This window comes from Lissotriton vulgaris, chromosome 8 (assembly GCF_964263255.1).
Source record: "Lissotriton vulgaris chromosome 8, aLisVul1.2, whole genome shotgun sequence".
Lineage (NCBI taxonomy): Eukaryota > Metazoa > Chordata > Amphibia > Caudata > Salamandridae > Lissotriton > Lissotriton vulgaris.
Window position 1 is genome coordinate 627,638,481 of NC_141696.1, and position 1,153,433 is coordinate 628,791,913.

The 1,153,433-nt window shown below is 47.3% G+C and overlaps 1 protein-coding gene across 2 annotated transcripts; it reads left to right on the forward strand.

Annotated features, from left to right (window-relative positions):
* Positions 1 to 8,101: 8,101 nt before the first annotated feature.
* On the forward strand, positions 8,102 to 614,627 carry ZFX (zinc finger protein X-linked). 2 transcript variants are annotated; one of them, XM_086934509.1, is made up of 8 exons: positions 8,102 to 8,422; positions 81,776 to 81,870; positions 143,353 to 143,919; positions 262,154 to 262,291; positions 318,120 to 318,263; positions 477,090 to 477,227; positions 539,137 to 539,277; positions 610,414 to 614,627. In XM_086934509.1, the coding sequence occupies exons 2-8, from the start codon at positions 81,804 to 81,806 to the stop codon at positions 611,598 to 611,600; spliced, it is 2,382 nt and encodes a 793-aa protein (XP_086790635.1). In that variant the 5' UTR covers positions 8,102 to 8,422; positions 81,776 to 81,803; the 3' UTR covers positions 611,601 to 614,627. The 2 variants fall into 2 exon arrangements, with proteins under 2 accessions (XP_086790635.1, XP_086790636.1); XM_086934510.1 differs by lacking the exon at positions 318,120 to 318,263.
* The last annotated feature ends 538,806 nt before the right edge of the window (positions 614,628 to 1,153,433 follow it).

Here is a 1,153,433-nt window from a genome sequence, read left to right on the forward strand (position 1 = left end):
GAAACTTGTAATAAAATAAATAAGGACCCCCATGGTATCGTTATTTATCAGGTGCTATAAATATCATGTAACGTGAGAGTGAATCTTGAAGATGTATTAAAAAAAAAAGAAAATGTATGTTTAACTTGTGACGCGCTCAAAGCCTAAATAATGATTGACAAGATTAAATGCACGTGCATCGTTAGAGCGAAAAGGGCAATTCCCCGGTCGCTCTTTTGGATCTACTCCTTGTACAAATACATTAAATTCTATCACAACCGAAACAAAATTATGACAATTTCTATTTCCCCCTACCCACTCTTCAGGCATTCAGAAGTGCTTTGAAAACACATCTTTTTGTGCAAGCGTATCTGTAGTGATGTAGCGACTACTTTTATGATCTGTTTTGTTAGGCGCCTTGATGCCTTCGGGTTATTGTTTGCGCGATATAAATTTTATTCAATCAATCAATCAATCCCTACTCTGATGCACAAAACCTTCACAGTGTGTTCTTAATATTCTTTAAAAAAAAAATTTGACCTACTCACTATGTCCTCGTAACCACTGAACATTTGTAACAAACAAACACAAAATAAATCTACAATTGTGTGGTCCATCATGTTTTTTTTTTCCAAAAGGAGGCCAGGGGGAGTGTGTTGACAAAACCACAGCAGGAGACTGGAGTGTTTACAGTTCAGCCATTAAGATTCTTATCTGTTGGCGGGCATCCCCTGTGAGATGCAAACATCAGCTGCAAATGTGTGGGTGGGACATCATGTTTTTAAGGGAGGGATGGGGCCGTCGGTCACGAAACCACACCAGGATACTGGCGTGCTTTAAGTTGAGCTATAAAGATTCTTATCTCTTGCCTGACATCCCCTGTGAATTGCAAATAGGAACTCAAGGACAAGAAACGACGGAACTTCCACAGTCACATCAGACGTTGTAAATGGGGTTTCCCGACTTGGTCTTTGCTGTTTACGTACTTGCATCAAAATCTAAGAGGAAAGTTTCATTATTTTGGTACATTTGACGTACTGCGCGCAAAGATACTTACCACACCTTAAAACACACCCCCCCCTTCACATTCACACGCCGTGAAAATGTCCTTCCTTAATCCCATTTCTTATTAGATTTTTACGTAATTTTTCAAAAGGTCGTCTTTCCTTGACCATTATTCAACTTAAATGTTATTTTCCTTCGATTCAATAATATTTTTTACATTATTTCTGTCCCCCCTTAACTCGGCCTCATTTTTTTCATCTCTCAATACAGACGCCAACTCCCATCACGCTCTGCTACCTCTAACGTGACTCTCGTGCACAACTCACATACACACATACCTGCCCTTATCACACCAGCAAGTCCCCACAGTCACCCACTCAGCGCCACTCAAACATATGCCTCGCAACTCACACCCACGCAACACCACTCACCCACACAACGCCCAGCCAGTTCACGCAAATCACCCACACCACCGGACGACAATGCACACAAGTGTACATCAAAGTCATACAATGTACATGCTGTATTACAATGTGACCTGTTATCTATCAAAGGTTAACGACATGCACAGTGGTCAGCCTAAAGATAAAAAGTACAAAACAATATCACAATACGTTCAAGTACTGTACTTCAACATAAATTAAGGTATTCAAAAAACTAGGGAAAGGAAGCTGCCCTGTATACTCGCAAACCGGATATGGTTTCAGTGAACAGAAACCACTTCAAAAATATGAAGAGGCAGGAAACGCGCGAACGTAGCGCTCAACCATAAGTGCAAGTTTTTGCAGCCTTCGGTTTACTGTTCAAAGATAGCTAAATAAACAAGATGTATGTGCACTGTGGGGTTTCCAGGGCTGAGGCCCGCGAGCCCAGACACTCATTAAAACCCACAAGGCGTTTTCATGCAAATCAGGAGGCCTCGACCACAGAACAGAGCTATCATTTCAGGGCCCGTTTTTAGGAGGCCGGCGTCACCCCACCCCGCTGACTATCTTAAGCTTGCAAAAAATAAAAGCGAAATCATAGATTTGAGACCCCCCTTCTGCTTCAGGAACAAAACCTTAGTCTTTTTCACTGAAAGGGGGAGGTTTTGTGTGTTGCAACCGTCAGAGCCGTGTGTCAAGTAGGGCCCTTCAAGGAGGCACAGGCCCGTGTGGCAGTGATAGAGGGAGAAAGAGAGGAATAAAGTAGGAGGCAAAGAAAAGCACGAGAGGGGAGGCAGGAGAGAGAAGAGAACAGAATGACTGCAGGCAAACAAAGAGGGAAAAGAAGGAGTGGGAGAGAAAAAGGCAATAAAGAGAAGGCAAGGACGAAGTAAAATAACCAAAGAGGGTGAGAGAGGAAAAGCGGGCAGATTGCGATTGTAGAGACAGAGGGCAGAGAAGTGCGAGTCTCTATCTTGCTGTCTGCTCTGGTCATCTACATATAATTGGTAATATTAGTCATACGTCCCAATAATCTCCTCAACATAAGGTAAGTTAAGGCAGCGTAATACGCTGTTACCGTGATTCTATGTAGTAGCGTCCTGAAAACACACCACCTCTAGTCCACGCAAGATCACCTCTGGATCTGTACCACTGCCAATGGGAAAGGATTCACCAAACGGGAGACCGCTCCGGTCCGTGAATCAAGGAGGTAAAAACACCAGGCTGTGTCCAGCCGGACAACGGAGCAAAGCCCGGCCACCGGGCGGAGCACAAGGGCGGGGGAAGAGTACAGGAAAGGCTAATAACCTCGGAAACACAGATTCCGAAAAAAGAACGTAAATAAACGAACATAGACCTATGCTGTACCTGAGATTCGTAAATTTTATTCCTATACAGAGACTGCTGAAGTGATTATTTTTGTACTTTCATGAAGAAGGAACAACTGCTTCTACTAGTTGTTTTAAGGGAAGAGACTTTCTACCCAACAAGTGAAGCCATGCTGTAATTTGTTGGCAGCTTCCTGTTTGATGAAATTGATATCCGTTTTTAAATACCTGTTAATTTCTTTGTTGTCCATTATTGCTTGGGGTAAGGTCATTGTATTGTGACTATCTTAAATATTCTACATGGAGAGCTGCACCAGCATAAGGTATTAACTAAACAAATATAAAATGCATGTATTTGGGACGTGGGGCCTCCAGTAAATGACCATTTGTCTAAAAGTAGGGTTCAACTATACCACTCGCAGTGTAAAGCGCAGCAGGGGTTTGGTTCATCAGCAGACGGGCTGCCCATGCTGCACGTGTTCTTGTCATGGACTGAGACCCCCAGAGTGCCCACGACCCCCAGTATGGAGACCACTACAGCAGAGACTCACAGGGGTCTCTCAGGGTGCGCACAGAGAGGAATCTAACGACAAGGACCCCCGACTTTTAGTATGGGTGAAAACAGTAAGTGGGCAATTCACCTTTTCATAAAATATTAGGCACTGGCAAGGACTGAAGAACACTCGAGTGACTCTCCTGTATGCGATGGTCAAGGGGTGGTGGTCTGGATTTGACTGTCCTCATACTCCAGACCTTTGTGCTTCAGGCTGCACTCGAATGAACAGAATTACACGTTTGCCAGGCCAGTAATGTCGATGTTAATCTGCTAACTTCACAAAGCATTGCAGTTGTTCGCGTGGTAACTTCAAATATCTCTCCCAATATACGGAGCTCATCAGAGTGTTAGTGTGTTATCCGAATACTTCAGTACCTGTGCTGCGAGGTGCTGTCTCCCCTGCAGGCTACCCGAAGCAGAGACTGCAATCCGTGTGTGTTGTGACTGCACTTCAGAAAATAAGGTGGCCTTCTGTGCTGCACCAGGTAGCGGGCAGCAGGGGAACAGTAGCAGAGCCCCGCAGCCGTCCTCTCTGCCAGACCCCGATGCCAGGCCCTGTAATCAGATTGTGGTAAGTGCCAGTCGTCAGTTCAGCTAAAACGAAAAACAAAACGAGTACTTAAAGGGAAACGTGTGGGAAGGGCAGGGCCGGGCTTCAGCGTGGGCAGCTCTGGAAACAAGCATTGGCGGTGGCGAAATGAAATTAAAAAAAGCACCTACGGGCACACGGACAGCGGGAGGGGGGACGGACAGCGGGAGGGGGGCGGACATGGACAGGGGGGGGCAGGAACAGCACACAGTCAGCGGGAGGGGGGGCCAGAACGGGCACTTACCTGGACTTCTTCCGGCGGCCGTGGTCGGCATGGAATGACGAAAACAAACACCTAAAAAAAAAAAAAAAAGAAACTCCGCCAACCGCCCGATGACGATGCAAAAAGGGTGGAGAGGGAAAAAAAATCGAGGGAACGCCCCCGAATCTGGTCCGGCCTTGACGGAGAGATCCGGCTTCCAATGCCTAGCCTCCATTTATGGAGCTAGCCAATGGAAGCAGAGGCGGGACTAAGCCCCACACTGTAGGAACATAAGATTTCTCCTGGGCGGAGCTAGTGCTTCGGCCCAGGCGAAACCTAAAAACAGTTAATTTACTTCCATCTTTAATAGGAAGCAATGTGTGCTCAAGTCCAAACAGAAGGTGTCACATTTCCACTAATTAACACTATTAGCATTGTAAATGCCAAAGTTAGAATTTTCCACAAGTTAAAATTAAAAAAAAAAAAAAAAAAACTTTGTCATTTACAATAATAATCCCTCAAACTTTACTAATGCGAGCCCTATTGCATTGCAAATGCTTGTTGCATTTGTCACCCCAAGTGGGATGGGTATGCTCAGACGTGAGTCCCATGCTCTCCACGCCACTGGATTCAAGCAAGCCGGGCTGAAGACGGCTGGAATGCCAGAAACTGGTCCTCGGAAGCTTGTTTCCGGTCCAGGGAAGGCATGGCTTGGCAGTTCGGGCTGGACTGTTCCCATGAGGCACAGGGTCAGACTGATTTGCATATGGCCATGTCAGAACTGGGGTGGTGTGGAGTGCAAAAAAACGATGGATTTAGGCCCAGATCTCTGTACTGGGGTGAATGTATGACATTGTTCTGCATTTTGTCCATCAACTGTGGTTTTTGCACTTGTCACCCCAAGTGGTGTTCCCAACGCAGCACCGCCACTGCGAGTGTTTGTTGAAGCTGTGCAAATTCAATTTGACATGTTGGTGAGCATAATTAATAGATGCCACCGCTGATGTTCTATATATCACTTTATGGATTCTTGGAGGCAGTATTGAGACGCCGACCTACTAATGTTTGTCTCTCTTACTGAAATTGCTGAAGTCTGGACATCTGTCCAAGGGCCATTACAATGTTTGTATTGGCTGAACCTAGATTAAGCAACATCTATTCGCTCAAGACACTTTTTGTCCTGATGATGACCACACAGTAACCTAGCGGTTGAAACACCGTTGGCACCTTGTGGCCACAATTTATGAAGGACACAATATTTTGTTTCTGTTGTTCTTTGTAGATACATTGTTTGTTTGTTAGCCACGTGTTTGGCATTTAAATTGTGTTTTTTGTTTTGCCAACATTTTTCTTGAGCGTTTGTGTCTTTTTTGATTTCTAAATTAAAAAAAAAAAAAAGAACACATGCATAATAAATTCTGATTGCTTTTGTAAATTTGTATATGTGTTGTTAGGCTTCTTCTCTTTTCTCCCTTTTCTTCTACTGTAATTTATTTACGTCATAATTGTTCACCTGAACCATTTGTTTGAGTGATTCTAAGTACACTTTGCCATGAGTGTAAGGTAAATAACTGTGTGGATGGAAAGGTAAGAGGGTTAAAAACAAAATCATTTTTTAAGAGCCTTAAACAGCAGTAGATGTGCACAAGACTGATACTGAAATGTGCATATTTTCATATAAGCACATTGCTTTATCTTCTGTGGGTGTTCCATATCACTAAAACCTGGCAAGCATTTTAGCAGGACTGCATATTTATTGGCTAAATAAATGTGGAGATAAACCAGTTTTAGCTTTATTTTTTTCACAAAACCCATAATAAACATGGATAAATACAGGTAAAGTTGACAAATTAAATATGGATAAATACAGGCGGAAATGTCAAAAAAATAAATACCATAAAACCAGGAACCCTATTCATAAAGCATCTTATACTACATTGAAAAGATGGATCATATCAACAATTGCTTTAGCATAATCGTTGGCTAATGTCACTCTACTTGAAGGAAGACAGAGAAGATTCACCAGTAAGGGTGGCAGCCTCTTGTGTGGCTGAAAGGGGGTTCCTTTGTCTGAAAGTTGGCAAGCAGTTACTTGGTCTTCAGCTCTAACTTTTGTTAAGCACTACTGTATTGAGAGTGTGACGGATGGTTAATCCGAAAATGTGCTAAACACAGGAAGTTACATATAATTTTGATTTATTTTGGGTGCATTGATTAAAGATGAGTAAGCATGATTAGTGTATGATTTTCAATTATATGTTAAAAGATAGATTGTTTGTGATGGCCAGTTTATGCTTGAGTAAATGTCAAAAGTAATGACTGGGATAAGGATATGGGACAATGCCCAGTTACTTACCGGTAAATCTAATTAACCTTAGTCTCTAGTGCCCTCATCACAGTTAAGACCCATCCCTGCCCTCCATGGCAGCTGGCCTTCAGTGGTTTGGTACGATCAGAAAGCGCTGTGGGGAGCCTAGTGCTTACAGCACCCAAAAAGTGGGTGAGATTATCCCACCACTGCCTGTTGTCTCTCCTGGCTGATGTGTGGTCCACTTTAAAAGTAATGACTGCGACAAGGACACTAGGGATCAAGTTTAATATTGTTTTTTTATCATTTTACTGATATTCGTACCAGAATCGTTGCTTATTGGAAAGTAACTTCAATTATACCAGAAGATTAAACGTCATTTGTCGATGTATCTATAATATCACGTCGTGAACCAATTTAGGGGCCTCACACATTCCATTTTTGCCAGGCCCCCAAAAATCCTAGAACAGTTATGGACAACCTCATCTGGGTTACACCATTTTCCAAAATCTGTTACAATAAATCCCTTCTCAAGAACACTCCACAAGCTTGTGTAAACATCACTACTCTTGTTTTAGCTTTAAAATCAAGAAGTGTGCACCAGGGCAATGTATTTACATTAAAATAAAAGACACTATTCTTTATTGATTGGAAGCTCGAAGGAAAACAGCAACCCAAGTACACCTTAAAGTCACAGACAGGTTCTTGCGCCTAGGAGCCTGATTACGAGTTGCTGTTTTACATACATGCCAACCCTCCTGATTCGGGCAGAAGACTACAGATTTCAAAGCAAGTCTCCCACATTCTGATTCCTGCATGCAAAAAACTGTTTCCTCGGTGACAGGGACTGTTATTGTGTGACTCAAAGAGTGCACTGCCAGTAACCTCTTCCAGTGCACAACATTTTTGCCACGCTGCCAACAGTTTTCTCTGTGCTCATGACAGGTAAGGGAAGAGCAAGGTATATAAGCATTTCTGATCCTGTAGCAACACATTATAAGTCCCATACATGACAATGGACCCGTTTCAGACCTCAGTATAAACCAATGAGAGAAATACATTATTCCCATTATTATTTTTTAAATATCTCACTTTTCTAAAATGTTGGCATGTTTGCTTTTAATTCCGATCCATTCGTAACCCATTTAAGGTATCATGCGGATTTGGTGAGTCAAACGTCTACCTCCATGTTATTCCCCTGAAACTTGTAATAAAATAAATAAGGACCCCCATGGTATCGTTATTTATCAGGTGCTATAAATATCATGTAACGTGAGAGTGAATCTTGTGGATGTATTAAAAAAAAGAAAATGTATGTTTAACTTGTGACGCGCTCAAAGCCTAAATAATGATTGACAAGATTAAATGCACGTGCATCGTTAGAGCGAAAAGGGCAATTCCCCGGTCGCTCTTTTGGATCTACTCTTTGTACAAATACATTAAATTCTATCACAACCGAAACAAAATTATGACCATTTCTATTTCTTTTTAAGTCCACTAGCATCCCTCAGGCCTTCTGTGACACAATTACTCTCTTCAAACTATCACAGTTCAAAACACAGGATTATAATTATTATTTTTTTTTAACCACCGGAGCCAGGCTCCTTTCTTTCGCCCGGGCTTGAGAAGCACTCAAAAGACGGCCTCGGAATCGGCCTGTGGGCTCTACCGCCGGGGGGCCGAAGCTACCCCGTGACGTGACGCGCAGCTCTGACGGCTGGGCCTGCTCCGGGAGAATCTGCGGCCTGCCGCTTGGGTGATTTGTCCCCCCCGCCCTCTCTCGCCTCAGCGCTGCTGCATACTCTCGGCCCCTCCCTTCTCCTGGGCTCTCCCCCCCACCCTACGCTCCCCTCCGCCCAACGGAAGAAAAAAAAATACCAAGCGGGGAATTCTCAATCGGTGTGAGTACACTTTACGAACCGGGGATACCAACACAGAAACGTTTGAGGGTAGGCCTGGTCACGGAGAGGCCTGCACAAGGGGACCAGGCCGGTTGTGGGAGAAGAGTCTTTTCTAAGGACCAGCCGCAGGTAGGTGTAACGAGGCAACGGCGCCGCGCGTTCCCGAATCCTTTCCAGTTGTGGAACTATAAGTGATTGATAGAGACAACTATACGCGCGGGCAAAGAGGGGAGGGAGGTGGTGAATGGTCGAGGCCTAACCCCGGCGATACAGGCCTCGAGGAGGCCGCAGCTAGGCCTCGGATGAAGATAGCGCGCGCACTCATAACAAAAGGGCCGCTCTAGGCCTGCGGCCTCTTAGTTGTATTGCTTCTGTTCATACCCAGTTTTCAGTTTAAATGCATATTTATTTTATTTTTGTAATTATATTTTCTAGTATGCGCTCTCACTTGTGTGATATGACTGATCTTCAAATCGGTAATTTTCCGGTTTGCCTCCGGTATGCTAAAAACACATCAAGATGGCGACGCCTCCCCTGTCGATGTAGGTAGGAGGGACTTTAGCGCCATCTTGAAGTTAGTGACGCGTCGTTCGTGGGCGGGGATAGTGTTCCTCCCTTTTTTTTTTCCTCCCTTTTATCATATTTTTTTCACAAAAAATGCTACCTCGGCTTTCTTCGGTAATCACCGTCCTGGTCGAAGATCAGTGATATATACAGTTTGTTTAACAAACGCAAGTAGAGGGTTCACCCTCTTTCTTACTCCTGCAGTCACTACAGATTTACTGACTGGAGGCTGTATTTCGCGCCTTCCTTCTCCCGAGGTCTTTTTACTGTGTTCTTCTGTCACTGCCAATGTACACACGGAAGAAGAGCCATGTTTAAACGTAGTCCGATGCAATTTGTACATTTGGATGTTCATTTGAAATATAACATGTGATGGAAGTTGTGGGGCAAGGGAATGGCAAAGATACATGACTTTTCTGTTTCTAGTACGCCCCGCCCCCCACAATTGACCATTGTAGTTTCTGCGCAGTCCCTAAATCTGGAGTAGGTGTTCCCGCCCGTTACGTATATGATTTCAAATGAGAAGTGATTTACACAGTAGGCAAGCTCGGCATTTCCCATGCCTTTTGTGACCGAGAAAGTAAATGTTATTATTATTATGGTAATAAGGGTCATTATCCATAACATAATGAATGGTTTGGCTTATGTCACATGTTCACGTTATTCGCTACGAGTGTTTTTACTTGAGATATATACAAACCTTTCCTAAAGGTGTTGAGACGCATAGGATTATTCTTGGGAAGTTTTGTTTAGATTGGTCATGGATGGGTTGGTCAGATGTGTTTTTGAACGCATGTCCTACCAAATTTGTGTACATGTGCTACGTCTTGATTCTAAAAGGGTCTACTACTAAACCCAGTGAGACAGGAGTATTTATGTTTACTGATGCAGTATTATTTAGCAGCACTCGTTAAGGAACAGTTTAAGTGACATATATATTGTTTGTCAAAGTTGCATACAGTCCCACCCCAGTGCTGCCTCCAAAATACCAGTCGTAGTTCCTGATTACGAGTTCAGGTGTTATTTATCGCACATGATAAGTAACATTAACACAGTGCACGTTATTTATTGGGCGCCATAAAAAACAAATATTATGATATATTCAAAAGTGGTAGTAGTAGTCCCTACTGGGAAGATTACCGCACTTCAAATACTGATTTGTTATTTTCTGTCTAGTCATGTGTGATCACAATGCAGATTTTCCACAGTTTTAATGTAAAGAAAATCATGATTTTATTAAAAAAGGCACGGAGGCTAATATTATGCATATCCCTTTTATTCCTGCCCAAACACAGCAGCAACAACATTATAGAACTTAGAATATTACCAAAACATTCCAGAACTTAGAACATGTATAATACTCCAAGTAAAGCAGCCATCTTCCTCTTTTGTGACTGCGAATGTGTTAAAAACAATAAATAACAAGTCCATAAATAAATTCCACCGACTCCAAACTTCTTTAAGCTCATCTCCGACTTCCTCTCTTCATGGAACATCCTCTTCATCCGCTTCATCCTTCAAAATAAATCAAACAAAAAATTTAATACAGGGCGGGCACAGCGGAGGGATAATATTAGCCTCCGTGCCTTTTTTAATAAAATCATGATTTTCTTTACATTAAAACTGTGGAAAATCTGCATTTTATGTCAAAGGCCCGGAGGCCAACATTATGCATGTTCAAAGTTCTTCCAAAACCTTACTCAAAACATTTTCCACAGGCTTAAAGTAAAACTTACGAAAAGTCGAATCATTAGACCAATCTGCTGCCTTCAAAATTCCGCCCAAACTAAAACCTTTAACAAAAGCCTTACTAGCCATAGCCCCCCTTACCGAATGGGACCCGAAAACACTAGTATCCACCCCTGCCTTGACCATCACATTTCTCACCCATCTCGCCAAAGTAGGAGTAGACACAGCTTTATACGGATTAACATAAGAAATCAATAACTGCTTACAATCTGTTTTCCTCAAAGCAGAAGTCCTTTTCTCATACTCCTTCAGGCACTTAACCACACACAAAACACTCTCTCCCTCTAAAAGAGGATAAAAAATCGTTCTTGACATCGTCTTCGTCCTTCTTTTAACCTCAAAACACACTCCCTCTGGTTGATAAAACCTAGAATTAACATCCAAAGCCCTAACATCTGACACCCTCCTAAACGAAACCAGACACAACAGCATTGTCATCTTCCAAGTCAAGAATTTCAAATCCAACCCTGAATTTGACCCCCAACTTTCAAGCTCTCTCAACACCAAAGTGACGTCCCAAAGTGAATCATACTTAGCCTTCGGTGGAATAACCACCCTAACACTTTTAATCAACCTCCTGACCAGAACATGCTGTCCAACTGGAACACCATCCACCAGACCATGCCCTGCTGAAATTGCAGATCTACTTAGATTAACTGAATTATACGCCAAACCACTACAAAAAAGACCTGACAAATAATTTGCTACCTCTACCACAGATGCCGAAATGGGATCCAAACCCCTCTCAACACACCAACCATTCCACTTTCTCCACGCTGACTTATACACCCTAGATGTCCCTTTAGACCATGACTTTGAGACAAGCTCCTCAGCCTCTTTTGATAAACCCTGCACTTGCCAAACTCTCCTGAAATCAACCAAGCCATCAACTTCAGTTGTCCTGTGACTACCAGGTCGTGAAAGTTCCCCTGAACATCCATCAATATGTCCCTGCAATCTGGCAGAATTATCGGGTTCTCCACCAACAAATCCATCGCATCCGGGAACCACACCTGAGCTTTCCAGAAAGGAGTTATCAGAACCAACTCCGACCCCTCCCTTCTGACCTTGTTCAAAACCCTCTGAATCATAGAAAATGGGGGAAACGCATAACACCTTCCCTCCTTCCAAGTCTGCAGAAAAGCATCCACTCCCTTCGCCTCCGGATCCGGCCTCCAACTGTAAAACTCCTTCAACTGAGTGTTCAACCTGTCTGCAAACAGATCCACACTCAAAGGTCCCCACATTCTCTCCAGACTCAAAAACACTTCTCTCTTCAACCTCCAACAGCTCGCATCCCTCAGGTATCTTGAATACCAATCCGCTTCTACGTTGCTCAACCCTGGTATGTACTGAGCCTGAACTACAATCTCTCTCTCCAGACAAAATTTCCAAAATTCCTTTGCAAGTTCCGCCAATCCTCTTGACCGAGGACCACCCATCTTGTTTACATACTGAACTGCTGACAAATTGTCCATCTTCAGAAGAACACAACATTTGACTCTGTCCTTCACAAAACTTTTTATTGCGAAGGAACCTGCCAGCAACTCCAAACAATTTATGTGCATTAATCCTTCCTCTTTCGACCATTGCCCCCCTGTTGATGTCTCTCCACATCTCGCTCCCCATCCGCTTAAACTCGCATCCGACTCTATCTCCACTTCTGGCATTGACCCAAATATTGCTCGACCGTTCCAAGCATCCAGACTCATCAACCACCACTCCAACTCCTCCTGAGATTCCTGATCTATCACAAGCTTCTGAGAATACCTCACATCCTTCCTCAAATACCTTGCCTTCAACCTCTGTAACGCACGATAATGCAGGGGAGCAGGGAATATCGCCTGAATTGAAGAAGATAGAAGACCCAACAGTCGCGCTAACTGCCTCAAAGTAATCCAGTCTGCCGACTTCACTCTCCTCACTTCTTTCCTGATCTTCCTCACCTTCTCCATTGGCAACCTCAACACACAATCCAACGTCCGTAACTGAAAACCTAAAAAGGTCATCACCTGTTTTGGATCCACACACGACTTCTCCTTGTTCACAACAAACCCCAAATCCTCTATTACTCTAACTGCAAATTCCGTATGATCCTTTGCCAACTTCCTCTCTTCTGCCATTATCAAGATATCGTCCAAATAGACTATCAGACGAACCCCTCTGGACCTCAACCAAGCCGCAATCGGCCTCATCACCTTGGTGAAGCACCACGGAGCTGATGTCAAACCGAAAGGGAGACTCTTGAACCTCCAGCGCCTTCCCAACCACCTGAACTGAAGGAAATCCCTTTGATCCTGGCACATAGGAATTGTTAAATAAGCATCCTTCAAATCCAGTCTCGTTAACCAATCCCCCTTTCTCAACAGATCCCTTAGCATATGAATCCCCTCCATTTTGAAATGGTTGTAAACAACCCAATCGTTCAATTCCTTCAAATTGATTACCGGTCTCATCTTCTTGTCCTTCTTCTCTACAAGAAAGCAACCCGGCACCTCTTCTGCAAGCTCTATCGCACCCTTTCTTTCCAACTCTAATACTTCCTTTGTTACCAACCTTTCCATTTCTACTGAAAACCTTAATATCTTTGGAACCCTCGATTGAACCGGGGTACTGATAAAGTCTATCCTGTAACCAAACACAGTTTCCAAAACCCATGGATCCTGTGTTATTTCCTGCCATCTGGAAACAAACTGGGCTAGTCTGCCGCCCAATTTTACTTCCATAAATAAAGGGTCTTGTAAGAGACTTACCTGAAAATCCTCTCGGTCTCCTATCCGACCTTGGACCTCTTCCTCTCCCCCTCTGTCTTTGCGGGAAGAAACTTCCTTGATCGGACCTTGTAAATCCATATCCTCCTCCACTTCCATAGCCAAAACCATATCCGTAACCTGATCCAAAGGGCCTGTTTCCTCTACCATAAAATCCTCTGGTAAAACCGAAACCTCGGCCGGGGAACCGACCCCTTGTCCTCCCGGCCGAACCAAAAACACGTCTCATATCTTTCTGAGCCTTCTGCAAAGAATTAAATGTTCCTACGTACTTTGCCATATCTTTGACAAAGTCGTCACCGAACAGCAGCCCTTCGCTCTGTTCGCCCATCTCCTTGCCTGCCAAATCTGCAAGTTTCGGATCGATCTTGAATAAGATACTCTTTCTCCTCTCCTGACAGAGAGCCGCATTGGCATTCCCTAGCAAGCAAATTGCACGTTGCACCCACTGACTCATTTCACTTACGTCAATACCAGTATTGTTACTATGTGCTTCTTCGCACAAATCAAAAATCTTTGTCAAAGGACCCAGAATATCCAACATTCGATCCTGACAACTTTTCAGGCCTTTGTCCAAGCCTCTTCTAGGGTCTCTTCCCCCTTTGTTATTAATAAATGTCAGCATCTTCTGGTCCAACTCCGGAGTGAATGCCACTTTACTATTTAGGGATGGTCTCGGGCACTCAGACCTCAGTCGAGTCCTTATCTCCTTTGGCATCTCCTTTCTTATCCAATAACGAATATATTTAGCAACATGCTCTACTGGGGACCACTGAGGTGACAAAGGATGCTGTATCAGTAATGGATCAAACATTTGATCCCCTTGAGGATCAACAAATTCCTCATACTCCAACTTAATCTGGTCATCTAACTTCCTCCTTTTAACCTTTACTTTTTCTACATCCGAATCCTCCATACTTGAGCTACAAGTAAGCTCCACATCCCCACTAGTAGAGCTACTATCGCACGCCACAGAGCTGTGACCTTTTCTTTGTGCCTTTATAGCACTCACTTTGGCCTTTATAGCCTTCTCCTTTTGCTCTCTATTTTCTTTCTCCTTAGATGTCTTTCCTTTAATCACATTTTTCCTCTTCTCCTTTCTCTTAGATGCACCACCAGAAGTACCTGCCACTACCTGCACTTCCTCGGAGGTATAAAAACCATCCTCTTCTCCTGACCTTTGGCTTTTCTCTTTCCTCCTCTTCCCAATAGTGCTATCTATCCTTTTCTCCAAGGAAGCACTAAATTCCCCAAACATCTTTTCCATGTATCCCTTCATCCTTTCCTCGAAACCTGTCTCCTCATTCTCCATTTTAAATTATTCCTTCCTTAGAATTTCACAAATCCAACACTAAAACACCTCTACCTCAAAGCGACACACACTCCACTTGAACCGACGAACTTCGTCTGACTGAAACTGACAATAATCAGTCAGACGATCAAAACACCCCAAAACATGGCCGAACACTTTCCCATTCCTAAAATCCGACGTTTCCCAAACACAGAAAATGGCCGCCGCACGTAACGTAGGTACGGCGGCCCCCAGAGCACACACTTTCTATGCCTCAGCGCGAGTCTCTAAACGCGCCAGAACTCTTGCCGAACAGCATTTCATCTGATGCGCTCGAGCGCGTAACAACATGTCATCTGATGCGCTCGAGCGCGTCTCCCGTCACGCGTACCACACTCGAGGACCCACGCGCTTACCAACCGTCAACACGGTAAACTCATTCTCCCTTGTTTAGATAAAAAATAAACGCTAAAATGTCACGGCACTATCCTAAATATCTTAAAGACGTAGACCGTTTTTCCTTCCTCATTCAAACAATACTTAAAGACTTACATCCGTTTCTCCTTCTTCACTCAAACAACCCTTCACATAAATACATTTCAACTCATCCTTAACCCTTATTTATCTCTGGGTATAAATACTAATCAATTTCTTTAAAATACGAATTTATAAGCAGCACTTAAAAAGAGAGTACTTATCTTATGTTCGAGCAGCAACAAAAGAGGAAGATGGCTGCTTTACTTGGAGTATTATACATGTTCTAAGTTCTGGAATGTTTTGGTAATATTCTAAGTTCTATAATGTTGTTGCTGCTGTGTTTGGGCAGGAATAAAAGGGATATGCATAATATTAGCCTCCGGGCCTTTGACATAAAATTCAAAAGCAAGTTATTGTAATACAGAGGTGGTGTCACGGTTCGAACACCCTACTACCTAAGGTGACAATTTGTACAATAGAGATCTAATGTACATCCGATATGTAGAAACTTAAGATGTGGACAGTGGACCAAAGAAACATGTGCAGCACCCGTACCGTAAATTACAAAAACAGTTTGAATACAAAGCAATTCAATTCAAAAGTGCTTTATTCGAGTATTACTCATAAAAGCAGACAAACAAACACATAATAAAATACAATTAAATTACAAGATCGAATATGACTTAAGCACATTACACATTAAAAAGACAATTAGAATTACATTTCATCCTACTTTATACAATCCAAGGTGCAAAGTTCATATGATAAAAAACAGATTAAAAAAAGCAATCCAATATCACTATTAAATATCAATATGATTTTTAAAATTATTCATCAGATAAGACACCTCGCGTGGGAACAGAGAATAGATAATCTAGCAGTCTCTGTTCAACTAAGCAGAGAGTAGTTACCCTACTAGCAATCTCTGCCTAATTACCCACGCCCACCCCAAATACTTTGCAGTCGCTATTATAATCCAGATTAAGGAGGTAGATTTTACAATGCGTAGAGCTACCATACTACTTTTAGTACCCAGGTTTCTACACATAGGAGCCAACCAAACACGTCTGGGAGCGGAATATGCATAACAGGAGAACAAAAAGTGACCCAACGTTTCCTTTCCTTCCCCACATACTGGGCAAGTAGCTGGACCTCCATCTCTCCATTTTGATGTTAAGTTACGTAGAGGTAGAGAGCCAGCCCTCATTTGGAAAAACAGTTTCCTATCCATGGGTTTCGTTATGAAATCCCAATACATTTCATACGTAGGAAACAGCTTAGCTTCAAGGAAAGCAGTCGTCCTAGACCCATTGTTATTGCTAAGCAGACTCCTGTTTTCAACCTGTTCCCAGAAAAGATTTTTTATAAATAACTTAGATGGAAAGGATGACCCGGTTGGATCGGACCACAGTTCGTTTAACCCTAGTTCACATAATGCTAATTTTAATGATCTGAACCATCTGATTTTGTGAAATCGGTCTGCTTTGATGACATCAGCAAACCCTGCTGCATAATGTGACAACTCAGGGGTGGTCCAGATTCTACGCCAATATAATATCGGACAAAGTTTGCACATTGCCGAGATTTCTTTCCTACCAAGGTCATATCTGAGAGGCAAAAGGGGGCTGCTCTGTGGGGTGCCTGTTAGTTTCCGAAGGAAGTTATTCTCCGATGTCTGTAATTCCTGGAGGTTTTCTTGCCCCCACATCTCTGCCCCATACAATGCTGACCCTATTGCCTTTGCCTCATATATGATCAAGGGAGGTTTAATTGGTTTGGTCAATGATTTACTATGCTCCTTAATGATGGTACCAGCCAATTGTTTGTGTCTTAATACTGCAATGTTTAAATGTTGGTTCCATCTATTATCATTAGAAATGTGAATCCCCAGGTAAGTAAAAGAATTTACTACTTCGAGGTAACGCCCACTCATGGATATTTTAGATTTAAAATTTCTACAAGGATTAAAAACCATGAGTTTTGTTTTAGCTGCGTTTACCTCCAAGCCGTGGTCACTACAAAACTTGTCAAAAATTACCAGTGCCTTTTGCAGACCGCTAGGGGATTTCGATAAAATTAAGGTGTCGTCTGCGAACATTAAAATAGGAACTTTTACACCTGCAAGGGAGGGAGCATCCACAGGCTGGGATTGCATGCGGGAAACAATTCCATTAATAAAAAGTGTAAACAATGTTGGTGCCATTGAACAACCCTGTCGAACCCCACGCTCAACAGGAAAATCGACAGTGTCGTTACCGTAGCCACCCCATTGAATTTTAGCATAAGTGCCCTCATGGAGTCTCATGATCAAGGTCAGAATGGTCATTGGGACCCCCAGAGCTGCCAGCACCTCCCACAATTTTGCCCTCGGCACCAGGTCGAATGCAGCCCGTAGGTCAACAAATGCTGCGTAAAGACTGCATCCACCCAGTACCACGGTCCTCCACTGTATCAATTGAAAACGGAAGACCTGGTCCACAGTGCTGGTTGCTCTGCGAAACCCAGCCTGAAAAGGAGATAGAACATTCTGCTCCTCTGCCCAATCAAGCAAGTTGTTAATGATTACACGCCCTACAACCTTTTGAACCGTGTCAATTAAGCTGATTGGGCGGTAATTGCAAGGTTGGGCACGGTCTCCCTTTTTATATACTGGGATAATAACAGCACCCGGCCAGGATACCGGAATTTCAGCGCCCCTAGCAATGTGATTTAGTAAAAGGCAGATGTATTTACTCCACCTATCGGTGTCATTTAAAAAGACATCCGCAGGGACTCCGTCAATACCCGGCGCTCGGCCACTGTGAACAGATTTCAGGGCAGACAGTACTTCACTCTGAACAAAGATGTCATCATCTGCGAACAGGTAAGTAGGGCAGGAGCTGTTAACAAACTGGTCCCTGGAAGAGTACTGCTCGCTGAAAAATGTAACCCATGCATCATGAGAGACATTATTATTGGGAGCTTCTGGAGACCTATCGTGACCCCATTTGACAATATGCCAAAATAGTCTAGAGTGTTTGCGATCACTTGCACATTTCAGTTTCTGCCAGTGGGCTTCGTCCCATTCTCTTTTTGCCCTAGCAATGCAGTTTTTATAGTGCTTCCTGGCAGATCGAATCTCACCCAAATTGTTACTCTTGATCGCAGCTCCTAGATTGAATCTTGCCGCCCTACAATCTTGATTATACCACTTTGCTGCTTTGTATGGGCAGACCCTATTATTATGTACAGGTTTTAAGAAAAAACTTTTAACTTCGTTAAAAAGAGTCGTGTGTGCTTTAGTGATATCTTCATATCCCTGTGAAGACCCAACTACACTCTCAAGTGCCGTAATGGCCTTGTCTGTCGCTGCTCCTATTTTTTCGAGGACCTGCTGATCTGTCTTGACACCTGACCACCTTAACCTACGCATATTATTAGATGGAATAATCGTCGGGAGCACAAGTTGGTCACAAGGGGTTGGTGCTATTTCATTAAATGTCCACCAATTATGTGAGACACATAGAGGGTCATGGTCGCTTTCTGGCCTAGCTGTTACTACCATGTCACTGAGAGATGACCATATAGATATGCTACAAATGACATAGTCAATGCGACTTTTATTTCGCCCATTATTAAAAGTCATGGCAGGGACACGATCTGATTTAGTTCGACCGTTCAGGGCTCGTAGCCCATGCTCCAGACACATTGCATTTAAGCCTAGTATGTCAGCCGTCCAGCGAGTTATCGGTGGGGTATCTAATGTGGGGATGTCCCAAAGCTTATCTTCCTCTGCTCCGAGAGGAGAGTCACCAGTGATGAGAGGTTCAAAAGTGCGATTTAAATCGCCTGCAATTAGAATGTTTTTCCCTGCAGAATGTGTCTCAAGAAGATTAAAAAGACTCAAAAGAACCTCTGATTTACCTTTGTTTCCACTTCTAACATAGATATTGTAAATATCTATGGAGATGGATAGATCACTAGTCAATCTGATGAGCTGAATATCTTTTTGGTCAAGCTCCACACATTTTACAACAGTTTTTAGAGACTGCCTGATCCATATAGTAAGACCCCCCATCGGCCGCCCTTTAGGGCCCTTAGTAGCAGGAACATGAAAATGTATATACCCCAAGGCAAAGACAGGGTCACACGCCCAAGTCTCTTGAAAGATGCAAAGATCGTACTTATTAATAAATCCAAACCAGTCAGCACAATCCAACTTGGACCATAGTCCAGCCACATTCCAAGACAAAAGATTCCCTGAGTTAGATATCATAAGAGAACAAGGGTTTGTAATAGTCTCATGTGTCATCCTACCCCCAGTGTCCTTAGTAATAATATTTTCATTGGATGGGCCTGCTAAATCATCAAAGGGATACCCCTGAGTACAATCTTTAGTTAAATTGCTGACCGCACCAATAATTCTTTCGTCACAGACAATCAAAGGCATAGAGTTACAAATAGGTGGTTGTCAGTCACAAGCATTCAAGTTAGATAATGCAGAGAAACGATTTTCCAAGCCCCAGTCCACCGAAGCAACATCCTTCCCCCCCCTCTTAGTCACAATGTTCCATTTGGTTCTCAAGATACTTGAATTTGGACCACTTCCCTTTCTTGGATAGAAGAAGTCCAGAGTCAATGGAACAATTGAAGTTGATCTCCGTTGTGGTGGTAAGATGTTGGGTAAGATGTTAGGCAAAACCCCTGGGTCAGAAAAGTGAAGGACAACACACTCCCCCTTAAACTTTTTCACCCTGTCCCCAATCCACTGAACCCTTCTCGCATTTACGAGCTCTTCAGAGAGTTGCTGCTTTCCCCATGGAGAAATTACCATGTTGTTGGTCAACCATGATAGAGATTTATTTATTAAGGAAGATGTTGTTTCACGCTCACCTTGGGCCAAGGGAGGAACATTAGCAAGAACAAGTACCAATGGGGAAGCTTCAACTACAAGCTCAAAAGTCCCTTTTTCAGTGGTTGGGTAAACAGCAACAGGAACTGGGAGCGAGGCATTAGGAGCATCACCAGGGAAAATACTCTTGGGTGCCATTTGAGGGTTTGATACAGGGGTAGGGATAAATCCACTGTTAACTACAGTGACTGATTTGCTCAGAGTAGCCTCAATCCTGGCGGAAACGTTTTCCGGGAGTTTACCTATCTCGCCCAAGGTTTTTTCTAGTAGACCTTCTAGTCGGGTGACCTCAGAGGTTAACTTATCTATTTTACTGACCAGAGGTTTAACCACACCTTTAATTTTGGTATCCATCAGTGCCAGTAGTTTGTTAAATTGGGCATTTGAAAGTGTAACATAAGCCTCGTTAGTCAGATCAGGCTCCTCTTCCTCTGAATGTTTCCTCGGGAGGTTTGCTACTTTGTTCTTGGCTGACCTTAGACCCTCCCGTTTCCCCGGGACTAAAATGGGAGCTGGAGGGGAGATTGAGGGCTCGTTACTAGTGGATATCTCTATCAAAGCTTCATTAACGCTAAGGTCTTCAATTCCAGCAACAGTACCACTAGGCTGAATGATAATAGTATCAGGAAGAGAATCGAGTATATCACCATTTGAGCTACTATTAATCTGAAGCCCAAAGGGATCATCTGACTCAGTATCAATAAGGGGAGATTGGGTGGATGAGTCTATTCCCAAGGATGTTCTCCTATCACTATTGATTCTTTCTACAACGTGTACAAGATAGTTCTCAATTGAGTTATTAGGAGTAACTAACTTTTTCGGAGGCATGTTTCTCTATGCACACAGCCACAATTGAAAACACAAAATAAGAATGACCGGAGTGAGAAATGAACTGAAGCTACGTTTGTAACACAACAAACCAAGAGACCAGGCCCAACCCAACCTTGGCCAACCTCGGACGGCCTCAGACGGCCCGCCCTTTGTCCGGGCTTCGTCCGGGCGTCCCGCTCGCGTCCCGCGAGACGGGGGTAACGCGCTATTTCAGCGCCTCCTGGCGCCTGATGACGCGGCGTGCGCCGCTCGGGATGCTGGGGATTGTGGTTCTTTGTCCCCCCTCACACCGCGCTCCACTCGGCAACCTGACTCGAAGGTGACAAATGAGTCGGCTGCGGGAGGCGGGAGGGCGAGCAGCCAAGGGCAAAGGTCTCCAACGTTCTTCTCTGCGGCAAAGCGAGTGGCAGCAAGGACCGGCACAAACACAAATCATATTTGTGTGTAAATCTCCAAATGTGCCCCCTGCCCGGAAGCACCTCCCCTACCAAAGGGATACGTAACAACAAAACTGGATTGGCGCTGCACCCCTAATTAACAAATGTCCATATGAAGTTGTCAGCAGATATTAAGAAATCATGATTCAATAAAAAGAATACAAAAAAAAGTTGATGGACAGAATGCAGAACAATGTCATACATTCACCCGAGTACAGAGATCTGGGCCTAAATCCATCGTTTTTTTGCTCACCATGCCATTCCAGTTTGAACCCAGCCATATGCAAATCAGTCTTGACCCTGCGCCCTATGGGAACAACCCGAACTGCCAAGCCAGGTCCTCCCTGGACTGGAAACAGGCATCCTAGGACCAGTTTCGGGCTTTCAGCCCTCATTAGCCAGGATAGCTTGATTCCAGTGGCATGGAGAGCACAGGACTCACGTCTGAGCATACCCGTCCCACTCGGGGTGACAAATGCAAAAACAACAGTTGATGGACAGAATGCAGAACAATGTCATACATTCACCCCAGTACAGAGATCTGCGCCTAAATCCATCGTTTTTTTGCTCACCATGCCATTCCAGTTTGAACCCAGCCATATGCAAATCAGTCTTGACCCTGTGCCTCATGGGAACAGTGCTGGAAGTACCAACGAATAAACCAACAGTGGATTTTTTTTATTTAAATAACCTAATGGACTCTTGTGTTGTCTTCACTCGAGAAGATCAATCAACCTGGACGTATTGTGCTCAAGAGCGATATCTCGATTGACTGTATCTGTGTTTCCAAGATATTTATGACTTAATATTAATGTTGACCTACCTATGAGGGTGCTGACCGATGGTCTGCTAGATACAAACAACTACTATGAGTTTCTGGGGGATTATCTTGGAAAATCCATATGCTACGCTAAATACCAGACAATTTCCCCTGTTAAATTTCGACAGGTCAAACCTGTCGAAATTTAACGGAGCTTGAATCATTTAACACATCTGATAATAATCAGATGTATTAAATAAAAACAAACCTTAAAATTTCCACCTGTACGTAAACAGCAGTTTACACATGAGTTGGAATTAAACGACCTACTCGTCATAAGGCCCTTAGTATTTTAGAGCCTCATTGTTTTTAAAAAACATTTTTATTTGCATTTTATCATAACTGAACAATACAATCATGTAATCAGCAGTTCGCACATCCCCGCCTCCCTCCCACCACCCTCTCCATAGTACATCCGTTAAATATGTACTTTCGATCCGACCCATTGACCAAAGCGCCATGTTGCAATCGTCTATACCTCCTAGGCACAGGGGTTCCCGGGATGACCTCGGACAGACGTTTAATTGACCACTTATCAAGACTCCCTCACATCCCCCCATCCAATCCATGGTAATGTCTCCATTTTCCCCAGACCTTACGGAACTTCTTCGGGCATCCCCTTGCTTTGTAAGTGACCCTCTCGGCGGCCATATATAGGTCTAAAGCTCTCCTCCATTCATCCAACTCCGGCGGTTGTGGTGCGCCCCAACACTTAGCTATGTCTCTTTTGGCTACCACTAGCGCCAGTACCAGAAAGATCAGTAGGGGGCGTGCTAAGTCTACGTCCTTAGTCATGCCTAGGAGGGCCAATCTGGGCTCTGGTTGGAGAGGAGACTCTAGCACCTCACTCAGCTCCTTGAAAACTTTACCCCCATAATTGTGTATCTTGCTACATGTCCATATGGTGTGGTAGAAGTCCCCCTCCATGTCTCTGCATCTAAGGCACGTCGTGTTCTCCTTCCTCCCCATTTTATGGAGCCGTACCCTGTCGTAGTAAGTTCTGTGTAGCACATTAAATTGAATGAGGCGCAGCCTGGATTTAATTGCCACCTCTCTGGGATGCATCAACACAATGTCCCAGTGGACATCCTCCATGTCTCCCACCTCAGTCTCCCACTTCCGTCTAAGCTTGTCCAGATCCCCTAGCATGTTTTTCGTCAAAGTCTTATATGTGAGTGAGACCGCTTTTCCCTGGATGCGCTCCTGTAAGAGGCGTCCCTCTAAAGGTGCATACTCCGGGAGTTCGTCTGCCAGGATTTTTTGGGCCCGCCAAGCATGTCTCAGCTGCGCGTATTTGAAGAACTGTGTACGGTGTAGTCCAAAATCTGACCTCAGAGCCATGAATGATTTCAGTTCCCACTTGGCCACTATATCCCCCAGAGTGGAGATACCAATATCATCCCACATCTGGAAGCCCTTCAATTTGTTCAATTCTGTTAGCCATGTACAATGCCATATCAGCGTCTGTCTTGTGGGTTTCATTCCCCATCCAGTACGTGTCGTCGCCATACTCCAGAGTTGCAAAGTAATTCCTGTAGCCGGGAGCATCTGCCCCCGCCTGGAGCCCCCGTATAAATAGTACATCAACAACCTAGATGACATCCTGTATCTTTCAAGGGCGTACGTAGGATGATCAGCCTGCGCGTGCATCCAATCATTAATCGGGGCTAAGTGTTCTGCCCAATAGTATGCTTCAAGGTTCGAGAGTGAGATCCCTCCGCTATACTGATGTCTCTGGAGAGTGTTCAGCGCCACTCTGGGTTGTTTGCCCAGCCAGAGGAGAGATCTCAACTCAGCATGTATCGTCGCAAACACTCTAGAAGGGAGTGGATAATATTCATTCTGGAGGGCGTATAAAAACTTAGGCAATGTGATCATTTTGAACATCGCTGCCCGACCCAAGAGTGTGAGTGGGAGCTGCTTCCAACGGGTTGTGTCCGTTGTAAAGTTCACTAGAATCCGTTCCAGGTTCTGTCGGTATGACAGATGCCGATCCAGGGTGACACACACTCCAAGGTATTTGAAACCCTCTATGGTGGTCAACAATCGTCTCGGGAGGTCCGGCCAGTTTCCCTGCCCCTTAGGGTCTTAGAGAACCGATTTGTGCCAGTTAATCTGATAACCCGCATACTGTCCGTACTGCTCCAATTCCAGGAACAATTCTGATATTGTTGTCACTGGGTATGTGATGTACAAAAGGATATCATCCGCGTACAGCGATATTTTTTCTTCCGCAGAGTCCATTTCTCCCTTACTGAATCCCCTAATGGCTACATTCTGACGTATCTTAGCAGCGAGCACTTCTAATGTCAGCGCAAAGAGGAGGGGAGATAATGGGCAACCCTGCCGGGTCCCCCTCCTCACCTGGAACTCTCTTGACATTACCCCATTCACTCTAACCCTGGTGTTAGGTGCAGTGTATAGCAGCCGAACCCACTGATGGTATTTGGGGCCAAACCCGAATTTTTGCAAGACACCCTCAAGAAACGGCCAGTGAACCGCATCAAATGCTTTCTCGGCATCAAGGGATAAGAACCAGTGTGGGTCCTCCCTCTCTTTTACCTCCTGTAGCCAGTTGTGGGTACGGCGGAGATTTAACCTGGTGGCTCTCTCCGGCAGGAAACCAGTTTGATCTAGTCGTACTAGGTCCATTATCACTGAGCGCAGGGGTAGTGCCAGGATCGTTGCCAAGAGTTTCGCCTCTGTATTCAAGAGGGAGATGGGGCGATATGATGCACAGTCTTCCTGCGATCTCCCCTCTTTATGTATTGGGATTATTGTCGCCATGCACAAATCCGGGGGGAGTCTCCCTTCCTGGAAAGCCCCATCGAAAAGGCCCTTCAGATGGCGCGTCAGGAGATCTGCCGTGCGTTTAAAAAATTCCGCCGGGAACCCGCTCAGGGTTTTACCGGGTCGCAGTTTGGCCAGTGCTCCCGATATGTCCTCCAGAGTGATGTCAGACTCTAAGGTTAGCTGAGCCTCAGAGGTCAAGGCCGGTAATTCTATTTGTTCCTAGTATTGTACGGCCATCTCGCCTGTCCCCAGGTCCCTGGCCCTGTAGAAACATTCGTAGTGATCAGCAAATACTACTGCTATCTGAGCATCAGATCTAACAAGCAATCCCTCCGAGTCCCTGAGTTGCTCCACCCATCTGGCTGCGCGCTCCTTTTTACTAAGCCACGCCAACAGTTTGCCTGATTTATCCCCTACATCATAGAGGCGGTGCAGGGTGGCCAGGGCCTGGGTTCTGGCCTCTCCCGTCACTAGTTCCCTGAACTGCTTCTGCTGGTCTGTCACATCATCTTTTGAAGCCTGGTAGTCGCTCTCTAGGTCCAGAATGGTCACCTCCAACGCAGTCGTTTCAGCGTGGAGGTTCCACCTTTCCTCCGCCAGCCTACTTTGTACCCTGTCTCGCATCACTGCCTTGAATGCCTCCCAGAATGTCACCCCAGAGGGAACCGTCCCTTCATCGTCGGCAATATATACTTTCACGTCCGCTCTCAGACCCTTCAGAATGTTTGCATTCTGCAGATCACCTGCCTGTTTCGCCCCATGCCCACCTTTGTAACAGCGGGGAGTGATCGGAGATCCCTCTCGCCTGATATTCCGCTGTGTCATTTACTGTCAGGTGTTGTCGGGACATGAACATATAATCTAATCTCGAGTATACTTTGTGGGCACCCGAAAAAAAGGAGAATGTCTTCTGGCCGGGGTGTAGCCATCTCCAAACGCCTGTGAGTCCTACATTGTCAATCATTTTGGACAGGGGGGTCCGGGTCCGGTCTCTGGATGCCATACCCGTCCGATCCATCCCTATGTCCATCACGTCATTGAAGTCTCCCCCAATAATTTGTGTGGTGTCAGCTGTGTCTAAGAGTATCTCTGCCACTTTCTTGAGCGTATTGGCCTGTAGTTTTGGAGGGGCATACACTGAAAGTATTGTGTACATGCATCTGTTCCAAGTCCCCCTAACCCCTACATATGTCCCCTGCGGGTCTGTCCATGTTTGGGCTATACAGAACAGCGTCGTCTTTCTAATAATAATAGCCACCCCTCTTGAGTCCGTGGTGTATCCTGCGTGTGCCAAGACCTTGTACTGACCCCTGGCCAAAAAAGCACAGTTAGTCCCTTTAAGATGAGATTCCTGCAACAGTGTTATGTCGGGGTATAGCCTTTTAATGTATGAGTTCACCAGTCCCCTCTTAATCTTGCTGCCAAGCCCATTAACGTTCCACGTCAGGACCGTGAATCCCCGTTGGTCTTGGCATTGTCCTACTTGTTCACCCGCCATTCTGGAGTATATGTCATATAGTGTAGTCGGTCTCCTGTGTGTGAAGGTGACGTCTGGAGTACTGCAATGTGCGACCACTGTAACATGATTTTCCCCCCCTTTCATCCCCAACTCCCCTCCTCCCACTTCCTTGCCCATCCCCTAACGTGGCTCCTGTCCCACCCCCCCAGCTAACTGGAAACGTCCATAACTGCCCCCGCACCCTCCACCCCACCTCCCCCCCCTTCAGTCTCAACCTCCGCAGAGCCAAGACTGTTGGCGGAGTAGGCCTGTCGCCCTTCCCATATGACCCCCCCCCGCTCAACCTAAAGGTGGAATGTGTGCAACAGTTGAGCTTCCCACCCTCGCCCTATCAGCCCAACATGTGAACGAACATATATAGCATAGAAATAATTACACACTAAAGGTGGAAAAAATAGAGAAATAAAGGGGGTTATGTAACTTGCGTGCCTCCATAACGATGAGCTGCTTTCTCTGGTGCCAGTCCTAGCTCCCATCAGGACTGTGAGTCCTGTGTCCCATTGCCCAGATCTTCCATCTGGCCGGGTGTTTCTTTCTCTAGCTCCCGGATTGCAGTCTCTAGAGGATGTAATGATTGTCCTTCTGCCTCCTCCGCTCCTGACGTCCTGCCTTCCGAGTCTTCGTCCTCCTCCGAAGTCTTGTAGTTGTCCAGGCAGGTGAATCCAGCTCCAGATGCTGTCGCTGCGTTCTCCACTGAGGATGCCGATTTCCGTCTCCTTCGTCCCGCGATATCAGTTCCTGGGTATGGTGTGGTCTGCGTACGCCTCCTTGTTCGTGGCTCTTTGAGTCTTGAGGGGGCTGCTTCTGAAGTTCGCGGCTGCCATCTAGTCCCTTATCCGGCGACCATCCTCTGCAGCCCCTCGGAGTATAGGACGTTCCTCAAGCCACTGCCAGGCCTCTTCCGGTCGGTTGAAGAAATGGGACTTGCCCTCGAACATTACCTTCAATTTTGCCGGGAACAGCAACATGTACGTCATGTGTAAGTCTCTCAGTTTTGCTTTAACCGTGTCGAAGGAGCTTCGCTGTTTCTGGACCTCCTGGCTGTAATCTGGGAAGATCATTATGTTTGTGTTTTCTAGCTGTATCTCCCCCAGCTGTCTGGCCTCCCTAAGTATTAGGTCTCTGTCTGCAAAGTTCAGGAATCGCGCAATCACCGGTCTCGGTCTCGCTCCCTCCGGTGGTTTCGCCAACAGCGCATGGTGTGCTCGCTCTATGACAAAACAGTTCGAGAATTGCGCCTGTGAGAACATCTTCCTCAGCCAGGAGTGCAGAAAGGATGACCTGTCCGCCCCCTCGATTCCTTCTCTAAATCCCACAAAGCGGAGGTTATTGCGTTGCGCTCTGTTTTCCGCGTCATCCACTTTCCAGAGTAGTTGCCGATGTGAAGCCTGGAGCTCCGCCATGTCCTTCCGCAGTGTGCTGAGGGAGTCCTCCGCTTCTCCAATCCTTGTCTCCGCTGTGGTCACCCTCTCCGTTAGATTCTGGAAATCCTGACGCAGGAGCAGAACCTCCGAACCCACCTCGCCTATTTTGACCTCCAAGGCCGCCCTCGAGTCTTGAATGTCCGATCTGGACGCTTGTATTGCCTCCAGCAGCATTGCGGTGTCCGAACGTGCTCCAGTGGCCAACGACGGGGCCTCCTTCTGTGGACGAGCCGTGGCATAATTGTCCATAGTCTCCTGCCTCGCGGGCTTGAGTATCGGGTCTCTTTTCCCCATCTCACCCTCACTTACGTCCTCTCTCCTCCAGATGAGTCCCTCTTATTGCGCTACACCGACTGCCGCTGGGCCAGGGAGGTTCCGGGCCTCTCGCTCCCCCCAGATCCTTCACCTCCGGCTTTTGATCTTGCGTCTGTCTCTCTGCACCCCTGCAGTGTCACTGAGTGCTGACGTTTGCTGGCAGTCCCCAGGGGTGCCCAGGTGTTCGGCAGCCTTATGAGGATCCGGTAGCGCCTATTATGTCTTTATCAACCCTCTCTGTGGTCTCTGTTGCCGTCCCAGGACAAGCCAACTCAGCGGAAGAGGGCAGCAGGTCCCTGTGCCATACCAAAGCCACCTGTGCGTGGCTATCCACTGATGCCTCTAGGCCTCTGCCCGCGCACCACCGCTGCCCATCCAGAACGAAGCCCTCAGGAGTGTGTCCGTTGTGGTGCCGTGTGGCCTGCGGAGGTCCCGGGGCCCTGCCAGTCTCACCCTCCGTCGCAGTAGTCCCGTCGCAGGCGAGCGTTGTCTGCCGTTCCTTTTCTCGTACCCCGTTTTCCTCCAGGAACCAGACCTATGTTGAGGCCCGATAGCAGAGAGGCCGCTGCCCCCTCGCAGCCCGGTGTGCAGTGCTCTGGGTACGTCCGGCCCCTCACATCCAGGGTGCTCCGCCGTCTTAGAGCCTCATTGTTGTGCTTTTTCAACATTCATAAGTGCTATCCGTTAAGTCATTATATCATACCTCTCAACTTGTGCACCTTTGGTTGGTGACATCCGCCTTGGGGTGTCTGCACCCGCTCTGGAGTGTCTTATGCATTCCAACATTCGTTCACGCTCCTTGTTGGGTGAACTAGGTTCTGGGTTGCATTGTTAGATAAAAACCTGCAGCAGTGCTCAACAATCTACATCTAATAATAGTCTTTTATAAAGTGCTTTGTGCACAATAGGCAGATGGGCCTTGACTAAATTTGAAATCGCGACCTTCCGAAGCACAGGTTCTTGAAAGCATGAGTGTTTAACTCATTGAGCTATTCCTCTGGAATGCTGACCGTAGTTTTACACATGGAATAAAAGTGAAACATAATAGAGCTCATATTGAAAATGTCACTACTTTGGGAAAAATATGGCACATACTTGAACCCATGTTTATCAAGTCAATTTTAAACGTTTGTCTAACAGGTAAAATAATGTCATAGCCTCAGCCAGGAGTGCAGAAAGGATGACCTGTCCGCCCCCTCGATTCCTTCTCTAAATCCCACAAAGCGGAGGTTATTGCGTTGCGCTCTGTTTTCCGCGTCATCCACTTTCCAGAGTAGTTGCCGATGTGAAGCCTGGAGCTCCGCCATGTCCTTCCGCAGTGTGCTGAGGGAGTCCTCCGCTTCTCCAATCTTTGTCTCCGCTGTGGTCACCCTCCCCGTTAGATTCTGGAAATCCTGACGCAGGAGCAGAACCTCCGAACCCACCTCGCCTATTTTGACCTCCAAGGCCGCCCTCGAGTCTTGAATGTCCGATCTGGACGCTTGTATTGCCTCCAGCAGCATTGCAGTGTCCGAACGTGCTCCAGTGGCCACCGACGGGGCCTCCTTCTGTGGACGAGCCGTGGCATAATTGTCCATAGTCTCCTGCCTCGCGGGCTTGAGTATCGGGTCTCTTTTCCCCATCTCACCCTCACTTACGTCCTCTCTCCTCCAGATGAGTCCCTCTTATTGCGCTACACCGACATACTTGAACCCATGTTTATCAAGTCAATTTTAAACGTTTGTCTAACAGGTAAAATAATGTCATACTTCGGTTTAAAAATTGAGTTTCGCACAACAAACTGCTAAGAATGGTTGAGAGGTATGCATTCTGTGCCCCACTATTGAATTATTAGATTTCAAAATCTGTTTGCCTCGATGAAAGGAAATGTGATAGGGTTAGAGTCTTACTTATGGCATGATTTTATGTTCACATTCCCTCAGGGAATCTAATAGTTTTTGGAGACTGGATGCTGAATAGATTTATACAAACTTGGATTGAGGACGGTGCTTATATTTGAGGAAAATGAATACTTGGGAGGGGGGGGGGTGGGGAGAGAAAGTCAAGGACCTTGACTATCCCATTAAATTGCATTGGAGTTGAGGAAGGTTTAAAGGGAAAAATCTAAAATGGCATCATATATTACTGCTCTGACAAAAATAGGACCACAACATTTCATGGCACAAATATGGTAGTTTTGCCTCATTTTTGTGGCATTTTATGTTATTTTTCTTTCAGCACCAAACATGTATGTTTATCGGGTTTCGGGGAACTTGATGAATGCCCCCCTGGGTCCGTCATATGCCCATTGGGCGGCAGACCCTAATAAAAATTTTTTTTAAATGCCCCCTAGGGCTAGGCCATCCGCAGTGTCTGTGGGCAGTGGGCCACGATCATTTTAAAAAACTGCAAGCCCCCTGAGCCTACTGCGTGACCCTTGGGCGGCAGACCCAAACATTGATAAAAATTAATGCCCCCCCCCCCCTAAGTTGCCCCGTGGGCTGCAGGCCCAAGAGGGCATTAATTTGATCAAGTTTTGAGCCTGCCGTCCACAGGGCACACAGAGGCCTAGGGGGGATTACTTTTTTAAATGATTAGGGCCTAGGAGGCATTTTTGTTTTTGGAATGATTAGGACCCACCATCCACGGGGCACGCAGCGGACCCTTGCGATTATTAAAAAAAAAGTGCCTACATTTAAAGACCGCATCTGTGTTGACATCTTTCTACATAGATCAGCTTAGAAGGCAGCAGACCCAGAGTGGGACCTACCCATGTCTGTCTTTAGGTGTAAGCAAGTTTGAGACTGGAACCCGTATACTGCCGATATCGACTGTCCTGGTCAAGCCGCAAAATGTGTTGACAAAGACTTTTTAACTAGCACTAAGTTATAGTTTGCAGAGTGATACAGTTTTTAATATAAGTCCTGACAAATGCCACACACCTAGCTGTAGGGATATTAAGAATGGCAGAAACATGTTTAACTCGTTATTACTGCAAGTAAGTGGCATTCCCTGGCTCTTCCTTAAATTTTTTTTATAAATTATGCTTATCAGGGACATTGATTAAATTGAATATCGTCCACTGTGAGACGTTTTTAATTCTCTTTTTCTCTCTTTTCACTATGCTGTGCTGACCATTACCTACACTATACAGCTCACATTGGGATATTCTTTGTTTCCACCTAAGAGCTCCTCTCATAATTAACGAAGATGTAGCCCACACCACTAACCGACCTGTAGTGGTGTGAGGAGGAACCCAATGATGAAGCATGCTACCTTTGGGTGGGTGAAGGTTATTGTCATAAAAACTGAGATTTTATTTTTCCTTTCTTGGTTTTGTTTGCATCCTCTCTCAGAGGCCTATAGAGGAGTAAGGTGTCCCAGTGAAGTATTGCCTCGCATAGGCCCAGAGTATATTTTGTGTCTTGTGTTATCATATTTTACTGAACAAAAAAAATCAGGAGTGGTGGTGTTATGGACTTTCATGGTTATTTTCTTTAAAGCAGACTTCAGGTGTAAAGAAATTAAAGAACGTGTGACTATATTGAGTTTGTGAACCAAAATTTGACTTTCTCAATACTTGCTGGCATCTGAATACTTTTGTTCCTGCAGCCTTTTAGGAATAACCTGGTTTTAAACCTTGTTTGCAGAATTTGGTTGAGACCACTAACCAGGAGTTAAAACAGGTTTTTTTTCTGAAAAGCTATTGCTGAAGTTTAAATTGCAGTGTTTTACTTTAAACATATTGCTTTTGATCACTTAAGGAATGCATTCAATATAACAGAGTTTTTAGGTCTCGACTATTCTAACTCGCAGGGATAAATAGACGAGAGTATAGTAGTTGAAACAAACTCTTTGACCAAGCGGATTCCTCCCAATGCATGTGATCTATTGAAGCGTGACGCTTCGCCAGCGCACGCTTGGCCTCACTCACACCCCATATGCTCGTTCCCTCCCACTCGCTCGCTTCCCCCCCCCCCCCCCCCCACCCCCATCCGACTTGCAAGTAAGCCTCGCACACCACCAGGCTCTTGAAGCGCGATGCTTCGCCAGCGCGCGCTTCGCCTCACTCACACCCCGAGCTGCATGCTGTTCATGGAATTCTGCCTAGTTTTATTTCATCATTGCTGCTGCATTGGAAGCATACATGCACTTTCACTTTGACAAGCTGCACACTGTTCACGGAATCCTGCTTAGTTTTATTTCATCATTGCTGCCGCATTGGAAGTATACGTGCACTTTCACTATGACGCGCTGTATGCTGTTCACGGAATTCTGCCTAGGTTTATTTCATCATTGCTGCAGCATTGGAAGCATACATGCACTTTCACTTTGACACGCTGCACATGGTTCACAGAATCCTGCTTAGTTTTATTTCATCATTGCTGCCGCATTGGAAGTATACGTGCACTTTCACTTTGACGGTTGCTTTTTTTTAAATCTCATCGCACTGTTGTTGGTTTTTCAAATTGTGAACAAGCGCTGCACATGGTTCACGGAATCCTGCTTAGTTTTATTTCATCATTGCGGCCGCATTGGAAGAATAAATGCCTTTCTTTTATTTTCATCAGTTTTTGGTATTTTTTGCTTGGCTGCGTTTTAAGCACTTCCCACAACTGAACACGTTTTGCTTTATTTTGTGAACATTGTTCATGTTATCCAGTCGTGTGAGACGCGCGTAGCCTCGCACCCATTTGCTCCCTAGGAATCCCTTCCGCCCCCCCCCCCTCCCCACCACCACCTCAAAAACCACCATTTGTTGCACGCATCAGACCGCCACAGCGAGAGCTTCAGACTTCAAAGGAATGCTCTCCCCCGCCCCCCTCTGCCCAATGTCAGTTATCTCCCTCCCTTATCCTAATCGGCGAGGAACCCTGTGCTCTACTACCAACGCACTGGGGCTGATATGACTGTCTGACCCACACACCACATAGGTGTCCCGTCTATCTGGGTTAGCTGCGGCGCTTCCCGCTTCCTACCCTGCTTTATGCCACTGCGTTTTTTTTAGTGCTTACACATTCCTAATGGCACTTCTGGTGCCTCTCCTCGCTTCAGCCCCCACTCCAGCCTCAGAGCGTGCATGTATTTCCAATGCTTAGGTAACATCCTCGGGCAGCAGCTGCTTGTTTTCTTTACCGAGTACGTTCTTACTGTGTGTGGTGTGGACTTTCGATTCAGGATATTTATTTATTTTTTTAAACTTTTTTTTCCTCAAGAATATACATTTGTTTTTACGTGGGGCCGATTTTTGCATTTTAAGGCATATAAACATAACTAGCGGGAGGCAGAAACAATTTAAGGAGACCCCAATTACTGGAAACTGCAAAGAGCAGCACTTCCTACTGCACCGCCTGACCCACGGGCCCGCCGACTGTCTGTCACCAATTCACCCGCCCAAAATCCAGAACTTCACCTTCAACCCAGATAGATAGAAACATTCCAAATAAGCGCCCCAGATAGGGAACGCCGTGCAACCGCGTCATTGGTTTCACTTTCAGACATGCAGGTCACTGATTTTCTATTGCAGAAGGTTCCATAGTATGGCGTGGTATAGGTATTTATATAGTGCCTACTACCCCTTATGCAGCGCTGAAGTGGTTAGCGGACGGGTAGCATGCCACTCACTCTCTCTCTCACTTCACACAGCACTCTCTCTCTCCCTCCATACATCACTCTCTCTCTCTCCATAAACACCACACTTTCACTATGTCCATTCCCAAATCACTTTCTATCTCTCATAGTCGCCACATTAATCACTCTCTCGCTCTCTCAAACCCACTAACAGCCTCATTCTAAATCACAATTACCACATCACTCTCTCTCAATTGCCAAATCACACTCTCTCAGTTGCCAAATCACTCAATATAAATAGCCAACTCTCTCGTGCCCACACTACAAACCGCACTCTTGCTCTCAGTCCACACATCAGTCTCACTCTACCGCAATACATGACTCTTGCTCACCCTCCATACATCACTCTATCTCTCACTCCAAAACACTCTATAACTCTATAAAAAAACATACCTCAAGATTTTCAGAACTCACAATCTCTCTCTATATATCTCTATACAACACAACCTCTGTCTCTCAATCTCTCTCATTCACAACATCTCTCGCAATCTCTCTATATATTCCTCACCACCTCTAGCTCTCTATACATCTCTCTACCTCAACACTTCTCTTTCTCTCTAGCTCACAAAAACACAAACGCACTCCTACTCTCACACACACACCACCTCGCTAACACACACCCACCATCACTCACACACACCCCCTCGCTCACACACACACCCCCTTACACACACACCCCTTCGATCACACACACACACACACACCCTCATACACACACACACACCCTCTCACACACACACACACACCCTCTCACACACAAACACACTAGACAAAACAACAATAGCCGACAAAAAAATAGACACAATCAACATAGGCCCCAACACCATAGCTAACAAGACTAGAAACAACACAACACTAGCACACACCACCATAGCACACACCACAATATTAGCCAACAGCCTAGCAGACATCATTGTGGTCGCCATGGAACACTATGTGCCTTTTTTTCCATTTAATTCTGCATGTTGGCAACAAAAAGCGTTCACAACGTGTATGTAACCAGCAGAATCACTTCACAAATAAAGACACGTTTTCAACAGTGAAAAATTTAAGGATTTTTTTCAAGTATTATTCTTCATGTGACATACATAGTTTTTGTATTGAACCCGTTAGGGAGTTTCAGCAAAAGAAAAACAACACAGAGGTGGAGTGGAGGTCGAAGACAAAATTTACAACTTTATTATAAACAACAGCTCACTCTATCTATCTATCACATCACCACAGCATCACTCAACACCACCACAGCATCACTCAGGGGCACCACAACATCACTATGCCCTACCACAGCATCACTGAACGCCACAGCATTACGTGTCGCCACTACAACATCACTCAGTGCCACCACTGCATGAATCTGTGCAACCATTCAACAACAACTGGTTCAAATATGTTCTATCAATGTTTCAAGATTTATTACAAATGTCACAAAAAGATGTTAATATTTCACTTCTGTTCTTGGATTTTCGTCACAATAAAATACACTGAACATAATCTTCACAAAAGTTATTTACAAAACTTTAAGCTATTGCCATTATAAATTACAATAACTTTTATTTAAGTATTAATTATAAAAAAAAAAATTAAAAGCCATTGTTATTTGTAATATCAATACATCTAAGTCACGTAAATACAACACGTATTGCATTACAAATGCTATAGGTGTCATATTTGCAAAAGTTATAACTATTGGCATTGTAAATGACAAAGCTATTAATTTCGCTATTTTCAAAACCAACACAAAAATAAAAAATGTGTCATTTACAATACCATTAGCTCAAACTTTCCTAATGTGAGACCTATTGCATTGCAAATGCTTGTTCATGTGTCCCTCTGCTCCAACCCAGAGAGCCACTTGGCCACTTCAAATTACTTTCTGTCCCTTAATATTTAGCGCTTGGCCCAACCTTCCACAACTGCAAATGTGTCCCTTTCACTCTTAACCAGCTGTAGCATATAATTTCCGAATAGGTCCCAGATATCTCTAAGTCAGCCCCTGGCCACAAGCAAGGAGGCAAAGGTTTCAGCCCTCTCATTGCAGAATATAATATCTCAAAACAACTCCTTGAGTTTGGGGATAAAAGCCCTCACCAGGCACGTGTCACCCAGTGCCAGGCAAGCACCAACAGGAGCGCTACCAGTTTTCTCTGGGAGTCGGGATATACAACATAACTTAGGAGCAGCAGTTGTGGCGTGCAGTTCAAGCTTGTGTCAGCTATTGTGCTTATCATGTTGACTATGTCAGATCAGAAATCGTGTATGGGGGACAGTGCGAGTCTAGGTACAAAGAAATCTGCTGTATCCATCTGGTACATTAGTTCAGGATTATAATAGACCCTAATTAGGAAATTAAAATGTATGCATCTATGTTTGGTGTTTATAGACACTTGTTTAGTTTGCTCACATCAGTATCCCCATATTTTCTTAGTGTCAACACCAGATCCGCCTTCCATTGTGTTTAGGTAACGTTAATGGATGACTGAAGCAACCTGTCCAATAGCTGGTATAACCTCAATATCCAGCCTGTAGGAAGTGTGCATCCATGTCGAGGTACACCTGTGGATCTTGGGGAAAGCAAATCCCACCGGGCAGAAGTTGCCTGTCTCAGCCTGTAATATCTGAACAAACGCATTTGAACAAGTGCATTTATTTCCCTAAATGTCCGAGAATGGTCCAGTGAAATTAATCTGCTATCTGGGAATAATTATCTTAGTTTACGGAGTCCCACGCTTGTGAGAGTTATCTGTACTGACATCCATAGATGGAGATAGAGCTGAGTAATCAGTGATTCAGGGGAGTAAACATAAGGGTGGCCAGTGCATCCAGCTAGGGAACATAATGTTCAGTTTGTACTGTGATGTATAGATTGGTTGAGATGCCCAACTGCCAATGTAGTGCTGAGTGACCCTATGTCAAGCTGATTTCTTTCAATGGGAGGATTCGGGGTAGTAACCTCTGGATTAACCCAGTATATGCTGTAGTGTGCCTGCTCTGCCAGAAAGTATAGTTTACGATCAGGAGCGGCAAACCCATCTACACATATGAATGTGGAAGCCTTTCCCAGCTCTTCTGCAGAACTTTACAACACCAGACAAGCCTAGTGAAGAGACTATGGTGCCTGGTAAATAGTCTTTACAGGGGGATTGTGTGGGTCTAGCCAGCGCTATATAAAACCTCCAAAATAAATAAATAATTAATAAAAAGAGATAGCAGTGTAGCCGCTTTGCGAGCCTATGAAGCTCTGAATCTTAGTTATCCTTGAGGATGGTTTCCCTATCTCTTAACTTGTATTCCCAGGTAGGAGGTAGAACCCCCACCTCCAAGACAGGGGGAACTACAGAGTGATTCTACGAGTGTCATCACTTAAAGGGGAACATTTCAGACTTTCCCTGGTTAATCGACATATCCGCATGTTCACCAATTTTTGTAATGTCATGAGGTTCATCTCTGGGTTTTTAACAAATAGGAGGATGTCGTTTGGGTATAGGTAGACTAAGAATCTTCATGTGGAGAACACAAGACCCAGGGCCACTGAAATGATGCAATTGTGCATTTTCCCCCCGCACAATTATGGATTTGCTGCATTTGCCACATAATACGTACCTACTGTGTAACCTGCATATTTTAGCGCAAAAAACTTGTTTCTAGTTTAAACATTTCAAAAGTTACTAAAAACGCAGCAACACATGTCACGGCACAGTGGAAGACCCTTTGCAAAGCTTGACTGCTTACCTTTCTGTGTTTTGTGTGTGTTTTTTTACGGAAACTATTGTACTTTCAGTTTCAAGTATTATGCATTAGACTTACGGTTTTCATTAAGCGAAGAAGTACACTCTATTAAAATCAATAGCATGTATAGAGCGCAGTGGGTATAGCCTCCAAGTCCATTCACGATGATGTTAATACAATAAGAAAATACCAGAATTATACAACGTAAACAGCCCCCACCTGGATCCCAAAACATACGACAACCCCAGTGTGTCACCCAGGAGCTATCACTTTGAACAGGAAGGGGGAATTGTCTGTGCAAATGTAGTGCTGTATAGATTTAGATTGAGCGGGAACCGGCGGCGATGAAGCCTCTGTTTACCCAGACCCTCTAGGGTGCAGTCAGTACCGGACCAACTTGCACAACTCACTGTGAGCTCACAACCCCTCCCGGTGTGGGATCGTGTGCTTTAAATCTCTCCATTAGCGTATCCCATTCCATGGAGATAGGTGATTTGCAATGCCCCCTGCATTCTTCCTGTCTAAGGGCCAAACTCTGCTAGACCCCAATGATGAACCCCCTCGTGCCAATCTTCAATCTTTTGGGCTAAATGGGAATTCCAGCATCTGGTCAGAAGGCACTTCGCCAGCAGCAATGCTAGGTTTGTGAATCGAATTCCCACTTTGGAACTTCTAGGTCTCATGGGCATTCCCAAAATACAGTGTCAATGTTATGCCAGCGAGGTCTGGCCTGTGCTCTCGCCACTCCCTCCCAATAATCTGGGAACAGGCCCACAGCATACCAATGTGGCCATATCAAAGGCGCAGTGGGTTACATCACATTGGATTTGCAAGAAGTTAAGTATGCCCTGTGTAGAATGGCAAGATGAATAAATGTAAATTTCGAATTACGAGAGAACGTTTTGGGGTATATCAACATACTCGCTTATTCTTCATCTGAAAGGGCCCTGGTTAAGTCCACCTCTTACCTCTCCCCTAAGGGTGTGAGTGACGTCATGAGGTGGTCACGGAGGCCCTTGTATAGCCATCGCACTATGTGCCGACCATGCCCCATAGTATGTAATGCCCTGAGTAGTTCATAAGTCAATGTCTCATGATCGTCCGCTGCCTAATGTTAATGCAAATATCTAAGAACACTGGCATGTGTGAGGAACAGGGTATCTGGGAGGTTATGTGTGTGTATGAAATGTCTGTGTGGCATAAGAGAGCCATTCTCAAACAGGTCTTTCACCGTAGTAATCCCTTCCTTTTCCCATGGTCAGGTCTCCTCCTGGTCTAGGTGCTCGAGGCGGTGAGGAGGCCTCCCAAGGGTATATAGGGTGCGCTATTTCATCACGAACTTCCAGTACGTCAGAGCAATGTGCAATAGTAACGTATGTGTGGACAGTGTCGGGGGGGTTCAGAGCATAACTGGCTGTGCAGCTGGCCCCGTTCCTGCTGGGCCACAGCAAGGTCCATTTCAGACAGATTATGACCTGTGAGCCAGTATGCCAACCCTTGTACTATTCCTTGAAGTTATCCCACCCATATCAATTGGTTGTTGCAGCTTTGCTAAACTGACTCTACAGCGCCCCTGCCCCCGTATTGGATCAGTTAGGAGAGTGTTCAGTTGTTGGAACCATCGGGCAGGTATTATAATTGGTAGATCCACAAAGTAGGAGGTACTGTAACATCACCATTTTAGTAAGTGCCAGCCGTCCGGACCGGACACGGACAGGAGTAATGTAACCCAAAAGGTTACTTGTGATTTGAGCACTTCTATCGTACGTGAAAGATTGCCTTCCAATAGGTCATGGCCAGCTCAGTGTATCTGAACCCCAAGGTGCCGGAAGGTGCAAGGAGCCACTGTGATTAGATATTCACCAAAGTTCAGGGTGGGCTCTGCATACATGCTGGCAAAAGAGTATGCACATGATTTGTTTGCATTCATGTGGAGGCCTGAAAGTGGATACCAACTTGGCCATCTCTGTTTGCACTTCCCGAATATCTTTAAAACACAAAATCATGTCATCCTCATAGAGCGATATTGTATAGACTACATTGCCCAAGGGGATTCCTTTTATGTCCTTCCTCCTGTCTAATTCTTTGTGCTATGGGTTTGACCAACAGTATAAAAAGAAAAGGGGATCACCTTGCCTGGTACCTCGCCATACCAGGTCTCATTGAGACATATAGGGACCTGTATGAGCCCGGGCCGTAGGGGCCATATAAAGTAGCCTGGCCCAGCTTGGGTAGGCCTGAGGTATCCCGACTTGAGTAAAAACTGTCAGCATGAAGTCCCAATTTAATGAATATAACGCGTGTCGGATGTGCAACGAGAGGCGCCCAGCATGGTTGGTATGGATCCCGCCTTGCATCCATTATCTTGAACAGCCACTGGATATTTAGCGGGGTATTTCAGTGAGGCACAAACTCCCATTGGTCTGTGTGCATCCGTTGTGGGAGCAACAGAAGCAGCCTGCAGGTCAGTATGTAGCTAATTATTTTATGCTCTGTGTTTAGTATCAATAGCAGGCGGTAGGAGAACAACTCAGTTGGGGGATTCAATAGGGATATATAACTAGTGCTTCTCTGGTGGAGGAGGGAAGAAGGCAAGTGTTAATAGAGGAATCGAAATTTGCCTAGCTTACGTAACGGTAAGTTTCAATTCTATTAAGGACACGGAGGCGAGGATTATGCTATATCTTCCTTCGCTTTATTAACATAAAGACTCCACAGCAGCTTAGGAAAAGATATAATAAGAACAAAAATGCTTTAAACATAAAGCATTGACGTAATGTTCAACAAAATCAAACGACAACTCCCAAGAGTCTCTTTGCATAACAATAGTCCATAGTCCTTTCACACTGTCCATCATCACTATATAACCGGACTTCTCATCATCTTCCTCCTCTTTCTTCGCGCAGATCACGCTTGAGCCTCATTGGTCCTGTTTAGCACCGTCGTTGCCTGTCAAAAAAGGAACAGCATCAGCGAGGTGGCCCAGGAATGCGACAACAAGGCGAGGAGCATTCAGTGATTAACACAGTACTGACAATGTAAAGAAAAACGCTTTACTTACTGCCATACGGGCGGGTAGAGACACCACTGTAGCCTGGGTGGGATAATCCTCGCCTCCGTGTCCTTAATAGAATTGAAACTTACCGTTACGTAAGCTAGGCAAATTTCGATTCTATGTCAGGACCGGAGGCTTCAGATTATGCTAGTTTAAAGCTTACTTACCACCAACTGAGCCAAATCCACCACCGGCTTAAAATAAAACCTCTTGAAGGTGGAATCCGAGGACCAATCCGCCGCTCGCATTAGGTCCTCCAGACGAGCACCCACCGAGAATGCCTTAGAGGCCATGGCCCCCCTGGCGGAGTGTGCTCCAAAGAGAGAAGTATTGATGCCCGCTTCTTGCATGACCCATCGCACCCACCGAGCAATAGTGGGGGAAGAGACAGCTTTGTGTGGCTTCCGCAGGGCAATCAACAACTGACGCTCGCCCGGAGGGCGCAGATCCAAGGTCAGGTCCTCATATGCTTTGAGGCATTGCACGACACACAACGTAGGAGTGTCAGTAAAGGCTGGATAAGAAATGGAACGCGACGACGTCTTAGTACGTCGGCCCACGGTAAAAGTAACCCCATCCGGGGAAAAAATGCGTGCAGATACATCCAGCGCGCGCACGTCCGAGACGCGCCTACAAGAAACCAGACATAACAACATGGCTAACTTCGCCGACAGCTCCTTAAGAGACAGATAAGAATTGGCCGGCCACGACAGGAACAAATTCAGAACCAAATTGACGTCCCAAAGGACGGAGTACCTGGGTTCTGGCGGCAACGCGAGGCGAATAGCTCGCAGAAGCCGGCACACAAAAGGATGTTCCCCTACCGGATGGCCATCGATGTTATCGTGGCCAGCAGAAATCGCCGACCGAATAGCATTGATCGTCCTATACGCTAGGCCCTTGTCGGCCAAATGCGCCAGGAAATTGAGCACGGGAACAAGGCCTGCGACCATGGGATCCAGATCCCTTCGTAAACACCAACGCATCCACTTAAGCCAAGCGGATCTGTAACGCTTCGTCGTACTATCGGCCCATGCTTTGGAGAGCAAGTGCTCAGCCGACCCCGAAAGGCCCGGGAGCGCCCAGCGTCTCCTGAGAGCCTCCACGCCACGAGGCGGAGAGTGCTCTGCACGACGAGAGGGTGAGGTTCCTGATCCGGGTTCGTCAGGAGCAGAGGAAACAGGGGGAGTAGGATTGGAAAATCCCAAGAAAGTTCCAGAAGAGCCGGAAACCAAACTTGAGACCTCCACAGCGGTGTAACCAACACCAGCTCCGCACCCTGGCGGCGTATTTGAGCCGCCGTTCGCATGATCATGGAGAACGGGGGAAACGCAAACGGCTGTTCCCGACTCCAATCCTGCAAGAACGCGTCCGTGGCCTCCGCTAGAGGGTCCGGCCTCCAGCTGTAAAACCGCGGCAGCTGGTGGTCGAGACGGGACGCAAAGAGGTCCACCGAGAAGGGGCCCCAGAAGGAGTGTAGCCACCGGAAGACTTCCGGATCCAGTTTCCACTGGCTGGCGTCCCTGAGATGTCGAGAGTGCCAATCCGCTACCTGATTGCATTGGCCTGGCAGGTACTCCGCCGTCACCGCAATGTGACGAGACAGGCAATAATCCCAGAAGTCCTTCGCCAAGTCCGCCAAGGCGCGGGAACGAGGACCTCCTAGGTGGTTCACATATCGAACCGCCGAAATATTGTCCATTCGTAACAGGACACAAGCCTTGACCGAATCTTTGGTCCAACAGCGAACTGCGAAGGAGCCCGCAAGGAGCTCCAAACAATTGATATGCAATTGTTGTTCTACTGACGACCAGGCGCCGCCGGTGGAAAAATCCCCGCACCGGGCGCCCCAGCCCGACCTGCTGGCGTCGGACTCTATGATCAGGTCCGGAGCCGAACCGAAGATCGCTCGACCATTCCATGCCTCCATGTGAGACAGCCACCATGACATTTCCTCCTTCACCTCTTCCGTGAGGGGAACCCACTGGTCGTAACTCATCCCACGGCGCAGATGTTGCGCCTTCAAGCGCCGAAGAGCCCTGTAGTGCAGCGGGCCTGGGAAAATCGCCTGGATGGAAGACGAGAGAAGGCCCACCACCTTGGCGATATGACGCAGCGACGTACGATCCTTTGCTATCGTTTGCCGAAGCAGGTGTCGTATCTTCGCGACTTTCCGACCCGGCAGGCTCAAGACCGCCTGTACCGAGTCCACCACGAAACCCAAAAAGGTGATCTGCTGAGTGGGAACCAAACCGACTTGGAGCCGTTGATGACGAACCCTAGTCTCTGAAGCAGGCCGACAGCTTGACGCAGCTGGCCCGCCAGCACCTCCGGGCACTGCCCCATGAGGAGGATGTCGTCTAAGTATACTAGCTCCTGGACCCCCTGACTTCTGAGAAACTCCACCACCGGGTGGAGGACCTTCGTGAAGCACCACGGGGCCGAAGAGAGACCGAACGGCAGGGCGGTGAATTCGAACACCTTGCCGTCCCACAGGAATTGTAGGAAGCGACGATGAGGGGGGTGGATGGGAACGACCAAGTAGGCATCCTTGAGATCCAGTCGTACCATCCAATCCCGGGGGAGGAGCACGTCTCGAAGGAGGAGGATCCCCTCCATCTTGAAGTGACGGTAGACCAACCACCCATTGAACTCTTTGAGATTTATCACAGGCCTCTTGCCCCCATCCGTCTTGTCTACCAAGAAGACGTTGCTGAGGAACCCATGTGGGTGGCGCGTTGATAGACGGATGGCTCCCTTGCGCAACAAGTCCGAGACCTCTCCGTCTATCAATCGCGCGTCGGACTCTGAAAAAACCATTGGGCGCGGGGGCCTCGCCTGAGTAGGCTGGTCGTAAAACTCGATATGGAAACCTCTTACAGTTTGCAAAACCCAAGCGTCGGCAGTGAGCAATTCCCACTCCCCGTAAAAGCTTGCCAGCCGCCCCCCAATCGGAACCTGATCCAAGCAAAGTACACTTACCGGGGGCATTTCCTTGTCCGGAGTTCTTCTTGAACCCTCTGCCACCATAGCGCTGTCCCCTTGTGGGGTAGAAGTTGGTGTAGTTGGCCGAGGTCTGGTATTGACCTCTTCCGGAGCCTTGTCCCCTGTTGTTGGTCTGCTGACCACGGCCGATCGCGCGGCCCCTACCGCGACCGGCCCCTCCAGAAAAACGCTGGTGGAACACCTTCTTGATGCTGGACTGGGCCTTGTCCAGCGACGTGAACGTATTCACAAACTTGCCCATCTCGCGGATGAAAGGCTCGCCGAAGAGGCCACCCTGTGCCACGGAACCCGCCTCCGACGAGGCCAGGTCCCCCAGCTTCGGATCCAGCTGGATCAGGAGCGAACGCCGCCTCTCAGTGGACAGGGCACAGTTGGCGTTGCCCAAGAACACGATCACCCTCTGGGCCCAATTGGAGAGCACCTCCGGTGAAATGGCGGTGCCATTCGCCCAAACCTCCTCCGCCATGTCGAGGATCTTCGTGGCGGGCCCGACCGCATCCAACAATTTGTCCTGGCAGGCCCGCCAGGACCGGTCGATCCCTTTCCTGGGGTCCTTCATAAACTTCGCCAGGAAGGTGGCCATCTTGGAGTCCAATTCCGGCGTCATGGCCACTTTCCCTTCCAAAGTAGGCCGAGGGCACTCCCCGCGCAGGCAACCCCTCGCCTCCTTTTCTAGGGGCTTGCGCAGCCTGCCCGCAACAAACTTCGCCACCGTCTCCCCCGGAGTCCAGGCCGTGGATCGGGGGTGGACAATCTCGTCCGGGTCCAGCATGCCCGACTCATCCCGGGGCATCTCCTTGGCCGAAGGCGCCGGGAGCCAAGAGCGGGTCGACTCCCCGTCGTCATCCGTGTCCGGAGAGTCGTAGATCGGGGAGGCGGGCGCCGTAGTCACGTCGCCCGAAGTACTAGGGTCCACCAAGGGTGCAGGGGGCACCGCCGTCGCTTTAGCCAGGAAGGCGTCACGAAGACGCTCGGAAGCGCCCCTGTCCACGCCTTGGGCCTCCGATGATGGCCCCTCCGTACAAGGCCTCTTCGGGGCGGGTGGCAACCCGCCGGACGTCCCCGGGAGCTCGGGGGACGGAGGCACATGCGCCACTGCCAGCTTCGCGCACTCTTCCACGATGCGGGCGGAAAGGCGGTCCTCCATGGGCCCTACCACCTCCGTCACGCAGCGGTAGATGGAATTGTCCACCGCCTGATAAAACTCGTCATCCTGCAGATAGGGGCAGGGTTCTTCCTCGTATTCCCCTTCCATCTCGGAACGAAGGGCAAATGCGGGGCACCCAAGAGGGCGGCAACCGAGAAAGTTCTCGAATGTGGGCAGGCCAAGCGGCTGCGATCACGTTTTGGGCCAACTGACGTGGCAGGTGGGCTGCACCAACCCCCAAGCGCGCAGACCCTCCTCGCCGGGACCGGGTCTACGTACCCCTCAAGCGCGCTAGGCCACACTCGGGTAAAGAGGTGCACAAAGGCCACCCGAAGGTGATTCACGCGGTCAGAGCCGCTATACAGACCCCAGCGGGCGTCAAAAGTGGGTAAATTACAGACCCGGGTCACCAGGTGTCAGAGGGGTACGCGAGGGCTGGCTCCTGCGCAAGCAGACTCCACGGCGCGGCTCCTGGCACTGCGGAGGCGCGCCGAAGGGTCGGCGAGACGACAGGCCGCCCCCTTGCGGTCTATGTACACCCCGCACACAAGTGGGAATAAAGTCGCGTAGGAACGAAGAACGTTCCCGCAACTGGGGACTCTGTAAGGGAATAAACCATGCAATGAGTCCCCCAAACGATCGTACACAAGACAATCAATCACAATGAAAAAGAAAAACATATAGAAAAACACTTATCTGGCTGCGGGAGCAGCGAAGAAAGAGGAGGAAGATGATGAGAAGTCCGGTTATATAGTGATGATGGACAGTGTGAAAGGACTATGGACTATTGTTATGCAAAGAGACTCTTGGGAGTTGTCGTTTGATTTTGTTGAACATTACGTCAATGCTTTATGTTTAAAGCATTTTTGTTCTTATTATATCTTTTCCTAAGCTGCTGTGGAGTCTTTATGTTAATAAAGCGAAGGAAGATATAGCATAATCTGAAGCCTCCGGTCCTGACATAGAATTATAATATTTTTCCTGCTGCGGAGTCAGTATGTAGAAAATAATTCTACCAGGAGTCCATCAGACCCAGGTTTTATTACACACCAGGTTCTTCATGGTCTCTCTGATTGCATGGCTGCACCGTGATAGGAGCAGATAGTTACTCCCTAGCAGCCACCGACACCCTAGGAAGTCTCGTCCCTTGAAGGAACGAATCTCTTCAACTCATTCAGGTCAGGAGGGTGTTGCATGGAGTATAACTCTGTGTAGTAATCTTGGAAAACTGTGTTGATCTCGAGCTGCGTTGTCACTGCACCCTTGGTCAGCGTGTCACCAGCTAAAATCAGTGTAGGGGAGGAGTCAGGATGTTTTAAGCGTGCCAAAAGGGCACCTGGTCACACCCTCCACATGTACCCTCTGGGTGTTGAGGAGGTAATATACCACCGGGAGGCGTTCCAGCAACTATACATAATGCACTCTAGCTTCCTGTAACCAGGGCGCTGCAGCTACCATATCAGACACAGCTTTTTCAAGGGGTCTGAGGAAGTCCTCTACCTTTTTAGATATCAATGTATCACTTTCTGAGCCCCCAACACAGAGTCAATGCAGTGCACTGAATCACCACCTTGAATGCCTCCTATTCTACTATGGGGGAGGAAGCAGTACCAGCGTTGATCGAGAAGTACATATCTATGGAAGTCGCATGGGTATCCTGAAATACAATGTCCACCAACAGGCTGTATAGGATCCTTCATTTGTGGTTAAGGGCAGGTACCTGGCCCATGCCAGTGACATTTACAAGGATCTGATATGGTCTTTCTAAGGTAGGTTTGATGGGTGGCATTAGGTTGGAGATGTGCTTGGCAAAGGAATCAACCTGTCAGTGCAGCCAATGTGAATGCGGATAAAAGGAGTATTCCCTCATGCTTTCATTCCCACCCGCCATACATCAAACAATTCCCAGCCCTCTATCTATTGCTTCAACATTCAGGCTTGGCGGGCCAATGTGGTCCCTGGAGAGAGGGGTGCGATCTATCAAGCATGACAGCCAATACAGCATTGAAATCTCCAAGTAATATCCAAGGGTAATGAGCCCAGTCAGATAATATAGCTGACAGGTGTGTGTAAAAGGCATTTTGCTCAGTTTAGGCCAATAAATACACTCCAACATGATCATATGCCCATCCAGGTCACCTTGCACTAATACATAACACCCATGTTTTTTGTCCACCGTTGAGTACTGCACCTCAGCTTGGAGCCAGATCACTGCCCACAAGAGTAGGCTGAATAGAAGGTGTGAAAGAGTTGGACCCTCCATAACTTGCGTAATTTGGTGGCCTTTGTGTCAACCAGTTGGGTCTTCTAAAACAAGCATTTGCAATGCAATGCAATAGGTCTCACATTAGGAAAGTTTGAGCTATTGGTATTGTAAATGTCAATTTTTTTATGTCAATTTTTTTATTTATGTTTTGTTTTTGAAAATAGCGAAATAATATCTTTGTTGTTTACAATGCCAATAGTTATAACTTTCGCAAATGTGACACCTATAGCATTTGTAATGCAATATGTGTTGTATTTACGTGACTTACTTCTTCGCCACCATTCCCCAGAGGCCACTGGCCACGCCCCCCTCTAACCGGCCCGCCCCCGCCAAAGCCATTTAAACGTGCTGAATGCGAGCGCGAGGCAGAGGCAGATTGAACTCCTGAGGCGGAAGCCGGGAGGGAGCACGAATTGCATTTTACTTTTAAATCTGTTATATTGATTGTATTTTATTTACTTACTTCCCCCTCCTGGGCACTTGCACTTTAATTATTGACGCTCTGGGCAGTCCCGCGCAGCTGATTGCATAGCTGCAGCAGGCCACAACTTCTTCGCCGCCATTCCCCAGAGGCCACTGGCCACGCCCCCCCTCCAGGCCACGCCCCTCCCACCTCCCCTCCTATTAATAATGTGCTTTCCCTGTGCGCGCAGCGGACGGGCACAGCGGGCGCGCCAAAGGCAAGCCCGTCTGCGCCCGTCCGCGCCCTTACGGGCCCAGGGGCCATACCCCCTGGTCAAATCATGCGCCCACGATTATGCTATGACGTTGATCAAATCCTCGCTCTTAGACCTACAAGGGATCATCCGACAGCTACTCTTAATATGCTAGGTCAGTTTCCACAATGCTGCCCTCATTGCTCCTTCCATCTGGATACTCCACAACGATGCTGTAGCCTAGCCTCCCGAGTAGGAACTCACTCCCCTTCAAGCTACACCTTCCTCAGCTTGAACTGCCGTTCCCTGCCCAAACACAAACGTGAGATTTTCGATCTCCTCACAGATGAATCCCCTGACGCACTTTTTCTTACAGAAACGTGGCTTCGCAATATTTCCGGACCAGACATTGCAGAAGCGCTCCCTGCTCAATATGCGATTGTAAGGCACGATCGCCCCAGGAAAATGGGAGGCGGTGTGACAATAATTTTTAAAAATACTTATCAATGCCATTTTGATCTTGCTCCGTTAAACGGCTGTGAGGCAGCGTTCTTCAAGCTGGCTCTCCAACCTAAAATCACCCTTTCGGGCCTACTAGTGTATCGCCCTCCAGGCCTTGCCAGCGCATGGCAGTTACAATTTTCTGAACTCATAGCCTCGGCTCTGTCTACATCTAGTAACTTTTTCGTCATTGGTGATCTGAACGTTCATCTGGACGATCATAATGACAGTCTGGCCCGCAACCTCATTGCGGACCTAGCTTCCATGAATCTCATTTTAAATAACAAGGGCTCCACCCACAAGGGCGGACGTCTCTTAGACCCAATCTTTTCCAATAGTATCCATGTCAAGTGTTCCGCAGCGGTGCCAGTCATCTGGTCTGATCACTTCTTAATTAAATTTACCGTCATTAACAATGAGAACACACCCACTCACAAACCTAATACCAACACACAGAAAAGGGACTGGAAAAAGTTCGACTCTGATGCTTTTAATAAAATCCTAACCGATCTCAAGCCCGAAAATATATTCGCGTCCAATGATATGGATGTGATGGCCAGTGCCGCTAATGATTGGCTTTTTGAAGCCATAAACACCTGTCTTCCCACCACCCGCAAGTAAGAGATAATTCACAAAGCCCCCGCGCCTTGGTACAATGAGACGCTTCGCATGCACAAATCGAAATGTAAAAAATTAGAGCGCTCATGGAGGAAAGATTACTCCTTTACATCTGGTACCGCCTATAAAACAGAGCTGAAATGCTATCACAAGGCGTGTGCTACAACCAGGGCCATCCACGTAAATAAGACTATCAACGAAGCAATAAATAAATCAAAAGCCCTGTTTAACGTGGTGAAGGAACTCGCTGGCTCACAGACCACGGCTACACCTCCCCAGTTATCCACCACGAAATGCGATGAGCTTGCCCAGTACTTCATCTCCAAAATTACGAATATACATCAGGACATTCTTGCTCAAAGCAATTTACATGTTCCCACGACTTCTCTTCAGCCTAGGGAAGAGGCTGTCAACTCACTGGTATCACCTCCGCCTCAACTGTTCTCCTGGCCTGATCTCTGTCCGGAAACTCTCTTAGAAACATTGAGCAAAGTCAAGTCAGGATCCCCGCTGGATCCTCTGCCCGCCCCGATACTACGCTCTCTGAATTCTTCACATCTTTCCACCATTTGCAAAATGTTAAACCACTCGCTTGATGCTGCAACCGTCCCCAGTTGATGGAAGCACGCTATGGTCACCCCGCTCTTGAAGAAGCCGCAGGCGGATCCTAAGGTGTCCGCCAATTACCGTCCCATTTCCTTACTACCGGCTTTATCGAAAATCTTGGAACAACACATCCATGTCCATCTCTCAAAATTTGTAACAGACAACAGCCTTTTACATCCATCCCAGTCTGGATTCCGCCCCGGCTTCTCCACGGAGACGACCCTCTTGGGCGTTACAGACAATCTGCGTTTGCTCTTGGACTGAGGAGAAACAGTTGCACTGATCCTACTTGACCTCAGCGCAGCTTTTGATACTGTGTTACACAGTATCCTTCTCAAATCCCTCGCTACCATTGGCATTGGCAATAAAGCATTGGACTGGCTCGCATCCTTTTTGTCAGACAGTACCTTTCAAATCTTTTCTAAATCATCCTCCTCTAAGAGCTACTCCTACCCCCCATGGTGTACCCCAGGGGTCTATCCTTAGTCCTCTTCTTTTTAATTTATATGTCACACCTTTGGCTTATGTTGCACAATGTTCTGGTTTAAACCTTTATTCTTATGCCGACGATTCACAAATTGTCTTTTCACTATCTCAAATTGATCCCACCGTTCCTTCCCCCTTTACGAACAGGACTCAGCAAAATATCCGATTGGATGAACAACAACTTACTCAAATTGAATGGCCGAAAGACTGAGGTCCTGGTCCTTGGTAACAAACCCGACCTCTGGAACCTTAGACATTGGCCTACCACCATGGGTTACCTACCTACTCCATCTGAACAAGTGCGTAACCTGGGAGTAATTATCGATAGGGTCCTAACCATGAAAGATCAGGTCAACAAAGTCGCAGCCACCTGTTTTACCATTCTACGATGGCTGCGTAAAATCTTTTGGATACTCCCCAAAAACACCCAGAGATCTGTTGTGAATGCCTTGGTGACCTCCAGATTAGATTACGTCAACGTGCTCTACCTGGGGTCTACCAAGGCCGTCACACGGCGCCTTCAGCTGGTACAAAATGCTGCAGCTCGGCTTCTCTGTGACTGTCGTAAACGTGACCACATTACAGAACGCCTGAGAGAGCTGCATTGGCTTCGTGTTGAAAATCGTATAAAGTTTAAAGCTTTGAGCTTTATGCATAAGATCAAAATCGGATCAGCTCCCCTCTACCTTCAGGCCCTTGTCAGCCCCTACCTTCCTGCTCGCTCACTCCGTTCCTCATCCCATCATCTCTTCAATGTACCAAAGTTCAAACTCACCAGAATGGGCGGTGGTTCCTTTGCGAACTTAGGACCCAGACTGTGGAATTCACTTCCTTTGGCCATTCGGATGGAAAACTGTCATATGCGATTTCGCAGAGCGGTGAAAACCTGGCTCTTCGATCTCTAAATCTTCTGCCTGATGTTGTTGATCCGTCTCTTAGCGCCGGGAAACCCTCATGGGTAGCTGTCGCTCTCAATAAATTCAATTAGTAATAAAAATAAAAATAAATTGATATTACAAATAACAATGGCTTTTTAAAAAATAATTAATACCTAAATAAAAGTTATTGTAATTTATAATGGCAATAGCTTAAACTTGTGTAAATAACTTTTGTGAAGATTATGTTCAGTGTATTTTATTGTGATGAAAATCCAAGAACAGAAGTGAAATATTAACATCTTTTTGTGACATTTGTAATAAAGCTTGAAACATTGAGAGAACATATTTGAACCAGTTGTTGAATGGTTGCACAGATTTATGCTGTAGTGGCGCTGAGTGATGTTGTGATGCCCCTGAGTGATGCTATGTTGCTGAGTGATGATGTATGCTATGCTATTGTCACAGTTTACACAGATTGACTAACCTTAGGAATCCGGTACAGCAGGAGCGATGTAGTAGCTAGTTTCACTCCTCCCTAGATACGGCACCTCAAGTGAGTATAGAATAAACACTCGCCTATGAGGACCTCACCCAGGGAAGGGGAAAAAGTGGATAAATAAAACATAAAGGATTGGCAGCCATAAACCATCTACAGGACTCGACAACAGGAGAACGCCAAATGTTGGATCTGTAAGCTGGTACCTGCACAGAGACACAAGAACACAAAAGTCACACCCTTCTCTAGAGTAAACTACCACCTCTATGTGTATGATAATGTGGACTTTCACTTACATCATATGGCTCCCATAATCATCCCGATAGAAAAAGGCAAAATAGAAAAATAAAGTAAATAGAAAAAGAAAACAGGGAACTGCCCAAGAACCCCGACTTTAGAAAGAGACAGAAGCTTCTCATGCAAAAACCTCCAGTCAGGTTGAGAAAGCTTCGAATTTATGAAATGAGTAAGTTAAATGTTCCACTGTGACATATACCAGTTCATGTCACAGAAAGTCTCTGAACACCTAATCCGAGCCTCGCAACAGCTCTAAGAAATCAAAATGTTCGGCAAGTCCCAAATGCCAAAAACCACAAAGTTAATGTAAAGCAAAAAGCCAGAAGAGAAAAAAGGCACTCTTCCAATGCTAGCACTCCGCTAGCCAAAGTTCAGATAATGGAAATACAATACAAATGGAGCAATAGGTTCGAGCCACTAGCCACGGGTGCACTGTACCTCTGAGTCAGTGTCCAAGCGCGGCTTCCAGCGCGACTCTCTGCACGGCTCCCTCGTGGCTTTCAGTGCACGGCTCCCTCGTGGCTTTCAGTGCGGCATTCTGCACGGCTCTCCCAACGGTCAGCAAACGTTGTAGCCAGGACTTGTATCTCCCCAGCGCAGCTCACACGGATGTAGAAACACGGATACAGTCACAAGAATCCAAGAACAAAAGAGCATAAAGATGAGGCTAAACCACAGGTGACAAGCACCGCAAACTGCACACAGAAAAAATATATAGAATGCCAGAAAGGAAAGTAGTGAACAGTGAAAACAGACTGCCTACAAGCATTCTGGGACCTGTAGTCACACTCTACGTGTCTGAATCGTGACAGAACCCCCTCTCGACGACCGACGTCTCGGCGGTCCACCAGGTTTCGATGGATGCCTGGAGTGGAAACGTCTCAATAACCCAGGGCAATGTAAATTACTGTGAGGTTCCCAGGAGCGCTCCTCAGGTCCATACCCCTTCCAATCAATCAGATATTGTAAGACCCCCCTCACCCGTCTGGAGTCCAGTACTGCTCTCACTTCGTACTCAACCTCCCCTTCTATATCTAAAGGCTGGGGTCTTGCTACTGCTCTTGTACCCTGCACATATGGTTTCAGCAAGGATACATGAAATACGGGATGGATGTGCCAGGAAGAAGGTAACTTCAATTTCATGGCTACAGGATTGATCACGGCCAGGATGGAATAAGGCCCCACAAACTTGGGTTGCAAACGTGTGTTTCCCTTCAATTTCAAATATTTGGTACTCAACCACACCTTGTCACCCACTGAATAAGCTGGCTCTGGCGTTCTCTTCCTGTCGGCCTGTGTTTTATCACGATTCCTGGCTGCCTCCAGATGCTCTTTGGCATTCTGTAAAACTGACTGGAGATGCTCATGATGTTGTTGTATGGTAGGATGAGAGGAAGGGCAGAGCTGTTCAAACGGCATAGAGTTGGGGTGATAACCGTTAAGACAAAAGAAGGGCGAGCATCCTAATGAAGAATGAGTTGTGTTATTGTAGGCGAATTCCGCCATCCACAATAACGTTCTCCATTCTTCCTCTTGCTGAAGAGTAAAGCATCTCAAATACTGCTCTAGGGTCTGATTTAGTCTTTCTGTTTTACCATCCGTTTGCGGATGATAGCTCGTTGATAACCGAACATCGATTTTCATCACATCACACAAGGCCTTCCAGAATTTTGAAGTAAACTGTGTTCCTCTGTCCGTGATAAGAACAGAGGGAATTCCATGCAAACGTACCACATTCTGACTCGGCTCCTATCGCCGTCGCACAGGCTGCTGGCCACGCCCACTCTTAGGCCACGCCCCCTCCCGCCCTTTCAGACCCTTACTTCAATGTGTAACTTCAGGACGCGCAGCGGACGAGCGCAGCGGGCGCGCCTAAGGCAAGCCCGTCTGCGCCCGTCCGCGACGGGCCAGGACTAGGGGCCATAGACCCTGCCCTTTCTCTGGTGTATTCCTCAGCCCAGCTTTTCGCACATCCTGCTGTCTCTTTTCCCTCCCCTTCTGTACTGCATCGTCTTGACTCTCTTGGCATTCTTACCCCCGTTCCTCCTGTCCACTCTCTTCCACCTGTCGCCCCACCTCCTCCTCTGCTGACCCTCCTCCCGCTACCTGCGTTTCATCTGTCCCTTTGGCAGCTTCTTCTTACCTGCTCAATACCCGGTCCGCTGTCAAGCATCAGACGGAACTCTTTAATCTCTTAAGCACTGACTCCCCAGACTATTTATTCCTCACTGAAACCTGGTTCTCCACTGATTCCCTCCCGGATCTCCTGGCCATTCTCCCCGACACCTACTATGCCCTCCGAGCAGACCGCCCGGTCGGCAAGGCGGGGGGCGGTGTGGCAATGATTATCCGCTCCACTTTGAAATTCCAACTTCTCGCTCATCCCCCTATACCCAACGTGGACTACTTGGTGGCCCGTTCGCTCAATCTTCCCGTACCTCTTACCGTCGTTCTCATGTACCGCCCCCCAAGCCATGCCTCTATTTGTCGCGGCTCTTCAGGATCTTCTGGCCACTCTGGTGGTCAACAACTCTTCGGTTATCCTGCTTGGCGATTTTAACTTCTGGCCAGGTGACCCCAGGGAAGACGCGGCTTCTAAAGACTTCTCTGCTACCCTCCAGAGCCTGAACCTAACATCCCACATTTTGGCTCCCACCCATGCCCAGGGCCATATCCTGGACCAACTCTGGTCACTACGCTGCGACGTTTCACTTCCTCCTATACTCCCTTGCATCTGGTCCGACCACGCCATGATTTCATTTCGTATTCACTCGGCTTCCGCCGATAAGCTGCCTCCACCTAAAAATATCCTGGCTCGTAGTTGGAATCAAACTCTCTTTCGCTTTCCCTGGCTTCTTCAGCTCCGGATCTTACTGACCTTTCTTTGGATTCGCAGACAGATGCCATTAGTATCTGGCTCTCCTCTTCCTGCGATCAGGTCGCCCCGTTTAAGAAGGTCAAATCTGTTCGCCCTTATGATGCGCACAAATGGTTCACCAACGAGCTCAAAGATCTCAAACTTGATCTTAGGAGGTTGGAGCGTCATTGGAGACGTAACTATTGCCCTAATCTTCGCGCTAAATACAAACTTCTTCTTAACGACTATAAAAGAGCGATCCTTGCGGCCAAAACCAAATACTTTACCGAGAGAGTTGCCCTATCTCCTAACAAATCCCGAGAAATCTTCTCCCTGGTTCACAACCTGGCTACCTCCGACCGCACCAGTACCAGTACTGTTCCTTCTCAGACCCTCTGTTCTTCACTCATTGACTACTTCATTGATAAAATCACTAACATCTAGGCCAACATCCCTACGGTACTCCAACCTGGCCTCTCATGCTCCCTCCCCCTGCCTTCCTCCTCTCTGGATCATTTCCCTCCCATCTCCACGGACCGGTTCCTCAACCTGCTTACAAAAGTCAAGTCCGGATCTCCGGCGGACTGTGCTCCTGCACGGATCCTCAAAACTCTTTTCACTAGCTGTTCCGCCCCCCCCTCTTGCCCTTCTCAATGCCTCCTTAGCCCTAGGCTCTGTTCCTTCATCTTTTAAATCCGCTATCGTTCGCCCTATTCTTAAAAAATCTGGTCTAGATCCCTCTCTCCCTTCCAATTTTATGCCTATCTCTCTTCTCCCTTATTTGGGTAAGATCCTTGAAAGCCATGTTACATCTTGCCTGTCCAACTACATTGAGGAGCACCACCTCTTGGCCTCCCATCAGGCGGGCTTTCGCCCAGGCCATTCCACGGAGTCAGTGGTCACCGCGGTCCTGGACGAACTCAAAGGGAAAGCTGACATCAATCTCCCTCAGGCCCTGGTCCTCCTCGATCTGTCCGCTGCGTTAGACACGGTCGATCATTCCATTCTTCTCGACCGTGTCAGAGCAGCGGGCATCCGGGGCGCTGCCTTTTCTTGGCTTGCGTCCTTCCTCCAGGGCAGGTCCCAAGCGGTTCAATTTTCGGGCTTCTCCGCTCCTTCCCGCCCGGTCACCTGTGGGGTCCCCCAAGGTTCCTCCCTTTCCCCTCTTCTCTTTAATCTTTATATCCACCCCCTCATCGCCTCTCTTCTCGAGCTGGGGGTCTCTGTGTATAACTACGCTGATGACCTCCAGCTCATCTTCGATCTTTCTTCCCCTTCTGTCTCTCTTCCTAAGTTCTGTTCCACCTTAGTCTTCATATCTGAATGGATGAGCATCAATCATTTGAAGCTCAATCCGGACAAGACGGAGCTTGTCCTCACTGGTGGTCCCTCTAACCCCTGGTCCCCGGCCCACTGGCCCCCTTATTTTGGTTCCCCCCCTCACCTGTTTCTTCTGTTCGGACCTTGGGCATCAAGGTCAGCCACGACCTTACCATGCATGCCCAAGTTAGCTCAGTGGTATCCTCCTGTTTTCTCTCTCTCCGCCTCATTCGGAAAATCTCTCGTTATTTTTCTACGGATGCCCTCAAAACCATAGTCATGGCCCTTATCACCTCTCGCCTTGACTATGGGAATGGCTTGTACGTGGGCATACCCGCCTACCAAACCCGCCGTCTTCAGGCCATTCAAAACCAGGCTGCCCGTCTCATTCTTCGCCTTCCCAAATCTTCCCACATTACTCCTGCACTCAAGTCCCTCCATTGGCTTCCTGTCCACTTTAGATCTTTTTTTAAATTGGCTTGTATGGCCTTTCGCGCTCACACCCACTCTGCTCCCCTCTTTATCGGATCTCTCATCTCTCCTCACGTCCCTGGTCGCACTCTCCGCTCCTCCTCTCTCTCCCTTCTCCATATTTCCCGCTTTCGCAAATCCAGAACGGGAGGCACCCTATTCTCGGTTTTGGCCCCCCGTTTCTGGAATAGCCTTCCTTTGTCCATCCTTTCCATCCCTATTTACACTAATTTCCGCAAAGCTCTTAAAACTTTTCTGTTCTCCCAGGCCTTCCCTTGTTAGTTTTCCCGAGTCCCCTCTGTGAGTCTGGTCTAACCCTCAGTGCCAGGAAGCCGCTTGGCCGCAGTGCGCTTAATCAAGTCCTTTTTAGGTCTCGCCTGTCGATGCGCATGCGCATCGAGCAAGGCGAGAGTATTGGGACTTATCCGCTCTTTATCCACACTGCAAGGAATCGTGGCGATTCCTTGCAGTGCCCGTGACTTTTAAGCTCAATGCGCATGCGCATTGAGCTTAAAAGCGCGTGCACGTCCGTCTTTGTTTACCCGCTCCGCCCCCTCCCCTTCCCGCCGTCTCGCATTTCCCCTGTCGCACTTCTCCTCCCCCCTCCCCTCTCTTCCCTCCGTCTTGTTTATTGTACCCGCTCCGCCCCCTCCCCTTCCCGCCGTGTCGCATTTCTCCTCCCCCCTCCCCTCTCTTCCCTCCGTCTTGTTTCCCTTCCATTTCTTGCATTGAAGCGTGGTTGTTGCTTGTTATTTGAATGCCTGCCCCGAGTTCCTGTGCGACGAGCTGAGCCGGCAGCTGAGCGAGGACAAAGAGCTGGAGAGGGACCCGCGGGCGCGGCTCTCCTGCACTGTCTGCAACAACCAGGTTTACGTTACTGCGTTTATTTGCCACCCCTCTGAGGTAGATGCTGTTTTATGAAAATTTGTACAATTATTTAGCTTCAGCATTGGAGTGATTAAGTGATTTGCCCAGTTCAGCAACACTGAGGCTCAAACACTGATCTTCAGGTCAGGAGTCAGCAGCTCTGATGCAGCTGCTCTTTGGAGGAGGGTGCGGGTACAGTCGGGACCACTCTGTGCGCTTGCTTTTGGATATCGCAGCACTTTCCCAGTTGCCTTATTAGACACCCGGGGTGTCACCAAAGTGCCTTGATTAATGCCGTGGCAGTGGAGAGGGGTGCCCCTGCTGTCACAAAGTGAATCAAATTTTCAACTTCTCGCCCCATTAGTTCCGCTCCCCAGCCTCTCTCCTGCCCGTCACTTTCCACCCTCGTTGCACTAAAACAGAAAGCGAAAGTAAGTAAAAGCGCCTCGTTTAACAAAGCCCTGTACTTCCTGACCAAGATAATGCCTGAAAATACAGGTATTTCAATGCAGGCTAGTCATGTCTTGCTCCCAGCACACAGTGTGCTCCTAAACATACATCTCTTCTTTGCCGCTCCTAAGTGTCTATCAGAGTCTATACCCTATGTCTTTGCACCCCTCCCTCCCCTGCACACCATCCCACACGGTCCCCAACTACCCCCAAAACATTTTAACCTCAGTCTACCACACTTCCTCTCTCTCTGAGCCTGTCTCTTCTGCTATCCCAGAACTCGCGAACAGGCTCCTCTCCCCATGAGTCTTTCCCACTGCCCTCCCTACTTGAGGCCCTCAGTTCATCTCTTCCTCTCCTCCTGCAAAACTGTCAGGTGAGTTGTAGCTCCCCCTGCCTTTGCTCTGGCCCCTCCCACCCTCAACCCCTCACTCACCCTCACTCTCACTCCTCACTCCCCCTCACCCTCACTCACCCTCAACCCCTCACCCTCACTCACCCTCAACCCCTCACCCTCACTCACCCTCACTCACCCTCAACCCCTCACCCTCAACCCCTCACTCACCCTCACCCTCACTCACCCTCAACCCCTCACCCTCACTCTCACTCACCCTCACTCACCCTCACTCACCCTCAACCCCTCACTCACCCTCGCTCTCACTCATCCTCACTCACCCTCAACCCCTCACCCTCACTCACCCTCAACCCCTCACCCTAACTCACCCTCACCCTCACTCACCCTCAACCCCTCACTCACCCTCACTCACCCTCAACCCCTCAACATCAACCCCTCACCCTCACTCACCCTCACTCACCCTCACTCACCCTCACTCACCCTCACTCACCCTCACTCACCCTCACTCACCCTCACCCTCACCCTCACTCACCCTCACCCTCACTCACCCTCACCCTCACTCACTCTCACCCTCACTCACCCTCACTCTCACTCACCCTCACTCACCCTCACTCACCCTCACTCTCACTCACCCTCAACCCCTCACCCTCACTCACCCTCAACCCCTCACTCACCCTCACCCACCCTCACCCTCACTCACCCTCACTCACCCTCACTCACCCTCAACCCCTCACCCTCACACAGTGCAATAGGTCTCGGAGCATTTGATTTAGAGCTTTTAGAAATGTTTATGGCTTTTTTTTTTTAATTCTTTAGCATTGGCTACAGGAAACAAAAATGCTAAAGATTTACAAAAAAACCCATAAACAATTCTAAAAGCACTAACTCTAATGCTGCGAGACCTATTGTATTTCCAATGCTTGTTTCATTTCATTTCATTTCATTCTGTAAAAAGACCATAGCTAGCTCTCCTGACGTGGGTAACTTGGTCAGTGCAATGAAATGACCCATCTTGGTGAGATGATCTACAACCACCAGAATAGTGTTGTTGCCGAAACTGAGAGGCATTTCTACAATGAAGTCCATTGATACTGTATGCCATGGAGAGGGAGGTATCGGTATAGAACGTAGCAGTCCACTACTTCTTTGATGCTGTGCTTTAGCTTGAATGCATATAGGACACATGGCTACGTATTCTTCGATTTCTTTCCGTATCGTTTCCCACCAGAAGTACCTAGATGTAGTCTGTAACGTTTTGAGCATCCCTGGATGTCCACTCAAAGAGGAATCATGAGTCCATTGCAGAACTTGAGTCTGTAATTCATGTTCTGGAAGATACAACTGTTTATTTCTGAAGAGGAGTTTGCCTCTCGTTAGTCTCTGTAAAGGTTCTTTAGCTATCCAAGTGTGCACATCTACAAAGTTCCTCTTTTCTTCAACTTGTCTCAAGAAGTCTGCGGGACATGTGATGACTGATACAGACTGACTGAAGGATGCCTCGTGAAGAAGAAAGGGAGGATTCTCCATCTCCGAAGATTGATCTCGTAATACCGATTCCGGTCTCGATAAGGCATATGCCTTGCCGTTTTGTGTGCCGGGACGGTACTTTATTACAAAGTCAAAATCCGAATCCAAATCCGAAGCCTCACCAGATGGTATGCCCCCCCGCAAATCAAGTTTGGTGAATATTTTTGCGTCTTTCAGCTGGTCCAAAAGTACAGGTATTAAAGGAAGAGGGTACCTGTTCTTCCTGGTTACTCTATTGATGGCTCTGTAATCTATGCATGTTCGCAAGCCCCCTTCTTTTTTCGGGATGAAGAACAGAGGAGACGAGGCAGGGGACATAGAGGGACATATAAATCCTGATTTTAGGAGCTTCGTCAAGTACTGTTGAAGATAGACGTTCTCCGCCTCTGTGAGGGCATATATCCTGCTGCAAGGAATGCTGGCCCCTGGTTCCAGCTCAATCACGCAGTCATAATCTCGGTGTGGGGGTAACTTGCTGGCTTCTTTCTCATCGAAGACATCCTGATACTGTCTATATACCTCAGGAAGGGTAGAGATAGCGTTCACTCTCAGATGCCTTCCTGCACTTGCCAGAGTACTTGCAGGGGTTTCCATCCGTATCGTCTCATGAATGCAAGGAAGGGTACAATGGTCAGCACAATAATCCGAGCTTAAGGTGATGGTACGAGCAGCCCATTTCACTACAGGATCATGTAACGTTAACCACGGCATCCCCAAAATTAACTTGAACTGAGGTGCATCGATTAAATCAAAGGAAATGTGTTCGTAATGGTTTTGTCCTATTTGCATAACCAACTGGCTTGTATGGTGGCACACGGGCCCAGACGTTAAATCAGACCCATCCACTGCCTTTACAGCTTCAGGAGTTTATTTCTGGATACATGGAATTCCCAATCTTTTGGCATATTGAAGATCTATAAAATTGCCTGTTGCTCCACTATCCAGCATTGCATGTACCATCACAGGTTGTTCCCCTGGCCATTTGATGGTAACACATAAATTCATATGGGGCACAGCCGGTTGCATCGTATTAGCTACAGCATGGTAGACCTCTTTTTCCGTCTCTGGGCTCAAGCAAGGGGTCTTGGACTCGCTTGAGCATTCTCGTTTCCCGAGGCATTGACAGAATAATCCACGGCAGAAAGATTTCTTGCACCTTTGGTTTTTGCTCTGCAATCTTTGATGAAGTGCCCAGATTTACCACAATACATGCAGAGTTTCTGATTGCGTCTGCGTGTACGCTCCTCCGGAGATAAAGGTCCCTTTATCCCTCCTATTTGCATGGGTTCGGAGGTATCAGAGGAAGGAGTGCTTTCTGCAAGTGCTCTCGGCTTGGATGTTGGAAACCGGAGTTCGTATCGGTGTTTATCGCCTTTCAGTTCTTGCAGTCTGTGATCCAACTGAACAGTGAGGTCTATTAACACTTCGCAAGTGGTTGGCAGAGTCACCACCTGAGCCAGAACATCCTTCAACTCCCCTCTTAATCCTTGATAGAACAAGGAGGCTCTCTTTTTGGACGGCCAATCAGTTTCGACAACAAGACGGTTAAAATGAGTTAAGTAAGACAACAAGTCTTGTGATCCCTGTTTCAGCGTAATCAACTCTCTGTCTAGTGACAGCATGTGTGCTTTGCGATCGAAGAGCTTACGCATTTCCTCGCAAAACTCTTCAAAGTCATTCAATACTGGATCATTCCTTTCAATGAGCGGAAATGACCAACTCGATGTATTACCCCCTAAATAAGACAGCATAAATGCCGTCTTGGAATGATCGTCAGGAAAGACAGTAGGTTTGCACATGAAATGTAACCTACACTGTCCTAGGAATGTACTGAATTTCTTAGGATCCCCCAAGAACCTTTCCGGGGGTGCCAAGGGTAATTGAATCGGATGTATGACTTGAATGGTAGACGGTCCTTGCCCTCCCGGTGTAAGGGGGGGGGTGCTGAGTCTGTATCGGAGGGGGTAACGTGGCTTCCCTGATGTAATGGGCCCCTCTAGAACCAGTGGGACTGGATCGTGTTATTCCCGCTACTTCCTGTTGAAGGGTACCCATTTCCTTCCTCATCTCATGATTCTCCCTTCTTACTGCATCTACCTCCACTCGCAATGCGTTAAGGGCGTCTAACATAGATGTCAGGACCGTTTCAGTCTCCATGGCTCAGGCCGTAGTAGAACGTGGGCTTGTCACTCTGTCACAGTTTACACAGATTGACTAACCTTAGGAATCCGGTACAGCAGGAGCGATGTAGTAGCTAGTTTCACTCCTCCCTAGATACGGCACCTCAAGTGAGTATAGAATAAACACTCGCCTATGAGGACCTCACCCAGGAAAGGGGAAAAAGTGGATAAATAAAACATAAAGGATTGGCAGCCATAAACCATCTACAGGACTCGACAACAGGAGAACGCCAAATGTTGGATGTGTAAGCTGGTACCTGCACAGAGACACAAGAACATGAAAGTCACACCCTTCTCTAGAGTAAACTACCACCTCTATGTGTATGATAATGTGGACTTTCACTTACATCATATGGCTCCCATAATCATCCCGATAGAAAAAGGCAAAATAGAAAAATAAAGTAAAAAGAAAACCGGGAACTGCCCAAAAACCCCGACTTTAGAAAGAGACAGAAGCTTCTCATGCAAAAACTTCCAGTCAGGTTGAGAAAGCTTCGAATTTATGAAATGAGTAAGTTAAATGTTCCACTATGACATATACCAGTTCATGTCTCAGAAGGTCTCTGAACACCTAATCCGAGCCTCGCAACAGCTCTAAGAAATCAAAATGTTCGGCAAGTCCCAAATGCCAAAAACCACAAAGTTAATGTAAAGCAAAAAGCCAGAAGAGAAAAAAGGCACTCTTCCAATGCTAGCCCTCCGCTAGCCAAAGTTCCGATAATGGAAATAGAATACAAATGGAGCAATAGGTTCGAGCCACTAGCCACGGGTGCACTGTACCTCTGAGTCAGTGTCCAAGCGCGGCTTCCAGCGCGACTCTGCACGGCTCCCTCGCGGCTTTCAGTGCACGGCTCCCTCGCGGCTTTCAGCGCGGCGTTCTGCACGGCTCCCTCGTGGCTTTCAGAGTGGCGTTCTGCACGGCTCCCTCGCGGCTTTCAGCGCGGCATTCTGTACGGCTCTCCCAACGGTCAGCAAACGTTGTAGCCAGGACTTGTATCTCCCCAGCGCAGCTCACACGGATGTAGAAACACGGATACAGTCACAAGAATCCAAGAACAAAAGAGCATAAAGATGCGGCTAAACCACAGGTGACAAGCCCCGCGAACTGCACACAGAAAACAAATATAGAATGCCAGAAAGGAAAGTAGTGAACAGTGAAAACAGACTACCTACAAGCATTCTGGGACCTGTAGTCACACTCTACGTGTCTGAATCGTGACAGCTATATTTTGTTTTGCTATCCTATGTTTTGTTTAGTTATGCTATGCTATGTTTTGCTATCCAATGCTATGCTGTGTTTTGTTATGGTGTGCTGGGTTTTGTTATGCTATTTTTTTTATGCTATGCTATGGTTTGCTATGCTATGCTATGTTTTGCTAGGCTATGCTTTGTTATGCTATGCTAAGTTTTGTTATGCTGTTTTGTTGTGTTTTATTATGGTATGCTTTGTTTTGCTATGCTATGTTTTGTTAAGCTATGCTATGCTATGTTTTGTTGTGTTTGGTATGCTATGCTATGTTTTGCTATGCTATTATATGTTTTGTTTTGCTATGTTTTGTTAAGCTATGCTTTGTTGTGTTTTGCTATGTTTTGTTATGCTATGTGTTGTGTTTTGTTATGCTATGTTTTGTTATGTTATGCTATGTTTTGTTATGCTATGCTATGTTTAGTTTTGCTATCCTATGCTTTGTTTTGTTATGCTATGCTATGTTTTGTTGTGTTTTGTTATGCTATGTTTTGTTGTTTTGCTATGTTTTGTTATGCTATGCTTTGTTTTGTTATATTATGCTATGCTATGCTATGTTTTGTTATGCTATGTTTTGTTATGCTATGCTAAGCTTTCTTTTGTTATGCTATGTTGTGTTTTGTTATGCTATGTTGTGTTTTGTTATGCTATACTATGTTTTGCTATGCTTTGCTATGCTATATTGTGTTATGCTATGCTATGTTTTGCTATGCTTTGTTATGTTATGCTATGCTTTTTGTTACGCTATGTTTTGTTATGTTTTGTTGTGTTTTGTTCTGCTATGCTATGTTTTGTTATCCCCTTAAGTGCTGCCTCGGTGCATTGGCCGACGGCAGCACTACCTCCCCAGTGCTGCGCACGACCATTGGACGTCCATTCAGCACTAGTTCCAATGGACAGCGCAGCACTGGGGAGGAATGTTTAATAGCATCTATGAGGTTAAACTATGCTATGTTTTGTTTTGCTATGCGTTATGTTATGCTATGGTTTGTTTTGTTATGCTTTGATATGCTATGTTTAGTTGTTTTTTGTTATGCTATGCTATGCTTTGTTGTGTTTTGCTATGCTATGTATTGTTTTGTTATGCTATGTTTTGTTTTGCTATCCTATGCTTTGTTTTGTTATGCTATGCTATGTTTTGCTATCCTATGCTTTTTTGTTATGCTGTGTTTTGTTATGGTATGCTATGTTTTGTTATGCTATGCTGGTGAGGGTGTGTGAGGGTGAGGGGGTGTGAGGGCGAGTGAGGGTGTGTGAGGGGGTGAGGGTGAGTGAGGGTGTGTGAGGGGGTGAGGGTGAGTGAGGGGGTGTGAGGGTGAGGGTGTGTGAGGGTGTGAGGATGGGTGAGGGGGGTGTGACTGTGGACGTCTTGGGTTCAGAGAGTCCCGTCTGCCAGTGTTTCCGCATGGCTGCCATGTGAGCTGTGTGCAGAAGAAAATCACCTCTTGATAGGTCATACCTCTCTCAGGGGCCATTGAAGGGGAGCATGGCACGTTCTTCATATAGATCCCCTATGGTAGATATTCCAGTTTCTCTCGAAGCCTCTAATCTACGTCAATTCCCCCGTGAGGCAGAGCCTCAGACATGGTCAGTGGAATTTCAGGTGCATAAGGGCATCGGGTCCTCGCTCGCCTGAGGGTTCTATTCCAGCATTTATGCACTACTAGCAAGTCAGAGGGTCGCAAACAACCCTGTATGGGGAGTTTCAACAGTATCTGTGATAGTAGTCGCAGGCTCGAGGCGTCATGATACGGAGTACCACCCTTCATCTCCCAGCTCTCCATAAGAACCCGGTGACCATTGTTTTGAGCTGAGTAAAAAGTCGAGGCGGAATCCATGTTGGTAGTGAGCCAAAATAATACGAGTCTTGGCAATGTTACCATCTTTAGGAGGGCAACTCAGCCCGCAACTGATAATGGAAGGGTCCCCCAGATGTCGAAGCTACTTTTAATGGCGGCCCTAATCTGTTTGTCCCGGTCGAGAATAGACACGACTTTGCCCAGTTTACTCCGAGCCCCGCCACTCTTCCAAGAGCATGCAGGAGTTCTTTAGCCCCATGAAGTGCCACTTCCGAGTCGGCTAGAAACATCAATAAGTCGTCCGCATATAGCGCTATGTATGGGATATGCTCTGACACCCTCAAACCGTGGTAGTGCTGGCCCGATCTAGCACGGACTGCCAGGGGCTCCATCGCCAGGGCAAACAGTAAAGGCATCAGCGGACCCTGTCTTGTTCCTCTGTCCACCTCGCAGGAGTCCGATATCAGGCCCCCCGTCCTGACCCTGGCCATAGAGTCTTTATATAATAGAGCCGTCCACTTTACAAACTTCGCTCCCATACCAAATTTCTGCACCACTTGAAAGAGGTCAAATAGTATTTTACTGATGTTAGGCCCTGGTCTGTGTCCTAATGCTTCCAGTATGACCCACTGTTGTTCCATATCAGTACGGTGTTGATTAAGGTAGTGTTTTGTTAGGTATGTGGATGTCTTTTTGCACCTGTTGGTACTCCGGTGTTCATTTATTCTTAACCAGACTTTTCATGTTGACATGCCAATATATTTATCACATGGGCACATGATCATATGGACCACATTTTCAGAATTGCAATTTGTGTGCTGTCATAAAACCCGGGGACGGTCAGTCTCAATGTTCACCTCTTTGTGTTGTTTTGTAAGGGACATACAGAGCAATTGCGGCAAAGAAAGTTCAACTACAGGGGGCATATCCCAGAGCTTTCTCGGTCTCTGTTGTATATTCATCTTATGAGAAATAGATGTATGTACTAGCCTGTCTCTAAGGCTTTTACTCCGTTATTAGGGAAACAGTGACAGCTCCCAGTCAATGGCAGCTTTTTCCAGTATTGTACAATTTCTTGAGATTATATCCGCTTCAGTGCATTAGATGCTGGCGTAAAGGTTGTGACACAAGTTATCCTATCCTCTGCCTCCTTGGTGCAAGTTTCTAGTAAGGCCCTCTTATTATTACGGGCTGGTTTCTTTGTTTTCTTAATTATTCTTGATGGATAGTTCTGTGCCTTTAATTTTTTCAGCTAATCTACCTGCTAGTTCCTCAAAAGTGGCACTGTATGTGCAGTTGTGTCTAATCTGCAAAAATTATCCAAAAGGCAGATTTTCCCTTAATGACTTCGGGTGATGACTATCAAATCGTAATAGGCTGTTTTTGTCAGTTGGCTTTTCGTGTACCTTAGTGGTTATTTCATCTCCCACCGTAATGATCTCAAGGTCAAAAAAGGTAATAGAATTCTTGTCTACAGTGTTTGTGAATGTTAAAAATGGATGCCTGGTGTTTATCCAGGAACAGGCTTCAAGTGCAGAGTTCCAGTACCTCTCCAGATAATCAGGATGGAATTAATATATATGCGCCATAGTCTGATGTTCGTTCGATAAGAATTAGAATCATTATAGATGTATTCGTTTTCAAACTGGTTAACATAAAGATATTCCAAACTTTGGGCGAAAGTAAAGCCCATAGAAGTGCCTTTCACTTGATGATATAAATTATTTTCTTACTTGAAGAAGTTTTCCGTAAGGTCAACTCTGGCACAATCCATTGTAAAGCCAATTGGAGTAATGGTGTCAATCTGGGTAGCCCTGAGAAGGTTTTCAATGGTGGTAAGGGTTTGCTCTTGTGGTATCGATCTATAGAGGGCATCTATATCCATTTTCATCAATATATCCGTACTAGAGTCAATAATCAAGTTGTTGTGAAGACATAACACTTCTTTTGTATCTTTCAAATATGAGGGCATCGTCTTTACTATTGGTCTCAAAAACCAGTCACAAAATTGCGACAATGGTTCAAGGATAAAGTTGATCCCAGAGACGATAGGCCGGCCTGGTGGTGGAAATTTGGTTTTGTGCAGTTGCGGCAGAATGTAGAATAAAGCCCTTCTTGGTTTTTCAGGTGTGAGTCATCTTACTTCTCGTACTGTGATCCAGCCCATATTTAGTGCTTCCTCCACCATAATCTCGATTTAATTGATAAGGCGTTGGTTAGGGTCTTCATCTAAGACTTCATAGCTGTTTCTGTTTGATAACAACCATCTTCATTCTGTGTTGCACATGTCTGCTGTAAGGATGACTGTAGCAGCCCCCTTGTCAGCAGGTTTGTAGACTATGTCACTCCTTCTCCCCAGGTCATCCAGGGCCTTACCTTCATTTGTTGACAGATTGTGAAAGCCCGTATAATCTGCATGGAATCTATCTCCTCTGTGACCACACCTTCAAAAGTTTGTTTTGCTGCCGGGGTCATTTGTGATGATGGTAAGAATGTTGATGTTGTTCTTAACCCTGTGTTTTTTATCCTGCTGTCATCTTCGGCTGCCTCGCTAAATAATGATTTTAATATAATTTTTCTGAAGAGTTTGGCTAGTTCAGCTCTGGGTTTAAATTTACCCTCCTTGGGGGTTGGAGTTGGTACGAAACCCAGTCCCTTATTGAGGACCTCTAGTTCTGTTGTAAAGGTTATGTCGCTGTGGTTGACTACTGCGGTCCTTCCAGCTCAGGCAAAGAGGAACACAGGGTGTACAATGGATGGACCCCGACATATGAGTAACGAGGAGTATGGCAAAGGATACCAACCATGCAGGTCCAAGCAGGAAGACACAGCAATAGAGACCATGAGAACCCTGCAGGGGTAGTCCTTGTATTCCGGTTCAGGGAGGACCTGGCTTAGCAGTTCGGGCTGGACTGTTCCCATGAGGAGCAAGATCAAGACGGATTTGCATATGGCTGGATCCAAACTGAGGTGGCATGGTGGGTGAAAAAATATGGATTGGGATGCGATCTTGACCGATTGCCAGTGGCTGAGAATATGCACCCTGTGAAGATAATGTCTAGTACTCCTGTTGGGTCGCCAGTGGCTGTGATTAATTCAAGCATTACATCCATTAGCTTGTTGTAGTTGCAGCTAACTCTTGAGCAGCACATGGTGAACCCAGGAATGTAGGCAGTTCTCTTTTGCAAGATATAACTCCTGTATTATTCCTCTATCTAGACCTAGCCGATCAGAACTGTTCAATTATAAAAAAACACTGTTTGTTTCTAGAAACGCGGCTGCCTTCTCTGAAGCGATTGCCCTCTTGTGCTTGCCTGCTTGGGTGATAAAGAGCTCCTAAAAGCTTTCTGTTTTTTTCGAGGTGTGAGCGGTATACATAAATATAAATGATTGTTCTGATGGTTGAAGCTTGATTTGAATACAGCATCTCAACTCGCCCATCAAATGCTCTTGTTGTTCCTGTTACTGTGCACTGAAAGCTTGCCTTTTAAAGCAACTCCCTTTTCACATCTTCCATCCTGCCTCCATGGTCAGTCATTTTTTAGACCAGTGCCGCTGTGATGGATTCCCTACATGTATCTATGTGTGCATATGCTATAGTCTGGACTCCATAGCCATTGAAAACATGTCAACCTTTTTGGTTTTTCTCAAGATTATGTCCAAAAATGCCATGATTTTCTTTTCTGTCTCTCTATGTCATTGGTTGAACTTTTCTGCTTTCTAGCTGCTAGTTGGAAACAAATCCATCTTCTCCTATTTATTGTTTGTCAGCCTGGTGTTTTGCGGGTTTTAACCACCTCTGTCACCCTGTGGTTAGGCCTTGCTTCGTCCGTTTGGTACTTGCTGCACCTGCTCTTCCCTGCCAACTCCCTACTCATTCTGCCTGCATTTGTCTTGCCAATAAATGGAGCATGCGCCTGTTCATGCTGGCACTCACACAGCTCTCTGGAGAATCCTCCATTTCTCTTTGTTCTGTTGGTGCCTCAACAAGTGAGCTTATCAGCAGACTATCCCTCTCACTGACTGCTCATTGCTCTGGGCATTCTGAACTCCATTGGTTCCATCTTGTGAGTGCCTTCCTGGAGGAAGAGGTCATCGCTGCTCGGCTTGTAGTACTAAGGACCTAATCAAACTTTTTGGTCAAGGCATGTTTAGCTGTAGATAACCATGCTTTGCATACTCCTGCCATCTAATGTTGGATCTGGATGTGTGCAAGTTGTTTTTCTTCGAAGTAGTCTTTTGAGCAATGAGTTTGAATGACTCCTCCTCTTGGTGATAATGTGATGGGCATTGACTCCATTGTTAGATTGTTTTCTTTCGGCGGTCAGGTTCGGACGTGTGTGCATATGCTCCTGGTTGAGACCGTTGCAGATCTCTCTTCGGTTCCTAATGCACTCTAACCGCACCGGTATCGTTTTCGATTGCGCTTGCCCAATGTGAGTATTGAGGTACAATCTCTTGTCGAACTGACTCGCTTCCACAGTGGCCATTTCAGGGCCTTGCCCTTCGGGGCCTTTGAGAACATATTCTCAATCAGGTCCTGAGGTATTAGTTTCCAGGATGTCATGCTCTAGATCCGAGAAAAAAGGTGTGTTAACAATAGCCCAAAATTTCGAGCTATCCTTTAGGACTTCAGCAGACATTAGAGCATTCCAGGCCTCTGATTTGATCTCACTTTTGCGGATATATACCGCTAGCTTATAGTGCTTCCTGAGACTAGCTATCAGCTCCCTGTCTCTTGGTTTATTTTTCAGGGCTTGTATTAGACTTCGATGAGCCCTAGAGCAGTTGCGTCAAACCACCTTTCACCTGAGTAGAATCTGGGTTTAGTTATGACAGTCAGGTCAGTTGCTACCTGGCCACAGATACCTTCAAAGGCTCTAATAACCTCAGCCTTTGGGGTGGAATAATCTGCGCATTTTGCGATATCATTGTTAGCCTTTATGCATAAATTAACAAAAAAAGATTCAGGAATTACGTTAGACCATTTGAGCCTCCTCCCCTGGTCACTTGGTAACACGTGATTAACTCCTGTGTTCCTGCCCAGTGAGCACAGAAAACCCGTCTTTGTTTAACTCGAGAATTACTGGGTTATGATCGCTAAAGGGAGACAACCTAGCATTATAGGACCCTACATTAGCTAACATTGAGGGGGACAAAAATATGTAATCAATAATGGTATCCCTTCCCTTGGCCTTAAATGTTGGAACCCGCTCAGATAAATCATTAAAGCCAGGTTCGAAGAGGTCAACTCCTGCCAGGAGGTCCCCCAGAGCCTCCCCCTTTTGTGTGTGCTCAAAGTGGGGTGACACTGAATAATCAGGGCCCAAGTGATCACCAACATAATAATTCAGATCACACAGATGAATATTAAAATCGCCGATAAGTATAATATAATAAAAAGTGGATTGCTTCGACCTATATACTTCTAAAAAACATTTCAGATAAGATAGATGTTCATTCATAAAGTCGCATTCCCCAGAGTTAGTGCTTAGTTCTACTATCAGACAATTATGGGAGCTTACCTACATCATCTTTGTGGACCCTTTTAATTTTAAAGAAAAAAGGAGCACTAAGCCCCCCTTGGCTCTGCCTGCCAGAGTAGGACGTGCAGGTGAGCAGTAAGTTTTAACCCCTTCCCTGCGGGGCATATTCCCCCGCTGTGCTGGGGGGAGCAGGGGGCGTGCACAGCGCCCCGGTGCTCATGACGAGCTCAGCTCGTCATGAGCCACGGTGCTCGTCATGAGCACACGAGCACCGTGGCTCATGACGAGCTGAGCTCGTCATGAGCATGGAAGGTGTTAAAGCCATCCTGCCAAAAGTTGCTCTCCCTCTCCCATGTTTCCTGGATAATGTTGTATTTTTTTTTATAAACTTTAGCCAACTAGGAACATCCCTTTTAGATCTGAGACCCGCAATGTTCCAGTTAATGATCTTGCAATTAGGGGCAACTTCTGTGTCAATGGGTAGATATTATGACTGGGTTCAGGTAGAAAATCATGGGGTATCTCTAGTCAGTCATTCTCGTCTAACTGGGACAGTGGTGAAAATCTATTTGATAGGGTTATGCCCACTCCTTCGGAGCCTGTTTGCATAGAAAGAGTTTGCGGGACTGTTATGTCTCTGACACTAAAACTTTCTGGGCGGAGCTCCGAATTTTTACTTTCAACATAGCGTTGAGGAGACTGATAGGGCCTTCTCGAGTATACCTCAGAGTGGGTTTTTACAAATACATTTGATCCTCTTACTGGGGTGATTAAACAAACCCAATGGCAGAGCTCTGATACCCCCCTTCCCCTTCTCCAGGTCCGAGGCATCCCAAAACAGTCTATCAGCTGCATTTTGTTTGTTAAAGTTAACAATAATAAAATCGCCGTCAACTTGTTTCGGGCGATTACCCACACACCCCACCCGTCTGGCCATTATAATGCTAGAAGAGATCTTTGTATTTCCAGTACAGTATTGTTCACACCATTTTTTGGCTTCTAATAGCAGGGATTCGTTATCATCAGCACCAAATGGTGGTACCCTTACAAGGACAGCAACCAGTGGGGTAGCTTCTGGGGGGAGATTAAGACTACAACAATTGGGTTTTACAAGCCTCTCATGTGAGGGTGGGGGCTCACTAATAACCAAGGTCTGGGCATTAGCTGTCATGTCCACAGGGAGAGCTGGAATTACCCCCCTCTCAAGGGGGTCCTGGTAAGCCCCAACTCTCTCTTTGAATCCGGATTCTGACCTTACCCATGATGGGGAATGTGGTTGACCACCCGTGTTGTCTACACCAGTACATAGCCTGGTCTCTGGTTGGGTTTTAGGGAGCATAATTGAACTAGGAGTAACATGCAGAGATTTCGGGGCTGTTAAAAAGAATCAATACGCTCAAAATTTTTCAAAATCCCAGCAACACAAGTGTTCAAGTATCAATAATATCTTTAGCTATGCTAGTAAGAGCAGATTCCAGCCGTGAAGTAAAGATCTCCTCCACCATATTCCGAACTGTTAAGTCAATATTTTCACTCGCAACATTCCCTTGGATAGAGTTACTTTTTTTCTTTCCTTTGTCCCGTTTACAAGTTTTTCTGATAGATCTCCCTTTCCCAGCGGGCCCCAGGAACAGCCCTTTTGGTGGCATTTCCAACACAGGCAAAGGTTCTTTAGTAGCGTCATCCATGCCACCATACTGAACAACATAGCAACTCATCTGGCTCTTGGCTGGTGCCCAAGCCCATCTCTTTTTCTGTGTTGGCGATTTCCTTCTTTAGGGCTCCCACCGCCAAGATTAGATATGATATAATAGACTCCGACTTTCTTGGAATTTTTGCTTTCAGCCCCCCTTGATCTTGACTACATAATTGTTTCCGCTTACCCATTGTTGACATTAGAGGGGTGGCCTCTTCCGGTCACTGACGGGCAAGGACGGGCCCGCCCTTAGCCAGTGCTTCGCCCGGGCGCGTCCCGCAAAGAGCTTTATGCGCCTCCCGGGGTATGTTGGTGACAGCTGCGGCGGCCCAGGGAGCAGTCTGGGAACTGTGGTGCCGGTCCCCCCCCCCCGGGAAGTTGCTGGTGGAGGCGGTGTTGCGCGGGTCCCCATGAACATTCTCAAATAAGCTTTGAGTCCTACCATACTACTAGCTTCGCTCCGGACCGATTTGCAGCGGACAAGTCATGTCTCTGCGACAGCTCTGGAGCACGTGTCTGTACACACTGAACACGCTGCTGCAGCAGAAGAAATACCAAGCAGCACTTGTTGTGATCAAGGGGTTCCACAACGGAGCAGTGTAAGAACGGAGGAAGTGGAGAACAAAGGACCGAGCAAGTCACTATCCTTTTCCCGTTGTCTCAGCACTGAACTTTATACCCCTTGCAACAGTGCTGTATTCAATATCAATTACAATTTGATCCTTTCAGTTTGTTCTGCGCCCTCCGAGCTCCCTCGCCCAACACTACACACCCGCCTGAGCACAACTCCCTTGTCCAACACTACACACCCCGCCTGATACAGCAATGCATTCTGAGTAGAATTGAGTGCCGCACCCGGTTTTCTGCTCCAGACCTTCCACTTTAGTCTTCACATCGTTCCAGGTGCTCACTTTCCTCGGGCACAGAAAGTACTGCGTTTTTTTCTGCACCATTGTTGCATTTGGCCCCAGGCTGTGTCGCCAATCCAGCTCTGTCTAACACGCACTCCAATGCTGCTTTTTTTCCAGACCTGCATTCATTGCATTGCATCTCGGCTGACTGTGCATATATTCCCAGGACTTGAGGAGACTAAGCGTCTCCGATTTTCTGGGACACTCCCTGTTTTTCTCCAGCTGTTAACACATTTAGCTTATATCCTTGTTTTTAGAGAGTATTGACTGAAAACGGAGAGAGGTTACTTTTTATGTGCTCTAAGTCCGAACGAGTTTGCAGCTCTTATCAGAACACATTTTAATTAACACCAATGAGGCAAGGTTTAAAGTTTTTTTTTAAATTTAGTTTCTTAGTGCCTTGTCTGTGTTTCTATGTTGGTGCGCATTGTCATGTAATTCATTTTGGTGCCCCATGGCTCTTGTAATAGCGTAGTCCCCCTTGCGAAATGCCCAGTTTTGGGGTTTTCTAAATCTGGTCACTCTCATAGCCAATAGGTCTCGCCTTTGGGACCTTATAAGTGTTTAGCCATGCAACAGTTGATGTTTTTGCACCAAGGATATTGTGCTGCATAAATAAATACTTATATAGGAAATTCCGAGCATCAATGTAAATGCCAAAAGGTCCTCGTCATTGTTGACGTAGACACCAATCGTCCCGTAATCCGACATTTCCTATATAGTGATGTGATCTCTATTGATGTACTTGAAGGATCTGGTCTTTTACCCTTCACACGGATTGGTATAATTACGAAGCAGTGGGATGTTGAGACGGGAATAAGATTTATGAAACCAAACTGTGAAAGAAACTCGATACATTTTGAATATCAACCTTTGAGGAAGCCACTGACCGTTGGATACAGCTTGAGGGAGACCAGACCTAGATATTTTTGCCCTGACGAAGTTCCTCTCGGAACGAAACGCGTTGGCTGATGTCCAAAATATTTTAAACTGAAGACGTAATAAAGCATATATTTTGGAATACATCTGAAAATTTCCGACTTCATTCTGGTGCACCGTCCTTCCATTCTTAAATCTACTTATCTGGTTTCCAGTGGAGTATATGTGCGGCATCCTCCGGACGAGATTGCACGGACAATACATTTAATTGGCTTAATGAGAAGCTGAGGTGCAGAACCTTGGTCAGCCGCATTGTGGTTTGTTTCACTAATAATACTACCAATATACAACACAATGCACATTTGTGCACCACTGCTCATAACACCGCACTTCGAAACCAAAAAGTACATTCCACACCTCTCTCCCACTCTCATGCTTTCAAATGCATTTCCCAAACATTCTGTTCTTGGCATGGTTATCCTACTCTGTGACAGCTCCCACTGAAAGACTGCAAGATTACAAGAAAGAAACCTTTAAGAGAAACAAGGCATATGCAGGACGTTGTACATTCAGGCTAGGATAAAATGACACACCAAAGTCAATTAAAATAATGGTAGTCAAAGGTCATCACAGGGTGTCAGACCACAAGAGTGCCTCTAGCACTACATCTACACCACACACATTCACAAAGCATTGTGTGGATGTTCTAGCACACAAACAAGCTAATGTAGGAAGGCCGTGCTATGTACATTCTTTCAAATAACTGCAAGACCCACAGGTTAGCCACCGCTTTGAAAAGAACTGCTTTACACTCTATGCAAAGCATGTGTATCTACAGCTACATATGACAAACGTATTGTTACTTACCCTGCAAGCATATGTTTGTGGCATGTAGTGCTGTAAATTAACAAGCGCCTACACCCTCCTCTTTGGATACCTGTGGTTGTTGCAGTTTACTGTACCTTTTTGCTATGCATAGCCATCTCTTTACTACACTAACTTTACACTCCATTCTCGACACTTTGTGGGAAAACAATCTAATAATGGAGTCTATGCCCATGCATATTATCATCAAGAGGAGGAGTCACTCGAACTCGGGATTCTAAAGACATCTTTGAAGAAAAACAACTTTTCACACATCCAGATCCAATATTAGATGACAGGAGTATGCAAAGCTTGTGAATCTACAGCACAACATGCCAAAAACAGATGCTTACAGGGTAACCTAATCCTTCACGCAGGAAATTGCTGAGTAAACACTTAATCAGTTTTCACTTGCACTACTATGAAAGGAATAAGCTTCTCCCTTTTATCTTTCTGTTCCTCTTTTAGGGACTATTTCCACGAAGCATAGAGTGCCAGATATAACCTGTTGATTATGCCCCAATTGGTAAAATATTTTTTCTGTCATCTTTTATTTGTCCTAACCTATCAAAATACTTCAGATCATTAGACATTTTCCTGTAAATGTGCAATTTTTCTAATTACACTACACTAATACCACTTGGCTGCAGAATTGCTATGGTTAAATGGTAACTAAATAAAAAAATGGGGACAGAGTCAGGCTTACAGGTGAGTTGCTTTTCATGTCTCGCTGCATGGGAAATAAGGGTGAGTTGGGAGGCGTTAATATGTCAGACTGCCTCCTGAAGTGCTAAGTGTGGCGCCATGGCTCATTTCTTTTTCAATCCTACCCTCTTTGGTGTAAATGGCCATACACTTGATGGAAGTACAGGAGTGAAGATAAATCGCGCAGAGACCTCCTTCATTAACAACCACGCCCTTTTTTAATATCAACCCATCATTTTGGTAACTCTGCCATAAGCCTCCTCAGCCTGAGACCTCCAAAAGGCCTGCTAAACCATCTCAGGCTGACAAGGAATCAAAGTGCCCGATGGAACCTGCAGGAGAGTGGGCATTTTGCCCGCCGCAAATCTCTGCCCTTTCTTTAAGTCATTTTTTTATCATTACGTTTTAAGAGATTTTTTGCATTTCTGTTTTGATCCTCTGTTTATTTTATATCTATTAATGGTTTTGATGGCTAATTCAAAGGCTGGCAAGAATGGAGCAGGTGGCACAGGTTTTCTGCGCCTTGCAGGTCACTTAGGTCTCAGCGACATCTTTTTGCCTCAATATGTGTGGGCCTACTGTTTTTCAATACTTGCATTCACTTCTTGCTTCACAAGCTTTAAGAGCAATGGACATTGAAGAAGTGTGATGCAATATTAGTAGGCTACTAAGCTATGTAAAAACAACTTTCTTTTGAAGCTTTTTCAATTTAGTGATTCATTTTTCATCTTTAAAACGGTAGCTTAGTTGGAATTAATTGACATGTTGACAGTTTCTAATTAATAAACCCACGAGGAGCAAAACATAATGAGAATGTGCTTTAGGTATAGTAGACCTCATCATATTTTGACCTGGAGTACAGGCCAAAAGATGACATTTCCAAGAGGGAGCACATGAACTAATATTATAAACATTGCTACAATTTGACGCGTTGTAATCCATACTCCTCGTGCACTCATAACCTAAAGTGGACCGGCATTGAAATTGATACCCTTGCAGAACATTTGCAATGCAAGCCCTATCTCCTGGTTGAGAACCAATAGTTTTACTATTTGTAGGCTTTCCTGTTTTCAGTTTTTATTTGTTGTGAATTCTTGTGGGGTTTTTCCTGTGTTTTAAAACATTCTAATAAACATGGTTGTCGGCGTTTACTCTGTTTTACTCTGTAAAAAGTCATGGGCATGGTGTTTTTCCCATGCTCATAAAAAATCGGCTTTAATTCCTTCCTCCCCTCTTTCATTCCGATTAATTCTTTCTTACTTCTTTCCTGCTACTATTTCTATTCTCTATATGTTTTCCTTGAATTTGCTCTTCCAAGTAACTTTCCATTATTTCTGTCACCTTCCCTGCCTGTCTCGTATCCCTACAGTCAAACTCCTTTCCAGCAGTCTACCCCCACAATATGTCCAAAATGCACATCGATGGCGATATGTTTGCACCCATTAAGATTTTGATTGCAGCAGATGAAAATGTTGATGTTGAGCATTTATTAGCGTTATTCTTTAGACAAATATCAACTGAATGAAGATTTTCTACTAGGTACATAAGATATATATTTTGTGGGGTGGCTAGTTATTGCTAATTAGTGCCACCCTTCCCTGTTCTTTGTCTCACGATCAAGAAAGGACTGTCTAAAACATGTTGTAGTACTATCTGATCTAGGTGAGTTCCTGCTCTATATGGTTACAGGGGAGACAACTGTTAAGGAATTGATATGCAGATTGTTAGCTATACAGCCCTTGGTGACTGCAAACTCTGCTTTTGTGCAACTGAGGTAGTAATGAAACTTCATGAACTGAAGGATTCCTTGGCATATTTGCCTGCTCAATTAACAGCATCAAAACAAACTTATTCTATATTGTTGGCCATGAAAGTGGAATTTGTGTTTATTTGAAGTCCAGCACAAGGACCAGTTGGAATTGATAGACGTTGAATTATACCAAACATGTTGCTCTTTGTTTATATGAAAGCAGTTCAGGGACTACGTTCCTTCCAGGCATGCATATGAGCTGCTTGTGACACTTTACCTTTGTGTCTAAGCAATATTCACTGTTCCATCTTTTCCATCTTGGGGGAAAGAATGAGCACAGCTCAATATGATTCTATTAAATACATCACCATGGTTTGTTCATATGTTTTTTGTCAAGCGTTTGGCTTCCACACCTCATTCGGACATAGTGGCAATAACATTGAAAATTGAACTTGGTGTCCTGGGGTTTTATCATGAATGTGTTCTTCTTCAGTTTACAGGCTCTAAATGGGTGCATGCAGATGGTTCAAAGGTTCAAAATAAGCTTTATTCGATATTCAGAAGAAATATCATATAAGCATACATTATTATAGAAAATTTTAAAAAGCATTATAATGAAAAGACAAGAAACGATTTCAGTTAAAAGAAGTCATCCAATACTCAGTAGGAGGTTAAAAATCACTGATAAGGGAACTATTTAGAAACTACATTTAAAAACAGCAAATTAAAAACAGCAATAATTGTTATCTCCCATATCGATCTAAAGTTTTCCTAGGCCCTTGTGTTCTTGATATCTGGGTGGATGGAAAGCTCGGATAAAAGTCATGTAAGTTCCAGATACGAATTGGGCCATCCCCCTGTTTATACTTGCAGGAACGTAAGTAAGGGGTTGTTTTCCTTTGCTTGAACCTAATTAGGACCAAGTCCCCTGGAATGTCTTTTGGCAAAGTGCCCAACCACCCCACCCTCCTAACACTTAGGATCCCCCCATCTAGGTCAGGTGGCAGAGGTCTATTAGTCTGTAACCAATGCATGGCCTTGTGTAGTAAGTCTTGGCGTGTTTCAACTTTCCCGTGGGTTAGAGGTGGAATCCCGGAGACAACAGTCACATAGGGGGCGGCTTCGGGAGGTAAATTTATTCGTGGCATTCTAATAGGTTCATTTTTCACCTGAGTGTGGTTTGTTTGAGCCAACGATATAGTTTGAGAATGCGCATTCCTGCGGGAGTTCAGATTTGGTTTTTCCCGGACAAGGAGGGGGATCGGAGGGTTTGATGATGCTGGTTTAGTTCCTGGTGGAATATGTGTTTTAACTATCAGTTCAATGTTAGATATCCTATCCCCCAGATCGTTGATTTTTTCCACCAATGGTGAAATTAGGGAGATTAATAAATGCTCGAGCTGGGCCAATAAAGTTGGTTGGGGGGATGATGGGGAGTTTTCCTTTTTTCCATGCTCCATATCCCCCGACACAGAGCTAACATTGGAGTGGTGCTGAGAGGGACTGGGGCATAGTTTAGGAGTTTTGGGTGGCTTTCCGTTGTTGATGGCATCATCGGTCTTTCTTTTGGTGTTCTGCCCACCTGGTAGTGCTATAAGTGGAGATTGGAGTTTATTAACAGACAGAGGTGACATCTGCAGGGTGGCGTAAGCGAGATGTGGGTTGTTGTCTGTGCTTATGGGGGATAAAAGGTCGGGGGTATATTGGGTTCCACACATGGCATTAAGCTCGTCCCAGATAGACATGGTATAATGCTAAATAGCAAACAGTGGGCTAAATAGAGATGGTAAGGGGAATCACAGTACCTCTTTGCTGTAACAGGGTAATAAGGGTGGTGGCCCGTCCCGGCCTCTTTGTGCCTCTGAGGGCCACAGAGGGCCCGCCCTTTGCCCGGGCTTAGCCCGGCGCCGTCCCGCGGGACGGGAGGTGTTCCGCGTTCTTGTGGCGCCTCCAGGCGCAGCGGGAGCGTCACGAGCGCGCCAGGTGCCGGGGCTGCTGGGAACTGTGGTTCCTGGCGCTCACGGAGCGTCCCTGAATTTGTGTCACGTTGGCCGTTTCCCTCACGGCTGGGCTGGCAAAGGGTCCTTCCTGGCTGCTCCCCCCACGGCTCCCTACCGCCACAGGTAAGTGTGCTGAAGTGCCCCCAGGCGCGCTCGGTGCTCCGCGTTCTTGTGGCGCCTCCAGGCGCAGCGGGAGCGTCACGAGCGCGCCAGGTGCCGGGGCTGCTGGGAACTGTGGTTCCTGGCGCTCACGGAGCGTCCCTGAATTTGTGTCACGTTGGCCGTTTCCCTCACGGCTGGGCTGGCAAAGGGTCCTTCCTGGCTGCTCCCCCCGCGGCTCCCTACCGCCACAGGTAAGTGTGCTGAAGTGCCCCCAGGCGCGCTCGGTGCTCCGCGTTCTTGTGGCGCCTCCAGGCGCAGCGGGAGCGTCACGAGCGCGCCAGGTGCCGGGGCTGCTGGGAACTGTGGTTCCTGGCGCTCACGGAGCGTCCCTGAATTTGTGTCACGTTGGCCGTTTCCCTCACGGCTGGGCTGGCAAAGGGTCCTTCCTGGCTGCTCCCCCCGCGGCTCCCTACCGCCACAGGTAAGTGTGCTGAAGTGCATGCAGATGTTTTTGCTCACATTGTGCTGACTGCAGTACATACTTGGAAACATAGAGCAGTGGGTGTTTCTAAGCAGCCCTGTCTGCAACTTACACATTAACTTGTAGAATGTATACATTAATGTATGCAGTGTAGACAGCTTGGCTTCTGCAAAACTAGAGTATGGGCCACTTATGGACCTGAACTTGGTAGCTGACAACAACATCCTAGACCCTTCCCTGTCCGGATTCTGATGGAACAACAGCACCCAGACATCCCTCATCGCCGCTACAGATGACATCGGGCTCCAACTAGACAACGGCGAAATATCACCCCTCATCCTCCTGGACCTGTCAGCCACCTTCGACACGGTCTGCCACAGCACACTAAAGTCACGCCTTCAAGAAGCCGGAATCCAGGAGAAGGCCCTGGACTGGACCTCATCCTTCCTCTCTGGCAGAACCCAGAACGTCCGCCTCCCACCCTTCAGTTCCGAAGCCAACAACATCATCTGCGGTGTACCCAAGGGTTCATCCCTCAGCACAACGCTGTTCAACGTCTACATGGCCCCCCTCGCACACGTCGCCCGCCAGCACAACCTCAACATCATCTCCTACACCGACGACACCCAGCTCATCCTCTCCCTCACCAAGGACCCGCACACCGCCAAAACCAACCTCCACCAGGGACTGAAGTCCGTCACCGAATGCATGAGGAGCAGCCGATTGAAGCTGAACTCGGACACGACAGAGGTCCTCATCCTCGGTCCCACCCCCTCAGCCTGGGACGACTCCTGGTGGCCGACCACGCTTGGAACAGCACCGACACCCACCGACCATGCACGCAACCTAGGAATCATCCTCGATTCCTCTCCATGTCGAAACAGGTCAGCGCCGTCTCCTCCTCCTGCTACAACACCCTTCACATGCTCTGCAGGATCTACAAGTGGATCCCTACCGACACAAGAAGAACGGTGACACAAGCCCTCGTCAGCAGCAGGCTGGACTATTGCAACGCACTCTATGCAGGAATCCCGGCCAAACACCTGCGACGACTGCAACGCATCCAAAACGCCTCTGCTCGACTTAACCTCAACGTCCCTCGCCGCAGCCACATCACCCCCTACCCGAGAGATCTACACTGGCTCCCCGTCGACAAGAGGATCACCTTCAAGCTACTCACCCACGCACATAAGGCACTCTACAACACCAGACCAGCCTACCTCAACAGCAGACTCAGCTCAGCTTCTACACTCCCGCCAGCCTCGCCCTCACCACTGTCCCCCGCATCCAACAAATGACCTCCGGCGGCAGATCCTTCTCCTTTCTCGCGGCCAAAACCTTGAACACCTTCCCTTCCCACCTACGGCAGACCCAAGACCTGCTCATCTTCAGAAAACTCCTCAAGACCTGGCTCTTAGAGCAGTAGCGGCAAACCCCCACATCCCGTCCCCTCAGGGCCTTGAGACCCTTACGGGTAAGTAGTGCGCTTTATAAGTAAATTGATTGATTGATTGACTGAAGATGTTCACAATATGGTTATTGTCCTTCTGTATAAGGGGATGCAACTTCTTTATAGGTATGCTAGTTGAACATAGTCATGTAGTTCTAAGAGCAGGACGGTTAGGTACAGCTCTTTAAGAGTGGACATTAATTCTAGAGACCCTGTGATCTTTATTTTCACAATTAATATATCTGTGTTTCAAAAAGGAGAGCTCCAACCCACTCTCATTGAAGGAGGATATCATGGCGGTGCTTCTTTCCCTTGACTGAGACCCTACTCATAGTTTAATTGTGAACCTGCAATAGGTACAGTGAGCTGAACCCATATGAGGTGAGCTGTGCTCCAAATGTGAATGGGGATATAGATCCATTGAGTCCAGGAACCTTGCAGCGTGTCAGAAGAGCATCTTAAGTGGCTATGACCCAAGAGGGTAATGGTGGGAGCATTCATCACAGAACACTGCTTAGAGGCAGAGCCTGTAATTCTGCAGCTTTGTTACTAGAAGGTGTCAAAGCACCTGAAGGGCATCAAAATCCGATGTGGTTTTTACTGATAAAGAACTATTCCCTTTGGTAGTGTTTTATCAGTTAAAATCTGTTTAACTGAAAACTAGGAGCTCTAACTATTTGTATCTGTCACAAAAGAGGAGTATGAACTCCAAGCCCAGAATTTTACCTGCGTTTGTGTTTTACTCATAATATCACTAGTTTCTAGATACTGATACTAAATGCATGCTTTCAAACATCATTACAAAGTTAAACCTATTCTTCCTCCATTTGAACTGCTTGACTTTTTTTTTTATCAGGAACTTTAACCAATGAAAATCAAGGGCCATGGAAGACGATGAAGCTGGGCTTGAGCTGCAGCCTCATCAGCCTAGTGCCTACTTTGCTGCAGCAGGTGAGAACTTGATCACATTTATTAAAACATTGTTCTGTTTATTTGAAACCAAAATGCATGGAATTTCATTCTCAGTTATAGGCAATGTTAGTTTGTTATTGTTATTAGTAGAAAATGTTATTTAAGTATGCTGTGATTTCGATGTGCTTTCAAGGAGACAGTAATTTATTTTTGGTCTCTTGCTTCCACAATGACTTAGTGGTTTCAGAGTAGTTTCTGTCATATTACATTACATATGAACAAGAATGACAGATCAAATTTTACAGAGGCATAATACATACTCGGGGAGTCCATGAAGTGTGAGTTGTGTCCTCAGGGTACCCTCTCTAGTGCTCACCACATGGCGCTTAGTGGCCAAGTGTCTGAATACTTTCATTGCTGTTTCAAGTATGTTAGAGAGGTGACTGGGTAGTCTCTTGTCCATTGGGGACTAGGAGATATATTAAAGCTGTCCCTCTAGCTAGTAGTGCACCGCTGTGTTATGGCTTCTGCCACATTACCTAACTGTGGAGTAGACATGTGATAATGTGATGCCATGAGAAGGTGTTAGTTGCTGCAGTGGTTATCTGCTTGATGCAGCTTCACTTTTGCAGTTCCATCCAGAAACTCGCACATAACTGATAAGAGCCAGGTAGTGCAAAAAAAAACAACAATGGTGCCCTACTGTTACTACTGCACTGACCATCTTGCACATTAACCCATTCCAGCTCCCCCTCCTCCTCACCTCCCAAACACAAAGACAGGGAAACGTCAACCCTTGCATCTCATTCTGGTGCACTCCCCTGATTTTTAGGTATCGTCTTCGCAGCACGCATGCGCTGCAAAGGAGACCTTTAGCCATCGTTCAGCTCTTTTTCGAAGCACATACTCGTGCTTGTGGCGGCATACACCTTGCGGGTGCATGCAGGGGCCACGTCGGAAATGAAGTGCGCTGTGCTTATGTAGGCGCCTCCCCAGTGTGTTGAATGCAATTCTTTATTTTCCGTACCAGCAGCGCAAATACGGATCGAGCGCCTGTCAGTCAGTTTTTGATGGAACTTTTTTGACCATTTTGTCAAATTCGACCAGTGTGCCTTTTTCTACCTGTTTTTTTGGACTATGTCCCCGAAGAAACTGGCTGGTTTCAAGCTTTAGACACCCCCACGGTCTGTCTGTGGTGCCTGGAATGGGACCAAGACTCTACAGCCTGCACAAATTGCAGGACCATGAATTTGAAGGCCATTTTGGAGCAGACCATGAAGCTTTTGGCCGCTCACCATTTGACTCCTCACGGTTCCAGGTCACAATCGTGACAGAAGGTCTGGGACCACTCTCGCAGTCACTTACCCTGGTGATCTTCACAATCCCGGACTTCGTCAGGTAAGTCCCACAAGAAGAAGACGAAACACTCTTCGACTTTTCTGCGTCAATCCTATTCACCAGATGATGGGCAGGAACAGTGCCACAAATTCAAGCCCCACTCCCAGGTTGTCCCCGTAGATACTGTACCTCAAGCTGGGTCTGCTCAGTGCTTCCTGACTTTCTGACTTTCTGAGAGCAGGAGTGACCCCCATCCAAATTCAAGAATAATATGAGGCCATAAGCCTCAATTTGGGTGGACACCCCCTTTCGGAGTGCCTTTAGGTCCCTTGGGTTTCAGAGGGACTCCGACTGGGGCTCTGCCAGTGGGTCCGCTCTGTCAGTTTGGCTCACAGGATTTGTTGGTGGATCAGGATTGGCCCCTGCCATGACCTCCGAAGGGGACTGTTCCAGTGGCGCTGTTCCTGGCAACTTCGGACCCATTGTGATTTCCGACTCCAATGGAGAGCCAGACTGGCATTGCAAGACGTAGATTCTGGTACCAACCAGGCCCGAACAGCCTCAACTGGAGATCGAGCCCTCTTTCACAGAAGGGCACTTTAAGGAACTCGAATGGAAGGAATTTGAGGATACCTATGACTATTCTGACCCCCTAACCGAGTCCATGGCTGACAACAGCTTGTATGAGGACCTGGCTCATGCCAGTGGTCTGGACACCTCGCCAGACAGTGGCCTCCTATCTTCCCACAGTGGCTACAGAGAAGGGGGGCTTCTTTTGCAATGGTAGTCCAGAGGGCTGCTGAGGTCCTGGACCTTCAGCTGCCCATGGTTGAGGTCATAACCAATGTCTTGACAGTGGTGTTTCAGTCTAAGTGTATCCCCTTCAGAAACCATACTCTCCTTTAATGAAACACTCTCTGATATTTTGCTCGGGCCTGGGGCTAGCCCTGCACTGGCGCTCCTAAGAACAGGACTATCTCCCACTGCCATTGCTTCGTACACGTGGATCCAGTCTTCCTCTACTAGCATCCCACCCCTAAGAACCTGGTGGTCCAGGCCACCACCTCAAAAAAAACTGGGAAGGGGTGGGGGGGTCCCTAGGGGGGGTCCCTACCACACCACCGGATAGGGAATGCAAGAGGATGGATACCGTTGGAGAGAGGATTTTCTCTTCAACCAGTCTAGCACTGCAGTCTTTGAACACCAAGGGCTTATTGGGATGTTACCCCCATACTGTGTGCAATGCAGTTGCACAAGTTCTGCTTATGGTCTTGGAGGAGGCCAGAGTCAGACTCTCCAAAACCGAATGGAGAGGTGCGGCAAAGTAGACCATCCGATATGGATTGAATATGACAGACCCGCTGACGGGGTCAATGCTTCCACTGTGGCGCTCCGACGTCCTGCCTGGCTGAGGAATACTGGCTTTTCGGGAGATGTCCAGACATCGCTGATGGGCATGCCCTTCGATGGGACTCTCCTTTTTGGCAACAAGGCAAATTTGACACTAGAGCATTTTAAATACAGCAGGGCTGCCACTATGTCGATGGGGCTTAGCTGGATCCAGTTGCAGCTGCATTCCGCCCCTTCTGTGAAGTAGGGGCTATCAGTTGCATCCCTTTTGAACTATCCACTATAGTCAGCAAGCACCAAAGTCCTTTTGTGGTTGCTTTTCCTACAAGCCACGTGGGAACCAGAGGTCGGCCCAATTTCCCTCTTCACTCCACCACCCAGCAGCTGCAACCTCAAAACCTCTTTATTTTGGCCTCATACCATCATGAGAAACTGGTTGGTGACAGGATTTGGCACCCCCTGTCCCAGTGGAGGGAAATCACTTTGGGCAAATGGGTGTTTCAGATTGTCTAGAGGGGTTACACCCTACCTTTCCAACAAACACTGCCACCTTTGTCACCGTCCCCCGATAGTCTGACAGAGGACCTTCTTTTGATCTTGCGACAGGAAATGCAGGCTCTTTCAGTGGTACAGCAGAAGTAGGTCTTGGTTGCTACTCCCTCTACTTTCTGGTGCTGATAAAGGATGGAGACCCTCGTCCTTTCCTAGAACTGCACCTTCTCAACTTTTTCCTGAAAAATTCAATATGCTCACCTTGCCTTTTGTGTTGTCTGCCCTCGACTCTGTAGACTGGATGGTAGCATTGGGCTTGCAAGATGCCTACTTCAATATCCCTGCCCTATCTACCACCAGGTGTTACCTACGGTTCACAGTAGGCTAAGGGAATTATCAGTTTGCTGTGCTCCCTTTTGCCTTACCAGTGCCCCTTGGGTGTTCACCAAGGCAATGGCAGTGGGTGCAGCACATCTGTGGAGGTGGGGGTTCCAGTCTTCTCCTACCTTAACGACTGGCAGTTGAAGGCAAGCTCACTCCAAGCAGTCGTCTCCTACCCTCCAAATCACGGCGGGCCTCCTGCGCTCACTGGGGTTCACTGTCAGCATGCCAAAGTCGCACTTGTTCCCTCTCAGACGCTCCCTTTTATCGATGCTATTCTCAATACAGTACAGTTTCGGACTTATCCTGTTTTCAGGACAGCGAGTACAGAATATTCAGGCTATGATTCTGATGTTTCAGTCTCTAAACTCGATATCACTGAGACTGACACTGAGGCTGCTGTGTCTCATTGCCTACTGCATCCTGCTGGTGAAGCATACCCTTTGACATATGCAGGCTCTTCAGTGGGATCTGATGTCCAAGTGTCTGCAGCATCAAGGGACTCTGTGACCTGGTCCAGATATCGAAGGGACTTGCAAAATATTTGCAGTGGTGGCTCATGGACTGCGATTGGGTCAGCTGCCGACCCCTCTTCTTTCCCCACTCTAAGCTTACCTAGAGACAGATGTCACTCCTGGGTTGAGGAGGTTATCCGAGAGAGGTGGAGATCGGAGGTGGAGATTGGAGGATTCTGATCTCCGACTGAGTCAAAGCTCCCCATCAACCTGTTGGAACTGAGTGTTTTTTTGCTTGGCATTAAAAAGCCTTTTTTCCTTCAATCAACAGAACGCTAGTTCAGGTGTTCAGGGACAACACCACTGGCATATGCTATTGTAACAAGCAGGACTGGGTGCGATCATGGACCTTGTGTCAGGAGGCCCTGTTTCTTTGTACATGGCTGGAACGTCAGGGCATTTTCCTGGTGGTTCAACATCTAGCAGGCTCACTGAACCAGAGCAGACGCACTCAGCCGTTGATGCCTCGCAGATCACGAATAGTGTCTCCTACTGGAGTGGTGCATGGTCTCTTCACAGATTGGGGAGAACCTTGGTTATATCTATTTGCCACCTCTGAGAACGCGCTATGTCAGATGTCTGAGCACTGGAGTTTCCATGGGGCCTCTTGCTGGTAGAAGCATTTCGTCTCAAGTGGAGCTCAGGCCTTGTGTACACCCTTCGGCCAATACCCTCCTGCCCTCCTTGTTTAAGTCACCATTGTGACTCTTTTCTTGAAAGGTTTGCAGTATATGTTCCCCCATGCTATTCATTATTCTGCAATGGGCTCTTAATTTAGTTCTCACCTTTCTCATGTGCTCACTATTTGAGCCTATGCACAGACACCCTCTGAGGCTGCTGACCATCTTACAAGTATAACTTTCCATTGGGACAAGATGGGAAAATGGAGTTTAGGCTCTCTGAACACAGAATTTAATAACTTATCTTTTTTAGGTCTCGCTGATCCAGCGCGCATGCGCTGTCAGCGAGACATTTAATAAGCCGCTTTTGGAAGTGCTTCCAAAGCGGCGACCAGCTTACCTTCACGCGCACAAGCACGCGCGCGACGTGCACAGCACTTTTTATCATCGCGCGCACAACTCGGGGTTTTTTTTAAATTTAATTTTGCGGCCCGGCCGCGCGGCCAATGCTGGTTACTTTTACTTTAATCTTGTTTCTATAAATCTGTTAAAAAGGCACCAGCGTAACGCAAACAATTATGCCTCAAATCTCATCACGTCTTTAAATACAAAAGGCCGCGGATTTGTGTAAACATGGGTTTTTCTATTGTCTTTAGTTCGGTTTTGATGTTTCGGCACGTTCTCTATAAAAAGCTACTGCCGAGCTGCAGTCTGGTCTGCTGACATGGTGGCTCGCTAGGAGCTGAAGACATAAACCGTTTATTTCTATTGCATCTCAGAGCGCAACCCTGCCCGACACCGAGCAACCCCCCAGTGTTCCAGTTCTGCTGGAAGGCGCAGCGAGGAGGCATCGTTAAAATAAATACCAAGGCGGGCGTTATTTACAGCCCAAGGCCAACGTGCCAAACGGGCATCAGGAAATATTTACGCAGGCATTACAATTTGTCTGTCAAGATTTCTTAAAGGGGAAGGGTGGCATGCTTACTCAATAAGGAGCCACTGGGCCCCTTTCCCGCAACAAACCATGCTCCGCAGCATTAAAACATCCCTCATCGTCTGCAAGTTTAACACCTACTAACTTATGCATGCAGCGCCGCTGCAGATGAATATATATTTTGCTTCATAGAAACAGCTGAGACATTTTCTTTCCATGCACAGTGTGAAATGTGCCAGGGGAAACGTGAAATGTCTGCTGCAATGTGCTTAGTGCTTCCACTCGTTGTTTTGTTTGGAGCAGTAATTGGGGACTGCTGTGCATTTTATCTGAAGGTGCGCTCTCTCAGCCACCCTCCCTCCTTGAGACGCTAGGTTTGGGAATGATGCCCCTGCAGCAGGCGGGTGGGAGGTTAAAGTGCACCGCTTGCAGCAAAGAGATGAAAACAATACATAGCAAGCTATTTGTTTTGCTAGATTGTCTTTTCTGTACAGTAGGTTGAAGTTACTGTGCATCCCCAGATTTGACAGTGCATGCTTGTTTGCTTTTCCAAATGCTGATAAACTATGTGTGTTTGCAGTGATAGCGAGTAGCCGATTAATCGTAACCTTGCCTGCTGGATCCCCATTAGCGCACTCGTGTTCTGTAGCGCATGCAGTGCAGTGTGATGTGTGAGCATTGGTTCCGAGCGTCTGCAGTGCACGCAAGGTTGAGTAGAACACAGCTCTGTTCTCAAGTGCATTGCTGTCTCTGCTGCCATAGGTTTGCCCTGCAGCCTCGTTAGGCAGTCGGGAGAAGGGCGCACAGGCACCGATCCACAGAGAGTAGCCTGTGCTAAAATGTGAGGCACACGCATTGAGGCATCGCTGTCAACTAATCAAATTAGCAGGCATGGCAAGGTGAGGCTGCTGTGTGATTTCACTCTTATTTTCACTGCATTTCCTATTGAATAACCCCAAGTCGAATCCATTTTTGTTGTTTCTATTTTACTACCTACTCGGGAATATCTCTTCCTTAAATTTAATGACTTGAGATATCTGGGAGCAGGACTTAAGCAAGGCCCCCTTCCTTCCTACTGGCTGCGACCTGACAAATGTAAATGTTTTTTTTCAAACCATTGAACCAATTACCGCCCTATATTAACCATTTTTCTTTCTATTTCTTCAAGTAAATAATTTAGAGCAAACCTTTGTCAGCACTGTTTTAGCAACAGATTTTTTATAATAATAAAATGTTCCTCCTGCAGGAGGCGTGTGTCCGTGAGCCGGCCTCCACCACATGGGCAGTTTGGGGAGAGGTGTAGGTCTGTAGCTTCGATAATTTTAGGTCATTCGAAGAGCGTCACTCCAGCTGCGCTTTTCTAGTGGAAGGACCGAGATTGGCAGGGCATGGATTAAATGCAGCAATTATGGGAACAGCTCATTTTCGTCGCCAATGTCTGTTGGAGGTAAACTGTTGCTAATAGCCGTTTCCCGATGATGCCGGGTGAGAGGACGTTTGGTCATTTTGGGTAGGCAGCGGGAGAAAGAGTGAAGACAAATTCTGGCATCTTTGCAGTATCATTAGTAGCAATGTATTTATTAGTTTCCCAGCTTCTGTAGTAGGGGATCTCTGTGTATAGTCATAATCTAGTGAATAGTCCCACCCATGTGCGTGGACCCCAGAGCAATCAAAAATAATCTCTTAAATCGTCAAAAAAATGCAGACCTGCACAGACACTTAAGAGAGAATTTAAAGACAGATAATGCAGCCTATATCCACAGGCTACACTGTCCAGTACTTCAACTAGAACTTCCACCAAAAACCCACAAACAGCACAGCCTGTCCAGTGTTCTCCACAGAGAAAAACCTTCCCCTACCAGCAAAAGCCTCTGGAATTATAGAGAAAGTAGTGGACAGACAAGCCCCATAGGCTGCCATTATGTGGCTCAGAACAGGATACTGTGCCTTTAAGAGAACTTTCCAGAACTCTCTCAGTATCCCAGAATGCACAGCAGGTCCCTTTTACTTTCAGTTCTTTTTTCCGGCTCCTGCAAGCAGGACCCTGGAGCATTGAGCTCTCCCTTTCTAGGGTTTCTTTACAGATTTTTTCACTTTTCAAGTGTTTTTAGTGCTTTCATTTGAAGTACTTTGGTGCTTTCTTCCTTGTGTGTGTATTTGAGCACTCTTTTATTTGTCACAATGCCTGCTTTGTTTGACAAATGCCCAGAGTGTTCGAGGAAGAAGGCCAAGTCGGACCCACACGAGGTGTGCATCATCTGCCTTCCATCCTCTCATGTCCCGGAGAAGTGTGACATTTGCCAGGCCTTCTCCAGCAGGACCCTGAGAGAGAGGATGAAGATCAGGCTCCAAGGCCTGGAAGATAGAAGACTGAAGGCACAAGGTGTGTCTGGGCATACTCCATCTGTCCATTCTGAGGCCTCTGGGGGGGCTCCCCAGGGGCAGGAAGGCCAGCAAACGTCCCTGTTCTCCGCCGGTGTCGATAGCACCGTCGACTGCGTTGAGAGGGATGACAGCAGTCTGTTCCCCGTCTCCACAGGGCTCTGGGTCGAGGCGGTGTCGACTTTTGGCGTCGAGGGAACTGACTAGGCCGCCGTCGAGGTCGCCGTTGACGGTATCATCGTCGGTGTCGTCGTCGAGTCATCGACGTCGAGAGGCAGCCCGGCGTTATCCAGTATTTGGGGTGTTTTTCATAGATTCATATGCCTGAATCATTCCCCGTCGTCGAGACGGGAGCCTCTGGTAAATAAAAAAGTAATGTCCTATAGACATACATAGAGAGAATAGGCCTAAGGGCTTCCCCTTAGTAGCCTCTCTTTGTCCTTATGTAAAAAGGACCAAACTCTCACAGTCAGCCAATCAGCTCCGACCTCCCTCTAGAACCTTCCTGGGAGGAGCCTCAGTCCCTCAGATTTTCTACCGCACGTTGTGCTAGGGAGTCTCCAGCCGGAGCTCTCCTCAGGTTTCCTTCCAAATCATCTAACTTTCTTTGAAAGTGATTCTTCAATCTCAACTCTTCAAGGACTACTTCACTACACTGTTTTGGCAGTAAGTGTTTTCTTTCCACTGCTTTATTCCATGTCTGAATCACAGAAGAAAGCCCTTTTCAGGGCCTGCTTTTCATGTGGAAAGAAAAGGATCCATGTGGATGATAAGCATGACCTGTGCTTATATTGCCTTTACCCGGACCACGTCTCGGACAAATGCAGAATATGTAGAGCTTTCCCTAAAAAGACAGTGAGGGACAGGGAAGGTCGCCTTCTCATCTGGCTCGACAGGCTTAAGGACAGAGACACTCTGGAATCATCTGAAGGCAGTGTTTCCAAGTCGTCAGAAGTCTCTAAAAAGAGGCCTAGGGTAACTTCCCCTGGCCCCTCAGACACTCCTCCTAAGAAGGCACACAAGAAGTCTTCAGAGGCAAGATCCACGACATCTTCAGTGTCTGTTCAGGCCGATCAAACCTTTAAAAAGCCTGCTCTGTCATCTACCAGACATGCCCAGAGGACTACCTCAGTCACTACCACTGTGTCGACGACATCAGCGTCGTCGCCCTCAGCGTCGACGACGACGACTACATCCTCGTCATCAGGTAGACCTGTTTCCTCTGTTATTCTACTGACATCGTCGTCGACGACGAAGACCTTGTCGACGACGAAGACTACACCGACGACGACGTCGTCGTTGACGAGCCCATCGTCGTGGCGTGGTTGTGGTGAAGCTGGGGATGACGCCACATACTCATCCTCCTCATCCTGGTCCGAGTGGACCTCCTGGACCTCTCCTTCCTCTAATTCCTCCTCATCCTCATCTTCGTCTGAGGAGTCCACCACCTGAGGCTGGACCTTGTCACGGTGGGTTTGAGGGAGAGGTTGAGACTGTTTTGGGGCGGACGCTGGTGTCTGTACCACAGGTGTCTGATTCCCACTGTCCGCATCCGGGAAGCGTTGCTTGTAATCTTGTACAAGGAACCGCAGGTCATTGACTAGAGTCGCCGGTAGGCATATCATGGGGGTGACCTCCGTGCGGACACTAGTGTGGACGGATTGTTCCTGATAAGTGAACTCCTCCTGCTCCTCATCAGTGCTTTGGCATTTGACATTAAGGTCCGAGATAGAAGTAGCGGGACCCAGGTGGTCATCCTCTTCAGATTCTTCACTTTGGAATATTTCCTGAGGTGGCTGCGTTTCCACTTTGCTCGGAGACGTTGTTTCCGGGGTAATTTGTGGTTTGGTAGTCTTGCCAGATGTAGCATTTGATCCTGTCGTCGTCAAGGGTGTCGTCGACAGCGGTAGCGTGAGGGCCGACACCTCCACAAGTCTGGATTTTTTCCATGGCTCAGACAGTGCCATCTTCGACGACGAGTCTTCCGTCGACGGTGTCTTCGTCGTCGACGACGAGTCCTTCGTCGACGGTGTCCTCGTCGACGGTGGGGTGGTCGACGGTACCTTGGTCGTCAACGACGACTTCGACGTCGATGTTGTCGTCGTCGGTGCGCTCGTCGACGGCGAGCCCGTCGTCGACGTCTTCGTCGATGGTGTCTTCGTCGACGGTGTCTTCGTCGTCGACTCCCTCGTCGACGTCTTCGTCGTCGACGGTGGGTTCTTTAGCAACGTCTTCGACGACGATGGGCTCGTCAACGACGTCGTCGTCGTCGGTGTAGTCTTCGTCGTCGACAAGGTCTTCGTCGTCGACGACGATGTCAGTAGAATAACAGAGGAAACAGGTCTACCTGATGACGAGGATGTAGTCGTCGTCGTCGACGCTGAGGGCGACGACGCTGATGTCGTCGACACAGTGGTAGTGACTAAGGTAGTCCTCTGGGCATGTCTGGTAGATGACAGAGCAGGCTTTTTAAAGGTTTGATCGTCCTGAACAGACACTGAAGATGTCGTGGATCTTGCCTCTGAAGACTTCTTGTGTGCCTTCTTAGGAGGAGTGTCTGAGGGGCCAGGGGCAGTTACCCTAGGCCTCTTTTTAGAGACTTCTGAGGACTTGGAAACACTGCCTTCAGATGATTCCAGAGTGTCTCTGTCCTTAAGCCTGTCGAGCCAGATGAGAAGGCGACCTTCCCTGTCCCTCACTGTCTTTTTAGGGAAAGCTCTACATATTCTGCATTTGTCCAAGACGTGGTCCGGGTAAAGGCAATATAAGCACAGGTCATGCTTATCATCCACATGGATCCTTTTCTTTCCACATGAAGAGCAGGCCCTGAAAAGGGCTTTCTTCTGTGATTCAGACATGGAATAAAGCAGTGGAAAGAAAACACTTACTGCCAAAACAGTGTAGTGAAGTAGTCCTTGAAGAGTTGAGATTGAAGAATCACTTTCAAAGAAAGTTAGATGATTTGGAAGGAAACCTGAGGAGAGCTCAGGCTGGAGACTCCCTAGCACAACGTGCGGTAGAAAATCTGAGGGACTGAGGCTCCTCCCAGGAAGGTTCTAGAGGGAGGTCGGAGCTGATTGGCTGACTGTGAGAGTTTGGTCCTTTTTACATAAGGACAAAGAGAGGCTACTAAGGGGAGGCCCTTAGGCCTATTCTCTCTATGTATGTCTATAGGACATTACTTTTTTATTTACCGGAGGCTCCCGTCTCGACGACGGGGAATGATTCAGGCATGTGAATCTATGAAAGACACCAATACTGGATAACTGCTGTTACAGGTAAGTAACGCATTTCTTGGCGCTCGCCGTCGAGGCGACACCGCCGTTCGCCGTCGGCGAAGAAGAGGAGGTCGGCGTAAAGGGGATCCTTGACGTCGAGGAGGACGTCGAGGTCTCGCAGGCGTTCGGCGTCGAGGAGACGCTCGTCGTCCAGGAGGCGTTCATCGTCTAGAAGGAGGTATTCGCCGCCGAGAGAACGACGGTCGCCGTCGAGGCGACGTTCTTCGATGCCAAAGAAGCACAGAAGGAGTTCTGGCGCCAGAAGTCATTCTGGAGTCTCTGTCTCTCCATCGCCTCTGCCTAAGAAGAAGGAGACACCGGGCTCGGTGTACTCTGAGGTATATACACCTCCTAAGCCGAGGTCAACTCCCCCTCCTCCTCCCTTGCCCAAGGAACTTCCGCCGCGGACTCCCACTCCCCCTCCGCTTCCACCACCGCCTCTTCCTCATTCTCCTCCTCTGCTTCCGCATTCTGGACCGCCTGCGGTTCCGCCGAGGTCGGTTTCACTTCCACGGTACGCGTCGCCGCCTAAGGGGACTCCTCAGCCGAGGAGCCCGGTCAGGTCGCTGTCACCTACTCCTTTGAGACCTGTGGAGCGTCCGAAGCCGAGGAGATCGCGCTCTCGCTCCGGCCGGAGGGAGAGATCGCGGAGTCGTCATCGGTCGTCGACAAGATCAAGGCGACGCCACAGGAGGTGCAGATCAAGATCCAGCACGGACTCTTCTGGAACCAGGGACTACTCCCCGACCTTGTCGGAATCCCCTGAGAGGAGGGTGTCGCCGGTAGACAACATAGTCTCATTCCAAGATGTTCTGCTGAGGGGTGTGGCTAAGTTGGGCATCAAGGTGACGGTGCCCACACCCACGACATCCGTGATTTTCGAGACGCTACATAAAAAGCACGTGCCTCGACCATTGCTGCCTCTAGTACCAGGATTGGTGGAGCCCGCCGAGGAGTTTTTTCTCACTCCGGCGGTGACGAAGGCAGCCCCCTCCAGACTCCTCAAGAAATACCGGGCTCCGGATTTCGACCCGGCTTTTCTCAGGATGGATCCGACACCGGACTCGGTCATAGTTACGGCGGCTAGGAAGCAGCATGCCACCACCCAGTCGTCGACAGTACCTCCTGATAAGGAGAGCCGCTGGTTAGACTCGGCAGGCGGGAAGGTCTGTGGGACGGCGTCTACTACAATGAAGGCTGCAAGTGCCGCGGCTTTGCTAGGGCGATACAATCGAGTCCTATGGGAGTCCCTCCAGCAATTCGCGGAGCTCCTTCCTCGAGAGAAGAAAGAGGACTTTCAGGAGATTCTGAATGAGGGGATGTTGGTGTCTAACCAACTCATCAGCGCGGCTGCTGATGTGTCTCTTCTGGCGGCGCCTTACATCTCTCAAGCCAGAGGCTCAACAGCGGGTGGCCAACCTGCCTTTCTCGGGGGAAACCCTGTTCGGAAAGCATGCGGACGACGAGATGGCCCGCATGAAAGCGGAGGCCGAGACCCTGACAGCTGTCGGGTTGGAGAAGCCCAAGGAGAAGAAGACCTACCACCCGTTCCAGAGACGGTTCAGGGCGCAAGGCAGAGGGCGAGGGCAGGCTTTGGGACAGCAGCAAAAACAGCAGCAGCAGTTCCGGAGGCCCTTCCAGAAGCGCCAGAAGGGTAGAGGCGGCCAGCAGTCCGCAGCGACGAACAAAGGCTGGGTCTCGGCCCTGAGCGGTTACTTCCCCTGCAGCCGTTACCCACTCCGGTGGGGGGGAAGCATTCAATTTTTTCTGGCAGAGTGGAGAAAAATTACTCAGGACAAGTGGGTGCTGAATATTGCTTGCAATGGATACAGTCTTCGGTTCACCAGCCCGCCTCCAGCAATTCCACCGGTCAGCTCGCAGATTCAGCTGCGCGAGCTCCAGGCGGAGGCCGATACCCTGTTAAGGAAAAGGGCGATAGAAGACGTACCTCTGTCTCAAAGGGGAAGAGGTCTGTACTCACGGTTCTTTCTGGTTCGCAAAAAGGACAAGAACGAGTTTAGGCCCATTCTGGATTTGCGACAAGCAAACAAGTGGATTAGCAGAGAGAAATTTCGCATGCTGTCGTTGCATCAGATTTATCCTTAGCTGCAACAGGGAGGCTGGCTATGTGCTATAGACCTACAGGATGCTTACTTCCATGTGCCCATTGCACACAAACACAGCAAGTTCCTGCGATTCCAAGTCTGCGCCAATCATTATCAGTACACAGTACTGCCATTCGGGCTGAAGTCTGCGCCCAGAACATTCTCGAAGTGCATGGCAGTGGTAGCTGCACACCTGAGGAAGAACAAGGTGTTTGTCTACCCGTACCTGGACGATTGGTTGATCAAGGCCTCCTCCTTCTCAGAAGCTCAAGCGCACTTCCAGAAGGTGTGCGTTCTCTTGAACAAGCTGGGGTTACACATCAACATGTCCAAGTCTGTCCCGACTCCGGTCCAGTTCATACAATACTTGGGAGCCTCCATCAATACGCTGTCAGCAAGCGTGTCTCCTTCGGAGGAGAGACGATTATCACTCCTTCGGAAGGCTCAGGCTCTTATGACCGCTCCATCTATAACAGTGAGGACGGTGTCTTCTCTACTGGGGTCGATGGCCTCTTGTATCTTCCTCACGCCACACGCTCGGCTGCACATGAGACCATTGCAGGAGTGCTTGGTGGATCAGTGGGATCAGAGGAAAGAGTCTTGGGACGACAAGATACGACTATCTCTGCATGCTCTTCAGTCTCTGAAGTGGTGGTGTTCAGCGGAGAATCTCCTCAGAGGCGTTCCCTTCCACAAGGACATTCCCACACAGACTATCGTGACGGATGCGTCTCTCCACGGCTGGGGGGGCGCACTCCGGAGACTTACAGATACAAGGAACGTGGTCCCCGACGGAGTCCACGTATCACATCAATTTCCTGGAACTCAGAGCTGTTCACTTGGCACTGAAGGCCTTTCATCCGTCCTTCCAGACCAACTCTCTGCTTGTACAGACGGACAATATGACCACCATGTATTACCTCAACAAGCAGGGGGGCTCGAGATCACGCACTCTGTCTCAGGAGGCGCAGGCGATCTGGCGCTGGCTTCTGGCCAAAGGACTGACGATAACGGCTACCCATCTACCAGGTGTGCAGAATGTTCAGGCGGACGCATTGAGCAGACTGATTCAGGAAAACCAAGAATGGGTCATAAACGATGAAGTACTAGGAGAAGTCAGCAAATGCAGAGACATCGCCTCCAGGTACTACCAACAGGGAACTCTGGAGAATGCGCTATGGATCAACTGGTCAAACAGCTTTCTGTACGCTTTTCCACCCATTCCCCTGATTCCGGCGGTGCTCATCAAGCTGTCCCAATCCAGGGCGCGGATGATCCTGATTACCCCGGAATGGCCCAGGCAGTGGTGGTTCACGGACCTGCTTCACTGGTCTCTCCTTCCTCACATACGGCTGCCGTGCCGTCCGGACCTTCTCACGAAGTTCGAATAGCAGATGGTGCACCCCAACCTCTTGTCTTTGAGTTTGGCGGCATGGCTTCTGAGATAGTGCAATATGGCCATTTGAATCTACCAGAAGATTGTATGGACATATTGAAGGAGGCTAAGCGACATTCCACTAGGACTTCCTATGCTTACAAGTGGAAGAGATTCTGCATCTGGTGCAAGTCCAAGAACTATGATCCAACGACATGTAAGGAAGATGTCATCCTTCTGTATCTTCTACATTTGGCGCAGTCTGGCCTTAATTTCCATTCCATTAAGGTTCATCTCGCTGCGCTGACTGCCTACAGGAAATGTCCTTCACAGACTTCCTTCTTCCAGATCCCTGTGATCAAGGATCTTTTGGAAGGCTTGAAGAAAGTGTTCCCTTCTGTCCGGCTTCCTTCGCCTTCATGGGAATTGAATGTGGTGCTGTCCAGATAGATGAAGGAGGCTTTTGAACCTATTCATAAGGCTTCTTTGCAGCACCTGTCCTGGAAGGCGGCGTTCCTCGTGACCATCACATCGGCCCGCAGGGTGAGTGAAATTCAGGCGTTATGTTGCCAAGAACCTTATACTGTATTTCATGCTGCTAAGGTTGTTATGCGTACTCAACCTACATTTCTTCCAAAGGTTATCTCTGATTTCCATGTTAACCAGACCATAACTTTACCTACGTTTTTTTCAGAATCCTTCGTCTCCAGCGGAAAGGTCTCTGCATTTCCTGGATGTTAGGAGGGTGTTGAAATTTTATCTGGATAAAACCAAAGATATTCGTAGGTCAGACCAATTGTTTATCAATTGTGGATCAGTCAGGACCGGTCTTGCTACCTCAAAACAGTCCATCTCGAGGTGGATTCTGTCTTGTATACAGTTGTGTTACCAGAAGACTAATAAGACCTTAGGGGGTAAACCTAAGCTCATTCCACCAGGGGCAAAGCTGCCACGACTGCTTTGCTACGTAATGTTCCAATTGCAGAAATCTGCAAGGCGGCCACTTGGAAGTCAGTCCATACCTTTGCTAAGTATTACTGTCTGGACACTGATGCCAGGACAGACGCTCAGGTTGGGCAGGCTTCGCTGCGAAATCTGTGCGCACAGTAGTGGTGTTATTTCTCTTCTCTTCACCGCCGCTTTGGTGTGGTGATGGGCTTGCCATTCTATTCACTAGATTATGACTATACACAGAGATCCCCTACTACAGAAGGAGTAGTTTCTGTCCTGTAACTCCAGTTCTGTAGTAGGGGTATCTCTGTTATAGTCATAAGCGCCCGCCCTCTTCCCCGGTGGAGAAAAATATTCATGTAAGGAATGCTACAGGTCTGGCGTGTTACGCCTTCAAAAAGAACTGAAAGTAAAAGGGACCTGCTGTGCATTCTGGGATACTGAGAGAGTTCTGGAAAGTTCTCTTAAAGGCACAGTATCCTGTTCTGAGCCACATAATGGCAGCCTATGGGGCTTGTCTGTCCACTACTTTCTCTATCATTCCAGAGGCTTTTGCTAGTAGGGGAAGGTGTTTCTCTGTGGAGAACACTGGACAGGCTGTGCTGTTATGGGTTTTTGGTGGAATTTCTAGTTGAAGTACTGGACAGTGTAGCCTGTGGATATAGGCTGCATTATCTGTCTTTAAATTCTCTCTTAAGTGTCTGTGCAGGTCTGCATTTTTTTGACGACTTAAAAGATTATTTTTGATTGCTCCGGGGTCCACGCACATGGGCGGGACTATTCACTAGATTATGACTATCACAGAGATGCCCCTACTACAGAACTGGAGTTACAGGACAGAAACTATACATCAGGGCACTATGGTTTGCATTCCGGCAATGGGTATTTTGCACTCAAAAACCAATGGTGCCAGGTAGTGGGCTTTAGTGTGTACTTTGGGTACCGGGTATTATAAAGAAGAGACATGAATTGTAACAACCTAGGCAATTCAATACTTAGTGCTCATGAAAATTTCACTTAAAAAAGTATAAGGAGAAAAAGATAAAGGTCACCGCCACGAGAACGTTCGAGTGTGTGTTACCCCTGGTCTGCTTCAGTCTTATCCAAACAATCGCGTGCATGCGGGCCGTTAACCTCATATTCGGAGGAGTGTCCTTGTCACGACGTTTTCATTGACTTTAACACAGTGCATCATCCAATTCATTTTTGCGACCAGGAGGTTTAACACTTTCTATATTAAAACCAAGACTCGTGCAAGTTTCGTTTCTATCATCACGTCATAGTCTACATCGTGATTACAAGCAGTGAATCTTTCATATTATGGGAAGATTCGACTTTGAAGAAAGTATCCCTCATTGAAGAGGATTTCCCAATAAGAACTTATATCGTTAGAAATTCAACTGAATTGAAGTATACCTAGAGTATTCGGAATTATATTTTGTGGCTACTCCAGAAGAAGGCGCTGGTCGCCGAAACGCGCTTCGAGAAACACTTTATGCCACTTTATCTTTTTCTCCTTATACTTTTTTAAGTGAAATTTTTAAATGTATTGTGATATTATGTAATGCTGATTTGACTATTTTTGTAGTTGATTAACTATATTTGAGAATCAACTTTTTATTGGCGTTTTTTTACCTTTTATGTTAATAAAACCAAAGTCACTGATTTTATGTTTTATAGTATTTTTCTCTCCTTTGTCACTCCTTTCATGAGCACTAAGTATTAAATTGCCTAGGATGTTACATTTCATGTGTTGTTTATCCCTGACCTAGGAATTACCATATCCATGTATTCAGGGGGGTCCTTGTTACCTATAAATAATTATAAAGAAGAGTGCATGTTAGGGCATGCTCCCTCCTCTTCGGTTTCAGTTGGTGCTCAGTATTTTGCCAGGTAAACATTGCACACTAGAGGTGGCTACATGTGCACTTTCTTTCCAGGTGCCTTCCATTATGTAGTGTGTACTTTTTTTAAAGAGACCACGCAGGTTGATTTTAGTCTGTGGCCATATATACAGGGCTCTGCGACCCCACCATATCTGCCTCTCCAAGTGTTTTCACCCCTCTGCTTTCCTTTTACAAAACGGTGATCAGGCGTGTTAGTCTGGTTGGCTCTGTATAAGCAGCGGTGTCCAACTTGGGTCCATGCCAGATTTTAAGGATAATCCCTTACTGAAAACGGGTTTCATCTCGGTTCGTTGTATTGAAATGAATCTTATGTGGCTATCCTGAAAAACATCCAGAGCTCCTGGTCTTTTTTTGGGCAGCCCAAGTCAAAGCAAACCACTCCCTGTTTAGAGCCTACCATGTCCCATATTAAGTGTGAGTCGCACATGCATATCCTCTCATATTTTCCTTGAATTCTGACACTTGTATGTAGTCTTGTATTTTTAAAGCACCCACCACAGATCGGTTGTTAATGCTCTTGCTTAATCCTGCGCAGAGGGTATGCAGGGCGGAACTATTCAGTTCCTGCCATTGTTACATAAAATGTGATCAGCTTCTCTATCTACTTTCAGATGTTTGTAAACACTCAGCTTGTGTGCTGCATGGCTAAACACTTATAAGGCCCCAAAGGCGAGACCTATTGGCTATGCCAATGCTTGTTATGCATATCTTTTTTGGGAGATGGTTTTTAAATTGTGTGTTTGAAAATGCCAGAAAGTAGGTATTTTCTTGATTAGCGATTCTGTGTGCCTCTGCTGATTTGTGTATTGACATTCTGGTTTTGGACTGGCTGGGGATGTGCATTCACTGTAGACCGTCACAAGGGGGGTGGGGGTTTGAGGTGTGTTGTGCCTTTCCTGTGGGACTCATAGTTGGGCTGAATAGGCATGGTCTGCCTTTAAAATGGTGGGAGGAGTTTTCACTAGCACCTGAATAGGCAGTGTTCCCTCTACACAATGCTGTCTTCACCTCCTGTGGTGTAGCTGGGCCAGAGATGGTAGCACCGGTATGGACTGAGCTCAGAGACAAGGAGGTAAATGTGGTATAACTATTGGGGCCCTGACCCCAGGACTTTAGTATTTATTTATTTATTTATTTTGAAAGTTTTATATAGCGCGAACAGGATCTTTGCCGATATCAGAGCGCTTTACACGGCTGGGAATGCCAGCAAGAGAGTGGGGTTACACATAAGTAGTACAGCACATCAATAATACAAATATAACAGTTAAATGTGTGCATAGATAGTCAGTAGCATCAATAATACAGGTGAGATACATAGTCATATAGTTCGAACAGCGATTTGAATGTGTGCGTAGATAGTTAGTAGCAACAATAATTCAGGTGAAATACATAGTCATAGAATTCGATCAAAGTAATACAGGTCGGAGTAGGGTCTTTCCAAATCCACGCTAATAGGTCAAGTGTATTTGGCCATAAAAATAGCTTTTACTTCTTTCTTAAAAAGTGTGAAGTGTAGTGTAGTTCCTAGTTTCCCACTAGGCCCTGCGCATTGGAATAACATAAACAGTAGTATCGACGTGGAACTGCGGATATTCCAGGCCTCCACTGACTATGCTAAACTTAATTGGGTTGTGTTACCAACTAGCTCAGAGGTCACTGGAAACTTTCTTCTCTGCATAGGAAGTGATCAGCTTCCTTGGCACAGACAAGAAGGGATTCAGTTTTCCAACAACCGTGCAACATGACAACTTTGCTCCTCAGATCAAGAGTCGATCTCTAGGGTCGTGTGAAACAATAGACACAGATTTCACTCAGTCAGTCTAGTGCAGTTTACTTTCACGGTATGTAGAGAATAGAGAGACGGGTTTGTATCAATAAAGGGTTAACATTTATTGAACAGTCTTTCTTCTCGTACAAGAGAAATGTATTGCCACAATTGCAATAATTGTTATTATAAAAAGTACGTACAGTAAGATAAGTATTGCGAAATAGAACTGTAAAAGCATTGATATGGTTTCTTAGCCATACAATGGTTTAGAAGTAATAAAACATATATACAGTCATATATACATTAGGCTAACATACTCAACTGGTGCTTCTAACTAAGCCTACCCCAGTGTGCCTGACCTAAGCCTAACACGTGAAAGGGGAGTAAGTAAGTAGCTTAAGTTAAGTTGGTTTTGCCAAGGTTTGTTTCAAGAATTCTCGTCTTAAGGGTTTAGTCAACACCATACCTCTGAATAGAATGATGGAGGATTGGTATCTCCTTCAGGGGTCTCTCTCGATATCCCAGTCACCCGCGAGGGTAAACTGGAAGCGCCGGGACTGGATTTCTCTGCACGAGAAAGGCAGCGGCTTCTCTCAGCGCGTCGAGGAAGGAGGGGTGACAGCGTCCGCGGGCAGCTGGGCTGGATGTCTTCGCAGAGGACGGCTGCACGGCTCCTCAAGCGTACTGAACCATAGTTCGCGCTGTAGCGGCGATAATGGTAATCAGCAGCTTCACCACCACAGGATAGCAGGCTGCAGCGACAGAGTGCTAGTTTTTACCAACACAGGGTCATGCAGGCAGCTGGCATCAGCAACAGGTTCGCTCCATTGCTTAAGGCAACGTTGGTAATATTTATACCTGACAGGTGCCGGGTTTGACGCAAGTTTGCTGGACATAAGACGTCAATTAAAGATGTCACTAGGAAGTGACAGTTATCAGTTGCTCATTAGAGTTCCATTACTAATCAAAACATAGCAAGCAGGGATTTCCAGGTTTGCTAAGTTTTTATCTTGTTGAAGAACTCGGAGTGTTATCTAGGAATATCAGATAGTGACTGCTGCTTTGTCATTGCACTAATTGGTCGCAAAGGAAGTAGCAGAGAGTCATGCTGGAATGTGGCTCTGTTTGTGTGAGGCCAGAGATGACTTTTCAGAAAATCGCACTTGAACGGTTATGCCAATATAGGGAATAAATGGATTTATAGCCGAATAGGGGCATAAGGTCACAGTATCGATCAGGAACCTAGATAAGCACGCAACACCCACTCCACGTTTTCATGTCCATCAAAATCACTAAAACTAAGCAATTAGATGCATGTGTAACATTGCCCACCCCAAAATACATAAATGCATTCGAAATAGGCGTACTTGTAATACATGGAATTTAGGTACTGTACGTTTTTCAAAGCATATTAATCATTCAAAAAAATTACTGTATATGAAGTCAATGAACGATTAAGCAAAAGGAATTACACATGAAGTATCTCTGACAGAAGAAATGCGAGATAAATCATCACATAAAAATGCATTGTAATAACATGTGTGCTAGAGGCTGGTGTTATGTTGTTATGTCTCTAGATGTGCTTAGAAATAGAAGTGTGAAGCTTCTGTTCTCTAAGAATAGTTTTTACGTTAAGCAAAGAATTGTTCGTGCCAAAAAGAGAGGGTCAATATTTTTTAAAAAATTGTCCAATTCAAAGAAAATAGATTTCCAAAGCTCTTGGCAGTTTTTGTTGATCAAAACTGAAGGCCGAATTCAGAGTTCATGGGAACGCTGTGTGTCGGAAAGCTTTTCAAAAGTTATTGTTTCTCTATGGGTGAGAACATCGTATCAGACAGGCTCGCAAAGAATTGGTCTACAAAATCAGGTGATAGTTCAACCAAATTAGATAGCGCTGTAACTTGGCAGGTGTGAGAATGATTGCTGTCATCGAAGGCAGGACCAGCAATGTTCACAGAACGTTGTACCTGGATGATGTTGCTTTTGTCACTCGCTCCACTGTTACCACATGGCTGTAGTACAGGAGTCTCCACGAATGCCGTCATCAGGATTGGTAGCCGCTGGGGACAACACAATGCGTGAGCCGTTATCGGACTTAGCAAAGTATCGAGGTCCATTGGTACTGCTGATGGAAGTGAAAGACAGATGTCCAACACGCATTCCTCGCCGCAAAGCATACACCGTAGCACAGGTAAAATGCAATTTTGCCATATCGGTCTGAATGAAAGGAACCAGGTCATGTTTAGATCTCTTAGCCTGGCCAATCCGAGGACGTTAGTTATCCTGTCCCTGTAGCGCATTGCTAGGATTGTCTCTTCCATTCCCATGGGAGCTATGTCTGAGCCGAGGCTTGCCATAACGTAGCAGGATGGTCAAAAATAGAATCCCTGCGATGAGTCCCAAAAATAGTGGTATGCCGCCAAAGATGGAGTGCACAAAATTAGGAAAGATTCCCAAAATTGCCTGGAAGGGTGTTAGCAGTCCCGTAAAGACTGTCTTAAATATGCCTGGGATGCTTGTTGCACTAGACATGTTAAGGAGTTGGCTGAACATTTCTACGAAATGCACGGGGCAATTTGTTGATAAAAGGTCATGGACTTCAGTAGCCGTCCTTGCGACTAGAAGATCATACGTCTCTTTAGATGACGTTATAGGCACGGTTGTCTGTAAAAGCACAGATTTCATTTTGCTTAATGTATCAATTCGTATAGAATAGAGATTCAGACGAGGCCAGAGGGGAGTCACTATGTCTGGAGGCCCGCTCGGGAACAATGCTTGCATGCAACATTTGACCATGGACGTTACTTGTACTAGATAACTTTTCCCGGGCGTCAGGCCACAGCACCTGTGATCCGTTCTAAGAATGTAACTCCCGTTTGCGAGTTGCATAAAGAAGGGCTCTATCTGAGTTGCAGGTGTGACTAGCTGGTGGCATGAAAGGTTGTTTGAATTTCCATCACATGCTCCGTGTAAATTAATACCCTGACACAAAAGTATACCGCTTAGTGAGTGTTTACAGTTGTCACCACTAAGAAATACATTTTTGTCACTGTCACTATAGCAAGAATGAGTGTATGGTAATTTCCATTCGGATTTTACATATCCCTTACCCAATTGTTCATATTGGCCAGCAGGTATGTACTCAAGGCATTTATGAAATCGGAAAGTTGTTATCGGAATTGTGATAATTCCGTGTATTATCCATTCAATGACAGGGCTCTCTGACATTGTCAATGGTAATCTCTCGAGTTTCTCGATGCTCAAGATTGTATAGTCTGCTCCTTTCTGTGCCAAACTGATCTGTTTATCAGTAAGGTTAAAAATGGAAAATAATGACGTTGTGTTGATTAAACGCCAAGGCACATAGCCTGAACGAAGATTTTGCAGCGTCCAGCCTAGTTCTATAATAGAGCGTAATTGAGACTGGCCATGTTGTAACATTAGCAAATCTCTGTCTATCACATCAAAGGCAGAGGATACAATATTGTCCAAAGAATATATTCTGGAAGACAGAGTCATTAACCCATTGTCTACCACAGAAAGTGATTTCTCCAAATTAATACGATCTATTTCTCGTATTTTTTCAGCAGTTTCAATTTGCTTTACTTTCCAAGCCTCGTTGTAAGCAGCATAGATACTGGTCGCTATGAAACGCTTTTGACGCTGTTTGCGTGGTCCAAGAATGAAATCGCGCAAATCAGCACCATCTTTTAATAAAGACAAGTGTTGCTTAATTTCAGCCAGTGTGGCCGTAGCTAGCCATTCTAGGCAGAGTTTCCCTACACTGTATGTTGTTATAATCCCTGGATGTTGTCTCTGGGAGTATCTAGGGTCTAATCTGGTCATTTTTAACCCCTGTGTTTTATTCAGGAACCTATCTTGACAGCTATTTGTGTCTGTAGGCCAGATTAACCACTTTTTCCAATCAGGATGTGTTCTGTTGAAATTTAAAATGTGTGACACGTCTAACTCAATATCAGCTGTTGCATTTTCAGGTATTGGCTTTGGAATAGACGGTGTTTTAAGTTCTTTGTTCTTAGCTAGGCCAAGACAAGATGTTTGGTGTACAGTGTCATTTAAAAATAACATTTGTTCAGGTATCATGCAGGTTCTAAAAAGTGCTTCAATGCCTTGCACCTGCCAATCTTTTGTACCCCAAATCGTTTTCGTTTCAATATTATTTTTCCAATAATCAAAACCAAATGTCATCATTTTGTCATAAAATGCTTCTGAATATATCAATTTAGAATTTGTCAGCATTGTTTTCATTCCTGTTTTATCTAACAGTTTGTAATAAAACGTTTCTGCATCACTGGTGTTAAACCCTGAGAAGTATTTGAATTTCTCAAAAAATGCTTTAGAACTGCTTTTAGGTGGTGTAGCACAATGTTCCCATTGATTATACATAAAAACATTTCTAGGCTGTGCAGATTTATGCAAGTAATGATCCCCATAGTGGGTGTAACAGAATAACTGCTCATAACTAGATGAACCTTGTAAATAATCATGATCTGTGAATCTAGCTGACATTACTAAATCAGACATCCTGTCATTAATACTGTTAAAGTCCCAATCATCAGAGAATGTACTTGGTGTCACAAAGTCACTTAAGGAAACCTTTAGTTGATGAGGATACTTCAGGATTTCGACCGGACCATAGATCTCATAGTCTGTTTTCTCCCATACTACCCCACCAGGTATTGGAATTGCTGTGACATTTACTGTTGACAGTTCTCTTTTCTTCACGTGGGATGATCTGTGTGGTTTCAGGACTAGGTTGATGTTCTGACTTGCTGTGTCCATTCAATTGTAATGAACTTTCCTAAAATTAAAACTAAAATTAGGCATAGTAGGAGTATGAACACCCCTGAGATGATCCAATGCTCAATCAACGGTGAATCCAGATATAGTTCTTTGATTTGTTGAAGGAGTCCTGTTGTATTTTCTTTAGAATACTTTTTTGTTTCTGGCATCACTTCGGGGTCGTTAAAATCTTCAGAGAAGTTGTCGAAGTTGATGAAATAACCAGAGGCAGTTCTGTCAATTGATGGGATTGTTCTTTCAATCTGTCTCTCGGTAGCACTTTCTGATGCCACATTAGTGTAGACTGGTGTTGTTTCTTGACGAATTGTTTCAAGCTGTGTTTCAAGAGGCACGAGTTCCATGGCATTATTGCATAGTCCTTCATTGTGCACTGCAGGCTGATCGAATGTGATTAGTCTTTCAGTTTGAACCTCTTGGATTGTTGCAAGTTTGGGTATTCTGTTGTTTCTTGGGAGTCCACTGGGCCTACTGTTGATTATAGGCCACATGCTTGTGGTTTTACCAGATCGATAGACACGACTCTGTTCTCCTTTTTACCAGCAAGGGGCGGTAGCACAACTGATCTTGTTCCGGTGACTGCTAAGACAGGTACTGCTTTTCTGTAAGAAGGCCCAAATTCCTTCTTAACCGCGATCTTTTCTCTGACTAGATCCCCAATCTTTGGAATCCAGACAGGCCTTGCTGGGGCTGTTGCGGTGGTGCCTCGTCAGTGGTACTTGGCTGTTGCTTTAACTTTATGTTGCTTAATGATTTTCTTGTTTCATTCAGTTCCTGTAAAACAGCCAAACGGTCTTTTACTTCAAACTGCTTTGTTTCTTCTTGTACCACTGACATCTGACTATCGAGGTCCTGAACGTTCATTCAAATTCCGAACAATAGTTCGTATGGGCTGAAACCTTTTTAGAGAATTTCTTGGCATGTTGTTAAGACTAGTCTGGACACTTATTAAATGTTTGACCCACCCAGCGCCTGAACCTAATACCTTCGCTGTTATAGATTGCTTTATGTCCCGGCTTTTTCTTTCTACCACACTTGTGCGACGGACAAGAATACCGCAACCCAATTCCCATGCTGGCCATGGCCTCCTTATAGGCTCGAGAGCTGAAAGCAGGACCCTGGTCAGAATGGAACGTGGTAATTGCGTATGTGCCGATATGGACTCGCAAATCTTTTATAACCGTTCTAGCGTCAGCCGAGCGCTGGAGACCTCATTTTTAAGTGCTTTCCGTCTTAACTATTAATAGGACGCAGGATGGGGTGTAGGCAGCGTTACGCTCTTTCTGACTGGTAGCCGGTAGCAAAGTTCCTTACTGCGATCCCTATTACAGTTTTCACAGTTGTTTGCATATATTTGGTGTTCTACACTCATTCCCGGCCACCAGAATACTGATTGTAATTCAGTCAGTGATTCCTTGATTTCTCTGTGCCTTAGACCCAAACCCATGTGTGCGTCTGCTATTAAAAATATTCTCCTGTTCATGTTTGGAATTACTCTGTCCCCCACTCCAGGGATTCGAGCAAAAGGAACGGAGTTTGCATCGATTATGTATGCATAATTGAGTGGATAGTTTACGGGTAGTGCTGGGCAGTCGCCTTTTACGGTCGTTTTTACTGCTAGCATGGTTTCCCCGTCTATGTACTTATCTGTACGCTTTTTTGTGGCTACGGAAGCCGGGTTAGTTGCTTCCGCGGTGGCTGTATTAGCCAATGAATTCCCTGCAACGTGAACGCCATCACGTTGAAGACTCTGTGCGTGAATCACGTGAGTCTTTTGTAGTTCTTTGTGTAAAAGAGCTACCTCGTTCCAGAGCTTTTTATGCTTTATTGTGGCACCTGTGTCATCTTTGTAGTCGTTTTCGATCCAACTCTGCAGCTTATTGTTGTAAGAGTTGACGCAAAAATGAGAATCGCACACGATAAGTGTGGGGAATTCGCGTTCTGCATTTTCGAGCGCCATCTTTAAAGATCTGATTTCAGTTCTTTGAACCGAACAGTTTCTTACAGATTCAGTTTTTGTTACTTTCGGTCTGAATTTACCACACAGCCAACGACCTTTAATGATCGCACATGCTGCATTGTAGGATTTGCTCTCTACATTAAAATGCTGTACAAAGCTATCTGTATAGATTATACAGGCATATTGTGGGAGAGGCTGGATTTCGATTGGCAGAGGATATTCTTCTTCATATTCTAAATCATTCAGTTCTTCGTATTGCGGGGCGAAATAGTATTTCACGTCTTCCGCTCCTAGAGAATCTATGCACTGTATCCATTTCGGATCCAGTGACACTGTAGGCAGGTTTACTGGGCTGAATAGCGCCTCGAAGGCGGATTCCGCTGTAAGGATATTAATCCGTTTGCCGTGTGCTAGTTCTCGTTCATTTGCTAGTGCGATTTGCACTGCGTTCACAGTTCTTTCTGTGTGACTGAATGCTTTTTCTGCTTGTGTGTACAAGTGAGATTTAATTGAAATTGGTACCTTTTCTCCCTCATTAGAGGTTAGGTACGTGAATCCGCATCTTCCTGGGATGACTCGGATTACAAGATCGATCGTGTTGTCACGCGTATCTAATTTAGTTTTTGCTAACATGTCTGTTTGCAGTGATCTCAAAATTTCTGTGTGTTTTTGAGTCCAATTGATTTGTTTTAAATCAGGTTTTATTAGTTCGTAGAGAGGTTTAACCCTCTCTGCGTAATTTAGTATGTAAGTTCTTCCGAAATTCAGAAAACCTAGTATGGATTGTAAATTCTTCAGCGTTTTTGGAGCTTGGAGTACAGCGCACTTCTCTAAGAAGTTGTCCGCTAGGCTTTTCCCTTCACTTGATAATTCGTACCCTAAAAATAGTACTGTCAGATAGGCAATTCGGGACTTTTTAAAGTTGAATTTGTAACCCTCTGCTGCGAACCCAAGTATAATGGTGTTCACTCTTTTCAAGTGAGTATCCAAGTCGTCGTCTGTGAGATAAATATCATCTACGTAAGACAATGCTTCATCATCATAGATTTGTAGTAACTCTGTTACCCTAGCTGAGAATAGTCCTGGGCTGTTCTTGAACCCCTGTGGGAGTCGACATAATTTTTTCTGTGACCCAAATGCGGAGAAAGCGGTCAAGTATCTGCTTTCTGGTGCAATGTTTTGACAAAAGAAACCATTAGAAATGTCTAATGTCGTTTTATATTTTTTCCTAACTATATTATTCATTAGGGCTGCACTATGCGAGTTTTGTACTGCAAAAGTTTTGCAACATGTATTAAGGTGTCTGTAGTCCAAAACTAGACGATATGAATTGTCTGGCTTGGAGACAGGAAACAAAGGATTGTTCATTTGAGAGGTGCATGTTTCAATCACCCCCTGGTACTCAAGTTGATCTAAGATCTCCCTGACCTGTTTTTTAGCTTCTTGCTTTATGGGATACTGCCGTTGGGCAGTTGGTTCACTTTTTAATTGGATTTTGTGAGGCGGTGAATCCTCATCCCATCCTACATGATTTTTATATAATGCAGGTGCCTGGGCTACTGCCCATTTCCTTGCATATGTATATTTTTTATGAATCGGTATGTGATTCGAGAAGGCAGGCATAATCACTTCTTCGCCACGAGGGCACTCCCTGACAAACTCCGGGGGCCAATCTTTTTCAGCTAACAGAATATCATAGCCTTTTGAGAGCTTATCCCAAAATAGACCCTTAATTTTCCTAGTCTTATCACCCTCTATACGCAATGTTATTTCGTATATTTTATGGGGATCGCTAAGCCTGGCGTCGGCAGTTTCAACCTGAATGTATTCATTCGTGTCCACTGTCTCCAGATGACTCATCAAGATCTTGCGCGCTATACTGATTTCTGCTGCACTGTCCAACATCGTCAATGCCCACTCCCCGTTTTTCAACTGTGTCCTCAGTATTCTCGGCATGGTTGATTACTCTAATACTGGCTACCTTCTTTTTCTGAAATTGAGATTTCTTATTTTGAGCAGGTTCCTTGTCTTTGGACTTGGTGTGCTCTCCTGGGTCTGACCGTCCTCTTCTTTCCGAATTCTGTGGAAGAGATCGAGAGGGACGTGTATCAATACTTTGATATCTATCAGGTTTTTTTAGATTATCCCTATTTCTAAGGTTATATCTTTTCTCAGAGGGCTCCCGTTGGGGAGACTGGCGTTCTCGAGTCGGAGTTCTTTCCCTCCGTCCAGGAGACCTTCCTCTGGACTGGAAAACTTTTTCCTTGGGAGTGGATTGTTTATTTCCATCCCAGCTCTTTTTAGGAGTATTTAAATTATTTTTAATAAATAATTTTTCAGGATTTTCGAGCAGTTGGGGCTTAACTGGTTTTCCACCCAAGCTGTCTCTACCTAATTCTTCATAGCACTTTTCTATGATTTTTGCAAGCTCAACAGGATCTTTTATATCTGTTTCCCTCAACTTCTGGCGGATCGCCACAGATGCTGCTTCTCCCTTTATGTTGGCTAATAATATAGCCGTGACCTGCTTGAAGTCTTTCAGTAATTTCATACCTAGATTTAAAGCGGGTTCTGGACCGAATTAATTTTGAATCTGTTTTAGCACTTCTGGTATTACCGCCATAGACGGAACACCGTGTGTTTTTGTGTAAATGGAAGCAAAGACTGTACCCCAAGTGTCACAGTCCTCCACGTGTGGTGCGATTCCCATAGGAAGGCAGATGGTCAAGATTCTGTGTTTCTCAATAGGGGTAGTATCAGGAAATACTGCCTCTATTTGAGTGATTTTCTGGGCTAACCAGAAAGGAATTTGTTCCCGTTTTACGGGTGTTTTACCAAGACATGACTGTATGTTCTGTGGTGTAATTTTATTTGTGTTCCCCTGATGAGGGGTCAGCTGTGGCGTATTAACAGCTGGCTGGACTGTTGCAGTCCGTATTACATATTGGACTAATTGCCTATGTATTTTTATTAATGTGTTTAGCTGTGCTAACATCTCTTCTCTAGACATTTTTGCAATGTCAGGATGTGGTGTGTAGCTGGCTAGAACCGGCCACGTGGCTCCTGGTCTACCTAGTGGACCGAGCCTAGTTATGTGATTATTGTGTTTTAGGGCGCCATTAAACCAGAGCAGGTGCTCTTGAAATTTAAGTGGAATTTCAACCTCCTCGAAAGGGGCGTACTCATCCGGAGGTTCCTCTATTTTGTAATAGTGAAACTCTTGTGTTATAGCGTTTACCGCTGGAAAGTTTATCCATGAATAGAATACCTCTGTCTGCCGATACTCGTGAGCCTCTATCACGAAAATTACTGTACCACCTTGAGGAGGCAGTCCGTTTTCTATAAGTTTTAAAGTTATAGATCTTCTTAACTGGACCGGGATGATAATAGCACCCGGGTCTGTGTGTTCGGGACCTTGCTGAGTCGCATCTGCTGCGGCCCCAGAGGTTCCGTTTTCTGGCATTGTAAAAATGCGAGGTTTGCAGAGTAGGTCTCCAAGGAGACAAAGATTAGATGCACAATATTTTGGAACACTGTATCCTTCAACGTTGAATAAACCAGAGCTTTACATAGGAATCTCTTCCTACTAAGGTCGGGCGGATTTTAACCTTTCACCCACTCCAGACGTCTATTGGAGTATTTACGGGAGAAAGGGGTGTGAAATATGCACGACTGAGTTACTCTACCTGTCTTGCGTTAGTTTATCGCCTTACCAAACGTTTGGGCGCCATGTAGTGTAGTTCCTAGTTTCCCACTAGGCCCTGCGCATTGGAATAACATAAACAGTAGTATCGACGTGGAACTGCGGATATTCCAGGCCTCCACTGACTATGCTAAACTTAATTGGGTTGTGTTACCAACTAGCTCAGAGGTCACTGGAAACTTTCTTCTCTGCATAGGAAGTGATCAGCTTCCTTGGCACAGACAAGAAGGGATTCAGTTTTCCAACAACCGTGCAACATGACAACTTTGCTCCTCAGATCAAGAGTCGATCTCTAGGGTCGTGTGAAACAATAGACACAGATTTCACTCAGTCAGTCTAGTGCAGTTTACTTTCACGGTATGTAGAGAACAGAGAGACGGGCGTGTATCAATAAAGGGTTAACATTTATTGAACAGTCTTTCTTCTCGTACAAGAGAAATGTATTGCCACAATTGCAATAATTGTTATTATAAAAAGTACGTACAGTAAGATAAGTATTGCGAAATAGAACTGTAAAAGCATTGATATGGTTTCTTAGCCATACAATGGTTTAGAAGTAATAAAACATATATACAGTCATATATACATTAGGCTAACATACTCAACTGGTGCTTCTAACTAAGCCTACCCCAGTGTGCCTGACCTAAGCCTAACACGTGAAAGGGGAGTAAGTAAGTAGCTTAAGTTAAGTTGGTTTTGCCAAGGTTTGTTTCAAGAATTCTCGTCTTAAGGGTTTAGTCAACACCATACCTCTGAATAGAATGATGGAGGATTGGTATCTCCTTCAGGGGTCTCTCTCGATATCCCAGTCACCCGCGAGGGTAAACTGGAAGCGCCGGGACTGGATTTCTCTGCACGAGAAAGGCAGCGGCTTCTCTCAGCGCGTCGAGGAAGGAGGGGTGACAGCGTCCGCGGGCAGCTGGGCTGGATGTCTTCGCAGAGGACGGCTGCACGGCTCCTCAAGCGTACTGAACCATAGTTCGCGCTGTAGCGGCGATAATGGTAATCAGCAGCTTCACCACCACAGGATAGCAGGCTGCAGCGACAGAGTGCTAGTTTTTACCAACACAGGGTCATGCAGGCAGCTGGCATCAGCAACAGGTTCGCTCCATTGCTTAAGGCAACGTTGGTAATATTTATACCTGACAGGTGCCGGGTTTGACGCAAGTTTGCTGGACATAAGACGTCAATTAAAGATGTCACTAGGAAGTGACAGTTATCAGTTGCTCATTAGAGTTCCATTACTAATCAAAACATAGCAAGCGGGGATTTCCAGGTTTGCTAAGTTTTTATCTTGTTGAAGAACTCGGAGTGTTATCTAGGAATATCAGATAGTGACTGCTGCTTTGTCATTGCACTAATTGGTCGCAAAGGAAGTAGCAGAGAGTCATGCTGGAATGTGGCTCTGTTCGTGTGAGGCCAGAGATGACTTTTCAGAAAATCGCACTTGAACGGTTATGCCAATATAGGGAATAAATGGATTTATAGCCGAATAGGGGCATAAGGTCACAGTATCGATCAGGAACCTAGATAAGCACGCAACAGAAGGAGGAGATGAGCCTGGTTTCAGGAGGGAGTGAGTTCCAGATCCTGGGTGCCATTCCTGAGAAGGAGCGTTTATAGGTTTTTACCTTCCGGAATCTTCGAGGTTTTAGCAGAAGATTGTCTGTGCCTCTAGTGTTTCTAGAGCCGCCAGAGATTGACAGCTTCTGAGTGAGGTATCTGGGAGAGCTCCGGTGTAGAGCCTTGTGTGTCATGCAGGCGATTTTCAAATGTATTCTGGCTTCAAAAGGCAGCCAGTCCAGTGTTTTCAGATCAGGGGTGATGTGCGAGTGTTTTTTTGATCCAGTGATGAGTCTGGCTGCAGCGTTTAGAGAGGCTCTTAGGGGCGCAGTGCTGGTTAACGGGAGACCGCAAAGGGCGGTGCTGCCGTATTCAATTCGAGGGATTACTAGAGCTTGTACTGCAGTTTGGAAGTCTTTGGCTGGTAGGAAGGGTTTAAGTTTCCTCAGTGTATTGATTTGGAAGTTCGCTCCCTTAGTAGCCTTGCTGATATGATGCTGCATGTTAAGGTTGGAGTCGAGGGTTATGCCTAAAGATTTCGCTGAGTCCACTATGATGGGTTGGACATTGAGTGCAGTTAACTGTTTAAGCCAGGTTTGCGTGATGGGGATCTTCGCGGGAGGTGTGATCAGCAGGAATTCTGTTTTCAGAGCATTGAGTTTGAGATGATTATCAGCAAGCCAGGATTGGGTGCTTCTGATCGTAGAGTTCAGTAGTAAAATGTCGTTGGGGGATTGTAATTTGAGATATAGTTGGGTGTCATCTGCGTACATGTGAAAAAGTACATTGGATGCTTGGAGCAAGGTAGTGAGAGGTTCCATAACTAGGTTGAACAGGGTTGGTGATAGGGAAGATCCTTGGGGGACGCCTAACGACACAGGTATTGGAGAGGACATCAGGTTGTTACTCTTGAATTTCTGCGACCTGTTGTGTAAAAAGGAGGTGAACCACTTGAGAACAGTCCCAGAAAGACCCATTCTTGTGCTCAAAAGATCGAGTAACTTCTCATGTTTGACAGTGTCGAATGCCGAAGAGAGGTCAAGCAGGATGAGGAGGCAGGTATCACCTTGATCTAGAATTTGAAGGGCGTCGTCAATTATGTGCGTCATAGCTGTTTCAGTGCTGTGTCCTGCTCGGAAGCCTGATTGATGTGGGTTGAGGAGATCAAACAGGTCGATATGTTTAGTCGGTTGTAGTTGCGCGCATTTTTCCAATAATTTGGTGAGAGTGGGAATATTGGTAATGGGACGGTAGTTGTTTAGGTCGGATGGGTCGGCAGTAGGTTTCTTTAGCAAAGGTGTGACTTGTCCAACTTTGAGGGAGTCAGGGAAAGTTCCTTCTTGGAGCGAGCTGTTGATGATTTTAGTCCAGAGAGGAAGGAGCAGTGGGATGAAATCTTTGACAGCGTTAGCAGGGAGGGGATCCGAGAGGTGATTGGAAGGTTTCAAGGCGTTGAGCAGTTTGCCTATTTCTTCTTCGGAGTAGGTTTCAAAGGTTGACCATGTTGCATTATTTTTAGGTTCGGTGGGTGTTATGCAGTTGAGTGTGCTGTGGAGTCTTGCGTCCGCGCGGAGATCATTCTTTATGTTGTCAGTTTTTTGGGTAAAGAACGTGGCGAAGTCTTCACATGAGGGTGCTTCGTGCAAGGTACTGAGAGGTTGGGGTTGTTCCTTGGCTTGTGTTCTGATTAACTCAAACAGTTTTCTAGGGCGATTTTTTGCTTGGTCGAGCTGGAGGCTGAAGAAGTTTGCTTTCGAGCGCTTTATTTTCCTGAAGTAGGCGTTTCTCTTTTTCTTCAGGGTTTTCAGGTGTAGTGCAGAGGGAGCTGTCCTCCAGGTGCGCTCTGCCAGTCTCATGGCTCGTCTATCTTCATTGAGACTCCCGTCGTACCATGGGTTGGAGATTTTAGCGGAGACTCTTTTTAGCTGCATGGGAGCAGCCTCATTAATTATTGAGGTCACTGCGCTAAGATAGTGGTCAGTCAGGGATTGGACATCTGTAACGCCAGTAGGGGGGAGTAGGAGGTCGCGACTGTTCGGGGGTAAGGATAATGGGTTGAGTCTTTTCAGGTCTCTTTTCCAGACTTTAGGTCTGGTGGGTTGAACAGAGTTGAGTTTGACTTTTTCATTGATGTGAAATGTAACAATATGATGGTCTGACCAGTCACAGGGTTGAATAGCCTCAAGTTGAGTAGCGCCCTCTTTGGCGATGATAAGGTCGAGGATAGAGCCTTTCTCGTGGGTCGGGCTGTTGCATAATTGTGTGAGGTCCAGGGCGCTGAGGAAGCTTTTAAGACTATTTACCACCGCATCGTTAAGATCGTTCCAATGGAGGTTGAAGTCGCCCAGGTATATTTGGGTGAGCTGTCGTCCTGCATTGGTTGAAATCAGGTCCATCATTTGCTGGGCGAAGATGAGGTGGTCTCTGGGAGGGTGGTAAATGCTATGGATAGAACATATCGGTTTGCCATCGCTGATGATATCGAAGCAGATGTATTCGTAGGAAGTTGGAGAGGGTAGGGACGGCATGGGGACTTTCAGAACAGAAAGGCTGTTCCTGTATAGGCATGCGATTCCGCCATCTAACTTGCCAGACCTGTCAAGCCTAATGATGTGGTAGTTAGGGGGGACCAGAATGTCCATTATAGGTGTAGAGGATTCGGTTAACCAGGTTTCAGTCAGGATGATTAGGTCAAGGTCCAATCTTAGGATGAGATCAGCGATGGCGGCGGAGTGTTTAGAAGCCGATCTGCAATTTAGGAGAGTGCATTTGAGACGGGGTGTGTCTGGAGAGGAAGAGGGTACTAGAGAGAGGGGGACTTTTCTAAGGTTATTTGGGACGGATATTCTGTTGTTAAGAGTGGAGGATCTACGGGGGTTTGAGTGTATTGTGGGGATGGGGAGGTGCGGGCAGTTGTGAGGTTTAGGGGAGCTTGGTCGTAGGAGCGGAGGAGGGAGAGAGTGTCGAGGTCCGAGTGAGGGTTGCATGTACGAAGGGGGCGGTTGTTGCGATTGTGGGCGGGGATCGCGGTCCAGTGAGTGCGGCGGTTGTGCTTGTTGCGATTGTGGGCATGGGTCGCGGTCCGGTGCGAGGGACATGGCTTAGGAGCGTCGTCGGGACGGGAGGGGAGCAGGTTGAGAGGGGAGGTGGTGGTGAGTGAGGCGAGTCTAGGGGGTGTGGTGAGCAGCTCTTTGATGGTGTGCATGTCTTCCTTGATGGTGTGAATTTCTTCTTTGAGTTGTAGGAGGAAGGACATAATCTTGTCTAGCGTGGGGTGAGTATTAGTGCTGGGGGTGGAAGTCATGGTTGGGTGGCTGACCTGGGACTTAGCGTGCGGGTGGGGGGGAAGGTTAGTGTTCATGCAGGGCTCCGTGTTGTCGTCGTGCGGGTTGGTGTTAGGGAGAGAGGGTAAGGGGGCGATGGGAGTGGATGAAGTATGGAGGAGGTTGGAGGCGTGGAGGCGGGGATTGATGGCAGGCGGAGAGAGCGGGGTGGAAGTGGAGTGTATGATGGTGGTGAAAGGGGAGCCTGAAGGGAAGTGAGGGCTGAGAGTGGGGGGGGAGTTGAGGTTGGAGATGGTCCTGTCGTGGGGCGGGGGAGTTAAGATAGTAGATGTGGTGTGCTCTGTAAGGTTAGTTAGCGTGTGGAAGTGGGGGCTGAGAGAGGGGGGGGACAGGGTGTGGGATTTGTCGCTATGTGTGTCGATCTGGTGCTGAACTAGGTTAGAGGGGTTGTGGGCGGGGTCTATGGTGTCAGGGGGGAGAGGATGGGTGGGAGTATTATGAGTGGGTGTCACCGGGGTGGGAGTGTGGGGTCGGCAGGTGTGTGATGGGAGGTTATTTATGTCTGTGATTGCGGCGTGTGGGGTGGTTGCAGCAGGTGGGTGACTGTTGTGTTGGGGGAGGAGGGGAGGTGTATGTCGTTCTGGTGCTGAGCTAGGTAAGAAGAGTTGTCGGTGGGGGCTGTGAGGTCTAGGGTGATAATACTGGAGGGGATGTGCGTGGGGGTCCGATGGTTGGAGAGGTTCTCTTTGAAAGTGGGGAACAGGTTGTCTAGTAGTTCCAGGTTCCTGTCTGTGAATTGAATTAGGACAATCCCGTTATTGTAGATAGTAATAGTGGTTCTGCCTAGGAAGAGTTGGGAGGGTGTGATGGAGAGAGTTAAGCAGTGAGCGGATTTCCTGGTGGTGGAGACAGTGAGTAGTGTGAGGAACATTTTTCTCCATTGAGCTCTGCGAGAGGTGTGGAAGATGATATCGATGTTAAGGGATCCATTGACTGGTGAGAAGTAGGTGTCGACAAAGGGGATTTCAGGGTGAGACCTCAGGAAGTTGTGTTTAAAGCGATTAGCGGCTTTTTTGGTGAGTGCAGATGGGTAGGAGGCATTTAACTTCCTTGCACAATGTCGCACGGACCCAGTGCCGCGCCACTGCGTGTGAAAAAGGTCCGCGCCACTGCGTGTGAAAAAGGTCTCTGTTCCAAAAGCGCTGCGATGTCATGCAAATGTAAGATAAGCGCTATGCAAATACTGGTACTATAACCAACAAGCAAAAAGACACAGCGCATAGAAGCATTTGCTTCTAGGCAGACAGCGTATGAGCCTTGTGCAGCCCTGGCAGTAGGAAAGCCGGACACTACATAAACACGATCACGGTGCATTAGCCGGTAATACCGATGTAAGCAGAAGGCTGACGCTGCAGCTGCTGGAATAATGATTCTGCCATTTATTCTGGCCAACACTAATCTGCTGTGGTGCGTGAAGGTCCAGCCTGGGCAGGGAGCAGGGGCAATAAAACAAAGGCTAAATGGATTAAAATATTTACATGGTCACAGGTCACGGCTGCGTCACATGCGCCTGCTAAAATTGTCTCCCATTACTGAGGTAAATCCAGTTTACGGTTTGCAAACGGCTTATTTCCTTCGCGGCACAGAGAGAGAAAAACACTGGAATTTCAACCAATTGAAGAAAAAATAAACTCAGCTGACAGTGGCGGACGCATACAATCAGTGCCGATGTGCAACTAAAATCCATTGGAATTGCCTTGCCAACAGTTCAATGTATGCCCAAAACCCACTACGCAAAATACATCTCGTAACAAGACGGAGGGAAGAGAGGGGAGGGGGGAGGAGAAATGTGACACGGCGGGAAGGGGAGGGGGCGGAGCGGGTTAAATTAAACTAACAAGACGGACGGAGGAGAGGGGAGGGGGAGGAGAAATGCGACACGGTGGGAAGGGGAGGGGGCGGAGCGGGTTAAATTAAACTAACAAGACGGACGGAGGAGAGGGGAGGGGGGAGGAGAAATGCGACACGGCGGGAAGGGGAGGGGGCGGAGCGGGTAAACAAATACGGACGTGCACGCGCTTTTAAGCTCAATGCGCATGCGCATTGAGCTTAAAAGTCACGGGCACTGCAAGGAATCGCCACGATTCCTTGCAGTGGATAAAGAGTGGATAAGTCCCAATACTCTCGCTTGCTCGATGCGCATGCGCATCGACAGGCGAGACCTAATAAATGGGGTAGCACTCTGAGCGTTATTATGTTCAGAATATAGGTAGAATTATAATACTGCAATAATAGGCAGAGATTCATTCATATATGAGGTAGCAATCTGCATTACAAATTTTCAACATATAGGTAGGATTATACTACTGCAATAATATGCAGACATTCTTTCATGTATGAGGTAGCAATCAAAAGCAGTGCATTACAAAAGTTTAAAATACAGGTAGGGGAATAGTAGTTTCATATATGAGGTAGCAATCTGCATTAAAACTGTTCAAAATATAGGTAGAATTATAATACTGCAATAATAGGCAGACATTCTTTCATGTATGAGGTCGCAATCAGAGTCAGTGCATTACAGAGTAACCAACAAACCAGCAAACCAATAACCAACAAACATCCTTTCACAAGATGGTGTGAATACATAACTTAGCATAGTAGTTGGTAGTTGAGATTAGCCTAATACGCTAGGTTCTTAGTGTCTGTTCAGATAATGATCCCTGCCCGAGAGAGACTAGTGAAAAATGGCCGCCAAATAACTGGGTTAGACAGTAGTCCTCTGTTTGTTGCTGTTGCTTGTCTAGCAGGAAGAGCAGTTTCCCTTCCTCTACATGCAAGCAGTGGAGGTGGAGATATTAGTCCTCTGTCTGCTGCTGTTACTTTGAGCATAGGGGAAGGAATTTCACTTTCTGTCTAAGCCAGCAATGCTCCAGCTCGCTGGGTGGAATGCTTATCTCTGTGTGGGGGAGTTAATCTGAGGAGCCTTGTGGACAGAGGTACCGGAGGGGATTTATTGTTACAGGTTTATGGCTCCAGCCATTTTGAACAAAGAAGGTATTTTAAAAAAGTGTGCAGGCGGGAAGGAGAAATAATTACCTTACGTCTCTGTGTGCCTTTTGAGTCTGCCAGCAGAACTTTTGAAGCAGTGGTTTAATCCATAACGTGACCCAGTCTCTTACGATATGCCGAAATATGTAAATTGTGTGTAATTAACCTCCAGAGATTAGATCATGGCTCCAAGACTATTACCGTGAGGGCAGCGCAGGCAATTGCCCGGTATCCAACAGGGCCGAGGGGGGGGGGGCAGGCTCCGGTCTTCTGTCGCATCTACTGCTCTTGTTGTTGTAGCCCCCTTCAGTCGTTCCTCGCTGGGTGGTAGTACTGTTTTGAATGAAGGAACCTGCCCAGAAGAAGAGCGGAGAAGCTGTGAGGAGGAACTACCACTTTGCTGTGTGCTTGGCCAGCAGTGGCTGCTTCTGTCTTGGGCAGAGAAAGGACTGGACTGAATTTTCTGCAACTTCTTTGTTTGAGTGTATCCAAGGGCTAGAGGCTGTACAATAAGTCTGAGGCACAACAAAGATTTCAAGTTCATCTGCTACTAGCTCTGGGAACTGTGTGTTTTGTGCTGCAACAGAAGAAAACAAACACAAGGAGATGATGGATGGAGCGCTGAAACTTTTCAGACACTCTTCCCCAGTCACAGATCTGGGTTGAATCCATCATCGTTCTTTAGCTCACTTCGCCACCCCAGTTAAGACACAGCCATATGCAAATCAGTCTTGACCCTGTGCATCATGAGAACAGTCTAGCCTGACCTGCCAAGCCATGTCTTCCCTGTACCGGAAACATGCATCCTGGGACCGGTTTCGGGCTAACAGCCCTCATCAGCCAGGCTAGCCTGAATCCAGTAGCAAAGTGAACAAGGGACCCACGTCAGGGCATACCCTGCCAACTTAGGGCAAAGAAAGCAAACCAACGCCATCTATGACACCGCTACTGGCTCTGTGTCCTGAGGGCAGCGCCACACTTCGGACCTCAACCCTGGTCTCACCGACTCCACCGAGCCACTTCTTGCACAGTGACCTGTGGGCACCGCACTTCCCCTTGCCTCGCTTCACTCCTCCTCCCTGGTATCCCCAGCACTGCAGCTCCACACCGATATCTACGGCACTGTTTGCACCATGGTTTGAGCAGACCCCCCAGTATATTGCGGCATAGATTTGCAAATTTAGCGGCGCAAAAATTGAATTTTAGCGGCACAAAAATGTAAATTTAGCGGCATTATTGAAGCACTTTATTTTACTCGTAATTGTAGGAAGGTGAATATCTGACTATGGTGGCCCCCAACTTTTTGCCTAGTGTTTTGCTGGTTTTCGACATAGTTGGCCTAGGATCCTGCTATCCAGGACCCCAGGCTTCCTGCTCTCTCTGTTAAAAGGGACTCCATATACCTTAGGTACATATCTAATTGGTATTGGGTGACTCTTGTAAGTCCTTGTACAGTGTACCATAGGTACCCAGGGCATAAGTGCGCCCAAGGCCTACCAGGGGCTGCAGCATGTATTATGCCACCCCTGGCTAGCCATCCAAAACTGACACAACTGGCTGGTACCACAGCTGGGGCAAGGTGGTGTAATCACCCTTTGCTGTAGATATAGTATACCTATATCTAACCCTAAAATGGACACATATCCTCCTATAAGTCACTCCTATGGCAGGCCTTAACAATCCTGGAGGCAGAGTGCTTGGAATTATGTGAGATGGTGCTCTAGCATGAGCTGAGCCTGTCTGCAGCTTTCGGAACCAAGTCCTTTAGCTGTTTCCATGATAACGCTATACCATATACTCTTAAGTGCATTATAATCATCGCGGTTATTGCTAACTTTGGCATAGCATTATCAAAACATGTCGAGTAAGGTGTCATACGAATTGGAATACTACCCGCTCGCCAGTTCTGGCGACGGGGGTAGCATTCCACCCTTTTAGAGGGACTCGACATGTATGTAACTGTGAACCCCAGTTAAAGTTAACCCGAGCCTCAGCATCACAAAATGGATGCTGCCACCACAGACACAAGTCTGACCTCCTGCTGCTGGGAGTCCTTCCAGCAAGGGAGGCCTGGACAAAGGGTTTCCTGCCTTGGGAGGTGCTAGCACCACCCCAGACAGGATTTTGTGTATTAGGTAGGACAGGCTGAAAGGAATGAGACATGCCTGGGGCACACAAGGTGTCCCTGTGCATAGCCCGGTTCAAACCAGTTGCTGGGGCACTCCAGCCCCAGCTCTGGCGCGAAACTGGACAAAGGATAGGGGGTGTAACCACCCCCCTTCCTGGTCCCACCCATAGGAGGGACCTAGTCACAGTACAGCCCCCTTTAGGAGAATAAAGGTCGGAGCTGGTCCCATTCCAGATTAGATTAATCCTGAACAACTTTACAAGAAGAAACTCTGGACTTCGACGTTCTGCTCCACAGAAGACTGAAGAAATCTCCCTTGTGGCCAAGGAGTGACCACCCTGCACAAGCAGGCACCATCAAGCATCCTAGTGGTTCACTTTGTCCTCCTTCTTGCCGAAACCAGACTTCAGAGCCCGACGAGATCCGGACTTCCAGACCTCTCCGACCTCTACCTACATCTTCTGCACCGCTAAGATCCGTGGGTGCAACGAGACACGTGGGACCGGTCATCTTGAAGAAACTGCCCTTTGCTTCCAGCACGACTTCAGAGGCATCCTCGAGAAAGTGCTTTGGGGATTGAGAAGCCCCAGCCCAGAGCAGCTCCTGCACAGAAGACCAGCCCTCCAGCATCCATGAGATCTGCGTGGGGCCCTTTTGCTTGATAGCTGCTTGACGCATTGTCTGGTCACTTGCCGGCTGGCTAGTGGCCTCCTAGACGACGATCCACGACATCTACACCGCTGGTCTGGTTGCTCCAGACTGGCCCTTGCTTCCCTGCAAAGGAGAAGCACCCCGGACCCTCCTGGTCCGCACCAGACGCCTTTTCCACTCACTGCGTGGGTTGCATTTGCCAAGGCCTGTTGTTGCCGAATTTGGAACCAACACCGCTGAGAGCGAGAGCCTGCGTGGGACAGCTCGTGCCTCCATCCTGGTCGTCGAAGACCCCTCCTGGTCCACGTGGCTGCAGAGTCAAGTGTCCACTCTTCACCTGATCGCGACAACAGCATCTGGTTCCTTCCTGGTTCCACTCCAGTCACTGGCTAGTGACTGTGAACATTGTCCCCTCTGCTTTCAGGTCTCCATCTTCCTTGATCCACCCTTGGATCACTCCGGACATCTTCCTCCTGGTCGCCTGCAGCATCTTTTCTTCCAGGCTTCATAGACTTCAACGCGGAAAACGACACACTTTGGCACCGATGCACCCGCAGCCCGTGGGTGAGGTAACAAGAGCATTTCGGTGCTCAACGGTAGATTGACTCTCCTAGTGTCCAGATATCCAGTCGTTTTAGTCCTAACTAGTCAGAACTGTCTATTACTTACCTTTTTGTAATTTGTAGTATCCATTGACTTTGTTACGCATCTCGCGTGTGAGTTCACACTCTGCACACGCGTCCCGTGGGCCTCCTGCTCCTTACCTAGGGTTAGGGTAGTGTAGTCCCAGTGAACCTACAGCCTCTGGACAGCTCCATTCCTTCTATTGATTTCCTTATACCATTTACTTAGTATATGTTTTGTCGTGCCCCTAGGGCACCATTGTAATTTGTGCAACTTATCGTATTTTTCCTAAGAGTATTGTCATGTGCTTAGCCCTCTGATCTCATAAAGAGTTCAGAAGTGTTTGTTATTAATAAATATCTTGTTTATTTTCATAACAACCTGTGTGGTGTCCTTTCACTTGGTATTCAAGGGGTTATATGTGGTAAAACAGCTGGCTTCACATGCCAAAAGAGTTTAGCCTAAGACTGCTTTGTCCATGCTACCATTAGGATAGCTGGTCTATAAGGTTGACTTACAACCAATCACCATAAGGGTTGTTTGGACTGATACAAGGTGATCACTAGAATTAGTGAGCATCATATATCAGGCCAACTTCTCACAGTGATCATTCCTTTTCAGCCTTCAATCAATGTAAACTGATTTAACAGGGTATTCCACTGTGAAACTGGCATGTTTAAAGTGTCTGCGGATCTACTGAAGCACAGCTCCATTCTGCACCTCATGAGAGGGGGCCCTATTTCTCCCTGGGGTGTTCTAGCACCCATGTATGCACCCCTGCTGGGGCACCCCCCAACTCTCTTACCTTGAGGATGCAGTAAAATACCACTAGCCTACCCACCCTCACCATTTCGCCTCAGTGTTCCATATTAGATTTTGCCAAGGACTGCTGTCGCAAGCAGGGTATCATGTCCAGTGACCTCTTTAGGCCTTCCAAATGCAGAATAGAACCATCAAGATACATCTTCAAAAGGCCAATTGACCATAGATAATTGTTTCCAATCAATATCAAGACCTCTGTCTCAGACCTCAGTGTGAGCCAACTTTACACATCCATTCCCAGACATTCTCCACACATGGTTGGATGGTCGCCACTGGCACTGTATGCATATCTGTTGGTAGTTAGGCCAGTTAGTACCAAGTTGATGACTACAACCAATATCGATATATGATCAGACAGGCTGAAGAGGGCTGATTCTACAAAAGCTTTTCAGCCAGATAGCAGGGTCTGCCACTAACCTGTTTAGCAGCCACTGTTGCTCTCAAAACAGCCACTGTTGCCCTCAGTTTGAAGTCTTGCAACTCAGCACAGCGTTGAAGGAATGTGGAGACAAACTAAAAAAGCACTCGTCTAGTGCCGTTTTAGTGTTTCTCTGCATTCCTTCAATTTCGCGGGCACTTTTGTAAAATCGGTGCATTTTTACAAAAGTGCCGATTTCATGGCAAATCGCAAAATCCTGGAGGGTCTTACTCTGTTGTGCCGGACTGTTTGAAGCGTAGTAACAGGAAGTGCTACTTGACTGCATAGGGCCCCCTGGAAATCGCTTACTTTGCATCCCGAGAGATCCATACACATGGCAGCTTCTATTTCACATGAAGTCTACAGCATTCCTTTATGATGGTGGTGTTGTGGATACCAGGACCCTGTGGACAATTTCCTGGGCAGAGGGTGAGGAGAGCAGGAAGTTGTGGGGACATGAAGGGAGGGCACGGGATTCCAAGGAACCGATGCAGAAGGAGGATGGACGAGCACCTGGTTAGGGTGCCGGACATTTGATATGGGTGAAGAAATAAATAGGCTGAAAACCCCTACATGGCTACTGTGAGTTCCTAGACCTATGTGACACGACAGAAGGGCTATCCTTTCCTCTGGGGGGGAAGGTTATCAGAACTCATTCTTAAAAGTAGTGAACTCGTATATACAAACAGCTTTGTGTTGGAAAATGTGCCATGCAACAGCTCTGAGAGCTACAGATTTTAAGCAGACGTGTAGCAATAAAAACTGTTTTGTCCTAAACTAGCATGTCACATGTTTTACTACTTTTGGTGAGTTTTCAGGCTGAACTTCTAGCTGTGCACAAACTACAGTGTGTGATTTTTTTGTTACTTTATATTTTAGAAAAACCCACTCCTATACCTGCACCAATACATATATATATATCGTCCAAGAACAGCACCTTATGGGAGAAACGGACACTTGACTCCGGTGTGCGTGTTGCAGCAAATCTTTTTTTATTGCATTCTTTAAAGTGAATCCAGAGTGCCCCGATCTGGACGCGTTTCGGCGAACTCAGCCGCCTTGCTCACCAGACAACAGTGAAAGAAAACAAACACATATTTCAAAAAACTAATCACCAATGAAAACATTCAATAGATTGTCATGTGACCCCCGGCTTCCATAGAAGAAAGACTTTAACCCAAGGTTACACATGCGGAAAGCAGACTTGCGTTAGAAACGTACCAAAATTCAGTAAATCAAAGCATTTTTGAGAAATGTTGGTCTTCTTACACCATAAATTCTAAAATGAACATCGATCTTATTCCCTGCACGGATCACATTTCAAATGTCAATGTCATGTAATAAAAATTACATAATTACCAAGGACAATATCTAATGACAGACACTACGATTGATACAAATAACAATCATAGAAGTCGGAAACAGTAGCTGCATCTAGGGGCTGAATAACAAATGATCAAACCTTTCTTTTAATATCTGCATAATACATATTAATGACTTTGCCCCGGCTACCAGCAGTAATAACATTATAATATTCATCGATCATGTTTCTGATGGATCCATACATCTAGCTCTCATATACTAAAGTTCATTGATAACCTACGCCTTGCTTGCGTCACTGACAATCAAATCAATGCTGAAAATATAAAGTGCTAAAAAAATAAATAAAAAATAATTGTATGAAAATAGAGTTCCCAACCGGGAACCCTGTATTCTTGTGTTTGAATCTGAGAGAAGGTAGCAGAATGAACTGTATATGGCTGTTACTTAATAGGATCTCCCTTAAGGAATTTTACAAAATCGGGATCCCAGTTCAAAAGTGACTACGTGCGTGCATAACCAGGATAAGGTCATAGGTAAAAGTGACTAGTGCGTTATACATTGCTCTAATACTCAGTATTACGGGATCATTATATCTGTGCAAAAGACGCCAATAAATAGTGTAAAACCATAAATTCAAACTGTAAATTCATGATAGAACACACACTTTCACCGCACCCCAGATGGAGATATAAAAGATATTCCCACAATAAATAACTTAAAAGCCACTATAAACAAAATAGATATAAAAATCTGTATAAAATAGAATTAAACCTAGACTCTACACCCAAACCTTCTATACTCGAATATTGTTCCTTCTGACACTCTAGGGGAAGTGTTAAAACTGCTGTCAATAAAACTGTTCAGAGGTAATGATGTAAATCTTCACAAATATTCAATCCTTTTGGACTCTTTGTGTCGAGGTCTAAAATATATCGTGTTTCTATTTGTCTTAAGGCTTTCTCCCTATTGCCTCCTCTCTTGCTAGCAGGGACACTGTCTATAACAAAATAAGTTAGAACATTCAAGTTGTTATTGTGTTCTAATTTAACGTGTCGAGCAACGGGATAGGCTGGGTCAGAGTTGACCGTTGCTCTCAAGTGCTGTAATATGTGGGCGTTTACCTGGAGTTTTGTACTGCCAACATATTAGAGGCCTCAAATACATGAAAGGACATACACTGCATGATCTGTTTTGCATGTGTAAAGACCACCTATCATGAAAACCTCATCTGAAAACGCGTTTTTATAAGAGTTAGTGTTGGCCCCAAATCTACACGTCCTGCAGGTACTACACTTAAAAAAACCTTTTTTGGGAGAAAGCCAATTGTCTTTTTTAAAGCGCTCAGGACTGTTTTTAACCAAATCACTCCTCATAGAGTGTGCTTTCCGATACGTAAAATCAGGTTTGGATGGTAAAACTTCCTTAAGAACTCCATCTGTCAATACAATGGGCCATTGGGAATTTATAATCTTCCTTATGGTGTAAGACTGCTTACTAAAAGTAGAAATAAATCTACATTGGCAGTCAGAGGTCTCATCCTGCTCAACTGAAACTACAGATCTAAACTGTGTGTCTGTCTGATCTGTTAGTTTGGGAACCACACTTAAAAAATGTCGATCTTTCTTATTCATTTGCTTTTTTCATTGCTTGGTCTAACTTATGTGCCTTGTATCCCCGGGCCAAGAGTCTAAGTCTTGCAATTTCCTGCGATTCTCTTAGTGCCCTTTCTGAACTGCAGGCCCTCCTTATTCTCAAAAATTCATCATAAGGGAGACTGGAAATGGTATGATGCAGATGAAAGCTGGTGGCGTGTAATAAAGCATTACCTGCCATGGGTTTTTGGTACAGGCTTGTTTCTATTACTCCTTCATGTACAGTAACCTGAATATCAAAGAAGTTAGTGGCTCTAGTTCCAATATGGAAAGTAAAGGTGAGGTTGAGCTCATTCACATTTATGAGCTCCACAAATTTACCCGCTTCCTCTTTGCTCCCCTTCCACACGATGAACACATCATCTATGTACCGCCACATGTGCAATATATGCAAATCATAAAGTGCTTTGTGCTTAATCTTGAGGACATGCTCCTCCCACCAGCCAACATGTAATCATGCATAGCTGGGAGAGAAGCATGCCCCCATTGCCACGCCTTGTTTCTGTCTGTACACTTTGCTATCGAACATAAATACGTTATTCAATAAGCATCTCTGAATCATCTCCAAGAGCATTTTGTTGTGTTGGTACATACCAACCTCCCGTTGTTTAAGAAAATGAGCCACTGCTCGGAGACCATCGTCATGTTTGATACTCGTGTACAGCGAGGCAATATCAAGAGTTAAAAACACCATATCATGAGTCTATTGCACAGTATTCAGTTTAGCTAAAAAAAACTCTTGAATCCTGTATAAAAGAGGGCCATTTGACAAACTCCTGTAGGTAGTAATCTACGTATTTTGACGTACATTCGTAATTTTCGCGGGAACTTATGTCAAAATCACGACATTTTTACAGAAGTGCTGATTTCGCGGGCACTTCTGTAAAAAATCGCTGCAGTTTTACAAAAGTGCAGATTTTGCGGCAAACCGCATAATCCTGGAGGGTCTGTTTGAGGGCACACCTTGCAAGTTACATGATGCACCATCCCGTCCTGCACCGCACCCCAATATTGCCCTACTGGAGCCATCGACTCCAGTTCATCCGGTGACGACAGCCCTTCAGCAAAGACGCCGCCGCTGCCTGCACCGAGACCTGCTAGCATGGCAACGAGCACAGCACCACTTCGCACCACAGCCCTGGTCTCACCGACGCAGCTGGACGACAGTCACTGAGCCACTGCCTGCACCGCGACCTGAGGGCACCACACGGTGAACTGCTGCACTTCACAACCCTAGACCCGACTCCAGTGCTTCTGACTTCAACCACATGGAGTTCCATCTGCGACGCGTGCGACTTCAAGGGAACTGTGAAGTAAATGGCGACTGTTTTCATGTCATGCATGCATGCTTGTGTGATGAGTGTCTGAGGGGTAGAAGCCAGCGCTGAAATTATCAATGGCTGTAAGTTAAAGGGAGGGCACCTTGGTAGCAGGTTGTGCAAGGCGGGGTGGTTCGTGTGAGAGGTTAGCCTGGCATATGATGTCCACTAGATCTAGTGGGCACCTTGTACCAGTCTAATCGACCCTTATTGATGGTGGTTGTAAAGTCAACCTTATAGAAAGCTATCCTAGTTAGGACACTAGGAGGGCCAATACCCTCGAGACTACCAGAGTACTCGTGTTACCTCACCCACGGAAGCCGGGTGCATAGGTGTCTTTTGATGTCGGGTTTCGTCGTCGTTTTCTATGGAGAGCTGCAAAGAAGTGCTTCAGGCGACCAGAGGTAAAGTGTCCGGGTGGATCCAAGGGTAGACTGGAGATGTGAAGAGCCTGAAAGCAGAGGGGACAGAGTCTGGGTCACTAGCCAGTGACCAGAAAGGAACCAGGCAATGTCGCGTGCTTGAAGGTGAAGAAGGTGAGTTTGTCTCTTCAGCCACGAGGTCCAGGAGGCATCGACGATGACCAGGAGCTAGATTTGAGCTGCCCCACGATGGATCAAGATGACTGCAGCATCGGTATCCGGATTGGATTGGACCCAACAAGCCTTGGCAACCGCAAACCATGCAGGATGTGGAGATTGGCTCTGTTGCAGACCAGCAAGGTCTGTGGCGCTTCTCCTTTGCAGGGAAGCTGGGGCAAGCCTGGAGCAACCAGGATCGCAAGTTAGATTCAAGGTGGCGTCTTCACATGGCTCACTAGTCAACGGGCAAGAAACCGGGAAGACGAATCGAGCACAAATGTGAAGGCGGGGCCCACGGGACTATCGCGGAGTGTGGGGGCCTGGGCTTCGGGTCAAATGATGCTCGGGCTGGGGCTTCTCGTACCCCAATGCACAACTTACTGAGGCTTCAGAAAAGGAGTGCAGGTTGCAAAATGCAGGATGTCCAAGATGTCCGGTCCGACGTCTCTCGTGCCCGCCACGAGTCTCAGCTTTGCTGTGGATGTGGGTCGGGTCAGAGAAGTCTGGAAGTCCAGTTCTTGAGTCGCAGAGTCTTCGGGTTCCGGCAAGAGCCTTGAAACTGCAGACCGGCAAAGTTGCTGTTGGTGCCTGTTTGAACAGGGTGGTCACTCCTTGACCACAAGGGAGATGTCTTGGTCCAAGAGTTCTGTATCAAACTTTTGTTCCAGGATAATCTAAAGTCCTGAGGACACAGCTCCTATACTTATACTAAGGATGGGGGCTGGATTACCTGACTAGGTCCCTCCTATGGGTGGACCTAAGAAGGGGGTGGTTACACCCCTTTCCCTTTGTCTAGTTTCGCGCCAGAGCTGGGGCTGGAGTGCCCCAGCAACTGGTTTAAACCGGGCTATGCAAGGAGCACCTTGTGTGCCCCAGGCAGTGTCTAGATGCATTCACTGAATGCAGCCCTCCCTGCTCCAATACACAAAACTCCTGTCTGGGGAGGTGCTGGCACCTCCCTGTACAGGGACAGGAAACCTATTGCCCAGGCCGCCCTTGCTGGAGTTTCCCCCAGCAACAGGAGGTCAGACTCGTGTCTGTGGCAGCAGCATCCATTTTGTGATGCTGAGGCTCTGTTTAACTTTAACCGGGAAAAGCAGTAACATACATGTCTGTTCCCTCTAGAAGGGTGGAATGCTACCCCCGTCGCCAGAATTGGCGAGGTGGGGGGGTAGTATTCCAAAGTGTTTGACACCTTACACGACATGTTTTGATAAAGCCAAACCAAAGTTCACATTAACCATGAGGATTATAATGCACTTAAGAGTATATGGTATGGCTATATCATAGAACAGCTATAAGGAGATGGTTCCGAAAGCTGCAGAGGGGCTCAGCTCATGCTAGGGCACCCTCTCACATAAAACCAAGCACTCTGCCTCCAGGATTGTCGAGACCTACCATAGGAGTGACTTATAGGTGCATATGTGTCTATATATAAGGTAGATATAGGTATACTATATCTAAGTAAGGGGTGATTACACCACCTTACCCAGGCTTTGTGAACAGACCTGTGGTGTCAGTTTGGAAGGCAAACCAGGGGTGGCACAATACATGCTGCAGCCCCTGGTAGGCGTAGGGTACACCTATGCCCTGGGTACCTATGGTACACTATACAGGGGCTCACAAGAGTGACCCAGTAACCAATCTGGTTTGTACTAAAGTACATGATATCAATTTAGAGAGAGAACAGCTGGGCTGTGGGTCTGATTAGCAGGCCCACAGCCACACTAAAGTTGAAAAACCAGAGAATCACAGCAAAAAGTGGGGGTGACCATAGGAAGCAGACCCTACACTCCTACACAACCCCCACCCCCCCCAAACGCAGGGACATTAAACTAACCTTGACCAGTCAAGTTTTCATGTTCTAAGTGGAAATATCTGGAGAGTCCATCTGCTTTGGCATGGTCAGTCCCAGGTCTATGTTCCACTGTAAAGTCCATCCCCTCTAGGGAAATGGACCACCTAAGCAGTTTGGGATTTTCACCCTTCATCTGATTTAGCCCAAGAGGGGCTTATGGTCTGTCTGAATCCAGAAGTGAGTACCAAACAAGTATGGCCTCAGCTTCTTCAGTGCCCAAACCACAGCAAAGGCCTCCCTTTCAATAGCTGACCAACGTTTCTCTCTAGGGGTCAGCCTTCTGCTAATAAAAGCTACCGGCTGGTCTTGACCATCTTTATTCAGTTGTGAAAGAACAGCACCTACCCCCAACTCAGAAGCATCTGTTTGAACAATGAATTCTTTGGAGTAGTCTGGACTTTGCAGAATAGGAGCAGTGCACATGGCCTGCTTCAGGTCATCAAATGCCTTTTGACAGCTTACTGTCCACTGAACTTTCTTTGGCATTTTCTTGGAAGTTAAGTCATTAAGGGGTGTCACTATGGAACCATACCCCTTGACAAATGTCCTGCAGTACCCAGTCAGGCCCAAGAAATCTCTGACCTGTGTCTGGGTGGTGGAAGCAGTCCAGTCCTTTATGGTCTGGATCTTGCTCTCTAATGGTTGAACCTGACCTCCACCTACAAGGTGGCCCAGGTATACAACCTGACTCTGCCCTATCTGGCTCTTGGTGGCCTTGATAGTTAGGCCTGCCTTTTGCAGGGCCTCCAAAACATTCTTCAGGTGGATCAGGTGATCTTCCCAAGTGGAGCTAAAGACAGCAATATCACCTAGATAAGCTGCACAGTAGTCATCCAGACCTGAGAGGAATTGGTTCACCAACCTTTGGAATGTGTGAGGTGCATTTTTCAGACCAAAGGGCATTACTACAAACTGATAATGTACTCCTGAGGTTGAGAATGCTGTTTTGGCTTTTGCATCATCAGCAAGTCTGATCTGCCAGTAGCCAGCTGTCAAGTCAAATGTCAAATGTAAAAAAGTAGCATTATTCGGTAACAATTTATAAACCATAAAAGCACGTGTTAAAAATACAGATACAAATTTCATCTGGTTCGTTAAATACATAAGTACATCGATTAAAATGAATTAAACACGGTATGATATAAGAAACAGATATAAAAAAAACCTAAAAAAACCGATATGCCACTAATTACAAGACTAGAATCAAGAACTATAGTTCATTGATAATCTAAATCTTAATACACATTTTAAAAACAGTGAAACACTAGCAAGAGTGAGCTCATCCTCCAACATTTGCAGTCTTAACATTGCTGGTCTGCACTGTCGTGAACCTCAGTTTTTAACCCTTTCGATGCTGATGACGAGCTGGGCTCGTCATGGTGCACAGTGGTCGTGTGCTGATGACGAGCCCAGCTCGTCATAAAACAATGAAATATAGCAATTTCCAGCACAGGAGGGGAATTGCCTTAGCAGCGAAGGTGTTAAGTAGGTTAATGATGTACCGTCTCCTAATTGAGGTGTAAAATTTGCAAAACATAATACAGTGTAAGGACGTTTGTTGTGATACATCGTCACAGGGGCAAAGGGGCAGAGGTTCTGACCAGGTGTTCGCCTCCGGAAAGGTCACCAGTCTGAAAAAGCTGCCCCCCCCTAAAGCGAGTGAGCAGCATCCGGGTAAAACAACTCAATGTGAGTAATAAATATTTCTGTAGGCCAGGGCCCTCTAGCAGAATATGATTGTGAATGACAGATGATTTCTTGGCCTCCTGATCCCATCTGGAATCCTCCAGGAAAGTAAGACAGGCATCTTTCAGTTTCTGCCTGGGGACGCCTACCATGCTGGATGGATTATTAAAGTAATCCTGGTGGCCTATGGCTATTAGAAAACGTCTCACATACCTTAGCCACTCTATATTCATGCACCCGTGGTGAGCCATACAATCACTGATGACGTCCCTATTTAGCCCTGTCTCCTGTGAGACCCAAACCCTGTGCCACAGCAACACCGGGCTCACCTTTATGAGGTCCGAAACGTAAACTATTCCCAATTCTTTATGACAGACGTATGTGGAAGTTGACTTTGGTACGGCCAATAAGTACCGTAGGAATGCGTTTTCACACGCCTGGATTTTTCTGGTATCCGTGGTACCCCATAGGCCTGCCCCATAGGTTACTGTGGACACACACTTTGCCTTATAGATATCAATGAGGATTTTTACTGGTCTACCTCCTAATTTTATAGCAAAATTTTGCACAGCGCCAATAGCACGGGGAAAAGCTAATTTCCTGGCAGTTGCCGCTGTGGCCAGGACCCATTGTTGTCGAAATTAATGCCTAAGTACGAGAAAGTTTTGGTTGAGTCAATCTTTACCCCTGCCAGAAAGATGTTACAACGCGCCTTACTTTTCCTTGAACAGGACATACTGAAAGTTACTGGTGTTAATTTTTAGACCCCGTGCGCCCATGAAATCAGAAAAAGAGTTAAGCGCCCTCTGGAGACCTAATTGCGTGCGTGCCATGATGACCGCGTCGTCCGCGTATAGCAGGATTGGGACTGGCTTCCCTTTAACTTGTGTATAATCCTGCCTATTTTCTATCAAATGGGATGCTATGTTGTTGATATATAGGTTAAATAAAAACGGTGCCAATATGCATCCCTGTCGGACGCCTTTTTTAATTGGGAATTTGGAAGTGCATTCCCCCTTTATACCAAAGCGGACTTTTGCACCTGCCCCCTGGTACAGTTCCCTGATAAGATTTATGATGATGGGATCAATATCTAAATGTGAGAGGGTTTCCCATAGTGTTTCATGACTGACGTAGTCAAAAGTAGAGCTTAGATCTACGAAAGTCATGAAAAGTTTGTCCCCTTTAGCAACCCAGTATTTGCCTATCAGAATTGCCGGGTTTAAGCCCTGCTCTACTGTGCCCAGACCTTCTTTGAAGCCATACTGATAAATGGAAAGCACACCCGTGTCCGCTGCCCACGACTGTAGTCTGTTTAATACCACCCTCCCTGCCACCTTCATTAGCGAGTCTAACAAAGATATGGGCCTATAACATTTTGGGTCTTGGCGATCACCCTTTTTAAAAATGGGGATCACTATGGCTTCTTGCCAAGTTGTTATAAAGCCTATGTTATTGGAGCAGTTTAACACATTGGTCAGGAGAGGGGCCCATAATTTAACGTTTGATTTGTAAATGTTAACCGGGACCCCGTCCGGCCCAGGGGCTTTTCCTCCTGAGCTCTCAGCTAGTGCCACTTCGATCTCTGAGAGTTCAAAGTTTAAGTCCAGTGAAAATATTCCTGATATGGTGCTTTCTACCTCTCCTGGCCTATCCGGAACTACTCCCCCTGGTGGAGGGTCCCTATCGTATAGGCTGGTAAAGTGATTAACCCAGGTTGCTTCATCTATCACGCGGTCAATGCTATTAAACTTTTTCTCCTGGAAGAAGGGGGCATTAACTACCTTCCAGAAGCTAATATTGTCTTTCTGGGTGCTAGCTTTGTATAGGGCCTCCCAGGCCTCCTGTTTTAATGTTTTTTTCTGTTTCTTTACCACAGTATTATAAGCACTTCTTGTGGTACGGATGTCTACCGCAATTTTGGGTACTCTCTTGAGTGCTAGTTTTAGGGCTGCGTGTGCTTTAGAGCATTCTGAATTGAACCATCCCTTGATTTTATTATTTTGTCTCCTGCTTTCTGTCCTTTCCAGGGAATGATTAATCTCTTCAGAGATGTTAGTAAAAGCCAACATCACGGCTTCAGGTTTGCTTGATTCCGTAAGGCAAATCTTAAAGTCCGCTGCTCTCTTAGTAATTATATTCTGGAGGAAAGGGGCAGGTTCAATTTTGCTCCACTTGAGGGCATACCTATTTCTCTTTGCTAAATTTAGCTTGTGGGAATAGAGGTTATTTACTACTCCACTGCGATCGTTTTTAGCCTTCATAACTTCTAAGGAGAAGCTTAGTGGGTAATGATCGCTGATGGCAATTTCGCCTGTTTTGAAATCCACCAGCGAGTGTAAAAAGCTACTCGAAACCAGGACGAAATCGATCAGCGTATTACTGCCCCTACCATTGAATGTGGGTTTAAACTTAACCTGTGGGTCGCACAGTTCGTTCCCAAAGGCCAAATCCAATTCAGCCATCGAATTGTTTAGGAGGTTGCCCATAAGAGAGTGTGAAAAGTGGGTGCATAGTTCACCTTTGATATTTACTAGACCGCAGATATTAGTTTGGCCATTCGGACACAGCAAGCAATTAAAATCCCACACCCATATAACCCTATTTGCTAAGGGGCCATCCCTCTTCGGATTAAACATGAATTCAGTGAGACCCTCAACAACAGGGCAAAGCTCACCATGCGGGATATTGTTATAAAAATTTACAATATTAATAGTCTCATGTCCCTCGATGGTGAGTTCTAACATCTGATAATACTTCGATGCGGACGTAAATTTGTTCACCCTTATTTTAGAGGTATTTGAGATCAAACAACATAGTCCTCCCTTATTTCTACTCCTCACTGCTAGCTCTGCTGGGGTGTGAAAAGTGCAATACCCATTTAGGCGTACAGCCTCTCCAGCTCCCACGTTTCCTAAAGACAAATTATAGAGAAATCCCTGACATGATTCAGGAAAGTGGGATCATTTAACTTGCTGGACAAGCCAGCAATATTCCACGATATGCACGATATGGACTTGCCCCTGTCTCCTTCCTTTTGGGTCGTAGCGGAGTATGACAAATTGCAAGACCCCTCTCGAACAGATTGGTGGGTTGCGATGGATCTTGGTAAGTTTATCAGAGAGGTGTCAGCTGTAATTTCTCCCTGTCTCTGTCCTCCACCTGTGAGGTTAATGCCAGGTTGTGCTCTTATATCGGATACAGGCCAGTGAATTCCCTTATGGGGAGAATCCGTGTTAATTGGGCTAGATTGCCTCATGGAAATGGATTCTTGCTCCGCTAATCCCCCCCCTTTTTATGAGGTCAGTGAGGGTTTTGGGTTTGTTCAGTCAATCGACCATTTCTAGCACACTAAATCTATTTTGAAGAGGTATATAATTCTCGAAACAAAATGGGTCTTGCCTATAGCCCCCCCCCCCCTACTCTGTCCTGGTCCCACCTGTGACCATGTTCCTATATGATCTCGATGGATTGGTGGTGGGAAGAAGAACGATAGTGGTCTAGCTTCTATCGTTAGTCCTTGGTTAAAGTTAAAGTTATGCTGGTCCCATGAACATATAAACTCCACGATCCGGGGGTCGCTAACATTCACTAGGACATAGTCTCCCCCAATTGATTTTGGCGAATGTCCCACCCAGGGTACCCTACGGACCATCGAAATCTTGCTTCGCATGTGGGGGGGAAGTGGCCTATTTAGGTTAAGCCAGTGTGCTACTTTGTTTTTTAAACAGGTGAATGACTCATGGGTTGATTTATTTAGTTCCGGTACCCCCGTTAAAACTACAACATACGGACTAGATTGGGGGGGAAGGAGCACAGGTTTCACCCACCTAGGAATTTCTTCAAAGTCTGCCTTATCCGAAGTTGACTTTTGAGTTGTGGGTAACACAGGAGTTTTCCCCACAATGCTGGGATTATGTGGCAGGTCTATTGCTACGTTCGCAACAAAGGCATTAGGGGGATTCAAATTAGCTTGCACCGCTGGTCTTATAAGTGATGGGGTGATCTGAGCAGTCAGAGCTGCCGTTTCTTTGGCTACGCTTGCTACATGATTTCTGGGCTTCCCGCCACCCTTATTACTTTTCACCTCGGCCTCAAGTTTTCCTAACTGTCTTTCTATCCCAGAGAGTCTCACTTCTAATGGGGCTAACAATGACTTCAATAATAGTGCAAAGTTGTTTAACAGGGAATCCTCATTGAAACCAACCGGGCCTATATCAACCAATGAGTCATTTATGTTATTAACTCTTCCTGTGAACCCTTCCCGTCTAAGGCTATCCCGGCCTGGGTTTTGAGTGTTTTGTACTGGCGCTATCTGTATATCGGGTATGTTAGGTGTTGTGGTATTTTTACCTTCGCCCTTAGCGGGTTTCGATTTGTTGTTGCTAGCTACCACAGGCGCTAGCTGTTTCTTTTTGGGGATCTCGCCTTCCTTTCTCCCTCTTAACTGTCTAGTGTTGATTGGCTTTTGTGGGCGGTCTTCCCCTACCTCTACCACCTCTTTCCCCATCTCTGTGTCAACTAACGTATCTATTGTTGTAGAAACACTGGGAGCGGGAAGAGAACAGAAAGATCCATTCCAACTAGGAGGGCTATCTATGAGCACTTCTACGTCTACATCAGTGATGTTTGTTCGATTTGTAGGTTCAGGGGTACGAGCATTAGCTAAAAGTCCCAAGGACGACCTTTTTGCGAGTGCCAAGTCCTGCAACACCCGCCTTTCCATTAGAATGAACCCCTGATCTATCACTGAATTAGTTCTTGTAATAAAATTATCTAAGGTGCCCAAAAGTAAAGAGCCCTCCGTAGTCTTATTCTTTTTCTCTCGGGCTGGCATTTCTATCTCTCTCGCCAAAGTTCAACTTGATGTCCCGCTTACTTCAATCCCGGGACGCTGGAGTTAGAGGGTGGGCCCAGTCCAGTCTCGAACGGCCTCTAACGGGCTACAACGGGCCCGCCCTTGGCCCGGGCTTCGCCCGGCACACTTCCGCGCGCGTTCCGCGTACGCGTCCGTGGGCGTGCTTAAATGGGAGAGGTGGAAATAAAGGCGGGAAGAGGGCCAGCTGCAGCGGATCACGAGCCGCACGTCAGTCTGGTCCTCGCAGTCCCGCTTAGAGACGAGCAGCAGGGAGTCCGGCCCCAAAGTCGGCAGAACGTCCGGGTAAAGGCTCAGCAGACCACCAGTAGATCCAGGGATTTCAGGCGTCAGGTAGAATGTGCAATTAGAAAAGCGCCCTCCACAATGATGATCACGAGCGGCACCCGCAAGAGCGGGCGCCGCGAGGTGTTTTAAGCAGGCAGTGGTTTGTAGGCGGGAAGAGGGCCAGCTGCAGCGGATCACGATCCGCACGGCAGTCTGGTCCTCGCAGTCCCACTTAGAGACGAGCAGCAGGGAGTCCGGCCCCAAAGTTGGCAGATCGTCCGAGCAAAGGCTCAGCAGACCACCAGTAGATCCAGGGATTTCAGGCGTCAGGTACGATGTGCAATCAGAAAAGAGCCCTCCACAATGATGATCACGAGCGGCACCCGAGTCAAGTCAAATGTACTCAAAAACTTGGCAGATGCCAATCTGTCAATGAGTTCATCTGCCCTTGGTATTGGGTGGGCATCTGTCCTAGTGACAGCATTGAGGCCTCTGTAATCCATTCAAAACCTCATCTCTCTTTTACCATCTTGGGTGTGAGGTTTAGGAACCAGGACTACTGGACTGACCCAAGGGCTCTCTGAGGGCTCAATGACTCCCAACTCCAACATCTTTTGGACCTCTGTCCTGATACAGTCCCTGACATGATCAGGTTGCCTGTAAATCTTACTTTTAGGTTTAAATCTTTTTATTGAAAGACAGTGCAACAAGATACATGGTTCACAATTACTATACAGGTCAATGCCCATCAGGCCCAGTAAGGAGATCAAAGGGCACCAAAGGGCCCTGACAGTGTTAGCAAAGTCCGACCTGTCTGGAAAATATCAGCAAAAAAACATCAATTTGGTAACTCCCCCCTTGAGCCCCTCCCGCCCCCCGTCCAGTGCTCTTGTCTTCTCCCGGATGACCGTGTATCCCAGCAAATGAGATCTTGTCAGTATCGTGAGTTTCAAGAGTCTGTGGCCACTGGCTCGGTAAGACGTAACAATCTAAGGTAAAGTGGACATGTGATTTCTGTGAATTCAGTAAGCAGCAGGGATCGGAATAGCTGCCAAAGTTCTTCAAATTGGTCTCTATCCCCTGAGTGGGTGAGTGACGGTTTTTCCATGCCCAACACGTACCACATCCTGTGGAGCCAAACTGTGGTAGAGGGAACTGTGGCTGTGCGCCACTGTATGAGAATGTTTTGCAGCGCTGACCCTAATGCAATGGCTATTTGGCGCCCCCTCTGAGAGCGCAGTGGGTATGTCAATGCATTGGGGATTCGGAAGGCGTGGTATGTCAGTTTTGAAATGGGTGTCTACTTCATCAAGTATGTGTGTCCAATATGATTGGAGGTGAGGGCATTCCCATAACAAGTGTACTAGGTTGCCAGTTTGGCCGCAACCTCTCCAACAGAGCTTATCCTTGGAGTGATCCATCTCATGCAACCGTTCCGGGGTGTAGTACCAGTATGTACAGATTTTCGTGAAGGTTTCAGTGAGTCCCATATGGTACGCTGAGTGGTGTGCCCTGTAGGAGATCCCTCCCCACTCTTTGCGGCTGAGAGCCCTGCCCAGCTCCCTCTCCCAACGCTCCCGGCCCGGGCTGTGGATGTGTGTAGGCGGTGTTTGGAGCATCTTGTAAATGTCGGAGATAAGTTTGGCGTCGGAAGTGCGCGATAGTAGCCACCGCTCATATGGTGTGAAGCGTCTCTCCGCGGTCTCCCGAACCTGCGGCTGTAGCGCCCAGTGCCTCACCTAGAGGTAGCACATGCGTTCGGACTCGGGAAGCCGTACTCCTGCTTGAAGAGAGGAAAAGGGTGTGATAACTTTTTTTTAAAAACAGATTTTATTGATCATCTTTCAAAAACATCAAAGCAGTTCATCAATGCCCAACATGGTATTTATTATGTACTTCTTTGACAGCTTATCTGGTATTTACTCATCCGAGTACTATATCGCCATATCTCATGTTGTATCCACAACCCCAACCCCCCCCCCCCCCCCCCCCCCCCTCCTTTCCCTCCTGCAAGTCGCAGGTGCAGTGATTGTATCTTGGTTGTGGGGATGCAGGCTTGGTCCCCTTGGGCTTGTTCCCAGTACATCGACCCTCTAAAATAATGTGTATGACTATGAGATCAGTTTGACATGATAACCATCCTGGCGATATGGACACTCCTATGTCAATGTCAGGTGCCAGGCTCTACTGATTTGCCCCCTCTCCGGGCTCTTTAAGTCCTGCATGAGGATCTCCCAGAGTCTGGCCACCTCAATATGTCATTAGCCCCTTTTGGGCTCGCTCATCAATAATCATCCTTTGGATCCTGTCCATTTTAGGAGTTCTTTTCTCCAAGAGATTAGACTAGGGCCTCAAAGTTTTCCAGTTTCTAGTTATCTCACGCTTTGCTAAGCATGAAGGCCAGGTACTGGAACTTATTAGTAACTTTAGTTTTAGCTGTGTGGAAAAACCATCTCAATAAGCAGCGCGCAGGTGAGCAGGGGATATTTTTATTGATACATCACTCACTAGCTGCACTACCCCTTCCCAGTATTCTTTCAGGTGGGAGCAGGACCAAAACATGTGCATAATATGGGCTTGAGCTTCTCCGCATCGCGGGCAGGCCGCCTCCTCTACCTGGAAGTATTGATGTATTTGTTCAGGTGTGAGATAAGCTCTGTTGAAGGCATAGTAGTTTATCAGTTTGAAACCTGCTTTTCTGGATATCTTGGGTATTCCGGCTAAGATATTGTCCCAGTCCTTCTCAGGGATTGGGGTGTCTAAATCGCCTTCCCACTGGAGGCGGAGTGCCTCCAGCAGACATAACCAGTCTGCCCGAAGTGCTCTGTATAGGCAGGATATTGCCTTGATGCCTTCCGCTGGCAGGGCCATATAGTAACAGCTCTGTTGCAGCAGGGGCTCTGTGGATACTGTCCTCCAGTGTTTACGAATGGCTGCTGTGACAGCGCCATGTAACAAGAAATGTCCCCAAGGTAGATCGAACTCCGTTCTGAATTCTTCGAACAGCAGTAATTCATTGTCCATGTACAGGCCGCCCATTTTGGGCACCCCGGCTTCCATCCACACCTCTAGATCTCGCCAGTTGCCTCCATGTGGAAGGGCTTTTAGCATATCCATCGGAATGTCTGGCGAGTACAGTACCCTCACCCCATTCTCTGCAGTCCACGGCACCTGCATTTCATCTGCACCTTGAGCTCTTGGGAATCAGTTCGGGACAGTCTGCGTACTCTAAGAAACACTCGGATCAACATGCCCACCGAAGGCACGGTTAGTTCCGGGACTTCTGCTCATTGGCGCCCCCGGGCCACGTCCCGCCACTGCAGCTGCGCTGCTATATAATTGGCCTCAAAGTCCAGACCGCCCTCCGTTATCGGGCGCTGCAATGTTTTGAGAGCGATCCTACAAAGTCACAAGTTCCAGATGAATTAAGATCTCTAAAAAAGGCCGCAGATATCCATAGGGGGGCTGTGTTAAAATAATACAGCAGGCAAGGGAGCACCATTATTTTAGGAAGAGCAATCCTACCAGGCACCAGAGCGGCAGTGTTCACCAGAAGTCCATGAATGCTCTCAGCCCTCGTAGGGCTCTCCCTATGTCTTCTTCGTAGATACCTGCCCAGGTATGGTATAAATGGACTCTTAGGTATGGTAGACCGTTTCCCAACGTAATCTCACCAAGTCCCCGGAGGGCGTCCTGTAGGGGTCACCGGAGAAAGCAGAGACTTTCCCCAACTCACTTTTAGGTCTGATATGGAGCTGAACCTCTCTAGCAGTGTGCGGTCTCCGTCAAATCCTCCTCCCTCCCCTCTAGGAACAGCAACAGATCATTATTGTAGAGTGCTATGAGGTGGTGTGTATTTTGGACTTGCAGACCTCTGTGGAACTGCCTTATTCGTGCTGCAATAGCAAGTGGTTCCGCAGCCAGGGCGAAAAGCTAAGGGGAGAGCAGGCAGCCATGTTTGTTACCGCTCCCTACTGGCCACCTTTGAGATATGTCTCCCAGTTCACACTCTAGCTGGGATTCTAGTATATAGGAGTTTGGCCCATTTAATAAATCCAGCCCCATGCGCGCCATAACTTCATACAAGTAGGGCCATTCCAGGCTATCGAAGGTTTCTTATATGTCCACGGCTAGGAACGCTGTAGTTTCTGGGGCTTCCCTGTTCGCCTCTAAGACAGATAAGAGACGTCGTATATTCCCTGCCGTATTGCGGGAAGGAATGAATCCAGCCTGGTGATCAGAGTGGTCGTAAAAGACAAGAGACAGGTAGCGAGTATTCAGTTTAGGATTTTATAATCTATATTTAGCATTGACAGCAGGTGAAATGCCGTTTTGTCATGGGCCGGTTTATTTGGTTTTAGAACAGCGGCTATGATGGCCTCTCTGGTTGTGTCTGGTAGGCAGACTTTGTTACGGGCAGCCTTGTGGTGCGTATCCAAGTGAGGGGCCAACTCCACAGAATATGTGGAGTAAAACTATGCCTGGAACTACTCCGTACCCTAAAGTGTGGGATACCCTTGTTTGTTACTGTTTATGTTTGCACTTTAATATAGTATGCTATATTTTTTCCCTTGCATACCTTTCTCTTAGTCGTTAAATTTGTTTACTTTATCTGTGTGGCTGTGAGGGGACACATAGAATGTGTGTGCAATTCCAGATACATTAGTTGGTATTTTATCAATTTATCTCGGAACTTTATGAGCTGTTATGGCTTACACAGAGCGTGTTGTTTTTATTGTGTGCTTTGTTTTTTAATTGACTGTAATTGCATTCCTTTGGTAAGGTCCATACAGTAAAAAAAAAAAGTAAATATTAATAGTGCAAGTTGACTTGGTGCTCATCTGAACAAAGTCCTCCAATAACATTTTTGATCCATTTTTTTTCTTGTGTGCATCTCAAAAACAGGGCAAAACTGATACTTCATTACTCAGGACTATCTTTGCACAGAAAAGACCAAGGACATAATTTGGTCCGAGGGAACGCTATTTTTCAGGACATAGTTTATGATCGTTCTTGAAGCAGCTGGCTTTGTCTTTGGCTGTCATATGAGTGTTTATCACCTTAAAGTCCATAAAACTGCCTTTGGAGATAAAAAGTATAAGGTATAAACTGCAAAAACTGTCTTTAATCCAGATATTACTTCACTATAAGTAAAATGTACAATTGCTATCCAGGTCTGCAAATGTTATAGTAAGCTAATTAGTTTTCCTAACCAAGGTGTTTCCTAATGACCAGCCACTGTTTCTACCCTTGATGAACATGTTATCCTCTTTCTATTTAAAACATTCCGACTATACCAATTTTGAAGTTTGATTTAGTTGAAGATATTCTAAAGGATATTTATTATTTAACTGAGAGGAATAACATTTAGTTTCCATTGTGCTCTACTGAATGTTTGGTTTTGTATAGCAATGAGGTACATTATGTAATGTTTGTTTCTGTGTAGTGTATGTGTTCAGGCTACTAGCTGCAAAATTAAATAGGGTACACTTGTTGTTTCTTGTGTCCTGACCACTTTATTTTTCTGTCTTTCACAAACAGATGCACCTCTTGATGGAGATCATCAAATTGTTGTGGAAATCCAGGAGACTGTCTTTGTATCGGATGATGTGGACTCCGATATTAATGTGCATAACTTTGCTCCAGATGAAGCAGATTCTGTAGTTATCCAGGATGTAATTGATGACTTGGTGATAGAGGATGTTCAATGCTCAGACATCGTGGACGAAGGCAATGTATCAGAAACTATAATAATTCCTAACCAAGTACTGGACACTGAAGTTGTGGATGGAGTTTCGTTGGAACACTGTAATGTTCCAGAGGATGTTTTGGTTTCGGACATCACGCCGGAGTCCATCTCTGTACCTGAAAATGTAATGACAGGCGAGGTAATGCACGTGCATGAAGTTGCCAATTTAGAGCACGTCGTGCAGGATGATGTCTTAGAAACAGACATTATGTCTCATAATCTGTCGGCCAACATAATTTCAGAAGAGGTCCTGGTAACAGACTGTGTCTCTGAAGCAGTGATTGATGCTGATGGTATACCTGTAGAGTGCCAAGATGAAGACAGCAAAAGCAACTGTGACGACTACCTGATGATTTCTTGTGAGTGTTATGGAATTGTAGTATTACTGGTTAAAGAAGCCTGGGGAGGTCGGTTTGATTTCTGCCTTGCTATAACAAGGAACATCTGTGATCAGGTAAAACTGTTGCCTTCAGTTAGGAAGTATTCTGTCATTCATGCTCTACCTCCTTGACCACTGATTCAAAACAATGCCTGCAGCACAGTCTGGGCAGGAAAAGGCTTCCCAAAAACATGTTAATTACTTTTTTTGATCAGGGAGCCACCTGGTATGTCTCCTCTTGTGCATCTACCCCACCACCTACAAATGCATCATCAACCCAGTTCCTGTTTTTTCACCCATCGGCATTAAGCAAGGAAGGGCTTCTCCTCATAGTCTTCTGTTTTTTTAGCAGTTACTATTGTTCCTCCTCCCTATTTGGAGGGACATTTTTCTTTTGTTTTACACCTTTTTTGATTGACCTTCCTCATGAAGCAGTATGCTATGTGCTGTGGTTTCTTCTCAATAGCAGGTCTGCACATTGCTTGCATTTGGAGAGTTTCTGTGTAGGAATACACCTCGAGTTGCCCACGATACAAGGCTAGTAACTTTGTGGCTGGATTTACCCTGACGTGTTGGGAAGTGGTTTTTAGTACTGGGCTTGGTACTCTTTTCAGCAACTAATATCGTAACAGTGTGAGGGCTACTGCTATAATGTTTGGAACCTCCATAGCCTGTTCAGGAGACTATCAATGGTAACACACAGTCTCTTGAAATGATAAGTATTGCGGGACACGAAAGAGTATTTGTGGTGCATTTGGACACCACCGAACAGACCTAGAGCAGTCTGGGGTACATAGGCTCCAGAAGCTAAATTCTGTAGGCATGTTTATGAAACCTGTACAAGGCTCTTCCTTCGAAGATCACTCCCTCCAGGGTCCTGCTATCTTGGTAGGGCATTACCTATGGATTAATTGAGAAATAATATAAACCCAAATCTCTTTCTAGTAAATGCAAGCATCACTATTGGGTAAGATGAAGATATTTACACTTCTTCTGTACCATCTGTCCGAAGCCCTTTTGACAAAGTTATTCTTCCAGTGATTCATACTAAATAAAATAACATGGACAGAAAAGGGAAGAAGTAAAAGGTTACCAGTTTCAGGTCTGGTTATTTTAGTGCCATTGTTCTAGCACTGGGCAGTGAGTCTTGCCAAAATAGTACTACCATTGAGCTGCTTAGGTCACCAGTCCATGATCCAAATTGAAATGTGATATAGCTCTGCATCTTACTGTTCCTCCCACTTTTTCTCCAGAACATTTGTATTCAGCTGAGATTTCCTTCACCCCTCATTATTTATTCCTCCTCTGTGTTTCTTCTTTTGATGCATATATCTTACAGCAGATTCCTCACTTAATGAGTGAGCTTCCTTTCAGTGCCAGATTGGATCTGGAAACTTTTTCCCCAGCAATAGCTCTACATCTTTGCGAGGTGTCACGCACCATGTTGCTTCAGCCACGTCTCCATCTGCCCCAGACATGAGGACATATAAGATACCTGTTGGCACGCTGGCATTAGTTACTATTTTTGCATGCCTCATCGATGCAAATCTAAAGGTCACAGACTTCATTCTGCAGATTTTCGACAGCGACCTGGTTAGATGTCTTCTAACATTTCAGAGCTTATTTCCCATTGCAGATGTCAAATGGTGTCCTCTTCAGACCCTCATGACAAATGCATGTGGTGTTTTGCATCCTATCAAGACACCTCTGGCAGCTATTCCTTCTTCCTCAATGCACCCAAAGGTCATCAGGGAGTGGAAGACCAAGTTAATTTTGTTCAAGGCTGTCAGGGATGTGCCTACACGTTCTACTTCTTCCTTCAGGTAAGTCTCCAAATAAGGATCGATCTCCCTGAAGATTGTCCCTCAAAAGGCATAAAAAGCACCCTAGAAAGAGAGTAATCTTTTTGTTCAATAAAACGTTCCTGCTTCCTGACGCTATGCTCTTCCACGTCTTAGGAGTATTTCTGTGTTGAAAAAGATAAATTGAGAATTTCTGACACCATCTGCTGACTCTGTGCGATTTGTTTCCTTCAGGTTCGATATGCTGGATTTCTTCACGACTGCTCCTTTCCGCTGTGGGCCAACCCCAAAGGTGGACCCAGTGTTGTTTGCTTGGCTACTCTGAAGGCTCTCATCCAGATGCCATCTGACTCTGAAGCTGTTTAGGTAGCTCTGAAGAAGGGTGTATCCCTCACCCCTGTAGCATTCCTTCTGAGAAAGTCAGTCTGTTAAATACAGTAGTACAAATAGCAGCAAAAGCATTGGAATTGACCTTGCCCTTTGTGGAAACAAAATCTAACATTTTCAAAGTGATCTTGCTGCCCTTCTTTATAGTTTCAGAGCCTCTACTACCTCTCAGTTAGGTACTATTAGAGCCTATCTTTGATACTTGAGGGAAAAAAACCTTCTTGGGCCAAGTAGCCCATAGATGAATAGCTAAATGGCAAAGACCAATTCAGTGTGACCGGAAATTCATGTCATTTGACCCTTTACTGGAAAGTCTTTTTGCCCAATTCTCCTATGCGAAATTGAACTCAAATATTGCCACTGTTTGAGTGCCCCACGCTGGGGATCAGTTGGGTAATAGCTCAGTATTTATTGAATCTCACCCCTCTATTTAAGACATGTATACTTCTTTTGACTACAGATAATGACCAAGGCTACTTGGACTGCACAGTGACCAATTTCTAGTCAAACATGTTTGGTATGCTAGGGATATACTTGATATCAAAAGGGATGTAAATGGAAAATCCCAAAAAGGGGTAAACATTAAGGAAAATGCGTGTAAGTTAGAAATGTAATAAAGCCTGAAAGCTCAGCATAATTAAGTGGACTGACCTTCTTGCTATCTGCAGGTAAAGTAATCCCAGAAGATTAAGGGATTATGTAAATACTTTTGGCTCTGAGATAAGTGTTGTAGAGAACTATGTTGTGCTAGATAAATGGCAACTTTACACAAGAGACCTTGATATGTCTGAATCAGTCTCCAGTGCAAATCTTGCAGTAATTGTGATGGTTATCCCTGCATCATTTGACTCTTAAGATAGGTAATACAACTAGAAGTTTTAAGATCGAGAGAACCCTGGCCTTTTTGGGCTTTTTGTGTCCATTTTTAATAAAAATGTAGACTTTTTACAGAGTTTATTAGCCTTCCATTTCAAGTTTTTACGCAAACCTCTACCCTCGACGGTATTGTTTCCGTATGCATTTCCCACTTCTCCACGTATCGTTCCGACATCGGAATCAAACTTCGATCAGAAAACCTCATGGATGGCCTTCGAGACCTAACCGCGCCCAGTTAGCTCTCCGTCGATGGATCGTTTAAATTCGGTCCTTGGTGCCACTCGAAGTATCTGCGCACCGACTCACACGACGTGTGCAACTTGTACTTGTCTCCGGAGTACAAAAAAGAAGACTGTGATGCCTGCAGGTCATTCCGATCAAAAAGACTCTTTGCGAATGTCGGGCTCGACGTCGTGAGGTGCAGCGCCAAAGCATCGTAGACACGCCGGACATCTTCCATGAAGAATCCAGCCAAGAAGACATCCAGTCTTCAGAGGCAGAGGAGGAGGAAGCCTTCTCCATACAAGATTCAGACTCTGAACTCGAGATAGACCTAGACGCCGAAGAACTGCCGCAGGGACAAGGTGACATGAGTACCGAAGACCCCTTGCTCCCACAAATGCAGTAATAACACAAGGCTTCAGCACCACCTCTGCCTTCTGGCCAAGGTCAGCATTGAGACGACGTTTCTGACGCCCTGCCTTCTGTCTGGCACCAATACTACCAGTCAAGCCTTCCGACTCCGTACCGAGTCCCCGGACCTCCTCGGAGCCGAAAGCCTCTGGTTCCAAACACAATTCCGGTTCGAAGCCGAATTCTTCCATGCCAAAAGTCAAGCAGCCTTTGGAGCCGAAACCCTCCACGTTTAAAGGTCAGCCTTAGTCGATGCCAAAAGCCTCGGCACCGAGACACCCTTTCGGATCGAAATTGGACACTATTCAATTACCCCCCCCCCCCCGATCTGAAGCAAAAGAGCCTCCATATTCATGCTGGCACTGGCCGTATCCATTGAAAGCCACCTGTAAAACGCAAGATTCAAGAAGAGGACACTTGCAAAATCCCCTTGAAAAGAAAGTGTGTGGCTACCAGTCCTTTTCATATACCATCGCCTCCTATTCCAGCACCTGTGTCACCACATGAGAATCCTTTGCAGATTACATCTCAGGGCTCTCCTCAATCACATCATGACGATGATGATGATGCACATGATGGGGGGAAAGGATATCCCAACAGATCCATGGACAGATTACATAGTGGATCCCCCAGATGATACTGATCCAAACCTTTATCCAGCCTAACCATCTCCTCCAGACGACAATGCATCACACCAATTACCATAGGGTAGGTAGAGCTCCACAAAGAATCACTTGAGGAAGATTTTTTGTTTGAGGCCTTAACATCAACACAAAGGCCATCACAGTTGCTTCCAATGCTTAAAGTCATGATGCGGCATGATGATGAGATTTTCAAAGATCCAGTCATAGCAAGCAGTCTAACACCTAGAGTGGATAACACATATAAGGCCTCTCCTACAGACCCCATTTTTATCAAGGTAAAAGTGCCATTAGATTCCTTAGTCATATCTTATGCTTGTAAGAGAGCAAATTCTCAAACATCAGGGGATGCTCCTCCGTCAGATAAAGAATCCAAACTAATTGATGCTTCTGACAAGCGCATAGCTGCTCAGGCAGCAAATCAGTGGCGCATAGCGAACACCCAAGGCCTTCTAGTTAGATATCACAGGGCACACCGGGACGAAATGGAGCAATTGCTTCAATATCTCCCAAAAGAGCATAATGTTAAGGCAAATTCCTCTATTGGTTGTGCTCTAGATGCAGCAGACACTGCAGCTAGAGAGGTTAACACCAGCATCCTACTTAGGCAACACACTTGGTTAAGGATTTCAGGTTTTAAACCTGAAGTCCGACAATCTATCCTTACCACACCATTTGATAAGGAACATTTGTTTGGTCGTAGTGTCGACCAGGCACTCGAAAAAATGACAAAGGACACTGAAGTTGTTAAATCTATGGGAGCGCTTCAGACAGCATCTAGCAGAGATTCCTTTCACCGCTCCTCCTATAGGGGTAGGTCAAAAACCACACCCACAGATCAAAACACCTCAGCTTATACAGGTAGTAGCCAGTCCTCTCCCTCCATAGTTTTTTTCCAAAGGGGGTTATAGAGGCAACAATTTCAAAGGTAGTGGTAAGGGTAACACACCCCGTAACTCTCCTTCCAGCAACTAACAATGACTTGCTCACACTTCCCCTCGTTTATACCACACCTGTCGGTGGAAGACTTAAAAAATTTCTCCCCATTTGGCAGTCTATAACATCAGACAAATGGGTGCTTGAAATTATCGAACATGGTTATTTCCTGGAGCTTACCAGCAACCCCACAAACATTTCACCTCGATCTCACCGTTTATCTGCAGAACACATACATGTACTAAAACAAGAGGTTCAGTCTCTTTTACTAAAGGGCGCAAGAGAGACAGTACAATACAGTACCACTGCTCAGGGGTTTACTCTCTCTACTTTCTCACCCCAAAAAGGGTGGGTCCCTAAGACCTATTTTAGATCTGAGACAGCTAAACCATTACATACTGTCCGAGCACTTGCAAATGATGACAATTCAAGTACTCCCACTTCTATAGACCGCAGACTTTGTCTATTCTGAATTTAAAAGAACGCATAATACCATGTTCCAATTCATCCAGCTCATCTCAAATACCTCCGATTTGTCATAGCAGGCAAGCACTACCAGTTCAAGGTTCTTCGCTTCGGAGTCACGACATCGCCCAGAGTATTTTGGCCAAATGCCTCGCAGGACTCGCTGCTCATCTCAGGAGGCAACACATTCATGTTTTCCCCTACCTAGATGACTGGCTCATCAAAGCCATCACTCACCAAAACTGTCTGCAACACACACAGATTACCATAGATCTACTTCATCGACTGGGCTTTACCATCAATGCACAAAAGGCTCACCTGCATCCCTCACAGATGCAGTCTTACCTGGGAGCCACTCTAGACACAGTCAAAGTTCTAGACTCTCCTAATGTAGCCAGGATAGACTATTCAAGCTACCATTCATCAGTTTCAGTCCAGCCAATCATTACCAGCCAGAATGTTCATGCAACTGCTGGGAATGATGGCCTCTTGCATAGCATTTGTACCCCATGCAAGGCTTCACATGCGCCCCCTGGAACAATGCTTGTCACATCAGTGGAATCAGTCACAGGGTCAATTAACCGATCTAGTGTTGGTAGACGGCTGTACACATCACTGTCTGCAGCGGTGGAAACCACAAAACTTATCAGCAGGCCGGCCTTTCATATACCCTGTTCCACTGATCGTGCTCACAGCGGACACATCTCTAACAGATTATGGTGCTCATCTCAAAGATTACACAATACAAGGGTTGTGGAGCAACAAGCACAAGACTCTCCACATCAACTATCTGGAGCTATTAGCTGTCTTCCTAGCGCTAAAAGCTTTTCAAACTCCTCCTGTAGCCAAGACTGGCCCAGTCCGGACGGACAACATGACAGCAATGTATTATGTGCAGAAGCAAGGTGGGATGCACTTTCTCCAACTGTCAACACCCGCTCAAACCATTTGGGATTGGGCGATTCAACACAACATTTATCTCCTGGCAGAACATCTCCCAGGGGTAAGCAATCAAATTGCCGATCTCCTCAGCAGAAGAATGCTACAAATTCACAAGTGGGAACTTCACCCACAGGTTCTCCTTCCATATTTCCAACAAATTGGATTTCGGCAAATAGACCTATTCGCCACAGCTGAAAACGCAAAATGCCCAAACTTCGGATCCAGGTACTCACACCGCAATCACAGGGCAATGCCATATGGATCAACTGGTCAGGGATATTTGCCTATGCTTTTCCGCCTCTCCCGCTCATTCCATGGGTGGTTCGGAAGCTCAGGCAGACATCCCTCGCACTAATTCGCGTAGCTCCCACATGGGCTCGTCAATCATGGTACACCACCTTGTTGGAGCTGTCACTAGTTCCACATCAAAAGTTACACCTGAACTCCAGTCTTCTCACACAGAACCATGGTGAAATCAGACTTCCAAATCCCACAGAACTGAATTTAGTGATCTGGCTTCTGAAGTCATAGAGCTTGGATACTTAAAGTTACCACCAGACTGTATGAATATTCTAAAAGAAGCAAGAAAGCCTACCACCACAGCTTGCTATACTGCCAAATGGAAAAGATTAATGGTATATGGCAACAACAATAAAGTCACTCCTTTAGATGCTTCCATACAGAATATTATCTGTTATTTGTTACATTTGCAACAAAGAGGACTGGCTTACACGTCTATTCGTTTGCACCTCGCAGCTGTAGCTGCCTACTTACAAAATAGGCAACATCTCTCACTATTCAGAGTTCCAGTAATTAAAGCCTTTATGGAAGGTTTAAAAAGGGTAATACCACCAATGATTCCTCCTGCCCCAGTCTGGAATATCAACATTGTCCTCCAAGGCTCATGGGCCCACCTTTTGAACCATTACACAAATGCCCTTTACAGTTCCTTTCCTCATTGCTATCACATTACTGAGGAGAGTTGGTGAGCTACAGGCATTAATGCTAGAAGATCCTTTTTTCAGCACATAAAGACGGGATAGTTCTCTGGACCAATCCCGAATTCCTTCCTAAAGTAGTTCCTGCCTTTATTATAAATCAATCAGTTGAGTTACCAGTTTTATTTCCTCAACCTGATTCTGCTTCAGAACGCTCTTCACACGCTTGACATAAGCTTTATTATAGTACATAGATAAAACAAAGGACTTTCGCAAAACAAAACAATGGTTTCTAGCATTTGCTCCACCTTATAAAGGCAATCCTATCTCTAAATCTGGTATTGCAAGATGGATTGTTAGATGCATTCAAACATGCTGTACTAAAGCCATAAGAACTTTGGCTATACCCCCTAGAGCGCATTCAACTCACAAAATTGGGGCTTCTGTTGCCTTTTTAGGTAACATCCCTCTAGCTGACATATGTCAAGCAGCTACATGGTCTACACCACACACATTTACCAAACACTATTGTGTAGATGTATTAGTACGACAACAAGCTAATGTAGGCCAAGCAGTACTTAAAACACTATTCCAAACAACCGCAACATCTATAGGATAGCCACCCCCTTTGGGAGTATACTGCTTTATAGTCTATGCAAAGCATGTGTATCTACAGCACACATGCCTCGAACGGATAATATTACTTACCCAGTAAGAGTCTGTTCTTGGCATGTAGAGCTGTAGATTCACATGCGCCCACCCACCTCCCCGGGCACCTTTAGTTGTTGCAGTTCTTCATTATACATTTATAGGCATAGACATCTCTATACTACACTGTAGGAAACTGGCTCTATATATATACTACACGAAAATGAGGTATAGTGTGTATAGAGTCCAGGTGACACCAGTGGTAGGCAGAGCTTAAAGTTAGATAGAACCTTACTCTCTAGTTGTGGTAGAGTGGTCGAACAGTAAGGCAGTATCAGAGGGCAGTGTTAAGTATTTGATGTACACACTCGTCAGCAAATGAATTCACACACTCAATAACTGAACTCGAACTCTAGGCCAATTGTTTTTGTATAAAAATATATACTGTTGTTTTATTTTTAGACCCACGCAAGCCTGTCACAGGTAAGCATTAAATACTTTTCAGTAATAAGTTACTGGATATAGAACAGTTTGAAAATACAATAGAACTTGTACTTTGTTTGATTTACAGGGGATGCAGCAGGTTGCAACACTTAGCAAATACAGTACATTGAAATGAATATGCTTTTTCAGTAAATTACAGGTAAGTTATTTTTTTTTGTTACTTTTCTAACTCCGTGCTGGATACCTACATTCAGCACTGGGACATTTCCTGTAAACAGGTAAGTAAATACGTTTTGGTTATTTGTGCGATTTTTAAAGAATATTTTTAGATTTCAAAACTCTACACTTAAAACTTTTGGGAAGAAAATTGTCAATGTTATCCTATGGAGGAAAAACAGGTTATTGGTTCACAGGTAAGTAATCGACTGTGGGAGTTGAGGTTCTGGGGTTAGATTCCGGGGTCCCCCAGGGTCAGTGATGCACTGTTGTTGCACCCTCAGCGGCACTAGTGCGGCCGGGTGTAGAGGGTTGAGGCCCAGTGTTATCCAATAGGGGATAGGGGGCCTCTGGTTAGTGGCTGCTGGAAAGCAGGCCACTGGGTTGTGGGAGCAAAGCTTCTAGGGTTAAGGTCAGGACAAATCGGTAAACAAGTAGCACAAAGGGTGCACCCACAGCGGCACTGGGACGGCCGGGTGCAGAGTGCTGTTTCGAGGTCGGGTGCCCTGTTGTTTTCAATGGAGAACCTTCGGTTTGCAAAAGCACTGCAGGCAGGGAGACAAAGGACTTCTGGGTGGGACCACCACTTGGAGAGGTAAGTTGGGAAGTTAAGGGTTGGTTAGGCACCGTTGGTGTTGGCACACAAGGCCATGGGGCGTCGGGTGCAGGGATGCCTTTTGGGGTCTAATCTTCTTACCAGCTCCTGCTCGCGGTTAGGGGGGCCTTCTGGATTTAGGCTGCAGGCGTCGGCTGGAGGCAGGTCAGAGGTCGCCGGATCTCGGGTCAGGATCGCCGGGGTGACCTCCTTGTGGTGTTTTTCAACACTCAAGCTCGGACCGGGTTCGGCGGGTGTAGAGTGGGCTGGATTTGCGGTCTCTGGCTGCTGCCAGAGGTTGCAGTTGAACAAATCCGGTGTTCACAGGAGAAGCAGTCTTTGGAAGGGAAGGCAGGCAGGTCCTCCGGGGTTTTTGAGGTTGCTGGCTGCAGGACATACCAGTATTTCGCAGGAGCAGGTTAGAGAGGAGACACGGCCAGTACAGCTGGGGCCAAGTCAGTGGGCGTCTTCCCCTTGTTAGCTGGCTGCACAGCTGTTTGGTCCTTCTTCTTTTCTTCTTGTTGTCAGGCTGGATCTGAGCAAGCAAGGTTCAGTGTATCCCCTAAATACTAGATTTAGGGGTTTTGCAGGTAGGTAAGGGCAGGGACCAATGGGTCCCTTCCCTGGGGTGAGTACACCCCCTATTGTGCCACCCTCCAGTTGGGGGGTGGGGGCAGGATCCTGTCTCTGGTTGGCTATGTCCCCCCATCCTCAAGATGACGGGAACTCCGAGTTGTGCTTCACCTCGCCTCCCCCACTTGAGGGGTGGAGTTGGCAGAGGTGGGCACACCACTTTTCCTCACTTGTTTTTTCCACCGGCTCTCCCGCCCAAAGTGGGGGGTAGAACAAGTGGGGACCAGTTGCTGAAAGCAGCAAATGGTCTGGGGAGGCTCACAAAGGCGGCATGCCTTTGAAGCTTCCCCTTCGTGAACTATACTCATCCTGGGGGAGGAGGCTTGGCACCTCGGCCCAGGATGTGCATTGTTTCAGGCCCCCGAGAGCAGCAGGCTCTCGACCCAGTGGTTCAGAAACATGTCTGTTGGTGGCAGCCTAAGCAGCCACTCAGTCAGGTCATTAGGAGTTGGTTGAGCTTCAGGGGGCATCCCTAAGATGCCCTCTGTTGTACAATTTACATTAAATCCCATACTGGCATCAGTGTGGGTTTAATGTGCTGAGAAGTTTGATACCAAACTTCCCTGTTTTCAGTGTAGCCATTATGGTGTTGTGGAGTTCGTGATGACAAACTCCCAGCACCATATACTCTTAATGGCAGCACTGCACTTACAGCGTGCTGGAATGGACTTGGGCACTGTAGTGGTTACAGGGCTCATGCACCTGTACTTTCACCACTGGCATAGGGCACCCAACTAGAGGGGAGACTGATGTATGCCAGGGCAGTGGTCTGTGGGCATGGCACACAGGGATATGTGCCATGTCGACTCTTCACTTTGTTCTGCACCAAGACACGCAGCCTGCAAAGGCAGTGTGAGAAGGTGGCCTGATATGCAGTGCTCACTATTCTAGTGAACACTATGTATCAGTCCAGCAACCCTTATTGATGATTGGTTGTAAGTCAACCTTATAGACCAGCTATCCTAGTAGCGTGGATACGAGCAGTCTAAAGCTAAAGACTCGAGAGGGCGTGTTTAGCCAGCTGTTATACCACACATATACCCCTTGAACACCCAGTGAAAGGACACCACACAAGTGTTATGAAAATAAACAGTGTATTTATTAAAATCACAACAGCCCTGTACTCTTTATGAGGACAGGGTACTAAGCAAAACACAAAACTCTTACGAAAATACTTAAGTTAGCACAGTATATACAAATGCCCGAGGGGCACGGAAAACCATATACTCTGAAAGTGGAATGCGAAATTACTAGCAGGTAAGTACAGTACTAATAGGCTTTGGAATCGCTAGGACTTGACTATAGAATCGTTAGATTACTTCTAGGAGACCCAGGCGACTCGGGTGCAGAGTGTGCACTCTCACGCGTGATGCGGGACAAAGTCTATGGTAGCTAGTAAAGACAAAGTTAGTGTTCTCGGGCGAACCCGACCTGGTAGGAGGAAAACGAAAGTGGATTCTGACCCTTGGATAGTGAGGCTATGCTGGGGCACCGAAATGCCGAAGTTACCTAGCCCAGGGGCTGCAGCTGCATAGGTCTCAAAAGACGTCGGGAATCCTCGTAGACGGACCAGGAGCCTGGAAGAAAGATGCTGGCAGGCGACCAGTGAAGAGAGTTCGAAGTGATCCAAGCCTGGATCTTGAAGACAGATGATACCTGAAAGCAGAGGGGACCAAGTTCGTGACTACTAGCCAGTAGTCAGGGGGCACCAGGAGGGCACCGGATGGTAGTCACCTCGACTAGGTGAGTGGGCGACGCTGTGCTCTGCAGATCTCACGGACCAGGAGGCGTTGTCGGCGACCAGGATGGAGGAGCGAGCTGTCCCACGATGGATGAAGCTGTCGGCGTCGCTGGACCCAGGATTGGGCAACAAAGCCTTGGCTAATTCAAGCCCACGCGGTGGACCTAAAATGGCGTCTGGAGTGGACCAGGAGGGTCCGGGGTGCTCCTCTCTTGGAAGGGAGCAAGGGCCAGTCTGGAGCAACCAGACCAGCAGCAGTGATGTCATCGGGCGTCGTTAACCTCTTCGCCGCTAATGACAAGGGTAACTCGTCATGGACTTTCCATTGATTTCAATGGAAATTACATTGAAGCTGTAAAATAGCCTTAGCAGTAAAGGGGTTAAGAAGGCCACAAGCCAGCGGGCTAATAGCCAAACAACGCGGTGAGCAGCAAAAAGCAGAAGGGACCCACGCAGATCGTGGAGATGCTGGGAGGCTGTACTTCGGTGCTGGAGCTGCTCAGGGTCGGGGCTTCTCGGACCCCAAAGCACTCACCAGAGGGATACTCGGCGGGCTTGTTGTGAAGAAGTCGTGCAGTCTTGGCGATCGTCGGTCCCTCGAGGTCTCGTCGCACTCACGGTTCTCAGCTTGGCTGTAGAGGTGAGTAGAGGTCGGAGGTGCCAGGGAAGCCGGGTCTCGTCGAGCTGTGTCGTCGGATTCCTGAGGAAGGACTTGCAGCAGACCGCAGTGTTCTTTGATGGTGCCTGCGGATGCAGGGTGACTACTCCTTAGTCACAAGGGAGAATCTTGAAGAAGAAATCTTGATGTCCTTTCGCAGAAAGTCGTGTCTTGATTCCAAAGATGATCTCATTTGAACAGGGGGCCCGCTCCTATCTTTATACTAAGAAAAGGGGCTGACCCGGTGACTAGGTCCTGCCTATGGGTGGGACTAGGAGGGGGGTGGTTACACCCCTCTCCCATGCCGGACTTCCCCCAGGCCAGGTGCTGGTGTGCCCCTGGAACTGGTTCTGACCGGCCTATGCGTAGTGAGCACCGGGGTGCCACTCAGCAGTCACCTTCCTGTAAAGCCCTGCCTACCCAGGATACACAAAACCCTGTCTGGGATGGTGCTAGCACCGCCCCGGACAGGAAACCCTTTGTCCAAGCTCTCCTCGCTGGAAGGACTCCCAGCAGCAGGAGGTCAGACTCGTGTCTGTGGTGGCAGCATCCATTTTGTGGAGCTGAGGCTTCGTTTAACTTTAACCGGGGTTCACAGTTACATACATGTCGTGTCCCTCTAGAAGGGTGGAATGCTAACCCCGTCGCCAGAATTGGCGAGGGGTTAGTATTCCAATTCGTATGACACCTTACTCGACATGTTTTGATAAAGCAATACCAAAGATAGCATTTAACCGCAAGGATTATAATGCACTTAAGAGTATATGGTATGCGTTATCATGGAACAGCTATTAGGACTTGGTTCCGCAAGCTGCAGACAGGCTCAGCTCATGCCAGAGCACCATCTCACACGATTCCAAGCACTCTGCCTTCAGGATTGTCAAGGCCTGCCATAGGAGTGACTGATAGGAATCTGTGTGTCCATTTTTAGGGTTAGATATAGGTATACTATATCTACAGCAAAGGGTGATTACACGACTTTGCCCCAGCTGTCATGCAGCCAGTTGTGTCAAATTTAGGAGGCCAGCTAGGGGTGGCATAATACATGCTTCAGCCCCTGGTAGGCCCTGGGTACACCTATGCCCTGAGTTACAGGGTCTGATAAGGTGGCCCAGTACCCATTGGTAAATGCACCTAGGGTACATGTCGTAATTTAGAGAGAGAACAGCCAGGCTGTGGGTCTGATTGGCAGGCCCACAGCCAGAGAAAGTCGTAAACCAGTGAAACAAAAGCAAAAAAATCTGGGTGATCATAGGATTGCAGACCCTACTCTCCTACAGGCAGTGTGTGAGTGTCAGAGTGCAGGGCCTTTAAGGATGGCACAATAAGTGCTGCAGTCCTTAGAGGCCTTCTCTGGTCACAGTGCCCTGGGTACCTGTGGTACCATTTACCAGGGACTGACATGTGACCAGAGATGCCAATTGGGTTTAGGCTTCAATGCAATTTTAGGGAAGGAACATAGGCCTTGGGTACCTGATTATCAGGAGCCCAGGGCACACTCAGTCAAAGAACGTCAGCAATTCAGCAAAAACTGGGGCATACCATGCAAGAAAGAGGGCACTTTCTCACACACACACTTACTTAATCAACTCTCACCCTTTTGCGGGAAAACAATCCAACAATGGAGTCGATGCCAATGTGCACTATCACCGAAAGGAGGAGTCACCTTACCTCGTGACTAGGAAAGACTTCTTCGAAGAAAACCAACTTGCAAACATCCGACCCAACACTAGATGGCCGGAGTATGCAAAGCAGGTGAATCTACAGCTCTACATGCCAAGAAAAGATGCGTACTGGGTAAGTAACATTACCTTTTTCTTGTAGGTCATACATGAATTTAAATTTAGTGTATTTTTTTAATGTTTCACAAGCTGCCTTACTTAACATAACATTCACTGATGTGGCAGTTTTAATAGTGATTATTTTTAATATCAAGCCTTCCAGTTGTCCCATATAGTCTCTTATCATTATTTGTGTCGGCGAGAAAAAGAAATCACACCTAACCAAGCACTCCAATCTCGGGCATCTTCAATTTTCAATTCCACTTAAACATTTTATAACAGCAACTAAAAAAACAAAAGAGCCATACAATAAATTGTCTTCTAACTGGGCAATCCAAAGTGCAGGCAAAATAAATAACCAGTACCTGAAGTAAAAAAAATTTTTAAAGTCTTCTTTGAACCAGCGTTGTCACTAAAGAGTAAGTGCATATTTTTAAGCGGTTGTGCAGAGGCTTTTTTTCTGTTACTGAATGTAAAGGTGCAAATGGGTAAAGTTGGCTCGACCCATTGCACCGTTCTGTGTGCTGCGGCAGCAGGAAACAAAATGTGAATGTCAATTTAACAAAACCCTCCCTTCGCAAGGAAATTACCACTGAGTTTTTATGTGGCCTCCCATTCATGGGTATGTCCTTCCTGTTTTAGGTCAAAGCCTACCAGACAGCGCAGCTGTCCGGGTTGCTAAAGACATCTGGGGAATATTAAGAAAGCTTACCATTGGCTTTGTGGTTTGTAACTCAAGTTTTCTGGCTTTCTATTTGCTGCCTTTACTTGTTTAAAAAAGAAAAACCAAAGGGGATGATGGACGGAGTGTGAACATTGCAATCACTCACCCCCAGTCAACTGATCTGGGTTTAATCCATCGTCATTCTTTAGCTCGCTCAGCCACCCCAGTTCAGACATGGCCATATGCAAATCAGTCTGACCCTGTGCCTCATGGGAACAGTCCAGCCCAAACTGCCAAGCCATGTCTTTCCTGGACCGGAAACAAGCATCCTGGGACCGTTTTTTGGCTAATCAGCCGTCATCAGCCAGGCTAGCTTGAATCCAGTGGCAAAGTGAGCAAGGGACCCACGTCTGGGCATACCCAGCCAACTTAGGGCGAACAAAGCAAACCAAAGGGGATGATGGACGGAGTGTTGAACATTGCAAGCACTTACCCCCAGTCAACTGATCTATGTTTAATCCATCATCATTCTTTAGCTCACTCTGCCATCCCAGTTCAGACATGGCCATACGCAAATCAGTCTGATCCTGTGCCTCATAGGAACAATCCAGGCCCGGACTGCCAAGCCATGTCTTCCCTGGACCGGAAACAAACATCCTGGGACCGGTTTCTGGCTAATGAGCCGGCATCAACCAGGCTCGCTTGAACCCACGTCTGGGCATACCCTGCCAACTTAGGGCGAACAAAGCAAAACCAAAGGGGATGATGGACGGAGTGTTGAACATTGCAAGCACTCACCCCCAATCAACTGATCGGGGTTTAATCCATCATCATTCTTTTTATTTTTATATAATTCTTTTTTATTTAGAAACATCCAGGGAAAATGACCATTGTATACAAGAAATCATTGTTAATATTTGTGTTACAGATGCGGATTTCCACCCCCCATACTCCGCTCATACATTCATGAACCTGTTTCCAGTAGGTGTGAATGAGCGGGCACTCCCAGAGTATATGCAAAAAGGACCCCTCCAGGCCACATTTCCTCTTGCACATCCCCTCTTCATCCCTGCCAATCAGCACCAATCTGCGTCCAGAGAGTTACACTCGATGTAAAATCTTTAATTGGATCAGCCTTCGTTTCGCTGAGATGGCCACTTCCTTAGGGGAGGAGAGCGCTTACTGCCATTCCTCGTCATCTATCTATAGACCGTCCCACCCCCATTTCTCCCTCAGTAATACTAGGGAATCAATGGTGTGTTGTATGAGTTTTTATATGTGAGGGAGATAACTTTTTCTGGACGGTATCCGTCAAGCAGCCTATCTTCTAGAGGGGAGAATTCTGGGAGAGATGTTCCTGTTGGGATGTTCGCCTGAAGAGAGTGCCTGACTTGTGCATATCTATAGTATTCCGAATCGCCAGCTCATGTGTTCGATGTAGTGAGGCAAACAACATCACTCCGTTTGGTACCCATAGGTCACCTATGTGGGAGAGTCATATTAGGTCCATTTGTCAAACTCCTTAGTACGACCCAGTGTACCCAGGCACTCGGAATCCCATAGAGGGGTGGCGAGCGTGAGTCTATTGGTCCATCCCAAGCTGCGGTTTACCATATGCCAGAGTTGGAACGAGTGTCGTGTAGGCCCCGTTAGAGGATATTTATTTGGTTTAGAATAAAGCGCCTTCATGTAGCCACCACCCGGGAGAATCCACCTGTCCATCCTATAACTGGGGTCATCACCACTATGGTATGTACATTGGTTGATGGCTGAAAGATGTGCTGCCCAGTAGTATTTTTTAATGTCAGGGAGTACTATACCCCCATCGTACCAACCGAGTATTAATTTGTGGAGTGCTATACGTGGTTCCCCGTTCCATAGTAAGCCCTTCTGGGTGGCTTCTATGTCTTTGAAAATCCCCGGTGGGACTAAGTCTGGGTAATTTTGGAGGTCGTATAGAAAAAGTGGCAGCACCATCATTTTAAAAAGAGCTGCCCGTTCCAGTAGCGACAGGGGGAGCTTTTTCTAGGTGGTGGTGTCTCGTTTGAATCTTTGCAAGGGTGGGAGGAGATTTCTTTCGTACCGGGTTTTAGCATCAGTTGTAATGAAAATACCAAGGTATTCGAACCCCTCAGTAACTGTCTTAATCGGGCAGTCCTTTGGCATTCGGGGAGGGTCTCCATGCATTGATTTGCTCCAATTAATGCTATAACCAGAGTTTCTCCCGAAGCTGGTGAATATGTCCAGAACCACCCGTAGTGATTTTTGGGGGGAGGTGAGATGGAGGAGGATGGCGTCTGCATACAATGAGACCCGGTCTTCCCACCCTTCGGCCCATTTGAATCCACAGATGGAGGGGTCCCTTTGTATCCAGGCTGCAAGCGGCTAGAGGGAGAGAGAGAGAAAAGTTAGGGTGAGAACAGACAGCCCTGCCTCATCCCCCTACCCAGAGTAAACACTTCGGAGACTTTGTTGTTAACTACCACTTGGGCCAGTGGCTCTGTATAGAGGAGCCTCACCCATCCGATGAAGTTAGGGCTGAAGCCCAACTTTTTAAGGACCGCCATCACATATGCCCACTCCAGCATATCGAATGCCATTGTGGCGTCTAATGAGACCACTATGGCATCTTCTTGAATAGTAGAGCAGGTCCTAACACTCCGTGGAGTTGCCACAGGTTGAGAGCAGTGTTGCGGTGTGGCATAAATCCCGATTGGTCTGGGTGGACTAGTTTGTCTATTATCGGCTTGAGTCTGTTTGCTAGGAGGTTTGCGAGTATTTTGGGCTCAGCATTCAACAGTGAGATTGGTCTATATGAGGTACATCCGTCTTTGGGTTTCCCTTCCTTGGGAATAGCCACCAAAGTGGCGATACGTTGGTCTTGTGGCAGTACTCCCAATTCTTTACTATCTTCATACATCCACTTCAGATAAGAGACCAATTTATCAGGTTTGAGCTTATATAGCTCTATAGGTAGACCATTTGGGCCCAAGGCTTTTCCCGGCCGGAGATCCCTGATCACCGTAGCCAGTTCGTCATTTGTGAGCGTGCTCTCAATGCCTCATGGTCAGGGTCGGTGAGGGTAGGCAATCGATGTCTGCAAGTAGTGTGGAGGAGTCCTCTTCCGGGAGCTCTGAACCCCTTTGATACACTCTCGAAATGCGCAGTGAACTCGCGGACTATGTATTGAGGTTCCGTCAAAGGAGTACCTGAACTGCATTTCAGCCCAGATACTAGTCTTTGAGCCTTTTCTTTTTTGTCCAGCCAAGCTATCAATTTGCCCGCTTTGGCTCCCTGGTCGTACAGGCGCCCGTCCTTATCTCTCGCGAGAGTTTTAGCAGCATCCGTCGCTAGCGCTTTATATTCGGCCGCCTTAAGTTGCATTCGGTGAAGAGCAGCTGGATCTTCACCGTCTTTTGCTATTTCCTCGAAACGGAGATTACGTTCGATGGTGAGCATTTGTTTTTCTTTTTCTTTGCGCAGCCCAGCTATGGCAGAGAGGGTGTGACCCCTAAGCATTGTTTTAAACGCCTCCCACAGGGTTGTAGGGGAATCCACTGTACCTTAGTTTTCTTGGAAGTATTGGTCAATGGTTCAGGTGACCGCGGTTTTGGTCTCTGGATTGCGGAGAAACCAAGGATTTATAGGTGCTATACAGCCTACCTTCTTCTCCCCGATGGTTAGGTGGGCCCACAGGGGGGGAGTGATTGGATATGCCCGTGTTTGATATCTTGCTTGATCGTGTTGTGTTGCAGAGCCATGAGGATGTAGTCAATCCTGGAGAGGGTATGATGTGATCCCGAAAAGAATGTGTATTGTTGGAGGTCTGGAAAGAGCATTCGCCCGAGGTCTGCGAGGCTGAACGCCTCAACGAAGTTTGAGAGCCAGTTTTGCCCAGCACTGACATCTCGGGCGGGTGTCAATCTAGCCGGCCCGATACAACTGCGTTAAAGTCCCCACCCAGTATGAGTTTCCCCTCTGGGAGGGAGACTAGGAGCGTCCCAAGATCTTGATATGATTGGGTTTGGAGACCTGGTGGAATATACACTGTTAATATTGTGAGTGTGAGCCCTTCCCATTGTCCTGAGACTGCTGTGAAGCTTCCCAGCGGATCAGTCAGGTGTGCTTGATAATGAGTGGGAAGGTACGTCTGAGTAGGATGCGCACCCCTCGGGACCTAGAAGTAAAACTGGCATGCGCCACCATTGTGTATCCACATCTGTTTAGTGTCTGACAGGTATTTCCAATTAGGTGTGGGGCGATATCTGGGAGGTGACGTTTTGTATATTGGAGGTCAATACTTCTTTTTACCTTGTATCCCAACCCATTGACGTTCCAACTCAGGAGAGTCAAACTTTTATCCCATTTCATACTCATTGTGACAAAAAACTATTCTGTGCAACCTGCGCATCACGTACACCTGCCAATTCACGAAAGATCGTTTCCTGCATGGCCAATAAACACCCCTCCCTTCCCACCCCCCAAAATATACAAAGAAAGTTTACAGAATACTCAATAATCAAACCTCCCCTCCCTGCTACCCTGCCATGTAGGTTTGAAACTACCCACATCCCCCAACTAGCAGAGTGCCTTTCGCCCCATAAAGTAGTCAACAGTAGCATGGGGAAATGAGCTAGTACCAACTCTGGCCGCCAGCGGCCCACCCCCTTACTCTGGGAGATTTAGCAGGTTGAGGACCCCAGCGTTTTACAGGACCCCACCACACAATATATCTCTCCATGCCTTTCATCTGAGGAACTTATCTTATCCTACAGTGCAGTGGGGCCAATCCACGAGTCTAACTTAAAAAAGTCGAGTTCAGTTAGTGTCTCTGGCCTTAATTCTACTTCCATTTGTGCCACGAGGCATTAAGCTCAATGCTTCACATTCGTTGGGTCACGCCTTACGGGATGCCCCCCACCCTCCTTATCATAGGAAAGCATTATACATTACAGTTTGTCAAGGTGGGCCTGTGGGTGCCACATCACGAAGTCCGGGTCATTTAACTCCTCCGGGCGGCTTGCGTCCCTGGGCTGCTGGATCTCGTTCTCCAGGAACGCTGACTCCGTCGGTCCGTGTCCGATCTTCCATCTGCTGCTCCCGGCGATTGGGCATAGGTTTCTCTCCAGTTGCACCCTGCCGCAGTTGTCGACATCTGTGCGGCCACCCTGTCCAGTCAGTTCTGCACCTCCGACGGAGTGGCGAAAAAGAGGGATCTTCCGTCCACTATGATTTTGAGCTTCCCGGGGAAGAACCTCATATATTTGATACCTCTTTGATTGAGTGTTGCATTCACCCCGTCGAAGGAGCGTCTGTCTTGTTGCACTTTGAGCGTAAAATCCAGGAAGAATCGGACCGTTGAGTTTTCATATAGCAAGTCACCCTGTATTCGAGCTGCCTGCAGGATTGCGTCGCGGTCTCTATAGTTGAGGATTTTTGCTATTATAGTCCATGGGGCTGCTCCCGGTTTAGGTTTGGGGATTGGCGCCCGGGGTGCCTTTTCTAATGTAAATAGGGATGAGAGCCGCTTCGGTTTAAGGTGGTTGAGGATCAAATCTTCGAAGATGAGGTCCATACTTGGCCCCTCGGAACCCTCCAGGACTCTGACCACTCTTATATTATTGAGGCGTGCCCTCCCTTCTTGATCTTTGAGTTTCAGGGCCATTTGATGGTGTTGATGGACCAGTTTATTGACTCGCTCTTCGAGCTTTTTTGTGGTGGTCTGGAGCTCTAGGACATTAACTTTGTTTACTTTGACTTTGTCCGCCTTTTTGTTTATGTCTGCTCGTAATAAGTTCATTTCCATGGACACTTTGTCGATTTTGGTTTCGGAAGTGGTCCGAGTCCCTGGATAGCCGCCATTATGGACGTGAGAGACGGTTTAGTGGTTTCAGTCTGGTCACCTTGAGTTCCCTCGTCTTGTGCGGCCGACTTCGGGACAGCATATTTATTCAGCTTGTTGGTCTGTACCGTTGCGCTACCTTTTGGCTTTATTCTGTATTCGCGTTCCTATGGTCCATGCCGTCAAAGGATAATTGCTCTCTTGTGAATAGACCGTGCGGTTCGACTTGTGGGGCCGTACCTTCCTCCCAACAGCCGCATTGCATTTAAGTCAGAGAAGCGGTTACCGGTCGTGTCTGTACTAACCCTCCGTGATTGCCGTCTGCAGCAGGTACGGTAAAGATGCACACCTCCACAGCTCCGCCGGGGTATCGTCACTATGTCCTCAAATTGTAGTTCCGTCCTCCCTCATCAGTTGCGAATTGGACCGCTCCCTTGTTTCCAAGTCATGTAAATCCGTTCAGGGCGCCCAGGAGGGCCCGTTCGCCACGGCGTGGGCAGCACCAGCAGTCCCAGATGCAACTTTATATGCAGGTGGCGCTGTGTTAGGATGGGCCTGCTCCCCCCAGTTCCAGGAAGGGAATTGGTCCCCCCCGCCCAAAACACTGCCTCATTCACACTTCCGTGTCCCAAGCGCTGGCCTTACAACCGCCTCAGGGCTTCTGGCGATAATGTAGCCCTTGTTCTCCACGCTGGCCGTCCCCGTGGTGAGAGGAGAGGGGAGTCTCCCGCCTCCCGTGGCGTTGCCTTCGCGCGCTTCTGCTCGGCTCCCGACAATGGAGGTATGCTGGGTCAAGTATGGACGGGTCAAGAAAGGAGAGCGTGCTGGTGTACCCCCGTTCACCTGGTCTGATGGGGCAGCGCAATGTCAGTGGTATGGTGAGGGCCACGATCGGCTTCACTCGCCCAGCGCACACGGCTGCAGCAGCAGCCTCTCTGGGCCCGAGCCGCGGTGCTCCGTTCTCCACCAAGGCCGGCGATTTCCGCACAGGCATCCCAGGCCGGGCCGAACATCCGCTGGGTGCCACAGAGGAAGGCGGGGACGGAGAGTTCAAGGGCCAGTGCTATCGTGGCCAGATGGGCTGCTGCATAGAGTCTTAGTGTGTTCGGCAAAGGGCGTTACTTCCAAGACGCGTTCTATTCCTCCGATGCTGCCATAGCAGTGCCTTCGAGACGCTGGGCGATCCGAGACCAGCAGTCTCTGAAGTTCGCAGCAATTCGGTTCCGGCTATCCTCCCTAACACCGTGAATGTGCTGGGTTCCTTCCTGCCGGATTATGAACGGATTTCAAGGGGTTTTAGGGCTTGGCTCCGGCGGAGCTCTCTCGTCAGTCAACCATCTTCATTGGCGCCAAGCCACGCCACCCCATCATCATTCTTTAGCTCACTCCGCCACCCCAGTTCAGACATGGCCATATGCAAATCAGTCTGACCCTGTGCCTCATGGGAACTGTCCAGCCCGAACTGCACAGCGCTACTCTCGCCATGCAGGGGCTTTTTGTAATCAGTTCCACATGTGCACGCGTATCAAGGGACAAAGATGGCGTTGGGCTGTCCAAATGCACGTGCATTTTTTGTGCCTCCGTACGCTTGCACATGTTGAATCGGTTTTAAATGGACTTGCGCGCTCTCTTCCACTTTTTCTAAAGTGCTAATTAGCTTGCGCCTCGACTGCCTGAGGCCCTGTCTCCTGGAGTGGGTCCTCTCTCCTCTCCTCTAGCTCTCTCTATTGTGACATTTGCTTAGTCTCCTCTCGCTCGCCAGCGCGAACTGCACCCTTCACGTCGTGACTCCAGGTAACCGCTGCGATCCGTGACTGGAGCCTGCGCCCGAGACTGTTGTTGACTGGAGCGCTGCAGGCGGGTTGTGTGTTGTTGGCAATTGTGGAAACCCTACAAACCTCGCATTAGAGGCAACGTTTATGAGCTCACAAAAACTGGGGGGTGATTACTGACAAGTAGCGGGGGCTCCCTCCTTGAGGTCATCAACACGGCCCGCACCGGAACAGCAGAAGAGCTGGGTTACCGGGGATCGCTCCAATGGAGCTAAATTGTATTCATCATTTGGGGGCATATCGGCACGATCTCTGTCCGCTGCGGAAATATAGAAAGGCTCCACCCAGTGAGGGTGCTTTGGTACTTAAGCAATATATATCTGTTTTCTCTTTCTCCTCTCTTGTCATTGTTTGCTCTTGAAGAAATGTACGTGTGTTATATACACTGTACCTGCTTTCCCACCCTTACCATATTTCCCCACATAGTTCTGTCTACTTGTAGACTGATCAGTTGAGAGAATTCCATTATGTCAGTTGGAAATGGAAGATTGGTCGATGCGGCTATCTCATTGTTCTGTACTTGCAGTTTCAAGTGAAATACATTTGAAACTTATGAAGTCCATATTTGAGTGATTATTTAAGCTACAGAAGTCGTTCGGACAGATGTAATTGTTTAAACTGTATCAAGGCAATTTTCCTGCTTGACTGGATTAAAGACTTCCTTACTGGATGAACCTTCCAGGTTTTTTCCTCTTTGGCTAACTCGAAGACCTACTGATCCCCCTATGGAGTACCGCAGGGCTCAATTCTGAGCCCTGTGTTGTTTAACCTTTTTTGTTAGCCTGTTGGCCACCATAGCGGAAGAAGCTAGGTTGTCTATCTTTTCTTATGCTGATGACACCCAGCTTCTTTTCTCCCTATCTGCCAATGATACCTCCAAAGTTTCTTCCTTACAGACAGGTCTGCTTAACCCCTTCGATGCTCATGATGAGCTCAGCTCGTCATGAGGTACACCTCTCGTACACTCATGACGAGCTCAGCTCGTCATGAACAATGGGAATCAATGATGGTCAGCGCACAGGGTAAATCTGCACCGCACCGATGGTGTTAAAATAACCAGTTGGATGCACAACAACTGGCTAAAATCAAATGGGGGTAAAACAGAGGTCCTGATTGTAGGGAAAGATAAAGATCTTTGGGGCCCCGTCATTGGCCTCTGGAAATGAGTTCACTTCCTCAGCCAGTCCAAACCTCTCACAACCTGGGTATAGTGATCGATGATCAACTTTCCATGAAGCAGCAGGCTATCAAAACTGCTTCTATCTGCTTTACCATCTTGAGGTGGCTCCGGTAGATATTATGGATGTTGCCTGGACCTACCCGAAGAACTGTAATCAAAGCACTGATAACCTCGAGATTGGACTATGGCAATATCCTTTATCTGGGAGCCAACAAGGAGGTAATTCGCAGATTACAGGTTGTACAGAACTCTGCGGCTAGGATGATCTGTCATGTTCCCAAAACATCTTCCATTTCAGGTACTCTTCAGGACCTCCATTGGCTAAGAATTGAGAACCGGACTAAATGTAAGGCTTTATGCTATATGCATAAAATTAAAGTAGGTACAGCTCCCCGCTCTTTATGTTCTCTGGTCCAGACTTATCACCCAACACGCCTGCTCAGATCCTCCTCCCAAGCCAAATTCTCATTCCCAAAAATTACATTTGCTCGCTTGAAGGGTCGCTCTTTTCCTACCTGGCAAACCAGTAATTACGGTCTTTCTGTTGCTTGGTCCTTGGCTCCGGAAATCCACCGGGTAGCTGTGCGCCTTACAAATTTAATTTAATAATAATAATAATAATAATAATCTTGCCATGAATCTGAGGACCAAACCAGACCCATTGCTGTGCTTGGTTAAGCTTTCCTTTTACATGTGGTGGCTTACCTACCTTTTGTGTGAATACCACTGTTTCCATGTATCTGCTTTTTTAGAACATTCCATGACTAGACTTGCCACAGAAAATGAGCCTGCAGTGTGGTATTGGTGAAGATAACTATGTGGCAAATATGCCTCCTATCTATTTTAGGATTTTACAGCTATGAAATGACTTGTTCCCATGGTTGATAAATAGCAGGTTCAAAAGAATAAAACAAACTAAGTGCGAAGAACATAAGAGATCCCTCCAGTCTTTCAGAGGAGGTCTTAAAAAGCCTACCTTTATTTTCAATGAGGAAATCTTTATTCCGCTTTCACCAACCAAATGCTTACTTTGAGCCTGCGTTTGCTGGTGGGTGCCAACAGCACTCATTTTTAGGGACAGGCACTTATTTCCCATCAGACATTTCCTGTGAGAAAGAGAGGGAAAACACACAAAAGGATTAGAAGGAGGAAGAGAAGGATGGAACAACTGTCTCAAAGAGAGAAACTAGGGACCTGTAAGAGTGAGATAAAGGTGAAGGGAGTGTCTGGCAGTGGATTAAAGAGGCCTTAGATGGATTCAGAACTATGGAATCTTGATATTCAGCATGCTGAAATTTAATTGAGATGGCTGGGCTCCTGAGCAGCGATTTGGGCACTGACACTCTTTATTTTACAAACTAAACACTGCACCTACCGCATTTATGGACTTCTTGAATAGGCCCCAGTAAAATTGGTATTATTTGAGTGTAATCTGACATCATAACTGGCTTTTGAGTTCACATGTTTAGTCTAATTTTTCATCCTTGGGCAGTTATCTTTTTTTGCCTAATTTTCACTTGCAGAAACCTAGCACCAGCAGAAAATGTTTCTTGGAAATGTACACGTAATGTTTACTGTCGCTGTAAAACTAGAACCAGTCTTCTGCTCTTACTGGGTGCGATTTTGTATGTGTGAGAGAGTGTCATGTACTATGTTCGTGCAGATGACCAACAAAATGCTTTTTGCATAATTAGCGCAAACATGGCGTGCTTTGTACACAGAAAAAAATTGATATTTTGACCACTTTACTTTTGAATGCTTCTCATCTGTCCACTCATCCATCGTATGTAAATCTGTAATTATTATGGGTCGTTGGGGCTGAGGAATACCAGGGATGCTAATATCAAGGTCACCTACTCTTCATTCCACTTCATGACTCTTCCTCCACCACCATACCCTTCCTGTCTCTTTATCTCACTCTTGCGGGTTCTTTTTCACACTTCTTTCTGCCATTGTTGCTGTTTTTCTGTCTTTCTCTTCCAGTCAAGCTTGAGCAAAGGGCTACAGTATTTTCGATCATACAAGTTGTCCCACTCATTGTCTTTCAATAAGTTAGGTAAACACACACCAGCATAGATGGATACACTCCATCGAGTTGAAAGACATAAAAGTGCAGTTTCTCGCCAGGAGGATGGCAGAAAGGACAAGCATTGGAAATGCAATAGGTCTATCCTTTTATTAAGTTACAGCCATTTGCTTTGCTAATGGTATTGTATAGCAAAGCAAATGGCTTTTAACTTAATTAAAGGTGAGACCTATTGCATTTTTAATGCTTGATTTTCTAGTACACAGCATTCTTTTAACCCATTCCCTGCGTTGGACAACCCCCGACTGTCCGACGTCACAGTGGGCGTGTGCGGAGGACGGCCGGGGGCCGTCCAAAACACGCCCACTCCATAAATCACCCGCACCACCGCGGAATTCGCGCCGCGGTGAACGGGTTAAATGAACTGTGCAAGTATCTTGGTGTATATCAGAATTAGGAAAGCACAAATGAAGCACATTTTTGTTAATTCTAAAGTGTGTTGGAAACATTAATATGATTAAAACAAATCAATACACTAGGTGATGCCATTTCCACACATTATCGTTTGTGCGCTATATAGTTTTATTAGTAAAACTGTATGTCCTCGTGAATCTAATAGTCACTTCAGTTGAAAATTTGTTGTCTGTGATGGCAGTGTGCTGCCACACCATGCATACTCCACTTTACACCATCACACCCTGCTCTGCACCACTCCATGCCACTGCACTTTTACACCACTCCACTCTACACCACTCCACTGCATTCTGTGCTACTTCACTACACACCTTTCTACTGCACCACTCTACACCATTGCATTCTACTCTACCACACTCTACACCGCTGCACTATACACCACTCCAGCCTAGGCTACTCCACTCTACAGAACTCCACTCTTGCCATTCCACTCTACACCTCTGCACTTTTACACCACTCCACTCTACACCACTCCACTGCATTCTGTGCCACTTCACTCCACGCCTTTCTACTGCACTACTCTACACCATTGCATTCTACTCTACCCCATTCTGCTCTACACCACTGTACTTTTTTTTTTTTAAAACCTTTATTAGAGCAAAAAACCATACAGTGGTGCACATACAGCTCCAGAAGAGACTCCAGCGGATCCAGAACGCCTCAGCCAGACTCATCCTCGACATCCCACGAACCAGCCACATCTCCGGACATCTGCGAGACCTTCACTGGCTCCCCGTCAACAAAAGAATCACCTTCCGCCTCCTCACCCACGCACACAAAGCCCTACACGACCAAGGCCCGAGCTACCTCAACAGCCGAGTCAACTTCTACGCTCCCAAACGCCACCTCCGATCAGCCAACCACGCCCTCGCCGCCGTCCCCCGCATCCGAAGAGCGACTACAGGAGGAAGGTCCTTCTCCCACCTGGCCGCCAAGACCTGGAACTCCCTCCCGACCGACCTGCGCCTGACCCAAGACCACCTCTCCTTCAGGAAGAAGCTGAAGACCTGGCTGTTCGAGCAGTAGCGGCTCCCCCCCCCCCAGCGCCTTGAGACCCCACGGGTATGTAGCGCGCTTTATAAGTGTCACTGATTGATTGATTGATTGATTACAAGAATAGAAGGCACAATGTTAGAATCAGTAATTGAAGGAGAGCGTTCTTCACACTGGACAATACACATTGCAGTTGGTGGTACGGGTCAGCATATAAGGCAAGTAGCAGTGCACAATAGGGTCATGGTGTGTAAAAAGGAGGATAGTACAGCCGATAGGATCCCAGCACAGTGTAGCACACAATGTATAGCGTCAGTAAATATCGACAACCCCTGTCAGTCAACAGGGATCCCAGGCAGACACATGATATAGGGACACAGTGGACAGCAGTAGCCCAGAATCTCATCAGGTGACATTAGTCAGTAGCCGTTACATACCCATCACGGCATTCCGGTGTAAACAATGCGCACATTGACAATGGATGCCCTGCAATCACAGCGATGCAGAGTCAGCAAAGAGGACACCCCTACAGCACGCCATCCCGGCCATCACTATCAGAGTTCTCACTTTGCGCAGTTCTGGTCAGCCAGTAAACCTGCAATGGGCTCCAAAAGTCTTTAGGCCTACACCGCACAGGCATCAAGTCAGCATATACATTATATTGATCCTGACAATACATCATATCATCCAGCCATTCCTTAAATTTCGGATCTCTGCCTCTCCCCATCCACAGGCTATCCTACGTTTCGCTAGTAATAAAGCCACATCTGCAAACCTGCAGTAAGGCACCGGTACGTCCTTCGTGTATCCCAACAGCATAACCAGGGGATCCAACGTCACAGCCTTCTCAGTCATGATGTGTAGTGCATCGTGAACCTGGATCCAATAGTCACATATCGCATCACACTCCCACGCCAAATGAAGAAAACCAGCCCCCTCTGCCCGACAACGAGCGCACCTATCATCCTCTGCCAGGCGAAACCTGAATTTCCTAACCGGAGTATAGTAAAATCTCTGGACAAATTTATAATGTATTATCTTTATCGACAGCTAGATGATATATTGGCAGTAACGCCACAGCAATAAGCCCAATGTTCATCAGTGATATCGACGCCTAATTCAAGAGTCCACTGTTCACGCGCATGACTAGTCGGAGTATCTCGCTGCGTCCTAATGGTGTTGTACAACTTCGAGACCAGATGTCGACCATCAGACACCAGCAGGGCATGCAGTGAGTGGCAAGGCAACCCCGGGTTCATCCGGGAACTGTGGCAGCAAAGCACGGAGCCCCTGTCGGAGTCGCACATAATAAAAAACATCCAAGGGGGAGGGTCGCTCCTCACGGAAGAATTGATCTCTTGTACGAAGAGTGCCCTCAAGAAAGAGGTCGCCCCATGTGAGTATCTTGTTCCGCTTGCACATGGTTTGAAACCCAGCCTCCTGTAGCAGTGACAGTTTAGGGTGATACGCAAGTGGCAATGCCGGTGAGTAAAGCAGCATGAGCCCCAGAGTTTTTGCAATACGAGTCCACGCATCTATTGTGCACGTCACCGTGGTGGACTGCGTTTCCACATCACTGACTCTCCCCAGTACCATACCTTCCAGTGGGAGGGGATGCACAATCCATTCTTCAGCTGCTATCTGCGGCATAAAGGGCGTGGGCCGCATCCAATGATAGGCATAGTGCGCCTGAGCGCTCAGATAATAGACCTCAAAATCCGGGACATCAAACCCCCCTTTGTCATAAGGCAGCGTTAAAGTGGACCACTTCACCCTCGGTTGCTTGCCCCCCCAGAACAATCTACGGAGTTCCGACCTAAGGCGCTTAAAAAAATAGGCGCCGGGGTAATATGGGACATTTTGGAACAGATACAGGAAGCGTGGGAGTACCACCATTTTCACCAATGAAGCTCTTCCCGCCATAGAGAGCGGCAAAGACATCCATCGCGTAACATTGTCAGCCAACTTAGTGATAGCAACTCCGTAATTGAGCCTGATCGTCTCTTCTCTATCCAGTGAGATCACTATACCTAAATAGCGAAGATCGGTATCGCACCACTCCAGGGGGTAATCCAGCTGAAATCTCTCAACAGCCGCAGTAAGCGGGAAGAATTGTGATTTCTTCCAGTTCATGTGTATACCGGATATGCCGCCAAAAATGTGAAGCTCCCGCAGTATCGGGTTGAGATTCACCTGCGGGTCCTTCACATATAAGGTGATGTCGTCCGCATAAAGTGACACACCTATTTGGCGTTGAAAACAGTTAAAACTGTAAGCATCTTTCCCCTGAGGCGGAAGCCGGGGGCGCTCTTCTCTTTACCTCACCTGCAGATTAATTACGGAGTGTGTGTATATTATATCAGGATTTGTTTTAAAACTGTATATATTTTATTGGGCGCAATTATAGAATTCCTGTAAACGCGACCTAGTAGGTGAGAACTACTTCACCTCCAGGGTCGAAATCGTTGCCTGATCCTACCGGCGCAGCCGAATTGAGGCGCTGACGCCGGTAGTCGCGGAATTACCGCCGCCATCTTGGGGAAGGCAGGCAGGGTAGCGGTCCAGCTTCTGGACGATTCCCGCCCTCCCGCCTTACTTAAGGACTGACTTTCGTCCTCCCTGTAAAACTGTAAGCATCTTTCCCCTGAGGCGGAAGCCGGGGGCGCTCTTTTCTTTACCTCACCTGCAGATTAATTACGGAGTGTGTGTATATTATATCAGGATTTGTTTTAAAACTGTATATATTTTATTGGGCGCAATTTTAGAATTCCCGTAAACGCGACCTAGTAGGTGAGAACTACTTCACCTCCAGGGTCGAAATCGTTGCCTGATCCTACCGGCGCAGCCGAATTGAGGCGCTGACGCCGGTAGTCGCGGAATTACCGCCGCCATCTTGGGGAAGGCAGGCAGGGTAGCGGTCCAGCTTCTGGACGATTCCCGCCCTCCCGCCTTACTTAAGGACTGACTTTCGTCCTCCCTGTAAAACTGTAAGCATCTTTCCCCTGAGGCGGAAGCCGGGGGCGCTCTTCTCTTTACCTCACCTGCAGATTAATTACGGAGTGTGTGTATATTATATCAGGATTTGTTTTAAAACTGTATATATTTTATTGGGCGCAATTTTAGAATTCCTGTAAACGCGACCTAGTAGGTGAGAACTACTTCACCTCCAGGGTCGAAATCATTGCCTGATCCTACCGGCGCAGCCGAATTGAAGCGCTGACGCCGGTAGGTGCGGAATTACCGCCGCCATCTTGGGGAAGGCAGGCAGGGTAGCGGTCCAGCTTCTGGACGATTCCCGCCCTCCCGCCTTACTTAAGGACTGACTTTCGTCCTCCCTGTAAAACTGTAAGCATCTTTCCCCTGAGGCGGAAGCCGGGGGCGCTCTTCTCTTTACCTCACCTGCAGATTAATTACGGAGTGTGTGTATATTATATCAGGATTTGTTTTAAAACTGTATATATTTTATTGGGCGCAATTTTAGAATTCCTGTAAACGCGACCTAGTAGGTGAGAACTACTTCACCTCCAGGGTCGAAATCGTTGCCTGATCCTACCGGCGCAGCCGAATTGAGGCGCTGACGCCGGCAGTCGCGGAATTACCGCCGCCATCTTGGGGAAGGCAGGCAGGGTAGCAGTCCAGCTTCTGGACGATTCCCACCCTCCTGTCATGTATAAAAACAATCACTCGTCACGTCCGCGCAGCGGGCGGGCGCAGCGGGCGCGCCTAAGGCAAGCCCGTCTGCGCCCGTCCGCGCCTGGCACGGGCCGAGGGCCAGTCCCCCTGCCCAGGTAACTACCGAGAACCGCGTAAGCTGGACCAGAGAACAGCTTCTACAAATAGGATCGGGCTCTTGTGCTTCATCTGCCCGTTGCCCCCCAAATAACTTAGACGGCCATTCCTTCCACTGTCTTCAGTGCAACTTAACTCTCCCTCCTTGGTGCGAACGCATCCCGCCTTTACCTCCCGCCCCGACTGTACGCACTTTAAAAGTAGCGCTGATTAATTGCAGATCTCTCCCTCGTCACGCTAATGAAATCTGGTCGACTCTGACCACCTACAGCTGGGACATTCTATTCCTTACGGAGTCTTGGACAAAAGATACTTCAAATCCGGATATCTACCTAGCTACCCCCCCGGACTATCGCTTCTTGGGTATTAACCGAGAAGGCAAAACTGGGGGTGGATTGGCCATCCTGTTCAAATCTCATCTTAATATCACCATTAAAAAACTCACTAACATTGGGTTGATCGAAGCCATGTATTTTTCTATTGCTGATTCCGCGTCGGTTTATTTAACCGGCATTTTAGTCTACAATCCACCAAAAGCATCTCCCTCCTCCCTAATGCAGTTGGTTCACACTATAACTGACCTGTCTATCAAGCACCCGCACTTTATAGTATTAGGTGATTTCAACCTTCACGCTGATGATCCTACCTGTACCCAAGCCACTCGATTCCTCGACTCTCTTCAGAGTCTGAGCCTGACGCAATTAATCCAAGGCCCGACGCACGTGGCTGGTCATACATTGGACCTAATTTTCTCCAATCTCCCTGGTACCATCACCCACCCCACTCTTCCTCTCACCTGGTCCGACCATTACCTTCTCTCGGTCGACATCCCACTACCTCAGGCACCTATTCCGGTGGAACTGGGAACAGACTACAGGAGAAAATGGCACAAAATCACGCGCACTGCCCTAGAGCCGGTTTTCAGTTGCCCTCTGGAGCCTCACATAGAAAACATCGATGCCGGCGTTACCAAGTTCAATGCGACCTTACTGGCTGCGATTGACGGTATTGCTCCATCTCTACCTGTCTCTTCTGCGAGATCTCGCCCCTCTGCCCCTTAGTTTTCAGCTGCCCTGCGTGAAGAAAAAAGCCGCTGCAAAAAATTAGAACGCAGCTGGAGATTAACATATGATACAGAGGCAAAAATTACTTACAGAACCGCCTTAAAGGAATTTACCAAATTAAAAAAATCTGCCATGAGAGAGTTTTTTGCCTCGCAAATTAAAGACGCAGACAACTCGGCAAATACATTGTTTAAAATTGTTAAAGACTTTGTCAAACCTTCTGCAATGACACCTAACAATCTAGCCAACCAGTCTCTTTGCAATGGACTATCAGATTTCTTTCAGGAAAAAATTGAAAAAATCGCATCCTCCTTTCCTCCAGTTGTGGCATCTGTCCATTCCCCGGTTTCAATCAGCCATGACATTGTTCCTGCCCTAGTAGCATTCAAGGACCTCACTCCAGACCTTGCACTGAAACTACTTATACAGTGCAAATCAGGCTCTCCTTTGGACCCGGTCCCCCCTAAGATCATGAGTGATTTGGCTACCCTATTGTTAGAGCCACTTACCTCGATTTGGAATGCCTCTTTACATCTAGGCCAATTCCCCTCTGCCTGGAAAGAAGCTCTGCTTGTGCCTATTCTGAAGAAAACAGATGCGGACCCCACGCAATTCTGTAATTATCGGCCCATCTCTCTCCTTCCAAAACCAGCGAAGGTCTTGGAAAAGGCCGTCCAATTACAACTCGCAGAATATCTAGAGACTAATTCCCTATTACATGACTCCCAGTCCGGCTTCCGCACGGGTTTTAGCACGGAAACCGCACTGCTAGAAGTATCGGAGACTGTTCGAGAATGTGTGGATAAGGGCGAGGAGGCCATGTTGGTTCTCCTCGACCTATCCGCCGCTTGCGATACGGTGTCCCACAAAATACTTTTAGATCAACTGGAGCAGATTGGATTGGGCGGCACTGCCCTGTCGTGGATCAGCTCTTTTCTCCAAGGATGATCACAGAGGGTTCTTCTCAGACCGTTTAAATCGGGGTGTAAACCTCTTGTCTGTGGAGTCCCGCAAGGCTCAGCCCTGAGTCCTTTGTTCTTCAATGTCTACCTGGCCCCTTTGGCCAAGGTAGTTGAGGCATGCGGGGTCAGAGTGATCTCTTACTCTGATGATACACAGCTGATATTCTCTTTTAGAGATCACTCTGACTCCAGCCTCTCAAGCTTTCGCCACTGTCTGGGCGAAATCTGTTCTTGGATGGCCTCGAACCATCTTCGTCTTAACACCGACAAGACGGAGGTCCTGTTTTTTAATCAAAAAATGACCATACCCCCCTCACTATGGTGGCCAACGGTACTCAACCCTCCCCCAATCCCGGTGCACACCGCCCGCAACTTGGGGTTCATGTTCGATGATACGCTCTCCTGTAGCCCTCAAATTAACAAGGTTACTGCTGCTTGTTTTGGAAAATTAAAGATGATGAGAAAGATCTTCCCATTCTTGCCGATGGACGCGCGTAGAACAGTCACTCAGGCCTTAATAACCTCCCATTTGGATTATGCCAACAGTCTATATGCGGGGGGCCCTTTGTATCAGATTGAGCGCCTTCAAGTTGTTCAAAATGCGGCAGCGAGATTGATTGGCAATATCCCTTTCCGACACCCTATCTCAGCGTTTCGCAAAGAGCTTCACTGGCTTCCTATAGCCAGCCGCATTAAGTTTAAAACGCTCATTCTTGCTTTCCGAGCTCTGAACGGAACCGGACCAGAATATTTAAGAAAGAGATTGATACTATCTCACTCAGTCAGAGACTTACGCTCCAACAATCTACGTCTCATGCTTGTGCCACACTTCCGCTGCACAAGAATGGGTGGCAGAGCCTTTGCTGTCCTTGCTGCTAAACATTGGAACAGCTTACCTTTAGACCTCAGATTTGCCCCATCCGAAGCACTGTTCCGTAGCCGTTTGAAAACGTGGCTATTTTCATCTATTTAGATAGATCTTCCTCCTCCTGCTGACAGCCTTAGCGCCGGGACACCCCCGATGGGGGTAGCCGTGCGCTCTACAAAATTCATAAATAAATAAATAAACGCACTGTGCTTATGTAATTGCCTGATTCGACACGCCAACGGTTCTATGGCGATAGCAAATAAAAGTGGGGAAAGAGGACAGCCCTGTCTGGTACCTCTCGTTATAGGCAATTGAGGGGAGAGAGTTCCATTAACCACCACTCTGGCCACTGGTTGGGTGTACAGTAATTTCACCCATGCAATAAATATTTTGGGAAAGCCCATTCTACACAAGATATCGACTAAGTAATTCCATTCAACCGAATCAAATGCTTTCGTAGCATCTAGAAAAACCGCGGCAACAGGGAGTCCAGGAGCTATAGTCGGAAGCAAAGAGAATAGAGTACGAAGATTATGGGTGGTCGCACGCCCCTGTACAAAGCCTGACTGATCCGGAAGCACTATAGTGGGCATAAGCAGAGACAGCCGCGAAGCTAGTACTTTTGCTAAAATTTTTGCGTCACAATTAAGTAGCGAAAGGGGACGGTAAGAATCTGTATCCAAAGGGTCCTTGCCAGGTTTTAATAGGGACGTAATTGCTACTTCTCTCATCGAACCCAGCAGAATGCCTACCTCCAGGAACTCCTCAAAGACCTCCTTAAGCGCCGGGGCCATAATATCAATATAACATTTATAGAACTCGGCAGGGAGTCCATCCAAACCCGTCGCCTTCCCATTACTCAGAGACATTATGGCGTCTCTTATTTCCTCCACTTCCAGGGGACCACCGAGAAATGCTCTATGGCCATCAGAAAGCCAACACAGTGCAAGATCGTCAAGGAAGCCCCCATATCTGACCTCCCCCGTCTGTTGTGAAGTGTACAGTTGTTCATAGTGGTGCATGAAGGCCTTCTGAATCCCTATCGCATCTTGACAGCGGGTGCCGTCTTTCAGTACCAGTTCTAGGATCCCAGTGCTAAAACGCGGGTGTCTCGTGAGTGCAGCGAGTACCTTACCCGGCCTCTCACCCTCGCAGTATTTCCTAGCAGTCCAATACTTCCCTCTATACTTCACCTCCCTAGCAGCCTCTTCCTCAAAGTCCGATAGTTTACCCCTAAACGCATGGCTAAGCTCCGGGCCCAAATCAGTAATCATCCTGTTCTCTAGGTCTTTTAAGTCTGCTTCCAGTTTCGTTATGGGTTTAACAATATCTCTGAGTACCCCACAGCTTTTAGAGATCGTAACCCCTCGAACCGTCACTTTAAACGCCTCCCAAATCAGCTCCACACTATCCACTGATCCCTTATTCCTGGGAAAGAACGCCTCTATCTCCTCCCCAAGCTCTGCCTTGAAAATGGGATCCAACAGTACCGAGGGAAACAGTCTCCAGGGGGGACGCGACCTATTGAGACCCGGCATCGTCACAACAACCCTAACTGGGCAGTGATCTGAGTAAGTTCTGGAGAGATGTTCCACCTTGTGTATGCCCATGCTAAGCCCTCGTGACAAAAAACAATAGTCCAATTGCGCCCAAGTGCGTGCATGTGTTGTGAAGTGCGTGCCCTCCCTGCTATCAGGATGTGTAAACCTCCAACTATCCACCAGCCCAGCTTCTTCTAGTATGCCCCGTAGGACGTCCCTCGCTTGAGTGTTATATTGACTGCTCCCGTCAGATCTATCCGCCACAGGCCACAGCGCTATGTTAAAATCACCGCCCCATATAATGTGTGTGGCGTCTATGGCAACGACGTGGCCCCAGAGGGTAATAAAGAAGTCAGGAGTGTCAACGTTTGGCGCATAGCAGTTCACAAGCACAACAGTATCTAAACCCAGTCTACCCCACAAGATCACATAGCGCCCATCAGGATCCAACCTCTCCCCTAGCTCCTGGAAAGGAAGCATTTTTTTAATCAACACAGCGGTCCCACGAGCATAGGACGAATATGATGAAAATTTCCGAATGCAGGCCCAACGATTAGCAAATTTAGGGTCAAGCCTTGGGTGCAGATGTGTCTCCTGCAAAAAAGCGATCTGCACCTGATGTCTATCCAAGTACGCCAGCACATTCCTACACTTTCTGGCATCGTTAAGGCCCCGCACATTCCAGGACATGATTGATAGTTTATCCAGCGTGCCGTCAGCCATCATCCATGTAGCAGACCATCAACACAGACCCACTCATGCACCAAAGCCGCCTCCCAGGCGAAGAACAGCGTAGTAAAGAAACATTATGCAATCCCATCTGCACCCAATCTGCACCACAAACACACCGCAATAGCCCCCTCCCTTCAACTCGACAACCCCCAACCAGCACACACCAGGTACACGCTACCGCAGAACACAAGGCCCCAACCAAGAACAGTGCAAACAGTGCAAAGCACCCAGGGCAAGCATCCACACCACACCCCTCAGCAGACACCCAGCAACATCCTACCACCCTCTGGTAGTAGGGTCGGATCCGAGTGCAAAGCACAAGACCATGCCACAGCATGACATAACAAGAGGGGCCTGGTAAGGCACAAGTATATCCAAACCCTCGGTTCAGAAATGCAGTCATGATCACAGCAGCGTAAAAAACAGTAACACAACACGAATCAGTCCCAAGGGACCATCGCACTTTAGTACAAGTGCGTCCTTCCACCACCCACCTGAGCAACCCCAACCTGCCAGGACCCCATGCCCCCCCCTCCTGCAGCAAAACCCCCCCAACACAACATTTGCATCAGAATCACCAAATTCAATGGGGAATACCTTTCAGGGTGTAATCTAGAGGCGCACATAACCACCCCCCACACCTCGCCTTTGACCCTCATGTCACAAGTAGGCACGGCCCAGGTAGTGGGGGGGGGGGGGGTGCCTGGAGTACATTACCACCGTAGTCCAGCGCTCTTCCAGTGTCCTCAGGCAGTATGCGATAAAGCCATCCCGCAGTTCTCCGCAGCGGATTCAGACAACAAAAAAGGGTAAGGGAGAGATATTATGTCGGGACCATAGAGGTTCAATGTACAAACACCGACCAGTCAGTATGCAGCATCATTCATCTTCATTGGCCGAATGGAATCCCTCCTGCCCATCATCCCCATTTCGTCGGCCTGCAGCACGCTCCCTCTTAAGCCGCTTCACGAAGTCCTCCGCCTGTTGCGGATTTGTAAAGAAGTGCTGTTTCGCCTGGTGCGTCACTCTTAATTTCGCAGGATACAATAAGGCATAGTCCACCTGCAGCTTCCTAAGCTTCTTCTTCACATCCAGGAACTTACGTCTCTGTTCCTGTACCACAGGCGTGAAGTCCGGATAGATGGAAAAGTTGACCCCGCCACAAGAGAGTGTGCGGGCGGTGCGAGCCGCACGTAGAGCCGTGTCTCGATCCCGATAGTTCAGGAGACGGGCGATAATCGGCCGCGGCGGGGTTCCGGTGGCAGGTCGTGGCCCAAGGGAACGGTGCGCCCTCTCTACGATGAATTGCTTAGAGAAGGCCTCCGAGCCAATCGCGCCAAGCAGAATCTTCTCCACATAAGTCTCCATCCTACCCACATTGGTCGTCTCCGGCACACCTACCACGCGTATATTATTGCGACGACTTCTGGCCTCCAACTCCTCATTCTTCGCAGCAATGACTCGGAGCACATTGTCCATACGCACCAATTGTGTTGTGTGGGCAGCCGTCGTGTCATCGTGGTCAGAAATACGCTGCTCCGCCGCTGTGATGCGCTCCTCATGATCGTCCATTTTTTGCACCACTGCATCCATCCGCGATGACAGTTTATCCACTTTGTCCACTATAGTAGCAGACCCCTGCCTCATTTCCTGCATCATTTGTTGAAAGTCAGGGGCAATAGGGTGGGGAACAGCGTCAGAAACAGCAGGGGGGGAGCGGGAGCCCCCCGCATCCTGCGCAATCCGCGATCCTATCTTGGCCGCCAGGGAGTCAAAGGACAGCTTCGGCTGTTTGTTGTCCGGTTTACCCATGGCCAATTGCCTGCAGCCGTACAAGGCAAGCTCTGGGACACTGACGATACCCAAAGTGGCCAGCAGTCACAAGGCAACACAAGTCAAGAGCCCTCCCCTCGACTGCTTAGTGCTCACCGTCCGCAGGAGGCGTAAGGAATGTCGCAACATGTATGTAACACCACCAGCAGAGACGGGGCATCCAATCCACAGTGCAGATCAAGGGCATCAAAAGGAGGGGATGCGCAATTAACAGCAGCAGTTTACTCCGTGTGCTCACCCCCAACCCTAGAAGCAGAACACCAGCACCGTGGCTATGCAGACGAACACTGAGTATGTCAGTCCCCCGCCGCAGCTCACTCTCCAGGTGGCCGGAATACAAATCCCAGAGTCATTGAATGTACATCCCAAGCAACAATACTTCATTCAGCAGACACATCAGGCGGTAAAGGGTCTCGCAGCACTGTCTCATCACCAGCAGCCGAGTCGAGAGAAATCAAGAATATAATAACATGAGCACTCCATCAGAAGCCGTCAGTGACCCCCGTTAGCTCCGGTAGTTGAGGCCAATAAGAGCACCTTCCATGACGAGCCTCCTCGGTCCCACGTGGATAACAAGGGCAGTTGCACCAGAATAAAGCAGGCTCGCATCGGGAAGGCAGAGAAACTCAGCGCCACACAAAATGTCAAATAAATCAGGGTCGGTAGTCTCAGGCCAGCCAGCAATCAGGGGGGTCGGTGAAAAGTCACAGCAACCAGGGGCACGAGCAGGCAAAACACCCCACCTCACCTGTTCCACATAATGGCCGCCACTCCACCCGGCTGCTGGATCCAGAGGTAGCAGTGCAGCGCCGCAGGCATCAGGAACTGCAGCGTAGCACAGCGTTTCGCCAAACGCAAAGAAAGGACCCTCAACAGCCGTCCCTCCGCTCCGGTGACATTCGCTCAAAGCAGTACCGAGCCGGGAGGCCCCGTCTAGGAGCGCGCGCGAAGGCCTTCACGCCTCGTGGTACGCCGCGGCCTCAAGTAGAGCGGCAGGCCGGCCAGCAGGATCAGGCGTCTCCAGGTCACCACTCGGGCAGATCTGCCATCGCCTGTAAATTCGGATAGGAGCGTCGTAAACTGATGAAATTTGAAACGAAGGTGTATCAGGCCAGTCTCAGGCAGGATACACGGACAAAGTTAGCGCAGACGGTGGCAATGTAGGATTAATGAAGGATAATGTCTCCAGGCTGCAGGAGCCTCACATAAGTGCGGCCATGCTGCTAGTGCGCCCTCTAGCGCCCCCCTACACCACTGTACTTTACACCACTCCAGTCTAGGCTACTCCACTCTACACAACTCCACTCTTGCCATTCCACTCTACACCACTTTACTTTATGGCGTTGCACTCTGTCACTCTACACCACTGCACTCTACTTTGCACCACTCCACTCTGCACCACATCACTTTACTTTGAAACAATTTACTGTACACCACTGCACTCTACGCCAGTTTACTCCATGCCACTCTATGCCATTGCACTCTACACCACTGCATTCTGCTCTGCACTGTTGTATTCTATGCCACTGCACTCTATGCCACTTTACTGTGCGCCACTCCACTCTACACCAAAGCACTGTACACCAATGCACTCTACAACACTCTACTTTGCAACACTGCACTCTCCGCCCCTGAACTCTACACCACTCTACTATACACTACTGCTCACTATGCCAATGCACTCTACGCCATTCTACTCTACATCACTCTACGCCACTGGACTCTGCAACACTATACTCTGTCACTCCACTCTGCTACACTCCACTCCACATCACTGCATTCTGCAGCTCTGCATTGTACGCTGCTGAATTCTATGCTGCTGCACTATACCCCACTGCACTCTATGCCATTATACTCTGCAACACTCTACGCCAATGCACTCTACACCAGTCCACACTGCTCTACTCTACAGTACCCCACGCCACTCCCCTCTACTCTGCAAACTATACTATGCACCACTGCACTCTACGCCACTGCACTCTACGCCACTGCACTCTACGCCACTGCACTCTACGCCACTGCACTCTACGCCACTGCACTCTACGCCACTGCACTCTACGCCACTGCACTCTACGCCACTGCACTGTATGGCACTGCACTCTACGCCACTGCACTCTACGCCACTGCACTCTACGCCACTGCACTCTACGCCACTGCACTCTACGGCACTGCACTCCACGGCACTGCACTGCACTCTACGCCACTCTACTCTACGCCACTCTACTCTACGCCACTCTACTCTACGCCACTCTACTCTACGCCACTCTACTCTACGCCACTCAACGTCACTGCACTCTATGCTAGTGCACTCTAGGCCACTTCACTCTACACTGCTCTACTCTGCACTGCTCTACTGTGCAACACTGCACTCTACACCATTGAACTCTGCGGCAATCTGCTGTACACACTGCATTATATGCCAAATTGTTCTATGCCTGTCTACTCTACATCACTCCACTGTATTCCACAGGATTCCACTCGTCACAACTTTATAACCTGCACCACTCAAAGCTTTTCTTCTCTGCGCCACTGTACTCTACTATGCACAGAGACATAAGGGACAGGGCAAGAAGAGCTTGGAGTTTGTTGCATTTCATACCTTATCACTACGTCTCTCAGGGAGAACCACACAGACCTGCACCTTGCCGTATCTCGCTCGGGAGATCAGCACCGGACTAGGGGACTTCATCCCCCGGAATCTTCGGCCCCGGAGTGACTCCAGGGAACGCGCCAGGAGGTGCACATAAACAGCATTGCTGTCCGTGGCGCGGAGAACCTCACAGAACTGCAGCTGCACTTTGCCGTATCTCGCTCGGGAGACCGGCACCCGACTAGGGGACTTCAACCCCCAGAATCCTTGCTCCGGAGTGACGCTAGGAAACACGCCATTAGGCACACTAAAACAGCCTTAGCTCCCGTGGCGCGTGACGCGCCCGGGCCAAGGGCGCACCCTTTATGTGCCCGTCTGAGACAGGAGGCGGCAAGGCGGGGCCACCCCACTTGATTTTTATGAAAATTAAGGGCACCATCAAGGACCTTGGATCCTTTCTGCTTCCTTGTCTCCGAGTGAGTAAAAGAGGTTGTGCAGTAACACTCACTAGCAATATTTGAATATAACAGCAGATGGGAGCTTTAGCCAAATTGTGGAGCTTTGATCTGGACATATAAGTAACCTGTGACATTGGGACCTTTTAGAATCTAGGTCGTTTTATTGATTTGTATTTTAAACAAACTGACTCTGCCCCCAACTGTCTTCTCTTTTATGTGGTAGTAACTTGTGCTATCTCGATAGTCATTAGTTAATAGATTCTCCCGCCTCACAGCGGCCATCTATTGTTCATATAGATACCATATGTGAAGTGAAGGGGGTGAAAAGGCAGCAATACCTGGGTAAACATCCCACAATTGGGTGGGTGGTTTAACATCTGAGCAATACTGTAATCACACCAACATTGTATTTCTCCCATCAGACATCTTACCCAATATCAAGTTTATTACCCTGAACTTATTTGTTGAATTACTGTACATTTGCTATATTTGTTATAGTTGTCATTAAACATGGGTAAAAGAAAGCATTTAGCCTCAGTGGGAAAAATACCTTTCCAGATAAGTCGCAAACGTTGCTATTAAAGTATATCATGGGAGCTATGGGATCCATCGAGAAACAGATTTCAACAGTTGAGGAATCTTTGCTAATAATTGGGGGAAGGGAAATGGCCGTGGTAACAACAGCCCACATCCTTTTTAATGGCATGACGCCCTTGGAGGCACAACAATAGGGAAGTTGCGTAGGCACCCTCCCCAATAGAGATTTAACGTGGAATAAGTAGGAAAATACCCAAATACAGGGATCGGCCCAAATAGAAATAAGTGCAACAAAACTAACCCACACCCAAATTATAACATCATTATTGGAAAACTAGACGCCTTAGCAGAGGCATTCAAAATTCTTGACCAGCATTTGAATGAAATTATGGGGACAATACATTTCAGATTAACAAAAGTAGAAATAATTCCTGCCTGGAACTCTTGACTATTTTCTCTATAGGGCAAAAGGTTAAGGTCCCATATAACACAGATTCATTCCCTGTATCTTAAGCTCCAACTGAAGCACCAATCGAGACCATAATTAACAACATTGCATCAATAGGACCCACTACATGCCCCCTACTAATACAGGCACCAAAAACATGAGAGGGACGACGGGGAGGAGATAGGTTAAATCTAGGAGACTGTGACGGGAATAGTAGTGACACCTAACTAGTAGTAGCTACTCCAGTCATTAGTAATCAGTTTGAAGATCCAGCAGAACATATATCTGATCGCTTGGACCTTCCACCAGCAGCAGTCCCATACGTGGTAGTCTTGACCAGTGTCCCCCCTTTTCCCACAAACACTTAGGAGAATTGGATTTCGCTGAGAAATAAGTCCCTAAATTGGCTGGGCTTAAGAATGGGTTTAATTGACCACCTATTTAGTGGCTTCAAGATGGTAAGGAGAGTCAAATGAGTAGGGAGAGGGAATAAAAACCAGAGTGGCGACTGTGTGGTATTGACCTTTAGAAATCCCCAGTTGGTGGAGGCAGTCCACATTAGAGGAACGTCATTTCTTCCCGACCTCTGGGTTACTTTTACCACCCCGTACACCCAAGGAATAACTTATGACCACAGCCCAGTTTTGAGCAGAGACCGAGGTTTCTAAACTTTACAATCCCAACTCATAATAGGTTCCAATGTCTATCCTCGTTGGATGGACTGGATTGACTTAAGGGGGCGGGGGCTAGCTTAACTGGAGAGGAGAAGGCTCAGAAAAGTCTTGTCACTGAAAGCCCTCCTGTCTGCATCAATTCCATGACAACGTATGAGGAGACTTCACAAAGACAAGAAAGAGTCCCCAATCAGCTAATAGTAATGTGCTAGCTCCCCGATAGGTAAGAATACACAAAATTTAATACAAGTTAAAACTTAATTTTTTGGATGCCTTTTTTGGAATGTGGCAGATTTACGGAGTAAAATACAGATCACAGAATAGCTAGATTTCATAGGCAACTATCAAACTATTTGTCTACAAGAGACATTGCTCACAGAGATTATTCATATGAACGGGTATAGGACATACTTTACATCGGCCATTCCATAAAGACATGGTAGGGCAGACGGGTCCTGTTCTTTTATGTATCAAATACTTTACAATTCACTAACATTGTCTTTGTTACAGATAACCCACTTTATCAATGAATGGTATGTAACTCTAAAGGCTTTGCCATATTAGTAATAATCAGTCAGTCAACTTAAGGTTCATTCGACAAAAATGTCATGAAAGCAGTTCACATAAAAACATGTCACAAGTTCTATAAAATCAATACAATATAATAAAGTATAGATAAAAGGAGAGAATCAAACACATTAAGAAAACATATACGAAGTATTGTCCAGTAGAATTAATACTATTAATTGATCAAAATAAAAAAATAAAAATCCCAGCCTTAAAATATAGCTTATTATTATTGGAGATGGAAGCCTACATTCATCAATGTACTAAGAGAAGCTTAGATCTGATTGTCCACATCCATCTCAGATTCTTTGCCATTGATACTGCTTACACCACTGATGGATCAGAACACAATATTCACATTCCTACACTCGACAGGTGAGTGCCCATGTTCCTACAAATGAGTGCCAACCAGGCTTTGCAGGGTGCAGAGTATGTGGGGCATACAAACAGCACATGTCCGTATGTTTCTTCGATGTGATTGCAATTTGGGCATTTGTCGTCAGCCGCAGTGGACCATGCAGCTGTGAAGGACTTCAAGGGTAAACAGCCTGCCCTAAACTGAAAATACAGTTTACGATCTAGCGGCTTAGTGATTACATCCCAGTAGTCCTCTATACATGGATTTTGGTTTTATTTGTAAGAACTTTCCTGTTAGTGAAGTGGCATCACTCGTTCTAATGACTTTTTGCACGATCAGTTCCCAATACCTTTGCTTGATTCGATTTTCTGGTGGAAACTCAGTGCCTCTAGGATCGTCCCACAATAATGGATGCCCATACTGGTTAGTAAAGATCTGATGTCACGTAACCAACCAATCTTGTGGAAGTAATCAGCCTCCATTATGTCTTTGAGACCTTCCGCAAAAATGGACAACTCTGGGATACACCAGATTCTACGCCAGTAGAAAATAGGGCCTAGTCTTGCAAATCTACTATGGCTTTTCTGCCTAAATCATAGCGCAGGGGGAGCAAGGGAGTACTTTGCCGTAGGCTTGTGATCCCACGTAACAATTTCTTCTCGGATACAGCTAGAGGGTGCAATTTCTCAAAGCCCCATAACGCTGTGCCATACATAGCTGAGCTCAGTATCTTAGAACTATATATCTGCAGTGTCTGGTTAAGGGGCTTAGTCAGTGATGTTTTGTGTTCATTAATCATGACACTGTCCAGTTGCCTGTGCTTTAAGGCCATGGTGTCGATATGCGGCTTCAAGCTGAGTCCTTTATGTAGGGTGATGCCTAAATAAGTAAATGCTTCAACCTGCTCCAAGGGTTGCCTATCCATAGCATTCCCTCCTTAAATGACCTGTGAGGGTTAAAGGTCATAAACTTTGTTTTTGCGCTATTGACTTTTAGAACACGCGATGAGCAATATTCTTCATTTCAGATAACCCACATTATCAGTTAATAGTATGTAACTTTAAAGGCTTTGCCAGATTATTAATAATCAATTTCTATGATAATGCTACCATGAGAGTAATAACCAAGGTTGTACAGGAAATAAATAATGACTTGGAGCGTATTGCTGCTGGCAACAAAAAATACATGACGGTTTTATGGGGGGGTGATTTTAATAAGCCTTAGTGTAATGCTCAGTCAGGTTAAACATGCACAATGACATATACAGAGGATGTAGCACAGTCCCACTGTATACATAGCATATATGGCGATAAGATTATTAAATTAATACTTGACATTTGCAAATTAAAGTTCTACACCCTATGCTGTTTGTAAGAAAACTTTTAATGGGAGTACTAACTAGAGTACACAATCGATTTCACTAAGTGATCATTTTCCTACAATTATTGTTTGTTCCTTTTTTCAAACAAGGGCACAATAACATCATTCCACAGGCAGAGGGGATCGAACTAGCATGGCGCAATGGCTACACCTTGTTTTGGACACAGTTTTTGAGTTATATTTAAATGACATCACTCCCCCCAATGAAATCATTGCTGCCTTTCTATCTTTTTCACAGGGTGTAAAGGTGAGTCTCTTTGTCAGCAGATGGAAGATAAAAAAGGGGTGGTTTAACGCCTTATGTAGTAAAGCCCACAAACGCTTGAAGGAAGCATTACATAAAACACCTAGGAGCACCAGCGAGGTTTACCAACATAGAGTGGATTACAAACAGGCTGTAAAGAGGAGGAAACTACACCTAAGAGAGACTGCCTGGAAGTCCCTACAGGAGGCTAGTGCTAGTAATGATGACATAACTTTTTGGAGGGTAATTAACTACTCACCATGGAGTACCGACATAGCCCCTAGGATCGAGCTTGCAATTTTGGAGGAAGAATGGATTAAGCTTTTCTTCAGTATCTGCTCTGCACCTGCTACAACAAATTCACAGGAGCAGGAACAAACTGAAAATGAGAATGTAACCGCTTTTCAAACTTCCTCCATTGCTCCTTTTTCTTTGGCGGAAGTTAGCAACGCGATCCAAGAAAGTAAAAGCAGCAAAGCGCCAGGTCCCGACACAGTCCCAGCTGACTTATACAAAGATGACTTCTATTTGTGGGCACCCTCGTTGACCCAAGTATTGAGGGCCAATTGTACAGCACGTTTCTGCCATCGTGGCGAGAATCAATCATTGTGCCCATATACAAAAAAGGAGACCGCCTAAACCCAGCGTGTTTTAGGCCAATCTCCTTGATTGACTCCCGAGCAAAGATAGCGGGCTGCATAATCTTGGAAAGACTATAGCATTGGGCTGAATTGCCTGGTAAACTTTCAGACCTGCAATATGGCTTCCTTCCCGGGATTGGGACGATAGAACTGAGCCTCAACCTAAATATGTTAATTGGGAAATATGCCAAGAATAAAAAGGGTAAGATCTACCTAGTCATTGTCGATCTTTCATCTGCCTTTGACTGCTTAATACATGCCAAGCTTTGGCCAAAACTGAAATACATGGGGGTGGAGTTGCCTGTCATTAGCTTTCTGAGAGACTTGTATTTGGGGTGTAGAGCCAAATATGGTGCCAGTGGAGAATAAGCTGAAGTTTTCGGTGAAGAGAGAGGGGTGAGACAGGGGTGCGTCCTGGCCCCCTTCCTGTTTTCGTTAAACATAGACATTTTGGGGGAGGAGCTCGTGGCAGCTTCTAAAGATCTTCCACAAATAGGTACCCAGCCCTCCTCTATGCCGATGACGAAGTTCTCATGGGTCGCACCCCATAGGCCTTACAGTCCTTGCTTACCAACTTTGTTGCATACATGAAGGAACTTGGTCTCCAAGTTAACCAATCTAAAACTTTTATTATGAAGTGCGGGAAGAATATTAATAAATGCAGAGACATAGTAATAAATGGAACAAAGATTGGCTTCACCAACACTTTCTCTTATCTTGGAGTCCTATTCGACAGGGATGGTTTGTGAAATAAGGCCATTGACATTAGATTCTTTTTAGCAAGGTTTGTTGGGCTGTTAGTAGCTTTTCAAGACGATTGGGCACCAACCCACCTGAGATGATGATGAAGATATACAAAGCGAAATGCCTTAGCATAGCACTTTATGGGGCGGGCATATGGGGATGTAAGAAATGTGCAGAGGTGCAATTAATAGGTAATTAATTTTTTAGACACCTTCTAGCCTCCCCCAATAGTACTTCAGTATATGTGTCCCATACCGAACTTGGTGCCCCGTTTCTTTTTTTGAAAACATATTTTATTGAAGATTGTTTACAAGGTGTAGGCCACTGCTCTCTAGAGGTAACCACAGGACCATGAAATTACATCAGATGCTGCACAATCCGATTTTTAACGAGGAGTATACAACAATTATTACAGATTTTGGTGCCCCTTTTCTAACAAACTTAATTAAGTTAGAACTAATTTTATTGTGGCATAAAATTTGGACCTCAGAATACACAGACCATATCCCCGCAATAATAGGTGATTATCTTAAATCAACTCCATATTCGTGCATTGCATGGTTGGCGTACTTCCAGCAGTTCTATTGTGACATTGCTCACCCTGAATATTTTAAGAAACCGGAACTGATAGTTGCTATTAGCAGAAAAACGTTGAAAAGGGACGCTATGACACATTTGGAAAACTCAAACTGATAATTGAACTCCCAAAACCTAGTGTTTTAAAAATCATATATGTTCCGTACTCGGTTTGACACAAGGAGCGACGTCAGTTTTTTGGACCGGATAGATCTTACGAATTCGAGCCTTTGGGACGTAAAGGGATCCCTTGGGTATATGCTCTGCTACTTTTGACGTTGTGAGAAACTGAACCCCATTGTGGGTTGGAATTATCACCACTTTAAAAGGATTTTATACAAGAAGACATAGGCTTGATAAAGTCGTGGGACAAATTCCTACGTAACCGATGAAACACGTGTCGGCTGTCTGAAGACTCAGAAATGAAAGAGAAAGAACAAGAATTCACTTACTTGTGTTGAATTTGTGCTCACGTCACGCACGTCGATAACTATCGTGACATAACACACGTGTGCCGAGGATTTTTTCGGTTTTAAAAAATCAATTTATATTAACTACTTTTGATATGCAGCCTTATCTCAAAACTGTTTTAAACGCACAGCATAGGTTTGTTCTTAGACGTTTAGGACTGGACATATTCCACCTATTATGTAGTTTCCCTACAATGACTGATTGGTCCACAAAACTGATAAACTGTCCTGCAATGACAGGATGCCCCAGAACACTATGAATGTGGTTCTTTTTTGTAATTTTTCTACCTAATATAGGAAGCGGTATACCTTTCCGATGATGAGACAGTTACGTTTCACACGATGTCGTCCTGCATATTTGTTTTTGCAGTCATTGCCAACGTTTGAAATTTGTTGTGGAATGTAAGCATTTTTATGGTCTGTTTTTTATGCTAGGAAGGACATGACATTAGTTACTACCTAGAACACGGCAAAAAGAGTATATACTCAAGGGGCACGGGCAGTAAGGGCCACGGGAACAAGAGAAATTGGAAACTAATACGAAAAACATTGCACTACTGTATTTTAATAATTTTAGGAATATCCCTTTAGAAACGTTTAATGAAAAATCTGGCAGCTACATGTTTTAATAATCTGAGCCCAAGTTTATATTGCTTTTTAATGTACTTCATTGTATTTTATCAGATGTAATGAAATTGATGAATGTTTTTTTCCTGTGCAATTGCTTTTATGGATGTTTTTCATGACCTTTAATAAAGCTATATATGATACTATGCACACTGATCTACGTGACTGCATTCTACGATGTTGCATTGTACACTGCTGCACTCTATTCTGCTGCACTCTATGCCACTGCGCTCTACACCACTGCGCTCTACACCACTATACTCTGCAACACTCTTTGCCAATGCAGTCTACATCTGTCCACTCTACTCTACGCCACTCTACTGTACACAACTCCCCTCCATGCCACTTCAATATACAACGCTCTTTGCCACTCCACTCTACAACGCTCTAAACTTTTGTTCGCCAATTCACTCTGACACTCCACCACACTTTCCTCTACGCCACTAACTTTTAGCCTTTGTGAACAGCAGCCATGCTGATTAAACACATTGGGAAAGCCAGTAGCTCTTGCATAGGCGAAACCTATTGGCTTTGCCATCACTTGTTTAGTTTGTTTCTTGCTCGGAACCTTAATCTCCGAGGTTGCAAGCTTCACCACTAGATGGACATCTATGTTGTAACAGAATTAGAGATGTTAGAGGATGTTGGGTGCAACAGCCCAATTTACGAGCATATTCCTGTGGGAATTGAAGTGGCCTGCGGATGCCACCACTATTTTAGTGAGCAAGCATTCTATTTGTGGTTGTTGGGTTTTAGGGTGCTATAATATATAAAAAAAGTAGTTATTTTAGTAATGTCACCTACGCTGCTATGTCCTATGGCCTGTGTCAAAGCGCAGGTGGTATGATTGGTTGGTGATCTAACTTCAGATACCCTACTTGCTGTCAACACACTCTTTTCCAGGGCCTTAATATGACTTACCATCCCCATTTCCCAGGCTTCGATTTTTAAAAGAATTTCTTTATTTTATTAAATTAGTACAGTGCTCTAGAAACAGTTCCGGAGAGGTGAGTCGACATCCCAGGTAAACCACAAATCAGTATTCTATTGGCACAAAGGGACCAGTATTTACACTAACTTAGAACATAAATCATTGCCTGTTAACACTTCTTCCCTGTGGGTCAGCCCCACCCGGTATGGCTACCAGTAAATTTCAACCCTCTGAATACTGTGCACCCTTCTCCGGGATCCTGTCTGTTTCCCTGAAACTATAGAGTGTTCCCTGCCATTTCTGCATATCCTCCTCAACACGGTAATTTCTCCTACATTGCCACAGGCTTACCTTTTCAGCAACTGCCCATTCTGAAAGATCTTTAATCCACCCCTTTTCCCCTGGGCCTCGAGGGCTCATCCAAGAGATGGCCACCCGGCGCTTCGCTAGCAGAAGGTCAAAGTGCATAAATTTCCATTCCATTTTCCTACCCTTACTCTTCTCGACGTACCCCAAGAGACAAGTAGCTGGGTCCATGTCCACTGATACACCCTCAGTGGTCTTCAATCTCTGTACCATGAATTCCCAATAAACATAAACCGGTGGACAGTGCCAAGCTAAATGAAGGAAGGTAGCAACGCTACTCTGACACCCTTGACACAACTGTTTTTGCTGGATATATCCGATGGAGAAAAACAGTGGTGACATATTTGCTATATATATAATTAGAATGGACTAACTTGAACTGTACATTACTCGACCCCTGTTTTAATAGTGCGCAAATACCTTTCCATTGTGTGTCCTCAAGTGGGCTCCATGTTCTCTCTCCTATTCCGCTCTGGCTCGAAACATGGATCTTGGTTGATCTGCAATGATAGCTCCATATCTTTGAGAAAGAAGTGTCTGCCCCCACCAAATTAGAGTATTGTCCTGTGTAATTCTGAGGAGGGTGGGACATCCGGGTATGTGGGACAAATATCCCACACTTTGTCAACCATACTTACTTACAACAGGAACTGTCCTGGACCCAGACCAAAAGTCTCCTTTGCAGCTTCAAAGGTAATGAAAATGTCATTAGGGCAGAGGTCACCAAGAGTCGGACACCCCCATCCCTCCATGCACTAACATAAACTCCTGTGCGAAATGGGCCCTTTTGATCACTAACTTCAATGCACGCTTCCAGAGAGATGACGTGTTTAATTAGGTATGGCATATGCTGGGATTACAACCTAATAGCCTCTGAGGTCCTCCAGGAGAGCTGTGAGGATCCAAATCAATCACACTGTTCCCTCCAGTGCCCCAGGAGATGATTGGGGTTCACCTAATAGTCCCTGTCTAAGGATCAGTAGCACCCAGCTCTCACCAGAATACAATGTAGGTTCCTCAATAACAAGAACCACTGTTGGTTCAACAGGTTAGGGAGCCCCAGAACCCCAGGGGCCCATTTGAAATTTCACAAGACAGCGACTCGCTACAGGTAGGACAAAGACGTTTGCCAGTACCATAAACCAGAGATCCAATATTTATTTTATTTTATTTTTTACATTTGTATGGCGCTCAGCTACCCAACAAGGGTTTCCCGGCGCCTATGACATTAGGTTGGACTAAGGTATAAGCGGAGTTAGATTTTAGCTCAGTTGTTTCTGGAAAAGCCAGGTTTTTACATATTTCCGGAAGCTAGCGTAGTTTTCCTCTTTCCGGATATGTAGGGGGAGTGTGTTCCACAGAATTGGCCCTCTGACAGAAAACGATCTGCCGCCAGTTCTTTGCAGTCTAAAACTGGGAACAGCGAAAATTGCTGCAGTTTGGGAGCGTAGGTTTCTTGTTGGTAGGTAAGGGGTGGCTAACGCTTGTTGATAGGTAGGTGCCGTTTTGGTTTTGATCTTAAACATGTAGCTCAGGGTTTTGAAGCTAATCCGGTGTTCAATCCTGAGCCAATGTAGATCGTTCAGGTATTTTGATATTCTTTCAGATTTTGGTATCCTGCACAAGAGTCTTGCGGCTGAGTTTTGGATCATTTGGAGTCGCTTGATCACTGCTAGATTTGAGCTCAGGTAGAGGATGTTTCCGTAGTCAATACGCGATGTTATTAGTGCGTTGATTACGGTTTTTTGTGTGGCAAGGGGCAGCATCCATGTGATTTTTTTCAGCCATTTTATTATGGTGAAGCATAGGCCTGCGACTTTGTTTGCCTGCTGTTTCATTGACAGTGCATTGTCAATAATGACTCCTAGATTTCTTACCTGTGTTGCTGGAGAGGGAAGGGTACCCGACTCAGGGGGCCAATGGGAGGAATTCCAGAGCTTAGTAGGATTTCGGTTTTATCACCGTTTAATTTTAACTGGTTGGTGGTCATCCAGTTGAAGATTTTCTGGAGTCCAATATTCCAAGTCACCATCCCACATGGAGGGGCTTCCAGGCTGGAAAGCCACTGATAACAAATGTGAGCCCATGTTCTCAAGACAAGGGCTCCACTGGAGACCTCATCAGAGGTACTCACTGCGTCGCTTGTAGTGGCAGCCTGCCTAGAACTGTTGCTACAATCCTCCATGAAAAGAGAGACAATTGAGAGTTTTTAGGTGTAGATTAGGTCTTCGCAGGGCGTCCAGGGTAAGAATTTTTGCTGGGATCTACAACAGCCACATCACCCTGAATTCACCCTGATGTGCCTTTTAAAAAAAAAAATGTAAATGCCCATGGTTGGTAGCTTTCCTTGGGTACCGGCTCACCCGTAGCCAGAGTACTGCAGCTACTTGGCAAGTGAGAGATTTGGATTTTATTTGGATGTAGTTTTGATCTGTGGGGTTAAACACCCTATTCTGCCTCACCTGTGGCATTGAAAGGCTAATGCCCCACTCATAAAGCATGCCTCCTGAAGGTGGGTGAAGGCTTTCGTCCTTTCACTGCAGTGCATTTGCATTATTACGATTGTAACTGTATGGTGTCTCCACAGATCTACTGATGTCTGGCAAGGAGTATTTTTTGTAATTTTTGGAGTATTTGGAGGATTGAAATCCTTTCTGGTTTCCCTCTTCAGTGATTTTATAAAGATTCACATCTGTCCCAAAAAGAGCACTACATTTTGGGACGTTTGGATCTGCTATAAACCTTGGGACGCTTGTGCCCTGGAGTAACTTCAAAATGTTCTGTACTGTGGGTGAGATTGTTTGGCCAGGGACTATTGGCCCAGAGACCAAGTCGGGGCACTGCTATTTTTAAAGTGCTCCATTGAGGAGTCAGCCTGAGAAGATAATTTATTGTATATAAGCGAGACAACGCAGCATAATGGCAGTGTTTATGAATCGAGCCATGCTGTTTGTAGAAACCAGGCAGTACTTTGGGATCTGCTTGGATGGATCTGGACTATCACTGACTAGATCTATAAAAGGTTTTCTTCATGTGGTCAGATACACTGCTATTAATCAGCTCCCACAGCGCATGGACATAGTATCACAAAAGCCTTGGGCTTTTCCAGTGCTTCGCTGCATCAATCAAAACCTTTGCATCATACTGTCCAGTCTGAGACTCAGTTCAGAGGAGCCGTACAAAAGGGGTTAAGGTTCCACTTCATAGAGAAGGCCTGTGTCTTCTAGCAGTTTGCCTGTGGATTGATAGGTGCAAGTATGGGTTCTCTCACACAGCCGGGGTGGGCTCCATCAGTGCCTCATTGAAAGGTAATCAGGACTTTGAGACTGCAGAAGAAGGCTGAAAACTTTCTGACAAAACATTAGACTTCGACTTTGAAGTGGCCAAAGTTAATTCTAGCCCTCCTCCTGCTTTTTTGTTCATAGTGAACAAAGAGATTTCCCAGTCGAAGAAGAGGCCATCCTCTTTGTTGTAAGAGGCAAGGAGGTTATGTGTCCGAATCAGCTGTCTATTTACGGCCATATTGTTTGTCTGACATGACTTGTAGTTGGACTCAAAGAGTATCTCCGTGTGAGCAAATGTCTAGACCCTGGGGGACATGTTGTGCCAGAGGTAGGTCATCTAAAAGGCATAAACATTTTCTTTTACTGCTAAGATACAGTATTTACTTATGATATTGGCTGGTGCCCCTATTCCATCTTCCTGGCAGATAGCTGAAATTGTGCCAATTTAAAAAAAAGGAGATAGATCTGTCCCATTGAATCGTAGACCTATCAGCCTTATTGGCTCCCTTCAAAAAATCTTCTGCAAGCAGGTCTTGGGTAGGGTTCAAAATTGGATTAGGGAAGCTCAGATTTTAAGTGATTTTCAGGCAGGTTTTCGTTCTAAAATAAGTACGCTGGACCAGGTGTTTCGATTGATTTGTATTTATTGGAAGGAAGTAGTTGTAAAAGGCGGAAGGCTTTATGTGGCTTTTGTGGATTTGCGCACAGCTTTCGATCTTGTTCCACGAAAAACTATGGAAGGTGTTACTAGGGATTGGCGTCCCAAAAAATATCTTAAACATTTTAATGCGATTGCACTCTGATAATTCCGTACAGGTTAGATGGGGTGCCAATAGTCAAGTCACTGAAACTTTTCCAGTTAAGCGAGGAGTGTGACAAGGGTGTGTGCTCGCTCAAACACTTTTTACTTTATTTATTAATGGAGTGGTCGAGTTTTTAAATAAAGATGGCTGTGACGCCCCAAAATAGGGTTAGGTAGAGTCCCGGCATTGTTATTTGCCGACAATACTCTTTTCATTTTAAAATCACCCCAAGGATTGCAGCAACTTTTAAAATATTTTTTAAGTTTTGCAAATAATGAGGCCTCAGCCTAAATGAGTCCACGACCAAATTTATGATTTTTGATAAAGGTAAAAATGTAGCAAAGACCAGACCAATGTGGGCGGGTAGCACTAAACTGGAGAAGGTCGAAGCTTTTGACCACTTGGGGATTCACTTACCCCTTCAATTAGCTGGACCCCACAGGTAGAAAAAGAAAAAACTCCAACTAATTCAACAATGTGTCCACATAAGTAAGATACACAGGAGGACAGTATCCAGGCAAATAGCTCCCGCTCTTCACATTTACAATACTAAGGTTTTGGGCAGGGTACTTTATGGAGCGGAACTTTGGGGTGTTAGTTTTCTGGCCTCTTTGTCCACAGCTGAAAATCGATTCTTAAGATCGCTTGTAGGTCGCCCTGACAGTTCCCCTTTGATTCCTTTTTACTTTGGTATTGCTCATAAACAACTAAAGCATAAAGTAAACTACAAAATAATATCATTCTGGTTTAGACTATGGACAACAGACGATCTGGATCGTTATCGGGATGCCCTAAGGGATCTCTTAAGATTTCCTCAGGCTGCATCTATAAGGTGGTTTTCCCACTTGCGTGATCTGCTAGGGAAATTGGGGATGGACAGCTTTTGGTCTAGCCCAGGAACCATGAGAAGTATCTCGAGAGACAAGCTGAAAAAGATGTACTGGGAAAAAAGAGTACAATTGGAACTAACAGAACTTGCCTCAGGCTTAACTAAAGCTTTTTTACTTATAAAAGTGTTCCATGTTTTGAAAAGGCAATAGATGAACTTACTCCTCTGTTGGCCCGCAAGCTCTTTTTGCAGTTTAGATACAAGACCCTACCAACTAACTCTTTCTGTTCGAGATGGTGCATGTATCCTCCTGTAGTTGATTTATGTCCTGCGTGTAAATCCTCAACAGAATCTAGTGTTCATTTACTTTTTTTCTGTCCCCATATTGTATTACTGAGGAAAAAATGGATAATACCACTATGTAGAGCTGTTGGTCTGGACCACTATCTTGAAATCCTGAGGCTGCTGTCTACGGATACCCGTAGATTGATAGTCTTCGGTATCTCTCCTTTTCTGTATGCTATGTGGGTCAGGCGGAGGATGTTATTACTCTGATTCATGTCTCTTTATCCATGAATTTATACTGATTGTATAATGATTTTCTGCAATGTCTACTGATAACCCTTTCTTAATGCTTTTATTCTATGTTTTTTTAAATGGAACCTGTGCTGTACTTTTTTGAATCTCTGAGATTGTAATAACGTTTATATGATGATGAGTATTGACATCAAGGGTTTAGAAGGCGGTGCCAAGTCTGCTTTGTGTTTGGTGGCATCATAGGCGGCACCTTGGAGGGACACAAGCTTCATCAGAAGCATCACCTTGGCTGCAGCCTGGGGTGGCATGGAATCTGGAAGCAACTGTATCGGAGCTGCCGCAGTTGCTAAACCTACAGGAGCTGCCTCAACCTAGAGGAGTGGTTAGAGAGTACATTATAGACTGGCCATTTTACCACTTAATACATTACAGAGAACTGGTTTAAGAATACAAACCCACGTAAAGCCCCTTGTGTGATAACATTTCCAGAAAAAACTATTTCAAGTTTTTTTTTTTAGCTTAATTGAATTTTATTAAAGATTTTTTACAAAAGAATTGAAACAAGAACAGTAATAACATTACCCAGATCAGCACATTAGTTGTGCTGATCTGGTGCCTGATTGTGTTCTAAAGATATTTGAAAGTTCATAATTTGATATGTTTTAGAGATTGGATAGAGACTTTTTGGCAAGGGCATTTCGATTCCGTAGATGAAGCAGATGACATTCCACCACAGGGAGTGGTGAAGAGGAACCTGGTGTTTCCAACGTGTGGTTACCTGTTGGATTGCTAAAGCTTCAAGAAGACAGCAGAAAGAACTCTGAGAGAAAGATCAGAGTTGTGCTGATAATAACTGTAATGTCCTATGAAATCGTTGACAAAACTGTGGTTTTGCAGCGTGAATCTTTCTGGATTCACTATGCTGTGCATAATTCCGCGGTCTAGTGGTTGGGTCCGGAATCGTAGTCTTTTCTCTCTTTTTTTTTTTTCTTTTTCGTCGCCCAGGTGGGCGTCGACGTCCCACCTTTCGGTGTACTTCCTGTGACGTTGGCACGCTTCCTGCGGAAGCTCCCACCTTTGGGCGCCATCTTCAGATTCTTTTTTTCGCCGTTGAGTCTGGATCGTTCCCGAAAGGGCTCCAGAGTTTTGGAGAAAAGAAGACGCCAAAAGTCGATTTTTGCACGAAAAGGATTGAGAAGACGACGAGAAACTACACCATCGAGCGGGACGACGAAGAAGAAGGAGAACTTCGAGAACTTCGACGTACGACTGTGAATGCGCACACAGGGGGTCCCCCTGAGCGCAAGAAATGGACAAGACACCCTTTAAATTCTGCCGTAACTGCCACCACAAATACGTGCAGAAGGACCAGCACCCGGTTTGTAACCTCTGCCTACCGGTTGACCACGAGAGCAAGGACTGCAATGCCTGCTCCGCCTTCACACCAAAACAAAAACTCTCCGGGTTAGAGAGCGACAGAGAAGGGCCAACTACAACATGCAGGGCAAGGGCCAACCGCCGTCCCTTCGAGACCTGGGGCTCTTGACCGACGAGGAAGACAACGTCGCCGGAGAAGACGACTACACGGTCGTAGAAACCGATAAGAAGACTTTCTAAAGAGGTAGGAGACTCGACGGCCCCAAAAGCCCCGACAGACCCTCGAAAGTCTGAGCCAGACTCTCGAAAATCGGAGTCTAAGTCCTCGAAGGGAGCACCGGCGCCGAAAATTTCCACGGCCGCAGCTGCATCCAAGGACAAACAGCCCAGCGGATCTTTCGAAAAGGACTCCCAGGCGGCGAAGACCGGCAAAAAGCCAATGTCGTCGAAGCACGTCCTCGAAAAGGAACGACAAAGGACCCGAAGCCCGTTTCAACGTCGACGTATACGTCGAAGAGAACAGCAGAACCATTCAACACCGAGCAGGCCACCGAAATGGAGAGAAAGAAGAGACGGCTCGAGGCCGAGATGGATAACATCCTGCAAAGGAAAAAGGAGTTCGACGAGAAAATGAAGACATTCTCAATTCTGTGCGACGACTATCAGCGGACGATCCTTGGCTCAATATCCTCGGGGAGCAGGACCTCGACACCGAAAGCCCAGAAGAGGCCGTGGACACGTACCCTTCGAGGCCTTCGCCGCCAGATGACATTGGGGCCTACAATATTTATTTATTTATTTATTTATTGCTATTTATAAAGCGCAACATATACCCGAAGGCGTCTTGGCGCTGGTTGTTTGCAGCAGTCTAAATGATGTTAAGTTCTCTAAGATTGTAGAATATGGTCATCAAGAACGCGGCAACAGCTTTAGGAGTCAAGCTGGATGAAGAAAAACCGGAAGCAGACTTCCTCTTGGAGACCCTGCTCCCCACACAAACTAGGAGCCAGTACCTCCCCATGCTGGAGAGTGTCATGGCCCAGGGAAAAGAGGCGTTCAAGGAACCGGCAACATGCAGGTCAGTGACGCCGAGGACGGAGAAGAAGTATAAACACTCCTCCAAGGACCCTCTCTACATCCGAGGTTCAGTTACGGTGGACTCCATCATTGCGGCGACCGCCAGGAAGAGGGCAAATGTGCCAACAACATCAGGGCCACCACCAGACAAGGAAAGCAGGAGGATGGACCTAACAGGGAGTAAGATAGAAAGAAATGCAGCCATGCACTGGCGCATGACAAACTTTAACGCACTGCTGAACAGGCATCAGTACCAAATTCTAGACGAGATCGGACAGCTGCTCAAGCACCTCCCAGACGAGTACCAACAAAGAGCTTCACACCTTGTGAAAGAGGGGAAAATGTGGCAAATTCTTGCCTCAAAACAGCCCTGGACGGAGCTGACGTGTCCAGCAGGCTGATGATGTTGGGAATCACGGAGAGAAGGCAGGCCTGGCTCAGGATCTCAGGTTTCAAACCAGAGGTGCAGCACAACACTCTGAACACCCCTTTCAATGGGGAGACACTGTTTGGAGCGCCGGTGGATGAAAAACTCACCCAGCTCAAAAAAGAAAACGAAACTGCAAGGTCCATGGGGGCCTTAAAATTCAGGGGGGCGAAAAGGGGTACTCCGTCGCGGAGACCGAACTGAAGAGAGGGAAACCAGCCAGGAACGTCACACCAGACCTTCCAGCAGTCCCTCCTGGGAGAGAGCCAAACACAACCAGGACACCAAAAACAAACCTGGCACTACCAGCAAAGGGACCAGTCCTTTCACTGGAGTGCGAACGGACGTGGACAGAATAAAAGAGAGGGCCAACAACCCACCTCTAAGTGACTCCGTCACGCAATACGTGCCCACCCTCAAAACTCCTGCCAGGGTGGAGCACAACAAGACCAACACAGGGTTACACAGCCAGAACATCAACGAACATGTATCACCAGTAGGAGGCAGGCTAAGTCATTTCTTCTGGGAGTGGAATAAGATAACCACAGACAAATGGATACTCAACATCATACAGTTCGGATACTGCATAGAACTGGAAAAGACACAGCCAAACAAGAAAACAAAAAGAAGGGCGCTGTCAGGAAAGGAGCTAGAGCTACTTCGAAAGGAAGCAAAGGAACTCCTCCAAAAGGAGGCCATCGAACCAGTACCATACAGAGAAAGGAGCAAGGGAGTGTACTCTACCTACTTCCTGGTACCAAAGGTGGACGAAACACTGAGACCCATCCTGGACCTAAGGTTCTGTAGTAGGGGATCTCTGTGTATAGTCATAATCTAGTGAATAGTCCCGCCCATGTGCGTGGACCCCGGCAATCAAAAATAATCTCTCAAGTTGTCAAAATAATGCAGAAAACTGCAAAGACACTTAAGTGAGAATTTAAAGACAAATAATGCAGCCTATATCCACAGGCTACACTGTCCAGTACTTCAACTAGAAATTCCACCAAAAAACACCACACACAGCACAGCCTGCCAGTTTCTACCATAGAGAAACTTGCCTCCCCCAGTCAAAGACTCTGGAATGATAGAGAGGAAGGTAGGGACAGACAAGCCCCATAGGCTGCCATTATGTGGCTTAAATAGGATACTGTGCCTTTAAGAGAACTTTCCAGAACTTCTCCCAGTATCCCAGAATGCATAGCAGGTCCCTCTACTTTCAGTTCTTTTTTCCGGCTCCTGCTTACAGGACCCTGGCATTGAGCTCTCCCTTTTTCAAGGGTTTATTGGATTTTTTTTACACTTTTGAATTCTAAAAGTGTTGCAGTTTACTTCTTGGTGTTCTCTTCTCCTTTTTTGTGCTGTTTTAGGCGTTTTAGGGCTCTAAAATGCCTGGCCTTTTTGATAAGTGCCCAGCATGTGGGAGGAAGAAGGCCAAGAGTGATCCCCATGATGTCTGCATCGTGTGCCTCCCTGAAGATCATGTCCCGGAGGATTGTACCATCTGCCAGCAGTTTTCTGCTCGGACTCTGAGGGACAGGATGAAGATCAGGCTTTCTGGCCTTGAGGAGAGGCGTCTGCAGACTGCAGGTGGGTCTGGGCAGGCTGGGAAGGCTCCCTCTGCCCCTGCTGAGGCCTCTGGGGGGCTCCCCGGAGGCAGGAAGTCCAGCAAACGGTCCCGGTCTCCGTCGACGTCGATTGCATCGACGACGACGTCGAGAGGGATGACGGCGGTGTGCTCCCCTTCTCCCCGGGGCTCCGGGTCGAGACGGCGTGACGGCTCGACGTCGAAGATCATGGAAAAGTCGCCGTCGAAGCCACCGTCGACGTCATCGTCTTCGTCGACGTCGAGGTCTTCCTACCGACGCCGGAGGCGTAGTGACTAGCATAGACGCTCGCCGTCGAAGAGGCATCGACGCTCGCCGTCGAGGCGACACCGTCGATCGCCGCCGAGGCACCGGTCGATGTCGAGGGGCTCCTCGACGTCGAGAGCATCAAGAGGACGGCGACGTTCGTCGTCGAAGACGGAACGCTCGACGTCGAGAAGGCGGCGTACGGCGTCGCGGAAGAAGAGGTCCACGTCGAGGAAAAGAGGGTAGACGCCGAGGAGACGGCGATCGACGCCGGAGTCGAGGAAGCGTCGTTCGACGCCGGAAAAGCGTCGCTCTGCGTCCAGCAGACAGCGGTCAGCGTCTAGGAGTCGGTCAGCCTCTCCAAAACGGCGCAAGAGGGATTCTAGTCCCAGAAGTCACGCTGCTTCAAGTGGAGGACGCAAGAGGAAGCGGTCACCTGCTGATGGGGCTGGCTCTCCGCACCCTTCGCCTAAAGGGTCACCGGGCTCGGTGTACTCAGAGGTGTACCCACCATCTCGGCCCAGGACTCCGACTCCTCCTCCTGTTCCTAAGGAGGACCCTCCACCCAAACCTCCACTGCCTTCAGGGGACCCTCCTCCGCCTCCGGTCCCTCCGCATGAGCCCACCCCGCAGCTGAAGGTTCCTCCTCCGAGGTCCACTTCCCTGCCGTCCCTGCCTGTTCCTCCTAAGGGGACCCCAAAACCGAAACCCCGTGAGGAACCAAGGAAGACCCCTCCACGAAAACCGAAGGAGCGGCCACGAGCAGGCAGGTCTCGCTCTCGCTCTGGGAGGAAGGAGAGATCGCGACGCAGATCATCCACGAGGTCGAGACACCGCCATAGGAGGCGCGAATCTCGCTCACACACGAGGTCCTCTGGGACCAGGGACTATTCTCCTACCCTATCGGGGTCACCGGACACGAGAGTGTCTCCGATAGATGACCTGGTGGCGTTCCATGACGTCCTTTTAAGGGGCGCTGCGAAGTTGGGCATATCCCTGACGGTGCCTACTCCGAAAACGTCAGTCATTTTTGAGACTTTACATCAAAAACACCTGTCTCGTCCTCTCCTGCCTCTGGTGCCGGGCCTGGAAGAACCGGCTATGGCCCTGTTTCTCACCCCTGCGGTGACGAAGGCGGCTCCATCAAGATTACTTAAGAAGTACCGGGCCCCCGATTCGGATCCGGCCTTTTTGAGAACGGAACCTCCTCCTGACTCTGTCATTGACGGCGGCCCGCAAGCAGCATGCCACCACTCCTTCCTCCACGGTTCCCCCGGATAAGGAGTCAAGGTGGATGGATTCGGCGGGGAGGAAAGTCTGTGGCACTTCCGCTACCTCCATGAAAGCTGCGAGTGCCACGGCGCTGTTGGGACGATACGACCGCGCCCTCTGGGACTCCCTCGAGCGATTTGCGGAGCATTTACCTCGGGAGAAGCGTGAAGACTTCTTGGAAGTACTGAGTGAGGGGATGCTGGTGGCCAACCAGATTATCAGCGCGGCAGCGGACTCTTCCCTGTTGGCTGCTCACGGATTTTGCCATGGAGTCAACCAACGGCGCCACGCATGGCTCCGGCTTACGTCCCTGAAACCGGACGCACAGCAGAGGGTAGCCAATCTACCGTTCTCTGGTGAGACCCTCTTCGGGAAGCATGCGGACGATGAGATGGCCCGCATGAAGGCGGAGGCCGAGACGCTAACGGCTGTGGGCCTAGAGAAGCCTAAAGAGACCAAGAAGCAGTACCGCCCTTTCCAACGGCGGTTCGGCGGGCAAGGCCGAGGACGGGGACAGGCTGCGGGGCAATCGCAACAGCAACACCAGTTCCGTAAGCCGTTCCAGAAGCGCCAGAAGGGCAGAGGTGGCCAGCAATCGGCCCCAGCGCCCAAGGGCCCGGCTGGGTCTAGGCCCTAGGAACCTACTTCCCCCGGATCTGTTACCCACTCTGGTAGGGGGAAGCATTCAATTTTTTCTGGCAGAGTGGAGAAAAATTACTCAGGACAAGTGGGTGCTGAATATTGTTTGCAATGGATACAGTCTTCGGTTCACCAGCCCTCCTCCAGCAATTCCCCCGGTCAGCTCGCAGTTTCAGCTGCGCGAGCTTCAGGCGGAAGCGGATATCCTGTTGAGGAAAAGGGCGATAGAAGACGTACCTCTGTCTCAGAGAGGAAGAGGTCTGTACTCCCGGTTCTTTCTGGTTCGCAAGAAGGACAAGAACGAGTTCAGGCCCATTCTGGATTTGCGACAGGCAAATAAATGGATTCGCAGAGAAAAGTTTTGCATGCTGTCGTTGCATCAGATTTACCCTCAGTTGCAACAGGGAGACTGGCTTTGCGCTATAGACCTACAGGATGCTTACTTCCATGTGCCCATTGCACACAAACACAGGAAGTTCCTGCGGTTCCAAGTCGGCACCAATCACTATCAATACACAGTACTCCCATTCGGACTGAAGTCTGCGCCGAGAACGTTCTCGAAGTGCATGGCGGTGGTAGCAGCACACCTGAGGAAGAACAAGGTGTTCGTCTACCCGTACTTGGACGATTGGTTGATCAAGGCATCCTCCTTCTCGGAAGCGCGAGCACACTTCCAGAAGAAGTGCGTTCTCTTGAACAAGCTGGGGCTGCACATCAACATGGCCAAGTCTGTCCCGACTCCGGTCCAATGCATACAGTACTTGGGAGCCTCCATCGATACGCTGTCAGCAAGCGTGTCTCCTTCGGAAGAGCGACGATTATCACTCCTTCGGAAGGCTCAGGCTCTTATGACGACTCCATCTACAACAGTGAGGACGGTGTCTTCTCTTCTGGGATCGATGGCCTCTTGTATCTTCCTGACACCACACGCACGGCTGCACATGAGACCACTGCAGGAGTGCTTGGAGGACCAGTGGGATCAGAGGAAAGGATCTTGGGACGACAAGATTCGACTGTCGCTGCATGCTCTTCAGTCTCTGAAGTGGTGGTGTTCGGCGGAGAATCTCCTCAGAGGGGTTCCCTTTCACAAGGACATTCCCACGCAGACTGTCGTGACGGATGCGTCTCTTCTGGGATGGGGAGCGCACTCCAGGACTCTACAGATTCAAGGCACGTGGTCACCGATGGAGGCCACGTATCACATCAATTTCCTGGAACTCAGGGCTGTTCACTTGGCGCTGAAGGCCTTTTTTCCGTCCTTCCAGACCAACTCTCTGCTTGTACAGACGGACAATACCACCACGATGTATTACCTCAACAAGCAGGGGGGCTCGAGATCACGCACTCTGTCACAGGAGGCGCAGGCGATCTGGCACTGGCTCCTAGCCAGAGGACTGACGATAACGGCCACCCATCTGCCAGGTGTGCAGAATGTTCAGGCAGACGCACTGAGCAGACTGGTTCAGGAAAACCACGAATGGGTCATAAACGACGAAGTACTAGGAGAAGTCTTCGCAAGGTGGGGAACTCCAGACGTAGACTTGTTCGCCACCGCCGAAAACAACAAGTGCAGAGACTTCTCCTCCAGGTACTTCCAGCAAGGGACGCTGGGGAATGCGTTATGGATTAACTGGACGAACAGCTTTCTGTACGCCTTTCCTCCCATTCCCCTGATTCCGGCGGTGCTCATCAAGCTGGCCCGGTCCAGAGCTCGGATGATACTCATCACCCCGGAGTGGCCCAGGCAGTGGTGGTTCACGGACCTACTTCACCGGTCTCTCCTTCCTCACATTCGGTTGCTGTGCAGGCCGGACCTTCTCACGAAGTTCGGGGGATGGATGTTACACCCCAACCTCTCGTCTTTGAGTTTGGCGGCATGGTTCCTGAGATAGTGCAATATGGCCATCTGAATCTGCCCGATGATTGCATGGACATACTGAAGGAGTCTAAGAGACCTTCCACTCGGACTTCATATGCTTACAAGTGGAAGATGTTTTGTATCTGGTGCCAGTCTAAGAACCATGATCCTACGACCTTTTACATTTGGCGCAGTCTGGCCTTAATGTGCATTCCATTAAGGTTCATCTGGCTGCACTGACTGCCTACAGGAAATGCCCTTCACAGACTTCCTTTTTCCAGATCCCCGTGATCAAAGATTTTCTGGAAGGATTGAAGAAAGTATTCCCTCCTGTCAGGCTTCCCTCGCCTTCATGGGAATTGAATGTGGTGCTGTTCAGATTGATGAAGGAGCCTTTTGAACCTATTCATAAGGCTTCGTTGCAGCACCTGTCCTGGAAGGCGGCGTTCCTCGTGGCCATTACATCGGCCCGCAGGGTGAGTGAAATTCAGGCGTTGTGTTGTAATGAACCTTATACTGTATTTCATGCTGCTAAGGTTGTTATGCTACTCACCCTAAATTTCTTCCCAAGGTTATTTCTGATTTTCATGTCAACCAGACTATAACTTTGCCTACGTTTTTTCAGAACCCTTCGTCCCCAGCGGAGAGGTCTCTCCATTCCCTGGATGTTAGGAGGGTGTTGAAATTTTATCTGGATAAAACCAAAGATATTCGTAGTTCTGACCAGTTGTCTATCAATTATGGATCGGTCAGGACGGGTCTTGCGACCTCTAAGCAGTCCATCTCTAGGTGGATTGTGTTCTGCATACAATTGTGTTATCAGAAGGCTAATAAGACCTTAGGAGGTAAGCCTAAGGCTCATTCCACCAGGGGCAAAGCTGCCACGACGGCTCTGCTCCGTAACGTGCTGATTGCTGAAATCTGCAAGGCAGCCACTTGGAAGTCGGTTCATACCTTTGCTAAGCATTACTGCCTGGACACTGACGCCAGGGCAGACGCTCAGGTTGGGCAGGCTTCGCTGCGGAATTTGTTCGCACAGTAGTGGCGTTATGTATTATTCTCCACCGCCGCTTTGGTGTGGGGATGGGCTTGCCATTCTATTCATTAGATTATGACTATACACAGAGATCCCCTACTACAGAAGGAGTAGTTTCCGTCCTGTGACTCCAGTTCTGTAGTAGGGGTATCTCTGTTATAGTCATAAGCGCCCGCCCTCCTCCCCGGTGGAGATTTGTTCATCATGTAAAGAATGCGACAGGTCTGGCGTGCTTCGCCTTCAAAAAGAACTGAAAGTAGAGGGACCTGCTATGCATTCTGGGATACTGGGAGAAGTTCTGGAAAGTTCTCTTAAAGGCACCGTATCCTATTTAAGCCACATAATGGCAGCCTATGGGGCTTGTCTGTCCCTACCTTCCTCTCTATCATTCCAGAGTCTTTGACTGGGGGAGGCAAGTTTCTCTATGGTAGAAACTGGCAGGCTGTGCTGTGTGTGGTGTTTTTTGGTGGAATTTCTAGTTGAAGTACTGGACAGTGTAGCCTGTGGATACAGGCTGCATTATTTGTCTTTAAATTCTCTCTTAAGTGTCTTTGCAGTTTTCTGCATTATTTTGACAACTTAAGAGATTATTTTTGATTGCCGGGGTCCACGCACATGGGCGGGACTATTCACTAGATTATGACTATAACAGAGATACCCCTACTACAGAACTGGAGTTACAGGACAGAAACTACTCCTTCCTAAACAAGTACATAAAGACACAAAAGTTCAAGATGACGTCCCTACAAGAGGTCATTCCTCAGATAAGAGACGGAGACTTCATGGCCACCATAGACCTCAAAGATGCCTACCTGCACATCCCAATGAACAGGCAGCACAAGCATCTATTGAGATTTGCCATCAACAAAGATCACTACCAGTTCACAGCCCTAGCATTCAGACTAAAATCCGCACCAAGGGTCTTCACAAAGTGCCTCGCAGTAGTGGCAGCGCACCTAAGGAGGGAAGGGATACATGTATACCCTTACCTGGATGACTGGCTAATAAAGGCAAGTTCACACAGGACATGCAAAGAGCACGCACAGCGCGTGACAAGTACACTGGTGGACCTGGGATTCTCCATTCACTGGGGGAAATCCTCAATGGAACCAGAGCAAGTAAAAATCTTCCTAGGAGCAGAGATCAGCACCATACAGAGCAGGGTGTTCGCCAGCGACAAGAGAACAATGGCCCTGCTGAAGGAGACGCACCTCTACCAGAAGGGGCGAGCTCTGACAGTGAGGACAGCGAGCAAGATCATGGGCATGATGGCCTCCTGCATACATCTGGTCCCAAATGTACGTCTCCACATGAGACCATTCTAGGAATGGCTGCAAGAAAAATGGTCACAAGCTACAGGAAGTTGGGAAGATCTAGTGGTTGTAACGCATGCAGTGCAGGAGGAGATGTCGTGGTGGAACAAGGAGAACATAACGGAAGGGAAGCCTTTGACACCACCGACCCCAACGGTGACCATCACCACAGACGCATCCCAGAAGGGATGGGGAGCTCACATGAGCAAGCTCAGGCTGAGGGGTCTGTGGACTCCAGCGGATGCGGTCAAACACATCAACTACCTGGAACTAAAGACCGTGTTCCTCGCCCTGAAGGCCTTCCAGACAAAACTGTACAACCAGAGAGTGTTGATCCAGACAGACAACACGACAACGATGTTCTACATCAACAAACAGGGAGGAACACAATCAGCGCCGCTATCGAACCTAGAACAGGAGATATGGAGATGGGCCATCCCACTAAAAATAGACCTGCTAGCCATACACCTACCTGGGAAGGACAATGTGGAAGCAGACTGGCTCAGCAGACAAACATCGGCCTCCCACGAGTGGGAGCTCAATACACAGGAAACGCAAAGGCTATTCAGAAGGTGGGGAACGCCGACAATAGACCTATTTGCAACACACCAGAATGCAAAATGCCAAAACTTTGCTTCCAGGCAATCAGGGGAAGGGTCCCTGGGGAATGCCCTATGGATAAGCTGGTCGAAAACATTTGCTTACTCTTTTCCCCCGATACCTCTGATACACAGAGACTCAACAAGTGCAGAACCAGCAACATGACTCTGATCCTGGTGGCACCGCAGTGGGCCAGGCAGACCTGGTACTCACAGATAATGGAAATGGCACAGGGTGCACCCCACAAGTTCGGGAAAAGGAAAGACTTACTCTCCATGCAAAACGGAGAAGTACTACACCCAGAGCCAGAGAGCCTCAGCCTAGCAGCATGGATCCTGAAGACATAGAGTTTGCACAACTGAAGTTCCCTGAAAGCACCCTGCGGGTACTACGAGAGGCAAGGAGACCTAGCACACGAAGGTGCTATGTGGCAAAGTGGAAAACGTTTACACAATGGTGCAGCAAGAAAAAGCTACACAAGATGACAAGGGAATCAACGGTGCTAAGATATCTCACGCACCTACTGAAGGCAAAACATAGTTCATCCTCGCTAAGAGTACACCTAGCTGCGATAGTAGCATACACAAGAGGAGAAACAGGGAAGAGCTTCTTTACTTCACATATAGTAAAAAGATTCCTGGAAGGGGCAAAGAGGATTGCACCACCAAAGAGGATGCCACCACCGGCATGGAACCTCAATTTAGTCCTAACAGAGCTCATGAAATTGCCCTTTGAACCCATTCATAAGGCCACCCTACAAATGCTAACAATGAAAACAGCCTTCTTGGTGGCAATCACCTCGCTGTGCCGGGTGAGCGAACTACAGGCACTAACGCTACAAGAACCCTACATCCAAATACACAATGATAGGGTGGTAATGAGAACTAACCCACACTTTAAGCCAAAGGTGGTGTCAAGGTTCCACATCAACCAGACAGTACAGATACCAAGCTTCTTTCAGAAACCGACCACAAGCGCGTAGAGGGCACTGCACACTCTGGACGGTAGAAGGGCAGTAATGCACTACATAGAACCAAGGAACACAGGAAGACAAAACAGTTCTTTGTGTCCTTCGCAAGCAGTTCCATGGGTATACCAGTAACAAAAGGGTCCATCGCACGATGGATCGCACAAACTATACAATTCTGCCACAAACAGGCAGACCAAGAACTAGCAAAGGGGCCACGAGCCCACTCGACCAGGAAAAAAGGGGCAACGATAGCCTTCCTGGCTAACACACCCATTCAAGACATATGCCTGACGGCAACATGGGCTTCAGTGCACACGTTCACTAAGCGCTACTGTGTGGATATACAAATGAACAAGGAAGCACAGGTAGGACAGAAAGTGCTTCAACATATATTCAACAACCAACGCTCATCTTCCACCCAGCCGCCACAAACATAACAAACCGCTACAAAGTCTATGCACAGCATAGTGAATCCAGAAAGATTCACGCTGCAAAACGAATAGTTTTTTACCTGTCGGTGTAGTTTTGCAGCTTGAAGATCTTTCTGGATTCACTAGCGAACCCACCCACCTCTGCCAGAAAGATGAGGCTGGAGAAGCTGGTGGTAATACAAGGACAATACAGAATCAGACACCCTGAAAGACAAAGCAGATAAATCTATTACTGGAGAAGAAATACTGAACATTGCCAAAGGATTCGCAAACAGAGCACAAAAACAAGAAAAAAAATCCGAAGACGGCGCCCAAAGGTGGGAGCTTCCGCAGGAAGTGGGCTGACGTCACAGGAAGTACACCAAAAGGTGGGACGTCGACGCCCACCTGGGCGACGAAAAAAAAGAAAGAAAAGACTACGATTCCGGACCCAACCACTAGACCGCGGAAAAATGCACAGCATAGTGAATCCAGAAAGATCTTCAAGCTGCAAAACTACACCAACAGGTAAGAAACTACTAGTTAGTTTTGGAAGTATAATCATGTTCTTGTTAGCACTGGGGTAATGGCATTTGCAGCACTAATCGTATGGAAAGCCTACTTTTTAGGTCTCGGCTAGCGTAGGCTACGCTTGCGCAGTCTCGCTAGCGAGATTTTATGTTTTCCAGAGTGGGGCTTGAACCCGCCCCTCTGATCCATTGGCTGGCCTCCTAAATGCTGGCCAGCCATTAGAGAAGAGGTTTGTCTGTCCATTTAAGCCCCGTCTTTTTCGGATTCGGGGGTGTGTTTTTTAGCTTCTTTCTCTCCTCTTCCCATTGGCTGGAATGTAAACATTCCAGCCAATGGGAAGAGGAGAGAAAGAAAAACACGCCCCCCAATGACGGCGTTTTGGAGATCCATTTCTGGCCTGCGAGCGGAGAGGGCGGTGCAGCGACTGCTGGCTCCGACTGAGGCGAGGGGAATCCATTCTCTCCAGCGCTCGTTAGGGATTTATTCTCTGCCGTTCCCCGGCTCGTGCACGTCCCTCCACCCCCACATCCCGGGACCCGCCATGGAGCGCTGGAAGGGCAGAGTGCAGGCGGGGTCGCTTAGCCCGGCCATCGCCAGATTTCGGCCCGCCTGAGGCTGCCCTTTGCAAGCTCAGGATAGCATCCTCGGAAAAGGCTACTCGGTCGGGTCAGGCGGTCCCCGGGCAGGAACCGGCCTTGAGCCGGCCCGGGGTGCACCAGGGCAAGAGAAGGCGTTACCGAGCAGGCGCTGTGCCCCCTCGGAGGCTATGGTGCTAGCGCAGTACGGGTCATCCCATAATATGACCGGACACGCTGTCCCATGGTACCGGGGGTAGGAAGGTGGAGCTCTATATTCTCCTTGCCCCATTTTTGGGGCACTCTGTGTGCACATGCGCGCACTAGTGAGGGGACGCCCAGAGCGCACTCTGCTGCAGCTCTGCCACCAGGCGTTTCTTGCCTTCCACTTGGAAACCGATGGCTCCGGTCCATTGGTCAAGAACATTGCTTAACGCTCACTGGGGCGGTTTGCCATCCCAGGCCCGCCGGCCCCGTTGCAGCATTGCGTGGGGAGGTAGGGCTCCGCATGGCACGCGATAGCGGCAGACTGGTTGGACCCAAGGGCGCGGTCTAGGCGGGCATGTGGCCTGCAAGCCGAGCATGGCTGGGGTTTTCCAGGCAGGGCCCCAGCCTCTAGTTGAGTACTTGGGAGCACTGTGTGGGCTCCGTCCAAGTGGAGCCACGTGTGGCCACCGTGCGAGCGGAGCCGCGTGCCATCGGAACCAACGCCAGCGGTGGTATTCTCTGTGGCGGCGTGGTGCAGCAGTCCGGCCGTGCCGCCATCTGTGGTACTGTGGGGGCTGGGCAGCCGCGCGCCCCTTCTCCCCCCAACTAGGAACCCGGCCGCGGGGGGCTTCATCTGCAGACGCTTGCGGGAGGTGAGCGCGCGTGGTGTGTGCTGAAACGGATCCCTCCATCGGACCCCAAGTAGATGTACAGTGGAGAAAACCCATTTAATGTTTTATTATTGTTTTTAAACGCAAATGAGTATTTTTTTTCTTGCCTCTGTTCCCTGGTTGTGATCGCTTTTCTTGCCTCTGTTCCCTGGTTGTGCTTGCTTCTCTTGCCTCTGTTCCCTGGTTGTGCTCGCTTCTCTTGCCTCTGCCCCCTGGTTGTGCTAGTTTTTCTTGCCTCTGTTCCCTGGTTGTGATCGTTTTTCTTGCCTCTGTTCCCTGGTTGTGCTCGCTTCTCTTGCCTCTGTTCCCTGGTTGTGCTCGCTTTTCTTGCCTCTGCCCCCTGGTTGTGCTCGTTTTTCTTGCCTCTGTTCCCTGGTTGTGCCCGTTTTTCCTGCCTCTGTTCCCTGGTTGTGCCCGTTTTTCTTGCCTCTGTTCCCTGGTTGTGATTGTTTTTCTTGCCTCTCTTCCCTGGTTGTGATAGTTTTTTCTTGCCTCTGTTCCCTCTTGTGCTTGCTTTTCTTGCCTCTGTTCCCTGGGGCGTTACTGGGCAGAGGTGGGCGTGTGGTGAGGGGCAGGGGGTGCCCTGGGCATGGACGCCAGCACACAGGCTGACCTGGACTGAGGGAAGCAAAGGGTGAACTCCGGGAGTTGGTGGGGGCCTCGAATAGCCCATTTGTAAATAAGGAGAGCCCCCGGGATGAGGGTGTGTGTGTGTCTCTGTGGCTTTGTGTGTGTGTTTGTCTCTGTGTGTGTAGCTCTGTGTGTGTGTGGATCTCTGTGTGTGTATGGCTCTGTGTGGCTTTGTGTGTGTGTGTGTGTGTGTGGCTCTGTGTGTGTGTGTGGCTCTGTGTGTATGTGTGTGTGTGTCTGTGTGTGTGTGTGTGTGTATCTCTCTTTGTGTGTGTGTGTGTGTGTGTGTGGCTCTGTGTGTGTGGCTCTGTGTGTGTGTGTGTGGCCCTGTGTGTGTGTGTGTGTGTGGCTCTGTGTGTGTGGCTCTGTGTGTGTGTGTGGCTCTGTGTGTGTCTGTGTGTGGCTCTGTGTGTGTGTCTGTGTGTGTGTGTGTGTGTGTGTGTGTCTGTGTGTGTGTGTGTCTCTGTGTGTGTGTGGCTCTGGGTGAGTGTGTGTGTGGCTCTCTGTGTTTGTGTGTGGCTCTCTGTGTATGTGTGGCTGTGTGTGTGTGTGTTTGTGGCTCTGTGTGTGTGTGTGTGGCTCTGTGTGTGTGTGTTGGTGTTACGGGATCGGCTATCTCGGGGGTGTGAGGAATGGGCAGGAGACGCGTTTTTGTTAGAGAGGGTTTTATTGCAGCATATAAGTAGTCCGTACAAGTCTTCCTAGGGAACAGGGTCCTTCTGGGGGAACGACTTTTGCTCCTCCTACGGGTTCGCGGTGGTGAAGTCTCCCTTCGGCATGGCCCCTCGGGTCTCCTCCTCGTTAGGGGCTGGTCTTCGTCTGTGGCGCCGCTCACTAAGGAAAACACAAAGAAGGAAGGGGTTCAGTGGAGAGTCCGGTACTTGTGAGTTTGAGGGGAAAAGGAGTGAGGTAGTACCTGAAGTGCAGCACACAAAGGCTCTCGTACAGTGAGGGGTGAAGTGCTCAGGGGGGAGGGTACACCGGGACAGGGATCTCCCAATCAATCGGTTCAACTGCCTTTTCTCCCGACCCAACCCGCAACTCGTTTCCGTACCTTAGAGAGCCACACACATCCCCCGGGTGTGTGGCAGGGCGACTCGTGGGGAGCGTTGGCCTCCTGGCGTTTCCTCTGTGGCTGACACGGCTTCAGCTCTCCTCGGTTCTCCCTCCGATCGAATCCTTCTTTCCTCACCACGCTCTTCTTCCGACTCTCTTCTCCAACTCTTGTCTCTCCGGGTGTACAAGCACACCTTCTCTCTTCCGGCTTCCGCATTTAACTCTGCCTCCTCCGCAGGAAGCCCCGCCCACTCTTCTCCAGTTCTCCAGTTAAAGGGCCACGGTTCCTCCAGTTCTCTGGAGGCGCCGATTTCGAAATCACCAGAGGGAAGTTCGTTCTGCAACAGGGAACAAAGAGGGTAAGAGCCCCAGGGGGGAGTCCCCTTGTCCATGTCCGTTGCAGGGGTTCGCACCCCGACGTTACAGTTGGGCTCTTTGTATGTGTGTTGGGCTCTTTGTATGTGTGTTGGGCTCTTTGTATGTGTGTTGGGCTCTTTGTATGTGTGTTGGGCTCTCTGTGTGTGTTGGGCTCTGTGTGTGCGTGTTGGGCTCTGTGTGTGTGCGTGTTGGGCTCTGTGTGTGCGCGTGTTGGGCTCTGTGTGTGTGTGTTGGGCTCGGTGTGTGTGTGTTGGGCTCTGTGTGCGTGTGTTGGGCTCTGTGTGCGTGTGTTGGGCTCTGTGTGTGTGTTGGGCTCTGTGTGTGTGTGTTGGGCTCTGTGTGTGTGTGTTGGGCTCTGTGTGTGTGTGTGTTGGGCTCTGTGTGTGTGTGTGGGTCTCTGTGTGTGTGTGTGTGGGGCTGTGTGTGTGTGGGGGGGGGGCTCTGTGTCTGCTAATACTCTCTAATGCTCACCTATTGCCATTGTTCTTGACAATACCATTTATTTATGTTTTTAAAAAAGCAAAAAAATGACCAATAGCCAATAGCTCTAACTTTAACAAAGACAAGACCATTGCATTGTAAATGCTTGTTAGGTTGAGCCAGGGCAGCGCATGCGCTGCTCTGCGAGGCATGGTGTATTAGAGCAGGGGTCTCCAACCTTTTATGTAGTCAGAGCTACTTCTGGCCAGTGAAAATCGTTGTGAGCTACTGAACCCGAAGCAACTCGCTGATTTTTTCCGAGAGACCAACCACGCCTAGTTTCATTGACTTAAAGCCTAATTTCATCAGAGCCCATTCTGTGGTTTGAACAAAATACCCAAGACAGGCCTGACTTAAGAGTTCCCTAGAACACCAAAAGGAATGACTTTGGATTTGTGACGCTTCAAGACATTTCAATTAATAGGTCCAAAATTAAGGTCCAAAATTTCAGAGACACTGCTAGCGAGTACAAATTACAAAACGATAAAGTAGTACTATTACAAAATTAGCTGCAATACACCATATAATTTGTCTTTTTTGCTTCATGATTTTGTCAAACTTGCTGCATAATTTGGTCCCCCAGTGCCACATAATACCAGTGGCCCTGAACCATGACTTAAGTCATGCCTCCTCAATCCCATGCCCCCCATACCCCTCTACTCCCCCCGCCTCATCATGAGCTTGGCCTTGACTACTGGACACAGATAACTGCAGAGTTGTAAGAGGCAGTGGTACCAACGGGCTTGTGGAAAGTGAGCAATCAGACAGCAGCACGAAAATCCTACTGCTGATCCTGGCTGTATCTATTTTTACCTGCCTGCCAAGTAACGGTAACCTATACACATGTGCCTATACACATGGGAGTTTTGTTTCAACGTTTTATTGCTTTTATTATATTGCCTGTATTATCATTGTTGTGTCTTTGACTGCTGTTGTCTGTCTTCCCCCGCTGCCTGTACGTGCCCCTTTTTCTTCCCTCTGTTCCCCTCGCTGTCCCCGTGCTCTCTCTGCCCGGTCTTTCCTTCTGTACCCCTCGCTGCCCCGTGTCTCTGCCCGGTTTTCCCTTCTGTTCACCTCGCTGCCCCCGTGACTATCTGCCCGTTCTGCCTTCTGTTCTTAGCTGCCCCTATATTTCTGTATTCTGTATTTTGCCTCTGTGCCATTCGTTTTTTGTGCCCGTCTTCCCTCTGTGCCACTCATTTTTTCCTGTTTTTTGAGCCCTTCTGCCCTCTGTTCCACTTGTTTTTGGTGCCTTTCTGCCCTCTGTTCCACTCGTTTTTTGTGCCTTTCTGCCCTCTGTTCCACTCGTTTTTGCTTCGTTTTTTGTGCCCTTCTGCCCTCTGTTCCACTCGTTTTCCCCTTGTTTTTTGTGCCCTTCTACCCTCTGTTCCACTCGTTTTTTGTGCCTTTCTGCCCTCTGTTCCACTCATTTTTTGTGCCTTTCTGCCCTCTGTTCCACTTGTTTTACCTTCGTTTTATGTGCCCGTCTGCCCTCGGTTCCACTCGTTTCCTCCTGTTTTTTGTGCCTTTCTGCCCTCTGTTCCACTCGTTTTTCCTTCGTTTTTTGTGCCCTTCTGCCCTCTGTTCCACTCGTTTTTTGTGCCCTTCTGCCCTCTGTTCCACTCGTTTTTGGTGCCTTTCTGCCCTCTGTTCCACTAGTTTTTGCTTCGTTTTTGTGCCCTTCTGCCCTCTGTTCTACTCGTTTTCCCCTTGTCTTTTGTGCCTTTCTGCCCTCTGTTCCACTCGTTTTCCCCTTGTTTTTTTGCCTTTCTGTCCTCTGTTCCACTCGTTTTTCCTTCGTTTTTTGTGCCCGTCTGCCCTCTGTGCCACTCGTTTTTCCCTGTTTTTTGTGCCCTACTGCCCTCTGTTCAGTTTGTTTTTGGTGCTTTTCTGCCCTCTGTTCCACTTGTTTTTTGTGCCTTTCTGCCCTCTGTTCCACTCGTTTTTTCTTCGTAACCGGTGCTCTCTGACGCCTTGTCAGTAATCCCTCCCACGGGATCCCTAATTCAACCATTGAGCTTACCTGCGGTGGAAGTCACGTCTCCCACTGCTCCGTGCTGGCACCCGACGATGATGTCACAAGAGTCAGACTCTCACGAGAGGAGTTTGCAGCTCCAGGAGAGGAGCGTCATCCTCTTCGCCCGCCCCCACCCCAGCTTGGCTCCAATCCGAGCGGCTGGTTTGGGTGAGGGCGGGCAAATGGAGCCGGAAAGCCTAATAGCCCAAAATACCACCAAATACTACTGAAGGGCTACGAGCTACTCCCGGGGTCTCCGCGAGCTACCAGTAGCTCGTGATCGACCGGTTGGAGACCCCAGTATTAGAGTATACACTTGAAGCTCCGCCCACTCTCCACCCATATTTTTCATTGGCTTGTGTCTTTGTCCTTTGTAAATGCTGGCTTCTGATTCGGTACATGACTTGTTAGTCCCTCTGTAGTACCGCCTTTTCTTTATTTGTAACCTCCCATGAGGACTGGCCCTTGTACTTCGGTTGTTACCCCGTTTTTTACTTTGTATGCACTATTTTCTTTAATGTGTTTTCCCCTACTGCAGACACAACGTGCTTTCCTTACATTCAGCTCGCTTTCACTTTCCAAGCAGCCGGGACAATGGCGGCCGCTTCTCTGCAATGCTATAGGTCTCGTATTTAGGAGAGTTTGAGCTATTTGCTTTGTAAATGACAATACCTTAATAACTCGGAAATGCAACACCTATTGCTTTACAAATATGTTTTTTGTGGGTTGTTTTCAAGTGCCCCATACCACGCTTGCACTTAATAGAGGCCACGCCCCTTTCTTTAGACCTGGGTCGTTTAAAGAAAGGGGCGTGGCCTCTCTTAAGTGTAAGCTCGGCATGGGGCGCTTGGAAACAAACAATATTTGCAATTCAATAGGTCTCGCATTTGCGAGAATTTAAGCTATTGATATTTACAGTGCCAATAGCTCAAAGTCTTGTACATGAGAGACCTATTGCATGGCAAATGCTTGTTTGAGCAGAGTGTTCTTTGGAGAACAAAAAATATTTTTTTAACAATAGAGGATGATTTGGTAAAGCAGCTTTTCATACTTCTGATCTTGTCAGGGCATATACATTTCCAGGGCCAGCTTTAGGGTGGTGCGACTTGTGTGGCGGCACTGGGTGCTGACCTGGAAGTGGGTGCCCTGATCTGGGGTGGGGGGTGGGGAACGCTATGTTTAGCAATAACTTGAGATGTAAAAGCACCTGCTGCAGAGTTCCTTGTGCATCCAGCTTTCTTGCAGCAATAAAATTGTCAAAATAATTCTTGTGATTATTATACTTGCTAGAGAGAGATGGGAGTTTTGTCTAGCGGGAGGTCTGGATCGTCATAAAGTAGCACAGAGGGTTAATATGCCTGCCGCACAGAACCGTTCTGTATTTTTGTAAAGCCTGCTTTTGCTAGGTCTTTAAAACAAATGAAATGTATGTGAGAGAAGAGCTATGGAAAGCTGAAGGGCATTTTTGCTGGGTGGTTGTGAGGAAGTCTGAGGAGGAGATCATGAAGGGTGGGGGGGAGATTGTCGCACTGGGCACCACCAGCGCTAAAACTGGCCTTTAAATATCAATGATTACATCTGAGGATCGGACTTGCACTTCTTGGTGTGCGGTTATATGAGTCAGTTAAAAGGAGTCCCTGATCTTTTTATTGGCCAGTTAGGTGGATTGATTAGGTGAATTTGGCAGGTAGGGAGCTGGAAACTGAGTATGAATACTCTTATCTTTATGAGCTTTAGTACTTAACCTTTTGTTGATTGCAAACATAAACTTATTGGAAGCTGGCAGACTGTAGCGGGGTTGAAGTGTTGTGAAAGTTATTGGGGTGTTTTGTTCAAACATTTGGCCAAAAAAAGTGTGCTTTCATCTGTCCATGCATACCAGTAGGGGGATTGGTGGTTTGAAAGTATGGGTTAAACCATAAGGACTGATTTGAGTTAGAAACTTTTCTCTAGAAAGGGGAACTTCTAGGGAAGATTGTTTTTCTTGCCAATTGTGTATTGGAATAAGGCTAAGAGAATAGGGTAGGTAAGTGAGGTTTCTATTTTTATGGAGCGTTCGAATCAGTAGGGTCAGAACCTATTTTCGGGCCTGGGCCATCACCTCCCAAATTGTTGCAGAGTTGAAGCGATTTTGACTTTTTGTCCGTCTGCAGAAATTGACTGTGAAGTTTGTTAATCTCCTTAAAAAAATCGGCAGAAAAACGGGTGTGAAATTTACTAGGCAGTATAATATTAAAGGTGTTGGCATCATTTTGATAGTGCCACATCTGCTCCACCACAGGAGGCGGAGTGAAGACCCTAAAGAGCATTTTAACTCCTCCTTGACTTTTTTTTTGTTTTGATTAAGAGCAGTACAAATGCCAATTTTATTGCTGAAGGGGAACCCCAAATACGTTATTTTAAAGGGAACCATGTGTAGTTGCAGTTGATAAGCAACTTTTTAAGACCTAACCTAATGAGGGGTATGTTTTCAGTTTTATCTTGATTTAGTTTGTATCCTGAGAGTGCCACATACGAATCATGTTCCTTTAATACGCTGGAGATTAGGCTTTGTGGATTGATAATGAAGACAAGGATATCGTTGACATAAGCGTAGATTTTGTGAGTGTTTCATGCTACTTTAATACCTTCTATCCATCATTGCTCTTAAATCTCGCTAAGGGAGGTACAAGTGCATGGATAAATAGGGGTGGTGATAGGGGACAGCCTGCCTCATGTCACGTGATAGATGTAACCTATTGAATGCACTACCATTAGCCAAAGCAGATGCTTGAGTTTAGAATAGAGGCTTATAACATAGTTTAGGAATTTAAAGGGGAGGCCATGCCATTCGAACACCCTGAATTACTAACCCCATTCTCAATTGATTAATGAAACTAGGCTCATCGAGCCGAGATATGTTATATTATATATAGACCTTGTATGCCTGTTTTGTTACTCAACTAGTACTAGGCATGAAATGGTCAGTTTTGCATTGTGAATCTTTCTGGATTCACTATGCTGTGCATTATTCTGCGGTCTTGTGGTGGTTGGGTCCGGATTCGTAGTTTTTTTTTTTCTTTTTTTTTCGTAGCCCAGGTGGGCGTCGACGTCCCACCTTTGGTGTATTTCCGGTGACGTTGGCACGCTTCCCGCGGAAGCTCCCACTCCTGGGCGCCATCTTCAGATTCTTTTTTCCGCAGTTGGGTCTGGATCGTTCCCGAAAGGGCTCCAGACATTTTTGGAGAAAGAAAAAGAAAAATACGCACTTTTTGCAAGAAAAGAGATTGAGAAGACTACAGGCGACTACATCATCGAAGAGGACGACGAAGGAGAAGAAGAACTTCAAGAACTTCGACGTCCATCGAATAATGCAAGCTCAGGGGGCCCCCTGAACGCATGAGATCGACAACACTCCTTTCAAATTCTGCCGTAACTGCCACCACAAGTATGCGCAGAAGGACCAGTACCCGGTCTGCAACCTTTGCCTACCGGTCGACCACGAGAGCGAGGACTGCAACGCCTGCTCCGCCTTCACGTCGAAGACTCTTCGAGTGAGAGAGAGACAGAGGCTAGCGAACGCCACCATGCAGGGCAAGGGACAGCCACCGTCCCTTCGAGACCTGGGGCTATCATCAGACGAGGAGGACAATGCCGCCGCCGAACACGACGGCTACACGGTCGTAGAGACCGATATTACGAAGACTCCAAAGAAGGTAGGAGACTCTACGGCCCCTAAGGCACCGAAAGACCCCGAGTCGCGAAAAATTGAGCGCAAAACCTCGAAAGCGCCGACGCCGAAAACATCGGCGTCCGCGGCTACACCAAGGCACAGCGGATCCTCTGAGGAGGACTCCCAGGCGCCGAGAGCCGGAGAATAGCAAAAGACGTCGAAAATCGCCCCCGAAAAGGAGCGTTCGACGCCGAGGGAAAAGGACCCGAAGGGCGCTTCGGCGCCAACGAAGGACCCGAGAGCCAGCTCTGCACCAAAACCTTCGACGACGAAAGTCGGCTCGGTGCCGAAAAGAGCGGCCGATCCATTCGACGCAGACCACGCGGCCGAAATGGAGAAAAAGAAAAGACGCCTCGAGGCCGAAATGGAAAACATCCTGCAGCGGAAAAAAGATTTCGACGCCAGGATGAAGGAATACACAATCCCGACGAAACCTAGGCTACAGGTGGTCGAGGAAACGGAGGAGGAGGACTACGACGTCGAAGGACAGTCGGTGGGCGTCGAGACCTTCGACGACAAAGAGGAGGAGGAGGCCTCCTACTACGAGGATGAAGGAGACGACGACCGCAGGACACTCCTCGGGTCTGCATCCTCGGAGACTCAGGAAATAGATTAGCTGGACGTCGACACCGAGAGCCCAGCGGAAGCCGTCGACACGTATCCCTCGAGGCCCTCGCCGCCAGATGACATCGGGGTCTACAACACAGTCATCAGGAATGCAGCTGCAGTTTTCAAAGTAAAACTCAACGAAGAGAAGCAGAAAGCAGACTTCCATCTCGAGACACTGCTCCCTACACAAACAAGGAGCCAGTTCCTGCCCATGCTCGACAGTGTCATGGCACAGGGAAAAGAGGCTTTCAAAGAACCAGCTACATGCAAAGCCGTCACTCCCAGGACGGAGAAAAAGTATAAAGATTCCTCCAAGGACCCACCCTACATTCAGGGATCTGTCTCAGCAGACTCCATCCTCTCAGCCACGGCAAGAAAGAGGGCCAATGTGCCTACCACTTCTGGGCCACCTCCAGACAAAGAAAGCAAGAGGATGGACCTGGTGGGGAGAAGAATTGAACGGAATGCCGCAATGCACTGGCGCATGGCGAATTCCAATGCACTGCTCAACAGGCACCAATACCAGATCCTGGAAGAGCTGGGCGAGTTAGTAAAGAACATGCCACAGGAATTCAAGCAAAGAGCTGAAAACCTTGTCGAAGAGGGGAAGAATGTAGCCAATTCTTGCCTCAAGACTGCTCTGGACGGAGCAGACACCTCCAGCAGGCTCATGATGATGGGCATCACGGCGAGAAGACAAGCCTGGCTCAGAATTTCGGGCTTCAAGCCAGAAGTGCAGCACAGCATCCACAACACACAGTTCAACGGAGAAACTCTGTTCGGGGCCCCAGTTGACGAGAAACTCAGCCAACTGAAGAAGGATAACAAGACTGCAAGATCCATGGGGGCATTGCAGTTCAGAAGTGCTAAAAGGGCACCCGTCACAAAGACCTAACGGGAGGGGAGGAAACCAGCCAGGAACATCACACAAGGCGTTCCAACAAGCACACCAAGCAGACACCCAGTCACAGCAGGGACAGCAAAAACAGTCCTGGCAGTACCAACCAAGAGGCCAGTCCTTTAGCGGGAGAGGGAATGGACATGGACATAATAAGAGAGGGGGACAGCAGCCCGCCTCTAAGTGACTCAATAAAACTCCATGTGCCCACCCGAGCAAAAACTCCCAGGGTGGAGCACAAACACATCGGACAGGAGTTACGCAAACTAGACACCTCCGTACATGTAAGACCAGTGGGAGGAAGACTGAAACACTTCTTCAGGGAGTGGGAGAGTATAACATCAGACAAATGGGTACTCAACATCATACAGTACGGGTACTCCATAGAGTTGGAAGGAAAGCCAACGGACAGGAAACCAAAAAGAAGGCCACTAGCAAAGAAAGACCTAGAGCTCCTTCGGGAGGAAGCAAAGGAGCTCCTGCAAAAACAAGCCATAGAACCAGTACCTTACAGGGAAAGGAACAAGGGTGTATACTCCACATACTTCCTGGTACCAAAGGTGGATGAAACTATGAGACCCATCCTGGACTTAAGATTCTTAAACAAGTTCGTAAGAACGCAAAGGTTCAAGATGACCTCCCTACAAGAGGTACTTCCTCAATTGCAAGGCGGGGACTTCATGGTCTCCATAGACCTAAAAGATGCCTACCTGCACATCCCAATGAACAGGGGCCACAAACACCTCCTCAGATTCATCATCGGAGAAGACCACTACCAGTTCACAACCCTGGCGTTCGGACTCAAATCGGCACCAAGGGTTTTCACAAAGTGCCTCGCAACAGTCGCAGCACACCTACGAAGGGAAGGGATACACGTGTACCCTTACCTGGACGACTGGCTGATCAAAGCAAGCTCATACAAAACGTGCAAGCAGCACGCACAGAGAGTGACCAGCATGCTGATGAACCTAGGATTCTCCATCCACTGGGGAAAATCCTCCTTAGAACCAGAACAAATAAAAATCTTCCTGGGAGCACAGATCGACACATTACAGAGCAAGGTGTTCCCCAGCGAGAAGAGAACGAAAGCGCTTGTGAGGGAGACGCAGCTCTACCAGAAGGGGCAAGCTCGGGCAGTGAGGACAGCGAGAAAAATCATGGGCATGATGGCATCATGCATACATATAGTGCCAAACGTACGGCTCCACATGAGACCTTTACAGGAATGGCTACAGGAGCAATGGTCACGAGCTACAGGTCGTTGGGAGGATCTAGTGGTTGTAACGCACGCTGTGCAGAAAGAGATAGCATGGTGGAATATGGGGAACATAACAAGGGGGAAGCCTCTGACGCAACCAACGCCAACAGTGACCATTACCACAGACGCGTCCCAGAAGGGATGGGGCGCTCACATGGAGAAACTCAAAGTAAGAGGCCTGTGGACACCAGCAGATGCGGTCAGACACATCAATTACCTGGAGTTGAAGATAGGTTTCCTAGCCATAAAGGCCTTCCAAACAAAACTGTACAACCAGAGAGTGTTGATCCAGACAGACAACACAACAGCGATGTTTTACATCGACAAGTAGGGGGGGACACAATCAGCCCCGCTTTCGAAACTAGCGCAGGAGATATGGAGATTGGCCATCCCACTCAAGATAGACCTGCTAACCATACATCTACCAGGAAAGGACAATGTAGAAGCAGACTGGCTCAGCAGACAGACATCGGCATCCCACGAGTGGGAACTCAATGCACAAGAGACGAGAAGGCTCTTCGACAGGTGGGGGACACCGTCGGTAGACTTATTTGCAACACGCCAGAATGCAAAATGCCAAAACTTCGCATCCAGGCAGCCTGGGGATGGCTCCCTGGGGAATGCCCTATGGATAGACTGGTCCAGGACATTTGCTTACGCTTTTCCTCCCAATACCGCTGATACACAAGGTACTCAGCAAGTGCAGAGCGAGCAACATGACCCTGATACTGGTCGCACCACAGTGGGCCAGGCAGACATGGTACTCGCAGATCATGGAGATGACACAGAGTGCACCCCACAGATTCGGGAGAAGAAAAGACCTACTCTCCATGCAAAACGGAGAAGTGCTGCACCCGGAGCCAGAGAGCCTGAGCCTCGTAGCGTGGCTCCTGAGGACATAGAGTTTGCGCATTTGAAACTGCCAGAAAGCACCCTAAGGGTACTTCGGGAGGCACGAAGACCCAGCACACGTAAATGCTACGTAGCGAAATGGAAGAGATTTACACTGTGGTGCAGGAGGGAAAAGCTACACAATAAGATGAAAAAGGACTCAACAGTGCTAAAGTACCTCATGCACCTGCTCGACAAAAATCTGAGCTCATCCTCACTGAGGGTTCACTTGGCAGCGATAGTCGCTTACACGAGAGGAGAAATGTGCAAGAGTTTCTTCACATCACAGGTCGTTAAGCGATTCCTGGAGGGAGCAAAGAGGATCGCACCGCCAAAGAGGGTGCCAACACCTGCATGGAACCTTAACCTAGTTCTAACGGAACTCATGAAGGAACCTTTCGAACCAATTCACAAGGCCTCCCTAGAAATGCTGACCATAAAAACAGCTTTCCTGGTAGCAATCACTTCACTGCGCAGAGTGAGCGAACTGCAGGCACTAACACTACAGGAACCCTACATACAGATACACAGCGATAGGGTGGTGATGAGAACGGACCCACACTTCATGCCAAAGGTGGTGTCAAGGTTCCACTTGAATCAGATTATACAGATACCGAGTTTCTTCCAAAAACCGGCAACAAGAGCTGAAAGGGCACTTCACACTCTGGACGCCAGAAGGGCAGTCATGCACTACATTGAGAGAACGAAGGAACACAGGAAAACAAAGCAGTTCTTTGTGTCCTTCGCTAACAGTTTCATTGGGAAACCAGTAACTAAAGGAACAATTGCGCGATGGATCGCCCAAACAATTCAGTTCTGCCACAAGCAGGCAGGGCAGGAACTAATAGAGGGGACACGTGCCCACTCTACCAGGAAAAAAAGAGCTACAATAGCTTTCCTAGCTAACACACCAATTCAGGACATATGCCTGGTGGCAACATGGGCTTCAGTGCACACGTTCACGAAGCACTACTGTGTGGATATACAGATGAACAAGGAAGCACAAGTCGGACAAAGGGTGCTTCAACACATATTCAATAACGAACGCTCATCTTCCACCCAGCCGCCACAAACACGACAAACCGCTACAAAGTCTATGCACAGCATAGTGAATCCAGAAAGATTCACGCTGCAAAACGAATACTTTCTTACCTGTCGGTGTAGTTTTACAGCTTGATGATCTTTCTGGATTCACTAGCGAACCCACCCACCTCCGCCAGAAAGATGAGGCTGGAGAGAAAAGGTGGTTGAAACAAAGACAATACTTGGAAAAGAAGCCTTAAAGGTTAAAGAGGTGAAAAAACTTTAGTTGAACATTGCCATAACTTCGGTAACAAAACAAACACGAGAAAAAAGAATCCGTCGATGGCGCCCAGGAGTGGGAACTTCCGTGGGAAGCGTGCCGACGTCACCGGAAATACACCAAAGGTGGGACGTCGACGCCCACCTGGGTTACGAAAAAAAAATAAAAGAAAGAAAAGACTACGAATCCAGACCCAACCACAAGACCGCGGAATAATGCACAGCATAGTAAATCCAGAAAGATCATCAAGCTGCAAAACTACACCCACAGGTAAGAAACTATTTGTTTATTTACTTTACAACAAAAAGCACATAGACACAATTCTCATCTAAAACTTCGTTTTTAGGTCTCTCCTGTCTAAAGGCGAGATATATATAGGGGCTTATCGAGAGTTTACCAAACAGGCGATTTGATGCTGTGCCCGTGCGCTTTTAGGTCAATGCGCAAGCGCATTGAGCTAAAAAGCGCGTGCACAGCATCAAATCGCCAGCCATCTGTTCCCCAGCTTGGTGCCGCCAGCAGCTCTTCAAAGGATTTCTCCTCCCCTAATTATTCACGACCGGCCAGCCGTACTTTCACTTTCACGGCCGGCAGGCTGTGCCTCGTTTTTTTTAACTTTAAACACAACTCAGGGCTTGTCTTTAATAACTAGAACAATGCTTTAAGTTGTTGATTCTTGTGCTGCAGCAGTTTTCTTTGTCTGAACGTGTAAAGCTAGTCCATCTGGTTATTTTTTGTTGATTGTGCAGCCCAGCCTCCCTCCCACAAGCTTCTCCCAGCGTGCGCTCTGCCTCAGGCCGGCATTTCTCCTCCCCTAATTATTCACTGCACGGCCTGCTGCTCCCCGTGCGTCTCGTTCCTAACTGTGCTGACCACATGCTTAAAATGCTTTTACTTTACGTTACGTGGTTAAGTTTTTTCTTAAGTACTTCCCACTATCCTGCATGCAGATTGCCTTTCGCTAAATATTTTCTCTCGTGGTGTTTTTATTCTTCTTCGTACTGAGGGGTTTTCTATCTCTAAATTATATTGGCACACAAAGCTCTCCTTGGCAATACTTTGAATTCGATTCTGTATTGGAGGAAAAGCATTGATGGGTACTTGGAATGCTATTCTGTATTATGCCATACATTTCATAGATAACAAACATTTTTAGTCTTGAATGCAGCTATCTAGACGGCATTGCATGGTGCGAGTCTTTGGATAGAGTTCTTGTTCAGAAATGTGTTACTTCTGTTTGCTAAATAACAATGACTGCCAACCATATTCCAAAACCAGTCGTTTTTTGACTGTTCGACTGTCTAGAAGAATATATTTTAGTTGCAATTACCGTTATTGTTCACAAAATGTTCTTTTTTTTCTCCTTTACGCCTTTGGCCATTGAAAGACTATTTCATTTTTTACAATCGTTTCAGTAAATAACTAGAACAATGCCTTAAGTTGTTGATTCTTGTGCTGCAACAGTTTTCTTTGTCTGAACATGTAAAGCTAGTCCATCTGGTTATTTTTTGTTGATTACGAAGCTCTCCTTGGTTGCTAATCTCTTAAAGTTGTGACCAATATGTAACCAGAGTAACTGATGTTTAAGGAACCAGTACCACTCTACCGCCCTCACTCTACCACCCTCACGCCCTCACTCTACCGCACTCACTCTACCGTCATCATTCTACCACTCTACCGCCCTCACTCTACCACTCTACCGCCCTCACACCCTCACTCTACCGCCCTCACTCTACCGCCCTCATGCCCTCACTCTACCGCACTCACTCTACCTCTCTACTGCCCTCACTCTACCGTACTCACTCTACCACTCTACCGCCCTCACGCCCTCACTCTACCACCCTCACGCCCTCACTCTACCGCACTCACTCTATCACTCTACCGCCCTCACACCCTCACTCTACCGCCCTCACTCTACCACTCTACTGCCCTCACTCTACCACCCTCACTCTACCACTCTATCGCCCTCACTCTACCGCCCTCATGCGCTCACTCTACCGCCCTCACTCTACCACTCTACCGCCCTCATGCCCTCACTCTACCGCCCTCACTCTACCACTCTACCGCCCTCATGCCCTCACTCTACCGCACTCACTCTACCTCTCTACCGCCCTCACGCCCTCACTCTACCGCACTCACTCTACCACTCTACCGCCCTCACACCCTCACTCTACCGCCCTCACTCTACCACTCTACTGCCCTCACTCTACCGCCCTCACTCTACCACTCGATCGCCCTCACTCTACCGCCCTCATGCCCTCACTCTACCATCCTCACTCTACCACTCTACCGCCCTCACTCTACCACCCTCACTCTACCACCCTCCCGCCCTCACTCTACCGCCCTCACTCTACCGCCCTCACTCTACCGCCCTCACTCTACCACCCTCACTCTACCACTCACTCTACCACCCTCACTCTACCACTCACTCTACCACTCTACTGCCCTCACTCTACCACTCTACTGCCCTCACTCTACCGCCCTCACTCTACCACCCTCACTCTACCACCCTCCCGCCCTCACTCTACCGCCCTCACTCTACCGCCCTCACTCTACCACCCTCACTCTACCACCCTCACTCTACCACTCATTTTACCACTCTACTGCCCTCACTCTATCCCCTGACTCTACCGCCCTCACTCTACCACTCTACTGCCTTCACTCTACCGCCTTCACTCTACCGCCTTCACTCTACCGCCTTTACTCTACCGCCCTCACTCTACCGCCCTCACTCTACCGCCCTCACTCACTCTATCGCCTTCACTCACTCTATCGCCTTCACTCACTCTATCACCCTCACTCATTCTATTGCCCTCACTCACTCTATCACCCTCACTCACTCTATCACCCTCACTCACTCTATCGCCCTCACTCACTCTATCGCCCTCACTCACTCTATCGCCCTCACTCACTCTATCGCCCTCACTCACTCTATCGCCCTCACTCACTCTATCGCCCTCACTCTATCGCCCTCCCTCTATCTATCGCCCTCCCTCTATCTATCACGCTCCCTCTATCTATCACGCTCCCTCTATCTATCACGCTCCCTCTATCTATCGCCCTCCCTCTATCTATCGCCCTCCCTCTATCTATCGCCCTTCCTCCCTCTATCGCCCTCCCTATATCTATCGCCCTCCCTCTATCTATCTATCGCACTCACTCTACTATCGCATCACCACAGCATCACTCAGCACCACCACATTATCACTCAGCACCACCACATTATCACTCAGCACCACCACATTATCACTCAGCACCACCACATTATTACTCAGCACCACCACATTATCACTCAGCACCAACACACTATCACCACAGCACCATTCAGCACAAACACAGCATTACTCAGCACAACAACAGCAACACTCAGCTCCACCACAGCAACACTCAGCTCCACCACAGCAACACTCAGCAAAACACCAGCATCAATAAACACCACAACACCACAACAGCATCACTGTACAACACCACAACAACACTCAGCACCAGCCCAGCATCACTCAGCAACACCCCAGCAATACTTAGCGCAACACCAGCAAAAATCGGCACCACCACAACATCACTCAGCAACACCACAGCATCACTCAGCAGCACAACATTAACACTCAGCGCAACAACAGCATCACCACACCACCACTCAACACCACCACAACACCAATCAGCAACACCACAGCAGCAATAAGCACAATAACAGCATCTCTCTGCACCACAAAAAGCTACACCACTGCATCAATGAAAACAACAAAAGCAACACTATGCACCACCACAGCACTACTCAACACCACCACTGCATTACTCAGCACCACCGCAGCAAAAGTCCGCACAACAAAAGCACCACTCAGCTACACCACTCAGCACCACACCAGCATCAATAAGGGACACACCAGCATCACTCTACACCACCACAGCACCACTCAGCAACAGCACAGCAGCAATAAGCACAATAACAGCATCACTCAGCGCAAAACCAGCATCACTACACACCACCACAGCAACAATCACCAACAACATCAAAATATTTATTACAAAAATCAAATAAATAAAACATTATTACACTTTTATTCCAAATTATTAAACCAAAAAAAAAACTAAAATTTTGATTACAAACGTTTAATCTAGTACCATTAAAAATTACAACAAATATTATGTTAGTATTAATTATTTGTGAAATGTATAAGCCATTGTGATTTATCAGATCAATACATGTAAGACAGGGAAAAACTAAACATGTAGCTTCACTAATGCTATAGGTGTCACATTTGCTAATTTTATAACTATTGGCATTTCAAAGAACAAAATTAATACTTTTATTATTTGAAAAACATAAACAATACTTAAATAATTTTTACATTTACCACACCAATAGCTCAAACTTTTCTAATGCGAGACCTATTGCATTTCCAATGCTTGTTGTTATTTCTTCTGTAATACTGCACTATGTTGCACAATATAAACATGATGTTAGAAACAGGAAATCTTTGTGCTTACACTGATAATGGTTTGTTGGGTCTCGCCTTTACCATTCCGCAGGAATGGGAAATGGGGAGAATTTAAGTCGGCAAAATCCTCTTCAAACCAAGGGCTTTCAGCCCCGCGGTTTTCTTGCAGTTCACGTGAATCACGTGAGCAAACATGCACGCGCATTCACGGCCAGGGCTTCTCCTCCCCTAGCAGCACTCCTCCCACACCAGCAACTCCCCCCTCCCACACCAGCACCTCCCCTCTCCCTCCCCGCAAACACAGCCTTGCCGTAGCAGCACTCCTCCCACACCAGCACCTCCCCCCTCCCACACCAGCACCTCCCCTCTCTCTCCCCGCAAACACAGCCTTGCCCTAGCAGCACTCCTCCCACACCAGCACCTCCCCCCTCCCACACCAGCACCTCCCCTCTCTCTCCCCGCAAACACAGCCTTGCCCTAGCAGCACTCCTCCCACACAAGCACCTCCCCCTCCCACACCAGCACCTCCCCTCTCTCTCCCCGCAAACACAGCCTTGCCGTTTATTTTTTAATGCCGTAACTAAGCTAAAAAAAAATGCCTAAAAGCGGAAATATTTTCAATAGAGACCCGTAACATGCTAATTCCTCAGATACGGAAGTAAAACATTAGCCACTATGCTAATTCCTCAGATACGGAAGTAAAACATTAGCCACTCTTCGACCATTCCCACAAATAGAGGTGTTGGGGCTGGTGGGGCTCGCCTGTCACACGGACCACCCCGTCCATAAATGGGGACTGTTGCCGCAAGTCTCTGCTTCTACAACTGACTGTTTATCTCATTATACACATGTGAATGTCAGTATGTCACCTTTCTAAAATATGAACCGCCACTAATAATCGGTGTTACGGAAAGCCTCACATTTCTGAAGATACTGAGAAGAGGGGTAGTTCGGGCATGAATTCACTATGCTTTACCTTGAAAAAGTCGGCCCCATACTACAACCCTAGGCTTAAGCCCACTGTTTACCAGATTTCTGGAGATTCACAAAAATTGTCCGGAATTGCAGACTGTAATTGTATTGATGCGCGCGCCAGCACCTTTCAAGTGTTTGATTTTCTCTACCAATATATTATTTTTCCTGGTGGGGAAATGAAACGTAAAGTTATCGACCTCCATGTGCAGACTTACTAAAGCCGTTACTATTTTTTTGTCAGCCATTTGAGCGGAAATACCACTGGGAAGGTACGTGAATGCACGTAAAGTTTCAGATGTACTGGTCTTCGCGACCTCCCAATGGCCCCTCTACTGCCCCTCCTCTGGAAACACCCACCCTCTCTCCCTTAACTCTAAATGTACAGTATTACTGCCGAAAGTTTATCATATTAGCACATTTGCCATTGTTTAAAATGCAGATGCCGACAGATGCGGGGAGCTGAGGTTTACGCGTCTGGTTTAGCACACTTAAGTTAAACACAAATCTGCATCTGACTCAAAGTGATTTGCCCAAGATCACACTGAGCTGGAAGCTAGGAGAAGAATCCCCCGGGTGCCAAATTAGGCAATTTAAAGGAGGGAAATAGGAGCTTTTTAATTGAAGCGTAACATCTGTATTTTGAACAATTGAAGCACACACAGACACAAACAACGAAAGCGATGCGTTGGCATTACAACAGAAGCAGTAAAGCCCATAGATTAATAGGTAAAATGATTCTGCCTCGAGCATCTCCTCGGCAGTGGCAGATGTGCCCCTCTGTCGCCAGTGACCGGTGTCGCCGTGTCCCCTGCCAGACCTCTCACACCTCCGTCACAGCATGCCTGTGTACTTCAAAGGCTTATCACTTCACACAGCCGCAGGCCGTGCAACCAGAGCACTTCAGTTGGTGCGCAGCCCCCCTCCCAGCACTGCCTTGTTACTCTCGGCAGTGACTCCCTAAACACTTGTTATATTTAATTAGCAGCAGCAGCATTTCTCCTGCGCCAGGCCACATCAAAGGCTCTGTGCCACTTTCACCCACACAGCACCACTTTCAGACACGCAACGCCACTCACACCCATGCAAGCCCACTATCACCCACGCAACACCACACTCACCCACGCAACACCACACTCACCCACGCAACGCCACTCACCCAAGCAACACAACTCATCCACGCAACCCCACTCATCCACGCAACCCCACTCATCCACGCACCCCACTCATCCACGCAACCCCACTCATCCACGCAACGCCACTCACCCACGCAACGCCACTCACCCACGCAACACCACTCACACATGCAATGCCACTCACATATGCAACGCCACTCACACATGCAACGCCACTCACTCAAAGCAACGCCACTCACACACGCAACGCACTCACGCAACGCCGCTCACACACGCAACCCCACTCATCCACGCAACCCCACTCATCCACGCAACCCCACTCGCACACGCAATGCCACTCGCACACGCAATGCCACTCACACACGCAACTGCCACTCGCACACGCAACGCCACTCACACATGCAACGCCACTCACACACGCAACGCCACTCACACACGCAACGCCACTCACACACGCAACGCAACTCACTCACGCAACGCCGCTCACACACGCAACCCCACTCTCACACGCAACGCCACTCACACATGCAACGCCACTCACGCATGCAACGCCACTCACGCATGCAATGCCACTCACACATGCAACGCCACTCACACACGCAACGCCACTCACACACGCAACGCCACTCACACATGCAACGCCACTCACTCAAAGCAACACCACTCACCCACGCAACGCCACTCACCCACACAACGCCACTCACCCACACAACGCCACTCACACACGCAACGCCACTCACACACGCAACGCCACTCACCCACGCAACGCCACTCACCCACGCAACGCCACTCACACACGCAACGCCACTTACACACGCAACACCACTTACACACGCAACACCACTCACACACGCAACGCAGCTCACTCACGCAATGCCACTCACACACGCAACGCCACTCACACACGCAACGCCACTCACACACGCAACGCCACTCACACACGCAACGCCACTCACACATGCAACGCCACTCACTCAAAGCAACACCACTCACCCACGCAACGCCACTCACCCACGCAACGCCACTCACACACGCAACGCCACTCACACACGCAACGCCACTCACCCATGCAACGCCACTCACACACGCAACGCCACTTACACACGCAACACCACTCACACACGCAACGCAACTCACTCACGCAACGCAACTCACTCACGCATCGCCACTCACACACGCAACGCCACTCACACACGCAACGCCACTCACACACGCAACGCCACTCACACACGCAACGCCACTCACACATGTAACGCCACTCACACATGCAACGCCACTCACACATGCAACGCCACTCACACATGCAACGCCACTCACACATGCAACGCCACTCACACATGCAACGCCACTCACACATGCAACGCCACTCACACACGCAACGCCACTCACACACGCACGCCACTCACACACGCAACGCCACTCACACACGCAACGCCACTCACACATGCAACGCCACTCACACATGCAACGCCACTCACACATGCAACGCCACTCACACATGCAACGCCACTCACACATGCAACGCCACTCACACATGCAACGCCACTCACACACGCAACGCCACTCACACACGCAACGCCACTCACACACGCAACGCCACTCACACACGCAACGCCACTCACACATTCAACGCCACTCACACATTCAACGCCACTCACACATGCAACGCCACTCACTCAAAGCAACGCCACTCACTCAAAGCAACGCCACTCACACACGCAACGCCACTCACACACGCAACGCCACTCACACACGCAACGCCACTCACACACGCAACGCCACTCACACACGCAATGCCACTCACACACGCAACGCCACTCACCCACGCAACGCCACTCACTCACGCAACGCCACTCACTCACGCAACGCCACTCACCCACGCAACGCCACTCACCCACGCAACGCTACTCACCCACGCAACGCCACTCACCCACGCAACGCCACTCACACACGCAATGCCACTCACACACGCAATGCCACTCACACACGCAATGCCACTCACACACGCAATGCCACTCACACACGCAATGCCACTCACACACGCAATGCCACTCACACACGCAACGCCACTCACACACGCAACGCCACTTACTCAAAGCAACACCACTCAGACACGCAACGCAACTCACCCACGCAACGCAACTCACCCACGCAACGCCACTCACCCACGCAACGCCACTCACCCACGCAACGCCACTCACCCACGCAACGCCACTCACCCATGCAACGCCACTCACCCACGCAACGCCACTCACCCACGCAACGCCACTCACCCACGCCACTCACACACGCAACGCCACTCACCCTCGCAACGCCACTCACCCACGCAACGCCACTCACCCACGCAACGCCACTCACCCACGCAACGCCACTCACCCACGCAACGCCACTCGCCCACGCAACGCCACTCGCCCACGCAACGCCACTCACCCACGCAACGCCACTCACCCACGCAACGCCACTCACCCACGCAACGCCACTCACCCACGCAACGCCACTCACCCACGCAACGCCACTAACACATGCAACGCCACTCACCCACGCAACGCCACTCACACATGCAACGCCACTCACTCACGCAATTCCACTCACACCCACGCAGTGCCACTTTTACCCACACAGCACCACTTTCAGACACACAACGCCACTCACACCCACGCAAGCCCACTCACACCCACGCAACGCCACTCACACACGCAACGCCACTCACACACGCAACGCCACTCACCCACGCAACGCCACTCACACACGCAATGCCACTCACACACGCAACGCCACTCACACACGCAACGCCACTCACACACGCAACGCCACTCACTCACACACGCAACGCCACTCACTCAAAGCAACACCACTCACACACGCAACGCCACTCACCCACGCAACGCCACTCACCCACGCAACGCCACTCACCCACGCAACGCCACTCACCCACGCAACGCCACTCACCCACGCAACGCCACTCACACATGCAACGCCACTCACACATGCAACGCCACTCACACATGCAACGCCACTCACCCACGCAACGCCACTCACACATGCAACGCCACTCACCCACGCAACGCCACTCACTTACGCAATTCCACTCACACCCACGCAGTGCCACTTTTACCCACACAGCACCACTTTCAGACACACAACGCCACTCACACCCACGCAAGCCCACTCACACCCACGCAACGCCACTCACACACGCAACGCCACTCACACACGCAACGCCACTCGCCCACGCAACGCCACTCACACACGCAATGCCACTCACACACGCAACGCCACTCACACACGCAACGCCACTCACACACGCAACGCCACTCACTCAAAGCAACACCACTCACACACGCAACGCAACTCACCCACGCAACGCCACTCACCCACGCAACGCCACTCACCCACGCAACGCCACTCACCCACGCAACGCCACTCACCCACGCAACGCCACTCACCCACGCAACGCCACTCACCCACGCCACTCACACACGCAACGCCACTCACCCTCGCAACGCCACTCACCCTCGCAACGCCACTCACCCTCGCAACGCCACTCACCCACGCAACGCCACTCACCCACGCAACGCCACTCACCCACGCAACGCCACTCACACCCACGCAACGCCACTCACCCACGCAACGCCACTCACCCACGCAACGCCACTCACACATGCAACGCCACTCACCCACGCAACGCCACTCACTCACGCAATTCCACTCACACCCACGCAGTGCCACTTTTACCCACACAGCACCACTTTCAGACACACAACGCCACTCACACCCACGCAAGCCCACTCACACCCACGCAACGCCACTCACACACGCAACGCCACTCACACACGCAACGCTACTCACACACGCAACGCCACTCACACACGCAACGCCACTCACACACGCAACGCCACTCACGCAACGCCACTCACTCATAGCAACACCACTCACACACGCAACGCAACTCACTCACGCAACGCAACTCACTCACGCAACGCCACTCACCCACGCAACGCCACTCACCCACGCAACGCCACTCACCCACGCAACGCCACTCACCCACGCAACGCCACTCACCCACGCAACGCCACTCACCCACGCAACGCCACTCACACATGCAACGCCACTCACACATGCAACGCCACTCACACATGCAACGCCACTCACACATGCAACGCCACTCACCCACGCAACGCCACTCACACATGCAACGCCACTCACCCACGCAAATCCACTCACACCCACGCAGTGCCACTTTTACCCACACAGCACCACTTTCAGACACACAACGCCACTCACACCCACGCAAGCCCACTCACACCCACGCAAGCCCACTCACACCCACGCAACGCCACTCACCCACGCAACGCCACTCACCCACGCAACGCAACTCACCCACGCAACGCCACTCACCCACGCAACGCCACTCACCCACGCAACGCCACTCACCCACGCAACGCCACTCACACATGCAACGCCACTCACCCACGCAACGCCAGTCACTCAAAGCCACTCACACCCATGCAGTGCCACTTTCACCCACACTGTGCAGTGCACAATAGGTCTCGCCATAGGAAAGTTGGAGCTATTGGTTTTGAAAATGACAAAGCCCTTTATGTTTTTAAAATGAAAACAAAAATAAAAGGCATTGTTATTTGCAATTGTAATAGCTCCAACTTTCCTACTGCGAGACCTATTGGCAACGCCAGTGCTTGTTTTTACTTAATCAACTGATTTGAATCTAAAGCCAATATTTTGCTGTCTTTCTGTCTTCATTGGTTGTAATGATATTATTCTATGCTACTAAGTTTAAGGGTGATGAATATTGCTGTAATATGAATTACATGGATTGTTTGGACTACTTAATCCCTTTAGTGAAGTTGAACATCGCATCTTAGCAACAAGGGCAGGGAACCTACTGCTGCAACCCCAGAGGGCAGACTTTTCAGGCCCCACCATGGACTGCAATGGAAAAACTTATCTTGCAGCCCAAGCTTTTTTTAAATGTATTTCCATGATGCACTGCACACCATGCACGTCGACCTCCCTCAATGTGAAATGGAACACATCCATAGCCTAAAGTCTGCAGCAGCTTTCAGTTTGATTGGCGCCCAGGGCCCCAGCTCAGGCCAGGACCACTGATTAGAAAAGGAGAGGAGCCACTGGAAAAGGAAGATTTCCCCCCTTTTTAAAGGTACAGCTCCCTTATTGATTCCTGCATAAGGGATCAACGGAAAATGGCAATTTCCTGAGCAAGTGTCCACTCCATAGTGCCACCCCTGTTACGATCATGGGAGTAGCTCCATCCCAACATCGGCTAAACCTCCCTTTTTTATATGGCTTATTCACATGTTCTTCCCAGATTAAGAGGGGCATTAGGGGTGTTAAACCACAATGTGTCAGCACCAGTGGACCAGGAAGCCAACTAGATAAGGGAAAGAATGTTATTATAAAGGAATAGGGTGGGGACAGGCCCGTCTTGTAACCATTCTTTTCCTGCCTGGGATCCTAACAGTCTTACTTCACTCCTGAGGGTTTATCATTAACATGCCCCCAGTCGGGCAGAAAGCTCATGAAACAAGGGAAAACAATTGCATAACATCGGGCCACACCGCAACCCCAGCCCCAAGGCAATTTTTTTGCTTTTTAGCCCTTGGGGATAAGCAGGATAAGAAAGTCTAGCAGGAAAAAAATAGGGAGAAAGGAAATGGAGTAAATGGCATGCTTGTCTCATTATTGGGCTGCACCCCTACTTCCTGGCATGCGTTTGAGAAGGTTACATTAGAGGGCTCAACTCCAGTCTTCCTGCCACAAGGGGTAGGAAAGCCTGCTGGATACTAGATGCTGTGTATGAGTCACCAGCCTATCTTGACATCCGGTCCCACCCTTGGCATCAATCTTTCTACCCCACAGGTGAATCAGAAAACTGCATCCTCAGAAATTCCAATTTCTCTGACTTACCATGGGGGATGACCGCAGCACTCAAGTTCTGGGTAACCTAATAACCCTGGGAATTTTTATAAACTGGAAATCTGGGTGAATTCGGGGTAATGTGGCTTGTGTAGATCCCAGCAAAAGTTCTTACTCAGAATGCCGTGCAAAGATCAGAAAGCTTTGTAAAAAAATAGTCTATAATACCAAGTTTCTTCTCTCTTCATTGAGGATGGCTGCAACATTTAGGCCATCCAAGCCAGATGACCCTGCCAATGGTCAGCATTCCTGAAAACTAGAGCCCTTTTGAAACCCTGGATGTTGTGGTTTGAATGGACCCCATCACATTTTGTTACCCTGTAATTACAGGGAACTCGAAAACGATATTTAAAAATAGCTTCTCGCTTTCCATGAAGGATATCTGCAGTATTCAAGCTCTGGATCAGCTAGTACCCTACCAACCAATAAGAAAACTGTATTATGTGTTATTGTTTGAAGTCCATATGATGAACTTGAAGCAACAAATTTGGCTAACGTGGAAGGTGAGTCAGTCATATTAAGATCCTTTTAGACTAACATTGAAGGCAAAAAGAATTGTAGAGACAGCACAAAGGGGAAAAGAAGATACTCCACCTACCAGTCACACAACCTGTGCATTAACATAAGCCATAGGCAATATCAGTTTGGGAGACATTCTAAAATACCTCATTTCTTTTTATTGCAGCATCCTAAACCCTAACAACCACCATTACTGTGCCCCACCGCTAAAACACTGGTGGGATCCACAAGCCCCTAAGCCCAACAAGAATAGGCTCTCATATTAAAATACCACACCTGACATTTTCCAACACTTTCAGGAATGTTATAACCTAAATGTCCTATCTAGTAATGCAGCCTGCGAAGTTAGGGATTAGATGCCAAGCCAGAAATAAATTAAGAAAAGTAAGGACATACCCATGAATTGGCAGCAAAATGAAGACAGAGTGGCAGTTTCCTTGAGAAGGCATTCTAGGCGATCATTTACCGTCTTTTCTGTTCAGATATTTTTTCAGGATTCTCTTCTCAAAAATAAAATAAAAGAATGTTAATAAAAACAATAGCCACCATACTCTATACAGTCACTTCCATATCTAACAGTGAAAGCATAATGCTACGTCTGCTCACAACTAAAAGAGGAAAACCAATATTATATTATCTTCTACATCACCCAATGCTTAACCTGGTCACCTGTCAGGCCTGTCAAATGCAGAAGACCTTAAACAGGGCAGAGAGAATTATAATTAGAGTGGAAAAAATAGAACAGAAAGAAAAGTAGAAATAGAACAGGAAAGCTTTGACCCGTGTTATGAGAGAATAGAAATGGCAGTGGAAAACAGGATTATTGTAGGAAACTAAATTATTTCTTACATCCATACAGACTTTCCAGTATGATGTCCGCACTGATTTCTGCAAAGAATATTTTTTGTGATATAAAAAAAAAAGTATTCTTTAAAAAAAAATATATATATAGAGTATGCTATCATATCCAGCAGCACCGTCCACAGCTACCACTATCCTCTGCTGCGTCCAAACCTTTCAGACTAACAGTATCTGTGCCATCAACCTCTGGAGTGGTTCGTCCCTCTTCTCCACCATTTGGAAGACAATCAAGATTGGTCATATGGCTAATCTGCAATGTCGTATCCAAAAGCGGCTAGTAGGGTACGCACACCAGTGTTGAGTATAGTCAAAAGTCTATATAGGTAGGTGGTGCCCGTGGAGTAACACCCCCTGTACTTGGGGTTGAACAATACTAGAGATCGCACTGATCATTCTCATGGTATTTTAAGCAACCACCGGGCCACTTGCTTAAAATACCATGAGAATGATCATGTGATGAATCAAAATAAATAAAAAGAATGAAATCAACCACATAATAGAACTTTGATTACCTTTTATGAACAAATTGATGAACATTTCTGCATTGAGTGCTCTGGAGAGACACTGATCTCGAGGGAAACAGTCCGATCTCTAATCTGCAATGGCTACATCTTCTCAGAGCTGCCATCCTTCCTCCAAGATGTGGTATCCAGTGCACGCCTGCTTTTTGGATGCGCCCCCTGCTGAATAAGGAGGTCATAGAGGTGGTGTTCAAGGAGGAATGTAAGCACAGGGTTTTACTCCCTTTACATCTTGGTTCCTGGGAAGGATGAACATCTGAAACCAGTGCTGGTCATTTGCCTCTTGAACACTTCCATTGGACTTTGCCTCTTGAACATTTTCATTAGGCAGGATGCTGTCCCTAAGCTTGGTCTTGCTAGGCTCAGTGTGTGGGAATTGGCATGTGCCCTTGGATCTCCAGGACACCTACTGATCCTACCTGTTGACAGGGGCTGCAAGAGGTGCACTGTCGGTCTGGCAATACCCGTGCAACATCTGCCATTTGGTTTGACAACTGCTCCGAGAGTATTCCCCAAGGTGATAACCGTGTTAGTGGCTTCAGTGCAAAAGTCAGGATTCCGGTGTATTACGCTTCTTGGACAGCTGGTGACTATAGACAGGGTCTCATATCTTCAGTGCACCCACTACTCTTATACATGATCTGGGCTTCTCGATCAACAACCAGGAGTTCCATCTTGCACCCACATAGACAATTGCAGGTTTTCAGGATATGATAATGATGTTTCTAGCTCAGGCTCTGATTTTGTTTCTGCAAGTCCTGTACCTGTTAGGGAGCCCTAATGGCCTCATGCATCTTTTTGGTGTTGCAAGACTGGTGCAAATGAGAGCTCATCGCTGGTGTTGAAGGAAGCAATGGGGCGAGCATCAGGTGATCCACTCTGCTTAGGAGTAGATTTTTGAATATGTCATCAGGGACCTTCCCTTCAGCCCTCTACAGTTTAGGCTCCTGTGGTTACAGATGCCTCCTTGATGGACTGGGGCTTGCATCTGGTAAACATCATGGCACTGGGCTTTGGTCCGCATCAGAGCAGCACTTAAACAGGTTGGAGCCGCTTGTGGTTCACCTTGCCATGAAGACCTGCATTTGGTCCATCTCAGGGTGTTGTTCAAGTGTTGACCACACCACCACTGTCCATGACATAGCAGCTAGGACAGTGTCATTATATACCCTGTGTTTGGAAGTGATTCTCCTGTTGATGTAGGCCAAGCCCTGAGACACTTTCCTGGCTTGCTACACCTCAAAGAAACCATCAGTGTGGATCTCTTCCAGAGTTTACCTGTGAATGGTTCCCTGGGGAATTTCTTCTGGTTAAACTCGTAAGTCAGCCAGTCATAATCACTTTATTTGGTTAATTAAAACCATAAAAGCATACTACAAAAATTCATTATTAAAACAGAATAAAACGTGAGCAACAAACCTTGACATTCGAACATGATAAAGGATCTAATTCACAGACTTTACATATTTAAAAGTTTAAAAATGTGCTGGGACATAATCAACACGGTCAGCATACAATTTATTTTGATTAAAAAAAGATTAATATATACCAGATCATAGGGTCCCTCTTTTTCCCTTTCTCTATCCGCCACGACCAAGAAACTAGCAATATTGAAGGTTTCCCAAACATTATTCAACATCTGCAAATATGTTAGAGCAGGCTTTGCCTGTAGAAAGCCTTTGGCCATTAAAATTGGTAGTATGTGCAAATAATGCTCTCAGAACAAGACAAAGTATCTTGAGTAGAGAAATTATCACAGGTGCAGGGACCCAGATCCTCCACCTTTCTCCACCCCTGGGGTTATGCCAGTAAAAAATGCAAATAGTTGAATCTAAATCTTACTAAAAGGAAACTGTGATGGGGCTTAGTAACTACATCTAAATAGGGTTCCATGGTGCGGTTTGTTTTCAGTAGTAGGTGGGCTTGTACCGTTGGTTTCATCAGCTCTCTAGCCTCTCTTCCTGTGTGTATCATGCATAAGTAAAATTTCTTGGCGTACGACAAATCTTTCTTCAATAATTTATTTAGTGAGTTAAACGGCTTGGGACGTCCTAATTGCATTGCTATCCTTTTAATGTAACTCAACCAGGGGATACTACTTGCTCTGTCCAAAGCTAGGCAATCACGCTTGATCTCATGGTTCATTTCTAATGCAGGATTTATCCGGATCATTATCTATTTAAGTAGGGGAGCCATTCCGATCAAGTTTGACATAAAACCAATGCCAATTTCTTGGTGGATAATATAGGAAGGTGTTGATTGTGGAACTGATATCAGGCTTCTCAAAAAATTATTTTCCACTATTCGAAGGTCTTCAACTTCCTTATATCTCCAGATTTCAAAGCCGTAATTTGAAATAGCGAAACATTTTGCTCTGTATATGTTTAGCATTGCTTGCACTGGCTTTGCCCCTAACCTTTGCGCGAAATCAAGAACCGCTACTGTCGATCTAGCTACAGTGTTTCTTTTGTCTTTCTTTTTTGGTACGAATGTACCCCAGTCATCGAATAGGACACCTAAGTAGGAAAATGTAGTTACCCTAGATATTTTGTTTCCTTCACAATAATGCGTTTTGGGTTTTCTAGGTTTAGAGCCCATAATAATTGTGTGAGATTTAGAGAAATTTATATTTAAATCCAGATATCTCGTAAAGTCTGCAAAAGAGCTTAGGAGATACTCTAGGCCAACCGCTGTACGGGCTAATAAGGCGGCATCATCAGTGTATAAGAGCGCTGGTATCAGCAGTTCCGCCACATGTGGAATATCTTTGGTGGCTCCATCTAAAACGGAATCTAAATTGTTAATATAGAGGGTGAATAATAGAGGGGCGTGGGGCTAAAATGCATCCCTGTCTAACTCCTCAGATGATGCGTATACCCTACGTGTGATTGCCCCTTTGGTCAAATCTTACTGTGACTGTAAGGTCCCTGTGCAGATCGGATAGAAAAATTGCTATGTTCTTATCCTTGCCCGGTTTGAGTGATAAAACTCATTGTTTTGATCTGTTCACTCGGTCAAAGGCCGAGGACAGATCCATAAATGCCAGTATAGTGTCCCTTTCTTGGCAATGGTGTATTACCTTGCTAACAGATGCAGGTTAAGGCACTTGTCCATGGTACCCCTACCTTTCCTGAATCCGTATTGCAGGTATATTACACTCATTAAGCTAGTCTGTCAGTTTGCTAAGTATCACTCTTCCTAACACTTTAACCACTGAATCGATCAGTGATATTGGCCTATAGCATGGTGGGGCACCTCTCTTCCCTTCTGTTGGACCCAGCCCGTTGGGCAGGTTCACCCCTAGACTTTTTGCTTTTTCCTAGCCTGTTTATGGAACCTGGGGTTGGTGATTTTAGGCCTCTGCGCACTTTTTCACTGTGGTACAGTGTAAAGTGCTTGAGCTCTCTGTGAATGAGTGGTGAGTGACCTGCCCTCCCATAGGAATGAATGGGGAATATGTATGCCCATGGTAGTTCCTGATGTGTGGGGAATGCAGGGGCGAGTTTGGTATGTATGAACTCGTGAGAATGAATGCTGCACAATGATATATGCGGCATGACTGTGTCTAGTCTAGAAGTACTACTTTTGGAAGTTGGCATATTTGTGTAATTTGTGTCTAGCGTGTGATTGGCTGGTGAGCCTGGCCCAGAGTGCCTGGGACTGCTTGTGGATTGACTGTCTGGTTTGAGGATGACAGGGGCCAGAGAGCCCAGGAGGTTGTCTGAAGTCAGCCCATGGATGAAAGGCAGCATCTGCTGCCAGGGAAGTGGGAGGAGATGGCACCTGATAGTGAAGGGCTGTGCCTGCCTAACTACAAAGCTGGCTCCACCTCCCGCTGGGCGACTGTCACCTCTGTCCCTGATACTGAAGGGACTTGCCTCTAAACCAGTCCAGCTGGTTCTCACACTGAGACTTCAAAGACTTCAAAGACTTTTCACTGTATAAGAAGGGACTGTGTCCCCTTCCAAAATGTTCTTGTTTCTGACTTGAATCTACCAGGGGCGGGCGCTGCCCAGCCCCTGGATGCCTGGAGGACTTCTGGGGGACCCCTCTGCCTTGCTTGGGCTGATGGGGGGACTTTGCTTTGCCCTGGAAGCCCTGTCCTGTGTGCTGGAACCTTGCTGCTGGAGACTTTGCTTTTACCAAGGCTTATTATAGCCTAAAGAGCGCCTGGAGGACTTGGTTGCTGGACTTTCTGTGCCTTTGGTGCAGGGAGCACTTCGTGGTGACCTCTGGACCTTTTGTGGGTCCCTAGCGCTGGAGAGCGCTTTTTGCGAGCATTTTACCGCCACGCATTTTGCGTGGGGATTGGCAGGTGCCTACCCTGCAATTTTGCCAGCATTTTAATTATTATTTTGATCGCGAGTGCCCACCTCGCTCATGGCCGTAATTTTATTTTCCTCGAGGGAGCCCACTCCTCGGGAAACTTTGCCTGCCTGTCTAGAGAGGGCCTCCGCGCTGCCCGCGGCGACCCGGAAGTGACTGGCCGGCCGGCCAATCCGAGCCTTGCCGGCCGGAAGTGCCCGCCCCTGGAGCCCGGGGGAGGAAGGGAGAAGCGAAGATGGCGGCGGTGGCAGGGCTCTCATGTGAGGAGAGAGCCCTGGCGGTGCAGTGAATTGCCGGGTCCCTGGAGGGGGCCTGGGGGACGAGGAAGTGAGGCAGCGTCGCCGCGAGACTCCTGCGGGTGAAGAGGAGCCCGGGAGGAGCAGAAGAAGGAGCGGAGCAGTGTGATGGGGGCGCGGGGCACATGGTCGGTGCCCGCCCCCCGCCGCGAATCCAGGCCGCCAGCTGGTGGTGTCCGCGAGGCTCCCGCGCTGCAGAGAGAGCCCCGCCCGTTGCCGGTGAAGTGACCCGGTCCCAGGGAGGGAGACCGGGCGAAGAGGAGCCCCCGCCGAGAACAGCCTGGTGAGTTAAGAGGGCTGGGGGGGCTCCGTGATGTTGCTGGCGGTGCCAATGGAGGCAGAGTCAGGGCGGCCCCGGTTGGCAGTGGGTCGCCCCAACGTTTGTGAGCCCAGAGAGGCTCAAGGGGCCTCATCTTGTTTCACGAGCCCCGAGAGGCTCGTAGTGGCATATTTTACTTTGGTGCAGTTAAGGGCGGCCCCGGTTGGCAGCGGGTCGCCCCAACGTTGTCCAGAGCCATGAGAGGGCTCGAGGGGACATTGTCTGCAGAGCCTGTGTGGCTCCAACATTTGGCCACACTGTTTGGTGAGAGAGCCTGTGTGGCTCAGAGGGGCCATATTGTGTTTAGGAGCCTGTTTGGCTCCAGCGTTTGGCCATTCCTAGTGAGAGGGGGCGTCGGGGCACATTGTCGGTGCCCGCCCTCTCCTACCTGCGAGCAAAGTGTTTTAGAGCCTGTGTGGCTCCCACAGTGGGTGCAGTTGCACCCAAGGGTCAGTGAGGACCCTGTCGCAGTTTCTTTTTCATGATTCCACAGCTGTCTAGCAATTAGTGGGCAGCTGCACTGTTTAGGCCCTTTTTATGATTCCCAGCTGCCCAGCACTTTGTGGGCAGCTGCCACGTTTAGGCCTTCACTGGTGACTGGCGCTGCATGGCAGCGCGCTCTGACATTGGACTCAGGGCATCCTTGCCCCACAAGGCCAGTTGGCCTAGGGACTGCCACAGGTGGTGGCTTATGTAAGTTATGCGCAATGTGATTCCTATGTTTTTAATAGTAATCGCCTACTGTGTGGTTTTGCGCTATTGTGTTGTTTTGGCACCTCTGAATGTTTTTAGGCATCATGTGTCTTCCTTTCCATGCGCTGCACCTCTGAATGTTTAGTCATCATGTGTCTTCTTGCGCTGCACCCCTGAATGTATTTTATTGCATCATGTGCTCTATTCTTAACACCTCTGAATGTATTTTATGGCATCATGTGTTTCTCTTTATTACTCCTCTGAATGTGGTTCATGCATCATGGGTAATGTGTTCTGGTATACCCCTAAATGTGTTTATTCTTAGGTGGTTGTCCTTTTTAGTACAGGTGGTCCTAGTAAGGTCCAGGTTGCTGCTACCAGTGGATACTGGTTGTGATCTTTGTGATTACCATTTTTATTCTATAAGTACTATGTCTGATCTGACAGTGGCCCATATGGCCCTGTCTTGTAAATATTCCCATGTGAATATTACCCGTGCCAGTTGGCACCATGTATATGTGTGATTTTATCTGATGTGTTTTTACAATACAAAAGTTATTTTTATAATAACCTTGTGTGGATTCTCTTTTGTGGTGTGCCTAGTATGTTGTTGCTGTTGTGCGCTGCCGCAAATACTTTACACATTGCCTCCGAGTTTAGCCTTACTGCTTGTGCCAAGCTACCAAGGGGGTGAGCAGGGTTTATCTTGGCGTGTGACTTCCTTGCCCTGACTAGAATGGTGGTTTCTGCCTGGCTTTGGCGTCAGCCTTAGCCTACCAGAAATAGCCAGTTCTAACATTGGTGGCAGCGGTGGGATTTGGACTTTTGTTTGCGCAGTGCCATAGCGACAACTGGCTACATTACAAAACTCTGCAATTTTTTTCAGATAGTCACATGTTTGGGATTATTGTTTTTGATTTTTTTCCTCAAGAGTGTCATTTTCAAATGTGTTTCTGCGCTTTATGTTTAGTGGCAGATGAGAGAAAGTGACAGGGCAGGACGCCAGTAGAGGGGGAGGTTCCCATAGGTTAGGAATCCCTTGCTGGGTCCAGTGGCCAATCCCAAATCCTGTCCCTGTGTGGGTAGATGGAAGAGAGGGAGTGTGAGGAGAAAATACTAGCTCAGGAGGGTGGTTGTTCCCTGAGTGTAGTGTGTGTGTCTGGATTCCCCAGTGTGGTAGGATCCAGTGGTGGCAGCTTAATAGTGTCCAGTACATTTGTTCCCTGCCCCGCTCCCAGAGTTTGGTACCTGAGTCAAGTGTGGTCAGGTTGAGGAATCAGGGGTGGTAGAAACTGCCTTACCAGTCCGAGGGGGGGGGGTTGTGTGTGAATGAGTGACGTGTTGAACTGGAGGAGTTGGTGTGAGGTATTTTTTTTTTTAAGGAGTTTGCACGTGAGGTGTACCTCTGGTGGTGTGCAGGAGGTCCTGCAGAGGAACTGGACAGGAAGGTGGATGTCTGGCGGTGTGCTAGATGTCTTGCAGAGGCATTAGGGAGTGGTTCCAAAAGGAGTGGCTTGTGTATCTGATAATCCTGTGAAGGGTAAGAGGTTCATGTGTAACCCAGCTAGGTCCCAGTAGTATGGTAGGGGTGTAGTGGCTCACGCCCTGTCTCAGTGGAGGCAGAGTGAGTGTGGGACGGTGGGTCCCACGTTGGCCTGAAACCCTATCTCAGGGCCTGGAGGGTTCCCTAAGGGAGCGCCAGGTCAGGGGCCTAAGCTGTACATGGGTCATTTGAGGAGGATCTTCCTGTGTCTAGAGGACGGGGAGTGTCTGTAACCAGAACTCCGGCAGTCCTAGTGTTGGGCAGTACCGCTCCTAAGTGGAGGGTGCAGAAGTCCTGGCTCCCTGAGCATTTGACCGTCTAGAGTGCTTGACCATTTGTGGGGCCTCTGGAGGTCGTTCCCCGAGGAGGGGGGAAAGCCAGGTTGGGGTTGTGGCCTGACCTGGAAGGAGTACTGAAGGAAAGTGTGTCACTGATACGCCGCTGGCGTGTGCTCTGTCTAGCCTGGGACATACTGAGAACTACCCTGTGATAGGGAGTACTGGAGGACAGTGTGTCGCTGATACACCGCTGGCGTGTGCTCTGTCTAGCCTGAGACATACTGGAACTGGAAGGGGGTGCAGAGGGACGGTGTCCTTACTTCTGACCCCGGTGTAACCTGAGGGTTTAGATCTTAGGTTGGGAGATTAGGAAACTTCTAGGTCAAGAGGAATCTTCGCCAAAGTGGATCAGCTGAAGAGACTGAGGGGGCTACCCTTGCTGTGTGTTCTGGGGCTCACCTGCAGTTTGTTGTTTCCACTAAGGTAGAGGAAAGGGGGCTTTGCTGTGTGCTGTGTCCTCCCACCTGCTTGAAGAGGGACTGTGCTGTGTGCTTTGTACCTCAGAAGTGGAATAGTTTCCAGGTGGTAGACCAGTGATGGAGTGAGGTCCTGATCTGGTAGGAGAATTGTGTTCTGGTGAAGTGCTTTTCTGTGAGGGTGCGGAAACCCAGAAGTAGAGATAGGGTGGGGCATTCTTGCCCGTGACCTCTGGTCAGCCTGAGGGTATGGTCCCTAGGTTGTTGGATCAGTGGTAGTTGTAGCTACACTGAGAGAGAGAGTGGAGGATAGCTATTGTGTGCCAGGGGTGACCACCCCCCACTCTGTGGATTAGTTAGGACCTGTGATTTGGATGGCCTATGGCCTGGTCTTGGCTGTGGATGACTAGGGAGTACCAGTGTGGTATCCTAAATGTGTCAGAGAGTTATTGTTTGGAGGTAACCAGGTGGGTTCAGAGTGGCGTAAAACCGGAGGGTGTCCCTGCTGTACAGGTCCGTGTCCGTGTTTTGTCGCCCAAAGCAAGGAAGCCCATCAGTGGAGTGATTGGTCTACCCTGCGTTTTGGCTGGAAGGGGGTTGTGTTGGACCCGGCCCGTTGGGCATGTTCACCCCTAGACTTTTTGCTTTTTCCTAGCCTGTTTATGGAACCTGGGGTTGGTGATTTTAGGCCTCTGCGCACTTTTTCACTGTGGTACAGTGTAAAGTGCTTGAGCTCTCTGTGAATGAGTGGTGAGTGACCTGCCCTCCCATAGGAATGAATGGGGAATATGTATGCCCATGGTAGTTCCTGATGTGTGGGGAGTGCAGGGGTGAGTTTGGTATGTATGAACTCGTGAGAATGAATGCTGCAAAATGATATATGCGGCATGACTGTGTCTAGTCTAGAAGTACTACTTTTGGAAGTTGGCATATTTGTGTAATTTGTGTCTAGCGTGTGATTGGCTGGTGAGCCTGGCCCAGAGTGCCTGGGACTGCTTGTGGATTGACTGTCTGGTTTGAGGATGACAGGGGCTAGAGAGCCCAGGAGGTTGTCTGAAGTCAGCCCATGGATGAAAGGCAGCATCTGCTGCCAGGGAAGTGGGAGGAGATGGCACCTGATAGTGAAGGGCTGTGCCTGCCTAACTACAAAGCTGGCTCCACCTCCCGCTGGGCGACTGTCACCTCTGTCCCTGATACTGAAGGGACTTCCCTCTAAACCAGTCCAGCTGGTTCTCACACTGAGACTTCAAAGACTTCAAAGACTTTTCACTGTATAAGAAGGGGCTGTGTCCCCTTCCAAAATGTTCTTGTTTCTGACTTGAATCTACCAGGGACGGGCGCTGCCCAGCCCCTGGATGCCTGGAGGACTTCTGGGGGACCCCTCTGCCTTGCCTGGGCTGATGGGGGGACTTTGCTTTGCCCTGAAAGCCCTGTCCTGTGTGCTGGGACCTTGCTGCTGGAGACTTTGCTTTTGCCATGGCTTATTATAGCCTAAAGAGCGCCTGGAGGACTTAGTTGCTGGACTTTCTGTGCCTTTGGTGCAGGGAGCACTTCGTGGTGACCTCTGGACCTTTTGTGGGTCCCTAGCGCTGGAGAGCGCTTTTTGCGAGCATTTTACAGCCACGCATTTTGCGTGGGGATTGGCAGGTGCCTACCCTGCAATTTTGCCCGCATTTTAATTATTATTTTGATCGCGAGTGCCCACCTCACTCATGGCCGTAATTTTATTTTCCTCGAGGGAGCCCACTCCTCGGGAAACTTTGCCTGCCCGCCTGCCTGTCTAGAGAGGGTCGCCGCGCTGCCCGCGGCGACCCGGAAGTGACTGGCCGGCCGGCCAATCCGAGCGCGGCCGGCCTGAAGTGCCCGCCTCTGGAGCCCGGGGGAGGAAGGGAGAAGCGAAGATGGCGGCGGTGGCAGGGCTCCCATGTGAGGAGAGAGCCCAGCCGGTGCAGTGAAACGCCGGGTCCCAGGAGGGGGCCTGGGGGACGAGGTAGTGAGGCAGCGTCCCCGCGAGACTCCTGCGGGAGAAGAGGAGCCCGGGAGGAGCAGAAGAAGGAGCGGAGCAGTGTGGTGGGGGCGCGGGGCACATGGTGGGTGCCCGCCCCCCGCCGTGAATCCTGGCCGCCAGCTGGTGGTGTCAGCGAGGCTCCCGCGCTGCAGAGAGAGCCCCGCCCGTTGCCGGTGAAGTGACCCGGTCCCAGGGAGGCAGACCGGGTGAAGAGGAGCCCCCGCCGAGAACAGCCTGGTGAATTAAGAGGGCTGGGGGGGGCTCCGTGATGTTGCTGGCGGTGCCAATGGAGGCAGAGTCAGGGCGGCCCCGGTTGGCAGTGGGTCGCCCCAACGTTTGTGAGCCCAGAGAGGCTCAAGGGGCCTCATCTTGTTTCACAAGCCCCGAGAGGCTCGTAGTGGCATATTTTACTTTGGTGCAGTTAAGGGCGGCCCCGGTTGGCAGCGGGTCGCCCCAACGTTGTCCAGAGCCATGAGAGGGCTCGAGGGGACATTGTCTGCAGAGCCTGTGTGGCTCCAACATTTGGCCACAGTGTTTGGTGAGAGAGCCTGTGTGGCTCAGAGGGGCCATATTGTGTTTAAGAGCCTGTTTGGCTCCAGCGTTTGGCCATTCCTAGTGAGAGGGTGCGTCGGGGCACATTGTCGTTGCCCGCCCTCTCCTACCTGCGACCTGGGTCGCAGTTTCTTTTTCATGATTCCACAGCTGTCCAGCAATTAGTGGGCAGCTGCACCGTTTAGGCCCTTTTTATGATTTCCAGCTGCCCAGCACTTTGTGGGCAGCTGCCACGTTTAGGCCTTCACTGGTGACTGGCGCTGCATGGCAGCGCGTTCTGACATTGGACTCAGGGCATCCTTGCCCCTCAAGGCCAGTTGGCCTAGGGACTGCCACAGGTGGTGGCTTATGTAAGTTATGTGCAATGTGATTCCTATGTTTTTAATAGTAATTGCCTACTGTGTGGTTTTGCGCTATTGTGTTGTTTTGGCACCTCTGAATGTTTTTAGGCATCATGTGTCTTCCTTTCCATGCGCTGCACCTCTGAATGTTTAGTCATCATGTGTTTTCTTGCGCTGCACCCCTGAATGTATTTTTTTGCATCATGTGCTCTATTCTTAACACCTCTGAATGTATTTTATGGCATCATGTGTTTCTCTTTATTACTCCTCTGAATGTGGTTCATGCATCATGGGTAATGTGTTCTGGTATACCCCTAAATGTGTTTATTCTTAGGTGGTTGTCCTTTTTAGTACAGGTGGTCCTAGTAAGGTCCTGGTTCCTGTTACCAGTGGATACTGGTTGTGATCTTTGTGATTACCATTTTTATTCTAGAAGTACTATGTCTGATCTGACAGTGGCCCATGTGGCCCTGTCTTGTAAATAATCCCATGTGAATATTACCCGTGCCAGTTGGCACCATGTATATGTGTGATTTTATCTGATGTGTTTTTACAATACAAAAGTTATTTTTATAATAACCTTGTGTGGAGTCTCTTTTGTGGTGTGCCTAGTATGTTGTTGCTGTTGTGCGCTGGCGCAAATTCTTTACACATTGCCTCCGAGTTTAGCCTTACTGCTTGTGCCAAGCTACCAAGGGGGTGAGCAGGGGTTATCTTGGCGTGTGACTTCCTTGCCCTGACTAGAATTGTGGTTTCTGCCTGGCTTTGGCATCAGCCTTAGCCTACCAGAAATAGCCAGTTCTAACACCTTCTTTAAAAACTGGAACAATAATTGACTTGGACAAGGATCTCTGCAGCCTATACCGACATGCCATATTAAAAACATGTGATAGTATTTTTTACCATAATATCACATTCAGCTTAAAAAGGCCAGCTGGAACACCATCCGGTCCAGGAGCTTTGTTGCTTGTCATTTGGGTAATAGCCACGGCTACTTCCTTTTCAGTGAAAGCCAGACTATAAGCCTCGACCATATATATTTTTAAGTGGTTGTACCACTGCTCTTCCGGTATGTTACTTTCTACTGTACTGCCCCACTATTCTTGATAACGTCTATGGACAGTAGATCGTTCCAGGCATCGACTTTGATTTCTGTTTTGCGTGTGCGTGTGGTCTTCTTGTACATTTTCGTAAGAGCAGCTATTAAAGTTCTATCTTGGGGTTTTTGCTTTGGTGGGCAACTGTACAATTGTAAACAAACCACCTCTCGCCACTATTTTAAAATTCCCTGTTGGGATATGTAAGAGCTCTGGCCACCTGTTTGCAGATCCTGTCATAAGCTGTAAGAATTTCTGCCTCGATTCTCATACCATCTGGGCAGAGGTCTATCTCATTCCCAACGGTGTCTGATATATCATTTAAAAAAAGGTCCGGAACTACCTTACACCATTTGAGTCTGCAGCCTTGATCCTTTGCCTTTATATTAGGCACTGGAGCGATTCTCCCTTTTTTGGGGGTGATCCTAATGCTCATGCTAATGTGAGGTGTATAGGATTGTGGTCACTAAAGTGTGACCATTGGGCGGCATAGGCTGATACCAGGGGTAAGAAGGATGTATTGATAAAGATGTAATCAATTGTGGAGTGTGCGCCCCTTCCTTTGAAGGAGGGGATACTGGCCTAGTCATTCGTGGGGTTACAGTAGGACAGACCAAATTCCACTAGAATATCCTTTAAAACCCTGACTTGTTGTGTATGTTCAAAGTGTGTCTCTGAATGATTACCAGGGCCAAGGTTATCAGCGACATGGCAGTTCTCTGTACACAAATGTATGTTAAAATCACCTAATATTATAACCGAACAAAGTGTAGTTTTCTTTCCCCTGTATTATTCTAGGAAGCGATTTAAATTACATAAATCTTCATTAACAGAGGTTCTTTCAAATTAATTATAAAAATTAACAACAAGTACTTTAGGTGCATTGATGGGCATAATCTGAACCACAAGACAATTACCGGACCCAGAATCCAGTTTGCAATGACATTTAGGAAAATTATGGTTGTTAGACCGCCCTTTGGTCTGCCAGCTACATAAGGCAGTGGAGGCTCAGAGTTTTGTTTCTTACAACCCCTATATTCCAAATGAGTGCCTTAGAGTGTTAATTTGTTGTAGATTCCTCCCCCATTATTGTACAAGTAGTAGAAATACTCTGGTTGACCATATGCTGTCCATGCTTAGAGGAGCAATTTGTTAGTCAGTCGTTAGTATCTAGCTGACTCAAAGGGAAGAATCTATTTGTTAGTTCAAACCTATTTTCTACTGCCCTCTCTCTGATTAGTTCGATTGGGTTTAAGTGGCATTTAGGTGGGAAACGAGAGTGTGAGAAAAGGGGACAACCATCACTGTTCTTAAATCTGATACCTGTCCCATTACTGACTACCCTGAGGAGTGTCTCAACAGGGCTGTGGAGTCTAACGCCTGGTTCTCAACTGCTAGGCGATAGAAATAACCAAGAGTGAGTGCTTTAATACCACCCGAGCCTTGGTTACGACCTTCTTGGAATAGCCAACCAGCTATATAAATCAGGTCAAAATTAATAACCATACAATCACCCTCTTCTGATTTAACACCCCGACCAACCCATCTCACCCGCCTGGCCATTATGATGTGTGAAGATGCTCTAATCCCCCCATCCAACCATTTCTTACACCAGAATCTTATTTTGCGTATGAGCTCTTCTGTGGTTTCAGTTATGTTATCCTTGAGAGGGGGTACCCCTGTTAGCACTGCTACTAGAGGAGTAGCCTCAGGTGGTAAATGTAGCCTACATCTATTACCATCCCAATGCATGTGTGATTTGCTAGACTCTCTCGGGGAGGGTATTCTGATTGCAGGTGGCACCCCTGATAGGTTGGAAGGGTTACCACTTATCTAGTTTCTTTGTTTTTCCCTAAGATAACTGTGTCGGGCTTTGATGGCTCAGGGTATAGAGTATTATATCACACTCCCCCCTCGTGGACGCCACCTTTTGTGTGTGTTCGGTATTTTTTTTACCCTATTAGGCACATTATACATAACATTTTTGTCCTTAACCCTAGAGTTAGAGTCCACCAGTTCAGCCAATTGAGACTCTATTTGTGACAACTTCTCCATCATGCCTTCTAATACATTCTTAACATATGTGATGAAGTCCTCCCTGAATGTCCCAAGGAATGTCTCCAAGCGTGACTGCACAAGGTCTCCTATTGCTATATTGAGGTGAGAAAGCAGCCGGTCTTTCTGGGCCAAAGTTCTTTCACCCCTCCTCCTGAGTTGGAAAATCCGTTGTAGTGGTACCCAGCTTCGTGCCTCTTTTCCTCCTTTTTAGGTCTCGCCTAAGTCCGCGCATGCGCTGCGAGACATTTAGTAAACGGGCTTTTAAAAGTTCCACCAAAAGCTGGCTGACCTAGAGTGTGCGGTTACGCGCACAATGACGAGCAGAGGCGCCATATGGCTTTCCTCTCGTCATGGTGCATGCACATCGCACACTACTTGCCAGCCTACTTTCACTTTTCCCATCGCGTGTGCGCACACCACTCGCGTCCACTTTTTTCAGCCTACGGTCACTTTTCCCATCGCGCGCGCACCACTCGCGTCCACTTTTTGCACGCGCTTCTTGTTTAACTTGTTTTTCTCTATTTGGCTGTTTAATTGTACCAATAAAGTGACGTCTTTGCCCATATAGTATTACCCTATGTAAAAAGTATAAAAATACTATCAAAATGTGCCGTGAAATTTGCCTTTTTCTGTCGCAAAATTTAATGTTTTGCAGCGTGAATCTTTCTGGATTCACTATGCTGTGCATTATTCTGCGGTCTAGTGGTTGGGTCCGGAATCGTAGTACTGCAATTCAGGGGAGCATTCACTCCATGAAGGAGCATTAGTAGATGAGGGGGCTCACAGCCGTCATCCTCCCCTATACCTCACTACACAGCAGTCAATCCACGGCACACCCACACATTGGCAATAGACTGGGCAGCAGAGACACCCACCGCAGCACTCAACATCAGTAGGGTGCAGAATCGGAGGAGTTCTCAAAGTATGACCAAATATAACTAGCAACAAATTGATACTCCATGTTACCCATCACAAATGTTGTATAGAATTTAAAACCAACATCCAACCACAGACGAGCCCTCAAAATGGCACGTGAAGTATCCTTGATCTCAAAACCGTGTTCCCTGCCCTCAAGGCCTTCCAATCACAACTGAGGAGGAAAGATGGTCAGACACAAACGGACAACACTGCAACAATGTTTTACCCCAATAGACTGGGTAGACAAGGTCACATGGGCTATACACCGTAGCACAGGTGATAGGGATATGAGGTTACAAAGGGATTTGATGCTAGTAGCAATCCACTTACGGGGAGTGGAAAACATAGAAATAGACAGACTAAGCTGGTAAAACACCACGTCTAACGACTGGGAAGTAAACCTTTAGATACTACACCAGATCTTCACACTTTAATTTATTTGCAACATAAGGAAATGCTAAACGCCAAGATTTTGTGTCCAAGTACCTAAACCACTGGTTTCATCGATCTTTGATCCCTCTGGTAATAGAAAGTATAATCTGGCAACCATCACACTCATCCTCCTCGCACCACGGTGGGCCTAACAAACGTGGTTCTCTGACCTAATAAAGCTGAAGCAGGGAAATGTGATGCCACTGCCTACCTAGCAGGACATTCTAACCATGCAAGGGGCAAAGTGTTCGATGCGGAACCAAAGACTCAGTTTGGCAGCATGGCATCTGAGGCATCAAATGTGGACATATTTAACTATCCTAATGAACCGTAGATGTATTGAAAGGCAGGAAGGCACACAGGTGTTACTCCTAAAAACATGGAGCAGTTTTAGAAAAAGGTGTGCAAAGCAAAGTGACCTACTTATCGCACCAGAGGATGCCACAGTCCTAAAATACCTTGCGCACCTACTGCATGATGCGCTCCCCTACACCAAGCTGAAGGTACAAGTGGTAGGCATTGTAATATACATAAAAGTGATGCGATAGGAGGAAGCTTTTTCCAAACAATGGTGGTCAAAAGGTAACTGAAGGGAGAAAAAAGACTATCACCACTCAGATGGGACCTCAGTTTGGTACTTACATAACTGATTAAACCATCCTTTAAATCTATGCATAGTGCACGAATACAATTCCTCAGCTTGAAAACAACCTTCCTCCTGGTAGCCTTAAGTTTTCTAAAAAAATAAGTAAATAAACCAAGCGCAGACGCTAAAGTCAGCGGACCGCGTGTGCTCACCGACTTATGGAGGCCGTGGATGTAACGCCGCAAGCAAACAATTCAGTCCAGATGTGCCGTCCTAGAAGGAGACAGGGTGGTAACAAGGAGGGACTAAAAAGCCTCATTTACAATCAAAAGCTAGCGTTTAGCATAGACGATGACGCCAGCCAATCAAAAAGATGGGCGGGACTTAAACTCCTTCTAAAATCTCCTCTACTACAATATGCCTCGCAGAGCGAACAGCGCATGCACGCTGCAACGCTAGGTCTGCAAGACCAAACAAGCATTAGAAATGCAATAGGTCTCGCAGCATTAGAGTTAGTACTTTTAGAATTGTTTATGGGTTTTTTTGTAAATCTTTAGCATGAGGTTGAGGGTGAGTGAGGGTGAGGGGTTGAGGGTGAGTGAGGGGTTGAGGGTGAGGGTGAGTGAGGGTGAGTGAGGGGTTGAGGGTGAGTGAGGGGTTGAGGGTGAGTGAGGGTGAGTGAGGGGTTGAGGGTGAGTGAGGGTGAGGGGTTGAGGGTGAGTGAGGGTGAGGGGTTGAGGGTGAGTGAGGGTGAGGGGTTGAGGGTGGGTGAGGGGTTGAGGGTGGGTGAGGGGTTGAGGGTGAGTGAGGGTGAGGGTGAGTGAGGGGTTGAGGGTGAGGGTGAGTGAGGGTGAGGGTGAGTGAGGGGTTGAGGGTGAGTGAGGGTGAGTGAGGGGTTGAGGGTGAGTGAGGGTGAGTGAGGGGTTGAGGGTGAGTGAGGGTGAGGGGTTGAGGGTGGGTGAGGAGTTGAGGGTGAGTGAGGGTGAGTGAGGGGTTGAGGGTGAGTGAGGGGTTGAGGGTGAGTGAGGGTGAGGGGTTGAGGGTGGGTGAGGAGTTGAGGGTGGGTGAGGGTGAGTGAGGGGTTGAGGGTGAGTGAGGGTGAGTGAGGGGTTGAGGGTGAGTGAGGGTGAGTGAGGGGTTGAGGGTGAGTGAGGGTGAGTGAGGGGTTGAGGGTGAGTGAGGGGTTGAGGGTGAGTGAGGGTGAGGGGTTGAGGGTGGGTGAGGGGTTGAGGGTGGGTGAGGGGTTGAGGGTGGGTGAGGGGTTGAGGGTGGGTGAGGGTGAGGGGTTGAGGGTGAGTGTGAGTGAGTGTGAGTGAGGGTGAGTGAGGGGTTGAGGGTGAGTGAGGGTGAGTGAGGGGTTGAGGGTGAGTGAGGGTGAGTGAGGGGTTGAGGGTGAGTGAGGGGTTGAGGGTGAGTGAGGGTGAGGGGTTGAGGGTGGGTGAGGGGTTGAGGGTGGGTGAGGGTGAGTGAGGGGTTGAGGGTGAGTGAGGGTGAGTGAGGGGTTGAGGGTGAGTGAGGGTGAGGGGTTGAGGGTGGGTGAGGGGTTGAGGGTGGGTGAGGGTGAGGGGTTGAGGGTGGGTGAGGGTGAGGGTGAGTGAGTGTGAGTGAGGGTTTGAGGGTGAGGGTGAGTGAGGGTGAGTGAGGGTGAGTGAGGGTGAGTGAGGGTGAGTGAGGGGTTGAGGGTGAGTGAGGGTGAGTGAGGGGTTGAGGGTGAGTGAGGGGTTGAGGGTGAGTGAGGGTGGGTGAGGGGTTGAGGGTGAGTGAGGGTGAGGGGTTGAGGGTGGGTGAGGGGTTGAGGGTGGGTGAGGGTGAGGGGTTGAGGGTGAGTGAGGGTGAGTGAGGGGGTGAGGGTGAGTGAGGGGTTGAGGGTGAGGGTGAGTGAGGGTGAGTGAGGGTGAGGGTGAGTGAGGGTGAGTGAGGGTGAGTGAGGGTGAGTGTGGGTGAGGGATTGAGGGTGAGGGGTTGAGGTTCTGTCATCAGACTTTGACCCAGAGCAGGAGTCAGAAATGCAGAAAACAAAGAAAGCAAAAATGGCAAACCCTGCACGATTGAGATCGTCACAGGAGTGGAAGGAAGAGGCGTGAGGTAGAATCCAGAGTAAGCAGCCTTGGTATTAAGCAGCGATCTCTTAAGAAAAACTTTTGGAGTTACACTTTCAATTTTTATAATCGAATTAAGCACTGGGGTTAGATAGATGTGTGTGTGGGCCGAAGGGCGTTATGTTGCGATGGCCTTGCATGACGTGCAGATAAATCAGTTGTGTTTAATCATCTGTGGGCTGTCTGACGTGTTCTGGCGTTTGTTTGATGTTGGGCTGCTGATGTGTCACATGGGCGGGCAGGCCAGTGTCGCACAGTGGATTCTGCTTGTATATCCGGGTTTTCCTTTGTGTTGTTGGGGGTGGCTTTACATGGCACTGGGAGGTGTTTGCATTGAGCGGCTGCCTGGACGGACAAAAGGTGGTGCTTAGCGGGACAACGAATGCTGCCTTCTCTTTTGTTTTGGTGCGGTCATGTATGATGGGGTCCGCCTGAAATGACGTTGTTAGGGACGTGTGTACAGCATCGGTGAATCGACTACCATGGTTGAAGATCTGGAAGGCTTTCCTTCTCTGACGCTGGTTCTGGTCTCTGTGGCGGCTCCCTGTCCCTCGGAGCGAAACAAACAAGGCATCTTTGTGCTTTTTCCCTTGACCCAGTAAGCGCAGCACGGCTTATTATGGCGGACTTAAATGGCGCTCTGGATTGAGGTATTGAGAGCAGAGGGGGAGGGGCGGGGGGACCTTATGCAAGATCCGGATTCGTTGTAGGTGCAATTGGCGTTGGAAGCAGAAAGGAAAGATTGTTGATGCCTTCTGGTTAAGGGCCCCATCAGGATGTGTTTGGGTGGTGAACATGGAGGAAGTGCCGCCCGAGCATGAATACGTGTTACTGGGTATTCTGTTTACCACTGTGCCATGCCGTTCTGAATCTGTCCCTAATCTGTCGTCAAATGTTCTAACAGGGGGTTATACTGGGGGTTGAATAACAAGACGGACGGACGGAAGAGAGGGGAGGGGGGAGGAGAAATGCGACACGGAGGGAAGGGGAGGGGGCGGAGCGGGGAGGGGCGGAGAGCATAGGGGGAGGGGCGGGGGGACCTTATGCAAGATCCGGATTCGTTGTAGGTGCAATTGGCGTTGGAAGCAGAAAGGAAAGATTGTTGATGCCTTCTGGTTAAGGGCCCCATCAGGATGTGTTTGGGTGGTGAACATGGAGGAAGTGCCGCCCGAGCATGAATACGTGTTACTGGGTATTCTGTTTACCACTGTGCCATGCCGTTCTGAATCTGTCCCTAATCTGTCGTCAAATGTTCTAACAGGGGGTTATACTGGGGGTTGAATAACAAGACGGACGGACGGACGGAAGAGAGGGGAGGGGGGAGGAGAAATGCGACACGGAGGGAAGGGGAGGGGGCGGAGCGGGGAGGGGGCGGAGAGGGGAGAGGTGCGGGGAGGAGAAATGCGACACGGCGGGAGGGGGCGGAGCGGGTAAACAAACGCGGACGTGCACGCGCCCGTGACTTTTAAGGTCAATGCGCATGCGCATAAGCTTAATGCGCATGCGCATTGACCTTAAAAGTCACGGGCACTGCAAGGAATCGCCACGATTCCTTGCAAGTTAGATAAAGAGTCGATGAGCCCCTATAGTCTCGCTTGCTCGATGCGCATGCGCATCGACAGGCGAGACCTAAAAAGGAATAAAAAGAGGAGGAAACAGAGGCCATTTCGGATCCAACCCCTAGACGACGGAATAGTGCACAGCATACAAATCAAGAAAGTGTACACGCTGCAAATCTACTCCTTTATGGGAAGTAACATGTTTGTTTGTCAATTTGGTCAAATACACTTTTCGATTCAATAAAGACTGAATAACCAACTTTCATAAGTACACTATGTGATGTGTTTATTTTTTTGCAATCAATTGTATGCTTTCAGTGGGGTAATCTAATAAACGCCTGCACTACTGCGTGAGACTTTAATGAAAATTCACATTAGTTTATATGAAAATATGTGGCACAGTTTCCTAGTTCTAACCTGAACATTCATCTTGTGTTATAAATTATGTTATATTCTTCACCCCAATCCTGAATGCAAGTAGGACAATAAAAAAGATCTTCACATTCAGGACTGATGTTGACATGGAATTATTGGATTACTCTTGATAAGGACACCATTTGTAACTTAAGCCCCAACTTTAGCTGCTCATGTTCTGCTTTGTAATCTACCACCACACGCATCTAGCATGGAAGAGTCTTCATGAAGGAAGATTAACTGCTAGCTTGTCTCTTGTTGTAACTTCTTTACTCCTTTCTTAAAATAACATCCATTTCCACAATTTCAGCTTAGTCAAAGTGAATTCTTAAGGCCTGCTTTTGTAAAACGAAGGAATAGGGGACATAGGAAAATTTCTTGGGATAGGACTAGGCAGGGTGTGTATATGTCTTTACAGTGGTTATTTTTGAGAGTATTTATGGCAGTGGCTACTGGGCATTATAATGCTTTTACAGTGAATGATGTTTAGGAAAGCATATTTTCAAGTGGTAATTAATTAGATACTGCTTCTGAACCTATGATTTGATGAATATTATATTTGTTTGTATAGTGGATGATGCCGATAAAATTGATCATGATGGTTCTGCTGAAATAACAATGGAATCCGAGGATGATCCTTCAAAGATAGACGATTGTTCTGAAGTCATCAAGGTCTACATATTCAAAGCTGATCCAGGTGAAGACATAGGTGAGAAGTGAAACAGGTTGTTGTGATGGTCTCACTTTAGTAGAATATTAAAGTACTACTTTCTAACAAAGGGTAGCTGAATCTTTCAGTGTCTCACTTTTTTTTCTTTCCCATCAAATGATTAACTGCACATTCCTCATATGTGTATGCTGCTGAGTTGAGCAATACACATTGTTGAGCAAATGCTTTGTATGAGAAAAAGTAAATTACAACCTGGAGTTATGTTCATATTATCTTCTTTCTTGTTGTTCATATTCTATTGTGTCTACTGTACTGTCAACAGCATATAGCACTTGGGCCATTTTTCCAGTTGGTATTTAATTTTTAATGTTATTTAATTCTTTTAAAATTTGAATTAGATTTTTGAGCTTTAAACTCTAAAATATCTACATATACCTATTTGTGGGACCTAAAATAAAGCACACACTTTCCCTCTTTAATGATTATACGATTGTGTAGTGTATCACTGCTGACTTACTGTTTTCTTTATGAATAGTCCACTCCTAAAAAAGATGTGGCATAACAAGTATTTCTCACCATACGTTGACCGTTGTAGAATAGTTGATCTAGTCTTTGAAAAGTGCTAAATGTCATTAACTAGTTGCCTAGTGTGTCTAAAAAATAAAACAGGAAAAAAGGAAGGAGAAAATGAACTAAAGGATGGGATGAATCTGAGGCCACTAAAATAACCTAGCTCATTAAAGTTCACATCCTAGTTTGGAGTTAGTCAAGTTTAAGTCTAGATATGCCATAGTTCAGAAATTACATTTCCATAATTCTGAAACCTCTCCTCAGATTGCCTATTATTAAGTTAACATTATGGTCGTCTGAAATTGTCTTCCAGCCTACCCTCATATTCCATAGAGGAAGGAATATTATCATTGAATGGGGATTTTAATATTATTCTGATTCACGGTACTGTTAAAGTAAACCTGCCACTTCTCTCTCCCCCTATTACCACCCTTAGGAATTCCCAATTTGAGATAGAGCAGGACATACCACTAGTTTCTTTACCGATATTTATCAGTGCTTTACTGTATTTCATTGTTCTTCTTTAGCTGCACCATATATGAAAGTTTGGAGCCTCAAATGTTTTTTAATTAAGCTAAAGAGTCGTTTCTCTAGTATCGATTATACACTAGTTTGTCTTCATAACATTTCTTATCCCTTTGTCAATGGGGTTAAGGTCAGAGCTTTGGTTTGTAGCATCTGATAGAGGTGTCTTTTGATTTTTTTTTCTATCAGTAAGTGCCGATATGACTTCAGTCACAGAGCATGTACACAAGTGTTCCCTGTTTTTATTGCAGCATATCCTCCAGCAGGGTTGAATGGTCAAATTTAAACATGCGTTCTGGAGTTAGGTAAAGAAATGTAAAATAGTGATTATTTTGAACTGTGGAAGTGAGGGGTTTCTCAACTGTAAAGGAGGGGTCCACCAGGGTAACAAATATTGGAGTGGGAAAAATTAAGACAGAAAAAATGTAGAAACCCACCTACAACAAGAAAGCACTACATAAAGAGTCGTAACAAAATTAGTCAGCCAACAACTTAATACATTGGAAATATCTAAGTACTATTTAGTAATTTGCATATGTAAACAATTGTAGAAACCCATGATTTAATCATAAAAAATCTATAAAGACACATCTCCACCCCACTTGTCAAATCAGAAACACATAACACATTCAGACTCCACTCGTGCTTACACTCCCAAAATCCATGTATAAAACCCACATGTAATCCGCTATTACAGAACATCTCTCTCATCAATATCTAATGTACCAATAAGATAATTACAGTGACCGTTTCATTCTAGTACATCCATGAGCCACTTGTATGCATATACTAATAATTTTGAACTAATATATGTTTAAATCAATATTTGACGCACATGATCTTTGCTGGACTTCCACACGTCGATGCCAGCACTGATGACGCTGGAGAGATAACCCATTATGTTATTGAAAGTAAGCCCAACGCATTTTCGTCTGAAGTCCTGCTCGCCACAATCTTTGGCACTGCCGGTCCCTCCTCATTCGGACATGAATAGAACCCAGATCTCATGACTGGGGGTGAGTGTTTGAAAAGTTTCAGCACTCTGTCCATCATCTTATTGTGTTTGCTATGTTCCTCCTAAGTGGTTAAGGGTATGCTGAGATGTGGGTCCCTTACTCGCTGTGTCCCTGGATTCAAGCTATCCTGGCTGATGAGGAGTGATACCCCGAAACTGGTTCCAGGATGCTTGGTTCAGGTCCAGGGAGGACGTGGCCTGGCAGCTCGAGCTGGTTATCCCAGGCGGAGGGTGTGGAGCCCAGGATGAGGACTCCGGTCTTCTCTGGGTTCAGCTTGAGGCAGCTGTCGCTGTCCTTAATCCAGGTGGCGACAGCCTTTAGCCTGTTGTGGAAATTGTTCTTCGCGGTTTGTTGGTGAAGGAGAAGATCATTTGGGTATTGTCGGCGTAGGAGATGCAATGTGTTTCCTTAGGGCTGGTCCATATGTTCCTACGCAGACCTTTTGTAAGGACACATAAAACAATCCCACTTTAGAGATCTGCACACTGTCATGCCTGATAAGTCAGTAAGCAAGCACCTGGTCAAAGTCGCGGACAGAGCCTAGAAAGAAACTGTCGTCATTGTACAGGGGCGAAGCGTAATGCTGAGAAAAGTCAGTGGCTCCAATCTGACTTCTGGGGGGCATTCGCAAGGTGAGGAATTGGAGGTTAAATCGAGTATCCGTCAGAAAGGGTGTTACAGAAGGTAAGAAACTTGTTTGTCAGATCCCTCTGGTAAATGATGCTCTTGTTTGCTGTGGATCAGACCTTAAAGGTAGACCCAAAACTACATTGAGTTAGTTAGCAAAGGTCTTTTGCTGTCTGGCAAGTTGATAAGTGCCTCCCTGGCATTGCAGATTTGGCTGCATCCGACTGTGGTTACGTGCTAACCCTCCAAAGAATCACTTGGTTGGGGCTAGCTTCCTTAAAACACGATGCGCAAATAAAGATACTGCATCTTCACTTCAGACTTGCTGCTTTTCGGACTTCATACAGATGAGTTGTAGGAAAATAAGTCCAAGGCAGAAACACTGAAAGTAGTGGGACCACAGAGGTAAACATTCTCCACAGCTCAGTACAAGCATACGGAGAAGTATTTTCATCCATATCAACCTCAGAGGGTTAAAACCCATTTTGGCAGCTGCACCGTCACTATCAACATCTTCAGCAATAGCAACAGTATGGACCATGCTGCCTCAAGATCATTAACCAGAGTTGGGGATGAAGTCTTGGCAAATCCCACAATGACTTCCCTCCTCTTTCCCAACCTCTGAGTTCCGTTCCAGTAGGGAAAAGTATTGTGATTCATCCTGAAGAAAGGTAAAGTGTAACTGGAGTTATTTGGTGCTGAATAGTGAACAAAATGGTTATACTCTGTTTTTCAAGGCACCTTCCATTTCAATTACACAAAGGAGGCCCCAAAGGTTTGACTTCAGCTTCTAAGAAAAGAGACTCAAACATTACTTACAAAAAAAACATAAAGTGCGTCCCTCCGTTGCAAAAGGGGAAACCATCTACTAAATGTTTATTTTTTATTTTTGATGCAGAGACCACAAGCAATGATTTCATTCAAGTCTTAGAATAGATAACCGAGGAAATTCTTCAAGAAAGAAACATTTCACATGCTGACAATTCATCAGAATGTTTCTCGAAAATGACATTGGATGTATGTTGTGCACTAGGAGGATGCTCATTCCCATTTTCACATCTACAACAAAAGCTGAAAGTTCTTTAAATTTATAGCAGATTAGCTCATTACCAATGGGTCCTTCCCTTCATGTTAAAATCTGCTCTCAGAAGTTTCCTGAAATGTATAATGGTTATTGTGGTACATTTAAGGAAAGGGGGAATTTCTATATACTCTAGCTAGACTATTGGTTAATCAATGCCAGGAACCTTCGTAAAGTGAAAAAGCTTTCAGACACCTTTGCAACTTTTTGACATGTGGAGCTTTCAATACACTTTACAGAAGACAAAGTCAAACTTGTTCACAGAGTAACATAGTTGGGCTCTACAAATGAAGCATTAACAACTGATTAACAATCCTAAGGCAAGGCAGGTCTCAACTCTGCTGAGGCCCATGACTTTGTGTAGATTCATAAATGTGAATGCCTGATTATACATGTGCCTCTCCAACCGTGTCTGGAGGATCAATGGGGTCAAAAGCAGGGTTCCTGAAAAAGGCAACTGTCTATTCAGAGTGACTGTACAGTCTCTCGTTTTCGGGGAGTCCATTCCCATCAGGATCCCCTAACTCAATAGGTACAGATTTATTGTTGAATAGCTGGTCAGGACATCTGCCCAATCTCTAGTACAGGTTATCATGTCTCAGCAGGAGACACATGATCAATCTGTTGGCGCTCAGGGTAGTTCATCTAGCCATTTAATTCTGCCTTGCTTTGACAACAGACACAATTCTGATTCAAATGGACAATACAACCACAATGTATTACCCAAATATTGAGGGGAGAACCAGATCTGGAATTTATATGAAAAGGACGAAAAGATATAGAAGTAGTTTATCTTGAGGTGTTTCACCCTCAAGACGATCAGTTTCCCAGAAGCACAACCCAGTCGCATGGGTGCTCTCAGTAGAATATATGAAGAAATTCACAAGTGAGTTTTAAATGATGATGGTCTAAGGGAGATTTTTGCTGAGCTAGCAAACACCAAATAGTGAGTTTTAATACCTCACTGCCTACAATAGCTCCTGAATACATTCAATAAGGGCATTTAAATTTGCTTAAAGGCTATATGGATATTTCTATAGAAGCAAAGAAACCTAGTACAAAAGCGACGTATGCTCTTAAATTGAAATATTTCTCTCTGTAGTGCCAGAATCCTGCTTCTTGTTGGAAACAATTATGCAGTTGGGGGAGTACCCTCTCCTCCAAACTCTAAATCAGTGCACAGACACTCTACTCAGGACTTTGTGTGCATTGGGGCAGTGTCAGCACCGACTCGGTCATAGTCTTCATTGCACAGAAGAGTGCAAACACCCCAACAGTAATGGGCGCAACCAAAAGTTCAAGGCTGGCGGAAATGGTGGGCAAGAAGATGCAGTATCGCCAACTCTAATATCCTCTTCCTGAACAGGTTAGCCACCTACAGTGGGAGGAGATGGTGTGCCTCATACAATACCTCTCTAAACAAATGAGAGCCAAGTACATCATTCAGGAGGTCAAAACTATCACCTGCATGAAAACAGTTCTGGATGCTGCAGACACTGCCAGCAGATTGCTCTGTACTGGGATAATGCTCAGGAGGAATGTGTGTCCGTGAATTTTCAGCTATAAGCCGGAGGTACAAGTGGCAGTGGTGAACATGCTGTTCATTGGGAAACGCCTTTTTGGAACAGCGGTCCAAGATTACTCTAGACAATAAAAAAGTACAATGACAACTTCAAGTCCATGGGAACCCTTCAATTCGTAGGTACTCACCCAAAGGAAGAAGATACCCGGAAGAGTAGGCTCACAGCCAGTTCTTCCTTACTCGGTCTTTAATTCAGTCATAAGTCAAAGGTAGCCCTTTTGAGGGAGGGCTCGGGGAAGAGGATCCAGACAAGTAACACTTGTAGGGGGCAGCATTAGACGATTCCTCACGGAATGGAAGAACATCAATCCCAATTACTGGATATTGAACATCATTTGGCACGGATACTGCATGGAGCTTGTGAACCCCTGCCCACCATCAGGTCAAAGCCAAGAACACACAACAAGCAAGACCTGCTGCACCTCAGACTAGAAGTGGCAGAGTTCCATACAGAGAAAAGGTGCAAGAAGTTTATCCAGTAAACTTCCTGGTCCCAAAAACGGACGCAGAAGTTTCAGATTACATCTCTGCAGTAAGATATCCTATCTTGGTAGAAAAAAGTCTACATGGCAATGATAGACCTAAAGAATGTATGCCTTCACAGGCTGATGAGCAATAGTCACAAAAGTTGTGCGAGTTTCTTGTAGACACGATACCAGTTTGCTGCGTTACCTTTTGGGACAAAATCGGCACCCAGGGTGTGTACAAAATGCCTAGCCATAGTGGTGGCGCATTTAAGGACGAAAGGAATCAATGCTAACCTCTACCAAGATGATTGGCTGGTAATGGCAAAGTCTTTCAGTCAATGCTAGGACAGCATAAGTACAGTAAATTGAATGTTATACAACCTGGGAATCTACATAAACTGGCCAAATCATCCCCATGACCGGAAAGGGGAAAACACAATCCTAGGGGCCAGGCTGAACCCCCAAATAAGCCAAATCATTCCCTGTGGAGAAGAGAATCCTGGCATTTCCAGAGCAAGTTCGCCTTTACCAGAATTGGCAACCTCTGACAGGATGGAGGCAAAGCAATGGGCATGATAGCCTTATGCATATCACTAATACCAAATGCTAGGCGAAACATGACAGCACTACAGGATTCGCTGCAGAGACAATGGTCATATGCAGTAGGGAGTTGGGTAGATGTAGTGGTTGTCCTAGACCAAGGATCTACAGTGGTGGAATGCAAGCAACCTCACAACGGGCAGGCCTTTCAAACACCCATCTCCCTCTGTTATCATAATGACATATGCGTTCCACAATGGGTGGGGAGCTCACATGGGGAGATTGAATATCAGGAACCTATGATTCTTGGATAAAGCAGTAAAACACATAAATGTGTTGGAACTCAAGACTGTTCCTAGCCTTAAGGGCTTTTCAGTCGCAGTTCAAGGGAAAGATAAGGCAGGTCCAGACATGCAACATAATCACCATGTTCTGTCTCAACAAACGTGGGGAACAAGATCTCATGTTCTATCAGACTACCACAGGAAATCTGGACATCGGCTAACAAAGAAACAGTAGTGACTGTTCATCTACCAGGAGTACAAAACACAGAATCATACAGGCTAGCCAGACCAGTGCCTCAAACGAATGTGAACTTAACACATAGTAGAAAAGATCTTCAAAGGTGGGGAACTCACTTCCTAGATCCATTCACAACTCAGAAAAACACAAAATGCCAAAACTTTGCATCCATCCACTTTGCAACATTTGTCGTGTAAGACCCCTTTTAAAATCGCCAGTGCATTCATAATTCAGAAAAATGCAAAATGCCAAAACTTTGCATCTAAATACCCTAGCTGCTTCTGTCATGGAAGACCCCTTTTTTAATCACTATCACTGCAGTGTATGGGGCTAGTGAGATCTGAGCCCATTCTAACCAAGAACCTAATACCTTTTGTGAGAAGGTGGCTTGGTATATGCCGTCCATTAGTTAAAGTGGACACCTTTTACCAGTCCACACGACCCTTATGATGTATGAGGTCAAAGATAACCTTTATGAAAGCTATCCTAGTGGTAGCTATGGAGAGCAGCCTTCAGGCTTAATCTTGAAGGATTGTAAAGCGGATTGTTTTACCAGAATATCACCACCTGAATTACTAAATGAAGGAGAGCCACACAGTAGTTATATAAAAATATGTATTTATTAATATAACACTCTCTACTATCCTCTACACGAGGATAGAACACAAAGCACACAATACGAATTCAATAGAACAGTTGTAAGTAGCACAATACACAGCGGGCTCCAGGGGGAGACCGAACCATATACTAAAATAGTGGTATAACAATTACAAATTGACTAGACACAGTGCCTAGAGCACGTAGAATTGCTGGGACCCTAAGGAACCACCCAAGTTGAGGACACAGGAGACCCACGGAGGATGGGTGCTGTGAAGAAACACGGCCGCGTGTTCCGTACAACTCCATAGGAAAGTCACGGTTGCCAAGTTAAAGTTTAAGGACCCTTCTAGGAGGACTTCAAGCAAACCCTTCGGAACTTGAGAGCTTAAAGAGCTACCCATGGATACCATAGTACCAGAGTTACCTAACCCAGGGAAGCCGGGTGCATAGGTCTGAAGTGGCTTCGGAAACTCTTGTCGTTCTCTATGGAAGGAAGTGAAGAAGTACTGCTGCCGTGAAGGTGAAAAAGGTCCAGTGGAATCCAAGCCTGGATTCTGGATGGAAGGAACCTGAAAGCAGAGGGGACCGAGTCTGGGTCACTTCAGAGTGACCAGGGGTTCAGGAGACGAATGCCCACTGATGTAGGGTGCTTCAGGTGCGAAGAAGGGATGCTTGACTCTGCATCCACGAGGACCAGGAGACGTCGAGGACGACCAGTAGCCGGAGGTGAGCTGTCTCACAAAGGATTTAGAGTGCTGAGGGATCGTGTCTGGCGGAAGCAACAACAAGCCTTGGCAAAAGCAACCCACACAGGAAAGTCAAACAGGTTACGATGTGGACCAGCAAGGTCCAGGGGACTCACCAAGCAATGGGTAGTCAGGGCACGTCTGGAGCAACCAGGAAAGCCCAAAAACAATCAAGATGACCCTCAGGTCAACGGACCAGGAGTCACGAGGGGACTTCCAGCAAGATTGCAAAGCACTAGCCCACCAAGTACACGGTGCGAGGAGGCCGGAGTTCTTTGGTGCAAATACTGCTCAGGGTCAGGACTACACGGAGTCCAATGCACAAGCTTTGGGAATCGCCAACAAGCATATGCACTTGCAAATGGACGCTGTGCACAGGGGTTCGGGTTACACAGCCCCCACGAGGGATACTTGCCTCAAACTCGGTGAGAGGGCAGATGGACCTCAGGGACATTCAGGAATCCACCTCCTGTGTTGCTGAAATCTTCGGAGTCCGCAGGAGCAGCAGACTGGTCAGTTGCGCTTTAGGTGCCTGCGAAGCAATGGAGTGACTCCTCTCTCCAAGGGAGATTCTTCGGTTGTCTTAAGTGCACCACAAGTCCTGCATGAAGTCTGTATGGAGCAAAGGCACACACTAAGCTTCGGACGGAAAGGGGGATGAAGTCGAGCCCAGTCGCGGTCCAGCGAAGTCCAAATGTCCAGACGGTCGAAGGTCAGTGGTTTCTTCTTTGTAGAATCTTGTCCACGTAAAATCCAATGTCCTGTAGCAGGTAACCACTTTTATACACATGGGAGAGGGTTGGACAGATTCAAAGGGCCCTCCTAGGAGAGGGGCAGGACAGAGGTGTGGCTACACCCATGTCCTTTGTCCAGTTTCGTGCCAGAGCAGGAGCCAATGCCTCCCAGAACTGGTTTGAACTGGACTATGCACAGGGACACCAAATGTGACCCAAGTGCAGACTTTCAGGCACTCTCAGGGTGCATCCACCCAGCCCCAATACACTAAATCCTGTCTGGGAGGTGGTCACACTTCCCTGTGACAGGATGCCTATTGTGCTGCCTTCCTCTGCTCGAGCTTGGCTCAGCAGCAGGAGGGCAGACATGTGTCTCTGGTCCGCAGCATCCATTTTGTGCTGTCTGGGTCGAGAAAGCTGGCACCGATAAGACCAGTGACCCCACCAAGCTTGCTTCAGAATGGTGGAATCGTACCTCCCAAACCAGTTACTGGTGTGGAAGTATGAATCCAAGATGTTTGATACCAAACTCGATATGTTTCTATGCAGCCGTTTTTGAGATAGCATTTACCGCGTGGTTATAATGCACCTCTACCTATATGTCCGGCTGAGTCGCAGACTACCCAGGAGAATGGTCTCTGAAGATTGCAGAGAGGCTCTGCTCATGCAGGAGCACCCTCTCACATAACACCCAGCACCTTGCCTTCAGGATTATTACGGCCTGCTATAGGGCTGACTTACGAGTTTTAAGTGTAGTGGCTATTAGATATAGTAAACCTATATCTAATGTAAGTGGTACAAGTACCATCTTACACAGGCTGCAGTAGCAGACTTCGAGTTCCATTTTGCATGGCCTCTCATGGGGGGCATAATACATGCTTCAGCCCATGGGAGGCCTCTGGGGTACCTATGCCCTGCGAACATGTGTACCATATACTAGGGACTGATAAGGGTACCCCAGTATCAAATCTGGAGTGTACATGCATGACAATTGAAGGGATAAAGCAGATAGACTGGGGTCCTGATTAGCAGTCAGACTAGTCAAAAACAGTGAGACATCAAGCAATAAGTGGGGGTAACCATAAGAAGCAAATCCTACTTTCCTACACTTTTTTTCCAAAGCCAGTTGTTGTCAGCAGAAGGATCTTTACATTCCTTGGCCATAAAAATAGTCCAGAAATGTTGGCGACTGTCCTGGATTGTGCCTACTCTTAGATCTTCTTTCCATAGTCTTCTTTTCGCCAGAAGGATTCAAGGGGCATATTAACAAGGAACAGAAAAAATTAACGCTAAGGGCGCTTAGCATACATTTTTTTAACACCCACTATCGCTGGATAATATTGCCTGGTTTTCGCATTATTAACAACGCTAACTGCCTAGGCGATAAAAAAATCCAGCGATAGCTGCATTTTGGGAGGTTATCGCTGGTAATGCAGCGTTAAAACTACAAGGATAGGGATATCCTTGTTTATAGCCCATGTTGGATTTAGCCATGTAATCCACTTCCCATTGAATTACATGTCTAAATCTGAAAATTAGCAGACGTAAAAAATCAGCGTTAACCGTGGTTTGCGCTGCTTTTTTTGTCTCTAACAGGGTTAGCGTGAAGCTTGATTTTGTTTCTTTGTAAAATAATTTTTATTGCAGCCGGAATACATGTACAAACTAGCCCCCTATGAGGGCAGCATCATACTTTCGTGGTACAAACGTTCTGATATGGAAAACTTAGTCTAACACGGCCATTCAGCTCACACCCCGGAGGTCGAGCGGCAATATACAGTAGGGCATTATTCGCTAAGATCTGTAAGGGCACTCACAAATAGCTGTTTCTCAGGTAGTGCATATGGCTGCGTTTCCAACCATCCGGTTCCCCCTTTACTTGTTCCAGGGAGCATTGAACAATAACAAACAACTTTCTACCCTCCTCTTAGTCCCCCCCCCCCCCTATAACCCCATCATGTAGCTTGAAGCTTGATAATAGGAGAAATGTCGCTTAGCGACATTTCTCCAAATATTTTGCTCTGGAACGCCCACTTTGCATCTCATTAGAGATGCAAAGGGAAGCGTAGTGAAAAAGGGTGCTAACATGCAATTTTGCATGTTAGCACCCTGTTGTTCATAGGGCGATATTTTTATCTCCGCTTCTTTGGCTTTTAAAGCCAAAAAAGCGGAGATAAAGCCCTTGTTATTATGCCCCCTTGTTCCTCTTTAGTTGCTGTAGGTCTAGTCCTTGATTCCTGAAATCCTGGTCCGGTACTCCTGGATCTCATCTGTCAGGTCCTGCTGAATCCTGACAGCTACTCTGTCCCGGTCATTCCCTGACCGTACCTCTTCTTTTAGAAATTTCACATGCTCTCTTCTCTACTGCATCTTCCACCGTTCCTTCAGCGACTGAAGGAGTACCTTCTCACCGTTTTGTGGCAGGAAGAGCAAGCCCTTATGGCCAAAATGGCTGTTAAGAGGGTGCGAGTAGCAGAAGTAGGGCATGGCTGCTGTTCCCGCTACTCTCTGGTGCATAAAGAGGATGGAGGTCTTCGGCCTAGTCTAGACCTGCACCCTCTCAGGACCTTCCTCTGGAAGGATAAATTTAAAATGCTTTGGCCTAGGTCTTTTTTGCCCTTGACTAGGGAGACTGAATGCTGGCGATAAACCTGCAGTTTGTCTTTTTCCACATTCCTGTCCTGCCACCCATCATCACTGCTAACTGCGGTTTGTGGTGGGAGATGAGCCTTTTAAGTTCATTGAGCTCCTGTTGATCTCACCAGAGCCACTCGGGTATTCAGAAAAGGGATGGCTGTGGTGACATTACACCAGACTGTGGCAAACCTCCTGCCGTCTTTGAGGTTCACTATCGATGTGCTGCAGTCATACCCGAACCTTCCTCAGACGCTCCCCTTCATTGGAGACATTCTTGACACGGTTCGGTTTTGTGCCTTTCCTCTGGCCAAGAGAGGCCAGACGTTCATGCTATGATCCGCTCTTTCAGCCTTGGTCTTGTATTACTGTGACAGTGAAATTGACTCAGGCTTCTGGGACTGATGGCTTCCTTCATCCTGCTGAATGAGCCCACCAGGTGGCTTTTGGGGGCTTTGCAGTGGGATCTGAAGTTCCAGTGGGCCAAACATCAAGGGAACCTCTCTGACCATGTTCTGATTTCAGAGAAGACTGCAAAAGATCTACAATGGTGGTTGTTGGACAGCGATTGGGTCAGCAGCAGGCCCCTCTTCCTTCCCGACCCACAGTTGAGAGTGGTGATCGATGCATCACTTCTGGTTTGAAGTGGCCATTTGGGAGAGTTTGATAACAGAGGCCTCTGGTCTTAGGCAGAGTCGCAGCTTCACATCAACCTTCTAGAGCTGAGGGCTGCCCATGCCCTCTTAGCTTTGAATGCCTTCCTGACATCAGTCAAGGGGAGGCTAGTCTAGGTGATCACTGACACCACCCCCTCCATGTGGTACTACAACAAACAGGGCAGGGTGAGTACACGGACCCTAGGAGGACTTACGCCTCTGGAGGTTGAACCATCAAGGAATTTTCCGGGTGGTGAAGCACTTGACTGGGTAATTGAATGCCCATGCAGACAAGTTCAGCCGTTGGCACCTAGTGTATCTTGAATGGCAGTTACAGCCATAGGTGGCCCAAAGTCTCTTCCGCAAATTCGAAGAAACTTGGCTTGATCTGTTTGCCACACCGAGAATGGGCAATGTCAGCAGTTCTAGACACTGGAGTTTCCAATGTTCCTCTTCCTTGGAAACGCGTTCCGGCTCCAGTGGAACTTGGAACTCCTGTATGCATTTTCTACAATATAACTCCTGTCCGAATTCTCAATAAAATGAGGAAAGACTGGGCCCAAGCAATCCTAGAGGCTTTGAATGAGCACTGTGAAAATCATGCCCAGAACCCCTGGGCTTGAGCATGTAACCGTCAATCAGGCTGCCCCTCTGAGAGGACCCGCTGTTACATCAACAGAGCTGGGTTCTGCACCCAGGCCTTCGCAATCTCCACCTTCATGCATGGAGATTGAGCGGCGACAGCTGAACACCTTCGACAGTCCTCTGGAGGTGGTTGATGTCATCTTGCAAACCAGGCATCCCTCAACAAAAATAGTAGTTGCCTACTTTGGGACAAATATGTGGCTTGGATCGGAACGCACCTGATTGACGCCCTCCGTTCAAAGTTCTCTGACGTTCCATTATTTATTCTGTCTCTTCTCCGACAAGGCTTTGCTTTGCGCACTGTTAAGCGTTAACATTCAGCCCTTACAGCCTTCTTACAATTGCCAGATCAGCCTTGTTGTTAAAGTCACTGGTTGTGAATTCGATTTTTAAAGTGGCTGTAGCACGTTTCCCCCTTCTACTTTTTGTCATGCCCCGGACCTTCATCTGGCCCCGACTTATCTGTTGTGCACTCAGTTCGAGACGCTTCACAACTGTCCTTTAAGACTCCTTACTATCAAGATTGTGTTCCTTATTGCCATCACCTCAGCCCGGCAAGTGAGCTCCAGGCTGTTTGTGTCAATCTGTCATACACAGCATTCTGCCCCAACAAACTGGTTCTACAGGCACGGGCATCCTTTCTGCCGAAAGTTGTGACTGTTCCACTTTGATCAAACCATCACCCTACCGCCATCATATGGTCCGCCTCACCTCTTTCAGGAGGAAGAGAGACTTCATTACTTGGACCCGAAGAGAGCGCTGAACTTCTATATAGAGCATACCAAAGAACACCGGGTGGACGATTAGCTCTTTGCAGGGTTTGCTGGAGTGAGTAAAGTCAAGGCAGTGCAAGTGCAAAAGAGAGCCATCTCCTGCTGGACTGTGCTCTGCATTAAGATTTGCTATACATTGGTAAAGCAGCAGGCTCCAGAAGGACTGTGTGCTCATTCGACTGGGCTGAAGCTGCTTCTACTACATTTGGTATGTGGAGTCCCTGTCCTAGACATTTGCCAGACAGCTGCATGTGCGTCCCCCTATACATTCACGAAGCATTACTGCCTGAATAGTAAGGTTCGCCGAGTGGGGTAGTTTTTCTGCTCTGTCCTCCTTGACTTTTTGGTTTGAGCCCATCCACAGACCCACCTACAAATAGGTTTTACTTTCATATTTATTCAAAAGGTGAGGAATCTGCAAATAGAAATCTCTATCAGAAGAAGAATTTACTTACCTTTGGTAATGCTTTTTCTGGTAGAGACTAAATCCTCAGATTCCTCCCCTGCTCTCCAATACTCTTCTTTCTGTGGTTTGACTCTATTCATTAATAAGATCCCAAGTCTCGGAATCCTCATATTGTTTGCTATTTGCTATTGGGGCTCTGCGTCAGATGGCGCGGACAGTCTCAAAGCCAAGGACATCAGCTCACGGGAGTGGCACCTATATAGGCCTGCATGCCATTTTTGAAGCAGAACAGCGTTAACGCAGAGCTGCAACGCGCCACCCTTCGGCGCACAGAGATTCTAATCAAAAGTTTCCAGATTCAGTCTGACTCCTGGGAAATATTCAAAAGGTGAGGAGCCTGCAGGTAGATAGTCTCTACCAGAAAGAGTGTTGCTGAATGTAAGTAACTTGTTCACTTACACGGTAATCAAAAGTTTCCAGATTCAGTCTGACTCCTGGGAAATATTCAAAAGGTGAGGAGCCTGCAGGTAGATAGTCTCTTCCAGAAGAGTGTTGCTGAATGTAAGTAACTTGTTCACTTACACGGGAAACAAAACCATGTATCAAAGGGAAAACGTTCTTTTCATTTGCACCTGAGGTTTAGCAGTTACAAAGGAAACCATCTAAGGAAGAATAGAGCTGACCAACCAAATATGTTACAAGATAACAGAGAGGATGTTGGTTGCAAAACTAAAAGCATATTCAACTAGGAAAAAGGAAGCCACTTTAGCCTTCATAATTAATGCATTCATAAATATCTGCATGGCTGCCACATGGCCATCAATACACACTTTTACTAAACACTTTTGTGTAGATATTCAGGAAAATTAAAAAGCACAGGTGGGTCAGAAAGTATTGAGGTTTATATTAATTTAGGCACCAAGATCTTTATGATCAGGTAAGTACTTCTTAACCCCTTCCATGCTAATGACGGCCCCCAGCCGTCATGCACTACGGTGCTCTTGTGCTGATGACGGCTGGGGGCCGTCATAAACCCGCCCACTCGCGATTCTGCCGCACAGGCGCAGAATCACAGCAGCATGGAAGAGGTTAAGATAGGTTTTTAGCATTTACATAGGCAACGCATTCACCGTAATGCTAACCTATGGGGAATACATACACTGCAAAGGGCCACTTGTCAATACCCTACAGTGCTATTCTTCAGGACTCAAGGTAAGTAGGGGGCAAAGTCCAGGACAGCACCAAGCACCTTGGCTGGCTCTGGGGCATCTGGGTGTAGAGGTGCTTTTTGGTGTTGGATTGCCCGTTGAAGTCAATGGGAAACAGTACCTATAAAAAGAAACTGCAAGCGAAGACTGGGGGGCAAGTCTGTTCGAACCCGAAGGGGGATCTTGGGTCTTTAGGGTCTCTGGAGCCTGGATACACCGTTGGTTCATCTGGACTCTGGCTGTAGGGCTCGTGTGCATCGGTCTTGGTACGGCGGGTCACCTCAGTCAGAGGCACTCTGTTTCAGTGAGCCTGCAGAAAGAGGCTGCAGAGGGACTGGGGGACCAGTCCGGCAGAACGCAAAGATGAACTCAGGTCTTGGAGGTCTCTGGGTGCTAGAGACTCTAGCGGTTCATGTGGCTGTGGTGCTCAGGTGCAAAGGTGCTTTGAAGTGTTTGCGCGCTACAGTCAGAGGCACTTGCTTCTGGTGGTGACATGGAGATGGGGACACAACCGGACAGCTGGCCCACTCTGGATGATGGCCTCTGCGGTGTTGACATCCCTTATCGGCTGGTCGGTCTCTGTGGGGTCAGTATCCTGATTGGACCACCAACAAGTCTTGGCTGCTGCAAGGGGTCTGGTACCCCAGGTATTGGTGATGGAGAGCTCCTGGAGGATCTAGCGTCTCGTTACTCGCTGGAGAGACTGGGCTGACCTCTGGCAGCTCGAAACACCTCCTCCTGGGTGGCTGCTGCATCGGTGAGGCTGGGGGGGTTAGGAGTTCGGTAAATTGGGGCTTGCGATTCTGTGCCTGCAGGATACAGGGAAGTAGGTCCTTTACTCATGGAAGATGCTGGCGGTTTTGGGAAGTTCTGGTAGGCAGCCCTACCTGGCTTTGGGAGGCTGAATAGCTATAGGACGAGTCATCTTTGTTGCAATTGTTCGGGACAGCAAGCACGCCGGCAAAGTTGGCGCCAAGTCAGTTGCTGCTCCTCGGGTCTTGCTTCTTGTACTCTTCAGTGTCCTTCTTGAGAAAGCCGTTTTTCCTTCTCTGATGCCAGGCGTTCCCCTAAATACTAGATTTAGGGGAGTTAAGGGACTACTTACCCATGGGTCACTACACCCCCTATATAACTGCTTCCTGTGAGAAGTGGACATAACCCTGTCCCAAAGATTCTAATTCTAACAAAATCAAGATGGTGGGATCTTTCTTTTTTGGGGCACGTCAGACAGCAGGGTGCGAATGACCTGGTAGTGCACCATGCCTCCCTGCATATCTACTTTCTTGCCTGTTCTGGTGACAAATTGACCTCCGGGCAGGGGCGTCTTCTCTCAGGTTTGAGGGAAGCTGGGCTCACATATTAAAGGTGGCAGGGACTTTAAAGTCCCTGGCCCTGATAAGATGAATCACTTGCCATCCTGTTGGAGGAGGTGTGAACACCTTCCTCCTGAACAGGCATTCTTTCTGGCCTCCAAGAGCATGGCCTCTCACCTGCAGTGGGTCAGAAACCTGTCTGTGGTGGCAGGCAAGCCTCTATACCATTTAGCCAACACACTAGAGGCTGGTAGGTTGTCTGAGTGCATGTCATAATAAATTGTATAGATTTTTTAAGACAAGGTGTTTGATACCAAATACCTTGGACTTCAGCGAAGCCAATATGTAGCTGTGTAACTCGTAATGACCAGTAGCGAGTATATACCTTAACATGGTTTCCCTGTTCACTCGCAATATCTAGTAGTCTGGACTAAACATGACAGGGGCATATCTGTACTGCACCCTACTTTAGGGCTGTAAGGCCTGCTGTAGGGTTGACATGCATATATCATATGTAGTGACTTGGGCATGGCACACAGGAGTGTGTGCAATGTTGTGTTTATACAATGGTTTGCACCATGTCATGCAGCCTGCAATGACAGTGGGCATGCAATTTTTTGGGGGGTCCCTTAGGGTGGCATAAGACATTTTGCAGCCTTTAGGGACCCTCTGTGGTACCCATGCCCTAGGTATCAGGGGGGCACCATTTACTAGGAACTTATAAGGGTTCTACAGTGTGCCAATTGTATCGGTTTACCTTTTTTAGGGAAAGAGCATTGACACTGAGGCATGGTTAGCAGGCTTCCTGTGCGCTTCCAGTCAAAAACATCAGCACAGGTGAGCAAAAAAGTGGGAGTGACCATGACAAAAAGGAGCACTTTCCTACACAAAGGACCCAAGAGATAATAATTACTTTCCTGATCTGTGGTTCTGTAGTAGGGGATCTCTGTGTATAGTCATAAGCATGTAAATAGTCCTTCCCATGTGCGTGGACCCCGGAGCACTTCATTAGATATATTCTCTTAATTTGTCCTCTTCTGCAGTCCTGCATAGACACTTAAGAGATAATAAAGACAATACTGCAGCCTAAAAAACAACTAGGCTACACTGGCCATTACTCCATTCTGAAGTGAAAAAAAGTAGCCAGGTAAAAGTTAAATTTAACTAATTTACTGAGTTTCACACATAGAGAAACTCTCCTTCACAAAGATCCTTTTTTAGGTCTCGGTAATATCCGGTCTGCCGAAGGCAGACCGGAAGTCCGAGAATTATTGTCTGTAAGAGGGCTGCTTTATCCCTCCCTCTTTTTGTCTCTCCCTCCATTGGCTGGCTTTCTAAATGGAGGCCAGCCATTGGAGGAAAGAGCTGCCCCTCCGAATAGGCTCCGTCTTTTTCGGATTTGGGGGCGTCATTTTTGCTGTTCTTTAGCTCGTGACGTAGTCCGTCACTCAGGACAGCAAAACCACGCCCCCAAATCCGAAAAATATCGGAAGCTTGAGTCGCCATTTTTCCCCCGTCTAGCCTGCACCAACCCGTCCCCTGTGAGGTCGCCTCTTCAGTCACCTCGCCTCTGTCTTTCCTCCCTTGCACAGGGCTCCCTGATTCATGGCAGGCTTTTAAACTCCAAAACAGAAAGAGGGAGAGCGAGAGAGAAAGTTTCCAGGGCTGCCAGTCACCCATAAAAAATCTCTCTTATTTTCCTGCTGACTACAAAAGCATGCTATTTAAAAAGCAGAGACTGGGTTGAAACTCAATGCAGCCCTTGGGCTGAGGCTTTAACTATAAAAAATGAACTCTGACATGCCGCAGGGGCTCCGCTTCGAGCAGCTTGAGGTCCGCGAGAGAGGGGCTTGACGATGCTCAGGAGAGCGACGGTCGCCGCAGGTGAAGCCACCGCCGACCCTCGGCGGCAGTGGGCAGCTGTGCTGGCTTGCCCAGGGGCGGACTCCGGAAGGACTTGTGGTAGATTAAGCGTGAGATCTGAACGGGTTTTTCCTGCTCGTCGACTCGTCGCCCCACATCGTAGGCTACCAATCTGCAGGTCCGAAGGAAGAAGAGGGAGGGAGGGAGAGTGGTCCTCCGGGGACCAGTGCACTTCTCGCAGCCAGTTCAAAGGGGAGAGAGAGCCGAGGTCCGGGGCTCACGCTCGTGGCCTCGGTCCTACGGGCGCATACAGGGTGACCCCAGGGGCTGACTTCACGATCCTGGACGGCCACAAGCACATACTCTCAGCGGGCACACCAAGCACAGCAGGCGAAAGGGCGGGACGTGCACTCACCTGGGGCAGGACGTGGCGAGTCCAGCCAGACCCCAACTCACTCCTGAGCTGCCAAAGTGTTCCGCCGAGAAGCACCCGCTCCGTCTCGCCGTGTGAGGCGGGTGCCTGCCTCCCTCGCTCTAATGAGGTGTGTGCCTGCCTGTCTGCCTGCCTTTGAATGTGTGCTTGTCTCGCTGTAAATGAGATGCGTGCCTGCCCTCGAGTGAAGTATGCTTCAGCCTATAAAATATGTTATGCCTTTCCCACTATGAGTGGCGTACCTCTGTGTTGTGCATGTGTTTTCCTGTCTGAGAGTGGCGTGTGTTTCTCTTTCTAACTGAGGTTTGTTTGTGTGTCAGTGCCCGCGAACGGGTGATGTGTCTGCCCTCCTCAGGGTGACGTGTTTGTGTGTGTGTGTGTTCCCTGCGTGCGAACGGTACTTCTATGTCTGCCTCTGTGTTGTTTGCATGTTCTTCCGTGTTAGCAATCCGTCTCATTTTTCGTCGAGGACATGAGGTAACTAAGACTTCTGAGGAAATTCCATTTATTTCCATGTTAAAAAACATAACTGCGCTTTTAAAGAAAACTGCAATTATGATAGGAAGTCAAGTTGGCACAGAATACTTATAACAGACCTGCGTCAGTCTTAAAACTCGCGTGTGAAACTGTCTGATTCCTCATCTACTTTCCCATGTCTAAGTGTTCTTGAGCTGCCGGAAATGTGAGCCAATGGGAGGACTTGGATAGTGGGCCGAGAGACCTGGATCAGTGTGTGTTTTTCTTGCCTTCTGCCTCGCTGTCCGCCCCCCCCCCCCCCCCCCCCTTTCCGCAGCTCTCCTTCGCCTTTCTTGGACGGCCGCAGGGCTATAGTAGGTCACCCGACGAGCTTCAAGTCAGGGATAAAGCATCAAGAGAGTGTGGGAATAGCCGCGTGCAAGTACCTGGATCAGTGTGTGTTTTTCTTGCATTCTGCCCCGCTGCCCCCCCCCACCCCCCCCCCCCCCCCCTTCCCTCTGCCCGCAGCTGTCCTTCGCATTTCTTGGGCAGCCGAAGGGTTATAGTAGGTCACCCGTCGGCTGTCTGTGACCGAATTGCAGGGGACACTGCACGTGGTGGGGAGAACTGAGGATAGAGCAAAAAATTGCTAGCTGACAAAGAATGCGCATTTGATAACATTGAAGAGCTGGTCTCAATGGCGTAGGCAGTGCAGTGGTCACCCGCAGCGGCAACTGGAGGGCGGGCGGGGGGGGGGTGCTGCCGGATTCCTCGGCAGCGGGGTGGGGGGGATGGGGGGCCTGGGGTTTCGCTGCTGTCTACCGCCACGAGACGGCCGCGGGGTGGGGGGGGGAGAGAGGCCGCCACCAAAACTCTTATCACCCTGGGCGGTCCGTCCCCCTCCCCAACTTGCTACGCCACTGGCTGGTCTCTGTATAAACAGAGGCACAATTAGACTTGCAACGTTCTACTTTTGTTCACTTACATTTTCTCATACAGGACGCCATAACCTCGTTTTTATATATTGATGCGTTATGCAGCGCCAACTTTGCTCGAGGGCATTGGGGTGCTTTTACAAGAGAACCACACCATGTTTACACATTCTCATGGGCAGGGAGGCTACGTTTTCGTAGCAAGTAGGGCAGGATGCGAACGTGAAAATGTGTCTCCTCCCATATCGAGATGGCCTGTGCGGTAGGTCCTAGTGACACGTGGGTGTGGCTAAAGGGCCAGAGCAGCAGCATTTGGAGCTTTGGAAACCAGGTTCAAGTCTCGTTGTCTCAACATCTTGTGATTCTGGGCAAATCACTTATCTCCTCCTACATCCAAAAATAGAATGTGTCCATGTTTAACGAACCCGGTGCTCATGGAAAGCTGTCTTATACCTTTGGGTCGAGTTCGCGTTATATAAAAAATGCGCCAAAGCTTGGGTCCTATTATGTCCCATTGCACCGGAAATGGGCAGGCTGCACACGCTTATCTGCCATTGAATCCTGGGGTGAGCCTCCTCCCCTTCGCGGGGACGCAGATACTATTGCCCAGTAAGTGCCCGCTATCAGGGTAAGTGGCTGCCCCATGGGGGCGGGCGGGGGCTCTTCCAGTCCCTTTTGTCCCCGCACAGCCAGAGGGTGCGGCGTGAAGAGCTGATAATGGGGCAGGGGAAGCGGCTTCAGCGGCCAGAAGAGGCCAATTGGCTGACAACGACTCTGACCGCGGGGGGGGGGGGGCCCGGGCGCAGGGCAGGCCCTGGTGTCCATGGTGACGGGGGCAGGGCAGGCCGTGGGGGCAACCGGTGAGGGCTTCGAAAACATACAGTGTGCGCAGAAGATGGCCGCACGCGGGAAGCTGTGTATATGCCAATAGAAATAACATTGCCATTTATTTAGAGATACAAAAAATAAAAAATAATAATGAGCAATACCAATAGCTCTACCAATAATATTACCGAGACCATTGCATTGTAAATGCTTGTTCATGATAGAGATGAAGGGTTGGACAGACAGGCCCCATAGGCTGCCATTATGTGTCTGTAAATGCATACTGTCTCTTTAAGAATCCTTCCAGAGACCCTTGGTATCCCATGATGCACCGCCAAAGGCTAGTTACTTTCAGTTCTTTTTTCTGGCTGCTGCTAGCAGGTTATATATACAACACAGGACCTGTTCCTATATTGAGTGCACTTCTCCTGATCATAGCCAGACAATAAAATAATTTGATTTAATCGGACAAGCAGCTGTAGCGTCTAGCCATCTTGTATTCCTATATCAGGGTCACCCTTTTTAACAAAACATTAATTAAAATGATGCGTTGTTTTCTCTGCGCCTCCCCCAAGAACTATCTAGAGTGTAAGGTGCGTAGAATAGAAGGAGTGAGAAGTAGAGTGGTGGCGCCTCACAGGAGTAACACCATGGAGGCTAGCAGGATGGTACTCGCCTGCTGCCTAAGGTCTCATCATCAGCGTCCAACACTCTAAACCAAGGCGTGATAGTGTTTAAAGAAAAAGTAAAGGTGCTGGGAAAACAGAACCTGCCTATACCCCAAGTGTGGTGTACTGTAGGTTTAGACCCAAAGTGCGGAGAAGTGTGTCAAATGGCACACTAGTCCTGTGAGTTATAAAACCGCGCAGGATCACACTAGCTATATATCCTTTATTCTATGCTGTGTGCCTGCCCCTTTAAAAAGCCGACAAGTTTCGTTCCCTATTTGAAACTTACGGCAACTTCTTCAGGGCCTGTGTCTGTCACTCCACCCTGCACCAGATTTCAAGGTTATGCCATTTCTCAGCGCTCCAAAGGCATACCTATACCCCGGGAGTTGGTGTGCTTCTGTCACAGTTTTACAGATTTGCGCCCTCGTGCTGCAGCTGTCAGCCGGGACCCTGCGGTTTGTTGAGCGTTGTCTCAGCACCGTCAAGACGGCAACGAAACATGTCGGCTTTTTAAAGGGGCAGGCACACAGCATAGAATAAGGGATATATAGCTAGTGTGATCCTTCTCGGTTTTTTTAACTCACAGGACTAGTGTGCCATTTGACACACTTCTCCGTACTTTGGGTCTAAACCTGCAGTAAACCACACTTGGGGTATAGGCAGGCTCTTTTCTCCCAGCACCTTTACTTTTTCTTTATACACTATCACGCCTTGGTTTAGAGTGGTGGACGCTGATGATGAGACCTTAGGCAGCAGGCGAGTACCATCCTGCTAGCCTCCATGGTGTTACTCCCATGAGGCTCCACCACTCTGCTTCTCACTCTTTCTATTCTACGCACCTTACACTCTAGATAGTTCTTGGGGGAGGCGCAGAGAAAACAACGCATCATTTTAATTAATGTTTTGTTAAAAAGGGTGACCCTGATCTAGGAATACAAGATGGCTAGACGCTACAGCCGCTTGTCATATAAATCAAATTATTTTATTGTCTGGCTATGATCTGGAGAAGTGCACTCAATATAGGAACAGGTCCTGTGTTGTATATATTATGGTGAGAGGGGGACTGCCTGTTCTTGATCCCCTGAGCTCCTTGGTGTAATCAGTCCTGCTAGCAGGTCCCTGGAGCATTGAGCTCTACCTTGAGTGGTATATTTTTCAATAGTTAAGCTTTCTAAAGTTAGTTTGAGTGTTTCACTTGACGTCTTTGACCTTTTCCTTCCTTTTGCTGTCTTTTTTGGGCAGTTAGCTCACATTTTCTTGTCAAAATGCCATCTTTATTCGACAAGTGCCCTGAATGTGGCAGGAAGAAGGCTAAGTCGGACGCCCACAGAGTTTGTATTCTCTGTCTACCTACTTAACATGTTCCCGATCCTGCGCCATCTGTAAATCCTTCTCCAGGAGGACCCTGCGTCACAGGGAGAAGATTAATCTTCAAGGCCTGGAGCAGAGAAGACTACAGGCTGCAGGTGGGACATCTGGGCAGTCCTCCTCCAAGACCCATGCGTCGGCCTCCGGGGGGCTCCCCAGCCAAAAGAAGGCTCAAAAACTACGCCGGTCCCGGTCGACGTCGAAGGCAACAACATCGACGTCGAGTCCAGGTATGAAAACGATATTCTCTCCGTCGACTCAGGGCTCTGGGTCGAAGCAACGTCGAACATCAACGTCGAGGGGACGACGTCGAAGCCTCGGGTGAGGTCGACGTCGAGGACATCCCGGTCAACGTCGACACACCATCGCCATCGATCTGGGTCTAGGAGACATCGGCGCTCGCCGTCGAGGCGACACCGCTGCTTGACATCGACAAGACGTTCAACTTCGAGGAGGTATCATCGTAGTTCGACGTCGAGAGAACTGTCTCCCTCTGTGGTCAGCCTCTCAACGTCGACAACAAGTTCTAGATCACGACGACTTCGGCGCTCGCCACAGAGGGACACTACATCCAGGGCTCCCTCTTCAGGGCCAGCCCGCAAACGGAGAAGGGTGGTATAACCTCGAACTCTTGAGTATTCCAGGACCTATTCTCCAACTAGGACACTAGAACCTGCTCCTGATCAGCCTGTGGCTCCTCGTCAGCACCGCCTCTGCAGCCTAGGACTACTACTCCTCCTCCTCCGCCTTCTCCACCTCCTCCATCTCAGCCTCCTGCAGTTCCTCCTCCTCCTCCTGTGCCCGTGCTCCCTGCAGAACCTAGAAGGCCAAGATCATGGTCCCGGCCAAGGCATTGCTCTCGCAGCCGGCACCGTTCTTCTGCAAGGTCTCACCGGCGCCGTTGTCACGAGAGATCTCGTTCTCGATATACCAAGGACACGGCATCCTCTAGTGAGGGGAGATCCTCACCCACATTATCAGACTCGCCACCTCTGAGAGTGTCACCTGTTGATGACATTGCCACATTCCAGGAGGTTCTTGTGAGGGGAGCGGTGAAACTGGGCATTGCGTTGTCTGTGCCTACTCCCACTACGTCAGTGATTTGTGAGACACTGCAGCAGAGGCAAACCTCTCGTTCTCTTCTTCCATTGGTACCCGGATTGGAGGAACCGGCGATGGAGTTATTCCTTACGCCTTCCTCTGTATAATCTGCGCCTTCGAGGCTCCGGAAAAAAATACCGTCCAACGGACTCTGACCCTGCAGTCCTTCATGGCGGACACCCCATTTCTCCCTGAAGGGTTACTTCCGCCTCTTCTGTTGCCCACTCCGGTGGGGGGGAAGCATTCAAAATTATCTGGCAGAGTGGAAAAAGATAACTCAGGACAGTTGGGTGCTGAATATTGTTCGCAATGGATTCTTCCTACATTTCACCAGCCATCCTCCATCGATACCGGCATTTCGCTCTCAACACCGGCTACGCAAGCTGCAGGTGGAGGCTGATACCCTCCTAAAAAAAGGGCAATAGAACTGGTTCCTCCTCCCCAGAGGGGACAAGGTCTGTATTCAAGATTTTTTCTCGTACGCAAGAAGGACAAGCACAAATTCAGATCCATTCTTGACTTGCTGCAAGCGAACAAATGGATCCGCAGAGAAAAGTTCCACATGTTTTCCCTGCATCAGATCTACCCTCAGCTGCATCAGGGAGACTGGCTATGTGCAATAGATTTGCAAGACGCATATTTTCATGTGCCCGTAGCAAGGAAACATCACAAGTTCCTACGGTTCCTGGTAGGCACCAATCACTACCAATATGCAGACCTCCGGAAGAGCAAAGTGTTCGTCTATCAATACCTGGACGACTGGGTGATCAAGGCAGCCACGTTTCAGGAAGCACAACTGCATTTCAACAGGACGTCCATTCTGCTGAATCGCTTGGGTCTACACATCAATCTCTCAAAGTCTGTCCCAACTCCTGTCCAGTGTTTGCAGTATCTGGGAGCCTCCATTGATACTCACAGGGCAATCGTATGTCCTTCGGAGGAGAGGCGCTTATCAATCCTTCGGAAGCCTGAGACTCTCATGGCCATACCCTTCTCGACGGTGAGGAAGGAGTACTCTCTCCTGGGCTCCATGGCCTCGTGCATTTCTCTCACTCCTCATGCACGCCTCCGAATGCGGCCTCTGCAGGAATGTTTGGAGGATCAGTGGAACCAGAAAGAGGGGAGTTGGGAGGACAAGATTATGTTGTCACAGCAAGCCATCCAGTCTCTACGATGATGGTGCTCTCCATGCAATCTCCTCGGAGGGACTCCTTACCGCAAGGAGATTCCAACGCAGACCATCGTGACAGATGCGTCTCTCCACGGATGGGGTGCGCATTCGGATCACCTACAGAAACAGGGCACGTGGTCCGTGAAGGAGTCCACGTATCACTTCAACTTCCTGGAACTTCGAGCTATTCACTTGGCACTGAAAGCTTTCCAGCCTTCCTTTCGCATCAGTTCCCTGCTTGTACAGACGGACAACACAATAACGATGTTCTATCTCAACAAGCAGGGGGGAACCCACTCTCGCCCACTGTCTCGGGATGCCCAGGCGATCTAGTATTTTCTTCTGGCCAGGGACTTGACCATTACAGCGACTCACCTCCCGAGTGTGCAAAATGCTCAGGCAGACGCTCTCAGCAGACTCGTTCTCGAAAATCACGAGTGGGTCTTAAATGACGACGTGGTGCTAGAAATATTCGAAAGATGGGATACTCCGGAAGTTGATCTGTTTGCCGCAACAGAAAATGCTGCGACTTCGCCTCCAGGTCCTACCAACCAGGGATGCTGGGGAATGCACTGTGGATCAACTGGTCGAACAGCTTTCTCTACGCTTTTCCACCCATTCCCCTGATCTCAACAGTGTTGATCAAACTTTCCCAATCATGGGCCAAGATGATCCTCATTGCTCCGAGTGGCCCCGTTAGTGGTGGTTCACCGATCTACTACACTAGTCTCTCCTGTCGCACCTTTGGCAGGAGAGACCCACGAAGTTCGGAGGGCAGATGGAGCATCCCAACCTCTTGTCGTTGAATTTGGCAGCATGGCTCCTGAGCTAGTGCAGTATGGACATTTAAATCTCCCTCAGAACTGTATGGAAATATTAAAAGAAGCGAAAAGACCATCTACACGGACTTCCTACGCATATAAATAGAAGAGATTTTGCATTTGGTGTGCCTCTAAGAATGCAGATCCTACCTCCTGCCAGGAGGATGTCATTCTTCCTTATTTGCTGCATCTGGCTAAATCTGGCCCAATAAAGTTCACCTAGCAGCTTTGACTGCATATAGGAAATGTCCTTTTTCCAACTCGCAGTCATCAAAGATTTTCTGTAAGGTTTGAAGAAAGGGTTTCCTCCCATTAGGCGTCCTTCACCTCCGTGGGAGCTTAATGGGGTGCTTTCTAGACTAATGCGGGAGCCTTTTGAGCCCATTCATAAGGCTTCTCTCCAGCATCTGTCCTGGAAGGCAGCTTTCCTTGTAGCCATAACATCTGCTCGCAGGGTGAGTGAAATCCAGGCTCTCTGTTGTCAAGAGCCTTACACAGTGTTTCATTCTTCTCAAGTAGTCAGGAGGTCTAACCCTAAATTCCTTCCAAAAGTAGTGTCAGAATTTCATGTAAATCAAAGATGTCATTTCCTACAATCTTTCAGTATCCTTCCTCACCTGCTGAGAGATCCCTTCATTCTCTCAATGTTAGAAGGGTGTTGAAGTTCTACTTAGGTAAGACTAAGGAGATTCCTAGATCGGATCAGTTGTTTGTTAACTATGGCTCTGTCAGGACCGGTCTTGCTACCTCCAAGCAATCCATCTCCAGGTGGATCGTGTTCTGTATTTAGTTGTGTTATCAGAAAGCTGACAAAACTCTAGTCAATAAGCCTAAGGCTCACTCTACCAGAGGTAAAGCTGCTACAGCGGCTTTACTCCGTAACGTCCATATTGCAGAAATCTGTACGGCAGCCACTTGGAAGTCAGGCCATACCTTTACTAAGCACTACTGCCTGGACTCTGATGCCAGGGCAGATGCTCAGGTTGGGCGGGCTTAACTGAGGAATCTATTTGCACAATAGTGGATCTGTTTGTTTCTTCCACCGCTGGGGTTTGTTGTTTGGGGATGGGCTTGCTATTCTATTCACATGATTACGACTATACACAGAGATCCCCTACTACAGAAGGAGTAGTTTATTACCTGTAACTCCAGTTCTGTAGTAGGGGTATCTCTGTGATAGTCATAAGCAACCCGCCCTCCTCCCCGGTGGATAAAACTGTGATATCCAGAATTTAGCAGGCCTTGCTTTATACGCCTTCAAAAAGAACTGAAAGTAACTAGCCTTTGGCTGTGCATCATGGCATACCGAGGGTCTCTGGAAGGATTCTTAAAGGCACGGTATCCATTTACAGACATATAATGGCAGCCTATGGGGCTTGTCTGTCCAACCCTTCATCTTTATCATGAAAAAAGGATCTTTGTAAAGGGGAGTTTCTCCATGTGTGAAACTCAGTAAAATAGTTCAATTTAACTGTTACCTGGCTATTTGATTTTCACTTCAGGATGAAGTAATGGCCGGTGTAGCCTAGTTGTTTTTTAGGCTGCATTATTGTCTTTATTATCTCTTAAGTGTCTGTGCAGGACTGCAGCAGAGAACAACTTAAGAGAATATATCTAATGAAGTGCTCCGGGGTCCATGCACATGGGCGGGACTATTCACATGCTTATGACTATCACAGAGATACCCCTACTACAGAACTGGAGTAACTACTCCTTTAATTCCACTAGCTTGAGTTTGTTCTTAATCCAGAACCATCTGAATGATTACTCGAGCCCCTATGCTTATAGAGATGTAGCTGGATAACATTGTAGTCCCCTTTTCTTCATGGCAGCCCAGTGACTGATTGCTATTGCTGCCACCTGGACTTTTGTGTCCCCCCATTAATGCCCCACCACCAGAATTTTTACCCTGACTAGTTGATTCTGTGATATAGGTCCCTACCAAAAAAACACATGCATGGTACTCGTAAACCATAATTAGAGGGATTACAGTAATCCTGTTTATTACTGAATCCAGACGTGATGTGTCCGAACACCATATCTCTGAGTTCATTTCACGTAACACAATTTTCCAGTTAAAACCTGGGAATATGTGTAGGGGGAACGGCTGTAAAATAAGGAAAGAAATGCAGTAATGGCTGCACAAACATAGACTCCCATTAGTATACCCGGATGTAGAACTCAAAATACCACATTCCAAAAATAACACAGCCCATACTAAAATAGGGAACACTTTTTGTGATGAGGTGTTCCTGCAAAAGTCATGGTAAGGGCATAGTGGGAACTGCTCCACTCTTTTTGAAACGTCCTCCTACACTAGCTGAAGAGACCAAATGCGCTCTTAACTGGTTTCTGGAGTCTGGTAAGTAGACTATATCCCTTAACCTGATACTGGTGATTACGCACTCAAAGCTATCACCGGCAGTACCTAATATTTTCTTTTTGGGGGTGGTAATCTGTTTGGGTGATCAATTTTGAGGGTTTTACTGCTATAATTCCGGGTCCTCCCTTTTAATCTTGGATCATGACTATTAGTGATGACACTTTTTTTAAGACTTCATTGCATTTTAAAAATTACAAAACCAAATTATGATAGATATTCATCCAAATGTTTCCTTTCAATATTCCTCTCCCAATATTTCAGTGGTGCTTAAATCTCTAAACCTGACTGGGGTGGGGGGAGGGAGATCATTGGTTGGATACGACAGTATTGTCAAGACCAGACTTAAATATCTAATTCCCATCTGGCATTCTGCTTTTGCTCTTTGTCTAACATAACTCTCCACATCAGTCCATTGTATCATGTATCTGTACCATGCGGTTAATGTTGAAGCACTATTGCTTTTCCAAAACATTGCTGTACAGCGCAACAGCGCTTCATTAATAACTTCAGTGTGATACATTTCCTTATTTGTTTACTTTTCCTCTTGATTGGAAGATACCCCAACAGGCAAAAACGTGGATTTACCTTGATATTCCGTCAATCAGGTCTTTTAATTTTCTAATTGCCTTCCCACAAAATGTCTTCACGATTGCACACGTCATCCACATATGTAAGTAGATCCCTATTTCACAATTGCATTTTGGACATTTGTCCATGTTGGCGCCTTTGATTTAGTGCATTAGTCATGGTATGAGACATGTATGATGCACGCACTTGTAGCGAGTTAGCTTTATTCTTGCATACTGGTAAATTGTAGCGCAGGAACTGTACATTTTATTTCACTCTGTGCTTTACAAGGTTTCGCCTAGTTCTGCTTCCTACCTTTTTATGGTCTGTCTTGACAGCATGGCTGTCACCTGACAATTATGTGAAACTCATCAGGAGAGGGGCTTTATCTCTGCCTACATGTTGGGAGCCAGAAGTACATGTTTTGATTGGGCAAAAGTGGTGTGCTTCTACAAAAAAGCAAAAGTGCTTGCCCTCTACACAGCTGTGATCATTCTGTTTGCTTATCCAGCTACCGGAACGTTACTTTTAAGGGGCACATACAGAGCTATCAGAGTGTCTTCGATAACTAGATAATTTGTTTTAAAACAAGAATCAACCGGAGCACCAGTAAATGCTTACATATAAAACCGTAGTTAAAGAAGAATCAAATCAATTTCAGAGATGTATTTTCCAAATCTTTTTTTATTCGCAAATTTTTCAGGAGTAACATGCATAAGGTAGTAAAGAACAGCCAACACACTTCGTACAGTACAATAAACTTCTTCAGGGCTGTAAAATGACATATATACACGTATAAAAATACATGTAAACAACATAACTGACAGCATAACAAAACACATTGTCATGTATCATCATGACACATATATGTACATACTTTAAATTAGAACCATTGTCATGTGTAGTAAAAAAAAGTCCGTTTAACTTTCAAAAGTGTGCAACCCACCAAGACGAGGTACGAAAAGTACACACATAAAGCCACCATGGGAGAGTACAAGAAATACAAAAATACATTGTGTATCCAAATTCCACTTTACACATATTTAAAAAACCTCATATACATTGACGTACAGTCACCTAAGTGCAATGTGTACATACAGTGTAGTTCCAAGAAAAATGTGCAGATCGAGCACAGACATGTCCATAATAGCCAGATGAGGAGAGTTGGGTCCCCAGGAATAAACCCCGAGAAAGAGAATGAGAGGAAAGAGTGGTGATGAAATTTGAGATCAGATGTTGAGTAACCCAGTGCGATAGACACTGTGTCCCCATCAAGCAAGATGGGGTGAGTCAAGAATAAGGCTAAGTAGTACCCACCATGCACGAAATATTCATTCATGTTATAACAAAGCTACCCAAATGTCCTTCAAGATCCGTTGAGAAAAGTCATGCCAGTTACCGTAGGTAAACTTAAGTCCTGATATGAAATGAATTAGATATGCATCCCGTTATCTCCGTCATATACTAAATGGTGTCGCTATAAAAAGAAAAAATGTGTAGGGGGCAGCAAAGGGTTGAAAATACAAAGAATTGAGAAAGTATATTCCAAATAGTGGTGAAACCATAATGAGGTCCATCCATTAAAGACAACTTTAGAGATAAGTCCCTAATAAGGAGACCAAGGGCAAATCCGCCCGCAAAGTGGTACCTAAAAAAAGAACATAAGTAATCATATATTTAAATTCCTGAATAATAGTGCCAACCGTAAAATAATATATTATTAATATTATATTAATCAATATTACATTGAATATTAGTTATATGCCATAATGGAACATCATTCCAGTTGGACTACTTAGAAAGATGATGGTAAAAAGCTGTATGGGGAGAAAACACAATAATGGGGAGGATCCCAAAACCTCTGTTGGGTCGTAATACAAACAACAGGGCCAGCGAACTCAACATGAGAAGCGCTGGTATACAAAATGATGGTACGAAAATGTAAAGGGGGGACCCCAAACTACAGGGGAAATCCCAAACTCTCTTATTCTGTGTGAGTATTTTCAGCCCTTTGCTGTCCCCTAAACATTTTTTTTCTTTTTATATATACACCATTTAGTGTATGACTGAGCTAACAGGATGCATATCTTATTAATTTCATATCAGGACTTGAAGTTTACCTATGGTAACTGACATGACTTTTCTCAACGAATCTTGAAGGAAATTTGGGTAGCTTTGTTTTGCAGTGTGAATCTTTCTGGATTCACTATGCTGTGCATCATTCCGCGGTCTAGTGGTTGGGTCCGGAATCATAGTATTTTTTCTGGTTTTTTTTCTTCTTCGTAGCCCAGGTGGACGTCGACGTCCCACCATTTGGTGTCCTTCCTGTGACTTCGGCGCGTTTCGTGCAGAAGCTCCCACCTTCGGGTGCCATCTTCAGATTCTTTTTTCTCCCATTGGGTCTGGATCGTCACCGAGAGGTTCCAAGTTTTTGGAGAAAAGAAGAAAATAAAGACAGGAGAACACCGAAAAAGTTGGAGAATACATCTCGCAATCAACACCACTGAGCCGGGACGACTAAGAATGAGGAGAATATCGAAAACTTCGACGTCCAACGGACAATGCGCACACAAGGGGCTCCTTGAGCGCAGGAATGGACAAAACACCTTTTACATTTTGCCGTAATTGTCACCACAAATACGCGCAGAAGGACCAGCACCCGGTTTGCAACCTCTGTCTGCAGGTCGACCACAAGAGCAAGGATTGAAACGCCTGCTTGGCTTTTACCCCGAAGACACTCAGGATAAGAGAAAGACAGAGGAGAGCCAACTACAACATGCAAGGCCAAGGTCAACCTCCGTCGCTCCGGGACTTGGGCCTCTCCAGTGGGGAAGAGGGCAACATTGCCGAGGGACCAGATGCCTACACAGAGACCGATTCCAAATCCACTAAGGAGGTAAGGGAGACGTCGACCCCTAAAACCCCAACAGACTCTCGAAAATCAGAGTCAGACTCTCGAAAAACAGAGTCAAAGTCCTCGAAAGGAGCGCTGGCGCCAAAACATTCGACGGACGCAGTTGCATCCAGTGACAAACAGCCCAGCGGATCCTTCGAAAAGGACTCCCAGTCGGCGAAAGGCCAAGACAAGCCTGGGTCGTCGAAGCACGTCCCCGAAAAAGCGTGCTCGACGCCGAAGGAAAAGGACCTGAAGTCGACTTTGATGGCATCGAAGAGGTCCGCCAAAACACTCGACACCGAACAGGCCGCCGAGATGGAGAGGAAAAAGAGAAGGCTCGAGGCAGAAATGGATAGTATCCTCCAAAGGAAGAAGGAATTCGACGAACAGATGAAAAGGTTCACCATCCCGTCGAGGCCGAAGACGATCGTCGAGGTTGAGGACGAAGAGAAGTTCGACGCCGAAGAGCCGCTGAAAACTCCGGAGCCCCAGGAACAACAGGAGGAAGAGTGCCTATACTATTCAGCAACAGCAAACCTGGCAATACCAGCCCAGGGGCTAGTCCTTTCGCCTGAGGGCGAATGGACGAGGACAAACAAGAAGTGGGGGCCAGCAACCCACCTCAAAGTGACTCCGCTCCACCAAACGTGCCCACCCACACAACACCTCTAGGGGAGGGGCACAACAAAATAAGCAAAAAAGTTTTACACACACTCAAATCAGGGATCAACGAACATGTAACACTTGTAGGAGGCAGGCTAAAACACTTCTTCCAGGAGTGGAAGAAAATAACAACAGACAGATGGATACTAAACATCATACAGTTCGGATACTGTATAGAACTGGAAAAGAAGCCGCCAAACAGGAAACCAAAAGGAAATGCGCGCTCAGCGAAAGAACTTGCGCTACTCTAACAGGAAGCACAAGAACTCCTCCACAAGGAGGCAATAGAAACAGTACCGTTCAAAGAAAGAAACAAGGGAGTGTACTCAAATTACTTCCTCGTACCAAAGGTGGACGAAACGTTAAGACCCATCCTGGCTCAACGGTTCCTAAACAAATACATAAAGACTCAAAGGTTCAAGATGATATCCCTACAAGAGGTTATTCCTCAGATAAACGACGGAGACTATGTGTCCACCATAGACCTCAAAGATGCCTACCTACACATTCCCATGAATAGACAACACAAACATCTACTGAGGTTTGCCATCGACAAAGCGCTTTACTAGTTCACAGTCCTGGCCTTCTGACTAAAATCCACACCAAGGGTCTTCACCAAATGCCTCGCAGCAGTAGCAGCTTACCTACGGAGGGAAGGGATTCATTTATACCCCTACCTCCATGACTGGCTAATAAAGGCAAGCTCCTTCAAACAATGCCAACTACATGCACAGCGGGTCACACAGACGCTGACAGAACTGGGATTCTCAACACACTGAGGGAAATCCTCAATGGAACCAGCACAGGTGAAGATCTTCCTGGGCGCACAGATCAACACCATACAGAGCAAGGTGTTCCCCATCGACAAAAGAACACTTGCCCTGCTGAAGGAGACACGTCAATACCAGAAGGGGTGAGCTCTGACAGTGAGGACAGCGAGCAAGATCATGGGGATGATGGCGTCCTGAATACACCTGGTCCCCAATATACGACTCCACATTTGACCTGGAATGGCTCCTACAACAATGGTCACAGGCCACAGGGAGTTGGGAAGATCTAGTGGTTGTAACGCAAGCAGTGCAAGACGAGATAGCATGGTGGAACAAGGAGAACATAACAAGGGGGAAGCCTTTAACACCACCAAACCCAACAGTGACCATCAACACAGATGCGTCCCAGAGGGGATGGGGAGCACACATGAACCAGCTCAAGGTGAGGAGTCTGTGGACTCCCAACAGATGCGATCAGGCACATCAACTACCTGGAACTAAATAACGTTTTCCTTGCCCTAAAAGCCTTCCAGAAACAACTGTACAAGCAGAGAGTGTTGAGACAAAACGACAACACAACTACGATGTTCTACATCAACAAACAGGGAGGAACACAATCAGTCACACTATCAAACCTAGCGCAGGAGATATGGAGATGGGACATCCTACTATAAACAGACCTCCTGGCAATACACCTACCAGGAAAGGACAGCGTGGAGGTAGACAGGCTCAGCAGACAGACATCGGCATCCCACGAGTGGGAGCTCAATGCACAGGAAACGCAAAAGCTATTCAGGAAGTGGGGGACACCAAAAATAGACCTATTTGCAACACGCCAGAATGCAAAATGCCAATACTTCGCATCAAGGCAACCATGGGAACCATTCCAGGGGAATGCCCTATGGATGAGCTGGTCGAAAAAATTTGCCTACGCTTTTCCCCCGATACCACTCATACACAGGGTACTCATCAAAAGCAGAACCAGCAACATGACACTGATTCTGGTGGCACCACAGTGGGCCAGGCAGTCCTGGTTCTCACAAATAGTGGCGATGGCGCAGGGACCACCTCACAATTTCGCAAGAAGAAAAGACTTACTCTCCATGCAAAACGGGGAGGTACTTCCCCCAAGAGCCAGAGAGCCTCTGCCTAGTTGCATGGCTCCTGAAGACGTAGAGTTTGCACACCTAAAACTCCCAGAGAGCACACTGCGGGTGCTACGGGAGGCAAGGAGACCTACCACACGGAGGTGCTATGTGGCGAAATGGAAAAGATTCACGCAATGGTGCATAAGGGAAAGACTACACAAGAAAATGACCAAGGAAACCACAGTGCCGAAATATTTAACACACCTGCTAAAAACAAACCTAAGCTCTACCTCACTGAGAGTACACCTAGCAGCGATAGTAGCTACAAAAGATGTGAGACGGGAAAGAGCTTCTTTACATCCCAAGTAGTAAAGAGATTCCTGGAAGGGCCTAAAAGGATCGCACCCCCGCCAAAAAAGGATGGAGCCACTGGCATGGAACCTACATTTAGTTCTTACAGAGCTTATGAAAGCGCCTTTTGAACTCATCCATAAGGCCTCACTACAACTGCTCACAATGAAACAGCCTTTCTAGTAGCAATCACCTCGCTGCGCAGGGTAAGCGAGCTACAAGCGCTGACGCTACAGGAACCCTACATTCAAATGCACAATGACAGGGTGGTAATGAGAACGGACCCATACTTCATGCCAAAGGTGGTGTCAAGGTTCCACATGAACCAAACAATACAGATACCAAGCTTCTTTCTGAAACCATCCACAAACCCGGAGAGAGCACAGCACACTCTGGACTAGGGGTCTCCAACCTTTTCTGTAATGAGAGCTACTTCTGATCAGCGAAAATCGTCATGAGCTACTTGAGGCCAAGCAACTACACAAGAAAATGACCAAGGAAACCAACCAGCAAAGGACAACATGGAGGTAGACAGGCTCAGCAGACAGACATCGGCATCCCATTGATATATTGATCGCTTTTTTAACAGTGTGCTTGTTATCTTGTATGTTTTTGCTGATGATGTTTTAAGAATCGTCCATGTTGTCAGCACATCATAAAGTATTGATAATAAGGCTTTTCCTGTATGTCATCCATGTCATATGCCCAGCACATGGCGCCATTTTGATTTCACAGGTGCTGAAAGATGGATTGCTGCGACAGTACAGACAGCGCACAGACAGTGCTTATTCTCATTATCAAGAACTTAAAGTTCAAGTGATGAGAAATAAACCAGATTCGGTGGGTTCAATATGTTTCCAAATGATCAGAAAACTGTTCTTCATGCAGGCCCCTAATCTGAAAGTTTACACATCAATTTTTCAGAAAACCTGAAGGATCGGATTTTTAACTGCAGGCAGTTAAAACAGCAGAGCAGCAAAATATCAGTCCTCAAGTGTGGGCCATTACTGAGATAAAAAGGCCTAAGTCTCAATGATAAGTCTTTTACTGCATGTCATCCATGTCAAATGCCCAGTACATGACGCCATTTGGATTTCACAGCTGCTGAAAGATGGGCTGCTGCGACAGTACAGACAGCGCACAGACAGGGCTTATTCTCAGTATCAAGAACTTTTCAAATTCAAGTGATGGGACAAAATCCATATTCGACGGGGGCAATACCTTTCCAAATGAGCACCAAACCACACTTCATGCAGGTTCCTAATCTTAAAGTTTTTCAGAAAACGTGAAGGATCGAATTTTTAACAGCACGCAGTTAAAACAAGAGAGCAGCAAAATATCACTCCTCGAGTGTGAAACATTACTGAAATAAAACAGCCCAAGTCTCGATAATAAGGCGTTTACTGCATGTCATACATGTTAAATGCCCAGCACATGACACCATTTTGATTTCACAGGTTCTGAAAGATGGATTGCTGCGACAGTACAGACAGCGCGCAGACATGGGTTGTTGTCATTATCAAGAACTTAAAGTTCAAGTTAAGGGACAAAATCCAGATTCGACGGGGGCAATGTGTTTCCAAATGAGCACAAAACTGTACTTCATGCAGGCTCCTAATCTTAAAGTTTGCATCAACTTTTCAGCAGAATACATGAATGATCGAATTTCTAACTGCAGACATTAAAAAATATTTGCCATGCAATAGGTCTCGCATTTGCGAGAGTTTAAGCTATTGGCATTGTAAATGACAATGCCTTTTATTTATCTGTTTTAAAAACAACACATCAATAAAGTTTACAATGCCAATAGCTCAAACTCTCATAAATGCAAGAACTATTGCATTGCAAATACCTGTTTAATTTTGCTCCACCCCATCCCCGTTCCCCACCTGCCCCATCTCACCACTATGTCAACACTCTAGCCGCTACTGGTAAACACTGATGCACAACACTGTGAAATGCAACACCTGTAACTCGTGTTCACTCTGTCTTGTGTTCAGCACACCGTACAACTGTCAACTACGTATGTCTGAATAGGGTGGGCATGCCATTGAGCCCAAACGCACTGCTGTTTTGGGGTTTCCTTCAATACTCCCATTAAAAAGATGCGAACAATAAGCACATAGGCATGTACCGTACAGCAATTTTTATACCAGACGAGAACCAATATATGACACACGTTAGTTTGGAGGAGCGCAAAATCAGATCCCCCATTATGAAACACCACCAAGGGGGAAATCTCTGCCCTATGGGCTTTATCACCAGTCGGCGGAAGGTTGAATCAGAATGCTTCCACCTCTGAGGCCCTACATCACATCAACCCACAACTGTGGACATCAGGCTGTCCGTGAGAACCAAAACCTCCAAGAAGTCAAGGAATTATAAACGGATGCTACATTAAAAACTGTGCTTCATAACGTAACACACAAAATTGGTTTAATCAGGTCCTTACTTTTATCCGGTATGAAACGCAGTAAAGCTTTCAAAGTATGAATACTTACCAGACTGTCCCCCAAACAAATGTAATTTTATATACACCACATCGCTCGAAAAGAGATGGAAGACCGGTCCTGCAAGAAACCAGTGGGCATTTGGCAGCTAGCAATAGCGACTGCGCAAACAACATTGGAAGGTTTCACTGCTTTCTTGATGCCAGCTAATTCTACACAACTGAGGGGATGCCTTCAGCAGCCTCAGGTGTACAGGTAGATCAGGTCGGAGGGGAGGGGGGGCGTTGTCCCGTGCTTGGAAATTGAGGCTGAGCAGAAGGACCTCGAATCAAGGATACACGACCTAAGCAGGACAATCGCAGACGTTGTCTTGAGCAGGGACTGTCACCGCCTTACACAGTCTAGTCACACTTACCTATCCAGCAGCACGAGACAAAATGAGAAGACAGAGTTCACTCATCAGCACGGCGCACAGCAAGGTTAAAAATGTAATAAAAATGCATACGGCCTCTCGGAATAACAAGAAATGGATCAAAAAAAAAAAAAGCAAAACAGAAAGCAACTTCACATCCGGCCCGGGGAGGAGACATGGGAGGGCGAGGGCTGCCCGCGCATGTGCAGTACCTGCAACTTTCGTGTGCCCTGCGGCTCGTGCCCAGTGGCGGCGTGTGTAGCCGGTGCAGGCAGCGCCTGTCCCCTTCCGGGGCTCTTGTGCTGAAGAGAGAGCCCCGGCGCCAAAAAGGAAGAGTGGCACACAGCAGTGCGGGGCTCCCATGCTTATGGAGAGAGACCCGCGTCGTGCAGCCAGATGTGTAGAGGAACTGGAGTGCTCCGCCGCAGCCAGCCACCGCTGAGGAGGATCCTCCCCCCACAGACCGGTGAGTGGGGGATTCTCAATTTGTGACGATGAAGGCACTGTATCAAGTTTATTTCCTGAGCGGACTCGCCATTGCGAGCCGCTCCAACAATGGGGCGAAAGTTAAACTGCATGCTGGAGATGTGCACGTGCGCGTCCACAGACACCAATCGAGCGCGTGCCCCGGTCTGTCTCCCTTGAGAGGCAACTCAACAACAATAGGTCTCGAGAGCGAGACCTAAAAAGGAGCAGCAAAATATCAGTCCTTGATTGTGGAAGATTAATAAAATAACAAGGCCTAGGCCCTAAACACTTTCATTTATATAGCCTTACCGTTTACTTTGCTTGGCGCTCCTTTTCCTTCGGTCAAGGTCAGTCGGATATTAATCCTGCTTAAATCTGTGCAGCAGACATCGGCATCAATAAGGGAGTTCTTCAGAATGCCTTTTTTATTCCATTCAGAATGTAAACACAGGCCTGCCATCGCTGCTTTCCAGTTGTGCAACACAGAGAGAACCACTTATTTCATGCCTTTCATTTAAATTAAAGTTCGTAAAACCTCCGAAAATACATCTCGGGATTTTTCTTGGCAGTATTCAGTGAAAAGCAGTATTCAGACTGTTATTGAACAATAGGCTATTAAAGTCTGCCATTCTGGTTTCATTACTAGCAGTTGGGTCATTTTTAATAAATGACTTGATGACTTGTAGAAATATGGCAATCCACATGAAATAAACGTGACGTGCTAGATACAGTTTAGCACCACCTTTGCTTTGCAGGAAGCAAAAAAAACTACTACAGCCCTGATTGGCTCAGTTAAGCCAATCTGATCAGCTGGTTTGGGTGAGGGGGAAACGTCACCTAAAAAAAAGGCCTAAATGCTAAAACAACGTTAAAGGGCTACTAAATTGAGACCTTACCGGAGCGAGCTACGCATGGGGCCTCGGCAAGCTACTGGTAGCTCGTGATCGACCGGTTGGAGACCCCTGCTCTGGGCGCTAGAAGGGCAGTAATGCATTACATAGAACGAAAGAGCACAGAAAAACAAAGCAGTTCTTTGTGTTCTTCGCAAGCAGTTTCCTAGAAAGACCAGTAACGAAGGGCACCATCGCATGATGGATCGCACAAACTAAACAATTCTGCCACAAGCAGGCAGGTCAAGTACTACTAGGAGGGGCAAAAGCCCACTCTACAAGGAAAAAGGGAGCAACAATAGCCTTCCTGGCTAGCACACCCATTCAAGACATATGCCTGGCGGCAACATGGGCTTCAGTGCACACGTTCACTAAGCACTACTGTGTGGATATACAAATGAACAAGGAAGCACAAGTAGGACAGAAAGTACTTCAACATATATTCAACAAGCAACGCTCCTCTTCCACCCAGCCTCTACAAACATAACAAACCGCTACAAAGTCTATGCACAGCATAGTGAATCCAGAAAGATTCATGCTGCAAAATTACCTGTCTGTGTTGTTTTGCAGCTTGAAGATCTTTCTGGATTCACTAGTGAACCCACCCACCTCCGCCAGAAAGATGAGGCAGGAGGAGGAGGTAATACAAAGACAATATACAATCAGACTCTTTAAAGAGACAAATCTGGAGTTCCTTAAAATAGGAAAGAACTTGAGAAGATCGGAAAAGGACAAACATGACACAAAAACACGAAAAAAAAAGATCCGAAGATGGCGCCCAAAGGTGGGAGCTTCCACAGGAAGCGTGCCGACGTCACAGGAAGGACGCCAAATGGTGGGACGTCAACACCCACCTGGGCTACGAAAACAAAAAGAAAAACAGAAAAAATACTACGATTCCGGACCCAACCACTAACCGCAGAATAATGCACAGCATAGTGAATCCAGAAAGATCTTCAAGCTGCAAAACAACACTGACAGGTAAAAAACTATTCGTTACCACATGCATGAATACTTTGCGCATGGTGGGTACTATTTAGCCTTACTCTTGACTCACCCCATCTTGCTTGATGGGGGCCCAGTGTCTATTGGACCGGGTTACTCAACATCTGATCTCAAATTTCATCACCACTCTATCCTCTTATCCTCCCTCTTGGGGTTTATTCTTAGGGACCCAACTCTCCGCATCTGGCTATTATGGTCATGTCTGTGCTAGACCTTCACCTTTTTCTTGCAACTACACTGTATGCACACGTCACTTAGGTGACAGTACGCCAATGTATATGAGGTTTTTCATTAACCATGTTTTTTTTAAATATGCGTAAAATGGAATTTGGACACACATAATGTGTTTTTGGTTTTTTTGTACTCTGTCATGGTGGCTTTGTGTGTACTTTTCGTATCTTGTTTTGGTGGGTTGCTCACTTTTTTAAGTTAAACTTACTTTTTTAGTACACGTGATAATGGTCCTAAATTAGAGTATGAACATATATGTCATGATACATGACAATGTGTTTTGTAATGCTGTCAGTTATGTTGTGTACATGTATTTTTTATATATGTATATAGGTCACTTTACAGCCCTGAAAAAGTCCATTGTACTGGATGAAACGCTTTGGCTGTTCTTCGCAACATAACGCATGTTACGCCTGAATCATTTGTGAATAAAAAAGATTTGGAAAATTCATCTCCGAAATTGATTTGATTCTTGTTTAACTACTGTTTTATATTTAAGTATTTACTGGTGCCCCGGCTGATTCCTGTTTTAAAATTGTATAGTCCGGTTAGGACCGCACCCTGACAGTTGGTGCTTGAACTGTGTGCATATAGATGTACTTAGGCTATCTCCTGTATTATACAAACCTTGGGGATAGCAGGATAGGTGCAAGTCTCGGCAGAGGTTTCACTGTTGTGCTTTATTATAACTAGATAATTTGTGTTGTTTTTCTCTGGCAGCAACACAGATGGGTAGAGGGTAGTCCTTAATCTACATGCATTTTTAGGTCTGGCTTGTCAGTGCAACGGTAACATGACCTTTTAACCTACATCATTATTATTCTACAGCTCTTTCCTTCCACAGGAAAACATATCCATTCCCCTGCTAATTACTTATACGCTTCATATTATCATACAGCATCCCTTTAAAGCCAGATCTATTTGTATTACCAGCGCTTGTTATGGTTGTAGCTGTCGCCATACAATTATGTGAGCATCACTAGAGAGGGGATTTGGTCACGCCCACATGTTGTAGGCCAAAAGTACGTTTTTGAGTGAGCAGAAATAGTGTGCTTCCACAAATAGTTCATCCCCACCGCGCAGATATGATCAATTTGTTTTTTTCCCAACTGCTTAAGCTTGAACTTTCAGGGGTACAGGCATGAAATTGGAATGGTATTAAAGTGTCTTAAATAACGAGATAATATGTTGTTTTTCTCTGGCACCAAAACAGATGGGAAGAGGGCAGTAATTTACCACATGGATTTCTAAGTCAGGCTCGGTAGAGCAACTGTCACCTGATCTTTAAACCTATACCTATATTATTCTACCGTTCTTTCCACACAAATGCATATTTATTCCCATGCTATTTAATTGTAATGCTTCACCTTACCATACAACATTCCATAAACCCAGATATGTGGGTGCTCTAGGCATACAATCTGTATATAGGTCACTTATTAGTTCCCTCTGAGAGAACTTTCTGATTGAGTATATCCATGGGGTGTTCTTTTGGGAAATTTGGCACGCTATTCTAATGTTTCCTCCAATTGTGGCACAGACTAGAACATTTATATTGCTTATATACCAGTGATTCCATAATTCTGCGAAACCCATCAATCTGCCATTCTTCCATACATCTTCTAGCTTTTTGGGTGCCTTTCATTGTATAGTTTGAGTGAGACGGTGTGACATTTTCGGGTGTAATATAGTTTGCCACAGCTTTGTGGCAGACACGTGTCTTTATGGCCTGCAGCCTTTCTGTATCACGAGTGTTATGCACACTGCTGCCATGGGTTACGATAATCACCTACTCTTAGTTTTCCTTAGCAGTATTAACGCATGCAAACTCATGGGTAGATTACATCCGTGATAAATGGACAAATGTCATAAATTATTAGGGCGTTCGTTTAGAAACCACTGAACTATGCAGTGGATGTACTGTATAATATTTAAGAAAATCCGGTGCCAACAAGGCTCTCTGCTTCCATGGAAGTCTCAAAGTGTTCGGTGTGTACAGCACTGTTTTCCAACAAAAAGTTGTGCAGATATGAAACCAGTATGTTTAAGGTATCAACATTGGCATGTGTGCGTTTTCCTCGGTTCTCTCCGTTATTTGTTTTGGCCATGCTGCCTCTGGCATGCACAGTGCAGGTTGCGAATGAGTAAGGTGTGTTAAGTGCTTGACGCTTTGCATTTCATATTCCTAAATGCGGATGATGTCCTTTTGAATTAGGGAGACCGACTGAAGACTCGTTCCTCCAACGATGTTACTGTTTGAAAAGGGTGCTGACCTGTTTGGTCTGAAGGTCAGCTGGACATACCCGTTACCTTTCAGAAAGGACTCAAAACAATATTACTCCATGTCTGCGGATGCAAGATTGAGGTGGTAGGCAAACATGTATAATACATGGAAATTAATATATAGCATATAGAGCAGATCCATATGAGGTCAACTTTCTGAGAGTGGTGAGTGCACTGTGTGGCTGCGTGGCATTTTAAAGGCTCTTATTCCTTTCTGTGGAGGGTCGTATGGAGCCTGTGATGATGATGGCACTCCTACGTCATGAGAGGTATTAAATAAAATCTACCTTGCCAACAGCCTGGGGTCCGTGTCTTCATTTCGCTGTGGCAGTGGAGGCGGTGAAGATTATTGGTACATATATATATATATATATATTCTCAATATTAGGATAGTGCTGCTTTGAAATGTTTAAAACAGCTGCTTTCCCACATGAACGAATTGATGTGCAGTGCTGGTGGGCCTAGAGTGGTATTTGATAAAAAAGTTTCTCCCTTTCATTGAGAGTGACCTGGTGGTCCCAAACTCAGAATTCTACGCCTTCGTTGCACAGCTACAAGGGGTGGTGCAATGGCTGGCAAGGAAACAAGAAAAGTTAAAAAATCTTGTCTGACATTGAAACCAGATTCTCAGATTTTTGGACTATGGAGTGGATGCTATAAGCAATTTGTGTTGCTCAAGTTGATTTGCACAGCAATGTACTGCTGAAAATATAGGCTATCTGTAATTGGTGTAGAATGGTGAATGTCTGTCATAGGGATGCCCTTGTGGTGCCTTGCATGATTTAGGCTGATAACTCACTATGCCTTCAAACGATCTGGACGAACGGTGAAGTGACACACATTGGGACTTTTATGCAAGTGGCTTCCTACTTTCTTTTGACAAATTTACAGATGAACATAATCTACTTGGGGGTCAGTTCCTGTGGCACAGTCACCACATTGCGCTGGTGCACCATACCTGGGGTAGTGAGAATTTGAAACCCATCACTCATCACGGCAGTGAACAGTGAGAGGAAGGCTATGTCCCGCTTATATATGGCAGCTCTGCACACCACTGTGGTTGCACTGAGCGATGATCAAATCAAATCTGAGTCTGAACAGACCTATAACTAAGGACAAATGGAATAACGCAAATGGGCACTTTTGAGTGTCTAGGAACACACATATTCAGCTCTCACACTTTATTTTTATACAAGACCCAATTGACACAGAAAAGTTTCAGTAGAATGGACTTATGAGTTGACAACTGCCCCAAGTGTGGAGGTACTGATGCAGTTTTATTCACATAGTTTGGGGTGCCCTGGGTGGTCCTGCCATTGGCTTGAAATACCTGAAATAGTACCCGAAATTGCAGACCGATCCAGACTACTGTCCACTGAAACCTGTGTGTCTGGAATAATGCCACGACCTGGGATAGCTCTGCATGCCGGCTCGTGGATCTAGCATTGGTATTGGCCAACAGAAAATATCCACGGCCTGCAAATCCAAAATTATCCTCTCAGTGACAAGTTGGTGCACTGCTGTTAACCAGCCAGGAAGAAGCTGCGAGCAGCGTCCTGAGAGCCCGGAGTATCAGGACTGGTCATGGATGCTTAGCACAGGCTTGGGGTATGCTATTGCCCAAATAGTTGTCCAATGTCAGTTAACCCCCTTAGATGCTCTTGTTTTATATTGTATGCTTTGCTTAGGGGTGTGAGGTAGAGAATTTCTGGGGTGTTATGTTGACAGTATTACGTTTTGTGTGTCCCCCTGTCGACTGTCACATCCCTGCTTTATCGAATTCGACTAGTAGTGCATCCCTCCTAGTTTTCTCCCGGCATTCAGTTGAGATAGAGCCCACAAATTTTAGTTTCCTAAGTAGCTTTGTTAAAGCTGTATGTGAATTCTTATTTTAACGCAGGTATCTATGCCTCCTTCTCCTTCACACTTCCATTTTTCTTTAGGTTCACCACACTCCCCTTGCATTCTGTACATTTATTTTGATATTTAAGCCACACAATTAATCATGTGGACAATCCTTTTTGAAACCAATAAAACCTCACATAATGTTGGTGTGTCCTTCATAATTCCTCCTATTCTTTCTCGCAGGAACAGTGTAGGAAAAATTAGTCCCTCATGCACCGGTTTGTTAAAGCCCTATAAGTTGCCACTTTTCTCGGCACTTTTTTTCAATATTCCAAAGCCCCTCCCTTTACTCTCCTACCAAAATGTTAACTCTCGTTATTGTGCTTATCCGGGACAATTAATGCAAATGTGATATGCTTAGAGACCTCAAACTGCTCCTTGTTCCAATCCAGGCAAATTTTCCAGAATGTACAGCTCCTGAGCCTTGTCTTAAGGTTGAAAACTTCCTATCTGGCCCTAAATTTGCTCCGCACAAAAGCTTTCTACATTTTGAGCTGCTTATATCCACATTTCCATTTCGGTTCCCATGGAAGTCTCATGAAAAGTGCTAAAATACATGAACAATGGTTTCATGCAATTATTTCATGAAGCGGTGTTTCGGAATATTACACCTTCAAGTTATAAACATATTTTTCTTTCTATATGTCTAGATTTATATATTCTAGAACCTGGCTGCATAGAAGGAAAAGGTCTACTGCCTTGTTTCTTTCTTTTTCTGCACTTTTTTATCTCGTCTGATTTGGGTGTTCCAACAGCCACTGTTGAAGGTGACCTTGTCAGCCATATAGGCATGGAGATTCTTGGTGGGCAGCTGGTTTTGAAGCTGGTGTAAGCTGGCAAGGGAAGCCAGTGGAGTTCCATTAGGGTACAAGTGATGTGGTGATATTTCTTCAGGATGTTGACAAGGAATGCTGCATCATACAGGATTCCTTTAAGGATGGCCACGGTGGAGTCAGAGAGGCAGTGGAGAAGGGCATTGCCAACGTCTAGATTTCATGACGACTCAAAGTACGTTTTTAAGACACCTACTTTACTAGAGAGAACTGGTTCAGGCCATCTTGGTATTGTTAGCTAGGATGAGGTTGGTGCCCGTGTGAATAGGAGTGACTTGGCATTTTATTGTATGCAGTCTATTAGGTATTCCCACAGCCCACATTTCGCCCTTAAAATGGGCAATTAATTGCCATCTCTCTGATTCCTGGATAAAATCATCTGTGTTGCTGCAGGTGGTGTCATATTAGTCTTGTATCTATTTTCTGGTTGTTGTGTAAACCCCCACGTATAGAGACATGCTAGTCTTCTAGTGCTGCAGATGGTATTTATCAAGGGGAAGCAATTTGGTACTGTCTTCCTGAGATGTTCAGGGCCCTCAAGGTGCAACAGGGACGTATCGCTTGCAACTATCATTTATATTTTAGTGTGGCTTCATGTATTAGGTAATAGAAGTTATCTTTCATGTATGATTATTATTATTATTTTTTTTGGTTAATTTTTTATTGAACCTTTATTCGTAGTACATGCAGTTACAAGTATGGGCCTACAACCATCCCGGCCGGCCGCTAAACAGAACGAGAATACTGCAAGCAATATGTATAGTTATAGCAGTTCGAAACCCGGGGTTATAAAGTAACGATGCATAACTTGTAATCAGACACAACAGATTGAAATCAGGATTTAAGAGGTTCATTTTCAAATAAGAAACTAAGGAAGAGGTGTCGCACAGTCGTACACTATCCCGCAATAGTGTGCAAGTCAGGATATCTACAAACAGTGTTAATACGAAGGAAATATCGGGGGGGTAAGATATACAAAGCAGAAGAAATGCAGGCGCAACCCCGGCGTGTAGCAAGTCCAACTCCCACCCCTCATCACCAAACATACCGCAAAGAGCGTGAGCGACGACGACACTAAAAAAGGAAGAAAGACTAAAGGGCCATAGAAACAAATATCGCTCAACCACCCATCCCGCAACCCCCCACCCTGCACACCCGCAGAAGGCCATGGCCTACCCCCCCCCCCCCCCCCCCCCCCGCAGCATGCCTGTCGCCCTAATAGAGACCCGAAATATAGAAAGATAGAGAAAGAGGAAAAGAAAAGAAAAATAAGCGGAGGAGGGCCCTCATCATGCCGCCCGGCCCCGCCCCTCGCCCCTACACCTCGGAAATCCCAGAAAGGAAGTAATACTATAATGAAGAACAATAAATCCCCATCACATTAGCGACGAAATATCGATCGAACATACCCACTGCACCGTCTGTCAACAATAAAGCCATTAGACCATAAAACCACTTCATCCCTGCCCCTGTCTGGTAGCGGTACCGCCAGAAGTCCACTCATTTAATCAATTTAAAGCACAGTCCTGAGGGTCCAAACAATAAGGGTGGATCCGGGTGGGGCGCAGACCCAGGAAAGCACAACAATCCAAGTCCATCGAAGTACCGACAGCAAAGATCAGACAATATCAAGTCCGGTCTCGGGAACTTCCAAAGGCTCACAGAGAATAACACCATCCAGGAGAGAAGAGTCACACAGTTTGGCCACCGCGGCGACTTAACCAGGCCAGTCCATGAGGGAAAACAGCGCTCCATCCCCAGCCGCCAGTTGGACATGTGTCCCTAGGAGACATCCATACGAGCAATCAAGTCGGTCCGCGCGGGCACGGGAGCCCGAACCTCGAGCGGCTCCCGGTGCCTCTGCAGAGCTGGATCTTCCACCACAGACTCAGCAGCAAGTTCATCAGCAGTCCCCTGGAGTCGGACCGTGGCCGTTAGAGACAGCGAGACAGCAATGGCATCCATTCTTTCACCCAGGTCCCAGGCATGGGAAATCATGGTCTCGTGCAAAACTGCTAGGGCAGCCAACACGTCCCAGGATGTAAACTCCTGCCTACGTTGCGAGCATCCCTGCCCCATCCGTGCAACAGCCACCCGGCGTGGACGCGGGCCGTAGAGGAGAGCACCAGCCACATCTTAAACCAGTCGGCCCTGTCCCTCTTCACCACTGTCAGGGACCAGGCCTCACCTCGAGGGCGCCACGGGATGCGTCCCCGGGGCGAAAAGCTGTGAGGCAGGCTCCTGAAAGGAGAGCCACCAAAAGGCTAAAATCCCTGCCGGGCCCCGGGAGTCACCCGCCTATGTCAGGGGCAGTCCTTGGCTATACCCGGGCAACAAAGTTTGGGGAGGGGGCAGGAGGCATGCGCCCCCTCCGATCCTGTGCCACCACACTGCCCCTCAAGGGTCACCGCAGAGCGGACCGGGTCTTCACCGCTAGCAGCGGTCCTTCATGTCAACGGCACCCGCCGACAGGCCCCCCACCGCCATCAACGGCCGCCGATGCTGCAGCTCCGGCCGGAGGCCCTGCCAAGTCAATGCCCCGGTCTCATCGCCGCGTGGGCCGTGGAGCCGTCGGGGACGGTTCTCAGAATCTGCTGCACGTAGGAGCTTCGGAAGCAAACGATAGGTGCCCGTTTTCTTTCTCCTATTAAAGTATGCCTTCGTGGCGCAGGATGGACGTCAGGATAGACGTGTGGGGCGAAAGGGCTCTCGGAGCCGAGCGACTATGCGGCCATTTCGGATGCCTGCTTGGCTCCTCCCCCTCTCATGTATGATTATTGTGCCAGTCCTGACTTCACAAAAAGGATTTATGGGATTTCTGTATAGAGAGGACCAAATGGAGTGATCAGTCTGCGTCCAAGCCTAATACACAGTTGGAATCTCCTGTGCATATTATGAGATTTGCCCTTTAATGCCCATAAACCCATTGCTTTAGGAAAGCAGCAGCTGTAGATAACCATCATCAAATCTCTTAAACGTATCTTCTAATAAAGTGCTGTTTCTAGCATAAGTTTGTTCATTAGCATTGATGATACCAGACTCTACTGGGAAAGGATGTAAGTATGATGCACTGTGAAACTAGAATGCTAATCTGGGAAAGGTTATAATTGTGAACTTTGAAAATTAATACTTTTTTCACTTTTTTATTGATAGGTTGATTTTTAGTAAATTTTATAGGAAGACAGGGTCACCTAAATGGCTGTATTGCACAAAACATTCAAAAAACGTTAGTTTACATAAAAGTGTTTGATAGGTTCTTTTTATGACTATTTAATGATAGTGACTCTAAAATGTATTGAGACGTGCAGTTTAAAAGTGACGAGTCTTTATAATGGGATCTACACAATGTAGTCATTTAATAATAATTGTGGCTATCTTAGACAGTATACATAACTCAAGGCAGCTTTTTATTGAATGTCTGTTAAAATCGGTAACTCTGCAGAAATAAACCTTGTAGAAATATATAGTATGTTCTGACGAAAGCACCACCGTCTGTACTTATTCGTTAGTCTCTTTAAATTAAAGCTGAGAGCTGATATATCTGATTATCTTTTCCATGCTACCTCAGGCATGGCATAAACATTCTGCACCTTCCACTTGTAGTTGTATTGTTGTTTTCTCACCTACGATTTGAACAGAACTAGATTACATCTTTATCACGTCACCATATGTTTGCCTTCATATTTTACTTTTGACTACACTTTTAAGAGACACACTGTCATGCAACATGTCCTGAAATTTACTGCATAAATATCCAAATAAAATCATACAAAACTCTGATCAGCAGTTATATGGTATTATTGGTGTTGATGCGTTGTGCTGCTGATAAATTTGCTGAGCTATAGTGTTCGAGGCATGTGGGCTGCTGAATTCATATCTGTGCATAGATCGCCGCCTAGTGTTGGGTCCGGATGATTGCACATTGTTGTCCTGGAAGAGTCTTCGAAGTATCACGAGATAGGTGGCTCCTCCCCTGGACTACAGTGCGCATGGGTATCCTCTCCATCCTCAGATTGGTTTTTTCCGCCATTGGGTTCGGATGTACTTTCCTTTACTCGAAGTTCGGAATCGAAAAAAACTTGTCTAAAAGGCCAAAAGGCCTTCGGACTCGTCCGTATTGTTTTCGATCGGTGCCGACAGCTTTATTTACAGTTTATTAAACTCAGGACGTCAAATCGGGCCTTGACGACGCCAAAGGGACCTGTCGTCGATGGAACGAAATCCATTCAAAAGATGCCCTCTTTGTAATTCGAAATACCCACATATAGATAAACACCCTGTATGTAACAAGTGTTTATCTCCGGAACATCATGAAGCCGACTGCCTAGCCTGTGCCCAATTCGATCCAAGAAGACACTTCAGATTCGACGGGCCGCTAGGCTAATCATGCAGAAACCAGCGCCGGAGCCGGAAAATATGTTCGACGATTAAGAAGATCTTGTCGAAGCCGAAGAATCAGATCAACAGTCGGATCAAGATTCAGAGCATGACTCCAACTACTATGTCGACAAAGGAGAAGACATCGTCGAGGTAGGAGACGACGAACAAGGGATCGGAGCCGTCAAAGACGACTCCAGTGATGAAACGGGGCCAACCGTGAGTACGACGCCCCAAACATACACTTCTATGGTTCCACAGGCTCAGGCCGAGGCATCGCCGGAAGGCCTTAGCCAAGATCTCGAAACCCATTCTATAGCCTCGCGATACAGCTCGGCTAAGAATATTAGAAAAGAGCCATCGGATCAACATACCCGGAATTGTTGATATCGAAACCGAAAGTTATGGAACCAAAAACGAAACCAAAACTGATCGACTACACAGTCTTCGGACCAAACTACGTCGATCCATCGGAGTCAATCCCAAAGAAGATCGTCGACAATACGGTCTTCGGACCAAACTATGTCGATCCATCGGAGTTGAACACAAGGGTCGTCGAGCTGAAGGCCAGCGCACCTATATCCACTTCAAAACAAAAGGCCGTCGAACCGATAAGATCGGCGCCGACAGCCGACAACACAAAAAAGGGACTCGATCCGAAGAAGGTTGTCGAACCGAAACAGAGAGTCGACAAACCAATGGCTGTGCAACAGAAGACAATCGAGCCGAATAAAATTGACCCAAAGAAGGCCATCGAGCTGAGACCGCAAGGCATCGGTCCGAAACCACAGGTTCCGAGGACGCCACAAGGTCAGAAGGGCACTATCGACACAACAAAGAACGTCGAACCGATAAGAACATCGGCTCCAAAGAAACAGGCACAACCTAAAAAGACTGTTGTAACACCGAGGGCTCTCGGACCGATCAAATTTGCCCTACCAACTTCCTTTAAGACAAAGGCGATCGACCCGAAGTCCGGGATCGAACCGAAACAAACAAAACCAAAGACATTGGGAAAAAAGCCAAGGACTACTGAGCAGGAGATCTTGTATCCAGACCCCTCATCAGAAGAACAGTCAAAACTTTACATTGACCATAATTCTGGCAAAGTCACTCTCTACAAGAGGAAAATCAGACCAAAAACTGATAAACAGTCTTATATCATCCCACTCAAAAAGAAAAGGGACTGTTCTACTTCACCTATTCTATTTGAGCCTATAAAACCAACTATGCCTAACAAGTACACATATACACCCACACACTTAGATGAAGAGGTGGATTGTGAAGATAATGAGGAATACAATTATCCAGTTGACCCTGACCAACACAGTCAACCTCAACCATGGGCTGACCCAGTAGATCCTGGTGACTCTCAGCCCATTCCAGATACACCTGCATACCCTGCTAAGCCTTCTCCTACAGAGGATACAGCTGATTTTAATGCACTAATAGATAGGGCAGCCCTCAATCACAATGTAGAGATGCATGCAGACCCCATTGAGGAAGATTTCCTCTTTGACACTTTTGCCACATCAGAAAGATCTGTCAAAACACTACCTATGTTAAAAGGGGTACTTAAACATGCAGGTGACATATTTAAGGAAACAACTAGGGCACGGGTCATTAACCCCAGAATAGAGAGGAAATACAGGAAAGCACCAGTAGACCCCACATATATTAAGGGACAACTGCCTTTGGATTCTTTAGTGGTATCCAATGCACGTAAACTTGCAAACTCACAAACAACTGGAGAAGTTCCACCTCCTGACAAAGAATCAAAGATCTTAGAGGCCTCAGGAAAGAGGGTAGCTGCTCAAGCAGCTAATATATGGCGAATATCTAATATGCAAGCCCTGTTGGCTAGGTACGACAGGGCACACTGACACCCTAGAGACACTTCTCCAGTATTTACCTGAACCTTACAAGGAACAGGCTGAAGACCTAGTACAGGAGGGAAAGTTAATAACTAACACCTCCAATAAATGTGCCCTAGATGTGGCAGATACAGCGGCCAGATCAGTTAACACCAGTGTTATGCTCAGTAGACCTGCGTGGCTTCGCATTTCAGGTTTCAAAAATGGAAGTCCAGTCCACTTTATTAAACCAGCCAGTAAATCCTGACTATTTATTTGGTCCAGCTGTAGATACAATCCTGGACAAGATGAAAAAAAAACACTGAGACGGCTAAGTCTATGGGAGCCTTGCAGTCCCAACAACATAGAGGCTCTTTTCGTCGCTCCAATTACAGAGGAGCTGCAAGAGTTAACTCATCACAGCAGACCTCAAACTACAAAGGGAATACGCAAATCACCTACAATAAGAACAATAGAGGTGGATACCGCGGCAATTACAACAAAGGCAGAGGACGAGGGAATAATACCACCAGATCCTCTACCAACACAAAACAGTGACTTCTTGGCGCTACCCCCAGACCATACAACACCAGTCGGGGGACGATTACAGCAGTTCCTACCTGTCTGGCAAAACATCACTACAGACAAGTGGGTAAGGCAAATTATCCAGGATGGCTATTGCCTAGAGCTAACATCCACACCACCCGACATACCACCAAGACACCGTCCTATGTCTGTGGAACACTTAAACTTATTGCAGCAAGAAGTCATCAGCATACTGCAAAAAGGGGCCATAGAACTAGTACCATTAGAACATCAGGGTACAGGGGTATACTCACTATACTTCCTCATCCCCAAAAAGGACGGGTCTCTCAGGCCAATATTGGACCTCAGGCCCCTAAATCAATACATTTTATCAGAGCATTTTCATATGCTCACTCTACAACAAGTCTTACCACTGCTGCAACAAGGAGACTTCCTCGCAACTTTGGAACTCAAAGACGCATACTTCCATATACCGATACATCCTGCTCACAGGAAATATCTCAGGTTCACAATACAGAATCAACATTACCAATTCAAAGTCCTTCCATTTGGTGTAACAACAGCCCCAAGGGTGTTCACGAAATGCCTAGCGACAGTAGCTGCACATTTGAGAAGACAACATATTCACGTCTATCCGTACCTGGACGACTGGCTAATACAAGCAAAGTCGGCCCAGCAATGTGCCAGCCACATGTCCCGCACCATTCACCTCCTGCACAGTCTAGGCTTCACGTTGAACTACCCAAAATCTCATCTTCAGCCGTCCCATGTACAGCAGTACCTGGGAGCAACGATAGATACTCTAGCAGCAAAAGCATACCCAAACACTGCAAGAATACACAGTATGCAACTGCTGATCCAAAAGTTCAAGCCCCAGCACTCGCTCTCTGCCCGAGTGTTTATGCAACTCATAGGCATGATGGCTTCGTGCATCTTCATAGTCCCTCACGCAAGACTACACATGCGTCCGCTACAAGAGTGCTTAGCACGGCAGTGGAACCAGGCTCAAGGACAATTGAAAGACCTAGTGTTGGTGACCAGTCGTGCATACAACTCTCTGCATTGGTGGAATCCACAAAACCTTTGCAAGGGACGACTGTTCCAAGAGCCTGTACCACAAATAGTGTTGACGACGGACGCATCCCTGATAAGATGGGGAGCCCATGTCCTTCAGTACACAGTGCAGGGCCTATGGACAACACAACAAAACAAAATGCACATCAACTTGCTAGAGCTGATGGCAATTTTTCTGGCAATGAAAGCGTTCAAAGTACATTTATGCAACAAGACTGTGTTGATCCGGACGGACAACATGACAGCAATGTACTACATACAGAAACAGGGAGGAACACACTCTCCATAGCTATCACATCTAGCCCAAAGCATGTGGAAGTGGGCCATTCAAAGAAACATTTTTCTCATGGCGGAACACCTCCCAGGCAAGCACAACCAAATAGCGGATCTGCTCAGCAGACACAGCCAACAGATGCACGAGTGGGAGATTCATCCCACAGTGCTACAACCATACTTCCAACAGTGGGGTCAACCAGAGATAGACCTGTTCGCCACAAGGGAAAACGCAAATGCCAGTACTTTGCCGCCAGGTTTCCACATCCGCAGTCGCAGGGCAATGCGATATGGATGAACTGGTCAGGCAAATGTGCGTACGCTTTTCCCCCAGCACCGTTAATACCGCTAGTGGCACGCAAACTACGCCAGCATTCACTGACACTAATCCTGGTTGCTCCAACATGGGCGAGGCAACCATGGTACACAACTTTTCTAGAACTTTCCGTGGTGCCTCATCAAAGACTGCGGCTAACACCCACTCTTCTCACTCAGAGCCATGGAGACATACAGCACCCAGATCCGCAACAACTGAACCTTGCAATCTGGCTCCTGAAGTCTTAGAATGTGGGTACCTAAACTTACCTCCTGACTGTATGAACATTATCAAGGAGGCAAGAAAACCTACTACCGGTGGAAGCGTTTTGTCATTTACTGTAATAAAATGACATAAACCCACTAGATGCTTCAACGCAAACTATCATTTGCTATCTTTTGCACCTACATCGTTGCAATCTAGCTTATTCATCTATAAGAATACACTTCGCTGCCATTGCAGCTTATCTTCAGAACAGGCAGCATCTTTCGCTGTTTAGAGTGCCTGCAATTAAAGCATTCATGGAGGGACTCAAACGAATAATCCCCCCAAAACACCCACCTTCACCTGTCTGGAACCTAAACATCGTTTTAACCAAACTAATGGGACCACCATTTGAACCGTTGCATTCATGTGAATTACAATTTCTAACATGGAAGGTGGCTTTTCTTGTAGCGATTACTTCGCTTAGAAGAGTTAGCGAGCTGCAAGCCCTAACTATTCAATAGCCATTCATCCAAATATATGCAAATAGGGTGGTTCTTAGAACAAACCCTAACTTTATGCCAAAAGTGGTATCCCATTTTCATATCAATCAGACAATAGAACTGCCAGTGTTCTTTCCAAATCCACAGTCAGTACCTGAAAGGGCTCTACACACACTAGATGTCAAGAGAGCTCTTCTATACTACATTGATAGAACTAAGGATTTTAGGAAGACTAAACAGTTGTTTGTTGCCTTTTCACCACAACACAAAGGCAACCCCATTTCAAAATCTGGGTTAGCCAGATGGATAGTTAAGTGCATTCAAATATGTTTTCTAAAAGCAAAACGCACTTTAACAGTTCCCCCAAGAGCGCATTCTACACGCAAACTAGGGGCATCCATGGCTTTCCTAGGAAACATTCCTCTAGAGGAAATATGTAGAGCAGCCATATGGTCTACCATACATACTTTCACAAAACACTATTGTGTAGATGTACATTCCAAACAGCAAGCTGCTGTAGGACAGGCTGTTCTAAAAACTCTGTTTCAGACTGCTGCAGCTGGCACAGGTAGCCACCGCTAAGGGAGAGACTGCTATACATTCTATGCATAGATATGAATTCAGCAGCCCACATGCCTCGAACGGAATATGCTACTTACCAGTATGCATCTGTTGGACGTGCATGTAGGGCTGCTGACATTCATATCGCCCAACCTCCTCCCCTGTGCCTGTCGCAGCTGTAGCATTCATTCTTACTTTCTTGCATGGACATCTCTTACTGTACCATACTCCATCTCTGCCACAATGGCAAAAAACAATCTGAGGATGGAGAGGATGCCCATGCGCACTGTAGTCCAGGGGAGGAGCCACCTATCTCGTGATACTTCGAAGACTCTTCCAGGACAACAATGTGCAATCATCCGGTCCCAACACTAGGCGGCGATTTATGCACAGATATCAATGTCAGCAGCCCTACATGCCAAGAACAGATGCATACTGGTAAGTAGCATATTCCTTCTCTAAGGGTTTGTGATTGATTAAATTTACTACCCATCTTACTTGAAAGTACCTTTATGTTCATTGGATCATTTGCAACGGATTATAAGGTGTAAGCTGTAGGGGTTACGTTTCCTGATTGAGGTTTACGCATTGCTACGTTTTTCAAATTTTGCTAGGTACTACAACTCTCTTTTTTGCATGGTGAAGCCAACAAGCCCCCAGCACTGTTCTTTTCATGCAGGAGGCACAGTAGATATCGTGGAGAGCGACTCTGAGCTTGATCAGGGGGTTGAATTGCTGGAGCAAAACAGCGTGGGACGTATACCACGAGAAAAATTGGTTTACATGACTGTAAATGATGCCCAACAGGAGGATGAAGATTTAAGTAAGTACAGTGATTTAGCGCACAAATAATCTAATTTATCCTAAAGTTAGTGTTAAGTGGAGAGTGTTAATGAATTTTCATGTCAGATCTCCAAGTATCTTTAGAAGTTGTCCTGAAGATGACCCTCCTCTGAACAATGCTTTATCTTACTGTTCTTTCCAACTCCATCACATAGCAAGACTGGGGGGCAGGAGAAAGGGCTAGAAGCTGCTTATATTGTTTAATCATGATTGGGCCATTGTATGCAACTCCCATCTCCCTTTCTTTATCAATCACCTGTGAGTGGAAAAGGATTAGAAACTGCATCACGTTTTTGGCTGTGCAACTTGATGGACCTTCTTGTTGTTTTTGTTTTTTGTGGCAGTATTATTTTCTTTTGTGTGCCATGTTTTATTTTCCTTTTAACAGTGTTGGTATCTCTTTTATCCCGCTTCATCTCAACTTCAGGAAGCGCTTGGTTTGTTGAGGGAATTCCTTATACTGATCACTTTGTCAGTCCTTTGTCTGTGTATTTTGCCTAATGTTCTCCACCATGAGTTCTTCAGTAATAGTCATAAACAGAATATATTGACTCATAATTGAAAAGTCCTATTTTAAAGTGAAACACGTCTTTCAAAAGTCAATATTAAGTCGTTGTTTCTTTAAAAGTAAAACATTTTTTGGAATGCCAACTAAAGTAAAATCAAAAATTAATATAAGCCATTAACCCCTTTTTAATATACTCTTCAAGGACAATAAATCATTAGGAAGTCCAATATATGCTTACCTCCAGAAAACCTATCTTGTGCCTGACAGCTTGAAATGAAGTACCCTACAAAAAAAAGACTGAGAAATATTGTCAGTGACGTAGACACAGACCCAATTTAGCTCCTTGGAGTTAAAATGAAATAAAATAACTGAACTGTCACTGTACTGCATTTTGCAGTTGTGCTGCATTCATCCTTGCAAGGGGGGGGAGTGTCACATTCCTCTGTAAAAATGTTATTGTCTATCTGACCGATTTCTAGCTGTTTTTCTCGGAGCAGAACATTTAATGTATTGTATATTCGCAACCTGTGCATACTCCTGCCATCTTGTAATTCGGGTTGGAAAAGTAAAAGTTGTTTTTCTCTTATTGTTTATTTCTGATTGAGGCTGAGCTTTTAATAGGACAGGCATGCATCACTATGAGAACTACTATGCATTGGATTGCCAATCTCAACCCAGACTGCTTTTTTTTTCTACCATTGGGTAAAAAGTTTAAATTCTCTTTCTTCTTCCAACAAGATAAGCTGTAGTAGGTTGATCCCTAATAGAACTATCAAATGGAGAGGGTTAATGTCCCATTAGACACACCTCTTAATGCAACTTCTGAACACAATGTAGTTCAGAGAACAGCCTGCAGTCGTAACGTGGTAAGGCTGGTGAAAGAGGAAGAATGCTTTGAGACGCTTCCCCAGAAGTCGTCAATTTTTACATATACTTAAAAAAATCTGCTGACGACTGCTTCGTCAGACCTACCAAGACAGTCAGTGTCTTGTAACTCCATGGTTGAAAGCAAATAAAAATGAGCTTCTCAAGAACCAATTTATATTAAAGGCATGTCAGATTTGACTTCTTGGGAGTCCATACTGCTATGTAAATAATTCAAGAATCCAACTGCTTCTCTTGGTCCATGGACTAATGGCCCACCTAATGTTAATTACAAAGTGTTCATAGTGCTGTTGGAAATTTGTGTACAAAGTGTTCATAGTGCTGTTGGAAATTTGTGTTTATGGGTGCAGCCATGATTTGGCGGCCTTGCTTAGCTGCTATACTATATTTCATTATGAAGAGATGAAGATAAATAATATTTTGTAACTCAATAGAGCAGAAGGGAATCATACAAGAAGCAAAGCGACCTCAAACTCAAGCATCAAACTAAATTAGATGTAGCCAGCTGTCGGCTCAACAACACTGTTCTTTTGCGTTGCAGTGCTTGGCTCTGCATTTTGAACTTTCTTTCAGAAGTTCAAAGGCCATTGCTAAATTTGCTTTTTGAAGTGAAACACTTGATTCGTAGCATGTGTTGGCCGTAGATAAAGCATATCCTTACGTCTAGTGTTGGGCTCGGACGGTTTCAAGTTGTTTTTCTTCAAAGAAGTCTTTGAGTCATGAGGTATTGTGACTCTTCCACTGTGTATTGCGTGTGTTTATCGGCTCCTAGTTAGATTATTTTTTTGCGCTATCTGGTTTGGACATCAATATCGCAGCTCTGGGATCGTAGCTCGATTCAAGCACCAAGGCCTTTCTCAGCACCCCGTTCCTTCTACAACAGGATAGACAATCATATACACTGGCTAGTGTTACCGAAATCTTCAATTCACCTTTTCGGGCCCTGCCTTCCACATATCTTCTTTTCCAGTCACCATACTCCATACACTCCACGACGAGGAGGAAGGAAAAGGCGCCCTTCAGCTTCTGCCCCAAGTATCATGGCAAATACTCCAAGCTAGACCAGCACAAAGTTGGCAATTTCTGTTTGTTGCCAGAACATGACGAGAGTTTGTGTTGAGCCGTGCCTGGCGTTTTGTTCTAAAAAGAAACTTCAGCAGCGTAGAGAGCGATATTGGGCTCTCTCTACCATGCAACGACACACAGGCGGACAGTCACCAGACTCCGAAGATACTGAGCCTTAGAGGGCACCAACAGACATCCCTATACTGCTGTCTAGCAGTGGCGACAGCTCTGACTCTGAGCCTGATCCATATTTACAAGGGCATGTAAGTACATCGGCGAAAGCCTCCCAAGCCCCCAAAAAGGCTGGTATAGTGGCTTTCGGAACTCCACTGCCCTCTGGCCATGGTGGTCTCCAACAACAGGCTCAAGAGTGCCCAAACTCACTCTGCCGCAAAACAATCGAAGTGTCATGAAGTTTAAAGCCCTGACATATTATTCAGTTTCATCACTTGCAAAAAATCTGCATCTGCATCTCTGAAACAACAAAAAGTATCAGAGCTGAAGCAACAGACATCGGACCAAAAGCACCCTTCATGCCAAAAATCCTTCAGTGCCACCGGCAACGAAGCAGACAGATAACCCATTGGTGCCGAAACACCATTCACCTAAGCCGGCAGCAGAATCGAAAGATTATGGGACCAGACCACCCAAAGCTCCCAAGAAGGACGGAGGCACAAGCCCCATATTTTTCCCTCCGTCTACACTGCCATCACCACAACCTCTGCAAGTGCATGCACACTCCCCTGAACATCTGCCCTCAGAGAAGCCACATATCTCTCCTGTTCAGTCATCCACAAGTGACCTGCATACTGGGGAGGAGGTACCATACAACGTGCTATACTTTCCAGAACCACAAGGGGATCCGTATAATACACAGGACCCATGGGACCTATATGACACTGATCCGGTAGTCAAGACCGACCCAGACCTATATCCATCTGAGCCATCACCACCTGCTATCACATCTTACCACAAGTTCATCAGTAGGGCAGCACATTACCACACGTTAGATCTCCATACACTTGAGCATGAAGAGGGTTTTTTGGTGGAAACGCTAAACGGATTGCAAAAGACAGCATAATCCCTTCCCATGTTAAAGGGATCCACTCAAGATATTTTTAAACAACCAGTTAAATCTAGGTTTATCTCCCCTAGAATAGAGAGAAAATATAAACCTTGCCCATCAGACCCTACATACATCAGAGGTCAGGTCGCCCGGGACTCCCTAGTACATACTGCTAGAAAAAGAGCAAATTCCCAAGGCACTGGGGAATCAACCCCCACGAACAAGGAGAGTAAAAAATATGATGCTGCAGGTAAACACGTTGCCGCACAAGCAGCCTACCACCTGCACATCATAAACTCCATTGGTTTACTCTCCTGCTACAGTCGTGCCCAATGGGACAAAATGAAGGACATCTTACAACACCTCCCAGACCAATACCAACAAAGTGATTCAGTTGCTAGAAGGTTGGGCAATATCAAATGCTACCATACAATGCACAATGGATTCTGCAGATACCGGTGCGCAAGAGGTAAAGTACAGTGTCCTCAGATGACATGGATGGCTCAAGGTTCCTGGCTTTCTTCCACCTTCCCCCGCACCCTCCAAAATAAAAAAAACAGTGACCACCTAAGCCTCTCCCCGCAACAAATTACACCAGTCGGGGGATGGCTACAACACCACCACCATGAGTGGACAAACATCATCACAGATCAGTGTGTTATCTCTATAAGCAAGTATGGGTATTGTTTACAACTCGAGGACACACCTCCTACAATACCACCAAGGACACGAACCATTACTAGAAAATCTTATTTATTTATTTATTTATAAACCCTACTGTAGGACGAAGTCCAAGCCCTCCTTCAAAAAGGAGCTATAGAAATACTCCCAAAACAACATCAGGAACACAAGGTATACTCACTATATTTCCTCATTCCTAAAAAATACAAAACCGTCAGGCCAATTCTAGACCTAAGAACACTCAACAGTTAAATCTCCTCAGAACACTTCCACATGGTCACATTACAAGAAGCCATATCTTTGCTACAACAAGGAGATTTCATGAATGCATTAGACCTCAAAGACACCTATTTCCATATTCCCATACATCCAGTGCACCGCCGCTATCTCGGTTTCCAATTCCTCGGGCAGCACTATCAATTCAAAGTCCTACCGTTCGGGGTAACTACAGTCCCAATGGTCTTCACCAAATGCCTTGCGGTGGTAGTATCTCATCTCAGAAGGCAAGGCATACATAGTTTCCCCTATCTAGAGGACTGGCTCTTCAAAAGTCCAAACAAACAGCAATGCCTTCAGTACACCCAACAGGTAATCAACCTTCTGCACAAATTAGGGTTTTCTCTCAATATACCAAAGTCTCGTCTACAACTTCTACAAGTGCAACCTTTCCTAGGCCCCACACTGAAGTCCATCACAGCCAAAGTGTTTCCCAGTCCAGAAAGAGTATAAACATTCAAACTAGCATTACCTCTATTTCAACCATAAACACAGCTCACCGTAAAAACAGTCATGAGCTTGGTAGGAATGATGGCGACATGTATAGCCATAGCACTAAATGCTTGTCTGCATATGCGTCCTATTCAATCATGTCAATCGGAGGGGCTTCTACAAGATCTAGTGTTGGTAAGGCCAGTGATCCATCACTCTCTGCAGTGGTGGACCAATTTGCTGGGTTTCCCTTCAAAGCCCCAGTTCCACAGATTACCATTACCACTGATGCATCCCTTCAGGGGTGGGGAGCACATATGCAAATCCTCACAGTACATGGTCTATGGTCAGTACATCAAAACCCCTTGAACATCAGTCATCTGGAGCGTCTAGTGATTCAAATAGCTCTGAAAGGTCTTCGCAGTCATCTACACAACAATATAGTACTGATACTTACAGAACACATGACTGCAATGCTCTATATTAAAAAAAAACAGGTAGTGACACACTCATCACAACTATGTGTCCTAGCAGAGCGCATCTAGCACTGGGCGATATCTCACAAAATCCACCTTTAAGCTGAATATCTACCAGGGGTCTACGACTTCGCAGATATGCACAGCAGAGTTCACCAGCAAGTGCACGAGTGGGTAATCAACATACCATTCCTACTTCAAATGGTGGGGAACCCCAGAGAAAGACCTATTTGCCACTCACCACAGCGCCAAATGCCAAAGCTTCACCTCCAGGTTTCCACCACCACTCCAAAGGCAATGCACTATGGATGAACTGATCAGGGATATTTGCTACTGTTTTCCCCCTCTCCCGCTAATTCCATACGTGGTGCAAAAGCTAACACAAACATCCCTTACACTGATCATAATAGCCCCAACATGGGCACTGCAGGCATGGTTAACATCCCTTCTGCAACTGTTGGTACTGCCACACGAAAAACTTCCTCTGTAGCCACATCTCCTAACACAAAATCAAGGGAGAGTGATGCTTCCAAATCATGAACAGCTCAATCTAGGCATCTGGCTCCTAAGATCCTAGAATTTCGGCACCTTAACTTACCACAAGAATGTCCTTAAACAAGCATGTAGACCAACAACAAAATTGAACATTTCTGTCCATTACTGTTCAAATATACAAATCCAACCTTTGTTACAAGCAGTGTAAGACCTCATTGGTTCTCTATTCCATCTGCAGCTAGCAGGACTCGCTTATACATTGATCAGATTACACTTAGCAGCCTTGGCTGCTTGCATGCAAAACAGGCAACACATGTCACTCTTTAAAATACCAGTTATTAAAGCCTTTTATGGAAAGATTGAAAAGAATCATACCTCACAACCAACCCAAAGATTCTACCAAAGGTAGTGTCAGCCTTTCACACAAGCCAAACTATAGAGCTACCAGTTTTCTTCCCTAATCCAGACTCAGTAGCTGAAAAAGCTCAGCATACACTAGATGTTAAGAGGGCTCTAATGTTCTGTAAAGGTAGAACCAAGCCCTTTAGGAAAACACAACTACTCTCTGTGGCGTTTACAAAGCCACATCAGGGTTCCCCATATCCAAAGCAGGAATTGGCAGATGGATAGTTAGATGTATTCAAACTTGTTACTGCAAAGCCAAAAAGATACATACAGTACCTCTAAAAGCTCATTCCACATGTAAAAGGGGAACCACAATGGCTTTCTTTGGAAACATCCCAATAGAGGATATTTGTAAAGCAGGTATATGAAATACCCCACATACATTCACAAAACACTATTGAGTGTGTCAAGCTGTACTAAGAACTCTTTCAGACATCTGCTTCAATCAATCACTAGCCACCGCTTATGAGACCCCTTCCTTATATTGGATTCTGAGCATATGTATCTACAGCCAACAGGTGATACGAAAGGAATATGTTACTTGCCCCATAAGCATCTGTTCGTAGCATGTAGTGCCATAGATTCATATGCACCCAACCTTTCACCCGGAAGCTATTGGTTGAATTATTTACTTATCTAGCCAACATATTTACCGTACCTAATTTTACTCGCATGTTTATCTTTTCTATCACTATATTGCTTCTTTCCTAAAGCTCACCCAATGAGCCAAAAACAATATAACAAAGAAGCAGAGGAACATGTGCAATACATACTGGAGGAGTAGTTACAATACTTTGACTCAAAGACTTCTTAGACGAAAAACAAATTGTAACCGTCCGAGCCCAACACTAGGTGGCAGGATATGTGAAGCATGTGAATCTACGGCACTACAAACTATGAATAGATGCTTACAGGGTAAGTAGCATATTCCTTTGAAGACAAAGTAGATAAGGTTTTGGAGTAAATGAAGGGAGGACACTGGTGGATAAGTTATTTGGGGCTCTACAGCAGCATCGCCATTTCTTTGGTAAGACACAGGTAGGTGTCTTTCCTTGTGGAAAAATCACTGCACGAGGACCACCAGATATTTACACAAAAAACGTCAACATTAATAGCTGTCCCAATACTAGGCAGGTAATATTTGGGAGAACAACTACCCCTGTATCTAAGTACTCTTAAAGATTGAGGATTCGGTTCTGCTTTCTCTCTCTTTTTTTTTTAAACTGTTTTTATTTCATAACAGTACACTATTAAGACAGCAACAACAATCTCGATCAACATATCCTTACAAGTGACATGATATATACAATACAGGACAATCATTTTACTGTTTATAATATCGTTTTTGCTTTCTCTTGATGTTTCTCAGGGAGAGATTTGGGGTTTTACATCACAAATAGGATTAAATAACTTAAGGCAGGTGTTTGGTGGGTACACACAAAGATGAAAATCATAATGAATTCGAGCAACAGCCTTGTGTTTACCCTTTTAGAATCAATACCAGACTCCTTTATCTTGCCTCTTGGAGGAAGTTACTTTATTATCTCATAGGGTGCAGACGTTCAGGCACCAAGACTTCCACAGTCAAAAAGGAGAGGGATATGTACTTGTGTGTTTTCACTCCTTCCCAAAATGGATGGAACAATAATCACAATTCTGGATTTGAGTACACTTTATAGATAAATTAGGATTTTGCATTTTAAGATGACGGCTCTGCAAGAGGAGTATTGCCGCATGCATACTTTCTAACTTCACATGCTGTCCATATCCCACTATCTAGTGCTATTTATGTTTGTTACAACAAAGCTTTTTCCCCTTGAAAAGGGGGCTTTTCTGTTGAAACCATGGTGAAACCAGACCCCTTAAGTCAAGTCAAGTCAAGTCAAAGGATTTATATAGCGCACTACATACCCATAGGGTTTCAAGGTGCTTAGGAAGGGGAGGAGAATTATTTGTCAAAAATCCACGTTTTAAGTTGCTTTCTGAATGCTAGGTGGTTCTGGGTAAGGCGAAGGTAAGCGGGGAGAGAGTTCCAAGTTTTAGCAGCCAGGTATGAAAAGGATCTACCTCCCATGGTGGTCTTGTTGATGCGAGGTACAGTGGCGAGGGCTTGGCTGGAGGAACGTAGATGGCGGGAGGGGGTGTAGAAGGACAGTCGTGAGTTGAGGCATTCTGGACCGATGTCGTAGAGTGATTTGTGTGCGTGGGTAAGCAGTCGGAAAGTGATCCTCTTATTGACGGGTAGCCAGTGGAGGTCTTTAAGGTGACCAGAGATGTGATCGTTGCGTGGGATGTCTAATATGAGTCTGGCCGAGGCGTTTTGGATTCGTTGGAGTTTCTTCTGGAGTTTTGCGGTAGTACCTGCGTAGAGGGTGTTACCGTAGTCCAGTCGGCTCGTGACCAGAGCGTGGGTGACTGTTTTCCTTGTATCGGAGGGGATCCAGCGAAATGTTTTTCTGAGCATGCGAAGAATGTTGAAGCAGGAAGAGGATACAGCGTTGACTTGTCTGTTCATTGAGAGTGAAGAATCCAGGATGATGCCTAGGTTCCGTGCGTGGTCTGTCGGGATGGGTGCTTTTCCGAGGGCTTCCGGCCACCAGGAGTCGTCCCATGCAGAGGGGGATGTACCTAAGATGAGGACTTCTGTTTTATCTGAGTTTAGTTTCAGACGGCTTTGTTTCATCCATTCGGCAACTTCTTTCATTCCTTCGTGTAGGTTGGTTTTGGCGGTGCTGGGGTCATTGGTGAGGGAGAGGATCAGTTGAGTGTCATCCGCGTACGAGATGATGTTGAGGTTGTGATGGCGTGCGATGGCCGCGAGGGGGCTCATGTATACGTTGAAGAGGGTGGGACTGAGTGATGATCCTTGTGGTACGCCGCAGATGACTTCAGAGGCCTTGGATTTGAATGGTGGAAGGCGGACTCTCTGGGTTCTTCCGGTGAGGAACGAGGTGATCCATTCAAGTGCTTTTCCTTGGATTCCGATGTTTCTGAGGCGCTGTAGAAGGGTGCTGTGGCAGACTGTGTCGAAGGCTGCGGAGAGGTCGAGGAGGATGAGGGCGACTGTGTCTCCATTGTCCAGTAGAGTTCGAATGTCGTCTGTTGCTGCGATGAGGGCGGTCTCAGTGCTGTGTTTTGCTCGGAAGCCAGATTGTGAGGGGTCGAGGGATTTGTTGGTTTCGAGGAAGGCGGCGAGCTGGTTGTTGACAGCTTTCTCGATGACTTTGGCCGGGAATGGGAGAAGCGAGATGGGGCGATAATTTTTGAGTTCGGTGGGGTCCGCTGTGGGTTTTTTCAGAAGGGCGGTGAGTTCAGCGTGTTTCCAGTCTTCCGGGAAGGTGGCGGAGTTGAAGGAGCAGTTGATGACGTCTCGGAGGTGCGGTGCTATGACGGAGTCTGCTTTGTTGAAGATGTGGTGAGGACATGGGTCTGTGGGGGATCCTGAGTGGATGGAATTCATCAGGCGGATGGTGTCCTCAGTGGAGATTGGGTTCCAGTCGTTAAGGGTGTTCACGGGGGGAAGATGATCAGCAAATGGTAGGGTGGGTTGGTTTCCGGGTTGGTTGTCAAAGCTGTTGTGGATGTCTGCAATCTTGTTGTGGAAGAATGAGGCTAGGGAGTCGCAGAGGGTTTGAGAGGGGGTGATGTCGTTGGAGTTGGCCGAGGGATTGGAAAATTCTTTGACGATGTTGAAAAGTTCCTTGCTGTTGTGGGCGTTGTTGTCAAGTCGATCCTTGAATGCTGTTTTCTTGGCTTTTCGGATTAGTTGGTGGTGAGTGCGGGTGGCGTTTTTGAAGGCGTCCTTGGTGCTGGTGGTTGGGTCTTTTTTCCAGGCCTTTTCAAGGGAGCGGCAGAGTTTCTTGGACTTCTTGAGATCATCGTTGAACCATGGGGCCTTCTTGCTGCCAGGTTTGTTTTGATGTTTTTTCAGTGGTGCTAAGGTGTCGGCGGTGTTGGATAACCATAGGGTGAGGTTGGCAGCGGCTTCGTTAGCGTTAGAAGAGAGGGCTGGGGTGTTTTGAAGGAGCGATGCGGAGATTTGGTCCGTGGTGATTTTGTTCCAGTTCCTTTGTAGGGTAGGTTGGAGGTGGATGCTGGGTTTTGGTTTGTTGTAGGTGAAGTGGACGCAGCTGTGGTCAGTCCAGAGGAGGTCCGTAGTGTGGCTGAAGGAGACATGGTTGCTGGATGTGAAGATGGGGTCGAGTGTGTGACCTGCGATGTGGGTGGGGGAAGTGACTAGTTGTTTAAGTCCGAGGTTGGCGAGGTTGTCCACGAGGGTGGCGGTGTTGCGGTCGTTGATCCTTTCGAGGTGAAAGTTGAGGTCTCCCAGAAGGATGTAGTCTTTGGAGGGGAGCGCGTGTGGGGTGATGAAGTCCGAGATGTCTTCACTGAATTTTGCGCGGGGTCCTGGTGGTCTGTAGAGGAGGGTGCCTCTGAGTGTGGTTTTGGGGTCGATGTGGATCTGGAAGTGAAGGTGTTCGGAGTTGGCGAGGTTGGCGTCCGAGCTGGTTGATATGCGGATTGATTTCTTATGGACGATAGCGATTCCTCCTCCTGTGTGGCTGGTACGGTCCTTGCGTGTGATCTTATAGTCTTCAGGGATGGCAATGGTGATGTCTGGGGCGGAGGACGCGTTCATCCATGTTTCCGTTAGGAAGGCGACGTCTGGAGAGATGGTGTCCAGTAGGTTCCATAGGTCGCTCTGTTAAACCTCACTTTGTGTGGGCATGCCTTCATATTTTTTGGGAGGTGTCTGCTGTGGGAAGGCAACCACCAGTAGCCTAACAATATTATGAGTGAAAGGAATAAAAGTTGCGCGAGGGAACCAACCAGGGGTTGTGTTTTTGGGATGTCGAATCTGTTTCTGCCAGTAATAAGTACTTAAAAAAAAAATTTTTTATTCATACCCAGAGAAGTCCAATTACAGAAATAAATATCAACAAATCGGTTCCTAAAACAGTTAATTAGAATACAGAGAAATAGATATCACTTAATCAATACATACCAAAGTTAAATACAGTACACAAGGATAAATAACAGCACATATGATAATAAAATATCAAAATACAGTATCCTCAAAAATGTCGCCTAATCAATTCATAAAGTAGTTAATACAATCCATAACAATTTAAAAAAACAACTGAATTATCATATATTACTTAATCCAAATTTCCAAAACACTTACTAAGATAACACTTTTAGCAGCATTTTGTGAGTTAAAACCCCAAATAAAGTAATTGTGCAACCTTACAAATCATTCATTAATTTATACAACTGAGACTACATTGCTACCGGGCTAAATAAGGATGTATTTCAGTGATCCTGTTACTCTTATTTAGCGGCCGTGATCTAGTATGGAAACCTTGCCCCTCCCTATTCCTATCCCCTCACTTCTCTGCTCCATTCAGAAATAAGTGCCCATATTTTTAGCCCCCGAATTCTGGCTTGCCTGTCCCTACGTGCATACAAAGCAGTCTCTTGTTTCCATACACCAAGAAGCCTGGCTAGCCATATCTGGAATGTCGGAGGCTCTATATCTTTCTATCTGGCGGCTAGCATTATCCTAAAAATTGCTGTGCCCAAAAATAAACAATATTCCTGTTCTTTATTAAGGCCCAGAGAGCTGTCGTATCCTAGGATCAGTAAAGTAGGGGTCAGCTCAAATCTAAGGCCAAATAATTCTTTCCAAAAACCAAGCAGCCCATATTTTAAAAGGGTCAATTAGCCACACTCATAAAACATATGATCAATGTGGCCGGGCCTGCTCCACATCTGAGACATTTATCATCTGTCCTTTTTTCCCAGATAAATAAATATCCACATCAGGATTATCTAATTTTATTGTCCAGGATATGTATTCTTTCCATATCATCTGGTAGTTTTATTAATAACAAACTGTATATGTTTCTAATTTTGAATGGTCTCCTACTAATAAGATCCATCAATGGTATACTATCAATTTCAATTGCTGGTCTGTATATCGTAAGAATACTCCTAATCTGTACAAATTTAAAATACTGATCGGCTGATATTCCAAAGTCGTGTTGGAGCCTGGAGAATTGAGCAATTTGTTCTCCCAATAAAAAATCTCCTATTGTGCCCACCTTCCGATTTTCCCACTCTCTGCCCATTGCCTCGTAGACCTGGGGTGGAAATAACGATAAGCGCCACAGGGGAGTATATTGAGTGACCTTCCGTATCGCCATGAACTGAAATTTGTTTCCATATCTTCCATGCGCTATATATTATTTTAAAGCAAACTTTTTTATTATAACTCTGCTCCAATTGTCTCAATAACCCAAAAGCCTCCTTCCTATAGCGAGTTCATATATTGTGGGTATTCTCACCATCCGTTCCTCTTGCCTACTTCTGTCTGTTACTAACAGAAGTCATATGCTTTAAATAGAGAAAAAACAATTGTTGTCTGTACAGATAATATGGATTTGAAATATCCCAGAAGAGCAGACTCTGCAGTTTACCTCGGGGTCCGAATTACTGCGAAGGTGGATGAAGTAGTTAAATGTAATTTTGATCCTCTGGTTAAGTCAATAGCCACGGGATTAAAAAAAGTAAATGGGCTACACTTGTCGATAATTGGGAGAGAGGGAATTTTCTTTAAATGACTGTTACCTAAGATTTTGTACTTGTTTCGATCGATTCCGCTTGCCTTGGATGACTATCTATTGAAGATTCTTGACTCTATCTTCTCCAATTTCATTTGGCAGTATGGGAAAGTGAGGAGGGCATTAAAATATTTAACACTACCACGGACAGAGGAGGTCTAAAGGAAAATTATCCAGTTTTCACAAAAACTAAAGACACACTTTTGATAGCAAGCAGCATTTTAAGCTTCACCTGTGCACGAAACACTGGTGCAACAGATTTCAATGGGTCACATGTCTTTCAAAGGCTATGGCTACATTGTTTAATGCCAAGGCGCACAGTTGCCAAATCTACGGGCTAACGGCAACTTCAAACAATGTTAACGTTGGTTTGGTAACCTTGTATACATAGACATGTCGAAAATTCAGTGACGCGATAAATGTAATCAAATGTGTTCTCCTGTTTTCATGTTTAAATGGATATTTTTGTACATGCATATTATCGCATATGCACACACTGAGATAGATATAGGTACATTTGTGTATGTATATAGTCAGATTTTTTTCTAAATACAGAACAAAATAAGTGATCACTAAAAGTTAGAGTAAACATGAAGGGGTTGTTTTTCTTTTGCAAAACCACATTCAGTGGAAAGTTCTATTTGATTCACTGGGCAGCTACGGGAGACCAAAGTCATCTGTGTCGGTAACCCTGTAATGTAAAAATGAATACGTTGTGTCATAGCAAATTGAAAAATGACACAACATTAATACATAGATGCCCCAGTTCCTAAAGACCGTTTTCTTCTGCCCGAATTTTAAAACAAAACCATTCCTGCCATTTACAATTGTAAAGTCGTGACAGATAACAGGCGTGAAGAAGTGCTAGATGGTGCATAGCTTTACAAGCGCTCAACAGCAGTTGTGGTTCATAACCGTAGCGTATTCCAGTGAAATCACAAAAAATACAGTGTGGTGGAAGATATAATAATGTATTCAAAAAGCGACATTTCAAAGAGACGGAAAAAGATGGCTTTCGCTTAAGGGCCATTTGATGCCAAACAAGTCCCATTAGCAATTGTAATGGTGTGGTTTTCAGAAGCATGCCATTATAAATAATTTTTCTTGCACCACGATTCTTATAACATAAAATGAGGGCCGGTGCTCCCTTTTCAAAGCATGCACAGTACTTTGCGCACATCGAAATGTTCTTATAAATTATATTTTGACGCAAAACCATAAAATGGAGAGGGGTTACCCTGCATAATCTCTGGCAAGCATCCTTTGTTTGTTTTAATGATTTGAACTAATGGAACATTATCTGTTACCTATCTATCTAGTAAGGTATCCAGGGTACCTTTACAAATATAGATAAAAAGAAAGATAACATCTGTTACATTTAAGAAATGAATCACTTTCCACTTACCTTTTTTCACTTACATGTGTTATACTTTTGACAAAGTGTATGTAGCACAGCTTTACATTTGAATGACACCTCTCCTGGGCCCAAAACAAGACACCAGCTAAAGTACAAAAAAGGACACCACTCAACTTAATAGAGACGATTGGGTGTGTGTAAAATAAGTTCTTCTTCAATTTACATGGCTGATTAATGTGGGTTAAAAGGGCCATACAAGCAATCTAAATGAGGTCCTCACTGCTTAACTTTGAGGATGATAGAGTTTGTGTAAAGAAGTTTCACCACTTCTCTTCATCAGACCACTGAGTATGTGGTAAAGGGGCCATATCTCCACTCCCAATCAAGTAGAGGGTAAGACAACACACCTGGACTTTGAGAACCCGTGCACTTCTAATTCGCATTAGAAGACAAAACCATAGGCTTCAAGACCGAGATCGAAGTCGGCCGTGGAATGCGGGCAAAGAGTTCCCACGCTTTATTATCTTAATCAAAACAATTTGAGTTTCTGCACATTCAAAGAGGAGAAGAAGGGACTTCCTACCATGAAGGAAGGCACTAAAAGAAGAAACAAGCCTTCTATTATGCCTGCTGTCTCAAAGAAATGAAAATATATGCAATTAATTAGCAAATCTAAGGACTACTAAGGAGCCAGAATAGGCTTTAATTTATAGAATTTGTCATTTTAATTGAAACCAATAAAAAAGGGTATATTCCTGTCCAGTCAGCATATTACCAAAAACACAACTGCTGAATGTTCTGAAAAACTTTTAAACAAAATCTTTTTGCTCATGCAATTTAGGTATGCAACGTATCTTATACTATATATGATATACTTTGTATTTAATGACTATACTTATTAATAGCACTTTCTATTACATGCTTGGACCACTTGGCACTATAAATACATGTCACTATTTCTCCAGTGCACCAACTATGATTCAAAATGGGTGTGTCTGGTTACACCCACAGACCTCTTAAGTGATTGTAATAACCAACCGAGCACTTAACCAGAACATGCATGTTCGAGGCATATGAGCTGCAGATCCTACACTTAGCAATAGATCGCCACCTGTTGTTGGGCTCGGATGATTGCAGGTTGTTGTCTTCATGGAAGAAGTCTTTGTAGTCACGAGATAGGTGACTCCTCCCTTGGACAATACTGCGCATGGTCATCGACTCCATCCTCCGATTGTTTTTTTCCGCAACTGGGTTCAGATGAAAGTTTTCCGCTCCGGCTAGAAAATACTTTTTCTGCATTTTCGAAGCAAGAAACTTTAGATAAACTTATTTCGACATCGAATAGACTTTTCGACATCACCAGCTACATTCCGGTGCGTCGACGCGGGCCGTTGGGCCTATCGGCGCCGTACGGCCTACGCCTAATGGCAGAACTCCATTCAAGAGATGCCCGGTATGTCGAGCAAAGTTCCCTCATGGCGACCATCACGAGGTCTGCAACCTCTGTCTCTCGCTAGAACACGACCAGTCGACCTGCGCAGCTTGTGCCTCCTTCCAATCGAAGAAAACCATTCGGGATCGGAGGGCCCGTCGACACGAAATGAGGAGATCAGCGCCAGCACCGGAGGCCATCTTTGAGGAGGAGATCGTCGAAGAAGACGTCTCAGAGGACGAAGATCCAATCGAAGATATCTCCGAGGACGAGGCTCCACTCGTCGCTGAGGAAGACTCGCCTGATCTCCAGATCATATCGGGGCAGAGGATTCGGACAATTCGATTCCATCGCGACAACCTGTGAGTACCACTGCCCCCGCACAACATACACTACCAAAGACAAAGGCAGCGGTCGGCACTCCGCCCATGGGGCCCAGTCGAGACTGAAATTTACCCTCCGACGCCCCGCCTTCGGGCTCGGCTTCGAGGAAAAAGACTACGCCTTCCGGTGCCTCGGCACCGAAAAAACATGTGCCAATTCCACCTCCTCCATTGGCACCAAAACATCCTTCGACACCGAAGGATTCTTCGACACCGAAGCCAAAACGCCCTTCGGTGTCCAAAGGCAAAGACCCTTCGGCACCTGAACCAAAACACACATCGGTGCCGAAGCCAAGAACCGTATCGGACCTGAAAGCTTCGACTTCGAAACCCTCCGGTTCCAAAAAATAAAGAAGGGAAGCCAGATTCCGGCGCCGCAGGCCCAACAAAACCTGTCTCCACGCCGAAATCTATGATACCGGTACCAAAGACGCCAAGGCATGATACAGACAAGCCTAGACCACCTTCGGCACCGAAAAAATTGCCACAGGACTCTATCACTCCTCCTAAGGCAAAGAACACTAATCAACCTCTATCAGCACCGAAAAAATCGACGCCAAAGAAGATTATAGAACAAGAAGAACTGTTTAAACCAAATCCTAAACAGAAAAAGTCTATATTAATCCAAAAACTGGACATGTGGAAGCAATTCCATATAAAAATAGACCAGAAGCAATTCCCTATAACAAAAGACCAGCAGACACACCACTTCCACCTGTGGTTCCTGCCAAAAAGAAGGATTGTGCAACTTCTCCAATGCACCCTTCCTCTCCTTCACCTTCTTCCTCTCCTAATCCTTACATTGAACCTTTGACTTCTCCAATTCATTCTCCTGCATCATCACACCACACTGACGAAGAGTATGATTTAGGTGGGGGCAATGACGTAACATACCCTTTAGATGAGGATGTCAACCCCCAATATCCCAAGGAGGACGAGGCATATGGTTTTACACCACACAATGCACCAGACATCCCTGAACCTCAGCACTACCCAACAATACCTTCCCCTGCAGAAGATAGTATTGGGTTTAATCATCTATTAAACACAGCTGCCCTTTACCATGGAGTGTCAATGTACTCTGATGCCATTGAGGAGGATTTCTTACTAGACACTTTTGAGCAGTCACAAAGGTCTACTCAAATATTACCTATGATCAAAGGAGTTATTAAACATGCTTCGGACATTTTTAAAGATCCAGTAAGATGTAGGGTGCTAAATCCCAGAATAGAAAAAAAGTATAGACCAGCACCAGCTGATCCGGTCTATATTAAGGGACATCTGCCACTAGACTCTTTGGTAGTGTCAAATGCACGTAAAAGAGCAAACTCCCAAACTTCTGGTGACACGCCCCCGCCTGACAAAGAATCAAAAATTATTGATGCATCGGGAAAAAGGATTGCTGCACGAGCAGCAAACATATGGCGCATAGCAAACACACAAGCCTTACTCTCACGCTACGACAGGGCTCTCTACGACCAACTAGAAAAATTAATGGAAAATCTCCCAGATCAATACAAAGATCAGGCAGCAGAGCTCTTACAAGAAGGCAAACTAATATCTAATGCCTCAATTAAATGCGCACTAGATGTAGCTGACAAAGCATCCAGAGCAGTCAATACTAGTGTGATTCTCAGACGTCATGCATGGTTACGCATTTCAGGTTTTAAACCAGAGGTACAAACTACCATCCTGAACCAGCCCTTCAATCAAAACCAGTTGTTCGGGCCGGAGGTAGACAACACACTAGAGAAGATGAAAAAAGACATGGACACAGCTAAGTCTATGGGTGCATTACAATCCACCCAGAATAAAAGTTATTTTCGCCGCTCCTTCTATAGAGAAGGCTCAAAGCAAACAGGCACAGAGACCACATCATCTTTTAAGACAAACACACAAACCTCCTCTAACAAAGGCTACTTTAGAGGAGGATACAGAGGCAACAACAACAAGGGAAGAGGCAGAGGTAATAACAACCGCTCCTCTTCCACTCCCAAAACGTGACTTCCCTCTGGCTCCCCTACAGCATTCCACTCCTGTGGGAGGCAGACTTTCACAGTTCCTACCTGTCTGGAACTCCCATCACAACAGACAGGTGGGTAAGACAAATTATCCAACATGGCTACTGCCTAGAACTCACAGCAACCCCCCCAAACATACCACCCAGGCAGCGTCCAATGTCCACAGACCATATAACTCTGCTTCAACAGGAAGTTCTAGCACTTCTACAAAAATATGCTATTCAAGTAGTTCCTTTAGAGGAACAAGGAACAGGAGTTTACTCCCTGTACTTCCTAATTCCCCAAAAAGACCGGACATTAAGACCAATTCTCGACCTCAGGTCCCTCAACCACTACATACAATAGGATCATTTCCACATGATCACTTTACAACAAGTACTCCCATTACTACAACAGGGAGATTTTCTGTCCACACTAGACCTAAAGGACGCCTACTTTCACATTCCTATACATCCTGCGCACAGGAAGTATCTAAGGTTTGTCATACAAGGACAACACTATCAGTTCAAAGTCCTTCCATTCGGGGTCACAACAGCACCACAAGTGTTTACAAAGTGCTTAGCAGTATTAGCAGCACATCTCAGAAGACAACAAATACATGTCTTCCCTTACCTCAATGACTGGCTCATAAAAGCAAGATCGTTCAACCAGTGTGTACAACACACAAAACAAACAATTCAAACATTGCACGACTTAGGGTTTACGGTAAACTGCACCAAGTCGCACCTAGAGCCTTCGCACGCTCATCAATATCTAGGAGCTACCATAGACACATCTGCAGCTCTAGCGTATCCCAGTCAAGCCAGGATTCAAAGTATTCAGAACTTAGTCTACCTTTTTCAATGCCAGCACTCTCTCCAAGCCAGAGTGTTCATGAAACTAATAGGCATGATGGCGTCTTGCATCTTTATAGTTCCTCACGCAAATGCGCCCACTACAAGAATGTCTACCACAACAGTGGAATCAGGCTCAAGGTCAGCTCACAGACCTGGTGTTGGTAGACAGCCGTACATATCGCGCTCTGCAATGGTGGAACACCAAAAACTTGACAAAGGGACGGCCGTTCCTAGACCCTGATCCACAAATAGTGCTCACGACAGATGCATCCCTCACAGGATGGGGAGCCCATCTCTTGCATTATACCACACAAGGTCAGTGGAACAATCAACAGAAACAGTTCCACATCAACCATTTGGAGTTGCTAGCAATTTTCCTAGCACTCAAAACTTTTCAAGTACAAATACAGAACAAAGCTGTCCTAGTCTGGACGGACAATATGACAGCCATGTATTATATACAAAAACAGGGGGGGACACACTCTCTGCAACTGTCCCAGCTTGCACAAAACATTTGGAGATGGGCCATCCCTCAAAACATACACCTCACAGTAGAACATCTTCCAGGAATTCACAACCAGATAGCAGATCTGTTGAGTCGTCAGTTACAACAGATTCACGAATGGGACTTGCACCCACAAGTTCTACAACCATTCTTCCAAATGTGGGGGCATCCACAGATAGACCTGTTTGCCACCCACGAAAATGCAAAATGCCCAACCTTCGCCGCCAGGTTCCCACACCCACGGTCGGAGGGGAATGCAATATGGATGAACTGGTCAGGCAGATTTGCGTACGTTTTTCCACCTCTCCCACTCATTCCACTAGTAGTACTCAAGCTCAGACAACAGTCTCTCAAACTAATACTAGTGGCCCCCACATGGGCACGCCAGCCGTGGTTCACCGCGCTACTAGATCTCTCACTGGTTCCACATCAGAAATTACGGCTCACGCCATCCCTGTTAACACAGAACCATGGAGAAATAAGGCACCCAGAACCAAGCCAACTGAATTTGGCGATCTGGCTCCTGAAGTCCTAGAGTTTGGTTACTTAAACTTACCACCAGACTGTATGAATATCATTAAAGAAGCTAGAAAACCCACTACCAGAGCTAAGTGGAAAAGATTTGCAATATACTGTAACAACAATCACACTGATCCACTGGATGTTTCCATCCAAAATATCATTTGCTACCTTCTACACCTACAAAGGTCCAATTTGGCTTATTCTTCCATACGCCTGCATCTAGCATCAATTGCAGCGTATTTACAAAATAGACAACATCTATCTCTCTTTAGAGTACCTGCAATAAAAGCATTTATGGAAGGATTTAAACGAATAATCCCACCTAGGTTACCACCTGCTCCAGTATGGAACCTAAATGTGGTCCTTCCAAGACTCATGGGCCCCCCTTTTGAGCCTTTACATAAGTGTTTACTGCAATTTCTAACATGGAAAACTGCCTTCCTTGTTGCCATCACCTCTCTCAGAAGAGTTAGTGAAATACAAGCATTCACAATAGAAGAACCATGTTTTCAAATACATCCTAACAAAGTGGTTCTTAGACCCAATCCTAAATTCCTGCCAAAAGTGATTACTCCTTTTCACCTAAACCAATCAGTAGAGTTACCAGTGTTTTTTCAAAAACCGGACTCTGTTGCAGAAAGGGCTTTACACACCTTAGATGTTAGAAGAGCTCTTCTATACTACACAGACAGGACTACATCCTACAGAAAGACAAAACAACTATTTGTATCTTTCTCTCCCCCACACAAAGGCAATCTCATCTCTAAAGGAGGAATTGCCAGATGAATTGTAAAGTGTATTCAAATATGCTATCAAAAAGCTAAACGTACACTAACAGTTCCTCCTAGAGCACACTCCACTCGCAAACTAGGAGCCTCTATGGCTTTCTTAGGAAACATACCACTAGAGGACATATGCAAGGCAGCAACATGGTCTACAATTCACACCTTCACTAAACATTATTGTGTTGTTGTGCAAGCCAAGCAGCAAGCTGCAGTGGGCCAAGCTGTCCTTAAAACACTATTTCAGTATGCTGCAACGGATACAAGCGACCACCGCTAGGGGAGACACTGCTGCATAATCGTTGCTAAGTGTAGGATCTGCAGCTCATAAGCCTCGAACGGAAAATGCTACTTACCAGTATGCATCTGTTCTTGGCATGTAGAGCTGCAGAGTCCTACACACTCTCCCGCCTCCCCGGGACTTGTATCCGTTCCAGTACTCATCTTACTTAGATGCACACGCATGGACATCCTTTCTCTTTACTTCTACTAACTCCATCATTTCCCATCATGGGGAAAAACAATCTGAGGATGGAGTCGATGACCATGCGCAGTATTGTCCAAGGGAGGAGTCACCTATCTCGTGACTACAAAGACTTCTTCCAAGAAGACAACAACCTGCAATCATCCGAGCCCAACACCAGGTGGCGATCTATTGCTAAGTGTAGGACTCTGCAGCTCTACATGCCAAGAACAGATGCACACTGGTAAGTAGCATTTTACTTTCCTCTAATAAATTTAAGTTGCATTAATTTTTCATTTAAGGTGTGTGCATTATATTTCGGAATATTTTGTTATTTTTAGTCATATCTCGGACTTCCCTCCCCCATACATTCTGCTCACCCCATTGTACTCAGGATCACAGTTCTCATACTTTTCTTTATGCATTTCAACCACTGCTTCAAGAAACACTGTATAAAAACACCACCTCATCGTTATACAAAATGTGAGTTGACACCAAATGTAGGCTCATTAACTCAATCATAATCTTTGCCGTGGTGGAACCACAGATTGCTAGAATGAATTGTGCAGTTGGAGATCGATCTTAACTGCAGTTTATGCTGAATAAAGACCCAGACAAATGCAGCATTGTCCTTTCACTCACTCCTAGGACAACAAAACACATAGTGCTTGAGTCATATGTATAGGCGATGCCATGTAACACTCAGATGCAAAAACTGTCACAATCGAGAACAAAGCACACTAGTGATTGATATACGTCAACATCCTACAACTACAAATACATTTGCAAAGCATATTGAGATTACAGAAATAAAAAAAAGTCTGTTTTATTTCTTTAGTAAACTGATAAAGATATTCTGTCTAATCAAATTGGCTTAGTAGTTTCATGTTCATCTCTGGTCATGTTCCATTTTTTTTGTAATTTTCAGTTGGGAAAAGCAGTGACATATACAGAGTAACACCTTGGATGGCCACAAGATTGAGAGATGAATTGAATATGTAGGACACTGTAATACAGATCCAGAAAGCAATAAAAGCAATAGCATAGTGTAGTAAAATATGGGCGCCAACACCAGCGTAAATAACTCTGAAGATCACATGCCAACGCATATAGTGTGTAGTGTGTAGTTATTATATAACAGATTCTGAACTGAGAAAATGGGGTACATCAATCTGGGTCTAAGAAAACATAATGTTCGAGGCATATGAGCTGCAGATTGTACACCTTAGCATTAGACCGCCACCTGGTGTTGGGCTCGGATGATTGCAGGTTGTTGTTGTCTTGGAAGAAGTCTTTGTAGTCATGAGATAGGTGACTCCTCCCTTGGACAACAGTGCGCATGGTCCTGGACTCCATCCTTAGATTGTTTTTTCCCGCCACTGGGTTCGGATGAAAGTTTCTCCGCTCCGGCCAGGAAAAGATTTTTCCGCAACTTCGAAGCGCAGAACTTCAAGAAACTACCTTCGACATCGAAGACAAGACTTTTTGCCGACATAATTTTCGTTCCGGTCATCGAAGTGGGCCGTTAGGCCTATCGACGCCGTGCGGCCTACACCACATGGAAAGAACTCCGTTCAAGAAATGCCAGGCAAAATTCCCACATAGCGATCACCACGAGGTCTGCAACCTCTGTCTATCGCGGGAACAAGACGAGTGGACCTGCACGCTTGTGCGTCCTTCCGATCGACGAAAACAATCCGGGATCGGAGGGCCCGTCGACACGAGATGAGGAGATCAGCCCCAGCACTGGAGGATATCTTCGATGAAGAGGTTCCCCTCGTTCCCAAAGAAGACTCTCCTGATCTCCAGATCGTATCAGAGGCAGACAACTCCGACGACTTCATTCCATCGGATCAGCGTGTGAGTACTACTGCCCCTGCACCACACACTCTGCCCAAACCGAAGGCTAAGGTCAGCACTCCGCCCAAGGGGCCCAGTCGAGATACCGAAAATCCACTTCGACAGCCTCGCCATCGAGCTCTGCTCCGAAGAAAACAACAAAGCCTTATAGTGCCTCAACACCGAGTAAAATTCTCCCGTCGGCACCGAAACACAAAGACATCTCGCCCCGAAGCCAAAAGACCCTTCGGTACCGAAGCCAAAAATCGTATCGGTACCGAAACTGAAAGAAGCACCGGCTCCGAAGCCGTCCACTTCTACATTGGCGCCGAAAACAAAAAAGCCTGATTCTGAGGTAACCAAATCCTCGAACATGCCTATGAAGCCGAAAACAACTCCTTCGGCACCAAAAAAATATGCCACGGGACGTACAACACCTCCCAATGCTAAAGAAAGGCCACAATCTCCGCCGGAGCCATAAAAATCTAAGCCCAGGAAGGTTGTAGAACAGGAGGAACTTTTTACACCAGATCCTCAACAAAAGAAGATCTATATAGACCCAAGGACAGGCTGTGTGGGTACTACACCTCATAAGAAGAGACCAGCAGATACACCACCCACACCTGTGGTGCCTGCAAAGAAGAATGACTGTGCAACATCTCCTATGCCCCCTTCCTCTCCTACACCTCTTCTTCCTCCTTCTCCTGTACCTCCTCACACAGCACCTCAGATATCTCCTACACATTCTCCAGTATCATCACATTCCTCACAGCAAAATGATGATGAATACAACTTAGAGGGAGGGGACAATGAGGAAGAGCCTAGCTCACATCACACAGATGAGGAATTGTGGGATTTTTCAAACCCCAAAGAGGTACCTACATATGACCCACAGGGTATGCATGACATTCCAGAACCGCACTCATGCCCATCAAAGCCTTCCCCTCCAGAAGACCCAATTAGTTTTAGTCATCTGCTAAACTGAGCTGCTATCTACCATGGAGTACCTATGCATTCTGATGATATTGAGGAGGATTTTCTCTTAGATACCTTTGAGCACTCTCAGAGGACTGCTCAAATTCTTCCAATGATTAAGGGAGTAGTTAAGCATGCTCCAGAAGAATTTAAGGATCCTGGACGCACAAGAATATTAAACCCTAGAATTGAAAAGAAATGTTTGAGGCATGTGGGCTGCTGAATTCAATCTTGTCTTGGAAGAGTTTTCGAAGTATCACAAGATAGGTGACTCCTCCCTTGGACTACAGTGCGCATGGGCATCCTCTCCATCTTCAGATTGTTTTTTTCCCGCCATTGGGTTCGGATGCAAACTCCTATACTCCAACTTCGGAAGCGAAACAAAACTTTTCTAAAGGCCAAAAGGCCTTCGGTTCGACGGTATTGTTATCGATCAGTACCTTCTCTACTCGATCCAGCCTTCCATCTCCAAGTGGTCGTCGACGCGGGCCGTTGGGACTTTTCGACAGCACGTGAGCCGACCGTCGATGGAAAGAAGCCCATTTAAAAGGTGCCCGCAATGCCACGCCAAGTTCCCACATACTGATAAGCACTCAGTATGCAACAAGTGCCTTTCCCCAGACCATAAAGAGGAAAGCTGTCCAGCCTGTGCACAGTTTCGATCCAAGAAAACTATTCGGAACCGACGTGCAGCCAGCCAAGAAATGCAGCGACAGGCACCAGACCCGGACAACATCTTCGATGACGACCAGGAACTTCAAGAGGCGCCGGATTCGGACCTAGAGATCGTCACCATAGAGGACTACTCGGACTCCGATGATGAGATCCCGCCGGGGCAAATCGTGAGTACCCTGCCCCCAACACCATCTACCCCAATAACAACGGCTCAGGTCAAGGCATCGCCGAAAGGCCTTAGCCAAGATCATAAAAAAGTTTCGACTGCCCCGCCATCTGGCTCGTCTCCGAAACCGAAACCAAAACCTTCAGAAAACCCAGGGCCCAGTAAACCCATCCCGAAGAAGGTTCCAGAGCCAAAGAAAATTGCCGACCCGAAGGGCATCGATCCGAAAGCGGCCGTACAGCCAAAGAGCGTTGAGCCGAAAAAGACTGTCGACCCCAAGAAGGCCGTACAGCCCAAAAGTGTCGAGCCAAAACACGTTGTCAACCCGAACAAGGCCACACAACCCAAGGGCGCCAAACCAAAGAAGGTCGCCGACCCGAACAAGCACTCCGCACCGAAAAACGTCGACCCAACAAAAGGCGCCGTACCGAAGCACGCGTCCAAGCCAGAACGTACTCTCGGACCGAAAACACCGGATCTGAAGACGCCAGTCGATCCAAAAAAGACCATTGACTCCGGGAAAGACGCTCAGCCGAAAAAAAACCAAAGACTCCAGTCGATTCCAACAAAAACATCGACTCAGGAGATAACACTTCTCCGAAAAAGCCTACGGAGCACAAAAAACGCGTCGACCCGAAAGACACAGTCGACCCCTAAAAAAGGCCCGAGCCAAGAAAGCCGGTTCCTAAACCTAAAGTCGTCTACACACCAAAGCCTAAGGCTCAACCCAGGACTATTGAGGAAGAACTCTTCCATCCAGACCCCTCAGACGACCAAGCAACATTTTTTATTGACCCACAGACTGGCAAAGTTACCATCCTGCATAGGAAAAAGAGGCCTTTAGACTTTCAACCTCAGTCCCCCATTCCAATGAAGAAAAAGGACTTTGGGACTTCTCCTTCTAGACCCTTAATTCCTTTTCAACCTATCCTGCCTGCTAATCCTTTTAATCCATACATTCCTTATTCTCCCTCTCATCATGGGGATAATGAAGTTGACACAGGGGATGAGCCACAGCCTGAATATGACTTCCCACAGGAACCTGACCCTCAGGAACCATGGGAAGAGCCAACGGACCCTTATAACACCCATCCCATCCCTGACATGTCCTCTTACCCTACCAAACCGTCTCCTACTGACGACACAGTAGTTTTTAATCAGCTCATAGATAGGGTTGCACAGTTCCACAACGTGGATATGCATAATGACCCAGTTGAAGAGGACTTCTTGTTTGACACCTTCCCTACATCAGAAAAAAGTGTCAAGACACTTCCCATGTTAAAGGGAGTTCTAAAACATGCACCTGACATATTTAAGGACACAGCCAGGGCACGGGTAATCAACCCCAGAATAGAGGAAAAGTATAGGGCGGCCCCTACAGACCCCACTTACATCAAAGGTCAGTTACCACTTGATTCTCTGGTAGTGGCCAACGCACGTAAAAGGGCCAACTCACAAACAACCGGGGAAGCACCTCCCCCAGACAAAGAGTCAAAGATACTAGAGGCATCAGGGAAAAGAGTAGCAGCACAAGCCTCCAACTCGTGGAGGATAGCTAATACACAAGCTTTACTGGCTCGGCACAACAGGGCGCATTACGACCAGCTAGAGACCCTAATGCAACACCTACCTGAGCCTTTCAAAGCACAAGCCCAAGATCTCATACAGGAGGGAAAATTCATAACAAACTCCTCCATCAAATGCGCGCTTGACGCAACAGACACTGCAGCTAGGTCAATCAACACTAGCGTTCTCCTCCGCAGACATGCGTGGCTGCGTATTTCTGGTTTTAAAAATGAGGTACAGTCCACTATCCTTAATCAACCTGTTAACCAGGACTTTCTGTTTGGCCCTGCTGTCGACACCATTTTGGATAAAATGAAAAAGGACACAGAGACCGCAAAATCTATGGGGGCATTGCAATTTCAGCAATAAAGGGGCTCGTTTCGTCGCTCCTCATATAGGGCAAACACACGAGGACATGCCTCGCAAACAACGACCTCATATAAAGGTAACACACAAAGCTCCTTTGGTAAAAACACCACCAGAGGAGGCTACAGAGGTAACAATACCAAGGGAAGAGGACGTGGAGGCAATAACACCAGAGCCTCCACTGCCTCAAAACAGTGACTCTATCACACTACTTCCACACCACATACACCGGTCGGAGGCAGACTACAACAGTTCCTACCCGTCTGGAACACAATTCAATTTCAAAGCTTTTATTCGATTTGCAAACAAATCATACAAGCAAAACATGAAATCAATCCATTACATTAAAAAATTGTTACAAAATGTATACAGGGGAATCCAAAATAATTCATATGGGGATAGGACACATATTAACAAGCGTTTAAACATTGGATCTCAATTAAAAAACATGAAGATGACAAAAAGGTATAGAAGTTAAAATCGTACAGACAGGAAAAAATAGATTGGCACAAAATGCTTATCCTGGCAGCTGTACGTTGAATAACAAGCCCCTGCCTAAATCATGGGACAAGAAAATTTTGATTTAAAATTTTGATACAGACAGGAAAGTATAGAAATATAGCAGCACTAAACGTTTCCTGGCAGCTGTATGATAAAAGTATGAAAAATCGAAAGGAAGAAAGCATGTACAGACAGGATTAAAAATAAGTTTGAACATTGCTAAACAAGTGCTCCCCCTGGCAACTGTACATTTATGGGAAAGTACAGACAGGAGTATAGAAATCATAGCAATACAATACTTTTCCTGGCAGCTGTACATTTCAAAATAAAAGTGGCAACAAAAAAACATATGTCCGCATTTTCTAAAGCTGATAGTAACGCAAGGGCTTTCTTAAAAGACCGTATATTATATTTAATAAATATAGGTTTTAAATACCTTAATCTTAAAAAGTGATAAAATTTACAAAAAAATAAGAAATGGCAGCAACTCTGGCGTGAAACATAGTCGCAAGGGCAGGGAGTTTCAGATTTCTGTTTCTGTACTGGAAACGCAACTAAATGGTGTACGATACCCAACCTGACGCGGGTTAAAACATATTGATGAGATGGGCGGCAGACATATAGGAGATAGACTTGGAACCCCGATGGTAAGTTAAGTTCTCTATAGAACTTCACAGTAGTTAGCTTACCATATACCGTCTGGAACACAATTACCACAGACAGGTGGGTGAGAGAAATTATCTAGTCTGGCTACTGCCTAGAACTGACTTCTACACCACCAAACATACCACCAAGACATTGTCCAATGTCCAGAGAACACATCACCCTATTACAACAAGAGGTGAACTGCATGCTAGAAAAGGGGGCCATAGAGCAAGTCCCTTTCCAACAGCAAGGGGAGGGAGTGTACTCCCTATATTTCCTTATTCCCAAGAAGGATGTCTCGCTCAGGCCAATACTGGACCTCAGACCCCTAAATCAATACATACTGTCGGAGCACTTTCATATGATCACATTACAACAAGTGCTCCCTTTACTACAACAGGGGGATTTCCTAGCAACACTGGACCTCAAAGATGCGTATTTCCACATACCCATCCATCCTGCCCACAGAAAATACCTCAGTTTCACAATAGAACGTCAACACTACCAATTCAAGGTTTTGCCCTTCGGGGTTACCACGGCTCCAAGAGTGTTTACAAAATGCTTAGCGACCGTGGCAGCACATCTCAGGAGGCAGCAAGTCCATGTGTACCCTTACCTCGACGATTGGCTTATACAAGCAAAATCGTACCAACAATGTGCAGAACACACGTCTCAAACAATCCAGCTGTTACACAGCTTGGGATTCTCAATCAACTACACAGAATCACATCTGCAACCGTCCCACATACAGCAGTACCTGGGAGCCACCATAAACACCTCGGTGGCAAAGGCGTATCCAAACTTAACAAGGATAGCCAGAATGCAGACACTCATTCGAAAACTCCAGCCACAACGCTCTCTCCCAGCTCAGGTCTTTATGCAGCTCATAGGCATGATGGCCTCCTGCATATTCATTGTCCCCCATGCCAGACTACAAATGCGCCCATTACAGGAATGCCTAGCACGGCAATGGAACCAGGCTCAAGGACAACTAAAAGACCTAGTGTTGGTAGACAGTCGCACTCCCAACTCTCTGCAGTGGTGGAACCCACAAAACCTTTCCAAGGGGCGACTGTTCCAAGAGCCGGTTCCACAACTAGTACTAACAGCGGACGCATCACTGACAGGAGCCCATCTCCTTCAATACTCGGTACAGGGCCTCTGGACAAAGAAGCAGAAAAGGCTGCATATCAACCAACTAGAGTTGCTAGCTATATTCCTAGCCCTGAAAGCATTTTCAGGAGTACTTGTACAGCAAGACGGTGTTTATCTGGACGGACAACATGACCGCAATGTACTATATCCAGAAACAGGGGGGAACGCACTCTCCACAGCTGTCCCATCTGGCACAGAGCATCTGGAAGTGGGCGATTCCCAAAAACACTTTTCTCCTAGCAGAACACCTTCCAGGGAAGGACAACCAAGTTGCCGACCTGCTCAGCACAGGCACAGCCAGCAATTACACGAATGGGAGATTCACCCCCAGGTCCTTCAACCATTCTTCGAGGAGTGGGGTCACCCAGAAATAGACCTGTACGCCACAATAGAAAATTCAAAATGCCAATACTTTGCCGCCAGGTTTCCACATCCATTGTCACAGGGCAATGCGATATGGATGAACTGGTAAGGCAGATTTGCGTACGCTTTTCCCCCAGCACCACTGATCCCGCTGGTAGCACGCAAACTGCGGCAACACTCCCTCACACTGATCCTAGTTGCTCCCACATGGGCGAGACTACCTTGGTACACAACGTTTCTAGAACTCTCAGTATTTCCCCATCAAAGGCTGCACCTTGCACCTCATCTTCTAACTCAGAACCATGGAGAAATCAGACACCCAGATCCCAATCAAATGAACCTAGCGATCTGGCTCCTGAGGTCTTAGAGTTTGGATATCTTAACTTGCCCCCAGATTGCATGAATATCATTAAGGAGGCAAGAAGACCGACCACACGAGCGTGCTATGCAGCTAAATGGAAAAGATTTGTTATTTACAACCAAATCAATCCATTAGACGCATCAATCCAAAACATTATATGTTACCTGCTGCACCTACAAAGATGTAACTTAGCATACTCTTCAATACGGCTACACCTTGTTGCCATTGCAGCATACCTTCAAAACAGACAACACCTTTCACTGTTTAGAATTCCAGCAATCAAAGCTTTCATGGAGGGTCTAAAAAGGGTGATTTCTCCTAGGCACCCCCCTTCCCCGGTCTGGAATCTCAATATAGTGCTTACCAGACTCATGGGCCCTCCTTTCGAACCTTTACATTCTTGCGAAATACAATTCCTAACGTGGAAAGTTGCTTTTCTAGTGGCCATCACCTCACTCAGAAGAGTGAGTGAATTACAAGCGCTTACAATTCAAGAACCTTTCATGCAGGTATACGCCAACAGAGTGGTTCTTAGTACAAACCCTAAATTCATGCCTAAGGTTGTATCCAATTTCCATATCAACCAATCAATAGAACTGCCAGTGTTCTTTCAAAATCCACAGTCAGTAGCTGAGAGAGCACTGCACACACTAGACGTGAAGAGAGCTCTACTTTACTATGTGGACAGAACTAAATCCTTTCGTAAAACAAAGCAACTATTTGTTGCATTTGCACCACAGCACAAGGGGAATCCAATTTCAAAATCGGGAATAGCCAGATGGATAGTTAAATGCATTCAGATATGCTATCAAAAAGCAAAATGCACTTTAACCGTCCCCCCAAGAGCACACTCCACAAGGAAAATGGGGGCATCCATGGCTTTTCTAGGAAATATTCCTCTTGAAGACATCTGTAAGGCAGCCACATGGTCCACCATACACACTTTCACAAAACATTACTGTTTAGATGTACAAACAAAACAGCAAGCTGCTGTAGGCCAGGCTGTCCTCAAAACTCTTTTTCAAACTGCTGCAGCTGGCACAGGTAGCCACCGCTAGAGGAGATACTGCTATACAGTCTATGCACAAGATATGAATTCAGCAGCCCACATGCCTCGAACGGAATATGCTACTTACCAGTAAGCATCTGTTCTTGGCATGTAGGGCTGCTGACATTCATATCGCCCGCCCTCCTCCCCGGTGCCTGTAGCAGCTGCAGCATTCTCTCTGGCATGGCCATCTCTTACTTTGCTATCTCCATCTCTGCCACAATGGCGGAAAACAATCTGAAGATGGAGAGGATGCCCATGCACACTGTAGTCCAAGGGAGGAGTCGCCTATCTCGTGATACTTCGAAAACTCTTCGAAGACAACAAGTGCAATTATCCGGACCCAACACTAGGCGGCGATCTATGCACAAGATATGAATGCCAGCAGCCCTACATGCCAAGAACAGATGCATACTGGTAAGTAGCATATTCCATAGACCAGCACCCACAGACCCAGTCTACATTAAAGGACACCTCCCACTAGATTCATTAGTAGTGTCCAATGCTAGGAAGAGGGCAAATTATCAGACCTCAGGAGAAGCGCCCCCACCTGATAAAGAATCAAAGGTCATTGATGCATCAGGGAAAAAGGTAGCTGCACAAGCTGCAAACATGTGGCGTATGGCAAATACACAAGCCCTACTTTCTCGCTATGATAGGGCTCACTATGATCAATTAGAAAAACTACTTCAACATCTACCAGATCAGTATAAGGATCAAGCAACTGACCTTATACAAGAAGGCAAGTTAAAATCTAATGCCTCAATAAAATGTGCACTGGATGCCGCTGACACAGCATCTAGAGCTGTAAATACTAGTGTCATACTTAGGAGACCTGCATGGTTATGCATTTCAGGGTTTAAACAAGAAGTGCAAACTACCATTTTGAACCAGTCTTTCAATCAAAACAAATAATTTGGTCCTGAAGTAGATACCATACTAGAAAAAATGGAGAAAGACACCGACACTGCCAAGTCTATGGGAGATTTACAGTATACAACAAACAGAGGCTCCTTTCGTCGCTCCTCCTACAGAGGAGGCTGCAAACAGACTGGAGCAGACACTACAACATCTTTTAAATCACAAACACAAGGGATACTTTAGAGGAGGATATAGAGGAAACAATAACAATGGAAGAGGTCGCGGTAACAACAACAACCGATCCTCTTCCACCACCAAACAATGACTTCCCTCTGCTCCCCCGCAGCATACCACTCCTATAGGAGGCAGATTAACACAGTTCCTACCTGTCTGGAACTTCATTACAACAGACAAGTGAGTAAGACAGATTATCCAACATGGCTACTGCCTAGAACTTACAGCAACCCCTCCAAACATACCTCCAAGACAACGTCCAATGTCTACAGACTATCTAACTGCTTCGACAAGAAGTGCTAGCACGTCTACAGAAGGATGCTGTTCAGATAGTTCCTTTAGAACAACAGGGAATGGGGGTTTACTCACTGTATTTTCTAATTCCCGAGAAGGACGGAACACTGAGGCCAATTCTGGACCTCGGGCCCCTCAACCATTACATACAATCAGATCACTTCCGTATGATCACTCTACAACAAGTGCTTCCACTGCTACAACAGGGCGACTTCCTTACAACACTAGATCTAAAGGACGCCTACTTCCATATCCCCATACATCCTGCTCACAGAAAGTATCTTAAGGTTTGTACTAGAAGGACAACATTATCAGTTCAAAGTCCTTCCATTCGGGGTAACAACGGCACCAAGAGTATTCACAAAGTGCCTAGCAGTAGTAGCAGCACATCTCAGAAGACAACAGATACATGTCTTCCCTTATCTAGACGACTGGCTCATAAAGGCAAAATCATTCAATTAGTGCGTTCAGCACACACAACAAACAATCAAACATTGCACGACTTAGTGTTCATAATAAACTACACCAAGTCGCACCTAGAGCCTTCGCACATACATCAGTATCTAGGAGCTACACTAAAGACGTCTACAACTCTAGCGTATCCCAGTCCAGCCAGGGTTCAGAGCATTCAGGCTTTACTCACCATGTTTCAACACCAACAGTCTCTGCAAGCCAGGGTGTTCATGAGACTAATAGGCATGATGGCATCTTGCATCTTCATAGTACCATACGCAAGACTGCAGATGCGCCCCCTGTTAGAGTGCCTAGCACAACAGTGGAACCAAGCTCAAGGTCAACTAAACGACCTGGTGTTGGTAGACAGCCGCACATATCGCTCTCTGCAATGGTGGAAGACCAAAAACCTGACAAAAGGGTGGCTGTTCCTAGAGCCTGTTCCACAACTAGTGCTTACAACAGACACATCCCTCACAGGGTGGGGAGCCCATCTCTTACATCACACAACTCAATGCCAATGGACCATTCAACAGAAACGGTTCCATATCAACCACTTAGAGCTGCTAGCAATATTCCTAGCACTCAAGACTTTTCAACTTCAAGTACAAAACAAAGCTGTTCTAATCCGGAAGGACAATATGACAGCTATGTACTACATACAAAAACAGGAGGGGACACACTCTCTGCAACTGTCCCAACTTGCACAGAACATTTGGAGATGGGCCGTTCCTCAAAACACACATCTGCTAGCGGAACACCTTCCAGGGGTCCACAATCAGATGGCAGATCTGTTAAGTCGGCAGGCACAACAGATTCAATAATGGGAACTGCATCCACAAGTTCTTCAGCCATTCTTCAAAAGGTGGGGTCATCCACACATAGATCTGTGTTCGAGGCATGTGGGCTGCTGAATTCATATCTGTGCATAGATCGCCGCCTAGTGTTGGGTCCGGATGATTGCACATTGTTGTCCTGGAAGAGTCTTCGAAGTATCACAAGATAGGTGGCTCCTCCCCTGGACTACAGTGCGCATGGGCATCGCCTCCATCCCCAGATTGTTTTTTTCCGCCATTGGGTTCGGATGTGTTTCGGTTCCCTCTGTCGGAATCGATAGTTGTTTAACTTTCCTAACTTGAGACCAAAAGGTCTTTAGGATTTGCGTCGGTATTGTCCATCGTTCGGGTTGGTTTATTCATCGGCTCCGAACACTTGCTGCCCTTCCGCGTGCTGTCGGCGTGGACGGGCCTACACGACGCTCCAGACTACTCAACATGGAACGAACTCCGTTTAAGAGGTGCCCGGTGTGCACCTCAAAGTATTCACACCTCGACGTGCACCCAGTGTGCAACAAATGTTTGTCGTCGGACCACGATGAGGCCAGGTGTATGGCCTGCTCCAAGTTCCGGTGCAAGAAGACTCTCAAGCTTCGTTGGGCCGCTAGACTCCAGGCCCAGTTATCAGCGCCCCCGCCGGACAACATCTTTGAGGAAGACGTTGACGACGGCTCCGTCCTACAAGTTTCAGACTCCAGCCCGGCGTCAGAGGATGAAAACTACGACGCGGGGGACGAGGAGTTTGAGGAAGTCGTCGGAGAGGTAGGGGACGACGACGGGGCCATTGCCACCGTGGAGGATAGCTCAGAGGAGGAGCATCCTCAGACTGACTCAGGGGTCAATCCCCATTATATGGCCCAGGTCGAGGGATCGCCTTCGGGCCTTACCCAAGACCTTGATACTCGTCCCACGGCCCCGCCTCCGGGCCCGGCCACGGACATTGATGATGCGCCACTCCCGGTACAGAAACCGAAAGTGAAGCCATCAGGGTCCACACCAGCGGTGTCGAAACCGAAAGTGAAAGTCGCACTGGTGGGACTGAAGGCTCCAGAGGCCTCAGCGCCTAAAACGTCCAAAATGGCCGCCGACATCAAGAGCCGCGCCAAGATGGCCGACCCGAAGACCCCGGTGTCGAAGCCAAAGGCGAAGACGACCGACGCGGCCGCGTCGGCGCCGAAGAAGGTCGTCGACCCGAAAAGAGCCTCGAAGAAGCGTCAAGACGACCCCAAAGCTCTGGCTGCGCCGATTCCGGTCGACAAGGCCAAGGGTGGTGATGTGTCGGCTCCGAAGACCGTGCCTTTGATCGCCGACCCGACTCCGGACTCGGGGGAATCGCTCGAGCCGGTCCAGCCATCACCGTCCTTGACCAAGAAGGCCACGGAGTCCCTTCAACGTATTCGGAAGGACGCATTGGCTCCCGAACCGAAGGATGTGGTGCCGAAGCCTCCACAGAAACCGGCAAAGGCGCAGACGCCGATCCACTTCACGCTGCCGCCGAAGACGACGCCGAAGGCTTTCGCTCCAAAACATGGGGCCGGGGCACCCTTGAAGCTGGTGTCGACGCCTAAAGCGTCTTTGGTGGTGTCGAAGCCTCGGCTCCAGCCACTCGCGGACGAAGAGCGTCGAGAGGTTGTCATCGACGCCAACACAGGCAAACTCTCTCTCCTTAAAAGGAAGATCACCCCGGAGCCAGTGTTAGAACATTTTCGTATCCCACTCAAAAAGAAGTTGGACTCTGCGGGTACTTCTGCCCCTGTGGAGCCTGCATCTCCACAAAATTCAGAACTCTCACCAGCTCACTCTGTCGCTGGGGAAGGTGACGGAGATGAGGAGGACGAGTACAATTATCCAGCGTACTCGGATCCGGAGGAGGTCAATGAACCTTGGTCTGCTGGAGGCGACCCTGAGGACCCTCAGTCAGGTCACGAACCGCAACTTTTTGCAGCAAAAACTTCTCCAACAGAGGACTCAGCAGCCTTCAACGCTCTGATTGAGAGAGCTGCGGCTAATCATGATGTCGACCTCCATTCGGACCCAGTGGATGTCGATTTTCTGTTTGACACTTTCTCGGTGGCTGAAAAGACTGTCAAGACATTGCCTATGCTCAAGGGGGTGCTGAAGCACGCGCCTGAGGTTTTCAAGGAGCCCACTCGGGCGCGAGTCATCAATCCTCGTATTGACAAAAAATACAAGGCAGCGCCCACTGATCCAACGTACATCAAGGGACACTTGCCACTGGACTCTTTGGTTGTATCCAACGCACGCAAGCGGGCGAACTCGCAAACCACGGGTGATGCTCCTCCCCCAGATAAAGAATCGAAAATCTTTGAAGCCTCAGGAAAACGTATTGCTGCACAGGCAGCTAATATTTGGCGCATTTCAAACACGCAGGCCCTACTTGCACGCTACGATAGGGCGCACTATGACACCCTAGAAACACTTCTGCAGCACTTACCTGATCAGTACAAAGAGGGTGCTGAAATGTTAATTCAGGAGGGGAAGCTAATCACCAATGCTTCCATTAAATGTGCACTGGACGTGGCTGATACCGCCTCCAGGGCGATAAACACTAGCGTGTTACTGCGTAGACATGCATGGCTTAGGATATCAGGCTTTAAACCAGACATACAGACAACCATCTTAAATCAAACAGTTAATCCAGACCACCTGTTTGGCCCTGAAGTGGATGCAACCCTTGAAAAGATGAAGAAAGACACGGACACTGCTAAGTCTATGGGGGCCCTCCAGTCCCAGCAGTTTCGAGGTGGTTCCTTTCGCCGCTCCAATAACAGAGGCACCTCAAGGGGTCAGGCATCGCAATCCACGCAGTACTATAAGAGCAACACCCAAGCCTCATACACCAACAAGGGTAGAGGTGGTTACAGGGGTAACAACGTCAAAGGCAGGGGACGTGGAAACAACAGCTCCAGGTCCTCCACCACCAACAAACAGTGACGCCTTGTCACTGCCCCCCGACCACACAACACCGGTCGGGGGGAGACTCCAGCAGTTCCTGCCCGCGTGGAAATCCATCACCACGGACAGGTGGGTCAAATCTCTTATCCAGTACGGTTACTGTCTGGAACTTACTTCCACTCCACCAAACATACCTCCAAGAAGCCGTCCTATGTCCGGCGAGCACTTGCACTTGTTGCAGCAAGAGGTCAAAGTCATGCTGCAAAAAGGGGCAATAGAGCGCGTGCCACTGCAAGAAAGGGGAACAGGAGTTTACTCTCTGTACTTTCTAATCCCCAAAAAGGACGGATCCCTCAGGCCCATCCTGGACCTCAGGCCCCTCAACTGGTACATTCTGTCAGAACACTTCCATATGCTCACGTTACAGCAGGTTCTCCCTCTGCTTCGGCAGGGGGACTTCCTGGCTACGCTAGATCTCAAGGATGCATACTTTCACATTCCCCTGCATCCTTCACACAGGAAGTACCTCAGATTCACAATTCAAGGCCAGCACTACCAGTTCAGGGTTCTGCCTTTCGGGGTCACCACAGCGCCAAGAGTTTTTACAAAGTGCCTGGCGACTGTGGCGGCGCATCTAAGACGCCAGAACATCCACGTCTATCCCTATCTGGACGACTGGCTCATTCAGGCACAGTCAGAACAGCAGTGCGCAGACCACGTGTCCCGCACCATTCATCTCCTGCACGATCTGGGATTCTCACTGAATTACCCAAAGTCCCATCTCCAGCCCGCCCATATATGGCAGTATCTGGGCGCGACAATAGATACTCTGGCAGCCACTGCGCAGCCAAATTCAGTGAGAATCGCCAGTATCCAGACGCTGATCCAACGATTCAGACCTCAGCACTCGCTTCCAGCAAAGGTGTTCATGCAGTTGATAGGCATGATGGCCTCCTGCATCTCCATCGTCCCGCACGCGAGGTTACATATGCGTCCGCTTCAGGAGTGCCTAGCACATCAGTGGACTCAGGCTCACGGGCAACTAACAGACCTAGTGTTGGTGAGCGGTCGTGCGTACAACTCTCTGCATTGGTGGAATCCACAAAACCTTTGCAAGGGCCGACCGTTCCAAGAGCCTGTGCCACAGATTATCCTGACAACGGACGCTTCTCTCCAGGGATGGGGAGCGCATGTACTCCACTACACAGTACAGGGACTATGGACACTACAGCAAAGGAAGATGCACATCAATGTACTGGAACTGATGGCGATCTTCATGGCCTTAAAGGCATTCAAAGTACATCTGTGCAACAAGGTCGTGTTGATCCGGACGGACAACATGACGTCCATGTACTACATTCAAAAGCAGGGAGGCACACACTCTCCGCAGCTGTCTCATCTGGCTCAGAGCATGTGGAAGTGGGCCATTCAGAGGAACATATTCCTCATGGCGGAGCATCTCCCAGGCAAGGACAATCAGATGGCGGACCTGCTCAGCAGGCACAGCCACCAAATGTACGAGTGGGAGATACACCCATCAGTACTCCAACCGTACTTCCAAAGGTGGGGTCATCCAGAGATAGACCTGTTCGCCACAAGGGAGAACGCAAAATGCCAAAGCTTCGCCGCCAGGTTCCCACACCCGCAATCGCAGGGCAATGCGATATGGATGAACTGGTCAGGCAGATTTGCGTACGCTTTTCCCCCAGCACCTCTGATACCGCTGGTGGCGCGCAAGCTCAGGCAGCACTCGATGACTCTCATCCTGGTTGCTCCAACGTGGGCTCGCCAACCATGGTACACCACGTTTCTGGAACTTTCCGTGGTACCGCATCAGAGGCTTCATCTCACACCCAGCCTTCTGACGCAGAGCCATGGCGACATTCAGCACCCAGATCCGCAACAGCTCAACCTGGCGATCTGGCTCCTGAAGTCCTAGAGTTTGGCTACCTCAATCTTCCCCCCGATTGCATGGACATCATTCGGGAGGCAAGGAAGCCCACTACTAGAGCATGTTATGCGGCTAAATGGAAGCGGTTTGTCGTTTACTGTGTAAACCACGACATTGACCCGCTGGATGCTTCCATTCAGAACATCATTTGTTACCTGTTCCATCTGTACCAATGCAATTTGGCGTATTCTTCCATCCGCATTCACCTGTCTGCTATGGCCGCATACCTCCAGAATAGGCAACACCTTTCACTTTTCAAGGTTCCTGCTATCAAGGCATTTCTGGAGGGCCTCAAAAGGGTCATTCCACCACGGACACCACCAGCCCCAGAATGGAACCTCAATGTGGTTCTAACAAGGCTAATGGGTCCTCCTTTTGAGCCACTGCACTCTTGTGAGCTTCAGTTTCTGACCTGGAAGGTAGCTTTCTTAGTAGCAATTACATCGCTACGGAGGGTTAGTGAGTTGCAGGCACTCACCATCCAAGAACCGTTTTTCCAAGTACATGCTAACAGGGTGGTGCTCCGCACTAACCCTAAATTTCTACCCAAGGTTGTATCTCAATTCCACATAAACCAGACAATTGAGTTGCCAGTGTTTTTTCAAAACCCTGAGTCGCTGGCGGAGCGGATGCTCCACACCCTTGACGTTAAAAGAGCCTTAATGTAGTACATTGACAGGACAAAGGATTTTCGAAAGACCAAGCAACTCTTCGTTGCATTTGCCTCACACCACAAGGGTAATGCTATTTCCAAAGCTGGTATCGCTAGGTGGATCGTGAAATGTATTCAGATCTGTTACGCTAAGGCTAAACGCACTCTCACAATTCCACCAAGAGCCCACTCCACCAGAAAGTTGGGGGCCTCTATGGCTTTCCTTGGGAACATTCCCTTAGAGGGTATTTGTAGAGCAGCCACATGGTCTACCACACATACTTTTACTAAACATTACTGTGTAGACGTGCACTCTAAACAGCAGGCAGCTGTTGGTCAGGCTGTTCTCAAAACACTTTTTCAAACTGCTGCAGCTGGCACGGGCGGCCGCCAATAATAGGAGGACTGCTATGTATTCTATGCACAGATATGAATTCAGCAGCCCACATGCCTCGAACTGCAAATGCTACTTACCAGTATGCATCTGTTCTTGGCATGTAGGGCTGCTGACATTCATATCGCCCGCCCTCCTCCCCGGCGCCTGTAGCAGCTGCAGTATTCATATATATATATGCTCATAGCATGGTCATCACTCACATAGTTCACTCCATCTCTGCCAATGGCTAAAAACAATCTGGGGATGGAGGCGATGCCCATGCGCACTGTAGTCCAGGGGAGGAGCCACCTATCTCGTGATACTTCGAAGACTTCCAGGACAACAATGTGCAATCATCCGGACCCAACACTAGGTGGCGATCTATGCACAGATATGAATGTCAACAGCCCTACATGCCAAGAACAGATGCATACTGGTAAGTAGCATTTGCATTGCCACCCTAGAAAACACAAAATGCCCAGCCTTCGCCGCCAGGTTCCCACACCCACGGTCCGAAGGCAATGCGATATGGATGAACTGGTCAGGCAGATTTGCGTACTCTTTTCCACCTCTCCCACTCATTCCATTAGTAGTGCGCAAGCTCAGACAACAGTATCTCACAATGATACTGGTTCACCACACTACTAGAAATTTCTCTAGCTCCGCATCAAAAACTACGCTTCACACCATCCCTGCTCACATAGAACCATGGAGAAATCAGACACCCAGATCCGAACCAGCTGAATTTGGCGATCTGGCTCCTGAAGTCTTAGAGTTTGGTTATCTAAACCTACCACCAGACTGTATGAACATCATTAAAGAGGCTAGGAAACCCACTACTAGAGCGTGTTATGCCGCTAAATGGAAGAAATTTGCAATCTATTGCAAAAATAATCACATTGATCTCCTGGATGTATCCATCCAGAATATCATTTGTTATCTGTTACATCTACAAAGGTCTAATTTGGCATATTCTTCCATACGCCTGCATCTTGCAGCATACCTACAGAACAGACAACATCTGTCTCTCCTTAGAGTACCAGCAATCAAAGCATTAATGGAGGGATTAAAGAGAATAATCCCACCAAGGTTACCAACTGCTCCTGTGTGGAACTTAAATGTTGTACTCGCAAGGCTCATGGGACCCCCGTTTGAGCCTTTACATAAATGTGAACTGCAAGTTCTAACATGGAAAACTGCTTTCCTTGTTGCCATTACCTCTCTTAGGAGGGTAAGTGAAATACAAGCTTTCACAATACAAGAACCATTTTTTCAAATACATCCTAACAAAGTGGTTCTTAGATCCAATCCAAAATTTCTTCCAAAGGTTATCACTTCTTTTCACCTAAATCAATCCGTAGAGTTACCTGTGTTTTTCCAAAACCCAGACTCTGTGGCAGAAAGCACATTACACACATTAGATGTTAAGAGAGCTCTTTTATACTACATAGATAGAACTAAATCCTTAAGGAAAACAAAACAAATGTTTGTAGCTTTCTCTCCTCCTCATAAAGGCAACCCCATCTCTAAAGGTGGGATTGCAAGGTGGTTTCTAAAGTGTATACAAATATGTTATGCTAAAGCAAAACGTACATTAACAGTTCCTCCTAGGGCGCATTCCACTCGCAAACTAGGAGCCTGTATGGCTTTCTTAGGAAACATACCAATAGAGGACATATGCAAGGCAGCTACATGGTCTACACCACACACTTTCACTAAACACTATTGTGTTGATGTACAAGCCAAGCAGCAAGCTGCAGTAGGCCAAGCTGTCCTTAAAACTCTCTTTCAAACTACTGCAACGGATACAGGTGACCACCGCTAAGGGTAGATACTGATGCACAATCAATGCTAAGGTGTACAATCTGCAGCTCATATGCCTCGAACGGAATATGCTACTTACCAGTATGCATCTGTTCTTGGCATGTAGAGCTGCATGGTTGTACACGCCCTCCCGCCTCCCCAGGACTTGTATTTGTTCCAGTTTTCCTCATCTTACTTAGATGCACACGCATGGACATCACTTTCTTAGTGTATCTCTACTATCTCCATCATTTCCCATCATGGCGAAAAACATCTAAGGATGGAGTCGATGACCATGCGCACTGTTGTCCAAGGGAGGAGTCACCTATCTCATGACTACAAAGACTTCTTCCAAGACAACAACAACCTGCAATCATCCGAGCCCAACACCAGGTGGCGGTCTAATGTTAAGTTGTACAACTCTGCAGCTCTACATGCCTAGAACAGATGCATACTGATAAGTAGCATATTCCATAGGATTAACTGTTAAAGATATACCGCCACCCGCACAACCCCCTCCGTATGCACCACTTACGCTAGTGATTAAGTGTTACAAGTGTCATAGGTGTAGATGCTGACGCAGTGTGGGAGAGGCCGTTAATGATAGTACGTCCCGGCTCTGTAGCGATAAGTGAGTACCCAAATTTATATCGTCTCATTGGTCAGCTCCTCTTCTGAGGTAGAACCCCCGAAACCATGCCACTGTTGCTCTGCATTTCCGCTAATATTGCATCCCAGCTGGCAGCCAGTGGCATTCTGCGGAGGCCCAGCAAGTCTTCTCTGTGCAGTGCAATGCTCTCCGCCTTACCCATATCAGTAAAGAGCAACGCCAAGCTAGAGCATTGGAGGACTCAGGGCACTTCCACCTCTTAGTGATCAGACATTTGGCAGTTGCTATGCCTAGATTCAGGAAACAGGATGTAACCTTATGTCATTTACTTCTGCTGAAGATGTGTAAAATATAGGTCTCCCAACGAAAGGGTACGACTCGCTCAGTGCAATGAGCAAGGACACCAGCTATTGTATTCCAGTAGCCGCTGAGAGCGAGACAGTGCCACAGCATATGCAAACGGTCTGTGTCAAACAGCTGCCACGGAGCAGGCAGTGTCTGAGCGCTGGAAGTACCTATTGCTTTTAGCTGGAGTAAGGTACGCTCTGTGCAGGATAAAATATTGAATTTGGCAGAAGCGCTGGTTACGGGGTATACGTGTGTGTCTTTCTAGGGCTGCCTCCCACTCAGAGTCTGTGAAAGGGCGTTCCAGGGTTCCAATGTGATTGGCAATTGCTGCCTTAGGGAGGCCTTGAATCCCCACATCAGCTGCCTGCCGGTACCCATTACATGCAGGTATTGGATTGGATTGTGTGGTGTGTAGGGGGCTCATTGGTCAAGTCTCCCCAACGAGCTATAAGGGCTGTTATAAGAGAACAGTGAAGCAGGAAGCGGCACGGTTAAAGCCCCTCCTTCTATACAAGCTTAGTGTATGGTACAAGGGTGCTATCCTGGAAGAGGTCTCCAGTATCGTGTCGGCCTCCCCCAGTTGTGTAGCTTGGCTGCTGTGGTGCCCTTAACCCCCTAGGTGTTCCCTGGAGTGGTATAGCGGTCATATGGTATTCTGGAGCAAGAGTGGAAAAAGTGAAGTAGGGAAATAAGTGGTAGGGGCGGGTGTAATGTGGCTGTGTCAGTAAGCTAGCGAGAGGCCAGCCATCTGGCAATCCATTTTTGTGCAGCAAGGTAATAATGCTCTAGGTTAGGTTTTAATGGAAACACAGTGGCGGGAGGCACCCCCAATAAAATCTATGATCGTTCTCTCCAACTCACTGAAAAAAGGGGGGTAGGGGATATAGAGGGTAGGTTCGTGAAGTAATAGAGGAGCTGATGAAGGATTACCATTTTGGTGAGAGCGATCCTACCAGTGACAGATAGAGGGAGGATGCCCCAAAAGCAGAGCTGGGCACAGATGGCAGTTGTTGCCCCACCTATGTTGCCATCAAATAGGTCAGCTTCTTGCCGATAAATACAAATGCCTAGATAGCGAAAGAAATCGGCACACCACAGTACTCGGTTTCCATTGAGGGTATAAATTGGGTCCTGGGCGGATTTTTTAAAGGGGTATAGAGAGGACTTCGCCGCATTAACATGTAGGCCTGACACATCGGCGAACTACGTCAAGGTGTGAGCCAATGAGGATGGGATAGAGTGGACATTGCTCTCGTACATCAGAATATGATCCGCATACAGTACGATGGTATGTTTCCCATCTCCTATGGGTATACCTACGTATACCCGTTTGTGGATGCATTCCGCCTATGGTTCCATTGCCAAGGAGAAAAGAAGATGGGTAAAGGGACAGCCCTGCCTAGTCCCTCGACCTACAGCAATAGGTTCAGAGATGTAAAGATCTGTTTTTACTCGAATAGTCAGACATTTATAAAGCAGCCTGATCATACCGATGAACGTGGACCCAAGACCAAACCTGGACAATACTGTAAATAAGTAATCTCATTTGAGGGAGTCAAAGGCCTTCTCGAGGACAAAAACCAGGAATCCAGAGCGTGGCCAGCAGAGTGGTGCATACGCCGCTACTCTAAAAAAGCCTTGAAGACGGAGGGAAGTGGTACGGGAGGGGACAACCCCGTTCTGGTCCGGATGGACCAAGGCAGGTATGAGGGGCGCAAGCCGGTCAGCAAGTGTTTTCGCCAGAATTTTATAGTCAGCGTTTAGAATGGCTAAAGGTTTATAGGAGCCCAGGGCTTTGGGGTCTTTGCCCGGCTTCAATAAGGAGACTAAGCTGGTTGTACGAATTGAAGCTGGCAACAAAGAATCTTCTAGTGCAGAGGTATAAAGGGCATGTAAGTATGGGATCAGCGACATACATCTTGTAGCACTCCGCTTGGAGCTTGTCAGGGCCCCGGCACTACCCCGACGCCAGTTCTGCTAAAGTATTGCGTACTCCATCAATAGTGATGGGGGATTCTCACGCCATGTATTGGTCGGGGGTTATCCTGGGTAATTCTGTAGAACCCTAAAAAAGGCACTAATTTGCAGGTGGTCCCCGTGGCTGGTGGATTTGTAAAGTCCTGAATAATGTCTGGTCTTGGCTGTATGGATGTCAAGTTGTGCATGGTGCATGTGGCCCCAGTCCTCGACTACGGCGTGGATTGGCCGGTGAGGGTGTCCTTGGTGCAGGAGCCCGGCTAGAAGTGTACCTGCCCTGTCTGATGTAACATGTGTGCGTACTGAGTGAGCTAGGTAGTTGTGGCAGCGCAGTCTGTCCAGCATGCTCGCCACGCAGCTCCTCCAAGCGACCATTGGCCTCGGTTTGCGTGACTGAGGTAGTTTTATAGCGAAGGCCTTTGCTCTTGATGGCAGTGAGAGAGGCATTCAGCTAATTACGGATGTTCCATGCAAGGCCGAGGCAGTGCCCCCTGATCATCACCTTGAAGGCCTCCCATTCCAGTAATGAAGAGCCAGCGGAGCCCTCATTGAGAGCGAAGTAGCCTGTGACTGCCGCACCTAGGGATCCTCAAAAAGCCTGGTCCTCCTGTGCCACCGGTAGGAGACACCAGGTGGGTATTGGTGGGGGTCCTTTGTCTCAGCTAAGCCTCAAAAGCTGAGGATTGTGATCAGTGTGTGCTGCCTAGATATTCAGTGTCTTAATCAGGGGAGCAGGGAGGGAGATCCTACTATGCGATCCAACCGTACATGGAGCTTGAGTACTGGTGAATAGAAGGAGTATATGCGGGCATCAGGTCTGCAAGTGTGCCATATATATGTTAAGGACCAATGGTTAATTATGTGCACAGTGCTTGTGTATTGGATTATAATTGTATTGTAATTTCATTTGTATAGCGCTTACTACCCCTGATGAGGCGTCAAAGCGCTTTTTTTTGGCGAGTAGCACGGTTCTCCGGGACCCATAGAGGATTAGTGTTGAATTGGTATAGTGAAACATGCACGTAAATTTTAAGTGGTGGATAGGTTAGTCAGTTATTTGGATACGGAAGGATAGCAGAAGGATAGAAGAGGAAAAAAGGTTTGTATTTATATAGTGCTTGTTACCCCTGATGGGGTGTTGAAACACGCTACTCCGAAAACCCATAAAGGATTAGTGGTGAATTAGTATGGTGAAATATGAAAGTAATTTGAGTGGTGGATATTAGTCAGTTAAGCAAAAACACTCCCTAGCACACGTGGAATATCAAAGTCTCTTTTCAGTATATCAGTGTTTCACGTTCATCAATCTTGCATTCAGAAATGATTCTTGTTCATAGGGTCCGGTAGATTCTTTTGAAGTTTTATTCCTGGAATTTCACAGCCAACACGTGTTTCGTCGTATTGGGAATGTAACCCACGACTTTCTCAAGGCTCATTCCTGAGTAAAGCAGTCGTATATATTATGCGGTGATAATTCCAACCCGCAATGGGTTTCTGTTGGGGACGTTCTTTACGTAGTAATTTGGTCGGTAGAGAAGCCAGAGTGTGGCTTCCGAGTTCTTAAAAATGGCTTTCGCCAGCTGTGGTAGTTATTCTCCTTCGTCCCCGGTCTCCAGTAGGACTCCGATTTTGCCAGACTTAAAGAGGGTTGTGGTTCTCTTTACCCTATAGCACCGTTCAAATAACTGAACCTTCCATACAGAGTGTGATATTCTGACTGGCGCCATAACACCTAAAACAATACCACTAGCCGAGTATTCCGATATTAGTCAGTTATTTGGAGTGAGAAGGATAGCAGAGGGAAAGAAGGGGAAGAAAGGTTTGCATTCATATAGTTCCTGTTACCCCTGATGGGTGTTGAAGCGCTTTTCTGACGAGTAGCACGCTACTCCGTAACCCATAAAGGATTAGTGTTGAAAATTAGTATAGTGAAATATGAAGTAATTTGAGTGGTGGATATGTTATTTAGTTATTTGGATGGAGAAGGGTAGGTGGTGGGATAGAAGAGGGAAAGAGTTTTGTATGTATATAGTGCTTGCTACCCCTGATGGGGTTTTGAAGCACTTTTTGGCGAGTAGCACGCTACTCTGCAACCCATAAGAATTAGTGTTGAAATAGTATGGTGAAACATGAAATTCATTAGAGTGGTGGATAGCATAGTCAGTTATTTGGATTGAGAAGGGTTGGGGAGGGGTAGAAAAGGTAAAAAAGGTTTCCATTTCAATTTCAATTTCAAATAAACTTTATTTGAGTATCATAAAAGCATTTCACAGCCATATAAAATTATAAAACATTTCATATGATAAAATGAGTTTTAAAACCTTGCTATACCATCCCCTGTAAGATTAACTACATATCATGGCCAGCATTTGGACATTAGATTTAAGATTTAACGTATAAAATTGAAAGTTTAGCTATAACACATATCCCACACGAGGCAGTCTTATGGTATTACTTCACAAGTTATTCCTATGTATGCTTCGACTCGCTGGGCCCCAAGTTCGCCGGATTTTAATTAAGCATTCTTCCTCGATTGTGCTTTTAAGCGAGTGATCCAGACCGAACCCAGATACTTGGCGACGCCACATACAAATGAGGATCTGGATGAGTCCGTTCTCAGAATTCGCAAGGCATCGAGGGGGTTTCTAGTGCCCAAAAGAATACAAACGGGCTTGAGCCATTTGGCCCTTGCCTGCTTATAAGCTGGACAGACAAAGAATAAATGGGCTACAGTTTCCTGCTGGGCATCACAGCGCGTACAGTTTGCTGAGATGGAAATTGCTGGGTCCCGATTGGCCAGTACAGAATTTAGCATTAGGGATCCGAATCTAAACTGAATATATAGAGCCCTGTCTCTAGATGTACTGATTAGGTCTAAGTAGGTTTTCCAAGGATCCGAGTGGCTTATGCTGAAGGAACTCGTCAGTTAATCTACCAAGCCTTGGATTGTGTAAGACCTGGAGGTTAACCCAGTTCCAATAGATCTTTTTTAAGTCACTTTTGGTCGGCGGGACCTGCTTAGCCCACGCTTCGGCTAACCCCAGCTTAGTCAGCAGGTCCCTCATATCTCTAAGCCACTTAACCCTTCTTTTGGTATCCAGGGATATGAGCTCTGAAAGAACCGCCGCATAACTATGAAGTTCTGGAGTGCGTCTTAATCTTATCCAGTACAAGAGGGGGCGAAGTCTGGCCACCTCACTAAAGGGGCGTCGGCCCATGTCAGATAGTAGGGGCTTAAGTGGTGTATTAATAGGAACAGAAACCAGGTCTCTAAGGAATTTGGTCTCAGAACGACCAATCTCATCGGTTTTTTCCAGGCCCCAAAGTTCAACGCCATACATTGCTGAGCTCACAGCAAAACTTTCATAAACTACTAGGGCTGGGGCTACCAGCCTAGATGGTGATGAGCGTTGATCCCTACCAATGGCACCCGCCACCCGCTTGTGGTTCAATAACATTTTATTTAAATGAGTCCCCCAATGCATTTTGTCGGACAGCCTAATACCCAAATAATCAAAGGAGTGGACTCCCTCTAGCGGGGAGCTGTTAAGAGTAAGATTGTTTCGAAATTGTTTCCCCGGGTTAAAAGCCATAAACTTTGTCTTTGTGATGTTTATCGTTAGACCCCTTTGTGCACAGAACAGTTGGAAGCGAGTGAGGAGTTTCTGGAGGCCCATCGGTGATTTTGAGATTAAAAGGGCGTCATCTGCAAACAGAAGGGTAGGAATTTTTTACCCTGCCAGGGTTGGAGCATCTGTTGGAATTTGACTAAAAAAACTAACCACTCCGTTCACATATAGTGAGAAGAGGGTAGGAGCCATCACACAACCCTGGCGGACCCCTCTGTTGACCCTTATCTTGTCTGTGGTTTGCCCCTGGACCCCCATCTGACTTGGGCGTAGGTGTCATCATGAAGGCGTATTAAGAGATTTAAAAGGTTGGGGGGTAGACCCATTTCCAGGAGCACTGACCATAACTTCTCTCTGGGCACTAAGTCAAATGCGGTTTTCAGATCGATAAACGCATGGTAAAGACTACCCTTCCCAATTATAACTACTTTCCAATATAGAAGCAGTAGTCTAAACACTTGGTCTATTGTACTAGTGGCTTTCCTGAAACCTGCTTGATAGATGGAGAGGACATCTTCCTCATCCATCCAATTTTGGATCCGATTTAAAATTACTCTGCTAACCACTTTCTGCATAGTATCTATTAGGCTAATAGGCCTATAGTTAGCAGAGTCCTGATGGTCTCCTTTCTTGTATATTGGTATGACCTCTGCTCCTTTCCAGAATGAAGGGACTTCTGCTCCTTTCATTATACTATTAATTAAAAGCAGAATATAGTGGGCCCACATATGTGGTTCTAATAAAAGCAAATCACCCGGGATACCATCTTGGCCTGCTGCCTTTGCAGGAGTAATACATTTAATTGCGTTCACGATCTCTTCCATATTGAAGAGATAGGTTTCTACTAGTGTAGGTGGAACATCAACTCTCTGCAAATGAGTGGTGGAATAAGTCTCAGCTTCCTCCGTATATAGTTGGACAAAGTGATCCCACCAGGCCTGATTACCAATGTGGTTCGAAATTGGGATTTTATCCCGCCTATCTCTCATCTTAATTAAGGCCCAAAAAGTGGTGGAATCCCTTGTGTTACAAGCATTTTCAAGTCCTCCCAATGTGCCTCTTCCCAGTCGCATTTTGCTTGCTTTAGTGATAGGTTATACTCCCTCCTTTCAATTTTGACTGGGCTGGAATTTTTCCCCTTTACCGCTGTTATCAAAACTTTCCTTTTTTCCCTAAAGGACTCTGTAAACCATGTATTGGAGCTTTTTGTTTGCTTCCTGGTATGGCCACAGCATCGTCTGTCAAGGAAGTGGGCACCAATCTGGGCAATTGTCTCATAATGTATTCTAGGGATCAGCTCCCGCCCCTGTACTTCGTGTGATGCTGCCTCAAGTTCAGCTGTCCTTGACACTAGTATTGAAGAAATAATAATTAGTTTTTGGTCCTTCCCTGCAACCTTAGACCATCTTAAACGCCTACCACAATTGGAGAGGGTTAGCTCCTTTGTGAAGACGGGGGATTCCCAATAGTGTTAATATTTTTGTTGGGAGGGGCCCACTGGCTCTTTAGTTTGAGCAGTAGGGGGTTATGATCACTATCAATAGTTTGGCCCACTTCCATATCAATGACATCTACCCAGAGTCGTAAGTCCACCAGGATGTAATCGATGCGGGAGGGACATGCAAGCTTATTGAAAGTGTTTTGCCCCCTGATATCAGAGGGTGTTCTGCCATTTGTGGCTCTAAGGCCGTATTCTAGTGTTATGGCATTGACTTGGGTTATAATCTCGGACCATCTTTTCACTGGTGGCAAAGCTAGGGGGGCAACTGCCCATTTGCTACCCTCTTCAGTTGTCCCTAGGAGATCTTCACTGCTTAGTGGCTCGAATGTGCAGTTGAAATCACCGGCCACAATGATTTTAGCAGAGGGGGGGCACTTGCTTAGTTGAGCTTCGAGCAGTGTTAGAATAGTCGAGGACTTGCCATTTGCTGTCCCTCTCATGTAAACATTAAAGAGCTCAAGGAGAACACCTCCCTTCGGGCCCTTTATGGTTATCCACATGATATCAGGACTCCTTGTATCGTGCTGGAGGGCTAGACAGCCCAGATCTAATCTAATCCAAGCTGCTAGTCTACCTGATGGCCTGCCCTTTCCCGTAGACACTGCCGGGATGTGTAATGTGCTGTAGCCTGATTTATACAGTGCCGTTACACTCCAAGTCTCCTGGAATAAGCATATGCCATGGGTTTCCACAAGCTTGTTCCACGAGGGTACTGACATGTTTTTCTTTAGCCCGGCTATATTCCAGGACAAAATGTTTAATTGGGTTTGGGCTACCGAGGCGAGCCTTCGGGCCTCCCTATGTGTAACATTTTCTTCTGGGACATAAATAGGGGGCACCAAGGGTAACCCTTGGCAGGTCCGAAGAGGGGAGCTGCAAGAAAGGGAATTGCGGCTCCTCGCCGCTTCTTCAGGTATGATCTCGTAGAGTCAGTCATTCGCATCTAGGTTTGACTTGGGACTTTCAGTACCTGGAGCGTATTCCATCACCCCGCCACTAACAGTTACAGTTTCAGTGGGGCATCGCCTTAGTTGTATATGGGACGAGTCAGGGGAAGATGTTCTAAACTCTTAACGCTACCAGATTTTCAGCCAGACTAGCATCGGCCAGAATTAGTTCTATACTATCTGATGTGGTGTTGGGAATTATACATCTTCTGGCTTTGATTTTGTCTCTCTGATGACAGAACGGCACCCTCGTACGTGGCGAATCCAATGGATTGATTTGTTAATCAATGATTCGTCATTTTCATGGCATCTAGTCCCAATAAGTTTGGGGACATCAACCATGTATACTATGTTAGCAGTTATATTTCGATTCACCAAATTTCTAGGTTCTGGGTTTGTTAATGGAGCAGGCAAAATATGGGTTCTGTTATATTTACCTAATGGCGGTTGTTTAGGTGCTGGGAGACTAGGTCTATCTGCACTCTCTTTTGTGTATACCGATCTAGTAGGTGTGTGCTGTGCTATTCATCCACTCCCCCTACGTGAATCAAACATTAGCCTCTCCGTTCCTAGATTATTCAGGCTTAGGCCCTCCTGGGTACGTGCAGTTTCCTGAGCAAGATGGGGGACCAATCCAACTTGGTTGATACTTGTTTTAACACTAGGTTTGGAATTGACTGCTACACAGAGCTCTGCAAACGTGTTTTTCATCTGTTCGATCTCCCCTCTAAGGGCCATTATGACTGCATAGGATCCCCAATAGCTAGGCTACATGAGCAACTTTGCGCCTTTTCAGAAGTGTCAGGCAACAAAGATGTTGCTAACAGGTGGGAGTGATTACATGTCGTATCCAGAAGGGCATATCTGTTGGAACATTGGACAGTGGGCCCCGCCTGATTAGGCAACCTATTCTCTTCTTGGGCAATCAAGACCTCTTGCTCAGGGGAGTTAGCTTCGGGTATATACAAACACACAGCCCCCTGTTTTCCCCCCGATTTGGTTTGTTAAAGATAGGTGGAATAACCGCTTTTCTTTTTTGAGGGGGCTACAGGGCTCTTAAACGAGGGTTCATCGACAGAAGTATTGGGCTCATTAATTAGAATCTCTTCACATTCCTGTATTATGTTATCTATCTTGTCCATCACACAATTAGCCCCCACATGTTTTAACATTTTCCTCTGTCTCTTTTTCTTCCTTTGCTCTGGAGGTATCCCATTCCCTCCATTACCCAGACTCAACCATTCCATTTATATAGCACTTGTAACCCTGATGGGGTGTTGAAACGCTTTATTGATGAGTAGCACACTACTCTGGAACCCATAAAGGATTAGTGGTGAGTTAGTATAGTGGAATATGGAATTTGAGAAGTGAACATGTTAGTCTGTTATTTGGATTGAAAAGGATAGTGGAGGGATAGAAGGGTGAAGGTTTTTTAATTTCTTTTTTTAGGTCATAGCAGTAGGAGGAGGCTTTTGGATGAGTAAAAAGGGTTCTTGGAGGGGAAGAGTCAGAGGGAAAAGTTTAGAGAGGTTTGTTTTTGGGGGATTGGTATAGTAAAAGAGGTGTCAGATGATGCAAGGAGGGGTAGAGTAGGAGAGAGTCTAGAAAGGTTTTTTTTGGTGATCATAGTAGTGGTATGGGGTTTGGGATAAATGAGAGAGTTGATGTAGAGGGTATATTGATAGATGTATAGGATGAGAGATAGGGTAGTGCATTGGAAAGAGTAGTAGAAGGTGGTTTGAGATGAGTCAGAAAGTTGGGCTAGAAGATATATTGAGAGAAGTATAGGCTGAGAAATAGGATAGTGCATTGGAAATGCCAAATTAGAAGAAAGTGATAAATATATAGTTCTATTAGTACATTGAAAGTATATAGATGCATAAAGGAGGTAAGTATATGTAGAATATAGAAATTTATAGAGGTACAGGATGAGAAATAAGGTAGTGCATTGGATATGCTTTTTCAGGAGAAAAGTAACAGACACACAGATCCAAGTACATGGAGGTACATAGATGCACAATGGAAGCAAGTACATGTAGAGTAAAGATGATTTTTTTTAACAACATAATTATTCTACATGTTTATACAAAGCAATACACAAAGATAGGTACATATCTATAGTGAAAATAAATGCTTATATACAGAGGGATATGCTGTAAATTTCTGTTTGCGTATGGTGCTTATGTGGGGAAGAGCCAATTCTTGAGTAGGTTTTAGAAAATAAGGTGGTTTTCGGTGGATCTTATGTTGGTGGGTAAAGAGTTCCATAGTTTGGCTGCTTGAACAGAGAAGGAGGTGCCACCCATGTTTTTTTCTTGTATCTTGGGATTTTGAGGCGAGAAGCCCCTTTAGAGCGGAGGTTCCTTTGTTGAATGTGTTTGGTGAGTTTATTCCTGATGATTAGCGGTCCCATTCCGTGTATTGCTTTGTGGGTGATGCAAAGAAGCTTGAACGTGGATCTTCTGGCAACCGGTAACCAATGATCCCAGTTCATCAGGCCAGGCGGTTTCCAATCGCCACACGTGAGTAGTTATGTTTTGGAAGCATTCAATTTCAGATGGCTCCAAGTCATCCACTGATCCACGGCTCTGAGACAACTGAAAATTGGAGATTTTCCAATGTCTTTGGGGCATTCCTGTTGAAGGAGTATTTGGGTGTCATCTGCATAGATATAGCACGTGAGGTGAAATTGATTGATCAGTTCCGGTAATGACTTCATGTAGATGTTGAAAAGCATGGGTGAGATGATAGAGCCTTGAGAGACCTCTGCTTTTGTGGAGTATAGTTTGGACGAGAAAGGTGAGGTATGGATGACATTTATTCTGTTTCGAAGGTAGGACGCAATCCAGTCTACAGCAGTTCCCTCTATGCCGGCTTCATAGAGTCTTTGTTTCAGAGTGTCATGATCAGCCGTGTCAAAGGCAGCCGAGAGGTCCAAGAGGAGTAGCACAGCAACGCTGTTGCGGTCTACTGTATTCTTCAGGTCATCCCAGATGGCAAGGAGGGCAGATTCAGTGCCTCTTCCCGGACGGAATCCTCTAAGGAAGTCTGAAAGTATGTCATTCTCTTCAATGAATTGTGACATCTGGGCAAACACTGCTCTTTCTATCAGTTTGCCCAGGATAGGTCCATTTGTAATGGGTCTGAAGTTGTCAAGGTTCAGTGGGTCCAAGTTTGTTTTCTTCAGTAAAGGGTGTATGTGTGACTTTTTGATTTCTTCTGGAAATATTCCAGTAGTTAAGCTATCGTTGATGATTCCTCTTACTGGAGTGGCAACAGAGGTTCTTAAAAGAATTGTCTTGAAAGTTTGTGGTGGACAGGGGTCAGAAGGGCTGCCGGCAGGCCTGCTTGCTTAGACCAGGTCCATGAATTCATTGTGTGCAATATGTTGGAAGGAAAGGAGAGGCTGGGTTAAAGTATTCTTGGATTGTTGTTTTGTTCAAGGGTTAGTGCTGGTGCTTTGTTTCTGTTTTAAGTACAAGTCCAATGTGTCTGCTTTATCCATGTAATGATTTGCCAGTTTGTGAAATCTTGAGTAACAGGATGAGTTCCTTCTAGGCAGTTTGGTTTGCAAAATTCATTGAGTATTTTATAGAATTCTTTATTTGCACATTTAGCATTTAGAATCCTGTCTGAATAGTACCTTTTCTTAGCTTTTTTGATAGCTGACTTGTATAATCTGTTAATTTTATGAAGGTTAAGTTGGTCTTGTTTGGTGTTTGTTTTGAGCCAGGTACGTTGCAGCTTTCCTAGTTGTTGTTTTATGTCTTTTATTTCTATGTTTCTCCAAGGTGCTTTTTTAGGTCTTGCCTATTCTAACCTGCAGGGATAAATAGGCGAGGTTATGGTAAGCGGAAAAGAAAAGTCTACCTAGCTGCGGTTCACGTACAGTTCATGTGAGCTATGCGCGTTCACATCATCGCCAGCCACATCACACACCACCATTTGTCTGTGCCTCTGCATCAGACTTCAAAGGCGGCCGCTCCCCCGCCCCCGCATCAGACTTTAAAGGAATGCACTCCCCAGCCACAGCAATGCCGAGAGCTTTTTTTTTTTTCTTCTAGATGGCTTGTTACTTATTTCCTGTCTTTCTCTGGCTCACATTTTACTTTCTTCTCTGACTCATGCTTTTTTCTTCGAGGTCTCTTGCTAATACTTATTCATTTCTCCCTCTCGCTATTGTGTTTTTTTTTCTCTCTGTCTAATTCCTTTAATCTCATTCTCTGGCTCATGCTTTTTAGGTCGAGCTTGCTCGGCTTTTAGTAAAATGGGATCTTAAAAGTACAACTCAGCCTTTGCTTGCTGGCTACAAGCTTGAGTGCAAGTGCAAGTGCACGCGCGGCCATCTGCCTTTCCTTTGTCATGGGTAATTAAGCGCCTCTCTCCGGGCACCCTTTCATGTCCGGCGAGCAGGCCAATGCCCCCATGCTGTTGCAATAACAGGCTCAATTTTCACCCTGCCCTCGTTCCACTACAGAGCCGCAACTTAACTTTTTCAGGGTCACCATCATTTAAAATAAGACTTATTAAATATGCTTGGGGCCCAGCATAGTTAATTAAGGAAGTGCAATGAATAAGTCATCTTAGATAAAGGACCTCCTTAACTCTCTCTACACCCCTCTCTCTACACACCTCTCTCTACACCCCCTCTCTCTACACCCATCTCTCTCTACACCCCCTCTCTACACCCCCTCTCTCTACATCCACTCTCTTTACACCCCCTCTCTATACACCCCCCTCTCTACACCACTCTCTCTCTACACCCCCTCTCTACATCCCCTCTCTCTACACCCCTCTCTCTCTACACCCCTCTCTCTCTACACCCCTCTCTCTCTACACCCCTCTCTCTACACCCCTCTCTCTACACCCCTCTCTCTACACCCCCTCTCTCTACACCCCCCTCTCCACACCCCTTCTCTCTACACCCCCGCTCTCTACGCCTCTCTCTCTACACCTCCCTCTCTAAATCCCCCCTCTATACACCCCCCTCTCAAAACCCCCGCTCTAGACCCCTCTCTCTACACCCCCTCTCTCTACACCCCTCTCTCTACACCCCCCTCTACATCCCTCTCTCTACACCCCTCTCTCTACAACCCCCTCTCTCTACAACCCCCTCTCTCTACAACCCCCTCTCTCTACACCCCCCTCTCTCTACACCCCCCTCTCCCTACACCCCCCTCTCTCTACACCCCCCTCTCTCTACACCCCCCTCTCTCTACACCCCCTCTCTCTACACCCCTCTCTCTACAACCCCTCTCTCTACACACACCCTCTCCACACCCCCCTCTCTACACCCCTCTCTCTCTACACCCCTCTCTCTACACCCCCCTCTCTCTACACCCCCCTCTCTCTACACCCCCCTCTCCACATCCCCTCTCTCTACACCCCCGCTCTCTACGCCCCTCTCTCTACACCTCCCTCTCTAAATCCCCCCTCTATACACCCCCCTCTCTACACCCCTGCTCTAGACCCCTCTCTCTACACCCCCTTTTCTTCTAGATGGCTTGTTACTTATTTCCTGTCTTTCTCTGGCTCACAGTTTACTTTCTTCTCTGACTCATGCTTTTTTCTTCGAGGTCTCTTGCTAATACTTATTCATTTCTCCCTCTCGCTATTGTGTTTTTTTTTCTCTCTGTCTAAATCCTTTAATCTCATTCTCTGGCTCATGCTTTTTAGGTCGAGCTTGCTCGGCTTTTAGTAAAATGGGATCTTAAAAGTACAACTCAGCCTTTGCTTGCTGGCTACAAGCTTGAGTGCAAGTGCAAGTGCACGCGCGGCCATCTGCCTTTCCTTTGTCATGGGTAATTAAGCGCCTCTCTCCGGGCACCCTTTCATGTCCGGCGAGCAGGCCAATGCCCCCATGCTGTTGCAATAACAGGCTCACGTTTCACCCGGCCCTCGTTCCACTACAGAGCCGCAACTTAACTTTTTCAGGGTCACCATCATTTAAAATAAGACTTATTAAATATGCTTGGGGCCCAGCATAGTTAATTAAGGAAGTGCAATGAATAAGTCATCTTAGATAAAGGACCTGCTTAACTCTCTCTACACCCCTCTCTCTACACCCCTCTCTCTACACCCCCTCTCTCTACACCCATCTCTCTCTACACCCCCTCTCTACACCCCCTCTCTCTACATCCACTCTCTTTACACCCCCTCTCTATACACCCCCCTCTCTACACCACTCTCTCTCTACACCCCCTCTCTACATCCCCTCTCTCTACACCCCTCTCTCTCTACACCCCTCTCTCTCTACACCCCTCTCTCTACACCCCTCTCTCTACACCCCCCTCTCTCTACACCCCCCTCTCCACACCCCCTCTCTCTACACCCCCGCTCTCTACGCCTCTCTCTCTACACCTCCCTCTCTAAATCCCCCCTCTATACACCCCCCTCTCAACACCCCCGCTCTAGACCCCTCTCTCTACACCCCCTCTCTCTACACCCCCTCTCTCTACACCCCTCTCTCTACACCCCTCTCTACATCCCTCTCTCTACACCCCTCTCTCTACAACCCCCTCTCTCTACAACCCCCTCTCTCTACAACCCCCTCTCTCTACACCCCCCTCTCTCTACACCCCCTCTCCCTACACCCCCCTCTCTCTACACCCCCCTCTCTCTACACCCCCTCTCTCTACACCCCTCTCTCTACAACCCCCTCTCTCTACAACCCCCTCTCTCTACAACCCCTCTCTCTACACACACCCTCTCTACACCCCTCTCTCTCTACACCCCTCTCTCTACACCCCTCTCTCTACACCCCCCTCTCTCTACACCCCCCTCTCCACATCCCCTCTCTCTACACCCCCGCTCTCTACGCCCCTCTCTCTACACCTCCCTCTCTAAATCCCCCCTCTATACACCCCCCTCTCTACACCCCTGCTCTAGACCCCTCTCTCTACACACAACCTCTCTCTACACACCCCCTCTCTCTACACCCCTCTCTCTTTCTACACCCCTCTCTCTCTACACCCCCTCTCTCTACACCCCTCTCTCTACACCCCTCTCTCTACACCCCTCTCTCTACAACCCCCTCTCTTTACAACCCCCTCTCTCTACACCCCCCTCTCTCTACACCCCCCTCTCCCTACACCCCCTCTCTCTACACCCCCCTCTCTCTACACCCCCCTCTCTCTACACCCCCCTCTCTCTACACCCCCCTCTCTCTACACCCCCTCTCTCTACACCCCCTCTCTCTACAACCCCCTCTCTCTACAACCCCTCTCTCTACACACACCCTCTCTACACCCCCCTCTCTACACCCCTCTCTCTCTACACCCCTCTCTCTCTACACCCCTCTCTCTCTACACCCCTCTCTCTACACCCTCTCTCTACACCCCTTTCTCTACACCCCTCTCTCTACACCCCTCTCTCTACACCCCTCTCTCTACACCCCTCTCTCTACACCCCCCTCCCTACACCCCTCTCTCCACACCTCTCTCTCCACACCCCTCTCTCCCTACCCCTCTATCTACACCCCTCTCTCTCTACAACCCCCTCTCTCTACAACCCCTCTCTCTACACACACCCTCTCCACACCCCCCTCTCTACACCCCTCTCTCTCTACACCCCTCTCTCTACACCCCCCTCTCTCTACACCCCCCTCTCCACATCCCCTCTCTCTACACCCCCGCTCTCTACGCCCCTCTCTCTACACCTCCCTCTCTAAATCCCCCCTCTATACACCCCCCTCTCTACACCCCTGCTCTAGACCCCTCTCTCTACACCCCCTTTTCTTCTAGATGGCTTGTTACTTATTTCCTGTCTTTCTCTGGCTCACATTTTACTTTCTTCTCTGACTCATGCTTTTTTCTTCGAGGTCTCTTGCTAATACTTATTCATTTCTCCCTCTCGCTATTGTGTTTTTTTTTCTCTCTGTCTAATTCCTTTAATCTCATTCTCTGGCTCATGCTTTTTAGGTCGAGCTTGCTCGGCTTTTAGTAAAATGGGATCTTAAAAGTACAACTCAGCCTTTGCTTGCTGGCTACAAGCTTGAGTGCAAGTGCAAGTGCACGCGCGGCCATCTGCCTTTCCTTTGTGATGGGTAATTAAGCGCCTCTCTCCGGGCACCCGTTCATGTCCGGCGAGCAGGCCAATGCCCCCATGCTGTTGCAATAACAGGCTCACGTTTCACCCGGCCCTCGTTCCACTACAGAGCCGCAACTTAACTTTTTCAGGGTCACCATCATTTAAAATAAGACTTATTAAATATGCTTGGGGCCCAGCATAGTTAATTAAGGAAGTGCAATGAATAAGTCATCTTAGATAAAGGACCTCCTTAACTCTCTCTACACCCCTCTCTCTACACCCCTCTCTCTACACCCCCTCTCTCTACACCCATCTCTCTCTACACCCCCTCTCTACACCCCCTCTCTCTACATCCACTCTCTTTACACCCCCTCTCTATACACCCCCCTCTCTACACCACTCTCTCTCTACACCCCCTCTCTACATCCCCTCTCTCTACACCCCTCTCTCTCTACACCCCTCTCTCTCTACACCCCTCTCTCTACACCCCTCTCTCTACACCCCTCTCTCTACACCCCCCTCTCTCTACACCCCCCTCTCCACACCCCCTCTCTCTACACCCCTGCTCTCTACGCCTCTCTCTCTACACCTCCCTCTCTAAATCCCCCCTCTATACACCCCCCTCTCAACACCCCCGCTCGGGACCCCTCTCTCTACACCCCCTCTCTCTACACCCCTCTCTCTACACCCCTCTCTCTACACCCCTCTCTACATCCCTCTCTCTACACCCCTCTCTCTACAACCCCCTCTCTCTACAACCCCCTCTCTCTACAACCCCCTCTCTCTACACCCCCCTCTCTCTACACCCCCCTCTCCCTACACCCCCCTCTCTCTACACCCCCCTCTCTACACCCCCTCTCTCTACACCCCTCTCTCTACAACCCCCTCTCTCTACAACCCCCTCTCTCTACAACCCCTCTCTCTACACACACCCTCTCTACACCCCTCTCTCTCTACACCCCTCTCTCTACACCCCTCTCTCTACACCCCCCTCTCTCTACACCCCCCTCTCCACATCCCCTCTCTCTACACCCCCGTTCTCTACGCCCCTCTCTCTACACCTCCCTCTCTAAATCCCCCCTCTATACACCCCCCTCTCTACACCCCTGCTCTAGACCCCTCTCTCTACACCCCCCTCTCTCTACACACAACCTCTCTCTACACACCCCCTCTCTCTACACCCCTCTCTCTTTCTACACCCCTCTCTCTCTACACCCCCTCTCTCTACACCCCTCTCTCTACACCCCTCTCTCTACACCCCTCTCTCTACAACCCCCTCTCTTTACAACCCCCTCTCTCTACACCCCCCTCTCTCTACACCCCCCTCTCTCTACACCCCCCTCTCTCTACACCCCCCTCTCCCTAAACCCCCTCTCTCTACACCCCCTCTCTCTACACCCCTCTCTCTACACCCCCTCTCTCTACACCCCCTCTCTCTACAACCCCTCTCTCTACAACCCCTCTCTCTACACACCCCTCTCTCTCTACCCCCCTCTCTCTCTACACCCCTCTCTCTACACCCTCTCTCTACACCCCTCTCTCTACACCCCTCTCTCTACACCCCTCTCTCTACACCCCTCTCTCTACACCCCTCTCTCTACACCCCCCTCCCTACACCCCTCTCTCCACACCTCTCTCTCCACACCCCTCTCTCTACACCCCTCTCTCTCTACACCCCTCTCTCTCTACACCCCTCTCTCTCTACACCCCTCTCTCTCTCTACACCTCTCTCTCTACACCCCTCTCTCTACACCCCGCTCTACACCCCTCTGCCTCTACACCCGCCTCTCTGCACCCCCTCTCTCTACACCCCGCTCTCTACGCCTCTCTCTCTACACCTCCCTCTCTAAATCCCCCCTCTATACACCCCCCTCTCAACACCCCCGCTCTAGACCCCTCTCTCTACACCCCCCTCTCTCTACACCCCTCTCTACACCCCTCTCTCTACACCCCTCTCTCTACAACTCCCTCTCTCTACAACCCCCTCTCTCTACAACCCCCTCTCTCTACACCCCCCTCTCTCTACACCCCCCTCTCCCTACAACCCCCTCTCTCTACACCCCTCTCTCTACAACCCCCTCTCTCTACACCCCTCTCTCTACACCCCTCTATCTACACCCCCCTCTCTCTACACCCCCCTCTCCACATCCCCTCTCTCTACACCCCCGCTCTCTACGCCCCTCTCTCTACACCTCCCTCTCTAAATCCCCCCTCTATACACCCCCCTCTCTACACCCCTGCTCTAGACCCCTCTCTCTACACCCCCCTCTCTCTACACACAACCTCTCTCTACACACCCCCTCTCTCTACACCCCTCTCTCTTTCTACACCCCTCTCTCTCTACACCCCCCTCTCTCTACACCCCTCTCTCTACACCCCTCTCTCTACACCCCTCTCTCTACACCCCTCTCTCTACAACCCCCTCTCTTTACAACCCCCTCTCTACACCCCCCTCTCTCTACACCCCCCTCTCCCCTACACCCCCTCTCTCTACACCCCCCTCTCTCTACACCCCCTCTCTCTACACCCCCTCTCTCTACACCCCTCTCTCTACACCCCCTCTCTCTACAACCCCCTCTCTCTACAACACCTCTCTCTACACACACCCTCTCTACACCCCCCTCTCTACACCCCTCTCTCTCTACACCCCTCTCTCTCTACACCCCTCTCTCTCTACACCCCTCTCTCTCTACACCCTCTCTCTACACCCCTCTCTCTACACCCCTCTCTCTACACCCCTCTCTCTACACCCCTCTCTCTACACCCCTCTCTCTACACCCCACTCTCTACACCCCCCTCCCTACACCCCTCTCTCCACACCTCTCTCTCCACACCCCTCTCTCCCTACCCCTCTATCTACACCCCTCTCTCTCTACACCCCTCTCTCTCTACACCCCTCTCTCTCTACACCCCTCTCTCTACACCCCGCTCTACACCCCTCTGCCTCTACACCCGCCTCTCTGCACCCCCTATCTCTACACCCTTCTCTACACCCCTCTCTCTCGCTCTTCACCCCTCTTTCTCTACACCCCTCTCTCTACACCCCTCTCTATCTCTACACCCCTCTCTCTCTACACCCCTATCTCTCTACAACCCTCTCTCTCTACAACCCCCTCTCTCTACACCCCTCTCTCTCTACACCCCTCTCTCTCTACACCCCCTCTCTCTACACCCCCTCTCTCTACACCCCCTCTCTCTACACCCCCTCTCTCTGCACCCCCTCTCTACACCCCTCTCTACACCCACTCTCTACGCCCCCTCTCTCTACACACCCCCTGTCTACACCCCTCTCTCTCTACACCCCTCTCTCTCTACACCCCTCTCTCTCTACACCCCTCTCTCTACACCCCTCTCTCTACACCCCTCTCTCTACACTCCTCTCTCTCTATACCCCTCTCTCTACACCTCCATCTATCTATCGCCCTCACTCTATCTATTACCCTCACTCTATCTATCTATTGCCCTCACTCTATCTATCTATCTATCTATCTATCTATCTATCTATCTATCTATCTATCTATCGCCCCCACTCCATCTATCTATCGCCCTCACTCTATCTATCTATCGCCCTCACTCTATCTATCGCCCTCACTCTATCTATCGATCTATCGCCCTCACTCTATCGCCCTCTATCTATCGCCCTCACTCTATCTATCGGCCTCACTCTATCGCCCTCACTCTATCTATCTATCGCCCTCACTCTATCTATCTATCACCCTCACTCTATCTATCTATCACCCTCACTCTATCTGTCTATCTATCGCACTCACTCTATCGCCATCACTCTATCTATCGATTGCCCTCACTCCATCTATCGCCCTCACTCCATCTATCGCCCTCACTCTATCTATCGCCATCACTCAAACTATCTATCGCCATCACTCAAACTATCTATCGCCCTCACTCTATCTATCGCCCTCACTCTATCTATCGCCCTCACTCTATCTATCGCCCTCACTCTATCTATCGCCCTCACTCTATCTATCGCCCTCACTCTATCTATCGCCCTCTCTCAATCTTTCACCCTCCCTCACTCTTTCGCCCTCCCTCACTTTCGCCCTCCCTCTATCTATCGCAGTCCCTCTATCTATCGCCCTCCCTCTATCTATCGCCCTCACTCTATCTATCCCATCACCACAGCATCACTCAGCACCACCACAACATCACTACGCGCTACCACAGCATCACTGAACGCCACAGCATCACTCGTCGCCACCACAACATCACTCGGCGCCACCACAACATCACTCGGCGCCACCACAACATCACTCAGCGCCACCACAGCATCAATCTGTGCAACCATTCAACAACAACTGGTTCAAATATGTTCTCTCAATGTATCAAGCTTTATTACAAATGTCACAAAAAGATGTTAATATTTCACTTCTGTTCTTGGATTTTCGTCACAATAAAATACACTGAACATAATCTTCACAAAAGTTATTTACAAAAGTTTAAGCTATTACCATTATAGATTACAATAACTTTTATTTAAGTATTAGTTATTAAAAAAAATAAAAGCCATTGTTATTTGTAATATCAATATATCTAAGTCACGTAAATACAACACGTATTGCATTACAAATGCTTTAGGTGTCACATTTGCGAAAGTTAAAACTATTGGCATTGTAAATGACAAAGCTATTAATTTATCTATTTTCAAAACCAACACATAAATACAAAATTTGTCATTTACAATACCAATAGCTCAAACGTTCCTAATGCGAGACCTATTGCATTGCAAATGCTTGTTTCTATTGTTCTGTTGTGTGGTTTTGAGTGGTATCAGGATGTCAAAAGCTTCCTGTAGCCACTCATATAGATTTTTAACAGAATTTGTTTCCAGATTTGTACTGGATATTAGTTGTGTTTCTATGTGTTTCAAATTGAGTTTGTTCCACAGCCGATAGGTGGATGGATGTAAGGTAGTTTTAGGTGAGTCGCTTAGTGTTGTTTTATGTTGGAAAGCAAACAAGTGGTGGTCTGACCATGTGACTGGAGTTAGAGTTTGAATGGTAACTAGTTCAGTATTAGCAAAAATTACATCTAGGATATATCCAGCTATGTGTGTGGGTTTGTGGACAATCTGATGCAGGTTCAGTGCGTCTAGGCCAGTGATTGTTTTTGGATGGGTCATATTGGGTTTGTCAAACAAAATGTTGAGGTTACCCAGAACGCATAGGTTGGAGTGTTTTGTTATCGGGTTTGAAACTGTGTCTAGAAGTGCGTCTGGGAATGTCGTCTTGCTAGGTGGAGGTCTGTAAAGGAGCAGGAAGTTAAAGGAGGAAGACTGTGTAGCACTGCATCTTGTTAGAAGAGCCTCACAATTCTTTATGGAGATGTTGTCAACATCAGTGATATGTAGTGTTTGCCTGAACACAACTGCTAGACCACCTCCTTTTTTGCCTATACGATTTTGGATGATCGTTTGATAGTCTAAGGGAACGGCTTCATACAGGACTGGAGCCATATCATCTCCCAATCATGATTCAGTTATGAATAGTATGTCTGGTATTGCATCTGTGAGAAGGTCGTAAATGTGATGTTTCTTTTTAGAGAGGGATCAAGTGTTTATTAGTAGACAGTTTAGAGAATGGCCTTTGGTGAAAGTGAGACTTTGTTTTGTAGAAGAGTGATCAGTATTGAGTGGGTTTGTAGCAGGTGTGTTTTTAGTGCTGGCATTAGCTGTATTAGGATAGCAATCATGTAGCTGTTCTGTATCATGTTCCTCATCCAGCGTGCTAAGAAGGCATTTTGATGTGTGTGTGTTTGTGGTGGCGTTGGTGTTTGAGAGTGAGTTGGTGTGCTGTGTTGTTTTCGTGGTGTAACATTGTTGTGTAGTAGACATGGGGAAGCGAAGTTGTGATGCGTGGCACGTTGCTTATATTGTTTGCATGTGTTTAGGGCCTAAGGTGTATGAGTCAAGGGTGGTGGTGCAGCATGTGGGTCATGTAGTAAGGTTCTAAATTGTCCAATGGATGAGAGGCGGTTAGACAACAGTTGCTGTATCTGTGTTCGGTGTGGTGAAAGAGAGAAAGCTTGGCATCTGTTCCTTTGTGTGGTTTGAAAGGTGTGTATGTTTGTATTTTGTGATGTTAAGTATTATGAGGTGTTGCGCGTTGAGGATCTTGTTGTGCTGGTGTGCGTATCGGAAAGAGACACGTTAGTGATAGATTCCTTACCTTAGAATATCCCCAGGCGTCAGACTGGATCCGGAAACTTTTGCGTAGCAATACCCCTGCGCGTCGGTAGGCGTCGTCCGCGGCTCCACATCCGCCGTCGACGTCGTTAGCGCCGGAATGGCGTCGCCGGAGTACTTAGACGCCGTCCTCGCGCGCTGACGTCAGTTCTTCTTTTTCCCGCGCCAGCTAGCGCAGATCTGGAGAAGCTCTACCCCTTAGTCACTTTTTGACTAAACTTTTTTGATCTTTTGATCTGTTTTTCTCAAGTCGTTCGACTCCTACGGTGCCGGTAGGGATGCCCGGATTCAAACCCTGCTCCAAGTGCAGCCGACTGATGTTGGTTACCGACCCCCATCGCCGGTGTCTTCAGTATCTAGGCCACGACCATGGCGACCGAACCTGCTCCGACTGCCGGGCCCTGACGTCTAAGGCTAGGCGGGAGCGGTCCCGCAAGCGGCTTGAGCTCCGGCAGTTGGCCCCGCACCGTTCAAGGTCCCGGTCCCACAGGAGGTCGAGGGACCGGTCGCGGGGTCGGAGCCCTCGTAGTTCCGAGAGTCTGCATCGGTCTTCAGGATCAAGGTCCTCAGGTAAGAGGCATGTGAGGTCAGAAAGACGTCATCGTTCTTCCGACCCACCCCGACGCTCGCACGACGCGGCCGGGGGTTCGGGTGACACCATCCACGCGGCTCCGACGGAGTAGCGGGCGTCGCAACCTGCCCCATACCTTCCGGTCCCTGGGCACGATGCGACGCCAGAGGAGATCGAGTGGTACCTCATGGCCATGAGGTCGCTCCCTCCTCCGCCGGGCTCCGTGGTGCCTTCGGGCCCAGCGGTCCCGGCTGGGGGCCTAGCGGGTCGGGTGCTTCGGCTCCGATGCCGTCGGGTGCTTCGGCCCCGGCGCCGCCGGCGACTTCGGTCCCGGCGCCGCAGGCCCTCACTGGATACGGATCCGGGTCGTCGCCGGTGGACCTCACGACCTCACTGACGCCGGCCCCTAGGGTGTCGCCCCCGGCGCCGCCTACGGGCGACGCCGTCCCCGATCCTGCCCTTGATTCAGTTCCGTCGCCGGAGCTGCGCCGCTGGGCGCCGCTCTCGATGTCGTATGGAGACTTTTACTTCCACAAACCGACCCCATCTAATGAACCTGAATTTCAGGTGATGGGTGGCAAGGGAGATTGGGAGAGGTCTGTGGACCCTCTGGCACATGAGTGCCAGTCTCAACAGGACTGGACATGTGAACTTGGGGATGCCAGTGGACTGGACACTTCGCCAGACACTGGTTTTGTCTCCCCTCCAACCGATGCTACGGAGGAGGGGGCTGCCTACAGTGTAGTGTTGACGCGGGCGGCCAAGGCATTGGGCCTAGAGCTCCCCGTCGCGGCCGTGAGGACTAACCTCCTCACTGAGGTCCTTAAACCGCAGGCAAACTCGGCTGAGCCTCTGCTGCCGTTTAATGAGGCCTTGTGTGACGTTCTTTTGGGCACTTGGTCCAAGCCCGCTACAGGTCAGCCTGTAGATAGGAACGTGGCCAGACGCTACCGCCCGGCCCCGGGTGACCCTTGCTTCTTGTCCACGCACCCCACCCCGAGAGCCTGGTTATCCAGGCCTCTACATCCCAGACCGCATTCCCAACGGCTCCGCCCGAGCGGGAATCCAAGAGGTACGAGCAATTAGGTAAGAAGGTGTTCTCGTCCCTGAGTTTGGGACTGCGGTCAGTCAATACCGCATTTCTCTTGGGCTGTTACACCCACACTCTGTGGGACACAGTCGCGGACGTGCTGCCAGAATGTCCGGTGGAGGCCCTGACTAAACTCTGCCCAAGCCCTTGTGGAGGGTCGAGATGCGGCACGCTATTCCATCCGGTGTGGGCTGGATACCACAGACTCACTAGGCAGAGCGATGGCAACGACGGTGGCGGTTTGACGCCACGCCTGGTTGAGGACCGCCAACTTTTCGGCTGATGTCCAGGCCACCCTTCTGGACATGCCGCTTGATGGCCGTCGCCTCTTTGGCAACAAGGCAGACCATGCGCTTGAGCGTTTTATAGACTCCAGGGCTACTGCCAAGTCCTTGGGCCTCTCGGCCCCACGCCAGCAAACGGGTGCCTTTCGCTCCTTTCGTGGCCAAGGAAGGGGCGCTCCCACACGTGCTGCCAGCCACGCACCGCAGACTAATTCACAGCGAGGTGGCGGCTGTGGAAACCGCTGTAGTGGCGGTCGGGGACAACGGCGAGGCCAGTCCACACCTTCCCCTGCAGCATCCGCCTCAAAACCCTCCTAGTCCGTGCTTTCAGGCCCATGTGACGCCAGTGGGGGGCAGGGTTCGCCATCACCACTTCCACTGGCGCACTGTCACGTCGGACATGTGGGTGCTGCAAATCGTCCGAAGGGGCTACTCCCTCCCCTTCGAGGCGACCCCTTCAGCCATGCCACCGCAATACCACCGCGTGTCGGGGGATCACTTGCAACTTCTGCAAGAGGAAGTTACGGCCCTCTTGGCCAAGGGGGCCATCTGGCGCGTTCCTGGACCGGAAGTAGGGTGTGGTTGTTACTCCCACTACTTTCTGGTACCCAAGAAGGGCAAGGGTGGCCTGCGCCCTATCTTGGACCTACGGAACATCAACGGCTTCCTCCGGAAGGAGAAGTTCAAAATGCTGACTTTGGCTCAGGTCTTAGCTGCCCTGGACCCAGGAGACTGGATGGTAGCTTTGGACTTGCAGGACGCTTATTTCCACATCCCCGTCCTGCCAGCCCACTGGCGCTACCTGCGGTTCACGGTAGGCCACGAGCACTTTTAGTTTACCATGCTTCCCTTCGACCTTACCAGTGCCCCACGGGTGTTCATGAAAGTGATGGCGGTGGTCGCAGCTCATCTGCGCAGGTTAGGGGTTTCAGTCTTCCCCTACCTCGACGACTGGTTGTTGAAGGCGGGCTCGCCCCAGACAGTCGTAAGCCACTTCCAGACAACGGCGGACCTCCTGCACCAGCTGTGGTTTTCCATCAACGTGCCGAAGTCACACCTGTGCCCCTCTCAGAAGCTCCTCTTCATCGGAGCGGTCCTCGACTCGACGCAGTTTATGGTTTATTATCCCGAACAGCGGGTCCGGGATATTCAGGCTCTGATTCCAATCTTTCAGCCTTTATCCCGGGTCTCGGTCAGGTTGGCGCTGCGGCTTCTGGGGCTGATGGCCTCCTGCATCCTTCTGGTGCATCACGCCGGGTGGCAGATGCGGGCTCTGTAGTGGGACCTGAAGTTTCAGTGGGCCCAGCATCAGGGCAACCTGTCCGACCATGTCATGATCTCGGAGGGCACTGCAAGACAGCTGCAGTGGTGGCTCACAGACCGCGATTGGGTCAGCGGCAGATCCCTCTCCCTTCCCCAACCGGAGCACGTAGTTGTGACGGACGCGTCCCTCCAGGGCTGGGGACGCCACATGGTAAAGGCGGAGATCAGAGACCTCTGGTCTCCGGCGGAGTCCCGGCTCCATATCTACCTTCTGGAGCTGCAGGCGATTTGTCTAGCACTGAAGGCATTCCTCCCCTCTGTCCGGGGGAGTGTAGAGCAGGTGTTCACGGACAACACCACCGACATGTGGTACTGCAACAAACAGGGCGGGGTGGGGTTGTGGACCCTCTGCCAGGAGGCTCTGCGCCTCTGACAGTGGATGGAACATCAGGGGGTGACCCTGGTGTTTCAACAACTGGCAGGTTCTCTGAACGCCAGGGCGGACGAGCTCAGCCGAAGGTGCATGATAGATCACGAATGGCGTCTGAACTCGGACGTGGCGCAAGGCCTCTTTCTGCAGTGGGGAGAGCCATGGTTAGATCTATTCGCCACCGAAGAGAACGCGCAGTCTCATCAGTTCTGCGCGTTGGAATTTCCAAGGCTGCACTCGCTCGGGGACGCTTTTCGTCACGAGTGGAGTTGCGGTCTGTTGTACGCCTTTCCGCCTATACCACTTCTGCCCAGAGTGCTGAAGAAAATCAAGCGCAACCGGGACCAAGTCATCCTTGTGGCTCTGGACTGGGCGCGAAGGTACTGGTATCCCGAGCTACTCAGTATGTCAGTCGATCCCCCGATTCGTATGCCTCTTCAGGAGGACCTTCTTCGCAGCAGCAGGGGACGGTCCTCCACCCGAACCTGTCCAGTCTCCACCTCCATGCTTGGAGATTGAGCGGCGACAGTTGAGGCCATTTGACTTGCCTCCTGAAGTCTGTACTGTGATTCTGGCAGCCAAGCGTCCCTCCACAAAGTCGGTATACGCCTGCAGGTGGAACAGATTTGTGGCATGGTGCACAGCAAAGGCTGTGGATCCTCTCAATGCCCCTCTTTCTGAGATTCTCCTCTTCCTTCTTTCTCTTGCCCAGCAGGGCTCTGCTCTGGGCACTATCAAGGGCTACCTTTATGCCCTTTCCGCCTTCTTAAGGCTTCCTGATCAGCCTTCTTTGTTCAAGTCCCCAATTGTTAACAGATTCTTAAAGGGCATCACTCATATGTTCCCTCCTGTTACTTTCGTGATGCCCCAGTGGGACTTGAACCTGGTTCTAACTTACCTGATGCGCGCTCCCTTTGAGCCGCTTCATAACTGTCCTCTCCGTCTTCTTACGCTTAAGACTGCTTTCCTGGTTGCCATCACCTCTGCCAGGATAGTGAGTGAGCTCCAGGCTCTTTCCTCTAAACCTCCTTTCCTTTCTGTCCATCTGGACAAGGTTGTGTTGCGGACAAAACCCTCTTTTCTGCCCAAGGTAGTCACAGCCTTCCACATTGGGCAGTCCATCACCTTGCCCACCTTCTTTCCGCCTCCGCATCCCTCGAAAGAGGAAGAGAGGCTCCACCGTCTGGACCCAAAACGTGCGCTCTCTTACTATCTGGATCGCACACGCCAGTTCCGGGTGGATGACCAACTCTTTGTTGGTTACGTGGGTGCTAAGAAAGGACGGGCGGTTCACAAGCGGACCATCTCCTGGTGGATCGTGTTGTGCATCCAAGCGTGTTACACTTTGGCTAAAAAGGAACCTCCCTTTGGGCTGAGGGCCCACTCCACTCGAGCCACGGCGACTACTACTGCCCTGGGCCGAGGAGTCCCCTTGCAGGACATTTGTCAGGCAGCTACGTGGGCCTCGCTGCACACGTTCGCAAGACACTACTGCCTGGACAGCCAAGTCCGGAGGGATGGCTTCTTTGGCCGTTCCGTCCTCCAGGACTTTCTGGTGTGATTATTGGTTCGCAGACCCACCACCGGGGTTGGTATTGCTGGGGTATCTATTCTAAGGTAAGGAATCTATCACTGACGTGTCTCTTTCAGATGCACAAGTTACTACTTGTGTAACAATATATCTGTAAACGACATTAGTTAGTGATAGATTCCTTACCGTCCCACCTATCCTCCCCGTTCTGCGAACCGATATCTAGGGTTAAGGACACCCCCTTTCAGGGCCGTAGTTTCATGGCACCAGTGTTGGTTCTATCATGGCTCTGCGTATCTGGCGCGGAAAAGCTGTGTATAAGAACTGACGGCAGCGCGCGAGGGCAGCGTCTAAGTACTCCGGCGACGTCATTCCGGCGCTAACGACGCGGTCGACGGCCGCGGACGACGCCTACCGACGCGCAGGGGTATTGCTACGCAAAAGTTTCCGGATCCAGTCTGACGCCTCTGGATATTCTAAGGTAAGGAATCTATCACTAACTAATGTCTCTTACAGATATGTTGTTACACAAGTAGTAACTTGTGCAACATGTTTTGTTTTTGAGGAGTAGTGAAAAGGGGTGCTGGTGTATTTGTTTCATGCAATGGATTTGGTTGTATAGTATTGTTTGTGAGAGGAGGTTTTAAGGTAGAGGGGGTGGTGATGTGTTTATCAGTAGAGTGCATGTTGTGTGTAGGAGGGAATGAAGTAGAGGTAAGAGTCTTTGTCTTAGATTGGTTTGTTGCAAGAGTTAAAAAGTGTGGTGGTGTGCAGTGTATGTGTTGTGCATTGTTAGTGATGAATGGATTGGTTAGTGGCATAGGATAGAGTTGTGTACTGTTTGTAGGTAATGGTGGGTATGTGTGGTAGTTGGAATAGAAGGGTGAATAGATGTGATTTGGTTGGTTTTGTAGTGTATGCTGGTACATTGGTTTGTGCATAGGGTTGTGTGTGGTGGGTTACTATTTTTGTGGATAGTGTGGGGTGGGTATTACTGAATGGGAACATGGGCAACATTTCTGGCCCTGGTCCTGACCAGTCTCGAACAGCCTAACACAGGTAACTGCCCTTGTCCTCTCTGCCCTTATCAGGCTCAAACAGGCAACTGCCCTTGTCCTCTCCGCCCAGGCTGAGACGCCCTAACCTTGGCCTTTTGTAGCCCTAGTAATCAGGTGACCCCTTCAGACAATGGGAACCCTAGCCCTAACACTATCCAGGCACAACACTACCCCTAAAATCTGGAACCAGTAGTAGACCAGGACTTTACAGCCAATCTTAGCCCTAGTCTATGCAACCAATCAGTTGAAAAAATCCTGATCTCTACGTCCAGTAGACGCCCTAGTCCTACCAGTAGTCCCAACCCAAGTCCAAGCAGCCAATGGCACAGGAAGCCCTAGTCCCTACTTCCAATAGAAAGCCTAGCCCTACTCTTAATCCCACACCTAGTCCAGCAACCAATAACACCAGAAGCCCTAATCGCTACTTCCAATTAAAGGCCTAACCCTTGCCCTAGTCCCAATCACCAATAACAGAGGAAGCCCTAGTCCCTACTTCCAATAGAAATCCTGACCCTAGCCATAGTCCCAACTCTACGTTGAATCACAGACCCAGAAACCAATCAGAACCCTCAAATACCCAACCAATGTGGACACTAACCCTAATCCAATAGAAACACCAGATACAACCACCAATCGGTGTACACATGTACCAAACAATAGCAGACTATATAAGGTCCCAGCTACCTCAGACTAGGTTTGCTGGTCAGGAAGTTGGAAGCTGGTGCTCTATTCAGGAATCTCCTAGGGGAAAGACTGGCCCAATCCACACTTTGGACTTCTGCAGGTAAGTAACAAACGTGTTCTCCAACAGTACTGTTTGAATAAAACCTTACCCCCTCTCCTGGCCAAAAAACGAAGTGCACGCTACCTATTAAATACAGTTTAAACAGTACACAGCAGATTACTGCTGGCTCAGCGCACCCTCTGATGTATAAGATCCTCGTTGCCGGGTGGGGTGGGGGGGGGGTGTGTTCTGGTTTCACTGACTTGTTAACACAAAATGGTGGCTGGGGGTGCACTGCTTAACATAAAGGTCTTAGCGCAGAGCAGAGGAGAAATTTGGAGGGAAAAACTGGTAGGCCATGGGAATAAGAGGGAAAAACTGCAGATTTTGGACTGCCTCAAATTGTAAAGCGCTCTGATATCCCTCTGGATCAAGTTTGCGCTATATAAAGCTTTATAAATGAAATGAAGTTTAAAAAAACCAATAAAGTCATGTTATATCTCAATTTATCAACTGTGCGCTGCCTTGTAACAGGACCTGCTCTTGTCCTTAATCAATATAATCTCATTGCAGTACAGAAAATTAACACAGCACACAAGGCACGCTATTCATAGACCTATCTGATAGAGACTACTAGCCGTAGATTCCTTAACGTAGAATATCCCCCAAGCGTGAGACTGGACCCGGAAAACTTCCTTGCCCAGCATCCCTGCGCGCCAGGGGGGCGGTGCCACGCGACTCCACCCGACGTCCTCCGCGGGCGTGACGCCAGGGAGGTCACATAAGCCCCACCCCGGCGCGCTGACATCAGTTTTCTTCTTTTCCACGTGCAATGCGGACCCGGATAGTGTTACTGGCCGGTTCAGGCCTTTCCCTTTTCGCTCTTGAGCGTTTTTTCTGGGTACAGTGTGTGAATGCCTTCGGGTTTTAAAGCGTGCTCGTCTTGCGCACGCCAGATGTCAGCTACGGATCCCCATTCCATATGCATGTGGTGTTTGGGGGAGCACCATGACTCCACGGACTGTGAGGCGTGTCAGCAGTTGAAGCCGAAGTCCCAGCAGGAGTACCGGATGAAGCTCCTCTCGGCTTGCATGTCCAGGTCTGCGTCGTCACCGCGGCCGTCCCCTGCGGACGGCTTCAAGAACTGCTGATTCCGCCTCCGACATCGTCCTTCTCCCGCGCCGCAGGAGCGTCGCTCACCTGTTGGTAAGTGTCGCAGTTTGTCCCCGCGGACTGGGTTCCGCGGGTGTTGCGGCCCGCGCGTCCTCATCCCATCTGCAGTTCCCCGGCGCGGGGGCGACTAGAGCCCAGATGGAGGCCTATGCGGCGGCCTTGCAGGCCTCGTTGGCTCCTCCTTCTCCTCCTGGGATGTCTGCGGACCCATTGCGGTGTGTAGGGCCTCACACACCCTCACACTCCCGCACACCCTCACCCTCACAACCCCTCACCCTCACACCCCCCTCACCCTCACACCCCCTCACCAGCATAGCATAACAAAACATAGCATAGCATAACAAAACACAGCATAGCATAACAAAAAAAGCATAGGATAGCAAAACATAGCATAGCATAACATAACAAAACAAAGCATATGATAGCAAAACAAAACAGCATAACAAAACAGCATAGCAAAACACAACACAACAAAGCATAGCATAGCATAACAAAACCTAGCATAGCATAACAAAACAGCTTAACAAAACAAAGCATAGCATAACATAACAAAGCATAGCAAAACAAAACATAGCATAGTATAACAAAACATAGCATAGCATAGCATAACAAAACACAACAAAACATAGCAGAACAAAACATAGCATAACATAACATAACAAAACAAAGCATAGCATAACAAAACACAACAAAACAGCATAGCATAACAAAACACAACAAAACATAGCAGAACAAAACATAGCATAACCTAACATAGCAAAACAAAGCATAGAATAATAAAACGCAACAAAACATCGCATAACAAAACATAGCATTGCATAACAAAACACAACAAAGCATAACAAAACAAAGCATAGGATAGCAAAACTAAACATAGCATAAGATAGCAAAACAAAACATAGCATAGCATAACAAAACTTAGCATAACACAACAAAACATAGCATAGCTTAACAAAGCACAACAAAACAAAACAGCATAGCAAAACAAAACATATAATAGCACAGCAAAACATAGCAAACCAAACAGAACAAAACATGGCATATCATAACAAAACATAGCATAGCAAAACAAACCATAGCATAATAAAACACAACAAAACAAAGCATAGCATAACAAAACATAGCATAGCATAACAAAGCATAGCATAACAAAACACAGCATAGCATAACAAAACACAGCATAGCATAACAAAACACAGCATAGCATAACAAATCAAAGCATAGGATAGCAAAACATAGTATAGCATAACAAAACAAAACATAGCATAGCATTCAGTATCACTCAGCACCACCATAACATCACTCAGGGGCACCACAACATCAGTATGCGCTACCACAGCATCACTGAACGCCACAGCATCACTCGTTCGCCATCACAACATCACTCAGCGCCACCACAGCATCAGTCTGTGCAACCATTCAACAACACCTGGTTCAAATATTTTCTCTCAATGTTTCAAGCTTTATTACAAATGTAACAAAAAGATGTTAATATTTCACTTCTTTTCTTGGATTTTCATCACAATAAAATACACTGAACGTAATCTTCACAAAAGTTGTTTACAAAAGTTTTAACTATTGCCATTATAAATTACAATAACTTTTGTTTAAGTATTAATTATTTAAAAAAATTAAAAGCCATTGTTATTTGTAATATCAATACATGTAAGTCTAACTATTGACATTGTAAATGACAAAGCTATTAATTTCGCTATTTTCAAAAACAAAACATAAATAAAAAATGTGTCATTTACAATACCAATAGCTCAAACTTTCCTAATGCAAGACCTATTGCATTGTAAATGCTTGTTTGATTGTGGTTTTGGCTGTTGGTCATCCGTGTTGGCCTGAGATTAGGCCTTCCATGTATTCTTTCTGACTCACTGGCAAGCCGTTTGTGGGTTCCCTGCAAGTCTTTTTGGTTGTTGTCCTCTCATGCGGGTACTTTTTCCTAAGAGGGTTCCCATGTTCTTGGGACATAACTTGCCCTGTGCTATGGAGGTGTGATCGTCCTTCGGGCCTCTGCTCTCCGTGGTGTCACGGTATGTCGCAGGTGCGAACATCTTCTTCTTCCATTGGCACTTTTAGCGGTGCGACCGTCCCTGTCTTGTCCGCTGCCTGAGGTCGGGGACCCACTACTTAGTGGATTGGTTCCTTCCGGGGCGATTCCCCTTTGGGGCCATTCAGGACGGTTTACTAGCCTTGCCCTTGTTCTGAGCCTGACGTGGTCTGGGCGTTTAGTTTTGTGCCATTGTCAGCAGCTGGCTGCCCCCGCCTGCTCTTCTGTTCTGTGACTGGCGGCTTTGGCTTGGCTCCTGGCCCTCCAGTTTTTGTCCCACGGGTCCATTGTGAGGTCTCGCTTTTATTCTTCCGCCTACCTTATTGCTGAGGTGCTGGTCAGTCTTGACTTCGAGCTGTGAGGGGCTCGGCTGCCCTTTTCACTGGGTTGTTTCCCAGTGGAGGGCTTTGCTGTACTTCTACCCCTTCTTCTTCTTCCGCCTGCCTTATTGCTGAGGCGCTGGTCAGTCTTGACTTCGAGCTGTGAGGGGCTCAACTGCCCTTTTCACTGGGTTGTTTCCCGGTGGAGGGCTATGCTGTACTTCTACCCCTCCTCCTTGGAGTCTGTAGGTGGCTCTTCTTCCTCTGCGTTGTCTGTACCTTGGGGCCTCCGGTGGAGGTCCCTGGTATGTGGATAGACTTGCAGTGGTCTGGTCTCCTTCGTTTGACCCTTGCTTCTCCCGTTGCTGGAGACTGGGTTGCCTCTTTGTCGTTATGGCACACCCCTGTGGGGCTGGCGTTCCTTCTCAATGCTGAAGTCTTCTTCAGCTCAGGACCTGTGACTCATTCCCTGTTGCGGTGGACGGGGCTATTTTCCCTGTCCCAGTGACTGGTCCCCTGTTGGGGGTCTTGTGCTCGTCTGAAGTGGGAGAGGTCCTCTCGCAGACCCTCCTCCCCTTTGGGTATAGCTAGGGTATCTATTCTACGTTAAGGAATCTGCAGCTAGTAGTCTCTATCAGATGTACGAGTTACTTACCTTCGGTAACAATGTATCTGGTAGAGGCGATTCTAGCCACAGATTCCTTCACTACCCACCCTTCCTCCCCGTTCTGTTAGGACCCTCTGCTTGGGTTTACTGCAATCAACTCCCTTGGGGTGTCTTGTCTTCTATAGGTGTCTTCCGTTTCTTCCTGTCAGGCATCCCCCCGGCTCGTTTTTCTCCAGCGTGAGGGCGTCCTTGACTCTTCTCTCTGTTTTGGGGTTCTGCTCCCCTCCTGGTCTTCCCTGTTGGGGGTTCTTTTACCTGTCCTTGACCTCCTCCTTCTTTCAGGAGGTATGGCCGTCCTTGGCAGTATAGTCCGGGGATAGATTACCGTTGCTCCTCTGTTCCGGGCTTGTGGCCCTCCCCCTTGTGGTTGTAGTTGCCAATTTTCTCTCTCTCTCTTTTTTCTGTCACAGCGCTCTCTCCTGCTTGTGCCTCCAGGATGGCTCTCGCCTTGGTTTGCAAGGTGGTTCCATGGAGTGGCGCTTTACGCTTTTCTTGCTATGGCTTGCTGCTCTGGCCTTGGTTGCACCAGCTGTTTCTCACAGTGGTGCTCTGCCCTTTTTTATTGCTCTGGCCTGCTGTTGTTGCCTTCTGGTGCCTTTGTGCCACCTGGCGGTGTTTTTCACCTTTTGTTTCTCCCTCTTTTTTGTCTATCTGTTTTTTTCTCATATTGTTCCCATGCTCTCAGTTTTGTTGTGAAGGCTCCCCGTTTTGGCGCGGAAAAGTTCTCCGAAGCAAACTGATGTCAGCGCCGGGGTGGGGCTTATGTGACCTCGTTGATGTCACGCCCGGGGAGGACGTTGGGTGGAGTCGCATGGCACCGCCCCCCCGGCGCGCAGGGATGCTGGGCATGAAAGTTTTCCGGGTCCAGTTTCACGCCTGGGGGATATTCTACGTTAAGGAATCTGCGGCTAGAATCGTCTCTGCCAGATACATCGTTACCGTAGGTAAGTAACTATTAATTTCTGTATTTAACAGTTTTGGTTTGACATTTGCATCAAAATGTACATTCAAACAGTTCTGTGAAGTTTTTACACAGGTAAATGTGGTTATGTCTTTAACAATGTTACATCACATTGCAAAATATAAAACAGTAAATTGTTTTAGAGTGAACGTTTCTTCTTTTCCCAGTGCATTTCGGGATGTCATAATCTGATTTGTACCCATCAATAATATATTATTTTGTGGCTATATGTCCTATCGCCAGATTTGAAAATAACCTCCAGTGCACACCTGAAGCCATAGTGTGCTTGTACAATCCTTGCATAGTGTGAGTTATTCCGCCATGCAATGGTGGAAAAAGTGAGCTAGGTCCTTCTATCTCAGTGACCCAAGAGGTGAAAACGTGACTGGATTAATATCTGCCCGTTAGTTCGCAGTGACTGCAAGCCACCCTTCTGTTTGTTCCTCCGTGCAGCCATTATTGAAGTGAGCTATGTGCTGCCATCTCAGTGACCCGTACAGCAAAATTATAACTAGATTAGCGTGTACCAGGTGGCTAGTTCAACATACCTCCAAGCCAACCTTATAGTGTCCCCATGCGACACACCTACACGTACCTGGAAGTAAATAAAACTATTGTAACCTTGGAACGTGAGAAATCAATATAGGTCCTGCCGCTGCAAAACAACGTTTCATGTGTTAACAATTAAATATTCACATCATATTCGATGTGTGTGTAGGCTTTCTGAGACTTGCTTCTTACAAGGAGTTTTTAGGTCTCGCCTGTCGATGCGCATGCGCATCGAGCAAGGCGAGAGTATTGGCACTTATCCGCTCTTTATCCACACTGCAAGGAATCGTGGCGATTCCTTGCAGTGCACGAGAAATTTAAGCTCAATGCGCATGCGCATTGAGCTTAAATGCGCGTGCACATGCCCCCAGCCGCCTACTCTCTCTCACAGCCTCCCCCAGCTCCGCCCCCTCACTACTTGATTGCACGGCCGCTAGGCCGTGCCTCCCCTACTCTCCTCCCCCCTCCTCCTCTCCTGCCCTGCCTGCCTGCCGCTAGCCTTGCCTACTCTCTCTCGCAGCCTCCCCCAATGTGCACACCAACTCTCCATGCAACACGTCTTTGAAGCGTGTCCTCTTTCCAAACAGCATCGTGGACAACATTATTTACCAGAGACCGTTACTCTGCCAACGCTGCACCTCCATCGTACCTTCAGAGAGAGTCCAGGCGATGTTATAACTTCTTCCTATTCAATGGGAGCCGCCATGACACACAATGTGTTCTAGGAACGCATGCGCGACCTACCATGTGCAGTCGCCATCTTGGGAGGGAAGAATTTAGAGACAAACAGAACATCAAAATGAAACGCAAACTCCCTGAAAATAAGTATAGCGACCATCTCACATATGTGGATTTATGAGATCCTATAAACAAGAAGAAGCAAGCGCTTTGAAATCATATCCATTTCTGCTTAACTAAACATGTATTTATATTTTTTATTATACTTTTACATATAAGAATTGAAAAATTACATAGATGTAATGAAACAAGTCACTCCTTCAAACGACAACAGTATCTGTTGACAACGCAGCATTTGAAAAGGGTATCTATGAGTCTTTGTCAGTATTCTTGGTTGTCAGTCATGTCTTTCCTTGAGATCAATGAAAAATTCTGTCAGTCAAAAATGGCCGCTACTGTCATTAAACGCTGTACGTGTTTCCGTCAAGTGCCTAGGAAGTCCACACCGAGGCTTGCATCGCAAACCTTATAGTGTACTACGGGAAACGACTTTACTAGGGAGTAAAACCTATACCGTCGCTGTTCAAAATGATTGACGCACGACTGTAACCAATAGTTGTTGAACACAAGGTCCTGTCCAATCATGGGTGAGTATGGGGTGGGGTTTGACCTTAACAATCATGGGAGAGTGCATCTTGTCGTAGCCGCAAGAGATGGTTGAAAGACTTAGAGGTTCAGTACGTGGTGTCTGCAACCTAGGGTAAGAATGCAACCTGTTTGTTGATAATTAGAGGTATGCGAGCCAACAAATTAAATTAAATTAAATTAATAAACAGAGAGCCGAGAGGTCTGGCTGGGATTTCAGAGCACGTGCACAAGCCGAGCCCTGAAAACATATGCTCTATAAATCATGCAATATACCTCATATAAAATATGAAAAAAACTCTTCAAAACTAAAAAAATGTATTTCTTTAAGATGTGAAAGCTTTTTTATTAAATTAATAGGGCACGTTATAGCACTGCGAAATACTTATTGAAAGTGATATTTGAAAGTGCCTTCATCAAAAAAAAGTTTTGGGGAAATAAAATACTTGCTGAGATTTATCTAGGTTTTTTGGTTTCACCTTGTACAAATCAACCCCTCACCCTCACTCACCCTCAACCCCTCACCCTCACCCACACTCACCCCCACTCACCCTCACCCTCACTCACACTCACCCTCACCCACCCTCACTCACCCTCACTCACCCTCACTCACCCTCACCCTCACTCACCCTCACCCTCACTCACCCTCAACCCCTCACCCTCACTCACCCTCAACCCCTCACCCACCCTCAACCCCTCACCCTCAACCCCTCACTCACCCTCACTCACCCTCACCCTCAACACCTCGGCCTCACCCTCACTCACCCTCAACCACTCACCCTCACTCACCCTCAACCCCTCACCCTCACTCACCCTCACTCACCCTCAACACCTCACCCTCACTCACCCGCACTCACCCGCACTCACCCTCACCCTCACTCACACTCACCCTCACTCACCCTCACTCACCCTCAACCACTCACCCTCACTCACCCTCACCCTCACTCACCCTCACCCTCACTCACCCTCACCATCACTCACCCTCACCCTCACTCACCCTCACACTCACCCTCACTCACCCTCACTCACCCTCACTCACCCTCACTCTCACTCATCCTCACTCACCCTCACCCACCCTCAACCCCTCACCCACCCTCACTCACCCTCAACCCCTCACCTCACTCACCCTCAACCCCTCACCCACCCTCAACCCCTCACCCTCACTCACCCTCAACCCCTCACTCACCCTCACTCACCCTCACCACCTCAGCCTCACCCTCACTCACCCTCAACCCCTCACCCTCACTCACCCTCAACCTCATGCTAAAGATTTACAAAAAAAACCATAAACAATTCTAAAAGCACTAACTCTAATGCTGCGAGACCTATTGCATTTCTAATGCTTGTTTTTAAAGTCATCTTGGATCCAGGGAGGTAATTGCAGTGTTCTCTCGCCCAATGATAAAAGATTCCGGATTGCTGAAAACACGTATTGTATTGAAGTGTGTCCTTTAGTTGAGTTGTTATCTCACGTAGACTCAATTACCCACCAAACATGTCGCATGAACTTACTTTTCAACTTGTGAGTTGTATCAATACTCTCGGTGCGCGTCCTGAATCTTCGGATCAGTCAATGTGTTCTATGCTTGGTACTGGCTCTCTAATCCGATTCTGGCATCAATGTACATGCTTGAAGGTGAGAAAAGACTTTATCCAACCAATCGACTAGACTGTTAACCTGATGTCAAACGGTTGTCTGTTGTAACCTCATAATAAATGCACATGGTTTAAACGTCTGTACAGTGACATCCATCATTCAACTGTGGGAATTGCAGATCTATGTGCAGCAAACCTAAAGAATTTTTTTAAGTTAAATATACGTGCCGCGTATCCATACAATGCAGAATAAAGTGTTGTCACAGACCAGGAGATGGCTATATCTCGACTTCCCATTCAACCTAGTCTCCCACATGGACAAAACCATGGATTCTTCAACAACAGCCACATTACCAAAGGAATCTTTTTGCGTATTCAATGTTAGGTGACAATTTTCTGTACTCCAATGAGATTGTGTTCCTCTGAAGTAACTCATTGGATGAATCCAGAAAAGATTCAAGCTGCAAAATGAAAAGGTTATTTAACGGTAGGTGAAGTTTTGCAGCTTGAAGATTTGTCTAGTTTCACGTGGTACCCCCCTACCTCCACCAGGTGAGGTGTATTTTCAAAAAAGATTCTCAAGACCACAGAAACAAAGAATGAAACGAATACATTAAAATTGCCAAATGGAAAAGAGAATTGAAGATGGGGACTACATCAAAGGTTTTCCAAGGCGTGCATCTGATGCTGTTCAAAGAGGAACATAGCACCAAATGGTCAACAACGCCCACTCAAAAAAATAAAAAAAGAGAGACAGAAAATAGACAGCATATTTACAATTTTGGACCCAAGCACTAAATGTTGTAAGATTGCACAGCCTGTGATATTAGAAAGTTCTTCAAGCTGCAAAACTACTCCTACCAGTAATTAACCGTTTCATCATTTGCAGATGCAAAGAGAGATGCATTCTTCAGTAGTTGGGCTTTGGTGCAGGATACGTGGCATTCAACGTTATAGAGATGCATGCACTTACTGGAAGAACATGTGTCAATTGTTGAGAATGATCTAGCAGATAGCCCAATCTCTAAGAAACAGAGAGTGTGAGTTACATTCCAATACTCTAACTCAAAATCAGACCTGGATCTTTTTGCAATAAATGTCAAAACTTCACCCCCACTATCTACAGCTCAAGTCTCTGAGGAATCTGTGAGTTTTGCCTACTTTTACCCATTTCTACTGTATATAGTCAGGAAAGGAAAATGCATTGTCAATGACAATATTTCTAGTGGCTCCTACATGTTCATATGTATAAAAATAAATATGAACCCAGTCGCTTTTTGGTTCTGCCACTTATTTTATTTTGAGCAGATTTTTTACACCCTACAGTATTTAATCAGTGGGTGTTATGATTGTTTTTTAGAAGTACAAGTTGCTTCACTTGAGTCAACTTCTGTGGTAGTCTGAGGACTTGCTTTGTCATACACAAACAGGTATTTGTTATATACAAGTTTTACATTTAACACCAAAACAAACAATTGTGATACAAATATACATTAACATGTATACTATACAGTTTCTACAATATATTTTACATGATACGAGGTATAAACTGTACCCTACTAACAGGTTTAAACCCTAGTTGAGAAAAAAGAGACGCCGCCGAAATCGCAAGAGCAGCGGCCCGCCTGCGGGCTGAAACCCCAAACCCTGCCGCCGCCGCTTAAACAACACTCCACTAAAGAAAAAGAAAAAAAGATTCCCAACTACGGCTTTCACGAATAAAGAAATTAGAACGACCTACCGTTCAGAAGTCCCGATCAAGACAGACCCAAACCTCCCTTCCATGTAAAGGTACCCAACTAACAAAAGCCCTGAAGAAAAGCCTGACGATCAAGACACAGGCTTGGAAACGCGTCGGCTCACCTTGTTTCTTTTTAGTAGATGAACTGTAATTGCGCAAAGGGCCTTGAATACCACGTTGTACTTTTTAGTTAACAAAATAATTTTCGAAACTCTCGCCCTTGCATGACCAGATCTTAAATATACAAAGGTTACATGACGAAGGTCTGGTGTTGAAACCTGTTGAAACCTGTTAGTAGGGTACAGTTTATACCTCGTATCATGTAAAATATATTGTAGAAACTGTATAGTATAAATGTTAATGTATATCTGTATCACAATTGTTTGTTTTGGTGTTAAATGTAAAACTTGTATATAACAAATACCTGTTTGTGTATGACAAAGCAAGTCCTCAGACTACCACAGAAATTGACTCAAGTGAAGCAACTTGTACTTCTAAAAAACAATCATAACACCCACTGATTAAATACTGTAGGGTGTAAAAAATCTGCTCAAAATAAAATAAGTGACAGAACCAAAAAGCGACTGGGTTCATATTTATTTTTATACATATTAACGGTGTCCTACCCAGCGCTAAATAGGACACAACCCCCCTCTTTTCTTTCCTACATGTACATGGCAGGCATAGTTTTTCTACTTCATGCAGCGGACCATGGTCAGTCAATTTGGCAGTAAAGCATCTGCAATCTTAAAGTTTGGTATCTTAACTTGTATCCAGAATACACAGCAATATTAAAAGATTGATTTCATACTACAACACATAAAAAATTGAAACACCATTGCTTGTTCCAGTCATCATTTCAGGATCTAATTTAGCATTTGTTAGTACTGAAGCGTTCTGGGTATAAACCTCAATATGCATGCATTCAGTAGCATTAGAGCAAACCTTCAGAGAAAGGAAACAGTCCATATTCAGTGTACCTATCAATAAAACGTTAATAGAAGACTTATAATTTCTAATCAAGTTACACAACAGTTTCAGAAATGGCATAGGCTATAAAGGTGGTCTGCACACAACTATGGCCTACCCTTTAAGGAAATGCGTTTTTGCCATCTCAGAAAGCTGCTCTGAAATGTACACTTTCAGATCGTCATCACTTCTTTGCTCTTTGAGAAGAGTCAACAAGTTTCAGGCAGTAGCCAAATATCACTTTACTCCACAAATCCAAAAATATATTAAAGAAATGCGGAGACACCCAAAGTTCTTTCCCTTTATTGTTTAATCTGTTTATATTAATGAAACAGTTGAGTTGCCTTCCATTTTCGCTAACAGACGTTTTGCAGGGCGGCTGCATGACCATCTGTCCATGAATTGAGAAATAGGTTATCATGTACATATTGACCTATGAGAGAAGCTCTAGTGAGCCAAAAGTTGTCAACAAATGTATTTTCATTGTTTTCTCCCCTTACATGACCTCAACTATATTCTATTTTTTGAGAATACTGCTTGCACATCTACAATTGATGCATGCTACCAACAGAAAATGTTGCATCTCCAGCACTGGATCTTTCCTAGGTTCACATGCTAGAAACCGTCCATGGTGTCATGCTGAGAATCCCCAGTATTTTAGATTAGTAATAGACATTGTTAAAATGCCCATAGGCAGAAGAGCAATGTTTGTCTAGTAACTCATTCTCCTGATTGAGAAGCACCCAGATGTTAGCCAACGAGAAGAATGTACCAAGCACTCTCACCCCCTTAGAGGCTAACAAAGCTCAGATTTTCTACCGCATGTGAAGTGTATGGAAGTCTCCTTGGTAGCTCTCTTCTCTATAAACTCCATTTTCAGTTTTGTTTTCGCCTGGACCCCATTACAGGCCCATCTTCACAGTCTTGATCGAATGAGTTGTTTCTGGATTTTGTTGTCTCTTACAGGCACATGCATCAAGCGATTTAGGAATCGCAAACAGTGCGAATCGCAAAATTCGGCCGTTTGCGATTCCCAAATCACTAAATGGGATGCATTAACCAAAAAGTGAAGAAATCGCTATTTTTGCGATTTTTTAAAGTGCGATTGCTTTTAAGGAATCGCAATTTTGCGATTCCTTAAAAGCAATGCATGAAACTGAAAAAAATTGCGATTTCGCAGTTAGAGAGAAAAAATTACCATGAGGTTGGACCTCATGGTAATTTTGCGAAATGTTAGAAAAATGCAATTTTTTGCATTTTTTTTTACTTTCATGTTGTGCACACACATGCCCTTAGGGCATGTGTGTACACAACATATGTGCATTGTTTGATTTCAGGGGTGCAACAGGGTGTCCTTTGGACACCCCTGCACCCTTGAAATCGCAATCTCAATTTGCGATTAGCTAATTGCGAATCGCAAATTGAGATTGTCTTCCCATTCATTCCTATGGGCCTCTAGGCCCATAGGAATGAATGGGAAGGGATTCCTTAATTGCGATTCGCAAAATGCTAATCGCAATTAAGGAATTCTAAGAAATCGCAATTTATTTAGCGATTTCTTAATGCATAGGCATTTGCAATTCCTTAATTGCGATTCCTTAAAAATCGCAATTAAGGAATCGCAAATGCCGAGTTTGATGCATGTACCTGTTAATCACTGTAGACTTCATCTAAAATGCCAACCTCTATTTATACGTAGACATTTGCCTTCAGAGCCTTACTTGACTTCTGATTTATAAAAAGTATTTGCTAGTTAGCTTCATCTCAAGTGCATTAGCTGCCTTTACCCAAAACGTAAGGCATTCAAATGTGACATTAGTAAATCCTTTACTTCCAAGACTTGTCATGATTGAAACTGGAGCCTGGCTTTAAGCCTTCAAGAGCACAAGAGAGATGCCCCTATCTTTGTGCGTATCCTCACCTCACTAGATGGTTCTTCAGCAAGTGTCTCTCCACAAACATCATCTAAAGGTACAGAAAAGAAAGCATCTGAATGTGACTGAGGTCTTTACTAAGGAAGAACCTCTGCTTCTAAAAGCATATTACCTCTTTTGATGCAGCCCCCTTCATACTGGCCCCTTGCTTAGATAAATGGTGTGAAAATCAGTTGCAGTGACTGTCCTTTCTTCTCTCCCACTGAAACCAATGTCGACTGCAACCTCATCATTGTTTATAAAGGTCAAGTTAGTGCTTGATTTGTTTAAAAAAAAGGGCTGGTGCTGAAAATGTTTTTAAGGAGTCAATGGCCCACTTTCACCACTGGTGTGGCCCTCTTTCAACACTGCCTCTGTCTCTATCGTCTACGCCTGCTCTGCTCTCTTTCCCCTAGCTATTTGCTCTAAAATGTGTTCTCTTACCACCCTAACCATTTTCTGTCTTCTTTGTCACCCTGTGTTGTTACATGTCTCCTTCTATTTCTAATTTGCCCTCTTCTCCCTATCCATTCTACCTTTGCCCTTTTCCTCTCCCCATTCATTCATGCTCCACTCGCTCTCCCCTGCGTTGTAGCTAATTCCTGTCACTCTTCTAGGAAGGATAAGCTCACTCTCCATTTTATCCCTTCAGTGCTTTTCTTTCCTTTCGTGGTCCTCTATATCCTTTCATTCTCTCTTATTATCACTCTCCTCTTCATACCATTTCTGCCTTCTCTGTATTTTATTTGCTCTCTTTCTTTCCTTCTACTCTGTTTCATTGCTCTTCTCCCTTGTTGTTTCTTTCTTCTCTTTACTTTTGCTCTCTCCCGTCTTTATCACTCCTGTCTCAAGCCTGCAAATGTCCCTGCTCTTTTGAACTCTGCGTTTTCTCGTTGTTATTCTTAAAAATGGAAAAGATCACATACATAAAAAAATGTTAAATTTCCTGCCTCACATTATACATTTCTCCTGAAAGCGCCCATAGTCGGTGCTGTTGACACTTTACAAATCACAGACCGTTGCAGGGCTGACTGTATTCTAAAGACAGAAATAGGTGTTTTGCTAATATTGTTAAAGAGACGTCCTCCAGTCCAGGGCCCCATCCTGTGTGCCAACCCTTTTCCTCCACTTCTAAACAAAACTTGGATGCAAGAGTAATTTCAAGTGTTTACAGTATAGGCAGTTGGGTAGCTTCCATTGGGGCAGCAGGTGAAGTGCCCTGAGGGCCCCATTAAAACCAGATTATTGTTGTATTTCACTGTTCAAACGGGAATTTTCTTTCCTGCACAAGGACCCATGACACACTGGCTACACCACTGAGTATTGTACAAGTACTTTTTTTTAAAATAACCAATTTTATTGATTTTCAAAGATAAAACAAGTCAGCGTTTCCATAGGGTAACATACAAGTACTTATGAGATGCTACTGTAGCTCCTTCCCACGTATACAAAAGGTACTTTCCAAGATATACCTGTAAGCATAAATAATCTCTCCACACTTCTTTAAACTGCTTAAGAATCACTCATGCAACAGTTCTAGAGACTGTAAATTTGATTTGATTTGATTTGATTTGATTTTATGTTTTCTAGAGCGCGCAGCTACCCTAAGGCATCCCGGCGCTAAAAGACCACGGTACTGAGGGAAGGAAAGGTCAGGGGGTGAGCTCAGGGGAAAAGTAAGGTTTTTAGGCGTTTCCTAAACCTGAGGTGGTTGTGTTCTTGCCTCAGGGAAAGGGGAAGGGCGTTCCACAGTCTGGGAGCATTATAGGAGAACATGCGGCCGCCTGTTCTGGCCTTCCTAATTCTGGGGACATTGGCGAGGGAAAGAGAGTTGGATCTTAGTTGGCGACTTGACTGTTGTTGAGTCACCAGTGTCCTGAGAATGGGAGGGCCTTCATTGTGCAAAATTCTGTGAGTAATGCACAGGGTCTTAAAATTGACCCTCTCCTTTACTGGCAGCCAGTGCAGACTTCTGAGAGCTGGTTTAGCCGAATTCCTCGTTGAAGTTCCTGTGAGAATTCTCGCCGCCGCTTTCTGTGCGCATTGAAGTCTATGGGTCACCGAGGCTGGGGCTCCCAGGTACAGGACATTTCCGTAGTCCAGTCTGGAGTTCACAAGCCCCTGCAGCAAAAGTTTCCTGGACTGGGGCGGAAGTAGATGTAAAATCTTTCGAGCCATTTTTATCAGGCCGAAGCAGGTTCCCGCTGTTTTTCTCGCCTGAGTTTTGAAACTTAGATCCTGGTCAAGCCATATCCCTAAGCTCTTGACTTCGGACTTGGGAATGGGTGGTGTTCCCATGCACGGTGGCCAAGGCAGGGAAGTCAGAATTTTGTTGGAGGTTCCTAAGAGGAGTATTTCTGATTTCTCCCCGTTTAGTTTTAGCCTTGATTCGCACATCCATTGATGCACCTCCTCTAGACAGCTGGTCAGGTTGGTCAGGGCGTTGTCAGCCTGGTTAAGGGAGACGATCAGCTGGGTGTCATCAGCATACATTATTGATTTAATGCCAAATGGCTTTACAACATCCTCAAGGGGAGCCATGTAAGCATTAAAAAGTGTTGGGCTCAGGGAAGATCCCTGAGGCACACCACACCTAAGAGACTGAGCAGTGGAGACGGAGTACCCGTCAGCCACTTGGAAGGACCTGTCTTTGAGAAAGGATGATATCCAGGCCAGGGCGGAGTCGGCCACTCCCATTAGGCCAAGGCGCTGGACAAGGGTTGCATGGTCCACCGTGTCGAAGGCGGCACTCAGGTCGAGGAGGATCACTGCCACTGATCCTCCTGCGTCCAATATGCCCCTGGCTTCCTCGACAACGGCTAACAAAGCGGTGTCAGTCCCCTGTCCTGGTCTAAAGCCTGTCTGGGACATGCGGAGAAGATGGTTGGTCTCTAAAAAATCCGAAAGTTGCTGATTTGCTACTCGTTCGGCTATTTTACTCATAGCTGGTAGCAGTGAGATTGGTCTGAAATTGGAAGGGTCTGTGGGATCTAAGTGTGGTTTTTTTATAAGAGCCTTAACTGTGGCTTTTTTCCAGTTCGCCGGGACTATACCGTTTTCAAAGGAGGCGTTGATCAGTTTAGTAAATAGGGGAGCAATAGTGGGAGCAACTAGCTTCAATTTACTAATGGGGGCTGGGTCTGATGGGGAGCCACTTTTGACTTTCTGTAAAACGTTGAGAAACGTTTCAATGGAGATTTGGGAGAAAGAGGTTAATCTCGGGGTGTCTTGGAGAGGGGAGGAGCCAGGGAGTGCTTGAGTGGTAGATGGGGTTGGAAGGGAAGTTAGGATTTTAGCAATTTTTGCCGAGAAGAACTCTGCCATTTGGTTGCATTTTGTGCCATCCACGTCTGGGGAAGATGGAGGGTCTTGTATTTTGGTGAGGAGTTTCACTATTCGATAGGTCTCTCTCGCGGAGTTAGCGGCTGAGGCTATTTGCTCCTCAAAGAAATTGGCCTGTGCAGTTTTTAATGCGTTTTTATACAGTCTAATATGGGTTCTATAGTCGCTTTTGTCATTTGTATTCCAGTTCTTTCTCCAACGGCGTTCAAGCTTTTTGCCCTTTCTTCTTAATTCGCGAAGTTCTTCCGTGAACCATGGTAATTTGGACGATTTCCTACTGGATGGGAGAGTTTTAAGAGGTAAAACTGAGTCGAGGGAATCTTTTATCCAGTTATGAAGTTGGATTTCAGCTGACGAGGGGTTAGGGTCTACTAGGGGAACCGTGGACGTCAGTGCCTGATCCCATAAGGTAGTGTCCAGTTTTTTCCAAGGACGAGAAGGGACTCGGGGGAGGGGGATGTCAGACGATTTGCCTGGAAGTTGAAGTTTAAAAGGGACCAGGAAGTGGTCTGACCAAGGAAGGGGCAGAGGAGTTTGTACAGTGAGGGTGGAGAGGTTGGAAAAGATGGGGTCCAGTAGCCGACCTTTCGTATGGGTGGGTTCTTTGTTAAGGAGATGAAGATTAAGGGAAGCCAGATCGGCTTTTAGGTCAGTTGCAAGTTTGTTGCTTTGATCGTTGAAGTGGAGATTTAAGTCTCCAAGGATTGTGAAATTAGGGGTCACACAAGCCCGAGAAGAGATGGCGTCCGTGAGTGAGTCTATGAAACCCCCTACCTGTCCCGGAGGGCGGTAGGGGGTAACAGAATGCCAAAGCCTGATGAAGGCTCCCACTCATGTAGCGCAGTCGGCAAGAAACTGCCAGCCATCCTCAGTTGTTACATGTGGAACAAACCAAGAACACACATAGTGCTGGAGGTGCAGATGGGTGTGGTCTGACTGGGTTATTTGCGGAACAGGCAGCTGCTCGAGAGGAACACTTGTCACAGAAGGTCATATCACTGCTAGTAGTGCCTGTAATATGTTAGTTCCAGGCATGATGGTGGCTTTGGCATCCACTGTTCAACTTGCTGTACCCCTGCTTGCTACAGCACAAGCATTGTCCCCAGCTATAACGCTGCCAATGCCAGTGAGTATGCAGCCTACTGGACTCAAACACGCTCAGCAATTAGCATACTGGGAGGCAGCGCACTGATAGAGGCAGTGGCTCCTTTGAGCATAAAAGTTCCGGTAGGCCTCAGCCACATTAAGGACGTTGAGGATAGTACTAATACAGGCTATACTGGTTTGGCTAGGCAGCAAGTGCATAGTCCACACTTCGTTTACTCTTCCATGCGTGCCCTGACCACCAAGTTTCGAATGTGCTCTCTCATCCTTTCCTGCCTCAACTCCGCCATGAGCCAGTCCCCACCTACAATTATCCAATGGGAGGCTTAGACTCGGGCAGGGGGCAGCTGGCTCAGGATTAGGAATGCACGTCATTGGTTGATGATGACTTCATGGAATCATGACAGGCATGATGACATCATCACTAACGTGATGATACGCATTATGCCTGCTGGAAAGGAATGGGCCAGCCTATGACGACATACCAGACAGTCACCCTCTGAGAGATATCATTCCTTTTATTTTGCAGTTGAGCAATTATTATTGAGACCTGCGGGGTCAGAAACCGTAATCCCGTCCCTGTGCAATAAGTGCCTGTGCTAAGCACCGGCTCAAATTAAGCACAGTGTCCAGTCATCTGTCAAACCGTCTTCTCTCTTGTCGCCAAAACTATCCACCACCTTTTTGGCGTCGACATTCTGTTTGACAAGCAAGAAAGCGAGTAGAAGGTCCACAAAATGGAGGTCGGACAGGACATTAAAGACAGTGACTCAGATGACCGCATTGAGCTTGACAATGGTTTTGCTGAGGACTCAGAGTATTCTGTCACACCAGACAATAGGCAGCTGATGCCTTCACTAGTTTCCCACAGGATGATACTTCCAAGGTGCAAGCACTACTAGAAAGGGCTACAAAGAAAAATGCTTATCAACATTCCTGCTGCAAGTCCATGTCTCTGGAGAAAGTTATGTTTTCTGGATTGTACCTTATCCTTTTAAACAAGTCTTCCATGCCCTCTTTCGATCATTGCCGCAGCTGCTCAGCATAAGTCTGGAATCTGATCATACCTACCTGCAGCGGCGTCACTAGGGGGTGTGGGGGGTGCGGACCGCACCGGGTGACACCTGCCTGACACCATAGTCATAGGGTGACACCAATCTGCCGACAAGCAACAAATACTGCAGTGCACGCAGCCACGCACGCACCACCTACAATAGTAGTGAAGATTGTGCCATGCGCGGCGGCGTACCCAGTTTGTGGGTCCCAGGGCCGTCAATCTTACAGTGCTACCAATGACGGCCTTGGGCCAGCCCCCGCGCTGTGCTGAGTCCCCTGACGCCACTACCACGCACTTAAACAGTCTCGGCAGGGGAGTGCTGAGGGCGATTTCCAGAACCCCTACGGTAAGGGCCCAGCCACCAACACAATGGAGTGTACAAAAAAGGAGCGCCTGGTAAACCGCGTAAGTGTTTTTGGGAAACGTAATTCTTTTGTCAACAAAGCTGTTCTATTAAAAACCGAAAATTAAGATTCAGCTCTCCTTTCACGGAACAGGCTGCAGCTTGGCTCCTTGAATGTTTGGCGGTCTCACAGGGATGCTCTGAAACAGAAAGCCCCGTTTACTTTCAGTCTCTGGGTGCTCAGAATGGTGCCCTGTGGCCACTGGGTAGATTTGGCAGACAGTGCCACACCAGTGTTTGCTCTCCCTAGCGCCAGCAAGGCTTTCGCTTGCCTTGGAATCCCTCTTGTGAGGGGATTGGGGGTAAGGAAGGGGGGGGGGGGGGGGGTGCTGTTGCGTTAGTGTTTCTCTGTGGACTGATAGTTCAGGTTTCTAGCTGTGGGCAGGGTGCCTTCACTCACTCCAGGACGGATTGCACTGTGGCTCTGACCACCGAGTGATTAGTGTAATACATTGGCATGTATAGCTCATCGAAGCCCAGAGAGATGCGGGGAGCTGTGTGGGGGTGCTCTGTGTGCAGAACGTTACCTCGCACCGCCTTCTCAGCGTTATGCTTCATCAGTAAATTATCTTTGAAACAATATCTGCAGCCCCGAGCCATGCCCACTGTTCTTAAAAGAAGTCGGCCATATTGACTTTACTGTGTACATCCTGTCCTCTCTGGCTGGCCCTCCCTATCCCACTCTGCTGGTCCTCCCTGACCTACTCTGCCCTCTCTGACCCTCCCTGTCCCATCCTGCCATCATTGGCTGGCCCTCCCTGTCCCATCCTGCCCTCTCTGGCGGGCCCTCCCTGTCCCACTCTACCCTCTCTGGCTGGCCCTCCCTGTCCCATCCTGCCCTCTCTGGCTGGCCCTCCCTGTCCCATCCTACCCTCTCTGGCTGGCCCTCCCTGTCCCATCTTGTCCTCTCTGGCTGGTCCTCACTGTCCTATCCTGCCCTCTCTGGCTGGCCCTCCCTGTCCCATCCTGCCCTCGCTGGCGGGCATTCCCTGTCCCACTCTGCCCTCTCTGGCTGGCCCTCTTTGTCCCACTCTGCCCTCTCTGGCTGGCCCTCTTTGTCCCACTCTGCCCTCTCTGGCTGGCCCTCCCTGTCACACTCTGCCCTCTCTGGCTGGCCCTCTCTGTCTCATCCTGCCCTCTCCGGCTGGCCCTCCCTGTCCCACTCTGCCCTCTCCGACCCTCCCTGTCCCCTGCTGCCCTCTCTGGCTGGCCCTCTCCATCCTCAGGACTCTTAGAAGTCACTGCGGGCAGACACAGTGGTCTCCGCTAGGCTACTTCCCCTCTCATCTCTCTGCTATTAGCTGGTACAGATATTTGGCACCACGCGTTCATCATTAGCGCACCCTGTGGCTCTCTGGTCCCTGCCACTTGTTAGTGGATAGCTTGCTCTAATGCAACCTCAGGACATGGAGGTCTTTGAGCACTGAGATGATGCCCCCTCGTCCCATTCTATCCCCAGGGCACTCTACTGCTCTTAGATCACTAAGGATAGACAAAGACCGGTTTTTCCCTAGGCACAGTCACCAACATACTCTCATTTCTAGTATAACTCACTCCAAAACGATGCAGACTCGCACCTACTAAATTGTAGGCATCATAGATTCACACTTACAATTTGTGCAGTTGTGTGAAAAACCTTTTTCCTACTTATTTAGTTCCCCCCAAAAAATGTGGAAATAAGGCATCCAATCCAGAAATCTGTTTGACCTCCTGATAACAGGTTCGAGGTCTGTAAGGTCCAGCCAGCCTTTCATCCATCTGAGGTCGATAAAATGAGTACCAACAAACATCTGTTAATAAGTGGCAAGATGCCTCTAGGGCCAAACGCGCACTTTACAAATACAGATTACAGACTAATGTGGTCTCTTATCAAAGCCAGACTCTTACCCTAACAACAATTCCCACACAAATGTAAACCTTAATCCAATTAGTCAACATTGCTCCACATAGCAGTTAATCATAACCCTAATTTATTACACATATTTTGCAATTTTTTTATTTTTTATAATTAAGTCTATTTTGTTTTCTATTCTAGAATTTTGCCGAAACCCACCCACAGATAAAATCAAAATTGGCAAAGCCAAGAGGTCCCACCTTTGAAAGTGGTAGCTTATCTTTTGACTTTGACAGTGCTTGTTGTTGCCGATTCTGATCAACTGCGGCTAAAGCAAAAAAAAACAAGCATTGTCATAGCCAATAGGTCTCGCTTTTGGGACCTTATAAGTATTTAGTTATGCAGCACAATATCCTTGGTGCAACAATGTCAACCGTTGCATGGCTAAACACTTATAAGGTCCCAAAGGCGATTGCATTTACAAACGTTACTTACCAACTGTGTCCACTGGCGAATCGGAGGGGAGGAGGAGGTCCATGCGGTAAGTCGTGAGGGGTTGACACCATGGGTTACCCGCACCGGGTGACACCAACCCTAGTGACGCCACTGCCTACCTGCAGCACCTCCTGACCAAGATGCCAGATGTATTGATGCCATGTACAAGAGAGTGAGGTCCATGGCTGGAGTATGCTGTACAGAAGCAAACATGCAGTTTTAGCAGTGAAGATTAGTGAATGTGAAATAACGTTGTCCTGTTCTTGGAACTTCTGCTGAAAGTGCGGCAGGAGCAGTCATGAGAGGCAACGTCTCAGTGCAATGGCTGCCATGATTGATTTAGCCATTGATATTGGCCAATTCGTTTTCTGCCTTCCAATAGGGGTGACAGTACTCCAAACACAAGCATGGTTGAGGAGGCATACTTTACAATTGAATGTAGAAGGAAACGTCCAGGGTATGCTGTCCCGCGAGAGTAGATCCTCTACCACTCTTGCCCTGGCTGACCTACACTGGCTGCCATACACCAAAGGATTTGCTTCAAATCCCTATGTATTGTTTTCAGGGCAGTTCACGGGCTAGGCCCCTGACCACTCCGCACAAATTCAAGTGGTATGAGCCCAGCCGGTCTCTTCGATCCTCATCCATGAATTTCATCAGCATCCCCAGGATCAAGAAAGCCACCTGTGGAGGACGAGCTTTCAGCATTGCTGCAGCCCACCTTTGGAATAACCTCCCTTTTGACATCAGGATAACTAATGATCTTCTAACCTTTCGGAAAAAGGTGAAAACTTGGCTTTTTCCAAAAAACCCTCCCAAAACCCTCCGCAATAAATAACTCTTCCCGGCTCAGCAGCTCGTTCATGCTCCTGTCCCCACAAAGCTTCAGCTACGTACCTAAGCGCCAGGATGCCCGTAGGGTTACAGAGCGCTGTATAAATGCTATAAATAATAACTAAATAAATAAATAAATGCTCTTTGAGGTCCAGGTATTGTTCGGTAAGCACATGAAGCTGGCACTTCTAGGCATTTAGGCTGATGCAAACTGAACATGACCTCTCTCTTGGAGTGTTGCAGTGTTTTTCAGGCCTTCTGTTTTTTGAGGCTCCAGATTACATTCCTTTAAAGGTGGGTGCTTGAAGTACTGATTCAGCAAAGACTGAAAAAGCAATACCGCCACCATACAACAATGACTAAGGCTACTTGGAAATCCTGCCAACAAAGCTTAGAAAAAGAAGATTCACGCACACATTTAAGGCACAAACGGACTTGACTGCGCTGCTTGCAACTCACGCCTTACATCCTAGATTTCGGAATTTGCCTTACAATGGGAGAACATTACTACTGAGGATATTTGCTGCCTGTCAGCCTGAATATCATCATATACAGGACCAATCGTAATAGGAAATTCTCTAATTCATTTTCATGGGAACATTTAAAAAATAATTGAAAAGATAATGCAGGTATGGCGTAGTATTCCAGGTTCTTCCAGGTCTAGTGGCAATTGGACTATAATGTATCTACTCCTGTGAATTGTTTTTGACCTCATAGTTCCATGTTCAATTTCCAGTGTGTTCTCTGCCGTTCCTCCTTCACAGGTCAATAAAATGAATGCGACTGAGTTTGGATGGCAATAAATGTATGTTATTCAGGTGCAAGATGCACCAAGGGATGAAAATGCGTATTACAAAAACATGTTATAATCAAGAAACTACTGGCAACTGGAAATCCATTTTAGATCTTTGAGATTTAATCACATTCCTGACGAGACTGTACTTTAGAGTGGTCACATTGCAGGGGGCTTTCTCTCTGCTCCAAGAAGAGAAATTCCTGACGTCCTTAGACTTTTAGTATGTTTACTTCTTAAGCCCTACTCATTGAAATCACAGGCAATATCTACATTTTTTTGTTCTTGGCAACCTCCAGTTTGTTCAAAGTGAGCCTTTACCAAGTAGCTGGCAAAACCTGAGGCCCTTGTTTTCTTCATATTAGACTGTTCTTCCTTCCAGTCAAGCAGTCAAAGTCACCACTAGGACTCATGTCCTCCTGCAATCCATTAATTCTGCATTGCAGTTTTCATATGCCAGCAATTCAACAGGAGTAAGATCACCAATGGCAACAGGCTGAGGGTCCATGGAAGGATAAAGTGACTGTTACCCACTGGCTTATGCAGGCATTGTTGTGGTGGAGAACGTTGAGGACCTTTCCAAGGGTCTACCTTTTTTAAGGTACTTAGCATCAGATAATAATGACAACACATTTGTCAACATAAGGCGGGGGGGGCACATGCAGGACTTGACAATGAGGCATAGTTGATTGAAAATCAAAAGGAGGTCATATGTAAACGTCCTGAAGCTCTGTGCCATATCTTTGGGTCTACAAGTCGTTCTTCTTCGTCTAAGGAATTATTCAGACAGACCACACAATGTTAGTGCCTTAAATTATCAAATAAGGCAGAAGATGATCAAAAATTCTGTCAGAGAGGATTATGCATCTGTGAGACTTGGCAATATCTAACCGCATCGACCTGGTAGTGTAACACATACACGGCAACACAACAATCAAGCAGATTTACCACAGCAGAACAGTTTCACAAGTGGGAGTTGCATTTGTGTGAAATCAAGCAACTTCTTAAGAGCTGTGGTCACCTTCCGATAGTTCTACATGGAACCCTGAATAAATCTGGTCTTAGCTTGCAGGCTTTACCATGAAGAGACGTAGAGACACATTTTCGATGAGCTGTTCCAATGTTGTTGCAAATGCTTTTCTACCTTTTCCCCAGATCTTGAATGACCTCACCAAATGTGAAATGATACTGAGTGTGCCTTTATGGGCGACACAGTACTGGTGCACTAAACTGCTACGGCTGTCGAGCATTCCACGGCTCACTCTCAAATTCCACACAGCATTTCTGTCAAGGCAGCTGGAACAAATTCTTCAGTGCCACATAATGTCTCTGAAGCTAACAGCCTGGTGCCTGATTAACTAAAATTTGGTCACATGGATATTCCGCAAGTCTTGGGCAAGCACCTGCACCAACTACATCCAAAACATATGCATGTGGAACACGTTCTGTATCTAGTTTTGCTGGTAAATGCCTGCCCCCACTGTCTGTACAGCTTTATCATATACTGCCATACCTATTATAACTAACACCGTCTGATCTCTAACAAACCTCAATAAAAGTTTGATACTGTTCTTGGACCTGTGGTCATTTCAACAGTGTTAATTACAAATGTACACTACAGGGGATTTCCAGCCTGCAGATGGGAAATAATATAAGCATGCAAGTCTATCAAAGATTCCATCTCTGACAAACTGTAGTTACAGGTAAGTAATTTTCGGGACAAACGCCGTGAGGGCAGCGGCCAGTTCCACCTACCTGTCCTGGGCAGCAGACCATCATCGATTCCCCTTCTGTGCCATGAGGGCAACGGTGGCAGCTCCTTCCACGCCGGACCGGGCGACAGCGGGAAACTCTCCCAGCTGCCCCGGGCCCGGCGCTCCATCAGTGACGTCAGTTTCGCGCCCAGAGGCGCTACAAAGCGCAAGGAGCGCCGAGAGTGCTTTGGGGACGCGGATTTTTGGGACAAACGCCGTGAGGGCAACGGCCAGTTCCACCTCCCTGTCCTGGGCAGCAGACCACCGCAGACCATCATCGATTCCCCTTCTGTGCCGTGAGGGCAACGGCGGCAGCTCCTTCCATGCCAAACCGGGCGACCGCGGGAAACTACACCTCCCAGCTGCCCCGGGGCCCGGCGCTCCATCAGTGACGTCCGCTTTGCGCCCGGAGGCGCTACAAAGCGCAAGGAGCACCTCCCGCCCCGGGCAAAGGGCGGGCCGTCTGTGGCCGTCCGGGGCAGACCGAGGCAGAGCAGGGCCATACATCTAACATCCAGCCTTCAAATACTGCATCGCGTGAAAGGCACATGTTACATCCTGCTTTCATTTCTTCTTTGTCCTTCCTTAGTGTTTCTCATTTCTATCTCTGCATGTCTCTATGATGTCATCTGTGTTCCATTTGTATTTGCTTGAAAGCTGGAACAGTTACATCTGGAGGCTGAGCTGAAGTCCATCTGCTCCTGGTGGGGTCTTTTCTATCATTATACAATCTTATTCTATTTATCTACCTGACCTGATTTTATTCTACAATAAACCTAAATTGTTACATATACTGGATTTATGGACATCAATTTATTACAATTTTGGCGACGAGGTACAGAACCTGTGGGTGGAAAAAGACTGGTTTAATGGAGATCTGCAACTGAGGAACTTAAAGAATAAGGAACTAAGGAACTAAGGAACTTAAAGACTATTGGAACTACTGCAACTGAAGAATTTTTTTCAAGCCAAGAGGAGGAAAAGGTATTTTATGAGAGCACCCTGATTAACCCCACCAGTGTCCTATGTGATCTGGACAGCCTGTTTCCCTAGGGTGTTAGAATTTTTGCTGCATGATTTGGCTTAAATCTGAAGGAATTACAACTGCATGATTTGAAGAAAACTTTTAAGATTTAAACTGATTTAGACTGAATTGTCAAGGAACTTTTAAAAGGAAAGATGTGTGCCATGTTTGGGAGAGACACGCTTTTGCCATCTGCTGTGGTGCATGGAGGTGCAACATTCATTCGTATTAGATGTTTAAAGAAGTTGAACAGCGTGAGAATGGACATAAAGTTTTGCTTTGGGCTCTCAAAGATAAATGCTGGATTTTATGTGCGGAGCACAGAGTGCGGTGTCTGCTGTACTTTCGACGCTGGCATCTGTGAGCAGAGCACTGTGTGCGGTGTCTGCTGTGGCTTCGACAAGGGATGTTCAAATGTTTCAAAACCATGTATTGTTTTAAGGCCCAGTGTTGATTTTTGCACATTTCCTGCTGTTCAATTCTTTTGGCGATTTTTAAATAATAATGACAACGACTTACGGGAGCAATGGCTCGAGCGCTCGCAACGATTTCTGAGCGTGGTCGTCACCTTGACAACGCTGTGCTCTCCGTCTTCTCCATCCATGGCAGCAGCTGATGTCATCAACGTTGCGTGCGCGGCACGGCGTACGCAACACAACGTATGACGTCATTGGCGGACATATTTGTTGCACATCGCGTCGTGAAGCATCAACGCGTTTAATAATATCCTGACAGCAACTTGAAATACGAATTTGAAGGAAAAGGTACTGTTTTCGAACATTGTGAAGAGAGAACTGCACATTTAAAAAGTAGATTTCGTAACAAGATATGGCACAACGATCTGTGTAAACGTTATTCTGGAACATTTATTTTGGAACACTAAGGATCGTTTCTCACCATTTGGGGAGTTTGGTTCATTGTTTCGACGTCTGCAATTCTTTTACAAGATATTACTTCGCTGATGTACACAGCTGATGTACATTTTTCAAGTGTTGTTGTTTGCAGAAAGACATCGCTGCGTCTGCATCTGACTACTTTTCTCATGTTTCAGAGGGAGGTGTTCATATATGTATTTTTGGGAAGGACTGCATCTGACTACTTTTCTCATGTTTCAGAGGGAGGTGTTCATTTATGTATTTTTGGGGAGGACTGCGCATCATTTTTTGCCATGTATTGCTTCTCATATGATTTGCTTGTATTTTCCATTGTGCTTTCGCTTTTTGTTATTCTATCTCTTTCTTTTACTTTACCATAATTCTTCCTGTGTATATGCTATATGTTCTATTATCAATGTTTTATTCTCTTTTGTTTTCTTATCTTATTTTATTTTGTCAAGGGGGGAGATGTGTTACATCCTGCTTTCATTTCTTCTTTGTCCTTCCTTAGTGTTTCTCATTTCTATCTCTGCATGTCTCTATGATGTCATCTGTGTTCCAATTGTATTTGCTTGAAAGCTGGAACAGTTACATCTGGAGGCTGAGCTGAAGTCCATCTGCTCCTGGTGGGGTCTTTTCTATCATTATACAATCTTATTCTATTTATCTACCTGACCTGATTTTATTCTACAATAAACCTAAATTGTTACATATACTGGATTTATGGACATCAATTTATTACAATTTTGGCGACGAGGTACAGAACCTGTGGGTGGAAAAAGACTGGTTTAATGGAGATCTGCAACTGAGGAACTTAAAGAATAAGGAACTAAGGAACTTAAAGACTATTGGAACTACTGCAACTGAAGAATTTTTTTCAAGCCAAGAGGAGGAAAAGGTATTTTATGAGAGCACCCTGATTAACCCCACCAGTGTCCTATGTGATCTGGACAGCCTGTTTCCCTAGGGTGTTAGAATTTTTGCTGCATGATTTGGCTTAAATCTGAAGGAATTACAACTGCATGATTTGAAGAAAACTTTTAAGATTTAAACTGATTTAGACTGAATTGTCAAGGAACTTTTAAAAGGAAAGATGTGTGCCATGTTTGGGAGAGACACGCTTTTGCCATCTGCTGTGGTGCATGGAGGTGCAACATTCATTCGTATTAGATGTTTAAAGAAGTTGAACAGCGTGAGAATGGACATAAAGTTTTGCTTTGGGCTCTCAAAGATAAATGCTGGATTTTATGTGCGGAGCACAGAGTGCGGTGTCTGCTGTACTTTCGACGCTGGCATCTGTGAGCAGAGCACTGTGTGCGGTGTCTGCTGTGGCTTCGACAAGGGATGTTCAAATGTTTCAAAACCATGTATTGTTTTAAGGCCCAGTGTTGATTTTTGCACATTTCCTGCTGTTCAATTCTTTTGGCGATTTTTAAATAATAATGACAACGACTTACGGGAGCAATGGCTCGAGCGCTCGCAACGATTTCTGAGCGTGGTCGTCACCTTGACAACGCTGTGCTCTCCGTCTTCTCCATCCATGGCAGCAGCTGATGTCATCAACGTTGCGTGCGCGGCACGGCGTACGCAACACAACGTATGACGTCATTGGCGGACATATTTGTTGCACATCGCGTCGTGAAGCATCAACGCGTTTAATAATATCCTGACAGCAACTTGAAATACGAATTTGAAGGAAAAGGTACTGTTTTCGAACATTGTGAAGAGAGAACTGCACATTTAAAAAGTAGATTTCGTAACAAGATATGGCACAACGATCTGTGTAAACGTTATTCTGGAACATTTATTTTGGAACACTAAGGATCGTTTCTCACCATTTGGGGAGTTTGGTTCATTGTTTCGACGTCTGCAATTCTTTTACAAGATATTACTTCGCTGATGTACACAGCTGATGTACATTTTTCAAGTGTTGTTGTTTGCAGAAAGACATCGCTGCGTCTGCATCTGACTACTTTTCTCATGTTTCAGAGGGAGGTGTTCATATATGTATTTTTGGGAAGGACTGCATCTGACTACTTTTCTCATGTTTCAGAGGGAGGTGTTCATTTATGTATTTTTGGGGAGGACTGCGCATCATTTTTTGCCATGTATTGCTTCTCATATGATTTGCTTGTATTTTCCATTGTGCTTTCGCTTTTTGTTATTCTATCTCTTTCTTTTACTTTACCATAATTCTTCCTGTGTATATGCTATATGTTCTATTATCAATGTTTTATTCTCTTTTGTTTTCTTATCTTATTTTATTTTGTCAAGGGGGGAGATGTGTTACATCCTGCTTTCATTTCTTCTTTGTCCTTCCTTAGTGTTTCTCTTTTCTATCTCTGCATGTCTCTATGATGTCATCTGTGTTCCAATTGTATTTGCTTGAAAGCTGGAACAGTTACATCTGGAGGCTGAGCTGAAGTCCATCTGCTCCTGGTGGGGTCTTTTCTATCATTATACAATCTTATTCTATTTATCTACCTGACCTGATTTTATTCTACAATAAACCTAAATTGTTACATATACTGGATTTATGGACATCAATTTATTACAGCACAGAAGGACAAAAGGTACTGTGGGGTACATAGGGGGGCCCTGACAACCCTGAAGTCCTGATTTTGTTTTAACTAGACTTGTATTTATTGCCTCACCTTAAATTAGGCCCTGAGAGAGCCCCTAACTACTTGTTTTTAGAATGGGCAAGAGAAAGTCTATGGAAGGGGTGGCACAACAGTCGCAATCAAAAAAGGGGAAAAAGGCTACAAAGATCATCCATGCTGGTTCAAATTGTACTCTGACATGAATTGAAGCTCTTGCGAAGGACCTTGAAGAAATTGTGGTAGAAAACCCTAATACCCAACAGGAGGTGAACCCTGATCCGCGGGTAGAAGGCCAAAGACAGCAACGAGGAAAAGTGATACCTGCTATTTTTAATAAAAAGCCCCCGCAAAACATTACAATTTGTACTGTTCGTAATCCACAAGAGGGCACCCCTGGTTTAGACATACCTGAAATCTCTGAAGAGATTAACTCTGTAAATGTTATTTGTGGATATACTGATCATGGGGGCATTTCAACAAATGTAGGGAAGCTAGTCACTATATACACCAATAAATTTGCTGTGTTGGAAGGCGAATCAGGGGAAGCTGCAGATGTAATTGCGCAGGCTGCCAAAAGCGGTACCAGGGCCAAGGACGTAAGCGTAGAATCAGAAGAAGACTGCCCAAAATGTGGGTCTTTCAATAGGGTGATCCTGAAGAAATTAGAGAAGATAGAAAGGGATATGGTCTTCATAAAAAAAGCTACTCGATCCCTAACCCCAGAAAGGAAATATTGATATGGCAAATAAAACTCTGCAGCCTAGAACAGCAGCATTACCTACGACAACATCCAACTTAACAAAACCCTCAATTCCCAGGATGCCCCACGAGGGTGTACTATCAAAAAAAGGGCCGCTGGTCCACAGTTTGGGGGTTATGGATACACCCGCGGTACAGCACAATCTTAGCACTATGTCATATGCAGAAAATGTGAAGTCACGGGGTATAGTACCGGGAAACAAGTCCTCATACCAGAGTGTACTACCTTTCAAGGATATACGGTTGGGAAGAGATGGGAAACTTAAGGCAGGCCAAAATACAATACCACAACTAAGTGCAACAAGAAACCCAGACACAACAGTTTATATGACAGGGGTCCCTAAATTAAATCTGAACTCAGGGCATGAACCAAGAGAATCTATCCACAACAAAGCCATCCACTGGATTAGATATGTGAGGGGTTGTAGATCCATCATCAGGAAGGACATAATTAGTGTCAAGAGACTGTCCCTGTTCAGCTCCCACACAGATTGTATCGAAATCCAACTTTGTAATAAATCATTGGCATATAATCTAGTGGCTCTAGAGTTCCGGACCTGCCCCCCGAAACACTCTAACATCCAGATTAGATCCTCCCCTTTGTGGTCAACAACAAAAGACAATGATTCTTCAGATTTAAATAGAATAGATTGACTACTTAAAGATAACTGTAGTACCAATCTGGAAAGTAGCCTTAACATGAGCACTGATGGAAACATACCTACTATAGTTAACGAACCCCCTAGCCCCTACAGTATAGATCCCCTAAATCTGAACAGAAGTGGACATAACATGGAAGAGGAGGGCAATCTAGGCACAATCCGTTTTCTCTCCTGGAACGTTGCAGGCCTAAAAAAAAACCTGGCAATTCCAGAATGGAACGATTTTATTGAGAAGCATGAGGTATGCATGTTCCAGGAGACCTGGAGTACGACACCCCTGTATAAAACAGGTTATTCCACCTTTTTTGTCCCTGCTGTAACTCAAGGCAGGGGTCGCCCATCAGGAGGACTTATTATATGGGTCAAGGTAACATTGAACTGGGATATTACCCGCCATAATTCAAACTTAGAAGATATCTTGCACCTATCATTCAGGGCCCCCCTGAAGGTTAATAGAGTAGACTTGTTTAACGTGTATGCTAGAGGAATGCCAGCCTCAAAAAATTCGGCCACAATATCATTATTGGAATTAGCCCTAGAGGGCACCCCCCCACGATCCAACATCATTGTGGGAGGAGACCTCAACTGCACGTATGAACCCTTAACTGAGGATGATCTATTGGGGGTTATTGAGGAGGATATCAAACAGTCTATTCCTCCACTGAATTTGAGACCTATTAAGAGATGGTCGGTTTGGGCATTGCAGATCAATGCCCTGACATTGGAACGCAATCTACGTGCACTAAACGGTAGAACGACTTTGGACCCTAATGGGGCCATGACCTTTAATAGCCCCAATGGCCAGTCTCGTATTGATTACATCCTACTGGATACAAGATTATGGGGGAACGTGGTTGATATGGAAGTTAAACAGATGCCGGATAGTGACCATAATCCCCTTTGTGCAGAAATTAGATGGGATATAAAAAGGATGGCTCTAAGTAGCCTCCCATGCACTAAAGAAGTAGTCCCATCTAATTGTAATAGAAGGTTAAAGTGGCACAAGGTGGCATGCCAAGAGGAAACTCTGACTAGTATAGGCCTCTTGGTAGCATCAAAGGGTATGGAACTTAGTATGCTCAATGTCTTGCAGGTCGATATCCCTAGTTCAGATATTAGTAAAATGTACAGGGATTTCATAGAAAACATAGGCTCCTATTTTAAGACCACAGGACCCAGAGGACGAAAAAAAAATTATTTTAACAATGGCAACCCTTGGTTCTCAGTAGACTGTAGGAAAAAGAGAAAAGCCATTTCACTAGCTGTTCGTAAAAAGGATCCCATAGCTTTAAGGGTAGCTAGAAGAGAATATAAAAGCACAGTAGAATTGGCAAAACGGATATAACTGAACAACAATGGCACTCCCACTTCTTGAGTCTTTATTGTTGTGAGGCTGACTTCGAACAACTGCTAGATGTACAACTAGAACCAGAGCTAGCCAAATTGATCACTGAACCAGTTGACCCCTTTACTTTTCTTGAGGCCCAAGCAGCCATTAAAACTATAGCCCCTGGAAAGGCCGCTGGTCCGGACGGCTTACCTGGCGACCTTTTACTACATGATCTGACCCTATGGGCTAATCTTATTTTTCCTCTGATGAATCTCCTGGCACAGGCCTACCCAGTCCCTGAGTCGTGGAAAGGAGCAGAAGTGGTCACAATATACAAGAAAGGGGCTAGAGATGACACTGCCAACTACAGACCGATAAGTCTGATTGATGTAATTCAGAAGGTGGTTGGCAGGGTTCTCATATCCAGAACGGTGACACGGCTAGAGGAAGGAGACATCCTGACACACCTACAAGCGGGATTTAGGCAGAAGGTGGGTACAATAGACCAAGTCTTCAGATTCACAGCGATATATTGAAAAACTGTCTCCGTTGGTAAAGGCTCATTATATCTGGCCTTTATAGACCTGAAAACCGCCTTCGAACTTGTCCCGCGCATTAAACTATGGCAGGTACTTCAGGATATGGGCTTCCCATGTTATCTCCTCGAGCTGGTAAAAAGATTACACAATGGCACCTATGCAAGGGTCAGATGGGGGAGTGAGGGTCAATTGACTGATAAAATACCAGTGAACAGGGGGTTCCGCCAGGGCTGTGTGATGGCCCCCACTCTGTTCTCCCTCTTTATAAATGGGGTGGCAGACCTCTTGAGGGAGGACCCAGCGGACGCTCCCACCCTGGCGGGAGAAAAAATACCAACCCTCCTCTTCGCGGATGATACCCTCTTAATGTCTAAAAACCCCTCTGGTCTCCACAAACTTCTGGATAGGTTTGATATCTTCTGTGAGGAACGTGAGCTAACAATCAACACCACAAAAACAAAACTAATGGTATTGTCCCAAACCAAGAGACCCAGGAAGATCAAGTTGGCACTCAATGGATCCTTATTGGAAGAGGTGGACGCTTTTGACTACCTGGGAGTAAGGGTGAACCGCTGAATGAAGTGGGACTCCCATCTAGCAAAAATGCTCCTAAATCTGAAAAGAGTTACAGGAACCATCTCTAGAGAGCATCGAGCCTCCACCAGCAGGCCTATTGCCCCTGCCCTTGTTGTCTACGAGGGGAAACCACTGGCCGCAGCAACTTACGGGTCAGAACTATGGGGTTTTGACAATATCCAAGAATTAGCCAAACTTGAGAATAAGTTTTTAAGAGACCTGGTGGGCCTCCCAGTTTCTACCCCCTTGAAACCATTATTTCATGACATGGGCCGCCGCTCAATTAAAGATATTGTCAGCCTCCGTCCATTATTATATTGGGTGTGACAGAAGGACACCGGAGTTGGCACACTATGCAGTAGCTTTAGATGAACTTATCACCCTGAATAGGTCGGCAAAGATTGTATGGCTGAACAATTTGAGGGAACTGACTATCAACTTGGGGCTAAGTGAAGCATGGTCGTCCCAATCACCGCCCCCGAAAGAAACCATCAAGAAAATATACTGGGAATGGGTTCAAGCCAGGGAGCTCGAAAAACCAAATTGGGGTGTTCTTTTTTTTTTTAAGTTCAAGTTTATTGATACCAAACAGAAAATACAAAGTGAAATGCATTAAGAGAAAAAATAATACAAGGAATACTGGAATACTCAATGCAAAATAATAGAAAAAGCGGAATCAATAAAAGATACACTCTCGCTCATGAAAAAAGGAATGAGAGAGAGAAAAAAGAAAAACAAAAAATGAAAGTAAATAAGAAGATCAAAGTCAATTATAACAGCAAATGCACAAATTACATTGAATGCAAAAGAGCAAGCAAGCAGATAATCATATAAATAACAGGTGCTAGAATAAAAAACGGTATAGGAATAGGCAAAAAGACAACGATGTAATGTTCAAGGAGGTTTACGAACTGCATCTGATAAGTTAAAGGGAGCAATGATGACAGGAGGGGGAGAGGGAGAAGAAGTGGAGGAAAGATAATCGGTGAGTGGAATCCAAAGGAGGTCACGTTTGATGGCAAGGGAAACAGGGGATACATAGTTGGTATCTAAACGATGATTAAAGCAAATAGCATTCCACCAGGCAGAATAAGTAAGTTTTGAGGAATCTTTCCAATTGGAAGTAATTAAGTGGAAAGCTACAGCAAGGAAAAGGTCAAACAACTTATAGTGAGAAGGGGATTGAGGTAACTCTGGAGAGAGGGAGCCGAGGAAAGCAATGGATGGAGTGAAGGGAAGTTGAAAATGGAAAATAGTGGAAATACGTGACCAAATTCCACGCCAAAAGGAAGTAACGTTAGGGCAATGAAATAACATATGGGACAAATCAGCCGAAGAGGATGAACAGGACCAACATGTTGGAGAGAAATCAGGGGAGAAAGAAGCTAATTTAGATGGAGAGAACAATAATCTTTGATAAATAAAATAAAGGGTTTGTGTAGTATTGGCAGCACGAGAGGTTTTGTGTATCTTAATCCAAAGCTTATCCCATAAAGAGACAGACCACGTGACTGATAAATCTTGTTCCCAGGCCAGTTCAGTGCGAGATTTAGAGCGCCCCGAAGGTGTTAGTAAGCAGGAGTAGATACGAGAAGCAGAAGGAGAAGAAGTTAAGAGTGGAGACAAAAGAGGGTAGATTGGGGGAAATTCAGAAGAAGCTGGAAGAAAAAGAAGGAAGGAAAGAAGTGCAGGGAGGAGTAGATTATATTGTTTGTGAAAGGAGTTGGGAAGAAGATAACGGGATTGCAATTCAGAGAAGGATAAGGGAACTCCATCACAAAGCAACTGTGAAACCCATTTTATGCCTTTAGAGTGCCAGGATTTCCAACAGAAGGAACGATTTTTAATGCGGAGCTGTTTATTGTGCCAAATGGCTTGGTGAGATAAAGAAGCGGAGGAAGGATAAGTAGAGGGGATAAGGGGAGTAAGAATGTGACACGAATGAGCAATAATAGGAGATTGCAAGAGAGAAGTGTGAGCCGAAAAAGTGAGTAATTCTGAAAAGTCAAAGGGAGAGATGAAAGACTTTTCCAAGGATAACCAAATTGGTGGATAGGTAGGGGGATCTGTAGATATCCAGCGAAGAGTTTGCCTCAGGGAAAAGGAGTGATGATTAGTTTTGAAACTAGGGAATTTCAATCCTCCTTGGGATATTTTCCTTTTTAAGAAAGAAGAGTGCAATTCGAGGAGGTTTGTTCTGCCAAAGAAATTTAGACAGAAGAGAGTCTAATCGTTTAAAATAATAATGAGGAATACGGACAGGAATCATAGAAAGGGAGTATAAGATAATAGGGGCTAGCATCATCTTAATCGAATCTAGTCTCCCCCACTAGGAAAGAAATAGTGGATTCCATTTAGAGATAGAATCCGAGAGTTTCTTGGAGATACAATCAAAGTTGAATTTTAGAGTGTCTGAAATGGAAGAGGAAAACCAAAGGCCTAAATATTTAATTTTTGAAGGTTGCCAGGAAAACCCAGTCTGATCAAAGTAATGTCGTAGGCAGGAAACATTAAGGGGAAGGATCTCGCATTTATCACGATTAAGACGATATCCTGAAACTAAGGAGAAAGCTTCATCTTGACGAAGAAAGGAGGGAATAGTAGATTCAGGATTGGAACAATAAAAAAGAATATCGTCTGCATAGACTGATAATTTGACTTGAGCAGGGCCTGGGTTGAAACCAGTAATAAGATTATCTTGTCTAATCTTTGTTAAAAAGGGTTCAAGTGCAACAATAAACAATAAGGGGGATAGAGGGCATCCTTGACGAACCCCTCTGGAGAGGGAAAAATAATCGGAAACTTTACCATTAGCGAAAATAGAAGCTTTGGGGCCAGAATATAGGAGAGCGATGAGGAAAATTAATTTTGGGGGGAAGCCAATCCAGGAGAGAGCACGGAACATAAATTCCCAACTAATACGGTCAAAGGCCTTTTCGGCGTCAAGAGCAATGGCAGCTAAGGGGTATTGAATAGTGGAAGCTTTACTAAGGACATTAAAGAAAACTCTTGAATTATCGGATGATAAGCGACCTTTGACAAAACCAGATTACTCTGGACCAATGAGTTCAGGCAAAATGGGATCTATACGGAGTGCAAGTATTTATTTATTTATTTATTTTGAGAGTTTTATAGAGCGCGAACAAGACCCTTGCGGGTATCAGAGCGCTTTACATTAAGTCATGGTAATTGTACAACAAATCAATGCTGGCAAATCACATATACATAGTATTACATTAAGTCAGGTTATTATACATATATTAAGATCTCTTCTTTGATCTCAGTCTACGGTGGCATGACAGTATGAACAAAGCATTTTGTAGGCATAACAGTCTAAAGATATCTCTACCAGGTGGGCTGTAGTTATTAGTAGTTTCCCCTTATAAAACTCTTGCTGTCCTTAACCAGCGAGGGCCAGCAGTGTGGTTCCAGAAGATTTTAATATCAACCTGTCAAAATATTGTGACAAAATATTAACCACGACAATATCATGAAGGCATTTGTATATAAGTTTAGATTTACTATTTTTATCTCCATACATATGTGCCTTGTCAATATATTAAAATGACAGAACAATTATGTATTCCTTGATTCTCATTATTAGTCTACTTGTCATTAAAAATATTCAAATTCCATGGTACGAGACGGTTTTCTATACCTTTTGATTAATTATTAGAACATGTTGTTTGATGCAAAGCATGTCATAGAAATTGTTGCTTTACAATGCGAGTTACTTGTGTTTTTAGGTCTGGATTGCCTTCGAAGCTGTCTTCAAACCTATTGTTACTACTTTTATATAAACAGAGTGGTTTTTGACTCCACCCATAGGAGTATCACTTTATGTCACTGGCTGTTTGGTGTATATTTCAACCTCCTATGAGTATTTGCATAGCAATGCAAGAGTTACTATTTTAGGTCTTAAAAGTACACCGAATCATGACATATTATCTTCTTTATCTGACAGTTGTGTTTTATAGGGAAAAGGGCTTTTATTTAATGCTTTAGTCATGCCCAAAATACAAGCCATTTGCTAATACTTGTTGATTTCTGGGTGAAGTAATTGCTTTAAAAAAAAGATACGTAGTTTGGCAAAGATCTTGTAATCCGTATTTACAAGGGAAATGGGTCTATAATTCTTGCATAGGGTATGGTCTTTGTTGTCTTTAGGAATGAGGCCGATCATTGCTTCTTGAAAAGTACCCTGAGATGAGCCATCAGAGATAAAGGAATTGAAAAGAGAAAGTAAATGGGGCAGAAGTTGCTTGGAGAAATGGCTATAAAATTCAATAGTAAACCCATCAGGGCCAGGGGCTTTGCCATGACGGAGTACCGAAACTGCGTGAGAAATTTCTGCTAAAGTGACATTAGATTCAAGCGGGGAAAAATCAACATGGGAAGAAGAAGGGGGGGTAAGAGAATGAAAATAAGAAGTCAAATCATCAGGAAGAGGAGGGGATTCAGGGGTATAAAGTTGTTTATAAAAAGAAACAAAATTATTTAGAATGGCTTCATCTTTGAAGTGTGAGACTCCATCCGAATCAGTGATGGAGGTAATCCGGGTCCTATCTTGACGTGTTTTTAGATAATTGGCTAAAAGTTTACCCATCTTGTTTTGGCCGCCATAGTAGCGGGCACTGCATTTTAAAAGATAGGAGGATGCGGCATCAGTGGAGGACTTATTAAAAGCAACTTTCGCAGAAATAAGATCCTTCAGAGAAGAATCAGAGGGGGATTGATAGTAGGAATATTCTAATTTTTTGATTTTTGCTAATAGGAGGGAAGATTGGCGTTCGAAACCTTTCCGTTTTTTAGAGACAAAATTAATTATAAAACCTCTAGCTGTTGCCTTGAAGGAGTCCCAAATCATGACAGGGGGGGAATCAGGGGTAGAATTAGTGTGAAAAAGGTCAGTAATAAAAGCACCGAACTAGTCTGTGAACTTGGAGTCAGCCAAGAGAGAGTTGTTAAAACGCCATCTGCCAGGTGAGGGGGAGAAGGGTATCAGGTCGAAGTCTACAAGGACAGGGGCATGATCGGATATGAGAATGGAGCCAATTTCAGAAGCAAGGACACATTGGGTAAGGGATTTACTAAGGAATAGGTAATCAATACGGGATTGTGTTTTGTGAGGAGGAGAAAAATAACTGTATTCTTGGAGATCAGGGTGACAAAGTCTCCAAATATCAGTTAGGGAATTACGACGAATAGCTGAGGTAAATTGATTATGCATTTTGGAACGAATGAAAGTAACTGGGGAATGCCTGTCAAGGAAGGGATCATGGATCTGATTACAGTCACCACCAAAAATAATATAATCATCGTTTAGGGAAACCAATTTATCTGAGATGAGGGGCCAAAAGGTATGATCAACATTAACTGGAGCGTAAACATTAAAAATAGCAATAGGTATATTATCAATCTTCATTCTTAAAAGTACAAAACGACCATCAGTATCAATTTCAAAATGAGAATCAGTAACATCAAATTTTTTATGAACAAGTATAACTACGCCATTCTTCTTCCCCAAAGAGGGAGAAGAAAAAGTATGGCCGACCCAAAGTCTTTTTAGTTTAGATGATTCAGTATCATTAAGGTGGGTCTCTTGTAACATGGCGACATCAGTTTTTAATTTAGCTAAATGAGCTAATACTCACTGTCTTTTAATTGGACTATTTAAACCTTTAACATTCCAAGATGTAACTCTGAATGGTATATAGTAAAAGCATTAAAAGAGAACAGAATGCAAACAATGCAATAAAAAGTGCAGAAGGAAGAACTGTAATGGAAAGAAAATATGAGGTATAGGAAAAGGAGGAAATGATGAAAGAGAAAGGGGATCAAAAAAGTTGAGAAAAGAGATAGGGAAAGAAATGGAGGAAAAAAGAAAACTAAGGGAAAGTAGTGAGAAAATGGAGAGAGTAACAGCAGCTGAGGTAGTAGGAAAAGTGAAGGGAAGAAGAGAGAGCAGAGAGAAAAATAGAGAAAAAGAGAACAATACAACCAGATAAGAACATGAAATCGTGACATACCTACAAATGAAGGATTCAAAAGGTACAAGGGGGAAGGAGGAACCAGACGGAATGACGGTACAACCGGGATCAAACAGGACGGAGGGCCGGGAGGCATCGCAGCAAGGGAAGGGGTAAACTGTGGTGAAAAATAAGTAAACAATTGTTACAAACACGACAACAGGGGAAAAACATGTGGCAGCAATAAAACTAGGAAACGCAGCAGGACGAAAAGGTCAAACAGTGAGGGGTAAGGAACATAAATTCAGCCAGCAGTCGATGAGGAGGATTCCATAAGATCAGCATGATGAGCGTTGATGAAGCTGCGAAGGCGAAGAGGGTCTTCAAATGTTGTAGTCTTATTATTGTAAGTAACTTTGAATAGGCACGGGTGAAAAAGACCATAACGAGCACCCATGTCCCGAAGAGCAGGTCTCAAGTCCAAGAAGGCCTTCCTCCTGTTAGCAGTGGCCTTGGCGTAATCCTGAGCAAAGAATAAAGAAGATCCGGACCAGGTAATTCGCTGAGAGGATTTCGCTGCTGAAAGAACCTTCAATAGGTCCGTGTATTCTAGGAAATACAGGATCACCCCTCTACGCTTCTGAGAGGGGGAGGTCGAAGATGGAGGACGACCTAATCTATGTGCTCTTTGAATGTTAAGCAGGGTGCCTTCTGGCATACGGAGAACTTTGGGAATGAAGGATTTGAAGAAACCAATGGGATCCGACCCCTCTTGTCCTTCCTCAAGGCCGTAGATACGGAGGTTGTTGTGCCTGTTACGGTTTTCAAGCTCCTCCACTTGACGCTGAAGGGTACAGACCTGAGAATGAAGAGGAGAGATCTTCGCCAGGGATGAAAGCGATTGCTCCACAGTCGTAACCCTGCCGTCGAGCTGTGACCAAGAGTCGGTGAGAACTTGGAGTTTCGCATTAGTGTCTTCCATAAAAGGGCGCAGAGCCCGAATTTCCTCCAGTAATAACTCCATCGAGACAGGAGAAGATGGTTTTGGAGGCAAAGGGGGGTTTTGTCTGAGGCGTTTAGTAAGAGATTTCCCAGTAGTCGCTGTAGGAGTCTCAGACGCCGCCATTTTGTCTTCCGAAAGAGAAGATAGAATAGATTGAGTTCGAGAAAACTCTGTAAAAATCTTCGAGTTTTTAATGAAAATATGCTTGGTAGAAGGTGTCGTAGTCGTAGTGCCTTTAAATCTACCCATAAATAGCGGCGAAGAAATAGAAGCCAATGAAGTGACGGAGGTCACGGGGGAGACAAAATGGCCGCCAAGTGAAAGTCAGTCAGAAAAGGCACATGAAATTACTCAAAAATGAGCGGAAAACGTAACCATACCACCAAAAGCATAAAGGAAAACGAAGGTGAAGGAAAAATCACCACAGAGTTCCAAGGGGCTCATTGATATGGTGACACAGCTCAGCCGGGGAAAAAACAAAATGGCGGTCGCAATGCGACGATGCAGTTACGGAACTTACATAGTTCGTAAATCCAAAATGCCGCACTCCAGCGAGGTCACAAATATCAGGGTAGGAGGAGTAGATGTTCCGACGTCCTCACGTCCCACAATTAACGCTGAGCGAGTCAGGAAGGATGCCGTGCACCGGACAATCCGAGGAGCTTCACCCAGACACCGCCATTCACGCCGGGCGCCAAGCCACGCCCCCAGCCAAATTGGGGTGTTCTAACTGATCAGTTCCTAGAGTGTAAGCCGGTGAGGAAGTTGGAACCTTTTTTAGATATTATTAAAGTACCTAGAGAAAGAACCCTGTTTTTTAGACTCCGACATGGAACACTTCCCCTGAATGCATTTACCAGGCGTTGGAAGGCTTCTCTGTCTAATCATGCTAGCTGCCCGGGATGTGCTAACCCCACCGAGTCCTTAGCCCACTTTTTGTTTGCTTGTAAAGCATATAGTGGGCCTAGGAGAAGATGGTTAAAACCAGTCTGCAGAGAACTGGGAGTCAGGCACCACGTGACAGCACTCAATATATTGGTAACGGACACAACATCTATAATGGTCGTCTGTGGAGTCGCGAAGTTCATGGGGAAAGCTTGGCAGATACGTTCAAGGCTAGTCAAATTGAAAATGGGGTAGGAAACTGTGTATGACAATTAATTTAACTACCCAAAGAAACAAATATCGGTAGTTCTCGGTCTTAAGGTTTTTTTTATTCATATCTCATTCTTAACTGTTATTGTCTCTATATGCTGAATAAGGATTTTTTAATAATGTTATTCTTTTATTATGATGAAATTGTATGTACTTTTATGATAATTTTTATCGAATAAAGTATTACAACAACAACAATTTGTTTCTTACATGCAGCCATTGGTTTGAAATGTGTTCTGTTGTAGATTCATATGCGACCTTACCATCTTTCTGGCAGGTGCAAGGACACAATATTATATAATGCATTACACACATCTTCATGGGAAGACTGTTGTGTGGCATGCTGGGGAAAGCTAATCTGTGTTTATGTATTTGTCCTTGTAACTGTCCTCCACAGTCCTCAAAGGGCAAAGTAGTGCTTCACACCCTAGAGTTACTTTCATGAACCTGAATTCCTCAGGAAAAAACACCTTTTGCAAAAGACTAGAGACTGAAGCTTTTTTTAGCATATTTAGTGTATTGTGGCTATCGTATCTTGGCACCAGAAAGGGGTAGCATCTTCTGGTTTTATTTGTTTATTTAATAACAGTTTCATTGTTTTAATTAATTTGGAAATGTACAAACGCTCCCTGCAGTCGAAATAGTATGAATTAATCTGAGACGACCGGAATACACACTACACTACATAGCGTCGGAAATTATATTCACCATGCCTATATAGACGCCATCTCAGCGTGTCACGCCAGTCAGCGTAGTTCCGGAGAGAGTTACCCCCAGTCAATTTGTGACTGACCTTTTTCAACTTTTAGTTATATATTTAGTTTGAGACATTGTCTTCTGTTGTAAGGATGTCCACCACAAAAGGCTGATTTCAAACCATGCAGCACCTATGACAGCCAGATGTGAGTGAAAGACCCATACTTGGTTTGAATTTGGTGTCTGGAGTACGATCACGATGTCAAGACGTGCAAGAATTGACATTCCATGCATCCAAAGGCGCGGAGGGAGCGGTCTCTCAAGCACCTTGCCTCCCATCACTGATCGACCACCATGACGTTCCAGATCTCAGTCATGAGAAAGGTTCTGAGATCTTCACAAAGCCGCTCCCAGCGAGCGTCTTCCCATTTGAAGTCCCACAAGAAGTCGTCAAAGAGACTTTCGACTTTGCTGCGCAAGTCATTGGACAAGATGTGGAGCAGTCGGCACTCGAGGCCTAGCTCTGTGGTGGAGCCATGTCCTGGGCTGTCTCCGAGCCTCTCTGAGTTTCCTGGAGACAAGGTGACCCTCACCCAGCTAAAGGAATTTTATAAGTCCATGCGACTTCTCTTTGGGCAGCTCAAACCCTCTGGATTGCCCGCAGGCCCCATGGGTTCGCCAGGGGACCAATGATTTTCCGCTCACAGGCCTTCCCTCACCTCCAGTTGGGTCCCTGGGATCCATTCACAGATCCGGAGCGACGCTGGTCGAGCGACTTCAACCTTCCCCTGAGGCTGCTCCAGTGCCAGTGCCTTTAATGCCCCCATCATCATTCCCGACCCCCCCCCCCACCCCCACACCCCCCATTTCAGAGTCAGTATTGCATTATTATGACAGGCCTGGATTGGGTGATGAATGGGAGGGGTCTAAGGACCCTTATGGTTACCAGCCCTTTGAAAACCCTGAGGACACCTGATGTGAGCATCTGGTGGATTCTAGTGAACTGGACACCTCCCCAGACACTGGCTTAGGGTCTCTGCCTTCTGTTGCTGCAGAGCAGAGTGCATTGTTCACTATAGTGGTGAGAAGGGCAGGTGAGGTCCTAGACCTTCAGTTGCCCTCAGTGGCAGTCTAAACTAATGTCTTGACAGAAGTGCTTCAACTGGAAGTCACCCCATCTGAAACCCTTCTCCTTTTCATCTGAAACCCTTCTCCTTTTCAGGTAAGCCCTCACCGGCATCTTGCTTGGGGCCTGGTCCAAGCCCGGCACAGGGGCTCCTGTGCACAGGACAATTGCCTGCTGCCATCACCCCTGCTCCCCAGTATGGAATCTAAATATTGTTCCCACTAGACTTATGGGTCCTCCATTTGAACCCTTGCATAAGTGTGAATTACAGTTCCTTACATGGAAAGTTGCTTTTTTAATTGCTATTGCCTCACTCAGAAGAGTAAGTGAGATCCAGGCATTAACAATTCAAGAACCAATCCTACAACTCCATCACATCAAAGTGGTTCTTAAAACAAACCCGAAATTCCTTCCAAAAGTCATTTCACCGTTCCACCTCAATCAATCTTTTGAGTTGCAAGTATTCTTCTCTCAACCACAGACGGTTGCTGAAAGAGCTCTCCATACATTAGATGTAAAAAGAGTGCTTCTCTACTACATTGATAGGACAAAAACATTTAGTAAAACGAAACAATTGTTTGTGTCCTTTTCTCCTCCACATAAAGGTAATCCCATTTCAAAAGCTGGGATTGCAAGGTGGATTGTTAAATGCATTCAGATTTGTTACCAAAAAGCAAAACGCACTCTATCCATTCCCCCTAGGGCTCATTCCAACCGTAAATTAGGGGCATCTATGGCATTTCTAGGAAATATTCCCCTAGATGATATCTGCAAAGCAGCAACATGGTCTACACCGCACATATTCACAAAACACTACTGTTTAGATGTGCAAGCAAGAGAGCAAGCTAGTGTGGGCCAGGCTGTACTCAAGACATTATTTCAAACTACTGCAACAGATACTGGTGGTCCCCGCTAAGGGAGAGAACTGCTATGCAATCAATGCACTAGTGTGTGGTCTGCAGCCCATATGCCTCAAACGGAAAATGCTACTTACCAGTATGCATCTGTTCTTGGCATGTAGGGCCACACAGGCTCACCCGCCTCCCCAGCTACCTATATCTGTTCCAGTAATATTTTAATTAGATACACAAGACATGGACATCTTTTTCTTTACTCATATAACTCCATCATTTCCCCAATGGCGAAAAACAATCAAAGATGGAGTCGATGCCCATGTGCACTACGCTCTACAGGAGGAGTCCTCTACCAAACACTCTTCAAAGACAACAACAAAGTGTAATCATCCGGGCCCACCACCAGATGGCGATCTGTGCACTAGTGTGCGGCTCTGCAGCCCTACATGCCAAGAACAGATGCATACTGGTAAGTAGCATTTTCCTTTTGGACCTTGTCTTTTTAATGAACATGGTGATATACATTTTTCTACAAGTCCCACTTTTAAAAATAATAACCCCTACCTTGTATGCTACAGAGTCTACACTAGGGGTGACTTACTAATAATGCAAAAAGGATTTATTTTGACAGCTTGCAGTGCATGTTTTGAATTATTGCTGGCAGGGTACAGTGGTAGACCTGAACCCATGTTTCCACTGCCTTTCTAGTGGGTGGCACAATAGGTGCAGGAGCCCTCTGTATGTATACTAAGTACCCTGGTTCCAAGTGAGTGGGGTTTCCCTTGTCTCCTTTCCTTGGAGTCCCCTAGTGGTATGCAACTTTTAGGCTCTTTGGTACATTTTGAAACATATACTTGGGAATTATGGGAAAGTTAAGTATAAAAATTAGGAGTATGGCAATTCAACCATGCCTAAAGTAGGAGCACAGGCACTTTTATTCCTGGTTAGCAGTGTTAAAGTGCACAGAGTTAAAAAAGCTTGCAAAAATATAGCGTCCAGCAAAAGAAGAAAAATCTGGGGCTATCACATAGAAAAGGGGGATTTCTAGAGGGGCCTACAGAGGAACTCGGCAGGGAAGAGGTAGGTGTGGCCCTGCAAGGAACTTCTCTGCTCCAATACACTTACTCTCTTTCTCTTTCTAATGATCATTCTACACAGGGAGGAATAAGGCATTTCCTGTCACAGTAGGAAAGCATTACATCAGATTATTAACACCTCCCCATTTGGAGAATGGATAGTGCCTTGAATTGCACACTCTCCCTACCAATAACCCATGCCGCCACCATGTTCTGAGTTCAGACCACCTTCATCTAGAGGAAGAGGTACAGGAACTGCTAGCAAAAGGCACCATAGAACCAGTACCCGTACACAATGCTGGGCAGCGGTGTACTACCTCATCCGAAAAGGGACTGCTCACTTTGGCCAGTCCTCGACCTCTGACCACTGAACAGTTTTATATCTTCGAATACTTCCACATGGCCACGTTAGATCATGTCATGCTCACGCTAAGGTGACTTCAAGGGAGCGATGGATCTGCAAGATTTTTTTTCACATCCCGATACTCGCTGTGCACCGCCAGTATATTCGCTTTCTGGCAAGTTGAAAACCCGACTAGGTCGGGGTTTTGCCCTTTGGGTTACTACAGCCCCTAGGGTATTTACAAAGTGTTTGGCTGTTTAGGAGCCCATCTATGCAGAAATGCCAGTCGTGTGTTTCTGTACTTAGATGACCGGCTGATAAACAGCTGCAGTAAATATTAATTGCCTAGCACACACTCTGGTACTAGAGCCTCTCCTTCACAGTCTAGATTTTACCATCAATGCAACATAGTCATACCTCCAGTTTCAACGAATTCCGCTTTCCTGTGCTGACTTCTAAATGCGGAAATAGGAAAAGCATGCCCCAACCAACAGGGCTTTATAGCATTCCAGTACGAAAGTCTCTTTTTCAGACACAACCTCCCATCACTTGCTAAGCACATTGAAAATAAAAGTGCAGGAGAAGAATAACATGAACAGAAGGCAGTTGTACAGTGTAGGCCGCTGAATGAAGCTATTTCAGTGCGTGTGGAATGTGCTGACTGACCTAACATAGGAGACAGGAAAGGTATGGAGACCTCTGAGGGGAGCTGTCCCGCAAGGTCAGACTAGGAGCCTTTGTCCAGGGTTGGAATATGATCTGTGAAGGAGGGGCTGGGGTGCCATGGAGGTCATAACGGTCAGCTCCAGGCAGCTCATGCAGTTGGAAGTGGGATAGCTCAGTAGGTCGAGACAGTGCAGATGAGAATTGGAACTAACAATATTATCTATGTTGTACATACATATGGATATAAATAATTTTCCAAATATTCCCCTCTTTATGATATTTATATCATACAGCAGTGTAAAAATATGTTTGGTATGAAACATAGTTGGAACAATATAATGAATAAAGTACGCAACTTCTGAGGGCATTATCCAGCGCCTAAATAAAATGCATATATGGGCACATTGATACACCTATGAGGTCATCATTATTCATACATAGACAACATGATATACTACTATTCAATGCATTTATATGCTATATGTTAATATCTATTAACTCAAATATTTCCTTGTGTGCTTCCTCTACTTCCCTCTGTATCCTACGATACCTGCAGACTAACTCCTGCTCTGTATGAGGTAGAACTTTAACTGCAGAAATTGAAAGGGTGCCCTTACTGCACAATTGGTGTCCATGGAGCAACAACACTGAAGACAACACAACAGTACAACAATTGCTATAAAGAACCGCAGTAGTGCTAGAACTAAGCTCCTCTACCGTCCTGTTGGTAGACAACACAACAACCAGAACCAGCCCCTGGAATTGCACTTTTCTCTGTTCCATTGAATATTTTAACCACCTGCTTAATTTGTGCCACATCCCTTGCTATGTTTTCACTCCTATTAAAAAATAACAGCAAAAAGAATTGAGTAAAACACACAGTCTTCTCTGTTGTAGGGTCAGGAGATTAAGTCCAATTCTATATTGAATAGTCATGGCAGCCACTGAATTAATTCCCACCTGCAATTCTTGAAGTGAATCTCTTGTTGTGTTGAATGCTAAGGCTTACTCAGCAGGCGTGTTAACAAGGGACAATTCCTTAATCATATACTCCATATCCAGGTATCAATCAGTATGTGCATTAGCTCAAAAAAGAGACCTTGTCTTGTCACTATAATAGTTGCATGTTTATCTCTTTCATACATATGAGTGAAACTCTCCATATTTAATGGCTCATGTGCTGCAATGTGTGGTGCGACTGAAATGTTTGGTGTAAGATTAGAAAAAGCACACATACCTTCCCGGTGACAGGGAAGCACCTTGTATGCTCTTGCCCCACATATGAAATGCATACCTCCCTGTGACTGTTTGTCCAATGTGTGATATTTACTGTCATGAAGGCCTTCCCCTCAGGAAAGGGTTTTGAAATTGATCATACCATTTGTAATCAATCCATGCTGAATTTATAAGTGTTACATTTGCCTATGGTGCTATGTAAGAGTAGCGAGCTGACCATAAGGGATATGCTAATATTTTAGAAACTACATTTGGTGCTATGGTGTAATCATTCTTTCTCTCAATTAACAAGTCATATAGAAGACCATCAGGTGTTACCACCAGTGTCTCTTCTTCTGTAGTGATGTTCCAATAATATAAAGTGTAGATGACTTGTTTACATTGTACCTCAGTGGTCTAGTTCCTAATCACTAACTGTCTGTTCCTTATATTCCAATTACCTGTGGCATTATCGAACTCCAATATGTTAAGACGCTTGCTAAGTATGGGGATGCTGGATTACACCTGTAAACATGTTGCTTAATACATACACGAAATGCATTTTCCTCTACAGGTGACACTTGGTATTGGGCCTAAATATTTGGCAGTAAAGTACAGCATGGGTACCATCCTATCCTTCCTTTGCCACAATCCCATGTCCCATTTGCTACAAGGCATCGCCTTCCCTTGTGCATAATTCTGTAAGGGCACAGGTGTTTCATATAATCCATTCGGGTCTCTGGGGTGTCTGGATAACTCTCTCCAAATCCAGCAATCTTCAAGACCTAAACATTGGACTACTTTCTCATGTACTGGAATGAGGGGAGGGCCAGCTGGAGGTCGCAATAAAGGTAACACATACATAATTAAGGGACTAAAAAATATTGTTTACACTATGTGATGCATTCTGGCTAAAGTGATAAATACTGATGGATTGTTTTTTTGTCACTCAGTTATAGGATACTTTCTGTAAGTGTCAATAATGCAAAGCCACACAGTGTGCTGTCCTTTGCTTCTCCTCCTGGTCTGCAGTTGTCCTGTTCAGAGGCAGTTTCCAGGACCTACCCTGTGGTGTCCTCTTCAGTCTATTTTTCTGCAGGTGCACACCATCACCTTTCTTCAAGACTTTATTGTGTGCTTCACTCAACAGCAACAGTTGGTGTCACTGTCCTTGTGACATAATGATGAGCCCTCAGCATGGCTCATAGGAATGGTCTGGACTATCTTCTCCATGTCTGGTGTGTTGTTCGCTTCTCTGGTGACAGATGCTCATCGGTTATTGGTGCCTTTGTCTCAGGCACTGTTAGCACTCTGCATCTTCTCCCATTAATCCACTTAGGACGTCCTTCCACCTTAACCACCATCTGCATTTTAGGAAGGAGCACAATGTAGGGCCCAGTCCACCTAGAACTAAGCAACACATCTTTAATTTCCTCACCATGACCATGCCTCCAGCTTTAAAATGGTGTTTGGGCTCTTAGGACAGATGGGGCAAAGCTTCTTTCACCTGGAGATGGTGATGTCTCAAGACCGCTGATAACTGTAAAGCACAGTCAGAAATGTGTTAATCATTCCACAGCAGTGCTGCTTAGGGCGCTGTGAAGGCAGGCTCACCCCTACTGACCTAGACTGCCCCATCAGTACCACATGGGGGACAGAAGAGTTGTTCTAGACGGCATTGCCATTACGGCATGCACAACCTAAAGGCAGTGCATCAGGCCATTTAAGACCTGTTGCATCAGTTGTCTTTGCTAATTTATTTTTTATTTTGGAGTTCATCCCCTCAAGCTGGTCTGAACTTTGGAGGTGGTAATGGGCATGCAGTTTCCACTCTATTCTCAAACAGACACACATCTTTTGCACAACTCAGTGGCGGCTAGCTTAAATAAACAAGCATTTACAATGCAATAGGTCTCGCAATGACATTGTTTTGAGCTATTGGCATTAAAATGTTTATTTTTTTCCCTTAGTGAAGCATTATTCAAGTAATGATGTTGTAAATGACAATGTCTTTCTATTATTTGTACTCTTTTTGGTGCCTCACAACATTCCGAACTACAAGCTCCAGAATGCAAAGTCAAAACACAGAGCTGGGTCAGATACTCAGCCCTGGGATAGGAACTTAAGCTGCCTGGTAAACTTGTTACAAAGATCTAAAACTCTTCCCGATCAGTTGTGAGCAGAGACTCAAGAGATGCAGTTTTGCTTTGCATTATAGGACATATGGTCCTTGAAAAGATGTAAAGAAGTATCTGCGCTTGTTGACTCTACTCACACCTAACCTGTGATGTCCAATGTTAGACAGTCTTCATCAGTCGAGAGGCCGGGTATGGTATAATAAACAGTACCTTGACCACCACCTGCCCTCTCCGGACAGTGTTTAAGTGCCTTTCACAAACACATTCGCTATCTACAGAACCGTGAGGCTATTCAGTTCACGTGGGCGCTGAGGGCAAAGCGAAGACACATAATGTTTGTTGTGTGCTTTGTGCTGCTTCTGCCACACACCCCAGTCTCACGCGAACTTGCCTGTAAAATTACACTGTGATTCAGAAGTTATTTAGCGTCCAGTTCGTTTAATGAATATGTTTTGTTTAGTTGCTTTCAATTTGATCAAACCGGGGATGGGCAGATTATATGATTTGACCAGGATCACGCTTTGCTGCTAAGAGAGAAAGTGTGAATTATTGTGCAAGGTCCTCGGATGCCATTTTCTCCCTCGACACTACTGGCCTCATTGTTATATTAGATAGCTCTGGTTGTGTACTATTAGCACTAGTTGTGTAGTGTTAGCGCTGGTTGTGTAGTATAAGATGGCCCATGTTGTGCAGTATTAGATAGGGCGGTTGTGTAGTATTACATAGAGTGGTGGTGTATCTCCAGCTAAGCTGGTAGATTTGCATTTGTTTAAACATCAGTGAGCAGCAGATGTGTATGGCAGGAAGCACCGGGTTCCCCCTGGGCGCGTGTCCACACCACTAGTCTCCATCTGTGCTGCCACGCTATCTTGCAGCCGTTGTGGAGGAGGTCAAAGGTTCTGTGTGCATATTTAAATAGATTTAGCGATGCATTTCACATGTGGTATGCCCGGGGGCGTGGCAGAGGCAGATGTGTCCAGAATTCACAGATGCTACGTGAAAGTCATAAGAGAAAGCTGCCGACGCCAGATAGCCACAAGAGGGCGGCAGACTGGAGCATAAGACTGACGCACCCTTGTTGCGAGAGGGAAAGAGAGTCCAAACAGAAAAATATAATTTGGTCCCTAGCTTTGAAAATGTCATCTGGTTCATTTATCTGGCTGAGTAAAACCTTTGCACAGGACTCCTGATGGGACGGTGCAATGCAACGAAAGCCGTACTGAGTTCCCTCCTTCTACTGCAGGTCCCTTTACACAAATACTTCAGGAAGGCCTAAGCATTTATAAATGCACATCCCAAAAACATAATCCTTCACCTTTCGTTTAAGGCGCACGCAGAGAATTTACCCCCTGCCCTGTGTGATTATGTGCGGTGTGAATGGAAAAGATTTTTGACTTCATGAATGCAGGAAAAGGGCACTGACGAGCAGAGGCAAAGGCAGTTATTAACTGGCATACATAAGCATTTATATTTTATCTTTGACCGGGAAATAGCCTTTAGCGGTCTCGAAGTGGCACGTACAAAGGGCGGGCACGGACAACCGAGGGTTGAGAAGACACGGACATTGGGAGCGGTTGGGGGGGAGATAGCGCATGCTGAGTGTAAACAAAAGGAGGAGGAGTGCAGGGTAGGAGGACATACGCAAACAAATATAAATAAACAGTTGCCCTGCATAGCGCATGGACATGGATATAGCGCTTATCTCCGAGACCCACCTCCAAGGAAGCCAGAAGCTCAACATAGCAAACCACAGGGTATACCGCACAGATCGCACCACTGGAGCCAAGGTCGGAGGAACAGCGGTGATCGTCAGCACAAAAGTGAAGCACCACGAGATCTCTCTACCACCAGTTGGGAGCATTGAAGCAACTGGCATACAGATCCAGACATCTGCAGGCCCGCTGCGGCTGATCGCCGCCTACTCACCCCCAGGCAAGCTAGTCCCAAAGGACCTGGATGCTTTATTGGACCCCAGCATTCCCACACTAATTGGAGGCGACCTTAATGCCAAGCACAAATGCTGGAACTCTCGGACGGGAAACCGCAAAGGACACGCCCTACTCGCCCATTCAAAGAAGGAGGACTTTGTAGTGGCAGGCCCGACTCAACCAACACACTATCCAGGCTCTGCACTATATAAACCGGATGTTCTGGACATTGTGGTCATGAAGAATCTCTCCCAGTCTATGGAGCTTGAAACCCTAACAGCGCTGACATCCGACCACAACCCAGTGTTGATCACAGTTGGAGACGTACTTGAAGACCAGCAACAGGGCATCAGGCACAACTTCAAGAAGGCGGACTGGTGCCTATACAAGAGATGCCTGGAGGAGACACTGGTCCCTGGTCCCCTGCGAAGCACTGAAGACATTGACCAGGCGATTCGCCACTTCACAGCTTCAATCCACGCAGCTATTGAGTGCAGCACTCCGGAACAGAAACTACAACGATGCTCAATCTACGATCTCCCGAAGGGCATCAAGCAGTCAATAGCTGAGAAGAACAGAGCCCGCAGAGAGTGGCAGAGGAACCGCACCCCCGACCTGCTGAAGAAGTATAATGAACTGACTAGACAGCTGAAGATGCAAATAAGCCAGCACAGAGGAGAAAAATGGGAAGCAGCTACAGCTAATCTAAAGGACTCAGACAACTCTCTCTGGAGAATGACCCGCCGCCTGACTGGGAAGAAGGAACCAAACCCACAGATCCACGGGAAGACTCACCTGGCATGCAGCAACAGGGATAAGGCTGAGGTCTTTGCTGACACGCTGGAGGAATCCTTCAGGCCCAACCAGGCAAGCAAACTGGCAACAGAAGTTGAGCAAGCGGTCGCCAAGCATCACCGGAGCACCCACCAGAAACAGAAACTGTACACATTGAGGAATGCTCAATGGGCGAATTACTGGCCCTGGCAAAAACACAAAAAAACGGCAAGGCACCAGGGAAGGACAGAATAGTCAACCAAGCCATCAAGATGCTCCCTGATACCGCAGTGGATCACCTTTCTGAGATATTTAACGCATGCATGCAGCACCAATATTTCCCAAACGCCTGGAAAGAAGCAAGAGTCGTCGTATTCCCCAAGGCTGGGAAACCACTGCAAGACCCTGCAAACTACCGCCCCATAAGTCTGCTATCTGGCCTATCAAAACTCTTTGAAAAAGTTATCCTCGCCCGTCTCGTGGATTTCGCGACAAGCAACAACCTCCTTGCTAAAGAACAGTTTGGGTTCCGGAAAGACCACTCAACCAATCACCAACTCCTCAGAGTTGTGGACATCATCAGCCATGGATTCAACATCAACAAGTCTACCGGAGTAGTCTTTCTGGATGTAGCCAAAGCATTTGACAGAGTATGGCACGAGGGACTGCTTTACAAACTTATCAAGCTCCAGTTTCCCAGCTACCTGGTCAAGCTACTGTCCAGCTACCTGACAAAATGGACCTTTCACGTGGCGGTGCGAGAAGAATGCTCATCGCCACGCCCAATTCTTGCTGGGGTGCCTCAGGGATCAATCCTAGGACCATTCCTCTTCAACATATTCACAAACGACATCCCCACGGACCAAAAGAAGACTGATCTTGCCCTTTACGCAGATGATGTTGCAGTCATCTCTCAATCCTTCAGCGACAAAGAAGTGGCTAAGAACCTGGAGACATCGCTCTGCAGACTCTCCGAATGGTACAGCGACTGGCAGATAACCTTGAACACAGGCAAAACCACTGCAACATTATTTACCAGGAAGCAGAACAGGAAACACCCACAGATCCTCCTCAATGGGGACAAGGTCAAATGGGAAAACAGCAGCTCCTACCTGGGGGTGACTCTGGACTCTAAACTCAGCTGGAGAAACCACATAGAGAAGACCTGCCAGAAAGCAGCATCCAAACTGGCTGCATTATACCCACTCCTGAAGACTAAGTCGATGCCCATGCAGAGCAAGGTACGAGTAATCACTGCAATAATTCGACCAACTATGACATACGCTTCACCAGTTTGGAGTGGCTGCCGCCCACATCTTCGGAAGGACCTACAAAAACTACAGAGTAAGGCCTTACGGATTGCAGCAGGTGCTCCCATGTTCACACGAACAGCAGACCTCCACAGAGACCTAGGCATCGAGATGTTGGATGACCATCTCCTCAAACTCAACAGGACATTCTACAAAGGACTGGATCAAAAAGAAAACCCACTGATCAGGAAACTTGCAGATATCTCTACAAACCCATTTGACCGCTACCCGCGTCCCATTGAAGCGCTAACCCTGCGAACCTGAAACAGCAACGCAGCATCCAAAAACTCATTACTGCCTGAAGGCAAACGCCGGCAGATACGCAAAACTCACCGCTGCCCTGATGGCATAATAGCCTCGGCAAGCACCTAAAACCCGCTCACTGCCCGATGGCATTATAGCCGCGGCAGGCACTCAAACCTCAACACTAACAGAAGGATCTAGACGGACAAAGACGAGACTCTCGGAGGAAACATGCTGATAATTCTGCAAACACTACTGACTGCTACCCGCGGCCCATCACTGAGCTGACCATATGATACAACCTCAACTGTGACAAAGCGTCACACACCAATAAGACAACCTAAACAGCGACTACAAAATTCCAAACGAATATGGAGTAATGAGGCTATTGCCTCGGTATCCAAAAACTCACCACTGTCTGAAGGTATCTGACAGGAGAAGACAAGAATCAGGCGCATAGCTCTGTCACACAGAAACGGAGGGAAGGAGGAGAGCCTTGCTACGCTCGCAGACCCCCTCCTCCTCCATTAAAACAGTCCATTTCACGCAAAGTGCAGTGAAGGCAGAACAAGGAACCTGGCCTACTTCAGTTTACAGCATTTCCCATTTAATAGACAGCCCTTCTCTGCTTCTTTGCCCTCACCAGGTTTGTTTCCCAGATCCTGAGGTGAGTAGTCACACAACTGCTGGTGAAGGCTGCCTGGAAACAAAGTGGTTCCTCTGTGTGATTCAATGTTGGTACAATTTGCACGCAGTTGTTTGTATAGATGCCGTGGGCGTGTGTTGCACGCAACGTTCATTATTGTGAAGTATCAGTTTGCTGCAATAACGGCCCTTCCCTGCTGATTTACGGCACTGCTTTGATCTGTAAACAAAGCAGGTTGAATGCCTTGGAAGGGGGTGTGCGAGTCGAGAGCCCGCAGGCTCATAGAACTAGGCGCACGTGGTTGGGGAGGTGACCCCCAGTGGGCTGCGAGATAAGAGTGCAGTCTCTGTTTACTCATTGTGTGCTCAGGGCGGGAGAGGGGGGCCTCGGTTTTCCGCAGTTTTAATCTGCCACCTGACCCCGCGCTCTGAGGTGGTCTGTGTGACGCGTGGCGCTTTAGAACATTCTTAGCTATATGAATATACAATCTCATAGCTAGCTACGTGTGGTGGCAATCCGCGTGCACACGTAAACGGTTTGAGGAAAATGTTTAACCCTGTAACAATCTAGATTTCAGCCTGACACGGCCTGTGTTATGCTGATCACGCTGCCTGCCCCACCCAGTTGGCTCTCTGATTGGTTGACAAGGTCCACCAATCAGAAAGCTTATTTCGTAGTTGCCAACCAATAAGAGAGCCAACTGGCCCATGCAGACAGCCTGACCAAACCAGTCCGTAGACTCGCTGTCTATGGGCGTATTAAAAAAGCCATAGGGCAGTAACCGAAACCGCTAGAACCAAATGAAAACACAACATAAATATCCACCTTGCCCAATTGAAAGCATGGGCAGAGCAAAAGTCCCTCTACAGAAAATAACTTTACCGCAATAAATCTGCGCACTGCAACGCTAGGCGCGAAACCTAAAAATGGTGGGGTGAAATGGTGCACCATTCACAATAAATTTTGGAGCGGGAGAACGACCGGTGCGACACTTCTCTTTGCTGTACACGAGCAGGAAAAGAAAGGACTTCCTTCATGCTTGTGTAACTCATCTCCAACCAATCCTGGAACTGATTTCATGCTGTGAAAGCAGCTCCAGGATTGGTGGGAGCAGGCTCACTAAGCAAACCCCAGTTTTATTTTTTACAACTTTGGGATTGTTGGGTCTACAGTGAGCATGTCGGACTGACCGTCGCAAGATGCACTGAGAATTCAACATGCGCACCTTAGACCTGTACTGTCATCTTGCATTTGCAGGATTCAGCCCCACCCTTGCGCTGTACACCGCGCGATCCGGTGCGGTTGCAAATAAATAAAATTACATTGACATGTCATTGTATTTACTTGTGTTTGCCTGCTGCACTCACAGCTCCTGAAGTAGAGCCGCCCCTGGCACAACTGCAGCCACGGACTCAACCCCTTTTTTCGCTATTTATGTCCTGCCGAACCCCAAACCTGGGTATGAGGTCTTCCATCAAGCATCGCAAAACAGTTGCTTCATTATTTTTCTTTGCGGAAAATGCCTCCACCCATTTTGGGAACTGATTTACAGACAGCTGCAAATAATTCAATACCACTCATAGTCTGCCTTTTACACTGGTGTCTGCTGTAAATCTGGACTTGGTGTGGTGCATGCTTCTACAACCTCAACACAGTCATAGTCAGATGTCTCATCGTAATCACCTATTGCAGGCAATAATGTTGCCAGATGTACAGGTGGGCATCTTTTAATGGTGACTTCAAGATGACCTCATAACTTGTGCGCCTGCCAGCTGAAAAGTGTTGTGTTGCTGCAGATGATAACAACAACTGTACCGAATATGGCACACAAACAATACAAGGATAGTCCAACACAATGGTAGCCATCCTATCTACCATCACAGCCGCAGCGCCCATCACTCTCAAACAAGTCAGATGCCCAGCCACTGCTGAAGGCAAAATCATAGTAGTGCGCCACAGGTCTTCTTCCAGAGTCATGCTGCTGTGTCAGCACATCATTTGCAATGCAATTTTGCCCTGATACAGATCTGGAATGGCAGTTTGTAACCAGTCGACCCCAATGCTGGTGTAGTACAATATGTCTCATTCAGTTTCTTGAAACAGTCTGCAAGTTCATTAGTCCATACATTGTTGTTGAATGCATCTTTTAGTGTACATTGTCTCAAGATGGCATCATAGGATCTGTACTCATGGATCCATTTGCAGCAGTAATTCATCAATCTTTTCTTGGTTGAGGTAGGTCTGCATGCTGTGAATCAGTTTTATTCTGTCAGGTGATATGCAGCGTGTACCTTTGGATACCACATAACCCAGTTAAGTCGCCTCTTTTTGGCAGCACTAACATTTTGACACTGAGGCTTTGTGTCCTCACTCCTGGAGGTTGTTCACCCAATGCTAGTGCAATACAATATGTCTCATTCAGTTTCTTGAAACAGTCTGCAAGTTCATTAGTCCATACAATGTTGTTGAATGCATCTTTTAGTGTACATCATCTCAAGATGGCATCATAGGATCTGTACTCATGGATCCACTTGCGGCAGTAGTTCATCATTCTTTTCTGGTGGAGGGGGGTATGCATGTTGAGAATCAGTTTTATTCTGTCAGGTGATATGCGGCGTGTACCTTTGGATACCACATAACCCAGTTAAGTTGCTTCTTTTTGGCAGCACTGACATTTTGACACTGAGGCTTTGTGTCCTCACTCCTGGAGGTGGTTCAGCAGAGCGACAGTGTCTTTTTTTTACAGGGCTCTAGAGTTTTAGGCTGTCCAGGCCTCTTTTTACTGCCTGCGGATAGACTATGTCCCCCTCAGTGAAGCCTTGATTGAGTCCTGTTGAAATATACTGGGTATCTTTTAGGGGGAAGGCAATGAGGAAATCACTCTGTGTAATGCTGAAAAACACAGAGGAGAGATCTATGACTGGAAAATACTATGCCTCGAAAATACTATGCCTCTAAAGGTATAGATGATACTATAGTATTGGTGTCATACAAGGGAACCACAATGTTTATCTGGCGTAAATCTTGTATGTTCTATATTGATCTTGAGCAGTGGAATAATAGGACTATTGCAGAGGCTAGTGGTCTTTTTAATGATACCCTGTAGTAAGAGAAGCTTGATCACTGGTTTTATTCCTATCTCTGCCTGAGGTGACAATCTGTAATGACTCACAAAAGATAATTCTGCATTGTCCTGCAACTGTAAAGCCATATTCCCTTCAAGCTTGTCCAAAACCCCATTCCTGTCATTTCTGAGCATGTACAAAGTCCAACAACATCCTTCACCATCTCCCAACAAAGACATAATTCCTAAAGGAAATGTAAAATCCTTAGTTCTTGGTAAGTCCTGAAGGCATTCGATCAAGGGGCCCGTATATTTAGGATTGAAACCTTTTGATACAGCTATAGACACCTGTGGTTCTGAAATTGGCACCTGAAATATCCTCTCTTCCTGTGCTCCTAACTCAATACTCACTGGACACTCTTCCTTGCCTACATACAATGTGTCCTCTAGCAACTCCATTATCCAGTACGAGTGTTTATCTGCCATGTAAGCATACCATTCAGGAACCTGGAGAGAGAGAGAGAAGACTGGCATTGCATGTAACACAGAATTTTCACTCAATTTGTAAGCAGTTAGCGCGTTATTAGCCAATTCTAACCCGTCTTCAGGTACTTTTAAGTAAATCCCATTTTGTGAGAAATATAATGTTTCATTTATAAAGTTTTATATAGCGCGAACTTGATCCCGAAGGATATCAGAGCGCTTTACAATTTGAGCTGGGTCTGTGATTCAACGTAGGGTTGCATGCAATTTGCAAAGGAGGTCTCTCTCCAGCAAATTGATGGACACATCTGGTGACAAGAGAAACTAATGGGTAATTTTCTAATCATCAACAGATATTGTTAAGTGTTCTGTTAGCTCTTCATGCATCAGCATTCCATTCACAGCCACAGTGGTCAGTTTCTGGCCACTACTGGGACCTGACTTGTTCCTCACTACCGATATTGTTGTGCCGCTGTTAATTAAGAAATCAATCACTTTACCTCCGCTTTACCTCGTACCTTAATTGGAAACCTGGTATTCTCCTCAGGCGCATCTGACACCTTCATCATAAAACACTGAGCTGTTGTTCCAGCAATTTGGGCCCCCTCCCTATGTGGATTTTTGTTGTTGTCCCTGTAAAGGGTTCTTCTGGAAGTCTCTGGGTATGGGAGGTGCTGATGGCTGGACCTCATTGCTTTCAAACCTGTCATTCCTGTTTCTGTCATTTCTATCGTTCCTCTCATTTCTGTTTTTCCCCATATTTCTCTCCTATTATCTCTCCCTCTATATCTTCTACAGTTTCGGCCCCAGTGCCCATTATTCTGGCAAACATAAGGTAAGTGAAAATAAACGAATCTTTGCAAAATAAGGAACAGCCCGGGTATCATATCCAGTAAGGTAAGCCCCACCTTGCAGATCTCCTACAAAAGTACAACTCGTCAAGAAAGCAGAAATGGCTGCTTTCTCCTAACAGAATGTACAATTGTTCCTTTAGCCAGTCTTATGAATTGCATCATAACGTTGCCTGAAGCAAGTTACAATTCACTGAGAAACTGTCTCCTTCTTTAGTTACATCTTTATTTACACTGCAATATGCACCATAAAGGGGTAGATCTTTTCTGTTCTCGTACCTGAAATTATGGTGTCCGAGAGCCAACTGTGCAGTATTTGTATGTGCTGCATTGAAAACAGTCCTATTGTGTCCATTCCAGTTCCAGGTGGCTAATCAAGGCAAAAATGTTATTGCAAACCTCTATGTAAATGCTATCTGAAAGAAACATGTTAGTGATAGATTCCTTGCCTTAGAATTACCCCCAGGCGTCAGACTGGATCCGGAAAGTTTTCGTCAGCAGTACCCCTGCGCATCAGTAGCCGTCGTCGTGCAGCTCCGCGTAAGTCACTGGTGTCGTAGTCGCCAAGATGACGTCTCTGGAGCTACTTGGACACACCCATGCGCACCTTTTTCCGTGCCAGCAAACGCAGATCCAGAGAGAGCGGTACCCCCAGTCAATTTTTGACTGAGTGGTTTGGCACTTTGTTTTTTGAGTCTTTGACTCCTGGTGTGTAGGGATGCCCGGTTTTAAATCTGGTGTGTAGGGAAGCCCGGTTTTAAATCTTGCGCGATGTCGGTGATGGACCCTCCACCGTGAGTGGCTCTTATGCCTGGGGTACGACCACGACTCCGAGTCGTGCCCCGGATGCCGGGCTCTGGCTCCGAAAACTTTGCGGGAGCGGTCACAGAAGTTGCTGGAGGCCCGGGAGTCAGCTCCGCGCCGTTCGAGTCCCTGGTCCCGTGGGAGCTCGAGGGACCGGTCGCGTAGCCGCCATCACCATCTTTCGACAAACTCTTCGCACTCGGAGTCAGGTAAGGTGAAGCACAAGAAGTCGAAGAAGCGCCCGCGCTCTTCGCCTTCCGCTAGCCTGTCGCCCGACACGGCTGAGGGTGCGGGTGGCGCCGCCCCCGTGGCTCTGGCGAAGCCTTCGCAGTTGCCAATGCCCTACCCGCCCTTTCCGGGTCCATCGGTGACTCCGGCCCAGGTGCAGGAGTTCCTGTCAGCCATGGCAAGCGTCTTTGGCCCTACGGGCCCTGTCGGCACGCCTTCGGGCCCTGCAGGTCCGACTGGGGGCCCTCGCTCTTCTACGTCGACGGCTCCGGGCCCGACATCGTGGACGACTCCGGTCTCAACGCCGAGAGACCCCGTGGATCCATGCATGGATCCCAGCCGATGTCAGTTTGCCTAGTACGACCTCCACCGACATCGACGGCGCCAATGGCGACGTCTGCGGACTCCCCAACCGACGCTGTCCCCGCCTTCCACCCCGACGTGGGGGACGGTGCTGGACCCGTGTCGATCGACACCGATTCAGACGCCGATGGGGAATTTCTATCCCTTTCTCCATCCACCTCCTTCTTTTCCACCTGCTTGGCAGGTTGTGGAGGACTGGGAGGGGTCTGAGGACCCTCTCTCGCAGCCCAGTATGAGTTAGACCCGTTCTGGGAGGAGGATTTGGAGGATGCAGGTTACCTGGATTTTACTCTAGAACCTGGCACACTGTCTCCTCCTGCCGTGGCTACGGAGGAGGGTGGTACATATTCTGTGGTGTTGCGTAGGTCGGCCGAGGCTCTCCACCTTGTGCTCCTTACGGTGCCCGTCAGGACTAACCTCCTGATAGAAGTGCTTCCGCCGGCGTCTTACTCTACGGAGCTGCTGCTGCCCTTTAATGGCGCACTTTCGGACTTTCTTTTGGGCACCTGGTCCAGGCCCAACACAGGGGCTCCTGTGGATAAGAACGTGACCCGACTCCATCGCCCGGGCGACCCCAATTTCCTCTCCCAACACCGTACCCCTGTGAGCTTCGTTGTCCAAGCCTCTGCCTCCCCAAGCGCATTCCCTTCCGCACCTCCGGACAGGGAATCCAAGAAACTGGAACAATTTGGGAAGAACATTTTTACTTCCGACAGTTTAGGCCTGTGGTCTGTGAACACTGCATACTTCTTGATCCGTTATTCCCATTCTTTGTGGGACACGGTTGCGCAGGTGCTGCCTCCGTGTCCGGAGGAGGCCCGGACTGTGCTCTCCCAAGCTATTGCTGAGGGGAGAGACGCAGCCAAGTTTACGATTCATTGTGGCCTTGACACCGCCGATTCGCTGGGCAGGACGATTTCCACGACACTGTGTTGGAGCCGGCCACATGGGAGAGGCGAAGATCAGAGGCATCTGGTCTCCGGCGGAGTCCAGGCTCCATATAAACCTTCTGGAGCTCCGAGCGATCCTACTTGCACTGAAAGCATTCCTTCCCTCTGTCAAAAGGAGAGTAGTGCAGGTGTTCACAAACAACAACACCACCATGTGGTATTGCAACAAACAAGGCGGGTGGGGTCGTGGACCCTATGTCTGGAGGCTCTGCGTCTCTGGACATAGCTGGAACGTCAAGGCATTTTCTTGACGGTTCAACACTTGGCAGGTTCTTTGAACGCCAGGGCGGACAAACTCAGCTGCAGGTGCTTGATGGATCACAAATGGCGTCTTCACTCGGAGGTGGCGCAAGGTCTCTTTCAACAGTGGGGAGAGCCTTGGTTAGATCTATTTGTCACTGAAGAGAACACGCAATGTCATCACTTTTGCGCATTGTGATTTCCAAGGCAGCACTCACTCGGCGACGCTTTTCGTCACGAGTGGAGCTATGGTCTTTTGTACGCCTTTCCGCCCTTACCACTTCTACCCAGAGTGCTGAAGATCGGGCGCGACCGGGCCCAAGTCATTCTTGTGGCTGCGGACTGGGCTCGAAGAGTTTGGTATCCTGAGCTACTCAGTATGCGCATGGATCCCCGATCCGACTGCCTCTTCGGGAGGCTCTTCTATGGCAGCAGCAGGGGATGGTCCTCCACCCGAACCTGTCCAGCCTCCACCTACATGCGTGGAGATTGAGCAGCGACAGTTGATTCGTTTTGACTTGCCTCCTGAAGTCTGTGATATCATTCTGGCAGCCAGGTGTCCCTCCACTAAATCAGTATACGCCTGCAGGTGGAACAAATGTGTGGCATGGTGCACAGCAACAGCTGTGGATCCCCTTTTTGCCCCTCTTTTGAAAGTCCTTTTGTTCCTTCTTTTTCTGGCCCAGCAGGGCTCTGCTCTGGGCACTATTAAGGGCTATGTTTCTGCAATTTCTGCCTTTCTCAGGCTCTCTGATCAGTCCTCTCTTTTCAAGTCCCCGGCTGTGAATAGATTTCTCAAAGGCATTACTGACCTTTTCCCTCTTTTCCGTTTGTGATGCTGCAGGGGGACTCAAATCTGGTTCTTACCTATTTAATGTGTGCTCCTTTTGAGCCGCTTCACAACTGTCCTCTTCGTTTATTGACTTTGAAGACTGCTTTCCTGGTTGCCATCACGTCCGCTAGGCGCTTGAGTGAGCTCCAGGCTCTTTCCTGTAAGCCTCCTTTTCTGTCGTTCCCTCCGGACAAGGTTGTGCTTTGCACTCGTCCTTCCTTCTTGCCAAAGGTTGTCACTTCCTTCCACATCGGTCAGACTATCACCTTGCCCACTTTCTTTCCGCCTCCGCACCCTTCCAGAGAGGAAGAGAGGCTCCACCATCTGGACCTGATTTCTAGGGTTAAGGTCATCCCTTTTCAGGGCACTAGTTTCAATGCACCAGTGGTTCGTATCTTGCATGGCTCTGCGCTCCTGGCGCAGAAAGTCGTGTACAGAACTGACGGCAGAGCACGTGGGCTCCGGCATCGTCATCTCGGTGACTACAACACCAGCCACGTACTGGGAGCCGTACAACAACGCCTACCGACGCGCAGGGGCACTGCTGAAAAATAAATTCCGGATCCAGTTTGACGCCTCATTTAAATTACTAATGACGGTATCCTGAAAAAGTAACATGAATTCACCATCAATATGACCATCTTTTTCATAGGCACATGAAAGCCCCAAGGCATTATCAGAGCCAAGTTCATTTTAACATTTCCTGAATTAGCACTTATGAACAAGTGCACAAGTATCCTTTCTTCCCAGCCCTGACTCCAGACTATCTGTGTGGGGTAAATCAGTACTCTGTGTGGGGACAAGACACTATCTATTCAAGTAAAGTGTCCACTCCACCATGCCTTCCTGCCCACGCAGGGTCATAAAAGTAATCAGGCACACCTAACAGTCCTGTGTTTATGGCTATCTAGCGGGAATGCACAAAGTGAAGCAGTGTCCCACCCCAGATGTGTATTGGAGACAGCTGCAGGAACCCAGAGCTAAGCTAAGAGCAGAAAAATGTCCACTTTCTAAAAATTTAATCCAACTTCACCAGTAAAGAGAATCTATCATTACCATTCCAAATATATGAAACCTAAGACAGCTACTCCTTTCTAATCAGGAAGTATAGTTTAAAAGTATATTAAGAAATTCCTAATGCTAACCTATGGGAGCAGTAGGCCTCTCAGTAGCAAAAAACGATTTTAGATGTTTGTCACTACCAGGACATGTAAAACATGTAAGCACATGTCCTACCATTTACTTACACAGCACCCTGCCTTATGGGCTACATAGGGCCTACCTTAGATGTGAGTGCTGTGTAATTAAAGGGGAGTTTAAGGCTTAGCAAAAAGTTTTAAATGCAAAGTTGAAGTGGCAGTAAGCTGCACACACAGGCTCTGCTGTGGCAGGCTTGAGACAGGTGTGAAAGGCTACTTATGTTGGAGGCATGAGAAGCGCTCAGACCCACTAGTAGCATTTAACTTACAGGCCCTTGCTATGTGGTATACGATTTTAGAAGGGACCTAGAAGTAAAATAAATGTCAATTGTGTTGTGTATACACCAGCAATACCTCTGCACGCTGGGAGGTGGCGTCGCCCGGCTCCGTCCTGACGTCGTCAACAGAAGTGACGTCAATGGAGCCATATAAGCCCCTCCCGGCGTGCTGACGTCAGTTTTCTTCTTTTACGCGTCCTAACGCGGATCCGGGACAGTAATGCCTTGGGCCTGTTATTGTTTATTACAGGCCTTTTCGACGCCCTTTCACGTCCAGGAACAGTGTGTTCGATGCCCTTAGTGGACTTCGTGCCAGTCCTGCTCGCGACAGATGCCAGCAACAGACCCTCACGAATTCTGTATATGATGCTTGGGAGAGTACCATAACTCCATGGAGTGCGACGTTTGTCGCATGGTGCTGCTGTTTGCCCGGTGGTCCCGAACTGACCCATCGCGACGTAGGTCTCCTTCTCCAGCTGGGTTGTCCACGCGGCGGGGCCGGTCCCGGCGCCATTGCCGTAATTCGCCTACCTCAGGTAAGCATTGCCCCCCTCCCTGGCGCACCTCCGGGCCCCACAGGGTGGGTAGGGACTCAGGTTGGGACACCACCGGTGGGTTTACCCTCGACTCCAACCGAGTGCCCTGACTCTCACACTAGAGTCGCCGCAGGTGAGCATTTGCTCCCCCCCACTCTCCCTGGCGCGCCTCCGGGCCCCATAGGGGGGGTAGGGTTGGAACACTGCCGGCGGGTTTACCCTCTCTCCAACTGAGTTAACTGACTCTGACTCCAGAGTCGCCGCCACTTCGGGACACAGCCCGGAGGGTTATCCCACGACGTTTAGCCCTTTCATATTGCTGTCGCACAGCCTTCCGAGGCTCCCTGCAGCATTGCTGGAGGTGGCTGCGGCGCGGTGCACGACACTGCTTCGGCGTACTCTCTCCCCCTCAAGGAATAATGAGTCTACGCCCGTCCAACTCCTAGCAGTTCAGCCCTTTTCGAAGGTCGCCGACTCAACTCAGACAGTCAGGACCTTTTCGGAGGTCACCGACGCCGGCTCAACTCGAGGAGTTGAGGCCTTCGGAGGACTCCGGTACGACTCGCTGCCTTTTCGGAAGTCGCCCCTACCGGCTCCACTGGAAGAGTCGAGGCCTCTTTGGAGGTCGCTGGTTCACCTCGAGGAGTCCAGACCTTTTCGGCGGTCGCCTGCTCGACTCGAGGCCTTTTCGGAAGTCGTCCAACGCCGGCTCGACTCGAAATGTCGAGGCCTCTTAGGAGGTCACCGGCTCGACTCGAGAAGTCAAGGCCTCTTCGGAGGTTGCTGAGGCCGGCTCCGCTTGAGGGGTCGAGAACTTTTTGGAGGTCGCCAGCTCAACTCAGGTGGTCGAGGCCTTTTCGGAGGTCGCCAACGCTTGCTCCACTCTGCCAGTCGGGGCCTTTTCAAAGGTCTCCGACGCTGGTTTGGCATCGCCTGGACACCGGTACCATCTCCAGCTGTAGTGGTGGAGGATGTGGTCCCAGTGGGTTCACCACCCCCTGAGTAATTCCAGAGCCCTCCAGAGCAGGCGCCAGTGGAGCATTGGCCTACTCATCCTGCTGCTGAGCCTAAATTAAGTGGCTGGTTTAGCTTACTTCCATCACCTACTGATGACTTGCTTTCACTTCCGGGGCCACGGAGGCTAGTGGACGTTCGTCGGGGGGCCATGTGAATTGTGCTATGGCACATCGGCGGGCTCCCACTGACCCCGCCTGTTTGACCCTCCATCCTGGAGCGGGAGGACTTCTGCTTCAGGCAGCTCTCTCTGTGACTCCTTATCCGTTGCATCCTCCCACTCGGGAGTCTCGGTGGTTGGAGTCATATGGCCGCGATGTGTTTCATCCGCCAGCTTGGGACTCCGGTCCCTCAACACGTTGTGTGTATTTGCTCGGGCTACATTTGCCCTTTGGGACGCTGTTGACCGGCTCCTCCCCTCTTTGCACAGGGTTTTCTCGTGCTGATCTGGTCCGCCTAATCAGTGATGGCCATAATATGGCGCACTTTTCAATTCGGCCTGCCATGGACACCACAGACACTGTGGGTCGTACTATGGCCAGGTTGGTTGCCATATGCCTGGCTGGTCTTGCCTGGAACGGTTTCCGGTTCCTTGCTTCTTGCAGGACACTGGGTCCGGTTTGTCCCTTCTTTTCGTGTGTATATTCCTAGTTCTCAAGGAGCGGCTCCGGTCTATGCCTTTCTGCCTCTGGATCTGTGCTCCACCCCTGATGTTTTTCTGGGTGTGAGTTCCTACTCCCATTATGGCACAGGTGCTTCTTCAGGTGGCATTACTGTGTGTGTATTCTTCTCGACGTTCTCCATTTTGGTAGTCGGTGTCGGTCTTTGACAGTGTAGGCTTTAGTGCCAGGCTTCTGTCTGTGCCTTCTTTCTATCCTTTATGAGCAGTCTTGTGGTCTATGTTTCCGCTGTCTCGCAGAAGACCAGAATTCTTCCCCCTCGGGACCTGTTATTTTTTCTGCATTCTTAACTGTTATGCAGCACACCAGTGCCCTGGTGCCTCTTCCATTACTCCCCTATTTGGGATGTAGTCAATCCACATACACGTGTCGACATTCCTGTCTCTTGTGTGTATATCGTAGATTATACACGCCACTGGGGTGCTCACATGCTAAGTATTTTTTGCCTTAGTGTCAGACATTCTTGCTTTCTCTTTCCTTCGGGATCGTGTCCTGTGTGTGTTAATAGCCTTGCAGGTTACCCACTCACAGTGGTGCCTTTTAATTTGTTTGGCTGCAAGCCTACCTCCTGAGCTTTTGCTCAAATGGTGGCTCCTCTGTCTCTGTTGGCACTAGGCTCGGCCCTGCCACTGTTTTCACATGTTCTAGGCAGTACACATTAAGGTGTTTTTTCTTCCACCCACGGGCCTCATGCTGCAGCTCCGGTTCTTGGGCGGACAGTCTCCGACTGTCCCGTTTCTTGTGGCTTCCATTGTGGTGTGTGTTCAGGCGGTATGCTCTACCGTTGTCATGTTGTTTTGACCCTTGATACTTCCTTCCTCTTGGGTTATAGAGACCGATGCCTGGATCCTTCTTGTTTTTTATGTTGGCACGGACCTTTCTAGTTCTGTTTTCCTTTCGTCTATGTCTGGCCGAGAGAGGTCTCACACCGTCCCTCGTCGGATTTGGTGTCATCATCATCCCTTGTTCATGCTCCTTCAGGTGGGTCATGGGTCTGATGCCTGTTGTCCTAGCATTGCGGTTTCCACCGTTTTTCGTCAACCTCTCGACAAATATGTTCTGAAACTTGGTGCTTGTTTTGCAGACCCTCCCCCTATGGGGTATGGCTTTGGTATCTATTCTAAGTTAAGGAATCTGCGGCTAGATGTCTCTATCAGATGGAAGAGTTTCTTACCTTCAGTAACAGTATATCTGGTAGAGACACCGTCTAGCCGCAGATTCCGTAACGCCCACCCATCCTCCCCACTCAGCGAAGACCTTTTCATATTGTGTCTTTCCACCTAGCCTTCCTCTTTCTGGTGGCCTTGATCTTCCGGGGGGTGTTCTTGCGCCTCACACTGGGGTATGGTGTGTTATTCTACATGGGGCCATTCAGACTCCCCTCAGTCCTAGTGTTTGTTTGGTGGTGTGCTCTCGCACCTTCCTTTGGCAGCTTTTGTGTCCTTTGGCTCTCCACTCCATCCACGTTTTACGGTGGTCAGGTCTACACTTTTTACTACCTTCATGTTTTTTTTCCTGTGCTACTCACGCGTGGAGTTATTCTGTTTTTAATTCCCTCCCACCGCCCACACCTATGCCTCCTCCTTTCTCTGGCAGTCGGTTGGGTTGGGTTCTCTTGATGCTACAGTTCTTCAATCTCTGGAGTGTGTGTGTTTGGTGAACTTTCTAGTGGTCGTTCACTTCTAGTCCCTTTTTTTGTAACATGTTGCTTCAATTTTGTGGTTCTTTTAATTTCCCTTCTGTGGTGACAAGCTGTGCCTCGCTTGTCATATCTTTTTTGCCGCTTTCGTTGCCCCCTCGAGGTGGGGCACGGCTTGGCAATCTGTTGGGCCCTTGCTTGCAGCAAGTACTCTGTGAGCTCCCTTCAGCCCCTCCTGGGACTGGGTGTTTTTTCAGTGATTTTATTCCTTCTTAACGCATACTTTTCCTGTGCTATTGCAGTTTTTTGCACGGCTCCGCGTTGTGGCGCGGAAAAGTTTCCTGTAGAAAACTGACGTCAGCTGCCGGGAGGGGCTTATATGGCTCCATTGACGTCACTTCCGTGGACGACATCTGGACGGAGCCGGGCGACGCCACCTCCCGGCGTGCAGAGGTATTGCTGGGGAAAAATATTTTCTGGATCCAGTCTGACGACTGGGGAGAAATTCTAAGTTAAGGAATCTGCGGCTAGACTCTGTCTCTACCAGATATATCGTTACCGAAGGTAAGTAACTCTTCCTTCAGGATGTATACAACATCTGCGCACACCAGATCCAATTGCAATTGATGACACCAACTTCACCACCATGACCAGGCAGAGTACTATCTCTTATTTGTGCTATCTGCCCAGGCTCAGGAGAGTAGCGTAGCAGCTTCCTCAGAAATTCCTGGGACTTTCCAACGTTCCCTGTAATCCGCTATGTCATAAGACGAAGAGACCCTGTTGTTACGAGGTGATGTGAATTCCCTTGGGGATCCTGAAGGAGATCCTAAAACAGGGGTAGAGGGATCAGAACTGCATACCATACTTGCGATCTCCAAATTGGGGTAATCACCACTAGGTCAGCCCGCTGTGGCTGGATGCGAGTGGAAAGTCTCATAATCATTGCAATTGGAGGGAAGGCATACCCTTTCTCTGCACCCCACTCTTGGAGTAATGCATTGTTCGCTATTGCGCTGGCATCCGGTCGTGAGCTGCAATACAGTGGCGATATAACAGCCACTCATTGAATCCCATGAAATTGATGATGGGCCTGTGGCCTCCATCCTTTTTCTCTAGAAGAAAAAGATTGCTGCAGAATCCTTTGTGAATCAAGAATGTTGGCACAATTTCCCCCTTCTCCAGAAGCTGGGGAGGAACATCCTTTACAACGCAACTTTTACCACGCAGTGCCTTTCCGACGCAACTATTACAACGCAAACCATTACAACGCATTGCGCTGGGGGCCGCTCTAGGATAGGGAATAGATTTAATTTACTATCCAACACCTTCCTTAGTGTCCACGGGGACTGGAGTTGGAATAGTAAATTAAACTATTCACTATCCAGCACCCCAAAGCACTATGCGTTGTAAAGGTTTGCGTTGTAATACTTACGTTGTAAAAGCATGCATGGTAAAAGCATGCGTTGTAATGTCATACATCCGAAGCTGGGCAATCTCGCCACCACTAATGTCAATTGGTCGAGGCAAAATACCATGGGTCTGGGACGGGCCTATTGTACTGGAGAGTCGTAAAACTCTATTTGAAAGCCTTTAATCGTTGGAAGGACCTACGTGTCCGAGATGAGATTTACCCAGTTGTGTGGGAAAAACCCCAGTCTGTCCCCCTCAGAGCTCTATACACTCACCTTGTGGGGTGTTGTAAGACGTATTGCCTCGTCCTCTTGCACCTCGACGGCGAGGATAGATTCCGGTTGGATAAAAGTTTCCAAAATTGTCTGGGTCTTGTCATTGTCCTCTGCAGGGTTTTGCACCTTTGTAGGAGTCTTGATAAAAAAGCAAGGCTGGTCAAGCGCCCCCTGCCACTACTGGCTAAGGCTAAAATGTGTGGCGTGAAGATTAGTTTAAAAGAGGACTGAGCCTTATGAAGAGAGTTGAATGTGTTTACACTTTGTCCCGTTTCATTAACAAATGGGTCACCAAATAGATTACCTTCCGCTATTGGTCCTGCCTCTGAGGTGGAGAGTTCTCCTAACTTAGGGTCGATCTTTATTAAAAGGTCTGTGGATATTGCACAGTTTGCGATCCCTAAAACTGATGGACCTTTGAGCCCAGCAAGAGAGAGTGTCAGGCGAGACCAAGGAGCTAGAAGCATTGGGTGCTCAGCCATATCAAGGACTTTGACTAGGGGCCCTGTCACATCTAATAGTCTAATAGTTTATCTTAACATGCTCGCCAAGAGCATTTTATATTATGCCATTTTTTCGTATCTTCCATATATTTCACCAGGAAGGTAGCCATTTTGCCGTCCACTTCTGGAGTAAGGGCCACTTTCCCTTCTAAGGCATGTCTGGGGCATTCTCCTGACTTCTTTGTTTAAAGGCTTTCTCAGCCATCCAGCAATATAATATGCCATGTTGGGAGCCATGACCCATTCTGCTGAGTGGGGGTTGAAAAGTTAATCTAGATCTAGCATGTCCGAGTTGGACTCTTGGGGTTCGGTCCCTTAGTTATCATCCCCTACAGGTAGGGGATCCCCAGATGGACACCAGGGTCTACCGGAAATCTCCATCCCAGTCAGAAGTCTGTGGCGAGTCATCTAGGTCCCCGGGTTCGGAGAATCAAGCGCAAAGGGTTCTCCCGAGGTACCTGGGTCTAGAAAACCTGAGAGGGGCTGCTGGGAATCCATAAATGCTTTTTTTAGGCATGCAAAAGTGTCTACATCAACCCCTTTCTCATCTGTGAGCTTGTGCTTGTTACCTGGGATAGAGGTGACAGGCTTCCCTGGATGTATGGGGGCCTGCAGCTCGTTAAGGTCTTCCCTCGCTTCGAGGGGTCTGTGGCACTGAACCTGAAGTTGTTGGATTTTCTTCTCCAAGGGCGCCACCACTTGCGACAGCTTTGAAAATGGAAACGTCCATGACCGTCATCTATCGGGAGGTAGGTGATCTCCTTTTCAAATAAAATAATCTTTAAACTAATCCATGTTATTAACAGGAAGGAGTCATGTTGACAAGCAAGAAGTGGGGGAGTCATTGTATATTAACTCCCATTGAGGGTTGAATCTGAAAGAGACGAACAAGTTACTTACATTCGGTAATGATGTGTCTGTAAGCGACATTAGTAGTTATAGATTTCTTACCTTAGAATTACCCCCAGGCGTCAGACTGGATCCAGAGAAACTTTTTTGTAGCAGTACCCCTGCGTTTCTATAGGTGGTGTTGGTTGACTTCACGTTAGTCGTCTTTAGTCGTGGTCACCGGGAGGACGTCGTGGTACCTACTTAGACGCCACCCCTGCGCACTGACGTCAGTTCTGACACGACTTCCCATGCCAGAAGCGCAGAGCCATGCAAGACACTGCCGCTGACGCACATAATTAGGGCCCTGGAAGGGAGTCCCTATCCCTAGAAGTCAGTTCGCAGAACGGCGTGGATGGGGAGGGCGGTAAGGAATCTATAGCTACTGATGTCTCTTAAAGATACATTGTTACCGAAGGTTTGTAACTTGTTCTTTAGAGGGCCGCCCAGAGCCTGGGACCAGTACTCCGTTTGTATTATACAGGGAACTCACTACTGCCTGGGCAAGTCTGAATAATCGGCACCAAATCAGTCTTACCCGTCAAGCTGTTGTTCAGCTCCAGGCGAAGCTCTCTTTGCTTGCACAGAATCAGCACTTAACTGAGTAAATTCAATACTATTCAGTCCCAGATAGCGATCGCGGCAGGCCACGCTTCACCAAGCAGCAGGTTCTGTTGAAATTGATGCTCCAGCCGTGTGGGGGGTAGAGACATACTGAGTGTGTAATTTCACTGGTGCAGGCCAACTAGCAGTCAGATGACCATACCCTGCGGAGAGCCTGGTTAGAATGGAAGCGGCCACGAAGGAGCGAGAGATATTCCTGTGGCTGCGCTAAAAAGAAAGCCTTGGTCATCTGTCTTGAAATACAATGATATAAACACTGCGTTTACACCAAAAATAATTAAAAAAAACAAGAAAAGCATATAGGAAGCTGGGTTTCTGTTGCAGTAACCCACCCCCCTTTTTGCCAGGCTACTGATGTTCTTTGACTTTCTGCCAATCAGGTTCCCAGGGCCTGTGTTCTTTCCCCAAAACTGTACCTTGTACCACCAATTGGCACCTTTCTGGCCACATTTTAGTCCCTTGTAAAAGGTATCATGGGTACCAAGAGCACTGTGGCCAGGGAAGGCCTCTAAGGGCTGCTGCACTTATTGTGCCACCCTTCGAGGCCTGTACCTTTATACACACACACACACACACACACACAGAGGCCATGGCAGGCTGCATGTTTTGGTGCAGAACAAAATGAAGAGTCGACATGGCACTCAACAACCCACTGCCCTGGCATATGTCAGCCACCCCTCAAGCTGGTTGCACTATACCAGTGGCAAGGGAACAGGTGCATGAGCCCTGTAGCCCTACAGTGTCTAGACCAATTCTTAGACATAAGTGCAGTAATGCCATTAAGAGTATATTGTGCTGGGAGTTTGTGATTACGAACTCCACAGCACCATAATGGCTTTACTGAAAACTGGGAAGTTTGGCATCAAACTTCTCAGCACATTAAACCCACACTGATGCCAGTGTGGGATTTAATAAAAAATGCACTCTGAGGGCATCTTAGAGATGCCCCCTAAAAACGACCAGCCTCTGGTGGATTCCCTGACGGGTACACACCAGCCTGCCACCATGAGACATGTTTCTGGACCCCATCCCTCAGGTGGGGGAGGGGAGTTAAAGCCCACTCTTCAGTCCCCGCCATCTTGCAGATGGCAGGCACTCCCCAATCAGGATTAGGGATTGTGCTCACTCCCCCACATGGGGTGAGCACACCAAGGGTGTAGTCACCCAAATGTCATTAGCCCATTAGCTACTAACCTTGAGACCCCTAAAACGCCCCCTAAATACTGTATTTAGAGGGCAGCCCTGAACCAAGAACTCAAACAAGAAACTACAAGAATGAAAAGAAGAAGAAGGACCGAACAGCTGTGGTAAATAAAGTTTACCTATGCGGAATTTCTATGCGGTAAAGTTCAATAAAAATAGCTCAATCAAAAAATGAGAGGCAGAGTCCGTGGCATCTGAGTTTATAAGGGTTTTATTCCATAAAATGGAATTGGTTCGAACCAGGTATCATGTTCCATCACCACGAAGGTTCAGGAAGGGATAGACAATGCTTTATTAACAGAGTACAATATATATAGTAAATGCATACAATGGTGATGGATACAGAAGGCGTAACAGCTGAGAGAAAAGAGATAAGAACACATGTGCGTAACAGAAGGCGTGCACGAGGGCGTACACGGAGGTGTGTGCTAGAAACGTCACATGAGAGTGTCACAGGTGGGTGGATCTATAGAGGAATCCTGCAGTGTCAGCAGAAATATATGGCAGAGATGCGCGCGCAGCAGCATGACGTATGATTGACGTGGAACTGGAGGGTGAAGGGGACTTGACATTTAGCACTATACGTGGAGACAGAAGTCTGGCGTGTCAGAACAACCTAAACCCAAATCATATCTAATATCTTGTGTTTGAGGAACTGTATTATCTAGAAGGAAAGGTCTCTCGGGCAGAGGCTATTCTATACTGACTGCTAGTGCATGCATATGTGACTACGTGTCTACGTGTAATGCGAGGGGGCCATGGGCCTACCATGGTAACGGGAGCAATGAATTACTTGCACAGAGACAGAAAGGCCGGGCCCTTTGCTCTGCAGCTGGGGAGATGTTTTCCTAAATCACTAGACAGGAATGTATTTTCGAGGAGCGGAGCAGATAACTTGAAGGCAAAATACAGTCTTGGCAGGCAAGCAGGCCGAGCCGGGCACCGCTCGCCGCACAGGAAGTAGGGTAAGGGTCATGGATGCGGGTCCAGGCTGCAGCTCTCAGAGGCAGAAGGCAGAAAGGGTTCGATGGCAGAAATCAGGGCCTAGCTCGCCAGAGCCAGGGAAACGTGAAAGTGCACCATGTAAAGACGGTGGCACGGCATACTTAGGAACTGAATTTTCGACCCATTCATGGTGGATCTGAAAGAGGACATGTTAACGTTGGACGCAAATGTATTTGCGGCTTCATAGCTGGTTGTGGAGGGAACATACATGTACTTGAAGCACGTACATGGAGCCGTTGGGGTCTACGTTAGGGGACACAATTGACCATAAAAATTCATATTACCTCATTCCCTCCTTGTCCCCTACGGACCCTTCATGATATATCAATCATCATTAGTCCATCAATTTGTTCATATAACATCATTTGCTCTTCCTTTTTCTGGCGGGATTTAGAACGTGAACTTGAATGGGGAATACATGATGTGGCGCACAAGCCGCAAATCGCTGGCCCACACTGTAAACATAGGCAACAACTGAACACTATGAGAAGGGCTATTCCGAGGAAGGATAGGACTTTCCATCCCCAGGCTGATAACACGCTCCAGAACCAACCGGACCAAGTCCAAGTGCCTGGATTCTGGTGTATCTGACTTGCAATCTTGTGGAGACGGGTTATGACTCTATATACTGATGGTGCGTTTTCTGGAATGAAAACACAGCAACTCGATCCGATGACTCTACAAGCTCCGCCCCTATCGGCCAGGATGACGTCAAGAACAAGACGATTTTGAAGAACAACAATCCGCATAGCAGACTGCTCCTCTGTTAAGTTGCCTAGGGCGGAAGTAGTTTCATTCACTACTGCTTCGAGGGTTCTGGTTAATTTACGTATCAGTTTACTATTAAAGACAGCACCTAAATAGGGAAAGAAACCTTTATTGAAGTCTGTATACTGCTCCCATGCCGTTTCAGTATAGTCGACAATCGGGAGATCTCTCTGGGGTCTATTGTGTACTAGATGGGAGTCCCTATGATAATCAGGGGGGGCTAGGAAAACAGGTGGCAGAAGGAATGCAATGTAACAAGTACCATCCCAGTCTAGAGGTAAGCGTATATATGCTGTATGACCACAAATGAAATAGGAATGACGGGAAGCTTTGAATGTAGACTTGCCTTTATCACTGAATTCGATCACAGTAGTACATTTACTATGACCTAGGTGTACTGAACCATTCTTTCTGACACATAATTCACCTTTGACTGGTAATACTGACATAGCGGGCAAGACTGGTTCGGCTTCGGACTGGACATTCAAAATCATGAGGTTAAGTGTAAAATTACCTAATCCATATACTTCGTTTTCTAGATCGGTCCCTGTCCTTTGGGGAAGACCCTCCTTGTCAGGGAAACATACTTTATGCAAAACTGTATTCAGATTTCCCCATACCCAATTTCCCTGGTAAACTACGGAATCTGAATCTAAAGAATTTATTAAACTAAACCATGCACCACAGGAACCATTGTGTGTGAACGGGTACGGAAAGAGGGGCAGAACTCCCTTGTATTCCTGATAGGGAGGGAGTCGGCCACATATCGAACAATTAGTAGCATTGCTGGTCTGATGGGAATGATGTAACATACTAATGAATGTATTGTTGCGCAGCGCAAGTCGGTAAGATAACTCGTGCGGGGGCAATTCACTGAAAGTATGCTCGGCAGTATCATTTGAAGAAGAATGTGCACGTGTGAAAATAGGAAAGTACATGTGTAGCAATATACTTGCAGCAATAATCATAAGACTCAGAAAAAACATAATCAACAATGTCACAATGCAGTGACTGCTGAGAGATTTACAATATTCATGTTTCTTGATCTGTTTCTGTCTATCTCTCTCTCTATTGGGGTCTAACTTGTACATGCCAGGAACCTGTCTAACCGCTTCACCTAGGGGAGGACTTAAACAATTAAACTGTCTGACTTGCTAGACCTCAACTTCATACGAAATTCTTGAGAAGGAGTTTTCTCTACCAGGGGGAGTTTAGTATCAGTCTCTGGAAGGGGGCAGGGCTGGGAGTCTGGTTTTGGCGGCAGTCCATAGTGTCTTTTTACATGACTCGAGTGGAGCCAGCCCTTGCGGCCCTCCACCTTCACTGCGGTCCTTGTTAATAACACAAGCTTCGGCTCCTGCCAACGGGGCTCCAGCGGACTCCTCCTGTCGAAATTCCGGACCAGCACCAGATCCCCAGGAACGATCTCGTGTGGCTTCACCTCGGTGTTGTCGGGAAAGGCTGCAGCTACCTGTGAACGACATGATTGTAGTGCAGACATCATGGAGGCAAGGTAATCTGTCAGCATATTACAGTCAACATCTGTGATCTTACGAGGCAGAGGCGTCCCCCACATATTCGGTGGCCTACCAAAGACCACCTCGTACGGGGATAGCCCTGTTCTTGAATGTGCTATCATTCTCATGTAAAAGAGTGCAACTGGTAAAGCTACTATCCAGTCAACGCCTTTCTCTCTACATATCTTGGCAAGACGTGTTTTCAGGGTCTGATTATGTCTCTCTACGAGACCTGCTGCCTCGGGATGTCGGACACAGTGGAACTTCCACTGATAACCTAGCAGGAGTGATACCTGCTTCATAAGCTCGGACGAGAATGGCTGACCATTATCTGAGTACACGATACGGGGCAAACCATACCTGGGGAAGAATTCACGTACCAGCTGCTTGGCAGTGGTCGGAGCAGTGTAATCTGGGACTGGATATGCTTCTGTCCATCGGGAGAGTGCACATACAACTACGAGGACATACTTGAATCCTCGACAACGTTCCATCTAGATATAATCCATCTGGAGGACTTCAAAAGGGTGATCAGGAGGATGAAATCCACCTTGCTGTACGGGATTGCCTTTACCTGGGTTGAACTGACAACAGATCATGCAAGTACGCACTTTCTGTTTTGCTGCTGCTCGTAAATGCTTATTGAACCAAAGGTTTTGAATACTGTCTAACATGGCGTTTTCTCCTAAATGTGCAGGACTATGTACAGTGTTAATGATAACTTGAACCATCGAGTCGGGGAGAAACAATGTGGCTTTCCCCTTCGTCATCCATCCCTGTTCTGTCTGGATCCCTCCTAGTTCAGTCCATTTCTTGATTTCGTCTGGTGTAGCATGTGTCTGTATATCGATTACATCTAGGGCGGGATCCCTCACTGTCATGCAATGTGTCGGTGTCGGGACTACTGTTTTTGTCAGGTCAGTTGCGTGAGTCTGAGTCTGAGCTGTATGCTTGGCTGTTCGATCTGCCAGGTCATTACCCTGGGAAATGGTATCTGTGACTTTCGTATGTGCCTTGCACTTCATGATGGATATGGCTGTAGGCAAATGTATTGCTTCTAACAAAGCTTGAATGAGGGGACCGTGCTGGATCTTGGCTCCGTGAGAGGTCAAGAAACCTCTCTCTCGCCAGAGTACACCGAAGTCGTGTACGACTCCGAAGGCATAACGGGAATCTGTGTATATGTTAACTTTCTTATTCTTGGCTCGAATACAGGCTTGAGTCAGAGCGATGAGCTCTGCTGCTTGGGCTGATAGGGTGTCAATACGATTCGTTTCTATGACTTCAGTTTCTGTCGTTACTGCATATGCGGCCACTAACTCTCCTGTACTTGTTCTCATACATGAACCATCCACATAAAGTGTCAGGTCTGGATCTGGTAATACAGTGTCTGTCAAGTCTTGTCTGGGTTTCGTCGTAATGGTAATGACTTCAACACAATCATGTGCCAAAGGGTCTGTCTCACTTAGTGGTAAAAGTGTAGCTGGATTCAATGTATTGCAACGTCTGATTTCTATGTGTGGCTGAAACAATGTCAATTCATAACCTGTCAGTCGTGCTATAGTCAAGTGCTGAGTCTGTGTCCTGTTTAAAAGAACTTCCACGGAGTGTGGAACTTGTACTGTCAATTGGTGTCCTAACACTATGGAATCACTTTGTCTGATTGCTAGAGCTGTTGCTGCCACAGATTTCAAGCACGCAGGCAGAGCCTGGGCTACTGGATCTAATGTACTAGAAAAATAAGCACACGGTTTGTGTGAACCTGCTTGATCCTGGGTGAGTACTGACAATGCAGTACCTTCACGTTCTGTGACAAAAAGTGTAAAAGGTTTACTGTAACATGGTGTCGCTAAAACAGGTGCTTGACATAAGGCTTTCTTCAGATCGTCAAAAGCATGTGTATGTTCCTGAGTCCAAGGGAGGACAGTCGAAGACGCTGCCTCCTGGGTTGTCAACTGTATGAGTGGCTTGGCTAGAAATGCATACTGAGGGATCCATTGTCTACAGTAAGAAGTGAGGCCTATAAAGGCCCGTACCTCCTTTTGTGTTTTGGGTTGTGACATGTTTACAATTAACTGGATACGGTCAGGTGTTAACTGTCTCCCCCCTTTGGACAGCAAGTGCCCAAGGTATACCACTTGCTGAACACAGAATTGCAGCTTCGAAGGAGACACCTTGTGTCCCTTGTCAGCCAGGAAATACAAAACTGTCAGTAATGCTTGTTCACATTCTGGTTCACTACGGGCGGTGATCAATAGATCATCGACGTACTGAAGTAGGGCAGTGTTGTCAGGCATGTGAATACTGTCAAGTTGTCTTTTCAATGCTTGGCTATAGATGCTGGGGCTTTCTGTGAATCCTTGAGGTGCGCGTGCAAATTTGAAGCTTCGGCCATTTAAACAGAATCCGAAAAGATATTGGCTTTCCGGATCAATTGGGACACTAAAGAAGGCGTTCTTCAGATCAATTACAGTAAAGAACGTTGCCTCTGAATCAATAGCTGTCAATAATGAAGAGATGTCTGGAACCACAGGGTACTGTGGTACAATGCATTTATTCAATTCTCGTAAATCGATCACTAATCGATAAACTGGAGGGGCATTCGGATCAGTACGTTTAAGAATTGGAATGATAGGGGAATTACATAGATTGGAGTCAGTTTCTACAACCACTCTTTGTGCAATGAGCTCATCAATGATTTTCAGTAAAGCCACTACAGCATCTGGGGGTAACTTGTATTGTCGGATTCGTGGTAAAACAACACCTTGTTTCAGTGTAACTCGGTATGGTGTAATGTGCATACAACCTACATCAGTGGGGCCTTGTGCCCATAAATGTGCAGGAACATTCTGTAATCTGGAATCAATATCTCTCAACACATAGTGACCCTTAAAGTCACGCAGAAACAATCTCACTCCTTCCGGAGAACAACAAATTACAGCTCCTAGAGCTTTCAGTGTCTTGATACCTAATAAGTTTTCTGGACATGTTTTCGTGAGCAATAAATCTGTAGTGCGAGACAACGGACCAACTGAAAGGGGAACTGGTTTCGATACTTCATTTACAATAGGCTTTCCTGAAAATCCAAGGGAAACATTCTGTGAGCCTGAGAGGGGTGCCCCTGGAACCTTGTCGTGACTGATTGTTGTCCTGCTTGCCCCTGTGTCAATCAAAAACTTTCTATCCTTTCCTAATACCTGACTATGTACATAAGGACCCTCTTGATCTACAGGAACCTCAATAAGAGGCAAGCCAACCTCCCTCTCTAGGCTGTTTCATGTGTATCGCTGGTAATCGGGATAATCAGCTTGAGCATATTGGTACATCTGCTGTGTTGTATGTTGTGTTGCGGCAATCGGTTGTGGCTGTGGTACCGCTACGGTCTGTACTGTCTGTTGTGGAGCATGCATAGGCTGTACATTCTGTGTAACGTGTTGTTGGGCCTGGTCCTGTCTAGGAGGACGCGGTCTCTCTTTAGTTTTACCTGTAGATATATTGTGTTTCAAAACTGCACAATCGTTTACATAGTGACCTGGCTGTTTACAATAGTTGCATGTCCCTTTAACAGGAGCTGCCGAATTATTGGACTGTGCCATGCCCTTTTTCTGACCGTCAGCTGGAACTGACTGAGCAACGAGCATTTTCATTTTCGTGTCTTTCATACGTCTTTGTTCGTGATCATGTTCTTCCCTTATTCTGTTCTGGTGGTACTGTAACATCTGTAACATTTGGGAAGGCGTGTTTGCTTGCCATGTGCTCTCGACTTTCAATACACGATTCTTAACTTGGGGCAGAGAATTCTCGACTAATTTGGATACAAAAAGGTGTGGGTATGACTCGCTACTTGCTTTCAGGCCACTATTAATAATGAAACATTTCTCAAATCGAGAAAAAAAAATCACTAGTGTCTTTGTCGGGTTTCTGTTTGCAGGCTGAGATTGCATCCCAATCCTCCTTTTTAGTTGCCAACAACCTTGGCAATACTTGTACTAATAATCCTGGTAGTGCTTTAGTATGGTCCCCAAGACCTAAACCTGGGGTTCGGCCAGTTTCTTCTGTTTCTAGTAAGGCCCAATTAATCTTTTTGTCTCCCACCTCCCATTCTTTTTCCTTGAGTTTCTCGTAAATACCGGCAGGCAATAGTACTTTCAATATTTTCATAATGTCGGGATAGGTATAATCTCCCATGAGTAACATGTCTTTTAGTTCACAATGGAAACCTGCCGGGTCTTTATCATGACTAGGCACTATTTTCTTCATTTCTAACAATTCCATTTTAGTTAAGGGTGTGTATACAAATACACGTTCTAATGAATTATCTGGCTTCCTGATCGGGTGTACTTCTCGCAAAGGATTCTGTCTGTCTATGTAGAACATTTTTCTTTCTGGGGGTGGAGCTGAAACAAACTGTGGATTCAGGAAGGCACTATATCTGTGTTGATGTTCTAAGATTACTTTAATTAAATCGGTACCCAGGCCTCTCCATTTATTCATGAGTAACTCTACTAGTACATCAGGTAGGGGACCTGGATCAGAATGTTGGTTCTTATACAACGTAAGGAGGTGTTGTATCATGTACATACCAGCTAGTCGCTGTTCGTCTGGAGAAAGATTAAAAAATGTTTGCGCTAATGCGTCATCATTATATCTATCGGAATTGTCAGCCCATTGTACTGCTGACCTGGCTAATTCTTGTTCATCCATGGAATTGAGTACATGGTACCCCATTCGTTCTTGAAGTGCTTTATCGGTAGCCTGAAATAGATGTTCAGGAGTCTTCGGATTTGACATAGCAGAGTGAAAAAGTCTCTTGCTTTCTGGACGTATCGTTTTATTAAAAGGTCTACCCTTTCCTACATATGCTACCGTACCTATGTCTTCTTCTAGCTCATCCTCCTCTGATGATTTAGGCTTGTCACTATCTGCTTCACTTTCAGCTTTCTCTCTTTCATGAAATACTGTTATTTCTTTACGTATTTTTCTGTACATGGCCTCTATACATTTCTTTTTATCATGTTTTCCGTCTGCAATATTCTGACCCCATGTAGTTAGTACCTCCATCTCTTCTTTATTTACACCAGGCCGGTCTCGTTCTCTTATGAAACAGTTTATGAGGAATCTTAAAATCATACTTTGAATGTCTACTTTCTGATGTGTCATGGCCTCGTGAATACATTCCTGACCCTCCCCAGTCTGAACAAAACGATATATCCTGTCTAGATAATCTGTCATTCCTGGAAATAGAACTAAAAAGTTTGCAGCACGTCTTATACGTATTGAGGCTAATATCATGCAACCGTCTTTGCCTGGTACTGGATCATATCTACAGTCTGTAAGATACTCTTTAAGCTTTTCAATTGTGACTGCTTTCGGAGTATGTTGCATTGCTAGTTCTCTAATAGTTAATCGCTGTACTGGTGGCGGGGTATGGTAACCTCCTGATGCACCTCCTGAGGCGGAGGCTTGAGCATCACCTGTCTGTAGGGTCAGTGCTTGCTGTAACTGGGTTGGAACCTGGACCGTGCCAGGCCCAAAAGGATTAAGCGGATTAATAGGGGGTGCAGGAAGTGGTGCAGGAGGGGTCTGCGGTTGCGGACCTGGGGGCTGACGATCGGCGGGTGGTACAGGTACAGGTGGGACATTGGTATATTCGGGAGCTACGTCGTCTAAATAGGAAGAAAGAAAAATATCTGCTGCGGTCTTGTGACGTAATTTAGTCGGAACCAATGGAGGGGGCAGATCTTTCGGTATTTCCGGGGTCGCCTTAGGCAGGCCCTCGGCCAGGACTGGATACAATCCTGTCATAATGGCATTACTCCGTCTATCGTGTTCCATTCTAACTCGTTCTCCTTCTTCTAGTAGTTCCTTTTCTTTGGCTTTTTCAGAATCCTCTCTACTTTTCTCTGCTTTTCTGAGTGCTTTCTCTGTCCGTCTGTGTGATTCTTTACGCCATAGTTCAATGGCATCTTTCTGTGACTGTCTGGCTTTCTTTTTCCACAACGCTTCTTCTACTCTCATGATGCACTCGGCATCCCATGTCCCTGTAGCGGGCCATCTCTGATTCTCTGCTAAATCCTTAGTGTAATCCACCCACAAGTCGAGATATAATACAGCGTCTAAGCCGTGCTTGTGGTACATAAAATAACCGGGAGTGTCCCTGGGTGGGATGGGAACAGCTTCCTCGAGTATCCCTTTCCTAGTTCCTATCTGTCTCAGTTTAGAAAACAGTGGCATTCTGAACCTTGATACTTGATACTTGATACTTACTCGGACTCGGACACAACTAATACAATAAACACAGGAATGACGATCAAACAATCACTCATACCACGACATTGAAACACATTAAAACATTTCGGAACGGACAATAACTTGATAGCTGGATACTTGATATACTGCTAAACAGTACAGATACACTGCTAAAACAGTGCAGACCGAGTCTGTGTACCCAAACCCGTCTTGACCGGACACAAATTAATGCACCCGTCTAGATGCGTCCCCAGCAACGGTACTCACCGGGAAGCACGGAACGGAAGGCCTCGGAAACTCGACACTGGACTGGACCGGACTGGACTTGACTCGACTCGTGACGTAGGTACTTCGGAACTGGTGGGCCTCTGAACACCTCGGACCTTGCTCTCTCGGCTGGGCTCTGGTCGGGATCCTCCGCACTCCTCACCGCCTCGTCTGGGTGTCGATCGCAGTCTCAGTCACCTCCGTTGGCCTGAGGGAGATACAGGAAATCCTGCGGGTACGCGTAGTTGTCCGTCACGGCTGTGGCAGGGGGCTAGGCCTGCAACGCACCGCCGGCGCGTAAGGTGGGGGAGGGGTCCCTATTCGGGCGCCAAATTATGTGGTAAATAAAGTTTACCTATGCGGAATTTCTATGCGGTAAAGTTCAATAAAAATAGCTCAATCAAAAAATGAGAGGCAGAGTCCGTGGCATCTGAGTTTATAAGGGTTTTATTCCATAAAATGGAATTGGTTCGAACCAGGTATCATGTTCCATCACCACGAAGGTTCAGGAAGGGATAGACAATGCTTTATTAACAGAGTACAATATATATAGTAAATGCATACAATGGTGATGGATACAGAAGGCGTAACAGCTGAGAGAAAAGAGATAAGAACACATGTGCGTAACAAGGCGTGCACGAGGGCGTACACGGAGGTGTGTGCTAGAAACGTCACATGAGAGTGTCACAGGTGGGTGGATCCATAGAGGAATCCTGCAGTGTCAGCAGAAATATATGGCAGAGATGCGCGCGCAGCAGCATGACGTATGATTGACGTGGAACTGGAGGGTGAAGGGGACTTGACATTTAGCACTATACGTGGAGACAGAAGTCTGGCGTGTCAGAACAACCTAAACCCAAATCATATCTAACCACATGGCTGCTAGGCGTTTTCCCGTCCTGCGCTAAAAAATCTAAAACACCATAAATCATGACGAGCTGGCCTTGTCATCCGCGCACGGCAGGTAAGCGCCATGACGAGCCCAGCTCGTCATTAGCTTCGAAGGGGTTAATATCTTGTGTTTGAGGAACTGTATTATCTAGAAGGAAAGGTCTCTCGGGCAGAGGCTATTCTATACTGACTGCTAGTGCATGCATATGTGACTACGTGTCTACGTGTAATGTGAGGGGGCCATGAGCCTACCATGGTAACGGGAGCAATGAATTACTTGCACGGAGACAGAAAGACCGGGCCCTTTGCTCTGCAGCTGGGGAGATGTTTTCCTAAATCACTAGACAGGAATGTATTTTCGAGGAGCGGAGCAGATAACTTGAAGGCAAAATACAGTCTTGGCAGGCAAGCAGGCCGAGCCGGGCACCGCTCGCCGCACAGGGAGTAGGGTAAGGGTCATGGATGCGGGTCCAGGCTGCAGCTCTCAGAGGCAGAAGGCAGAAAGGGCTCGATGGCAGAAATCAGGGCCTAGCTCGCCAGAGCCAGGGAAACGTGAAAGTGCACCATGTAAAGACGGTGGCACGGCATACTTAGGAACTGAATTTTCGACCCATTCATGGTGGATCTGAAAGAGGACATGTTAACGTTGGACGCAAATGTATTTGCGTCTTCATAGCTGGTTGTGGAGGGAACATACATGTACTTGAAGCACGTACATGGAGCCGATGGGGTCTACGTTAGGGGACACAATTGACCATAAAAATTCATATTACCTCACAGCTGTGCCGAAGCTAAGAAGAGGAGGACGCCCACTGAGTTGGCCCCAGCCCTACTGGCATGTCCCCACCTCGAACCTGAAGAAGCAAAACTCTGGGGTGTCCTGCAGCCAGCAGCCTCAAAAACCCAGAGGATTTGCCCTGCCTTAAAAAAAAAGACTGTCTCCTGTGAACACAGGATTTGTTTACTCACAGACTCCAGGTCCGGTAAAGTCCTTGAGTCTGCACCCGACTCCCATGGCCTGAGTTCGAGTGGCCCAACACCACGAGGATGTCTTCCCGGCGATCCAGATCTGAGATTCAATGATCCCTGAACTGCCTCAAGCCTCCAGCTGACGCCTGCAGCCTCAAACCGGAAGGTTCCCCCAACCACGACCAGGAGCTGGTAAGAAGATCCGATCCTAAAAGACACCACTGCACCCGACGGCCTTGTGTGGCCCAACCGTCGGTGTCTAACCAACCCCAAGCATCCCAACTTATGTCTCCAAGTGGTGGTCCCTCCCAGAAGACCTTCATCCCAGAGCCTGCAGTGTGTTTGCAAACCGGACACTCCCCATTGAAAGCTACAGGGCGCCCAACACCAAATCAGCCCTCTGCACCCTGCCGCCCCAGTGCCGCTGAGGGTGCACCTTTTGTGCTGGCTCTAACCCCCATTTACCCTGACCTTAAGTCCAGGAGCTTTGCTCCCACAACCTTGTGGCCTGCTCGAAAGCAGCCATCAACCAGAGGCCCGCTACCCTCTATTGGATAACATTGGGCCTCAGCACTCTGCACCAGGCCGCCCTAGTTCAGCTGAGGGTGTAACAAGAGTGCATGCTTGACCCTAGGGGACCCCTAATTCTACCCCCAGAATACCAACTCCCACAACTGAATACTTACCTTTAAACAGATAACCCTATAACATTGACTGTTTTTCTGTGAAAAGTTTTTAAGTGTGGCGTTGGAAAATCTATAAAAGTCTTTAAAACTGTAACCAAGTAAGAAACGCTTTTACTTACCTGTTTACAGGAAATGTTCCAGTGCAGTATCCAGGTATACTGCACTGTGTAAGAAAAGTAATCTACTTGACATTCTACTAAAAAATCAATACCAAGTATATGAACCATCTCCAAAGCATTGCATTACTAGTAGTTCTACTGTAATAAAACCAAAAGTAAATATACAACTGCAATACAAACTGTTTACAAACTGTATGCAAAGTACTTTTCACTAACCTGTGCCAGGCTTGCTTGGTTCTAGGAAATAAAATAACTAAAAGAATATTTTTATACAAAACCAATTGGTCTGAAGTTCAGTCTTTGAGTGTGTGAAATCATTTGCTGATTGAGTGTGTACAACAAATGCTTAACACTACCCTCTGATCAAGCCTTACTGCTCGCCCACACTACCACACATATCTATCTACCTTTACCTCTTCCTAGCTTTGGGGTTCCACTGGACTCTGTGCACACTATACCTTTCTTCGGTATAGTATATACAGAGCAAGCTTCCTACAAACCATACATAAAGTAAGCATTATATTCAAAATTACAGAGAGAGAGAATGTGCTTTTCTAAAGCTGCTGGAGCAGCAAAGAGAGAGGAGGATGGAACGTCCCAGAGGAATATGAAGAGGACAGGCCCTGCGCTGTTTGCATGAACTGTTTGATTTGTTCTATTTCCTAAAGACTCATGGCAAATGCAGTTTAAGGTAATACAGACTTTTAATGGCTGCTTGGAATAAAGTGAAGGAAGTGTTAGCTTAATCCTCGCCGCCGGTCCTGGCATAGAATTCCGTTTCACGTTTCGATGCCTGTCAGACGGGACCAGGTAAAGGACCCATCTACAATGGGGGCCTTCCTATTAATATTCTAGAACTCTGAGTGATCAGACTCTCTCTGAATATTTTAGTGCACATCCCTCCGCAAGCATTGCTAATCAAGGACAGATAATATAGCTCCACCTCAAGGCAGCATAAAGTCTCCAATGTTGTCAAGGAAATCGGATTAGCTATGTCCCTGGGTCCAACAGTATCGATTCACACTGACTGTAGAGCAGAATGTTATGGTAGATGCCCTAAGCAGACAATTCCAATTGCAACAAGTGAGAGCTGGCTCACCTGGTCTATGGAAGGGCTATTTTAGTGTATGTATATATTGCTATGTTCATATTGACTACCGAACGTTCCCAGCCTGTGACAGCCGAGAGAGATATCCAAAGAAAACTGACCTCATTGAAAGGCAGAATCGTAAAAATGGGTAGATGAACTGGTAAAATAACTTTTGAAGACAGTAATATGCATTTATTCACAGACTTGTCACAAAATGCACTGCCCAAGATAAGAGCACTCCAGGAGATGACGTGCGAATTGTGAAAACGTCAAATTAAATACAGATTGGCCTACTAATTCTGCATGGTTTTTCTATAAAAACTCCAAGCCACATGATTAAGACAGTGGAGGAAGTACAAGAAAGAATGGACCCTCATCAAACAACCTACCAGATCACAATAAAAAACGTTAGACTCTCAACATGAACAGATTGGAAAGAACAAGGATGGGAAAAGAAACTCGGGCCTCAAAATAACCATTGGGAGCGAAAACTAGAACCAAGTAGCTTGTAAGACTATTCATTCATGCTCCTTTTATGTCTTAGTGACCTGAAGTACTTTTCCAAGCAAGTAAAATAGCTTTGACAGTTCCTACAACAAGACAAGGGGAGAGCCACCGGAGGGTGGAGGAGGGCAGGTGCACTGATGACTGGCCTTATGTGTATTTTCTCTGCCACACCCGGGATATATATCGCTAACAGGTTTAATAGGTTTATGGTTAATGCTTTCTTAGGGAAAAGTTGAGGGACACGAGTTCAATTTCAGCAGAGCACTAAAGCAGAGATAAGACCACACTTCTTAACAACCCAAGTGAACCTGCAGACCATAGTGAATAATGGCACAGACACCACAAACATGATCCCCACACCTAAAACACTTACTCACATAGTTTGTTTATTAAAAGGAAATGTGTGGTTTGTAAGTACCCCAGTTAAGAATCATAAACCTTGGTGTTCACGTGCACTCTCCTGATACAATATACCATCAGGAGACACCTTCTCTTGAAAGATAACACACCAAATAAAAATAAACATTACCCACAGCAAATATAGGCATAGGCCAAGCAGGAAACCGTTGACCTAACAATAGCGATACATAGAGATCTCCGAATAGACAGTGCATACACACCACGGTGTCCACGTTTTGGCTTTTTTTCAGTTAGAACGCTTTACTAATTAGATTCTTATTCTGTTTATCAGAAATACAATTTTTAATGATGTCCAGCAGACAGAAAAAAAGCTAGTAATCTATTTTTTGATATACAAGTTCCATTTCACATGAGTATTGGTGAAATCAGCATACAGGCTCATCGTTGCTTACTTTCATTGTTTATTTTTCTTCAGATGTCACTGAAATTGCTGATGAAGTCTACATGGAAGTTATTGTTGGAGAAGAAGATGCCGCTGCAATTCATGAGCAGCAAATTGATGATACTGATCTCAATAAAACATTTATGCCTGTAGCTTGGGCTGCAGCCTATGGTATGTTGTTTTAGATTTCTTAAATGGGGTGTCATCTAATGTTAGGTATTTTTTCTTTCTAATAATATGATGCATTTGTACCGCAAGAAAACAAGTCTAAACCGCACTCATAACTTGTATTTGTAAAGTGCATATTCACCCTATGGGGCATCTTGGTGGACTTGTGATTAGAACCGGTGACCATGAGGTAAAACTATGGTTCCTGCCGTGAATGCATTATCCCACACAACCAGCAATTCCTGATAAACCTATAGATGGATATCAAGGCTCTGCATCACCACTCTTCCTCTGGTTAATTCAAAAACTTCCCAGGCAATGCCCAAGCCGAATATTCCACAACTAATTTACACTCATACAAACATGCCAGACAATCCACAAGCTGAATAACACGTATTGTATAAACATTAGCTACATCTCTGACCACATGCAATAAACTGCTAACAAAAATTTAATTCTCAGCTCCAAAGAACATGCAGACCTACCTACTGTCAATCACAAACAATACGATACTCAGAATTGCTTTTGAATCAGCTACGCCACGTCAACAATGTACAGAACTCACTTGGAGATGCACTGCCAAATGCCATACCAAAGTCATGAGTGCCATATAAATACATATAAAATATACTGATGGTGCCAGTTAATGAGTAGAGGGAAGTTGAAGGAAATTTAGCTAAAAGTAGTGTTATTCTCATAAAAGCAAGGCTCTAGCAACACATTTCTTTACAGAAATGTATGTCAGCGGATAATACTGGAAAGTTTTTGTAGACGTTTTGGGTGCTTAGCTCACTTAGAAACTTTGTTTACATTGAATCTCTTTTGATGCATGATAAAACATGAAGAGACACACATGCATGAAGGGCTTCAAAATTCTTTAAATTGGCATTGTTCCTTTTCGAAAAGTATTTTTTTTCCTGATCCTCACTGCCAGTATTGGTAGTTTCCAAATTGTGGACTATAAATACCAGACTCACCAGAAGTTGATTTTTCCTTAGGTGTGCATGCAAAGAATGTATGCGCTTTGAACGCCATACCTCAAAATATACAATATATATATATTGTGACCCTTTCCTGGCGTGACTGGGAACAACGTGGGAGTCTGCTTGCCGTTTGCCATTTGCCTTGTTGACCACTGCTTGCCGCTCCCGCTGCGCGGGAGCCGCTTCGCCCTTGTGAGGAACAATCAACTCACCAACGCTGCTTGCACCTGCCTGGTTGCAGAGGGAGACCAACATCAGAGGAAGCTGCAGGGGTAAGCGCGCAGGGACTCACTATCCCAGGAGTCCCTGCATGACCACGTGACATCGGTCAGCGCCCCCCTGCGTGCCCGCCCCCACCGGCAAACTGTTAAGAGCAACGCTGGGACCTGCCTGTTTGTGACCCTTTCCTGGCGTGACTGGGAACAACGTGGGAGTCTGCTTGCCATTTGCCATTTGCCTTGTTGACCGCTGCTTGCCGCTCCCGCTGCGCGGGAGCCGCTTCGCCCTTGTGAGGAACAATCAACTCACCAACGCTGCTTGCACCTGCCTGGTTGCAGAGGAAGACCAACATCAGAGGAGGCTGCAGGGGTAAGCGCGCAGGGACTCACTATCCCAGGAGTCCCTGCATGACCACGTGACATCGGTCAGCGCCCCCCTGCGTGCCCGCCCCCACCGGCAAACTGTTAAGAGCAACGCTGGGACCTGCCTGTTTGTGACCCTTTCCTGGCGTGACTGGGAACAACGTGGGAGTCTGCTTGCCGTTTGCCATTTGCCTTGTTGACCACTGCTTGCCGCTCCCGCTGCGCGGGAGCCGCTTCGCCCTTGTGAGGAACAATCAACTCACCAACGCCTCTTGCACCTGCCTGGTTGCAGAGGGAGACCAACATCAGAGGAGGCTGCAGGGGTAAGCGCGCAGGGACTCACTATCCCAGGAGTCCCTGCATGACCACGTGACATCGGTCAGCGCCCCCCTGCGTGCCGGCCCCTACCGCCATCCTATAACATCAAAGGAGAGTCCGTCTTGCGGGACGCAAGCGGGAAGCCGGGCTAAGCCCGGGCAAAGGGCGGGCCGTCTGTGGCCGTCCGGGGCCAGCAGGAGCCGGGACGGGCCATCCCCCTAACATCTTCAGGTAATTCAGAGGACTATTGTGAGGGGGTATACAGAAATACAACTAACTGCGTTAAGCATCTGTACATGTCCACATACTCTCCAATGGCTACCCGCTCAGGTAGATGTTCACGGAGAGGGGGAAATTCTACGTTGGGGACTATGGATAATTTTATCACCCGTGCAGTTTCTGTAGTAGAGAAGGAGATCATTTTAGCGGAACGTAGACTATCACGTGAATATTTGTCGCACAAGTGATCCTCTATGGGGTCTCTTGCGCAGGCTAAATCTCCTTCAAACAATGACATCCCAGTTGAATCAAGTACCACACAAAATCCGAGCGACAAACAACAACCATGTGTCGTAGACTTGAGACCGGATAGTGACTTTTTTGCTATCGCACCTGACCCGGCACCTTTATACAAAATAACAACTAATGCAGGAACCAGAAAAACTATGAACGAAGTAGTGCCTGCACCACCGGTCTTGCCCCTAATAACGATACACGATACCCCCACAGAACATACTCTTCAAACATCTTCTCAGAAGACAGGTAGGGTTGCCGCAAAACGTAAAAGAATAGTCACCCCACGTAAAGCCTACAGACTAAAGACCCTAAAAAGAATCCGCAAAAACTACACGAATGTGGGAGTCCACAGTAAAGCAGTAGTCCATGATGCTACGATCAATGGGATAGAACGCAGTGGACCTCCGGAGTGCGACCTACCAAATACTTCTGTTAGCACCACCATGGCCATCGATGTAGCAAACAATTCTGAAGAAATACCAACATCAGAATTGTTGATGGAACGGATCCAATCCCTCATGACATCCCTATTGCTGCCAGTAACTGAAAAACTGAAAGGGCTATCAGATCGCTTGGGCAAATTTGAACTAACGTCCTTGGACAATTTTTTTGCCCTAAAAACGCTGGTTAAACTTCATTCAAAGATTGGCCAAGAAACAGTAAGGACGGATAAAAGTTCTATGACCCCCAATCTAGCGCAACCATCCTGCCCACCTAGGAACGACAGGGTAGCAGATCCAAGCAGGACTAATGCCGTATTGGGAGGATTAAGTACGAAGCCCCCGAAAGACTTACCGCCCAAAGGCGGATCGCAACTGGTTGCTCCCCCAAAGCCAGCACCGCGTAAACTAAAACAAACATCAAATACTACCACTCTTCAAACCACAGCACCCACAAAACCAACTAATGGAATGGGATCTACAGTCAACAACAATAACATCAATGTTCAAACATCTGACTGTAGTATAGAATCCCAGGTGCCTAAGAGGGTCCCGATCGCACATCTTCCACCAGGGTGCCAACCATATGTGGTAGTTCTCACTGGGGTTCCCCCATTGAAACCTAACAAAAGGGAGTCATACGATGAATTAAAAAATAAGACCTTATACTGGCTAAGGGAAAACAGACCCCTACCCTATACTGTTAATTGTCAAGTTATTCAAGTCCGAAGAGTTAGTTGGCTGGTCACAAGAACAAAGGACATCGAAGGGGATTGCATTTTGGTCCATTTTAAAGATCCCTCTGTAGCTCAACTTGTATACAGTCAACAACCACGAAAAAGCTACCGAGGAATTGGGACCTGTGATCTTAGCTATTTCTACCCAATGCATTGGAAGCAAGACAGTAGAGTCCCACAACAACCAGGTCTTATGGCCAATAGATATTCTTTTTTAGATCCCCCAACCCCAATTGAAAGATTACCCCCGACAAACTCGGGATCGGACAACAACTGGTCATGGTGGGGCCATTGACAAACATATGAAGACCACGAACCAAATGGACTGTCTTCCCTTACTTTCGGTGTGGCCCAGTTTGAATCAAGCAAAACATCGAAGGTAAGCTCTGGGGAATTGACCTCTGAAATAGTAAAGATCAAGTCAACGAAGACAGGGAAAAAGCCCGGAACAAAATCAGTCGGCCATCAAGGCCCGGATTCAATCGATGATGGTAGCGCTGAGGGCTATGATTCATCACCACCATTGTTTAATAAAGTACCCCGGGACCAGGCTCGTGGAAGAGAATCCATGGAGACACCAAACGAGGGGGAAACTCCGAGTACAAGTAACGGCTACCCAGCTAACCAAGATCATCGTAAGCCCAATAGAGACCTAAAAATAATGTCATGGAATATCGCAGGGTTGTCCAGAAACCTCTGTGATAGAAATTGGAGCTCCTTTATGGAGGAGCATGACATTATACTTCTGCAGGAAACATGGGCTATTAACATCGTACACAGACTTGGTTATAAAACATTTTTTTGCGGGGCAATTGCATCAGTGAGAGGCAGACCCTCTGGGGGTTTAATAATTTGGATAAGCATATCGCTGGATGCTGTCGTAACGCCCTTGTATCTTGCTTCTAAAGATTTACTTGGTGTTAAGATAGTTACGAGAGATTTGGGTGATGTGTATATGATAAATGTCTATAACAGACCTTCCCCGCAAAACAAGGAATCATTGGCTATAGAACAACTTAGCTCTTATCTGTGTAATCTAGAGCCTGACTCTAAAGTATTCATAGGCGGGGATTTTAACTGCCAGTTCGAGCCCATAATGGGGCTCGAAAAACTATTGGAAACTGAAGACAGAGCGCTCGACATCCCTCCCCTAGATAATGTAAAGTCTGTAAAATGTACAGTGGCCGCTATGCAGATATATGAAATGACTGTATCCCATGGTTTGAGGGCTTGCAACGGGCGACTAGATTCGGACAAGTCAGCCAACAATACATTTAGCAAGGGGTTGTCTACATCCTTGATCGACTTTATGTTGATCTCAACTAACCTCTGGTATGTATTGTTGGCCTTTAAGGTCGTGAACAGACCGGAGAGTGACCACTTTCCACTACAACTAGGGCTACTATCTGACCCCTTCCTGGAACAGGATAACAAGATGGAAAGTGAGAGGGAGGTAGCAGAGGTTGTTGTTTCTAACAACAGGAAAGCAATTAAATGGCCACATATTCTAGCAAAAGAAGAGACGCTCTTGGGAATTTATAACACCTTCTTAGAAATCATCCCCCTATATGAAAACCTAAGGTTGGGATCCCATGATGTCCTGAAAATGCATTACCATTTAGTGGAATCACTAACTCCCCTCCTGAGTAAAAATTGCACAAATAAAAAAGATAACACAAGGAGGCAATTGGAACTAGAGACGCCTTGGTACAACAAACAGTGTCATCTAGCTAAAACCAATCTTATTATTGCAGTAAAATCTAAAGATCAGTTGAGGGTTAGAGAATGCAGACAAGAATACAAAAGACTCTTGCAAAATGCAAAAAGGGAGTGGGATGACTTAATCTGGGAAGATCTCTTGAGTGCCGCTAGGAGGCACGACCAATGCACCTTCTGGAATTTGATAGCCAAAAATAACAAAACAGGCAGCTCTAACAGGGACTTTTTTTTGGATGAAAAGGTCTGGTTTGACCATTTTGTGGTACTGTATGACCAGGCAGGATCACCCTTTGAGTATAACGATCTTGGCCTTTCTACCCAGTGCACTAACCCAGTGCAATTTAGCATTAAAGAAACCTTGTGTGCGATAAAAGCAATAAAGGCAGGTAAGGCTCCAGGCCCGGACAAATTACCTGGTGATTTATTTACCCATAATATTGATGTATGGTGCCCCTACATAAATTTCCTGTGTAACTCTATTTTGTTGGGAACCCCGATCCCAGAAACATGGAAAGGGGCAGAAATAGTAACTATCTATAAAAAAGGGGATCGCTACAACCCGGGTAACTACAGACCAATTAGTTTAATTGATATTTTACAAAAAAAATTTGCCAGACACATTTTAAACCGGCTTTTAAATTGGATAGAGGAATCTGAAACCCTCTCTAAATTCCAAGCAGGATTTAGAACCAAGACAAGCACTGTGGACCAGGTGTACAGATTCATGTGTATATGCTGGAAATACATTAAGATAAAGAAGTGTAGCATATATGTTGCATTTATGGACTTACGCTCAGCGTTCGACCTCGTTCCCCGCCATTTACTATGGGAATGCTTAAGGAAGATGGGTGTCCCGAACGATTTGTTGGTCAACCTTATAAGACTCCATACTGATAACTTTGCCAAAGTAAGGTGGGGAAGAAATGGGGAACTTACCCGAGCCATTCCAGTAAAAAGGGGGGTAAGACAAGGGTGTGTACTGGCCCCTACCCTCTTCTCCCTATTTGTAAATGATATTCCCCACTATCTAGCTCAATGCAACCATGATTCTCCGAAATTGTGCAACGAGCCAGTTACAGCATTGTTATTCGCGGATGACACCATCTTAATATCCCAAACACCAAAAGGCCTGCAAAACCTAATGAATAAATTCAATAGCTACTGTGAGTTAAAGGGGTTGGAAATAAACTCAACTAAAACTAAGTATATGGCCATCAATCCCCCTAAAACATTTAAGAAGAACTTGGCCCTAAATAATACCAAACTTGATTATGTAGATTCATTTGATTACCTTGGTATCAGGCTGGATAGCAGAATGTCTTGGGCAAATCAATTAATAAAAAGCAGGCTAATACTAAAACAGAACTCCCTCCCTATTTTAAAGATTCATGGTGGGAGCACATCAAAAGCTATAACCCCTGCGATTGAAGTGTTCAAAGCTAAAGCACAATCTGCCGCCCTGTACGGGGCTGAGATTTGGGGGCCTTACTCAAAAAAATCATTTGACATCGATGAAAATATGTTTTTTAGATGTCTACTAAGACTGCCTGTAAGAACACCTTTAGTGCCGGTCTATCTAGACATTAATCTAAAACGTACAGATTTTCTAAGTTGGTTGAGGTCATTACTCTATTGGGTGAGGTTATGGTCTACTCCGGAACTTGCTGACTATAGAGCAGGATTATTGGAAGTTAGGGAACTGGATTCTTATAATTCAATTAAGTGGCTGAGACATGTATCCCACTGGTTTATAAAAATAGGCCTATCACACTTCTGGGAAACACCAGCATTGTCAATCACCTCGCCAAACAGTTGTAAGGCCCAAGTAAAATCTGCCTACTGGAATTACGTGAACCTAAATGTATATGAACGTGCTACTGGTACTTTAATGCATACATTTTTGCAATTTAAGGATCACCCCTCGTTCGAACATTTTTTGGACGAAATTGAGCCACCCCTGGCTAAATCTGTCTACCTCCAATTTAGATATGTTTTTTACAGTTAAACGCAAATGTCTGCCGGTGGGGAGGGGCAAACAAAGACCCAAATTGTAAATTATGTGATCTAAAACTAAAAGAAGATGAGGCTCATATCCTCTTTTTTTGCCCGTCATATGTATTATTGCGTAAGAAATGGATCATACCCCTTTGTAAAAACTTGGGCATACGATCATTCAAAGAGGCAGAGCGAATACTTAGATCTTCAAACAATAAGCTAATAATATTCGGTTTGAGCAGGTATTTCCATGGTGTTTGCATAACTAGAAAGAAACTTGGAATGTTAATGTAGGACTAAACTGTTTTTATTTGCTGGCTTTTTAACTATTTATAATTGTATCTAATTGTTCTAAAATATTTGGTCTTGTAAGATACCAGGTTTGTGTAACCTCTACCAACATATGAGTAATGATTCACCTTACAATTTCTTTAAAGATGGTCCTGGACCTGCATCTTATGTACTCTGCACCTATTGCACTTTGCACTTTATGAACGATTGCTAATGTTTTACCAATTTCAATAATTTTAATGATGATATGTTATGTGTATTATATGTGTGTGTGGCTTTATGACAAAGTGTCGAATAAAAGCTTTTAAAAAAAAAAAATATATATATTATATTTTATTTGTTAAAAGCATACCCAGCGACATCTAAAATAAGGGCGAATGTCTCCTAATTACCTAAAATGGGTTCCTTTTGCAATTGTTAAGAAAAAGAGCTAAAAGGTTGACACTGTTCTCTAAAGGGCAGGTCTTGATTGAATAGAAATTGAGGTTGCGTGGACCAAAGCCTAGAGTAGACTAGCAGAAGCTAGACTTGGAGTAAAAACTGCAGACTGGTTCAGAGAGAAACACAAGTGCCTCTCTTCAGCCATGTTGGACAATCCCTTTTACTCCCGCCCAGCAGTCTAAGGAGTAGAAACTTGATCAGTTTAAGGCTTGAGGTTGTAGTGTGAGTAGTCTAAATATGTTTTGCAGAAAGATGCATCTGGGCTCTCTAATATCCTTAACCAACTTTTTGGTTTTCTACTCAAAGCCTGGGATATGTTTTTGGTATCAGGTTATTTCTGGATATCTCTTTTGCTTGAGTGTGTGCTCCTGTGTCATGCCTGATACAATGTGTTAGAGAAATGAGCAGAAGTAGGCAAAGGAGCCCATAGCCGCGCAAGCCCATCAATCATTTGGGGAGTCAAAAAATTAAGTATAAGCTGTTTGTTTGCATAGGCTGAAAATTAAAGGAACACTCCTAAATACTTGTCTTCTCAGCCTTTTGCAGCTTCTCCTAAACCTTCCACAGGGACTTACAGTCTTAGGGGCAGATTTTAATGTGGTGATGGACCCTGACCTAGACAGTACGGGAACCCCCACCACCTCCAGACGTATTGGGGCTCGCCAACTCACTGATTGGGTTAATACTCTGGGCCTTTGTGACGCTTGGAGGTCTTGGCATTCAAGACTTAGCCAGTTTACACATACATCCGCAGCTCACCATACACATTCCCGGATAGTTCTTATTCTATTGCCTGCCCCGATTGGCAGCTATTAACTCAAATTCAAATTTTGCCACACAGAACCTCAGACAACTCACACCTACTTCTCCATCTTGGGCTGTGGCCACTTGGACTGCACCCCATGTGGCGCTTAATACTTGGTTCTTCCAGGATAAAGCCTATGTCCAGTCGCTGAGTGCTGAACTCAGTACATATTTCCAAATTAACAATGGTTCCGTTTCACGAGTTGGTACTCTGTGAGCAGCTGGAAAAGCTGTGATGCACGGCTTCGCCAAAAGTTATATCAGAGCTCAAGAATCCGAGCATTCTTCTCACACACGTACTGGACGCATGCACCGTTTGACTGGAACAACTCTTAGAGTTAAGTCCCTGACCACAACTACTCCTCATCCGCGAGGACATCCTTATACACTCCTTTGAAGCAGCCAAAACACTCTTGCGAGCCACGGCAGCCAGGATTTATGGTTTGGGGCGGGGGGGGGGGACAACATAAACAGGAAGCTGCTCTATTGGCTGGCCTCCCATAAACAAGCTAACAGGATTGTCCCAGAGATTATAGATGACACTGGTTGTTCACAAAACTCTCTTTCTGAGATAGCACAGGTCTTCGCTCAGTATGATAATAAGTTGTATTCCGACCCATCGATAGAGATGTGGCCACAGCTCATTACTTTCCAGACTCTGTATCACCTCCTAGTTTATCTGTCACTGACCCTCGTCTACTGGACGAACCCTTCACGGCAGAGATCTGGGATGCTTTCTCAGGTTTGGCATCTGGGAAGACCCCAGGCCCGGATGGTTTCCCTACGGAATACAATTTCACATTTCGGGTACTTATTCTCCCCCATCTCTTGTCCTTTTATAAGGATGTCTGTCGTGTGGGCTCATTTCCGTTAGAGTTCGACTCGGCCACCATAGTTGTGATACCCAAAACGCAACTCGCTCTACGTCCTGTGCCAACTATTGTCCAATTTCACTGCTCAACTAAGAGGTTAAAATCTTCACCACAGTATTGGCAAACAGACTCCGACAGGTCTTGACCACCCTGGTGCAGCCAGAGCTATGTAGCTTTATGCCATCCTGGAGCATGCAACATTGCATTCGTCACCTTCACGTAGCTTTGGCACACCGTCATGGATTGCCACAAGATTTAGCATTGCTCCTTATTGACTTTAGAAGGCCTTCAATACCGTACACTGGAGCCATCTTCAGTTGGTGATGGTTTGCACTGGGTTTGGATCACGCTTTCGGAACATGGTCTGAGTCCTCTATTCTAACCTCACAGCTTGTGTACGTGTCATTGGGGTCTTATCGGAGGCTGTTCCTATAGCGGGAGGGACCAGGCAAGGCTGCCCCTGGTCTCCCCTCCTCTTTGCCTTGGCCATAGAGCCTTTATTCCATCCCATACCCACCAACCCCCAGCATTCCGGATGAACCTGGTGCGAAGACCATAAGGATCGTATTGCATTCTACGCGGATGACATGCTTCTTCGTCTTGCAAACCTGGCTGTTAGCGGTCCTAGGTGTCTTCAATTACCTAAACACTTCAAAATGCCCTTGGACCTTTGGATGAATCCTTCTCTTCTCAACCCCTGTTGGTTCCCCTGGCCCCAGCTAGGGACTGCTTTGACTGGCAGACCACTATTCCTCTGCGCCAACTTAGTTTTAAATACTTGAGCATGTGGGTCGCCTTGCACCTGGAATTCACCCGGGCGTTTAATCTTTAACACTTGGTCTGGAAAGCTAAAGCAGATCTCACTAAATGGCAGGCCCTTCCACTTAATGTCATGGGGCGCATTGCGCTGTACAGGATGATGATTCTTCTGAGATTTCTTTATATTTTTCAGAATCTACCCCTTCACGTGTCCCGAGCATGGTTTGGGGAATTAGATGGAACTGCAAGAACGTTTCTTTGGTGGGGTTCTAGGTCGCGCCTGTCCCTCACATACTGTCAACGAGCACCTTTTGATGGTGGCCTAAGAATGTCTTACCTTTATTTTTACTACCTGTCCTCAAATCTTCTCATCATCCACGACTGGTTCAATGGTGGCTGGCCAGATCCCGCCTACCGCCTAAAACCCTCATTTCTGGGTTTATCTCTCTTGCAAGCCATGCTCGATGGATCTTGGTGTTTCTTGCATGGAGGGCGGCACTTAGGCATGCCATCTTTGGCACCGTACTTGGTTAGGTGAGGTGGTGGCGTGCTGGGGTTTCCGATCCTGTGTCATTATTGGTATCACATGCCTGGGTGATGTTTGATCAGGAGAGCATATACGCTCCTTCCAGGACCTGCAACAGACTTATACCTTGGCGCATACCCAGTACTATAAGTACCTTCAGCTCCGGTACGCTTTGCACGGTCATACCAAGTCACTTGAGGCTCTCCGGAAATTTAATCCCTTGGAGGCGAAACGTCTTATGGGACACCTAGGCCGAGGGTGAATCTCCCAACTTTAACACACTCTTGTAATTAATTCCCCTGTACCACCTTAGAGGCCGCTAGGAAAGTTGGATGGACCCATAGAAGATGAGGATTGGCAGGACGTTTAAATTTAATAAAGTCTGTTTATCAAAAAAAGGAACACTCCATTTTAGTGGTGTTATGCCAATGTATACCACTGTTTAAGTTATTGAAAATACCTTTACAGGAAATATTAACAGTTGCACTCTTTCTTGCAAAGTTGTTAAAGTAGGTCTTTTGTGAAATAGTCGATTGCAATTTATCTGAAGTCTAACATTGAATTTTTCACATAGTTACTCTGCACTATTGGCTCAAGATAATGACCAGACACTAGTTGGCCAAGCGGGTGCATAGGAATTTATATGCTTTAAATGCAATGTATGAAATAAAATTCATACAGTTTAGAATTGCAAGAAATGCTCGGAATAAACCTGTACCTTTATGATATGAATAAAACATCAACTCATAAGTCTTCCCTTAACGTGAAGACACCCGCTTCACGTTAGGAAAAGACTTATGACTTGATGTTTTATTCATATCATAAAGGTACTGGTTTATTCCAAGCGTTCCTTGCAATTATTTAACTGTATTAATTTTATTGGCTACATAAGCAATTCACAGTAGTCTCATCTATTATTTTACTGACATTTTAAATCGTGGGTGTTCCATGGATGTGTCGGACCCAATGAGCGAAATTTGGACAGATTCCCTTCACTTGTAGAGCAGGTATATTTAACGTTTGGAGCCTTTGACCTCAAACTGTGTAGAAGTACCCTCAAGTTATTTTGGATCTCTGATTGGCTAACCTGACATCACATGTAATGCTTTGGGGAGTATAAACTGTACTGTGGGAAGAGAAATATTATCCTTCCTGTGCTGTTGACTCTTTCTGAGATTTGTTCACAAACGTCATTGGATAATATATATATACTCTAGGAAAAAGATGAAGAGGAATCTGGTGAATTTATTTGATTCAACATTTTTTAAACTTCATTGGAGACCAAAATCATTATTCCCCTAAACCAAGATGGTGCATGTGATGAAGGTGAGCAGCCCCAAAACTATTAAGCCCTGAGGCCTTTGAAAGGAGAACCATCTTTTGCATATAGTGCACAAGTGTCCAAAAATAAAGATGAAAAACCACTTTCATGGTAGCTGCGGGTCATGATAATGTATCTGTCTCCTTAAAGGTTTGTCAATTTTTCTAGTACCAACCACAGACCAACCCAAAGCTTTTAAGAACTGCTCTGCAGGACTGAAATAATCCCACTTCAGATGAAGGGAAGAGTAGGGGTTTGGGCTTTCTTCCAATAGGTGCTGGAGGCACATACAGGAGGCAGCCAATGACATGAGACCAATGTGAAAAGGTTTCCGATGGCCACCATTGTAAACAGTACAACAGTACAAATATTTCTGTAGTAGGGGATCTCTGTGTATAGTCATAATCTAGTGAATAGTCCCGCCCATGTGCGTGGACCCCGGAGCAATCAAAAATAATCTCTTAAAGTGTCGAAAAAATGCAGAACTGCACAGACACTGAAGAGAGAATTTAAAGACCTATAATGCAGCCTAAGCAGGCTACACTGTCCAGTACTTCAACTAGAAATTCCACCAAAAATCCACAAAACAGCAAAGCCTGTCCAGATTTCCCTTGCCTTCAGCAAAAACCCCTCTGGAATGATAGAGAGGAAGACATGGACAGGCAAGCCCCATAGGCTGCCATTATGTGGCTCAGAACAGGATACTGAGCCTTTAAGAGAACTTTCCAGAACTTCACAGTATCCCAGAATGCCATGCAGGTCCCTCTTACTTTCAGTTCTTTTTTCCGGCTCCTGCTAGCAGGACCCTGGAGCATTGAGCTCTCCCTTTTTGGGACTTATTTGGTGTTTTTTCACTAATTTTCGAAGTTTTAGTACTTTATTGTGCTGTGGGGCTTTTCTTCCTGGTTTCTCACTCTGTTTTTTTGTCGAATATGCCTGCATTATTCGACAAATGCCCGGAGTGCTCCAGGAAAAAGGCCAGGTGGGACCACCATGAGGTGTGTATCCTCTGCCTTCCAGCTTCTCATGTTCCAGAGGAGTGTGTTATCTGCCAAAGCTTCTCTGGAAGGACCCTGAGGGAAAGGAAGAAGATCAGACTTCAGGGTCTCGAAGAAAGAAGACTGAAGGCTCAAGGTGGGTCTGGAGGGGCTTCTTCTGCCCATGCTGAGGCCCCTGGGGGGCTCCCCAGGGGCAGGAAGACCAGCAAGCGTCACCATTCTCCGCCGGGGTCCATTGCGCCCTCTACGGCGTCGAGAGGAATGACTGCGGTCTGTTCCCCATCATCGGAGACGAAACAACGTCAAGTCTCGACTTCGAGGGATATTCTTAGACCTTCGAAGTCTCCGGTGACTGTTTCATCGTCATCCTCGTCGACGTCGAGCGATCGACGTCGACGAGCCAGGCGTCGGCGCTCGCCGTCGAGGCGATACCGCCGTTCGCCGTTGGCGAAGAGGAGGCGGACTTCGTCGTTGAGGTCCTAACCGCCAAGGTCGCCGTCGAGGCCCAGGTCGCCGTCGAGGCACAGGAGGTCGCCGTCGAGGCACAGGAGGTCGCCGTCGAGGCACGGGAGGTCGCCGTCGAGGCACGGGAGGTCGCCGTCGAGGCGCCGAGGATCGCCTTCGAGGCACCGAGGATCGCCGTCGAGGCACCGAGGTTCGCCGTCGAGGCGAAAAAAGTCGCCGTCGAGGCACAGAAGGTCGACGTCGAGGCGCAGGAGGCTTTCGACACCGAGGAAGACACGCTCGACGTCCAGGGGCCGACGCTCGCGTATGGTCGCCGTTCTTCGACGCCGAAAAGAGGTGGAAGGAGACCTGACGCCGTGGGAGGTTCCCCTACGTCCCAGGCTGGAAGAGAAGGGGGTTCGCCGCACTCGGTGTATTCCGAGGTGTATACCCCGTCGGGGATGGTGACTCCCACTCCTCTGTTACGGAGGGGTCCCCCTCCGAGGACGCCTACTCCGCCTCCGTTGCCTCCCCCGCAACCTGGGCCAGGGTTGCCTGAGAAGCCACCTCAGGTTCCACCGAGGTCGACCTCATTACCTAAGCTTCCGACGCCTCCCAAGGGTACACCTAGACCGAAGGCTCCGTCCAAACCCAAGTTACCCGTTCCGGTGGACCCGGTTGATCGTCCTCGGCCGAGGAGGTCCCGTTCACGCTCCGGACGGAGAGGAAGATCGAGGAGTCGTCATAGATCCTCCACCAGATCAAGGCGTCGCCATAGGAGGCGGGGGTCTAGGTCCCGCACGGACTCTTACAGGACCCATTCCTACTCACCGACCCTGTCGGACTCTCCTGAGACCAGGATCTCTCCAGTGGACGACATTGCCACATTCCAGGAAGTTCTACTGAGGGGCGCTGCGAAGCTAGGTATCACGGTGACGGCTCCAACACCTACGACGTCCGTGATATTCGAGACGCTTCACAAGAAGCACTTGTCTCGCCCTCTTCTGCCTCTGGTACCTGGATTGAAGGAACCTGCGGAGGAGCTGTTCCTCACGCCAGCAGTGGTGAAGGCCGCTCCGTCCCGGCTTTTAAAGAAGTACAGGGCCCCGGATTCGGACCCTGCCTTTCTGAGAGTGGATCTGGTACCGGATTCAATGATAGTGACGGCGGCCAGGAAATTGCACTCTACCTCCCCGTCATCCACGGTGCCGCCAGATAAGGAGAGTCGATGGATCGACTCGGCGGGCAGAAAAGCGTGTGGGACCGTTTCCGCAGCCATGAAGGCTGCCAGCGATACAGCTCTGCTGGGCCGTTACGACCGGGCGCTGTGGGACTCCCTACAACAGTTTGTGGAACTGCTACCAAGAGACAGGAGGGAGGACTTCCAGGAGATCCTCAAGGAAGGGATGCTGGTATCAAACCAGGTGATCAGTCCAGCGGCGGACTCCTCCCTGTTGGCCGCACATGGTTACTGCCATGGAATAAATCAGCGGCGGCATGCCTGGCTACGGCTCACGTCACTCAAGCCGGAGGCCCAGCAGCGGGTGACCAATCTGCCGTTTTCCGGGGAGACCCTATTCGGGAAACACCCAGATGATGAGATGGCCCGCATGAAGGCGGAGGCGGAGACCCTTACGGCTGTGGGCTTGGAGAAGCCCAAGGAAAAGAAAGCCTACCGACCGTTCCAAAGGCGGTTCGGTGGACAAGGAAGAGGACGGGGTCAGTCTTCCGGACAACAGCAGCAACAACAGCAGCAGTTCCGAAGACCCTTCCAAAAACGGCAAAAGGGTAGAGGAGGACAGCAGTCCTCTACCTCGAACAAGGGCCGGCCGGGTCTCGACCCTGAGCGGTTACTTCCCCTTCATCCGTTACCCGCTCCGGTGGGGGGAAGCGTTCAATTTCTTCTGGCAGAGTGGAGAAAAATTACTCGGGACAAGAGGGTGCTGAATATTGTTTGCAATGGATACAGTCTTCGGTTCATCAGCCCTCCTCCAGCGATCCCTCCGGTCAGCTCGCAGTATCAACTGCGCAAGCTCCAGACGGAGGCCGATATCCTGTTAAGGAAACGGGCGATAGAAGACGTACCTCTGTCTCAAAGAGGAAGAGGTCTGTACTCCCGGTTCTTCCTGGTTCGCAAGAAGGACAAGAACGAGTTCAGGCCCATTCTGGACTTGCGGCAGGCAAACAAGTGGATTCGCAGACGAAAGTTTTGAATGCTGTCGTTGCAGCAGATTTATCCTCAGTTGCAACAGGGGGACTGGCTTTGTGCCATAGACCTACAGGATGCTTACTTCCACGTGCCCATCGTGTGCAAACACAGGAAGTTTCTGCGATTTCAAGTCGGCACCAACCATTATCAATACACATTCGGGCTGAAATCTGCGCCCAGAACTTTCTCGAAGTGCATGGCAGTGGTAGCGGCACACCTCAGGAAGAACAAGGTGTTTGTCTACCCGTACCTGGACGATTGGTTGATCAAGGCCTCCTCCTTCTCGGAAGCTCAGGCAGACTTCCAGAAGACATGCGTTCTCTTGAACAAGTTGGGGTTGCACATCAACATGTCCAAGTCTGTCCTGATCCCGGTCCAGTGCATTCAATACTTGGGAGCCACCATCAATACGCTGTCAGCAAGCGTGTCTCCTTCGGAGGAGCGACGGCGATCGATCCTTCGGAAAGCTCAGGCTCTTATGACCGCTCCATCTACAACAGTGAGGGTGGTGTCTTCTCTACTGGGGTCGATGGCCTCTTGTATCTTCCTCACTCCTCACACACGGCTACACATGAGACCTCTGCAGGAGTGCTTGGAGGACCAATGGGACCAGAGGAAAGGATCTTGGGACGACAAGATACGACCGTCTCTGCATGCTCTTCAGTCTCTGAAGTGGTGGTGTTCGGCGAAGAATCTCCTCAGAGGGGTTCCCTTCCACAAGGACATCCCTACTCAGACTATCGTGACGGATGCTTCTCTCCAAGGCTGGGGAGCGCATTCGGGAGACTTACAGATTCAAGGAACGTGGTCTCAGATGGAGTCCACGTACCACATCAATTTCCAGGAACTCAGAGCTGTTCACTTGGCACTGAAGGCCTTTCTTCCGTCCTTCCAGACCAACTCTCTGCTTGTACAGACGGACAATCCGACCACGATGTATTACCTCAACAAGCAGGGGGGGTCGAGGTCGCGTACTCTGTCTCGGGAGGCGCAGACGATCTGACGCTGGCTTCTGGCCAGGGGATTGACGATAACGGCTACCCATCTACCAGGTGTGCAGAATGTTCAGGCAGACGCACTGAGCAGACTGATTCAGGAAAATCACGAATGGGTCATAAACGACGACGTACTAGGAGAAGTCTTCGAAAGGTGGGGGACTCCAGACGTGGATCTGTTCGCCACCGCCGAAAACAGCAAATGCCGAGACTTCGCCTCCAGGTACTACCAGCAAGGGACGCTGGGGAATGCACTCTGGATCAACTGGTCGAACAGCTTTGTTTACGCTTTTCCGCCCATTCCCCTGATTCCAGCGGTGCTCATCAAGCTGTGCCGGTCCAGGGCACGGATGATCCTGATTGCCCCGGAATGGCCCAGGGAGTGGTGGTTCACGGACCTTCTCCACCGGTCTCTCCTTCCGCACATACGGCTGCCGTGCAGGCCGGACCTTCTCACAAAGTTCGGGGGGCAGATGTTGCACCCCAACCTCTCGTCCTTGAGTTTGGCGGCATGGCTCCTGAGATAGTGCAATATGGCCATTTGAATCTGCCCGAAGATTGCATGGACATTCTGAAGGAGTCTAAGCGACCTTCCACTCGGACTTCTTATGCTTACAAGTGGAAGAGGTTTTGTGTCTGGTGTGTGTCCAAGAACTTTGACCTAACGACGTGCAAGGAGGATGTCATCCTTCCTTACCTTCTGCATTTGGCGCGGTCTGGCCTTAATGTTCATTCCATTAAGGTTCATCTCGCTGCATTGACTGCCTACAGGAAAAGCCCTTCACAGATTTCCTTCTTCCAGATCCCTGTGATCAAAGATTTTCTGGAAGGCTTGAAGAAAGTGTTTCCTCCTGTCAGGCTTCCTTCGCCTTCATGGGAATTGAATGTGGTGCTGTCCGGTTTGATGAAGGAGCCTTTTGAACCTATTCATAAGGCTTCGTTGCAGCACCTGTCCTGGAAGGCGGCGTTCCTCGTGGCCATTACATCGGCCCGCAGGGTGAGTGAAATTCAGGCGTTGTGTTGTAATGAACCTTATACTGTATTTAATGCTGCTAAGGTTGTTATGCGTACTCACCCTAAATTTCTTCCCAAGGTTATTTCTGATTTTCATGTCATCCAGACTATAACTTTGCCTACGTTTTTTCAGAACCCTTCATCTCCAGCGGAAAGGTCTCTACATTCCCTGGATGTTAGGAGGGTGCTGAAATTTTATCTGGATAAGACCAAAGGTATTCGTAGGTCAGACCAATTGTTTATCAATTATGGATCGGTCAGGACGGGTCTTGCGACCTCCAAGCAGTCCATCTCTAGGTGGATTGTGTCCTGCATACAACTGTGTTACCAGAAAGCTAATAAGACCTTAGGAGGTAAGCCTAAGGCTCATTCCACCAGGGGCAAAGCTGCCACGACAGCCTTGCTCCGTAATGTGCCGATTGCAGAAATTTGCAAGGCCGCCACTTGGAAGTCGGTTCATACCTTTGCTAAGCATTACTGTCTGGACGCTGATGCCAGGGCGGATGTTTAGGTTGGACAGGCTTCGCTGCGGAATTTGTTCGCACAATAGTGGTGTTGGTTCTTTTCTCCACCGCCGCTTTGGTGTGGGGATGGGCTTGCCATTCTATTCAGTAGATTATGACTATACACAGAGATCCCCTACTACAGAAGGAGTAGTTTCTTTTCTGTAACTCCAGTTCTGTAGTAGGGGTATCAATGTTATAGTCTTAAGCGCCTGCCCTCCTCCCCGGTGGAGTAAGATCTTCAAGTAAGGAATGCTAAAGGTCTGGCGTGTTCCGCCTTCAAAAAGAACTGAAAGTAAGAGGGACCTGCAGGGCATTCTGGGATACTGTGAAGTTCTGGAAAGTTCTCTTAAAGGCACAGTATCCTGTTCTGAGCCACATAATGGCAGCCTATGGGGCTTGTCTGTCCATGTCTTCCTCTCTATCATTCCAGAGGGGTTTTTGCTGAAGGCAAGGGAAATCTGGACAGGCTTTGCTGTTTTGTGGATTTTGGGTGGAATTTCTAGTTGAAGTACTGGACAGTGTAGCCTGCTTAGGCTGCATTATATGTCTTAAAATTCTCTCTTCAGTGTCTGTGCAGTTCTGCATTTTTTCGACACATGGGCGGGACTATTCACTAGATTATGACTATAACAGAGATACCCCTACTACAGAACTGGAGTTACAGAAAAGAAACTACTCCAATCCAAGGTCTAAATTGTTTTGCATTCCATCTCTTCCTCCATTGCAGACCCTTGATGTATCCCATTGGACATGAGCTATTGAGCAGTTTTCAGTACAGTGGGTGGACATTATAACAGTAACTGTGACCATGGAAATGGAGTTAGTGTGGGGGATAAAGCAGCACAGCCTACTAAAGAGGTTACCATTTCATAATCCACAAATGGAGAAAAACGTAATAATGGATGCATCCCTCCTGGGTCAGCACCCACCAAAACGACTTGGCCTCCTTGGCAGCCACAGATCATCTTATGCACATCCGAAACCTAGAATTCTGAGCTGTTATTCTGGATCTGAAATCATTCATTCCTTCCTTCTTAAGAAAATGTAAATCTTGTGAGATGGCATCACATCAAAATACAAGGATATATTGAGTTAGCATTGGATCAGGAACTCTATTTTATGACTTCAACAATGATTTAAAGACCTACAATTTCAGGTACTAGAGTTTATCATAAACAGCCCTTGAATGCCTTAAAAAGTCAGTGCAATTATTATAATGTTTTGGCTTCGTAAGCCCTTGGTGCTGCACAGAACCCTGTTTCACTCGCCCGGTAACTAAAGGAGGTAGTTTTCAGGCTGGGACGTCTTTACCCTAATCTCCTGAGGCGGAAGCCGGGAGCGACGCTCAGCACTGAAATTGAATCTGTTTTTTAAAACTGTGTGAAACCTGTGTTTTTAACCCACTTTGCGCCCTCCCCCCTGCACTGACCTGTATCACTTGAAACAGCCGATCTGAACGCTGTGTGACACAGAACCCACTCGCACGCCGCCATCACCGGCCGCGAGGAGACGAGGACACGCCCCCTCCGGGTGGCCACGCCCACTTCTTGCCAAAACATATAAAAGCGCGCTCTGACTACCAGAGCTGCACTTTACCCTAATCTCCTGAGGCGGAAGCCGGGAGCGACGCTCAGCACTGAAATTGAATCTGTTTTTTAAAACTGTGTGAAACCTGTGTTTTTAACCCACTTTGCGCCCTCCCCCCTGCACTGACCTGTATCACTTGAAACAGCCGATCTGAACGCTGTGTGACACAGCACCCACTCGCACGCCGCCATCACCGGCCGCGAGGAGACGAGGACACGCCCCCTCCGGGTGGCCACGCCCACTTCTTGCCAAAACATATAAAAGCGCGCTCTGACTACCAGAGCTGCACTTTACCCTAATCTCCTGAGGCGGAAGCCGGGAGCGACGCTCAGCACTGAAATTGAATCTGTTTTTTAAAACTGTGTGAAACCTGTGTTTTTAACCCACTTTGCGCCCTCCCCCCTGCACTGACCTGTATCACTTGAAACAGCCGATCTGAACGCTGTGTGACACAGAAGCCACTTGCACGCCGCCATCACCGGCCGCGAGGAGACGAGGACACGCCCCCTCCGGGTGGCCACGCCCACTTCTTGCCAAAACATATAAAAGCGCGCTCTGACTACCAGAGCTGCACATTACCCTAATCTCCTGAGGCGGAAGCCGGGAGCGACGCTCAGCACTGAAATTGAATCTGGTTTTTAAAACTGTGTGAAACCTGTGTTTTTAACCCACTTTGCGCCCTCCCCCCTGCACTGACCTGTATCACTTGAAACAGCCGATCTGAACGCTGTGTGACACAGAACCCATTCGCACGCCGCCATCACCGGCCGCGAGGAGACGAGGACACGCCCCCTCCGGGTGGCCACGCCCACTTCTTGCCAAAACATATAAAAGCGCGCTCTGACTACCAGAGCTGCACTTTACCCTAATCTCCTGAGGCGGAAGCCGGGAGCGACGCTCAGCACTGAAATTGAATCTGTTTTTTAAAACTGTGTGAAACCTGTGTTTTTAACCCACTTTGTGCCCTCCCCCCTGCACTGACCTGTATCACTTGAAACAGCCGATCTGAACGCTGTGTGACACAGAACCCACTCGCACGCCGCCATCACCGGCCGCGAGGAGACGAGGACACGCCCCCTCCGGGTGGCCACGCCCACTTCTTGCCAACACCCCTTTCTTCGCCCATAAATAATGTGTCAGTTCAGGGAGCGCAGCGGGCGCGCCGTCAGCGCGCCGAAGGCAAGCCCGTCTGGGCCCGTCCGGGCCCAGACGGACCCAGGCCCAGTGACTCTGCCAGATTGCCCTCATGACCGCATGGTGTATACTGGAGACGCGCTCCGCGCACTCCAACCTAAGAAAGTCCTTGCCTGCTACCACACGCATATTGAAGGTAAACCCTTCTCTAATTGTATGCGCTGCAATCCGATTCCCTTGAGCTCAACAAATCCCGGATTGAAGATAGGACTTCTTAACTGCCGCTCCCTTCCTAAACATGCACTCGAAACCAACCTGTTAATCCAAGATCAGGATTTCGATCTATTGTTTTTAACGGAAACATGGCTATCAGATAGTTCCGACTCGGACATCGTCACGGCCCTTCCCCCAGGGTACCTCTGCCAAGCCTTACACAGACCCAAAGGGAGGGGAGGAGGGGTAGCTATAATCTTCAGGGAACAATTTACTTGTAGAACCTCCAACGCCCATATCGAGGATTGCGAAAGCTGTCAATTCTCCATCCAAACCTCCCCAGCTCACTCCCTGTCAGGGCTACTGATCTACCGCCCCCCAGGTGCTCCTGGGAATTTCATTAATGCCGTCATCGAATCAGTGTCACAACTAGCATCTTCTACCTCCAACTTCCTCATGCTAGGTGACCTAAACCTCCACTTCATGGACCCTACGGACCGGATAGCCTCTGACCTCCGGCAAGACCTAATGTCACTCAATATTCGACTGGTCAACAACGAGCCTACCCATGAGAAGGGACACCTATTGGATCCCATCCTCACTAATGTAGCAACTATTACCACCAGACCACCCGTGACCCTTCCATGGACGGACCATTTTCTGGTCCCTATCTCCTGGGAAATATCCACCACGAACCCCCTAACAACTAAAATTCAGGTATCCGACAGACGGTGGCGTAAACTCACACCTGGGGAATGGACCGCCGCCCTTGCAGACTCCATCCCAGAGCTCTCCACCGATCCTGCCACGGCTGACAAGCAGTTTAATGAGTGGATTACCTCTTCTCTAGATACACTCCTCCCCAAAACCGCGACCTTTAAACATCCCAAAAGACTATCCCCTGCTCTATGGTACACCCCAGAGCTTAAAGCCCTGCGCCAAGAGTGCAAGAGAACGGAACGCTCTTGGAAAAAAAACAAATCAGAAACTAACAAAGACATCTATTCTACCTCCCTCTTAATCTATAAAACCGCTATTCGAAAAACTAAAAGCGCTTTCTTCCAGGAGAGAATAGAGAAAGCGGGATGCTCCAGTAAGGAATCCTACACCATCCTTAAAGAGCTTCTGAAAACCCCAGAACCGGGACCGATACACCCCACTGATCCTAAAGCTGATCAGGAAAAAAGCCAACAATTGGCTAATTTCTTCCATGATAAAATTCAAACAATTCTTGATTCAATCCCCCTCGCGAATCCGTGTGAAGAAAACGATCTCCCGTACTCCCTAACACCTACCTGTCTCTCTTCTTGGGGTCAAGTTACAACTGAAGAAGTAGGAAACACGCTACAATCCATAAAGAGCGGATCGCCCAGAGACCCCGCCCCACTCCGGATCCTCAAGGAGGTAGCCCCCACGATTATTCCCCCTCTGACTTATCTGATCAACGCCTCACTCCAACAGGGAGTTGTACCCCCGAGCTGGAAGACGGCCGTCGTAAAAGCTCTATTAAAGAAACCTTCCCTCGACCCCGAAAATCTGGCTAATTACAGGCCCATCTCCCTACTCCCAGGAGTCAGCAAGATTGCTGAAAAACTGGTTAATGGGAAACTCTCTCAGTTCCTGGAGGTCAACAATAAGCTAAAAAGTTCCCAGACGGGCTTTCGTCCAGGGCAGGGCACTGACATCGCCCTCCTGGCAGCGGTAGAGGAAGCCAGAGCACTATTGGATGGAGGAGGATCAGTGGCAGTGATCCTCCTCGACCTAAGTGCGGCATTCGATACCGTCAACCACCAACTGCTCATTAAAAGACTTAAGAGAGTTGGTGTGGAAGGCTCGGCCCTATCCTGGCTCTCATCCTTTCTAGCTCAATGGACCTATCAGATCTGGGAGAAGAACGCCTGCTCCTCCGAAATTCCCCTCCAATGTGGTGTGCCTCAGGGCTCCTCCCTGAGCCCCACATTATTTAATATCTATATGTCCACATTGGAGGAGGTCATCACCCCATTCGGAGTGAGCGTCGTCAGCTATGCTGACGACACACAACTAGTGGTGTCTCTGTCTCACCCCAGACAACAATCAGCTGACCTATTTAACTGCCTTACGCAGGTCCACTGTTGGATGAACAATTCAGCCCTAAAACTAAACGGGACGAAAACTGAAGTTCTGCTCCTCGGCCCGAAAGGGCTCCCACTCTCCCCGAACATCTGGCCAGCCTGTCTGGGCCCTCCCCCTGATCCAAAAGAAGAGGTAAAAAGTCTGGGTGTGTGGCTCAACACTGACCTCTCATTCACTGTGCAGGCAAAGAAAGTAGCCGGGGCCTGCTTCGGGCTCCTGAAATCTCTGAGGAAAGTCCTGCCCCTCTTGCCCTTCAACTCCCAAAAATTGCTAATTCAAGGCCTAATACTTTCGAGGCTTGATTATAGCAATGTGATCTATCTAGGCGCTCCTGAAGCGACCCTTAACAAGCTTCAGAGAATCCAGAATACTGCAGCCCGGATTATCACAAATACCCCTGCCAGAACCTCCGCTAAACCTGCTCTAAAACTCCTCCACTGGCTTCCCATAAGGGAGCGGGTCAAATTCAAGGCCTTGTGCCTAGCCCACAAACTACTACAAAATCAAGGCCCCCCTGTTCTCAGTAAACTCATCACACCCTATAAATCCACAAGATCCCTCCGTTCGGACACAGAAAATGTCATCACCACCCCCAGATTCAAGAAAGCCCGCTCAGGAGGAAGACGTTTCTCAGTCCAAACTGCACGCCTTTGGAACTCGCTCCCCCGCGACCTGCGACTCGAACCACAATACCTTCGCTTCAGGAAGCGGCTCAAGACTCATCTTTTTCCCCAATGATTGATGCTTACCCATAACATTGATCTTCTACCCCCCCACCCTTTCGCTTTGCCCTCGGCCCGCTGAACTGAAGAGATAGGGTTCCTAGCGCTGGGATACCTCAGGGTGACTACGCGCTCTACAAAATAAATAATAATAATAATAATAATATCACGAGCCGTCCTGTTCTCCATGGATGGGAATTGTGCCCGTTACCATTTTTCGAGCCAAGAAAGTACACAACAATAATTAAGATTTATATCTCCAGTCCTTTGGTGTCTTCAAAACATCGGCTATCAGTACCTGTTTGAAACACAGATATACTGAAACAGACCTCCGCACGGCGATTTAGGACGTCCAATTTTGGGATGTACATACCCCAGTCGGATACTGAAGGGTTGAGTCTTTGACCAAGCCTTTCTCCTTGCTTTGGTCTTCAAGTAATCCTGGTGAAAATCCCATACTGGATTCATCCAATAGATAAGACTTATCCAGTTCCAGCTCTTTTCCGAAAGCGACTGATATAAGGAATAGGACAATCCAGCACGACTACTCAAAACTAAAATAAATCGCCCTGAAGAAGTCCCTAGTGGACGAAACGCGTCGGCTGTGCAATCCTTTTTCTCTTCATGTTATTTGGAATAAAAAAGAATCAAAATTAAGGAACTCCATTTCTGTGATTATTAGAATTATAACTGCTTTTATTGTCTCAAATTGTGTTGTGCACCTGTGCATTTATGTACATTGTTAAAGTTCTCTTTTGAACTGGCATTGAGATGGTGGGTGCTAATCAGTGTGCACACAAATTCCTTAACCAAGCATAAAGGGTAACTTATTTTGAGGAGTCATTTGGGTTAGGTGCTATGACTAAGAAGGCTCCACTATCCTCTTTGTTTCAAATTGCAATGAAGAGATGTTTGAACTACAGAAGGAATTGAAATTTCTGATAGAAACTTCTATCCCCAGATTCCTCACTTTTTGAAAATCTATAGGCGCCAAAACTTTTCAGCAGTACCTCTGCATGCCAGAAGGTGGTGCCTTGTGCTCCACACTGACACTGTTCTGCTCCATAAATGATGTGCGGGCATATATAGGCACTACTCCCGCATAATAATGTCCATTCCTTTCTTTCTGCACCTGCATACACCAGTCCTAAGCTCCCTTCTTCATCTCTTTGAGACTTGTACCCCAAAATGTTGCCAGTGCGCAAATATGTCAACCCCCCAAAAAAACAGGCTTCAAGCCATGTCGAGACTGTTGCAAACAGAAGTCGGTGATGGAGCTCCACCAGAGATGCTTGTGGTGCCTGGGGTCGAGCCACGACTGCAAGCTCTGCACCAACTGTGTTTTCGAAGAACCTGAAGACCATCAGGGAAATGAGACAAAACTCTAATTTGCCAAGCATAAGAAGACTCTGCGTAGGGGCTGCTCCAAGTCGCAATCTCTGTCCAAAGTTCTTTCCTGCTTTCTTTCCCGGAGTCATTTTTGCTGCTTTAGAGGCTGGTCTTTGTTACGCTCCAAAGTGTCAGGTGAATCTAAAAAGAAACACAAGATGTTGAAACAGGATTCTGTTTTCTTGTGTCCCTTGCATTTGCCAGAGCAGGTGTCGGTCAGCACCAATCTTCTCGATCTCACTATCGAAGTTAGCCGACTTCGAAGCGGCTTCTGCAACTTCTAGGCACAACCCAAGTTCCCAGGACTGAAGGCTACTTCCCGTCAGATTGGAGAGTTCCATACAGCCATGCTTCGGCTCTTCAAATCCCTTCAGACTCACTCTGGCCTGCCTGAGTGCCATGAGGTCGTCTATCCGGGATATCGCCTGCAGATTTGCCCTCTGCACCATTTGGACCCTCCAAGCCCGTTTTGCCTCTGGTTCTGCTTCGCACTCCACTTCCGGCCCCATGACCTGTACCAGCCCTGGGTTCCTCAACGTCCATGCCGATCCCATCAACCCCGGAGGAGGAGAAACCAGTGGTTCCCGCCGACGTATAGTCAGTCTGACCTCAGCTAATACCTCGCCTGAATCCGACCAAGGCTCCACTTTCTCTATTGGACATTCCTATTCCGCAAGGCAGGTAGCCCACCTTGTTCTCCCTTTTTCTGCTAGTTTGCACATGCAACGTCTCTTTGAGACATTTTATTTTCAGTCAGTGGGCTTGGAATCTGCTAATTAATTACCTTTGGTTGTCTTCACTGTCTTTCACTTTTTCTTAATTATCGTTGGTCAGCTGCCCACAGGCTTCCTTTCTCTTTGTCAACAACCAACCCGGAGACCAACCCACCCAACCTTCTGCCGTACCTTCACCCCCCTTGAACATCCTTTATGACTGGAACCCAATCTCCACTGAGGACACCATCCGCCTGATGAACTCCATCCACTCAGGATCCCCCACAGACCCATGCCCTCACCACATCTTCAACAAAGCAGACTCCATCATTGCACCACACCTCCGAGACGTCATCAACTGCTCCCTCAACTCCGCCACCTTCCCGGAAAGCTGGAAACACGCCGAACTCAGTGCCCTTCTGAAAAAACCCACAGCTGACCCCACCGAACTCAAAAACTACCGCCCCATCTCGCTCCTTCCTTTCCCGGCCAAAGTCATCGAGAAAGCTGTCAACAACCAGCTCGCCGCCTTTCTCGAAACCAACGAATCCCTCGACTCCTCACAGTCCGGATTCAGAGCAAAACACAGCACTGAGACCGCACTCATCGCAGCTACAGACGACATTCGAACCCTACTGGACAATGGAGACACAGTCGCCCTCATCCTTCTTGACCTCTCCGCCGCCTTCGACACAGTCTGCCATAGCACCCTGCTACAACGTTTCAGAAACATCGGAATCCAAGGAAAAGCATTGGAATGGATCACCTCGTTCCTTACCGGAAGAACTCAGAAAGTCCGCCTTCCACCATTCAAATCAGAGGCCACAGAAGTCATTTGCGGCGTGCCACAAGGATCTTCACTCAGCCCCACCCTCTTCAATGTATACATGAGCCCCCTCGCGACCATCGCACGCCAACACAACCTCAACATCATCTCCTACGCTGATGATACTCAACTAATCCTCTCACTCACCCAAGACCCGAACACCGCCAAAACCAACCTACATGAAGGAATGAAAGAAGTAGCCTAGTGGATGAAGCACAGCCGCCTGAAACTGAACTCAGACAAAACAGAAGTCCTTATCTTAGGTACCTCCCCCTCCGCCTGGGATGACTCTTGGTGGCCAGAGGCCCTTGGAAAAGCACCCATCCCGACGGACCACGCAAGGAACCTGGGCGTCATCCTGGACTCCTCACTCTCGATGAACAGACAAGTCAACGCCGTCTCATCATCTTGCTTCAACATTCTTCGCATGCTCAAAAAAATATTTCGCTGGATTCCCACCGAAACTAGAAAAACGGTCACCCACGCACTGGTCACGAGCCGCCTGGACTACGGAAACACCGTTTACGCCGGTACCACCGCAAAACTTCAGAAAAAACTCAAACGCATCCAGAACGCATCAGCCAGACTCATACTAGACATCCCGCGTAAAGACCACATTTCTAGTCACCTGAAAATTCTCCACTGGCTACCCGTTAATAAGAGGATAACATTCCGCCTCCTAACTCACGCTCACAAAGCACTCTACGAACTTGGACCCGAATGCCTCAACACACGACTTTCCTTCTACACCCCCTCCCGCCAGCTACGCTCCTCCAACCAAGCCCTTGCTGCTTTACCTCGCATCAACAAAACCACCATGGGAGGAAGATCCTTCTCCTACCTGGCAGCTAAAACCTGGAACTCACTTCCCACTCACCTTCGCCTCACTCAGAACCACCTAGCATTCAGAAAGCAACTTAAAACTTGGATATTCGACCAGTAATTCCCCACCCTTCTCCAAGCGCCTTGAGACCCTCTGGGTATGTAGCGCGCTATATAAATGATCTGACTTGACTTGACTTGACTCCCCTGGAGCGTGTACTTATTACTTGTGTCATTCCATTTTTTTCATGTTTTAGGTGGTATTTTTCACTTTTGTTTGAAGCACTCTAACAAAGGGCAGCTTTTCCAGCAGGCTCCCTTGTGTATTTCTCCCACTCCGTGCCCAGACCCATCCTCATTCTCTTGATGCCCGGGTTGTTGCTTGCCAGATCTCTTCCATCCCCACGTTGTACTTGTGCTTGCTCCCAGCACCTTCACCCACCCTACTTAGTTTGTGTTAATCCCAGCCTATCCCACCCACCAATGCGCCCCCACCCTCCACTCACCCTTCATCCCTGTTGCTACCAACCTGCCTTCCCTCTGTAATAAGCAAAAAGTTTTTTTTCCAATCCCCTCCACTGTCCGTGTTGCACCACACAACACATAATCTCCCTCCCTCTCTGTCCCCCCCACACTTCGGCGAGCAATTAAAAAGTACTATGAGGCGACCAGCAAAGGCTGCATCATAGTTGTTTTTTTTATTATTAGGTGTCAGCCATGCATCAGAAGGTAATACGCTTTCTGGCGTGCCATGGAAAGCTTTTTCCTGGACTTATGGAGCCACGAGTGTAGCGTGATTTCGCACCAAGAAGCCATTTCGAAAGCGACAGTAAATAAAACTGGCTGCCGGTACATGAGCTCTATTGCTCTAAGGGACCAAGTACTTTCCTTCTAACCACTTTGCTTCTCGGTTTGAAGAGCTTGCATTCGATTTGGTAACAGATAAGGTAATTGCACATGCATGTGCTCCTCAAATTGAGACGTTCAGTGTATGTGTTCTGTTGTTTTGAATTCCTTAACACAAGTTCCTTTTCAGCTTTGTAGGTCTCCCCTAGGCAGGGTTTGTGCTGTCTCTGTTAGACATGCTGTATTCAGGATATGGGCTTAAAAGCTCTGCCGATTGTCAGGAGACTTCCCCTGTTACATGTGTTGTTACACAGAGCTTGTGGGCACTATTTCTTTCTTTGAGACAGACCACTGGAGACCAGTGCTGGTGGTTTACAGAGCTCTGTTGTAAACAGGGCTGTAAATCTTGCTCTTATCTTGCCACATTGTCTGTGCATTCAAAGACCGAGGTCTGTTTTGACTGCAGCTGCCTCCTGCTTTTGAAACCCACGCCCTGGCGTCAAGGTCCCTAAAGATTACAGAAGACAGTGATCAATGCACAAATCATGTTCTTTTGTAAACATAAATGCCTGCACATTTTGTGAGGACTAGGTTCGCCTGTTTGTAAGGGCTTCCAGGTGTGGCAGGTATTGTAATGTAGGACAGCAAAGAAAACTTGAATTTCCCAGGATCACGTAATGTTTAAGTGTAAGGTCAGTTTCCGAGTTAACTTCACAGGTCTAAGCCTCCACCTCGGGACTGGCTACTGGAGAAGGGAGGACCGGAAGTGGCCAGCCCCTTCCGTGAGTTCACTTCTTACCTCCTTTTAGCTTTTATTATTCGCCTTAAAATTTCAGGTTACACCATTAAAGCAAGAGCGGAAAAACGTAAGACGACTCGACAACAGTAATGCTTATAACATAAATACCAGCAACAACATATATAGAGAGACACTCCAGCATCTTTCAGCTGTGAAGAACTATGTCCAGCCATAACCTTTAATTTCTACTATTGTCTTTGTGAAAGCATGGACGCTCAGTGGTAAAAAGGTGCGAATGCCTTCCAAGAGCTGCCCCCCCCTACCCCCCCCCCCATGCTACACAAAAATGGTATATATAAATTCACTTTGTAGTACTTCAGTTACACAGCGCAGATGTGAGCTTATGATCAGCACAGGTTTATTTGTCAAAGAAGTAAAGATTGAGGCTGTTACCAGCACTAATTCCTAGGCTAATACCTAAAAAAATATGAAAAGTTATAATATAAATTGCACAAAATTTGCCAACCCGCACAAATCATTTTATTTCACTCAGACAACAGGTTAGACAGATTGTGCAAAATCTAGACCAATCTGTCAATTCTGCTTGCAGACACCCTCCATTAACTATGGAGACTTCTGAAATCGTTAAATCGCATGATAAGATCTTTGTTATAAAGAGCCAGCCTGCCTGTTAGACTCTTTCGACAGTTTATTACTTTTGTCATTTTCTCTTAATGTGCACAACACATACTTTAATCTTTTTTTTTTTTATAATCAACTTTATTGGGTTTATAACAACAGGAAAAATTAATTGGTTCCAGTTCAATAAACATGGGGGAAAAACATGTCGGGACTAATTGCCGACAAGGAGAGGGGCGGTCCATCAGGGTATAGCACTGCAGTCTATACATTAATCACAGTGATACCTGGAATAAAAGGAAGGCCGATCATCATGGTGGCATCATATTAAACCATTTACCCCACACTTTGCTGAATAAGTCAGGACATCCCCGGGCTTCGAATAGGGCTTCCTCCTGGACCCCACACCAGTCCACTACCCTCCTCCATCTCTGCACAGTAGGCGCCTTGGCCTGGGACCAGTGCGCTGCCATGTCTCTCTTGGCCATTGCCACCGCTGTCCCCAAAAGGCCCTTGTCCGTCCTAGAGCCATCCAAGCCATCAACCCCCCCCCCCCCCAACAGCATACGCATTGGATCATGGGGAACCTCCCACCCCAGGGCCTGCGTAAGCTCAAGCTCCACCCCCTTCCAAAACGGCACCAGCGCCGGACAGCACCATACCATGTGATAAAAATCAGCAGTGGCAAAGGCACATTGTGTGCATGCTGGAGAAGGTTTCAACCGGGCCTGAAATAGACGTGCCGGGGTGAGGTATGCCACATGAAGGTAATACAGTTGGACCAGGCGCAATTTGGAGGATGTGGTCAGGGTTTTGGGCGCCATGAGGGCATCCCTCCAATCCGCCTCTTCTAGGGGGCCCAGCCAACCCTCCCACCGAGCCCTGAGCCGATCTAAGGAAGCGGGACCATTGTTTACCAGGGACCGGTATATGCGGGACACTCCCCCTCGTCCTAGTTTCCCCATCATCACTTGAGCCTCCAGCGGGCTGAACTCTGGAAGGGAGACAGGAGGTGAGACATGTGTATAGAGGGCGTCTAAGTTGCAGGTATCTATAGAGTTGGGAGTGAGGAAGGGCGTGACGTTGCTGCAGGTCTTCAAAGGAGCGGATGTGGTCCCCCACCCAAACATCTCCGAGAACTGAAACTCCAATGAGGTTCCTTCGTCGTAACCCCCGCAGGGACGAGACCTCCTGCATCCAGGACCCATGCCAAAGTGGCGTCTGTCGAATGAGTTTCCGGTCCCACCTCACGTGACTTAAGGCCATGCGCCAGGCCAGAAACGCCATCCTGGTGACCAGGGGCATAGCCTGTGGCACTGGGCTACCATATAAAAGCGCCTGGACCTGCGTGAAGTCTGACATACTGAGTTCCACGCGATAGGCGGGGTCGGACCAGCCTCCTGCATACCAGTTGTGGATGACGATGAGTTTCGTGGCCAGGTAGTAAAGGTGGAAATTGGTCACCCCCATCAAAGGGGGGAATACGACAGTGTGCCAGGGATAAGCGTGGTCTCCCGCCTCCCCAGAGAAACCGGGTGAGGACGCCGTCAAGCTTGCGAAACAACTACCCGTGAGATGGATAGTAATGTTCTGCAATATTTAAAGGAAACGGGGGAGGACCAACATTTTGAAGAGCGCACTTCTGCCCAGGGGGTTTAGGGGGAGGGTCTGCCATCTCTTTGAGACCCGCCTTCATCCTGACGACCAAAGGCGTAACATTCAAGGCCCACTCAAGTTCCGGTAGAAGAGCTACCCAGACGCCAAGGTATTTGACCGAATGTCTCCTAAGGGGGAAATCCGACTGCCAGTCATAGCACTCTCTGGAAGGATGCAGCGGGACCAGAGTGGACTTTGCCGCGTTGAGGGGAAGCCCAGAGACCCGCTCAAAATCGGAAAGAACCTTCAGGCACCTGGGGCCAGAGCTATCCGGGTCCGCCAAATATAGCAGTTTAGCAGTACGTCGTCTGCATATAGGGCTATCTTGTCCACTTGGCTCGAGTCCCAGGCCCAACCCCGGATAAGTGGGTCCTGCCAGATGAGCGCCGCCAGGGGCTCCATCGCTAACGCGAACAAGAGTGGTGTGAGGGGACACCCCTGATGCGTGCCCCTCTGGATCGGGAAGTCCTCAGAGAGCTCACCGTTAATGAGTACACGGGCTCTGGGATTAGTGTATAGAACTTTAATCAGATGGCGGAACGAGGGACCGAAGCCCATCCTGTCCAGCACATCCTGCAGATAATCCCAATTCACTGTATCTAAGGCCTTCTCGAAGTCTATAAAAAGCAGTGCTAGGTACGGGGTTAGCCGACCACGGTGGGCCAGAGCCAGGTGGAGAGGACGGATGCAGTGGCGAGTGCCCCTAGCCGGCATGAACCTGCACTGGTTGGGTGGATCAGGTCTCGCAGGTTGGGTCGGAGTCTCTGACCCAAGACAGTGGCGAAGAGCTTGATCTCCGTGTTGATCAGTGAGATCGGGCGGTAGTCCGCACAGCTCAAGGAGGGCGGCTGCGTCTTCGGAATAACCACTATTGTGGCCACATCCGCTCAGGTGGGAATGTTCCTGTCTCTGCCACATGACGGAAGAAGGCCAGCAAATGGGGGGCCAAGATATCCCGAAAGGCCGCATAGTACTCCTGAGGGTACCCATTGGGACCAGGCGTTTTACCGGGGTGTAAGAGCGAGATGGCGTCCTGGATTTCCTCCAGAGTGAAGGGGCGGTCTAGAGCTTCTGCAGTCTCCTGAGAGAGAGACAAGGCAATCGGGTGCCAGGCCCATCCAGCAAATCAGCCAGAGGAGCGCCCGGGGGACGATCCGTGTAGAAGTTCGCGTAGAAGGCAGCAAAAGTTTGCGCGATGGCCGTGGATGACACTTTGAGGTCCCCGGTGTTTGAACGGACCTCGGGAATAATACGGTTGACTTTGGGGTTAGGACACAAGGTTGTGGAGGAGCTTACCGTTCTTATACCCCCACCCATAAACGTGAGAAACCGATGAGCGCCAGAGCATCTTAGCTGACTCCAACGAGATCTGGCGGATCTCCTCGCGAACTGCTGCCAGTTGCCGGGAGGAATCCCCTTGATCTTCAGGGAGTTGAGCAGCTTCTAGCTGCACCGCCCGGGATTCCAGCTGTGCAAGCTGGGTCGTCTGCTCCGATCGCTTTGCGTGGACCAACCCTCTGGCCAGTCCTCGGACAACGGTCTTGCCAGCCTCCCACAGCGTCTCTGGGGAGTGAACCGAGCCCGCATTGGTGGAAAAATAGTGACAGAGTTCCTGACCAAGGGACTCCACTAACTCCGAGTCCTGCAAGAACCAGGCATTCAGTCGCCAAATCGCTCGCGGACCCGTCAGAGGAAATCCTAGCCGGAGGGAGATGGGAGAGTGGTCCGAGATCCCCCTGGGCAGTATCGCGGCACCAGAAACCAGCTGGCAGTCTGTGGCCGGCATCAGGAGAAGGTCAATGCGGGAGTGAGTATGGTGGGCTGCCGACGTGTGGGTGTGGTTCCAAACCCGTCACACATCGCAGAGACCCAGGGCCGAGGACCAGCTTGATAGGATCTTAGCGGAGGTGACATGGCCCTCGGACGGGGTCCTCCTCTTACCACACAGGGGCTGCAGAACGGCGTTGAAATCTCCTCCAACCACTGTAAGTCCCTGCGGGAGGGAGGAGATCACTTGTGTAAGATGGTGAAGTGTCGGAGGCAGGAGTGCAGGGGGAATGTAAAGGCTTAGGAGGCTCAAGGGGCTTCCTTCTATGGGACCTGAGACTACCACATAGCAGCCCTGTACATCTGTCTCGGTTGTAGCCAGGGTAAAGGGAAGGCCTTTCCCAAGTAAAATAGCCACCACCCGGGAGCCCCGTGTGAAGCCGGAGTGCCAGACCCTGTTGAATCCGTAACGGGCTAGGAAGTCGCATTGTGTACCTAGGAGGTGCGTCTCTTGGAGGAAGAGAATGTCCGGTGTGTGGCGGTGAGCAGCGTGGAGGACAGCCGTACGATTGATGCGGTCTAAGAGGCCATTAAGATTCCAGGAAAGGACGTGGATAGGTCTAGTGAGAGTGTGTGTCATCAGAGGAAATGGAATGGGGAGGAACGGATATCTACATGGGACCACGCCCAGCCGGAGGAGGGTACCCAACCAAATGCAGGCTCAGAAAAAGGGGCCATGGAAATTGGTGATCTGCTAATCAACTGTGAAAGCCAAGGGAGGAGGAAGCACGACTGCCAACGGCCGCCCCCGATGGCGGCCCGTAGGCAGCCAAAAATAACAAACTAGCGGAGGATGCGATCTGCGTGTCAGCTGTGGACCTTTCTGCGAGACATAGCTACCAAGGAGAACTGCAACCAGCGGCCCGTAGGTGGCTAAACAAAACAAACTGTCGAGGAACAACGGTCCCCCGTCCTTCCCATCCCACCCAACTCCCCCCACCCTACACTTCTGAAGTGGAAGCATCTGTCGCCCCAAAACCCCAACAACTAACTACCCCACCAAGAGGTGATTCGCTACTCTAAAACAATGAGCAACACTCAACCAGGACCATCGCTGAGGAGGACCCCCCTCCATGTATACGGATGCATGCCCACAGTAGCAAAACATGGAATGGATAACGAGAAGTCACAGAATGGTACAGATTCAGGATGGCAATGTGAAGGTAATCCCTGGCCAGGTCATCCAGAGGAGCCAGGGAGGAGCCCCGTCCGCGGGGCCGGCCCACTACATCAGGCCTCGAAGGGGGAGCGGAGGTAGGCAACCCGCAAAACGGATCACACCCCCCTCCTCCCCACCAGAGCCACGGATCACGGGACTTCCAGACAGGTCCGAGTCCAACATGGCCCTCGGTCGAGTGACGTCTGATCGTGGGACGCTACCCATGTCGATAAGTGAAGACACCAGGGCAGGGGAAGAAGCCCTCTGGCTCGGGGAGTGCCGGACCGTGAGAGTTCTCCCCTGCGGTTGCCTCGCCTTCTGGATCCAGTTTGGCGCCGCTGCGCCTTGGGTGTCTCCTGGTCGGGTTGGATCGCTGTTTTCCAGACAGGGGAGGGGCGCCGTACGAGGCTGGAGGGGCCGCTCCTCCATAAGCCAGGTCCATGCCGCCTGTGGGGTGTCAAAGAAGAAGGTCTTGTCCTGGAAAAACATATTAAGGCAAGCCAGGAAAAGGAGTCCATAGCGGAGGCCCATGGCCATGAGTTTCTGTTTGACCTCATCGTAAGACCGGCGTTGAGTTTGCACCTCTCTGGAGTAATCCGGGAAGACCATAATTTTGGAGTTTTGGAAGTGCAGCGGACCTAGCGCCCTGGCGGCCTCCAGGATCGCGTCCCTGTCGCGGAAGCTAAAGATACGGAGGATAATGGGGTGAGCGGGAGCTCCAGGAGGGGGCTTGGGAGCAAGGGAGCGGTGAGCACGTTCCACCGCAAACCAGGGGGAAAGTTTCTGTTTGGGGATCCAGAACCAGACCCACGCCTCGACGAAGGCATCAGTACCCCCCTTCTCCACTCCCTCCGGAAAACCCAGGAGGCGCAAGTTGTTTCTCCGGGCCCTATTTTCTGCGTCCTCGGCCCTTCAATGCAGCTCCGCGTTCTGCGTCTGCAGGCGGGCCACTTGGGATTTTAGAGTGCCCACGTCGTCCTCCACCATGGAAAGACGAGACTCCGCCTCTGTAATGCGGGCCGTGGAGTTAAGAAGGTCTTGTCGAATCAGTGCCACATCGACTCTCAACTCCTCGATCTTAGTTTCCACCGAGGCCTGTGAGGCACTGACCGCCTGTAGGATAGTGGAGAGGTCGCCTCCGGCCGCCCCAGGTGTGGCCGCGGACCCGACCGCTGGATCGCGATCAGGCTTGGTGTATTGGTCCATTCTTGTTTGGGTGGAGGAGGTGGTGGCCTGAGTAGCGCGGTTTCTTCCCATGGTCCCAAAGAGGCAGGTGAAGGTACTTGACGGGGGAGAGGTGGGGGGACGCACCAGCGCCTCCGTCGCAGCCACCCGGGATGGTGGCCGATCCTCCTCCCAATCCCCTACGGCGAAGGGGGGTGGCCGCTCTCCAAGGCAACCCCATTCCACGTGGCAATGGCGGCCCTCGGGCGGCCCCGGTGGGTTCACAGCCCCAGGGCCTCCCACAGGCCGCAACCGCAAGGTCCTAGGCCTCCAAGGGAGGGGAAGGGGGGACAGGCACACACATGCGCCACCCTAAACAGCAGCCGATCTGCCCCCCCCCCAACCCCCCCCCCAGTCGTAGTGCACCTCACAGCCCGCAGCCACTGGACGAAGAAGGCCTCTCAGACCGCGGGGTCAAGGCGGACCAAGAAGCCTGACGGGCCACCAGAGTCGGGCACTCCGTCTCCACGGCCCCAAGGTAGGCTAGGAAGATGGGCCACGTCACTACAGTCCCTGCCGCCAGCAGCCAAATGCCTCCACCGCCGTAAGAGGGAAAGTCCCGGGTCAGCCGCCCCCCCCCCTCGTCGTGGGTCTCCCAGCACCCGTCTCCCCTGCACCCCCAAGGCAACGGGGGACGCGAAGAGCCACTGCAGGTCGAAGGGAGGAGAGGAGCGCTCCAGCGGGGGCAGATACTGAGGCCCAATGGGGGGCCCATGCTGGACCCAGAGCAAGGCCAGGCCCCAGGGGCGGTCCGACCAGACTGTCAGTTCCACAACACACAATCCTGCCTTCGGCCGCGGCCCCGCCAACCCGCGTCACCGCGGCAAGACACGGCCGCCGAAGGGTTCAGGGTAACGGAGGCCCACACATTAAAACCCCTGCCTCCTCACCTCCTCCAGCTGCGGCGCCAGACATCTCCGGTTCCAGGCCCCTCCGTCGGCCCCGTCACCCGGGGCTCTGCGACCACTCCTGTGCCCCAAGGTGGCTAGGCTCGGCCCGTCCTCCAGGCAAGCCCAGACGCGGCTCGGCGATCAGGAGACGCCATGCCCGGCGCCACCCAGCCACAATTTCCCCCAGGTGTCTCCGTCGCTGAGGGGGCCGCGAGCGCCGCCACCTCACTCCAGAGCCGGCCCACACTCCTCCACAGGCCCGGGGGCAGAAGGGCAGTCCACACGCCCAGTCTGCCGCCTAGAGGGCTGCAAGGGGGGGGGCAGGGCGGATGGTATCAGCCTGGGCTTCCGGCCGCAAGGTCAGGCCTCAGAAGCCGCCATTTTGGGAGATGAAGGCCACCCAGAGCAGAGTGCCGGCGAGGACGGCACAGGCATCAGGCAGGTCCCCAGAAGGATCGAGGCAATGCAGGTAGGGTTCAGGTTGCGTTCCCGGACTCAGGAGCATCAATGGCTGGAGAAAGGGGGCCGATGCGATACGGATGACGGAGGGGGTCTGGAGCACTCTTAAAGTGCGACCGCCATCTTGACGCCCCAAGCCACGCCCCCACATACTTTAATCTTACCTTGTTTTTTGAGAGCGATGGGGTTTCTGTTGTCAAATAGAAAAAAAAGTTTATATCTACAGTTTGTAGATATAAACGTGCAAATGGGATCGCCTCTCTCCCGGAAGTGCAGTGTTCCCAAAATGATGCCTTAGGAAAAGAGATCCCACTTGCACTTTTATGTCTTTCTACTAACTCGAAAGCAGATAATTATCTGTGATTAAATACTGCGTCTTTTTTTTTTTATTTCACAACAGCAACCGCATAAACATAAACATTCCTGCCCATCAGAGGAAAAGGGATATTTTGGAAAAGAGTAACAATGCAAGGCAAAACTAATATCTACCTCTGTCACATAGTGCGCATAATGCAGTTGTTTGATAAGATTTGTGTAGAAAATCGATTCACTACAAATACACACTTTAAAACACAGATCGGTAGCCACTGTAGCCCTAATGACGGTATTGGATGTGAAATGTGTAACAGGATACCAATTTCTCATTTGCTTAATCATGCTGATGTGTCCCTCAAATTTGCAGCTCAAGAACACCATGCACAGAAAGGAACAGCTGGCTCTGCTATTCATACAATGCAATATATTTTGACGCTCACCCTTAAGGCCTTGTGTGTGGGATAATACTTGAAACTTACACATTTCCTTTCCTGTACTGGAAGAGAACTTGCTAATTCGCCGCAGTCACCGGATCTCCCAAACTTTGTAAAATTGGAAAGTTGCTTGAAATGGGAGATACGGACTAGTGTCTTTATCCCGAGCTGGGAACCTGGAGATCCGATGTCCAATCACTGCTTTGTCACTTAGACAAGTTTGGTGTGTGATGCTGGGCAAATCACTTCATCTCAATGTGTTTGAAACAGTAAAAAGATGTAAACCAGCGGAACGTTTTGGTGTATAGCCCAGCCCTGTTCAGAGTAGCCCCCCCATCACATCCTAGTTTCAGTAATCCGATTTAACCTGGTCCTGCGCATCATTTCTATGCTACATACTGCACCTTGTGATCTTTGAGATGCCCCTGCTACATTATACATTAAACACACACATTTATTTAAAATTCATACAAATGCCACATACCATTTCTCAGTAAAGTCTTGAAAATCGATATTTACATTTATTAATTGCTTCCAGGCTGAAAATTGCAAAATACCTCCTCTGCCTTTCTCTCCTGAACTGTTCTTCAATATGTAAACAGTGCTTTAAATAAATCCACAATTTATTAAAAGATGGGCAATAAAGAAGCTGAGCATTTCACATTCAGTGCTAGCTAACGGAAATTGGTTCTGTGTAAATCACTGCTTTCTAACTGTAGGGCCCTGCAATAGAAAACATACCTAAAAGCTACCCTTGTGAGGCAGTAATAAGTCTAGTGAACGCCCTCAGTCTGTAAATAGGTGTATTTACTTTGTAGCTAAGTTTTCGCTATAGAAATTTCTCTTCATTCGCATTCACATACCACCGTTCCACATAATTGCACTCTAGCACACAATGCCACTCCACGTAATTCCAATACACTCAATAACACATAATTACTATCCACATGTTTCCGCTGCACACCACACAATTCCACAACTAAGAAGTCCAATCCAACCCATATAATTCCACTCTACACCACATAAATCCCCTCTGTTCCAAACCTAAGCACATGGGTAAAAGACATTGCCATTTCCCATGCCAATAGCTCTAACTCTCACAATTGCGAGACCTATTGCATTGCAAATGTTTGTTTAAAAATGTTATCAGACAACTATAAACAGTTGTAATACAGCTATACATTGAATATACAAGTATCTAATCATGTATTGCTTTGCTGTAATTCAGTAGTTACGACGTTGTAGCTTTAAAGTAACGTAATGTGAGTGGTTATAAAACAAAAATGGGATGGGCAACTGTCGAAGTTCCCTTTAACTCCGAGCTTTCTGTCCGGTACAAAATCATGGGTGTTTTGCTGTCCAAGCACAGTAGCTCGATAATACACCGCCTCACTGATGGCTTTAATTTGTCCTTTAAGTGGCTGATAACACTTGTGTGATCATCTGCCCGGAAAGCCTCTGCCCGCTGGTTTACTTTTGAAATATAATTACTTTTGAGATATGATTAATGGACCCTGCTCCAAAACTCGCTCTAGCGCTTTTGGTTTTACTTACATTTTATATTATATTTGATTTTGTTTTTGTCACTATAAACATGATTTTTCTTCCAATAAATACTAGTCTATAAACAAAATAAAAGTTGTATGTAGGTCCCGAAATCGGGATTTTAATCTATCTTTACAAACTCCCAAGTTTAAATAATCAAATGGGGTTATAATGTTGCATCTGGGTAAACCTGCAAGTCGAAGTACCTGATTTACACAGAGGCAAAACTACTCCCTGGCAATTTTTGTTTACTCGTAAACAGGGCCAAAGTTGTGTATACATAGTTACAGTTAAATTTCGGGCCTCCAATCCAGCAGTAACTGAAATACTGTACTAAGAAAATTAGGCTAAAACTCACTATTTGAAAAAGCAATATAATGAAATCTTTGAAGTGGTATATCCCAAATGAAATACCAGACTTGGTTGGCCACTTAATTTCTTCAAAAAAATATAGAAAAAAACTTATCGAATGTATATTAGTGCTTCACCCCAAAACTGATACGTTCAATCCTTTCTAGCCATCACTGCAGATTTCCAACTGTAATACTTACAAACAATGTGATATGGCACAAAACTCTATAGTCTGCAAGTTTGGTATAATGCTCAGAGTCTAACATGCTATGCACCTTGGATACATCAGGTTTATGCACTATTCATCTCCAGATGAACCTTAAATACCTAATTTATAGCCGCCTGGAAGTTAACTAATTTACCTCCACTATCCCGTAAGGCCAAAATTGGCTTGCAAGACTCCTGTTCTCTCATCATTCTTGCCACCATGACTCCCGTCCTGTCCTCCTCAGCATGTGATCTCTGCTGGAATGCAGTAGATGTATGTTTTTCCAGCTTGCTCCAGGCATCAAACACAGCACTACGGGTGCGTCTCTATTCCTCAAGCTTATGGAGTTGCTTCTGGAGCACCCCTTCTAGGTCAAAGTCTGGCCTCATTCATTTCTAAGTTTCGCACCAACTGTTATTTCATCCCATATGTGGTGTGTAAGCAGACCCCCCCCCCCCCCCCCAAGCACTACCATCATTGCATCCAAGCTGTGTGCCCTGCTATTTGAACTACCCCAGTTCTCCTGGAAATAATTAATGAGTTCCTCCCGCACTACAGCTGTAAACAATGGGTCTGTCAACACTTCGGCACACAGTCAGTCAAAATATCTTTATTCGATTTAGTTAAAAATCATACAAAGAAATAAAAACATTTCATACACTTTAAAATATATACAATACAACTATTTACAAATCATTTGCAGTAACAAGCAAATCAGAGCGTGCGTGGGATTGATAAAAGAAAAAAGACAATTTTTTTAGTTCATTTAGTAATACACCAGGATCTCACATCTTGATTAACACAGTTTAACGGAGGGCCATTGGTCTAATAAATATGTTTTTTAGTTCTAGCTGCAGCCACCAAGAAGTTAGCCATACAAAAAGTAGTACGTATGGTGGTCAATGTAATTGTAAGTAGAGCAGGGCTGGTCTCACTTGTGTGAAGCCAGCCTCCTTTAAAACAGGTACCAGGTATTTTTTTCTTGGCTCTAAATAAAATCCACAAAACCTAACAAAGTGCATGGTGTCTTGGGTGGAAAATGATCACAACTACAGGGGGGGCTAGTTCAGGTTTTTCCCATGTTTTAAAATTGCCCAAATAAAAATGTAACAAATTAAACCTGAACTTAATTAGAAGGAACCTGTGAAATGGATTCGTGATGAAACCAAGATAAGGTGCTAATGCAAATGAGTTCACAAGTGAATAATGTCTCCTCACTGCTGGTTTCGCTAATTCCTTTTCCTCACGACATGCTCTTGCCCTCCCCATGAATTGCTTTTTAACAAAATCAATATCCTGAATCTTAATGTCCTGGGGGGAAGTAAAGAGCTCTGGTCGTCCCAGATCAGAGAACGCCTTCATCAGATAGGCCAACCATGGAATCCTTTTAAAGTGGTCTAAAGACAAAACATCAGCCATGATCTTATGGTTGAGTGGCAGATCTTCATTAAGCCAGGTCTTCAACCAAAAGATCAGGGGTGCCATGTTCAGCCCATCAGTGAGGAAATCCAAGCCCACCTCCATATGTATGGAATAAGTCGGTGTAGACTGAGGAACAGACAGGAGGGTCCGTATAAATCTGTTCTCCGCTCTCTGAATTGGTTCCAGGTTTACATAGCCCCAAAGGGGTGAACCATATGAGGCCAGGGCGACTGGTTTACTTTTATAGATCTTCAAAAGCGCTTCCATGGGCCTAGCGCCTAACCTGCGCGCAAAACCCATGAGGGCTGCCGATGACCTAATCACCGCCAACCTCTTTGCCCTCACCTGAGGTCCCCAGGATCCTCTCTGGTCGAAGAGAACCCCCAGGTAGGGGAAAGTGGAGACTCTGGCGACAACCTCGCCCTTACATTCAAAATTTTTTGTTTTCCTCTTGCTACTTTGTCGACCCACAACCATAGTATGCGACTTATTTGTATTAATTTTTAGATCTAGCTGGTCCATGAATGTACCAAAGGCGTTTAGTAAGCGTTGAAGGCAAACGCCAGTGCGCGCAATCAGCACGGCGTCGTCCGCATACAGGAGCGCGGGGATCTTAACTGCTCCTGCACGCGGAACATCACCCTCAACCTCCTCCAGATAGGCGCCCAGTCCGTTGATATAGATGGTAAAAAGCAGGGGGGCTAATATACAGCCCTGCCTAACCCCCCGCATGGACTTGAAGAGGGACGTACACCTTCCTTCGTTGGTGACCCGCACCGCAGCAAAGAGCTCTTGGTGTAGAGACGCCATAAATTTAACCAATGCCTCATCAATCCCCATCTTCAGCAGGGTCATCCATAACTTAGACCTGTTCACCAGGTCGAAGGCCGAGGAGACGTCTATAAATGCTAAAAACAAGGACCCCTCCTTGGCCACCGTGTATTTTGAAATCAGCAGGTGTAAGTTAGAGCACTGCTCGATTGTACCTTTCTTCTCTCTTAACCCATACTGGATCTCAGCCAACCCTCCACAACTCTCTACTTTATCCCTCAGTTTGGACAAGAGGACTCTGCCTAAGATCTTTACTGCAGAGTCCAAGAGGGATATGGGCCTGTAACACCCGGGATCATCCCGCTGACCCTTCTTAAAAATAGGGACGATAGTAGAGATGGCCCAAGAGGAGGGTGTGGGGTTGCCATTAACGGCAGTGAAGACATTGGCCAAAACCCCCGCCCATAGCTTGGGGGAATGTATAAAGAAGTCAGCCGGCACCCCGTCAGGGCCCGGAGCGGTGTGCTTAGTTGTAGCCAAAATAGCGTTCTCCACCTCTGAGCTATGAAAATAAATAGGAGTGGCATCCAAAGTCATCAGGGACCCAACTTGACCTACCAGATCATTATCCCCATACACCTTTTTAAAATGGTCCAGCCATTTATCGTCTGGGATGACGCAGTCCATAGCCTCATTATTTTGGTCAGAGAAGAATGGCTGTTTAATTACTTCCCAGAATTTCCGGCTGTCCTTCAGGACAGCTACGGAAAGGAGGCTCTCCCAAGCTTCCCGTTTGATGTTCTCTTGTCTGGTTTTTATGGCTAATTTGTAATTTTTCCTCAATCTGACAATGTCATCCCTTATCCTAGGTGTTTTTTTCAGGGCTGTCATCAGAGACCTATGTGCGTTTGAGCAGGAGGCGTCAAACCAGCGCTGCTTAATTGGCACTCCCTTCTTAGGTTTAGCCAGAAGATCCTGCGACACCTGCCCACAGATAGTCTCAAACGCCCCTATGATTTCGCAGTCCTGGGCGTGTGGATTTTGGCACACTGCCACCTGAGTCTCAATTTTCGGGAGAACTTCCGCATAAAAGTTCTCCGGGACCACCTTAGCCCATTTGACTCTTCTGCCCTGGTCAGAGGTACGCAAGGTGCGCTCCGACCTAGCTGGTCCCGGGATTGGCCCCATATAATCTCCCCAGGCTACCTCGAGTAATACGGGATTGTGGTCACTATAGTGAGAGGGCACTGTACAGTAGGAAATGACCCTATTTAGGATGTCTGGTGTAACAAAAATATAGTCAATTATAGATCCCTGGTTGGTACCCGTGAAGGTAGCTATTCTTGGACCCCCCCTCCGGTTCACATAGGTTAAAATTTGCCAAAAAGTCTTCTAGCTCCTCCCCTCGTGTGGTGTGCTCAAAATGGGGACCTTCGGCGCCTTCACCCCCTTCCTTATTACTTGTACCGCACACTAGCTTACAGGGGTGGATATTAAAATCACCCAGCAGTATATACTCTGCATCGAAATGTGTATTCTGACTGACTAACGTTAAAACAGCATCTAAGCTAGCAACATTGCTATCGCTATTGTCCCTATTCCCTGAATTATAAAAATTAATATATAAGGTCCTCCTAGTGGGACTGATTTCCCTTTCTACAATAAGGATGTTGGGCGAGGCAGTACTGATCTGTCTTAGGGAACCCTTCAGTTCTAGGGAAAATAAAGTTAAAAGACCCCCCTTGGCTCTGTGAGCACAGCTAGGGGTAGCCGCTTTGGCAAAGCTGGTAAACCCGTCCATCCAGAAATTAGCTGATGTTTCCCAGGTTTCCTGAAGGGCGATAACGTTATGCCCGAAACGAAACTCATCCACCCCTTGTCGTTACGTTTAGAATTGAGTCCCGCCACATTCCAGCTTAATAGCTTACATTCATTAATCATTCTGCTCCCTACCTCTTCTGTCGCGCAAGTGGGGTCACCAGATAGTCAGTCTGTGTCCTCCAAACCTGACAGGGGAGCGAAGCGGTTAGCAATAGCCAATGCAGGACCCTCCTGGGCGTTCTGGTGGACACAGGGTTGGCTAGTCAATGGGGTATTTGGGCACCGCAGGGGTCGTGGAAGTGCATGGGAGTTAAACCTGCCCTCGCCTAAGGGTACGCGCCCTCCCCCCCTACTAGTCCCAGGGCCTCTGAGATGCAACATGCGCCCTGGTGGAGGGTAGAAAAAGCCCAGCGGGACAGGTCTTAGTTGGTCCGTTAAGGATATGTCAGAACCATCCCAAAAAAGTCTATCCGCTAGATCAGCCCTACTAAAGTTAACGACCACGCAGTCTCCTTGTGTGGATTTCTGATGTTTGCCAATCCAACCCACCCTCCTTGTAAATATGATCTCATCTGCGATGTTCTTACCACAACATTTGTCCGCGCACCACTTTTTAGATTTAGCCATTAGGTCCATAGAGGATTCAACCTCCCCTTCCCTTAGAGGAGGCACCCCAATAAAGACAGCTACCAAGGGGGACGCTTCAGTTGGTAAATGAAGTTTATATTTACTATGAGAGGGTCTCGCGGGGTCGGGGATGCGTAGTGGAAGTTGTGAGCATGGCAGCTCCTCCATAATTGGAGGCAATGCTTCCAAGGCTGGGGGTAGAATGTTAATAGCCCCTCCACTATTCTGGGATTGTAGAACCACGCATGGTACCTCTACCGACTCCACCCTCCCAACCTCCATCCTCTGAACCTCACCCTTGGGGCACTTCGCGTTTACATGGGGGGCCATGTTGGGTGGGGGATTATTAATAAGTCTGTCAATTAGTGCGCATTTCCTAAGCAGACCTTCTAGGCAAGTGTTCAAGGTGTCCACAATGTCTTTTGCTATCCCCACAAGTAGTGGTTCAATCCTGGAAACAAAAAGGTCCTCCAGTTTATTACCCAATAAATCATTTGTTGTGTTTAGTAGGCATGCGCTGTCAACGTTGTTATCCAGTAGTCCCTTAGTTAAGGGTGTGGTGGTCTGCTGTCTCTGATCAGGCTGGCTGGCTGGGAGGGTTGGGCTAGATTCCTCAACTACGAGGCATGTGGGCGGGAGGGTCGCAATAGTCACAATGGGATAAAGTGGTGCCGGGGGAGTACATATTGCGGGTGAGTTGCCCGGCACTGTAGGGGAAGGTGCGACGGTGGTTAATGGGGGAGTAGCTGTCAAGCCCAGTTCAAGTTCAGCATTTGCAATTTCCTTTGTTAGTTCTCCCACCACTGATGTTAGGTACGTCATAATAGAGTTGGAGTGTCTTGGAACCTTGGCTTTCTTCCCACCCTCCTCCAAAGTTATTGCCTTCTTTCGCTTACCCATTATCGGTGACAGATGTTATTGGGGTGGCCCAGCCCGGCCTCCTTTGGCCACAGACGGCCCTCTGCCCGGGCGCGTCCCGCGACGCGGGAGAAGCACCGCCTCTAAATGCGCCTCCATGCGCGGGAAAGTGGCGCTGCTGTGGGCGTCCCGTCCTCCAGCAAGGGACGCTGGGAAATGTAGTCCCTTCCTCGCTCCCCCCACTCGGCGGCCGCGATGACAACTGCGGCGGCGGGTGAGAGCGGTAGGGTGCTGGCGCGGTGGTCGAGATTCTGCAGGGCTGCCAGGTAGGGTGAATGTCAGCCTGTGTGTGAGTCCCCCGCTCCTCTGCAGTAGCACCGCCTCTAAATGCGCCTCCGTGCGCGGGAAAGTGGCGCTGCTGTGGGCGTCCCGTCCTCCAGCAAGGGACGCTGGGAAATGTAGTCCCTTCCTCGCTCCCCCCACTCGGCGGCCGCGATGACAACTGCGGCGGCGGGGGAGAGCGGTAGGGTGCTGGCGCGGTGATCGAGATTCTGCAGGGCTGCCAGGTAGGGTGAATGTCAGCCTGTGTGTGAGTCCCCCGCTCCTCTGCAGTAGCACCGCCTCTAAATGCGCCTCCGTGCGCGGGAAAGTGGCGCTGCTGTGGGCGTCCCGTCCTCCAGCAAGGGACGCTGGGAAATGTAGTCCCTTCCTCGCTCCCCCCACTCGGCGGCCGCGATGACAACAACTGCGGCGGCGGGGGAGAGCGGTAGAGTGCTGGCGCGGTGGTCGAGATTCTGCAGGGCTGCCAGGTAGGGTGAATGTCAGCCTGTGTGTGAGTCCCACAAACTCCATAACAGCACCTCGAGGCATACATGTCCTCTTGCCAGGTTATTAAAAGTAGAGAATGATCAGATATATATCGTGCTACATAGGCTGCCTCTTGGACTCGTTGAGTAAGCCCCGAGGTAAGAAAGCAGTATTCTAGTTCATCATATGTACCCATTGCAGGTGTATAACAAGAGGATACTCTGGAACTTGGGTGTCTTTCCTCCTCATATCTAGCAGGCCAAGGCTCTACATCAATTCTCTCAGCTGGCCAGTCATGTGAGGTTTTGTGTTTGCCCGTGGGGGCTCGCAGTCTAATGTTCTGTCAAGCGCACAATTACAATCGTCTGCCAGTACCATGTCAGTGTTCAGAGATGGGTTGGCGGCCATCGCCACGTCAGTGAAGAACTGTTGAGCATACACATTCACAAAGCAGCCTTCCCACCCATTCAGGACTCCAGACAGAACAACAAAGTGACCCTCGGGGTCCAGTACATGTCCCCTGTACTGGAACTGTACCCCCTTGAGCCACCCAAATCATGACGCCCTGTACATAATGGGAGTATGATGTAGCAAATAATTGCCCCCCTCCATCGTCTACGTAAACTGGTAACTCATACATACCAACTATGCGTTTCGGTTAAAAAGGCATCAGAGACGTGATATCATTTAAGCAGGGGTGTGGAATTTGGACAGGTTGCCTCATAAATCTACTTGTCCTGTAACACAATCCACTTGCCCCTTTGGTGCCATGTAGTGCAGCAACAGATTATGGCGGCAATATCATTATAGAAGAGCTCTGATTTAGCCTCTCTGATTATGCCAGGGCTCATACCATAGTAGTGTTTGAATACTTGGAATCCCCTTATGTTGCCACGTTTCCGCAGATCTACATACTGGGGCTGAAGGTAGTGGTAAGCAATAGTTTCAGGGTTGGTTTGCCCTTTTTAGTCTGTGCAAACCTTCTCACTTGCATGTTTTAAGGGTTTTCAACAACTCTTCTCTAATCTTTTCACATACTGAGAAATGATGAAAATGTACTCCTGAAAATGGCAGACGTAAACCTTTTTCCAGTGTTGGGAAAAAAGTGGTTGTAGAAAAAGTGAACTTGCAAACACTCTAATGCATATCTACACATGCATATCTGCCCAAGCTAAAATGCAGTTCACAAATATTTTCTAGGAGCACTATTTATTGTCCTACTTCTGTAAATTCATAGGAATTCACAAAAACTGTATTGTATAGCAGCACTCAATGCAAGGACATATACCATGGGTGCACTTTTTTGACTTCCTTTAATAATTGGGCCCCTAATATGGTCTGGCGTTGACTGTGACCTTTTGTGTTTATTATAATTCTGTCTGTATCAGCTGGCTTCACTCTAAGTGACAGCATTCTGCTCTTTCTCAAGAAGCATATCTGCACATAAAGTAGTTTTGTTCACTTCCAGTAACTACTGTGGCAGTGTGTGCTTTTTGAGACCAAAAAACTATTTTTGCCAATGTTTCTTACAATGGCTAGGGCCCGGCAGCTCCCACACCAATAAGGTTTCACAAAAACCAGGCCAAAACAAGTCACACATTAACAAAACTAAAAAGCTGACCACCAATTTCAGACCTACCTAGTGCAATCGGAGCTTACAACATTTACTTAAGAGTGCTCACCCTAATAATAAAGGCTTTCAATTAATTCACCATAAATACAAGTTTGAACAGCATTAACATATGGGCACAAATACTACCTTAATTGCAGCCAGTTCCCTTCCCTGATCCATAATGTGGTACTGCAAACTGGCACCCAAAGGGTTTGTGCTGCAGGGGGTTGAGCCTACTTGTCCCAAGGACAAAATACACATGAAAACTTTTTGCCCTTGACCCCAACCAATATGTCCTGGGCGTCTGGCTATAGAAATTACACATCCCTGGGTTAAGGTAAGCCTACACGCTCCACTGTTTCTTAAGTTGCAGCAGTCCCCTGATATTCCATGTCAGGAATTTAAATGGTGCACCAGCCATCATTTGTGTCATGCAGGGTCGGCACAAGATCTGGACACACCAATAAACACTGCCATGCCACACATCTCACAATCCAATCATATGAGCTAACTCCCCTTAAAACTGTAACATAAACAGAACTAACTCATTCCCCAACTACCCCCACCCCTTGGGCAGGACTGCAAAACCGCCACCTTGCAACTAGCAGCCCATGAACCTTCAAGCCCTGCCCCATTCCCAATGTCTTATAAATAATACGCTATGCTAGAGATCCGTACTCTGCAGCAGTTGCAGGAGGAAAATACCTGCAACACCGCAGCATCTTTAGGCTTTCCACCTTACCCTATGCTGTTTAGTAAGGAACAAACATACACTGAGTTGAGACCTACTGTACCCCGACACTGAGAGATGCACATATTCTTTGCATTTGTATCATGTGAGATACGCAGCCTACACCAGCTGCAACACTATTCTTCAAATTACAACATTTTGACAACCTATAAAATGGTCCAACAATACATAAGTCTCCGGCACATCATCCCTTCATTACTCACTGCGCACCATACAAGTTGAAGTCATGGCGGGCCCCCATCTGTACTGTCCGTGCCATAGTCAGGGCCACTCTGTCTATCCATTTGGGGGTCATTTATTGCTGGCAGGACCTCTATGTCTCTGAGTGTGCCATCTGAGCACACCTCAATGCATCCCATCTGTGTCAGGGAGCCAGCACGTCTGCTTCTTCCAGCTTGCCTCCTCTGCTGTGTCGACTTTTGTTTCACCACCGTAGTCCACTTTCCAATTCGCGTTACCAGTTCAGTCACTCCACAAAGATCCACCGGAGCAGATTCACCTCAGGGGCCACCAAGTCTATTTTAGTGACCAATTCCATTCGGGTACCTTGGAAAGCCGCCATCAGATCAGACATTTAGGGTTTTCCCAACTGGCTATCCGCAGGTTGCACCTCATGCGTAAGTTAGCTGGTTTCTCGAACTGCCTGGGAGTAGTTATCAATCTTTTTGTTTTGAGTCCTTTTACCACTGCGGTCCTTCCCCATATTGCGTATGTGCTCAGAACTCCCTTCGCTGTGTAGCGTGTTCAGGGCCTGCTTGTTAATGCCCAGATCGTCCTACCAGGCACAACGGCATGAGTAGCCTCCAATCATCTGCACAAATCTGATCAGTAGCGCAGAATCACTGTACAGGTGTTTAGTCACAGACCAGGTATCTAGGCTTGTGCACCCATACCTACAGAAACCCGGGGCAGTTCTGAAAGAGTTCAAGAAGAGTTCAGGCCCAATCTGCGTTATGGCGCAACTGTATGTACCTGGTCTCCATGATGCTGCTATGTTCAGGAGGGGAAGGTCGCCCCCCAAGCGTTGGATGGAGGCGCCAAGTGCCAGGGCATTGAAGGGCACAACAACCAGGGGCGCCGCCACCTCCGTAGGACAGGGTCAAGCTACGGGCCAGGCGCAGCGTGCACGTTAGATAGGTGTCCAGTTCACCTCCGGGATGTCAGACCCCCGTCCCGGCCTCCGGTGGCCTCCACAGATCCAGATATAGCCCCACTGAGTAGGCCCGGAGCAGGGCCGGCGAAAGCAGGGACTCGCCAGGGTCCCCAGGGCACACCCCCCGCTGCTCCAAAGGAAGCACTGCTCGTGGGTCATATGCGGGGGGCCACAAGTCCTCGCTGGTCAAAAGGAAAGCACACCGGGGCTCCAGAGATGAAGAGTTCCAAAGCCGGGGCGTCGCCTGAAATGCGCCCCGGCGCGCTAGTAATCCCTGCTGTCCTCCCTCACGTGGGCCCAGAGTTGTTGCAACGCACGAACCGGAGGTCCGCCCCGCCTCAGCAGGATGGAAGGAGGTCCGACGGCCAGCGAAGCGGCAAGACGGGTCCAGCTAGCCGGACGCGGGCAGGTCGGAGCTCGGCAGTTGGTAGGCCCCAAAGCCGGGGCGTCGCATAGACGGCTCCCCGGCACGGGAGGGACCTCCACAGCGTCACACCCCACAGGCCAAGGACAGTTTCGGGGATCTTTCAGGGGGCCAGCCTCGTCCCGGCAGGGTAGAGAGCAGGTCCGATGGGCGGCGCGGAGGCGAAACGGGTTCCGATCCTAATCCGGGTCCAGCCACGCCCAGCCAAGGCCGTTTAGAAGGCCGGCCGGGACTCCGGCGCGGCCACCATCTTACGGGGCCCCGGGGACCTCTCAATTTCGGGTCACACTGCCTCCAGGGAGCCCGGACGGGGTCAGCACCTCGCAAAAGCAGGCACAGTCGTTTCCTGGCGGGGTTCCCCTTAGTGGGAGAGGAATCCCCTGTGTGTGAACGGATCACTGAGGCGGATCGTCGGGCAAGGGTCGGGAGTCGCGCTAGCAAGCGACCATTCCCGTCGGCTGTCGGCCACGCCCCCTCTTGTGTACAATTTTTGACCAGAGATCTTCGTTCATTGCCTTTTCCTTTCCCAGGTCTTCTTTTTTAGCTGTGCTTTTAAGATGCACAGCTCCTTTTGTGGGACTTCGTTATTTGGATCTTTACAGAGCTGCTTAAGAGTCTGGTTTATTTCTCGTTTTATGATTTTTATCTCTGGTGCTATTGCTTTTCCGTGTGTGTTCCGTGATGTGTTCCCTTTTTGGATTTTTAGCTCTGTAGCATGTTTTGCTCCGAGTTCCATTGCAAAGTCTTCCCAGGCGTTTAGTGGGTTTATGTTTGAGCTAGATATCTGGTGCATGATTGTTTTTGCACTGGTTGATAATTCCTCAGCTTCGTTAATCTTACACTTTATTCGTCTATCGTTGAGGGCATACTCTGTACTGATATATCTTCTTTCCGCTACTTTGTTCCTGCGGGACGTACCTAGTTTTACTTCTAGTGGCAGATGATCGCTTTGGGTGCTGTCTCCTACCTTAAACGAGCTGATTTTTTCAAACAATGGTAGTGTCGCAAGAAGGAAGTCGAGGTGTGAGGAAGTGCTTGAGGAGAAATATGTTGGTACTGGTGATGTGTCCTCTGCAAATCGTCCATTAAGTACTCTCAAGTTTATCTGCTCGAGGTCTTTCAATAAAACACACAAGATGATGGACGGAATGTTGCACAATGGCAAAACATTCACCCCCTGTCACAGATCTGGGTTTAATCCATCGTTATTTTGCTCACCAAGCCACCCCAGTTCAGACATGGCCATATGCAAATCAGTCTTGACCCTGTGCCTCATGGGAACAGTCCAGCCTGAACTGCCAAGCCATGTCTTTCCTGGACCGGAATCAAGCATCCTAGGACCGGTTTCTGGCTATCAGCCGTCTTCAGCCAGGATATCTTGACTCCAGTGGCTTAGTGAGCAAGGGACCCACGTATGGGCATACCCTTCCCACATAGGGTGAACAGCAAAACACACAAGATGATGGACGGAATGTTGCACAATGGCAAAACATTCACCCCCTGTCACAGATCTGGGTTTAATCCATTGTTATTTTGCTCACCAAGCCACCCCAGTTCAGACATGGCCATATGCAAATCAGTCTTGACCCTGTGCCTCATGGGAACAGTCCAGCCTGAACTGCCAAGCCATGTCTTTCCTGGACCGGAATCAAGCATCCTAGGACCGGTTTCTGGCTATCAGCCGTCTTCAGCCAGGATAGCTTGACTCCAGTGGCTTAGTGAGCAAGGGACCCACGTCTGGGCCCCTTCCCACATAGGGTGAACAGCAAAACACACAAGATGATGGACGGAATGTTGCACAATGGCAAAACATTCACCCCCAGTCACAGATCTGGGTTTAATCCATCGCTCTTTTGCTCACCAAGCCACCCCAGTTCAGACATGGCCATATGCAAATCAGTCTTGACCCTGTGCCTCATGGGAACAGTCCAGCCCGAACTGCCAAGCCAGGTCTTTCAATAGCTGAATTGAGCTTTTTGTATGTTTGTGAGGGAATGGATTGGTTTGGGATTTCCCACACGATGTCCATTTCCTTTGTCATGTTGTCAATTGTTTTTTGTCCAAAGAGGTAGAGGTTAAAGTCACCTGCCACAAGTATGTTCTCCATGTCCCTTTCCTACATGAGTCTTGCCAGTTCGCTGACGAGTTCCCTTGACCCTGATTGTCTGTGCTTCGGATGTATGTATGTGTTTATGATGTATAACGGTTGGGTGACCTGATTGTTTATGGTTGTTATAGCTAGTGCCTGTATCGCATTTGAAGAGGTGATGTTTGCACTTATTTCTTCCATCCATTGTTCCAATAGTTGATATTGAGGCGAAAGACGCCAGGCCACCTGAGCTGTGGCCATACAAGGAGCCTCTGGTTGCCGGATGGATTTGAGTTGTGTCGCCTTGCAGTGGTATATCATTTACTTCCCAGGTTTCCTGGAGTAGGATCAGGTCAAATGATTTTAAATAGTTTGATATTTCGGGGTCCTCCAGTTTAACTGAGAGGCCGTTGATATTCCAAGTGCATATTTTGATTTTGAGGGGGACAGCTGAGTTGAGGATTGGGACTGATGCTCTTTGTCAGTTAGTATCTCATGCAGGTATAGTCCGTGTTATTGTTGTTCTGATTGTTTCAAGTTGGTGAGTAATTAGATATTGCAAGTGTAGTGGACTTTTGTCCGGTCCTGGGGAGTAACTACGTTCTCCTTTCAGTATTGATTTGGCTCTTTGAAAGCATTCTTGTTTCTTTTCTTCAAGGAGCAGGGTAGGATAGGCTGGCCTTGTTCCTGCTTTGAGCTTTATTCCCCACTCGGAGAATCTGAGTGATTCCTCCAGAATTAAGTTTGCTACATCGTTTGTTATACATGTGGTTTTTGTTGTTTCATTGCCATGTGGATAAGGGGCTGAATGAAATTCAATTGTAAGCAAATCTGTTGTGTTGATGTTTTTTAGTTTGTCGATTGAATTGATAAGCCTTAAAATGTTGCCCCTGTTTATGGTGTCCACTCTTCCTCTAGATTTAAATTCAGAAATGAAGAGAATTATATCCGACTCTATTTTCCCAGGGGACGGTGTTTGCTGGTGTGTATGTAGCTCGTTTTGGTTAGCCCCGTGTGGGGGTTGGGTTTTGGTTGTTGTGACACAGCAATTAAAACTCACCCCCTGAGGCTGCTCCTTGGTCTGTCCACTAGCTGCTTTGGTGGTGCTTAGTTTCCAGGAGTTCCTCATTGGCTCGTGGGTAGTGGCCTCGGTACTGTGAAAGGTGCATTTTTTGGGGAGGTCGATAGTTGTAAACTCTGTATTGGCTATGGCAGACTCATCTAGGGCCTGCTTTACGACCTCCGGGGCCGGTTGCATTATTGCTACTGGTCGGTCACTTTGACTTTCGTTTACCAGTTCGGGTGGGTTGCTAGGCGCTGGGTTGTTTATTTGGCCGAGGGGCTTCTGCTCTGTCTGTTTGCTAGTGTTCTCTTTGAAGGGTGTCAGGGTTCCTGTATCAGCTGCGGTTAGTATCTTTGCGTCTGGTAAGTTTTTATGTGGAGGTAAAGGATTTATGGTTTTCCGTGCAGTGCTTAGTGACTCCTAGCTGCTCCTTGCCCCCCGATGTGGTTAGTTGATGATTCTCATCCGTGCAGTCCTCTCCTGCCGACTTTCTGTTCCTACCCTTTCTTTTTTGTTTGCGGTGGGCATGCGCATTCCTTGGGCTCGCCAATGGCACAACCCTTTCTTTGGTTAAGGTATTCTGAGGAGACTCTTCTAAGGAAGTTTTGGGTTTTGGTTGTTGGCGCCCCTGCGTGATACCTTCGTAATTGTTGTTGCAGGTTCCTAGTGGCCTTTTGTTGGGGGTTAGACTGCCAGGTCTAACCTCGGTTGTGGGGAGCTTTGTGATGTTTGATTTTAAGTCCCCAAAGAGGTTACCCAGCATTGTGGGGAGTGTTGATAATTTATCGATGATTGGTGTGCAGACGCAGTTTATTCTTTTAATTTGAGTTAGTTTTGCTGCCTCTTGTCCTCTTTTTATAAGGCCGTTGAGATCTGCGAGTTATCTGTCTATCCCCATGGTGGCCTCTGCTAGCCTTTGCAGAACAGTCAGCTGTAGGTCTAGTTTGTCAGATTGGTACTGAAGTGCTGTTGACGACAGCTGAATTGTGTTAAGTAGGGTTGCCCAAAAGGTGTTGGTGGGGTCTCTAGTCCCCTCAGTGGGCTGGTGGAACCTCTCTTCACTGGTGCTGTTTGTGGATTGTTTGACGTTGTATGATGCCACTAGGTTGTTCCATTCTTGTGATGCCAGGAAGGTCATGTCCCTGTCTGAAAAGCATGAGTCCCTGTGTGCCAGGGTTGGGGAGAGGTTTACAGGGTCGGTTTTTATTTCTTGCATATCAGGAGCCAGGGTGTCACCTTGGATTTTTGATTCTGCGTATAAGTGGGTTTTGTATGCATGAGGTGATATGATTTCTTGAACATTTTTGGCCTCTGCCTGCTGATTGAATAGGGAAGGATGAGTTGGGGATAACTGGCCACTTGTGGTGTTGTAACTATGGTGCCCCGGGAGCTCTTACGGCTCTGGGACCTGTTTGCTCGATGTGCCCATCTCAGACGATGGTCTGATTAAGTTTGTTTCCTGATCGCCTCCCCCTGTTGGTGGGGTAATTTGGCTGGGGTAACCTTCTGATGGCGCTGGTCTTCTATCTTCTAGTGCCCAGTTTACTCCAGCCCCTACTGTGCCTCTGATGTGGCCCAAGTTCTCCATTGGAGTAGGTAACATGTGTATTTCTGCAACTGTGTAGTTTGGTATTTGAGGCAAAGAGCTGTTTGCGCCGGCAGGGTGCAATGGGGATTGTAGGCCTGTGATGAAGTCATTAGATGAGTAGATGGCATTTCCTGGATTTTTTAGAAAAGTACATTTTGTGTAGATTTTTGGTTAGTAGTTGTTTTTTGTTTTCATTGGCTGGCCTACTAAGTTGATTAGTTTTGAAGGTTTTTCCTTTTATTGCTTCTAGGTGTTTGTTTTTGCTCTTTTGCAATGCCTAGCTCTGATGATGGGGCTGGGCTGTGTCCTTTGCCTGTTGGCGAACGTTCGTTTGAGCACGTTTTAGTGCCGTTAAGGTTGCTTTTCAGTAAGATTGTGTTGTTGCTGTCCTATATGCTGTTGGATATTGGGTTGGTTTTGTCTGGTGTCACTAAACTGTTGTGGTCGGAGGACACCCGCCCCGCCTCCCAGCTGAGCAGCCCTCCCACATTGCATTTACAGCGCTCCGCTCCCTCGCTTCCTTGTGACTCACTCTACTCTCCCGAGCCGAGTGGTCGCTCCCCAGCGTCTTGACGACACCTGGTATCATTGTGCAGCGCCTCATTGCCATCTCCTGCATTCTGCCTCATTTAGCGCTTTGTGCTTTGTAATAACTTGCATTGCCGCTTTTGATCTGCTTTGTTTGTAACTTTGGCTGTGCTCGCGCGTATCCACCAGCGCTCCGCTGCCATTTTGTTGTTTGTTGTGGTCGGAGGACACCCGCCCCGCCTCCCAGCTGAGCAGCCCTCCCACATTGCATTTACAGCGCTCCGCTCCCTCGCTTCCTTGTGACTCACTCTACTCTCCCGAGCCGAGTGGTCGCTCCCCAGCGTCTTGACGACACCTGGTATCATTGTGCAGCGCCTCATCGCCATCTCCTGCATTCTGCCTCATTTAGCGCTTTGTGCTTTGTAATAACTTGCATTGCCGCTTTTGATCTGCTTTGTTTGTAACTTTGGCTGTGCTCGCGCGTATCCACCAGCGCTCCGCTGCCATTTTGTTGTTTGTTGTGGTCGGAGGACACCCGCCCCGCCTCCCAGCTGAGCAGCCCTCGCCCCTCCCCCTCCACTCTCCATATATGACAGCTGTTCCCGCGTGCAGCGTTCACGCGCAGCGACCGCGCCCAATCCGCGCCGAAGGTGCGCTAAAGGTAAGCCCGTCTACGCCCGTCCGCGCCTGGACCGCGCCCAGCGCCAGACCCCCTGCCCCTCGCGCTGCGATTCCCTCCCGCATCACCTACGATGCCGCCACCCTCCTAGCCCTCAACCCCGGTCGCGCCCCCAACTGCGTCCAAGCCGCTCCTGGACACACCCATGGACCTTTCTCCTGCTACTCCTGCAAATTCAGCGGCACCGACAACATCTCCGCTACGACCACACCACAGATTCCCGACCCCAACCACCTACAATGCATCCTTCTCAACACCCGCTCGGTCCACAGGCACGCCATTGACCTTTGGAACCTACTAGACACCATCTCTCCTGACGTGGCCTTCCTAACGGAAACATGGATGAACGCTTCCTCCGCCCCAGACATCACCATTGCCATCCCTGAAGACTATAAGATCACACGCAAGGACCGTACCAGCCACACAGGAGGAGGCATCGCTATCGTCCATAAGAAATCAATCCGCATCTCTACCAGCTCTGACGCCAACCTCGCCAACTCCGAACACCTTCACTTCCAAATACACATCGACCCCAAGACCACACTCAGAGGCACCCTCCTCTACAGACCACCAGGACCCCGCGCAAAATTCAGTGAAGACATCACGGACTTCATCACTCCACACGCGCTCCCCTCCAAAGATTACATCCTTCTGGGAGACCTCAACTTTCACCTCGAAAAGATCTACGACCGCAACACCACCACCCTCCTGGACAACCTCGCCAACCTCGGACTTAAACAACTAGTCACTTCCCCCACCCACATCGCAGGTCACACACTCGACCCCATCTTCACCTCCAGCAATCATGTCTCCTTCAGCCACACTACGGATCTCCTCTGCACTGACCACAGCTGCGTTCACTTCACCTACAACAAGCCAAAACCCACCAACCACCTCCAACCAACTCTGCAAAGAAACTGGAACAAGATCACCACCGACCAGATCTCCGCATCACTCCTTCTAAACACCCCAGCCCACTCTTCTAACCCAAACCAAGCCGCCGCCAACCTCACCCTATGGCTATCCAACACCGCCGACACCTTAGCACCACTGAAAAAACGTCAAAGCAAACCGGGCAGCAAGAAGGCCTCATGGTTCAACGATGATCTTAAGAAGTCCAAGAAACTCTGCCGCTCCCTTGAAAAGGCCTGGAAAAAAGACCCAACCACTAGCACCAAGGATGCCTTCAAAAACGCCACCCGCACTCACCACCAACTAATCCGAAAGGCCAAGAAAACAGCATTCAAGGATCGACTTGACAACAACGCCCACAACAGCAAGGAACTTTTCAACATCGTTAAGGAATTTTCCAACCCCTCGGCCAACTCCAACGACATCACCCCCTCTCAAGCCCTCTGCGACTCCCTAGCCTCATTCTTCCACAACAAGATTGCAGACATCCACAACAGCTTCGGCAACCAACCCGGAGACCAACCCACCCAACCATTTGCTGAACATCCTCCCCCCGTGAACACCCTCAACGACTGGAACCCAATCTCCACTGAGGACACAATCCGCCTGATGAATTCCATCCACTCAGGATCCCCCACAGACCCATGTCCTCATCACATCTTCAACAAAGCAGACACCGTCATAGCACCGCACCTCCGAGACGTCATCAACTGCTCCTTCAACTCCGCCACCTTCCCGGAAAGTTGAAAACACGCTGAACTCACCGCCCTTCTGAAAAAACCCACAGCGGACCCCACCGAACTCAAAAACTACCGCCCCATCTCGCTCCTTCCATTCCCGGCCAAAGTCATCGAGAAAGCCGTGAACAACCAACTCGCCGCTTTCCTCGAAGCCAACAAATCCCTCGACTCCTCACAATCTGGCTTCCGAGCAAAACACAGCACTGAGACCGCCCTCATCGCAGCAACAGACGACATTCGAACTCTATTGGACAATGGAGACACAGTCGCCCTCATCCTCCTCGACCTCTCTGCAGCCTTCGACACAGTCTGCCACAGCACCCTGTTACAACGCCTCAATAACATCGGAATACAAGGAAAAGCACTTGAATGGATCACCTCGTTCCTCACCGGAAGAACCCAGAGAGTCCGCCTCTCACCATTCATGTCCGAGGCCACTGAAGTCATCTGTGGCGTACCTCAAGGATCCTCACTCAGCCCCACCCTCTTCAACGTTTACATGAGCCCCCTCGCGGCCATCGCCCGCCAACACAACCTCAACATCATCTCCTACGCGGATGACACTCAACTAATCCTTTCTCTCACCAATGACCCCAGCACCGCCAAAACTAACCTACACGAAGGAATGAAAGAAGTTGCCGAATGGATGAAACAAAGCCGTCTGAAACTGAACTCAGACAAAACAGAAGTCCTCATCTTAGGTACATCCCCCTCTGCATGGGACGACTCTTGGTGGCCGGAAGCCCTTGGAAAAGCACCCATCCCGACAGACCACGCACGGAACCTAGGCGTCATCCTGGATTCTTCACTCTCAATGAACAGACAAGTCAGCGCCGTATCCTCATCCTGCTTCAACATTCTTCGCATGCTCAGAAAAACATTTCGCTGGATCCCCACCGAAACAAGGAAAACAGTCACCCATGCTCTAGTCACGAGCCGACTGGACTACGGAAACACCCTGTACGCAGGTACTACCGCAAAACTCCAGAAGAAACTCCAACAAATCCAAAACGCCTCAGCCAGGATCATATTAGACATCCCGCGCAACGAACACATCTCTGGTCACCTGAAAGACCTCCACTGGCTACCCGTCAATAAGAGAATCACTTTCCGACTGCTAACCCACGCACACAAATCACTCTACGACACCGGACCAGAATGCCTCAACTCACGACTGTCCTTCTACACCCCACCCCCCCCCCCCCCCCCCGCCAACTTCGCTCTTCCAGCCAAGCCCTCGCCACGGTACCTCGCATCAACAAGACCACCATGGGAGGCAGATCCTTCTCATACCTGGCTGCTAAGACATGGAACTCACTCCCCGCTTACCTTCGCCTCACCCAGAACCACCTAGCATTCAGAAAACAACTTAAAACGTGGATATTTGACAAATAATCCTCCTCCCCTTTCTAAGCGCCTTGAGACCCTCTGGGTAGGTAGTGCGCTATACAAATTCTCTGACTTGACTTGACTTGACTGTGTCGTTTCTTTTTCGTTTGGACGGTGACCTTGTTAGAGGTCTTCTTTCTCTTCCCGATCTCATGGTGGTCCCTCTAAGTTCCTCTCAATGTCTCTCCCAGTGTTTGCTATTCTTCTATTTTCCTGGCTCGACAGCACACCAGCTCTATGCGCTAGCACCCTTCTTCCACCACCACTATTCCACCTCCACCTTGCCTAGTGCCAGTTCCTGCTTCCGCTTGTCATTAGGGTGATTAGTCGTGGGCGGCGGACGTTTTTGAGGGGGTTTAAGAGCTGGTTAGCGGGTGCTGGTGAAAGTGTTCAGGGACTGGGTAGAGGCTTTTCTCTAGGGAGCAGAGTTCTAGGCTGGGCAGGGCGAGGCGGGGGTCCCAAGCGCAGGTTCACAGGGAAGCAATCGCCCGCTTGATTCACCTCCCAACCTGTGTACACTCCGGGGGCTAGGTCACTAGGTGGCGGTCGGGGTCGCGAGGTTGCGAGAGCCTCTGGGCCGCTCCGGACTTCTTCCTGCTCGCGGCGTGCTCAGTACATGGTCAAGGTGCTTCGCGGGCCTTGCCAGTCTTGTGAAGCAAAGCCTGCCACTTTCCACTTTCCACTAGCGAGTAAACTTCACTTGACAGCGGGGAGGTAGCAAAATGTGGCTAGAGAATGCGGAGCAGAGCTGGTGAAGAGCCCCCCCTTTCTCCTTCTCCTTTTGAACGATGTGCCTGCGCCTGCAGGCTTTTGGATGGAAGTCACGTTGCTACTGTCGCCGGCAGGAAGCTGTCCCGTGTTCAGTCAGCGCACAAGAGCTGCCTGCCCCGAGGCTGCGATGCGCTAGGACCAATGCACGAGGATATGGGGGGGGGGGCTGGGGGTGAGCAGGAGCCTACCAGCAGCAGGACCGGAGCTCGGCTGCTCTACCCCCTCCATCGCTTTCCGGATCCAAAGCAAGCTCCAAGGGCTGGCACCAGCTATGGGGAGCGGGAGCGGGAGCTGGGGCCCGGGGTGAGCGGGAGCGGGACCTGGACACCTGGGGCTCAATCGCTCTGCCGTTCTACCCTCTGTCGCTCGCTAGCTCCCAAGCTCCCAAGCTCCGTGACAGAGCTTGACTCGTCTTCCGTCCTCTCTGCCATCCTCTCTGCCGTGGAGTGCTTCGCTGAGTGCTCCGCGGCTCGATCTGCAAAACCAGGACTGGACTTTTGGGAACTGGGGCATCGGATGGTTCCAGCTTACCTACCATAAGTCGTTTCCATTTTTCGTATCTATTTAGCTCTTCAATTTAGCTTTTTTTTATATTTGAATGATGTGTGTGATTTTTTTTGTACATAGGCAACACCCAGTCTGATGGCGCCTTCCATGCGTTTTTTAAAAATCGTTATCAGCCTACCTCTATCGAAATGGCAAATTTCAGGGCGCGCACTTGGTCCCCACATATGACTTGTACCATATATATTTTTTTTTAAATGGAAGATGTTAATATGTCCCGTAGAAGAACAACCGACCATGTAATGCAGTGAAAAAACGAAGTGCAGATACATAAGGACACAATATATACGTTTTCTACCTTTTTAATTCCTTTTGCTACATGAGCCGTCTGGTAAAGTAATATAATAAATTACGGTAAATTGTAATATACACTAATCAGGCAAAACATACAAAAATACAATATATATTCATACAAAACGTTTCAAATCGCAGTCCATAGATCGTGTACTCATAATTCAAACGGAATAAAAATTATACATTTCATATTTGTGTATCCGATAAACCGCATCTTTCACATATTAATTGCCTTGAGGAACGGGCTGGTGGCAAGTTTTAGTTAAACTGTTTTAACAAGCATTTGCAATGCATTAGGTCTCGCATTTATGTGAGTTTCAGCTATTAACAGTAAATGACAATGCCTTTTATTTGTGTTTTAAAAACGAAAACAAAAAAAGGCATTGTTATTTGCAATGTCAATAGCTCAAACTTGCGTAAATGCGAGACCTATTGCATTGCAAATGCTTGTTCTTTATGGTGTTTCTTGAAGTCGATCTTATGCTAGACCTATTATTTATTGTTTTACCGATTTGCTTATCATCGACAATGCTTTTTGTCAGCTATCCAGTTTGTCTTGTCAGTGTCATTTATGTTCTGAATACACACTTTTCTTTTAACAGTAAGACTTTTCTCAGTGAATGTAAAAACATGGGACCTCCACCGTTCCTTATGGTGTACAGTATTTCTAAATGTACTGGACTGGTTCTGAAAACATCTGTATTAATAGCTTATGGTATTGATAGAATTTTTGTACATACTTTAAACTGCATTATCATTGTTCCAAGGTAATAATACTGATGGAATTGAGAACAGGAATGGAACTGCTAGTGCTCTTTTGCACATAGACGAGTCTGATGATCTAGACAGACTTGATAAACAAAGACCGAAAAAAAGGAGGAGGCTGGAAAACCGACAATTCCAAACAGGTGAGTACTCTGAAATGACGTGTCCCTGAATTTAAAGGGTTTTAATCTAACATTTTTTGTCTGCCGATTACAAAGCCTTTGGAACTCATATCCACAGCATGGTTCTGTCAACACAGGTTGCAAATCGTACCCTTGCAGCATTCATCTGCAGTCATACTTGTCAATGTGCCAGATATACAGCTGGGAGTATTTGTATAATACCCTTGATCATAGAATCTCACCTGATTGCTCTCCCATGGTTCCCCCACAGCAAGCAAAGCTAGACACAAAAATATGATCTTTCCTTAATTTATCTAGGTTTCCCTATATAGAAGTCTGTGTTCCTCCTTGGCGATTACTTGCAGTTGGATCCTGTTTATTCCCAACTATTGGGAACATATTATCTTCTGGAACGTATTCCACATGTCTCACAGTATTTTCATGCTTCTTCCTTTTCTGCCATTGGTTTATTCTTCCTTTTCACAACAAAAATTAGTTTGTTTTGGCATAGTGTTACTTTTGCACCAATGTGGGTAACTATTGCATTGCTATTACTAGTAGAGTAGGGCATGGAACAGTAACTGATTAACCTCTTTGGCCCTGATTACGACTTAAATGATACTGGGGTAATGGTAACTTTGTATGCAAATTTACTGTTAACCAACAGTACATTTATTCTAGTATCATCCAGTTATGAGTTAAACGCCCTGGAGTTGGGAATTACCACATGGGACCAATTTATTTTTGTTTTCAAAACCATACAGAATCCCAATTCTGTGGGGTTTATCACATGTTTATCACCTGCTCTCAACAGGTGGTAAATGAATGCGTATATACCTCTGAATGGGATGGGGGCAAAGGAGAGGCTGCAGGAAGTATTAGAGGGAAGTTCATTTATTCCAGCAAGCGCATGGCATTCTCCCCTGTCAGAAAAAATGGAAATGAGGCTCAGCGGCTACTGTAGCTACAGTTTGTGATTTTTCTGTCTGGGTTTACTGCCTGGAAAAATTAGGCCTAGTTTTCCCTCACCTGGTAAAGCTGGCTGTGGAAATATCTACCAACATATAATCAGGCAGAGCGGAATTCAATGCTTTAATTCCACTTGCCTGACTTGTAATTAGTGAAGTATGCAAAAAAGTGATGGATGGAATGCTTGAATTTAACCTCTGCCACTGGTTATTTATTCGGGCTGCATCCCAGTACAGTGCTATTTCCCACACCATCCCACCTTTGTTTGGACCCAGCCATATGCAAATCAGTGTTGAACCTGATCCAGTGGTAACAGTCCAGCCTGAACTGCCAGGCTAGGTTCTCACTGAACCAAAACACAAGCACCCTACTGTTGCCCTTGTTCCAGCTAATCAGTTGGGTATAGCTTGGTTCCAGTGGCAGAGTGTGCACAGGACCCATGTCTGAGCATACCGGTCCCACTTAGAGTATCACACTGAAGTGTAGAAAAAAGTGACGGCTGGAATGCTTGAATTAAACTCAGCCACTGATAATTACATAGGACCACATCCCAGGCCCTGGTTGTTTTGCATACCATGCCACCTCAGTTTGGACCCAGCCATATGCAAACCAGTTTTGACCCTGCTTCAAATGAAACAGTCCAGCCCAAACTGCTAGGCTAGGTCCTCCCTGATCTGGAACACATGCAACCCAAGACCGATTTCACCTTTATTAGGGCTCATAAGTTTCAAATTGCTTCGTTCCAGAGGCATAGCTTGCACAGGACATGGCATGGCAAATCTTTCCAATGTCAGGCATTGTTTCACACTTTTAGTGCAATATCACAAAATCAATGCTATCCGTTAAAGCAAGAATGATTACATTTATGCAGTTTCGCTTTTATAGGCGAAAAGTTTATTACAATACCATACAGTACCCCAAATACATTGATATACTGGCATGTATATGTAATACTGTAGAATAATTATCGTAACAAAATGTTATTATTTACTCAATTACGGATGCTGTAATAAAATTCTGATATAAAGATTACAATAATACACTTATGATTTGACTTGAATTCTGCGTGCACCAACTTTTGAGGTATTTATATGAACTCTCACACATACTTTAACATAATCAGCCAATCAGGCATATTTAGTTCAACGTCTGACCTATCAAGGAGGGTGTTGGGTTCAGATTACACTAGGATCTTAAATAGTACATTTCAGCTCGTCTTAGGTTCTGTCACACCTAATCTTAACATCCCATCAACTTTAACTTCCCATTAATTTTAGTTTTATTTTAAGTAGTGTGTGTGTGGGTTGGTAGGGGTTAAGGCCCCCCCCCCCCCCCCCCCCCCCCCCCCCCGCCAGGAATCGCTAAATTCACGGGGATGGTGACCACCATGTCCATGATTGTTTTTAAATAAAGCAATTTTTTTTATTTTTTAAATGCAGCTCATTTCCCTTAAAGAAAAACGGGTCGCGTTAAAAATTAAAATGAAAAGTTTTCTTTTAATTATTTTAAAAGCAGGCAATGATCCATGGGACCACTGCCTGCTCTCAAAGACGTTTTTACTACCCTTCCAAACACCGAATCGCAAACCCATTTTGCGATTTGGTAACAGGTTACTATACTTGTATGTGGCTGCAAGCTGGGAAATTACCCACTATCTGTGAGGAAACTTAAACATGCCCTTAATCACACATTATCTCTGATCGAACATCAATATTTTAACGCACACTTTCTGTGGGGATGTATGCATTATATTAACACACTATTACCGTGGGGGCTTAAGCATGATTATCTTCACACACAAATAAGTCAATTTTGTGTGTGTGTAAAAAATAAATATATATATATATATATATATATATATATATATTTCATAGCGGCACCCACCACTGTGTTGTTATAGCTAGGAAATATATTTCTTGTTTTCCAAATTATGTTGGCACCATTTGACAAACCTTCATGTAACCTGACACAAAAAGGTTTACCCACCTCAGTTCCTTCATGGAATGTTTCGGGGTGATTAGTCATGGGTTGCAAGTAAAAGGGGATGTACCAACCAAAATGCCCTATGCAATTTTCCTAAGAAAATTAAACAAAGATATAGGAAAAACATGGTGTGCTTTTTGTGATTTGCTGAAATCCATTTATTAGTTTTTTTTAGCTTTTTTTTAAGTATGGATCTCAATTTACTCTCTGTTTTACTGCTGCTCCAGGAGGCCAACAGATGGAATTTAATTGCCGGACGTCGCCTTTCTTACAGAAACCTGGATGAACGCCTCATCAGCGCCCGACATCGCCATAGCCATCCCGGACGACTACAAGATCATCCGAAAAGACCGCACCAACCAAACAGGAGGAGGCATAGCCATGGTCCACAAGAACACCATCCGCATCACGACCAGTTCCGACGATAACCTCGCAGCCGTCGAACACCTTCACTTCCAGATCCACACCGACCCCAAGACCACACTCAGAGGCACCCTCATCTACAGGCCACCAGGACCCCGCACACATTTCAGCGAAGACATCACTGACTTCATCAGACCACACGCCCTCCCCTCCGAGGACTACATTCTACTGGGAGACTTCAACTTCCACCTGGAAAAGAACAACAACAGCAACACCACCACCCTTCTGGAAAACCTCGCAAATCTCGGACTCAAACAACTTGTTGACACCCCCACCCACTATGCCGGGCACACACTCGACCCAATCTTCACCTCCAGCAAGCACATCTCCTTCAATCACACCACAGCTCTCCATTGGACGGACCACAGCTGCGTTCACTTCAACTACAAAAAGACTACGACCTACAACCACCCACAACCAATTCCCCGCAGAAACTGGAACAAAATCATCACGACCAGCTCTTCACATCGCTCCACCAAAACCCTCCTGCCAATTCATCGGACCCAAACCAAGCAGCCACTAACCTCACACAATGGATCACCCACAGCGCTGACGAATTAGCACCCTTGAAAAACAATCAAACCAAGCAAGGTAGCAAAAAAGCCCCCTGGTTCAATGATGACGGTAAGAAATCCAAGAAGATCTGTCGCACCCTCGAGAAAGCCTGGCGAAAAAACCCAACCACTGACAACCTAACCACCCTCAAGAACGCCACCCTATACCACCACCAACTGATCCGATCCACCAAGAAATCAGCATTCAAGGATCGACTCCACAACAACGCCCACAACAGCAAGGAACTATTCAACATCGTCAAAGAGTTTACCAACCCCACCGCCGGCACCAACGACATCACTCCCTCCCAAGACCTCTGCGACTCTCTAGCCTCGTTCTTCCACAACAAAATCGCGGACATACATAACAGCTTTGGAGACCAGTCCACCCCACCCCCCTCCAAACTAAAACCCCCCTCCAACAACCTTTGCGCCTGGAACCCAATCACCACTGAAGACACCATCCGCCTGATGAACACCATCCACTCAGGATCGCCAACTGACCCTTGCCCCCACCACATTTTCAACAAAGCAGACTCCATTATCGCACCCCATCTCCGAGACTTCATCAACTGCTCCCTCAACTCCGCTACCTTCCCGGAAAGCTGGAAAAGCGCCGAACTCCGCGCCCTCCTGAAGAAACCCACAGCAGACCCTATTGAACTTAAGAACTACCGCCCCATTTCGCTCCTCCCATTCCCTGCAAAAGTCATCGAAAAAGCTGTCAACAATCAGCTCGCCACCTTCCTCGAATCCAACAAAGCCCTCGACCCTTCACAGTCCGGCTTCAGAGCCAAACACAGCACCGAAACCGCCCTCATCGCAGCAACTGACGACATTCGAACTCTACTGGACAACGGAGAAACAGCTGCCCTCATCCTACTTGACCTCTCCACAGCCTTCGACACAGTCTGTCATAGCACCCTTATACAACGCCTCAGCAACGTCGGAATTCAAGGAAAAGCACTGGACTGGATCATCTCGTTCCTCACCGGAAGAACGCAGAGAGTCCGCCTCCCCCTTTTAGATCAGAGGCCACCGAAGTCATCTGCGGCGTACCACAAGGATCTTCACTGAGTCCCACCCTCTTCAACGTATACATGAGTCCCCTCGCATCCATCGCGCGCCAACACAACCTCAACATCATCTCCTACGCAGACGACACCCAGTTGATCCTCTCCCTCACCAAAGACCCAAACACCGCCAAAACCAACCTACACGAAGGGATGAAAGAAGTAGCCGAATGGATGAAGAACAGCCGTTTAAAACTGAACTCTGACAAAACGGAAGTCCTCATCCTAGGATCATCCCCCTCCGCCTGGGACGACTCATGGTGGCCACCGGCCCTGGGAACCGCACCCATACCGACAGACCACGCACGTAACCTGGGCTTCATCCTGGACTCCTCCCTCTCGATGACCAGATAAGTCAACGCCGTCTCATCATCTTGCCTCAACATCCTTCGTATGTTCAAGAAAATCTTCCATTCGATCCCCATCGAAACAAGAAAGACGGTCACCCATGCACTGGTCACAAGCCGACTGGACTACGGAAACACCCTTTACGCCGGAACCACAGCCAAACTACAGAAAAAACTCCAACGCATCCAAAACGCCTCGGCCAGACTCATCCTAGACATCCCCCGCCAAGCTCACATTTCCGGTCACCTGAAAGACCTCCACTGGCTCCCTGTCAACAAGAGAATAACGTTCCGCCTCCTCACACACGCACACAAAGCCCTATACGACCTAGGAGCCGAATTCCTCAATACGTGCCTGTCCTTTTACACCCCCACCCGCCAACTACGATCGTCCAATCAAGCCCTCGCCGCAATTCCACGCATCCAAAGATCCACCATGGGGGGAAGATCCTTCTCCTACTTAGCGGCCAAGACCTGGAATTCTCTCCCCACCCATCTCCGCCTTACACAGAACCACCTCTCCTTCAGAAAACAACTTAAAACTTGGATATTCGATAAGTAAAGTACCCCCTCCCTCAAGCGCCTTGAGACCCTCTGGGTGAGTAGTGCGCTATACAAATTTTTAAACTTAAACTTATACTGGCTCACATCAACAAAGATGTTTTGCAGCCATTTTAGGACTTGGGCATACATATATTACCTACTGGCAGTCGCCAGTAGGTAGTTATAGTTAGGACCACATCTCCATAGGAAAAGCACTTTTTCATGTGCTTATAACTTTAGCGTCGTTTGACGAATCTTTACAAAATTTTCCAAAAAGTTTCTCTTTTTTGATGAGCTGCTATCTTGAAAATTTGGGGGTGATTTGTCAAGGGGGAGGGCTGAGAAAAAAGGGGGGGTCCCAAAATGTGTTTTCTCCATGCAATTTCCATAGGCTACAGGTCAAGCTGCTGAACGGAATTGCGCCAGATTTGGCTGGGAGAAAGGTCTTGGTCCAGAAAGCACATTTGTTTAAATGGGGTATATCCGTTCAATCGTTTTTAAGAAATATCAAATTTTACAGATATCGATATTTGAGAATTCTGACATCTGATTGGCTGAGGCTGCACAAGCTTGCGGCTCATTGGCTGTGAACGGTTGAAACTAGGAAGTGTTGGCAGCCATTTTGTGACTCCGTTGAAAGGAGTAGGGGGAAAAAAATAAAAATTGGATAAGAGGGTATAGTAGGAACACTGGTCTTGGTTTAAGCAGTCTGTACGGTGCAGAGGCAGGGAGTTTGAATGTTGCGTAGGCTTTGGAAATCTCGTTGGGAAAACAATGCGCCGTATTGCGGCAAGCAGTAAGGTTGTGTAGGTTCTGGAAATCCCGTTGGGAAACAATGCGCCGTATTGCGGCAAGCAGTAAGGTTGCGTAGGCTCTGGAAATCCCATTGGGAATACAATGCTATTGCGGCAATGTTCACTAGGCTGTGGTAATCATATTGGGAAAATAACAATGTGCCGTATTGCAGCTTTCCTTTAATATAATGCGCAGTAATGTTTATTTATAATGCAGTGTTCACTTTTATCACGGACAGTGTCACTTTGTTAGACGAAATGTAATATTATGTGGGAGGGCGTGTTCTGTTCCTGTGCGCGGACAAAATTAACGTTTAATTGGCTGAGGTGTTCCAACAAAGAACCCAATGTTCATTGGCTGTGAAAAATTAAAAGTAGAAGTGTGGCCAGTCCTTCCCTCTCCCTGCGCGGAATAGCAAGGACATCTGATTGGCTGAGACGTTCCAAGCAGGACCTTCCCAAGCTTAATGTTAATTGCTGCGAACCATTGAAAGTAGAAGTGTTGCCAGCCATTCCCTCACTCTCCGCGGAGCATCAGGGACATCTAATGGGGTAACGTGTTCCAAACAGGACCTTCCCAAGCTTAATTTTCATTGGCTGCAAACAATTAAAAGAAGAAGTGTTGCCAGCCAATCCCACCCCTGGCGGAGTAGCAGGGACATCAGATTGGCTGACGTGTTCCAAGCAGGACCATCCCAAGCTTAATGTTCATTGGCTGTGAAGCATTGAAGGTAGAAGTGTTGGGAGCGATTCCCTCCCCTCTGCAGAACACCATGGGCATTTTATTGGCTAAAGTGTTCTGAGTACAAGTTTGCTCATTATTGGCTGGGAACGGTTCACTGTTGTCATCCATTTTGTGATGCACTTCAAAGGAGTACGGGAAAACAAAGCAGTAGCAGGGAGGGTAGGAACACTATTAACTCTGTACAGTGGTCACAAGGTGGTGGACAGGGATTGTGAAGGTAAAAATTGTTTTTTATATATTTTAAGGTCCATTTATATAATTGGCGTGGGGTGTACAAATCACAGCTGAAAAATAACAAAGTGGGTTGTGGTCTTCTTTTTATTAAGTTTGCGGGTGGGATAGTTCCCAGAAGCACTATTTAGTTATAATGTGGTGTTTACTTTTCTGACAGGGAGATTTGGTTGCGCAGCAAAAATTTCAGTCTAGATTTGAAACAGTTTTTATTAAGCAATTACAAATAAACTTTTTTCAGAAACTGATGCTGTTTATATCAAAGGGGTGGCAAATAAAAATGCAATTCATAAAATATCATGGCCCCACCCTCCCTTTTTTTCTGATATAGTTTCTAAAAGTGTTGACCCATATTCTTGATAATATAAGAGGGCATGAGTCACTTTTAGATAAAGTAGAAAAGAAGTGCTAAAAGAAACACTCCCGCACTACATCATCTCAGGTTGCAAGAACAATAACAAGTGAAAAACTGTTGAACTTAAATGACTTTATATTACATAGAAATGTACGCTTTATCCTTTTTTACAATTTCTATTCTGTAGAATTCGGGAACGTTCTGTCGTAGTGCTTAGAGGTCTCTCACTGCTCCGCTAACATATCACGTACTCTTTGAAGAATATATAAGATAGTAGTATAATAATATACACTACTGGTCCGATATATTCTATAGTGAGAAGGTGAATAGGAACCGCAACTGGAAAAAATAGAAATTACAAAATATCATTCAGAAATATAGGGTTTATCAAAGGTATTCACTAAGTAAGTATCTATGCAAAGTATCTTTTTTAGACTGCAATTTCGAAAAATATTCTCACTTTAAAAATATCTGATCAAGTAAGTTAAAAAGGTCACTAACTGTGTTTCAGATGGTTTACTCCTGGGGCCGACTAATCTCCAATTCCTGTTGTGTGACAACATGACACTCTATCAATATAGAGAGTGCCACTGATGGTACACAAAAAGGAAAATGAAAATAAAGCTATGAATACAAAACAAGATCAATAACGAAATGCTTTCCAGCTGTGAATATCTTCAGAGCTTCTTTTCTCCGGGATTTCAAAATCTTTCATCTTCGTGGCGACGGGTCATAAACTCCTCTGAGATCATAATGACTGTGAATATTATAATATACATATTCACACTATATAATCCCAAGGGGGAAACAGACTTAGATACCAGAAGCTGCTGACGTTACATATAAATCTTTAGTCTTCGCGCCAACAGGTCATGAACTCCTCTGAGATCGCCATAACTGTTAATATTATAATATGCATATTCACAGTATATGATCCCAAGGGGGAAACAGAGTAACAAGCAGAAGCTGGTGACGTTACGTATAAATCTGTAGTCTTTGCGCCGACGGGTCACCAACACCTCTGAGGTCAAGCACAGTGTCAATATTATAATCTACAAAGTCACAGACTATGAGCTCAAAGGAGCCAAAAAAGGAGCAATGTTTGCTGTATTCTGCGTGTTTCTGAAAACAAGCTGCTGACGTTAGAGAAAAAAGGCAAAAACAACCAATAACACTTTTTTTTAAATACAAATGTTGAAATAATGACAAATAGCTACGTATTATAAATATATACTATGCCATAATCAAACAACTTACAACTCTGGAATATGTTTTGTTGCCACAAAACGAGAATCTGACGCTAAAAAAAGGGACATTCATATACTAGGAGTACAGAGGGGTTTACAGGACTAGGTCGCCCTCCACTCAAGCAAACAAGAAACACAGTGACCTAGTCCGCAAGGCAATTGTTTTATGTATATCTGTGGGTATACGTGGATATGTCTAGAGATCATTCCAAACACACCTTTGAATTTAACAATAGGTGTCTTACTCCAGATGCTTGCCAGTAAATTATAAAAGTAGCCAATCTCTGATACATCTAACTTTAGACAACACAGGACATACATTCATAAGAGAGACGACACATGAAAAAATGTGTGAGTAGCTAGAAGACACCTCACGGGCGCACCACCATTGGGGCCCCTGGTTGGTACTCACCAGGGTGGCCCTGTTCTCATCATTGGTATCAACTAGCTTAACGTAAACGTGACCGACTCCCAAAAGTAAAAGACAGTGAATGGTGCAGTGTACACGAACTTATATGTGACAAGGACTAACAACGTTCAACATATAACAAAACAAATACTGAGCGCACAAGAATAAGGACCTTTTTATTTGTATTCTCCTGTCCGCTAACAGTAAACACATATATAAAACAAAGAGAGAAGCGAATACTCCCTATCGATTCGCTTGCAACTCGCTGCCGACATGTTTCATTGCCATGGTAAAGATTCAGGCAATTTCTTCAGGGCAAAGATGTTTTTTTTAAAAAACCACTGCCAGCAAAGTACTGCGTTTGAGGTGCTGTAAATCAAAGAAAAAAAGCACGTGTGAGGAGCTATCTGTGATCTATAGCGACCCCCTGAACCAATCAGATTCGCTTTTTAGATTTTGCCGGGTGACAGTCATACCACGTGACACTGCGAGCCAATGAGAAACCTGAAACTAAAAATAAATATCACACGCCCCAAACGCTCAGTGATCCGGTGCTGAGAAGACGCCGGTGAATCCTTCTCCACTGGTATTTACCATGCTGCACACGAAGCGTTTGGAAACGGAGCTCCCGGTGAGACTAGATTAGCTATTTCTAATGTCCGCCCACGCGGGGCTGTTTCTTTTTGTCTTGAATAGATAAACTTTTACGGGAGGATAGACTGCACTTACCGATTGGGAGTGGGTCCCTGACTTTTCAAAATAGATGATTATAATGGTATGAAAGTCGAAGCTGAAAGCCAGGTATTTTACATTTCCACAATGTGGCTGGATGGCAATGATATACAGCACACAGTGCAATCACAGATAGCTCCTCACACGTGCTTTTTTTCTTTGATTTACAGCACCTCAAACGCAGTACTTTGCTGGCAGTGGTTTTTTTAAAAAAACATCTTTGCCCTGAAGAAATTGCCTGAATCTTTACCATGGCAATGAAACATGTCGGCAGCGAGTTGCAAGCGAATCGATAGGGAGTATTCGCTTCTCTCTTTGTTTTATATATGTGTTTACTGTTAGCGGACAGGAGAATACAAATAAAAAGGTCCTTATTCTTGTGCGCTCAGTATTTGTTTTGTTATATGTTGAACGTTGTTAGTCCTTGTCACATATAAGTTCGTGTACACTGCACCATTCACTGTCTTTTACTTTTGGGAGTCGGTCACGTTTACGTTAAGCTAGTTGATACCAATGATGAGAACAGGGCCACCCTGGTGAGTACCAACCAGGGGCCCCAATGGTGGTGCGCCCGTGAGGTGTCTTCTAGCTACTCACACATTTTTTCATGTGTCGTCTCTCTTATGAATGTATGTCCTGTGTTGTCTAAAGTTAGATGTATCAGAGATTGGCTACTTTTATAATTTACTGGCAAGCATCTGGAGTAAGACACCTATTGTTAAATTCAAAGGTGTGTTAGGAATGATCTCTAGACATATCCACGTATACCCACAGATATACATAAAACAATTGCCTTGCGGGCTAAAAAAAGGGAACCTGCATCACAAAATAAACACGGGTAAATAACTAGCAAAAATGAAACTAATCAAACAACGGGTGTGGTTTATATACTTTTTGGTTATTAAGAAATCTATGGAAGGAAGATGTGGCTCCGCCCATTTAGATGTCCCGTTTTACAGTTCACACGTGCTCACGCTTCAACTGTTTAACTTGTGCACGTGTTGGGAAATGTTACAAAATGTGAAGAGGTGAAGGTTTCGATTTCGATCCTAACACGTATAAGGTCCTTAATATGTACATACGTTGGAGAGCTTAAAAACTGTTACCCGGCAAACCGTGTTATTTCCATTCTCATGACTAAAAACATCTATTAATTGCCATAATTCTAAATAGAATACATAAAAAAATATTGTTCAAAATAGAAGAAAAAAAATATGTGCTAATATTTCTCATCACTATGGTTTTAAATTTAAAACATGCCAGCATTTGTAAAGCGTACAGCTGCCCCCGGAAAGCTGTGCCGGAGCTCGGGGCACCTGGAAGATTAAGAAATGTGTTGCCCACCGTGACATAGTGGTGGGCCAACGTGCCGCTGGAGCCGGGAATCGAACTGTAAACGCTGTTGTTCGAAGTCGGGTATCATAGCTGCTGCGCCATACTTTTTCCACACTTATATGTTAATTACTGCTAATTACGTTTTAAACATTGTTAAGTTATAACTTATAACAGACTACTGTTACAGTTAGTTTTTCACTACAAAAAGTATGCACATCTTTTTAAAATTTACTTAAAAACAATATAGGTTTCAGGGACATTGTAGTTAGAAATTAGCATTTATAAAACCTTTGAAATTCACAGAAAAAAAGATAGGTTTTACAGACGTTATAGTTAGAAATTAGCATTTAAAAAACCGTTGAAATTCACTGAAAAAAACATAGGTTTCAGGGACGTTATAGTTAGCTGGACATTTCACTCGTACAAAACCAGAGAAATTCCACCGTTATAGTTAGTTCCGCTAACTATAACTCGCGCCCACGCAATGCACTGCTCATGACGTCACATATTACATCATTCATGGCATGGTCAGTGACATCACTGATGACATCTCAAATGACATCACTGATGACATCATCACGTGGAAATTTGATGCACCTCCTCACACTCTAATATAACCCTTGATACACCGACTGTAAAATACAGACTACCATTTTCGAAACCATCGAGACACCAGTACCAGTTACTACATACGCACTCACTGATTCCTAGGTCTACACACATCCACTCATTCACCCATGTAATCAGGGTCAGGTTTTAAAGTCTTTATTTCGATAATAAAATCATAAAAGACATTTTTTTTTAAAAGTGTGAAGTTTTGAACATACAGATTATTATGAAGAGTTGGTATTACAGCAAACACAATTATAGTTTCAATTACTGTATACAAATTCGAATTTCATGAAATTCATACATATAGAGTATAACATTATTTTAAAATCACAATTAAACAACCTGACAATACAAAGACAAACCTGACCTAGAAATTAAAAAAGATTAAAAAGGTTGGAATTAAAAACATTGGAATTGAAAAAGAGACAGGATCTTAATCATTTCTGCTTACTTCTTGTTCTGATCACCCATGCCCACCCCAAGAATTTGGCTACGCTCACAACAATCACATCAGAGGTGTTAGTTCTAAGTGCCAAATAGCCTCAGCACACCCTTTGTATTTAAGTCGCTGGCAAAGGGGTTTTATCCATTTACTTCGAGGGGCTTGATAAATCGAACAGGCAAATAGAAGATGACCCACACTCTCCTTGTGTCCCGGGCACCAAGGGCAATATTCACTCACTCCATTAGACCAGTTTTTAGTGAACGAATTCAAGGGCAAGGATCCCACACGAAACTGGTGGTAAAGTTTCTTGTCAAGTGGCCTAGTGATAATGTCTCAATAGTTCTCTAGGAAGGGATCCAACTGGTGAGTCAGGAACCTTCCTGTTAAACTAGCGGAGCCAGAAGCAGTGACCAAAGCTTGACGAACAGAGGCCCAATAAAGTGCCTTGTACTCCTGTTTTGATGGAAAAATATTAGATCCCGGGGAAACCCACAACTGTTCAAGGCCCATTTCAACCAGGATCGATTTTACTGCACACAGCCATGGAATACCACCGGACCCCCAAATTGATCTTACTTCTACAAGCTCATTAGCAAAAAGACTAAGGTCAGGAGAGGTCCAAATACGTCTCCAAAAAGCCACCAGTCTCTACCTTGCCATTTTGTTTATTGGGTTACAACCCATATCCAGACAGAGTGGTTTAGATGGAGAGGATTGGGGGTAGACCTACAAGTTTCCGCATGAACTTGCACTGCGTTTTCACCAGGGTAGAGAGGTCCATATGTCCCCAAAGATCTGCCCCATACAAAATTGCAGCGTTAACCTTGGTGGTATAGATCCGAAGTGCAGGTTTAACTCGTTTAGTAAGGGACCTTTTATGCTCTTGTAGGAGACAACCCGTGAGACGCGCAAATTTTAAATGTAATGTGTCCACCTGCGCTTTCCAACGGAGACGATAGTCCAAGGTTACTCCCAAATAGGTCATAACCTCGACTTGTTCCAAACTCTCTACATTCATAGTCACTGCACTCCTTAGGGGATGACTCTTAGTGAGCACCATAAATTTCGTTTTGCTTTTTCTTAAGATCATTGATGCGACAGAACTCCTCAAAGCGGTCCAGTGCTAACTGTAAACCGCTACGGGTCTTAGAGAGGAGTAATGTGTCATCAGCGAAGATGAGCATAGGAAACCTGGTCCCCCCCAGAGTGGGTGCGTCAGTGGGGGTTTCTAGCAAAAAACGTAACCACTTGATCGATGAACAATAGAAAGAGCCTGGGCGCCAGTACGCACCCCTGTCGGACGCCCCGTGTTACGGGGAAGCAGTCCGTCACCTGTCCTTGGCCTCCCCACCTAACCCTTGCAAAATTGCCCTCGTGTAGTCTGACAATCAGATCTAATAATTCTATTGGCAATCCCAGGTCTCTAAGAACGGACCAAAGTTTGGCCCTTGGCACCAAGTCGAAGGCCGACTTCAGATCGATAAACGCGGCATAGATAGTTCCACCACCCAGCAGCACCACCTTCCAGTAGATCAGACAAAATCTGAAAACCTGATCGATGGTACTTGTACCAGATCTTAAGCCGGCCTGCATTGGGGACAAAATACCCTCTAGCTCCATCCAGCCCTGAACTCTTGCAAGGACCATCCTTGCTATGACCTTTTGGAATGAGTCTATAAGGCTAATTGGACGGTAATTCCCTGGGTTCGAGCGATCACCTTTTTTAAAAATTGGGAGAATCTCAGCCCCCTTCCATGACACGGGGATCCTGGCCCCCTTAGCAATAGTGTTTGCGATCATGGTTATGTAGGGAACCCAAAGTTGGGGATTGTTTTTATATAGATCAGCTGGGATTAAATCCATCCCCGGTGCTTTCCCCCGCTGGGTCAGGCCAAGTGCAATCTCTGTCTCCTGTTCTGTAAAAGTCAGCTCTTTTGTATGGACAAACATAGTTTGTAACCTGGGTAAGCCTGTAGTGGATTCTAAATTCAAATCCTTGAATTGACCGGAGTAGAACTCCACCCAGGCTTCTGCGGATACATGGTTAGTAGGTGTTTGGGAGTCGGGATTTCTGCCCCACTTTACAATTTCCCAGAACTTAATCTGGTTATTGGAAGTGCAGGCATCCAGAAGGTCAGACCAATAATTATCTTCCCACTCTCTTTTTGCTTCCCACTGGATTTCTTTATACTGTGCCCTGGTTTCCTTTATGTCACTCAAAATCCTGGACTTAACTGCCTTCACTAATCTACTGTGGGCCTCCCTACATTGCTTGTTATACCATTTCTGCCGGGAGGCATGCACCTTTGGGGTGCCTTTGGTTGGCGGCAGCGTTAGAAGGACCTTGAGCTGGGCGAAGCATTGTTCATGAAGTTCACAAATATTATCAATATCACCCCTAGTGGTGACAAGGGTCGAAATGTCGTTAGCAGTCTTGGAAACCACATTCGTAATGCTATCCAGAATAGTCTCATCCCCCACAATCCTTGTCCATTTAAGCCTTCTTCTATCGTTGGTCAGGATAGTGTCCCCTGTCGAGTGAACAACTGGTGGAATCCTTCCACATGCACCTGGAAGTCTCAGGCTAAGTGACAGAGGATTATGATCGCTTTCAGGGCGGGGTACTACCTCCATGTCTATCAGAAGTGGCCAATATTCCATCTTCAACAAGATATAGTCTATACAGCTTTTCCTTAGCCCATTATCAAAGGTGGAATTGCCTCCCTGATCAGAGGCAGTACGGCCATTTGTATCTCTTAGCCCCCAATTCAGGCACAAGCCCATCCAATGTAGAGCTGCCTCAGTCCCTTTTGTGATTTTATCAACGGACAGTTCTGGGATCTTCCAAACCACATCCTCTGCTAACCCCCAACTATCCCCTACAGCATAAAGGGGCTCAAAGGTGCAGTTGAAATCCGCAGCTAGAACAAGTATCTTGTCTCTCCCTATCCCTTCAAGATATGTGTCCACAGAGTCTACAATACTAGGGCAGCGGCCACCCGGTTGGCCTCGTGCATAGATATTAATGACTATAAGGTCCTGATAGCCGTCCTTGCTTAATTTAATACCCAAGAGATCTGGGTGATCCGCAAGTATTTCAGTTGGATGGTATCCTATTGCCTGCTTAACCCATGTCACTAGCCCTCCTGATGCCTGGCCCTTGCTGCCCCTTATTGCTGGTTTGTAAAAATTTAAAAACCCGGCCCTATGAATTGGATCCGGTGCCCAGGTTTCTTGAAATAATAAAACATCAAATGTATCAATGTATTCTAACCAATCCTCAGAATCCATCCGCCCCTTAATCCCTGCCACATTCCAAGAGGCTAATTTGAGTGTTTCCTGTATTGTTGTTATGCTACGTGGCCCACTCCGGTCCACTGCCATGGGTGCAGCTAAGCTCACTTGATGACTCTCCACCCTAGTCGCATCTCGAGCCATTACCACCTTGCTAGTGTCCCCCTGCTCGAACCCCACCCCACCAGCACCTTCTATCACACCCCCTGTGGGTATTTCAGAACTCTCCCCTGAATCCAGCACCTCCATTCTCTCTTTCCCAACAACCCACTGAGGCATCTCCAAACCAGCTCCGTCTGCCTCGCTCAACCGATTCCTCATGACCTTTTCATTCCCTGCAACCGGGTAGAGTCAATCAATGGCCTCCAGGCCAGAGAGGGGCTCAAAGCGGTTAAACCATAATGGGTACTGCGGGAGGTAGGGTGTTCTATCAACTTGGTGCCTCCTGACTGGCAATCTTGAGGGTAGGTGTCTCGGGGGAAACTCACAGAATCGTCTTGGATAAAAATAGCCAAGACCTAAGGTCTGCACATCCCCCAATCTTGCAAACCTTGCTTCCCTACGTAAGAAATCTACCACCCAGGGATCTTTAAAAGATATAATAATGCAACCCCCCTCTAAGTCCTTACTGCCGTGACCCACCCATTCAACTCTCCTCACAAACAAAATTTCAGTCGAGGATGATGGGGGAAGGGGGCGATTTTTGTTTAACTAGAATACCACTTTGTTACGAAGGTCCCCATAAGATTAGTTGGCACCCTCCCTAAGTTTTGCTACACCAGTTAAAACTATTGTGTGCCGGGTTGCTTCAGGGGGTAGGTCTGTGCGAGGGTGAGCCCGCTTGTTAGGTTTCCCTAAGGGGGTGGTAGAGTTCATGCTCACTTTAGCTGCCTGCCCTGGGGTAGACTGAGACGATGTACTAGGAACACCCTTTGCACGGTCTTGCGGCCGTAACGCCGGTGTTCGTTGGGGATTAGATTTGGAGTTGGCCTTCTTTGGCGCCTGCGACAAAGAGCCTACAACCGGAGTACCATCCTTAACCCTAGAGGATCCCCCCGCCATTGAATCTTTATTTGTTTTAGGGTCAGGATAATTTAATGCTAAACCAGTGGTCAAAGAGGTTACTGTTTTAGCAGTTGATGCAATTTTCTGGCCCTTTGTGTTGATCGTAGAGGAACAAGGATTCCCCACGACATTTTTGGGACTAGTAAACTTATATTAGTAAACCAGTATTAGTATTTACAATGGACTCAAGTGCATCCAATTCAGAGGTCATCAGCCTTGTTCTCTCAAGTACAGGAAGTAAAAGAGTTTTAATCATGGTCTCCATTTTTACCAATAAGCTTTCATCGCTACTAAAACAGGTTGGGCATGGGTCAGATGAACCAAAGGGGATATGGGAGGGGCGTAATGGATCTATTGGTACCAGGGCAGGGCAAAGGGTAGGAAGGGCCTCGGGGTTTGGGGCGCTAGTGTGGGCCAGATCAATAGTCTTTGGTATCTTGTAAGCTCCCCCCCACCCCTGGTGGCCCAAGCGCCTTTTCCTTTTGCGAGGTGCAATTCTCAACGGGTCCTCGTCACCTGGTGAGTCCGACTCAGAATTGCTGGCCAAGAGCACACTTTCATTTTCATTTCCCCTGCTATCTTGGGTATCATCCAGATGCGAATCAGTTTCCCCCACGGAGGGAGGGATGCCCTCCCCTTCCCCCTCGCGGTGCACAAACACCTCTGCTGTAACCAAATGTAGACTGCTACTCGGGGCTTGTGCAACGGGGCTGGGTATTATTGCCAACCTACCCAGAGAGGAACGCTTCCCACTAACTAGGTCAATAGAAAGCCTTTTCTCGGCCATCGCTATCTCTTTTTCTAAGATCCCAGTAGCTTGAGTAATGAATGCGTCTAATGGACCGGAGACCACCCCCTTAGCAGTCTGCAATTGTACTGTACGTTCCTTGCCGGAGCGTAGAGGCATTGCAGTTTTAATTAGTACTATAACAATAACAAAATTATACTAACACCAATAATAATGTATACAAAATTAACCAGGGGGAATGGCCCAACCCTACCTCGCCCGACCACGGACGGCCACAGACGGTCCCGCCCTTGTCCCGGGCTTCTCCCGGGACGCTCCCGCGCAGCGGAAGTTGACACCACTATTATAGGTTAGGTGTGACGCACAGGGGGCGGGGCTAACAGGGAGAGCGGGCCAGGTGATCTAAATTGGCCAGGCAGGGACTACTGGGAGATGTAGTCCCTGCAGAACGCTCGCAGCCCTGAGCAGATGCCCCAACATTCCTCTGTCAACACAGCAGCTCCACAGATTCCCCGGCGGCTTCCACTGCGAAGCGGGATCCGCGGAGCGGGTCCGGCAGGCAGTGGTGTAGAAGCAGGTCAGCAGCCCAGAACCAGGAGTCCAAGAGCAAAGTAGCACGAAGTCCAATCCAGCAAAGGGTCCCCATGTAATCACTTATACATGCATTCACTCATCAGTACAACACTATCAAATGCACTCATACACTTATTCAGACACGCTCACACCACCACTCCTCCATGGAGTTACTCAGGCACCTAGTCAGTCATGCAAAGAATGAATCACACTCCCATTTACTCAACTACACAGTTATAAACACACCACCTCACTAATTCATACAGATAGTAACACATACTTACTCTCTTATATAATCACTGATACAAGTACACACTTATCCATACAGCCACTGTCACAATCACTCACTCTCACATATAGTTATTTATATACACCATCACTCACATATACTACCTTTTACATATATAGTTACTCACAAGTACCACTGAGACATCAATTCACTCACCAACACACCCATACACACACTCACTCATAGAACTGTTTCCACATGCACTCTTGAACCCATACACCGAGTGAATCAACTACTCACACATCTATGCACAGTCACACACCTCCAACCCACCCACACACACACACACACACACACTCAGGCACCCATACAAATACTAAGGCAAACAATCAATAACCCATATAGACACCCATGTAGCTACTGCCCAACCCATGTACCAGATTACAGAACAACAGACAGACTGATACAGACATTCACACAGTTTAGTGTAGATACCTCCGGGTGACTACGCGCTTTACAAAAATAAATAATAATAATAATAATAATAATAACTAACCCATGCATTCAGTTAGACACGTTTAATCATTCATTTATACAATCAGTCACACACCTCCCAAATCCTTCATGACACTTATACACCCACTCATTCTTCAATACATCTTGGCATATATACATATAAAACATACTTAAACTTTACAGAAACATACAGTTACTGGATGTCATCAGTGATGTCATCTGTGATGTCACTGACCATCCCATAAATGATGTAAAATGTGACGTCATGAGCAGTGCATTGCCGGTGCGCAAGTTCTAGTTAGCTGAACTAACTAAAACAATGGAATTTCTCTGGTTTTGTACGAGTGAAATGTCCAGCTAACTATAATGTCCTTGAAACCTATGTTTTTTTTCCAGTGAATCTATATATATAGATATATCCTGCCCCCCACCCCCGACCTGATGGGGTGGGGGAATCCCAGAGACCCCCTTATTTCTGCCCCCCTGGCTAAAATGCACTTTTTTCAACAGTACAGCACCACTTCATTATTGAAGTGAAATCCCTAATAAAATATTCACTGCTCCCTCTTGGGAGCACGCCATGATGCCTTGCATGGCTTTGTTTGTAAAAAATGTGGTTTTAGGGAATGTCTGACATAATATCGACAGACAGAATATCGAAATGCAAAAATATCGGAGCAAAAATATCGACAGCAAAAATATCGGAATCCTATCTTCATTAAGGTAAGTACAAAAATATCGAAAAAATTATATCGTAGTACAACAATATCGTTTTTTTAAATGTATTAATAATAATGTAAAAATAATTTTAAAATACATATAATTTTACAAATATTAAATAAAAATATTAAAACAAAATTAAAACTAATACATATACATTTAAAATAAATAAAACACTTAATAATTTAATGTAATTTTAATTTTTTTCATGTAATTTATTTGATTTAATGTAATATTTTTTGTTTTACCCTGTACGCCTGTACCCCAAAAACCCAAAACTGACCCTGAACCCTAAAAATATCCCTGTACCCCAAAAACCAAAAACTGACCCTGAAACCTAAAAATACCCCTTTACCCAAAAACTGAAAACTGACCCTGAACCCTAAAAATACCCCTTTACCCATGAACTGAAAACTGACCCTGAACCCTAAAAATACTCCTTTACCCAAAATTAATTACTATTATTTAATTACCAATTAATTATTAATTAACAATAACAATAAAGTAAATATATTAGCACATTTGCTGTGATTAATTTAATTTAATTAATATTATTTTTCCCAATTAATTAATTAAGAATAACAATAAATTATATATAAAAAATTACTATAATTAATGTAATTAAATAATTAATATTAATTAATTACCAACTAATTAATAATTATAAATATGTACAAAATTATATTAATTAACTAATTAATAGAAATTAATTACCAATTAATTATTAATTAAAATATGTACAAACATATATCAATTAATTAATTATTATTAAATTACTTCCCACCCTATTCCCCTATAAACCCATAACCCGCTACAGAACATATTTATCAATTAATCAATTATTTAAAAATAATTAAAAATTATTTCTCAATTAATTAATAATTCCTACTAATTAATAATTAATTTAACATAATTAAATTACTTCCCACCCTATTCCCCTATAAACCCACAACCCGCTACAGTAGTAAAAGACAATATTTAATTAAATTACATTAAAAATAAATAATAAAACATAATAAATACAATATAATATACACTAAATTTATTTAAAAATTGATATTAGTAACATCGAAGTTATTAATTTCGATATTATTGACATCGATATTTACAACTTCGATATTACTGATATCATACTAATATCGATATTAAGACTGTCGATATTACTTACCTTCGATATTTTGTCCCATCGATATTTAAACTTCGATATTTTTGTATATCGATATTTAAAAATCGATATTTTGTCTGTGTACCGGTTGTCGTAGTGCTCCAAGGAGGGGAACCACCTATAATTTTGTAAAGTGTTCTAGGGGACTGCAAGGGGCATGGCAGCCCCCAGAAATGTTTACAAAATCCAGTATGTTTTTCAGAGTCATTGAATGCATGACTACCAGAGAGCTTACCATATTTTTTTAACACACTCTGAGCTGGAGCTGTATGCTCTTCAGCAGGAGTGCAGGGACCCCTTTGAGTTGGTTCTAGGGATGCATCTTGTGGCCTGAAGCATGTTAAAGAAATACTCAAATAGACATTCATAGTTGTTTATAATAAAAATTCTTTATTGTAAATATTTTTGTGGAAATAATTATGCATGTCCATGTGTGAATTTGTAAGGATTACTTTGGAATAGCATTATTCATAAACTCATTTGATGACTTTTTGACAAAGAACTTTATGGTAAATATAGAGCCCAACTCAATTGGATCAATCTAAGATACTTCCTGTTGAACGAAGGAGAAAATATTCCTTTTGCTTTAATGGACTCTCACCTATCCGGGGTTACCCTTGGTGGAATGCTTCAGCATAGAGTGTTAGGAAAGTGCCACTTTTTGCATGGTTGCCCCCCACTTTTTGCCTGATGTAGCTGCTCTTTGACTGATTGTGCCCAGGGTTCCAGCCAACCAGGTACCCAGGGTCTATGTTCTTTCCCTAAAATTGTACTCTGTACCCTCCTGTTGGCTTATCTCAGGCCACATGTAAGTCCCTTGTAAAAGGTAACCTAGGTTCGAAGGGCCCTGTGACCAGGCAAGGCCTCTAAGAGCTGCAGCACTTATTGTGCCACCCTTAGAGGTCCTGTACCTTAACACATACACCTTACTATTGCAGGCTGAGTGATTTGGTGCAGAGGAAAGTGAAGTGAAGAGTCGACATGGCACACATCCCTGTGTGCCATGCCTACAACCCACTGCCTATGGCATAGGTCAGCCCCCACTCTAGCTGGGTGCATTAAGCCGCTGGTGAGTGTTCAGGTGCATGAGCCCTGTACCCCTATAATGTCTAAGACTATTCTTAGACATTGTAACTGCAGTAATGCCATAAGGAGTATATGGCGATACAAAAGGGGATGATGGACGGAGCGTTTGAGCCACTCAAACACTCACCCCCAGTCAACTGATCTGGGTTTAATCCATCACCATTCTTTAGCTCACTCAGCCACCCCAGTTCAGACATGGCCATATGCAAATCAGTCTGACCCTGTGCCTCATGGGAACAGTCCAGCCCGAACTGCCTAGCCATGTCTTCCCTGGACCGGAAACAAGCATCCTGGGACCGGTTTCGGATTCATAATCCTCATCAGCCAGGCCATCTTGAATCCAGTGGCCAAGTGAGCAAGGGACTCGCGTCTGAGCATACCCTGCCAACTTAGGGCGAACAAAGCGATACAAAAGGGGATGATGGACGGAGCGTTTGAGCCAATCAAACACTCACCCCCAGTCAACTGATCTGGGGTTAATCCATCACCATTCTTTAGCTCACTCAGCCACCCCAGTTCAGACATGGCCATATGCAAATCAGTCTGACCCTGTGCCTCATGGGAACAGTCCAGCCCGAACTGCCAAGCCATGTCTTCCCTGGACCGGAAACAAGCATCCTGGGACCGGTTTCGGATTCATGAAGACTGTGTGAAACGCGAGCAGCTTGTCGGGTTGCTCTGCGCTGAATCCGTGCTGAACCCGCGCCCCAAGGCTCCAGGGTCAACAGAGTTAGGAGAGCAGTCTTGGGCTGAGCTAAGAGCGGGTGAACCGCGGCAACGCAGAACGGTGCAAGGCGCAACCAAAGCCCGGAGGGCGACAGGGCACCTAAAGCCAGTGGAAAAGCTGGTGCCAGACCCAGGGAATATTCCCCCTTCCCCAGTAGAAGAAAGGACGTAAGGGGGCTTCGCAAGATATAAAGTACAGAGAACAACGTAAACAGGTGGGAAAGGCAGGATAAAAGGTACGACAGAGGTATGTGCATGTGGGACCGTAGTATCTTAACGGAGTTGTTAAACAAAATTGTTCAGAGGGCTAGTTAAAGCAGGGTAAATTGGAACACTAAAGTTCGTAAAATAAGAATACCCTCGCTATATTACCGGGTTGAGAGCTATGGCGCCAAAAAGGAAGCAAAAAAGTCGTAAAGCGCATATGGAGCCCAGCCCTGGGATAAGGGAACTCTCTAGAGAATCAAGAACCCAAGAAGAAAGCCAGGTGAGCCAGGAAAACCCCATGGAAAGTACGAAAGCGGCACCTCAAAAGAGGCAAATAAAAGTGACAGTGATAGAAAGTAAAGAATGCCTGTCAGCCTCTAAATCTGTAAAAGACTTTGGTAAATAAATACTACAAAAAAGTAGACTCACCCAGGAGAGACCTGGAAACAGAAGAAACTCAGGAAGATGGGAATGGCTCAGTAGAAATCGTTGAAGAATTATTGGAGGCATCATTCCTGTTAAATCAGTCGATCTCTGGCCAAAATGAACTGCTGGCAGCGCCGCGTTTGTCTTCATCCCCCAAATTATTCTCGCAACAAACACAGGCACAAGAGACCCTAAGTCAAATGGGAAACATTATGGAAAAGTCGAGAAATGAATGGGGTGAGGAATTAAATACATCAGTCCAATGGTCAAATGAACTACAACGGGAGATACAGAGAAGTGTAAGAGTAGATGACCCAGAGAGGAACAGTGAACAGGACATAGAAATCTCTGCTACATCCTCCTCTTCAATGATGGATCTGCTGTTGATGCTTCAGAAAACCCTCCAGGGGATACTAGAAGTTACAATGTTAAACAATGGGGTCTTGAAAACGAAAACACATATTTTAAAAAGATTGAGGAGGAGCTGCAAGGAATTAAAGGGCAGATGCCACATATGATGAGACCAATAGAAGACCCACAGCCCACAGAACAGAAAGGGAAAAAAGTACAAAAAGGGAGCGTAGAAAAAATAGAAACTGCCGATACTGTATATATTTCGAAACGCCTGATGCTGATAAGAAGAATAGGAGATAACTTCAGATATAGCACCAGGTACAACTGTAGACAACACAGGAGAGGGATAGGTAGAAAGAGGGAATCTAAAGTAGAAATAAGAGAAAACCAGCGTTAAAAAGAGGATGAGTTTAAGCCAAACCCTGCATTTACACAGGTATCTGATAAGCCAGCAAGACCAGAGGGCAAGAGGGAGGCATCAAAAAGCCAAGAAAATAAAGTTTAGTAAGGAATTAACTAAAAAGCAATCCGAAATAAATCCCCTAATAAAATCAATAAACGTGGGACATAATAGATTTGCTCAGAAGTACAGCACCTCAGAAAAAGTAGCCCCGCAACCAGGTAAAACAGGATTAAAAATCCACTCGGGGAACGGTAGATGGAAAGATAACAGGCAGCTAGGTCAAGTAACCCAGTCGAACGGCACCGAGATAGGAAGTAATAAATGGCTGTATTTTGAGACAGTTCAACCAGGAAAAAAGGGGAAGAAAGCATGGAAGATCCAACCCTTAAATAGGTCCCAAATTATTTTCTCATTCTCAAAATGCCCAACTCTGATAGGAATTGGTACAAAAGATCTGAGACAAGTGGGCTTTGTAGAAAATACAAACGGTAAGGAAATCACAAGAGTTCTAGTCTACTCAGATTTGGTAAAATTGGCAGTTTGGAAAGCGGAGGCTGAGATAGAGCAGGAAGGGATATGGTTAGTTGCAGATAGTGATTTAGAAAAACAGGTGCAATTAGGTAGAGATTTTCTAAATTGTCATGCAGGCCTTGGGAAGAGACAGGTGAGGATTACGGAGAATAATGAAGAGGGGGGAAGTATGCTAAATATAGTAGTAAACAACTCAGTAACTGATAATTCATGGAACAACTGGAGTCAAAGTAGCAGCCTAGCAGTCCTTCCCAGTGGTATAAAGAAGGTATGGGGGAAGATGGAGGCTTAAGCGAGGTAGAATATGATGAGGGGGTGTCGCATAGCCTTAACTTCTTATCCTGGAACGTAAACGGATTGGGCGATAGAGCAAAACAGGAATGTTTAAACGAACTAGGAAAGAATATAGGAATTATGTGTGTGCATGAAACCTGGCTATGCGACGAAACCCCAACATTTGATGGCTTCCTCCATCGTCCGGCTAGGAAACAGAGGTTCGGAGGCCCGGCGGGAGGGATTATGACTTTAGTGTCAACAAAAATAGCAAAGAAAGTGAACCTGCTAAATGTGAAATGTAAATGGCTTTTGGTATGCAGATTGTCCTTGCTGGTCCTAGATAAAAAGTATGAAAATGTAATTATTATAAATGTGTACATGCAATGGGAGAATATTAAGGAGTATGAAAGTGAGCTGGCGCATTTTAAAGATGATATAGATTTCCTATGCGGAAAGTATGAGACGGATGTGTTTTTCATAATGGGGGATTTCAACCATAAATTGAGCCCAAAGATGGTGGGATATACTGGACGCATATGAGATAAAGGAGGCAACCTTCCCAGACTGTGAACCCCGAAGACGGGATAAAATGCTGGGAAATTACTTAGGGATTAGGGTCTGTTTTGCTTGAATGGTAGATTTGAATCAGATTGCCCAGCAAAGAAAACATTTAAAAAAGGCACACAAAATTGCCCAATTGATTATATGTTTGTTTGCCTGGAATTTCCCACTTATAAGTAAGTTTAAGATACTCCATTTAAAAGAGAGTGATCATAATCCCTTGCAGTTGACGATTCGGGGGGGGGGGGGGCCGAAACTGTGTGATAAAGTTATCGCACAACAAGTTGAATACCCCAAAAGAGTGACCACTAGACTATGAGAAGAGTATATAGAAAAACTAGTAAAACTCCAACAGAAGATACTCTTGGGGGAAATAGAGGTCAGAAACCTGGAATGGTTTGAGGGAAAAATAGAACAAGTGGTGCAATGTCTCCGAATTTTATTAAAAAAAGATAAAATAAATGAACATATAATTCCAGCAAGACGACCAAAATGGTTCTCTAAAGATTGTAAGAAGAAAAAAAGAGAAATTAGGAAATAAACTAGAATGATCAGAAGGAAATATGATCAGAAGAGACAAAGGTACCTGGAAAAATTGAGAAGAGAATATAAAATGCTATTTGGAAACGCTAAAAGAATGTATAAGGATAAATCTTGGGAAAATTTATTGCACACTATAGAATCGAAGAATTTAAGACAATTCTGGAAATTAGTAAAAATAGCAGCAGACCACCCAGTTGGGGCAATGATCTGTGTAGTAGAGGAGGCAGTCTGGGAGAAGTATCTGTAGGAAATGTACGGCCCTTGGTTGAACTAAGTAGAAGGAGGGCCAGAACCATGGCAAGGGTTAGTAGCAGATCTAAAACCAGATTTTATAGAATTGAATGTAAAAAATACAATAGCTAATTTAAAGCAAACACAAGCTGCAGGCCCAGACAATCTGCCAGCAATAGTAATACAATCAGAGATGAAGTGGTGGGCAAAATTCTTATCTCAAATGTTTCTAGTAATCCTAGAAGGAGGGACAATACCTGAGAACTGGAAGGTAGCAGTAATAAGGCCAATACACAAAAAAAGGGGATATGAATGCACCACCAAACTATTTATTTATTTATAGGATTTTTAATGCGCAGCTAATACCCGGGGTTGTCTATGCGCAGAAGATACTCTAGGATACGGTGATCAGCACACAGACTTATTGGTTGAAGAGCCAGGTCTTCAAGGCCCTACGGAAACAGATGAGAGTGGGGGCAGTTTTGATGTGCGGAGGGAGAGAATTCCACAATCTAGGAGTTGCTACCAAGAATCGTCTGTCTCCCCAGGTGGCAGTTCTTGTTCGGGGAACAGATAGTAGACAACTAGCTGCTGATCTTAGGTTCCTTATAGGGGTAAATACCTGAAATGCCTCCTTTAAAAACTTCGGGCCAGTATGGTGAATGGCCTTATAGGCAATGCATAAGGCCTTAAATTTGATCCTACTCTCCACTCTTAGCCAATGAAGATGGCGTATAGCTGCCGAGGTGGACTGGCGCCTAGGAATGTTGAGAAGGATTCTGGCTGCCATATTTTGAACAGATTGGAGCTTGTTCAGAATATATTTATGAGTGTTGAAAAAGAGGGCATTTCCGTAATCAAGCTTGGAAAACACCAAGGTGGTAATTAGGGTTTTTCCAGCTGATGCTGGTAAGTACGGTAGCAGTTTTTTAAATCTTTTTAAGGTTAATTAATCTGCTAGACATATGGGAAAACGTTTTTTCAAAAATAATTTTGAATAGTTTGAAGAACTGGGTAGAGGAGTTCACAGTAGTACCACCTGAACAGGGGAGCTTTAAGGAAGGCCACTCCACGGTCAACCATTGCTTTGCCCTGTGGGCCGCGGCACGCAAGTCAATGGAACAAAATGGAAAGCAATGCTGCTGTTTTGTTGACTTTCGAGCCGCGTTCGACTCAGTTGACCCGAACTGCCTCTGGGAAACCCTAGAAAATAAAAAGATTCCTGCGTGTTTGCTGAGGATAATAAAAGAGTTACATAGCTGTAATTGGGCCCAAGTAATTAGGGACACAGAGGGGTCACTAACTCCAAAAATAGCAATTGAGAATGGCCTCAGACAAGTCTGTGTGTTAGCCACCCTGCTCTTTGCTATATTTTTGGCCGACTTACCGGCAACCCTTGAGGTTGAAAGAAGTGCAAGCCCGATAATTGATGGTAAGAAAATTTTCTGTCTGCTGTATGCAGATGATTTGATGATTTTAGATCAGACCGAAATAGGCCTACAAAGGAAATTAAACGTTTTTAGAGATTATTGTAAGGAGAATTTTTTAACTGTAAATATGGAAAAACCTAAGATTTTATGTTTTGGAAAAAAGAGACTAGCTTCAAATGGGTGTTAGGAGATCTCAAACTGGAAATAGTGAACGAATATCGTTATTTGAGGGTGTGGTTTGACAGGATGTTTAAGTGGCATACCCACCTAGAAGCTCAGAAAGCTAAGGCCTTTCACATCGATCTGTGGTCTGAAGAGATTCAATCGAGATTATGGAGATATGTCACACAGACCGGTGTTGAAGGCCTTTAGTGCAATGATTCCCCTGCAAATACTATATGGAGCTGAGGTTCTTTAACTTAGTGGGAAACAAAGCTGGGACTCAGAGGAAGGAAAGTGCCTGAAAACCCTGCTGAATCTACCTCCCTCATCGATGATACAAACGATAAGAACAGAGATAGATACAACCGCTTGGAGTATACAGGTACAAATGATCCTAGTTAGATTCTGGAAGCGGTTAGATATAGATATATTCCAGAAGGTGTCACAATGGTGCAAGAAAGAGATCCTACTAAGTAGCCTTAAATGGGCTAAAGATGCAAGGAAGAAAATATTACAGGCCTGTGAAAATCTAAAGGTGAAAATAGTCCATGATTCCCTTCAGGTAGAATTTACTAAGAATGAGCTAACGAAATATTGTCAAGAGGCCTCAAGAAGGGCAGACATGGTATACTTGGAGAAGAAAAAATCGGTGCAACAAATGAGGGAGTCATGGCGAAAAGAAAACTGGTTCCCCTACCTTGATGCCTTAACCAATTATTGGTATAGACTGGATATCTTAAGATTGAGAGTAGGTATAAACCCCTGGCTAAGAAATGAAGAACTAAAAAGGAAAATGCTACACAGTGATGGTTATTGTAAATGTAGTTTGGGTACCAAAGGGGATATATTGCACATTCTGCTAGATTGTGGAATACTATTAGAGCAGCATAAACGTTATCTCCGCCCGATATTCCTAAAATATGATATACGGCATCGAAATAATGCAGCAGAACTACTTATAGAAATGACAAACCTTGACATAGCGATTGCAGTGGGGAACTATATGAAAGAATAAGTTTTCTTAGAGAAAATTAGTTGGAATATGTAATGATCTTAAATAATTTTAATTTTGTACTAGTCATTTTATAGAAAATTTTATCCCACAATTTTAAAATATGCTGTTACCCCGAATATGAGAATCGAATGTTGCACCACTTATTGAATATGTATTAACTTTCTTAACATTGAGAATGTACAAACAGTGATGTTTATATTGTATACATTGGTTTTATATCTGTTTAAAGACTAAGGTCTAAATAAACATTGCCTTGACAATGAAAAAAATGAGTGTAGGTAGCTTTTCCCCATCAGCTTTATTTGGTATAGGTAGACGCGCTTACTGGTGATTAGAAGCACCTGACACCACCAGACGCATTTCGATAGAACTTCTTCCTCATAGGCTTAAAGTCAAAAGGTATGATAGTCCTCCTATAACCAAATTTGGCGTTATCGTGTGCCAAAATGGGCTGCAAGAGATTTCCACATTGCCTTGTGGGAATTGGAGTCCTTTTGAGTCCTGTATGGATGCTGCCTCAATACGTGCTGAATAAAAGGCTCTCGCATGAGCCCCAGAAGTCGCTGTTGCCCTTAATCCATGCTTACACCCCACGTTAGGAACTTGCATATCACGTGTTCCGTGGCCCCCTATTTTCTCGGGGTGGTGCGGTTCAGCGACAAGACCGGACACCACCTGACGCGTTTCGATGGAACATCTTCCTCATAGGCTTAAAGTCAGAAGGTAGCATGTTAGTCCTCCAGTAACCAAATTTGGGGTTATCGTGTGCCCCAATGGGATACAAGAGATTTCCACGTTGCCTTGTGGGAATTGGAGTCCTTTTGAGTCCTGTATGGATGCTGCCTCAATACGTGCTGAATAAAAGGCTCTCATATGAGCCCCAGAGGGGTAGTTATAATTAGGTGCTAATTTCCAACGGAAAGCGTTTTTGTTTTGCTAATAACTTTGTCAAGGTTAAACGAATCTTCACAAAGTTTTCAAAACTAGTTTGCCACTCATTGCAGCTGCTATCCGTAAAGTTTCGGGTTGATTTGTCAAGCGGGGGGCAAGAGAAAGGGGGTTCCAAAACGTATTTCCTCATGAAATTTCCCGTTGAGATTTTAGACATAACTAGAGCCCGAACCGCTGAACGGAATGACACAAAATTTGGCAAAAGCTAGATCTTGGTCCAGAAAGAGTGCTTTTGTTATTTTGTGTAAATCTGTTCAGTAGTTATGGAGTTCTTAAAGAAAAAAGATTTATGTAACATAACATAACATAGCAGGTGTATTTGTAAAGCGCACAATTACCCGTAGGTCTCCTGGCGTTGAATAACAGATGTTTATTGTTACCCAACTCAATGGTACTCGTCTAGGATGTCTATCTATGATGCAGATCCACGCAACAACAGCAATTACTTGATTGGCTGGTCGTAACCTGAGAGAAAAGTTGCGACCACCAAATAAAGTAGAAATAGGATATAATGGGTCAGGATAGAGGCATCTTGAGTCCAAGGGACTGATGGAGGCGTCTGTGAGGAATCCTTCATGGGCAAGAAATGTGCCCAATTATTTTTTTTTTTTTTGGTGCATGGTGCATGAGAATCTGCAGATCCACCGAAGCGCTCAGCGTGGAGCTCCTGCTGGCCCCTGTGTGAATCTGCGGCAAATCTAGACCCTAAAATAAAATACAATCTCTCACACATTCTCTCACACAGCCACTGACACAACCAGTCACTCACACACACTCTCACACACCGATACATTCACTCATAGACCTGGAGAACTACACATAGACCCAGTCAGGCACTCACACATCTAGACACTTGCACACTGCCCCCCCCTTTATGAATCCACAACAGATCAACGGATCCAGATCCCAATTTCTTTTAAATACAATGACTCAAAAACTCTCACACCCCTTACAACCAGTCACACTACCACCCACCTACTGACACATCCATACACCTACTCACACACCCATATCATTATTCACACACCCATATCGTTATTCACACACCCATACAGTCACTGATACATCCACTCACAGACCCAGAGAACCACTCACACACCCACTCTCAGACCAACATAGGCACTCACACACCCATACTGATACTCACACACTGCCCCCGTGTGAATCCGCAACGATCCAGAACCCAGTTAAAAAAAAACGCACCCTCACACATCCATACACCCACACACACATCCATACAGTCACTCACACACAGTCACTGATGCATCCACCTGGAGACCCAGCGAACCACTCACAGACCCACACCGACTAAAACATCCATAAACACACTTGCACACCGCCCGTGTGAATCCGCAACTGCTCTGTTGATCCAGATATCAATTAAAAAACACATACACCCCCTCACAGGCACACACACTCTCACACAACCACTCAATTATCTACTTACATATCCATACACCCAGTAACACACCCACTCACCCATGCAGTCACTCACACATCCACTCGGAGACCCTGAGAACCACTCACACACCCATTCACAGACCCACATAGCCACTCACAGAACCACACAGTTACTCAGATACCCACTCACATACCCACACAGCCAGTCACACTTGCACTGACATACCCACCACACACTCACACAACCACTCACACACCTAGTTTACAGTGACATTGTAGAGAGGAAATAGCATTAAAAAGCCATAGAAACTCACTGACAATTTAGAGACTTTATAGTTGCGAAAAGTAATTTAGAAAACCTTAGAAATTCACTAAGAAACCAAAGGTTATATATTTATTTCGATCAAAAGTATGATCATTTACATCGTAAAATCAAAACACATCATATGAGTAAAACAATTAAGATTACTGTACAATACATCATTTAAAAATAGAATGGATTTAAAACATCCCGTAACATAGATAGCAGCATTATAGGTTTTTTAAAAACAGTGAATATTTAGCCATATTAAAAAAATTCATAGGACAATTCAGTAAAGATCGTTTGTTAAGGTTATAAGTTGATCACGGATGCATTTTTGGTTAGTTTGGATCTTTTCCGCCAAGCAAACAATAAGTCTCTTGAAATTGCAAAAACCAACCAACTAGTGGTATCAGACTCAAAAATTCTGAGTGCATCATTTGGGCGTGTAAAGCTTAAGGAGCGGCATACAGGCAAAATCCATTTTTTCCGATATTCAACATAAGACGGGCAAAAAAATAGAAAATGTATAACGGTCTCAGGGGAAGCTTGACAGGTGGGACATACTGGCAATATGGATGAATTTCCCAGGCACTTCTTCTTGAGTTTAGAGGCAATGAACCATACCTAAATTGGATATATAAGGCTCTTGCCTGGGGTGGTTCAATGACACCCATAAACGGCTCAAAATCAACACATCCTTTAAAATCAAGAAAACTAGAGGTTAAAGTGCCATGCGTGTAACTTTCTATACTTTGACAATCTGTGAACTTCCAGAACCTTATTTTTAAGTAGAGGAACCATTGATTTTCAAATGGACCCCGGGTCCTCCCATAGGGGCCCCAATCCTAGCCTTTGGAACCAATCCTTAATCATGTTAAGCCATTATGCGACCTGTTTGTCTTTGCAGAGCAATTAATTCTGCCATGGCCTTCCTGAGCGGGACCTGACTGTCGCTAGTCCAAATCCTAACCCAGAACAGAAGTGCCCTAGCATAGCAAAATGGCTGATAGGTCTAAGGCCAAGATAGAGTCTAAGTGGCAGGAGGGGAGTGTTTACAGGCAAGTTCAGTGTTGCCCTAATGAATTTATTTTCGGCAAGGACCATATCTTTCAGATTTTCCAGCCCCCATAGCTGTGCCCCATAAAGGGCTGCACCTAAGCCTTTTGTCCTATGGAGTTCCAGCATTTCTCCTCCCCCCTCCCCTTCTGTGCCTTCCGTCCGTCTTGTCTCTTTTGGCCCCCCTCCTCCTCCTACTCTCCTCCCCCCTCCTCCTCCTACTCTCCTCCCCACTCTCTCTCTCACAGCCTCCCCCAGCTCCGCCCCCTCACTTCTTGGTTGCACGGCCGCTAGGCCGTGCCTCCCCTACTCTCCTCCCCCCTCCTCCTCCTACTCTCCTCCCCCTCCTCCTCCTACTCTCCTCCCCCCTCCTCCTCCTACTCTCCTCCCCACTCTCTCTCTCCCAGCACAACCTTGCCGCTCAGGTTTGGACCCCCAGAGCGTTTACTTTTCAAAGTAAGTCGCAGATTAGAGCGTTACTTGTTTACCTTGTTTCCCCTTCTCTTTGTGCCATTTGTCCCCCTCTTTTATTTGGCACAGAGTCGGCTGTACCTGTGTAACCAGCCTCATATTTTTCAAAATAAATAAAAAAAACGCACATGTATATAACCACACAGAACTCTCAAGGGCCATTGCTGAAATCAAGCGCCATTCACATTTGGCTTCTGGCAGCTTAGCCTACATCATCGGGCAACATGTCCGCCCCTTTTGGTCATTTGTTTTCTTCACCGAGAGTGACAGCATTTTGCTCTTAGACATGTGCAGGCAACCTAGAAAGTAGTCCAGATCAGAGCCGTGGCTGGTGGGCCAAAGTCTGCTTTTATGTTTTCTTTAATAATATTATTTGCAGTTTTTTTTATTAATTTATATTTCAATCGTTTATTTTTTGTTTTGCTTTTTTTGTAAAACAGATGCGCACCATCCTTAGGCAGCACCGTTATGTACCCCTTCTGTGCCCCGGATCTCAGAAACAGTATATCCGGCCACCCAGAGCACATGCCACATGCGGCCCAAAGGCGTGCTCAGCAGGCCTTAAATAAAATAAATACATGGCCGCACGTGTTTGCAGCGTCTTTAGTTTGAGGTAGAAATGTCTGCATGGCGCTGTATTTACTGCACGCTGTTACAGGCTAACCTGACCTGCACCATGTGCTGCTTTGAAATGTCATGCTGTCACACGCTGTGATACATTGTCCCCTGCAGTGATGCGCAATATGGAAAACCTCGACATGAATAGATTAGCCCCAGGTTCACTGTGCCTTCCTCGCGCCCTCCTGGCCTTCCTCCACCCCGCACGAGCCCTCTGCATGACCTCACAGTCTCACGCTGTTCTTCTATACTTACAGCCTGTCTTTGCTCTACCTTTTCCCTCTAATCCAGGGCTGGACTGGAAACCCAAAGCAGCCCTCCTCCGATGGAAATACATGCGCCCCACCCTCTTGCTGTTTGCTCTCACTACCCCCTCCCCCCTCCTTTCTTCCCCTCCCTCCTCGTTAGCTTGTCTCTGTTTGAGGTGGTGTTTAAAATACTTCAGAGCAGTCTCAAGAGCGTGGCAGTCTTTTTTTTTTTTATAATTCATCTTCACAACTTCGCGCGCGTGCACTCCCCCCACCCATCCGCTTTCCCAGTCTTCTTTCCGAGTGTCTTGTGTCTGAAGACATCAAATTGCTCGGCTGCTTGATTATACAGTGTCCTGTTTGCACGAAATCTTAACGTCTTCAAAGGGATGAAAGGCTACCTCAGTCCTGACAGACTTTGAACTTATGACCCCCACGTTTACACAGATGTTGCAGGCATTAGAAAGCATGAATGTAATAGACTCCCATATATGGCATTAGAAAACGTGAATGCATATACACAAATGCAAAAATCTGCACAGTTGTACAGACAAGGAACACCAACTGATTTCATTGCCATCTTTTTAATCATGATTATCTCTCCACTAGGGAATTTAACAGTAGTGCCCAAGACTAATAGTCAACAGAACCTGCTGTCTGATTTCAGTTATTTACAGTAGTTTAAGCTATTGCTATTATAAATTACAATTTTTTTAATTTCAGTATTAATTATTTTAAAAAATTAAAAGCCATTTGTATTTGTTAGATGAATACATCTAAGTCACGTACATACAAAACATGTTGCATTACAAATGCTATAGGTGTCACATTTGAAAAAGCTTAAAGTATTGGCATTGTAAATGACAAAGCTATTAATTTGGCTATTTTCAAGACCAACACATTAAAAAAAATTGTCATTTACGAAACCAATAGCTCCAACTTTTCTAATGCGAGACCTATTGCATTTCCAATGCTTGTTTCAATTTGTGTTCCCCAAGCCAGCTTATCACTGATATGTACACCTAGGTAGTCGAATGCCCTAACCTGCTCCAGGGCCTGACTTTGTAGCATCATTTTACTTTTGTGTAAATTATATGGATTAAATGTCATACATTTGGCCTTTGAGCAATTTATGACTAACCCCCTGTCTTTGCAGGCTTTGTCAAATTTGTTCAGGAGGTTCTGAATCCCAATAGGTGTCCTGGCGATAAATAGGGTATCATCTGCAAAAAGCAGACAGGGCAATAAACTGCCTGCTAATTTTGGGGGATCACCACCACAATTAAACAGCTCCCCTATCAACCCATTAATAAAAAGAGTGAACAATGTTGGGGCCAGAACACAGCCTTGACGAACACCTTTATTTATCCTTATATCTAAGAGACTTCCATCTAAATTCCACCTAACATTTGCAAAGGTATTGTGATGCAGTCGTATCAGAATGTTAAGTAGGTACGGTGAGAGGCCAATATCTTTCAGAGTAGACCACAGTTGGGTTCAATCGATCGTATCGAAAGCTGTTTTTAAATCCACGAACACAACGTACAGATGACCTCTGCCCACAGTCACTTCCTTCCATATGAGCATAAGAAATCTGAAGACTTGATCAATTGTGCTGGTGGATGCCCTAAAGCCTGCCTGTAGATCTGACAGGACATTGTTATCCTCAATCCAATTTTGAATCCTATTCAGGACGATTTTACAGAAAAGCTTTTGGGCAACATCAATAAGGCTGATTAGCCTGTAGTTTTCAGGAGAACATTTGTCCCCTTTTTAGGTCGAGCCTGGGGAACGCAGCGCGAAAGCACTGTCGCCAGCGAGATCTATTGTTGCTGACTTGCCTCGGAAGTAGGAAAGGAGATGGGCATGCGCAGGGCGATTTGCGATTGGAGCCAGTGCACGCACCCTTGAAAACGAGCGATGTGCACATCTCCTGTCCCCCTTCCGTCCACGCAAGCGAGCTGCATGACGTAACTGCGCCAACAAACGCACACACGCACCAGCCGCCCCCAGCCAGTGCATGCGTACTAGTCTCCCTAAACACAAGCATTGCGTGCTTTCGCTTAAACAAGAGACACTGGGCGTGCTTTCGCTAAAACAAGAGATACTGGTCTTCAAGCCATAAACCACGTAATGGCCAAAGTAGAGGACCACGTGCTAGCGTGTCTGTGTTCCATTGTCTGAACAGTGGAGTACCCTTATGAGCTACAGCAGTGCGCCATTTCAATATGTACATTTAAACAGGTGCGAGCCTTATGCGCGCTCCGCCATACTACATGCAGCGCTACATCCGCTAATAGCGCCTCGCAAACGGGAGGGTTGGTGCTCGGGCGCCCTATACCTCCTTCTTCATTCAAGCAGATTCCTTTTTAGGCGCAGGGAGCTAGGCGATGTGGCCAGAATCAGCGGATGTTTGAGGGTCGGTGCTGAGACTCGAACTGGGTTCCCCAGCTTCAAATTCCCAAGCTCTAGCCATTCTGCTGTGTTGCTGTACACAACATGTGTTGAGTGCCTTGCACCCCTAGGCCGCCACACTATCACAACCCCCTCCCTCCCCAGGGACAGGATAAAGGATCTGTGATCCCGGCCGTCTGGAAACCCGGTCTGGCTGAAGGGGAAAGCGGGGAGAAAAAAACTCACGGGCAGTCTTGCCCGAGTGTAATCCAAAGCGGGCCAGCCATCCCCATCGCTGGCTACCCTGGGGGCAGCCCCATGGCAGCTAAACACATCGGCATGAGCCCCTGGTCCGACTCGGCCCGCTCTCACTTGCTGAACTCCAGCAGTGCCTGCTTTGGCAAGTTCTATGCGTCAAACTCTTCAGCTGGCCTGATCTTCAACGCCCTGCCGAGCTCAACACGCTATTGGGCTGTCAACATTTCGGGAGGTCGGACGACAGTGCCTGCTGCAACCCCTACCACTACAGTTGTCTGTGCGGGCCAGGTAAGCTGGTGACGGGGGTTGGGTGTTATGGGAGAGAGCAATGTGGTTGGAGGAAGAGACTAGGGCAGTGTTCAGGGAGGTAATGTAGTGTTGATTCGAGTCCTCGTGGGGCATAGTCAATGCTTCTGATGGTGGGCAGTGTCTCTAGAGTAGTGATGAGCCCTGTATTCGCGGGCGAGAGGACATAGCAGTGTCAGGACAAGGAACAGGGAACATTCCTCCCCCCTCAACTCTAAGTAGCTTGCCCACGCCGAAGTAAACACGCAGCATTACTTAAATCGCCATGTGCAGCTTTTATTTTGTCAGCACATTAATTTTACTTTAAGCTACAGCATTCCTCATTCCCATTCCTACGCAACATTTATACATTCACATGCTCTCACTTGCAGTCCTTTCCGCAAGCAATTTTGTTTTCTTCAGCCACCATATTACGTTAGTCTCCCCTTCGTCATAACCTACTACCCATTTTCAGGTTCTCCAGTGTTGCAAGGTCTTACAACTGGCAATAACACCATGCAAATGTCATCTTTTCACTGCATACCAAAAAAAGTAAAAAACATTGTCATTTTCAATACCAAGAGCTCTAACTTTAATAAATGCGAGACCTATTGCATTGCAAATGCTTGTTTGTAACGCGGAAGGGGCAAAAGACGCTGAAGGGTAGGAAGAGGAGATTTTCGAATCAACCTCAAAAGGAAGATCTTGAGGAATTCACAGACGTTCCTGAAGAGGAGTATGCCTCGGAGAATTTTGAGGACCCATGGAATAACCTTGACACACAGATAATATAACCTTCTATAGCGGACTGATGAAAAGGGCAGCAGACACTTACGGAGTCCCCCTCGCGGAGGAGAAGGGTGACACATGTTTCCGTCTAGAGACATTAGCCCCAGCTAACAAGGGGACTCAATACTTGCCAATGCTGCCAAGCATTCTAGACTAAGACAAGAAGGCCTTTAAAGAACCTGCCTCATGCAAGGGGGTAACACCTAGGGTCAGGAAAAGTACAAAGCCTCCTCCAAGGACCCTAAATATATTCAAGGGAACACTGTACCTTATTTCATCATCGTAACCACAGCCAGGAGAAGGGCAAATGCCATCTCTAACAGTGGACCACCCCCAGGAAAAGGAAAGCAAACGGATGGACATGGTGGGCAGGAAGATGGAAAAGGAGGCAGCAACACAGATGTGCATCAGAAACTCTAATGCCCTACTAAACAGATACGGACAACAGCAATGGGATGAGATCGAAGAACTCATCAACAAGCTTCCTGAGGAGAACAGGAAAAGAGGCAAATCTATTGTCCAGGAAGGAAAAAATATCACCAATATATCCTTTAAATCTGCACTAGATGCAGCAGACACTGCCAGCAGGTAGATGTGCATTGGCACCGCCTTGAGAAGGCATACCTGGCTTAGAATTACAGGATTTAAGCAGGTAGTTCAAACTTCCATCATTAACATGCCTTTCACAGGGAAAGCGCTATGGAGGTGGACGAATCACTCCAACAAATCGAAAAGGATAATGAAACTGCAAGAGTAAAGGGAGCCCTGCAGCAAAGAGGTACCTTCAAAAGAGGTGGATTTAACAGCAGAAAACCCACAAGAAGGGGAGCATTTGTGCAGAGTCAGCAAATGTCACACCAACAACAAGGGCAGGGAAATGGCAAACAGACAAGCCAACAAACTGAATACCAAGTTTGGGTGCAACCGCCCAAGCAGTCCTTTTGAGGCAGAAGACAGACCTCAAGAGGAAGAGGAAATGGCTCTAATTGACTGCTACATGGACAAACACAACACCAGTGGGAGGACAAATAACACAATACCAACAACAGTGAAGAAAAATCACCACAGACAAATGGATTTTAAATTTGGTAAACTATGGTTGCTGCATAGAACTAACAAACACCACCTGCAAACCTACCAAGGATAAAGAAGTTCCTCAAAACAGAACTCAAACAGTTAAATGCAGAAATCAAGGACCTGCTTCAAAAACAAGCAATCGAATTGGAACCAAAAGAGGAATTATTCAAAGGAAATTACTCACTGTATTTCCTTGATCCAAAACAGGATTTATCACCAAGACCAATCCTGGACCTGAGGTTCATAAACCAACTCATTTTAAAACACTTCAAAATGACTACTCTCCAAGAGATAATACCACAAATTCAAAAAGGAGATGACATGTCAATAATAGACCTCAAAGATGCATACTTACACATACCTATGAACAAGAAACAGTGAAAATATCTCAGGTTTCTGCACAACGGAACACACTACCAGTTCAAGGTACTACAGTTCGTAATAAAATCTGTAGGACGTGTCTTTACCAAGTGCTTAGCCACAGTCACCGCACACCTGCGAAGGGAGGGAATACACACCTACCCCTACTTGGATGACTGACTCATAAAGGCAAGCTCAAAACAAAGATGTCTCAGGCACGTTCAAACAGCAATCCACACGCTGCAAGAGCTAGGGTTCTCCATAAATCACAAAAATATCTTCCTTAAGGAGAAATAAATGTCCTAGGTGCAAGGCTAAATCAAAAGACCATGCGGGCCTACCCAGCGCAAAAAAGGATACAAGTTATCAAACAGGAGACCTCCCTCTACCAGAGGGGTCAATTCTGACAGACAGGAGAGTCAGAAAACTCATTGGCATGATAGCATCATGAATCCCACTCATCCCTCATTCCCGCCTACATATGCGCCCATTCCAGGAATGGCTCAGCAACAACTGGTCTCAAGCCAAAGGCAGTTGGGAGGATCTAGTGGTTGTTACGCACAAGCTGCAAGCAGAAACACATAACATCAACATAACACAAGGGAGACCTTTCAAAAACCCAACTCCTTCTGTGACAATGACAACAGACACGTCCCTCAATAGATGGGGAGCGCACATCAAAAGACTGAAAGTACGAGACCAGTGGAACAAGCAAGATTCCATAAAACACATCAATTACTTGGAAATTAAAATAGTATTTCTAGCATTGAAGGTGTTCCAGAAACGCATTCAAAACAGGACTGTCCAGATTCAAACCACCACAATGTTGTACCTCAACAAACAGGGAGGTACAAGATCTTTTCCGCTGAGCAAACTAGCACAACAGATCTGGCATTGGGCAATACCTCAAGGTATCAGTCTGCAAACGATACACCTACCGGGAGCATACAATACAACAGCAGAACTGCTGAGCAGGCAGAACAGCTGCTCCCACGAGTGGGAATTGAAAAGCAAAACAGTACAATAGGTCTTTAAAATCTGGGGGACACCAGTGATAGACCTGTTTGCAACAATACAGAACAGGAAATGCAACCTACTTCAACGTACAATGAAAGTTCTAAAGAAGGTAAGAAAACAAACTACAAGAAAATGCTATGCTATTACATTGAAGCAATACATCACTTGGTGCACAGCCAACAATCAAATGAATTCTAAAAAATCACAAGAAACAGTGATCATATATCTAACTCATCTCTTGGACAGCCACAACAACTACTCAAGCATAAAGGTACACCTCGCTGCCTTAGTGGCATACACAAGGGGAAAAACATACAAACATTTCTTCAAAAGACCTGTCATAAAAACATTCCCAGAAGGATCCAAACGAATTGCACCATCTAGAACAGCACCAGTTTCCATGTGGAGTCTAAATATAGTGCTCACGCAACTCATGACAAACCCATTTGAGCCCATGCATAAGCAGAACACAAACGCATCACTTTAAAGACAGCTTCTCTGATTGCCATTACCTCTTTCCAGGTGTTAACCATACAGGAGCCATACATGCAGATGCATAAGGACAAGGTTATTTTTAAACCAAACCCACAATTCCTACCAAAGGTGATATCCAAATATCACTTAGATCCAGTGGTCGAAGTGGGAAATAAAAAGTAGGGGAACTGTGGGTGGAGAATCAGGGGGGCAGGAATAACCAAAGATTGAAACAGTGGGCGGAGTCAGGGGTGTGGCTAGAAATAGCAAAACATACCAATTTTTAGTACGTTTAGCATTTCACTGACCAGTTACAGCTTATAACGTTATTTAATTAAAACAATGGATAAACATGTTTATTTGAGGTTTAATTCAGGAAAAAGCAAACACTTATAGGGAATACAGGTTTATGAAAAGCGTGTGAAATATAAGCAGGAACAACATCTTACCTTAACCCTTTCGTTGCTGCCGTCGGCACACAAGGTGCCCCATGCATAGCCCGGTTCAAACCAGTTACTGGGGCACTCCAGCCCCAGCTCTGGCGCGAAACTGGACAAAGGGAAAGGGGTGTAACCAGGGCCGGTTCTAGGATTTGCGAGGCCCTGGGCTAAAATGGAATGTGCGAGGCCCCTCTAATGTAGATAAGTGGCCCCTTTAGGAGACCATTCACAGACACTGTGAGAGTCCCATTGTCCAGCATTTTGGCCCCCCACAGTCATTTCTAACACCTTCAGTCCTACAGGTGTGTGAATTGCTTGTGGGCTAAAAGTTAAAACTATGGGGGTGCCAAAATGCTGGACAATGGGCCTCCCACGGTGTCTTTCAATGGGTCTCCTTGCAATTGAAGGGAGCGTCTCCCTCCCCTATGCCTCAAGACACCATCCCTGGGGGGCCCCTCTTAAGGACCTTAATTGCAAGGCGACACCTTTCTCTGAAATGGATCGCCAAGGAAACAACAGGACACACCACCAGTGCGTGGCCCCATGCTGGTGGGCTGAGTGCGAGGCCCTGGGCATCTTACCACGTTGCCCATGCCTAGCGCCGGCCCTGGGTGTAACCACCCCCTTCCCAGGTTCCACCCATAGGAGGGACCTAGCAGGTAATCCAGCCCCTTAGTTTAGTATGAAGTTAGGAGCTGTGTATAGAGACTTTAGATTTATCCTGGAAAGAAACTCTGAAACTAAACTCTTGGACCTTCGACGTTCCATATCGACTGGAAGACTGAAGACATCTCCCTTGTGGTCAAGGAGTGACCACCCTGTGCAAACAGGCACCAACAGTAACTTGCCGGTTTGCTTTGTCGACGCTCCAGCTGGAACCCGAAGACTTAGCGACGCAGGAACTGGACTTCCAGACTTCTGACTTCGACCCACATCCACAGCAAAGCTGAGACCCGTGGCGGACACGAGAGACGTGGGACTGGACATCCTGGACTACCTGATTTTTGCTACCTGTGCAGCTTCTGAGGTACCCTTGAAGTTGTGCATTAGGGATCCTCGGGTTGTCCATTATCTTCTGGGCTGGCAGCCTCAAAGGGGGGACGGCCCAATAGTTGTAAGGGAATTGAGAGATTTTTACCCCAGAGCCGCATATATGCCCCATGTAAGATTTAAGACAGGGAATAACTACTGTAGGGGCAACAATACACCCAGTAACTACTAGCAACTACAAGCTACCCACTTGGAATCACTTTTCGCATTGATCTGATAATTTGACCCTTGAAAGGTCTGATAACAAATCTCTGATGCCTGGGGCTGCCTAGAATTGCAGAGGAGGCGGCATTTAGTGGGGGAATGATCTTACGTCAAGACGGGTTACATGCCGATTGAGTGAAGGTTATATTCCCCTATTTTTATATGAATGAAATTTCTTGTTAACGCACATTGCACTTTTTTCGTATAATCCAAAAAAACTGTTTGTTATATTTTTTTATACTTATTGTATGTACATATTTACTCTTTGGCATGGTATTTCCTTTTAATGTATAGATATGAATGTATTTTAATTTTAATAATTGCACTGTGCTTTTATGGTTGCTTTGTTTCAACCGAATAAAGCTTATTGAACGAACTTGTCTGGTGTCCTTTCATTTGGTATTATATATGGTAAAACGGCTGGCTTCACATGCTCTCTGAAGTTTAAGCCTAAGACTGCTTTGTCCATGCTTCCACTTTACAACCATCACCATAAGGGTTGTTTGGACTGGTGCAAGGTGCCCACTAGAATAGTGGACACCATATACCAGGCCAACTTCTCACACTGCCCTGTTCACTACTCCTGCCCCGTTCACTACTCCTGCCCCGTTCACTGCTTCTGCCCCGTCCACTGCTTCTGCCCCGTCCACTGCTCCTGCCCAGTCCACTGCTCCTGCCCAGTCCACTGTTCCTGCCCCGTCCACTGTTCCTGCCCCGTCCACTGCTCCTGCCCCGTCCACTGCTCCTGCCCCGTTTACTGCTCCTGCCCCGTTTACTGCTCCTGCCCCGTTTACTGCTCCTGCCCCGTTCACTGCTCCTGCCCCGTTCACTGCTCCTGCACCGTTCACTGCTCCTGCCCCGTTCACTGCTCCTGCCCCGTTCACTGCTCCTGCCCCGTTCACCGCTCCTGCCCAGTTACAGCTCTTGCTCATGCCTAATCACCGCTCCTGTCCCATCACTTCTCCTGCTTCGTCACCTCTCCTGCCCCGTCACCTCTCCTGCCCCGTCACCTCTCCTGCCCCGTCACCTCTCCTCTCCTGCCATGTCACGTCACCTGCCCGTCATGTCACCTGCCCGTCATGTCACCTGCCCGTCACCTCACCTGCCCGTCACTTCTTCTGCCCATCACTTCTTCTGCCCGGTGACTTCTCCAGCCCATTACTTCTCCAGCCCATCGCCTGCCCGTCATTTCACCTGCCCGTCATGTCACCTGCCCATCACCTCACCTACCCGTCACTTCTCCAGCCCATCACTTCTCTAGCCGTCACCTGCCCGTCACGTCACCTGCCCGTCACATCACCTGCCTGGTCACTTCTCCTGCCCGGTCACTTCTCCTGCCCTGTTGCCTCTCTTTCCCTGTCACTTCTCATTCCCCGTCACTTTTTCTTCCCATTCACTCCTCCTGCCCCGTTCACTGCTCCTGCCCTGTTCACTGCTCCTGCCCCATTCACTGCTCCTGCCCGGTTCACCGCTCCTGCCGGGTTCACTCCTCCTGCCCGGTTACCGCTCCTGTTCATGCCTAATCATCGCTCCTGCCCCTTTATTTCTAATGCTTCATCACTTCTTGTGCCCCGTCACCTCTCCTACCCATCACATCACCTGCCTGTCATGTCACGTGCCTGTCACTTCTTGTGCCCAGTCACCTCTCCTGCCCTGTTGCCTCTCCTTCCCAGTCACCTCTCCTGCCCCGTCACTACTCCTGCCCCATCACTACTCCTGCCCCATCACTGCCCCTGCCGCGTCAGTGCTCCTGCCCCGTCACTGCTCCTGCCCCGTTCACTGCTCCTGTCCTTTCACCGCTCCTGCCCCGTCACCTCTCCTGCTGATCAACTCTCCTTCCCCTTCACCTCTCCTGCCCCGTCACCTCTCCTGCCCCGTCACCTCTCCTGCCCCGTCACCTCTCCTGCCCCGTCACCTCTCCTGCCCAGACACCTCTCCTGCCCAGTCACCTCTCCTGCCCAGTCACCTCTCCTTTCCTGTTGCCTCTTGTGCCCCGTCACTGCTCCTGGCCCATCACTTTTCCAGCCTCGTCACATTTCCTGCCCCGTCACCGCTCCTGCCCTTTCACTGCTCCTGCCCGTTCACTGCTCCTGTCCGGTCAGCACTCCTGCCTGATCACCGCTCCAGCCCCATCACTTCTCTTGTCCCATCACTTCTCCTGCCCTGTTCACTGCTCTTGTCCGTTCACTGCCCCTATCCGTTTACTGCTCCTGCCCATTCCTAATCACTGCTCCTGCCCCTTCACTTCTCCTGCCCCATCATTTCTCCTGCCCCGTCGCCTCTCCTTTCCAGTCACCTCTTCTGTCCCATCACTGCTCCTGACACGTCACCTCTCCTGCCCCGCTACTTCTCCTATCCGTTACTTCTCCTGCCCGTTACTTCTCCTGCCCAGTCACGCCTCCTGCCCTGCCCAGTCACGCCTCCTGCCCTATTACCTCTCCTTTCCTGTCGCCTCTTCTGTCCCGTCACTGCTCCTGCCCAGTTCACTCTGTGTACAACATTGACAAGATACACAAGGTGGCAAATTCCCCACAGTACTCTGTTTGGGGAAAGCTCCTCTGTAATCACTAACTCCAATCTCACTGGCACATGACATGCTAAAGGCAGACGGTGTGTGCATTGTCATTCGAAAGGGGGTAATCAGCCTCAATCGGAGACTAAAGCATTTTCAATCGGAAACTAAAGCATTTTCAATATTATATAGAACAAAGTCATAGTTGTATGAATGGAGTATATTTGGGCCATATGAATCAAGCAAATTCGCATTCGCAAAGAATTTCGGCCTTTGCAAATGCGAATTTGCTAAAAGGTATGTATTAAGCAAAATCTGGTGCAAAATAAGGATTCGCAAAATTTGCGATTCCTTATTTTGCAATTGCATTTAAGGAATCGCAAATTTAGCGATTCCTTAAATGCAATGTATGAAGCCAAAAAAATTTGCAAAATATCCTTAAGGAATCGCAAATTTCCACCAAATTCTAGTTGGTGGTAAGTTGCGAATTCCTTGAAAAATGCACATTTATGCATTTTTCAAAGTGCCATGTGATGCACATACATGCCCTGTATGTGCGCCACATGTGCACCCATGCATATTTCTGGGGTGAAACAGGGTGTCCTTTGGACACCCCTGTACCCTTGAAATTATTCTCAATTTGCGATTAGCAAATTGCGAATCGCAAATTGAGAATAACTTCCAATTCATTCCTATGGGCCTCCTGGCCCATAGAAATGAATGGGAAAGTATTCCTTAATTGCGATTCACAATTTGCTAATCGCAATTAAGGAATTTTAAGAAATCGCAAAAAAATGCGATTTTGTACATACATATCTATTTGCGATTCTCAAATAGCGATTTCTTAAATATCGCTATTTGAGAATCGCAAATGGGTATCTTGATACATATGGCCCCTTATCTTTTCCAACCAACAACCTTTGACAAAGCCAATAGTCCTGGCTTCTTGTAGGTGTAATGTTACTTGTTGTATTATATATGTGGAGGCAATAACAGAAGCAGCAAAATACAAGTCGGGCAGCACATTACGCTGGGCACATATTTTTAGCATAAATGTTTTCAGCCACATCCTTAATTATATCGGCCACGTCCCTTTGAGAGCCCCCCAGTTTTTTCATCCCACTTAAAGCCCTGCCCCAATTGTGCTGTGAGTGATGGAAGGTCATGAAAAGTTGGTCGTATGGGTGTCAAGGGGGATCATATTGTCAGAGCCACTGCAGCGTCACAACAAGAGATTCCCCAGCACACAGGCCCTTTACGAGGAGATACAAAGCTATACTGATCTGCGCTGCTTAACGATTTCAATCAGATCTGCAGCCATTGCAGTCTCAGATAAACAAAGTCAGCATAGAGGGAATTGAGACAAATAGTTTTTCTCAGTCTCTTTTGATTGTACTGGGTTGCCTTCGTGAGGAACAGTGCAAAAGAATTCAGTGCATCAGTGAAAAAAATGGATTAACCCTATACACAGAAAAGACATTTATTTCAGGCCTTCTCACATAACATGACATAATCATTGTATTGTATTGTAATTGCATTTATATGGTGCTTACTACCCCCAACGAGGCGTCGAAGCGCTCTTTCAGGGAAAGCTCCCTGTGACATGCTAATGTCAGACGGCGGGCGCATTGTCATTCGAAAGGAGGCCATCAGCCTTAATCGGAATGACAATGGGCCTGCCCTCAGCCTGTGCGACCTCAGGGAGGGGCTGCTGCTGCCTCTGGAGTTTAACAGAGAAGTGCGAGCAGCCCCTGAAACCTGAAAGAAAAAAGAAAAAAGTTATAGTTTTTTATTAAGTAGAACTATTCTTGCCGTCCCGGGATGCGTTTTTGAAAGTAAGAAGTAGGGGAACGGATTGGAATAATTTCTAGAAGTAGGGGCACGCCGTGCCCTTCCGTCCTTGCCCACTTCTACCACTGCTTAGATCAAATTATTCTCCTTCCGATTTTCTTCAAAAACCCACAAACAAGAGGAGAAAAAAGTTTCCATACCCTGGCTGCAAGGAGAACACTACTGTATTATTTACAAAGGACTGAACAAATCTGCAAGACTAAACAGTTGTTTGTTACCTATGCGCATACAAACACAGGAGCGCCAGTCACAAAGGCAACAATCTCACAATGGATAGTCCAGACCATCCAACTATGCTATACCACCGCTAACAAAGAATGAACAGTGTGACCAACAGCTCACTTGACTAGAAAGAAAGGAGCGACTCTAGCTTTTATGGCCAGTGTGCCCATAGACACTATATGTGCAGCAGCTACGTAGTCATCACCACACACATTCAAAAGCATTATTGTGTGGACATACAAATGAATAAGGAAGCACAAATTGGACAGAAAGTGCTTAAAAACCTGTTCGCAATTTCTTCCTCTCACCACAGCCTCCCTAAGATGGGAGAAACGGCTACACAATCTCATGCACAGCATGTGAATCCAGAAAAGGATTCACGCTGCAAAACGAAATGGTAACTTACCAGTAGGAGTAGTTTTGCAGCTTGAAGACTTTTCTGTATTCACATGCGACCCGCCCAACCTCCCCTACGCGGAATAAAAAAAAAAGACATCTAAAGGACTATAGGCTAAAACACAAACCGAAAAAAGAACCTTAAGATGGCTACCAGGCACAACGATCTCCAGGGCGTTGTCCGACATCACACAGGGGACATACCTGGCACCAAATGGTGGTCGACAATGCTCCAAACATGGAGAGAAAAAAACACAAAAAAAGACTATTCTGGAACCAACCACTTGATGGTGGAATGATGCACAGCATGTGAATCCAGAAAATTCATCAACCTGTAAAACTATTCCTACTGGTAAGTAACTATTTTGTTTTAAACTATTCCAGTGGGCCGTAATCATGATTATCTTCAGCCACTATCTCTGTTTGGACTTGGACATCATTATCTTCACGTTCTCTGCATGGGGATTCACGCACTGTCATTACACACTATTTCAGTGAAGTCCTGAACACAATTATCTTCTCTCACTATCTCTGTGAGGACTTGAATATCCCAATGATCACGCACTATCTTTGTGGGGACTTGTACATTATTTCCTTCACCCACTATCTCTGTGGGGGCCTTAACACTCCTATAATCATGCTCTACATTGGTGGGGATTTGAATATAATTATCTTCACACGCTACCTTTGTGGGCACTTTTGGCACTGTTGTAGACATCATATCTATAGAGACCTTGATGCTACTGTGATTACTTACTATCCCTGTGTGAATTATCACACACCATCCAAATGCAGTGATCACACACCACCTCAGTGGCATCATAACACTCCATCCTAATGCAAACATTAACATTACTGTCATTCCTATGGACGTGGTCAAATAGCTACTTTGACAAAAATGTAGGCAGCTAACCAAACTCTGGTTTCCACTTGGCCACATTGCATGGTTTCATCTGCTAATTCCTTTATAGTTTAGTTCCTTTATCTCCGAAAATGTTGATAACCAAGCAATGGGTTAAATGAAGTGTTAAGTACCTTTCTGTAATCATACTGTGATATTTTCTGACACATTTTAATTTAATACATCTTTTTTAAATACCCGCCGTACATGTGCAACAATTCATATTTGACTAGATGATGATATTATTTGTGTATATTGTTGATAAATCGTTAGCCATGCGCCTTTCACTGTATTCAATCACAAATAGTAATTATTGAGTAGGTACTCATCAGGATGGTAGCACATGTTCAAGTCCCCACAAGGATGATTATTTGTACTATACACCAGCTAGTCTGTTCCAGTATGGTTTACGGGTTAGCTCTTGTTGTCAAAGATGTGGCGAGGAGGAGGCGGAGTTCACCCATGTGGCTTGGTTTTATCAGGGAGTGCAAGGGTTCTGGCAGGTGGTTCTAGCTGAGCTTGAAGAGATTACTGGTGAGCATATTGAATGGACACACTTTATGGCTCTGCTGGGCTATGACAGAGATGTCTCAAACTCTTCTAGAAGACTTGAGGCCAATAGCTTACTGCTTGTGAGGTGCAGAATAGCGATGCGCAGGGCTAGAGGGCCGCTTCCGACTCTGAACGACTGACAAGTGGACATGGTATTTTGCAATACGCAGTCAGATTTTTACTGCAAACTACTATGAGCCTGCAGCTGACCGAAAGATATACAGGGGCAGTATCAGGCCTTTCTGGCTTCATCTAATGAGGAGACAGAGGCTGATTAAGGGAGAGATGGGCTGACGACACTCTCGATGTCCTATGGGCGGTGCGTGTGAATGGGATTCCTTGATGTGTACCTTGTTTGCTGTGTTGCATAGATGCGAGAAACACCTGACATGTATCACTGTGGTTGCTGTTTGCCTCGGCTGAGGTTTGGGCAGGTGCTGCTGCTCCCCCCTGAGGGGAGGGGTGTGTTGTATGTGCTTACGTTTAATCAATTCCTGTATATACCACTTTTACTGTTAATTCTCCTTGACTGCATTCCTGATGCCGCCGCCCGAAACCTCACACAGTGGATCAGCAACTGCGCCGACACCCTCGCCCCTATCAAGAACCCTCCGAACAAGCACAACAGCAGGAGAACCACCTGGTTCACCACAGACCTCAAGGACTCCAAATATTCCCGCCGAACTCTAGAAAAAGCCTGGCGCCAAGAACAGACAGCGTAAAACCTCGAGGCCCTTAAGACCCCCACACGCAGACACCAAAAGCTCATCCGCATCGCCAAGAGAACGGCCTTCAGAGAGCGCATAGACAACAACGCACACAACAGCAAGGAGCTCTTCAACATCGTGAAGGAACTTTCCAACCCAAACTCCGACGACACCCCTCCCTCACAGGACCTCTGCAACTCCCTCGCAGTCTTCTTCCACCGCAAGATTGCCGACATACATGACAGCTTCGCAAACCAGACGCCTTCACCAGCCGCAGAACCAACGCCCCCCACCGCCCTCCTCAGTCGCTGGACCCCCGTCAACACCGAAGACGACACCCAGATCATGAACACCATCCACTCCGGCTCTCCATCCGACCCCTGCCCTCACCACATCTTCAACAAAGCAGACACCATCATCGCACCCCACCTCCGAGACATCATCAACAGCTCCTTCGAATCTGCCACCTTCCCTGAGAGTTGGAAACACGCTAAAATCAACGCCATCCTTAAGAAGCCGACAGCAGACCCCAAGAACCTCAAGAATTTCCGGCCCATCTCCCTGCTCCCATTCCCGGCGAAGGTCACCTAGAAAGCAGTCAACAAGCAACTGACCAACTTCCTCGAAACCAATGGCTCCCTCGACCAGTCCCAGTTGGGCTCCTGCAGCAACCACAGCCCCGAGACTGCCCTCATCGCCGCCACCGACGATATCGGAACCCTGCTCGACAATGGAGAAACCGCAGCCCTCATCCTCCTAGACCTCTCAGCTGCCATCGACACGGTCTGCCACCGCACCCTAAAAACACGTCTCCACAACACAGGGATCCAGGGAAAGGCCCTGGACTGGATCTCCTCCTTCCTCACCGACAGAACCCAGAGAGTCCGCCTACCCCCGTTCCCCTCAGAGGCCACCAAGATCATCTGCGGCGTACCCCAAGGCTCTTCACTCAGCCCGACGCTCTTCAACATCTACATGAGCCCCCTCGCCGACATCGTCTGCGCACACAACCTCAACATCATCTCCTACGCTGACGACACCCAGCTGATCCTCTCCCTTACCAAAGACCCAGTCACCGCCAAATCCAACTTCCAAGAAGGAATGAGGGCCGTCGCCGAATGGATGAAGATCAGCGGCCTGAAACTGAACACAGACAAGACTGAGGTCCTCATCCTTGGACCATCCCCCTCCGCCTGGAACAACTCCTGGTGGCCCGCCGCCCTGGGCACAGCACCAACTCCCACCGACCACGCATGCAACCTGGGGTTCGTCCTGGACTCATCGCTCACTATGACCAAGCAAGTCAACGCCATCTCCTCCTCCTGTTTCAACACCCTCCACATGCTACGAAAGATCTTCAAATGGATCCCCACGGAAACAAGAAGGACTGTCACCCAAGCCCTCGTCGCAAGCCAGCTCGACTATGGCATTGCACTCTATGCAGGGACAATGGCCAAGCTACAGAAAAGACTACAACGCATACAGAATGCCTCCGCACGCATCATCCTGGACATCCCCCGCCACAGCCACATCACCACCCACCTGAGAGACCTGCACTGGCTCCCTGTCAACAAGAGGATCACGTTCAAGCTCCTCACCCACGCACACAAAGCGCTCCATAACGCCAGACCCGAATACCTCAACAAACGCCTCTCGTTCTACACCCCGACCCGCCAACTCCGCTCAGCCAGCGTCGCCCTCGCCACCGTACCACACACCAGAAGAAAAAGAACAGGCGGCAGATCTTTCTCCTACCTCGCCACCAAGGCCTGGAACTCCCTCCCCACCCACCTTAGACTGACCCAAGACCTTCTCACCTTCAAGAGACACCTCAAGACCTGGCTGTTCGAGCAGTAGCAGCACCCCCTCACCCCCCACCCTCAGCGCCTTTAAACCCTTGCGGTTGAGTAGTGCGCTCTATAAATGTACTGATTGATTGATTGATTGATTGATTGATGCACTGCTTCTTCCCTTAGTGGCTCATTATTCTATACATTTCTGGATGGTTGTTTGATAATCAAAATAAAGTGTTTTTAAGAAAAGGATGGTTCTCTATTTAGCAATATGTTTGCAAAGTTGAAGCAGGGTCCTGTATCATGATTGTTTAAAAATAATTTTTTTGTTATTAGTATATTTTAAAACATTAGGAAATGTTAGTCCCTGCAAGGCATGTACTTGTACATAGCCCTCACAAGGATGGTAACACGCGTGTGTGTGTGTGTATATACAGATATATTCTCCAAATTCCGGTCGCACAATATGAAAAACCAGATGCCTGCTCACCAAGGACTCTTTCCAAGGCAAAGTTTAATGGAAATGCAGATAACTCGTTTCAATCAAGCCTCAATCTTATTCACATCAGGAGACCGGCGTTTTAGTTACATATTTAAAATGCTCTCTTGTCACCTTCGAGTGTAAACGTGAAAAAATACTCTTGTGCTACCCATATAGTAATACATCAACATAATTTCATCTTAACAGTGACCATTAAATAAAATAATTATGCAGTACCAATTTTATGTTCTTTCTACACAAAACGTCCTATTACATATAGAGAAGTTGTCACATCTCTTAATCTTTTCTTGACACACGCATTACGAATGAATAATAGGGTATACATTCTGCACTAGTGGGCTAGATCAACATGGCTAATCATTCATTCAGCTACATACTTGCTATTCAGGTACTTGCAATCTCGCCCCTGTGGGTATAACATATTTTAAAATACCTACATGCTCCCTTGGAGTGTAGACATGAAAAAAATACAACTGTGCTACCAATATGATAGTTCATAAAAATAGTTTCATTTTAACTGTGACAATACAGTTAAATTCAATTTAGCTGTACCAACAACTGCGCATATAGCTGTACATTAATTTCATTTGCTTCCAACATACTGTTATCTGTTATATGCATTAATCTTATAACATATCTAAAGCTGTTCAGGTATTTCCAGTCCAGCCCAAGTAGGCAATTACTCTACGGTTATTAAACTTTTATATTAAATTCTCCCATATATCTTCATTATATGTACTGTGTTATTAATTCGCTAGAACTCCCTTACAGTAAAGAGTATTACACCTACTATCTGATGTTGTGAAAACAGCTACGGGTTAGGCTAATGGTTGTTATAAGTGCATGTATATATGTGGACTCTATCTTTATCAGCTCTTTTTCCCTATTACCCCCTTCTACCACTTCCTGGTATGGAGTTGATAGCTTAGTACCTTAGGGGGTCATTAGGATGGTGGAAGCCCCGCCACCGCCAGCCATGCGGTGGCGAGCCCCCCGTCATTGAACGTGGATTCACCGCCCGCCAGATTAGGATGGCGGGCAGATCCAGGCCGTGGCAGGCGCAAAGACCGCCCACTGCGGAACCACCACAGGCAATCGTTCCTATTGCCTGGCGGAGTGGTCTGCATCCCTAAAATGGTGACTAGGCACCATCCGTCAAATTAGGATGCTGGCTTCAGCTAGCCTTTTTATGGCGGCAAAACCGCCATGGAAAACCGGTGGGAAATGGTTTTTGGGGCCCGTTTGGGTCCACCCTTGTGTTAGGGGTAGGTGTTGGTACACTGGGGGGATTTCACTGCACTAAGTAGCTGGCACCATGTGGTGCCTGCCACGTAGTGCAGTGAAATGCACCACATGCATTTTTAACATTGCGGCGGGTGCTGCAGTCAGCAGCACCCACTGCAATGTTAAATTGCAAGATGCGACCGCCATAGTGGCAGTCACATCCTAATTTGGAGTGCGGGACCGCCGCATGCATGGCAGGCGGTCTCGATCCCCACTACGATGGCGGGCTGACTCGAGTCCTCCCGCCATCGTAATCAGTCCCTCAGTTCTCTGTCTATGGTGTTGTGTAACTCTGCGAAACGTCTTGCTATTGGATACGTTTCATCTGTATTCTTTATTTCCCTCACGTGTTGTAGTACCCATTTATGCACTTGATGCATCGTGCCACCAATCTATTGTATCTTAAACATAGACTGCATATTCCGTTTTACTCATATATTCTCCGATTTTGAATGGGACTTTGTCAAGCAGAGTATTATAGTGAGTTTTATGTACTCCATACTGGCTAGCCTTGCACTTACTTCACTTTCGAAATCCTTGACTACCTTTTAACCAACTTTCTTTGATGGTCTCTATTGGATTGCACTTTACTAACTTATTGTCCATGAATCTTGCTCTTCTAAAAGTAAATCCTAATTTACATGGTAGGGTGGGGCTTAATATTGTTCAGTACTAGATGAGTTTTGAATGTGCATCCTTGTTAAGTTTGTGTGCTTTGCCTTTTCTAAACAGTGCCTCTTCTCTCTTCTCGTTCTTGTTTTTTTCAGTTGATTTATGTACAGTATTTTCTGTAGACCCTCTATTTAGAAACACATTATTAAGATGCATTTTTTTTTATACGCCAGGACCTGTGCAATATTGTATAAATGGATGGCTTATGATATTACTTGTTTATATTGATAAAATAAACATTTAGCCATGCATCTTTCTCTGTAGTCAATCATAAATGGTAACTATGGAGTAGGTCCTCACACGGATAGTATCACATGTTCAAGTACCCACAAGGATGGTTCTCTGTAAATATGTTTACAAATTTGAAGAAAGGTCCTGTATCATGTATTTGTTCTTAATATTTTTCATTTATTAGTGTATTTTAAAACATTAGGTAATGTTACTCCCAGCAAGGCAGGTATCCTTCCACACATAGGGCCTGATTTAAATCATGGCAGACGGGTTACTCTGTCACAATGGTGACGGATATCCCTTCAGCCGAAATATAAATCCCTTAGGGCAGTGGTTCCCAAACTTTTCTGACCCATGGCTCCCTTGACCTAATTGGCAGTTGGCCGTGGCTCCCCACCATTTTTTTACCGGCGCACCGGGGTGCCGCGGCGCACACTTTGGGAACCACTGGTCTACATGAAGAATCAAGCCTAGACGTGATGAAGGATTCAGAGTAGCCATCACCATCTAAAACTTTATTTGCAATCACAAATATCCTATGAAGTACATCGCAATGCATACAACACCATCATAGAGTAGCAAGTCGTCATGTACGGAAGGAAGATACCATTTCTTGGGCGTGCCAAATACAACATTCATGCTCTTGGGTGTACTAGAGTTGCATGCACTGGGCAAGTCTAGACGCTGCTTCAGATCTGCAGCTGGAGCCCAACCTGATCGGGGTGAGGCAGCTCTCCCAGGCCAACAGTGATCACACAGCACATTAAAGGAACTCTCAAAGTCTAAACCCCTCCATGACCGACTGCCACATCCTCTCAAAGACTGCTGTGGGCACAGCAAAATGACAAGTTGGCATTTCCCAAGGGTACCTTCCTTCCAGGTGACGCGCAGGGGAATAACTCGCAATGCTAATGTGGAAACATTTGTGTGCGATTTTTGGACAATGAACAGATCGGGGTCCCCAAAGCTCTCAAAATCACTAGCATTACCTTTTAAGATGCCAAAACCATCTTGGAGAATGCCCATCATATTGAAAATAATCTGTGCACTGTACTACACGATCACATAGATCACCTGTCCAGGCAGAAATTCCACTTTTTTTTTCTCTGTCAACACGTCTAACCTAATTTTGTCAGAGACGAGTGTGGAAAAGGGGAAATGATTATCAGCATAACTTGGTTTACTCACAGGGTCTTCAAACACAAGGCATCCTGAATATGGGATACATATTAAGAAAGAGGTAACTGAATGGCAATTACAGATAAAGGGGGGTTATATGTGTATTATGAAAAGACATGACTCCAAGGCGGATGTAGCTTTGATGAGCACTCAAGCCAACTTTGAACTGGAAGAAGCCACCAGGACGCTGAGGAGAGATAGTATTGCAGCACAAAGAAATCAGCTGGAATACCGGGCCAAGATATAAATAAATAAAGAACCCAGAAGTTCTAACTCAGTGACTTACTGGAATCGAAAGGGAGGTAAAAGAACAAAGTGAAGGCACGAAGAGCCAGCTGATGAACGAAATAGTAAGAGCAGAACCATACAACTTGTAAATTGTTGCCAGGCACCTACCTGTATGGCTGAAGGGCTTAAAATGTCTACCGGTCAGGTCAGTCCATGGAAATTATTATCTGCATTTCCGAGGTGTGCCTCGTTTAACTCTACTCTTCTCTAAGGCCGGAGATGTTTGTATCTGGCCCAGCCCCCATGGGGGTCCGATTAAAGAGGCGCCCTTGATCTGGGGAGTGATCACTCATCTGGGCCCATTAGCTGTAATATAGTAAGAACACTCGGGCACCACATTATGATCCCTATCCAGCTGTACAGTCTTTTTAAATGAGTCCAATGAATTAAATTCATAATAACGCTTCACTTATTCAACCATTTTATCCTTTGTTTAACAACATTTTTGTTCATTTACTTCCTTCAATTCATTATACTCATTTCCTCGTATTCATCTTAATTCAGCCATGTTCATAAAGACACAGGAGTGGACGATGTTTCTATAGGTCACGCTTTATTAAAAAGTCACCCAATGCATTTTGGTAAAGAACCTTCAGGGGTATCTATAATACAAAAAGATTCACCTTCATTAATTCATTTGTGATGTACATATTACAAAAACCGTACTAAATACACTTGTATTCTATAGCACTATTTAACCCAAAAAGCGCTACTATTCACAGTTCCTACTACGTCACCAATTATGCTGACAGCACTTTAAACATGAGCCTGTATTTCAGTGCTCTTGCTGTCCAACCGCCTCACTTTACTAGAATTCAAGCTTTCTTACTGACAAGTTCGTGACCCCTCTAATCTGGCATTGATTTACAATATTAATTTTCACTGCAAGACTGCTTACCGTGACTGTGACATCCTGATCTATCTCTAAGCGAGACTATATTTAAAAGAAAAAGTATCTTCTCGCGTTTCACTCTATTGCCGTCCATTTTATAATGAAGACCGGCAAAATGCTCCTGCTCCTCTTGTGCATAGAAACAGCTTAACTACATCAAATGTCACCTTTCCTTTATCCCACCAACTCACCCCAGGTGAATTGTTACGTGCCAACCAGTAGTACATGCTAAACTCGGCACCGAATTTCTAAGATTGCTCATTGGCTTTTCCAATGCAGTTAATTCACCAAACTCCATTACCCAGAATGCCCCAAACAATAGATAAAAGGTACACTGGAACTAATGCTCCCCGTCCTGGTGAACTGAAATGCTAATATTCTATACAAAGCAGTATTTCAAGCATAAATTACCACTTGAACTGACAAAATCTGAAAGAGACACGTTAGTGATAGATTCCTTACCTTAGAATATCCCCAGGCGTCAGACTGGATCCGGAAATTTTTGCGTAGCAATACCCCTGCGCGCTGGTAGGCGTCGTCTGCGGCTCCGCGTCCGTCGTCGGCGTCGTGAGCGCCGGGATGACGTCATCGGAGTATATAGACGGCGCCCATGCGCGCTGACGTCAGTTCTTCTTTTTTCCGCGCCAGCTAGCGCAGATCCGGAAGAAGCTCTACCCCCAGTCACTTTTTGACTGAAAACTTTTTTTTGATCTTTTTGATCCTCTACTTAGTCGATTCTCGACTATCGGTGCCAGGGATGCCCGGGTTCAAGCCTTGCTCGAAGTGCGGCCGACTCATGTCGGTCACGGACCCCCATCGCCGGTGCCTGAAGTGCTTAGGCCTCGACCACGACGATCGAACCTGTGACGACTGCCGGGCCCTGACGTCGAAGGCTAGGCGGGAGCGGTCCCGCAAGCGTCTCGAGCTGAGGCAGTCGGCCCCGCGCCGCTCCAGGTCCCGGTCCCGGTCCCACGGGAGGTCGAGGGACAGGTCGCGAGGTCGGAGTCATCGACGTTCCGGGAGTGGTCACCGATCGTCTGGTTCCAAGTCCTCAGGTAAGAGGCATGAGAGGTCGGAGCGACACCATCGGTCCTCCGACCCGCCCCGTCGCTCGCACGATGCGACCGGGGACTCGGGCGACACCGCCCACGCGGCCCTGCGGGAGTCGCAAGCGTCGCCGCCTGCCCCACACCTTCGGGTCCCTGGGCACGGCGCGTCGCAGGAGGAGGTCGAGAGGTACCTCATGGCCATGAGGGCCCTCCCTCCTCAGTCGGTTCCCGTGGCGCCTTCGGGCCGATCGGCTCCGTCTGGAGGTCCTTCCGGGTCGGGCGCTTCGGCCCCGACGACGTCGGGTGCTTCGGCCCCGGCGCCGCTGGCGACTTCGGTCCCGGCGCCGTGCGACCTCGCTGGATCCGGCTCCGGATCCGGGACCTCGCCGGTCGACCCTACGACCTCACCGGCGACGTCCCTTCAGGTGTCGTCCCCGGCAGCCGTAGTGGTTGCCGACCCCAATGCTTCCTACGGTCCGCCTCAGGCGTCGGAGGGGCGCCGCTGGGCGCCGATTTCGTCGGCCTTCGGAGAATTCTATCTCCACGAGGAGGCCCTGGCTGTTAATCCTGGTCTCCAGGAGCCGGGTGACGAGGAGCAGTGGGAGGGGTCCGAGGACCCTCTGGCACGTGATTGCCAGTCTCATCAGGACTGGACATATGAGCTTGGGGAGGCCAGTGGTATTGACACATCGCCAGACACTGGATTTACGTCGCCCCCGACTGTGGCTTCGGAGGCGGGTTCTGCTTACAGTGTAGTGTTGACGAAGGCAGCTAAGGCCCTACACCTTGAGCTCCCCGTCGCGGCCGTGAGGACTAATCTCCTCACTGAGGTGCTCAAACAGCAGTCCGGCTCCACGGAGCCCCTTCTGCCGTTCAATGAGGCCTTGTGTGACGTTCTGCTGGGCACTTGACCCAAGCCCGCCACAGGTCCCCCTGTGGATAGGAACGTGGCCAGACGCTACCGCCCGGCACCGGGCGACCCTTGCTTTTTGTCCACCCACCCCACCCCCGAGAGCCTGGTCATCCAGGCCTCCAACTCCCAGTCCGCATTCCCGTCGGCCCCGCCCGACAGGGAATCCAAGAGATTTGAGCAGTTCGGGAAGAAGGTCTTCTCGTCTGTGAGCCTAGGGCTCCGGTCAGTGAACACCAACTGTCTCTTGGGCCGCTACACCCACACTCTGTGGGACACGGTTGCGGAGGTGCTGCCACAATGCTCTGAGGAGGTCAGGGCTAAACTCAGCCAAACCCTTGCGGACGGCCGAGATGCGGCACGCTTTTCCATCCGGTGTGGGCTGGATACCACGGACTCACTGGGCAGGGCGATGGCAACGACGGTGGCGGTTCGACGCCACGCCTGGTTGAGGTCCGCCAATTTCTCGGCCGATGTCCAGGCCACTCTCCTGGACATGCCGTTTGATGGCCGTCGCCTCTTCGGCGACAAGGCAGACCATGCGCTGGAACGTTTTAAGGACTCCAGGGCCACGGCCAAGTCCTTGGGCCTTGCGGCCCCACGCCAGCAATCGGGTGCCTTTCGCTCCTTTCGTGGCCACGGAAGGGGCGCCCCACCACGGACCGTCAGCCACGCGCCGCAGAATGTTCAGCAACGCGGTGGCGGCCGTGGGAACCGCCGTGGCGGTGGTCGGGGCCAGCGGCGAGGCCAGTCCACACCTCCCTCAGCAGCCCCCGCCTCAAAACCTTCCTAGTCCGAGCTTTCAGGCCCATGTGACGCCTGTGGGAGGCAGGGTTCGCCATCACCTCTCCCACTGGCATACAGTCACTTCGGACAGGTGGGTGCTGCAAATTGTCCGAAGGGGTTTCTCCCTCCCCTTCGAGTCTTCCCCTCCATCCATGCCACCTCAATACCACCGTGTGTCGGGGGATCACTTGCAACTTCTGCAAGAGGAGGTTTCGGCCCTCTTGGCCAAGAGGGCCATCGAGCGCGTTCCTGGGCCAGAAGTAGGACGTGGCTGTTATTCCCACTACTTTCTGGTACCCAAGAAGGGCAAAGGGGGCCTACGCCCTATCTTGGACCTACGGAACGTCAACGGCTTCCTCCGGACGGAGAAGTTCAAGATGCTCACTTTGGCTCAGGTCCTGGCTGCCCTGGACCCAGGAGACTGGATGGTAGCGTTGGACTTGCAGGACGCCTATTTCCACATCCCCGTCCTGCCGGCCCACCGGCGTTACCTGCGGTTCACGGTAGGCCAAGAGCATTTTCAGTTTACCGTGCTCCCCTTCGGCCTTACCAGCGCCCCACGGGTGTTCACGAAGGTGATGGCGGTGGTCGCAGCCCATCTGCGCAGGCAGGGGGTATCAGTCTTCCCCTACCTCGACGACTGGTTGTTGAAGGCGGGCTCGCCCCAGACAGTCGTCAGCCACCTCCAGACTACGGCCGACCTCCTGCACTTGCTGGGGTTCTCCATCAATGTGCCGAAGTCACACCTGTGTCCCTCTCAGAAGCTCCTCTTCATCGGAGCGGTTCTCGACTCGGCGCAGTTTCGGGTTTACCCACCCGAGCAGCGGGTTCGGGATATTCAGGCTCTGATTCCTATCTTCGGGCCGTTATCCCGGGTCTCGGTCAGGTTGACGCTGCGGCTTCTGGGACTGATGGCCTCCTGCATCCTTCTGGTGCGTCACGCCAGGTGGCGGATGCGGGCTCTGCAGTGGGACCTGAAGTTTCAGTGGGCCCAGCATCAGGGCAACCTGTCCGATCATGTCCTGATCTCGGCTGCAACAAACAGGGCGGTGTGGGGTCGTGGACCCTTTGCCAGGAGGCTCTGCGCCTCTGGCAGTGGCTGGAACATCAGGGCGTGACTCTGGTGGTTCAACACCTGGCAGGTTCTCTGAATGCCAGGGCGGACGAACTCAGCCGCCGGTGCATGATGGATCACGAATGGCGTCTGAACTCGGATGTGGCGCAAGGTCTCTTTCGACAGTGGGGAGAGCCTTGGTTAGATCTATTCGCCACAGAAGAGAACGCGCAATGTCAGCAGTTCTGCGCGTTGGAGTTTCCAAGGCGGCACTCGCTCGGAGACGCTTTTCGTCGCGAGTGGAGCTGCGGCCTGTTGTACGCCTTTCCGCCTATACCACTTCTGCCCAGAGTGCTGAAGAAGATCAGGCGCGACCGGGCCCAAGTTATCCTTGTGGCTCCGGACTGGGCTCGAAGATACTGGTATCCCGAGCTACTCAGCATGTCAGTCGATCCCCCGATTCGTCTGCCTCTTCGGGAGGACCTTCTGTCGCAGCAGCAGGGGACGGTCCTGCACCCGAACCTGTCCAGTCTCCACCTACAAGCTTGGAGATTGAGCGGCGGCAGTTGAGGCCATTTGACTTGCCTCCCGAAGTCTGTGACATCATTCTGGCAGCCAGGCGTCCCTCCACAAAGTCGGTATACGCCTGCCGGTGGAATAGATTTGTGGCATGGTGCACAGCAAAGGCTGTGGATCCCCTCTCTGCACCCCTTTCGGAAGTGCTGCTCTTTCTTCTTTCCCTTGCCCAGCAGGGCTCTGCTCTGGGCACTCTTAAAGGGTACCTTTCTGCTCTTTCTGCCTTCTTGAGGCTACCAGATCAGCCTTCTTTGTTCAAGTCCCCTATAGTGAGTAGATTTCTGAAGGGCATCACACACATGTTCCCTCCTGTTCCCTTCGTGATGCCCCAGTGGGACTTGAACCTTGTTCTCACCTATCTGATGTGTGCTCCCTTTGAGCCACTTCATAACTGTCCTCTTCGTCTCCTTACGCTGAAGACGGCCTTCCTGGTTGCCATCACCTCTGCCAGGAGGGTGAGTGAGCTCCAGGCTCTTTCTTCTTCTCCGCCTTTCCTGTCTGTTCATCCTGATAAGGTGGTGTTGCGTACACGACCTTCCTTTCTGCCCAAGGTTGTCACGGCCTTCCACATCGGGCAGTCCATCACCTTGCCCACCTTCTTTCCGCCTCCGCATCCCTCGAAAGAGGAAGAGAGGCTCCACCGTCTGGATCCAAAACGTGCGCTCTCCTACTACCTGGACCGCACTCGCCAATTCCGGGTGGATGACCAACTCTTCGTTGGTTACGTGGGCGCGAAGAAGGGAAAGGCTGTACACAAGAGGACCATCTCCAGGTGGATCATCTTGTGCATCCAAGCATGCTACTCCATGGCGAGGAAGGAGCCCCCGGCTGGATTGCGGGCTCACTCCACTCGGGCCACGGCAACGACAACTGCCCTGGGCCGCGGTGTCCCCCTGCAGGACATCTGTCAGGCAGCCACGTGGGCCTCGCTGCACACGTTCGCAAGACACTACTGCCTGGACAGTCAAGTCCGGAGGGATGGCTTCTTTGGCCGTTCCGTCCTCCAGGACTTTCTGGTGTGATATTGGTTCGCAGACCCACCACCGGGGTTGGTATTGCTGGGGTATCTATTCTAAGGTAAGGAATCTATCACTAACGTGTCTCTTTCAGATGCACAAGTTACTACTTGTGTAACGATATATCTGTAAGAGACATTAGTTAGTGATAGATTCCTTACCGCCCTCCCATCCTCCCCGTTCTGCGAACCGATATTTAGGGTTAAGGTCATCCCCTTTCAGGGCCCTAGTTTCAATGGCACCAGTGTTAGTTCTATCATGGCTCTGCGTATCTGGCGCGGAAAAGCTGTGTTATCAGAACTGACGTCAGCGCGCATGGGCGCCGTCTATATACTCCGATGACGTCATCCCGGCGCTCACGACGCCGACGACGGACGCGGAGCCGCAGACGACGCCTACCAGCGCGCAGGGGTATTGCTACGCAAAAATTTCCGGATCCAGTCTGACGCCTGGGGATATTCTAAGGTAAGGAATCTATCACTAACTAATGTCTCTTACAGATATATCGTTACACAAGTAGTAACTTGTGCGTTAGTACTGTGCATATAACATTTCACGAGTGCATGATGATTACCAATGATCAGAAAAAAGTCAGTAGCTGAATTAATTCTGTTTCATGATCAAACAAAATGTTTTTCAAAGTCATTTATGACAAAGCAACATCACTCCTGCGTCTGCAATATCTTGAACAATGTGTTCATATTAATGTTCCAATCATCATTTCGCTTCTCCTGGGAGCAATCTCTCCGGTTTTGGACAGATAGTTAATTCAACGGCAATTGCAGATTGGTGAGATGCACACCTGACACCTGACATTACCTGCAATCACAGAGCCCCTGCCCTGCCGGCCTTATCTGCACACGGAGTCCAGTAATTAGCAGCTCGTTACTGGGGCAGCAGGAGCAGGTAACGCGCTGGGGCTGATGAGCACGGCCTTTAATGGAGCCATTCAGATGCAGAGGGCGAGGGCTGGGATCAATTGACCTGGCAGCACATTCACAACCCACATCCTGCATGGCGCGGCGCCCCTGGCTTCTCATCACCGCGCACCAGGGCGCCGCGGCGCACACTTTGGGAACCACAGCCTTAGGGTATAAAGCGATTTATATTCCGGTGGACAGGATATCCGTCACCGTTGTGACGGAGTAACCTGTCCCCCAAGATCTAAATCGGGCCCATAGTCCTCACAAGGATGGTAATTTGTGCGTGTCTATAGATAATTTTTTTTTTTTAACATATTTTTATTGTTTTTCACAACCATGTATCTTCATATCATTCCATTACAATACTCTTGATCACAGTCAACTGTGTCCATCAGGAAGCATACATTACAATCCTAGTTTGTCGTATCACATTGCAAATACAGTCTGTGTCATATCAATGAGACATTCTCATCTGGTCACAACAGTTAAAGTTCAGGATAGACAAAAAGCCAAACTTCCCAACAAGATCCCCCTCACCCCACCCACCAGTCCTGTGGAATGTTAGATACACAATAAGTTTACCACGTCTAGTCTCCACTGCTCTTGGGATTACCATACACTTGTAAGTGAATACAGGGAAATTTCTTGGGTTGTGGCGTTCGGGAGTTGAACTACATTTATATGGTTTATTGTGTGCAGTCAGGGGTAGTATACTGTTCTGCGTCCACCGCCTTGAGAGCCTCCAACATAACATCCTACTCAAGTGCTATTGGGACTCTACGTAGTCCTCTCAGTTCCTCTTGGTGCAAGGCAACGCTCTCCGCTCCGCCCCATCGAAGCAGTTCACTATGCCATGCGTGCTCCGTGGGTGACCTACGCGACTTCCAGCGCATAGTGATGGCACATGTCGCTAAAATAAGCGCCAGATCTACAAAACGGTATTGGACTTTGTTTTGATAAATGTTCTTGCAAGCCTAATATGAATTCTACTACTGTAGGTTGTATTTAACGCCTTGCAGTCTCATGAACTATTCGCCTAACAGTATCTCAGAACCCCTGCAGTTTGGGGCACGCCCATAACATATGTGGAAGACCAGCCCCTTCTAATAGGCATCTCGGGCAGTGATGCTGCATCTGTGGAAACATTTTATACTGTTTATGGGGGTAAGATATGCCCTATGAAGGATCATGGTGTGGATAAATTAAAATTTTGTGTTCCGCGATCTCTTTTTGGGGCGTTCCACAATGACCCCCATTCGTTATCCGTCAAGGCTCGTCCTGCATTCTCTGCCCAAGCCGCTCTCAACGAGTCTAGACCAACCTCAATGTGGGGCCTGATCCCTACATACAGCCACTTAACAAGGTGTCTACCTCTGCCCGTATAGTAAAACATTTTAACCAGCTCATGCGCAGAAGGGGTTCTTGCCTCTGTGGGGCCCACTGTATCTTTACATATTGGAACAGTGCAATAAATATAAGTGCGCCGGCGCATCCATTTCATTCACAAAGGTATCATGGTCCAAGAGCGTCCCATCCCCAAACAAATCAGCGACCCTGCTGATCTCCACATTCAACCATGGCGTAATTCTCCTCTTAGTTATGTGGCCGTCCTTCAACAGAATTCCCAATAATGGGATGTTACCTGCAAAAGCAATGTGTTTACCAGTGTAGTGTAACGCCGCTTTCCAGCAGCGAAGCGTGGTCTGCAGCAGAATGGGGAGACGTGTCGTAAGCCTGCTATTGGGCAACAACAGGGTATGCAGGGCGCCGCGGTCTATATCACGGTCCGAAAACCCTATCTCCTGCAGGTTACGCCCGGCCGCCCAAAAGGACAACCATTGTAGTTGGCATGCATAACAGTATGCTCTCAGGTCAGGGACGCCCAACCCCCTCCTAAGCGTGCCCAGTTGCAGTTTTTTAAGACTGATGCGACGTCTGCCCGATCCTCATATGAGATTAGTTAGCAGGGTATTCAGCGCTTTGAACGTAGTATGTGGTATTAAAAGAGGTACATTAGTAAAATAATAGATCAAACGGGGGAGTACCCCCATTTTTGCCAGGGCTGCCCTCCCCATAACTGACAATGCAGACTGGTGTCCCCAAACTCAACAGTGTGGTCGCCCTCATGTTCTGTGAAATAAAAAACATGTGACTTCGCTGCATTGATGGCGAGGCCTGAGATCGATTCAAAATGACTAAATACCTCATATAACGGGTCTAGGGGGAGGCGGAGATCCCTAAGATACAGAATAATATCATCTGCATACGTAGAAAAAAGATGTTGTACCCCCTAATGTAATGCCCATATCACAGAGGTCCTTACGCACCTTGATTGCCAGGGGTTCCAGGGCCAATATGAATATAAGAGGCGACAGGGGGCATCCCTGTCTAGTCCCTCTGTGTATTGGGTATTCTGCCGAGATATTGCCACCTGTACGAGCACGCGCAGTTGGAGTATTATACAAAAGGCGTAGCCAGGCTACGTAATCTGCTGGGATCCCAAATTGCTCCAGCGCACAGAACATATAGTCCCAATTAATAGAATCGTAAGCCTGTCTCAAGTCCAAGGACATGCATCCTACATGTTCGTATCGTAGTGTCTTGGGGCTTCTGTCAGGAGATAGTGTAGTTTCCTGATATTCAGGGACGTACTGCGGGCAGGGAGGAAACCAGTCTGACCTACATAAATCAGTTTAGTCAGGGAGAGTAACAATCTATTGGCCAGTACCTTACTTAAAATGTTATACTCCGTGGTCAATAAGGATAGCGGGCGATAACTGGCCATGTCTGCGGGGTCCCTTCCTGCTTTCAGGAGTGATATCACTAACGCTTGTGCCGTTGTGAGGGGTAAAGAACCTTTCTCCAGCGCTGTGTTGTATAATACTTCCAATTGGGGCACCAGTCCCGGGGTTTTATTACGTGGAAGTCCCTTCAGAGCGACCCTGATTTCAGACTGTGTGATGGGACCCACCATGGCTTTCTGAGCCTCCGTCGTTAGCTGCGGGTATGTGAGGGAGGAAAAAAAGGCCTCCATACGGTCTGCCTCGCTGCTATTAGGTTTGCTATACAATGAGGCATAATAAAGACGAAATGCAGCATTAATGTCCCCCTGGGTATTGACTCTGTCCCCACCCACAGTGGTGACCTCGTTTATAACAATAACAGGGGGAGTGTCCCTGATTAGTCTAGCAAGCAATGTCCCTGATTTATCTGCCTCAGTGTGGCTCAGCTGCGAGTACCTATGGTAGTCTATTATTCGGAGATCTTCTAGCAATTCCGCATGTCTGATTCAGGCCTCCTGCAGCTCTGCGCCCTTATCAGTGTCTGTTATTGCTTCCTGCTCCAACCTGCCCAGTTTGTGTTCTACATCCAAAAGGGACTTATGGGGTTCCTGTCGGGCACCAACTGTCGTACTAATGGCCTGCCCCCTCACTACCATCTTAAAGGCGTCCCATTAGATCAATCTATTTGATGCAGTGTTACTATTCTCAGCGAAATAATGATCAATAGTGTCTGATATAGTCGCCCGAAACACAGAGTTCTCCACCATCTGCGGCCACAGACGTCAGATTGGCACCGGAGTAGGTATTCTTCCCCAGTTAAGAACAATCTCTAGAGGGTTATGGTCCGAAAAGGTTTTGGCCAAGTATGTAGCCTGGGACACCTGCATTGCTATACGATTGGAGCAATATATTCTGTCTATTCTTGTGTGCAGTACGTGTACAGGAGAATAGAACGAGTACTCCCTATGTGTAGGGTGACGCATCCTCCAGACATCACACATCTCCCACCCCACTGCCCATCTACCCTGTGCTTCTGCCTGCCTAATCACTCCTGCCCCAGGTATAGGCGGTGGGACCTGTCCAGGGCAACATCCTCCACCGTATTACAATCATCTCCTATGATCCATGGGTGGTGCTCCCAACCTGTCAGTGCAATATTTAACATACCCCAGTACTTATCCTGCTCAATGTTGGGTGCATATATGTTGCCCAAAGCCACAGGCAGCCCATCCAATGTCCCCCGTATAAAGATATACCTCCCTTGCTTGCCCAACCTCTGCTCCAGCGCTTGAAACTGTACCCCATGCCTAACCCAAATGGTGACCCCTCTCGCAAAGCTAGAATATGTGGTGGAAAAGATCTGACCTCTCCACTTCCTACGTAGCTTCAACACTTTACCATCCGCTATATGGGACTCCTGCAAGCACACTATCTTCGCTTTACGGTGCTGCAACTGCGCGTGTATTCTGTGGTGCTTCTGCACAAAGCCTAAACCCCGAACGTTCCACGTTAATATAGTGTACCTACCAAGTGTATGCATTTCAATGCATTCTGCACCCGCTCACTTGCAGGCAGTGGCTCTAGACATCCGAACCTACCCAAGCCAATCTCTGCAATAGGACTGTTTACCCCCCCCCCCCCCCCCCCCCCCCCCCGTAACACCCCAATACTCGGTCCGGTCGAAGAACTGTACCGGACCACATAACGTAACTGGTTACTTAAGAATATTGTAAGTACAGAAAGCGCTTTCGCCATGTGGGGGACAGTGCTGGCACTTCGCATGTGGTATAATCTCTGTCGGAATTGTACATGTAAGCTCAAGTGGTACCTTGGGATATAAATATGCACTTAAGCCATATTATCGCACATTAACTAGAGTCCTAGCTTATAAAATCATTATACATTCACAAATGCAAACCAATATAGCGTTCAATTTAACCAAATAAGCCGTCAGCTGTCTGCGGGGTCACAGTAGGGAACAGGGCCACACTGCCATCGAAGTTTGTGTCCTGGTGTTCTTCTTCAGAGGATGTCTTATCTTCCAGACTAGTAGTGTGCGTGAAAGTGGCCCCCACAAGGATCGCCTGTGACTTGTTTTGCTGCATCTGTTGCGTGGTGAGGAACTTCCGAATTGTATTCCTGCGTGAGCGTCTGCCACCACGGGTAGCAGGCACATCCGTGCCAACGGGGCCCTTGGTCTCACCCTGAGATCCAGAGGGTACAGTTGTGGTCAGTTCCATTACCTCCAGTGGTCATGCAAAATTCTTAGCCGGGCCGGGAACAGCAGTGCATATTTCAAGTTCAGACCCCGTAGACGCCGCTTAACTGCCATGAAAGAGGATCGCTGCCTTTGCATCAGAACCGTGTAGTCAGGGTATAGCGATATCCTTGAATTTTCAAAATTGATCTGGGGAAGTTCACAAGCCTTTTGCAGTATTGTATCCCTGTCACAAAAGTTCAGCAACTTCACTATTAGGGGGCGCGGTGGGCCCCCGGCCTTGGTTGCCGCGTGGGAATCCTGTGCGCACGTTCAATACAATATTGAGTGAAGCGCCCCTCGGCCGTGACCTGCTCCTTGAACCACTGCTCCATGTAACGTGTGGCATCACTCCCTTTGCTTCTCTCTGGCAAACCAATGACGCTTATATTGTTCCTTCTTGCTCTCCCTTCCGCATCCTCCACACGGTCCATCAGGGTGGCAACCTGGTCCTGCAGCTGTTTGATGTGCGCCTCACTCATCATCTGGCGCTGTGCCAGCTCCTCCACTGTTGCGGTATTATCCTTTACCCTGTCCGCAAGCTTCGCATGGTCTGCCCGGAGCAGGGTAAGGCCTGTCGTTAGGGTCCTGATCTGGAGCTCGATGGCTTTCCTGGACTCCCGCACTTCCTGTAAGATGAGGTCCAGCTTGTCCCCTGGCTCAGTCAGGGCAGTGGGCGGGATGCAACGAGCGGCGGCGTGCCATCTGTATGGTCTGCAGTGTCCGGTATGGGCTCAGAGCTGCCTCCTTGCTCCTGCTGCTTTCCCCTATTGCGCTCCATCATGGGGGAAGGCGAGGAAGCATACACCAACAAACAGTTTATCCGGACACCCCTACGCCTTGCTAGTGTACTTACAGCCAGACCAAGTTTCCACCGCAGAGCAGCCTCACGACCACACAGTACTTCAGATGTCCGCAGTCCCTATGTGCCACGACCTATCTGTGCTCAGCTTATATGTAACTCCAGACCGGGCCTGTTCTATAGCCGTCCCAGGCGCCGGAGAGGTCACAAAAGCCAGATCACACTGCCCCACAGCTCAGCTCTGCCACGATTGGCACACCGATCTCAGCCAGTGCCTGTTTCTGTTAGCCGCTGCATTTCAATTTGCAGATTTACGAACCAAAGGAAGCAGGGCCACCGCAGGGACTCCTCACTCTGGTCACAGGGATCCCACATGCCACAGATTTATACCGCCGGCCCCCTCACCACAAGTGTATCAGCTCCCGTTAACTCCGCTATCCTCTCCGGCAGGCTGCCAAGTCCGTCCTCGAAGGTAGACCCCACTGTATCCCCAGGATCGCGTAGCTGCAGCACTCTGGTTCTGTAGTCACCTCCGTTCTCCTCCCACGCTCCGGAGGACCTTCTCGGGGCACCACCAGTTTCACCTACTGGAGCTCGCTGCAGCGGCGTTTCATCTGCATCCTGGGCCAGGACAGGGTCTAAGCCGCCAGGCACCGCCGTCGTCTGGGCCCCCTCGCACGCCTCCGCACCACCGCGTTGCACCCCGTCCGAGCACAGGGCAATCCGCTCCCTTCACCAGTATTTCTCGGGTTGAAGGCTTCTCCGATTGTCAACTAGGTTTCAGGCAGTCGGCTCCCTCATTCGCAGACCCCAAACTGCTGTGTGCCACAGGATTATGACCAGTGCTTTAAATGGGCCGGTACTCACCGGTACTGAGTACCGGCACTTTTATATTTTGACCCCTGAGTACCTTGAGTCCTCGGAAAAGAAGAGTGCCGGTACTCATGACGGCCCGGTTTTGATGCGGTTGGTACTGCGCTCCTGAGCTCCATCCTTGGCAGCTCTTTCTCCACGGCCTGCAATGGGTAAAGTGCCTTTCAAATAGAGCTGAAGCCTGGGCTGCGCTGGTTCAAAAGCGCCAACACAGCAGCTCAGCTTCAGTAGAAGACAGAGTTGCGTGTGCTTCTCTGGAGTGAAAGGTGGAGTATCGCTGCAGGGTCCCTTTCAGTGGGGGTTAGAAGGTAACTAAAAACCTGATGGGTGCGAGTGTGGGACACATTGTTCAGGGCATGCAGCTTGATAGCATGCCCATTGTTTTAAATGCCCGCAAATCTTTGGCCATCAACAATTTAAATGAAAGGGATTTGCATGAAACAAAATCCATGCCCTCTAGATTAAATCAATTAATTCCTGCTTTTTTTTCAAAACTGCAGCACTTGTACTCTTTCGTCTGTGTGTCATTTATTGATACACATTTGTTTATTTTAAACTTAGGTACGTACTATGTAAATGGTTAGACATTTTTATTACACTGTATTCATATTTTTTGCATACAAAGCTTAGAAAGGTAAAAAAAAAACATAGCCCCGCCCCCAAACTCCACCCAATCCACTGCTTATTTTTGGTGAGTACCTGCACTTATTTTTTTCCATTTAAAGCACTGATTATGACAGGATAATGTAGCCCAGGTCCGGAGCTCGTCTAAAAGCCGACCGCCATGCTCGGCCTGTAGCCACGCCCACCGTGTATATAGATAGATAGATGCGAAATAGAGAAATGTTTGTTAAAGGAAAGTCTTGGTGCTTTGCTCCAAAGAGAAATCACATTTTTGTAAGAAAAGGTTAAAATTCCCTTAAAGCATCACAACCCTAGGAATAAGGGGATCGTTCACTATAGATGCGTTGTGATTGTCATAAGAAGTTTGCCAGTACTGCTAAGATAGATTTGGGGGTATACCGTTATTCAATAACCTTAAATAATAAATATCACAGATTTAATTTAATGTCATTAGATTTATATAGGACTTTCACTAAAACGCTGATCAGGATATTATTATAGTTGGTACAGTAGTTTTAACAGCAACGGAATAACATACCATAAACAGAAATTAGCGACAACAAGCAGACGACAGGTAGATATTCCCAAGTAAAATATGGAAAGACTGCAGACTAAAAGTGCAGAAGAGTGACGGGCCAAGTCTTTCTGGTGGTTATTCAGCAGAGAAAGCAATCCAAAATGGATAGTGCACAAAGGGTACTACATGTAATTAGGAAGAACTCCCGAAACAGAGAAGATTACAGCTCTGAAACGTAATAAATATATAGAAAAATATACGTAAGTGAAGAGAGGTAGAAGGCTAGGCCATGTATGTACTTGAAGGCAGTAGTGTAATATAGTGCCTTAGATGTATATGGTGGTTGTAATCACCATTGGTAGTGGTCTATGTCTGATCTTTGATGTACAAGCTTTGGTTTGATAAAGTGATTGACTGTATGTACGGTGCAGACATCTCTGCACTCCAGTAATGTTTTGTATCACATGTGAAAAACAAGTTAATTTCAAGGCACACAAAGTTAAATATTTATTTGTACCTAATTTAGTTTTCATTTTGTTTTTCATAACAGCAATAATTATTGGTCCAGACGGCCACCCCCTGACTGTTTATCCTTGTATGATCTGTGGGAAGAAATTCAAATCTCGAGGCTTCTTAAAGAGACACATGAAAAATCATCCAGAGTACCTAACAAAGAAAAAGTATCGCTGCACAGATTGCGATTATACTACCAACAAAAAGGCAAGTTTGCATAACCATCTCGAGAGCCACAAATTAACCATCAAAACAGAAAAGACCATAGAGTGTGATGAGTGTGGTAAGGAATTCTCTCATGTGGGTGCCTTACTCACACATCAGATAATACACAAAGACAAAGCTGCCACTAAAATGAACAAGTGCAAGTTTTGTGATTATGAAACAGCAGAGCAAGGACTCCTCAGTCGTCATTTGTTAGCGGTTCACAGCAAGAACTTTCCTCATATATGTGTAGAGTGTGCCAAAGGATTCCGCCACCCTTCGGAACTCAAAAAACACATGCGCATCCATACAGGAGAAAAGCCTTACCAGTGCCAGCATTGCGAATACAGGTCAGCAGACTCTTCCAATCTAAAAACTCACGTGAAGACGAGGCACAGCAAGGAGCTACCTTTCAAATGTGACATTTGTTTTCAGACTTTTGCAGACACCAAAGACATGGAAGAGCATATCCTTATGCACCAAGACAGTAAATTGCATCCATGTTTGCACTGCGACCACAAGAGCGCAAATACCAGTGACTTGAAACGACACATAATTTCAGTGCACACAAAGGATTACCCTCACAATTGTGAAATGTGCGACAAGGGTTTTCACCGCCCATCTGAACTGAAGAAGCACATGTCTTCGCATAAAGGTAAAAAAACACATCAATGTAGGCATTGTGACTTCAAAATTGCTGATCCTTTTGTTTTGAGTCGCCACATTCTTTCTGTTCACACTAAGGAAATTCCATTTAGATGCAAGAAATGCAGAAAAGGCTTTAAGCACCAGCATGAGCTAAAAAAACACATGAAAATACACATCGGCAGGAAGGTTTACCAATGTGACCACTGCGAGTATACCACTACAGATGCCTCTGGCTTCAAACGACATGTTATTTCCATTCATACAAAGGACTACCCTCACCGATGTGACTACTGTAAAAAAGGTTTCCGGCGACCATCCGAGAAGAACCAGCACATCATTCGACATCATAACAAAGAAGCTGGCACGCCATGAATTTTCCTCTTACTGACTTTTTTTAATGAGTGACATATCAAATAAAGGACGATGTGATGCGAAGGAAAATATTTTAAAGTGAATCAACAAATTCAAAACAAGACATGCTGTCCATTTCAGTCAGTAGCTATACAAAAGAGAATTATTGATTTAGTTAACCATTTTAATTAAAATATTGTCTAATACTGTCCTTTGAATCTGATTCGGTCTATTTAATTAATGAGGAATAGATGGCAACAATTAAAGCAAAAGTTTGCTGCATTCTTTTTCGTCTTTTTTATTTTACAAATGTTGTTTACCCTTCCAATCCCAGTGTTTCACAGCTCAGTAAACCAAGTCTGTTTCACATAAAACAATGTGTATAATCACTCTCCTCTGAGACATTTCAGGAACATTATTCTCTTTGTTTCACTCAGAGGCATGCTTTCGTCAACTATATTTTCACAGTTGAGGCATGTTTGTTTGATCTACTAAACTTATATAAATCTGTAAAATCAAAGTAAAACATGGATTTTCGAGTTTAACCATTTCCTTTGTGGGGCTGTATTTGTAGCACTCATTTCAAGGCACTTCATACTTGAATCACTTGAGCTCTCTGGCCTGTTTTCCCTCCCTATAAAGACACTCCAGTCTTCTTCGAATCATTTTGAACCCTCCTATAAAACTCAGACTTGAAGATTACTTTATTGTTCATAATGTGATTGTTTATTGCATTTCCTCATCTCCTTCAATTCGAGCTTATAAGGAGAACACAGAAGAGGGTGAATGCACCATGTATATGTAGGCCATGCCCTTGGCTTTCCTAGATCTTGGGAACAGTTAATCAGATACTCTCATTTGTAAGGATCTCTTCCTGATGTTGAAGGGATTTTGCCTTAAGGAAAGGAAATCCAAAATAGAGCACAAACTGTCTCATTAACGCTAATGCTCACTTTCGTCCATGGGGGAATATACCAGTACATTTATGTTTTAACTTTGCTCAGAGGAGTTGTAGTAAATATTTTTTGTTTTAAATTATTAAATGTTTCTTATAAAGTGTTCCTGCCAGAACTTTGAATTCACATTCTGTCACCTTTATAAGGGACAAATTGCCAGTGCTTTGTCTAATTGCACAACGTTCACATTGCTATATCAAAAGTGTCTTGCTGAAGAGGCTAAAGTGATAGTTCCTAAGTAAGTATAGTCTTAGTAAATCAGAGCTAAAGGAAACCATATTTTGGGAAAGTACACGCTCACTTTGTGTGTAGTTGAAGCCACTGGCAGAGTAAAGTACTGCATAGGCAGCAAGATTTGAACTGGCACTGCCAATAAGTATGAGCCAAACAACCTTGTTATGTGTCCTTGCTTCAATAAGACTTAGGGAATGGTTGGAATGGGTCCTGAGTTCCGAATCTAGTGTTGCCCGCAGTTCTGTGTCAGAGACAAGTGTTACAATTGGCTCCATCTGTTATTAAGAAATGTCCATACTGAGATTTAATGCATTTCAGTACTGTCAGACAGACCAAAAGGGGACATTCATATCAATGTCCAGCATTGCTTCAGCACATAACCTAATTGCACAGGGTATCAGCCATGATATAACAGCTTCAAGTCTTAGCCTGCCCCAGACACCGGAGCTACAGTGGCACCCAACCTTCAATTCACCTATGCTCTTTCCTGAGTTAGTGAATCTGATGAACATCTTATGCAGAAGAAGAAAAAGTTAACTTATCTGGAAAAATACGTGTTCAAGATTACTATTACCTAAAACAGACAAAGGTAGACATTTCAACATTCGTTTAAAAACTAATGTACACATCATCTTGTTTCTACACCAAAAGGATGCTCTGATGGCAGCACAGTGTAGGTTCTTTACAGGCGTGTTGGAATTTTTGCCTAAACACAGGGTTTCTTCCACTGATGATGCAGGACTTCTGCAATGTATTCACCCAGACTGTGTACACCATTCTTAGTATGTGTACTCACAAAACCGTTCAGGGTGATAGAAAACATATGTATGATTGTGGTTTCTGCTTACATGGTTTACCCACTGAAGAACAGTTTTTTAAGAATTGAACCTATTGGGTACTAATTACTTTAATGTGCACCACTGAATAGTGTGCTTATGTGCATTAAATATCGCCCAAACTGAAGTGGATTTTACACATTTATAAGGAAAGTCAGTTGAAATTGTCCACTAAAGGTCTGTACAGTATAAAATACTTACAGATTGCGCTTTAGACCACATCATTCTTTCCGGTGCAATGAAAGGTAAGGAACAAATAGACTTTAACGCTTATTGCATGGTTTGGAGATTAGTGCTTCTGACTTCTAATGATCCTTCTGTTCTCTTTTTCTGCTTAGTTGAAATGTTTGAAAGTTATGTGTGCACAGTCATGCGCATTAATGTTTCACCAGGGGTTTTTAAATTGGCACTTGGTATCTGTTGTTCCTGGAGGTGTTTTCTGTTTTATTTACTGGCATAAAAACATAAATTCATTGCAAACTAATTGTCAGCTCGTTGCCATTTTTTCTCAGCTATATTTTGTCTGTTTTTTCCAAAGAAGTTTGAAAACAAATGACAAAAAATATTTTAGGCACACCCAAACGCTTCTTTTACATGCCGTCGGATCTGCTGTAAATACTTTTTTAAGCATACAATTAAAAACCAATACCGAACAGAAAATGAGGGTTTTGTAAATTATATGTGTCTGTATAAAGCAGAAATGAGAATGTAGTTACTGTTATCATACTGGCATTACTTACCAGCTAGATTTCTTTCTTTAAACAATTTGTTACTATCTAAAATTGAATGTTTCAGTTTAATGTTTTGAAGAGGTACAGATCTTTACAAGGACATACTGTTTAAGCTAATGTTCTGTAAAGTGCCATGTTAAATATTGTCTGTCCTTTACCCTGTATACTTTGTAAAAAAAAAAAAAAGAGAGAGATAACTTAAACAAACATTTCCTCTAGGGATATGTCACAATATTGTAACTGTACGTGATGAACTAGTGTAAGAAATAAAAATGAAAATATTTTCCTGTTGCATAGCAGTTTGATGTATTTCATTGGTGAACCTTTAAAAAAGTTATTTCACAAATATTATTGAAATTTCTTTTCATGTCACCTAAAAATTCTGACTGGATTTGCTTAACTTTCATTTTGTAACTTTAGTTCCTGACCTTTTTTCTTTAAAAGCTTAAAACAAATGAACCTAGCTAGACAGTATGCACTATTGATGTTCCCATTTATATTTCCTTCCTGTAGGGGCCCGTGGTCGAACAATGAGTGCTCAATCTAGTTGTATGAAATTAGTAGCCGGATTCAGCGAGAAAGACATAAATCTACACCCGTACGTCTCCTGCCATGCATTAGGAAAAGTTTTGTGAATTTCACTTTTTTGCTTTGGGTTGAGGGATTTCTCTAATGTATAATTGCAGGCATAGAACAAATTACACATGGTGAAAGCCAGCACCTTTGTGCAATGGCACAACATTTTATTCCCCATGGAGAAAATAATTTCCAGCATGAGAAAACCCTTTCCCAAACACCCACACACTGGAAAGTGATTTAAACCCGCCCTTGAGCGTAGTAAATCTGACCATTTACAGGATAGGGGAGGTCGTAGAGGAGTTTAAGAATATCCACTAACTGTTCAGTTTGTCTGTGTTCCTCAGTTTTCCTAGAAATCCAAGCCCTGATATTACCCACTTCCACTACTTAAGTGGGATTTACTCCTGCACAATGTTAGATGATCATGGGGAATTATTCTGCCTGAAGAAAAGTATTTCTGGCTGCAAGGCTATCTTTTTTGATTATTATTATTTTTTATTTTGAAACTATTTTATATTCTTACTTTAAGGGCATCGCACACAGCAAACAATACAAGGCTGTATTTTGTGAATACTTTGCACCCAGCTATTTTGTATTTCGGACGTTTTTGCATAATCAGCTTTGTGAATTGAGTCCTAGGAGTTTTGAATCAGGATTTCAAATGCATTTATTGTCCTTATAAACCTGGGCGACCAGTGATCCGGTCACTCGCAAATCTTTTTTTTTGTGATATATTCTATTTATTTGGTATATAACATGAATTCCAACATTAGTTCATGTGCAATAAGGTTGCTACATATATCGTACATACATCAATCCTTCTCTATAATCAACAAAGAAGATAAAATCACAGGCTACATACTTGATTATACGTACAAGCATAATTTCCAAGTTATAACAAGTAAGCACTTCTCTTTCCCAGCATTCTACCCCCCATTTACTTGGTCCTGCCAGAATATCTTATCCTGGAGCAATTCTTTGAACTTGGGGGCCCAGCCCGTCCCCATCTGCAGGCTACTCTACGCTTGGCCAGTAGGAGCCCCAGTGCTACGTCCCTCCTATATATCACATCTATCTGTTCAGTGTACCCCTGCAAGGCTAGTAGTGGAGCTGCTGGAAGCGACATTGTTGTCATTTGTGTCAGTGTTGTAAAAACCTGCTGCCAGTATTGATTTATTCTGTCACAGCCCCAGTCGAGGTGTAAAAAATCCATCCCTTCATTTCCACGTCTATCACGCCCATCATTGTTTCTAATTTGAAATGCATGCATCTCAGCCGATGAGTAATAAGTGCAGTAGAGAAACTTGAAATGATTATACGCAGACGACTGCTAGCCCAAACCTGTCCCGTCTGTGTACATCTGAAAGAAACAGGTTAGTGTTAGATTCCTTACATTAGAATATCCCCAGGCGTCAGACTGGATCCGGAAAGTTTTCATCAGCAGTACCCCTGCGCGTCGCTAGGCGTTGTCTGCGGCTCTGCGTCCGTCATCGGCGTCGTGATCGCCGGGATGACGTCGTCTGAGTACTTAGACGCCGCCCTCGTGCGCTTACGTCAGTTCTTCTTTTTTCCACGGCAGCAAGCGCAGATCCGGGAAGAGCAGTACTCTTAGTCATTTTTTGACTAACTTTTGATCTCTTTTGGATCCCTTCTCGAATCGACCTTCAACTCGTGGTGCCGGTAGTGATGCCCGGGTTTAAACCCTGTGAGGACTGTCACCTACTGATGTCGGTGGCCGAGCCCCACCACCGGTGCCTTTATTGTCTTGGGGCCGACCATGATGACAAGTCGTGCCCCAACTGCCGGGCCTTGACCTCGAAGGCTAGGCGGGAAGGGTCCCGTAAGCGGCTCGAGCTCCAGCAGTTGGCCCGCGCCGCTGGAGGTCCCGGTCTAAGAGGAGGTCGAGGGACCGGTCGCGGGGCCGCAGTCATCGCTGCTCGACGAGTCACAACCACTCGTCGGGCTCCAAGTCCTCAGGTAAGTCGAGGCACTCGTAGAAAAAGTCAAAGAGGCGTAATCGCTCTTCCGACTTCCCCCCGACGCTCGTGCGACACGGCCGGGGATTCGGGCGACACCGCGGCTCCGCCGGAGCTGCAAGCGCCGCTTCCAGCTCCACACCCGCCGGTCCCTAGGCTGCATGCGACACCGGAGAAGATCAGTGCCTTCCTTGTGGCCATGACGAGTCACTTCCCTCCGTCGGACCCTGTCGAGGCGCCTTCGGCCCCATGGGTCCGTCTGGGAGTCCTAGCGGGCCGGCGGCTCCTTCCCCGGCGCCGGTCGACCTTCCGACCCCTCCGCTGGCGCCAACCCCGAGGGTGTCGCCCACGACGCTGTCCCCGGACGACGACGTCCCCAGTTCCGGGTCCAGCGTGGGGTTGGACCGGCGCCGTCTCCGGCGCCGATGGGTGAGCAATCCACCTACGACCCGACTCCATCATTGTTCCCTGACTATCAGGAGATGGATGACGAGGGGGACAGGGAGGGGTCTGAGGACCCTCTGGCACACCAGTGCCAGTTCAGCCAGGACTGGGCAGATGAGCTGGTGGAGACCAGAGGTCTGGAAACTTCGCCAAACACTGGATTTGTCTCTCCTACCGTGGCTACGGAGGAGGGGGCTGCTTATAGCGTGGTGTTGACTAGGGCAGCCAAGGCCTTGGCTCTTGAGCTCCCTGTCGCAGCCGTGAGGACTAACCTCCTCACTGAGGTGCTCAAACCGCAGGCAAGCTCCTCGGTGCCTCTCCTGCTGTTTAACGAAGCCCTCACTGACGTTCTGGTGGGCACCTGGTCCAAGCCCTCTACCGGCCTCCCTGTGGATCGGAACAAGGCCCGACGCCACCGCCCGGCTCCGGGCGACCCCAACGTCCTGTCCGTTCACCCCACCCCGAGAGCCTGATGATCCAGGCCTCTACCTCCCAGACCGCATTCCCGACTGCTCCTCTGGATCGGGAATCCAAAAGTTACGATAGGTTTGGGAAGAAATTGTTCTCCTTGAGTTTGGGGCTGCGGTCTGTCAACACCGCCTGCCTTCTGGGCCGTTACTCCCACTCTCTGTGGGATACGGTTGCGGAGGTGCTGCCACAGTGCCCGGAGGAGGCCCGGGCAAAGCTCACCCAAGCCCTAGCGGAAGGGCAGAATGCAGCACGCTACTCCAGATGGTGTGGACTCGATACCACGGACTCGCTGGGTAGGGCGATTGCAACGACAGTGGCGGTTCGCCGCCACGCCTGGCTGAGGTCCACCAACTTTTATGGGGAAGTCCAGGCCACCCTCATGGACATGCCTTTTGATGGCCGTCGCCTCTTTGGCGACAGGGCGGACAGTGCGCTGGAGCGTTTCAAGAACTCCAAGTCTACGGCCAAGTCCTTGGGCCTCGGCCAATGCCAGCAAACATCTGCCTTTTGCTCCTTTCGTGGCCAAGGAAGGGGCGCCCCCACACGTCCAGCCAGCACAGGCCGCAGACCCAGGCTCATCGCCGTCGCAGACGTGGTTAATGCGGTGGCAGGGGACACCGGCAGGGTCAGTCCACACCCGCCCAGTGCAGCATGTATGTATGTATGTATTTATTGCTTGCTGAGCGCAGCTGTCACCCAAAGGGTATCCTGGCGCTGAGACCTATCCATACATCTGTTAAATAAGCTACATTACTCTGGGGAACAAGTGGGTCTTAAGGTCCTTTTTAAACGTAGGCAGATCATGGCAACCCCTCAGTGCTAGAGGAAGAGTATTCCACAACGTGGCGGCCGTAAAACTAAAGGCACGACCACCCATCCTCACTCTGTTTATCCTGGGGACCCTTACCAGGAACGCCGAAGAGGATCTCAGAGGTCTGGCTGCCTGATACCAGGAGAAGAGATTCTGAAGAGGTATTGGTCCCAGTCCATGCAGGGCCCTAAAAACAAGACATAGCGCTTTGAATGCAATTCTCTGCTGGACTGGAAGCCAATGAAGATCGGCCAGAGCTGCCGATGAAGAGGCGGACCGCGGTCGGGACAAGGCCAATTTAGCGGCCATATTCTGGATCCTTTGGAGCGTAAGGACCAGAGTCTTCGGGGCACCCAGAAGTAGTGCGTTACAGTAGTCTAACCTACTGAGGATGGAACTACGCACTACCTCTGCTCTGGAGCCCCGAGGAAGAAGTGGCAGGATTTTCCATAGAGCACGGAGCAAGCCCATACACTTCGCTGCCGTCTTATTTACGGAAGCATCACGCTGCAAATTGGGTTCACATAGAACTCCCAAATTGCGAGCTGATTCTGCAGCCTCCACCGAACCCGGGATGGACGTTGGCCAAAAGTCAGCCGGTAATGTACGGGGAGTTCGGTCCAAGGAGCAGTAAAGTACCTCCGTTTTTGACCCATTGAATTGCAACGCGTTGGCTCGCAACCATGCTGCTGTTGCTGACATACAACGGTGAAAGGCATCCCTTGAAATAATCTCCGATCCCTCAAATAAAAAAATCAACTGAGTGTCATCGGCATAATTGATGACTGATATGCCGAATGACTTTATCAGTGCTACCAAGTGACGGAGATATATATTAAATAGGATCGGACTAATCGCCGATCCTTGAGGGACTCCTTGTTTCACCTGCCGAGTGGCTGATCGAAATGGTGGTAATGCCACGGCTTGTTGTCTGTTGTCCAAATAAGAAGTGAGCCAGCCTAGGGCCAGACCACTCACTCCCGCATTCCGAAGTCGGCCGAGTAATACCTCATGGTCCACCGTGTCGAACGCGGCCGACATGTCAAGTAGCACCAGAAATGCAGACTTGCCCTTGTCGACTCGCGTTCGCAGATCATCCAGCACGGTGACCAAGGTCGTCTCGGTGCCGTGAGCTGGCCTAAAGCCAAATTGTGCAGCATCCAGGCAGAGATTTGTTTCCAGGAAGTTGGATAAAGCTCTTGTGACCCATCTCTCGAGAATTTTTATCGCGAATGGTAGTAGCGAAATCGGCCTGTAATTAGCCGAACAGAGAGGGTCCAAAGAGGCCTTTTTCAACAAAGGTGTTACAATTGCCATCTTCCAGCTGTCTGGGACTGTCGCTGTAGTCAATGATTGACAGCAAATGGAGTGCAACGGAGGGAAAAGCTCATCTTGAAAGGCCTTCCAGATCTTATGAGGCATTGGATCAAGCGGTGATCCTGAAGATACGCTATTAGCCAGGATGACAAATTCCTCTAGCGAGGGAACAGGGAAACCGGACAGCTGAGGCAGACCTCCCTTGCTAAACGCCCATTCGGATCCCAAATTATCAGGGGAATCCGAAAGAGAGACTGCAGGTGTCACAGACTGTTCAGGTCTTTTGAGTCCAGTCAGGATAGTCCTGACTTTCTCCTCAAATGCAAGGGCCAGCGAGTCGCACAATTCCTGCGAGGCCGGAATAGTAGACGCCGTACAAGGCGGGTCAGACAAAGTCTTAACCAGCCTGAACAGAGTCTGGGATTTGTTAGGGGCCTTCGCCAGAGTGTCTTCTAGGAACTTAGCTTTTGCGATTCTTAACTGGGCCTTGTATTCATGCAGGGCTACTTTATAAGCCGCCTTATCCTGCTCCCTATATCCTCTCCTCCATGTACGCTCCGCCTGTTTACAGCGAAGTTTAAACTGTCCAAGATCTTCACTGAATTAGGCATTTAAGCCTCTAGGCCTGTCTCTCACCTTACGCAAAGGAGCCAGTTCATCAAGAGATGATACAATATGCCGACAGAGAGATGCATAGCTCTTGTCCACATTCTCCTCCACCTGAACGATTCCCGGTAGCAGTGCGGGTCTACTCGGCTCCCTAAGGAGGCGATTCCATTGCCGATTCAGCTTCCTGCTGGCCGGTTTGTTAGGCCTCCACGGGGCAGGCATGAGAAAGGACATAACAATCAATGAATGATCAGTCCAACCCTGATCTACGACCTTTTCCACCACGACTAAGTTCTTATCAGCAAATACCAAATCTAATGTATGCCCCATATCATGGGTGGGTACCTGGACCAATTGAGCGAGTTGAATATTGCTACATGCTTGGCAAAGTTCTCGAAAAGCCAAGTCATGAGGACCAGAAGGCCACAGGTTAAAGTCACCCAATACTAAGAAATTGGTATGAGAGTTAGAAAGGTCGTAGACCAAATCGATCAAGGCTTGAAGGGCTGTCGTGGATAAAGAGGGCGGTCTGTAGCATAAAAGGCCTGTTACCAGAGTACCTCCCTGAGCCACGATGGAAAAGCCCATAAGCTCAAACCCTGCTACCTCTTTAACCGCCAATTCGGCCAAGGAGATCGAATCTCTAAAAATGTAACCTACCCCACCACCCCTACCCGAAGTGCGGGGAGTATGCCTTATCAGATAGCCTACCGGGCAGGCCCAGCCCAATTCCATGCCACAGTCCTTCGTGGCCCAGGTTTCAGTCACGAACATTATGTCCAGCTGAGACGTTTCTATTAGTAATGCAATCTCAGCATAATGCTTTATCAGAGAGCGAGCATTCAACAGACCGCAGGACAAAGTCTTGTGCGGGGTGGGTATGGGCAAACAGTTCTCACTACCAGCCTCAGGCTCCAAACCCTCAGTAGAAGCAGGGCAGGAATCAGCCGGATAAGGAGGGGCAGGTGCGCCAGAGGCTCCCGGGACGCGAACGGGCGCAAACGGGCTTACCTCTGGCGCACCTCGGGCGCATCTACGGCGCTTCCGCTGCGCGCACCCGCTGCGCGTCTGCCTATACATCTCAGTTATACTATTACACCGCGCGGGCTTCCGGCTGCTAGAGCCTCTGACCCCAACCAATATGGCACCTGAGAATATCCCAGAGCGTCAGTACCTACCCAAGATGGCGGACGGATCACCAGGACCAGGGACCCTACTATCTAAGTCCCACAAAGAGCGGGTGAGGGCACAATTTATATGCAGGTAAGCCTGTCTATGCCCCAAGTGACAGCAGTAGCAAGCGCCCAGCAAAACCACAACAGAAGCAGCAGCGCAAATACGGCGACGCAAAATTAAAACAAACGAACTGAGTGCAGGTTAAAATCTATAGTAGTCTGTATGTAGTGCGCTATATAAATCTTTTGACTTGACTTGACTTGACATAGTAATGCGCGTGATGGCAGGAAAGGTCTGAAGAGCGTAATCCGAGAGCTGCTTTTATAAGCTCTCCAAGCGCGGGCTTCCGGCTGCTAGAGCCTCTGACCCCAACCAATATGGCGCCTGAGAATATCCCAGAGCGTCAGTACCTACCCAAGATGGCGGACGGATCACCAGGACCAGGGACCCTACTATCTAAGTCCCACAAAGAGCGGGTGAGGGCACAATTTATATGCAGGTAAGCCTGTCAGTGCCCCAAGTGACAGCAGTAGCAAGCGCCCAGCAAAACCACAACAGAAGCAGCAGCGCAAATACGGCGACGCAAAATTAAAACAAACGAACTGAGTGCAGGTTAAAGTCTATAGTAATGCGCGTGATGGCAGGAAAGGTCTGAAGAGCGTGATCCGAGAGCTGCTTTTATAAGCTCTCCAAGCGCGGGCTTCCGGCTGCTAGAGCCTCTGACCCCAACCAATATGGCGCCTGAGAATATCCCAGAGCGTCAGTACCTACCCAAGATGGCGGACGGATCACCAGGACCAGGGACCCTACTATCTAAGTCCCACAAAGAGCGGGTGAGGGCACAATTTATATGCAGGTAAGCCTGTCTATGCCCCAAGTGACAGCAGTAGCAAGCGCCCAGCAAAACCACAACAGAAGCAGCAGCGCAAATACGGCGACGCAAAATTAAAACAAACGAACTGAGTGCAGGTTAAAATCTATAGTAGTCTATAGTAATGCGCGTGATGGCATCTGCCTCTAAGCCTTCCTAGGCCGACATTTCAGGCCCATTCGTCGCCAGGGGGGGCAGGGTCTGCCATCACCTCCTCCACTGGCATACCATCACGTCGGACAGGTGGGTGTTGCAAATCGTCCGAAGGGGCTACTCCCTCCCCTTCAAGGCGACCCCTCCAGCCATGCCACCGCAGTACCACCTCATGTCGGGGGATCACTTGTGACTTCTGCAGGAGGAAGTTACGGCCCTCTTGGCCAAGGGGGCCATCAAGCACTTTCCTGGGCCAGAAGTAGGATGTGGTTGCTATTCCCACTACTTTCTGGTACCGAAGAAGGTCAAAGGAGGCCTACGCCCTATCTTGGACCTACGGAGCGTCAACAGATTCCTCCGGGAAGAAGAAGTTCAAGATGCTGACTTTGGCTCGGGTCCTGGTTGCCCTGGACCCAGGAGACTGGATGATAGCGTTGGACTTGCAGGACGCGTATTTCCACATCCCCGACCTGCCGACTCACCGGCGCTGCCTGCAGTTCACGGTAGGCCACGAGCACTTTCAGTTTACCGTCCTCCCCTTCGGCTTTACCAGCGCCCCTCGGGTGTTCACGAAAGTTATGGCGGTGGTTGCAGCTCATCTTCGCAGATCGGGGGTTTCAGTCTTCCCCTATCTCGACAACTGGTTGTTGAAGGCGGGCTCGCGCCAAACAGTCGTCTCTCACCTCCAGACTACGGCCGACCTCCTGCACTCGCTGGGGTTCTCCATCAACGAGCCGAAGTCACACCTGTGCCCCTCTCAGAAGCTCCTTTTCATCTGAGCGGTTCTGGACTCGGCGCAGTTTCGGGTTTTTCCCCCCCGAACAGCAGGTTCGGGATATTCAGGCTCTGATTCCGATCTTTCAGCCTTTATCCCGAGCTTTGGTCCGGTTGATGCTGCGGCTTCTGGGGCTGATGGCCTCCTGCATTCTTCTGGTGCATCATGCCAGGTGGCAGATGCGGGCTCTGCAGTGGGACCTGCAGTTTCAGTGGGCATAGCATCAGGGCAACCTGTCCGACCACGTTCTGATCTCGGAGGGCACTGCGAGTCAGTTGCAGTGGTGGCTAACGAACCGCGATTAGGTCAGCGACAGATCTCTCTCCCTACCCCAACCGGAGCACGTAGTGGTGACGGATGCGTCCCTCCTGGGATGGGGAGGCCACATGGGAGAGAGGGAGATCAGAGGCCTCTGGTCTCCGGCGGAGTCCCGGCTCCACATCAACCTTCTGGAGCTGCGGGTGATCCGACTTGCACTGAAGGCATTCCTCCCATCTGTCCGGGGAAGTGTAGTGCAGGTGTTCACGGACAACACCACCGCCATGTGGTACTGCAACAAACAGGGCGGGTGGGGTCATGGACCCTTTGCCAGGAGGCTCTGCGCCTCTGGCAATGGCTGGAACACCAGGGCGTCACCCTGGTGGTTCAACACCTGGCAGCTTCCCTGAATGCCAGGGCGGACGAACTCAGCCACCGGTGCATGATGGATCATGAATGGCATCTGAACTCTGACGTGGCGCAAGGTTTCTTTCAGCAGTGGGGAGAGCCTTGGTTAGATCTATTCAGGAGAGACCGGGCCCAAGTCATCCTTGTGGCTCCGGACTGGGCACGAAGATACTGGTTTCCCGAGCTACTCAGCATGTCAGTCGATCCCCCGATTCATCTGCCTCTTCAGGAGGACCTTCTGTCGCAGCAGCAGGATGGTCCTCCACCCGAACCTGTCCAGTCTCCACCTCCATGCGTGGAGATTGAGCAGCGGCAGTTGAGGCCATTTGATTTGCCTCCTGAAGTTTGCGATGTGATTCTGGCAGCCAGGCGTCCCTCCACAAAAATGGTATACGCCTGCAGGTGGAACAAATTTGTGGCATGTTGCACAGCAAAGGCTGTGGATCCACTCTCTGCCCCCCTTTCAGAGGTTCTCCTCTTCCTTCTTTCTCTTGTCCAGCAGGGCTCTGCTCTGGGCAATATCAAGGGCTACCTTTCAGCCATTTCAGCCTTCTTGAGGCTCCCTGATCAGCCTTCTCTTTTCAAGTGCCCTGTTGTAAATAGATTCTTGAAAGGCATCACACACGTTTCCTCCTGTTCCCTTCGTGATGCCTCAGTTGGACTTGAATCTTGTTCTCACATATCTGATGTGCGCTCCCTTTGAGCCACTTCATAACTGTCCTCTTCGTCTTCTGACTCTTGAAAATGCATTCCTGGTTGCCATCACCTCTGCCAGGAGAGTGACTGAGCTCCAGGCTCTATCTTCAAAACCTCCTTTCCTCTCTGTCCATCCGGACAAAGTTATTCTGAAGACTCGTCCTTCTTTCCTGCCCAAGGTAGTCACAGCCTTTCACATCGGGCAGTCCATCACCTTGCCCACCTTTTTTCCACCTCCGCCTCCGCATCCCTCGAAAGAGGAAGAGAGGCTTCACCGTCTGGACCCAAAACGTGCGCTCTCCTTCTATCTAGATCGCACACGCCAGTTCCGGGTGGACGACCAGCTCTTTGTTGGTTACGTGGGCGCTAAGAAGGGACGGGCGGTGCACAAATGGACCATCTCTCGGTGGGTAGTCTTGTGCATCAAGGTTTGCTACTCCTTAGCTAAGAAGGAGCCTCCAGTTGGGCTGCGTGCCCATTCCACTCGGGCCACGGCGGCTACTACTGCCCTGGGGCGGGGAGTTCCCTTGCAGGACATCTGCCAGGCAGCTACATGGGCCTCATTGCACATGTTTGCTAGACACTACTGCCTGGACAGCCAAGTCCGGAAAGATGGCTTTTTCGGCCTTTCCGTTCTCCAGGACTTTCTGGTGTGATCTTGGTTCGTAGACCCATCACCGGGGTTGGTATTGCTGGGGTATCTATTCTAAGGTAAGGAATCTAACACTAACCTTTTTCTTTCAGATGCACAAGTTACTTACCTTCGGTAACGATATATCTGTAAGAAACAGTAGTTAGTGTTAGGTTCCTTACCGCCCCACCCATCCTCCCTGTTCTGCGAACCGATATCTAGGGTTAAGGACATCCCTTTTGGGGCCCTAGTTTCATGGCACCAGTGTCGGTTTCTATCATGGCTCTGCGTTTCTGGCGCGGAAAGCTATCTACAGAACTGACGTCAGCACACGAGAGTGGCGTCTAAGTACTCCGACGAAGTCATCACGGCGACGGACTCGGAGCCGCAGACGGCGCCTAGCAACGCGCAGGGGTACTGCTGACAAAAACTTTCCGGATCCAGTCTGACGCCTGGGAATATTCTAAGGTAAGGAATCTAACACTAACTACTGTTGCTTACAAATATATCGTTACCGAAGGTAAGTAACTTGTGCAACAGTACTCCCACTGCTTGTCTGTCAGCTCAGATCCCATCTCCCTTTCCCATTGCCCACGTGCAGCACACTGTACTGTTCTGTGGGTAGTTTGTACATTATGACTGCATGTGTGAGCGCCTCATATTGCAGTAGTACATGTAGCGGGGATAAACCCGGAGGTTCTAGTGGAAAGGACGGCGTGATCGTTCTAATACTCTGCCTCACCCTCACATATAAAAAATATATCTATGGGGGGTCTTGTCTGTTAAAAAATCGTTCTAGTGTCCGTTAATTCCCCTCTATGTATAGATACCCCCAATTCTATATGTTCGACCTTCGAAGCATTTGCTTGCAGCTGGTTTCTTGTAGAACCTGAACCTGTGGATGATATATGAGCGGCATTGAGGGAGAGTATATCATTGGAACTTTTAGCGTCTCTGCTATGTATCGCCAAGCGACGATAGAACATGCCACTGTCGTGGTATCTTTCTCTTGAGTTTTGCGGATAGTAGTGATGGCTCTTGTCAGGGGGATTGGATCCATGAATTCCTGCTCCATCGCTATATGTGGCATATATGGGGGTGGGAGGAACCAATAAGTCGCTCTATGAGCTTGGGCACATAGCAGAGTTCTAGATTGGGGACCTCGAAGCCCCCCCCCTGTGAATAGGGCCTGATGAGTACTTCCCATTTCAGTCTCGGTTGCTTACCAACCCATGTCAGTCGAATCGTTTCCATTTTTAAAGCGGTGAAGAAATGTCTGCCTGGGTAGTATGGTATATATTAATGAATAGGTATAATAACTTAGGAAGGGCTACCATTTTGATGAGAGATACTCTCCCCGCTAGTGACGAGATAAAGATATCCTTTGTGTGACAGAGGTGGCTATAGAAGCTAATGCCGTGCCATAGTTGAGTCTCATTATTTCTGCGTGATCTGCTGTGACTTTTATTCCCAGGCATTTCACCTCTGATGCGCACCAATCTGTAGGATAATAGAGCAAGAAGGGTGCAGCAGCAGCCGTAAGCGGGAAGATCTGTGACTTTCCCCAATTAATGTGAATTCCAGAGTTCACCAAAAACAATGAATTCTCTCAGTATGTGATTAAGATTCTGGTGTGGATTCCTGACGTACAAGGTGATGTCATCTGCATAAAGGTAAATTAGTTTCTCCAGTATTGTATCCTCTATAGTTTCATATGCTTGAATCTTCCCATCATCGTGGTGGGAGTCCCACGGTAACAGTAAAATAGCAATATAACACTTTAACATTCAAATGCCCATAATAATTCACTAGCTTTTAGCAACCATTTATCATTTTTATAAAACATCCAAACTCTAGCCAATCAGAGCACAGACCATAGAGTCTCCTTCCCCTGCACAACCGTCATACCTCAGATTTCTTACTGCATGTGTTGTGTGTTAGGGAGTCTCCCTGAGCTTTGCTCAGTCACAGTTTTTCCACTGTTGCCCTTTTGAACTCCAACTAGCTGCTCATCTCTACACTTCATATTTCTTCTGTGGTACTGGTCAGGAGTGAGAGTACCTATTTTTCTTCATAATGTCAGAGTCTAAAAGAGGGTTGTTTTAGACCTGCAAGACTTGTGGAAAGTCCAGACTTTATTCTGAGGACCCACATTAGGAGTGTCCTTACTGTCTATATCCAGAACATAAGCCCATTGAATGCAAGTACTGTCATACTTTCTCTTCAAAAACTCTCAAGGACTGTGAGGGTAGGACGCTTCTCTGGCTCCAAAGGAAAAAAGCAGCATAGGACTCTGACTCTGAGGCTGAGGAGAAGCCCCATACCTCCTCTAGGAAGAGAAAGGAAGAAGGGTCTTCCTCATCGCTTAAGGACCCTAAAAAGTTCAGATCTCAAAGCAAGGAGAGGTTTGAGGAGAAAAGACCAACCTGGTTCCTCTTCTTCTTCTCACCAGAGGTGGGGTTCCTGGACACTTTTCAGGAGCACCCTCCTTATGAGGAACAGAAAGATCAAGCTCAAGAACCCTCCATAAATATTCCTGTGCCATTGGTAACTGATCTTCTGTTAAATTTGAATGACTATTATAAGAGATTTCCTGAAGCAAATTCTGCTCCACAGCCACCTCCCGGTCAGGAGGCCCCTACTCCTGTATCGCTGACTGTACCCCTGTTACAGAAGAGCAAGACTGTTCTGCCTCCTGTGGAAGTTCCTGCGCAAGGTCAGGATGATGACAACCAGCAACTAGAGGAGAGGGAGCTGCAGTTGGACCAGGATGTTCATGATGAGTGGGAAGACTGTGGCTCCTACTCCACCTCTCCTACCCAGCCTCCAACCGAACCACCGCCTGCAGACATCGGCGGGTTCCACGATCTCCTTGAATGTGCTTCTATGGGCTTTGACCTTCCTATGCCTGTCAAGAAGACGGAGTGCTTTTTGTATGATCTTAAACCTGCTATGCAGCGCTCCTCTTGATCCATTCCCATTGTAGACTTCTTATGGCAAGAAGGCCTGAAACTGATGAAGACGCCAGCTTCTAATCCTGCAGTACTGCCGAAGTTGGACAAAAAGTACAATGTGCCTGAGGACTCTCCCACGTGCCTGATTGGACACCCCCGGCCTGATTCAGCCATTATGCAGCCGGCTCAAAGAAGGTCAAAGAATGGACAAAAAGTACAAGGCGCCGAGGACTGTCCCGCGTGCTTGATTGGACACCCCCGCCTGATTAAGTCATTATGCAGCTGGCTCAAAGAAGGTCAAAGAATCCTTCCTCACCTTGTACCGCTCCGCCTGACAAGGAAGGGCGCCGATTGGACAAAATCGGCAAAAGGTTCTCCGCTTTAGCGGCCACTGCCATCAGAGCCTCTAATGCCATGGCTATCCTCGGAAGGTACGACCGCCAGATGTGGTCCGACATCTCTGCCATGCTGGAGTTCATTTCTGAGGATAAGAAGAAGAAGGCAAAGGAGGTGCTGTCAGAAGGAGAGAGAGCATTTCTTTAACTGCCTTCAGACAGATGGCAGGGGCGGCGTTATTGAGATGGCAAGGGTGGCTAAAAGCTGCAAAGTTTCATCCTGAGGTTCAGGTCAAAGTTTTGGATACGCCATTCGACGGCGAGTTTCTGTTTGGGAAACATGTGGCTGAAGCGCTGCAGTCGGTCAAATTAGTTACGGACAGGGTTAAGTCTTTGACTTATCTGCAGCAGTAAAAGTTTACTTCCTTCCAAGGTATAGGCAGAGGTCAATATCTCTCTCGTCCTCCGCTTCAGCGGCATTTCCAGCCTTATTATCAACTGGGCTTTTGTGCCCAATACTTTTCACAGCCCTTTCGGCAAACCTCAACACCTTCCTACTCTAGAGCAGGAACGCGTCGACGCCCACCATCAGGAGGAAGGGCTCATGACTCTAGCAAAAGACAATGAGGATCCACAGGCCGCTGCTACCGTAGTCCCACTTCAATCCGGCCTGCTTGCTCCAAATTCTTCAGTCAATGGAAGTTTAAATCTTCCGGCAAATGGGTATTAGATGTTTTTCACCACAGTCACACCCTAGAATTTGTTCAACAGCTCCCGAAGTTGCCTCCGCGAAGAACCTCCCTTCGTCATATCCAAATTCTCAAGAAGGAAATCGGATAGCTGGGGGCACTAGAAAGCACGCAAGCAGAATGGCCGCACTGCTGTGAGGCTCCTGCCATCTGGAACTGCAATCCTTCATTTATCCTGGTCTAAACGAGCGCAAAAGTTGACAAAACGCAGGAATGTGGCAGCGCTAGATCGGCTCTCTACTTGGTGAAAGAAGACTGGCAGCCTGTAAGGATCCAAGTGTTGTTTCCGCAGGAGTGCCAGGAACCGAAGACAAGCCCAACCTGTCCCCCCTACACCTCTTGTGTCTATCAAACTCTAGAACACAATAGTGAAAAGGAGGGAACAAAACAAGGAAAGGAAGGGAGAAAAAGACTCCTTGGACAGGACAATCCAGCAGGTCGGAAACCGGTGCTAAAAGAAAGTATATGATCAATAAGCAACAAGAGAGAAGCACAACAAAATAATGTATTTCTATATGTATTTACCTAAGGAATTTCTTGGTCTCCTAATATTCTGGTAACTAAAACTTGCTCCCCGGAGTGTTCAAAGGACCGGACACAAACAGTAATGACTCTAGGCAGCCTAAATGGGGAAAGACAAGGAGGTGTACATAGTGTGCCTAATCAATGCTGTTTTAAACTAGCGCTACAGTATTGGTCTTACCCTAATTTGATCTGCTTTGTCAGAGGAGGTGCAAGCCTGCAGGTTCTGAAACCTGTTTAACCAAAATAATCTTACAGGTGTTTCCATATAGAAGTAATAGAAAAATGGCGCAAAGCGCTTTTACCAGTTCTTCCAGCTTTTAATACTGTGATGAGTGCCAGGATCCAATACCATATGGATGTCCGAAAAAGGGAGTACAAGTGAAAAAGGGGAAAAAAGGACTCTAGGCGGACCACAACTACCACAATGCCCTCGGAGCAGTCGACCACCTGCCCAACCCAAGTCTGGCCGACCGACGAAACGCTAGGTCCGGTCAGCGGGCGGAACCGGGAGAAACAGCCTGGTTAACCCTCGGGAACAGTGGAGCAGATAGCCGAGTAAGCAACGGGGAGGGAAACCCCAAGTCCACCCTGACAATGGAGGACGAAGGCGAAGTGAAGGAGTATCAAGGAACTGCACAGAGCAACTAAAATCATGAGAGAGATAAGGTGCTCCGAGAAGTGCGCAAACAGGGAGGAATACCCGACCAGCAACAACGAAGGTATTCCGGAACGTTAACAGCTCTGAGGAACTCGAACAGGGAGTGAACGCGGCTCGGCGGAAGTGACGCGACGCAAGGTCGAAAACACTAGAGCGCGAAGCAACGCACTAAGGGGAAGTAAGGCTTTTGACTGTTGCCTGACCTCCTCGCACATGCGTGATGCGGAGCAGCCATCTTTGATAATAAACACGACCTGGCAGGTGTGACAGTACACCCCCCTACATTCCCCCCCACAGGTTTGGGTTTGTTGGGGTGTTGCCTGTGAAACTTCCTCACTATTCTAGGTGCGTGTACTTGACTAGCTGGTTCCCAAGTACGTTCTTCGATTCCATACCCTCTCCAATGAATGAGGTACTGTAGTCTATGCCTGACTCTTCTGGAGTCTATAATAGCTTCAACTTCGAATTCTAGATCATCCTCGAGTAGTACAGGAGGAGGGGACACAGGTAGTCTTGTACCTGGCTCTACTGGTTTTAGTATAGTAGTGAGACATGGAATACAGGATGTATCTTAAAAGAGGCAGGGAGGTCGAGTTTCATAGCTACAGGATTCACGACCTTTAGAATCTTATAGGGGCCTATATACTTAGGTTTGAGCTTACAGGCTCCCTTCACATTAATGTTCTTGGATGATAGCCAGACCTCGTCTCCCTGTGTGCAAGGTGGTTCCTGACGTCTGTGGGGATCAGCGCCCTTCTTATATCTTGTCTTAGCCCGCTCTAGATTGTCCTGTGTGATCTTGTGTATCCTTTGTATGTCTTGTATCAGTTCAGTAGCAGCAGGCGTAGAGCAAGTAGAAGAAGAAGAAGAAGGACTAGGTAGTATTCTGGGATGGTATCCATGGGAGCTATAGAAAGGATTGAAGTCAGTGGAAGAGTGATGACTGTTGTTGTAGGCTATCTCTGCTATCCAAACCAATTCGTCCCACTCAGTAAGAGATGACTTGTGATGTATTGCTCAAAACACTGGTTGACCCTCTCTGTTTGCCCATCTGTTTGCGGGTGATGACTGGATGAAAGTCTCACATCTACCGATAATAGAGCACACAGGCCTTGCCAAAATTTAGATACAAATTGGGCGCCCCTATCTGAGATTAAAACTGAAGGGAGTCCATGTAACCTGCCCACCTGTTGTAGAAACACTGATGCCAACGATTTAGCAGTGGGAAGTCCTGTCAATGGGATAAAATGGGCCATCTTGGTGAATGTATCTACCACGACTAATAATGTGTTATGTCCCTGGACTGTGAGAGGGAGTTCTACTATAAAATCTAAGGAAACAGAATGCCTAGGGCTCGGAGGTGTGGGAAGTGGTTGTAAGAGCCCTACAGGGTTTAGATATGAGACCTTACTCTGGGCACAAACATAACAAGTCTGTATGAACTGTTTGGTGTCTTTCCCCATTCCTGGCCACCAAAAATGTCTCTTTAGGGTTTCTATTGTCTTCTTGTATCCAGGATGCCCAGCTAACGAATGGGAATGGCACTATTCCAAAGCCTGACGTTGTAAATCTGTAGATGGAAGAACTAGACCACACTCAACATAGCCATAGTCTCCCACTACAATTGCTTCTTGTGATTGTGTAATCTGTTTCATCTTTTCTGACTCCTGCTCGGTTTTCACTCTAGCTAGGAATTCGTCTTCAGTACAGACCCCTCCAACGAATCGGTCTTGGGCAATTATGGGAGGTGGTTCTATCCTCTCTTCAATGGGGTCATAGCCCAAGCGTGATAAAGCATCCGCTTTCCTGTTCTTCTTTCCTGCCCTGTACATTATAGTGAAGTCATATTCACAAAAAAACTGATTCCACCATAGTTGTCTCATAGAGAGAGCTCTGGCGGATTTCAAGAATTGGAGGTTACGGTGGTCACTTAGAACTGTCACCGTATGGTTGGCTCCCAACAAATATTGCCTCCACTCCTCAAATACTTTTTTAATCGCCAGAAGTTCTTTGTCTCCCGTGCTATAGTTAATTTCTGCAGGAGTGAGTTTGCGCAAATAAAATGCCACTGGATGGAAAATCCCTGTCTCCGGATCTGCTTGAGAGAGAATCCCCCGACTGCCACTTGGGATGCATCTGCTTCAACTAAGAAAGGGTATGCAGGATTGGGATGGCGCAATATAGGAGCTTGAGTGAAGGCTGATTTCAATGCATCAAATGCTGTATTAGCTTCTGTTGTCCATTGGAAGGGCACCCCTTTCTTTAGTAATGTCGTGATAGGTACCTCTAATTTAGAAAAGCCGTCAATAAAACGGCGGTAAATATTAGCGAAACCTAGAAGACTCTGGACTTCTTTGACGCTCCGTGGAGTAGGCCACTTATGGATAGCTTCCACGTTTTGAGGATCCATGCATAATCCGTGAGGTGATGCAATGAAACTTAGAAAGGCTACTTCTTGTACGTGAAATAAACATTTCTCTAGTTTACAATAAAGATGGTTATCCTTCAACCGCCCTAGAACCTTTTTAACATGACACTCATGTTCTGGAATTGAGGAGGAAAATATGAGCAGATCATCAATGTATGCTATGACGCATTCATCTAGTAATTCCCTCAATACCTCATTTATAAAGAATTGAAAAGCCGCGGGGGCATTACAAAGCCCAAATGGTATCACAAGGTACTCATATAATCCGTATTTAGTTCAGAAGGCTGTCTTCCATTCGTATCCCCCTTTTTACGCACAAGATGGTATGCTCCCCTTAAATCTAATTTAGTGAATATGGTGGCGTTCTTCACTCTGTCATGGAAGGAGGAAATCAATGGAAGAGGGTACCTATTCTTTATAGTTATGCCATTTAAAGCTCTGTAATCGATACAACACCTCAGGCCTCCCTCTCTCTTAGGAATGAAAAAGAGAGACGAAGAGGCAAGGGACCGAGAGGGCCGAATAAAACCTATCCTGAACATGGTATCCAAATAGTCCCGTAGATACAAGTTTTCTTTTTCGGTAAGCGAATATACTCTTCTGCAAGGTATCTTTGCCCAAGCTTGGAGATCCATACGACAATCGTATGGTTTATGTGGTGGAAGACACGTGGCCTGCTCCTCATCAAAAATATCCTGGAAATCATGATATTCTGAGGGAAACGAATGGTCTTCAGAAGGAATTAGAGGTTCTGCTGACTCAATCCCGTGCATAGCACCTACTAAATGTTCCCTGCAAACCTCCGGTCTAAAGTCCAAGATGGAATGTACCCAATCAATGCGAGGGTTGTGAGTGCGGAGCCAGGGCAACCCGAGTAAAACAGGAAACTGGGGAGATTGAATAAGATCGAATTCTAAACGTTCTTGGTGTCCTTGGATCAAATCTAATTGTAAGATCACGGTTTGATGAGTTATGGGCCCTGATTTTAACACACTACCATCTATTGTAGTGACCTTTTCCCAAACTTCTTTAGGCTTGTGATCTATATTGTGTCTTTGAGCCCAGTCTTTGTCCATGAAGTTCCCAGTGGCCCCCGAATCTAGCATTATGTGAACTTCCATTATTTCATGTTCCCAAATTAGGCGAGCAGGCAGAGAGAAATGACTGGGATGATCCGTCTTGATTTCAACAGATGAGACTATCAAACCTGAATTACCCGAGGTCCCAGCCTCACAGGGCCTCGGGCTCTCTAGTTTTCCGACTTTTTGGACTGAGAGTGTTTGGTTGGGCAGGTCCTCAAAAAATGACCTGATTTACCGCAGTAGAGACACAACTTATTGTCTCTTCTACGTTGTCTCTCTTCTGGACTCAAAGGGCCTCTTATTGTACCTATTTGCATGGGTTCTACTTCATCTAATGTCCTTTCAGTCTCGGTTCTTTTCTCTCGATAGATGTAGCCCTTGGTGTCCGACCGTCCTCTCTCCCTCCTTCGCTCTTGTATTCTATGATCTAATTTCACCACTAGATCTATCAATTCAGGACACCTATTAGGGGGGGGGTCGACTACCTGGGACAACGGGTCCTTGAGGTCATCACGTAAACCCTTATATAACAAGGCACTACGCTTTTCTTCTGGCCAACCTGCCTCTGCCACTAGTCTGTGAAAGGTGGTAACATATGTGGAGAGATCTTTCATTCCCTGCTTTAAGGACAACAATTCTGTATCTTCAGAATGCGTAAACGTGTGTTTATCGAAGAGTTTCCTTAGTTCTCTTCTAAAGGCCGGATAGTCTTGCAACAAAGGATCATTCCTTTCTATCAGGGGTATTGACCAATTAGCCGCTGACCCTCCCAAATATGAAATAACAAAGGCGACCTTTGCTTGGTCTGTAGGGAAACAACTAGCTTTGCACATGAAATGAAGTTGGCACTGACTAATGAAAGCAGCGAACCTAGCTGTGTCGCCTAAAAAACGTTCAGGCGGGGCTAGAGGGATGGTTTGGGGGGTTGATACATCTATGACAGGAGAAGAAGTACTAGGACCAGCCCTTCCCACACTAGGATCCGTCCTTCCTTCTCTTTGTAAAGCATCTACTCTGGTAGACAAGGCTTGGGTTTCCAACTGCAGATTTCCCAACATATTAGCCAAATCGGCCATTGTTACTTGGTTCAGATCCATGACACTCGGGCGGAAAAAAACCAGCGTGGGCTTCCCGCTCTGTAAGGATCCAAGTGTTGTTTCCGCAGGAGTGCCAGGAACCGAAGACAAGACCAACCCGTCCCCCCTACACCTCTTGTGTCTATCAAACTCTAGAAAACAATGGTGATATGGAGGGAAAGGAGGGAACAAAACAAGGAAAGGAAGGGAGAAAAAGACTCCTTGGACAGGACAATCCAGCAGGTCGGAAACAGGTGCTAAAAGCAAAGGATTATGATCAATAAGCAACAAGAGAGAAGCACAACAAAATAATGTATTTCTATATGTATTTACCTAAGGAATTTCTTGAAGTCTCCAAATATTCTGGTAACTAAAACTTGCTCCCCGGAGTGTTCAAAGGACCGGACACAAACAGTAATAACTCTAGGCAGCCTAAATGGGGAAAGACAAGGAGGTGTACATAGTGTGCCTAATCAATGCTGTTTTAAACTAGCGCTACAGTATTGGTCTTACCCTAATTTGATCTGCTTTGTCAGAGGAGGTACTATGATCCTAGAAATGGTCCGCAAACATGCAGGTTCTGAAACATGTTTAACCAAAATAAGCTTACAGGTGTTTCCATATAGAAGTAATAGAAAAATGGCGCAAAGCGCTTTTACCAGTTCTTCCAGCTTTCAATACTGTGACGAGTGCCAGGATCCAATACCATATGGATATCCGAAAAAGGGAGTACAAATGAAAAAGGGGAAAAAAGGTCTTCAAGCGGACCACAATGCCCCCGGAGCAGTCGACCACCTGCCCAACCCAAGTCCGGCCGACCGACGGAAAGCTAGGTGCGGTCGGCGGGCGGAACCGGGAGAAACAGCCTGGTTAACCCTCGGGAACAGTGGAGCAGATAGCCGGCACCGATTAAGCAACGGGGAAGGAAACCCCGAGTCCGCCCTGACAATGGAGGACGGAGGCGAAGTGAGGGAGTATCAAGGACTTGCACAGAGCAACTAAAATCATGGGAGAGATAAGGTGCTCGGAGAAGTGCGCAAACAGGGAGGAATACCTGACCAGCAACAACGAAGGTATTCCGGAACGTAAGCAGCTCTGAGGAACTCGAACAGGGAGTGAACGCGGCTCGGCGGAAGTGACGTGACACAAGGTCGAAAACACTAGAGCGCGAAGCACTGCACTAAGGGGAAGTCAGGCTTTTGACTGTTGCCTGACCTCCTCACACATGCGTGATGCGGAGCGGCCATCTTTGATGGTAAACGCGACCTGGCAGGCGTGACACAGCCGCCACAACGAGCGACGAGAGATCTGACCGGGCTGGCTGCTGGAGAATGAAGTAACCGGAAGGCGGCGGCCGAGCTTAGGGAAGCCCGAGGCCCCACGCATGGGCACCAGGCCGCAAGTGCTGTAAGCGGCAGGATCACAGCGTGACTACCAGGCGAGTGGTGCACGCCGCCTTGGTCCGTCACGGAATGCAAGGGATGGCTGTGCGAGGACTAGTAAGGGCACATAAGTTGTAGCGGAAACCGGATGGGCAGCGTGAGAGACTGAAACGGGTAGTGAAGACTAGTATAAGGAAATTATAGCTAGCGGAGGTTGCGACAAACCTTATTAATAAGAATACCTCTCTGTATGTGAAATATTTAAATGTAATCAAAAAACACCCTAATAAAAACAATGTGTGCATATAGAGAATATTCTCATGATAAATTTATTTACTTATTTTTTGTATAGTTCATAATTCATTGAATGTTACAAAATTTCAATTGTGCATATTAGATTCAAGAATAAACATTTTCAAAAAATTAAATTAAACAGCCAACATAAGTATATACAAATCCAGATGATAGACGAAACGTTGATTCATGCAGTGCGGCAGATGTCTACAACGCGCGTTTCGGCATACACGCCTTCATCAGGTAGCCGTCTATTGCTCATATAATTATATTCTGGATGTAGAAGATGATACAATGTGGTTCAGCAATATCTCTACTTTGAATTAAGGCTTCTACGGAGCTGAGGGTAGATGTAGGAGAGATTAACCACATGGGCAGAGATATCTCTGAGGATGAAGCCGTAACAATCGCACTAATAAAATAGGACAATGCTGTTCGATATCTGTATGTAGGTTTAAGCATGTCAAACTATGGTTACATCTGGACAGGGACGTCAGAACATGAGCTTCACTGAAAAGACGATTTTGAATAACCGGAAATGATCTCCTGGATATAAGCGATTAAGATCCAAAAAGACTTTCTTGCAGAAATGCCCCACGTCAAGGATAAGAACAAACAGCTGATAAAATGCGACCCAGATGGAACGGGGAATATCTCCTGAAGGGTAGATAGTTTTGATCCAAAACGCCTCTCGCCAGTACGTTACAGGCTGAGAATATGCTCTGATACGAGTGATACGGCGGGTAGTGAAGACGCCGTGCTGAGGGGAGCCGTAAGTGCGTTGCCCTGAGACCCGCCGTGAGGACCCCCCCAAGGATCACATCGGCAAACAGAGGTGCTGGAATTACCTACCGGCTGCGGGCGCTGTGATCGCGCTTCTATTGAGGTGTGCAGAGAGGAGGAGGAGACACAAGAACAAGGCGGAACCGCCTCGACTACGGAGGGTTTGCCGCCTGGGTCTCGGCGAAGGCATGACAGCGCTGCACTTTAGATCACACTCCAGAGGGTGCAGAAAAAGAAGCCGAGACGGGACGTCATCCCCGCCAGAGGAGGCATTGCAACTACATCGCTGCAGAGGTGAGGAGGAGGGGGCACAAAAGGCAAAGAGGATGCAGCTACAAGTATTGCAGGGGTCCGCTCTGCAGCATAGACCTTTGAGAACCAGGTTTGCGCAAGTGGTTGACAGTGCTGCCACAGAGGCTCCACACAGGGGGCGGGGGGGGCGGGATACGGATTTGGGAAGCTGCCCCCCTGGTTACAGAGGTGAAAAGAGCTGTGTGAAGCCACCACGCGCGGCGAAGAGGGGCACAGCCATCCCCGAACAGGCTTCGGAGCTGAGGGATTGAGAGTGAGAACCGCGCCCCCAAGTGCGTAGGTGGCACCGGGTGGGCGGACCTGCGGCATCATGACTGTGGCCCTTATTGAAAATAACCAGGAGTGATAACTGGCGCCCAGCCCTGAGCAGAGAGTGACAGTAGACGCTGGGTTGAGTGGCACTACTGCATCATGGAATTGAATTGGAACATTGTGGGCACCATGGGGGAAACTGGAAGTCAAACAAGCCAAACTGAGATTTGGCGCTGCAAGGAAAGGAAACAAAAACACACAAGAGGCTCAAGACTCTATGGCTGCGCACCACAGTGGCGAGGGGGCCCCACCACAGACAGCTGATATCAACAGTATCCTGCAAGAAATGCGACAGGGGTTTGCAGCTGTGGTGGATAAGGTGGATCGCTTGTCGTTGAGATGGAAATGGAAAGACGCATCTCTGATAACGATGACACCACCGCCGGCCACACAATACAGCTCTCGAGAATGGATAATCTATTGCGAATAATAGAGGCCAAAAATTAGGAGTTGGAAGCCAGAAGTAGACGCAATAACATTCGCGTCATAGGTATTCCAGAAACAACCAATACTGGGTGGATGGAAGACTATCCAAGTGTGGCTCAATGATTGGAGCGGCAGACCCTGATGCAGAGGTCTAGCCCGGGACCAGGGTTCAATTCCCCACCTCGGCGGGTCTTGGGCTCAAAAATTCCACGGACCTGATAATTCTCGCCTCAGTGCCTATTCCAATCATGGAGTCCCACTCTGCAACTCTGGGCAATAGCTTGCTTAATCTCCACAACAGTTATGTTAAGGTGGGTGACCCAATATACCCTTGCGAGCTTGGGCTAAAATTCAATATATAGATAATTGCTAACAAGGGAATTTGTTTGTAAATACTTAAGTAACAGGAGGTTGATCAATCTATACTGTAATTGCTTATAGGATCAACTTAATTCAATTAAAACCTGTTGTTCTCATAGTTTGTCATTTTCAATACTGACAATGTGGCACATGCTCACAAAATGAAAAAGCTACACGGGAAATAGATTTTATAGAAAAATCATTTTATATAAAGTTTTCTTTGTCAAGGGTACAGTTTATTTAAAAAAACAGTGAAAATCAATCAGCAGTATACAAGTGGACCAGAAATAGATTAGTTGTTCTTAAAGACCACTTGCGTTGTGTTCCACTCTTTACAAATAGTTGACAACGAATCTTGTTGACTGTATACAAAGATATCGCTGTTTAGAATCAATCTAAAAAAGATGTGGACTCATAAGTCAACGTTTCGGCCTTGTAATTGTCAAATCCTTAAGGCCATCTTCAGGACATTCAATCTTTAATACAATGTGACCCCCTGTGAAGGATACAATAACCATATTGTTACCTTATTATAAAAAATATAGAATTTTGTTTTTTTACCCGTGTGCGAAACAAAAATTAAAATTAAAAAGACAATACTTAATCAATCATATATTGCCTAATTGGGTATCTTTCTTAGCATGACATCTTAACTCCATATGTTTTAACAAAAATGTTAAACAATTCCTGTTCCATATTTCAAAAATACAGGCTTTTTGAATCTTGTTTATATCACAGACCAAAACACGACATTTCATTGACTGCTACATCCAAGTATTTTAAACCACAACTTTTTCATTTACACAATATTCTATTTTGTTCTTATTAGCAGTTGCCTGTTTCATTCGGTTTAAACGATAGGATATACCATAGTTGCCCTATCTAGCAAGTGAATATTTGCGCTCATGCCTTTGTGCAAAGAGACTTTTTTGTTTGTTATTTGTACTTTATTTAAGATTTTTGTACCTGAATAATTTGATCGTCACCTACACAGTGGTACGTGAATAGCAATTTAATTATCACCGACCAGATGGTATGTGTGGGACTTTCTTGTTTCGAAATCAAATTGACCTATCAATAGAAAACAGTGACTTGTGTATGATCGCTAATAAATTGCAACCTAAGCCTCTAAACTGCTTAAATAATTTGAATAAGTTGTTTTACCTTTTCTTTATTGAAGCTCAATCACAAGAAGCAAGATAACTGTGGCGTGCTTAGTCCGCTTCAATCATAAATCTCTAAAGAAAACAAATTATTTGTATAAGTTCTCCAACTTATAAATGACTGTGCCAACAGTTACCACTAAATCAACCGAAGTTGATTAACCAATTTTATCTTGAATTACGCATTCATCTTTCATATGGCTTTGTCGGGATGGACTTTTCTACCATGCAGATATGGGGTGTAGTTTAAGAAGCAAAGCATCTTTTATTTTTCTAAGAATTACTTGGATAGATACTATGAAATTGCATGATTTCTGCACGTAATCATTTTATCAAAAAATAGAGTTCGAAATCGGCATTTCACACTTCAAATGAAGTAATTAGAATGCCTATCTCCATTCTCTGTACGAGGGAACGTTCGCTTTGAAATAATTAATTTGGTGTTGAGACTACAACCTTTTGCAAAAGGCATCTGTTTCACATAGTTTCAACAGAATTATAATTAGCAATAGTTGTGCTTTTCGTTTCAATAAAGGGATATGTTGCATTCGATCTTAAAACAAAAACTTTCATCAGAGAGGCTGTCTTACTTCAATACTCAGCAAAACTTCGGACGCTCTGGCGTAGTCTCACGGGATTGTTAGTCAAATGAGACTTGCCCTCGTTTGTTTTTATATCCTCTTGCTGCCGCTTGTATACGTTTACGTTCCTGTTTCGGGATTCTGAACTGTGGCGGCCATTTCTAAACGATATTCTTACTCGATAAAACTACATTATTATAGTCCCTTATCGTTTAAAAATCAATCGAGCTGTTTAAAATTGTTTTTTTTTGTTGTCATGATGTTAAAGAAAAAATAGTATAATATCAAACTTGTGCTTCGGTATTTATGGTGCAATTGATGTGATTACCGCATACAACCTGATATTGCTGTGTGTACTTATTATTTATCTTCTTTCTTTATTAAAAGGGACAAACCAATTTTCGACGTCTTAGATTATTTTGATATTTGGCGGCCATCTTGGAATGGTCTCGACTAATGTTAATATATACATTCTGTTATTTAATGTTTAAACGGTTTTTAACCATGCATCTTCCTACACAGTTTATAATTTGAGCAGGCAGTGATGTTGATGTATGAAATATTTACTTGCCAAGATGTACAAGTTGTCAAAACATTGTTATTCATGTAGTCAATGGTTCAGAGGACATACAGATTGCTCTCACTCGTTTCTCTCTCAGATTTTTATATCTACAGCATCTTTCACATATATCAAAGTAATGAAAAACGTAATCATATACCAATCATTGAAAAATAGATGACAGGCTTCTTAATTCCTACTCTCCAGGCTCATTTTTTATAAAAATATTGCATAATGGAATTATTTGCGCATTGTTTCAAATGTATATCAATACAAAAGATATTCATCGTCATTATTGAGAAAGTTTATATAAACCTATGTTATTCATTATCATCATTGATACAGTTTACGCATACTTATACAATAATTTTGAAATTCATGATATATTGTTGCTCAGCTTTCTATGTGACCCAAATATTCATTGCTAAACAGAGTATATAATCTTGCATTTTATCTTTACATCAATCATTACCTAATCTGTCAACCTTAATGGTGCTCACAATCGAACTTTCCTAGTAGGAAAAACTCAGCTCAAATTCAAATCTATTCTGAAATGTGTATTCTAAGGAAACCCATATTACCTGAGACAGACTAGTGTATGCCACTCTGTGGTTTAATTCAGGCCTTGTTTAATACTATTGGCTGTCTCTATCCAACGGTTTTCTTTTAAGGTTAGTGTAGGAAGGTGAATATCTGATTATCGTTGCCCCCAACTTTTTGCCTGGTGTTTAGCTGGTGTTTAGCTGTTTTTTTTTACTTAGTTGACCTGGGGCCCTGCTATTCAGGACCCCAGGCCCACTGCTCTCTCTGTAAAATGGATTCCATGTACTCTAGGTACATATCTAATTGGATACTGAGTCACCTTATCAGCCCATATACAGTGGACCTTAGGTACCCAGGGCATAGGTGAACCCAAGGCCTACCAGGGGCTACAGCATGTATTATGCCACCCCTGGCTGGCCATCCAAATCTGACACAACTGGCTGATCAATCAGCTGGGGCAAGATGGTGTAATCACCCTTTGCTTTAGATATAGTGTACCTATATCTAAACCTAAAATGGACACATATACTCCTATAAGTCACTCCTATGGCAGGCCTTAACAATCCTGGAGGCAGAGTGCTTGGAATTATGTGAGATAGTGCTCTGGCATGAGCTGAGCCTGTCTGCAGCTTTCGGAACCAAGTCCTTTAGCTGTTTCCATGATAACGCTATACCATATACTCTTAAGTGCATTATAATCCTCACGGTTATTGCTAACTTTGGCATAGCATTATCAGAACATGTCGAGTAAGGTGTCATACGAATTGGAATACTACCCCCTCGCCAGTTCTGGCGACGGGGCTAGCATTCCACCCTTCTAGAGGGACACGACATGTACCTAACTGATTCAGATGCTCCGTCCATCACCACCCCCTTTTGTACCGCTTTTGGCCGCCATAAGTGTGGCAGGGTATGCTCAGACGTGAGTCCCTTGCTCACTTTGCCACTGGATTCAAGCAAGCCGGGCTGAAGACGGCTGGAATGCCAGAAACCGGTCCTCGGAAGCTTGTTTCCGGTCCAGGGAAGACATGGCTTGGCAGTTCGGGCTGGACTGTTCCCATGAGGCACAGGGTCAGACTGATTTTCATATAGCCATGTCTGAACTGGGGTGGCAGAGTGGGCTAAAGAACGGTGATGGATTAAACCCATATCTTTTGACTGGGTGTGAGTGTTTGATTGATTCAGATGCTCCGTCCATCACCACCCCCTTTTGCACCGCTTTTGGCCGCCATAAGTGTGGCAGGGTATGCTCAGACGTGAGCCCTTGCTCACTTTGCCACTGGATTCAAGCAAGCCGGGCTGAAGACGGCTGGAATGCCAGAAACCGGTCCTCAGAAGCTTGTTTCCGGTCCAGGGAAGACATGGCTTGGCAGTTCGGGCTGGACTGTTCCCATGAGGCACAGGGTCAGACTGATTTGCATATAGCCATGTCTGAACTGGGGTGGCGGAGTGGGCTAAAGAACGGTGATGGATTAAACCCAGATCTTTTGAATGGGGGTGCGTGTTTGATTGATTCAGATGCTCCGTCCATCACCACCCCCTTTTGTACCGCTTTTGGCCGCCATAAGTGTGGCAGGGTATGCTCAGACGTGAGTCCCTTGCTCACTTTGCCACTGGATTCAAGCAAGCCAGGCTGAAGACGGCTGGAATGCCAGAAACCGGTCCTCGGAAGCTTGTTTCCGGTCCAGGGAAGACATGGCTTGGCAGTTCGGGCTGGACTGTTCCCATGAGGCACAGGGTCAGACTGATTTGCATATAGCCATGTCTGAACTGGGGTGGCGGAGTGGGCTAAAGAACGGTGATGGATTAAACCCACATCTTTTGACTGGGTGTTCGTGTTTGATTTATTCAGATGCTCCGTCCATCACCACCCCCTTTTGTACCGCTTTTGGCCGCCATAAGTGTGGCAGGGTATGCTCAGACGTGAGTCCCTTGCTCACTTTGCCACTGGATTCAAGCAAGCCGGGCTGAAGATGGCTGGAATGCCAGAAACCGGTCCTCGGAAGCTTGTTTCCGGTCCAGGGAAGACATGGCTTGGCAGTTCGGGCTGGACTGTTCCCATGAGGCACAGGGTCAGACTGATTTGCATATAGCCATGTCTGAACTGGGGTGGCGGAGTGGGCTAAAGAACGGTGATGGATTAAACCCAGATCTTTTGACTGGGTGTGAGTGTTTGTTTGATTCAGATGCTCCGTCCATCACCACCCCCTTTTGTACCGCTTTTGGCCGCCATAAGTGTGGCAGGGTATGCTCAGACGTGAGTCCCTTGCTCACTTTGCCACTGGATTCAAGCAAGCCGGGCTGAAGACGGCTGGAATGCCAGAAACCGGTCCTCAGAAGCTTGTTTCCGGTCCAGGGAAGACATGGCTTGGCAGTTCGGGCTGGACTGTTCCCATGAGGCACAGGGTCAGACTGATTTGCATATAGCCATGTCTGAACTGGGGTGGCGGAGTAGGCTAAAGAACGGTGATGGATTAAACCCAGATCTTTTGACTGGGTGTGAGTGTTTGATTGATTCAGATGCTCCGTCCATCACCACCCCCTTTTGTACCGCTTTTGGCCGCCATAAGTGTGGCAGGGTATGCTCAGACGTGAGTCCCTTGCTCACTTTGCCACTGGATTCAAGCAAGCCGAGCTGAAGACGGCTGGAATGCCAGAAACCGGTCCTCGGAAGCTTGTTTCCGGTCCAGGGAAGACATGGCTTGGCAGTTTGGGCTGAACTGTTCCCATGAGGCACAGGGTCAGACTGATTTGCATATAGCCATGTCTGAACTGGGGTGGCGGAGTGGGCTAAAGAACGGTGATGGATTAAACCCAGATCTTTTGACTGGGTGTTCGTGTTTGATTGATTCAGATGCTCCGTCCATCACCACCCCCTTTTTGTACCGCATGTACCTAACTGTGAACCCCGGTTAAAGGTAACCCGAGCCTCAGCATCACAAAATGGATGCTGCCACCACAGACACAAGTCTGACCTCCTGCTGCTGGGAGTCCTTCCAGCGAGGGAGGCTTGGACAAAGGGTTTCCTGCCTTGGGAGGTGCTAGCACCACCCCAGACAGGATTTTGTGTATTGGGTAGGACAGGGCTGAAAGGAATGAGACATGCCTGGGGCACACAAGGTGTCCCTGTGCATACACCGGTCTAAACCAGTTCCTGGGGCTCTCCAGCCCCAGCTCTGGCGCAAGACCGGACAAAGGATAGGGGGTGTAACCACCCCCTTCCTGGTCCCACCCATAGGAGGGACCTAGTCGTAGTACAGCCCCCTTTAGCAGGATAAAGGTAGGAGCTGGTCCCATTCAAAGTTAGATTAATCCTGAACTGAAACTCTACAAGAAGAAACTCTGGACTTCGACTTTCTGCCAAGAAGACTGAAGAAATCTCCCTTGTGGGCAAGGAGTGTCCACCCTGCACAAGCAGGCACCATCAGCGTCCAGCGGCTTCCCTTTGTCGTCTTCCCTCGAGGATCTAGATTTCAGAGCCCGACGAGACCCGGATTCCCAGACCTCTCCGACCTCTACCTACATGTGTCGTACAGCTGAGATCCGTGGGTGCGACGAGACACCTGGGACCGGCCATCTTGGAAGAAGCAGCACTTCGCTCCAGCACAACTTCTGAGGTAACCTCGACCAAGTGCTTTGGGGACTGAGAAGCCCCGACCACGAGCAGCTCCTGCACCGAAGACCAGCCCTCCAGCATCCACGAGATCTGCGTGGGGCCCTTCTGCCTGTTTGCTGCTCGACGCGTTGTCTGGCCACTTGCCGGCTGTCTAGTGACCTCCTAGACGACGAACCTTGAAATCCAATCTGCTGATCTGGTTGCTCCAGACTGGCCCCTGCTTCCCTGCAAAGGAGAAGCACCCCGGACCCTCCTGGTCCACTCCAGAGGCCGTTTCCACTCACCGCGTGGGTTGCCTTTGCCAAGGCCTGTTGACTCCAAATCCGGATCCGACACCGCCGACAGCGAGAGCCTGCGTGGGACAGCTGGTGCCTCCGCGGGACAGCTCGTGCCTCCATCCTGGTCGTCGAAGACACCTCCTGGTCCACGTGGCTGCAAAGACAAGTGTCCACTCTTCACCTGATCGCGACGACGACATCTGGTTCCACTCCTGGTTCCACTCAAGTCACTGGCTAGTGGCTTTGAACATTGTCCCCTCTGCTTTCAGGTTCTCCTCTTCACTGATCCACCCTTGGATCACACCGGACATCTTCCTCCTGGTCGCCTGCAGCATCTTTTCTTTCAGGCTCCATAGACTTCAACGCCGGAACCCGACACGACTTCGCACCTATGCACCCGCAGCCTGTGGGTGAGGTAACAAGAGCGTTTCGGTGCTCAAGGGTAGATTGATTCTCCTAGTGTCCAGTTCCATAGTCGTTTTAGTCCTAACTAGTCAGGATTGTCCGTAATCACCTTTTACTTGAACTGTACTGTCCATGGACGTTGTTACGCATCTCGTGTGTGAGTTCACACTCTGCACACGCGTTCCGTTGGCCTCCTATTACTTACCTAAGGTTAGGATAGTGTAGTCCCAGCGATCCTATAGCCTCTGGACAGCTCCATTCCTTCTATCGACTTTCACATTCCACTTACTTAGTATATGGTTGGTTGTGCCCCTAGGGCAACATCGTAATTGTGCAACTTAAACGTATTTTTCTTAAGAGTCTTGTCATGTGCTTAGCCCTCTGATCTCATAAAGAGTTCAGAGGTGTTTGTTAGTTAATAAATATCTTGTTTATTTTCATAACTACCTGTGTGGTGTCCTTTCATTTGGTATTCAAGGGGTTATATGTGGTAAAACAGCTGGCTTCACATGCCAAAAGAGTTTAGCCTAAGACTGCTTTGTCCATGCTACCATTAGGATAGCTGGTCTATAAGGTTGACTTACAACCAATCACCATAAGTGTTGTTTGGACTGATACAAGGTGATCACTACAACTAGTGAGCATCATATATCAGGCCAACTTCTCACAGTTAGTATCTGGTCAACATTTTTCTGTCTTAGGGTTGGTTTCACCACTTCTATTACCCACCATTCCATTTCTTTTTCTGTATGTTTCAAAGTTCTGTAATGGTCTACTAGTGGGGCATTGTCTACTTCACAACGTATGCGGGATTGGTGCTGTAATATTCTTTGTTTGATCATCTGGGTTGTTTTTCCTATATACGGTAAACCGCAAGGACATCTTACACAATATACCACATTTGTGGTTTTACAATTTGAAAAAGATTTCAATTGTGTCGTTCTTTCATTAAGTGTGAAATTCTTGATGTTTTTAGTTGTTTCACAGGCCCTGCAATTATTACATTTGAAATGGCCTTTGACAGGTACCAACTGTTGCATATTGTCAACAATATTTGTGTTCTTCTGTTGATCATATGCTCGAACCAATTTATCCTTTAAGTTTTGACCTCGTTTAAAGGCAAACATAGGTTTGGCTTGTAATTCTGGGTGATTGCTTAGCAAGGACCAGTTGTGATAGGGGTAAATTCCGTTTCAACCCAGGTCTGTGAAAGCTTTGATGGTGTAAAAGAGAATTTCGATCAGTCGGTTTGCGAAATATGGTGGTGTTCCATTTTCCCACATTTCGTTGAATCTCAACATCAAGGAAATGAATACTTTCTCTATCTAGGTTCCATGTAAATTGAGGAAGGGCTAGTCATCTGCCCGAAATGCATTGGGAGGATTAATTGCTGGATGACTCTTTAAGTTGGATGATTAATACGTTTCTTCAAAACATTGATGAACTGTTGAATTGACATGAATTAAACAATCATGGAACCTCTCTGAGTACTGGATTTAACATTTGGATTTAATCAGATGAACTATTCATAAGACACTTCGTGTCTCTCTGCGCTGTGCACCAGGGAGCCTTCTTCCAAGTGGGGGGAGCTTTGTATTAGTGTTACTGTTTCACGCTGTTTAGGAACAGACAGCGTTCATCCCAGGCAGCACGCCACAAACTATTACAGTTTAATTTTGGTCGTACCCATAAGCTGTGCAAGTCCGCTTTCCACTAATTTAGTTTATCCCTTCAGTAACGCCAGGCTGTGACCAAGAAATTAATCATTTGTTTTTGGCTTTGACGTTGGTTGTTGATTCAGGTGAAAAAGACATTAAAGCCATGGTGGATTCCGGTGCGACGGGATGTTTCATGGATTTTGCTGAAGCAAAAAGATTGGGGGTACGGCTTATTTTAAAGAATCAACCAGAAATGGTGTACGCTGTGGACGGGAATGAATTAATAGCAGGGCCTATTAAGTTCCATACCCCCGAATACGTCCTCACCTACAATGGGAGCCATCATGAACTATTGTCCTTCAATATAATTCAAGCCCCCCAATATGGCATTATTCTGGGGCTTCCCTGGTTACAAAAACATGAACCAACAATACACTGGACAACCAAGACGGTACGGTTCGCATCTGAGTACTGTCAGAAACAGTGTATACTTGACTCAGAGGGCCCCTCCAAGGCTTTGGCTTCGATACATGTGTGGTTCTGAAATTCTGGACCCTGCTATAATATGGTACCGAGGCCCAACACTCGTGTCACAAAATATCATCGTACCATGACGAATTTGGTGTCGGCAGACCGGTAATGATAAGGACATTATCCCTATGCATTTGCATCCTGATTGAGTGATGCTATCACCCTTAAATCATGGTTTCCGTCTCGAACCCTCGGATTCCATTTTGTGAACGGCATCCATCTTGTGGCTTGCCCTCATATAGTCAATTGATTAAGGCCGAATTCAATCTGAAAGGACACGTCCACCTTAGCTGACTTCCCCATGACCTGGCCGAGCTGACTCCACTGCCTTCAGCCTAACCTGCTCGGGCAGTTCCTCGTAAGATAGCATCAAGGCACAACATGCCATAAACCATTCACTACATACAAACCATGTTATCCACACACATACACCTGTCCATGTTTCTTGTTTATGGCCGGTTTTACGATGAGGAGGTGCCTGATTTTATTGGGGTTTCATCGATATCTGATGGTAGTTCCGGGCCGGGCTGGGTCATCTATCACAAACTGGACACCTAAAATGTGGGTTTGCCATCATGACTTTGCTTTTTCATTATTGTGGAAATATGTATATGACCGTATTGTAAACTGAAGAATTCTTGCCTGCAGCTGTTATTTTTGTATAAAAGGAGAAGGCTGGCTCTGTAAAAACGAACAGTCTCCTGAGAATCTACATCCCGTGCTGTTGTACTTCTAGGACGCTTGTTACTTGGTTGCAGCCAATAAAACTCGATCTTTGACTTCACCTAGAGGACTCTGTGTTTCTGTGGTCCGGAACAGGGAGAACTCAAGAGGTCTTTGGGTGTTTTCCCCTGGCACCACCGGGTTCCTAAAAACCCGGCACCTCAGTTGGCGCCCAACTCGGGGCGGTATCAAGCGGTGACGGTCCAAGCCAGATGTTCGTGAGGAGCTTCGTGTGAAAATTCCAGAGGACGGCCAGCCACTTCAGCGACCCCTGTATGTCGACGTGGTTCCGAAGGTCTTTGCTGCGAGGTTCCCCGCGTCCCGACGGCTACGAAGGACTGCTGCCCTGACTATCGCCCTGTTTTGGACCCAGTGATCCTTGGTAGAGCGAAACGATAGACGAGTCTTCTAGTGACGTCATCGATCATCAATACTTCAGTTAAGTATAAGTGGAGCGTCTCTCAGTCTTTAGTTTGATTCTTAGTGTTGGTATCCTTGAGATACACCTTGTTTGGAACTTGCAAGCGCCAAAACCAAGGGATTCGTGTATTCACGAAAATATCGTATTCGATAATCCTTTGAAGTTTGAAGCTAGACTAGTGAGCGAAGATGCCTGGTCTTAGCAGACTTGGAAACTTGTTTTGTCTTGGTTGTAGTAAGGACTCCCGATTAGAGGATTCGTGTCCGGTTCCTCCGATCGGAACTCCAACATATGAACTATATGTGAAGCACGGAGTAGGCCCTATCACATATAATGAAGTGTGGATAAAATACACCAGGAAAGATGGTGTTTTAAAATGGCCCAAATATGGTAGCTTTGACACGGAAATTTTAGATAATCTCGAGGTCAAATCGTTCAAGAAGAAAGCCCGGCCGGCGATGTTTGACTCTTTTCGCTTATGGCGCAAAGAAGCCAAACAGAAAGAAATGAAATTAGCAAAGAAAAATAAAAGAGGTATGTCAATGGTGCAAGCTGCTGTTGCATACAGGGATAATGAGGAAGAGCAAGAGTGTGAACAAATGCTCAGAAGCAAGAAGTTAGCAGTAGATAAATGCTACCCAATGTTGCCACATGAAGGACAAGGTTCAAAAGGGACATCAGAGAAGGATCCATTAATGTCCCATTTACTGAGTTCGCCACCCCCATATGCTCCAAATGCTACTGCACCCCCGAAGCGCTTTGTTATACCGCGCCCCGGCGCACGAACTCCAGTTCTTATACAAGCACCAGCTCCTCTTCAGCTGGTTCCTACTTCTCCGGCACAGCCCTCTCAAGGGCCGCCGCCTTTGCTACATACTCCGTCTGCTGTTTCTGCGACTTTGCCTACTGCTCCAACTGTTTATCATGATACTACTTCTGCCACTGCCTCGACTTCCTCTTTACATCAGCCTGTCTTTTCTGGCACATCTGCTTCTCCGCAAGCTTCTCCTTCTGTTCGACAGAGAGTGGCAAGTACTGTCACTGGTCTGTTCTCACCTTTCTTTGGGTCGCCTAAGACGACCCCTAAAACAGGACGTAGACAGTTGCGTAGTCAACTGCCTGATTATCAGGAAAGAGAAGTGCTGAATGAGTTAGCACGTAAATGGGTTACTGATACTGTAAAGTATGATGTTCAGTCTGTTATGGAAGTCTTCCGTCAGTGGGAAGCACCTACTCAGAGATATGTATTTGAAGAGATGTGTGTATATCTCTGTGAAGATTTGCAAGACAATGATCCAAAACGCAAAATGCAGGAATTATTCCGTATGCGATTCAAGTCCTATGAAGGCATGATTGTAGGTGCCGATGTTGAACGAGCAATAGATTTATTGTTATCCTATAGGAGTAAGGGAAACGTCTCTAGATCGCTGCATGAGGATGACATGTCAGGTAGGAAAAAGGCGCAACAGTACCCCATGAGAGAGGTTCCTCCAGTTTGGAGGGAAGGTGACCCAAATGCGAATCCAGCAATTCTGCCACATTTTCAACGTGTATGGGTACATGTCCCCTGGAAAAGATCTGAAGTTTTAGCTCTAAAGCAGACATTGCCTGATCCCCGTAAGAACCCTGCAGGATATCATAAGGAGCTATCACAGACTGCCAGCTCATGTATAATGAATTTAGCAGATGTAGACATGTTGTTTGGGAATGTTGTTCCACAGCCTTTATGGAGTAAGATTCGTCATACAGATCATGACCAAGAATTAGGTGACACATGGACTAATATCACTGCTGCTGATGCTAGACAAGTTGGTGGCTCTAAGCCTGAGCCTTTAGTAGCTGAACTTCCTGGTAGGATTATCACATATATGAAGACTTTAATGCCTGAATTACGTGTGAATTGGGACAAGTTGTCTGCGTGCAAGCAGAAGAAAGATGAGAATGTGTCTGACTTTTTCACGAGGTTTGAAGAAACTTTCGTCGACCATAGTGGTCAGGATATGGCTACCGAGGGTGGCCAAAGATTGTTTGTAGACAAATTTGTGCATAATCTGCTTCCTGAACTGTGTAATAAATTGAAAGATTCAGAGAGTGCTTGGGCTGTTTCCACGTCAGCGCAGATTTTGGCCACAGCCCAGTACTACGAGAATAGGCGAGCTAGATAAAGCAGACAAAAAGACAAAAGATTTGAAAACTAAAGTACTTCTCCAGCAAGCCTATCCACCTCGTAATAATAGTCAGCCCGATTATCAGCAACCTCAGCAGTATTCGAGAAACTCACAAAGAAATGAGTCTTCTCAACAGCGTTTACCGTATGGTCCGAATCAGTGTGCGTATTGCAAGGAAGAGGGTCATTTCAAGAATAGCTGCCCAGCTTTATTGCGACGTTTAAATGGTGTTTCTGGTGCAAGAGGTCGAGGTGTTCAACAGGCTCCTAGGGGTAGGGGCCGTGGAAATGTCCCCCAGAATGCTCGTCCTTTTCCGCCTCAGAATTCCATGAACAGCTTTGATCAACAGAATAATGCGTCTTCTAGGACAGCTCAGTACTATGCTGATGACTATTACGCAGAAAACGAGAATGAGGGTAATGATTGCTAGGACAGCCATGGACAAAGAGAGGGAGTTGTTTCAGTTCCAGTAGATCAGAATGGACCTTATGTTGAGGTGATTACATCAGGTGTGTCAGAACCTTTTCTGCTGGATACTGGTGCTACAAAAAGTTCTATTATGCACTCAAAACTTCCTGGCGCACCTTTGTCTGGCGAAATGAATGTTTCAGTAGGTTTTTCTGGCGCCCCGGTTAGAAACCTGATTTCTAGTCCTATGCCCCTTTCTGTTGGGCCATGTGTCAAAGTCAAAGTCAAAAGCCAGCTTTATTCGATTACTTAAAATCATAAAAGCAACAAGACAATACAATTGAAAAATTTAAAAAAGATTATTTTACATATCGTGTAATTCATATAGTTAAAACAATTAAAAAATCAGTCCCAATGATATATAGATCCAATCAATAATTTAGAAGTTGGTACAAAAACAATACATTCGCAATGTGATCATAAGAAGAATAGTTGATTAAGAAGTGTTAACAGAGTCTGCACTATGGTAAGGTCGCCCTTCCAAGTCCTTCGGGGATAGCTTCCTGGTTTTCGTACGCATAGCTGCGACCAGAAAGCTAGCAACCCCGAAGATTATCTTGGTGCTACCTAGTAACTGTAAATAAAGTAGTGCTGGGCGTACTTGCGTAAAACCTGCTTCCCTTAAAATAGGGACCAAGTACAGTTTTCTGCTCTTCTTAAAGTGTTCACAAAACATTACCAAATGTATAAGGGACTGCTCTGAAAAGTTATCGCAGCTGCATGGAATTGACTCATCTGAGACCCCCCATACAGGGAAGACTCCTAAAGAATACTGGATGATGTTGAACCTAAATCTAATAAGAAGATGTCGATGGTATGGGCGGCTTACAATTGTTAGATAAGGTTTAATCGAGGGCGTAGTCAGGAGGAGGAAATTGGCTCTAGCTCTAGGTTTGGTCAACTCCTCGCTCTCCCACTGCCCTCCTCAGGAAATTATCCTTGATCCATTTCACGTCCCCCTTGCAAATTGTATTTGGTTGGCTAAAAAGGTTGGGCCTGCCAAGACTTTCCAGGGCGCCCTTTACATAAGCCATCCACGGGATCTTTGAGACATTGTCCAACGCCATGCAGTCCCTAAGAATGATGTGGTTAAGTCTAATATCGTTATTCAGCCAGATCTTGGCCCAGCACACCAATGGTGCCAAGAGAAGCTGGTCAGTGATAAAACCCAAACCTAACTCTGTGTATAAGGAAAAAACTGGAGTGGATTGTGGAACACTTAATAAGGTTCTAAGAAACTGGTTTTCCACAATCTGCAAGTCACCAGTTGAGTAGTAACCCCACAGCGCTGCGCCGTAGGTGGCTATGGATAGGCATTTCGTTTTATAGACTTTCAGTAATGCCTCCATTGGTCGTGAGCCTAGTCGCTTTGCAAAACTTAGCAAGGCTGAGGTTGAACTGGTTACGGCAAGTGACTTTGCGCACACCTGTGGTTTCCATGAGCCCTTCTCCTCAAAGATCACACCCAAATAGGTAAAGACTTGTACCCTTGAGACCCCCTCACCACAGCAGGTAAAAGTTTTTACTTTTTTCGGCCTTTGCCGCCTCCCGGCCACCATGACATGAGATTTTTTTATTATTGATCAGGAGGTCAAGCTTCTCCATAAAGTCACCAAACGCGTCCAGAAGTCTTTGTAGCCCCACTCCCGTACGGGCTAGGAGGACCGCGTCATCTGCGTATAGCAGAACAGGCACTGCGGAACCCACCACGTACGGGATGTCAGGTGTGGACCCCTTCAGGGTTTTATCCAGAGAATTAATGTATAAGGTGAACAAGAGTGGGGCTAAAATACAGCCTTGCCTCACACCTCTTCTGGATTTAAAAGGTCTGGTGGTATTACCATCCTGGGTTATTCTGATGGATGCTGATAGGTCTTCATGAAGTGCGGCCAGGAAATCTATAAGAGGAGGATCAAACCCTATACCAGCTAATATGGCCCATAGTTTGGTCCTATTGACCAAGTCAAAGGCCGAAGAGAGGTCCATAAATGCAAGGTATAAGTGACCCTCCTTCGCCATAGTATACTTGCTAACCAGCATATGTAAATTCAGACACTGATCAATTGTGCCCCGTTTCTCGCGGAAGCCGTACTGGCGTTCCGAGAGCACCCCCTTCTCTTTAGTGATGTTGCTCAATCTAGTTAAGATAACTCTGCCAAGAATCTTGACAGCGGAGTCAATTAGCGATATCGGCCTGTAGCAGGCCGGATCGTTTCTTGACCCCTTCTTATATATTGGGACAATAGTTGAAGTGGCCCAAGATTTAGGGAACCCCGCTATAACCGTAGCATTAAAAACGTTAGTAAGTATTTTAGCCCAAAAAAGTGGACTTGAGCTATATAAGTCTGCCGGGACACTGTCGGGTCCTGGAGCCTTGTGTTTGGTCATCTCAGCTATAGCCTTGTTGACCTCCAATTCGGTAAAAACAACAGGGGGGGCTTCTGTCATGGACTGGTGGGATCTACTAGGTGCTGGAAGCATGTCACTGTTATAGATCTTGCTAAAATGATCAACCCATTGATCTTCAGGAATTACACAGTCCATAACAGTGTTAGTTGATGTAGAAAAATAAGGATGGTTGATAACCATCCAGAATTTAGAGCTGTCCTTCAAGACATTGGCCAATATTAGACTATCCCAAGCCTCACTTTTAATTGACTTTTTCCGCTTCTCGGTGGCCTGTCTATATTTTTTCCTAAGCCCTGCCACCAGGTCTCTATTTCTTGGCTGTTGTTTCAGGGCTTGAAGTAAGTCTTTGTGTGTCTTTGAGCATTCTTTATCAAACCATCTTGGGATGGAAGGATCTACTTGCTTCTTAGTGCATGTTAAGTCCCTGTTGATGTTAGAACAAATAGTAGTAAAAGAACTGATAATGGCAATACCTTCGGATGTACTATCCATACATATTGTCATATCGTCTTGGGACTTCAATACAAGATTCTCCATAAAAGTATCCGGCACCACCTTTGCCCATTTCAGTCTGCAGCCCTGATCCTTAGGGACAAGGGTATCGCCACGACCCCCCAGACGCTCAACCTGGGTGACGCTATTGCGGCCCATGTTCAGGAGCAAGGCCACCGGGTTATGATCACTAAATGGGGAGGAAATCACTTCATAGGATACCACTGTATCGATTATCCCTGGTGAAATAAAAATGTAGTCAATGACCGTGCTAGCATCCCTGCCAACAAAGGTCGGTGTTCTCACATCCCCCCATGACCCGTGTGCCTCGTACACATTTTGGTTTGCTAGTAAATTCTCCAAATCCGCCCCCTGTAGGGTGTGCTCAAAGTGAGTGCTGAGAGCTCCTGGAGGGCCCAGTTGCTCCTTATTCTGGCATCCCCAATTACACGGGTGAACATTAAAATCTCCCAGTAACAGGGTTTCGAATAAAGCAGATTGCTGTGACTTGTATGTTATTAAAAAGGAAGATAGGGAACTCAATTGTGAACAGCTTCTATCTCTATCGGGTGCATTATAGAAGTTGATTATCAAAATTAAAGGGGAATTTGGCCTTGCCCACTCTATACCTAGTATGTTTTCAGATGAGTGCGCAATTTTCCGTGTGGTACCCCGCAATTTTATGGAGAAAAGTATATACAGACCACCCTTATGTCTGCCACCCTCCCCAGGAGTAGCTTTGATCGAGAAGCTGCAGTACCCATCTAAGAAGAAATCGTCACTGGAATCCCAAGTTTCCTGAAAACCCAGGATATCATATTGTGTAACTAGATTTAACCATCTATCATCAGAGACTTTCTTCTTTAACCCAGCAATGTTCCAACTCATTGCAGTGACATGGCAACCGCTAGCTACTGAGGTGACATCCCGGCATGGTGAGACGGTGGGTGGTTGTCAATCATTAGTGTCTAGCGTAGAGGTGTTTAAGAGAAGATGGAACCTATTGCTAAGTGTAATCCCTGGCCCCTGACTGAGAGTATGCTCAGCTTGGGATGCTATTGCTACTGCGCTATTTGGTCTTGCCCGCAATAATGCCTGCTGGGTTTGATAGGATACATGCGGCTTCACTCTCAAGCCCTCCACACTGCCTGAGGAGGCTGGGACATAAGGGTAATTTGTTTTGAATTGAGGATAGGTGGGGGAGGATAGAAGTACCCTAGTGGGAGTGGTCTGATGCCTACGCCCCCTAGATCAGAACCATTCCAAAGTAGGGAATCTGCTATGTTGGGTGTGTTAAAATTAACACTCACACAATCTCCAGTGATGCGTTTGGTCCTCCTCCCCACCCAGTCTACCCTTCGTGCAGCTATGATATGTTTACCCACATCCAGGCTTCCACTACTGAACTGCATACACCATCTCCTAGTTCTATTTAGCAAGTCTAGTTCCGATTCCCTCTGCTGTGGTTTAAGGCGCGCAATCCCAGTTAGAATGACAACTAGACTTGCTGCCTCCGGAGGGAGATCCACTGGACGGCTCAGTCTTTTGCTGGGCTCGCTGGAGGGGTGCTCCTGTGGTCTAGGGGTAGGTAACATATTAACCAACCCTATCTCCTCAACCCCTGCTAGTTGCGGCCCCCGTACTAAATCAGTATTCCTATCAAGTGTAATAGGTGCGGGTAAATACTGCGTGCTGAGCACTTCCCTTGATGAGCTAGATAGTGCGTCAGTTGGTGTTTTAACCCTCCCCTCTTGCTCAGGGGCCACTTTTCTTCTGGTGTGGGGCTGACAATGTGGGCAATGTGGGTTAGGCTCCGTGAGATATTTGTCAATCCTTTCAAATTTTTTCATAATGTTATCTACACATAATTTGAGAGTGTCCACAATGTCTTTAGCCAGGTTCACCAGTAATGGTTCCAATCGAGATTCGATTAAGCCCTCCACCATCCCAACCAAATTGTCCTGAAGGCCCTGGAGTGTCTCTTTATCCGCTTTTGCACCGTGTACTTCACGGGGTTTCTTGCCTCATGTGTTTTTGGCCTTGTGTCGCATATTTACAGTGGAATTCGAATGTACAATATCGCTATCCAGGTCGTGTGGGGGGGTAATGGCCCTGGGGACAGAGGAGGCAGTAGGAGCTGTAACTTCTATAATGGGTTCCAAGGGGATGTGTGATGCGTGCTCGGGAACCGCTATGTCTATTAAGTTCCTCGCCTCTGCGTCCGAGTGATCAAGACCCAGTTCTTTTTCCGCGTTAGCAATTTCATCATTTAAAGCCCCTACTGCAGATGTCAAATACGAAATAATGGTCTCTGATTTCTTAGGGACTTTAGCCTTCTTACCTTCTCCGCCATTCGTAGTTAGCTTGCGTTTTCCCATTACGAGGAACAGAGTCTCTGGCCCTGCCCTGCCTCCTCCTGCCAACGACTGTCCCGCCCTTGTCCCGGGCTTCTCCCGGGCAGCTCCCGCGCGTGACTCGCGGGTGCGAGGGGCGCTCCGTGCTTTGAAGCGCCTCCGGGCGCTCGTGCGGCGTCACTCCCGCCGCCGGGGCACCTGGGGGTTGTAGTTTTCTGCCCGTCCCCTTCCTTGGTAGCGCTAGCCGTTCCCCTCACGGCGGTGCTGTAGCGCTGGAGCGCTGGGAAGCAGTGCACGCTGGCCGTTCACCTCACGGCTTGTTGTGAGTCCCTGAGGCCATGTGAATTAGAAGCACCCCTCATTCTTACAACAGGTTGTGGCGAAAACTTGTTAGGTCTGGATTTGTTAAAGAGATTATATGCGACTTTGTACTGTTCTCCTTCGGGAGTACAACTTACCCTAGGTAAGAAAGTGATCTCCCCAATGTATTTGTCAAGGGAAAATATTCCAACAGAATTGTCATCTCTTCCGGACATACTTTGGGCTACTGGTTCTAATGATGTGGGTCTTTTGGAGATAGCGCCATATGTCATAACATTGCGAGCCAATGTTAGGTTGCCTCGTATTCCCCAATACAAGATCTCTAGCAAATGTGAAAAGGCGTTGTTTACGATCTGATTGAGAAAGATGTCATTGAAGAGACAACAGGCAACATTTGTAACAGTCCTATTTTGCCAGTCTTAAAGCGTACTGACCCATCTCAGCCACCTGTGTATAGATTCCTGATTGATCTTAGAGAAGTGAACAAGATTGTTGTGCCACAGTTTCCAGTTGTTCCCGACATTACTGCCTTATTGACTATGGTTCCAGCTTCAGCCACTTGGTTCTCGGTGATTGATTTGAAGAACGCTTTCTTCAGCATCCCTATTGCCGAGGAGAGCAGAGATATTTTTGGCTTCAATTTAGGAGGACGAAGCTTCCGCTTCAAACGCGCTCCTCAGGGCTACTGTGAAAGTCCATCTATATTCAGTCAAGCTCTGAAATCACAACTTGACACAATTGTTCTACCTGATGGTGCGACTCTTATTCAGTACGTAGACGATTTGCTAGTCGCTGCAGATACTGAAGAGATTTGCAAGCAAGCCACATTGTCATTGTTGCGTCATTTATGTGACATGAAGCACAAAGTCTCTCTTTCGATATTGCAATTTTGTCGACAAGAAGTGACCTACTTAGGTCACATCTTATCGAAGGAGGGAAGGAGACTGACCCCAGAGAGAATACAGGCAATTGCAAAATTGGGTGTCCCAAGGACACAGAGAGAAGTGCGTGCTTTCTTGGGCATTACATTATATTGCAGGCAATGGATACCAAATTTCTCATTGTTGGCCAAACCTTTGCTGGCACTAATCTGTAAAGATACACCCAATCCTGTGCCTTGGTCTGAAGATTGTCAGAAGAGTTTTCACGAGTTGCGCGATGCATTGTGTTCAGCTCCCGTGTTGGGTAACCCCGACTACAGTAAACCTTTCACATTATACGTCCATGAGAAGGAAGGTTGCGCATTATCAGTCCTGACACAATCCTTTGGGGACAAACAGCGTCCATGCGCGTACTTCTCAGCGACTCTAGATCCTGTAGCTAAGGCATTACCAAGTTGCTTGAGGGCCACTGCTGCAGCAGCTGTCTGTATTCGACAGTCTGCTGGGTTAGTAATGAATAATACACTGATCGCTAGGGTCCCACATGCAGTAGACATTTTGCTAAACAGAACAAGAACACAGCACTTAACTAGTGCTCGACTGTCAAGTTATGAGCTGACACTGTTAGCGAGTCACATACACATAAAGAGGTGCGATACACTCAACCCCGCCACGTTATTGCCCATTCCAGCAGAGACAGATGAGGTCGAAAAACATGATTGCTGTTTTAGGACAGAAGAAGAGACAAAAGGGAGAGTAGACTTACAGGACACTCCCCTTCCTGAATGTAATGATGCTTTATGGGTTGATGGTTCATGTTTCAAGTTGCCAAATGGTGATACAACTGCAGCATATGCTGTGACAACATTGCACACGATTGTAGAAACTGCCCGTATCCCACACAATTCTGCGCAAGCAGCAGAGTTAATTGCACTTACAAGAGCGTGTGTGTTGGCAAAAGGAAAACGAGTGAATGTGTATACAGATAGCCAGTACGCCTTTGGTGTGGCTCACAGTTTTGGACGATTGTGGCGTGAACGTGGGTTCCTGACATCGCATGGTGCAAAAATACAACATGGTCAGCTAGTTAACAAGCTTCTCGAGTCACTGACCTTGCCACTACAAGTTGCGATTGTGAAATGCAGTGCACACAGAAAGATTCAAGATGATCTTGGTCGTGGGAATGCATTTGCAGATGAAGTAGCGAAAGAAACTGCAAGGAACGCAATGAGTCGAATGTATGTTGTAGGTCCTGCGAGATGGATTGCTGATGTGGGTATGTGTGAGGACACTATTGAAAGTGTGAAGTCTATACAGTCCGAGGCCACTGAGAAAGAGGTGAATGAATGGAGGGAAAGCAAGGGAAGATTGGATGCGAATGGTTGTTGGGTCGAATTGTCAGAGCATCAAAGATGGCTGTTACCCGACGCATATGTACTTGCAGTGGTGACAATGGCTCATGGGATGGCTCACATCAGTGCGAAAGGAATCTGTAAGTTATTGGCCCCAGTATGGCAGAATAGTGGCATCCCAAAATGTGCAGAGAACTTGGTCAAGAACTGTATGGTGTGTCTGAAGTACAATCCTGGTAGGGGAACTCCAACTCCAGCTGGTCATTTTGCGCCTCCAACGTATCCGTTCGAGGTTTTGCAGCTCGATTTCATCCACATGGAGAGGTGCAACAATCTGAAATACGTGCTTGTTGTCGTTTGCGCTTTCTCCAGGTGGGTGGAAGCGTATCCCCTTAAGGACAATACTGCCTTGTCCACAGCCAAAGCCCTTGTCAAAGAATTCTTCCCTAGGTTTGGTATGCCTAGAATGGTCTGGAGTGATAATGGAAGTGAATTCGTGGGACGAGTGATGAAGAGAGTGTGTGAGTGTCTAGGCATACACCAAAAGTTCCACGCTGCAAATCACCCCCAATCAGCTGGTTTCGTAGAATGCTACAACGGCATGTTAAAATTGAAATTGGCCAAGATCCAAGCCAGCACAGGTCTTAAATGGCCTGACGCCCTGCCTCTAGCACTCCTATCTACCAGAATGACTGTCCATTCTAGACTGGGACTTAGTCCGCACAAGATAGTGTTCGGCCGCCCAGCTAATATATGGGAAGTGCCAAGGCCCAAGAAACTCAGCGAGATAGAGCACCCTGTACTGCTTGACTATTTGCACGAACTGACAACTAAATTTCGTGTTTTACACCAACAGGTCCACAGTTCCTCTCCGCCAGCGTCTGATGATCCAGGCCACACCATTGAACCTGGCACCTAGGTACTGGTGCGGAATTTTCAGCGCACGAAGAATGAACAGCCCAGGTGGACTGGCCCGTACCTCGTCCTTCTTTCCACAAGATCAGCCGTTCGGGTGGAAGGAAAGAAGAACTGGATCCACGGGATCCATTGTAAACGGATCCCTCTGCCCCTTCCATATGACCGATGGGTCCAGGAAGGAATTGCTGACTCTGAAACCGAGTCCGTGCCACGCTTTGTACCCTTCAGTGATGCACGATTGAAAGGAACTGATACAGAAAAGGAGAGTGATCATATTCTGCAAGGATTTGTGCCACCGTCAATGCAGTTGGACACTACAGAACCTGAAATCTTGTTTGAAGACCACACCATACCTGGGAAACAACGGTATAACCTGAGGCCAAGAAAAACGGACTAATAAAAGTAAACTAATAAGATTTTTCTTTCCCCCAAGAACTATTTTTGATTTTGCAGCTCTCTCGCCCAGGGAACTTGCTCATTTTTGATTTTCGAACCGCCATCCGGTTCTGCTGCTAGGGTCGCGGTTGACAGTCTTTGAAGTGCAGCTGGAGACGTTTAGGTCGACAGTTCTGGTTGGTCTAAGGGAATTACCTTGGACTGAACAGAAGCACTCCTTAGCAGAATCAATCTCCCACCGCGGGCAGCAACTAGAGGATGGAGTTTTCAAGGGTAGAGAGACCTGCTAGATCTACGAACTTTGAAAAGAGAGTATGCGCTGTGATGGCAAGAAAACAATTTTTAGTAATATGCATTTTAATGTTGTGTAGCATAATGATGTTTTTGATTGGCTATGCCCTACTTACATTTCGAGTTACATTTGTACACAACACTCAGCCCACACCTCCTCCTACTGTCTCCCTGCATTCTTTCCACCCTCTGCCGGAACACGAGTCTGCCAGAAGATTAGAATTTGTAAATAATTCATTTGTCCAACTCCTACACCAGCACCAATCTGTAATGAACACCATGAACTGTTGGGTATGTGGTCTTATGCCACACACAACAGATAAGGGTATTCCGTATTTTGTCCTGCCATTTGGCTACCATGGTTCTCTGTGGGCACTTCGAGCAATGTTCCTGTTTGCCCTCGAACCATATGTTCCAGGGAAAAACTCAAGCAACAAAGCACTAGTGGCGGGAATTAGAAATATGAGTAGGGATGTCGAAACGTACAAAACGATTCCCAGAGATGAATTGACGCCTTACAGCAGATGGAATATAACACAATATGGAATTTCCTTGGCTGAGAGTCAGAAAGCAAAGAAATCCTCCCCAATCTGGATAGTACCCCACCAAGGTCACCTATGTCTGCAGGGAAATGGCAACAACCCTAGAGCCCAGTTAGGGAAGAGTGTCTGTACTGAGACTTATGTTTTCTCATCTCAGACCTCCCCTTCATTCCTAGCAGCTAAAGGCACCTACTTCGTTTGCCACGACAGAGCATATACATGGTTGCCCCCTGACTTCTCGGGCACATGTTTTGTCTCGTTTCTGCTGCCACCCACCTACACGGCCGAGGCAGACTACCATCGGACAAGGACAGTTAGGGGTGTCGTGAGTAAAGACGACACTGCGGAGCAGGAGTTTAGAGACTTCGCAAAGGGTTTTCTGCCCTTTTGGGGGCCTATGGTGAAAAGCAGGAACATTCGCCAATTGACGAGGGTAGTTGAATCCGCCGTGATTGAAACGGCTGGTGCCCTTAGCAACTTGACTGCAGAACTCCAGTCAGACCGCCTTATGACTCTTCAAAATAGGGTTGCCCTAGATGTCATACTTGCAGACCGTGGCGGGGTATGCAGAGTGATCCAATCCAGTTGCTGCATTTTCATCCCTGATAATGCTCCGACAGTGTACCAGGCCATCTCCAAACTGCACAAGATCTCTGATTCCATTCATGTGGACAAAGGGGATTGGTCCTTGCTAGGGTGGTTCTGGGAACTGATATCTGCCTGGGGATGGAAAATTCTGATATTCATTGGGATGATCTTAGCCATTCTGTTCCTGTTCTGCCTGTGTGTGCAGTGCGCTCCTGCAATATGTGGCCTCTGTGCTACGTCATGTGTAAGGAAGCCTGTGTCAAGGGACGAATTGAGCAACAGGATGATGCTACAGCAGCATCTCCATGACTTCATGAATACGGATTTGGACTCAGATTAGCGTGAGTTATTGCCTATATAAGGGCAAAAGGAGGGTCTGTGGTTCTGAAATTCTGGACCCTGCTATAATATGGTACCGAGGCCCAACACTCGTGTCACAAAATATCATCGTACCATGACGAATTTGGTGTCGGCAGACCGGTAATGATTAGGACATTATCCCTATGCATTTGCATCCTGATTGAGTGATGCTATCACCCTTAAATCATGGTTTCCGTCTCGAACCCTCGGACTCCATTTTGTGAACGGCATCCATCTTGTGGCTTGCCCTCATATAGTCAATTGATTAAGGCCGAATTCAATCTGAAAGGACACGTCCACCTTAGCTGACTTCCCCATGACCTGGCCGAGCTGACTCCACTGCCTCCAGCCAAACCTGTTCGGGCAGTTCCTCTCCCAGTGGCCGAGTAAGATAGCATCAAGGCACAACATGCCATAAACCATTCACTACATACAAACCATGTTATCCACACACATACACCTGTCCATATTTCTTGTTTATGGCCGGTTTTACGATGAGGAGGTGCCCGATTTTATTGGGGTTTCATCGATATCTGATGGTAGTTCCGGGCCGGGCTGGGTCATCTATCACAAACTGGACATCTAAAATGTGGGTTTGCCATCATGACTTTGCTTTTTCATTATTGTGGAAATATGTATATGACCGTATTGTAAACTGAAGAATTCTTGCCTGCAGCTGTTATTTTTGTATAAAAGGAGAAGGCTGGCTCTGTAAAAACGAACAGTCTCCTGAGAATCTACATCCCGTGCTGTTGTACTTCTAGGACTCTTGTTACTTGGTTGCAGCCAATAAAACTCGATCTTTGACTTCACCTAGAGGACTCTGTGTTTCTGTGGTCCGGAACAGGGAGAACTCAAGATGTCTTTGGGTGTTTTCCTCTGGCACCACCGGGTTCCTAAAAACCCGGCACCTCACATGGAATAGCCACGGCTGCTGAGAAAGAAGTAGCTTTGCCACCCTGCTATGAAGCATTCGAGGAGGTTTTCAGTGATGTTCAGGCAGAAGAGCTTCCACCACATAGAGCCTACGACTGCCGAATAGACCTCCTCCCAGGATCGGTGGTACCCAACGGACGGCTCTACGCCCTCACGGTGCCCGAAAACGAGTATTTGCGGGCATATCTGGACAAATATTTGGCCATAGGGTATATACGGCCATCAAGATCGCCTGGAGCCTCGCCGCTGTTTTTTATACCCAAGGCCAATGGAGAAAAGAGGTGCTGTATCGACTACCGAGCCCTGAATACCATCACGATTAAAAATCAATATCCGCTGCCATTGATTCCGGTGTTGTTGGAACAAGTCCGATCCGCCACCATATATACCAAATTTGATTTGCGTGGTGCGTATCATCTTGTCCGCATACGGCAAGGCGACAAATGGAAGACGGCCTTCAAGACGCGGTATGGGCTCTTTGAATACCTGGTGATGTCCTTCGGGCTATGTAACGCCCCGGCCGCCTTCCAGTTCTTTCTTAATGAGGTTCTGAGGGAATACCTTGATCGTTTCGTTATCGTGTATATAGAGGACATTCTGGTATATTCCAACACCACCGAAGAACATACAATACATGTGAGCCAAGTACTCCAGGCCTTGCGGCAGCATCGGTTATATTGTAAAATCACGAAATGTGAATTTCACGTGACCACGGTGGAATTCCTAGGGGTGATGCTCACACCCTCTGGTCAAGTCATGGCCGAGAGAAAAGTGAAAGCGATAAAGGTGTGGCCTCGTCTGAAGACTGTGAAAGACATCCAGTGTCTATTAGGATTCGCCAATTTTTACCGGCGATTTATTAGTGGATTCTCGGCTCTGGTGACACCCTTGACCCGTCTCACACGGAAAAACGTTCCCTTTGTATGGGATACAAAAGCACAAGGAGCGTTTGGTGGGTTGAAGGAAGCTTTTTCCACGGCTCCTGTTCTGACTCATGCCAATCCGGACCTGCCTTTTCTGGTGGAAGCTAACGCCTCTGAAGTAGCCTTAGGGGCTGTGTTGTCTCAGAGGGAGGAATCCACTGGACAGTTACACCCCATTGCCTTCATGTCAAGAAAACTCAGTCCTGCTGAGATGAATTATACAATAGAGGAAAAAGAATTGTTGGCCATACGTGATGCCTTTGTGGAATGGAGACATTGGTTGCTGGGGGCTACTCTTCGGGTTACGGTCTACACAGACCATCGGAACCTTCAGTTTCTACGAGCGGCTCGTCATCTCACACCTAGACAGCTGGGCTGGATGTTATTCTTTGAGGAATACAGATTCATTGTCACATTCAGACCTGGCATAGAGAACAAAAAGGCTGATGCTCTGACGAGACAAGAAAACCCGGCCATGCACGCATTGACACCTAGCAGATCCATCATTGATCCCGCCAAGGTTGTGGGTGTAACTCAAACGGGGGATTTTCTGCAAAAGGTACGCAAGGGTATTCAGACTTGTGTGTGGAGAACCAGGCTTCGACATCATCCAGAGTGGAGGATGAGACACGGTGTGCCTATGAGGGGATCTCAAGTACTTGTACCTACAAAGACTCTGCAAACGACAGTATTTGCTTGGTGTCATGAAGCACCATGTGCTGGCCACATGAGTTTGGTAAAGACACTTGAAAAAGCTTTGAGACAGTTCTGGTGGCCCCCGATAAGATTTGACTTGGCTCAATGGGGAAAGATGTGCATGATATGCGCCCAAATGAAATCTGATCATCGACAACCACAGGGACTCTTAGACCTTTGCCTACTCCCGAAATGCCCTGGGAGAGGTTTTCGGTTGACTTTATTGTCGGGCTCCCCAAGGATCAAGGAAAGACAACTATCCTGGTTGTGGTGGATTATCTGACTAAGATGGGGCATTTTATAGCCTGTAATCAGGTCCCTACGGCTGGTCATTTGGCGCACCTCCTTTTGGTGAACGTAGTCAGGTTGCATGGTCTCCCGAGGGTGATAGTGTCGGACAGAGGGGCCCAATTCACTGCCCGATTTTGGAAAACCTGGTGCTCTGTATTACAGGTCTCCTCTTCCTTGTCTACTAGCTTCCACCCCCAGACGGATGGTCAGACTGAAAGACTTAATCAGACCCTGAAGCAATATTTGCGTTGCTATGTTCAGACCAACACAGATGCGTGGGCGGATTGATTGTGGGTGGCATATAACAGCACGCAACATTCCTCAACACTTCATTCACCTTTTTTCTGTTCTTATGGTCACCATCCCAGAATCAGTCCCTTGTTGCTCCCAAGTGACAATGTGAAACTGCCAGACGTCAGGGCCAAGTTGTTGCGCATACGCCGGATACTCACGGATACGCGCAGGAATCTTGTTCAGGCCAAGAGTAAGTACAAGACACAGGCGGATAAACACCGCAGGTCTTGCCCTGTGTACAAGAAGAGTGACCTAGTGTGGTTGTCTACCCGGGATATCAGGTTCAGGAAACACAGTGTGTTTAATCCTAGGTTCATTGGACCATATAGGGTAGTAGAACATGTGAACCCTGTGTCAGTTAGATTGTGTTTGCCTGCCCATTTGAGGATCCACCCTGTTTTTCATGTGCCCCTGTTGAAACCCTCTCTTTGTCCGGCTCGGCGTGCCCCGTTGCCAATCTGGGTACAGCATGACCGTGAATATGAAGTGCAGGGGGTTCTTGACTCCAGAAGGATGAGGGGACATTTGCAGTACCTAATTTCCTGGAAAGGCTATGGCCAGGAAGAGAACTCCTGGGAGCCTGCGCGTATGGTTCATGCTCCTCGTTTGGTGGCGAAGTTCCATCGGTTGTTTCCTGGGAAGCCTGCTGCTGGACAGCGTCCCTTGTGAGGGGGGATGTACCGTCAGGTTTTCGCCGTGTATGGCCGCTGTCCGCATAATGCGGGACAATGGGCGACCGCGTAGGCTGAACTACATTTCCCAGAAGGCCGGGAGACGACGTCACGTTCTAATGCCAGTCACGCAAAAGCCCGGAAATAAGACTCAGCCATTACTCACCCGCGGTGCCGATAATTAATGCCAAGACTTCGGACTGGTCGGTAAGATGGAGTAGCGGTAAGCTCCTGTTTGGAGATTTGTTATCCGGCTGTGTCCCTTTTCATCCCGTTTTGGGTCGGGTGGAAGAATATTGGACCCGTTTGTTTAGTGCACGCGGCTGTGTGAATAAGCCAGGTACCTTGGTGAAACCCTGTGATTTAACAAGGGTTTTCTTTCTCTCCCTGTTGGACGATACGGCATTTCGCGTTCGCATTGCGGGGAGAGTTTTGTTTACGGTCTGTCCAGATCGGAACAGTACTTCTAGTTCAACAGACATATTGTACAATAATGACTTAAATCCGGAGATTGTAGCAGTGTGGACTGTCATTGTTTGTTGAGAGAGTTATCTTGGGTTCAGGCACGGTGAGTGTCAAGTATCAGATATCTTCCCATATTGGAGGAAACACGTCAGCTGGCAGGAAATCGTATGAAAGGGTGATTTAACCTTGCCTGCTGTTTTTTCTTTGTGATTCTTTTCTTCACATCAATTATTCTACACTTTGTATTTGAATATACAGGGGAAACGATTCGGGTGTACGTGATCAAGGGGATTGGTCTAGCCTAAAGAGGAACATCATAATTGAGTGGTAGGTAGTATGTATTATGGGTGATTAACATAGTCTCACGTGATACAGTAAGCTCATTGTGTTCCTATGTGTTTGTTGTTGCAGTTGGCTTCCATCCCAGATCTCGACCCTCATCCTTCCTCCCAAAATACAAAGCCTCTTATATTTTCCTTTTCAGGTAGGGGCATAGATTAATGTTGTGAATATTAAGGAAGGATTGTAGAATTATTCCCTTGTGGGGTTTTGGGGGGGGTGTTTTCTAAATCATTGTCCTTGTCGTTTCAGATCTCCCTCCCCACTGTCCCCTTCCTTTCCCGCCCTCACGGGACAATCTTGGTAGTCTGTGTTACGTATTTCAGACTCTAGGAGAGTTGTGTGGGGGAGGTTATAGGATATTCAGCACAGCCCCGAAGAGAACCAATGCCGAGCCTGACAGCTTAAAAGAAAACCGTTGGATAGAGACAGCCAATAGTATTAAACAAGGCCTGAATTTAACCACAGAGTGGCATACACTAGCCTGTCTCAGGTAAATATGGGTTTCCTTAGAATACAGATTTCAGAATAGATCAAATTTGAGCTGAGATTTTCCTACTAGGAAAGTCAGATTGTGAGCACCATTAAGGTTGACAGATTAGGTAATGATTTATGTAAAGATAAAATGCAAAATTATATACTCTGTTTAACAATGAATATTTGGGTCACATAGAAAGCTGAGCAACAATATATTATGAATTTCAAAATTATTGTATAAGTATGCGTAAACTGTATCAATGATGATAATGAATAACATAGGTTTATATAAACTTTCTCAATAATGACGATGAATATCTTTTGTATTGATATACGTTTGAAACAATGCGCAAATAATTCCATTATGCAATATTTTTATAAAAAATTAGCCTGGAGAGTAGGAATTAAGAAGCCTGTCATCTATTTTTCAATGATTGGTATATGATTAAGTTTTTCATTACTTTGATATATGTGAAAGATGCTGTAGATATAAAAATCTGAGAGAGAAACGAGTGAGAGCAATCTGTATGTCCTCTGAACCATTGACTACATGAATAACAATGTTTTGACAACTTGTACATCTTGGCAAGTAAATATTTCATATATCAACATCACTGCCTGCTCATAATATAAACTGTGTAGGAAGATGCATGGTTATAAACCGTTTATACATTAAATAACAGAATGTATATATTAACATTAGTCAAGACCATTCCAAGATGGCCGCCAAATATCAATTTCATCTAAGACGTCGAAAATTGGTGTGTCCCTTTTAATAAAGAAAGAAGATAAATAATAAGTACACACAGCAATATCAGGTTATATGCGGTAATCACATCAATTGCACCATAAATACCGAAGCACAAGTTTGATATTATACTATTTTTTCTTTAACATCATGACAACAAAAAAAACAATTTTAAACAGCTCGATTGGTTTTTAAACGGCAAGGGACTATAATAATGTAGTTTTATTGAGTAAGAATATCGTTTAGAAATGGCCGCCACAGTTCAGAATCCCGAAACAGGAACGTAAACGTATACAAGCGGCAGCAAGAGGATATAAAAACAAACGAGGGCAAGTCTCATTTGACTAACAATCCCGTGAGACTACGCCAGAGCGTCCGAAGTTTTGCTGAATATTGAAGTAAGTCAGCCTCTCTGATGAAAGTTTTTGTTTTAAGATCGAATGCAACATATCCCTTTATTGAATCAAAAAGGGTAACTATTGCTAATTATAATTCTGTTGAAACTATGTGAAACAGATGCCTTTTGCAAAAGGTTGTAGTCTCAACACCAAATTAACTATTTCAAAGCGAATGTTCCCTCGTACAGAGAATGGAGATAGGCATTCTAATTACTTCATTTGAAGTGTGAAATGCCGATTTCGAACTCTATTTTTTGATAAAACGATTACGTGCAGAAATCTTGCAATTACTAGCATCTATCCAAGTAATTCTTTGAAAAATAAAAGATGCTTTGCTTCTTAAACTACACCCCATATCTGCATGGTAGAAAAGTCCATCCCGACAAAGCCATATGAAAGATGAATGCGTAATTCAAGATAAAATTGGTTAATCAACTTCGGTTGATTTAGTGGTAACTGTTGACACAATCATTTATAAGTTGGAGAACTTATACAAATAATTTGTTTTCTTTAGAGATTTATGATTGAAGCGGACTAAGCACGCCACAGTTATCTTGCCTCTTGTGATTGAGCTTCAATAAAAAAAAGGTAAAACAACTTATTCAAATTATTTAAGCAGTTTAGAGGCCTAGGTTGCAATTTATTAGTGATCATATACAAGTCACTGTTTTCTATTGATAGGTCAATTTGATTTCGAAACAGGAAAGTCCCACACGTACGATCTGGTCGGTGATAATTAAATTGCTATTCACGTACCACTGTGTAGGTGACGATCAAATTATTCAGGTACAAAAATCTTAAATAAAGTACAAATAACGAACAAAAAAGTCTCTTTGCACAAAGGCATGAGCGCAAATATTCATTTGCTAGATAGGGCAACTATGGTATATCCTATCGTTTAAACCGAGTGAAACAGGCAACTGCTAATAAGAATAAAATAGAATATTGTATAAATGAAAAAGTTGTGGTTTAAAATACTTGGATGTAGCAGTCAATGAAATGTCGTGTTATCCAGTATTTGGGTGTCTTTCATAGATTCACATGCCTGAATCATTCCCCGTCGTCGAGACGGGAGCCTCCGGTATATAAAAAAGCAATGTCCTATAGACATACATAGAAAAGAATAGGCCTAAGGATCTCACCTTAGTGTCCTATCCACGTCCTTATGTAAAAAGGACCAAAACAGAGTAGGCCCAAGGGTCCCACCTTGGTGGCCTATCTGTGTCCTTTTGTAAAAAGGACCAAAGTAAAGAGAACCAACCAATCAGCTACCACCTCCTTCTAGAACCTTCCTGTCAGGAGCCCAAGTCTCTCAGATTTTCTACCGCACGTTGTGCTAGGGAGTCTCCACCTGAGTTCTCCTCAGGAATCTTTCTTCTTTCTTCAAAAAACAAATTTATTCAACTTCTATCATTATGGCTGATAGCCAGAAAAAAGGTCTATTTAGAGCCTGTTCCTCTTGTGGCAAGAAAAGGCTCCATGTAGAGGATAAACATGAAACCTGTTTATATTGCCTCTACCCTCAGCATCAAGCCAAGGACTGCAAAATATGTAGAACCTTCTCAAACAAAACCCTCCAGGACCGAGAAGGACGCCTACTACTCTGGCTAAACAGGCTGAAGAACAAACCAGACGACTTGGTATCAGAAGGTGAGAGTGTTTCTGGTACTTCGCATTTTTCCTTGAAGAGGCCAAGGGTTACTTCCCCTAGCCCCTCAGACACCCCTCCTAAGAAGACTTCCAAAAAGTCCTCCGAGGGCAAAACCTCAGTGTCTGGCAAGGACCTTCCTGTCACCAGGAAGCAGCCGCTGGTCTTGACGACGACGACAGCGTCGATGGTCTCTTCAGTGCTAAAAACTGTCTCAACTTCGACGACGACAGTGTCGACAACGACAGCATCGTCGGCCACCTCCTCGACGACGAGGACGACACCTTCATCGTCGGCGAGTAAGCCTGTGCCAACGACCATTCCAGTCACTCCATCGACGACTAAAATACTACCGTCGATGACGAGATCGACGTCGACGACATCGACGACGACACCGTCGACGAAGACCATACCGTCGGCGAAGCCTATCTCGTCGACGAGGAGCATTCCGTCGACGACAGGGAAACCGTCGACGACGGGAAAACCGTAGACGGCGGAGAAATTGCCGTCGACGAAGGCCGCGTCGACGAGGACACCGTCGACGGAAACACCGTCGACGACGGGTAAATTACCGTCGACGAAGGTAAATTCTACGACGGCACCGTCGACACAAGCGTCGACGACCGCAGGGACATGGAAAGAGTCTGAGCTGCTATCGCATCCCATGGATGCCTTCCCGCCTCAGACATCCCGTATCACTGTTAAGATCATGAAAAGGCCAATTAAGCCAGTCCTGACGTCGCCCAGTAAGCTGCAACAACTACCTCCATCCTGCCTATTACAAGGTGAAGAGTCGGAGGAAGAGTTATATACACAGGCCACTAGCCCATCAGACTTGGTGCTTAAGTGCCAAAGCACAGACGAGGAGCCGGAAGAGGAGGAACATGTAGAGCAATCAGTCCACACTCAAGTGCACACACAGGTTACACCAATGGTGTGCCTACCAGCATCCATTGTCTCAGACCTGCAATTCCTAATAAAGGACTACAAAGAGCGGTTTCCGGAGAAACCCACTACGCCTACACTTCCAGCTGCATAGGTACCTACTCCTTTGTCTCGACACAAGCCACCTCCACTGGTGCTTAGTAAAGACCAGGAGCCAACACAAGACATTCACTCGTCTGACGACGAGGAGAGAGATCAGGAAGAGGGCGAGGTCCGTGACGACGAGTCAGACCCAGATGTAGACCAGGACTATGTTGCACATTCTCCGGCCTCTCCAGAACCACAGTCTTCGGAATCACCACCCGCAGACATCGGTGGATTCCATAATCTTATAGAGCGGGCTGCCAAACGATTCCATATGTCTATGGAAACTCAGGAGACTGAATGCTTCCTTTACGATTTCAAGGAGCCCACTAAAAAGACAACCAGGTCAATCCCCATCATTGACTTTATCTGGACACAAGGCAAACAACTAATGCAAACGCCAGCTTCAATCCCAGTGGTAGTGCCCAGGCTCGATAAAAAATACAAGGCAACCTCATCGGCGCCAGCATGCCTCACAGGTCACCCCAAGGCAGACTCTGTGGTAACCCAAGCGGCGCAGAAAAACTTGCGTAATCCAGCATCGCCTCTGTCGACGCCACCTGACAAGGAAGGCAGAAAACTGGATACTATTGGAAAACGTTTCTCCACCACGTCGGCCATGACGGTGAAAGTGGCGAATTCAATAGCACTTCTGGGCCGTTACAATCGTCAACTCTGGGCAGACATTGCACCCTATCTATCTAATCTGTCAGAGGATTTAAAGGAGGAGGCTCATTCACTTCTACTGGAAGGCCAAACATCTGCCTCCGAGCTCATTGACTGCGCAATAGATGTCGCCATGACTGGTTTTAGGCAACTGGCAGGTGCTGCCGTACTAAGAAGACAAGGTTGGCTCAAGGCCATCTCCTTCCGCCAGGAAGTGCAAACAAAAATCCTCGATATGCCCTATGACGGCCAGCATCTCTTTGGCGAAAAGATTGATGAGGCCCTCACCACTATTAAAAAGGACACGGACACTGCCAAAGCTCTTGGTACTCTGCAATTCCGGAACCAGTCCTTTCGTGGAAACAGAGGAAGAGGACAATCTTCATATAGGGGTTCCTACCAGAATAGGTCTTCCTGTCCGTACACCCAGAGCAAAACGCAATACCAACAGCGACAAAACCAGCCAGGACGTCAGACTTCCTACGGCAAGTCAAACTACAGGGGGAAAAACCAAAAAAGATCTGCTGGCAACCGCCAATGACTCGTTTCAATGGCCAGTCCATCCACCATTGCATTTTTTTAAACTTGGAGGGAAACTCACATACTTCCTAAACAATTGGCAGAAGATAACAACAGATCGGTGGGTGCTCCAACTCATTCAATTTGGACATTCTCTAGAATTTGTCTCAATTCCCCCAACAACACCACCTTGCAAACGGTCCCACAGGCACCTACGGTTGCTTCTTCAGGAAATCGCTTCCATGCTCCAAAAAGGAGCGATAGAGAGAGTTCCACAGGCCCACAAAGGGAAAGGTTTCTACTCCCACTTCTTCCTAATTCACAAAAAAGGGAAAAAGTGGAGGCCAATCCTCGACCTCAGGGCACTCAACGTGTTCCTAAAGAAACAATCGTTCCATATGGTAACACTACAGGAAATCCTGGGTCTCCTAGAGGAAGGGGACTACATGACGTCCCTAGACCTACAGGACGCCTACTACCATATTCCTATCCTCAAAGGGCACAGGAAGTACCTCAGGTTCGCAGTAGCAGGACAACACTACCAATTTCGTGTCCTTCCGTTTGGCCTCAAATCTGCCCCACGGATATTTACCAAATGCCTCTCCCCTGTGACAGCCTTCCTTCGTCAACAGGGTCACCAGGTCTTCCCATACCTGGACGACTGGTTGGTAAAAGCACCATCTGCGACCGCCGCAGCCACATCCTCCAGCGCCTGTCTGAATATTTTCCACCGACTAGGTTTGACCCTCAACCGAGAGAAGTTGGCACTGGAACCAAACAAGGTCATTACTTTTCTTGGAGCGACTCTGGACACGGAACGCGTCAGAGCTTTCCCCTCTCAGGAGAGAAAGGTCAAACTCATCTCCCTGGCCACGTCAGTGGCATCACGGAAGGCTCTACCGGTCCGCACCTTCAAGTCCCTCCTCGGCATGATGTCCTCATGCATCATGCTCATTCCCCACTGCCGCCTCAAAATGCGCCCTCTCCAGGAGGAACTAACGAAGCAATGGACACAAGCTGCGGGATCATTCGAGGACCGCATACGTGTCACTCGAACTATGGTCAACCACTTACAGTGGTGGAGATCGCTCAAACACCTGTCACAGGGACTACCGTTCCTGCTTCCAGCAGAACCACACGTAATAACAACGGACGCATCCCTAGAAGGCTGGGGAGCGGTCCTCCAAGAACTCCAGATCAACGGCAAGTGGACGACACAGGAAACCAAGCTCCACATCAATCTACTGGAGTTAAGAGCGGTCTTCCTAGCTTTACAAGCGTTCCTACCACGCATTCGAAACTCCCTAGTGCTCGTCAGGACAGACAACACCACGACGATGCACTACCTGAACAAACAGGGGGGGACGCGATCGCTCTCACTATCTCGAGAATCGCAAAGAGTCTGGAACTGGCTTCTGGAACATGGAATAACGCTGAAAGCGGAGTACGTCCCGGGCAAGGACAATGTCTTGGCGGACGCTCTGAGCAGAGAGAGGTCTCCATCCCACGAATGGGAGCTGGACACGGAGATGCTGGAACACATCTTCGCGGAGTGGGGAACCCCGCGCATAGACCTTTTTGCCACCAGAGAGAACGCCAAATGCCCAAGCTTCGCAAGCAGGCATCACCAACCAGGAACCCTCGGAAATGCATTTTCCATCGCATGGCGCAACGTATTTGCGTACGCCTTTCCGCCATTTCCACTGATACCCAGGGTTCTCAGGAAGATGAAGTCGGAGCCCTGCACTCTGATCCTCATCGCTCCATCCTGGCCGAGGCAGCACTGGTTCACGGACCTTCATCGCCTCTCTGCCCGGCCACCTCTTCGCCTGCATCATCATCCAGCCCTGCTCACAATGTCCCAAGGGCAGGTTCTCCACCCGAATCTGAGCCCTCTAAAGTTGTCAGCCTGGCTCCTGAATACCGCGAATTCAGCCACCTAAACATCCCGCAGGAGTGCAGAGACGTCCTCGCAAAGGCTACAGCGGACAGCACTAATAAAACCTACTCACTAAAATGGAAGCGGTTCTGTTCTTGGTGTGTGGCTGAAGGCCTGCATCCCTTCCACATCACTCCACAGCAGCTGCTACCATACTTACTGCATCTAGCGCAATCAGGCCTTGCACATGCATCCATCAAAGTGCATCTAGCGGCGATCTCCAGATTCACAAGGACTTCTAAGGGTCCATCCCTGTGGGCGGACAGACTTATAAAAAAATTCCTTAAAGGTCTATTCAGGTCCTTCCCACGACCAAGACCAATCCCTCCGTCATGGCACCTCAACGTGGTCCTTCACCAATTAATGAAGGACCCCTTCGAACCCATCCATAAAGCGGAGATCAAATTCATCTCATGGAAAACGGCCCTCCTCCTAGCTCTAACCTCTGCCAGAAGGGTCAGTGAGTTGCAGGCTCTCTAAATCCAAGATCCTTTTATGCAGTTCAGGGAGGACAGGGTCATTCTACGAACTAACCCTCGGTTTATTCCGAAAGTCCCCTCGGACTTCCACCTTAACGAACCAGTGGTACTCAGGTCATTCTTTCCATATCCTACCACTGCAGCCGAGAGAACTCTGCATTCATTAGATCTGAAGAGATGTCTCAAATTCTACATCGACAAGACACAACACTTCCGAAAATCATCTCAACTCTTCATTGCCTTTAGTAGACCACGGAAAGGCATGCCCCTGACAAAACAAAGTATTTCAAGGTGGATTTCTTCAGCGATCACCTTTTGCCATGACAAGGCCGGACGGCCTTTGGACGCACGAGTCAAAGCTCATTCGACAAGAGCCATGTCCACGTCTGCGGCACTGTTTGCTGGAGTGCCAGTATTGGACATCTGCAGAGCGGCGACCTGGAAGTCCCCGCACACCTTCACCAGGCACTATTGCCTGGATACAGCTGATGAAGGATGCAGCAGTGGGCAGAGCAGTGCTTTGCCATCTATTCCAGTGAGGTGAGCCTTCCTACATCCCTCCATCCTTTACTGGTATGCACATTCTTTTCCTAATATTTACATGACAATGCATATTGGTGGTTTGCAGTCGCGTGATATGTATTATCTACAGACTCATATATGATGTTCCATCAAAAATGTGCATAATGTATTGCTTGCTACTCTGATTCAGGCATGTGAATCTATGAAAGACACCCAAATACTGGATAAGAAATGCGGTACTTACCTGTAACTGCAGTTATCCAGTATTAGTGTCTTTCATAGATTCACATGCACCCTCCCGCCTCCCCTGGAAGGACTCACCTATCTCTCTAACAAGTTTACGCCTAACTAGCTTGGCGCGTACGAAAATCTGAGAGACTTGGGCTCCTGACAGGAAGGTTCTAGAAGGAGGTGGTAGCTGATTGGTTGGTTCTCTTTACTTTGGTCCTTTTTACAAAAGGACACAGATAGGCCACCAAGGTGGGACCCTTGGGCCTACTCTGTTTTGGTCCTTTTTACATAAGGACGTGGATAGGACACTAAGGTGAGATCCTTAGGCCTATTCTTTTCTATGTATGTCTATAGGACATTGCTTTTTTATATACCGGAGGCTCCCGTCTCGACGACGGGGAATGATTCAGGCATGTGAATCTATGAAAGACACTAATACTGGATAACTGCAGTTACAGGTAAGTAACGCATTTCTTTTGGTCTGTGATATAAACAAGATTCAAAAAGCCTGTATTTTTTAAATATGGAACAGGAATTGTTCAACAGTTTTGTTAAAACATATGGAGTTAAGATGTCATGCTAAGAAAGATATCCAATTAGGCAATATATGATTGATTAAGTATTGTCTTTTTAATTTTAATTTTTGTTTAGCACACGGGTAATAAAAAGTAAAATTTCTATATTTTTTATAATAAGGTAACAATATGGTTATTGTATCCTTCACAGGGGGTCACATTGTATTAAAGATTGAATGTCCTGAAGATGGCCTTAAGGATTTGACAATTACAAGGCCGAAACGTCGACTTATGAGTCCACATCTTTTTTAGATTGATTCTAAACAGCGATATCTTTGTATACAGTCAACAAGATTCGTTGTCAACTATTTGTAAAGAGTGGAACACAACGCAAGTGGTCTTTAAGAACAACTAATCTATTTCTGGTCCACTTGTATACTGCTGATTGATTTTCACTGTTTTTTTAAATAAACTGTACCCTTGACAAAGAAAACTTTATATAAAATGATTTTTCTATAAAATCTATTTCCTGTGTAGCTTTTTCATTTTGTGAGCATGTGCCACATTGTCAGTATTGAAAATGACAAACTATGAGAACAACAGGTTTTAATTGAATTAAGTTGATCCTATAAGCAATTACAGTATAGATTGATCAACCTCCTGTTACTTAGGTATTTACAAACAAATTCACTTGTTAGCAATTATCTCTATAATCTCCACAACGGCCCCCACAACGCTAAGGATGCCTGGCCTCCACCTTGGGAGTGCCCAGGAGTGGACGCCTCACAGGGAAAGCCAGGATGGGTTCCACAGCGGTATTCGTACAAGCGCCTTGGATACCCTTGCGGGTGAGTAGTGCGCTATACAAGTATCAATTTACATTACTATATTGAAAAGATGTTGCAGACAGCCGTTAGGAAGGAAGCGTTCTCCACGCAATTTATAGGGAAAAGGGCCCATAGATGGCTGGGACCCAGGCCGCCGCTGGTTAGCCCCCCTCGCCCTATCATCGCAAGACTGCTGAATTATAGAGACCGGGATGTGGCCCTGCGAGCAGCTCGGACTAAGCAGATGCTTGTGTATGAAGGCAACACCTTCTCGATTTATCCGGACTTCACGCCCATGGTGCAGGAGGAGCGGCGCAAATTTATCGATGTGAAAAAGAAACTAGGGCGGCACAAATAGACTATGCGTTATTGTACCCTGCACAACTCAGGGTAACGCACCAAGGGAAGCAACATTTTTTTACCAACCCCCAGCATGCGATGGACTTCCTCCGATCGGAGAAGAAGGCGACCCGAGGTGGAAGAAATAAAGAGGACCCGCAGCAAGCCGATGCCGATAATAACCCTGATGACTCATAAGGACCTACTTGGGGACTCTTTAATGCATGCCGCGAAATGATAGTAAGCGGATTGGTGGGTAGGGGTGAGCGTGCTGGCTGCCCAGAGGTGAGACACTTCCAATTGACTTGTTTGACCTTCTAATCCTGCTTTCCTGGCTATACTCCCCTCTCCGAGCCCGGACATTCCATCCCGTGAGGGCTTGGTAAGAGTGGAGTAGCTGCGCTGCTGGCTAGATATGTCCCCCAAAGGGTATTCCCCCAAAGACGAACAACGCACAGCATGTGCGGGGAAGTTTATTTCATGTGTGCTCAAGTTGGGAACTGGGGAGGGGGGAGGGAAGTAGATTCTGGCAAGATTGGGTTGCTTCAGTTGGAGGAGGGTGGAGGGGAACACAGCTGGGGAGTTTGGTTTTTGAATGGGGGGGCTCAAGCCATCTCACTTAGGGGGATATCGCTAGATGATAAGTGCGGAATACTGCATTGTGCTCAGAGAGCTTCGTTTGTATGTAACTTAAGGCCGGATTGGTATGCTAGTGCATGGTTAGCGAAAGAGGTACATATATTGACCTGTGAGTATGGATGAGGAGCGCGCGGATACAATTATTATCATTACATGGAATGTGAGGGGGTTCGGCGATCCCAGGAAAAGGAGACACATACTAGCATACTTGGACAGGCATAGGGTACATATCGCAATGTTGCAGGAGACTCATGTCGACCGCCAAAAACCGATCACCTTTGCTGCCAGATGGGCGGACTATAGAAATTTTTCCTCCTACTCTACATATGCAAGGGGTACGGCGATACTGAATAAAAAACAGGTTCCCTTTCAGATGGAGGGAACCTCATGGGACTTGGAGGGACGGTACTGTATGGCTTGGGGATGCTTGGGCACTGTGTCCATTACATTTGCATGCTGTTACGGCCCGAACATGGATTCCCCGGGGTTTTTTGATACATTGTGGGCTAAGATATTTGAGATAGATTCCACCCATGTAGTTTGGGGAGGGGACTTTAATGTGACCTATTGCCCTGGAGCGGACAGATTGCACCCCGCGGCGCACCATTACACCAAGTCCCAGGCAGTGCTACGAGACATTACATCCACATATCGGCTGACCGAGGCTTGGAGACACACACATCCACACGCGCAGGAAGGCACGCATTTCACGGCGCAGGCACAGACATGGGCCAGATTAGACTATTACTTGGTCCTGCGCAGACATGGGCCAGATTAGACTATTACTTGGTCTCCAGAGGGATTCCCTCTGCAATACAGACGGTAAAACACCTAGCAAGAACTTACTCAGACCATGCGCCAGTGGTGTTGATGCTATCCTCTGCGGATTTCTACGCTCCTCGCATCCCATGGCGACTCCATGCCTCTTGTCTACTTGACTCTGTATTCCAGGAGGAGCTGCGGGAGGAGATAATTGACTTTTTTTTAACGCAACAAAGATTCGGTGAAGAGAATCGAGACTATCTGAATAGCCTTTAAAGTGACAATAAGGGGGAACTGCATAGCTAAGGGGGCCGGGGTCCTTAGGAACATACTACGGAAACTTGAAGCAGAGCGCAGGCAGTATTTTGAGATAAGCTTAAAGAGTATATGGAGGAGGCTCGCAGAGAGACGCGGTTCCGGGGCAAGCATTGGGTTGCAAGGCAGTATGGTGAATGGGGAGAGGCCAGGGAAAGCATTAGCACAGAAGATAAGGCAGCCACGTTGCAATAACTTTGTAATGGCAGTGGAAGACAAGGAGGGGAAGAGGTGCCGTGATACAGCGGAAATACTTAAGGCCTTTCTGATGCACTATGAGCAGCTATATACCACAACTAGAGCGCAGAAACTTGATTTAGAGGCGTTCCTGGGAGATGTAGCACTGGGATGGTTTAGTGATGCGCATAGGGCTTTCCTATGTGCACCGTTTGAACTTGATGAGGTGCGAGAGGCCGTAATGGGATTGCAGTCGGGGAAAGCCACTGGAACAGATGGCATCCCACTGGAATTTTACAAAACGTACGTAGATTTGACGGCCCCTATACTCAGAGAAGTATACGAAGATGCACTAGAAGTGGGACATCTGCCGGCCTCAATGAGGGAAGCATTTATACTTTCAATGCTAAAACCGGGGAAAGCGCTGGAGCACTGTGACTCCTATAGGCGTTTATCGCTTCTTAGTTGTGATGCGAAAATTCTGGCCAAGCTGGTCGCAACTCGCCTGAGTTTGCTTATGGAAAACTTGATCTTGCCCGATCAGTTGGGGTTCGTGCCTGGCAGGGGGTTACCTCACATAATTTGAGAACGCTTTAGATGGGGTTCCCCCCGCTGTACTTGTCGTGGATTGAGCTGCTTTACTGTGGGCCAGTGGCGAAGGTCCTCATAAACGGGCACACGTTGCATGCTTTTAGCATCACTAGGGTGACGCGGCAGGGGTGTCCCCTCTCCCCATTGCTCTTTGCAATAGCGACAGAGCTACCTGCAGCGGCGCTACGGCAGCGCCACAATGACAGGGCACTCCGATGTAATCTGTGCCAGATACTCATTTCACTATATGCAGATGACATCACCTGATACGTGCGCGACCCACAGCAAAATCTAAACCCAATTGTAAGAGAATTTATAGTGTTTGGGCAGATTTCAGGACTCCAGATAAACTGGGGGAAATCATGTGTTTTAGCACTTACGAACACCACGGCGCGCTTCCCATTGGATTTTCCACTAGAGTGGTGTGGAGAGGAACTAAAGTACTTGGGCATTAGGGTCACCAGAGACAAAGAAGAGCTAATGCAAATGAATTACGGGACGGCCATGTCGAAAATAGGGGACTGTGTGACGCGCTGGGTAGCGCTACCCCTTTCTATGGCGGGACTCGTTTCTTTGATTAAAATGGTGATACTCCCCCGACTGCTATACCTTTTTTTGAATATCCCCTTTTATCCGGGCACGCATTTTTTTAAGACGCTTAAAACAGAGATGAATAGACTGGTGTGGGGAGGCAAAGAGCCCCGAGTGCAATGGGAGGTGATGACAAGACCCTATTCACAAGGTAGTTTTGGCATTCCGGATTTTGAGCTCTATTTTTTGAGCGCGCAAGCCCACTATGCCTGGTTTTGGGTGAAACAACCGAAATACATGCCCCAAATAGCAGCGGAACATTGGCTTTCGCACCCCACGCCTCTAGGGGGAGCGCTCTATGCTGCGATACCAGACAGAGATAGAACACCTAACGCGCTCGCAAGCACGATAATAGCGTGGCGGCGCATAGGACGTATGCTTGATGTCCCAATGCTGTACTCTCCATTGCTGCCTCTCGTCTACCACCCTGAATGCCGCTGTTACAGGAGGGGGTCTTTAAGAGCTTCCAACAACGGATGCGTGTTCATACTTGGGGGGGCTCTATATCACGAAGGCCAATTTTGCACTGTTAACCACATGTTACAGACGGAACGGAGGACGCCACTGGATGTCTTTATATACAACAGATTGAGACAAGGGATAAGAGCACTTACTCCTGAATTCCCAGCGGAACTGTAATCTCTAGCCCCACTACAGTATATCTTAGAGAGAGATACAGCTGAAAGACTGGTGTCCATGATATATGCGCTGGTGCACTCACATATAGTTACCTCGCCCCCGCGAGCGCGCAGAAAATGGGAAGAAGAACTAGGCCAAGACCTAACAGATGAGCAGTGGGGGGAATGCCGAGCGTGTGTGCGCCAGCAGCAGGCTAAGGTTAACTCATTACAAATGTATACATAGGATGTACTATACGCCAGCTAAGATGTATAGATTTAAGCTGAGAAGTGATGATAGATGTGACAGGTGCCAAATGACTGGAGCAGACTTTTTACATTTAGCATGGGGGTGCCCCGCGATAACTGAATACTGGGAACAAGTGTTTGGTGCATTGCACAAAATGGTAAATTCACCACTAGAATCCACACCACAAATGTCGCTGCTAGGATGTGTCGCAACACTAAGGGCAGAGAATCGTAAATTCACAGTGCTGGCGCTTCTTATGGCCAAAAGGCGGGTGGCTTGTAGATGGGGCAGGGGACGTGCTCCTAAGTTTAAGGAGTGGCTTTCTGACTTAATAATGTGCCAGGAGCGGCTATCGGACTATGCGGAATTGTTGCCAATGACTTCCAGGCCCAAGGATGTATGGGCCCCACTGAGGTGCTATTTGCTAGCTCATCCGCGGGAAGAAGAATAAGGGGAGACGTATGACTATCGGTGAGAAGGAAGGGGTGATGATCCTGACATGGGAGCGGGGAAAATGCAGAAAGAATATACCAAAAGATGGGTAGATGGAGTAAGAAGGCGGATGGAACAAAGCGATACCTTAGATGTCATAAGATCGTGTTCTCATGTATGTTCTAGATGTAAAAAAATATGTTAGGACGTGCAAATGTATGGATGAAAAGTTGGGATACTGGACTGTCCTGGGATACGCACAACCCTGTCGCTAGCACTGTGTTGCCAAGGTCATCTGCATGTGCCAAAATGAAATATGTATCATATTACTGTGCAACCATTCTGAGCTGAATGTACGTATAAGATGCTATTGTGAAGAACTTATGTTTTTCTTTCTTTGTTACTTTTGGAAAACAATAAAAATAGAAATTAAAAAAAAAAAGGACATCTGATAGCTCCTCGCCAAACAGGCAATCGAAGAGGTGCCACCCAAACAGCGAAATCTGGGATTCTATTCTCACTTCTTGATAAAGAAGAAGACGGGAAAATGGAGGCATATAATAGATCTGAGGTCATTGAACACGTTCATCAAATCTCAACCCTTCAGACTGTTGTCGCTCCAGGAAATTCTTCTTCTGATGGATGCGGGGGACTATATGTCCTCTCTGGATGTTTTGGAAGTGCACTTTCATGTTCCCATTCATTCAAAACGTTGTTTTCTCAGGTTAGAGGTGGTAGGGTACCATTATCAATTCAGAGTACTGCCCTTCGAGTCGAAGTCGGCTCCAAGAGTCTTCACCAAGTGTTTGGCTCCAGTGGTGACTTCCCTACGTCGAGACGGTCACCAGGTATTCCCTTATCTGGTCACTGGTTAGTCAAAGCCCCATTGCTACAGGCTGCCAGAAGGTCGACAGATGCCTGTGTTCGGCTATTTCACTCCTTGGGGCTCAGAATCAATTGGGGAAAATCCTCTCTGGCTCCCTCCAGGTCGATAGTATTTCTAGGAGCAAGTCTGGACTCTACGCTCTCGAAGGTGTTTCCCATAAAAGAAAGGATATTACGACTGCAGAAGAAAGTGCAGGGTTGATCTGCAAACAAGTTTGTTTCAATAAGAACAATCAAGTCAATATAAGGGGTGATGTCATCCTGTATCCCACTGATGCTGCACTGTCGTCTAAGGATGAGACCTCTCCAAGAGCAGCTCGACGCTCAATGGACTCAGTCTTGAGGATCATTCAAGGACATCATTTCTGTCTCACCCTGTGATGGTTTCAGCAATGTCTTGGTGGACAGTCAGAGACAATCTCTCTCAAGGTCTTTCTTTCATCGCAAAAAAGCTAAAGTTAGTTATGACTAGTGCTCCCGGTTTTACAGTACTTATATTTTTGTCATCTCCATCTGTATTTATCCATATTTACTTTTTTGCTAATTTTACCTGTATTTATCTATATCTATCTTAGGTTTTGTGAAATAATGAAGCTTAAATGTGTATATTTCCTCATTTATTTAACAAACTAGATTTCCCGTCGCACGTTGCTGCGATCTCAGAAGTAAAGAAAATTTAAGGAAACTTGTTATGATAACATTCAATTTATATTGTGTCATTTGTATTGAAACTTATTCATTTTAATATGGAAAACATTTTAAAGTGATTTTTTTAATTCTGTTTATTTATTCGAGTGCTTGTGGATACACGTTTTTTTTGGTTTTTCCATCTGGTGCGTCCACGAACAAATCAGAAGTTTTCCGACGCGTGAGCTGGCCACATACAGTTGTCCATGTGAGAAGCACGGATTCTCCAAATCTAGTCCACACACTTGCAGCGATTGTCCTTGTGCTTTGTTGATGTTCATTGCAAAAGCGAGTCGCACCGGAAACTGTAACCGTTGCGTACACGAACAAATCAGAAGTTTTCCGACACGTGAGCTGGTCACATACAGTTGTCCATGTGAGAAGCACGGATTCTCCAAATCTAGTCCACACACTTGCAGTGATTGTCCTTGTGCTTTGTTGATGGTCATTGCAAAAGCGAGTCGCACCGGAAACTGTGAACGTTCCGTATTGGAAAGATTATGAGGGCTGGGGGGGGCCGATATTTAACACATTTTTATTTATTTTTTGGTTTGTTTTTTTTGCCAGAAACCTTCGCGGGAGTGTACTCAATAACTTCCCAAAGTTTTATGCCGATCGGATGAATGGTGTAGCAATGCATAAAGGACAAACAGACAGACAGACATACATTAGTTTTCATATATATAGATTAATGTGAACCTGTGCTTGAACACCTAACAGGTTTCGATGATATATACACACTCAGATGTTAAAATATGCACTTGTAAGAAAATATGTAAATTTTAGTATCAAGGTTGTGCAAATCTACTGCTGTTTAAGGCTCTTTACTAAAATCCCTATATTTTGTTATTCCCCTTGCCAGTCAATCTGCACAGCTGCTCACCCGGCAGTCATGATTGACTGCATTTAGAATCACTCAAAAACAACCCGATTTCCGTTTTTATCCACATTTAAAAATCAACACAGACAGGAAAATAATTTGTTTTCTGTCTGTATCTGTAAAAATCTGTAAAAACAGAAAACAGGGGCCTTAGTTATGACGTTGGATGCTTCCATGGACGGGTAGGTGCCCACCTGCAAGACTTGCAGATGAATATAGCATGTTACTACGTATGCAAATACATCGTATGCTATTACAACGCAGTCTACAATGACAGTGTTTATAGACGCAATACCTTTACATAGTAAGTCATTACAACGACTTGCTTAGGGGGTACGCTGGACATAGGAATAGTAGTATTTATTATTCCTCCTCCACTTTGTGCAACAGCAGGGAAGGTGTTGGATTTTATATCCAACACCTTTGCGCCCCCTACAGCAAGTCGTTGTAAAGACTTGCGATGTAAAGGTATTGCGTACTAACAGTGTGTTCGTTGTAATAGCACTGCATTGGGGAAATAGCATTGTAAACGCGATTTCCCCTTGCAGATCCATGGAAGGTGGTCGGCTCAGGAATCACAGTCTCACAAAAAGCTCTTGGAACTGAAAGCTGTTTTTCTGGGCCTCCAAGCCCGTCTACGCCCGTCCGCGCCTGGACCGCGCCCAGCGCCATACCCCCTGCCCCTCGCGCTTCCCAGCCCTCCCGCATTACCTACGATGCCGCCACCCTCCTAGCCCTAAACCCTGGTCGCGCCCCCAACTGCGTCCAAGCCGCTCCTGGACACACCCATGGACCTTTCTCCTGCTACTCCTGCAAATTCAGCGGCACCGTCAACATCTCCGCTACGATCACACCACAGACTCTCGACCCCAACCACCTACAGTGCATCCTTCTCAACACCCGATCGGTCCACAGACACGCCATTGACCTATGGAATCTACTAGACACCATCTCTCCAGACGTCGCCTTCCTAACAGAAAAATGGATGAACGCTTCCTCCGCCCCAGACATCACCATTGCCATCCCTGAAGACTATAAGATCACACGCAAGGACCGCACCGACCACACAGGAGGAGGAATCGCTATCGTCCATAAGAAATCAATCCGCATCTCAACCAGCTCTGACGCCAACCTCGCTAACTCCGAACACCTCCGCTTCCAGAGTCACATCGACCCCAAGACCACACTCAGAGGCACCCTCCTCTACAGACCACCAGGACCCCGCGCAAAATTCAGTGAAGACATCACGGACTTCATCACCCCACACGCGCTCCCCTCCAAAGACTACATCCTTCTGGGAGACCTCAACTTTCACCTCGAAAAGATCAACGACCGCAACACCGCCACCCTCTTAGACAACCTCGCCAACCTCGGACTTAAACAACTGGTCACTTCCCCCATCCACATCGCAGGTCACACACTCGACCCCATCTTCACCTCCAGCAATCATGTCTCCTTCAGCCACACTACGGACCTTCTCTGGACTGACCACAGCTGCGTTCACTTCACCTACAACAAGCCAAAACCCACCAACCACCTCCAACCAACTCTGCAAAGAAACTGGAACAAAATCACCACGGACCAGATCTCCGCCTCGCTCCTTCTAAACAACCCAGCCCACTCTTCTAACGCAAACGAAGCCGCCGCCAACCTCACCCTATGGTTATCCAACACCGCCGACACCTTAGCACCACTGAAAAAACGTCAAAGCAAACCTGGCAGCAAAAAAGCCTCATGGTTCAACGATGATCTTAAGAAGTCCAAGAAAGTCTGCCGCTCCCTTGAAAAGGCCTGGAAAAAAGACCCAACCACTAGCACCAAGGACGCCTTCAAAAACGCCACCCGCACTCACCACCAACTAATCCGAAAGGCCAAGAAAACAGCATTCAAGGATCGACTTGACAACAACGCCCACAACAGCAAGGAACTTTTCAACATCGTCAAGGAATTCTCCTATCCCTCGGCCAACTCCAACGACATCACCCCCTCTCAAGCCCTCTGCGACTCCCTAGCCTCATTCTTCCACAACAAGATTGCAGACATCCACAACAGCTTCGACAACCAACCCGGAAACCAACCCACCCTACCATTTGCTGAACATTCTCCCCCCGTGAACACCCTTAACGACTGGAACCCAATCTCCACTGAGGACACAATCCGCCTGATGAATTCCATCCACTCAGGATCCCCCACAGACCCATGTCCTCACCACATCTTCAACAAAGCAGACTCCGTCATAGCACCGCACCTCCGAGACGTCATCAACTGCTCCTTCAACTCCGCCACCTTCCCGGAAGACTGGAAACACGCTGAACTCACCGCCCTTCTGAAAAAACCCACAGCGGACCCCACCGAACTCAAAAATTACCGACCCATCTCGCTCCTTCCATTCCCGGCCAAAGTCATCGAGAAAGCTGTCAACAGCCAGCTCGCCGCCTTCCTCGAAGCCAACAAATCCCTCGACTCCTCACAATCCGGCTTCCGAGCAAAACACAGCACTGAGACCGCCCTCATCGCAGCAACAGACGACATCCGAACTCTACTGGACAACGGAGACACAGTCGCCCTCATCCTCCTCGACCTCTCTGCAGCATTTGACACAGTCTGCCACAGCACCCTTCTACAGCGCCTCAGAAACATCGGAATACAAGGAAAAGCACTTGAATGGATCACCTCCTTCCTCACCGGAAGAACACAGAGAGTCCGCCTTCCACCATTCAAGTCCGAGGCCACTGAAGTCATCTGTGGCGTACCACAAGGATCCTCACTCAGTCCCACCCTCTTCAACGTATACATGAGCCCCCTCGCAGTCATCGCACGCCAACACAACCTCAACATCATCTCCTACGCGGATGACACCCAACTGATCCTATCACTCACCAAAGACCCCAACACCGCCAAAACTAACCTACACGAATTAATGAAAGAAGTTGCCGAATGGATGAAACAAAGCCGTCTGAAACTGAACTCAGACAAAACAGAAGTCCTCATCTTAGGTACATCCCCCTCTGCATGGGACGACTCCTGGTGGCCGGAGGCCCTCGGAAAAGCTCCCATCCCGACAGACCACGCACGGAACCTAGGCGTCATCCTGGATTCTTCACTCTCAATGAACAGACAAGTCAGCGCCGTATCCTCTTCCTGCTTCAACATTCTTCGCATGCTCAGAAAAACATTTCGCTGGATCCCCACCGAAACAAGGAAAACAGTCACCTATGCTCTGGTCACGAGCCGACTGGACTACGGAAACACCCTCTACGCAGGCACTACCGCTAAACTCCAGAAGAAACTCCAACGAATCCAAAACGCCTCAGCCAGGATCATATTAGACATCCCTCGCAACGAACACATCTCTGGTCACCTTAAAGACCTCCATTGGCTACCCGTCGAGAAGAGGATCACTTTCCGACTGCTAACCCACGCACACAAATCACTCTACGACATCGGACCAGAATGCCTCAACTCACGATTGTCCTTCTACACCCCCTCCCGCCAACTACGCTCTTCCAGCCAAGCCCTCGCCACGGTACCTCGCATCAACAAGACCACCATGGGAGGCAGATCCTTCTCATACCTGGCTGCTAAAACATGGAACTCACTCCCCGCTTACCTTCGCCTTACCCAGAACCACCTAGCATTCAGAAAGCAACTTAAAACGTGGATATTTGACAAATAATCCTCCTCCCCTTTCTAAGCGCCTTGAGACCCTCTGGGTATGTAGTGCGCTATATAAATTCTCTGACTTGACTTGACTTGACTCCTGCCAAGAATCAGGGAGTCATCCGTCCTGATTTGCACAGACAACACCACCACCATGTTCCATCTGCTGAAGCAAGGTGGGACTAGATCCCAGAACCTCTCAACCCTGACTCAAGAGATCATGGAATGGCTGATAGTCCACGGAATATAGATACAGGTTCAGCATGTGCCAAGAGTCCAGAACGATTGGGCTGATTCCCTCAGCAGAGACACGAAACAGTGTCATTAGTTGGGTTAAACAACGAACAGCTACAAGGGGTTTTTCGCTGTAGGGGGTTTCAAACCCTAGATCTGTTCGCTACGTCTCAACAAAAAATGCAGATTCTATGCCAGCAGATTTTCTCAGCCAGGCTCTCTAGGGAATGCCTTCCACTTCTCTTGGGAAGGAGCATCTGCCTATTCATTTCCTCCGTTTCCTCTCATTACGCGTTGTTCTGCAAAAACTTGCCGTGTCATTCTAATCGCTCTGGCATTGGCGCAACAGTACTGGTTCACAGAGCTGTATTGCCTATCAAGGTTTTCTCCAATTCTGTTCCAGCCAAAAGGAAATCTTCTGTCCATGAATCAGGGTCAGGTGCTTCATCCTCAAATCCCTTTGCTACACTTGTCGGCTTGGCTCCTCATCACACAGAATTCGGACAGCTAATGATTTCTGAGGAATGTCAAACAATACTACAAAAAAGCCCGAGCTCCTTCTACCATCACATGCTGCTCGGCCAAGTGAAAAAGATTCTGCATTTGGTGTACTACACATTTTTGTGATCCTCTCTCATCACCACCTGAGAATGTTTAACTCTATCTCTTATCTCTCGCCAAGGCTGGTCTGGCATATGCATCCATAAAAGTGCATTTAGCAGCAATCTCCAAATACAGGTGTTACGGTTGTTTGTCTTTGTGGTCTAATAGGCTAATAAAAGAGTTCATGAAAGGACTTTTCACGTTCTACCCTCCAGTAAGACCTCCTCCAGTGCTATGGCAAGTAAATACTGTCCTGTTGCAGCTTATGAAATCACCGTTTGAGCCAATTCACAAGTGCAAATAGAAGTACCTCTCCTGTAAAGTTGCCTTTCTGTTGGCCATAACTTCTGCGCTGCGCATTAGTGAAATTCAGGCCTTCACTACAATAGAACCTTACCTGCAGATCTTTCCAGATAAAGTGATCCTGCGCACCAATCCATCTTTTATTCTGAAGGTACCTTCTCCATTTCATCTAAATGAACCAGTGGTTTTGCCCTCCTTTTTTCAGCTCCAAGTTTGCCAGCTGAGAGAGCACTCCATTCTCTGGACATTAAACAATGTTTAAAGTTCTACTTGCAAAGGACTAAGGCTTTCTGAAAATCTATTCTGTTACTCATCGCCATCTCCGCCCCTAGGGAGGGTCCGGTTTTGACGCAGGCGTCTATCGCTCGCTGGGTCTCATCGACTATCCTCTTTTGTCATGAAAAGGCTGGGCGCCCTCTAGTTTCCAAGGTTTCAGCGCACTCAACATGTAAGATGGCGGCATCCTTTGCCCTATTTGCAGGAGAGTCCTTACCTGATATCTGCAGGGCGGCAACATGGGCGAACGTCCATACCTTCACAAAGCATTACTGCCTGGACGCCTAGCAGAAGGTGGAGGAGAGTTGGATCTGCTTCTTATGTTTACCCCCACTTTTTGCTGCTTCTTATGTTTACCCCCACTTTTTGCTGATGTCTCACTGTTTTCAACTTATTCTGGCTGGGATCCGGCTATCCAGCACCCCAGCCTAGCTGCTTTCTCCTCTAAATTGATTGCATGTACTTTAGGTACACTCCAGATTGGATACTGGGTAACCTTATCAGTCCCTAATATATGGTACACTATATCAGTTACCCCTATTGCAGGCCTTATCAATTCTGAAGGCAGGGTGCTGGGTTTTGCGTGAGAGGGTGCTCCTGCATAAGCAGAGACCCTCTGCAGCCATGGAATCTATTCTCCGGGGTTATCTGTGATGCAACCAAACCATATATACTTGAGTGCATTATAACCTCGCGGTAAATGCTAACTTTAAAACGGCTGCTCAGAAACATGTCGTGTTTGGTGTCAAACACCTTGGAATCATACCTCCACACCAGTAACTGGTGTGGGAGGTATGATTCCTCCCTTGTGGAACCACTAATGTGGGGCACTGGTCTACCCGGTACCAGCTTTCTCGACATGGGCATCACAAAATGGATGCTGCCAGCCACAGACATGAGTCTGGCCTCCTGCTGCTGAGCCAAGCTTGAGCAGGGGAAGGCTTAACAATAGGTTTCCTGTCGCAGGCAGGTGTGACCACCTTCCAGACAGGATTTAGTGTATTGGGGCTGGGTGGCTGCACTCACAGAGTGTTTGAAGCTCTGCACTGTGGGCACATTTGGTGTCCCTGTGCATAGTCCAGTTCAAACCGGTTGCAGGAGCCATTGGCTCCTGCTCTGGCGTGAAACTGGACTAAGGACATGGGTGTAACCACCCCCTGTCCTGTCCATCCCCTAGGAGGGTCCCAGAGTGTGTCCAACCCCTTCCTTGGGTATAAAGTACAGGACTTTAGATTTTACCTGGAAGCAAAAACCAAGTACGTCGACGATCTACACTACGCTGGATGACTGAAAAATCTCCCTTGGAGTAAAGGAGTTACTCCACTGCAAGGCAGGCACCTTTAACGCATCTGACCGGTTTGCATCTCCCGAGCTCTTGAGGACTCCGAAGATTTCTGCAACACAGGAGGTGGGTTCCCGAGCGTCCCTGAGGTTGATCTGACCTCTCTGCAATTCTGAGACCAGTATCCCTTGTGGGGACCGCGCAAACCAAACCCCTGTGCACTGTGTACTTTTGCAGTAGTATATGTTTTTTGGCGATAACTGAGGCTGTGCTTTGGGCTACGTGTAGTCCTGACCCCAAGCAGTAATTGCACTGAAGATTTCCGGCCTACAGTCCACGAGTGTTCCGTGGGCTGGTATTTCGTGATTCAGTTCGAGGTCCCTTTGCGTTCCCTGGTCCATTGGCCTGTGGGTCCCTGTGAAGGTAACCTTTCCTTCTGTTGAGCTTTTCTGGTTTCTCCAGACATGCCCTGACTCCCCATAGCTTGGAGATGCTCTAGGACCTTGCTGGTCCACACCAGGCATGCTTTCTTCTGCCCGCATGGGGTGCATTTGCCAAGGCGTTTTGGTGGTCAATCCGGACACTGACCCCTCAGCACTCGACATCCTTCGTGGGACAGCTCACCTCCGGACTTTGGTCGTCGTCGACGTCTCCTGGTCCCCATGGCTGCAGAGTCAAGCACCCCGTCATCTCACCTGGAGCACCGGACATCGGTGGGCATTCGTATACTGAGCCCCTGGTCACCCGGAAAGTGACCCAGACTCTGGCCCCTCTGCTCTCAGGGTCTTCTCACCTCGAATCCAGGCTTGGATTCCACCAGACACTTTATCATCCCGGCTGCAGCACTTCTTTGAGTCACACCATTGAGAACGACAAAGGTTTCTGACACCACTTGACCCCTTTGCACCTGGCTACTCTGGGATAGGTAACACAGGTATCTCGGTACTCACAAAGGTGCTGGCCTTAGAACCTTCGATGTTCCAAAGGGTTTGCTTGAAGTCCTCTCCAAAGTGTCTTTAAACTCTAATTTTCCCACTTTGACTTTCCCATAGAGTTGTACGGAACTTGCGTCTGTGTTTACATACTGCACCCATCCTCCGTGGGTCCCCTGTGTCACTACTTTGGGTGATTCCTTTGGGTCCCAGCGATTCTACGTGCTCTAGGCACTGTGTCTAGTTAAGTCATTGTTGTTATACCATTTTTAGGTCTCGCCTGTCGATGCGCATGCGCATCGAGCAAGGCGAGAGTATTGGCACTTATCCGCTCTTTATCCACACTGCAAGGAATCGTGGCGATTCCTTGCAGTGCACGAGAAATTTAAGCTCAATGCGCATGCGCATTGAGCTTAAATGCGCGTGCCACATGCCCCCAGCCACCTGCCTTGCCTACTCTCTCTCACAGCCTCCCCCAGCTCCGCCCCCTCACTACTTGATTGCACGGCCGCTAGGCCGTGCCTCCCCTACTCTCCTCCCCCCTCCTCCTCTCCTCCCCTGCCATGCCCCTGATCTAGATTGTCCCCGTGTCCCTCTAGCCCTCCTCTGTCGCACCGTGTGCCCCTCGGCAGCGGCCTGGTGTCTCCGCCGCCAGCTCTCCCGCCACAATCCGAGCCCAGAGCTTCGCAGGAAGCTGCGGCGGCACCGACTGCTCGGTTAAAATATCCGCTTGCCCTGTTCGAGGATTATAATTAAAAATAACCATTGCCTACGCGCGCAGGGCCGCCTTTGTTCTGAGCCGTCGCTTTGTGTGGCGCATTCCTCTGAGAGGAGAGGACGAGGTCCCACCCCGGGCTCAGGCAGGAATGACAGAAAACAAGTTTGCTCATCCTCTCAGAGAACATGTCTGAGGCGCTGCTCGTGTGAACCAGGAACAGGATTACCAGGCGACTGCGTCACCGCCTGCGCAGCCAGCACAGATTTGCATTTCTAGCACCCCACACTTGCAATGCAGAACGTTCATTTTCGAAGCACTAACTACAACTCCCAGAATGCAATAGATGTTCATATGCGTTCAGGAGTCAGAACAACGTATCCTCAGCTGAATCAGTCGTTCAGACGCAGCGTTAGAGAAGGTGCTGTACTGGCCTTTCACACGAACACAACAGTAAAGTGAAGGGCCTCTTGGCGCTCTGAATAACAAGTGTTCTAACTTCACAGCGATAGACCTAGATAGAATGAACGCCTCAGCCAGGCCTGCTGGGATTCGAGCTACAGTGTGACCAGTGTGTTAGAAACACGGGTTTCTGCAGCATGTGCGCAGCCCACTGAGCTAACTTAATGGCATGTGCTCCCAGGGAACCCCTGTTTCAACTAATTCCCATAAGCGCCTTTTATTTCTGTTGCAACAGCACCGAGCATGCAACTATCTTTCTTCCCTATTTTCCCTCTGTCTCTCTCCCCATCACATCATCTCACTGGTGGAGAAGGCAGCATCATTGCTGTGTGAGGGTCCGAATTCTTGCACAGTCCCTGCCTATGCTGCCTGCATCCGTCGGCCAATCCCTAGGGCACGGAGTATTCATGTATGTAGTGTGCGCAGGTTTCTTCCAGAGCCGGCACCCTAGGCAGCGTCTGTGCTCACAACGCCAGAGCTGCGTTCAGAGGCAGGCACAACTCGCAGCCCTCGATACATACAGCCATGCAGTGACAGTGGTATTGCCAATTTAAAGGTACAGAAGCCTCGCCGAGAAGTGCTAGTACCATAACATTAGATGAACAGTCATGCAAAGTGATATCATTTTCAGGTAAAACGTATATGAGCGTTGCTACGTACTGCCAGTACAGACCCAAAGCCTCAGTATGCTAGCCCCAAGAAGTGCATGTCATGCCTAAGTTAAAGTGTAGCATCCAAGATGAGTAGTGGTGATACTGTGCCTTTATAAGTACAAGCCTTTCAGAGCAGTTCCGGCACTGCCCCGTCAGAAATAGAGCAGCCTTGGTGAAGTGCTTGTATTACATCGAGAAATGCAAACTCTCCCATTAAAAGCAAGCAGCCACGCTGAGAAAATCTAGCACCTGTCCCACTGATGAGTGTGATATACCGGGTGAGAAATGCAAGAACTGTCCAATTTAAAATACTTCCTCGTCGCAGAGAAGCGCCTCCTGTGCCAACAACACAACTAATAAGTGCCGACACTCGTCCCTGAAACCGAAGTGCAGTGTCCGAGCCTGCCAGCGGCTGTCATCTTCAAGGGATCACAACTGAAGAATCTACTTCCTTTTTTTCCTTTTTTTTAATAGAAAAACCAAAGTACGCTGTTTTCAGCCTTGGTCTTACCACCAGGAGGATATATAACCCGCTGTCCCCTCACCCTCACTCTCACTCATCCTCACTCACCCTCAACACCACACACTCACTCACCCTCACTCACCCTCAACACCTCACCCTCACTCACTCACCCTCAACACCTCACCCTCAACTCCTCACTCACCCTCACTCTCACTCATCCTCACTCAACCACCCTCAACTTCACTCACCCTCAACGCCTCACCCAACACCTCACCTTCACTCACCATCAACATCTCACCCTCACTCACCCACAAAACATCAGCCTCAACCCCTCACCCTCAATCACTCACCCTCAACCATTCACCCTCACTCACCCTCCCTCACCCTCAATTCCTCACCCACACCCTCAACACTTCACCCTAAACACCTCACTCATCCTCAACGCCTCCCCCTCCCCCTCCCCCTCACTCACCCTCACCCTCACTCACCCTCAACACCTCACCATCACTAACACTCAACACCTCACCCTCACTAACTCTCAATCCCTCAATCACCCTTCCCCTCGCTCACCCTCAATACCTCACCCTCACTAACACTGAAACCCTCAATCACCCTCACTCTTACTCTCACTCACACTCTACACCTCAGCCTCACCCTCACTCACTCACCCTCAACACCTCACCCTCACCCCCTCAACCCCTCACCCCCTCACCCTCACTCGCCCTCACCCTCAACCCCTCACCCTCAACACCTCACCCCCTCACCCTCAACTCCTCACCCTCAACACCTCACCCTCACTCACTCTCAACACCTCACCCTCACTCACTCACCCTCAACACCTCACCCTCACTCACTCACAATCAATCACCCTCAACCCCTCACCCTCAACACCTCACCCTCAACACCTCACCCTCAACACCTCACCCTCAACACCTCACGCTCAACACCTCACCCTCAACACCTCACCCTCAACACCTCACCCTCAACCCCTCACCCTCAACACCTCACCCTCACTCACTCTCACTCACCCTCACTCACCCTCACTCACCCTCACTCACACTCACTCACACTCACTCACACTCAGTCACCCTCACTCACCCTCACTCACCCTCACTCACCCTCAACCCCTCACTCACCCTCACTCATCCTCACTCACCCTCAACCCCTCACCCTCACCCTCACCCACCCTCAACCCCTCACCCTAACTCACAATCACCCTCACTCACCCTCACCCACTCTCACTCTCACTCACCCTCAACCCCTCACTCACCCTCACCCTCACTCACCCTCAACACCTCACCCTCACACAGTGCAATAGGTCTCAGAGGATTTTTAGTTAAAGCTTTTACAATTGTTTATGGCTTTTTTGATTTGTAATTCTTTAGCATTGGCTACAAAAAATAAAAATGCAAAAGATTTACAACAAAAAACCCATAAACAATTCTAAAAGCACTAACTCTAATGCTGCGAGACCTATTGCATTTCCAATGCTTGTTTTAGTATATTGTTCCGTCCCCCCTCTGGAGCCCGCTGTGTATTGTGCTATTTACTGTTCCATTGATTAATAATTGTGTGCCTTGTGCTCTAATCTCTTATGGAGGTTAGGGGGAAGTGTTTAGCAATAAACACATATATTTTATATATCTCTTGTGTGGTTCTCCTTTCATTTGGTTATTCAGGAGGTTATAGACTGGTAAAACAAGCTGCTTTACATTCCTCCAAGACTTAGCCTGAAGGCTGCTCTCCATAGCTACCACTAGGATAGCTTTCATAAAGGTTATTTTTGACCTAATCATCAATAAGGGTCGTTTGGACTGGTACAGTGCCCACTTTAATTAGTGGACAGCATATACCAGGCCAACTTCTCACAGAAGGCGGATGTAGCAGTTTGTCAAGCTGCTCTGCGACGTCTATTCGCATAAGGTATGATCTCCTGAGAATATGTTTCTCCTAATTAAGTGTGCTATATTTGTGATATGCTTTAAATATGTTTTTTCGAATATTTTTCAATATACGTTTTAATATATGTGTACATTGTTGTGAGCTAATATGTACTCCTTATGATTATAATTGGTATTTTGGTTTCTGGGTTGCACGGTCGGGTGGTTCATCTTACCTGCCGCCTCTCACCCTTTGATACTGCTTACTATTCTGATTCAAGCATGTAAATATGTAAAAGATATAATACTGGAGAAAAAAGAAGTTACCTGTACATTGTGGTTCTCCAGTATTGATATATTTTATAGATTCACATGCTACCCTCCCTCCTTCCCTTTTCAGGTTCACCTTCCATACCTCTCTTATTGCCGTAAGGTACTCGTGCTCGAAATCTGAGGTATGATGGTCCTGCAGGGGAAGGAGACTCTATGGTAGGTACTCTGATTGGCTAGAGTTTGGAAGTTTTATAACAATGGTAATAGGTTGCTAAAAGCTAGTGAATTCGTATGGGCATTTAAATGTTAAAGTTTTATACTACTATTTTATTGTTACCGTGAGACTCCCACCATGATGACGGGGAAGATTCAAGCATGTGAATCTATAAAAGATATCAATCCTGAGAACAAAGTGTACAGGTAAGTAACTTGTTTTATATGTCGTGTGGGGTAACATAAAGCTCTTTCCTGATGGTGCTGCCGTAATTTAGCCGCAAGCGGTTCAATAGCTGGAGCGAAAAGCAGAGGGGATAATGGGCAGCCCTGCAGTGTGCCCTGTGTTATTGAGAAGGGTGGCAAACTCGTTCCATAAATTAGGACTCTAACTTTTGGGAGATCATATAACAGCCTTACCCACGACAGAAAGCCTTCTGGCATTCCCATATGTTGTAGAATTCCTAATAAATAGTCCCATTCAACAGAGTCGAAAGCTTTCATGGCATTGAGGAAGACCGCCACGGCCGCAAACTCCGGGTCAATGTCTTCCATTATAGAAAAAAGGGTGTGAAGATTGTGGGAAGTCGCCCTCCTGAGGATAAATCCTGCCTGGTCAGGCAACACTAGCTTTTCCATCAATAAACTTATTCTGTTGGACAATACTTTAGTGAGAATCTTTGCATCATTCTTGATGAGGGATAGTGGTCTATACAAGTCACACTGATTAGCCGGTTTCCCAGGCTTTAAGAGCAAGGTTATCAGTGCCTCCCCAAGGTCTGAGGAAAAACACTGATTTCTTGTGCCTCCTTGTACTCAGTCTTCAATATAGGAGTAAGTTGATCTACATGGGCCTTATAGAAATCTATGGGAAGGTTGTCTGACCCGGGCACCTTGCCAGATTTAATCTGCATTATTGCAGTGCAAATTTGATCCTCCTCTGAAGGCGCAGCGAAAAATTCTCTCTGTGTATTACCCAACCATCCAAAGGCCACATCATCTAGGTATGTAGCTAGGTCCAGCAGTTGATGCCTTCTAGTTGTATATAATGTGGAATTGTGTGGTAAAGTCTTGAAGTAATTCAGCAGTATCTCTATGGATATTACCTTTGTGATCCTGTATCTCCAACACATAGCTAGAGAAACAGGGTCTGCGAATTTCATCTGCTAGTGCCTTCCCGGGACGTTCTCACTCTCCATACCTGCATGCTCTAAAATATTTTCACCCCAATAAAGTTTCCCGGTCTGCTGTGTTTTAATAATCCGATAATTTGTCCCTGAGCTCTCTTTGCAGATTGCTACTTGAAGTGCAACTCATATCTTGCTCTAATCGTTTCAGCTCCAGTTTCAGCATTTGTAGTGTTTTGCTAGTATCTTGAGGTATTCCAGACCCTTTAGCTATGCAGAATCCTCTAATTGTGACCTTGAAGGCCTACCACACCATGACTATTTGTGTAACGTACCAATGTTGCATTGGAAAAAATCTGTAATCTCTTGACCCTAGTTCTGTCCGGAACGCTGTGTCTAACAGTGTCAATGGCATAAGCCTCCATCTCGTATGGGTCGCGCTGACCCCCTGGTGGGGACAGTGTCAAATAAACCAGTGAGTGATCCGAATATGTTCTCACCAGATGTACTACCCTGGTGATCCAAGGTCCCACGCCCCTAGAAACCACCCAATAGTTCAGCCTGGACCAAGACGAATGGACTGCAGAGTGGTTCATGCCCTCCCTTGCCGTGGACTGTAAGGGTCTTCAGGTATTTATGGGGCCATTTTCGGTATTTATGCCATGCAATAGTTTATGCGTCTTTGTCTAATGGTTTGGGAGGGGGTAGGAGGTGTTCAAATGTCACTTCTTCTAGAAGAAACCAATCCTGATGCTATATTTCTGACAGAGACCTGGCTTAAAGACGCATCTGACCCGGACATTACTTCCCTTATGCAATTGGGATATGTACTTCACAGGGTGGACAGACTGGAGGGTAGAGGAGGAGGCCTAGGCATTCTTTTTAAAAACCACTACCATTGTAGGTCCAGCCCGGCCACAATATCCAATTGTGAGAGCATGCATTTTGCTCTGGACTTTGCAGCCACCGCCACCTTCTCTGGTATCCTCATTTATCGTTCCCCTAACCAAATGGGAGAGTTTCTCGACTCACTCCAATCTAAAGTTGCAGAGTTAGTGGTCATAAGATCTCACTTCTCCCTATTAGGAGACATTAACATCCATCTGGATGACCCAAGTAACTCTGTGGCCAGATCTCTGCTAGATAATCTGGCGGCCCTCCAAATTACACAAAAGGGTTTTAAACCCACACATGAAAAAGGCCACCTTCTAGACGGGGTATTTAGCAACGATCAAAGACTCGAGGTTGGGACCCCTCTGCCCCTCGCATGGACAGATCACTATCTGATCCTCATACAGTGGATGCCAGTCACCTCGGCCCTGACTCTCCCTCGCACTACTTTGCAAGGGAGAGAATGGACAAAACTTTCCATTGACCAGTGGACTAAATCCCTGTCCCCTGCTCCCTCCCAAGCTGAGGCTGACCCCACGTCTCTTTATGATAATTATACCAATTGGCTGCGTACAGCCCTGAACTCCGTCGTACCCCAGAAAGCCCTTAAAGAGAAGACTAAATCAAGGGACTCACCATGGTACACCCCCCAACTCAAGGAATTGAAAAGAGTTTGTAGGAAACTGGAAAGAACATGGAGGGTTTCCCGCAACAATCTAGATAAAACTAACCATCAGGAAGCAATTAAAAAATATAAAGCGGAAATTAGATGTATAAAATCTTCTTATTTCGAAGACAAAATTACCTCTGCCTCTAACTCACCTAGAGAAATTTTTAAAATTGCAAAATTCCTTATCGATACCCCTCCCATTCCCCTTGACCCTAGCAAAGCTCAGACTCGATGTGACAATCAGGCTGAATATTTTTATAAGAAAATACAGAACATTTCTTCTGCATTTGATCCACCTAATTTGGCCTATGATGATGGAACCATCCCATCTCACACTACGCCCCATAAATTAGATGAGTTCCCTTTGATCAAAGAGGACTCGCTGGATATCCTCATGCGGAAAATCAGATCTGGGTCACCCATTGATCCCGCCCCCCCCCTGCCATCTAACAAAGATTATAGACACTATTAGACCTGTCATCCTCAATATCTTAAATTCTTCCATCACTACAGGTCTAGTCCCTTCTGCGTGGAAATGTGCCCAAGTTAGAGCACTGTTAAAAAAAACACCTTGGACCCAGACAACATGGCCAACTATCGACCAATTTCATTACTTCCCTGGGTTAGCAAACTATTAAAGAAACATATCAATGCCTCCATCACACAATTTCTGGAAAACAATCTTCTGCTTCACGACTCCCAAGCAGGTTTTCGTCCCAAGTTAGGAACTGAGGCCGCTCTTCTGACGGTGACTGAGTTGGCAAGTAAACAGATGGACCAAGGCGGCACTACAGCAATTATGTTGCTTGACCTCAGTGCCGCTTTTGACACTGTTAACACCAGCATTCTTCTCCACCGCCTACGCCAAATAGGAATCTCAGGGAAAGCCATACACTGGCTTCAGTCCTTTCTGGAGAATCGTTCCTTTGAGGTAGTAGAGGGCACCACTCACTCAAAAATCTGGCCCCTTGACCGAGGTGTGCCTCAGGGCTCCGCTCTGAGCCCCACCCTTTTTAATATTTATATGCAACCTCTTGCTGACATAGTGCATTCGTTCGGTCTAGACATAGTGACCTATGCAGACGATACACAATTGGTTGTATCTATGAACCAGTCCAATACCTCCCCCCCTAACCTTAGTAAATGTTTGGTAGCGATCAATCAGTGGATGACCACTTCGCACCTGAAGCTCAACGGTGAGAAAACGGAGCTTATGATTCTGGGCAATTCAACTATTTCTAGCCCTTTGTCGGACTGGCCCCCTTGCATGGGAAACCCGCCTCAACCTAGAACCCAAATAAAGAGCTTGGGCATGTGGCTGGACGCAAATCTAAATTTTACACAGCAAGCAACCATTCTGTCCGCCACCTGCTTCGGCCTTATGCGCATGCTTAGGAAAGTGCTGCCACTCCTTCCCTCTCAAGCTCGCAGAATAATGGTGCAAGCCATTATCTTGTCTCGCCTAGACTATGGGAATTCCTTATACCTTGGAGCTCCTGTCTCTACAATAAGGAAGCTCCAGATTACTCAAAATGCGGCAGCCCGCCTTCTGCTGGGCCTTAACCGGCGAGAATCAGGCACAGCGGCTTTGAAGAAACTTCACTGGCTTCCCATTAAGGCCAGAGTATTGTTCAAATCTATGTGCATTATGCACAAGGCTATGTGGAAGACCGCTCCACCGATGATCTGTTCCTTGGTGACCCCCTACCTCCCACATAGATCACTGCGATCTAGCACAGCTTTCCTGGCTACGATGAACAAAATCAAACGGACCAGATGGGTCGGGCGCTCCTTCTCTTGGAACGCCGCCAAGGCTTGGAATTCCTTGCCTACTACCCTTCGCAGTGAATCTAACCTTCTGAAATTCCGGAAGGAACTGAAAACTCTTCTCTTTATTTAAACCTGGTCCTCTCAGCCCACACCAGTCAGACAATACAGCGCTACAAGGCCTCCGGGTTGTTTGCGCTTAACAAAACGCAATTAGGACCTGTCTGTTAATGGATCTAGCTTCTTGTTAAAGTCCCTTCCCCAGATCAAGTGTGTAGATCCTTTCTCTAGTATCTTCCCCCAAAGTGTAGTATAAAAAATGGGGTTGTAAGTGTTCGGACCATAACAACTCACCAGTGTGACCTACGTGGAGCCCAGCCTCCCCCACATTATAGTATAACTGCCTGCCTGGTCCTGGGCAACTTCCTTTGGGACGTACAGAGTGTGTTTTTTAATCAGAATTGCTGTCCCTCTGGAATATGTAGAATATGATGAGAAAGCTTGGTGTTTTGCCCATTTACCAGCAACGTGTGGGGTACCGCGGGGTCGAGGTGGGTTTCCTGCAACAGCATGATTTGAGCATGATGGTGGTCCGAACATGCCAATATTTGTCTTGATTTGCGTGGCTCCCCCAGCCCTTGGACATTCCAGGTTATCAGCTGTATTTCCTGTACCGTTTTACAGGGTATCATAGTATTATTGAGAGGAATACTTTGGATGAAGGATCGAATCGTAGCCCTGCCTGCATTTGTGGATGAATGTAGTAGTAACTCAGTGTAACATTTAAACTGCATTGTACCAACTCCCAAACTCGGTACCATATCCACCCCCTCCCTCAAAGGCATCCCAACTTTGCCGGAAGCACTATTCCCACCCCCTCCCAAATATCCCCAAATTGTAGATTCCACTGTCATTGCAACCCGGGGGATCTCCCTTCTAGGTGCACCAGGGGCTGACACATTAATTCCCATCCCCCTGGCTGGTAGAGTGTCAATTGGCGGGGGGGTGGGTGCCTGGATCTGATTTTTAGTAAGCCCGAGTATTGCACTTATCTGCTTGATGGGTCCAGTAGCGGTCTTGGTGTCCATAGCCAACATTGTCAACTTCAGTCAGTTACCTGGATGCAGCTGGTTCATATCTATTCATTATATTATAATACCTAGTGGACGCAGAGCAGTGTAGTTCAATGGACAACATTTTCTTACTTCACACTTGTCTCCCACAAGTTGCTCTTTTTCAAATGAAGGGGATGCTGCTTAGGGTCCGCAGATTTTTGCTGTAAGTCTTTACGCTGAGTGCTCTTCAGGAAGTGTTCCACTTGTTGCACACTTACAAAGAAGTGTTCTTTGCCCTGATGTGTAACTCTGAGGCGTGTCGGGTACATTAGAGCATAATCTATTTACGCTTGTCTCACCCTTCTCTTAGCTAGGATGAATTTCTTCCTAGCTTTTTGCACAGCAGTTGTAAAGTATGGGTATACTGTGAATTCATTCTTTTCTAAATGGAGTAGCCGCTTCTCTCTAGCTAGTCTCAGTGCAACATCTCGATTGCTGTAGTTCGACAGTTTTGCAATTATTGGATGCAGGGGAGTTCCTGGGGGTGGCCGAGGATCGAGCGATCGGTGCGTCCTCTCCACAACCATGTGAGGGGAAGAGTCTGCCTCAAAAAAGGTGCACAGTAACCGCTCAATGAATTCTTCCATTCGACCAATGTTCGCGCTGTTCGGTATCCCCAGTACACGTATATTATTGCGCCTAGAACATGCTTCCAGATCTTTATTTTTGACCACTGTCACTCTCAATAATTTGGCCATTTGCGTCTGAGGGCCAGTCAAAGTTTCTTCCATGTCCGAAATCCGGCGCTCCGCCTCTGTAATCCGCGCTTCATGCTTTTCAAGCTTGTGCACTTTGGAGTCCATGCGGGTTGTCATAGAGTCCATCTTAGTCTCTATGGAAGTGAGGCTATGCTTCATGGCGAGCAGGAGCGTTTTCACCTCATCATCCCTGATTTTGTGTAGCTTCTTGGGGGTGGTCCATTCCTGCTTTCAGGTTCTTACTGTGTGCGCGTCAGCTTCTTGAGTTCGAATGGTAGCTTTGCTTGTTTCTCGTCTGTTCTCCCTATTGCCAAGTATGAGACTCCTTCTACCAATATTAAGTTGCTGGTGTGTAGTCGTGAGTTACTGACAGAGGCTACCCTTCCTTGTAGGGGACTGAGCATGGGTTGTGGCAGCTTCATATTATTCATCAGTTAGTTGATGTACGCGTTTCTTTAGTATTGAGGGCAAAGGAGTTCAGCCAAGGTCACATTCAATTACTCCTGGTAAACTTTCACCTCGCCAGGCTGCCACCGGCCACCTTCCTGCACTGCTTTGATGCTGTATGGGAAGTACTTTGTTGCAGAGGTGCTTCGTACCCTTGCTCTGTAAGGACAACCCAAGTGCTTACTGGTCGCAAGGATCTGTGAGGTGTTGTCCAGTTATCTGCTTTTACGCTGGCGTGCACTATTTGTAACATTTACTTCTAGTTGGGGGGACAGGACTTGCTGTGTAATAGTAGCCGCAGTTGCTCGTGTATCTCTGGCCCTCCTTCCTACAAAGACATGCCCCTCGCAGCAGCCATGCACCAGATTGCGGTGCGGGAGGGTGTGAGACTACCATTACCGCATTTTCACAGCGCTCTATCCATCAAGCGTGCCGATATCTCACCTGTGCCAAACAGGAGCGTCTTTTTGTTTCTTTCCCCTCATGCGCTGCCACTGCACCAATCTGTCATGAAGGGCCCTGCTGGACGCTATTGCGCCTTACATGTTCGTCATTGGGGCCTCGACCTCCATACCGGCGGGGGCGGGGAGGGGCCCACTGGTTACTGCAGTACCTACCATGGCCTCCGCTGACTATCCCTCTGCTGTGCCAATGCACCGCACTGGTGGAGAGAAGTCTACCTCCGGTTGTCATCCTCGCCCAGGCACTTCACCTGCCATTGCTTGTGATGTGGGGCATTGTCGGAACGCAGGCCTTGCGGCGTTGTGTGATGGCTGCCCCAGACGCGTCAAGCATCCGCACGTCCGTAGGGCTGCCGGCTTCCGGCGTTCACAGCTCTTGCAGTCGGCGCTGAAAGCTACAACGAGTGTAGAGCCTCTAAATCTCTCCGCGACCGTCTTTCTTGCCAGCTAGTGTCCATTTCTGGGCAGGATAGTGGCAGATAAATATTCCGGCCGCATGAGCCTCACTGGTGTGCGGCCATCTTGCGTGTGCGCCACCTAGCGCCCCGTCTCTCTCAAATTTTACATGTAACGGACACTCTTACTTTCTAGTAATTGGCAACAACAGATCCAACACAGCAAATGAGCTTATTAGCAGGATATCCCATGAAATTATAGATTGAAAAAACAAGAAATAAAAAAGAGGAACTGCCAAAATATGTAAGAATACATAATAGCGGGGGAGGAGCCAAGCTCGCGACCGTGATGGCCGCACTGTAGCTCGGCTCCGCTAGCCTTCCTGCCCAACGCACAGATCCTGACACATATCCTGCCCCGAGACGACATACTCGGGAAGATTTAGAAAGACGAAGGAAAGCTTGTACTCACCATCTGCCCCGGGGCCTCCTGCGAGCTGCGGATCCGAAGTTACACCCCTGCTTGGTCTGGGGCCTCCGCGGCGTAGAGACCGGGGATTTGCCTGTTGCGGTTAGCCGGCGAGATGGTGTCGATGGCGGCCCCTGGTGGGTAGAAGAGGTCGCCTGGGAGAGGCCGTGGTGCGGTTATGCCGATGGCAACGGATCGGGCCCGGTCCTGTGGCCGGACGGCCCGTGGTGAGGTGCAGCACGCCGTGGACGGGGGAAGACCGTGTAGGAGGCTCCCCTCTTTGTTGCCTTGTCCGGCCATCTTGAAGCCCCGCGCCCGGAGTCGGCGTGTGGCGCCCGCGGAGCGGTGGCGCTGGCGGTCCCCCTTTTGGTGGCTCTCCTTTCTGCACCCAGGTTGCCATTCCTGGGGCTTGAAGGGGCTCCCGTGGTGGCCTTGCTTGAGAGCCCGCTCCAGAAGTTGAGGCGCACGGGGACGCGGCTGGATCTGCAAGATGGCGGCCGGCGCCCTGAGTCACGGACTGAACCGGAGCGGCAAACTTGAGTCACTGAAGTGTACGGAGGTCTGGTCATGTGAGCGGGAGCCCACGCTTGGCGATGTTCTTGACGCCTTAAAGACTTTACGCGCGACCCTGGCCCTCGATGCCCTTGTGCTGGATAGAAGGACGACCGCCATCACTGTCGGGCCACCCTTCGTGGATGCGGCTCGGCCGCGCGAGTGTGTGCCATTTCGTCCCCCTCTGTTGCCGTGAGGATTGCTGTCATTGTGCATCGGCAGGACTGTACTCCAGCGGCCCCAGATCCCGGGGTCGCCTTGATCGCGGCGGGCGCGGGCGTGGACACTGTGTCGGGGCCCGTTCCCGCTCGACTGATAGGGGAACAACGTAGTTTGCCAATTCGAACTGCCTCGGCGAGACCCCAGTGTTCTCCTGCGGGGATGACTCTACTTTCCTGGGCGGTGAGACTTTACCCACAATGTTTGTTGTGCCCGTTGTCGTTGCTGAAACGCTTAGACTGGCGAACAATGTTCTTGCTTGGCCGCTGGTTGCTGGAGTCCTCTGGTTTTCTCCCATGGTCTGTCCTGTTTCTACCGTACGGCCTCACCACTTTGATTTGTTTGCTGTCCACTACTCTGCCACTCGCGGTAGTGATGGCTAGGAAAGGACAGGGGTGAGCCGGTTCTGGACCCGGAGGACTGATGGTTGGCGGATTGAGATGAGGAGTGCCCTCAACCCTGATACTATGGACGATTCCTTCGATGGTTTATGATGCCCGAGACTATGTCGATTTCGTTTTGAGGATGCATTAACGTGTGTTATGGCGGGGGTAGGGCCCGAATGGTTCGATTGATGGCTCTTCTCTCCCCTTGGCTCTTTTTTTCTGTTTTTGTCTCTTTTGTTTCTTTTCCCTCTCTCTAACTTTTCCTATATTTCGGGTTTCCTATTTAGGGCGACAGGCACGCTGCTGGGGGGGTAGGCCGTAGCCTTCTGCAGGGGTGCAGGGTGGGGTGGGTGGGTTGGGGTCTTTTTCTGACTGTTTTTAGTTTCTACGGCTCTTTTGTGTCCTTTTCTTAGGACGCTGTGTCTGTGTGTGTTTCCCACAGTGGGATTGCTTGTGGGGGGGGGGCTGAGGTTTTCTTACTTTACACGACAGTGCTTGCATGGATATCCTGACTTGAACGCCCCACCCCTGCTAACGTGGTCCCCAGTTACTTTGCTCACCTCTATCGCTGTGGGGGCGCGTACAGCACCACGGCGTTCCTTCTTTTCCTTCTCTTTTTAGCATTCCCCCCCCTTTTTTCTTCTCTTCTGGGTCAGTATAAAGAATGACTGTATCTCCTTGTACCGTTCTGGTTACTCAGTTAGGTATGAGTATGAAACTTTCGTGGTCTGTGTGCACGTAGCGGGCTACGATGGGTACTGATTGGAAATGTGGCATCTATACTCTGATTGCTATAGACTATTGCTGATGACCGTTTTTAATGATGCCTTAATGCTTTGCTATATGATTCATGGCCGCTATGGCACTCAGATGATTAAACTGCACCTGATCCTGCTATAATTTCTATTGTAAAATTAACCTTCTTTGATCCTATGCCCGGCGGTCACACTCAGCTCCTTTACAATTGTACTATTAGTCAGCAATATAATGGGTGACTGACGTGAGACTTCTTTATTGCTTTACGTGCTTCTCAGATTGCTTCGTGGCCGGCCTAATTGGTTGTAGGCCCGTATTTGTATGCTACCATTTGCACAATAAAGGTTTTCAAAAAAAAAAAAGAATACATAATAGCGTCCTACATAATATTGACATGCACCTAAACCTGCTGCCACGCTCGTGGATGCCACGTGCCCGTTAGAGTGCACTGTGTTTAAAACTCGTAACTTACAGTAGACTAAGTGGTAAAGCTAAGACTTTATACAGTCCCTGCTGAACCAACATCTACACTCGCGCACACGCCAGGGCCCGTTTCAGTCTAGTACAAATCCGAAGGGCTCATCGATGCCCCCTGGAGGGTGTGAGGGGTAAAGGAGGTTTACAGTGTTGCAGTCATCGTTCCAGCAGGCCTATTTCAATGGAAAGTTCACCTTGCTCTACCAGGAGCTAATCTTGGTCGCCTTAGAAAGCCATCTAAGTAAATGTAAGGTACTTCTTGCATTCATTTACACACCTGACCTCGATGTAAATAGACTATTATGTACAAGGGTTGAGGCTAGAAAGGCCTGCACCTGCTAACATCTGTGGCTACAAACTTATGATGATGGTGCTCATGAAACCAAGGAACACAACCCTGTCTGTTCCTTCATGGGCAGAGCCCAAAGTACAAAGCAAGAAATATGGAATCAGCACCCATCAAAGAAATGTCTTAAACAGTCTCTGGTATCCACAGTAATTCAAGAAGTGAGTCTCATAATAAACAGGTCCGGACTTGAATGGTGCTTCTTTTTCAAGTCTTTATTATGATGATCAACAACAGATTAAAAATCCAGAATTGCATGTGAATTTTTCCTTTTAGCCAACGCGTTTCGTCTCATAAATGAGACTTCTTCAGGGCTAAAAATAAAGCAAGAACTAATTACACACTCACAAATATATACAAAACACTATTTACAGAAAGAAAAAGGTTAAAAACAGACATATCACAGAATATTCAATGGCAGTTATAATCAGTCCGAGTTAATTAAACTTAGAAATCCAGTGTTTGTTTAGGTTTTTGGATTGGGATAGAGTGTCCAGTTGCATGAGTAAGCAGCCCACAAATCCAACAGTTCGTGGCATTGGCAGCAAGGTTGTGTTGATGCAGCAATTGTACAAATTAATTATTCCAAAATTCTTTGCGCCATTCTCGGAGGTGGGGTGACAGTGAGACCAGACAATGTTCTTTCTTGGTGGTGGGCTGCATAGTCGGTATCATTGTCTTGTGAGCGGGAGCATTTTGTTCCATGATCCAAACTGTGACCATGAGCAAGAGGCAGATGAGGGAGGCAATGAAGAGTGCAATTGTTTTTGTGCTATGTAGCTTGGCAGTCTTGGGGTCTTTACGATGGGTCTTCGGACATCCGGGATCTTCCATCACCTTCAAGAGGCTCAGTGGCTGGCAGGACCACATACTTTGTCTGGCGTCTCTCCTGGTAGCCTTTGTAGTGTTAGCTACCGCTCTGAGATTTTTGACTTAGTTAGTGGTCTGCTTGGCCGAAGCACTCTCCTTTTGTCGCAAGTTGTACCCTTTTCTTGATGGCACAGTGGGATCTGGAAATTCTGCCAATTCAAGTGTCCCTGTTTCTGGGTAACAACTCAGGAATGGTCGGTCTTTCGTCAGTAGCTCTTCTTGGGTGTCCACGCTTTCAGTCATCGTCAGGGTTGAGGGTATCCATCGACAATGGTGTGCATACAGCCAATTTCGTTTTCCTTCCACTCGAAGTGCAGTTCGAGTGGTGATCAAGACTTGCCAGGGGCCCGTCCAACTGGGTTCCAAGCTTTTCGTTCTTTGGAAATTTCAGACAGACCAACACGTAGTCCCCAGGTCGGATGTCGTGTCCAGGGCCCCTGGATGCGTCTGGTATGGCTTGCTGCACCTGTTGGTGGATAACAGTTAGTGTTTTCGTTAAATTGTGCAGATAATCAGACATTAGGATGTACGGGACATCATGGATGGATCTTGGCTTTGGCGCGGCCCAAATATTCAAAGGCCGACCGAAGACAACCTCGTACGGAGTCAGGTGGTGTTTGGTTGGAGTGGAGCGCATTGATAGCAATGCCAGTGGGAGGGCATCAGGCCACTTCAGTCCTGTGGTGGCAACTATCTTCGCTAGCTTTAGTTTTAGTGTGGCGTTGTGTCGTTCTACCAGGCCTGCAGATTGGGGGTGGAAAACTGCGTAAAATTTCTGTTTTACACCCAACCCTTTCAGTATGAGTTGGATAACTTCGGCTACGAAGTGGGGGCCATTGTCGCTCCACAAAATCCTACAAAGACCGTAGCGTGGGAAAAACTCCTTCAACAACACCTTGGCAGCAGTGATGGCGGTGTTGTCTCGAGTAGGGTAAGCTTCCACCCATTTGCTAAACGCACACACAATCACTAGCACGTATTTTAGACCATGGCACCTCTCTAGCTGAATGTAATCCATTTGGATGATTTCGAAGGGATGGTCAGGGACCCCAAATCCTCCCCGAGGTACGACGGTCCCTTTCCCTGGGTTGTGTTGTAGGCATATCATGCACTGCTGAACTAGGCGCTTGCTGAGTCTGGTATTTTGTCGTTGTGCCATACTCTGGTGATTAGCTCAGTCATAGGGGCAGATCCTATGTGTGCAGGTGAGTGTGCCATGGTCAGTATGGGGATCAGGTAAGCATTGGGCAGCAACCATTTGTCCATGTCTTTCGTCCTCCAGCAGCCTTCATCGTCTTTTAGTCCCACCCGTGCCCATTCAGTCAGTTCAGGTGGTGTACTTGTCGATTGGATGTCTTTTATAGTTTCCCTAGCATCTGTCCATTTCTCTGCTTGTGACCTGGTCACGTACATTCGTGTTGTCGTTCTGTTTCCGGCGGTGGTTCGGACAATGATGTCGGCCAGTGCATTTCCCTGTCCTACATTGTCCGTCACTTTCTTGTGTGCCTGGCATTTGATTACGGCCAGTTGTTTGGGGAGGAGGACTGCTTCAGTCAGGGCTGAGACTAGATCTCCGTGTAAGATCGGTGTGCCGTGTGAGGTCAGGAATCCCCTTTCTCTCCATAGAACCCCAAAGTGATGAACCACCCCGAAGGCATTCTGGCTGTCCGTATATATGTTCGCTGTCGTCCCTGCTGCTAAAACACGCACTCGTGTGAGGGCAATTAGTTCTGCTGCCTGTGCGGATCGTTGGGTAATGCGGGCTGTTTCAACAACAGTTCGGGCTGTGGTAACAGCATATGCAGCTGAGGTGGTACCATCGGGGAGTTTGATGCATGAGCCATCTACCCATAGCTCTCCGTCAGGTTCTGGGAAGGCAGTGTGTGAGAAGTTGGCCTGATATATGATGTTTCCAATTCTGGAACCACCTTGTATCTGTCCAAACATTCCCTTATGGTGTCTGGTTGTAAGTCAACCTTATTAGACAAGCTATCCTAGGGGTAGCATGGACTAAGCAGCCTTAAAGGCTTAACTCAAGAGGTCGTGTTAAGCAAGCTGTTTTACCAATCACAATCCTGTAATATCAAATGAAAGGACACCACACAAGTTATATATTATAAAAATATATGTATTTATTACTAGAATAATCCTCCATACTCTTTATGAGTCTAGAAGCACAAGCGTTTAAACAAAAGCACAGTTAAACATACAAAGTTGCACAATTATGGATGAGGGCGGGTGGCCACTCAAACCATATATTAAGAAAGTGGTATAAGAGATGCCAATCGAACAGTGGTCAGGCCTAGGGCCTGGGGAATCACTGGGACTGGTTGGGACTAGCAATGCTGAAGTCGGGAAAAGCCCGCGGGACTCGGGTGCAGCGCTAAAAGCACACGCATGCACCAATGCAAAGTCAATGGTGCATAAAAGTTATAAAATTACTGCTTAAAGATACTTCCGCTCAACCTAGAAGGACCAAACTTAAGACACATACACTAGAGGTGTGTACCAGTGTGGGAACACCGGCGTTGCTGAGTTACCTCACCCACAGGAAGCGGGTGCACAGGTGCGAAGTAGTGTTGGGTTTTGTCACGCAGGTTGCTGGTGCTTGGAGCTGAAGATGCTGCAGGCGTCGAGACGAGAAGTGTCCGGTGTGATCAAAGGGTGGATCGAAGTTAAAGATGATCTGAAAGCAGAGGGGACAGAGTCTGGGTCACTTAGCAGTGACCAGGGTGGAACCAGAAGGAACCAGGCAATGTTGGGCGCTTTCAGGTCGCTGACGGGTTGCTTCTCTCCGCTGCCACGTGAACTCTGGGGCACCGAGGATGTCCAAGAGTAGATCACGAGCTGTCCCACGTAGGCTCTCGCTGTCGGCGGTGTCGGCTTCCGGATTGGAGCAAACAACCCTTGGCAAGGGCAACCCAAGCAGGATTCGAAGATGGCATTGCACTTGGACCAGGAGGGTCAGAGCGGGCGCTCCTTTTCAGAGGAGCGGGTGCAAGTTTGGAGCAACCAGAATCACAAGTTAGTTTTCAAGGTTCGTCGGCACAGGGGCCACAAGCCAATGGGCAAGTGACCGGGCCAATGCGTTGAGCCAAAAGATGCAGAAGGGCCCCACGCAGCACTCGTCGAGTGTGGAGGGGTGAGCTTCGGTGCAAGAGAGGCTCAGGGCTGGGGCTTCTCAAACCCTGGTGTACAGCTTCGAGGGTCACTCGTGGGCTGCACGGTCAGCGTCTCATGGACTTTCCAAGATGGCGGGCCCCACGCTTCCGGTCGCCTCCACGGGTCTCAGTTCTGCAGGGACTGTGGATCGGGCTGTTAGAAGGCATGCACGCTTGGTCTTGTCGAACTCTGTCGCTCGAGTTCCGGCGGGAACTGCAACAAAGCAAGGGGCTTTCAAACGATTTACATGGAGCACCCTGTGGGGGCTCCTAGGGGTTCCAAAGTCAACCACATAGGTGACTTCTCCCTTTTTCTCAACAATTGGGTAGAGTCCAGTCCATTTGTCCTGGAGTTCTGCTGGGGCCATTGGCTCCAACACCCACACCATCTGCCTTGGCTTGTACTCAACCAGAACAGCCTTTTGGTCATGCCAAGCTTTCTGTAATTCTTGACTAGCCTCCAGGTTTTTGGATGCTCTTTCTATTTACTCATCCATCCTGGAGCGGAGACCAAGTACATAGTCTACAACATCTAGCTTAGGCTTTTTGAGAGGTAACTCTCATCCTTCCTTCACCAAACATAGTGGACCCCTCACAGGGCGGTCAAACAAAAGTTCAAAAGGGCTGTAGCCAACTCCCTTCTGTGGGACCTCTCTGTAGGCAAAGAGCAAGCAGGGTAAAAGGGTAAAAGGGTGTCCCATTTCCGCCTAAGCTTCTCTGGTAATCCTTTTATCATTCCCTTGAGGGTCTTGTTGAACCTTTCAACAAGCCCATTGCACTGTGGGTGATAGGGTGTGGTAAACTTGTAGTTTACTCCACACTCCTTCCACATTGCCTTTAAGTATCCAGACATGAAGGTGGTACCTCTGTCTGAAAGAACCTCCTTTGGAAAACCCACTCTTGAGAAAACTGCAAGAAGGGCCTTTGCTACAACAGGTGCTGTTGTGGTCCTCAGGGGAATTGCCTCTGGATACCGTGTGGAATGATCCACTACCACCAGTATAAATCTGTGCCCAGATGCTGTTTAAGGATCCATGGGACCCACAATATCTATTCCAACTCTTTCAAAGGGTACCCCACCACAGGTAGTGGTATCAGGGGGGCCTTTGTTGTGCCACCTGACTTACCACTGGCTTGGCAAGTGACACAGGAGCGACAAAACTCCTTGACATTTTCTGACATATGAGGCCAGTGAAAGTGAGGGACAAGCCTATCCCAAGTCTTGTTCTGGCCTAAATGTCCTGCAAGGGGAATATCATGGGCCAAGGTAAGAAGGAAGCCCCTGAATTGCAAAGGTATGACCAACCTCCTGGTAGCACCAGGCTTGGGGTCTCTTGCCTCTGAATAAAGGAGCCTATCATCCCAATACACTCTGTGGGTACCTTGAGCATTCCCTGCAGCCTCAGCAGCAGCTTGCTGTCTGAGTGGTTCAAGGGAAGGGCAAGCTAATTGGGACTGCCCCAGGTCTGCCCTTGAGGGTCCCCCTGTCCCCAGAAACTCAACCTGATTAGGTTCAAGTTCCTCAGAGACAGTCTCCTCTTGGACTGCAGCATCAGCTCCCTGTGGAGTCTGATCCTCAACCTGGGGCAAGTGGGAAGGCACAGCCTTAACCCTCTTGCTCTTCTTCTTGGGTTGTGGTTGGTCTATTGTTCCAAGATCCACCACTGGTTCAGGAAGGCACTTCTTAGCCTGAGTCCTTGTCACTGCAAGGACATGTGCTGAAATCCCTAGCATTTCTGCATGAGTCCTGTACTCCACTTCTGACCAAACTGAGCTTTCCAGATCATTGTCTAACAGACAGTCTACTGGGAGGTCTGCACTCACAACAACTTTCTTTAGGCCAGTTACCCCTCCCCAGGAGAAGTTCACAACAGCCACACTATGTGTAGTAGTGGCATTGCTTGCATTGGTCACTAGGTAATTCTCACCTAGTACAATCTGTCCAGGGTCCACAAAGTCAGGTGTCACCATAGTGACACTGGCACAAGTGTCCCTGTAGGCCTGAGCCAGTTTCTCATTAATCAAAGGCGTCTGCCTATACTTGCCCAGGTTACTGGGACTCACAGTAGTGGTCAAAGATAAGTCCACATCATAAAGCAGAACTGCCTGAGTAGGGACTCTGACTAGGCCAGATTCCATCTCAGTACCCAGGGTTAACCCTACTATACCCTTTGGTTGTGTACTACCACTGCTGACTGTACTAGGGGGTGCAGGTGCTTTAGGAGCTCCAGTGGTAGGAACTGGATTTTTCTTGGTGCATTCACTCCCCCAATGGGAAATGGACTTACAGGTATTGCACCAAGGTTTCTTTGGGCCATCATTCTTCTTCTTTTTGTTACCATTCTGGGAACAACCCTCCTTATTAGAATTGTGTGGGCCTGAAGAAGATTTCTGATCTTTTTCCTTTTCTTTCTTATCCACACCCTTCTGGTCTGTTTTCTTCTGGTCGCTACCATGGTTCTGGGGTTTCTGCTTAATCCTTGTTCTGACCCATTTGTCCGCCTTCTTTCCCAATTCTTGGGGAGAGGTCAGATCAGAGTCAATAAGGTATTGATGCAACAGCTGGTTCTGACAGTTATTAAGGATCTGCTCTCTCATTATAAGATTGTACAATCCTGTATAGTCTGAGACTTTACTTCCCTGCAGCCAACCCTCCAGAGCCTTAGTGGCACAATCAACAAAATCAGTCCAGTCCTGAGTCTGTGCTTTTTGGGTGTCTCTGAACAACAACCTGTATTGCTCAGTGGTTAGGCCAAACCCTTCAATAAGAGCACTCTTCAGGACAGAGTAGTTTTTGGCATCCTCAGGTCTAACTGTGAGGAGCCTATCCCTCCCTTTCTCAGAAAAGGAGTACCATAAAATTGCAGCCCACTGATCTTGAGGAACCTGCTGTACCATGCAGGCTCTCTCCAGAGCAGTCATCCATTTGTGGATGTCATCCCCTTCCTTGTAGGGGGGCACAATTTGTGTCAGGTTTCTATTATCATAGCCCCTGTCTTTCTCTCTAGGAATATTGCTGCCACCAGTGGAATCTAATCCACACAACTATTGTTCTCTTGCTAAAGCAAGTTTAGCTTGAGCCAAGGCTATCTCTTCCCTCTCTATCTGAAGTTGGACAGCCCTCATCCTGGCCCTATCTCTTTCCTCTGGGGGGAAGTCATTCCCCTTTGAGATTCCCTGGAGGCACTAGAAATGTTAGACTCCCTGGAAGGGGATCTTACTCTCCTATTACCCAAGGGAATGATGGTGTATGGTCTGGGGAGGTGCTGGCCCTCTCCATTCCCATGTAGGTCCAAGTTGGACTGGTTAAGCCTGCCAACATGTACCTGGTTACCCCTCTGATCCTGAGGGGCTCATCTACCTCCTCCTCCTCCTCCTCTTCTTCCTCTTCTTCTACGTCCACCACTTGGGTGTCCTCATTCTCAGGGGGGTTCACTCCATCTCCTGCATCTAAGGGAACTGCACTCTCCTTATCTAAGTCATCCTTTTCCAGGCTGGCTTTCAGGGAAGGAATGGTGGGGTTGTGACCCCTTTTTAGCCCTCTTGGAATGCATAAGGCACCCAAGTCTTTATGGCTAAGTTTGTCATAGCTGGAAGTTGCCTTGGTAAGGTCAACCTTCACAGGTAGAGAGCTGGAAGCTTCACCTGTGCCAGACATGACTGCTAGTGAGGTGCAAGTGGTGCACTTACCTACACTAAGTGTTTTCCTACTGTACCTAGTGAGTTGTAGGCAGGGTGTGCTAATCCCTTTGATCTACAACTACTAAGTTCAGTAGAACTTAAATATGCTAAGCTTTTGTTTATATGTACCTAAGGTACTTGATGTGATCTTTCAATTTGATAAAAAGATTGCAATGGTAAAACAACAGCAAGCTCAAATCTGCACCGCTGCACACCAATGTGAGAAGTTGGCCTGATATATGATGTTTCCAATTCTGGAACCACCTTGTATCAGTCCAAACAATCCCTTATGGTGTCTGGTTGTACGTCAACCTTATTAGACAAGCTATCCTAGGGGTAGCATGGACTAAGCAGCCTTAAAGGCTTAACTCAAGAGGTCGTGTTAAGCAAGCTGTTTTACCAATCACAATCCTGTAATATCAAATGAAAGGACACCACACAAGTTATATATTATAAAAATATATGTATTTATTACTAGAATAATCCTCTATACTCTTTATGAGTCTAGAAGCACAAGCGTTTAAACAAAAGCACAGTTAAACATACAAAGTTGCACAATTATGGATGAGGGCGGGTGGCCACTCAAACCATATATTAAGAAAGTGGTATAAGAGATACCAATCGAACAGTGGTTAGGCCTAGGGCCTGGGGAATCGCTGGGACTGGTCGGGACTAGCAATGCTGAAGTCGGGAAAAGCCTGCGGGACTCAGGTGCAGCGCCAAAAGCACACGCATGCACCAATGCAAAGTCAATGGTGCGTAAAAGTTATAAAGTTACTGTTTGAAGATACTTCCGCTCAACCTAGAAGGACCAAACTTAAGACACATACACTAGAGGTGTGTACCAGTGTGGGAACACCGGTGTTGCTGAGTTACCTCACCCACAGGAAGCGGGTGCACAGGTGCAAAGTAGTGTCGGGTTTTGTCACGCAGGTTGCTGGTGCTTGGAGCTGAAGATGCTGCAGGCGTCGAGACGAGAAGTGTCCGGTGTGATCCAAGGGTGGATCGAAGTTAAAGATGATCTGAAAGCAGAGGGGACAGAGTCTGGATCACTTAGCAGTGACCAGGGTGGAACCAGAAGGAACCAGGCAATGTCGGGCGCTTTCAGGTCGCTGACCGGTCGCTTCTCTCCGCTGCCACGTGGACTCTGGGGCACCGAGGATGTCCAGGAGTGGATCACGAGCTGTCCCACGCAGGCTCTCGCTGTCGGCGGTGTCGGCTTCCGGATTGGAGCAAACAACCCCTGGCAAGGGCAACCCACGCAGGATTCGAAGATGGCGTTGCACTCGGACCAGGAGGGTCAGAGCGGGTGCTCCTTTTCAGAGAGGCGGGTGCAAGTCTGGAGCAAACAGAATCACAAGTTAGATTTTGGATTTCGTCGGCACAGGGGCCACAAGCCAATGGGCAAGTGACCGGGCCAACGCATTGAGCCAAAAGATGCAGAAGGGCCACACGCAGCACTCGTCGAGTGTGGAGGGGTGAGCTTCGGTGCAAGAGAGGCTCAGGGCTGGGGCTTCTCAAACCCCGGTGTACAGCTTTGAGGGTCACTCGTGGGCTGCACGGTCAGCGTCTCGTGGACTTTCCAAGATGGCGGGCCCCACGCTTCCGGACGCCTCCATGGGTCTCAGCTCTGCAGGGACTGTAGATCAGGCTGTTAGAAGGCAGGCACGCTTGGTCTTGTCGAACTCTGTTGCTCGAGTTCTGGCGGGAACTTCAACAAAGCAAGGGTCGAGGTGCTGGATGGTGCCTGTTTGCACAGGGTGGTCACTCCTTGATCACAAGGGAGATTCTTCAGTCTTCTACGTCGAGTAGGATGTCGAAGGGTCCAGAGTTTCGTTTCTTAAGTTTCAGTCAGGATTATCTGAATGCTTGGGCATTGCTCCCACTCTTATACCAATCTGGTGGGCTGGATATCCTGCTAGGTCCCTCCTATGGGTGGGACCCAGGAAGGGGGTGGATACACCCCTTTCCCTTTGTCCAGGGCCGCGCTGGGACTGGGGCTGGTGTGCCCCAGAACTGGTTTGGCCGGATTATGCAAGGGGAAGCCTTGTGCTCCCCAGGCACTGTCTGGTTTCTTTCAAACCTCCCTGCTACAATCCACTATCTCCTGTCTGGGGTGGTGTAACACCTCCCTGCGACAGGAAACCCTTTGTCCAGGCCTCCTCTGCTGAGTTTCGGTCAGCAGCAGGAGGTCAGACTCGTGTCTGTGGCAGAAGCGTCCATTTTGTGATGCTGAGGCTCTTTTAAAAATCAACCGCGTTTTAGTAAAGTAACATGTCTTCACCCTCTAGAGGGGTGGAATGCTATCCCTGTCCCTTTGATAAAGCCAAACCAAAGTTAACATATAACCGCGAGGATTATAATGCACTTAATAGTATATGGTTTGGCATTATCCCGGAACAGCTAAGGGAATTGGTCCCGACAGCTGCAGACAGGCTCAGCTCATGCTAGAGCTCCATCTCACATAAAACCACGCACTCTGCCTCCAGGATTGTTAAGGCCTGCCATAGGAGTGGCTTATAGGTCTATACGTGTCCAGTTAGGTTTAGATATAGGTATACTCCATCTAAGCAAGGGGGTGATTACACCACCTTGCCCCAGCTGAGTGATCAGTCAGTTGTGTCGATTTAAGTACCAGCCAGGGGTGGCAAAAGATATGCTGCAGCCCCTGGTAGGCCTTGTTGGCACCTATGCCCTGAGCACCTATAGTGCATGGTACAGGGGCTGACAAGGAGTCCAGTTCCAATTGGGTTATGTACCTATAGTGCATGTATGTGAATTTAGAGAGAGAACAGCAGGCTGTGGGTCTGATTAGCAGGCCCACAGCCACATTAAGTCGAAAACCAGTGAAGCAAAAAGCAAAAATTTGGGGTGACCATAGGATAGCAGACCCTACTCTCCTACACAGTGTCTCGGAGGTCGACCCTACTCTTAGTCTGTTCGTCAGTGAGGGTCACACAGTCATGCAGGGGAGTGACATTGGGGTCGTTCTCAGGTAGTGGTAACAAGGTAGCCCGGTTCAAAGTGGTACATCGCTTCAAGGTAATGTGTGGTGCCAATAGTGTCAGTTCGTATCCAGTCAGTCGTGCGCTAGTCAGGTGTTGAGTCTTGATCTGGTTCAGGAGGGTGTCAACAGCATGGGGCACTAACACTGTAAGGGGGTTCGAAAGTACAATTCCCTCACTCTGTCGTATGGAGACAGCGGCAGCTGCTACAGCTCGTAGGCAAGCTGGTAAAGCTCTGGCTACGGGGTCAAGAGTGGCAGAGAAGTAAGCACAAGGGTGTTGTTTGGGGCCAATGGATTGCGTTAGGACAGATAATGCACATCCCTCCCTTTCGTGGGTTTAGAGGGAGAATGGTTTGGAGTAGTCTGGGGTGCCTAGAACGGGTGCTGAACAAAGGGCATCTCGTAACTCTTTGAAGGAAGTTTGGCATTCGGGGGTCTAAGGGAGTGGGAAGGGAGCATCTTTGGTCAGAAGGGAAAGTAAGGGTTTAACAATGAGACTGAAGTTCGGCAACCACTGTCGACAGAATGAGGTGAGGCCTACCAGAGAGCGGACTTGCTTCTGGTTCTTAGGGATGGGGGTTTCCAAAATGGTCTGGATTCTGCCGGGCGTGAGTCTCCTCCCTTCTTTAGATAAAAGGTGGCCTAAGTATGTCACTTGGGATTTGCAAAACTGTAATTTCTTTCGGGAAACCTTGTGACCATTCTCTGCAAGGAAATGTAGGAGTCGGATGGTGGCTGTGTCTGCGAGCGGAGTGGTGTCGGCTGCTAGAAGGATGTCATCTACGTACTGTATCAACACCACTCCGTCCGGTAACTGAACTGCATCTAACTGTCTCTTGAGTGCCTGGCTATAAATGCTTGGACTTTCGGTGTACCCTTGGGGTGCTCTACAAAATCTATATGAGCGGGATTTTAAGGTAAATCCGAAGAGGTAGCGGCTGTCTGGGTGGATGGGTATGGAGAAGAAGGCGTTTTTTAGGTCAATCACGGTGAATGTGGTGGCAGTGGACGGGATCAGGGTTAGAATGGTGGTGATGTCAGAGACTACGGAGTACTGTGGCACAACTATTTTGTTAATTTCTCGTAGGTCGATGATGAAGCGGTACGCTTTCTCATCTCCCTCTCCTTGCCTTTTGATAATCGGTAAGATAGGGCTATTGCAAACGTTGCTGACTACTTCCTCTACCACTCCTGCATTCACTAAGGACTGGATAACTTCTACCAATGCCTTCTCGCCTTCGGGTGATATTTTGTACTGCGGTATTTTCGGTAGCGTCGCGTCCTGTCGTACAGTCACATGCACTGGGTCTATCATCATCCGTCCTCCGTCTGAGTCTGCCTTTGCCCATTAGTAAGAAGGTAAAGTGTCAAGCAGGGACACGCCGGCATCAGTCATGGAGCACATGTGTCGTGAGGGGCAAGGTCTGAGCAGGTTGGGATTGTCATACAAAATGACTCGGACTCCGTCGGGTGAGCATCTAATAGTTGCTCGAAAATGTTTCAGCAAGTCAAGATTCATAATGGCATCGGGGGTATTGGAGGAGAGAAGGAATGTCGTGTCGGTGATATTATTTTCTAGATTAAAGGGATTGGTTTGGACAAGGGATTAGTGGAGGGCGTACCATCAAAACCTATTGATGTTACGTGTGAGCCAGACAAGGGTGTCCTTGGAATCAGTCGTTTGGATAATGCACTACGTGTTGCTCCCTTGTCTACCAGAAATGGAGACTTTGTGCCTAGGACCTTAGCAGTGACTTAAGGACCTTGCTGGTCAACATAGAGCTCGACTGGATCCCTCCCTTGCCCTTGGCAGTCCTATGCAAAGTCATAAGCGTTGTCATAGTCGGAGTGGTTCTGTTGGGGACGGTCAAAAGTGTTCACTCTACCGGGTTTTTCGTCGCTAGTGTCGTTTGTGTACCCTCGCCCGCGTCCTCTATTTCTTGGTCCGTTCGTTAAGTCTCTAGTCTCTTTGTTTCTGTTGATTTCCAGCAGGACCGGGCAATGCAACTTCCAATGTCCGTACTCTTTGCAAAATGCGCATTGGTTCTCGCCTAAATCTCTACGTCCAGTGTAGGGTGCGGGTGCATTATTTCTAAGAGGTGGATTTCTAGGATTTCTATTTTGCTGGTAGTTCCCTTTGTAAGGTTCCTTCCCTAAATTTACTCCTTGCAACTGAGCTATCATGACTCGCTCCTTTAAGTCTTTCTTCTTTTTCTCTGAGGCTCTATCATTTTAATTCTTTTGATGTTCATAGTATTGGGCCATCTGAAGGATGGCCGCAGGGTTTGAGGCTGCCCAACTACTCTCGCTAGTCTGTAGTTTCTGCGAAACTTCCTGCAACAGACCCTTAACGTAATTCTGCACGAATAAGTGATGTCCGGTTGCAGTAGTCATGTCCTGACCGCTGTAATCAGAAAACACCGCTTCGAACCGAGAGAAATATTCGGAGACATCTTCTTGGGGTTTCTGGCGGCAAGCTGTTACTATTGACCAGTCTACCTTTTTCTCGTGGATTAGAGTCTTTATTTTCTGCACGATTTTATCCGGGAGTTCCAATATAGCTTTCAGGGGTTTCTGTCCAGGATCTCGTTGTTTGTCTATGACATCGAGTTGTCCCCAGGTATGTCCGAACAGCTCAAGGTGGTCGACTTTCTGGATTTGCCTCCACACGTCAGCTGGCAAACATAGCCCAAAGAACAAGTCTATGTCAGCTAGGGTCATGATTGTTGATCCTAAGGCAGTACCTAATTCTGTGTAAAAGGCAGTGGGGTTCTTTCGCAAATCCGCCAAGGATTTACGGAAGGTCAGGATATCTTGCCGATCCCTGGGTTGGTATACCCAATTGTACACTACCCTACCTTTAGCGTCCTGGTGATTGATATCATCATGAGTTCCCTGACCTCGTGGGGGGACCCAGTAGGGAGCGGCTTCTTTTATGGGCATCATAGTGTCTAACTTTTCTGCCAGGGGTTTGATCGTTACAGGGGTTGCGTCTTTGGTTATTGGCCTTTGTTCTGTGAGGTGGCGGAAGACCTCTAGCGTATGCAAGAAAAGTTCTGTCACATCACACTCACTCTCATCCCCGATATCTATTTTCCTGTACATAGTTGCAAGGCGTTCGGGTCCCTTATCTCTATACCTTTCTTCGTATGCTGTGAGAGTATGGTAACAAAAGCGTACAATAAAGTGTAATTTATGGTTGTCGGCATATGAGTTACATATGTCCGATATATGCTCTTCCGTTTCTTTTCGGTCCACTAGCGTTTTAACTATTTTATCGATGCCTGTTCGTTCATTTTTGTTCAAATTGGGAATTCTTGCTGGTTCCTTTTCTTTTGTTTCGGGGTTATCTGAGGCCTCTTTTGATACAATATTTAGTACAAGAGGCTCGGTCGGCGCAGAGGCCGTGGATACCGAGGCTCTGGCACTACCTTCATTTAGGCTCTGGGGTTGTAGGTGCTGTACTAAAGGATGGGTAGGAGCATAAGGAGGGGGCATATAGATGATTGGGGGACCTAAAAGTAAATCATCATCTGTTCTTTGTTTTGATGGGAGCTCAGGGTAAAGCACTGAGGGTGTTCTAACAGGGCATTGGCCCGAGGTTTCTGATTTGTGTTCCCTTTTAACTCTTTCTCCTTCTTTGATTTCCCCTTCTAGCTGTTTACCGGCTAGATGAGCTGCTTTTCGTAGCTCTTTTTCGAACCTTGCTTCGTCTCTCTTTCTGCATTGCGTTGCTTCTTTGCGCCACATGCCGAGACTATCAAGCATGGTTGGCGTGGTTTTATTTTTATGAAGGGCTATCTCTGGCGCTTCTATTTTATCGAGGTCAAAAGATCCTATCAGTGGCCACTGACTTTCTCGATCTTTTTTAGTGTTTTTATGCCATAACTTACTATAGGCTACGGCGACTAGTCCATACTTCGTAAACATGTCCTTATTAGGGGTGCCTTCCAGTGGAGCTGGATGATCTACCTCTAATAAACGGTCCGGGCTAAACCAACTACCAATCAGTGGGGAGAAGATAGGCATGACGTATATCGGACAAGTGAAGATCTCAAACAATGGTGGACAAAGGTCAGCACCACCTATCCTTCACTACTTGCAAAGACTAGACAGAATATTTCTATTCTTCGTTGTTTGCAAACAGAGAATATCTCAAAAAGAACCAATAAATATATCGAGTAGCAACGAAGGCTAAACGAACCAATCAATAAGTAATACTAGTATTATCCAAACAATCAATCAATCAATCAAACAAAAAGAGTTGTGTTGCACGACCTTACCTGGACTGTATGGACGGTTTCTCGTCTTCCACTTCCAGCGCCCGATCGTCCTCTATTCTCCGTTATTGCCGCCGCACTCCTGAGGGCTCCCAGTCAGGACCGTAGATCACTCGAGAGAGGTCCGTCCAGAACCGGTGAAGGTCGGATGATCGGCTGCCACACGAGGGTCCTTCGGGCAGGAGCTTTTCCTGATCGTTGCAGTCATTCACTCTGTCATTAGGACCTCTATCACTGGACCCACGTGTCGCTGATGGGCCCCACGTTTGGGACGCCAATTGTGGAAAAGCAGTTTTTCTCTAGATATACTCAAGCACTGCTTGGCGATAGTCGCCTCTGAACCATTCAATAATTATCAAATAAAGAGGCGAGCGCTGGAAACTGGAAAGCAGGAAACAGGTTTTTATTTCTCCAGAGCAAAGCACGTCAGATTGGACAAACAGGGTATCGTCTCGAGGTGCTCTAACTGCATCTCTGCGGCCTGGCCTCTTATACTGTAGTTTATTGCTTTATTGCATGAAGACACATTCTTAACATTACTTTGAAGTACAGTAAGAAATCCCCGGAATCCCTGCTTCAGGCCCGTTCCCACACGTATTCACAGTATAGGTCCCCACCCCAATCTCAGCAGGTGATGACTATTGCGCTGCTGGACATTCCGCTGGGAACCGAAATGTGCGCAATCGATCGGATCTCATGGGGTGGTGACATTGATTAATCCCGGCTCCTTTGATGAAAGGCGAGATTCTACAGTATAGGGGCAATAAACTGTATCCGCAGGGCTAGGTGATGGCCTGGGATCGGGTCGAACAGTCAGGTACAGGGTAAGGGGTTATCAAAGGGACTGTTCGTGTGAAAGGGATGAAAGAGTACGTGAGTCCGGCACGGGAGGTGGCCCCGGGGCAGGGTCGCGCTGTAGGTGTGTTTTATGGTTCAGGCATGTGTGCATGGGGGCTCTCAGCGCGGGGGCATGTTAGCGAGGTCAGGGAGACGTGCAGGCGATCGGCGATGTATGAAGTGGCCATGATGTCTAAGATGGCTGCCGCTTACGCGCTCTTACGGGCCCAGGTTAGGACAAGATGGCGCCGGCAATGTTCATATCGAAATCTAATTTTCCACAGTGCAATTGCATCATCTGATGATAGTTTGATCCAGGGGTAGATTGTTTTAGAATTTGAAATTGCACACTTGCTTATTGTATATTTTTTCATTGTGATATTTCTGGATTTCTAGTTTAGTTTTTGTCAAGTATGCTGGATTTACCATAGAGATTAACGTGATGTCAGGCATACCATTGAGTATGACGTGTGCACATTCATTGTTAAAAAGGGCAGGAGTGGATATGGAGGTTGACCTTTGGTTTGTGTGATACCCCATACATGTTGATTTGGGTATATTTTAGGGATTTGAAGTCGGAGTGTGAATGTGGGATGCCGAAAGATTTTTAGGTCGTAGCCTCACAGACAACGTACTATGTGCCAATCTACTCTGCACCACTGCACTGTACGCCACTAAACTGTACATCACTGCACTCGCACACTCCACGCAGCAATACCGCACTCTCTGCCACTGAATTCTACTCTGATCTACTCTGCGCCTCTCTGCTGCACTCTGCTCCTCACCACTGTGCACTATTGGACCCTTCCCCACTGCACTCTACACCACTTCAGTCTAGGCCAATCCACTCTGCACCACTCCACACTACACCCTCTGCGCCAATGTACTCTACACCACTACTCTATCCCGCTCCACTCTACCCTGCACCACTCCCTTCTACCCTGCACCACTCCATTCTGCACCACTTCACTCTACTCTGAAACAACCTACTCAATGCCACTGAACTCTGTGCCACTCTACTCCCCTCTGCACCATTCCACTCCACAGCAACCAATGCTGCGCCACTCTGCTCTACGCCAATACGCTCTACCCTGTACTTCTATACTCTAACCTGCACCACTCCACTCTACTTTGAAACAGTCTACTCTGTGCATTCTGCGCCACTGCACTCTATGCCAATGCACTCTACGCCACTTTACTCGTAACCAGTGCACCCTACACCACTGCATCTATGCCAACTACTTTGTACCACTGCAGTTTATGCCACTATGCTTTACATTCTACTCTATACCACTACATGCTATTTCACTAAGTCTACACCATTTCACTCTAGTGCCTGCACTGTTCATCACTGCACTCTATGCCACTCTATTCTACTTTGCACTACTGTACTCTACGTCACTGCTCTCTGCAGCACTCTACTCTGCAACACTCTACGACCCTGCACTCTGACAGTCTACTCTGCATGACTGTACTCTATGCAACTGCACCGCTCAACTCTACGCCTCACCACTACACTCTCTGCCACTGCACTCTCTGCCACTGCACTCTCCATCTCTCCACTCTACCCTGCACCACTCCACTCTACACCTCTCTGCTCCACTGCAATCTGCTCTGCATCGCTCTACTCTGTCACTTCACTCTATGCCAATACACTCTACACCACTTTACTCAAAACTAATGCACTCTATGCCACTGCACTGGACCCAATCTACTCTGCCCCTTTATACTTTATGCCACTCTATGATGCTCTACTCCAATAAACTCTGCTCTACTGACGCTCTACTCCACTCATTAGCACTCTACTCCACTTTATGCCATTCCACGACACTACTCCACTCTGACACTCTCCGCAAGTCCCTCTATGCCACTTCATGCCACTTTACTCAACTCTGACACACTTCTGCACTCTATGCCACTCCCACTGTATGACAATCTACTCTGCTCTATGCCATTCCACTCTACAACACTGTACTCAATTCTGCACCCTGTCACTCTGACACTTTACTCCCTCCACAACACTCCACAACACTGTATGCTACTCCATGACGCCACACTTCACTCCTCGCAAGCCACTCAACAATACGAAACATCACTCTGCTCTACTCCATAACTTTCAACGCTACTCCACTTCACAACACTCCACTCCACGCCACTCTTCTTTACCCCACAAACTTTTATCCATGCTGAACAGCAGCCACTCTTGGTGTACAACATTGCCAAACTATATTGGTAACACCAATAGATTTTACATATGCGAGACCTATTGGCTTTGCCAATGCTCGTTTTGGTGGGTCAAGAGGACAAGTATTTTCAGGGGAACCAGCGTGATTTTAATCTATGCCATTGCCTAGATAGGAGGTGTGTCTTCTGAAGCAGATACCGCAACAGGCTCTTTCAAACACTGACAATAATTCCACATCTTTTGCTAGGTTATTCTAACCTTGGGCATAGAAACTGAATATTTGAATGTTGAATGTTTTGGATGTTTGCATCTTCTTAGGTATATACAGGGCTTTAAGTGGGGTGAAAAAAACGGGGAAGTCTCAAAGGGGCGTGGCCAATGTAATTTAGGGCGTGGCTAAAAATCTGTGTTTAGCATAGTATGCCGCCCGACTTGTATTTTGCTGTTTCTGTAATTGCATCCAGATGTATGATACAGCAAGTAACATCAGGAGTTTATTGAATTGTGGAGGGAGTTTCCCCGTTGGTAGCAACAGCTTGTGGATCATACCTTCTGGCATGGAAAGACCCAGCTCTGTCAGATGCTGGGCTGCCAGCCACCGGGACGGCCATTGCAGTTGTGCTGCCAAATAAAAATGCTCAAAGTTAGGAGCCCCCAGGCCCCCTTTGTCAAACAGCAGTGTTGGCTTCCAGTGGGCAACACACCGACGCCCCATGTATCAAATAAAGGTCTCTAGCATATCATGTAATGTACGAGAGGTGAAGTTCGGTATGTGAACCGGTAGATTATGAAAGTAATAAAGGAGAAGGGGGAGCATTGCCATTTTGGATAGCGAGACACAGCCCTGCACTGTAAGCGGGAATGTGCTCCATAATGTCAGTTGCAGTTTCAGGGTGGCAATGGCTCTGGTGAGATCACCAGATCTATTAAGTCCCCCAGGTATCATGATATGTCTGAATACCAAGATAACAAAATGTGCGAGCATCCCATCTTACTTGGTGGGATCCCACCATTAGATGGTGTGGCGGGCAGTCTTTGCTCACAGGGAACAGGCACGTCTTCGCCTAGTTCACACACAACCCAGAAGCTTCTCAAGTCCTTGCCTGATGTCTCGGATGTAAATAAGGACATCGCCCACATAAAGAGAGCGGTGATAGTCGGCATCCCTGGCGCGTGCCCCGGTTTAGCTCTGTCAGAGCCGTAATGAGTAGGGGTGTCTTAACTCGGGCCGTGGGAACTGTGTGAAATAAGGAAATGAGGCACAGAAAATGCACCGGGATGTCAAACCGTGAGAGCACTGCAAACACTTATACCCATTCTATGATATTGAACCCTCGCTCCAGGTAGATTACTAAGCAAGCAGCTTACTGCCAATGGGACAGGGCCAGCTCCAAAACTCTGTGGAGTCTGTGGATTTTGAGGGTAGTGGAACAATTAGGGATGAAGCCGTTTTGGTTGATGAGCACTAGCTGGAGCCTATACTCCAGGAAATGGCCTGACATAGTATGAGCCTAACATGGACAAAGGGCGGTAGGATGTAACCTCTACTGGATCCATATCAGGTTTCGGCAAAAAGACTATGAGCGATTTTCAAAGCGTGGGGGTCGCCTCCCTTCTTCCAAGGCAACCTAATATAACTCCAGGGATTTAGGTACTAGGACTTCTTCATAAGCCTTATAAAACTCGACTGGATGGCCATCCAAGCGTGGAGTTTTACATGTAGCTGACCCTCTTATGGCTTCCCTAAGCTCCTGTTCTATTAGGGGCAGTCGCAGGTCCTCTTGGGCCAATTGATCTACAGTGGGCAAATCAAGGTCCTCTAAGAAGGGATGTATGTTAGCAGTCCAGTCAGTGGCATGCGGGTTGTATAATGCCTGATAATATGATGCGAAAGTAGGGTGAATGTCCAACTGACTAGTGATAGTGTAGGTTGGGGACTGGCGAATAATGATGACTAGGGAGAGAATTTTGTATAACGGCCAGAGCGGCTGACCTTGATACTGGGGAAACAGGTTCCAGTCCTGGTGTGATGCTCAAGCATCCTGTGATTCTGGGAAAATCACTTAATCTTTCCGTGCCTAAAAATGTATGTGTCAGTCTGTAATGCAACTATTGCTTATGTAGAGCACTCTAATACTCGCACTACAGAGCAGCCAGGCCAATAGTCTGCCAGACTTATCTCCTTTGGCATGCGTCTTGGCCTGATAGGCCCAGAAATCAAAGCATTTCAGTTGGGCATGTCGTTCCCTAGTATCCAGAGGTGTGCAGCGACCCACCGGGGCTTTACGGGATTTCGCGTCTAGGGCGCCAAGGCACTGCTCTAGGGTCATTATTCAAAGTCAGCCCGCACTCCTACCACAGCATTAATCGAATGCGTCCAAAGCACTACTTTTAGTGCCTCCTATTCTATGGCCCTGGTTATTGCTGTGCCCCAATTCTCCGCCATGTACCAAGTCAGCTCTTCCCGGTTGGTGTCCCGAAGCACATAGTCCTCTAACAGGGCTGATTGTAACCACATGTGGGGATAGGCGGATGAGGGGCTCCCCAGTGCAAGTGCAACTGCAGCAGGTTATGGTCCGAAAAGGTCTGACCTAAGTATTTTCCAGTCACTACTTTCGCATGAATGGCTGGGTGGCAGAGAATATGGTCTAGTGTCACGTGTAAGTCGTGTAAGTCGTGGGGCGGGGAATAGCTCTTCATATGTGGTTCTAATACATTCCAGTTGTCTAGAAGAGACCAGTGGGCAACCTACGGCATGAGTCCTGCAACAGTCTCTACTACAGGGGAGGTTGGTAGTGTACGAGTACGCTTTTAAAGTCTCCACTAATGAGCCACAGATATTTTCCCACTTCGTGAGGATAGCCATAAGGCGGGCCAGGAAAGCTTGCTGGGCTACATTTGGTGCTTAAATGCTGTCCAACAGGAGCTGACGGTGATCAAGCTGCCCTCCACAATACATATCTTCCCTCACAGTCTATTTCTGTGGCAAAGCATTTACAGAGAGCAGTGGGACGTATCCAGGCTTACACCCCACGGGCAAACCCAGAATATTTAGTACAGTAACATTGTCCTCGCCATCGTTTTTGTAAACAAACATCTTCACCTCTGCCATCTGTGTTTCCTGGAGAAATTCAATACAAGTGCTGCGCAGCTGCATGTATTGTTGGACTAAGTGTTGCTTACGCGCTGTCCCCATTCCCCTAACACTCAAAGTAAGTTCTTGTAATTTAGTCATGGCATATTTGAGGTATGGACTATATGCGCAACCCAGTGCCGATAAGTTATACGTTGTATGACCTGCAAAAACAAGTTTATCATAATCCCCAACTCCCCTTCAGGTTCAGCGCAAAAACAGCGAATACCCAAACAGTGAACAAACAGACCCATAGTGTAGGAACTCTTATTAGCGGGGGCTCATGAAGGTCTCCAGCTAAAAAAGAAAGAAATTGTCTATTGAGAGGGAGCGAACAGTAACGTGGGCCAATACCCGGTCTCTCGATATGGAAGAGTTGGAGGTAGAGAAAACCATGCAAACTTACTCATCTAGGCCTGCCAAAACCATTTTTCAACATGGAAAGAAGGCTAGAATTTGTGCCAGTGTCAGTGTAAAGGTGATCGACCCGCGGGGAGGTGTTAGTAGTGGAGGGTTAGGAAAGGCTCATCCATTCAAATATGTATGCTTCATTATTTATAAAAAAAGATTTAAGCCATTAAATCTGCAGTTTGTGGGGTGACATTCGGTAGGACCGTTGAAGAGTTACTGCTCAACAAAGTAATGGAGCTAGAGCCTGACTGTGAATCCTCAGTGAGCTCACCTTGATTACCACAGTGTGAACTCTGGTGCACAAGTTGTGCCAGGTTTCTACTATGGCTGCCAGTATTTTATCTGAGTTTATCAATTTGGGGTCATCACCTCCATGTATGCTCTGCGGATCATTCTGTGCCCCCTGATGGCACAGTAAATGGGTCCCATGACCCCCAGGCTACCCCATATTTTGCTCTTACAAGGTTGGCGCACCAGTGGGTGTGCGCAGGCCAAACAAGAGTGGGGGAGTAAGAGAGGGCTAGCCAGACCGCTCCTCATGTAAGGACCACAGCAGACAACCAAGACTCCACCTAAGGCATTTGAAGGGTGTAGGTTAAAGGTGGAATCGCTGCTCCTATGTAAAATGCACCTGAAATGTGTAGACCAGGAGTTAAATAATTGCAAGTCAGGAAATGGATCAGTGCTGGGCCCTAGTATCAATTCGATATAGAGCGTCTGGGGGCACTGCTGCTGGATCTGCCTCACTTCTCTGCGTTGGCTGCAGATTCACGTCTAGGAGAGGGGCACAAGATGTTCGGTTTCCCCCGCAGTCCTTTTAGGAAGATTACAAGTTTCAGGAAGCCCCCCCCCCATGTGGTGTAGGCCACTGCCGTTCAGATCCTTATGTCCACTATCTCTTCGCTGTTGGAAGCGCTGTTGCTATTTGGGACCAGAGGCAAGGCGAACACCCATAAAGCCTTCAAACTCCACTCATAAATGGATGATGTGAGAGGCTTGCTTAGTATTTGGTGCTGTCATTTTAGTGGTCTTAAACAACCTTAGAAATCTCTCTAAGTGGTAGCTGTGGAGAGCAGCCTTCAGGCTTAGTCCAGAAGGAGTGTAAAGCATCTTGTTTTTCCAGTACTTAATCATATGGTATAGATTAAGGAATCACACAGTGTAGTTATAAAAATATGAATTTTATTACAAACACTCACTAACACAATTGTACTATCTCCTACCCAGAGATAGAAACACAATACAAACAATACTTAGGAAATAGAGCATGTAAGTAACACAAATACACAGTAGTCTACTAAAATAGTGCAATGCGAACCACAACTTTAGTCAAGAATGGACCCAGAAGACGTGGAGGTGTTGGGCACCCAAGGAACCACCCATGGTAAGTACTCAGGAACCCCACAGAGGCTGTGTGCAGAATGGGAACACGACCGCTTGATCAAAACAAGTCTATGGGTATGTCGCTGTTGCAGTTTTAAAGAAGGACCCTTCCCAGCGGAGCCTGAAAAAACCCAGTGGAAGATGAACGGTTGGAGAGTCACCCCACCTGTGGATACTCCAGGAACCGGATACCTACACCAGGGAAGCCATGTGCATAGGTATCAAGTGATGTCAGAAACTGGCGTAGACCACAATGGAGGATTTTGCTATAGGAGAAGGCGAAGGAGTACAGTGGAATCCAAAGGGGAATTCAAGATGAGCGGTACCTGCAAGCAGAGGGGACAGAGTCTATGCCACTCAGGAGTGACCAGGAAGCACGGAAGACGAATGCCCACCAATGTCAGAGATGCAGGTGAGGTTGATGGTGCCCTTGAAGTTGTAGCTGTGCAGACCAGGTAATGCTATAGAAGACCAGGAGCTGTTCAAGAGCTCACCTGCGTTGGATGTCGAGGGCCAAGGGGTCAGTGTCCGTCAGGGGCACCAACATGCCTTGGCAGCAGCACACAACGTTGTTGATGAAAAAGTTGCAGTGTTGGGATCAGCAAGGTCCAAGTGACTCACCACAACCAGGTAAGTCAGAGCATGTCCCGAGCAAGCGGGGGAGCCCACTGAAGCCAAAGAAGACCCTCAGGAGGACACACAGGAGTCGCAAGAGGACCTCAAGAAGCTCACCAATGAAGAAAGCCCACAGTGCAGAGGAAGTGGTGAGGGCGAAAATCTTGGCTACAGGAGTTGCTTGAGGTTGAAGCTTCTTGGAGCCCGAAGATCTCTGGAGGAGAGAGTCAACAAGCCTTGGCAACTGCAAGTTGACGCAGTGCACAGGGGTTCTGTTCAAGTGCTTCCGACGAGGGATACTGGCCTCAAACTCGGTCTGAAAACCGTGCAGGCCTCAAAGGAGTTTCAGAACCACCTGTGTTTCTGAGCATTTCAGAGTCAGTGGGAGCCCAGGATCAGGAGACTGGTCAGTTGTGTTTCGGTGCCTGCTATGCAGAGGAGTGACTCCTTCACTCCTAAGGGAGATTCCTTCGGGTGTCTTGGGTGTTCACAGGCCTGGTGAAGAACCTGTATGGAGCACATGTTATAGAAGAACAGCAGGACGCGATCAGGAGCAGCAGAAATCTTCCCCGTGCAGTCTTGGTTCCCAAAGCGAAGTCCAGAGTGTCCAGACAGTCAAAGTTGAAGTGGTATGTGATCTGAATCTTATCCCACTACAAATCTAGGGACCCACCCACATGTAAGCCCTCAAGTACCCTTAGGAAAGGGTTAGGACAATTCATTGATCCCTCCCAGAGGAGGGTCTGAATAGTGGGGAGGAAATTCCCATGTCCTTGGTCCAGTTTCACTCCAGAACGGGAGCCAGTAGCTCCCTGTACTGGTTTGAACTGGAGTATGCAAGGAGTGCACCAAATATGCCCTTTAAGTAGTCTCAGTGGCGCTGGCAAGCTCCCCCACCCTGTCCCAATACACTAAATCCTGCCTGGGAGGTGGTCACACCTCCCTGTGACAGGATTTTCATTTGTTTATTATTATTTTTTTTTAATTTTTGAAAACCTTTATTTGTAAACAAGGTGCACACAGCTATTCAGCCGAACATCCCGGAGGCACGGCAGCAGGAGTAGAGACCAGAACTGTTGCAGCACACACAATGTTGCACAGGATGAGTGAGGTTAATTTTAAATTTTACAACAGGATATTTACCGTTAGAAGGAATGAATTACAATATAATAACAAAAAGAGCAGAAAACGAGAAAGGTGGGATCAGTCACAGAGTCTAGATCATATATCTATCGGTATCTTTAAGGGAGGGGGCCATCAATATACGCGTGCAATCAAACACTAAGCACACCCGGCCATCGCCCGCACATGGAGAGGCTTAATGAAAAACATTTATGGGCGAAACCCACGATCAACGTCGAGAATTCAAAATCAGGTAATGCACTGCACCGATCCTAGAACCCAGAAAGAAGGAAAAAGAACAGAGAGTCCAGTTAAACTAATGAAGAAAAAGAAGGCCATACAAACAAGAAAAGGAAAAACAATAATACCCCATCCCCCCCCCCCCCCTGCACCCCTGCCAGTGGCTACGGCCTACCCCCCAAGCAGCGCGCCTATCGCCCAGCATCCAAAAACCCGAAATATAGCGAGAAAAGGGAAATATTTAAAGATAGAAAAAGGAAGAAATAAGAGAAGGAAAAAAGACGGAGGAGGAGAAAAATCACATTTGCCCTCGGTCCCCTTACCCCCTCTGCGGCGCACAGTCCCAGTCCTAAGTCTAGCAATTATGTAAGCAGGGTTTTGGAAATAAAGCCCAGGGAAGGCGTCCGACACCGCCCACCACCCGTAAGCAACAAAATGGCGGATCCCCCGAACTTCACACACCCCCAAAGTCGAGATCTACAGCAGTCTCACCATTGACCCCTCCGAACGTTCACAATGAGTACAGCCAACTGCACCAGAACATATCCAGGAAAGATCAAAGTTCCTGCCAGTCTGTGGACCTGCATAAGGAGTCCGATCAAGCACCTCAGTCCGTCATGATCCGCCGCCGCCATGACACTTGCCGTCTTCCAGCCAAAGTACGACCATGTCGATCTCAAACTCAGGGCAAAGTCAAAACAATCGAGTGATGTTCGCAGCATCCGCCGGGTCGTATTAGCCGTAGGCTCAGGAGAAGAGAAGACTACAAACACGTCAGTGGACGGATGCGCCGATAATGGCGGGCGTCTCTCTGAGACAACAGGTCCACTAGTACATAGTGTTCCAGGCGATAATTGCGAGGTTTTGACATGAAGGGAGTCTCGTTTGGTAAGTACCGGGAATAGCGTAGACATAACAGCCAGCTCAAGGGCACCAGGCAGGTCAGGGTCCTCGCACGATCGGGCAGTTTCGGTGACATCCGCGATCGTCTTCTGGAGGGTAGAGGCCATGAAGGATCGCAGCTCCCTAATGGCGGCCATCACGGTCCTGAAAGACGGCTCTTCATTACCCCGCACCGCCTCCACACGGTCAACTCCAGACATTTGACTGCACTTCGGGGCACCCGATTCCCCCGGGGACCGAAGTGCGGGTCGGGCAGGCGGGGATTGGAGGCTCACTTCCGAACTGTGACGGGGCCTCTCGGGTGGGGGCACCAGCCCGGTGAGGGGGCCAGCCGCCGGTAAGGGGACCCCCGACCTCTCAGCCACCTGCAGGATACGCACACCTCCGCTGTGTGTACAGGACCGCAGGCACCTCACCAATATAGGGATGGGAAACACTCCAGGTTAATCATCCGGACCACGTCTGGGGCACCCAACCGCCGCTGCTGCCCAGTAACCCGGCTGGGTCAGTAGTCGAAGTCCCGGCTTACAGGCAACTCTGGGCCAAGATCTTTCACACGGCACAGCTCCACCAATCCGGGTGGGAAAGTTCTCGGGACCACACCGCTAGTGTCAGCAAAGATTACCCCGCACGGGGGTGAGGCGCGAAAGCAGGATATATGTCAGGATCTTCAAGCAACAGGCGGAGGTCGACGGAGCCGAGAGCTTATGCGGCCATCTTCGTTCGTCGCTAGGCTCCTCCCCCTTCATTTGTTTATTTATTTTATTTATAAGGTTTTATATAGTGCAGACTAGACCTGATGAGGGTATCAGAGCGCTTTACAGAAGTTACATCAAAAGAAAGTTGCGCGCTAGACACATATAAATGAGTATCTAAGATAAGATTGTATATGTTGCAAGTTCTTGTTGAAGGTCAGGATTGTCTTAGTCAGTCTCTTTTAGCGATCATCACGTATCTTGGTAGATGAGCAGCTTCTGGTTGGTATCAGCTTGCATCAGGGCTGGGATCCGGAGAGAGTTTTATTCATTAGAAGTAGTTTGACTTAATTTTTTAAGGAGGTGGTTGAGGGGTTCATCCTGATTGCTTGGGACAGGGCATTCCATATCCTAGGTGCTAGGCCAGAAAAGGTGCGTGTGTAGGTTTTCTTTTTCTAAATTTTTGTGGTTTCAATAGCAGGGTGTTGGTACTTCCCAGAGTTCTGCTATTGTCTGATAATTCGAGTTTATTGGCTAGATACTTTGGTGTATTAAGGTGTAGGGCTTTGTGCGTCATGCATGCAATTTTTAGCTGTGCTCTTGTCTCATAGGGTAGACAATTCAGTTCCTTTAGATCCGGGGTAATGTAGTTGTTCTTTCTGGAGCCAGTGACGAGTCTTGCAGCCGCATTGAGTGAGGCTGTTAAAGGAGCCAGACAGGATCTCATCAAGCCACATAAGGTTGTATTCCCATAGTCTATTCTGGATAGAACTAGAGATTGAACGACTGTTTTAGGTCATTGTCGTTGAGGAAGGGTTTTAGTTTTCTGAGAATGCTCATATGAAAGTTGGCTCCTCTGGTGGCTGTACTGATGTGTTCCCTCATGTTGAGATTCTTGTCAAGTATTATTCCCAGTGATCTTGTGGAATCGATAATGTGAGGTTTGCAATTGAGGGCTGTTAGGTGTTTCATCCAGTTTACTATGTCACCTTGTCCTGGTGGTAGGGAGATTAGGTGAAAGTCAGTTTTGAGTGCATTGAGTTTGAGGTGTTTTTTTGTTAGCCAGATGTGTTCTTTTTTTAAGGTTGTGTTGAGTAAGTGGATGTCATCCGGAGATGATATTTTTAGGTATAGTTGGGTATCATACCCGTACATGTGGTAGTGGATACTGGAGAGTTTCAGAATTTCGGTTAAGGGTTCCATGAATAGATTGAAGAGGTAGGAGAAAAGGCTAAACCTTGAGGGACTCCCAGAGTGACTGGTGTTGTCGAGAATAGCGATAGGGTAATCTTGATTCTTTGAGTTCGGTTGTCTAAGAAGGAGGCGAACCACTTTAGGACAGCTCCTGATCAGCCCATTCTGTGTTCGAGTAGGTCCAGGAGACTAATATGTTTGACCATATTGAAGGCTGATGATAGGTCTAGGAGGATTAGAAGGCAGGATTCATTGTGATCTAGTATTCTGATAGCGTCATCGACGATGTGGGTCATGGCTGTTTCCGTGCTGTGATTCTGCCTGAAACCTGATTGGAACTAGTCAATGTGCTGGAATTGTGCTATATGGTTGCATATTTGGGACTGGACGCACTTCTCTAGTAGTTTTGCTGGTGTAGGAATAGTGTATATTGAACGGTTGTTATCTGGATTTGTGTGATCAGCCGTGGTTTTTTTTTAGAATGGGCGTTACCTGTCCTTCTTTTAAGCAGCTTAGAAGGGTTCCTTGCGATAGAGATGCATTCACTATCTTTGTCCAGATGGGTATAAGAGCAGTTTTGATCTCGCTGAAGATGTTGGCTGGAAGTGGATCGCAGCAGAGGTTTGACGGTTTAAGTGTTGTTGTTAGCTTAAGGATGTCATCTTTTTTAAAGATTTTAAAAGTGTTCCATAACACATTGATTTTTAGGGTAAGATCATGCTGTATAGGTGTTTGTTGCGATTGTGGCATGTTGGGGTTAGGTGGGGGCTACAATGAGAGTTGTGCATTTGCAGTAAAGAGCTCTTTTTCTATCATTTTGGATTTTTCCAAGAAGTGGGAGGCAAAAGTGTTGCAGTTGGGTTGCGGGTTGGGGCATACAGAGGGGTCGGTGTGATGTTGAGCGGACTGCAGTTTAATCATTTAGAATAGTTTTCTTTGTCAATTTCTAGCATTGTTTAGTTGGTCCTTGAAGAAGTTAGCTTTTGAGATTCTGATGTGTTTGTTGTAACTACTCCTCCTGGATCTTAGTTGTTTAAGGTGCACTAGGGACGGTGCGGATCTCCAGGTCCTTTCCTCTAGTCTTGGGTTGTGGCGTTGATCATTCAGGCTCCCTTTGTACCAGGGTTTGGAGTCTTTTTCCAGGATGGTCTTTTTTTTTTTGAAAACAGATTTTTATTCGTCTGCACAAATAGAAATGCAAAGCCCCGAGCTCCGGAGTCTATTGCACACATCAATAGAACAAGTATAGCATCGTCAGACAGTTTCATAACATTCAAAACACCCTCCCCCCACCCCAAACCCCCCCCCAGGTTGCGCTGCTGCCGTACTCTAGACCACTAAAGAAAAACAGTAGTATACACATTGAATACACGCCAGTTCCTTTGGAGCACTACCACCGTACTCCAGCCACCCCCTACAACTAAAGTGTCAGAAGGGAATCACTCTCCGGTGGGGGATCCAAGTCCAGCCCCCTATAATCAGCCCATCGTTTCCAAATCCGAAAGTGCTTACGGGGGCACCCCCTGGCCAGGAAGATAGGCTGCGCTTGTCCCATACAAAAGTCCATGCCATTTTTCCAAGCAGCCAGGGGCGGAGCCAATGGTGCCTTCCGGGCTCGAGCAATATCACGCTTAGCCAGGGTGAGACCAAGCAGCAGCAAGTGGCGTTTGTAGCGATTCCCCCCAACCCCCTCCATAACACGTAATAATGCCAATTTCGGATCCCTAGGCAGCTCCCATGCCAACACGTCTGAAAGGCAGCGGAAGACCCCAGTCCAGAACCTATGCAACCCCGAACACCCCCACGTGGTGTGTAAAAGTGTGCCAACCTCTGACTCGCAGCGCAAGCAGTCCGGAGAGCCTATCATACCTGCCCTCCATAGGCGCTCCCTAGTTAAATACGTACGGTGGAGGTATTTGAATTGTATGAGCCTCAGGCGTGTGGAGATCGCCCCCCCCCTAGTACTCGCCAGGGCCTCCATCCAGTCTTCCTCCCCCAGCTCCCCCACATCTCCCGCCCATGCCACCCGCAGCTTCTGTAGGTCAGGAGAACAATGTCGCACCAGGGATTGGTATATACGGGACAGTTTTCTGTCTGGAAGCTCCCCCATGAACAGTTGGGCCTCGAGCGGACTAAAGTCTGGGAGAGTGTCAAGTCCCGTCAGATACGCTGTCAGAGCATGTCGGAATTGGAGGAACCGAAAGAGTTGAGTGCGGGGCATCCCAAATTCATTCTGCAGATCTGAGAAAGACTTTAAGGTTTCCCCCGACATTACATCTCCCAAAGAGGAGATACCGATTGCGTCCCACCCACTGAAACCCCAAAGGGTCTCCAAGTGGAGGAAGCGGTCATTGCTCCAAAGAGGGGTCTCCCGAGTGAGGACATTCCATCATTTCATCCTGCGCAGCACCTGCCGCCAGGTAGAGAAGATCACCTGCGTGGCGGATGGAAGACCCAGCCGAAGTGGCGCCGCATATAGTAATGTGTGAAGGGACGACAAGCCCATCAGGTGACGCTCCACTGCATAAGCTGGGTCGCCCCTGTCGCCGTACCACCAGTCATTAAGGACCAAGAGATGCGCTGCCTGGTAGTATGAGAGGATATCCGATGTAGCTAGGCCCCCTGTGAATGTGGACAGGAAGCATGTCCGGAGCTCCGCCCTCATGGTCCCCCCCTCCCACAGAAATCCACCCAGCGCCGAGTTGACCTGCTGAAACCAGGGGGGTGGAATAGGGTATGGATGGTTCTGTAGTTGGTACACAAGCCGTGGGAGCACCACCATTTTGAATATTGCCGACCTCCCATATAGAGACAATGGCAAACGAGACCACACCTTCAGATCCGCCCGTGTGCGTTCCCAAACCGGTGCAAGATTACCAGCTCGGGAGACGTCCCACTCTCGGACAGGTAGACTCCCAGGTACTTCATCCCCCCATCAGCCAACTGTATGTCCGCCGTCCACTCACCGACCGTCCGTCCGCCACCCAGCTCCCACAAGGTGAATTTACCCGGGTTCACATATAGGCCGGAGGATTCCCCGAAAATCTGCAGGATGCGCAGCAGGCGCGGCCCCGACCGATCAAGGTCCATGAGGAAGAACAGCACATCGTCCGCGTACAACGCTATTTTATCAGTAAGACCAGGGGACCATCGGAAGCCCCTGAGCTGGGTGTCAATACGCACCCACGCAGCCAAAGGCTCCATAGCCAGTGCGAACAGGTACGGGGAGAGGGGACATCCCTGTCGTGTACCCCTCTGAACTGGAAAAGGCGGGGAAACCGCTCCCCCAACATGCACGGAAGCAGTGAGATCGGTGTACAGCAGCTGTACGTAGGCCAGAAAGCGAGGGCCCAAGTTGAGGTGCCGCAAAAGGGCAAAAAAGTACGTCCAGCTCAGGGAATCAAAGGCACGATCCATATCCGCCAAGAACAATGCGGCCGGCTCACCTAAACTCCTCCAGGCAGAGATCGCCACCTGGGCCCGCCTGATATTATGCCGTGTTGCCCTCCGGGGCATGAAGCCCGCCTAGTCCGCGTGGACCAGGTCCGAGATATAGGGCTTGAGCCTGTTCGCTAGGGCCTTGGCCAAAACCTTGGCCTCAGTGTTAAGAAGCGATATTGGGCGGTAGGACGCGTGGCTCTCCGGGGGTCGGCCCGGTTTCAGAAAGAACACCACCTCTGTGTGCCTCCAGTCCGGTGGGAGCACTCCACTCTCCCGCGCCTCCTCAATTACTGGACGCAGACGGGGGCCCAGCTGCACATGAAATCTCTTAAAAAATTCACAGGGGAACCCGTTGGGGCCTGGCGCCTTGCCGGGGTTGAGTTCACCCAAGGCCGTGCCCAGCTACTCATCAGTGAACGGCTTGTCCAGTAGGTCCCGCGCCTCGTTAGAGACCGACCACGGGGGGAGGTCATCTATGAACCGCTGAACGACCTCGGCCGATAGGCACTCCCGAGGTGTGTAGAGATCCTCGTAATATGTGGCAAAGCTCTCCGCGATAGCTGACGGCTCAGAAACCGGCGATCCCGCCGAGTCCAACAGCTGGGGCAGCGGCTGGGCGTGAAAAGCACCCTGACATAGGCGGTGGAGCATCCTACAGGATTTGTCCCCCCCACTGGTACACCCGACTACGGGTAGCCAACCAGGCCTGTCTTGCCTCATCAAGTAGAACTGCTGCATACTGCTGCTGAGCCAGAACTAATTTCCGTCCTATAGATCTACCACCCTCCTCCCTGCTCCTGCGTTCCAATACTACCAACTCCGCCACCCGCCGCACAAGATCCCGCCGCCTCTCCGCCCGGGCCGCCGCGCACCAGGAGATATCCACCCCATGCAGGGTATGCTTCAGGGCATCCCTAAGGGTCATCGGGGAGTCAATGAGTCATGGTTGGTCGTCAAGTAATGGTCAATTTCCCGAGACATATGTTCTCTATAGCCAGTCTGTAGCAAGTGCCAACCAGACATGTGCCATCGAAACGGGTGCCTGGCAGGGCCTACACGGAAAGTAAGAGCCACTGGTGAGTGATCGGACAGAGCCCTTGGTAGGATGTCCGAGGACATGATCCTCTGGGCCAGCCCCCTAGGGACAAACAAGAAGTCCAGCCTGGAAAACGAGCCGTGCACAGAGGAGAAATAGGTGTACTCTCGGCATGCACCATGCCCATACCTCCAGACATCCACCCAATCCAGGCCCGTGGCGAGGGCACGGAGCCTGGTAGGGGGTCCCTCCACGTCCACAGCCGTGCCGGTAGCCCCCCTTCGCCACCGATCCATGCATGTGTCCATCACATCGTTCCAATCCCCCCAAACTATAGCAAAGGTGTCTGGAATTGCATTCCATAGGAACATGACCTTCTCCACCAGGGACCACTGCAACGGCGGCAGGGCATAAATGCTACCAAGTGTCACCCTGTCGCCCCCAATCCTCCCCTGGACAAAGATATACCTGCCCTGCGGGTCGGACCAGCTCCGTTCGTGTACAAAGGAAACTCTGCGATGTATAAGGACAGCAACCCCCCAGGAGCCCCTCGTGAAGCCTGCGTGGTAAGCATGTGTGTATCCGAAACGTTGTAAGCAAAGCGCCTTTGTACCTAATAGGTGAGTCTCCTGTAGCAGCAGAGCATCCACCCCGGCCCTCTTGGCATATCGGAGAACCGCCCCCCGCTTCACTTTATCTAACACCCCTCGTACATTCCAGCTCAACTGGACTCCTGAGGCGAAAAGCCGGGAGCTTGGAAACCCTATGTTTTAAATATTTGTGTGTATTACCTTGTTTTTAAACTCTCAACTTGCTCGCACTCCTTGGCACTTTCCCAAACAGCGCGCTGGCGCTGCAACGAACCACCTGATCCGGGTCGCCAGTCTCGAGGGCGAGGTGTGCCACGCGACACGCCCCCTCGGTTGGCCACGCCCCCTCTAAGACCTACTTATAGTGCGCGCGGCGCTCACAGCGCGTCACTACAACTGGACTCCTGAGGCGAAAAGCCGGGAGCTTGGAAACCCTATGTTTTAAATATTTGTGTGTATTACCTTGTTTTTAAACTCTCAACTTGCTCGCACTCCTTGGCACTTTCCCAAACAGCGCGCTGGCGCTGCAACGAACCACCTGATCCGGGTCGCCAGTCTCGATGGCGAGGTGTGCCACGCGACACGCCCCCTCGGTTGGCCACGCCCCCTCTAAGACCTACTTATAGTGCGCGCGGCGCTCACAGCGCGTCACTACAACTGGACTCCTGAGGCGAAAAGCCGGGAGCTTGGAAACCCTATGTTTTAAATATTTGTGTGTATTACCTTGTTTTTAAACTCTCAACTTGCTCGCACTCCTTGGCACTTTCCCAAACAGCGCGCTGGCGCTGCAACGAACCACCTGATCCGGGTCGCCAGTCTCGAGGGCGAGGTGTGCCACGCGACACGCCCCCTCGGTTGGCCACGCCCCCTCTAAGACCTACTTATAGTGCGCGCGGCGCTCACAGCGCGTCACTACAACTGGACTCCTGAGGCGAAAAGCCGGGAGCTTGGAAACCCTATGTTTTAAATATTTGTGTGTATTACCTTGTTTTTAAACTCTCAACTTGCTCGCACTCCTTGGCACTTTCCCAAACAGCGCGCTGGCGCTGCAACGAACCACCTGATCCGGGTCGCCAGTTTCGAGGGCGAGGTGTGCCACGCGACACGCCCCCTCGGTTGGCCACGCCCCCTCTAAGACCTACTTATAATGCGCGCAGCGCTCACAGCGCGTCACTACAACTGGACTCCTGAGGCGAAAAGCCGGGAGCTTGGAAACCCTATGTTTTAAATATTTGTGTGTATTACCTTGTTTTTAAACTCTCAACTTGCTCGCACTCCTTGGCACTTTCCCAAACAGCGCGCTGGCGCTGCAACGAACCACCTGATCCGGGTCGCCAGTCTCGAGGGCGAGGTGTGTCACGCGACACGCCCCCTCGGTTGGCCACGCCCCCTCTAAGACCTACTTATAGTGCGCGCGGCGCTCACAGCGCGTCACTACAGCTGGACTCCTGAGGCGAAAAGCCGGGAGCTTGGAAACCCTATGTTTTAAATATTTGTGTGTATTACCTTGTTTTTAAACTCTCAACTTGCTCGCACTCCTTGGCACTTTCCCAAACAGCGCGCTGGCGCTGCAACGAACCACCTGATCCGGGTCGCCAGTCTCGAGGGCGAGGTGTGCCACGCGACACGCCCCCTCGGTTGGCCACGCCCCCTCTAAGACCTACTTATAGTGCGCGCGGCGCTCACAGCGCGTCACTACAACTGGACTCCTGAGGCGAAAAGCCGGGAGCTTGGAAACCCTATGTTTTAAATATTTGTGTGTATTACCTTGTTTTTAAACTCTCAACTTGCTCGCACTCCTTGGCACTTTCCCAAACAGCGAGCTGGCGCTGCAACGAACCACCTGATCCGGGTCGCCAGTCTCGATGGCGAGGTGTGCCACGCGACACGCCCCCTCGGTTGGCCACGCCCCCTCTAAGACCTACTTATAGTGCGCGCGGCGCTCACAGCGCGTCACTACAACTGGACTCCTGAGGCGAAAAGCCGGGAGCTTGGAAACCCTATGTTTTAAATATTTGTGTGTATTACCTTGTTTTTAAACTCTCAACTTGCTCGCACTCCTTGGCACTTTCCCAAACAGCGCGCTGGCACTGCAACGAACCACCTGATCCGGGTCGCCAGTCTCGAGGGCGAGGTGTGCCACGCGACACGCCCCCTCGGTTGGCCACGCCCCCTCTAAGACCTACTTATAGTGCGCGCGGCGCTCACAGCGCGTCACTACAACTGGACTCCTGAGGCGAAAAGCCGGGAGCTTGGAAACCCTATGTTTTAAATATTTGTGTGTATTACCTTGTTTTTAAACTCTCAACTTGCTCGCACTCCTTGGCACTTTCCCAAACAGCGCGCTGGCGCTGCAACGAATCACCTGATCCGGGTCGCCAGTCTCGAGGGCGAGGTGTGCCACGCGGCACGCCCCCTCGGTTGGCCACGCCCCCTCTAAGACCTACTTATAGTGCGCGCGGCGCTCACAGCGCGTCACTACAACTGGACTCCTGAGGCGAAAAGCCGGGAGCTTGGAAACCCTATGTCTTAAATATTTGTGTGTATTACCTTGTTTTTAAACTCTCAACTTGCTCGCACTCCTTGGCACATTCCCAAACAGCGCGCTGGCGCTGCAACGAACCACCTGATCCGGGTCGCCAGTCTCGAGGGCGAGGTGTGCCACGCGACACGCCCCCTCGGTTGGCCACGCCCCCTCTAAGACCTACTTATAGGGCGCGCGGCGCTCACAGCGCGTCACTACAACTGGACTCCTGAGGCGAAAAGCCGGGAGCTTGGAAACGCTATGTTTTAAATATTTGTGTGTATTACCTTGTTTTTAAACTCTCAACTTGCTCGCACTCCTTGGCACTTTCCCAAACAGTGCGCTGGCGCTGCAACGAACCACCTGATCCGGGTCGCCAGTCTCGAGGGCGAGGTGTGCCACGCAACACGCCCCCTCGGTTGGCCACGCCCCCTCTAAGACCTACTTATAGTGCGCGCGGCGCTCACAGCGCGTCACTACAACTGGACTCCTGAGGCGAAAAGCCGGGAGCTTGGAAACGCTATGTTTTAAATATTTGTGTGTATTACCTTGTTTTTAAACTCTCAACTTGCTCGCACTCCTTGGCACTTTCCCAAACAGCGCGCTGGCGCTGCAACGAACCACCTGATCCGGGTCGCCAGTCTCGAGGGCGAGGTGTGCCACACGACACGCCCCCTCGGTTGGCCACGCCCCCTCTAAGACCTGACTAATCTGCATAAATGATGTGCCTTGGGAGGAAGCGCAGCGGAAGAGCGCAGTGGGCGCGACGATTGCGCGCCGAAGGCGCGCCTAAGGCAAGCCCGTCTGCGCCCGTCCGCGCCTGGCCGGGGCTAGGGGCATGTCACTCTGCCCCGCGTATCATCTATTCCCCGGACCAACTGCGATGCCTCCAAGGACCTTGGCCCATCATGGCCCCTACACTCTCTCGCATCTCCTCTCTTGGTCTCACCCCCACCCCCCCTTCCTATTCCCCCTCCCATAGTCGGGACCTTCCTCCCGCCCTGTTGTACTGTTCCCCAATCAACCCCTAAAGCCCTTAAAGCTTTCTATCTTAACACCCGGTCGGCTGTCGCCCATGCGCATGAGCTTTCGGTCCTATTAGATCTTCATGCCCCAGATCTCCTTTTTCTAACGGAGACTTGGTTCTGCGATGACTCCCTCCCCGCCCTATTATCCACCCTACCGGCCACTTACTACGCACTTAGGGCGGATCGCCCGCATGGCAAAGCCGGGGGCGGGGTAGCGGTCATCGCACGTACCGACCTACCTTTCCAAAGCTTATCCTTGCCTAACATCGCAACCTCCGAATTTTTGGTGATCCGTACCACCTCCATTTCTCCTCCTCTGACCTGTTTTCTTACCTATCGTCCTCCTCAATCCCCGCTACAGTTTCTTTCCGACTTCTTGGATGTTCTGGCCACAGTCACAATCAATAATTCTTCTATTCTGCTTCTTGGAGACTTCAATTTCTGGCCATTTGACCCTGCTGAATGTCCATCCTCCAAGGAATTTTCTGAAACCCTTCAATCCCTTAACTTCACATCCTTTGTTCAATCACCCACCCACATCAAAGGCCACACGCTCGATCAGATCTGGTCCCTGAATTGCCCTGTGGAATCTCTCTCAATCTCACCTTGCCCATGGTCTGATCACCACTTGATTTCTTTTTCCCTTCCCATCCACTCCCCTACTAAGCCCCCCTGCCCCAAAAACACCTGGGTCCGATCGTGGGGCCGAGTTAACCTAGATAGTTTTTCCTCCCTTCTTAGTTCCTCCCTCCCTTCCTTGCACGGCCTCTCCACTCTTTCCCAGGTGGATGCCATAGATAAATGGCTCTCCTCTGGCTGTGACTCTGTCGCCCCGCTCAAACGCATCACCTCCAAACGGGAGAAGGACGCCAACCGATGGTTTACCATCGAGCTTAAGACCATCAAGCTAAAAGTACGTCGCGCAGAACGGGCTTGGAGAAGAAACTATTGCCCCACTCTCAAATTGGAGTATACCAACACTCTCGCCCAATACAAAAAGCCATCTTGGTGGCTAAAACATCATACTTCTCTTCCAAAATCCTAGCCGCGGAAAACCAGTCCAAGGAAATATTTACAATCATTCACAGCCTGGCGTTCTCAGACAGAACAACTCTCAAGCCCGCCCCGTCTGAAGAACTTTGCCTTTCCCTAAACAATTATTTTATTAACAAAATCACCACCATCAAGGCCAACATTCCCCCGCCCCCTCCCTTTCCTTTGTGGATCCTCAATGTCCCCCTCCCAAGGGTGAACTCACCACCCTCCCACCCATCACTAGAGAAAGTCTGGCCGCTCTACTGCCTGTGGTCAAGTCTGGCTCTCCTCTTGACCCTTGGCCCACATCCTCCGTCATATCTTTGCTACCTGCCCGGATCCCCCCCTTCACCTCCTTAATAGCTCCCTTGCCCAAGGCGTAGTTCCCAACTCCTTGAAATCAGCGGTTATTGTGCCCATTTTAAAAAAACCTGGGGCTGATCCCTCTGTCCCTGCCAATTTCCGCCCCATCTCCCTCTTACCATTTCTGGCGAAGGTGCTCGAGCGTCATGTCACCCGCGCTCTGAGCTCCTTTGTGGAGACGCATGGAGCCCTTGCCCCCCGCCAGGCCGGTTTCCGCACCGCTCACTCTACGGAGTCCGTTTTCATCTCGGTCCTGGACAACCTCAGGGAGGGTATGGACACCAATCAGCACCAGGCCCTTGTGCTCCTCGATCTCTCAGCCGCCTTTGACACGGTAGACCATACCATCTTGTTGTCCCGTGTCGAGGCGGCGGGGATCCGGGGGACTGCCCTGGTCTGGTTGTCCTCCTTCCTGAGTGATCGCACCCAGGCTGTCCATCTGGGTGATTTTACGGCGGACGTCCGGAGAGTTCGGTGTGGGGTTCCCCAGGGCTCTTCCCTTTCTCCCCTCTTGTTCAATCTTTATCTTGCCCCTCTTATCTTTTCCCTTCAACAGATGGAGGTCGCCGTATTTAACTATGCGGATGACCTCCAGCTTGTTTTCAATCTATCCTCTTCCTCCTCTTCTATGCTAAATTTTCAATCTGTCATGCTCCATATCAGGGACTGGATGAACCACAACCACCTTAAACTCAACCCTGATAAGACCGAGTTGGTGTTGACGGGTGGTTCATCCAGCCCCTGGTCTTCTCTCTTTTGGCCTCCCTCTCTTGGCTCTTCCCCTGCTCCCTCCTCCTCTGTTAAAACCCTAGGTATAAAAATCAATTCACAACTCACCCTTCACTCCCAGGTTAGCTCTGTGGTATCTTCCTCCTTTCTTTCCCTGCGCACTATTCGCAGAGTGTCCCGCTTCTTCACCTTTCCTGCCCTCAAGCTTATAATCCTGGCCATGGTGGTGTCCCGCCTGGATTACGGCAATGCTTTATATGCTGGCATTCCCGCTTACAGCTTGCGGCGTCTACAACAGATTCAGAACCAGGCGGCCCGCCTGGCCTTCAAACTTCCTAAATTTCACCATTCTACCCCCCTCTTGAAATCTTTACACTGGCTCCCTGTGGGTGCCAGAGTCCAATTCAAGCTTGCAACTATGACCTTTCTGACCCGACTTGGCTTGGCTCCGGCCTTTATCTCGTCCGAGATTACTCCATACGTTCCCACTCGGGAACTCCGCTCGTCCTCTCAATCCCTCCTCACTGTTCCCCGTTTCCGGAGAAAGAAGTGGGGAGGATCTAAATTCGCCACCCTTGCCCCGACCCTTTGGAATTCCCTTCCCCTTGAACTCCGCACCATTACACAGTACCCCCAATTCCGTAGGCACCTTAAGACTTACCTGTTCAAGAAGTCTTTTGATTAATTTCCCCCACCCCTCCCTGCCCATTAGCTTTGGATCCAGTTAGAGTTAGCGCCAAGAAACCGCTGGTATACGTGCGCTCTAGAAATAATTTTAAATCAAATCATTAGTGTGCCTGGAGCTACTCGCCCCCCATCCTGAGCAGTCGACATTGGAAAGGGCATTATATGGGCTGCGGAGGCCCGACGGTCCAGCATGCAAACATCACAGTGTACAGACAGCAGCAAAATAAGCGCAACCAAAACCACCCCCCACCCCAACAACACCCCCAACACCCCCCCCCCCCTCGACCCACCACCCGCACCTCCCAACATGGAAGTACCTGTCGCGGTCGGATCATGGCATGGCCCCCAACGGGGGGCCGAAAGCCACCCCTCCAATGGATCCCCTGAACAGACCCCATAACTAGGGAGTCACTACCCCTACCCACCCACTCTTACTGGATATTTGCCCAGCCCAATACAGGGCACCTGAGCATTCCAAGAGTAATCATAGAGTTAAATGTGAGAGTCGCAGTCTTTATTTCACTTCACCCGGCAGCCCCTTCTCCGGACCAGGCTGCGGAGATGCGGATCCCGCACGAGATGTGTGGCCAGACCCGGATCTTCCACGACGACTCCGTTGATTTCTCAGTCCCTCACGGCCCATTCCACCCGATGAAGAGTCAGAGTCGCCTCCCAAGGGTGCATTGACCTTGATCTTGACCGTCTCATCTGTCCATTGAAACACTTCCTCCGGGGAATCAAAGAATAGCGTGCGGGACCTGTAGATGACACGCAGCCTCGCGGGATAGAGCAAGGCATATTGAAGTTTGAGGCCGCGAAGGTGGGCCTTGGCTGCTAGGAACGATTGCCGCTGTTGCTGAACCATCCTTGTGTAGTCCGGGAAGATGAGGATAGTAGCGTTGTCAAGCATGAGCGGGGCCTTCACTCTTGCCTGTCTCAGGATAGCATCCCGCTCAGAGTAATTTAAGAACTTGGCGATGATCGGCCTCGGACGCGAACCCACAGGAGGCTTCTGCATGAGGGCCCGATGGGCCCGCTCCACAACGAAGCAGCGGGATAGAGTGTCTGGGGGAAGCCAACCCTCCAACCATTGGGCCAAGAAGCGCTCCACGTTGTTCCCCTCGCAACCCTCCGGAAATCCAACAAAGTGCAGGTTGTTCCGCCGTGCCCCCCCCTTCCGTGTCCTCCACCCGCATGGCCAGGCCCTTCTGTAGCTTCTCCATCGCCGCCATCTTCTTCTATAGAGCAGAAACGTCGTCTTCCACTTCGGAGATGCGGGTCTACGCTCCGGTAATTCTCTCGTTCCGTGAATCTTGGCGGAGCAGTTTGACATCCGCCCCAACCGCCCCAATCTTAGCATCCAACATGTCTCTGGATTGCGTGATAGCAGCCAGCAACGCCGCATTATCCCCGGCCGGAGCCTGCGACCCGGCAGCGCCAGACGCCGAGCCGGCTTCAGTGAATTTGTCCAGAGTCCCCTGCTTAGACTGTCCGCCATCCGCATGGCCCCGCGTCATGGCGGCCGCAGCAACGAGCCCAGAGACAACACCAACCTCTGCACTAACGACGGTCACTGTCTGGGACCCGTGGGTCAGCAGAGGTCCAGGAGGGCCCACTGACCCACCACAACTGCCCACAGGCCCACTCAACGCGGCTCCTCTGACAGCAGGGGTAGGAGAGGAGTCGCCGGGCGGGGCGCCAAATCAACCCCGCGCCAGTCCAGAAGGATGAATCCCCAGGCCACTTCTCAGGTCCACGCACCGGCCACCACCGATCACCTCCGGGGCCCGACCCGACCCCGTGTCACATAGTCAAATAGTGCAGGAATTGGCCAGTTGGTCAATCACAGGCAGGTCCTCCGGCGGGTAGTGCCCACTCAGTCAGCCCCCGGGACCCCCAATCCAATCCCCAGGCAGACAGTGCCGCTGCTGACCACGGTATATTTCCAGGGGGGGGGGGGGCCTCCCAGCACAGACGCCACACCACTGGCCCCACGGATCAGCTCACGACCCCCACCGGGGCCCGATCTAGCCCCCGAGTTCCCAAACCTTCAGGGGGGCCCCAGCCCATCAGGCCACGCCGACCGCTGGCAGGCTGCACTCACCTCAATGCTCACGATGCTGTTAGGTACGCTGGATTGCTCCTGCCCAGCCGGGCCACACGCAGCGGTGCCCCCGACTCTCCTCTCGACCACGGGACAGCCCAGAAGAACCCCACAATCTGTCTCCGTCTGCAGGTCCCTCCAGGGAGCTCGGATGACCCAAAATGGCGGTCGCTTCCGCCGGCCGCCTCCAGAACCGGCTCTCCGCTGCCTCGCCGGGCGCCGCAGCATGTCTCTCCGCCCACTGGGGGGTGATGACAGGCCCCCAGACCCAGGATGGTGGCGCACTTTGCGCTGCAGGACCACGAGCGAGCCAGGCTCCGGTCACCGCCGCCTCTCCAGCTCCCGGCTGCCCCAGCCAAGCACGTCCGGCCCGGGGAGCGCCAAAATCGAGGCCCCGGTCTCAGGCCCAGCCGGACCCGGCAGGCCCCTCCGCCTCACCGGACCTCCGCTCTCCCTACGGAGCCGCCACAAGGCCTCAGCCACCGCCGGATGATGCCCCCAGAGTGGGGCGGTGTGCCTCTACGCTGGGCGCCCTCGGGAATGCTCAGGGCCAGGATATATATGCAGGATAATAGCCGGCTGGTCGGAGCTCACCCTCTACACGACCACCATGCTCGCTGGCTAAGCCACGCCCCCAGGATGGTCTTTTTAGTTGAAGGGGCGCCACTGTGTCGAGAATGTTAGTCATCGAGTTCTTGTAGTGGGTTGGGAGTTCATGTACATCTGTCAGGTCCACTGGTGGCGAAAGGAAATTGTTGGTGAGGATAGTTAGGTCATTACTGTTAATGTCAAAAGTATTTCTTTTCCATTGTTTGGGTTTTTTATGTTGAAGTTTATGTGTCTTCGTTGGTTCAGTGATGAGGAAGGAGATGCTATGGTGGTCCGTCCAGTCACAGGGGATGATCGATTTAAGTAAGATGGAGTTTGGCTATCAATGATCAGATCCAGTGTTATGCCTAGGTTGTGCATTGGGTTATCACACTCAACGCATCTGACAAGTTTGAGGTCAGTTAGGAAGGTTTTTAGGCTGTTAACTGTGGGATCGTTATGGTCATTCCAGTGAAGGTTGAAGTCACCAAGGAAGATTTGGGGACATTTTTGCCCCAAGTTGGAATAGATGATTTACATGATTTGTTCAGTGAATGCAAGATTGTTGCCCGGTGGGTGGTAGATCAAGTGGAATTTATATAGGGGACTGTTGTTGCTCACAATGTTTATGCCTAGGTATTCGCACATGTCAAGGTCGCAAGATTGTTATTGAGTCACCACTAGGTTGATGCGGTGTATGCAGGTTATGTCTCCCCCCAATCTTTCCTATCTGCTCTGACGATGTCATAGCCTGAGGGGATTAGAATGTCCAGGATTGGTGCAGAGTCGTTCTTTAACCAAGTTTCAGTTAGAAGGAATAGGTAAAGGTCATGGGTGAGGATAAGGTCTGCAATGTCCGCTGCGTGTTTCCAGGCCGATCTGCAATTTAGGCGAATGCATTTCAGGTGGGGTTTGGTGTTGGATGTGGTTTTCTCTGAGATGGGAACTGGTTTGAGATTGGCCTTGTTTAACTCTCTGGAATTTGGTTTCTGTTCTCTGTAAGTATTTGAAATAATTGTTGAGATGGGGTTGAGGCTATGTGACAGGTCAAGGTGTGCACTCTTGTATATATGGAGAATGGCTTGGATGTCCTTGTATGTATGGAGAATGGCTTGGATACCTATTGTTCTTCCTTCCCCTGCTTTAGCTTGACTCAGCAGCAGGAGGGCAGAAACGTTTCTCTGGCTGGGAGCAGCCCTAGCTTGCTGTCCAGTTCTGAAAAACTGGTACCAGGGACACTAATGGCCTGCCAGAGAAGCTTTACAGTGTCTGGAATCATACCCCCCCCCCCCCCACCGTAAATCATACCTCCTACATCGTTTACGGTGTGGGGGTATAATTCCAACATATTTGATACCAAACATGGCAGGGTTCATTACAGCAAGTTTAGAGATGGTCATCACGTAATGATGCATGGCCACTCTGTATGTCGTTATGGCTGTTGAACTTGCATCCCGGTAGAATGGACTCCGAAGGTTGTAGGGGTGCTCTGATCATGAAGGGGCACCCTCACACCTAGGACCCAGCATCCTGCCTTCAGGACTGAAAGGCTTACCTTAGGGGTGACTTATAGGTTTTAAGTTTAGTGACCTCAGATATAAGGAAACCTATATCTGCTGTAAGTAGCGTTAGTACCAGCTTACATAGGCTGCAATGGCAGGCCTTTAGTCACAATTTGAGTTGTCTCTCATCGGTGGCATAATACATGCTGCAGTTCAAGGGAGACCCCGGTGTACCTATGCTCTGGGTACCTTAGTACCATATACTAGGGACTTACCAGGGTACACCAGTAGCCAACCTGGAGCGTACCTAAGTACTCACCCAGTCCAATTTAGCGAAGAAGCACAGAGACTGGGGTCATGATTAGCAGGATTCCACTCAGACTAGTCAGTAAAACATAATGACACCAGCAAAAAGTGGGGGTGACCATGAAAGCAGACCCTACTTTCTCACAGGGGGTAGCCCCCTGCCGCCGTTGGGGCCTAGGTAGAAGAAAGCTCAATCACAGGCCTCACTCATGCTATAATCCTTGTCCCCAGTGCGTGCCTGCTGGTACACACTGCCACCGCTCAAGACGAAGGCCTCCAGGCCAACCCGAGGGATCCAGCACAAGTATCCTGCTTCTAGACTTGAGTTCCATGGAGGACCCTAGCAACAAAGCACATTGATCCCTTCAAGTGGGGCAGGGTGATGGGCGCCTCTGCCCCGCCCCCTGCTCTGATCTTAGGCCACAGCACCCACCGCTAAGACCTTACCAGCGGCCCAGTCGCCAGGCACCCCTGACTTCTGTAGTACCCCTTCGGGCGAGGATGGCAGATTGCTTGTCTACTTGAGCGAGGGGGTTCGCAAGGACCACAGGGGGGACCCGCCATAGCTATTGCATATGCAGGCAAGCTCCGTCTGGGCCCACAGACCCACAGGCCCACCAGGCGAGGCCCCACGCACGGCTCTCCACATGTGCTTCTCACCTCTGGAGAATTAAGCAGGTTGCAGCGGTCCTCCAGGCTACCAAAATGATCGCCTGGGACCTTAGGATCCACGCTCCCCACATGCCTTACGATGGGGGTGGCATGATGGGCAGGGGATCGTGGGCCAAGGGGTGGAGCAACTCTAGTTTGCGTCTGCCATCTTGCCACGGTCAACCTAGCAAGCAACTATGGTCAAAGTTGCCAAATGACTCAGAGCCTACACTGACGCTCCAAGTAATATTAACGATAGCTAGGGAAAAAAATTAACAACCATTATATATAAAGCCCTGGAGGGGGATAGAAAAGTGGAGGTTGGACATGTGCAAGAGAGGTGGGTAGACAACACAACTGAGCATTTAACAGATGGGAAATGGAGAAGAGCCTGCACACAGGCAGATGAATATCCATAAATTCTTGTTTTAAGCTAACACTGTTCCGCTTTGTGCATGAAGCTTACTTCACACCCCTTAGACTGGCAAAATATACCTGGATGTAGAGGCCACATGACGGAATGTAGGGTCTAGTCATGTCCTAGCATTTCTGAGTTTTGAGATATAGAGGTGGTGGCACTTTAAGACTGTGGCGGGTACCCTAATGGATAAAACCTTGAATAAATCGCTTAGGCCCTGGTTTCGAATGGGGTGGAGAGTGGTAGAATAAGGTAGTTTGTGGTGGGGTATATTCAGATGGATTTGGTGGTGTTGATTGTAGTAGAGTGGAAGGGGGTAATTTGGTGAGGGGTAAATTGGAGTTTAGTTGAGACGTGTAGGGTGGAGTGAAGTGGGATATATTAGGGTAGATTGGGTTGGGGTAGATTGGTGTGCGGTATATTGCGGTAGATTGTAGTGGATTGCAGTGGGGTAGATTGGTGTAAAGTGTGGCAGATTGGGGTAGGTTAGAGTGGAGTTGAGTGGAGTGTGGTAGATTTGAGTGGTGTGAGTTAGTTTGGAGTAGAGTGGGCTTTAGATTGGAGTGGTATGGAGCGAGGTAGATTGGGTAGAAGTGGAGTGAGGTATATTCGGTAGGAGTAGGGTAGATTGGGGTGACGTGAACAGGGGTAGATTAGAGTAGAGTAGTGTAGATTGTATCGGGTTAGATGGAAGTGAGGTAGAATGTGTTAGATTGGAGTGGGGTAGATTGGGGTACAGTGGAGTGGGATAGAGTGGTGTAGATTGGGGTAGAGTGTAGCAGTGGGGTAGATTGAAGTAAAGTGGAGGGCGGGTAGAGTGGGGGTGATTAGGTTAAATTGTAGTGTAGTGGTGTAGATTGGATCGGGTTATATTGGAATAAGGTAGATTATGTTACAGTGGAGTGGGGTAGATTGGTATGAGGGAGTAGATTAGAGTGGGGTAGATTGGAGTGGGGAGATATGGGTAAAGTGGGGTAGATTGGAGTAGAGTGGAGTGAGGTAGCTTGAGGTAGATTGGAGTAGAGTGGGGTAGTTTGGAGTGGAGTTGGTTGTGGTAGAATGTATTATAGTAAAGTAGGTTGAATTGGGGTAGATTACAAAGCACAAGCGATCATCATGGGGCATACAAATTGACCGCATTCTTGATAACACTTTTAACTGCATGAAATAACCAGGTCACATAGATGCACCAGGTCCTACCAACAGGGTGCCTTGTGGCGATTTTGTTGATTTTCAGCCAGTGCAACGCAATCTCCATGTCGGTGTTTGTAATTAGAACAGTGAAAGTACATGGGTAGCCTGTATACTACTACTGATTGAAAACAGCACTGCCTGAAGCCAACCTACAGTGGTGCATTAATTGCTCAACAATTGCAACAATGCAGGGCTCCAGCTGAAATAAGTAAGTGACTTTGCCTCAACATCCTGTGATTCTGGACAAATGACGTAATCTTCTGGGATAAAAAATGAATGTGAACTTGTGAAATGTACCTGGTGCTCATGTAAAGCTCTATTCAATATGGAGCTTAAGGGGTTCTATACGGATCAGGTCAAACCCCCCACTCAATAGTACAAAACACAAAATGACCTCATCCAACTGCTAGAACAGATTCACTTGGACTTCATGTATATCTGTAGCCACCACAGCTTTGTGTGCTACACAGGCAATTGTTTATATTCTTGTGTCTCGCCATGAATCCCTGTTCTCTTACTAATTATGTTCCCCACATGTACACACCCTGACGTGCGGTGCAACACAAATCCTGCTAAAATGATGTGAGGAAAGGTGAAAAAATGAAAAGTACGAGAAAAAGTGTGCACAGGTATGGAGTGCCTCACGGAAGTAACACCATGGGAGTCCACTGGCAGGTTCTCTCCAGTGGGCTCTGGTTCTCATCATTAGCTCTACCTTACCAAACCAAAACTAAATGTAAACAAAATGTATAAACAAAGTGTGCAGATATAGTGAGCAGACAGTGAACCAGTAAAAAAAAATATTATTTACTGGTAATATAAGCGCTAGGACGCGTCTACCTATTGCTTATGATTCCTGACCCAAAATAAAGTGGGACCTGAAACTTTAGGACCACATTATCTATATATATAAAAACGAAGGTATGTCTGTCTGTTTGTCCTTTATGCATTACTACACCATTCATCCGATCGCCATGAAATTTTGGGAAGTTGTTGAGTACACTCCCGTGAAGGTTTCTGGCAAAAAAACAAAAAAAAACAAATATTTGTTAAATATCGGCCTCCCGGCCCCCCGGCCCCCCAGGGCCCTCATAATCTTTCCAATACTGAACGTTTACAGTTTCCGGTGCGACTCGCTTTTGCAATGACCATCAAAAAAGCACAAGGACAATCGCTGCAAGTTTGCCGACTATATTTGGAGAATCCGTTCTTCTCACATGGACAACTGTATGTGGTCAGCTCACGCGTCGGAAAACCTTTTGATTTTTTCGTGTACGCACCAGACGGAAAAACAAAAAATACCTGTATCCACAAGCACTCGAATAAATGAACAGAATTAAAACAACACTTTAAAATGTTTTCCATATTAAAATGAATAAGTTTCAATAAAAATGACACAATGTAAATTGAATGTTATCATAACAAGTTTCCTTAAATTTCCGTTCTTCTGAGATCGCAGCAACGCGCGATGGGTAAGCTAGTCTATATATATAAAAACGAATGCATGTCTGTCTGTTTGTCCTTTATGCATTACTACTCCATTCATCCTATTGGCATGAAACTTTGGGAAGTTGTTGAGTACACTCTGCCAAGAATTTTTTTTTTTAAATATCGGCCCCCCGGGGCCCTCATAATCTTTCCATTACTGAACGTTTACAGTTTCCGGTGCGACTCGCTTTTGCAATGACCATCAACAAAGCACAAGGACAATCGCTGCAAGTGTGTGGACTAGATTTGGAGAATCCGTGCTTCACACATGGACAACTGTATGTTGCCAGCTCATGCGTCTGAAAACCTTCTGATTTATTTGTGTACGCACCAGATGGAAAAACAAAAAAATACTGTGTATCCACAAGCACTCGAATAAATAAACAGAATTAAAACAACACTTTAAAATGTTTTCCATATTAAAATGAATATGTTTCAATAAAAATGACACAATGTAAATTGAATGTTATCATAACAAGTTTCCTTAAATTTCCTTCCTTCTGAGATCGCAGGAACGCGCGACGGGTAAGCTAGTTTATAATAAAAACGAGCTAAACCTACACTAGCTGTCTTCTTTTATTCTGTGCCGTGGGGTTGCTCACATCAAAAGACACTCAGTTGCCTTCTATCTGTGTAGAGGGCCAACATGTTTCATTGCCATAAATTGTGGGACACATGGATATAAACAATTGACCGTGTAGCACACAAAGCTGTGGTAGCTACAAATATACATAAATTCCATGTGAATCTGTTCTAGCAGTAGGGTCAGGCCATTTTGTGTTTTGCTTATGTAAAGCCCCCAATTCTTTCCAGTCAGGTCAAGTTTGCACTACATAAAAATGCAAAAAGAAAATAGTGCCATAATTTACAGTGGGAGCGGTGGACGGACAATAATTAAGGTAAGTTAAATCAGGCAATATGTGACACCGTGCATCTGCTGTCGAATTAGAAGCTCCAAAAGAACAATTGATGGACAGAATGTTGAACAATGTCAAACATTCACCCCAGTACAGCGATCTGGACCTAAATCCATGGTTTTTATGCTCCCCATACCACTCCAGTTTAAACCCAGCCGTATGCAAATCAGTCTTGACCCTGCTCCCAATGGGAACAGTTTAGCCTGAACTGCCAGACCAGGTCCTCCCTGGACCAGAAACAAGCATTCTAGGACCAGTTTCCTGGTTTCACCGCTCATCAGCCAGGCTAGCTTGACTCCAGTGACAGTGGGAGCGGTGGACGGACACTAATTAACTTAAGTTAAATTAGGCAGTATAGGACACCTTGCAAGTGCTGTCGAATTAGAAGGCAGCAAAAAATCATAAAGATGCTAACAAATGGCTAGTAATGAGCAGATTTGAAGCACGGAGGTACCTGCACCCAAAAGACGAAGAGCATGTTTTCTGTGGCTGATGCGACACCCGCAGATGGGCTCTGAGAAGTATATTAGCCTAAAATGTGAGGGAGGACCATGATCTGTAACCACCTCCTCAGTTCAAGGTAAGACAGAGAAGGAGATATTGGGACCTTTGTGGGGTCCTTGAAAAACCCATGAGGGAACATGCATAAATGTCTAAATGAGAGGTTACTGGAAACATCAACCCTGCATATCAAGCCAGCCCACTGGATATTTAAATTGGACATAGATACTAAATGACTTAGCTGTGAAGCTCTCTTGTGACACTAAGCTAACGAAGAGGCTTTCTGTGTGCACTATTGGGTCAAGATGCTTGCGTGACACCCGTTAGCATCCAGAACGTTGAGTTTTCACGCAAAAGACATGCAGAGAAACTGGGGCACAATAATCACATCAATCAAAGCAAGGACATTGGGATGTGAAATAATACAAGATAGATTATGAGGAATGCTTAGACAAAATGCTGCACACAAAAATGATGATCAAAGCATTATTGCCTGCACCAATCCTAAATCCAAATCCGGGGGGTGTGGCCAGGCGCCGGCGAAGATGGCCGCTTGACTTAGGAGCTCCGCCGGGGCCGTGCCCTTTACCCCTGTAAATCCGGCCATAATCCGACCCGATTTACACTCCACATTCAGCCCTACACTGGTGCTTGACATGGGTGCCGCCGACACTGCATCCGGAGGCACGGCGCGCTTGCTACGCCGAGTGGAGATCCCGGGCGGCCGGGCCCGGACGGCTGACGGACGCGCTGGAGCTGCGCACTTGGGCTGGCACATCGCGAGAGATCCCGGCTTGGCGGTTTGTGTGCAGAGGATAGACGCACCAGGTAGGCGCACCAGTGGGTGTGCACAGGCCAAACGAGAGTGGGGGAGTAAGAGAGGGCCAGCCAGACCGCTCCTCATGTAAGGACCACAGCAGACCACCAAGACTCCACCTAAAGCATTTGAAGGGTGTAGGTTAAAGGTTGAATCGCTGCTCCAATGTAAAATGCACCTGCAATGTGTAGACCAGGAGTTAAATAATTGCAAGTCAGGAAATGGATCAGTGCTGGGCCCTTGTATCAATTCGATAGAGCATCTGGGGACACTGCTGCTGGATCTGCCTCACTTCTCTGCGTGGGCTGAAGATTCGCGTCTAGGAGAGGGGCACAAGAAGTTCGGTTACCCCCGCAGTCCTTTGAGGAAGATTACAAGTTTCAGGAAGCCCCCCCCTCCCCATGTGGTGTAGGTCACTGCTGTTCAGACCCTTCTGTCCACTATCTCTTCGCTGTTGGAAGCGCTGTTGCTATTTCGGACCAGGAGGCAAGGCGAACACCCATAAAGCCTTCAAACTCCACTCATAAATGGATGATGTGAGAGGCTTGCTTAGTATTTGGTACTCATTTATATAAGTGTAGCACCCTGCACTAATCCAGACAACCCTTATTGTCATTTTAGTGGTCTTAAACAACCTTAGAAATCTCTCTAAGTGGTAGATGTGGAGAGCAGCCTTCAGGCTTAGTCCAGAAGGAGTGTAAAGCATCTTGTTTTTCCAGTACTTAATCATATGGTATAGGTTAAGGAATCACACAGTGTAGTTATAAAAATATGAATTTTATTAAAAACACTCACTAACACAATTGTACTATCTCCTACCCAGAGATAGAAACACAATACACACAATACTTAGGAAATAGAGCACGTAAGTAACACAAATACACAGTAGTCTACTAAAATAGTGCAAAGCGAACCACAACTTTAGTCAAGAATGGACCCAGCAGACGTGGAAGTGTTGGGCACCCAAGGAACCGCCCATGGTAAGTACACAGGAACCCCACAGAGGCTGTGTGCAGAATGGGAACACGACCGCTTCATCAAAACAAGTCTATGGGTAAGTCGCAGTTGCAGTTGCAGTTTTAAAGAAGGACCCTTCCCAGCGGACCCTGAAAAAACCCAGTGGAAGATGAACAGTTGGAGAGTCACCCCACCTGTTGATACTCCAGGAACCAGGATACCTACACCAGGGAAGCCATGTGCATAGGTGTCAAGTGATGTCTGAAACGGGCATAGACCACAATGGAGGATTTTGCTATAGGAGAAGGCGAAGGAGTGCAGTGGAACCCAAAGGTGGATTCAAGATGAGCGGTACCTGCAAGCAGCGGGGACAGAGTCTATGCCACTCAGGAGTTACCAGGAAGCACGGAAGACGAATGTCCACCAATGTCAGAGATGCAGGTGAGGTTGATGGTGCTCTTGAAGTTGCAGCTGTGCGGACCAGGTAATGCTGTAGAAGACCAGGAGCTGTTCAAGAGCTGCCCTGCGTTGGATGTCGAGGGCGAAGGGGTCAGTGTCCGTCAGGGGCACCAACAAGCCTTGGCAGCAGCACACACGTAGTTGATGAAAAAGATGCAGTGTTGGGATCAGCAAGGTCCAAGTGACTCACCACAACCAGGTAAGTCAGAGCATGTACCGAGCAAGCGGAGGAGCCCACTGAAGCCAAAGAAGACCCTCAGGAGGACACACAGGAGTCGCAAGAGGACCTCAAGCAGCTCACCAATGAAGAAAACACCTACAGTGCAGAGGAAGTGGTGAGGGCGAAAATCTTGGCTGCAGGAGTTGCTTGAGGTTGGAGCTTCTTGGAGCCTGAAGATCTCTGGAGCAGAGAGTCAATAAGCCTTGGCAACTGCAGGTTGACGCAGTGCACAGGGGTTCTGTTCAAGTGGTTCCGACGAGGGATACTGGCCTCAAACTCGGTCTGAAAACCGTGCAGGCCTCAAAGGAGTTGCAGAACCACCTGTGTTGCTGAGCCTTTTGGAGTCAGTGGGAGCCCAGGATCAGCAGACTGGGCAGCTGTGTTTCTGTGCCTGCTATGCAGGGGAGTGACTCCTTCACTCCAAGGGAGATTCCTTCGGGTGTCTTGGGTGTTCACAGACCTGGTGAAGAACCTGTATGGAGCACATGTTACAGAAGAACAGCAGGACGAGATCAGGAGCAGCAGAAATCTTCCCCGTGCAGTCTTGGTTCCCAAAGCGAAGTCCAGATTGTCCAGACGGTCAAAGTTGAAGTGGTATGTGATCTGAATCTTGTCCCACAACAAATCTAGGGACCCACCCACATGTAAGCCCTCAAGTACCCTTAGGAAAGGGTTAGGACAATTAAGGGATCCCTCCCAGCGGAGGGGCTAAATAATGGGGAGGAAATTCCCATGTCATTGGTCCAGTTTCACTCCAGAAAGGAAGCCAGTAGCTCCCTGTACTGGTTCGAACTGGAGTATGCAAGGAGTGCACCAAATATGCCCTTTAAGTAGTCTCAGTGGCGCTGGCAAGCTCCCCAACACTGTCCCAATACACTAAATCCTGTCTGGGAGGTGGTCACACCTCCCTGTGACAGGATTTTCATTTGTTTATTTATTTTATTTATAAGGTTTTATATAGTGCGGACTAGACCCAATGAGGGTATCAGAGCGCTTTATAGAAGTTACATCAAAAGAAAGTTGCACGCTAGACACATATAAATGAGTATCTAAGATAAGATTGTATATGTTGCAAGTTCTTGTTGAAGGTCAGGATTGTCTTAGTCAGTCTCTTTTAGCGATCATCACGTATCTTGGTAGACGAGCATCTTCTGGTTGGTATCAGCTTGCATCAGAGCTGGGATCCGGAGAGAGTTTTATTCATTAGAAGTAGTTTGACTTCATTTTTGAAGGAGGTGGTTGAGGGGTTCATCCTGATTGCTTGGGGCAGGGCATTGCATATCCTAGGTGCTAGGCCAGAAAAGGTGCGTGTGTAGGTTTTCTTTTTCTAAATTCTTGTGGTTTCAATAGCAGGGTGTTGGTACTTCCCAGAGTTCTACTATTGCCTGATAATTCGACTTTATTGGCTAGATACTTTGGTGTATTAAGGTGTAGGGCTTTGTGCGTCATCCATGCACTTTTTAGCTGTGCTCTTGTCTCATAGGGTAGCCAATTCAGTTCCTTTAGATCCATGGTAATGTAGTTGTTCTTTCTGGAGCCAGTGACGAGTCTTGCAGCCGCGTTGAGTGAGGCTGTTAAAGGAGCCAGACAGGATCTCGTCAAGCCACATAAGGTTGTATTCCCATAGTCTATTCTGGGTAGAACTAGAGATTGAACAACTGTTTTTAGGTCGTTGTCGTTGAGGAAGGGTTTTAGTTTTCTGAGAATGCTCATATGAAAGTTGGCTCCTCTTGTGGCTGTGCTGATGTGTTCCCTCATGTTGAGATTCTTGTCAAGTATTATTCCCAGTGATCTTGTGGAATCGATAATGTGAGGTTTGCAATTGAGGGCTGTTAGGTGTTTCATCCAGTTTACTATGTCACCTTGTCCTTGTGGTAGGGAGATTAGGTGAAAGTCAGTTTTGAGTGCATTGAGTTTGAGGTGTTTTTTTGTTAGCCAGATGTGTTCTTTTTTTAAGGTTGTGTTGAGTAGGCGGATGTCTTCCGGAGATGATATTTTTAGGTATAGTTGGGTATCATACCCGTACATGTGGTAGTGGATACTGGAGAGTTTCAGAATTTTGGTTAAGGGTTCCATGAATAGATTGAAGAGGAAGGAGAAAAGGCTCAACCTTGAGGGACTCCCAGAGTGACCGGTGTTGTCGAGGATAGCGAATGGTTAATCTTGATTCTTTGAGTTCGGTTGACTAAGAAGAAGGCGAACCACTTTAGGACAGCTCCTGATCAGCCCATTCTGTGTTCGAGTAGGTCCAGGAGACTAATATGTTTGACCATATTGAAGGCTGATGATAGGTCTAGGAGGATTAGAAGGCAGGATTCATTGTGATCTAGTTTTCTGATAGCGTCATCGACGATGTGGGTCATGGCTGTTTCCGTGCTGTGATTCTGCCCGAAGCCTGATTGGAACTGGTCAATGTGCTGGAATTGTGCTATATGGTTGCATAGTTGGTACTGGACGCACTTCTCTAGTAGTTTTGCTGGTGTAGGAATAGTGGATATTGGTCGGTAGTTATCTGGATTAGTGTCGTCAGCCGTGGTTATTTTTAGAATGGGGTTACCTGTCCTTCTTTTAAGCAGCTTGGAAGGGTTCCTTGCGATAGAGATGCATTCACTATCTTTGTCCAGATGGGTATAAGAGCAGTTTTGATCTCGCTGAAGATGTTGACTGGAAGCGGATCGCAGCAGTGGTTTGACGGTTTAAGTGTTGTTGTTAGCTTGAGGATGTCATCTTCTTCAAAGATTTTAAAAGTGTTCCATAACACCATTGCAACAAAAACGATCTGGGGTACCAAAGATTGGCAGGTACAAGGTCTAGAAGCATTATTTAGGGCCTGCATGATCCCAGAACAAATGATATTTTTGAATGACACAATTCAACAAACTACTTGTCTTGGCCTAGCTAAGATAAAAGATTTAAATACACCGTCTATTCCGAAACCCATAAGTGGTAGTGACAGCACTACAGATGTGGAAATAGTCGTATCCCATATTTTACACCAAAACAGAACACATCCTGATTGGAAAAAGTGGTTGATCTGGCCAACAGACACAAACAACTGTCAAGATAGATTCCTGAACAAAACACAGGGGTTCAAAATGACTAGGCCAGACCCAAGATACTCCCAGAGACAACATCCAGGGATAGTTACAACATACAGTGTAGGGAAGCTATGCCTAGAGTGGCTAGAGAAATCCACACTGGCTGAAATTAAGCAACACTTGACTTTACTTAAAGACGGTGCTGACTTGCGTGATTTCATAATGGGACCACGCAAACAGCGTCAAAAACATTTCATAGCAGCCGGTATATACGCTGCGTACAACGAAGCTTGGAAAGTAATGCAAATTGAAACAGCAGAGAAAATACGAGAAATTGATCGTATAAATTTTGGAAAAATCACTTTCTTGGGACTCGTGGCAGGAATATTATTTTTGCTCCTTCTGCATCGATATGGCAAGCCATTCCACAGACAAGACTCTAGCAACGATGGAAGAAACGATCCTAGCAATACGATACCGAGACCGTATCACTAAGGTCCTCGGATTGGCCCGGCTAAGAGATCTGAGTACAACCTGTTTCTTTCATTCAGACCGATCTGGCAACATTGCATCATACCTGTGCTTCGATGTCTGCTATGCAGAGAAGAATGCGTGTTGGACGTCTGTCTTACACTACAATCAGCAGTTCCAATGGATATCGATACTTTGCTAGGTCCTGTAACGACTCATGCATCGTGTTGTCCCCAGCGGCTACCGATTCTGATGACGGCATTCGTTGAGACTTCACCACTACGAGTAAGCGGCGGTGAGGTACGAAAGGAAATCAGCACCAAACAGGTACAGCCTTCTGTGAGCATTGCTGATCCAAACATCAATGATAGCAATCACGCAGAGAACTACACAGTTGCAGCATTTTCGAACTTGGTCGAACTTTCACCTGATGTGGTAGACCAATTTTTTGCGGGTCTGTCTGAGATAATGTTCTCTCCAGTCAACGAGAATAACTCTTAATAAAGACAATGAGCACACAGCGTTCCCTGAACTCTGAATTCGGCCTTCAGTTTTGATAAACAAAGCTACAGAAAATATTTGGAACTATTTTTTCCCCTGAAAGCGAAATTATTTTTGTCCATTTTCAAAAATATTTACTTTTTTGGCACATGGTACTCTGCTTTAAGTAGAACTATTTTTAGAGAACAGAGCTTCTATTTTAGGATACTAGAGACAATATTTTACCTCAGCCTCTAGTACAAATAAAGCAATTTGTATAAATATTTGATGGAATGGTCTCGACCTTCTTTTCTGTATTAAGAGCCATTTCATGTTTAATTTTCGCAAATCATTCAGCTGATATATATATGCATTTAACTGATTGATGACACTGCTTGAAAAACGTACAGTACCAACTCTTTTGTGTATTTACCATATACCATTTCAAATACGAAATATGTATTTTGGGGTGGGTTGGAAAACACACATGCATTGTTATATGTTTACTATTGCTTAGTTTTTTTAGTGATGATGGACATTAATCCGTGGAGTGGGTGTTGTGTTTATATCTAGGACCCTAATTCAATATTCCCGATTTATGCCCTTGTGAGGTTATAATCAATAATATCCTGATAAAGGCATAAGAATCAGATCCATATTCAGTAATAGCCCATGCAGTCCAAAGCACAGCACGGCTACTCCCATCGACTCCTAGAAAGCACAACGCGTTCTTTAAACAAACCAAGCCTCCAGCAGCCCGGGAAATTCCCCCCTGCTTTTGTTTTGATTTGAACAAGAACTCCTGAAGTCCGGCAAGAACTGTTAGTTCTTAGTGACGTCTTATGTCCAACCTTACGTCAAACCCGGCACCTTCCAGGTATAAAATACCAACAGTTGCCTTAAGCAAACACGCAGTGGTTTGGAGCAGAGCGGACGTCTACTTGACCGAGAGCCCAGCTGATGCGAGAGCCCACGGAAACCGCCCCTCCCATTTGACGCACTGAGAGAGACGCTGTCTTTTTCTCCAGCCGAGAAAATCCAGCTCCGGTGTTTCCAGCCCACTCTTGCGGGTGGCTGGGATATCGAGTCCTGAGGAAAGAGATACCAGACCTCCCACATTCTATTACCAAGGTACGGAGCTGACTAAACCCTTAAGAGAATTCTTGATACAGATCCTTGGCAAAACTAATCTTGAACCAACTTAACTTAAACTGCTACTTACTTACTCCTTCCCAAGTATTAGGCTTAGGTGAGGTACACCGGGGTAGGCGTAGTTAGAAGCACCAGTTGAGTACGTTAGTCAATGTTTTTATATATGTATATATTTTATCTATTTTAAGTACTATATGGCTAAGAAACCATATCAATCCTTTTACAGTATTATTTCATAATACTACTTTTACTGTACACACTTTACTTTATAATGAGTATTGCAATTATGGTAATTCATTTCTCTTGCATGAGAAGGAAGACTGCTCAATAAATAACATCACTTTTATTGAAAACGCCCGTCTCTCTAATTCTTTGCATTCTGGTGGAACTAAGCATGCACGATTGACTGAGTGAAATAGCTGCCTATTGTTTTCACACGACTCTAGAGATACACTCTTATTCTGAGGGAGCAAAGTTGTCATGTTTATGCGGTTGTCAGAAACGGAATCCCTTCTTGTCTGAGCCAGGGAGGTTAACCCCTCCCTATTCATTCAAGAAAGTTTCTAGTGACCTCTGAGCTAGCTGGCGCAAACCTGAATTAAGTTTAACATAGTCAGTAGAGACCTAGATGACCTCAGTCCTACGTCTACACTGCTGTTTATGTTATTGTTATTCCAATGCGCAGAGCCGATTGGGAAAATAGGAACTACACTACAGAAGGAGATGCTATGGTGGTCCGTCCGTCACAGGGAATGATCGATTTAAGTAAGATGGAGTTTGGCCTGGAAATGATCAGATCCAGTGCTATGCCTAGGTTGTGCATTGGGTTATCACACCCAACGCATCTGACAAGTTTGAGGTCAGTTAGGAAGGTGTTTAGGCTGTTAACTGTGGGATTGTAATGGTCATTCCGGTGAAGATTGAAGTCACCAAGGAAGATTTGGGGACAGTTTTGCCCCAAGTTGGAATAGATGATTTACATGATTTGTTCAGTGAATGCAAGATGGTTGCCCGGTGGGTGGTAGATCAAGTGGAATTTATATAGGGGACTGTTGTTGCTCACAATGTTTATGCCTAGGTATTCGCACATGTCAAGGTCGCAAGATTGTTATTGAGTCACCACTAGGTTGATGCGGTGTAAGCAGGCTATGCCTCCCCCCAATCTTTCCTATCTGCTCTGACAATGTCAAAGCCTGGGGGGATTAGAATGTCCAGGATTTGTGCAGAGTCATTCTTTAACCAAGTTTCAGTTAGAAGGAATAGGTCAAGGTCATAGGTGAGGATAAGGTCTGCAATGTCCGCTGCGTGTTTCCAGGCCGATCTGCAATTTAGGCGAATGCATTTCAGGTGGGGTTTGATGTTGGATGTGGTTTTCTCTGAGATGGGTACTGGTTTGAGGTTGGCCTTGTTTAACTCTCTGGTGTTTGGTTTCTGTTCTCTGTAAGGATTTGAAATAATTGTTGAGATGGGGTTGAGGCTATGTGACAGGTCAAGGTGTGCACTCTTGTATGTATGGAGAATGGTTTGGATACCTATTGTTCTGCCTTTCCCTGCTTTAGCTTGACTCAGCAGCAGGAGGGCAGAAACGTGTCTCTGGCTGGGAGCAGCCCTAGCTTGCTGTCCAGTTCTGAAAGACTGGTACCGGGAGCACTAATGGCCTGCCAGAGAAGCTTTACAGTGTATGGAATCATACCCCCACACCGTAAATCATACCTCCTACATCGTTTACGGTGTGGGGGTATGATTCCAACATATTTGATACCAAACATGACAGGGTTCATTACAGCCAGTTTAGAGATGGTCATCACGTAATGATGCATGGCCACTCTATATGTCGTTATGGCTGTTGAACTTGCAACCCGGTAGAATGGACTCCGAAGGTTGTAGGGGTGCTCTGCTCATGAAGGGGCACCCTCACACCTAGGACCCAGCATCCTGCCTTCAGGACTGAAAGGCTTACCTTAGGGGTGACTTATAGGTTTTAAGTTTAGTGACCTCAGATATAAGGAAACCTATATCTGCTGTAAGTAGCGTTAGCACCAGTTTACAATAGGCTGCAATGGCAGGCCTGTAGTCACAATTTGAGTTGTCTCTCATGGGTGGCATAATACATGCTGCAGTTCGAGGGAGACCCCGCTGTACCTATGCTCTGGGTACCTTAGTACCATATACTAGGGACTTACCAGGGTACACCAGTAGCCAACCTGGAGCGTACCTAAGTACTCACCCAGTCCACTTTAGGTTTAAAGCATTTTTATTAAAACAAAAGGAACATGGGGAAGGGAAGTAGGAGGTCAAGGTTACATACAGTACAGTGAAAAGAAAAAAAAGGCATGTGTCAGCAGTTCTGGTCAAAGGGGGGTCGGTGGTCCAGGAGGGGAAGACATCAATTGTAAGGCAATAAGGCAGTGCACACAACCCTCTCATGTTCCCCAACCCCCCACCCAAAGCTGAACGCGAGTAGCTTACCGCAATCCAACAAAACACAACGCAGTCCCTCCGAGCCCCCCATCCCCAGAAATAAAAGAAAAGGAAGGAAACGATACCCCAACATCCCCGTCCAATAGCCCGTAGTAGAAGAATCCGCCCCAAACAGCCTACCCCCATCCCCTAATCCCCCCATCCCCATTCTTCCTAATCCGCCGGGGCCGCCGGTGGCGTCAGCCTGAGAAGGCGCAGGTACCTCGGGCAGGTGAGTTCCCGGAATTCTGTGGACAGTAGTGCCAGGAAGGGGTGCCATAGCTCCTCGAACTGATCTACATTCCCAGCCACTGTAAGCAACATCTTCTCCGTACCCAGTACCTGCCAGAGTCTATGTAGCCAACCAGTAATGGAGGGGGCAGTGGAGGTGCGCCAGTGGACAAGGATATTTTGGACCGCTGAGCCTAGCACAATAGCAATCTGTCTACCCCTGCGGGACTTCAGCGGATACATTAGGTCGTTGGGAAGGCCTAACAAAACGTACGCTGGGAAGCGCGGCAGCTCAATCTCAAAATGTCTATCTACCTCATCCAAGACCTCTTTCCAGTATGCAGTCAGTACCGGGCAAGCCCAAAGAACGTGCGATAGAGTACCCTCCTGTCCGCAGCCCCGCCAACATCCCTTGTCGGTGAGTTTGTGCATTTCATAGAGCCTCTCCGGGGTGTAATACCAATAAGTGGACACCTTAGTAAAGGTCTCCGTAAGCCCAGTGTGGTACGCAGAATGCCTCGCCCGATATGCGATCTTGTCCCACTCCTTGTGGCTTAGTGTCCTGCCCAACTCTCTGTGCCAGCGCTCCCTCCCCGGGTTATGATAGTGAAACGTCGGGGGTTGGAGGAATTTATACAAATCGGTAATGAGCTTGGCGTCCGAGGTCCGGGTCACCAGCCACCGCTCATAAGGTGTGATCTGACGGGCTGCGACGTCGCGCACTTGGGGTTGGAGAGCCCAGTGGCGGACCTGCATGTAGCGCAATCTGTCTACCTCCTTCAGGCCAAATTCCTGTCGGAGTTGCTGGAAAGGAAGCACGCCCTCCGGCCCGTAAATCTGAAAAAGTGCCCTGCAGCCTGCACTCACCCAGTGGGAAAAAGCTCTGGGCTCTAAGCCCGGGGTAAAGTCCGGGTTACCAACTATGGGCGTGAATGGTGAGGGGAAGGTAGTTAATTCACGGGGCACGCAGACCGCATCCCACACCCGCATGGGGACCCGGGTGACAAAGGAGGCGTAAAGATTAGCCGGGCGATGCGCGCGGTGCAGGAATGGAACTTCCTGAAGGGTACGGCCCGCCACCGCCTGATCCTGAAAGAGCCAGTGCTTATCAGATTCCCACCTGCTCCACTCCACCAAATATCGTAGTTGCGCCGCCTGAAAATACTTCCGGAGATCCGGGATCAGGGAACCGGAGCGAGCGTGGAGAGAACCCTCTTCATCCGTGGCCTGCGGCCTTGCCAAACGAAACGGGAGATGTCAGCCTGCGCTTGCTGTATCCAACCCACAGGGGGCTGGAGAGGTAGAGCGTGAAAAAGGTATAGGATCTGGGGCAGCACCGTCATCTTCACCGCTGCGATACGGCCCAGCCACGAAAGCAGGCCCTTGCTCCACCGGCCGAGTTCCTCCTTAATCTTCCTGCTAAGGGAAGAGTAGTTAGCTTTAACCATTTCAGGCAGCAAAGGCGCTAGCAGGATCCCCAGGTATGGCACCGTAGACGAGGACCACTGCATGGGGAAAAGACGCTGGAGATCTCTCCTGGTGTCCGCGGTGAGCGACACGTCCAGGGCAGCCGATTTGGCCATATTCATTTTAAAGCCGGCCACACGTGCAAAGGCGTTCAGTTCCTGGACGCAAGCAGGGAGTGACCTCCTGGGGTCGTCCAGGGTCAGCAGGACATCGTCCGCATAAAGGCTGACAGTATGGACATATTGACCCATCTTAACCCCAATAGCGTCAGGATTATCGCGAATCCTCTGGGCAAACGGCTCCATGTAGAGGGCGAACAAAAGCGGCGAGAGGGGACAGCCTTGTCTCGTACCGCGCTCAATGACAAAACTATCAGAGCTGTACCCATTGACCCGTACCGACGCTGATGGTCTTTTATAACAATTGAAGACCATGGTGCGGAACTTCTCGCCGATTCCCAGTTTCCTGAGAACCAGCTCAAGGTACGGCCAATGAACTCTATCAAAGGCCTTCTCCGCATCAACAGACAGCAACATCCGCTCTCCCGGAACGCGTGAGGCCTTTTCTAGTATGTGCGTCACTCTCTTGGTGTTGTCAACTGTCTGTCTACCGGGTACAAAGCCAGCTTGGTCCGCCTCCACCAGGCCCGGTAGGTGTAGTCCAAGCCTGGACGCTAGAATCCCCGTATAGAGCTTAAGATCAACATTCAGAAGTGAAATAGGCCTATACGAACCACACAAGGTCCGATCCTTCCCGGGTTTCGGAATAACCGACACAGTCGCGGAAAGAAGGTCCGGGGGAATAGCGCCCGGCTCGGAGAAGGAGTTGAACAGGCGAGTCAGGATTGGTGCCACCGCGGAGCAGAAGGTCTTGTAGAACAAGGCCGTGTAACCATCCGGGCCCGGGGCTTTACCGTGTTTCAGTCGCGCTATAGCGGAGATGACTTCCTCCACATGGATGTCCCTCTCCAGGTGGTCCGCCTGGGCGGGCTCTAGCACCGGGAGAGTCACAGACTCCAAATAGTCCTCAGCGTCCCTCGGCGAGGAGGGCTCCGCGGCGTATAACGCTTCGTAGAAGCTGCGAAAGGAGTCCGCCACCTCCGCGTCACCGGAAACAGGAACCCCGTCAGCACCCACCAGCTCCTTCACCACATTGCGTTGCTGCGCAGCCCTGAGCCGATGGCCCAGGAGCCTACCACATCTGTCCCTGCCCGTGTAAAAGGCATGCTTCAGACGCAAAGCAGCATATTCCGCCCGATCCAGGTCAAGCGCAGAAAGGAGTTTCATCGCCGCTTTCAGCTGCCTCCAAACTCGAGGAGCCCCTGTACGGCGGTGAACCTGCTCAAGTTCCCTGACCTGCGCAGTCAGTTCGTCCCTCTTACGTTGCCGCTCCCTGTTCTCGGCCGAGGAGATGGAGATAAATTCCCCCCTGAGGACCGCCTTCAAGGCTGCCCACTGCGTCGCTTGAGACGTGTCGGAGTTGCCATTGTGGACCAGATAATCCTGAATGACCTCCCCCACTCGCTTCACAACCGACTTCTTATGTAGAAGAGTATCCCGAAGCCGCCACGACCCTCGAGAGGGGGAGGCCGCTGGCCATGCAAAGACGCCGGAAACCGGCGCATGATCGGACAGGGACAGGACCCCGATATCTGCCGCCGTGGCGGCTGTGCGCAGCGGGCCACTCACCAGGAGGTAGTCCAACCGCGCATAAGTGCGGTGCGCATGGGAGAAATAGGAATAGTCCCTATCGGTGGGGTGCATAGCGCGCCAGAGGTCGTGCAAATCCATCTCTGCAATCCGGTCTTGCACCGCGCGGGAAAGCTCCCCCGTCTGTGGGGAGCGCTGTGCAGACCTGTCCATAGCCGAGTCGAAGACGACTTTCAGGTCTCCCCCCAGGACAATATAGCGATCGGGCGAGGCAGTGACGTCTACCAACACTGAATCCAGGAAGCGATCCTGGTGATCATTCGGGCTATAAACAGAGCCAACCGTGAAGGCAATACCCCCAAGTCGCATGCGGTATGCTAGAAGCCTCCCCTTTTGTTCGGCATATTTGTACAGCACCTCGCCCCTGAAAGAGCTAGCTAAAAGAATGGCTACGCCTGCAGTATTGGTTGCTGCTGAAGAGAAGAATTGGGTGGGGAACTTGGCAGAGCGCAGCCTATGACAATCTTTGGGTAGCAGATGGGTCTCCTGCAGAAGGCATATGTCCGCTTGCGTCCCCTCTAACAGGGATAGGATCGCTCTGCGTTTCACAGGGTTGTTCAGACCCTTAACATTAAGGGTCACTACCTTTAAGGATGGCATCTCTCCCGGGGAACCGAAGCGCTATGTAGCAAGCGAGGGATCAGCGGAGGGGGCGCATGGGGCAGGCGCGCGGGGAAGGCCAAGACAGGCCACGCGTGTGCATGGGCAATATTGGACGGGACCCCACCATCAACAGAACAACTTTTACACCCTCCCAAAACAAACCCATGGCAACTAGCCAAAACCACAAACAAATAGAAACACCCCATTGTCTCAGGCAAGCCCGAACGGGCAAGTCCGTAGAAACCAATCAAGTGGACGTTCAGCCACTCACCTCCAACCGCTCCCTCCCAACCCCCGGCCCCAGCCCAGCATCGTAGAGGCTAAGAATCTCTACACCCGGAGTGAAGTTAGGCCGTCAGGCCACGCCATTGGAATCAGGCAATGTTCTGGCCGCCGTTCTCAGAGCTTCCGCCATATCCGCCCTGATGGTAGGGGAATCAGGGCGACTCGCACTCGCCGATGATTGTCGCCTCGCTGACCTCCGTCGACCCCGTCTCTCTGGGCGCCTCCATGTCGGCGTCGCTCCGTCCTCCTCCGTGGCCGTGAGTCCCAACACTCCGCAGATGTCTTGCAGGGAGCGCAGCTGGTGTAGCACTCCGTTCCATCGAAAGATCAGACGGAAGGGGTGTCCCCAGGAGTAGGGCGTCTCATGTTCACGCAGAAAGTCCGTGGCAATCCTGAAGGACCTGCGCTTCTGCAGCGTGATGGCCGACAGGTCCTGGTAGAGTGCCACCGGCCGCTCTCTGAAAGCTAAAGGCTGCTTCCTGCGGGCCTCTGCCATGATGCGCTCCTTCAAGGGAAAGTCGGGCAAGAACGCCAGAATGTCCGGGGGGGGGTGCAGATGACTGGCGCTGTCGGCCCACTCTATGCGCTCTGTCGATGCGGATCGGGAAATCTGTATCTTCCCCCAAGATCTCACGGAACAAGTCCTGCAGATAGGCCACCAAATCTGTCCCCTCGTCTGCGGACGGGATACCTCGCACCCTGATGTTGTTCCGTCTGGACCTGTTCTCGAGGTCCTCAGAGTGGGCCTGGAGCTCGACACACTGCTCCCGGAGGCGGAGAACGTCCTGTTGGAGATGGACTATCTCTTCATCTCGGCGCTGGCCCGCTGTTTCCACTGTGTCAACTCGCTCGCCGAGGCCCTCTACCTCCCTGCGCACTTCTCGGACCTCGCTGGCCACTTCCTTCTTTAGTGTCTGGAAGTCTTCCTTGAGGGAGCTAAATAATTCCTCCATAAAGGACCTCGTGACCGGCGGTTCGCCTCCAGTTGCGTCTGCCGAGGCCCGGGAGGATCCCGGCGACGGTTGTGTTCTGTCCCGCAGCTGCTGGGCCCTGCCGAGCATGTCCGGCAGGGTGCGGTCCCCCTTCCTCGAGCCTCCTCTCCCAGTCATCGTGGCCGCTGCAGTGGGCAAGGCTCAGGTCTAGCCGCCGCAGAGGCGCCCGGTCGTCCGTGGGCACCAGATGTGGAGACCCCGCCGAAAACAGGGGTGCTGCGTCACAAGCGACAAAATGGCGGTCCGGCCCGGGTCGAGCCAGTCGTGGCCCCGGCCAGGGTGGCGACGGGGAGCCAAAGTCAGGGTCTCTCCGCAGTGCACCCCTCGGGAAGTTAGTTCAGAAGCCGAGGCGAAAGTAGGCACCCGCCCGCCAGAGGCACGGGTAGAGGTCGCCAACGCCAGCTCTTCATGGGCAAGATGGCGGCAGGGCGGGGCCAGGGAGAGCGGCCTGGGCTGGCGAGACCACCGGCGGCCCTCGGGGCACAACAATCAAAGAAAGTCCGCAGCCAACGTCCCACAATTGCACCGGAGGGCCCACACAGGCCGGCCGCCGTGTGGATGTCTCCGGCCCTCGCCTCCAGATCCGGGGTCCGCACCACACCATGTACCGTCGTCGGTAGTGAAGGGCCAAAGCGCCAGTTCAGGCCCAAAGTCTGCTGTGCATCGGCGACACCGGCCACTTAGGCTTCGGCCGGAGGGCTCTGTTATTCCTCGGAGCACGGCAGGTCCGATCCCTCGGGATCGTCAGCTTTCAGCACCAGGCCCAGCCGAGGCGCCTGGACAGCACTGCAATTCGCTCCGCCTCCTAGGCTCTACTCCGTGCTTCGATCTTTGAGCAAACTTTCGAAGTACTTCCTCCGGGGCGATGGGAGTCAAAGTGGTATCGATATGTGCACCAGGAACTCCGGCACAGTCCTCTCACCCGCAGGGCAGCTGCGGGGGGAGAGAAGCGCAGAAAACGGGGCTCGAGCTGAGCCGGGCCGGAGGAGCTACGGGAGGAAGCGTCCGCTCACCCCGCCATCTTGGCCACGCCCCACCCAGTCCACTTTAGGGAAGGAGCACAGAGACTGGGGTCATGATTAGCAGGATCCCACTCAGACTAGTCAGTAAAACATAATGACACCAGCAAAAAGTGGGGGTGACCATGAAAGCAGATCCTACTTTCTCACAGGAGATAGCCCCCTGCCAGCACCGGGGCCTAGGTAGAAGAAAGCTCAATCACAGGCCTCACTCGTGCTTTAATCCTTGCCCCCAGTGCGTGCCTGCTGGTACTCACTGCCACCGCTCAAGACCTAGGCCTCCAGGCCAACCCGGGGGATCCAGCGCAAGTATCCTGCTTCTAGGCTTGAGTTCCATGGAGGACCCTAGCAACAAAGCACATTAATCTCCCCAAGTGGGGCAGGGTGATGGCCGCCTCTGCCCCGCCCCCTGCTCTGATCTTAAGCCACAGCACCTGCCGCTAAGACCTCACCAGCGGCCCATTCGCCAGGCACCCCAGACCTCTGTAGTCCCCCTTCGGGCGAGGGCGGCAGATTGCTTGTCTTTACTTGAGCGAAGGGGTCCGCACACCAGCATGTCTCCCCCCTTCTGAGGAGCCTTCACTGGCTCCCTGTGGCTAAACGGTGCTCCTTCAAACTCGGATGCACCTTATTCAAATCCCTTCACAATCACGCCCCTGAGTTCATCTCCTCCAAGCTTAAGCGATATCTCCCAACTCGCAATCTACGATCCTCTGCTGACAATCTTCTATGTATCCCGTCGAACCGCCGCAAAAAACACGGCGGTCTACGTTTCTCTTTTTTAGGCCCTACTTTCTGGAACTCCCTCCCTTCCTCCTTTCGCCATTGTCCCTCTTACGAGCTGTTCCGAAAAACCCTGAAAACTTACCTTTTCAAGGCGGCCTTTGAGTAAAACCTTCTGCCCCGGCTAGGTATGTCTGTTATGAGCGCCAAGAAACCGTCTCGGTGTACGTGCGCGGTATAAACTTTTTAACATAACATAACAAGGACCACAGGGAGGACCCGCCACAGCTATTGCATATGCAGGCAAGCGCCGTCTGGGTCTACAGGCCCACCAGGCGAGGCCCCACGCACGGCTCTCCACATGTGCTTCTCACCTCTGGAGAATTAAGCAGTTTGCAGCGGTCCTCCAGGCTACCAAAATGATCGCCGGTGACCTCAGGATCCACGCTCCCCACATGCCCTACGATGGGGGTGGCATGATGGGCAGGGGATCGTGGGCCAAGGCGTGGAGCAACTCTAGTTTGCGTCCACCATCTTGCCACGGTCAGCCTAGCAAGCAACTATGGTCAAAGTTGCCAAATGCCTCAGAGCCTACACTGACGCTCCAAGTAATATTAACGATAGCTAGGGAAAAAATTAACAACCATTATATATACAACCCTGGAGGGGGATAGAAAAGTGGAGGTTGGACATGTGCAAGAGAGGTGGGTAGACAATACAACTGAGCATTTAACATATGGGAAATGGAGAAGAGCCTGCACGCAGGCAGATGAATATCCATCAATTCTTGTTTTAAGCTAACACTGTTCCATTTTGTGCATTAAGCTTACTTCACACCCCTTAGACTGGCAAAATATACCTGGATGTAGAGGCCACATGAGGGAATGTAGGGTCTAGTCATGTCCTAGCATTTCTGAGTTTTGAGATATAGAGGTGGTGGCACGTTAAGACTGTGGCGGGTACCCTAATGGATACAACTTTGAAAAAATTGCTTAGGCCCTGGTTTCGAGTGGGGTGGAGAGTGGTAGAATAAGGTAGTTTGGGGTGGGGTATATTCGGGTGGATTTGGTGGTGTTGATTGTAGTAGAGTGGAAGGGGGTAAATTGGTGAGGGGTAAATTGGAGTTTAGTTGAGACGGGTAGGGTGGAGTGGAGTGGGATAGATTAGGGTAGATTGGGTTGGGGTGGATTGGTGTGCGGTATATTGTGGTAGATTGTAGTGGATTGCAGTGGGGTAGATTGGTGTAAAGTGTGGCAGATTGGGATAGGTTAGAGTGGAGTTGAGTGGAGTGTGGTAGATGGGAGTGGTGTGAGTTAGTTTGGAGTAGAGTGGGCTTTAGATTGGAGTGGTATGGAGCGAGGTAGATTGGGTAGGAGTGGAGTGAGGTATATTCGGTAGGAGTAGGGTAGATTGGGGTGAAGTGAAGAGGGGTAGAATGGAGTGGAGTAATGTAGATTGTAGTGAGGTAGAATGTGTTAGATTGGAGTGGACTAGATTGGGGTACAGTGGAGTGGGATAGAGTGGTGTAGATCGGGGTAGAGTGTAGCAGTGGGGTAGATTGGAGTAAAGTGGGGGGCGGGTAGAGTGGGGTGATTAGGTTAAATTGTAGTGGAGGGGTGTAGATTGGATTGGGTTATATTGGAATAAGGTAGATTATGTTACAGTGGAGTGGGGTAGATTGGTATGAGGGAGTAGATTAGAGTGGGGTAGATTGGAGTGGGGAGATAGGGGTAAAGTGGGGTGGATTGGAGTAGAGTGGAGTATTGTAGCTTGAGGTAGATTGGAGTAGAGTGGGGTAGTTTGGAGAGGAGTTGGTTGTGGTAGAATGTATTATAGTAAGGTAGGTTGAATTGGGGTAGATTACAAAGCACAAGCGATCATCATGGGGCATACAAATTGACTGCATTCTTGATAACACTTTTAACTGCATGAAATGACCAGGTCACTTAGATGCACCAGGTCCTACCAACAGGGTGCCTTGTGGCGAACCTGTTGATTTTCAGCCAGTGCAACGCAATATCCATGTCGGGGTTTGTAATTAGAACATTGAAAGTACATGGGTAGCCTGTATACTTCTACTGATTGAAAACAGCACTGCCTGAAGCCAACCTACAGTGGTGCATTAATGGCTCAACAATTGCAACAATGCAGGGCTCCAGCTGAAATAAGTAAGTGACTTTGCCTCAACATCCTGTGATTCTGGACAAATGACCTAATCTTCTGGGATAAACAAGTGAGTGTGAACTTGTGGAATGTACATGGTGCTCATGTAAAGCGCTATTCAATATGGAGCTTAAGGGGTTCTATACGGATCAGGTCAAACCCCCCACTCAATAGTACAAAACACAAAATGACTTGATCCTACTGCTAGAACAGATTCACTTGGACTTCATGTATATCTGTTGCCACCACAGCTTTGTGTGCTACACCCACAATTGTTTATATTCTTGTGTCTTGCCATGAATCCCTGTTCTCTTACTAATTATGTTCCCCACATGTACACACCCTGATTTGTGGTGCAAAACAAATCCTGCTAAAATGATGTGAGGAAAGGTGAAAAAATGAAAAGTACGAGAAAAAGTGTGCACAGGTATGGAGTGCCTCACGGAAGTAACACCATGGGAGTCCACTGGCAGGTTCTCTCCAGTGGGCTCTGGTTCTCATCATTAGCTCTACCTTACCAAATCAAAACTAAATGTAAACAATATGTATAAACAAAGTGTGCAGATATAGTGAGCAGACAGCTAAACAGTCAAAAAAGTTATTATTTACTGGTAATATAAGCGCTAGGACGTGTCTACCTATTGCTTATGATTCCTGACCCAAAATAAAGTGGGACCTGAAACTTTAGGACCACATTATCTATATAAATAGAAACGAATGTATGTCTGTCTGTTTGTCCTTTATGCATTACTACACCATTCATCCGATTGCCATGAAACTTTGGGAAGGTTTCTGGCAACAACAAAAAAATGAAATATTTGTTAAATATCGCCCCCCCAGGGCCCTCATAATCTTTCTAATACTGAACGTTTACAGTTTCCGGTGCGACTCGCTTTTGCAATCAACAAAGCACAAGGACAATCGCTGCAAGTGTGTGGACTATATTTGGAGAATACGTTCTTCTCACATGGACAACTGTATGTGGTCAGCTCACGCGTCGGAAAACCTTTTGATTTTTTCGTGTACGCACCAGACGGGAAAACAAAAAATACCTTTTATCCACAAGCACTCGAATAAATGAACAGAATTAAAACAACACTTTAAAATGTTTTCCATATTAAAATGAATGCGTTTCAATAAAAATGACAATGTAAATTGAATATTATCATAACAAGTTTCCTTAAATTTCCGTTCTTCTGAGATCGCAGCAACGCGCGATGGGTGAGCTAGTCTATATATATAAAAACGAATGCATGTCTGTCTGTTTGTCCTTTATGCATTACTACACCATTCATCCGATCGGCATGAAACTTTGGGAAGTTGTTGAGTACACTCCCGCTAAGGTCTCTGCCAAAAAAGAAACATTTGTTAAATATCGCCCCCCCCGGGGCCCTCATAATCTTTCCATTACTGAACGTTTACAGTTTCCGGTGCAACTCGCTTTTGCAATGACCATCAACAAAGCACAAGGACAATCGCTGCAAGTGTGTGGACTAGATTTGGAGAATCCATGCTTCACACATGGACAACTGTATGTTGCCAGCTCACACGTCGGAAAACCTTCTGATTTATTCGTGTACGCACCAGACGGAAAAACAAAAAAATACTGTGTATCCTCAAGCACTCGAATAAATAAACAGAATTAAAACAACACTTTAAAATGTTTTCCATATTAAAATGAATACGTTTCAATAAAAATGACACAATGTAAATTGAATGTTATCATAACAAGTTTCCTTAAATTTCCTTTCTTCTGAGATCGCAGCAACGCGCGACTGGTAAGCTAGTTTATAATAAAAACGAGCTAAACTTACACTAGCTGTCTTCTTTTATTCTGTGCCGTGGGGTTGCTCACATCAAAAGACACTCAGTTGCCTTCTATCTGTGTAGAGGGTCAACATGTTTCATTGCCATAAATTGTGGGACACATGGATATAAACATTTGCCTGTGTAGCACACAAAGCTGTGGTAGCTACAAATATACATAAAATCCATGTGAATCTGTTCTAGCAGTAGGGCCAGGCCATTTTGTGTTTTGCTTATGTAAAGCGCCTAATTCTTTCCAGTCAGGTCAAGTTTGCACTACATAAAAATGCAAAAAGAAAATAGTGCCTTAATTTACAGTGGGAGCGGTGGACGGACACTAATTAAGGTAAGTTAAATCAGGCAATATCTGACACCGTGCATCTGCTGTCGAATTAGAAGCCAAAAAGAACAATTGATGGGCAGAATGTTGAACAATGTCAAACATTCACCCCAGTACAGCGATCTGGACCTAAATCCATGGTTTTTATGCTCCCCATACCACTCCAGTTTAAACCCAGCCGTATGCAAATCAGTCATTACCCTGCTCCCAATGGGAACAGTTCAGCCCGAACTGCCAGACCAGGTCCTCCCTGGACCAGAAACAAGCATTCTAGGACCAGTTTCCTTGTTTCACCACTCATCAGCCAGGCTAGCTTGACTCCAGTGACAGTGGGAGCGGTGGACGGAGACTAATTAACTTAAGTTAAATTAGGCAGAATAGGACACCTTGCAAGTGCTGTCGAATTAGAAGGCAGCAAAAAAAGAGTCATAAAGATGCTAACAAATGGCTAGTAATGAGCAGATTTGAAGCACGGAGGTACCTGCACCCAAAAGGCGAAGAGCATGTTTTCTGCGGCTGATGCGACACCCGCAGATGGGCTCTGAGAAGTATATTAGCCTGAAATGTGAGGGAGGACCATGATCTGTAACCACCTCCTCAGTTCAAGTTAAGACAGAGAAGGAGATATTGGGGCCTTTGTGGGGTCCTTGAAAAACCCATGAGGGAACATGCATAAATGTCTAAATGAGAGGTTACTGGAAACATCAACCCTGCATATCGAGCGAGCCCACTGGATATTTAAATTGGACATAGATACTAAATGACTGAGCTGTGAATCTATCTTGCTTCTTTCCTTTCTCACCTGCCAAAGGACTGGGGACTGCGAGCACTTCTACACCGGATTGCTCTTCCCTCTGCTGTCACTCCTCGAGCTTCGCCTACGGGATTCCTGGACCTTGTGAACTGTGACCTTGGGGCGGCGGTAGGTGCAGGGCTGCGAGCGAGGGCAGGCGCAGGACTCCAAGTCCCAGGAGCGCCTGCCCCTCTGCATTGACCACAGCTGCGACGCTCTCCCTGCTGGGTCCTCCCCCGCCTCAGCCCTGTTAAAATCTTTGTGCCTGAGGTCATCGTTGGATTGCTTCTTTCCTTTCTCACCTGCCAAAGGACTGGGGACTGCGAGCACTTCTACACCGGATTGCTTTTCCCTCTGCTGTCACTCCTCGAGCTTCGCCTACGGGATTCCTGGACCTTGTGAACTGTGACCTTGGGGCGGCGGTAGGTGCAGGGCTGCGAGCGAGGGCAGGCGCAGGACTCCAAGTCCCAGGAGCGCCTGCCCCTCTGCATTGACCACAGCTGCGACGCTCTCCCTGCTGGCTCCTCCCCTCCCACGTTTGCAATAAATCAACTCCTAAGTGCCGCGGCGCGGGAGCGCGCCGGGAGAAGACCGGGACAAGGGCGGGCCCGTTGTTGCCCGTTAGTGCCCGATAGAGACCGGACCGGGCCATCCCCCTGACTTCTCAAATCCTGTAGCAGACTATAAACATGCCGCCGAAAACCAGGAGCACTACCAAAAGCAAATCTAAAAATGCCCAGGAGGTAGCACAAATAACCGGCCCCATTGATTTGTTTATCACCCGTACCCATGAGGTAATAAACCAGAGCATCTCCCTTCTCGAAAAGAGAGTGTCACTGGACCTTATGAACGCAAAGCGATCATCCTTAGGACCTATAGCAACTGCCACGTCCCCGATCCACCTCACCTCCCAAAACTGCTCCTTACCTGTGACCTTGTCAGCCTCTGAAACTATTACAGTACCATCTATAGTAGACCTTTCAGTCACTCAGACAGAGTCTGACCTTTCACTAACCTTGGACAATCTCGAGGCAACCCCCGACCTAGCGGCCTGCCAAACCCAAACCCAGACAGAATCCCAGTGTAACGTTATCTCACTTTCCCAAGGAGACAGGGAAGAAGCCATCTCAAAAAAAGGCAGTACAAAACCTACCGATAGTGCACCAGAATTAGCTCCTATTCCCGCTCACGATACAGACCACTTAAATTTTGAAGTACAATCTCCCCAACAAAGCATACCACTTCTCCCGGCAGTCAACACTCCCCATCAAACAACCCTGAAAGAGGCAACTCCAAACCTCTGCAGAACATGCAATGTCACCTCACAAGTCCTGACAACGGTAAAAGATTTACTGTATCAGTACTTAAAACCCATCCAACTTAGTATTAGGAACCTGGAAGCCCAGATGACCATCCTTTCGGCATCACTACTCGATACAAACACACGTATAGAAATAAAAGGCCAGCGAAAAGCCCCCCAGTCCTCGAAAAATCATCCACACCCACAACTATCTAAAGTTACAAAACGACCAAATTTGACTATTCCACCCCCAAAAAACCAAATACAAAGTACCACAAATCATAACTCACATACTGTGGAGCTCCAACCACATCAGAATAAAACCGCCGTGGTACTAGAACAGCCAACGTCTAGCACAGGCCTGACAAATCAAGATACCCCAGGACCGGTGACTAGTAAATCCAGCAAACCCCACTCAACAAAAAAGCCAGTACCCCCCCAGCCAAAGTCAGCGGCCCCCCAGCCTTCTCCTAAAAATAATCCTAACAAAACACCAGCTATTAGACGATCAGTCCACCTGCCCCCAGAAGCCACTCCATATACGTTTGTACTCACCGGTGTACAAGAGCTAACCGATGATACACCTGAAACTGCATGGTCTCTTAAAAACAAGGTCATGCAGTGGTTAAGCATCAACAGGCCCTTAGAACCCCACCATTCGGGAGGGATATCCACAGTCCGCAGGGTAGTATGGGTAGGCAAAACAACAAAAACGACCCGCGGAGACTGCATAATAGTAACCTGCAGAGACCCCTCCGTAGTGGATCATATTTGTGCCTGGCCCGCACTGGAAAAAAAGGGGGGAATTGACGCTCGTCACCTTTCCTTTTTTTACCCTCCTGCGCGACAACACCGCCATACTCCATCCTGGAACTGGCACCAGACCCCTAGGGATTCCTGGCGCCAGCCCCCAAGAGAGCCTTGGTTCCAGCCGGAGTACACTTATGATCAGGGAGGCAGAAACCCTCCGAGAGAATGGCCAAGGCAACACTGGCAAGATAGGCCTTTACAATCCTACGAAGGCTGGCAGGGCTTCCCAACGCAAAACCGCTTTGACTGTCTGGAGATGGTCGATTGACCACCCAGGGCTGATTCCAGGAACATAAACACCCCCACCCTATCACATCAAATAAACCCCATCCAGCATCAAGTTCCCCCGGAGCCGGTTTATTGTAATACTGGAAACTCAGTTCCAGAAACATTAATTGCTCCCTCTAGCTTCATCAATATTGTGGAGAAGTGTGGCTCAGGGGTTAGAGGCGGCAGACCCGGAAGCTGAGATCGGCCCTGGACCAGGGTTCAATTCCCCGCCTCGGCGGGTCTTGGGCTCAAAAATTCCACGGACTCGATAATTCTCGCTCCGGTGCCTTCTCGACTCACGGGTTCACACTCTGCGACTCTGGGCAATAGCTTGCTTAATCTCCACAACGGCCCCTCGCGGCGGGATGCCTGGCTTTCACCTTGTGGATACCCTGCCGGGGTTATCTCACAGGGGAATACCAGGACGGGTTCCCTAAGCAAGCGCCGGGAAACCCTTTGTGGGTAGCTGTGCGCTATATAAGCTCAAATACATTTACATTTACATTTACCTTTGACAACTCATTCCCGGAAACTTCAATTGTTTCTACAAGCAATTCCAATAAAGCTACTGATAAAACCTCCGCAGTCTCAGATAGAAATAACACTGGCTTGCATTACCACTGTATCACAGCTCCCAAAGTTCCTGCAAACTCCCCGCAGATTGAACTCTGCCAACCTCAGGACACTCTAACTGTAAATATCCCGCTAGATTCACCCCATGTCCCCGCAGACTCCTCAAATCTGACCATCTCTATTGCATATTGGAACATCGCAGGCTTGCTATCGAAAATAACACTAGAGCCATGGCTAGAAACAGCTAGAGAACATCAGATATTGTGCCTGCAAGAAACTTGGTGCACAATCCCACTCCACCTTGCGGGTTACAAAACTTTTTTCACCACAGCAGTACAGGGAAATATGGGCAGATCTAAAGGGGGGTTCACGACGTACGTAGCTAATACCCTCGCCCTTAGAATGAAACTAATAAAGGAGTCATCAACATTTCAAATCCTTGAATTTACCCAGTTGACAGCATCCAAAGAAAACAACAAATATATACTCATAAACTATTATAATAATCTAGGTACCTTGGACAGCTGGTCAAACCTAGAGGAGATCACCTCAGCCTTAATAGCGCTCCAAATTGACAATACTAAGACCACAAATCACACCATTTGGGGTGGTGACTTCAATCTCCCTTTGTGTCCAAATCACAAGAACGGAAATTGCGGCCTCCAAAACGAACTTGGGAACCCCATACCTCACTTTGCTCATTCACTATGCGGTAACAAACTCAATGAAATCCTATTCTCCTTAGACATGGACTATGCGAATGAACTGGTTAACCCGCAGCAGGATTTCAAGCCTACTTTCCACGGGCGAGGCTACTGTACAATTATAGACTACATAATAGCCTCAACTTCACTCAAAGGGCAATTAGCGAACTTTGAAACTGGGTCAAATCCAACAAGTGATCACTACCCGCTCAGCATAAAAATCAACATCAAACGGAAAAGAGCCCATACTACAAAATTGAGTTCCCTCAAACAACAAACTCTTTCCATGAATAAACTGAACGGGTACACAGTAAAATGGGCTAAGATCGACCCTGAAGAGGTGACACAGAGGGTCCTTGAAAAAACAGGTCAGTGGCTATCTAAATGCACGTCTCTGAATGCATCACCGCAGACGATTGTCAGCAGTTTCCAAAACATTCAGGAAACAATTAGGGATGAGTTATTTGTCAAAATAAAAAACAAGATCAAACACCCTACTGCGAGATGGTTTGACACCGCTTGTCGAAAGGCCCTTTCATCACTCAAAGACGCCTTGCATAAGCCCACCAGGGATCCCAAGGAAATTTCCTATCTGAGGAAGATTTACAACTTAGCAAGGCAAGATCGCAGAAAACAAATCAAAAAAGATCTCTGGCTGCGCCTACACGATAGTGCCCAAAGAAAAGATACTACTGCATTTTGGCAAACCATAAGATCGCCCTTCCTGGCCAACAACACAGACATTGAACACCTTGATGTGGCTATTTCAGAGGAAAACTGGGTTTCCCACTTCGCCAAAATCTTCGGAACAGCCCCAGACCCTGCAACAGAAAACAAAACATATGAGGTCCAGTCAACAAGTAACAACATCTACCCAATTAAGATTCATTTTCATCTAAATGAAATCATAAAGGCAATCAGGGCCTCCAAACCCGGCAAAGCCCCAGGCCCTGACAGTGTTCCAATGGACCTGTTCCTCCATGATGTGGACTTCTGGTCGCAGTTAATCACCCGGGTCATGTCAGCAGTAACCAAGATCGGCCTTTTCCACTCGTGGTCTACTTCCATCCTTTTGCCCATTTTCAAAAAAGGAGACCGCACTGATCCCGATTGCTACAGACCAATCTCCCTTCTGGACTCATTGGGCAAGATTGCAGGTCGGGTACTCCTGGACCGTTTACAATCTTGGGCCCGGGAGAACAACATCCTAACCGATCTGCAATATGGTTTCCAGAAGGGGCTTGGGACTGTGGAGCAGGCCCTGAATCTCGTTTTATTGGCTGGTAAATATGTACACGCCAAAGGAAGCAACATCTTCCTCGTCTATGTCGACCTAAGTGCGGCATTTGACTGCGTCCAGCACGCGAAACTCTGGCAGATACTAAGCGACCTGGGTGTGGATCCCCCGATAATAACATTCCTGCGAGAACTTTATTCAAATGCTGAAGGCAGAGTTCGATATGGTACCAGTGGCGAGCTGTCACGTCCATTTCAGATAACGAAGGGAGTAAGACAGGGCTGTGTCCTGGCTCCCTTCCTGTTCAATCTCTATACGAATGGACTCGAACAGGCTATGCTGGAAGGGAGCCAGGATCTCCCACAGATAAATCATCGCCCGATACCTACGCTGTTGTACGCTGATGACTCAGTGATTCTAGCACGGACCCTAAACCAACTCCAGATCCAAACCAACAAGTACACAGCATTTATGGGCTCACTTGGTCTCAAAATAAATATCAAGAAAACCTTCACAATGCACCTCGGCCCAAGGACCAAAACCACAAAACCTATAATGGTAGATAACATCAAACTGGAAAAAACCCAGGTCTACCCATACCTGGGTATCCTAGTGGACAACGCATTGAATTGGCGGAAGGCAATTGAGGCCAGGAATCTTCACTTTCGGCGAGCTACTTCAGCTTTAACATCTTTCCCACGGAAACTGGGGAAACCAGCCCCATCTGAACTTTTGACTATATACTACGCAAAATGTCATTGCGTGGCCACTTATGGTGCTGGAATTTGGGGCTACGGACGTATCGACCAAATACAGGTCACTGAAAACTCTTTTGTAAAGTATATCCTGTCCCTCCCTCAAAGCTCACCGACACTAGCCTCACATCGGGAGCTTGGCATGGAATATATCGTTGACACCATTCGATGCCAGCCTATCCTCTTGTGGCATCGAATATGGTGCAACCCTGAATGTCATCTAACCCGCTCCCTCATCGCTGACTGTCTAGCCCTGGCAAATTGGCGTAAAATCCCATGGTTAACCTATGTATCCAACTTCTTTAAAGACTTGGATCGTGATTCCTACTTTGAAGAACCACCCTCAGCAGAAGATATCTCCAGGAAGCAGTTAAAGGTAATGTGTCTGGACCACCTAAGGGATTTACGGAACCAGACAGAGATTACCAAACCATCAAACGAAAAAATCGGCGCCCAACAAACTGGAAAATGTATACAGCCTTATCTGACGTATTTTTTATGAAATTATGAAAGGTATCTATTAACAAGACTTCGATTCAATATTTTCTTTCGTTTAGTTACATTCCCTGAAACGAAAAACTGGTCGCCAAAGTTGCTGAACTGTCCCTGTGACGGAATTTCTACACAAACTACGATCCATGTAGTCCTTTTTTGTAAATATTATAAAACATCAAGGAAAAAATGGATTATTCCGATTCTTCGAATCAGTGGTCACAGACAAACGCAGGCAGCATATCTTTATTTACAATCTTTAAAGTCAATGCATGAAGCCAAATTCATAGCGACCTTCCTCAAAGAAGTCTTAACAATACGTCGCAGCATTTCCAGTTAAAAGAGAACTGAACAGTATTTCAAACCCTATTTCCTTTTTTTCGTTCTTAATATCGTGCTCCTTATCTATGTGTTAAAATTTTTTTACTATGTACTTTTTATGATTATTAAAATGATAATCGAATAAAAGTTAATGAAACTGAAACTGAATCTATCTTGTGGCACTAAGCTACCGAAGAGGCTTTCTGTGTGCACTATTGGGTCAAGATGCATGCGTGACACCCGTTAGCATCTAGAACGTTGAGTTTTCACGCAAAAGACATGCAGAGAAACTGGGGCACAATAATCACATCAATCAAAGCAAGGACATTGGGATGTGAAAAAATACAAGATAGATTATAAGGAATGCTTAGACAAAATGCTGCACACAAAAATGGGGATCAAAGCATTATTGCCTGCACCAATCCTAACATCCCAATAGGTGATATTCAACAAGAAAAAAGGTGCAAAAGGGCTTAGGACACAATCCTCTATGTCCCAAATAGAGAAACAAGAAATCCAAATCCGGGGGGCGTGTCCAGGCTCCAGCGAAGATGGCCGCTTGACTTAGGAGCTCCACCAGGGCCGTGCCCTTTACCTCTGTAAATCCGGCCATAATCCGACCCGAACTACACTCCACATGCAGCCCTACACGGGCCCAGACGGCTGACGGACGCGCTGGAACTGCGCACCCGGGCTGGCAGATCGCGCGAGATCCCGGCTTGGCGGCCTGTGTGCAGAGGGTAGACGCACCAGGTAGGCGCACCAGTAGGTGTGCGCAGGCCAAACAAGAGTGGGGGAGTAAGAGAGGGCCAGCCAGACCGCTCCTCGTGTAAGGACCACAGCAGACCACCAAGTCTCCACCTAAAGCATTTGAAGGGTGTAGGTTAAAGGTGGAATCGCTGCTTCAATGTAAAATGCACCTGCAATGTGTAGACCAGGAGTTAAATAATTGCAAGTCAGGAAATGGATCAGTGCTGGGCCCTAGTATCAATTCGATAGAGATGATCTGGGGACACTGCTGCTGGATCTGCCTCACTTCTCTGCGTGGGCTGAAGATTCGCGTCTAGGAGAGGGGCACAAGATGTTCGGTTTCCCCCGCAGTCCTTTGAGGAAGATTACAAGTTTCAGGAAGCCCACCCCATGTGGTGTAGGCCACTGCCGTTCAGATCCTTCTGTCCACTATCTCTTCGCTGTTGGAAGCGCTGTTGCTATTTCGGACCAGGAGGCAAGGCGAACACCAATAAAGCCTTCAAACTCCACTCATAAATGGATGATGTGAGAGGCTTGCTTAGTATTTGGTACTCATTTATATAAGTGTAGCACCCTGCACTAATCCAGACAACCCTTATTGTCATTTTAGTGGTCTTAAACAACCTTAGAAATCTCTCTAAGTGGTAGATGTGGAGAGCAGCCTTCAGGCTTAGTCCGGAAGGAGTGTAAAGCATCTTGTTTTTCCAGTACTTAATCATATGGTATAGGTTAAGGAATCACACAGTGTAGTTATAAAAATATGAATTTTATTAAAAACACTCACTAACACAATTGTACTATCTCCTACCCAGAGATAGAAACACAATACACACAATACTTAGGAAATAGAGCACGTAAGTAACACAAATACACATTAGTCTACTAAAATAGTGCAACGCGAACCACAACTTTAGTCAAGAATGGACCCAGCAGACGTGGAAGTGTTGGGCACCCAAGGAACCGCCCATGGTAAGTACACAGGAACCCCACAATGGCTGTGTGCAGAATGGGAACACGACCGCTTCATCAAAACAAGTCTATGGGTAAGTCGCAGTTGCAGTTTTAAAGAAGGACCCTTCCCAGCGGACCCTGAAAAAACCCAGTGGAAGATGAACGGTTGGAGAGTCACCCCACCTGTGGATACTCCAGGAACCAGGATACCTACACCAGGGAAGCCATGTGCATAGGTGTCAAATGATGTCAGAAACGGGCGTAGACCACAATGGAGGATTTTGCTATAGGAGAAGGCGAAGGAGTGCAGTGGAACCCAAAGGTGGATTCAAGATGAGCGGTACCTGCAAGCAGCGGGGACAGAGTCTATGCCACTCAGGAGTTACCAGGAAGCACGGAAGACGAATGCCCACCAATGTCAGAGATGCAGGTGAGGTTGATGGTGCTCTTGAAGTTGCAGCTGTGCGGACCAGGTAATGCTGTAGAAGACCAGGAGCTGTTCAAGAGCTGCCCTGCGTTGAATGTCGAGGGCGATGAAAAAGATGCAGTGTTGGGATCAGCAAGTTCCGGGTAACTCACCACAACCAGGTAAGTCAGAGCATGTAACGAGCAAGCAGAGGAGCCCACTGAAGCCAAAGAAGACCCTCAGGAGGACACACAGGAGTCGCAAGAGGACCTCAAGCAGCTCACCAATGAAGAAAACACCCACAGTGCAGAGGAAGTGGTGAGGGCGAAAATCTTGGCTGCAGGAGTTGCTTGAGGTTGGAGCTTCTTGGAGCCTGAAGATCTCTGGAGGAGAGAGTCAATAAGCCTTGGCAACTGCAGGTTGACGCAGTGCACAGGGGTTCTGTTCAAGTGGTTCCGACGAGGGATACTGGCCTCAAACTCGGTCTGAAAACCGTGCAGGCCTCAAAGGAGTTGCAGAACCACCTGTGTTGCTGAGCCTTTCGGAGTCAGTGGGAGCCCTGGATCAGCAGACTGGGCAGCTGTGTTTCGGTGCCTGCTATGCAGGGGAGTGACTCCTTCACTCCAAGGGAGATTCCTTCGGGTGTCTTGGGTGTTCACAGGCCTGGCGAAGAACCTGTATGGAGCACATGTTACAGAAGAACAGCAGGACGAGATCAGGAGCAGCAGAAATCTTCCCAGTGCAGTCTTGGTTCCCAAAGCGAAGTCCAGAGTGTCCAGAGGGTCAAAGTTGAAGTGGTATGTGATCTGAATCTTGTCCCACAACAAATCTAGGGGCCCACCCACATGTAAGCCCTCAAGTACCCTTAGGAAAGGGTTAGGACAATTAAGGGATCCCTCCCAGGGATGTACCATGTTACAACGCATACCATTACAACTACCTACTGTTACAACGCGACCATTACAACGCATACCATTACAACGCATAGCGCTTTGAGGTGCTGGATAGTGGTAAGTATAATTTACTATTCTAACTCCAGTCCCCGTGGACACTAGGGAAGGTGTTGGATAGTAAATTATACTTATTCCCTATCCTAGAGCGCCCCCCAGCGCAATGCGTTGTAATGGTATGCGTTGTAAAAGTTGCGTTGTAACAGTAGGTAGTTGTAAAAGTTGCGTTGTAACAGGTGTATACCCCTCCCAGCGGAGGGGCTAAATAATGGGGAGGAAATTCCCATGTCATTGGTCCAGTTTCACTCCAGAAAGGAAGCCAGTAGCTCCCTGTACTGGTTCGAACTGGAGTATGCAAGGAGTGCACCAAATATGCCCTTTAAGTAGTCTCAGTGGCGCTGGCAAGCTCCCCCACACTGTCCCAATACACTAAATCCTGTCTGGGAGGTGGTCACACCTCCCTGTGACATGATTTTCATTTGTTTATTTATTTTATTTATAAGGTTTTATATAGTGCGGACTAGACCCGATGAGGGTATCAGAGCGCTTTATAGAAGATACATCAAAAGAAAGTTGCACGCTAGACACATATAAATGAGTATCTAAGATAAGATTGTATATGTTGCAAGTTCTTGTTGAAGGTCAGGATTGTCTTAGTCAGTCTCTTTTAGCGATCATCACGTATCTTGGTAGACAAGCATCTTCTGGTTGGTATCAGCTTGCATCAGAGCTGGGATCCGGAGAGAGTTTTATTAATTAGAAGTAGTTTGACTTCATTTTTGAAGGAGATGGTTGAGGGGTTCATCCTGATTGCTTGGGGCAGGGCATTGCATATCCTAGGTGCTAGGCCAGAAAAGGTGCGTGTGTAGGTTTTCTTTTTCTAAATTCTTGTGGTTTCAATAGCAGGGTGTTGGTACTTCCTAGAGTTCGGCTATTGCCTGATAATTCGAGTTTATTGGCTAAATACATTGGTGTATTAAGGTGTAGGGCTTTGTGCGTCATGCATGCAATTTTTAGCTGTGCTCTTGTCTCATAGGGTAGCCAATTCAGTTCCTTTAGATCCAGGGTAATGTAGTTGTTCTTTCTGGAGCCAGTGACGAGTCTTGCAGCCGCGTTGAGTGAGGCTGTTAAAGGAGCCAGACAGGATCTCGTCAAGCCACATAAGGTTGTATTCCCATAGTCTATTCTGGGTAGAACTAGAGATCGAACAACTGTTTTTAGGTTGTTGTCGTTGAGGAAGGGTTTTAGTTTTCTGAGAATGCTCATATGAAAGTTGGCTCCTCTTGTGGCTGTGCTGATGTGTTCCCTCATGTTGAGATTCTTGTCCAGTATTATTCCCAGTGGTCTTGTGGAATCGATAACATGAGGTTTGCAATTGAGGGCTGTTAGGTGTTTCATCCAGTTTACTATGTCACCTTGTCCTTGTGGTAGGGAGATTAGGTGAAAGTCAGTTTTGAGTGCATTGAGTTTGAGGTGTTTTTTTGTTAGCCAGATGTGTTCTTTTTTTAAGGTTGTCTTGAGTAGGCGGATGTCATCCGGAGATGATATTCTTAGGTATAGTTGGGTATCATACCCGTACATGTGGTAGTGGATACTGGAGAGTTTCAGAATTTCGGTTAAGGGTTCCATGAATAGATTGAAGAGGTAGGAGAAAAGGCTCAACCTTGAGGGACTCCCAGAGTGACCGGTGTTGTCGAGGATAGCGATTGGTTAATCTTGATTCTTTGAGTTCGGCTGTCTAAGAAGGAGGCGAACCACTTTAGGACAGCTCCTGATCAGCCCATTCTGTGTTCGAGTAGGTCCAGGAGACTAATATGTTTGACCATATTGAAGGCTGATGATAGGTCTAGGAGGATTAGAAGGCAGGATTCACTGTGATCTAGTTTTCTGATAGCGTCATCGACAATGTGGGTCATGGCTGTTTCCGTGCTGTGATTCTGCCTGAAGCCTGATTGGAACTGGTCAATGTGCTGGAATTGTGCTATATGGTTGCATAGTTGGTACTGGATGCACTTCTCTAGTAGTTTTGCTGGTGTTGGAATAGTGGATATAGGTCGGTAGTTATCTGGATTAGTGTGGTCAGCCGTGGTTATTTTTAGAATGGGGTTACCTGTCCTTCTTTTAAGCAGCTTGGAAGGGTTCCTTGTGATACAGATGCATTCACTATCTTTGTCCAGATGGGTATAAGAGAAGTTTTGATCTAGCTGAAGATGTTGACTGGAAGCGGATCGCAGCAGTGGTTTGACGGTTTAAGTGTTGTTGTTAGCTTGAGGATGTCATCTTCTTCAAAGATTTTAAAAGTGTTCCATAACACATTGTTTTTTAGGATAAGATCATGCTGGATAGGTGTTTGTGCCGATTGTGGCATGTTGGGGTTAGGTGGGGGCGACAATGAGAGTTGTGCATTTGCTGTAAAGAGCTCTTTTTCTATCATTTTGGATTTTTCCAAGAAGTGGGAGGCAAAAGTGTTGCTGTTGGGTTGTGGGTTGAGGCCTACAGAGGGGTCAGTGTGATGTTGAGCGGACTGCAGTTTAATAATTTCGAATAGTTTTCTTTGTCGATTTCTAGCATTGTTTAGTTGGTCCTTGAAGAAGTTAGCTTTTGAGATTCTGATGTGTTTGTTGTAATTACTCCTCCTTGATCTTTGTTGTTTAAGGTGCACTAGGGACGGTGTGGATCTCCAGGTCCTTTCCTCTAGTCTTGGGTTGTGGTGTTGATCATTCAGGCTCCCTTTGTACCAGGGTTTGGAGTCTTTCGAGGATGGCCTTTTTAGTTGAAGGGGCGCCACTGTGTCGAGAATGTTAGTCATCGAGTTGTTGTAGTGGGTTGGGAGTTCATGTACATCTGTCAGGTCCACTGGTGGTGAAAGGAAATTGTTGGTGAGGGAAGTTAGGTCATTACTGTTAATGTCACAAGTATTTCTTTTCCATTGTTTGGGTTTTTCATGTTGGAGTTTATGTGTCTTTGTTGGTTCATTGATGAGGAAGTGTTGTGTTTATATCTAGGACCCTAATTCAATATTCCCGATTTATGCCTTTGTGAGGTTATAATCAATAATATCCTGATAAAGGCATAAGAATCAGATCCATATTCAGTAATAGCCCATGCAGTCCAAAGCACATCACGGCTACTCCCATCGACTCCTAGAAAGCACAACGCGTTCTTTAAACAAACCAAGCCTCCAGCAGCCCGGGAAATTCCCCCCTGCTTTTGTTTTGATTTGAACAAGAACTCCTGAAGTCCGGCAAGAACTGTTAGTTCTTAGTGACGTCTTATGTCCAACCTTACGTCAAACCCGGCACCTTCCAGGTATAAAATACCAACAGTTGCCTTAAGCAAACACACGGTGGTTTGGAGCAGAGCGGACGTCTACTTGACCGAGAGCCCAGCTGATGCGAGAGCCCACGGAAACCGCCCCTCCCGTTTGACGTACTGAGAGAGACGCTGTCTTTTTCTCCAGCCGAGAAAATCCAGCTCCGGTGTTTCCAGCCTACTCTTGCGGGTGGCTGGGATATCGAGTCCCGAGGAAAGAGATACCAGACCTCCCACATTCTATTACCAAGGTACGGAGCTGACTAAACCCTTAAGAGAATTCTTTTTTTTTTTTACACTTTTTATTATTGAAGTTTTTGAATCATGTTCAATAGATAGACAAATAGTACAATATTAGCAAAACAATAAAGTACAAAATCATAATGATACAGAAGGCAACTTCCAAAATTACTCAAAATACGATTTCCAAATCTTATCAAATTTCCTCAGCCCCCCAATTCGTTGTGCATAACGATATTCGCTAGTTCGAACATTCCTCATTTTCTGAAACCAGGCATTAAATGATGGTGCATGTATTGATTTCCAATTCTGCAGCACCAGGGATCTCGCTACTGCCATCATAATAAACAATAATTTAGCCATCTGTTCTGAAAATCCAAAATCACAATCATATCCATAGAGAATTAATTTGGCATTATAAACAATTTCAATCCCACAATATTTTTCTATATATTTGAAGATTTCCCTCCAAAAAGGGACAATTTTATCACAATGAGCAATAGTGTGAGACCAGTTAGCAGGACTATATTGCTGACATCTAAAACATATAGCGCTGACATTCTCATACATTTTAGAAATGACGGCAGGAGTTCTATAAAGGAGCCACTTACTATAGAAAATCATTCTCCTCCAATTCGAACCTCGAAGAACACTAAAATTCATCTTATTTATCCATTTCCAGGTATTTAAGGTGAGAATATGATTTTCTTGATCGTTCCATTTTTTTTTAAAGCTATAATACTCAGATCTATTTCCCTATGTTGCACTAAACATCTTTTCCATGCTCCTGGCTTCTTATTCTGAGGAATCAAGAATAACTCATCCCTCAACTGGGAAGGAGAGTCAATCATATTTGCTTCCACTTGTCTCAGTATTTTAAAAATTGAAACATAGGAGTTTAACAACATAAAATTACCTGAGATTATTCGTTGCATCTCTCCTGGTATCAACCAGGTCCCTTCTCTTAAAAAATCTGACAAGGAACCAAACCCAGCTCGCTCCCATTGAGAAACAATATCTGCTCCAATTTTAATTCCCAGAAATGAAAAAGCGGTCCCTAAAGGAGTTCTAGAATTAAACTGGGGAAGGGAATACCTTTTTAGAAAAACATCACGACGCTTAAAAAAACCAGTGCATCATTTTATACCGGGAAGTTTTGGTGATTTAGGAATATGTAGAGGAGCTGGAGTTTGAGCCTCTAAACTAATTAGGTCAAAAAATAAATTAATAAATAATTTTGGTTTTTGCATTCCCAATTTAAATCATTCTAAATATTGGGCGAAATATCCACTGTAATAGTCTCCAAGGTTCGGAACAGATAAGCCTCCCAATTCACACATAGAGTGTTTTCAATGCTATCCTAGGGTGTTTTTTGGCCCATATAAACCTTGAGAAAAGTGACTCTACTTTAGAAAAAAACTACTAGGTAAGTAGCACGGAATGGTTGAAAATAAGAAGTTAAAAAGTGGCAGTATGGACATTTTTATAAGTGCAACCCGTCCCATAATAGTGAATGGCAATGAATCCCATCTAGTAAATAAGGATTGCACCTTCTGTAAAAGTGGGTCAAAATTCAATTTAAATAAATCGGCCACGAGATTAGAAAACATAACCCCTAAGTACCGTTTTGGTCTAGAACTAATACATCCAACTAAATCCGCATGTATATCCACCTCCCCTCCACCACACACTAATATTTCAGTTTTTTTTTTATTAATTCGATAACCTCCTAAGGCCTCGAATTCTTCAAAAAGCTGTAAAACAGCATTCTGGGATTGAATATCCGTTTTAATTATCAGCATGATATCATCGGCATTGAGTTTGATTTTGGCCATAGAAACTATTGGTGGGGGGATATTTACAGATTCACGAATTGCTATGGCTAACGGTTCAATAAAAAAGCAAAAAGAATAGGAGATAAGGGGCAACCCTGCCTGGTGCCCCTTTGGACGGATACTGAGCCTACCATAACAGAATTAATAACTATATTAGCTCTTACACCCGTGTATAAATTTTGAATTAAAGTAATAATTTGTGAAGGAATACCCAAATGTTTTAAAATAGCAAATAAAGTTGACCAAACCACTAAATCAAAAGCTTTTTCAGCGTCTAATAATAATATTAGAGCCGGGATCTTTTTAACCTGAAAATAATCCAACGCCTCCACAAGAAAATGGGTGTTAGTAGCTAACTGCCGACCTGCCACAAAACCATTCTGATCTGAATGAATAAGATCCGCTGCAATCGAGTTAAATCGTATTGCAAATAATTTAGTCAGGATCTTATAATCGGTGTTAAGTAGTGTAATGGGCCTATACGAGTTAGGGTCTTTTACATTTTTCCCTTTCTTTAGAAAACTAACAACAGACCCATCCCCAAAAGAGCCTGAGACTTGACCCCCCATTAACCTATATTTAAATAATTGTAATAATAAATCAGAAAAAACACTAAAGAAAGTCTTAAAAAATTCAGCCGGAAGCCCATTCGGGCCACAAGCTTTACCAATTGGTAAATTCTTCACCACAAATTCTAATTCTGATTTAGAAAAAGGACGCTTCATTGAATCACTATCCACAGGAGTTAAAGAGGGCATATTATATCTAGATAAAAAATGTACAAGTCTGGAGTGATCTATTGTTTGCTGATGACTATAAATCTGTTCATAATGGGACAACATAATAGTGCCAATAGCGTCCGTCTGTGAAACTTCAACATGAGTGACAGGGCATTTTAAGGAGTGAATTAAATTTGCAGCAGCCCGTTCTTTTGCCTGCCATACGAGGAGTTTACCAGAGAAATTACTCTCCTCATAAATCCTCTGGGATTGTATCGAAAATTGCTGTTCACTCTGTGTGAAGAAAAACGTATTGAGTTCACGTTTAGCCTCATTTAATCTTTTTTGAACATCCCTAGAAGGGTTCACTTGTCTCAAAAGAGTAAGTGAGTTAATTTTTTGGGAGAGTGAGGTTTTAATTTGTTTAATAGTGTGCCATTCTTCTGCGTCTTTACTAATTATAATGCCGCGAATAAAGGCTTTTAATGAGTCCCACACAATATGCAGTGGGGCTGTGTCTACGTTACGTGCTATAAACTCAACAATTTCGTTTTTTACAAAAGAGATCCAATTATCATCCTGGAGATACACTTTATTAAATATCCATCTTTTAGTAGGCTTAACTTCATTACCTATTTCAAATTCAATTAACAACATTGCATGGTCTGAGAAACCATTATGAAAGAGTTTTTGATAATTAAATTTTAATAATCTAGAAACCAAAAAAAAATCTAATCGAGACGAAGATCTATGTCTCCCAGACCAGTAAGTATATTCTTTTTTCTGTGGGAATGTAACACACCATGGATCATTTAAATCTAATATTGACATATACTGCATAATAGAGCTTCTTGATTTTGGTTTGGATTGTTTCCTCGTCATAACGGAAGAATCCAATTTTCCAACCATAAGGATATTAAAATCTCCCCCTATCACTATGTCCCCCCTAACTAACAACAAGGATTGAAATAGCTCATCATACCTTAGGGCGCGATCTTCCACTGGGGCATAAAAGCTGACAAAAGTAATTGGCCTTCTCCTATTTTTCATTAAACAAGTGACCCAACACCACCTCCCTGCCCCCCCATTTTCAAACTGAATAATTTCTGCATTTAAATTAAGAAAAATAGCAACCCCCCTTTTAGATTCTTGAGCACATGAAAACCCTCTATATGACGCCCAAGTTTTAAACATAGAAAAATAATTAATTTTGCCACTTGAAATATGAGTCTCTTGGATCAATACAACAGCGGGCCGCTCAGACTTAATCCAAAGTTTAATTGCTCTCATCTTTTTTCGATTGTTCAACCCATTCACATTGAAAGAGATCACTCTAAGTTCCCCTAGAGACATCTATATAAAAATATTTGAAACTCAGAAATACATCTTGCCAACTTATTTTTTTATCAATATTCAACAAAAACTTCAACTTTTCTATTCCCCCCCCCCACCCCCCATCTCAGGTGCCCCCTTCCAGCACCTTGCCTTGTGACCCTGCTCTACACTTCCACCTCCTCCCCACGCTGGCCACTTGACACTAACCCCCCTCATGAGGCGCGTTGTTATTGCGCCTCTAGCCCTGTGATCTCCCAGTTCCTGACTTACCCTCCCCCCATCAATCTACAGTATCCTTTTTGGGCTTAATTTTGCGGCAACAGATTAAGCATCTCACGTGCCTCGTCTACATCTGTAAATAGGTGAAATTTGCCTTTTATCAAAACTTTTAACTTTGCCTGTTGGGCCATTGAAGCTTGAACCCCCTTATCCTTAAACAATTGCAAAATTTTTACGAATTCTTTTCTTCGTTTAGCAGCGGCTGCTGACATATCGGAAAAAATCTGACATTTAGTCGTGGGGTTAGCATAGAATTGTCTTTTCTTAAAGGCCTGCGAAAGAATTGTCTCTTTGACCCGTACATCGGCGAAGTTAACAATAATTGTCCGAGGAAATGGAGAGTTGAGGAATGGGTGTGCAGGTACTCGATGCGCACGTGTAATTGTTAGGTCTCCCTTAAACTCGGGGATTACCGCTTTTGAAAAGAAAGAAACAATCCATTGCATCATATCAGATCCCTCAATATTCTCTGGCACGCCCACCACTCGAAGGTTAGACCTTCTATTATAATTTTCTAATTCATCCAGTTTAATTTCAAAGGCTTTTGAAGATTTACAGATAGTAGACACTTCCTTCTGTATGGTAGTCATATTGTCTTCCAACCCTGAAATTCTAGTCTCAGATTCAAGAAATCGAGTTGTAAAGGAAGTCATTGAATCTTCAATTTTATCCAGCCGATTACTGATTACTACCAACTCAGCCTTTTGAAATTGCTTCATCTTGCGTATTTCCCCTAATATCAAATTTAGCATATCTTTCACTGAAATTTGAAAGTCTCCGGTAGTCTTAGTGTCCATTTCCAAAATTGGGCTCTGCTCCATTGCATGTACCATCGCGTCATCATCCGAGTTTTTTTTTGATTGAGGCAAATTAGTAGTAGACATGGGAAGAGGAACGACCTTAGATGGAGAAATTAACACCTCCTTCTCAGTAATGATTGTGGTTTTTACGTCTACAGATGAAAAATCTACTAAATTGCCAACATTGTTGGTTAACATTGACGCCATTGAATCTATAACGCTCAAGGGGGCAGAGACCTCAGGTGAGGCTACCCGACTCCCAGCTGTGATAGCAGTACTATTAACTTGAGCTGATCCCTTCCGCTCAAATAACGAAAAAATTTTAGATGCCTTAGGGGTAGAAATTACCAGGAGATCCTTGGATTATTTTAAAATGTCATTTAGGCCAGCAATGAAAACAATGTTGACAAATACTAAATTGATTTATTCTGAAAAATTTTATAACAAAATGTCTACATCTGGTTTCGAATTTTGGAAAAACACCATTGAAACAAAAACGATCTGGGGTACCAAAGATTGGCAGGTACAAGGTCTAGAAGCATTATTTAGGGCCTGCATGATCCCAGAACAAATGATATTTTTGAATGACACAATTCAACAAACTACTTGTCTTGGCCTAGCTAAGATAAAAGATTTAAATACACCATCTATTCCGAAACCCATAAGTGGTAGTGACAGCACTACAGATGTGGAAATAGTCGTATCCCATATTTTACACCAAAACAGAACACATCCTGATTGGAAAAAGTGGTTGATCTGGCCAACAGACACAAACAACTGTCAAGATAGATTCCTGAACAAAACACAGGGGTTCAAAATGACTAGGCCAGACCCAAGATACTCCCAGAGACAACATCCAGGGATAGTTACAACATACAGTGTAGGGAAGCTATGCCTAGAGTGGCTAGAGAAATCCACACTGGCTGAAATTAAGCAACATTTGACTTTACTTAAAGACGGTGCTGACTTGCGTGATTTCATAATGGGACCACGCAAACAGCGTCAAAAACGTTTCATAGCAGCCGGTATATACGCTGCGTACAACGAAGCTTGGAAAGTAATGCAAATTGAAACAGCAGAGAAAATACGAGAAATTGATCGTATAAATTTTGGAAAAATCACTTTCTGTAATGGACAATGGGTTAAACATATCAGTTTGGCGCAAAAAGGAGCAGATTATACAATTCTGAGCATTGAAAAACTTGAGAGATTACCATTGACAATGTCAGAGAGACCTGTCATTGAATGGATAATACATGGAACAATCACAATTCCGATGACAACTTTCAAATTCAAATACTGCCAAGAGTATATACTAGCAGGCCAGTATGAAGGGTTGGGTAAAGAATACATCAGAACAACCTGGAATTTACCTTATACACATAGATGTTACAGTGAAAGGGAAAAGGAGGTATTCCTTAGTGGTAACAATTGTAAAAAATCACTAAGCGGTACACTTCTGTGTCAAGGTATTAATTTGCATGGAGCCTGCGAAGGGTCTTCAAATAACATTTCATGTCACCTGCATGGCACGCCTGCAAAACGGATAGAGCCATTTTTTAGACCACTTTCTAACGGCAGTTACGTTTTAATAAGTGACCACAGCTGTTGTGGCATGCTGCCAGGAAAAGCCTATCTGACAACTGTAACTTCCAGGGCCGTTTGCTGTATGCAAGTATTGTATCCACACAGCAATCCAGATATGGGGGCTGCGTTATGGCCTTCGTTGAATATCTCTTCTATTCGAATTGATACTTTAAGCAGAATGAAGTCTGCCGTGTGGGGTCCCTCAAGGCTCATCCCTGAGTCCGACACTATTTAATATCTACGTGTCGGACCTTGCAAATGTCATCAAAGCATTTGGGATGAGCCTGACCTCCTACGCCGATGACACCCAATTGGTACTGGCTATCAAAGGGGACGGGGAGGAAGTGGCCAATCGATTCACGAGAGGAATGATGGCAATAGGTGACTGGATGGCCACGAATTGTCTGAAACTCAATTCAGAAAAAACTGAAGTGGTCATCTTCGGTCACCTCTCCCCGGGCTGGTCACATGTCTGGTGGCCACCATCTTTCGGTCCCCCGCCGAGTCCAGCTAGCAAAGTGAGAAATCTAGGCGTCATCTTCGATGCTGGCCTCAATTTTATGGCACATGCGAATAAAACTGCGGCTTCAGCTCATATGAAATTGAGAATGATTAGGAAAATACTACCTTTCCTACCGAACACGGCCGGGAAAACACTGGTCAGCTCACTAGTCCTGTCCTCCTTGGACTATTGTAACGCTCTATTCTTAAATGCCCAAGTCCGAGTGACAAATAAGATGCAGTCAATCCAAAATGCAGCCGCACGAATGCTGGCTGGGATCCCCAAGTTCGCACCAGTTACAAACATCATTAGGGATCTCCATTGGCTCCCGATACGCAGCCGTATCAAATTCAAATCGCTGTGTATTGTTTACAAGTCACTCAATAATCAAGGTCCCCACTTTCTCAAACAGAATCTTCTCCATCATGTCCCAACCCGATCTCTTCGTTCCTCTATTCAGAACCTCTTGGCTGTGCCTCGCACTAGAACAGTCACCTGGGGCGACAGGCGTTTCCTGGTTGCCGCCCCTAGACTCTGGAACACCCTTCCTGCACATATCCGAGCAAGTCCCTCCCTGTTCACATTCCGCAAACAGCTAAAGACGTGGTTATTTGACCAATAGCCTTGTATATCTTCTTTACCCCAGTTGCTGATCCATCCCTTAATTTGCGCCGAGACGCCCACGGGTATTCGCCGCGCTCTACAAATGTCAATAAATAAATATTCTTTTACAGACAACTGTGCCTTTAACGTCATCAAAAGAAACGTATGATCTGCAAGTGGCAAGGACATCGGCAGAGATACATTCCCTTTTATCGCAAATTGCCCCGTGTATTTCGTAGAAATACTAAGCCAAATCTTAAACATGTCTGATACCAGTGGCATCGCACATGTATTTAAGACAATTTTTTCGGGACTGTTAGCACCCTTTGAAACTGTTCTGGGCATCTTCCCGAATTTTGTCCATTCTGTCTTTGGCGGCCTACCCTTGATCTTGGGACTCGTGGCAGGAATATTATTTTTGCGCCTTCTGCACCGATATGGCAAGCCAATCCACAGACAAGACTCTAGCAACGATGAAAGAAACGATCCTAGCAATACGATACCGAGACCGTATCACTAAGGTCCTCGGATTGGCCCGGCTAAGAGATCTGAGTACAACCTGGTTTCTTTCATTCAGACCGATCTGGCAAGATTGCATCATACCTGTGCTTCAATGTCTGCTATGCGGAGAAGAATGCGTGTTGGACGTCTGTCTTACACTACAATCAGCAGTTCCAATGGATATCGATACTTTGCTAGGTCCTGTAACGACTCGTGCATCGTGTTGTCCCCAGCGGCTACCGATTCTGATGACGGCATTCGTTGAGACTTCACCACTACGAGTAAGTGGCGGTGAGGTACGAGAGGAAAGCAGCACCAAACAGGTACAGCCTTCTGTGAGCATTGCTAATCCAAACATCAATGATAGCAATCACGCAGAGAACTGCACAGTTGCAGCATTTTCGAACTTGGTCGAACTTTCACCTGATGTGGTAGACCAATTTTTTGCGGGTCTGTCTGAGATAATGTTCTCTCCAGTCAACGAGAATAACTCTTAATAAAAACAATGAGCAAACAGCGTTCCCTGAACTCTGAATTCGGCCTTCAGTTTTGATAAACAAAGCTACAGAACATTTTTGGAACTATTTTTTCCCCTGAAAGCAAAATTATTTTTGTCCATTTTCAAAAATATTTACTTTTTTGGCACATGGTACTCTGCTTAAAGTAGAACTATTCTTAGAGAACAGAGCTTCTATTTTAGGATACTAGAGACAATATTTTACCTCAGCCTCTGTACATATAAAGCAATTTGTATAAATATTTGATGGAATGGTCTCGACCTTCTTTTCTGTATTAAGAGCCATTTCATGTTTAATTTTCGCAAATGATTCAGCTGATATATATATGCATTTAACTGATTGATGACACTGCTTGAAAAACGTACAGTACCAACTCTTTCGTGTATTTACCATATACCATTTCAAATGCGAAATATGTATTTTGGGGTGGGTTGGAAAACACACATGCATTGTTATATGTTTACTATTGCTTAGTTTTTTTAGTAATGGTGGACATTAATCCGTGGAGTGCGTGTTGTGTTTATATCTAGGACCCTAATTCAATATTCCCGATTTATGCCCTTGTGAGGTTATAATCAATAATATCCTGATAAAGGCATAAGAATCAGATCCATATTCAGTAATAGCCCATGCAGTCCAAAGCACAGCACGGCTACTCCCATCGACTCCTAGAAAGCACAACACGTTCTTTAAACAAACCAAGCCTCCAGCAGCCCGGGAAATTCCCCCCTGCTTTTGTTTTGATTTGAACAAGAACTCCTGAAGTCCGGCAAGAACTGTTAGTTCTTAGTGACGTCTTATGTCCAACCTTACGTCAAACCCGGCACCTTCCAGGTATAAAATAGGAACAGTTGCCTTAAGCAAACACACGGTGGTTTGGAGCAGAGCGGACGTCTACTTGACCGAGAGCCCAGCTGATGCGATAGCCCACGGAAACCGCCCCTCCCATTTGACGCACTGAGAGAGACGCTGTCTTTTTCTCCAGCTGAGAAAATCCAGCTCCGGTGTTTCCAGCCCACTCTTGCGGGTGGCTGGGATATCGAGTCCTGAGGAAAAGATACTAGACCTCCCACATTCTATTACCAAGGTACGGAGCTGACTAAACCCTTAAGAGAATTCTTGATACAGATCCTTGGCAAAACTGATCTTAAACCAACTTAACTTAAACTGCTACTTACTTACTCCTTCCCAAGTATTAGGCTTAGGTCAGGTACACCGGGGTAGGCGTAGTTAGAAGCACCAGTTGAGTACGTTAGTCAATGTTTTTATATATGTATATAGTTTATCTATTTTAAGTACTATATGGCTAAGAAACCATATCAATGCTTTTACAGTATTATTTCATAATACTACTTTTACTGTACGCACTTTACTTTATAATGAGTATTGCAATTGTGGCAATTCATTTCTCTTGCATGAGAAGGAAGACTGCTCAATAAATAACATCACTTTTATTGAAAACGCCTGTCTCTCTATTTGTCTGCATTCTGGTGGAACTAAGCATGCACGATTGACTGAGTGAAATAGCTGCCTATTGTTTTCACACGACTCTAGAGATACACTCTTATTCTGAGGGAGCAAAGTTGTCATGTTTATGCGGTTGTCAGAAACTGAATCCCTTCTTGTCTGAGCCAGGGAGGTTAACCCCTCCCTATTCATTCAAGAAAGTTTCTAGTGACCTCCGAGCTAGCTGGCGCAAACCTGAATTAAGTTTAACATAGTCAGTAGAGACCTAGATGACCTCAGTCCTACGTCTACACTGCTGTTTATGTTATTGTTATTCCAATGCACAGAGCCTATTGGGAAAATAGGAACTACACTACAGAAGGAGATGCTATGGTGGTCCGTCGAGTCACAGGGGATGATCGATTTAGGTAAGTTTGGCCTGGCAATGATCAGATCCAGTGCTATGCCTAGGTTGTGCATTGGGTTATCACACCCAACGCATCTGACAAGTTTGAGGTCAGTTAGGAAGGTGTTTAGGCTGTTAACTGTGGGATCGTAATGGTCATTCCGGTGAAGATTGAAGTCACCAAGGAAGATTTGGGGACAGTTTTGCCCCAAGTTGGTATAGATGATTTACATGATTTGTTCAGTGAATGCAAGATGGTTGCCCGGTGGGTGGTAGATCAAGTGGAATTTATATAGGGGACTGTTGTTGCTCACAATGTTTATGCCTAGGTAATCGCACATGTCAAGGTCGCAAGATTGTTATTGAGTCACCACTAGGTTGATGCGGTGTATGCAGGCTATGCCTCCCCCCAATCTTTCCTATCTGCTCTGACAATGTCAAAGCCTGGGTGGATTAGAATGTCCAGGATTTGGGCAGAGTCATTCTTTAACCAAGTTTCAGTTAGAAGGAATAGCTCAAGGTCATGGGTGAGGATAAGGTCTGCAATGTCCGCTGCGTGTTTCCAGGCCGATCTGCAATTTAGGCAAATGCATTTCAGGTGGGGTTTGGTGTTGGATGTGGTTTTCTCTGAGATGGTACTGGTTTGAGGTTGGCCTTGTTTAACTCTCTGGTGTTTGGTTTCTGTTCTCTGTAAGGATTTGAAATAATTGTTGAGATGGGGTTGAGGCTATGTGACAGGTCAAGGTGTGCACTCTTGTATGTATGGAGAAAGGTTTGGATACCTATTGTTCTGCGTTCCCCTGCTTTAGCTTGACTCATCAGCAGGAGGGCAGAAACGTGTCTCTGGCTGGGAGCAGCCCTAGCTTGCTGTCCAGTTCTGAAAGACTGGTAACGGGAGCACTAATGGCCTGCCAGAGAAGCTTTACAGTGTATGGAATCATACCCCACACCGTAAATCATACCTCCTACATCGTTTACGGTGTGGGGGTATGATTCCAACATATTTGATACCAAACATGACAGGGTTCATTACAGCCAGTTTAGAGATGGTCATCACGTAATGATGCATGGCCACTCTATATGTCATTATGGCTGTTGAACTTGCATCCCGGTAGAATGGACTCCGAAGGTTGTAGGGGTGCTCTGCTCATGAAGGGGCACCCTCACACCTAGGACCCAGCATCCTGCCTTCAGGACTGAAAGGCTTACCTTAGGGGTGACTTATAGGTTTTAAGTTTAGTGACCTCAGATATAAGGAAACCTATATCTGCTGTAAGTAGCGTTAGCACCAGTTTACATAGGCTGCAATGGCAGGCCTGTAGTCACAATTTGAGTTGTCTCTCATGGGTGGCATAATACATGCTGCAGTTCGAGGGAGACCCCGGTGTACCTATGCTCTGGGTACCTTAGTACCATATACTAGGGACTTACCAGGGTACACCAGTAGCCAACCTGGAGCGTACCTAAGTACTCACCCAGTCCAATTTAGGGAAGGAGCACAGAGACTGGGGTCATGATTAGCAGGATCCCACTCAGACTAGTCAGTAAAACATAATGACACCAGCAAAAAGTGGGGGTGACCTTGAAAGCAGATCTACTTTCTCACAGGGGATAGCCTCCTGCCGCCGCCGGGGCCTAGGTAGAAGAAAGCTCAATCACAGGCCTCACTCGTGCTTTAATCCTTGCCCCCAGTGCGTGCCTGCTGGTACTCACTGCCACCGCTCCAGACCTAGGCCTCCAGGCCAACCCGGGGGATCCAGCGCAAGTATCCTGCTTCTAGGCTTGAGTTCCATGGAGGACCCTAGCAACAAAGCACATTGATCCCCCCAAGTGGGGCAGGGTGATGGCCGCCTCTACCCCGCCCCCTGCTCTGATCTTAGGCCACAGCACCTGCCGCTAAGACCTCACCAGCGGCCCATTCGCCAGGCACCCCAGACCTCTGTAGTCCCACTTCGGGCGAGGGCGGCAGATTGCTTATCTTTACTTGAGCGAAGGGGTCCGCAAGGACCACAGGGAGGACCCGCCACAGCTATTGCATATGCAGGCAAGCGCCGTCTGGGTCTACAGGCTCACCAGGCGAGGCCCCACGCACGGCTCTCCACATATGCTTCTCACCTCTGGAGAATTAAGCAGTTTGCAGCGGTCCTCCAGGCTACCAAAATGATCGCCGGTGACCTCAGGATCCACGCTCCCCACATGCCCTACGATGGGGGTGGCATGATGGGCAGGGGATCGTGTGCCAAGGCGTGGAGCAACTCTAGTTTGCGTCCGCCATCTTGCCACGGTCAGCCTAACAAGCAACTATGGTCAAAGTTGCCAAATGCCTCAGAGCCTACACTGACGCTCCAAGTAATATTAACGATAGCTAGGAAAAAAAATTAACAACCATTATATATACAACCCTGGAGGGGGATAGAAAAGTGGAGGTTGGACATGTGCAAGAGAGGTGGGTAGACAATACAACTGAGCATTTAACAGATGGGAAATGGAGAAGAGCCTGCACACAGGCAGATGAATATCCATACATTCTTGTTTTAAGCTAACACTGTTCCATTTTGTGCATGAAGCTTACTTCACACCCCTTAGACTGGCAAAATATACCTGGATGTAGAGGCCACATGAGGGAATGTAGGGTCTAGTCATGTCCTAGCATTTCTGAGTTTTGAGATATAGAGGTGGTGGCACGTTAAGACTGTGGCGGGTACCCTAATGGATACAACTTTGAAAAAATTGCTTAGGCCCTGGTTTCGAGTTGGGTGGAGAGTGGTAGAATAAGGTAGTTTGGGGTGGGGTATATTCGGGTGGATTTGGTGGTGTTGATTGTAGTAGAGTGGAAGGGGGTAAATTGGTGAGGGGTAAATTGGAGTTTAGTTGAGACGGGTAGGGTGGAGTGGAGTGGGATAGATTAGGGTAGATTGGGTTGGGGCAGATTGGTGTGCAGTATATTGTGGTAGATTGTAGTGGATTGCAGTGGGGTAGATTGGTGTAAAGTGTGGCAGATTGGGGTAGGTTAGAGTGGAGTTGAGTGGAGTGTGGTAGATGGGAGTGGTGTGAGTTAGTTTGGAGTAGAGTGGGCTTTAGATTGGAGTGGTATGGAGCGAGGTAGATTGGGTAGGAGTGGAGTGAGGTATATTCGGTAGGAGTAGGGTAGATTGGGGTGAAGTGAAGAGGGGTAGATTAGAGTATAATGGAGTGGAGTAATGTAGATTGTAGTGAGGTAGAATGTGTTAGATTGGAGTGGGCTAGATTGGGGTACAGTGGAGTGGGATAGAGTGGTGTAGATCGGGGTAGAGTGTAGCAGTGGGGTAGATTGGAGTAAAGTGGGGGGCGGGTAGAGTGGGGTGATTAGGTTAAATTGTAGTGGAGTGGTGTAGATTGGATTGGGTTATATTGGAATAAGGTAGATTATGTTACAGTGGAGTGGGGTAGATTGGTATGAGGGAGTAGATTAGAGTGGGGTAGATTGGAGTGGGGAGATAGGGGTAAAGTGGGGTGGATTGGAGTAGAGTGGAGTAGGGTAGCTTGAGGTAGATTGGAGTAGAGTGGGGTATTTTGGAGAGGAATTGGTTGTGGTAGAATGTATTATAGTAAGGTAGGTTGAATTGGGGTAGATTACAAATCACAAGCGATCATCATGGGGCATACAAATTGACCGCATTCTTGATAACACTTTTAACTGCATGAAATGACCAGGTCACATAGATGCACCAGGTCCTACAAACAGGGTGCCTTGTGGCGAACCTGTTGATTTTCAGCCAGTGCAACGCAATCTCCATGTCAGGGTTTGTAATTAGAACAGTGAAAGTACATGGGTAGCCTGTATACTACTACTGATTGAAAACAGCACTGCCTGAAGCCAACCTACAGTGGTGCATTAATGGCTCAACAATTGCAACAATGCAGGGCTCCAGCTGAAATAAGTAAGTGACTTTGCCTCAACATCCTGTGATTCTAGACAAATGACGTAATCTTCTGGGATAAAAAAGTGAGTGTGAACTTGTGAAATGTACCTGGTGCTCATGTAAAGCGCTATTCAATATGGAGCTTAAGGGGTTCTATACGGATCAGGTCAAACCCCCCACTCAATAGTACAAAACACAAAATGACTTGACCCTACTGCTAGAACAGATTCACTTGGACTTCATGTATATCTGTAGCCACCACAGCTTTGTGTGCTACACGAGCAATTGTTTATATTCTTGTGTCTCGCCATGAATCCCTGTTCTCTTACTAATTATGTTCCCCACATGTACACACCCTGATTTGCGGTGCAACACAAATCCTGCTAAAATGATGTGAGGAAAGGTGAAAAAATGAAAAGTACAAGAAAAAGTGTGAACAGGTATGGAGTGCCTCACGGAAGTAACACCATGGGAGTCCACTGGCAGGTTCTCTCCAGTGGGCTCTGGTTCTCATCATTAGCTCTACCTTACCAAACCAAAACTAAATGTAAACAAAATTTATAAACAAAGTGTGCAGATATAGTGAGCAGACAGTGAACCAGTCAAAAAAGTTATTATTTACTGGTAATATAAGCGCTAGGACGTGTCTACCTATTGCTTATGATTCCTGACCCAAAATAAAGTGGGACCTGAAACTTTAGGACCACATTATCTATATATATAGAAACAAATGTATGTCTGTCTGTTTGTCCTTTATGCATTACTACACCATTCATCCGATTGCCATGAAACTTTGGGAAGGTTTCTGGCAAAAAAAAAAAATGAAATATTTGTTAAATATCGGCCCCCCAGGGCCCTCATAATCTTTCTAATACTGAACGTTTACAGTTTCCGGTGCGACTCGCTTTTGCAATGACCATCAACAAAGCACAAGGACAATCGCTGCAAGTGTGCGGACTATATTTGGAGAATCCGTTCTTCTCACATGGACAACTGTATGTGGTCAGCTCACGCATCGGAAAACCTTTTGATTTTTTCGTGTACGCACCAGACGGGAAAACAAAAAATACCTTTTATCCACAAGCACTCGAATAAATGAACAGAATTAAAACAACACTTTAAAATGTTTTCCATATTAAAATGAATACGTTTCAATAAAAATGACACAATGTAAATTGAATGTTATCATAACAAGTTTCCTTAAATTTCCGTTCTTCTGAGATCGCAGCAACGCGCGATGGGTGAGCTAGTCTATATATATAAAAACGAATGCATGTCTGTCTGTTTGTCCTTTATGCATTACTACACCATTCATCCGATCGGCATGAAACTTTGGGAAGTTGTTGAGTACACTCCCGCTAAGGTCTCTGCCAAAAAAGAAACATTTGTTAAATATCGGCCCCCCCGGGGCCCTCATAATCTTTCCATTACTGAACGTTCACAGTTTCCGGTGCGACTCGCTTTTGCAATGACCATCAACAAAGCACAAGGACAATCGCTGCAAGTGTGTGGACTAGATTTGGAGAATCCGTGCTTCACACATGGACAACTGTATGTTGCCAGCTCACACGTCGGAAAACCTTCTGATTTATTCGTGTACGCACCAGACGGAAAAACAAAACAATACTGTGTATCCACAAGCACTCAAATAAATAAACAGAATTAAAACAACACTTTAAAATGTTTTCCATATTAAAATGAATACGTTTCAATAAAAATGACACAATGTAAATTGAATGTTATCATAACAAGTTTCCTTAAATTTCCTTTCTTCTGAGATCGCAGCAACGCGCGACGGGTTAGCTGGTTTATAATAAAAACGAGCTAAACCTACACTAGCTGTCTTCTTTTATTCTGTGCTGTGGCGTTGCTCACATCAAAAGACACTCAGTTGCCTTCTATCTGTGTAGAGGGTCAACATGTTTCATTGCCATAAATTGTGGGACACATGGATATAAACATTTGCCTGTGTAGCACACAAAGCTGTGGTAGCTACAAATATACATAAAATCCATGTGAATCTGTTCTAGCAGTAGGGTCAGGCCATTTTGTGTTTTGCTTATGTAAAGCGCCTAATTCTTTCCATTCAGGTCAAGTTTGCACTACATAAAAATGCAAAAAGAAAATAGTGCCTTAATTTACAGTGGGAGCGGTGGACGGACACTAATTAAGGTAAGTTAAATCAGGCAATATGTGACACTGTGCATCTGCTGTCGAATTAGAAGCCAAAAAGAACAATTGATGGACAGAATGTTGAACAATGTCAAACATTCACCCCAGTACAGCGATCTGGACCTAAATCCATGGTTTTTATGCTCCCCATACCACTCCAGTTTAAACCCAGCCGTATGCAAATCAGTCTTGACTCTGCTCCCAATGGGAACAGTTCAGCCCGAACTGCCAGACCAGGTCCTCCCTGGACCAGAAACAAGCATTCTAGGACCAGTTTCCTTGTTTCACCGCTCATCAGCCAGGCTAGCTTGACTCCAGTGACAGTGGGGGCGGTGGACGGACACTAATTAACTTAAGTTAAAGTAGGCAGAATAGGACACCTTGCAAGTGCTGTCGAATTAGAAGGCAGCAAAAAAAGAGTCATAAAGATGCTAACAAATGGCTAGTAATGAGCAGATTTGAAGCACGGAGGTACCTGCACCCAAAAGGCGAAGAGCATGTTTTCTGCGGCTGATGCGACACCCGCAGATGGGCTCTGAGAAGTATATTAGCCTGTAATGTGAGGGAGGACCATGACTGTAACCACCTCCTCAGTTCAAGTTAAGACAGAGAAGGAGATATTGGGGCCTTTGTGGGGTCCTTGAAAAACCCATGAGGGAACATGCATAAATGTCTAAATGAGAGGTTACTGTAAACATCAACCCTGCATATCGAGCGAGCCCACTGGATATTTAAATTGGACATAGATACTAAATGACTTAGCTGTGAATCTCTCTTGTGGCACTAAGCTACAGAAGAGGCTTTCTGTGTGCACTATTGGGTCAAGATGCATGCGTGACACCCGTTAGCATCCAGAACGTTGAGTTTTCACGCAAAAGACATGCAGAGAAACTGGGGCACAATAATCACATCAATCAAAGCAAGGACATTGGGATGTGAAAAAATACAAGATAGATTATAAGGAATGCTTAGACAAAATGCTGCACACAAAAATGGGGATCAAAGCATTATTGCCTGCACCAATCCTAACATCCCAATAGGTGATATTCAACAAGAAAAAAGGTGCAAAAGGGCTTAGGACACAATCCCCTATGTCCCAAATAGAGAAACAAGAAATCCAAATCCGGGGGGCGTGTCCAGGCTCCAGCGAAGATGGCCGCTTGACTTAGGAGCTCCGCCGGGGCCGTGCTCTTTACCTCTGTAAATCCGGCCATAATCTGACTCGAATTACACTCCACATGCAGCCCTACACGGGCCCGGACGGCTGACGGACGCGCTGTAGCTGCGCACCCGGGCTGGCAGATCACGCGAGATCCCGGCTTGGCGGCCTGTGTGCAGAGGGTAGACGCACCAGGTAGGCGCACCAGCAGGTGTGCGCAGGCCAAACGAGAGTGGGGGAGTAAGAGAGGGCTAGCCAGACCGCTCCTCATGTAAGGACCACAGCAGACAACCAAGACTCCACCTAAGGCATTTGAAGGGTGTAGGTTAAAGGTGGAATCGCTGCTCCAATGTAAAATGCACCTGCAATGTGTAGACCAGGAGTTAAATAATTGCAAGTCAGGAAATGGATCAGTGCTGGGCCCTAGTATCAATTCGATAGAGAGCATATGGGGACACTGCTGCTGGATCTGCCTCACTTGTCTGCGTGGGCTGAAGATTCGCGTCTAGGAGAGGGGCACAAGATGTTCGGTTTCCCCCGCAGTCCATTTTAGGAAGATTACAAGTTTCAGGAAGCCCCCCCATGTGGTGTAGGCCACTGCCATTTAGATCCTTCTGTCCACTATCTCTTCGCTGTTGGAAGCGCTGTTGCTATTTGGGACCAGAGGCAAGGCGAACACCCAAAAAGCCTTCAAACTCCACTCATAAATGGATGATGTGAGAGGCTTGCTTAGTATTTGATACTCATTTATATAAGTGTAGCACCCTGCACTAATCCAGACAACCCTTATTGTCATTTTAGTGGTCTTAAACAATCTTAGAACTCTCTCTAAGTGGTAGATGTGGAGAGCAGCCTTCAGGCTTAGTCCAGAAGGAGTGTAAAGCATCTTGTTTTTCCAGTACTTAATCATATGGTATAGGTTAAGGAATCACACAGTGTAGTTATAAAAATATGAATTTTATTAAAAACACTCACTAACACAATTGTACTATCTCCTACCCAGAGATAGAAACACAATACAGACAATACTTAGGAAATAGAGCACGTAAGTCACACAAATACACAGTAGTCTACTAAAATAGTGCAAAGCGAACCACAACTTTAGTCAAGAATGGATCCAGAAGACGTGGAAGTGTTGTTGGGCACCCAAGGAACCGCCCATGGTAAGTACACAGGAACCCCACAGAGGCTGTGTGCAGAATGGGAACACGACCGCTTCATCAAAACAAGTCTATGGGTAAGTCGCAGTTGCAGTTTTAAAGAAGGACTCTTCCCAGCGGACCCTGAAAAAACCCAGTGGAAGATGAACGGTTGGAGAGTCACTCCACCTGTGGATACTCCAGGAACCAGGATACCTACACCAGGGAAGCCATGTGCATAGGTGTCAAGTGATGTCAGAAACGGGCGTAGACCACAATGGAGGATTTTGCTATAGGAGAAGGCGAAGGAGTACAGTGGAACCCAAAGGTGGATTCAAGATGAGCGGTACCTGCAAGCAGAGGGGACAGTCTATGCCACTCAGGAGTGACCAGGAAGCACGGAAGACGAATGCCCACCAATCTCAGAGATGCAGGTGAGGTTGATGGTGCTCTTGAAGTTGCAGATGTGCGGACCAGGTAATGCTGTAGAAGACCACGAGCTGTTCAAGAGCTGCCCTGCGTTGGATGTCGAGGGCGAAGGGGTCAGTGTCCGTCAGGGGCACCAACAAGCCTTGACAGCAGCACACAACGTAGTTGATGAAAAAGATGCAGTGTTGGGATCAGCAAGGTCCAAGTGACTCACCACAACCAGGTAAGTCAGAGCATGTACCGAGCAAGCGGGGGAGCCCTCTGAAGCCAAAGAAGACCCTCAGGAGGACACACAGGAGTCGCAAGAGGACCTCAAGCAGCTCACCAATGAAGAAACCCCACAGTGCAGAGGAAGTGGTGAAGGCGAAAATCTTGGCTGCAGGAGTTGCTTGAGGTTGGAGCTTCTTGGAGCCTGAAGATCTCTGGAGGAGAGAGTCAAGAAGCCTTGGCAACTGCAAGTTGACGCAGTGCACAGGGGTTCTGTTCAAGTGGTTCCGACGAGGGATACTGGCCTCAAACTCGGTCTGAAAACCGTGCAGGCCTCAAAGGAGTTGCAGAACCACCTGTGTTGCTGAGCCTTTCAGAGTCAGTGGGAGCCCAGGATCAGCAGACTGGTCAGCTGTGTTTCGGTGCCTGCTATGCAGGGGAGTGACTCCTTCACTCCAAGGGAGATTCCTTCGGGTGTCTTGGGTGTTCACAGGCCTGGTGAAGAACTTGTATGGAGCACATGTTACAGAAGAACAGCAGGACGAGATCAGGAGCAGCAGAAATCTTACCTGTGCAGTCTTGGTTCCCACAGCGAAGTCCAGAGTGTCCAGACAGTCAAAGTTGAAGTGGTATGTGATCTGAATCTTGTCCCACAACAAATCTAGGGACCCACCCACATGTAAGCCCTCAAGTACCCTTAGGAAAGGGTTAGGACAATTAAGGGATCCCTCCCAGCGAAGGGGCTAAATAATGGGGAGGAAATTCCCATGTCATTGGTCCAGTTTCACTCCAGAACGGGAGCCAGTAGCTCCCTGTACTGGTTCGAACTGGAGTATGCAAGGAGTGCACCAAATATGCCCTTTAAGTAGTCTCAGTGGCGCTGGCAAGCTCCCCCACCCTGTCCCAATACACTAAATCCTGTCTGGGAGGTGGTCACACCTCCCTGTGACAGGATTTTCATTTGTTTATTTATTTTATTTATAAGGTTTTATATAGTGCGGACTAGACCCGATGAGGGTATAAGAGCGCTTTACAGAAGTTACATCAAAAGAAAGTTGCACGCTAGACACATATAACTGAGTATCTAAGATAAGATTGTATATGTTGCAAGTTCTTGTTGAAGGTCAGGATTGTCTTAGTCAGTCTCTTTTAGTGATCATCACGTATCTTGGTAGACGAGCAGCTTCTGGTTGGTATCAGCTTGCATCAGGGCTGGGATCCGGAGAGAGTTTTATTCATTAGAAGTAGTTTGACTTCATTTTTGAAGGAGGTGGTTGAGAGGTTCATCCTGATTGCTTGGGGCAGGGCATTGCATATCCTAGGTGCTAGGCCAGAAAAGGTGCGTGTGTAGGTTTCTTTTTCTAAAATTTTGTGGTTTCAAAAGCAGGGTGTTGGTACTTCCCAGAGTTCTGCTATTGCCTGATAATTCGAGTTTATTGGCTAGATACTTTGGTGTATTAAGGTGTAGGGCTTTGTGCGTCATGCATGCAATTTTTAGCTGTGCTCTTGTCTCATAGGGTAGCCAATTCAGTTCCTTTAGATCCGGGGTAATGTAGTTCTTTCTGGAGCCAGTGACGAGTCTTGCAGCCGCGTTGAGTGAGGCTGTTAAAGGAGCCAGACAGGATCTCGTCAAGCCACATAAGGTTGTATTCCCATAGTCTATTCTGGGTAGAACTAGAGATTGAACAACTGTTTTTAGGTCGTTGTCATTGAGGAAGGGTTTTAGTTTTCTGAGAATGCTCATATGAAAGTTGGCTCCTCTGGTGGCTGTGCTGATGTGTTCCCTCATGTTGAGATTCTTGTCAAGTATTATTCCCAGTGATCTCGTGGAATCGATAATGTGAGGTTTGCAATTGAGGGCTGTTAGGGGTTTCATCCAGTTTACTATGTCACCTTGTCCTTCTGGTAGGGAGATTAGGTGAAAGTCAGTTTTGAGTGCATTGAGTTTGAGGTGTTTTTTTTGTTAGCCAGATGTTTTCCTTTTTTAAGGTTGTGTTGAGTAGGTGGATGTCATCCGGAGATGATATTTTTAGGTATAGTTGGGTATCATACCCGTACATGTGGTAGTGGATACTGGAGAGTTTCAGAATTTCGGTTAAGGGTTCCATGAATAGATTGAAGAGGTAGGAGAAAAGGCTCAACCTTGAGGGACTCCCAGAGTGACCGGTGTTGTCGAGGATAGCGATTGGTTAATTTTGATTCTTTGAGTTTGGTTGTCTAAGAAGGAGGCAAACCACTTTAGGACAGCTCCTGATCAGCCCATTCTGTGTTCGAGTAGGTCCAGGAGACTAATATGTTTGACCATATTGAAGGCTGATGATAGGTCTAGGAGGATTAGAATTGCAAAAAACACAGTTGATGGACAGAATGCAGAACAATGTCTTAGATTCACCCCAGTACAAAGATCTGGGCCTACATCCATAGTTTTTTTGCTCTCCACACCACCCTAGGTCAGACACTGGCTATATGCAAATCAGCCTTGACCCTGTGCCTCATGGGAACAGTCCAGCCCGAACTACCAAGCCATGTCTTTCCTAGACCGAAATCAAGCATCCAAGGACCGGTTTCTGTCTATCAGCCTTGATAGCTTGACTCCAGTGATGTGGAGAGCCTGGGACTCATGTCTGAGCATACCCAGCCCACTCTGGGTGAAAATTGCAAAAAACACAGTTGATTGACAGAATGCAGAACAATGTCTTACATTACCCCAGTACAAAGATCTGGGCCTAAATCGATCGTTTTTTTGCTCTCCACACCACCCTAGGTCAGACACTGGCTATATGCAAATCAGCCTTGACCCTGTGCCTCATGGGAACAGTCCAGCCCGAACTACCAAGCCATGTCTTTCCTAGACCGGAATCAAGCATCCAAGGACCGGTTTCTGGCTATCAGCCTTCTTCAGCCTGGATAGCTTGACTCCAGTTATGTGGAGAGCCTGGGACTCACGTCTGAGCATACCCAGCCCACTCGTGGTGAAAATTGCAAAAAACACAGTTGATGGACAGAATGCAGAACAATGTCTTACATTCACCCCAGTACAAAGATCTGGGCCTAAATCCATAGTTTTTTTGCTCTCCGCACCACCCTAGGTCAGACACTGGCTATATGCAAATCAGCCTTGACCCTGTGCCTCATGGGAACAGTCAAGCCCGAACTACCAAGCCATGTCTTTCCTAGACCGGAATCAAGCATCCAAGGACCGGTTTCTGGCTGTCAGCCTTCTTCAGCCTGGATAGCTTGACTCCAGTGATGTGGAGAGCCTGGAACTACCAAGCCATGTCTTTCCTAGGGGTGAAAATTGCAAAAAACACAGTTGATGGACAGAATGCAGAACAATGTCTTACATTCACCCCAGTACAAAGATCATTTGACTGGGTGTGAGTGTTTGATTGATTCAGATGCTCCGTACATCACCAACCCCTTTTGTACCACTTTTGGCCGCCATAAGTGTGGCAGGGTATGCTCAGACGTGAGTCCCTAGCTCACTTTGCCACTGGATTCAAGAAAGCCGGGCTGAAGATGGCTGGAATGCCAGAAACCGGTCCTCGGAAGCTTGTTTCCGGTCCAGGGAAGACATGGCTTGGCAGTTCGGGCTGGACTGTTCCCATGAGGCACAGGGTCAGACTAATTTGCATATAGCCATGTCTGAACTGGGGTGGCAGAGTGGGCTAAAGAACGGTGATGAATTAAACCCAGATCTTTTGACTGAGTGTGAGTGTTTGATTGATTCAGATGCTCCGTCCATCACCACCCCCTTTTGTACCGCTTTTGGCCGCCATAAGTGTGGCAGGGTATGCTCAGACGTGAGTCCCTTGCTCACTTTGCCACTGGATTCAAGCAAGCCGGGCTGAAGACGGCTGGAATGCCAAAAACCGGTCCTCGGAAGCTTGTTTCCGGTCCAGGGAAGACATGGCTTGGCAGTTCGGGCTGGACTGTTCCCATGAGTTCTTTTTCTATCATTTTGGATTTTTCCAAGAAGTGGGAGGCAAAAGTGTTGCTGTTGGGTTGTGGGTTGGGGCCTACAGAGGGGTCGGTGTGATGTTGAGCGGACTGCAGTTTAATAATTTCGAATAGTTTTCTTTGTCGATTTCTAGCATTGTTTAGTTGGTCCTTGAAGAAGTTAGCTTTTGAGATTCTGATGTGTTTGTTGTAATTACTCCTCCTTGATCTTTGTTGTTTAAGGTGCACTAGGGACGGTGTGGATCTCCAGGTCTTTTCCTCTAGTCTTGGGTTGTGGCGTTGATCATTCAGGCTCCCTTTGTACCAGGGTTTGGAGTCTTTCGAGGATGGCCTTTTTAGTTGAAGGGGCGCCACTGTGTCGAGAATGTTAGTCATCGAGTTGTTGTAGTGGGTTGGGAGTTCATGTACATCTGTCAGGTCCACTGGTGGCGAAAGGAAATTGTTGGTGAGGGAAGTTAGGTCATTACTGTTAATGTCAAGTGTATTTCTGTTTGGGTTTTTTATGTTGGAGTTTATGTGTCTTCATTGGTTCATTGATGAGGAAGGAGATGCTCTGGTGGTCCGTCCAGTCACAGGGGATGATCGATTTAAGTAAGATGGAGTTTGGCCTGGCAATGATCAGATCCAGTGTTATGCCTAGGTTGTACATTGGGTTATCACACCCAACACATCTGACAAGTTTGAGGTCAGTTAGGAAGGTTTTTAGGCTGTTAACTGTGGGATCGTTATGGTCATTCCAGTGAAGATTGAAGTCACCAAGGAAAATTTGGGGACAGTTTTGCCCCAAGTTGGAATAGATGATTTACATGATTTGTTCAGTGAATGCAAGATCGGTGCCCGGTGGGTGGTAGATCAAGTGGAATTTATATAGGGGACTGTTGTTGCTCACAATGTTTATGCCTAGGTATTCGCACATGTCAAGGTCGCAAGATTGTTATTGAGTCACCACTAGGTTGATGCGGTGTATGCAGGCTATGCCTCCCCCCAATCTTTCCTATCTGCTCTGACAATGTCATAGCCTGGGGGATTAGAATGTCCAGGATTGGTGCAGAGTCGTTCTTTAACTAAGTTTCAGTTAGAAGGAATAGGTCAAGGTCATGGGTGAGGATAAGGTCTGCAATGTCCGCTGCGTGTTTCCAGGCCGATCTGCAATTTAGGCGAATGCATTTCAGGTGGGGTTTGGTGTTGGATGTGGTTTTCTAAGAGATGGGTACTGGTTTGATGTTGGCCTTGTTTAACTCTCTGGTGTTTGGTTTCTGTTCTCTGTAAGGATTTGAAATAATTGTTGAGATGGGGTTGAGGCTATGTGACAGGTCAAGGTGTGCACTCTTGTATGTATGGAGAATGGTTTGGATACCTATTGTTCTGCCTTCCCCTGCTTTATCTTGACTCAGCAGCAGGAGGGCAGAAGCGTGTCTCTGGCTTGGAGCAGCCGTAGCTTGCTGTCCAGTTCTGAAAGACTGGTACCGGGAGCACTAATGGCCTGCCAGAGAAGCTTTACAGTGTATGGAATCATACCCTCACACCGTAAATCATACCTCCTACATTGTTTACGGTGTGGGGGTATGATTCCAACATATTTGATACCAAACATGACAGGGTTCATTACAGCCAGTTTAGAGATGGTCATCACGTAATGATGCATGGCCACTCTATATGTCGTTATGGCTGTTGAACTTGCATCCCGGTAGAATGGACTCTGAAGGTTGTAGGGGGGCTCTTCTCATGAAGGGGCACCCTCACACCTAGGACCCAGCATCCTGCCTTCAGGACTGAAAGGCTTACCTTAGGGGTGACTTATAGGTTTTAAGTTTAGTGACCTCAGATATAAGGAAACCTATATCTGCTGTAAGTAGCGTTAGCACCAGTTTACATAGCCTGCAATGGCAGGCCTGTAGTCACAATTTGAGTTGTCTCTCATGGGTGGCATAATACATGCTGCAGTTCGAGGGAGACCCCGGTGTACCAATGCTCTGGGTACCTTAGTACCATATACTAGGGACTTACCAGGGTACACCAGTAGCCAACCTGGAGCGTACCTAAGTACTCACCCAGTCCAATTTAGGGAATGAGCACAGAGACTGGGGTCATGATTAGCAGGATCCCACTCAGACTAGTCAGTAAAACATAATGACACCAACCAAAAGTGGGGGTGACCATGAAAGCAGATCCTACTTTCTCACAGGTGGTAGCCCCCTGCCGCCGCCGGGGCCTAGGTAGAAGAAAGCTCAATCACAGGCCTCACTCGTGCTTTAATCCTTGTCCCCAGTGCGTGCCTGCTGTTACTCACTGCCACCGCTCAAGACCTAAGCCTACAGGCCAACCCGGGGGATCCAACGCAAGTATCCTGCTTCTAGGCTTGAGTTCCATGGAGGACCCTAGCAACAAAGCACATTGATGCCCAAGTGGGGCAGGGTGATGGCCGCCTCTGCTCCGCCCCCTGCTCTGATCTTAGGCCACAGCACCCGCCGCTAAGACTTCACCAGCGGCCCATTCGCCAGGCAACCCAGACCTCTGTAGTCCCCCTTCGGGCGAGGACGGCAGATTGCTTGTCTTTACTTGAGCGAAGGGGTCCGCAAGGACCACAGGGAGGACCCGCCACAGCTATTGCATATGCAGGCAAGCGCCGTCTGGGTCCACAGGCCCACCAGGCGAGGCCCCACGCACGGCTCTCCACATGTGCTTCTCACCTCTGGAGAATTAAGCAGTTTGCAGCGGTCCTCCAGGCTACCAAAATGATCGCCGGTGACCTCAGGATCCACGCTCCCCACATGCCCTACGATGGGGGTGGCATGATGGGCAGGGGATCGTGGGCCAAGGCGTGGAGCAACTCTAGTTTGCGTCCGCCATCTTGCCACGGTCAGCCTAACAAGCAACTATGGTCAAAGTTGCCAAATGCCTCAGAGCCTACACTGACGCTCCAAGTAATATTAACGATAGCTAGGGGAAAAAATTAACAACCATTATAAATACAACCCTGGAGGGGGATAGAAAAGTGGAGATTGGACACGTGCAAGAGAGGTGGGTAGACAATACAACTGAGCATTTAACAGATGGGAAATGGAGAAGAGCCTGCACACAGGCAGATGAATATCCATAAATTCTTGTTTTAAGCTAACACTGTTCCACTTTGTGCATTAAGCTTACTTCACACCCCTTAGACTGGCAAAATATACCTGGATGTAGAGGCCACACGAGGGAATGTAGGGTCTAGTCATGTCCTAGCATTTCTGAGTTTTGAGATATAGAGGTGGTGGCACTTTAAGAGTGTGGCGGGTACCCTAATGGATACAACTTTGAAAAAATTGCTTAGGCCCTGGTTTCGAGTGGGGTTGAGAGAGGTAGAATAAGGTAGTTTGGGGTGGGGTATATTCGGGTGGATTTAGTGGTGCTGATTGTAGTAGAGTGGAAGGGGGTAAATTGGTGAGGGGTAAATTGGAGTTTAGTTGAGACGGGTAGGGTGGAGTGGAGTGGGATAGATTAGGGTAGATTGGGTTGGGGTAGATTGGTGTGCAGTATATTGTGGTAGATTGTAGTGATTGCAGTGGGGTAGATTGGTATAAAGTGTGGCAGATTGGGGTAGGTTAGAGTGGATTTGAGTGGAGTGTGGTAGATTGGAGTGCTGTGAGTTAGTTTGGAGTAGAGTGGGCTTTAGATTGGAGTGGTATGGAGCGAGGTAGATTGGGTAGGAGTGGAGTGAGGCATATTCGGTAGGAGTAGGGTAGATTAGGGTGAAGTGAAGAGGGGTAGATTAGAGTAGAATGGAGTGGAGTAGTGTAGATTGTAGTGAGGTAGAATGTGTTAGATTGGAGTGGGCCAGATTGGGTTACAGTGGAGTGGGATAGAGCGGTGTAGATTGGGATAGAGTGTAGCAGTGGGGTAGATTGGAGTAAAGTGGGGGGCGGGTAGAGTGGGGTGATTAGGTTAAATTGTAGTGGAGTGGTGTAGATTGGATTGGGTTATATTGGAATAAGGTAGATTATGTTACAGTGGAGTGGGGTAGATTGGTATGAGGGAGTAGATTAGAGTGGGGGAGATTGGAGTGGGGAGATAGGGGTAAAGTGGGGTGGATTGGAGTAGAGTGGAGTAGGGTAGCTTGAGGTAGATTGGAGTAGATTGGGGTAGTTTGGAGTGGAGTTGGTTGTGGTAGAATGTATTATAGTAAGGTAGGTTGAATTGGGGTAGATTACAAAGCACAAGCGATCATCATGGGGCATACAAATTGACTGCATTCTTGATAACACTTTTAACTGCATGAAATGACCAGGTCACATAGATGCACCAGGTCCTACCAACAGGGTGCCTTGTGGCGAACCTGTTGATTTTCAGACAGTGCAACGCAATCTCCATGTTGGGGTTTGTAATTAGAACAGTGAAAGTACATGGGTAGCCTGTATACTACTACTGATTGAAAACAGCACTGCCTGAAGCCAACCTACAGTGGCGCATTAATGGCTCAACAATTGCAACAATGCAGGGCTCCAGCTGAAATAAGTAAGTGACTTTGCCTCAACATCCTGTGATTCTGGACAAATGACGTAATCTTCTGGGATAAAAAATGAATGTGAACTTGTGAAATGTACCTGGTGCTCATGTAAAGCGCTATTCAATATGGAGCTTAAGGGGTTCTATACGGATCAGGTCAAACCCCCCACTCAATAGTACAAAACACAAAATGACTTGACCCTACTGCAAGAACAGATTCACTTGGACTTCATGTATATCTGTAGCCACCACAGCTTTGTGTGCTACACGGGCAATTGTTTATATTCTTGTGTCTCGCCATGAATCCCTGTTCTCTTACTAACTATGTTCCCCACATGTACACACCCTGATTTGCGGTGCAACACAAATCCTGCTAAAATGATGTGAGGAAAGGTGAAAAAATTAAAAGTACGAGAAAAAGTGTGCACAGGTATGGAGTGCCTCACGGAAGTAACACCATGGGAGTCCACTGGCAGGTTCTCTCCAGTGGGCTCTGGTTCTCATCATTAGCTCTATCTTACCAAACCAAAACTAAATGTAAACAAAATGTATAAACAAAGTGTGCAGATATAGTGAGCAGACAGTGAACCAGTCAAAAAAGTTATCATTTACTGGTAATATAAGTGCTAGGACGTGTCTACCTATTGCTTATGATTCCTGACCCAAAATAAAGTGGGACCTGAAACTTTAGGACCACATTATCTATATATATAGAAACGAATGTATGTCTGTCTGTTTGTCCTTTATGCATTACTACACCATTCATCCGATCGCCATGAAACTTTGGGAAGTTGTTGAGTACACTCCCGTGAAGGTTTCTGGCAAAAAAAAAAAGAGAAATATTTGTTAAATATCGGCCCCCCAGGGCCCTCATAATCTTTCTAATACTGAACGTTTACAGTTTCCGCTGCGACTCGCTTTTGCCATGACCCTCAACAAAGCACAAGGACAATCGCTGCAAGTGTGCGGACTATATTTGGGGAATCCGTTCTTCTCACATGGACAACTGTATGTGGTCAGTTCTCGCGTCGGAAAAGCTTTTGATTTTTTCGTGTACGCACCAGACGAGGAAAAACAAAAAATACCTTGTATCCACAAGCACTCGAATAAATGAACAGAATTAAAACAACACTTTAAAATGTTTTCCATATTAAAATGAATACGTTTCAATAAAAATGAGACAATGTAAATTGAATGTTATCATAACAAGTTTCCTTAAATTTCCGTTCTTCTGAGATCGCAGCAACGCGTGATGGGTGAGCTAGTCTATATATATAAAAACGAATGCATGTCTGTCTGTTTGTCCTTTATGCATTACTACACCATTCATCCGATTGGCATGAAACTTTGGGAAGTTGTTGAGTACACTCCCGCTAAGGTCTCTGCCAAAAAAGAAAAAATTGTTAAATATCGCCCCCCCCGGGGCCCTCATAATCTTTCCATTACTGAACGTTTACAGTTTCCGGTGCGACTCGCTTTTGCAATGACCATCAACAAAGCACAAGGACAATCGCTGCAAGTGTGTGGACTAGATTTGGAGAATCCGTGCTTCACACATGGACAACTGTATTTTGCTAGCTCACGCGTCGGGAAACCTTCTGATTTATTTGTGTACGCACCAGACGGAAAAACAAAAAAATACTGTGTATACACAAGCACTCGAATAAATAAACAGAATTAAAACAACACTTTAAAATGTTTTCCATATTAAAATGAATAATAAGTTTCAATAAAAATGACACAATGTAAATTGAATGTTATCATAACAAGTTTCCTTAAATTTCCTTTCTTCTGAGATCGCAGCAACGCGCGACGGGTAAGCTAGTTTATAATAAAAACGAGCTAAACCTACACTAGCTGTCTTCTTTTATTCTGTGCCCAGGGGTTGCTCACATCAAAAGACACTCAGTTGCCTTCTATCTGTGTAGAGGGTCAACATGTTTCATTGCCATAAATTGTGGGACACATGGATATAAACAATTGCCTGTGTAGCACACAAAGCTGTGGTAGCTACAAATATACATAAAATCCATGTGAATCTGTTCTAGCAGTAGGGTCAGGCCATTTTGTGTTTTGCTTATGTAAAGCGCCCAATTCTTTCCAGTCAGGTCAAGTTTGCACCACATAAAAATGCAAAAAGAAAATAGTGCCTTAATTTACAGTGGGAGCGGTGGACGGACACTAATTAAGGTAAGTTAAATCAGGCAATATGTGACACCGTGCATCTGCTGTCGAATTAGAAGCCAAAAAGAACAATTAATGGACAGAATGTTGAACAATGTCAAACATTCACCCCAGTACAGCGATCTGGACCTAAATCCATGTTTTTTATGCTCCCCATACCACTCCAGTTTAAACCCAGCCGTATGCAAATCAGTCTTGACCCTGCTCCCAATGGGAACAGTTCAGCCCGAACTGCCAGACCAGGTCCTCCCTGGACCAGAAACAAGCATTCTAGGACCAGTTTCCTGGTTTCACCGCTCATCAGCCAGGCAGGCTTGACGCCAGTGACAGTGGGAGCGGTGGACGGACACTAATTAACTTAAGTTAAATTAGGCAGTATAGGACACCTTGCAAGTGCTGTCGAATTAGAAGGCAGCAAAAAAGAGTCATAAAGATGCTAACAAATGGCTAGTAATGAGTGAATTTGAAGCACGGAGGTACCTGCACCCAAAAGGCGAAGAGCATGTTTTCTGCGGCTGATGCGACACCCGCAGATGGGCTCTGAGAAGTATATTAGCCTGAATTGTGAGGGAGGACCATGATCTGTAACCACCTCCTCAGTTCAAGTTATTACAGAGAAGGAGATATTGGGGCCTTTGTGGGGTCCTTGAAAAACCCATGAGGGAACATGCATAAATGTCTAAATGAGAGGTTACTGTAAACATCAACCCTGCATATCGAGCGAGCCCACTGGATATTTAAATTGGACATAGATACTAAATGACTTAGCTGTGAATCTCTCTTGTGGCACTAAGCTACTGAAGAGGCTTTCTGTGTGCACTATTGGGTCAAGATGCATGCGTGACACCCGTTAGCATCCAGAACGTTGTTTTCACGCAAAAGACATGCAGAGAAACTGGGGCACAATAATCACATCAATCAAAGCAAGGACATTGGGATGTGAAATAATACAAGATAGATTATAAGGAATGCTTAGACAAAATGCTGCACACAAAAATGGGGATCAAATCAATATTGCCTGCACCAATCCTAACATCCCAGTAGGTGATATTCAACAAGAAAAATGGTGCAAAAGGGCTTAGGACACAATCCCCTATGTCCCAAATAGAGAAACAAGAAATCCAAATCCGGGGGGCGTGGCCAGGCACCAGCGAAGATGGCCGCTTGATTTAGGAGCTCCGCCGGGGCCGTGCCCTTTACCCCTGTAAATCCGGCCATAATCCGACCCGAATTACACTCCACATGCATCCCTACACTGGCGCTTGACATCGGTGCCGCCGACACTGCATCCGGAGGCACGGCGCGCTTGCTACGCCAAGTGGAGATCCCGGGCGGCCGGGCCGGACGGCTGACGGACGCGCTGGAGCTGCACACCCGGGCTGGCAGATCGCGCGAGATCCCGGCTTGGCGGCCTGTGTGCAGAGGGTAGACGCACCAGGTAGGCGCACCAGTGGGTGTGCGCAGGCCAAACGAGAGTGGGGGAGTAAGAGAGGGCCAGCCAGACCGCTCCTCATGTAAGGACCACAGCAGACCACCAAGACTCCACCTAAAGCATTTGAAGGGTGTAGGTTAAAGGTGGAATCGCTGCTCCAATGTAAAATGCACCTGCAATGTGTAGACCAGGAGTTAGATAATTGCAAGTCAGGAAATGGATCAGTGCTGGGCCCTAGTATCAATTCGATATAGAGCATCTGGGGACACTGCTGCTGGATCTGCCTCACTTCTCTGCGTGGGCTGAAGATTCCCGTCTAGGAGAGGGGCACAAGATGTTCGGTTTCCCCCGCAGTCCTTTGAGGAAGATTACAAGTTTCAGGAAGCCCCCCACATGTGGTGTAGGCCACTGCCGTTCAGATCTTTCTGTCCACTATCTCTTCGCTGTTGGAAGCGCTGTTGCTATTTGGGACCAGAGGCAAGGCGAACACCCATAAGGCCTTCAAACTACCCTAATAAATGGATGATGTGAGAGGCTTGCTTAGTATTTGGTACTCATTTATATAAGTGTAGCACCCTGCACTAATCCAGAAAACGCTTATTGTCATTTTAGTGGTCTTAAACAACCTTAGAAATCTCTCTAAGTGGTAGATGTGGAGAGCAGCCTTCAGGCTTAGTCCAGAAGGAGTGTAAAGCATCTTGTTTTTCCAGTACTTAATCATATGGTATAGGTTAAGGAATCACACAGTGTAGTTATAAAAATATGAATTTTATTAAAAACACTCACTAACACAACTGTACTATCTCCTACCCAGAGATAGAAACACAATACACACAATACTTAGGAAATAGAGCACGTAAGTAACACAAATACACAATAGTCTACTAAAATAGTGCAAAGCGAACCAAAACTTTAGTCAAGAATGGACCCAGAAGACGTGGAAGTGTTGGGCAGCCAAGGAACCGCCCATGGTAAGTACACAGGAACAAAGTGTAATACAAAGCTGCCCCGTTCCTGGGGAAGACTCCTCCAAGCACTGCAGAGAAGACTAAACGAGTCTTATTCACTTAGATGCTTTTAATAAGAATTTATACACCAATGGTTTGGTGTGTATATCTTTTCAATCCATTAATGTCATGGTTGTTACTGTTTCAAACATATGATTCGTTGCTTAAATCGTCAAATGCATATAACATCAAGTTCTCATGTGTCCCAATGCATTTCGGGCTCTCTGGCAGCCCTTCATCAGGGAATTACTCTACAAAAAGAAAGAGGCATGGCTGTCAGCCTGAAAAAGGAAGCTTCCAATGTTGAACATTATCTAGGGGTGACTAACCGAAGCGCATGCATGGCTGTGAATAAAACCATTAAAAAACGGAGTGTGCGAAATTAAAGCACGCCTGTGCCTTTATGGCGTGATTAGTTAATGCTCAAAACAGTGAGAAACCATTAAAAAACGCTCTGTGAACTCGATAGCCAGTGTGTCTTGGTGGCGTGATTGGTTAATGATCGGGACAGTGAAACGCCATTATCTGTATTGTGAACCGGAACGCCCCTTGGTACACGCCACAGACCATTTTCGGGAGTACTATTGTTTAACCAGGCAGTGCCAGCCTCTATAATCCTCTTTGTAAGTACACAGGAACCCCACAGAGGATGTGTGCAGAATGGGAACACGACCGCTTCATCAAAACAAGTCTATGGGTAAGTCGCAGTTGCAGTTTTAAAGAAGGACCCTTCCCAGCGGACCCTGAAAAAACCCAGTGGAAGATGAACGGTTGGAGAGTCACCCCGCCTATGGATACTCCAGGAACCAGGATACCTACACCAGGGAAGCCATGTGCATAGGTGTCAAGTGATGTCAGAAACGGGCGTAGACCACAATGGAGGATTTTGCTATAGGTGAAGGAGAAGGAGTACAGTGGAACCCAAAGGTGGATTCAAGATGAGCGGTACCTGCAAGCAGAGGGGACAGAGTCTATGCCACTCAGGAGTGACCAGGAAGCATGGAAGACGAATGCCCACCAATGTCAGAGATGCAGGTGAGGTTGATGGTGCTCTTGAAGTTGCAGATGTGCGGACCAGGTAATGCTGTAGAAGACCAGGAGCTGTTCAAGAGCTGCCCTGCGTTGGATGTTGAGGGCGAAGGGGTCAGTGTCCGTCAGGGGCACAAACAAGCCTTGGCAGCAGCACACAATGTAGTTGATGAAAAAGATGCAGTGTTGGGATCAGCAAGGTCCAAGTGACTCACCACAACCAGGTAAGTCAGAGCATGTACCGAGCAAGTGGGGGAGCCCACTGAAGCCAAAGAAGACCCTCAGGAGGACACACAGGAGTCGCAAGAGGACCTCAAGCAGCTCACCAATGAAGAAACCCCACAGTGCAGAGGAAGTGGTGAAGGCGAAAATCTTGGCTGCAGGAGTTGCTTGAGGTTGGAGCTTCTTGGAGCCTGAAGATCTCTGGAGGAGAGAGTCAAGAAGCCTTGGCAACTGCAAGTTGACGCAGTGCACAGGGGTTCTGTTCAAGTGGTTCCGACGAGGGATACTGGCCTCAAACTCGGTCTGAAAACCGTGCAGGCCTCAAAGGAGTTGCAGAACCACCTGTGTTGCTGAGCCTTTCGGAATCAGTGGGAGCCCAGGATCAGCAGACTGGTCAGCTGTGTTTCGGTGCCTGCTATGCAGGGGAGTGACTCCTTCACTCCAAGGAAGATTCCTTCGGGTGTCTGAGGTGTTCACAGGCCTGGTGAAGAACCTGTATGGAGCACATGTTACAGAAGAAACGCAGGACGAGATCAGGAGCAGCAGAAATCTTCCCCGTGCAGTCTTGGTTACCAAAGCGAAGTCCAGAGTGTCCAAACAGTCAAAGTTGAAGTGGTATGTGATCTGAATCTTGTCCCACAACAAATCTAGGGACCACCCACATGTAGCCCTCAAGTACCCTTAGGAAAGGGTTAGGACAATTAAGGGATCCCTCCCAGCGGAGGGGCTAAATAATGGGGAGGAAATTCCCATGTCATTGGTCCAGTTTCACTCCAGAATGGGAGCCAGCCCTGTGCTGGTTCGAACTGGTGAATGCAAGGAGTGCACCAAATATGCCCTTTAAGTAGTCTCAGTAGCGCTGGCAAGCTCCCCCACCCTGTCCCAATACACTAACTCCTGTCTGACCCTGAGAGCACAGTGCAACTCAGTTGAAGAGAGAAAGGCACACATGGTGGAAGATAATTGGAGGAAGCTGAGCCCTAAATTAGTGGAGCCTCACTTCAATACTCCATATCAACACCAGCCTTCTAACTTGCAAAACACACCCAAGGTAGTGATTCTCTATGGTGGAGACCTTCTAATACCCCAAGGGTGAGGGACTGCTTAGTGGACCATGAGACAGGGGTACCCATGCTAGTGCAGGTACTTCCTTATATGGCCACTCAGGCAATATAGGCTTACCTGGTCAAGGATAGCCTTATCTCCTTTCGTTTGGGGGGGGGGGGGGTTGTGTAGGAAGGTGGATACCTGACTATGGTTACCCCAGATTTTTTGCCTTGTGTTTAGCTGGTTTTCGACTTAGTTGGCCTGGTTCCCTGCTAATCAGGGCCCCAGGCTATCTGCTCTCTCTTTAAAATGGATTCCATGTGCCCTAGGTGCATAACCAAATTGGCTTGGGTCGCCTTATCAGCCCCTGTACAGAGCACTATAGGTGCCCAGGGCATAGGTGCATCCAAGGCCTACCAGGGGCTGCAGCATATCTTTTGCCACCCCTGGCTGGCTATCCAAAATTGACACAACTGGCTGATCACTCAGCTGGGGCAAGGTGGTGTAATCACCCCTTGCTTAGATATAGTATACCTATATCTAAACCTAACTGGACACATATATGCCTATAAGTCACTCCTATGGCAGGCCTTAACAATCCTGGAGGTAGAGTGCGTGGTTTTATGTGAGATGGTGCTCTAGCATGAGCTGAGCCTGTCTGCAGCTGTCGGGACCAATTCCCTTAGCTGTTTCGGGATAATGCCAAACCATATACTATTAAGTGCATTATAATCCTCGCGGTTATATGTTAACTTTGGTTTGGCTTTATCAAAACATGTTGTGTAAGGTGCCATACAATTTGGAATACTATCCCCTCGACAGTCCTGTCGACGGGGATAGCATTCCACCCCTCTAGAGGGAGAAGACATGTTACTTTACTAAAACGCGGTTGATTTTAAAAGAGCCTCAGCATCACAAAATGGACGCTTCTGCCACAGACACAAGTCTGACCTCCTGCTGCTGACCGAAACTCAGCCGAGGAGGCCTGGACAAAGGGTTTCCTGTCACAGGGAGGTGTCACACCACCCCAGACAGGAGATAGTGGATTGTAGCAGGGAGGTTTGAAAGAAACCAGACACTGCCTGGGGATCACAAGGCTTCCCCTTGCATAATCCGGTCAAACCGGTTCTGGGGCACACCAGCCCCAGTCCCAGCGTGACCCTGGACAAAGGGAAAGGGGTGTAACCACCCCCTTCCTGGGTCCCACCCATAGGAGGGACCTAGCAGGATATCCAGCCCACCAGATTGGTATAAGAGTGGGAGCAATGCCCAAGCATTCAGATAATCCTGACTGAAACATATGAAATGAAACTCTGGACCCTTCGACATCCTACTCGACGTATAAGACTGAAGAATCTCCCTTGTGGTCAAGGAGTGACCACCCTGTGCAAACAGGCACCATCCAGCACCTCGATGCTTGCTTTGTTGCAGTTCCCGCCGGAACTCGAGCAACAGAGTTCGACAAGACTAAGCGTGCCTGCCTTCTAACATCCTGATCCACAGTCTCTGCAGAGCTGAAATCCGTGGACGCGACCTGAAGTGTGGGGCCCGCCATCTTGGAAAGTCCACGAGACGCTGACCGTGCAGCCCACGAGTGACCCTCGAAGCTGTACATTGGGGTTTGAGAAGCCCCAGCCCTGAGCCTCTCTTGCATTGAAGCTCACCCCTCTACACTCACTGAGTGCGGCGTGGGGCCCTTCTGCATCTTTTGGCTCAACGTGTTGGCCCAGTCACTTGCCCGTTGGCTTGTGGCCCCTGTGCCGACGAACCTTAAAAACTAACTTGTGATTCTGGTTGCTCAAGACTTGCCCTCGCTCCCCTGAAAAGGAGCACCCGTTCTGACCCTCCTGGTCCGAGTGCAACGCCATCTTTGAATCCTGCGTGGGTTGCCCATGCCAAGGGTTGTTTGCTCCAATCCGGAAGCCGACACCGCTGACAGCGAGAGCCTGCGTGGGACAGCTCGTGATCCACTCCTGGACATCCTCGGTGCCCCAGAGTCCACGTGGCAGCAGAGAGAAGCGACCTGTCAGCGACCTGAAAGTGCCCGACATTGCCTGGTTCCTTCTGGTTCCATCCTGGTCACTGCTAAGTGACCCAGACTCTGTCCCCTCTGCTTTCAGATCATCTTTAACTTCCATCAACCCTTGGATCACACCGGACACTTCTCGTCTTGACGCCTGCAGCATCTTCAGCTCCAAGCACCAGTAACCTGCGTGACAAAACCCGACACTACTGCGTACCTGTGTACCCGCTTCCTGTGGGTGAGGTAACTCAGCAACGCCAGTGTTCCCACACTGGTACAAACCTCTAGTGTATGTGTCTTAAGTTTCGTCCTTCTAGGTTGAGCAGAAGTATCTTTAAACTATAACTTTATAACTTTTACGCACCATTGACTTTGCATTGGTGCATGCCTGTGCTTTAAGCGCTGCACCCGAATTCCGCGGGCTTTTCCCGACTTCAGCATTGCTAGTCCCGACTGCTCCCAGCGATTCCCTAGGCCCTAGGCCTAACCACTGTTCGATTGGTATCTCTTATACCACTTTCTTAATATATGGTTTGAGTGGCCACCAGCCCTCATCCATAATTGTGGAACTTTGTATGTTTAACTGTGCTTTTGTTTAAACGCTTGTGCTTCTAGACTCATAAAGAGTATAGAGGAATATTCTAGTAATAAATACATATATTTTTATAATATATAACTTGTGTGGTGTCCTTTCATTTGATATTACAGGATTGTGATTGGTAAAACAGCTTGCTTAACACGACCACTTGAGTTAAGCCTTTAAGGCTGCTTAGTCCATGCTACCCTTAGGATAGCTTGTCTATAAGGTTGACTTACAACCAGACACCATAAGGGATTGTTTGGACTGATACAAGGTGGTTCCAGAATTGGAAACATCATATATCAGGCCAACTTCTCACATGAACGCCATCACGTTGATGACTCAGTGTATGGATCATGTGAGTCTTTTGTAGTTCTTTCTGTAAAAGAACTACTTGTTCCCAAAGCAATTTATGCTTTATTGTGCCACCTTTCGCATCTTTGAAACTGTTATGAACCCAGTTCTGCAAGTATTCATTGTAAGACTGGACGCAGTAATACAAATCGCACACTATGAGTGTGGGGAATTCGCGATCGGTATTCTCAAGCGCCATCTTGAAAGCCTGTAGTTCAGCTCGCTGAGCTGTACAGTCTCCGAGTGATTGAGTTTTTGTGACCATAGGTCTGAATTTACCTTCGCGCCAGCGACCTTTAACAATTGCGCACGCAGCACTATAGGCTTGTTTACCCCCAATAGCGGACTGTGCTGATCCGTCTGTATATATTATACAGCCGTAATGTTCAAGAGGCAGAATTTCGGTCGGCAGAGGACATTCGTACTCGTATTGGAGAAATTCTTGTGTTTTTAGGCTAGGGTCAAAAACGTATTCAACGTCTGTTGCAGCAAGAGAATTAACCCATTGTATCCATCTTGGATGTAAAGCTTTAGCATTTGGAATGCTCGCTCTTGTTACTGCCTCCAAGGCAGGTACAGGTGTAACGACCTGTGAGAAGTTGGCCTGATGTATGATGTCCACAATTCTGTGGGCACCTTGTATCAGTCCAAACAATCCGTCATGGTGGTGGTTGTAAGTCAACCTTAAAAAGACAAGCTATCCTAGGGGTAGCTTGGACTAAGCAGCCTTCAGGCTAAACTTAAGAGGGCATGTGAAGCCAGCTGTTTTACCATATGCAATCCTGTAATATCAAATGAAAGGACACCACACAAGTTATATATTATAAAAATATATGTATTTATTCTCAGAATAATCCCCTGTACTCTTTATGAGTATAGAAGCACAAGCGTTTAAACAAAAGCACAGTTTAACATATGAAAGTTGCACAATTAGGGATGAGGCCGGTGGTCACTCAAACCATATGTCAAAAAAGTGGTATAAGTATCACTATTCGATCAGTGGTAAGGCCTAGGGCCTTGGGAATCGCTGGGACAACTTGGAACTAGCAGTGATGAAGTCGGGAGAGGCCCGCGGGACTCGGGTGCAGCGCTAAAAGCACACGCATGCACCAATGCAAAGTCAATGGTGCGTAAAAGTTATCGAGTTACAGTTTTAGGAGTCTTCCGACTGGACTAGAAATACTAAACTTTAGACTTAGACACTAGAGGTGTAAACCACTACAGGAGCACTGGCGTTCATGAGTTACCTCACCCACAGGAAGTGGGTGCATAGGTGCCAAAGTGTGTCGGGTTTCGTCGTGTAGATCTATGGAGCCTGGAGATGAAGATGCTGCAGGCGGCCAGAAGAGAAGTGTCCGGTGTGATCCAAGGGTGGATCGAAGATGTAGAGTACCTGAAAGCAGAGGGGACAGAGTCTGGGTCACTAGCCAGTGACCAGGAAGGAACCAGGCGATGTCGAGCGCAATCAGGTGGTTGACGTGAAGCTTGTCTCCGCTGCCACGTGGACTCTGGGGCACCGAGGATGTCCAGGAGTAGATCACAAGCTATCCCACAAAGGTTCTCGCTGTCGGCGGTGTCGGCTTCCGGATTGGAGTTAACAAGCCTTGGCAAGGGTAACCCACGTAGGATTCGAAGATCGCTTCTTACTCGGACCAGCAAGGTCAGAGCGGGTGCTCCTTTTCAGGGAAGTGAGGGCCAGTCTGGAGCAACCAGACTAGCAGAGCAAATTCAAAGGTTCATCGGTACTGGGGCCACTAGCCAATGGGCAAGCGACCGGACCAATGCGTCAAGCAGGAAAATGCAAAAGGGCCCCACGCAGCACTCGGTGAGTGTGGAGGGGAGAGCTTTGGTGCAAAAGCTGCTCGGGGCTGGGGCTTCTTAAACCCCAATGCACAGCATCGAGGGAGCCTCGGGAGCTGCACGGTCAGCACTTCGTAGGTTTTCCAAGATGGCCGGCCCTACGCTTGAGGTTGCCTCCATGGGTCTCAGATTCGCTGGGACTGTGGATCGGGCTGTTGGAAGGCAGGAAAACTGGGTCTTGTTGATCTCTGTTGCTCGAGTTCCAGCAGAACCTGCAACAAAGCAAATGGTGATGCGCTGGATGGTGCCTGTTTGCACAGGGTGGTCACTCCTTGACCACAAGGGAGATTCTTCAGTCTTCTACGTCGAGTAGGATGTCGAAGGGTCCAGGGTTTCGTTTCATAAGTTTCAGTCAGGATAATCTGATGTGCAATGGCACTGCTCCCACCTTTATTCCAAATCTGGGGGCTGGATTACCTGCTAGGTGCCTCCTATGGGTGGGACCCAGGAAGGGGGTGGTTACACTCCTTTCCCTTTGCCCAGTTTTGCACCAGGACTGGGGCTGGAGTGCCCCAGAACCGGTTTGACTGGATTTTGCATGGGACACCTTGTGTGCCCCAGGCAGTGTCTAGTTTCATTCAGCCCACCCTGCCCCAATCCACTATCTTCTGTCTGGGGAGGTGTAGCACCTCCCTGTGAAAGGAAACCTTTTGTCCAGGCCTCCCCTGCCAAGTTTCGGTCAGCAGTAGGAGGTCAGACTTGTGTCTGTGGCAGCAGCATCCATTTTGTGATGCTGAGGCTCTGGTTAGGATTAACCGCGTTTCAGCAAAGTAGCATGTCTTCTCCCTCTAGAAGGGTGGAATGCTACCCCCGTTGCCAGGACTGGCCAGGGGGTAGTATTCCAAAGCGTATGACACCTTACACGACATGTTTTGATAAAGCCAAACCAAAGTTAGCAAGTAACCAAGAGGATTATAATGCACTTAAGAGTATATGGTATGGCAATATCCCGGAACAGCTAAGGGAGTTCTTCCCGACAGCTGCAGACAGGCTCAGCTCATGCTAGAGCACCATCTCACATAAAACCAAGCACTCTGCCTCCAGGATTGTTAAGGCCTGCCATAGGAGTGACTGATAAGTATATATGTGTCCAGATATAGGTTTAGATATAGGTATACTATATCTAAGCAAGGGGTGATTACACCACCTTGCCCCAGCTGAGTGATCAGCCAGTTGTGTCGATTTAAATGCTAGCCAGGGGTGGCAAAAGATATGCTGCATCCCCTGGTAGGCCTTGGATGCACCTATGCCCTGAGCACCTATAGTGCATTGTACAGGGGCTGATAAGGTGTCCAGTACCAAATTGGTGATGTACCTAGGGTACATGGAGTCCATTTACAGAGAGAGCAGATAGCCTGGGACTCTGATTAGCAGGGTCCCAGGCCAACTAAGTCGAAAACCAGCTAATCACAAGGCAAAAAATCTGGGGTAACCATAGTCAGGTATCCACCTTCCTACATAACCCCCCCCCCAAACGAAAGGAGATAAGGCTATCCTTGACCAGGTAAGCCTATATTGCCTAAGTGGCCATATAAGGAAGTACCTGCACTAGCATGGTTACCCCCTGTCTCATGGTCCACTAAGCAATCCCTCACCCTAGGGGTATCAGATGGTCTCCGCCATAGGGAATCACTACCTGTGGTGTGTTTTGGCAAAGTAAAAGGCTGGTGTTGAGATGGAGTACTGAAGTGAGGCTCCACTAATGTAGGGCTCAGCTTCCTCCAATCATCTTCCACCATGTGTGCCTTTCTTTCATTGACTGAGTTGCACTGTGCTCTCAGGGTCAACCTCTGGCTGCCTACAGCTGGAGTCTGGGTCCTTTGGTTGGCATACTAGAGGGACAGGTCAGGTTTGGGGCCCCAGGTTTGGCTGTGCCCAACAGTGTCCATTTGGGGGAGGTCCCTAACTAGTGGTAAGGGGGATCCCTCAGGAATTTTTAAAGTTTTCACCTTGCTAGGGCTGCTAGCTTTGGTGCCCCTAATCGACTGATGGGGGTGTTTAATTTGGCAGGGGGCCCTTTGGGGCTCACTGACCTCCTTAACCTCTGCAGCCCTGGGCTGACTGAGGCGGGGTAGAGAGGGGCAGGTTACCTGCTCCAGACTAGGTCCCACCTTGGAAGGGTCCACTGACATCAGGGGCTCAGCCAGGCTAGGCCTGACTACCTCTGGGGCAGTTTCTTCACAAGTGGTAAGATCAGTTCCCTGAGGAGGCTGATCCTTTCCTAGTGTCTGGTGGGAGGGAGATTTATCTTCTTCCTCAATGCTCTTTGTTTGTGTGGAGTGATCCATAGTTTCAGGCTTCACAAAACATGAATCAGTTTCAGTTTGGGCTGTGGCCATCACAGCCCCACCAACCTTTTCAGGAAGGGACTCAGTTTGGGTATGGGCTGTTACCATCACAGCCCTGCAAATCTGTCTAGGAAGGGAGTCTGCTGAAGATGGGTACCAACCTTTTCAGGGAGGACATCTTGGATTGGGGCTGTGGCCATCACAGCCCCACTAACCTTTCCATGGAGATTTACCATTTTAGAATGGGTTTCTTGTTCCACCTCAGCTCAGGCTGAGATTTCTAAATCATTCCCAAGTAGACAATCTACAGGCAAGTTTGGGGACACTGCCACTCTCTTGGGGCCAGTGACACCTCCCCAGCTGAGATTTACCACTGCCATGGGATGATTCTTCTGCACTCCATCAATGTTTGTCACCTGGTATGTGGCACCAGGTAAACGTTGCCTTGATGGGACTAGATTCTCAGTCACCATAGTGACACTAGCCCCTGTGTCTCTATAGGCCTCAGCTTTCTGACCATTGATGTTGGGCTCCTGTCTGTACTTGCTCAAAGTGTTTGGGCAAGCAGTGAAGATGGCAAACCCCATGCCATTTTCACAGACAAGAGTAGCTGTAGTAGGGGACCTGGTTAGGCCAGAGTCCACCTGATTTCCAAAAGTAAACCCAGTCAAATTCTTGGGGGTGCTCCCACCACCTGAGGGATTACTGCTAACAGTAACAGGAGGTGTTGGAGCTGTACTTGGAGGAATATTTTCTTTATTGCTATTCTTTGGACAACAGCTGTCTGTTTTCCAGTGGCCCGTCTGTTTACAGGCATGGCAGTAAGGTTTCTTCTGGGTAGAGGAAGTGTTTTGGGACCCACCCCCATCCTTGGTGTTTTGGGGCCCTGTGGGAGACTTGTCTTTAGATTTATCCCCACCCTTCTCTTGAGCCTTGGAAGTATCCTTCTTTTGGTCATTACCCTGATTCTTAGGCCTAATCCTGGTTCTGACCCATTTGTCTGCCCTCTTACCCAATTATTGTGGAGAGGCAAGATCTGAGTCTACCAGGTGCTGGTGCAAAAGCTGTTTTTGACAATTACTAAGGATATGCTCCCTCATAATCAAATTATACAATCCTGTATAGTCATGTACTTTGCTGCCAAGTAGCCAACCTTCCAGAGCCTTAGTAGCACAATCTACAAAATCAGTCCAGGCCTGAGTCTGAGCTTTTTGGGTATCTCTGAACAACAACCTGTATTGCTCAGTGGTTAGGCCAAACCCATCAATAAGAGCACTCTTCAGGACAGTGTAATTTTTAGCATCCTCAGGTCTAACTGTGAGGAGCTCATCTCTCCCCTGCTCAGAAAAGGAGTACCATAAGATTGCTGCCCACTGTTCTTGAGGAACCTGCTGTACCATGCAGGCTCTCTCCAGAGCAGTCATCCATTTGTGGATGTCATCCACTTCCTTGTAGGGGGGCACCATCTTTGTCAGGTTTCTATTATCATAGGACCTTTCTTTCTCTCTAGGAATAATGCTGCCAAAAGTGGGTATCTCCCCACACAGTTTTTGTTCCCTTGCTAAAGCAAGTTTAGCTTGGGCCAGGGCTACCTCCTCTCTCTCTATCTGGAGTTTGGCAGCTCTCATCCTGGCCTTTTGCTCTTTTCTCTGGGGGGAAGTCATTCCCCTTTGAGATTCCCTTGAGGCACTAGAAAGGTGAGATTCCCTGGAAGGAGATCTCTCCCTTCTATTGCCTGGAAATATTCTGTTATGGATTCTGGGGAGGTGCTGGCCCTCTCCATTTCCATGTAGGTCCAAGTTGACTTGGCTAAGCCTCCCAACTGGTACCTGGGTATCCCCTTGATCCTGATCTGACTCTTCACCTTCTGATTCAGGGTCCACCTCCACATCTTCTACCTCTGGGGTGGTGTTCTCAGTATCTGGGGGTTCACTTATTCTCCTGACCCTGAGGGAACTGGACTAGCTCTCTCAAGATCATCCTTCTGTAGGATGGCTATCAGGATGGGAATGGTAGGGTTGTGACCCTTTTTCAGCCTCCTTGCAGTGCACAAGGCACTCAAGTCCCTATGGCTGAGTTTGTCATAGCTGGAGGGTGCCTTGGTAAGGTCACCTTCCACAGGTAGAGCAAGTGGTTGCTCGCCTGTGCCAGACATGACTCTAGTGAGGTGTAAGTGGTGCACTTACCAACACTAAGTGTTTTCCTACTGTACCTTGCTAGTGAGTTGTAGGCAGGGTGTGCTAAGCCCTTTGATCTACAAATACTAAGTTCAGTAGAACATAAATATTTAAGCTTTGTTTATATGTACCTATGGTACTTAATGTGATCTTTCAATTTGATAAAAAGATTGCAATGGTAAAACAACAGCAAGCTCAAATCCCAACCGCTGCACACCAATGTGAGAAGTTGGCCTGATGAATTCTGTGGGCACCTTGTATCAGTCCAAACAATCCCTTATGGTGGTGGTTGTAAGTCAACCTTATAAAAACAAGCTATCCTAGGGGTAGCATGGACTAAGCAGCCTTCAGGCTAAACTCAAGAGGGCATGTGAAGCCAGCTGTTTTACCATATGCAATCCTGTAATATCAAATAACTTGTGTGGTACAAGTTATATATTATAAAAATATATGTATTTATTCTCAGAATAATCCCCTGTACTCTTTATGAGTATTGAAGCACAAGCGTTTAAACAAAAGCACAGTTTAACATATGAAAGTTGCACAATTATGGATGAGGCCAGTGGCCACTCAAACCATATATTAAAAAAGTGGTATAAGTATCTCTATTCGATCAGTGGTAAGGCCTAGGGCCTTGGGAATCGCTGGGACTACTCGGGACTAGCAGTGATGAAGTCGGGAGAGGCCCGCGGGACTCGGGTGCAGCGCTAAAAGCACACGCATGCACCAATGCAAAGTCAATGGTGCGTAAAAGTTATCGAGTTACAGTTTTAGGAGTCTTCCGACTGGACTAGAAATACAAAACTTTAGACTTAGACACTAGAGGTGTAAACCACTACAGGAGCACTGGCGTTCATGAGTTACCTCACCCACAGGAAGCGGGTGCATAGGTGCCAAAGTGTGTTGGGTTTCGTCGTGTAGATCTATGGAGCCTGGAGATGAAGATGCTGCAGGCGGCCAGAAGAGAAGTGTCCGGTGTGATCCAAGGGTGGATCGAAGATGTAGAGTACCTGAAAGCAGAGGGGACAGAGTCTGGGTCACTAGCCAGTGACCAGGAAGGAACCAGTAAGGAACCAGGCGATGTCGGGCGCAATCAGGTGGTTGACGTGAAGCTTGTCTGCGCTGCCACGTGGACTCTGGGGCACCGAGGATGTCCAGAAGTGGATCACGAGCTGACCCACAAAGGCTCTCGCTGTCGGCGGTGTCGTCTTCCGGATTGGAGTTAACAAGCCTTGGCAAGGGCAACCCACGCAGGATTCAAAAATTGCTTTTTACTCGAACCAGCAAGGTCAGAGCGGGTGCTCCTTTTCAGGGGAGCGAGGGCCAGTCTGGAGCAATCAGACTAGCAGAGCAAATTCAAAGGTTCGTCAGTACTGGGGCCACTAGCCAACGGGCAAGCAACCAGACCAACGCGTCAAGCAGGAAAATGCAAAAGGGCCCCACGCAGCACTCTGTGAATGTGGAAGGAAGAGCTTTGGTGCAAAAGCTGCTCGGGCTAGGGCTTCTGAAACCCCAATGCACAGCGTCGAGGGAGCCGCGGGAGCTGCACGGTCAGCACTTTGTAGTTTTTCCAAGATGGCTGGCCCCACGCTTCAGGTCGCGTCCACGGGTCTCAGATTCGCTGGGACTGTGGATCGGGCTGTTGGAAGGCAGGAAAGCTGGGTCTTGTCGATCTCTGTTGCTCGAGTTTTGGGTGGGAACTGCAACAAAGCAAATGGTGATGCGCTGGATGGTGCCTGTTTGCACAGGGTGGTCACTCCTTGACCACAAGGGAGATTCTTCAGTCTTTTATGTTGAGTAGGATGTCGAAGGGTCCAGAGTTTCATTTCCTAAGTTTCAGTCAGGATAATCTGATGTGCATTGGCACTGCTCCCACCTTTATTCCAAATCTGGGGGCTGAATTACCTGCTAGGTCCCTCCTATGGGTGGGACCCAGGAAGGGGGTGGTTACACCCCTTTCCCTTTGTCCAGTTTCACGCCAGGACTGGGGCTAGAGTGCACCAGAACCGGTTTGACTGGATTTTGCATGGGACACCTTGTGTGCCCCAGGCAGTGTATAGTTTCATTCAGCCCACCCTGCCCCAATCCACTATCTCCTGTCTGGGGAGGTGTAGCACCTCCCTGTGATAGGAAACCTTTTGTCCAGACCTCCCCTGCCAAGTTTCGGTTAGCAGTAGGAGGTCAGACTTGTGTCTGTGGCAGCAGCATCAATTTTGTGATGCTGAGGCTCTGGTTAGGATTCACCGCGTTTTAGCAAAGTAACATGTCTTCTCCCTCTAGAAGGGTGGAATGCTACCCCCATTGCCAGGACTGGCGAGGGGGTAGTATTCCAAAGCGTATGACACCTTACACGACATGTTTTGATAAAGCCAAACCAAAGTTAGCAAGTAACCAAGAGGATTATAATGCACTTAAGAGTATATGGTATGGCAACATCCCGGAACAGCTAAGGGAGTTGGTCCAGACAGCTGCAGACAGGCTCAGCTCATGCTAGAGCACCATCTCACATAAAACCAAGCACTCTGCCTCCAGGGTTGTTAAGGCCTGCCTTAGGAGTGACTGATAGGTATATATGTGTCCAGATATAGGTTTAAATATAGGTATACTATATCTAAGCAAGGGGTGATTACACCAACTTGCCCCAGCTGAGTGATCAGCCAGTTGTGTCAATTTAAATGCCAGCCAGGGGTGGCAAAAGATATGCTGCAGCCCCTGGTAGGCCTTGGATGCACCTATGCCCTGAGCACCTATAGTGCATTGTACAGGGTGTCCAGTACCAAATTGGTGATGTACCTAGGGTACATGGAGTCCATTTACAGAGAGATCAGATAGCCTGGGGCTCTGATTAGCAGGGTCCCAGGCCAACCAAGTCGAAAACCAGCTAAACACAAGGCAAAAAATCTGGGGTAACCATAGTCAGGTATCCACCTTCCTACACGACCGATATGCATTTTCCCTGTGCAAGGGCTCTTTCTTTTGCTATAGCAGTTTGAACCGCTGTCAGAATTTCTCAGTTGAAGTGAATTTTATTTCAGCTTGTGTGTACAAGTGTGATTTGTAAGCTATTGGTACCGTTTCACCTTCGTTATAGGTCAGGTACGTGAATCTGCATCTTCCTGGGATGACTCGGATTACAAGGTTGCGTACGTTTATGCGTGTTTGCAGCTTTTTGTTTTAGCTAACATGTCTGTTTGTATTGAACGTAAAATTTCTGTGTGTTTATGAGTCCAATTAGTTTGTTTGAAATCAGGTTTTATTAATTCGTAGAGAGGTTTAACCCTCTCTGCGTAATTCAGAACGTAAGTTCTTCCAAAATTCAGGAAACCTGGAATTGATTGTAAGTCTTTCCGCGTTTTTGGTGCTTGGAGCAGCGCACATTTCTCTAAGAAATTGGCTGCCAGGCTTTTCCCTTCACTTGATAACTCATATCCTAGAAATAGGACAGTGAGGTGGGCAATCCATGATTTTTTAAAGTTGAATTTGTACCCTTCAGATGCGAACCCAAGTATAATGGTGTTCACTCTTTTCAAGTGCCAAATCATTGTCTGTTAGATAGATGACATCGACATAAGATAATGCCTCATCATCATACATTTGTAGTAACTCTGTTACTCTGGCTGAAAATAATCCTGGGCTATTCTTGAATCCCTGGGGGAGACGGCAAAATTGCCTCTGGGCCTCCATACTTGAGAAAGCGGTCAAATACCTGCTTTCTGGTGCAATGTTTTGACAGAAGAAACCATTTGAAATATCTAACGTCGATTTATATTTTTTGCGCACAATGTTATTCATCAGTGCTGCACTGTGTGAATTTTGTACTGCATATGTTTTGCAACAAGAGTTTAAGTGTCTGTAGTCCAATACTAGACGATATGAATTGTCTGGTTTGGAGACAGGAAACAAAGGATTGTTCATTTGTGAGGTGCATGTTTCAATCACCCCCTGGTACTCAAGTTGATCTAAGATCTCCCTGACTTGTTTTTCAGCTTCTTGCTTAACAGGATACTGCCTTTGTGCAGTAGGTTGATTTTTAACTGGATTTTATGGTGAGGGGATTCCTCATCCCATCCTACATGATTTTTATATGATGCAAGGGCTTGGGCCACTGCCATTTTCTTGCATATGTGTATTTTTTATGAATTGGAATATGATTTGAGAAGGCAGGCATAATCATTTCTTCGTCATGTGGGCACTCACTAACAAGTTCTGGTGGCCAGTCTTTCTCAGCTAGAAGAATATCATAGCCCTTAGATAGCTTCTCCCAAAAGAGAGTTCTTATTTTCCTAGTTATGTCCCCTTCTATACGCAACGCAGAATCTAATCCGTCTTTATGCCTGGCCATTCCCCCAGAATATAATATCCTATGCGCCAATAGAGTCGGTCGCAATCGGGGAGGTGGGGTAGCTATTATTTATAGAACCCAATGGACGATCTCTTCCTTCCCTTACACACAAATTGAACTGATTGAAGCCCTTCCCTTCTGTATTAAATTAGCTGAACATACCACACTGACAGGGCTACTGGTCTATCGCCCTCCCAAATCTAAGGCTTCCCACTTGGCTACATTTTTGGACTATGTCCTTCAGGCTAGCTTACGCTATGCCAATTTTACCTTACTAGGAGACCTAAATTTATAAGCAGAGGACTCTTCTGACAAGCTTTGCCTTAACTTTCTTTCTACTTTAAAAGATGCTGGATTAAGCCAATTGATTTCTCAACCTACGCACAAAGCTGGTCATACTCTTGATCTTGTTTGCTCGAATTTCTCAAACATCCTGATTGAGGATCCCTATCCGGTGATTTGGTCGGACCACTTTTTTATCCCTTTTGCTATTCATTTTTGCCAGCATGTGAGACCTAGAATTCCCCCTAAGGCGGTAGGACGTAACTGGAGTAAGATCTCCCCTGACAGTGTTGCCCTACATCTTGTAAATACCACTCCCAAAGACGCCCCTGATTTAGATTCATGCCTGACTAACCTCAACTGCTGGGTCACCTCTGCTATTGACTCGCTCGCTCCTATGCGACCGATTAAAACCTTTTTCGAGCAGCTCCCTCCGCCCCATGGTACTCCGACGAGCTTCGGAAATATAAATCTTCTTGTAAGCTGTTGGAGCGCCGGTGGAGGTCATCCTATTCTATTGACACAAAACTTAAATATAAACTGGCCCTCAAAGAATACCGTAGGAAAATAATTGAGCATAAAAAATGTTACCTGGAGGAGAAAATTAATAGAGCGCATGGCTCGGCCAGGGAAATTTTTAACACAGTGAAGACTTTCACAGATCCCTTGGCTCTTAAACAGTGTCTTCCAGTCTCTCAGGCCCTTTGCTCCCGCCTCTCTGACTTCTTTGAAGACAAGATCGCGAAGATCTATGACACCTTCCCCAAGAATAATGATCTTGGGAGTGATACGCCTTTACCTGACTGCATCGAGTCCTCTTCCATCTTTTCAGACTTTGAGGCAATCTCACTGGAACACTCACTGATGGAACTGTCTAGATGCCGCTCCGGCTCACCACTTGACCCTTGGCCAGCCAAGCAATATAAATCATTGGCCTCTTTTCTTAATCCCTTCCTCAACTACATCTGGAATGACTCGCTCAAAACCGGAATTTTCCCGGAGTCTTGGAAACATGCCCTTCTGGTCCCGATTTTAAAGAAAGCTAATACAGATCCTAATGAGCCGGTGAACTATCGACCCATTTCTCTGCTTCCAGCCCCTGCCAAGGTCCTTGAAAAGCTAGTGCAGCAACAACTGGCAGGTTTTCTTGAAACCCACAGCCTACTTCATAAATCCCAACATGGTTTTAGAAAGGGCCAAAGCACTGAGTCTGCCCTTATAGAAATGGCCGACTCTGTACGGTGGAAACTGGATGGGGGTTCCAGAGCGGTGCTGGTGCTGCTCGACTTGTCGGCAGCATTCGACACTGTCTCTCACCCCATCTTGATTGACCGTCTTCGGTCGAAGGGTATTCAGGGGAAGGCCCTGGAGTGGCTGACCTCTTTTTTGTCTAATCGCACCCAGGCAGTCTATACTCACCCTTTTACCTCTGTTAGCCGTACCCTGAAATGGGGTGTCCCTCAAGGCTCGACTTTGAGCCCACTATTGTTCAATGTTTATTTTTCTCCTCTGGCTGAACTCATTGCAAGGTCGGGCATCATAGCTACTTCCTATGCAGATGATATTCAGCTGCTTTTCTCCTATGAGAGTGCCACGCAAACTACTTTTGATCCTTTGAAGGATTGTCTGCGGGACATTTCAAAATGGATGGACCATAACTGCCTCCGGATGAATGCGGCGAAAACGGAGGTTCTCTTTTTCCATCAACCCTCCCCTCTTGATTCAACTCTCTGGTGGCCACAGGAACTCAGCCTTCCCCCTGTCCCTAAGGACTCTGTAAAAAATCTAGGGGTCAAGTGGGACTCTAATCTTTCTTTTAGCAACCAAATACAGACCGTTTCAGCTGCTTGTTTTTCCAAGATCAGGATGATTAGGAAATTCATCACCTATCTCCCTAGTGATACCAGGAAAACCATAGTCCAGGCATTGATTACATCTCACCTGGACTATGCGAACGGCCTGTATTTAGGGTTGCCCGCGGGCCTCCTACATCGGCTCCAGACAGTCCAGAATGCGGCTGTTCGGCTGGTCTGCGGGGTTTCCCTACGCACCCATATTTCGCCACATCGCAGAGCATTACATTGGCTTCCAATCCATCAAAGAGCTGCATTCAAAGCCATGACCTTAGCCCATCGAGCAACTAGGGGTAGGGGATCGGCCTACCTCTCTGTTAGTATCCGTCCTTATTGTAACTCTCGGAACCTCCGTTCCAACTCCCAACATCTGCTTTCCATACCAAGATTCAGGAAAGCATGTTCTGGAGGTAAAACCTTCCAGGTCTGTGCCACAACTCTCTGGAACAAACTCCCGATCGCAAATTAGGATGATCCAGGAAGAATTACCCTTTCGTAAGGCACTAAAAACTTTTCTCTTTTGTTAATTCCCCCAGGACTATCACTCTGCTTTCACTCAAAAGCGCCGGGATACCCCGTTGGGGTAGCTGCGCGCTATATAAATTACACAAATAATAAAATAATAATATTATAATTTATGGGTTACACTAACTCTGGTGTCTGCAGTTTCCACTTGAATGTACTCTTTCGTGTCCACTGCCTCCAGAAGATTCATCAGGATCTTGTGAGCTATGGTTACTTCTGCTGCGCTGTCTAGCATTGTTTGGGCCCACTCTCCGTTCTTGAGTTGTGTCCTCAGGGGTGTGCCGTGGAATTTTTATTGCTGGTTGGACTGTTAAAGTCTGCATGACATATTGGACTAATTGTCTATGTATTTTAATTAATTGTTTTAGTTGAACTAACAGTTCTCTGTCTGACATTTCTTCAATGTCAGGATGTGGTGGATAGCTGGCTAGAACCGGCCATGTAGCTCCTGGTCTACCTAGTGGACCGAGCCTGGTAATGTGATTTTTATGTTTTAGGGCGCCATTAAACCAGAGCTGATGCTCCTGGTAAGTTAGTGGAATTTCGACGTCCTCGAAAGGAACGTATTCCGCTGGAGGTTCCTCTACTTTGTAGTAGTGGAACTCGTGTGTTACAGCATTTGCTGCTGGAAAAGTTATCCATGAATAGAATACCTCTGTCTGTCGATACTCATGTGCCTCTACCACAAATAGGACTGTACCACCTCTCGATGATACACCACTATTTATTAGTTTGTAAGTTACACTCTTTCTTACATTTACCGGGATGATTACTGCATCCGGGTTGTTTTGCTGAAGACTTGTGTCCTCTGCTTATAGTTCATTTGCTATTCTAGCTCTCTCCCTTTCATAGTCACTCTCCGTCATTTTGCTGACAGAAAGTTTGCAGAGCAAGTTTCAAGGAAACAAAGATTAGGGGCCCGATGTAGGTGCCCTAATACCGGTCGGAAACGGCCGAATTCGGCCGTTTACGACCGGTATTACGGTTTCCAGATGTAGGGCATGCATTTACAGAATCAATATTTTACCGATTCTGTATTTACCGATTCGGTAAAATTACCGAATCGGTAAATACAGACTCTGTAAAATACCGATTCTGTAAATGCAGATGTAGCTGGCACAAGTCAGAGTGCCACAGGGCTTTAAGAATCGGTATTTTACCACCCAATCCTATTGGGTGGTAAAATACCGAATACAGGTGTGCATGCACATGTGTGCATGCACACCAGTGCCATGTGACACACAGACATGCCCTTAGGGCATGTCTGTGTGCCACATGACACACGTGCCTAAATTCAGGGTGCTAGAGGGTATCAAAGTGACACCCCCTGCACCCTTGCAAAAATCGGTATTTACCGAATCGGTAAATACCGATTCGGTAATGACCATTGATTCCTATGGGCTGCAATGCCCATAGGAATCAATGGGCTTTACCGATTCGGTATTTACAGAATCTGTAAATACCGAATCTTAACGATTCGGTATTTACCGAATCTGACATACCTACATTTCCCCCCTTCTAATTTACCACTTCTTAAATACCGAATCGGTATGATTCGGTATTTTAGAAGTGGTAATTTAGAATTACCTACATCGGGCCCTAGATGCACAATATTTTGGAACACTGTATCCTTCAACGTTGAATAAACCAAAAAACAAATACATAGGATTCTCGTCCTACTTCGTTCTGGCGGATACTAACCTTTTACCCACTCCAGACGTCTATTGGAGTTTTTTTACGGAAAAAGGGGTCTGTGTGAAAAGCACGACTGAGTTACTCTAGTATCTAGCGTTAAATTATCGCCTTACCAAACGTTGGGCGCCATGTAGTGTAGTTCCTATATTCCCAATAGGCTCTGCGCATTGGAATAACATAAACAATAGTTTAGACGTAGGACTTAGGTCGACTAGGTCTCTATTGAATATGTTAGACTTAATTGTGAATGCCAGCTAGCTCAGAGGTCACTAGAAACTTTCTCGAATAAAAAAGAAGGGATTAGTTTCTGACAACCATATGACATGACAACTTTGTTCCCCAAGAATAAGAAATATATCTTCAGAGTCGTGGAAACAATAGATGGCTATTTCACTCAGTCAATCGTGCATGCTTTGTTTCACCAGAAGTGCAGAGAAATAGAGAGACGGGCGTTTTCAATAAAAGGTTATTTATTGAGCAGTCTTCTTTCTCATGCAAGAGAAGTTAATTGCAACAATCGTAATACTTGCTATGAAGTAAAGTGCGTACAGTAAAAGGAGTATTATGAAATAATACTGTAAAAGCATTTGCATGGTTTCTAAGCCATAAGATACTTAAAATGTATAAAATACATTTAATGATAAATAATGGCTAAAAGTACTCAACTGGTGCATCTAAAAATACGCCTACCCCGATGTACCTAACCTAAGTCTAGTACAAGGGAAGAAGTAAGAGAGGTGTAGGAAGGGGGAGGCTCTAGTTGGCGCAGTGCAACACTAGCGACAAGCAGGGACTCTCTCTTCCTCGTCAGGGCTGAGGGTTACCTTCCAGACAACCTCTGCTTACCCTCTAGGTAGTGTGGCTTAAGCAGTCGTAGGCTAATCTTTGGGGCACATAGGGTTAAACACTTGCAGCAGTACACCTTTACAACCAACCCACCACACAACGAGACCAGACTGTATTCTGTAGAAATATATATCTTTATATAGATTTTAAGCAGGCTTGCGAATACAGCCAATATACTTTATGAAAACGGTTGCAGATTACTCAATTCGGGTTACCACAGTTCTTATGCAGTTCTCTTGAGGCCCGTAGGCCGGTGTTACTCAAAGTTCTTGTGGAGCCGGCGGCTTCCAGGGGATCTGTCCCACGTCGCGTTGCCTTCCCGGGGTCGCTGATCGTTGCGGCTCTTCAGCCGAGCAGGTCACTGGTCATCCGGGGCAGCGGTGTTCTGTGGCGGCAGGGTCCTCTCCTCGTCGTCCGCTCCGACCCTGGAGGTGGCGGCTGTGCGGTGGTGACAAGTGGCAGTACGGTCCCCAAGTGCAGGACGTACCCAGCCAAATGTCGGTGCAGCTGTGGGCTCACAACTGGGCTGTCGGGCAGTCTACCGACTTTGCGGATTCTCGTAGGGCAACTGTCCGTCTTTGCAGGTGAGTGGCTGCTCGTCTATGCAGTCACCTCGGGAGCTCAGACCGGACGGGTCCTCCTTTGCTTTGCTCTCGGGCTCCCGGTGCAGTTGCGGTCACGGTGTTCGGGCCAGCGGCGGCTGGTCCTTACTTTGCTTCCGCTGTTGCTTTGGGCCCCGGTCACGGTGGTCGGGAGGCTGTTGATGCCTTAGAGGAGATTCCTCGGTCGATGCTGCGGCGATGGTCAGCACCCGCAGTCGCTTCTTTCCAAGGGGGTAGCGTCCACTGGTCCTGGGACGCTGGTCAGGGGGCAAGTTCAGTTGCAAGCCCTTGGAGATCTCTTTAGCAGAGTTTGGCACAAGTAGAGCAAAAGTCTTTTCGTAGTCTTTTTGTCTTCCTCTCCTTCAGCAGCAAGGCACCAGACACAGGCAAGAGTCAGCACCCTTCCTTGTCTCTCACGGTCCTTCTCGTAGGGCAGAGTCCTTCTGTGGCCCAAACCGGATCTAATTTTCAAGGAGCAGGGCTCCTTCTTTTATAGGCCAATTCTTTTGTTCTCGCAGGCCAGGGGGGCCTTTGCATAGCCACTCTCAGTTCTGGAGTACCCCGGCGGGTGTACTCCGGCTTCTGCTTTCAGTGTGAGGGGCAGGCGCATCAGACGCCCCACAGGAGGTGGAGCCAGCATTGTCCGGACAGGGGTGGCCAGAGTACCTTGTTGATGGGGGCTTCGCCCTTCCTGGGCCAGGCGTCGGCAGAGTCATCCGCCGCTCCCCAGGAGGGTGGAGCCAGCATTGTGGTGGCCGAGCACAGCTACAGTTCGAGTCAAGAGGCACTCCTACCTCCCACTAAGGTGTAATCTGCGCATTCACCACCTGTCATCCCTCCAGCCCTGTCACTCACACATCCCAGACAGTCAGATACACATACCAGCAGAGGCGGCTGAAATGGTTAAGCAAGCAAAGGCTAACTTTCTAAAAGTAGCATTTGCAAACCCAGGATATTAAAATAAACTTGACTACAAGAAATATCTTATCATCCTGAGTTCAGGCATACTAAACATGACTCGCTACCATGCTCCTTGAGCCTGCGGGGATTATAGGGTGTAATAATCCTCGCAGCTCAGTCTGGCCTAATGGAGCAGGTAGCCTTCAATAGTGAAATACGGTCTTCGTTGTAAGTCACTACTAGGACATGCCACGCACATCAGGGCTTGTCCTACCTTGTACCTACAACGCACCCTGCCCGCAGGCCTACCATAGGGGTGACTAATATGTAGTCAAGGGAAGGGTCGGTGCTGGCAAGTGGGGACACTTGCCCAGCTAGCGTGACAGTACGAGACCGCACGTGGGTTCTGCGGTCGCAGTTCCCAGACACATCTTTACGGCTGCTTCGGTGGGTGGCGCAACCAGCGCTGCAGGCCCACCAGCAGTATTGGCATCTACAAGCCCCGGCACTCTCTCATGCACTTTACTAGGGACTAACAGTAAATCCAATGCACCAATCATGGATACCAATCGTATGTACAATTTACAGTAGGGAGCACTTGCACTGCGGCACGGATCAGCCGTGGCGCAGTGCCCTGAGTATCGGAAAACCAGCAAAACATCGGAGGCACATCAGCAAAAAGTGGAAGGGAGGCTCACGCCAAGGTGCCAGGTCTAACATGTGTCCCCTCCAGCTGAAATGTGGGGGGAACTACCCTTCCCCAGGGAGTTCCACATCACTAAGGCGGAAAAATCTGGACAGACCGTCAGCGTTGGCGTGATCGGTGCCAGGGCGGTGTTCCACCGTAAAGTCCATACTCTGTAGAGAAATGGACCACCTCAACAGTTTCGGGTTCTCACCCCTCATTTGCATCAACCATCTGAGGGGCCTGTGGTCCGTCTGAACTCGGAAGTGAGACCCAAACAAGTAGGGTCTTAGCTTCTTCAGCGCCCAGACCACAGCAAATGCTTCACGGTCTATCGCACTCCACCTACTTTCCCGTGGAAGTAACCTCCGACTTATGAAGGCTACGGGTTGGTCAAAGCCCTCCTCAGTCATCTGTGAAAGAACAGCCCCTACACCATGCTCTGAAGCGTCTGTTTGCACAATGAACTCCTTGGAGAAATCGGGGGCCAGGAGCACGGGCGCCGTGCACATGGCAGTCTTCAGGGTGTCGAAAGCCTTCTGACAGGTGTCAGTCCAAATCACATTCCTGGGCTGCTTTTTCGAAGTCAGCTCTGTCAAGGGGGTCACGATCGTGCCATAGCCCTTGACAAACCTCCTGTAATACCCAGTGAGCCCCAGGAAGGCTCTCACTGCAGTCTGGGTCTTGGGGGGTTCCCAAGCCAGGATGGTTTCGATTTTGGGCTGCAAGGGGGCTACCTTGCCACTCCCAACTTGGTGTCCCAAGTACACCACTGAACCCTGCCCAATCTGGCACTTGCTTGCCTTGATTGTGAGGCCTGCTCTGCGCAGGGCCATCAACACTTCCCAGAGGTGTCGCAGGTGTTCGGGCCAGGTGCCGCTGAACACCGCGATGTCATCCAGGTAGGCGGCACTGAACTCGTCCAGTCCAGCCAACACCTGGTTGACCAATCTCTGAAAGGTGGCAGGGGCATTCTTCATTCCAAATGGCATAACCCGGAACTGGAAATGCCCATCTGGTGTAGAGAATGCCGACCTCTCCTTTGCCCCATCGGTCAAGGCGATCTGCCAGTACCCAGACGTTAAATCAAACGTGCTGAGAAACCGGGCAGCCCCTAGCCGATCAATGAGCTCGTCAGCTCTGGGGATGGGGTGCGCGTCAGTCTTCGTGACTGAATTGAGTCCTCTGTAGTCCACACAGAACCGGAGTTCGGGTGTGGCTCCCGGCGCAGCAGCCTTCGGCACCAAGACCACGGGGCTGGACCAAGGACTGCTGGAAGACTCAACCACCCCGAGGGCAAGCATCTTGGAGACCTCCTCCTTGATGCAGGCCCGTACCCTGTCAGTTACCCTGTAAGCCTTATGCTTCACCGGTAAGCTGTCTCCAGTGTCCGCATCATGGACGCACCAATCTGTGACACTCGGAACCAGGGAGAACAGGTCTGGAAACTGCCCCAGCAACTGGCGGCAGTCCTCCTGTTGTTCGGCGGTCAGGGAGGGTGAGAGGTTAACTCCATCCACTGACCCATCCTTCTCACAGGCCACCAAGAGGTCAGGAAGAGGCTCCGACTCCTCCTCCATACCGTCATCGGTGGCCAACAACATGCCCACTTCGGACCTTCGCAAGTGGGGCTTGAGGCGGTTGACATGTAGGACCCGCAAAGGGTTCCTGGGCGTCTTCATGTCCACCAAGTATGTCACGGGGCTCTTGCGCTCCACAACCTCAAAGGGTCCTGTCCACTTATCCTGAAGGGCACAGGGCTCCACTGGGGCCAAGACATACACCTCCTGTCCAGGCTGAAGCTCGACCAGAGTGGCATTCTGATCGTACCACCGCATCATTTCCTCCTGGCTCGCTTCCAGATTTGCCTCGGCAAGTTGTCTGAAGCGCCGGGTTTGGTTTCTGAAGGCCAGCATGTAGCTATATACATTCTGGGGAGGTTTCCTGGGAGATTGCTCCCAGCCTTCCTTTACCAAACTCAGTGGTCCTCTCACGGGGTGGCCGTACAGCAGTTCGAAGGGGCTGAACCCTAGGGACTTCTGTGGTACCTCGCGATATGCAAAAAGCAGGCATGGCAAGAGGACGTCCCACTTACGCCTCATCGGGCCTTCTAGGCCCATGATCATGCCTTTGAGGGTTCGGTTGAATCTTTCAACCAACCCGTTACCTTGGGGATGGTAGGGTGTGGTGAACTTGTACGTTACGCCACACTCCTGCCAAAGGGACTTCATATATTTCGATATGAAATTGGTCCCTCTGTCGCTCACCACCTCTAGAGGGAATCCTACTCGTGAGAAAATTCCCATCAGTGCACGCCCCACCACGGGAGCCGTCACTGTCCTCAGAGGGATGGCTTCAGGGTACCGGGTGGCATGGTCCACCAAGACCAGGATGAACCTGTTGCCCATGGCTGTCTTGGGGTCCAGAGGCCCAACGATGTCAATACCCACTCGCTGGAATGGCGTACCGACCACAGGGAAGGGTTGGAGGGGAGCCTTGTTCTTCCCTCCCGTCTTCCCACTTGCCTGGCAAGTTGGACAGGTTCTGCAATAAGCATCGGAACTCTTGTGCATCTGGGGCCAGTAAAAGTGGGTGACAAGCCTGTCATAGGTCTTGTCCATCCCCAAATGTCCTGCTAAAGGCACATCATGAGCCAGACCCAGTAGGAAGGCTCTGAACTTCTGGGGTACCACCAGCACACGGGCTGACCCAGGTTCAGCAGCCTTAGGCTCCGAATACAGGAGGTCGTTCTCCCAGTACACGTAATGTGTTTTGGCCTGAACACCATTGGCCTGGTCTGCAGCCTGCTGCCGCATACCCATGAGAGAAGGGCATTCTTTCTGCTCCCTGCAGAATTCCTCCCTGGCGGGTCCTCCTTCTTGCTGCCAATGGGTCAGCTCAGGCAGGTCCCCCAGTTCGGCGATCTGTTCCCCTGTAGGCTCCAGGGCATCCCCCTCAAGGTCTGCCTCCTCCTGGACCGTAGGAACTTCAGGGGCCGGCTTCCCGCGCCCCCTGCGCCTTCTCCCTAAGGCCGGTTCCTGGGCCCCTCCTTCAGGCCCCAGGACCTCTCGATCACCCCTACTGGCTGCCATTGACCGGGTGGTCACGCACGCCCAGTCAGGCAGACCCACCATCCGTAGGTGAGTCGTTTTCTCCACCTTTTCCCAAGGGGAGTGCTCCAAGTCGTTCCCTAGCAAACAGTCAACAGGCATGGTTTTTCTCACACAGACCTGCAGAGTACCAGAGACCCCCCCCCACTCGAAGGGAACTTGAGCCATCGGACACTGCTCTCTGAATTATCAGCATTGATAACCCTACAGTAGGCATGGGGTACAACCTGCTCTTGAGACACCAGGTGCTGCCTCACTGCAGTCACACTGGCTCCTGTGTCTCTAAGAGCCTCGGCTTCCTTACCATTGATGATCACCACCTGCCCATACTTTTTAGTGTTAGAGGGCAGGTAGTTCGTAGGGATCATCTCGCTGTCTCCTAACGAGACCAGGGTCATGTGAACGGGATCTCCACCCCCCGGGACCATCACTTCTTCTCCTAAGTGAACACTAGTCACTTGTCGGGGCGGAGCACCAGTGGGTGCAGGTTTTCCAAATAGGCGACACTTGGGGTCACTGGATATGTGCCCAGGCTCGCCACATTTGAAACAATTGAAGGGCCCCTTTGGAACAGGTTTACCTGTCGGGGCCCCATTCTGCTTCGGGGGTGGGGGAGGCTGAGAACCCTGCTGCGGATTCCCTTGGGAACTACTTTGGGGGCCTTTTTGGAACCCTTTCTGTTTTCCCCCCTTGTCCCCCCCACTCTTCTGCTGGGGACCCTGCCCACTCTTGGCGGAATCTCCCACGGGACCCTTGTGGACCCTGGTGCTGAGCCAGCGGTCCGCTTCCTCAGCAAGCTTCCTCTGGTTGGACAGCTGGCTATCGATCAGGTGTTGGCGTAACTCAGGAAAACAGTGATCAGACAAGTGCTCCCATGCAATTAAATCAAAGAGACCTTGAAAATCATTAACTTTGTTACCTTTCACCCAACCATCCAGTGCTCTGCAAAAGTAAGTCACATACTCCACATACGTATTCCCAGGCCGCTTAGTACATCCCCTAAACTTCTGTCTATACATTTCAGGGGTAAGCCCGTACCTGTTTAATAAAGCTTCTTTCATGTGGGCATAGGATCTCTGATTCTCAACGGGCAAATCTAGCAAGGTATCTCTCCCTTTGCTAAGGAACCTTCCCCACAACCCCGCTCCCCAATCCTTGTCAGGGACCCGGTGGGAGGACATGGCTACCTCGTATGCCCTAAACCACTGTCCTATGTCATCCCCCTTAAAGAACTCCTTAACTACGTCCTTCGGGATGTGCACTCTTGACTCTACCTGCACTGGCGATGTGCTGCCACCAGAGGGAGGACGATCCAAGCCTCTCTCCTTGAGACTTATCTCCCTCATTTTCACTTCGTAATCCATCTGGTGCTTTCGCTCTTCCAGCGCCATTCTTTTGGTTTCAAGCTCCAGCTGGATTTTCATTTCTGCCAACTTTCTCTCGTGATTCCGGGTTTCCTTCCTGTCCGCCAGCTCCTCTGGCGACAGGCCTTTACCCAAGCTGTGTTCGCTGTCTTGCCTCTCTAGATCGATCAGATCCCCAAGCGCATTCTGCTCCTCCGTCGTATTCTGTTCGGCGAGGACGTCTTGCTCTTCCGGGGTCTTTCTGGACTCCACCCAGGCTTTCAGGGCCTTGTAGAATTCCGGCTTGTTTTTGCAACCAGCGTGCGGAACCTTGAGTTTCCTACAAAAAAACTTCAGCTCCATCTTTGAGTACTTGTCCAGCTTTGCGGCGTCCCACTCTACCTCCAACACCTCGGAGGTCGTGGACTCCGCTCCATCCAGGCTCTTTGTGCCCGGCATGGTTTCTGCACTCGGAATCTTCTTTCGGCAAAATTCAAAAGTCAAAGTCTGTGGCTAAGTAACTGGACCGTAATCCTTGTGTAGTGGTCAGAAGCTCAGGTATAGCTATCGCAAGTGTAAATTCGAAATCCTCACCGCTGCGTCCTATGTAGGAAGGGGGAGGCTCTAGTTGGCGCAGTGCAACACTAGCGACAAGCAGGGACTCTCTCTTCCTCGTCAGGGCTGAGGGTTACCTTCCAGACAACCTCTGCTTACCCTCTAGGTAGTGTGGCTTAAGCAGTCGTAGGCTAATCTTTGGGGCACATAGGGTTAAACACTTGCAGCAGTACACCTTTACAACCAACCCACCACACAACGAGACCAGACTGTATTCTGTAGAAATATATATCTTTATATAGATTTTAAGCAGGCTTGCGAATACAGCCAATATACTTTATGAAAACGGTTGCAGATTACTCAATTCGGGTTACCACAGTTCTTATGCAGTTCTCTTGAGGCCCGTAGGCCGGTGTTACTCAAAGTTCTTGTGGAGCCGGCGGCTTCCAGGGGATCTGTCCCACGTCGCGTTGCCTTCCCGGGGTCGCTGATCGTTGCGGCTCTTCAGCCGAGCAGGTCACTGGTCATCCGGGGCAGCGGTGTTCTGTGGCGGCAGGGTCCTCTCCTCGTCGTCCGCTCCGACCCTGGAGGTGGCGGCTGTGCGGTGGTGACAAGTGGCAGTACGGTCCCCAAGTGCAGGACGTACCCAGCCAAATGTCGGTGCAGCTGTGGGCTCACAACTGGGCTGTCGGGCAGTCTACCGACTTTGCGGATTCTCGTAGGGCAACTGTCCGTCTTTGCAGGTGAGTGGCTGCTCGTCTATGCAGTCACCTCGGGAGCTCGGACCGGACGGGTCCTCCTTTGCTTTGCTCTCGGGCTCCCGGTGCAGTTGCGGTCACGGTGTTCGGGCCAGCGGCGGCTGGTCCTTACTTTGCTTCCGCTGTTGCTTTGGGCCCCGGTCACGGTGGTCGGGAGGCTGTTGATGCCTTAGAGGAGATTCCTCGGTCGATGCTGCGGCGATGGTCAGCACCCGCAGTCGCTTCTTTCCAAGGGGGTAGCGTCCACTGGTCCTGGGACGCTGGTCAGGGGGCAAGTTCAGTTGCAAGCCCTTGGAGATCTCTTTAGCAGAGTTTGGCACAAGTAGAGCAAAAGTCTTTTCGTAGTCTTTTTGTCTTCCTCTCCTTCAGCAGCAAGGCACCAGACACAGGCAAGAGTCAGCACCCTTCCTTGTCTCTCACGGTCCTTCTCGTAGGGCAGAGTCCTTCTGTGGCCCAAACCGGATCTAATTTTCAAGGAGCAGGGCTCCTTCTTTTATAGGCCAATTCTTTTGTTCTCGCAGGCCAGGGGGGCCTTTGCATAGCCACTCTCAGTTCTGGAGTACCCCGGCGGGTGTACTCCGGCTTCTGCTTTCAGTGTGAGGGGCAGGCGCATCAGACGCCCCACAGGAGGTGGAGCCAGCATTGTCCGGACAGGGGTGGCCAGAGTACCTTGTTGATGGGGGCTTCGCCCTTCCTGGGCCAGGCGTCGGCAGAGTCATCCGCCGCTCCCCAGGAGGGTGGAGCCAGCATTGTGGTGGCCGAGCACAGCTACAGTTCGAGTCAAGAGGCACTCCTACCTCCCACTAAGGTGTAATCTGCGCATTCACCACCTGTCATCCCTCCAGCCCTGTCACTCACACATCCCAGACAGTCAGATACACATACCAGCAGAGGCGGCTGAAATGGTTAAGCAAGCAAAGGCTAACTTTCTAAAAGTAGCATTTGCAAACCCAGGATATTAAAATAAACTTGACTACAAGAAATATCTTATCATCCTGAGTTCAGGCATACTAAACATGACTCGCTACCATGCTCCTTGAGCCTGCGGGGATTATAGGGTGTAATAATCCTCGCAGCTCAGTCTGGCCTAATGGAGCAGGTAGCCTTCAATAGTGAAATACGGTCTTCGTTGTAAGTCACTACTAGGACATGCCACGCACATCAGGGCTTGTCCTACCTTGTACCTACAACGCACCCTGCCCGCAGGCCTACCATAGGGGTGACTAATATGTAGTCAAGGGAAGGGTCGGTGCTGGCAAGTGGGGACACTTGCCCAGCTAGCGTGACAGTACGAGACCGCACGTGGGTTCTGCGGTCGCAGTTCCCAGACACATCTTTACGGCTGCTTCGGTGGGTGGCGCAACCAGCGCTGCAGGCCCACCAGCAGTATTGGCATCTACAAGCCCCGGCACTCTCTCATGCACTTTACTAGGGACTAACAGTAAATCCAATGCACCAATCATGGATACCAATTGTATGTACAATTTACAGTAGGGAGCACTTGCACTGCGGCACGGATCAGCCGTGGCGCAGTGCCCTGAGTATCGGAAAACCAGCAAAACATCGGAGGCACATCAGCAAAAAGTGGAAGGGAGGCTCACGCCAAGGTGCCAGGTCTAACAAGAGGTGTAACTTGAGTTAAATAGTTTCTGCCAAGAATCTATCCAAGAATTCTCTAAGGGTCTAATCAGTTCCGTTCCTTGGTTATAGAATGAAGGAGGTCTTGTATCTCTCTCTCAGGACTCGATCTCCCAGTAACCCGCAAGGGTAGCAGGGAAACACTGGAGCTGGATTTCTCAGCAGGAGAAAAGACAGCGTCGCTCTCAGTGCGTCAGCTGGAGGGTCGACTTCCTTCGGCACTCGCTACAGCAGGGCGTCGGGCAAGTAGTTAGTCGATCTGCTCCAAAACCACCTTGTGTTTGCTAGGGCAGATGTGGGTATATTTATACCTGGAAGGTGCTGAGTTTGACGTAAGGGTGGACATAATAACGTCACTAAGAACTCAAAGTTCTTTACACGCTCCAGGAGTTCTGGGACAAATCATTACTGAAGCAGGGGGAATTCCCGTACTGCTGAAGGCTGGTTGTCTTCAAGAACTCGTTGTACTCTAGGAGCTTAGTGGAAGTAGCCATGCCGTATTTGGACTGCATTGGCTGTGCCTAAATATGGTTATGATTCTTATGCCTATATAAGGATATGATTAGTTATACCTATATAAGGGCATGAATCGGGAAAATTACACTAGAGCCCTAGATACGTTACAACACTCTTTCTAGAAGATCTGATCCTCACACACCTGCAACCTAAGCACCTGTCCAAATTCTTCACTATAGAACGCGCACATCGTGCTCCTATCTCTAAGCCCAAACCGGGAGCGCCGCCCAGGACAATCTAGCAAAAATCCTAAATTACAGAGATAGAGACGCCATCCTGCAGGCGGCCAGGCAGATGGGGGACCTCCAATACGAAAACGCCACTATCCAATTCTTTCCGGACTTCACGATTCAAGTCCAGCGAGAAAGACGCTCCTTTGCCGGCGTGAAGGCGGCATTGCGGGATAGAGGAATCACAATAAGATGTTTTTCCCGCCAAGCTCAAGGTCATTGCGGGGGGGCAAATCTTTGTTCTTCACTGCACCGTCGGATGTGCAAGACTGGCTTGACCGGGAGTCGTCGCAAATTCCGGATCGGACGGAGGGTGAAAGCTGGAGAGACACTCAGGTCGCTTCGCCGGGCTCGGCGGCCAGGAGGTCGGAGGTGGACAATCAAAGCCAGCGCTCTTGGCGGTCGAGGTCAGCCAGCCCCAGATGGGGGACTCTCTGGGAGGCAGCTGGACATTATTGGAGATTGGCCTGGCGACACGGACCCCTGCGAACTGTAATGTATTATGTGCTATTGTGCAAGAGGGTGGGTCCTATCTGCTCGGGGGACCCCTAGTATGGGGGAGGAAGTTCCTTAACTCTGTAACGACCTTTAATTTCCACAGAGCTCGGCAGCGAAGGTTTAAGGCTTCCCCCTTCATTGACTCTGTGGCCTGTACTGACTTTCGAGGGGATGAAACGCTAATGTGTCAGTGAAGGGCTACAATTTGAAATGACTGAGTTCAAAATCCTTTAGGAGTGTGTGCCTAGATGGTAAAGTGATGGGGCGTGGGCACGGGCAGCGGCTGGAGCTGGGGCTGGCGCACTCTTCCCCTTAAGACAGTTTTTTTGGGAGGGGGAGGTTTCCCCACTCCTGGGTTGGGGTTGGGCGAAAGGCACTCTGCTAATTTGGGATGTGGGTAGTTCAAAGCCTACGGAGCAGGGAAGCAGGGAGGGGGTGCGGGGGGGGACTCCAGTTTCTGGGGGTGGGGAGGGACGAGGGTGCAGTTGTGGGATTGGGGAGGGGGGGTAGTTTGGTAAAATCACACGGAGGTCAGGTACATGTTTTGGGACAGAAATTCGGGAAGCGCAGGAACAGCTTGGTAAGCATCTGCTCGAATGGTTATGAAGTGGGATAAAAGTCTAAAGATGATTAGCTGGAATGGCCGCGAGATTGATCTACCAACTACCCAAATGGCAATCGGCCAAACCCCTACTAAAACAACTACATTGGCTCCCATTGCTTCAACGGTCAACCTTCAAAACTGCCTGCTTAACATTTAAGTCCCTGAACTGCTACAGTCCCATTTTCATCAACGATCTGATAATTAGGCACATCTCCATTCGTGATCTCCGTTCCAAACATCAAAACCTGTTAGTGAGCGCCAGGTTTAAGAAAAAGCGATATGGTGGCCGACGCTTTGGATTCCTGGCGCCACAACTTTGGAACACGTTGCCATTTGAGATCCGTTCCTGCTCTGAGCTACTTCAGTTCAGAAGACAACTTAAGACCTGGCTGTTTACACAGGCACATGAATGAACCAAAGTGAATTAGTCTCCGTCCACACCCTACTCTGATCAGCGCCATGAAACCTTGGTCTATGTGCGCTTTACAAATGGGTTAAATAGAAAATAGAAATAGAAATGGTTTGGGGGACAAACTCAAAAGAAGCGTTGTGCTACAGTTTGTTAAACAGCACCTTTCTGATGTTGTCTTATTGCAGGAGACCCACCTAATGGGGAACACGTGTTATGCATTAAACAGATGGGGGTACGCCTTGATGACACATGCTGGGTTCACATCAGTGTCTAGGGGTGTTGGGATCCTTCTGAGACGCAACTTTCCAATAGTCATTGATCACACGGAGGCAGATCCTCTGGGGCGCTTTGTTGCTATCTCAGGGAAATGGGAGGGTCGTAGGCTCAACTTGGTGTCGGTTTACATTCCACCGGGCCTCCAAACACAATCGTACCATGATTTGGGGAAGCTATTGCTTTCCCTCCCAGAGGGACAGCTCCTCATGGATGGAGACTTTAATGCAGTGGTATCGGGGGAATTGGACAGACACCTGGCCAGAGACATTGGAGCAGGAAAAAGATGGGTCCCCAACCTTATGGAGGCATTTGGACTCATTGACCTATGGTGCCTCAAACACCCGACACACAAACAATACACCTTTTTCTCTGGTCCGGACCACACCTTCTCACGCCTGGACTACCTCCTGGCGCCAATGCACCAAGACGTAACGATCTGTGAGGTCACCCACCTGGCACGGGGTATATCAGATCACTTGTAGTTGGTGGTAATTTGCGATATTTTTGTATATATGCACAATTGTGCATTTGTAAGGGTGGCATATGACGCACACATACATGCCCATTGGGCATGTATGTGCGCCATATGCACACACATTTAATTTTCAGGGGGGCAGCAGGGTGTCCTTGAGACACCCCTGCACCCTTGAAATAATTCTCAAATTGCGATTAGCTAATTGCGAATTCGCAAATTGAGAATTATTTCACAGTCATTTCTATGGGCCTCCTGGCCCATAGAAATGAATGGGAAATTATTCCTTATTTGCGAATTCGCAAATAAGGAATATTTGGAAATCGCTAAAAAATAGCGAGTTTCTACATACATACCATTTTGCGATTTCTAAATAGCGATTCCTTAAAAATCGCTATTTAGAAATCGCAAATGGTGATGATGATACATATGGCCCTAAATTGCATGAGCTTGCTCCTGGATGTGTTAATTTCGAGCCCCCTCGTATTGTAGAAGAGCTTGGATTGGTTTAAGAGTTTTTGCAAGCCCATTTGTTTTCTGCAAATAAGAGGGTAGAAATTCTTTGCTTCGTTAAGGAGGGGGTATTCGCTGAGATGGCTGTTAAAAACTCAACAACGTTATTAATGTAGAGTGAGAACAGGGTTGGTGCCACAACACAGCCTTGGCGGACCCCACACTGTACTTCAATGGGGTCAGTGGCCTGCCTCTGGCTATCCCATCTGACCTTGGCAAAATTCTCAGCTTAGAGCCTGGCAAGCAGTGTGAGAATATTCAATGGCATACCTATTTCCCTAAACACCTGCCAAAGTTTGTCCCTTAGAACAAGATCACAGACAGATTTTAAATCTATGAATGCGATGTATATGCTCCCTTTTCTCAAATCAACTACCTTCCAATAAAGCATGAGGATCAAAAGACCTGATCGATTGTGCAAGTTTTCCTTAGAAAGCCCATTTGGAGAGGGGAGAGGATGTCATTCTCCTCTACCAATCCGAGATTTTGGGTAGGAGCGATAGACAGAAAACTTTCTGGACACAGTCGATCAGACTAATTGGTCAATAATTGGCTGGATTAGACCTGTCGCCTTTTTTTTTAAATTAAGAATCACTTCTGCCCCCTTCCAAGAATCTGAGATCCAACCCCCACTTGTGATGTCATTGGCCAGCGTAAGAATATATGTTGCCCAGTTTTCCCTGTCAGATCAAAAGAGATATCGGGGGATGCCAGCCAGCCCAGGGGCCTTAGCAGGTACGATAGTTTCCAGGGCGGTCAATATTTCATCTCTAGTAAATGAGAGATCGATTGATGATTGGAGTGGGGCAGGTACTGATAGTTCGTTATCAAGAATGCCAAGGATTGAATAAAGAGCTCCAAATGTATTTTGCCACTCATTGGCTGGGATATTATTAGCCTGGGGAGTGACCTGGGATGTGGATGCAAAATGGACTCCCCCAGTTCTTCCCACCTCATTTCGTCCCATTCTCTCTTGGCCTTAAGCTGCACCAGCTTGTATCTCCCCCTCAGTTCCCAAATTAAAAGGATGTCCTTTTGCCTTAGGGCTAGGGATAGCCCTTTTTTCCAGGATCTACACTCCTTCAAGAAGCATTAAGTTGTTTAAGTCGATTTGGGCTGGTTTGAGTAAACCTTATGCGAGGGAACAATAAAATTCCTTGCCAAATGATTCAAAACGTGGGATGTACGGTACTACAACTGGATGGTGTAGTCGTATCGCTTGACTGGGAGAGCAGCACCTCTAAATGGCTCTCTAGGTTGCGTTTTAAGGTATTGAGTTTTTGTTCATCAGCCATATTTGTGGTCCACTTGAGCCGGTGTTTGTCATTTGAGGGGATCACCTCCCTTGTGGCAAGAAGAGCAGGAGCTATCCTTGCCTTTTCACTCCACAGTTGTTCCATTGTCAGGCTAAGCAGGTTGTGGTCGCTCTCGCATGTCTGGAGTATAGACATATATACTACAATTGGCCACAGCGTGAGATCCAGAAGTATGTAGTCTATCCTACTTGATCCATTTGGCCCAACAAAAGTCAAACCTCCACTCTTGTCAGAGGGGGTCCTCCCATTTGCGACCCGTAGCCTATGTGCAAGAGTTAGGGAATTTAACTGGATGGAACCGACCACTTGTTATCCTCCTTGTTGACTTCAAGGATATCTTCTCAGTCGAATGACTCAAAGGTTACATTAAAATCACCTCCCACAATTGAGGGGATTGCTGCCTGCTTTTTGTCCAATACCTCATCTAGGGCCTGTGGGGTTGGTGACCTGCCTGATCTTGTGCTCCTTGCATAGACATTAAAAATGTCAATGCACTTGCCCAGTGGGCAATTGAGTCTCGCCCAGAGGATGTTACAGTTGTTAGTTGGGAGCTCTTCAGTGGCACAGTTTAGTGAGATGTTAATCAAAATGAGGAGCCCTCCAGAGGGGTGACCGTGTTTGGAGGGGATTGCCGGTTTATAAAAAGTTACGAAACCTAGGATGAAAATAGGAGTCAGGCTCCAGCATCCTGTAAAATACAAATCTCATGTTGGTTAATAAACTAATGCCAATGTGGGAGAACTATTTTCCCCCTAATGCCGCCACATTCCATAAGGCTATTTTCAATTTCCTTACGTCTAGGGGAGCGGGTGGAAGTGGTAGATAGTGTGGCAGCTCAGGCAGTGTAGCTAGGCGAATGGATAGATGCAATCGTGACACCAGCCTGATCATCATCTCTCAATTGTTGAATAAAATAAGCGTGTAAAGGAGGATGGTTACTAGAAGATTCTGGCTTGTGCTCGACGGTGTGGCAAAACATGGCCTGTCGACATTAAAGGGGGGTAACGTCTTGGTCAATAGTGGGAGGATGCTCACATTCCCAGAGATGCTCTGTGGGTAGTCAGTCATTCTGTGAGAGAGGCGAGAGTGATATGTCCCCAAGTGTCGCTGCTGAGGTCTTGAGAGTGGCTACAAAGGGAGTGATGTTGAGTTTCAATTGGATATTGGTGGTATCTGGGTGGCAAGATCTTGCTTCCAGAGCGACTAGATTATGCATTAAATTTTCATTTGCAAGAGTGATTTCTACAGCGTCGATAGTACTATTACTCCGGACGTGTCTTGTAGCCCAAAGGATCTGGTCATCATCTCTGATCAGCAATCGACAGCCCCTAACATGCCTAATCCAGTGTATGGTTTTGTTCTTGAGGGCTTCCCCTGAATCGTATTTGTTGTTTCAATCTTCTTTGGAGACATTAGTCATATAAATTATATGGAGGGATTGGGAGGGACCTGGGGACAGAAAACGTCTTACTATGGCCAGTGATCTGATGGAATGGTTCTTTCACAGTGGCCGCCATGTGTCCAGTCGATCCCCTGGTGTTTCGTCTGGGGTAATCTTGGTATTGGTATTTGTCCTGAGTGGATAGTGTATTGCAGGAATCCCCTTCCCGACAGCCAGTATTGCGGGTCGGGGGTGCAGCGTTGATAGATGGAATATTGTGTATTAATCTAGGGCTGCAGGTCGTAGGCTGGTTATAATTTCTACTCAAAGGACCATGGAATGACTCTGACTTCATACTGTTGCGATCTGCACCTATAAGATATCATTTGGAGATAAGGGTATTCAGGGCCCCTATTGTTTCTTTAAGGGCTATGATTTCCCTCTGGAGTTCTAAGTTGGTTAGAGATATTTCAGTGTCTGTCAACCTACAATCACCATGATGGGAGGTTGAGTTCACCCCACTCGAAGCTATGCCCAAGAGCTCTGGGGGCTCCAATAAACTTGATTGTTTATAATTAGCTGTATTGTCCGCGAGGGGTGCAATTCTATTGCTCGGAATTAGATCTACTGGGATCCCACTTTGGGTTTCGGTATGGTCACTCATGGAACTGGTAGAGGGAGCCCCAGTGTTATCAGGTGCTTTAGATGGCCGCTTATTAGTAGTAGCCTTTCTGAATAAGCTTAAAATACTGCCGGGCTTGGGCTGGGGATGGGTGTGGCAGGGTGACTGAAGGATTGGGGAGCCTTGGAGGGGGGTGCAGATGCTGTAAGTAACTCCTCACAGTCAATTAGTATGTTGTCTATGTAGGAGAGTAGGGTCTGCTATCCTATGATCACCCCAAAGTTTTGCTTTTTGCTTCACTGGTTTATGACTTAATGTGGCTGTGGGCCTGCTAATCAGACCCACAGCCTGCTGTTCTCTCTCTAAATTATTGCCAATGCACTCTAGGTGCATTACGAATTGGATCTGGTACACCGTATAGGCCCCTGTAACAGTGTGCCATAGGTACCCAGGGCATAGGTGTAGCCACGGCCTACCAGGGGCTGCAGCATGTATTGTGCCACCCCTGGCCTGGCCTCCATATTTGACACAACTGGCTGATCACTCAGCTGGGGGTAAATTGGTATAATCACCTCTTACTTAGATATAGTATACCTATATCTAACCTATCAGGACACATAGTAACCTATAAGCCACTCCTATGGAAGGCCTCAGCAATCCTGGAGGCAGAGTGCTTGGTTTTATGTGAGATGGTGCTCTGGTACGAGCTGAGCCTGTCTGCAGCTGTCGGGAACAACTCCCTTAGCTGTTCCAGGATATTGCCACACCACATACTCTTAAGTGCATTATAATCCTCGCGGTTATATGCTAACTTTGGTTTGGCTTTATCAAAACATGTCGAGTAAGGTGTCATACGAACGGGAATACTACCCCCTCACCAACTCTGGTGACGGGGGTAGCATTCCACCCTTCTAGAGGGACACGACATGTACATAACCTGAACCCCAGTTAAAGTAAACTCGAGCCTCAGCATCACAAAATGGATGCTGCCACCACAGACACAAGTCTGACCTCCTGCTGCTGGGAGTCCTTCCAGCGAGGGAGGCTTGGACAAAGGGTTTCCTGCCTTGGGAGGTGCGAGCACCACCCCAGACAGGATTTTGTGTATTGAGCTGAATAGAATGAGACATGCCTGGGGCACACAAGGTGTCCTCGTGCATAAGCCAGTCCAAACCGGTGCTGGGGCTTTCCAGCCCCAGTACTGGCACGGAGCTGGACAAAGGAAAGGGGGTGTAGCCACCCCCCTTCCTGGTCCCACCCAGAGGAGGGACCTAGCAGGTGATCCGGCCCCCAGATTTGGAATAAGAGTAGGAGCTGTGTCCCAAAACTTCAGATCATCCTGAACTCGACTTGAAACTAAGAAGAAAACTGGACTTCGACATTCTGCTGCACAGAAGACTGAAGAGCATCTCCCTTATGGCCAAGGAGTGACCACCTTGTGAATACAGGCACCATCCAGCAACTCGACGTCTGCTTTGCAGCCGCCTCCCGCCGGAGACCAGAGCCCGACAAGACCCTGATTCCCAGACATCTCAGAGCCCGATCCACAGTCCCTGAAAAGAAGGGACCCGTGGAGGCACCGAGAGATGTGGGACCAGACCTCTTGAAAGACCCCCGAGAAGCTGACTGCGCAGCACCCAAGGCACCCTCGATGCTGTGCTTTGGGGTTTGAGAAGCCCCACCACCGAGCAGCATTTGCACCGTAGATCAGCCCCCCAGCATCTCCACGATCTGCGTGGGGCCCTTTTGCACTTTGCCACTCGACGCGCTATCCCGGCCACTTGCCACGTGGCTAGCGGCCATATTGGCAACGAAACCTACAAACAACACCACTGGTCTGGTTGCTCCAGACCGGCCCTCGCTCCCCTGAAAAGGAGCACCCGCTCTGACCTTGCTGGTCCGAGTGAGAAGCTTGCATCGATTCCTGCGTGGCTTGCATTAGCCAAGGCCTGTTTGCTTTGATCAAGAAGCCGACACCGCCATCAGCTAGAGCCTTTGTGGGACAGCTCGTGACCAATGCCTGGAAGTCCTCGACCTCTTCGTGTCCATGTGGCTGCAGAGACAATCTTCACCTTTTCACCTGTTTGCGCCCGACATTGCCTGGTTCCCTCCTGGTTCCACGGTTGTCACTGGCTAGTGACTTTGAACATTGTCCCCTCTGCTTTCAGGTCTTCACCTCTTAAGATCCACCCTTGTATCCACCGGAACTCTCCACAACGACCCGCCTGCAGCATCTTCATCTACAGGCTCCATAGACCAGCGCGACAAAACCCGACACACTTTGAGACATATGCACCCGCTTCCTGTGGGTGAGGTAACCCTTGCACTCCGGTGCTCCTGTGTAGCAGTACATCTCTAGTGTCTGTGTTCCAAATTGCTAGGTTCTAGGTCATCCGGAAGGTTCCCTTCGCAGTAACTTTTACGCACCATTGACTTTGCATTGGTGTATGCGTGTGCTTTAAGCGCTGCACCCGAGTCCCGCGGGCCTTTCCCGACTTCATCACTGTTAGTCCCGAACAGCTCCAGCGATTCCCCAGGCCCTAGGCCTACTTCCTTTCCAACTAGTGACTCTTATACCACTATTTTAGTATATGGTTTAGGTGGCCCCTAGGGCTCATCCATATTGTGCAGCTTTTGTGTATTTAAACTGTGTTTTGTTTTAACGCATTTGCTTCTGTGCTCATAAAGAGTATAGGGGATTAGGGGATACTTGTAGTAAATAAAAAAATATATATATTTTCAATATATATCTGTGTGGTGTGCTTTCATTTGGTATTCAAGGGGATTGTGTATGGTAAAACAGCTTGCTTCACATGCCTTACAGAGTTTAGCCTAAGACTGCTGTGTCCACGCTACCTCTAGGATAGCTGGTCTATAAGGTTGACTTACAACCAATCATCATAAGGGTTGCTTGGCATGGTACAAGGTGATCACTAGAACTAGTGAGCATCATATACCAGGCCAACTTCTCACAGTCTATTCGATCTAGCACACTTCCCCCGCATTCCTCATCCCTTTCAGGCCTTGGACCAGGGTTCCTAGGCCGTATCTTTGTCTTTTTCTTTTGGGCACCTCCCGACCCTCCCTCAGCCACTCTCCTCGTCGAGGCGGAAAAACCGGGACAGGCCATCCGCGTTGGCGTGATCTGGCCCAGGCCGGTGTTCGACTGTGAAGTCCATACCTTGCAAGGAGATGGACCAGCGTAGCAACTTTGGGTTCTCCCCCCGCATATGCATCAGCCACTGCAGGGGTCGGTGGTCGGTCTGCACCCGAAAGTGGGTGCCAAAAAGGTAGGGCCGGAGCTTCTTGAGGGCCCATACCACAGCCCCAGGCTGGGCGCGTGGGCCGGCAGTGGATCGGACCCACGAGGTCGACATGCTCGAGGGCAGTGGTCCCTGAGGGGACGGAGGACGTGCAATGGTGGTGTGTGGTACTTGCGGGACTGGACTCAGGCCTGGTTGGGCCGGGGGAGAGCGGCCCTTCATGTGGCCTGTCCAACATGCGTCCCCCCCAGCTGAAGGCGGGGAGAGTTACCCATCCTCTTGGGGACTCTCCTCGTCGAGGCGGAAAAACCGGGACAGGCCATCCGCGTTGGCGTGATCTGGCCCAGGCCGGTGTTCGACTGTGAAGTCCATACCTTGCAAGGAGATGGACCAGCGTAGCAACTTTGGGTTCTCCCCCCGCATATGCATCAGCCACTGCAGGGGTCGGTGGTCGGTCTGCACCCGAAAGTGGGTGCCAAAAAGGTAGGGCCGGAGCTTCTTGAGGGCCCATACCACAGCGAAGGCTTCCCTCTCTATGGTGCTCCAGCGTTGCTCCCGTGGTAGGAGTCTCCGGCTGATGAAGGCCACCGGTTGATCAAGGCCTTCGGTGTTCACTTGAGACAGGACTGCCCCAATGCCCTGGTCGGAGGCGTCCGTCTGGACGACGAACTCCCGGCTGTAGTCTGGGGCCTGGAGCACAGGGGCGGAACACATGGCGGCCTTCAATTGTTCAAATGCAGTTTGACACTCTGGGGTCCAGGTGACTTTCTTGGGCTGGCTCTTTGACGTGAGTTCTGTGAGGGGCCCCACTATGGTACCATAGTCTTTCACGAACCTTCGGTAATAGCCCGTGAGGCCCAGGAAGGCTCGTACCTCGGTTTGGGTGATGGGGGGCTGCCAAGCCTGGATGGCGGCAATTTTCAGCTGTAGAGGGGCCACTAGGCCGCTTCCCACCTGGTGTCCGAGGTAGGTTACAGACCCTTGCCCAATTTGACACTTGCTGGCCTTGATCGTGAGGCCAGCTCGCTGAAGGGCTTGCAGCACTGCTCGGAGGTGGTGGAGGTGCTCGGTCCAATGGTGGCTGTATACAGCGATGTCGTCTAGGTAGGCGGCGCTGAATCCTTCGAGCCCCGCCAGGACCTGATTGACGAGCCGTTGGAATGTTGCTGGGGCATTCTTCATGCCGAAGGGCATGACCGTGAAATGGTAATGGCCATCGGGGGTGGAGAAGGCAGAACGTTCTTGCGCCCGGGGTGTGAGGCCGATCTGCCAATAGCCTGCTGTCAGGTCGAAGATGCTGAGGTAGCGGGCAGCTCCCATTCGGTCGACTAGTTCATCTGCCCGGGGGATAGGATGCGCGTCTGTTCTGGTGACCGCATTCAAGCCCCGGTAGTCGACGCAGAACCGGAGTTCCGGTGTGGTGCCGGGGGCAGCTGCTTTGGGGACCAGTACGACAGGGCTGGCCCAGGGACTGTCTGAGGGCTCGATGACCCCGAGCGTGAGCATCTTGGCTATTTCTTCCTGGATGCAGGCCCGTACCCGGTCTGGCACGCGGTAGGCCCGGTGGCGGATAGGGGGGCTGTCCCCGGTGTCCACATCGTGCACACACCAGGAAGTGACACCTGGGGTGAGGGAGAACAGGCTGGCGAATTGTGATAGGAGGGCTTGACACTCTTGGCGTTGTTCTCTGGTGAGGGCCTCTGAGAGCCGGACCCCATCCACGGAGCCGTCTTGCTCTTGAGTCCGTAGGAGGTCAGGGAGAGGCTCGGAGTCTTCTTCAACCCCAGTGTCTGTGGCCATCAGGAGGCTGAGCTCTGTTCGCACAAAGTGGGGCTTTAGTCTGTTAGCGTGGAGGACCCGGAGAGGGTTCCGGGAGGATTCCATGTCGATGAGATAGGTGGCAGGACCCTTGCGCTCTATTACTTTGAAGGGCCCCGTCCATTTGTCTTGTAGGGCGCATGGCTCAGTGGGGGACATCACCCATACCTGTTGGCCAGGTTCGAATTCAATGGATGAGGCATTCTGGTCATACCATTTTTTCATGTCCTCTTGACTGGCCTCTAGGTTGGCCTTCGCTAGTTCTCTGAACCGCCGGGTCTGGTTGCGGAGGGTGAGGAGGTACCGGAAGACATCTGGAGGGTTCTTTAACGGAGGCATCTCCCAGCCTTCTTTGACGAGACTGAGCGGCCCTCGCACTGGGTGTCCATATAGCAGTTCAAACGGGCTGAAGCCCAGGGATTTCTGGGGGACCTCTCGATACGCGAAGAGGAGGCACGGCAGCAGCACATCCCACTGGCGACGGAGGGGCTCTTCCAACCCCCCGATCATTCCCTTTAGCGTGCGGTTGAACCGCTCAACGAGTCCGTTCCCTTGAGGGTGATAGGGGGTTGTGAATCGGTAGGTAACCCCGCACTGTTGCCAGAGGGATTTCATGTACTTAGAGATAAAGTTCGTGCCTCTGTCGCTGACGACTTCTCGGGGGAAGCCCACACGGGAGAAGATCCCCATCAGGGCCCGGCCGACTACCGGGGCGGTCACAGTTCGCAGAGGAACAGCCTCAGGGTAGCGGGTGGCGTGGTCCACTAGCACCAAGATGAATCGATGGCCTTGTTTTGTGCGTGGGTCCAAGGGCCCCACAATGTCGATTCCGACTCTCTCAAACGGGGTAGTGACCACAGGAAAAGGTTGCAGGGGGGCCTTTAGTTTGCGGCCGCTCTTTCCACTGGCTTGGCACGTGGGGCAAGATCGGCAATGCTGGTGCACATCGTTCCTCATTTTGGGCCAGAAGAAGTGGGTCACTAGGCGACTGTAGGTTTTATCTTGTCCCAGATGTCCTGCCAGGGGGACATCGTGGGCCAGGTTTAACAGGAAGTCTCTGAAACGGAGGGGTACCACGAGTACTCGGTTGCTCCCCAGCTCGGCGATTCTTTGCTCGCTGTACAGCAGATCATTGTCCCAGTAGACCCAATGAGTTCCGGAGGTATCCCCTGCGCTTTGGGCGAGCGCTTGCTGGCGGAGTCCCTCGAGGGAGGGACAGGTCTTCTGTTCTTGGCGAAATTGTTCTTGCGTGGGCCCCCCTTCTTGAGGCCACTGATCGAGGTTAGCGAGGTCGGTAGGTTGAGCTGGTTCGGAGGGAATGTTACGGTCGGTGTTTTCGGCTGGGGCGACCGGAGGCGGTGGCGCCGGCCATTCGGGTTCTTCTGGCCGGTGGTTGGCACGGGCGGCCATGGAACGGGTGGTGACGCACGCCCAGTCCGGGACGCCCAACATCCCCAGGTGTTCCTTTCGCTCCACGGCGGCCCACGGAGAGCTTTCCAGGTCATTGCCCAGGAGGCAGTCTACGGGGGCATCGTCTCGGACCGTTACTTTCAACATGCCAGAGACCCCCCCCCATTCGAAGGGGACGCAGGCCATCCGACACAGGCTTTCCGAGTTATCGGCTGATCGTACAGGGCAGAGAATGTTCGGTAGATACTGTTCTGGGGCCACCAGGTGACAGCGGACGGCTGTTACACTGGCCCCGGTGTCACGAAGGGCTTCGGCCTGGCGTCCATTGATGCTCACCCATTGGCTGTACTTCTGGGTGTTAGCGGGTAGGGGGACCCGCGGGACCATGTCTTTCCCCCCTAAGCAGGCTAGAGTCATGGCGGCTGGCTCCCACTCTTGATGCTCTTGTTCGTATTCTTCCTGTTCCTCGGAGATCTGTTCTTCCCCTAGGGCTGCAGCGGCCACTTGGCGGGGTCTTGGGCTCTGGTACTGCGGGCAGTTTGGGTCGTTCGCATAGTGGCCGACTCGTTGACATCGGTGACACGTGACATTGGCTCTGTACCCCGGTCGCGCTGGGGTGCTGCCCCGGTTGGCCGGGGGGGTGGTGTTGGTAGCGGGGGCGACCGGGGCGTTGTCTCTTCCTCGCCCTTGGCCCCCTCCTCCTCCTCTGGGTCGGTGCTGACCATTGTTGTTCCGGTTCTGTTCGTAGGACCCATTCCGGCCCACTCTGGTGATCTCCCACCGGTCAGCTTCGGCTGCGAGCTGCCGGGGATCCGTTAACTTGCTGTCGAGGAGGTGCTGGCGGAGTTCAATGAAGCAATTGTTCGACAGATGCTCCCATACCATCAGATTAAATAGTTGCTCGTAGGTCGTGACGTTGCTTCCTCGGATCCAGCCCTCGAAGGCTCGGCTAAAGTATGTTACATAGTCCACCCAAGTTGTACCCGGGATGCGGGTGCAGTCTCGGAACCTCTGACGGTACATCTCGGGTGTGAGACCATAGCGGGTGAGGAGTGCCGCTTTCATATGGTCGTAGGAGGTCATCTGGTGGTCCGGGAGCTGTAGCAGGGTGTCGCGGCCCTCATTGAGGAATCTTCCCCAGAGACCGGCTCCCCAGTCGCTTCTATCGATCCGGTGTGCAGTCATAGCGATTTCATAGGCTTTAAACCATTGCTGGATGTCGTCCTCTCTGAAATATTCTCGGACAACATCCTTGGGGATGTGTACCTTTTTGTCTGTGGCCCCGGAGGTGGGGGGTCGCTCGGGCACCCCTGCTTCTTTATTCTGCTTGCGTAGGTTGATCTCGGCTAGGTTCCGTTCGTGTTCGTACGCTAGTTTCTTTTCCTCGAGCTCCCTTTGTCTCTGTTTCTCCTCTCTTTCTTCTCGGAGACGCAGGTGCTCTAAGTTGATTTTTTGTTCGGCCAACTTAAGTTCAACGTCCATTTTGAGTCGGGCCATTTCTAGTTCGTGTAGTCGGGTCCTTTCTCTTTCCTGGATCTCGTCTTGCGAGAGACCCGTTCTTTGCCCTTCAGGGGCCGTGGTCGTTTTTTCTACGGTGCTTTGATCAGGGGTTCCGGCAGCCCCGGTCTCTGCCCAAGATTCTAGGGCATGCTTAAAATCGTCCTTGGTACTCAGTCCGGTGGTAGCGATACCCAGTTCGATGCAGAATTGCTTTAGTTCACGATGGTTGTACTCCTCCAATTTCTCCATTTGGAATTTCTCGGTTGATCCGCTCTCTTTCGTGGTCATTGTGACTTCGTCGTGGGGTGAGCTACTCTCTGTACGTTTATGCGGTGATTCGGATCGCGCCGCTGGCCACCAATGTTAGACGGACCGGGAGGGTCGGCCGAGGTTACGGGGAGAGGTCTCCAGGGAGAGCCGTCTCCAACGACTGTACAGATAAGCAACTTCCCCCCCACAGACGGACACCACACAAGGTTGAAGGTTAACGAGACTTTATATGCAATTCTTAGGTTACGATGATGGATACAAGGAGGTCTGGACTCAGGGGTCCCCTCGGTTCTAGTCTCTGGTTTAGGAAAGGGGTAGCGGGACAGTCTTTGTTACCAACGAGTGGAAAATAGCTCTCAATCCTCGAGCTCGGCGTTCTAGATGATCGGGCCGCGGCGGAGCCAGGCAGGTCCCGAGATGGACGAAGGAAAACGACGGTCCGCGGCGGAGCCTGCAGGTCCCGGTGAAGATGGCGGTTACAACGGTCCGCGGCCACGCCAGCAGGTCCCGACGACGATGAAGGTGATGAAGATTACGACGGCTGTGGCAGCGCCAACAGGCAGGACGATGGTGCACAAGACAGAGCTACGGCAGCGCCAGTAGTCCGTCCAGGATGAGTTCCTCTTTACGTCTCTCGACTCCAAGATACAACTGCCTTCCTGCTCTGGAGCTGCCCCAGTTATAGGGCTGGTGTGCTTTGATGTCCGGACCCTCGCACTTGGAGGTCGGGAGGTCCGGGATGAGGGAGTCCAGACACCCAGCAGGGGGGTGGAGCCAGCGCCCGGGGAGGCGGTGGGCGAGCGGCACTTGGTGGGGGGAGAGCCATCGGCACCTCTTTCTCCTATTGACTTGCCAAGTAGCCCGCTCACCTCCTGGGTGGAGGGTGGTGCCGGAATGTCTGAGGCCGGCCCAGGCCCAGGGTTGAGGTCGATCGGGGGCCAGGCGGCCTCGTGGTGGAGTGTCCAAGATGGCGCCCCAGGCTGGGCGCGTGGGCCGGCAGTGGATCGGACCCACGAGGTCGACATGCTCGAGGGCAGGGGTCCCTGAGGGGACGGAGGACGTGCAATGGTGGTGTGTGGTACTTGCGGGACTGGACTCAGGCCTGGTTGGGCCGGGGGAGAGCGGCCCTTCATGTGGCCTGTCCAACAGCGTGGGCATTCAGTGCAAACATATCTTAATAAGTGAATGGTGAATTGGCCGCAGGGCTAGACAGCTATCTGCTTTCTTCTGGTGGTAAGGAGGCCAGTTTCTATGGTGTAATCTATGGTGGGGCAAGGTGACAATTTAATGTTGCGCTGTGATGTGAGAAGTGAGCCGGGTCTACGGGTCAGGGCCGATGGGGTCTCACGTGGTGAGCGGCATTGCTACTGGCGGGGTGATAGCATCCTTGTGGTGCGCACAGAAACAATACCGGTATTGAATTAATCCGGTGGTATTACATGTTTCTTGAGGAGGTAAATTAAGCAGGAGGAAACCTACCAAGGCTTAAAATTGTAGGATTTCTGATGAGTTGGCAGCAACTAATGACCGGGCAAGACCTTATAGTGCCTCTGTGGAGGTTTCAGTTGTCTGGTCTTGGACGTCCAATCAATCGGACGCTGAGGGGAAGGAGAACGATATTTAGGACAATGTTTAGAATGCTTAAGGCAAAGTAATTGGCAGGGCGCCAAAATTTACCGTGATGATTTGAGGAATCCTCGCGGCAGGTTCAGCGTGGGTAGAAAGGATGGCCGGAGTTAAGGCTCCGTGCAGGCGTCCATTAGCACGGATTGATGTGCAGGTAGTGCGCCTCTGTTGAGGAGGAGGAGATGGTTAGGGCCATGTTGGGAATGATTTAATTGTTAATTCATTATCACAAGTACCGGGGTGTGCAGTTTTGCAGTGATATTCTCGGTATCCAGAAGTGGTCTTGGTAAGCCGATGGCTGGGGTTAAAGCTCCGTGCATGCGTCCATTAGACCGAGTTGAAGTGCCGATAGTGCGCTACTGTTGAGGAGGAGAAAAGAGTTAAAACCATGTGAGGAGTGAATTAAAGTTGTCACGAGTGAAAGGGCGCGCAATTTTACCGTTATGTTCAAGGTTTCACCAGATATTCTCGGCGTCTGAGTTAGCGGGGTGCCAATGGGAGCAGCGTAAGCGTTGATGCCGTCTACGGGAACGCGGTCAGGTAATTAACTGATCCGCCAAAGAAAGATGAACATTTGGTTAGAACAGCGGGCTGGTCTGTTTACTAGGGAGTCAATGGCAGCGAGACTTACCGAATTCCAGAGGGATGTCAGGACGCGAGTTGCGAGCTGTGCCTTGCCGGATCGCAGCCAACAAACTAAGATGCTGGCGTCTTATTGGGCATACGGCGGTCACGTGACCCTAGGGGGAGCCAGTATTGCTTCAATATCTTACGGCCGCCATCTTGGAACGGTGCACGAGTGAATTGGCCGTGTATCATATTATCAGTGGAGCTGTGGTAGCTGTGCAAATTACTTGTGATTAAAGCGCAAGTGGGATGAATAACATTTTAAAATTTTCGGCGCAAGTGTTGGTGAGGGGGGGGGGAAACGGTCAATAGTTTAAAAAGAATTAAACTCAGGGGAAGGAGATGTGAGCAGTGTATCAAACGTGACATAAATTATATTAAAAAACATTTCAGATGTCAAAAAGTTCATCTGGGACCATAGCCCTCATTGCATTGATCAGAAGTGCTCAAATTTGATAAGGACAATGTCTTTCAGGGTTTGATGTTATAGGAGAGTTGTCCAGTCCTCACTCCTGTTCAATCCTGTGTGGATGGTGTTAAATTGGATAATAGTCTTGAGTTCCTCACGGGTTAGAAGCTGGCCCAGGCTGCCCCCTCTTGGTGGTAGCTTTATCGCTTTCAGAATTGTCCATTTGATGTCGTCAGCGGTATGGTTGAATTCAGAGAAATGTTCAACAAGAGGTGCGTTGGGAGTCCCACATCTGATTCTACTCCTGTGCTGACATATGTGAGTCTTTGCTTTTTGGGTGGTCTGGCCCACATAAATTTTGGGGCAAGGGCAGAGAATTGCATAGATGACGTTGCAGCTGTTGCAGTTGGTGAAACTTTACATTTCTACAGTCACACCATTGTGGCTAAAGTGACGGGCTTCAATCGTGAACTCGCATACAGTGCAGCTTCCACACTTAGAGTGCCCCAGGATGGGTGGTAGTCCCCAGTTAGATTCAATGGTTGTCCTGACAGTGGGGGCAGGTAAGGCTGCTCTGACCAAGTGGTCCTTTAGGTTCTTAATTTTCTGGCGGCACAACTGAACTTTTCTATGGCTGGCCTGCGGGGTTGTAGGCAACTTTATTTTTGTTCTTTGTTCTATATTCTGCCAATAAAACAGATGTAATACTAAACCTCCTGATAATTTTCAGAGCTAGACAGGGCAGATCTTTTTCCTACCAGTCTACTAATCTATGGAATTCACTTGCCCAAAAACTGAGAAGCATTCCAAAGCATAACCTTTTTCTAAAACCGCTTAAAACACAGCTCTTTCAGCTTCCTTGACTAACATCCCACCTCTCGTTTTGTGGCATATCTCTATAGCACCAGGACGCCTTTGGGCAGCTTCTCACACTTTATAAATTTTGTTTTATTCATTTATGACTGATGTACTACAGATTGTCCTAGAGTTGATATGCCATGGTGACAATTGTGTTGCAATTGTCAGTAGGGGTGCAAGGTTTGCAAATCAGTCTGACCCTGTGCCTCATGGGAACAGTCCAGCCCGAACTGCCAAGCCATGTCTTCCCTGGACCGGAAACAAGCTTCCGAGGACCACAACTCGACCCAGTGGGGAAGCTCCAAAAATCTGCTTGCGTCCATACTAGATTCAACCAAGGAATTCCACGAAGAAGTGCGGACGGATAATCGGGCAGCCAAAAATGCGGCCAAGAAACTGCAAGGTGGACTAAGGCGCCTGAATAAAACCTGCTCTGATATCAGCAAACGTGTGGCCATGGTCGAGGCATGGACTGAACATTTAGAAACAGAAAGCCTGACAACCAAAGAAGGTGGGGAGTCCAACAGAGCCTGTATGATTGACCTAATGACAAAGATGGAGGACCAGGAAAACCACCAGCGTCAAAACAACTTACGCTTACTGGCATTCCTGAAGGGAAGGAGGGGGAAGAAGATCCTAGACGCTTCATCGTCAAGTTGCTTCAAGAGTCCTTCCCTGATGAATCAGGTTGGGACTGGGACCGTGAGGTACAGAGGGCGCACCGCTTCCCCTTCCACTTAAAACAACAACACAATCCAGCTGGAGGACACCCGAGAGTGTTTTTGGTCTACTTTGGAAACTTTCTTCTCAGAGAGATGATTTACGACAAAGCCCGTTCAAATCTAAAAAAGGCGCCAACGGAATAACTTTTTTTGCTAAACCAGACTTCTGTCATCAGACAGTCGAGCGCAGATGGTGCCTAAGACAATTGATTCTTCCTTTTCAGCAGCAAGGAGCAGACCTATACCTCTTGAATCCCGCCAGACTCAAGGTTATACGCAATGGAACAACCAAAATCTTCCTTTCTGAAATAAAAGCTGGGGAGTATCTAGACGAGCTGAAGTCCAAGAAGAACAACAGATGAATAAAAACTCTATCTCTAGCTCCAGCCTTAGCCGACGCTGCCCACCCGGCAGGATGCCTGCAATGCTCCTATTGTAAACCACTACTGACTATTTATTATTGACTATCTCTGGCCTTTATGCCACACATAATGATGCCTTTATAACCTATGCCTCTGCACTGTTACTTTTTCTTTTTCTTTTCTTTTTTAGTACCCTTTCCTAGTTTTAGTCAGTCCACACATAATAACTTATATGAGGATTTCTGACATTGGCCGGTCCTCCGAAGCTTGTTTCCGGTCCAGGGAAGACATGGCTTGGCAGTTCGGGCTGGACTGTTCCCATGAGGCACAGGGTCAGACTGATTTGCATATTGCCATGTCTGAACTGGGGTGGCAGAGTGGGCTAAAGTACGGTGATGGATTAAACCCAGATCTTTTGACTGGGTGTGAGTGTTTGATTGATTCAGATGCTCCGTCCATCACCACCCCCTTTTGTACCGCTTTTGGCCCCCATAAGTGTGGCAGGGTATGCTCAGACGTGAGTCCCTTGCTCACTTTGCCACTGGATTCAAGCAAGCCGGGCTGAAGACGGCTGGAATGCCAGAAACCGGTCCTCTGAAGCTTGTTTCCGGTCCAGTGAAGACATGGCTTGGCAGTTCGGGCTGGACTGTTCCCATGAGGCACAGAGTCACACTGATTTGCATATTGCCATGTCTGAACTGGGGTGGCAGAGTGGGCTAAAGAACGGTGATGGATTAAACCCAGATCTTTTGACTGGGTGTGAGTGTTTGATTGATTCAGATGCTTCGTCCAACACCACCCCCTTTTGTACCGCTTTTGGCTGCCATAAGTGTGGCAGGGTATGCTCAGACGCGAGTCCCTTGCTCACTTTGCCACGGGATTCAAGCAAGCCGGGCTGAAGACGGCTAAAATGCCAGAAACTGGTCCTCGGAAGCTTGTTTCCGGTCCAGGGAAGACATGGCTTGGCAGTTCGGGCTGGACTGTTCCCATGAGGCACAGGGTCAGACTGATTTGCATATTGCCATGTCTGAACTGGGGTGGCAGAGTGGGCTAAAGAACGGTGATGGATTAAACCCAGATCTTTTGACTGGGTGTGAGTGTTTGATTGATTCAGATGCTCCGTCCATCACCACCCCCTTTTGTACTGCTTTTGGCCGCCATAAGTGTGGCAGGGTATGCTCAGACGTGAGTCCCTTGCTCACTTTGCCACTGGATTCAAGCAAGCCGGGCTGAAGACGGCTGGAATGCCAGAAACCGTCCATCACCACCCCCTTTTGTGGTCATCTTCCTCTGCAGGATAAGACATTTGGGAGTCAGAGTAGTCCCATTTTAGCTGACTACGCCGCTTGCTCTTGTTGCCATGCCTTTTAGGTCTTTGAACAGTGCCAGTGTCCTTAAGTGATACCTCGCTGTCTCCTTCACTGGCACCATCAGACACATCATCATTAGAGGAAGACGGAGTGCCATCTGAAACTGAGTGAAAGTGCTCCAAGCCCGCCTCGGGCGTCCAGGGGTTTTGAGAGCTGGAGGGCACCACCAAATTTTGGATAACCTTGTCAATCCCTTCTAGTTGAGACTCATTCTTCTCCTGTGGGTTAAGAGCAAGAGTTGGTGTCTCCGGGTATTTGCTGCCTGTATCAGGTACCTGAAGTATAGAGTGGTCGCTGGAGGGTTGGACTGACATGGAGTTTAGAGAAAGAATATCAGTGCTATCAACAGCTCCTTCCTGATCAGGTGCAGATTCTGCCTGAGGGCTTTTGTTCATGACACTGTCCTCTGTCTGAGAGACCGCTCGGGGTTTTGCATTTAAGGAGTTGAGGTGAGACTTTTTGTCGCCTAAACATTTTTTTGAAGGGGGAGGTGAGCCCTGTCTGTATTTTTGGCATCTTTAGAGTCTCTAGATACCGCCCCCCCTGTTCTAACCACCAGCTTCCCCTGCAATTTCACCCCAGCACTAACCTCAGATCTGTGGCTGGCAATACCGCCTGAGGCTTCTCCTGAAGTAATAGCGGCGACCGTTGCTATGGCAGAATCCTTGGAGCACTTAGAATCACTCGTGGCAGCCGGAGTCTTCGTTTTTGAGCCTCTCCTTGTGCCTCTAGAGCTCATAATGTTCCTGCCCTGATTTAATGAGCTCGGACCGTGGTACGATCCGTGGTGCAGTCCGCCTTCAGCCGAGGAAACAATGGAGAGAAAAGCGGCTTGGAAAATGCTTAGTGCCGCTGTGCAGAACAGGATCGCTCGTGCATGTGAGCCTGGAAAGATTGCCTCGAGCACCGCACACCAAGTCTTTATTTCGCCGAGTGTTATTTGTGAAGGGGAAAACTTCGGGGGTCCCGTATCGTTTCTGACCTCGCCACGCTGAAATCAGCCTCTGCATCTCTCCCGTTCTGGTATCAGTTGGTTCTGCGCAGGGCAGCTAGCCGAGCGTAACGCTTCCGGCGTGAGCGGCTGGGAGACGGTGACTCACGCAGATTCCATCTTGCTCTCCATAGGACCTCTCGAATCTCAGATGTGAATTCTTGCTTGAGTGTATGGATATCATCCCGCACGGTGGCAAACATAGATTTAAGGAAGGCTTTAGTGATGGGTTCCGATCCCTCTCCCTTATCTGACTTCGGGCCAGGGGTTCCCGCCGCTGTAGTGGAGGCCATGGATTTGGTTTGCGATTTGAGGAACAAGTCTTTAATGGTCTTATCTTTCCACAGCGGTATTCGTACATGCGCCTTGAGACCCTTGCGGGTGAGTAGCGCGCAATACAAGTATCAATTTTACATTTACATCTTTCCTGGATCTGGAGGAGGACATAGCACTCTCTGTGCCGATTCAGACTAGATGTAGCCGATCTCCCCTTGCCGCCGTCATCAGCCCCTCCTCAGCTGGTATCGTTAGATAAGTATGTCTCTGATCAGTCGAGGAGGCGGCAGGCCGGCTGGGATATGAGTATCTGGGTCTGACTTACCCTCCCGGAACCCGGGGTTCTCAGTTGAAATTATTGGTGGACCGCCGCTCTAACACCAGCGTCCTCTACACCCGTCCGGGGGCATCAAAGCAACCATGCAGACCAGTAAGGCAGTCCATGTCCCGTGGGCAGCCCCCCACTCCACAGTCGGCGTGACAGAAGGCGCTCCACACACCAGGAAACTTTGTTAGGCCCACTCCAGTGTCTTTGGTCATCCGGACCCGCAGCCACCTCACAAAATGGTGGCCCCCGTCGTCCCGCCACCGTGACCCCACCTGGCCACACCTCTTGCAGCGCATCAGGGCCGGTGAGTTAGTTTGCTCAGAGGGGCGGGGGGCAGCTCCACCACTTGACCTGCAGCTCCGAGTTCTTTGGGGGCCCAAGTTATGATCTAGACTACTCCTGCCCCCATGCGTGTCCATCCTCCGGTCCTCACAAGTGCGCCGATGCACCCAGGCCCCAAAGCCTGTCGCTCTCCGGCCTGCTGCTCCGCGCTCGCGCCTCTCTTTTCTCTGCTGGCGGCACTCACAGCTCCACCAGCGGCGTCTCGCAGGCTTCTTTTCTTGCAGTCTCCTGCCACCCAGGCTCCTCACTACACCCCCAGATGTCTGCCAGGTGAAACGTGGGACAACGGGCAACTCCGTCCCAGCCAGATCAGCCGGGGCCCACAGTTGCCGCCTCTGCCCCGGTGGAAATGCCCCCTGTTGCCCTTCAGGCCTGTGCAGGTAATGCGAGTCCTTGCTCCCTGGTGCTCACTGCGAGGGCCCCCCTCGCTCCACCGTGTCTCCCGTCTCGGTGAGCACTCCCGCACCCTCCTTCGCTGAGGTACCGCCAGCCCCCGTCCACTGTCTGATGGAGAGGCGGGCCACCCAGACCACCGCTGCCCCGCTCACCAGCAGCCTTCGCGGCCTCCAGGCCCGTCACCACCAGCCCAATCCAAAATGGCGGCTCACTCCGCGACGACGGGGCGTCCAGGCAGCACAATCCACACGGCAGCAAGGGGGGCCCACCTTGATAGTTTCCCTGGCTCCCCGGTTATTTCTGCGGGCCACCCGATGCCTCCCAGGCCGCTCCCTCCAATGGACCAGGCCAGCGCTGCTAGGCTCAGCTCCAGTCCGCTGACTCTACCACTAGCCCCACGGGAGAGCACCAGCACCCTCCTACCGGTCCACCACCGTCCACGCCGCCACTCCGTCCTCTGTTCTTCGGGCTCCCCAGCTAGGTAATGCTGGCAGCGCGGCCAGCTCCTCCACTCCTCTTCCCGGCAGCGGGCCCCCGGCCCTACGAAAGTCACTCCGGCTGTGGCGATGACCGGACCGTCATCCGGGTCCAAGCTGCCCCGCCGGGTCGCTCAAGCTCCTCGCTTCTTCACACCAGGTCCAGGACAAGCCCCGTGACCAAAGGGGTGCCGACCGTAGCTATTATGACCAGCGGGCCAGTGCAAATTCGGGCCGTTGGCGGGAGCACCCGAGCAGAGCGTCCGCTCACTCCGCCATCTTGGCCACGCACCTTGAATTAGACTATCTTAATCAAAAACATCCCCGCCTTCCCACCATCTACACCCTGCCCAAGATTCACAAGGATATGGTTAACCTACCAGGCTGCCCAATAGTATCGGGATGTGGATCACTCCTCGAGCCCCTATTTAATATATTGTTTTTTTCTTAAAACCCATCGCGGAGAACACCCGAGCATACCTGCGGGACACCATGCAGACAATAACACTAGTCGATGGACAGCCCTTCAGACCAGAGAACCAACTTCTAGTAACTTGTGGTGTGGTCTCTTTGTACACAAGTATACCACAAGACCCAGCATTGGAGGTGATGAGAAGCGTCTTGGACTAACGACAAGCCCCTGTGGAGGTGCCTACTGATTTCATTATCCTTCTATTAACAATAGCAATGAAGAAAAATTTCTTTTATTTCCAAGGCCATCATTACGTCCAAACTAAGGGCGTGGTGATGAGTGCAGCTCTCGCACCAGATTTGGCCATTACCTACATGGATAATTTTGAACAGTCATTAATTTTCCATAATAACCCGTTCCAACAGAGGGTCAATTTGTGGAAACGTTACATAGATGACATCTTGATGATTTGGACCGGGGACAAGACAGAGCTGAACCTCTTCTATGAATGGTTGAACCAATGTGACCACAACATCAAATTCACATTGCAATCAGATGCCATTGAAATTGCATTTCTGATCTGTTGTGAGAATAATGAGCTCTATACTACCTTCTACCGCAAACCATCGGAGAGTAATTCGCTGCTGAGGTACAACAGCCATCACCCAAGGGCACTACGAGACAACCTATCGGTGGGTAAATTCTTATGGATTAGTAGGAACTGCTCCAAAAAAGTAGACTACATGCAAGAATCCGACGATCTATGTACCCATCTGCTGGCAAGAGGCAATCCGAACAGAATGGTCAGGAGAGCCCAAAAAAGAGCTTCTTCAGCCCGCGGGAAGATCTTTTGACATCAAGACATAAGAACTACGTATCTCTACAGCGTCTGATCTGTGTGACAACCTTGTCTACTAGGCGCAATGCTATAAAGAAGGTGATTAATAAACACTGGAACTTAGTCTCGGAGGATATTGCACATTCAACACCACCAATGCGTGCATTCAGAAAAGCAAAGAGCATTAAGGACCATGTGGTTCATTCTTTCCTGGCAGTAGATAAGGCACCCACAATCCAATCAATGTGGAACCTGCCACCGATAAAGGAACATCACAAGTGTGGACAGTGTAAAGCATGCCACACCACGATTCAGACAAAGAACTTTACCAACAACCAACAGACAATTGAATTACATGCTTTTACTAACTGCAACTCTATGTACGTCATTAATGGAATTCTTTGCCCCTGTGGATTACTATACGTGGGACAGACACAGCAGAAAGTCAAGGTGAGAATACTCCAGCACCAGAGCAGAATTAGATGCACAGTGCAAGGGGCTCCTCTTGTGGAACACTTCTCTGCCAAAGGACACAATCCGGACCAACTGCAATGGCTTGTACTTGAGAAAGCAGAACTTGGCCCAAGAGCCGGGGACATTGGCTCAATCTTGAATACACGTGTATCTAAGTGGATGATGCATATGGACACGATTTATAATGGGCTTAATAAATCAGAGACCAGCAATGGCCAATTAGCTTGTCTAGTTACTGAATGACCAACACACTTATTTGACTGTAGCTGTCCCCTAGTCTGCAGGTGCGGCACTTGATCCAACTCCTGATGAGCTTGGACGCCCTCCAATAGTATGTACAACAACCGCATTACCTACATTGAGGATTTTACATGTCACCACAAAGTAGTGTGATAATTACACCTCTCAAGTTCCCTTTTTTACGACTGCCTATTCACAGTGCAGCTACCCATATTGCATCTTTTGCCTTCCTTCGAGGTTTTCTCAAACTAACCCTGTAACCTCAACTGTGTGTTTTCATGACATGACTATTTTCTGTTAAGAGTTGTGTAATGTATGCTCATATATATTCAAGGGATAATGCTGCCTTCTTGCCACTTAGGCATGTTTTAATCAACCCTGTAACCTCAACTCTGTATCCCTACTAGGTGACTTTTGTTTGAAAAAACTGTGTAATGTATGGTTTTATATATTGTGCTATAATGCTGCCACCATGAATCAGTTGCCAACTCTGACCTCAGACACGCTTGGGATAATGTTTAGTAACCTCAAATACCATGTTTATCAGTGTGTTTGTCCCAAAAGACGTTGTTCTGACATGTGTACATACAGTGTAACTATTGCTGGTTTCCACGTGTGTTTTTTATGGCTGAGTCACTTGATCCCTCTCGGACATTCTAGGGAATCATCCCTGTCAATAGGATCAGTTTTTCACTTGAGAAGAGGTGTGTACACGGAGTCTCTCTTCTCTGTTACCTATGCGAGGCAATCATGTGCTGTCTGACCGTAAGCGTCACCCGCTGTCACAGGCGCGCACGCCTCACGCGGCGCGTTTCATCTTTATAGGAGCCAATTAGCACACAACCCTGTTGATCTTCCTTCCCGGAGGGTACGGAGTAATTTGCGATCTCTCTTCCCCTGATTTATTCGGGTTCCTGATGGCTGTTTAACTTGGGATTTGTTTCCCACTGTTGTTGGTCCCTTGATCCATTCAGACTGCAGCCTTTAAAACTTTGTCTGAGTGCCTTCTCACTCTTTCCCTAACTTTGCCTGCGAGCCATCGAGCCCACTGTTGTCCCCACCATTGATTTGTGCAAGGACCCTGTCTCTTTATTCACGGTGCCCCACAACCCCACACTACCCACTCACTGTCCTGAGGAAGACCCCCTGAGTAAGGTTCTTGAAGAAGCCTACACCGTCACTGGGGTCGAAACGTTGACAACCTTCTAATGCCAGTCTTTTCTACAGTACTTGACTTACTGAGGAACCATTTGTTACATGGCATAAGTGTACAGACATTATGTACTCTAAATAATTGCTCGATTGACTCATGTTTTTCCGGGCATATGAATAATATGTGCTTGCATTTTTTTGTGATTTGCACTTTTTTATCCCACTACCTCACCTGAATCACAACCTTTCCCACCCCAACCCTGTTCCCTGGGCACCGTAATGTTGATATTTTGATAACAAATGTACAATGTGGATTTTTTGTTTGAAGAAATTTTGACTTGTTTCAGTGTGATTAAACAACACTGGAACCTACAGTTTGGTATGATTTGTACACTTGAATTTTACTTTGCACTTGTTTTCCTCTTCTGACACTAATGATGTTATAAATACCACCCCATTATATACTGGCACGAAACTGGACACAGGACATGGGTGTAGCCACCCCTCAGTCCTTTCCCTCCCCTAGGAGGGTCCACAGAATATTTCCATCCCCTTCCCATGAGTATAAAGTGGCTAACCTGACTACAGGTCTTTAGATTTTACCTGGACAAGATTCTGCTAGGACGAAACCAAGTACTTCGATGGCGTGCATGACGCTGGACAACTGAAGAATCTCCCTTGGATTAAAGGAATTACTCCCCTGCAAAAGCAGGTGCCTAAATGCATCTAACCAGTTTGCTTCTCCCATACTCCTTAGGACTCCGAAGATTTCAGCAACACAAGAGGTGGGTCCTCGAAGGTTCCTGAGGTTGATCTGCCCTCTCAACGCTTCTGAGACCAGTATCCCTCGTGGGGACCGTGCAACGCGAACCCCTGTGCACCCTGTACATTTGCAATTGCATATGCTTGTTGTTGCTTTGCAAACTTGCTTGAGGTATCCTCACAATCCCTGGTCCGTTGGCCTGTGGGTCCTGGTGAGGGTCACCTTGGTTGTTCTTGGCCTTACCTGGTTGCTCGAGATGTGCCCCAACTCTCCAGTGCTTGGAGAGTCCCCTGGACCTTGCTGGTCCACACCGTAACCTATTCCTTCTTACCGCATGGGTTGCATTTGCCAAGGTTTGTTGGTGCTCCAGCCGGACATCGACCCCTCAGCACTTGACATCCTTCGTGGGACAGCTCACTTCCGGATCCTGGTCATCCTTTTTTTAAAATTACCCGATGATTTACATAACAATGGTCACGTCTGTAACAACCACAAGAAGTACAGCATAATAAGAGAGCCAACACATCAAAGTATCGCATAACACATAGCTGAGCATTCACAGAGCAGAGCAGTATCACATTGAAGTATCAAATAATAAAATGTGCGATTTGCCTTAAGTAGATCAGGATGTTCACGTAAGTAAACAGCAAGTGGTTCCCAAATATCTGTGGGTTTGGAAGCAGTGGGCAGTTCTTCCGCGTATATTAAAAAGTTGTCTCTACAATAGATAGCATCCAGTATCTAATCTTCTAACGCAGGGGTCCACTTACTATCCCAATGCATCGCTACTCTTCGTTTGGCAAGTAATAACATTATGGCCACTAGTTTCTTTTTTACGGATCTCAGAGGCATGTCAAGGCCTAATAGACACAGTTGTGGTGTGCAGGGTAACCTACAGGATACAACCATTCCCAAATGGTGGATCACAGCCTCCCAATATTTCTTTACCTTCCCTCAACACCATGCAAGATGTGCAAAATCTGCCTGGTCCATCCCGCATCTCCAACAACATGCACTGTCCCTCAATCCATATTTACATAGTTTGGCCGGGGTATGATACGTTTGGTGTATATATTTGTAATGTATGAGACAGAGGTTGCCATTAGGTGTGAGCAATGTGGTCAGTGTGCAGCAGGCAGTCCAGTCCTCATCCGTGAGGGGGGTGTCCAGCAGTTTATTCCAGTTGTCACGAGCCTTTTGGGTGTTAGCCCCAATTTCTGCCTGGACCAGTTTGTACAGTCTTGAAATGATATCCGAGTGAGTGGTTGTGGCTATCAGGGTCTGCAATGGTTGGCGGCTAGGAGGTTCGATAGGAAAGAATGGATACAGTACCCTGACAGCGGCCCTCAGTCTATAATATAAGCACCGAAAGAGTAGCGATTGATTACTGATGTATGACAGATCATCTGGAGTAATGAAAGTGCAGTTAGGGTAGAGGTCGCCTATCCGTGCTATACCCACTTGTTCCAGCAGCATCATGTTATTTTCTCCCATGTTATGGATAACTCCGGGTGGTGCGCTAGCGGGAAATTTGGGATGTATATTGGTTTTTTGTTTCCCAATTGGCCAATGCGTTGACATGCTTGGGAGGTGGTCCGTATCGTATTTCTCTCCTGGACAGTCAGGTGGGATCGCTTATGTGTAAGTATGCTAGACAGTGGTATGGGACATGCGTCATCATCTTCCACTGCAAAATGCGGGAGTTATTTTACTGGGTGATACCAATAGTATGTGTAATGTGCCTATGCACATAAATAATATAGATAGACATCAGGGACCGCAAAACCGCCCGCGGTATATGGAAGTGTCATTGTTTGGAGGCTTACTCTGGCTTGTTTACCGACCCATCTCAGTTTGATAAGATTTGCGCGGATTCTGGTAAATATTGAGGTAGGTGATGTTATTGGTCTATTAATAAATAGGTACAACAGCTTGGATAGTAATACCATTTTTATTAATGATATACGATCAGCTAAGGATAGAGGGAGAGTGATCCATCTTTTTATCTGCGTTTCTATGCGATCAATTGCGACTCCATAATAGTGTCTAAGTACCAACTTAGAGTCTCTGTGAACCCAGATCCCAAGATATTTAATGGGATCTTCCTGCCAGACAAGAGGGAATTCTACTTGTGGTGCTATTGTGCTCCCTGTGGCGTCAACTGAAGTACTGAAATGATATATCATAGAGCTATACTTACCAATAGCCCATATACCTTATTTACCAATAATAAGTCAGTCGGCAATGGAGAAGGTTCAATCTTTTATTTTGCAAAAGGTCCCTATATAGCGGAGCCTCTCTCCCATCCTCACCCTCAAAGGTGCACAGAGGAGACTGCTGGATCACATTCAAAACAGTGCATATAAACTTTCAGCATACCTCATGAAAACCCCGTACATGGAAAAGTACCACTTCTGGTGAAGCCAACAGGAAAACCCATATAAGGGACAATTGATTGATTCGAAACTCAGCTCAAGCTATTCCGGGGGTAGGTCAGTGAAGGTGCCTCCCTTTCGTTCAGGAGCACGGGAGTACGGGCACAGCGCCTTCAAGAATTTGCTCATCCTACAAGAAAGACAGATGCGACCTTGGGTTTCTTAAGTTAGAACCAATGTTCCGTTCATAGCCCAGACCGACCTCTTAGACTTTTACACAGTAGCAGGTCACGTGTTTTCCTAACTAGCAAGAGAGAGACAGAGAAACTAAACCAAGATGGCGTTTGTTCGGTCAAGGCCCGATTCTTAATGTTTACATGGTCGAGTGTATTTACAAGGAGTCTCCCTAAGGTAGCATGTTAATATATTGGATAAATTAGGTCAATATTATATAATGTTGGACTTATATTCCTTCCGAACTGTCCCAGATGAGCTTGAGCCTGATCAGGTTGGGTTCTTGGGAATAGGGTGCCCTTCCAGGGTAGATCTGAACCAGGAGCAGCTGAGCTGCCCCACTCTTGAACCCCTCAGACAGCAGGCTGCTGGGAATGCTAGTGGTACCCATAGGATTTATTGGGATGATGGACTCCTATACTCAGAGAGTAGAGACCCCAAGCCTGGTGCAGCCAGGAGGTTTGTAATACCTCTGAAGTTTAGGGGCTTCCTATTACCACTAGCCTATGATATTCACTTAGCAGGTCACCTGGGCCAAAACAAGACTTCAGACAGGATTGTCCTTCACTTTCATGGGCCCCACATGTCTGAAGACACCAAGGATTTGTCTTGCTCGTGTGTCACCTGTCAAGTCAGTGGCAAGGCAGGTGGTACTACAAAGGTCTCCCTGCTACCACAGCCTGTAGTGAGGGTTCCCTTTGAGAGGGTGGGGATATATAGTTGGTCCCATGGATCCTCAGACAGCATCTGGGCACAGGTGTATACTGGTGGTGGTGGACCATGCCACCAGGTACCCAGAAGCAATTCCCCTTAGGACCACTACAGCACCTGTTGTGGCAAGGGCCCTCCTGTGAATATTTTACAGATTGGGTTTTCATAAGGAGGTAGTATCAGATAGGGGTGCAAACTTCATGTCTAGTTACTTGACTGCTATGTAGCAGGAGTATGGAGTGAACTACAAATTCACCACACCCTTTCACCGACAATGCAATGGTTTAGTTGAGAGATTCAATAAAACCTTAAAGGGCATGATCAAATGTCTCCCAGAAAAGCTTAGGCACAGATGGGACATCCTTTTGCCCTGCCTTCTATTTGCCTACAGGGAGGTTCCTCAGAAGGGGGTTGGTTACAGCCCTTTTGAACTCCCAAACAGGATATTGTGGACTATATACTTGGTCTCCGCTCCAGGATGGCAGAATATATGAAGAAGGCAACCAAAAACTTTGAGGCTAGCCAGGAATTGCACAAGGCCTGGCATGACCAAAAGGCTGTCCTGACTGTTTACCAGCCAGGCCAGAAAGTGTGGGTGTTGGAGCCTGTGGCCCCAGCAGCCCTCCAACACAAGTGGAGTGGCCCCCATACAATTGTTGAACAGAAGGGAGAGGTTACATACTTGGTAGACCTTGGCACTCTCAGGAGCCCCTATGGGGTACTCCATGTCAACAGACTGAAACCATATGTTGACAGTGCAGACATGGGGATGCTCATGGCTACTGATGAGGGACAGGAGGAAGAGAGTGACCCACTCCCTGACCTGCTCTCACAGAACCCTGATGATGAGTCAGTGAAAGGTGTAGCCTTGGCAGGCAGCCTCACTGCCCAGCAGCAAGCTGACCGCAGACAGGTGCTCAATCAGTGTAGACATTTGTTCTCTCTGACTCCAAGTCAGACTACCTGGTGCACTCATGAAGTTGACACTGAGGACAGTCTGCCTGTTAAATCACTAGGACTGATGCCCATCCTATACCCAGAGCAGATGAGCTCATAGATACTTTGGCCTCAGCCAAGTTTCTGAGCACATTTGCTCTGATAGCTGGCTACTGGCAGATCAGACTAGCTGATGATGCAAAGCCTAAGACAGCATTTTCTACCCCTAGTGGGCATTACCAATTTGTGGTGATGCCCTTTGGTTTGAAGAATGCACCTGCCACTTTTCAAAGTTTGGTGAATAAAGTCCTAATAGGCCTGGAAGACTATAGTGCAGCATATCTAGATGATATTGCTGTCTTTAGCTCCACCTGGGAGGATCAACTGGTCCACCTGCGAAATGTTTTGGAGGCCCTGTAGAAGACAGGCCTAACTATCAAGGCTACTAAGTGCCAGATAGGACAGAGTCAGGTTGTGTACCTGGGCCACCTTGTAGTTTGAGTCCACGTTCAACCATTGCAGAGCAAAACCCAGACCATCATGGACTGGGTTGCTCCAACCACCCAGACTCAGGTCAGAGCTTTCTTGGGCCTGACTGGGTACTACAGAAGATTTGTCAAGGGGTATGGATCCATAGTAAGCCGCCTGAATGGCTTAACGTCCAAGAGAATGCCAAAGAAAGTTCAGTGGACAGTTAGCTCTCAAAATGCATTTGATGACCTGAAGCAGGCCATGTGCACTGCTCTCATTCTGTAAAGTTCTAACTACTCCAAAGAATTCATTGTTCAAACAGATGCATCTGAGTTGGGGAATGGGGCTGTGTTATCACAATTTAATGATGAAGGTCAGGATCAGCCAGTAGCTTTTATTAGCAGAAGGCTGACCCCCAGAGAGAAACTTTGGTCAGCTATTGAGAAGGAGACAGACCATAAGCCCCACTTATGGCTAAAACAGATGAAGGGTGAAACCCCCAAACTTTTGAGGTGGTCCATTTCCCTACAAGGGATGGACTATACAGTGGAACATAGACCTGAGAGTAACCATGCCAATGCAGATGGACTCTCCAGATATTTCCACTTAGAACATGGAGACTCAGCTGGTCAAGGTTAGTTTAATGTCTCTACGTTTGTGGGGGGGGGGGGGGGTATGTAGGAGAGTAAGATCTGCTTCTTATAGTTACCCCCACTTTTTGTTGATGTTTCAAAGTTTTTAGACTTTAGTCTGGCTGGGGCCCTGCTATCCAGGAACCCAGCCTAGCTGCTTCCTCTCTGAAATGATTCCATGTACTTTAGGTACACTCCAGTTTGGTTACTGGGGTACCCTTATAAGTAACTAGTATATGGTACACCATGTACCCAGGACATCGGTACCCGAGAGGCGTACCAGGGGCTGAAGCATGTATTATGCCACCCCTGGGCAGCCTTCCAAAATGACACCACAGGTCTGCTACTGCAGCCTGTGTAAGGTGGTGTATGCACCCCTTACTTAGATACTGCAGCCTTCATAATCTATTCTCCGAGGTTGTTCTGTGATGCAGCCAGACCATATACTCTTAAGTGCATTATAACCTCGCTGTACATGCTAACTTTGGAATGGCTGCAAGGAAACACGTCGTGTTTGGAGTCAAACACTTTGGAATCATACTCCCCGCCAGTCCTGGCAGTGGGGTTATGATTCCACCCTTCTAGAGGGAGAGACATTTACACACCGGTACACCCGGTACCAGTTTAAAAGAACCCTGGCATCACAAAATGGAAGCGATAGCTACAGACACGAGTCTGGCCTGCTGCTGCTGGATGATACTCCAGCAGGAGAGGCCTGGACAATAGGTTTCTTGTCACAGGGAGGTGTCACCACCTCCCACAGGCTTTAGTGTAATGGGGCTGGGTGGGTGCACTCCAAGATTGCTTTGAAGTCAGTCAGCACTGGGGGCACATTTTGTGTCCCTGTGCATAGCCCAGTTCAAACTGGTTGCAGGGGCTACCAACCCCTGCTCTGATGCAAAACTGGACAAAGGAAATGGGTGTAGCCACCCCTCTTTCCAAACCCTCCCATAGGTGGGTCCCCCAGAGTTTGTCCCACCCCTTCCTTGGGTATAAGATAGGAACCCCTAGCAAAAGGAATTTAGATTACTCCTGGACGAAACTCTGATACTGAATCCTGGAACTTCGATGATCTACAAGGCGCTAGATGACTGAAGGATCTTCCTTGGAGTAAAGGAGTTACTCCCTTGCTTGGCAGGCATCAAAGACGCATCTGACCGGTTTGCATCTTTGAAGCTCCCGCCGGACTCCAAAGTATTTGCAACACAGGAGGCTGGTTTCCAGACTTTCTAGAGGCTGGCCCGAGTCCCCAGCAAAGCTGAGACTCATAGCCCTCATGAGTACCGTGGAACCGGAACCCCCAGACATCGTGCACATTTGCAAGTGCATTAGCCTCTCGACGTCCCTTGAGGCTGTGCGTTGGGTTACTTGTAGCTCAGAACCCAAGCACCTTTTTCACTGAAGATTGCTGGCTTACACTGCACGAGAGCTCGTGAGCCGGCCCTTTGTGTTTTCGCTCGTGGTACCTTCGCGATCCCTGGTACGTCGACTGGTGGGTCCCTGAGAAAGCCACTTTGACTTTCTATGGGCTTCTCTAGTTGCTCCAAAGGTGCCCTGACTGTCCACCACTTGGGCATTCCACTGGACCTTGCTTATCCACACCGAAGAATCTTTTCTCTTTCTGCGTGGGTTGATGTTGCCAAGGCTTGTTATATTCAATCTGAGCACCGATGCCGCAGCACTCGACATCCTTCATGGGACAGCTCGAATCTAGCTCCTGGTCATCCTCGATGCCTCCTGGTACTCGTGGCTGCAAAGTCAAGAATCACTTCTTCGAACCTGAATCACCCAACATCGGTGGGCATTCGTCTACTGAGCTCCTGGTCACTGGCAAGTGACCCAGACTCTGTCCCCTCTGCTTTCAGGTTCTTCACATCTTCAATCCAGGCTTGGATCACACCGGACACTTTTCTTCTTCATGGCAGCAGCACTTTTCACCAGATCGCCATTGAAATCAACGACGATTCCCAACAACATTTGACACCTATGCTCCTGGCTTCCCTGGGTGAGGTAATTCGAGTACTCCTGTGCTTCCGTGAGTGTGGGCCCGAGAACCCCTTAAGTCTAAAGGGGTTTGCTTAAAGTCCTCTCCTAAAAGGTCTTAATCTTTAAAATTCCAACCGCGACTTTCCCCAGAGAAGCTAACGGCGTCTCACGGCTGTGTTCTCACACTGCACGTGTCCCCCGTGGGTCCCCTGTGTCACTACCTTGGGTGGTTCCTTGTGGTCCCAGCGATTCTACAGGCTCTAGGCCTTGTGTCTAGTCAAGGCGTGGTTCTTATACCACTTTCTTAACATATGGTTTTGTACCCCCCTGGGGCCCAGTGTATATTGTGCTATTTACTGAAGTTCTATTGCATTTTAATTGTGTACTTTGCTCTGTAATCTCATTAAGGGATTACTAGAAAATGTTTAGAAATAAATGCATATATTTTATAGATATATATACCTTGTGTGGTTCTCCTTTTATTTAGACATTCAAGCGGTTATAATCGGGTAAACCAAACTGCTTTACACTCCTTCAAGACTTAGCCTGAAGGATGCTCTCCATAGCTATCACTAGGATAGCTTTCAATAAAGGTTGTCTTAAACCTATCATCAATAAGGGTTGTTTGGATTGGTGCAAGGTGCCCACTATAGCTAGTGGACAGCATATGCCAAGCCAACTTCTGATACCTGACACCTGTGAGACTATCACCCAGGCCCTCATCACATGTAGAGTTTAGTATACCAATACCCCTTACCACAGCGTCTTAACAGCATTATAGGCCCCCTGGCAAAGCAGTGAACGGGGCTCTGCCTACACAACCACTCACAGGAATAAAATATTTAATGGAAGATTTGTATTAAATTCAGGTCAGCATGGGGCCCCTATGCTTGTTGGGCCCATGGGCAACTGCCTAGCGTGCCCATGTGTTAAAACGGCACTGCACAAGAGGCGGACTATCCAACACACTTGTGCCAGACTTACATACTTACATACATTACTTACAGCACACACATCACACCTCACCAAAATACAATGCCTCCCCATTCAGTCACACTGGCATTTCAAGATGCTCAACCACACCAGCCCGAGTGAATCTCGGCGTCTGTCATCAGTCATGCGCATGACTGAAGACAGACGGCGAGATTCACTCTGGCTGGTGTCCATTGAGACCGCGGCCGAAGACAGACGCTGAGATTCACTCGGGCTGCCCATTACGGAGTTCGCGAGTGCGGCTCCTTTCTATTCTCACTTATTCTTTATTGAGGCTTCACCGAACCTCAAAGTGGACTCTCCCATTGTTGTGCCACACACGGCACTCGAATTATCATGACTTATATCAGGCCTGCCTTCACGACGCCTGATGCAACCTCTATAATTCCTCTTTACCTCCCTGGATTTCTTCCAACCATCGGTTGCCTCAAACCGGATGGTTTCTTGCTACCTCCTAGGACCCCATTGACGACTGTATCACCCAGGTCCAACACAGTGCTCTGCTCTGCTAGCACTGCCCACATGGTCCTTGTTTATTCCATACAGGCATGTCACTTTAATGTCCTGAAGATGATCCTACTATTTATTTAAGGGATCGAAACGCCGTCGACAAATTATACACCATATACATTCACTAAACTGCTATGTTTAAATATGTAATGGTGTCTCTACGATATTCTGTCTGTTTCATTTGTATCCAACTTGTATACAGACACGTTTTCTTTGCCTGAACCCTTTACTTAATGTTGTTTGTCTGTAGGACTGTTAGACTTGGCATCTTTTGGAGTGTTTTCCCTTACTTTTTGCTTTCTGACCACCTGGGTTTGACTCTGTTTTTACTGGTATAATGATTCTGCACACTCTACTCACTGCTGTCCAGTGGTAAAGTGCAAGTGCTCCTGTATAAAATGTGCTATGGATTAGTGTCTCCATGATTGGCCTATTCGATTTATGTGTCAGTTTCTAGTAAAGTGCACTACGAGTGCCAGGGCCATTAGATCAAATGATGTTGGTGGGCTGCAGCACTGGATTGTGCCACCCACGCAAACAGCCCGTAAAGTGTAACTCTGGCCTGCCATCGCAGAGCCTGTGCGCGGCCGGGGGCTGCCATGTCAACTTGGCAAGTGCACACACTTGCAAGTCCTTACACCTTCCCTTTTCTACATGTGAGTCGCCCCTAAGGTAGGCCCAAGGTGCCTCCATGGGCAGGGTGCATTGTATGTAAAAGGTAGAACATGCCCTGGTGTGTGTGGCATGCCCTGATAGTGAATTACAGCCTACTTCGTTTTTCACTATTGTAAGGCTACCTGTTCCCATAGACAAGAATGGGCAGTTTGATTATTTCATCCTATAATCCTAACTGACTCAGGGAACATGGTAGGAATTCGAGTTTAGTATGCCCGAACTCAGAATGATAAAATACATCTTTTAGTGAAGTTGGTTTTAACATTTTGTGTTTGGAAATACCACTTTTAGAAAGTAGGTATTTTCTTGTCTAACCATCCAAGCATGCCTCTGCTAGGTTGTGTATTCCTTGTCTGGAGTTTGAGTGACAGGGGCTGGGGGATTCCAGGAGACATGGTGAGTCAGCACAGGGCTGAATAGCAAGATCTACATGTAGATGGGTGGGAGGAGTTGCACCTGGGACCTGAATAGGGCTGGGCCTTCCCTCCACAATGCTGGCTCCACCTCCTGTGGTGCGTCTGATGTCCCTTGCCTACACTGTGAAAGGAAAGACGGAGTCTTGTCAACAAAGTGGTCCAGGAATGACCAGACCTGGTTTGGACTAGGCAAAGGCCTCTCTGCCTTCAGAGAGGAAAGAGAAATTGAGGATAAAAAGGGGGACCCAAACACCAGAACTTCAGAACTCCCTGGAATCAAGGAACCTGCCAAGAAGAAGAGCTGCCAGGAGGAGTACTGCCCCTTTGCTGTGTTGTTGCTTAGTTAGGTTGGCCTGCAGCTGCTGCTTCTGCCTTGGGCAGTGAAAGGACTGGACTGAACTTTCTCTACTTGTGCTGAGTATCTCCAAGGGCTTGAGGTAGAGCTTCCCCCCTGTTCAAGAATTCTCAGGAACAGCAAAGACTTCAAGTGTGCAAGAAATAAGAGGTACCCCGACTAAAGTTCCTAATTCGGGATAAATCAAACAGTTGAAAATACAGTAAATTAGGAACTGGTTAAATTATGGACTAGGACTGACATCAGACAATAGTGAATGTATCGAAACAAAAAATCTTGGTACAAAAATGTGTATTCTTTATTACATCATATTCAATTTTAAAAGAGCAATCATGTTTGGCTACTATAAATATATATATGTGACGAGCTATCTACATATATCTCTGGGGAGTTCAAGAAAAGGACACAGGGTGAGCCAACAATCGTATCTAAAGTTGCATATAGATTGAGAAATTCACAATCAGTTGTAGCTAGCCTTAATAACTATGATCTTAAATACCAGTGCAATTAGTAAATTGATGAGGATGTATACACTAGATGTGATTTTGCTTACAAAAATATTTTCATTTATTTCAGGACAGTATATGAATTAAAATCACTCGGGTTAGCTGTGGGTCGGTCGCTTTAGTCAATTGGCGATCCTCGACCGTATGAAGATTATCTTGATTTCTTTATTAAGCAGATATTCTTCTTACTCGGAGTGGGTTATTTGTAATTTTCTTCCACTACTTCACCCTCTGGGTCAAATATCACTGGTATTTAAGATCATAGTTATTAAGGCTAGCTACAACTGATTGTGAATTTGTCAATCTATATGCAACTTTAGATAAGATTGTTGGCTCACCCTGTGTCCTTTTCTTGAACTCCCCAGAGACTTAAGTCTTTTCTTTTAATATATGAAAAGGGAATCCTTACTTTTGCTTGCACAATACCCTTCCCTTTTCAGAAAAAGGGTTTCTCCTTCTTACTTGAAGCCTATCTACATATATGACATACTGTAGATTCCAATTCATTGGTATTTGTATTACATTACAGTAGTTATCTAAAACATGGCTAAAGGTTACAGTTTACTACGCGTGTTTCGGCTGTGAGCCTTCATCAGGAAGCCATGAGTATTCCCAGAGAACCTATATAAAGAAATATACATACAAAAATACATATCAGTGTCAGTTTATATATATCACAGTGTCAGTCTATTGTCCTATTCAAAAACCTTCAAAAGGAGCCCTTAACAGTGTCTATCTATGTAGAATATTTACAAATGTTTTGTCAACGCAAGTGGGGCACAAAGCTGCCTCACTTTCCTTATTTACATATGTACAGATCTACAAATATACATGCATACAAAAATACTATAATACAAAAATACAGTTCCTGAAACTTGGTGCGCATCCTGGCTAACCCTTTATATAGAATGGTACTAGCACTGGAATCTAAGTGTGCCCTGATGGAAAACAGGGGGGTGAGGAAGGGGGGGAGGGGGGTGAGGTGTGAGGAAGAGGCGGGGGGGGGGTTTGGGGTTTTGGGGGGGAAAAGGGACGGAAAAGGTGGTGGGGGGGGGCGGTAATTGGGAAAAGTATTCATTGTAATAAGAAGACATAGGTACCTGAGGATAGGTAGATGTTACCGGGTGCAGCCTAAATGGGATATATTGGTGTGAGGCAATGATGTCTGCAAAAAGGGAAATGGAATTGGATATCAATTAAGCAAAACGAGTAAATCAAGGTGTTTAGCATTTGAGGAGCTCAGATATAATGGAGGTGTAGAAAAGATCTGAATACCTTAATTGGAGAAGTTTGAAGCTGCCCGGGCCATTCATGTAGGTGTAGCTAGAATTGTATGGTTGAAGTTGGTACTAGAAATAAAAACAGAGGAAGGCTTGGTATCTTCAAAAATGGCCGAATTGTGTGGTCACCAGCGAGTACTGCCCTAGTAGAAATGAATACCTGAGCACTGACTGTGTCACGTTGTCCAATATTGGGGTCTGGTAAGTTGGTCAATTAGTCTACCAGGGTGGATGGCGGTAAAACTTCTGTGGCCGTTTTTATCTGCAGACAGAGTGAATATGTATACGGAACGTTGCTGATTTTAATTGGATAACTGCCTTAAAACATATACACAGATTTGCGTGTAAACTTGATAGTGGAGATGGTAAGAAAGCCCCTTAGTGGTACCTGATTGGGCAATCTTTTAGGTTGTTCTATGCGGGGATCAGTAGATAGTGGGCTGGGATTGCAGCCTTTGTTTGGTCGGGAATCCGTTATACCTTTATCTGAAAGAAGTCGGGACAGGGTACAGTTAGACATAAGGTGGACCCGCTCGCAAACAGTCCCAGAATAGGGACTTAGCTTTATGCTATTGGGTACGGCGTGAGTGGTAAACGGTAAATACCTGTTCATGAGGTCCTGTAATCGATCCTATGGTGGAGTCTGTTGGCGCCTCGGTGATGCGTCCCGGTCGGCCGAGAACGTAACCAGAGTGGGCAATGTTTTTAAATACACATTACGCTCGCAATGTGACTGGTGGGAAGTGGCGTCCCGCTGTTGGGTGGTCGAAAGAAAGGAAGGACGAGGTCTGAAATGCCGGATTATCATCTGTTTGGTGTCGGACATCTTTGAACTGGTTAGTGGTGTTCCGGGCAGTGTGGGCATGTACCCCAGGCAACCTAATTTTCGGAATTGCCGATATAATACATGGCAGCGTGTTTATTATATGAGAGGGATGTGATTTGTTGAGAATGACAGAATGATAACTACGTTTCAGAGAATAATTTATGAGAATGACGGGATGTTGTGTAAGTTTCAGGGATACCGATGTGATACATGACAGCATGTGTCTTTTATAGAAGGGATATGTGTGTTGGGAATGCCAAGGTATTACGGTGGATGGAAGGGGGACCTAATTTGTTAGGGCAGAAGTGCGGAGAGTGTGTTTGAAGACCTGAAGGTAATGAGTGGAGCAGGGGATACTGATGGGATGGAAATACCACTGCATATGGGATAGCTATTTGAGGGATGGCGACCGGCGAGAGTATTGAGAAAAAGATGGACCATGGATGACAGAGGAATGGTTCAACAGTAGTTGTATTTGAGGACCTGGTCCCAGGGTATTTCATTGTTTAATCCTTTGGTGTATGTATCCAGAGTAAAAATCCAATAAACTTCTCTGCATTTTCGTACTTGTGTGCTGAGTGTTCCTGATGACTTACGTATTTTTTCCAGGATGTACCAGCGTATATCATTTGAATTGTGTTTTGCCTCAATGTAGTGTTTAACTAATGGGGCTTGCATTTTGCCCGTTCGAATGGCTGATCTATGCTCAGACAAACGGGTGGACATCATGCGGGCTGTTTCGCCTACGTATCCCATGCCACAAGGGCATAACAATAAGTAGACTACATTTGTAGTTTTGCAATTTGTTAGGGTTTGGGATCGCAGGGATTTTTTGTTGAACATCCATTCTTTGGTCTCTATAGCAAAGTCACAGGCAGTGCAGGAAAGGCATTTAAAATTGCCCACTACCGGGTCATGCCAGTGAGAGATCGTTGGGTGGGGGCATTGTTTGTTGGCTCCATTCTTGATCGTACAACCAAGTCTTTAAGGTTTTTGTTTTTTCTGTAGGCAAAGACTGGTTTAGGCAGCTGATTGTCCTTGGCTTTGGTAGCATTCAGAATGTGCCAATTAGCGAAAATTATTTGTTGAAGTTTGGCATTCATGGTTGAATGTCTTGTCACAAAGACTAGTTTAGGACTAGGTTCTTTGATGCGTGGTGTCAATAGATGTTGTCTATCAAAGAACCTAGCTCTTTTGTAGGCATCACAAACTAGTCTTTTCGGGTATCCTCGAGATACAAATTTGCTTTGCATCTCGGCTGCTCTCTTGTCAAAGTCTGTTAATGAAGAACAATTCCTTCGGACTCGAAGGAATTGGCCGAAGGGGATGCTGGATTTTTGAGTTTTGGGGTGATAACTGGTATAATGTAGAAGTGTGTTGCGAGCGGTGGGCTTCACAAACAGGTCTACATTGAGATGGTTATTGGTACTGATTATATTGATATCCAAGAATTCTACCCGTGTTTGGCTTGATGTGGCTGTGAGGTGGATGTTCTCATCACATAAGTTAAGCCAAGATACAAAGGTGGACAGGGGGGTCGTTTCTGAGGTCCAAATGAAGAAAATATCATCTATATAGCGAGCCCAAGATGTAACGGACTCGCTAAAGGGGGCAACTTCGTTATATATGAATTTGGATTCATATTCGGCCATGAATATATTGGCTACTGTAGGCGCACATGATGCCCCCATGCTTACGCCTTTTGTCTGCTGAAAAAGGGAACCATTGAAGTCGAAAGTGTTCTCCGATAAGACTATTCCCAGGCAGTCAAGGATGAAAGCTTTCGGACAATCTATTGCATAGGTGTCAATAAACCAGGAGACTGCAGAGATCGCTCCTGATTGGGGAATGTTAGAGTATAAGGCCTCTATGTCCATAGTGACCATCCATTGCGTATCTGGATTGAATGGTAGTGATTCTACGACATTGATAATGTCTCTAGTATCTTTTATGTGTGAAGGAATCTTCGGAATATGTGGTCTGAGGATGGTTCAATGTATTTTGATAGTGGCATAGTTATGGACCCAATAGTTGTAACTATGGGTCTGTATGGGGGATCATAGCTGTTTTTATGGATCTTGGGAACCCCATATATTGCTGCCATTTTTGGTTGATGGACATTTAGAAATTGCCATTCTTGTTCACAAATGACATCATCATTCAATGCCTTGGTGGTCAAGGCAAGAATGGCGGACTGTACTTTTTTGGTAGGGTCTTTTTTGATCGGGATATAGTGGTTTGGGTCACTGAGAAGTTTTTCCGTGTTTGATATGTTTTGTGTAGTGTCTAACACCACAATCCCTTCGCCTTTATCGCAACATTTGATGGTAATGGGCCCGATTCACAAAATGAACTTACTACTTTTGGCATTCACAGAATGCACTTACTACTTTTGGTATTCACAGAATGCACTTACTACTTTTGGTATTCACAGAATGAACTTACTCATTTCGGTATTCACAGAAGTTAGGACTACTAACTTTAGGACTCCTAAATGCCTTCTGTGAATACCGAAAGTCTTAAAATGAGGATTTTTCTCAATTTAGTATTAGTAAAGTTAGGACTCCTAACTTTAGGACTCCTAAATGCCTTCTGTGAATACCCAAAGTCCTAAAATTACGATTTTTCTCAATTTAGTAGTAGTAAAGTTAGGACTACTAACTTTAGGACACCTAAATGCCTTCTGTGAATACCGAAAGTCTTAAAATTACGATTTTTCTCAATTTAGTAGTAGTAAAGTTAGGACTACTAACTGTAGGATGCCTAAATGCCTTCTGTGAATACCGAAAGTCTTAAAATTACGATTTTTCTCAATTTAGTAGTAGTAAAGTTCGGACTACTAACTGTAGGATGCCTAAATGCCTTCTGTGAATACCGAAAGTCTTAAAATTACGATTTTTCTCAATTTAGTAGTAGTAAAGTTAGGACTACTAACTTTACTACTACTAAATTGAGAAAAATCCTAATTTTAAGACTTTCGGTATTCACAGAAGGCGTTTAGGAGTCCTAAAGTTAGGAGTCCTAAAGTTAGGAGTCCTAACTTTACTACTACTAAATTGAGAAAAATCCTAATTTTAAGACTTTCGGTATTCACAGAAGGCATTTAAGAGTCCTAAAGTTAGTAGTCCTAACTTCTGTGAATACCGAAATGAGTAAGTTCATTCTGTGAATACCAAAATTAGTAAATGCATTCTGTGAATGCCAAAAGTAGTAAGTTCATTCTGTGAATCGGGCCCAATGTCTTTATTCGATTTAAGGGCTATCAATGCTTGATGTTCCTCATGTGAAATGTTGAAACTGGGGGATGGTATGTATTTGGTGGCAGCCATAAGTTTGTTAAACACTGCATGTTCAAATATCGCTATTTCTGGGGATACTTGTTCCAATGTGGGTAAAAATGTAGATACAGGTTTAAGACCAGATAGATTAATTCTGGTTTCTGTATTCTGGTTAGCATCTTCAAAAAAGTTTTGAAGTCTAACTTTTCTGAAAAAGTTCATCAGATCTTTAAATAGTTCAAACTTGTTGATGGTGCAATGTGGGACAAAGGAAAGTCCCTTGGTTAGTAGTTTTTCAGTCGCAAGGTTCAGTGAAGTATTGCTTAGATTGAAAATGGGGATTTCGTCTAGTCGCGCCAGTACTGTGCATGTCGGGTCACTAGGTACTGGTTGGGGTTGGGGTACATTGCAGGAGCCTCCTGGTAGTTCTGAGGTGGAGAGTAAGCATGCATTAATGGTACACGATATAGTTGGTTGGAGGGAGGGGGAGGATAATGTTGATTCTGCTGTTGGAAATTGCCTCTGTGGCGGGACTGGTATCTGGGTTTCCAGCGTCCCTGTGGGTTCCCTCGCCTGGATAAAAAAGGCCTGTTGCCTCTGATGTGTCCCCCTCTTTGGTAGGGTCCTGAGTCATTGTCACTGTTGGTACTTTCGTTGTCGGACCCCGAGGTATTAGAGAAAGTGGTTACTTTTTTAGGAATAGTCTGTTAATTTAAAGTGCTGGGAGTATCACCTAGTGGTTCTGGTTGATAGTAGTTATCAGCAAGATAAGGATAAACTTTTTCATTGCTGAAATGTTGGACATCTTTCTTTAGTTTGTCCATTTTCCCCTTGAGAAGGTAGTCACTATAAGATTGCATTTCTTGTTCCATATCTTGCAATTTTTTAACTGCGTCATCTACCGCTGTGTTGTTTTTAAGTTTGAGTTCAAGGTCAGCTATTTCTTGTAGCAGGGTTTCGACTAGGTGTTTAGCAGTTTCTACTATCAGCATCATGAGGTCCCTCGAGCATCTATTTGCTATGAGGGACCTTCTTTCTAGGAATCTTCTTATTTGTACGAATAGCCCCGGGATGTTCATAACTCGTAAGCCTTGGGGAATGACTCCTGCTTTTAAGTATTTAAGCATAAAGAGACCGTGGAGCTCTATTCTTTTGGTCTTTTTCTTTAGGGCTAGCAACTGTTGATATTCAGTATTTTGTAAATTTGTGCTAATTGGGTTTTCTGTAGAGGCTAATCCTCCTACCATGGATACAAAATCCTCATCTGAAAACCCAAAGGTAAGTAATTTGTCCATGGTGGTGGTGAAGTGGGTCTGTGAATGGCAGGGAGGTGGGGATGGAAGTGGTGGGTGGTGGGATGGGTAGGTGTGGGATCAACCAGATGACGTTAGGGAGGCAGGAACACTGATAGAGTACAGGGTTTTACAGAGCCCAAATTGGGGACAGGGAATAACACAAACAACTACACAACAACAAACTATGCTTAACCCCCGCACAGACAGGCTGTGGAGATAATGTGTGCAAGAAATAGGGGGTACCCCCGACTAAAGTTCCTAATTCGGGATAAATCAAACAGTTGAAAATAGAGTAAATTAGGAACTGGTTAAATTATGGACTAGGACTGACATCAGACAATAGTGAATGTATCTAAACAAAAAATCTTGGTACAAAAATGTGTATTCTTTATTAGATCATATTCAATTTTAAAAGAGCAATCATGTTTGGCTACTATAAATATATATATGTGACGAGCTATCTACATATATGACATACTGTAGATTCCAATTCATTGGTATTTGTATTACATTACAGTAGTTATCTAAAACATGGCTAAAGGTTACAGTTTACTACGCGCGTTTCGGCTGTGAGCCTTCATCAGGAAGCCATGAGTATTCCCAGAGAACCTATATAAAGAAATATATATACAAAAATACATATCAGTGTCAGTTTATATATATCACAGTGTCAGTCTATTGTCCTATACAAAAACCTTCAAAAGGAGCCCTTAACAGTGTCTATCTATGTACAATATTTACAAATGTTTTGTCAACGCAAGTGGGGCACAAAGCTCCCTCACTTTCCTTATTTACATATGTACAGATCTACAAATATACATGCATACAAAAATACTATAATACAAAAATACAGTTCCTGCAACTTGGTGCGCATCCTGGCTAACCCTTTATATAGAATGGTACTAGCACTGGAATCTAAGTGTGCCCTGATGGAAAACAGGGGGGTGAGGAAGGGGGGGAGGGGGGTGAGGTGTGAGGAAGAAGTGGGGGGGTTGGGGTTTTGGGGGGGGAGGGACGGAAAAGGTGGTGGGGGGTGGAGGGGGGCCGGGAATTGGGAAAAGTATTCATTGTAATAAGAAGACATAGGTACCTGAGGATAGGTAGATGTTACCGAGTGCGGCCTAAATGGGATATATTGGTGTGAGGCAATGATGTCTGCAAAAAGGGAAATGGAATTGGATATCAATTAAGCAAAACGAGTAAATCAAGGTGTTTAGCATTTGAGGAGCTCAAATATAATGGAGGTGTAGAAAAGATCTGAATACCTTAATTGGAGAAGTTTGAAGCTGCCCGGGCCATTCATGTAGGTGTAGCTAGAATTGTATGGTTGAAGTTGGTACTAGAAATAAAAACAGAGGAAGGTTTGGTATCTTCAAAAATGGCCGAATTGTGTGGTCACCAGCGAGTACTGCCCTAGTAGAAATGAATACCTGCGCACTGGCTGTGTCACGTTGTACAATATTGGGGTCTGGTAAATTGGTCAAGCAGTCTACCAGGGTGGATGGCGGTAAAACTTCTGTGGCCGTTTTTATCTGCAGACAGAGTGAATATGTATATGGAATGTTGCTGATTTTAATTGGATAACTGCCTTAAAACATATACACAGATTTGCGTGTAAACTTGATAGTGGAGATGGTAAGAAAACCCCTTAGTGGTACCTGATTGGGCAATCTTTTAGGTTGTTCTATGCGGGGATCAGTAGATAGTGGGCTGGGATTGCAGCCTTTATTAGGTCGGGAATCCGTTATACCGTTATCTGAAAGAAGTCGGGACAGCGTACAGTTAGACATAAGGTGGACCCACTCGCAAACAGTCCCAGAATAGGGACTTAGCTTTATGCTATTGGGTACGGCGTGAGTGGTAAACGGTAAATACCTGTTCATGAGGTCCCGTAATCGATCCTATGGTGGAGTCTGTTGGCGCCTCGGTGATGTGTCCCGGTCGGCCGAGAACGTAACCAGAGTGAGCAATGTTTTTAAATACACACTACGCGCGCAATGTGGCTGGTGGGAAGTGGCGTCCCGCTGTTGGGTGGTCGAAAGAAAGGAAGGACGAGGTCTGAAATGCCAGATTATCATCTGTTTGGTGTTGGACATCTTTGAACTGGTTAGTGGTGTTCCGGGCAGTGTGGGCATGTACCCCAGGCGACCTAATTTTCGGAATTGCCGATATAATACATGGCAGCGTGTTTATTATATGAGAGGGATGTGATTTGTTGAGAATGACAGAATGATAACTAAGTTTCAGAGAATAATTTATGAGAATGACGGGATGTTGTGTAAGTTTCAGGGATACCGATGTGATACATGACAGCATGTGTCTTTTATAGAAGGGATATGTGTGTTGGGAATGACGAGGTATTACGGTGGATGGAAGGGGGACCTAATGTGTTAGGGCCGAAGTGCAGAGAGTGTGTTTGAAGAACTGAAGGTAATGAGTGGAGCAGGGGATACTGATGGGATGGAAATACCACTGCATATGGGATAGCTATTTGAGGGATGGCGACCGGCGAGAGTATTGAGAAAAAGATGGACCATGGATGATCCATCCTCAGGTACCTATGTCTTCTTATTACAATGAATACTTTTTCCAATTCCCGGCCCCCCCACCCCCACCACCTTTTCCGTCCCTTCCCCCCCCCCAAAACCCCAAACCCCCGCCTCTTCCTCACACCTCACCCCCCTCCCCCCCTTCCTCACCCCCCTGTTTTCCATCAGGGCACACTTAGATTCCAGTGCTAGTACCATTCTATATAAAGGGTTAGCCAGGATGCGCACCAAGTTGAAGGAACTGTATTTTTGTATTATAGTATTTTTGTATGCATGTATATTTGTAGATCTGTACATATGTAAATAAGGAAAGTGAGGCAGCTTTGTGCCCTACTTGTGTTGACAAAACCTTTGTAAATATTGTACATAGATAGACACTGTTAAGGGCTCCTTTTGAAGGTTTTTGTATAGGACAATAGACTGACACTGTGATATATATAAACTGACACTGATATGTATTTTTGTATATATATTTCTTTATATAGGTTCTCTGGGAATACTCATTGCTTCCTGATGAAGGCTCACAGCCGAAACGCGCGTAATAAACTGTAACCTTTAGCCATGTTTTAGATAACTACTGTAATGTAATACAAATACCAATGAATTGGAATCTACAGTATGTCATATATGTAGATAGCTCTTCACATATATATATTTATAGTAGCCAAACATGATTGCTCTTTTAAAATTGAATATGATCTAATAAAGAATACACATTTTTGTACCAAGATTTTTTGTTTAGATACATTCACTATTTTCTGATGTCAGTCCTAGTCCATAATTTAACCTGTTCCTAATTTACTGTATTTTCAACAGCAAAGACTTCAAGCCTGACACTGTCTATGAAGCCGCTGCCGATGTCGTGTCCTAAAGGCACCGCAGAGGGCACTGCCGCAACACCGCACTGCGACCCTAGTCTCACAGACGAAGCCTGCTGACGCCGCCACCGAGCCGCTGCTCGCACTGCGACCTATGGGCACCGCACTCCGCACCGCCTCGCTTCACGATGTCGCCTTGGTATCCCCGACTACGCCGCTTCACGCCAAACTGAACACCGCTGCTTGCACCGTGGTTCGAGGGCACCACTCATAAAGTTACACGACGCACCACCCTCATCCCGCACCGCAGCCTTGGCCTACCGACGCCGGTGCCATCGACTCCAGTTGTAAACCCAGGACAGCGCTTTAGCGACAGCAACTGCACCGTGACCTGCCAGCCCCGTGACGAGCACCACCTTCATCTCACACCGCGACCCTGGTCTCACCGACAACGCCATCCAACGTCGCCACGAGTCACTGCTTGCACCGCAACCTGAGGGCAACGCACTCCACACCGCTGCAATTAGCACCGCAGCACTCGAAGCCTGCCGACGCCTGGGGTCCTGATTCCATCAGAGAGGAGATCGACCTGCAACGCGTGTGACAGGGAGAGGTCATCGATGACCTGCATCTCTGAAAGGTACTGTTTACGGTTCTCCCTGACACCGCAGCTGATCTGCGACGCCGCGGTCTGCCAGAACTGTTTGGATTCATTTGTTCACGTGTTCTCACCGTATCTTTGCAATTTAAAGACATCTTGCAACGCATCTATTTTGAAAGTAGTGTACTGTGGATTTTTTATTTAAATCTTTATTTTATTTTGTTAAAGGAAACAGAAAATATGCGACATTCCCGCACAACTTCCCACGCAGGGGGCAATCATAGAGGCAAAAGCAGGGGGGCATGCAGTCTAGAGAACCACCTTAGTCTAGCCCGGAAGGCAGTCCAAAGAGCAATAAGACATCCCCAGGCTATGGTTGTAGAAGGATCACAGAATCAAAAGCCAAGTTGGGGTGGGTAGCTCCGCGAGGCCAGAAATAGCGGAACAGATACACATCGCATGTTGCGTTGGCCTCTTTGCGCCTCAGCCCTTGTTCAGGATTCCACAATAACATGAACCAAAAAGAAAAAAAAATGTGCGGATGACCGGGCAGTCCCACCAGATGTGGCGGAAGTCTCCCAGCAAGCCACATCCCTTCCAACATCTATCAGAGGAGGTTGGGAAGATTCGATGCAACTTGGCTGGGTACAGGTACCAGTCCATGAGGGTCTTAAGATGGGCCTCCCGGAGTTCCACTGAGTGATTGTGTGCAGCGATGTCCCACCACAAGTGCGACCACTCCCCATCCAAAATCTCGCGCCCAAGGAGCCCCTCTCAGAGACCCATATAACGGGAATGCAGCGACACGGCGGAAGCAAGCAGGAGGTTATAAAGGAATGAAATGGTGCCCCTTATGGTGGAAGTTCGCAAGAGGAAGGCCTCGAAGGAGGCGGGTGGCCTCGTGGTCGCGTCGTCGACCGCGGGTGACAAAGCCCAATGGAGCATCTGTACGTGGTGGAATCGTTCGGACGGTGGGACTCCGTAGTCCCGCATGCAGTTGTCAAAAGTAAGCGGGGTATGGCCATGAAACAAGTGCGTGAGGGCATGACAACCCCCTTCTCTCCAAACATCAAAGGGGCCCCCCCGAAGTGCCGGCCGAAAGGCTGGGTTAAAGTGTATTGGCGTAAAGGAAGACGGGAACAACGTCCAACGCTCATCACCAGACATTGAGTCCCAGACCTTCAGGGTAGTGCTGGTGGGAGTACTGATGTACGCGTTTTTGGGCCTATCTCCCTTGGGTTTCCACACCAAATCCCATATTGTTCTCCCTGCCACACTCCTGTCCATATGCAGCCAATGTTTCTCCGAGGTCTGTTTAAGACCACTCCACCAAGACCCGCAATTGCGCGGCTTTGTAGTATAGGTGCATGTCGGGGAGGCCCACCCCCCCTTCCTTCCGCGGCTGGCTGAGAGTAGTAAAGGAAAACCGCGCCCGTCCCCCCTGCCAGACAAAATGAAGCATCTGTGTTTTCAGACGCCGGAAGAAGTCCACCTCCAGAGGAATAGGAAGTGCCTGGAAGAGATTTAAGAACTTGGGGAGAAGAACCATCTTGAGCGCATGAATTCTACCCAGCCACGATATGAACTTCGGCTTCCAGCGCCCCAGGTCGCCCTGAATCTTTGCTAGTAATGGGGGGAAGTTCGCGGCGTACAATTTCCCTATCGTGGGAGTCAAATGGATCCCCAAATACAGGATGGAGTTGGAGGTCCACGGCAGCGGCATGAGCGGCCGCAGTCGGTCCACTTCCGCCGGAGAAAGCGTGAGGTTGAGAACATAAGATTTATCATAGTTAACCTGAAAGCCGGCCACCTCTTCGAAGCGCATCAAGACCTCCTGGACGTGAGGAAGAGAGTGAGCTGGGTCCATAATAGAGAGGAGAACGTCGTCTGCGAATAGGGTAATCTTGTGTTGCTCCCTTGTGAAAGGAAGTCCATGAATCTCCCTATGCTCCCGTACTGCTAACGCCAACAGCTCAATGCGAAGAGCAAAGAGCAGGGGGAGAGGGGGCAGCCCTGTCTGGTGCCTCGGGAATGCGAGAAAAACGCCGATAGGTGGCCATTAACTGCCACTCTAGATTGGGGGCTGCTGTAGTTCACTCTAACCATCGATAGGAATTTAGCCAAAGCTAAAGGCAGACAAGGTGCAGAACAAGAAGCCCCAGTCCACCCGATCGAAGGCCTTTTCTGCATCAAGGCCCACCAGGACCGCTGGGATTCTGAATCTATTAGCCTTCTCTATCAGATGGATTACTCTCCTAGTGTTATCATGGGTCTGGCGCCCCTTAATGAATCCAGATTGGTCTGGAGGAATGAGTTCCGGCATTAGGTCTTGGAGCCCGCTCGCAATGATGGAGGAATACAGCTTGGCGTCTATATTGAGGAGGGCTATTGGTCTATATGAGGAGCATTTGGAGGGGTCCTTCCCCGATTTGGGGATAATCGAAATCACGGCTTCGGCCATTCATCCCGATGTTTCCCCGGTATCTGCCATGTTATTAAAAAGACCCATCAAGAAGTCGCATACCTCAGTTGCGAAGGTCTGGTAAAAAAGATCTGTATAGCCATCCGGCCCAGGTGCCTTATGGGGCTTCAGAGCTCTAATGGCTCCCAAAACTTCATCTCTAGTGAATGGGGCAGAGAGTAACTCATTCCACTCCTTGGAGATCTGGGGCAGAGGAAGGTTGCCTAAGTAGTCCCATTGTTTCTCGGGGTTAAGGGCCTCTCCCGTATAGAGCGCGGCATAGAAATGTCCGAAAAGATCAGCTTTGGCCTCGTCTCGGTGCTGCATAGTTCCCGTCGCATCCTGGATACCCCCTATGTAGTCCTTCTCTCTCATGTCCCTGAGTTGTCGAGCCAGGTGTTTCCCCACCTTGTTCCCTTGGGAGTAGGAGAGGCGCCGAAGTTTCAGCAGGGTAAATTCCGCTCTGTTCTTATAATGAGCCCTAAGCTTTCCCCTAACTGCTGTCAGTGGGCGAAGTGTTAGTCTGGTAGGGTTCTGTTTATGCGCTTGCTCAAGAGCGGCTAGCTCCCGTTCCAACTCTTCCCGTTCCGTCTGCCGCAGCCTATTAAGGTTAGCATTGAGGGCCAAGCAGGTGCCCCGCATAGACGCCTTAAAGGCGTCCTATGTGTTGAACACCGACGTGTCGGTCACCGGGTTGAGATAAAAAAACTCCCGGATGGCCTTACGCAGCTCCTTACGTTAGGGCTCGTCCCGTACAAGAGAGGCCGGGAAGTACCATTTGCGTTGGCCGTCACCCCTCGCCGACCAGTGTAGACAGAGCACGAGCAGGCTGTGATCAGAGACAGAGAGCGGGAATATTCTGGCCTCGCGGACATCACCCCTAAGGGCTTGACTCAAAAAAATGTGGTCCAGGCGGGAATATGAGTGATGGACATGGGAGAAAAAGGTAAAATTCCGACAATGGGGATGGAGAGAACGCCACCCATCCACCAGACCCATGTCACTGATTAGCCGCTGCGTCTCATCGGAGAACAGACCAGTATCGGACCTCTGGTGGTGAGAGCTATCCAACTCCTTATGCCATACCAAATTGAAGTCCCCTGTCAAAAACAGGACCCCCTCAACAAAGCCCTCCATCCTCTGCAACAGGTCCTGGATGTAGCTATTTTGGCCTGCATTCGGGGCATACAGAACTACAAAGGTACATAATTTATCATGCAGCAGACCCTTAACCATTAGCCAGCAGCCCTCCTTATCGCTACGCACACCCATGGGCTGGAAGTGGAGGGCCGAGCGAAAGAGAAGGGCCACCCCCCCATGCTTTGTGGGGGCAGGCAATCTATAAATAAGGGGAAAGTGCTTATGTTTGAGGCGGGTCTCGTCCCTGCACACCAAATGAGTCTCCTGAAGGCCCACCACATCCAGCTGATGAACAAGTACATACTTCCAAACTTTCTGGCGCTTCTGCGGGGAATTCAGACCCTTCACATTCCATGTTCATATGTTGAGCGGCATTAAGAAGTAGAGACCCTCCCCTCCTCCATTAGCAGACAAGCACCAATCCTCTCATCCTCCCCTATCCGAGCCTGCCAGCGCCCAAGTTGTGTTAATGCATCACAGCGAGTATTGCTACGGGGAGCAGGCTCTGGGAGAACGCACGACCAACATCTCGCCCTCCCCCTCCCCCTGCTCCCAAGTCTCACACCCCCTGAGACCCAACCCCAAGCGCTGGTGAGCTCCATCCCACCACCCCGCCTCCAAATGCACCGGGAGCCCAGCAACACGCATCCATCAAGACAGCAAAATCATCCTTGCGAACACGCAGTGCCACAGAGCCCAGCCCTGACTGGCCAGAAGGCAAGGACACATCACACCATAGGCCAGAAGCTACACAGCCCCACACATCTTGGTCACCACCACTGCCCCCCAACTCCCAACTCCCCCAACCTCCCCATTAAACCACCCAGAGACCCTCCCCACTCCCAGACCCATGAGCGCTACCAAAGAACCATCAGAACAAAATGAAGCAACGCAGAGTCTCATAAAAAAAAACACAACGAAGAACAGAGGGAACGACAGTCCCAGTATGTGGACGTCCGTAGGCACCCTCAGGAGATGGGGGGCGTGGCAACAGTTATCGTCCCCCCAGAGGTTCAGCCCGGGGTGTCTTCCCAAAAGTACATAAGTACCCACGGTATCTGAAGGGGAGGTGTCCCTCTGACGCCAACCAACCGGTCTCCCTAAGATCAGGCCGCTCCAGAGCTCTCCTGCGAGTGCGTCACCATTGCCATTGTTACAGAGGCAACCGCTGTGTCTCTCTCCTGCAGGCTAACCGTGGGGTCCGGCCTCCTCGTGGCAGTCGCTCAGCCCACTCTTTGCCAGGACGGGGAGCGTTGTCTCTGCCTCGACGGGGGGCTCCCTTCTCTCGGGGAGTGGTCAGCGTCATCCAAGCACATGAGTGCCTTGGCAGCCTGCAGGGATCTGATATGAACCAACCTGTTTTGCCACCTGAAGATAAGGCAAAAGGGACGACCCCAGGAGTAGGCCACATTCTGGTCACGCAAGAAGGCAGTCACAGGCCGAAACCTGCGCCTCTTCTGAAGCGTCGAGGCTGCCAGGTCTTGAAACAACTGAGGACGATGGTCCCGAAATTGCAGGGAAGGAATCCCTCGGGCTTTCCGAGGTATACGTTCTTTCAGTTGGAAATCGTGGATGCAAACCAGGATATCAGGCGGTGGAGCCCCCCGCCTCTCGGCAGACCAACTCTATCGACCCTGTCCATACGAATCTTGTGGAGGTCCTCCTCTCCCAGGATCTGCAGGAAAAGGGCCTCTACATAGCCTCGCAAGTCTCCAGCTTCCCCGTCCCAGGGCACGGCTCGGATGCGGATGTTGCTCTGACCGGACCTGTTTTCCAAGTCCTCCGCATGAGCCTGGAGGTCTAAATTCTGCTCTATGAGCCGGATCACATCCTGTTGGAGCTGGTGCACCTCACCAGCCATACCCAGGTCATGGTCTTCCAGTGTGGCCACCCGTTCTCCGATGCCATCCACATCTTTCCTCACCTCGCGGAGATCCGAAGCAAGCTGGGAGCGGAGCTCCGAGATGTCCTCCTTTATGGCAGAGAAGAGTTCCAACATGAAGGCCTTAGTGGCGGGCGCCTCACCGTCTTTCAGTTTGGGCGAGACGCTGGGACCCGGTGATGCCGTCTGCTGAGCCCCCTTCAGTGGGGCATCCTTGCCCGGTTTCTCCTTACGTGGTTTGGTGGACATTGCGCCGTTTTCATCTGCTCCACTACTCCAGACGATGCGTCAGGTTCGATTCTTCACCGTCGGCGTGGGTCGCCAAGAGCCGCTCAGGGGCTGCGCTGTTTTGGTTGCGCTCTACAGGCCCCAACGTCAGTGTGGTGCCGGTCACCTCGGACGGCGGGACCAGTCAGCTCCTGCAAGGATGCGCGTTGGGTGCAAGGGGTCCCAGTATGCCACAGTGCTGTGTCCAAGCCAGTGTCTGTAGGCCCAACATGTCCGCCAGCCGATGCGGAGCCTGGGAGAACCCCACAGGGTGATTCAGGAAGCAGCTCAGCCCCCCCCCTCAGTCTGAGACGGCATCAGCCGCGGCCCGAGACACCTACACAGCCCAACGGGCCCAGGGTCCAGAGGAGCGCCGACTCACCGTTCCAGCCGCTAGCTCCCCAAGGTAAATGCTGCAGCCAATGCCCCCGTCAGCGCGTTCCGGATCCAGGCGGCCAAGGCCACGGGCAACAAGGATGGCGGGGGTCGCTGCATTCATCCGTCTGGAGATCTCGGAGTGCAGGGCCGCGGCCAATGGCGAAGGCGCCACGAGCCCAATGCTCGTTCCCAGCTGAGCAGGGGGTACGTCGGGGGACAGAGCCGATGTCGACCGCCCCGGAAGCAAGGGGGGTAATTAGGGTCAATATCAATGCCACAGTTGCCTCACCTCTCAGGAGTCGGCGCCACTGGGCCCAAGGCAGCTGAAGACAGCACGGGCCCGAGATCCCCAGGCTCAATTTGCTCAGTAGCCCAGGCCGGCAGCAAGGCCCGGGCGCAGTCCGCTTATCAGTTTCTGCACCGCCGGGCTGCACGCTCCGGTCACACCCCTCGGCAATCCCGACACCACAGCCGCGCCTCCATCCGGACCCCGCAGGGGCTTCAATCGGGCCTCCCAGCTCTCCCACACCACTCGCGGAACCCTCCTAGGCCCTGGAGCCGCGGCAGGCACATCCGGCGGGAGCCGCCATTTCATCCGGGCAGGCCGCAGCACGTACGGAGCTCCGGTACAGTGCAGGCAGTGGCGCCATGTCCCAAAACGGCCCAGGTCCGCTCCGGTTAGCTTCCCACACGGGATGAGAGCGGCTAGAGTCTCGGGAGGCTGCTAGTACAAGGCGAAGCATGAGCTTGGCGCCGGAGGGACTCAAGGTACGTCTCACTCCGTCGCCATCTTGGACACGCCCCGTACTGTGGATTTTTATCGGATTTGGTCTCGAACATAAAAATATTGGCTATTTTTCTAAACAAGTGTGGTGTCCTTTTGTAGTGCTTACACTGTATTACTGTTGGTTATGTGCGAATGCTTTACATACTGCCTCTAAGATAAGCCTGACTGCTCGTGCCAAGCTACCAAGGGGGTGAGCAGGGGTTATTTTAGGAGTGTAACTCCCTTATCCTGACTAGAGTGGTGGTTTCTGCCTGGCTTTGGTACAAACCTTAGCCAACCAGAAATCCCATTTCTAACAAGGACGCATGCTGTGTCCCACTTGGAATTTTTCCCCTATTTATTGCATCTTAAATACTTGGCCGGCTTAACAGAAATATAGGACTGATCGAGTCTATATTCATTTGTACTGTACTAGAATACTGTCTAGGGACAATTGTCTTTAGAAATAGAGAGGTTCTGTGGTGTCAGATGCATTGCTTTTTTAAGCTTGCCACCACGCACAGCACTCCTGCATGTCTCAATGAAGATGTGATGTACTTAGAGGTGCTTTACAAAATGAAAATCAGCTTTGCGTCACATAGGTAGAAGTTGAGCTACAACACTTTAGACCGTCCTTCACACCATTGTGTCGGAATTTTTTACGCACCTTCAGGCCTTGTGCCATGTTGCGGCATACCATAAATACAGTTCATGCATGGGGCAAGAAAATGCCACAAAACTGCACAGATTTTTCTAACAGTGTTTAGTCAGAACTGATAAATATGCCTATAGTCCGAAGGTTAGGAACCCATTCCTGCCATGGAATCTTTCTCTGGTGTTTACGTGTATCCAGGCATCTCCATTTGAACCGTATGACTCAATTTCTGAGATGTTATTTACCATGAAGGTACTTCTTTTTTATTGCAAGCACCACAGCAAGATGAATTGAAAAACATGCTGCATTAATATGTTGTAACACTTATCTAAGGATTTTTGAAGTTAGGATAGCCCTTTCTCCAGACCCTAGATTTCTTTAGAAGGTGAGTTCTAGGTTTCAAAGCGAACAGGTGATAGTTCTCCTCTCCTTACTATATGACACAAATTCTCAAGCTGCACTCTCTCACTTTCTGGTAATAAGGGCGGTGACAATATATCTAAAGATATTCAGACTACAGAAGATAGGATAGTCTTTTTGTTAATTTAGGCCCAGTAAAACAAGAAAAGAAGCCTTCATCATCTTTATAGCAAGATGGGCCAAGAAGTAGATTTCTCTAGCCTATTAGTAAAGTGGCAGAGAAGTTCTTAAAGCAATTACAGCCAACTCTACCATGGGAATGACCACCTCCAGGGCAGAGTGGACTGGGTTGTTGATAGCAGATGCATACAAAGTAGCCACTTGGACTACTCCCATCCATGTTTATTACTGATTATCTACTGAATGTGGCACAGGGTCCTGAATCTTCTTTCGTTAGTTAGTTATAAAGGTTCCATGTCACGGAAATGTTGATGTTAAAGGCCGAATTACTTATTTAAGGCATTGTGTCCAGTAACTATGAATATTTGTGTAAGGAACGGTGTTGAATGATTAAAATGTGCTACCTTTTTATTTAAGCATTTAGGCTCTCATGATGGTCTTATTTGGCCAGTAGGAATGTTTAGGGGAGCATACCTCATAAAAGTAAGGAATGGGACAAGTAAGGTGAAGAGGAGGTATTGCTGTATTACCTACAAGCAATCTTCACTACTCCGATTCTTCCTTCCTCGCCACAGTACTCCCTCTTTCCTCAATAGCCTTCTATAGAGGGCTTGTTACAATCAGGAATTGAGGTAATGTGAAAAGAGTTTTATGGGAGTAACTCTCTTGGAGTTCAGGAGAGTGAAATAGTCTTTGCAATGGGTGAGCAAGTGACAAAAATGATGGAACATTACTCATATACGTAGGTACTGGGAGACGTAAGGAACCTCTACATGGAGCCCTTAACTGACATCCTCAAATACTCCAGCATCTCCTACCATATGTATGCTGACAACACCCAACTCTACTTGAGAATAACCTCCGATGAGGACATCCACACCCTCAATAACACACTAACATTAACACAACAATGGCTTACTGTTAGAACCAGCTGTCTCTAGTTGGCAGAGGTATATACTTCTGACAAATGGGGACACACCTTTTCTAGTCAGGGCAAGGGGATCACACCCTTTGATAACCCCTGCTCACCCCCTCGGTAGCTTGGCAGAGCAGATAGGCTTATCTCGGAGGCTGTGCGTTAAGCATTTATGACCACATACAGTAATAACGTGAATACACTACAAATGGACACGACTCAGTAGTATTATAAAAATAAGTATTTTTATATAAGGCTTAGCACAAGTCCAAATAACGACAAAAATGTACACAATCTTAATAAGTACTCTGGGAAGGGGAAAATAGTTCAAAGGTAGTTTCTTCTTTAGCACAAAGTTTTTCGTATCAAAGCAAATCTTCTTCTTGGAAACACAGTTCTTAGCAACAGGGTAACCCACACGGGGGCTACGCGACATCGAGGCAAAGTTAATCCAAAGGTTCGGCGTCGACCGCGAGGAGCGCTACGTCGAGCCCGGAGTCACACAGACTCCCAACAACACAGTACCTTGGAAAATTAAGCACACGATGATCAGCGGCGTCGAGTAATCCGACGTCGCGTCTTCGGTGTCGATCAGGCCTCAGCAGGCGTCGCCGCCGATGATGCCGTTGCAAAGAGTGAGCAGCGCTCACGGCGTCGAGAGGGCACGAGGGCGATGCGATCAGCAGCGGTGCAGACACGAGGTCCCTTGGAGCTGGAGCCGAACTCACTACTCACTGGCGTTGCTGCTGGCGTCGATCGGGCCCGGCGGCCGGCGTCGAGGAAGCGGGACACTGGAGCCGTTACTCACTATGTCGAGCTGGATTCGGCGACGTCCGTCGGCGTCGAGGTTGCTGGCTCTTTTAGAGGTGCTGGATTCGCAGGTTCCAGCAAATAGCACTTTAAGCAGATGAAGTCCTTTATCCCTGTGACTTCAGCAGGAGACTGGCACTCTTCCAGTCCTTGGAGATTTTCTTAGCAAGCGTGAGAGTACACACACAGTTCCTCTCTCCTGGTTCCTTGGCAAAAATAAAGAAGCACTGCAGGATTCCCCCCAGCAAACAGCACTCTGGCAGAAGGGGTAGGCAAGTCCTTAGATCAGCAGGCCTCTTGTCCTTGGTTACAGGGTTCCTTGTCAGAAGTGATCTAAATTCTTGGTTCAGGGGTCCTTCTCTTATACCCCCTTTCGGCTTTGATCCCTTTGTCCATGCAGGGGAATTCCCCAACATCCTGGGTCTGTTGTGGGTGGAGCCAGGCAGAAGCACCTGGCATATTCATTGCGCAGGGCTGGGTCCTCAGACGTCCAGCAGGAGGTGGAGCCAGCATTGACACTGGCAGGAGCAGAGCTATCGGCCTCCTGGCAGGAGGTGGGGCTAGGATTGTCCATGGCAGGCACAGAGCCATCAGCCGCTTGGCAGGAGGTGGAGCCAGCATTGTATCAGGCAGGGCAGGCTATCAGCAACTACTCTCAACGCAAATGTCCCACTCATCCCCCACTGACTCATCTAGACCTGTGGAGCCACCCAGCTCCTGTCACACACACGCAAGACCAGCAGAAACCAGATATGGTTAGACAAGAAAATAGGCACTTTCTAAAAGTGCTATTTTTAAACCCAGAGTCCAAAAACCATCCACACCAACGGATGCGTAATTAAACCCCGAGTTCAGGGATACCAAACTGGACATTGAACCATGCTCCCCGAGCCAGCTAGGATCATAGCATTAATAATCCCGGCGGCCCATTCTAACTAATGGAGAGCAGGCTACCTCGCAATAGTGAAGAACGAAGATGGCGGTAATTCACTATTAGGACATGCCAACTTGGTCAGGCGTGTCCTACCTTATACTTACAATGCACCCTGCCCGCGGGCCTACCATAGGGGTGACTAACATGAAGTCAAGGGAAGGTTTGAGGGGCTGGCAAGTAGGTATACTTGCGCAGCCTGCGTGACAGCACTAGGCTGCACGTGGGTCTCGCAATGACCGACCCGTAGACATTCTTTTACGAGGCCGCTCCTGTGGGTGGCACAACACGTGCTGCAAGCCCACGAGCGGCATTTGTATTTACAAACCCCGGCACTCCTGGTGCACTAGACTAGGGACTGCCAGTAAACCAAATAGGCCAAACATGGATACAATAGATACATCAATTTAACATAGGGAGCACTTGCGCTGTGGCACTGATCAGCAGTGGCACAGCGCCCAAAGCACATACCAGCAAAACATCGTAAAACAGTGGAGGCAAACAGAAAAAATGGAGGAGAGACTCAAGCCAATGATGTCAGGTCTAACACGTGTCCCCTCCAGCTGAAATGTGGGGAGAACTACCCTTGACCTAGGGAGTCCTCTTCACTAAGGCGGAAAAATCTGGACAGACCATCAGCATTGGCGTGATCTGTACCAGGGCGGTGTTCCACCGTAAAGTCCATCCCCTGTAGGGAAATGGACCACCACAACAGTTTCGGATTCTCACCCCTCATCTGCATCAACCATCTGAGGGGCCTGTGGTCTATCTGAATCCGGAAGTGAGTCCCAAACAGGTAGGGTCTTAGCTTCTTCAGTGCCCAGACCACAGCAAATGCTTCTCTCTCTATCGCACTCCACCTCGTTTCCCTGGGCAGTAACCTCCTACTGATGAAGGCTACAGGCAAGTCTCGGCCCTCTTCATTCACCTGAGCTAGGACAGCCCCCACGCCATGCTCTGAAGCGTCCGTCTGGACAATAAATTCTTTCGAGAAGTCGGGTGCCTGGAGTATAGGTGCTGTGCACATTGCAGTTTTCAGGGTGTCGAAGGCCGTTTGACAGGCATCAGTCCAGATCACGTTTCGTGGCTGCTTCCTGGAAGTCAGCGAAGTCAAGGGGTGCACAATGTTACCGTAATCCTTGACAAACCTCCTGTAATAACCTGTGAGTCCTAAGAAGGCTCTCACCTGAGTTTGGGTTTTGGGCGGCGCCCAAGCCAGGATGGTATCAATCTTGGGTTGCAGGGGGGCAACCTTGCCGCTCCCTACTTGGTGCCCCAAGTACACCACCGAACCCTGCCCAATCTGGCACTGACTGGCTTTGATTGTGAGGCCTGCTCTGTGCAGGGCCAACAACACTTCCTGGAGGTGGCGCAAGTGTTCCTCCGAGCTGGCACTGAACACTGCGATGTCGTCCAGGTAGGCGGCACTGAAATCCTCCAGTCCAGCCAAGACCTGGTTGACCAACCTCTGGAAGGTGGCAGGGGCATTCTTCATCCCAAAGGGCATCACCCGAAACTGGTATAGCCCATCTGGTGTGGAGAATGCGGACCTCTCCTTTGCCCCATCAGTCAAGGCGATCTGCCAGTACCCAGACGTTAGATCAAACGTACTAAGGTACCGGGCAGCCCCCAACCGATCTATGAGCTCATCAGCTCTGGGGATGGGGTGCGCGTCAGTCTTCGTGACCGAATTGAGTCCTCGGTAATCCACACAGAACCGGAGTTCCGGTGAAGCACCAGGCGCTGCAGCCTTCGGGACCAAGACCACTGGGCTGACCCAAGGACTGCTAGAGGACTCAACCACCCCTAACGCAAACATCTTGGACACCTCCTCCTTAATGTATGCTTGAACCTTGTCAGTCACCCTGTAAGCCTTGTGCTTCACAGGAGGGCTGTCTCCGGTGTCAACGTCATGGACACACCAATGAGTGACACCCGGAACCAAGGAAAACAGATCCGGGAATTGTCCCAACAGGTGGCGACAATCCTGTTTCTGCTCAAGGGTCAGTGTGTCAGAGAGGACCACACCATCCACTGACCCGTCTTGCTCTTTAGCACACAGGAGGTCAGGAAGAGGCTCACTCTCCTCCTCCATTCCAGCATCTGTAGCTAGGAGCATGTCCACTTCGGACCTTTCTAAGTGGGGCTTCAAACGGTTGACATGCAGGACCCGCAAGGGGTTCCTGGGAGATTTCAAGTCCACCAAGTAGGTGACATCGCTCTTCTTCTCCACAACCTTAAACGGTCCAGTCCACCTGTTCTTGAGCGCACAAGGTTCCACAGGGGACATGACCCACACTTCTTGACCAGGCTGAAGCTCTACCAGAGTGGCATTCCGGTCGTACCATCGCTTCATCTCCTCCTGGCTGGCCTCCAGATTTGCCTGAGCAAGTTCTCTGAAGCGCCGAGTCTGGTTCCGAAAGGCCAGCATGTAGCTGTATACATCCTGGGGAGGTTTGCTGGGAGATTGCTCCCAGCCTTCCTTGACCAGACTCAAAGGCCCTCTTACCGGGTGACCGTACAAAAGCTCAAAGGGACTGAACCCTAGAGACTTCTGCGGCACCTCTCGGTAAGCAAACAACAGGCATGGCAAGAGGACGTCCCATTTCCGCCTCATTGGTTCTTCAAGACCCATGATCATGCCTTTCAGGGTCCGGTTGAATCTCTCAACCAGCCCATTTCCTTGAGGGTTATAAGGAGTGGTGAACTTGTAGGTTACCCCACACTCCTTCCACAGAGACTTCATATAGTTCGAAATGAAGTTGGTGCCCCGGTCTGACACCACCTCTCTGGGGAACCCCATCCGGGAGAAAACACCCATCAGTGCCCGTCCCACCACGGGGCCGTCACTGTTCGGAGAGGGATGGCTTCCGGGTACCATGTGGCATGGTCCACCAAGACCAGGATAAACCTGTTGCCCAGGGCTGTCTTGGGGTCCAGGGGCCCAACAATGTCAATACCCACCCGGTCAAAGGGGGTACTGACCACTGGAAAAGGTTGGAGCGGAGCCTTCTGCTTCCTTCCGCTTTTCCCACTTGCCTGGCAAGTGTGACAAGTCTTACAATGGATGTCTACATCCCTTCGCATCTGAGGCCAATAAAAATGGGTGACAAGCTTGTCATAGGTCTTGTCCTGCCCCAGATGTCCAGCTAACGGAACGTCATGAGCCAAACCCAGTAGGAAGGCTCTGAAGCGCTGGGGTACCACCAGCATACGGGCTGACCCAGGCTCAGCAGCCTTAGGCTCGCTATACAGGAGGTCGTTCTCCCAGTACACAAAATGTGACCCTGACTGATCACCTGAGGATTGGGCTGAGACCTGCTGCCTCATGCCCACAAGAGAAGGGCACACTTTCTGTTCCGCACAGAACTCCTCCCTGGAGGGACCACCATCCTGCTGCCAATGGGTCAGCTCGGGCAGGTCTCCCAGTTCGGCAATTTGTTCCCCTGTGGGCTCCAGGGCATCCCCCTCAGGGTCTACCTCCTCCTGGACCACGGGAACTATGGGGGACGGTTTCCCGCGCCCCCTGCCTCTTCTCTTCACAGCTGGGTCATGGGCCATACTTTCAGGCTCCGGGACCCCATCAACACCCTTACTCGCTGTCATCGATCGAGTGGTTGCACACACCCACTCTGGCACGCCCAACATTCTCAAATGGGTCTCCCTCTCCACCTTAGCCCAAGGGGAGTCTTCCAAATCATTGCCCAGGAGACAATCGACAGGCATGGCGGGCCTCACAGCAACTTGAAGAGTACCTGAAACTCCCCCCATTCAAAGGAAACCTGAGCTACCTCACACTCTTTCTGGGAGTTGTCGGCAGCTATCACAGGGTAGAATGCGTGGGGAACCACCTGCTCTCTGGACACCAAGTGACACTTGACAGCTGTCACACTCGCTCCGGTGTCTCTGAGGGCTTCCACTCTATGGCCATTAATGGTCACCCACTGCCTATATTTACTAATGTTACTAGGCAGAGGGGGTGGAGGGACCATTTCCATGTCTCCTAGCGAGACCAGGGACATTTCTGCGGGACCCCTCCCACCATGGACAACCATCTCCTCCCCTCCCAGGGCTACACTCGCCAACTGACGGGGGGTGCACGCGGCGGTGCATTCGAATCCTTTTTGGGACACTGGGTGTCATAAAACCGGTGTCCCACCTGCCCACAACCGTAGCAGGTTAGGGGGCCCCTATGAACAGGTTTACCCGTCGGGGCCCCTGGCTTCTTCTCAGGGGAAGGCTTGAAACCTTTCCCTTGGTTCCCTTGGGGATTACTTTGGGGCCCTTTCTGAGAGTCCTTCTGTTTACCCTTGTCCCCCCCACTCTTCTGCTGGGGACCCTGCCCACCTTTGGCTGAGTCTCCCACTGGACCCTTGTGGACCCTGGTACTGACCCAGCGGTCCGCCTCCTCAGCAAGTTTTCTAGGGTTAGATATCTTGCTATCAATAAGGTGCTGGCGCAGCTCTGGAAAACAGTTATTAGACAAATGCTCCCAAGCAATCAAATCATAAAGAGCTTCATAACTTTACACTTTGCTGCCCTTTACCCAACCATCCATGGCTCTGCAAAAATAAGACACATATTCAACCCACGTCGTACCAGGCAACTTCTTACATTCTCTAAAAGCTTGTCTGTACTTCTCGGGGGTTAGGCCATACCGCAACATTAAAGCATCTTTCATATGAGCATACAACATCCTATCCGCAACAGGCATGTCTAACAGGGTAGCTCTCCCCTCATTCACAAAGCGACCCCACACCCCCGCTCCCCAATTATTCTCAGGGACCTGGTGGGCCAACAATGCTAACTCATATGCTTTAAACCACTGACCAATATCTTCGTTCCTATGATAATCTTTTATCACGTCTTTGGGAAAGTAAAACTTACTTTCTGCAGGCCCAGATGGGATGCTGCCACCAGAGGGATTCAATTCTAACTTCTTAGCTTGGATGTCCAACTCCCTCAACTTGGTATCACGCTCCAAAGCTAGCTTCTCTCTTTCAAAATCTAACCTTTTGGTCTCCAAATCAGCTTCTCTTCTACCTCTTGCATTTTCTAACTCCAACTGCCCATTTATCTTTAGCCTTGCCATTTCCATGTTGTATGCACGCTCCTTCGCCCTTTCTTCTCGTTCTTCAGGGGAAAGACCTTTGGAGGAAACACTGCTTCCGGGAGAGGACTCAGGCCCATTCGCTGGCGCCTCCTCATCCCCTTCCACTGGCGGTACCACCACCGGATCAGTGGGATCTCTGGCCTCCAACCAGGCCTGCAATGCTTTGAGATATTCCTCTTTAATCTTGAGGCCTTTGGTAGGAACTTTAAATTTCTTGCAAAAGGATTTCAGCTCCTCCAGTTTGTAGACGTTTATCTTCGCTCTGTCGAATTCCTCCACGACAACAACAGGGGTAGTGACTCCGGTGTCACTCATGGTCAAAACTGGCAGTGTTCAAAAAATCAAGCTTCAGAAAAGCGGAGAACCAAGAATGGAATCCTTCCAAGTAGATTGTGACTGCGCTATGGTCTGCTTTCACTATGTAGCGCACACTAATCACTGCACATGGGTCATAAATGCAAAGTTCAAATCCTCACCGCTGACCCACCAATGTTAGAACCGGCTGTCTCTAGTTGGCAGAGGTATATACTTCTGACAAATAGGGACACACCTTTTCTAGTCAGGGCAAGGGGATCACACCCTTTGATAACCCCTGCTCACCCCCTCGGTAGCTTGGCAGAGCAGATAGGCTTATCTCGGAGGCTGTGCGTTAAGCATTTATGACCACATACAGTAATAACGTGAATACACTACAAATGGACATGACTCAGTAGTATTATAAAAATAAGTATTTTTATATAAGGCTTAGCACAAGACCAAATAACGACAAAAATGTACACAATCTTAATAAGTACTCTGGGAAGGGGAAAATAGTTCAAAGGTAGTTTCTTCTTTAGCACAAAGTTTTTCGTATCAAAGCAAATCTTCTTCTTGGAAACACAGTTCTTAGCAACAGGGTAACCCACACGGGGGCTACGCGACGTCGAGGCAAAGTTAATCCAAAGGTTTGGCGTCGACCGCGAGGAGCGCTACGTCGAGCCCGGAGTCACACGGACTCCCAACAACACAGTACCTTGGAAAATGAAGCACACGATGATCAGCGGCGTCGAGTAATCCGACGTCGCGTCTTCGGTGACGATCAGGCCTCAGCAGGCGTCGCCGTCGATGATGCCGTTGCAAAGAGTGAGCAGTGCTCACGGCGTCGAGAGGGCACGAGGGCGATGCGATCAGCAGCGGTGCAGACACGAGGTCCCTTTGAGCTGTAGCCGAACTCACTACTCACTGGCGTTGCTGCTGGCGTCGATCGGGCCCAGCGGCCGGCGTCGAGGAAGCGGGACACTGGAGCCGTTACTCACTATGTCGAGCTGGATTTGGCGACGTCCGTCGGCGTCGAGGTTGCTGGCTCTTTTAGAGGTGCTGGATTCGCAGGTTCCAGCAAATAGCACTTTAAGCAGATGAAGTCCTGTGACTTCAGCAGGAGACTGGCACTCTTCCAGTCCTTGGAGATTTTCTTAGCAAGCGTGAGAGTACACACACAGTTCCTCTCTCCTGGTTCCTTGGCAAAAATAAAGAAGCACTGCAGGATTCCCCCCAGCAAGCAGCACTCTGGCAGAAGGGGTAGGCAAGTCCTTAGATCAGCAGGCCTCCTGTCCTTGGTTACAGGGTTCCTTGTCAGAAGTGATCTAAATTCTTGGTTCAGGGGTCCTTCTCTTATACCCCCTTTCGGCTTTGATCCCTTTGTCCATGCAGGGGAATTCCCCAACATCCTGGGTCTGTTGTGGGTGGAGCCAGGCAGAAGCACCTGGCCTATTCATTGCGCAGGGCTGGGTCCTCAGACGCCCAGCAGGAGGTGGAGCCAGCATTGACACTGGCAGGAGCAGAGCTATCGGCCTCCTGGCAGGAGGTGGGGCTAGGATCGTCCATGGCAGGCACAGAGCCATCAGCCGCTTGGCAGGAGGTGGAGCCAGCATTGTATCAGGCAGGGCAGGCTATCAGCAACTACTCTCAACGCAAATGTCCCACTCATCCCCCACTGACTCATCTAGACCTGTGGAGCCACCCAGCTCCTGTCACACACACGCAAGACCAGCAGAAACCAGATATGGTTAGACAAGAAAATAGGCACTTTCTAAAAGTGCTATTTTTAAACCCAGAGTCCAAAAACCATCCACACCAACGGATGCGTAATTAAACCCCGAGTTCAGGGATACCAAACTCGACATTGCACCATGCTCCCCGAGCCAGCTAGGATCATAGCATTAATAATCCCGGCGGCCCATTCTAACTAATGGAGAGCAGGCTACCTCGCAATAGTGAAGAACGAAGATGGCGGTAATTCACTATTAGGACATGCCAACTTGGTCAGGCGTGTCCTACCTTACACTTACAATGCACCCTGCCCGCGGGCCTACCATAGGGGTGACTAACATGAAGTCAAGGGAAGGTTTGAGGGGCTGGCAAGTAGGTATACTTGCGCAGCCTGCGTGACAGCACTAGGCTGCACGTGGGTCTCGCAATGACCGACCCGTAGACATTCTTTTACGAGGACGCTCCTGTGGGTGGCACAACACGTGCTGCAAGCCCACGAGCGGCATTTGTATTTACAAGCCCCGGCACTCCTGGTGCACTAGACTAGGGACTGACAGTAAACCAAATAGGTCAGACATGGATACAATAGATATATCAATTTAACATAGGGAGCACTTGCGCTGTGGCACTGATCAGCAGTGGCACAGCGCCCAAAGCATATACCAGCAAAACATCGTAAAACAGTGGAGGCAAACAGAAAAAATGGAGGAGAGACTCAAGCCAATGATGTCAGGTCTAACACTCACTCGCAATCATCTCAAACTCAATGCTCTTAAACTTAAAACTAAATTCTTACTGATAGCTCTACCCGCCTCCATATCTGGCGTCAATTAATGGATGCCCCTTCTCTTTGCCTTACATTGCACCCCACACATAGTCACCTCTGCCAAATCCCTAGATATCATCCTAGACAAAGAACTCTAGATGCTTAAACTCATCAGAGCAATTACAAGAGGAGCCAACGATCAGTTGCATATCCTTAGAAAACTAAAACCTCTCCTCCTTACAGCTGACCTATTTACTGCAACTCAGGCACTGGAACACTGGTGCTTTTGAAACTGGACTATGGTAGCGCTACCCTTGTGGTCCTCCTGAAAACCTCACTTGCTCCTCTTAAGGCCACACTTAAATCCACAGCCGGCCTCATCACAGGATCTATAAAAAGTGATCCCATCATCCCTGACCAAAATGCTCTGAATCGGCTGCCACTTGAGGCCAGGATGCATCTCAAAATTGCCTGCATGACCCAAAAAGTATTGCACTATAAAACCCCTTCCTACCTGTCCCAGAAACTGACCATGTCGGATGGGAACAGATCCTCCAGAACTATGAGTTCCTCACTGTTCAAACCACAGAAATTCATGAAGTAGAAAACCCACCATTTTTCCTTCTCTGAAATGGCCCCTAAAATGTGGAACTCTCTCCCCTACTGAGATCAGATGTAATCCATCCTCATCCCTGTTTTAGAAAGAAATACAAAAATTTCTATCCAACAAATTCCTATCTCACTAAAGACTTGGGGCCAGATGTAGGTAATCCTAATTTACCGATTCTAAAATACCGAATTTTACCGATTCAGTATTTTAGAATCGGTAAATGGTATGTAGATAAAAAAATCGGTAAATATTACCGATTCGGTAAAATTCGGAATCGGACATTCGGTATTTACCAAATCGGTATTCCCCATTCATTCCAATGGGCCTTTTGGCCCATAGGAATGAATGGGAAATACCGAATCGGTAAATACCGATTCGGTAAATACCGAATCGGAAAGCAAACAAAAGTGAAACTTAAGTAGGCAGCCAATCAGGTGCTACCACCCTCTCCCTCCCTACCAGGAAGTGGCTGCACAGGCATTTTCAACTAATTAGAAGCTTCTGGAGAGGCAGTTGGAGCAGAGAGTCCCTGAGCAGCAGAAAGAGTTTTGTGCACTTTTAAATCTGAAAAATGGCAAGAGGAAGAGGAAACTGAAATTCAGCAGCATGGACCTACAGGTCCTTGTTGAGGAGGTGTTGAAGGTGCACCAAAAACTGTTAAGCAGGCAGTCCCTCACTGTGGGAGAATCTGCCAAAAGGAAACTCTGGCTGGACATACTTGACAAAGTGAATGCAGTTGGATTGACTACCAGAGACACAGAGGACCTGAAAAAGAGGTACTATGACCTCAGGAGCCAAACAAATAAAAAATTGGCTGAACACCACAAGCAGGCAACCGAACCTGGTGGAGGGAAGAACCCAGCACCCCCACTTACTGACCTGGAGGAGATGGCGGCCTCAACCATAGAACCTGACAGCGTCTGCGGACTGGGAGAAGTAGACAGCTCAGCCAGAGCTGCAAGCAGAAAAGGTAAGACGCATGTACAGCAATCCCCCCCACACCATCATCCTTACCTTTACCCTTTGTGGCTAAGTGAACCCCAGTCCAGTACTGCTAGCACTATACAGGAGCAATGCATCATGGGACATGTATTCAGGAAATGAAAGACCATGTCATACAGAACAGCAACCAGCAAGTTAGGGAAATGATTGCAGACAGAATAAAGCGAAAGTGAAAAAGATTTAATTGTAGTGTCTGTGAGACAGTAGCACTTAGCTAATGTACGCTCATATGTCCACAGGGGACACATCTCGCAGGCGTTCCCAGGAGACTGAAGGCACGGCACCACAGAGGGATGAGAGTCAGAAGCCAGGTCCAAGTGCACAGAATGTATCACAGGACACAGGTGCACCAAGTAGCCATCCTCTTTCACAAGACACAGAAATGCTCCAGAGTTGCAGTCGTCCCCAGAACGTTCAAAATACCCTCTGTTGCTGTCATCCCCAGAAATGCCAGCATCACTGCATGAGACAACGCGGTATACACCTGTTACAACGCAATTTTTACTCCGCACTACCACTACAACGCAGGCATTACAACGCATACCGTTACAACGCATTGCGCTGGGGGGCGCTCTAGGATAAGAGGTAAGTTTAATTTACTATCCAACACCTTCCCTAGGGTCCACGGGGACTGGAGTTAGAATAGTAAATTATACTTACCACTATCCAGCACCCCAAAGCGCTATGCGTTGTAACGGTATGCGTTGTAAATACCGCGTTGTAATGGTATGCGGAGTAAAAGTATGCGTTGTAACGTCATACATCCGACAACGCCTGCATCACAACCAAGCAGGAGGCATGTTGTGGCCCCACTATTGGAAATGGAGTCATCAGCAGGTGACATGGAGGGGGAAGACACACACAACTTGCCTGGGGATGGTAGCTCTGCCACACTGCAGTCCAGTGCAGAGGTGGGCTGTATTAGCGCAAGACGCCGCAGAGTCCAAGAAAGCAGTGCAGCTGCACGTGTGGAGGGTTCAAGTGTGTTCTGTGGCCTGGAGGGGAACATGGTAAAAATCCAGAGGATGCAGGGAAAGGCCATCATGTCATGCCAACGCCAAATGAGGAACCTGAACAACAACATGGGAGACATAGGAAAGGGCATCAGGGAACTAGTAGATGTCAACAAAGAGATGGCTGCAGGGATGCGTGAAATGTCACAATCGGTGCAGCTTCTGTGCACCAAACTAGACAATGAATTTGCATCAAGGCGCAAGGAAAGGCAGCGTGCGCATCAACAAAATAAAGCCATCAACCGCCTGGCCACAGCCACATCCCTGCTATGCAGGAGAAGTATAAACATGCAGGAGGGACTAACCCAAAACAGTAATGGGGTCACTAGGGGCATGGACAGGATGACCAGTGCTTTTGAGGCACTGAAAAATGCACAAACAGCACAAACTGCTGCTCTGGATGTGCCAGAGAGTGAAGGGAGCACAAGTAGGAGCAGCATGGCAAGCTCCCTTGTCGTAGAGACAAGGAGGAGCAGCAGGCGCCACGCTGAGGCTACAGCCCAAACGCCAAGTAAGCACAGCGAGCACCAAACATCTGGCACTGGTAGGCGTGGACGCAAATGAGTATTTTGGTTCATGGGGAAGTGACCCAGGACTCACATCATCGAATGTAAATAATTTGTGTTGCACATTTGTGCTTTAGAAACCTACGTAGTGACACAATTAAACTATGTTGGGTGCATACTCCACCTGTCTGTGTCTCTTTACTTACTTAAAAAAAGTTTTGTGTGATCTCTTCCCGTCTGTGTCTGCCATCAGTTGGTGTTGCAAATCCAGCTGTGTGTGGTTCAGGGACTGCTTGTTCGTCATCATGGTCCTCATAATCAGATAAATCCACTTTGGTGCCCTTCTTAACCGCAAGGTTGTGCAACATTGCACAGGCTGCAATCATCTTGCAACAGGTGACTGGTGTGTACTGGCGGGCCCATCCACTTTTATGTAGGCAGCGGAACCTGCTCTTCCACAAACCAAAGGTGCGCTCCACAATGTTTCTGGTACATTTGTGTGCCCTGTTGTATCTCCTCTGGCTGGGTGTTGAAGGGTTGAGGTAGGGTGTAAAGATGAAGGACCGGAGGGCATATGCACTGTCCCCTATTTGTAACAAGAAAAAAACATTACTCACATGCACACAAACACATCCATATGCAATATGTATCAAGGGAGTTTCACACAGTGTATTACCTAGCAAGTATCCTTCGCCAAATTCTCCCGCTGTCAGGCGTGCGTAGATCCCACTGTTTTGGAAGATGTAAGAGTCGTGGGTACTCCCGGGAAATTTGGCTACTATGTCCGTGATGATGTACTTTGAATCACAGATCACCTGTACATTTATGGTGTGGGTGGACTTCCTGTTTCTACAAATGTACTCTGTGGCAGCAGGTGGACATATTGGTATGTGGGTACCATCAATACAGCCAATGATGTTGGGGAAATGCGCCATCTGATAAAAGTCTGTCTTGGTCCTGAGCAGTTCTGCATGCGTTGCAGGGAAGCTGATGTAATAATGCATTCTCTGCAACATGGCGTCTAGAAATGTCTTAAAAAACGAGACAGGCAACTCTGGGACACCCCACCTACCGCAGCAACCACACTCTGGTAACTCCCAGATGCAAGCAGGTGTAGGCTGCACAGCACCTGCACATGGGGTGGGATGGCGTGCGCCCTTGGGATTTGGTGGTCCAACAGTGGGTGGAGGTCCCTGATATGGTCCAGGATGGTTTGGGGGTCTAGCCTGTACCTTTGTAGGATCTCTGGCTCAGTTAGTTGGAATAGGGTGATCCTCTGCCTGTATACCTGCTCCTCCCTTCTCCAGACCCTCTCTCCTTCTGCCTGTAGCCGTAGCCACCTCGCAATCACGTAGAATGCCGCCATTCTGGTGAAACTGTTGCATTTTGGGCCCTTTTTTATAGCCTGCACCTGGTTACCACCTGATTTCAATCCATGGTAAATACTGACTCTTAAATACCGAATTTCATGCAAATTCGGTTTTTGAGAGGTTACCTACATCTCAATAGTCAGTTTTACCATTTCTTAATTTCCGAATCGGTAAATTTACCGATTCGGAAACTTTACTGATTCGATGAATTTACTGATTCGGTAAATTTACCGATTCGGTGAGGTTTCCGATTCGGTAAATTGACCGAATCGGTAAATTTACCGCTTCGGATGTTTTTGTGTCCCCTACATCTCAAAAGCCAAATACCGGTCGGGAAAGGCCGAAATTCGGTATTTTCGGACTTTACCGACCGGTATTTGGATACCTACATCTGGCCCTTGGTCTCGCCCTGCTCCCTGTTCGACCTCACACCCCATTCAGTCCGCTGCTGTCCCTCACTTAGTAAGTTGCCCAAGACTTAGACTTATCTTTCATTTCACCTCCAGATATTCTACACAGCGCTACCTCTGGCAAAATTGTGCCACTAATCCCCTCGCCCGGCATCCTCCCACCTTAACTACCTTAGTACTTTTATGCACTCCGTTGTTCGTACTCTTCTTTGTTTTACTGTATTTACCATATGTTATTATTATCTGTTTTTACTCTGTAAAGTGCTCTGATACCTTCGGGTCTAGTTTGTGCTATATAAAACTCACAAATAAATAAATAGAGTAAGGAAGTCTGTTAGTAAGTAATCCAGTCATTTTCTAAACTCCTGCCTCAGTTTCCTCTCCTTTTGGTACCACTCCACATCCAAAGTTACATGTGTGCAGCAGGCGCTGTCTATCCAAATCTGGATTTATAAGCGGTAAAGAATGAATGACACATGTTGACCTTGTGGGGAAGTGCAAGGTACACGTTTAGCGCCAGTGGTTTTGAGAACACCTGGGGCCCAATTCAGCCGGAAGCTCCGCCTCCGGCCCGGAAGCTCCGCCTCCGGGCCGTAAGCTCCGCCCCCAAGCCGGAAACTCCGCCTCCAGGCCGGAATTTACGTAGTCCTAAATCTATTCTGTGAATACCGAAAGTAGTAAGTTTATTCTGTGAATCCCGAAAGTAGTAAGTTCACTCTGTGAATCCCGAAAGTAGTAAGTGCATTCTGTGAATACCAAATAGTAGTAAGTTTAGGATTTAGTCTTAAATTCATTCTGTGAATCGGGCCCCTGGACACTATCACATACTTGTTCCTTTTGAGGGTGGACGGCAACAAGAACTCTGTATAAACTAGTGAAACTTTTATGAATTTCATCTTTTTTTTCTAAGGTCAAGCCTATAGCAGCAGTGCGCATGTGCTGCTCGCTTTGTGAGGCATGCAATATTCAGTATGGCGTGAAAGCTCTGTGGAAGCTCCATCCACTCTCCGCCCATCTTTTTTATTGACTTAGGTCCTAAATGCTGCCTTCTGATTAATTTTAGGCTTTTTAATCCCTCCCCATGACTACCATGCTGTCATTTGTATCCTTCCATGGCCGGGTCAGCACACTGCATGTGTGCCATATCGAAACCGAATGTTTCACTTCTGAATACGGGAGTCTTAACTGTCATTGTGAGAAAAATAAAATGTGTACGTTAGGATGCTATCTTAAACCTATTGTGGACGTTTTGGTAGACTACGGTTAAGTTTTGTACTAATATTTTATAATTGCGTTTAAAATGTGTAAAATGCATTTTCTATTCAATTTATCTGTTTCTTTATAATTCATTCAGTATTCTATACGTTTCTCCAACTTTTCCATTCTGAATGAACCTTCGATTATTAAATATTATATAACCGTGCCTGGCTAGTTTAAGAGGGCCACCCGATTTTAACACTGAGTGCAGTTTGAAGATTTGCGTGTTTTCCTGACTTTTTCTATGCCTATAGCCTAAGTTCTATCCACTTATCTGTAACGCTTTGTACGCGATGACCATGACGTCAAACAGTGCCAAGCTTCTGAACACGCATTTGCATTTATTTATTTATTTATTTTATTTTTAAAGTTTTATATAGTGCGAACAAGATCTTTGCAGATATCAGAGCGCTTTACAGAAACAGTAGGTAGGATAAGCAAACTGTTGAAAACAGTATAGGGTAGTAAACGCACAAGAGTATGCACACTAAAACAATCAGGAAGCAATAATATTGAAGCCGTGAAATGACGATTCGAATAAGATTATAGCACCCCAGAGGGTGAGTATACACACTGTTGGAAACAGAATAGTAGGCAGCAGTGAGTGGATTGCAAGTTAGTAAGGCACTCAGGTCCTAGTGTACAGCCCTAATAAACAATCTGGAAACAAGATAATAAAGCATCCGTGCAGTGATTTTGGTCCAGTAGCAGTCATAAAAGAGTCTAATATAGATAGCAATCAGGTAGCCGATAAACTAGGAGCCATGTACTATCATTGTTCCAGTGGCAATAGGGTTCAGGTGAACTTAGCCATAAGGATGGCTTTTACCTCTTTCTTGAAGAGTACAGAGGAGGGGACAAGCCTAGTTTCTGGCGGGAGTGCATTCCAGATCCTGGGTGCCATTCCTGAGAAGGAGCGTTTGTAAGTTTTTTCCTTCCGGAATCTACGAGGTTTCAGGAGGAGATTCTTTGTGCTTCTGTTGGATCTCGAGCCTCCTGATATAGTCAGTTTGTGGGTGAGGTAGTTGGGTGATTTGTGGTGTACGGCCGAATGTGTCATACAGGCAATTTTCAACTGAACTCTGGCTTCAAAAGGCAGCCAGTTCAGGGCTTTTAAGTCAGGGGATATATGCGAGTGTTTTCTTGAGCCAGTGATGAGCCTCGCGGCCGCGTTCAAGGAGGCTTGTAGGGGTGCCGTTGTTGTAAGGGGGAGCCCGCTGAGAGCCACAATTCCGTAGTCTATGCGAGGAATGACCAGGGCTTGTACAACAGTTCGGAAGTCCTTGGGTGGTAGGAAGGGTTTGAGTTTTCTCAGCATGTTGATTTGGAAGTTGGCACCCTTGGTTGCTTTGCTAATATGCTGCTGCATGTCGAGATTGGAGTCAAGTGTGATGCCAAGGGATTTCGCCGAGTCCACGATGGTGGGCTGGACATTTAGTGCGGTTAGATGATTGAGCCAGGTTTGGGTGATGGCCCTTTTCGCAGGAGGTGAGATCAGAAGGAACTCAGTTTTCAGAGCATTTAGCTTAAGGTGATTGTCGGCCAGCCATGCTTGAGTGTTTCTTAGTGTGGCATTCAAAAGTTTGATGTCTTCAGGGGATTGAAGTTTGAGGTAGAGCTGAGTGTCATCTGCGTACATATGGAAGTGTACATTTGATGCTTGAAGCAAGGTGGTGAGTGGTTCCATGACGAGGTTGAACAATGTGGGGGAAAGGGAGGAGCCTTGTGGGACGCCTAGTGTTACGGGCACAGGCGAGGACAGTGCGTTGTTGATCTTGAACTTCTGAGACCGGTTGTGCAGAAAGGAAGTGAACCATTTGAGGACAGTCCCGGATATGCCCATTCTGGTGTTTAACAGCTCAAGTAGATTCTCGTGTTTGACCGTATCAAATGCTGAGGAGAGGTCGAGGAGGATGAGGAGGCAGGACTCGTTGTGATCAAGGATTTGGAGGGCGTCATCGATTATGTGTGTCATAGCCGTTTCCGTGCTATGTTTTGCTCTGAATCCTGATTGGTGAGGGTTGAGGAGGTCAAACTGCTCAATGTGTTTTGTCAGTTGGAGTTGTACGCATTTTTCTAGCAATTTGGCCAGAGTGGGGATATTGGTGATAGGTCGGTAATTGTTCAGGTCGGCCGGGTCAGCTGTGGGTTTCTTGAGTATAGGCGTGACCTGCCCTATTTTGAGGGAGTCTGGGATGGATCCTTGTTGCAAGGAACAGTTGATGATTCTAGTCCAGAGTGGGAGGAGCATGGGGGTGAAGGCTTTAACAGCGTTGGCAGGTAGGGGATCTGTGAGGTGATTGGCGGGTTTCAAGGTGCCGAGCAGCTTGTGAATTGATTCTTCAGTGTAGGTGTCGAAGGACGTCCATGAAGCGTTGTTTTTAGGTTGAGTATTAGTTATGCCTATGGAGCAGGAGTATCGACTTACATCTTTGAGGAGATCACTTCTTATATTGTAGGTCTTTTGCTTGAAGAAAGCAGAGAAGTCTACGCAACTTGGAATATCCTTTGCTGAGCAGTTAGGTTGTGGAGGCTGCGTCTTGGTTTGGGTTTTGACTAGTTCGAACAGTTTTCTTGGTCGGTTTTTTGCTTGATCCAGCTGTTGGCTAAAGAAGACTGATTTCGAGCATTTGATTTTTCTGAAGTAAGCGTTTCTCTTACTCTTAAGCGCTCTAAGGTGCAGTGCTGAGGGGTCAGATCTCCACGTGCGCTCTGCCATTCGCATAGCACGTCTGTCCTCATTGAGTCTACCATCATACCATGGGTTCGAGTTCTTGGTGGCGACTCTCTTCTTTTGCAGGGGTGCGGCTTCATTGATTATTGTAGCCATAGTGTCTAGATAGAGGTCGGTCAGTGAATGCACATCAGAGACGCCCGTCGGGGGAAGAAGGAGATTGCCCGTGTGGACAGGCAAGGGCAAGGAGTTTGGGTTAAGATTCTTCAAGTCCCTCTTCCAGATCTTGGTTTTGGCAGGTTGAGCCGGGTTAAGTTTGACCTTTTCGTCGATGAAGAAGGTGATGATGTGGTGGTCTGACCAATCACAGGGTTCGATTGCCTCCAGCTGGGTGGAGTCTTCTTTGGCGATGATAAGGTCAAGGATAGAGCCTTTTTCATGTGTTGGACGGTTGCATATTTGGGTGAGGTCAAGCGCGTTGAGGAAAGTCTTAAGGCTATTCACCACAGCGTCTTTCTGGTCGTTCCAGTGGAGGTTGAAGTCTCCCAAGTATATTTGATTGATCTGTCGACCGGCGTTGGTGGATATCGTGTCCATGATTTGTTGGGAGAAGGTGAGGTTGTCCCTGGGTGGGTGCATGCCTCGGAATTCATAGTGTTAGGGGAAATGTACGTCTTTTGTCTACACTAGTCCCTCCGTGCCTTACCTGCTGAGCCTCATTTTGAGAAGGATGTGCACTTTTATCTCGGGCGCACAGTGCCCTGTCACACTGGAGTTCAGTCATGCATTATAGCAGCACTCAGCTTGAGGATGTGCTATAATGAGTGATTTTGCATTTCAGTGCGGTGATGTGGACCACCAAACTGAAATGCGTTAGACTAACACCTGATGTGTGGTACTTGGCAGGGCCGAGGAACCTACAAACGCAGCATTTGCTTTCCAGGTGACATAAGCTTAAAGGTTAAAGCACAAACCATTTGTCTAAAACCATGTGGCTTCTGTCATCCGCACATCTCCTCCCTTTTTCCACAAGAGCAGTTCAAGCATGAATGGCAAAATATCCTGGTTTGCAAATGTTTTCTATATAATTCTGGTTCTGCAATATTTAATGCATAATGCATCATTTGCTGCAAAATTTGCTGATTTTAAATAATAAATTGTTTGTAGCTCTAACAGATAATTTGTTACTAAAAAATGTGACTTATGTTTCTGCAATGTGGACGGCCCTTTGCAAATGTTGACTGATTAGCTTTGTCACTGCTGGATTTGTATATTACACTGGTACTAATAAGGCCAAAAAAATTCCAGAGACTGTTAGCAGCTGTAAAAATGTAAAAACAATAAAGTATCAGAAAATATACTCCATTACGCTGCAGTCTTTTTTTTGCTGCATTATTTATTCAACACTGCGGCATAATTTTGTCCTCCATTGCTGCATAATTCCAGTGGCCCAAAGCAGGCAGCACATGTTAAAAGTGATTGTGCATGAAGCAGAGAGATTGTGAAGTTTGTGAACTTAGTTTGGTGTGCTTGCAAATCCTGCATTGCCGACCCCTGGTGAGTTACAATTACTACTGCTGAAACAAGGCCCTGTGCGACAATGTTTGTTGGTGCCCCCCAATGACTCCTTCCGCCACTTCTTACCTCATTACTGCCCTTTAACAGTCCCCCTCAAGTCTCCAAACCATACTCTCACTCAGATGAATTTAACTTGATTTACAGCACCACTGATACCATTGTAGGGTGTCAGAGCACTTTACATCAGACTCATTACACGGAGACAAATACTCATGTGTGTAAATCTCTGTATAGGAAATGTTACATAAGACAAAGGACTACAAGGTGTAGAAGTCACATGACGTCCATACTAGTAGGCAGTATAGTTTAATAGGGATTTGTCTGGAGAAACAGGCTCAATTTAGAACGTAGTCCAATGATTGGGGTTCTCTTTAATAACCAGAATTGATTTTTATTCAAATGAACCCTTTTTGCAATATTAGGATAATCAGAATGGGAAAAACATGCAGCACTTAGATGACAGTTAATATCTCACTGTTTTATGTTAGGAATTTGACTTATACTGCAAGTACCACAAGGATCTCACTGACAAAAGCAGTAACCCACTGACCCATTTACATTATGTGCACTTTGTGATCGGGATGGTACATGTTCTTTGCAGCAGGGACATCAGCCCTTCTGCGCTACCTTTCCATGAGTCAAAACTTCCACTTGACAAAACTCCATCTCTCTGTAGGAAGAACATTAATCATCTGAGTTATCATGCTATTTTTATTGTTGCCTAAAATTGCTGGAGGTCAGGAAGGAGACAGCAAGTGCTTTTAGAAACAGAATATTGTAGGTGGATACCTGACTATGGTTACCCCAGATTTTTTTGCCTAGTGTTTAGCTGGTTTTTGACTTAGTTGGCCTGGGATCCTGCTAATCAGGAACCCAGTCTATCTGCTCTCTCTGTAAAATGGACTCCATGGACCCTAGGTACATCTCCAATTGGATGTTGGGTCACCTTATCAGCCCCTGTACAGTGTACTATAGGTACCCAGGGCATAGGTGCATCCAAGGCCTACCAGGGGCTGCAGCATATCTTTTGCCACCCCTGGCTGGCTATGCAATCTGACACAACTGGCTGATCACTTAGCTGGGGCAAGGTGGTGTAATCAGCCCTTGCTTAGATATAGTATACCTATATCTAAACCTATATCTGGACACATACACACCTATAAGTCACTCCTATGGCAGGCCTTAACAATCCTGGAGGCAGAGTGCTTGGTTTTATGTGAGATGGTGCTCTAGCATGAGCTGAGCCTGTCTGCAGCTTTCGGAACCAAGTCCCTTAGCTGTTCTGGGAGGGATATTGCCATACCATATACTCTTAAGTGCATTATAATCCTCGCGGTTACTTGCTAACTTTGGTTTGGCTTTATCAAAACATGTCATGTAAGGTGCCATCCGCTTTGGAATACTACCCCCTCGCCAGTCCTGGCGACGGGGGTAGCATTCCACCCTTCTAGAGGGAGAAGACATGTTACTTTCCTTAAACGAGGTTAAATATAACCAGAGCCTCAGCATCACAAAATGGATGCTGCTGCCAAAGACACGAGCCTGGCCTTCCGCTGCTGACCGAAACTCCAGCAGGGGAGGCCTGGACAATAGGTTTCCTGTCACAGGGAGGTGTTACACCACCCCAGACAGGAGATAGTGGATTGGGGCAGGGAGGGCTGAATGAAACTAGACACTGCCTGGAGCACACAAGGTGTCCCATGCAAAGTCCAGTTCAAACCGGTGCTGGGGCTCTCCAGTCCCCGCTCTGGCACGAAACTGGACAAAGGGAAAGGGGTGTAACCACCCCCTTCCTGGGCCCCACCAATAGGAGGGACCTAGCTGGTGATCCAGCCCCTTGATTTGGAATAAAGGTCGGAGCTGTGCCAATGCACAGTAGATCATCCTGACTGAAACTTTGAAACAAAACTCTGGACCCTTCGACATCCTACTCAACGTAGAAGACTAAAAAATCTCCCTTGTGGTCAAGGAGTGGCCACCCTGTGCAAGCAGGCACCATCAGCGCATCGAGACTTTCTTTGTTGTTGCTCCCGCCGGAGCTCGAGTGACAGAGACCAACAAGACCCAGACTCCCAGACATCTGACAGCCCGATCCACAGTCCCAGCAAAGCTGAGACCCGTGGAGACGACACGAGACATGGAACTGGCCATCTTGAAAAGTCAACTAAGTGCTTCCAGTGCAGCTCCCGAGGCACCCTCGACGCTGTACTTTGGGGTTGAGAAGCCCCAGCACCGAGCAGCCTGTGCTCCAAAGATCACCTCTCCACACTCACTGAGTGCTGCATGGGGCCCTTTTTGCACTTTTCCTGCTTGATGCGTTGTCCGGTCATTTGCCCGTTGGCTAGTGGCCTCTGAGACGACGAACCTACAATTTTGAACTGCTGGTCTGGTTGCTCCAGACTGGCCCTAGCTCCTCTGAAAAGGAGCCACCGATCTGACCTTCCCGGTCCGATCCAGAAGACATCTTCGAGTCCTGCGTGGGTTGCCTTTGCCAAGGTTTGGTGACTCTGATTCAAGAACCAACACCGCCGACAGCAAGAGCCTTTGTGCAACAGCTCGTGTTCACCAGCTGGTCATACTCGATCCTTCCTGGTCCACGTGGCAGCGGAGACAAACTACTCAACAGCACCTGATTGCAACCCGACATTGCCTGGTTCCATCCTAGTTCCACCCTGGTCAATGGCTAGTGACCTAGACGCTGTCCCCTCTGCTTTCAGGTACTCTACATCTTCAATCCACCCTTGGATTCAACCGGGCTCTTCTCTCCTGGCCGCCTGCAGCATCTTTTCCTCCAGGCTCCATGGAACTTCACGAAGAAACCCGACGCACTTTGACACCTATGCACCCGCTTCCTGTGGGTGAGGTAACGAGGGTACTCCGGCGCCCCTGTAGTGATTTACATCCCTACTTTCCTAGTTTCAAGTGGCTAAGTTCTAGTTCAGTCGGAAGTCTCCTAAACCTATCACTTTCTGATTTTTACGCACTATTGACTTGTATGGTAAACGCGGTTGCCTATAGACACTGCACCCACATCCTGTGGGCCTCCTATGTCCTAACCTTCATTAGTCCAGTGTAGGCCCAGCGATTCCCAAGGCCCTAGGCCTTACCATTGTTCAAGACGTGGTACTTATACCACTTTTTTAATATATGGTTTGAGTGGCCACCCGGCCTATCCATAATTGTGCAGCTTATTGTATGTTATACTGAGAAATAAATACATATATTTTGTAATATATAACTTGTGTGGTGTCCTTTCATTTGGTATTTAAAAGGATTGCATATTGTAAAACAGCTGGCTTCACATGCCCTCTTGAGTTTAGCCTAAGACTGCTTTTGTCCATGCTACCCCTAGGATAGCTGGTCTATAAGGCTGACTTACAACCAATCACCATAAGGGTTGTTTGGACTGGTGCAAGGTGCTCACTGGAATAGAGATCATCATATATTTATTTATTTATTTATTTATTTTATGTAGTTTGTAGAGCGCACAGCTACCCCCGAAGGGGTGTCCCGGCGCTAGAACCTGAGCCTCACAAGGAGAGGAGAGGAGCAAGAAGGGAAAACAGCGGAGTAGATCAGAGTCCAGAGAAGAGCCAAGTTTTGAGTCTGGCCCGGAAGATGGATTCGGAGGGACAGAATCTAAGATCGACTGGCAGAGCGTTCCACAGTTTTGCCGCAATGACACTGAACCCTCTGCCACCCATTCTGGAGAGTCTGAAACGGGAGAGATCAGAAGGCGGAGGTCATTGGATCTCAAAGATCTGATGGAACGGGATATTGAGACACGTTTTTTCAGGTAGTTTGGTCCGCGGTTGTTGATGGCTCGGTAGGTCAGGGTAAGGATCTTGAACTGGATACGGCTGGCCACTGGTAGCCAGTGCAGTTCCTTACGATATGCGGATACTGATTGACGGTAGGGAATATTGCCAATCAGTCTGGCCACCGCATTCTGAACAATCTGAAGCCGGTCAATCAGGTATTGAGGGGCACCAGCATAAAGGCTATTAGCATAGTCCAGGTGGGACGTGATGAGGGCATGGGTAACTGTACGGCGGGAATCCAGAGGGAGATAAGGGAGTATCTTTTTAATCATGCGCAACTTCAGGAAGCAGGCAGAGGTCACTTTATTGACCTGAGTTTTGCATGAAAGGGAGTCGTCAAACTGGAAACCCAGGTTACGGGCCGAGTGGACGGGAGAGGGAGCGGGATCAAGTGCCGTGGGCCACCACCAGGAGGAGGGGATGGAATTTTTCTGGTTAAAAAACAGCACATCTGTCTTGTCTGCATTGAGTCTCAGGTGGTTTTCAGACATCCAGCCACTGATGTTGTTGAGGCACAGGCGGAAGTTGGTGAACGCGGAGTCAGAGTGGTCTCTGAAGGAAAACACTAGCTGGGTATCATCAGCATAGGAGACCACCCTGACTCCGTAGGACTCCACAACGCCGGCCAGTGGGGCAAGATAGATGTTAAAAAACAGAGGGCTGAGGGCAGAGCCCTGTGGCACACCGCAAGACAGGGGTTTTTCCTCTGATTTAAAAGGCCGCAACAATACCCTCTGACTTCTTCCTGAAAGGAAGGACTCGATCCAGCTAAAGGCAGTGCCGCCAATGCCAATCTGTTTGAGTCGGTCAAGGAGGATGGGGTGGGAGACCGTATCTCCCACCCCATCCTCCTTGATGGGCCAACTTCTCACATTGGTGTGCAGCGGTTGGGATTTGAGTTTGCTGTTTGTTTTACCAATTGTAATCTTTGACAATATCATTTGAAAGATCACATCAAGTGCCTTAGGTACATATAAACAAAGCTTAACATACTTAAGTTCTACTGAACTTATTGGTTGTAGCCCAAAGGGCTTGGCACACCCTGACTACAACCTCTAGAGAGGTTCAAGTAGGTAAACACATAGTGTAGGTAAGTGCACCACTTGCACCTCACTAGTCATGCCTGGCACAGGTGAACCATCCAGTTCTCTACCTGTGGGTGACCCTCACAAGGCACCATCCAGTTATGAATAACTCAGCTTCAAGGACTTGAGTGCCCTATCCACTACAAAGGGGCTGAAAAGGGGTCACAACCCCACCATCCCTATCCTCATAGCAATCCTAGAGAAAGCTGATCTTGAGAAGGACCTGAGACAGGTCCTTCAGGTAAGATAGCAGAAGGGACCCCCAGAGAAGATGACACCATTGCTCTAGAAGATGAGGAGGATGAGGAGGATGGAGATGAGTCAGATGATCAGGGGAACGGTCAAGTTCAGGTCAGAAGACTTAGCAGGACCAATGTAGGCCTACATTGGGATGGAGAGGTAGCACACCTTTCCAGACCTAACAGTAGACTTTACCCTGGCACTAGAAGGGTTAGATCTCCTTCCAGGGAATCTAACCAGTCTAATGCCTCCAGTGGATCTCAAAGGGGAATGACTTACCCCCAGAGAAAAGAACATGAGGCTAGGATGAGAGCTGTCCAAGTTCAGATTGAGAAAGAGGAGATAGCCCTGGCCCAAGCTAAACTTGCTTTGGCAAGGGGGAAAAAATTAAGTGGATTAGATTCCACTGATGGCAGCAGTATCCCTAAGGATAAAGACAGGCCCTATGATCATAGAAACCTGAGTAAGATTGTGCCCCCCTACAAAGATGGGGATGACATCCACAAATGGATAACTGCTCTCGAGAGAGCCTGCATGGTACAGCAGGTTCCCCAAGATCAGTGGGCTGCAATCTTGTGGCTCTCCTTTTCAGGAAAAGAGAGAAACAAGCTCCTGACTGTTAGACAGGAGGATGCAAAGAACTACTCTGTCCCGAAAAGTGCTCTAATTGATGGGTTTGGCTTAACCACTGAACAGTACAGGTTAATGTTCAGAGATACCCAGAAGACACAGACTCAGGACTGGACTGATTTTTTAGATTGTGCTACTAAGGCTCTGGAAGGTTGGTTGCTTGGCAGCAAAGTACATGACTATACAGGATTGTGTAATTTGATTATGAGGGAGCAGATCCTCAGTAATTGTCAAAACCAGCTTTTACACCAGCACCTGGTGGACTCAGATCTGACCTCTTCACAAGAATTCGGTAAGAGGGCAGACAAATGGGTCAGAACCAGGATTAGGCCTAGAAATCAGGGTAATGACCAGAAGAAGGAGTCTACCAAGCCTCAAGAAAAAGGTGGGGATAAATCTAAAGACAAGACTTCCCCAGGGCCCCAAAACTCCAAGGATGGGGGTGGGTCCCAAGACACTTCCTCTACCCAAAAGAAACCTTATTGCCATGCTTGTAAAAAGCCTGGCCATTGGAAGACTGACAGCAGTTGCCCTAAGGTCAGCAATAAGGAGAATATTCATCCAAGTAATACTCCAACACCTCCTGTTATTACTAGTAGTAATCCCCCCAGGTGGTGGGAGTGCCCCCAAGAATTTGGCTGGGTTTACTTGGGGAACTCAGGTGGACTCTGGCCTAACCAGGTCCCCTACCACAGCTACTCTTGTCTATGAAAATGGCATGGGGTTTGCCAACTTCACTGCTTATCCCAACACTTTGGGCAAGTACAGACAGGAGCCCCTCATCAATTGTCTGAAGGTTGAGGCCTTTAAAGAGACACAGGGGCTAGCATCACTATGGTGACTGAGAGTCTAGTCCCCTCAAGGCAACTTTTACCCGGAGCCATATACCAGGTGACCGACATTGATGGAGTGCAGAAAGATCATCCCATGGCAGTGGTAAATCTCAGCTGGGGAGGTGTCACTGGCCCCAAGAGAGTGGCAGTGTCATCAAAGTTGCCTGTAGATTGTCTACTGGGGAATGATCTAGAGATCTCAGCCTGGGCTGAGGTAGAACAAGAAACCCATTCTAAAACGGTAAATCTCCATGGAAAGGTTAGTGGGGCTGTGATAGCCACAGCCCCAATCCAAGATGTCCCCTCTGACCAGGTCAGGAGGGCTGTGCCAGTCTCAGCCCAATCTCAAGCAGATTTCTTCCATGAACAGGTTGACAGGGCTGTGATGGTAACAGCCCAACCCCAAACTGAGTCCCTCCCTGAAAAGGTTGGTGGGGCTGTGATGGCCACAGCCTAAACTCAAACAGATACATGTGTTGTGAAGCCTGAAACTATGGATCACTCCACACAAACAGAGAGCATTGAAGAGGAAGAGAAATCTCCCTCCAACCAGACTTTAGGAAAGGATCAGCCTCCTCAGGGAACTGATCTTACCCCTGGTGAAGGAACTGCCCCAGAGGTGGTTAGGCCTAGCCTGGCAGAGCCCCTGGTGTCAGTGGACCCTTCCCTCTCTACCCTGCCTCAGTCAGCCCAGGGATGTAGAGGTCAGGGAGGCCAGTGGTGGACCCCAAAGGGCCCCCTGTCCCCAAAAACCACCCCATCAGCAGATTAGGGCACCGAAGCTAGAAGCCCTAGCAAGGTGAAAAAGTAAAAAACTCCTGCTGAGGGATCTCCCTTACACGTAGTTAGGAGCCCCCCCCCCCGCCGCCCCCCCCCCCAGATGGATTCTGTTGAGCACAGCCAAACCTGGGACCCAAAGGCCCCAACCCTGACTTGTCCCTCCAGTAAGCCAACAAAAGGGACCCATCCTCCAGCTTTAGGTAGCCAGAGGTTGACCCTGAGAGCACAGTACAACTCAGTCCTGGAAAGAAAGGCATCCAGGGTGGATAGTGATTGGAGGAAGCTGAGCCCTACATTAGTGGAGCCTCACTTCAATACTTCATTCTAACACCAGCCTTTTACTTTGCCAAAACACACCACAGGTAGAGATTCCCTATGGTGGAGACCCTCTGATACCCTTAGGGTGAGGGATTGCTTAGTGGACCATGAGACAGGTGGTAACCATACTGGTGCAGGTACTTCCTTATATGGCCACTTAGGCAATATAGGCTTACCTGGTCAAGGATAGCCTTATCTCCTTTCGTTTTGGGAGGGGGGGGGGGGTTATGTAGGAAGGTGGATAGGATGTCGAAGGGTCCAGAGTTTTGTTTGGTTCCGTATTGGTTCCATCCTGGTCACTGGCTAGTGACCTAGACTCTGTCTCCTCTGCTTTCAGGTACACTACATCTTCGATCCACCCTTGGATTCAACCGGACTCTTCTCTCCTGGCCGCCTGCAGCATCTTTGCCTCCAGGCTCCATAGAACTTCATGAAGAAACCCGACGCACTTTGGCACCTATGCACCCGCTTCCTGTGGGTGAGGTAACGAGGGTACTCCGGTGCCCCTGTAGTGATTTACATCCCTAGTGTCCTACTTTCAAGTGGCTAAGTTCTAGTCCAGTCGGAAGTCTCCTAAACCTATCACTTTCTGATTTTTACGCACCATTGACTTGTATGGTAAACGCGGTTGCCTATAGACATTGCACCAGCATCCTGTGGGCCTCCTATGTCCTAACCTTCATTAGTCCAGTGTAGGTCCAGCGATTCCCAAGGCCCTAGGCCTTATCATTGTTCGTGACGTGGTACTTATTCCACTTTTTTAATATATGGTTTGAGTGGCCACCCGGCCTGTCCATAATTGTGCAGCTTATTGTATGTTATACTGAGTTCTTTGTTTAACGTTTGTGCTTCTGTACTCATAAAGAGTATAGGGGATTATTCTAGAAATAAATACATATATTTTTTAATATATAACTTGTGTGGTGTCCTTTCATTTGGTATTTAAAAGGATTGCATATGGTAAAACAGCTGGCTTCACATGCCCTCTTGAGTTTAGCCTAAGACTGCTTTTGTCCATGCTACCCCTAGGATAGCTGGTCTATAAGGTTGACTTACAACCAATCACCATAAGGGTCGTTTGGACTGGTGCAAGGTGCTCACTATAATAGTGATCATCATATACCAGGCCAACTTCTCACAAATATACTTGTGAGCATGACACCCCACCCGAAGTCAGCACCCGGTGCGATTACACCACTCTAGAACCACCCTGCTCAAGGGTCCTGTGATTTCAGTGACTGTAGCACTAGGGTATGCTGCTTCATAGGCCTGCCTGCAAGACTGGAGGTGAACTTCAGTATGAATTTTGGTTGACAGGCCTTTAAGGTTAACCCACAATTGCCACTGTTAGGGTCTGCATGCTGGTGCTAAGACACCAGGGCTTCTAAGGTCTAGCAAGGGAATGTGCTCCCTCAGAAGACTGGTCTGGTGGACTGGTCATGAAGGCTGAACCTGGTTCCCCAGTTCCAAATTTGGCAGCTCTGACCATAGTGCCACATCCTCTCCTCCACTGAACACCATACTGCCCCATTGAGAGACACTTGTACTGCCTTCAGCTACAACCCAATTGTACCCCACTATAAACTCCTGGATGCGACAACATTCAAATTACGCATTAGACGAGAGTAATTTGCTGCCTAAAAAAAAGTGAGTCTATCCAAGAGCCTCTCATGAGGGACCGTATCAAAGGCTGCAGAGAGATCGAGTAGTATCAGAACAGCCTTGCCCCTCTGGTCCAACTTGGGGTCCTGAATCACGTACACTTGGAATTACGAATCCCATTCCCTGTCCCTGAAAACCTAATTCTTGACCCCTGAAATGATGTGCCCTCATCAGCAGCTACCATGTGACAAAACAGTAAGACTGCGGTGCCCCATCCTTGTGGAGAAGGTGGTAACTGAGGTAAGAGTTGGGTAACGACCTGAATATCCCGAAGTCCATTTTCTAAGAAAAAAAATGTGTCTTTATGAGAGCTAAAGCAAGGTTTTTTGACAGTGAGACTAGTTAAACGACGATGATTCAAAAAGTGTGGCAACGCAGAATATTTCCAAAACAAAGTGTTTTGAAGTATATAAAAGAATATTGCTTCAAACGCAGGTCATATAAAACTGAATGTCTGAAAATATGGATTATAAGCTTGTTTTTAAAAACCGTTTCCTACCTCTGCTGGACGCACTTAAACACTTGAGTGCCGCTCTGATGACGATCAAGTCCCGGGATTAAGTGACAAGACTAATACTGTGCCTCCGGTTCACAAAAGGACACATGTTCAGAGGGCACAGCACGGGCTGTGAAGTTGACTGTTTTGTCAACAATCTCTGTCCAGGCTGATGCGGGGGCTTATGAGGGAATGGGCCCAGCAGGCTGTAAAGCTATAACATCCTGCGCATGAGACTCAGGTAATGTGACTTTTCTGCTGGGGGGTGCGGGAAGGAAAAACAAAGCTACCACCCGCCGGTGTGTCCAATGTTCAAAGCATGTGTGTGCTTCCGATCAACAAAAGGGTGGTGTGATTGTGGGAAAACAGCAGGCAAGACCCGCTCCATCAATCACCCATGTGATGGCTGGTACCCCAGGGAAGACTCACAGAAAGGCTGGCTAGGGCACGGCTAATTGATCCGTTAAATTCTGGCTTGCCTGCTCAGCGCTGTTCATGAATATTCATCTTTGACGCATAGCATTTTAAATTTGAAGGCACAGTTGCATGTTCATATATGTTAGACAATTTTAGCATGCTGCTGTTGCCTCATTGGCAGTGTGCCTCAATTGCAGTATTGTCAGAGGGGCGCTAGAATACCTAACTAATGCATTTTAATGTGGTGATGTGAACACTAGCATTAAAATGCATTAGTCGAAAGCCTGATGCAGCCCTACCCTAACCTAACCTTGAAACTGTGAAAAGTAAAATTATAATAACAACGTTATTAGAATTTTAATTTTCCTGCTCAAAGAGAGCATTTGTTAAAGTTTTGATGTTAATCGCAGTGCCCATCATGAGCTGAAATTAACATGAAAACTTGAAAAAAATGCACACAATCACCCTGCAGCCCAGCTCTTTTTTTTTTGTGAAAAACTTTATTGTGCAAAAATTATCATTACAAGTATGGGCCTACAACCACAGGGGCCGGCCGCTAGGACATGTAAAGCAATTGTATGAACTCACAAAGCAGCGACCGATCCCTTAGAGGTCCAGCGGAGTACAGGATACAGTTTTCAGCAACACAGAATGTAGTCCGGATATAGATGTTTTTAATTTTTTTTAAAAAGAACAGAAAGAGAAACAAAGAAACAAAACTCAAGGCGAGAAGCGTTCTAGACAATGTCGAGCTCCGATGGGGGGGACCTGCAAAACCAGAGAACGAATCAGGAGGGCAATAGAGATGATCAGGGGGGGAGGCAGTGGGGAAGTCAGACAATCAGGAAAAAGGAATAAATCGTTTCAGGAACCTCAGGATCAGGGGGACAGAGAAATGTCTGGAGTGTCTTCAAAGGGGGGTGTACAGATGTTCCCTCGGTAGGCGTTCCATTGATCCCAAATTTTACTCCACGCCCTAGGCTTGCCCCTAGCCAAATATACCGTCTTCTCTCTAAACATGCACCAGTCCATATTCTCCTTCCATACCGACACGGTGGGAGGCCGTTGGGAACCCCCCTGCTGCGCAATATCTCTCTTTGCGATCATGTTCCCAAGTGCCGCCCACCAGGCCTGAGCAACGTTTTAATCATTCGGCTCCCACACATTCAACAAAGATCTACGAGGCTCAGGCAGCAGAGCGACCCCAGTAACACACTCCATTACCGCATGCACACGCCGCCAATACGCCGCCACCCCACGACACTCCCAAAGGATATGAAGAAAGGTGGAACTCATTCCACATGGGCGCTTACACAACCCATCCGAGGAAAACCCCATAGCAACCAACCGAGGACCCGTAACATACACACGATGAAGAATTTTGAGCTGGACGAGGCGGAGACGGGCAGGAATGGCAACCTCTTTCAGGGAGGATAGTGCGGACTGCCAGTCCTCGTCATCCAACACCAACCCGTCTCTGGCCCAGGCCTCCCTGAGATGCACAAGGAGATCTGCCCGATTGTTAATTAGTTTGTTGTAAATCAAGGAGATCGTACTATCGGGCAGATGACCGTCAAGTATACGGTCCTCGAGTGGGGAAGATTCAGGGACAGTAATACCGGCTGTGAAGACAGACAGAAAAGCGTGGCGAACCTGTGCATACCTGAAGAACTCACGATCACCCAACTCGTACTCACTTTGAAGCATCGCAAAGGTCTTCACCGCGCCTTTCACCCAGAGATCGCCCACTCTACTAATGCCAATCATGTCCCAGTTCTCAAAACCTTTCGTTGTCCAGAGGCATCCCAATTTTTCAGAAGCATACAAAGGGGTCGCTCGTGTCAATCGATCATTCCATCCCATGGCCGCATTGGCATCTTTCCACACACGCACCGCAATCATGGATAGAGCGCTCTATTGAAGTTACCGCCGGGCAACTGATATTTATCCATCTCGAAAGCCGGAGTCGGACCAGGTGCATACGTAGCATGGTTGATGGCGGACAACTGGGAGGCCCAATAATACCTCCTGATGTCCGGGAGCACGATGCCCCCGTCATACCAGGGGAGACTTAGTTTTGCAAGAGCGATGCGTGCGCGACCGTCCCAAACAAGCCTCCTCTGCAAACCTTCCACCTCCCGGAAGTAGGCCGCCAGAATAATGTCAAAAGAGTTCTGAAGTGCGTAGAGAAATCGAGGCAGAGACATCATTTTAAAGAGTGCCGCTCGACCGAGCGGCGACAGCGGCAATCTGCACCACCGAGCCACATCCAACTTCAATCGTCGGAGAGGAGGAAGGAAATTATGCTCGTAGCGAGCAACTGGGTCTAAAGATATATGAACTCCCAAATACTTGAAGCCGGATTGCAAAATTTGAATGGGAAACCTACTCGGCAAGGGGGGAAGGCCGCCCGAGATGACATACACAAACGATTTAGACCAATTAATGATCAAGCCGGAGTTCTTACCGAAAGAAGTGAGAACGTCGAATAGGACGTTAAGGGATTTACGAGGGGAGATGAGGTACAGGAGGATATCGTCGGCGTACAACGAGACACGATCTTTAAAATCGGGGGCCCACTGAATGCCCTTTATCGACGGCTCCCATCGGAGCCAGGCTGCGAGCGGTTCTAGAGCAAGAGCAAAGAGCAGGGGGGACAGCGGGCATCCCTGCCTAGTACCCCTCCCGAGAGCAAAGGACTGGGGCACTCTACCATTAACGACAACCTGGGCTAGCGGATCCGTATATTAAAGTCTAACCCAACTGATAAATTCCGCACCGAAACCAAACTTCACCAGAGTGGCCCAAAGATATGGCCATTCAATCGTGTCAAAGGCCATCGTGGTGTCCAAGGAAGTCAAGATGGCCGGCTCCGGAAGAGACTCCGCCCTAGCGAGAACGCCGTGTAAGCGCCGCAAATTAAGAGCAGTGTTCCGGTGCGGAATAACACAGGATTGATCCGGATGGATCAGGTCACAAATTACAGTGAGTAGACGATTAGCGAGAACCTTGGCGAGAATCTTCGGCTCGGCATTCAATAGAGAGATAGGCCTATATGACGCACAGCGATCACGAGGCTTGCCCTCCTTAGGAATCACAACTATAGTTGCCAGACACTGGTCACAAGGGAGGGTGCCAAGCTCACGTGACTCCATGAACACAGCGCGAAGATAAGGCACGACTTTGTCCGGGCGCAGTTTGTAGAGTTCAATAGGCAAGCCATTAGGGCCCATAGCCTTGCCAGAACGGAGGGAACGGATGGCGGTCTCAATCTCGTCGACCGACAACGGGGACTCCATGCACTCTCAATTCTCCTCAGACAGGCAGGGGAGCGCGATGTCCCTCAGCAATAAGCGAGAGTCATCCTCGTCTCTATCGGACACCGGGGAGTAAACCACACGAAAATAGTCAGCAAAACATTCCACAATCTTGCCAGGGTCAGTCACATTCACACCATCCGAAGTCTGAATCACAGGGACCACACGTTTCGCTCTTTCCTTCTTATCAAGCCAGGCGATCAATTTACCTGCCTTATCCCCAACATCATACAGTCTACCTTGCTGTTCTCTGTACATTGTCTTGGCAGCATCGGTAACAAGGGATTTATAATCAAACTGCTTCAAAGTAAGGGCGCGGAGTCTATCCTGGGTGATGCCTAAGTCTAGATCAGCCTCCAACTCCAGTATTTCGGCCTCCAGACTCAAGACCTCCCTATTTCTAGCCTTCTTGGTCTCAGCTATTAAAGACAGGGCCTGTCCACGAATAACAGTTTTGAAGGCTTCCCACAGGGACAAGGAGGACAAAACGGACCCCTCATTCTCCAAGAAGTAGTGATCTAGGGACTTTATCAGGCTGTTACGGGTCTTGGGATTGCGCAGGTACCAAGGATAGATAGGGGCGATCCGCCCTGCAGCATATATCCCCGTATCAAAACTAAACCACAAAGGAGAATGATCTGAAATGCCTCGGGCCAAGTGTCTGATCTCCCTAACGTAGGGAGACTGGACGGCAGGCATAAGGATGTAATCAAGCCTGGAGAGACTCCCATGAGCCCCGGAGTGAAAGGTGTATTGACATTGCGTCGGATGCATTAACCTCCAGCAGTCAACCAGACCAAAGGTATCTAAGAACCCACCGAGCCATGACTGGGAAGTGGGAAGATCCCTGGGGGGGTGCCGGTCCAATCCGCCTGAAAGCACAGAATTAAAATCCCCACCCATGAGGAGAAGACTATCAGGGAGTTCCAGCATCATCCGGCCAACATGCGAGAAAGTAGAGGTCTGGAGACCCGGGGGAACATATACAGTAACCAATGAAAGAGTCTTACCCTCCCATCTACCAGTGAGGGCGGTGTAACGCCCTCTGTCATCAAGGATTACATTATCAATCTCTAGAGGGAGAGCAGACCGGACCATAATACCAACCCCTCTGGAACCAGTGGTGAACCCAGAGTGAGCAACCAAGCGGTACCCCCACCTATTCATAGCATGACACATATTTCCCACCAAATGCGTCTCCTGCAAGAGTACCACATCAGGAGACAAACGACGCAAATATTGAAGTACAACACCCCATTTTATACGATCCCCCAATCCATTGACGTTCCAAGATATCAACCTCAACCCGCTACCCCCATCCCCACAAGTGATGCATAAGTCACCCCACGAAGAGCAGGACACCTGGAGCAAAGAAAAAACCCATATGCCGCCTTGAGAGAGAAAAACACACACACAAACACCCCATCACACCCCCCAACCGACACCCGATGCAACTCCCCCCTCCCTGCACCCCTGCAGTAGACTAAGAAGCCACCCCAACATGCAGTGTGCCTGTCGCCCTAACAACCCCATTCTACAAAAAGACCCCGGAGGATGAAAGAGGCCCGTCACCACCCGGCACCCAGATGTGGACAACAATAGACATACTATACAAAAGAAATAGCACCCCGCTGAGGAATGTCCGATGTTCGTAGGTCAGGGACCAAAAAGTCCCTTCTGTGTAGGCTCACCACCCTCGGCACCGCCAGGGTGCTCGGTCCGATCGCCTCGCCAGGCAGGGAATCCAACCAGTCTCTCACATTGTCTGGTCGATCGAAAAAGAAGGTCCGTTCCTCATACTCCACTCGCAGCCTAGTAGGGAAAAGCATCGTGTACTTTAGTCCTAGGTCCCGAAGGCGTTGTTTAACCCCCTGAAAGCCCATCCTTTGTTTCTGGCAAGTTGAGTGAAGTCCGGGAAAAAATTGACCGAGGAGTTTTCAAATTTTACCGGGCCGTGCACTCTCGATGCCTGCAGGATCGCATCATGGTCTCTGAAGTGGAAAAGTTTTGCAATGATAGGCCTCGGAGGAGCGCCCGGCTTGGGCTTACCACCCGGAACACGATGTGCACGCTCCACTGCGAAAAACTTGCTCAGTCCAGAGGGGGCAAGATAGTTCAAAACAAGATCCTCAACCAGGAGGTCCCCTGAGTGAGTCTCGGGATTTTCTGGAACACCTATGACGCGGATGTTGTTGCGTCTCGCCCTGTTCTCAAAATCCTCCAGCCGATGGGACATCAAGTCATTGGCCGATTTCAAGTTGCCAAGTTCGGTTTGGAGTTCCGACACATCGGCCGTGAGGCTGGAAGTCTTCAGATCCAATGATTTCACTTTCTCATTGGTCTTGGACAGGTTGGCCCTGATCAGAGTGACATCAATGGCGACCGTGTCAATTTTACGAGCCAGAGCCTCATATTGCTGGCCGATGGTCTCCTTCATGTTGGTGATGGCGCCCATAATGTCTTGCAGGGACAGATCAACAGGAGCTGACGGGTCCTCTTTGGCGTCCTCCGGGGTATGGCTGGAGAGCCCGGGGGATCCTTTGGCCTGAGTGTACCGGTCCATAACATTTGTCTGGACCGGTCCCCCACGAAGAGGCGTCTTAGTCTTTCGCTTCTCAGCTTCACCCCTGCCCGCCATGTTGGCCCACCTGGTGAAAATGGCCGCCGACAGGCCGGGCACCAACAAACTACAAAAGCTGGCTCGTACAGCCAAGACAAAGTCGAGAATTGACCCAAAAGGCTGTGAAGATGAAGCAGTACTTACATTAAATGGAGGCTGGATTGGTCCCCAACCGGGCGAAACGGTCTCTCAATCAGACCATGCCAGGATCCAGAAACTAAACCGAAAGTTGGGATAGGGCTACCAAGGAGACCCCACTGCCGTTGTTGTTCAACTTCGTCCCGGATCCAAAGTCGTCAAGTCCCCGGCTCGCCTCCAGGTGGGCCCCAAAAGTTCAGAGCGGTGTAGTTTCGGTTACCCAAGTCCGATTTGAATTCTGAAAAGAGTTATGGACTCAGTCTAGGTTCATCTTCAAGAATCCATCCAAGAATTTAGGATAACATCAGGATAGATTGCGAAAGGTGGCAAGGGTCCGGGGAGCCGTGTGCTCACGCGACCATCTTGGATGCGCGCTAACCTGCTCCCCAGCCCAGCTCTTTTAATAAAAGACGTGCAGCAAATTTTTTTTTTAACTGGGTATTTGTAAAGCACACAGCTACTCTAAAGAGTGTTCCGGCGGTAAAAGACCCTTTCAACACAGCACTGACTGCACCTGCCTTTACGACTCCGTTAGTGTAGGAAGAGCCAAGTTTTAAGACTTCTCCTGAAGCTTAGGAGATCCTGTGCCAGTCTCATAGAAGACGGTAGGCTGCTCCATAGTTTGGTGGCCACTACTTGAAAAGAGCGATCCCCCCATACGAGAACGATTGAACTTCGTCACGATCGACAGTTGGAGGGTTGAAGACCTCAAGGTTCTGGATGGGGCATAGTGCTGAATTCTGTTGCTAATATAAGGGGCTCCTATGTTGTGAAAAGCCTTGAAGGTCAGCACCAGGGCTTTAAAGTCAACCCTCTTTCGCACCGAAAGCAAGTGCAGGGACTTTAAGTGAGGGGTCATATGTATCCTGGGGCCGACCATAAGGACGACCTTGGCCGCCGCATTTTTTACCACTTGTAGACGTCCTAATAAATACTCAGGGAGGCCGAGGTACAAAACATTAGCATAGTTCAACCTGGACATGACCAGGGCTTGAACCACTGTTTTTCTTTGCTCAATCGAGATTAGGGGGAGGAAGTTCCTCGTCATTTTTAGAAGGCCAAAACAGATGCAGGCCACTGTTTGCACTTGGAACTTCATGGACATGTCAGCGTCCAGTTTAACTCCAAGATTTTTTACGGTGATAACGGGACTTATTGGGGGGGACAGGTTTTGGGGCAATCATTTGCACCATTCCTCCCCCAAGTTATGGCGAAAAAAGATGATTTCAGATTTGTCTCTGTTACAAAGCAAACGATTTTGCCGAAACCAGGCGAACACCTGACAGGCAAGTGCTACCTCCCAACGTGTGGCCCTTCTCACATGTAAATAGTAACTGCGTATCGTCAGCGTAGGATATTATTTGAGCCCCGTATTCCTCAGCTAGGATAGCCAGAGGAGCCATATATATGTTGAACAGAGTAGGGCTCAAAATAGAGCACTGTGGGACTCCTACTTTCAACGGGGCGATAGGGGCAGAGAAGGGAGGGGACCAAACTGTCTGCTGGCGGCCTTCGAGGAAGGAGGAAAACCATCTAAGAACCGTGCCACCAATGCCATAGTCCTGAAGTCATGGGGCACTGTATCGAAGGCTGCCAAAAGGTCTAATAGTATTAGCACCGCTTTCCCTCCTCTGTCCCATGTTGTTTTAAAAGTATCTGAGACTTCCAACAAGGCCGTCTCAGTACTAAAGTTGGCTCTAAATCCTGACTTACTCGGATGCAGTACATGAGTTGTTTCCACAAAGTCTGCAACAACAGCATTTATGTACTTCTCCAATGCCTTGGAGAAGAAAGGTAGCAATGATATTGGTGCATATTTGCCACAATGGGGTCTGCTGAAGGTTTAGCTGCTGAGGTGTCAAATTGCTATGTGGGACGGTTTCAAACCTGCCTTAACACTGTTCATGTGGATCTGTATGTGAGGAAATGCACCGTCTTTTCACTTTTTTAAGGAAAACTTTGGAGTGATATTTGGCGCTGCACTCACATGCGCGGTCTGGTTACTGGCGCTCATAGCCTTAGTTACAGTGCACATAGACCTTACACTGCCACACACAGAGGAAATAAATGAGAGGGAACATTGTCTACTTCCCCCTCTACTTCGAAAAAATAGGACTTGAGTAAATATGAGTCCTATTGTACTGCAAATGCTTGTTTTCTTTTGCCTCTGCTTTCCTGTTCCGAGCACTGCTGCTATTATGGAGGCCATCTGTGTTCACTTTGTTGCGGCCCCTCTTCCCGCCATACATTGTGTTGCCTTTAGTCCCACTCCCGTTGTCAGTGTTTACTTTCTTCGTTGTCAGTGTTAACTTTTTTCCCGCCCCCTCCCGTTGTCTGTGTTAACTTTGTTCCCACCACCCTCCCGTTGTCTGTGTTAACTTTTTTCCTGCCCTCTCCTGTTGTCCATGTTATCTTTTCCTGGCCCCCTCCCATTGTCCGTGTTAAGTTTGTTCCCGCCCCCTCCTGTTGTCTGTATTACCTTTGTTCCCGCTCCCCTCCTGTTGTCTGTGTTAATTTTTTCCCACCCCCTCCGGTTGTCCGTGTTAACTTATTTCCCACCCCCTCCTGTTGTCTGTGTTAACTTCGTTTCCGTCCCCGTCCGCTGTCTGTGTTAACTTTTTTGCCACCCCCCTCCCTTTCTCCATATTAACTCCCGGGGCGTTCGCTTTAATGGGGCTACCAAATTCCTGCCAGCTTGCGCAGCTGGCTACCTGGAAGACGCCAAAGCCATGCTGCAGGGCAATAGTGAGAGAGACCTTGTTGGAACCGGTTTCGTGGCGTGGTCCCGCTCCCCCCGCCTGGCGGGCCCTGGACAACATCGCCCATGTCCTCCGGGCTGAAGAGACCCTCTCCAATACTGCATGAGTGCCGCCACCATGGGCGACCCCCGCTCTCCCCCCATCAGAACATGGCGACTCCGACTCGCCCACACTACGGGCCCGATACCTATCCTGGGCCACCCTCACAGGCCTCGACTCCATCTTGGGCCACCCTCATCCAGGCGTCGTGGCCTCGGCCGACCCCGGCCGCGGCCCCAACGCAGCCCCGACATCGAGGCACCAAGATCCGCCCAGGTGGTAAATCGGCCACTTGGCACCTCACGGAGGATGAGAGTTTCGATGGGCCTTCAGCCGCCCCCGGACGCCGGGTTTCGATCGCCCTCCTGCCTCCCAGGGCGCTGGCTCCACCCCCCTGCTGAGTGTCTGGTCGCTCCCATCCCGGCCCCTCTGGCCCCCAGGTGCGAGGGTCCGGACATCAAAGGACTTCAGACCTATATCTGGGGCAGCCCTGGAATGGGTCGGCAGTTGTATCCTGGCATCGAGAGACACCGAGAAGAACTCATTTGAGACCTGCTGGCGTTGCCGCGGTCCAACCTCGCTGAAACCATCTTTGGAGCCCTGCTGGCGCTGCCGCGGCCCATCCTCGCTGAAGCCATCTTTGGAGACCTGCTGTTGCTGCCCGGTCCAACTTCGCTGAAACCATCTTTGGAGACCTGCTGGCGCTGCCGCGGTCCAACTTCGCTGAAACCATCTTTGGAGACCTGCTGGCGCTGCCGCGGCCCAACCTCGCTGAGAACATCTCCGGAGCCCTGCTGGCGCTGCCGCGGCCCGACTCTAAGTAACCCCCCGGCTCGAGGATTGAGAGCTGAGCGCAGGGTATACCCGTACCCGACTGGTACCAAGACTGTCCTGCTACCCTATTCCCCCCAGCTACCAAAGACTTTAAGGATCCCTCGATCCCTTTGTATTGTATTGCTAAGATAACCTGCCTAGTTTTCTGATAAAGACTTTGAGAATCTATCCTTGTGTGGTGTCCGTCTGTAGTGGCATAGTGTTCGACCTGTACAATCCTAAGAGAGGAACCTCACCCGGAGGCCTCTCGACCGCGCTCGGCCAGTTCTCCAAGGAGGGGTGAGACTTGGGGTGATCTGGCAGGGAGCCCCTGCCCTCCCCCCTAAGGTCGCCTTTCTAACAGACCTACTAAAGAACACCAACATTTTTTTTTTTTTTTTTTTTGAAGACGTTTATTATTGTGAAAAAAAGTGCAGTACATATAGCAAAGCCTACAACCCTGCGGGCCGGCTGCGAGAGGTCCGTGTATTGTTGGGACATAGGGTTACAGGGGAAGGCATTATGCATCGTCTCGTTCGTTGTCTGGCGTGCCTTGTCACTGGTGGATTATGCATGCTCTTCGCATTTCGCACACGATCATTTCTATAATTGACGTCTCATTTTACATTTTTCTATAATTCAACCTTTAACTCTTCAACATAAAACAGGGCTGGTCACATCGGTATGTCCCAGTGTGTCTGTGATGCCAGTGCTGCGCCACGTACCATCGGTGCGCACGGCACCAATGTCCCATCAACTTGTTAGGCATGCGCTGGTGGCGCATCAGTGAAATGTGGGATCTATGGCTCGCTTATGTGATTAGCTGTAAAGCTGGTGGGGAACAGGTTCGGTGAGCGGTGGTGTCCCCCCATCTGTCGGTTCAGTGTACGGCGTGTGTGGCAGACATATGTGTCGCCCCTGTTGCATTTTCGGTGGGTTTCACCTGCTCCCGTGTTCCCTGCCGAGTTTCCAGTCAGCGGCACCTGTCCGCCGCTGTGTGATGGTGGGTGTTCACGCAGCTAGTAAGAACAGGAGTGCGAAACCTTTAACATGGGATTGCGTAGGGGGGGTCGGAAATGGGGGGGGGGGAGTGTACTCGTGGGGGCTGTGTCAAGGCAAAGGTGCTAAGAGAAGTGGTCGGGCCATTGTGTGGTGGAGGGCCCTCGTGTGTGTGGCTGATTGTGGTCGTGGCTTGTGTGTCGGGGGGGTCGGTGTCGCTCTCATGGAGGGGGGGGGTGAGCGCGGCGTGTAGCCCTGTCTATGGTGTCGCCGCTCGCGGGGCGCCTACCCTTCTCAGCTGTCTCTGCGTGAGCCCCCTGGCCTCGCCCTCCCCCCGCAGGGACCCCAGGATGTCATCCCAGACGTGTGCGATCGGGAACTGCCTCAAACCCGCTATCTCCTCTCCTCGCAGTGCCGTGCCCTCTGCTCTGGCCCAGTTGATAAAGGATGTGTACCAGTGTGCGGGGGATGGCGGTTCTCTTCTTTTCCAGTGCCTGGTGAGCAGGCGCTTGGCCGTGATAAGGTCTAGGTCCCAGAACCGGGCTTGTGTTTTACTTTGTTTAGTCCTCTTGTATAGCCCAAGAACGCATGCCTCCCACGTGTTAGGTAGCCCCGGGCCTGTGCTGTGCGTCAGGAGTGATGTCACCTCCCCCCAGTATGTGGACAGAGTCGGGCAGCTCCAAAGCATGTGCAGGATGTCGGCATCCAGCAGGTCGCATCTGGGACAGGCTGCGGTGTCTGTCGCGAAGTATTTATTTATTCTGTCTGGCGACAGATATGCCTGGTGCAGTATGTACAGCTGAATAGTGCGGAAGCGGGAGTTACGTGGGACGTTCACAGGGCTGGCTAGGACCAGTTTCCATTCTTTGTCTGTCCATTCCCTCCCCCGGTGGGTCGCCCATTTGTCCCTAATCGGTTGTGTGGGCCTCTGGGTGTGCATGAGGAGCGCCTGTGCCAGCCAGTGTGTAATGTGTGAGTCTCTGCCCATAACATGTAGGTACTGGATCAAGTAATGGAGTGGTGGCTCCTCTTGGATGTCCCCCCAGGACTCCGTGTACGCCCTCACCACTGACGCGTGGAGCAGGAATTGCCCCGCCGGTAGGCCAGTGCTCTCCGATAGTTCCGCGAAAGGAAGCAGGCCCCCGTCCGTGTAGAGGTCTCCCATTATCTCCACTCCGGCGGCAACCCAGGGTTCCATGTTGCGTGGCGACACCATCCCATTCCTCCGGGGGGTGCCCAGCAGGGGAAGGGCGGGGGCATACGGCTTGACATTCTTTGTCAGCTTCAAGCAGCGAAGGAAACATTTGCGGGCTACGGCCATGTGCAGGGGCAGAGGGCGAGGTCCCTTGGTCAGTGGGTGAAACAGGGCACACACCTGCGGGTGCGTCCATTGGTAGTCCGCGTTGGCGGTGTCGTCGAGGTGTGAGTCGCTAAGCCAGTACGTGACCCATTGCAGCTGTGCTGCCAGGTAGTACAACTCCATATTGGGGACCGCCAGCCCTCCCTCCGCCGTCGGGGAGTACAGCTTCGCCAGGGCTACTCGTGGGCGCCCCGCGTTCCAGATTAGGCCGCGGAGCATCGACTCCAGTTCGCGGAAGATCCTTGTGGGGACATACTGTGGGACATTTGCAAAGTGGTAGAGTAGTCTCGGTAGCGCAATCATTTTAGACAGAGCGATCCGGCTAGGCACATTCAATGGCAAGGTCTTCCAGAAGTTCATCTGGGCCCTCAGCGAGGACACGGCGCGCACCAGGTTGCCCTCCAGTATATTCTGCGGGTCTCTGTAAATGTGCAGCCCGAGGTACTTGAACGTAGTCGGGTACCAGGTAAGCCGGGCGCCACCAAGGTGTACCTCGCATTCCTCCAGGTCCGGGCTGAAGGCGTATACTCCGGACTTGGTCCAATTGACCCTGAGGCCCGACACCCCTTCAAAGGTCCGGAATATGTCCGACAGTGTTGCAGGCACCGCAGTGAGGTCTCGCACATAGAGTAATAGGTCGTCCGCGTATAGCGAGACCGTGTGCACCCCGTCAGCCAGCGGGATCCCCCATTCCACTCCCTTGTCCCGCAGTAAAGCTGCCAGGGGTTCGATTGCCAGGGAGAAGAGAAGGGGCGACAGGGGGCAGCCTTGTCTGGTACCCCTGCGCACCCACACCGTCTCCGACAGCAGCTTGCCCGTCCGTACGCGGACGTTAGGTCCCTGGTATAGCAGCCCGACCATGTCCATGAAGGCATCCCTGACACCGAGTTTGTCCAGCACCGCTCCTAAGTACGGCCACTCCACCGAGTCGAAGGCCTTCTCCAGGTCTAAGACGAGGCACCCCGACCTCGGCCAGTGTATTGTGGCCGCTTCCTGGACTCGGAAGAGACGTCGCAGGTTACGGGAAGTGCTCCTCGCCGGCATGAACCCGTTTTGGTCTGTATGTACCAGTGCCGGGACCTCCAGGGTCAGGCGGCGGGCCAGCAGGGAGGTGAATACTTTGTAGTCCATGTTCAACATGGCTAAAGGCCTGTAGGACCCCATGCACGTGCCATCCCTTCCTGGCTTCAACAGCGAAACCAGGTTCGCCTCGTTTAGTGAGTTTGGGAGCGCCGAGTCCTCGATCGCATGTGTATATAGCTTGAGCATCTCCGGGACCAGTACGTCTGAGCAGGCCTTGAAGAACTCGGCAGGCAGGCCATCGGGGCCGGGAGACTTGCCGTTGGACAATGCGAAGATGGCCTCTCGCATTTCCTCTTGGGTGAATGGGCCCCCTAAGTCTTCCTGTTGCGCGTTCGTCAGGGAAGGCAGTTGGATGTCAGCAAGGAAATCCGCAATGGTGGCTGCTGAGACCCTCAGCTGTGACTTGTATAGGGCCTGGTAGTGCCCCACCAATGCCTGGTGTATCTTGCTTTGTGTGTACGCGATCTCCCCTCCAGCTGTCCGAATAGCGGATACTGGTTCCGTGCGGGATTCCTGTTTGACCAGCCAAGCCAGCAATCTCCCCGGCTTGTCGCCGTGTTGGTGCACCCGCGCTGAGTGTGCCGCGAAGTTGACGTGCCTCAGTCTTTCTAGTAGCGCCGCATGTTCCTCACGGGCCTCCCTTAGCCGGTCACCCGCGCCGATCACCGCCTCCCGCTCCCAACGGAGCAAGTCCGCCTCCCCCCTGCATAGGTCCGCCTCTAACTTCTTCTGTATGCTCCCTTGTGTGCCCAAGCAGTGACCCCGTATCACCACTTTGAAGGCGTCCCATTCCACACTCGGGGAGGACGCCGTGCCCGAGTTGTCGGTGAAGTACTGTGCTACTCGGGCCTGCAGGGCGTCCCTGAAGGGGGCGTCGAGCAGCAGGGCGGGTTGCAGCCGCCACGTGGGTATGGGTGGGTGTGGGCGTTCCCACGCTATTGCCAGCGTGTGTGGGTTGTGGTCTGAATGTGTCCGGCCGAGGTATTGCGACTCAGTAATGTGCGGCAGCATTTCCGTTGTCACCATGAATCTGTCCAGGCGGACATGTAGCGTGTGTGCCCCCGAGTAATATGAATATACCCTGGTGTCTGGGTTGTGCGCGCGCCATGCATCCTTGAGGTCCCACTGTGTCGCCCATCTTGTGAACGCCTTCGCAGCCCCTAAAGACGTAGCATCTGGCCTGGGCGGGGTCGAGCGGTCCAGTACAGGGTCTAGCACTGTGTTGTAATCACCTCCCAGTACCCAGGGGACTCCGTGCCAGGGCGCCAAATTTTCCGATAGGTGTGTCAGGAAGCTTCCCTGGTCTGTGTTCGGAGAGTAAACGGACACCAGGACTACTGGCTGCCCGTCCATCCGACCCTTCACTAGTACATACCTCCCCCCCTGGTCCGTGAGCACTTCCGACATTGTGAAGGGGGTGCCCGGCCTAACCCACAGTAGTGCCCCACGGGCAAACGAGGAGTATTCTGTGGCGTACAATTGACCCCTCCACCTGCGCCGCAGTGCAGCCACTTCCGCCCCGCATAGGTGTGTCTCCTGCAGGAGTGCGATCTGTACTTGCTGCCTTTTCAGGTAGGAATATATCTGGTATCTGCGCGCGGGTGTGTGCATTCCCCTGATATTCCAGGTGCATATCTTAATCGAAGTCATATTAGCGGTGCGTACTCCTCCCCATCCCTCGTACAAACAGCAGCTCCACCAGGGGCTCTCCCATCGCCATCCTCAGCATGCCCATCTCCACCCCCCGTAGTACACTTAGCATTGTTCAGGTAGACATTAGGTAGGGAAAAAACAATAAACAACAGTAACCAACTGTGGGCGAGACACACTGAAATACCAAAGGGGCAGTGGCGAAACGGGCCACCGTCCATAATCTCAATTGAGAGGGACAACAGTTCCAGTCTAAGGGGCAGTGCGCATAAGCACGGTTGAGGCTAAGAGGAAGTTAAGTCAGTTAAAGGGATTCCAGTTCCATCCCCGAGCCTCAAGGTGCAGGCCGTTTGCTGGCCACCGGCTGTGGACTGGCACACGACGTCGCTCTGGTCCCATGGGGCCCCACTTGTGTGGACCCCGGCCATTGGGGGGGAAGGGTCGCAGTTCTGTGCAAGCTCTCGGCCCCGGTCAGGGAGGGCACCCCTCCCCCTCCAGGCCGCATCTGCAGACGGCCAAGGATGAGCACGGGTCAAGGGGCAACCCCACCATCACCAACCCCTTCAGCCACCAACGCCACTTAGGCAGTACTCACTGTTTCTGTGGTCCGCTGTCCATTCGGCAGGCAGGGGGGGAGAGGAGCGCACCCCCGGTTGCACCTGGCGCTGGCTGCGCCTCAGCGTCCCGTCGACCATTGCCGCATCCCCCTCGCCTGGACGGTAATTTTCCAGACTTCTCCTGTGGGGCTAGTGGATCAGGTCTGAGGTTTGCGGCATGACCACCGGCAATTCCACAGAGATCTGTGAGTTCGGGATCCCGTAGATGGCTTCGTCGTCGTCGCTGGGCGCCGTCTGCTGTCCGTCCTCGGGGTGTGATTCCTGGGAGGGTGGGTTGCTGAGCTGGGAAACTTTCCGCATCGCATCGCGTTGTTCCTGGAGCATCTGATCCAACGGGGGAGAGTGTCGCGACCCTTCCTCTGCCCGCTGGGACTGTTGAGTTCCGTGTCTCCGGCGGTGCCGTGGGCCGCGCCGCCTGGGCCTTGTCTCGCCCCCACGATGGTGCTTGGGTGCCGCGTCTGTGCCTCCGTCCAGCCACTCGCTGACCTCCCCGGGGGTCCCGAAGAAGTACGTGTTGTCCCCCGCCACCACTCTCAGCTTTGCGGGGAAGAGCAGGGAGTATTTGAGGCCTGCAGTGCGCAACCTCCTCTTAACTTCCAGGAAGTCGTGTCTCTGGCGTTGTACCTGGATGGTGTAGTCGGGGAAAACATGATCGCCGCATTGTCTATGCGGATTTCACCCATCCGCCTCGTTTCCCGCAGCACTGTGTCACGGTCCCTGTAGTTCAGTATCCTGAAGAGTAGTGGTCTTGGGTTGGCGCCGGTCGCGTAGGGCCTGGTCGGTACTCGGTGCGCGCGTTCCACGACAAAGTGGGGCGAGAGCGTGCCTTCAGGCAACAGGGTCCGTAGCCAGTCTTCCACATGTTGTGCGGGGTGGTTCCCTTCCCATTTTTCCGGGACACCTACGAGCCTGATGTTGTTGCGTCTCGCCCTCCCTTCCGCATCTTCGGCCCTGTCTTCCAGGAACTCTACTCTGTTCAGGAGGTCCTGCACGTGCCTGTCCGTTTGGGTGACTTTGGGCTCGATCTCCTTCATCGCGCCCTCCAGGACCTTGGTCCGGTCGGACAACTTCCTGTGGTCGTCCCGCAGGAGGGTCAGGTCCACAGACACGCCGTCTATCTTGGACTCTAGGGAGGTCCTGGTCTGCTGGAGCGATTGTTCCATTCGCTCGACGGCCGCCAGCATGCTGTCTAGTCTCGTGGCCAATTGTTCAGCAGCCATTTTGTCGAGCTGCTTGTTTGTTTTCCCTTTCTGCGGGGCCCCACCAGTCCTGGTGCGGGTCCGCACCCCTCCTGACATGTGCGGGGGTGCACGTCCAGCAGAGTCGTTGTCTCCGCCACTCTGGTGGCACCTCTGGGATCTCCCCCCGCCTGGGTTGGGGGTCCGTTGGTCCGAGGTTCCCCTCTCGACCGTGGCCGGCGTCTTCGCAGGGGGGGGTGGGGGGTCCGGTGGGTCTCCGCCCCTCCGTGGCCCAGCTCCGCCACGCAGCCCCTAGTGCAGCGAGTGTCCCAAGGGTCCGGGTGTCTCGTGTGTGGTCGGTCACTCCCTCCTGGCCTTCTCTCCTCCCTGCACGTGTGCCTGTGCGGAGGGGGGGGGAGTCCGCAAATGTCTCTTCAGGTGTCTTCACTGCGGGGGGGGGACGTCCGCTGTGCCACCAGCCATTGATCGCAGGCCTGACCGGGGGCACCGGCCCGTGGTGGCGAGTTGTAGGTGGCCTCTCTGCCCCAGTCCCTCCGTATCTGCACTCGTGTCCGTGACTCCCCGGGTGGCGCCCGGTGTTGTGCGATGCCCCAGGGGCCGCCCGACTCTCCCCCTCCTCACCGGATCAGTTCGCGCTCCTCGGTCGCCTCAGGTGCGCCGGTGGCAGTGTTACCGGATTTGCGGCGTGGGTGCTGGGCCCTCGTCGTCTTCTGGTCAGGGCAGTGGCGACAGGGCTGTGCCCCCACCGAGCCCTTGGCGGTCGCCCTCTGAGCGGTAGCAGGTTGCTGGCGGCCCTCGGGGAGTGTGGGCCGGGCGCGGTGGCGAGTTGTGGGCGGCCTCTCTGCCCCGGTCCCTCCGTGCCTGCCTGTGAGTCCGTGACTCCCCGGGTAGCGCCTGGTGTTGTGCGGCGCCCCAGGGGCCGCCCGACTCTCCCCCTCCTCACCGGGTCAGGTCGCGCTCCTAGGTTGCTTCAGGCTCGCCGGTAGCAGCCTTACAGGGGCTGCAGCGTGGATGCTGGGCCGTCGTGGTCCGCTGGTCGGGGCAGTAGTGGCGAGGCTGGCCTCCGCCGAACCCCCGGTGGTCGTTCCTAGTGTGGCAGTAGTCCGCTGGCGGCCCTCGAGGAATGTTGGCTGGGGCCTTTACGCTGGGCCCAAGCCCCGGTCTCTCGTGACTGCACTGCCGGCCGGGAGGCCTCCGGGTCCGCAGGAGGGTCGTAGGACAGGCCGGGGTCCGGCCCGACGGAGCCTCGGGTCAAAAGTCGGCCAGGCTGTCGAGATGACCTCCGCGGGTGTCCGCCTGCAATTTCTGGCGGCCTCGATGTAATTTGGCGGATAATTGGCTCGGGGAAGGGGAGCTTTTCACGGAGCTCTACCCGAGCACGTCCTCCGCCATTGCGTGCTTAGCCACGCCCCCAAGAACACCAACATTTATGGCATCAGTGTACTTCATCAGGTAAGGAACATCATGACCTGAAAAAACGAGTGACAATTCACCACAGATGCGAAATCATTCCCTGAGCAACCATTTTCCTGTTCTCCTGCACATATGGATGTATAATAAAGTTGGCAAGAACCATCTCCGCTCCCGTTATGTTCTCAAGTCTTTACTGTCTTGCAGGCAAGCGCATTTTAGTTTCAGGGTCCAACAGCCTGATTCATCAAGCTTTTTTGCGCTCGCAAAGGGCAAGATTCTGAGAATCCGGCCCTTTGCGAGAGCGATTTTTGCATTTGGGATTCAGCATCCCAAATGTAACAAGCATTTACAATGCAATGGTCTCGGCAATATTATAGGTAGAGCTATTGGTATTGCTCATTTTTTATCTTTTTTGTATCCCTAAATAAATGGCATTGTCATTTCTATTGGCATTAGCTTTTTTTTTGCATATGTGATACCTATTGCATTAGCAGAGAGAGAGTGAGGTAGTGAGGTAGAGAGAGAGAGTGAGCTATTGAAAGAGAGAGAGTGAGGTATTGAAAGAGAGAGGGTGAGGTAGATAGTGAGGTAGTGAGGGAGAGGGATGTTGTGAGGTAGTGAGATATAAGAATAGAGTGATGTTGTGATGTAGTGTGAAAGAGAGGTAGTGAAAGGGAGTTATTGAGATAGAAAGAGTGAGGTAGTGAGATAGAGTGATTGAGGTAGTGAGTTAGAGATAGAGAGTGAAGTTGTGAGCTAGAGAGTGAGGTAGTAAGAGAGTGAGGTAGTGATGTTTTGAGAGAGAGAAGTTGTGAGATAGTGAGGTAGTGAGATAGATAGAGTGGAGTAGTGAGGTAGAGAGAGTTATGTACTGAGAGAGGTAGATAGAGAGTGAGGTAGTGAGAGACAGAGTGAGGTAGTGAAAGAGTGAGGTAGCGGGATGTTCTGAGGTAGTGAGATAGAAACAGTGAGTGAGTTTGTGAGGTAGTGAGATAGAGAGAGTGAGGTAGTGAAAGAGAGAGTGAAAGTGACTTAGTGAGATAGAGAGTGAGGTAGTGAGAGAGAGAGTGAGGTAGTGAGTTAGAGAGAGAGTGAAGTTGTGAGGTAGTGAGATAGAGAGTGAGTTAGTGAGAGAGTGATGTAGTGATTTTTTTGAGGGAGTGAGTCGTGATATAGTGAGGTAGTGAGAGTCTGACTCTTACGTGCACCCACTAACGGGAATAGGAGACATTTGTACAGCAGGTGCAGTGGCACCAGAGCCCTGAGGAAGGGGGGGGGGGTATTGAACCCTGATTATTGCTCCACTTCAGAGTTCAACACTCAGCCAGGAGAAACATTTCCTTCCTGACACTAGGGCCCATGTCACACTGGTTACGCCACTGATTCGCCAACAATTAGCCCTTTTCTGAACATGATACCCATGTAACAATAACAAATGATGCCATCGATTCCGCGGTCTCCAAACACATTATCAAAGGGAATCAGCGCTTTTAGAATTAAAGCCACAGCAGCAGTGTTACATTTCACCACAATACTATTAAGTGATTCGCTAGCACTGTTCGATTTGGGACTTTTAATTGTACTAGCTCGTGACTTTTAAATTAACCGAGTTGTTGCTTTTCGCTTTTTAGCAACGATTATGCCTTTTACTTCTTTTGGTAGTATTTTATTGATTTTGGATATGTGGCGCATTTTTAACTTTTTGAAATTACTGGTATTTTCACTGTAGGGGATTTAGTACTACTACTTTTACTGGTTCTAGCTTCCACTTTAAGCGACTATAATTTTCACTTGCTTTATGGCCTCCATTTTTAATGCTAGTCAATTTTACATTTTAATAAATTGTGTTTTATAGTGATTTACGTTTGGTTTTCTTTTTACTACATTGCTGCTTATACTGTGATTGTTATGCACTTGATCTCCATTCCGAGTTTTGTTTATTTTTCAGCTGGGTTTCAGCCTCCACAGTACATGAGTGCTGCTCTGCAGGTTTCAACTCTTGCTACTACTGCCATGTCATGTTAAGTATTGTCATAAGGCTGAAAGGACGGAACTGTGTAGGTTACGTAGCGTTCGGATAAAAAAATTGGAGAGGAGCGATTTTGGAATCAGCAATGAAAACCGCGTAGGTAAAGAGTAAAAAAGTGGGAAAAAAAACACACTAAAAACAAGTGTGGGCAGCAATAAGCAAGTTGCTTCAACAGGGACCGTAAACAAAAACTATTTTCGTAAAAAAACACTAAATGCTAGAATTCATTCCATTCTCTAATTTTGTTAAGGCGGGAGTTGTTTTCATGCTTTATTGTTTCTCACTCTCTGTGTCGCTGACAGATGCATCACCAATGAATGTCTAGTCTGACACAGTTAGATAACGAAAGTGAAAGCTGTCGGGAGATTGCAATGGGAGCTCCATTGTGTGTCATTTTGTCACTTGGCAAGGGAGGCCGTGCTTTTTTGAGGTCACAAGGACACACTGTTTGTGATAATATGAAAAGTAAAGCAGGGAAGAGTTAGGGGGTTTAATCCTCGAAAACACCCCCAATCTCCGCCTGTAAAAATAATGCCCTCCGTGAAGAGCTCAGCTCGTGAAAAGAACAGCACAGCAAGGGAGGAGTTTATTCATATTATACTGGGAGCAGAGTGAATGTCATTATCATTTAATATTATTTGTTTTCACTACGCAGCCTGAGCCTGCCAACTCACAGAGTAGAGCTGCCCCCTCCCTCGGGGTGCCAAGCACACACGGCTGACAAAAGCCGATAACTGCAGGCCACGAGTGCGAAGCCGGCAGGGCCAGCGCGACTGTTCATCCTTGCAGTGTAGGACCACCACATTAGGCAATTGTACGCTTTTTATGTAAAGGAATTCGAAGCGTAAAATCGACTAAGAAAGCACTATATACAGACTGCCGTGTATTTACCATATTGAGAGATTTTTATTAGGAACCAGTATGCAGCTTAAATCTGGGTAGAAGTCTGCTTATAAGGTTCTTGGCACGAACAAGAATGTTCATAGCAGCAGGCCGGAGAAATGCAGTCTCTAGACGGGAACTCTAAATACGCGTTAGCCCCAGAGGCACACAGATGTTTCGGGCAGCAACCCAGCCCTAGCGTGTCGATGAATCTTTAGTAATCCAGGGGAGATGTGTGTATAAAGTGGACTCTGTGTGAACGGAAGGTGTCAGGGAGGGCTCTTATGATTGGATGTGCCATGAAAGCTGTGCTGAGAGAGGGACCGGTGTGCCGTGATCTGTCTGACAGAGGGGGTACGGTAGACGGTGGGGCGCAGTGCCGAGGTGCTCTCGGTGTTATGAGAGGGTAGAGTTCATGGGGTGCTGGTTTTGGTGGGGGCGGTGTCTGCTGAAGCCACCTGCAGGAACAATATAGCGTGAGTGAGGGCAGTGTAGGGAATGTGGTGGGGCAACAGTTTCTATAGTATAGGGGCGGGTGCTCCTTACCATCCCTTCCAGGTTCACATTCTGCCAGAGGCTGCTCCCTGCTTCTCCTCGCTTCATACGTGAGCGGTTCCTATGGAGTATGGCGCCACGGAGCTGCATTACAGGGCATGCGGTGTCATGCCGAGGGTACCCTGCCTCTCTGACGAATCTAGTGGGGTACAAAAAAGAGCGTCAATCTATGTCGAACCTCGTGAAGGGTACGCTGCCTCAGAGAGGTGTTCAGTGAGGGTATAGTACATTCTACATCAGGGCACCCTACCTGCAGAAGGCGTCTAATAGAGATATGGTAGCTGGTGTACCACGCCGAGGGTACCCGGCCTCTGTGAGGAGTTTAATAACGGGTGTAATCACACTGCAGCACATGCCCTGCAAAGCAGAAGGTACCCTGCCTCCAAGGGAACAGTTTCGAAGTCATACAGTCCTAGCTCTGTGTACCTTTCTTCCGTGAGAAATCTGATGGGGTGTATAATGGTGCCATAGTGCACGCAGTACCATGCCGAGGGCACCTGCCTCAGTGAGGGGTTTAGCAGGGTAGAAGGGCGCTGCAGTGCCTGTCTCACCGGGGAAAGCCTGCTTTAATTCTGTGAGGGGGAGTGTTGAGGAGTTTGGCGGGCTACAATAGTGGCAGAGTAGTTGTACCATGCCGGGTCCCTCTGTGAAACGGGGGGTGGAGGTACTCGTGCGAACGTGCGTTCAGTACCGTGCTTTGATGGGTGTACTGCTGGGAGCGGGGTCACAGGTCAGGTCACATCATTCTTAACTTGCTGACCACGTTCTGCCCCAGGCCGGCCCGGATCTGGTAGCTCCACTCGCTGCACTGGCAGTCCTTGCCCAGCTGCGGGTCCTCGGCGTGGGCGGGGTGCTCCAGGAGCCCCCGGCTGTGGCTCATGTTATGCTCGGGGCCCAACTCGGTCTGCGGGCGGAGGGAGTGGGGTAAGCGGGACGGAGGAAAGCTGCGGGCAAGAGGACAGCGAGACAAAATGGCGCAAGGCTGAATGCGGGAGGGAGGGGTGGGGGCCGGGGAGCGGCAGAGCACGACGGAGGAGAGCTGCAGCAGAGGGAGGGGGGGGGGGAGGCGAGAGCACAACGGAGGAGGGCAGAGGGAGGGGGGAGGCGAGCGGAGTCGTGCAGCTCTTAAAAGCAGCATGGAAAGGATGCATCTACGAAAACACGACCACGTCTCTCCGAGGCAAGGAGACAATGCCTCGGAGAAACACACGGCCATTTTCGGATTCGGGGGCGTGTTTTTGCGCCCTGAGTGACAGACGACGTCACAGGGCTAAAGAATGCAAAAAATCACGCCCCCGAATCCGAAAAAGACGGAGCTTATTTGGAGGGACGGCTCTCTCCTCCAATGGCTGGCCTCCTTTTAGGAAGCCAGCCAATTGAGGTGAGACGGCCGAGGGAGGCGGGTTCCAGATCCCTACTAAGTATCATACGATCTCCTCCCGGAAATGCTGGCAAGCCAGCATTTCCGGTCCTCGACCGAAAAATCGCTAATTGCGATCTCGCAATTTTGCGAGGAATGACATTTAAGGAATCTCTATTTGAGATTCCTTAAATGCAATTCAACATCCTATTTAAATTTGCGAATTCGCAATTTCTAGGCGCAATTTACCGCGAGGTCAGACCTCGCGGTAAATTGCGAAAACTCAGAAAAATGCATTTAAATGCATTTTTCTGAGTTGCATGTTACACACACACATGTCCTTTGGACATGTGTGTGTGCAACACCTGTGTCACAGATCATTTGAGGGGTGCTACAGGGTGTCCTTTGGACACCCCTGGCACCCTTCAAATCGCTATCTTATTTGCGATTAGCAAATTGCTAATCGCAAATAAGGAATGCTCACCATTCATTCCTATGGGCCTTTTGGCCCATAGGAATGCATGGGGAGTTTTTCCTTATTTGCGATTAGCAGTTTGCGAATCGCAAATAAAGAATGTGTAGGAATCGCAAAAAATATTGCGATTCCTACATGAATCCCGTTTTGCGAGTCCTTAATAGCGATTCGCTATGAATCGCTATTAGGGCCTCGCAAAACGGGAGAATGATGAATCTGGCGGCAAGTGACTTGGCCAGGCTCCTGGGTTCCCCATTTATTTACCAACACTTGTGAGTGCGGGAGAGGCACAGGTCACAGAAATGATGTGCTTCATCAATCTTTCGAACTGGGGAAACTTTTTGATAGCTTTTATCCTTTTATTTTGATGTAGGCAATTTGTCCCGAGAAGTGCATTAGACCATTTTGCAGGGAAATATAAATAAACCAAACTTCTACTTATTTTACTCTTTTACCAAAAATACTCTCGGTGTGTATGTGCAGAGGAATCCACAACCATTTTACTATCCCGGCAGGCTCAGTCTCTGCTTGGGGTGGTCGCCTGCCGAGTTAAGCTGCCACGCATCATACTATTGATAATTTTCTTTTTCTAAAAGTGTCTACAGAAAGCTTTTATCTAGGGACAATAGTCCTTCCTTTTACTACTTTTCTTTTGATCCGTGAATGTTTTTGAAGTTCTGAACACCGAATCTCCTGAGGCGCAGCGGCCAGAGCGTTAATGTTTTCTCAAGCACCTACACTTGTTCAGATTTTTCTATTACTTTTCTCACCTCGTTTTCAGTTTCATTTCTGAAGACGTCTGGACACCATTGATGACATCCCAGCAGCAAATGTGCGCACAATTTAAACGCAATACCGTTTCTAATACAGTGTAATGAAACCTTTATTTCCTTGGTATTGTAGTACAACTACCATTGTTTTACCATTCGTGCACTGTGGCAGGGCTTTCTGTTCTCTGTCGTTACAAATAAAGCTAAATGGTTGAAAAAAGCAAGCATGATTTCAGGGAAGTGTGGTACTTCATCACTCTTTTATTGTTCAGTTGTAAGGTTCAGTGGGATATCCTAGGCTACAGGGAGGAGCGTTGGAATTATGCAGCAGGAGATTACCACATTAACCGGGAGTATTGACTATATTATTCAACAAGAAAAGCAAACCCGTCCCCAGATTTTGTTAGTATTACTTCTTTATTTTATTATTTTTGCACATAACACTTTCGGAGTAAAGCTTTCACTTAATTAGTACCAGTTTAACATTCAAGTACATTAACAAGCTACGGAAAGGTGACCAGGAAACCTTCCACTGTGCAGAAACACTACGTTTGCACTAGAAACAAAACATTTCTTGTCCAAATCTGCAGATGATGGTTTATGTGGCAAATACAGCAAATCTATAATTGTGCTGGAAAACACTGTGGCTGCAGAATTGCTACAGGTAATGAGTGAAGACATTCTCACTATTATGGATAAAATAGCCCAAGGGTAGGTCTGCTACCTCAATCACATTTTTGGGCTTTCTATTTGCTGGCTCTATTTGAATTCCCAAATCCGACTGCATGACGCAGTGTGTAGTAATTGTATAGCTATTCAAACCCTGGAGGCACAGCACCCAGGATAGTGTGCTGCATGGCTAAAAGCTTATAAGGTCCCAAAGGTGAGACCTATTGGCTATGCCAATGCTTTTTAAAACTAGTGAAGGACCCCTGGAATCTTTCCTTGATGGAACACATCTGAAATTTGATCTGATATTGCCTTGGCATTCCCCTTCTTATTGCCATATTTGCTTGTTGAATGCCGGATGGAGGTGCATACCTGTCAATCAGTTGACCCTTGAATGAAGGAAATGGCAGGTAGTTAAAACCTTTATCAGATTAAAGTGGATGGAAGAAAACACATTAGGGCATGTGTACTAAGAATTCACACAGTGCAACCTAGCAATGCAACTTGCTGTGCTGACAACAGAAATGCATCATATTTACAAAGATATGCCACATTTCTGCTGTCTCCTAGGGCTGGCACACTGTGTGCTGCCTAGTGCCAGAGCAGGCACCCTCGCGCCATGGAACAGGGGTGCTAGGATTGTTTGGGTGCCGAATCGGGTGCCTTCGGCGCAAAAACAATCCTAAGAGCCATTTTCCACTTTCTATGTGAGATGCTGAATGCATTACACGTTGAAAGAGGAGGTAACAAGGATACATATATTTCTCTTCCTTATACCTAGATTGAGGAGCTGCACCATTTTGGTGCATTTCCAGGTTTGCTGACCTTAGTAAATCTGGGATTGTGTCAAAATCCATGGATTTATGGGGACGCCCATTCTCCACCCTTGGAATGCTTTCCCAATGCACGGTAACACAACACAGTACTATGCGTTAAGTTGTGTTACTCTTTCCTTTTGTTACAAATTGCCCCTTGCGTGGCTTAGTAAATCCCAGTTGAGGACGTATGTTGCCTTGCGACAACTTGAGTCACTCAAGGACAATACAAGTCCTTAGGAAATCTGGGCCAGAGTGATGCAGTTTTGGACATGGGTGACATTATGTCTGGAGGCGTATTGTTGTTCGGGATGGTGTATATCATTGAAAAGAGGGTGAGCTGAGAAGTATTGTATGAGTTGGAGAGATGTTGGGCACAAACACTATATATAGGGCCGTTAGTTACAGCAGCCATAGTTTCTTTCGAATTAAATATGACATTGATGGGCTACGGTAACAAAATTGGCCGTTAGGTGGCAGTACAGCATAAGATTAAGTTTACTTTGCAGCTAAATTAAATTATTGTTGTTTTTATGTCCTCAACCTATTGGACTGACCAGAGTGAAAAATATTTAATTAAAATAATTATCTATTAAAAGTACCAAACAAAAAAAACATGTTACTCTTCGGCCCTGGCTAAAGTAAAAAAAACAACCTATTAATAATGATCATGAGAAATTGGTCAAATATTGCTTTTAACATCATAGTAGTAACATGTCATTTGTTCAGCATGCAAGCTACAATTAACAAACGTTGGCAAAGTCAATAGGTTTTGGCACTAAAACCTAATGACTTGTCCATTGTTTTTTTCTTCATAAATTGGTGCCGTGAATGCCATTTAGCCATCTTTCATGGAGTTGAACCGAGTTTCTTAAAGTATAATACACTTTATTTAGTGATGGCAAACCACTGGCTATTGCTCCGGTCAGCATTCCAGCCCATCACCTTCTGCGCCACTCTCAACAGTGGACAACCCTTTCAAATCAGCACTGATCCTGCTCTCCGAGGAAGCAGTCTATCCTGAGTTACCAGGCAGGCGCCCTCCAGAAGTAACGTGGATCCTTCGGCACCTTGAGAACGGGACCCACGTGGTACATACCGTTGACCACGTAGGGAGCAATCTGAAACACACAGAGTGATGGGGGATTGCTTGTAATAGTCTAACCCACTAGCAATCGCTCTGGGTAGCTTTTCAACCGGTCTTTCATCACAGACTGTTCCACTCCCGACAGAGGCCTGCCTTATGCAAACCAATACTGACCCTGCTCTTCAGGGGACCACGCCATCTGGAACTGCCAGGCAAAAGCCCACTCCTGACAAAAGGGTTAAGTCGTAATTATGAGTTCACAAAGCATTGTGTGCTGTCACTACCACTCTAGGTACAGAGCCCATGACAGGGACAATAGTCCCCTATCAGTGCAATGAGGGAATGCTTGGTGCGCCCCTCCAGGTCACTGGACAGGCCCAGGACCTCACTCATGTCAAGGGACAAGCCTAGGCCTCTGCGTACACACTAAATTAGTGTGAGGCTAGGTCTAGCAATCAAAAATGAGGATACCAGATGCACTCAGTCAGACACTTGGACCTGTACACCATGCAGGTGATATTCCTGTCCCAACAAGAAGTAATTGCTAAACTGCAATGTGTTTCTTCTATGACGGCACTTACTACAGTTGTAAATGTATAGGCATTTATATAGCGCACTACTTACCCGGAGGGTCCCAAGGCGCTTCGACTGCTGCGAAACCCTTCCTGGCTTCCCTGAGAGATGGTCCCTTAATGGGTATCTCCAGGGTGAGACCAGGCATCCCAGGCGGTCTGGTGGGGCCGTTAGTGAAGATGAGGCAAGCTAATGCCCAGAGTTGCCGAGTGTGATCGCTGATCAGAGTGGGCACCGAGGCGAGAGAATTATCGAGTCCGCTGACCCTGGTCCAGAAACCTGCTGCGCCGGGAATCGAACCCTGGTCCCGGGCCGTCCTCTGCTCTCGGGTCTGCCGCCTCTAACCAGTGAGCCACACTGCTCCTACTTTGATAACTCTGATATCGCTATCAAAGTAGGAGCAGTTTTAGTTGTACAGGTTGCTGTGATGTATGAAAAATGCGATGATAGGCTTTGTCTGTGAGGTATAACTTGGATCCTGTCAAGCAATAAGGCAGTGGGCATTTTGACAGTATATGAAAACAACCTTTGTTTCCTTTTCTTTCCAAGGGCCAGTTGCCGCTACTGGTTGTGCTAATGTTGACTCTTTAGGTCGAGCCTTAACCGCGCATGAGCTGTACCTCGATCTGTTGTATATACTTTTGGGCCGACAGAACGCCCAATGTGGCTTTAATTGGTGACTATGATTGTCCTTTCAAAAGGCTTGGCTGCAATTGGTCACTATCCCTTCTTCGTCCCTCCTTATCCTCCTTTGTTTCCTTCAAGCAAAAGCGCCTAACTTCGGCTATCCTCTCGTTTTTTTGATCCTTCGTTTTCAGGGACTTTTTTTATTGTTCCTTTGTTGTTATAGCAGTAAACGTTTTGAGGTCGCCCTGGGCATAAACTCAAGAGGGGGCCAAGAGGCCCAAGAGCTCACATTACAGAGTGCAGAATGTAGCTTCAGGGTGTACCACAAGCCCCCGCATATCCTGCGATGGGGGGCGGGGGGGGGGGGGGGGACCCCTCAGCACAGTTCGTAGGCCTGAGGCTCCATACTGAATCCAGAGGGGGGCCCCTCCGTGTACATTGCTGGGGGGGGGGGGCACCTTAAACGTTCATTACACCACTGTGTAGCATCCCGATCACAAATTCACAAGCTCATTACGTGCTCCAGGATTGCGTGATAAACCTGTACGCGTTTCCATTCAGGTGGAATCCTGAAGCACGTAATGAGCTTGTGAATTGTTTGTGACCAGGAGGCTGTATTCCTCACTCTGTAACGTGAGCTCTTGGGTCTCTCAGCAACGTTTCCCAGACACAGAGGCATGTTTGTGTGCCAATGTAAACACAAACAAGCATCTGCAATGCAATAGGTCTCGCACTTATGCGAGATTGAGCTTTTGGCATTGAAAATGACATTGCCTTTTATTTATGTTTTGGTTTTTGTGCATAAAGAAAAGGCATTGTCATTTTCAACGCCAATAGCTTAAACTCTTGCAAATGCGAGGCCTATTGCATTCCAACTGCTTGTTAAAAGCAGCAGACAATGGAGAAGGCAATAGAGGCAGCCACCAGGAACGGGAGATGGGTGGTGGGAGAGGGGCAGGGCGAGAAGGGAGAGAAGATGGAGAAGCGGTGTGGGAGCAATGGGGGGAGGAAGTGGGGTGTCGGGTTGGAGAATATAAAAAATCCAGAGGGGGATGAGGAGGAGCAGGAAGATGCAACACAAAGGGCATGGAGGGAATGGGCATATGAGAAGGGTAGCAGCACAACCAGAGCAAGAGCCAGAGAACACATCCGCTCCTAAAGAGTGCGGAATGAAAAAAGAGTAGTTCCCTGCATGAAAGCAACGTCACCATCCTCCTTCTGGATCATGCACAGCCATGGAATCAGATAGGAGGAAATGGAGGGAAAGCACACAATATTCTACAGGGCCACTTCCCTAACAGTGCACCCCCTCTGGGGCCCCTAGTTCCAGAGTTGAATCTGGGTAGCTAGAACCTGGGCTTTACTCTAGGAAGCAAAAAGGTCCAGAATAAGGTGCCCAATCTTGTGCGCACTTTATAAAATGTCATTGGAAACAGACAAATTCTGGGATGATCGAAATTGTTAACGCAGCTGATTTACCTGAACGTGTCCTCGTCCCTGGTACGAACTACTGACAGAGATAGAATGTTAAGATGTGCCCAAGTCCCCAGTTGCATTGCTGCTGAATTCAGTGATTTATAATGTGTCAGTGCTTAATTGGAACAGCTGGGTACAGTTGGGGCCCACTGATACTAATGTTTGGGGGTTGGCACTTATTTTTACTCATCAGACTTTGACCCAGAGCAAGAGAAAAACACAAAAAGGGAAGGAAAATGAAACTGAAACACTGAAAAAACAGTGACAAAGAAAGAAACTAAGAATGAAAAAGAATCTGAAAGCGTGAGATGAAGAGACAGGGAGTGTCCTGTGGAGGATGAAAGAGGAAGGACTTCAATCAAAATTACTTTATTCGGTTTCAATCAAGAAAAATCATAAAATTACATACATAAAAACCGAATACATTGATAAGAAATTGATACAAAATTTAAAAGACAGTTATGCCCTGATAAAATATGTTAATATACAAAGATAGTATTAAAACCATTCATATAATCATTGGATACAAATCGAGAACGCAATATAGCGTGGAGGGATAAATAAGACAGTATTTCTATTATAAATTAGTCCTATGGTTGATACAAAACTTCAAAAATTTAGCAATGTTAGTCCCATGCATTCTGTCGCCATAAGTTGCAGCACGAGAAGGGCAGGACGACATTGGCGTAAGCCTAGAATTTTTAAAATTGGGAATTATCCAGAGCTTTATCGGTTCTACATAAAATTTACAGAAAAGGACCACGTGGATTAGCGATTGAGTTGATACTTCATCGCAGGGGCAAGGTGTTAACAGTTTCGACCAATCATTGATTCTGGGAAAGGTTACCAGACGGTGAAAAATATTCAACCTAAAACGAGAGCGAGTATCGGGCGTTTGTGTAGAAGGGGAAGGTCCTGGCACCCCTCCAGCATGGCTTGTTCAAGGCCATTAGTATAAAGCGCAAAAAGGAAGGGGGCCAGGACACAGCCCTGCATGACACCCCTCTCAACCCTAAACGGCGCCATACGTTCTCCTCCCACTCCAAACCTCACCCTGGCAGTGGCATTTGAATACATTTCACGCAAGAAATTAACTAAGGAGAGCTCTATGACCATCTCTATTAAAATGCCCCACAGTTTCGAATGGCTTACGCAATCGAAGGCTGATGTTATGTCTACGTAAGCCATATATAGCCTCCCACCCTTTAAGTTCACATATTTGCCCATTAACAATGTCAAGTTTAGGGCTTGCTTGGTGGTACCCATACCCTCCCTGACCCTGTATTGGAGGTCTGACAGTATGCTGTTATCGTCAGCCCAGGCGCTCAAAGAATAATTCGCCCCACAACTTTGCCCAGAGAATCTAATAATGAAATGAGGCGATAACAAGATGGACTTTGACAATCTCCTTTTTTAAATACCGGGGCCAAGATTGAGTCTGGCCACGATTCCACCAGTCCCACTGTACAAGTAGCTTCCAATACCCTGACCAATATTGGCGTCCAGAGATCCATGTTATATTTAAAAAGGTCTACCGGGACCCCGTCAGGGCCTGGCGCCTTTCCCCCTTTACTTGCCATTAAGGCAAGTTCAATTTCTGACTGGGTAAAGTCAAGAACAAATGGGATAAATGTGGGTTTTTGACGGGGGCTAATCATCCCCAAAAAGTTGTGGTCAGTAGGTTCTCTAGCAGTTAGTCCGAATATCTGTGAAAAATGTTCCACCCATAATAATTCATCAATAGCTATTTTAATTTTGTCGCTCTCCCTGGGTTCAGACCGAAATGGGGACTTAATTATCTTCCAGAAAGTGGTACTATCTTTCATCAAGCAGCTCTTATGAGGTTCTGCCCACAATTCCTGCTTCAGTTCAGCTTTCCTGGCTTTAACTACTCCGTTCTAAATCTTCCTAAGTTGGATGATTTCTCGTTTATCCCTTTCTGATTTGTGAAGGGCAGATGCTTTAGTACAGCATTATTAAACCAACCCTTTATTTTCCTCTTGTTCCCTTTAGGAAAAATACATAGGGCTTCCTTTACTACGTTATTTATAACCGCAAAGTTATCTAAAATCTCTTAGTGAGTAGAGGAGGCGTCTAAACATTTTTCTATGGCCTTGATGGAATTCTTCACTACTTCCGTTGTAATCTTTTTTTTTTTGTTTGTTTTAATATTTTATTAAAAAGAAAAAAACAGAGAACAGCAGAGTCATCATTCAGTAAGCAAGCAATGCAATACAGAATCAAATATAATGGGCATACACAGAAATAAATCATTTAAGGATCATAATATTGTCTCGGTCTAGCCTTATCTAATGCCATTTCCACAGAGGGGGAGGTACAGATCTCGCCTCTATACACATTCCAGTGACCCCACTTTTTATCCCACTTCTTGGGATACAGATTTTTCAGCCAGCATGCATCAGGCCATTTCGGCCACCCAACCCACCAGGAGAGGCCTCCGGGGGGCACCCCATCACCACTGCGCACTTCACTAACAGGAAACCCAGGGCCACCCACTGAAGCTCTACCTCTGTAAGGTCTGTAGCACCCCATATGTTGAGAATTCCTTCTTTAGGGGAAAGAGGGATGGGCTTTCCCACCGCGTCCGTAATTTTACGAACCACCCTGGCCCAGAATTGTTGGATAACTGGACAGTCCCACAGGACATGGTGAAAGGTGCCAGGGAGGCCACAGCCGCGGAGACACATCCCATCGGGGCGTCGCCCCAGTTTGGCCAGGAGGGGGGCAGACATGTATGTTCTGTGTAAAATTTTTAATTGAATCAGTCTGAAGCGATGATTCATCGCCGTTTCCCTGGGGGACATCAGCGCCGCTCTCCAGTCCTCATCGTCTATGTCTCCCACATCCCCTTGCCACTTATCTCGCAGGGCCTGAAAGGAGTCGGGCATATTGTTGCCCTCCTCTTCCACTCGTGTTACAGGCACGCCCGGCCCCGGGCAGCTGGAGAAATCACGCCCGGTCCGGGTCCGCCGCGCCGCCTCAAGGGGTCCGCCAAAGTCGCGTCCAAGGTCGGCGTCGCAAAAATTGAGGTCCAGGCTTTGGGCCCCACCGGACAACACAGGCCGTCGTCGATCGCCGGGACTTCCCAGCTGCACTCGGCCCAGCCGCACACAGCTACCGCCACTGGACAAAGCCCCCAGATCCGGGGCACCACAGGAGTCTTTTGCGCCCACTTCCGATGCCCAGGGCCAGGATTACAATCCAGGATAAAGGACGGCTGTTCGGAGCTCTCGCTCTACACGACCGCCATCGTTGCCAGTCAAGCCACGCCCCCCTCTCTCTCTGTCCTTTGATGAGTGCCTGACACACCTTCTTCTCTTGGATATTGTCTTGCAGGCTGTGACTTACAGATTGTCCAAGGATGACCCGCCATGACTCTTCCAAATAGTTGTTTGGAGACAAATTTGATTATGATATTTTGTTTGGACTCTCAATGGTGAATGATTGATTCTGCTTTTTCTGTACTCACATGAATGTTATTTGTTGTAATTATGCGACATCAGCCGAAAGATTTTGATCATGATTTTGTGACATTGATGTGCAATCTCTTGGTACGGGTGAGGTGGGGGGTGCACAGGGTAGGGCCCGGGGGTGGGAGGTGGCGGTGGTCGTTGTGGCCCTGTTGGGGCTCCGAGCTGCGTGATCAGTGGCTCCATGGCATCTGTTGATCTTCAGGTGTGGCTATGGGCTGGGCTCCCTTTTCTGGTGCAGGCTGTTGTCCGACTTTACACCAGGTCAGAGAAGGTGTTAATTTCCTGCTGCTCACACGCCTTAGAATGTTGCGGAGTGGTGTTGTTGCGGCTTTTTACACGGGGACGCCTACTCTGCATCTCATTAACGATAGTTGCCGGGGTCATCTGTGATGATGTTTTTTGCGGCTGATATCGCAGGTAAACTGGTGTTATGGGGGGCGCTAGAGAGCGCACAGCAAGATGGCCGCACCTGTGTGAGGCTCTGCCCGGCTAAGCCAAGATCCGTGCATAATCCGCTACCAATCCTGAACATCTGCAGTCTTCAGAGAGCGACAGTGAAATAGATGGTGCCCCGCCTGAATTGCTGGGTTTGCGGGACTGTTAGCTGCCCATTTCGAGTACAAACACACTGACGCCCACATGGCAAGGCGTGAAATGGCGGAGCTGGACGGGCCGTGATTCTGGAGACCTACTGATAGGCGGCACGCGCGGCGTTGGCGGCGCCGTCACAGCTACGGAGCGGAGTGAGGCCGGGGACTGGGCGGAGGACGGCGGAAGATACAGAGAACTCCCCTGCCCTTGCTGAGACAGAGCGGCAACCTGCGATCCACCGTGGACAGTGGAAGAGCGGGTGGTACTGGCTGGAATTGTGGCGCCTGGGCCCCAGGCGCCGGTGGCGGTGAGTGGGGCGCGGTCGGCACCGGGTTGGTACTCGTGGAGGCGGGGGCGACCCTGGTGTGGGATGGGTCCGGGTCTCGCTGCTGGGCCCTGGGGGTTTGAGGCGGCCGCGGAGAGTGGCTGCGAGAGGCTGGGGATCGCAGGCGGACTGGGCCCTGTGCTCCGGTAGGCCTGCCCTGTGTGCGGCGCCTTTAACGGCTAACGATCTTGGCCTCCGAAGGGAGTGCGAGACAGAGAAGCGGTTGAATAGTTTCCCAGGCAAGACATTAACACCATTGGGTTCTGAGCCCCCCGGATCTGGGGGGCGCTGCAATTAATGTAAGACTTTCCCCATCTTGGATTGTTGCCGCCACTGGCAGCGCTATCCGGGCCGACACCCTGGGCAGTGCTGTTGCTATGGACAAGGACGGAGTGCCCCTTCCCGCCTAAGCAGCCCTGTGGTTTGGGCCTCTGGAGTTTGGGGGCTGAGGGCTTTGGGATATTGCCGGCAGCTGGAAGGAGATACCTCATTTTAGAGGGCTTATGCTTGCCTCACCCATGTCTGACCTTGCCTGCCAGAGCGCTATTTGAGGCCTACACGCTTGGGTGCTTTGTGCGAAGCCTGAGCTACTGGGCGGGGTGTGCACGCCTCGGCATCAATTCCATTGCTGATCATCATCGGCGGCCCCTGCTGCAGTGAACTGTTGGTGAGGTGGTTTATTGTGTGCGGCCGCTCTGGAGGGTGATACAATGGGCAGGAAAGAGGAATCCCAGACATGTCTCACGTTTGAGGCACGTAAAACGCCGAAGCCTTCCCAAAAGGTGGCCTCGGACTTGGAGGCGGAGGCCCCTGTGACAGAGCAGTCCACCTTGGAGACCACGCTTCTTGCAATGCAACGCAGCCTCCAGTCCATAGAGAGCGCGATGGCTGCGGTGAGCCATCGATTGGACCATATGTCTTCCCAACTTGAAAAAAAAAATGCCCGCATGGGAGAGGTTGAGCAGTGGGTGTCTGCAGCCGAAGATGGTCTTAGTGACGTTGCGGGGAAGGCCTTAAATATGGAGAAGGTCCTCACCCTGATACAAGCAAAGAATGAGGATTTAGAGGCCCGCTCTCGGCGAAACAATATACGCATTATTGGGCTGCCGGAGTCCACAAATGTGGGGAACATGGAGTCCTTCATTGAAAGGTTAATCACGGATATTTTTGGTACCACCCACCTGACCCCTATGTTCGTTATTGAACGTGCGCACCGCTCTTTGGCTCCCAAGCTGGTATCTGGTGCGCCCTGCGCCCGGTGATCGCTAGGGTGCTAAACTATAGGGTTCGGGACTCCATCCTGAGAATGGCCAGGGAGAAGGGGACTATTGAGCACCAAGGAAATACTCTTACCTTTTTCCCGGACTGCACTGTGGTGGTGCAGGCGGCTCATAGAGAGTTTGGTGCAGTTAAGACATTTTTACAAGCGGAAGGGGTCCCCTGCGCAATGCTCTATCCGGCTCGTTTGCGGATAGGAACGGACGCTGCATCAAACATTTTCATCACTCCAAAGGCGGCCATGGAACATGCGAAAAAGTTGAAGAAGCGGCGGCGTGAATCACAGGCGACCTCTGACATTGATGATTGATGTACACTTCACTAACTTTTACCAGTTATAGAGGGCACTGCTATATATGTGATGGGAGGGTGTGGGTCTCCTGGAATGTTGATCTATGTTTTTCTTTCTTCATGCCTCTGCTTGGTGACAGTGCCTTACTCCATGGGACAGCATGGGACAACACCTGTTGGCTCACAGCCTTCAGAAGACCACCTCTCCCCGCAGACCACACTTAAATCATCAGCATCATACTCGACGCATCACTCAACATGAACCAACAGGTAAGCGCCGTCACCTACAGCTGCTTCAACACACTCTGCTGGATCCCCCTGAGTAAAGGGAGACAGTCACCCAAGCACTCATTACCAGCAGACTGTACTATGTGAATGCACTTCATGCTGGCATCAGCCAGTCCATAATCTGCAAACTACGGACAATACAGAACACCGCCGCCAGACTCGTCCTTGACATCCCCTGGCACATACACATCAGCCAACACTTACAATGACTCGCCCGGGGATGTCAAGGGGATGTCAAGGACGAGTCTGGCGGCGGTGTTCTGTATTGTCCGTAGTTTGCAGAGTATGGACTGGCTGATGCCAGCATGAAGTGCATTCACATAGTACAGTCTGCTGGTAATGAGTGCATGGGTGACTGTCTCCCTTTACTCAGGGGGATCCAGCAGAGTGTGTTGAAGCAGCTGTAGGTGACGGCGCTTACCTGTTGGTTCATGTTGAGTGATGCGTCGAGTATGATGCTGATGATTTAAGTGTGGTCTGCGGGGAGAGGTGGTCTTCTGAAGGCTGTGAGCCAACAGGTGTTGTCCCATGCTGAAGGGCTGGTTACAAGGACGAGGTCTTCTGTCTTCTCGGGGTTGAGCTTCAAGCAGCTGTTGGTCATCCAGACTGCCCCGTGATGCATTACTTTCAGGAAGTTGATAGTGGAGTGGTCTTTGGTGGGTTAGAGGATGAGCTGGGTGACGATGTCTGCGTGGGTACATGTATATTTTGAATAGGCTCTGGCTCAGTGATGAGCCCTGTGGGACTCTGCAGGCAACTGTCCTGGAATCAGAGATGAGGTCTGGCAGTCTGCTCCCCTTTGCTTTTTTACGGTGGGGAATGATTGGATTAAAGTCCAGAGCTGTACCTTGGATGCCTGCGACATGTAGTCTGGTGACTATTGGGCAGTGGGAGACGTTGTTGAAGGCTGCTGAAAGCACCCGTCAAAAAATATGAGAAGAAATGGAGTTCTAAATACAACAGCGTGTTTCACGTCAAAAGCAGTTTTTCCACGTTTTGATCACATAAAAGTTATATCTGTGGACTGTCTACTTCACAGAACATTTACGTGTCACATATAAAGTTGTTTATTGATTTTTTTTTTTAAAACACGCACTGTTACAATAGTGGGGAATTAATTTCCAAGTGATATTTCGTGAAGGATTGTGGTTAATTGAGTTCGTACAGGAAACTGAAGTAAGGATTGAGAGTGGGAGGTGGAAAGGACACGCGTGATTTTTGCACCTATGACCGTAGAGGTGGGGAGGGTAACATCTATTTAAATTTGGGATGAATAGCATGGTCGCCATAAGAAACAACAAGCGTGTAAGAGGAGGTATAAACGTTGCAATATTAATATCAGGTATGCACAGGGGTTGGACATGGTGTCAAACTCAAGATAGGGCAGCGATGTAGTATGTTTTTTTTGGGGGAGGGGTTGTTTAAATTTCATTCAGGGGTTTTTGAGGTTCAGAGGGGATTATGTTTGGATGCTAGGGGCAGGTTGTTTTGCAAAGACGAGGTTAAAGGATGCTGGTTCTGTGTTACTTCTTTTTTATTAGGAAGAGTGTTAATGTCAGGGGCAGATGGTGGGTCGTACGATATGGTTTGAGCACAATAAAACAGCAGGTAGGTACTTAACGGATGATGGAATTGGGATGTTTGGGCACATATGTATATACTGTTTTGCATTACACGGGAATTCAGGGGAATTATTAATTTACATATGTGGGATGGAAATGAAATGTGACTCATGGATATTTTTATAACTTGCAGATGCTCCTGATGAAGGTTTTGTAACCGAAATGCATTGAGTAGGATGTGTATATAATTAAGTGGAAGAAAATTCGGAATTTGTTCATGCATAGGCCTGGATGGGCAATACACAGAACTATTTACAAGCAAAAAATATATAAAAATTTTACCGCTTTTGACGTGAAAAAAAAAAGAAGAGAAAAAATGATGATGAAAAGTGAAGAAAAATAAAATGGATTAAAATGGATAACACTGGTGAAATTGTATTCTTCTATGATACAAATTTGCATACGGCTGTGCAACCAGCTGATCTGCGAACCAAGCAGGTCACCTCCTGATTGAATTATGCCCTGGTGCAAAAAGGAACGGTGCACTAAAACGGGTGCATGCACGCCAAACAACGAAAAAGGACGATAAAACTAATCATAATAGAGAACAAACAGGGTGTGCTTCGGAACATTGTTTATAGGATTTCATGTTAGCCATGTGTCGCTTCTGACTGGTTACCAGCATCAATGCTAATTGCGTTGCCTCACAGTTGATCCTCTGTCCCCCGAGCCACTTTGATTGTGTACGCTGTGCGGTTGCATCACTGGCACTCCTACTGTGCTACAATGTTAAGGCCATCTGCGAATAACCGCAGATATAACACACACACCAACAGGCACCCTGGCTCTCCTAGCGTCTAGCCATTGCACTCATCCTCCTCAAACTCAATGGCATGATAACTTTCAAATGGCAATAGGGCACACCAGACACAGATCACGTTCAGTTCTGATGCTGCTGCTGCCGCAAGACCTGCCAGACCGCACAACTCAGTCTATTTCATGTCCAGAGCTGCCACAAAGGAACACTTATCAGCCCCCTCACCTGCAGGGACCACTGAGGGCAGGAACGCTTAACCCACACCATCAACACCATCAGAAGCCACACCATTTACTCCATGGACTACGTACGCATTCCGGAGCGTAGGCTCCAAATCACATTCCACGAATACATAAAATCCATTACAATCTGTGATATGTTTGCTGACATCAGACTGTCCAAAATCTTGACCACAATGACCCACAAGGCAGGGCACACCCTTGACACATTTTTAGCATATGTAAACATCGACTAGTTCATCAACCCGACTAAACGCACATGTAGTGACCACAAACGCATACACTTCCTTGTCGGTCAATGCCAAGCCACCCTAGACCACATGCAGACCCACACACAGTTTGTGTAGCTCAGCCAACGAGGTGATGCTATACACCACAATCAACAGCAACACCCACAATGCTGCAGTAGTCCCCAATGGCACCAGATCAAATTTTACTGACACGGATCTCCAACTGCGCATACACACTTGTACTACTATGAAACTGCAACATACAGCGTGCAGGAAATGCCAGCTCGGTCACAAACAAACTCAAAGATGGCAGATCCATCTGCTGACACATGGAGAAGAACTGGTACGAGATTGAGGATACCATTAAACATCACCACCTACAAGGACACAAAGCTCATATTCTCCATCAACAATACACCCACACACCACACTTGGCTTCCAGGAGTGATTGCTGTCAGTTGCAACATGAATGATCATCAGCTGGGGGGTGCTATATGCAGAGGAGACATGAGTCTTCATCCTCATAACAAAACCATCAGCATGTGGCATCACCTGGTGGGACGACAGCTTAAGCAGCCCCCCCAGCCTAGGTAAGTAGGCACCGTATGTGACTCCTCCCTCTCCATGAACCAATAGGTCTACGCAGTGGCCTGCAGCTGCTTCAACTGCCTTTGCATCTTACATGCAACCTTCAAATGGATCCCCCCATTGTCAGGTAAGACAGTCACACCCACAGTCATTGGCATCATGCTCGACTACGGAAACTCACTATATGTCCACATGGGCAGGTCTGCACTCAGCTTAGTCCCGACTGTCCAGCACAACCCTGACACATTGTGCCTTGTGTACATATTTTTAGTATGGGTCATGTCTCTCCGTCATACATACTTGGTTCCCACCTCTCCCCACATTTGCAAATGAGTGGCGGAAGGGCTAAGCCTTTGGGGGTGATTAGTCTACATAGCTGTCCACAGTTCCCACAGTTGCTCGTGTTGTTGTGTCTGGTAAGTAGACATGTTGTTTGACGTGTTGTATGAGAAATGATGATATATACATTCTAACAGTTGGGAGTTGTATGTATGTGCAGTTGAGGCGTGTGGTGTGTTAAGTTGGTACTTACCAACAAGAACTGCATTTCCGTACGTGCCATCTTGGAAGCGCTGGTTTATGATGGACTGTCGGAAGATGTAGGAATCATGCACACTCCCAGAAAACTTGGCTATGACATTGGTGAACAGTACCCGGTGGTCCACTTTTGCCTGCACATTCATGGAATGTGTTTGCTTTCTGTTGTGGTATATATGTGCACTGTCCGCAGGGGGCACAAATGTGTGCAGTCAATTGCCCGGAAGACCTGCGGGAATTCGGCTATGGCATGGAAGCGTTGCTTGGTCGCAATCTGTTCCTGCACAGTGATCCAGCGGTACACCAGCCTGCGGACAAGTATCACTAAAATACACACATTCGGACCCATAAACCACTCTCACTTACAGTATCTGGTTGATGAAAAGCCAGCTGGGGATCAATTTAGTGCTTTTCTATATGTCCGTTTGCCTAAAGAATTTAACCTATTTGATTACTAAGCCCTTCCTTACTCATGGATCTATTTTAGTTGAGTTAGAATTTGTAATTAACAACATTAAAAATGTACCTATTTATTCATTGAATAACCACAGACTCAGATTTAAGTTTAAAATTGTATTTGAAATATTTAGTGAATCAAGTACAAATTACAGTGTTAACTCCATTATTCTGAAAAGGTAAGATTCAGTTACCTAAATGAGACTATACATTTTAATGATGAGTACCTCAGGAAGAGAGGACAGTGAGAAAAGGCACATTGACACAATACACAATTATATTTACCTGGGATGGTGTGAGATCAGACCCCTCTGGCCAAGAGTTTGGACCCCACAAAATAACAGGTAACAGGTTCAGGATTAGGACAGGACAGATCACCTCTTCGGATTTAACACCAACGTCAAACCCCTCTTTGATACTAGTTTTCCTCCTCGACTATCTTCTGCATCTCATTACTAGTTCCCTCATCTCCTCGGTCCTCTTCCGCACTCTCATTCCCAAATTTTATTTGTAAAAGTCTAAGTCTACATTTAATAAAATCAATCAGTAATCAAACAGCATCTCTATCTCTCAGGGTTCTTGCAGCGATCAAGCTATTTCATTTAGCTAACTATTCCAATTATAGATTTTGGTGGCATGTTCTACCCCCAAATGTTGCAAACTTGTGTAAATTGTGTTTTCTGATTGGACAGCCCAAGGGAATGATCGTCAAACCATACTAAGTTTATTACTTTTCTTAAGAGCATTGTCTTATGCTCCTGCCCATTTAATTTGTTGCACCCAAGCTTTATTCCCACCCGTTTATCATATTATTTTTTAACATTGTATAACATTTATACATTTGTTCATTGAGTCTTCAGGATGTTCCTTCATTTTCTGCCTATGAGAAAATATCGTCCTTGATCAGGTTTCAAGACTTGAGTTCACTACTCCAGGGTTACTGTCTACTGCGACTGTGCACATTACCCAAGTGGTTTAAGCCTCATCTCTCATTTTAGGCCCAATTACGAACTAACAGAGAAGTCAAAAAGACAAGACGTTAGATTCAAATAAAATGGTTTCACTGTATACCACTTATGTTTACTCTAATCCCATTTAATCAAAATAATTCTTAATGCATTAGCACTTAGTATAAACACAGTTTAGTTTCAAGCAGAGCAGATGCTTAGCATGTGAGTTCTGAAGCGGCCATTTTGGACGTTAGTGCTCAGAAGCAAAGCTTTCCCTCCAAGCGTTACGACATCATGCAGTTGGTGCATGCGCAATTCATTTCCCACTTTTTTTGTGGCCATTTTAGTCTCAATCCAGTTACTTGTTGGTAAACACATAGGCAAGCTTCCCCTACTTCTACATTGTGTACGAAATTCGTGTAAATTAGTATAACAACCATTTTATTAGTACTATATTATGATTATATGAGAAGATTCATCCAGCATGTTGTTTATATGCAAATCCTTGCCCCATCAATCCCCTCTCTAATGGCATTTATGCCACCAACAGCTACCCATACCCAAATCAAATGCCAACTTTAGCATATTTCCATTCCCTTCTCTAATTTGGCCATTTCTATATCTTCTTTCCCTTCAATGTTTTTCATTTTCTTATATAATTCACCTAATTTCTTCATATTTTTTTTCTTTCCTTGCTTATTTATATCATATTTTCTTCTCCTTTTAATGCATTTGCACCAAATCATTAGTATAAAACATATCAATGTTATTCCACGTATAGGTAGTATTATTTGAGCTATTACTCCTTTACCAAAACTAGTGAACCAAGACCCTATTGAAGTTAAACTATTCGTTAGTCTTTTTCATACATCATCAGCTTCCAGTGCTTTTAATTCTTCTTCCAAATTAGTAAAATTCTTAATTTATTTCCCAATTTCTATACGTTTGTCAGGAATATAAGTGCAACAATGTTGCGCTTTCAACATTTAAAAAAAAAAAAAAAAATTTTTGGTAACCTTTATTGTGCAAAAGGAGCAAACAAATACGGGCCTACAACCACCTGGCCGGCCACAAAACAGTAAGCACAGTTGCAAACAATACGGTACATCGACAGTGAGAAGTCATTAACAAGGAAACATTAGAAGTTGCACTGGGTCTCGCCACACTGCCGATATGCATGAGAAGTGAGGTTAGTTTAAAGTTTTATAAGACTATAACAAGAATTAGGTCCAGGAGAGCCATTGTCCAGTCAGCCCCATTTCAAAACAGTTTGTCCACGATAAACAGGCGAGTCCCAAGGGACAAAATAACGTCTCAATCAAAGTAGCGGCATCATGGGGATTACAACAGGATGACTAAGGCAGCAATATGGCAAATGTCGACAGGAACCCACCCAACTGCAAACCAAACAACAGCCCAAGGACAGAAAAAGACGAGAGAAAGTGAAAGAGGAAAAAATGAAGGCCCATAGAAACAAAAGGAAAATGACATTTAAACCCCCCACCCTACACGCATGCAGAGGCTACGGCCTACCCCCCCCCCTTGCAGTGTGTCTGTCGCCCAATAGAGTACCCGAAATATAGAACAAGAGATAAAGTAAGAAGAAAGAAGAAAATAATCCTGTATTAGAAAGCCTGGGGAGGGCCCAAAAGTTTTCGTCCCGGTCAACCCGCCATGCAGTCCCTACCCACCCCGTAAAATCACAAGACATTCGCAGTTTTATGTACTATAAAAACGGGGTGAGACATTTCAACATGCACAATCCAAAATACAGTCGTTAATGATCCAAACCGAGTTCCCATCAACCTGTCAGTCCCGATCTGCAACTGACGCCTTCAGCCCTGGCCAGAGCGCAAAAGTCCCCTTGGAGACATCAGCCGAGGAGAAACCGGTCCATACAGACCCAGGATAGAAAATGGCCGCCGCCGATGAGGATTCGGAAGACGGGTACAAAATGGAGGTCCCCAGGCAGCTGCCGAGCCACAAGCAAACCGAAGAAGCACCCCCATATCCATGAACTGACATACCTTCCTTCGCTGAGAAAAAGTCACATGGAAAACAGCAAACACTGGGGGATACAGTTGCAGCGTAGAAGGAGGTCGGGGAAACAATAGCTTCTCCACCGGCAGGGTCTCAAACTCCGGAGATGCTTGCAACAATGTGTCCCCGGGCCAAGTGTCGAACTGCAATGCACGGGAAGCGCGGCTCAAACTAGGATGCCTCGCTTCCCCGCCAGTGAGCAATCCATCGACGTTCCCCTCCTGGCCCACCGAGGACGAGGCAGCACATCGCCGAGAGGCAACCGGTTGGTCCCACGCCGACCTCCACGCCGCGCCGCCTCCCACCATGTCAGGGAGTGCTCGCATTTCTGCCCCGAGTTGAAGCAGTGCCATGAGGACGTCCCGGCAAGTCGGTTCCGCCTGGTCACCACTCTGCTCCTCAGCGCAATTCCCGGTATGCTGCTTAGTATTCCGCCTGGTGGCCGGCAGGGAGTCGCCGGCGCGAGGTGAAGGGACAGTCTCCGCGGCAGTGAGGGCGGCCGCCATTTTCGGTGCCTGGTGGAGTGCTGCACAACAAGGGGGGCAAAGTCGGTCCCAGGGAGTGCGGGATCGGGTCAGAGCGTCTCACTATTCCGGAACCTTATGGGAGGAAGAGCACTGCCGCCGCGGTGCAAGGCTGAGCAAACCTGGAGCGGTCCACGCACTCCGGACGGCGCAGGGCAGCTCCAGCCGGGGGAGACGACTGCAACAAAGGAACGCTGCACCCACTCACAACGATCGCACAGGTAGAGGCGCCGGGTGTTGCAACAGGGTTCCGTCCGGCTCCCCCGACGACGTCGCTGCCAAGAGGTGGATCTCCGCTTCCAGGATGCAGAAAACGTTTACCCCACTGGTGGTCCACGGCGGCCGGGAGCAGCGCTGGTCACAGGATCCGGGCACAGGGGCCGCCGTCCGACATGGCGATATCTCCGGAGATCTGGCAGGTAGGGATCCCGGTGGAACACTGAAAGTATCAGTGCAATCTCAGCTATGGTCCGCTGCGATGCAAAATCGAATTCGACGGCAGGATAGATATGCGGACCACACAGGCTTGCGGAGCCGAGATTCGAGCGTCCGTTCAGGTCGCCATCTTGGCTCCTCCCCCCGCTTTCAACATTTTACAGACTCCATCCTCTTTTGCTAATAATATATCAAAGGCAAGCCGATTTTGCAAAACCATAGATCTGATAGCAACCATGTCAGTATTTATCATTAGAAACCCTCCAGCAGTGTCAGTCAATAAGCGATCAACTACTGTGGATAATTTACAAATTCTTTCTGTATTCAGAATCACTCCCACTGAAGGCATCAATGCACTGAATATATCTCCTACAATTACTGCAAACCTAGCTCTTTTATTATGTATTCGTTCATTATTGTTTTCATTGCTTCTTTTTACATGGTAAACTTTAGGAAATACTGTTCCAAAACAGCAACTCCCATACCACCTTTCAGGTAGCTTAAAATAAGCTTTGTTCCCACATATATAATAAATTTCAGGAAATACTGGATCTCAGTGGCGGCTGGTGACATTTGAAAGTGGTGTGGCGTAAAAAGATAATCACACTGCACCATAGCGAGCGAGCGTAGCGAGCGAGCCCAAACCCCCTAAGGAGGGTTTTGAAAAAAGAGTGGACAAATGGTGCATTTTCAAGCAAATTTGTGAAAGCAGGAAGGTTATTAAAGCAATTGTAAAAGTGCAGTTATTACATTAATAAAGTGGTGTCATATAACATAGGTAGCTGTTTATTCATCTTCATCATAACCACAGAGCTTCATAACAGACTTTTGAAACACAATGCATTGCTGAGTACCTCACAGATGTATTTTAATAACAAACAAATAAACAGGACGCAAACTAGCAGCATTAAAATAGAGTGTTCACTTTTTGTAATTAAAATCAGCACGTCTGTTTTTCATGGAAGCAAACTTCTCAATGACTTGAACATTGAAGTCTGGTATTCTTTTAACTAAGTCACTCTCTATAGAAAGCATTGCTAAGGCATTCAGCCTTTCCTGAATCATGGTATTTCTAAGGAATGTTTTAATTCTATTCAAAGCGGAAAAGCAACGTTCCGCCTCTGCTGTTGTCATCGATGTGGTGATGAGTATTTTTAGTAAAGTCACTGGTGCATGTATTTAGACGCCACCCACCATGTACACAACTTACATAGCCCTTGACTGCTTTAATATAAAATATAGCAGCAGTTTCCTTACCTTAAACACTGGGGTTGTTGGCTGTGTTGTAGCAGAAAAGGAGGCTGGCGCCTCTTCTTCTTTGCTTGATTTGCCCAAAAATTAGTTTGGCAGCCTGAGGCTTTACCAAATGCTGAAAAGCAAATATAACAAAATGTAGTTGTGTCAACCAAACACACAGACTTTTAACAAAAGCATTCAAACTGTAAAATATGGGCAGGCATGTATAGTGGTGTAACGCAAAATGAGCCCCCCCTTGCAGAATGTGCTGAGGCACCCCTTAGTGATCACATCACAATGCATTTCTTTGATCATAAGTGGCTCTTATTACAGAAAAAGTTGGAGACCCTTGGCTTAAGTGATCCACAAAGACTTGACCCTGTACACTGCACATTACATTTGGGGCTAATGGAATTCCTTGCATTGACCAGTACAGTATAGGGGGCACACTTTTGGTTCCTATGTGTAGCCTACATGCAGACGATGATCATCTGAATTATTAAGGGACTCAGATCACAAGCTGGTTTTTGACCTCCATATTAATAAGGTTGTGTCATCTTCATTTTTCATCTTGAAAAAGATTAAGAAGTTGCTACCTTATCTCCCTCCGTCACCTGGGAAGACTCTGGTTTCTACCTTAGTCTTCTCAAAAATAGATTACGGGAACGCTCTCTTCCTCCATACTCAGAAGCGTGTCATAACGAAGCTGCAATCTATTCAGAACGCAGCTGCCAGGATTCTTCTCAACATCCCTCGCCGCAAATCTACCACTCTTGGTATTCGTCAGCTTCATTGGCTGAGAGTTGAGAGCCGCGTTAAATTCAAGGCCCTCTGTATTGCTCATAAGGCCATACATGGCATAGGACCTAGGTTCCTGATCGAAGCCTTTCAGTTCTATACCCCCAGAAGGCAATTAAGATCGGCCAATACCAGTCTCCTGCCGGTGCCACGTACAAGATCAGTCACCTGGGGCGACAGGCGTTTTCTCGTGGCCACTCCAAAACTTTGGAACCTCTTGCCAATTGCCATTAAAGCCGCTCCGAATCTGATTAGTTTTCGTAGGCTTTTGAAAACATGGTTGTTTAACCAGTGAGAAGACGGTAGGATGATGAACTTTAGTTTGCTCCACAGCGCCGAGACACCTTCGGGTATTTGTCGCGCTATAAAAGTCGCGTAAATAAATAAATAAATAAACACTCCTGGAAAGTGGTTAAGCCTGCCTTAGCATTGCTTTTGTAGGCCATGTGGACTTCTAAAAGGTTGACGTGGGCAAGCTGGCATAAGCTCTGTATTCTGGAGATGAACATGTCACAATCATAGACATGCCATTAGGAAAACGGACACTGGAACCAGGAGGACAGCTTTGCACTTTGGCACAATTTTGATAACGATAAAAACACATTGTGCGTAGGATGTTGGAGTGCTGCCTAACTAACACACAAATACAAATTCAAAGGAAGACTGAAAAGTGGTATTTTGTTGTTTTTGTCATTGCATCCAGATATATGATACAACAAGTAACATCATACTTACAAGAAGTCAGGACTACTGACTTTGTCGATGGTTGTTAGTTGCAAAAGATAAATAAGCAGCAACTGTGGCTTGAATGTAACATTGAAAAAGCTTCCACATAAAGCCCTGGTGACATCACGACAATGTTGCTGCCCCTCCAAAATTAAAATTAGGCTAATTCTTTACACAAAACATGCACAAATACTGCTTGCTGGCTTACATTATTTCCCAGTATATGCTCGATGTATGATATTGGCAGAAAAACGCTGTGAGCTCTCCTTGTAGATATCATTTCCCTAGAGTGTTTTTAAACCGGATCATAAGATCTTGGCCTAACTAGGTTCCAATGATTCTATGAGCCTCTTACTTCGTCATGAAGTTCAGTAGTAAATCACTGTACCCCCAGCCTTACTTATTTATGTTTTTAAACAAGATTTGAAAATCCTGTGCTTGATTTGAAAATCCTGAGGCCCAGCAGAGTTCTGGAGCCACAAATCGAAAAGCAGACCCAGAAATGCCGCTTTAAAAATACTTTTTATTCATTACTTCATTGCCAGCGTGTGTCACTTTTGGGCCTTCACAGGGGCATAGGGGACGGCTTCACAGGAGTACTCTGTTTCACAGCGTAACCCAGTTATTTACTGGACAGAGTGTAAATAAACAGAAAGTGTGAATTATTTAAAATACTTATTTTCTCAATCGCTAGAATGCACACGAAGGCCATAATTAAGTGACCATGTAAGCTGCACAGTAGGCGCAGACATGAGCTTTCACTCAGTACAAAACATTAAAAAAAAAGCTCATCGTGCAGCATTCAAAGTGTGGCAAGTAAAACATTGCATGCAATGTGTATTTCACAGCCAAGTCCACTCGACGATAACTGCCAAGGAGGCGTCCTCACGATTAGTGACCTGGGATCGGATCACATAACCTGAGCACCCAAAGCTAATTTAAGGCTTCCTTTCTGCACCACTTATGGGCTGGTTGCAGTCTTACGTATCTGAAGAGCAGGAGCGAAGTTTAAAAGACTGTGCTTTTTTTTGGTTGGAAAAGACAAAGTAACAGCATTTGTGAACATTTCTAAAGCCAGTACAGAACACAATACATGACTGGGAGCAGGGGGGTATTGCGTGTTTCTGACCTGCCATTTAATTAAATTAGGAAGAAGAGTTGGAAAAGGAAAACAGTCGGTCTCGGTCAGCTCCTGAGGTGACGTAACAGAACATCTTCCGACCACGTTCTTTGCTTATTTAAACGAAGACTGTCACTTGTAACCGAGAAACTTCCAGTAGGTCTTTTCATATAAAACTTTATTATTCATTTTAATGGGCTACATATATCTTGCTCAAAGATTCTATTGTAGAATCTTTGAGCAAGATATATGAAGCCCATTAAAATGAATAATAAAGTTTTATGGCTATATTAATCATGTCTCGTCCCATATCTTCTTCTTAGTGCTGCTAGTGAACTACACACGTTATACACTGGTTCTGTCTTCACAGTGAACGGAGAAGGCCTGGCTTCAGTGTGCCTTTCACTACTGTCACGTCACGAGGCACGAGTCAGTTCACGTGAACTGGGGACAGTGAGTGACCCTATTACAGGAAATGTGCAGTTCCAATCCCTTTTACATACGTGGTTACCACGCCAGCAAGAGATGATTCTGAAAAACTGCACTTGTGCATTGGAAATAAAATCCTCTCTCCCTAAGGGACATTTCAATAATAAGAAAATAATACGAATGGTTGGTTCATTACATTACCACATAAAGTATTACCGAATATATCATGCTCCCAATAATCTTCAGACACCTGAGTGTCCTCTGCTTGTAAACCTCCCCCGACCGCCTTTGGACAGACCCAATACTACCCTTATCAAATACATTTGTGGTTTAGTCCAGATATGCCTGACCCCTACAAATAGGGCTAGGGCTCACATTCTCACAATCCCTAAAAATATTTTTTAAATGGTTGAATAATATTGGATCTTTGTATATTGTTCACCAAAGGCAACAGGGCTTTACCAGTCCTATGGGTTTGTACATTATGCGGATTCTGAGTTACATAGAATTAACTGCGGGTTAAAGTAATTGTACAAGCTCGGACAACAGAATTGATATCATAGAATATTTTGCAGTATAAATAACAAAATGCGCATCACACAAGTCGCGAAACAATAGCAGTCTACTACCAAGCAATCAAAATCCACAGTGAGCCTCCTACATTCAGATTGCAGTGAAATATATTTCATGAATGCAATCATTTTGTCTGAAACATTGACGTGATCATTTAAGAAAATAGATATTTAAACTGAACTACAGAAATTCCTTTATGCATTAATAAGCTCAATTCTCCCGAATAGATGACTGCTATTTTCACCAAGCATGCAAAAGTAGCACTAACCCAAACGGACAGATTCTGTCTTTCATGCACATTTACTATTAAATACCAGGAACACACAAGAGTTGTCAGGGAGTTTAACCATCATATTGTAGAGATATGCATAATTATGTCAAGAATGGCCACAATAGGCCATGGATGAACCTCATTGCACGATGGCCACCACCTGTGTTCCAGGGTCAATATTATGCAAAGGACCACTGTAATTAAGTTAAAAATACCCACACAATGCATGTCACGGATGGGCACCATTATACCAAGGAGGTCAGAGAATGTCACAGGAAATGCCCGCAATAATTCATAAAGTGTCCACCATTATGCTAGAATGATGAAAACAACGACTAATTATATTGAACATAGGAGATTTTCAATACCTGGACACTGTCACATAGAAACTCTCTCTCTCTCTCACACACACACACACTCACACACACACACAAACACACACATGATCTATCACACCTTGGCAAATGTAATCTATATCAACGGCACTAAGGGGGATATTTACAATGAAATGGCACGGCGCGGCATTGCACAACATTTTGCTGTGCCGAGCTGTGTCATTTAAAAAATCCTGGAATGTGCCATATTTACAGGAATAATGCACACCCCTGTACTCTCCTCTGCAATGGCACTAAAACTAGCTGCTGAGTGTCAAATAGGTCAACCCTTATGGTGCAAGGGTACTTGTGTGGCAGGGATGATTGTTTTTTAGCAGAATATAGCAAGCAAGTCGTTTTCTTCTCTTCAGACCTTCCTTCCTCTCTCTCTCCTTTTCTATCCTTCCTCTTGGCCTCTGGTCTCATCAGTTCTCTCTGCTCCACTCTCCTTACAATCTTTTCTGCCTGCAATCGATCTCACACTGCTGCTCTGCTAACATTTCTCTCTGAAGTCTCTTTGACATACTTCCTCTAACTTTCCTCTCTCCATTGTCTCTCCCCATTTATCATCCTTTGCATTTGCTGCCTATCATTTGCTAGCCTCCCCTCTAGACAGTGCTTTTCTCTACACTGCCCTGCTAACCTTCCTGTCTGAGTCCTTTCTTTCTCTCAGCAGTGTCTCTCACTGTCCCTTTCCTGGTACCATTCCTTTCTGTCTCCTAACTCCTTTGGGACAGTCATCCTTCTTTGCAGCCTGCCTCCTTTCTACACCGCTTCCCCTTTCTTTTTAATAGCATGTCGCGCTGGCCCTGCTCAACCCTGGCAATAATCTCACAGGCCCAAGAATAGATGTTCAGAGAATAGCATTGTTTGCAGCGGTTTGCCCTCTATATTATGAGCTTGTAGGACGGGTGGGGTCGTGGGAGGTTACAGAAATAAAATGAAACTATATCAAAAGGCGAAGCTCCTTGAAAGGAAATACCAGAGAGAGAAAATGTGCTAAAACGCTGGAGCACAGCAATCAGAGGGGGGAGATAGTAAGTCTGTTATACTGCCCGCCCCTAGGCTAGTGTAAATGTAATGTAAATGTACACCGAGCGGTTTCTAAGCGCTTGCTTAGGGAACCCATCCTGGTATTCCCCTGTGAGATAACCCCGGCAGGGTATCCACAAGGTGAAAGCCAGGCATCTCTCCACGAGGGGCCGTTGTGGAGATTAAGCAAGCTATTGCCCAGAGTCGCAGAGTGTGAACCCGTGAATCGAGTGTGCACCGGAGCGAGAATTGTCGAGTCCATGGACATTTTTAGGACTCAAGACCCCTCCGAGCCGGGAATTGAACCCTGGTCCCTGGCTGACCTCTGCTTCCAGGTCTGCCTCCTCTAACCAGTGAGCCACACTTCTCCACTAGTCAGTGCACAAAGCACCACGGGGGATAATGATTGAACGAATGCAAGTTTACACACCTTGTTGTGCTAACAGTCACTCTTCTACGCGTCGTTAGTCATTGTCGTTAAGTGTGTGGTCGACAGAGTGAAAGTAGTAGTAGAGTAGACAAGTACACATACAGTCTTCTCGAACAATCTCTGTCCAATTGTCTGCACGTGCTCTCGTCTGTGCAGAGAGGAGGTGACTGGCCGGCCCGTTTTGCCCAGCAGGCAGCAATGTCCAATCATGTAATGGCTTAACACTAAGCCATTACAGTGATTGGCCATTGCCCCACGTTGGATGCTCCCACCCCCGTGGTGCAAGTCAAGACAACTAGACTGCCAACCGCACTACATGCTGCAGAGCCAATCACGACGCTGCTCTCTTCAGAGGAGAGCTACTCTCGGAAGAGAGCAGCGTCAGGATTGGATTGAGCACAAAAAAAACGCCGCTCATTTCAAAACCATTGGGATCCGTGGAGGTGCGCAAATCCCGTACTCGCCCATGCTTGATTTTCAAATCACATAAGGTTGCTAGTTGCAGAAAGGGCAGCCGGACAAACCCCACATGCGCAGTGCGCACTGTGCCAGGCCAGGCCCAGCCGTAGTACAGTAACAGACAGTGAGTGCAGGCCTGGCTGGTCACGTGATGTTATGATGACGTGACGCTGTAGCGCGACGGAACGCTTTAATTGATTGAAGTTGAAGGTGCGTGTGATCGTTGTAAATTGCCCAAAAATAAATAGTGGGGCAACGCCCCACCGCCCAAACGGTAAAACCGCCACTGCTGGATCTGTTCCTCCTTTTAGTACCCATCCCCCAATGATCACGAAATTATGCTTACATTCACAAGAACCAATAAATACATTGTTATGGTCAGTTTTCAACCTGTGGGGACAAATCTTCCCCTTCTCTTCAAAATATAGTGCCATTGCAGCCTGAGCCTTGCGAGGTGTATAAAATTGTCCTTTTTCCCCCCCATGATGGAATTTTAGGTTTCTTTTCTTTGGCTTTCTCCTGGAAATCTTGTCTCCTGTCTTCTACTAAATTTAAAAATATATTTTCTTCTTCTTTTAGTAAAGATGTTAGATTATGCTTATTAGCTTCTGCTATATCTATTGCATTTTGTGCTAAGAAACAATCTCTCACATCTAAGTTTGAAAAATAATACTGCAATTTTCCTGTTCTAAAGAACAGACTTGTTAGTATACTACACAATATGCCATAGGTTAATGGTAAATGGTGATATGTGACTCCTTCTGCTACTGAAGATGGTAATTTTATGCATACATAACAATCACTAATCTCCATAGTATCTACATATTCAAATAATATTTTTGCAAAAACATTTAGATCTGTGTTATTATCTGTTACTGTGATGTATTTCTAACTCAACTGATGCTTCTGATTCTTCTCTATTTCCCTTAATGTTAGCTAGCTTTCCATCTATAACTGTAACATTTTTCTGTTCTATACTCATCAAATATGGTATTGCTATGGTTAATCCTAACCATACTATAATAACTAATAGAATGCTATATATACATATTCTACAACATTTTTGAGAACAATTTCGTTTTGGTCTTTCGGTAACTTTATTTTTAGCCATAATTTAAGAAGATTTCTCTGCTTTCTTTCAGAAATTCACAATTTTATCATTTTGTTTTCAAGGAGGTCTCACCTCTCCTTCGTTAATTTGATTTGCAATTATTTCTTCATCACTTTCTTCATTTAAATCTAATTTTTCATGATCTTCAAGAATAATAAAAGTCCATTCAGGCCCCTTGAATTTATTATTTAATATCCTTTGTCTCTGGCTTCTTCGCTTTTGTTTCTCACTATTCCGTCTTGATTGACTAGTAACTTCATTAACTTGTTCAGGTTCTTCATCAATAGTCTTAAGGTGATATCTCAATCTTTTGACATGTCTGGGCCAATTATCACTTTTGGGTTGTACTGTATTTTCACTTTCCTCGCCGCTTTCAAGTATTCTTTTATTTGTATTTGGTTGTGGCACAACTTGATTTTCTTCATCTTCTGAATCCCTCTCTAGTTGACCGAATTCAGGACTTTTTGAAGTACTACTCTTCACCTGAACATGTTCCGCATTGTCTAACTGGCCCTGTACTGATTTCCTGCTAATCTGCTCTTCTCCCTGTTCTTGTTTCTCTATTCTTGTTTGGCTTGGTTCACGTTTTTCTTCTTCAGAATTATTTTTCAAATCAGTCTGTGTGTATTTTTCTGTTCTTATCTGTTCTTGTTCAGAGTCTTCAAATGTGTTCTCTATTTTCTGAACTTGATCTCCTATCTCTATCTGATCCTCAACAACTTCTATCTTCTGTGCCTTTGTTCTGCTCCTCGTTCTTACTTCTGCATTAGGTAAATTGACTGCTGGTACCCTATTCTCCTGACTAGTTCTTGGTTGTTTTTGATCAGCTGCTTCAGAGTTTGTTATTCTAGGCTCTTCAGTTGTACAACCTTCTGCACCTTCAACTTCAATTTATTGTTTTTGATTTTCTTCATCAGGAGCTGGTACTTTCTTTGTATGGCTGGCATGTATCCAGTTAGGCAACCCTGCACATTTCACTGCTGTTGTTGTAACCAATATGACCTGTTTTGGGGTAATCCACCTGGGTGCGAGACACGTTTCTCGTGTGTGATTCTTTACTACCACCCATTCAGCTGGATTTAGATCATGTGCTTGATCCAGCTGCCTGGCCTCTGCGTCTTCTTCAACCTGGTGAGAGACAGAATGCACTAGGTCAGCCAATCTTTTACAATAATCCAATACCAGATCATCATTATGCTTAACAATCTGTGTCCAGTTATGAAAGCTAACCTCATTGTTTTTCCCATGAGTACTTCATGGGGACTGAACCCGGTATTTCTGTCAGGAATGTTTCTGAGTCCCATCAGAACAAGAGGCAATGCATCTGGCCAATACAGTGAAGTAGATGCGCACACCTTCGCCAATCTTAATTTTATTGTGCCATTCAATTGTTCCACTATCCCAGAAGTCTCTGGGCGATAGGCACAGTGCAACTTTTGTTCAATCTTGTGATGCTTCACAGATCAATTGAATTATTTCATTATGAAAGTGAGATCCTCTGTCTGACTCTGATTCTACCGTTATTGGAAAACCAAAACGCGGAATGATCTCCCTCAACAATAATTTGGCAACTGTTATACTGTTATACTGTCATTTCTCCTGGTTGGGTATGCTTCCACCCATCGTGAGAATAAACACACAATGACTATTATGTATTTTAGTCCCCTACATGGTGGCAACTAAATGAAATCAACTTGCTGTAGGAAGGTAGATACCTGACTATGGTTACCCCAGATTTCTTGCCTAGTGTTTAGCTGGTTTTCGACTTAGTTGGCCTGGGATCCTACTAATCAGGGCCCCAGGCTATCTGCTCTCTCTTTAAAATGGACTCCATGTACCCTAGGTACATCTCCAATTAGATGCTCAGTCACCTTATGAGCCCCTGTACAGTGTACTATAGGTACCCATGGCATAGGTGCATCCAAGGCCTACCAGGGACTGCATCATGTATTATGCCACCCCTGGCTGGCCATCCAAATTGACACAACTGGCTGATCACTCAGCTGGGGCAAGGTGGTGTAATCACCCCTTGCTTAGATATAGTATACCTATATCTAACCTTATATCTAGACACATATACACCTATAAGTCACTCCTATGGCAGGCCTTAACAATTCTGAAGGCAGAGTGCTTGGTTTGATTTGTGAGATGGTGCTCTAGCAGGAGCTGAGCCTGTCTGCAGCTTTCGGAACCATGTCCTTATAGCTGTTCTAGGATATTGCCATACCATATACTCTTAAGTGCATTATGAACTTCCCGGTTAAATGCTAACTATGGTTTGGCTTTATCAAAACATGTCCAGTAAGGTGTCATACAATTTGGAATACTACCCCCTCGCCAGTCCTGGCGCCGGGGGTAGCATTCCACCCTTCTAGAGGGAGAAGACATGTTGTTCCTACTATTCCCAGTTAAAGTTAACCAGAGCCTCAGCATCACAAAATGGATGCTGCTGCCACAGACACAAGTCTGACCTCCTGCTGCTGGGAGTCCTTCCAGTGAGGGAGGCTTGGACAATAGGTTTCCTGCCTTGGGAGGTGCTAGCACCACCCCAGACAGGATTTTGTGTATTGGGACAGGGAGGGCTGAAAGGATTGAGACACTGCCTGGGGCATACAAGGTGTCCCATGCATAGGCCAGTTCAAACCGGTGTTGGGGCACTCCAGCCCCAGCTCTGGTATGAAACTGGACAAAGGGAAAGGGGTGTAACTACCCCCTTCCCTGGTCCCACCCACAGGAGGGACCTAGCAGGTAATCCAGCCATTAAGATTGGTATATAGGTAGGAGCTGAGTCCCAAGACTTTAGATTATCCTGACTGAAACTTTGAAATGAAACTCTGGACCTTCATCACTCTACTTGAAGAAGAACGACTGAAGAATCTCCCTTGTGGTCAAGGAGTGACCACCCTGAACAAGCAGGCACCATCCAGCAATCAACGACTTGCTTTGCCGCCGCCTCCCGCCAGAGCCCGAGCCCAGAGCCTGACAAGAACCAGATTCCGAGACATCCAACAGCTCGATCCACAGTCCCTGCAAAGCTGATACCCGTGGAGGTGATGAGAGACGTGGGACCGGCCATCTTGAAAAGTCTGCGACCTGCTAACTGTGCAGCCCCCGAGGCCACCTTGAAGCTGTGCATTGGGGATTGAGAAGCCCCAGCCCGAGCAGCATCTGCACCAAAGATCAGCCCTGCACACTCCACGAGTTCTGCTTGGGGCCCTTTTGCATTTTTCTGCTTGACACGTCTGCCCGGTCACTTGCCCGTTGGCTAGTGGCCATCTTGGCGACAATCTTTTGAAACTACACTGCTAGTCTGGTTGCTCCAGACTGGCCCTTGTTTTACTCAAAAGAAGCAGCCCCTCAGACCTTTCTGGTCTGAGTAAGAAGCCTACAGCGTATCCTGCATGGGTTGCCTTTGCCAAGGCTTGTTGACTCCAATCCTGAAACCGACACTGCCAACAGCGAGAGCCTTCGTGGGCAGTCCGTGCCTGCCTCCTGGTTGTCGTCGATGTCTCCTGGTCCACGTGGCTGCAGAGACAAGCTTCCCATCAGCACCTGATTGCTTCGCAACATCGCCTGGTTCCTTCCTGGTTCCTTCCTGGTCACTGGCTAGTGACCCAAACTCTGTCCCCTCTGCTTTCAGGTCCTCTACATCTTCGATCCACCCTTGGATCCACCCGGACTCTTCTCTCCTGGCCGCCTGCAGCATCTTTTCTCAAAGGCTCCATGGAACTCCATGAAGAAACCCGACACACTTTGGGACCTATGCACCCGCTTCCTATGGGTTAGGTAACGCGAGTACTGCGGTGCTCCTGTAAAGAGTAACTCTCCTAGTGTCCTAGTTTCAAGTGGTTAGCTTCTAGTCCAGTCGGAAGACTCCCAAACCTTTACATTTCTATTTTTACGCACCCATTGACTTCTATGTGTGCACACGTGTGCCTTTAGACACTGCACACGCATCCCGTGGGCCTCCTGCTCCCTAACCATTGTTAGCTCAGTGTAGCCCCAGCGATTCCCAAGGCCCTAGGCCTTACCATTGTTCGTGAAGTGGTACTTATACCACTTTTTTAGTATATCTTTTATATACATATATATATTACATGGTTTAGCGGGCCACCCAGGCCTATCCATATTTGTGCAACTTTTGTATGTTATATTAAGTTACTTGTTATGCGCTTGTGCTTCTGTGCTCATAAAGAGTTCAGGGGATTTCTTCAGAAATAAATACATATATATTTTGAATATATATCCTGTGTGGTGTCCTTTCATTTGGTATTAAAGGGATTGCATATGGTAAAACAGCTGGCTTCACATGCCCTCTTGAGTTTAGCCTAAGACTGCTTTGTCCATGCTACCTCTAGGATAGCAGGTCTATAAGGTTGACTTTACAACCATCACCATAAGGGTTGTTTGAACTGGTGCAAGGTGCTCACTAGAATAGTGAAAATCATATACCAGGCCAACTTCTCACATTTGCAACCTCACATATGGTCCTTCTGCTTTTCCAATCCTTCCCCAACTGACCACTGTCTTTCTACCTGGGTTATTTTGTTGACAAATTGAACATCTCTGGCAAAGGCTCCCTGCAATAGTTCTAAACTTCGAATTGTACCACTCTTGTCTGAAAAGTCTGATCATAGCATCCCTACCTATGTGTGTGTCTCCATGATACATTCTTGCTACTTGTGAAAGTAAACAATCCAGCATGACTGGTCTGCCATCTGGATAAAACCAGACACCATCACCTTCTCTTCTTTGACATCCTATTTTGATCCACTCTTCCTTCTCACTTACTTCTATTTCATCTTGTAAATTTCTCACTTCATCCCATGAAACAAGTATAAGTTGGCATCTGATTCCTGTACTTTCAATTTTCTTATTTACTGCCATCTTTAGCACAACATTGAGCAACTTGGTCAGCATAACGATTTTCCGCAGTCGCATAGTCATTTCCTGACTGATGTGCAGCACATTTTAACACACAGCTACTTATTTTGGCAACTGTATGGCTTTAAAAGCTCTTTCACATATTGTCCATTTTTGATAGGGGTTCCTGAAGAAGTCATGAAATCCCTTTGCATCCAAAGTTGGCCAAAGTCATGCACAACTCCGTAACCATACTGACTATCAGTGTAAATGGTTACTCACCAATTTTTCCCAATTTTGCACACTTTAATTAAAGCAATCAATTCGGCTACATGTGCAGATCACACTCCCGGTAAATAGGATGCTTCGACTATTCCAACCAATGTACAATTAGCATAAGCAGTACTCAGTCCTCCTTCTTCATGCCTCAGGATGAGCCATCTACAATAATTAATTTTCACAATTGATCAATGGTTCTTCTTGAATGTCTGGGCGAGGTTATGTACAATATTCTGTTACATCTAAGAAATCATGATCAATATCATCCCTCACTTCTTTTCCGTACACATCAGGTAATAGAGTAGCTGGATTTAAAACTGTGCACCGGACTACGGTCACATTTTCTGCTCCCAAAATAATTCTCTCATATTTTGTCATTTGACTTGGTGTGAGATACTAGGTTCGAGTTCTTGTCAAAAGAATTACAACTGAATGTGGAACATATACTTTAACAGGATGTCCCATCACAATCGGTTCACTCTGTTCAAGACTTGTGCAAGTAGCAGCTACTGCTTTCAAAGAACCAGGTAATGTAGAGGCTACTGGGCCAAAGTTGCAGAAAAGTATTCCGCTGGACGTCTCATCAAACCATGTATTTGGGTCAATACTGACAAGGCACAATTATTTATTTCACAACAAAATAATGCAAACTCTTTTGTATAATCTGGCATTCCCAAAGCAGGAGCTTCCCATAGGCATTGTCTTAATTTTACAAAAGCTCATCATCCCACTCTACAGGATCGTTTGCTCGTTTATTTGTTAACTGAATCAGAGGTTTGGCCAGTACGGAAAACCCTGCAATCCACTGCCTACAATATCCTACAACACCAAGAAACATTCTAATTTCCTTCTGGGTCTGGGGTAACTGCATCTGTTTTATTATTTTGATTATTTCAGGTGTCACCCTCCTTGCTCCTCTTTCTAGTTAATGTCCCAAATATTTTACATTATTTTAGCAAAACTGTAATTTCTCTGGTGACACTTTGTGCCCTCCATCTGCCAGATGGTTTAACAATGCAATAGAATCCAAGACACAATCTTCTCGTGTTTTTAAGGCCACTAACATATTGTCTATATACTGGACCAAAACTGAATTCCTGGGCATTATCAATGATTCAAGGCACTTTTTTAGAATCTGATAAAAAATTGAAGGACTTTCAGTGTACCCTTGAGGGACACAATTCCACACATAAATTCGATTTTCAAGTTTAAATGAACAGAGGTATTGACTATCTGGATGTAATGGGATAGAAAAACATGCATGACATAAATCAATTACTGTGAACCATCCTGCGTTCCATGGTATCTGATATAAAATCACTGCTGGATTTGGCACTACAGGACAACAAGGTACCACTATTTTATTTATTTATCTAAGGTCTTGCACTATCCTATAATTTCCATTAGGTTTCTTAATGCCAATTATGGGTGAATTACAAGGGCTGCTCATTATTTCTTTCAAAATGCCTTGTTGAATCATTTGTTCTATTTCTGCTATGACACCTGATTTTATTTCTGGACTTTATGTTGTCTTGTATTTGGTTAAGTAGCAGCTTCCTTTACGGTCACTTTCACTGGGTCCACACCTGCCATTAATCCTTCTTCTTTTCCAGTGAAATCCCATATTTTTGGATTTACTGTTGAATTTAGCTCTTCTGGTAGGTCATCGTTCGTCATCATGGAGTACATCTCATCTACCTCTGTTCCTTGTTTTGCTAACACCAATTTATAGATACTATCTTCATCAGGGATCTGGATTGTCACACCATCCGGTGTAAATCCCTACCTAACAAATTTACAGGACTAGAATCACAAACTACAAACTTATGTGTTTCTTTACAATTCCCTATACACACTTCCATTGGTTCAGTAACTGGGGGTCTGATCTGTCTGTTAGAAACTCCAACTACTTGGATTGCTTCTCCTGAGAGGGGTGGGGTTGGGATGTCTGCTGTTCTTACAGTAGACTGGGTAGCACCCGTGTCCAATAACAAGGTAATATCTTTTCCTTCTACATTCCCATCAATGTATGGACCTGATTGATCTACCGGTAAGGATGCACCAAGCGCGCAATCTTCTTCCCCCCTCCTCAGCCATCATCATAATTCAACTTCTGATTAACTACTATTCTGCAAAAGAAATTGAGAATTTACAGAATTTGGCTTACCACTTTCTCCTTGAAATCCGGCATCCACACTGTACTTTGCTCTGTTCACAAAATTTGGCATAGGGGCAGGTGGTAATTGATTCTGTTGGCTTACAACCAGTTGCGGTTTACTCAATAAATGTAAATGTAAGTGTACTTGTGAAGCGCACTGCGACTCCATGGAGTATCTTGGCGCTGAAGACCGCTGGGGAACCCGTCCTGGTTTTCCCTGTGAGATGGTCCCTTTCTGGGTATCTCCAAGGTGAAACCAGGAATCCCCGGCGTCTGTGGGGGGCCGTTGTAGAGATGAGGCAAGCTTAATGCCCAAAGTTGCCAAGTGTGTTCCCTGGTTAGAGTAGGCACCAAGGCGAGAATTATCGAGTCCGTTTTGACCCTGGTCCACAACCCTGCCGCGTCGGGAATTGAACCCTGGTCCTGGGCTGTTCTCTGCTTATGGGTCTGCCGCCTCTAACCAGTGAGCGTCACCACTCCACAATATCGCCTCATTCTGTGTCTGTGGATTTAAATTTTGGTTTGGGCCATTGTTATTTTGTATATTTTACACTCGTTTTTTCAATGCCCCGATTTTCCGCACCCATGACAAGGAAACTTTTTCTTTGCTTCTTCTCTACTCATTTTCCATCTTGGTTTTCCCTCATTATTTTCATTCTGTCCTGATTTTCTAGTTTGTTCATTATTTATTTTTAATTCTTGTTGTTCTGCCAGTTTTACTTGTGCCCAAATTACCTTTTCCTCTAACTTTTTTCGTCTCTTGTCTATTTCATTTTCACAATATTTAGCATACTTCAAAACCTCATCTATAGGTTTCATTTGCCAGCACAGCATGTGTGTCTGAATCATTTGACAAGTTTCTGGTCCTAGTTTAGATATAAATCGATATACAAAATGTCCCATACTTTTATCACCAGTATTTTCAAATCCACTATACTGTTTAACACTTGCAACAGACGCTCGTAGTATGAATGGACAGTCTCATTTATTTCTTGTGTTGTTCTATCCATTTTTATCCAATCATTTTCTTTTGGAGGTATTTTCCATTTAAAAAATGTAATCACTTGATTATATTTCTTCATTACCTCTTCTGAAGGTGCACCTGTTTCCTCATCTCTTTGATATTCATCACTAGACCAATCTACTGTAATTTTACATTCTGTCCATAAATTAGTAGGTACCACTATGTCAAACAAACCATCCAGATCCTTCAACAAAACCTTCCAGAGCTTTACAAACCTTTTGACTTGTCTGTACCGCTCTACAGGCATCTCTCCTAATTTTGGGAAATCATTTGTAAATGATAAAATATCCTGCCTTGTCCACAGAACATGTACATATCCCCCTCCGGGTACTTCACTCATAGGGCACAATCTTTCTGTCTTTTTAGTTTCTCCTAATACATATTCTGATGCAGCTTTATTTGTTTGAGCGTTATCCTTCTTTTTAGTCTACCTTGCCTTCCACCTGTCTAATTCCCCCCATTTCTGCAAAATAATCATCAGTTCTTTAATCTGAAATTTTCTCCCTGTCATATTCATATTTTCTAAATCTTTATCAGTGAACTCTGCTCTGTAAGGTTTTTGCAATACTTTGGATTTCCCTATGTCAATTCCCATTTCGGAAGCAAGTTCTGTTAATTTCTCATGAAATACTTTTACATTCCTTGTTATGCTTCGGCATATAAATAATAACTCTTCCTCACAATATGTATTTAATCTGTCTATTCCCACATTTCCAGCTATCATTTCTTCTAATTCTATTTTTAATCTATAAATATACAGAATCTTTGGTGAAGGTACTGTTTTATCTACTCCCTGTGGCCATCTTTCTAATTCTTTTGGTGACACTAGGGTAGCACTTCTAGTTCCTGTGGAAGTCTCCATTTCTCATGAACAATTTGGGGTAATTCTCTTTGGAGTCTCATTTACTTGTTCTCTGATTGGTAAGTCCATTAATGATATTACTGACTCGCATTCACTAACTTGATCTTCAATTATAATATTTTCTTTTCTTGGCTCCTTTACAGAAGTAGTCATAACTGATGGATTAGGACAATTTCTTTTATCCCAATATAATGGGACAACAAGACCTATAGTCGTCACTGGTATAGTTAATGCTTCTGGTTTTTACACTCAATTGGGTTATTTTTTGTATTAATTCTTTTGTATTCTTATTTATGGATTCCCTATCTTTTTCTTGTTAAATTCTTTCATTTAATGAATCATGTAATACTTGTGGAACCAAAGGAGTCTCTAAAGCTGGAGCACTTGGTATACTCCTATTGGGTCTTTCCTGATATGGCGGAGGGTTCTTTCTTAAAATATCTTCCATAAATGCATCTTCAGATTAACCACAACCTGATTGCTCATCTGACATTAATACAGGATACAATCCTTCTGCGACCATTGCCTGTCTCCATTGTTTCATCTGATTTTCACGTTTTATGTTCAATGTTTTAGGATAGAATCCCATATGCCCCCTAGTACTCCTAGTTCTGTCTCGTTCAAATGCCTCCATTTCCCATTCCTCTAGTGCTTCATACTGGGTTAATCTAGGTCTGGGTTCTAGTTCATTCATCCTATTTCTTAAATTATAAAGGATTCTGCCATTGAAAGTACAATGTTCTGGAAAAGCCAATATTCCATCACCTTTGGTGTATTCGATCCAACTTTTTAACCATAAAGAAGCATGATACCCTTTTTCAATCATCATAAATGAAGCTGGTGTTTGGGGCGGTGGGATAAGGTTTCCTTCTCTAGTTAATAGGTCTATCTTTTTTTTAAATAATTCTTTATTTTCTGCATAAAGGACATCTTTCTTTTTTCTCCATACTCATTAAAAGTTCTTCTTCTTATGAATTCTTGTCTAACAAAACCTATATATTTCTTATCCGGAGGATTCCCTATTAAGGTTGGATCTTTTTTACATAAAATTCTTATTTCCCTTCTAATTAATTCATACTTTTGTTTATACTTTGTTCTCCAATCTTATTAAAGCTTTTATTCTGTTGCTCCAATCGTTTTTATTTTTACAAATTTCTTTCGTCCAATGCTAGCGCAGCTTTAGTGTAACGTCAGTATTCACTCCTCACTACTGACCCCTCCTCTACAAATCCTTCCTAACTCTCATGCCTGCTGTCTCGACCAATCCCAGCGCATCACCCGATGAGGTCAGCGTGACAACCAACCCCTCCTTTACAATTCCTTGTTGTCTCACCCACACCCGCAGTCCAATCCCAGCGCAGCACTTTTTGACCTCAGCGCAACTCCGCCAACTGACCCTCCCTTCACATAATATGAAGACTTATTTTATTCAACTTTTTTATAAAATGTATTTTACATTAGATGACAACATAGATACATTCGCTACTCTTTCGATTTTACAAATCTAATACCTAGCTTCTTTCACTACGAGTAAAACCTTCCGCTTACTCTTCAAACACTATGAGCAAAACTCTTCCGTTTACTCTTCACACAAGCTCAGAAGAACCTGAACTCTCCTTTCTAGGTGATATAACACCAAAATTTCAGCAGCAAACTTTTCACTATCTATTACTCTCACTGTTTCTCAACTAAACTTCTAAACAAAATCAATGAGTAACCTCTCTGCAGTGTGATTTCCATTCATCACCTGCTATACATTTCCCGGGAATTTCCAGACAACATTAAACAATATGTATGTATGTATGTATTGGCAAACTTATATAGCGCTATGTCTGTCAGCAAACGGGCATCCTGGCGCTTAGACTTTGATCATCCATACAAGATGTTATCAGCTACTGTCCCACTTACTCTGCTCTGGGAAAGAGGTGAGTTTTTAAGGCTTTCTTGAAGGAAGTAATATCTCCCATAGTTCTCAACCCCAGCGGCAAGGAGTTCCACAGTATTGCTGCAGTAAACCTAAAGGATCGGCCTCCCATCCGGGATCTCAGAATGTTGGGAACTGATACCAAGCAGGCTGAGGCCGAACGGAGAGATCTAGAAGGAGTATACCAGGAGAACAAGTCTTGCAATGGTGCCGGTCCCTGGCCATGAAGGGCCCTAAACACCAAGCAGAGGTCTTTAAAATCAATCCGCTGAGAGACTGGCAACCAATGGAGATCCTTTAGTGCCTTTACAGATGAATCAGAGCGACGACGCGAAAGAGCCAATTTAGCAGCAAAGTTCTGCACGCGTTGGAATTTCCCCACCAGAGTCGTTGGTGCCCCCAGAAGTAGTGCGTTGCAATAATCGAGTCTGCTCAAGACAATGCTCCGCACTACCTCTGGCCTAGCCTGCGCGGGGAGCAAAGGTAAGATTTTCCGCAGCATGCGAAGCAGGGCCATACAGGTGCCCACCATTTTGTTCACGGCCACGTCCAGCTGAAGGTGGGAACCAAACATCGCCCCCAGGTTCCGAACAGAATCAACCGGCGCTCTAGTGCCCTGAAAGGAAGGGGGCCAAAAATCCTGCGGAAGAGGCCTTGGAATACGATCCGTTGAACAGTGCAACACCTCGGTTTTGGAGCTGTTGAATTGCAATGAATTGTGACTCAGCCATTCCGCCGTAGGTATCATACAGTGGTGAAAGTTTTCTTGTGACACGGCCTCCTTGCCCTCAAACGAAAAGACAAGCTGGGTATCGTCAGCATAATTGGTGACTGCTATGCCAAAAGATTTTATTAACTTGACCAGGGGGTGGAGGTAGAGATTGAAAAGAATCGGGCTGATGGCCGACCCCTGAGGTACACCCTGACCAACCCCTCTGATGTTAGATTTGAAGGGTGGCAGGGCCACCACCTGGTGTCTGTAACTAAGGTACGACACCAGCCACTCAAGGGCTAGGCCAGACACCCCCGCCTCCTCCAGCCTCCTGATCAAGATCGCATGGCTGACTGTGTCGAACGCGGCCGACATGTCGAGCAGCACTAAAAAGGCTGCTCGACCGTGATCGGCACGAGTCCTGAGATCATCCAGGACAGTCACCAATGCTGACTCCGTCCCGTGAACTGGCCTAAAACCAAATTGAGCTTTGTCCAAACAGGCCTTAGACTCCAAGAAACGCGACAGATGTTTTGTAGTCCATTTCTCCAAGATTTTGATTGGAAAAGGAAGCAGGGAGATTGGTCTGTAATTCGCTGGCCAAGAAGGATCCAAAGTTTCCTTCTTGAGGAGTGGAGATACCACTGCCAACTTCCAGCAATCCGGGACCTGTGTGGACCGAAGGGACTGACCACAGATGGCAAAAAGTGGAGGAAAAAGCTCTTCTTGAAACAGTTTCCAATATTTATGAGGAAGTGGGTCAAGGGGCGAACCCGACGAGACACCAGTGGCTAGTGTACAAAAATCCTCAAAAGACGGAAGCGGGAAACTATTCAGTCGAGCTAGGCTAGCATCTCCCTCCATGGTAGAGAACACGGAGAGGTTAGGCTGAGGTTGAGGATCAGAGCCTGGTGGAGTGGCGAGATTACATAAGATGGCAGCGATCTTATCTTCAAAAGCCTGTGCCAGCGAATCAAATAAAGATTGAGATGCGGAGATATCGTTTACAGTACAGGCAGGACGTGACAAGTCTTTTACAATCTTGAACAAGGCCTGGGATTTGTTCGCCGCTGACAGTAATGACTCCTCTAAAAATCTAGTCTTTGCACATCTAATCTGTGCTTTATAGATCGCCAAAGCCTGCTTAAAGAGAGCCCTATCAGAATCAAGATATTTCTTTCTCCAGGCACGTTCAGCCCGCTTGCACTGGAGTTTTAGCTGAAGCAAATCCTCAGAGAACCACGGCCTAGCGTGTTTGGTCCTGTCTCTAGTTTTACGCAGCGGAGCCAAATAGTCCAAAGAGGCCACAATACGCTGACTAAGAGTTTCATAACTCATGTCCACACTATCTCCCAGAATAAAGCCATCCGGAAGCAAAGTAGGGAGAATTGGTTGTTTCATGAGCTTAGACCACTGTCTGGCCAACTTAGTAGCTCCTAAACTGCCTTTCTTCGCTGAGGCGGCAGAGAGTGAGAGAAAGAAATGTACAAGCGCATGATCCGTCCAGCACTGAGGTAAGATGTCCCGTATGGTCACATGGCACGCGTCTGCAAAAATCAGATCTAAAATGTGGCCCTTTGAATGGGTCTGGGAAAGTACTAGCTGCTGCAGCTGGATGTTTCAGCAAGTCTGGATCAGATCTTTATATGCTGAATCCACAGAACCATCCGGCCACAGGTTAAAGTCCCCCAACACCATAAGTCTCGTATGGGAGTTAGATAGATCATGAATAAGATCAATGAGCTCAGCCACATCCGACAGAGCACTAGACGGAGGTCTATAGCATAACAGCCCCGTGTATAAAACACCTCCCTGCCCATTTAAAGAAAAGCCTATCAGTTCACATCCTGGGATTGTCTTAATGTCAAGCTGGGTGAGATCTAATGTCTCCCTGACAATCAGGCCGACTCCTCCCCCTCTAGCCCCTACCCGGGGGTTATGTCTAATTTTATAGCCAGGGGGGCAAGCAAGGCCCAACTCCACCGCACTATTCGCTCTTGTCCAGGTCTCAGTCATGAGAAGAATGTCTAACTCATGAGAGGCAACGAGTAATGCAATTTCCTCATGATGTTTGCTGAGAGATCTTACATTCAGCAAACCACAGGACAAGGATTCTGGATGCCTACTGATGGTACAAATTTGTTAATACTTAAATCTATAACAATAATCACCAAACTAATCAATAAAAACCATACCTCTGCTACCAGCAAACTGATCCAGCGGACAAGTATCACTAAAATACACACATTCTGGCCCATAAACCACTCTCACAGTATCCGGTTGATGAAAACCCAGCCGAGGATCAATTTAGAGCTTTTCTATATGTCCGTTTGCCTAAAGAATTTAACCTATTTGATTACTAAGCCCTTCCTTACTCATGGATCTATTTTAGTTGAGTTAGAATTGGTAATTAACGACATTAAAACATTTACCTATTTATTCATTGAATAACCACAGACTCAGTTTTAAGTTTAAAATGTTATCTGAAATATTTAGTAAATCAAGTACAAATTATAGTGTTAACTCCATCATTCTGAAAAGGTAAGATTCAGTTACCTAAATTAGACTATAAATTTTAATGACGAGTACATCAGGAAGAGAGAAAAGGCACATTGACACAATATTTTACAACAAAAGGGAGAGGTATTTAGGTAAGTGCAATCATCATTCCTAATGAGTGGTAGGTCCAGCCTCAGCGGGTGCCCTCAATAAGTGAGTGAAAACAAAGATTGCTGGGCTGATCCTAAATTTTAAGGGAGGTACGTTTTACTGTAGTGTGTAGGAAGTTGTAAGGTCTCATGGAGTCCTACAGTTGGGCATCCATTTTGTTGGATGTAATGCCCTCACACACCCTTTCAGGTGTCATGCTTCATCATCTGGGCTGCTCCTCATTGGATCAGCGGTGCAATACCCAACGGGCAACACCTCAAAGAGGTGCTCTTTAGCGGAGATCTTCTATCCAACTGCCGTTTTGGTGAAATGCGGGGGTGGGGCCAGGAGAGCGTAGAAGTGTAAGTGTGGGTTAAAATAAAGCTAGGGGTGCCATGGACAAATTTATTTTGAGGGTCCCCTGCTCTAATTAAAAATAAGCCTGAAAGGTACTCGCTGGAATATTATGCTTCCAATTACGAATTCCGTTCCAGTTGGTGCTCTAATCGGTCAACATGTTTCTCGCTTGTGTATATCAACTAGCGATTCTTCAGGACCAAAAAATTATATAATAAAGAATATATCTAAAGTTATGACTGCCTACTTAAAAGTGTTCTCACTAGTGTCCAATGTCAGGTGTACAGTCTAGTGGATTTGCTAACAGAAAAAAGTGTTTCCTGTAATTATACCTGCGTTGAGCTGCATCTACCTAATCAGTTCAGTTTTGCAGCAATTTTAGTCTCAATGCAGTTACTTGTTAGTAAACACATAGGCAAGCTTCCCGTGCTTCTACATTGTGTATGAAATTTGTGTAAATTAGTACAACAAACATTTTATTAGTACTTTATTATGATTATATGAGAGGATTCATCCAGCAAGTTGCTTATATGCAAATCCTTGCTCCATCAACAGTGTTGGGGAAGAGAAGGTGCTGGGGTATCAGGCTGAGTATGCCAACCAAGACAGTGGGGCGGAAGATTGAAAAGGCTACCTGTCATACTCCGCCGACTCTGGCCGTTGTTTGTTGAAAGGTCCCAGTGGCCAACATGTGCAGCACAGCCAGCAGCTTTGTCTGCGGAGGAATGTTCATTCCCTGCTGTGTTGGTGCCGTCAGTCTGTGGGCTATCAGGTTCAGGATGTGTTGGATGCATGTCCTTTTGAGCCTGTAGTGGGCAATGACATCATCTGGCGTTAGGTCTGCAAGGCTGATACGTCTGCGAAGGGCCCACAGTCTTCTTCGCCTCTGCCTCAGTGGTGGTCCTGGGGGAGGTGGCAGTGGCGGTGGTGATTGTTGCTTTTGTGGTGCTCCAAGCTGAATGATTAGTAGCTCCATGGTGTCAGTGCCTCTTTAGATGGATCTCTGGGCTACTCTCCCTTATATACCTCCCTTTTTCACAATTTTTAGACCTGCTTTTTTCTGGTCTTAAATTCTGTAGTGTAGTTCCTATATTCCCAATAGGCTCTGCGCATTTGAATAACATAAACGATAGCTTAGACGTAGGACTGAGGTCGACTAGGTCTCTATTGAATATGTTAGACTTAATTGTGTGTGCCAGCTGGCTCAGAGGTCACTAGAAACTTTCTCGAGTAAACAAGAAGGCGTTTAGCTTTCCTGAATAGACAAGAAGAGATTAGCTTCTGACAACCATATCACATGACAACTTTGTTCCCCCTGCAATAAGGAATATATCTCTAGAGTCGCGGAAACAATAGATAGCTATTTTACTCAGTCAATTGTGCATGCTTCGTTTCACCAGAAACGCAGAGAAATAGAGAGACGGGCGTTTTCAATAAAAGGGTTATTTATTGAGCAGTCTTCTTTCTCATGCAAGAGAAATGAATTGCCACAATTGCAATACTTGTCATAAAGTAAAGTGCGTACAGTAAAAGGAGTATTATGAAATAATACTGTAAAAGCATGTATATGGTTTCTAAGCCATAAGATACTTAAAATGGATAAAATACATACAATGATAAAATAATGACTAAACGTACTCAACTGGTGTTTCTAAGATACTCCTACCCCAGTGTACCTAACCTAAGCCTAGTACGGGGAAGGAGTAGATGAGTTACAGTTTTTGCCAAGAATCTGAATCAAGAATTCTCTTTGGGTCTAATCAGTTCCGTACCTTGGGTATAGAATGAAGGAGGTCTTGTATCTCTCTCTCAGGACTCGATCTCCCAGAAACCCACGAGGGTGTCAGGGAAACACTGGAGCGGGATTTTCTGAGCAGGAGAAAAGACAGCGTCTCTCTCAGTGCGTCAGCAGGGAGGTTCGGCTTCCTTCGGCACTCGCGTCAGCTGGGCGTCGGGCAAGTAGATAGCCGCTCTGCTCCAAGCCACCGTGTGTTTGCTTAAGGCAGATGCTGGTATATTTATACCTGGAAGGTGCCGAGTTTGAAGTAAGGTTGGACATAAGACGTCATTAAGAACTGGCAGTTCTTTCAGGACTCTCAGGAGTTCTAGGACAAATCAAAACAGAAGCAGGGTAAATTCCAGGGCTGCTGGAGGCTTGGTTTATTTAAGAACGCGTTGTACTTTCTAGGAGTCTATGGGAGTAGCCTTGCAGTATTTGGACTGTATTGGCTATGACTTAATATGGATATGATTCTTATGCCTTTATAGGGATATGATTTATTATAACCACACAAGGGCATAAATCGGAAATATCTAATTATGGTTCTAGATACATTCACAACACCCACTCCACGTATAATGTCCATCATTACTAAATACTAAGCAATACTAAACATATAACAATGCATGTGTTTTTCAGCCCACCCCAAATTACATAGTTTGCATTTGAAGTGGTGTATACACAAAAAATGAGCATAATACAGTGGTATCATTCAGGAGATACATATTTTGTTCATTTTATTATGTTGGCTGAATGAATCACGAAAATTACATTCATGAAATGGCTCTTAATACAGAAGAGAAGGTCGAGACCATTTCATCACATATTTATTTAGGCGATTTGTTAAGCGCTCAATTACCCGTGGGTGTCTCGGCGCTGAGAGAGAGAACTGGTCCATGAGGAGTTATTGCGTGAACAGCCAAGATTTTATCTGCTTGCGGAAAGAGAGAAAAGATGTGGAGGCTTTGATGTAATGTGGAAGACTGTTCCATAGTTTAGAAGTGGTAACAATGAAGGATCTGTCTCCCCAGGAGACTTTCTTAGTCCTGGGAACCTGCATAAGTCCAGCGGTTGAGGATCTTAGGGATCTGGCAGGTTTGTAAGGACAGAAGGAATCTTTCAAATACGCTGGACCTTGACCATGAATTGCTTTATAGGCAATACAGAGGGCCTTGAACTTAGTTCTCTTCTTTACAGGCAGCCAGTGAAGCTCTCGGAGTGTCCCAGAAATGGAGGCATACTTAGGACATCCCGTAATCAATCTGGCCGCCGCATTTTGCACCAGTTGTAATTTCTTTAGAACACCTTCTTGAGCATTGACTAGCAGACCATTACAATAGTCAATGCGGGCCATGATGAGTGCGCTGATCAACGTTTTTGTCATATTCGTGGGAAGATAAGGTAGGAGTTTTTTTATCATTCTCAAGGTATAGAATGAGGAGGATACTACCGCGTTGACGTGGTGCATGAAGGTAAGTTTGGTGTCCAGTATAACTCCGAGATTTCTTGCCTTGGTCACAGGGGAAGGGGGGGGTCCCAGGGCATCAGGCCACCATGTGGGAGACCAAGCAGGGGAGAGATTGCCAAACAGCATCACCTCCGTTTTATCGGAGTTTAATTTCAGGCAGTTTCTTGCCATCCAATTACTTATTGCCAGCATTCCCAGATTAAAGTTGGCGGCCACTTCATCTCCGTTTTTGTTTATGGCTAGGACAATCTGGGTGTCGTCGGCGTAGGATGTAACTGCCAGGTGATGGATTTTTATGGTCCTCGCTAAGTCTGACACATAGATGTTGAATAATGTGGGACTTAGCGAGGACCCCTGGGGAACACCACAAGGAAGAGTGAAGGGAGGTGAGTTGAAGTTGCCGAAGGCAACGGATTGAACTCGATCGGTGAGGAATGAGGCTATGAGTTCTTTTGCTGCACCCGTGATGCCTGCCGTTTCGACACGGTCGATCAAAGTGGAGTGATCGACCGTGTCGAAGGCCGCAGACAGGTCCAGCAGAATGAGCACTGCTGATCCTCCACTATCCAGAGACTTCCTGATTTCCTCTGTGGCTTTAATAAGCGCAGTTTCCGTCCCGTGTCCCTTCCGGAAGCCAAATTGTGTTTCGTCCAGGCAGTTGTTTTGATCTATAAAATCTGAAATTTGTGTATTCATTATTTTTTCCACAATTTTGGCAGGGAGTGGGAGGCAGGCGATAGGACGATAATTGGCAACTATCGTCGGATCAAGTGAGCTTTTTTTGATAAGAGGTTTGACAATGGCTTTTTTCCAGATGGAAGGAAAAGTAGTGGACAGGAAAATTGTATTAAAAATATCGGTGAGTTTAGGGCTTATAATTTCGGGGAAATTTTTGAGAATGGCGGGGGGACATGGGTCTTCCGGAGATCCGGAATTCGTGGTGCGTAAGAGATGAGACACCAATTCAGAGGAGATCTGAGAAAATTCCTGGAAGGAACTGGGAGGGTTTGTTCGAGGGGGGTTGGTAGAGTTCATGTCCGACGGAGTTTGGTCATTAGAGGCGGAGTGAGGGTGTCCAGTACCATTGGCATGCGCTTTAAATTGGGAGAAGATGTCCGTGACTTTTTTTTGGAAATGGTTTGCCAGAGAGTTACATAATTCTTGGGTATATGTAATAGGGGTGGATGCTGTTTGTCCAGAGAGACACGTCACTACCTGGAAGAGTTGTTTGGTTGAGTCTTGAGCAAGATTAATTTGACTGCTATAGTACTTACTTTTCTCCTTGATGATTAGTTGTTTGTAGTTAAGCAGCATGATTTTATAGAGGGCTTTTTGCTCTGGGTCGTAGTCACGTCTCCATTTGCGTTCTTGGCGCCTACAGTGTTGTCTTTCCAGTCTAAGAGTATCATTGAACCAGGGTGAGGACTTGATGTTTCTGTTGGAGGATTGTTTCTTAAGTGGGACTGTTTGATCGACAGTGTTTCGGATCCAAGTGGTATAGTTAATGGCAGCTAGTTCAGGGTCAGCCTCAGTGGGTGGTAGGGAGGTCAATAGTGAGGATTGGGAAGCAGGAATGTCGATGCTTTTCCAGGCTCTGAATTTATTTAAGGGTGGGGAGGTGTGGAGTCGGGGGGGAGAAGGTTGTAGTGTAAAATCAAAAAGAATAGCAGAATGGTCCGTCCAGGTAAGGGGAAGGAGATCCTTTATTGCTAGGGATTTCTCGCTAGAGAATAGACCGTCGAGGAGATGGCCCGCAGTATGCGAGGAGCCAGTGACCAATTGTGGGAGTCCTATAGTATTTAGTTCAGATAACAGAGCAGTGGTATCAGGATTATCCAATAGCTCAAGATGGAAGTTAAAATCACCTAAAAAGGTGTACTGACTTTCACCTGCCAGTGGTTCAAGAAGCATGGGTAAACTAGCGAGGAAAGGACTGCGAGGTCCAGGAGGGCGGTAGATAAGTGTACCTTTGAAAGGGGGCGCATTTGGGATAGAGATAGAGAAAGACAAAGCTTCACAGCAAGAGGTGGGGATAGTTTCTGTTCGTACTGTTAGGTTTCCACGGTATATGATGGCTAGTCCGCCTCCTTTTTTAGGAGGAGGTCTGTCCAGTCTAACATTAGAGTATCCTTCAGGGGTAGCAGTAGCGAAATCTGGTCCGCAGGAGAGATCGCCCCATGTTTCGGTAATGAAGAGGAGGTCGATGTTGTGGCTCCCAATGAAATTGGAGATTTCATATTTGTGCTTAGGGAGGGAGCGCACATTTATCAGAGCGGCTATGCATGATTTAGGTAGTGCCTTTTTGTTTGTGATCGTTGTTGGTGAGGGGCGGTAGTTATTAGTGATAAAGGAGCATTTTGGGCAGATGTAAGGAAGGTGGCGTGGTTGTTTTGCTAGATTAATGCGCTGGCATTGATGCTCGGTGGAGTTTAGCAAATGAAGGTAGTCGGAGTTGTACATAATGGTAGTTGCAGGGTTGGTAATGGTGGAACGAGTAGGGGGGGTGGCCCTGGGCCCGGTCCAGGCGCGGACGGGCGCAGACGGGCTTGCCTTAGGCGCGCCTTCGGCGCGCAAACGGCGCTCCCGCTGCGCTCGTCCGCTGCGCTCGTCCGCTGCGCTTCCTCCAGTGACACATTAAATAGTGTAGGAGAGGCGGGGGGGGGCGTGGCCAGAAAAGGGGGCGTGGCCTCGCTGCACGCCGTCAATGGCGTTTTGACTGAGGGAGGGAGGCGCTGCTCCTAATCAGCAGGCTCCCCGAACGTGAAGCAGTGGGTCAAGGTAGGCTAAAATCACAGGATTAAACAACACTGAAATGATTAAAAAGATTATTAAAAGCAGTATCAATCACAAAGTGCAGCTCCCGGCTTTCCGCCTCAGGAGTGGGAATCTCTGGTTATTCACTCGTATTCAGTGCTTTTAAACTCGGCGGAGGGGGCGTGGCCAGAAAAGGGGGCGTGGCCTCGCTGCACGCCGTCAATGGCGTTTTGACTGAGGGAGGGAGGCGCTGCTCCTAATCAGCAGGCTCCCCGAACGTGAAGCAGTGGGTCAAGGTAGGCTAAAATCACAGGATTAAACAACACTGAAATGATTATAAAGATTATTAAAAGCAGTATCAATCACAAAGTGCAGCTCCCGGCTTGCCGCCTCAGGAGTGGGAATCTCTGGTTATTCACTCGTATTCAGTGCTTTTAAACTCGGCGGAGGGGGCGTGGCCAGAAAAGGGGTGTGGCCTCGCTGCACGCCGTCAATGGCGTTTTGACTGAGGGAGGGAGGCGCTGCTCCTAATCAGCAGGCTCCCCGAACGTGAAGCAGTGGGTCAAGGTAGGCTAAAATCACAGGATTAAACAACACTGAAATGATTAAAAAGATTATTAAAAGCAGTATCAATCACAAAGTGCAGCTCCCGGCTTTCCGCCTCAGGAGTGGGAATCTCTGGTTATTCACTCGTATTCAGTGCTTTTAAACTCGGCGGAGGGGGCGTGGCCAGAAAAGGGGGCGTGGCCTCGCTGCACGCCGTCAATGGCGTTTTGACTGAGGGAGGGAGGCGCTGCTCCTAATCAGCAGGCTCCCCGAACGTGAAGCAGTGGGTCAAGGTAGGCTAAAATCACAGGATTAAACAACACTGAAATGATTAAAAAGATTATTAAAAGCAGTATCAATCACAAAGTGCAGCTCCCGGCTTTCCGCCTCAGGAGTGGGAATCTCTGGTTATTCACTCGTATTCAGTGCTTTTAAACTCGGCGGAGGGGGCGTGGCCAGAAAAGGGGGCGTGGCCTCGCTGCACGCCGTCAATGGCGTTTTGACTGAGGGAGGGAGGCGCTGCTCCTAATCAGCAGGCTCCCCGAACGTGAAGCAGTGGGTCAAGGTAGGCTAAAATCACAGGATTAAACAACACTGAAATGATTAAAAAGATTATTAAAAGCAGTATCAATCACAAAGTGCAGCTCCCGGCTTTCCGCCTCAGGAGTGGGAATCTCTGGTTATTCACTCGTATTCAGTGCTTTTAAACTCGGCGGAGGGGGCGTGGCCAGAAAAGGGGGCGTGGCCTCACTGCACGCCGTCAATGGCGTTTTGACTGAGGGAGGGAGGCGCTGCTCCTAATCAGCAGGCTCCCCGAACGTGAAGCAGTGGGTCAAGGTAGGCTAAAATCACAGGATTAAACAACACTGAAATGATTAAAAAGATTATTAAAAGCAGTATCAATCACAAAGTGCAGCTCCCGGCTTTCCGCCTCAGGAGTGGGAATCTCTGGTTATTCACTCGTATTCAGTGCTTTTAAACTCGGCGGAGGGGGCGTGGCCAGAAAAGGGGGCGTGGCCTCGCTGCACGCCGTCAATGGCGTTTTGACTGAGGGAGGGAGGCGCTGCTCCTAATCAGCAGGCTCCCCGAACGTGAAGCAGTGGGTCAAGGTAGGCTAAAATCACAGGATTAAACAACACTGAAATGATTAAAAAGATTATTAAAAGCAGTATCAATCACAAAGTGCAGCTCCCGGCTTTCCGCCTCAGGAGTGGGAATCTCTGGTTATTCACTCGTATTCAGTGCTTTTAAACTCGGCGGAGGGGGCGTGGCCAGAAAAGGGGGCGTGGCCTCGCTGCACGCCGTCAATGGCGTTTTGACTGAGGGAGGGAGGCGCTGCTCCTAATCAGCAGGCTCCCCGAACGTGAAGCAGTGGGTCAAGGTAGGCTAAAATCACAGGATTAAACAACACTGAAATGATTAAAAAGATTATTAAAAGCAGTATCAATCACAAAGTGCAGCTCCCGGCTTTCCGCCTCAGGAGTGGGAATCTCTGGTTATTCACTCGTATTCAGTGCTTTTAAACTCGGCGGAGGGGGCGTGGCCAGGAAAGGGGGCGTGGCCTCGCTGCACGCCGTCAATGGCGTTTTGACTGAGGGAGGGAGGCGCTGCTCCTAATCAGCAGGCTCCCCGAACGTGAAGCAGTGGGTCAAGGTAGGCTAAAATCACAGGATTAAACAACACTGAAATGATTAAAAAGATTATTAAAAGCAGTATCAATCACAAAGTGCAGCTCCCGGCTTTCCGCCTCAGGAGTGGGAATCTCTGGTTATTCACTCGTATTCAGTGCTTTTAAACTCGGAGGAGGGGGCGTGGCCAGAAAAGGGGGCGTGGCCTCGCTGCACGCCGTCAATGGCGTTTTGACTGAGGGAGGGAGGCGCTGCTCCTAATCAGCAGGCTCCCCGAACGTGAAGCAGTGGGTCAAGGTAGGCTAAAATCACAGGATTAAACAACACTGAAATGATTATAAAGATTATTAAAAGCAGTATCAATCACAAAGTGCAGCTCCCGGCTTTCCGCCTCAGGAGTGGGAATCTCTGGTTATTCACTCGTATTCAGTGCTTTTAAACTCGGCGGAGGGGGCGTGGCCAGAAAAGGGGGCGTGGCCTCGCTGCACGCCGTCAATGGCGTTTTGACTGAGGGAGGGAGGCGCTGCTCCTAATCAGCAGGCTCCCCGAACGTGAAGCAGTGGGTCAAGGTAGGCTAAAATCACAGGATTAAACAACACTGAAATGATTAAAAAGATTATTAAAAGCAGTATCAATCACAAAGTGCAGCTCCCGGCTTTCCGCCTCAGGAGTGGGAATCTCTGGTTATTCACTCGTATTCAGTGCTTTTAAACTCGGCGGAGGGGGCGTGGCCAGAAAAGGGGGCGTGGCCTCGCTGCACGCCGTCAATGGCGTTTTGACTGAGGGAGGGAGGCGCTGCTCCTAATCAGCAGGCTCCCCGAACGTGAAGCAGTGGGTCAAGGTAGGCTAAAATCACAGGATTAAACAACACTGAAATGATTAAAAAGATTATTAAAAGCAGTATCAATCACAAAGTGCAGCTCCCGGCTTTCCGCCTCAGGAGTGGGAATCTCTGGTTATTCACTCGTATTCAGTGCTTTTAAACTCGGCGGAGGGGGCGTGGCCAGAAAAGGTGGCGTGGCCTCGCTGCACGCCGTCAATGGCGTTTTGACTGAGGGAGGGAGGCGCTGCTCCTAATCAGCAGGCTCCCCGAACGTGAAGCAGTGGGTCAAGGTAGGCTAAAATCACAGGATTAAACAACACTGAAATGATTATAAAGATTATTAAAAGCAGTATCAATCACAAAGTGCAGCTCCCGGCTTTCCGCCTCAGGAGTGGGAATCTCTGGTTATTCACTCGTATTCAGTGCTTTTAAACTCGGCGGAGGGGGCGTGGCCAGAAAAGGGGGCGTGGCCTCGCTGCACGCCGTCAATGGCATTTTGACTGAGGGAGGGAGGCGCTGCTCCTAATCAGCAGGCTCCCCGAACGTGAAGCAGTGGGTCAAGGTAGGCTAAAATCACAGGATTAAACAACACTGAAATGATTAAAAAGATTATTAAAAGCAGTATCAATCACAAAGTGCAGCTCCCGGCTTTCCGCCTCAGGAGTGGGAATCTCTGGTTATTCACTCGTATTCAGTGCTTTTAAACTCGGCGGAGGGGGCGTGGCCAGAAAAGGGGGCGTGGCCTCGCTGCACGCCGTCAATGGCGTTTTGACTGAGGGAGGGAGGCGCTGCTCCTAATCAGCAGGCTCCCCGAACGTGAAGCAGTGGGTCAAGGTAGGCTAAAATCACAGGATTAAACAACACTGAAATGATTAAAAAGATTATTAAAAGCAGTATCAATCACAAAGTGCAGCTCCCGGCTTTCCGCCTCAGGAGTGGGAATCTCTGGTTATTCACTCGTATTCAGTGCTTTTAAACTCGGCGGAGGGGGCGTGGCCAGAAAAGGGGGCGTGGCCTCGCTGCACGCCGTCAATGGCGTTTTGACTGAGGGAGGGAGGCGCTGCTCCTAATCAGCAGGCTCCCCGAACGTGAAGCAGTGGGTCAAGGTAGGCTAAAATCACAGGATTAAACAACACTGAAATGATTAAAAAGATTATTAAAAGCAGTATCAATCACAAAGTGCAGCTCCCGGCTTTCCGCCTCAGGAGTGGGAATCTCTGGTTATTCACTCGTATTCAGTGCTTTTAAACTCGGCGGAGGGGGCGTGGCCAGAAAAGGGGGCGTGGCCTCGCTGCACGCCGTCAATGGCGTTTTGACTGAGGGAGGGAGGCGCTGCTCCTAATCAGCAGGCTCCCCGAACGTGAAGCAGTGGGTCAAGGTAGGCTAAAATCACAGGATTAAACAACACTGAAATGATTATAAAGATTATTAAAAGCAGTATCAATCACAAAGTGCAGCTCCCGGCTTTCCGCCTCAGGAGTGGGAATCTCTGGTTATTCACTCGTATTCAGTGCTTTTAAACTCGGCGGAGGGGGTGTGGCCAGAAAAGGGGGCGTGGCCTCGCTGCACGCCGTCAATGGCGTTTTGACTGAGGGAGGGAGGCGCTGCTCCTAATCAGCAGGCTCCCCGAACGTGAAGCAGTGGGTCAAGGTAGGCTAAAATCACAGGATTAAACAACACTGAAATGATTAAAAAGATTATTAAAAGCAGTATCAATCACAAAGTGCAGCTCCCGGCTTTCCGCCTCAGGAGTGGGAATCTCTGGTTATTCACTCGTATTCAGTGCTTTTAAACTCGGCGGAGGGGGCGTGGCCAGAAAAGGGGGCGTGGCCTCGCTGCACGCCGTCAATGGCGTTTTGACTGAGGGAGGGAGGCGCTGCTCCTAATCAGCAGGCTCCCCGAACGTGAAGCAGTGGGTCAAGGTAGGCTAAAATCACAGGATTAAACAACACTGAAATGATTAAAAAGATTATTAAAAGCAGTATCAATCACAAAGTGCAGCTCCCGGCTTTCCGCCTCAGGAGTGGGAATCTCTGGTTATTCACTCGTATTCAGTGCTTTTATACAAGACTGTACATGTGCTAGAGGCTAAGTCATAATATTGTCTCTAGGTATTTTTTTTTTAAATAGAAATCTTGTTCTCTAAGAATAGTTCTACTTTAAGCAGAGTATCATGTGCCAAAAAAAGTAAATATTTTGGGAATTGGAAAAAAATAATTTCACTTTCGGGAAGAAAAATAGTCCCAATGATTTTAGAAGTTCTGTTTATCAAAACTGAAGGCCGAATTCAAAGTTCAGGGAACGCTGTGTGCTCGCTATTTCAAATATTATTCCCGTTGTTAGGAGAGAACATTACCTCAGATAGACCGGCAAAAAATTTGTCTACAACAGTAGGTGAAAGTTGGGCCAACTCCGAAAAAGTGGAAATAGTGCATATATGCGATGCATTGCCATCATCGGTGTTTAGATTAGCAATGGTCACAGGAGGTTGTACCTGTGTGCCGCTTTCATCTCGTACCTCACCGCCACCTAATCGTAATGGTGAGGTCTCAACAAATGCCGTCATCAGAATGGTTAGCCGCTGGGAACAACACGTTGCATGAGCCGTTATGGAACCAAGCAAAGTATCGACATCCATAGGTACTGCTGATGGAAGTGTGAGACAGACGTCTAACAAGCATTCTTCTCCGCAAAGCAAGCATCTTAATACAGGGAGGATGCAATCTTGCCAGATTGGTCTGAATGAAAGAAACCAGGTAGTATTCAGATCTCTTAGCCGAGCCAAGCCGAGGACTTTAGTGATCCGCTCTCGTTATTGTACTGCTAGGATCGTGTCTTCCATTGTAGCCTGAGTTTTGTCTGTGACTGGACTTGCCATATCGGAGCAGGAGGAACAAAAATAAGATTCCTGCTACGAGTCCCAAGATGAGAGGCAGGCCGCCGAACACAGAATGCACAAAATTTGGGAAAATGCCAAGAACTGCTTTGAAGGGTCTTCGCAGTCCCGAAAAAATTGTCTTAAATACATGTGCGATGCCACCGGTATCAGACATGTTTATGATTTGACTTAACATTTCTATGAAATGTACGGGGCAATTTGTTCATAATAATGCATGTATCTCAGCTGCTGTCCTTGCAACTTGCAGATCATACGTTTCTCTAGACGAGGTTAAAGGCACAGTTGTTTGTAAAAGAATAGACTTCATTCTGCTTAAAGTATCAATTCGAATAGAAGAGATATTCAAAGAAGGCCATATTGCCGCCTCCATGTCTGGTTTGCTGTTTGGATACAATACTTGCATACAACAAGTGACCATGGAAGTAACACTCACGAGATAGGCTTTTCCTGGCACCATGCCTCAACAGCTATGGTCACTTATTATAACGTAGCTGCCGTTGGAAAGCTGTCTGAAAAAAGGCTCTATCTATGTAGCTGGGGTGCCTTGCTGGTGACATGAAAGGTTATTTGAAGAACCTTCTCAGGCTCCATGCAAGTTAATTCCTTGACACAGAAGTGTACCGCTTAGTGACTTGTTACAGTTATTACCACTGAGAAATACCTCTTTCTTGCCCCCACTCCAGCACCTTTGTGTATAAGGTAAATTCCAGGTTGTCTTGATGTATCCTTTACCCAACCTTTCATACAGGCCTGATGGTATATACTTTTGGCAGTATTGAAACTGAAAAGTTGTTATCGAGATTGTAATGGTGCCATGTATTATCCATTCAATCACCGGTCGTTCTGACATTGTCAATGGCACTTTTTCTAGTTTTTTAATGCTCAGCACCGTATACTCTGCCCCTCTCTTTGCCAAAGAGATTTGTCTATCAGTAAGGTTATAGATCGAAAATAATGACGTTCTGTTGATTAGACGCCATGGCACGTTGCCTGAACGCAAATTTTGTAACGTCCAGCCTAACTGTATAATAGAACGCAATTCGGACTGGCCATGTTGTAACATTAGCATATCCTGTTCTATTATATCAATACCAGAAGATACAATGCTGTCCAGTGAATAAATTCTGGAAGACAGAGTCGTTAACCCATTGTCCACTACAGAAAGTGATTTTTCCAAATTAATACAATCATTTTCTCGTATTTTTTCTGCAATTTCAATTTGTGTTATTTTCCAAGCTTCATTGTATGCTGCGTATATACCGGCGTATATGAAACGTTTTTGACGCTGTTTGCGAGGTCCCTGTAAGAAATCTCGCAAGTCAGCACCTTCTTTAAGTAAAGTCAAGTGTTGCTTAATTTCGGGTAGTGTGGATCTCTGTAGCCATTCGAGGCATAGTTTTCCTACACTGTATGTTGTAACTATCCCTGGATGTTGTCTCTGGGAATATCTTGGGTCTGGCCTATTCTGTTTGAACCCCTGTATTTTGTTCAGGAATCTATCTTGACAGTTATTAGTGTCTGTGGGCCAGATCAACCATTTGTTCCAATTAGGATTTGTTCTGTTTTGTTTTAAAATATGGTACACTTCTAACCCCTCATCTGTAGTGTTGTTTCTATCAGGCATAGGCTTTGGTATAGACGGGCTATTTAAATCTTTTATCTTGGCTAGGCCAAGATAGGTTGTTTGTTGAATGGTGTAATTCAGGAACATTATTTGTTCTGGGATCATGCAGGCTCTGAACAATGATTCTAAACCTTGTACCTGCCATTCTTTTGTACCCCAGACAGTTGTCTTGTTTTTCCAAAATTCAAAATCAAATGTAGACATTTTTTCATAAAATTTTTCAGAATAAATCAGTTTAGTGTTTGTCCACATGTTTTTTATTCCTGTCTTATTCATAATTTAAAAAAAAATGTTTCTGGATCAGTGAATTAAACCCTGAGAAGTATGGGAATTTTGCATAAAATGTTTTCGAACTACCTTTTGGCGGAGTTGGGCAATGATCCCATTGATTATGACTGAATACATTTCTAGGATTAGCAGATTTATGCAAATAATGATGCCCAAAATGATTGAAGCAATACATTTCTTCATAATTCGATGAACCCTGTAAATAATCATGTTCTGTAAATTTTGCTGACATTTCTAAATCTGACATAATATTATTAATATTTTCAAAGTCCCAATCATCAGAGAAAGTACTAGGTGATACAAAGTCACTTAAAGAAATCTTGAACTGATGTGGATATTTCAAGAGCTCAACCGGGCCATAGATTTCGTAATCAGTATTGTCCCATGCTACACCACCAGGTATAGGAATGGCTGTGATGTTCACTGATGATAGTTCTCTTTTTTCAACGTGAGAGGCTCTGTGAGGTTTTAGAACCAAGTTGATATTCTGACTTGCTGTGTCCATTGTGCTGTATTCTCCATCAATCATTCTTCCCAGGCCTAATACTAAGATGAGCCAGAGCAGGAGGAAAAGTACACCTAACACAATCCACAGTTCAATCCAGGGTGAAATCAGATATGTTTCTCCAAGTTGATGAAAGAGTTCTGTAATTTTGCCTTTGAAAGTTTTGTTTGCTGGCTTGTCTCCATGTTCACTTGGATCATCGGAAAAGTCATCGAAATTGATAAAGTAGCCAGATGCAGTTCTGTCAATTGGTTGGAGGGCATCAGGATTGTTATTAATCTTTGCAGTTGCTTCTTCCTTTTTCATATTAGAATAGTCTGAGGCTACATCATTGTAGACAGGTGTTTCTTGACGAACTGTTGCTATTTGGGTTTCAAGAGACACAAGTTCCATGGCTTTGTTGCATAGTCCTTTTTTATTCACTGCAGGTTTATCCAATGTGACTCTCAGTTTGAACCTCTTGGATTGTAGCAAGGTTTGGTCTTCTGCTACTTCTTGGGAGTCCACTGGGCCTACTACTTATTATTGGCCACATGGTTGTGGTTTTACCAGGTCGATTGATACAACTCGGTTCTCTTTTTTACCAGCAAGGGGCGGTAGTACTACTGATCTTGTTCCGCTGATAGCTAAGACAGGTACTGCTTTTCTGTAAGAAGGCCCAAATTCCTTCTTCACAACGATTTTTTTCTCTGACCAGATCACCAATCTTTGGAATCCAGACAGGTCTTGCTGGGACAAGTGGTTTCTCTTCAGTGGTTGTTGGCTTTAGTTTGTGTTACTTAGACTTCTTCTTGTTTCATTCAAGTTCTGTAAAACAGCCAAACGATCTTTGATATCAAAAGTTTTTTGTTCTACCACTGAAGTCTGACTATCGAGGTCTTCGATAATCATACTTGTACCAAACAAAAGTTCATCGGAGTGATTCCACCCAGAGAATTTCTTGGCAGATTGTTAAGACTACGTTGGACACTTATTAGATGTTTGACCCACCCATCACTCGAACCTAATACCCTCGCTGTTATAGATCGCTATATGTCTTGTTTTTTTCCCTCCACTGTCGTTCTACCCTCAGGCTGGAAGTGGATTAGAGTACCGCAATGCCCATGCTGGTCATGGCCTCTTTGTAAGCTCGAGAGCTAAACGCAGGACCCTGGTCAGAATGTAGCATGCCAATTGCATATAGACTCGCAGATCATTCGATAACAGTTCTTGCGTCAGCCGAGTGCTGGGGTCACATCTAATTGAATCTTGTCCTAGTAGTTGTGTGGCCGCATACGTCCGTTGGGATGCATGCGTGTAGACAGTCTAATGCTGTCTAACAGAGGTGTCTGGGCTGGACTGACTGTGCTATTGTCAGTCTCCTGGTTCGGTTCATGACTGCGATCTCTATTTAATTCCTGACAATCCATTGCAAAGTTATAAATTTGCACGCTAATTCCCGGCCACCAGTATCATGATTGCAATTCTATTAGAGATTTCAGGATCTCTTGGTGCCTCAGACCCAATCCCAAGTGTGCTTCTTGAATCAAGAAGACTCTCCGGTTCGTGTTTGCAATTACTCTATCCCCCACTCCAGGGATTTGAGCAAACGGAACGGAGTTCGCATCAATTATGTATGTATTTCCGAGTGGATAGTTTAGAGGTAACGCCGCATAATTGCCTTCCATTGAGGCTTTTACTGCAAGCAGCATTTCACCATCTATTTGTTTTTTAGAATGCTTTTTTGTAGCTACGGAAGCCGAGTGATCAGCTGCCACTGTGGCTTTATCAGCCAATGAATTCCCTGCAACGTGAACGCCATCACGTTGAAGACTCTGCGTTGTATCACGTGAGTCTTTTGTAGTTCTTTCTGTAAAAGAACTACTTGTTCCCATAGTTTTTTATATTTTATTGTGCCACCTTTTTCATCTTTGTAACCATTTTTAATCCAGATCTGCATGGACTTATTGTAAGATTTGACGCAGTAATGCGAGTCGCACACTATTAGTGTGGGGAATTCGGGATCTGCATTTTCAAGCGCCATCTTTAACGTTTGTAGTTCAGCTCGCTGAGCTGTACAGTTTCCAATTGATTCAGTTTTAGTGACCATTGGTCTGAATTTACCTAAGCACCAGCGACCTTTAACAATCGCACACGCTGAATTGTAAACCTTTTTATCCACAACGTAATGTTGTGCAAATCTATCTGCGTATATTACGCAGGTGTACTGTTCTAGAGGTAGAATTTCGATCGACAGAGGACATTCTTTTTCGTATTATAGATGTTCTAGCTTTTTCATTTTGGGATCAAATTCATATACTACGTCTGGTGCAGCAAGAGAATTAACCCATTGTGTCCATCTCGGATGTAATGCTTTAGCATTTGGAATGCTTGCTCTTGTTACCGCTTCTAAAGCAGGTACAAGTGTAACAATTATTATACGTTTACCTTGTGCGAGGGCTCTTTCTTTTGCTACAGCAGTTTGTACCGCAGTTAGAATTTTTTCAGTAGAACTGAATTTCATTTCAGCTTGTGTGTACAAGTGTGATTTGTAAGATATTGGTACCGTTTCTCTCTCATTGGAGGTCAGTTATGTAAATCCGCATCTTCCTGGGATGACTCGGATTACAAGGATATGTTCGTTTGCGCGTGTTTGCAGTTTTATTTTATTTAACATGTCTGTTTGTAATGATTTTAAAATTTCTGTATGTTTCTGAGTCCAATTAGTTGGTTTCAAATCAGGTTTTATTAATTGATAGATTGGTTTAATCCTCTCTGCATAATTTAGAATGTAAGTTCTTCCGAAGTTCAGGGAACCTAGAATTGATTGTACTTTTTTTATCATTTTTGGAGCTTGTAGTACTGCACACTTCTCTAGGAAGTTGTCTGCTAGCCTTTTGCCTTCACTTGATAATTCATATCCTAAAAATAGGACTGTCTGGTGGGCAATTCGTGATTTTTTAAAGTTAAATTTGTACCCTTCAAATGCGAACCCAAGTATGATGGTGTTCACTCTTTTCAAGTGTGTTTCCAGGTCATTGTCTGTAAGATAGATGTCATCGACATAGGATAATGCCTCATCATCATATATCTGTAGTAACTTTGTTACCCTAGCTAAAAATAATCCTAGGCTGTTCTTGAATCCTTGTGGGAGACGACAAAATTGCTTTTGGGCCGCCATGCTGGAGAAAACGGTCAAATACCTGCTTTCTGGTGCAATGTTTTGACAGAAAAAATCATTTGAAATATCTAATGTTGTTTTATATTTTTTGCGCACGATATTATTCATTAGTGCTGCACTGTGTGAATTTTGCACTGCAAACATTTTACAACAAGAGTTTAGGTGTCTGTAGTCCAAAACTAGACGATGTGAATCTTCTGGCTTGGAGACAGGCAACAAAGGATTGTTCATTTGTGAGGTGCATGTTTCAATCACCCCCTGATATTCAAGTTGATCTAAGATCTCCCTGACTTGTTTTTTAGCTTCTTGCTTAACAGGATACGGCCTCTGAGCAGTTGGTTGATTTTTTAACTGGATTTTATGGTGAGGAGAATTCTCATCCCATCCTACATGATTTTTATATAATGCAGGAGCTTGAGCCACTGCCCATTTTCTTGCATATGTGTATTTTTTATGTATTGGAATGTGATTTGAGAAGGCAGGCATAATCATTTCTTCACCATGTGGGCACTCCCTGACAAACTCTGGTGGCTAGTCTTTTTCTTCTAGAAGGATATCATAGCCTTTAGATAGGTTTTCCCAGAAGAGACCTTTTATTTCCCTAGTTTTATCTCCCTCTACACATAATGTTATTTCATATAGTTTATGGGGCACGCTAACTCAGGTGTCTGCAGTTTCCACTTGAATGTATTCATTCGTGTCCACTGTCCCCAGAAGATTCATCAGGATCTTGCGGGCTATTGTCACTTCTGCTGCGCTGTCTAGCATTGTTTGGGCCCACTCTCTGTTCTTGAGTTGTGTCCTCAGGATCCTCGGCATGTTTTATTTTAATACTGGCTACCTTCTTTTTGGGAAATTGTAATTTTTTACTTTTATGAGCAGCTTCTTTGTCTTTGGACTTGACGCACTCTTCTTTATGTTCTGACCGTCCTCTTCTTTCCGATTTCTGTTAAGAAGTCTGAAAAGATCGAGAGGGACGTGTATCAATATCTTGATATCTGTCAGGTTTTCTAAAATGTTCCCTATTTCTAAGGTTATATCTTTTTTCAGAGGGCTCCCGTTGCGGAGACTTGCCTCCCCCTTCTGGAGATCTCTCTCTTTGTTGGGGAGCCCTTCCTCTGGTCTTAACATGTTTTTCTCTGGGATTTGTTTGCTTATTACCCTCCCAGTTATTTTTTTGAGAATTGAGATTATTTTTAATGAAAGTCTTTTCAGGATTTTCAGTTAGTTGTGGTTTTAGTGGTTTCCTACCCAAACTGTCTCTACCTAATTTTTCATAGGATTTTTCAATTATTCTGGCAAGTTCAAAAGGTTGGTCTGCTATATCTGTTTCTTTTACTTTTGGGCGATAGGTTGTACCGTCAATTGTCATTTGAACTAGTTGCTTATATGCATTTGTTAATTCTTTTATTCGAACTAAAAGTTCTTCGCTAGACATTTTTTCAATGTCAGGATCTGGTGTATAGCTGGCTAGAACCGGCCATGTGGCTCCTGGTCTACCTAGTGGACCGAGCCTGGTAATGTGATTTTGATGTTTTAGGGCACCATTCAACCGGAGCTCATGCTCTTGGTAAGTTATTGGAATTTCAATTTCCTCAAAAAGAGTGTATTCTGCTGGAGGTTCCCCTACTTTGTAGTAGTGGAACTCGTGTGTTACAGCATTTGCTGCTGGAAACTTTATCCATGAATAGAATACCTCTGTCTGCCGATATTCATGTGCCTCGACAACAAATATTACTGTACCACCTCTTGATGATACTCTGTTTTCTATACGTTTTATAGTTAAGGTTTTCCTTACATTTACCGGGATGAGTATCGCATCCTGTTCATCTTGTTAGAGACTTGTGTCTTCCGTCAAAGTTGAGCTGCTAGTCTAGCTCTATCCCTTTCGTCGTCACTCTCTGTCATTTTGCTGACAGAAAGTTTTGCAGAACAAGTTTCAAGGAAACAAAGATTAGGTGCACAATATTTTGGAACACTGTATCCTTCAACGTTGAATAAACCAAAAACTAATACATAGGAATCTCTTCCTACTAAGTTTTGGCGGATATTAGCTTTTTACCCACTCCAGACGTCTATTGGAGTTTTTACGGGAAAAGGGGTCTTTGTGAAAAGCACGACTGAGTTACTCTAGTATCTAGCGTTAAATTATCGCCTTATCAAACGTTGGGCGCCATGTGGTGTAGTTCCTATATTCCCAATAGGCTCTGCGCATTGGAATAACATAAACGATAGCTTAGACGTAGGACTGAGGTCGACTAGGTCTCTATTGAATATGTTAGACTTAATTGTGTGTGCCAGCTAGCTCAGAGGTCACTAGAAACTTTCTCGAGTAAACAAGAAGGCGTTTAGCTTTCCTTAATAGACAAGAAGGGATTAGCTTCTGACAACCATATCACATGACAACTTAGTTTCCCCTGCAATAAGGAATATATCTCTAGAGTCGCGGAAACAATAGATAGCTATTTTACTCAGTCAATCATGCATGCTTTGTTTCTCCAGAAATGCTGAGAAATAGAGATATGGGCGTTTTCAATAAAAGGGTTATTTATTGAGCAGTCTTCTTTCTCATGCAAGAGAAATGAATTGCCACAATTGCAATACTTGTCATAAAGTAAAGTGCGTACAGTAAACTGAGTATTATGAAATAATACTGTAAAGGCATTTATATGGTTTCTAAGCCATAAGATACTTAAAATGGATAAAATACATACAATGATAAAATTATGACTTAACATACTCAACTGGTGTTTCTAAGATACGCCTACCCCAGTGTACCTAACCTAAGCCTAGTACGGGGAAGGAGTAGATGAGTTACAGTTTTTGCCAAGAATCTGAATCAAGAATTCTCTATGGGTCTAATCAGTTCCGTACCTTGGGTATAGAATGAAGGAGGTCTTGTATCTCTCTCTCAGGACTCGATCTCCCAGAAACCCGCAAGGGTGTCAGGGAAACACTGGAGCTGGATTTTCTCGGCAGGAGAAAAGACAGCGTCTCTCTCAGTGCGTCAGCAGGGAGGGTTGGCTTCCTTCGCCACTCACATAAGCTGGGCGTCGGGCAAGTAGATAGCCGATCTGCTCCAAACCACCTTGTGATTGCTTAAGGCAGATGCTGGTATATTTATACCTGGAAGGTGCCGAGTTTGACGTAAGGTTGGATATAAGACGTCACTAAGAACTGGCAGTTCTTTCAGGACTCTCAGGAGTTCTAGGACAAATCAAAACAGAAGCAGGGGAAATTCCCGGGCTGCTGGAGGCTTGGTTTGTTTAACAACGCGTTGTACTTTCTAGGAGTCTATGGGAGTAGCCTTGCTGTATTTGGACTGTATTGGCTATGACTTAATATGGATAGGATTCTTATGCCTTTATAGGGATATGATTTATTATAACCACACAAGGGCATAAATCAGGAATATCTAATTAGGGTCCTAGATACATTCACGACAATTCCTGCTGCTAAAGGGTCTTGGCGTGACTTTTTTTATCGCTTCACACGTCCGGGTCATCATTGATAATAGTGCGATGTGGTGTTAGCGACTTTTTTCGTGATAGTTTGAGAAGGAACACCTACTTTGCCTATCATTAGCAAAAACTATCGCTGGCACACACTGCAATAGGAAAATCTGCCGCGATCGCCAGAAAGCTGTCGCAAACTCATGCTAATGACAGCTTGATGATAGTTCGATACAGTAACGTTGCGTTAGCGGCACAAAAGTGACTCTAAAGCGGCAATAAATTGCTTGATAATATGCCCCCTTATTTATAATCACATACGTGAAACCTAATGCATTTACCAATGCTTGTTATTTCTGCTGCTCCTTCTTGAGTTGTGCTGTATACCTTTTTCATACTTAGGACATTTACTATTTTGCTCCTTCTTTCATTGATGCATTATGTTGCACTTCTATTTAAAGTTTCTCTGGGTTTTTTTGTTGAAGGTTGTATCTTCAGGTTTTGGTGGCTCTTACTGCTTTTCTTCACAGTCTGCTGACTTTGTTCAGCATCAAGCTATAGAGAGCAACTACTGTCTGCTGGCAGTGCTAAGGAGTTCCATACTACTAAAGTGGAAGAGGTGATGTGCAGCGGCCAGGGTGCATGACTCCGGACCATAGGTTCACAGTTTGATCCCTAGTGGCAGGTTAGCCCAGCACCACGTGACTCTGGGCAATACCTAGCTTAATCATCCCGACATCCCCAGCGCCGGGACACCTCTCCGGGGGTAGCTGTGCGCTTTACAAATGCTGGTATTTCATTTAGAGCCGTGGCAAACCGCATACCGATGATGTTTAAATTTGTAATATCAAAACATTGTCATATGGGTAGCGACTAGTCTCTTTCTGCTTCACAATGTCAAATATATGGCATAATGGCACCACCCTGTGCTTATTTTGTGTACTACAGTCAAGCGAGACGTTTTAGTTTTGACAATAAAACGCTGACTTACTTTGCTGTTCCTTACGCACAGCTCGTGGTCAGCAAATGCCCTCATTTAACTTGACACCTACCCTTGGTGTGTTCTATTACCACGAATGGGTGTTTATTATGATAAATATCCTGTCCACCTTGGTCAGTGTTGACAAAGGGTGTAATCTTGGCATCACTGTATCCCTAGTCGTGCATTCCTACATGCATGTAACATCTGATTTTAGAGGAATGCTAAGGTCCTCCTTCTTGTACAGGTTTGTGACTGTACACAAATTTGCCTAAGAAACGATGACGCCATTTCATTCCCTAAAGTGAGGGAGGGCAGCACGATGGCATGGTGTTGCAACATTGTTGACGTTCACTTCCCTTTTATGACTACTAGTAATTTGAAGAATTTTTTAGAGGTTAGATGGATGTCCCTCTAGTGATCCCGGGTGTTAAAAGTCTTACCCTATTTTTAGAGAGAGTTAGGCAGATGAGTTAGGTATGGTTTGGGAATTTAGTTTCCCCCTTAAAATAAAATATAATTTGAAAAAAGAGGACTTTAATGGCGAAATTAGAACAATATATAGATGTAGATTTGTTAGCCAACATGGATTATTATGACAATAGTTTTGGTCATACCCCTTGGTTACTTGCTGTCCTCCAAAGACTTTCTGTGATTCATTTGGAGAAGCCAATTTTAAAGTTGTGGTCGCCTCCATGTGGACGCAGTAAAATTACCATCAGTCCATTACACACCGTAAAAACAAATCAGAAGCATCAAAGTACATTAATAAACTCTATCTGGGATAAACATAATATGACTTGCTGGTAATTATTTGTCTTGAATCGGCTGGGTGTCAAGAAAGGTAAGGGGTCACCTCTAAAACGATTCAAGACCCTAATGAGAGTACTGATCTCTCTCCTCAGGGAAGATTTGACAAATATAGCAGTGCTTGACTTGTTGCACACAACTACCCCACATAGCCCAGTGACTTGTGAATCTGCAGATTAGGATACTGTAATCTCATATGAAGTTCTGAGTTATTATTATTTGATACTTATAAAGCGCACGGCTACCCAGCGAGGGTCTCCCAGCGCTGGACAAGGCAGCAAGCAGAGCCGCCGCAGGCTGCCAAACAACAACCCTGAATAGCAGAGAATCAGACATGGCAGCGTGAGAGCAATGCCTTCAGGTTCTTGCAATGCCTTCAGGTTCTTGTGAATGGTAAGCAAGGAGTGACAGTTCCTGAGAGAAACTAGGAGAGAATTCCAAAGTTTCTGGCCCAGGTAGGAAAACGAGCGACTTTTCATGCGACCAAGGTAAACCATGGCAATGTGAACAGTGAGAGGCTGGATGATCTCAGCTGTTGGGAGGGCACATAGGGTTTCACCAAGCTTTGGATAGAAGAAGAGGCCAAGCCATGTCTGGCCCAGAACATATAGCATAAGGCCTTAAATTCGATACACTCGTCTAACCTAAGCCAACGTAGTTTGTGAAGCAGCGGTGAAACTAATGCGTATCTAGGCAGCCGAAAAAGAAGACGAGCGGACGTGTTCTGGATGATCTGCAAGCGACGGATCGAGGATTTATCTGCGCCAAGGTATAGTACATTGCGGTAGTCCAATCTGGATGTCACTAGGGCCGGCATCACCGTTTTCAGGATCTTTTTGAGCCATTTGAGAACAGAGAAGCTGGTGGCCATGGCCTTAGACACCCAAGGCTTAAGGGAGAGGTTATTGCTAGTGAAGCCGAGGTTCTTAACCTTAGTTACTGGACTGGGTAATGGCCCTAGAGCATCTGGCCAGTGATTGACTCCCCATAGTTCAGGGTTTTTTCCCAGAACCAGGACCTCCATTTTATTGCCATGCAGCTTCAGTGCATTTCTATTCATCCAGAGGGAGACATTTCTCAGACCAAGCTGGAGTAGCGAAGGTTCTGGATGCTGAGCAGTTGATAGTGAGAAGATAATCTCAGTATCGTCAGCATATAAAAACATGGTGAGTCCATACTTCGCAATTACGTCCACCAAAGGGTGAATGTAAATATTGAAGAGCACTGGGCTCAGAATAGACCCCAGATCTAATGAGTTAGTACACATCCAGTAGATTGCTTAGTTCATAATATATTAATCAAATACATCTAAAAAAATCGCTTGTTTTACCCCTAAGGCCAAATGATAAGTCATTCCTTCTCTCAAAACGTTGACTGGAATCTAGTTACCTTATTCATTGCACAGGAAATACCCAGAGATTTAGGATCAGATTTACTAAATTTTTACGTCAAGGTTGCCTGACTTTTGTGGCACAGCTCTGACACAAAATTCATTGTGATATTTACTAAGCCATGCAAAGTCAATTCACTGGAGTTTCGTGGTTTAGTAAATACAACTTAATGCAACGCAGTGCATAGCGCTACCTCGTTTTACTTTGCATTAAGTAGGTGTTACATTGGTGGAATAAGGGTGTTCGCATGCATCCATCTATGTACTTTGGTGCAAACCCAGATTTAAAAGGCTTGTAAGCCTGAGTATGTGCAAAAATGGTATGCCTATTTTTATTTCTCCTTGTTACTTCCTCTTTCTATGTGCGATGAATGTGCATCACACATAGAAAGAGGAAATTGCCTCTTTAGGATTGATATTATGCAGGAAGGTATACCTTCTTGCACAAAAACAATCTTGCCTGTAATGTAGGTACCCTTTGCACCATGGCGCAAGGGTGTCTGTGTTGGCGCTAGGCAGCGCTAGGAGAGAGCAGAAGTGCACCATATCTTGGTAGATATAGTGCATTTCAGCTCTCTACCTTTCAAGCAACACAGCAAGTTGCCTTGATGTGTTGTATTAAGTGAAATATTAATAAATTGGACCCCATATTATTTGCGTGCTGTTAAGATCAGCTAACAGACACTTCAGGTCCTCTCTTCAAGCCTTTCCATGAAGATTTGAATGTTGTTGCACATGGAGGATGGACACTTCAATTGCTGACATGAACCTATTTGAACGCTATGACAATGCTAATTTTTTATTGATTAATACTCTGTACAGTTTAAGGCAGACACAAGCTGTAGGAGAGTAGGGTCTGCTTTCCTATGGTCACCCCATTTCTTTGCTTTTTGCTTCACTGGTTTTCGACGTAATATGGCTGTGGGCCTGCTAATTAGACCCACAGCTTGCTGTTCTCTCTCTAAATTCACAACCATGTACTTTAGGTACATAACCAATTGGGTATTGGATCATCTTATCAGCCCCGGTACAGTGTACTATAGGTAACCATGGCATAGGTGCATCCAAAGCCTACCAGGGGCTGCAGCATATCTTTTGCCACCCCTGGCTAGCTATCCAATCTGACACAACTGGCTGATCATGCAGCTGGGATAAGGTGGTGTAATCACCCCTTGCTTAGATATAGTATACCTATATCTAAACCTATATCTGGACAGATATACACCTATAAGTCGGTCCTATGGCAGGCCTTAACAATCCTGGAGGCAGAGTGCTTGGTTTTATGTGAGATGGTGCTCTAGCATGAGCTGAGCCTGCCTGCAGCTTTCGGGACCAACTCCCTTAGCTGTTCTGGGATATTGCCATACCATATACTCTTAAGTGCATTATAATCATCGTGGTTACTTGCTAACTTTGGTTTGGCTTTATTAAAACATGTCGTGTAAGGTGTCATACGCTTTGGAATACTACCCCCTCACCAGTTCTGGCGACTGAGGTAGCATTCCACCCTTCTAGAGGGAGAAGACATGTTACTTTGCTTAAACGCGGTTACATCTAACCAGAGCCTCAGCATCACAAAATGGATGCTGCTGCCACAGACACAAGTCTGGCCTCCTGCTGCTGACCGAAACTCCAGCAGAGGATGCCTGGACAAATGGTATCCTGTCACAGGGAGGTGTTACACCACCCCAGACAGGAGATTGTGGATTGGGGCAGGGAGGGCTGAATGAAACTAGACACTGCCTGGGGCGCACAAGGCGTCCCATGCATAGTCCAGTTCAAACCGGTGCTGGGGCACCACAGCCCCAGCTCTGGCACGAAACTGGACAAAGGGAAAGGGGTGTAACCACCCCCTTCCTGGGTCCCACCCATAGGAGGGACCTAGCAGGTGATCCAGCCCCTAGATTTGGAATTAAGGTAGGAGCTGTGCCAATGCAACGTAGATCATCCTGACTGAAACTTTGAAATGAAACTCTGGACCCTTCGACATCCTACTCAACGTAGAAGACTGAAGAATCTCCCTTGTGGTCAAGGAGTGGTCACCCTGTGCAAGCAGGCACCATCAGCGCATCAAGACTTCCTTTGCTGTTGCTCCTGCCGGAGCTCGAATGACAGAGACCGACAAGACCTGGACTCCCAGACTTACAACAGCCCGATCCACAATCCTAGCAAAGCTTAGACCCGTGGAGGCGACGTGAGACGTGGGATCGGTGATCTTGATAGGTCAACAAAGTGCTTCCTGTGCAGCTCCTGAGGCTCCCTCAATGCTGTGCTTTGGGGTTTGAGAAGCCCCAGCCCCGAGCAGCCTGTGCTCCAAAGATCATTTCTCCACACTCTCCGAGTACTGCGTGGGGCCCTTTTGCACTTTTCCTGCTTGATGCATTGTCCGGTCGCTTGCCCGTTGGCTAGTGGCCTCTGTGACAACGAACCATCAAAACTACACTGCTGGTCTGATTGCTCCAGACTGGCCCCAGCTCCCCTGAAAAGGAGCCATCAATCTGACCTTCCCGGTCCGATCAAGAAGACATCTTTGAGTCCTGCGTGGGTTGCCTCTGCCAAGGCTTGGTGACTCCAAATCGAGTACCGACACCGCCGACAGCAAGAGCCTTTATGGGACAGTGTTCACCAGCTGGTCATCCTTGATTCTTCCTGGTCCACGTGGCAGCGGAGACAAACTACTCGACAGCACCTGATCACAACCCGACATTGCCTGGTTCCGTCCTGGTTCCATCCTGGTCACTGGCTAGTGACCTAGACTCTGTCCCCTCTGCTTTCAGGTACTCTTCATCTTCGATCCACCCTTGGATCCAACCGGACTCTTCTCTCCTGGCCGCCTGCAGCATCTTTTCCTCCAGGCTCCATAGAACTTCACGACGAAACCCGACACACTTTGGCACCTATGCACCCACTTCCTGTGGGTGAGGTAACAATATAACTCCAGTGCTCCTATAGTGGTTTACACCTCTAGTGTCCTAGTTTTAAGTGGCTAAGTTCAAGTCCAGTCGGAAGTCTCTGAAATCTAACACTTTATGATTTTTAAGCACCATTGACTTGTATGGTAAACGCGGTTGCCTATAAACACTGCACCCGCATCCTGTGGGCCTCCTATGTCCTAACCTTCGTTAGTCCAGTGTAGGCCCAGCGATTCCCAAGGCCCTAGGCCTGTTCATTGTTTGTGACGTGGTACTTATACCACTTTCTTAATATATGGTTTGAGTGGCCACCCGGCCTATCCATAATTGTGCAGCTTATTGTATGTTATACTGTGTTCTTTGTTTAAAGCTTGTGCTTCTGTGCTCAAAAAGAGTATAGGGGATTATTCTAGAAATAAATACATATATTTTGTAATATATAACTTGTGTGGTGTCCTTTCATTTGGTATTTAAAGGGATTGCATATGGTAAAACAGCTGGCGTCACATGCCCTCTTGAGGTTAGCCTAAGACTGCTCTTGTCCATGCTACCCCTAGGATAGCTGGTCTATAAGGTTGACTTACCACCAATCACCATAAGTGTCAATTGGACTGGTGCAAGGTGCTCACTAGAATAGTGAACACCATATACCAGGCCGATTTCTCACACAAGCTCCTTTGTGCTGAGGCTCCAATATGATTGTGGTTTAGCTAAATACATAATTTTACCTAAACAACCTAGATAGTATAGTAAGCCATCTCCAATTCCAGAACTACTTTAGAATACTCTTAAGAGACTGGAAATCCTTCATCTAAGGCAAAAGAAGACCTATTTGGATTAGATGTCTTTGGAATTGCACTGCAAGGAGGTATTACATTGGTTATTAGCTAACATAGAAGGGGTAATATTGGGTGCAGGTCCTACGTGTTGATGTGATCATAGATTCTGACATGAGCATGCCAGCATCCCAGGGACAATACCTGGCTGTTATTCGTCAGCATCCCATGTCACCTGACTGTATTAGCTTGAATATTTGCAATAAAGAAAGAGCTGAAGTGCAACCCCTGTTGCTGCATACATCTACGGATAGATAATACACCCAGGGGTCCCTTTCAACAATTTTGGAAGAACACACTCTAGAAATGTATTCTAATAGCAACTGCTTGTAGAAGAATCTCTCAATGCAAGCTTAATAATAAAGACTACAGCAATTGATGGCTGGATCTTCAGATATTTTAACCATCCAAGCTGTCTAAGGCCTCTTCTCCAGTGAACTTTTTGCAGAGTGGCTGAACAGACAGACAGGTATACAGATGCATGAACAGGCGTCTAAATGCAGATTTGCTCTTATGGTTGTGCCTGAGAAGGATGGCCAAGGTTTGTCTTTATTACAGTCGTGAGTTCTGGTCATATCATTTTTGCCAAGGAAGCATGGTAGGTAGTCCTTCTGGATTGCACACGAATTTCTGTTGCTTCTGTCAGCATGCATCTCAGGGGCATATTCTCAAGGTGCTATCGCCAAGTTAACAGCACTTTATCGCAGCCAAAGATGCAATAAATGTATCACCCTATTCACAAGCTTGTGCTAACAGACCATAGCACCAGTTTAACCGCGATAGTAGCCGCAAGAAACATCACCACAGATGACACCCGCAACTATTGCTAATGAGATGCAGAGTAGGTGTTCCCGTGCCAAAAGCTGCAACAACACCCCTCCGCAACATTCTCAACGATCAGCCAGATCGGCGATACAAACACAAAACATGCGATAAGGTGCGTTAGCAGCAGGAAATAAACACCTGCTCTGACCTGGTGTAAAGTCTGACCACAGCCTGCACCACAAATGGGGGCCCAGCCCAGAGCCATACCTGAAGGGCAACAGATGCCATGGAGCCACTGATTATGCAGCTGGGAGCCCCAAAAGGACCACAACACCCACCGCCACCACCCTCAGGACCCCCTGTCCCCGGCATCCCCTACCCCCGCCCAAAGACATGCCACATTGCCACATCAACTACACAGAATCATGTACCAAATAGTCTGTCTGATGTCGCAGAATCACATCTGGTGACATGCATGTGTCGTCACAAAAATGAGCATCACACATTCACCTTCGCATTAACAAATGAAAATGTATTCAAATAATCATACAACAGAAATTAAGAAACATGACGGTTCCCCTCGGAACAATCCGTCGGTCAAAGCCTGCAAGACAAAAATCTTGATGAGAAGGTGTGTCTTGCGCACATCAAAGGACAGAGAGAGTGCGAAGGAGAGCAGGAGATACAGAGTGAGTGAAAGAATCGGAGTGAGAGAAAGACAGACAGAGAGGGGGAGAGAAAGATAGACGGACAGAGAGGGGGAGAGAGAACTGGACGGACAGAGAGTGGGAGAGAGATATAGATGGACAGAGAGGGGGGAGAGATAGATGGACAGGGAGGGGGAGAGAGAAATAGACGCACAGAGAAGGGGAAAGAAAGTTGGACAGACAGAGAGGGGTAGAGAGAGATAGACGGACAGAGAGGGGGAGAGAGACACAGATAACAGTAGAGACAAACAGGGAGAGAGAGTGCCGACACTGCGCACCCAGGCCACACTGCTCACCTGCTGCCACCGGTGTGTCTCCAACCACGTGCCGGTATGTAGTGCAGTTCACCAGGTCCCACATCTGAAACAGATCCGTCATCTGAAACAGAATCCATATACATGAATGGCAAAGTGCATACATTTGCATACAACATCATCGCCTGTCTGCCCCTGTGTACCCAGGCAACTGCACCCCAGCCCCTCCCGTCGCCCAGTGGTGCATGCCCGCCCCTGCGAACTCCCCGGCAGCAGCACCCCAGCGCCTCCCGCTGCCCAGCATTGCATGACTGCCCCTGCGCACCCAAGGCCTCACTGCTCACCTTCCGCCACCGGCGTGTAGAAAAGAGGGCCCACCACGTGCCGCTGCAAGCCACATGCCCGGGGCCCGCGCCGGGGCCCGCGGACATGGCACCCTCCACATCATGCAGCCCTTCGCGGCCAGGTCTCACTTTTGATTCTGGGTCTTGATTTTGCCATGGCAGAGGACATACTAGTGCACCCGGCATCATCGCAGGCTGCACACCCGCTCAGCACTTAAGGTGCCCCTACCTCAGTGCACAGAAAGTCACCTTCCCGTGGCGGTGTGCCTGTGCAGGCCGCAGTGTATCCGTTGCCACCAAGTCTGAGCCCCACAAGTCTTTGACCCTCTATGATTGGGTATTGTGGTGCAGACGCCATCAAGTCACCTCCGGGCTGGCAGAATGTGATGTTGCAGGCCTTTGGGCCCCCATGCCTACATGCACACCACAACGATACACCACAAGAAAGGTTGGAAATGGCATCTAGCACATGTGCCCAGCCTATTTATTGGCAGGGTCACATGTCCTGTGACGCGTGGCCTGGATGGGTGTGGTGTGGGTGTATACCAGCCATGAAGGAGTGGCTGTAGTATGCTAACTATTAGACCTTTGATCAGCAGATCACTACAGGGATAGGGTAAAGGTTTGAACAATGACCCCGGGGCTCTGAACGTTGTTCCGTACGGGGCTGGACAAGAAAGTAACAAATGTGTGTGTCCCTGTTGTTGCGTCGGCGCCACCCCAAAAACATTCGGCAATGTGTCACCCTGTGACCCAAGTCCAATGACATGAGCCACATGGAAGTAAGAGGAATTCACTGACCCTACATTCATCCATACTTCCACACTTGAAAGACCATAGACACAACACATCTGTGTGATTCGGAATGTTTAATGCATATTCAGTGGAGTGTTGCATCTGAAGCAGCACAGGGCCATGCAAACCCCACTTTCCAATGTTGGCCCGTGGAGGGCCAGCCAGAGTCCTTCAGGGAATGACAAGTCCAAAAGAAGAGGAAGTGTTCAGTCCGCAGTCTGATTGCTGTGTCATTGGCGATCAAACAGTATGTGGCAGACCATTTCGAGGTCCAAGATGAGTGTCGCAGGGTGCATCGGGGGACAGTGGAAGGTGATGATGCAGAGGGCAGAACCAAGCATAAACCAGTCATATGGCGGAGATGAATGCTACTGCGTCCTTCTTACAAATAAGGCAGTTTCATACGCATCTTCGTCCTCTGCTGTTCCATGTGCCTCACGTATAGGTGGTGCTGGCCGTTCTCCAGCACTGTGTGGCAGTGACACCTCAGGGCCGGAGGTGGAATGTCTGCCGCACTGTGTGGCACTGACACTTCAGGGGGCAGAGATTTGGATGTAGTGGGAGCAGCAGCATGCATCAGCACCAGGCCTTGTGGCAGCAATGCCATGAGGATGGTTTTGAGGTCATTGAGGAACCCAGCTACCACTCGCTTGTGTGCATCCGTGGCAGCCGGTCTTTCTGTATTGGCCCACTCCATGGTCTGTATTAATCTCCGCATGTGTCCCAACTTCTGGGTGGCATCGCTAGAGCCACTCTGACTGGACAGTTGTTCTAGTCTCTGAGTCAGGGCTCCAGGGATGTCAGCCATGGTCTTTTGGAGCGGACTGTGGGTGTCCGTTAGGGACTGTGAGTGATCCCTGATGGGACTTAGACACCCACGTATGGCATCTAGTTTGTCTGCCATGCGGTCGAAGCCCACCCGCACCTTTTCAGCCAGCTGCTCCTTTCATCCCAACACACAGCGTTTAAAGGTAATGTGTTCTTCGTGGGGGTCCTGGGAGGCAGCCGTGGTGGTGGGTGCTGCCTGCTGTGTAGTCTGTGCAGGCTGTGGGGTATCCTCGTTGCAGCTAGGCTGTCCTGCTCCTGGAGGAGGGCTGCGGAGGCTGTCAATGGACTCTTGGAGGGCGTCGGAGTCGAAGCTGTGGTGGTCCTCTTCGTCATCAGAGAAGAAAGGGTCAGGCTGATCTGCAGAAGGTGTTGATTTTCCCTCTGCAATGTGAAGGGGAGATGTAGTTTAACAATGTGTTCATGTGTATGTTGTCACATTGTACAGACGGCATGACTGTGTACATAATGGCTGTTAGGGAGGAGCTGACTATTTAATGGGGGACAGCGTATATTTTGACAACAGACGTGTGTGTGTTTGTACTTGTACATTATCAGCTCACATGTCCCTGCAATGCCAATTGTTATTGGCCAGCGTCTATACCCAGTCAGCACCAGTTGTGTCCTGTGTTCTGTTGTGGATTTGTTGAGGTTTGTGCCACATTGTTGTCAGTGTTGATGTGCTCTGCATGTTATGGGTGTGTGCTGCATTTTGGGAGAGTGGCCCCTGCTGCTCCTATTTTGCTGTCCCTTCTCCTTTTCATGCAGTGTGCCTTTGACTTCTGTGCTTATACAGTGCTGATAAGTTGTACACTTGGGTACATTGGTCTCTTGGTGGGAGTTAGGGTCTGGGGCATGGTTTGTCCACAGAGGTGCTCAGCTCACTTGTGCATGTGGGCCATTGTGCCCATCTCCCCCGTCCCCCCAGTCCCTAGTCGTTACTCACCCTGCTGCTGTTGTGTCCAGTCATGTTGAGCAGTGTCCGATCCCCCGACTCCTGCCACCGTCTCCTCACTGATGACTGTGGACACCATTTCCTCCATTTCATCCAGCTCCTCCTATGGCGCAGGAATCCCACTCCAGTCTTCATTGCTGCCTTCCGGTTGTTGGTGAGTTTCAACTTGGTTTAGTGCTTTACATCATTCCAGCGCCTCTTGACCTCTTCCACGGTTCTCTTCAGCACTCCCCCTGCATTCACCTTGTCCACGATGGACTGCCATAGACCATTTTTGGTTGCCAATGACACAGTGGAGGTGACGAATAGTTGTTGATGGTATTCTACCACCTCCGTTATCAGGATCCTGTTTTCCTGCGGACTGAACCGCTTCTTTCTACTCTTCTTCTTGGCCTTCCCTGACCCTGAGGTCCTAGGCAGGTCCTCTGGGGGGGCTTTTGGGGTTCTAGTTCTCCTTCGTACTTGCTCCGGCCACATCCATTGTGCTTTGCTGTTGTTTAGCATTTATTTGTCTGTTTTTTTCTACTTTCATGGTGATTTTTCCCGCCTGACGCGTGTGAATTGCAGACCTGTTGCTGGTTTTTGCAGATTTTTGTATTGCGATTGGTCTCGTTACAGCTTTTTTTGCGTTCGTGTTTCGCATTTTTGTGGCATGGCGTTGGTTTTAACATGTCCATTTGATGTGTTATCTGGAAACTATTGCATGGTACCACCGTGTTGTGAATACTTGATTAACACGGCGTACATTTCCAGCGATAGACTGCGATGTTGAGAGTTGCGTTAAGTTACTTTTGCGATGGTTATCACACGTTCTTGAGAGTATGCCCCCCAGTTTTCTGGGACATGAAGGGGCAATATCAATTGATGGTTCTTAAGAACCATTTCCTTCTTCTGCTCTGGTGTGTTTTCGTAATGATCGACATTGAAATGGAGCTTTTCGATAGTTTTGGGTTTCTGCTACAAAATCACCCTATAGAGGTCAGATTGTCAGATAATAGAAGGGATGAAAATGTAGTGAGACCCATTTTTTTTGTTTGAATCTGTTTATTGGGTTTTTGCAAAATTCAAACAATTCGTACATTTAGTGATATATACTGCAATGATACAAATAGTGAGACACTTAAAAAGTTGAGCATGTTACGCTTTACAATTGCCGCAGTATATAGCAAGGTAGCATAATAAAAGTTTAACTGCTTGTGAGCGGGCAAGTTTTAGTCAATGCGTTCACAATCACATGAATAGATCAAAGCAGGATGTACTTACTGGCCCACATGTGGGGCCGACATCATGTACTATACAGAGGTGAATACATGATTCTGGTTACAAGTAACAAAATAATTAACAGAAAGAAATGGAGGTTTTGTGCTCTCAGGCACGAGCAGCAAGCAGCGTGTGAGCGTGTGAGCGGTGCACCCATAGACCGCCGACGGTAGGGTGTGGCAGCCTTAGGCTACTGTGATCAGACAAGGTAACACTGTACCCTGTGTGTACCTATGTTGGGGAGTTGGATGATGATGAGATCTGGTCGTCAGCGCAGGGCTTTGCCTGAACTAAAACAAAGCCTAAAGCCAGTGGTATCCACTATTGTGGGATCTCATGAAAAGCAAGCTGAAAATGAGGGATTTAGAGGGACAAGGTGTACAAGTAGTGACTGCATTTCATCAAGGGAACTCCTGAGTGAGTCAGCAGAGTCGTGCTCCACACCTTTATCCCCCATATCTCCCACACCCCTTGGGAAGATTCAATAAATCTCCAAGACCGATGCTCAACAGTCGATTAAGAGTTTCTTTTTTAAGTATCATAATGGTCAGACTCAAAAACAAAAGACAAACATAACTAAGAACATTGACTCTATCACAGAATGTGGAAGATTTGACTCATCATCTTTGGCTCAATGTCTAAAAAATGGTCCGTCTTGTGTATCAACTAAGTGAAAAACTGGCACGGAATGTGTTAAGTCATGTGAAGGGGCTATTTCCCCAGAAAGGAACTTAAAGTATGATCAACTCAGTTTAGTAAAAGATCATAAAAATAAAAATAAAAATACCCCTGGTTTATGTAAGCGGCATGAAGTAAGTGGCCTTATGGAGAGGGGGCTAAAATCAGACAATTCGGAACTGGATTTAGTACCCCTTCCGCTTGAATGTTTTTTGAGGCAGCCTAGTAGGCCGCAGATGCTGACGTAAGCCCAAATCCACTGCCAAAAGTCTGTGGAAGATGCTGCAGGGTTAAACCCAGTGGCGGACCCACAGACTAACAAATCAGAGGAGATTTGCAAAAAAAGTACTGAGAGTGCAATTGTTGCTGACTCAGTAATAGATATCTCGTGTGTGAGTGATATAGCAGTGGTGCTGGACCTTAATGCTGACAGTTCAAATAATAAAGGTGGTGTGGTAGATTTAGTGTCAAGTCCTATTGAACAACCTTTGCCAACTGGTGATGCTCGTCCTTTTAATTTCGACCAGTCCAGTATAATTTTGGAGAAGAGTTTTCCTTTAAATAAGTCTATTCTGATTCCAGGTACGGCTAGTAGGCGTAACAACCATAAGGCAAATACAAACGAGCAATGTCAATCCCCTTATGCAACTGACTTATCTTTGTTAACAAAATTTGATGAAAATTTTCAAATAAGATCTAGTGTAGTTGAAAACAATTCCAACAAGCCAGAGCGTGGTGTATGGGACTGTATGCTAAACACTGTGGATGCGATAACAAACTCACTTAATTTTCACTCAGACAAACTAGACATGCAGGTGGACATTTTAAATACCTTAGCATCACATGTTGTAGGGATCGATGAAAAGTTATTTCAGCTAACTAAACTGATATCTAATGTTCAAGCGGATAAAGAGAATCAGCTAATATCCTGCACATGTGCTCAATTAATCGATACAATTTCTGACCTGCCTTCAATTGTGGGCTCTATGGTCCACAAAGTAAAACTGTTGTCAGGCAGAAAATCTGAGGGGTGCGATGAAACAGTGATTCCAGGAAATAAAGTTAATAATACCCAAGTCCGGAAAATTACCCCTGCATCGATTAATAGTGACAAAAATACAGTTCCCCCGATGGTAATTGGTAATATCTGTGTACCTGCTGAGTCTGATCAATCCTCTAATTTGATAGAAAAAATGGAGGCAAATAAAAGCTGCATTAAGGAAAGTAGGACTATAGAACCTAAAGTAGAGCCTGTGGTTTTATCAAAAAGGGCGAGAAAAAGGTTAAGGAAGACTCATAATAAAGCAGCAAAGATAAAAAAAAAACCATAGTGCGAAAGTTAGCCTAAGACTGCTCTTGTCCATGCTACCCCTAGGATAGCTGGTCTATAAGGTTGACTTACCACCAATCACCATAAGTGTCAATTGGACTGGTGCAAGGTGCTCACTAGAATAGTGAACACCATATACCAGGCCGATTTCTCACACAAGCTCCTTTGTCCTGAGGCTCCAATATGATTGTGGTTTACCTAAATACATAATTTTACCTAAACAACCTAGATAGTATAGTAAACCATCTCCAACTCCAGAACTACTTTAGAATACTCTTAAGAGACTGGAAATCCTTCATCTAAGGCAAAAGAAGACCTATTTGGATTAGATGTCTTTGGAATTGCACTGCAAGGAGGTATTTCATTGGTTATTAGCTAACATAGAAGGGGTAATATTGGGTGCGGGTCCTACGTGTTGATGTGATCATAGATTCTGACATGAGCATGCCAGCATCCCAGGGACAATACCTGGCTGTTATTCGTCAGCATCCCATGTCACCTGACTGAATGTATTAGCTTGAATATTTGCAATAAAGAAAGAGCTGAAGGACAACCCCTGTTGCTGCATACATCTACGGATAGATAATACACCCAGGGGTCCCTTTCAACAATTTTGGAAGAACACACTCTAGAAATGTATTCTAATAGCAACTGCTTGTAGAAGAATCTCTCAATGCAAGCTTAATAATAAAGACTACAGCAATTGATGGCTGGATCTTCAGATATTTTAACCATCCAAGTTGTCTAAGGCCTCTTCTCCACTGAACTTTTTGCAGAGTGGCTGAAAAGACAGACAGGTATACAGATGCATGAACAGGCCTCTAAATCCAGATTTGCTCTTATGGTTGTGCCTGAGAAGGATGGCCAAGGTTTGTCTTTATTACAGTCGTGAGTTCTGGTCATATAATTTTTGCCAAGGATGCATGGTAGGTAGTCCTTCTGGATTGCACACGAATTTCTGTTGCTTCTGACAGCATGCATCTCAGGGGCATATTCTCAAGGTGCCATCGCCAAGTTAACAGCACTTTATCGCAGCCAAAGACGCAATAAATGTAGCACCCCATTCACAAGCTTGTGCTAACAGACCATAGCACCAGTTTAACCGCGATAGCAGCCGCAAGAAACATCCCCACAGATGACCCCCGCAACTATTTCTAATGAGATGCAGAGTAGGCGTTCCCGTGGCAAAAGCTGCAACAACACCACTCCGCAACATTCTCAACTATCAGCCAGATCGGCGATACAAACACAAAACATGCGATAAGGTGCGTTAGCAGCAGGAAATAACACCTGCTCTGACCTGGTGTAAAGTCTGACCACAGCCTGCACCACAAATGGGGGTCCAGCTCAGAGCCATACCTGAAGGGCAACAGATGCCATGGAGCCACTGATTATGCAGCTGGGAGCCCCAAAAGGACCACAACACCCACCGCCACCACCCTCAGGACCCCCTGTCCCCGGCATCCCCTACCCCCACCCAAAGACATGCCACATTGCCACATCAACTACACAGAATCATGTACCAAATAGTCTGTCTGATGTCGCAGAATCACATCTGGTGACATGCATGTGTCGTCACAAAAATGAGCATCACACATTCACCTTCGCATTAACAAATGAAAATGTATTCAAATAATCATACAACAGAAATGAAGAAACATGACGGTTCCCCTCGGGACAATCCGTCGGTCAAAGCCTGCAAGACAAAAATCTTGATGAGAAGGTGTGTCTTGCGCACATCAAAGGACAGAGAGAGTGCGAAGGAGAGCGGGAGATACAGAGTGAGTGAAAGAATCGGAGTGAGAGAAAGACAGACAGAGAGGGGGAGAGAAAGATAGACGGACAGAGAGGGGGAGAGAGAGCTGGATGGACAGAGAGGGGGAGAGAGATATAGACGGACAGAGAGGGGGGAGAGATAGATGGACAGGGAGGGGGAGAGAGAAATAGACGGACAGAGAAGGGGAAAGAAAGTTGGACAGACAGAGAGGGGTAGAGAGAGATAGACGGACAGAGAGGGGGAGAGAGACACAGATAACAGTAGAGACAAACAGGGAGAGAGAGTGACGACACTGCGCACCCAGGCCACACTGCTCACCTGCTGCCACCGGTGTGTCTCCAACCACGTGCCGGTATGTAGTGCAGTTCACCAGGTCCCACATCTGAAACAGATCCGTCATCTGAAACAGAATCCATATACATGAATGGCAAAGTGCATACATTTGCATACAGCATCATCGCCTGTCTGCCCCTGTGTACCCAGGCAACTGCACCCCAGCCCCTCCCGTCGCCCAGTGGTGCATGCCCGCCCCTGCGAACTCCCAGGCAGCAGCACCCCAGCGCCTCCCGCCGCCCAGCATTGCATGACTGCCCCTGCGCACCCAAGGCCTCACTGCTCACCTTCCGCCACCGGCGTGTAGAAAAGAGGGCCCACCACGTGCCGCTGCAAGCCACATGCCCGGGGCCCGCCGACATGGCACCCTCCACATCATGCAGCCCTTCGCGGCCAGGTCTCACTTTTGATTCTGGGTCTTGATTTTGCCATGGCAGAGGACATACTAGTGCACCCGGCATCATCGCAGGCTGCACACCCGCTCAGCACTTAAGGTGCCCCTACCTCAGTGCACAGAAAGTCACCTTCCCGTGGCGGTGTGCCTGTGCAGGCTGCAGTGTATCCGTTGCCACCAAGTCTGAGCCCCGCAAGTCTTTGACCCTCTATGATTGGGTATTGTGGTGCAGACGCCATCAAGTCACCTCCGGGCTGGCGGAATGTGATGTTGCAGGCCTTTGGGCCCCCATGCCTACATGCACACCACAACGATACACCACAAGAAAGGTTGGAAATGGCATCTAGCACGTGCGCCCAACCTATTTATTGGCAGGGTCACATGTCCTGTGACGCGTGGCCTGGATGGGTGTGGTGTGGGTGTATACCAGCCATGAAGGAGTGGCTGTAGTATGCTAACTATTAGACCTTTGATCAGCAGATCACTACAGGGATAGGGTAAAGGTTTGAACAATGACCCAGGGGCTCTGAACGTTGTTCCGTATGGGGCTGGACAAGGAAGTAACAAATGTGTGTGTCCCTGTTGTTGCGTCGGCGCCACCCCAAAAACATTCGGCAATGTGTCACTCTGTGACCCAAGTCCAATGACATGAGCCACATGGAAGTAAGAGGAATTCACTGACCCTACATTCATCCATACTTCCACACTTGAAAGACCATAGACACGACACATCTGTGTGATTCGGAATGTTTAATGCACATTCAGTGGAGTGTTGCATCTGAAGCAGTACAGGGCCATGCAAACCCCACTTTCCAATGTTGGCCCGTGGAGGGCCAGCCAGAGTCCTTCAGGGAATGACAAGTCCAAAAGAAGAGGGAGTGTTCAGTCCGCAGTCTGATTGCTGTGTCATTGGCGATCAAACAGTATGTGGCAGACCATTTCGAGGTCCAAGATGAGTGTCGCAGGGTGCATCGGGGGACAGTGGAAGGTGATGATGCAGAGGGCAGAACCAAGCATAAACCGGTCATATGGCGGAGATGAATGCTACTGCCTCCTTCTTACCAAGAAGGCAGTTTCATACGCATCTTCGTCCTCTGCTGTTCCATGTGCCTCACGTATAGGTGGTGCTGGCCGTTCTCCAGCACTGAGTGGCAGTGACACCTCAGGGCCGGAGGTGGAATGTCTGCCGCACTGTGTTGCACTGACACTTCAGGGGGCAGAGATTTGAATGTAGTGGGAGCAGCAGCATACATCAGCACCAGGCCTTGTGGCAGCAATGCCATGAGGATGGTTTTGAGGTCATTGAGGAACCCAGCTACCACTCGCTTGTGTACATCCGTGGCAGCCGGTCTTTCTGTATTGGCCCACTCCATGGTCTCTATTAACCTCCGCATGTGTCCCAACTTCTGGGTGGCATCGCTAGAGCCACTCTGACTGGACAGTTGTTCTAGTCTCTGAGTCAGGGCTCCAGCGATGTCAGCCATGGTCTGTTGGAGCGGAGTGTGGGTGTCCGTTAGGGACCATGAGTGATCCCTGATGGGACTTAGACACCCACGTATGGCATCTAGTTTGTCTGCCATGCGGTCGAAGCCCACCCGCACCTTTTCAGCCAGCTGCTCCTTTCATCCCAACACACAGCGTTTAAAGGTAATGTGTTCTTCGTGGGGGTCCTGGGAGGCAGCCGTGGTGGTGGGTGCTGCCTGCTGTGTAGTCTGTGCAGGCTGTGAGGTATCCTCGTTGCAGCTGGGCTGTCCTGCTCCTGGAGGAGGGCTGCAAAGGCTGTCAATGGACTCTTGGAGGGCGTCGGAGTCGAAGCTGTGGTGGTCCTCTTCGTCATCAGAGAAGAAAGGGTCAGGCTGATCTGCAGAAGGTGTTGATTCTCCCTCTGCAATGTGAAGGGGAGATGTAGTTTAACAATGTGTTCATGTGTATGCTGTCACATTGTACATGTTTACATACAGACGGCATGAGTGTGTACATAATGGCTGTTAGGGAGGAGCTGACTATTTAATGGGGGACAGTGTATATTTTGACAACAGACGTGTGTGTGTTTGTACTTGTACATTATCAGCTCACATGTCCCTGCAATGCCAATTGTGATTGGCCAGCGTCTGCACCCAGTCAGCACCAGTTGTGTCCTGTGTTCTGTTGTGGATTTGTTGAGGTTTGTGCCACATTGTTGTCAGTGTTGATGTGCTCTGCATGTTATGGGTGTGTGCTGCATTTTGGGAGAGTGGCCCCTGCTGCTCTTATTTTGCTGTCCCTTCTCCTTTTCATGCAGTGTGCCTTTGACTTCTGTGCTTATACAGTGCTGATAAGTTGTATACTTGGGTATATTGGTCTCTTGGTGGGAGTTAGGGTCTGGGGCATGGTTTGTCCACAGAGGTGCTCAGCTCACTTGTGCATGTGGGCCATTGTGCCCATCTCCCCGTCCCCCCAGTCCCTAGTCGTTACTCACCCTGCTGCTGTTGTGTCCAGTCATGTTGAGCAGTGTCCGATCCCCCGACTCCTGCCACCGTCTCCTCACTGATGACTGTGGACACCATTTCCTCCATTTCATCCAGCTCCTCCTATGGCGCAGGAATCCCACCTCCAGTCTTCATTGCTGCCTTCCGGTTGTTGGTGAGTTTCAACTTGGTTTTGTGCTTGACATCATTCCAGCGCCTCTTGACCTCTTCCACGGTTCTCTTCAGCACTCCCCCTGCATTAACCTTGTCCACGATGGACTGCCATAGACCATTTTTGGCTGCCAATGACACAGTGGAGGTGACGAACAGTTGTTGATGGTGTTCTACCACCTCCGTTATCAGGATCCTGTTTTCCTGCGGACTGAACCGCTTCTTTCTACTCTTCTTCTTGGCCTTCCCTGACCCTGAGGTCCTAGGCAGGTCCTCTGGGGGGGCTTTTGGGGTTCTAGTTCTCCTTCGTACTTGCTCCGGCCACATCCATTGTGCTTCGCTGTTGTTTAGCATTTATTTGTCTGTTTTTTCTACTTTCATGCTTTTTTTGCGTTCGTGTTTAGCATTTTTGTGGCATGGCGTTGGTTTTAACATGTCCATTTGATGTGTTATCTGGAAACTATTGCATGGTACCACCGTGTTGTGAATACTTGATTAACACGGCGTACATTTCCAGCGATAGACTGCGATGTTGAGAGTTGCGTTAAGTTACTTTTGCGATGGTTATCACACGTTCTTGAGAGTATGCCCCCCAGTTTTCTGGGACATGAAGGGGCAATATCAATTGATGGTTCTTAAGAACCATTTCCTTCTTCTGCTCTGGTGTGTTTTCGTAATGATCGACATTGAAATGGAGCTTTTCGATAGTTTTGGGTTTCTGCTACAAAATCACCATATAGAGGTCAGATTGTCAGAAAATAGAAGGGATGAAAATGTAGTGAGACCCATTTTTTTTGTTTGAACCTGTTTATTGGGTTTTTGCAAAATTCAAACAATTCGTACATTTAGTGATATATACTGCAATGATACAAATAGTGAGACACTTAAAAAGTTGAGCATGTTACGCTTTACAATTGCCGCAGTATATAGCAAGGTAGCATAATAAAAGTTTAACTGCTTGTGAGCGGGCAAGTTTTAGTCAATGCGTTCACAATCACATGAATAGATCAAAGCAGGATGTACTTACTGGCCCACATGTGGGGCCGACATCATGTACTATACAGAGGTGAATACATGATTCTGGTTACAAGTAAAAAATAATTAACAGAAAGAAATGGAGGTTTTGTGCTCTCAGGCACGAGCAGCAAGCAGCGTGTGAGCGTGTGAGCGGTGCACCCATAGACCACCGACGGTAGGGTGTGGCAGCCTTAGGCTACTGTGATCAGACAAGGTAACACTGTACCCTGTGTGTACCTATGTTGGGGAGATGGATGATGATGAGATCTGGTCGTCAGCGCAGGGCTTTGCCTGAACTAAAACAAAGCCTAAAGCCAGTGGTATCAACTATTGTGGGATCTCATGAAAAGCAAACTGAAAATGAGGGGTTTAGAGGGACAAGGTGTACAAGTAGTGACTGCATTTCATCAAGGGAACTCCTGAGTGAGTCAGCAGAGTCGTGCTCCACACCTTTATCCCCCATATCTCCCACACCCCTTGGGAAGATTCAATAAATCTCCAAGACCGATGCTCAACCGTCGATTAAGAGTTTCTTTTTTAAGTATCATAATAGTCAGACTCCAAAACAAAAGACAAACATAACTAAGAACATTGACTCTATCACAGAATGTGGAAGATTTGACTCATCATCTTTGGCTCAATGTCCAAAAAATGGTCCGTCTTGTGTATCAACTAAGTGAAAAACTGGCACGGAATGTGTTAAGTCATGTGAAGGGGCTATTTCCCCAGAAAGGAACTTAAAGTATGATCAACTCAGTTTAGTAAAAGATCATAAAAATAAAAAAAATACCCCTGGTTTATGTAAGCGGCATGAAGTAAGTGGCCTTATGGAGAGGGGGCTAAAATCAGACAATGCGGAACAGGATTTAGTACCCCTTCCGCTCGAATGTTTTTTGAGGCAGCCTAGTAGGCCGCAGATGCTGACGTAAGCCCAAATCCACTGCCAAAAGTCTGTGGAAGATGCTGCAGGGTTAAACCCAGTGGCGGACCCACAGACTAACAAATCAGAGGAGATTTGCAAAAAAAGTACTGAGAGTGCAATTGTTGCTGACTCAGTAATAGATATCTCGTGTGTGAGTGATATAGCAGTGGTGCTGGACCTTAATGCTGACAGTTCAAATAATAAAGGTGGTGTGGTAGATTTAGTGTCAAGTCCTATTGAACAACCTTTGCCAACTGGTGATGCTCGTCCTTTTAATTTCGACCAGTCCAGTATAATTTTGGAGAAGAGTTTTCCTTTAAATAAGTCTATTCTGATTCCAGGTACGGCTAGTAGGCGTAACAACCATAAGGCAAATACAAACGAGCAATGTCAATCCCCTTATGCAACTGACTTATCTTTGTTAACAAAATTTGATGAAAATTTTCAAATAAGATCTAGTGTAGTTGAAAACAATTCCAACAAGCCAGAGCGTGGTGTATGGGACTGTATGCTAAACACTGTGGATGCGATAACAAACTCACTTAATTTTCACTCAGACAAACTAGACACGCAGGTGGACATTTTAAATACTTTAGCATCACATGTTGTAGGGATCGATGAAAAGTTATTTCAGCTAACTAAACTGATATCTAATGTTCAAGCGGATAAAGAGAATCAGCTAATATCCTGCACATGTGCTCAATTAATCAATACAATTTCTGACCTGCCTTCAATTGGGGGCTCTATGGTCCACGAAGTAAAACTGTTGTCAGGCAGAAAATCTGAGGGGTGCGATGAAACAGTGATTCCAGGAAATAAAGTTAATAATACCCAAGTCCGAAAAATTACCCCTGCATCGATTAATAGTGACAAAAATACAGTTCCGCCGATGGTAATTGGTAATATTTGTGTACCTGCTGAGTCTGATCTATCCTCTAATTTGATAGAAAAAATGGAGGCAAATAAAAGCTGCATTAAGGAAAGTAGGACTATAGAACCTAAAGTAGAGCCTGTGGTTTTATCAAAAAGGGCGAGAAAAAGGTTAAGGAAGACTCATAATAAAGCAGCAAAGATAAAAAAAAAACATAGTGCGAAAGTAATTAGGAGTCCCCTTTTAACCACTACTCCTAAACCTGTGGCGCTCTTTCCTATTTTTAAATCAACAAAAATCTCTGGACTTAATAAAAAGGAAAATCAATCTTCTAAAGATGGCAGTAGTTTGATAAACGAGGAGTGTGAGCCAATTGTGGGTCTCAAAAACCAGGCCCAAGCTTTCTCAGGGACAGTAGGTGGGCTAGGTCAGCGAACCGATGAATCGGACCCCCAGTATGGTAAGCAACATTCTTCTAAGCAGAATCTGACTGGTACCATCCAAGATATAGTAGGTCCCAAAAATAATACTCCAAAAAATGCAGGGGAAATTGAGCCAGTGCGACCAAGTGACGATGGAATAACCCCCCAGGGAGACCACCATACGGTTATTGTGAAAAGTGTTCATTCCATCTGTTTACATAATAATCAGTACAGTCTGAGTGAACAGCCTTGTAGCCAAGATCAAAACCCACCTAATGGAAAATCACTAAATCCTGATATGAATGAACAGGTGGATCGGGGTAGTATCTAGGTCCAACCACCCATAAACAAGGGTGAATATATAAACTTGCAGGCTTTGAACCTGCCAATGAATGATAGAGTGATGGTACCAGGTGATTCAACGGTAAGGGGAGATATAGATCACCCTGTAGTATTGGCAGAAGGGAGAAAAGTGTTTTTTTGTCCGCTCTATTCTACGCGAGGTACTCATGATATTTTGAATAGGGGTAACATACTGAAATTATTAAAAATAATCCCAGATTTAAAGGATGTAGTATCTGATGACCTGGACTCTGTTGAGTTCAAAATTGATGGTGGCAATAGGGAATCAACCATCACGACTTGGCTAAATAATGATATTGTGATAAAAATATTAGACAATGCTAAAAACTTCGAAAGTTGGGGGATTAAGGTAAAGAAACCTCAAGGTCTCCAATACCCCACCCCATTAATTCCAACTAAAGCATTGTGCGGTCCAGTAATGAAGAAGGTTGCTCTAAAATCAATTGAGGCTGACCAGTTTAGAGTATTCAAAGGCGCTTCAGGGCCAACTTCAGATTTAAACAAGTTATGTGGCATTAAAATTAAAAGTAATCACCCTGGATCACGTGAGGGTCATCGAGACGGTGGACGATTGGAGTTGACTCCCATCCACACTTTCAAGAAAAAATACAGTAAAGACAGACTGAAGTCAGGGTACTTTAACTAATGTTCCTTTCTTCAAACTGTGCCCCTGGAATACGAATGGTTTTAACTCACTAATAGAGGACGTAAATGTTATAGGCTTTTTGAAATCATTTGATGTGTTGATTCTGCAGGAAACATGGAATATGTGTAGTACGCCACTGATCGGCTATCAGGAATATTTGAATGCGGCATTTAGGGATGCTGCTTTTGGTCGGCCAAGTGGTGGTCTTTCTATATATATATTTCCTTAAGTCTTGATGTTAAACACTAAGGGGTCCATTAGGATGTCGGGCGGATTGACTCCGCCAGGGTAGCGGTGGCCACCGCCACCCTGGCGGAGGCAATCCGCCCGACATCCTTCCCTGCATTCCCCCCCGCCATATTACGATGGCGGAGGGGACCGCAGCCGTGGCAAACACCGCCCACCTGTTTTCCGCCCCGGTCGCCTTGTGGCCGGGGTGGAAAAGGGATAACATGCTGGCGGTGTCTATCAGACACCGCCAGCCATATTATAATGGGCATTTTTCAATGCCTTTCCGTGGTGGCAATGCCGCCACGGAAAGGCATGCGGTCTTCACTCTGGGGGCCCCCTGTGGGCCCCCAGAGTGAAGTACAGTTGGGGGTTGCACATGGGGGGTACCTGTGGTGCCCCCCTTCATTATCATTTGCAAAGCGGCAGGCACCGCGCGGTGCCTGCCGCTTTGCAAATGAAAATGTGAAAGTGCATTTTCAGCGTTGTGGGGGGCGGTGCAGAGAGCACCGCCCGCCACAATGCTGAAAATACAGGATGTGCCCGCCACTGTGGCGGGCACATCCTAATGGCACCCCCGGGACCCCCGCCCTTATGGCGGGCGGTCCCGATTTACGATAGGATGACGGGCGGGCAAAGTCCGCCCGTCATCCTAATGGGCCCCTATGAGATTGACCTTCAAGTTAAATGGATACAGTGCGTTAAATTGATCGCTAGACATTCGTTAATCCTTTTAAATGTGTATTTAAGTTCGAAAAAAAGGTTCGATCACTACAATTTATCCAGTTGTGGGAAATGGTAAAGGTGCTTTATTATGAACATATGGACTCACACCTAATTATTTCTGGGGATTTTAATATTCATCTTGTATGTTTTAAAACGCGAAACATTGAATCAGATCTTCTTACTAAATGGTCTAATTGTGAGTTTATTAAATATAATTTAAAGATCCTGTTTGACAGAGATCATAATCCAACATTTAATAGAATTGATAGTTCATCGATTATTGATTACACTATATTGCCAGATAAACTTTCTAATCTAGTTCAAAACTATGAGGTGATCCCAAGGATCGAGAGTGACCACAATCCCCAAATTATTACTTTTAGTTTTGCCTTTGAGAATCTGCCAGAAGCGAGAATATTAAGATCTGCCCCCGTCGCTTATAACCTGAAAAGGCTAATATGGAGTGATAAAACCGAGAAGGATATTATTGAGTTTCTTTCTCTTTTAATTCCAGAAGCCTTGGTTTCAGCCCATAAAGGAAACTAGACTGTTGCCCTTTGGCCCTCCCTGTGTGATTCCCTTGTGGATACATTTTTTAGGAGGGAACGCACAGGGGGTGTTATGTTGAATCCAAAGAACCCGGACTGGTTTTCTCATCGTTTATTGTATTTGAAAAAAATCCCTTAATAAAACAATAAGATCTTTGTACAGAAAAGCAAAAGGGACCACCTACTTCTTATTATCACTTAAAATCAGAGACCTAAAGAGGGGGTATAAGAAGGAAATCTGGAGAGCTAAACGATCATATTATGAAGAAACTTGGGCTAAACTTCATTTTGCTTGCAAATCTAGGGATTTACGACTGTTCTGGGGTATTATTAACAATTTAGAAAATGGACATTTTAGAAGTAATAGTGCCAATATAGATGAATCAAGTTGGATAAGTTTTTTTAAGAAATCAAAAACTGGACTAGCATTCGTGGACAAAGCACGTTCTGACAATGATGTCTCTATGGAGCCAGTAGGAGGGTGTGACCCCCAAGTGTCAGTGACCCTTTAACTTTCAATGATTTTGAGCCTTGGTCAGTGGACACTGTTAAAAAAGTCTTACTTAAGATTAGGTCTAATGGAGCTCCTGGCCCCAATGGCCTGCCAAATTGTATTTTTAAAGCTAAACTTATAAATTGGCCAGAGTTATTAAAGTTCCTTTTTGACGAGGTTCTTTAAACCAGCCATATCCCGGACTCATGGCGGGAATCGACTCTGACAAATTTAATTTTATTAACATTGCTAGGCGAAAGAGCAAAATGTAGGAAACAAAAATTGTACATATGTTTTATGGACCTAAAAGCCGCCTTTGATTCCGTTCCGAGGAATATTCTCTGGAAGAAGCTTCTTAATTGGGGTATATCAAAAACTCTTCTAAAAATGATTAATTTATTGTACTCCAATACTTGGCCCCAGATTAAAATTGGCAATGGCAGACACACCCCCCGTCGACTTGATACAAATGTCGGCTTGAAACAGGGGTGTGTGCGGTATACAACTGTTACAACGCATCTTTTACCACGCAATACCATTACCACGCATCTTTTACAACGTAAAGACTTTTACCACGCATACGTTTACAACGCATACTATTACAATGCAAGTACCTTTACAACGCATGTACATTTACAACGCATTATATGTATAAATTAATACCAGAGTATTATTTGTAAATAAAAATTTTTTAAGCTTAAATATTAATACTAGAGTATTTTTTAGAAGTATTATTTTTATAATGATACTAAAGAATTGAAGAAAAAAAATGGTAATTTTTAAAAAATGTAAAGGCATTTAATAAAATAAACTTTAGTATTTGGCGAAAAATTAATACTAGAGTATTATTTGTAATTAATCTTTTTTTAGCTTAAATATTAATACTAGAGTATTTTTAAAGTATTATTATTTTAAATATATGAAATCTAAAATAATAATAAATGTTAATGATACTAAAGATTACAAAAAATACTTTGGATTTTTTTTTAAAAAAAAAGGCATTTAATAAACATTAGTATTACAGAAAATGTAATACTAGTGTATTATTTCTTATTATTATTTTTATTTTGCTTAAATATTTATACTACAGTATTTTTTAAAGTATTTATATATAATAGTATAAATGTATTGAAGATCAATAAATTTATATAATTATGCACATTATGTATAACTAGTATTATTTTTGAAAAATATATATTTTCTTTTATTTATTTTTTTCTAAAAAATATATTAATTAAAATAAACTTTATTATTTAAAAAAGGCAATGTGCAAAATAATTAAAGAGTTATTTAAAACAGTTTTTTAGACAATATTTTTTAAGACATTAATTATTAATTTATTATTATTAAAAAAGATAACAATTTATTTAAAAGATTATTTTGGGTTTATTTAACATTAAAAAAGTGGTTCGATTATAAATTTTAAAATTTATACATATTTATGTAAATGGATCATATAAGTTTAACAAAAATATAATTACATTTTTACAAAAAAGAATGTTATAGATACAATTAATGTCCTATTACTTACCGGTAATCTTCATTACTCCGGGTCCCGTTGTCCTCGTCCCCTTCATTAATAACAAGTGAGATCTACTATCTCTCAGACAGAAAAAAGAAAGTAGGAATGCTGGTACGCCCCTCCCTCTCCCTATAGGGAGTACATAAGGGTACAGTACCCAGCATGCCTCCTGAACCACCAAGCCCAAGATGAGGGCCGGATAGCCCGGGAGGGAGGGAGGGATGTAATGAAGGGGACGAGGACAACGGGACCCGGAGTAATGAAGATTACCGGTAAGTAATAGGACATTACCCCCAGGTCCCTCCTGTCCTCGTCCCCTTCATTAATAACAAGTGAGAATACCCAAGCAGCAACCGGCCATCATCAAACAAAAAACTACCAGGACACAGCAGAACAGCAAAACCCAGCAATTTATTGCAAACAACAGCACAGCACAAAAGAAAACAAGGGAATCAGGAACACACAGCCCGAAGAACCCCCAAACCAAAGTTAGTGTCATCCCCCAGAACATTCTGGATACGGTAATGCCTAACAAAGGTATTAGCAGAAGCCCAAGTAGCGGCCCTACAAATTTCCGAAAGGGACACCCCACGAACCTCTGCCCAGGAAGCAGCCATACCCCTAGTGGAACGCCCCTGAACCCCAGCCGGGGGAGGGGAACCAGAAAGGGAATAGGCCAGAACAATAACCTGCTTCAACCAACGCCCAATGGAAGAAGGAGAAGCCCGACCACCCCTGGAGACAGCACCAAAAGAAACAAACAGGGAGTCAGAAAGCCGGAAATCCCGGGTCTGATCCAAATAAACCCGCAAAGCCCGGCAAACATCCAGCAAGGACCAAGGGAGGTCGTCCCCGTCCACCGGAGCCGAAAGCAAAGCAGGGAGGACCAGCTCCTGAGAGCGATGAAATTGGGAGGAAACCTTAGGGACGAAAGAGGAATCCAAACGAAGGACCACCCCGTCAGCAGAAAAGGACAGAAAGGGTTCTCGAGCCATCAAGGCACCCAGCTCCCCCAGGCGACGAGCAGAAGTGATAGCCACCAAAAAAACAACCTTCAGCGTGACAAACTTGATATCCACCTCTTCCAAAGGTTCAAAGGGAGCAGCAACCAGAACCCTTAAAACCAAGGGAAGATCCCAGAGAGGAAAAGACGGACGCACCACAGGGCGTGAGTTAGAAAAACTACGCAACAGCCGGGAAACCAGACCATCCACATCCGGCAGGTTCCCCCAAGGAGCCCGAAAAGCCCTGATAGCAGCCCACTGAGCCCGCAAAGTAGAAACGGACAAACGTTTCTCGAACCCATCCCAAAGGAACTGGAGAACATCCGGCAAAGGACAAACCAAGGGAGACAAAGCCAGGCCAAGACACCAACGCTCAAAGTTGCCCCAATGCCTACCATAGGATTGAAGGGTAGAAGGCTTCCGAGATTGCTGAATAGCCAAGGCTAAATGCTCCGGGAGACCCCTACGCCTCCACCCTTGCCTCTCAACCGCCAAACCGACAGCCGAAGCCGCCGGAGGGGCAACATCGGAGACGACCGCAAGGGAGACGGAATGAAGGGGAAGAACCACGGACCCTGAACAGCCAACAGCATCAGCGTGGGGAACCAAGACCTGCGGGGCCAGAAGGGCACCACCACCACCACCTCTCGATCCTCCCGCAACAGGCGGGACAGAAAGCGAGATATCAGAACCAGAGGAGGAAAGGCGTACAGCAGGCGAGACGGCCATGGAAGGGACAGAGCATCCACCCCCCAAGAACCCTCCTGAGGAATCCGGGAGAAGAAGCGGGGAAGCTGCGCATTGAGCCGGGAAGCAAAGAGGTCCAGAAAGGGCTGACCAAACCTCACGCACACCAGACGAAAGGCCACCGGTGTCAATGCCAACTCCAGGGATGCAGGAAAAAAACGACTGAGGGCATCCGCCACCCCATTGTCCACCCCCGAACATGTACAGCCACCAGGGACAGAAGATGGCACTCCGCCCAGAAAAACAACGGGGACACCACCGCGTTCAGGGACCGAGAACGGATACCGCCCTGGTGATTTAGGTAGGACACCGTCACTGAATTGTCCGACCGAACCAACACATGGCGGCCCACCAGAAGAAGTCGAAACCCCCGGACAGCTCGACACACAGCCGACAACTCCCGCCAGTTCGAAGACTGACGACCCTCCAGAAGGGACCAACGACCCTGAAGGCAGTCCGACCCCAAAGTCGCACCCCAACCCAGAGCGCTGGCATCCGTCGTAAGTACCACCGGAGGAGGAGACTGCAGAGGCAAGCCCTTGTCCAGACTGGAAGACCGAGACCACCAACGCAGGGCAGGAAGGACACGGAGAGACACAGGAACAAGAACGGACAAATCCCCCGACAAGGGATCCCACCGAGACAGCAGGTAGGACCACAGAGGACGAAGATGGAAACGTGCCCATGGAACCGTGAACACAGTGGCGGCCATCAACCCCAGCAGACGCAACCACAGGCGGACCTGAAACGACCTCCCCACAAGAAACCGATGAGCCAGAGAACACAGGGTCACAGCTCGATCCACCGGCAGGAACACCCGATTCAGATCTGTGCGGAAACGGGCCCCAATGAACTGCAAGTCCTGAGTAGGGGGGAGCCGGCACTTGGGGAGATTCAACAGGAACCCATGGTCCCTCAAAGCAGCACACACTACCCGCTGATCCGACAACAACCGCTCCGCTGAGGGGGAATGCAGGAGCCAGTCGTCCAGATACGGGTAAACCATCATCCCTTGGAGATGCAGGAAAGCCACCAAGGGAGCAACCACCTTCGTAAACACCCTGGGAGCCGACCTCAGGCCAAACGGGAGAACCACAAACTGGTAATGGACCCCCCGAAGGCAAAAGCGCAGGAAGGGACTGGAGAGAGGATGGACAGGGACGTGATAATAAGCATCCTGGAGGTCCAGAGAGCACATGTAATGACCCTGCAGAACCAGGGGAATCACCCTCTGAAGAGTCTCCATTTTGAACGGAATCCGCAACACAAATTTGTTCAGGGCCTTGAGATCCAGAACAAGGCGAAACCCTCCCGTCACCTTGGGCACCAGGAAAATGATGGAGTAAAACCCCTGACCCAACTCCCCCGGAGGCACCACCTGAATCGCCCCTTTGTCCAACAGTGACTGAATCCCCCGAGAAAGTTCCGCCCGCTTGGACGGGCAGGATGGCCAAGGAGTCGGACGGACCCCAGAGTCCGGAGGCAGGCTGGAGAACTCCACACGATACCCCAAGCGGATCACGTCCAGGACCCACAAGTCTGAACAGGAGGACATCCAGGCTGGAAGAAACAACCGAAGCCGACCACCTACCAATGGTCCGACCCCGGACCCCAGATAGTCAGGAACGAGGCTTCGCAGGAGGGGACTTCGCCTTCATGTCCCGTCCCCGACCAGGCTGAAAACGGCCACGAGCTCTGGAAAACTGTCTGCGAGAAGAGGGCCGAAAAAAAGGCTTCGGCTTAGAAAAGGCAGGAGCAGCCGAGGGCATCTTGAAAGAAGAGGAATGTTTCTTCTCCTTAAAAAGACGATGAAGCTTCCCCTCCAACTCTGCCCCAAACAACATGGAACCCTGAAACGGCAGACGCAGGGCAGCAGTCTTCTGGGCAGAATCGGTCTTCCAATCCTTGAGGACCACATTCCGACGGGCCGCTATACAAGCACCCCCAGACAGAGCGGAGGCCCGAACCACATCAAAGGAAATGTCAGACAAAAACTCAACCTGACGCTCGATGTGTGCCAGAATATCAGCGCAGTCAGTGGTATTATCCATAGAACCAAATAAATTCTGCAAGTCAGACAGAAGAGACTGTGCCACATAGGTCCCATAAATACCCGCCCTTAGGGCCAAATGGGAGCCAGAATAAACCTTACGAAGAGAGGCGTCAACCCTCTTATCCACAGGGTCACGCACCACAGCATCTTCGGCCAGGGAAGTGCGACCAACCAGACTGGCCACCACAGAATCCACAGGGACCGAGTCCGGCAAGTCCTTCGCCATATCCTGAAGAGGATACAGCTTCGCCATGAAGCGGGGCATCAGAATGCGATCGGGATCCTTCCACTCCCGATCCAAAACCTCCCGCACACTAGGATGCACCGGCATGACCGTAGGAGCAGAATACTGGAACTGGCGAAGGAGAGAACCTCCAGACGAACCAGGCACACCATCCGCCGGAAATCCCATATTTTCCTTCACATGGCTCAGCAAATCCGGCAACATGTCCTCGTCAACATACTTGCCCTTTACCAGATCAGCGTCCAAACCACCATCCTCAGAGCCAGAGGACGAAGAAGAGGAGGGAGAAGGAGGGGGCACACCTCTAGCCCGCGACTTGGACTTATTCTTAGAACCCCCAGGCCTGGAACCACCCATCTCCAGCAAGGACTCCTGGATGAGAGCCTTCAACTTCGCATCACCCCTCGAACGACGCCTGGAGCGCCGGGGATCAGGAGAAGGGGAGGAGGATGAAGTCGAGGAAGTGGAGGACTCCTCGACATGTTTGCGCTTTCGTGAATGTTTCCCCATCTGAGAAAGCCCCAGCAAGCAGGATAGACCAGCAGGCAGGAAAACCAGCAAAAAAATTGAGGAGCCCAGGCAGCAGCAGGAGAAACAGCAATCAATCGCCTGCAGCAGCACAAACCAGCACAGCGACCGTTATCCACAAGAACAAGGACGAAATGCAGGGAACAAAGAACACCCAGTCAATTTAAATGCCCCCAATCCGCTATGCGGTACTTACTCCAGGAACCGGCAAACAAGCCTCACACCGCCCGCAGCCGGGAACCTCAAACGCCTGACTTCCGCTTCCAAAACCAGGAAGTCAGGCAATGGCCGGAAGGAAGCGCCCCAGCAACCACGGAGCCGCCGCACCTCCCGGAGCCTCAGACGAAAATGGCCGCGTCTTGCACAGCCCGGCAGCACAGAGACGCGGCCCGACACTGCCACCATGCCTTGTTCCAGAGCCTCACCCCGACGGAACAGACCAAGACTCCCACGAGCACGGAAAAGAGGCGGCAGACAGCGTCACAGGAGACTCCTCAAGCCCGGCAGGAGAAGTCAGCCCGGAAGAACCAGCCCCCACCCGAGGCCAAGCCCCAGGTGAGACCCCAGGAGCCCATCCGCTCCTGGACCTACAAACAGAAAACTGTCGTCAGACAGAAAAAAGAACAGGAGGCATGCTGGGTACTGTACCCTTATGTACTCCCTATAGGGAGAGGGAGGGGCGTACCAGCATTCCTACTTTCTTTTTTCTGTCTGAGAGATAGTAGATCTCACTTGTTATTAATGAAGGGGACGAGGACAGGAGGGACCTGGGGGTAATGAAAGATTTGGTTCCCACATTTTAACATTGAATCCAATGGCAAACATTGTCCTTCTTTTATTTTCATGTTAGATGCTATGAGTCCCGCGGCACAGAAAAAGAATTTGGAAAGAAGAAGAAAGAAGATATAAAGAAGGGAAAAGGAAACAGAAAACAGGTAAGGAGACAAATATATAATTTTACAAAATATATAATAAGAAAAAGAAGTAATGCATGTTAAATTGAATACAATAAAAAGACGAGAACATTGTTTCAAATTTTTTTTATTTTATTTTAAACACATAGAAAATTTGTTTGTATTATTATAATTTTATTACATATTTTTCCATTGATTTAATATAAGGGGAACATTATGAAATAAATCAAAAACAATGTAATAAATATTAATAAATAAAGTAGTCCCTTTTTTATCGTAGCAGCATCCAATTACGTAACGACGTAAACGTGAGCGTAAGCGGCCATTTTGAAGAGTATCCAAGGTGGAAGCAGCTGGAAGCTAATCTGCGTCCAGGTAGGAAACATTTTAAACTTTATTTTAAGTAGTTAATTTAAAAAGGTATACATATATTGTAAGGGAAGGATAAGGAGAGGTTGCTATATACGTAAATGATGTAATGTACGTAAAAAAGCGTGTCGCTAATCGTATAGCTAGAGTATGCCTATGTCGGGTCTGGGGGAAAAAAGTTAGAAATGTTTATCCTGTTTTGAAAAAGTTGTCTTTATTTAAAAAAATAAGCTAAGATGTTTATGTTTTTAACTTTTGTTATCGCTACGGAAGAAATGTAAAAAAATGCATTTTTGAATTTTTCGATTGTTTTTGTTTAACTTAAGAAAGAGAAAAAAGAGGTTAGATAATTGTTGAAAAAAGCTTCTTTGAAAGTAAACAGTTGTATTATAAAGTTTCTTGGGTAAGGATTTTTTGAATTGTTGTGTTGTTTAACAAAGTTCAGAGAAATCACGTGGTTTGAAAGGGATTTGTCGGTTTCTTCGGCTTAAGGTTTACCAAAAAAATGTGTTGGTATTTTGTTGGAAATATTTAGGAGAGTTATCCTTTTTGTCTTTTGATGACAATAGTTTAAATGTATAAGCAGAGTTCAGAGTGAAATGTTAATAATTTGACGTAATGTACAGAGTAGGATTATAAAGATGGTTTAAATTATAGTACTGTTAAAACGTTGTATTTTGATAAATGAAATATTGAAGATACAAGAACATTTTTGTTTACACATGGAGTGCTTTTTGGAAAAAAAAACTTTTACAAGTGGACAATGAAAATGGTATGTGAATTTTTTGACATAATTTGAACCAAAAATATATGGTTCTTAGCATTTTAGTAAGATATTTTTGATAAAATAGTAATGTCGTGGAGTGAAGGATGATGCATAAGGTATTGTGTTTTAAAATAAATATTGCATCCAAACAGAGAAGGATTTTTTTTCACTTTTTGAAAAAATGTGGATGTTTTTGAAAAAAATTGCATGAAAATGCAAATGGGATGTGATTTATTGGTAAAAGAAAAGTAAAGAAAAAAAGGATCTCTCTTTTTTTTACAACATTTTTTGGATTTAAAATTATGTTGTGGCCTTCTAGAATATGCTAAAGGAGATGGGTGAATTTAAAAAAATCCAATCTGAAAAATGATGGATTAATTGTTTGCTTTTGTAATTAAATTATTTTTGGTAAAACATATTTTCTGTAAAGAAAATATTTTTGAAAGTCATGCTTACTCATTTGAAGAAGCTTTTTTTTAAACAATTTTTGTGAAAAGAGAAGAACAGAAGATTTTTACTATTTTTCAAAAATGCACTTCTTTATAAATCAAAAATCTGAAAAATGTAAAGAAGAGTGGATTATTTTTAAAACAAAAGGGAAAGAAGAAATAACTTTGAATATTTGGATTTTTGGATTGATTTGCAACTAAGGGTTTTTTAAAGTTGCAAAAAGAAGAAAAAAGAAAATAGAAGACAACTAAAGGTAAGGAGACCCAACTTTATTTTTTTTAATTTAAAAATTTTGAAAAATGTAATAGCCAATTAAATTTAGAGAGGATATAAATTTTGAGCAAAGCAGGAAAGTAATGTGTAAAAGATAATTAAAAACTAAGAATGTTAGCTAGATTTTCCAGGTAATCTAGAGCCACACACAACGTAAACTGTTGTAAAAGTGCCAATAGTCTCTCAGACATTTCCTTTGTTTTTTGAGTTATTCGTGAGTTTAGACTACCTGTAAGAGTTTGGGAAATTCTCATTTCCTGAAACCTTTGCTCCTTCTTCAAAGTTTCCCAAAAAAGAGTAGAAATTATGGTGGGGTTTACCAATTAGATGGTTGAAGGAGTTATGCCATCCCTCAATGGCATTATTTGTTTTTGCCTCTCCCTGTAAGCAACTCGAATAACAGTTCCACCACTCCACATGGAAACGTGGCTTCCTCCTGCGACCCGATCTGCTTAGGTGTCCAATCCATGTGTCTTCCATATAATTTAGAATGGGTGCCAATTTTTCCTCATTTGCAATGTAATAATCAGACTCTGTAATGGCAGTGTAGTACTCGTCTACACCTTCGGGAGGGACAAAACAAAGAGCAGTCAGTTTTTTTAATTCTACCTGTAGTTTGCTGTCTGAGGAGTATTCTGTAACTAGGGGTGCTTTTTGTAACTTACGCCAGAATGCCTGGGAAAAATGGAAAAAACACCCCTGAATTTGGGTATCCGTGTACGTTTTGGTGATCACATTGATCATGCTCAATTCAAAATCAATAATAATTTTCCTAGGGCTTTGGTTTGTTTTTGATTTTATAACTGATAAAAGTTCAGTGTAGGTTGCAGAAGTCTTATCAGGCAGCAAACTATATACTAGGGTTATCACACTATTGTTAATTTTTGCTTCTATAGTATACATTTGGGTGAATGGATGGGGCGTACTTTTAAGCGTCCCATCCATCATCCAAATTTCACTAGTTTCAAGTTTTACAAAGTTGCGGGGTGTACTAAAAATTAATATACGTTTTTGAGGGTTTTCATTATCATGCAGAAGGAAAGGTTCATCAGCAAAAGAAATAGTGAGTTTGCGAGGAATCACTATGTCAGAAAACGTATGAGGTGTATTTGTTTGTGTATTACTTGCCTGCTTTTGACGTTGAATAATTCTTCTCAAATTATGGATGGTAGGCATATTACTAGCTACATGACTAGGGACATGCTGAGCAACCTCTCGTAAAATGGATCCTGTAGAATCATTGGAGGTGCTTGCAAGTACCTTCATTCCATTTCCTGTTTCTCTGACATCAACCTCCATTACAGAGGCAGAGTGGTTATGGTCAGTTGTTTTTATAATGATATCATCAACCGTAACCGCTCTGCCGCTGCAACGGGTTGAAAAGTATTGCACGCACCTCCAATGATTTCTAGGGAAACTTATCCTTTCCTTACAATAAATGTAACCTGCATGATTTAAAAGTCTGTTTCCTTTTCGGGATTTGATGTACTTTGCTGTGGGTTGAGTAGACATTATCTGCAAGGAAAAAAATTATTTTATTAAGTATGTGCATATGTTTACTTTAAGTTTTTCAAAAAGAAACTAACACTTTCCCTACTGCAGCACTTTCCTGGTTAGAATAGTAATTGATACTCCCACACTATCCTGCACTTTCCCTACTGCAGCACTTATCTGGAGTTAGAATAGTAATTGATACCCCTACACTATCCAGCACTTTTCCTACTGCAGCACTTACCTGGAGTTAGAATAGTAATTGATACCTCTTCACTATCCAGCACTTTCCCTACTGCAGCACTTTCCTGGAGTTAGAATAGTAATTGATACCCCTACACTATCCAGCACTTTCCCTACTGCAGCACTTTCAAGGAGTTATATAAGTAAATGATACCCCTACACTAGCCAGCACTTTCCCAACTGCAGCACCTTCATGGAGTTAGAATAGTAATTGATACTCTTTCATTATCCTGCACTTTTCCTACTGCAGCACTTTCCTGGAGTTAGAATAGTAATTGATACCCCCACACTATCCAGCACTTTCCCTACTGCTGCACTTTCCTGGAGTTAGAATAGTAATTGATACCCCTACACTAGCCAACACTTTCCCTACTGCAGCACTTTCCTGGAGTTAGAATAGTAATTGATACCCCCACACTATCCAGCACTTTCCCTACTGCAGCACTTTCCTGGAGTTAGAATAGTAATTGATACCCCTACACTATCCAGCACTTTCCCTACTGCTGCACTTTCCTGGAGTTAGAATAGTAATTGATACCCCTACACTAGCCAACACTTTCCCTACTGCAGCACTTTCCTGGAGTTAGAATAGTAATTGATACCCTTACACTATCCAGCACTTTCCCTACTGCAGCACTTACCTGGAGTTAGAATACTAATTGATACCCTTACACTATCCAGCACTTTCCCTACTGCAGCACTTTCCTGGAGTTAGAATAGTGATCGATACACCTACACTATCCAGCACTTTCCCTACTGCAGCACTTACTTGGAGTTAGAATAGAGATTGATACCTCTACACTATCCAGCACTTTCAATACTGCAGCACTTTCCTGGAGTTATAATAGTAATTGATACCCCTACACTATCCAGCACTTTCCCTACTGCAGCACTTTCCTGGAGTTAGAATAGTAATTGATACCCCTACACTATCCAGCACTTTCCCTACTGCAGCACTTTACTGGAGTAAGAATAGTTATTGATACCCCCATACTATCCAGCACTTTCCCTACTGCAGCACTTACCTGGAGTTAGAATACTAATTGAAACCTCAACACTATCCAGCACTTTCCCTACTGCAGCACTTACCTTCAGTTAGAATAGTAATTGATACCCTACACTATCCAGCACTTTCCCTACTGCAGCACTTTCCTGGAGTTAGAATAGTGATTGATACCCCTACACTATCCAGCACTTTCCCCACTGCAGCACTTTCCTGGAGTTTGAATAGTGATTGATACCCCTACACTATCCTGCACTTTCCCTACTGCAGCACTGAATTTTATTTTTTGTGTTAAGTATGTTTAGATGTATCAATGGGTATTTCAGAATACTTGCTTGTTGCTATGTTTAAAAATAAGGTGTGTTTTTTTCAAATACCTTTTGTTCGTGCTGTTCTTTTGTTCTCTTGGATTGCTGTTTTTGGAAATTATTTTATCCTGTTTATTTTCGTTTTCTGATCTTCTTGTTTTTCTGTTAGGTTTGCGTTTAGAACTGGATATTTTTGAAATTCTAGATATAAAAAAAAGGAGAATGAGCATTCTTTTTTCAACGAAATTTTGAAATGGAAAGAAAAATCATATTGTGCATATTTTTGTTCAATTTATACAGTCACTCACACTTTTCCTACTGCAGCACTTTCCTGGAGTTAGAATAGTAATTGATACCCCCACACTAGCCAGCATTTTCCCTACTGCAGCACTTTCCTGGAGTTAGAATAGTAATTGAAACCTCAACACTATCCAGCACTTTCCCTACTGCAGCACTTACCTGGAGTTAGTATAGTAATTGATACCCTACACTATCCTGAACTTTCCCTACTGCAGCACTTTCCTGGAGTTAGAATAGTAATTGATACCCTCACACTATCCTGCACTTTCTCTACTGCAGCACTGTCCTGGAGTTACAATAGTGATTGATACCCCTACACTATCCAGCACTTTCCCTACTGCAGCACTTTCCTGGAGTTAGAATAGTAATTGATACCCCCACACTATCCTGCACTTTTCCTACTGCAGCACTTTCCTGGAGTTAGAATAGTGATTGATACCCCTACACTATCCAGCACTTTCCCTACTGCAGCACTTACCTGGAGTTAGAAGAGTGATTGATACCCTTACACTATCCAGCACTTTCCCTACTGCACCACTTTCATGGAGTTAGAATAGTAAGTGATACCCCCACACTATACAGCACTTTCCCTACTGCAGCACTTTCCTCGAGTTAGAATTCTAATTGAAACCCCCACACTATCTAGCAGTTTCCCTACTGCAGCACCTTCATGGAGTTTGAATAGTAATTGATACCCCTTCATTATCTAGCACTTTCCCTACTGCAGCACTTCCCTGGAGTTAGATTAGTAATTGATATCCCTACACTATCCAGCACTTTCCCTACTGCAGCACTTACCTGGAGTTAGAATAGTAATTGATACCCTCACACTATCCTGCACTTTCTCTACTGCAGCACTTTCCTGGAGTTACAATAGTGATTGATACCCCTACACTATCCAACACTTTCCCTACTGCAGCACTTTCCTGGAGTTAGAATAGTAATTGATACCCCCACACTATCCTGCACTTTCCCTACTGCAGCACTTTCCTGGAGTTAGAATAGTGATTGATACCCCTACACTATCCAGCACTTTCCCTACTGCAGCACTTACCTGGAGTTAGAATAGTGATTGATACCCTTACACTATCCAGCACTTTCCCTACTGCACCACTTTCATGGAATTAGAATAGTAAGTGATATCCCCACACTATCCAGCACTTTCCCTACTGCAGCACTTTCCTGGAGTTAGAATTCTAATTGAAACCCCCACACTATCTAGCAGTTTCCCTACTGCAGCCCCTTCATGGAGTTTGAATAGTAATTGATATCCCTTCATTATCTAGCACTTTCCCTACTGCAGCACTTCCCTGGAGTTAGATTAGTAATTGATATCCCTACACTATCCAGCACTTTCCCTAGTGCAGCACTTAGCTGGAGTTAGAATAGTGATTGATACTCCTACACTATCCTGCACTTTCTCTACTGCTGCACTGTATTTTATTTTTCGTGTTAAGTATGTTTAGATGTACTAATGGGTATTTCAGAATACTTGCTTGTTGCTATGTTTAAAAATATGGTGCTTTTTTTTCAAATACCTTTTGTTCTTTTGTTCTCTTGGATTGCTGTTTTTAGAAATTATTTTATCTTGCTTGTTTTTGTTTGCTGATCTTCTTGTTTTCCTCTGTGGTTTGTGTTTACAACTGGAGAAATCAGAAATTCTAAATAAAAAAAATAAGGAAAATGAGCATTCTTTTTTTAACGACATTTTGAAATGGAAAGAAAATTCATTTTGTGTATTTTTATTTGAAATTTATAGTCACTCACACTTTACACACTGCAGCCTTTTTCTTGGAGTTAGTTTAAAAATTGAAACTCATCAAATAACCTACATTTTCTCTACTGCAGCAGCATTCAGGAGTTAGAATGGTAATTGAAAACCCTTTAATTATCCTGTTCTTTCTCTACTGCTACACCTTCCTTGAGTTACAATACCTCTACACTATCCTGCACTTATCCAACTGTTGTACCTTCATGGAGTGAGGGTAGTAAGTTGCACCCCTACACTATCCAGAATTTCCTTTAATGATGCATCTTCTTGAAGTTACAATAGCAAATGACACCCCTACAGTATCCAGCACTTATCATACTGATGCACCTTCCTGCAGTTAGAATAGTAAGTGACATCCCTGAAGTATTCACCATTTACCCTACTAATGCATTTAATGGGATTAGATTAGTAATTAACATCCATACATGGATTGCACATTTATTGAGTAAGAATAGTAATTTTTACTTTTACTGTGTCCTACAAAATTTGAAATTTTTTGCGACATATTTGAGTGATATAAAATTGAAATTTTGCTATTTGTCTAGCAGACTACTTAGGTATGCTATTTTGGGTCAAATTTACTTTCAATTGCCTTTTAATGTTGTTGTATATTTCTTGTCCGGATTTTGGACGTGCTTCTGGATTTTTGATGGCTTTCTTGGTTGTTTGTTCTTTCGTTTTTTTCTTTTGGTCAGAGGGCTGTTGAAGATCTCTTTGAGTATCTAAAAAATGTATAAAAATTTGTAATGTCATTATTTTTTATTTATTTTTTATTTATTTTTTATTTATTTATTTTTTTTATCCTCATTTGCGTGCATAGCTCCAATCTATCCAATCCGGAATATGCCACAGAGATAAGAAAACCGGCTGTGCTTCAGTACCATCTCAGCGTTAGCTGGGAGGGAGATCTTGGTTAGAGGGAGTGGAAGCCAAATCCCATCAGTACATTCACACAAGCCTGGAAATTCCTATTTAGGGCTGTTCGTTGGAAGATAGTGCCCGTGACACCGTAGCCCCATTTGTTCCATGTTAAAAACAATGGTTGGCAATGCTCGCATTAATCATTGGACCCTGGGGAAAAAAAAAAAAAACCCAGGCTCACTGTGATCGTGCCAACTGTGTCCAAAAAGCTCTCCTACTTGGATTTCCACCTCTAGCTAGATCAAGTTTGGAAATCTGGAGTACCGAGGTTCGCCATTCATGAATTGAGGGAGGCTGGGTGTCCTTCCAATGTCTACAGATCTCTCTGCGAGCTGCCAAAATGGAGTAAAATACGAGGTTGGAAGCTGCATTACGTACTTCGTTCTTCAGGCCAAAAATGACAAGAGCGAGATCTATGGAAAGGTGAGAGCCCAATGCCAACGATAAATCATTTCCTATTGACTCCCAATATGTTGTTAATTCTGGACATTCATAGAACATATGGATATCAGATGCAGCAACCATTCGGCATCTTGGGCACGAGACCGGACCTGTCAATGAGAATTTTGACAGTCTCAACGGGGAGTAATAGGCCCTGTGAATTGTGAAGATATGGTTCCGACGTAGCCAAGCTGGCTTCACCAGGTCCCACAGTACCACACAGGAAGCTGACCAAAGCTCCTCCAAATCTATATCTGGCAATACGTCGGCCCATAATGTTGCAGGGAGGCAAAATTTGCCATCTATTTCCTCCATGATCTTCTTATACCACAAAGATATTTCCTTTTTTACAGGGGGGCTATCTAGCAGACACGTTACTAATACGCTAATGGCTCATATAGGTAAACTGCTACTCCGGGATGTCTGTGTGTTGTATACATGGGACCAGCTTGAAATTTGTATAAATTTGAATCTGGACAAACTTGGCCCGACCTTGTTTTTTAAGTAGTCCCAAGGGAGTAGTGTACCGTCCATAAACAAATCACCCCAGGTGTTGATGCCGGCCGCTCTTAATGGTTGGGTTAATGTATCTTCTGCCCAAGCTGGGGGAGATGGTAGGTCCCATATTGGAGCTCTCTCTGGATAATATCCTAGTTTAATTGCCTGCCTCATTCTATACCATGTGGAAGCTATCCCCTTTAAAGTCTTTAGTTTTATTTTTTTTTTAAATGTTGGGTCTCCGAATTTGAACAAAAAGCTGCCCTGTCCGACTCCCTCGCAGTTCAATAACATAGAGAACATATGGCCTATGAAAAGCCCATGCATAGATCTGAAGATCCGGTCCCGCTAACCCTCCCTTTTCTCTGCGGCGTCTTATTTTCTTCCGAAAAATTCTTGGATTTTTACTATTCCAAATGAAAGTTGAAATCGCGCTTTGTAGTTTAGAGATTAATTTGGGATAAAAAAAAAGTGGGATTGAATTAAATAAGAAGGAGATATTAGGCAGAATACACATTTTTACTAAATTAACCTTGCCTAGGATAGTAAGTGGAAGATGTGACCAATCTCTCATATTTTTACGACACTGTGCAGGTCTAGATGACTCATTAAAAGTAGTTAAGACTGTGTTCCAGGTCATTGACTCTGTTTTGGAAGCATTTACTTCATATCCAGAAACTTTGCCAAATTTAAGAGCAAGATCTATCACCTCTGGATAAGCTGCATTAATGTCTGACGTGAAAATCATTATATCGTCGGCATAAAGTGCCACCTTTTTTTCCCAATCACCAAAAATAAAGGGTTTAATAAGTGCGCTATCTCTTAATGTTTGTGCAAAGGGTTCTATATACAAATCGAAGAGGAGAGGAGACAAGGGACAACCCTGTCGGGTTCCTCTGGTTACATTAAATGACGCTGTAAGGCCCCCGTTAATCAGAATTGAAGCAGAAGGACTTCGATATAACAGATCTATTGCCCTACGAAATCTATCTCCAACGTTAAACTTTCTCAAGGCCTCCGACAGGTATAACCAATTTACCCTGTCGAAGGCCTTGGTAGCATCTAACGTCAGAACAGACAATGGGAGAATCTCTTTTATGGCCACATCAATAGATCCTATTAGTTCATAAGTAAGCTCATTTAATTGTCTCCCTCTTATGAATCCTTTTTGATTCGAGTGAAGTATATCAGGGGCTACCTGGCCAAGCCGTTTGGCTAATATGGTGGCAAAAATGTTATAATCGGCATTTAAGATTGAAATAGGCCGATATGAGCCACAGTCGGAAGGGGGCTTCCCTGGCTTTAAGATGAGCGTTATAGAGGCTTTATCCCATGAGGCAGGCGGTGCTACACCTTCCCTCAATATTTGATTAAACAAAGCTGTTAAGATTGGAGATATCTCTAAGATCAAATGTTTATATACCTCGCTCGGTAAACCGTCGGTTCCTGCCGCCTTACCCCCTTTGGAACCTCTTATAGCCCGCTCTACTTCGGCAACACTTATTTCTTCTTCCAAAAGTTTGCTCTGTTCGGGTGACAGAGAGGGAAGGGAGATGCCCTCTAACCAGTTGCCAATATCGTTAGTATTGATATTGAGATCTTCCTGATATATTGACTGGAAGAATGTTTTGAAGGTCTCTCTAATTTCAGCGTCACTGGTAAGGGTACCCTTATCTGATGTAATTGAGGCAATATTATTACGAACCCGGTCTGATTTAATTTTTACAGGCCAACAGCCTTCCCGCTCCCTCCCCATACTGGAAATGAGAGAGTTTGCTTGCCTCCCATTTCTGCAAGACTCGCTTCTCCATTATTGAGGATAAGTTGTTTTTAAGCTCATTTAGCTCTGCGAGTTTCAGGGACAAGTTATGATTATCTAAAGACCTGTCAGTATCTATACAAGAATGGATAACTGACATACTGTTCTCGATAGAAGAAATTTCTTCCCTATACTGCCTTCTTCTGTGAGCTACCCTGATCTTCACTGTTCCTCTTAGTGAACATTTGAAGGCGTCCCATACTATACCCGCAGGGGCTGAATCCGTGTTAAAGGTGAAAAATTCGCGAGTCTCAGATTGGAGGAATTCTATATCTTCTATTGATGTGAGAAATGACCTGTCAAATGACCAAAGTTTAAGGGAAGAAGACTTAGTACCCCACTCCATTTCCAGCTTCATCGCTGAGTGGTCAGATAAATGAGATGGAATATAATCGACTGAAATGATAGAATCAACCAAAGATCTACTTGTTAGGATAAAGTCTATTCTTGAGCTGTGTCTGTATTTTAGATTTTTAAAAGAAAAACTCTGTTTTTGGCCCTCTCCCAGCCTCCAAATATCAACATAACCATATTGTTTCATTAAACCCAGTAAACAATTTCTAGATTTGGAGTGAACTTGTTGTCTGCTGTTTGTAGACTTATCCAGTAAAGGGTTGATAGTGATATTGAAATCGCCAGTTATGATCACCGGCTCGGGAAAATTCAAGAGGTGTTGGAATAAGGATTCTAATGCGGAAGGATCATCGCAATTAGGCCCGTAATAACCAGCCAATGTTATAGACGCCCCTCCTATCTCTACAGCTGTGATGGCCCATCTCCCTCCATTATCCACTTTTTGTTGCAGGACTTTTAAATTTAAGTTTGAAGATTTTTTAAAGAAAATTGTAACCCCCCGCGTGTTTAGTGATTGAGATGTTGAGATAGAGGAATGTATCCAACTATTTTTCTTCACTAACTCAGATATCTCACTTTCGGTTAAATGTGTCTCCTGGAGTATAATGATCTCGGCATCCACGTCCCGAAGGTACTGTATGATTTTGTTAGCTCGAGGTTTGGTGCGGAGACCATTAACATTCCAGGACAAAATCCTAGGCCTGCTCATGTTTCTTAGAGTAGGAGCTGATTATCAAGCATACCTGCCTATAGGTTCTCGTGCCTATTTTTATCTGCCAACAGTAAAAAAGAACGGTTGGAAGAAAATAACTACAAAGTGTGACGACTGGAGCATTATCGATAATGGATATTTTTCTTTTTTTACTACCACCCCCTTCCCCCCCGTGACCCCCCCTCCCATGGGAAACCCCTGAGCTCACTACCCGGAAAATTCCAGAAGTAAGTGCTCCTAGCTCTCCCCCGTCCCCACCTCATGTGTCTCTCTATTTATTATAATGTGATAGCTCGCCTTATTATAAATATAACAAGCATAAATTAAATGGTACTGTAGTGTTTAATTGTTAAGTGACGATATTTATATATTTTTTCTCTTTTCCCCTTCCTTTCCCTTTCCCTTTTTTTTTTCCTTATTCTTTCTTTTAGTTTGTGTACATTTTTGTATTATTTTCCTTTTTATTTCTTTCCTTTTCGCTGACCCAAGCTAGCACCCTTTATTGCTCCTTCCTACTACCTAAAGACATTAGAAGCTCGTCAGCTGCCTGTACCGAGCGAATGTTGTGCATTTTATTATCCATCATTATCTTAAGGGATGCGGGAAAGCCCATCTGCACTGTTGCACCCAGTTTGCGAAAGGCATCCATTCTTCTTCCTAGCTCCCACTGTTTTTCTAGAGTGCATCTTGACAGGTCAGAGCGTATTTGAAAATTAAATCCTTTGCCTACTAGCGACTTTTGTTTTAGGGCTAAATTCAGAATGTGCTCCTTGACAGAATAAGTATGAAAATTAACAAGGATTTTTCTCGGCTTGGCCCTTTGTGGATTGCGTCTGAAAGGATCCCTATGGATTCGTTGAATGTCCAAAGCTAATTCCTCAGGAGTATGGGGGAGGTTAAGAGAATCTTTTAATAACGAAATTATGTAGCTTTTGATATCTGTTCCTTCACTACCTTCAGGAACATTCAAAATACGCAAGTTGCTGCACCTAGCGTTATTTTCCAAAACCTCCATTCTTTCTGAGATGGCCAGATCTTCCCTCTTTAACTTTTGTATGTCTTCCTGAGTGCCTTCAGCCCGCATGGATATTTGACCCACAGTTTCTTCCAGGGCTTGCGTTCTTATTGACAAATTACAAATCTTTTCGTCAAGAGTTTCACAAAAATTCCTTATGTCCCTTTGGTTTGATGCAACCTCTGCAAAGCCTTCCTTGATCTCGGCAGACAATGATGCAAACATCTGTTGCAACGAGGCAATTGAAATAGGTACTAGGGTGGAGACTAGAACTCCCTCTTCCCTCTGACATGGTTGAAGATTACCATCCAATAGATTAGGGAGCGAATCTGAAGCGGAAAGAGGCTTGGAAGTTACTCTATCTTCAAAGCCTTCAGAAGTTAAGTTGTTAGGAGGGTCTCCCTGTTTGCACATCATAGCAGCAGGAACCCCAATAGAATCTACTAGCCCGGGTAGATCACGGTGTGTACCTTCACCCCCTCCCAAGCAGTGGTGTACTGCTATTTGTAATGTGGAGTCAGAATCAAGTTCTTCCTGTAGTTCTTCCTGTAGTGCTATGTCATCTATAGGGTTGGTGGGGTCAACAGGAGCCAAGACTGAGGCTGAGGCTGTGGCTGTGGCTGTGGCTGAGGCTGAGGCAGGGTCTTGCTCACATGATGCCATAGCCCTAGAACCCGAGTAGTAGTCCTTAGGGGTGCAATCCCTCTGTAGATGGTCTTGTCCTATTTCCAAAACTTGTGGAATAACCTTAAAATAGGATCGCAGAGAAGGGGTGATTTTAGCGTTTGGTTCTGCAAGGAGCTTAACCTTATTTCGCTTTCTTCCTCTCTTTGCTTTGACTTCTGTTGTGAGATATGAAGATGTTCTCAAAGATTTTAAACTGAAAGATTTAACTGAGCTTAGAGAGTTGTCAGCTTCCTCTGTCTGCTCGCTAACCAGTCCCCCTTCTGAGTTTAGTGTCCTCCCCTTGTCCTTTCTTTTACGAGAGGCGCCAGGAAGCAAACTTGCCTCACTCAGATCCCACCCTCCCTTTTCCTAACTTTTGCCTCCTTCAGAAACTGCACCTTCTACTGCCACCTCCTCACAGGTAATACTTGCGTGATACTTTGCATGGGACCCGGTGTTGGTTTCTGCCGTTTCAGCCGTTGAGAAACAATGTGGAGTGTTAGAGGCGGGGGCGTCCTTACAGCTCTGTCTCACGATGCTTGATTGTGAGCTGCCTCGAAGGCTCCGCACCCGCCTATTCCAGCGCAGCTCCAGGGCGGCCTGTCTCCAGCGAAGAAGCCCAGGTGAGTGCTCTCCCGCCGGAGCCAAAGGGAGTTGACCCGCCGGAGCCAAAGGGCGTTGACCGCTACCGTGGCTGAGCGCGCTGGTCACAGAGCTCCTCTCGCCGACACCTCGGTGCTCGCCTCCTTCGCTGAAGCACATCGGGGCGTGTGCTTTTCTGTAGCGGGTTTTCCGTAGCGGGTAATTACAAAAAGAAACGCTGATTTAGCCAAGTTCTTTTTTTTTTTAAACTGCCGTACTTAAGGTGTTTAGAACGCTCGAAATACATTCAAAGTTTCGCATAGCGAGCCGTATGCGTTAGAGATTTAGAGGTGGAAGCAGAGCGGAGCACTGCAGCAGTCAGCCGACTGCCGCCATGTTTCCCCCCTGTAATGTCATTATTGATTTCAATGTTTAAGATGCAGTGAAAAGTGACAATATTAATCTGTTTTAATTACATTTAATTTAGTGTTCTGAAAATATCTCACTCTTTCCCCTCTGCCTCACCTTACTGGATTAAGAATACTAATTGCAACACCTGTAATATCCATCACTTTTTCTTATGCTGTTCCTTCCTGGAGTTGATCTAGCAATTGTTATCTCTACACCATCCCACTCTTACCCTTCAGCTGTACCTTCTTGGTGGTGAAATAATATTTGATTTTTGAACATCATCTCACACATTTCCTACTGCTGAATTATGATGGAGTTAGAACAGTAATTTATTACCTTTACTATCCCTCACTTTCACTTATTTTTTATACATTTATTTAATGAAAAAAATTTACCCTGTTTTTAATGAGACAATTTATTTTCAATATAGTAAAATTATTGTTTAATCGTCCTTTTTTTCTGTGGAAAATAGGAAATAAAAGGTATGCATTATTAAATATTTTGATGTGTAAAATAATAATAAATGATTTTGTAAAAATAGTTTAAAAGTACCTGTAAATAAATGTTGTAGAGAAGTGTGGTTCTTTTAAGAAAATGCTGTATTTACCAAAGGTTGTTTTTTCGACACACTTTGTAGGAGTGTTTCTTTAAAAAAAAAGAATTTAGTCACTTTAAACGAAAATTACATTTAACTTTTGTTTCGATTTTAATTTAAATGTTCAAACTATTTCGTTTACAAATTACTCTGGTTAAATTGTTGTTGGCATTTTTAGTGATATATGTAGGTATTTCGATTCTGTAATGCTTAATATTGTTTTATTTAAAAAAAAAGAAAGTTATAATTATTATTTTTAGCGTTTAAAAAGGTTTTAGCTAACATTTATTTTGTTCGTTTCACAAACTTACTTGTATTTTTTTTTAAAATGCTTCAAAGTAGGCTTCGGCTGATATCATGGTCAAGGGGTCAGAGGGTCAGCTTTTGACGTCTGGTCACTCTGCGAGTTGATAATCAACTTAATTAAAAATTGTGTCTTGCTTGTATTTATAAGTTTTAGTCAGGGTCATCGTTTTTAGTAAAAAATACACCGTTGGTAATGTGTTTAAATAATCTTTTATTTAATGTGGACAGTATTCATTTAATTTTTTGTTTCAAAAAGTGTTGTATAGTATTTCTCGTTCCGTTTTGGCATTCATTTTGAAAGTATTGTTGTGGTATGATTTCATGGAAAGAGTAGAGGGACATTTATTGAAAGTACATAGTTTAAAATGGCGATTTTGTGTATGTGAAATGTTTGAGTTTACGAAAATATATTGTTATCTTTCTTAACTATTTTTCAAAAATATTAATTTCAGTAAATCGACGACTTGGTAAAGTATGTCATTTTTAAATAATAGCAGTATTAATTTTAATACTCGAGTATTAATTTTAATACTCAAGTATTAATTATAAAAAAACTTTGCATTTCGTAACATTACGTTCAGTTTTTTTACAACATTTTAATACACTTCCCCACCCAAAACCCCTATTTTCCCTGCATCCCGTGGCAGGTTTTATTTATCAAAAAAAAATTACAAAAATATATTTGCGTTGTAATGGTATGCGTTTCAAAGGAAATCGTTGTAATGGTACTTTTTCATTAAAAACACTATATTGCGTTGTAATAGTATTCGTTGTAAAATAATGCGTTGTAATAGTATTTGCGTTGTAAAAGTATGCGTGGTAACGTCATATATCTGTGTGTGCTCGCCCCTTGCCTTTTTAACTTATTTATGGCCGATCTCCCAGCCCATTTTAATAATGTAATTTCGCACTCGCCCACTGTGATGGGTAAAGAAATTAAATATTTACAGTATGCAGATGATACTATTTTACTCAGTCATACTATAATAGGCTTGAAAAGACTAATACATTCATTTAACACATATGTTACCCAAAATGGTTTAACAATTAAAGAAAAAAAAACAAAAATAATTTTAATAGGAAAGGGTAAATTAGAGGTAAAGGAATTGAATATTAATGGTCTAACAATAGACCGTGTAAAATCCTACAAGTATTTGGGAATTACATTTGACGATGGACTGTCATTTAGACAGCATTTTAATAATTTGGAGGCTAAAGGAACTTCTCTTGCCTTTGCCTTTCGAAAACTGCGAGATAAGTTATTATGTCCTAATTATGATCATTTACTTAAAGTTATGAGAGCAAAGCTCATTCCCTCCCTGGACTATGGATCAATAATTTTTAAGGGTAAGAACGCAAAAATGTTAGAGGACATAGTTATAAGGACTTACAAATCCATTTTTAGGATACCCAGACAGATCCCGCGTGCTAATTTAAGACTGGATTATGGCTTAAGGAACCAGATTTTGGTCCGCCAAGCCACATTTTTAAAAACTTTACTGGTATTATCTCGAGCGGAGGAGGGCACGTTAGCAAGTCTGTGCTGGTGCGAGATCTCGAAAGGCCATTGTTCGAGAAGCTGGCAGGATTACCTATCTGAGTGCCTTTTTCGTTTTGAATGCCCAAATCTGGTCGATGAAGTGAGGAGCATCATGGTATATAAAAAGATGTTGAATACAACTGTTGCTCTTCTGTCAGAAATTATGGATAAAGATGAGCTAAGCAAAAGAACCCACTTCTTGACTATAGCAAATTCTTTGAGAAATTGCATGCTCAACCATATTTACTTTTTCATTTAAAACCCTTGTTTAAAAAAAAAATGTATGCTCTTAAGGTTCGGCATTTATCCAACCAAAGATGGAACCCCTAAGTGGGAGTATAAATGGTCATCAAATGTCTGTAGGCTGTGCGGGTTGTTTGAGGAAACGTTGCTGCACATTGTTACACTATGCTCAAAAATGTGTCAGGAAAGGAAGCTAATTTTAAAACCTATATTTAAAGAATTCGGAGTTAGAACTTGTACATCTGCATTAATATCCTGCTTAAGTGGCATCAATGTCTATAATACACAGCAATTTGTACAATTTATCTTTAAAGCTGAAAATAAATTATGTAAGGCTGATTCCTAAAGTAATTGATAAATTTGCTGGGTGCGAAGTAATGATTTTATTGTTTTTAGGGAGTATGTGGGCAATTTTAAGGTACTTTTAATTCATTCTAAAACCTTGCAATATTTTAATGTTGTTTGGTAACTTTTTGTAGCTATGATCGATCCAATGATTTTAAAGATTTGAGTATAGTGCTATAATGTACAGATCAGTTTTAAAATGTATTAATGACTATGTTATTGTCAGCACGCGGCACTTTAGTTTTGTCAGTGGAAAATGTATTGTATTTTTTAGTTGCTGCTGAAAGCACAGGCCACTTTAGTATTGATGTTGGGAGACTATTGTATCGCTGTTGCTAATAGTTATAGTCATTTTAGAAATCTAGTCATATTGGTTGCTTGTATTTAGCATTTTAATTTTATTTTTATCATGTGAGCTCATTGCACTTTAACTGGAAATTATAAGCTGCTTTCACATGTACTTATGCACTTTACCTCCAAAACTGAAAAACGGTTAATCTGATGTCGGGCATGTTATATTTTAACTGGAAATTATAAGCTGTTATCACATGTACTTATGCACTTTACCTCCAAAACTGGAAAACGGTTAATCCAATGTCGGGCATGTTATATTTTGGCATTGTATTCCTATTTGTTCAATCAGACTTTGTGCTTGTTATGTATTTTTGTTTTTGTAATGATTTTAATTAATCAACAAATAAAGCACTTACTTACTTGAATCCCCAACCCGCTCCACCTCCCTATCCGCGCTCCCGTCATGATTCGTCAGGAGAACATATGAACATGTCGATCAACATGTACAGGCTTGAAACCTGGATCAGTATGAGTAAAGAAAGGCAGTCGCCTCGTGACTGCCGCTTTGGTTACATAGGAGACTGAGCTTTTACTGGTCCCTGCCCTCCCCCAAGCCGTCTGCCGCCTCATCCGCAGGGTGCGTGTAAGTTTGTAGGTCTACATGCCAATGATAACACCAGCAATATGTCTATGTACGCTGTATTGATGCCGATTTGTTTTTTGTATTTGTATTATGCAAATTGAAAAATAAAGATAAAAAACAAAAAGTTTGTATGTCAGTAAGGATAGTGTCCCAGTTGGCAGTGATGGGGAATTTGCATAGACCCTTAGCTGTCTCCTCTGCACAGCGCAATTCTCTCTGCTTAGTCCGATACACTAAGTGACTCCATCCACCCTGCTAGTGCTGGAGGTTCAGGTGACTTCCAGTGCCTGGTGATATGACGCTCGGCTGTCAGTAGTCCCAAATCTAGAAAACAGGAGGTTACCCTCAATGTCTTGCCCCTACAGAAGAGTCCAGAAAATTGATGTTTCCTATGTGTGCAGAGGAGGTTGCCTCATGCATGCAGATAAGTGGGACATAACTCTGTGCCAATAATTGTGGAGGGATGAGCAGGTCCACAACATGTGAAGCTAGTCTGCATCAACCAGGTGAGAGTGGGGGCTGGCTGCGCCTGTGCGGTGGAAGTAGTGATTTACTTTGGCAGTGATGAGGTACGCCTTGTATATTACAAAGAATTGGATAAGCCTAAAACAAGCGTTGCACAGGATATGAACAGGGTCTTCCAGCAACACAGCCCAATCCTTGTCTGCTCAGATGCGAGCCACGTCTTTCTCCCAATGGTGGCGCAAAGGTGTACGCTGCTGCGCACTGTGGATTCCTAGTGAGTCCACAAACCAATGAATGAGGTCTCTGCCCCGTCCCATGACATGGAGAGATTGTATGGTGAGATGTGTCAGATGCTTGTGTATCATGTTGCCCCATTTGTGACCTAGTGTTGCAAGCAGTGAGTTATATAAGTGGAAATGACCCAAAAAGAAGCTGTCGTCCTCCAACAGGGACTCATACGGGATGAGGGCACCATTGCTATAAAGGTCCCCCAGGGTGTGAATATCAGCTGCATGCCAGGCGGTAAGTTCTGTTGATGATGTAATGTTGTGCCCTCTATGCATACCAAGTAGGGCTATTGCCTGTGCATAAGGAGTCAGTGACAATGTGAGGTAAAGGCATTGGCGATAGCAGCAATATGCTACCTCTAGAAGCAGTAATTCAGGTGGTATCACCCAAGTGCATAGGTGGAACAATTGAAGAAAAGATAGTAGGGTCCAGGTGGGTAGCAGTGTGACTGTCTTAGCTTGCTGCAGACCCGACAACCATTTAGACACCCATTGGGGTTGGGAAGCAAGATAGTACTGCTTGAGGTACGGCACTGCAAGCCCACCTCGGTCTGTGGACAAGTAAAGTTTCGAGAGCACTATTTTGAGGCGGGAACTACTCCAAATAAATTCCTGCATGAGTTTAAGTAGCAAAATAATGGGGTTGGGATATATAGGGGAAGGTTAGCAAAATAATAAAAGAGTAGAGGGAGGACTGCACGCCCCGCCACCAATAGTGGTGGCATTCGCCAAAACGTCACTTGGGACCTTAGGGTGGTGATAGCGCCTTTGAGATTGTCATCAAATAAGCCTTTGAGTGAATGGTATGCCTGTATTCCTAGGTACAGGAATGTGGAGGGCTGTCAGGTATCGGGACCCCATTGAAGGAAAAATCTGGGTTGGGCTGTGCCGGTGTAAATGGGAAAAGTCAAGACTTGGCCCAGTTCTCTTTCAAGCCATAGAGCTCAGCAAAGCGATTGAGTGCCAGATTGAATGTGTCAGGTATCGAGTGCACATCTCTGAGGTAAACAAGCAGGTTGTCTGCGGAAAGAGAGAAGGAGTGAGCACCATCACTCAGCGGGCATGTCCTACCTTTCACATACAATGCACCCTACCCACAGGGGTAGCTTGGGCCTACCTTAGGGGTGACTAGCGTGTAGAAAAGGGAAGGGTTAGGGCCTGGCAAGTGTGTGCACTTGCCAAGTCGACATGGCAGTCCCAGACTGCACACAGGCTCTGCAATGGCAGGCCCGAGTCACATTATACAGGCTGCTTCTGTGGGTGGTACAATCAGTGCTGCAAGCCCACCCGCAGCATATGATTTACAGGCCCTGAGCACACATGGTGCACTGTACTAGGGCCTGACAAGTAAATCAAATAACCAATCATGGAGTCATTAATCCATCACATCAATATACACAGGGAGCACTTGCACTTTGGCACTGAATAACAGTGGCGAAGTGCCCAAAGCATCTAGAATAGCATAAACATAGCAAAAACACAGTAGTCAACAGCAAAAAATGGAAGGGAGACCCACGCCAATGGTGCCAAGTCTAACATCCCCACACTAGAGACGGCGACTCACAAGCCGCAGTGTCTGGTGATTAGCCCAAAAGAGCAGTGTCACCTTCACTCACAGACAGCGGCAGCAGCCTTGCAGGTGATGGATCAATGGCTCCATCCACAGAATAGGAGGTGCTAACATCATTTAGTGAGGCTTTTAATGCAGATGGCACACAGGATGAGGAATTTCTGTTGGATAACTGGAGTTTGCACAGTGGAGCCTTCCTACAGTGCGTCCGCCATCTTGGCTATGCAAGCCACACCCCCATGTAGTGAGCCTCAATGACTGCATTGCCATGAACAATAACTTGATTCTGTTTGGCTTGACAACACTGATATTTTGCTTAAGAATCTGGAAGGGTAAGGGAAACCTTAATTTCATCTCCAATAATGGTAATCACATCACTACTAACTGCAAACTGTCTTGCTTGGTGGTAGATGAGGCACTCACTAGAGTTCTCTGTAGGAAGAGTGATTACCATAATTGTCTGCAGAACAATGTTTTAAGAATATGATCCGGCATATCATAGTGACTTGATTATTCTTCCATCGGAAACAAGGCCTAATGGTCACCTAATTCACCAATGTGTTTTCCAGTGCTGCAACTCCCTGATTGTACACTTCATGAAAATCTGATATTCAAATACATTTCTAGGTACCTTCAAAATGTTCAGACTTTTATGTAAAAGAGTCAAACATTACGTCCTAGTACATCTCTGTAGTGAAAAAAACATAGGATTTGATCTTTTAATAATTTAACATAATATAGTTTCACATCTTTAAATAACTTGTAATATTTGACTTAGGACTGTATTCAGCTTCATGGGCCCACATGTATTACTTTTTGGCACAGCCCAACACCAAATCTATTTTGGGATTTACAATGCCAAGCAAATCCCTATTTGTGTGGCTTTGTAAAAAAAATCTTGCTTCAAGTAGGCGTTACATGGGAGGTACATAAGCATTCCAGCGCATCTACCCATGTATTTTGACTCAAACCCTTATTTACAAATACTCGTAAACATGGGGTTGTGCCAAAATGGTGTACCTACCTGATGCAGGCATATCGAGGATAAATATTTTTATTTCTCCTTGTTTTTATCTCTTTGCATGTGTGTGCATTTTGCAGCACACATACAAATAGGAAATAGCCTGAAAGAATAGTTTTTGTTTCTGAAAAGTACCCTTCCCGCAAAAAATGCATGCACCCTTGCGACAGGAGGCAAGGGTGCCTGCATTGGCAATAGACAGTGACAAGTGTGCCAATGCTAGAAGAGAGTAGAACTGAGCCATACCTTTAAAAATATGGCGCAGTTCTGCTCTCTTACTTTCATGCAATGCAGCGCTGCATTGTGTAAAATATTAGTAAATATGTTACCAACTGTTTAACATATTTTTCTAAGCATATATTAGCACATGTACCTCTCCTGACAGTTGGACCATAAAATTAAAAGGTCTTCTGTAGAGGAAAGGCTAGTACCTCAATTACCTAGGCAATCAGTAGTTCTGAAAGCAACAAATCCTCTTGTGTACCAATCTGATGGGCCAAAAAGATGATGGGCCTGATTCACAAAAGTAATCTGAGACAAAATCTTAACTTTACGACTTTCAGTATTTACAAAGGGCATTTAGGAGTAGTAAAGTTAGGATTTTGTCTAAAGATTGTCTTAAGTTTTGGTCTTAAGTTAAACTTAAGTTAGGATTTTGTCTTAAGACCAAAACTTAAGACAAACTTAAGACAAAATCTTTTTTTGATTTTTTTTTTAAAAACTTTCTTTTTCAGGTTTGTAATGTAACAGTTAAAAAAAAACAAATGGCATCAGAACAATACATGCATACATATCAACAGTCTCATTATGGCACTTTTGTTTGGATATAGGCTTCACCTGGATATACGTAGACCTATGAGGCATAGCAGAATAATATACAAATAAATAGGTATCATCGTGAGTAAATAACCAGACCCTGCACCATACATTGTACTAACTGCACCTTAGGAGACTCCCCAGTCTCCTCATCAGACCCCGATCCCTGCGGCGAAAATAACTCGCCACTCGTCCCTTCAGAATCGCTTTGGGAAGCTTGCCCTCTCATTGTCAATCCCGAAATACACATGGCTCGCCAGGCAAGTAGGTCCTCTTGTAATTTCTCATCTCTCCTGCTGCGCTGCATATGTGTTTCTTCGGCTAGGGACCATTCTCTCACGTCTCTGAGCCATGTGGGTATCTCTGGGGCCCTCTGCCCCATCCAAGTAATGGCTACCCTGCCCCTAACCAGCACTAACATCAATTGTAGTAATCTATAGGACAGCTTCCGTTTCCTCGGCCTAGGGACCAGCGCCAGCAAACAGTGCAAGGGTGTTAGTGTGATGCGGAGGCCTGTATTGATAGTTATGTGATCCACAATGCTTGCCCAAAGCACCTAATTAACGGGCAGTCCCAGGCTAAATGCAGGAAACCTGCCCCCTCTGCTCAACATCTGGGGTAACTATCCCCCCTATCTGCAGAGTAACGCTTCAATAAAATCGGAGTAAGGTAGGTGCAGTGTAGGAAGTTAAAGTGTATTAATTTAAAGCGTGTGTTACATGAGACCTTCCTCGTTAGAGCCCCTATGCGCTTACATTGCCCTTGGTTCAGCGGCGTGCCCAAATCCACTTCCCAGGCCGCCCAGGCCAGTGGCACCGGCAGGGCAGAGTCCCACCACATAGCTGCATATAGTAGGGAGATTAGTCTGCATCCTCTGCCGCAGGACAGAAGAATATTTAAAGTGTAGGTCATTGGGGGCGCCTCCGGATACTGAGGCCAGATTGATCGCACTACATCGCGCAGGCATTGATAGTGTATATACTGTCCTCTGCCGAGGCCAAAGGTCTCTTCCACCTGTTCATAGGTTAGGAAGGTCTCAGTGGGGTATAGATCGGCCAGGAATTCACAGCCCCCTCTCGCCAGGCATGGAAGGACATATGTTGTTCCATTGTTACCATGGGTGCCAGGATCCAGATTGATAGGTCCCTATAGAAGGGCGCTGTTCGCAAGAATCTCTCTATGAATCGCTGGCAAACGCTCGCCGTGTGCCTTACAACGTAGGGCAATGTTTCATTTGCCCCGCATCAAACCACCCTTAACTCCTGTACCGACGCTCTACCCGCCAATAGTCGCGTCTTCTAAGACAAAATCTTAACTTAAGTTTGACTTAAGTTTAACTTAAGACCAAAACTTAAGACAAAACTTAAGCAAAATCCTAAGTTAAACTTAAGTTAGGATTTTGCCTTAAGACCAAAATTTAAGACAAACTTAAGAGAAATTCCTAACTTTACTGCTCCTAAATGCCCTTTGTGAATACCGAAAGTCGTAAATTCAGGATTTTGTCTCAGATTTCTTTTGTGAATCGTGCCCGATAAAACTTAACTTTGACTAAAGGGTTAGTGGTTAGAAGTTTAACCAGTCACAAAAACCCAATGCACAACCATTATGGGATGGCCATCAATTTATATTATTGCTTTTCACACCAGTCCCTCACCTTGGCTCCCCCTTATTTCAAAGAGTGAGGCCTCACTGAAGCTTGAGAATACAGCAATTTGTCAGTGACTAGAACATGTGTGTAGGCCTAAAGTGAATGTTTTGAAACTGTGGGTGGATTAACTAATTCTTGCTGGACTTCTAGCTGTGATTAGCATCTTAGATATTCCTCTACACAAATCTCATGCATTGAAGAAGCTCATCAGCAGAATTTCCAGAGCAAAACAGGTTTCACCTATGTTTATTAATTCATTGAGCCAACATTTCCTTACTTATTCACCCAGTGAAATACAAATAATAACTTTCAATACAAATCCTTACAAAGACGCCAACCATGTTCTTTGAAGAGTTCTCTACTTGCAATAGCTTAACTAACTTGGCGGTGTGTGTGGGGGGATATGGTAAATTATATCTTCTACTAAGGATGCACTAAGGACCTGTGGGCAGTTCTAGATTATGTGTCTGACACAGATCCCTTCTTGACACCACTGTCATCAGATGTCTTAGTACAAACTCAGATGCCCAATTTCTACTTGTACAGCTATGCTGAGAATGGCCATGTTGCAATGGTAAAGTTGGGAGAGAATGGTAGTTCGCCCCAAATAGCAGTTCAGTTGCACGATTGTTTCTGTCTGATCGACCTAGTCAAGCTGGTGAGGGAGTTATCCTAATCAATACACATAACCCACTCTTGGGTGGGACAGGTATGATTCATAATGAAAGATTAATTTAAAAAATCCTACCCTATTCAATTGTAAACTTTTTTACGACCCCTCCCATCTTAGAAAAAACATAATCACAAAAAGGAGCTCTGGATCACCCCTCCTTGCACCGTTGTGGTAATGGTGGAGGGAGGGTGCCTGTGAAGAAGTATACAACCTAGTGTGGGTGACGGGTTTTGTCCTTTTAAAAAATATTTCTTTAAGTGTTAAAATGATTTGCTTTACTTTTGACTTATGAAGCCGTCTGAAAAATTAGCACACAGACCACAGGAACAACAGAAGATAACAACATGTCCTCTTGATGACAGAGCCCACCAGTCCTTGCATGTAGGATGACTAATATATGCCATGCTGCCCAGCCACTCTTTCATTTTTATTTATTTTTTTAAATATTTATTAGGACATCAAAACAAAAGAACATAACCAATTATACAGTGCCAGAAGTAACTGAAGTCCACATTTATGAATTATACCTCCACTCCCCACCCACATGGATCCCCAAATAAAGAAAAGCTGGAAAAATAAGTATTTGCACAAAAATTACATACAAACTAACCCTGAATTACTCTGGTATACCACAGGGTTAGGTACCTTACTAATTTAAAGTGAGATCTATTGGTCCTCATCGGTTTTTATCCATCTGGTTAAAGGTTCCCAAATCCTCAGCCCCCTATCCCTTGCCCTAGTTCCCCTTCTTCTAAATACCGAAGTCTCCCACTTATAGATTGAAAGTTGTCGGAGAGTAGGTTCTGCTTTCCTATGGTCACCCCATTTTTTTGCTTTTTGCTTCACTGGTTTTCGACTTGATGTGGCTGTGGGCCTGCTAATCCGACCCACAGCCTGCTGTTCTCTCTCTAAATTCACAACCATGTACTTTAGGTACATTACCAATTGAGTATTGGGTCACCTTATCAGCGCCTGTACAGTGTACTATAGGTACCCAGGGCATAGGTGCATCCAAGGCCTACCAGGGGCTGCAGCATATCTTTTGCCACCCCTGGCTGGGCATCCAATCTGACACAACTGGCTGATCACTCAGCTGGGGCAAGGTGGTGTAATCACCCCTTGCTTAGATATAGTATACCTATATCTAAACCTATATCTGGACACATATACACCTATAAGTCACTCCTAGGGCAGGCCTTAACAATCCTGGAGGCAGAGTGCTTGGTTTTATGTGAGATGGTGCTCTAGCATGAGCTGAGCCTGTCTACAGCTTTCGGAACCATCTCCCTTAGCTGTTCTGGGATATTGCCATACCATATACTCTTGTGCATTATGAACCTCGCGGTTAAATGCTATCTTTGGTTTGGCTTTATCGAAACATGTTGTGTAAGGTGTCATACCCTTTGGAATACTACCCCCTCACCAGTTCTGGCGACGGGGGTATCATTCCACCCTTCTAGAGGGAGAAGACATGTTACTTTCCTTAAACGCGGTTAAGTATAACCAGAGCCTCAGCATCACAAAATGGATGCTGCTGCCAAAGACACGAGTCTGGCCTCCCTCTGCTGACCGAAACTCCGGCAGGGGAGGCCTGGACAATAGGTTTCCTGTCACAGGGAGGTGTTACACCACCCCAGACAGGAGATAGTAGATTGGGGCAGGGAGGGCTGAATGAAACTAGACACTGCCTGGGGCACACAAGATGTCCCATGCAAAGTCCAGTTCAAACCGGTGCTGGGGCACTCCAGCCCCAGCTCTGGCGCGAAACTGGACAAAGGGAAAGGGCTGTAACCACCCCCTTCCTGGGTCCCACCCATAGGAGGGACCTAGCAGGTGATCCAGCCCCTTGATTTGGAATAAAGGTAGGAGCTGTGCTAATGCACATCAGATCATCGTGACTGAAACTTTGAAATGAAACTCTGGACCCTTCGACATCCTACTCGACGTAGAAGACTGAAGAATCTCCCTTGAGTCTAGGAGTGGCCACCCTGTGCAAGCAGGCACCATCAGCGCATCGAGACTTTCTTTGTTGTTGCTCCCGCCGGAGCTCGAGTGACAGAGACTGACAATACCCAGACTCCCAGACATCCGACAGCCCGATCCACAATCCCAGCAATGCTGAGACCGGTGGAGGCAACACGAGACGTGGGACCGGCCATCTTGGAAAGTCGACGAAGTGCATCCTGTGCAGCTCCCGAGGCACCCTCGATGCTGTACTTTGGGGTTTGAGAAGCCCCAGCCTCAAGCAGCCTGTGCACCGAAGATCACCTCTACACACTCACGAGTGCTGCATGGGGCCCTTTTGCACTTTTCCTGCTTGACGCGTTGTCCGGTCACTTGCCCATTGGCTAGTGGCCTCTGAGACGACAAACCTACAATTTTGAACTGCTGGTCTGGTTGCTCCAGACTGGCCCTAGCTCCTCTGAAAAGGAGCCACCGATCTGACCTTCCCGGTCCGGTCCAGAAGACATCTTCAAGTCCTGCGTGGGTTGCATTTGCCAAGGCTTGGTGACTCCAGTGCCCCTGTAGTGATTCACATCCCCAGTGTCCTAGTTTCAAGTGGCTACATTCTAGTCCAGTCGGAAGTCTCCTAAACCTATCAATTTCTGATTTTAATGCACCATTGACTTGTATGGTAAACGCAGTTGCCTATAGACACTGCACCCGCATCCTGTGTGCCTCCTATGTCCTAACCTTCGTTAGTCCAGTCTAGGCCCAGTGATTCCCAAGCCCCTAGACCTTACCATTGTTCGTGACGTGGTACTTATACCACTTTTTTAATATATGGTTTGAGTGGTCACCCGGCCTATCCATAATTGGGCAGCTTATTGTATATTATATTGAGTCTTTCTTTAACGCTTGTGCTTCTGTGCTCATAAAGAGTATAGGGGATTATTCTAGAAATATATACATATATTTTGTAATATATAACTTGTGTGGTGTCCTTTCATTTGGTATTTAAAGGATTGCATTTGGTAAAACAGCTGGCTTCACATGCCCTCTTGAGTTTAGCCTAAGACTGCTTTTGTCCATGTTACCACTAGGATAGCTGGTCTATAAGGTTGACTGTGAGAAGTTGGCCAAACATATGATGTCTCCGATTCTGGTGGCACCTTGTATCAATCCCTTATGGTGTCTGGTTGTAAGTCAACCTTATACACATGCTATCCTAAGGAAGCATGGACTAAGCAGCCTTAAAGGCTTAACTCAAGAGGTTGTGTTAAGCAAGCTGTTTTACCAATCACAATCCTGTAATATCAAATGAAAGGACACCACACAAGTTATATATTATACAAATATATGTATTTATTACTAGAATAATCCTCTATACTCTTTATGAGTCTAGAAACACAAGTGTTTAAACAAAAGCACAGTTAAACATATAAAAGTTGCACAATTATGGATGCGGCCCAGGGGCCACTCAAACCATATATCAAAAAAGTGGTATAAGTATCACTAATCGAACAGTGGTCAGGCCTAGGGCCTGGGGAATCGCTGGGAGCAATCGGGACTAGCAATGCTTAAGTTGGGAAAAGCCCGCGGGATGCGGGTGCAGCGCTTAAAGCACACACATGCACCAATGCAAAGTCAATAGTGGTAACATTTATTGAGTTACTGTTTTAAGAGTCTTCCGACTGACCTAGAAGGACAAAACTTTAGACATATACACTAGAGGTGTATACCAGTACAGGAGCACCAGCGTTCATGAGTTACCTCACCCACAGGAAGCGGGTGCACAGGGCAAAGTAGTGTCGGCTTTCGTCGTGTAGATCTATGGAGCCTGGAGATGAAGATGCTGCAGGCGGCCAGAAGAGAAGTGTGCGGTGCGATCCAAGGGTGGATCGAAGATGAAGAGTACCTGAAAGCAGAGGGGACAGAGTCTGGGTCACTCAGCAGTGACCAGGGTGGAACCAGGAAGGAACCAGGCAATGTCGGGCGCAATCAGGTCGATGTCGTGAAGCTTGTCTCCGCTGCCACGTGAACTCTGGGGCACCGAGGATGTCCAGGAGTGGATCATGAGCTGTCCCACGACGGCTCTCGCTGTCGGCAGTGTCGGCTTCCGGATCGGAGCAAACAACCCTTGGCAAGCGCAACCCACGCAGGATTCGAAGATCGCTTCTTACTCGGACCTAGAGGGTCAGAGTGGGTGCTCCTTTTCAGGTGCTCCTTTTCAGGGTGCTCCTTGCGAGGGCAAGTCTGGAGCAACCAGACTCATAAGTTAGATTCAAAGGTTCATCGGTACTGGGGCCGCTAGCCAACGGGCAAGCGACCAGAGCAACGCGTTGAGCCAAAAGATGCAGAAGGGCCCCACACAGCACTCGGTGATTGTAGAAGGGTGAACTTCGGTGCAAGAGAGGCTCAGGCTGGGGCTTCTCAAACCCCAATGCACAGCTTCGAGGGTGCCTCGGGAGATGCACGGTCAGCGCCTCGTGGTCTTTCCAAGATGGCCGGTCCCACGCTTCAGGTCGCCTCCAGGGGTCTCAGCTCTGCAGGGACTGTGGATCGGGCTGTTAGAAGGCAGGCACGCTGGGTCTTGTTGATCTCTGTCGCTCGAGTTCCGGCGGGAACTGCAACAAAGCAAACGTCGAGGTGCTGGATGGTGCCTGTTTGCAAAAGGTGGTCACTCCTTTACCACAAGGGAGATTCTTCAGTCTTCTATGTTGAGTAGGATGTCGAAGGGTCCAGAGTTTTGTTTCATAAGTTTCAGTCAGGATAATCTGAGTGCTTTGGCACTGCTCCCATTCTTATACCAATCTAGGGGGCTGGATTACCTTCTAGGTCCCTCCTATGGGTGGGACCCAGGAAGGGGGTGGTTACACCCCTTTCCCTTTGTCCAGGGTCGCGCTGGGACTGGGGCTGGTGTGCCCCAGAACTGGTTTGACCGGATTATGCAAAGGGAAGCCTTGTGCACCCCAGGCACTGTCTAGTTTCTTTCAGACCTTCCTGCCCCAATACACTATCTCCTGTCTGGGGTGGTGTAGCACCTCCCCGCGACAGGAACCCGTTGTCCAGGCCTCCTCTGCCAAGTTTCGGTCAGCAGCAGGAGGTCAGACTTGTGTCGGTGGCAGCAGCATCCATTTTGTGATGCTGAGGCTCTGGTTAGGATTAACCGCGTTTTAGTAAAGTAACCTCCCTCTAGAAGGTTGGAATGCTATCCCCGTCGACAGGACTGTCGAGGGGATAGTATTCCAAATCGTATGACACCTTACATGACATGTTTTGATAAAGCCAAACCAAAGTTAGCACATAACCGCAATGGATTATAATGCACTTAAGAGTATATGGTATGGCATTATCCCGGAACAGCTAAGGGAGTTGTTCCCGACAGCTGCAGACAGGCTCAGCTCATGCTAGAGCACCATCTCACGTAAAACCAAGCACTCTGCCTCCAGGATTGATAAGGCCTGCCATAGGAGTGACTTATAGGTTCATATGTGTCCAGATATAGGTTTAGATATAGGTGCACTATATCTAAGCAAGGGGTGATTACACCACCTTGCCCCAGCTGAGTGATAAGCCAGTTGTGTCAATTTAAGAACCAGCCAGGGGTTGCAAAAGCTATGCTACAGCCCCTGGTAGGCCTTGGATGGACCTATGCCCTTGGCACCTATGGTGCACTGTATAGGGGCTGACAAGGTGTCCAGTACCAAATTGGTTATGTACCTATAGTACATGGAGTCCATTTTAAGGAGAGAGCAGAAACCCTGGGGCCCTGATTAGCAGGGAACCAGGCCAACTAAGTCGAAAACCAGCTAAACACAAGGCAAAAAATCTGGGGTAACCATAGTCAGGTATCCACCTTCCTACATTGACTTACAACCAATCACCATAAGGGTCTTTTGGACTGGTGCAAGGTGCTCACTAGAATTAGTGATCATCATATACCAGGCCAACTTCTCACATTGGTGTGCAGCGGTTGGGATTTGAGCTTGCTGTTTGTTTTACCAATTGTAATCTTTGACAATATCATTTGAAAGATCACATCAATATCTTAGGTACATATAAACAAAGCTTAACATACTTAAGTTCTACTAAACTTAGTGGTTGTAGACCAAAGGGCTTAGTACACCTTGACTACAACCTCTAGAGAGGTTCAACTAGGTAAACACATAGTATAGGTAAGTGCACCACTTACACCTCACTAGTCATGCCTGGCACAGGTGAACCATCCAGTTCTCTACCTGTGGGTGACCCTCACAAGGCACCATCCTGTTATGAAAACCTCAGCTTCAGAGACTTGAGTGCCCTGTGCACTGCAAGGGGGCTGAAAAGGGGTCACAACCCCACCATCCCTATCCTAATAGCTATCCTAGAGAAAGCTGATCTTGAGAAGGAGCCTGAGACAGGTCCTTCAGGTAAGACAGGAGAAGGGACCCCCAGAGAAGATGACACCATTGCTCCAGAAGATGAGGAGGAGGAGGAGGAGGAGGATGGGGCTGAGTCAGATGATCCGGGGAAATGTCAAGTTCTGGTCAGAAGACTTGGCAGGACCAATGTAAGCCTACATGGGGATGGAGAGGTGGCACACCTTTCCAGACCTAATAGTAGACTTCTCCCTGGCACTAGAAGGGTTAGATCTCCTTCCAAGGAATCTAACCAGTCTAATGCCTCCAGGGGATCTCAAAGGGGAATGACTTCCCCCCAGAGAAGAGAACATGAGGCTAGGATGAGAGCTATCCAACTTCAGATTGAAAACGAAGAGATAGCCCTGGCCCAAGCTAAACTTGCTTTAGCAAGGGAGCAACAATTAAGTGGATTAGATTCCACTGGTGGCAGCAGTATCCCTAAGGATAACAACAGGTCCTATGATCATAGAAACCTTAGTTAGATTGTGCCCCCCTACAGAGATGGGGATGACATCCACAAATGGATAACTGCCCTTGAGAGAGCCTGCATGGTACAGCAGGTTCCTCAGGATCAGTGGGCAGCAATCTTGTGGCTCTCCTTTTCAGAAAAAGGGAGAGATAAGCTCCTAACTGTTAGACCTGAGGATGATAAAAACTACACTGTCCTGAAGAGTGCTCTTATTTAGGGGTTTGGCCTAACCACTGAGCAATACAGGTGTTGTTCAGAGATACCCAAAAAGCTCAGACTCAGGACTGAACTGATTTTGTTGATTGTGCCACGAAGGCTCTGGAAGGTTGGTTGCTTGGTAGTAAAGTTAAGGACTATACAGGATTGTATAATTTGATCATGAGAGAACAAATCCTTAATAACTGTCAGAACCAGTTGTTGCACCAACACCTGATTGACTCAGATTTGACCTCTCCCCGAGAATTGGGAAAGAGGGCAGATAAGTGGGTCCGAACCAGGGTTTAGCAGAAACCCCAGAACCAAGGAGTAGATCAAAAGAAGGCAGACCAGAAGGGTGGAGATCAGAAACAAAAAGACCAGAAGTCTTCTTCAGGCCCCCAAAATACTACTAATGAGGGGGGTCCCAAACTGGAAAGAAAATGAAGAAGAATGATGGCCCAAAGAAACCTTGGTGTAATTACTGTAAATCAGTTTCTCACTGGTTTAGTGAGTGCACTAAGAAAAGTGGAGCCCCTGCCACTGTAGCCCCTAAGGCAACTGCACGCCCTAGTACAGTCAGCAGTGGCAGCCCCCAAACTAAAGCTATAGTGGGGTTAACCATGGGTACTGAGATGGAGTCTGGCCTAGTCAGAATTCCTACTCAAGCAGTCTTGATCTATGATGGGGACATAGATATGTCCCCTACTATGAGTCCCTGTACTCTGGGCAAGTACAGGCAGACGCCTTTGATTAAGGGTAAAGTGGCTCAGGCCTACAGGGACACATGTGCCAGTGTCACAATGGTGACACCTAACTTTGTGGACCCTCGACAACTTGTACTAGATGATAATTACCTGGTGACCAATGCTAGCAATGTCACTACTCCCCATAGTGTGGCAATTGTTAACTTCTCCTGGGGAGGGGTAACTGGCCTCAAGAGAGTTGTGGTAAGTGCAGACCTCCCAGTTGACTGTCATTTGGGCAATGATCTAGAGGACTCTATGTGGTCAGGAGTACAGGACTCATGCAGACATGCTAGGTATTTCAGCACATGTCCTTGCTGTGACCAGGTCACAGGCCAAAAAGTGCTTACCTGAACCTGTGCTGGATCTTGAAACTATAGACCAAGCACAACCCAAGAGAAAGAGCAAGAGGGTTAAGGCAGTGCATTCCCACTTGCCCCAGGTTGAGGATCAGTCCTCACAGGAGGCTGATTCTGTGATCCAAGAGGAGACTGTCCTGGAAGAGCTTGAACCTGATCAGGTAAGTTTCTGGGGATAGGGGGACCCTCAAGGGCAGATCTGGGGCAGGCTCAATTAACTTGTCCTTCTCTGAACCTCTCAGACAGCAGGCTGCTGCTGAGGCTGCTGGGAATGCTCTAGGTACCCATAAAGTGTATTGGGATGATGGGCTCCTTTATTCAGAGGCTAGAGACCCCAAGCCTGGTGCTTCCAGGAGATTGGTTATACCTTTGCAATTTAGGGGCTTCCTTCTAACCATGGCCCATGATATTCCTCTAGCAGGACACTTAGGCCAGAACAAGACTTGGGACAGGCTTGTCCCTCACTTTCACCGGCCTCACATGTCAGAAGATACCAAGGAGTTTTGTCATTCCTGTGCTACTTGCCAAGCCAGTGGTAAGTCAGGTTGCATCACAAAGGCCCCCCTCATACCACTACCTGTGGTGGGGGTACCCTTTGAAAGAGTGGGGATAGACATTGTTGGACCAATGGACCCCCAACAGCATCTGGACACAGATTTATACTGGTGGTAGTGGATCATGCCACCAGATACCCAGAGGCTATTCCCCTGAGGACCACAACAGCTCCTGTTGTGGCAAGGGCCCTACTTGGAATCTTCTCCAGAGTGGGCTTTCCAAAGGAGGTACTTTCAGACAGAGGTGCCAACTTCATGTCTGGATATCTAAAAGCAATGTGGAAAGAGTGTGGTGTTAACTATAAGTTCACTACAGCCTACCATCCACAGTGCAATGGGCTTGTTGAAAGATTTAACAAGACCCTAAAAGGGATGATAAAAGGGTTACCTGAAAAGCTTAGGCGAAGATGGGACATCCTTTTACCCTTATTTCTCTTTGCTTACAGAGAGGTCCCACAAAAGGGGGTTGGCTACAGCCCTTTTGAGCTTTTGTTTGGGCATCCTGTAAGGGGCCCCTTGTGTCTTGTGAAGGAAGGATGGGAGTTACCTCTCAAAAAGCCTAAGCTTGACATAGTGGACTATGTACTTGGTCTCCGCTCCAGGATGGCTGAATTCATGGAGAAAGCTTCCAAAAACCTTGAGGTCAGCCAAGAACTCCAAAAAGCTTGGCACGACCAAAAGGCGGTGCTGACTGAGTACCAGCCAGGACAGAAGGTGTGGGTGTTGGAACCAGTGGCCCCAGCAGCCCTCCAAGACAAATGGTCTGGACCCCACACCATAATTGAGAAAAAGGGAGAGGTCACCTACTTGGTGGACCTTGGCACCCCTTGGAGCCCCCACAGGGTGCTCCATGTAAACAGATTGAAAGCATATGTGGACAGGGCAGACATGGGCTTGCTCATGGCTACAGATGGGGAGCAGGAGGAAGAGAGTGACCCTCTCCCAGACCTGTTATCCCATAACCCTGATGATGGTTCAGTTGATGGTGTGGCCTTAGCTGGCAGCCTCACTGAAAAACAGCAACAGGACTGCAGACAGGTTCTACAGTCTTTCAGACACATGTTTTCATTAACACCTAGTCAGACTAACTGGTGCACCCATGAGGTGAACACTGGTGACAGTCTGTCTGTGAAGAGTAAGATTTACAGGCAACCTGACCATGTCAGGGATTGTATAAAGACTGAGGTTCAGAAAATGCTTGAACTTGGAGTGATTGGGCCATCAGAGAGCCCCTGGGCCAGCCCAGTAGTCCTTGTGCCAAAACCTCACACCAAAGATGGTAAGAAAGAAATGAGGTTTTGTGTGGACTATAGAGATCTCAATGCTGTCCCTTGGACAGATGCTCACCCCATTCCAAGAGCAGATAAGCTCATTGATAGATTGGCTTCTGCCAAGTTTTTGAGCACATTTGATTTGACAGCTGGTTATTGGCAAATCAGGTTAGCTGAGGAGTCCAAGGCAAAAACAGCATTCTCAACCCCTGGAGGTCATTATCAATTTGTGGTAATGCCCTTTGGATTGAAGAATGCACCTGCCACTTTCCAAAGGTTGGTGAACCAAGTCCTATCTGGGTTGTTTGACTTTTGTGCAGCTTATCTAGATGATATTGCTGTCTTCAGCTCCACCTGGGAGGATCACTTGATCCACCTGAAGAAAGTTTTGGAGGCCCTGCAAAAGGCAGGCCTAACTATCAAGGCAACAAATTGCCAGATAGGGCAGAGTCAGGTTGTGTACCTGGACCACCTTGTAGGTGGGGGTCATGTTCAACCACTAGAGTGTAAGATCCCGACCATACAGGACTGGGCTCCTCCAACCACCCAGACACAGGTCAGAGCTTTCTTGGGCCTGACTGGGTACTACAGAAAATTTGTAAAGAATTATGGGTCCATTGTGACACCCTTAAATGATCTGACATCCAAGAAGATGCCAAAAAAGGTTCAGTGGACAGTTAGCTGTCAAAAGGCATTTGATGACCTGAAGAAGGTCATGTGCTCTGCACCTATCTTAAAGAGTCCTGACTACTCCAAAGAGTTCATTGTCCAAACAGATGCTTCTGAGTTGGGGGTGGGAGCTGTGCTTTCACAACTTAATGTAAATGGTCAAGACCAGCCCATTGCTTTTATTAGCAGAAGGCTGGCCCCTAGAGAGAAACGTTGGTCAGCCATTGAGAGGGAGGCCTTTGCTTGGCACTCACTTCAGAATTCAGACAGACCACAAGCCCCTTTTGTGGCTAAATCGGATGAAGGGTGAAAATCCCAAACTGCTCAGGTGGTCCATTTCCCTACAGGGGATGGACTTTACAGTGGAGCACAGACCAGGGACTGACCATGGCAATGCAGATGGTCTCTCCAGGTATTTCCACTTAGAACATGAAGACTTATCTGGTCAAGGTTAAGTTTAATGTCCCTGCGTTTGGGGGGGGGGGGGTTATGTAGGAGAGTAGGGTCTGCTTTCCTATGGTCACCCCATTTTTTTTGCTTTTTGCTTCACTGGTTTTCGACTTAATGTGGCTGTGGGCCTGCTAAGCAGACCGGTAGACGTAGAGTGGGAAGGATAACTTCTCACGAGGATGTGCGCTCAGTATACATGAAACCCGGAAGGTTTCTTAACAGTTCATTGATATAACTACAGTAGAAACGTATATAGTTCCAATGATTTTCAATCACATTTTATTTCCATAATCTTAGTTTTTTCATCGTAATCAATAGACATCTTGATCACAAATTCAATTCGAATCCTTCAAAATACCCAATGCATTTCGGGTCGATATGAGGACCCTTCGTCAGGGGTCTGTAAAAGAATAATACAGGACCAAAATAAATACTCCCTACAAGGAGTGGTAAAAAACTGTCTTTGTTTCTACAGCGGACAGAAACTGATAGTAATCATGCATGAAAAGAAGGAAAGCGTGATGAAGAGAGCCAAAGGGTTCCCCGTGTACGTGGTGAATAAAACTGAACAAATACCAAACAGTGCCTCAAAGTGATTACGCCGGAAAACGCTCATCACAGAGTCAGCGTACAAACAGTATGGAAACCATTGGAAGAATTAAACCAATAGGCATCCAGGCTCTCGCGTGTGACATGTGTCACGTGATAGGAGTGTAGCTGTGATGAGCGTTTTCCGATCCGGACGTAAGTTTGCATTCACGTTTGTGTTCAGTTATTTTTCAGGTTTCTGGCTATTGTTGATTTTCGTTTTCTCTCGCTCTATAGTTTCTCGATATCACTTGTTTGTACACACTTGAGGCGTAATCACTTTGAGTCACTCTGTGATGAGCGTTTTCCGATCCGGACGTAAGTTTGCATTCACGTTGGTGTTCAGTTATTTTTCAGGTTTCTGGCTATTGTTGATTTTCGTTTTCTCTCGATCTATAGTTTCTCGATATCACTTGTTTGTACACACTTGGGGCGTAATCACTTTGAGGCACTGTTTGGTATTTGTTCAGTTTTATTCACCACGTACACGGGGAACCCGTTGGCTCTCTTCATCACGCTTTCCTTCTGTTTATGCATGATTACCATCAGTTTCTGTCCGCTGTAGAAACAAAGACAGTTTTTTACCATTCCTTTTAGTGAGTATTTATTTTGGTCCTGTATTATTCTTTTACAGACCCCTGACGAAGGGTCCTCATATCGACCCGGCATTTCTTTTCAGTATTTTGAAGGATTCAGAATTGAATTTGTGATCAAGATGTCTATTGATTACGATGAAAAAACGAAGATTATGGAAATAAAATGTGATTAAAAATCATTGGAACTATATACGTTTCTACTGTAGTTATATCAATGAACTGTTAAGAAACCTTCCAGGTTTCATGTATACTGAGCGCACATCCTCGTGAGAAGTTATCCTTCCCACTCTACGTCTACCATTTAGAAGGCATGGCTGGACTACGTGCGGCGGTTGTAGCGCCAACCTGAAATTTGTTTACCTCACTAGAGCAGTAAATTGGAGAAAGTTGAGTGCACGGGGATAACACAGATTTTCCTGCTAATCAGACCCAGAGCCTGTTGTTCTCTCTCTAAATTCACAACCATGTACTTTAGGTACATTACCAATTGGGTATTGGGTCACCTTATCAGCCCCTGTACAGTGTACTATAGGTACCTAGGGCATAGGTGCATCCAAGGCCTAGCAGGGGCTGCAGCATATCTTTTGCCACCCCTGGCTGGCCATCCAATCTGACACAACTGGCTGATCACTCAGCTCGGGCAAGGTGGTGTAATCACCCCTTGCTTAGATATAGTATACCTATATCTGGACACATATACACCTATAAGTCACTCCTATGGCAGGCCTTAACAATCCTGGAGGCAGAGTGCTTGGTTTTATGTGAGATGGTGCTCTAGCATGAGCTGAGCCTGTCTACAGCTTTCGGAACCAGGTCCCTTCGCTGTTCTGGGATATTGCCATACCATATACTCTTAAGTGCATTATGAACCTCGCGGTTAAATGCTATCTTTAGTTTGGCTTTATCGAAACATGTTGTGTAAGGTGTCATACGCTTTGGAATACTACCCCCTCGCCAGTTCTGGCAACGGGGGTAGCATTCCATCCTTCTAGAGGGAGAAGACAAGGTGTCCCATGCAAAGTCTAGTTCAAACCGGTGCTGGGGCACTCCAGCCCCAGCTTCGGTGCAAAACTGGACAAAGGGAAAGGGGTGTAACCACCCCCTTCCTGGGTCCCACCCATAGGAGGGACCTAGCAGGTGATCCACCCCCTTGATTTAGAATAAAGGTAGGAGCTGTGCCAATGCACATCAGATCATCCTGACTGAAACTTTGAAATGAAACTCTGGACCTTTCGACATCCTACTCGACGTAGAAGACTGAAGAATCTCCCTTGTGGTCAAGGAGTGGCCACCGTGTGCAAGCAGGCACCATCAGTGCATCAAGACTTTCTTTGTTGTTGCTCCGCCGGAGCTCGAGCAACAAAGACTGACAAGACCCAAACTCCCAGACATCCGACAGCCTGATCCACAATCCCAGCAAAGCTGAGACCCGTGGAGGCAACACGAGACGTGGGACCGGCCATCTTGGAAAGTCAACAAAGTGCATCCTGTGCAGCTCTCAAGGCACCCTCGATGCTGTACTTTGGGGTTTGAGAAGCCCCAGCCCCAAGCAGCCTGTGCACCGAAGATCACCTCTCCTCACTCACCGAGTACTGCGTGGGGCCCTTTTGCACTTTTCCTGCTTGACGCGTTGTCCGGTCACTTGCCCGTTGGCTAGTGGCCTCTGAGACGACTAACCTACAATTTTGAACTGCCGGTCTGGTTGCTGCAGACTGGCCCTAGCTCCTCTGAAAAGGAGCCACCGATCTGACCTTCCCGGTCTGATCCAGAAGACATCTTTGAGTCATGCATGGGTTGCATTTGCCAAGGCTTGGTGACTCAGATTCGAGAACCGACACCGCCGACGGTGAGAGCCTTTGTGGGGCAGCTCGTGTCCACCAGCTGGTCATCCTCGACCCTACCTGGTCCACGTGGCAGCGGAGACAATCTACTCAACAGCACCTGATCGCAACCCGACATTGCCTGGTTCCGTCCTGGTTCCATCCTGGTCACTGGCTAGTGACCTAGACTCTGTCCCCTCTGCTTTCAGGTACTCTACATCTTCGATCCACCCTTGGATCCAACCGGACTCTTCTCTCCTGGCCGCCTGCAGCATCTTTTCCTCCAGGCTCCATAGAACATCACGAAGCAACCCGACGCACTTTGGCACCCATGCACCCGCTTCCTGTGGGTGAGGTAACGAGGGTACTCCGGTGCCCCTGTAGTGATTTACATCCCTAGTGTCCTAGTTTCAAGTGGCTAAGTTCTAGTCCAGTCGGAAGTCTCCTAATCCTATCACTTTTTGATTTTTACTCACCATTGACTTGTATGGTAAATGTGGTGGCCTATAGACACTGCACCCGCATCCTGAGGGCCTCCTATGTCCTAACCTTTGTTAGTCCAGTCTAGGCCCAGTGATTCCCAAGCCCCTAGGCCTTACCATTGTTCGTGACGTGGTATTTATACCACTTTTCTAATATATGGTTTGAGTGGCCACCCGGCCTATCCATAATTGTGCAGCTTATTGTATATTATAGTGAGTCTTTGTTTAACGCTTGTGCTTCTGTGCTCATAAAGAGTATTCGGGAATATTCTAGAAATAAATACATATATTTTGTAATATATAACTTGTCTGGTGTCTTTCATTTGGTATTTAAAGGATTGCATTTGGTAAAACAGCTGGCTTCACATGCCCTCTTGAGTTTAGCCTAAGACTGCTTTTGTCCATGCTACCACTAGGATAGCTGGTCTATAAGGTTGACTTACAACCAATCACCATAAGGGTCGTTTGGACTGGTGCAAGGTGCTCACTAGAATTAGTGATCATCATATACCATGCCAACTTCTCACAAAAGTAATTTGGCAAACCATACATGTATAGAGGGAGGATTCTGGTCAAGCCAAACACTGGCAAGACATAGCTGATATGCTGCCATCACTATATAAACCAAGTTTTGATTGGATTCATCCATTTCCTGATTACTGATCCCTAGTAATAAAACCTGAGAGGTAAGTTCAACCGAATATCCCAATATAGTATCAAGGCGTTGTCAGATTTCGGTCAACAGTTGGACAAGTCTAGGAAAGGTGGCAAACATATGAATGCTATCCGCGGCAAGCATTCCACACCAAGAGCAGTGTATCCCTGATGTCCCACCCCATCTATAGATTTGGGCAGGATTAATATAAAGATTACACCATTGCTGAGATACAGGCTGTCTGGCTAAGCTGGAGAGAATCTTCACACTCTCCCGGCCCAGCTTGTAGCATCTCTTGCCACCTATCAATGTGTTTGGGCATATCATCACCATCCCTTTGTTAATAAGCTTATATAGCTTAGACATTGATGATCGGCCCCCAAGATTAAATCCAGTAGAGAAATTTTGTTGCAACAGGTTAGCTTTTTAAACAAAAAATCCCTTATCTGTAGGTATTTAAAAAAGTGATTATTTCCAATCCCAAACTTTTCCTTCATTAAATCAAATGTAGATATTTCCATGTCAGACATTAAATCTATAAACGATACCCATTTCTTACTCTAAATTTTAAAGTATTCATCTTGAAATATTTCAGGAAGTAGCTTATTATTATCGAGAGGAGAGTATCTATGAATCCAACCAATCAAGAACTTTTTCCAAATGGCAGTCCAGACACTAAATGCACCCATCAAAACCTTAAATGTTACCCTCTTAAAGAAGATTAAGCGATAGGTAGATATTTCACTAGATCCCACAGTTTCCCCTTTCAACAGATTGACCATTTGTTTCAAAGCTGATGCCTAATAATACATTTGAAAATTTGGGACATACCATCCCCCCGATCTCTAGTTAAGGTCATATATTTAAGGGCCCTGCGGGGACATTGTCCAGCCCATAAAAACCAAGAGATCAGTAGATTCAGCTTAAAAAACCATGACTTATTTATCTCTAACAGGATTGTTATAAAGTAGTATAACATTTTTGGTAAAAATAACATTTTAATTACGTTGCACCTCCCAACTAATGTAGGATGTAAATTATTTATTCTGTGAGAATCTACCTTTAATTTCTGAATCAATGGTTTCAGATTGATATCAACAATATCTTCTACTTTAGACCTGATCTCTGTACCCAAATATCTAGCACTTTGAACTATTCGATGGTCATCCAAATGAATTCTGTTGTTTATTACAATTTGAGTGTTATGCTCATTAAGATGATAACCTGGGAGTTTACCAAATTGACTGGTTAAACAATTTAATTCCAAAAGGACAACACAAGTGGTGGGTGTAATGATGGCTAAATCATCAGCGTACGCTAACATTTATATTTCCCCTCCTTTTGCGTATATAGATTGAATTCTTTGATTTTCCAAAATGTTCCTAATTAAGGGGTCGTTATAGATGACAAATAATAAAGGGGAACGTGGGCATCCTTGTCTCGTGCCTCGTGATATCTTGGTTGACCCAGAGGAGGCCCCCATCATAGCTATCCTTGCAGTTGGTTATTTATACAGACTTTTGATCGCTTAATGAATCCTTCTCCTAGACCATTTTTGGCCATAGTTGCCCATAAAAAAGGCCAGGAGACCCTATTGAATGCCTTTTCTCCTGTAACCTTGGTATAGTCACAAAGGGCAATAGTCCGACGAATATGATCAATAGTTTCCCGGCCAGGAACAAAGCCATGTTGTTGAGGAGATACCAGCTTCTTAATCACTAAAGCCAATCTATTTGCGAGAATTTTTGAATACATTTTTGTATCACTATTGATCAGTGTTATAGGTCTATATGATCTGGGTTCAGTGGCTGATTTTCCTTTTTTTAAATATAACAATCTTGGCGGCCTTCCAAGAGTCAGGAGGTGCTTCACCAGCTTGCACTATATTAAAGACTCAGACAACAGGGCAATCAGTTGAATCCGATTTTTTTTTAAATGCGCCTGGTAAAAAGTTGGTTCCAACAGCTTTTCCAGGTGGGAGAGATTCAATAGCCATTTGAATTTCTTCTGGTCTTATTGATGCCACTAACATATTTTTCTCTTTGGGGGTTAGCTGATCTGATTTTATCTCTTTAAGATATCTCTCAATCATATCTTGGGGTCAATTATTATCTTCTATATCTTCATTGTATAGTTTTTGATAACATTTTTTGAATACCAAAAGTATGGCTTAGGGGTCATTAACTATACCAATATCAGGATCTAAAATTTCAGTGATACGTGTTTGAACTTCCTTTTCTCTAGAACAAACTGCCAACATATGTCCCACCCTTTCGTTACTCTCATAGAGTTTACTCCACCAAGCCAAATACCTACCTGCTGATTTATTGAGTGAAATTTCAGTGATTGCAGATTTGGCGATTGTAATCCTTGCTTGTGCAGTACCTAATTCCCCCCTTCAGAGAGAACCTTAACCAAATGGGTTTCAGCCTTTCCTAATTTTTTATATAGTACGTTTAATTCGCTCCTCTCCTCCTTTTGTGCTTCCCAACCAAATTTAGACGTTTTGCCCCTGATCCTTGCTTTAAGGGTGTCCCAAACAATTTGTATACTAGTGCTACCCAAATTTTCCTCAATGAATCTAGGGCTCCAACTCTCCATATGCTGTATATAGGCACTGCCATTTAACAGAGCTCTGTTAAATGTCCAGCGTATAGCTTGTAGTTTCCACGTAATAATAACTTCCAGTATCAGAGGATTGTGGTCTGACGTTACTCTCGGTAATTTGGTAATTTTGCTGCCCTGAACCATACACTGAGAAACAAAGAAATAATCTAATCTTGCATGAGTTTTGTGAGGGGCATACAAATATGTATATCCAGGGTCATTTCCCTCTTGCTGTGCCCATATATCCGATAGACCATGAAACCCTTTTAATTGGGATAAAGATTTGTACACTTTGGGCTTCCGCTCTTGATAAGCTATCTCGGGATGGTTAGATATCGAACAGCTCATATTTATATAATACCCACATAGAATAAGTGGAAGGGGCCAGCCCACTAATTCAATATTTAACCAATTAAATATTGCTGGGTCATCAAATACAGGTCCATAGACCGAACAAAGTGTGAACAAGCTATCATCAAATGTGCATAGTAAAATTGCCCATCTTCCAAATGTATTCGTAAGGGATCGTGAAAAATTAGCAAGACCCCGCCGGGCAAATATTGCCACACCTCTAGTCCTAATATCCTGCGTGGTCCAAGAGATCAATTGATACCCATCAAATTCCATAACCTTACTTCTACCAGCTTCTATATGGGTCTCTTGAAGGCAGATGATGTCTGCCTCCAGGAACCGAAAATCCTGGTTGACCTTGCGTCTTTTAACTGGGTCGTTTAGCCCACAATTGTTGATAGAAGCAAATGTAAGCTTCCCCTTCAAGAAGTTTAATAAAATCCAAATGTCCTGAGGCCATACCATATCCAAAAAGAACGTAGCCGTGCAAATTCCCCTTATGTACCTCGGATCCATCCCCTCTCCCCCACCCCCTCCTACACCCCACCCCTTACTAAGGTAAAAAAGATCCAAAGACCCTTGTGATGCCTCCTGCATTCCGCTGTGCTCCCAGGTCACTCCCTGACCAAAAAAAGGAAAACCCCAATATGATGGAACCCCATACACTATAAATTATTGTTTTTAGCAGAGTTGTCATCCAACACGGTATAAACAAAATCTGCTACCCAGTTACTGGCTATGTTAAGTTCTTTCTGCCACCTGTAAGTTCCTGCAGATAGTTCTGTGCCTGGATCTCTGAGGTAAATAGCCTAAGAATTCCCTGACAGATAACCTTTAGGCGTGCCAGGTTCATTAAGTAGACTTCACAGCCTTTTTTTTGGAAAGGGCTAATCATTTGGCGAAGCCTCCATCTTCTTTCCACCATTGTATAGCAGAAATCCGGCCATGCGGTCAGCCGATCTTTTTGCATCTGGTCTAGCTCTCTCAAATATTGCTTGGCGCAATAGGAAATTCCCCCAAACAAGTAGGATAGCTCAAGGTTTCATATTTTGGCCAGCATTGCATTTTTTTACCATCAAAGGAAACCTATGAATCCGCTGAAGTTCGGCTTCCCAATTCCAATGTGATAGTTCAGGAAAAGCGGCTTTAAATATTTTCAGCACGAACCAGCGAATATCATTTCCTTCCACGTTTTCTTCTATACCCAGTAGTCGTATATTATTTATTTGCTGTCTGTTTTCGGATTCTTCCAGCTTCCAAAGTATATCAGTCATTCTAGCGTCATTTGAAATGGTTTTTTGATCAGTGCTCTCTAGTCCGGCCTCAAGCCCCACCATACATTCCTCCAAGGTGGCGGTTGGTGCAACAAATTTTTTCTTACTTTCGTTGTCTTACGGATCGCACCCTGGAGTTTTTTATTTGCAAGTTGTGCTCTTTTGTGCTCCTGACGAGCTTCTACCTGCATTGATTTGAGTGTGGCATAAATTATTCCCATTGAGGAGGCAGAATCTGTTGTATTACCAGTAGTCTTTAGGTCTTTGAATAGGGACCCATTCATATTTCCTTCCTCAGCTCCTGTTTCTAGTAAAGTGGAGGAATAGTCCCACTGAAGATGCCCAGGTTGGCGGGTATCAGAATGAGAACCTCTTTTCTTTAGGCCAATAAAGCTCTTTTTCTTTGTACGATTAACTGCCCTCCTCAAGGTATCTGTTGTTGTGGGGGGCTAACACTGTCCTCCCCTGTAGCATCAGGTTCAGTGTTGTAAGGATCACTAACATTAGTATGATCCGAGTCATCTGTTAAGGAGAAAAAGATTTCACCATCCTGAGTGCCTGAGATCACAGCGGTCACGCCGCCGCCATCTTGCCTACTCCCAATCCCCACCCAGCCATTCTTTCAAATGTTTGACCTGGTGTTATATGTTGATTCAGGGTCTACCTGCTTCATGCGGGCTGCAAGGCTCATCCAAGTGCTCTTCCCTCAAGGTCTCGCTGTCAGCCTTTGTCTTGGTTTTTGTCACACTTCTGTCATGGATTTCCCTGTCTCGTGTCAGCATAGCCTGTTCTCTGGCAAGAATAGGCCATTTGATGATGACTGCCTGGTGGGTGGCATCTCTGTGGTTCCTGGTTGCTGCAGGCCCTTACCCTTGTCTAGTTCTTTTCTGCAGTCTTAGCTCCAGTCACTCCTTTTTTAGGTCAAGCTGCAGCGCACATGCGCGGTCTGCAAGACCGGTTGCAATCAATAAACTGACTTTATTCCCACCTCTAGTCATCACATTGGTTCATTCATGGGTCGCTCTTCTTTGCTGCATCCTAAGTTGCTCAGGCAGCCGATACTTCACTTCCGTTAATGGCTTAAAAGCAGCACCTAAACACAGTCTAATTACGTAATTTTGGAGAACTCTTTTGTGTAAATGATCCTTTGCGCACCGTTGCTGGTTGTATTTTTGAGGCTGCTTGTGTCTTTGGTGCAGAGGCTGCTCGTGTCTTTGTCTATGGTAAAAAAAGTAATTTCAGGAGTACCATCATGTACGTGGGAGGTGGGAGGGGGTGGTATTTGTTTATATAACTGTAAGGACTAATGCTTCAGCATGCGCTACAAAAATTCATTCAACAGTGCTAGTGCTTTTGCAATCTTTCGGAAGTGCGCTTTAGTTTTTTCTGATTATGGCAGCCTAAACCCTGTAGTTCCACAAGCGGTTTTTTTTCAACCTGCAGAATGTTGTGCTTCTTTTGGGCGTCACCGTCCGTCATCAGGGGTTGTTTGTACTCTGATCAGCAGTCATTTCTGAGCATAGGCTGAGGGGCCACGCCCTTCTATTTACAAAGGTATGGTTGGTAATTGCACAAATCAATCAATTATTTATTTAATTTTAATTTTATTTCATGCATTTTTATATAGCGCAGACTTTACCCGAGGGTGTCAGAGCCCTTTACAATAGAACCAGTTACGTTACATGAGAGAAATGTTACAAAATAGAACGTTACAAAAATAAACAGGAGACTAGAAGAGGTAGGATAAAACCATAGAAGGCAAGAACACAATATCAAACACATCAAGAAAATATTACACATTTGCATTGATGAACAAACTTCCTAGAGGGGTGTGAGAATGAAGGTATTAGTTCTGAAAGTGTCTTTGGAAGAGAAGAGATTTGAGGTCAGTTTTGAAGATCAAGATAGAGGTGGTGGCAGTGAGCAATGGAGGAAACGAGTTCCAAATTCTCTCCGCATTACCTGAGAGAGATTTAGCCATCGATATTTCCCTTTTGAAAGGAGGGGGGCTCAAGCAGAAACTTTTCCGCATTCCGAGAAGGTCTCGAGCCTCCAGACATTTTCAGTTTAATTGCCAGGTAATGAGGGGAGGAAGTGTGCAAGGCTTTGTGGGTGATGCAAGCAGTTTTGTAAACAGATCTTGCCTCGATGGGTAGCCATCGAAGAGAAGACAGGATAGGAGTGATGTGTGTGTCACTTCGTTTAAACCCTGAAATAAAGTGAACTGCTGAATGGAGGACAGATTTGAGGTGGGAGATCATCCAATTTAAATTAGATTATGTGCATCTGCTGCCTTCACCTGCCAAGATTAGGCTAGTCCGTTCTCTGAAACGGACGGCAGGCACTTTTCATTCGACAACTGTGCTAGCGCGCATGTAACTTATAACAGGTGTCAGTCGCTGGCAGCAGTAAATATTAAACAGCCTACGGGCTGACATGCTGCTAGCCTGGGTGTGCAATGCTTGTGGTCTCCCACTAATGACACAGTAAAGCGTCACATTCTAAAGCAGCACCATACTCCCGAAGCTGTTTGACAACTATTTACTGATGCCTCTTACCAAACTCTTCCTTTCCTAAATCGTCACAGGGTGACGAGTTCGGAAGGGGAGGAGTTTCAGCCTTTGGGAGAGGGCCTCACTGAGGCCAGGACACATCCATGCTTCCAGCAAAGAGAGGATTTCACGAGCTGACCGCTCGTGAAGAAGAAGAGCCGCAAACTGTTTGTGTGGATAAGTCCATTGCAATACAAAGCCAACTGGACAACAACAAGACTGAAGGGGCAAGTGGTTTTGACTTTTAATGTTTAGGTTCACACCTCTTTGTACCCCTTTCCCCTCTTTTCCTCCCTTTTAGTCTTCAGTCGCCCTAGTTTATTTTTTATTATTTTGGATATTTCCACTTAAAGTGGGGTCGACACCTCAATATCCAAAATAATATTTGGTAGATTTCCAAACACATACAATTTTAACCATGTCAGGCTGACCATTGAATAAAGTTTTTCTTCTGGTACAGCTCTTTGACATTTTTAAACCACTGTTTTTCACACCACTGTCACAAAAACCAGCTCCACAGTATTCTGGCATTGTAGCACACCAGGGAGGCCCTCTGCTTCTCCTGGTGGGCCCGATGATGAAGCATGTCACCACCCAGGGTGGTGAGTGAAGGCTTCTAAAAAATCCCTAATGATTTCCAGTGTGAATTATTTAGGTGGATTCCTTCTCTGTTCCTGTGCTTACATTTAGCTTGACACTCTTTTGTTGTTTAACGCATATTGATCTGGGGGACTGAGAGTGTCCCTGTGTTTCCCTCTCTCTCTAATTGTTACTACGCGCTTTACATAGCACTAGTTGTGTTACATGATGACACAGTCATTTTTGTTAGGTACGGAGAGATTACATGATTTGCCCAGAATCACAGGATGTTCATTGTCATTGCCAAGACTGGAACCTGGTTCCCTAGATTCGAGGTCCACCGCCCTAGCCCCTAGGCCATCTCCTCTCCTTAATTATAGAGGAACCTTGTAGTCTATTAACTCGAACACATTTTGGAAAATGATTTCATACTTCATAATGTAGAAAATGATGTTTTGGTGAAATAAAATATTCCCCTAAAATCACATTATTAACGTGGGTAGCCATGATTTATCCATATTGTATGGTTTCACTTTGTACAAATCAGCAGCCACTAAAGGGTATCCATTTCTCTTTCATTATTTTAAGGCTTTATTTTTACCCTATTTGTGCAGTTTTTATACAGTGCCAATACAACCTGATGGTATTGAAGCAATTTACAAGCATGCCAATCACATTATACAAGGTGAAATACATTTGTTTAGGCACAGGACAGATTTAATGATTTGCCTAGAATCAGAGGACATTGAGCCAATGGCAAGAGTTATGTTCCAGAGTCAGCAGCACTGGTCGTTTGGCCACATCCTTGGCAGAGGGATGATGGCTGGCTGAATCCAGTATAAGAACTGTATTGTTGGCTCATTTATCACAGAAATAGTGCTGCAAACTATACCAAAAGACACCAACTTAAAAAAAGAAAAATCTAGCGGAGACCCGCTGCCCAGACCGACCTCATGACCATAACACCCCACCCGTTTGCTCGTTCACGCTATAATCCATGCATTGCTCTTACGCCCCAAAGCCTTCCACCAGCCACCACTGCTCCAGTTTCTTCACTAGGGAAGTTTAAAGACTTTTAATTATTAGTAATGTTTACACCAGTATGGAGAAGGCTAATCATGAACTTTAAATAGCAGGTGCTCTAGACATGTTTTAGGCTTGTAGCAATTAGACAGCCTCAGCGTATACTCTTAGCCGGGAATCAGACTCGAGTGGACACCCAAGATGGACATGTTTGGAACATAATAACGTAATGTTACTGTCGTGCCCACACGATAGCACTAGGACCCTGGGGACTCAGGGCTTGAGGACAGGGACACCGGACACCACATCCGGTCAGGGGAGGGGATGAGGGCATTCGGGATCAGGACCTCGGAGCAAGAGGTCAGGGCACAGGGCATGCTGCTCCAAGATGCCATTGTTGTAATAAAGGAATTGCCTACCACAACCGTCCTGTCTCCTGCGTGGTTTGTGGGGTCCACACGACGTGACAACTGGCGACGAAGGTGAGATCGTTTCTAGGGTTAGCGAGCTACTGCTCGCGCTACATCAAGGACTTTGCCACCGTCAGCACACCGCTGAGAGAGCTGACGAAACAGGGACAGAATTTTCGATGGACCAGTGAATGTGACAAAGGGTATCGAGGAGATAAGAAAGGCAGTGACAGCAGTGGATCACCTGGCCTATTTCGACCCAAAACTATGCACAGAGTTGACAGTGGATGCAAGCCCCGTGGGTTTGGGAGCAATTCTAGCGCAACATCAACCTGGGAGGGATTCCCCAAGACACATCGTCGCATATGGGAGCAAGAGTCTGACAGATGTTGAGAAAGGATACTCACAACCTGAAAAAGAGAGTCTGGCGGTAGTGTGGGCCTGTGAACACTACCACATGTTCGTGTACGGAAAACCGTTCACGATCATAACAGATCATCAGGCCCTGATCACAATATATGGCAACCCGAATGTGAAGATACCGCCAAGAATAGAAAGATGGGGAATCAGGCTCATGGACTACAATTTCAAGATCATCCACAAGCCAGGCAAAGAACAAAATCCAGCAGACTACGTGTCAAGACACCCACTACCACAAAACTCCAAAGTGACCACAATGGCAGAAGAATACCAACATTTTGCACTGAAACTCAGTACACCCGCGACAATAACAGTGAGTGAACTGGAACAAGCAACGAGACAGGACGACACCATGCAAGAGGCGATGAGGATCAACAAAGCTCAACGATGGAGGCACGTGAATAGTAACATGTTCTTAGACAAAGGAGTAGACAAAGAAGAACTGCTGGCATTCAAAAGAATAAACAAGGAACTATCAGAATGTGAAAATGGAACAGTAATGAGAGGCACGAGAATAGTGATGCCTCAAATGCTGAGAAGAAGGACAGTGGAACTGGCACAGGAGTCACACCGGGGCATGGTGGCCACCAAAAAGATGCTGAGGGAAAAGGTGTGGTTCCCGGGACTTGACAGCATGGTGGAAGAAACGGTAACAAAGTGTCATATATGTCAAATAATAGGGCCACCTTCAAGACCGGAACCACTAAAAATGTCTCCACTACCAACAGCGGTGTGGACGGAGCTGGCCGCGGACTTCTATGGGCCTCTAGAAACAGGAAACTACTTCCTAGTAGTGATCGACGAAATACTCAAGGTTCCCCATTGTAAAGCCAGTGTCGTCGACGTCTGCGAACGCAACACTGCCAGTGTTGGATGACATTTTTGCGGCACGGGGTTCGCCACAGACATTAAAAACAGACAATGGCCCACCGTTCTCAGGCGAAGAATTCAAGAGATTCATGGCATACCTAGGCATACATCACAGACGCATAACCCCCCTGTGGCCGCAAGCAAATGGGATGGCGGAGAGGTTCATGGGGACCATCAAAAAGGCGGTGCAAAGAGCAAAAATAACAGAAATATCAATTGGACAAGCCTTATGCCAGGTACCTAGGGACTATCGGAACACGCCCCACAGTTCCACCGGAAGATGTCCCGCTGAATTGGTACTAGGGCGAGTGAGCAGAACATGACTGCCACAGATAAAAGAAGAAAAAAAAGTGGACCAGGAAGACAACGCCGTCAAAGACAAGAGGCAGAAAGAAAAGATGAAAGAATACGCGGATCAAAGACGACACGCAACAAACCAAAAGATAGAGGAAGGAGACATGGTGTTTGTGAAGCAGCGACAGGTGAAAAAGTCAGACAGCGCATTTGCAAGGGAACCAGTAAAAGTGGTGAAAGTGAATGGGCCCATGATCACAGCCACAGCCGGCCAGCGCCAGATCACCAGAAACAGCTCCCACTTCAAGGCAGTAAAAACAGAAGAAGAAACAGAGATGCCAAAGCAAGAAGAGACCAGAGAGACATTGCAGGAAGATCCAACACCAGAGGTCGGAGAACAACGACCAAGGAGAGAATGCAAAAAGACCGAGAGACTGATCGCAGAGATGTAAAGGAGTATCAGCCACATCACATCTCTCTCTCTCTCTCTCTCTCTCTCTCTCTCTCTCTCTCTCTCTCTCTCTCTCTCTCTCTCTCTTTACTTCCACGTTTTATCCATCACTGATGTGAGCCATGGGACAGTTGGCAAATAACTTTTGTTCGCAACAAAGGGGGAGATGTCGTGCCCACACGATGGCACTAGGACCCTGGGGACTCAGGGCTTGGGGACAGGGACACCGGACACCACATCCAGTCAGGGGAGGGGATGAGGGCATTCGGGATCAGGACCTTGGAGCAAAAGGTCAGGGCACAGGGCATGCTGCACCAAGATGCCATTGTTGTTATAAAGGAATTGCCTACCACAACCTTCCTGTCTCCTGTGTGGTTTGTGGGGTCCACACGACGTGACAGTTACCAGCATTCCTTTCTGTAATGCAGCTCTGAGTCCTGCTGCAACGGATCTATTCGTAGTCTTTTTACCAGCATAGCCTCTTAGCTCTACGCTACAGAGCCTGCTTCTTTCCATTCCCCACTCCTGCATCCCTCTCCTTGCACAGGCTCCAGTTTCCAAACATACTTGTTCACTTCTATAAAATACGTTTAAGGGCCACAGCAGGGGACTGTAATGGGGCGGAGCAGGAAAAAAACAATGCTGTAAGTGCAGGCGTGTGCTGGGGTGAACCAGCGGAGGTCCCAGGGAAGCAGCGTGCAAAACTGAGCGAGCAGATGGTCCACTATGTTTGTTTAAACTAATAATTCATATTGTGATTTGCACGGCTGTAATTTAGGTTTATCTAAATGTAACCTTTCCTTTTGCTCACTCTAACGCTGCGCAGTGGCCACCTGAGGAAGTCTTTTTTTATCTCTGTGCCCGGTGCCCTTATCCCACAGGCCATACTCGCTTCTTGTTAATCTGCTTGGGTGAATTTCAAACACACTCCTTGGCCCTCAGCTACCTCCCAATGGAACACAGTAGTAAATGTATATATGCTTTCCCAATTGGGGACTTTGCAGTTTTTTAATTGCTGTTCATTAGCTTACCAACAGAGCTGCTCATGAAACTCACTACTCTGCCCAATAATGTGGCCCTTACTTTAAGCATATACTATTTTCACGCTCTAAATTTTTGAATTTTGAAATTTTGAGCGTAAGGCTCACTCGGCTGCAGACAGCCGTCCGCCTTGTTTTTCGATCACTAGAGTTGTGCTACTAAGGCTACAAGCACAAAGTGCATTATTTGTTTTCTGAAAGCATGTTTGAAGCTCTGCTCATTTGTTTCTTTAGTGATACTCATGCTTTTGTCATTCATTCATATGTGGCCATTGCTGTTAATGTACAGTTCTGCCATAAACACTGTAAAGAACCCATTTCATTACACAAAATACCATTCCATATAATTACACTCCATAGCACACAATTCCACTGCACATTGTTCCAGTACACTCAATACCTCATAATTACTATCCACATAGTTCTACAGCACACCATGCCACATAATTCCACTCCACAAATCCACTCCACACCACACAGTTCCACTCCACTCAATTCCACTACTAACTAATCCAATACAACCCACATAAATCCACTACACAACACATACAAACACTCCATAATACATGGGTAAAACACATTCACAATGCCAACAGCTCTAACTCAAACACATGCAAGATCTATTGCATTTCCAATGCTTGTTACCCTTTATTTTCCCTTGCTCTCTAGCATGACGTTGTGGAGTCCACAAGCCTTCTTTGGGTGGCAAACAGAAAGGAAAAGGGAAGGAACACCATGATAAGTGGTCAAGCTTTTGTTGTGTCACCTACACATGTAAGATGCGGTATGATCAGTTGGGAAACTATCCTATCTTCTGCTTGTATTTAGACCAGTGATTCCCAAACTGAGGGTCCCGACCTACTAGTTGATATTTGGTGGTTCGCCAAAGTCCAAGCAATAAGTTAAGATACCTTTTTAAATCTGTATTTATTGTGCTACGTTTGCTGCACTTCAAAGACAGAGATCAAATGTCAGGCTATGTCTTCCACTGCTTATTTTTAGGTCTCGCCTAGCGACGCAGCACATGCGCTGTTCGCCTTGGCGAGTTCTATTGTCGGCACTTTTTGGGTGGAAGGGAGACAGGAGATGTGCACGCGTATGGACAGGAGATGTGCACTCTGTACGTGTGCACATCTCCTGTCACTGCGTAGGGCTGGTGTTTCAACATAGCGCACGCATGGCGCGCTTTCACTTTCCCTCCCTCCCCCGTCGGCTCCTGATCATATCGGAAGCTCCCGGGGACCCTGAACAGCATCAGCAGTAACGTGCGCATGGCATGCTTTCACCTTTTCTCTGTTGTGTCTCTCTACCCTCTGAGACTATTGTCCTATTTGTTATATATATGTATGTGTGTGAGAGAGATGGAAGCTGCACGTTGTACTGGTTCTCTGTGTGTTAGGGTAGCTTGCACTGCTGCTCTAGGGGTTTTGGGAAGCTTGGTAACCTCCTTTGATTATACAGGGGTTACCAGTGATTGGTTATCTCAGTCCTTCTGTACTTTCTACTGGGTTCCCTGGTTTTACTGCTTATAAATTAGCCCGAGACCACACCTCTGCCATATTTTCTCCCCCGCCTGCCCGGCAAAAGGTCACAGCTTTCCTCAGCAATTGTAGGTTTGGTAGTTGCCTCTGGGGTAGTGTGCTCTCAGCAGCTGTGCACACCCCTGCACATGCAGAGCCCCTGTTACACCACAAAGGCAGCGGCGGAGTCTCAACTTCAAAGCGCTTAATTCCAGTGCGATGCGAAATGGGGCCTGGGATCGAAGCGAGCAGGGAGTTAAAAGTCTGAGCTGTAAAGTGCCGTAATAAAAGTGTACGGTGTTTCTAGTTTACCATGCTGCGGCCTTGTGCCCTGGCAATCCCGGCAAAATGATGTGTGATGTCACTTACTGCAATATCATCCTGTCTCAAAAAGCCCATGTGATTTCCAATGTCAAATTACTGGTAGATACAAGTGACAGAATGAGACTCAATGAGTTTCAATAAAGGGAGATGATGGGCAGAGTAGCACGAGGCACTAAGTGTTCATAGAAAGGTTAGTAGATATATGGAGCTGTTTCCCAGAAAGAGAAAAAGGACTGGGGCACAAATTGAGGAGTGGTGACTGGTAGAAACTTAGAGTAAAGATGTAGTCCAAGTGGGCACTTTGACTTTTCATTACACAGGGAATAGGTCAGGAGCTATGGGTAAGATTTACAAAGCTCTTTGTGCATTTTCATTCACCTGCACAATTTGCAGCATTTAGGAGTTCAAAACTACTTTTGCAACTCGCAAAAGACATGCTGGACTTGCAAAACATGCATTGACACAAATGCTTCTGTATGAACAAGTGTGTGGAAGGGTGGAACATTTCTGGAAGTTTAGGGATGGTCACAAATGTGCTCCTTTGTGGGTATTCACAAACTGCTCTCCATGCCCTCCGTCCGAGGAAATGTGTGATAGGTTAAAACTTTATCGAACAGTAACCGTATGCTCCCGCTGGGTCCTTTCTACACGTTGCCTAAATACGTGGTGGGTTCAAAGAAGTACACACACACATAAAGTAGTAGCTGTTTACAGGAGAATCCAAGCGCCTCCATGATCCAACTGCATACGAACACTCCACGGAATTTACAATGTTTTAGGAACAACAACAAAGTTTAACCAATAGGACACAGGGTAATACCATTACTGTTAGGAAGATCATACAGGTAAGCATGACAAGTTTAGTAATGGAATGTGAATGTTAAATTAACACAATGCCCATGAGATAGCTTACCACATAATGTTTCCTCCTGACAACTGCGGGAATGGTAGGGAAAAGAGGACCCTATTGTCCCTCACCAATAACCTTCGCACTCGCCCCCACCTCCCCTCCTTTTACCAAATACACCATCATACCGCACTCCCGTCCTGCCAACCAAATAACCAATACACACTTCTATCTTGTTGTGGTCATTTGTTGGCCACAGATTTTATTTTGGAATACAGTGACAATATACATAACGTTTACGTTTTGCTATTTTAGTCTCTTCTGCCCTTACGGGTCGTTTCTTTCTTTTCGGACGGTTGGATTTGGGCTCCCCTTGTGCGGAGGGGAGGGGTGGCTTCCGTCCCCAGTACTTAGCTATGACTCGCTACCTTCCGGTTCTGGTTGTGCCCTGCCATCCGGCGGGGGCTGGGCAGCGAGCGCTGTCTCCGTTTTGCTACTCCCCTTTTCCGGTAATCCGCCTCACCCAGCCATGAGGCATCTGAAGGTGAGTGGTCTTACCCTCTGCCCTTTGGCCAGCTCTCCAAGCCATGAGGATTCCCTAGGTTAGTGGTCCCTTCCTGGCACACCACCCTCCGGTGTGCCTGATTACCAACCTGAATCCGCGTAGTTCTCCACCACGCCGAACGGGAGGCTTCTGTCTCCCTTCGGCACCCCCTCCGACTACGCTGTGTATCCTGCTTCTTGCATGCGGCTAGCACCATGGCGCCCGAGAGGTTGCTCCAGAACAGACCCATGCCCTCGCTTGTCAGGTGAACGCTGTCTTTGGTGTATAGTTCAGGGCGACCAGTGTGGATGAGCCCGTGTCTTACGGACTCCAGGCCATTGGCCCTGCAGAATTTGCTCACTGCCAGGTTACATTTTTTGTGGGAATTGTCACCTGCTTTTTGTGATTCTCCCCCGTGCCACACGTGCCGGCTGTTTACCTCAGACCACACTACCGCTGAGCCCCGGAATGTCCTGGCAATCTCTGCTAGCTCCCTTTGAAAGTTGTGCAGGAGCGTCCGCCTCCCGAGCTGTGCCAGGTCGTTGCAGCCCAGGTGTATCATTAGTACACCTGGGTGCCATGCCGTGTCTGCCCTCAATTCCTCGAGGGTCGCCAGGAGCTGATCCCATCTCATCCCCGGCCGGCCGAACCACCGGATGCAAGGGTCCACTGGCACGGCTTTCGTCTTACTGCCCCCTTCGCGCCATCAGGTCTGTATCCGGGATATGAACGAGTGCCCCACCACCCATACCAGGCGTGGTCTCTGTCCTGTCAAAGGAAGGAAATTGAGTCACTCATGGTTCGGCCTGCCACAGGTTTGCCTGTCATGGGAGTCACAGTAGATGAGGTCTTACATAAGTCTGTAGGCTTGTGACCTCCATCTCCCTACTTCCTTGATGCCTGCTTCTGTCATCCCGTGCATTGATGCTGTCGTGGCCGCCCCTATCCTGAATGAGTGGGACCCGAAGGGTGTCGAACGCAGTCCTGCTTTGCCCAGTACGCTGCGCATGACTGTCGTGAATTGAAACCTGCTTAGCTGTGTACCGTCTCTGTGCATGAATAGCGGGCCTTCCTCCGCCGGACGTACTGCCATGAAGGGAAGCAGGCAGCATACCAGAAAGCACCCCTGGTCTTTTATGCAGTGTAGTCTTATCCTGGCTCCTTTCCCACCTGGTCGGTTTGTGACCATTTTAGCACAATTTCCACCCGATTTGCTGTGGGTGTTACATCATTCGCCTGTATGCATTTCCCCACTGCTCCCCAACTCGTAGGGGCTACTAGCTCGCTGAGGTGGAAGGCCCCAAAGAAGGCAGGGGCAAAGGCCGCTCGAAACAGCACTAACTCAAATTGATCTGTGACCACTCCCCCAAGGGAGCCGAGTAGCACTCGAAGTCATGTGAAATCGATGGGACGCCTGGTATCCTTCCTAGGACCTTCTTTCCTTCTCCACCCCTTCATTGCTGCCTAGATGTAGTGAGATGCCACGGGTCCTGGCCTGTCTCTATTCTTGTGAAATGGGCCACGGCAGCTAAATGGGCCTGGGCCCAAGACCTGGACTTTCCGGCCTTGAACGCCCATTGTACAAACTGCTCGGCTGCCCCGCGTGTCGCGCCTACGTCGCCCAGGGAGGTGATCCTGCCTACCCTCATAACTGTCTCTAAGTACTTCCTGTACCTCTTGGCCGCTTCGGGCGCGAGTGCCTGGTGAACCAGCTCCATTAGGTCTGTCCTGCCAGTTTCCACAGCTGCTCTGGAAAAGGGGTCATGCTCTGCTCTGCCCCGGGTGCCAGCCTCCTGAACATGTCTGTCTGCTATCTGGACAGGGCATCCGCCACTTCCTTCTCCACCCCCGGGATGTGGCGTACCCGCACCTCCATGTTGCCATCCAGCTGCAATGCAACCAACCTACGCACTAGCTAATGTCAGAAACCGGTCCTGCAAAGCTTGATTCCGGTCCGGGGAAGACATGGCTTGGCAGTTCGGGCTGGACTGTTCCCATGAGGCACAGGGTCAGACTGATTTGCATATGGCCATGTCTGAACTGGGGTGGTGGAGTCAGGTAAAGAACGTGATGGATTAAACCCAGATCAGTTGACTGGGGATGAGTGTTTGTATTGTCAACGCTCCGTCCATCACCCCCTTTGGTTTTTCTTTGTTCGCCCTAAGTTGGCAGGCTATACTCAGACGTGAGTCCCTTGCTCACTTTGCCACTTGATTCAAGCAAGCCCGACTGAAGACGGCTGTAATGCCACAAACCGGTCCTGGGAAGCTTCATTCTGGTCCAGGGAAGCCATGGCTTGGCAGTTAGGGCTGGAGTGTTCCCATGAGGCTCAGGGTGAGACTGATTTGCATATGGCCATGTCTGAACTGGGGTGGCGGAGTCAGCTAAAGAACAGTGATGGATTAAACCCAGATCAGTTGACTGGGGGTGAGTGTTTGTATTGTCAACGCTCCGTCCATCATCCCCTTTGGTTTTTCTTTGTTCGCCCTAAGTTGGCAGGGTATGCTCAGACGTAAGTCCCTTGCTCACTTTGCAACTGGATTCAAGCAAGCCCGGCTGAAGACGGCTGTAATGCCAGAAACCGGTCCTAGGAAGCTTGATTCCGGTCCAGGGAAGACATGGCTTGGCAGTTCGGGCTGGACTGTTACCATGAGGCAAAGGGTCAGACTGATTTGCATATGGCTATGTCTGAACTGGGGTGGCGGAGTGAGCTAAAGAACGGTGATTGACTAAACCCAGATCAGTTGACTGGGGGTGAGTGTTTGTATTGTCAACTCTCCGTCCATCATCCCCTTTGGTTTTTCTTTGTTCGCCCTAAGTTGGCAGGCTATACTCAGACGTGAGTCCCTTGCTCACTTTGCCACTTGATTCAAGCAAGCCCGACTGAAGACGGCTGTAATGCCACAAACCGGTCCTGGGAAGCTTGATTCTGGTCCAGGGAAGCCATGGCTTGGCAGTTAGGGCTGGAGTGTTCCCATGAGGCTCAGGGTGAGACTGATTTGCATATGGCCATGTCTGAACTGGGGTGGCGGAGTCAGCTAAAGAACAGTGATGGATTAAACACAGATCAGTTGACTGGGGGTGAGTGTTTGTATTGTCAACGCTCCGTCCATCATCCCCTTTGGTTTTTCTTTGTTCGCCCTAAGTTGGCAGGGTATGCTCAGACGTAAGTCCCTTGCTCACATTGCAACTGGATTCAAGCAAGCCCGGCTGAAGACGGCTGTAATGCCAGAAACCAGTCCTGGGAAGCTTGATTCCGGTCAAGGGAAGACATGGCTTGGCAGTTCGGGCTGGACTGTTCCCATGAGGCACAGGGTCAGACTGATTTGCATATGGCCATGTCTGAACTGGGGTTGCGGAGTGAGCCAAAGAACGGTGATGGATTAAACCCAGATCAGTTGACTGGGGGTGAGTGTTTGTATTGTCAACGCTCCGACCATCATCCCCTTTGGTTTTTCTTTGTTCCCCCTAAGTTGGCGGGGTATACGCAGATGTGAGTCCCTTGCTCACTTTGCCACTGGATTCAAGCAAGCCCGGCTGAAGACGGCTGTAATGCCAGTAACCGGTCCTGGGAAGCATGATTCCGGTCCAGGGAAGACATGGCTTGGCAGTTCGGGCTGGACTGTTCCCATGAGGCACAGGGCCAGACTGATTTGCATATGGCCATGTCTGAACTGGGGTGGTGGAGTCAGCTAAAGAACGGTGATGGATTAAACCCAGATCAGTTGACTGGGGGTGAGTGTTTGTATTGTCAACGCTCTGTCCATCATCCCCTTTGGTTTTTCTTTGTTCGGCCTAAGTTGGCAGGGTATGCTCAGACGTGAGTCCCTTGCTCACTTTGCCACTGGATTCAAGCAAGCCCGCTGAAGACGGCTGTAATGCCAGAAACCGGTCCTGGGAAGCTTGATTCCGGTCCAGGGAAGACATGGCTTGGCAGTTCGGGCTGGTCTGTTCCCATGAGGCACAGGGTCAGACTGAATTGCATATGGCCATGTCTGAACTGGGGTGGCGGAGTGAGCTAAAGAACGGTGATGGATTAAACCCAGATCAGTTGACTGGGGGTGAGTGTTTGTATTGTCAACGCTCCGTCCATCATCCCCTTTGGTTTTTCTTTGTTCACCCTAAGTTGGCAGGGTATGCTCAGACGTGAGTCCCTTGCTCACTTAGCGACTGGATTCAAGCAAGACTGGCTGAAGACGGCTGTAATGTCAGAAACCGGTCCTGCAAAGCTTGATTCCGGTCCGGGGAAGACATGGCTTGGCAGTTCGGGCTGGACAGTTCCCATGAGGCACAGGGTCAGACTGATTTGCATATGGCCATGTCTGAACCGGGGTGGTGGAGTCAGCTAAAGAACGGTGATGGATTAAACCCAGATCAGTTGACTGGGGGGGAGTGTTTGTATTGTCAACGCTCCGTCCATCATCCCCTTTGGTTTTTCTTTGTTCGCCCTAAGTTGGCAGGGTATGCTCAGACGTGAGTCCCTTGCTAACTTTGCCACTGGATTCAATCAAGCCCTGCTGAAGACGGCTGTAATGCCAGAAACCGGTCCTGGGAAGCTTGATTCCGGTCCAGGGAAGACATGGCTTGGCAGTTAATGCTGGACTGTTCCCATGAGGCTCAGGGTCAGACTGATTTGCGTATGGCCATGTCTGAACTGGGGTGGTGGAGTCAGCGAAAGAACAGTGATGGATTAAACCCAGATCAGTTGACTGGGGGTGAGTGTTTGTATTGTCAACGCTCCGTCCATCATCCCCTTTGGTTTTTCTTTGTTCACCCTAAGTTGGCAGGGTATGCTCAGACGTGAGTCCCTTGCTCACTTTGCCACTGGATTCAAGCAAGCCCGGCTGAAGACGGCTGTAATGCCAGAAACCAGTCCTGGGAAGCTTGATTCCGGTCCAGGGAAGACATGGCTTGGCAGTTCGGGCTGGACTGTTCCCATGAGGCACAGGGTCAGACTGATTTGCATATGGCCATGTCTGAACTGGGGTGGCGGAGTGAGCCAAAGAACAGTGATGGATTAAACCCAGATCAGTTGACTGGGGGTGAGTGTTTGTATTGTCAATGCTCCGTCCATCATCCCCTTTGGTTTTTCTTTATTCGCCCTAAGTTGGCAGGGTATGCTCAGACAAGAGTCCCTTGCTCACTTTGCCACTGGATTCAAGCAAGCCCGGCTGAAGACGGCTGTAATGCCAGAAACCAGTCCTGGGAAGCTTGATTCCGGTCCAGGGAAGACATGGCTTGGCAGTTTGGGCTGGACTGTTCCCATAAGGCACAGGGTCAGACTGATTTGCATATGGCCATGTCTGAACTGGGGTGGTGGAGTCAGGTAAAGAACGGTGATGGATTAAACCCACATCAGTTGACTGGGGATGAGTGTTTGTATTGTCAACGCTCCGTCCATCATCCCCTTTGGTTTTTCTTTGTTCGCCCTAAGTTGGCAGGGTATGCTCAGACGTGAGCCCCTTGCTCACTTTGCCACTGGATTCAAGCAAGCCCGGCTGAAGACGGTTGTAATGCCAAAAAAACAGTCCTGGGAAGCTTGATTCCGGTCCAGGGAAGACATGGCTTGGCAGTTCAGGCTCAACTGTTCCCATGAGGCACAGGGTCAGACTGATTTGCATATGGCCATGTCTGAACTGGGGTGCAGAGTGAGCTAAAGAATGGTGATGGATTAATTCCAGTTCAGTTGACTGGGCTTGAGTGTTTGTATTGTCAACGCTCCGTCCATCGTCCCCTTTGGGTTTTCTTTGTTCGCCCTAAGTTGGCAGGGTATGCTCAGATGTGAGTCCCTTGCTCATTTTGCCACTAGATTCAAGCAAGCCCGGCTGATGGCGGCTGTAATGCCAGAAACCAGTCCTGGGAAGCTTGATTCCGGTCCAGGGAAGACATGGCTTGGCAGTTAATGCTGGACTGTTCCCATGAGGCTCAGGGTCAGACTGATTTGCGTATGGCCATGTCTGAACTGGGGTGGCGGAGTCAGCGAAAGAACAGTGATGGATTAAACCCAGATCAGTTGACTGGGGGTGAGTGTTTGTATTGTCAACGCTCCGTCCATCATCCCCTTTGGTTTTTCTTAGTTCACCCTAAGTTGGCAGGGTATGCTCAGACGTGAGTCCCTTGCTCACTTTGCCACTGGATTCAAGCAAGCCCGGCTGAAGACGGCTGTAATGCCAGAAACCAGTCCTGGGAAGCTTGATTCCGGTCCAGGGAAGACATGGCTTGGCAGTTCGGGCTGGACTGTTCCCATGAGGCACAGGGTCAGACTGATTTGCATATGGCCATGTCTGAAATGGGGTGGCGGAGTGAGCCAAAGAACGGTGATGGATTAAACCCAGATCAGTTGACTGGGGGTGAGTGTTTGTATTGTCAATGCCCCTTCCATCATCCCCTTTGGTTTTTCTTTGTTCGCCCTAAGTTGGCAGGGTATGCTCAGACGTGAGCCCCTTGCTCACTTTGCCACTGGATTCAAGCAAGCCCGGCTGAAGACGGTTGTAATGCCAAAAAAACAGTCCTGGGAAGCTTGATTCCGGTCCAGGGAAGACATGGCTTGGCAGTTCAGGCTCAACTGTTCCCATGAGGCACAGGGTCAGACTGATTTGCATATGGCCATGTCTGAACTGGGGTGCAGAGTGAGCTAAAGAATGGTGATGGATTAAACCCAGTTCAGTTGACTGGGGGTGAGTGTTTGTATTGTCAACGCTCCGTCCATCGTCCCCTTTGGGTTTTCTTTGTTCGCCCTAAGTTGGCAGGGTATGCTCAGATGTGAGTCCCTTGCTCATTTTGCCACTAGATTCAAGCAAGCCCGGCGGATGGCGGCTGTAATGCCAGAAACCAGTCCTGGGAAGCTTGATTCCGGTCCAGGGAAGACATGGCTTGGCAGTTCGGGCTGGACTGTTCCCATGAGGCACAGGGTCAGACTGATTTGCATATGGCCATGACTGAACTGGGGTGGCGGAGTGAGCTAAAGAACGGTGATTGACTAAACCCAGATCAGTTGACTGGGGGTGAGTGTTTGTATTGTCAACGCTCCGTCCATCATCCCCTTTGGTTTTTCTTTGTTCGCCCTAAGTTGGCAGGCTATACTCAGACGTGAGTCCCTTGCTCACTTTGCCACTTGATTCAAGCAAGCCCGACTGAAGACGGCTGTAATGCCAGAACCGGTCCTGGGAAGCTTGATTCTGGTCCAGGGAAGACATGGCTTGGCAGTTAGGGCTGGAGTGTTCCCATGAGGCTCAGGGTCAGACTGATTTGCATATGACCATGTCTGAACTGGGGTGGCGGAGTCAGCTAAAGAACAGTGATGGATTAAACCCAGATCAGTTGACTGGGGGTGAGTGTTTGTATTGTCAATGCTCCGTCCATCATCCCCTTTGGTTTTTCTTTGTTCGCACTAAGTTGGCAGGGTATGCTCAGACGTGAGTCCCTTGCTCACTTTACCACTGGATTCAAGCAAGCCCGGCTGAAGATGGCTGTAACGCCAGAAACCAGTCCTGGGAAGCTTGATTCCAGTCAAGGGAAGACATGGCTTGGCAGTTCGGGCTGGACTGTTCCCATGAGGCACAGGGTCAGACTGATTTGCATATGGCCATGTCTGAACTGGGGTGGCGGAGTGAGCCAAAGAACGGTGATGGATTAAACCCAGATCAGTTGACTGGGGGTGAGTGTTTGTATTGTCAACGCTCCGTCCATCATTCCCTTTGGTTTTTCTTTTGTTCGCCCTAAGTTGGCAGGGTATACTCAGACGTGAGTCCCTAGCTCACTTTGCCACTGGATTCAAGCAAGCCTGGCTGAAGACGGCTGTAATGCCAGAAACCTGTCCTGGGAAGCTTGATTCCAGTCCAGGGAAGACATGGCTTGGCAGTTCGGGCTGGACTGTTCCAATGAGGCACAGGGTCAGACTGATTTGCATATGGCCATGTCTGAACTGGGGTGGCAGAGTGAGCTAAAGAACGGTGATGGATTAAACCCAGATCAGGTCAATCAATCAATCAGGAGTTTGTTAAAGCGCGATTACTCACCCGTAAGGGTCTCAAGGCGCTAGGGGTGGGGGGGTTGGGGGGGGTGCAGGTTCTATTCCATCAAGGAGGGGGTCTGTTGAAGAGCCAGGTTTTGAGGTTTCTTGCGAAGATGGGGAGCGATGTTGTCTGTCTGAGGTGGAGCGGAAGGGCGTTCCATGCTTTGGCCGCGAGGAAGGAGAAGGAGCGGCCTCCCGATCTGGTCTTTCTGGTGCGGGGGACCACGGCGTAGGAAAGCTGGGCTGATCGTAGGGTCCTTTGGGGTGCGTGGAATTTGAGTCGGCTGTTCAGGTATGCTGGTCCGGTGCCGTGGAGGGCCTTGTGTGCGTGGGTGAGCATCTTAAAGGTGATTCTCGCCTTGACGGGGAGCCAGTGGAGTGTGCGCAGGTGCTGGGAGATGTGGCAGTGTTTTGGCAGGTTGAGGACCAGTCTTGCGGCAGCGTTCTGGATGTTCTGTAGCTTGCGGATGAGGTTTTTGTTTATTCCGGCATAGAGTGCGTTGCCGTAGTCGAGTCTGCTGGTGACCAGGGCGTGAGTGACTGTCTTTCGGTGTTCGAGGGGGATCCATTTGAAGGTCTTACGAAGGAGGCGGAGGGTGTGGAAGCAGGAAGATGAGACAGAGTTGATCAGGCGGTCCATTTTGAGCTCGGAGTCCAGGATGATTCCCAGGTTGCGTGCGTGGTCTGTGGGGGTTGGCGGGTTTCCGAGGGCGGTGGGCCACCAGGTGTCGCTCCAGGCGTCAGGGTTTGGGCCCATGATGAGTACTTCTGTTTATTTGGTGTTTAGTTGAAGGCAGCTGTTTTTCATCCATTTGGCGACGGCTTCCATGCCTTCTTGAAAGTTGCGTCTGGCGGTGTTGGGCTCGTTGGATAGGGAGAGGATGAGCTGGGTGTCGTCTGCATATGACACGATGTTGAGTCCGTAGGTTCTGACGATGGGGACAAGTGGAGCCATGTAGACGTTGAAGAGCGTCGGGCTGAGGGAGGAGCCCTGGGGGACTACGCAGGTGATCGGTGTGGGGTCCGAGAGGAAAGGGGGGAGTCTGACCCGCTGCGTCCTGCCGGAGAGGAAGGAGCAGATCCAGTCGAGGGCCTTGTCCTGGATTCCTGCATCGTAGAGTCTGCGTATTAGGGTGCGGTGGGAGACTGTGTCGAACGCCGCTGATAGGTCGAGGAGGATGAGGGCTACTGTTTCTCCTTTGTCCAGTAAGGTGCGGATGTCGTCTGTTGCGGCGAGGAGGGCGGTTTCCGTACTGTGATTTTTTCTGAAGCCGGATTGGGAGGAGTCGAGGATGTTGTGTTCTTCAATGAATGTGGCGAGTTGGCTGTTGATGGCTTTCTCAATGACTTTCGCTGGGAACGGGAGCAGGGAGATGGGTCTGTAGTTTTTGAGGTCGGTGGGGTCCGCTGAGGGTTTCGTTAGGAGGGGGTTGACCTCGGCGTGTTTCCAGTCGTCGGGGAACGAGGCGGTCGCCAGGGAGCGGTTGATGGTTTGGCGGAGCATGGGAGCGATGGTGTTGGCGGCTCTGTTGAAGATGTGGTGGGGGCAGGGGTCCGTGGGGGCCCCTGAGTGGATTGACTTCATTGTCTTCAGTGTGTCTTCGGTGGTGAGGGCTGTCCAGTCATCAATCGCTGGTTTTCGGGTGTCGGGGGTGGTTGGTGAGGGTTCAGTGTGTTGGTTGTCTTCATCGAAGTTGTCGTAGATGCTCTTGATTTTGTGGTGGAAAAAGATGCTGAGTTTTTCGCAGAGGTCTTGTGAGGGAGGGATGTCGGTAGACTCACTGGTGGGTTGGGCAAACTCCTTGATGATGCTGAAGAGTTCCTTGCTGTTGTGTGTGTGGGTGGAGATTCTGTCTTCAATCGCTTTTTTCCTCGTTTCTCTGATGAGTTGATGGTGGGCGTTGGTGGCGGCTCTGAAGTTGTTGTGGGCTTCTGTGGATTTGGTGTTTCTCCAGGCCTTTTCAAGGCGGCGGCATGTACGCCTGGACTCTCGAAGTTCTGTGGTAAACCATCTGGCTTTCTTGGCACGGGTATTGTTTTTCTTGAGGGGGGCTATGGTGTTGGTGCTGTCCGAGATCCATCTATGCAGGGTTCAGGCTGCGGTGTTGGGGTCGTCGTTTTCCGCGATGGTTGGGGTGGAGTTGTTGAGTGAGGAGGTGAGCTGGTCATCGGTGATTTTGGTCCAGTTTCTTTGTGGAAGCAGGTGCTGGTGTATGTGGATGGTGGGTGTTCTGAAGGTGAAGTGGACGCAACGATGGTCGGTCCATGGGAGTTTGGTGGTGTGGCTGAAGGTGATGGAGTTTTCTGTAGTGAAGAGGGGGTCGAGGGTGTGTCCTGCTGAGTGCGTGGGCTCGGTCACGATCTGGCGGAGTCCAATGTCGTGGAGGTTGTCCAGGAGGGATGTGGTGTTGGGGTCCAGTTGATTGTCGAGGTGGAAGTTGAGGTCTCCCAGCAGGGTGTAGTTGGTGGATGCGATGGCCTGCGGGGAGATAATGTCCGTGATGGAGTTGGCGAAGGGCCCGCGGGGTCCAGGGGGTCGGTAGATGAGGGTTCCTCGGAGGGCGGCGGTGGGGCTGGCCAGTATCTTGAAGTGAAGGTGTTCCATCAGTTCTGTGGACTCGTCAGGGAGTGTGCTCAGGCGGAGGCTGGATTTGTGGACAATGGCGATTCCTCCTCCTGGGTGGATGGGGCGGTCCTTCCTGGAGATCTTGTATCCTTGGGGGATGGCGATGGCGATGTCCGGTCCCGAGGTGGTGTTGGTCCAGGTTTCGGTGAAGAATGCTACGTCTGGGGTGGTGCTGTCGAGGAGGTCCCAGATTTCTGTTGCGTGTTTGTGGAGGGATCGGACGTTGAGGAGGATGCATTGCAGGGTCTTCGGTTCGGTTGTGTTCTTGTGGGCGGGTTGTGCTGGATCCGTGTTCTTGGCGGTGCTGCAGGTGTGCCGGCAGCGATGACAGCTGAAGGGTCCATGGGTGTCGGCTGGTGATGCTAGCTTGCAGTTGTTGTTGCAGCCTGGGTTGAGTGCTTGGAGTGCTGCTGGGTCGTAGCGTTGGCGGGGCGGAGGTCCGACTGGGGTGGAGTGTTTGTATTGTCAAAGCTCCGTCCATCATCCCCTTTGGTTTTTCTTTGTTCGCCCTAAGTTGGCAGGGTATGCTCAGACGTGAGTCCCTTGCTCACTTTGCCACTGGATTCAAGCAAGCCCGGCTGAAGACGGCTGTAATGCCAGAAACCGGTCCTGGGAAGCTTGATTCCGGTCCAGGGAAGACATGGCTTGGCAGTTCGGGCTGGATTGTTCCCATGAGGCACAGGGTCAGACTGATTTGCATATGGCCATGTCTGAACTGGGGTGGCGGAGTGAGCTAAAGAACGGTGATAAATTAAACCCAGCTCATTTAACTGGGGTGAGTGTTTGTATTGTCAATGCTCCGTCCATCATCCCCTTTGGTATTTCTTTGTTCGCCCTAAGTTGGCAGGGTATGCTCAGACGTGAGTCCCTTGCTCACTTTGCCACTGGATTCAAGCAAGCCCGGCTGAAGACGGCTGTAATGCCAGAAACCGGTCCTGGGAAGCTTGATTCCGGTCAAGGGAAGACATGGCTTGGCAGTTCGGGCTGGACTGTTCCCATGAGGCACAGGGTCAGACTGATTTGTATATGGCCATGTCTGAACTGGGGTGGCGGAGTCAGCTAAAGAACAGTGATGGATTAAACCCAGATCAGTTGACTGGGGGTGAGTGTTTGTATTGTCAACGCTCCGTCCATCATCCCCTTTGGTTTTTCTTTGTTCGCCCTAAGTTGGCAGGGTATGCTCAGACGTGAGTCCCTTGCTCACTTTGCCACTGGATTCAAGCAACCCCGGCCGAAGACGGCTGTAATGCCAGAAACCGGTCCTGGGCAGCTTGATTCCGGTCCAGGAAAGACATGGCTTGGCAGTTCGGGCTGGACTGTTCCCATGAGGCACAGGGCCAGACTGATTTGTATATGGCCATGTCTGAACTGGGGTGGCGGAGTCAGCTAAAGAACAGTGATGGATTAAACCCAGATCAGTTGACTGGGGGTGAGTGTTTGTATTGTCAACGCTCCGTCCATCATCCCCTTTGGTTTTTCTTTATTCGCCCTCAGTTGGCAGGGTATGCTCAGACGTGAGTCCCTTGCTCACTTTGCCACTGGATTCAAGCAAGCCCGGCTGAAGACGGCTGTAATGCCAGAAACCGGTCCTGGGAAGCTTGATTCCGGTCTGGGGAAGACATGGCTTGGCAGTTTGGGCTGGACTGTTCCCATAAGGCACAGGGTCAGACTGATTTGCATATGGCCATGTCTGAACTGGGGTGGTGGAGTCAGGTAAAGAACGGTGATGGATTAAACCCACATCAGTTGACTGGGGATGAGTGTTTGTATTGTCAACGCTCCGTCCATCATCCCCTTTGGTTTTTCTTTGTTCGCCCTAAGTTGGCATGGTATGGTCAGACGTGAGCCCCTTGCTCACTTTGCCACTGGATTCAAGCAAGCCCGGCTGAAGACGGTTGTAATGCCAAAAAAACAGTCCTGGGAAGCTTGATTCCGGTCCAGGGAAGACATGGCTTGGCAGTTCAGGCTCAACTGTTCCCATGAGGCACAGGGTCAGACTGATTTGCATATGGCCATGTCTGAACTGGGGTGCAGAGTGAGCTAAAGAATGGTAATGGATTAAACCCAGTTCAGTTGACTGGGGGTGAGTGTTTGTATTGTCAACGCTCCGTCCATCGTACCCTTTGGGTTTTCTTTGTTCGCCCTAAGTTGGCAGGGTATGCTCAGATGTGAGTCCCTTGCTCATTTTGCCACTAGATTCAAGCAAGCCCCGCTGATGGCGGCTGTAATGCCAGAAACCAGTCCTGGGAAGCTTGATTCCGGTCCAGGGAAGACATGGCTTGGCAGTTCGGGCTGGACTGTTCCCATGAGGCACAGGGTCAGCCTGATTTGCATATGACCATGTCTGAACTGGGGTGGCGGAGTCAGCTAAAGAACAGTGATGGATTAAACCCAGATCAGTTGACTTGGGGTGAGTGTTTGTATTGTCAACGCTCCGTCCATCATCCCCTTTGGTTTTTCTTTGTTCGCACTAAGTTGGCAGGGTATGCTCAGACGTGAGTCCCTTGCTCACTTTGCCACTGGATTCAAGCAAGCCCGGCTGAAGACGGCTGTAATGCCAGAAACCAGTCCTGGGAAGCTTGATTCCAGTCAAGGGAAGACATGGCTTGGCAGTTCGGGCTGGACTGTTCCCATGAGGCACAGGGTCAGACTGATTTGCATATGGCCATGTCTGAACTGGGGTGGCGGAGTGAGCCAAAGAACGGTGATGGATTAAACCCAGATCAGTTGACTGGGGGTGAGTGTTTGTATTGTCAACGCTCAGTCCATCATTCCCTTTGGTTTTCTTTTGTTCTCCCTAAGTTGGCAGGGTATACTCAGACGTGAGTCCCTTGCTCACTTTGCCACTGGATTCAAGCAAGCCTGGCTGATGACGGCTGTAATGCCAGAAACCAGTCCTGGGAAGCTTGATTCCAGTCCAGGGAAGACATGGCTTGGCAGTTCGGGCTGGACTGTTCCCATGAGGCACAGGGTCAGACTGATTTGCATATGGCCATGTCTGAACTGGGGTGGCAGAGTGAGCTAAAGAACGGTGATGGATTAAACCCAGATCAGGTCAATCAATCAATCAGGAGTTTGTTAAAGCGCGACTACTCACCCGTAAGGGTCTCAAGGCACTAGGGGTGGGGGGGGGTGCAGGTTCCATTCCATCAAGGAGGGGGTCTGTCGAAGAGCCAGGTAATGAGGTTTCTTGCGAAGATGGGGAGCGATGTTGTCTGTCTGAGGTGGAGCGGAAGGGCGTTCCATGCTTTGGCCGCGAGGAAGGAGAAGGAGCGGCCTCCCGATCTGGTCTTTCTGGTGCGGGGGACCACGGCGTAGGAAAGCTGGGCTGATCGTAGGGTCCTTTGGGGTGCGTGGAATTTGAGTCGGCTGTTCAGGTATGCTGGTCCGGTGCCGTGGAGGGCCTTGTGTGCGTGGGTGAGCATCTTAAAGGTGATTCTCGCCTTGACGGGGAGCCAGTGGAGTGTGCGCAGGTGCTGGGAGATGTGGCAGTGTTTTGGCAGGTTGAGGACCAGTCTTGCGGCGGCGTTCTGGATGTTCTGTAGCTTGCGGATGAGGTTTTTGTTTATTCCGGCATAGAGTGCGTTGCCGTAGTCGAGTCTGCTGGTGACCAGGGCGTGAGTGACTGTCTTTCGGTGTTTGAGGGGGATCCATTTGAAGGTCTTACGAAGGAGGCGGAGGGTGTGGAAGCAGGAAGATGAGACAGAGTTGATCAGGCGGTCCATTTTGAGCTCGGAGTCCAGGATGATTCCCAGGTTGCGTGCGTGGTCTGTGGGGGTTGGCGGGTTTCCGAGGGCGGTGGGCCACCAGGTGTCGCTCCAGGCGTCGGGGTTTGGGCCCATGATGAGTACTTCTGTTTTGTTGGTGTTTAGTTGAAGGCAGCTGTTTTTCATCCATTTGGCGACGGCTTCCATGCCTTCTTGAAAGTTGCGTCTGGCGGTGTTGGGCTCGTTGGATAGGGAGAGGATGAGCTGGGTGTCGTCTGCATATGACACAATGTTGAGTCCGTAGGTTCTGACAATGGGGGCAAGTGGGGCCATGTAGACGTTGAAGAGCGTCGGGCTGAGGGAGGAGCCCTGGGGGACTCCGCAGGTGATCGGTGTGGGGTCCGAGAGGAAAGGGGGGAGTATGACCCGCTGCGTCCTGCCGGAGAGGAAGGAGCAGATCCAGTCAAGGGCCTTGTCCTGGATTCCTGCATCGTAGAGTCTGAGTATTAGGGTGCGGTGGGAGACTGTGTCGAACGCCGCTGATAGGTCGAGGAGGATGAGGGCTACTGTTTCTCCTTTGTCCAGTAAGGTGCGGATGTCGTCTGTTGCGGCGAGGAGGGCGGTTTCCGTACTGTGGTTTTTTCTGAAGCCGGATTGGGAGGAGTCGAGGATGTTGTGTTCTTCAATGAATGTGGCGAGTTGGCTGTTGATGGCTTTCTCGATGACTTTCGCTGGGAACGGGAGCAGGGAGATGAGTCTGTAGTTTTTGAGGTCGGTGGGGTCCGCTGAGGGTTTCTTTAGGAGGGGGTTGACCTCGGCGTGTTTCCAGTCATCGGGGAACGAGGCGGTCGCCAGGGAGCGGTTGATGGTTTGGCGGAGCATGGGAGCGATGGTGTTGGCGGCTCTGTTGAAGATGTGGTGGGGGCAGGGGTCCATGGGGGCCCCAGAGTGGATTGACTTCATTGTCTTCAGTGTGTCTTCGGTGGTGAGGGCTGTCCAGTCATCAATCGCTGGTTTCCGGGTGTCGGGGTGGTTGATGAGGGTTCAGTGTGTTGGTTGTCTTCATCGAAGTTGTCGTAGATGCTCTTGATTTTGTGGTGGAAAAACATGCTGAGTTTGTCGCAGAGGTCTTGTGAGGGAGGGATGTCGGTAGACTCACTGGTGGGTTGGGCGAACTCCTTGATGATGCTGAAGAGTTCCTTGCTGTTGTGTGTGTGGGTGGAGATTCTGTCTTCAATCACTTTTTTCCTCGTTTCTCTGATGAGTTGATGGTGGGCGTTGGTGGCGGCTCTGAAGTTGTTGTGGGCTTCTGTGGATTTGGTGTTTCTCCAGGCCTTTTCAAGGCGGCGGCATGTACGCCTGGACTCTCGAAGTTCGGTGGTAAACCATCTGGCTTTCTTGGCACGGGTATTGTTTTTCTTGAGGGGGGCTATGGTGTTGGTGCTGTCCGAGATCCATCTATGCAGGGTTCGGGCTGCGGTGTTGGGGTCGTCGTTTTCTGCGATGGTTGGGGTGGAGTTGTTGAGTGAGGAGGTGAGCTGGTCATCGGTGATTTTGGTCCAGTTTCTTTGTGGAAGCAGGTGCTGGTGTATGTGGATGGTGGGTGATCTGAAGGTGAAGTGGACGCAACGATGGTCGGTCCATGGGAGTTTGGTGGTGTGGCTGAAGGTGATGGAGTTTCCTGTAGTGAAGAGGGGGTCGAGGGTGTGTCCTGCTGAGTGCGTGGGCTCGGTCACGATCTGGCGGAGTCCAATGTTGTGGAGGTTGTCCAGGAGGGATGTGGTGTTGGGGTCCAGTTGATTGTCGAGGTGGAAGTTGAGGTCTCCCAGCAGGGTGTAGTTGGTGGATGCGATGGCCTGCGGGGAGATAATGTCCGTGATGGAGTTGGCGAAGGGCCCGCGGGGTCCAGGGGGTCGGTAGATGAGGGTTCCTCGGAGGGCGGCGGTGGGGCTGGCCAGTATCTTGAAGTGAAGGTGTTCCGTCAGTTCTGTGGACTCGTCAGGAAGTGTGCTCAGGCGGAGGCTGGATTTGTGGACGATGGCGATTCCTCCTCCTGGGTGGATGGGGCGGTCCTTCCTGGAGATCTTGTATCCTTGGGGGATGGCGATGGCGATGTCCGGTCCCGAGGTGGTGTTGGTCCAGGTTTCGGTGAAGAATGCAACGCCTAGGGTGGTGCTGTCGAGGAGGTCCCAGATTTCTGTTGCGTGTTTGTGGAGGGATCGGACGTTGAGGAGGATGCATTGCAGGGTCTTCGGTTCGGTTGTGTTCTTGTGGGCGGGTTGTGCTGGATCCGTGTTCTTGGCGGTGCTGCAGGTGTGCCGGCAGCGGTGACAGCTGAAGGGTCCATGGGTGTCGGCTGGTGATGCTAGCTTGCAGTTGTTGTTGCAGCCTGGGTTGAGTGCGTGGAGTGCTGCTGGGTCGTAGCGTTGGCGGGGCGGAGGTCCGACTGGGGGTGAGTGTTTGTATTGTCAAAGCTCCGTCCATCATCCCCTTTGGTTTTTCTTTGTTCGCCCTAAGTTGGCAGGGTATGCTCAGACGTGAGTCCCTTGCTCACTTTGCCACTGGATTCAAGCAAGCCCGGCTGAAGACGGCTGTAATGCCAGAAACCGGTCCTGGGAAGCTTGATTCCGGTCCAGGGAAGACATGGCTTGGCAGTTCGGGCTGGACTGTTCCCATGAGGCACAGGGTCAGACTGATTTGTATATGGCCATGTCTGAACTGGGGTGGCGGAGTCAGCTAAAGAACAGTGATGGATTAAACCCAGATCAGTTGACTGGGGGTGAGTGTTTGTATTGTCAACGCACCGTCCATCATCCCCTTTGGTTTTTCTTTGTTCGCCCTAAGTTGGCAGGGTATGCTCAGACGTGAGTCCCTTGCTCACTTTGCCACTGGATTCAAGCAACCCCGGCTGAAGACGGCTGTAATGCCAGAAACCGGTCCTGGGCAGCTTTATTCTGGTCCAGGAAAGACATGGCATGGCAGTTCGGGCTGGACTGTTCCCATGAGGCACAGGGCCAGACTGATTTGCATATGGCCATGTCTGAAATGGGGTGGTGAAGTCAGCTAAAGAACGGTGATGGATTAAACCCAGATCAGTTGACTGGGGGTGAAAGTTTGTATTGTCAACGCTCCGTCCATCATCCCCTTTGGTTTTTCTTTGTTCACCCTAAGTTGGCAGGGTATGCTCAGACGGGAGTCCCTTGCTCACTTAGCCACTGGATTCAAGCAAGACTGGCTGAAGACGGCTGTAATGTCAGAAACCGGTCCTGCAAAGCTTGATTCCGGTCCGGGGAAGACATGGCTTGGCAGTTCGGGCTGGACTGTTCCCATGAGGCACAGGGTCAGACTGACTTGCATATGGCCATGTCTGAACTGGAGTGGTGGAGTCAGCTAAAGAACGGTAATGGATTAAACCAAGATCAGTTGACTGGGGGGGAGTGTTTGTATTGTCAATGCTCCGTCCATCATCCCCTTTGGCTTTTCTTTGTTCGCCCTAAGATGGCAGGGTATGCTCAGACGTGAGTCCCTTGCTCACTTTGCCACTGGATTCAATCAAGCCCTGCTGAAGACGGCTGTAATGCCAGAAACCGGTCCTGGGAAGCTTGATTCCGGTCCAGGGAATACATGGCTTGGCAGTTAATGCTGGACTGTTCCCATGAGGCTCAGGGTCAGACTGATTTGCGTATGGCCATGTCTGAACTGGGGTGGCGGAGTCAGCGAAAGAACAGTGATGGATTAAACCCAGATCAGTTGACTGGGGGGGAGTGTTTGTATTGTCAATGCTCCGTCCATCATCCCATTTGGCTTTTCTTTGTTCGCCCTAAGTTGGCAGGGCATGCTCAGACGTGAGTCCCTTGCTCACTTTGCCACTGGATTCAATCAAGCCCTGCTGAAGACGGCTGTAATGCCAGAAACCGGTCCTGGGAAGCTTGATTCCGGTCCAGGGAAGACATGGCTTGGCAGTTAATGCTGGACTGTTCCCATGAGGCTCAGGGTCAGACTGATTTGCGTATGGCCATGTCTGAACTGGGGTGGCGGAGTCAGCGAAAGAACAGTGATGGATTAAACCCAGATCAGTTGACTGGGGATGAGTGTTTGTATTGTCAACGCTCCGTCCATCATCCCCTTTGGTTTTTCTTTGTTCGCCCTAAGTTGGCAGGGTATGCTCAGACGTGAGTCCCTTGCTCACTTTGCCACTGGATTCAAGCAAGCCCGGCTGAAGACGGTTGTAATGCCAAAAAAACAGTCCTGGGAAGCTTGATTCCGGTCCAGGGAAGACATGGCTTGGCAGTTCGGGCTCAACTGTTCCCATGAGGCACAGGGTCAGACTGATTTGCATATGGCCATGTCTGAACTGGGGTGGCAGAGTGAGCTAAAGAATGGTGATGGATTAAACTCAGTTCAGTTGACTGGGGGTGAGTGTTTGTATTGTCAACGCTCCGTCCATCACCCCTTTTGGGTTTCCTTTGTTCGCCCTAAGTTGGCAGGGTGTGCTCAGACGTGACTCCCTTGCTCATTTTGCCACTAGATTCAAGCAAGCCCGGCTGATGACGGCTGTAATGCCAGTAACCGGTCCTGGGAAGCTTGATTCCGGTCCAGGGAAGACATGGCTTGGCAGTTCGGGCTGGACTGTTCCCATGAGGCACAGGGTCAGACTGATTTGCATATGGCCATGTCTGAACTGGGGTGGCGGAGTGAGCTGAGGAACGGTGATTGACTAAACCCAGATCAGTTGACTGGGGGTGAGTGTTTGTATTGTCAACGCTCCGTCCATCATCCCCTTTGGTTTTTCTTTGTTCGCCCTAAGTTGGCAGGCTATACTCAGACGTGAGTCCCTTGCTCACTTTGCCACTTGATTCAAGCAAGCCCGACTGAAGACGGCTGTAATGCCAGAAACCGGTCCTGGGAAGCTTGATTCTGGTCCAGGGAAGACATGGCTTGGCAGTTAGGGCTGGAGTGTTCCCATGAGGCTCAGGGTCAGAGTGATTTGCATATGGCCATGTCTGAACTGGGGTGGCGGAGTCAGCTAAAGAACAGTGATGGATTTAACCCAGATCAGTTGACTGGGGGTGAGTGTTTGTATTGTCAACGCTCCGTCCATCATCCCCTTTGGTTTTTCTTTGTTCGCCCTAAGTTGGCAGGGTATGCTCAGACGTGAGTCCCTTGCTCACTTTGCCACTGGATTCAAGCAAGGCCGGCTGAAGACGGCTGTAATGCCAGAAACCAGTCCTGGGAAGCTTGATTCCGGTCAAGGGAAGACATGGCTTGGCAGTTCGGGCTGGACTGTTCCCATGAGGCACAGGGTCAGACTGATTTGCATATGGCCATGTCTGAACTGGGGTGGCGGAGTGAGCCAAAGAACGGTGATGGATTAAACCCAGATCAGTTGACTGGGGGTGAGTGTTTGTATTGTCAAAGCTCCGTCCATCATCCCATTTGGTTTTTCTTTGTTCCCCCTAAGTTGGCGGGGTATACTCAGACGTGAGTCCCTTGCTCACTTTGCCACTGGATTCAAGCAAGCCCGGCTGAAGACGGCTTTAATGCCAGTAACCGGTCCTGGGAAGCATGATTCCGGTCCAGGGAAGACATGGCTTGGCAGTTCGGGCTGGACTGTTCCCATGAGGCACAGGGTCAGAATGATTTGCGTATGGCCATGTCTGAACTGGGGTGACGGAGTGAGCTAAAGAACGGTGATGGATTAAACCCAGATCAGTTGACTGGGGGTGAGTGTTTGTATTGTCAACGCTCCGTCCATCATCCCCTTTGGTTTTTCTTTGTTCGGCCTAAGTTGGCAGGGTATGCTCAGACGTGAGTCCCTTGCTCACTTTGCCACTGGATTCAAGCAAGCCCACTGAAGAAAGCTGTAATGCCAGAAACCGGTCCTGGGAAGCTTGATTCCTGTCCAGGGAAGACATGGCTTGGCAGTTCGGGCTGGTCTGTTCCCGTGAGGCACAGGGTCAGACTGAATTGCATATGGCCATGTCTGAACTGGGGTGACGGAGTGAGCTAAAGAACGGTGATGGATTAAACCCAGATCAGTTGACTGGGGGTGAGTGTTTGTATTGTCAACGCTCCGTCCATCATCCCCTTTGGTTTTTCTTTGTTCACCCTAAGTTGGCAGGGTATGCTCAGACGTGAGTCCCTTGCTCACTTAGCCACTGGATTCAAGCAAGACTGGCTGAAGACGGCTGTAATGTCAGAAACCGGTCCTGCAAAGCTTGATTCCGGTCCGGGAAGACATGGCTTGGCAGTTCGGGCTGGACTGTTCCCATGAGGCTCAGGGTCAGACTGATTTGCGTATGGCCATGTCTGAACTGGGGTGGCGGAGTCAGCGAAAGAACAGTGATGGATTAAACCCAGATCAGTTGACTGGGGGTGAGTGTTTGTATTGTCAACGCTCCGTCCATCATCCCCTTTGGTTTCTCTTTGTTCGCCCTAAGTTGGCAGGGTGTGCTCAGACGTGAGTCCCTTGCTCACTTTGCCACTGGATTCAAGCAAGCCCGGCTGAAGACGGCTGTAATGCCAGAAACCGGTCCTGGGAAGCTTGATTCCGGTCCAGGGAAGACATGGCTTGGCAGTTCGGGCTGGATTGTTCCCATGAGGCACAGGGTCAGACTGATTTGCAAATGGCCATGTCTGAACTGGGGAGGCGGAGTGAGCTAAAGAACGGTGATAAATTAAACCCAGATCAGTTAACTGGGGTGAGTGTTTGTATTGTCAACGCTCCGTCCATCATCCCCTTTGGTTTTTCTTTGTTCGCCCTAAGTTGGCAGGGTATTCTCAGACGTGAGTCCCTTGCTCACTTTGCCACTGGATTCAAGCAAGCCCGGCTGAAGACGGCTGTAATGCCAGAAACAGGTCCTGGGAAGCTTGATTCCGGTCCAGGGAAGACACAGCTTGGCAGTTCGGGCTGGACTGTTCCCATGAGGCACAGGGTCAGACTGATTTGCATATGGCCATGTCTGAACTGGGGTGGCGGAGTCAGCTAAAGAACGGTGATGGATTAAACCCAGGTCAGTTGACTGGGGGTGAGTGTTTGTATTGTCAACGCTCCTTCCATCATCCCCTTTGGGTTTTCTTTGTTCGCCCTAAGTTGGCAGGGTATGCTCAGACGTGAGTCCCTTGCTCATTTTGCCACTAGATTCAAGCAAGCCCGGCTTATGATGGCTGTAATGCCAGAAACCGGTCCTGGGAAGCTTGATTCCAGTCCAGGGAAGACACGGCTTGGCAGTTCGGGCTGGACTGTTTCCATGAGGCACAGGGTCAGACTGATTTGCATATGGCCATGTCTGAACTGGGGTGGCAGAGTGAGCTAAAGAACGGTCATGGATTAAACCCAGATCAGGTGACTGGGGGTGAGTGTTTGTATTGTCAAAGCTCCGTCCATCATCCCCTTTGGTTTTTCTTTGTTCGCCCTAAGTTGGCAGGGTATGCTCAGACGTGAGTCCCTTGCTCACTTTGCCACTGGATTCAAGCAAGCCCGGCTGAAGACGGCTGTAATGCCAGAAACCGGTCCTGGGAAGCTTGATTCCGGTCCAGGGAAGACATGGCTTGGCAGTTCGGGCTGGATTGTTCCCATGAGGCACAGGGTCAGACTGATTTGCATATGGCCATGTCTGAACTGGGGTGGCGGAGTGAGATAAATAACGGTAAAAATGTAAACCCAGATCATTTAACTGGGGTGAGTGTTTGTATTGTCACTGCTCCGTCCATCATCCCCTTTGGTTTTTCTTTGTTCGCCCTAAGTTGGCAGGGTATGCTCAGACGTGAGTCCCTTGCTCACTTTGCCACTGGATTCAAGCAAGCCCGGCTGAAGACGGCTGTAATGCCAGAAACCGGTCCTGGGAAGCTTGATTCCGGTCCAGGGAAGACATGGCTTGGCAGTTCGGGCTGGACTGTTCCCATGAGGCACAGGGTCAGACTGATTTGTATATGGCCATGTCTGAACTGGGGTGGCGGAGTCAGCTAAAGAACAGTGATGGATTAAACCCAGATCAGTTGACTGGGGGTGAGTGTTTGTATTGTCAACGCTCCGTCCATCATCCCCTTTGGTTTTTCTTTGTTCGCCCTAAGTTGGCAGGGTATGCTCAGACGTGAGTCCCTTGCTCACTTTGCCACTGGATTCAAGCAACCCCGGCTGAAGACGGCTGTAATGCCAGAAACCGGTCCTGGGCAGCTTTATTCTGGTCCAGGAAAGACATGGCTTGGCAGTTCGGGCTGGACTGTTCCCATGAGGCACAGGGCCAGACTTATTTGCATATGGCCATGTCTGAACTGGGGTGGTGAAGTCAGCTAAAGAACGGTGATGGATTAAACCCAGATCAGTTGACTGGGGGTGAGTGTTTGTATTGTCAACGCTCTGTCCATCATCCTAATTGGTTTTTCTTTGTTCGGCCTAAGTTGGCAGGGTATGCTCAGACATGAGTCCCTTGCTCACTTTGCCACTGGATTCAAGCAAGCCCGCTGAAGACGGCTGTAATGCCAGAAACCGGTCCTGGGAAGCTTGATTCCGGTCCAGGGAAGACATGGCTTGGCAGTTCGGGCTGGTCTGTTAACATGAGGCACAGGGTCAGACTGAATTGCATATGGCCATGTCTGAACTAGGGTGGCGGAGTGAGCTAAAGAACGGTGATGGATTAAACCCAGATCAGTTGACTGGGGGTGAAAGTTTGTATTGTCAACGCTCCGTCCATCATCCCCTTTGGTTTTTCTTTGTTCACCCTAAGTTGGCAGGGTATGCTCAGACGGGAGTCCCTTGCTCACTTAGCCACTGGATTCAAGCAAGACTGGCTGAAGACGGCTGTAATGTCAGAAACCGGTCCTGCAAAGCTTGATTCCGGTCCGGGGAAGACATGGCTTGGCAGTTCGGGCTGGACTGTTCCCATGAGGCACAGGGTCAGACTGACTTGCATATGGCCATGTCTGAACTGGGGTGGTGAAATCAGCTAAAGAACGGTAATGGATTAAACCCAGATCAGTTGACTGGGGGGGAGTGTTTGTATTGTCAATGCTCCGTCCATCATCCCCTTTGGCTTTTCTTTGTTCGCCCTAAGTTGGCAGGGTATGCTCAGACGTGAGTCCCTTGCTCACTTTGCCACTGGATTCAATCAAGCCCTGCTGAAGACGGCTGTAATTCCAGAAACCGGTCCTGGGAAGCTTGATTCCGGTCCAGGGAAGACATGGCTTGGCAGTTAGTGCTGGACTGTTCCCATGAGGCTCAGGGTCAGACTGATTTGCGTATGGCCATGTCTGAACTGGGGTGGCGGAGTCAGCGAAAGAACAGTGATGGATTAAACCCAGATCAGTTGACTGGGGGGGAGTGTTTGTATTGTCAATGCTCCGTCCATCATCCCCTTTGGCTTTTCTTTGTTCGCCCTAAGTTGGCCGGGTATGCTCAGACGTGAGTCCCTTGCTCACTTTGCCACTGGATTCAATCAAGCCCTGCTGAAGACGGCTGTAATGCCAGAAACCGGTCCTGGGAAGCTTGATTCCGGTCCAGGGAAGACATGGCTTGGCAGTTAATGCTGGACTGTTCCCATGAGGCTCAGGGTCAGACTGATTTGCGTATGGCCATGTCTGAACTGGGGTGGCGGAGTCAGCAAAAGAACAGTGATGGATTAAACCCAGATCAGTTGACTGGGGATGAGTGTTTGTATTGTCAACGCTCCGTCCATCATCCCCTTTGGTTTTTCTTTGTTCGCCCTAAGTTGGCAGGGTATGCTCAGACGTGAGTCCCTTGCTCACTTTGCCACTGGATTCAAGCAAGCCCGGCTGAAGACGGTTGTAATGCCAAAAAAACAGTCCTGGGAAGCTTGATTCCGGTCCAGGGAAGACATGGCTTGGCAGTTCGGGCTCAACTGTTCCTATGAGGCACAGGGTCAGACTGATTTGCATATGGCCATGTCTGAACTGGGGTGGCGGAGTGAGCTGAGGAACGGTGATTGACTAAACCCAGATCAGTTGACTGGGGGTGAGTGTTTGTATTGTCAACGCTCCGTCCATCATCCCCTTTGGTTTTTCTTTGTTTGCCCTAAGTTGGCAGGGTATGCTCAGACGTGAGTCCCTTGCTCACTTTGCCACTGGATTCAAGCAAGCCCGGCTGAAGACGGCTGTAATGCCAGAAACCGGTCCTGGGAAGCTTGATTCCGGTCCAGGGAAGACATGGCTTGGCAGTTCGGGCTGGATTGTTCCCATGAGGCACAGGGTCAGACTGATTTGCATATGGCCATGTCTGAACTGGGGTGGCGGAGTGAGATAAATAACGGTAAAAATGTAAACCCAGATCATTTAACTGGGGTGAGTGTTTGTATTGTCACTGCTCCGTCCATCATCCCCTTTGGTTTTTCTTTGTTCGCCCTAAGTTGGCAGGGTATGCTCAGACGTGAGTCCCTTGCTCACTTTGCCACTGGATTCAAGCAAGCCCGGCTGAAGACGGCTGTAATGCCAGAAACCGGTCCTGGGAAGCTTGATTCCGGTCCAGGGAAGACATGGCTTGGCAGTTCGGGCTGGACTGTTCCCATGAGGCACAGGGTCAGACTGATTTGTATATGGCCATGTCTGAACTGGGGTGGCGGAGTCAGCTAAAGAACAGTGATGGATTAAACCCAGATCAGTTGACTGGGGGTGAGTGTTTGTATTGTCAACGCTCCGTCCATCATCCCCTTTGGTTTTTCTTTGTTCGCCCTAAGTTGGCAGGGTATGCTCAGACGTGAGTCCCTTGCTCACTTTGCCACTGGATTCAAGCAACCCCGGCTGAAGACGGCTGTAATGCCAGAAACCGGTCCTGGGCAGCTTTATTCTGGTCCAGGAAAGACATGGCTTGGCAGTTCGGGCTGGACTGTTCCCATGAGGCACAGGGCCAGACTTATTTGCATATGGCCATGTCTGAACTGGGGTGGTGAAGTCAGATAAAGAACGGTGATGGATTAAACCCAGATCAGTTGACTGGGGGTGAGTGTTTGTATTGTCAACGCTCTGTCCATCATCCTAATTGGTTTTTCTTTGTTCGGCCTAAGTTGGCAGGGTATGCTCAGACATGAGTCCCTTGCTCACTTTGCCACTGGATTCAAGCAAGCCCGCTGAAGACGGCTGTAATGCCAGAAACCGGTCCTGGGAAGCTTGATTCCGGTCCAGGGAAGACATGGCTTGGCAGTTCGGGCTGGTCTGTTAACATGAGGCACAGGGTCAGACTGAATTGCATATGGCCATGTCTGAACTAGGGTGGCGGAGTGAGCTAAAGAACGGTGATGGATTAAACCCAGATCAGTTGACTGGGGGTGAAAGTTTGTATTGTCAACGCTCCGTCCATCATCCCCTTTGGTTTTTCTTTGTTCACCCTAAGTTGGCAGGGTATGCTCAGACGGGAGTCCCTTGCTCACTTAGCCACTGGATTCAAGCAAGACTGGCTGAAGACGGCTGTAATGTCAGAAACCGGTCCTGCAAAGCTTGATTCCGGTCCGGGGAAGACATGGCTTGGCAGTTCGGGCTGGACTGTTCCCATGAGGCACAGGGTCAGACTGACTTGCATATGGCCATGTCTGAACTGGGGTGGTGAAATCAGCTAAAGAACGGTAATGGATTAAACCCAGATCAGTTGACTGGGGGGGAGTGTTTGTATTGTCAATGCTCCGTCCATCATCCCCTTTGGCTTTTCTTTGTTCGCCCTAAGTTGGCAGGGTATGCTCAGACGTGAGTCCCTTGCTCACTTTGCCACTGGATTCAATCAAGCCCTGCTGAAGACGGCTGTAATGCCAGAAACCGGTCCTGGGAAGCTTGATTCCGGTCCAGGGAAGACATGGCTTGGCAGTTAGTGCTGGACTGTTCCCATGAGGCTCAGGGTCAGACTGATTTGCGTATGGCCATGTCTGAACTGGGGTGGCGGAGTCAGCGAAAGAACAGTGATGGATTAAACCCAGATCAGTTGACTGGGGGGGAGTGTTTGTATTGTCAATGCTCCGTACATCATCCCCTTTGGCTTTTCTTTGTTCGCCCTAAGTTGGCAGGGTATGCTCAGACGTGAGTCCCTTGCTCACTTTGCCACTGGATTCAATCAAGCCCTGCTGAAGACGGCTGTAATGCCAGAAACCGGTCCTGGGAAGCTTGATTCCGGTCCAGGGAAGACATGGCTTGGCAGTTAATGCTGGACTGTTCCCATGAGGCTCAGGGTCAGACTGATTTGCGTATGGCCATGTCTGAACTGGGGTGGCGGAGTCAGCAAAAGAACAGTGATGGATTAAACCCAGATCAGTTGCCTGGGGATGAGTGTTTGTATTGTCAACGCTCCGTCCATCATCCCCTTTGGTTTTTCTTTGTTCGCCCTAAGTTGGCAGGGTATGCTCAGACGTGAGTCCCTTGCTCACTTTGCCACTGGATTCAAGCAAGCCCGGCTGAAGACGGTTGTAATGCCAAAAAAACAGTCCTGGGAAGCTTGATTCCGGTCCAGGGAAGACATGGCTTGGCAGTTCGGGCTCAACTGTTCCTATGAGGCACAGGGTCAGACTGATTTGCATATGGCCATGTCTGAACTGGGGTGGCGGAGTGAGCTGAGGAACGGTGATTGACTAAACCCAGCTCAGTTGACTGGGGGTGAGTGTTTGTATTGTCAACGCTCCGTCCATCATCCCCTTTGGTTTTTCTTTGTTCGCCCTAAGTTGGCAGGCTATACTCAGACGTGAGTCCCTTGCTCACTTTGCCACTTGATTCAAGCAAGCCCGACTGAAGACGGCTGTAATGCCAGAAACCGGTCCTGGGAAGCTTGATTCTGGTCCAGGGAAGACATGGCTTGGCAGTTAGGGCTGGAGTGTTCCCATGAGGCACAGGGTCAGACTGATTTGCATATGGCCATGTCTGAACTGGGGTTGCGGAGTGAGCCAAAGAACGGTGATGGATTAAACCCAGATCAGTTGACTGGGGGTGAGTGTTTGTATTGTCAACGCTCCGACCATCATCCCCTTTGGTTTTTCTTTGTTCCCCCTAAGTTGGCGGGGTATACTCAGACGTGAGTCCCTTGCTCACTTTGCCACTGGATTCAAGCAAGCCCGGCTGAAGACGGCTGTAATGCCAGTAACCGGTCCTGGGAAGCATGATTCCGGTCCAGGGAAGACATGGCTTGGCAGTTCGGGCTGGACTTTTCCCATGAGGCACAGGGCCAGACTGATTTGCATATGGCCTTGTCTGAACTGGGGTGGTGGAGTCAGCTAAAGAACGGTGATGGATTAAACCCAGATCAGTTGACTGGGGGTGAGTGTTTGTATTGTCAACGCTCTGTCCATCATCCCCTTTGGTTTTTCTTTGTTCGGCCTAAGTTGGCAGGGTATGCTCAGACGTGAGTCCCTTGCTCACTTTGCCACTGGATTCAAGCAAGCCCGCTGAAGACGGCTGTAATGCCAGAAACCGGTCCTGGGAAGCTTGATTCCGGTCCAGGGAAGACATGGCTTGGCAGTTCGGGCTGGTCTGTTCCCATGAGGCACAGGGTCAGACTGAATTGCATATGGCCATGTCTGAACTGGGGTGGCGGAGTGAGCTAAAGAACGGTGATGGATTAAACCCAGATCAGTTGACTGGGGGTGAGTGTTTGTATTGTCAACGCTCCGTCCATCATCCCCTTTGGTTTTTCTTTGTTCACCCTAAGTTGGCAGGGTATGCTCAGACGTGAGTCCCTTGCTCACTTAGCGACTGGATTCAAGCAAGACTGGCTGAAGACGGCTGTAATGTCAGAAACCGGTCCTGCAAAGCTTGATTCCGGTCCGGGGAAGACATGGCTTGGCAGTTCGGGCTGGACAGTTCCCATGAGGCACAGGGTCAGACTGATTTGCATATGGCCATGTCTGAACCGGGGTGGTGGAGTCAGCTAAAGAACGGTGATGGATTAAACCCAGATCAGTTGACTGGGGGGGAGTGTTTGTATTGTTAACGCTCCGTCCATCATCCCCTTTGGTTTTTCTTTGTTCGCCCTAAGTTGGCAGGGTATGCTCAGACGTGAGTCCCTTGCTCACTTTGCCACTGGATTCAATCAAGCCCTGCTGAAGACGGCTGTAATGCCAGAAACCGGTCCTGGGAAGCTTGATTCCTGTCCAGGGAAGACATGGCTTGGCAGTTAATGCTGGACTGTTCCCATGAGGCACAGGGTCAGACTGATTTGCATATGGCCATGTCTGAACTGGGGTTGCGGAGTGAGCCAAAGAACGGTGATGGATTAAACCCAGATCAGTTGACTGGGGGTGAGTGTTTGTATTGTCAACGCTCCGACCATCATCCCCTTTGGTTTTTCTTTGTTCCCCCTAAGTTGGCGGGGTATACTCAGACGTGAGTCCCTTGCTCACTTTGCCACTGGATTCAAGCAAGCCCGGCTGAAGACGGCTGTAATGCCAGTAACCGGTCCTGGGAAGCATGATTCCGGTCCAGGGAAGACATGGCTTGGCAGTTCGGGCTGGACTTTTCCCATGAGGCACAGGGCCAGACTGATTTGCATATGGCCTTGTCTGAACTGGGGTGGTGGAGTCAGCTAAAGAACGGTGATGGATTAAACCCAGATCAGTTGACAGGGGGTGAGTGTTTGTATTGTCAACGCTCTGTCCATCATCCCCTTTGGTTTTTCTTTGTTCGGCCTAAGTTGGCAGGGTATGCTCAGACGTGAGTCCCTTGCTCACTTTGCCACTGGATTCAAGCAAGCCCGCTGAAGACGGCTGTAATGCCAGAAACCGGTCCTGGGAAGCTTGATTCCGGTCCAGGGAAGACATGGCTTGGCAGTTCGGGCTGGTCTGTTCCCATGAGGCACAGGGTCAGACTGAATTGCATATGGCCATGTCTGAACTGGGGTGGCGGAGTGAGCTAAAGAACGGTGATGGATTAAACCCAGATCAGTTGACTGGGGGTGAGTGTTTGTATTGTCAACGCTCCGTCCATCATCCCCTTTGGTTTTTCTTTGTTCACCCTAAGTTGGCAGGGTATGCTCAGACGTGAGTCCCTTGCTCACTTAGCGACTGGATTCAAGCAAGACTGGCTGAAGACGGCTGTAATGTCAGAAACCGGTCCTGCAAAGCTTGATTCCGGTCCGGGGAAGACATGGCTTGGCAGTTCGGGCTGGACAGTTCCCATGAGGCACAGGGTCAGACTGATTTGCATATGGCCATGTCTAAACCGGGGTGGTGGAGTCAGCTAAAGAACGGTGATGGATTAAACCCAGATCAGTTGACTGGGGGGGAGTGTTTGTATTGTCAACGCTCCGTCCATCATCCCCTTTGGTTTTTCTTTGTTCGCCCTAAGTTGGCAGGGTATGCTCAGACGTGAGTCCCTTGCTCACTTTGCCACTGGATTCAATCAAGCCCTGCTGAAGACGGCTGTAATGCCAGAAACCGGTCCTGGGAAGCTTGATTCCTGTCCAGGGAAGACATGGCTTGGCAGTTAATGCTGGACTGTTCCCATGAGGCTCAGGGTCAGACTGATTTGCGTATGGCCATGTCTGAACTGGGGTGGTGGAGTCAGCGAAAGAACAGTGATGGATTAAACCCAGATCAGTTGACTGGGGGTGAGTGTTTGTATTGTCAACGCTCCGTCCATCATCCCCTTTGGTTTTTCTTTGTTCACCCTAAGTTGGCAGGGTATGCTCAGACGTGAGTCCCTTGCTCACTTTGCCACTAGATTCAAGCAAGCCCGGCTGAAGACGGCTGTAATGCCAGAAACCAGTCCTGGGAAGCTTGATTCCGGTCCAGGGAAGACATGGCTTGGCAGTTCGGGCTGGACTGTTCCCATCAGGCACAGGGTCAGACTGATTTGCATATGGCCATGTCTGAACTGGGGTGGCGGAGTGAGCCAAAGAACGGTGATGGATTAAACCTAGATCAGTTGACTGGGGGTGAGTGTTTGTATTGTCAATGCTCCGTCCATCATCCCCTTTGGTTTTTCTTTATTCGCCCTAAGTTGGCAGGGTATGCTCAGACGTGAGTCCCTTGCTCACTTTGCCACTGGATTCAAGCAAGCCCGGCTGAAGACGGCTGTAATGCCAGAAACCGGTCCTGGGAAGCTTGATTCCGGTCTGGGGAAGACATGGCTTGGCAGTTCAGGCTCAACTGTTCCCATGAGGCACAGGGTCAGACTGATTTGCATATGGCCATGTCTGAACTGGGGTGCAGAGTGAGCTAAAGAATGGTGATGGATTAAATCCAGTTCAGTTGACTGGGGGTGAGTGTTTGTATTGTCAACGCTCCGTCCATCGTCCCCTTTGGGTTTTCTTTGTTCGCCCTAAGTTGGCAGGGTATGCTCAGATGTGAGTCCCTTGCTCATTTTGCCACTAGATTCAAGCAAGCCCGGCTGATGGCGGCTGTAATGCCAGAAACCAGTCCTGGGAAGCTTGATTCCGGTCCAGGGAAGACATGGCTTGGCAGTTAATGCTGGACTGTTCCCATGAGGCTCAGGGTCAGACTGATTTGCGTATGGCCATGTCTGAACTGGGGTGGCGGAGTCAGCGAAAGAACAGTGATGGATTAAACCCAGATCAGTTGACTGGGGGTGAGTGTTTGTATTGTCAACGCTCCGTCCATCATCCCCTTTGGTTTTTCTTAGTTCACCCTAAGTTGGCAGGGTATGCTCAGACGTGAGTCCCTTGCTCACTTTGCCACTGGATTCAAGCAAGCCCGGCTGAAGACGGCTGTAATGCCAGAAACCAGTCCTGGGAAGCTTGATTCCGGTCCAGGGAAGACATGGCTTGGCAGTTCGGGCTGGACTGTTCCCATGAGGCACAGGGTCAGACTGATTTGCATATGGCCATGTCTGAAATGGGGTGGCGGAGTGAGCCAAAGAACGGTGATGGATTAAACCCAGATCAGTTGACTGGGGGTGAGTGTTTGTATTGTCAATGCCCCGTCCATCATCCCCTTTGGTTTTTCTTTGTTCGCCCTAAGTTGGCAGGGTATGCTCAGACGTGAGCCCCTTGCTCACTTTGCCACTGGATTCAAGCAAGCCCGGCTGAAGACGGTTGTAATGCCAAAAAAACAGTCCTGGGAAGCTTGATTCCGGTCCAGGGAAGACATGGCTTGGCAGTTCAGGCTCAACTGTTCCCATGAGGCACAGGGTCAGACTGATTTGCATATGGCCATGTCTGAACTGGGGTGGCGGAGTGAGCTGAGGAACGGTGATTGACTAAACCCAGCTCAGTTGACTGGGGGTGAGTGTTTGTATTGTCAACGCTCCGTCCATCATCCCCTTTGGTTTTTCTTTGTTCGCCCTAAGTTGGCAGGCTATACTCAGACGTGAGTCCCTTGCTCACTTTGCCACTTGATTCAAGCAAGCCCGACTGAAGACGGCTGTAATGCCAGAAACCGGTCCTGGGAAGCTTGATTCTGGTCCAGGGAAGACATGGCTTGGCAGTTAGGGCTGGAGTGTTCCCATGAGGCACAGGGTCAGACTGATTTGCATATGGCCATGTCTGAACTGGGGTTGCGGAGTGAGCCAAAGAACGGTGATGGATTAAACCCAGATCAGTTGACTGGGGGTGAGTGTTTGTATTGTCAACGCTCCGACCATCATCCCCTTTGGTTTTTCTTTGTTCCCCCTAAGTTGGCGGGGTATACTCAGACGTGAGTCCCTTGCTCACTTTGCCACTGGATTCAAGCAAGCCCGGCTGAAGACGGCTGTAATGCCAGTAACCGGTCCTGGGAAGCATGATTCCGGTCCAGGGAAGACATGGCTTGGCAGTTCGGGCTGGACTTTTCCCATGAGGCACAGGGCCAGACTGATTTGCATATGGCCTTGTCTGAACTGGGGTGGTGGAGTCAGCTAAAGAACGGTGATGGATTAAACCCAGATCAGTTGACTGGGGGTGAGTGTTTGTATTGTCAACGCTCTGTCCATCATCCCCTTTGGTTTTTCTTTGTTCGGCCTAAGTTGGCAGGGTATGCTCAGACGTGAGTCCCTTGCTCACTTTGCCACTGGATTCAAGCAAGCCCGCTGAAGACGGCTGTAATGCCAGAAACCGGTCCTGGGAAGCTTGATTCCGGTCCAGGGAAGACATGGCTTGGCAGTTCGGGCTGGTCTGTTCCCATGAGGCACAGGGTCAGACTGAATTGCATATGGCCATGTCTGAACTGGGGTGGCGGAGTGAGCTAAAGAACGGTGATGGATTAAACCCAGATCAGTTGACTGGGGGTGAGTGTTTGTATTGTCAACGCTCCGTCCATCATCCCCTTTGGTTTTTCTTTGTTCACCCTAAGTTGGCAGGGTATGCTCAGACGTGAGTCCCTTGCTCACTTAGCGACTGGATTCAAGCAAGACTGGCTGAAGACGGCTGTAATGTCAGAAACCGGTCCTGCAAAGCTTGATTCCGGTCCGGGGAAGACATGGCTTGGCAGTTCGGGCTGGACAGTTCCCATGAGGCACAGGGTCAGACTGATTTGCATATGGCCATGTCTGAACCGGGGTGGTGGAGTCAGCTAAAGAACGGTGATGGATTAAACCCAGATCAGTTGACTGGGGGGGAGTGTTTGTATTGTTAACGCTCCGTCCATCATCCCCTTTGGTTTTTCTTTGTTCGCCCTAAGTTGGCAGGGTATGCTCAGACGTGAGTCCCTTGCTCACTTTGCCACTGGATTCAATCAAGCCCTGCTGAAGACGGCTGTAATGCCAGAAACCGGTCCTGGGAAGCTTGATTCCTGTCCAGGGAAGACATGGCTTGGCAGTTAATGCTGGACTGTTCCCATGAGGCACAGGGTCAGACTGATTTGCATATGGCCATGTCTGAACTGGGGTTGCGGAGTGAGCCAAAGAACGGTGATGGATTAAACC

Coding starts and splice junctions, on each gene's coding strand:
- ZFX (XM_086934509.1), top strand. CDS start 81,804: ATGGAAGACGATGAAGCTGGGCTTGAGCTGCAGCCTCATCAGCCTAGT. Junction 262,292..318,119: donor TGATCCAGGTGAAGACATAG/GTGAGAAGTGAA, acceptor CTTTTCATGCAG/GAGGCACAGTAGATATCGTG. Junction 318,264..477,089: donor ACAGGAGGATGAAGATTTAA/GTAAGTACAGTG, acceptor ATTTTTCTTCAG/ATGTCACTGAAATTGCTGAT.